The sequence below is a fragment of the Oryctolagus cuniculus genome, chromosome 3, assembly GCF_964237555.1.
Source record: "Oryctolagus cuniculus chromosome 3, mOryCun1.1, whole genome shotgun sequence".
NCBI classification, from domain to species: Eukaryota; Metazoa; Chordata; class Mammalia; order Lagomorpha; family Leporidae; genus Oryctolagus; species Oryctolagus cuniculus.
The window spans coordinates 169,078,050-170,221,496 of record NC_091434.1 but is presented as its reverse complement, the minus strand read 5'-3'; the positions used below and the strand labels follow the sequence as shown (position 1 = coordinate 170,221,496).

Genomic DNA, 1,143,447 nt, shown 5'->3' with positions numbered 1-1,143,447 from the left:
CGCTTTTATCCAGTGAGGCCAACTGCAGGGCCATCCGAGGTAGGAGGAAAAAGAAAATCCGGTCTGCACTTAGAGGAAATAAGGCCCCTATTTAAGGGGAACGTGGTAATGACTGCTTGGGCGCAGGGAATGATTTGTGTCTTTTGAGATGTAAAGAAGATTCCTAGGAGCCCCAGAGTAGCGGTGGTTACTCCTCGGGTGCAGTAAAAATGTCTGCAGATTACTTACAGTCACAAGTCACTACTGTGCTAGGAGATTTTGTGAATAAAATGTTTTGCCAGACGGATTGAGTCTTCACCATTGTTTCTGATACACGGCTGCCGCCTCCTTTTTTTTTTTTTTTTTTTTAAACCTTCAGAAGCAACTCCTTAGACATCTGGCTTTTATCTTGCATTTTGCAATCATTGTTTCCTAATAAAAGTGAGAAATTTCTTGCAGGTGTTTCCAGTTACTGTTACCTTTCAACTACTTGTGTGGCTTTCAGCTTTCCATTTTTTTTTTTTTTTTTTAACAGCAACAGAGAAGGAGAGAGAGAATCTTCTATCCCTAATTCACTGCCCAGGTGCCCATAACCGCTGGGGCTGGGCCAGCTCCCATAAGGACAGCAGGGACCCAAGTGTTGGGCCATCACCAGCTGTCTTCTTGGGGAAGGTGTCAGTAAAAAGCTGGCTTGGAAGCAAAGGAGCTGCGACTCAGCCGGCCACTCAGGCTCAGGCGTTGCCAGCAGTGGCTTAACCCACCCACCGGGCACTGGCCCCCACTTCCCAACTTTGACCTTGTCTAGTGGCGGTGGAGTATGTTTTTAGAAACAGTCATCGACAGCCTGTCTTTCTAATGTTCAGTCCTGTTTTTCTGCTTCAGAAATGAAAGGAGGATCGGCCTACTTTGGGAGGTTTTAGAGGTTCATGGCAGTATAGTTCTATAGCAGATCTCTCAAAACCTCTTTGCCATGATAAAATACCTCGACTTTTCTAAGCTGTGATGGCCAGCGCTCTGTATCTTTAGTATGTCACTTTAAACCAGAAAGCAAAAGCAACTCAAAGCAGTTCACCCCACCCAGTCCAATTTTAATCATGTTACACAGCAGTCCTCAGGTAACCAATGCTAGGGGGAAAATTATCTCTTTTTTGTTTTCTTTGTTTTTTTGTTTTTATTTGAGAGACAGAGAGGTCTCCCATCCACTGGTTCACTCCCCAGATGGCCTCAACGGCGGGGGCTGGGCCAATCTGAAGCCTGGATTCAGGAGCTTCTTCCGGATCTCCCATGTGGGTACTAGGTCCCCATGCACTTGGGCCATCTTCTATTGCTTTCCCAGGCCATTAGCAGAGAGCTGGGACACGAATCGGCGCCCACTTGGGATGCCATCACCGCAGGCGGAGGCTTAGCCCACTAAAGACATCTCTTCACAAGCTGCAGTCACCTTGTATCAGAGGGACTGGGCTGTGTGTTCTGGAACAGCTCTGAGGCTTCTGTGTGGAACGCAGATAACTCCTGAGGCCGGACGCCAGAGTTCGTACTTACCCAGCTCAGAACCTGATGTTGCTTAGCTGCTCCGCATACCCTACAGCGTTCTACCCCACTCCACCCGCTGTGTTGCCAAGTGGGATGGTCTCACTGCTTCCTGAGGCCCCTTGGATCTCAAGTCTTACAGGCATAGGACATGCAGAATGGTAAATAATGTTAGGAACCACAAATCTAAAAACCAAAGGATCCTTCGGGAGACTAAATCATGGTTTGGTTCAATCGTCAGCGAATGATAATCTCATCAGTGGAGCAGTCTTCCACGTGGTACCCAGTGATTCGGGTACCAGCAGCAAAACAACGCAGTGGTTCCTCCCGAGAGATCCCACATTCATAAGGGCCAGCGGCACACGGGGGATGTCAGCAAAGATCTGATTCCCCCGTCCCCCATATGACATTGAGCTTTCAAGCAACTGTCAGAAATGAGTGCAGATTAATGAATTGTGTCTGTGTGTGTGCGCGCGCACACGTGTATCAAAAATCCTCCTCTTTCAAAGGGAGAACAGCACATCTGGCTGTGCAAGTATTCATCGTCAAAGCTTGTCAGTCATGTTCTTTGCAAATTAATAAATCATGTCATCATTAAAATTAAATTATTTCAATGCCTGGTTTCTTAATCAGCATTTCCAAGGACTTAGCATTTGTCGCCTTTATTACATGTGGCTCTAAACTAAGTGATTATAATTACGGAAGTTTCATTTCCTGTGATGGCATTGAGTGCAGCTGACTGCGTGAACATACTCCCTTCACAAAGGCCAGACATCTCTGTCAATTTTCCCAGAATCTTAACGTCATTAACATAAGGAGTTGCATTCCAGCAACTACATAGAATGCAGTGACAATAGTAAACATATATTTACCATGTATAAGACACTTCGCTGATTGTAACTTATTTAATCATTTCAAATTATCCCCATGAGGGAAATATCCTTGTTTTACAGATAAGGAAACTGAGGCACAGAGGAGGAGCTGCCTAACTTGTCTGCTGGGGTTTGAAGCCATGGACTCCTGATACTGCCCTGTGCTACCTCTTGAACCTCATTAATGAGGCGACAGTCTCTTTGCCTTGTGTTTGCCTGCTTTGTGTAGATCCCTGTATGCTAAATGCCATCAGTAAGTCTTGAATGTGTCTTCTTACCTCTTCGTGTCTTTCTGAATTCACGTCCTGTTTCTTAAGAGCCTATGATCTGCTCTGTGGTAAAAGCGAGAAGATAAAACCCAGAAAGTCAGTAGCGAAACAGGATTCTGAAACAGTCCTGGCTCCTAAATGTTCACATCAGAATGTACCCAACTTTGAAGTCAATCAACAATAACCAACAGGCAGTACAGAAACTTAGGTAATTACATCACAAAACCTTTATCAACAGTTGGCTTAAGGAGCTGTAATTTACAGACTGTTGAACGTATGTGTTAACCATGTTTTAAGTCTCTCAGCTCTGCCCCAGAAAGCACTTAAATTATGTTATCTACCTGGATAAATGCCATCGCTGAATTACACGCGGCTAATAGACCCTCAGCCGTTATACAAGAATCATTACAGCTCTCATTTTCAGTGAATCGGTAGCTTTGGCACAAATCAGAGTGAAGTGCGTTATCGGATGATATCCGACGTTCAAACCGGAATCAGTGGTGCATTATTGCTCAAGTGCTGTTCCTGGAAGACGTTTGTCTGTGCAGATGTGTTTGCATATGTACTCATGTCATAAAGGGAAACTGTCGTGCTGTATATAAATGGGATCCGAATTATGTTTAACTGGATGCAGTGGAAACCCCGAGGGTTTCTTCCTCACAGGAGACACAGGTGGATTGGGGTTGCTGAGGCTCCCAAAGGAAGTCTTCAAGGAAAACAAGTGGAAGCTGCTAGGACATGCCTCGCACGTGCCGAAGCCCCCGGATGTGCCCGCCAGTGCCGGAGGTGCGGGCACATGGCTGTCGCTTTGTTTCTGCCTTCCAGATCTCACACGTCCTTGGCCTTCCAGGATCCTATCCCAGAATCCTGCAGGCCAAGATTGTGGAAGATGTACTTGGAGGAGAGATGAGAGACGGGGAAATGGGGCTGAATTACCAGCAAGCAACACAGCGAAGTCCGGCCCTGTGGCTGGACTGTTGCAGAAGGTTTAACTTCCAAACGAGCAGAGCAGCACAGGACGCTTCTGCCCAACACGATGTGACCATCTCCTACGCCTGACCTCAAGGGAGGAATTTGCTGCCACTAGCAAGATCAGCTTGCCGCCGGCGCTGCGGCTCACTAGGCTAATCCTCCGCCTTGAGGCGCTGGCACACCGGGTTCTAGTCCCGGTCGGGGCGCCGGATTCTGTCCCGGTTGCCCCTCTTCCAGGCCAGCTCTCTGCTGTGGCCCAGGAGTGCAGTGGAGGATGGCCCAAGTGCTTGGGCCCTGCACCCCATGGGAGACCAGGAGAAGCACCTGGCTCCTGGCTTCGGATCAGTACGGTGTGCCGGCTGCGGCGGCCATTGGAGGGTGAACCAACGGCAAAGGAAGACCTTTCTCTCTGTCTCTCTCTCTCACTGTCCACTCTGCCGGTCAAAAAAAAAAAAAAAAATCAACTTGCTAATATTAATCTACTCGCCTCTTCACAATGCAAGGAGGAAAATCCCCAGTTACTGCGGTCCTGTCAGCGGCTCTCGCAGGCATTTATAATGTTCTTTCTGCACTGTGCATCCTCCACCCGGCCTCGCCGGTCACGTGTCTCCGCCTTGTGGAATGATGCCCACGTGCGTTTCTCAACGGTCCGACCTGTCTGGTCTGCACTGGTGGTGTTGTCTTAGCGAACTTTTCCCTCTGGACAGGAAGTACTAGGAGAGGCCCCCAGGGAACGCCTTGAGCATCAGGTAGAAGGCCCCTGGTTCCCCTCGATGCCTGCAGTTGATTTCCCCGGGGCGCAGTAGTGGCCTCTGCTCTGCTTGAGTGGCCCGAGAAGGCAAATGTGACCCCATGGCCCCCACAACACCCGCTCTCAACTGAACGTTGGTTGCATTCCTTGGTGACAACGCTTCCCGCTTGAGAACGGAAACTTAAAGTTGTAGGAACAAGAAAGAAAACACTTTGCAAGTGGGTTGTTAGCAGTCAAAGAAGCCACTGCGCTGCTGCCTCCTGCTTGTACCCAAGGGAGAAAAGCCCCCACCCCCACCCCCACCCCCGTGTTGGCGGCAGTTCAAGCACGGATGTCCTGTATCTTGTAGGAAACCAGGTTTTCATGGACCATTTGATCAGCCCACACCGAGATTGGCTTGAACCAGTCACACCGGGAAATGTCAACTGACCAAGAGCCCCCCACCCCCACCCCGCTCTGGCTCCCACACAGCCATGAAGTCTGCAGTTTGCCACTGGCTTTAAACAGCTTGAGTGGCATGCAGACGTGGCCGCTCACCTCCTGCGTCTGGGAGGTCTTCCTCAAACACGGCTTTCACACATGCAAATGGAACCCGCGGACATCTGCAGCTTTTCTGCTGTGACTCCCAGAAAACTCCAGGTTTTTTTTTTTTCTTTCTCTTTTGAAGGCTCCCCAGCTCACCCCCTCTTTTCCTTTGGTGAGCTTATTTTAAATGTGTTAAATCTCGGAAAATATGTCATCAAAAATGAGAAAAACAGGTGGGGAAGAAAGAGATGAAAACACTCTTTGACAGTTCACTTCTGTTATGCAGCTGTGAGCGCTGCGGATTTGAATTGTGTTACCTCCCTCGCCAAAGCTAATTAATTCTCTTTAAAAAAAAAAAAAAAAAGCCACGTCTCCTTCCTTCAATCAGTGTCAACAGCCAATTACAATCTTTCATCACCCAAAGTGTAATAACGCAAATGTTATTCAGGAAGAAAACAGTTGGACTGACAAGATTAGCAATTCACGGCTTCTTTCATAATCTTGTAATCACACAGTAGGCAGCAGTTTACAATCGTACACACCCAAGTTTGCTAGGCAATTATCCAGGAAAGGCCAAGAGTCAATCCCCCATCCCGTTGTGTCGCCGCGTGGCACAGAAGCAAGTGCCCGTCTTCTTCCTGTAGGAGGCGTGGGATGAATTCAGATGGCCTCCTAATGGCGCGTTCCCTTCATCCATTAGCCACTGCCCAAGGTGGTTAATTATGTAAAGAGGAGCTCACTTGGCGGAATGCATAACTGAGAGTGGCATTCAAGGGCAACAGAGACAGCTGACAGTGACAGATGGGGTTTCACCAATGCGAAGATTAACACTTCGCTGTCATATATGCTCTGAGACAAAAGGCTTCTTGCCATCTGGGGGTCAAGTATTTGCTGATATCGTCTGGAAATTTGTCCCTAAAGTCATCGAGGAGCCCAACTCTGCTCTTAGTATTCAGGACTCACACTCCCACTACCCGGAGGGTCATGAGGATGGATTTTGGATCACAAACTGGACTGTGACAGGAATGGCACATGTAAGTGGTATTTAAAAAATTGAAAGGCCTGATGGATAGCCTCATTCTGCCAGCCCTGTGAGGCTCTCAAACTCCCAAGCTCCATCTTTGTCATCCACCTGGAGTTGCATAAACATCCAGGAGGCATCTGTGAGGTGCAGGAAGTAAATGATGAGTTGTGAATGTTGTGCCCAGTCTTGGTTCCTGGGGTCCCCAAAGCTGGGGGACCCTGCAGTTCCGGCGCCTTCTCCTTGGAATCATTGTCTGGGCTTCTCTGGCCGTGTGACTCCTAGTCTTCCTCTGGGTCTGAATGCGTGGCTTATCCCAGGGAAGGCAACACTAAAGGCCTGGAGCGGGAGAATTAAAACCAGGCAGAGGGTTTTTCATGCAGAAAAGGAATAGGAAGGCAGAGACAGATGCCTAGTCAGTGAAACACTGCAGTATAGGTCTTGTTTCCCTCACCTCGGGGGTGGGGGGGACGAAAGAATGAGGGTCTGGAACTTAGCATCCCCTGGCCTCCTCTGTGCTCCTGACAGCCAAGAGCACCCGCTACCACTGCCAACACCTCCAGCAACAAGAGCGCTCCGCTTGGGCCCTGAGTGGCCGCTTCGTCTCTGCTGCTTCGTCCATGCCCATTTGTTAAAATAAAATAATAAAATAATTTGAAAGGCAGAGTTACAAGGAGAGACAGAGAGGCCGGCGCCGCGGCTCACTAGGCTAATCCTCGGCCTCGCGGCGCCGGCACACCGGGTTCTAGTCCCGGTCGGGGTGCTGGATTCTGTCCCGGTTGCCCCTCTTCCAGGCCAGCTCTCTGCTGTGGCCAGGGAGTGCAGTGGAGGATGGCCCAAGTGCTTGGGCCCTGCACCCCATGGGAGACCAGGAGAAGCACCTGGCTCCTGGCTCCTGCCATCGGATCAGCGCAGTGCGCCGGCCGCAGCAGCCATTGTGGGGTGAACCAACGGAAGGAAGACCTTTCTCTCTGTGTCTCTCTCTCTCCACTCTGCCTGTCAAACACACACACACACACACACACACACACCACAAGGAGAGACAGAGAGAGGCAGAGATCTTCTGCTAGTTCACTCCCTAAATGCCACAACTCCCAGGGCTGGACCAGGCCAAAGCCAAGTGCCTGGAACTCCATCCAGCTCTTCCGAGTGGCTGCAGAGGCTCAAAGACTTAGGCCATCTTCTGCTTTCCCAGGTGCATTAGCAGGGAACTAGATCAGAAGTGGAGTAGGCGCAAACTGACACTCTTATGGGAAGCCAATGTTGCAGGTGGTGGCTTAACCAACTGCGCCACCACACTGGTCCCTGGAATTCAAAATCTTTTTTTTTTAAGGATTTATTTATTTACTTGAAAGGCAGAGTTACAGAGAGGCAGAGGCAGAGAGAGAGAGTTTTTTTTTTTTTTTTTTTTTTTTGACAGGCAGAGCAGAGCGGACAGTGAGAGAGAGAAACAGAGAGAAAGGTCTTCCTTTTTGCCGTTGGTTCACCCTCCAATGGCCGCCGCGGTTGGTGCGCTGCGGCCGGCGCACCGCGCTGATCCAATGGCAGGAGCCAGGTGCTTCTCCTGGTCTCCCATGGGGTGCAGGGCCCAAGCACTTGGGCCATCCTCCACTGCACTCCCTGGCCACAGCAGAGAGCTGGCCTGGAAGAGGGGCAACCGGGACAGAATCCGGCGCCCCGACCGGGACTAGAACCCGGTGTGCCGGCGCCGCAAGGCGGAGGATTAGCCTAGTGAGCCGCAGCGCCGGCCAGAGAGAGGTCTTTCATTCGCTGGTTCACTCCCCAGTTGGACGAAACAGCTGGAGCTGTGCTGATTCACACCCAGGAGCCAGGAGCTTCTTCTGGGTCTCCCACATGGGTGCAGGGACCCAAGCACTTGGGCCATCTTCTACTGCTTTCCCAGGCCACAGCAGAGAGCTGGATCAGAAGTGGAGCAGCTGGTCTCGAACCAGCGCCCACATGGGATGCTGGCACTGCAGACGGCAGCCTTACCTGCTACACCACAGCGCCAGCTCTCTATGTTCTTTTTGATTCATGTAATACTGTTTCTTGTTTGCTTTGCAAATGCAAGTTTTAATAACTCACAGTGGTCTATTGTTCCATAATTGTTGAAATAAATGTATTATTGTTGAACATTTAAAATATAATATTTACAAACTTACTTTATTATAAATAATACTGATCCTGTGAATATCTTTGTATAAAATCTATGTGGCTTGGTCATATTTCTTTCTCAGTATACTCCCTGGAAGTGGATACAGTGTGACTTTAAGTTTCTAAAATACATGTGACCAACACTGTACTCTTACTCCATTGGTCAGGGATGTATTGGGTTAGCAGCGTTGAGCCAGGAAGGCGCTGGGCACTAGGAGTCCATCGCTGAACAAAATCCACAGGGCCCGTGTTCTTAGGGAACTGACCACTGAGCGTCTAGACCCAACCTGAAGCTTCACAGGTTTAATGCTAAATTCCATGCTGGGGAAGGAAAATGTAAGGACAGAAAAGAATGCTGGACTCTCAGGATTCCATCTATGCAAATAATTTCAACAAACAAATGGTATTAAAATTTGCCAAGCATTAGAGCAGCTGTCAAATTACCCATAAATTATGCATTGTGTCCCATTAGTTAAGGTTATGGAGGAATATTAGAAATTGGATTAATTCCAAACGGTGCACAAAGGGAGAAATAAAAAAAAAATCATTTTACTTCTCAATTTAAAAATGAAAAAGAGTAATTCACATGCCACAGAGGGTAACTATTTAGTTTTTCACAAAACTATCTAGGAATAATTGCCAAAAATGCTAGGGATGGGGAAATTTAAGAGGAAGACCGAGTCTGTTGGGAATTCCATCATGTGATGGGCTGAGCTGACATGTGTGGGTCCTTTGTCTGTTCCAAATCACAGATATTCTAGGGAAAAGTATAACAAGGAAGGGAGGGGGAATAAAAAAGGAGAGGAGGAGAAAATTCAGCCACAATCTAGGAGAACACATTTTATACATCTAAGTGATAAAGAGGAATATCCAGCATTTATAAAGAACTTCTGAAATCAATAAAGAAAAGAACAAAAATAATTCACAGGGGCTGGTGCCGTGGCTCACTTGGTTAATCCTCCACCTGCGGCACCGGCATCCCATATAGGCACTGGGTTCTAGTCCCGGCTGCCCCTCTTCCAGGCCAGCTCTCTGCTGTGGCCCGGGAGTGCAGTGGAAGATGGCCCAGGTCCTTGGGCCCTGCACCCTCATGGGAGACCAGGAGGAAGCACCTGGCTCCTGGCTTCGGATCGGCGCAGCCCCGGCCGTGGCAGCCACTTGGGGAGTGAAACAACGGAAGGAAGACCTTTCTCTCTCTCTCTCTCTCTCACTGTCTGTAACTCTACCTGTCAAATAAAAAAATAATAATTCACAGGATAGAAAACACCAAGTGGGCACGAAACACGCAAGGGTGGTCAGGCTCATCAGTAATTAGAGAGGTGCATCCTAACCCCAGGGTGGTGCATCGTATTCATCACATCTGCTGAAATTGAAAAGTCAGAAGACAGCAAGCGTAGAGGAGGGCCGTATCGACGTGAACTTTTTACGTACTACTGCGAAGTGCAAATTAGTACAGCCAACTTGAGAAACAATTTGACGTCAGACATTCCACGCCTGGCTATAGCCACAGACCCACTCCTGCACGTGTGCACCAGCAGACATGAACACACTGTTCATAATAGAACTGATTTCTCTGCACAAAACTGGAAAGACTAAAATTATCACTGACAAGAGACTGGAAGAATGGAAAAGCAATGAATAAGCTATAGCTTTAACCATCAACAGAGATGAATCTCAAAAACGCCACTGATGTAAAAAGTCAGTCTCAGAAAACAAGAGATAGAATGATAGTATTTTTTGAAGATTTATTTATTTATTTGAAACTCAGAGTTACACAGAGAGAGAAGGAGAGGCAGAGAGAGAGAGAGAGAGAGAGAGAGAGAGAGAGAGGTTGTCTATCCGCAGTTCACTCCCCAGATGGCCGCAATAGCTGGAGCCGCACTGATCAGAAGCCAGGAGCCAGGAGCTTCTTCCAGGTCACCCACGCAGGTGCAGGGGCCCAAGGACTTGGGCCATCTTCTACTGCTTTCCCAGGCCATAGCAGAGAGCTGGATTGGAAGTGGAGCAGCTGGGTCTCGAACTGGTGCCCATATAAGATGCTGGCACTGCAGGTGGTAGCTTTATCTGCTACGCCACAGTGCTGGCCCTGATAGCATTTTCATAGCGCCCCACAACACCACCACCAGCAATATTTCCTATCTAAGAAGCCCAAGGCCATGGCAGTCTGGAAATCCAGAATTGCCTTTCCAGGTCTTGCATTTTTATACCCAGAACCACACAAGTTAACAAGCTACTACTTAAAATAAACATGAGATGGTGGAAAGTGCTCTGGACACAAATTAAGCAGGGAAAGGTGGTGAAATGAGGTGGGGATGGGAGTTTTAGACAGAATTTAAATAAGAGGATCAGGGCCGGCGCGCGGCTCACTAGGCTAATCCTTTGCCTGTGTGCCGGCACACCAGGTTCTAGTCCCAGTTGGGGCGCCAGTTCTGTCCCGGTTGCCCCTCTTCCAGGCCAGCTCTCTGCTGTGGCCCAGGAGGGCAGTGGAGGATGGCCCAAGTGCTTGGGCCCTGCACCCCATGGGAGACCAGGAGGAAGCACCTGGCTCCTGGCTTCCGATCAGCACAGCGCGCTGGCCGTAGCGGCCATTTGGGGGGGTGAAACAACGGAAGGAAAACCTTTCTCTCTTTCTCTCTCACTGTTTAACTCTGCCTGTCAAAAAAAAAAAAAAAAAAAAAATAGGAGGATCAGGGAAAACCTGAGACATTGATTGGCATGTGAGCAAAGGGCCCTGAGAAGCAGAGCGTGAGTCCCGGGTTATCTGTGGAAGAGCGTCCTGTGCAGAGACACAGGAAGTGTGGATACCTCATCAGTAACTCACTGCCAGTCACCTTATTGATGCTGATGCCATGGAAACAACCAGTATCCTCCTCTTATGTTCCCTCGCTGCTCCTGTGTTTCTTGTTCCCTTCATGTGTGTATCATTCATGTGAATGATGTACAGTACTGATTAGATCCTACAGGACCTGCCCTCAGAACAAGCACGTATAGTTGTTGTTTTGGTAAATTTCGTGGCCCTACAGGGCCGGTGCTGTGGTACTGTGGGTTAATGCCCTGGCCTGAAGCGCCCGCATCCCATATGGGCGCCGGTTCTAGTCCCAGCTGCTCCTCTTCCGATCCAGCTCTCTGCTATGGCCTCGGAAAGCAGTAGAAGATGGCCCAAGTCCTTGGGCCCCTGCACCCACGTGGGAGACCCAGAAGAAGCTTGTGGCTTCTGGCTTCGGATCGGTGCAGCTCTGGCCGTTGCGGCCATCTGGGGAGTGAACCAGCGGATGGAAAACCTCTCTCTCTGTCTCTACCTCTCCCTGTAACTCTTTTTTAAATAAATAAAATAAATCTTTTAAAAAAAATTCGTGGCCCTCGCAAAATCTTTATTTTGCAGAACTCCTAGTTAGATCTGGAACTTTGCTATACTTTACAGGTACTGTAATTTCAAGGAAAATAGATTTGATTTCTGTAGTTAAGCTCAATGACCCAGTACGTATAAAATTTGAATATTCTACAGTATCGGTTGAGAATATTTTTGGCTTTTCAATTGGTAGGAAGTACAGTTTCTTATAGAAGTTTGAGAATTAGAGGCATGTATTAGGATAATAGAATTTTCAGGAGAATCTTATAAACTAGAGTGAAAATTAGATTTGGGGCATTAGTGTCTGGGATTCTAATTTAACATGCAATAGAATTCACCTCATCAAATTGCTAAACTAATCTCTCATGCCAACAACTCCTGGGTTAATAAAAAAAACCCCGAAACCTTTTCTGCATGTTAATAAATAGGAGGAAATATAAAGCTGCACACCTTTCGCCTTCTTAAACACAAGCAAGTTGTGTGTGACCTCGCAGAGCTGCTGAGATTGGATGGCGGCCTTCTAATTAGCGGATCAGATCGCCCTCATTTTTCATGGTCCTTATTCAACAAAACTTGCTGCATGTGCTTTGCCAAGACAGTGATGCCGTACTGCGCACTATACTGTGTGGATTTTGTCAAATTCTTTTTTTTTTTTTTTTTTTTTTGACAGTCAGAGTTAGACAGTGAGAGAGAGAGACAGAGAGAAAGGTCTTCCTTTGCCGTTGGTTCACCCTCCAATGGCCGCCGCGGCCGGCGCACCGCGCTGATCCGATGGCAGGAGCCAGGTACTTATCCTGGTCTCCCATGGGGTGCAGGGCCCAAGCACCTGGGCCATCCTCCACTGCACTCCCTGGCCACAGCAGAGGGCTGGCCTGGAAGAGGGGCAACGGGGACAGAATCCGGCGCCCCGACCGGGACTAGAACCCGGTGTGCCGGCGCCGCAAGGCGGAGGATTAGCCTAGTGAGCCGCGGCGCCGGCTGATTTCGTCAAATTCTAAACAGCACCCTCTGCTATCAAGAGCTTGGGCTATCCGGGCTGTGTCCATTAGCCAAACATTTTAGGGAAGAGCTTTCACAGATGACAGGCTTTTTTAAAAAACATTTATTTATTTGAATGCAGAGTTATAGAGAGACAGGAAGAGACAGAGAGAGAGATTTTCCATCCACTGGTTGGCTCCCCAAATGGCTGCAATGGCCAGGGCTGGGCCAGGCCTAAGGCAGGAGCCAGGAGCTTCTTCCAGGTCTTCCACTTGAGTGCAGGGTCCCAAGCACTTGGGCCATCTTCTGTTGCTTTCCCAGGCATATTAGCTGGGAGCTGGACTGGCAATGAAGCAGCCTGGAACTAGCGCGCATCTGAGATGCTGGCACTGTCGATGACGGTTTTACCCCCTCGCCATAGTGCTGGCCCCAAGGTGGCCCCTTTTCCAAAAAGTATGAAAACACGAATGTACAGTGTGTGTGTAGGTAGACAAATACACAGATATGCTCGCAGTGTGTCCCCCACGCTGGGAGGAGAAGGCTTTGTTTAAGGGGCTTGGTGGAGCGTGGGAAGGTAACACTCGGAGCGCCCTCATGCCTTCTCTCCCCGCTCAGCATCTGCACTGTGTGAACACAATCTGACCACAGGACACAGAGTTGCTGCTAGTCCCCGACTTTCAGGTAAGGCCTTTTTGCTTCTCCTCATTTCTCTTTTACGTGTTGGTATGTTTGTGTGACTAAGTACATATTACACATGTAAGCATCTATGTTTTTAAGTCAGGTACAGATATGCGTATTGTTGAGGTTTTTCTCTATTGTATTAGTCTTGTTTTCTATTTGTAGTCATCCTATTTTGTCTCGTCTTTGACATTTCTTTTTGTTTTAGATTTATTATTACACATCTTCATGTAAAGCTTTAAATATACTAATGTTGAGCTTTTAGTTTAGAATACTTCTTTTAACCTCTCAAAGGCTTTCATTTAATAAGTCTACTTATTAGTTTCCTACACTGTGGTATTTCTTTTTAGGTTGAGTTTTTATTTTACTAATTCAATCTTTTATCCTTCTGTATTTACATCACTTTCTCAAATGTATCAATAGAAATGGGAAAACTGACTCCACTTGGCCCACACATCTACACTAGAATTCATGCAAGACTGAAGGAAGCCCTAAGAATAATTCTGCTGGTACAACAGCCACAGACTGGAACAGCCCCAGGCCAACCAGGTGCAGCATCCCCCAGGCCACAGGCCGGTAAGTAGGCCTCTCCTAGCCCAGCGCTCCCAGGGACCAGGAAACCTTGATGCCACTTTCTCTAACGGATCCTTTGTATCTTCCGAACCACTTTCGCCAAGCATAAAAACAGCTAACGTTTATTGAGCATTTATCATTTGCCAAGTGGTTTACCTGGCCAGGTGTGGGGGGATGGGGTGTAAACGCCCCCTGGAGGTAGACACAGCCACTTCCCAAACTGGGATGGAATAGCTGCTCAGTCTGCCGCCCCCACTACCAGGAGTCTCCTGCGTGCACCACGCCCGGTGCTGTCTGACATCTTTCCAGGGGCTTTGAGGCAGCCGTGCCAACAACGTGCCATCACAAAGTGGGGAAAGGCCATGGCAGTGAGCTCCGAGCAGTCCTGGATGACTCGCTGGGAACATAGGCGGCCGCAGGGAGGTGGCACGGGAGGGGACCCTGGCACGCTGTGGGCTTGCTTGCCACCTCCTCCTAATATGCAGATAGCCTATGTACTTAGGTTTGGCTCTTCTCTCTAGCAGGCAAAAGCCTTGCTGGGTATAAGTAGTCCCTTGCTTCCTTTCCCTCTATTGGGGGGACCTGGAAAAGGTGGCTAATGCAAAGCTAAACAGGGGTAGGGCATCTTAGCACAGGGGAGCACCCCTGGACAGGGAACAGCCATCTGACAGGCCTGTCACTGGGCCGGGGCGTCCATCTCACGTTGCAGCACTGGAGCAGGAGCCTTCTGCCTCCACAGCCAGACCCTGATTGTCCCCGAGGAGCAGCCGGCCTCTTACTATAATTATTGCTACCAAATTTATTGACCCTGAGACATTATAAGTTGTTCTATATGCCAGCATTCTGTATTCCACCAAGAAAGAAAAACAATGGTGCCAGTTTAGTCATGGCATGCCATTCATTTTCAAATGCCCCCTGATTTTAGAGATATTAAAATGTGCAAAATGTGCCTTTTAGAATCGCTAGGCTACGTTGTTTTCCTTGTGGTTCCCACCACCTGATTCTCTCCCGAGACCAGGCCCTCGGAGGCTGGGGAACTCTAGGCCAGAGGGTGGCTTGCTGTTGGTCAGCCTGATGCCTTTCCCCCATCCGTCCCGCTCACCTCCGTTTCTGCGACATGACAGTTCCATCAGTCCCTCCGTGACTGAGGCTGACAACTGAAGAAACAGAGAACTGAGTAAAAGATTCCAAGTCAGATCCCCGGCAAATGGCGAAACCAGGATTCCAGGTCAGGAATTCTTAGTGCAGTGTCACACGGTTAACCACGAGATTGCGCTGCCTCCCTGTGTATTTGGACAGAACTCTCAAACACCTAATATATTTTTAAAGATTATTTATTTATTTGAAGGCAGAATTCCAGAGAGAGAGAGTGAGAGAGCGAGACTGAGAGAGAGAGAGAGAGCGCTTCCAACAGCTGGTTCACTCCCCCAGTGACCACAATGATCAGGGCTGGCACAGGCTGAAGCCAGGAGCCTGAAATTCCATCTGGGTCTCCCACGTGGGTGCAGGGGCCCAAACACCAGGCCATCCTCCACTGCTTTCCCAGCTGCATTAGCAGGGAGCTGGATGGGAAGTGGAGCAGCCATGACCTGACCCAGACTGGCACTCATGTGGGATGCTGGCATTGCACGTGGGGGCTTACCCTACTGTGCCACAACACCAGCCCCAGAGACTCATAAATAATTCCTTTAGGCTGGATGGGAGGCAGCAGGAGGATTCTGTATTTTGTCGTCTGCATCGCGGATCAGCACAAGAGACAGCGTTGTCAAACCCAAGGCTGTGAATGCCTCCCAGGTGCGGAGACTGTGGCCCGCGTAGGTCATACAGCGCCCCCTCTGGGGAAACGGGGACGGAAGTGCTCTCAAGTCCTGCTCAAGAAAAGCTACGCTGGTCCTGGCCGGCTCCCCTGCCTTTATGTTCCTCAGGAGGAATCTTGACACTGTGGTGGGCTCTTGCTTCTTTTCTGTAGCTACCAGGAAGTGTAATTGTGTGACCGTCGCTAAAATTCAGGCTCGCATTCGATATATTTTTTTTAATTTTTATTTAATGAATATAAATTTCCAAAGTACAGCTTATGGATTACAATGGCTTCCCCCTCTGTAACTTCCCTCCCACCCGCAACCCTCCCCTTTCCCGCTCCCTCTCCCCTTCCATTCACATCAAGATTCATTTTCAATTCTCTTTATATACAGAAGATCAGTTTAGCATACATTAAGTAAAGATTTCAACAGTTTGCACCCACATAGAAACACAAAGTGAAAAATACTGTTTGAGTACTAGTTATAGCATTAAATCTCAATGTACAGCACACTAAGGACAGAGATCCTACAGGAGGAGTAAGTGCACAGTGACTCCTGTTGTTGACTTAACAAATTGACACTCTTGTTTATGGCATCAGTAATCACCCTAGGCTCTTGTCATGGGTTGCCAAGGCTATGGAAGCCTTTTGAGTTCACCGACTCTGATCATATTTAGGCAAGGTTGTAGTCAGAGTGGAAGTTCTCTCCTCCCTTCAGAGAAAGGTACCTCCTTCTCTGATGGCCTGTTCTTTCCACTGGGATCTCACTTGCAGAGATCTTTCATTTAGGTCATTTTTTTTTTTCTTGCCAGAGTGTCTTGGCTTTCCATGCCTGAAATACTCTCATGGGCTTTTCAGCCGGATTCGCATGCCTTAAGGGCTGATTCTGAGGCCAGAGTGCTGTTTATTGCATTCGATATATTAACATCATTTTTTTTTCTTTCCTTGCCCCGGTATCCATACTTCTCATGTTTTATCTGATTGAATTGAATCACCACTGCAAGTGTCCCTGTACCTTTTTGGAATGGGATGGTATACAAATACATGCATACACACATACATCTTTTATGTACTCTTGACAATTTCTAGAAATTGGAACCCGGGTGTAGAGGTTAAAACCCAACTGCCCATTCAGTGAGTTAGGAAAGACATTTCCCTTATAAAACCCAGGGAAATAATTCAACAATCACAAAAGTAACTGGCACCAGGAATAAAATCTGAAGCTAAGTCTGTTCCTTGTGCCACAGTCTTGGTGTTTCCAGAAGCACACATCCTGGGCATAGCAGGAATGGCTGTGCATTCAGGAACACCAGCATAAAGGTTTAAACAAAATCCCAGGGTTGGTGCAGTGGTGCAGCAGTTAAGCCGCCGTCTGCAGCGCCGGCATCCCATGTGAGCACCGGCTGCTCCACTTCCGATCCAGCTCCCTGCTGAAGTGCCTGGGAAAGCAGCAGAGGGTGGCCCAAATGCTTGGGCCCCTGCACCCAACGTGGGAGACTCAGGGGAGGCTCCTGGTGTCTGGTTTTGGACTGGCTCAGCTCTAGCCATTGAGGCCATTTGGGGAGTGAACCAGCAGATGGAAGATCTCTGACTCTCCCTCTCTCTGTAATTCTGACCTTCAAATAAATAAATAAATAAATAAAATCTTAAAACCAAAAGTCCAGCAGCCTCGCCCCTTGCCCCTCTGCTGCTGGAGTTCAGAAGCCCAGTGGATGTGCGCCCCCCACGGAACTCTTTCCCCAGTGCTCCCCTTCCCCACGCTCCCTTCCCGCTCTTAGATGAAGAGTCTGCAACTAAAATGTTAGATAAAATAACTGGCAGTAAACATCAAGGCCTCTGGAAATTTCGGAGGAGTGAATAACATAATAGTGACTATAAAGCAAAACTGTTCTTGAATATTTAATCACAAAAAAACCTCCAAAAACAGAAATGAGGGTGAGGTTCTATAGGCTGAATCTATAATTCCTGATAAAATTTATAATTGTGGGAATGAGAAAGACAGGGAGAAACTTTTAAGAATTTAAATTCTATGAAGTTCATCAGGACAGGGAAAATGTACTTTCCAAGTTATGGAAAATGAAAAGAGCAAAATATATAGCAAAAGACATAAACCAATCAGCAAAATGGCAAATAATAATAATAATAAAAGCCCAGAGTCTCAAACTCACCATGAAATATAAAACAAAATGAGTTTATGAGTTTTAAAAAGAAATAAAACTATTTTCCTCCACAACCAAAGTAAAAAGGCAGATTCAGATTGGGTTAGAGAAGAACAACTGTGAGACCAAAATTAAATTACATATAAAGAATAAGATGAAAAGGATAGGTGCATCAGGCTAATAAAAATAAGCGCAGGTGGCACTGATATAATCAAAGGAAAGTTCAAAGCAAATCAATTCAAGAAAACAAAGACAAAAGGATCTTTCTATATTGAAATCTATAATTATGATAATAGTCCTGAGCATTTATGAGCTGATTAACATAACATCAAAATTTATACAGTAAAAAAACTGGCATATAAGAGACAGAAGCAGAATTACAGTGAGATACTAAAATAGCAATGTCGTCTATTACAGAACAAGTCGATAAAAGTAAGAGGATGTATCTCGGTAGCTTTAAAAACATAATTAATAAAACTTAATTAGTAGAGAGAGCAAAATATTATACCATAGATTTTTTTTAATTCCACTGATGTTTCTTTTAAAGATTTATTTATTTGAAAGAGTTACAAAGAGAGAGAGACACACAGAGAGAGAGAAAGAGACCTTCGATCTGTTGACTCACTCCCCAGATGGCCACAATGACCGGGGCTGGGCCAGGCTGAAGCCAGGAGTTCATCTGGCTCTCCCACAGGCGTGGCAGGGGCCCAAGCCCTTGGGCCATCTTCTGTTGCTTTTCCCAGGCGCATGAGCAGGGAGCTGGATTGGAAATGGAGCAGCTGGGAAACAAACCAGAGCCATATGGGATACAGGCACTGCAGGCAGTGCCTGTACTTGCTACACCTCCACACTCACCTCTGATTTCTTAACCTGAACTTGGAAGACATAAGGAACTCTAACACAATTTAAACCAGATTTTCATTTCTTCATTGTAATTCACCAAAATTAGAGCTTATAAGAAAAAAAACTCAAAATGACTTTTGGGCCAACAAGAACAAAACTATAATAAAGCCTTTGGAACTACAATGCCCAACTGGTAGCCAATGTGATTATTTACATTTAAATATATTAAAAGTAAAAATAAAATGTCTGTTCCTTGGTCACACTAACTGCTTTCCAAGTATTCGATAGCCACAGGGAAGCCAGCAGCCACACACTGGGGAGGACGGAGGCTACTGTACGTGGCCACCATCCCAGAAAGCCTTATTAAACAGTGCTGCTCTAAAGAAAATAGAATTCAAGAATGCGCACTCAGCAAACACTACATAAGGGCTAAAAGCCCCTGTATTTAAAGTTTAAAAAAAGAGCAATAACAAATTGGGAGATTTATAAAAAGTGGGAACCAAATAGTTAATACTTAATAGACGCAGTTCTCACGAAAATGAAGAGAAAACACGTATTAGGATTAACAGGTGACAGAAAGATGATCCAGCATTCATAGTTTGACTAAGAAGGAAATATTAATTAAAAATAAGCATATGAAAATAGCAAACCTAACCAATACAATAACATTTTCAACTATTAAATTAGTAATGATCAAAAATTACAATACACTTTTTGCCAATGAGGGTGTGGTGATGTGGCCACTTATAAACTGCCCCCCCACCACCAAAAATGATGATTTTATCCTAGGAAGTCTCCACTCAGTCTTTTTGGGGGCAGTGTTCTTAAACCTGATTACACATTGCAATCACTGGAATCACTCAAGAGACGTTGAAAAAAATCCAGTGCCTGGGCATCCATGCCTAGAGACCCTTATTTAATTGGCTTGGAATGCAGCCTGGCCACTGGCATTTTGAGGAAAATGGACCCTGAGAAATCACTACTACAGATGCCTAACTCAGGGTTAGGGGGACTCTGGGAGTGGGGGCCGTGCAACCTGCTGCCTGGCTTCCCATGGGGAGCTCCACCAGGCCCTGGGGCACCACGTTCCCCGTGCGTCTCCGTGATGGGAGCTAGGCAAGGAGAGGCAGCTGCATGGATGTCAGGGCGGACCCAGGCTGAGTCTGACTCCTGGCACAGGGCGCAGCAGTTGGTGCAGTATGTGCGTTTGTCAAGAGAGCACCAAAAGGAGCGTTGGCACATGGAGAATGCTCAGCGTGGTGGGGATGCGGCCACAGCTGCTGGCATGACCTCTGGCAGCCAGGACACACCTGCGACCTTCTTATTGATGCAGGGACCAGAAGCCTCGAAACTCTGTGACCCCTGGAAGGTGGATGCAACCCCAGGTGTACAGCAAGAGGGGTAAACTGTGAGTTCATTGAGATTGTCCTGAGCTGACTAGAAGTAAGATTTTCTCTGTCTTGGGATTTGAACTTAAAATTAAGAGTTTGTGGCCTGAGGTGTTCATACTCACCACACGTGCACTATCTTAATCAGCCTAAGATTCCTAACAGGCACTCCTGTTACTATCACACACACATGTGCACACACATATGTATATATATGAGCCCATTTATTATAGGCTACTGACGTCTCAAACACGGTGCCTCTACCGGTCTTCTGATTCCTTCAGTCTTCAGATTGTAGACTTTACTGTGACGGCAGAAGTGGTGGTGTGTGTCCAGGCACCTCCAGCTACCATCTCCACGCAGGAACCACAGTGCGAGACCCCCACAGCTCGTCTCTTCATCTTGGTTTTGCCGCAGAAGGAGCAAGTGTCCTTGGGACGCTGGCTGATTTAAATTTTCTTCACCATTTTCCAGAGGGAAGCGCCATAGAGGCCATTACCAATGCTCCTGGTTTCCTTGGTGCATCCATTTAGCCATATTTAGATATATGTTACATATTTTGGTGTGGTACATTATCATTTTCATTCAGTTCAACATATGTTTTTATTCCCTTGAGTCTTCCTTGTAGATCCATGGATTATTTAGGAATGTGTTTAGTTTCCAGATGTTTGGAGATTTTCCTTTTACTAGTTTCATTGTATAGTAAGCAGAGAACACACTATATTTCAATTCTTTTCTATGTGTTGAGGTTCTTTCCTGACTCTAAATATGATCTGCCTTGGCAAATGATGAAAGAATATTAAAATAATGTTTATGGGCTATTTGACGCAGTATTCTATAAACATCAATTAAATTCCATTGGATGATGATGAACTTTTCGCTGTCTTTGTTGATTTTGTCTACTTGTTCCATCTGTTGTTGAGAAAGGACTGTTGGACCCAACAGTTTTAACTGTAAATCTATTTTACTCTCCATTCTACCAGTTTTAGCCTCTCATGTTTCTCAGCTCTGTTTTTTGGTGCATATATAGTTATTCTTGTTATGTTTTTTGGTTGACTGATCCTTTATCATTATGTAATGTACATGTCTCTGATAATTTTATCCTCTGTAGCCTACTTTATTTGGTTGTTTTTTTTTTTTTTTTTTTTTTTGACAGGCAGAGTGGACAGTGAGAGAGAGAGACAGAGAGAAAGGTCTTCCTTTTGCCGTTGGTTCACCCTCCAATGGCCGCCAGGTGCTTTTCCTGGTCTCCCATGGGGTGCAGGGCCCAAGCACCTGGGCCATCCTCCACTGCACTCCCTGGCCACAGCAGAGAGCTGGCCTGGAAGAGGGGCAACCGGGACAGAATCCGGGGCCCCGACCGGGACTAGAACCTGGTGTGCCGGCGCTGCTAGGCGGAGGATTAGCCTAGTGAGCCGTGGCGCCGGCCTTTTATTTGGTATTAATATAATCATTCTTGCTTTCTTTTGATTAAGGTATGCAAACAGGCTCACATCTTTTTATTTCCAATCTGCTTGTGTTGTTATATTTCAGGTGTGTTTCCTATAAACTGCATATATTGAGTCAGGGTTGTTTTTTTTTTTTTTTTTTGAGTTTTTTTTTAATACTTTATTTAGCTTTAACTTTAATTTAACTTTAAAAATAAGTTTACTGCCAAGTCTCAGTGGGCTAAATTTTTAAAAAATTATTTATTTTCATTTCATTTGAAGATAGAGAGAAGGTAGCTTACTCTCCAAATGCCTGCAACAGTTGCAGCTAGGCCAGGCTGAAACCAGGAACCCAGAACTCAATTCAGGTCTCCCATGTGGGTAGCAGGGACTCAAGTGCTGAGCCTCCTAGAATGTGCATTAACAGGGAGCTGGATTGGAAGCAGAGCTGAGACTCTAACCAGGCATTCCAATATAGGATGCAGGCATCCCAACTGGGGCCTTAACCACTGAGCCAAGTCCAGGATGCTTCACTTCTGATCCAGCTCCCTGCTAATGCGCTAATGCTCCTGCCACCCACAAGGGAGATCCGGATGAAGTTCCTGGCTCCTGGCTTTAGCCTTGCCCAGGCCCTGCCATTGTAGCCATAGGGGGAGTGAACACTTGGATTGAAGACCTCTCTCTCTCTCTCTCTGTAACTCTGCCTTTTAAATAAATAAATAATCCTTTTTTTTTTTTAAAGAAAATGAACTTAAATCGCATTTACTTATATTTTTCCTCTGTTTGTTGTTCTTTCTTCCTTCTTGCTGTCTCAAATTTTCTTATTTTATTATTTCTATTCTGTTTTATGAACTTCTTTTCGCCTTTAAGGATAGGTTAAATTCCTTTTTAACTCATCTAATAATTTTTTGACTTCTCTTTCACTCTTAAGGGTGTTTTCATTGAATATAGAATTACAAGTTGATCATTTTCTCTTTTTTCTTTTTTTTTTTTAGTACTTGAAAATGTTGTACCACTTCCATGGTTTCTGATATCATTGTTTCTAATGAGACAATCATCATTTGATTTTGTTTTTTCCTATAACAAAGGTATAATTTCCTCCCTATTTTAAGATTTTTTTCTTTTTTAGTTTTCAGAAGTTTATGATATGCCTTGTCATAAATTTTTGTGAGGATTATTCTGCTTTTAATTCACTCAGCCTTTTGAAATTGCAGGATTCCGCCTTTTGCAGAATTGCCAATTTAGGAAAATTCTTGGACGTTGTTTCTTCTGATATTTTCAGTCCCACATTCTTTTGCCTTCCTCTCACATGAATATTAGATCTTCCTATATATTATAGTGAGCCACAGTGCCGGCCCCTAGCCTATTTTCCGTCAATCAGGTTGGGTAATCTCAACTGCTTTGTCTTCAGGTTCACTGATTTTCTTCCCCTTCTGTCTTCTACAATTCACCATTGTGTCATGTGATGAATTTTAAATTTTCAGTTATTATATTGTTCAGTTCTAAAGTTTCCTTTGGTTCTTCTTTATGTCTTCTATTTCTTTTCTGTGACTTTCTGTCTCTTTGCTGATCATCTTTCCATTTGTTTCAATCATGCTCATAATTGCTTGTTCAAGCATTTTTATGAATGTTGCTTTAAAATCCTTGCCAGATAATTCCAACACCCATGTTGTTTTGTTGGCAGATGCTGTTTTTTCTTGTTCATGTTGGAGTTCTTGATGAGTGATCTTTTAAAAACAATTATATTTAGACATTTTGGATAGCTATGATACTATTATTTAAATCTTCTATCTTAGCAGGCCTTCTCTGCCACCATGTCAGTAGGGCAAAGAGGCATTTGTGGATTATTTCCACGTGGAGGTGGAAGTTCTCCACTTGGCCTCTGTTGACACTCAGGAAGAGAGGAGAGACATCTTATGAATGCTAGGCAGAGGTGGGCATTAGAGTCTCCACTAGATCTCTGCTTATACCACTCTGGCTACAAGAGGGAAGACCATCTCATTATTGCTCCTCACATGGCCTCCATCGACACTCTAAGGAGATGGGACGGTGGTGGAAGTCCTGGCTGTTAATGAGAATGTCCCTGGTAATCCCTGTTGGGAAGGGGTAGAGGTGCCTCATTACTACCAGGTTGGGGGTGGAAATGTAGACACGATGGAAGGGATTCTTATTAATATTGGCTAGTAAGAATCCTGGCTCTCCACAAGTCCTTCTTTGGCTAAATGAGTCAAGAACGTTTCAACATTCCATTACTTGTTTCTATTTGAGAGATTCTGCCAAATCATTTTGGTTCCAGGTTAAATGGAACACTATAATCCTGTCATTATGGGAAGAAAATAGTTATCCTCCAGAGCATGCACTTGTGTTAAAAATGGACACAATGTGATTCCAGACCACAATCCCAGTTGTATATATCCAAAAAAATCACTACAGGCAGAGGAAAGCCAAGATCGAGAAGATTCTGACTTCAGATATTTCAAAGCAGGAATCAGCTGGAAAAATCATCTATAGATACAGAAAAAATTGAAATTTTAAAAGCTAGGAACAACCCACATTTAATAAAAAAATAAAAAAAAATAAAAGACACTACGTAGAGAATCACAAAAGAAATTGAGAGAATTAAGGCAGGTGGAACATTGTTTCATAGGTAGTTGGTTGAATGAGAAACAGCTGGAATCCACGGCCAGGAAAAACAAGGGACTGAACATTATCAGAGCAAGTCCCCACATTAAGATCAGATATCAAGCACTAGTCCATTTGCGGCCATGAGGGATTGGAGGCAGGGTCGGTTTGGTGTTGGAACCTGGGCGACTGATGGGTGTGACTGAGTGTCTTCTATGTTGGACAGACTCTTCTTCATGTGAAAATGATTTTTGCCAACATAGTGCTGTAAAATAACAAGAAAAAAATACAGTACATATAGTTTACACCCCTGGTACACTAAACAAAAAAAATACACATTGCTAGTTATAAACACCAGAGTAAGTTTTAGAATTAACTCATGAGAAACTCTGAGAATCAAATGAAAGTAGGAGATGAAGTCTGACGATATCAGGTACACGACTGGACAACAGAAAGTTACTACAGCAAGCACTGACTCTAACACTCTTCCCCCAGGGCCCTGGATCCTCCTGACAGTGGTCCAGGCCACATTCTTTCCTAATCATACCCAGTCAGGTTGCGTGTACACACACACACACACAGAGACACACACACACTGAAGTGCTTCCAAGAGAAACTTCATCTATTGTCCTCTGAGATTGGTCTATTCACCAAGCAGGAAGGTGTCTGGAATAATTTTTTTTTTTCAGGGAAGAAGAAGGAGTTTAGAAGACGACATACTGAAGATAGAGGCATGGTGGCTATAGGTAAAACATAATTTTTATTGGTGAGAAAGTAGTGTAATAGGGACTAAGAGAAGCATAAGATTCTACAAAGAGTAAGAAAAGAAAATGACTTATAAGATCAAGAAACCTGCATCTACTGGTTGAGCTAAGGCAAAAGGGAAAATCGATCTTTTAAAGGTATATTCAGAGAGCACACTACTTGAAAAGATAATATCATGTTAAGAGAGGAACAAAAAGAAAAGAAATTTCGTCTTTGTTTTCTTTTTCTTTTTTTTTTTTTTTTTTTTTTTACCATGGAGATATTTTTTAAGCTGGAAAAACAAGGCAAACATTTGAAGAGAATAAAGGCCACACATAACAAAGAAGATAGTAGAAAAGTAGTCCTTCTTTCTCAATCAGTTCAAATTTCCACCATCAGATAATTATACCTCAGGGTAGTAAAATTATTTACAGAAATCATTTTTGAGTATCTGGCCACTGAGAACTCATTAAGAGTAAACAATATTGCCATTCAAAAATTGGGCACATCTGACTTTAAATCTTAGCAAATTTCAGTTTATTAAATAAATTGTTGTATATTTAGAAAAGATTCAATGATGAGTACTGGAGAGGATTTGCAAAGAACAATTATTTCAAATTAATTTCCCTTCTACTGAGGCAAAAGTCTATAAAAAATGATGCACAGGCCAAATCTAGCCTGCAGCCTGTTTGTATAAATAAAATTTTATTGGGACCAGCCCATTCACATTTGATTTACATATTATTTATGGATGCTTTCCCTTTGTATTGGAAGGGCTGAGCCATTGCAAAAGATCCAGTATTACCCACAAAGTCAAGAGCATCTATTATCTGGTCCTTTACAGAAAGCTTGCTGACCTCTGAGTTCAAAATATTACTGACATCATATACTCATATTTTTATTTTTGTAGGTCACTTACCAGAGTTTCCATGTGAACACAATGGGAAATGGGAAATTGACCCTGGAACTGAGTCTCTAAGGTTTATCACAAGATATTACCCACAGCCAAGTCCTCAGTCCTATGGTGGACAGTGACTGTGACAAAGGTACAGGTGGCATGGATTTTAGGTACTGAGATTTCAAAAATGCATAATATAGGGGGCTGAATCAAGACCCCAAATGGTCTGATCAAGTTATAATGCTAAAACCAGCATTATGAAACCAGAATGCTAAAAACACAGAAGTCAAAGCTGCATTTGTGTAAAAAGAAATCACCCTGGCATATAATGGATGCTACAGATGCAGTGTGGCACTTCTTATGAAAAAGACAGGAGCGTTTAACTGATCTAGAACCAGGATGTGATGTGCTTGCCACACCACAAGCACATCAGCAACATGGCGGAATAGGAAGGTGCAGGCCCTCTCATTCCTTGAAAATATTTAGTAAACAGCTGGACTAGCTAAAACAACTTTATCGGAGCCCTGGAATCAGTTAAAGATCTACAGCAATCAAGTGAATGCTCGTTCTAGAAAAGCCACTTCAAAATGGAAGAGCATTCCATTGTGTTGTTGCTCACCTTTGCTGTACCCCTCCCCAGCACACCGCAGTCGGGTTCCCAGGTCCCTTCTTCAGGACAGTCAGAGCAAGCTGACCTAATGCGCAATGTTCTGAACTCTAAGGACTGCCTTATTGGTCTCTGTGTCACCTAACTCAGACTTCAGATGGCCCAGAGACGTATAGCTGGAATCTCAAACTAGGGGAAGCCACCGGGAGCAGTGGGCCTGGCTCAGGAAGACCACAAGGGAACACAATAGGACAACTAAAGTCCTGGGAAGGTAAAACCCTGGGGAATGTTAACACATTTAAAAGCAGTTGTGAATTCTGTGACACTGGGGGAAAGCACACAAACAGGGAGAGTGCACACCCAGAAAGGGGCTAGAGAGCTGCTAAGCTGATTGCTAGCTCAGAACACAGCCCTCACGTTGGTGAAGGGCTCCCCCCCGCCCTGATCCGGTCTGCAGCCTGGAAGACGTAGCCACTTTTTCAAATGCCCAACTTTAAACAAAAGATCATAAAACACACCAAGAAACAGGAACACGTGGCCCATTCAAAGGAACAAAATAACTACAGAAACCATCCCTGATGAAAACTACCGCTATCTTCTGCTATGTGTATAAAAATTTAGCCACAATACCCAGCAGGTATCTATCACTTTACTTTCTTAGATATCTCATCTTATCTGGTCCTATATTACTTGTTATAGAAATAGATAGCAACGCTATGTTATTATAAGATATTGTTCCCAGGTTCACATGTTAATGGATTTTCCCAACATAATCAGTTAGTATAGAACTAGAACTAGAACTAGAACTAGAACTAGAACTAGAACTAGAACTAGAACTCATCTTCTGATTCTTAATATAATGCTCTTTCCACTGTACCACACCACAGACAACTTTACTCTGGTTAAGTTGAGTATGAGTATGAGTATTCCATTTAAGGAAAGGTATGGTGGAGGACATAGACAGAAATTGGAAAGACGTGGAACAGCATTCCTGGGGAAGCCAGAGCAGTGGTGCCACATTCCGGGTCCTCTCATCTCTGGAGTGGCAGGTCCGAGTCCTTAAGGGGCTCCTAAAATACTTCCCACTTCTTGTGAGATGACACAAAGGTCTATAGAGATTATGTCCTGGAGCTTTGGTGTTGGAACTCTAAACCTTATTGCTTGTGTCCTTTGTAAGCAAACTCCTTGAAAAGACCTCATTTTGTCCACTTACCCTGAATACAGCCACAAAGAGGGACTATGCCTTTGAACTGCTTAGAAATGCTCGCCTTAGTAACTTCTTTCTTGTGGAGATGCCACCCACTGTGCCTTCTTATCCTAGGCAGCCAAGAAGGCTGTATTTTCTTTCCAGTTTCTATGATCATTTGAGCAAGCCGGATCAGGTAGAACATTCTCCAAAGGCTACCAATGGTGACTGCCTCCTGGTCTCCAGGTTCTAGAGAATTCTCTCAACTCATTCCTTCTTCTACTTACTCGCAAACCCCACCATCCATCCTGACACCCATTTTCTCTTTCTCTTCTCCCATTTTCACCTTCAGCCCTTCTTCCCTCAGCAGTACTTATGGACACTGACATGGAGCCCAGAAAGAAAACTTCAGCGGCCACTCTGGCTCGGTCTGCACATGTGATTCACATATGTCCTGGGCAGTGGGGTGCAGGCAGCGGGTGAGGAGGAGGGGCAAACCTAAAAGCACCAGAATTCTTCCAAGCCTCCACAACGGAAGACTGACAAGCAACCTGTAGTCCTCCATGCTTCTTTCACCTTCACTGGACAGAGGCCAAGTCACCAAGACCTCCTCCAGACAGCAGGTGCCCCTCACCCCCGAGACCTGCAGGTCGTGTAGCCCGGTGGGCAGGGCAGCAGCTGCCACTCTAAGTAGCCAAGCAACCTTGGGCATATGTCCGATCTTTCTGAACTTCATTTCTCATCTACGACAATGGGGGACAAGATAACACAGCCTAGCTCTGATTTAAAACACTCATTTAATTAAGAGGAGCAGTCATAGGTATAACATATTTACAGAACCGTATGTGAAACCCCTCCTACCTTTTAAGGCCTGATCCGCCTCACTATCACTTACTCCTGATCCTGGACGCGAAGAAATGCTGCCCTCTGGGAGCTGAAAAGGCAATTCTTTGGACCATGGAAAAGACCGAAATAATGCAGAATACTTCATGGAGACGGAGGTATCCTTGTCACTGAAACAGGAAAAGAGAAAGCCTTTTTGAGATGTAAACTATTAATGGGGATATGATTTAGGCCTGTGATGTCACTTTGTTTCCTTTACAAAGTCATGCAGTAGTTTGTGAACATGTCTCTGTTACATGATTTCTTTTCTTTTTGGTGTGGGAGCAGAGGGAGCTTTCATGTGTTTTTTTTTGTTTGTTTGTTTGTTTGTTTGTTTTTTTTTTTTTTTTTAATTTATTTGAGAGGCAGAGTTACAGAGAGAAGGAGCCACAGAGAGAGAGGTGTTCCATCCGCTGGTTCATTCCCCAGATGGCTACAACTGAGCTGAGCCGACCCGGAGCCAGGAGCCAGGAGCCAGGAGCCAGGAGCCTCTTCTGGGTCTCCCAGCTGGATGCAGGGGCCCAAGCACTTGGGCCATCTCTCACTGCTTTCCAAGGTTCGTTAGCAGGGATCTGGATCAGAAGTGTAGCAGCCGGGACTAGAACCGGCGCCGATATGGGATGCCGGCACTGCAGGCGGAAGCTTAACCTACTATGCCACAATGCTAGCCCTAACACAATTTCTAAAAAATGTGTGTTTAAGAAGCAAAAATGACAAACACACACATAAACACAGGCTCCAGCAAATAAGAGGTGGTTTGGGGAGGACAGAGAAAAAGCAACCTCTGGTATAAGAAAATGAAAACCAGAGAAAAGAGATGTTTGAACAAATTGCTTTCCGTTCAGCACAGACCATCGGGTGCTTTTCGGTGTTTCTTTCCTAGGTGGCTAAGTCTTCAGGTGGATGCAAAGCCTCACTGGCAGCGCAGCCAGGTGGCCTGGCACAAGCAGCCTGGAGCCCCTCGACCTGGGCCCAGCCCTCACCTCTGAGATGCACCAGAAGTGATCCATGCCCGTGGGCAGTTCCTTTCACACCACCAGTCAACTTGCTCCAGGTGTCAAGTGTTAAAAGCAGGGACAACATCCCTGCCCCCACTGCGTTGTTATAAATGAACCTGTGTGCTGACATAACATCTATCACATTCCCAGGACAGACTACTGGCACATAATACGTGAAATCCGCTATCTTTATAATTCTGCTCCTCCTATCTCTCGCACATTCGCTCTTCGGTTCAATAGTTTGGGGTTATCTTTATCATTGTTTTTATCTCCTTAAATAAAGCGTATTAACTGTTTATCACTAAGATGAAATAAGGGAAATCACACATAGAAGACCATTATCAGGCCAGCTCTGCGGCTCACTTGGCTAATCCTCCGCCTGTGGCACCGGCACCCCGGGTTCTAGTCCTGGTTGGGGCTCCGGATTCTGTCCTGGTTGCTCCTCTTCCAGTCCAGCTCTCTGCTGTGGCCTGGGAGTGCAGTGGAGGATGGCCCAAGCGCTTGGGCCCTACACCTGCATGGGAGACCAGGAGAAGCACCTGGCTTCAGATCAGCGCAGGCGCCAGCTGTAGCAGCCATTTGGGGGGTGAACCAATGGAAGGAAGACCTTTCTTTTTTTTCTTTTTTTTAACTTTTATTTAATGAATATAAATTTCCAAAGTACAGAGTATGGATTACAGTGCCCCCCCCCCCCCACCATAACTTCCCTCCCTTGGAAGACCTTTCTCTCTGTCTCTCTATAACTCTCTGTCTCTCTCTCTCACTGTCTAACTTTGCCTGTCAAAAATATATTAAAAAAAAAAGAAAACCATTATCACATTTCAGCTCTTTTTTCTATACATAGATTCACTTTTTTGTTGCACGTAATTGTCCACATTCTCACTGAACAATTTTATGTCCTTAGCTGTTCTCTAGAGGCTGAAGTTTAATAGCCGCATGATGGGCTATTAACCAGATACTTCATGCTTATTTCGTCATTCCTTTATTTCTGGACATTAAGGTTCTTTCCAAGTTTTTCTACTACAATAAATATCTTTGTAACTTCCCACATTTTGAGTTATTTTATTAGTATGTGCCATGGGTCTGATGTGTCCAAGTTCATCCGTTAAAATCCTAACCCCCTGGAGATCCAAGACAGGAGGGTTAGGAACAGGGAGGGAGCTTACTGCTCTAGTCTAGGGTAAGAGAGTGTGGTCTCAGGGAAGACTTAGGGGGAAAACAGCAAAGGAAATTCCAGGCGTAATAGAGGGAGCTACGGGGAGGATGTGGACACGCACGGCTCAGGACCCCAGCAGCCAAGAGGCTATGCACCAGCTCAGGGGAGTGAGGTGAGACCAGAGTGCAGCAACAAAGCTGTGGGAAGAGCCTGCCAAACTAGAGGAGAAATAAAGGGAGCACGTTTCTCTCTTCCCGACCACCCTACACCTGCATCCTGTAACTAACGGAGAGAGGGCAGACATCATTGTGGACATATGTAATAGCTGTGCCATCTTGAGTCCACACGTCCACAACCAGCTGAGAGGAGACACCTGAGTCTGGCTGGGAGAGCTGACAGGGGGCTGGGTGCTTGTGACTGTGGGAGGCTTGTGTGTCCAGACTGTGAAAACACTGTGGCTGCATGGGAAGGCACAGGGTCTGGCTGGGACTTTTGGCAGCCACTGTGGGCAGCTCCACACGCTCAGGGATCCCTGATTCCCTGGTGAGGGTCACTGCTACGGGATCTGTGTTTACACCGAGGACTGCACAGATCTTTTATGTGGTTCTTGTGGCAGCAAGGATGAAAATTCTACCTGCTAGGACTAGCACCCAGGCATTGGTCTCTTCTGAGGAGAGGAGATGAGTATGAGACTATGCAACAGAGCAGAACAAATCACCCCTCTGACAAAAAAGAAAAAAAGAAGAGTTTTACTATGCCCAACCTGGGTATCACCTTGGACACTCCCTTCACCCTGGACACTGAACAGAGCTCCCTGGCCACACCCAGCACACACCTCTGGGTATTCACTGAAAGAGCAGATACTCCACTAAGCCACAGAGGTATAGTTGAAAGATAAGAGCCATCACAAGGAAAAAAAAAAAAAAAGAAACAAACAAGTTTCTCCACAAATGCTGAATAATAAACACACCAACTCAAGAAAAAAGAATAAGGAAGACAGCATGATGCCCTGAAAAAAAAAAAAAAACACAATACTTCTTTTTTTTTTTCTTTTTTGACAGGCAGAGTGGACAGTGAGAGAGAGAGACAGAGAGAAAGGTCTTTCTTTTGCCATTGGTTCACCCTCCAATGGCCGCCGCGGCTGGCACACTGTGGCCAGCGCACTGCGCTGATCCGATGGCAGGAGCCAGGTGCTTCTCCTGGTCTCCCATGGGGTGCAGGGCCCAAGCACTTGGGCCATCCTTCACTGCACTCCCTGGCCACAGCAGAGAGCTGGCCTGGAAGAGGGGCAACCGGGACAGAATCCGGCGCCCTGACTGGAACTAGAACCCGATGTGCTGGCGCTGCAAGGTGGAGGATTAGCCTAGTGAGGCGCAGCACTGGCCTAGTGAGCCATGGTGCCGGCCACAATACTTCAATTTTAGATTGTGAAAGATAAAGAGATTGAAGAAATGTCAGAAATGGAATTCAAAAAATTATCATAGGATTACTTAGAAGTAATCCAAAGCAAAAATCCACGAACTAATGAAATCAGTATATGACATGAACAAAAATTTCTCCCATGAAACTATAAATTAAAATGAAACCTTCAAAATGAAGAATTCAATAGAATAAAATTAAAAAATGCAGTGGAAAAATCTTGACAACAGACTCAGTGAAACAGAAGAAAGAATATCTGACTTAGAAAATTGATGGAAATTTTACAGTCAGACCCCCCCCTCCAAAAAAAAAAAGATGAAGAAATTAGAAAACTAAAAAGCAGTGTTGGAGATCTATAGGATACTACCAATGACCCAACAGTCTTAGTAGTTCCTGAAGGTGTGGAAAGAGAGAATGGATTAGAAGGTCTATTTAGTGAAATAATTACAGAAAACTTCCCCAATTTGGAGAAAGAAATGGATGTCCACGTACAAGAAGCACATAGAACACCTAACAGACATGAACAGAAAAGATCTTCACAAAAACACATTGTAGTCAGACTCTCCAAGTTGAACATAAAGAAAAGATTCTAAAATGTGCACAAGAGAAATGCCAGATTACTTTCAGAGTATCTCCAATTAGACCGACAGCTGACTTCTCATCTGAAACCCTACAGGTTCGGAGAGATGTATTCTAAGTCTTTTTTTTTTTTTTTTTTTTTTTTAATTTTTGACAGGCAGAGTGGACAGTGAGAGAGAGAGAGACAGAGAGAAAGGTCTTCCTTTTGCCGTTGGTTCACCCTCCAATGGCCGCCGCTGCAGCCGGCGCACCGCGCTGATCCGATGGCAGGAGCCAGGATCCAGGTGCTTTTCCTGGTCTCCCATGGGGTGCAGGGCCCAAGCACCTGGGCCATCCTCCACTGCACTCCCTGGCCATAGCAGAGAGCTGGCCTGGAAGAGGGGCAACCGGGACAGAATCCAGCGCCCCAACCGGGACTAGAACCCGGTGTGCCGGCGCCGCAAGGTGGAGGATTAGCCTATTGAGCCACGGCGCCGGCTCTGTATTCTAAGTCTTAAGAGAAAAAAAACTGTCAACTCAGAATACTGTACACTGCAAAGCTCTCATTTATTTATTTTTGACAGGCAGAGTTAGTGAGAGAGAGAGACAGAGACAGAGAGAAAGGTCTTCCTTCTGTTGGTTCACCCCCCAGATGGCTGCTACATCCGGCGCCTGCACTGATCTGAAGCCAGGAGCCAGGTGCTTCCTCCTGGTCTCCCATGTGGGTGCAGGGCCCAAGCACTCGAGCCATCCTCCACTGTCTTCCCAGGCCACAGCAGAGAGCTGGACTGGAAGAGGGACAACTGGGACAGAACTGGTGCCCCAACTGGGACTAGAACCCGGAGTGCCGGCGCCACAGGTGGAGGATTAGCCTAGTGAGCCACAGTGCCAGCCACAAAGCTCTCATTTTTGAACGAAGGTGAAATAAAGACCTTCCACAACAAACATAAATTCAAAGAATTTGTTACCACCCATCAGGCCTACAAAAGATGCTTAAGGATGTGCTGCACACAGAAACACAGAAACATGGTCATCATTCTGAAAGAAGGTGAAGGCAGAAAATACAAAGGAAATCTGAAGTAAATAATAGGAATATTTATGAAAAAATGGCAGTTACTTATCAATAGTCACCTTGAATGTAAATGGCCTCAACTCTCCAGTTAAAAGACACAGGCTTTTAAAAATTAAAAAGAATGGCAGAATGGATTAAAAAACAAAACCCATCTATCTGCTGCCTACAAGAAACACATCTCACCAACAAAGGTACACTAAGACTGAAAGTGAAAGGATGGGAAAAGTTATTCCATGCACAGAAACCTAAAAAGAGCTGGTATAGCCATCCTAACATCAGATAAAGTAGACTTTAACACAAAAACTGTTAAAAGAGACAAAGAAGGGCACTATATAATGATTAAGGGATCAATTCAACTGGAAGATTTGACTATTATAAATGTATATGCACCTAATTACTGGGCACCTGGCTATTTAAAAGAAATGTTAAGGGATTTGAAGGGAGACATAGACTCAAATACAATAGTAATGGGGGACTTCAATACCTTACTTTCAGCAATGGACAGATCAACCAGACAGAAAATCAGCAAGGAAACAACAGAGTTAATTGATGCTATAGAACAAAATGGCCCTAAAATATAACTACAGAACTTTCCATTCTACAGTTGCAGAATATTCTTCTTACCAGTGCATGGAACTTTCTTCTTACCAGTGCATGAAACTTTCTTTAGGACTGACCACATGCTAGTCCACAAAGGAAGTCTCAGCGAATTTCAAAAAATTCAAATCATGCCATGCATCTTCTCTGACCACAGCAGAACAAAGCTGGAAATCAACAACTCAGGAATCTCTAGAACATATGCAAAATCATCGAGACTGAACAACACGCCATCTGAATGAACAGTGGGTTCTTGAAGAAATCAAAAAAGAAATAAAAAAATTTCTAGAAACAAATGAATATGACAATACAACATATCAAAACTTATGGGATACAGCAAAAGCAGTGTTAAGAGGAACATTTATAGTAACTGATGGCTACAGCAAGAAATTGGAAAGGCATCAAATAAATGAGCTATCAGTGTATCTCAAAGACCTAGAGAAACAACAGCAAACTAAACCCAAAACTAGTAGGAGAAAAGAAATAATTAAAATTAGAGAAGAAATAAACAAAATTGAAACTTTAAACAACACAATACAAAAGATCAGCAAAATGAAGAGCTGGTTTTTAGAAAAATAAATAAAATTGATACATCATTGGCCCAACTAACCAAAAAAAAAGAGGTGAGAGAAGACCCAAATCAATAAAATTAGAGAGGAAAAGGGAAATGTAACGACAGATACCACAGAAATAAAAAGAATCACCAGAAACCTCTACAAAGAGCTGTATGCCAACAAACTGGGAAACCCAGAAGAAATGGATAGATTCGTGGACACATACAACCTACCTAAATTGAGTTGTGAAGACATAGAAAACCTAAACAGACCAATAACCAAGATGGAAATTGAATCAGTAATAAAAAAGACCCTCCCAACAAAGAAAAGTCCAGGTCTGGATGGCTTCACTGCTGAATTCTACCAGACATTTAAAGAAGAACTAACTCCAATTCTTCTCAAGCTATTCAAAACAATGGAAATGGAGGGAATGCTCCTAAACTCCTTCCATGAAGCCAGCATCACCTTAATTCCTAAACCTGAAAAAGATACAACAAAGAGAGAGAACCACCAATTTCCCAGAGACCAATTTCCCTGATGAACACAGATGCAAAAATCCTCAACAAAACACTACTAATAGAATATAACAACACATCAGAAACATCATTCACCCAAACCAAGTGGGATTTATCGCTGGTATGCAGGAATGGTTCAACATTCACAAATCAACAAATGTGATACATCACATTAACAAACTGAAGAACAAAAACCATATGATTATTTCAACAGATGCAGGGAAAGCATTTGATAAAATCCGACACCCTTTCATGATGAAAACTCTAAGCAAATTGGGTATAGAAAGAACATTCCTCAATACAATCAAGGCAATTTATGACAAACTCATGGCCAGCGTTCTATGGAATGGGGAAAAGTTGGAAGGATTTCCACCGAGATCTGGAACCAGACAAGGATGCCCACTCTTACCATTGCTATTCAATGCCTTGAGTGACAGGCTCAAGTTGAAACAGGAAGTTTCAACCTTGAGTGACAGGCTGGGCCCTTTTCCCCATAGAAACAGATGATGCATGAGCCTATGGGTGGGGCAACTAGACATTTTGTTTCCTCTTTCTCACTATGTTTCCATCAGCCAACCATACTGTCCTAAAAATGCAGAGTTTAAGCACATCCTCTGACCCACAATTTCCACAATGTTATTGAAAGCTAATTAATGGCCGGCGCCGTGGCTCACTAGGCTAATCCTCCGCCTTGCAGCACCGGCACACCGGGTTCTAGTCCTGGTCGGGGCGCCGGATTCTGTCCCGGTTGCCCCTCTTCCAGGCCAGCTCTCTGCTGTGGCCAGGGAGTGCAGTGGAGGATGGCCCAAGTGCATGGGCCCTGCACCCCATGGGAGACCAGGATAAGTACCTGGCTCCTGCCTTCGGATAGGCGTGGTGCACCTGCTGCAGCACACCAGCTGTGGAGGCCATTGGAGGGTGAACCAACAGCAAAAGGAAGACCTTTCTCTCTGTCTCTCTCTCTCACTGTCCACTCTGCCTGTCAAAAAAAAAAAAAAAGCCAAATATTAAAAAAAAAAAGGAAAGCTAATTAATTATAACGCTGGGGTTTTTAGTATCTAGTGAGATGAGCAGACTCAGAAGGGACAGTTATTCATCATATTTTAGGAAAAAACACAAAATATCACAACAGTAAAATTCAGAAATCAAGGAAAGCATTGCTCATTTTAAAAACTATCATATCTATCATATTTTTCAGTGCTTTTCTCATTGATTGAGTGTTTATTGACTATTTCTTTAAATTCTTGTGGTCTACTCCTTTCCAATTTCACGGTGAGAAGAGGAGGCCTGCTTCCCAGTTTCAGGACTTCTCGGAAGCCTATGAATGTGCATGCTGATTGCACCCAGCAGGGAATAACCAATTCCATCCACAAACACGCAACTCACCTCTTTTCAGGATATGATCCAAAGGGAGGTTTAAGATAATCTTCACAAAGATCAAAACTTCTCTTTAGATCTTCTAAATTTGTAATACCGCGCACAGGTACTGGTACCAGACCCCTGAAATTGGAAATTAAAAAAACAAACCCCATAGGACTTTGTCATGATACCAAGCATACATACATTTAACAACTGAATACTATTAACATCCATTATATCTCACATAAAAGCAATGCCAATAAAATGTATTTCGAGTAATGTAATGTAGCCACTCAGAGACGTTCACTTCAAAGTTTGTCTTAGTCACTGGCAGACAGAGGTTGTTAGCAACTTCCATGAAGTAGACAACCTCAGATTCTGTGGTTTTGCTGCTTAACTGGTGCTGGCTGAAACAAACCCAGCATGGCTGCCAGCTACATCCGGCCATGACTCAGCTAATTCTAAAATCATTAGTTACCACGGCCTGCACTCCCACTGCTACCACGCCAGGATACTTGCAAGATTTTCCAGAGAAGGGCAGAGAGATGAATGGCTCTTAAGCTCCAGCCCGAATTCCACCGTCTTTGAATATTCAATTAATTCCTGCCATGAACACCACCCCCTAATCCGCACTGGTTGAGTGCAACTTTTGAATATGCACATACTCCTTTTCAGTGTGTGCTTTTGCTTTGCATGTAAACAAATCTTCTCTGTTGACCTTGACCACATCTCACCCTGGAATTCCTTCTTGATTTGAGGACAACAGCCTAGATCCAGCCAACTACAATAATTAGAATCTAATTTGAAGATTAGGCAAATTTGTATCATTTTAATATTCTTTAATATATTAAAAGCCATAAATACAGGCAAATTATCTTCCTTGTGATTTGTATGTTGTTATGGAAGGTCCAACAATTTATCAACTGCTAAAAAATGTATTTATTTATTTGAAAGTCAGAGTTACACAGAGAGAAGGAGAGGCAGAGAGAGAGAGAGAGAGAGAGAGAGGTGTCTTCCATCTGCTGGTTCACTCCCTAACTGGCTGCAATGGCCGGAGCTGCACCAATCCAAAGCCAGGAGCCAGAAGCTTCCACCAGGTCTCCCACATGGGTGCAGGGGCCCAAGGACTTGGGCCATCTTCCACTGCTTTCCCAGGCTATAGCAGAGAGCTGGATCAGAAGTGGAGTAGCCTGGTCTTGAACCAGTGCCCATATGGGATGCTGACGATTCAGGCCAGGGTGTTAACCCTCTGAGCCATAGTCCCGGCCCCAACTGCTATAAAAATTGAAATAGACATTTTCCAATGTTGTTTATAATTAATGCTTTAAAATTTCACCTGAGTGAAATAGTTCTAAAAATTCTAATATAGTCTAAATTCTAATATTAAATATTTTTTTCATCTATTTGTAAGTAAGGCATGCATTCCTGTTCTCTCAGAGTGACTTTAAACGAAAAGAATCATTCACCATTTTTTAGGGAATAAATCCTGCTGCAATTCATCTCAGATTTGCTAAGCTGCTTTGTACAAAGCTGCCCAACTGCACCATATAAAGCAAGCAAATTCAAAGTGTCTGTCTGCCCTTGTAAGGATCTATTTGGAGCTCATATTTACAATCTCTCAGTTTCTACAGCTACAGTGTTGGAACAGGCATGAGTCTGCTGGTCAGTGGTCACACACAGGCCCCAGACTCGGCTCTGCTGAACTTGGTAGAGACCACACTGCCTGTCTTTTGAATCAGTCTATTCAACGGCTGCCTACCAACATAGGGAACAGTAATTACATGTTTCTGATACCCAGAATATATGTAGATATACACATATGTATATGTATGTATACATATATGGACATATACATACATGTATATATGTATGTATGTGTGTGTATATATATATATAAATGAAAAGGAAATACAACTCAAGAACTGGAGTTCTACTGAACTGCTGGGTCCATTTTAGTACAGAGGTTTCTGTTTCTGTTGAGGATTCACAAAAAAATCAACTTCAAGTCACTTAGGTATCAATAAATGTGATAAGCTGCTACCTTTGAAACAGGAATATGTGATGAGGGGGTGTCTTTCCCATGAGGGCTTGCCGGGCTGTCTCATGTTGTCTGTGGACAGAATCTTTTTCCTAGGCAAGAAATACAATCAGAAAATTATGCTGATGTTAAAAATATTAAATAAAATAAAAATAAAAAATAAAAAATATTGAATAAATAAAATATTAAATAAATAAATAATTAAATAATAAAAACATTAAAATAGCTACAATCATTCTTGTCTTACCAGAGATTCAAACAGCAGAAATAGAAAAAGGAAAAAAAGGCACAAAAAGATTGATATTTCTTCAATGGATTATAAATAAGACAAAATGCTTTTATAAAGACTGAAATTTTATTAGCTTTATTTAACATCTAAATACTAATGGAGCACTTTGTGTTAACATTTCATTACTTTAAAAAAAAATTTGTTTTAAGGTTGGTGTTGTGAGTCCCAGCTGCCCCAGGTGTTCATGAGCCTGGAAAAGCAAAAGAACACAGCCCAGTCTTGGGCCCCGGTATCCACCTGTGAAACCTGGATGAAGCTCCTGGATCATGGCTCCAGCCTGGCCCATCCCTGGCTTCTGCATCCACTGGATGGAAGATCTCTGTGTCTCTGCCTTTCTGTCTCCCTCTGTAACTCTGCTTTTCAAGTAAATAAAATAAATTTAATTTTTTGCTTTTAATATGTTTATTCAAATATGTATTGATTTATTTATTTGGGAGACAGAAAAGGACTCAGAGAGTTCCCTCCTGCTGAGTCACTCCCCAAATAGCAGTGGCTAGGGCTGGGCTAGACCCTCGCTGGGAGCCAGGAGCTCAAACAGGTCAGCCACATGCATGGCAGAAACCCAATTACAAGAGCAATCACTGTGGCCTCCCAGGGTCCACATTGTAAAGAAGCTGGAATCAGGACACGACGCAGAAACTGAACCCAGGATTCCAATGTGGGATGCCGGTGTCTGAAGTAGCACTTTTTTTTTTTTTTTTATTTGACAGATAGAGTTAGACAGTGAGAGAGAGACAGAGAGAAAGGTCTTCCTTCCGTTGGTTCACCCCCCAAATGGCTGCTACGGCCGGCACGCTGCGCCGATCCGAAGCCAGGAGCCAGGTGCTTCCTCCTGGTCTCCCATGTGGGTGCAGGGTCCAAGCACTTGGGCCATCCTCCACTGCCCTCCTGGGCCACAGCAGAGAGCTGGACTGGAAGAGGAGCAGCCGGGACCAGAACCCAGCGCCCACATGGGATGCCGGCACCACAGGCGGAGGATTAGCCAAGTGAGCCACGGTGCCAGCCCCTGAACTAGCACTTTAACCATTAGGCTCAATTTCCATTTCATGTTTGCATTTCTTATCTTTCTAATAAAATTACAAGCTTCTCAAGTACACAGATTATTGTTCTTTTCGGTCTTCCCAGACATGAGCACATACAGAGGGCTAACTGACTGGATGAACATAGCCAACTATGTTTAAGGATGATCCTGACATAGGAGAAATTGAGAGGTCTTTCTGTCATATTTTACCTATATCACTATCCATCCTTAGTAAGCACCTGGGGTGAAAACAGATTCAAAAAAACAGTTTCTGCAATCAAAGTGTTTATAATCTGATGTCAAAATGGAATTTAAAAAGATAGAAGGAAAAAAACCCAAAATCTTGATAGCATGATGTCCTGTTTTTATAAATAGTACACGTTTACAAACAGATCATCTGATGGAGTATGCCCTGGTTAGCAACTGCCCATGTAATGGATTTTCCCACTTTAAAAGCAAAGCTAAAATATAAAATTCTTAACTTACAGAGAATATAAATTAGCAAACGCCTATTTGTTTTACACAAAAGGCCAATATTTACAGATATTTATAACATCTATTTAAACAGCAAAAGCTTTTTTTAAAAAGATTTATTTATTTATTTGAAAGTCAGAATTACACACAGAGAGAGGAGAGGCAGAGAGAGAGAGAGAGAGGTCCTCCATCCGATGATTCACTCCCCAATTGGCCGCAACATCTGGAGCTGTGCCAATCTGAAGCCAGGAGCCAGGAGCTTCTTCCAGGTCTCCACGTGGGTGCAGTAGCCCAAGGACCTGGGCCATCTTCTACTGCTATCCTAGGCCATAGCAGAGAGCTGGATCGGAAGAGGAGCAGCTGGGTCTAGAACCAGCGCCCATATGGGATGCCGGCGCTTCAGGCCAGGGCGTTAACCTGCTGCGCCACAGCGTCAGCCCCAAAAGTTTTTAAAATACAGCAATCTTTGCTTGCTGTTTTGATTTTCATGTCATTACTAAACTACACTGTATGTTGACGTTTATTAAAAACCATGTAAGAAATAATAGCAGATAAACATGCTAGAGAAAGGTGAACCCCAGCATAAGCTAACCTCCTGGCTTCGCCTTGGAGCTGGCTTACTTTTACAAGTTTGCCTGTTTTTTTGGGGGGGGGGATTTTTTAAGAATACAGTTGACCCGATTCTGGTTCTAAAAGCATTTTTGCATCACAGAAACTTGTCTGGAGAGTGACTTTGCTTTATAATGATCCGAAGGGGGGCATGCTGAACACCTTTGGGGAATAAAGCCACATCCTAGGGACCAGAGTCTCACTGCTGCATCACTGCACCCAGGACACAAACATCAGCAAGAAGTTAACAACAGTTAAATGGAAGGGAGGAAACGGGTTAATGCAAAGAGTGCTTACCATTCCTTGAAATCTAGACTAGAATTTGTTATTAACTGTTCCTACCTTGCAAAAGTGTAGGCCAAGCTTTTCAGATTGCTTCTTAGAAACTACGAGACATGAGGGCTAATGTGGATTGATTAAACACAGACTCTCATGCGGGTATTTGGCTGTTAAGACCATTTTACTCTTTCCCGACCGTTAGCTCTGTGGTTGTGTGTAAGCAGGGTGGAGATAACACTTGTGCTGGTGGGTCAGCAGAGAGGTTGTGATGACCCAAGAGAAGAACAAGCCCCATTTGAACTGCACCATTTAAAACTTATATGTATTAATAACTCCACAGGGGCTGGTGCTGTGGTGTAGTAGGTGAAGCCGCTGCCTGTGGTGTTGGCATCCCATATGGGCACCCGTTCAGGACCTGGCCGCTCCTCTTCCAATCCAGCTTCCTGCTGTGGCATGGGAGAGCAGCGGAAGATGGCTCAAGTCCCTGGGCCCCTGAACCTGCGTGGGAGACCTGGAGTAGGTTCCTGGCTCCTGGCTTTGCATCGGCCCAACTCTGGCCGTTGCAGCCATTTGGGGAGTGAGCCAGCAGATGGAAGATCTCTTCTCTCTTTCTCTCTCTCTGCCTCACTGTAACTCTGCCTTTCAAATAAATAAATATTAAAAAAATAACTCCACAAATATATCTGAATAGCAGCACATTACTATAAAATTACTATAAAGTAACCAAATTGGCTTTGAAAGTATTTTTTTGCTCATTTATTTGTGCCTGCTAATATTCACTCTCCTGAGTGTACTGCTATTTTGCCCCAATCACTCTATCCTAGGACAATATTTACTGTTGCAATTTCACATTATATCTTCCTCATTTTGTCTCCTAGTGATGCTGGATTTAAATTATGTCACAGCTGGGAAGAAGACAGGGGCAGCAGCAGAGCTCTGCATCTTCCAGCATCTCCACATTAAAAAAAAAGATACAGCAAACAGCAAAATGAAAAACATACAAAAAATAGTTAACAACAAAAGTATGTGACAAGGTATCTACTAAAAAATCCCAAAACATAGGGGGCGTTCTAGTAGCCATAATGCCCGCATGGCATCAGTGTCTACATGGGAGGCAGACAAAGGAAGCAGCATGATGAGTAGCAGACCTGAGAACAGGACAGACAGCCAACACACGTTCACTGGGAAGGGAGCAGGACGTGTGGGACTCCCAGCAGAAACGCAGGACTGTCCCAACCCAGCGGTGGTGAGAAGAGGCCTACAGTAAGTTCCAAAGGGTGTTGGTCAGCCGGGAGTCAACAGACTGGCCCTCTGGGCTTCCCTGTGATACTGGTCCACTCTAAGAGAAGCTGATGGGAGGGGAATATAAATTTATTAGGATAGGGGCCGGCGCTGTGGCGCGGCAGGTTAAAGCCCTGGCAGGAAGCACCGGCATCCCATATGGGTGCTGGTTCTAGTCCCGGCTGCTCCTCTTCCAATCCAGCTCTCTGCTGTGCCCTGGGAAGGCAGTGGAAGATGCCCCAAGTCCTTGGGCCCCTGTACCCGCGTGGGAGACCGGAAGAAGCTCCTGGCTCCTGGCTTTGGATCGGCGCAGCTCCGGCTGTTGCGGCCATCTGGGGCGTGAACCAGCGGATTGAAGACCTCTCTGTCCCTACCTCTCTCTGTAACTCTGTCTTTCAAATAAATAAAATAAATCTTTAAAACAAAGTATTAGGACCGACTCAACAGAGACAACAGAAAGAGGTCTATGCCAGAGGTAGTGGCTGGGGACATAGCAGGGAAAGCTGCCGTGTATTTTAATGCCATTTGAAGGAACTGCAGTCCCTTCTGTAAGTTTGAGAAAGCTAATTTCCCATAAAATAAGCAACAGAATGTATCTGATCAAGTTCCACACAAAATTTTTATATTCATTCATTGGTCCAACATGTATTCACTGAAACCATGCAGGGGACTGGATCTGGGAAACCATCTGGGAAGAAATGAATTTCTTAACACAGGAAGTCCATGGAATGGCCACGTGATTGGGAGCCTGCAGGATCTATGTTGTGTCGAGTGCTGATATGGACATGGTGGAATGGTTAGAAAAGGGGGGCACTGGGGATTGGACACACATAGAGAGAGAGAACACCTCCGAGACACTGCTCTGTGCTTGTAGACCCAGCTAGAGCCTGCTTCATGAGAAGAGATGTGGGGAGCAACCCGGACTAGACTAAGTTACTGGAATTAAGGCTTATTCTATGCATCTGCTCTCCCACAATATGGCGCTGGGAGAGGAGGAAACAGCTTCTACACAGCTGCCTCTCACCAACTTGACAAGCTGCAGGACCTGCTCCTGATTGGAGGAGAGCAGCGTACTCGGCGTGTGGGCAGCCGAGTTGGGATTGGCGGAAGAGGACTATAAAGGAGGAGAGAGACAACATGCACCAGGAACATCTAAGGGGAACACCTGAGGAACACCTGTGCAGCCCCCGAGAGAGCCGGCCGGCGGTGTGCCGCTCCCCCGCGGAAGTGGGGAATGTGGCAGGGGGAACCGCCCTTCCACGGAGGTGGAAGGGTCGACAGCCAACCCGGGAAGAACCAGCAGCAAACCTGGGGAGGGCCGAGCAGAGGAAAGAACAGCGCAGGGTCCTGTGTCGTTCCTCCACGAAGATGGGGAGCGACAAGAGAGAAAGTGCAAGTGAAACAGTACAGTCCTGAGGGTCCTGAGTTCAAGTCGGACATAAAGAACAAAGGCCAGAGATACCGAATGTCACACTTACTCTCCCAGGATGGACACCGATATATCAACACTGGAAAATCTGTATAAGTAGAAGAAAACACTTTTCTTTTGAGATGAAAATAGACACGTCTAGACTGCGTGACCTTGGACAAGAGGCCTCTCCTGCCTGAGCTGACTCAGAGCAACGAAAGGAAAGGGTGCTTGGCAGATGCAGGTGCCCAACGTTGTCCCGCGGATCGACTCTCCCTGGCCTCATACCTGCTGCAGACAGACACCTGCTAAACTGGCTTTCAATGAACGGGTCATTCGGTAAATTCCAGAGAATCTGCTCTCGGTGACCTGGCCTGTTTCAGGGGTAAAGGTGCCTCTTGGAAGTTGGAGGAGCTGTTTGAATAAACAGACACAACTGAAGGGCAGACAGGCAAAGCCTCGTCGTCACAATTCTAGAGCACAAAATTCTAGAGCAATTCCAGAGCACAAAATCCTGGCTAAGGCAGCACAGCCTCTGTGTGTGCTAAAGAAGGTGGGGCTACTATCAGGGAGGCAAACTCCTCCTGAGGTATAGCGATTACCTTATAGGGAACACACAAGGACTGAGAGTTCTGAATGTTGCATAAACAAAAACTTCTCATTGGATATTGTTTGTTATACACTTTTTGCAATAGTAAGAAAAGAGATGTACATTTGTTTTTTAAGTTCATGCCTAAAAAGAAAAACTGTGTTTAAGAGGTAAGGCTGGTTAAAATATTTACAGTTCTCCACGAATCTTAAAGATGTTCAAATTAATGTCCTCTGGGAGTCATGCAGGAAAGTAAATACCATTGAAGACTAGAAAATCAACAACCAATTATATAAGAAGGAATGAGGAAATGAGTAAACTGAATATTTATTGAATTATTCAAATTCATTATGATAATTTTTATAGGAAGTATTTTATGTTGATAAACTATTGGGGTAACAATTAAGAAACATGATGTTAGCGGGTATTTTTCAGATTTGAAAAGTTAATAATAATATTCTTGGGCATTTCTTCCTAACAGAGACAAGTCATTTAGGTTCTAAACTACCAGCAACCTTAGGGAGGGGAGTGGACAACAGCTCACGCAACACTGGTTATTGGTGATACTGAGGCTCTCCAGAGGGGTGGAGACAACCGACCTGCACTCACCAAAGGCAGTGGCTCAGAGGGTCTCACTACTAAAATATTCATTCCATAAAGGCAGAGACAAGGTCTGGTGTGTTCTGTTACCTAAAGCAGGGTCTGATCAGCACGTATCTGTTCTACAAGGAACGGCAAACCCAGACCCTGCCTCCGTGATAGGGATTCAGCCATCCAGCATGGCCGGACAGCCGAAGGAGTGAGGGACTAGGAGGAAGGAGAAGGAAGGGAATGGGAGGGAGGAAAGGGGAAAAGGAGGAAGGGAAGGAATGAATGGGGAAGCGGGGAGGAAGGGTCTTCTGCATATGGGAATGGAGAGGATTGCTTTGAGGGCAACAGCCCTTCCTAGACGTCTAGACTAGCACCAACGTAATGAACTCCTCCATCACAGACCGCGGGTGTGACTCCTTTTCCACTTGTCCATAGTTGCCCTTAATTCACTATTCCAGTTCCTCAGATCTGTATCCAGTGGGGGTAGTGACCTGGGTCTCACTGCTGAACAGTTCTCACCCTAATCTGGTCTACTACCGTGACTTGAACTATCCCTCTTCAAGCCCTTCAGACTGGTTTTTAGTTCACTTTGCCTGCCTCTGGTTTCAGCCATCGCCCTCAGATTCCTTACTGATCGCCCTTAATTTTTCAAGTGAAATCCCTCAGGAAATCCTACTCAGTCCCAGAATGGACTAAGTGACTCACTGAGGCTTGTTCAGCTAGTGAGCAGAACAGGTGGCACGAGCCCCACCGATGTGTGCCAGCATCCCATGCTTCAAGAACTTCTCCAGGGGCCGGCACCGTGGCTCACTTGGTTAATCCTCTGCCTGCGGTGCTGGCATCCCACAGGAGCACCGGGTTCTAGTCCCAGCGTCTCCTCTTCCAGTCCAGCTCTCTGCTGTGGCCAAGGAGGGCAGTGGAGGATGGCCCAAGTGCTTGGGCCCATGCACCTGCCTGGGAGACCAGGAGAAGCACCTGGCTCCTGGCTTCGGATAGGCGCAGTGCCGGCCGTAGCAGCCATTTGGGGGGTGAACCAACAGAAGGAAGACCTTTCTCTCTGTCTCTGTCTCTGTCTCTGTCTCTCTCTCTCTCTCACTGTCTATAACTCTGTCAAAAATAAAAAAAATAAATAAAAATAAAAAAAAATTTTCAACCATTACCACCTTATATTCCCTCTCCAGAGATAAGCACTGTAACCACGTCTTCGTATATTTTTTAAAGATTTTATTTATTTGAACGTCAGAGTTACAGAGAGAGAAGGAGAGACAGAGAGATCATCCATCTGTTGATTCACTTCCCAGATGACCACAGTGGCCAGCGCTGAGCCAGGTCAAAGCCAGAAGCCAAAAACTTCATCCAGGTCTCCCACATGGGCAGCAAGGGTCCAAGGACGTGGGGCATTTTCCACTGCTTTTCCAGGGGTACATTAGCGTGGAGCTAGATTGGAGGCTGGGACATGAACCGGCACCTACGTGGGATGCTGGCTTTGCAGGCTTTACCTGCTGTGCCACAAAGTAGACCCCCTTCTTCACACTTTTATCACCTCGACTCGCAGCCCCAAATATCAAGACTTAGCATTGCCTGTTCTTTACTTCTATATTAATGGAATCATATGTATTCCTTTGAATCAGAATTTCTTGGTTCAAGAATACATTTGTAGAATACATCCATGTAGAGAGGTTTGTTCATTTACATTACTGTATACCTCTCATTGTCGCTCCCCCTCTTCGTGGAGGAACGACACTAAACCCTGCCTAGGCTTCATATCCGAGTCACGGCACCATTATGTCGCTCCCCCTCTTCGGGTTTGCTGCTGGTTCTTCCCGGGTTGGCTACTATCCCTTCCACCTCCGTGGAAGGGCAGTTCCCCCTGGCCGCATTCCCCACTTCCGCAGGGGAGCGGCACACCGCCGGCCGGTTCTCTCGGGGGCTGCACGGGTTCCCTTAGATGTTCCCCATAGATGTTCCCGGTGCATGCCGTCTCTCTCCTCCTTTATAGTCCTCCTCCGCCAATCCTAACTCGGCTGCCCACACGCCGAGTACGCTGCTCTCCAATCAGGAGCAAGTCCTACAGTTTATTAGCTGAACTGGAGGCAGCTGTGCGGAAGCTGTTTACTTCTCTCCCAGCGCCATATTGTGGGAGAGCAGATGCATAGAATAAGTCTTAATTTCAGTAACTTAGTCCAGTCCGGATTGCTCCCCACACTCATCATATGAACACTCACAACTTTTGCTTAGCCACGTTCTATTGATAGATATTTGAGGTTCTAGATTAGGACTACCATGAACGGTGCTTCTATAAATATTTTTCTTTGTATTTCTGGAGCACAGGCCTCTCATTTCTGTCAGGTGTACTCAGGAATATCACACTGGAAGTACCTGGTAAGTGTATGCTCAATTTCAGTTAAGTCCAGCCATTTTTCTATTATATACCCAGTTCACCTTACACCAGCGGTCTTTGTAAGAACTTCCATTGCCCACATATTAGCAGCCAGTCTTATCTTTTAGCACTTCCAGGTTACGTGCAGTGGCATCTCGTTGTGGTTAGAATTTGCACTGTGTTGGCCGGCGCCGCAGCTCACTAGGCTAATCCTCCACCTTGCGGCGCCGGCACACCAGGTTCTAGTCCCGGTCGGGGCTCTGGATTCTGTCCTGGTTGCCCCTCTTCCAGGCCAGCTCTCTGCTGTGGCCAGGGAGTGCAGTGGAGGATGGCCCAAGTGCTTGGGCCCTGCACCCCATGGGAGACCAGGAGAAGCACCTGGCTCCTGCCATCGGATCAGCATGGTGCGCCGGCCGCAGTGCGCCGGCCGCGGCGGCCATTGGAGGGTGAACCAACGGCAAAGGAAGACCTTTCTCTCTGTCTCTCTCTCTCTCACTGTCCACTCTGCCTGTCAAAAAAAAAAAAAAAGAATTTGCACTGTGTTAATAACGAGCCTGTATGTATCTGTGCATATCATTACTGGCCATCTGGCTAGCCTCCTTTGTGAAAGCATTTTCCTATGAATAACCTGTTCTTTCTTAATAATTTGTAGTTCTTTATATACTCTGGACAAAAATACTGTTGGATTTATTCCAAATAGCTTCTCCCTCTCTGATTTGCACTCTTCTTCTCTTTCATGTTGTTTTCTGATTAAGTTCTTAATTTTAGTGTACCTCCATATTTCAAAATTTTCCTTTGTAATTGTTTCGTGTTACTGTTGAATCTTTTCCCATCTCAAGGTCATAAATATATTCTTTTTAAAACAGTAATTGTTTATTTACTTGAAAGACAGAGTTACAGGGAGGGAAGGAGGGAGAGATCAATCTTCCATCTGCCAATTCACTCCCTAAATGGTCACAACAGCAGGCCGGGGCTTCACACCATACTTGGAAGTATTGTTAATTTGACTTCACATTTGTGTATACAATCCACACCTTAATTTTTGCATATGGTACAAGATTAGGGTTAAATTTAATTTTTCCCTATTTATATACAATTGGCTGTATACAGAAAATATCTTTTCCTATTAACTTAGCTGTGCCTCATTTTTTTATAGATCAGTTTTCCATGTGTGATAGGCCTGTTCCTGGGCTCTTTGTTTTTGTGATGATACAAACATTAAAATCATCTCACCAATTTGCACAGAAAATATTATGGAAGGTTTTGACTGGATTGCATAGAAACTATAAGATCTATTGGACAGAGCTGACATTTGTTCATAGTGAGTCTTGCAATCCACGAACATGGTCAATTCCTCTAATTATTTAGGGCTTCATTTTTTCTGTATAGAACTATTATATATATTACATTAGATTTATTTTAAAATATTTTAGATGCTATTGGCAATACATTTAAAATCTTTAGAAAAATTGTTGCTATTACATAATTTTTTTGCATATTGACATTTTATCTAATAATCCTGTCAAAAACACTTGGTGTTTCTAAACTTTACACTATCCCTGTTCCTAGTTTATCGAACTGACTAGTACCTCTGGATCAACATTGAATTATTAATTATTTCACTTCTTCCTCCAATTGGATTAAAAAAATATACATTTCCTAATCTTTGAGTGTCACCCTAGAGATTAAAATATATGTTCCTAGCTCATCAAAGTCTCAAGTGTTCCAACATTAATTATTGCATTTATCCTCTTCCTAGAATTCAAATGGAAAAATTCTGGAACATAGCATTTCCATTTACACCTTTCTCAATAATACTGGTGCTGTACATTTTAATTTTTATATTTTTATTTTATAAAATCTGATTTTCTCTCTATATTTTGAAATCACCATTCTTTTTTTAAAGTCAAGATCTCATTAGATTTACTCTCATTTTACCTTTCTCTTGCTCTTTTTTCTGGCATATCTGCCCTTCAGTTCCTTTGATCAGATTTCATTTTAGCTAAGGAAACTTCTCTAACATTTTTTCATTCATCTAGGATTTCTGTGTCAAATTCCCTTTCCTTTGTCTAGAAAGAACTTTAATTCACCTTCACTTTTGAAGGGTATTTTTACTGGGTACAAAATTCTAGGTTAGCAATAATTTTCTTCTATCACTTCACATATATTCTTCTGCCTTCTTGATTCCGGTTCTTTTGTTAATATTTTTTTTACTTTTATTTATTTATTTATTTTTATTTTTTGACAGGCAGAGTGGACAGTGAGAGAGAGAGACAGAGAGAAAGGTCTTCCTTTGCTGTTGGTTCACCCTCCAATGGCCGCCGCGGCCGGCGCACCGTGCTGATCCGATGGCAGGAGCCAGGTGCTTCTCCTGGTCTCCCATGGGGTGCAGGGCCCAAGCACTTGGGCCATCCTCCACTGCACTCCCTGGCCACAGCAGAGAGCTGGCCTGGAAGAGGGGCAACCGGGACAGAATCCGGCGCCCCGAGTGGGACTAGAACCTGGTGTGCCGGCGCCGCAAGGCGGAGGATTAGCCTAGTGAGCCGCGGCGCCGGCGATTCCGGTTCTTTTGGAAAATCAGCCGTCAACTGAATTGCTGCTCTTATGAACGTATCCTCCATTCCTTTACTCTTTAGGTTTTTGTGTTTATTTCTGGTACAATATAATTTCAAGATAAATGTGTCTAAATTAGGTTTTCAGAATTTCTCTAATCTGTAGCTTGATGATTTCTGGAAGGACTGTAAAATTTTCTCCATTTTTTTATGCAAATGTTGCTTCTCTTCCATTTCCCCTCATCTCTGTTTTTTGGATTCTATAACACATGTCAGATCTTCTCATCGTTTGCTTTATGTGTTTTCCTTTTTCCCTGTATTTTCCATCTTCTTGTCTAAGACATATTTTTCCTAACAATCTTTCAACCTATTCTCTCTTCAGCTGTGTCTTAACTTGGTATTAATTTCAGTTACTTCCGGCCTCTTCCTCACCTCAAAAAAAAAAAAAAAAAAAAAAACCCCACACAGTCATTCCAGGTTTTAAATTCTCAATTTGGTTTTTGGTTGAATTTCCCGTTTTTCCTTGTATTCTGGAAGATTGTAAATACAATCATGGTTAACATTTGGGTTTGATAACAGCAACACATGGACGTTCCAAACTGTGTACTCGATATTACCAATACCTGAAGACCCTGTGAGGCCTGCTTCCGTCATCGGTTGATTCTGTCATGCCTATGCATGTTTTCCATCTCCTTGTGTGCTTGGTTACTTTTCATTGTGTAGCAAATACTGTATTTTCAAAACTGCCTATGGGGTATTTCCTATGCCAGGTACACAAGGCCAGGCAGGACTCCTGACCGTACTGTCAGGGATGAGAATATCTAAGCTGTAGTTCCTGTGCAGTCTTGAGTGCTTCTTCTTCACCCTTCTCTGCGGTGGCTCTTCAGCTACAACCCAAATCAGGCATGGTTCGCTCGATTTCCCGTCTTCACGGACCTCAGAGGTTCATGCTATTGTCTTAATTCACAGAACTGTCGGGTGTGTCAGTTCAGCCCTCTGCCATACCCAGCTCAACTGGCAAAGGTTCAGAGGAATAGTGATCAGAATAACCTACTGGCAGGATTATACGGAAAAGCCTCACTGCTGTGGTGAATTTTGCGGCGGTTTTGAGCAGGAGAGGAAGAATGCAACCTCCAACACCAATGCAGGGGTGCTTCAGAGCAACAGACCCTAAACCACAAACAGAAGACCAGGAGCCACAGGAACCCCTGCCCTGTCCAACACGCTCAAAGGCTCTTTGATAGTTTCCAAAGGAAAATACGCACACATTAAATCAACAGCCTTGAACAGTTTGAGATTTAGGCTTTTGACTGAGCAAGAAGCACTTTTCCTAACCCACGAAAAAGGAGGAGGAGGAGAGGGGGAGGGGGAGAAGGAAGGGGATGAGGGAGGGGTGGGGGAAGTGAAGGGGGGGGAAGGGGAAGAAGAGAGGGGGAGGGGGAGGGGGGAAGGGGAGGAAGAGAGAGGGAGGGAGAGAGGGGGAGAGGGATAGAGGGAGAGAGAGGGGAAGGGGAAGAAGAGAGGGGGAGGGGGAGAGGGGGAGAGGGAGGGGAAGGGGAAGGGGAAGGGGAGAGAGCACAAAGAACACAGGTGCTGATCTACTCCCCAAATGCCTGCAGCAGTTCCTGGCAGGGGGCTGAAGCCTGGAACTGGGAACTGAGTTCAGGGTTTTCTTTAGTTTTAATTTATTTGTGAAGGGGAAAGAGAAAGAGAAGGAGGGAAGGGGGGAGGGGGAGAGAGAGAGAAAAAAAAAAAAGAGAGACAGAGAGGCGCCTGATTTACTACAGACCTTGGTTGAAGGGAAGAACCCCAGACTTAACTTATTTTGACTAAGTAAGATTTACGCGCTCAAGAATCATGGCACACACTCCTATCACTACAGATGTTTGCAGCGTCTCCACCCACTGCTGCTGCTAGCAAGCCAGGATCTGCACTAAACGTGGCCCCACATCCCACAGGGGATGGCACAGCAGTCTATACGACCTGCCTGGCGTGGCTTCGGAAGTCCAGCTGGGCTAATCAGAGTCTCCTGCCATCAGCGTTATAAACCAAAGGGACAGAGCTGTCAGGAACCGTGGGCGCAGCGTGAAGAAGGCAGAGAGAAGGTGCTGGGTCAGATGTGAGAGCTCCCTCAAGCTCCTGAGAAGGAAGCTGGCGGCGTGGGGACAAGGGAACACAGATGAACAGGGGCAGAGGCATCCGCCTCTTGCGCTAGAACACACAGAACCTATCGCGACTTCATCAGAGCAGAATACAGTGCAGCTACGGCCGTGTGCACCACAGCCTGGGCCTCCTGGCTGGAAGGGACGGGCCACCAGTCTCTCACACACCACTGCCAACTGTTCTTTTCTGTTGTTGTTTTTAAAGTGTGTTTATTTGAAAGGCAGAGTGTCAGTGGGAGGTGGAGGAGAGACAGAGAGAGAGGCCATCCATCTGCTGGTTCACTCCTCAAATGGCTGTAATGGCTGGAGGTGGGCCAGGCCTGAAGCCGGGAGCTTCTTCCAGGTCTCCCACGTGGGTGGCAGTGTCCCAGGCAGTTGGGCCCTTTTCCACTGCTTTCCCAGGCACACTATCAGGGAGCTGGATCAGAAGTGCAGTGGCCAGGACTCAGACTGGCGCCCCTGTGGGATGTCGGCACGTCAGACAGCAGTGTTACGGTCTACATCACGGTGGCCCCCAGTTGTTCTAACTTTGGAAGATGGTGCAACTATTTGCTTACAACAGGACTGTCTTGGGGAAACACAACCAGAGAGCTGACAACCCAAACTAAAGATCTGCCCCTTCTGTGGCGAACTGTAACTATGTAAGACTTTGTGTATTCCCAAATCATCACAGGAAAACAAATCTAATCGGAATGCAGTGCCGATTGTGCACTGAGTACTCCCCCACATCCTGATTATTCCACATTCTCAGGGAAATGAGTTGGGACTAAGTCCTAAAACATGAACTCTGGGGAACCCGCGTTGTGGCATGGTGAGTTAAGCCGCCACTTGTGTCTCTGGCATTCCACGTCCCAGCTGCTCCACTTCTGATCCAGCTCCTTGCAAATGCACCTAGGAAAGCAGTGGAAGATGGGCTCAAGTCCTCGGGCCCCTGCTACCCAAGTGGGAGCCCCAGCAGAAGCTCCTGACTCCTGGCTTCATCCTGACCTGCTGCAGTCATTGGGGGAGTATTGGGGGAGTGAACCAGTGGATGGAAGGTCTCTTGTTTCTCTCTCTCTCTCTCTCCCTCCCTCCCTCCCTCTCTCATTCCCTGTAACTCCCTCAAATAAAATTTTCCTTAAAAAAAAAAAAACTCTTTTTTTGAGTAGACTCACTTTTCAGGCCCAGACTCCAAACACTCAAACTCAGATGTGCTCTACTGCATTACTATGACCAAGGTGCTTTTCTGTTCTTGCTAAACGAGGAGTTGAGGGTCACAGTTTTCACTGGGAGCCTTGGGGGAAAGGTATTCACAAAATCTTCAATACTCTATAATCAATGTCTGTTCTTAGAGATGTATAAAGAACGGGAAAATTTTGTTCTCAATTGGTGTCAGCAAGGGAAAAATTTTGGGGGAAACGTATTGGTTTCAAAACATGAAGCCCATTTTTGTCTGAGTTCGTACAAGGTTCAGTTGCGGCTTTACCCCTTCTTCCCCTGCCTTACCACTGGGGTTTTTTTGGCTGAAAGTTTGGGCCATAATTTAACAAAGTAGTTTCTGTCTGTGGAGTCCTGGAAATCTTTCACATTTGAAACAGTCATCTTCCTGGGAGGCTCCTCTGACTTCAGGTAAGACTTCTGAACATCTGGGAGGAAAAAAAAGAAAGTTTAAAATAAAAGGCATAAAATAGAATAAGGGTATTTCTCAAGTGGTAGAACTGTTCTGTATTTTTATAGTTGTCCAAACATAATACATGATATGCTTAAGGTCAGTGTATCTAACTTTTAAAATAAAATAGAGTAAAATAATAATAATAATAAATCAGTGCACAAAACCCACTGGACAGATCCTCTGAGTAGTCCTAGCATTCAGTCGGGACAGGCTTGTGAGTGCAATTAAAGGAAGAAAAACTCCTGGCAAAAAACAGTGGGTTCTAGTTGCTGACTGAAAAAGTCACCCTTACAATGTCTTGCTATGGACAAAATACTTCCAAAAGGCTAAAAGGAAAATAAAATATGCAATTCTGAAAAGGAATGTTGAAATACAAAGCAGGTCACTGTTTAACAGAATTTATAAATAATGTCTAACGTTTCCTTTAAGACAATGATAAGGTCCAGAGATCTAGCCCTTATGACTATAAATGTCTTAGTGTTGCTCATCTCTAAGAGGGCCCTTGGATACAAAGGAGCAGCAACAGGTTTCAAGAGCATTGCTTTCCCACATGGACCGGGTCAATATGACTGGCTGAGCCCATGTGGGAGGCTACCCCCAGTCAAAGACAAAAATACAACTGTAAACAGAAGCTAGTTTTGTTTTTAATACACAGAAAGGCTGAAACCAAGCAAGAACAATCCCAAGGTGCTACGAATGAAGTCACCATCGTGGGAATTGATACCAAGAGGTCAGAAGGCTTCAGGGGCTGAGGCACCGACACTTCTGGGCTGAGAAGGGCTCTCACGGTCTTAGTGCTTGGCAGGCAAGGTCAGGGTGCCCTGATAGGGTGGGAAGCTAAACAGGCAGTGTTTGGAAGCTTCAGCCGCAGACCGAGGCACATGGACAGGCACAGAACCGCATCTGGACTGAAACGCCTCTCGGGAATCAGACTTCTCTACCCTGTGTGCTGGTCTGGAACCTGAGCTTGAACTCCCATCATACTGTGTGGCAATCCCAAACCAAGGACACAAAGTCAAATTCATTGCAGACAAGTCAAAGTATTGAAGCAGGATAGGGAAGCAGAGTCCAAAGCTCCACAACCCAGCACCTATCTTGAGAAAAAGGAAGAGATACTCAAGTGGTGTAACGTGGGGAAGGATTGTATCCAAATAATTCCAGTTAATAGTTAGCAATCTGCAATGGAATAGTGTAGTAACTACATTGATCACAACCAAAGGGATAAAAGGAGATAGTTGTATGTAGAACCACTTGCTGTTAAATCTTTATGATAAAAAGTCATTTGAGGGGCTGGTGCTGCAGTGTGGCAGGTAAAGCCACTGCCTGCAGGGCCGGCATCCCATATGGACACTGGTTCAAGTCCCAGCTGCTCCACTTCCAATTCAGCTCTCTGCTATGGCCTGGGAAAGCAGCAGCAGATGACCCAGGTCCTTGGGCCTTTGCACCTGCGTTGGAGGCCTGGAGGAAGCTCCTGGCTCTTGGCTCCAGATCAGCTCAGGTCCAGCCATTGCAGACATTTGGGGAGTGAACCAGCGGATGGAAGACTCTCTCTCTCTCTCTCTCTCTATCTGTGCCTCTGCTTCTGCCTCTGCCTCTCTGTAACTCTGCCTTTCAAATAAATAAATAAATCTTTTTTAAAAGTCATTTAAGTCATATTTACCAAGCATCTACAATGTGCCAGATGGTGCTTGGGATGCTGGGGACAGAACAGTAAATAAAAAGGCCTTGATCTGTGGAGATTACATTCTAATGCTGGAGAAGGGAAATAAGATGAAATAATGCCAGGTAATAAGCATGATGAAGAAACAGTTGTCAGATAAGGGGGCAGAGAGAGAGAGACAGCATGGTGGTCTAAGGAAGTCTCTCTGCAGTGCAGACATCTGAACTGATATCTAAAGACGTGAAGAAAAGCATTCGAGTGTCTGTGTTCTCCATCAGGCAGAGAGGGTGGTTTGAATTAGGACCCAGAGTCATGGTGTTTGTTTTTGTTTGTTTTAAAGATTTATTTTATTTGAAAGGCAGAGCTACAGACGGGGGGCGGGGGGGGGGGGAAGAGAGGGAGAGAGAGAGAAAAAGGTTTTCCATTCGCTGGTTCACTTCTTAGGTGGCCACAATGACCAGAACTGAGTTGATCCAAAGCCAGGAGCCAGGAGCTTCTTCTGGGTCTCCCACGAGGGTGCAGGGCCCAAGCACTTGGGCCATCTTCCACTGCTTTCCCAGGCCATAGCAGAGAGCTGGATCGGAAGTGGAGGAGCTGGGACTTGAACCAGCGCCTATATAGGATACCGGCAATGCAGGCAGTGGCTTTACCCACTACATCACAGAGCCGACCCCATGAGGCATGCTTAACATACTTGTATCGGTAAAGAACTCAGTGGGGCTGGATACACACACATACATCCTACTCAAAATACAGCACTTGTGCCCAGTTCCTTTTTCTAGGTTTCTAAGACATAAGCCATCTGTACCATGGTGTAAACAAATTCAATCTGATAATACAATGCAGCTGTGATTCCAACAATTTAATGTCTTAATGGTTTCTCAGCAACAAAAACATTTTGGGTACAGATAACGTGTTTATATTACTATTAAACGACAATGCAGTGCCACCAGTTTAATAGCTTGGACTCCTATAATAAAGAGCTTCATGCATACAGTCTTCAATATAATTTCTGATGTCTTAATACATCAATGGGCAAAAGACCTTACTTCCTAATTAAAAAAATACCAATGTTATAATATAACACAACAGAGTTTCTTAATGTGATCTTATTCAAAGTATGTAAATTTAATTCAACCTTGAGGGAACATTTAAAAAATAAACCACTTTATAGTAGACAGAAAGAACCAAGTTCTTCATTTATATAGGCTGGCGAAATTTGTTTAAACATCTACAATGAAGCATAAATGAACTTAATGATGCATGGAACATTTTAAAGTTATTTTATGGATTAGTATCATTACTAAATGCAGGAAAATATAAATGAAGTATCTGGAGCAACTGCAAGTACATCTCTAATTAATTCTAAACCGCTTAGACTTTTTATTTAAACGTATATTCCTTGGAAGTCAGATGAGTTAAAATGTTAGAACACTTTCATTAAAAGAATAAGTACCGAATCCAACCTAAATAACAAATGCAGGCCACATACTAAAAATAAATCATTTATATGTGTGTTTAACATCATATCATCACACAGACTGAATGGGGCTTTTTACTGTATGAAAAGGAGAGGAGAAAATAAAAGATGTTGATGATCTACTACAGGTAAAAGGCTAGGTCAGTGACTAGTTTCAAAATTACCTTTTGGGGGTCAAATTGTGAGTATTTTGAAAAACAAAAGTCCCTATTTTAAAGACCAATGCTTCAACATTATTAAGATTACTTGATATTTAGTCACCCTCCTGCACAAAAACATGAAACTGATGAATATGCATTATACATTTTTTAAAAACCCAAATAAAACCTTGTAAAAATGTATCGACACTAGAATTTGTCTCTGAAAGCATTTTGAAATGGTGATTTCAAAGCAGACTTTAATTTTCAAACACAAGTCGTCAGATACCTGGATAATTTCAGAATCAGTTTTTCCCACTCAAATTGGGCTTAAAACATAAGGAGGTTTTTAAAAATTAACAAGTAATTTATGGCTACCATGCCTACATGAGTATACATTTATCAAATGTAAATACCCATCATAGAGTATCAACACTGAAATATGTAACCAGGAAAAGTGCTTAAAACAAATTAAAACACTGATGATCTGCTGCAGGCTTTTAAATGTTTATTTTTAATGGTATAGTCAGATAACTTGTGGTGCAGTACTAGGAAAGAGCTTAGTCCTCTGGGAAGTACTATCACAGTGCCACAGGAAGTCGTGTTTTCAGGGCAGAATTACATCTTAAAAGTTTCTCTATTAGTGCTTCCAAGAGAGAAAGAACAGCAAATAGAAAAATAATAATTTTATATAATATTCATAATTTTTTCATAGCAAAATAAGCTTTAATAGTAGAAAGCAACCATGTTAAGTCCATGGAAATATATAATAATGTTCACGCAATATACATTTTAAAATGAATACATTCATTAAACTATTCTAACAGTAAAGTGCTATATTACCAAGTGTTTGGAGAAGTCATCAGTTATTTAAACAGAAGCAAATGTTACATCAAGAAAAAGTGAGGTACGAAGCCTTTTTTCCCATGAAACTGCCTACTTTGTAATGGTTTCAGCAGAGTTGAACTAATGGATCAAAATTTGCACGCTGTATCTAGTATGTTCCAATTAAAACACAGAACACCCAGACGACGAGGATTTATTTTTTTAATGGATGACTTTATCTTGAAATGATTAGGTGACACTCTGAAGGTGAGAAAATGTGTGGTGGGTAAATTTCAAGAGTGGAAACCTGGTGTGTAGGAACTGCATAGGACATGGGGAAGGGGTAGCCAAGATGGCAGCAGGCGGGAGAGCAGGCCTTCCGGAGCTCAGTACCCACCGCGGGCTGCCGGCACACGGGAGTAGCTGTGCTCCTGATGTGACTTCTACCCAACCCCGTGCTGCTGCCTCTGGTCAGTGAGGCCTTTGCTAGCTAAGGGCTCATCCTTCAAGGACAAGTTTTCAGCGGTCACTTTCTTCAGCAGACTTCTGCTCTTGGAAAGTGCGGTTCTGTAGATCCGGTAGCTTGTTAAGGGCCCATCTTTGTCTCATCCCATCACAAAGAGAAAACAAAATGTGCGTGATATGAACCAGTAACTTGACAGCATTTACTTCCTAACCAATCTGAAACTCAGGATACAAACGCTCTTCATTGTATCTATAATGAAATAATAAAATTCATAAGTAACATTTATTGAGCTTATATTATGAGCCGGGTGTTCTGACAAACGGCATTTTGCCAACCACAGTTTCTTTCCAACATTATTCTAATTTTGCTTGAGCCCACTGATTCAGCTGATGTCAAGGTTTGACATCCTATTTGCCAAATGCTTTCATCTGGTTTGAACAATGTCCTATTTCAATTACTGACAAACAGCAAAACAAAACAAAACAAAACAAAAGTTTTGCTACTTCCATGTTAATTCTGACAGGTACTCATATAAGCACTTAGTATGTGTCAGACATTATTCTGGATGCTTTTCAATATATTGGCTTATTCAACTCTCACAACAGTTCCCCAAAGTAGGCAGCATTATTATCGTCTCCACTTCATACTGAGAACTCTGGAACCTGCAGGGTCACACAGCTGCACTGCAGTACAGTTGGAACTTCCAATGATTACTCTGACTCTTAGTGTTATTTTTCATCACAGATTTTTTTAAAGATGTACTTATTTGTTTGACAGTCAGAGTTACAAAGAGAGGGGAAGAGACAGAAACAGGGGCCGGCGCTGTGGAGTAGCAAGTTAAGCTGCATGCATTTGAGTCCCCGCTGCTGCACTTGCAATCCAGCTCCCTACTAACGTGCCTGGGAAAGCAGTGGAGGTTGACCCAAGAACTTGGACGCCTGCACCCATGCGGGAGACCTGGAAGAAGCTCTTGGTTCCTGGCTTTGGACCAGCCCAGCTCCAGCCATTGCCGCCATTTGGGAAGTGAACCAGCAGATGGAAGATCTCTCTCTCTCTCTCTCTCTCTCTCTGTCACTCCCTCTCTCTTGCTGAACTCTGCCTTTCAAATAAATAAATATATTTTTTTTAAAAGCAAGAGAGAGAGAGAAAGAGAGAGGGAGGGAGAGGGAGAGGAAGAGGGAGAGGGAGGGAGGGAGGGAGAGGGAGAGAGACGGAGAGAGAGAGAGAGAGAGGTCGATTTTCCATCTGTTGGTTCACTTCTCAGATGGCTACAACAAAGCCAAGAGCCAGGAGCTTCATGTGGGTGGCAGGGGCCGAGATACTCCTTCTGCTGTTTTTCCTAAGTCATCAGCAGGGAGTTGGATGGGAAGTGGAGCGTGGAGACGTGAACCAGCATCCACAGGGTATGCTGGCATTGCAGGCAATGGTTTTACCATTAACGCCACAACACTAGCCCCTCATTGTGAATTCTTAAGTCTATAATCTTTAAGAAAAAGTCTTAGGCTTTTGCTATTCATGACTGCTCTCCCATAATCAGCTTAAGATTAACAGTTTTAGAGGTTTGGTCTTTTATTACTACTTATCTATCATCAATGCAAAAAAAAAAAAAAAAAGGTTAGCCTCTTATCCCCTTCTGTAAATACTTGCTCAATACAGAAAAAATTATTTCTGCAACTATGGTTTTCAAATTGAACTCAACAGCCAAATTTATTCACGGAATGCTATACTGGATATTATATATATAGTGCAATGATCTGAAGTAGAATTTGGAAGATCTTTTATGGTAACAAGATCATTTTCGGGGTTGTCATGCAACAAAAGGCAAGAAAGCCAGCTAAGTACTTGGAGATGAGAACACTATTGATCAAGGTTGTTTTGAAGTATTATTTCCCCTTAAGCTTTCCATAAGAACTTACTACTGTGTATATGAATTTTGGGTCTATCTTATCCTGAGCCTCAACCGGGACAAGGAACGGTACTGCCCAGACCCCATATCCTTGTCCCAGGGAGGAATTCAGCAAAAAATGGTGCTAATCTATCCAACTTCTCTCCAAGGCAGCCACCAGCAGGCAGTGGCCCGATAAACAGGTTCTCAAAGGACAGCAGCGCAACGCGGCTCCGGAGTGTGCAGGGCAGGACTTCTCAAACCGCAGCTGGCAAACTTCATTGTGAAGCCAGTTTAGCAGCACAGAAAGTATCAGACTATCCTCTCCCTTGTAAGAGTGTTTCCTCTGTATGTGTTTGCTGAGTCATGATATTATCAAGTGCACTTCTGGTTATGGAGCTTGGTCCAAAAAGCTTGAGAGCCACTGAGCAAATGAGTCCTAAGTGTATGAAGTTTGCTGGTAACTAAGCAGTATCGGAAGGATTTGCAAAAAGTTCACGGAAAATGGGTATCATGAAAGAAACCAAGCGTGGACTTCACATTTTCTTGTACCAAAATAAGTGTCTGTTAAATTTCATTTTCCATGAATGTTCTGAACTGCCCTCATGTTTAATAAAACACACAGCTGGGCTCTTCACAGCCAGCAAGTACAGTTAGTTGTAGTAAATGAATGGATCACAGATCATAAGAGGGACCTCACGTTTTATCCAACCTGGCCATCGTGGCCATCTGAGGAGTGAACCAGCAAATGGAAGCTCGCTCTCCGTTTCTCCCTCTCTCCCTGTCACTCTGCTTTCAAATAAATAAGTGAATCTTAAAAAACAGGATATATAAAATTTTAAGTCTTTGATAGATATTTGTAAAACTGTCCCCTAGAAAAGGTGTAACAATTACTTTCTCACAGATGGCATGGGAAACTTCAGCGAGGACAATCATTAATCTGTCTTCCATCTTTGCCTATTTGATACTCAAAAAAGGTATATTCTGTTTTAACCCTTTATGTCCCATCATCCTATAAATAGGACTCCTACAAATTACAGACTTAAATGGAGCAATGAATATACTGCCCACAGTCACTTTAAAATAAATATAGTATCTCTGAAATAGTCACAGAATATTGAAAACTTGGGGCTTAATGGATTAACTTATATAGAGGTTCAACACGTTCTGACATGTTTATTGGCCATTTCTGTCTTGCTCATCTTTTCCAAATTGCCCAATCATGTCCCATAACCACTTATGTTTTGAGCCTTGGAAAATAATTTAGCTCTTTAAATATTTGAAGGGCGCTTGCAAGCCCCCTGGAATCATTATCTTTGTTGATCTGAACACTGAGGTGCCATGCTTCTCTAAAGAACCTTGAAGACAATATTACTAATGTAGTGACTATGAGTCCACCATATTTTTTTCACGACAGATCACTTTGCTGAGGGGCATCTCAAATGGAATTGACATGGACTTTACTTTTGAATGTAAAATGATAATTCAAAAATATTTATATTCTACATTTAAAAATCAAAAATTTCCCTTATTCTAAGAAAATCAGTAATGGCAGTAAAATCCTCTCACTAAAGAGAAGCTGATGATCTTTCCCTCAGGCCACAAATAAGGGGCTGACACTGTGGCACAGCAGGTAAAGCCACCGCCTATAGTGCCAGCATCCCTTATGGGCACCAGTTCGAGTCTCAGCTGCTCCACTTCCAATCCAATCCCCGACCGATACACCTGGGTAAGCAGTAGATGATGGCCCGAGTCCTTGATCCCCTGCACCCATGTGGAAGACCTGGCACAAGCTCCTGGCTCCTGTTTCGGATTGGTGAGCTCCAGCCGAGGTGGCCATCTGGGGAGTGAACCAGCAGATAGAAGACCTCTCTATCTCTCTCTGTCTTTGCCTCTGCCTCTCTATAACTCTTTCAAATAAATAAATATTTAAAAAAAAAGAACAAAAATAAAATGTTGAGTTGCACTGAATCTGAAACATCAAAAACTTCTACTACCAACAGAAAATCACAAACAGAAATAAGAAAACTTACTACTGTTGGCTTAGATCCCAGGAAACAGGAGCTACACTTCCTCCGAGTCAGATGAAGGCAACTTTGGCTTATCACTTCATTCATACCCTAATGAAAATGCCACTCCAAAAGCCTTCCAGAGACTCAGAGTTGACCACGGAGGAAACTGAGCGAATTTCTGCAGTTCCACACCCAAGTGAAGCATTGGTGCCTGTGTAGTGCCCCACACACAGCTCACAGAAAGGAGCTGGTTCCCGCTGCTTCCTCTCCTTACCATCCTGTTCTGACTAGTGCAGGAGTGCCCCAGCCATTCTTCCTGCTCCCTGTACTGCCTTGCTTACACTGACCTTTTATGTCACCTCTACAAGCTGCCTCTCAGATACAAAGTCAACCACTCACTGGCTCCCCACTGTTACAAGATCAAGTTGACAAGCTCTTAGCATAGCACAAAAGGCCCATTGGATATGCACAGGTTCCTTGCCAGGCCACTTGTACCTCTATGCTTAGGCATACACTGTTCCTTCTAAGAAAACTTCACCTCCCCATCAGTCCAATGACCAATCCTGCAAACTTGAAGCCTTAGCAGAAGGATGACCTGCCTTTGGAGGTGTCTCCTGAGCCAATTCTTCTATCCCAGGTTGAATTCAGTGTCTTTTCTCGGTATTATTATGATGGCCTGGAAATGTGTTTTCTTATCTGCAGGAAGCCCAATGTAGCCTCACGTGCAATAGACCTCCAACTGCCCTAATCACGTGGTGTTGTAATGAATCATCTTGTCTGACTCCCTTGATAAAAGAGAGCGCTCCTTGAAGTGTCCTAATTATCCTTATACCTAACAACTATCATAGTGCCTGGCACACGGCAAGTTCTCAATAAACACTTGTTGAATCAATGACCCAACTTTATCAAAATGAATAGTGCTTTTAAAAATCATCTTACTACTTTTATCTTGTACGAGCCAGGTAAATCAGAGGATAATTTTTAGAGTTATATGGCCTCTTTGTTTTATAATCCTTCTGGATTTTATAAATACCAATTTCATGTACTGTGCTTGACATAATATTTGATATTCATATGGTTGTGTGTAAGATATGTTTATGCAAGAATTTATTTATCAGTTACATTTTTAAAATACAGATGCCAAACACAGCTTAGCAGTTGCTGTGTAAGAGCTCAATAAATATCTTGCAACTTTTTAAGGGTTTAACCTCCGCTCTGCTGCCTAGCTCACAATTACTCTTCCTTGTCTGGGAATGGAGGCTCTGTCCATGGCAGTGGGCCATTCCAATGGGAATGTCTAAAAGTGACTGTGTCTCTGGCCAAAGTGGATTGGTTTAAGAACGAGCACCTGACCCAAGCTAGGCCAATCAAGTCTTTCCCTGGAACTTGTTCTTTTAATCTTAGCTTCAAGGAACATGGCAATGGGAACTGCCAGAGGTAAAAGCAGATGTAAACTGGAGAGCTATTGACGGTCATGTATAGAAACTGATACACAGTCATTTGGAGTCCAAAGAATGAAGGCAACACGGAGAAGGAAACAGAGACGACCAATGTCCAGGAGATGGCAAGAGTCCTGAAGATGGCAGGAGTTGTGATACTTTCCATAACAGGTCCCAGTCTGATTCCCTGCGTGTGCACCCCTGTCCATCCCACAGTCTGGGCTGTGTGAGATACTCACTCTTCCAATAGGTCTGCATTTGCTGGCTCAGGTTGCATTCCTGTCATTTGTCAGCCAAAGAATCCTGATGGTATGAACAGATAAATGAAGAACTGATTCACCCGAGTTTTCTCCCCGGTAATTCTTCAACCGATTTAACCAGATGGTTCGGCATAATGAAGGCATGGGCTAATTTACATGAGATTCCTATCCAAAAGAAAGAAGGGATTCATTTCGAAAGACATTTCAAACAAGAGTAAGCTCCAGGCAACATAAGCCAACAGGAATCTGCAGCATTCCATCACAGCGTCATGAACGCAAAGACGTGTCCTCTTCCTTACAGGAGATTCCACAGATTAACTGCAGGCTCGGCATCTAGAGGAACAGCTAAGGCTTCCTTCCTTTTCCGTGTGTTTGAAGGATTTACTTATCCATTTGAAGGACATAGTGTTGGGTGGGGGGAGAGATCTCATTCGCTGGTTCACTCTCCAAATAGCCACACAACAGCCTGAGGTTAGGCCAGGCTGAAGCCAGGAACCTGGGGTCTAGCAGGGTCTCCCCTAAGAGTGGCAGACGCCCAAGTACTTGGGCCATATCGGTTGCCTTCCCAGGTGCATTAGCAAGGAGCTGGATTGGAAGCGGAGCAGCCAGGACTCCAGCCAGCACTGCCATATGGGGTGCTGGCATCTAAAGAAGCAGTTTGACCCACTGCACCAAAAAGCTGACCCCAACAAAGACTTCCTTTCTCAGGGTTCTTTTTGCTTCAGGGTCCCTTGATAATGTAGGCCTTGTGAGAATTTTCTAGTATCTTGGTGACTTTTCCTAATGCAGTTCGGCCCTACTTCAGCCAGTGTTGGAACTCCTGTTGGAATTTGTGTCTGGACACGACGGCTCCTTGCTGACATCAGCCTTCAGACTGGAGCTGGTGGATGGCAGCAGCCGACAGAGCTGTAACCCTCTGTTGCTGTCTCCCTCTGCCACACAAGAGGCACAGGGGCACAGATGGCTGCCTTCTAGAATCCAGTGTCTGGTCAGCACAGCGCAGCCCCTGGAGACCTGTGCTGACTCGTGGTTGCAGCAGCAGGCTACCGCGTAGACTCGGAGTGCTCCGGCCACAGCTTCTCACGCCGTGACAGCGCTGCTCAGGGGCACAGACTAACAATCTGGGGGCCGCAGGCAGGGCTTAAACCTTGATGTTCTGGCTGCCCCGGGCCCGCAGCCTTCCCTCCCAGTCACCCTGCTCCTCAGCAGACACCCGACTCTGGGCGGGGGCCGGGCTTGTGTCCTGGGGCACACCCCCACTTTTCTGGGTTTGTTCCTCTTTGGTTGGCTGCTTGGAACCAAGTGCATCGACGCTTTGGACAGAGCTCTCTCTGGCCTGGCTGGTGTCCCTCGGGGCTTGTGTCCCTTCATCGGGATGCTGGGCGGGAGCCGTGCTCTCGCGCTCTTGGGGCTCTGAAGCAATCGCTCCCTTCCGAGGTCTCCCCATTGTATGATCTTGTTCCTTTCTGCCTGGATGCGCCACAGGGGCAGAACTGTCTTGCAGTGACTCAGTGGAGGCCGGTCCAGCCTGGAGCGCGGTCTTGGGTGGGGCCTGGCCCTCTTGAGTCGGCGGGTGACCACTGAGGGGGGCTGTATTGTCTTGATGCAATCCTTGAGAAAGTTCTCTTTTCAAAGCTGGTTCGTTCTGGGACACGCCTGCGTTCCGAGCCCGGTCACTGTGAGGTCTGTCGGCATGGGCCTCCTTTCCGGAATGAGGAACTTTCTCCCCTTCCTCTTCCTGGAACTGAGGACTGTTAGGTGATGGTTTGGCGCGGGGTGGCTCGGGGATTTCCAATGTACGGACTTGTCTTCTCTGGTGCTCCCGAGGGCTTATAGCAGGGCGGGGGTGAGGACGGTCAGGCACCCTCGCTGCAGTCGCCTTACTATGGGACCCAGGGGCTGCCCTTCTCAGACGTGCTGGTCTGGTAGCTGTGTCTCTTTGGAGAGCGAGTTTTTTTTTCCTAGCTCCCATCTGCTGCACTGGCCCCGGGCTGTGGGGCGAGGCCTGCATGCCTGTCCCTTTCTTGCTGGAGGAGGAATGGCCTCGTGTGGGGTCTTTCCCTTCCTGTGTAAGCTTTGAATCGTGATGGGGCTCCGCGAAGGGAGTGGGGATGCGGGGGAGCCTGACTTTCTGAGCCTCAGCTTCCTGGGTAGCACCGGGGATGTGCGGGGGTGCTTGTTCCTGGGTGGGGGGACTGATGAGAGGGAGCTTCACCTCACTGGCTTTCTCTTCCTGGACGTGCTCAGGGTGGTGGGCGGCCTGGGAGCTCAGACTTGCAGGCAGTCTGGAATGGGGAGGGCTGATGGGAGGGAGTTTAGCCGAGTCTCCTTCCTGAGTTCCCAGAGGCCTGGGAGAAGGAGTCAAGGTTTGATCTGAGCTTGTCCCTAACGCCTCTTCCCTGCTGGGCGAGAGGAGCTTTGGTGTGGGCCTCCTACTCTGGAGGGGAGCCAGCGTCCGAGGCTGGGGCAGCCTGGTGGGGGCCAGCCGGCTTCTAGGCAGCAGAGCCGCGGGGGGTTCCCTGGCTGGGGCCTGCTCCATGTTTGCAGGCCAGTTTTGTGGGGGTGGCAGTTCTGGGTAAGGAGTGCCGACCCGCACGCCTTCTGCTTTGGGGACCTCTTCCTGCGGAGCCGGCTGGGACCCTTCAAGCGCCTGCACTGAGTCAGGAAGGGAGCTGCTGGGTGGAGGTCTGGCTGGCTCAGGCTCTGCATCCGGAATTAGCTGAGGGCTGAGGGCAGTGGGACCAGGTCCCTGCTGAGGTTCAGAGAGGGGAGGATTTGTGGGGGCTGCCTTGGCTTCCCCAGAGTCTTCGTCCTGGCCTGGGTGGGGGCTGAGGGATGTAGCTGGCGCCGGAGGGTGCTGGGGCAGCCCTTGAGAGGGTGAGGTGGGAGACTGCTCCACCTCCTCTGCGCTCACCTCCGGTGACCCGGCCTTGCTGTCTGCCCCAGGGGCTGTGGTTTTTGGGGAGAGAGCTGGCTGCCGCACATCCTCTTCGGCTGGGCGTGGGGACACGTCGTCTTGGGCCTGCTGAGGAACGCCAAGCGCCGGGGAGCTGAGCCGCTGAGGTGTTGTGGTACCCGCCTGGCTGTGGAGAGGAGGCTCTGCGTGGTGGGCGTCTTGCTCCTGAGGCACCTCTTGACTCTGGGAGGGGTCTGGGTCCTGACTGTCAAGGACTTGCGCGAGCATCTGCATTCCGGGAAGACGCTCTGCTACCTGGCCATCAGCCTGCAGTTTTGCCAAGCGCCTGGGGGAGGGAACCAGGTGTGCCGGAACCCCCGAGACGGTCTTCTTGTTAGAAGGAGCCCCTGCTTTGGTATAAAAGGACATTAGCTGAAAACATGCTGAACTGTTTAGAAATTAATAACAAAAACATCTTTCCCTGTTGCGATGCACAAGAGACCCTGGAATCCAATCACACACTTGACCTTTCCTTCTCCTTGGGGAGAATTCTTTTATTTAGTGGAATTTATAATTATTTTAGTCAACTGGAACATGCACTTGAATGAACAAACATTAAAGAGGCTTTCTCATAGAAGCAAAATTTATATCCAGTTCTGTGGGTGAGGAGATTTTTCCAAGTGAATGTGATTTGACATCACCACCTTAGAGATCAATGCTGCTTTTGCCTGGTAGAAACCAGGGAGAGAACAGCCAGGCCGGATGAAGTCCCGTTCGCTTGTTTCTGTTTAATGACAGTCTCCTTAGATAAGCTGTGAGTGGTACGATGAGTTACGCCTGCTTACTAACGCTTAGCCTGGGCATGGGCGTCAGCAGGAGCTCAGTAAGCAGGTGTCGCGTGGAAGAAGGGAGGAAAGAATGGGTGCAATCAAATCAGAAGGCACCAGGGCTCAGAGCAGCGGCTCTCGAGGGCCCCGCATCCCTGCAGCTACCCCGCCCTACTCCTATCCTATCCTACACCCTACACCCTACACCCACCTACCCCGGGACTCCTCTAGCCTTCCAAGTGTACCCTGGCTGCACAGCTAGCTCTCAGAGGCTACCAGCAAGGTGAGTGAGGCAGAGAGGGGTTGCTTCCTCTGATCACCACAGGAGCATGCTCTCACACGCTTTGGTCTCATGGACACAGTCGCTCCAGCAAGCACTTGTTTATGCCAGGAGCCCTCATACATCCCAGCGACACGAAAGTCACTCTAACCCAACCCTGAGGACCATGGGCAGAGATGTACAGGGGTCAGAGGTGACATACCAGTCTGGAATGGCCTCGAAGGGACTAGTCTCAGCTCACCGCTGGGGTCACCTGATACTCAGAGATTCTAAACCAAGTCACACCTCCCATGTGACCCCAGAGTGGACCGTCCCCGCGCCAGCCGTGGCGGCCATTGGAGGGTGAACCAACAGCAAAGGAAGACCTTTCTCTATGTCTCTCTCTCTCTCACTGTCCACTCTGCCTGTCAAAAAAAAAAAAAAAATGTGGTTTCATTTCACCATCCTTACAGCAAGAACTACGGGCGAGCGTGGGTTCAGCTTTCTAGCAGCTCTGATGGAAGCACTGACTATCCCAGCATAAGCTGTCTGGAGACGGATGGAGGGTAAAGACGTCCCTTATGTTGAGCTGTGAGTAAACTGAGTTTTCCCTTATTTGAACAAAAACTTTATTTCTTACTTGGAACTTTGAAGTCTTTAAGCTTTTAGAAACAAATATTATCTGCACTACTACAGGGAAAAACCAAGCAAAAACAACATCTAAATGGATATACATTTAAGTTAATAAATAGTGCATCTAAAGGGTGGGCATTGGGCACAGTGGAGGAGATGGCACTTGGGATACTGGCATTCCACATCGGAGGGCCTGGGTTCAAATCCTCACTCTGCTTCCCATTTCTGCCACCCTAGGAGGCAGCAGGTGACAAATCAAGTACTCAGGTCCCTGCCACCTACAAGGGAGAGCTGTTGTAGGTATCTGGGGAGTGAACCAACAGATGGAAAATCTTTCTTGGAGGCCAGCATTGTGGCATAGTGGGTAAAGCCACTGCCTGTAGCACCAGCAATCCATATGGATGCCTGTTCATACCCCAGTTGCAACACTTCCAATTCAGCTCCCCGCTAATGCGCCTGGGAAAGCAGTAGAAGATGGCCCAGGTCCCTGGGCCCCTGTACCCACGTGGGAGACCCAGGAGAAGCTCCTGGCTTTGGCCTCACTCAGCCCCAGTTGTTGTGGTCATCTGGGGAGTGACCCAGTGGATGGAAGATCTGTCTGTATCTCTTCTCTGTAACTCTGCCTTTCAAATAAATACATAAATCTCTTTTTTTTTTTTAAAACAAGGTCTCTGACTCTGCTTTTCAAATAATATGAAAATAAATTTAAAAATTTACAAATTAATGGCATTATCGAAAGGTCTACAAACACTCTCTACCCAGAGTTACTATTATGCATGTATTAAATGAAACTTCAATTGCTCTATCCGCCGGTGAGGTTGTACACTTCTGGGCCCGGGCCGCTGTGTGTTTTACACAGAAATGCCCGACCTGCTGCTTCTCTTTATCACTTTGTCCCACTCTCACTGTCAAGAGCAGAAACTGAAATTGCATTCTCAGTTACAAATTAGCCACATAAAAATCACTAACATAAAGCTATGGATTGTTATTTCAAGTATCTGGGAGAAATCTTCAGTTTGCATTGACACAGGATTACTACTTTTAGAAAAACAATGCAGTGGGCCGTAAGATCTCTGCACTGAAGCCTTCTACGACAGCTGGGGAAAACCTCAGCTCTGAAGGCCAGATTCCTCCAACAGCCTTATAATGTACACAGTTTTGGTTTTTTTTTTTTTTTTTTTTGAAGAAATGGGAGTTAAGAATCATTGCTTCAGTCAAATCAATGATCACTGCTTAGAATTAGACTGGTAAACTAAGCCTTCATATCTCCAGCCCATTTTTCCAATTATTCACACCAAACGGACTTTCATAGAATCTTAGGTATTTAACGTTTTTAATTCCTTCCCCTTGACAGCTAAATTATTTTTTAAAAATCCACCATATTATTATTTCTTTAACTTCTAGGGACCCATTTATATAAGTAATATATGTACTATTTGTAACAATACCTCAGATATAGAACTTGACCTCAGGGAGACCCACTGGGAGCACAGTCTGGAGCTGAGGCCCGGCTGGGCCCCTGCTCAGGGAGTCTTGGCACTGCCTCACTGCGGGGCAGCCGTGGCTGGGTCCCCCGTCCTCCTGTGAACCTGCCTGTGCTTCCCGACACAAGCCGCAGAGCTCTGAGACTCACAGAGCCCACTGGCTCTCCTCCCTGGACTGACGGGAACACCATACAAGTTTAGGAATAAGGACTGTGCTTATTAGAAGCTTGTAAGTACTCTCTTGAATAATGTCCAACCTCTAAAATCTCACTTTATGTGCAAGTTTATCTTTAAACTATCAATGGGGGAAAAAAAACCAAGTTCCTCAACAAAATAACTGTGCAAGAGAGCTACAGTGTTCAGCTTAGGAAAAGGCATTATTTTACACAATACTAAGCCTGCCTCAAAAGCAAATGTCTGCTGAAGCGAGTGAGTTGATGAATTAATTACAACTCTGTCCGTCTACACTTTAGAGCTGGAGTTCTGCTATTCAATAACTGGATGGCTTAGTTATTAAATGTACTGGGGAGTAAATATTTTTATAAAGTCTATAATTCATCCTTATCATTAAATCAGACAGGCCTAACCTAATTAGTCCAAGTAAATCAAGCTTTATTACGCCTTTTAAGATGGTAGTCCATTTTCCTATGCACACATTACCTGGTCTATTAATCTGCCAAATGCCAGCAGTCAGTGTTCCTGACAGTGCCGGAAGGCAGCATACAGAGGTGGAGCCTCATAGGCCAATAAGGCTCAAAAGCCACCAACCGGCGCCGCCCATTCAGAAACCGTATGTTTTCCAGTTACTCAGATCTGGTCAGGCTCAGGGGACTGACTCACATTTACCCAAACCCGTAAGAGGCTGATGTAAAAACCAGCACACCAATTTAATTTACAATGGGAGATGAGCCCGGCTCAGGGATCAGAGCAACGCGGGGCGCAGCCCTCACGGGGCATGTCCACCCCGGAGACCAAATTAAAGTTCAGAAAGGTGCTTGGTTAGCAAGGAACGAAAGCAAAGGGAGCTAGATTTCCTCAGGAGAAGCTTCCACTGAGCTACGGAAACCCCAGGAGGCTTACTGCACCCCTCCACTCCACGGTCACCGCTTTCTAAAGAATGAACACCTGACCAGGAGAATCAGAGCAAGGCTGGGTACGCACACCGACACCCTCCCTCCCATCTTACTGTCCTCCCCTATAGACGGGACACAGACTGCCACTCCTCCACTAAAGGCTGTTTCCAGACAAACTGCACTTTCTTAAAAAACTTTCCAGTCGGCAGGCCAGTCCTGGTCACTTCATCTCCTGTGAGACGCATGTAGAGGGAAATTCTATTTTTTTTTTTTTTTTTTTTTGACAGCCAGAGTTAGACAGTGAGAGAGAGAGAGAGACAGAGAGAAAGGTCTTCCTTTTTCCATTGGTTCATCCTCCAACTGCGCCGATCTGAAGCCAGGAGCCAAGTGCTTCCTCCTGGTCTCCCGTGCAGGTGCAGGGCCCAAGCACTTGGGCCATCCTCCACTGCACTCCTGGGCCACAGCAGAGAGCTGGCCTGGAAGAGGAGCAACCAGGACAGAATCCGGCGCCGACTGGACTAGAACCCGGTGTGCCGGCCAGAGGGAAATTCTTAGCCACCGTCTGCTGAGTTTTACTGGCTTCACCAAAATACCGGGTGTGCTTGGCCTGGGAAAAGTGTGTAAAATTGCAAATCAGCACACTTGGTTTGAAATCCGGTGAAATCATGACCTGTCCTGCCTCAGTCTGACCAGGTACCCAGGCAAGCAAAATCGTATTTGGGTGAAGATTCATAAAGGCTAAAGCACAAAATTGCATAACATCCACCCAGATACAAGAGAAATTTTCTGTTGACATTTTAGAATATGTTACATGTGAATGAAGCCCATTGAAGGGAACTTTTAAAACTTTTATTGTTGGGGACAGCGCTGTGGTGTAGTAGGCTAAGCCTCCACGTGCAGTGCCGGCATCCCATATGGGCGCAAGTTCATGTCCTGGCTGCTCCTCTTCCCATCCAACTCTCTGCTTAGGGAAAGCAGTAGAGGATGGGCCAAGTGCCTGGGTCCCTGCACCTGCATGGGAGACCTGGAAAAAGCTCCTGGCTCCCAGCTTCAGATGGGCTCAGCTACAGCATTGCGGCCATTTGGGGAGTGAAGCAGCAGACGGAAGACCTCTCTGTCTCTCCCTCTCTAACTCTACCTCTCAAGTAAATGCATAAAACTTATTAAAAAAATAAAGTGTCTTAAAATGGTAATAATACTACGATTAAAAAACTTATTAGAGTAAGATGACCTAAAATTGACTATCAAAACCATTTGCAAGCATACAGTTCAGTGGCATCAAGTAATTTCATACGGTTATGCTATTATTCCAGGTACTTCATACAAGGGGACTCATACGCTACTTGTCTTTTTGTGACTGGCTTATTTCACTTAGCAGAAGGTCTCCACGGTTCATTCGTACTGCAGCCTGTGTCAGATTTTCTTCTGTTTCTCAGGCTGAGGAATATTCCATTGTGTGTAGATATATCATATTTTCTTTATTCATTCATCCAGCAACGGACACTTGGGCTGCTTCTTCCTTTTGGCTCTACTGTGCTGCTATCGCACTACTAGGGACAGGCGATTTCCTCTATCTCTGAGATTCCTGCTGACAAGTCTCCTGGGTCCATACTCAGAAACGGAACTGATGGGTCATTTGGTGGTTCTACTTTTACAGTTTTTGAGGAACTACCATCCTGTTTTAAATAGGAGCTACACCATTTCACATTCCTACCGACAGTGCATAATGGATCCAGTCTCTCTACATCCTGACCAACACTTGTTATTTTCTTGTGACTTGTTTTTATCCTAATGGTTGTGAAGTGGACTCGGGAAACCTTTTATAACACATTTCAAAATACTCATGTACCAAAATCCCAAGTGAGGGCTTTAGAACTGCTGGGTTCCGAGGACTCACACTTTTCTACTCGTAATCCTGTTATCTGCTGCTCACGGTCCATGAGGCAGGAAGGGAATACAAACTCCACTTAGCAGGATGGGGACCTGGAGCTCAGAACAGCAGAGCAGCTTGCCCAAGGGGGCAGCAAGGCCAGGGCCAGGAGGATACCCTCCGACTGGTGCGCTTCTTGCCAAATTCTGCAGAGAACACCATTGAGGACTGGCACAATGGAAAGAAAAGAGGACGGAAAGCTCTTGGACCGGAACACTTGGACTAAATATAGACCAGACAAGTAGCAAATACCTCAGCCCCACCGAAGGAAACTCAACTTCTAGAAGGCTGAGTTCTGGACCATGGGGCTAGTTCTTTCCCTCTCACCCCCACAGTACGGCCCATCATGTGTCTGCAAGGGGGAGTCCTCTGAGTTCTATTATGGTTGGGCAGACAAGGAGAGTTGTAGGACCAAGAGGCTGACCCTTGCAGTTTGTGTATGGGAACAGTCACCCCAGAATAGAGTCACTGTCAGCTCTAGCCCTAGCTAATCAGTAGACAAGTAACAATGCACAGAAATGGTTTCCTTTCTATGGAAACAAACAAACAATGCTGGCACAGAGTGGACAGGACAGTACCTGCAGCTGGAGCCAGACTTTTGGCAGGTCCCTCTGTCAATCCCAGGTAGTCTCTGATGAGCTGACTCAGCTTCTCATAGGCAGCATCCAGGTCATCTACAGAAATTGAAAGAGTGCGCTAAGAGTCAGTGCTCAGCTGTTGCTGGTCCCGGTTTGTTCACTACACAGAGTTTTAGGAATATTGTGGTACACAGAATGCTAAGATGATCCCAATGTCATTGCACCTCATAGAATCTCTTGTCTTTCAGGGTGGGCAAAATCTGCAGCGGTAACAAGATATCACGTCCCTGATTAGGTTTACATTATATGCTAAGAGGGTTTCACAGATGGGATTATGGTTATTAAGAAGATTATCCAGGTGGGCCTACTCCGGCCACGTGAGCCCCACAAAACAAGTGTTCTTCTCCAGCTGGTGGCAGGAGGGGACATCAGACTCAAAGCACAAGGAAGACTAGGTGTGCTGCGGCTAGCCGGAAGACGGCAGGGGTCGCGTGGATAAGACACGGGAACCGCCTCTAGGAACTGCCGGCAGTCAACACAGAGACTGGGCCCCAGCCTGAGAGCGAGGAGGGACTGCACTAACCAGCAAGAATGAACCTTGGTGTGACACTCCCCGGGCCTTCTGAACTGACGGCCCAGCTGATAACTTAATTTCACCTCCGAATACCCTGCACAGAGAAAGCAGCTGTGCTGTGCCAGACTTCCAGTCTACAAAACTGAACTACAGACAGGTGCTGTTTTAAGCTGTTGACAGTAATCGTTTCTATGCAGCAAAACAAACACGGAGCACAGGAACAATAATTGAAATATCAGCAATTTTATATGGTTCAACCTAACGTCTCTGAAGCCAAAACAGGTATAAGCACTGTTAGGAGTTTTTTGAGGATTCTTCCAGAGATTCCTTTATGTGGTACAAGAAAATACATACGAGGTTGTTTTTTATTTGTTACATACACGGTGGTATGCTATACCTGTGGTTGTCTTTTCTTAAGTATGGCTTAAAGATATTTCCTATTTCAAAATCAGTGTTTTCTCAGGCCGGTGCTGTGGCTCACTAGGCTAATCCTCTGCCTGTGGCACTGGCACCCCAGGTTCTAGTCCCAGTCGGGGCGCCGGATTCTGTCCCGGTTGCCCCTCTTCCAGGCCAGCTCTCTGCTGTGGCCCGGGAGTGCAGTGGAGGATGGCCCAGGTGTTTGGGCCCCTGCACCTGCACGGGAGACCAGGAGGAAGCACCTGGCTCCTGGCTTCGGATCAGCTCAGTGTGCCAGCCGCAACGCACCGGCTGTAGCAGCCACTTGGGGGATGAGCCAATGGAAAACGGAAGACCTTTCTCTCTCTCTCTCTCTCTCTCACTAACTCTGCATGTCAAAAAAAAAAAAAAAAAAGTCAGTGTTTTCTCATTCCTTTTTGTGATTGTATAATACTGCTTTAAAATATACAGAAATTTCGATATTTCAATAAATTCTTCCACTGACTACTGGTTCAAATAAGTGACCATTTCTAAAAGAGTACTGAAAAATGTCTTGCCCAGATATTTTCATGGTTACATATGTTTTTAGAAAACCACACTGCTCTTTTATTCAATGGGACATCCCCACTTTAGCACAGTGTTGAATCCAACACCAAAACGAAGACCCAGAGAGATTCCTGCAGATAAACCAGCAAAGAGAACATTCATTATATATTATTGTCAAGATAAGCGCTGCATGGGGGGGAAGTGGGGGGCACGGGGCAGGGGAAGGAAGCAGAATGAACACAGGGTTCAAAGGCCCTAGGCACTGCAGCGTTCATTCTTCTGGGATTAAAACAAAAGGTGAAAAGTAGCTTTCAGGAAGAGAAGAGCACACGGACTAGCAGACTTGGAGGCAGCTTATGTGGTCAGAGAGCAGGGCAGACTCCAGGCTGGCCCGTGAGCCCAGGGGACCGGGGCCATGGTTATGATATTTTTAACAGTTTGGTTTTTACCCTATAAGTAGATTATGATAAAACTGTCTGCATTACATAGACCTTTCTGGAAATTTAAATGTGTATTTCAAATTATATATCATCTAACCTTGTACTCACAATATCCCCAAGTAAGGAATCTACTCCAGGCTCATTTTACACCAATGTTTATTGGTTAACATCTTAAAGAACAGGAAAAACAGTCTGATTACAATGATTGACAATGTTTTATCTCTTGGATTCTTACTCCTTTGTGTCACCCAAGAATTTTCTTCCCATGAAGCAAACTTTTAATTTAGCAACCATCTACTTCAAAAATAAAGCTTTTTAAAGTTACTGACCTGAATTGATTACTGCATCAAAGTATCCTGGAAATTTCTGATTAATTTTAACATAAAGGTCCACTCTGGAAACAGCAAATTCAACTTCTGCACGACTAAATAATCCTTTTCTCCGCAAATATCCTTCATATTTTTCCTTGTTCATGGGCACCACTAGGATATAGCGAGGCTCGAAATAGCAATATTTCAAACTTCTTACACCCTACACATGTAAAGAAATGATAAGAAATTGGAAAGAGGATACACGATTTAGAAATTACTTTGGAGACAACTGACAACATAGGTGTAAGAAGTAGTATTATATTCAAGAATTTATCTGCAAGTAAATAAATAATTATATTTTTCATAAGTATCTCCAGGTTGGATTACTTTTTTCTCTTCACCAAACATTACATTGTCATTGGAAATAATACAAATTATTCTACCTGGTTACCCTCCAGTCATTATAATGAATATTACTGTTATAAAGGAAAATCATTGGCTATAAGATAGCAGCACTGCGATGTTACTAGTCAAAGTCATCTCCATTCTACACTTCAAAAGGCATCTCACCAGGAAGAAAAGGCCCCTCTGCTAACCCTATGCCATCCCCTGGGCACCCTTCCCATGCTTTCAGGAGCGACCTGGTTGGGCCGATTCCAGTTCCTATCACAACTTCTGTCCCGGAGCAAGCAGGCCAAGCTCCTGGTATCCTGCCAACCAGGGAACCACGGGGGGGGGAAGCACGGTTGGACGGCAGCTCTCTGCCTCCTGCAGTCAGCAAAGCCCTCAAGCTCTAGGGGTATCAGTTTCCTCATGGGTGAAGTGAGAGAGACGGTAGAGCCCCTTCTATCTCAAGTCTATCATCAGTTAACTCAGTGTTCACAATCTTGGTTTAGAAACTCAGCGGGAAGAAATACGGGCTCTTTTCAAAAGCAGTTTCTGGGAGAGTCAGTGACGAGGGCAGGCTGGAGAAATCCTTCAGCTGTGGAGAACCAGGGGAATTAAGCGCGGTTTATAGACTCAACCCAGGGAGTGAGCAGCAGGAAGCTCTCGAGGAGGACAACCGCGACACAGGAGCCACCACGCGGTACCTGCTGGACTGGAAAAAGAAACGAAAAAGATGGAGTTTCTGCCCTCGAAACCTGCCTTCATTTTGGTTTTCCCTTTGTGAGGAAGAAACTTCTTTTAAAAAAGTCTCTCTCTCTCTCTGTTGTTAATTACCATATTAGTGCAGAAACAAAGACAATCCCCTTCATTAAAGATACAAAACCAGGGGCTGCAGCTGCGGCATAGTGGGTAAAGCCACCGTCTGCAGTGCCGGCATCCCCTATGAATGCTTGTTTGAGTCCTGGCTGCTCCACTTCCGATCCAGCTCTCTGCTGTGGCCTGGAAAAGCAGAAGATGGCCCACGTCCTTGGGCCCCTGCACTCGTGTGGGAGACACAGAAGAAGCTCCTGGCTCCTGGCTTTGGATCGGCCCAGCTCCAACCCAGCTCCAGCTGTTGCAGCCATTTGGAGAGTGAACCAGTGGATAGAAGATCTCTCTCTCTCTCGTTAATTAACATATTAAAGATACAAAACCTCCTTAAAGATACAAAACCAGTTACTTGCAGAAAGGTAAGAATGGAAGGATTGTGAAGCCAGGAAAGCTAAAGAGCTGGAAGGAATGCCATCAGATTCCCCAAGTTGACCTGTAAACCCTTAAGAGCCGAAAGGGAATTACAGCCTCCTTCTCTGCGAAGTTATAAAGTAGAAGGTAATGGATGGAGCAGGAAGAGTGAAGGAGTATCAGGCTTGTGTAAGCTTCGAATCCTCCAAGTTTGGTCTAACGAAACCATTTTCATGCACTTTTTGATTGCAAAAAGCATGACACTGGGGGTCAGTGTTGTGGCTCAGTGGGTTAATGCCCTGGCCTGCAGTACCGGCATCCCATATGGGCGCTGGTTTGAGTCCTGGCTGCTCCACTTCCGATCCAGCTCTCTGCTATGGCCTGGGAAAGCAGTGGAAGATGGCCCAAGTCCTTGGACCCCTGCACCTGCATGGGAGACCTGAAGGAAGCTCCTGGCTCCCGGCTTCGGATCAGCACAGCTCCGGCTGTTGAGGCCAATTGGGGAGTGAACCATCAGATGGAAGACCTCTCTCTCTCTCTGTCTCTCTCTCTCTCTCTCTCTCTCTCTCTCTGCCTCTTCTCTCTCTGTGTAACTCTGAGTTTCAAATAAATAAATAAATCTTTAAAAAAAAAAAAAAAGCGTGACACTGCTTGGTGAGGGCGACTTGACAAAGTGATCAAATATCTTTGAAGATTTCAGCTATTTGATAAAATGTATTTTAAAAACAAGTGCGGGATGGTTTTACTCTGGACCTTAACTTCAGAGAAGCTTCTGTGTACTCTCATTGCACCAGCTAGCTGAGGGAAGACAGCCGCGCTGGGGCCCAGAGGAGAGTCTCCTGAAATCTGCAAGTCCCAGTCGCCAGAAGTCCTGCAGGGCCTGAGTAACTGGAGTGAAAAGACAGCCCCGCCCGCACGCCTCTGTGCAGAGAGAGGGAACAAGCATGCCCAGGGCATAAAGAACTAGGCTGTAGCTTACATCACTTCATATAATTTAGTGAGGAAATAACTTAGAAAATACATCTTGGTGGTAGCTTCACTCACGGCATATGTGTGTATTCTTGCATTGTAGTCTAACTCTGTCACTTAATTTTTCATAGCCTGCGACCCCCATGTCCATGTTTCTCTTGTGCCTAGTACTATGCTGTTGCACACTGGAGCCCCAACCTCAAATAGATGTACATATTTATATACACACATTAAAAAATAAATTGATTGAATAAAAAATACTTACTTCTATTTCCAAATGAATACAGCTTGCTAAACCATCTCTTGCGATACCTTCTACAGTGTCTCTATTCAATCCATAATTATGATTACCATAATTAAATGTTAGAATGAATTTCCCCTGGAATTTGAGAAGTATAAAGATTTTCATATAACAGTGGCCATAATGAAATTTAATAAAAATAAAATCACTTGATATCTTATTTTTATATAATTCCATAAAACAAACACTAGCAACCATGTAAGAATGACAATGAGGTCATAAAACTTAATATCCAACTGTAATAGAGTAATTTATTCAGAATTCTCAGCTGACAAAAAAAATGAGGCTTTTGGAGATAATCTGTGGACAAAATGTCAGAGGGTGAAGGCGGTAAAGCTTTCTGTGGAACAAAGCAGTTTGCTTATTTACTCAATTCCTGCCAAACCTGTAGCACAAACCTGCATTCCTGAGAGAGAAAACTAATAGTTTGCTCTTTGCCGCCACAATTTCAGCTATGCCGGGCATACCAGAGCCCAGAAAAGGCTTTTATTCCTGCACGTCTTTCATTCCAAGATAAGCTATGAATTAAGGATAAATCCTGAAGACCAGGGATGACAGAGACCTTCTGAAACAGTCTCATCCTGTTTTACCCCGTAAAGACAGCTTACTGCAGCAACTGTCCGTATGCTGTTCAATACACTGTTGTCTGCCCACAGTCATCTGAAATATAAATACTGGCTTTCCTCTGCATTCTGGGAGCTCAGCTGAAAGCTGTACTCCTCGCAAAGGAAAAAAAAAATGCAAGTAAAAACACGGCTCTCAACCTTGTCTAAGACTTTTTCTTTGACATGTTCTATTTATGAAACCACTAGGTCTAACCTAGTCTGGGAGGCTGAAGACAACAGAAGGACTAAAAATGTGGATGACCTTGGCAAGTCTGAACCCTCAGATACCTGACTCTGAAATAAACAGAGGAAGGAAGACTCAGAGAGACGCACTGAATCCTGCCAAATGGCAGCAGCAGCACTAACAGCAGCCGTGACTGGGGATCCGTTTGCTACCCTGTGCCTTCTGGCTCCAGATGTGCCGGTGAAGTGTAGGCCTGGGGGATCAGCTATCCGTCAGGGAAGACGGGTTGGAAGACCAGGAGACACAAGGCTTCTCTCGGGCTGCATGGGTCTCTGGAAGACTCGTCCGCTGCGGCTGACAAGGAAAATCTGGATCTCCATACTCATAAGAAAGTTATGTCAGGGCCGGCGCCGTGGTGTAGTGGGCTGGGCATCCGCGAGCAGCTACAGCATCCCTTACGGGCACCGGTTCGTGTCCCGGTTGCTCTTCTTCCAAGCCAGCTCTCTGCTATGGCCTGGGAAAGTGGTGGAGAATGGCCTGAGTGCTTGGGCCCATGCACCCATGCTGGGGACAAGGAGGAGGCTCCTGGCTTCAGATCAGCTCAGCCCTGGCTGATGCGGCCATTTGGGGAGTGAACCAGCAGATGGAGGATCTTTCTCTCTGTCTCTCCCTCTCTCTGTGTGTAACTTTACCTCTCAAATAAATAAATAAATCTTAGGGGCCGGCGCCATGGCTCACATGGCTAATCCTCCACCTGAGGCGCTGGCATCCCAAATGGGTGCTGGGTTCTGGTCCCGGTTGTGCCTCTTTCAATCCAGCTCTCTGCTGTGGCCGGGAGGGCAGTGGAGGATGGCCCAGGTGTTTGGGCCCCTGCACCTGCATGGGAGACCAGGACAGGGCACCTGGCTCCTGGCTTAGGATCAGCGCAGCACGCCGGCTGTGGCAGCCATTTGGGGGATGAACCAACGGAAAGGAAGACCTTTCTCTCTGTCTCTCTCTCTCTCACACTCACTGTCTAACTCTGCCTGGCAAAAAAAAAAAAAAAATGTATACAATCTAAGCATACTTTTCAGATTGTCACATACTTTGTTTTTTGTTTTCTTGTTTACACAAGGACCTGCCCTGCGGATCAAGGTGGCATTTTCTGGAAAGATACAGGCTTTGGAAGAATCTTGCACTGTACATTTCTAAAAAATAGACCCCAGCAAACTGATTCATTAAAACATTGGGGGAAACGGTCCCTCCCACTTCCGACTGGTGACAGTCCTTTCATCTTGCGCAAGCAGACTTCTAATAAGCAGCAATGGTCGTACTGCAAAGACTTCCAGGTCTCTGGCTGTATCTTCCTAAGTCAGGAAGAAGGGTTCTTTGTGGGGGCTGATCTGTATCCTGCGGCGATGGCTGTTGGAGCAGGCATGTGTGTGGGAAGGGTGTGCAGGTCTGTGTGTCAGCACCTCAGAGAAGATGGGTGTGACTACCCTGGCAAATGCGCAGGGAAGCAATGCCAGACTGTCAGAGGATGGGGGAGGGGCCAGACTGTCAGGGTGGAGAAGGGTTCTATGTGCAGAAGGTTGACTGTGTGGGTATGACTGGTGAAGCTGACAATGGATCCTGAGTTTATAATACCAGGTTTGTCTTCATGAAACAGATTTTAAGTTCACATTAAAGATGAGAAAAAAAGATCAGAGGCAAAATTGAAATGGAAGAAAATGACATTATATTAAGGTAATATATTTTAGCAGACGCAGTAAAAATGAGCACCCAAACACATGAAGATTTCTGCAGAGTGAGTAAAACTCTAAGACTAACTACAGTATAAAAGCGCTGTGGTTTCAGACTAGGGATTGAAGTAGAATAATGTGATATCTGACAAGACATGGAACAACAGAAGGGGCATCTGGGGTGCTCAAAGTGGAAGAACTGAACTAATAAAAATGCTTCAGACTCTAAGAAAAGTTCACATGAAGTTTGGAAACCAGCTGCCTTTCTACCTACAGTCAAAAGGGAATGCTTTTTACTACTTCTCACCCTATAGAAAAAATAACTCAAAATGGATCAAAGACTTAAATGATAGACCTCAGCTAGTAGGAAAAAACCTAGAGGAAACACTTTAAGACACTGGTATAGGAAAGAATTTTTCAAATACAAACCCAAAAGCACAGACAACAGCAGCAAAACTAGACAGTTGTGATTATACCAAACTAAGAAGCTTCTGAAAAACCAAGGAGACAATAAACAGAGTGAAGAAACAAACCGCAGGCTGGCGCCGCGACTCACTAGGCTAATCCTCCGCCTATAGCGCCGGCACCCGGGGTTCTAGTCCTGGTCGGGGCGCTGGATTCTGTCCCGGTTGCCCCTCTTCGAGGCCAGCTCTCTGCTGTGGCCAGGGAAGGCAGTGGAGGATGGCCCAAGTGCTTGGGCCCTGCACCCCATGGGAGACCAGGAGGAAGCACCTGGCTCCTGGCTTCGGATCAGCGCAGTGCACTGGCCGTAGCAGCCATTGGAGGGTGAACCAACAGAAGGAAGACCTTTCTCTCTGTCTCTCTCTCTCACTGTCTAACTCTGCCTGTCAAAAAAAAAAAAAAAAAAAAAAAAAAAAAAAAAAAGAGAGAGAGAGAGAGAAACAAACCGCAAAACGGAAGAAAACTCTTGCAAACTCTTTACCTGACAAAGAACACACAGAATCGAAGAAGAAAAACCAAACAATCCAGTTAAGAAATGAGCACAGGATCTGAATAGACACGTCTCAAAAGAAGACATGTAAATGGCCAACAAGTATGAGTGAAACTCTGCCCACTATCATAGCCCCCAGGGAAATGCAAACTGACACCACAATGAGATATCATCTTGCTCTAAGTAGAATGGCCATTATCAAAGTAAGAAACAGAACAAGCAGTCCCAAGGATGGAGAGAAAAAGGAACGCACCCTCCTACACTGCCCCAGGGAATGTAATCAGTACAGTCACTATGGAGAACAGAGAGGAGGTTCCTCAAAAAACCGAAAACAGACCTACCGTCTGTGGACCCCACCCATCTGCTTCTGAGTATACCCGAAAGAAATGATATCAGCACATCAAAGAGATACCTGCACTCCCATGTTCCCTGCAGCACTTGTCACAATGGCCACCAGGGGATGAACAGATAAAGAAACTGTGGCATATATACATAATATTATTCGGCCAAAGAAAAAGAATTAAATCTTAATATTTGTAGCAAAATGGATGAAACTGGGGGTTATTACACTCCATGAAGTAAGTCAGGCATAGGAAGATAAATGGCATATATTCCTTCCCATTCGTGGAAGTTTAAAACAGCTACCTGAGGCCTGCGCCATGGCTCACTAGGCTAATCCTCCACCTTGCGGTGCCGGCACACCAGGTACTAGTCCCAGTCGGGGCGCCGGATTCTGTCCCGGTTGCCCCTCTTCCAGGCCAGCTCTCTGCTGAGGCCAGGGAGTGCAGTGGAGGATGGCCCAGGTGCTTGGGCCCTGCACCCCATGGGAGACCAGGAGAGGCACCTGGCTCCTGCCATCAGATCAGCGCGGTGCGCCAGCCGCGGCGGCCATTGGAGGGTGAACCAACGGCAAAGGAAGACCTTTCTCTCTGTCTCTCTCTCTCACTGTCCACTCTGCCTGTCAAAAAAAAAAAAAAAAAAAAAAAAAAAAAAAAAAAAAAAAACCAGCTACCTGAACTTAGAATAGCGATTACTGGAAGCTGGGAGGGGTGGGGATATTGGGAGGAAGAGGGAGGTTGGATAAGGAGTACCAAAATACAGAGCGAGGTAATAATTTCTGGCCCCCCACAGCAGAGCAGGGTGAATGTAGTTCACAAAAATGTATTATACATTAGACAAAGAACCAGAAGACAGGAGCTCTCAGCATAAAGAAAAGGAACTAGAAATGCGGACTATGCTAACTGCCTGACTGATCAGTTTGCACTATATACCTGTGTTGAAATACTGCACTATACATCATAAAAATGTACAAGTATTACATGTTAAAAATTGAGAAAAATAAAGACAAGGAGGTGACTGTGAATTACCACCAATGACTAGACTATCAAGGTTTCAGTAAAGAAAAAAAAAATTAAATTGAAGATTATCTTGAGTGTCTATAATATTGACTGATGCATGGTAGCTCTCATCACCTGGCAGACACACAGTCCTTAAAGAAATTAGGAGTCTTAACTGGTCTGATAGAAGGGCTTCCGTCTGCATGAGTGAACTACTTGACTTCTCAAACTGGAAGGTAACTGAGGATGGTAACATGTCCAGTTCAAGCCAACTAAATGGGACACAGTGCTTAGAGCTGTAAGAGTTAGAAAGTACCACTGCTAATAAACACGGGGAGTGCTCTCTGGACTGACCCCCTCATCCCAGGAATAATGAATTTGCAAGCTTTGTGTAGCAAGCCAAGTCTAATTGAGAACTGTAGACTAATGATAGCAAAAGCAACTGATATGCACAAATCACAAGAATCTTCTGGAGTGAACTTAGTTCTAGCTTTTTAAAATGTCCACATGCTCATTTTCATTAGAAATTTTTTGTGGTATTTGCAATATGCAATTGCAACATTTTCTCCAAGATCATGAAATACTTGTGAAGAATGGATGTATTAAGAAGTTTACCCAATAACTCATCTCTCACAACAAGCACAAAACTCAATTTTTCCTTTTTAATTTATCACTATTTTCTAAAATTTCTGCAAGAGAATGTGTACTTCTTGTGCAAAAAAAAAAAATAAGAAATGTTCTTACCATGTTTAGCATTTCATCAAAAACTTCTTGAGAGATAAAATGATAATCAACTCGGTCCCCTTCTCCAAAGTAAGGCGGTCTTGTGGTATGACAGGCTCTGGAATCATGAAAAAGACAACCTGGCCTATTTCTATTAACTTAACATTCAAAACAGAAAAGACTTCGTTGTGAAGTACTGTGTCGGTTTTTTTGTTGCTTTAGCTAAAATACCTGAGAGGGGCTACTTATAAAGGAACGAGGTTTATTTTGCCTCATGGTTTGGAGCTCACGGTCCACGGTCGTGCAGCCCCATTCGTCTGGCATCTGGGGGAGGCCGGCAGTTCTGGAGCAAGTGTGGAGGAACACTCCTATGGCAATCCAGGAAGCAGAGAACCTCCGGGAGTACAGTCTTCTTCCCATGCGTCTCCTCACATAGCCACAGTGGCTCCACCACAGAGGCTCTGCCCGACAACCTGAGAGAGTCTAATCACTTTCCAAGGCTCTGCATTCAAACACCTGGGTTCAATTAAGTTCCAGCTTTCAGCCATGAATATAAGACTCTGGGGATCAGAACTTCAGGACCTCTGGGGGACACTCAAGTCATGTTCCAGTCTCGCCCAGTATGGTTTGGAAAAATGAAGTTGATCTACAAATGATACATCGTACACGGATATAATTGTGAAAATAGTATGGCTTTGAAGTGCTAGACTAGGTTCAGTTGCTATAGTCTGGAAGGTTTATACAATTTTGCATTATCAACATCAAGCGTTTGCTTTTGAAGAATCTCTGAAATCATGTAACATGTTAGGAAGCGTAACAATATTAATCACTCATAGATTTTCCACATGAAGGATTTCATGTTCATGCTGATCTATAAGCATTTCCCACAGGTTCCCCTCACCTCCCTCCACCTGGCTGACCCCTTTATGTATTCAGTTTAACTGTCACCTTGACAAAAAGAGCCTTGCTTGGCCTCCTGTGTCTGGGTTATAAACTAGGATTCCTACAGTGAATGGGATCTTCAACAATCAATCAGGCCTTTTCTACCCACTGTCTGAGACAGAATCCCGCCTCCCACTAAATCCCCCAATTGCTCTCCATCACCAGAAATGCCTTCTTCTGTATATTTATTTGCTTCCCCCATCTTCTTCAGCAGAACAATCGGAATCAGGAGGGGAGGACTGTGTCTTGCTCATCCTGTTCATCACTGCATTTCCGATGTCTAGCACACGGTAAACATTCACTACACTTTTGTAAAATAAATTTTAAAAATGAAATGTGAAGTGAATGACACCTGATAGGAGTCCTATTATATAGATGATTAGAAAAGTGATTTGCCCAGGGTCCTGCATGGTGGTGCACCTGTGACACTGGCATCCCATATGAGTACCAATTCAAGTCTGGCGGCTCGAATTCCATTCTGGTTCCCTGCTAATGTGACTGGGAAAGCAGCAGCAGATAGCCAAAGTGCTTGGGCTCCTGCTACCCATGTGGAAGACAGGGAAAGAGTTCCTGGCTCCTGGCTTTGGCCTGGCCCAGCCCAGTTGCTGAGGTCATTTGGAGAGTGAATGAACAGATGGAAGATTTTCTCTCTCTCTCTCTCTCTCTCTCTCTCTCTCTCCCTCTTCCTCTCTCTCTGTCACTCTGCCTTCAAATAAATAAAAATAAAATTTTTTTTTTAAAGTGGTTCATCCAAGATCACACTGCAGGCTGATGCCAGTCCCAGAACTAAAATAGTTCCAACTACCCAAGACTCTTAAATCCATATTCTGCTTTTCCAATGCTAAATTCTGGGAATGCAAACAGATTTTTAGATTATCCTGAAGTTGTTGTTGTTGTTGTTGTTTTTTTTTTTTTTTGACAGGTAGAGTTAGAGACAGTGAGAGAGAGACAGAGAGAAAGGTCATCCTTCTGTTGGTTTACTCCCCTAATGGCCGCCACAGCCGGTGCACTGTGCTAATCTGAAGCCAGGAGCCAGGTGCTTCCTCTTGGTCTCCCATGCGGCTGCAGGGCCCAAGCACATGGGCCATCCTCCACTGCCCTCCCAGGCCACAGCAGAGAGCTGGACTGGAAGAGGAGCAACTGAGACAGAATCCAGCGCCCCGACTGGGACTAGAACCCGGGGTGCCGGCGCCGCAGGTGGATGATTAGCCTAGTGAGCCATGGCATTGGCCGATTATCCTGAAGTTTAAAACAGGAGGACAGGTAGACACTTGACATGTTATTTCATTTAGCCCTCACAAAATCATGAGGTAGATACCGTTTATTTTCATTTTACAGATGATGAAACAGGCTCAGTGACTAAGCCAGGTTATCAGGTAGCAGTGCCAAGGTGATTTCAAAATCAGTTCTTTTAAATTACACACTAATTAAGAGGGTGACACAGTGACCTCAACAGCCCGTCCATTACAAAGTCAAAGACAAATAAGTCTTTGTCATTCATACCATGTTCTCTTTCCACTGTAATCCAGAATTAACCACACGAGTAAATGTTAAGGTCTGGACATTACACTTAAATTGTATACTAAGAGAAGACTGTCGGAACACCACGACATGTGTTTTATTGTCTGAATATACTGGCGATTCGTCCCAGGCCTTGGCAGAGACCTGGACCCTCCGTGCACTGGTGTCCTTGACGGGGCAGGAGATGTAAACACGCAGCCTGGCACCGCGTGCTGTACAGCCTTAGCACAGCCTCTACATATCTACGAGACATGCTGAATTCACAATTTCCAACAAAGGAGCTGAACTGCAGAGATCATTTTCAGAATTTCTAAAAGGAAGACAAGTAAAAGACGCGATCTGAAGCCCCTGGGCAGGTAAACAAAGGGATGGCTGCAGTGATGTGCACGAGCTTTCTATTACGAAGGACCCAGAACGGCCTGCGGTGTTTGAACCTCCTGTCATGCGATTTTCCCACATGGAAATGGTTCCTGTGTCATATGCTGCTCAAATCTGAACGTCTTAAAAATGAAATGCTTCATAGTGAAAGCAGTGTCTCATGAAGCTTACTGAGAAAAAATGATGCCAAATTTTAGACAAAGAAATGTGCTCCAGCCGTCACTTTCAATATCCTTCTCCGTAATTTATTATTTACTAATTAAATCAAGGTGAAAAGTTAAATCATGGCTTATAAAGGGAGCCCTCTCCCTGTAAGTCTCACTCAGACAGGAGGGTGAACTGCAGATTAACACCAGATTCCAGCTCTGTTCCTAGAAGCCCAGGGGTGACATTCAGAAGGCCAATTCATTGGCCAACTGTCATCCGGGCTACTAATCAACCAAGTCCACGGAAATGAGATGATCAGGATGGAAAAGGATCTGAAAAGCCAGGCCAGACAGCCAAATACTGGAACATCCAGGGGAACGCAATGGCAAGAAAGGATGTCCATGAAGAACCAGCAGGAGGGTGAGGAAGCAGAATTTCTTTTCGGTGTTTGATTCAGAAGCACATGGATTTAAAAATCTCCATTCTGAGCCAGACTGCCTCATGACATAATGCACGTCTGGCTGCTGCAAATATTTAGGCAGAGGTATGGCTGTTCTGAACCCAAGCACAGTATAGCACACCACAGTGTTAGTAAATGAGCCTTTTAAAATGTGTATCCATAAAAACCCAGGTATTCCTAAGTTATTCAGCAGGTAAACTAAATTGGTCTAAATATCCAATATATATTGATCAATTATATGCCAATAAATTGTTGGACACAATTTAAGGGATTATGAAATAAAAAATCCCAGCATATACTGTATCTGATTCTGCCCAGTTTCTAGAAGCTACTTATCACTTTCTAATATATACCATCATCACCTGGCATTATTTTCTAACTGTTCCCTATCCCAGCCTCCCTTCTCCAAGTCTTTTCCCAAAATACAGAAAGAATATACTTTCTAAAATGGAACTGTGGCCATGAAAACCCTTATGGTCAGACCCCGTCTGTCTTCCCGTGTTATCCTCTGCCACTCCCCTGACAATGCAAGAGAAGCCATAGTACAATGTACATTTCCAGAAGACAGGATGCACCTGCTGCTTTCTCTGCCTGCAGTGCGCTACCCTCTCAGGGCCCTGGCCCACTTCTCACCACCGAGACTTCACTTTCCTCGTCATACCACTCAGCAAACTATCATGGATAGGATGGCGCCGTGGCTCACTAGGCTAATCCTCCACCTGCGGTGCCAGTACTCCGGGTTCTAGTCCCGGTTGGGGCGCCAGTTCTGACCCAGTTGCTCCTCTTCCAGGCCAGCTCTCTGCTGTGGCCCGGGAGTGCAGTGGAGGATGGCCCAAGTGCTTGGGCCCTGTACCCCATGGGAGACCAGGAGAAGCACCTGGCTCCTGGCTTCGGGTCAGTGCAGCTCTGGCCATTGGGGCCATTTGGGGAGTAAATCAGTGGATAGAAGACCTCTCTCTCGGCCTCTGCCTCTCTGTAAATCTGCCTTTCAAGTAAATAAATAAATAAATCTTTTAAAAAAAAAATAAAACTTATATTGGATAATGAATACAAGAAAATCTAAATGAGAGCAATGACTTGCCCTGAAGATGTGCTCTGGTTTTATCTTTAGTTCCCATTAGAAAGCTGTTATGTGCAATGGTTAAACTGCCTCACTCTCTCAAAGGATGGGATGATTAGCTATCTTACACCCCTTGCCGTCTAACATGGTCTCAGATTCGTACCTCGCTATAACTCTTGGAAAGATTTTCCATCGAGCAAGCACTGATCTCTGCTTCCATGAGGACAAGGAATGGCTGGATGACGCCTGGGAGCCTGTGAGGGCGGTGGGTGAACGCGTAGGCAGTGGTCAGGGTAGCGGTTAGGAGTGTCTTTCCACTGGCCACGAAGTCCAGCCAGAAGAGAAAGATAGTAGTGGCAGTACTAACAAAGTGAGACCATGAAACTAATTTTAGGATTTTGCTTTGCCGTCTTGTGCCCCCATACAAACTTCACACGGCACTGATTACCTGAAGTCTGAGGTCTCTGCTAGATTACAAATTTCCTTAAGGCAAGAACGCCACCAGTCTTGTTCCCACTGCATCTTCATGACTAGCACAAGGGAGGAACTCAATAAATATCTACTGAAAGAATGAACAGATTAATGTGCCCATTCATCTCTTCATAAGAGTATATCCATTAGTAGAAGCTGGGGAAAACCACCCAAGCTTCTTATCACAGTCAATTCCACTAAATGGTATGCACAACACCAGTAACACAGCCATCTGTTGACTTATTCAATCACTTGGTGGATCATTTAACAAGTATTTATCACATACTATTAAGTGCCTGGTCATATGTAGGCACTGAGAACTCTATGGTGAAAAAGGCTAGTACGGAGCTGGTGTTGTGGCACAGCAGGTTAAGCCACCACCTGCAATACCTGCATCCTATGGGGGCAATGGTTCAAGTCCCAGCAGCTCCACTTTTTTTTTTTTTTAAAGATTCATTTATTTATTTGAAAGTCAGAGTTACACTGAGAAAGGAGAGGCAGAGAGAGAGAGAGAGAGAGGAGAGAGAGAGAGAGAGAGAGAGAGAGAGAGAGAGAGAGATCTGCTGGTTCACTCCCCAATTGGCTGCAACCGCCGGAGCTGCGCCGATCTGAAGCCAGGAGCCAGGAGCTTCTTCTGGGTCTCCCATGTGGGTGCAAGGGCCCAAGGAATTGGGCCATCTTCCACTGCTTCCTGAGGCCATAGCAGAGAGCTGGATCAGAAGTGGAGCAGCTGGGAAATGAACCCGTGCCCATATGGGATGCCAGCACTTCAGACCAGGGTGTTAACCCACTGCGCCACAGCGCTGGCCCCTGTTCTACTTCTGACCCAGGTCCTTGATAATGCACCTGAGAAAGCAGTGCAAGATGGCCCAAGTGCTTGGTCCCCTGCAGTAACTTGGGAGAACTGGATGGAGTTTGAGGCTCCTGGCTTCAGTTTGGCCCAACTTTGGCCATTGCAACTGTTTGGGGAGTGAACCAGCTGATGGAAGATTGATGTATCTCTCTCTCTCTCTCCTCTGCCATTCAAATACATAAATATTCTTTTTAAAAAAGAAAAGAAAAGAAAAAGGTAGATATGACACTGACTCTCATTAGGCTTACAGGCAAGCAGGGGATACAGAAATTAAATAAATGAATCACAGGCATAATAGGTAAGCATTCTAATAGGGAATTAATGAATTCTAAATAGGGAATTAATGAAAATGAGTGATTGAGAGGGTCTAGCCAGGAGAGAATGTGGGAGAAGATTGGACAGAATTGATGATGAGTCAATAAACATTTCCAACAACAAATCCTTCCCAAGCATGCCTTGCTAACAGCATATCAGATAAACAGAAAGGACTGGGCAGCCAACCATTTGCAACATAATTGATATCAGAGATGTGAATAGAGAAAGCCTTGGCGCCATAGGTGGCCTTGGTTTGCTAAAAGGTTTAGTACAACAGTCAACACAGACTCCTGCTGCACTCTGGCCTTCCATACTCACCTGCCACACTCTCCTTCTCTCTCCCTCTCTCTCTCTTTTTTTTTTTTTTTGTATTTTTTTAATTTGTTTGTATGTATCTCATAAGTACAACATTAGGAACATAGTAATTCTTCCCACTGCCCCCACCCTGCCACCTACTCCCTCCCCGCTTCTTCCCTCCTCTCCTGTTTGGTCTGAAAAAGAAAAGGAAACAGAAAGAAAGAAAAAAACACAAAAGAAAGAATGGAGTGAAAAAACTAAAGAGAGCAGTTTCCCAGCAGTCTAAATGAGGGCTGTTCTTTGTTACTGCTCCTGCAAGGTGTTTCCCCCTTTCCCTTCTTCTTTCCCCTTCCTTCCTCCCCTTTTCTTTTTGAAACTTAATTGTCTTTCAAGAAGAACCCAAGGATGATACACCATTTGTGAACTCTTGGACATGACTAGGAGTTATGAGACAGATATAATACTATCCTCCTTTTAATACTCTACAAGGAAGTGATCCTTGAGAACAAGTTTTACTGTTAAATCTCATGACACAACTCTGTGGACAGAGGTCCTGCGTGGGAAGTTAGTGCACAGTGACTCTTGCTGTCATTTAACAAAGAACACTCCTAGGTATGGCGTCAGTGATCACCCAGGGCTCTTGACATGAGCTGCCTCGGCTGCGGAAGCCTTTCGGATGCACTGGCTCAACAAGGCCGCTCCTCCCTCCAGAGGAAAGCGCCTCCATCTTTTCAGCTTCTCCTTTACAGCAGGGTCAGTTCCCTCAATGAAGGGAACGCCACGCCACAGTCATCCTTCTAAGGTTAACTCGTAATTTATTTTTGTTACTTCAGGGTATTTAAAATATATGGATGAATACATTACTCTATAGTACTTGTGTCCTAGAGTTTTCCAGACATAGGCTGTAACTCTGAATACCTAAACAAAGGTCTGCTTACAACAGCATTCACATTGAGTATGGACAGCTGAAGGGAAGGGACTTTTTGTTCACAGGATTACAGAATAATCTGGCCCTCCTATACATCTTTGTAACCACATCCTCGGCTCACTGACAGACACCACTAAAGGAAAAGTAATTTCTTTGCCATACATAAGGAATCAACGAGGAATCCTATTTACGGGACCACAGTGACAATTCTAAATCTGATTCCCAAAACCTCTGACAAATTTGTAAATCCAGCTGGAGGTTGTTTGTGTTTTTTTTTTTTTTTTTTTTTAATTTTTGTTTTAGCTGGCTCTAGCTTTTCAGATACTTTGGTCTATTTTAACCAAACCATTAGAAAATCTCTCAGCAAAATATCTGTTCCAGAAAACTCTGAATGCACTAAGTGCTGACCTGAAGGAAAAGAATGGAAAACCTTTCCCTTCTCCTGAAACAAGCCTTGAAGAATTAGCACTGAGTGGCCACAGAGCAGCTCAAGTGCTGCTGGCGTGTGTTCCACGCAGAGATGGGAAGGCTCTCTCTGGAGCACGGCCCTGCCTGTCACCGTCACACCACTGTGACTCATGCTCTCAGACTGTATGGCAACAGAGGACCCCATGCTCAAACACCATTACTCTTCATTAAAAACCCTGGGCAGTGACTTGAACTTGTACTGATTTAAGCTAAACATCTGGAGGATTACAATGTAAAATATGTATATGCAGTGTATCTCACAGCATAGTAACTGGCAGAGAAGCCAACAAGCCTTTGATGGAAGAGGTGTACAATGGTATGGACACATCAGGCTTATTGCGATTGGGTGTGGGGGATCACAGCTAAATATTCACTGCTTCATAAAAGACAAAATAGGGGCCAGCGCCGTGGCGCACTAGGTTAATCCTCCACCTGCAGCGCCAGCATTCCATGTGGGCGCCGGTTCTGGTCCCAGTTGCTCCTCTTCCAATCCAGCTCTCTGCTGTGGCCTAGGAAGGCACTGGAGGGTGGCCCAAGTACTTGGGCCCCTGCACCCGCATGGCACCTGGCTCCTGGCTTTGGATTGGTGCAGTGCGCTGGCCATAGCAGCCATTTGGGGGGTGAAGGGAAGGAAGACCTCTCTTTCTCTCTCTCTCTCTCATTGTCTAACTCTGCCTGTCAAATAATAATAATAATAAAAGACAAAATATTTTGTTTTCCCTTGCTACTTGTTAAGTTCTTCTGTTACTGGGAACATACTTTAGAAACAGCTCTACCACATCAGTTAGAATGGCCTGAGAATCAAGAATCCAGGTCATTTATTCCAAGATGAGGTAATCACATTGATGTAATACTATGAGTAATTTATCCTCAATGACTAACTCTCCCACATTGCTCTCTTCTTATTTAGTACCTATTAAACATAATTTATGCACCATTTCTAACTCTGCTTAAAATGTAGCTTAGACATTATGTTGTCTTATGTATTTTTGAACTTGTTTAAAAGTAATAGCTGAAATTAGTGATATCTGAGATTTTAATAGAAATCAACTACTGACACATATCTATAACAACTTAGAATTCCAAGTCTCACAAACCCATGAGCAAACTTACCCGTATCTGAAGTAAGTATTGAACTGCCTGCAGAGGCGGTGGGCGAGTTCTCGTTTCCCACAAGCCTGAGGACCAGCTAACACCAACATGGGGTAAGGAGCATCCAGGCTGGGCAGAGTGCTGCAACACACAGGAGCCTGGTCAGTCCCTGATGCCAGTCAGAGACACAGCGCACTGACCACACTCACTGGAGTCTCTAGGTCGCAGGCACAGTTAACTTAGCACTTGCTACAGAAGGAGAAAACCACTTTTCAGAAACAAGTTGATTACATTATACTAAAACCCACATTCAAAACACATAAATAGAGGAAAATGAAAACTCACGTAAATTCACTTTAATAAGACATTTCCAATAAAAATATAATTCTTGATTGCTGGAGTAATACATTTCTTCCAGAGCTTATCCATGAAAGAAATAAGACTGTCCTCTGAGAGCTAAAAGTTTAACATCTGTACCTCCTGAATTAGAACACAGATATGCAAACCAGACTTAACAGTAACAACCAAAGCTTACCAGAGCGATTGCTGTGTGCCAAGCACTATTCGAGGAGTTCTATACGTATTACCTCTTTAATTACCACAGAAAGATAATGGAGAAGTTCCTGTCGTTATTTATCCTCAATTAACACACCAAGAAGCTGAAGTTCAGAGGTTAATTAACATGCTCCCAGTAATATCTAATAAAGGAGAGCTGGCGTATTAACTGAGGCAGACTAAATAATCTATTTATTAACAATCACTTATTAGTTCACAAATATGCAATGATGTACTATTTTAAATTATATATAATTTAACATTTCATAATTTAGTACTAATTCACTAATTAATGAAATCTATAATATGCTGAGTTGGACTCCATTCATGGTAAAAATTATAGAAATATGGAAGGAAATACAATTTTAAAAATATACATGCAAGAGGTATGGATTCCGTGAAGATGAAAATATCAATTCTATGAAGATTCTGCAAAAACTATGAAACAGCATAGTTGTTCAAATTTTCGGAATACCCGCATAAAAACAGAAAAATATGAGAGCAAAGGCCTACAGAAAATATCTATGACAAAAATCAAGTAAAAAGGTATCTCCACAAACCATAAAGCTGCAAAGTCTGCGTGGAGGCGGAGTCTGTGCAGGAGAAAGAAGGAAGCAATGGGGAGGCATCTGACAAGCTAACAACAAGGAAACCCCGAAACAGCCACCAGGAACTGTGTGGCAAAAACTATACATACATTAAAAACCCATCCATGAATGCCCGTAGCAACTTTACTTGTAATAGCCAAAAACTACTGCCAGTCCATAAGTCCTGCAACAGGGGAACTATTACACTAACTGTGACACATCCATACGTGGACTAAAACTCAGCAATTAAAACGAACAAACAAACAAACAAAAAAAACAAGGAGCTACTGTTACAAGCCACAACGTGGATGAATTTCCAGGAAATTATGCTGACTGGGAAAATCAGCCAGTCCCATAGGTGACCGAGTATGATTCTATTCACATAACATTCTTGAAAGGGCAACACTGTAGAGATGGGGCAGGGTCAGTAGTTGGGAAGGTCAGGGGAAATGAGAGGGAGAGGAACAGTGGCTCTAAGGTATCACAACGGATCCCCCTGATGAGGCTGCCCTCCGTCCTCACTGCAGTGGCACTCAGATCCCTCGATACATGAGGAAACTGCACAGATGTAAATAGAGTCACAGACATGCAAGAGTGCATGCAAAACCGGTGAGATCCGGTTAGGCGGGTGGGCTTCCAGTTCTGCTTTCCGGTTTTGATAGTCCACTGCAGTCATGCAAGTTGTCACCACTGCAGGGAACTTGGTGAAAAGTATTTCATTTTCCTCTATTATTTCTTAAACTGCATGTGAATCTGCAATGATCTCCAAATAATTCTTCAATAAAGAGAAAGAAGGATTATACGAAAGCAACAAATATAAAAAAAGGTAAGGGAGATCTTCCTGAAGAAGAAAACCAAAGCAAAGAAACAGAAAATATATTAAAGAATACCAAATGTTTCCTGAATTAAAAAGAGTAAAACAAAACAACACACTGAAAGGGCGCACCTTGTACCTGAACCATCAGCCTGGATCTACCAGGACTAAGACAAAGTCTAGTAAAATTACCAGACCTTAAGAAAAAAAAAGGAAATCTTTTGTTCACCCAGAAAAAGGCAATGTGATTTATAAGGGAAAGAATATTAAATCGTCATGAGATTTTTGACAGCAATGTTTTATGCCAAAATAAGATGGACTTACATCTTTAACATATTCAAGAAAAATGTGTGAGTTATGAATTTTACATTATAAGCAAAAATGGCTGTCAAATATAATGGGTATCAATTATTATCGATGTGTAAGAACTTCCTAAGGAATCTACTAGAAAACAAGCTTCATACAACCAAAATTATTCAAGAGACAGCAATACAGACATTTTAGTGAGCAATAAATATGTAGCTGGCTACTCACAGAACTAAGACTCAGAACAAGAAGGATGGCTACATGGTCTGGTAATACAAGACTGCTCGTCTCCTTATTTATTTATTTATTTTTTTAAGATTTATTTACTTGAAAGTCAGAGTTACACAGGAGAGGCAGAGAGAGAGAGGGAGAGAAGTCTTACATCCACTGGTTCACTCCCCAGATGGTTGCAACTGTTGGAGCGGGGCCGATCCGAAGCCAGGAGCTAGGAGCTTTCTCCAGGTCTCCCACACAGGTGCAGGGGCCCAAGGGGAGAGCTGGATTGGAAGTGGAGCAGCTGGGACCTGAACCAGTGCCCATATGGGATGCCAGCACTGCAGGCGGTAGCTTTACTCACTGCGCCACAGTGCCGGCCCCAGGGTCTACTACTTTTAAATGGGATGTGGGGCTGGCACTGTGGCGCAGCAGGTTAACGCCCTGGCCTGAAGCGCCGGCATCCCATATGAGCCTGGTTCGAGACCTGGCAGCTCCACTTCTGACCCAACTCTCTGCTATGCCCTGAGAAAGCAGTAGAAGATGGCCCATGTCATTGGGCCCCTACACCTGTGTAGGAGAGTAGGAGGAGACTCCTGGATCCTGGCTTCGGATTGACACAGCTCTGGCAGTTGTGGCCAACTGGGGAGTGAACCATCGGATGGGAAGACTTTCTCTTCTCTATCTCTCTCTCTCCAGGGAAAGAACCATCGGATGGAAGACACCCCCCCCCGCCCCCGCCCCCGCCTCTCTGTCTCTCAGTTGCAGCCAACTGGGGAGTGAACCATGGGATGGAAGACCTCTCTCTTTCTCTCTCTTTCTCTCTCTCTCTGTGTAACTCTTTCAAATAAATAAATAAATAAATCTTTAAAAAAATAAATGGGGTGATTAATACCCATATGAAATGTACAGACTAGGCCAATGTATAGAGGCAGAAAGCAGATTGGAGGCTATCAGGGACTGGGAGAAGAGGAGATCAGGACACTACTGCTTAATTAGTGGTTTCTGTTTGGGGTAGTGAATATGCATTAGAAAGAGAGGGTGGTTAGTACTTGTACAACGTTGTGGGTGTGGTTCATGTCACTGAACTGTAACTTAAAAATGGTTAAAGTGGCCAATTTTATGTAATATGTTTTCCTACCATAAAAAATGAGGAATTGAATGGACAGCGCAAAGGCACAAAAAATTCAATGTTTTCAGTAACGATGTTGATGGTAGTACTAGTATTGGTATTTTCATATCATTGTGATATAATATGGAATTTTTAAAATGAGTAATTAAGAGACCTTCTAATTTCATCTTTCTCTGTGTCCTTGAGAACCAGGATTCTTGGTGTGAAAAGCTAAGCAAAAGCCTAACTGGCCTTGAGTTACAGTAAGTATCAGTATGAATTCAGGAAGTATCTAACCCATCTACTTACAGAGAGTCAGAAATAGATCTATCTAGACATATGAGACTGGAGAGACAGAGACAGATTGGGCTGGTGTAGCTGATAGGTACTCCTAGACAAGACAGGATGGATGGAGGGAAGCAAGAAAATGTGTTTTCAGCCCTTTCCTCTAAAAAGCCTAGAAACAGTGAATAATGCAGTAGCGCTGCACATCCTGGCACCCAGCTTGGGATTGGAAATACCGTTTCTCGCTGAAATTGAGGCTTCCTGGAGACACGGCGAATTCCAGACTCGGAACAGGACATGAACAAGACGCGCCTGGGGAACTGCGTCATACCAGACGGCAAAGAAGCTATCGAGGACTTCCAAGCCAGAGCCAAAGTTTGGCCCCATCATCTTAATACTGCATCCTCTTCCCATCCATGCCAGGGGAGGAGGCAGTGATCCCCCCTCCTTGCAGCACACAAACCGCAGGGCAAGTAGTCCGGGCTCCGCTCCCGGCGTCTGACTTCTCATGTTTCCAGAGAGCTGTGTACTAGCCCAGAGTGGGAGGGCCAATGGCAGGCCTACATGCTAGCTTCTGAACTGAACTGAACATGGCTCCACCCTGGCACATCCAGGCCTGCTTGACCTTTGTTCTTGTTTGCCTGACAGCCAGAGATAATCAAGAAGTATATCTTTATCAAACACTCCTGCATGCTTCTTTGCCACATATTTTTATATAAATTTACCCTAAGGCAACTAGCAATATCATAAACTAGAAAAGAAATGCAGTGAGTATATAAATGTCCTTCTTTTAAATCAAATGTTCTTTTCCAGATGCAGGCAAATAAAGAATAAATCATTATAGCAAGAGGGCTCCCATAAACATATAAAACTGTCAATGTCTACATTATTAAATTATATGTAAAAATCATGTCCTGAGATGTAAAATAAAACATTTTTTTTTCTCTCTATGGGAAACCAACCATGTGAAATACAGAAGCAAATACCACATGAAGAAGAGAAGCCATTTATATCCAAGAGATTTTACAAGTATTTTTAAAGTGCCTTTGGGTATTGATAGAACGTCTGCATTATACTTATAGCATAAATGGCCATCTGCTCCAACAGATTGTTTAAAAAGAAATGGAGAAACCGTGATAAATCTGTCTTCGAATTTAGAGGTGAGAGACTCTATTCACGTCTTCATCCAGGCTGGGTGAATCTTCCCTGCTGGGCTGATTGCAACTCAGGGAAGAGACTATTTCAGGTTTCCCTTAGGCTAGCCAGGCTCCCTTCTAGGAACTCCCTAATAATCTGCATTCATGAAGGCTCTTCGCAGAAGTATTTAGCATTCACTCACAGCTACGGAAAAAATTTACAATGGATATAAATGATCACAATTTTCTGTTAATGAGGTTAAAAGCTGTTTCTTTCCTAAGAAAAGTTGCCCCCCCCCCCCCCCCCCCCCCCCGTGCTGTGGGTAGCAGGTGAAGCCACCACCTGCAGTGCCGGCATCCCATATGGGTGCTGGTTCGAGTCCCAGCTGCTCCACTTCCCATCCAGCTCTCTGCTATGGCCTGGGGAAGTAGTAGAAGATGGCCCAAGTCCTTGGGCCCCTGCACCCACGTGGGAGTTCAGGAAGAAGCTCCTGGCTCCTGGCTTCGGATCGGCCCAGCTCCAGCTGTTGTGGCCAATTGGGGAGTGAACCAGTGGATGTAAGACCTCTCTCTCTCTCTGCCTCTGCCTCTGCCTCTCTGTAGCTCTGCCTTTCAAGTAAATAAATAATTCTTTAGAAGTTGGCTAGCCAACTTATAAGGGCCCAGATGAAGGAATGAGGATGAATCAACCCATCATTCTTGGGAAAACACTAAGTGAGCAGTACATTCAGGTACACGCACGCCACAGCTGAGACAATGCAGTCATCAAAGAAAGACGTGCGAAGGTGAGAACGCAACATTTACAGGGAATGAGTGGGTCACAGAAGAGAGGGCTAGGGAAAACGGTGAGGCTGTCTTGCTTGCCCACTCTGAGTTCTCCCTGTGGGTTCCTAATCATACCTGTCAAAGATCCTCTGTGGGTGCATCGTGCTGTTGACAACATGCGTCAGGTGATCCCGGGCTGCGACCACTTCAGGGGGAGGGTCATATTTATTCACTGCGGCAACCTTTTCCAGGATTAGAATGTAAAAGGAAAAACGATGTGTCTCTAAAAAGACAAGGCTTAGGTTTTCTTTATTAAAAGATTCTCGATACGCAACCAGGTATACAAAATAGTTTAACACGTGCCGTGAACTTTTGTATTCAGTCTTCACACTCCTACTCTAACTTTCCATAAACCTGGATAACAAGAATTATCTTAAACTATTGAGCAGAGTTCTTTGACACCCTCCTCCTTTATACTCCCTGGTTTGGGAGGGGAAAGGGCAGAAAGAAAGCAAAGCCTCTGAAGTTCATAACGACTTTTAATGTAGTATCAGTCCAACTTCAGTGTGGAAATAGGAAAAGCAATTCACAGTTCTAGACTCCAGGCAGCTGGCGCCATGGAATTAATTCATCATGCCATCTCATCAAGAACTAGTCCCGAGATCTCAAATTTTATGAAAACTTCTTCCTCTTTCGGCATGGTTCTCTTTCCCTCTATGTTGCCATTCCTCTAAAGACATTATCCTCATCTCTCATATCTTTACTTAATGCACGGTTTTAAATTGTATTCTGTTCATAAAATGTTAAAGCAAAAGACAAATCTAGTAAGTCCCGTTGAGTATAATAACAGGCCAGCTTCTGGAACTGTTTTTAGCTAAGACTTCAGATAGGCGCTGATGAGATGGGATACGTGCTTCTCCACATATTTAATACCTTCTTTCATTCCCATCTGAAATTTGCACTCAGCGGATAAAATCCTCATTAGTAGAGATTTCAGCTGTCATCATCCACTAAAGGAAGACAAAACAGCTACCACAAACCATGGAAGGAAGGCAAGCGCTAGTTAGTGTTCAAGGGCCGGTTCCTCTGGTATCGTATGATCAGGCAGGTTATTTTTTAAAGATCAGAATTGAGATTTAATACCAGGGTAGTGATGTACTTGAGTATCTTTCAATTATCCATAGAATGACAATGTCACACCTTTTATTGTTATATGAGTTTTTAAAATAACACAGATAGAATCATTCATTCACCAAACAGAATAGCTACCCAAACTGGCACTCTGTCTTAACATTGCTGCCCATGCAAGGGGAAATCAAAGAGATGGTAGATGCACATTATGAAAAAACTACCCATGGATTTCCAAAAGTTTTTTGCAACACAATAATCTTTTTATTCTGTTTTTCCACAAACTTCTGGAGTACCCCCATGTAAATAGAGTGCTGCTGCTTCCCACTGCCAAACCTTTCACTGGAAAAGCACAGGCCTTTCACGGCTTCTGTGCCTATGCTCAGCTTTGCAGAATGAAACCGAACAAGAAAAACATTTCCTAAATGAACAGTGAAGTTCCATGTTATTACGTGACTTTCTGATTGATTCACTGGTCCTGCAGCAGGGTGAGCTGTTGAGTATATGAATTCACAAACACAGAAATAACATGATTCCATACCTTTTCTTCCACTTTAATCTTCTTTAGATCTAATTCTGTTAATCGTAGTAGTGTAAAAATTACGAAGAGCCAATATTCAGATTTTTCCTATTCAAAATAGCAAGAACACTATTCAACCACTTGCCTTTGTCCAAATCCACAAGCATTAACAGCTATTTTCATGGGCTTAGGTCTTTCACCTGTTATCACTGTCAGTCCCACATAACCTCAGGGTCTCTACATTTTCACGCTTATCAGTTCCCTTATAGTAACAACTCACATGCAGACTGTGCCCTGTAACTTATAAAGTTCTTCACGTGTGTGGATCTTGTTCATCTCTCTGCGAGATAAGCAAGAGAGGTAGGATTACCCTCATTTCTAAAGAGAAAAACAACTAAGCCTCAGACAGGTAAACTATTCCATTCAAGATTCCATGGCCAGTAACTCAAACTCTGCCCTCCAAAGAATTTCTTATTACAAATAATGAAGCTTTATTATTTTGTTATTACTTAGTTGTGTTATTCTGTATTAATCTGTACTATTAATTTGCCTTTCAACATTGATACTGATTTTTAAAACAAATTCCTTATTGTTCCCTACCATCTGCTACACTGGGATTATTTGTCTTTTAGAAACGATTAATTTTGTATTAAGAAGCTACATCTCTTTGAAGGAAAAAACATGGTGCACACTCTTCATGGATCTGAAACTGGGGTGACAGCACTTTAAGCCCCATTCATCACTTTCTCAGAGATAGGTTTAAATCACCTGGCAACAAAGCAAGTGTTTGGCCCAGCAGTTAAGTATTTGCATCCCGTAGTGTAGTGCCTGGGTTCAATGCGCAGCTCTGACTCCGGAGTTCAGCTCCCTGCCAATGCAGATTCTGGGAGGCAGAAGTGACGGTTCATGTAGTGTGGATAACCTGGATTGAGTTTGCGGCTCCTGACTTTGGCCCTGCTCCAGCCTTTGTGGGCCTTCAAAGAGTGAAACAGTGGATGGGAGCCTTCTTTTTGTCTATATATCTCTGTTTTTTATTTTTTAAATAAATAAAAATAAATTGCCTGCCACTTTCATACCAAAGGCTGTATTGATTTTTAAATCTTTACTTTTTTTTTTTTTATTATTTTGTTTTTTTGCCTGTCTGGACATGTCATCAAGACACAAAAATACAGGTACGCAGACATACATACCAAGCCCAGTCTGTAAAACATTAACTGAAGGACAGTTAATGGGAAAAATGGGATGAAGGACAGACAGACAAAGAAGGAAGCAGGAAGGGAGGGGAAGTAGGTGGCCAGGAAAAGGATCTATGAATGCAGGGAGTAGAGGAGTCTGAAAAACCAGTTCCAGATCCTTAATCAGAGGTCAGGAACCCCTAGGAAGTATATTATTTTCTCCTATAATTATTTTACAACCATGCCAATTTCACAGCTATATCAAATCCAAGTTACTTTAAGCACCTCATCTTAGATTTTCTTTCTCCTGGCATAAAATAGGAACCATATTCTTTCCACGCCTCTGGTGTCTTGCATCTCTAATGCAAAAAAACCACTCTTCTACAATCTCATCTCCACCCTATGATCTTTAGTACTAGCAGAGATGAGCTGGAAATGACCAAGCAGAGCAGGTCAACACTGGACTCTTCTGTTTCAAATGAAGACAAACGATTAATATTCCTAGTGTTCTTTGTCAAGAGAGTTTCTTAAAGAAGAAAAAAACAAGATAGTCCTTTTCTCCCCTTCCTGGACTTAAATGATCTCTCACCTGAATTGGATTTCTTAGGAGATTCAGAATTCGAAGGATAGGTAGATTTTCAATGTAATATATTTCACTCAGCTCAGCAATCTGTTTAATTAAAGACAAATTATTATAAACAGAGAAAGGCACAAATAGAACACATTAATATGAGCTCATTTGGACACTTTAAATTCAACGTATTTTTAAAACTACTATGTTTATTTCTGTGGTATCCGTTGTAACATCTCATTTTTCATCTCTGATTTTATTAATTTGGGTCTTCTTCCCCACCCCCAATTTTTAATTAGTTGGGCCAATGGTGTATCAATTTTGCTCATTTTTTCAAAAAACTAGCTCTTCTTTTCACTCATATTTCATAGTTTTTGTTTCAATTTTGTTTATTTCTTCTCTACTTTTAACTACTTCTTCCCTCTTCCTGATTTGGGGCTTGGTTTGTTCTTGTTTTTCCAGGTCCTTCAGATGCATTGTCAGATCATTTATTTGAAGCCTTTCTGATTTCTTGATGTAGCCACTTATTCCTATAATCTTTCCTCTTAACGCTGCTTTTGCTATCTTCTGGAAGTTTTGATAGGTTGTGCTGTCTTCATTCGTTTCTAGGAATTTTTTGTTTCCCATCTGATTTCTTCTATAATCCAGTGTTCATTCAGGATTATGTTATTTGGGGTCCATGTGTTTGCATATTTTCTAGAGCTTTTTAAGTTGTTAATTTCCAGCTGCATTTCACTGTGGTTAGAAAAGATACATGCTATGGTTCCAAGTTTTTTTAATTTGCTGAGACTTGCTTTATGGCCTGGCATATGGTCTATCCTAGAGAAAGTTCCACGCACTGATGAGAAGAATGTATATTCTGCAGCTGTAGGATGAAATGTTCCAAAGCTATCAATTAGGTCCATTTAGTCCATAGTATAGATTAGGTCTGTTGCTTCTTTGTTGATTTTTGTCTACTTGATTTGATAAAGCACAGTGTTGAAGTCCCCCATTATTATTTTATGGGAGCTTATGTCTCCCTTTAACTCTGTTAACATTTTGTTAACAGATAGGACAGAAATAAAAAATAATCATCAGGAATTACTACCAACAGCTATATGCTAACATATAGAAAAATCTAGAAGAAATGGATGGATTTCTGGACACATAAAATCTACCAAATTTGAGTCATGAAGACACAGAAAACCTAAGTAGACCCAATGACCAAGACAGAGATTGAATCAGTGATAAAGATCCCCTCAACAAAGAAAAGCCCAGGGCTGGATGGCTTCACTACTGAATTCTACCAAACTCTTAAAGAAGAACTAACTCCAATTCTTCTCAAACTATTCAAAACAATTGAAAGGGAAGGAATCCTTCCAAACTCCTTCTATGAGGCCAAGGTCACCTTAATTCCAAAACCAGAAAAAGATACAACAAATAAAGAGAACTACACACCAATACACCTGATGAACACAGACCCAAAAATATTCATCAAAATACTAGCTAACAGGATCCAACAACATATCAGAAAGATCATTCACCTAGACCAACTGGGATTTATCCCTGGTATGCAGAGATGGTTCAACGTATACAAATCAGTAAATGTGATACGTCACATTAAAAATTGAAGAATAGCAACCCATGATTATCTCAATAGATGCAGAGAAAACATTTGATAAAATATAATGTCCTTTCATGATAAAAACCTCAAGCAAATTAGGCATAGAAGGAACATTCCTCAACATGATCAAGGCTATGTGTGACAAATCCAGAGCTAGGATCATACTGAATGAGGAGAAGTTGGAAGCATTTCCACTAAGATCTGGAAACAGACAAGCCTGCCCACTCTCAGCATTGGTATTCAATATAGTTCTTGAAGTTTTAGCCAGAGCCATTAGGCAAAATAATAATAATAATAATAATAAAAATATCAAAGGGATATAAATTAGAATGGAGGAAGTCAAACTATCCCTCTTTGCAGATGACATGATCCTATATAGAGAGGAACCAAAAGATTCCACTAAGAGAGAACTGGAATTCCTAAGAGAGTTTGGTAAAGTTATAGGACATAAAATCAACACACAAAAATCAATGGCTTTTGTGTACATAAACAATGCTATGGCTGAGAAAGAACTTGTAAGATCAGTCCCATTCACAATAGCTACAAAAAATTTAAATACCTTAGAATGAATTTAACCAAGGATGTGAAAGATCTCTATAATGAAAATTACAAAACATTAGAGAAAGAAATGGAAAATGCACAAAAATGGAAGAATCTTCCATGATTTTTAACTGGAAGAATTAATATCATCAAAATGTCCATATTACCCAAGCAATTTATAGATTCAATGTAATCCCAATCAAAATACCAAGGACATTCTTCTCAGCTCTAGAAAAAACAATGCTAAAATTCATATGGAAACATAACAGACCCTGCATAGCTAAAGAAATCTTAAACCACAAAAACAAAGCTGGAGGCATCACAATACCAGATTTCAAGACATACAGGGCAGTTATAATCAAAACAGCCAGGTACTGGCACAAAAATAGACATGTAGACCGATGGAACAGAAGACAAACTCCAGAAATTAATGCATGCAGTCTATCAACTGATCTTTGACAAAATCAGTCCCCGGAGAAAGGACAGTCTTCAACAAATGATGCTGGGAAAATTGAATCTATGCATGTGGAAATATGAAACAAGACCCCTATGTTACAGCTTATACAACATTCAACTCACATTGGATCAAGGATCTAAATTTATGACCTGATACAAACAAATTACTCTAGGAAAATATCAGGGAAGTTCTTCAAGACATTGGCATACGCAAAGATTCTTGGAAAAGACCCCAGAAGTACAAGCAATAAAAGTAAAAATGGGCAAATGGGATTACATCAAGCTAACAAGTCTGCAATGCCAAGGAACACTCCACAAAGTGAAGAGACAACTGACAGAATGGAAGAAAATATTTCCAAACTATCCAACTTGATAAAGGATTAGTATCCAGTATATACAAAGAGCTCAAGAAACTCAATAACAACAAAATAATCATGAAATAGGCAAAGGATATGAACAGGCTTTTTTCAAAGAATGAAAAACAAATGGCCAGCAGACATATGAAAAAATGCTCAAGATCACTAGCCATCAGGGAAATGGAAATAAAAATAAAAATGAGCTTTAACCTCACCCAGGTTAGAATGGCTCTCATACAGAAATCAAAAAACAATAAATGCTGGCAAGGATGTCAGGGAAAAAGGTACCCTAATAGACCGTCGGTAGGAATGTAAACTAGTACAGCCATTATAGAAAACAGTATGGGGATTCCTCAGAAATCTGGAAGTAGATCTATCATGCGACTGAGCCATCCCGGTCTTGGGTATTTACCCCAGCAAAGTGAAATCAGCATATGAAAGTTACTTGTATCCCCATGTTTATTACAGCTCAACAGCTAAGATATGGAATCAATCCAGATGTCTATCAGCTGATGATGGGATAAAGCAAATAGGACACTCTCAGCCATAAAAAGAACGAAATCCTGTCTTTTGCAACAAAATGGATGAAATTGGAGGTCATTATGCTTAGTGAAGTAAGCCAGTCCCCAAAAGACAAATACCATGTTTTCTTTTATGTAGTAGTTAATATAGTAGCTAATATTTATCATATGTTTTCTCTGATGCAGGAGTTAATACAGAATACCAAAAAATACGTTAAGAGTGAAATGGACATGATGAGATTTGATTGTTGTTTTAAATCTGGTTTCTACTCCTGTGGAACTATAGTCTATTTTTTACTTACTTAATATTATGGTTAGTGGTATATTAAGCCTGTGATTATAGAATGGACTGAAATTATGTTTTTGCAAAAATTTAAAAAAAAAAGGAAGGAAGGAGAAGGGATTAAGGGAAGGGAAAAAGGGAGAGAGGGAAATATGGTTATCTTCTCAGAATTGTACTCATGAAATCTGTTCTCTTTATATTAATAAAAATTATTTTAAAAATTGCTCTGCTGAATATCTAGCTTTCTAATGAGAATTCCACAGAGCTATGCAGAACAAGGGACTGACTGCACGCTCCTTCAATAAACGGGAATGAGCACCTTTTCCTATCTGGCCAGAGAACAGTAAAGCCCCGCCTCTGATCCATATTTATTTTAAGGTGGAAATAAACTAGTAGATAAAATCAGAGAAACAGGGGCTGGCACTATGGCTCAGCAGGTTGCGCTTGATCTGCAGGGCTGGCATCCCACATGGGTGCTGGTTTGAGTCCCAGCTGCTCCACTTCCAATCCGGCTCCCTGTTAGTGCGTCCGGGGAAAGCAGCAGAAGACGGCCCAAGTGCTTGGGCCCCTGCACCCACGTGGGAGACCCAGAGGAAGCTCCTCGCTCCTGGCTCCTGGCTTCGGCCTGGCCCAGCTCTGGCTATTGCAGCCATACAGGGAGTGAACCAGCAGGTAGAAGATTCTTTCTCTCCTTCTCTGTAACTCTGTCTTTCAAATAAATAAATGAATCTTTTTTTAAGTGAAAAACAAATCAGAGAAACAATAAAAATACATATAAGGGCAACCTGAGTACGCACCTCAACACTCATCCCTGTTCCTAGGCCTCAGTCTCCCAACTCTCCCCCACTAACTTAGCATCTGCTACCCTGGTCTCATTAACTGATTCAGCCTTCTTATTCCATCTGTATGTGTGACTCTATCACTTTTTCCACAAAAGAATTATTTTAAGGTAAAAATTGAAAGCTATGCACAAACTTCTTGATGAGTATCCACTGTTCACCTTAACATGTTTGCTAAACTGCACACTGAAGTTCTACGTACTTCTCTGCATAGGTTATGTTCAGCAGCTTTTAAAAGAGGAGAAAAAAGACTATTCCGAGCTCTGGTTGAAGCAGGCCCTCAGTTCTCCACTAAAGACAAATAGTTCTGCTTAAATTTCCTGTAATTAGCAAACCTATAATTTTCTAAATATTTATTTATTTGAAAGCCAGAATTTACACACAGAGAGGGAGATACAGAGAGGGACAGACAGAGAGAGAAACAGATCCTCCATCTGTTGGTTCACTCTCTGAGTGGCTACAACAGCCATGCCTGGGCCAAGTGAAAGCCAGGAGCCAGGAATTGCATCTGGTCTCTCCCATGGGTGGCAGGGGCCCAGGAAACTGGGCCATCCTCCGCTGCCTTCCAAGGTACATCAGTAAGAAACAGAATCAGAAGTGGAGCAGCCAAGACTTGAACCTCTTGGACATGGAATACTGGCATCGCAAGTGGTGGCTCAACCCACTGCATCACAACGCCAGCTCCAGAAATACAATTATATTTAAAGTATAAATAGTGAACTTTTATAAAAGGTTAACAATCATCTTTTCATTTCTATTTCCCCCCCACCAAATCATGTCTGCATACATTATAAAAGCATTCCAATAGCATGGTCGCCAATACTCCTGAGTTACTCCATTACTAAGTCAGGTGACGAACATATGTCCTATGTTCCAAAGATGCTGATTTCAGACATAATATGACAGGTGAACGTGAGTCACAATATACAACCTGCACATATTAATTGGGGCAGAGCATTGTTATGCTAGTAGGCATCTTTTGTCATTGGATACTAGACTATCTACTAGGTTGCCATTATAAGACATCTATAAGAAAAAAAGGGATCACTGAAAAAATATTGTGGTATTCAGGAAAAGTAAACTTGGTTCACATTATTTGGTAAAAACTTCCCAGCAATGGATTTCCATCCATCACACAGCTCTTGTTATTGGACCTAACACAAACGTTAACCAAGAGCTCCTGCATTCACCATGTCTTACTAACAAGTCCCAGCCACTTGTACTTGTACACATTACAGGCGGCAGCAGAAACTGCTACGTTCTTTCTTAAGGGCATTCCGATACATTATAGGTGCTTAGGCTGGGAACCAGCTTCCCTACTTGAGAGGTTTATATCAGAGATCAGCAGACAAAAATCAGATACAAGATGTTGCTGGTAAAACTGAATGTATTCCTAAGAAACCATCCTCATGTGATTAAATGAGACAGAATAGTCCCAGTTTAGCAATACAATGCGTGCTCATTTTGAAGACTGCTATCTATGGTGATTGACAAGGAAAAATCTCCTTGATAGGTTACCAACACCGTGAATAGAATGATCATGGATTACATAACCTATGTTCTACAAACACGTCAGCTGGGATCAGGCCAACAGCCTGCGCTCACTCATCAGTGAGCCCGTGCAAAGCGAGGTAATGGACACCCAAGCCAGCTGAGCCCATCACCGTGGGGCGGCTCACCAAGAAGCAGGCAAGGAGTAAGGGGTCCTGAGGAAAGGATAGGGTCCTTGCCCCAGATACGCACCCACCAGTGTTCTCTGCAGAGGTCAAGGCTATCCAGAAAGAACAGCTGCTGGGATAGCTTTTGCAATCTTTGGAGCTACATAGCAGATCAGCTACTTGCCTGGGCCAGCCCCTCTGGATGCAAAGAAGCCAAAATCCCCCAAAGAGGCAGCCTCCTTCCTATCTGCACCCCACAGCAGGAACACCTGCACCAGGTAGAATGCACTCATTTCAGCACGAGATCCAACCACAGCAGTGTCCTTGTACCCCGCCCTGGCTGCCTCTGCACCAACTGTCGGCCTTTGGAGGCCCCAGGTACCCCAAGGAATGATCTAGTCTAACCCTTTTCTTTGGAAGTCCTCACAAACACATATCCAGAGAGAAATTAAGTTGACTTAAAATCAGATTGTATTCAGTTCCCCAAAATTCCTTTTCCTCACACAGATGAATAGAAGTGTGAGCCAGGATCCAGCAAAGATGGGGAGAAATTCTCACGCACTGCTTGCCTGAAATATTAGATGATATCTATCTCTGAAAAAAAAAAAAAAAAAAACAACAAAGAGCTACACAGAATTTCCTAGCTATATAAAGCATCACAAAAAATAAAGCTTAGGACAACAGTCTTCAGCTGCCATCACCTCTATCCGTATTCAGGAAGAAGGGTTGGAGCCCTGCAAAAACCGGAGACCAGGACCTCTGGGAGGAATGCTGCTGCTATTCAGGATTTGAGGTCGTCCCACGCTTCTGCTGCATAGTGGGCATTGTCTTGTTGGTCCTCACAAACCCACTGAAAAGTGTCTGGGAACAAACACTGTCCAATAATGACACCAAGACTCCAAGAAGTAACACGGCATTCTCGAAGTCACTCCCAGATTGCTATTCTGCAGCTAAATGAAATGACTGGGATGTTTTAAATGCCAGAAATGACTTAAAATCTAAAGCAGATGACAGAGTGGAGACAGAGCAAAGGCCCCAAATCGTCAGCTGCTGAAAGTCCAAATAGTCACGTGCAGGTGCTACAGTGCTTCAGTGGCTAAACCTAAATGAATAATATCTATGAAAGTGCTATCAATAAAACAATATTCCTAACAGCAAACTATCATATGAAAATCAGAAGCTATGTTTTGCTTCTTTTAAAAAAGTATTTATTTATTTATTTAGAGAGGGACCCAGCTGCTTCAGCCATCAGCACCTGCTGCCTCCCCAGATGCACAGTGTTAGGAAGGTGGTATCAGCAGCAGAGGCAGAACTCAAACCCACGCACTCCAGTCTGGGAGGTGGCTTCTTAGTCGCTATGCCAAATACTTGTTCCTGTCCCTACACTTGACCTTAGCCAAAAGGCCGAGAAGCGAAGTTCCTGTTCCTTTCAGTGGTAAGTTTTCCAGCCCTGTTCCACAGCATTCTCAGTTGTCCTGAGAGGTCTCTGAGGAGCTTGTCAAATGGCTCAAAGAATATTTCAAAGTACTGTGGTTTGCTCCCCAGCCCGCTCAGCTGGGGAGGCAGGGAACTGTGTTATTGTTACAAGCCCAGTTATTGACAAAAGATCTCCTCTGGGACACGTGGACCCTTTTTTTTTTTAATGGTGTCTTTTAACATTTGAAAATTATAAACTCTCTTGGCTTAATGCTACCCTCTTTCTCCTAAAACTTTTTTTTTTTTTTTTTTTGACAGGCAGAGTGGAGAGTGAGAGAGAGAGACAGAGAGAAAGGTGCTGCGGCCGGCGCACCACACTGATCTGAAGGCAGGAGCCAGGTGCTTCTCCTGGTTTCCCATGGGGTGCAGGGCCCAAGCACTTGGGCCATCCTCCACTGCACTCCCGGGCCACAGCAGAGAGCTGGCCTGGAAGAGGGGCAACCAGGACAGAATCCGGCGCCCCGACTGGGACTAGAACCCGGTGTGCCGGCACCACAAGGTGGAGGATTAGCCTAGTGAGCCGTGGCGCTGGCCTCTCCTAAAACTCTTTCAAATGTAATTTGAAAAATCACTTGAGATGTAAGAGGACAATATATTTTTGTGAGATATTTTTAGACCTGCTCTATCCAATATAATATTATTGGTCATATGTGGTTACCCTGCACTTGAAATCTGGCTAGTATGAACTGAGATGTACTCTAAATGTAAAAGACATACCAGCTGTCACAAACTTAGTATGAAACAATGGAAAGTAAAATATCATATCAGTAAATTTGCATGTTGACTGCATGTTTAAAGATAACTTTTGGTTATATTATTAACATTAATTTGACTTGTTTCTTTTTACCATTTATCCTGATGACTAGAGAACTTTAAATTCCCTATGTGTCTCCCGTCTCTGGCTCAGGTCCTATTCCCATGGAGAGCACCGTTCTGGGGCACTGCACCACACTGTCTGCTAGCAGGGCCATTCGCATTTCCTTGACTGTGATGTCCTGCAGAGGCTAAGAACACTAGTTCTGGAGGAAAGCTATTCTGTACACAAATCCTGGCTCTGCTGGTTGCTGGACACATAACCTAGGGCAAGTTACCCGACCGCTCTAGGCCTCCGCTTCTTCATCTGAAGCAGCAGTGAGGGTTACAGCGAGGGTTCAGTGCCTAGTGCACCCACACACTCAGTGAACAGCTCCAGATTATGAGGAGAAGCAGCACCACCAGTGTAACTCCTCCTCTTGCATCCTGAGACACCCTCACGGGGATTCCATGAGCATTATCCCGTCTTGCCAACACCCACTGGGGCACCTCAACAACTTGTGGGAGATTTGAAGTAAAAGATCAGCTTGCTTTGGAGTCTGTGCATGGTTCTTCACGTATGCACTTTCCACAGACTTTCTGAGGACCCCTCATAAGCGAGAAGCATTTTCAGGCAGGAAATTAAAAACCGATCAGTCTGCAAGGGTAACCACGTGAAAAGGGCACCGGAACCACCCTACACAGAGACGGTGCAGACTCCCCCAGACAGCACCGTGAACATAGGTCGTCTACTGGAACTAACTGCCTTGAGAGGTCGCCAAAACAATTTCACTCACAAATCATGCGAGAAGGAGGATGGACAGTTTGTCTGTGATTAAAAATTCACTTTCTCCCAGATGCAGTGACTGACTTCTCTTGATCTTTAGCAATCTAACAGATGATGGAAACTCGCTGGAGAAAGAGACGACAGACAAAAACCCTCGAGCAGGACACGGGACACAGCAAGTCCTCCCCAGCATCACAGCTCACTCCACTCTCTCTCAGGGTCGGCCACCTTCTCACTTCCAAAGAAACAAATGTCCAACTGCCTTATGAAATCTCTTACCCCTAACATGTGACAAAGAACCCAACATGAATAAAATCACTTTGCAGGTCTTACTGTATAACAAGTCAGCTAGGAACCAACTTCCTGTATCATGATTAGGAGCACAAATTCTTTTCAAAAGACAAAATGTAATTAAGAGTGAAAGCTAATTACAACAATTTTTGAAGTGTGCAGTTACTCAGGCATGGAAATTTGAGTAAATCCCTAACTCTTGGGCAGACTGGGACATATACCAATAGGATACAAGAATTCATTTTCTATACCTTTTCTATTTTTCCTAAATGGTTTTGCCTTTCTTAGGATATTTATATTCACAATTTTTAACTGATAGGTAAAATTATATGTTTATTATTCAACATATCTTGAAATATACATTGTGGAATGGCTAAATCTAGCTAATTAACAGATGCATCACCTCATAGAGTTTGTGCTAAAAACATTTAAAATCCCCTGGCATTTTCACTACAATACATGGTTTTTAACTACGGCTTTTAAGCTATGTTGTACAGCAGACATCTTGAACTTACTCCTCCTGGCTGAAATTCTGTACCCTCTGAGCAGCATTTGCCCAGCTGCACCTCCCACCATGACCCCAGTCCTCTCTTTGAACAGCGGGCCTGGGCAGCACGGTACTGAGGCTGTTCTCCTGCCTTCGATCTCCCTGCCCTGACATTTCAGACATCCCTCACGCCATCATGCTACACAAGATTTTACAGGAGCATTACCTACCGCAGAAAAATCGCGTGACTATGGATGCGGCTTTAACCTTTAAAACAATGTAATCAGAAATCATCCAATTTTCAAAATTTAAGAATTGCAATTTTTTTAAAAGTCCATCTGTAACTACTACTCTGGGAAATTTGCCAGAATGACATTTTTAAAATTTTATTTTATTTACTTGACAGAGAGAGAGAGAGAGCAAGTTCCAGCCTACTGGTTTGCTCCCCCACTGTGGAAGAGCCAGGAACTCAATCCCAGTCTCCCAGGCTGGTAGCAAAGACTCAGGTACTTGAACCACCACCTGCTGCCTCGCCAGGTCTGCTTTAGCAGGAAGCTGGAGTAGCGGGCAGAACCAGAACTCAAGGTTCTCTGATACAGAAGGTGCGTGTCCCAATCCATGTCTTAACCACCATCCCAAATGCTCACCCTCGGCATAACAATTCTAAACTGACATGTAACGCGAAAAGTCCTTGTGAAACCAGTAATGGGGTGTTTGTGCTATGCCTCTGCTACCCCCTTCTGTAGACAATGAAACCACGGTATGTAATACATTACCTTATTATCTTCCAGGTGGATCACTTCCAGAAAGTCATGATTCTCCAAGCCCTGGAGACTACTTATCTGGTTGTGGGACAGATCCAGATTCTGTAGGGCTTTCAGATCTTCTAAACCCGTGAGCTTCTCAATCTGGTTATTGCTCTACAATGGACAACATATACTTAATATTGAAAGGCCTCTTGCAGGAAAAGTTGTAATGTCAAGTTTTCATTCAGAATACTGCCCCAAATCTCTTACAATATCACTAAGGCATTCTCTCACCTTCCCTTCAACTCCATTTCCACCTCTCTCAATTCACACACACACTCACTCCAGTAAGAAATCCCAGTTTTTGAGGTGGAACACTAAAAATACAATATTTTCATCAAAGTTAAAGCAAGGTGAATACTCAAATCAGCAGGAAAGACAAAAGGCTAGTTTATATAAACTTTTACTATTTCATATCTGAAATCTAATGGCAGCATAGCTCCATGTCTATCTTTAGAAATACAGATTAAATGAAGTTCTTTCATCACCATCACAATAAAACATTTGAATGTTGAATTTCCCAGACACACTTTGCTCTCAGAAGCATCCTAAATATAATCCCTTCTTATCCCAAGAGCGATGGTAATCTGTTACCTTGGAAGCCTCCATGTTAACTTGTGCTGTTACATGGTTCTCTCATCTTAAATCTAGCCTGGACCTCCAACCTCTCTTACCCAAAAGAATATGGCAGGGGTGGGCATTGTGCCCACCAGTTGGTATGCCCACATCCCATACTGGAGTATCAGTTTGAGCCCTGGCTGCTACGTTTCCAGTCCAGCTTCCTGCTAATGCATTCTGGGAGCAAGTGGATGGTGGGCTGAGTGCTTGGGGTCCTTGCCACCCAACAGCAGAGACCCAGATGGAGTTCCTGGCTCCTGGTTTCAACCTGGCCCAGCCTACGTGCTGCAAGCATTTGCAGGGTGAACCAAAAGAAGGAAGACTGATCCATCTTTCTCTCTCTTTGCCCTGCCCTTCAATTAGACAAAAGTAAACATGTCTTTGTTTGTTTGCTTGTTTTTAAGTTCTGGTTCCTCTACATCCTCATCTACCAGTACCAAGTTCAAAATGTAGAAAAGCCTGGCAGCTTAAGTTTTTAGGAGTGCTGAGCTACCATTTAAGATACTGTATTCCAGCTACTCTGTAGAGAGAACGTGCAGAAAGTCTTCATGGAGATGAAGTCGCATGGACAGAGGCCTTGAGACTAAGTAGACAGAAAAATACAGCCACCCGGCACCTCAACTAAGCCAACCCCCAATGAATATCCTAGCTGAATGCAGCGCCCGGAAGAACCAACCAGCTGAACGCAGCTCAGACTATAGAAGTATTAGCTGGTACATGGTTATTTCTCCAAGTCATCGCAACTGAGGTGGCTTCTTATGCAACAATAAAAAATCAAACTAAGTTCTTAAACAATCCATACATAAGCATCTTCTCAGACAAGAACAAAACAAAGATTCAAGACTAAAACACTGTCCTTTTTCCCAACTTCCATGTACTAGTAACAACAAATGAGAGTGAAAACAATAATTTGTTCTTTCCTGGTATTTTCTAACATACTCATTATTTCTTGTGTTTTTTAGCTTTGAAGTATAAGAAAATGCCATAGTAAAACTAAATGTTTAGTTTGAGAATCAAAATAAAGAGTAATTTTGAGATTTTTGTTCAATGGTATAATGCTATGGCTCTTTAAAATACTCATTTAGAATACTCCAATGGCATGAGGGTTTATTACACTATTTTTTTGTTTGAAAAATAAATTTGAAAAATTCCATAACAGACAGAAAAAAATTCTCATAACATTATTGCTAAAGTTTCCTTCTATTTATACCTCAAAAAAGTTGAAAGTGTAATAAAAAGGAAAAGAAAAAACTATGCTAAACTTACATCATATTAATTTAATGTATTGAAATAAAAACTCAATATCTTATTCAAAATATGCCCACATGTTAAATGTATGTATGGTGCACTTCTTCCAAGAGAACTTTGGAGTGCTTTAGATGTGGTAGATAGACTGCAATTCTTTACAGTATCTCTGGTGGCTTTCGAAGTTGGAGATGACAGGAGTGGAGTGAGCCATAGAAAAGTTGAATTAGATAGCCTGCGGTCATGAAGAATCCAAAACTGAGAAAACTTCGCTCACAGAAACTCTGAATTGAAAGTGAGCCGGCTCAAGCCTTTATCCAATGTTGAAAACTGACCCATCACTCCTGAAAGTAGCTATCTAGTTTCTGTAGAAATAGTTCCTACTGCTTGTTTTATAATAATTAGCACAGAAGAAACTTTTGGAAAGAAGCTATTTTCTTAAATAAATGGAATTAGAAACATGGTCAAAGTACCAGTTTGAGAGGGAAAAAACACGCATCCTTAACTAAGTAGAAATGAATTTGTAACTGTCATTGCCTGCTAAGAAGCTAAGTGACAGAACAGCCTACCAGCAAACCACGTTTAGATTTATCACAAAAGTTGCCATTTGACAATTAAAAATCATTTAAGTTTGGTGAATTGTTCTTCTTTCTCTAAATTGTAAAGTTAACTACTGTCAATAGAAATTTAAAAAACCCAGTTTTATGATTCATGAGTTTAAAATATAAGCACTGAAAACTGTTGAAACAAGTGCATAGCATTTAATTTTATAGATTTAATTAAAATGTGGGAAAGAAAACCTTCCTATTCTCAAAAATTTTAAGGAAAATGAGTGACAGCATATTCTCTATTTTTCTAATTTATCTTGGATGCTAGGAATGGAGATTGGAAACAATGTCCCTATTTGTAGAAAAAAAAATATTGTGAGCTTTTCCCAAAAGCTACTTGAGACAGAATGAAACAAACTCTTAGGGTGAAGGTGCTCTTACTTATGAGTTCAATTCTCACCGCCTATCTCTTTCCACATCTCTTTCCATTCAACACGCTCCACTTAAAATGAATGGAGACATCAACACAGAACAGATACATGAAGAAAAGGATAAGGTCCTAACAAACAACAAACTAAATAGGACATACTTCCAATAATCCTTCAGAACACCATACTTCTAAAATGTGACTTTCCATTTTGAAATTTTCAACACAATTTATCAAATTCATTTTAATTTATGCTTTACTAACATACCTTAGCGGGTAGAAAATCTTAAACCTCAAGTGAATTATTAAACCTTTGCATTCTTTAAAAAAAAAAAAGATTTACTTATTTATTTATTTGAAAGGCATAGTCACAGAGGGAGAGAGAGAGAGAGAGAGAGAGAGAGAGAGAGATCTTCCACCTGCTGTTTCACTCCCCAAATGGCCGCAACAGCCGGGGCTGGGCCAGGCCAAAGGCAAGAGCCAAGAGCTTCCTCCTGGTCTTCCACATGCTATTCTAGTCTTTTTATATTTAAAAAAAATTTATATTTTTTAAAAAATTGTAGGGGCTGGTACTGTGGCAGAGTAGGCTAAGCTTCTATCTGCAGCACCACCATCCAACATGGGCACCAGCTCAAGTCTCAGGCTGCTCTTCTAATTCGGCTCTCTGTTGATGGCCTGGGAAAGCAGTAGCAGATGGCCTAAGTGCTTGGGCTCCTGTACCCACGTGGAAGACCTGGAAGAAGCATGTGGCTCCTGGCTTTGGATCAGCACAGCTCCAGCCATTGCAGCTATTTTAGAGTGATTCAGGGGATGAAAGATCTCTCTCTCTCTCTGCCTCTGCCTCTCTCTAATTCTGCCTTTTAAATCAATTAATTAAAAAAAAAACAGATTTAATCAAGAAAGATAATCAAATTAAGGTAATATGGAGAATTACAAAATTTTTTTTTAAAAATTTGGCATACAGAGATTATTTTTATCTATGGGGTAATATGCAATGTTTCATTACTTGTGTACATTATATAATATTCAATCAGGGTAAATATATTTATTCTTTCAAGCATTTAAAATTTCTATATAATGAAACCATCCAAAATTGTACCTTCTAGGTTTTCTTAAATAGAAAAATATACAATACTTTATCTATATCTCTGCACTATTCAATAGAACATCTCATTTTACTTTAGTATGAAATATTGGTATCATACACATTCATGCTAGAAAACTGAAGACGGTAACAACTTGTAAAAGAATTAGCTCCTTACATATTTTAAAAAGCCTCGTCACAAGTGATATTAAAACATGGCTACTCTACAAAGAGCAGCGCTTTGTTAGACTCACCAGACACAGTATTTTGATGGGTAATGTGGCTAAGCCATTAATTTCTGTGATCTTGTTGTTGGCCAAACTAAGGTGCGTTAGACTGTAGCACATCTCTAGTCCACCGATCTCTTCTATTGCATTGTCTGTATATCACGGCTATGTTTAAGGAAAATGTTAGTAAGAGCATTTTGAAGAAAAACAGGAACCAATGTCAAATCACCATAGAAAAATCAGACAATAGCTTAAAGAAGTAGTATATGCCCAATATAGGATGAACACACTAAATCTTGAATTATTTTTCATATTAAAATTATAGTCTATATGAAATTAATTGTTCTATAAAAAAAGGCATGGTTTTTGAGTGTGCTCGGTTGCATCTCTGACATGGTGGCTGGAGCTGCCTCCTTGCAGTGTGTTCTTTGCTTCAAGAACAGCTCAGAGCCGGCGCCGTGGCTCAATAGGCTAATCCTCCACCTTGCGGCGCCGGCACACTGGGTTCTAGTCCCGGTTGGGGCGCCGGATTCTGTCCCGGTTGCCCCTCTTCCAGGCCAGCTCTCTGCTATGGCCAGGGAGTGCAGTGGAGGATGGCCCAGGTGCTTGGGCCCTGCACCCCATGGGAGACCAGGAAAAGCACCTGGATCCTGGCTCCTGCCATCGGATCAGCGCGGTGCGCCGGCTGCAGCGGCGGCCATTGGAGGGTGATCCAACGGCAAAGGAAGACCTTTCTCTCTCTGTCTCTCTCTCACTGTCCACTCTGCCTGTCAAAAAATAAAAAAAAAAAAAAAAAAAAAAAAAAAAGAACAGCTCAGCCGCCTGCTCTCAGGCAGGCCTTCTGGTATCAGACCTGCCCTGCGGGGCAGCCTGCAGTATGCTGTCATCCTCACGGCGAGGGTATCAGCCACGGGACATGTCAATTGTAGCAAATGGGTCCACCAGAGACAAACACCCTGCTGTAGACAGCAACGACCCTTACTACCTATCTTCATTGGCTTCTTTTCTCCCAACATGAGGCTTATACTCTGCCACAATTTCCTTAAATGTCTGTTAAGTCCCCATTCCTTGGGGCTGGCGCTGTGGCGCAGCAGGTTAAAGCCCAGGCCAGCACCGCCAGCATCCCATATGGGCTCTGGTTCAAGTCCTGGCTGCTCAACTTCCAATCCAGCTCCCTGCCAATGTGCTTGGGAAAGCAGTGGAAGATGGCCCAAGTCCTTGGGCCCCTGCATCCTGTAGGAGTCTTGGAAGAAGCTCCTGGTTCTTGGCTTTGGATAAGATAACTCTAGCTGTTGTAGCCAGCTGGGGAGTGAACCAGCAGATAGACCTCTCTTTCTCTACCTCTCTGTAACTCTTTCAAATAAATAAATCTTTAAAAAAATGCAAAAAAGAAAGAAAAAAGGTTTCCATCTGTGTTCCACCCAGTCACCTAAAACTGCTATTTCAAAGACATTGAATCCATTCAACTCTGTCCTTAGTCTCTTGGGCTGGGTTCTAGGATCTAATGCCACTTCCCTAAAGAAGCTGTTTTCCTTCTCAAAAAAGCCTATAATATAACCATTCCTCAGCCACGCATAATGCAGAGTGCATCCGTATCACAAAGACATATGTTTGCCCCACTGTTATTTGTAATGATCGCACCTCTACTTCTTACTAGCTGGGTGTGATTTAACTTTTCTCTGCTCAGATTTTTCATTAGTGAAGTAGGGATAACACCAAGCTGATATTAAGGTAAAAAGCTGAATCTGGGGCTAGCGCTGCAGTGCAGCGGGTTAAGCCAAGGCCTGAGATGCCGGCATCCCATATTGGAGCAGCGGTTTGGATTCCCGCCGCCTCACCTCAGATCTGGCTCCCTGCTGATGCACCCCGGAAAGCAGCAGAAGATGGCCCAAGTACTTTGGCTGTTGCCACCAATGTAGGACACGTGGGTGACGCCTTAGCCACTGCAGTCATTTGGCGAGTGAACCAGTGGATAGAAGATATCTTTCTTTGTGTGTGTGTGTCTATTTCTGTCACTCTGCCTTTCAAATAATTTTTTTAAGTTCAATTATGAGGAAAAATAGAAAATGAGTGCCACTGAGTTATAGAAACCGTAGATTTCTGAACACTTGTAAGGCATCGACATCGTATTACTGAATTATAACCACATGAGGCATGGAACCATCTCCTCTACCACTTGGCCAACTGCAAAGAAATGGATGATTCAAAACAGGAACTGAATCTGGACAGACCTAAGCAGAGAAACAGGTAAATAAGGCTCTAGAGCAGAACACATTGCTGAATGTACCAGAAATTCCTGGGTTGTCCTCACTGGTTTCAGATTCGATCCTTGGGCTGAAGCATGGCTCTGCTTGTGGCCAGTAAGCGTTCTCAGATCTACTTCTATAAGCTCCTTCCGGTACAGCCCTAACAGACATTTCAGCTCACGGTCACTGTCCTTTCATTCTCCTTTTTTGGGGCTGTTTAAATAATTCTGGAACTAAAACAAAGGCTCTGTCTTTGGAGATCAGGGCGGCAGCAGATGAGAAATGTGAAATACAGGAAATAGGATACTAAACTACCTCCCCTAACTGTAGATGAAATAAGATACCTGTGGAACAGGCAATCACTGGCAACAACCAGGCTAGGAGAAGTGCAAGTGGCCGCCCATCTCATTTAGCAGAGAGAGCAACAGTGTCTAAGTCTCTTCTCAGGAGCCTGGTCCCGGCAGCTCTCCAACCACGGTGCAGTGCTCTGCGTCACTGCAGCGTGAACTGGAGGCTGTGGGTGGCTGGGCCAGAATGCTTTTCCCATGCTAAGCAGGCTAAGATGGAAAACTAGAAAGGAGGAATCCTAAACCTTTCCAGAGGTATCAGGAAGGGAAAGGGAAAGCTCACTTATTTTTTCCACGTTCATTTCCAAAAAACACAAAAGGCTAACTGAAGTACATTCAGCCTGTTCTCTGGGCTTGACTACCACACGTGTTTTGAAATCGACATTGCAACAACAGAAAGGAGAACACAGAGGCCTCACTGCGATGCTAGCCGTCATGGCACTGGCACACAGGTTACGGAACTGGCATAATCTCAGCTGAGGAATGTGCACTCTCAGAAAAATCACCTCCTATTTCTCAAAGCTTTGCCTCCTTTTACATCTCAAGCAACTTCAGACACTATACACTAATCAGGCTTCTGAGTGGAGAATACTTCTAAGAGAGGCACAGTAGCTGTGCCCTTTAACATCACGTGTGACTACCAGCAATGGCAACGGTCAACACGCGGGACTCTGGGCGGGAACTGTGGAGTAGCAGGTTAAGCCGCTGGCTGCAACGCTGACATCCCACACAGGTGCCAGTTCATGACCTGGCTGCTCCACTTCCAATCCATCTCCCTGCTAATGTCCCTGGGCCCCAGTATCCATGTGGGAGACCCAGATGAGGCTTTTGGCTCCTAGCTTTGGCACTAGCTGACGCGGCCATTTGGGGAGTGATGAAAGATCTCTCTCTGTTGCTTCTTCTCTCTCTGTAACTCTGACTTTCAAATAAAATAAATAAATCTTTAAAAAAATATATGCAGGACTGGGCCATACAGAGCTCTGAGTTTCCCGTTAGCTTTCAAGAACACCTTAATCTCCCCCATCTCCCATTTTCTTATTTTAAGAACTTTCATCAAATGGTACTTGCCCTTTCTCCTAAATTATTCTTTCATGTTCTTTCACAGGTCTTGGAACTTTCTGATAAGAAGAACTATAATCTGATAAGTCACCAAGCTATTATAATGAATTCATTTACTGGGTTAATCCTCTTAGGTATATTTTAATTTTAAAAGACCACTATCAAGAAAAAGAGACTCAAAGAATCAAAACCATCATATTGCATTTCAGCTCTGAAGTTTCACCATTATGGGACTAAGTCTTTTACAGTGGAATTGCAGGTCCTTGTGGAAACTGACTGAAGGAAAGCTGTGGCACTTAAGTGTAACTTTACAACTAGGGAAAAAGCCCAACAATGTGGTTTTGCATTTTGGCGCTGCTGTTAGTGGTTCACAATACTTGACATGAATTATTCACTAGTTCAGTATTCACTCATTCATTTTCTACAATCATAAAATACGGTTTGGGTGTATAGAAAACAGTAACTGAGAAAAAAGTAGGATATTCATCACAGTTCTTGTAGTGGAGAGAGCCACATGATGGCTTCAATCAAAACCAATCCTAAAAGATCTATATCACCTAACCACTGAAAAATGTTCTTCACTATAGGAGTGAATCTAAGAAATAAAATCAGGAGGTTAGCACTGTGGCACAGTAGACTAAGCCTCTGCCTGCAGCACTGGTATCCCGTATGGGCACCAGTTCGTGTCCCGGCTGCTCCTCTTCCGATCCAGCTCTCTGCTTATGGCCTGGGAAAGCAGTGGAAGATGGCCCAAGTGCTTGGGCCCCCGCACCCATGTGGGAGACCCAGAAGAAGCTCCTAGCTCCTGGCTTCTGGCTTTGGATTGGCCCAGCTAATAGTTAATAATTTATTCTGAAGTAGTAATATAAACTATTACAATCACATTGTCATTATTACTAGCTTGGTTAACTGATTTGTCCTTATCTTAAATAATTGTTTTGAAATAAATTGATTCAGAATTTTCAGGTTACTTAATTTTCACGTAAAACTGGGTTAAGCTTAATACATGATTCATCATCGGCCCATGCACAGCTTGCTTTTGTTTATTTTTAAAAATACAATAAATGAGAGTATCTGGGTTCAATTTCTGGCTACAGCCCAGCTGCGGCTTCCCACCAGTGCAGCCCTGAGGGGGAGCAGTGATGGCTCCAGGAGTCGGGTTCCGTCCACCCATGTGGCAGACCTGGACAGCAGTCCCAGCTCCTGGCTTTAGCTCAGCCTTGCAAGCATCTGGGGAGTGAGTCAGCAGAGAGGAGCCCCCCCACCCCAACCCGTGCCTCTCAGATAAATAAATAAGTAAACAATGGATTTCCTTGAGACTATCCCCCAACTTCAGCTCAAGAAAAAGACCATTGGCAACAATTTAAATCTATCTCTGCATACTTCTGCTGAGTTCTTAAAAAAAAGTTTTATTATTTTGAAAGGGAGAGAGAGAGAGAGAGAGAGAGAGAGAGAGAGAGAGAAACGCTTTTCTATCCAATGGGTTACTCTCCAAATGAGGCCAGGAGCCAGGACTCTGTGTGAGTCTCCTACGTGGGTAGCCAGGGCCCAGGTACTTGGCCCATCTTCCATGGCTTTCCAGGAAGCTGGAGCGGAAGTGGAACAGCTGGTACTGGAACCAGCACTCACATGGGATGTAGGCGGCAAAGGTGCTACAACTCCTACTGAATTCTTAACATCTGCCTCTCAGGAGATAATCCTTATACTGAATTGTCTGTTTTCTCTTCCCTTCCTGTTTTAGTTTATATCTAAATTACATTTATTTTTTACTAAGATTTGTCCTTATTGCTTCATGAAGGTGTATTTCATTCACTTTCACTAAGTATGATACGTTATTCTGTGAGTATTCCATAATTTGTTTATGCTTTCTGTTTAAATAAGCATTTGGGCTGTTTCAGTTTTTTGCTATTACAAGCAACACCACTGTGTACACTGCTATAGAAGCCTCCCAAATACATATATACCAGACTTTCCATGTGTAGGAGTTAAAGTACTGGGTCATAGTGAATTAGGGTGTTCAACTTTAAAAGACAATATGAAATTGTTTTCCAAAGTCACTGAACTAATTTTATGGCCATGAACCAAGTTAAAAAAAAAAAAAAAACTACTTGATGCACACATGTTCCCCAACACTTGGTGTTTTGAGGTTTCTTCAACTTAGTCAATTGAATACATGATACAGTATCTCACGTGGCCTCGAGTTGCATTTCTCTGCACAGAAATGAGGCTGACATCTCTTCACACATCTGTTTGTTGGCCTTTTCCGCTTTATTTCTGTAATTTTTAAAAACATCTTTGCCCATCTTCTTGCCCAGGGGTATGGGATATATTTCTCTTCAGTTAGAACTTCAATATCCCTCAGTAAAGTAAGATGTTTCCCATACAGATGTTATACATTTTTAGTAAGATTCATATCCGTTGCTTTTGTAAGTAGTGTCTCCTTTTAAAATTATGTTTCCTATTTGTTGAACTTTTAGATATAGCAATTTATTGCAAGTTCTTTTATATATTCTGCTGCTAAATTTGTCATTTGCAAGGAATGACTTTTATTTTCTCCTTACCAATATTCCACCTGTAATTCCTTTCTCTTGTCTTACGGTGCTCCCAGATCTCCAAAGCAATGATGGGTAGATATGGTTAATGGTGGACATCCTCGCCTCTTATCTAGTTTTAAAGGAGAATGCTTACACTATATCCTCAATGGGGATAAAATTTGTCTCAGATGTTTGTAGAGATTATTCCTCAAGCAGAGAAAATTCCCTGTTGCTGGTTTCCGGGGAACCTTGTTGTGAACGAGTGCTGGTCTTCATGGCATTTTCTGTCTCTGCTGAGTGTCCAGATCTAAGGATCATAGGGTGTCCTTCTCTTCATCTGATAATGCAGGTGGTGACATGTATAGATTCTCTAATATTTAACTGACCTCACATATTTGACATAAACCCAACTTGGTCCCAGAATATATTCTTTTAATGCACTGCCAGGTTCAGTTGCTCATATCTTGTTAAGGATTCTTACATCAATATCATGAGTGAAATGAGCCTGTCATTTTCCTTTCTCCTACTGTTCATTACTGTTCATTGTCTGGTTTACATATCAAAGTAAACTCATTAGAATGAACCATGAACATGCCTTCTATGTTTAACGCTTGAAAGGATTTGTTCATTATTGGAAGCTCCATTCTTGAACGTTTGGGTCTGTTGGGGTTTTTGTAGAAAGATTGTTAATTAATTAATTTAGTTCACTGCTCATTTGCAACAAGTTGCTTTCACAGTTACACGACTACTCAGGGCAGCAAAACCTTTTTCTAGTAATATCATCCGTTGTATCTAAGACTTCAAATATACTGGCATGAAAGTCGTTCAGAAATTCTCTTATCTTTTTAATCTCAAAGTTCTCTAGTCTTTTGAGAAGCCATCTAATCCAGTGATTTCCCCAGAGATTAATTTATAACTTTGCCAGATATGTTTTTGTTCTCAGCTGTCCAGACCCAGCCAAGTGCAGTAAGCACCATGCAATGCACGTGAACAGGAGAAGAGAGAAGGAGAGCATCCGGTACTGTTGAGAAACGAGCCTACCAGCTCTGGGAAACTGCGTTAGTAATGGTGCCATGTTGCACTCTAATTACGCGTCTGTCTTCTGAATTTCAATTTGTTCTGAGTAATAATTACCACTGCTTACACTTCAGTGATAAGACTCAATTGCTACATCTAATGTCAAGCTTAAAAAAAAAAATAATTCCTTTCTTCACAATGCATGACATTCATAAAGGTAAAATTAGTTTTTTTACATGGAAAGCTAAACTTACAGGGAAATTAAGTTTCTCATGATAAAAATGTTTTAAACTATATCCTCCAGTTAGAGTCCAAATGCTGTGGGGTCTAGCGGGCAGTTCCATGCTGCACATGCAATGTTTCTCTGGGACAGAGCTTCCTACGTCAACCGCACCACTGCTGTGCGACACCCGCAGTTCAGGGTACCCTGTGCCACTGCAAGGCCTCCTGGATGCCTAATCCCCTCTGGCTGCCAGGAGATTCGGGTCAGCTGACTTCAAGACCAGGTTTCTCAAGCTTTAGTGTGCCTCCAGTGGCCTGGGGGTCTTATTAAACGCAGATTCTGATTTCCAGGGTCTCGCTGGAGCCCAGGGCTGCATTTCTAAGAGGTTGCGGGCGCCCCTGCTGCTGCTCTTCCTCAAACAGCATGACCTCTTCCACGTGACCAGGAAGGAGCAGCTTTCTGAGCCAGACGGCTTCCGGGCTACCAGACTCTGTCTCTGCAAATTCAGTGCACGAGACGGCCAAGCGCGAAATCCACGCTCCATGCAGAGATGCTGTTCTCCTTCGGGTTGTCATCAAAACTTCCATCACTTTCCGATTTCTCCAATGAGCTGCAGCCAGGAGAAACTGTCCACTTCGAGGGCACCATCTAAATGTCCACTTAGCACTTGTTTTCACACACAAGTTCAAATGGCATGGTACTATGCTCTAAGCTTCCCATCACATATGAATAAAGGATTTTTCTATAAAATATGCCCTTAATAAACTCTGTAAAATGTCCCCCATTCTCCCCACATTCCCGCCGTATGACAAACACACTATGAACCAGCTATAGCCACATCCAGGGACAATCAATTCATGCCTCTTTATGCCCTGAAAAATCTTCAGGTGGGCGGAAGGGTATCTGCTGAGAAGGCTTGCTCCCTCATCACCCAGAGAACAGCCGTCTCTGGCTCATTCAAATCCACAGGACCTCAGTTAACCCCATGGTCACACAGACACTGAAGCTGACTTTGAAGGAGATGATGCATTGTTTGCCTGGGAGCCAAAACGCCCTGAAGCTGGGCGCAAGTGAGAAGTCCTTTTTTTTTTTTTTTTTTTTTTGAAAGCAATAGAATAATCACTGATTTTTCTTATGACCACATCTGGATTTTCAAATACTGATTTTATATAAAATAGAGCCAAGTCTAAATAAATTTAAAGACAGGAGTTAATTAAAACAGAACGACTTCTCTGTTCTAGAATTAAGAACAAGCTTTCAGGGGTGGATGTTTGGCCTAGCAGTTAAGAAGTCCGCTGGGACACCCACTGCCTATATCAGAGTACCTGGGTTAGAATCCAAGTTCCAGGGCCAGCGGCGCTGTGGCATAGTGGGTAAAGCTGCTGCCTGCAGTGCCGGCATCTTATATGGACACCAGTTCAAGTCCTGGCTGCTCCACTTCTGATCCAGCTCTCTGCTATGGCCTGGGAAAGCAGTATAAGATGGCCCAAGCCCTTGGGCCCCTGCACCCATGTGGGAGACCCAGAGGAAGCTCCTGGTTCCTGGCTTCGGTTGGGCACAGCTCTGGCTGTTGCAGCCAACTGGGGAGTGAACTAGTGGAGGGAAGACCCCTCTCTCTCTCTGCCTCTCCTTCTCTCTCTGTGTAACTCTTGACTTTCAAATAAATAAATAAATCAAAAAACACAAAAAGAATCCCAGCTGCACTTGTAATTCCAGCTTCCTGCCAATTCCAACCCTGGGGGCAGCAGGTGAAAGCTCAAACAGCTGGGTTCCTGTCACCTGTATGTGAGTCTCAGAGGGAGCTCCCGCTTCCTGCTTCAACCTGGGCATTGTAGCCATCCGGTGTGAACCACAGAATGGCAGGTCTCTTGTTGTCTGTCTCTGCTTCTCTAATAAAAATAAGTTAGAAGAAAAAAAAGAAGCCCTCATTTATTGCAAGAATTACCACCTCACTTTGCTCGTCAGCAGTAAGCTTCAATTTGCAGTTTTGCTCTTGGTAAATAAAACATCCTCTCATTTTGAGAACGTCCATTCTTAACCATGTAAATGAGCCACATTTTTCTAGTAAATGGCATATATCATACTATTTCATCTTATCTGGTACACTGTCTTCAATGGATCTATAAGTATTAACCAAATTTTCCCCGTTACTCATTCAAAGGATACTGTCCAAAATTAGTTTTGTGAGGGCATGGTATGCTGATAAGTCGCACATTTCAGAAATCTGGTTGGAGGAAAAATCCACCTTCTGGTGAGAGAAAGGGAACAGTATGTCACGCTTTACTTTTCATTCATATTCACCACAGTAAGCAATCGCACATGAGAGAAGCCTTCCTGGACACCGAGTTAGAGTTAGAAGTCATCACGGAAAGAACGCTAGGGTTAGCACAGTCACCTCTTCTATTCATTTTCTAACTGTGATCCTCATCTGTCCATGTTGAGGGCTACTGAGGAGAGCCCCTGCTATGGCCCACAGCCGAAGGGCTTTATATCCCCAAAGCTACTCGCTCCACTTTCAGCACTTAGTTAGTTGTGTTTAGTTTTCTGTCAAGATGTACCCCAATTTCACCCCAACTTACCACCATTCCCTTCATTTTCTCTAATGCCCAATAAGCTGTGTTCGCTTAGTTTATATGCATACCTGGTTTCCCACTTCTTCATCTCTTGTGTTTCTGTCTCAGTATATTCTCCCTTCACATGCCCTAAATGCAAGAATAGTCTTTCCTATTCAGCCTTCAGGCCATCCCTCTTCAACTTTATATTGTTTCCCAAAACTGACTATTTTAAGAAAACATTTTCAACAACATCTGTTGTTCCTCATCAACACCATGAGACTAAAAACAACATTAAATAACTTTCATTATTCACCTACCGGCAAAAGATAAACGTTATTAAAATAAAGGAAAAAAAAAAAAGGAAAGCAATGGGCAGATGTTGTGGTGTAGTGCAGAGGGTTAATTCTCCACCTTAAACACCCATATCCCACAGTGAAGTGCTAATCTGAGTTCCTGCTACTCTGCTTCCAACACAGGTCCCTGCTAATGTGCTTGTAAGCGTGGATGATGGCCCAAGTACTTGAGTCCGTGCCACCTGCATGGGAGACCTGGACAGAGTTCCTGGCCCTTGGCTCAGTCCAGCCCAGTCCCAGTTGTTGCGGCCGTTTGGGGAGTGAACCAATGGATGGAAAAGTGCTCACTCTTTCTTGCCCTTGCTCTTGCTCTGAGTGTGTCACTCTAGCTTTCAAAAAAATAAAGGGCTAAGCTTGTGATTATAAAGAAAATTAAAAGTATGTCATTGTAAAAATTAAAAGAAAAATAAGGGGCCGGCGCTGTGGCAGAGTGGGCTAAGCTTTCATCTGTAGTGCCAGCACCCCATATGGGTGCTGGTTCATATCCCGGCTGCTCCTCTTCTGATCCAGCTTTCTGCTACGGCCTGGGAAAGCAGTGGAAGACGGCCCAAGTGCTTGGGCCCCTGCACCCTTGTGAGAGACCCAGAAGGAGCTTCTGGCTCCTGGCTTCAGACTGGCCCATCTCTGGATACTGTGGCCATTTGGGGAGTGAACCAGCAGATGGAAGACCTTTCTCTCTGCCTCTTAGTCTGTAACTCTACCTCTCGAATAAATAAGTAAAATTTAAAAATCTTAAAAAAAAGAAAAATAAGAAAAGAAGGAGGGAGGGAGAGAAGTAGCATTATGCTTTTAAAACTGTATACATAAAATACATGAAATTTGCTGCCTTTTATGAGTAAAAAATTAAAAATTAAAAAAATATTTAAAAAGCATAAAAACTCAAGTTTTTGCAATGCTTTACTGATAATTTTCTGGGCACACTAATCACTTTCTGGAAGACTACCAGTTACAATAAACACGGTTCTTATCTTCACATGGCCTTTCAACCCGTGGTTCCACCCACACCCACCCCTCAGTTACCAAGGGTACTATAGCATGTGTTACTATCAAACACTTTAAATACTAAAAATTTTAAATGCTAAAAAAGAGAAAAATTTAAAAACAACAAGTAGCAAGAGTAGAAAACTGGTTAAGCTGGGCCAGCACTGTGGTGCAGCAGGTTAAGTGGCCACCTGTGATGCCTGCACCCCATATGGGCAACCGTTCAAGTCCCAGCTGCTCTTCTCCCAATCCAGCTTCTTGCTAATGTGCTTGGGAAAGCAGCAGAATATGCCCAAGTGCTTGGGCCCCTGCACCCACGTGGGAGACCTGGATGAAGCTCCCGGCTCCTGGCTTCAGCCCTGCCCAATTCTGGCAAGCCCTGGCCGTTAGTGGCCATTATTGGAGTGAAGGAGTGAGTGGATAGAAGATCTCTCTCTCTCTCTCTCTGGCTCTCCCTCCCTCTGGCTCTCTCTCTCTGAAACTCTCCCTTTCAAATACCTAAATAAATCTTTATTGAGAGAGAGAGAGAGAGAGAGAAGGAGAGACAGACCAGCGTTGTGGCATAGAGGGTTAAGCCATGGGATACTGGTTTGAGTCTCAGCTGCTCCGTTTCCAATCCAGCTCCCTGCTAATGTGCTTGAGCCCTACATCCACATGTGAGACTTGAAAGAGGCTCCTGGAGCCTGGCTTCAGCCTGACCCAACCCTGGCTGTTGCAGCCATCTGGGGAGTGAACCAACAAGTGGAAAATCTCTCTCTTTTGCTCTTCTCTCTCTGTCTCTCCCTCTCTGTGTAACTCTGACTTTCAAATAAATCAATAAATATTTAAAAAAGAGAGAGAGAGAAAACTGGGTAAGTCAATTACAACATAGCAACAGGACTACATTCATTGCAAATCATGTGAAGAAGCAGAAATGTGCAAATGAAAGTCTTAGGCAGGGGCTGGTGCTGTGGCACAGTAGGTTACTCCTCCACCTGTGGCACTGGCACCCATATGGGTGCCGGTTCTAGTCCTGTCTGCTCCACTTCCAGTCCAGCTCTCTGCTGTGGCCCAGGAAGGCAGTGGAAGATGGCCCAAGTCCTTGGGCCTCTGCACCCACATGGGAAACCAGGAAGAAGCTCTTGGCTCCTGGCTTCAGATTGGCGCAGCTCCAGCCATTGCAGCCATCTGGGGAGTGAACCAACAGAAGGAAGACCTTTCTGTCTCTCCCTCTCACTGTCTGTAACTCTACCTCTCAAATAAATAAATAAAATCTTAAAAAAAAAGAAAGTCTTAGTTAAAGATCAGAACATGAAATTTATACACGTAAGAGGATACCTGACAGCCATGTAAAATTCATACTACAAAATAAGTCAGTTTGGCATGATGTGTATTAGGTTTAACATTTACTCTTTTATTCCACATAATGATAGAGTAGAAGTGAACTTATTACTATATGGGCTTACTTATCAATACTTTTCCATCAACACCTTTCATGCTTGTGCCATAGCACAATATAGAGGTACTTAAAATGTCTGTGAAAAAATGGAAATAAGTTTATTTCAGTGCAAAAAATTTTGAAATCCTTACATACTTTTTGTCATCATATGCATTTTCCATGACATTTTTGAAGACCCCTTGTATGCAGAGATTTCAAAATATTTTATATTGAAATAAATCTATCTTTTAATTCCATTTCCCACAGACCCTTTGAAGTTCCCTTGCATTGATCCAATTACACCTCTCTCTGGGCGATATGTCAATACAGGCTGAGTATCCTTAACCCAAAAATGCAAAATCTGAAACTTTCTGAGCACCAACATGCTACCGTAAGCAGAAAATTCCACCTTGGAAAACTTCATGCACAAAATTAGTTACAAATACTCCATAAAGTTACCCTCAGCCTAAGTGTACAGGATATACATTAAACGTAAATGAATTTCTTGCTTAGACTTGGGTCCCATCTCCAAGATATCATTTATATGCAAATATTTCAAAATCCTAAAAAAATTCAAAATGCAAAATACTTCAGCCAAAGCAATTTGGATAAGGGATATTCAACCTGCTCCACACCTTCTATGTATCTATGCTACTAGGTTGGCTGAGAGTCCTCAAAGTAAATTATATTACTCTGACTCCCACCGGAATCCGGAGCTTATGGGAAACGTCCATCAAATAAAATTAACATTTTTTTCACCTCACTAAGAGCAAAAACATACTAAGAAATAAAAAAGTGCCCGTAAGCCCTTGCTCCTCAGGAAATGCAATGGGTGCCACGAGCCTCACAGATTCGGAAAGCACAGGAGGTCGAGCCTCTCAGGAGTGCGAGACGCAGCACACAAGTCTGACTTCCTGGGAAGACATGGCCTTGGGCTCGCAAAGGTTGGGTTCAGTCCTAGCTCTCTTACCTCCTAGCAGGTTAAGCAACTTGTCTGTACCTCAAGGTCCTCTTTGGTAAAACAGAACTGCCCCCACGGCTTCACTGGGAGGATTAGACAATGCACTGGCACCCCCTGGAAGTTGCCGGAAATCAGTCTCAGGCGCCACTCGCTACCTGCCAAGCCAGGAACCCATGGTCACAAGGACCACGGGCGGTTTGGGTGCACATGAACAGGGCAGATCCACACTCTACAGCACAGCGATCTGCTTCACAGAGCAACGTCCACAGACAGTTCTTTCCGCTTTGGAAAGGCAAAACTAGGTGCAGGGAAGCGAGAGTGGAGACTTGAAAACATTATGTTCAAAAAGAAGGAAAGAAAGGTCAAATAAGTGGAAGAAAGTGGGCAAAGTTTGAGCTCCTAAGAAATATTTAAAGATTTGTCGCATAGAATTTTTCATGGGGCCGGCATTGCGGTGTAGCGGGTTAAGCAGCCACTTGCAACGCCATTATGTGGTTTGAGTCCCAGATGCTCCACTTCCGATCCAGCTCCCTACTATGGTGCCTGGGAAAGCAGTGGAACATGGCCCAAGTGCTTGGGCCTCTGCACCCACACGGGAGACCCGGATGAAGCTCCTGGCTCCTGGCTTCGGCCTGACCCAGCCTTGCCCTTTGCAGCCATTTGGGAAGTGAACCAGCAAGATCCACTCTTGCTCGCTCGCTCTCTCTCCCTCTCTTTAACTCTGCCTTTCCAATAAATAAATCAATCTTTTTTAGAAATTAGACATAATATTGTTCTACTATAACAACCAGGACAAGAACAATAATTATTATTTAAGTGAGGGCAAGAGGAGAATGGAAGGAAGTTAGTTTTTTTAAAGAGGATTTATTTATTTATTTGAAACAGTAACAGAGAAAGGGAGAGAAAAGGAGGGAGGTAGGGAGAGGTGGTAGGAAAGAGAGGGAGAGAGGGAGAGAGGGAGAGAGAAAGAGAGAGAGTGAGCTCCTCTATCTACTGGTTCACTCCCCATATGGCTGCAATAACCAAGGTAGGCCAGGTCAAAGCCAGGAGTCAGGAGCTTCATCTGGGTCTCCCACATGGGCAGCAGAGGCCCAAACACTTGGGCCATCTTCTGCTGCTTTTCCCAGGCCATTAGTAGGGAGCTGGACAGAAAGAGGAGCAGCCAGGATTTGAACTGGTGCTCATGTAGGATACCAGTGTCCAGATGGCAGCTTTAACAGCTAAGCCACAATGCTGGCTTCTGTTCTTTTATTTTAACATTAGGTTTTAGCAGTGCCTCCCAAATAATGTTATTGTGCTGACAAAACATCTCTTTTCCAAAATGACTAACACACACATCCTTTTGTATTTCATTTCAGACACTTGTACTATTTACCCATACATCTTATGCTCTCTGAATTCTCTATTTTAGTGTTGTCTTGCTTATTTAATATACTTGGTAAATCACTTAGCACACGTGTTTATTTAATATACCTTGCAAACCACTTAACACATGTAATTAGTGCACTGATAAAATCTACCTTGAGATTTTTGGGTGGCTTGAAATTGAAGAACGTAGTCAGTTTATTTTGAGAAGCATTAAGTTCTAGAAGATAAGGCATACAACTCACACAAGACAAATCTGGAAGGAAAAATACATACAGCACAGGTGAGCCAGTAAAATATCTATACAAAGTCATGAAAAACAGCTTATGAACACTGATTACTTTTTAATTACGCCAGCTGCAAGTACATATTAATTGTTCCAGATGAGTGAAATGAATAAAATCAGGACGGTGTAAAATATACAAAAAAAGAAAAAAAGAATGGAGAATTAAAAAAAAAAAAAAGATTGATTTATTGGAAAAGCAGAGTTACAGAGAGGCCGAGGCAGAGAGACAGAGAGAGACAGAGAGGGAGAGAGAGAAAGAGAGAGAGAGGTCTTCTATCCGCTGGCTCACTCCTCAGATGGCTACAATAGATGGAGCTGCACCGATCCAAAGCCAGGAGTCAGGAGCTTCTTCCGGGTCTCCCATGCGGGTGCAGGGGCTCAAGGACTTGGGCCGTCTTCCACTGCTTTCCCAGGCCATAGCAGAGAGCTGGATCCAAGTGGAGCTGCCGGGACTCAAACCAGCGCCCATATGGGATGCCAGCACTGCGAATGGCGGCTTTACCCGCTATGTCACAGCACCGGCCTCAGGAGCGGAGAATTCTCTATGATCCAACAATTTAATCTTCCCTAAGCGCTGCCTGCCTCTTCCGTTCTCCTATTTCCAGAACAGCCACGTAACCAACGGCTGAGGCCTCGTGCCTGTCCCCGCTCACTCTCCCGCAATCTGCTAATGCTCACACACTTCAAAAATTGCCAGCCTTCGTGGAAAGGATGAGAAACTAAAGCCTTACATAATCCTCTCGATAATTAGCCCCTAAATAACTGAATTAGGTCTTTTCAGAAAGACTAGAAATGCCACAATTAAGGAACTCTTTTTGTTGTAAATTCAATTTTGTTTCAGTTGGACTTAATCCTAAATCTCACTAATTATTTGAAGTGATTTAAATCATTGCTATTATTTTACTTTAACTCTGGATTGCTTCAAACATACATCTGAATTTTGTTTTTTTTTTTTTCACTTTATCGCAAGCAAAAATTCCGAGCACTGAATACTAAGTAAAGGATTACTGTGCTAATAAAGGCTACTAATGCAATAAAATATAAAACATAAAAGTTGTGAGGTTTTTCCTGTTCTCTGACACTCGACAGCGGATTCTCTCCTCGTTCTTCAACATAGAACAAGGTATCACAAGCCCTCAGAGACGCAGTAGCCTCCACACCTGGGCCCTGCGCTGAAGGTGGGACAGGCCGTGGGAGGCGGACCCTGGCATCTTTGTCTCTCAAGGGTCACTGAAGCCAGAAAATCCCCCAGCCATTTCTACTCCATTTCTCTACATCGCTCTTGTCTTTAGTGAACACAAATGTAAATAATTCCAGGAGAGACAGTATCCTGGGACACGAACATTTCGATGTTTGCACTTAATGAGCAAATCAAGGAAGGTTACCTGGGAGAGCAAACCTAAGAGAAATCTGCCATTGCTTTACAATGCGTATCTACATGTCCATTCTGAGCTCAGACACGTAGCTGTCAGGAGTGCTGTTAACTCTGAACTTGGCAGTGGGCCCTCCTGGAGGCGATCTTTCTATGGGAAGGTAAATACTGATACCACAGGGGTCTGTTTCGTACTTAAATAAAGACAGAGAGGTGGCAAGTACGTTTCACACTTTGTAGATAGCTGATGTTTTCAAACAAATCTGACAAGAAGAATCCAGTTTGGTTTGCGGACTTGTAACTGAGCGGGCCTGTTAAGGCCCTGCTCAGTGCAGTGACCTCCTCGTCCACCAGATGGCAGAAGCACCTCGTGCCTGCATCGGTGGTTCCCAAAGTGTGGTCCAGGAACAGCGGCACCTGTCTCAACGCGGGAACTTACCGAAGATGCAAATTCTAGGGTCCCTCCTCAAATTTACTGAATCAGAAACTCAGCAGGTGGAGTTCTGCAATCTGTGTTGTCACATGTCGCCTCATGCGATCGTGACGCGAGTTAAAATCTGGCCCCCATCAGAAGTTAAGGCCATCATCACTACTACACATTGCACCTGACACAGAGTGCTGAATTAATGAAATGGGCCACCAAGATGAGGGAGGACTGATCTGGCTCAAGAGGAAAGCTTCTACGGCAACTGCCGACTCCTTGCTCAAGTGGCAAGGGCGTGAAGCCCATAGTTAAGAATCTCACCCATCTGCACTTTTCTTATCCAGTTAAATGAAACCAACCTTGGAGGTGTGGGGTAGGCAGAGTGCTCCTACCATTCACCCTAAAAAGTGTCTTTCTCCTGATTGGATATCTGAGATTTGCTTTAGGAGGGAAGAAGGGGAGATATAGGTGAAACAAGATTGGCCATGGGCTAATAACTGTCGAACGTCAATATTCATCATGATTTTCTATCTGTGCACAGGTCTGTAATTTCCCATAGTAAATGTTTATAAAACTAGAAAACAATCAAAGTCCTTCAAAACCAGTAGCACTTTAAGAATTCAAATAAGCTATAATATTTCTTAGCCACTGAGAAGAGTGGGCTTTAATTATTATAATCATATGAAGGAGGGGGGAATTAGAAAATGAACCAGACGGCCGGTGCCGCAGCTCACTAGGCTAATCTTCCGCCTGTGGCGCTGGCACTCCAGGTTCTAGTCCCGGTTGGGGCACCGGATTCTGTCCTGGTTGCTCCTCTTCCAGTCAGCTCTCTGCCGTGGCCCGGGAGTGCAGTGGAGGATGGCCCAGGTCCTTGGGCCCTGCACCCGCATGGGAGACCAGGAGAAGCACCTGGCTCCTGGCTTCAGATCAACACAGCACCGGCCGTGGCGGCCATTTGGGGAGTGAACCAACAGAAGGAAGACCTTTCTCTCTGTCTCTCTCTCTCTCACTTTCTAACTCTGCCTGTCAAAGAAAATAAAGAAAATGAACCAGACAAGACCATACCAGCAACATTTAATTTTCATTTAATAAGGCAGGAAAAAACAGTTCAATTCCTGGCTGCTCCACTTCTGATCCAGCTCCCTGCTGTTGCGCCTGGGAAGGCAACAGAAGATGGCTCAAGTCCTTGGGACCTACACCCACCTGGGAGACCTAGAAGAAGCTCTGGGCTCTTGGCTTCAGCCTGGCCCAGCACTGGCTGTTGCAAACATTTGGGGAGTGAACAGTGGATGGAAGACTTCTCTGTCTCTCCCTCTCTCTAACTCTGCCTTTCAAATAAAAATAAATAAATCTAAAAAAAAAAGGCAGCAAAAGCAGCAAGTAGAAAGATTATCAGTGGAGAGAACAGGTCAGAAATAATGATTTGTTTACTTTCCTAGAAGGCTAAAGGAAAAATTGTTAACTTCAAATAAGATCATAATATTAGAAACAAAGATTAAGCTTTGAAGAAAGTTTGACCACTGCAGGATTCATTCCACGAAAAGTGAATAAGGTGTCACACAGACATGTTACAGAGAACTACAAAGTGCAGAGCTACAGTTGCAAGAATCAGTTAAGCACACAAAGCCAGCAGAAAGAGGGGGACAAATAAATTTGAAAATCCCTGGTTCTCAAATGATAATAGAAAAAGAGCTCGGCAGGATTAAAATGTAAACGCAAATGCAAAATAAAAGAATACATCATTAAAGGGGAAAAAGAGACGAATTCATTGCACTGAATAGCTAATAAAAGGGAAGAAGAGGGAATTATCAAACCTTCAGGAAGCATTAAGGAATCTTTTCAAAGGAAGCATGCAGCAATCATTCCGTCTCCTACTCTAGAGATCAGGGAACGTATCTCAACCACATTGAATCACAGCCCTGCACCTTTTTCTTTACTCATTAGTGACAGGTGCCTTCCTTTGCATGGAAAGCAAAGGCTTCATTGGTAAACTGATCCAAAAGCCACTTGTATCATGTCTGGTAGTATCAGACTATTTTACATACCAAACACTGACATTCTGAAATAGTCCCATGCTCCTTCTACCTGAATGACAATTACATACCTTCAATTTTATTTATAGAAAGATCCAGTTTCTGTAGGTGAACGTATCCACAGAGAATGCTAACGTCAATTAAATCACAACCCTGAGAAAATAAAAGGTAAAAGGTTTTGTTATTTCCAGATTACTATTCAGCCCTCTTGCAACATCTGGAAACAGAATGTCTTTCCAAAATACAGACGTGAAAGAACAAAATCTAAAGCTACTACTAACAGGATCTCAAAACCGACTATGGACCCCTTCAAAAAAAGGTTCCTCTAAAGAAAATAACAGCATAGGAAATCAGTGCTGTTAGCAAGAATAAATACAACATGAAAAAGCACATTAAAGCAGTGTTCATGAAGACCTTTACAGCAGAGCTTTATATTAAAATAAAAAAATACAGCAATAAGGACAAAGGCTATATCAACTAGAAGAAAAGAAAGGGCAAATGCCTGGAATTTAAATAGAGGTTTAATCAAGAGACCATTAACAATACCACCTACACTTTCACAGGGTTCATTTTCAAGGCCGGTTCACACCTGATCAAATACCTCTGTGTGCTCTGGAGGGCAGGGGATTCCCAACTTAAAGATACTGACAGAGGTTTGTAAACAGCCTGAAGTCACAGGCAAGTTAGTGACAGAGAAGCAGCAGTGAAGTCTTCTAAACCTGGGTCCAAATTTTTTCCCATGAAACCTTGTTTCCCGTGAATTTCAAGTGAGGCTGGAGGGCATTTGATCCGATGGAACAAAAACTTATATTACTGGTTTATGTTGTGATGTCAGAGTCAGAAAAAAAAAAAAAAAAACAAACCTAACCCAAAGAAGAGTCATTACAACCAAGTTCCGATAGTGCATAATGACTGGTTAGCAGAGGCCACTAGAACAGAAATAAATAAATGCTTACTGAATACCTACTACGTGCAAGGTGTTGTGGCTGGCATGAGCTATACAAAGATGGAAGAGAGCTCTATTCTGCTCTTAAGAAATTTATGACTTTGGTAGGAGAAAAGATATACACACAAGCAATAACAGAGAATAAATAATAAAATAATGTGTGACATTAAGTAAGCTGCAAGGGGAAAAACAAAATCACCAAACCAGGCAATCCTGAGAAAGTGTACTCAGTAAGACAAGTTATCAAGGCAGAGTAATTCAACATGTAATATCTCAAATGTAAGGAGATCAGTGGTAAAATAAGTTAAGCTTCAGTCCATCTAGCTGAAATAAGATTTAAAGGATTGCTTTTTTTTGGTAGATCAATTTAAGGCACAGCACTACATACCTAAGTAGAATACCGACTGAAGGGGACTTGTGTGGGGATGTGTTGGCTGCTGGAATTATCTACCATTCCACCATCTGACACAGGGCAACACACCCAGTGTGCTCCCTCTAGGTTGCTGCCTGACTGGCTAAGTCATCCAGAAAACGCTACAAAGTGAAAACAGTGCAAGATGACAGCCTTAATATGCTTACCTCAAAGGGCATTCCATGAAACCAGCATAGGTGAAAACAGCCTAAGGTTTCTGGAACAGTTTACGAGGTCACACCCAGGGCAGACACTCTTGCCACGACATAAAAACTTACCCAAATTCATGGTGCTTGGGTAGAATTTCAATACACATTCTGTCACCTGTGTGTCTACACTGAATCAGTGGATCGCCGAGGAAATGCAATGCTTTATAAGGTAAGAATGCAAACAGCGCTAAATTATTTCTCTAAGGCTATAGCGAAACGAGGGAGGAAAGAGGCTGGTGTACTCGGAGTGGTCTGCTCTGACAGGCTCTCTCGTCAAACTGTAGCCAAGATTTTGTGTCACTCTATCACTAGACGGAAATCTTAAAAAATGGATGGAAATAGAAAAATAGGTTATTTTTCTTTGATGACAGGTCCCTTTAGGCAAGTGAGACACAGCTCAGTTACTCATCTGTAGACATGCTGGGTGGGGGGCTGTCAATATGGGGCCACTTTGCTCCCTTGGATTCAAATATAAATTTTCGTATTTCTTTCACTGATCAGAAGAGACAATTCTTAAAAGAGTTTTTGATTCGTTTTTACAGAATCAAATTCAATGTTGTGGAAATAAAGCATTGATTACTATAACACAGACTATTTAAGATGAAAGAAATAGTGTGAACAAAATGAAAACAAAGAATTAGGTGTCGATCCCTGGACTGACCAACACTCTTTATACTTCTCAAATTCCAGGGGAAATTCATTCTAACATTTAATTATGGTAATCATAATTATGGATTGAATAGAGACACTGTAGAAGGTATTGCAAGAGATGGTTTAGCAAGCTGTATTCATTTGGAAATAGAAGTAAGTATTTTTTATTCAATCAATTTATTTTTGAATGTGTGTATATAAATATGTACATCTATTTGAGGTTGGGGCTCCAGTGTGCAACAGCATAGTACTAGGCACAAGAGAAACATGGACATGGGGGTGGCAGGCTATGAAAAATTAAGTGACAGAGTTAGACTACAATGCAAGAATACACACATATGCCGTGAGTGAAGCTACCACTCAAGATGTATTTTCTAAGTTATTTCCTCACTAAATTATATGAAGTGATGTTTAATATTTACATAAAGGTCTCTTATCACCGATCCCAATCAAATGCAAGGCTCCGATATTTGCTGCTGTGAGCAGCAAGGAACATGGATACGGTCTAGGCAGTGCCAGGGGCCAGCTCGGCATACTCACTGATAAAGTTAGATTCAGGTAGACTTGCTCAGTCCCAGCCCCTGAGCGCCCCAGCTGGTGGAGGGCATCAGCCACAGCTTCCTCGCGCAGGACCCCATCAAACTCCGCCTGCACAGAAACCAGAGCAGACAGAGACAAGACTCCCATCAGGGAAGAGACAACCCACCTCATCGCACCCCAGAGCAGAGCCGATGGAGCCCACAATTCACCATCCCAAAGAAAATTCTGTTTTGAGGGCACATACATACCTAGGTACAATTAAATAGATATCAGTTAAACTGGTGCTTTTATTTCCACCAATTCTTAGAAGAATCACATCAGTGGTGACAGTTGCCACAGATAGAGTGCTCCATTCCACTCACCGGGCTGAGAGCTTTCAATGGATGAACTCATTAATCCTTCTGATAACCTCAAGGTAGGTATTTTTTTTTTTAAAGATTTATTTTATTTGAAAGACAGAGTTACAGAGAGAGGTAGAGACAGAGAGAGAGAGAGAGAGACAGGTTTTCCATCTCTGGTTCACTCCCCAGTTGGCTGCAGTGGCTGGAGCTGAGCCGACCCAAAGCTGGGAGCCAAGAGCTTCTTCCAGGTCTCCCACGTGGGTGCAGGGGTCTGAGGACTCGGGCCATCCTCTTGCTGCTCTCTCAGGTGCATTAATAGGGAGCTGGATTGGACATGGAGCAATGGGACTTGAACCAGTGCCCATGTGGGATGCCAGCGATGCAGGGCGGGGCTTTAACCCACTGCACCGGCCTCTGTATTCTTTCTTTTTAACATTTATTTATTTTCATCTACTTGAACAGAGAGAGAGCGAGACAGAGATTGAGAGACTGATCTTCCATCCACTGGTTTACTCTCCAAAAGCCTGCAACAGGCAGGCCTGGGCCAGACAGAAGCCAGGAGCCAGGGGTTCTAGGACAGAGGCCCAGGCACTTGAGTGCCTGCTGCATTCCAGAAGGCATTAGCAGAAGGCGGGGTGGGAAGTGAAGCAGCAAACCATCGCTGGGATATGAGAGGCAGGCATCCCAAGCGGCAGCTTAATCCACTGTGCCACAACACACATTCCTAAGACAGGTATTCTTGTCTCCATTTTACAGATGAAGAAAGAACGGTTTAAAAGCTACCTCGCACAAAACCACACAGATATTGTGTGATAGAACAAAAAGCCGAATTTATCTGACACCACGGCAATTCTCCTAACTACCACATGTAATATTGTGGGAGCTGGAGTCTTCTGTCCTCTGGCTGCTTGCTTGCCTGCTGTGCTCCCCTGGAGTTTATGACCTCCTGCCCCCCACCAGCTCCCCTGGGATTTATGGCCCGATGCTTCCCACCAGTGCCTCCCCGTGCCATCTCCTTTGTGTGGCCTTCCCGCCACGTAACGTATATAGTCTTTATGTTTAAATGAACCAATGAACATGTTAGGTCCCAATACCTTGCCATATAGAGAATAAGAAGGTAACCTACGTAGGAGATGACCTGCACCCTTGTAAGTGTGAGGCTATAAAAACCTCTCTTATGCAAACGAGGGCCTTTTGCCTGTGCACTGCTAAAGGGCTGTGTGCTGGTAGGGGGTCCCAGTCTGCTGGTAGCAAATAAACCTCTGCTTTTGCATCCACGACTATGCCTTGTGCATTGATTGGGAAATTCGGACACAACAATATCAAATATGAATGAAGGTATTACTTGCCTAAATGTTCATGTCATTCAGTTCAGCGCGTTTCCAGTTGGTTACATTTTTGAATTCATACAATTTGCAAGATGTAGTAAGAGGGTGATAGCCATTTCCATATGGAGGCTGGCCCTTAGTCTGTAGACAACCCATGGACCAATGGTGGCCCAAAGCATATGTTCCTCAATAATGACAGACAGACGAGGTGCATCGGTGCTACCTTCAACTCCGTACTGATCAACACATTGACACTGACATCAGGAGGTCATCGGATACAGTAATCACCTGAGACACACTGATAAAACTAACCAGGACTAGCATAGCACACAATTGCAATAGCAAAATACCCGCTTTCCGGGTCATGCACCTTCATTCGGGAACCAACCGTGCTGCTTGCTCAAGCTGCCGGGTCTGAGGACAAGGGACGTGGGCTTGTGCTACTGTAGAGTGCTCCTTTCCCCACGGATTTCTACTAACCCAGAGAAGCAAATATTCCCACTCAGAGACAGCACAGGGGCTTAGGAAATGGACAAACATTTTCGATTTGTGACTTTGGGCAAACAGTTTTCTGAGTCTAATGCTCTCAATCTACCATAAAGGAACACTGACACCTTTATAAGGAGTTTAGGACATGCCACACCAAAATATGCCATTTTGGTAAACTGGCTGTTTTGAGCTGAAGACACTGGGGAAACAGCACATGCAGGGACAGGCTCTCTGCACGCCCATCAGCTGCCTGAAGCCTGCGCCTCCAGGAGGCACTCGGGTGTCCCGCAAATCCCTCCCTGGGAGTTAACCAGAGAAGACTGACTCATCCCCGGAGAGGAGGCCGGACTCAGGCAACTCTGTAACAAACTGTCATATCGACTCCACTATTCACTCCTATCATAACCTTTTTTTAATGTTTATTTATCTTCATCTGCTTGAAGCACAGAGAGAGAGAGAGAGAGGGAGAGAGAATCTTCCACCTGCTGGCTTACTCCCCAGGTGCCTGCAGCAGCCAGGGCTGGGCCAGGCAGAAGCGTTCACCACCCTGCCCCACGTGACCTATATCACCTCCTCTTCTGTTAATATGCTGGACAACCTCTCAAATCTCACTTCTGGAGGAGGATACTCATTTTTATTTTTTTTCCTGTGATGCCCTCAATACTTAAATTTAATATGTAAAAGTAACAAATGTATATACTAGTTCCTATTCATCTGCCTGTCGTCAGTCTATTTCACAGCCCCAGGAGAGTGGAGGGTAAGTCTTTCCTCCCTCGGAGCTCTTTTAATGTTTGGGGGACAATGAAAAATAATACACATAAAACTCTTCACACAGAATATGGAACAACAGAAACATTCCCAATAAATGACAGTTACTATGAGTTGATAAAATTAGCAACTCCACGACTTAATGTTTCCCTCATGTATATCAACCAACCTGTTCACAAAATGGGCAAAAGATACTTTTCTAAATAAAGTTCCAATGTCGTAAGTAAAGCTCCAGGAGGAATAGAGGGGTCGGGCCGGCACTGTGGTGCTGGTACAGCCGCCTCCCGTAGTGCAGGCATCTCATATGGGAGTCCCGGCTGCTCCTCTTCTGACCCAGCTCTCTGCTCACGCGCCTGAGAAATCAGTGGAAGACGGCCCAAGTCCTCAGGCCCCTGAACCCGCCCAGTAGACCTGGAGGAAACTCCTGGCTCCTGGCATTGGACTGGCCTAGCTCTGGCCATCACGGCCATTTGGGTAGTGAACCAGCAGATGGAAGCGTGCACGCTCACTCTCTCTCTCTCTCTCTCTCTCTCTTTCTCTCCTTCTCTCTATCTCTGCTTTTCAAATAAATAAATAAATCTTAGAAAAAAAAAATAGAGAGGTCAAGTGTTGCCTTCCCTCCCAAACTTTCTACCCAGACCACTGAAGCTCAACTGACCACACCCCTCTCCATTTCCTGGGAATGAGAAAACACTCCGTCCTTACTTAGAGCAGGAAAAGTGCCTGGTTTTCAACACAGCTGAACACAGAGATAGGCCAAACTGTCCACATCTTCCCAGATCCCCAAGACAGGAATCTGCACAGCACCGCTACTTAGAAGTTCTGCTGTTTGGCAGGATTAGGCCTTCCCCTTTGGGGCTCTGGCCATTGTCAAGCCTTCACAAACCCTGTCCACATCCGGTGTGGCTTCAGAGTCCCTGTGGATGGCCAGCCAACAGCACTTTCCAGCACACACCACCCCTGCACCCCTAATACACACACATTTCTATGCTGCTTCAGATCCAGATACCTTAAACTTGATCTTCGCCCAACTGCAGTCACTATGCGACGTCTCAGTTCTTTTGGCCTCTTCTCAACAAATCCTTTCTTGGCTATTTCTGAGGCAAAGCAGAAACTCTCCTATATCCACCATCCTAACGCCTCTCACTCGGTCGCCAGGAAGACTGCTCCTCCCCTCTCCTCCGGCCCGGCTCCTTCTCCTCGCTCAGGGAGCTTGTTCAGAGACCATCGATTTGCCCCGAGTCTATGTTTTCCACCGGTCCCCGTCCACTGGCTGCTCCTCCAGCTATACAGCGGCGTGAGTCCCTTCTGTCCTAAGGAGACTCTTCAGCTTCGCCTGTTCGTTACTTAGAGCTGGCTTCCCTTAATAATCACGCTTCTCCAGGGCTGCTTACCTCTTGTAGTCCCCCACCTCACTCTTCAACTCACTCTAGTTAGGCTTCTCAAAAAGCATATGGGCCAAGGCCTCCAGGGGCCCTCAAACAGGCCATGAGCTAATGGGCAATTTCTAGGCCTCTTCCCACAGAACCCACTGGCAGCGTAACCCATCCCCCTGTTCTTGAGATTCCTCTGGACTTGTCTTCCCTGCCACACAGCTCTTATTTCTTCTCCAGCTTCTCTTACCAGTGCATCCTGATTCTTCTCCATCTGCCTGTCAAATACCTGTGCCCTTCTGGTTTCATTCTGGGCCCTTCCTTCCCCTCCTTGGTGATCTCACGGACTTCCATGCTAATGATACCCAGGTCCCCTATTCTGAGACCCCTCCCCTGATTTCCAAATAGTTCATATACCCAACTCCTTAATGCACAGCTCCATCTGTCCCTGATTCCTATCAGAGACAAGAGCCTCAATATTCCCCAGAACACACCATAGGTCTAACAGTCACCTTAGATTCCTAATACGAATGAGTAACTATCTCAAATGTTTTCATCTCTAGCTTGCCCTTCATTCCCGCTGTCACTACTGTAATCCAGACTCTTCTTGTCCCCTAGACAGTGCTAGAATCTTCTCGCTGATCTCCAATCTAATCACCATCCAATCTAATCACACCTGGTCAGCAGACCAGTTTCCCACTGCTTAGAGACTCAAGTCCAGGTTCACACAACCAGCTCAGAGCTCTCCATCATCTGGCCCCTACTGCAGCTGCTTCCTCCGCACTCACCCATCACTCCTCAGTAGGAAAAGCTGCCATATGCCTGCCCACACAGCACCTCTCCACCCAGATGAAAGTCAACTTCCTTTAAGTCTTCCATGACTCCTGCAACCGAGGGTCACCTGTACACTTCTCTGTAGAGACCACGACAGACGCTAAATTGCTATTACACTCTTATCTCATGCTGAGAGCAAGGACCATTATGTCCTCAATCAGGTTCTCATCTCCCATCATTACTGTTGCTATTATTCTACCTGTAACTTTTGAGGGCCTATACAGATACCAGACTGTATATTAAGAACTTTTAATAGAGTTTCTCATAAATTTGATGCTCTTAACTATCCCATGAGTGGGTGTTATTAGCCACATTGAGTTACTGCCTAAGAGTGGTTTTTATGCATCAGTTTTTGGGTGTAGACACTTCTGTATACAGAGTGTCTCCTAAACAGCAACCGTTCAATAGGTTACGCCATGAAAGCTATATTAATTAATTAAGTCACTGTACGGGCTGCAATGAACATGAAAACACGTAAGTTACTATTGGTATCAGTAACAGTAGCAAGCATTTTATGTAGAGGATCTCATTTAATTGACTATTCTCCAAGAGAGCTATAATTTCCACATTATGGATGATACATGGAGAGGTAAAGTAACTTGTTTAAGATCACACGGCCAAGAAAAGGCTAAACTGCACCTCAAACACCATCTTTGATTCCAAAGGCAGCGTTTTGAACATCACGTCTGTACAGCCTCCCTTAATTCCATGGAGGCCCTCGAAGTCTCCAGCTAACTGCACTCTAACCGCTGTACTCATCAGAATACTACTACCCTGAACCAGGCTAAGACAGAGAAAATACGTCCCTGAACATCAACGGCCAAATGTCTCCTTTCACAACTCTTTCACTTATTCAGCGTATTAAAATTTACGCAAGCCAGAACAGAATGAGGGAACGCAAAATGAATATTGAGGTTCTGAATGTAAATGCAGAAAGAAATGAACTTTTTACACAAGCCAAAGAGGAATAACGAGTTGAAGTCAAGCCCTTCTATGGTTTGCTAATGGCATCCTGAAGACAGACTACTACAGTACTAATGAACCCCAGAGCCCAAGAGCATATGCTAATTAGAATAATAAAGCATACAGGTCGTTCATTTGTGAATTCCTCTGAGGTGGTAGCTGGTAGAAACCATGCAAACATGTCAAAGTTGCAAAAACATTGCCACAGTTGTGCAATTACTCACTGATAGTGGTAGAAAAGATCAACAAACGGTGAGCAAAATAACAACTTTCTAGGGCCAACTTTCAGCAGAACTCACGTCCACATAGAAAGAAGTAGGAGAGGAAAGATACAAATGAGGGTTTAAGACGTGGGAAGAAACGGGCCAACTCTTGACAGTGAACGGAAGAACTGTAGGAAAACACAGAGGAGTATAAACCTTTAGGAGTTGAACCCAAGTTAACAAGAGAACATTTCAAGTTAGAGAGGGGGAATAGGAAGGAAAAAGACAAATAGGAAGTTTAAGGCGACAGGTATAACAAAAAGAAACCTGTTTGGCCTCAACGAGAGAAAGGGAACTAGGAAAGAATATCATCGGGTGAGAGTATTAGCACACTATCTGTTTCTCCATCTTCTGAAAACAGCTCAAAGGGACTTACGCTACACCCAGAGAACGTGGAGGGGAAGAAGACCTAATACAAAGAAAACTATTGAAGTTAAGAAAAAGATCGGTTCTGAGCTTCCCGGCAGCCAAGGCAATGAAGAAAATCTGACAACATGCTAAAAGGGAGCAAAGCGAGGTCTGGGTTTCCAGGAAAAACAAGTTGTCAGAAGCCAAAGGAGTAGTATGATGAGCCCGGAAAGCGACAGCAGAGAGTCGATGCGCTAAGAAAGGGACAGAGAGATCACAAGAGCTGGAGACTGGGTGGTGGGTAGAAGAGGGGCGGTACTGACCCTAGAGGCCACCATCCCTGGACACACAGGTGCAAACGGTGGACGCATTCTGCACAGGCTACAACAGTCCGCAGTGGGAAGAGGCCAAGGTTGGCGGGAACGGGGCGCTTCGGGGAGCGGGGTCTGCGCTAGCCTTGATCAGATTACTTGCAGGGAGCAAAGCTCCCTCCGAGAAGGAGGAAGGCGGACGACCGGCCTGGCGTCGGGGGAGAGCGCCCAGCGCCCCCGAGTCACGGGGACAGGGCCCTAGGGTGCCCAGCGCGAGTTCTGCTCTCAACCCTGCCACAGCACAACGCAGAAGAAGTTAAAGCCTGGGCTCCCGCGCCAGTGTTTCGCCACTGTGGGACTTCACGGACATCAGGGGTGTCGGTGACAAACACGGGCAGGGTGAGGGGACCCGGGTGAGGGGAGAGCGGTGCTTGGGGGCGGCGCCCCGGGGACGCCGGCGGGAGCGGGCTGGAGGGAGGTGGGAGCCCCGGGGGGCGCGGGGCGCGGGGGGCACACCTCCAGATGCTGCATTTCGGACTCTGAGGACTCCTCGGACTCGCCCTCGCCCTCGCCCTGCTCCTCGTCTCCGTCTGCGTCCGACTCCTGAGAGCGGCGAATGAGCTGCTGCAGCAGGTAGGAGGACGCTCTCGTGAAAGTCCCTTTCGGCTTCTGCCCCATGGGGAAAGACCAGCAAGAGCGACGCTTTTCTGGGCGCCACAGGGCAGATTGGGCTCTGGCTCGGGAACTGCCCAAGCCTCTCCAGAGAAGGGGCGCTCCGGGCCTCTGGGGGGCCGCCATCTTGTTAGGCGGTCGCTAGGAGACGGCGCCCCGGAGGCCGCCGCAAGGGATTGTGGGGGCTCGGTCTGCGCGCTCCCAGCCCCCACCGCAGGCAGGACTGGTGTGGTCCCTGCAAACGTGCGGGAGACCAGGGTGTGCTCGCGCGGGCTGGGAGGGCTGCTTCCGTGTTTGCCATTGAAGGCGGCTGATAGCGAGAAATTACACGAAGACCTGGGAGAGCTGATTTGCCACTTATTTGCATTTTTTTTCCTCCACCGAAATGATAAGGACTGTCCATAGGGACAAAAACTAGCAGTGGCCTTAACAGTCCAAGCCTGGAGAGGCAAAAATAACCGCGGTCAAGCCAGTGCTGTGTCTGAAAGCCTTTGAAACGCTATTAGCATCCCATGCATAATTGCGTTAGTCAAGTGACCTGCATTGGAAATTATTGTCATCTTGTTGCTTAGGTTCCTTTTCCAGTTTTCTGAAATACTTCTGCAAGATGACAAAGCATGATTTTTATGCTGCTGTGATTTTACGTGACCCAAATCCCGTAGCCTTAAGCCCCACAACGTAGACACTCTATAGAAAAAACCAGAATGAAAATCACAGTGACAATTATTGCCATAGTGATGACAACAGAGAGCCTGCCAGAGAAGCCGCCCTGGTCCCCCTGGCCTTGCAGGGCCTTTGCTCCACACTTCAGTGACAGCGGTGGCGAATACAAAATGATCCTATCAGTGCTGTCAGGGGAGAGGAGAAAAAACTCCTTATGGACACCATCCATCCACTATTATCTTTCTTAGTGCTTGAGGGACCGTTAACACTGACATAAAGCTTCTAGAATTTCCTTCATTATCTTGCTGGTCGTAAATGTAAAGGCCACAGTGAAAGTGTCTGTGTCGGCCAGGCTCCTCCTGCTCCCTGCTTATTTCTTTTCCTGCTAGTTCCTCCCAGGGATTTCCACCCATCCTCACCCCACAGGGCCTGGCTTCAGCTCACTGACATTGGGCAAGTCGGGGGCAGAAAGCCTACAAATGCCAGTTTCTCAATGACTGAATCCACATTTCTTTCCTCCTCCTCCTCCTCCTCCTTCTTCTTCTTCTCTTTTTAAAGATTCATTCCATTCATTTGAAAGAATTAAAGAGAGAGGTGTGTGTGTGGAGGGTAGGGTGGTCTTCTATACGCTGGTTCATCCCCCAAATGGCTGCAATGGCTGGAGCTGAGCTGATCTGAAGCCAGGAGCCAGGAGCTTCTTCCTGGTCTCCTACACAGGTGCGGGGACCCAAGGACTTGGGCCATCCTCCGTTGCTTTCCCAGACACATTTGTAGGGAGATGGATTGGAAGTGGAGCAGCTGGAACTTGAATTGGTGCCCACACGGGATCCACTGGGGCTTTAACCCTCTGTGCCACAGCACCAGCCACTGAATCAGCGTTTCAAGCAAAGAGAGATTCACCAGTGTCAATCTATTAAGAAATATGTCTGGGGTCCAGTGCTCTGATGTGATAGGCTAAGGCTCCACCTGCAGTGCCGACATCCCATATGGGCACTGGTTCATGTCCCGGCTGCCCCTCTTTCAATCCAGCTCTCTGCTTATGGCCTGGCAAAGTGATGGAAGATGGCTCAAGTCCTTGGGCCCCTGCACACGCATGAGAGACCCGCAAGAAGCTCCTGCCTCCTGGCTTCAGATTGATTCAGCTCTGGCCACTGCGGCCATTTGGGGAGTGAACCAGCGGATGGAACATCTCTCTCTCGCTCTCCCTCTCTCTTTCTCACTCCCTCTCTCTCTAACTCTACCTCTCAAGATTTTTTTTTAAAGAAATATGTCTTAAGGAAGAGTGAGTTAGAACCTATCAAATAACAATTTTCAAAAAATTAAAACCATCACACACACACATACACACGTGCACACGTGAAATAGAATGAAACATGAAAGGTTCTATTCAACTCATTCATTAGTGAGGAAGATGGTAGCTGGATATTGAGAATCCACAAGGGAAGGCATTCTGTAATAAGTTTGCTAGGTTAGAGTCAGAACTGGTTAATGGTGTTAGGGCCCAGAAAATGATACTCCAAAGTCTGACCCTTTGGAATGCTGATTAGGGGACAGCAGAGCCAAGCACAGGTCTCTGAGGTTGCCCTTTCTGCCTGAAGACAGATCTAGGGAAGATGTTTTCGCAGAAAAAGAGAATGAGGTTTTCTAGAGAGGCTCTGCTGTAGGCTACCGCCTATTGAGTGCCACACATGTAGATTTTTATCTGCATAGTAGCACAGCCTTTGTTCCCCAGGGATATCTGCCCCTCACCCTCCCCAGAAGCCCCAAGCCCCTGCTGCTCTCTGAACTCAGGATACTGCATGAGTTTCAGTCACCTGGCCCTTCCTTGTGTTGTACCTGAGTGAGTGCCAACAGAGGAGCACCGCACGTTGATAAAATTTGATGGTCCTTTATTGCTGGCAGTGGAGAGTGGATTCATGCCCTAAAGAACTCTTGACCCTGAAGCTCAAAGCAACAGGGTTTAAAAAGGCAAAAACCACAAAACCTTGAGGGGAATACATAGTTACTGGGGTCAAGCTAACCTAAAGCCTGTGCGAAACTAATATTAATTATAATCTTAACAATACCAGTTACAATTTAACAGTTGCAATTATAATCTTGACATGAATCCAGGTATGGGCCTATATCCTATGTGGGACATAGACAAATTACAAGCCTATCATTAACCCAGGTGCAGCCTATCCGCTTCCAAGCTTGAGCGATCACGCTAGGGGGTTTCTATGCTCTGCCAAGTGTGATGGAGTGGACTGCTATTGTCCGAGTGTTTTAGATCCTGGTTTCAGACCAGAGTCTCGCGTGGTGGGGGTGGGGACTGCCTTGTCAGGATGGAGTCTCAGGTGCTCCAGAATGGAGTCCCTACTGTCAGGGTGTTCCTTCACTTGGTTTCTGTGACTCCTGTGCGTTTGCACATAGTTAGCATGTTTTTTTTTCTCCTCGTAGTCTGTCTACTGTCGATTTATTCCAGAGACTTAATCTTCAGGAAGTAGAGGGAAAGGTGAAAACTTCCCTAATAATATCTACAGGACAATAAAATTGTAGCCCTGGGGGTTGTATGTTTCTAAATGTTTTGTCTCTTAGCTGCCCTTTGTCTACCCCCATTGGACAGATGGGATCACGGAGGCTGAGTCAAGTCAAGTGCAGATACTGAAATCCACATCTAGAATGATCTACTCCACAGTGTCTTCAGCTACTACTTGTTCAGTTGAAAAGTGAAGAGGCACAATGGAGCTGCACAACATGGTCTCAGAAGATGAACCATCCGTCAGTGTTCCCAAGTTTACACGAAAGACTCGGGGCACCAAGAGTCAGCCCCTCAGGGTCCCGGTCACTTCCTTCTACAGAAGGAGCTTCGAAGGCCCTCAGGGGCAGTGTCTTGCCCCAAGTCGTGGGACTCAGCAACAGAGCAGAAGTTAGAGTCTAGACTGTGGCTCAGTCTCTGTTCTCACGAGGTCACTGGAATGCGCCCTAGACTGGAGCTTTGTTTATTTATTTATTTATTTTTTGACAGGCAGAGTGGACAGTGAGAGAGAGAGACAGAGAGAAAGGTCTTCCTTTGCCGTTGGTTCACCCTCCAATGGCCGCCGTGGCCAGCACGCTGCGGCCAGCGCATCGCGCTGATCTGATGGCAGGAGCCAGGAGCCAGGTACTTCTCCTGGTCTCCCATGTAGGTGCAGGGCCCAAGCACTCGGGCCATCCTCCACTGCACTCCCGGGCCACAGCAGAGAGCTGGAGGGGCAGCCGGGACAGAATCCGGTGCCCCAACCGGGACTAGAACCCAGAGTGCAGCGCCGCAGGCGGAGGATTAGCCTAGTGAGCCGCGGCGCCGGCCATGGAGCTTTATTAATAGAATTTCCACTCTGGGATTCCGGGCCCCAAACAGAAGGCGTCGTGTCTACAAATAGGTTCTTTTACCAGGAAGAGAAGAAAAAGGTAGAGGGAGGAGAGACTGATACAGACAGGCAGATAGGATCACATCGATTAGATTTGTAAGCTGGAGGCCACGCTTTCGTCCTTCCCCCATGTGATCTTACGCCCCTACCTGACCCCACCTGTGTGCCCACCTGCCAATCAGACTGTGTAGCCACTCTTCTTTGGGAGTAAAGCAAAGGCCTGGAGCACGGTGGGCCTTCCCCTGGTTGCCCGGTGCCTTTGGGTGGGCGGCCTTTTGGCCTCCGTCCTGCCTCTGCTTTCCTGCCTGCGTGCTTGTTCCTCGCGGCTCCTGGCCTGCTCTCTGCCTGGTGTGGACCCAACTTAGCTTCTAGACTTCTTTCTCCCCTAAATAAAGCCCTCACTTTCCTGTGCATTTCTCTCACCGAATAAAACGCTTAAAAACCTACTATGTCGCCTGGTCTATTTTGAGCCGATATTCAGAATTCTTATCTAAATAGATGGCAAGAACTCACAGGATTATTAATACCTAAAATTATTAATAAGGCTGGGTGATATCAAGATTATTTTGTCTAAACTCTTCTCATTAGCACAAAACATCAAGAATTGTTTCCATTTACTCATTGCTTACTGCAAATCAGCACTGTGCTAACATACCTCATTTAATTATTCCAGCTGTTATGGGTTACCTTTATTGATTATTTTAATATTAATGTCTTGAGGGTCCTTGCCGTCTATTCATGTAGGAATTCTGAATATCGGCTTGAATAAAACAGTCAACATGGTGAGGTTTAGCATTTATTTAGAGTGTGAGAGGAAATACATAGGAAAGTGAGAGCTTTATTTAAAAAAAAAAAAAAAGATTTATTTGAAAGAGTTACACAAAGAGAGGAGAGGCAGAGAGAGAGAGAGAGAGAGGTCTCCCATCTGCTGGTCCACTCTCCAATTGACTGCAATGCCCGGAGCTATGCCGATCGAAGCCAGGAGCCAAGAGCTTCTTCTGGACTTCCCAGATGGGTGCAAGGGCCCAAGGACTTGGACCATCTTTTGCTTTTCCCCAGGCCATAGCAGGGAGCTGGATCGGAAGTGGAGCAGCGGGGACTTGAACCTGCTTCCTTATGGGATGCCGGCACTGCAGACTGCCCGCTGTGCCACAGTGCCAGCCCCAATGACTTAGTTTCTTAAGAACCTGTTGTGAGGCACAGAAAGCTGACTCTTGTCAGGCACTGAAAATGGTAATGTGGAGTGTGTGTGTGTGTGTGTGTGTGTGTGTTGGGACAGGAAGGAAGACCCCGGCTTTCTGGGGCTATAAAAGCAAAGGTGGGCCAAGGCAGTGGCATGTGATCATGGATACAGTGGGTCTTCTGGAAAAGTCCTGGATCCTGATCCCCTGGGCTGCGAGGAAGGAGAAAGCACAGGAGTAGCACGGTGACTGAGCACTTGACTCCCTTGAGAGGCCATCGGGGCAGGCAGCTGGGAGGGGAGACTCGCCGGATAAGGAGCTTACGCTGGGCGAGGGTGTGAACTGCCCGCCCCAGCGGCTTGGCAGCTTTCCCGTATTGCTGTATACAACTCTAACTTCTCTGTGTGCAGCTGGGGGTCTTCCCTCAATCTGGAGCCAGCACCTTGATGTCAGAACAGCTCACCTCACTGAGAATGGAGAGAAAAGGCAGGACGAACCTTCTGTTTCCTGTATTTGGAGAAAGCACCTTCCTGGGTACTCTTGGGCAAGGCAAAAACACATGTGCCCCTTCCTCTTCACTTACTGGGACCACTTCCCTCATTTGAGGAATAGCAGTGCTTCCCAGATGTGTTGAGATAGGAGCACTTTGAGCCACAGTGGATTTTTTATGAAATATTATAATTTTTTAAAACACCATAAAATGGTGGAGAGAAGGTATAGGATGAGGCACAGGTGACACAATAATAGAAATTACAGCACAAACACAATGTATGTGAGTAATTGCTCTGTGCCAGGCAGCTTTCTATGTTCTTCTCATATATTTAATATGTGTAATCGATGTTTTTAATCCCTACATGGTACAGATTAATATTATACCTACATTGTGGCTGAGGAAGCATAGGCAGAGAAAGGTCAAATAACCCGCTTTGTCAGACAATAGCAAAGCTAGGATTCAAATGGAGAGATTCCGGTCTCCCAGCCTACATCCTTAAAGAGAGCCCTCTAGTTTTACATAACAGCTTTAGTAAAACCTTGTGGGGAAGAATGTTAAGTATGAGATAATTCGCTGTATTAACTTCTTATCCTTTTATGTTTCCTTATCTCTTCCTACGAAGAGGGGATGATCCTTCATAAGGAAGGAAGCTTATTATCTATTATCTATAGACCTGGTGGGTCTATAGACATTAAGCAAACAATTATACAAATAATCATTTCATTTGAATTGTCAAGGACTAAAGAGAGGAAGAGATAGAAGCCATGAGAATATCATCTGGAGTCCTGACCCAATATAATAGAGAAGGAATCTTTCAAAATATCAAACACCTTGAGCCTCATGATGGTTGTATATAAAGAAAGCTAAGCAAAGGCAGAACAACAAATGAATACTTGATCTGTCACCTCTGAAGAAATCAACCGTATTCAGATTGTGATTGTCATAATTAATTGAGCTAATAGGACCTGATAAAAGTCCAGACAGGGCTTGACTGAGCCAAATAATAGCTGTTCTAAGAGGTGTCAAAGGCATTTTGGGGATGTCCCACTGATAGATAACTTGGATCAGTTACTGGTATTGAGATCAAAGATAAAAATTGCAATCTAGGAAGATAATCTTTGAAGCTCAAAGAATAAGTCAGAGAAGCCAAGGAAATGAGGCTTTGTGAAGGAATTGCAGGCATCAAGTTGTGAATAAAATCTGAACAGAACGCGACAGGGATTATGCAGAATGTCCAGCTCAGATTGCTTGGGCAGACGGAAAACTGGCTTTCATCGGGGAAGTTGCAAAGACTTAAGATGATTAAAATGATGACCAGAAGGGACTGTCTGAACTCCTTTGGATGAAGATGTAAGGACTTGAGCATGTTATGCTAGGACATTCATAGGATCAAAGGCGACCAGGAGGAATCCAGAAAGAAATAATCACGGGAGTGGTAAAAGGGAAAAAGAGCTTAAGAGACACAAGGTTTAATAACCAAAGCATCCCATTGGCATTGAATAATAACACAAGGAAGAGCAAATAGGAGACAGCTGCATGGAATGTGCAAGTTCATCACAGCCCATACACTTTGCTAACAGCAACGTATTTCAGCTACTTAAGAACACATGTGGGTTAGTGGTGCTTAGTGGGAAAGCAAATCACACAGTTACACAAGCTAGAAAGCCCTACTACGTGGGCATCTGTTCCAGGCACTGGGGATACAAGAAGAGTTCTAGTCTTGGTCTCATTGTTCAAGGAATTTGCATTACAGTTGAGTGGAAGACATAAAAAAATAATAAGGTAAAATCACACAGGAGGAGGTAAGTTCCACCTGATTGCTCTGGAGTTGTCCCCAGCCTTCAGGAAGAAACCAGACTGGACAAGCATACCACATCCTGTTGCTCCTGGACTCAGGTAAGGCGATGCCCAAGGCCAGACCGGGGGACTCTTCAGTTCAGGTCACATGTGTCCCAAGACCGATGTGCTCAGATGAGGTGAAAGTGGAGGGAGATCTTCAAGAAGGAGGAAGAGAGTGGGCATCCCAGCGATGGCGAACGGCTTAGGTAGAGGCAGGAAGTCTTGCTGGGAGGTGCTTCAGGAAGTCTCTGAGAAGTAATGGGTCTCCAAACAAAAGCTGCTCTCAGCAAGGTGGGAAGGAGTAGGAGGGTGCTGCCCTCCTGGAAGAAAAGGGACCCGAGTGACAAAAATGGTGGAGCTGTCTCAAGTGTCCAGGTGTCCAAGCGGAGTCTTGGGAAGGCGATTTTAAACAAAGGAAGAAAAGATGGGCCTCTCAGAGGTCCTGACTGCGGGAGGAGGAGGCTCTTGACTCCACCCAAAACCTACTACGTGTGATGATCTGCTCCCATGAGATTAACAGGAGGCTCTGATGCACTGTACCTGCCAGGCACCTCATGCAGTTTCTATTTGGACCTTATAGCCAACCTTCTCAGTTATTTTTCTCCACTTAGGGTGCCTCTTTTTCTTGCAGAAAATGTGCTTCGCATAGTAGGTGCTTTATAAGCATGTATGAGTGCTCAAAAACTCATCTGCAGGCCAGCGCCGCGGCTCACTAGGCTAATCCTCCGCCTTGCGGCACCGGCACACCAGGTTCTAGTCCCGGTCGGGGCGCCGGATTCTGTCCCAGTTGTCCCTCTTCCAGGCCAGCTCTCTGCTGTGGCCAGGGAAGGCAGTGAAGGATGGCCCAAGTGCTTGGGCCCTGCACCCCACAGGAGACCAGGAGAAGCATCTGGCTCCTGCCATCGGATCAGCGCGGTGCGCCGGCCGCAGCGCGCCAGGTGCGGCGGCCATTGGAGGGTGAACCAACGGCAAAGGAAGACCTTTCTCTCTGTCTCTCTCTCTCACTGTCCACTCTGCCTGTCAAAAAAAAAAAAAAAAAAAAAAAAAAACAAAACAAAACAAAAAAAACAAAAAACCTCATCTGCGTGGTGGATATGCTGAACACAGCTGCCACTTCATTCTGTCTGTACGAAATGACTTCTGTGTAGAGGAGTGTTCCGAATTAACAGGACACCTGTCTCGAACAGGGATTCCTGGAAGCAAGTGTTGTGGAGTAGTGGGTTAAGCTGCCCAAACCCCATGTTAGAGTGGCTGCATGGAGTCCCATCTTTGCTTCGGATCCATCTTCCTGTTAATGCACTTGGGAAGCAGTGAGTGATGGCCCTCATAGGTTTCTGCCACCCTTGTGGGATCTGAATGGAGCTTCTGGATCCTGGTTTTGGCTTGCTGTATCTTGGGCTGTTGGGGGCATTTGGGGAGTGATCCAGCAGACGGAATATCTCTCATTCTCTCTCTCCCTTTGTCTTCCCCTCTCTCGTGGGCTTAAAGAACTGCCTCCTGTTGACAGCCATGTGAATGAAGCCTGCCTAGATCTTCTAGTATCAGCTAATTTGCCAACTGACCCGAGCTTCGTGAGGCAGCACAAGAGAAATCAACTGAGATGACTCAGACCAAAAGAACTTCCCAGGCACCTCAAAGAGACACGAGCTGGATAAACGAATGTTTTAAGCCATTAAGATCTGGGAGGATCTGAAAGGCAGCAGAAGCTAACATCCACATATAGTATCTGGATTTCCTGCAGTCTTGCTACACTGGTTAGTAATGGATCAAGGCTAGAATCTTTATTTTCCGACCCTCACTTAAGTGACTAATTTCAGTGAGCTTTTGCTGTTGTCAGGACTGTCTACCATAACAGACAATTCTTTGCTGCCACGGATCTCCAACAATGCAGGTATGTTAATACTCAGGGCTCAGCCAGCGCCGCAGCTCACTAGGCTAATCCTCCGCCTTGCGGCGCCGGCACCCCGGGTTCTAGTCCTGGTCGGGGTGATGGATTCTGTCCTGGTTGTTCCTCTTCCGGTCCAGCTTTTTGCTGTGGCCCAGGAGTGCAGTGGAGGATGGCTCAGGTCCTTGGGCCCTGCACCCGCATGGGAGACCAGGAGAAGCACCTGGCTCCTGCCTTCGGATCAGCGCAGTACGCCTGCCGCAGCAGCCATTGGGGGGTGAACCAATGGAAAAGGAAGACCTTTCTATCTCTCTCACTGTCCCCTCTGCCTGTCAAAAACAAACAACAAACAAACAAAAAAACTCAGGGCTCTCCAAGGAAACAAGACCAATAGGATATATGTATATTGTACACATACATGCAAGAGGCCTTCAAAGTAGATGTGAGAAATGTGCGTTGCCTTTTAATTCTATTTCTCCATGAGTTTTTTGAAGCCCCCATGTATATCCATACACATAGCTCCTATAAAACATGCACACATAAACAGACTCATACGTAACTAGAAAGCTATACATGTAGATAGATATTAGGAATTGGCTCACGCAATTTATGAAGGCATGGATTTGGTGCAGCTGCAGTCCGAGTCTGAATGCCTGGGAACCAAGAGAGTGGGTGGTTGAAGTTCTCCTCCAAGGGTCGGGGAAGACCAGGGTTCCAGCTCCAGCAGTCAGGCAGGTGAAGGTGCCTAGTCCTCAGCCTTTTGATACAAACAGCTGTCACAACAGGTAACACAGAGGGACTCTCTAAGCAAAGAACTGGCAGAAAGTCCTCTGGAGTCTGTGAAAAGGAAAGAACCTCCCATCTTTGTTGCTGAGCCATCCTCCTCCACTTCATGGCCCTGGCCTGGGCAGTGCCCCTGGCCTTGATGATGCAGATCACTAAAAGCATTACAAAGTTTAGGATGCACCTAGCACTAGCGATGATAATAAGAAGAGCCACACCTGCGTGGAAAATGCAAGCAGACAAAAGGTACATTTGAAATTCTTTCCCCTTCAAACATCAAATGTTCAGAGTAGAGCAAACCCGGTAGAGAGAAATCACACACTGCGGCCACTTGGCTTTCTAGTGAGTCACAAGACGCTGGCAGCGTGCATTTCTGGAGAAGACAAATCCATAGCCATTACAAGAATGGGACAGGAACCTGACCTTTGGCCTTCACTGCCCTTAGATACCCAGGTGAGCAAATGCACGTTTGAATTATTTATCTGATTGGTAAAGAGTCTTGCAGATATAGAAAGCTCTGAGTATGCATGGGATTTTCATTATAAATAAATGGAGGCTTAGGGCATTTTTCAAAGTTCATGAATTATTGAGGTTTCTTCCAGCAGCTCTCACTTTGTCATAGTTTGATTTTTTTTGTTCCTGACCACATCAAGTTACTCAAGAGTCCTTCCTGACAGTGAACACATTCAGAAAGTGATTTATGGCTTTTAAAATGTTCCTTTGAATAAAAAATCATTTTGGAGAAATATGATTTTAACACTTTAGGCGCTGAGTTATTTTTAAAAAGATCCATTCATTCATTCATTTATTCGAAAAGCAGAGTGACAGGGAGAAAGAGACATTGGTCATCTACGGGTTCATTCCTCAAATGGCTGCATTGAATCTCCTACATGGGTGGCAGAAACCTAAGTACTTGAACCATAATACGCTGCTTTCCCAGGCATGTTAGCAATGAGCTGGAATGGGACTCCAGTAGGCGCTTTGACATGGGATGTTGGCATTGCAAGCAGTGGCTTAACTCACTGTGCTGCAACATTGGCCCCTGAGTTATTCTTAATACTAAAGCTTTTTAAAAACTCGAAAAATATGGGGCTGGCTATGTGATGTAGCAGGTAAAGCTGCCACCTGTGGAGCCAGCATCCCATAAGGGCACTGGTTCATGCCAAGCTTCTGATCCAGCTCCCTGCTAATGTGCCTGGGAAAGCAGCCAATGGCCTAAGTCCTTGGGCTCCTGCACCCACGTGGGAGACCCAGAAGAAACTCCTGGCTCCTGGCTTCAGTCTGGCCCAGCTCCAGCCATTGCAGCCACTTAGGGAGTGAACCAGTGGATGGAATATCTCTCTATCTGTTTCTCCCTCTGTCTCTCTCTAATACTGCCTTTCAAGTAAATAAATAAATCTTTAAAGAAGTAAAATTTATAACATAGAATTTACTATTTAACCACATTTAAATGTACAGTTCAGTGGTGTTACACACATTCACACTGAGGTACAACTACTGCCATCATCCATCTCCAGAACTCTTCATCTTGAAAAATAAAAACCCTATGCACATTAAACAACACTCCCCTATTCCACCCTCCGCTCATCCCCCTACTTTCTGTTTCTGTAATTCGATTGGTGAGAATTTCATATGAGTGAAATCATACTTGCATTTCCATGACTAGATTATTTCACTAGGTGCAATTTTTTTCTTTTTTTAAGATTTATTTATTTGAAAGAGTTACACACACACACACACACACACACACACAGAGAAGGAGAGAGAGACAGGTCTTCCATCCGCTGGTTCACTCCAATTGGCCACAATAGCTGGAGCTGTGCCAACCTGAAGCCAGGAGCCAGGAGCTTCCTCCTGATCCCCGACATGGGTTCAGGGGCCCAAGGAGTTGGTTTATCTTCCACTGCTTTCCCAGGCCATAGCAGAGAGCTGGATTGGAAGTGGAGCAGGCAGGTCTCAAACCAGCGCCCATTAAGGATGCCGACATTGCAGGCGGTGGCTTTACCCACTATGCCACAGCGCCGTGGCTTTACCCACTATGCCACAGCGCCGGCCCACTAAGTGTAATTTTCTGAAGGCTCATTCATGTTGCAGCATGTGGCAGAATTTCCTTCCTTTTTAAGGCTGAATAATATTCTCTTGTACTTATCAAGCAAATTTTGTTTGTCCGCCTGTCTGTTGGTGGACACTTGGGTTGCTTCCCTTTCTAGGCTGTCGAAAATAATGCCACTTTGAACTTGAGTGTGCAAATATTTCATTTCTTTAGGCCATATACCCAGAAGTGGAAAGCTACTTCATAAGGTAATTCTATAGTTAATTTGCCTGAGGAACTGTCATATACATTTCCATGATAGCTGCCTCATTTTCATTCTCACCAGCACTGTGTAAGGGTTCTAATTTCTCCATACCCTCACCAATGCTTATGTTCATGGTTTTGACAGCAGCCATCACAATGGGTGTGAGATTGTATCTCATTGTGGGCTTGATTGTATTTCTCTAATGATTAGTGATTCTGAGAATCTTTTCATGTACTCCCTGGCCATCTGTAATTTTCTTTACAGACATGTTTATTTGGGACTTTGGTTTATTTTTAAATTGGATCGTTTGTTTTTTTGTTGTTGTTGTTGTTGAGTTGTGGGATTTGGAACTGATCATAATGTTGAAGACATAATCCATAACACCATAATCCCAAGTGTTAAAATATCTAAATAATCTCTAAAGTCTAAAATCCTGAAAATCACAATCCCAACAGATTAAAAATCCAGAATGTTGAAGCCCTGAGAGGCCAATGATCTTTTTGTTTTGGGGTTTTCTTTGCTTGTTTGATTTTGGTTTTGGTTGATTCTTTTCCCAAGTCATCCTTGTTAAGAAAATAATTCCCTTTGCTATCTATTTCATCTACACATAGTTTCCAATATTTGAGGCATGAATTGTGTAAAGACTTTTAGAGAATTCTAATTCGTCGTGTGCATTCTTTGCAAACTTGCCTCAGTGAATAAGCTTTATCAAATGTTAACCTTGTGTGTAAGTATTGTGTACATACACAAAACATTGAAACCGACTCAGTAAACGAGGAAGTGTTCTTTTGCATTTATGAAAGATAAGATGTCTTGACATCTTGGCTCTGCATATGGGAAAATGCATACGCAGTGGTGACTGGTTGTGGTTTTGCTCCTGTCTCGTCCAGACTTAGGTTGTTCACCACAGTATTCCAGATGACCCCAGTTGTAAAGCTAGGCACACAGTTACCAATTATGGCAACACGTGCTTACACATTTCCCTTTTTGACCTATTTCTTTATGAATATATTTTGTCTGCTACTGATATCAGAATTTGGGGTGCCATACAATATCACCATATGCTTATTAATAAATCCCCAATATTAATAAGCCCGAGTGGGTTCTTGCCTAGTATTTAGAGGAAAATTCTAAATACCAGCATAAATAATCGAGGCAGCGTGGTACATCTTAAGCTTTTATTTAGTGAGGGAAATCATAGGAAAGTGAGGTTCCTATCTAAAGGAGAGAGGTAAATCTGGTTCATACCGAGTACCAGGAACCAGCCACGTGGAAGAGCATCTAGGCCAGGAAGCATGGGGTGGGCGCAGGGCTACAGCCAGCCCCCTCCTGGCTAGAGGCCAGGGCGAGGGAGGGAGGCTTTCAATCCACTCTCAAATGGGAGTGGCTAATTAACCTGATTGGCCAGTGGGCACTCAGGTGTGGCCAGGTAGGGGCATGAGGTCACATGGGGGTGCGGTGAAGGTATCAGGTAGGGCGTGAGGTCACACAGGGGTGTGGCGAAGGCGTGGTCTTCCAGCTCACAAACCTAATCAATTTTAACCTGTATGCCTGTCTACTTCACTGCTACTGTTTATACCTGTGCCACCATCGTTAGTACATCTGTTTATACTTGCAAAAATGTATGTTATTATGCTATTACTGCTGTTATTGTCAAAAGTGGCCTATGAGGTGTTTCATCATGATCTTAAGTTTCTCAAATAAATTCCATTCTAAAAATGTAAATAAATATCCTTTAAAGAATGTTTTAGGGCCAGTGCTGTGGCAGAGTGGGTTAGGCTGTCGCATGCAGCACTGGCATCCCTTAGGGAACTGGTTTCAAGTCCTAGCTGCTCCACTTCCAATCCTGTTCCCTGCTAAAGTGCCTGGGAAAGCATCAGGATGGCCCAAATGCTTGGGCCAGGCATCCACTTGGGACACCCACATGAAGCTCCTGGTTCCTGGCTTCAGCTTGGCCCAGCCCTGACTGTTGTGGACATTTGGAGAGTGAACCAGTGGATGGAACATTTTTCTCTCTGCCTCTCTCTCTCTTTCTCTAACTCTGCCTTTCATGTAAATAAATAAAATAAATCTGTAAAAAAACAAAGAATGCTTTAAATTATTTTTTCCAGAATTCTATTTTTGGGACTTTGATTTTTTTTTTTTTTTTTTTGACAGGCAGAGTGGACAGTGAGAGAGAGAGAGAAAAGTCCTCACCCTCCAATGGCCGCCGTGGCTGGTGCACCACGCTGATCCGAAGCCAGGAGCCAAGTGCCTCTCCCGGTCTCCCATGCGGGTGCAAGGCTCAAGGACTTGGGCCATCCTCCACTGCCTTCCTGGGCCACAGCAGAGATCTGGACTGGAAGAGGAGCGACCAGGACAGAATCCGGCACCCCGATTGGGACCAGAACCCGGGGTGCTGGAGCCACAGGCGGAGGATTAGCCTATTGAGCCGCGGCGCCAGCCGGGACTTTGATCTTTTAGGATTTCAACATTTAAAATTATGATGTTTGGGATTGTGAAGCAAAGCCTAGGATATTTTTGATTTTATCCCCTTCCTAGATCTATGGTTTGCAAGTATTTTCCCCCATTCCATGGAATTTTACTCTGTTTATTGTGATCTTTGATTGATGCATACAAGATTTTTTATTCTGATGTCATCTAATTTATCTATTTTTACATTTGTTGCCTGTGCCTTTGCTATCACAGTCAGGAAATCATTGCCAAATCTAGTGTCATGGAGCTTTTCCTTTTTTTTTTTTTTCAGCCTCAATGAAATATATTTGAAAAAGAAATTATATATAGTTGACTGTAACATGATGTTTTCATGCAAGTATACATTGTGAAATGGTCATCACAGTCAAGCCAATCTACTTACTTATCACCTCAAATAGTCCCCCCCCCTTCTTTCAGTGTATAGTGTGAGCAGTTAAGATCTATCCTCTTAGCAAATGTCAACATACAATATTGTTAGCTATAGCCATCATGCTATAAGTTAGGCCTCCAAAACTTACTCATGTAGCCTTTGACCGATGTCTCCCCATTTCCCCTCTTCCAAGTCCCTGGCAGCCACCATTCTGCTCTCTCCTGCTATGAGTTTGGCTTGTTTTTGGATTCTACATATAAATGAGATTACGTGCTATTTATCTTTTGATGCCTGGTTCATTTGACTTGACATAGTGTCTTCCAGTTTCATCTATCTTGTTGTAAATGGAAGTGCTTCCTTCTTTTTCAAGGCTGACAGAGAGATACAAATACAGAGATGTATGTATATATCACGTTTTCTTTATCCATTCAACTGTCAGTGGGCATTTTGGTTGCATCCAAATTTTGGCTATTATAAATGATGCTGCAGTGAACATGGGAATACAAGTATCTCTACGAAAATCTTGATTTCATTTCCTTTGGATATAAAGCCAGAGGTGGGATTACTGGGTCATATGGTAGTTTTCATCTTTTTTGAGGAAGCTGTATACTATTTCCATAATGGTTATACCAGTGTACATTTTAGTAAGCGTGTACAGGGTTCCCTTTCCTCCACATCCCCACTAACACTTTTTTTCTGCAGATGATCCATGATGTTGAATTCACCTGTTGCCATTTGTATGTCTTCTTTGGAAAATGTTTGGGTTTTGCTCAGTTTGAATTGGTTGTTTCTTTACTGTTGAGTTGTATGCACCCCTCAGATATTTTAGATATTACTCCCTTATCAGATATATTTGCAAATATGTTCTCTATTTGCAAATATAAACTCTATTGATAGTTTCCTTTGCTGGTTAGTTTGCTGCAATCCCATTCGTCTAGTTTTGCTTTTGTTACCTCTCTTTTTATGTCATAGCTAAAAACTCACGGCCAAGACCAGTGTCAAGAATCTTTTTCCCTATGTTTCTTTTTTTTCTAGTAGCTTTGCAGTTTTGGGTCTTATATTTATATCTTTAACTCATTTTGAGTTGATTTTTATATATTTTGCCAGATCAGAGCTCAGTATCCAGTGTTCCCAACATTATTTACTGAAATGACACTAACTGTGTTGTTTTTTTTTTTTTTTTTTTTTTTTGTAATATTGTTTGGTTCCTTTGATCCTTTGCCTTCCTACTATGGCTAGGCCTTGGGTAACAACATCATTTATTGGTTTCCTTAACCCTGTACACACCTCTGTAAATAGTCCCTTTATTAAATTCTCTTCAGAATTTGGAGTAGACCTAATGTTTCCTTTTGGGCGTCTGCGTGCTGAGAATAGTGAATACAAAGACAGCCGTGTGAGAGGCTCCGATGAAACTAATTAGTCCAGAGAGAAATTCACTGTGGTGTTTAACTCAGCATCCTGTTTGGAATTGCAAGGCTGGATAAGGGAGACCCAGGACCCAGGAGTCACGTCTCTTAGTGTGTGTGTGTGTGTGTGTGTGTATGCATTTATCTATTTATTTGCTCTTCTTTTCATGTTTGGTGCGGGGCAGTAGGTGCTATGTCGTAACTAGTAAGAGTTCAGGCCAGCTCTGACTCTTGGATCCCTGCAAGATAATGCTGTGTCTTTGACACGCCCACCTTCCCAGGGTGCACCTGTCCTGCCAGGCACCAGTGCGCATGCTCACGCCCCGCCTGGGTTGTGTCTCCCATTGTTGGACCACCTGCTTCCCTATAAAACCCGGGGGGCGTTCGGAGGTGGCTCTGTGTGCTCTGCAGACCGCCCTCCGACATGCAGGCCGTGTGTTTTTCGCGTCACCAACTGGATAGAACTTTCGCGCTCTCTTAGAGTTTTCAGTTTTTTTATTTTCTCTGGAGTGCAGGCACCACTTGGGCCCACTCGTGATGAGTATTTGTGTAGAATGTTTCTCCTCTCTCTGTTGAATAAATTCTGTGCCCGTGGACGCATATTGGTCTGCATTTAATGTTTTAACGTCTTGGGAGGCCAGAACCTGCATTGGAGATTAGTATAATCATTGCCCGCATCATAGGGACGTTGAAAGGAAAGGAAGGGAATTCTGAAATGAAATTAATTTATTTAAAAAGTAGCGCGAGAGAGGTCTTCCCTTCTGCTGGTTCACTCCCTAAATGGCGCTAACAGCTGGGGATGGGAGCCCAGAGCTCCATGCTGGTCTCTCCCAGGGTGGCAGGGGCCCAAGCCCGCAGGCCATCTGCTTTCCCAGGTGCACTAGCAGGGAGCTGGATGGGAAGCAGAGCAGATGGGGCTCCAGCCGGTGCTTAACTCACTGCGCAAGGGCGGCCCCTCAAGCGTTTCTCTTCTCAAGCTAAGATTCCAAAGGAAGAACTTGTGTGAAAGACCGGCCTCTCCTCTGACCGTGGTAAGCAGAGTAGTGTGGGATTTTTAAAGCACCCAGAGAGGTTTCTGCAGTCCCCCCACGCCCAGTCTAGAAGTGAAGCATTGTTTGTTGCTGTACCACTGAGCTACAGAAATACGTCGACGTTTTTGGCGTGAGGAGCAGACTCAGACCTGGGTCACAGGAAACTGATTTGTCCTATCGGAAGTTGATGAGAGGGGGAACAGACAGGACTGCCCAGATGTCCCAGTTCTGTTAGGCTTGCTCTTGCAGTCCTGTCTCAAAGGGACTCTTCCTTGCCTGGTGCATTTCTCTTCCATGCATTGGCACTTACTAATCAGGCAAACCCAGACCACACTGCCTTGGAGTTTCAACCACACCGAGTACGGAAGGACTCCCTGCCCTCCAGTTGAACTCTAATGAAATCATTCTGTAAGCCACGCCCAGAGTTTTGTACTTTAGCGGTGAATCCTAGGCACACATGTGGTCAGAATAGCAGCAGTTCTACACCTGGCAGCTACTGCCAGTGCTGGCTCAGTCATAAGATCCTGCTCCTGCCCTTCTCACCCCCAAGAGCAGCTGTCAGAATTGCAGGTGGGCTCGTGCCTCAGATGGAAATAATAATATGCACGACTTGGACATTTTGTAAACCCAGCCTATTTCAAGGATGATAATCATCCCGATTTTTAAGGTTCTCTGGTTAATTCTTTTTTTAAAGATTTATTTATTTATTTGAAGGCACAGTTACAGAGAGAGAGAGAGAGAGAGAGAGTTCTTCCATCCACTGGTTCACTCCCCAATTGGCCACAATGGCTGGAGCTGTGCCCGACTTGAAGCCAGGAGCCAGGAGCTTCTTCCAGGTCTCCCACATGAGTGCAGGGGCCCAAGGACTTGGGCCATCTTCCACTGCTTTCCCAGGCCACAGCAGAGAGCTGGATCGGAAGTGGAGCAGCTGGGACTCGAACCGGTGCCCATATGGGATGCCAGCACTGCAGGCGGTGGCTTTAGCTGCTATGCTACAGTGCCGGCCCCTGGCTAATTCTTAATCTTTTGACATCTCAAAGATTATTCTTTAGGTTAAATTTTTTCATAAAAGAGAATATGGATAGTAGTTTAAAATATACACAGATCTTTTCCCTACCCAATCAGCTCATACTTATTCAAATAATGACTTAAGGCTAAGGGAGAGGGCTTCCAAATTTGATTTATATCTCCCCATCCAACCATTTCTTACAGGCTGCCAGATCTTTTTAGATAAATCCTAAACAATATTTTATATTTTCATTATGCTTGTTTTTAAAAAATGAAAGTAAAAAGACTATGTATTTTTCATCCTGGCAATAAACTGTACAGGCAGAGAATTGGATGTCAGAATCTTTAGTAGCAGCCACATTATTTAGCTGATGAATTAATAGGAATTTTTGCAAGAGGAGGTAGGATTTAAAGTTAAAGCTGAATAACAATTAGGTTTTAATGTCATTAAAATTCTTCTTTCAGCTGCTGCTAATTTTCTTTTGACCACCAAAGACATCCTTTACTTACTTTTTTTTTTAGTTAAGAGGGGGAAGATCTATATTGTTTTACAACAGTACCCATCAACAAAGCTATCACTGTAGTAAGAGGTTGCCATTTGAATTGTCAGACAGGACTAGAGAACAGAAGGGCAGACGGGAATGAAAAGAGTATGCTGGGATAAATGTTAGAATCCTGGAGGCCTAGACTAACTCGGGTTGTAATCAGCGTTACTGTTCTCAGGGGTGTGGAGACATAGGAAAGGGGGCTGGTGCTGTGGCGCAGTGGGTTAATGCCCTGGCCTGAAGCGCCGGCATTCCATATGGGTGCTGGTTCGAGGCTCAGCTGCTCCACTTCCAATCCAGCTCTCTGCTGTGGCCTGGGAAAGCAGTGGAAGATGGCCCAAGTCCTTGGGCCCCTGTACCGGCGTGGGAGACCCGATGGAGGCTCCTGGCTCCTAGCTTTGGATCGGCGCAGCTCTGACCATTGCGGCCATTTGGGGAGTGAACCAGTGGATGAAAGACTGATCTCTCTCTCTCTCTCTCTCCCCCTCCCTTCCTCCCTCCCTCTCCGGGTGTAACTCTTTCAAATAAATAAATCTTTTAAAAAGAAGAAAATATAGGAAAGAGCAGAGGCCAACACTTGGACACTTGGCCTTGACTCAGGAGCAGAGACCTGGACCCCAAGGTGGGCACGGGCCAGACATCATCGGAAAAATTATCAGATGCTTTAGAAAGGAAGGCTGGAGACAGACATCATGTAAGGACAGAGACCAGACTGCTTACTGCTGCATGACGGTGTGTCTCACTGGCTTTAAGCTGTTGAAAAACTTCTATCATTAGTTGGTATTTGGAGTCTGCTTGAGAATGATGGGGTTCTGGAAATGTCACCTCAAAATACAGGCCCATGGCGTACAGTTTGAGAGAAGCACAGAAGCACCAGGTTGGGGCCGGTGCTGTGGCCTAGCCAGTAAAATCGCTGCCTGCACCACGTGCATCCCTTATGAGCACCAGTTCAAGTCTCAGTTGCTCCACTTTGTTATTTTTTTAAACGAATTATTTGAAAGGCAGGGAGAGAGAGAAAGACTTCTATCTTCCATCCACTGGTTGACTCCAAATGGCAGCAACAGTCCCATCCGAAACAAGGAAACTGGAACTCCATCAGGGTCTCCCATGTGGGTGCAGGGGCCCAAGCACCTGGGCCTTTTTCCACAGCCCTCCCTGGCTCACAAGCAGGGAGCTGCATCAGAAGTGGAGCAGCCAAGACTTGAACCACATGGGATGCAGGCACCACAGATGGCAGCTTAAGCCGTTATGCTACAGCACTGCCCCTTACTAATGGCTTGGGAAAAGCAGGGGGAGATGGCCCAAGTGTTTAGGCTTCTGCCACCCCCATGGGAGACCTGCAGGAAGCTCCTGGCTTCAACCTGGCCCAGCCGCTGCCATTGTGGCCATGGAGGGAGTAAACCAGCAGGTGGAAGATCTCTCCCTCTGTGTCTCCCTCTCTCTCTGGAACTCTAACTTGCAAATAAATAAATCTTTAAAAAGAAAAGGAAGCAGCAAGGTCACTCCAGCTACCCCCACCTCATTCCCCCGCCACACACAAGCAGGACACAAAACCAGTGAAGGATTTTCTGACTTCCCCTTGAAGCAGAACATAATACCCTTAAGTGAGCGTTGCCTTCCATATATACAGAGGAAAGGCCTGTTTTTATCTCCAATGACAGAGATGCCAAGAACAGCCTTGCTAAATTTTCCCCAGTTCATTGTCATTAGGTCATAACCTTTGTGCTCTATCCTATTTCTCATGACTTTTCACTCTTGCTGAAACCTATAAAAAATACTCAGGTTTAACCACAGTTTCAGGGCTTTGTTTCCTTAAGAAGTCTCCTGTGTCCTATAAAGCTAACATTAAGTAAATATGTATGCCATTCTCTTGTTGATCCGTCTTTTGGGGGCCCCAGCTATTGAAGCTGAGTAGAGAAAGGATATTTTCATTCTACAGGGCACAGGACTTAAGTCTAACTACTCTGAATTCTCCCCCCTCCCCATAACAAACTATTAGCATCACTAGGGATATCCACCCACCTAACTCCTAATTACAGATAATAAACACAGAAGCTGAATGCATTTCATTGTTAAACAGGCCCATTAATGTATTAATTGAATGCAAAAGAGCAGAAGCGTGTTAATTAAGTGAAAAACTGTACAAACTGAGCTGTCGACTGTCAAAGCTACAATTCTGAGTTCAACCAATCACATCGAAGGTGGGGAACTAGCTCAGCAGGAATGATGTATGGAGATCCAAAACAGGGATGAGGCCGCCATGGCTCATAGTGAAGACTGTCATTGGAAAATCAGACGTTGTCCTTAAAGCAAATGTGGTATACACATAGCTCCCGGAGAAAAGCAAATAAGAAGGGACCACTCCACTGCAATGAGAACAATGACTCCCCCTCAAAACATACAGTTAAAAAAAGCTGCGGAGAGGCTCAGATGAGAAAGGAATGACTCAGCAAGAATACGGCAGCCCCCTAACAATGCAATGTGGGGCAGAGCCTCTGCTCGCTCAGCCTTCCCAATGGCCCCTCCAAGGGTGGCTCTGTTAACTTTGCAGCCATTGTTTTGAGACATTAAGGAATGAACATCCTGTGACCTCATCACAGCACTAAAAGGGGTCACGATTCAGATGGAAGATGGCAGTCTCCCTTTGTAATTTGCATACTACATAGAAGCTTCTAGGTTCCCGGAATTGCCCTTAGGAAGACAAGATAAATAAGGGGAGCTGTCTGTGCTAGCCGATAGTCTAGGAGGAGAAGCCGCACCAGGCTGGGTGCTGCAGATGGATGGGCGTTGTCTTGCAGTGTGATAGTTGCTGACAGTGGAGCTATGGACCGGTGCTGAGGGAAAGCCCTTTTTGAACCCAACGATTCTTTAAATCAGGCTAGTGAACAAGTGGAATACTAAGTCCTAATGACAAGAGAAAGAGCCTGCCAATATTTTCCTTTTTTGAGCCTGCTAATTTGCTAGACCGGCTCTAGGTGCCATCCTTGGTATTCATGAAAAACACCTCATTCTCTCTTTGGACTCTGTGGACCTGTAAATTATTTATTGTGTTTTCTCTGTAAACCAATCTAAGATGTCAACCCTGTAGTGAAATAATAAGCAGCTGGCGCATCAGGTACTGCCACCGTTCCAAATATAGACGGAAAAAGGGGACTTCATAATTGAGGGCACCTACCCTGGTCTATGTACCGTTCTTCCCTTACTTTGATAATTTTCCCAGAGTGGAATTACTCCCATTTTGCAGACAAGTGGACAGTTTAGGACGTTAGGTGACCTACCTAGGACCGTATTAGGCTTCTTGGTGGTGCAGCAAAAAATGTGATGTAAAGCCTTCTGATCCCAAAGTCCGTGCTTTCTACCACATTCTGTGTTCCCCATTGATACCTGAAATATGTACACTGGAGCACCTCTGGAATTTCTTAGAGGAGAAAAGGCTGAGTTTCCATTAGCTTAACAAATGTAATACTGAGTCGTGAGAAACTCAGGCTGGAGCATACCCAGTGTCTGAGGACCTAACATCAGCACCCATCTCCCCTCCGCCTCCTAACAGATGCTCAGAAGGCTTTCCAGCTCTTTCCCCAAGGCTGGCCCCACCTCGCTGGTGTCCACCAATAGGAATGTTCCATTCCTTCAGCGTGATTGGTTTAAGCTATAGTTACATGGAGTTTGGCCAGTGCTAGCTGAGAGTGGACAGATGCTTCCCATCCAAACCTGTATCTTCAGTGTGCTGTCTCTGGACCAATCTCCTGTTCTGGTAAAGTTCTGCCTTCTATTTGCTGTGGCCTTGCTCTTTGTTCTATTTCTCTAGGGCAGGGGCTGATGAGCTTTGCCAACGGAACCTGGTAGAAAACCCTGTTCAAGGTCAGGATCCCCAAGGCTTCCCCATGTGTGGAGTAGGTTAGGGCAGAATCTGGATCAGGAACGTGGGTTCTAAGCTCCAAGAAGTGAACCAGCATTTTTGGCTACAGGGTTGTGTAGGAATGTGTGAGAAGCAGTCAGAAGCATCCAAAGTGGCTGCCTTCTGCCCAGGTCAAGGGCCAGTGCGGGCATTTCATGATTTTCCTTGATCATGGTAACTGTCCTTGCAAGTTTCCAGTGGTTAATCAGTTCCTTTGTTATGCCCCGTTCAGTCGTCCCCAAAGACCACCAAGGAGCCAATACCGCTGTAAAGCACACGAGAGTTTTATTGCAGGTCCGGGCATGGTCTCTCAGTCAACACCAATGCAGTGGGTCTGAATTGAGATCCCCGACCCTTCAGTTAACAGGATTTTTTAGGGTTTTCAGAGACATTCTATACATCATGGTACCATTTAGCAAATCACCTGTCCCACGGGAAATTCAAAGGACATCTCTTAGAATTGATTAGTGCATCCAGTGGCGGGAACGGACCTACTAAAGGTGGTTGGATGGCTTTGGGGCTGATGCCTTTTGAATTGATTGGCTGAAGTGTAGGGTCTGAGCTGCTGGGGTGTACATGCCGAACTGCAGGGTTTTGGGTAGCTATCAGTCACCTCATCTGCCCTGAGAAGACACCAGGAGCTCTAGGTATTTCTCTGTTATCTGTTAATCGGCTGTTGCTAGAGAGTTTATCACAAGGGGAGTTCATTTATTTACTTTTAGGAGCTTCTGGCTTAGGGTTCAGGGCCTGGTCAGGCCCAAGTTACAAGATGGAGGCCTAATGGGTGAGGTGAAACCTCACTGAGGTTTTTATTTGCAATTCCCTGATGGCTAGTGATCCTGAGCATTTTTCTTGTGTCTGTTGGTCATTTGTATTTCATTCTTTGAAAAAACCCTGTTCATATATCCTTAGCCCATTTCTTAGCTGGATTGCTTGTCTTGTTGTTGTTGAGTTTCTTGAGCTCCTCATAGCCTGGATGTTAATCCTTTCGGAGATGACTAATTTGCAAATATTTTCTCCCATTCTGTTGCCTCTTTGCTTTGTGATGTTTCCATTGCTGTGCACAAGCTTCTTATCTTGTAATCCCATTTGTCTATTTTTGCCTTTATTGCCTGTGATTCTGGGGTCTTATCCAAGAAGTCTTTGCCTAGGCCAATATCTTGAAATGTTTCTCCTATGTTTTCTTCTAGTAATTTGATAGTATTGGTCTTAGATTTACGTCCATGATCCATTGTGAGTTGATTTTTGTATGGAGTATAAGGTAGGGGTCTTGTTTCATACTTCTTATGCAGAAATCTGATTTTCCCAACACCAGGGAGTGATTTTAGCTCATTTGTCAAAGATTAGCTGATGTAGATGTATGAACTAATTTCTGGAGTCTCTTGTCTTTTCCATTGGTTGGCATGTCTATTTTTTTTAAAGACTTATTTTATTTATTTGAAAGACAGAGTTACAGAAAGAGGTAGAGACAGAGAGAGGTCTTCCATATTCTGGCTCACTCCCCAGATGGTCGTAACGGCTGGAGCTGCACCCATTCAAAGCCAGGAGCCTCTTCCCAGTCTCCCACATGGGTGCAGGGGCCCAAGGACCTTGCCTATCTTCTACTGCTTTCCCAGGCCACAGCAGAGAGCTGGACCGGAAGAGGAGCAGTTGGGTCTCGAACCGGTGCCCATATGGGATGGCAGCGCTTCAGGCCAGGGCATTAACCTGCTGCACCACAGCAACAGCCCCGACGTGTCTATTCTTGTGCCAGTATATATAACTTCTCTGTACTATGTCTTGAAGTCTCATGTGATGATGCCTTCAGCTTTATTGTTGTTTAGTATCGCTTTAGCTGTTCAGGACCTCTCGTGACTCCACATGAATTTTAGGTAATTTTTTCTGTATCTGAGAAGAATGTCTTTGGTATTTTGATTGGGATCACATTGAATCTGTAAATTGCTTTGGGTAATGTGGGCATTTTGATAATATTAATTATTCCAATCTGTGAGGATTTTTCCTTTTTTATGCTTTCTATTTATTTCCTTAATGTTTTATAATTTTCACTGTAGAGGTATTTCACATCCTTAGTTAAATTAATCCCAAGGTGTTTAAATTTTTTTATAGCTATTGTGATTGGAACTGATCTTACAAGTTCTTTCTTTCTTTCTTCTTTTTTTTTTTTGTTTGTTTTTTAACAGGCAGAGTGGACAGTGAGAGCTAGAGACAGAGAGCAAGGTCTTCCTTTTTCCATTGGTTCACCCCCCAATGGCCGCTGCGGCTGGCGCACCGTGCTGATCCAAAGCCAGGAGCCAGGTGCTTCTCCTGGTCTCCCATGCAGGTGTAGGGCCCAAGTACTTGGGCCATCCTCCACTGCACTCCCGGGCCACAGCAGAGAGCTGGACAGGAAAAGGAGCGACCGGGACAGAATCCGTCGCCCTGACCGAGACTAGAACCTGGTGTGCTGGTGCCGCAGGCGGAGGATTAGCCTATTGAGCTGCAGCACCGGCCACAACTTCTTTCTTAATCATACCATTGTTCGTGTATATGTTGATTTTATATCCTGCAACTTTGCCAAACTCTTCTGAGTTCCATACATCTCCTAGTGAAGTCTTTGGATTCCCCTATGTAAAGGGTCATATCATCTGCAAATGGGATAGTTTGACTTCCTCCTTTCTCATTTACATCCCTTTGGTTTCTTTCTCTTGTCTAATGGCTTTGGCTAAAACTTGCAGAACTCTGCTGAGTAGCAAAGGTGAAAGTAGGCATCCTTGTCTGGTTCTAGATCTTAGTGGAAAAGTTTCCAGTGTTTCCCTATTCAATAAGATGCTGGCTGTGGGTTTGTCATATATTGCCTTGTTCCTTCTATACCCCATTTGCTTAAAAGTCTTTTTTGTTATTGTTGTGTTTGTTAAATATTTATTTGAAAGGCAGAGTTGCAGAGAGAGGGGGACAGATAGTGTTGAGGAAAGGTTTATAACAATTAGTGCCTATGTCAAGAAATTGGAGTTCTTTGTTGGATCTACTGTGAGAATGAAGACCATTCTCACCATTCAGACTGCTGACATTCCAGAAAATGTCAACATCAGTCTGAAGGGGAGCACAATTCTTGTGAAGGGTCCCATAGGAACCACTGTCTTCCATCTGCTGGTTCACTCCCCCCAGTGGCCCCTTGGGCCAGGGCTGGGCCAGGCTTCAGCCAGGATGCAGGAGCTTCATCTGGGTCTCCCACATGGGTGAAGGGGCCGAAGGACTTGGGCCATCTTCCACTGCTTTCCCAAGCTCATTAGCAGGGAGCTGTATTGAAAGTGGAGCAGCCAAGACTCGAACTGGCACCCACAGGGGATGCTGGTGCAGCAGGCAGTTTAACCTGGTGTGCCACAGCTCTGGCTCTTGCCTAAGGCTTTTATCGTGAAAAATGTTATATTTTATCAAATGCCTTTTCTGCATCTCTTGAGATAATCATTTGGGTTTATTCTTCCATTTGTTACATCACATTTGTTGATTTGCATATATTGAACCATCCCTGCCTACCAGGGATAAGTCCTACTTGGTCTAGGTGAGTGAATTTTCTGATGTGGTGTTTTTGATTAGTATTTTGAGGAATTTTGTATCTGTGTTCATCAGGAATTGGTCTATAATTCTCTTTATTTGTTGTATCTTTTTCTGGTTTAGGAATTAAGATGATGCTGGCCTCATGAAAGGAATGTGGGAGAATTGTTTTTAATAGTTTTAATAGTTTGAGAAGAATTGGGATTAGTTCTTTTAAAAGTTTGATAAATTCAGCAGTGAAGCCATTTGGTCCTGGGCTTTTCTTTGTTGGGAGGGTCTTTGTTACTGATTTAATCTCTGTCTTGGTCTATTTAGGTTTTCTATGGCTTCATGACTCAATTTTGGTAGATTGTGTGTGTCCAGAAATCTATTTCTTCTAGATTTACCAATTTGTTGGAATATAGCTATTTGTAGTAATTCCTGATGGTTCTTTTTATTTCTGTGGTATCTGTTGCAACATCTCCTTTTCCATGTCTGATTTTATTTATTTGGTTCATCTTCCCGCCTTTCCCCTTTTTTTCAGTTAGTTGGGTTAATGGTGTATCAATTTTGATTATTTTTTTTTCAAAAAGTAGCTCTTTATTTCATTGACCTTTTGTATCTTTTTTTTTATTTCAATTTTCTTTATTCTCTAATTTTAATTATTTCTTTCCTCCTGCACTTTTAGGTTTGGTTTGTTCTTGTCTTTTTTGAGATCCTTAAGATGGATTGTTACATCATTTATTTGATGCCTTTCCAATGTCTTTCTTTTATTTTTTTTTTTGATGTGTCAAATCAATAGATCCTTTGTTGCATTATTAAAATACCACAGGACTTAATCAGGGTTCTTGTTTCTGTATCCTGACAACTTTTATATCTTATTCATCAACCTGCTGAACTCTTCCTTCTTCAGAGACATAGCTACCATCCAAAAATTTTCTGATGTCCTTGTATGTAACTGTTGTTGCCTGCTGAACCAAAGCAGCTTAATTTGAAACATGTTCAATTTCATTTCCTTCAAGAACTAATTTATCTTTCTGGGTTTGAGGTACTGAACAAGCAATACCTAGCGTCATCTGAACCCTTTGGAAGTGCTTTTCACCCAAGACGTTTTGGATTTCTTCTGAGTAGCCACGTTGATGGGGAAGTGAGCAAGCACAGACCCCGTAACAGAAGCACAGTGTAACCATTTTGGTTATGTTATGTACATGACTGTAGACAGCGTGATGAGTTGCCATTTCCTTTCTGTTTCCCCATTATTTGTCAACCCAGAGCCTCTTCTTTTTCTTCCCAAGGAGGCTGGTTCCACATCGATGCGATTGAAGTCCCTCCGTTGGGTTCCTCTGGGACTCTTCACAATATTGTGCTCCCTTCAGGTTGCTGATGACATTTTCTGGATTGTCATCTGTCCGATTGATGAGCATCATCTTCATTCTCACAGTAGATGTGACAAAGAACTCCAGTTGACATAGGCATTCGTTGTTAGAAACTGCTTTTGCTGTATCCCATACGTTTTGATATGTTGTGTTGTCATCTTCGTTCGTTTCTAGGAATCTTTGGATTTCCCTTCTGATTTCTTCTTTGACCCTCTGTTCATTCAGGAGCATGTTGTTCAGTCTCAATATGTTTGTATATTTTCTAGAGTTTCTTTTGTTGTTAATTTCCAACTTCATTATGGTTGTGGTAAGAAAAGATTCATGGTATGACTTTAATTTTTACCTTGTTGAGATTTGCTTTATGGCCTCGCATATGGCCTATACTAGAGAAAATTCTATGCACTGGTGAAAGAATGTGTATTCTGCAGCTGTGGGATGAATTGTTCTGTAGATATCAATCAGACCCATTTGGCCCATATTGGAGATTAGCTCTGTTGTTTCTTTATTGCTTTTCTGTTGGGTTGATCTGTCCATTGATGAAAGATGGGTGTTTAAATCTTCCATTATTGTATTGGAGTCTATATCTCCTTTTAGATCCATTAACATTTGTTTTAAATAGCCAGGCACCCTGGTACATATACATTTGCTATATTACATCTTCCAGTTGAACTGACCCCTTAATCATTATATAGTGCCCTTATTTGTCTCTTGTAACAGTTTTTGTGTTAAAGTCTATTTTGTCTGATAATATTACAGCTATACCTGCTCATTTTTGCTTTCTGTTAGCATGGAGTATCTTTTTTCACCCATTCACTTCCAGTCTGTGTGCATCTTTGTTGGTGAGGTCTGTTTCTTGTGTTTTTATCCATTCAGCCAGTCTGTATCTTTTAATTGGAGAATTTTGGCCATTTACCTTCAAGTTTATTATTGATAAGTAATGACTTGGTCCTACCATTTTTCCATAAATATTTCTATTATTTGTTTTGGATTTCCTTTGTGCTTTTACTAGGTTTTTCTACCTTCTCGTTCTTCCACGATGTTGCCTATCTGTCTCTGTTTCTGTGTGTAGCACACCCTTAAACATCTTTTGTAAGGCTGGATGAATGGTGACAAATTCTTTCAATTTCTGTTTGTTTTGGAAAGTCTTTATTTCACCCTCATTTATAAATGACAACTTTGCTGGGTACAGTATTCTGGGTTGAGTTTTTATTTTAGGACTTGGACTGTTCTCTCCTAGCCTGTAGGGTTTCTGATGAGAAATTAGCTGCAATCTTATTGGAGATCCTTTGAAGTGAATCAGGCATTTCTCTTGTGTACATTCTAGGATCTTTATGTTTTACTGTTAAAAGTTTGACTGTAATGTTTTGTGGTGAAGATCTTTTCCAGTCATGTCTATTAGGAGTTCTGTGTACTTCTTGATCTTGGATGTTCTTATGTTTATCCAAATTAGGGGAGTTTTCTGATGTTATTTCATTGAATAGGTCTAGTCAATTCTCTTTCCACACCTTCAGAAATTCCTAAGAAAAGTATGTTTGGTCATTTGATAGCATCCCATAAATCTCAAACACTATTTTAAGTTTTTCTAATTTTTCTTCTTTCTTCTGTCTGACCTTTCTAAAGATTGTCTTCTAGCTCAGATATTTTTTTAAAGATTTATTTTGTTTGAAAGAGTTACAGAGAGAGGTGGAAACAGAGAGAGGTCTTCCATCTGCTGTTCACTCCCCAGATGGTTGCAATGGCCGGAGCTGCGCCAATCTGAAGCCAGGAGCCAGGAGCCTCTTCCCAGTCTCCCACGTGGGTGCAGGGCCCCAAGGACTTTGGCCATTCTTCTACTGCTATTCCAGGCCATAGCAGAAAGCTGGATCGGAAGTGGAGCAGCCGGGACTAGAACGAGTGCCCATATGGGGATATTGGCACTTTAGGCCAGGGTGTTAACCTGCTGCACCACAGTGCTGGCCCCGTGATATTTTTATTCTGCTTTACCAAGTCTGTTGTTAAAGCCTTCCACTGTATTTGTTTGGCATAATTCTTCATTTGTAATATTTCAGTTTGATTTCTCTTGAATATCTCAATCTCCCAGCAGAATTTCTCATCCATGTCATGTGTGAATTTCTTTAACTCTGTTTGCTTCTCTATGTTTCTGAATTATTTTATGATCATTCTTCGGAATTCCTTTTCAAGCATTTCATTAGTATCTTCATTTCACATTCTAATATTGAAGAATTTTTCCTTTTGGAGAGTCCTTTTGTGTTCTTGTTCATATTTCTTGTATTTCTACTTTTATTTTTAGGCATTTGTGGAAACATTTGTTGGTTTTCTTCTCTGAGGGCTTTTATCCTAGACACTTGCCTCTGTGGCCTAGTGTAGTGTCTGTTCCTTCAGCAGATATCCAGAGGTGTGTGCTGAGTGGGGCAGGGAGCTCAGCCCAGTGTTGTAGGTTAAGGCCAGAGTCCAGGGTGACACCCATGTTTGGCGTGGTAGATCTCTTCATCGTCAGCAGGGGGAGGCTATGGCCGGGTTGGCCATCATGATCACAACCTCACTCCCTCTCTGCCAAGATGAACCAGCTGCTCAAGATGAGCCCACAGTGGCTACGCACCCCACACATGCAGGTACATAAACACACACAAAGGATCTGTGCACTCCTTGATGTGGGCATGGATAATTCACCCCAGGCACTCTGGGAACTTGGACCCTTTGCATCCAGACACTGTGGTTGCCCAAAGACCCAGCCACACCCCAAGCCCTCTTGCAGCCACAGAATTCCCAGTCATAGCATGCAGGGCTCCCACAGTCACAGGGAACAGAGATCTACTCTCAGCCCTGTGAGCTTCTCCCATCCATGGAGATAGCTGTGGGATTCCCAGAGCCAGCTGTCAGCCTGACAAGTTGGCTGGTGCTATGCCTTGGCAAGTTGAGTTTGGGTGCCTTGATAGAGTAAGGGGAGGGGAGCACTTCAACCATTTAATTTGGTGCCCTGCCCCCCCAACTCTCCAGGCCAGACTCAAAGTCAGTGGGGACCACAAATTTATCCCTCTGATAAAATCCCCCAGTTGCACATGGGCTGCACCAGCCTTGACGTGCCTTAAGATGATGCTACTTACTATATTCCTAAAGTTGTTCTTATGAAATTTGTACTCATCAAATAAAAGGTTTCTTTGGAGGAAAAAAAAAGATGATGCTTCCTTCCTGCTAGTTCCTGGGGCCTTTATGGGGTGAAGGGAAGAAAGCAATGTGCTCTCCCTTCATGGTGTTAAGTGGGCACCATATCCTGTACTAGTGCTTCAGGCCGGACTCAGTCAGTGGGAACTGCGTGGTTCTCCCTTAGGCAACATCACCAGTGACTCAGGCTCTCATAGATTCCTCTCATCTCACTCCAAGAAGATGGCATCCTCTCCAGCCACAAGCTGTAGGAGTCGCCAGTGGTGTCCCACTCGCTGCTGTGCGACTGTGCCGTCCCTGCTGCTCCACAGCGTCTGTCTGCTCTCTGTAGAATGTCCACTGCAAACTTCCCTCCAGCTGTCCCCTGGGACTGCAGTTCCTTCCCTTTTCTCCTGTTATCTTCCCATGATCAACATCAGCATGTCTTTCCCCCATTCAGCCATCTTGGGTATCCCAGGGACTCAGTTTTGATCAGCCGAGGCAGAAAGCACGGGTGAGACTAAGGAGTGAGCCCATAAGGTGGAAAAGTCTGACTGTAATGTTTTGTGGTGAAGATCTTTTCCAGTCATGTCTATTAGGAGTTCTATGTGCTTCTTGATCTTGGATGTTTTGTTTATCCAAATTAGGGGAGTTAGAGTCGGCAGCTCTGGACATCCCCATCCAGTTTGCAGCTCTGCCGCGGGACTGTGCGGGTGAGGGACACCCCCACCACCTCTTCACCTCGCCGTTTTCTTCACCTCTCTTCTTTCCCAGCCCATTGTCCCTCTTCACACACCGCTGCCTTCTCCCTCCGCTGAGGGGCTGTCTTCACTTGCTTTCTAAACTGCATCCCTACTGTTTTTGCCACTGCCTCCACTCTTTTTCCTCTTAGAAGCTGGGTGTTACCTAGGCTGGGCACAAGAAAGGGTTCATCCTGAGTGAAGTACAAGAACCTAATGGGAGAGAATAGAGAGGGTGGGCAGCTGACTCAGCTTCCAAATCTGGATAAGGTTCCCCACGTATCACAGCTGGTCAGGAGGTTTTGGCAACTTCAGTGCTGCATGGTGCAGGATAGGCATGGTGCTGCGTGGGCTGGGATTGGTTCAGTGACTCATGGATCTTCATCAGATTGTGCAGCAGGCTGAGTTGCCAGATGGCTTACATCCGTGTCACTTACTCAATGCCACAAATACATGTATCAGGCAGTATGGCCAATAAGGTTGGCCTGCGCTGCCATTGTGGTACAGCAGGTTAAGTGATGGCATCCCATATCGGAGTACTGGTTTGAGTCCTGGCTGCTCCACTTCTTTTTTCTTTTCTTTCTTTTCTTCCTTCCTTTTCTTCCTTCCTTTTCTTCCTTCCTTCCCTTCCTTCCTTCTCTTTCTCTCTTTCTCTCTTTCTCTCTTTCTCTCTTTCTCTCTTTCTCTCTTTCTTTCTTTCTTTTTTGACAGGCAGAGTTAGACAGTGAGAGAGAGACAGAAAGAAAGGTCTTCCGTTGGTTCACCCCCCAAATGGCCGCTATAGCTGGCACGTTGTGCCAATCTGAAGCCAGGAGCCAGGTGCCTCCTCCTGGTCTCCCCTGCGGGTGCAGGGCTCAAGCACTTGGGCCACAGCAGAGAGCTGGACTGGAAGAGGAGCAACCGGGACAGAACCAGCGCCCCAACCGGGACTAGAACCTGGAGTACCAGCGCTGTAGACAGAGGATTTGCCTAGTGAGCCGCGTCGCCAGCCGTGGTCCACTTCTTTTTTTCCTTTGTAACATTTATACCCGTAGTTGAAAGACTGATTTATAAAGAGAGAGGGAGACACAGAGATCTTAGATCTGCTGATTCACTCCCCAAATAGCCGCTATAGCTGGGGCTAGGCCAGGCTGAATCCAGCAGCCTGGAATGCCATCCAGGTCTTCCATGTCAGTGGGAGGGGACCAAGTACTTGGACCATCTTCTTCATTTCCAGGAGTATTTGCTCCAGTATTGCTCAAACTGGAGGAGCCTGAACTTGAACTAGTGATCATATGGGTTTCTGGGGTTGCAGGTGGCAACTTAACCTTCTGCTCCACTTTCAATCCAGCTTCCTGCTATTGAACCTGGGACAGCAGTGGATGACAGCCCAAGTACATGGGCCCTTGCAACTCATGTTGGAGACCAGGTTGCAGTTCCAGGCTCGTGGTTTCATCCTGGCCCAGGCCTAGCTATTATGACCATTTGCAGTGTGAACCAGGGTATGGAAGATCTCTCTGTTTCTGCCTATCACTCTGCCTTTAAATAAATAAGTAAATAAACCTATATAAAAGATAGGATTGGCCTCTATCCTTATGTTACACAGAGCTAAAAGGACCTTTGTCTGCTGAAATAATCAGTCTGGTTGATAAGTCAAAGTGGAAGGTTATTCAGCAAGTCAGACAGGGGATTTAAACCTGCAAACAACCAGTGAGTTGCCTGAGTTGGTTGTTCATAGGCCTCAGTCTGGTTGCTGATTTCATACTTTTCTATGGGGTGGGACTATGCATTGAGTTAGGTTTAAACAATACAGATTTTTATGTGTGGTTATCAATCACATTGAAAACCAAGGAACACATAGAACAGACTTGATTATTGGTTAAGGGGACACATTACATTCCCACACTCCATGTTAACCAAAGGCAGAAAGGAGCAAAAAAAATGCAGTTGGTAATCACTCTTCCTATAAGGCCATTGTAAGCTCACTCTTTCCTAAGGTACAGTAGAGGTTTCCTTGGTCATGTTTGGGGCTTGTCAAAAGGTCCTGTTGCCTGGGTACCAGCTCGGGGAGTCTTCCCAGCATGGGAGAGCATCTTTGCTGACTTGGGCCTGTGCGGCCACCATCCCACTCTTAAGTCCACACCATCAATACTGAGAACTAGGACTTTTAGCTGGTACCATTTAGTAGCCTTTACTGGTAACACATATTGGACAACTTTTTTTAGCCTTTTATTCTGTTTTCTCTTCTGAAAAGTGGGTTTAATGAATGTATTGCCTGGGCCGGCACTGTGGTGTAGTAGGCTAAGTTTCCGTTTGTGGTGCCGGCATCCTATATGGGTCCTAGGTGGAGTCCTGGCTGCCCTTCTTCCAGTCCAGCTCCTAGCTTATGGCCCGGGAAAGCAGTAGAAGATGGCCCAAGCGCTTGGGCCCCTGCACCCTCATGAGAGACCCGGAAGAACCTCATTCCTCGTTCCTGGCTACAGATCAACCTGGCTCTGGACACTGCAGCCATTTGAGGAGCAAGCCAGCAAGTGGAGGAACTCTCTCTCTCTCTCTCTCTCTCTCTCTCTCTGTCTTTCCCTCTGTATATAACTGTACCTCTCAAATAAATAAAATCCTTAAAAAATACATTACCCATGTTTAACCTGAACATGAAATGAAATCTTACAAATTTAGTTCTTAGTTCAGTGTGTGGCACCTAGGAAAAGCTTAGTAAATGTTCTCTTCCCCCTGGTCTCTCTCCATAAAAGTTTGTTTGAGATTCTGGCTTCTCTTCGCTTTCCTTTCCTTCATTGCCATCTTTTTCTAACCCATTGGTAGGTGAATATGTGTTATGTGGCACAGGTGCCTTCATTAGGACATGAAAACTCCAAGGAAGACTTAAACTTGTACGCTAAGTATCACGAATGGACAGTCATAAAGAAACATAATTGGACAGAGGTCAGTATTAACTGGGGGGAGGCAGGAATGGCCTGTGTATTTAGATTCTTCTCTGAGTCTCCATGTCTTCAAAGACAACCCTGTTCTTCATCTGTAGGGACAGGATCTGTGTGCAATGGGAGCTTTATGACTGCCCCGGGGGAACTTCAGGGAATCCATCCTAGGGGTTTGACCTGCTTCAGGGGAGAAAGGCTGGAGCTTAGAGAGTGACCTTCCTGCTGCTTTCTTTTTCTCAAACTGCTTTACCTAGTATTCAGTACACCAAGGTGCCGTGTTTGGGGCTAGCATGTCCTGAACCCCATCAGCACAAAGCAATATTTTTATTTTAAGATTTTGTTTAGTTATTTGAGAGGTAGAGTTACAGACAATGTGAGAGAGAGACAGAGAGAAAGGTCTTCCTTCCATTGGTTCACTCCCCCAGATGGCCCCCAAGGTTGGAGCTGTGCTGATCCTTAGCCAGGAGCCAGGTACTTCCTGGTCTCCCATGCGGGTGCAGAAGGCCAAGTGCTTGGGCCATCTTCTACTGCTTTCCCAGGCCACAGCAGAGAGCTGGATTAGAAGAGGAACAGCCAAGACTAGAATCGGCGCCCATAATGGATGCTGGTGCTGCAGGTAGAGGATTAACCTACTGCGCCACATTGTGGGCCGTGACAAAACAATATATTTAAACTGTAGCCTTTTTTATTTTTAATTATTTGAAATGTGCAGTGATAGAGAGGGAGACACACAGAGTGAGATCTTCCCTCTGCTGGCTCACTCCCCAAATCGTCACAATGCCAGGGCTGGGCCAGTCCGAAGTGAGAAATTCCATGTGGGTGGCATGGACCCAAGTGCTTGGCCATCATCTGCTGCCTCCCAGAGGCATTGGCAGGGAGCTGGATTGGAAATGGAGCAGCCAACATTCAACTGGCTGTCGGATATGGGATGCCAGTGTTGCAAGTGGCAGCTTAGCTCTCTGAGTTACAATGCTCATCCCATTGATAGCCTTTAAACAGGAGGAACTACCTTATGATTTTGGAAAAAATATCGAGCAAACATCTTGAAGTCTTAGAAAAGACTAGGGGTGAGGAGGCCATTAAGCAGGGGTATCTCTAGCACTTTCAGTTTCTATGCAGACAAACCAAAGCCAGTGTAAACAGTAAAATGAGATTTTACTAAGCAAAACCACCAACTGACCATACTAATCAATCAGTATGTTTTCTTAGTCTTCCTTCCTTGTCTGCCTGTAGAGGTTTGCTGCCCACACTGTTGCAACAGCAGAGCTCCCTGAACCTCTGCTGGTTCTGAGTGTTTCCCAGCTGATCAATCTCTTCTTTGTACAAATAAGTCTTGTTAAATCTGATTTATGTTGGCCGGCTCCATGGCTCACTTGGCTCATCCTCCACCTGCGGCGCCAGCATCCCGGGTTCTAGTCCCAGTCGGGGCACTGGATTCTGTCCCGGTTGCTCCCCTTCCAGTCCAGCTCTCTGCTGTGGCCCGGGAGTGCAGTGGAGGATGGCCCAAGTGCTTGGGCCCTGCACCCCATGGGAGACCAGGAGGAAGCGCCTGGCTCCTGGCTGTGGATTGGCACAGCACGCCGACTGTTGTGGCCATTTGGGGAGTGAACCAACAGAAGGAAAACCTTTCTCTCTGTCTCTCTCTCTCACTGTCTATAACTCTGTCAAAAAATTTTTCGATTTATGTCAAGTTTTACTACAGGGTGGGAACTGGCATAGTGGTTAAGATATGCTTTGTTGGCCGATGCCGCGGCTCACTAGGCTAATCCTTCGCCTAGCGGCGCCAGCACACCAGGTTCCAGTCCCGGTTGGGGCGCTGGATTCTGTCCTGGTTGCCCCTTTTCCAGGCCAGCTCTCTGCTGTGGCCAGGGAGTGCAGTGGAGGATGGCCCAAGTGCTTGGGCCCTGCACCCCATGGGAGACCAGGAGAAGCACCTGGCTCCTGGCTTCGGATCAGCGTGGTGCGCCGGCCGCAGTACACCGGCCGCGGTGGCCATTGGAGGGTGAACCAATGGCAAAAGGAAGACCTTTCTCTCTGTCTCTCTCACTGTCCACTCTTCCTGTCCAAAACAACAACAACAACAACAACAACAACAACAACGAAAACATGCTTTGGACATGTGCATCACATATCAGTGTGCCTGGGTTTGGTCCTTGCTCCTGCTTCCTGCTCGTGTGCACCTGGGAGGCAGCAGGTGACGATTCAGGAAGTTGGGTCCCTGCCACTCAGGTGGGAGACATGGGTTGACTTCTGGGGTTTTGCCTGTGGCCTGTCCCAGCCTTGGCTGTTTTGGACATTTGAGGAGTGAACAGGCAGGTGGGAGATGTCTCTGTCTCTTTGTCTTTCAACTAAAAATAAGTATTTCCTTTTATCAGACATGAAGAAGACTCATTTTGAAAATGAGGTAGGATCCCATGGCTAGAGAATGATAAAGTCTCCTGTTCAGAAGAGGGAGTACTTTGCTTTCCTGTTAAGTGGCCACCAGCCACATGGGGTACCTGAAATGTGGCAAGTGCAATTGAAATACACTCTGAGTAAATACACTGGATTTTCAAGACATCACACGAAAAATAAACAGTACCTTAAAAATTTAAAAGTAATGATTGTTGATAATATTTTAGGCCTGCCAGATTAAAATAGATTATTAAAATAAATGTTTCACAAGTTTCTTTTTGCCTTTTTAAAAACAATGACTTACTTATTTGTAAGGGAGAGAGAGAGAGTTCTTTCATTCACTGGTTCACTCCTCAAATGGCTGCAACAGCCGGGGCTGGGCCAGGCGAAGCCATGAGCCTAGAACTCCATCTGGGTCTCCTACATGGTAGCAGGGGCCACACGTGAGCCGTCTTCCGTGGATTTCCCAGGCATATTAGCAGGGAGCTGGATTAGAAGTGGAGCAGGCAGGATTTGAACTGGTGCTCTGACACGGAATGCCAGCGTTAGAAGCTGTGGCTTAACCCTCTGCACCACAGCACCGGTCCTCTCCTCCCCACCCCACTTAAACCTTTTTAAATGAGCTACTAGAAAAATTTTTTTTCTTACATATGGCTTGCATTCTATTTTTGAGAATTATTTGAGAGGCAGAGAGACAGTCATTTCCAGTTTGCTGGTTCACTCCCCAGATGGCCACAACAGCTCCTGACTGGGGCTGAAATGGGAGCAAGGAACTCAATCCAGGTCTCCCATGTGGTGGGCAAGAACCCAGTTCCCGGAGCCGTCATGATGCCTCCTAGGATCGGCACTAACAGGAAGCTGGAGTCAGGAGCCCGGGTACTCTGGTGTGGGATGTGGGCACTAGGCCAGATGTTTGCCCCTGCATTCTTTCAGACACCCCAAGAGTGGGTGGTTTTGGTAACAAGTCATCCTGTGTGATGTTATCACTGCTGTTTGCCTTAGTAAGTTTTGATGACAAGAGATCACCTGAGTAAGGTTTGCTTGTCCTGTCTTAATATTTAGGCATGGAAAGAGTTAAATACGATGGAGCATGAGTTAGGTATACTCTGTGACCCTTCGTTGTTTAGCTTAACCAGAGCTCTTCTTACCCAGCTTTAGATGACTAAAGGATGGACTTTGACATTCTGGTGCTAAAAGCATCCAAGAGCTACTTGGCCGCTGCTGCTTTTGTCTCTTTGTCCTGATGCATCAATTAAAAACTATCCTGATGGCCTGAGCGTGCTCTCTGTCAGGGCTCAGTGCTCGGCAGCTAATTAGCTCCTGAGAAAGCAGAGCTGCTGTCCCCTGAGCGGCTTCCGCTTCCGCCTCCCACCACAGCTGGGAGGGTGAGCAGACCTGGGGCCCGAGTGCTTCAGTTTCCTTGTCCAGGTAGGGAGGCCGTCCTCGACAGGCTGTCCCCGCCCTTCCAGAACAATGACCCCGCTAACAGCAAGATGCAGGCAGTTTTTGCCTCTGACCAGGGCTTTTCTTTGTGAATGGGACTTCAAATCAACAGTAAAAACTTCACATATTTGATAGGTCCCTTCCCTCATCCCGACTTTGTATCCATTTATGTTAGGTACAACTGCCATTTTCAGCTAACTCATTTCTTTGGTTGAGATGAATGAGATCCTGTTCTGTGGATGGGATGGACTCTCCCACCTCAAAGGCAGTTGTGTGACAGGAACTCTTTTTTGATTTTTTAAAGATTTATTTATTTATTTGAAAGAGTTACACAGAGAGAAGGGGGCGGATCTTCCGTCCACTGGTTCACTTCCCAGTTGGCTGCGCTGATCTGAAGCCAGGAGCCAGGAGCCTCCATCGGGTCTCCCACGAGTGCAGGGCCCCAAGGACCTGGGCCTTCTTCTGCCTTCCCAGGCCATAGCAGAGAGCTGGATCGGAAGTGGAGCAGCTGGGACTTGAACTGGTGCTCCTACGGGATGCCGGCCCTGCAGGCAGCGGCTTTACCGGCTCCGCCACAGCGCTGGCCCCAACAACAGGAACTCTTCAGCTGCACCCTGTCCTCTCCTTCACCAGGCTCAAACCAGGCACAGTGTTAACTTCCATTGTTCTCTCCACCCTGCTCCCCGTCTCAACCGTGGGCTGTGTCAACAGAAATCTCACCTGCTGCCCTCCTCCCCTCTTCTCCGATCCGCTCCCAGCGTCCTCAGTCTCTCTTTGCTGTCTTCCCAGGTAAGTGCCACTGCTTCCTTCGTGGCCTGCTTCTTGACTGGTTTCTCTAAGGAGAAAGTCTCCTGAAGCCTCCGCTCACGTCTCTTCCTGGCACACCGCGTGGTTCCCCGTGACCTCCACGGCAAGGTCAGCCGCCTCAATCATTTCAAGCCAAGGAGAATAGAAACGAATGTAAGCATACATCAAGCCACTCCCCCAGGTAAAAATTTGCGTGTCTTTCCCACAGCTCCTCTTCAGCATCTCAGTCTCAGTTCCAGTGGAGCTGGACTGTTGGACACGCTCCGTGTGCCAGTGCATCCATTCCTAACCCAGTAAGCTCATGTTCTCGCCTTTCACCTGAGGCTCTCCTTTCCTGCATCTAAAAATAGAGACTAATAAACCCATAGTAGTTTGCTCGGGCTGCCGTAACTAAGTACCGTAAACCGAGTGATTGAAAACACTAGACATTTATTGTCTCACAACTCTGGGGACCGTAATTCTAGTGTCGGGATGTAGGCAAAGGCGTGTTCCCTCCAAAGGCTGAGGAAGGATCCATCCTGGGCCTCTCTCCTTGCTGTGGTATTGCCTGGCTGGTGGCAGCCAAACTCTACATTTCCTAAGGCACATTAGTCTCCCTAGTGTCCCAATGTGAAATGTAATAACTTTCTCATACCCGTTGTGAGGTTGCAGCCAATACATGGCAAAGACAAATAACAAGAGCATCCACATGATTTAGCTTAAATATCAGTGACACAGGCACCCTCAGAAGCGAGCACTCAAAGAAATGAGGAATCTGGGTGAGCGGGTATACTGTAACAATAGTAAACTTGGGATGGAGGACTTAGCGAGGCCTTTTTGTTCAGATTCTTCTTGGCATCCCTGTGTGACATTCTTCTCTGTGTGCCGAGCAGGCCACATGAGGGTTTTCGGGGAAGAAGAGAAGGAGAAGGTCAGAGTGTGACCCTTCAAGGTCGTTTATGGCCTGCTCCAGAGATGCAGGTGAGGGGAAGGGGAGAGTGACCTTCCCGCTGTTTGCTCGAATGCCAGGGCCTGTATTTGGGTCCTGAGCCTCGTTGCGTTTCATATAAGGACAGCCCTTGGGTGGATCGGAGGCCTGCCTTACTGCAGTATGACTTTATCTCCACTAATTACATCCACAGTAGTCCTCTCTCTAAATAATGCCATGTTCTGAGGTGTCGGGGGGGGGGGGGGGACTAGGACTTGAATATACAAATTTTGGGAGGACACAGTTCAACCCTAACACCGCCCTTTAAGCCAAGCTCAAGTGGCATCTCCTTCTGGAAACACCCCTGTCCCTCCCCCCGTGTCCCCAGCATGCACTTGACAATCTCTACTCCTCCATTCCTCATGGGGCTGAGTATCCCTTAGAACTTTTCCACGCCTTCTCACACCAAACCCTGCTCTGCGTCTTGTGTAGGTATTTGAGTTGGTGCCAAGCTATTTTTTTTTTTTTTGACAGGCAGAGTGGATAGTGAGAGAGAGAGACAGAGAGAAAGGTCTTCCTTTGCCGTTGGTTCATCCTCCAATGGCTGCCATGGCTGGCACACTGCGGCCGGCGCACCGCGCTGATCCGAAGCCAGGAGCCAGGTGCTTCTCCTGGTCTCCCATGGGGTGCAGGGCCCAAGCACTTGGGCCATCCTCCACTGCACTCCCGGGCCACAGCAGAGAGCTGGCCTGGAAGAGGGGCAACCGGGACAGAATCCGGTGCCCCGACCGGGACTAGAACCTGGTGTGCCGGCGCCGCTAGGCGGAGGATTAGCCTATTAAGCCGCGGTGCCGGCCTATTTTTTTTTTTTTTTTGAAAGAGTTAGAGACATAGAAAGACTTTCCATCCACTAGGTGACTGCAATGGCCAGGACTAGACCAGGCCAGAGCCAGGAGCTTCTGGGTTTTCACATGGGTGCAGGGGCCAAAGGGCTTGGGCCATCCTCCACTGCTTTCCCAGGTGCATTAGCAAGGAGCTGGATCGGAAGAGGAGCAGTTGGGACCCCAGCCAGTGCTCATACGGCATGCCAGCATTGCCAGTGATGGCTTAACCTGCTAAGCCACAGCGCTGCCAAGCAAATTTCTAAAGGGAATGTTAACCCTGGCTGCAGGATCTGATTGTCACACACACACACATCTCATCGCCTTTGGAGGATGGAGGACAGCGGCCTGATTGAATAGGATCTGTTCAGGGGGCCCTGGGTCCCTGCTGGGTGTTAGGAGGATAGGACCCAAGGGTGACTCCTGGCCACCCTCTTGTCCTCGGAGCCAGTCCTCTGAAGACAGCTCTGTGTATTGCGTCTCCTGCTGCTGCCAGGGCTGAAGAACTGAGGTGGTTCTGAGTCATCCCCACCCCCCGGCAGCAGCTCTCCCATCTGGCGCAGTTAATCCGCTGTTTAAGATGCAGATCTTGATTTCTTTTCACAGCCTGCTCAGCCACATTTGGAAGTTTTGATGAGGAGATAGCGCCCTGTGTGCAAGAATTGGGTCGGGTCACACCATTTAATAAAGCTATCATGACGGATGTGAGCATGACACACAAAAGGGAACCGGAGTCGCACAGTTGTACTCTTTGTGGCTCGAAATCACGCAGCTTGCACTTGGGTAGGGACCTTTTGGATGTCACCGGGTGAGGGATTAAGTCATAATTATGTAGATCTAAATTACCTCCCGGCAAACCCACTGGCGGGCCTTCATTAACATCGCAGCAGGCTTTAATTCCAGCCTAGGACTGATCATCCTTCAGCCGCTCGACATCTAGCCTGCAGGATACATTTGGAATTAAGCAGGGACTTGGGTTGAAAAGAACATCAGGTGCTGCTTCTCCACTCCCGTCTCTGATTTCGTGTTGATTCCTACATGTGCGTCTTCGCTGATAGGGCCTGGGAGGGCTGTGTGCCAGGTCCCACATATCTTACCTCCCTGTACAGTGCTCACAGCAGTGGAATCAGAGTATTTAAGTAGGTCTTAGGACCTTTGGATATGTCACGGGTCATCTAAGTTTTGATCAAACGGCAGTGCAGCTCCAACTCAGATTTCTCCCAGCACCATTTATGACTGAAGTGGCCAGTTGATAACACCGTGATCATTTTCCAGGTCCCAAGTGAGTCATCATATCCTGAACTGGAGTATGACATCCTCGTGTTTCTTGCTAGGGAGGCTGAAAGAACCAGGAAGAAGGGCTTATGGGTCAACAGGATCATCTGGGAACTTGGGTGTTTCCATCCTCTGCCAGGCTCTGGAGGTGGATCCCTGATCACCATGTGGAAGACAGGATCCAGTAGTTGACTGTTGCTTGGGGTCACTCAGGTGCCCATCTCTGCAAGGGTAGTCTATGCAAACCACCTTCTCCGTCTCCCACTAGGCAACATGCAACAGCCTTGCCTCCCCAGCAGTAGGGAGTCGGATTGCTCTTCTCTGCCACCTGAGCTGGACTTCTCACACCCATCTTCTGGAGTCACCACCCATGGACCTTTGTTCTTCTGTCACTAGCAAAGAATATTCTCCAGTTTACCCGAAGCCAGGTCATTTTTCGCCTCTGACAAGCACAGAGGAAGTGACAGAGCTGAGGGTAGTCTGAGCAGTTGTTCTCTAACCAGAGTTAACAAGAGACAGTAAAAATCCCATTTCCAGGGTCCTCCAGATACGCTAAGTCTACATCTACAAGATTGGTAGTCGAGCTTTCTTCGTTAAGCTTCTGTGAGGTTTAATTTTAATTGCCACAACTCTCCTTGTTTGTCTATGTGGCTTCTGATCCATTTTTTAAGTTTTCTTTATGTATGTCATAATTTCAGATTGCCTTAAATCCTTTATGCAAAACAGATGGTGGTGATGGTGTCAAAATTATAAGTAAATTTAGAAACCGAGGTCATCTGAAACATCCTCCATCCTCTAGAAAAGAAAATCACATTCATCATTCGTGACAAGTGGTTGTCATCTTTGGCTGAAATCTACATGACAGGCTGCACACTGCCCTGAAATGTGACTGATTACCTGGTGGGCTGCTCTCATTGCGTAAAGTTCTTCTTTATATTAAAACAAAATTTGCTGCGTGATAACATTCTCTATTCATCTTTTCTGACATTTTATTTTCACTTTATTTGAAAGCGAGCTCCCATCCATTGGTTCACTTCCCAAGTGCCTACAAAAGCCAGGGCTGGGCCAGGTCAAAGCTGGGAGCCTGGAGCTCACACTGGGTCTCCAGTGTGGGTGGCAGGGACCCACGTACTTGAGCCATCATCTGCTGCCTCCCAGGGTGCACATTAGCGTCTGAGGATCAGAAATCAAGGACCGACTACCTCTGGGAGATCTAGCTCAGGGTCTCTCAGAGTTCCTATTCAGACAGCAATTGGTGGGTCTTGCCTGGAGTTGAAGATGTGCTTCCAAGACGATCTGCTTACGTGATTGCTGGGAGAAGCTGGGTTCCTTACTGGATTGGAAAGGGGATCGCCATTCCTTGCTGTGTGGCCTTGGCTGCACGAGTGTCTGATGTGGCAGCTGCCTTCCCCCAGAGGAATGATCTCAGAAAACGGGGATGCCCCAGTGCTTTTTATGACCTAATTTGGCCACCATCACTTCTGCCATATTCTACTTGGGAGAATTGGGTTGATAATTGTGGCCCAACTCAGGGAAAGAGAATTAAGGTCCACTTTTCATAAAACAATTCTCTTTATTGATGTTCTCTATTTGGTTCAAGTTTGAATATGTTTGTATTTATATCCTAAGTCGAACATCTGGGTTTTCTTAGGGACAATTAATTTTTGTCAATATATTAATTTTTAATTGACTCATAATTGTATATTTTATGGTGCACCTAAGATATTTTAATGCATATATACAATGTATGATGTTCAGGTCAGGGTAATTGTATCTGTTACTTGAAATTTGTTTCTTTGTGTTGGGAACATTCAAAGTCCTCTCTACTAGATATTTTGGAATAATAAATTGGTTGCTGTCAACCATAGTTATCCTGCTGTGCTACAGAACTTTTGTAGTTAATCATTCTTTTTACCTCTTCCTCATGTCCGTTAACCATTCTCACTCTACCCCCCCCCCCAAGGGACAATTTCTGTAGACTGCTTCTGTTTTGGTGTAAGGGACCTACTTTCCTGCTTTTTTGAGTGTCTCATGATTTTTGGTTGAGAACTAGACTTCTTTTAAAATGTTTGTATTGGGGCTGGCACTGTGGCGTAGTGGGTAAAGCTGCTGCCTGCAGTACTGGCATCCCATATGGGCACTGGCTCGAGTCCCGGCTGCTCCACTTCCAATCCAGCTCTCTGCTATGGTCTGGTAAAGCAGTAGAAGATGGCCCAATTCCCCGGGCCCCTGCACCCATGTGGGAGACCTGGAAGAAGCTCCTGGCTCCTGGCTTTGGATCGGCTCAGCTCTGGCCATTGTGACCAACTGGGGCGTGAACCAGAGGATGGAAGACCTTTCTCTGTCTCCCTGCCTCTCCTTTTCTCTCTGTGTAACTCTGATTTCAAATAAAAATAAATAAATCTTTTAAAAAATTGTATTATGTCATATACCATTGTATTCTTTTAATTTTTACATGAAATTTCATGATTTTTAGTATATTTACAAGGTGTCACCACTATCTAACTCCACAGCACATACTCAACCTCAAAAGGAAACCCTATATCCAGTAGTTCAGAACTGGACGTTTTCTGGAAATCAGATTTTTCCTCCATCCAGTGTTTGTTGTGGTATTTTATTTTTTTAAAAAGCAATTTTCCTTTACAAATTTCATAAAATAAGTATTCCCTGGTGTGACTGAAGTTTCTGCTCAGTTAACTTAGTGGTCAGCTCATGATTGAACAGATTTCTTTAAGTGCCATGAGCTGGAAACAGTCTCCGGCTTCTACAAGCACTGCTGTTGTGTGAGGGGACCAACGTCGAATGCTCTAGCAGTTCACAGTATCCCGCTCACAGGCAGTGGCCCTGGGGCCGCAGGGGCTGCCAGAGGCGAGAGCTCTGCTCCCACGTCGGCCTTTTTTTCCCCCCCATCTTCTAATGTAGTCTCAGCTCTGCTTTGTTTATACAGAATCAAAGTCATATTTTTAAGATTTACTTTTTATTTACTTGAAAGGTAGAGTGACAGTGGTCTGCTAGTTCACTCTCTAATAGCTGCAACAGCTATGGATGGACCAGGTCGAAGCCAGGAAAATGGAACTTCTTCTGGGTCTCCCACATGGGTGAGATGGCCCAAGCACTCGGGCCATCTTCAGCTACTTTCCCAGGCACATTATCTAATCCATGGAACTAGATTAGAAGTCGAGCAGCCAAGTCTCAAACTAGCACCCATATGAGATGCTGGCAGTGCAGGTGGGCACTTAACTTGCTGTGCCACAGTGCCAGCCCTAGAATCGAGGTTTTTTTTTTTTTAAATACTTTATTAAAATACAATATGTGTGTTAAGAAATACACTTAAATATACAGATCAATGAGGTTTTGGTCATCTGGTTATCCTCACAGCCAATAGCCAAATTAGGAGCAAAGCATTACTAGTACCCCAGGAGTCCTCATTATTCCCCTCTTCATTTCTTTTTTAACAGTGAACCATTATGCTGTCACTTACGTGGTATGACTCAGTGAAGCAATATTTATAGCTATGTACAGAATGATCTGACATCCACATAATTTTTATCCTCTTTATGTATTAACTACCGCAAATAAGAGAAAACATGTTATATTTGTATTTTAGGGTATGGCTTATTTCATTTAGCATGATGATCTCCAGTTGGATCTATTTTGTTGCAAATGTCAAGACTTCATTCTTTTTTTGTGACTAATATTCCAACAAGAGTGTGTGTGTGTGTGTGTGTGTGTATTTCACATTTTCTTTAATCATCAGTTGATGTACATATAGGGTGATTCTGTGTTTTAGCTATGGTGAATTGAGCTGCTGTAAAAATGGAAGTGCAGGTAACTTTTTTTTAAATATTTATTTGAGAGGTAGATTTACAGATGCAGAGGGAGAAATAGAGAGCAAGGTATTCCATCTGCTGGTTCAGTCCCAGAATGGCCAGAGCTAGGCTGGTCTGAAGCCAGGGGCCAGGAGTTTCTTCTGGGTCTCCCATGCGGGTACAAGGGTCTGAGCACTGGAGCCATCTTCCACTGCTTTCCAAGGCCATAAGCAGAGAGCTAGATTGGAAGAGGAACAGCCAAGACACAAACCAGCACCCATAAAGGATGCTGGGGCTGCAGCCAGAGGCTTAGACCACTACTCCACAGCATCGGCCCTGTAGGTAACTCTTTAATGCTGATTTCATTTCCTTTTGATATATTCCCAAGAGTGGAATAGCTGGGTCAATGTGGTAGATCCATTTTTTTCTTTTTTGAGGAGTCCTTATTCTGTCTTCCATAATGGTTATACCAGTTTACATTCCCACCAACAGGGTCTTAGGGTACCTTTTCCCTACATCCTCGCCAGCATTTCTTATTTTTTGATTTTTGGATAATAGCCATTCTAACTGGGGTAACCTGTAATCTCATTGTAGTTTTTATTTGCAATTCCCTGATGGCTAGTGATTCTGATCATCATTCGTGTGTCTGTTGGCCTTTTGTATTTTGTCCTTTGAAAAATTCCTGTTCATATCCTTAGCTCATTTGTTAAATGGATTGATTGTTTTGTTGTTGTTGAGTTTTTTGACCTCTTTACAGTCTGGTATTAATCCTTTATCAGATGCATAGTTTTGAAATATTTTCTCCTATTCTGTTGGTTGCCTCTATTTTGTTGAGTGTTTCCTTTGGTGTGCAGAAGCTTCTTAGCTTGATGCAATCCTATTTACCCATTTTTGCTCTTAATGCCTATGCACCTGGGATATTATCTAAGAAGTCTTTGTCTAGGCCAATGCCTTTCATTGTCTCCCCTATGTTTTCCTTTAGTAATTCAATGGATTCAGGTCTTAGGCTTAAATTCTTGATTCATTGAGTTGATTTTTGTATGGGGTATAAGGTAAGGAACTTGTTTCATACTTCTGCACGTGGAAATGCAATTTTCCAACGCCATTTGTTGAAGAAACTGCTTTCTCCAGGGAGAGATTTTGGCTTGTTTGTCAAAGATTAGTTATTTGTAGATACATGGATTATTTGTTGAGTTTCTGTTTTATTTTTGGTCTATATGTCTATTTTTGTGCCAATACCAGACTGTTTTGATTATAACAGCCCTTTAGTATGTTTTGAAATTCAATATTGCAAGACTTCTGGCTTTATTTTTTTTTAAGATTGCTTTGACTCTTTGGGTACTTTTGTATTTCTATATGAATTTAGGGTTGTTTTTTGCTATTTTTTCTTGCATTTTTTCCCTCATAGAAATATTTTATTTAATGAGTACAAATTTCAAAAGTAGAACTTTAGGAATATAGTGATTCTTCCCACCATACCTGCCCTCCCATCTCTACTCCCACCCTACCTTCACCTCCTCCTCCCATTCTCAGTCCCATTCTCCATTAAGGAAAAGAAAAGGCCGGCGCCGCGGCTCAACAGGCTAATCCTCCGCTTAGCGGCGCTGGCACACCGGGTTCTAGTCCTGGTCAGGGTGCCGGATTCTGTCCTGGTTGCCCCTCTTCCAGGCCAGCTCTCTGCTGTGGCCCAGGAATGCAGTGGAGAATGGCCCAAGTGCTTGGGCCCTGCACCCCATGGGAGACCAGGATAAGCACCTGGCTCCTGCCTTCAGATCAGCGTGGTGCGCCGGCTGCAGTGGCCATTAGGGGGTGAACCAACGGCAAGGGAAGACCTTTCTTTCTGTCTCTCTCTCTCACTGTCCACTCTGCCTGTCAAAAAAAAAAAAAAAAAAGGAAAAGAAAAAAAAAACATTCTTTGATAGTCAAGACAAGGGCTGTTCAAGTCATTGTTTCTCAAAGTGTCAATTTCACTTCTACAGATTTTAGGTAGACTTTACAACTTTTAGGTTCTCTATTAGTTATCACATGCAGGGAGAACATATGGTATTTGTCCCTTTGGGACTGGCTTATGATGTTTTCCAGATTCATTCAATTTGTTGCAAATGACTGTATTTCTTTTTTTTTACTGCTGTGTAGTATTCCATAGAGTAAATATCCCATCATTTCCTTATCCAGTCTTCAGCTGATGGGCATTAAGGTTGATTCCATGTCTTAGCTGTTGTGAATTGAGCTGCAATAAACATGGGGGTACAGATAACTCTTTTATGTGCTGATTTCATTTCCCTTGGGTAGATTCTAAGGAATAGGATGGCTGAGTTATATGGTAGGTAGGTCTATATTCAGATTTCTGAGGTATCTCCATATTGTCTTCCATAGTGGCTTAACCAGTTTACATTCCCACTAACAGTAGATTAGTGTACCTTTTCCCTCACATCCTCGCCAGCGTTTGTTGTGTGTTGATTTCTGTATGAAAGCCATTCTAACTGGGGTGAGATGAAACCTCATTATAGTTTTGATTTGCATTTCCCTGATGGCTAGTGATCCTGAGCATTTTTTCTTGTGTCTGTTGTCCATTTGGATTTCCTCATATGAAAAATGTATGTTTAAGTCCTTGGCCCATCTCTTAACTGGGGTTTGTTTTGTTGTAAAGTTTTCTAGATCTCTTTATATATTCTGGTTAGTAATCCTTTATCAGTTGCATTGTTTGCAAATAATTTCTCCTGTTCTGTAAGTTGCCTCTTCACATTCTGGAGTGTTTCTTTTGCAGTACAGAAGGAGCTCAATTTGATGTAATCCCAGTTGTTGATTTGAGCTTTGACTGTCTGTGCCTCTGGGATGTTTTTATAAGAACTTTTCCTATGCCAATGTCGTGCAGGGTTTCCCCAGTGTTCTCTAGAATTTGATGGTATCAGGTCATAGATTTATGTCTTTAATCTATTTTGAATGAATTTTCATGTAAGGTATAAGGCAGAGGGCTTGCTTCATACTCCTGCATGTGGAAATCCAGTTTCCCCAGCACCATTTGTTGAAATGACTGTCCTTGCACTAGGGATTGGTTTTAGCTCCTTGGTTAAATACAAGTGGGTTGTAGATGCTTAGATTGATTTCTGGTGTTTCCATTCTGTTCCATTGGTCTGTCCATCTGTTTTTGTACCTGCACCAGGCTGTTTTGTTTATAATTGCACTGTAGTATGTATTGAAACCTGGTATTGTGATGCCTCTGGCTTAGTTTTTGTAGTGTAAGATTGCTTTAGCTATTTGAGGTCTCCTCTGTCTCCGTGTGAATTCCAGCATCATTTTTTCTAGATATGAGAGTAATATTTTTGATATTTTGATTGTTATAACATAGAATCTGTAAATTGCTTTTGGAAGAATGAAAATTTTGATTATGTAGATTCTTCAAATCGATGAAGATGGAAAATTTTTCCATTTCTTTGTGTCTTCTATTTCTTTAATTCTTTATAATTCTCATGGTCGAGATCTTTTACATCCTTGGTTAAATTTATTCCAAGCTATTTTTTTTGTAGCTATTGTGAATAGGATAGATCTTTGAAGTTATTTTCCAGCTGTGTCATTGACTGTGTACACAAAGTCTGTTGATTTTTATGTAATGATTTTATATCTTTCTACTTTACCAAACACTTGTATGAGTTCCAAAAATCTCTTGGATCCCCTATATATAGAATCATGTCATCTGCAAATATGAATAGTTTGACTTCTTCATTCCCAATTAGAATCCTTTTGATTTATTTTTCTTGTCTAATGGCTCTGGCAAAAACTATATTGAATATAAATGGACTATGCTGAATATAAATGGCGATAGTGGACATTCTTGTCTGGTTCTGGATCTTACTGGGAATGCTTCCAACTTTTCCCCATTCAATAGGATGCTGGTTGCAGTTTGTCATAAATTGCCTTGATTGTGTTGAGGAATGTTCCTTCTATACCCAGTTTGCCTATAGCGTTTTCATGGTGAAAGTGTGTTGTGTTTTATCAAATACTTTCTTTGCATCAGTTGAGATAATTTTTTTTTCTTCAGTTTGTTAATGTGATGTATCACATTTGTTGATTTGCAGATGTTGAACCATCCTTGCATATCACGGATAAATCCCATTTGGTCCAAGTGAATGATCTTTCTGATGTGTTGTTGGATTCGATTGGCCAAAATTTTGTTGAGGATTTTTGCGTCTATGTTCATCAGGGAAGTTGGTCTGTAGTTCTCTTTCTGTGTTGTATCTTTTTCAGGTTTAGGAATTAAGGTGATGCTGGATTCATAGAACAAATTTGGGATGATTCCCTCCCTTTCAATTGTTTTGAATAACTTGAGAAATGGAGTTAGTTCTTCTTTAAATGTCTCATAGAATTCAGCAGTGAAGCCATCTGGTCCTGGGCTTTTCTTCGTTGAGAGAGTCTTTAGTATTGATTCAATTTTCGTCTTGGTAATGAGTGTGTTTAGGTTTTCTATGCTTCCATGGCTCACTTTAGGTAAGTTGTATGTGTCCAGGAATCTATCCATTTCTAGGTTTCCCAGTTTATTGGCATACAGCTCTCTTTGTAGTAATTTCTGATGATTCTTTTTATTTCTGTAGTATCTGTTGTTACATTCCCTTTTTCATCTCTAATTTTATTGATTTGGGTCTACTCTCTCCTTTTTTTGGTTAGTTGGGCCAATGGTGTGTCAATTTTGTTTATTTTTTTAAAAAACAGCTCTTCGTTTTGCTGATCTTTTGTATTTTTTTGGTTTCAATTTTGTTGACTACTTCTCTGATTTTAATTATTCCTTTTCTCCTACTAGTTTTGGGTTTGGTTTGCTGTTGTTTTTCTAGATCCTTGAGATGCATTGATAGCTCATTTATTTAATGCTATTTCAATTTCCTGGTGTAGGCACCGATTGCTATAAACTTTCCTCTTAACACTGCTGTTGCTGTATCCCATAAGTTTTGATATGTTGTATTGTTGTCTTTATTTGTTTCCAGAAATTTTTTGATTTCTCCTTTGATTTCTTCTGTGATTCGGTGTTCATTCAGGAGCATGTTGTTCAGTCGCCGTGTGTTTGTGTATATTCTAGAGATTCCTGAGTTGCTGATTTCCAGCTTCATTGCATTGTGGTGTGAGAAGATGCATGATATGAATCCAGTTTTTTTGAATTTGTTGAGACTTGTTTTATGGCCTAGCATATGGTCAGTACTAGAGAAGGTTACATGCACTGGTGAAAGGAATGTCTATTCTGCAACTGTAGGATGAAAATTTCTGTAGCTGTCTGTTATGTCCATTTGGTCTATAGTGTTGATTAACTCTGCTGTTTCCTTGCTGATTTTCTGTCTGGTTGATCTGTCTGTTGCTGAAAGAGGGGTATTGAAATCCCCCATTACTAATGTATTTGAGTCTGTGTCTCCCTTTAGATCCTTTAACATTTCTTTTAAATAGCCAGGTGCCCTGTAATTATATACATTTATAATAGTCATTCATATCTTCCTGTTGAATTGATCCATTAATCATGACATATTGTTCTTCTTTCTCTCTTTAAACAGATTTTGTGTTAAAGTCTATTTTGTCTGATATTAGGATGGCCACATCAGCTCATTTTTGGTTTCTGTTGGCATTGAATATCTCTTTCCATCCTTTCACTTTCAGTCTGCATGCATCTTTGTTGGTGAGACGTATTTTTTGTAGGCAGCAAGTCAATGGGTTTTGTTTTTTAATCCATTCAGCCAGTGTGTGACTTTTAACTGGAGAGTTTAGGCCATTTACACTTAAGGTGATTCTTGATAAATAATGACTCTGCCCTACCATTTTTCCATAAATATTCCTATTTTTCACTTTGGATTTCCTTTGTAGTTTAACTTAGTGCGCTCCTTCCTTTACCTTCTTCCATAGTGATGGCCATGTTTCTGTTTTTCTGTGTGCATCCTTAAGTATCTTCTGCAGGGCTTGATGGGTGGTGACAAATTCTTTCAGTTCATATTTGTCATGGAAAGTCTTCATTTCACTTTCGTTCATAATGAGAACTTTGCAGGGTATAGTATTCTGGGTTGACCGTTTTTTTCTCTCTCTCTCTTTTTAAATATTTATTTATTTGAAAGTCAGAGTTACACAGAGGAGAGGCAGAGAGAGAGAGAGAGAGCGAGAGAGAGAGAGAGAGGTCTTTCATCCGATGGTTCACTCCCCAACTGGCTGCAACGGCTGGAGCTGTGCTGATTTGAAGCTAGAAGCCAGGAGCTCCTTCCGGGTCTTCCACGTGGGTGCAGGGGCCCAAGAACTTGGGCCATTTTCTACTGCTTTTCCAGTCCATAGCAGAGAGCTGGATTGGAAGTGGAGCAGCTGGGTCTCGAACTGGCGCCCATATGGGATGCTCCAGCCCAGGGTGTTAACCTATTGCACCACAGCGCCGGCCCCACTTTTTTTCTCTTAAGACTTGGAATGTATCTTGCTATTCTCTCCTAGTCTGTAAAGTTTCTGATGAAAAGTCATTGTGCATATTTTAGAATCTTTTCTTTATGTTTTACTGTGGAGAGTGTGTTGTGGTCAAGATCTTTTCTGGTTATGTCTTTTAGGAGTTCTATTTGCTTCCTGTACTTGGATGCCCCTTTCTCCAAATTAGGGAAATTTTCTGTTATTATTTAACTAAAAAGGCCTTCTAATCATTTCCACGCCTTAAGGAACTCCTAGAACCCATATGGTGGGTCATTTGATACTATCCTGTAGATTCCCAACAGTGTTTTTTAGTTTTCTAATTTCTTCTTGTGTTTGGTCTGACTGTATAATTTCCTGTGCTTTGTCTTCACCAATTCTGTTGTTAAGGGTCTGCACTGTATTTTTGTATGTTCTGTTGAATTCTTCATTTCCAAGATTTCATTTTGATTTCTCTTTATGATCTCAATTTTGTTGGAGAAATTTTATTTCATGTTGTATATGGATTTCATTCACTTCTGATTACTTCTAAGTAATCCTATGATCAATTTTTTGAATTCCATTCCTGGCATTTCTTTAGTCTCATCAACCTCACAACCTAGTATTGAGGTGTTGTGTTCTTTTGGGGGTGTCATGTTATCTTCCTTGTTCTTGTCTCTTGGATTGGTACATTTGTTATTCAGCATTTGTGGGAATACTCGTTGGTTTCTTATTTTGTTTGCTTGTTTGCTTTATAAAAGCATGAGCTTCTTCTATTAGAGAATGACCAGCCATTGCCAGTGGCACAGGGCCCTGAAAGCTAGCTCACTGTCTTCTGTGTTGTTCTTTCAAGGCTTTTTTTTTTTTTTAAAGATTTATTTATTTGAAAGAGTTACACAGAGAGAAAAGGAAAGGCAGAGAGAGAGAGAGGTCTTCCATCTGGTGGTTCACTCCCGAAATGGCCACCATGGCTGGAGCTGTGCCAATCTAAAGCCAAGAGCCAGGAGCTTCTTCCAGGTCTCCTACACTGGTGCAGGGGTCCAAAGACTTGGGCCATCTTCCACTGCTTTCCCAGGCCATAGCAGAGAGCTGGATCGGAAGTGGATCAGCTGGGTATTGAATCCATGCCCATGTGGGATGCTGGCATTGCAAGTGGTGGCTTTACCCACTATAACACAGCACCAGCCCCTTGTTGGTTTCTTTGATTTTTTTACTGTGGCCACTTTTATCCTTGGGTTATATCTGATTGGTTTAGTGGAGTGTCTGCTTTCAGGGTATATCTAGAGGCATGTGGGAGTGGCCAGGGAGTGCTGTTCAGTGCTCCAGAGTGAAGAGTGTGTATGAGGTGACACGCCCAGGTTTGGCATGATAAATCTCCTACCCCACCCCTTTTATTTTTAAATCAGTGGGGAGGTTTCTTCTCAGCATAGACTTAGCTGAGCTCCTCTCCTTGAAGGAGACCAGTGACTGGGTACTAGCCCCAGTGAATATATTATTCGTCCGCTCTGCCACAAGAACCACACAAAGGATCTGTGCAGTCCTCAGTAGAAGCTCAGATTCCCCAGCAGTGTCTCTTGCCGAGTACCAGGGAGCCCTGATCTTGTGGAGCCTCCCACAGTGACTGTCCAGTGTCCCAGCCACACCCTGAGTCATCCCACATGGCCTCTGTTTTCACACTCCTGGCACACAATCCTCCCACAGTCACGGGCACGCACCCCCTATCTGTTCTCCCCACTAGACTCAGGAATCTCTGCTTGTCTGGTTGCTGGGTGCAGAGGTGAGCTGGTACAGCTGTTATGTATGTCCAAAATGGCGTCTGCTCTTTGTCAGTTTGTTACAGGATGCCTTTGCAGGATGATCAGGGAGAGAGAAAACGTGCCCTCTTTTTGTTTTTTCTCTTCTAAATTGGCAGGTACACTAACCACCACAGGGCTCCAAGCTGGATTCCCTCTAGGCTTTTCCTTGCAGCTTTTTTGCCAATGTCTTGGGCTGCTGCAGTCTGGTCCCACCTACTCGCCAGTGCTGGTGCGGAGGCTCTCGGCTAGCTGGTGTGCATCTTCACCCTCCAGTAGGTACACTGTGCTCCTCCAATTTATGTAGAGTTTCCTTTGATGTTTTTTCCCTAACTCTTCCCTGAGACTGCACTCTTTCCAATTTTAAAAACTATCTTCTCCTAGACTCAAGCAGCAAGCTTCCTCCTCACTCCACTATTTTGATCCGATCTGAGCCACTTTTAAGGAGGATATCAAGGAAGGTGGAATTTAAGCTGAGACCTAAGGAGGTGGCCACGCATTCACTTACTTCCATTGCACCGCCCTCACCTCTGTTCAAGCCACCAGCACCTTTCTCCAAGGCGACTAACCTTCCTGTCTTTCACCTTCTAATCTGTCTTCCCTCCAAGGTGGAATCTCTATAAAATCCCTTAGTGATCACCCCAAATTTTCACAGGAAGATAAAAACTCATTATTATCTGCTGCAAGGCCCCAAGTCCTTTTCTAACTTCATCTCTGCCAAGTCCCCACTTATTTTTAGGTCAAAAAGCAGGGAGCTGAACTTTCAAAAACCTTTTGAAGCTCCTTTGTTCTCATCCCATGAAGAAAATAGTGTTTTGGTTTTGTTATTGATTCTCTCTTAGTTGGGTTTAAGATGCGGTTTCAGGAACTGAAAAAGAAGTCATTCATTCAGAAAGGGGAGTTTCTGTGGCAGGATGAAGCTTCCTAATCAGGCAGGTAAGAGCTAATCATGCAGATGAAGGACGTTTGTAGATTAACCAAGTCAGAGGCTGCAGCAATACATTATTAATAAGCTCGGGGCTGGTGGCATGGCCCTGGCTATTAATAGCAGAAGCTAGATGGACTCCAAGTCTTGGCGTGATAGGACTGCAAATCTCTGCACCTGGGGCAAGGGAGCCTGCTTGCCCCAGCGCTAGGAGGAGGTCAGGTTCAGGAGATGGGGAGGTGTATTGAAGCCTCTGGTGCTAGTTGATGGAATATCTGCACCAGGCTTCCCAAGCGGGGTGACTGGAGAGCTCAGAGGTGCTCCAGCCAGTGGGGCAGAGCATAGCTATGTTTCCTGCAGACCTAGTTAGGGTCTTTATGCCTGGAGGGTAGGCTGGGGCTTCACCCTGCGTCCTGCCTTGCAAGTCTGAGCTGTAGTTCCTGAGGTGGGTGGCTCAGTGCAAAGACAAGTCCAGGAGAAGTGTGACAGTTAGCAGCTGCCCCATCGCGGGGGATTAGAGGATCTGATGCCACTTCTGAAGGGCAGGATATTAATGAGGGGCAGGGTAGCCCAAGCGGCAGCTCCCTGAGAAATGCCGTCAAGTCTAGCCAGCGCTTGTCAGCTGTGGAACCACATTCTGGATCTCCCCTACCCCCATCCTGAACAGAGAGCTCCTTCTCCGGATCTGACCGGAAGTGGGGTCTGCTCCTTCTCACACATTGTCTTGTGTTTGCCTCGGAGTAGACTCTCTGATCAAGTGCTGGTCACACCGTGGGGACTTCATGTGTATGGAGCATGTTGAAAAGTGACATGTTGTACTTGCTTGTTAATAAATGTGGATTGCTGGCCGGTGCCACGGCTCACTAGGCTAACCCTCCGCCTGTGGTGCCAGCACACCGGGTTCTAGTCCCAGTCGGGGCGCCGGATTCTGTCCCGGTTGCCCCTCTTCCAGGCCAGCTCTCTGCTGTGGCCCGGGAGTGCAGTGGAGGATGGCCCAAGCACTTGGGCCCTGGAATCTATGGGAGATCAGGAGGAAGCACCTGGCTCCTGGCTTTGGATCGACACAGTGTGCCGGCGGTAGCAGCCATTTTGGGGGTGAACCAATGGAAGGAAGACCTTTCTGTCTGTCTCTCTATCACTGTCTAACTCTTCCTGTCAAAAAAAAATGTAGATTGCTTACTTTTTTTTTCTTTACACTTAAAAATATTTAATTTTATTTGAAAGTCAAAGAGAGAGAAAAGAGAAATAAATGATAAGGAAAAGAAAGAAATGTCTTTCATTCACCATTTAACTCCCCAAATGCCCACAACAGAATGGGCTGGGCCAAGCTACAGCCAGGAACTCAGAACGCAAGCCACTTCACCCGATGGGGATAGCGGGGAAGTACTTGAGCCACCACTCGCTGCCTCCAGGGCGTGTGTGAGCAGGAAGCTGGCATTGGAAGTAGAGCCTGGGCTCAAACCAGGCACTAATAATGTGGGATGGAGGGCCTCCGGTGGGGACGTAAGTGCCGCACCACATGCTCGCCCCTGCTTCCTTTGTAGCACACCACCTGCTGGCAAAGTGTGGCAGGAGGCAGGCTGCGCCCGTCTCTTAGGGCAGAAGACTGTTGATGTTTACGAGAGAAGCATGACAAATCGCCTTAGATCAGTGCCCAGTGTGGGAGTGGGACTGGAGCAAATTACTTCTTAGGTCCCTTTGGACTTCTGAGTAGGCTCTGGGACAGTGTGTAACTGTCTTGAGGGGGTGCTATGCAGGACTGCCCTGTAACTAACTGCATCTAGGAAATAAAGACATGAAAATCCAAGAAAATGACTTCAGATCATAAAACTGCACAACATTAGAATTTCTGTAACTCCTGTGAAAATAATGTTGGCTATATCACAGACGAGTGAAGCAGCTCTTTAAGTACTGAAAGGCCTAGTGCCTCATGCTTTATTAGTCTCTGAAAGCCAGCTGAGTTAATAGCATTTCAGTGTTACGGCTCCTCATTTTGGAATTGCAACTTCAGATCTTGCTGAAAACCATTAACATTTACCCATATTTCCACTGGGACATGGAGAGATACAGTGAGCTTAGAGATGTCAGGGAGGAGGTTAGGAACACAGAAAAGAGATCTTTTTCTCCTAACCCTTCTTGTATTTAGGTGTATGGGCCTAGGTTATCAGAGGATTAAAAACTTGGTTCTGGGGCTGGCTTTGTGGCAAAGTACTTTAAGCCACCACCTGCAATGCTGACATTCCATATTAGCATCTGTTCAAGTACCTGCTGCTCCATTTCTCATTCACCTCCCTCCTACTGCACCTGGGATGAGCTCCAGGCTTTGGGTTCCTGGCTTTGGCCTGGCACAGCCTCAGCCATTATGGCCATTTAGGGATTGAACCAGCAGATGGAAGCTCTCCTGGGCTTCCAGCTCCCAGATGAGAGATTATAGGACTTCTCTGTTTCTGTACTCATGTGAACCAATTCCCATAGTTCTGTCTTTGTCTCTCTCTCTTTTTTTAATTTTTAAATTTTTTTTTTTTATTTTTGACAGGCAGAGTGGACAGTGAGAGAGAGAGACAGAGAGAAAGGTCTTCCTTTGCCGTTGGTTCACCCTCCAATGGCCGCCGTGGCCGGTGCATCGCACTGATCCGAAGCCAGGAGCCAGGTGCTTCTCCTGGTCTCCCATGGGGTGCAGGGCCCAAGGACCTGGGCCATCCTCCACTGCACTCCCTGGCCACAGCAGAGAGCTGGCCTGGAAGAGGGGCAACTGGGACAGAATCCGGCGCCCCGACCGGGACTAGAACCCAGTGTGCCGGTGCCACAAGGTAGAGGGTTAGCCTAGTGAGCCGCGGCGCTGGCCCTGTCTTTGTCTCTCTATACACACACACACACACACACACACACACACACACATACAAGGGGTCTCTTCAAAATGTTCATGAAAATACAAGTTATGAGAAAAATGCATGGATTTCAAGATTTTTCTTGTGCAAGATAGACTTTGAATTAATTTTTTCCATGAGCTTTTTTGAGTTCCCTCAGTCTTCAGTCTTCTTGGAAGGAAATGTTAAGAATCTCATGAAAGCCTCATACCCTGTTTCATAGAATGCCTTCGTCATCACCCCACATTATTCACGCTGCACACATGTAATGGCAGGTAGTGCAATGACACCAAGACCTCACTGGCTCCCAGCAAAGTGAGAACCAGGAAGTCAAGAACATTGCACGCGCTGGGCCTCGTACTAGGTGATTTGCCGTCTTGAGTAGTGCCATGGTTTAGATGTGGTTTGCCCCTCAGGGCTTCACGTGTTGGTGACTCGGTCCCCAGTATGGTGATGATGGGGGCAGAGCCCAGTGGGAGATCCTGAGGCCATCAGGGGTGTTGCCCTCGGAAGGGACTGATGCAGTTCCCTGGGGTCCTGAGCGGTTTCGCACAAGAGCAGCTGTTGTGAGAGTGAGCCTGATTGCTGAATGACTGTGGCTTCTGCTCTGGCCATGAGATGATCTGGAGCCTTCGCCAGAGCTGAGCCCGTGCTGGCACCATGCCCTTGGGAGAGGGGGAACGAGGAGAGGGAAGCTTCACTTGGGAAACACCTTCCAGCAGATTTTTGTATTGAAAGGCTTAGGCTAAGAGGAAGGAGCCTTGAAGTCTCAGGGGCAGGGAGGAAAAGAGACTTTGGTGCTTGGAGAAAAGAGGGGAGAACATCCAACCTGAAGCACGGGGTGACCCAGATGAAAAGAGGTAGGGGCTGTGGACTCCACGTAGCCCCCCCTGTGCCTGGCTCCAGTGCTCCTGATGGGACTCTGGGTGGTGGTGGCTGCAGGAGACACCTGTGGAGGCCAGGTGGCCTCGGAGTGGACCTCTGTGGCAGTGACGGACATCAGACATCCAGGGTCCTGCCTGCATGGCAGAGGGCACAGGAAAACAAAGTGATAAGGACGCACTGATGAGTCATTCCCACCCCACTTCCCTGACGGGCTTCAGTGTGGGATGATGACACCACCCAAAGGCGGGACAACCAGCCCCCCTCCCCAGGGGTGGGGTGTGTGCACAGCATGGCAAGGAACCTAGGAGGATGACTGAACTTGGCCAACTGAGAATGGTATGTGGGAGCTCAGATTTGATATAGGAAAATGAAAAAAACAAAGAATGTGACATTTTTCTCACCTCAATTTCATAGAGCAATTTGTGACCTTCTTAGAAACCCATGATCTGACATTCCTTGACATGGGTGGGGAGAGTCACAGCAAACTCCAACCAGGCAGAGGACCGTGAAGTCTGGTCTCTAAAGGGCACGGGGACCTTCAGAGTTAATGAGATGTGCATAAATACACCTGGTGGGCAATGAGATGCAAAACCTCACCGAAAGAGAGAAAGGACGCTGGCTTAAGGGCCCCATGCCCAGGGCCATGGTCCTCCAGGAGGGAGGGGCTAAAGCAGTCTCACACCTCAGATGTCCCTGTCCAGCAAGGAGCTGCCTTGGCCATGCCTGCCATTGCTATACCTTTCCAGGGGGTGGTCAGCTGGGCTGTGCTCTTAGGCTCCCTCTGCGTCACAGCAGGTGTTCTTGCTAATACGTCAAAAGCTCAAAGAAATGGACAACCTGATATTTTGAGTTTTATGTATATCTATTTATGTGCCAGGTACTGAACACCTTTTACTTTATATAGCAATACTGTTGGGTACGAGCTGTTATTATCCCATGTCACAGATGAGTGTTGAAAGAAAAATTCTGAAATGTATTAAATTTAATTACAAGGTCCAACGAGGATGTGGGGGGAGCCAAGATAAGGGAAGTTAGTTAACAGCCATGGGCTAAATCAATAAGAGACTGTTTTCACTTTCCTGATTGTGTGTTGAAATGTTGACTGAAATCCCATCAGGGCTGACTACTAGGCTCACTGGGCCCTGTTTCCATATAAATTTTCCACATTTCTTTTTTCTGACAGGCAGAGTGGACAGTGAGAGAGAGAGACAGAGAGAAAGGTCTTCCTTTGCTGTTGGTTCACTCTTCAATGGCCGCTGCGGCTGGCACGCTGCGGCCGGCACACTACGCTGATCCGATGGCAGGAGCCAGGTACTTATCCTGGTCTCCTATGGGGTGCAGGGCCCAAGCACTTGGGCCATCCTCCACTGCACTCCCTGGCCACAGCAGAGAGCTGGCCTGGAAGAGGGGCAACCGGGACAGAATCCGGCGCCCCGACCGGGACTAGAACCCGGTGTGCCGGCGCCGCAGGCAGAGGATTAGCCTAGTGAGCCGTGGCGCCAGCCAATTTTCCACATTTTAACTTCAACCCAGCCAGAAGTGCAACTCCTACCTACCCCAAAGCTCTCCCAGCTCCATGTCATCCTACCCCCACTTAGCTGTAGACAGTGTAGTTCAAGGTGAACAACTCATTCTTGCTTTCCTCGAATTTTCATTACATAAATGTACTTGGGGGTGGGCGCTCTGCTCAGTAGTTAAGATACATTTATGGCGGCCCACATCCCATATCGGAATACCTGGTTCAAGTCCTGGCTCCTCTGCTTGTATGCCAGCTTCCTGCTAATACGTACCCTGGGAGGCAGCTCAAGGACTTGGGAACCTGTCACCCAGCGACATGCGAGACCTGGATGGAGCTCCTGCCTCCTGGCTCAGCCCGAGGTGTTTCGAGCATTTGGGAAGTGAAGCAGCAGATGGAAGACCCGTTTCTCTGCCTTTCAAATACAGGACAAAGTGTTTTGTAAAATGCTTAGCTCCAGGTCTAGCCACATTGCTGCTTGTTGTTAGTTTCAGAAACTTGTCCCAAGACCTGGTCTTTTTTTTTTTTTTCTGGTCTACATCTGTACCAGTTCTGGGCCTGCACTGTAGCATAGCAGGTAAAGCCACTGTCTGCAACACCAGCATCCAATATGTGTCCTGGCTGCTCCACTTCCAATCCAGCTCCCTGCTAATGGCCTGGGAAAAGCAGGGGCCCTGCCACCCACATGGGAGACCTGGAAGAAGCTCCTGGCTTTGGCTTGGCCCAGCCCTTGCCATTGCGACCATCTGGGGAGTGAACCAGCAGATGGAGATTAATCTCTGTCTCTGTAAATTCGAACTCTCAAATAAAATCTTTAAAAAAAAATCTGTAACAGTTCAATACTGAAGGACCCCAAAAGCGGTGTCCTTTTGTGACGACCCCAGAAACACAGACTCCAGACCAGACAATGCAAAAGGCAGGATGCAGTTTTATTTCATTTGCGCAAATGGGCCCTCTACTGCCGCAAGCAGCGGGGGCAGAGAGGAGCCCCGAACAATCATTTTACACAGTTTTTAAAGGGCAAAACCACGAAATTAACATACTATAGGGTGGCGTAAGTCTATTGGATAATTCTCAGCAACTGGCCTTATGTGGCAGTTTGAAAGCGGTAATGTCAGTGGAAAAGTACTAGGTCAAAGGGGTACACCAGGGGAGGGGGTCGTTGGGGAAGGGAAGCGGGTTGCTACGTGCCTTACGTGCCTTGCGGTTTCTTTGTTAAGCTTGAGCAAGCACAGGGGAGGGGGCTTATCTACATAGCAGGATGTTCTGTTGCCCGTATCTCTGGTTAGTAGCTAACTGCTTTCTCTGTGAACCAGTTTACTCCCCCATTTCCCAAGGCCGTCTCTGGAACTTTTTGTCTCTGTTTTTCTGTTTTATTAAGGCCATTTTTATGGCAGCTCTCGGCCACTCCTTTCATTCCCCCATTTTTTCTTTGAACTAATTTTAATCCTAAAATTGTGTGCCCATTAATGAGGGGTTTCAATACGGTCACTGGTGGCCAGGGCTTGATACTGTTGCGTGAGGAGTAATGCCAATGATCAGCAAGCCAGGCCTTAGCATGTGGGCCCATGGCCAGCCATGGGTCCCCACAAATACGTCCTTTGGTCCCAAGAGTTTGGGGTTAATAGAAGAAGCTGAGGCTTAGGGAGTTTAATAATTTATGGAATATCAAACCATTTATAAACGGTGATGGGAGCCGGCGTTGTGGTACAGCGGGTTCAGCCATTAACTGTGATGCCAGCATCCCATGTGGGTGCTATTCTGTGTCTTGGCTGCTCCGCTTTGGATCAGATCCCTGCTAACGCACCTGGGGAAGCAGTGGAAGACGGCCCATGTGCCTGGGCTTCTGCCTGGATAGAGTTCTGGGCTCCTGGCTTCGGCCCGGCCTAGTCTTGACCGTTGTGGCCGCTTGCGGAGTGAACCAGTGGATGGAAGGTTTCTTTTGCTGTCTCTCTCTCTCTCTGTAACTCTGCCTTTTCAAAATAAATTTTACAATAATGATAGAAAGGTGATGGGATTCAGGCTACACCAGCACTCTGGCATCCTGCAACTTGAGAACCAGTGTGTTCAGGAAGGTCTCTCTGATCTTCCTCCTCTCCTCCCTTGCAACCAGTCATGACACTGAGGGCAGTGTTTCCGACCTCCCTTGGAAGCAGGTCCTAAGACCCCCACATGTGACATGCTCCCCTGTACTGAAGGAAGGGACATTGAGGACCAGTCGGGAGCCAGGAGCTTCTTCCGGGTCTCCCACGTGGGTGCAGGGGCCCAAGCACTTGGGCCATCTGCTGCCTTCCCAAGAACGTTAGCAGGGCAGCCGGGACTTAAACCCATGCCATATGGGATGCTGGCACCGCAGGCAGTGGCTTTACCTGCTGCACCAAAGCACCAGCCCCGGCATTGCTATTAGGAGCTTTGTTTCCCAGCAAAACGTCCAGTGTGCTGTGCAGCACCTATGACTTAGATCTGTGTGCTTTCCTCGTGTTTAATCTGTCTTTTGGCATAAGAGACCCTGGCCAGTGAACCCAAGATGGGTAGAAGGAAACCATCAGTTCCCACAAAAGCTAAAGATGACACCAAGATCGCCAAGGTCAGCCAAGAGACGCCAGATTTTAGAACCTCAGCATTTTACCCACATCCCCCGCCCCCATCCTGGCCGCAGCAGCCGTTGGCCCAAGTGTGAGTTGTTTTCAGCCCCCGGAGGTTTGTGTCTCCCATTCGTAGGTATCGTGGCCACAGGTGGGGCGTGGGCAGTTAGGGGCTAAGAGGCAGAGAAGGGAATGGGGAACAGCAGCCCCTATTCAGTCCGGGAGTGGCTCCTGCAGAGCCAGAGCACCCAGAGTGTCACTGGGAGCTCAGATGCTGTGTGCAAGCTCTCCCTCTCCCGGCTGCATCCACAGTTTGTCTCGGAGAACCGAGAGGGCTTCTGAACGGGAACTCTGCTGAGCAGAGCCCCTAACCTGAGCCTTCGTCTCCTCCGTGATGCGAGGATGACCGTGGCCTCTCGCCCACAGGATTAGAGTGAGCACTAAATGAAATGATGTGGTTTGGTAAAGCATCGAGCACAGATCCGATACACATCAAGTGTTCAAGAGATGGTGTCTAAAAGAATAGGGCAGCTGTCATGAAATAAAAACAGTAACCCAGACAGCTGCTAATGGTGTTGTGATCTCACAGTAACTGAAGCTTTGTGAAGGAAAACTCTACCTGCGGGGCGACTAAGGAAGCTTGGCATGAGGAGACCTCTGGCTTATTCTGTTCTGAGCTTGGTTCCTCCTGGAGTTTCCCGTGCACAGTCAGCAGGAATCCGAGACCACATTTCTAAATGGGATCCAGTATAATGGCAGCTACACTCAGCTGAAAGCACCTGACTTCATTTTTTAAAAATCAGTTATGGGGGCCGGCGCTGTGGCGTAGCGGGTAAAGCCGCCGCCTGCAGTGTCGGCATCCCGTATGGGTGCGGTTCCAGTCCCGGCTGCTCCACTTCCAATCCAGCTCTCTGCTGTGGCCTGGGAAAGCAGTAGAAGATGGCCCCTAAGTCTTTGGGCCCCTGCACCTGCATGGGAGACCAGGAAGAAGCTCCTGGCTCCTGGCTTCCGATCGGCTCAGCTCCAGCCGTTGTGGACAACTGAGGAGTGAACCAGCAGATGCAAGACCTCTCTCTCTCTCTGCCTCTCCTCTCTCTGTGTAACTCTGATCTTCAAGTAAATAAATTAAAAAAAATCAGTTATGTATACACACACGCTGTATATGCAGGTGAAAAATACCTGTGCGGCTTTTACCTGTCATTGTGTTCTTGGGTTTCCGGGGAATCTCGCTGCAGGTGTGTGAACGTCCTGGCGATATTTTTAATTGCAGACCTGTCTTTGGCCCAGGTACGTTAAAGTGACCCCCGGAATCGTGTGCATTTCATCACTCACACCTCATTCCATTACCAGAAAAGTCTTTCCTTGTCTTCGTCTCGGAGTTCACTTTTAAAGAAACTTCCGGCTCAGTTCGGGTGGCTTTTGCATCTCATTACACTCTTGCTAATTAGCTCTGTCTCATTACACCCCGGCCCAGTTGGAATACGATTAGTTGTTTTCAGGTGTAAACCTGTGGCGTGCATCTTACGGCACCTCTTCAAAATTCTAGGCAGGCCTCCCGTGTCAACCAAATTAGGACAACCGCTTCCAGCTGTGTACAGTTCATTACTTCCATTGCAGGGAAGAACGCCACTGTATTTCACATCTGGTCATGTGCTTATTAATTATGTACTTCTTGTAACAACTGTGACTAATTAGGACAGAGCTGAGACCTTTGTGGAGCCTAGCGATTCTTTATGTTTCCTCGTTCTTGGTACCTCATTACCCTCCCTCCAAATCACGCCCAATTTGTGTGACATTCCTGCCACATTAACGCAATTGCTCTCAGGTGTGCGTCTTTGCGCACAGACTTTGCTTTTCAAGTGAAATTTGGTTGACCAGGGTCCGCCTTGTTTCCACATCCTGCTAGAAGGACACAGCCCTTGATGGCCTTCTGGCCGCATTTGTCCTGAGAGGAGTGACCCTTGTTGGAGCCTTGCTGAGCCTGGATCTGGACGCTGGTGTCCTTGGCTCTCTACTGTGACCTGTTGGTGCCCTGGTCGTGGGGAGGCAGCCACAGCTGTGCCTCAATGAGGCGGCGTAACTAGGCAGTTGAAGTTCAGGTGAGCTGAACCCTCGGGTCTCAGCAATGTCACCCTATCTCTGTACCTGTCTGCTTGATACACCTAACTTCCCAGGATGCACCTGTCGCATCCAGGGCCCGAGCCATGCCAAGACCCCACCCTATTTGTATATCCAATTGGGATCCCACCCCCTTCCTTATAAAAAGAGGTGGAAGTGAGGAGGGTGCTCTCTTTTCCCCATGGATTGATCTCCGACGGACCTCAGCCGGGCCTTGGGTGTCTCCCGCTCTCGCTTACAGGTACTGGTCTTGGTTATTTATTTTTTTGTCTTATTTATGGGCAACCCTTTGGCCTGCTCATATGCGTGTTTCTCTGTGTGAGTGGCCCATACTCATTCGTGAGTATGTGTTTATTCCTTCATAGCTGCTCTTCCTGTTTGCACACAGTACTAGCCTCTGCTTAGTACTTTTATTTCTAGGGGGAGGCAACAACCTGGATTGGAAATTACTAAATGCTCATTGCCCACACAAGAGCCGTAATCCAGAGGGCAGTGGTCTCGGTCTCTTTGTAGAGCCTGTGACGCTGGAATCCATTGTTCCATCGAGAAATGGTTAAAGGTGAACTTCTAGGCTGTTCCGGCCCTCAGGAACACAGTGAATCAGTCTTGAGATTCCAGAAGGACAAAGCTCAGGGTGGCAGAGGGTCAGGCTGAAGATTTGATCCTGTAGATGGCTTCCTGAACGATAGTGTTGTCGGAGCATTGAGGATGTGGACTCTGGAGAGTGTGTGATCAGTGAGGGCTATAAGAAGCCAGAGGAGGTAAAAGCTCCATGGGACTAAGGGTCGTCTCTGTCACTTGCCATTGCATGACTGTGCCACCTGTGCCGCAGGTGAGTGAATGAGTGAAGGCGTTGGAGCCAAGCAGCCTGTGGGTGGGGCCTGGCAGAAGCCAATCACCAGGGCTTGGTTGCCCATTCAGCTTGTCCATGGTGGGGTTTTTCTTCCCGAGCTGTCCGAAACATGAAATAATGATTGTCAGGCATGGAAAGCATTCGGGAACGAATGAAGTCTTGGCGAGGGGCTGGGGCTTCTGGGACGGGGTTGCTCGGCAGAGGGCAGAATTCCAGGTGGAGGGGCCATCCCAGGTTCTGTGGGCCTGGCTGGCTCAAGAGTGTCGGTTCTAGGAGCTCACGCCTCTCGGGTCACTAACTGTGGGCTGATACCGGCCCACTCAAAAATGAACCTGTCCTTTGGAGCCTGGAAGCAGGGTTTGTCCTCTTCGGGCAGGGAGAGCTTGAGGCACTGATAACTGTTGAATCGCCAAGGATTATCAGCTGTGTGGGGGAGAAGTTGGTGATGGGTAATATCATTTAAAAACCCCACTGTAAGGTAGGAATAAAAACATTGTGCTAGGATGAAAGGCCCTGAAAGAAACTGTATGAGCAGAAGGAGACTGTAAATGAGTGCTCATGGAGTGATGGGCCCTGTTACCTGGAGTCGGTTTCTATTTATGAAAGGTGCACTCGCCGGCGCCGCGGCTCACTAGGCTAATCCTCCGCCTTGCGGTGCTGGCACACCAGGTTCTAGTCCCGGTCAGGGCGCTGGATTCTGTCCCAGTTGCCCCTCTTCCAGGCCAGCTCTCTGCTGTGGCCAGGGAGTGCAGTGGAGGATGGCCCAAGTGCTTGGGCCCTGCACCCCATGGGAGACCAGGATAAGTACCTGGCTCCTGCCATCAGATCAGCTCGGTGCGCCAGCCTCAGCGTGCCGGCCGCGGCGGCCATTGGAGGGTGAACCAACGGCAAAAGGAAGACCTTTCTGTCTGTCTCTCTCACTGTCCACTCTGCCTGTCAAAAAAAAAAAAAAAAGTGCACTCACAGGTGATAATGATAGCTGTGGGTAACCAAGAAAACCTGGAGGAGAACCTCTGATGATCAGCAGTTCTGAGAACATAGTTTGCCAACAAGTAGCAATTGTTGGGTCGCATCTGTTGAATTAGTGCTTCCTCTTTCTTCCTCTTTCCTTTCTTCCTTCATCTCCTTCCAGTGAGAGAAATGCATAGGAGAGTGAGGGCTCTAAGAGAGAAAGGGAAATCTGGATTCATGCCGAGCAGAGGAGCTAGCCACATGGAGGAGCATCTAGGCCAGGAAGCATGGGGCAGGTGGCCCGCCCTAGAGGCGCAGGACAGCACTCGCCCATAATGGCAAAAGGCCAAAAAGAAAAAAGGCTGGGCACACCATGTCCCAGGCCTTTAATCCACTTCCAAAGGGGTGTGGTTAATTAACCTGATTGGCTGGTGAGCACACAGGTCAGGGAGGGGCATGAGGTCACACAGGGGCGTGGTGAAGGTGTGGTCTTCCAGCTCACAAACCTAGTCAATTGTATTCTGTATTCCTGCTTGCAACATTCCGCTCTCAGACTCCATTCCCTTAATCCTAAGGGATCTTGAAGGGAATAGAAATCATCACATGTTCTATAGCTGCTTCCTGCTTATGAGGGGCTTAGTGCAGGCCCTGCCTGTCCTGGGTTTGGAAGTCTCTCTCTTAACTAACAAATTCTCTCTGTGAGCTTGAGCAGTCTGGGTCACCACCAATGTCTGTTTACGCTGCATGGTCAGTTATTGCCAGAAGTTCTGAAACATAAGTTTGTTAATTAGCATAAACAAAACTAACTGTAGGTGGAGTGCCCCTGAAGATGGAAAGAACATATCTTACAGATTTCCAGATAGTGGGTGGTGATAGGCTACTCTTCTGTAGATTATAAACCCATTTAGCTTGAGCATAGAGTTAGGAGTTTTATCATCACTAGCAGTTCCCAGAGAGAATCAAGAGGCAGATGCGCATGTCTGTCTTAAGGTGTAACAGTTTTGATGTGACAAAGGCAAAAGCTTTACTTATCCTTTTTGCTTTGAAGAGGTATTTAAGGTCTCTGATTGGCTTATAGGCCTTTCTTTCCTTTCTTTCCAATAGATTTATTTATTTGAAAGGCAGAGTTAGGCAGAGAGACAGACAGACAGGTCTTCTATCTGCTGGTTCACTCCCTAAATGGCTGCAACTGCTAGAGTTGCACTGATTTGAAGGGTCTCCCATGTGGGTGCAGGTGCCCAAGGACTTTGGCCATTTTCTACTGCTTTCCCAGGCCGCAGCAGAGAGCTGGATGGGAAATGGAGCAGCCAGGACTTGAACCAGCACCCATATGGGATGGTGGCACTACAGGAGACAGCTTTACCCACTACGTCTTGTTGCTGGCCCCTAGTGCTTCTTTTCCAAAGAATGAATTCAAAAGGTGACTAAGTTGCCTAGACTCTCTGAGTAGTTTTTTTTTTTAATTAATTTTTGGTGCTGGCGTCGGGGTGCAGCGGGTTAGGCCACAATGTGTGGCACCTGCGTGCCATTTTGGAGCATGGGTTTGAGTCTCAGCTGTTCTGCTTCTCATCAGCTCCTTGCTAATGTGCCTGGGCCCCTGATACCCGTGTGGGAGGCCAAGATGGAGTTCTGGCCTCATAGCTTGGCCTAGGGCAAGCCATTTGGGGTGAATCAGTGAATGAAAAAAAATCAATTTTTCTGTTTCTCTTACCTTCCAGATAAATCTTTTTCTAAAAATTACTTTCTACTTGAAAGGCAGAGAGAACCAGAGATGGAGAAATAAGTAATCTCTTTGAAAAAATTAATTTTTATTTGAAAGCCAGACAGATTCCCAGACACAGAGCTCTCCCATCTGCGGGTTCACTGCTTGATGATCCGCTGCTATTGTTAGGTAGGAAGTCAGATATGAGCTTATGTTTGTGTGACAAAGGCCTAAAGAGTTGACATCTAGGTCCAGCATCTGCATCTCAAGGTCATCCAGATAGTTTCAGGGGCAGCCCAGTATTTGCATTCTGCCCTTCCCCCTTCTACCTGATAACCTGCCAGGTGGGGGTCCCTGTCCCTTCTGCCTGATAATCTTCCAGGTGCAGCCCAGTATCTGCACTTCAAACACACCCTCACCCAGCCCCTTCACCTGATAACCATCCTTCCTCTAAGGCAGGCGAAGCCAGCCAGGCTTCCCCCTGTCTGATAACTTGAGGGGGAAAACTCAGATAGGAATTTTTCATATTTACATCCAAAAAGTCCTTTGTTCCAAGTGGAGCAGAGGTGGGGAGTCAAGACCCATCCCCTTAAACTGCCCCCCCCCAGACTGTGCGCTCAGCCCTCTGCCTCGCTGCTGAGCCGCCTGCCTGGCCTGCCCAAGTGTACTCTCTCCACTCAACCATGAAACCCCGCTCTCCCCCAGTAGGAGCGACTGGGCACTCTCTCTCAGGTTCTGTCTGGAGAGGTGCCCATCGGTTCTTACAGATGTCCCTTCCCTAATAAACCTTGCTATTTTACTTTCCACTACTCTCTGTCTCATGCCTGAACCCTGCCATTCACCGGTAACACTATGACATGATGAATCAGGATGGAGGATGTAGCCTCAAAGCCCGCTAGTCCTTGGCATGCCCCAGCCCTTTCCAGGCATGGCTGTGAACAGCACAAAAGCCGTCTCACAGGGTATCCCCAGGTAGGACCCTAGCGTGCAGAAGGCCTGTGTTCCATCCAGCTGAAGGTGGGCTTGGACGTGAGCTGGACCCTCCTGAGTGTCTCCGACCTGCTGAAGAATAAAGACAGATGTGCCAGTCTTCAAGAAAGTTTGCTTTCACTGTCTTGGACAAAGAACTCCAGACACCCTTTTCTGTGCGGAGTCGACATTTTCCCAATCCCATCCCTGCTGTAGGCAAAGCAGGATTCCACTTTCCCAAAGGCTCTTCCTGAAGCCGCTCACCTGCCCTTTCCTGCCAGTTTGCAGTGCTTTTTGACCTTCACCTCAATCTACACCTGGTCCCTTTCTGTTAGTGGAGATGGCTACCCAGGGGCTCTTGTCTTTGCGCAAGAATTCAGACGTGAGACAGACAGTAGTGGGAAGCAAGGCAGCGAGGTTTAATTTTGGTAGGACATTGGTCAGGACGGACGGGCACCTTCCAGACAGATGTGGGAGTGCCCAGCCTGGGGTCAGCAAGGTGATACAGTTTCATGGTGAGAATACACCTGGCAGGCCACGTGGGCGTCTCAGGAAAGCGTTGCACTCCAGTATACATTCAGAGTGGAGCTTAGAAGGGAATGGGGCCCAGCACTAAGTGTTGTTTCTCCTTCCCACCTCCCTCTACCTGGACAAAGGGTTTGCTGGGTATGGAATAGGTGAAATTCCTCCCAGAATTTTGTTATCCAGTGTCATCGGGCTGAGTAGCTCACTTGGCAGCAGACAGGGTTCTCCTGCGGTCCCGTCCTTGAGGGGAAGGCTGGGACCACCTACAGAGTTACTGGGGTGTCCGTGGGACTTTGTGGTGTAAAACACTGGGCTGCTTGCAAGGTGCTTGAGGCTGCAACATTCCTTTTGGCAGGTGCTTTGTTTTCCTCCCATTCACACACACACAGGCTGATTTCTTTCTTTTTTTAAAATTTTAAAATTTTTATTTTGTTATTTTTAACAGGCAGAGTGGACAGTGAGAGAGAGAGACAGAGAGAAAGGTCTTCCTTTTCTGTTGGTTCACCCCCTAATGGCCACTGCAGCTGGCGTACCGCGCTGATCCAAAGCCAGGAGCCAGGTGCTTCTCCTGGTCTCCCATGGGGTGCAGGGCCCAAGGACCTGGGCCATTCTCCACTGCACTCCCAGGCCACAGCAGAGAGCTGGCCTGGAAGAGGGGCAACCAGGACAGAATCCGGCACCCCGACTGGGACTAGAACTCAGGATGCCAGTGCCGCAGGCGGAGGATTAGCCTATTGAGCCATGGCGCCGGCCAATTTCTCTTTCTACCTAACATTCCCACATCCTGTAAAACTAGCCTAAGCACTCCTCACTCCCATGCTGGTTTTCCAGGCATCACTGTCGCCACCTGGGGTTCTCCACTTGGAGTGGACAAGGAGGAAAAGAAAGGCACAGAATCTAGGTTGGGGGCCACAGCCACTCCGAGGGAGCTTCCCAACAAATGTCCACCCTAATCTCCCTCCTCCCACCCCTAATTCTTGAGTGGGCTCCTTCCAGTAATCATACTGGGAGTATGCTTTCCAAGGTTGTTTCCTACAGAGTCAACGTCTTCCTCATCAGGTCTCTGCAGAGATTGGCTGGACTACCTGGAAGGCCATCTTCCAGCTCCACTGTTGCTCTACTCCCAAGTTGCTCTACTGTCTGAACGGACTTCTAACTCAGCCCAACTGTACAACGGTGGGTTTGGGTTCAAGTCCAGTTCCCATAGTCGTTGTTAATAAGGCTGTCCTCTTTGTATAAGTGTATATTGGACCTTATGCATAGCAGCAGTGGGCACTTCTTTGGGTCCCAGGGAATGTATGCTGGCTACAGAATATTAGAGAAAAAAAAATATAAGCCTCCCAAAACATTTTTAATTTTTGTTTTCCCCACCAAGATGGAAGTTGTACCAAGAGGTCTAAGATTCCCAGCCAGCGGGGAATGACACATGACCGTGTGCAGACAAAGGCCTTCTGTGAGTTTTCAAGCTCTACCTCCGTCCATGCGTTGCTGCCTCTGTGTCATGGGAACGGTGGTGAGGGCCAGTGTGCCAGGAACAGCCTCAGCTGCGGGCTGCACAGACAAGCACTGCGGCTGCCCCATCTCCCCTGCACTCAGCCGAGCAGACCTGGGCTGCTCCCCAAGGAGATGGCACCCAAGGGGCTTGCAAGGACAGTAAGTGAGCACCTAAGAACCATTTGCCCCCAAACCATGTTTCAAGGCAGGTGAAAAGTTGTGTAACTATTTTCTCCTAAAACTAGAAGGGGGAAAATTGTGCACAGGGTTGAATCACCTTTCATTCTTCCATTTTCGTCACTAATTTTATGGCGCTTGGTTTTGACACAGCGGGAATAAGACAGAAAGGCAATAAACCAACCTCTAACCCGTGCACTGGCTGTAGAATACTAACTTCTCCCAGGGACTGGGATAAGAGGACTGCTGCATCTTCTTTTAAGCCTCAAAGAGGTTCTGTTTGATTAGGGAAATTTGAGCCAGTAGAGAAACCATTTACTTGAAGTCATTTATTTGATTTTGGCAAGAGGTGGAAAGCAATACACATATTTATTTCATTGACTTGTAAACTGACAAGGTTAAGGGATTACATTTATGTAACAGAAAGCTAGTAAATGGTTTTAGGAAGAGACAAACTTAGTCTGATTTCCAAGGCTGGAATCTTAGCTATGCTGGGCAATAAACAAAACAGGAGTTTTGTAATTGATCCATGGCAGAGCCCACCAATTGGACACAGCCCTCCTACTTGGGCCACTCCAGGCCTCTTGGAATGGACCGCATTGAAGTAACTGTCAGGTCAACACATCCTACAGGGTTCCTACGGGAAGCCAGAACTAAAGGACAAATACCCTCACACCTTGTTCATAAAGCATCAGTGGGAGAAAACTAAGTCGGCTCAGAATATGCCAAGCAACATGCCAGAGAAACAAGTCAGGGCTGAGCAAACCAGAGAGAACCCCGGCCGCCCCCCACCCCCGCCACGCGCCCCATCAGACGGTGGTGATCTTCTTGTCCTTGGTGGCTTGCTTGATGGCGGCCTGCTCGCAGATGATCTCCTTGAGCCGCTGCAGCCTCATGTTCTGGGTGGTCTGGTCGCCCACGCCCGTCTGGCTGCGGTGCAGCAGGGTCAGAGCATGGATGTACTCGAGCTCCGTGTACTTGACGCCCTGGTCCACCACCAGGTTCAGCAGCTCGTCGGCCGTGTTGTACAGCATCTCATAGTACTGTCTGGGGGAGCAAGACAGGACACTGCTCAGCACCTCTGCGCGCTGACCTCAGGAGAAGAAAGAGAAATAGGGTGCAGAACCGAGGAGGGGAATAATCTGGCAGGCACTGCCAATAATTTTTCTCTCCCTTAATCCCCCACTCACTCATGCATTGGGGGCTCTGAGAAACCGATGGTTTCACCTCTGTAAAATGGGATAATTACCGTACCTGCGTCTTGAGGTTATTGGAAGGAATTAAACGAGTAAGTACATAAAGCACTTAGTACAGCACCTAGCACAATTCTAAGTACTCCCTAAACATTCGCTCTTACTAGGAACACGGCAGCGGTGTGTCAACAGTGCTGTGATGAGAGTAGCGATAGGATGTCATGATGAGAAAGACGTGGCTCCTTCCCTCAAGGAGCTCAGACAACCAGGAAAGGTGGCAAAAGGCAGAGAAACAAAGACTGGCACACCGGGCCAGTTCACCTTTGCTGTATATGGGGGAGGGAGGAGGCTGTCACTCCCTTTTCTGAGATAGGAAACTGAAACAGAGAATTAGAGGACTTAGCCAAAGTCACAAGGTCACTGAGTGTCAGGAAACAAACTAGGTTTCTGCCTTCAAGTCCAGCACTGAAGCACTTAGAAGGAGAAGATTCCTGGTGCCACAAGTGAGGTGTGGTTTTGTTTTAAGATTTTAATTCCTTGAGAGGCAGAGTCAGACAGGGAGAGACAGAGAAAGGTTCTTCCATCTGCTGGTTCATTCCCCTAATGGCCACAGTGGCTGGAGCTGGGCCAATCTGAAGCCAGGAGCTTCTTCTGGGTCTCCCACGTGGGTGCAGGGGCCCGAGGACTTGGGCCATCTTCTGCTTTCCCAGGCCATTAGAGAGCTGGATGAAAGGAGCACCTGGGATACGAACCAGCACCTATATGGGATGCTGGCACTGCGGCCAGTGGCTAAGCCTACTGGGCCACAGTGCCAGCCCCACCTGTGAGGTTTAAGTGCCGTGAATTTTTAGCAGAGGACAGAGGGGAGGGTTTGGGGCTAAGGAAGACTTCACATGGAATAAGATATTTTTGTTAGGATTTCAGGAAGGAAAGTCTAGGTGGAAGGAAGGGTAAAAGCAGACAAGAAAAAAGTGACCTGGTTAGCATGGGCAGTGGTGTAAGTGAAGCCACAGGTAGAGTGCTTGAAACCTAGACTTACAGATGCAGGCCTGGTTAAGCCAATAGAGGGTCCCCCAACACAAACACATACACACACACACACACACACACACACACCTCCAAGGCTCTGTGGAGAGAGAGCACCATTCAAAGTCACGCTGCTGGAAGACCAATGTGACAGCAGAATATAGAGTGGCCCGGGAGGGAACTGGCTATAATTCTAGCAAAAAGGCGGGGACTTGGAGAGCCATTCGACGGTGAAGAGTATGCCTGCGATGGGAAAGTGGAGCAGAGTGGCTCTGCAGTGCAGGGAGAAGGTGCAGCTGGGACTCGCTGAAGGGAGAAGGCCAGCACCGGCCATTCCTAAAGCCGACACTGACTACTGCCCCTCAGTGAGCCCTCTGGGATTGCAGGCCACGACCTCGTTGTAGACTGCCCAGGAGGTGTTGTTCAGTACACGCTGGGCCAGCTCTGCTACTACAGCCTGTTGGCTAAAGAACAGAAGAGCCTTCCCAGGGAACCCCTACCCTAAAAGGGGGCTTTGCCAGGATGGAGGGGATAGGACCAGGCAGATAAGTCAACCCAATTCTTGGAGGTAAGAGGATCCTACAGGGGCTGGCGCTGTGGCACAGTGGATTAAAGCCCCAGCCTGCAGTGTCAGCATCCCATATGGGTGCCAGTTTGAGTCTCAGCTGCTCCACTTCCAATCCAGCTTCCTGCTAATGCATCTTGGGAAAGCAGCAGGGAGGATGGCCCAAGTCTTTGGGCACCTGCAAACACATGGGAGACCCAGAAGCTCCTGGATTCAGCTTCGGATTGGCTCGGTTCTGGCCGTTGTGGCCATTTGGGGAATGAACCAGTGGATGGAAGACCTCTTCCTGTCTCTGCTTTCTTTCTCTCTCTTTCTCTGTCTCTCGCTGTTTCAAATAAATACAATAAATCTAAAAATAAAAACAAGGATCCTGCAGATCATCTGGATCAGGAAATCCTGTATTATCGGACTCAGAGCTCGGGGTTTATTTCTTTGTTGTCGGGAACGTCTTTGAAAAACAACAACAAAGGACATCCTATGGAAAAACCCATCTTTTTTTAAATTTATTTTTTATTTATTTGACAGGTAGAGTTAGACAATGAGAGAGACAGAGAAAGGTCTTTTTTCCGTTGGCTCACTCCCCAATGGCTGCTACGGCCAGCGCTGCACTGATCCGAAGCCAGGAGCCAGGTGCTTCTTCCTGGTCTCCTATGCAGGTGCAGGGGCCAAGCACTTGGGCCATCCTCCACTGCCTTCCCGGGCCACAGCAGAGAGCTGGACTGGGACTAGAACCCAGTGCCCATATGGGATGCTGGCCCCGCAGGCGGAGGATTAACCAAGTGAGCCATGGCGTCAGCCCCGGAAAAACCCATCTTTAGGGTAAGGGACACATTCTAGGAACTGCAGAGTACCAAGAACAGCTGGTAAAATGTTATCCGATGGGAATGGTCAAGAAGAGTTTTTGTCTGCTGACATAGTTCCTTTTTCTGTTCTGTTAAACTTCCTTTTCTAATAAACATACTTTTTAAAAAAATTATTTTATTTGAAGGGCAGAGTGACCGACACAAAGAGGAAGAGATCTTCCAACCACTGGTTCGCTTCCCAAATGGCTGCAACAGCCGTGACTGGGCCAGAGCATGTAACTCCGTCGGGGTCCCTCACATGGCTGGCAGAAGCCCATGTACTTGGGCCATCTGCTGCTGCTTTCTCGGGTGCATTAGGAGGGAGGTGGATCAGAAGCAGAGCAGTGGGGGCTGGAACTGGCACTCTGATAAGGCATATCAACATTGTAAGTGGTGGCTTAAGACCCGCTACACCGCTACACCACAACACAGACCCCAACATAGTATTTAAAAAAAAAAGGGAAAAATGAATATGAAAACTGATTTAGGAATCACTATAAAGGGTAACTTTGAATGTGAACAGATGTGCTTTTGTTTAAAAACAAAACAAAACACGGAGCTGGCATTGTGGTGCAGTGGGTTAGGCTGCTCCCTGCAACACTGGCCTCCCATCTGGGTACTGGTTCAAGTCTCGGCTGCTCCACTCTGATGCAGCTCTCTGGCTAATACACCTGGGAAGGCAGTGGAAGATGGCCCAAATGCTAGGTCTCTGACACCACATGGGAGACCTGGATGAGTAAATAAGTCTTAAAAAAAAAAAAAAAAAAAAAAAAAAAAAAAAAAAGACTTGCTGATTTCTCCAAGACAGATGTCTTCCATCTTCTGGTTACTCCCTGAAAGGCTGCAACAGGTGAGGCTTGGCCAGGCTGAAAAAAGGAGCCAGGGGTTCCATGCGGGTCTTCCCATGGGTGATAGGAACTCAAGTACTTGAGCCCATGACCTGCTGCCTCTGAAGGTATGCGGTAGCAGGAAGCTGGATTGGAAGTAGAACTGGGACTCTGATAGGGGAGGCTGGTGTCCCAAGAGGCAGCTTGACCTGCTGCGCTACTAGGCCCACTCCAGAAGTCCTTCCAGTAGAGGGAAATGAACTCTAACCTCCAGAGGTCTAGGTGCCCAGTAAAAGCTGTGGTCGGGAACATTTTTGAGGCTTCATGTTTACTGTGAAACCCAAATGAGCTTTGTGCCCTACTTATCACTGGATCTTCAGGTATTTAGAAGTGGTATTGTAAAGGAGAACTCGATGCTAAAGGGAGATGCATCATGTTTATTCTACGGTTTCACGTGTGCCCCGGCAGCCATGCCTTCCTCTCAGACACTGGTGCCGCCTTTGGAGAAATGAGGCCCTGTGGCATCTAATTCTGTTTCCCTTAGACACAGAGGTAAGGGAGAAAGCTACCTGTTTAGAGAATGCTCTAAGAATATATGTATTTTTGCATTCGGCACTGTGGCATAGCAGGTAAAGCTGCTGCCTGTAGTGCTGGCATCCCACATGGTGCCGGTTCAAGTCCTGGCTGCTCCACTTCCAATCCTGCTCTCTGCTATGGCCTGGGAAAGCAGTAGAAGATGGCCCCCAAGTCGTTGGGCCCCTGCACCCACGTGGGAGACTCAGAGGAAGCTCCTGGCTTGGATCTGCTCAGCTCCGGGTGTTCAGGCCGTCTGGGGAGTGCACCAGCAGATGGAAGACCTCCCTGCCTCTGCCCCTCTGTAACTCTGCCTTTCAAGTAAATACATATATATTTTAAAAAGAACATATGTATTTTTTTGAATTGCTGAAGAACCTGTGTGCAAATCTAGGGTTACCGAATGGAATGAGAGAATTTTAGGGGTCATGATTCTTCGAAAGCTAGGACCTGAAAGCTGTGGTTTCCGGAGTATTGGTTCCTACACTTCAGAGTGCTTCCTTCTGGGGCACCCCAGTCTGGTAGGGAAATCACACACGCATTCCGATCTCCTGCAGCCAGGGACCTACCTACCAGCACCAGAGAGCTACAGCAGCAATAAATGGTTTCTGACGCTTTTCAATGAGAGTAAACCCAAAGAATTGGGTTTCCTGGCCATTATGATGTTGATATTTTCATCATTTATCTTCAGAAATAACATTGGACCCATCAGCTCAGGTGAAATTGGATTTCTTTTGAAAAATCAGATGAACCGTTTCCAGGGATACTGGCTGGTGTTCAGCAGAGACTGCTGTTCCCGTGCTGGGAGCTGACAACACCACAAAGAGGCCTCGCTTTCTGGTCCTGGAGCTTCCAGTGTGAGAAGTGGAAAGGGCATGCCACTTACACCCTCCGTGTCCCAGTGTCCTCTGTGCAAGGAAGACCTTTGTAATCCCCGGACGACACAAGTGGCCTGAGAAACCACGAAGAGCCCTCAAGAGCCCTAGATGAACAATGCCTCAGAATTGCAAAGCAAGTTATTCAACAAAATTGACAGGTAACTGATGGCGTGTTTTCTATAGTTAGGGGGAAAAATTTCCCCATAACCACGATGATGTATTAGATCATAAAGAAATATAAATATTTAAAGACAGAATGAGATTCATTTATCTTTCAGAATGATACCCAGTAGCAAATCTAGTAAATCGGCATAGCAACAGTTAGAGGTAGGGGAAGGGTGCTATCAGATGCCCCAAAGAGAAAACAAGAAAATACAATTAGAATGAGCTTCCATGATAAACACTGACAGACGGAGATGAAATCCTGTAACCCGACAGGGATAAATAATTTATCAGCATTTATTGAGGCCCCAAGAAAAAGAAAGCCTGGTCTTTATTATCAAGCAGGAAAACGGTGGCTGTGGCTTTTGGGGCATCCTGCTTGATACTAGACTTGTCATGCTGCCGCCTGGTTGGGATCAGTGAACACATAGTTGATTGAGACATTTTCAAGTTCATGACTTGCAGAGCGAGTCTCTTCATGGCACATCCTATCCAGGGCCCAACTGCTGGATGTGGGCCACACATTGCATTCTGAAGACCAGAGAGCTTTGGGTGGGCCTGGGGCGTGGAACGCTCTGTGAGGGGCCTTCCTGTGAGTCTCGGGAACCCTTGGCTGTGCCCCTCTGGCCAGCAGTCCCCGGGCTGGGAGCAGAGGGCAGGTGCAGGGATAGAGAAGCAGTGGCCTGATGTGTCCCACAGAGATCTTGTGGCTACAGCCTGGAACATGACTTCCCCAGCACGCTGGTCTGGCGCAGGTGCATCAGTTTATCTTACGTTTGCTTTAAGGACAGACTGCTCTTTCCTGTGGATTTCTTCTTGAAGGTATCATGATAGGACGGTGTCCTGACTTTATCCCCATTGATTCTCTACATTTAGACCAGTAGAGATAGGAAGGGTGTTTTGGTAAGGTGGACGGACCTTTCCAAGGTTTTAAAATAAAGTTTATTTTATCTTTCTTTGGAAATTTAATGTATATGCCATAGAGAAAATATGGGATCCCACAGAATGATTATGGAGAAAGAAGGATGACTCACGTAATTCCATCATAAAGACCCTGCGTCTTGGCATATTTTCTTATGCCCCGTACCTGTCAGGTAGTTAACGGACTTCTTTCTTTTGTCTTGTATTTTTTTTTTTCCTAAGACTTACTCATTTGAAAGGCAGAATTAGAGACAGAGATTGATCGTCCATCTGCTGGTTCACTCCCCAGATGGCTGGGCCAGGCCAAAGCCAGGAGATGGAAACTCCATCCTGCTCTTCCAGGGGGCCCAGCTATGTGGGTGGTTATCCACTCCCTTCCCAGGCACATCAGCAGGGAGCTAGATCAGAAGTGGAGCAGCCAGGACTCACACTGGCACCCATGTGGGATGTCAGGGTAAGGCTGAAACACAATTGCATACTTCGGTAGCTTTCAATGATAAAACTTTGTTTCCTGAGGATAGATTTCTAACAGCAGTAGTGAGAAGCCGAGTGCACTGCATAGGACATTTGGACATGCTGCCAAACTTTTTTTTTTTTTTTTTTTGGCTTTTAATGTTAAGTATGCATGTATGTCTAAACAAATCGTTGATCTCTTTATTCTGAGAATGCTCTTCTGACTTTCAGAGCTCTTCATAAAGGTTCGTAGTCAAGAAACAAAGCATTTGGGTCTCTTCCTCCTTCTACCTCCCTCTTTGACATAATCCACACAAAAGCACGTCTCTGAAAGTGACTGGGAACAGTTTCAGTTCTCCGTAAATTGGGAGAGGAAGCAGCCACGAACCCCAGCTGTCCTCAGGCATGGCAGCTCTCCTTCCGGTGCCCACAGGCGTTCCATAAAGTCTGGGGGTGGGGGTGCCAGGCAAGCCGTGGCTGGGGAACTGTCCAAAGTGCCCAGAGAAAGCTTTGCCATCTGTCTACTTGCTCTCCGTGGAATCAGAGTCCTGGATCTCCAAATGGCAATGTGTTTTTACAGACACAGCAGCGACTGGGTTTTGGGCTCCGTCTTGACTCTGGTAGTGTTAGTGACGCCCAACTTGAAGTGCATCCACGTACTCAACCCTTTGAAATAGGTGCTTCAATTATCTACCTTTTACCGACGAGCGAACAGCTACAGAGTGGGAACAGTCTAAGGCCTCAAAATGAAGGTCTCTATTCCCGCTCCAAAGCTGTCACCACACAGAAATACGTGAACTTGTAAGCAGCAGAAGTACTAATTGCAAAGGATATTTGCATAGCTAATTCGTTTTTTTGGTCGTGATTTTGGAAATATAAGTGAAACGAAATTCCTGCACAACTCATGTCTTCTCTGCCTTCCATTGCAATGGAATGAGTTAGTATTGTGGCTGTTCACAGTTCATTTATAGAGACTTTGCAGCTCTATTTGAATAGCACTGGATTTGATCTGGGAATTAAGTGTTCCAAGTTTAAACTTGAGCACTTAATTCGGGAGTGATAGAATAGACTGTTAGCCTTTTCATTTTTTTTTAACCAAACTTCTGATAACTTTAGAAGAACAGAATAAAATGTTAAATCGTAAATTTTGATACTTTTTCTTATTTTAAATGGTTTAAAGGACTTATTAAAAATGGAAAAATCAGAAGAGCACTGGGCAAGCCTTTTCATTTTTAAAAAAGGTTTAATCACTTTAAAGTCAGAATTATAGATACATCTTCCATCTGTTGGTTCACTCCTCAGGGCTGGGCAAGGCTGAAGCCAGCAGCTTCATCTGGGTCTCCCGCGTGGGTACAGGGCCCCAAGCACTTGGAACATCTTCTGTTGGTTTCCCAGGCACATTAGCAGGGAGCTGGATTAGAAATAGAGCAGCTGGAACTTTAACCAGTGCCCAGTGGGATGGTGGTGCTGCAGGCGGCAGCTTAACCCACTGTGCCACAGCACAAGGCCCTAGCCTTTTGATTTTGTCACCTCTCTTTAGTTCTCTTTCTTGCCCCTCCAAGATAAGGGATGAGGCAACCTTTCCTTCCAGATGGGGGCTGCCCTTACGATTCATTACTTCCTGGTGGTGATGTTGGGGGGGGGGTGCGGTAAGTATTTTCATGGCAAAGACTTTGTCTTCTACTTCTTCCTGAAATAAACCCAGCATTACTGTCAACAAGAGAATTAGGTGCTGAGGCTGACTTCTGAAATTTAAGTTTGAAAGGAAGAAAAACTGGTCTGGATATAACTTAATATTGACTGTACCTACCCAGATTATTTTTAGTGATTAGTCGAGTATCTTTTATCCAAAATGATTGGAACCAGAAGGATTTCAGATTCTGGAGGATTTGCCTGTACATATGACATACCTTGGGGATGGGACCCATGTCTAAGCACAAAGTCTTTTATGTTTCTTATACACATAGCCTGAAGGTAATTTCGTTTTAAAATAATATTATTTTATCTGGAAGGCAGAGTTACAGAGAGGGAGAGTCACAGAGCAATCAATTGATTGATCTTCCTTCTGCTGGTTCACTCCCCAAACAACTTCAATAGCCAGGACAGGGCCAGGCTAAAGCCAGGAGCCCAGAATGCCATTTGGGCTCCCACATGGGTGATAGGGACCTAAGTACCTCTGCTACCATTCACCACCTCCCAGACACATAGGAGGGAGCTGGATCAGAAGTAGAACAGCAGAGACTTGAACTGGCACTCCGATATGGGATGCCAGCACCACAGGCAGTGGTTTAACCTGCTGTACCGCGACACAGGCAACTTTACAGAATATTATTGGTGAGCTTGTGTTTTGACTGTGATCTGTCACGTGGGGCAGGCATGGAATTTTCCACTTGGGCCATTTTAGTGCTCACAAAGTTTTGGATTTGGAAGCCCTTCAGAATTTGTATTTCAGCTTAGGGGTGTTCAGTGCAGTTGGTTTAATTTGAGCATTCAAAACCCAGTGACAGATGGGTCAGGAAATTCTAGGGGTGAAACCTCCAACCCCTGTTGACTCTGTCCATGCATGTACATACGATAATAAGCGTGGAAATGGAAAGAAAGGAAAAGACCTGAATAATCCATAAACTAGATAATCACTCCAAAAATTGAGAGTTGGGTAAAGCTAAAAGACTTAGAGAAGTACGTACTCAAGAGATGACTAAGCTCAGATTCCGGTCATGTGTTTCCTTCCCCCCTCATGCTGGTGGCTCTTTGACTGTTTCCACCATGAAAGTCCGGTTACAGCAGATACCATTTAAGCACTGGCAGTTTTGGACTTTAAAACCCTTACAGCACCTGCTGCCTGCTCATCCTTTGACATAATGGGGTGTCCATCAGAACCAGCTGATGCTGAGTTTTCCCAAGACTCCTGGCTTCAGATCGGCGCAGCGCGCCAGGCATAGCAGCCATTTGGGGGGGTGAACCAATGGAAGGAAGACCTTCCTCTCTGTCTCTCTCACTGTCTAACTCTGCCTGTCAAAACAACAACAACAACAAAAACAACAAAAACCACCTAGCTCAGACATCTGTTAGGTCACCCACCTTCCTCCTCTTTGAAGTGACACACCACCAGCACCCATGGCACTGAACTTGAAGGGCAGTCGCATGCTAGCCTGGCTCTGATCACCACCACGCTTCAGCTGTGTCTCCTGGGGAGGGGTTGACCGTCACAGTCACTTGTGTTCCCTCCTCTCAGGAGGCCAGCCTGACGTTCTCCACAGTCAGGAGCAGCCTGAGCACGCTTTGTTTCTCTTCGGAAGAAACAACCACTCACAGCTAAGGAATCCCTCCGAGACGTCCCCACTGCGATTCCGTGGAGACACAACCTCAAGCTTGGCTACAGTCACTTTTGAAACGGGGAGAAAATTTCATTTTGTTGCCTTGGCTAGCAACTTCGCTCCCCACCTTTGGGAGACATTCAACATTTATAAATATCCATGGTTGAAATTTCCTCTTCAACAACTTAAAGGATTTGTATGTCACTCTCTGCCACATCAGATAATTTTTTAAATTAAGTTTTCTATGATGGGGCTGGAGGGAGATCTGCATTTTAAATTCAGAACAATTAAAACTGTGTCTCTCTGGTCTGGCACTGCCTTTGGTCAAAGCCCATTTGTATGAATAATTATTCAGTCCATTAAGAAGTCTGCTCAACTCCTTCTCCCATTTTGAAGGTTTTAATAAATATTGATCAGGCACGTTTCTGTTTGCACTTGCCAAAGCAATTCTGATGGGTTCATCTTCTGATGTTATCAAATAATGAAATATGAAAGAGTGAATAGAATTACCCTCTTGTTCTGTGATTTTTTATTTAGGTCCTTCATTTTACTTTCATAATTGTGTTTGTCTCATACTTCTATAAATGCTCTTTTGATTATCTAAAGGTGAACCCGGGTTAAGGAGAGCTGTGCTGTACTGAATATCACTTGAGAGTCTTTCCAATTAAAAAAAAAAGTGTATTGAGTATCATTTCAGGGAGTCATTTCAATTTTTAAAAATGATTATCTAATACCATACGTTGACACAAAGCTACATACTGCTTACCACACTGTCTATTACCTGTATTTCCTGGGCTGGTAGTGTGGGAGACAACTGCTGAGAGCGCTGAGTAAGGTATACTCAGAGGCCCTCGGCTCTTTCGGTTCTAAGTAATGAAATGGACAGGATTTCTTCCAAGGGGAGCCTAATGTTCTCAGCGATGCTTAGGAAGTGCCAACAATAACAAATGTTAACATAACTCAGACAGGCACATTCCTTGGCTTCAAGAAGCTTCTTCATTTAGGTCCCCCTCTCAGCCCCCACGAGCCCAGTGCAAGCCCAGGTCAAAAGTGCCCCAGGCATGAGGCAAATGTTATAAAGCAGAACAAAATTGGGGCTTGCCAGGGTGCCTACCATCCTGCTCCCATTCCTGGGGTCTTGAGGAAGAAGAGCCGGAAGGGGCTGCTCCTCGTTCGGAACAGAGCTAGTGATGGGCTGGGGAAGCACAAGGGTACTGGTGTTAGGGTTCTGTGCTTCCAGAGAGTCTGCCCTGGGCAAGGCCTGCACTGCAGGGCTGTGATGGGAAAACACGCTCAGCGGAGCATCCTGCCGACGAGGCCAAGGGAGTGGGTTGATCCTGCCCAAGTCCTGTTCTCAGTTCTGTTCTTGGCTCACTTCTCGTCCCTAGCCGGGAGGGGCCAGGTGGGCTGAAGGAGAGTTCACTGCAATCCATGCATGCTGCTGGACTGCTATTCAGCTATCAACTGGCTGTGTCCTTCAAACTCCCACTCCTGACCTTTTGGTCCTAGTTAATGAGAGCAGTCCACCTCTTGAAATTTAGATGGGATTTTTCTACTTTGCTGAGACAAAAGACCACATCTTTTAGGCCTGAAGGGCCAGAAAAGAAGAAAGTTTGGCAGAGGAACAACAACAAAAAAATCTGAATTATTGGAAAAGTGTGAGCATATGCAAATCAGCAAGTCCCAAAAAGCAGATACTTGAGTGTGTATTAACTAAGCCCTTAGGTTATTTCTGAAAGAGAATAAGCCTAAATAAACCACAGCTACCAAATGGGCCACCTGAGATTGACATACACGTGACTCAGAAGGGATGTCAATTAGAAAAATAATGGACTAAATAGGAAGAAGCTAATGGAAGTATGCACAGTATCCAGCAGGGTTTAATTAAAGACCCAAACACTCTGACAAACGTGATGGATAGCTTGGGTAGCAGTGTGAATTTGGTGGATGAAAAAGACCACTGTGGCTGATATATATTTGGATGTCAGTGAACCATTTGATACATTGCCTCTAAACAAAATATAACCAACAAAATGAATTTATTCTGAATGGCTACCCATGAAAAGACAGAGGCTGAAAAACAACAAGTAATGATAGAGGCAAATCAACCAACTCGGAGGAGACAGCATCTGGTGAACGCTAAGGACGCGGGCTTTATGACTGATCTTCTTTAATACTTTCATTAACGTGCAGGAGGGTACAGAGAGGAGCGGGAAGGGCAAATGTTAGTGAACGTGGGAGGGCCGGGAACAGCAGCAAAAAGGAGAAATAATACCAAGGGCTCCAGAGAATGGAGAATTACGGGAAACAGATAATGAAAGCAGATTCGTCTTAGAAAAACCCACAAAAATTTGAGAGAAATCCTTACCTCCTCTATTCAATATTTGAGAGAAACAGGACTGGGTGAAATTGTACATGGGGTCTGGGAGTGAGGACCGTGGGACAGGAGCATTTTCTTATTTCTTATAAAAAAATAAAAAGTACCAGTTACAGAGCAAGGAAGTGATGATAATCCTGTCTTTGTTGTACTTCGTAGTGCTTTTTTGGTTTTATACCGAACGTCAAATGAAAGAAAATACCATGAAATGGGATTAAAGGGACAGGGGGCTTGGAGGAAAGTAGAAGATTAAAAGAGATCCAGTTCAGTTTCTGCTCTAACGTCAGCTTATCAGTAAGTGAGGTTTTCCCTGACCACCTTATTTAAAGTGATCCCTGCTCCATCCTCGCCAAGCTTTCTCCTTTTCCTTAGCTGTAGTTTTCTTCCTGGCGTTCATTTCCATCTCATATAATTCCAAGTATATCTTATTTTTTAAAAATATTTTAACAATTTATTCATTTGAGAGAGTGAGCTTCCATCTGTTGGTTTAGCCCCTAAATCCCTACAATGGCGAGGCCAGGCGGGGACAAACATGAGAGCTGAGGACGCTTGAGTGGCAGGAAGCCAGTGACTCGAGCCATCACCTACTGCATCAGGAGCTGGAGGCAGACCGAGAACCCAGGCCACTCTGATGTGGGACACAGGTGTCTTAACCCATGACTTAAATGCTAAGGGGCTGGCCTTCAGCCTCCACCTGCCACAATGGCTTCCCATATGAGTGCCAGTTTGTGTCCCAGCTGCTCCACTTCCAATCCAGCTCTCTGCTAATGGCCTGGGAAAGCAGTGGAAGTTGGGTTCTTGGGCCCCTGCACCTGTGTGAGAGACCCAGAAGAGGCTCCTGACTTGGGACCAGCCTAGCTCCGGCCATTTGGGGGAGTGAACCAGCAGATGGAAGACCTCTCTCTCTGTCTCTCCCTCTGTGACTCTGCCTCTCAAATAAATAAATCTTTTTTTAAAAAATTGCTAAGCCAGATGCCCACTCCCGAAATTCATTGTAACTTGTATTTTGTATGTGCATATATACACAGCACGACAGTTAAGATCATGGACTCAAGAGCCAGTGGTCTAGGTTCCAATTCCAGTTCCGCCTTTTACTGCATTGTAATTCTCTGGGCAATTTATTAATCTTTGTGAATCCTCATCTGAGAAGAAGAAATCCTCATATGAGGTTGTTAGAAGGCCTAGAGGCCGGCGCTGCGGCTCACTAGGCTAATCCTCCGCCTGCAGTGCCGGTACCCCGGGTTCTAGTCCCGGTCGGGGCACCGGATTCTGTCCCAGTTGCCCCTCTTCCAGGCCAGCTCTCTGCTGTGGCCCGGGAGTGCAGTGGAGGATGGCCCAAGTACTTGGGCCCTGCACCCCATGGGAGACCAGGAGAAGCACCTGGCTCCTGCCTTCGCATCAGCGCGGTGTGCCGGCTGCGGCGGCCATTGGAGGGTGAACCAACAGCAAAGGAAGACCTTTCTGTCTGTCTCTCTCTCTCTCACTGTCCACTCTGCCTGTCAAAAAAAAAAAAAAAAAAAAAAAAAGGCCTAGAGCATGCAGAGCAGTGGTTGCCTACAACAAGGTGGTGTAAGCATTGAGTCCACAGATAAGCATCTGCCTCCTGCTCTGTGAGCTCAGGGCTGGGGTCTGCTTTGTTCTCTGCTGTTCTGAAAAGAGGGCATCTTCATTTGTACAATGGGGTTAGTAAGTCAGCACTGACCATTAGATCTGAGGATTACAGGAAGCAACATGGCAGAATACCTGCTGTGTTAGAAGGCTAAAAAGAAGAAAAGAAGAGGTAGCTTTGATCAAACACTGCAGGTGGAATATGCCTTATCTGAAATGCTTGGGACCAGAAGTGTCTTGGGTTTCATATATTTCCAGGTCCTGGAATATTTGCACAGACATATGAGATATCTTGGGAATGGGACTCAAGTGTAAATGCAAAATTTTTCTTTCCTATGTGCCTTATGCATAGAACTTGAAGGTAATTTTATACAATATTTTTAACAGTTTGCACATGTAGCAAAGTTTATGTACATTGAGTCATCAGGCTTGTGTCATGTCAGTGCTCAAAAAGTTTTGGATTTTGAGGCATTTCAGATTTCCAGATGAGGGATGCTCACCTGTCCTACAAGTGTGTGCTGTACACTGGCCCTGGGGCACGCCTGTTTGATCTCTTTGAACCTTCATTTCCCCACATTTGCGTGCTCCGCACTGAAGAGTGTGTGTATGTGTGTTTGTGTTTAATCCTTCCTCTTGACTCAGAAAACAGTTTCTTTTCTTCTTTGTTTCCTGAGGTTAACCTGTGCTGTCGACCCCAATGCTTCTAATGCCTTCGGGGCTCTGTTGGACTTCTGCTTTTAATTCTTGCGTCTGTCTCGTATCTTCCTCTTCTTGCTGGTTCTCGGGCGTTCCACTTCAAAGATCCTTGTTTTGGAGAAGTAACTCAAACAAGATAGTCCAGTCCTTCCTCTGATCCCTCATCCAGTCTGTCTCGCCTGCGTCTTCTCTCCCTTTCATGACCGACTCTCTTGAACAAATCGTTGGTATTCACCGGCCTTCCAAAGCTGCTCGTCTCTGAGAAGGACTACAGTCTCCTAGTGGACAAACGCAGTGGCCTTTGTGTCGACCTCTTTCCTGGAGAGTTTTCCATCTGAAACTCAGCTCTGCTCGAGCCACGTTTTTGAGGTCCTTCTCCCAGCTCCCCCGCAGTGCCTTCACTGATGGTTTTATTGGCTCCTGTTCTGTCTGCCTGCTGCAGGTGTCTCTCCCAGTCAGCGGGCAGCACTCCCATCTCTCTCTGCTTCCAGAAGGCTTATCTGCACACGCGCTGCTCAGATCTGGTCTCTCAATAGTCAAGGCGCTGTTTTTGCAGATGGATCTCCAGACATTTCGACCAGATGCCCTTATCAGGTGGCCTCCCTACCTCTGGAATTCTAACAGACCTAATGCGCTAACATCCCAGAGTCGCCTTTGACTCGTCACTCTGCTTTGCCCAGTTGTCACCAGGTCTGTCGGTGTGACACCTCGCATGTTCACGTTCTGCTGTCTTATCACAGATCCTTGGCTCCTCTCACTGGCTTGTTACAGCCCTTTGTTGACTGCCTCTCCTCTTCACCTCCAGTCTTCATTGGGTCATGTGATTATTCTGTGTTCAACAGATGACCTGTGTGTGTCCTGGTGCTAACAGGATCAGGTCCAGACTCCCAGGGCTGGCTGACATCTGAGGCCCTGTGATGACTGGGCCCCATTCTGCCTTTTCTCCCACTTCTGCCCTCGTCTTCTCCCATCCCTGCTCAGCTGAGCTACTCTCTGTCCCTTCTGCTCTATGTGAAGCCCAAGTCTTTGTGAAGACTGCTCAAACCCTGTATCGTCTATGAAGCTGTCGTGAGCAGTGTATTCCCTGTCACTTCCTGCGTGGGTGACCCACTAGACAGGGGTCGGTCAGAGTAATGTCTGTTTCTTAAAATTAAGATCCACTCTGAACTGTGATACAATAAAAAAAAAAAGTTACTAGGTGTTTACTCGCCGTAGGAACTTGAGAAAGTTAACCTCTGCACCTTAGTTTTCTCATCTGTAAAGTGGAGCTGTTGATAATATCTAAATCATAGGGTAGTAAAGAGGATTAAGTGAGTTAATATTTATAAAGTACTTAGAATAGTGCTGAGTGCATAATAGTTACAATGTAAGTTTTTGTTAAGCAAAATAAAAGGCACAAAAAAGTGCAAAGTCTCTCCTTTTCCTTGCCCCTGGGTACCCCACCTTGTTCCTTTCCTAGTTACTAGTTTCTGGGGCACCCTTCCAAATGCATCCTAGCACGGTTCCCTCTTTGTTTTTGTGTGTGTCTGTGTGCACATACACGTACACCCATTACAGATAGATGGTGGGGCTGGCATGTGGCAGTGGGTGAAACCGCTGCCTACAAACTGCCAGCGTCCCCTCTCAGACTGCCAGTTTGAGTCCCAGCTGCTCTGCTTCTGATCCAGCTCCCTGGAAGGCTGCAGAAGATTCCTCAAGACCTCTGTCTCCCCCTTTCAAATCAACAAGTAAATCTTTTTTTAAAGAAAAATCTTACTTTTCCTACTGAACAACATATACTGGAGACGGTTCCTTTTCAGCCCTATGCACCTGCCACATTCTTCTCAATGGCTGCACGGCATTCAGCTATGGACGTGCCATGAGATGTATGTGCTATCCTCACCCAGCATGCAGGCTTCTTGCTGCCAAAGAGTGTGCCTTATGATCCAGTTTCATCCTTGGTGCCTTTCGAAACCCCTTTTTTGTTTACTCGCTAAGCAAACATTTGGGCCTCAGTTGCATACCAGGTGATACAGAGTAGACCCTGTGGATGCAGAAATGAGGGGAGCACAGGCCTTGCTCCTTTTGCCTAGTGCGGAGGCAGCCATGTGCTGGGAGCAGTGTGACGGTGGCCGTCATAGGAGCCCGGGGAGATGCTCCAGGGTTAGACAGAGGGCTGTAGGTGCATCAGAGGGGCCCCGGAAGGCGTCCTGGGAGCCACACAGGTAGAGAGGTGAAAGTCCTCCCAGAGCAGAGTGAAACGGGTGGGGAAGTAGGAAGAATACGGCAATTGGGGGCCCCACAGTTGGGTTATTCCTCAGAGCAGCATCAAAGGGGTGTAGAGGGCAAGCAGTGGAAGGAGGGTAGCCCGGTAAGCTGGGGCCAGATCATCACACACGTTGTGGGGCAGGCTGTGGACTTTGGGGTCTCCTGGGTGGAAAAGGGTGAGGCTGAGGCTGACTGGAGCTGTTAACCCTTTATCTTACCTCAGTTAGTAACATAAGGAACTAATCTCAGGACAAAAAGGCCACATATTTAATTCTGGGGGGAAAAACTCAAACTCACTGTTGTCTTTTTCTAATTTTCCTGTAATGCAGGTTGTCTGGCTTTGGTTTGACCATCGCCGGGCATCTGGGAACCCAGGCTGTAGGTGATGGGGAGAAATCTGAGGACGGATGATTTTAGGGTGAGACCCCACATGCAGACAGCTGTGCCTGCGGAAGGCCTCTCCAGGGGAGAGTCTGACTCCGTGGGACCCCAGGGGCCTTCAGTCTGTGGGACAACCCGGCTGTGCCCTGGGCTGCTTCCCCTCAGTCAGATCCTATGAATCTTCTGGAAGGTTTCCCTACAATCCCATGTCCCCAGGCTCAGAGATGAACAAAATCAACCTCAAAGAGCGGAGGTGCCGCCACCTCCAAAAAGGACACGACCACACCCTGTTCTGATGTCTTCTGTTGGGTCAGTGCCTACGTGGACCATAAATGCATATGGCTACACCGACATGAGGCAGGGGCCGGGGGGGGGGGGCAAGGGAAGGCCGTGGGGGGAACATGAGAAACACGAGGGACACCTCTGAATCAAAGCTACCCCCTCCCCTTCCCCCTCAGTGAATCTCGTTCACACATGAGGGCGGGGCCCTAAAATGCACAGGTGCATGATCAAGGTCTTTAATCTCTTGACAACCACAGAAGAAAAGTCTGATAGCCTTAATTTGGGAGATAAATGCAAGGTCGGAGAAGGTCACAAAGCCTTGGCGTGGCCGATGCTGGATCAGACCCTGGTCTGTGTGACTCCGGAGCTCAAGGTGCAGTGCTATGCTAAACCTGTGGGAGCTAACACAGGGGCACCTGTATCTCCAGGAGTCATCAGTATACCGCAAGAACTTACACCACCAGATTCCGAGTTAAAATTCTTTGTAAAAAGTTTTATTTGAAAGAGATGTTCCATCTACCAGTTCACTCCCCAAATGCCTTCAACAGCCAGGGCTGGGCCAGGCCAAAGCGTGGTGCCTAGAACTGCATCCGGGTCTCCCACATGGGTAGCAGGGACCCAGTTACTTGAATCATCCCCTACTGCCTCCCAGGGTGCACCCTAGCAGTGATGTGGGAAAAGTCAAGGAGATAGCACACCTCCCGGGCCCCATGTAATCCCACCTGTATCAACCCACCCATCAATCAGAATATGTAACCACTCCCCTTTTGGAAGCGATTAAGCCGCCTGGGAAAGGAGAGGGGGCTCTCTTTGCTCACTCGTTTTCTCCCCTGGTGGACCCAGGGAAAGATTGGTATGAGGTTCGCCTCTCTCCTTCCTGGTCCACTCTTCCTTGATAAAGGCCTCCTGTTCCTGGGTATTCCTCACACTTTCTCAATAAACCTTATCATGCTGCACGTCATGTTTGGGCCTGGACTTAGAATCCTTCTCTAAGAGAAAGGCAAGTGCCTGAAATAGGAGTTTCAGGCCAGCCTTGCCCACAACAGCAGGCAGCGAGAATCCCAAGTGGAGCTGGGACTCCAGGGGCATCTGATTTGCTGTACCAAATGCCCACCTCAGATGCTTAGTTCAGAATCAGAATTTGAGTCTGGGCAGATAGAACACAGTTAGCCATAGGAAAATACGTTCTGAGAGCAGAGAAAATTAGGCATCCAGGGAAAGAACAGAAAAATTTTTTAAATGGGTCCTTCCATGTAAAACTAAGCTAAGACCAAGACGGCTCAACAGTGCTGCTTTCCCCAGTCTGCATATAAACAGAAAGGCCTTTGATGGGAAAAACATATGGCATTTGCATTCTTCCTTTGAAAAGAACAAATATCTTGATTGAAGAAAATAACCTAGCAAAAAGGGCAAGGTTAGGAGAGGAAGGTCTTTCAGAAGTTTAATGCCTCTATTTAAATGCTAATGTTAACCTATAGCTCTGGACCACACAAAAACTACAGTTTTTCAATACCCATGAAGTGAATTTAAACTGGAACCTTAATTTCCTGAAGAAAAGATGATGTCTGAGGAGGGGGTTTCAGAGGGGAAGGCCCCTTTGAGCAGAGGAAGGGAGCCAGGGCAGGCCTCTGCTGCACGGCTCAGTTCTCCCTGGTACACTGGCCGTGCGGTGGACATCATGGAGGTTGATGCTCACACCCTCCTGCCCTCCCAACTGACCTGTGCCTGGAGAGCACCAGTATCTAGAAGGAAAGCCATGGACGACCCGTCGGGAATCAGAGACTGGCAGGGGCCTGGTGAGAAGGATGCAGGCAGCCTGGGGCTGTGCAGGGGCTGTGCTGCCCTGTCTCCCCTGGAATCAACCTTAACAGGGGTGTGTGTGTGTGTGTGAGAGAGAGATGAGTGGAGATTTGTTCAGAATGAGGCAGCCCCAGGTTGGGAGACCATGCATTGCCTGTAGATGTACAAGGAAACACTCAGAATAAATGCTGTGGTGGTGGTGGGGGCGGGGATGAATAGGAGCAGGGCACAGGGGTGTTGTCACTGTTGTGTTGCTGTTTGCATGTGAATGAAGTAAAAGGGCACATGCATTTTGTACTAGTAACCAAGCTGTGTACCAGGACTTGTGCCGTCTACTGTATTCAAGAAAACCACGTCACCTTCTTCTGCCCTTTCTTCCCCATCCCATCCCATCCCCCAGCACTCCCTCCCACCCCCAAAATAAGGAGAGAAAGAGCAGGCAATAGGCCGGGTATTGGGTATATTTTTAATTCAGTTCCATAGCCTAATATGGAGACAGATATCGGTATTATGAACCCCGGATGCATTATGCTAACTGAAAGAAGCTAGTCACAAAAGACCACATATTGTATGATTCCATTTATATGATAACAGCCAGAAGAGGCAAATCCACAGAGACAGCAAGGAGATTAGTGGTTGCCAGGGGTGGAGTTTGAGGGAGAATGGGTCGTGATTGCTAATGCACACAGGGTTTCTTTGGGGGGCAATGAAAATGTTCTAAAATTAGCTGGTGGTGATGGCTGCGTCCCTGTGACTATACTAAAAACCAATGAATTGCACACTTTAAAAGGGTTACTGTTTATGGTGTGTAATTATATCTCAATAAAGCTGTTATAAAAATGCAAATTTTATGAACTAGAACCCTGACTCCTTAACTGTACAAAAGGCATTTGTCTACAGCCAATACTCTTACGGAAGATGGATCTGCTCATCAGAACGTTTAGTGAAGTTCAGCGTCCTCCTGCAACAATTGCAGAAAGATTGCATAAGATCACAGATAGGGGAGCACTTCGCCAGCTGACATTTTCACTAAGTGCCCCTGAAATGTGCTAAACCCTTTCTAAGGCCTCCATATTTTAGTAGGCTAAGTGACCCCCAGCATTTTTGCATTAAATGCCTTTGAACTCACTATATTAGTATTCTCAAAAAAAAATTGTTAGAACTAGTGATGAATAACCATTACCAGAAACATAGGTTAGAATTGGGAAAAAATCTATATGTGTAATTATAGAGTAATAGAAATATAATTGAGTCAAAGAGAAGGACATTAATGAAAGGGAACTGTTACACTGGACATTTATCACATGCCAGGTGCTTCCCAAATATGCCTGATTCAGTCCACACAAGCTGAGGCTCACAAAGACGTAATAACTGCCTCAAGTCACCTGGCTGATGGACAGCACCAGGAATGCATTTTTCCCCCAGGATTGCATTCTGAAATGATACACTGTCTACCCTACTTCCCCCACTTCTTTCTCAGGACAGTGCTGAGCTGGGTCATGAAAAGGCAGTTAGGAGTCCGAATCGAACTCGGAGAAATTAAGATGTTCACTCATCAGGAGACCCCATAGGAGCATATTTGTGACAGCACTGTGGAAACTATGGAAAGCTCTGCGGGTAGGAACCTGCAGTAAGGAGTATTTTGGATTGGGATCTTAGAAGTTGAGGTGTGGATGATTGCTCAGTGTGTGACGGCTGTGCTGCCTTGTGAAAGTGAAACAGGACCAGACGCCTTGCCGTGGTCCACACTCGGACACAGCTGGCCTTCCGATCTTGATTCACGGTCGTGAATGCCTACATGGTTGAGGTGAGGCTGTGCTAAAGAGGAAGGGACTGGACAGGAGGACCTGTGATCTCAGCAGATCCAGGTTTTAAAGGAAATGTGTGCAGATTCCTGGTAGGAAAAGTAGAAGTTATTCAAAGGGCAGCCTGACCCTAGTTTCTTACAAATGCGGCCAACAGAGGGGTGCGTAGGACTGAGCAGAAGGACTTAACTCCATTCCCTCCACGCTTGCTATCTTCAGAATTAGTCTCCTAATTTCCGGGGCTCTCAGGAGGCCAGTGAACTTGCACAGGTGCTTGGCCCACACTCCAGGGGGCACGTCGGTGAGCAGGATGTGGCCTACTGACTGTTGGCCTATGGCTCAGAGGAAAGGCTGCTCCCTGTGCCACCTGTCAGGGGAGACGCAGAGAGGGAGGATGGTGGTGACCAACTTTGGTTGGGCCCCTACAAGTCCTCTACTCCACCAGGCCTCATCCAGGGGCAGGGTGGATACTTGAGGTTATCTGTGAGTCAGAAGCAGAATCGCCATCCACTCTCTGCCTGGCCTCCAAGTTGCAAACCTCCTCAGTGTACCCCGTCCCGCCTCCCCACACCAACTCTGTCACTCAGCCTTTCAAAGAAATAAAAACCATAAGGAAGCAGCAGCAAGAAGTCAGTCTGTCCTTTTCCTCAGTGAGACCCGCTCTGGCCAGTTTCCTGCTTCCTCTCCCTACCAACCCTTCTCAGCAGGTGCTCTGACTTCACAGCCAGCACTCTAAGGAGCCGAGGTCTAACTCACGGATGGGCCAGGATGGAGCAGCCATGCCCAGAGGCCACTGAATGTCCCAAATGTTTCTACGAATGTTGCCTTAGCCTAGCAGGTGTGAATGTTTACAGACCACTGGGGAAGAACTGCAGTGACAGGTTTCAATAACAGTCGCTTGAGGACAAAACACACCAACCAAGAGTAGCCAGGATGGCATTCGGAACACGCCTGCCTCTGCATTCCACCGTGGCAGGGCACTGATGAAGTGGTCACTGTTCTGGTCCTTGCCCCGTCCCTGGCTGACCGGTTGCCTATTTGATCTTGGGTTCCCTAGCTAGGAAAGTCCATGGGTTAGTTTAGGATATAGGTCACATCTAAAAACCGCTGTGACCGGTGCCATGAGTCCCGAGACGGGAGCAGAGGGAAGGGGCAACAGTAGTAGTAGTATTTCTATGTCCCAGAAAATGCAATTAAGGCTGGAGAGATTAGGCCCCAGGTCCCACAGCTCATCAGCGGCAGGGTGGGACAGAAATCCGCATCTCCTGCGTGCAAGCCCGCCACCTTTCTATTAGACCCAGGGACTCACGACAATTTATCTGGTTCGCTGGCTTCCTCAGCGACTCTGTACTAAAAGCCAGGTGATCTGCATTTGTCATTTGTCTTGTCTTTTTTTTTTTCCCCCAGTGTGCACTGTGTCGCTCGGCCTGCACCCTGCCCTGCCCCCAAAAGTGCTTTTGACAAGCGCATGGAGCACATGGGGAAATGCAATTGATGCAGCTTTATTTCAGCCTCGATTCAATTGAATGTAATAGCGGCTTCATTGTAATAAAAAGCTTTATTGTGCTTTGTAATGAAGACACAAAGCACTTAGTTGAAATCAGAGTCTTTTAAACTAATCTGCTTTATATGCTATAGCAAAGACACAGATACAAGGGGCTTCAAAGTGGTTTCTACAAAATGATTTACTCAAAATCACCAGGTCTCTGAGTAGGCTCTTTGGTACTGCCCAGGTACACTCTTGGGCAGGCATTGCTTATCTTTTTTCTTTTCCTACTGTGTTTATAGCAAGCTGATTGTTCTTAATGGTTATTCTACCTGCGAGGACTGATAGACTTCTCAAAAATACTGCTGCATATTCCATGATTTCAATCAGGGTCCACAAATCTGTTCTGTCCACGTGTGTGTGTGTGTGTGTGTGTGTGCGCGCACGTGCGTGTGCACACCCACCATTACATAGACAGCAAGCCCGGGGGAGAAGGGGAAAATGAGTATTTTAAAGGCTTTAAATAAAGATTGTAACCGTTGTTGGAGTACACAAAGATACTGAGTAATTAAAAAGCTCTTCAAAGAACAGAATAAGTCCATTAAATCCAGTTAAGTAATTTTTCAGAAATGCTGCAAGAAACACTTCTTGCTGTTTCGTTCTCTCACAATGAACTGAAGGAAGAATATCTCATTTTCCAAATAGAACTTTATGGAGTTTTCAATAAGCACCCTCAGCACTTATCTAAATCTTTAATTAGTTCTATAATATACTGATGATATCAAGCCTAATTAAATTTATATAGATAAGGCGCAATGAAATTCTAGCCAAGTGAGCTGGAAAGCATATATTAAATAGTAAATTTAATGGTTCAAGCTGATAACTACAATTTTATATCAAAACATTAAATTCAATTTACATGTTGTATTCAAATTGATTTTGAGTGTGCAAATTATTGGAAAAATCTCTTATATATATCAGTAAAATTGCTAGTCGTCTGTTTAAATATCAGTTATTAATGTCTGCATTTGCAAATAAGCCACACACATTTGCATTTTTACTGCACATAGTAAAAAATTATCTAAACCTTATGCCATTTGATTAAGAATCCTAAGTGATTTTTCTTTTGGCTTCATGCATAAATTAAGGAGGCGAGGAAATGACTGTTGGGTCTCAAGAAGAGACAGTCAGCAATTCAGTATGTAGCAAGGCAAAGATGACATTTTGCTGACTAAAGCAGTTTATGTTACCCTGTGGGAAGAGCAATTACAATGGTAAAATTCTCCCTTATTTAGGATCAACTGGAATGGAACCAGCCATAAACATCTGATGCCATAATCAGAGGGACAGGTGGCTTGAGGAGGGGAAGGCAAATGCGTAGCTTTGTTTTATCAGAGGATAAAGGTGCTCACCAGCTGATCACATTGCACAGGTTAGCCAAGGAGCAGGCTTATTACATATTCACCCCACCAGTCAAGGGAAGACCCAAGCACCTATACCATATAAGCTGATCAGTAATAGCATCATTTGTGGTCTCCACAAGTGACTGGCAACACCTGAGAGCCATCAGCCTTAAATGTGCTTGTGTCTTCCTCTTTGATGACATCCACAGATATGAGTAGTACACATATTGTTAATTGGGCTTCAGTGACCTCGTGATTAGCTGCACAGCAGTAAAATTTTGTGCAGTAATTACCATTATCATTATCTGCTTTGCTCAAGACATCTTTATTACTCTTGGGTTCCACTGGTTGGAAGACTATCTTAAAATTATCAAATTTGTACTAAATATCTATTATATATCATAGGCTTGCATTATGCAGTATATGAATAATATGCCAGTGACTTTAGAGAACAGAAAAATGAGGGTCAACCAGAATGATCAACATGTCAGAAAAAAGGTAGAAGAGCAATGCATTTGAAGGGTGAGAAGTTTAGGAGTTAGAAGAGGACAAGAGCCAGAACAGAGGCATGGAGGTAGGACTATCAGTCACTTGTCAGGGGAAACAAGATCTAGAATAAATAATGAGAGAAGAAGCTGGCCAGTTAAGAAAGGGAATTCATTTTTTTTCCCCTAGAAACCTTCTATTTAAGGTATACGAACTTCATGCATTTCATAAATACAATTTTAGAAACTTTTTTTTATTAAGATCTACTTTCAGTTAACTTTATACACATAAGATTAACTCTATACTAAGAGTACAACAAATAGTATGAAAAAAAAAAAACCCTGTTCCTCAACAGTCAAGACAAAGGCTGTTCAAAGTCATCACATCTCAAAGTGTCAGTTTCACTTTTATAGGTTACCTTTTAGGTGCTCTATTAGTTACCACAGATCAAGGAGAACATATGATATTTGTCCTTTTGGGACTGGCTTATTTCACTAAGTATGATGTTTCCCAGCTTCATCCATTTTGTTGCAAATGACAGGATTTCTGTTTTTTTTTTCACTGTGTAGTATTCCATGGTGTTCATATCCCATATTTTCTTTATACAGTCTTCAGTTGAAAGAAATATGGGTTGATTCTCTATCTTAGGTATTGTGAATTAAGCTGCAATAAACAAGGAGGTATGGATAACTCTTAAAGTGCTGATTTCATTTCCATTGGGTAAATTCCCAGGAGTGGGATGGCTGCGTCATATGGTAGGTCTATATTCAGATTTCTGAGGCGTCTCCATACTGTCTACCACAGTGGCACCAACAGTGGACTAGGGTACCTTTTCTCTCATCTTCACCAGCATTTGTTGTTTGTTGATTTGCTGTATGAAAGCCATTCTGACGGGGGTTGGGGGGGTAGTGATGTGAGATCTCATTGTGCTTTTGATTTGCATTTCCCTGATGGCTAGTGATCCTGAGCCTTTTCTCATGTGTCTGTTGGTCTGTTGGCTATTTGGATTTCCTCTTTTGAAAAATGCCTGTTTAAGTCCTTTGTCCATTTCTTAGCTGGCTTGTTTGTTTTGTTGTTGTTCAGTTTCTCGAGCTCTTTATATATTCTGGTTATTAATCCTTTATCAGTTGCATAGTTTGCAAATAATTTCTCTCATTCCTCTTCACTTTGCTGAGAATTTCTTTGGTAGTGCTTCTCAATTTGATAAAATCCCATTTGTCTTTTTTGGTTTTTATTGCCTGTGCCTCTGGGGTCTTTTTCAAGAACTCCTTGCCTGTGCCCATGTCTTGCAGGGTTTCCCCAATGTGCTCTAATAATTTGATGGTATCAGATTATAGATTTAGGCCTTTGATCCATTTTGAGTGGATTTTTGTGTTAGGTGTAAGGCAGAGGTCCTACTTCATATTGTCAGCATGTGGAGATCCAGTTTTCCCAGCACCATTTGTAGAAGAGACGGTCCTTGTTCCAGGGATTGGTTTTAGCTCCTTTTTCAAATATAAGTTGGTTATAGATGCTTGGATTGATTTCTGGCATTTCTGTTCTGTTCTGTTGGTTTATCCATCTGTTTCTGTACCAGTACCACGCTGTTTTGATTATAACTGTCCTGTAGTATGTCTTGAAATCTGGTATTGTGATGCCTCCGGCTTTCTTTTTGTTGTATCAGATTGCTTAAGTTATTCTGGATCTCCTGTGCCACCATATGAATTTTAGCTTCATTTTTTCTATATCTGAGAAGAGTGTCCTTGGTATTTTGATTGGTATTGCACTGAATCTGTAAACTGCTTTCAGTAGTATGGGCATTTTAATGATATTGATTCTTCCAAGCCATGAACATGGAAGATTTTTCCATTTTTTGTGTCTTCTTCTACTTATTTCTTTAACATTTTGTAATTCTAATTGTATAGATCTTTGGTTAAATTTATTCCAAGGCGTTTGATATTTTTTGTAGCTATTGTGAATGGGATTGATTGTAGAAGTTCTTTCTCGGCCATCACATTGTCTGTATATACAAAGGCTATTGATTTTTGTGTGTTGCTTTTATATCCTGCCACTTTATCAAACTTTTTTATGAGTTGCAATAGTCTTTTAGTGGAGTCTTTGGATCCCCTTTATATACACTCATGTCATCTGCAAATAGGGATAGTTTGACTTCCTCCTTCCCAATTGTGTCTCTTTGATTTTTTTTTTCTTGCCTAATGGCTCTGGCTAAAACTTCCTGGCTATATTGAATAGCCATGGTAAAGGTGGACATCCTTGTCTGGTTCAGGATCTCAGTGGATATGCTTCCAACTTTTCCCCATTCAATAAGACGCTGGCCATGGGTTTGCCATAAATTGCCTTGATTGTGTTGAGGAATGCTCCTTCTATACTCAATTTGCTTAAAGTTTTCATCATGAAAGGATGTTGTATTTTACCAAATGCTTTCTCTATACCTGTTGAGATAATTATATGGTTTTTGTTCTACAGTTTGTTAATATGATGTATCACATTGATTTTGTGAACATTGAACCATCCCTGCATACCAGGGATAAATCCCACTTGGTCCTGGTGACTGATCTTTCTGATGTGTTGTTGCATTCGATTGGCTAGCATTTTGACAAGGATTTCTGCATCTGTGTTCATCAGGGAAATTGGCCTGCAGGTCTCTTTCTCTATTGTATCTTTTTCAGGTTTAGGAATTAAGGTGATGCTGGCTTCATAGGAGGAGTATGGGTGGATTCTCTCTTTCAGTTGTTTTGAATAGCTTGAGAAGAATTGGAGTTAGTTCTTTAAATGTCTGGTAGAATTCAGCAGTGAAGCCATCTGGTCTTGGGCTTTTCTTTGTTGGGAGGGTCTTTATTACTGATTGAATTTCCATCTTGGTCATTGGTCTATTTAGGTTTTCTATGTCATCATGGCTCAATTTAGGTAGGTTGTATGTGTCCAGGAATCCATCCATTTCTGCTAGGTTTCATGGTTTGTCAGCATACAGCTCTTTGTAGTAATTTCTGATGATTCTTTTTATTTCTGTGGTGTCTGTTGTTACATTTCCTTTTCATCTCTCATTTTATTGATTTGGGTCTTCTCCCTCCTCTTTTTGGTTAGTTGGGCCAATGGTGTGTCAATTTTGTTTATTTTTATTTAAAAGGACATTTATTAGGCAAAATTTTATTGAAGTCTGAAGAGACTGGTCTGGATAGGGTATTTATAAGAAAGTCACTCTAAGGACTAGGCAAAACATGAAGTGGTATTCCAAGATGGTTAATGTGACCACATCACAAATGATGTGGCTGAAGGGAAAAACACTGGGAGCATGACCATCAGCTGAAGGATCACTGCTTTGCTACAGATATGACAGGTGGTTATGTTGGGAATGCTAAAACAGAAATCAAATGGGAACCATTCACAGGAAGAAAGAATCAACAAGTCTTTGTTTAAGTGGATCTAAAAGGTTGATAAAATAGATGGAAGAGCCAGACAGGTGTTAGGAATTTTTTACAAAAAGATTATTTGAAAATTAGTGCAACACAGAGGGACACACAAACACACACGTCTGCCATCCACTGCTTCCCTCCACAAATGGCTGCTATGCCTGGGGCTGGGCCAAGCCAAAGCCAGAAGCCAGGAACTCCATTCTGACACAGATTTCCTATGTCAGAAGCAGAGTAGCTAGGCCGGCGCCGCGGCTCACTAGGCTAATCCTCCACCTAGCGGCGCCGGCACACCGGGTTCTAGTCCCGGTCGGGGCGCCGGATTCTGTCCCGGTTGCCCCTCTTCCAGGCCAGCCCTCTGCTGTGGCCAGGGAGTGCAGTGGAGGATGGCCCAGGTGCTTGGGCCCTGCACCCCATGGGAGACCAGGAAAAGCACCTGGCTCCTGGCTCCTGCCATCGGATCAGCGCGGTGCGCCAGCCGCAGCGCGCGGGCCGCGGCGGCCATTGGAGGGTGAACCAACGGCAAAGGAAGACCTTTCTCTCTGTCTCTCTCTCTCACTGTCCACTCTGCCTGTCAAAAAAAAAAAAAATAAATAAATAAAAAAAAAAAAAAAAAAGAAGAAGCAGAGTAGCTGATACTTCAGCCAGCACTCTGAGATGAGCCACTCACATCAAAGGGCAGTGGCGTAACCCACTGCGCCACAATGCCAGCCCCAGTGTTACCGAGCTCTGTAATGTGAAGGCTAAGAATAAGGCATGGGGAATAGAGTTACGGTTCAGATGTGGCAGCTCTTGAGCCTGTTTTCACAGAGAACTAAAACCAAAAGGAACTGAACCTGCTGGTCTGGAAACTTAGAGAAAGAAGTGCTAGGGCCAGAGAAGGGTCATGAAAGATTACTTAGAAGGGAAGTCTTGGATCGTCTGATTCCTAAGTGGAAACCCCTGTCAGAGTTACAGATGGGACTTGCTTTTTGAAAGATGGTGAGCTCCTTTTGAATGTAAATTTGTCGATACAGCAAAAACACTGTTTTTTGAGCTATTTTCCCATGGTTGTTCATTCACATGGGAGCAGCTAGGCAAACCATACAAACAGCTCAGGAGCTGTAGTCAGTTCAGAATGGAGGACTACAATGGAGGTCAGTGGAGAGACTTGGCAAGATGATACCACTTTAGCATTAGTACAGCGGTCTGTTCAGATCCTCCAAATTTTTTTTCCAGAATTCCAAGAATGAGAACAAATATAGAGGTCTAAAGTTAAATGATTCAGAATTGCATAGCACTTTTTGAAAATTTGGTAAAATCATGGACTGTCTGGCCAGAAAAAATTCACATCTATAAACTCAGATTCTGTGTAAATATTGGGGTGTTGTGGACTCCAGAAATTTCATCATGCACTCTGGGTTACATGGTTGATCCTTGAAACATCACACACACACAGACACATCTCTACAGGGAGGAATTCATCTCTTCTACATGAATATGCACCATACCTATCTGAGGAAATCTAAGTTACCTATTGATCTGTCCATCCGCCACCTACCCACTCATCTACACAGCTACCTAGCTATTGAACTGGCTACGATTAAAGGCCTAATGTAGTGCTCTTTTATCCACTTGCATTTTTTAAAAATCAATCAGGCTTTGTTTTCAGACCAGAAGGAAGCAGGACAGTAGAGCAATGTTAAGATGGGTGGATCTTTGTGGCAACATGGAAGATGAAGGCAGAAACCTCGGTATTTCCAGGAGTGGGTTTTGATTTATTATGTAGACACAGATATGTGTATCTTCACATGGGTACTTTGGGTGCTCTGAAATGGCTGGGTAAGATGTGCATTTATCTTAATTGTTAGCACTTTTACCTCAACATGGTTGAGCCCTAGAAATCTTTTGTTTCAAAGGTACAGCCCAGGAATTGTCCAAGATTGTCTAGTTACTGCAGGTGGTAACAGATGCAGACTGGGAGGAGCTTGTGGTGCACCTGTCCGACTTGGTCTTGGCCTCACAACATGATCTGGGAAGATGCAGTGTAGGGGCAGCAAGGCTGACAAAGGGAAAAAGTACAATGGAGACACGAATGAGAAGACTGGGAAACAGAAGAGGGATCAGAAAGAAGCAACAGAGAATAAAATTAATGTATAATGAGTGATTTTTCACCAAAATATTAATTTACCCACAGAATTTAGCTCAGCCCCCCACAACAATTAAAAGGAAATGTGGGCCGGCGCCACGGCTCAGTAGGCTAATCCTCCGCCTTGCGGCGCCGGCACACCGGGTTCTAGTCCTGGTCGGGGCACCAGATTCTGTCCCGGTTGCCCCTCTTCCAGGCCAGCTCTCTGCTGTGGCCCGGGAGTGCAGTGGAGGATGGCCCAAGTGCTTGGGCCCTGCACCCCATGGGAGACCAGGAGAAGCACCTGGCTCCTGGCTTTGGATCAGCGCGGTGCACAGGCCGCAGTGCAGCGGCCGTTGGAGGGTGAACCAACGGCAAAAAGGAAGACCTTTCTCTCTGTCTCTCTCTCTCTCACTGTCTACTCTGCCTGTCAAAGAATTAAAGAAAAAAAAAGGAAATGTAGCCGGCGCCGCGGCTCACTAGGCTAATCCTCCGCCTAGCGGCGCCGGCACTCCGGGTTCTAGTCCCGGTTGGGGCGCTGGATTCTGTCCCGGTTGCCCCTCTTCCAGGCCAGCTCTCTGCTGTGGCCAGGGAGTGCAGTGGAGGATGGCCTAGGTGCTTGGGCCCTGCACCCCATGGGAGACCAGGAAAAGCACCTGGCTCCTGGCTCCTGCCATCGGATCAGCGCGGTGCGCCGGCTGCAGCGCGCCGGCTGCGGCAGCCATTGGAGGGTGAACCAACGGCAAAGGAAGACCTTTCTCTCTGTCTCTCTCTCTCACTGTCCACTCTGCCTGTCAAAAAAAAAAAAAAAAAAAAAAAGGAAATGTAAGGGAAACTGGTGTTGTGGAGTTGTAGGTTGGGCTTCCACCTGAGATGCCAGCATCTTATATGGGTGCAAATTCAAGATCCGGCTGCTCCACTTCTGACCTAGCTCCTTGCTAGTGCACCCGGGAGAAGAGCAGAGGAGCACGGGCCAAGTCCTTAGGCCCCTGCACCCATGTGGGAGACCCGGAGGGAGACCCGGAGGGAGCCCCGGGCTCCTGACTTCAGTCTGGCCCTGCCCTGGCCATTGTAGCCATTTGGGGGGGTGAACCAGCAAATGGAAGACCTCTGACTTTCCCTCCCTCTCTGTCTCTCTCTTTATTCAAAAAAGAAAAGAAAAAAAGACATGTAAGACAAACCAGAGGGTCCAGCACGCCCTGAATAACTGATTACGCATAGTGGTTCCTGAAGAATGTACATGCAAATAGGGATGCATAGATCACCGTGGTGCCTGGGGAAAATGTTTATTCTGTAATGCCTAGCATGTTCTGGAACTAATAAAGGCTTGTTCCATGTTCCCCGGATCTCCACGGGAGAAGGCTCAGGCTGCTGCATCTCGGGCTGCATGCTAAAATCCTAAATGTGCCCTGTGAAAGTTCAGCAATGCCAATCCGCCTGGTGCAGACGCCTCTCAGCGGCATGAGTTCAGGCAGTCCCACCTGCCAGATATGATAATCCCCATCCGGTCCACACTGCAGCTCCTTAGCCCGTGCATTTCCACCCTGCCTCAGAAGGCGTGCTGGCCGTTCTGCCGTGGGGGCCTGCGCAACACCAGACTTCATTCCTTCTTGGCCTTTTAAAAACAGGCAGGGGGAAGGCAAGGTGCCTGTTTCAGGTCCTTGTTATACATTTCTCTGGGCATTTTGTAAAGAACTTTCTTAGGTTCAGGATCAGAAACTGTATTGATACGTTGTAAGATGCTGAGGATTACCATTTTATAATTGGAATACCATATGGGAAGAATCATATCCACACGTGCTTTTTCAGAAACTTCCGGGCTATCCTTGGGGAATAAAAACTTAGCAAAAAAAAAAAAAAATCACAGGAAGTCTTCAGTCTGGTTTGTTGTGGCAGTTCTGTGCAAGAAGCTGTTAGGACTCCAGGCCATTCAGAGAAGGGATTGAGAAGATGCTGCTTCCACTCAGAACCCACACAGCACCCGAGAGGAATGGGATTAACCCACTTCTGAATTGTGCCCAAAGCATTTGTGGTGCAGTGTAGAAAGCCACAGATGCTCGAGCTGCAGGAACACGCTCCCGTCTTCCGGCTTGGTGGGCTGTGAAGAAGGGAGGGCCCGATACGCCATGTCTACTGATGTGTATCCTAACCAATTGCGATAATACATTTGAACTTCTTTGAGCTTCTCCGTGAGGGAGACATGCTAGAGAAATTCAATTATCATTGAATTATAATCCTATAAGATATTTTACCCATCAGCTCTTGCTTTTTGATCATTTGATTTCTTTTTATAATTCAAAGCGTTCCAGCAAAGAAATAGGGTTGCCCTGGTCTCCTTCTGGGAGGAGACCATTCTGCTGAAATCCCCTTCAATGCAGCTCTGTAGGAGGCAGCCCAGGGAAATGTGGGAGCAGCTGGCAGTCTTTGATTGAGAAAACTTGGTCTACACCACTGACATCGTCTCCCTTTGCTCCTGATCCTGGCGCTTTTCATCTCTCCTCTTGTTCCTGTATTCATGTTTCAATTGAGAATGCAATTCCGCTCCCTTGCCCCCTAATTTGACTCGCTTTTCAGCAGTGTTGAGCTACTACCGAAAGTATACTAAGTGGGAAGCCAACAGCCAGAGATGTTCCTGTGTGCTACAGCAGGAGGAAAGCAAATGAATGATCACTGATCTCTGCCCTGCCTTCGACGTGCAGGTTCATTCTAGTCCATACAAACACCCTCAAGTCTGAACACATCATCTCTGTTTGATGGGTAAGGCTGCGGACACCCCTAGGGCTACACAGCTACTAGTGAGTGGTCCAGCCGCGATGCAAGTGCTGGTGCGTGTGTTGTTAACACTTGGCCAGGCTGCAAAGCAAGGAAGTTTTGAGAAGAGGCACAGAATCCTTTTGGACTCTGCAGCATCTACATATTACGTGAAATCTATAGATGATGGAAAGAGAGGAGGTTTTTGTGTTAGGATCTGTGAATTATAGAAAGCTGTTTAATCAAAGGAAAAAAATTCACTTAGCAGCTTTTGAGGTTCCTGGTTTGATACTTAAGCTAGAAAAAAGGAAATCCTATTTTTAGATCTCAAGGGAGAATTACTGAATGAGGGAACCAGACAGTCATTGTGGTCTTGTTTCTATGAATGTGACTGAGCGGAGTTCAGGGCTAACAGACGGCTTTCTTTAATAGATATGTCGGTGTGCAAACTCCAGTGAAGGGGCGATGAGAGTGACAGTGTCCTGTGTCTCAGATTCCTACTGACACATAGTGCTGTTTGCAGAAGAGTGGCCCCAAGGAGGCTGCTTTGCCAGCAGCTGGCGTAGCGGAAGCTGTGCGACAAAATCCTGGTGCAGACAGCTGGACAGGAAGTCAGCTGAGGGACTGCAGGAAGTGTAGCCCGGGCAGGGGGACACACTTCCTCTGCAGGAAGCTGTTTCGATGTTTGGGAATTGGACAGCTAACCCTGGGGGCCTAGCACGGCAGCTTTCTGGGAGGCAGGGCAGAGCGGACAAGAAATGTGGTCCCTATGACACCAGCGGGCCACTGAATCAGCCAACATTCCACCCCCCCCCCCCCGTGGTATTTATTAACATTATATGAGAGAAAACATCTTTATAAAAATCAATGTTTAAGTCACTCAGGTCAGGGGTCTTGGTTACATGTGTCCAAAAGCAGCCTAATAGCTCAGTCTCCTAGTGTGATAAAGCTAGGGCTCACCTACACTACTGCTCTCCTTCGTCTAGTGTTTCACTGTTGATAATCTGTAACTTTAGCGTGAAAATGCTGGCCTTTGTATTGAAGTTGGCCTAAGCCAGTCATTGTCCTCGGTGTCAACACTTGGTTTAGGGCAGCCTCCTAATACGGTGACGTGCAGCCACCCAGCTGGACTTGGAACCGAGTTGTAACTTCAGGTAGGAACACGCCTCAGCCAATTCCAGGCAGAACGTCTCCGAATTATACCCAAAGAAGGCAGCCCAATTAGGTAATCTCTGTATGTCACTTCCTGTTTTTTCTGGGCATGTGGGCATTCAGAACCATCTCTGGTCTGAAGTGGTAACCTTTTGTAGCTCAAATAAACCAACTAGTGGTCTTTTTCAACACTGTAAGTTAAATTAATTACCTAGTCCACTATTTTTACTTCAACTAATCTCTTGTCTAATCTCTACATTCAGGGCGAGGCTATTAGTTAACCCTTCCTAAGCCTTTCTTGATCCCTCTACTGTTCCACCCTTAAGTCCTCTTTCTGTCCCCCCATCTTCTGTGTTCTCTCAGCCACGTTTTTACTTGCGCTGTGTGAAGATAAACATTTACTTACTGTCCTGCAAACACTATTGACTCGTTCATAAAGTCTGCTTTGTATGTGAACCATGAATTTTTTATAGTCTGTTCTTCCTTGAAAATTTCCCATTGACTTTCCATTTTCTTGTATTCCTTATATGGGTCATGCCTTAAGTTATTCCTTTTCCAACCTCTCAATCACACAACCTGTTTTCTTGAGGCTTCCCTCTTGCCAGAGGCCTCTCCCTGCAAGGAGCTGCCTCCTCCACCTATCACCCCAGTTTGGACGAGTTTTCTCCAGGCCCGCCCTTGGCTGCCCTGTCAGGTCCTCCTAACTAGGGCTGAAGTGTTTTCTAGGTGCCATGTTTTCTAATTCTTGAATTTATTCACTTGTTGGCTGGAATGCATCATCGATTACTTCCCTAGGCAGAAGATCACAAGAAGTAAACTTTGAGCCCTTGTAAGCTTGAAACGTCTCTATCTAGACCTTAGAACGGGCTGGCACTCAGTCTGAATGTCCACCTCTGGGTTGAAATGTCCTTCCCTAGAGCTGGGAAGACACAGCTTCATCATCTTCTCACACTGGGTGCAGCTGATCCCAGGACTGATGCCAGCTGCCGTTTGACGCCCGTCTCTCTGGGGCTTTCAGTCACTTTACTTTTGGCCTTGTGAAAACTCACAAGGCCACGTTTAGGCCTGACAACTTCCTCATTCCCTATTCTGGGATTCCCACAGGTTCTTTTACTATGAACACTTGTGCCCTCTCTCACATCCAGAAAAGGTTTTTCTACAAATTCTTGAGTCATTTTCTTTTTCTGGGATGCCAGTTAGTGGATGCTGGGCCTTAATTACACAGGGGCAGGCTCCTGTTCCTAAAATACCCCCTCTTTTGTGGGAGGGTGCGAAGAGGTGGGATTCTCCCTAAGGCAAGCAGGTAGGATGGGACCTGGCCATAGGGCGCTTCTTCCCCACTGCCGGGGGAGGAGGAGTTCATTGGAAAGGCTCCCACATCCACAAAGGAAGCCTTCACTGTCCCTAACTGGTGCCTAAGATGGCTCTTGCAACCATAAATTCTGGATGCCACCATTTGGGAGGAGTGAATAGTATTTTCACATCTACAAAATTTTCATTCATTCCTTTATTTTCAGTTTCTCTTGGCATACCTACGTTATTCTGAACTGTCGACAATGAGCCGAGAACTTCTCTGGGGGCTCTCACTGCACGTGCCAGCCTGAGGGTGTTTCCACTGGTTTACCTGGTAACAGTATCCCACATGCTTTCCCATCTTCCAGAAGAATGTTGGCATCTTTTGTTCACCGGTAAATTGACTGTCATTTTGTCTCGGCTGTAGATTTCTTCCCTTTTGTTGCTCTGTGTTAGTGGAGTCTGACTTCCCATACCTTATCTATTAATTATTAAAGATCACTGGGGCCAGTGTTGTGGCCACAGTGGGGTGGGCCGCTGTCCGCAGTCCCAGCGTCCAGTGTGGGCACCCATTCAGATCCCAGCTGCTCCACTTCCAATCCAGCTCACTGCTAACGTGCCTGGGAAGGCAGCGAGGATCGCCCGAATGCCTGGGCCCCTGCCATCCATTGGGGAGGCCCCTGGTGCGGCTCCTAGTTTCAGTCTGGCTGTTGTGGCCATTTGGGGAAGAACTAGCTGATGGAAGGTCTCTCTCTCTGTGTGTGTGTGTGTCAAATAAACCTTTTTAGAAAATAAGCAATGATAGAGACACGGTAGAACAACTTTCAGTGGATGGCATTAACCTCTACCCAGTGGTCAGGGAGGAGCAGGGTGCTTATGGAAGCAAGCACGTGGTGAGGAGGAAGCTGTTAGAGCTGTCCACTGTGCAAGAAGGAATGGTTTTCTAATTGCTTCCGTCTCCAGAAGAGATGTGTTGGGCTGTACTGTGCTGACCTCCACAAATGCGGGACTGTTTGAGTTACCAGGCCCAGTCCTACTGAGAGGCCCAACTGCTGCCACATGTGGCAAGGTGACCGCCAACAGTCCCTTCATCAGTGAGGCCACTCAGCCCACAGCTGGACTGTTGTGGTGGGGGTTACCATGAGCAGTGGCAGAGGAGGGTGCCAGGTGTCTCTGAGCAGGCAGGGCGAGTAGTGTCTGAACTTGGATGTGGTGTGGACAGATGCCAGTCAGTGCTATGAGCAGCAGGAAGAAAGTGGTGTAGACAGGTTCCAATCAGTGCCACAGGCAGCGGGGAGATGGTGGCAGGGTGATAGCTTTCGTGTGATGGTGATGACAGCAGCTACAGCTGCAGGAGTCCGTGTTGACAGACTGAAGGCAACACCCAGCTGGCTCTTTGATACAACATGACTAGATTGAAGATCACTTTCAATACACAAGATACTGCTTTCTAGCTAATGTTGTGATAAGAAAAGGCTTTCGTACACTTAGAGATGCCTATGACAAGAGACTGCTCTATGATACCAAGGTCAGGATCTCATAAAAAGCCTTTGTCATTATCTGTCTGTCATTGATTCTTAAGTTCAGCTTTCACGGAGTTAATATGTTTCCAGAAAGGTCAGGATTTCTAGAATGGCTGTACACTCTGTTGTCATCAGGTGGCAATAAAGAGTCATAATTTCTAATCCCCGATGGTTGGGGTTACAAGGGAGATCAAACATTTAGTACTTTAAATCAAGACTTTATAAACCCAGCCTTCTTGTCAAAATAAGTACAAAGGAGAGGTTCAGCAATAAATGAAACTTATCAAAAAAAAAAACCCACAATTTTGTTGCAAATACAAACCAAAAGGATTTTTTCACATTTATTAAGCAGTTCTTAATTTGAATGGATCTATAATGCAGTCTTTTTAAAATTTATTTATTTGAAACAATTACACAGAGAGAGGAGGAGACGGAGATATTCCATCCCCAATGGTGGGGGCTGGCCTAGGCCAAAGTCAGGAGCCACATGGTGGTCTCCCACGTGGGTACGGGGCCCTAAGCACTTGGGACATCTTCAGCTGCTTTCCTAGGCACATTAGCAGGGAGATAGCTGGATCCAAAGTAGAATAGCCGGGTCCTGAACCGGTGCCCTTATGAGAAGCAGGTGGTGACTTAACCCACTATGCTACAATGTCCTTTTCAAGTACAGGGAAGTTGTCTTCCAGGTGGATTGAGGTGTTCGTTGGATTTTGAACAGGTAATACCATCTCCCTCCTTGAACCTAATTAGCTCTACACCCAGCTCTTAATAATAACAGCAAAGTTACCAGGACTACTAAAAGCATTCCTTTACTTCTGGATGCTACAATGCTACAAATTTTGTGTCTGTCCTTCTGCAACCATGTAAGATTTTCCATTTTGGAAAGAGAGACAGACTCCCTGTCATCCTTATCGCTACTCTGAATTTGTTTCCTTTTATAAAAAAGCAGCGAGTCTTTATCACTCACTGTGCAATCTTCCCCTTTATTAAAGGGTACGATTCATTGACTTTTAACATATTTAGAGATAAATGCATCTATCACCACAGTGAATTTTGGAACATTTACTGAAACCTTGTATCTTTCCATACCATTCACCACTCAGCCCTAAGCAAATACTAATTTACCTCCTGTCTTTATAAATTTTCCTAGTGTGGACTTTGGTAGGAAAGGAATTGCAGAGCACTTGGTCTTGACTGGCTGCTTTGACTTAGAGTAATGTTTTCAAGATTTATCCACATTCAAGGTAGCAGGTATCGGTACCTCAGCTCTATTCTGACCAAACCATGTTGCAGTCTATGGGTATAGCACATTTTGTTAGCCATTCATCACTGTTGGACGTGAGCTGTTTCCACCTTTTGGTTGCAAATAACATTGCAATAAACATTAGTGTGCAAGTTTATTTGAGGATGTGGTCTCTTGCTTCTCTAGGATATCTATGTAGGAGTGACTCTTAGGAGGTTTGAACGTCCTTTCTTAATCCTCTCTCTGCTCTCATTCTCAGTGCACTGTACTGCTTCCTTCACTGAGCCTGCTGTGTAAACTGTGGACAAGCAGGAACCATATCTTTGTAGCTCTGAAAATGATTGGTTCTCAGTCTGCCACAGTGCCGGCCCCCTCAAGCATCTATCGAACAAATAGGTTAAGCCTCCACCTGCAGCGCCGGCATCCCACACGGGCACCAGTTCCAGTCCTGGCTGCTCCTCTTCCAATCCAGCTCTCTGCTGATAGCCTAGGAAAGTGGTGGAGGATGGCCCAAGTGCTTGGGCCCCTGCATCTGTGTGGGAGACCTGGAAGAGGCTCCTGTCTCCTGGCTTTGGATCGGCCCAGCCCTGGTCATTACAGCCATTTAGGGAGTGAACCAGCAGATAAAAGACCTTTCTCTCTGTCTTTCCTTCTCTCTGTAACTATCCTTCTCAAATAAAAAAAATCATTTAAAGAGATACTTGAGGTACAAATGGGATGACTGGCCACAAATGGTCTATCTGCCATACACTTCAAGCAGGTGATTTCTCTAGGAAAATGACATGTTTTATATGTGTATATATAGATATGTACATCAAGGAAATTAGTGGAAAGACATTTCCAGTGATAGAGGACTCCAAAGCTGGTCAAGAGTCCAAGAATAGGGAACTTCAAAAGGATCACCAAGGTCATACAGTCAGGAAGAGGCTTGTGGACAACAGACGAGGGAGACATCAAACACTTTGGATAAGGAGGGTAAACCATTCTATAGTGTAGGAGAGAGGACACCTGGGATGAATATCTCAGTGTAGACGACGTCTGCTTCCTTTGTCACACTAAACAAAACCACCTGGGTAGACCCCCAGTTGTCATGAGGTCCGCTACCCTTCGGTCCCTCCTAACTCTTCACACAGACCACTACAGGGGTCGGAGGGTCCCCTCACGCCTATTCACCGGCTGGATTGGCTGATGCAGCTGAAAACGTTCAAGTCAGCAGGTTTCTGGACCAGACTAGGTTCCTCTCGTGGAGAAGGAGAGTTGGAAGTACGTGTGGGTGATGCCAGCAGCACCCCTCTGCCCTGCTTCGAGATGGCTCGGGATATACAGATTCTCGCTCGTCACCTGGCACTTCAAGGGTGTTTCCTACATTAGGATCATGAACTCTGGGGCTCTGTAGACCCTGGGGAGAAACCTTCACTGGAGGCAGAAGATTAGTACTAGGTTAGCAGTTGACAAGATGAAGGACAGCTGTCGTCTTCCAAGCTTGGGCAGTGGCAGCAGGCCCACTGATAGCCACAGAGCAGTCCAGCCACCCTCAGGACTGACAATGACCTAAGAAGAGCAGGCTTTTCTGTTACATACCTGACTTTCTGTGAGTTAGTTGCAGGCAAAGTCTCCTACCATGTCTTATTCTCACATGATCACGGTTTCTTATATTTTTGTTTTGACTTAGGAGTTTAGTAGAATTTAGATCGCAATTAATTGTGTTCGACTTTCTACTTTAATTTCCTGAGGAGAAAAGATCCAAAGTGATGTGGGCAGAGCGGATATTTATAGCTAAGAGAATTCAGCAGTATCAGTATCAAAAGCTAATAAAACTAATCAGCTTTCTGCATTTACTTAGTAACAAGGACCTGAGTGTGTGTGGGTGGTGAGCTGAAGTCATGATTAGCATCACAGGGTCATTTCTGTTTGTAGAGACGTGTCCTCAGCAATATTGCTGTAGTATTAGAGAAGTCAGACATGATGTAAGTGGGGTTAATAAGGTACTATTTTTTAATTTTTTTTTGTTTCTATTTATTTGAAAGACAGAGTGAGCCAGCATACTGCGAGGTATCTTTCATTCTCTGGTTCATTCCCCAAATGCCCACAGCAGCCAGGGCTGGACCAGGACAAAGCCAGGATCCAGGAAGAGAATCCAGGTCTCCCACATGTGTGTTACTTGAGCCATCACCTGCTGCTCCGGAGAGCATGCGTTATCAGGAAGCTGGATCGGAAGTGGATCCCATCCTGGAACCCAGGCATTCTGGTATGAAGATGTGGGTGCTCCAAATGGCACCTTAACTGCTGCACCAAACACCCACCCCAACAAAATGCTATCAGGAGTGTAGCAGAGACAGGGAAAGAGGTTCACACCACAAGCCGGTGCCCCTTCTCCAGGGGATGCCTGTCACCTTCTTCTCTGCAGGTGCCTGTGGCTGCATGGGGAGCCCCAGGATTTCTGTGAAGAATGTGAAGGGGGTGAGAGCGGCTGCCATCGGTCTGTGTAGGCAGCAGGGTCACCTCCAGGAGGAAGCTTAGCACTAGGAGTCTGGAAACCTGGGTTCTCGTCCTGTCAGGATCATTCGCTGGCCAGCTCGCCACCTCTGAGAGCCAGCTTCCTCCTATTAAAGGGCGGGGCTCCAGGGGCCATCTCACGGGTCCTGTCCAGTGAAGACTTCCCAGGTCTCAGACAACAGGATCTACATAACCTCAGCCGACTGGGATTCTCCCCAAACGGTAGCTCTGTCTCTGCCCTCCCACTGCTTTCTCCCTCACCAATGCCGTGCAGAGCGTAAAGTCAGCTCAGCTGTTCAGCCCTTCCTGCTTTGCTTCTCAATCCCCTTTCACTGGGTTTCTCAGACCGGGGCAGGGGTGGGGAGGGAGAGGAAAAGGAGATGGGAGGGGAGAAGGGAGAAGGGAGAAGGGAGAGGGGAGCGGGGAGGAGAGGAGAGGAGAGGAGAGGAGAGGAGAGGAGAGGAGAGGAGAGGAGAGGAGAGGAGAGGAGAGAGGGAGACTGAAGGGGTGGAGATCAGTTCACTGTCTTTTCCTTCTTAGCTCATGAGTGGTGCTAAATTAATGCACACTGTGTAAACCTTCGGCTTCATAGCAGGAATGTAGATATAGACTACTACTATTATTTCTGGTAATTTCAGCATCTTGTTAATCAGCCAGACAGGGCAACAGATGAGTATCTTACACAGGCTTTTCTTTGATAGAAATCACTGCAAGCTTTATTTTTATACGAATCCCTTAAACACTAAAACACCTACTTGTTACATCCAGGATTTGAAAAGACATTCTTCTTGGAACCAACTAAATTTGAAACTGCACAGAATAATATACTGCAGTCATCAGGCGCTTGGTGGTCTCAAAAGTACGGTTTCCGGAGGGCAGAAGTATCTCAACTATACTTGTAACCTTCTCTTTAAAACAGCACTTAATTTTTGAGAAAGTAACAATTCCTCCTCCTTTAATATCCCTTCTCAATCTTAACTCTTCAAAGTACAGTTCAAACACTGCTTTAGGGATGGACGTTGTGGTGCAGTGGGCAGGGTCAGTGCTTGTGTCCCCATCAGAGCATTGGTTCAAGTCCCTTCTACTCTACTTCCAATCCAGCTTCCTGCTAATGCCCCCGGGAGGCAGCAGCTAATGGCCCAGGAGCTTGAGCCCCCTACCGCCCACATGGGAACCCCAGATGGAATTCTCTGCTCCTGGCTTTGGTCTGGCTTCGCTTTGGCTGTTAGGAAAATTTGGGGAATGAACCAGTAGATGGAAGATCTCTTTCTCTCTGTCACTCTACCTTTCAAGTAGATGAAAAATAAACATTAGTGGCCAGTATTGTGGCACAGCAGGTTAAGCTACTGCCTGCCAAGCCAGCACCAGTCTGAGGGTTGGCTGTACCACTTCCAATCCAGGTCCCTGGTAATGTACCTAGGAAAGCAGTAGAAGGCGTCCCAAGTACTGGGGCCCCTGCCACCCTCCTGGACGACTCAGATGGAATTCCAGGCTCCTGGCTCCGGGCTGGCCCAGCCTGGGCTGTTGTGGCTATTTGAGAGACAGAAGATGTCTGTCTGTCTCTCTCTCCTCTTGTCTCTGTAACTCTGCTTTCAAATAAATAAATCTGCCTGTCAAAAAAAAAAATAAAAAAAAATAAATCTTTTTCAAAATTTAAAAGAAGAACCTAAGAACTTCAAAATTGGTTTTCAAAACTCAAACTGTTTCTTCAACATTTTCTCAATTTCAGCCCATTCTGAATAATTTCCCAGCAGCAACTCCCACTCTTTCCATGAAAATGTCTTTCCATAAAATTGTTTTTAAATGTCTATCTTATTTGACACCTTATAAGCACATTGCTTTATTGTACTTGTGCTGTCATTTGTTACTTAAATTTTGTCCTTTCAGCAAGCTGCTGAGAATAGTGGGTCTCTCTCTCTTTAAAGCGTGATTTATATGTTTGAAAGGCAGAGTTAGAGAAGGAGAGGCACTTTGATCTACTAGTTCACTCCCCACATTGCTGCGACTGCTGGGCCCATGTCAAATCCAGGAGCCTAGAACTCCATCTGGTTCTCCCGCTTGAGTTGAGGCTCCAGTTCCTTGGGGCATCTTCTGCCGCTTTCCCAGGCACGTTAACAGGGAGCAGGAGCAGAAGAAGAGCAGCCAGGACTCACATCCATGCTCCTATGGGATGCCAGCATTGCAGGGAGCAGCTTAACCCACTGTGCCACAGTGCTGGCCCTGTGTGGCTGCTTATTTTCATCCAGCACGCACCCCTCTTCTTTTGATTGTTGACAACCAACACTGTGCCACAGATGTGGACAGGCGATGTGGGCTGTTGAATCATAACGGTCCAGGCCCATCAAGAGTCTGTCCTTGAAATCCTTCCCTCTCTCTTTCCCTCCTTTTTGCTCTGCCTTTCAAATCAATATTTTATATATATATTTTTTGACAGGTAGAGTTATAGACAGAGAGAGAGACAAAGAGAAAGGTCTTCCTTCTGCTGGTTCACTCCCCAAATGACTGCCACAGCTGGTGTTGCGCTGGCCCGAAGCCAGGTGCTTCTCCTGGTCTCCCATGTGGGTGCAGGGGCCCAAGCACTTGGGCCATCCTCCACTGCCCTCCTGGGCCACAGCAGAGAGCTGGATTGGAAGAGAAGCAACCGGGATGAGAACCCAGTGCCCTTGTGGGATGCCGGCGCCACAGGCGGAGGATTAACCAAGTGAGCCACAGTGCTGGGCCCCAATTAATATTTAAAAAACAGGAATATTTAGTGTCAGTCTTGGGGTCTAATCCTTAAAAAGACCTGGAAGCTTCTACTTTTGTGCTTTCGGGAACTCTAACTCATCATGTAAGAAGTGTGAAGGAAAAGCCACCTAGGGAAGGGAATTTCTGAGCCTACGTGGAGTTTGGGTGGGAGGTGCCTCGCCCTCCTTCCAGCTCTCCCCACCGAGTCACCAGATGTGGGTGGCAGCCATTTAGATAAGGACCCCAGGGCAGTCTAATACAATAATGGTGGTTGTTCTATGTACTAAGCCTGGGATGATTTATCAAACAGCACCAGATCATGGAAACAAACGTTTGCCCAGGTGTGGGTAGCCAGCTTTCAGGGATGCGATCTAGCCACATTTGCTTTCTCTTTAAAAAGGTGGAAACTCTTAATCGAAAATTGTGTTAGATAACTGACCAAAGACTGACTTTACTGTGTAAGTATCTAACAGCTGCAGAGAGGGAACTGTTGAACAGAAACTAGGTACCTCCTAAGTCAGTGAGCCAGCAAGAGCAGAGGACGAAGCTTGGAAAGTGAGCAGTAGCAAGGCAGCAGCTGGGATCATGGCCCACATCACTCCTGAACCTCTCTTCAAAGACAGCTTCAGGAGGACGGCACCACTGCCGCTGTGAACACGGAACACCAGGTGTCGCTCCACTGCCCACAGAACTGGATGGTGGCCACGCCACGTCCTCTGTTGCTGCATCCGCTTGAGGCAACCAGAAGTTGTCGCTGCTCCTGACACTGCCTCACGCGGTTGTGCATCAGCCCTGTACTAGGAGTGTCCTCCTCCCTGCTCCCACAGAACACAAGCCTGGATTCTGGTGTGTGGATCTGGACTCTGCTACCTTCCAAGGCCAGGTACGAGAGCATTCCCTAAACACAGATTCAGCAGCTGGGTAGCCAAACAAGGACAAATGTCAATCATGCATCGCTATTTTTTGATGACCAGATTTTCTGTTGATAGGATACTAATCATAGTTTCTTGGGCCTTTTTGCATATTTGGAGCTAATTTGGAGAAAAAGTGCATTGCATTAGCTTCTGAAGAGCTATTTAGAGGCAGCTTTGCCGGCCATTAGATGTCTGCCGTATGTGGGCGTTCTGTTGACACTGTGGCGATGGAGGCTTGCGTGTGGCAGCGGCCCTGCTCTCACTGTGCAGCCGGGCTCCCTGCCTCATGCCCTGCCCGGCCTGGGCTGTCTGAGGTTTCACAATCCTTCATGCTCCCACTGACCTGTCGGTGGTCGTGTTGACTCCTAGACACCTTAGGTGCCTGCTAAGATCCCTTCTCCTGGTCTTTCGGTCTTTAGTGTTTATCCCCACAGGCTACTATATAGTATTTCCTTTCAGTTTCTCGGGGGACAAAACCCAACACCCGCCCCTCGAAGTCGTTTCAACTAGGAATGCCCCGTCACACTGTTAGTCCATGAAAAAACAAAGCTGTTGTAGACTGTCTTGAAATGCTAACACTGCACACTGCACAAGCCGTCTAGCACCATGGCTAAACCACAGATGGACCTGGCTTTGAATCATGAATCCTATCATTTACCAGTAGTGTAGACTTTCGAGTTAATCTACCCGCTTGTCTAATGACTATGCTAATCCCTAAGCACATTAGGCTAGCATGAGATTAAGTGAGATGTGTATAAATTGTATACATAGAGTGACTCGCACAATACATAATACTTAGAACTAATATGAACAATTGTCAAATGAAATTATTTTAAGCGGCTGGTTATTACTGTCTAGTCTGATGGAAAAAATGAAATTCTATGACAGAATTAGGGAGATATAAAAACTTCATGATGCAGTATGAAGAGAATCAAGAGCTATAGTTAACTAAGCATTCTGACTTATACTGGAATAGCATACTGAATTTCCCATCCTTCAAAGATATAGTTAAATCTACATAATGCTGCTTCTTTATTTTATTTTATTTTTTTTGACAGGCAGAGTTAGACAGTGAGAGAGACAGAGAGAAAGGTCTTCCTTCCGTTGGTTCACCCCCCAATGGCCGCCACAGCCAGCGTGCTGTGCCAATTCGAAGCCAGGAGCCAGGTGCTTCCTCCTGGTCTCCCATGCAGGTGCAGGGCCCAAGCACTTGGGCCACAGCAGAGAGCTGGACTGGAAGAGGAGCAACCGGGACAGAACCGGCGCCCTAACTGGGACTGGAACCTGGAGTGCCAGCGCGGCAGGTGGAGGATTAGCCTAGTGAGCCGCGGCGCCGGCCAATGCTGCTGCTTTGACCATGGATAGGATCTTCTAGACTTGGGGGGCCAATGTTATAACCTCAGTTACGGCAATGGAAGAGCACAGAAGTCCAGTGAGCATGATTCGCCACATGGAAGGATAACTGATAATCAGTTCTGTTTGTACTCTTGGTTCTAAATATGAAGAACAGTTGAAAGGAAGAGTGTAACACTAGAAAGGGAAGAACAGACTTACTGTCCTAAGAGAAGTGCAGCTTGGTCCAGGAGATTAAGCAACCTTTGAAGTTAGACTTAACAATAGCTCCCTGATCAAGATTGGGCAAGGCTGATGAGGCAGAATAGGAAGATTAAACCTGAGTTATTAGAATTGAAATGTGTGCTTGTATAGTTTATATTTTTAAGCCGGAGCCAGCCTGTGTACAAACAGCAGGATATGATGTGGGAGAAGTCGTGTGTGTCACGCTGCCTGGTGTATGTGCCTCATTACTGTATCCACACAGGTAAGGATCCCTGTTGAGAGCGTAGCCACAGGGGAATTCCTCTGCCAGGGTCGAGCTGATGCAGGGGTTGGTACTACCCAAGACGATTTGTACACCATGTCCTATAGTCCTATAGGAAGGGGGGAGTCCAGGAAAGGAGAGAGTTGTTTTTGTTTTTTTTTTTTTGGTGGGTGGGAACTACTCATTATAAGTTTAAAAATAGGGCAAACAGCCATTACAGATCCTCTGGCTTGACGGCCTGTAATTTAAACAGATGCCATCGGTGGAAGGCAACTTCTTCCCCCCTGAACAACAGAGTAAATGTTTAGCGTTCATCAGAGAACTTGGTCAACAGCTGATAGCCAACATCTACAAACCTTAACTAGGACGTCAGCTCCCTGGCACACAGGCTTCCCCTGTTGAAATGTTAGTTATGGGGGCCAGCGCCATGGCTCACTTGGTTAATCCTCTGCCTGCGGCGCTGGCATCCCATATGGGTGCTGAGTTCTAGTCCCGGTTGCTCCTCTTCCAGTCCAGCTCTCTGCTGTGGCCCTGGAAAGCAGTGGAGGATGCCCCAAGTCCTTGGGTATCTGCGCCTGCATGGGAGACCAGGAAGAAGCACCTGGCTCCGGATTGGCGCAACACCGGTCATAGTGGCCATTTGGGGGGTGAATCAACAGAAGGAAAACCTTTCTCTGTCTCTGTCTCACTGTCTAACTCTATCTTCAAATAAAAAAAAAAAAAGGAAAAGAAATGTTATGTGCCATTGTCATTTCAATACTTGTATCCCTGGAGATCTCTGAAACCAAGAAATGAAAAAAAAGCAAAATTCCCCAGAACTGAAAGGCAAAAAATTCTCCTATGCTATATAATTAAAATTAACAAAAGAAACAGACAGACTGCTACCGACATGGCACAGAGAGACGTCGGAGCTTCAAATGACTGATTTGCCACAGCGAGTAATTACTTTATGTTTTTCACAAACATTTGAAACCTGTTATTACTCTCACAGCGGCGCACATGAACAGAAAACCGTCACCTAAGGGAGAAACGGGGAACTTGGCTGTAATTAATTTCTGGTCGAATATATCACGAAGCCTTTAATGTTGTCAATAAAAGGCTCTAGCCAGTAGAAATCCCCGCCTCTCCCTCCCTCCACAGTCCCCAATACCTGAAAATGTTTAATCAGCGTCTTTGTGAGGCAGATTGCCTGGAGGAGAGTGAGAGGTGGCATTAACAGGGACTGGAAAGGTGGGGCCATTGATCCACTCCCTCTCCTGACCTGTGCATCAGGAGAGGGAAGTCAATCAAGAGCCCGCCCCTTCCACCCCTATGTGTGTGTTTCTCATCTGACCGCATTTGCAAATGAGAGGAATAGAAGGTGTGCGCACTTCTGGGGAGGCAGTGGAAATCATTACTGAGCCACGAGGCCTGTGTCTTTAAAGGTTAGAGCACAAAGATTGCGAGTGCCTCCAGGAGAGAGGGAATGGCTGATCTGAATAAAACCTTTGCATCTATGGGAAAACCACAGCGCAGCAAAGGAGACGGAGAGCTGGAGCCCATGTGGCATTGCTGTTGGAGTAGCTGCAGGTTTATTTTCTGAATTCAAGCCTTGGAAGACCTTGGAGGTCGTGTGAAAGCAGTAGCCAGCTCCTGCCTCTGTCTGACTCTTCCTGGATGTGTGGTGAGCAAATGCTGCCGGCATGGGCTTAGCCATGAGAAGAACGGGCCTTGCATTTCTCCCTTCCACGTTCATCCATACAGCCGGACATTGGTCCATCTGATCAGAGAGCAAATACTAAAGTCCCTGTCATGTACTATTGAATCTCAGAAATCTTCCCAATATCTTTTTGCAACTGAAGATGCATTCCTTTAAAAAAAAAAAAAAACACACACAAAAAAAACAAATTTTGCTTGTGATAGTGTCTTTTTTTAGAGCTAGTGGTCCCATGGGTGGCTGACATCACACAAACCCCAGGCACTTCACAGCCACCAGAGAGTCCAGGGTTGACCTGGTCAAACCCCTTGTCTGCAGAGCCGAAGTGACTTGCTCAGGATTGAATTTGTTGATCAGCCACATAGTATTTCAACTAAGTGAAATACTATTTACTCCACTCCAACACTCCGAAGAACACAAGCTGACTGCCTCAACTTTTTACGTAAACTGAAAATAATGGCCACTACTTTCGGGGCGGGGAAGGGCAGGAGGTAGTTTTAATGACGATTGAAGTTCATCCAGAAAGGTGTTTTCAGGTTATTTTTACTTTGACTATCTGTAACAGGAGGAGGAAGAGAAGGCACAAGGAGTATAGGGCAGGTGTTCACCCTGGTGGTCAAGATACCTATGTCCCACACTGCGGTGCCTGGGTTGGTTTCCTGACTCCAGCTTCCTGCTAGTGGCAGCAGTGGTGTCCCGAGTAACTGGGTTCCTGCCATGTGTCTGGGAGACTTGGAATGCGTTCCTGGCCCCCAGCTTTGGTGTGCTCAGTGTTTGGGGAGCGAATGAGTAGATGGCAGCTGGCTCTGTGTCCATCTTTCAAACAATTAAACAAAAATGAAAAAAATCAGAAAGATAAAGGAGTGCTTTTTTAGAAGAAAAGTGGCCTGGATATTGTCTGACTCTCACCATGAGGGCAGGCCACTGCGTCTCTGAGTGAATGAACTACCTGCATTATGATCTGAGCTCATGTTCAAGTGCAGCTGCCAGGCCCCCAGCCTCACCCTTCTAAATGAGAATTTTCAGGGACTGAGTGAGAGAGCTGCCGCTTAGAACAAGTTCTCCAGGAAGTGCTCATCCCCTCCGGGCTTAGAGAACCACTTGGTTAAGCTGCTTATTGACTGAAAAGTACCGGGGAAGCTCTTGGGATTATGGGAGAGTGGGTCATGTGCTAGTTCTCAGGACAGGTGCCTGGAAGGTCAGCAGAAGACAGATGAGTGGCACAGACACGCAAGGGCGAGCAAATGGAACCCCTACAACAGACCACCGTGGGAGGAGTCTGCAGAGCCCCCAGCAGTTAAGCTTCTAACGAAATAAACTGAGACCACCAACCATCAGAACTCCCCCGAGATTAAGGGGAAAGACTGACAGCCAAGAGCCTACCTGAAAAATGAAATCATTTTAATTAAAGTAAAAGCAAAGACCCAATATTTACCAAAATGGTAGTATTGCTTCACATGGTTAGGAGTATACATAGACTTTGTGGGTGGACTGATTAAATTTGAATACTGTATGTATGTATATATGTAGGTATGTATTTAATTAAAGGAGTTATAGAGACAGGCAGATCTTCCATCTGCTGGTCCACTCCCCCAGATGGCTGCAACGCAAGCCAGGAGCTTCTTTCAGGTCTCCCACATGGGCAGGGGCCCAAGCACTTGAGCCATCTGCTGCTGCTTTCCCAGGCCATAGCAGGGAGCTGGATCAGAAGTGGAGCAGCCGGGTCTCGAACCAGCACTCATATGGGATGCAGACATCAGCTTTACTCGCTATGCCACAGTGCCAGCCCCTGCCTCTATTACTTTGTAAACCGGGCATGTACTTAACTCTTTAAGCTTTAATTTCTTCATCAATAAAATACAATAACAACTACGTATACAGTTTTCGGGAGGACTCAGTGACCCAGTGTAGAGAAAGCATTTACTATACTTCATGTCATACTGAGTTCAGCTCTACAACAGTAATAACAATTACTCTTATTTTGGAACAGTAATAGATCCTCATCATTATCACAGAGAGAAAGTAACCAATTTAAGTACTGGGATAATTTACCTTAAAGTCACTTGTCTTCTCTAGGAGCTATCCTTATTTTAGAAAAAGCAGCTCAGATTCAAAGTTCTATAAGGCTAGGCACAAAAACTGTTTCTTGGTAATTTATTTGAAAAGGCACATTTTATGAAAAATAGAATTGTATGAAAAATGAAATTAAAACATGCATTTACTTTTGTGCAAAAAGGTTTTGAAATCCATGCATATTTTTTCATGATCTGCATTTTCTGACTTTTTTTGAAGACCCCTTTTTATGCACCAAATACACTTCATTTAATTTCATTTTCCACAAACTTTTTGAAGCAGCCTAGTATTTAGCTAAAGATGCTGTCTGAAACATATGTGGAAAATCATATATACCAAGCATACTTTGAAACCCAAATCACATTCATAAGTACAGGGGACTACTCAGTATGAGCCTATTATAGAGAAATAAAGCAGGTGTGGGGGGGAAGAGAACACTCAGAAACCAAAACACTAAAAACTCAATCATGTACAACCGACTTGTATTTGATCAAGGAGCTAAGACCAATTCCTGGAGCAAGGACGGTCTATTCCTCAAATGGTGCTGGGAAAACTGGGTTTCCACATGCAGAAGTATGAAGCAAGACTCCTACCTTACACAAAAATCTATTCAACATGCCTTAAAGATCTAAATCTATGGCCTGACGCCATCAAATTATTAGAGAACACTAGGGGAAACCCTGCAAGATATTGGCACAGGCAAAGACTTCTTGGAAAACACTCCAGAGGCACAGGCAGTCAAAGCCAAAATTCACAACTGGGATTACATCAAATAATACTACTTGCAAAAGAAACAGAAAAGTGAGGAGGCAATTGACAGAATGGGAGAAAATATTTGCAAATTATTCAACTGATAAAGGTTTAATAACCAGAATCTACAGAGAGATCAAGAAACTCTGCAACAACAAAACAACAGCCCAATTAAAAGATGGATTAAGGACCTAAATAGACATTTTTCCGAAGAGGAAATCCAAATAGCCAACAGACACAAGGAAAAAATGTTCAGGATCACTAGCTGGCAGAGAAATGGAAATCAAAACCACAATGAGGTTTCACCTTACCCCTGTTAGAATGGCTCACATACAGAAATCAACAAATGCTGGTGAGGATGTGGGGAAAAAGCTCCACTAATCCACTGTTGGTGGGAATGCAAACCGGTAAAGCCACTATGGAAGTCAGTCTGGAGATTCCTCAGATATCTGAATATAGCCCTACCACATGATCCAGCCATTGCACTCCTTGGAATTTACCCAAGGGAAGTTAAATTGGCAAATAAAAGAGCTGTCTGCACCTCCATGTTTATTGCAGCTCAATTCACAATAGCTAAGACATGGAATCAACCTAAATGCCTGTCAACAGAAGACTGGATAAAGAAATTATGGGCTATGTACTCTATGGAATACTATATGGTGGTAAAAAATGAAATCCAGTCATTTTCAACAAAATGGAGGAACCTGGAAAACATCATGCTGAGTGAAATAAGCCAGTCCCTGATCTGTGACAACTAACTGAGCACCTAAAAGGAAACCTGTAGAAGTGAAATGGACACTATGAGAAGCAATGACTTGATCAGCCCTTGTCCTGACTGTCAAGGAGCAGCTTACTATTTTTAGTATTTTCTTTTTCTACTTAATACCATTGGTTGAACTCTTTATTTAACACAGAATTACTCTTAGGTGTTTAAATCCAATTGAAAATTGATCCCTGTGAAAAATAAGAGGGGGAATAAGAGAGGGAGGATATGTACAGTTTGACACACGTTCCCACGGACTTACCTCTAAGGGTAAAGCTAAAAACTTGCCATGGGACTCCAAATCCAATTAAGTTGGCAGGTATTAATGCCATCTTACTAGTTAAAGTGATCAGTTTAAGTTCATAACTGATCATAAAGATAGGAATAAGTGTCAAAGGGATCACATAAATAAAACCAAGTGTCTGCTAGTAATAATAGAATTAAAAATGAGAGAATGATCCAACATGGGAAGCAGGCCACACAGCAGACTCATAGAATGAGAAATGCCCTAAACAGCACTCTGATCTCAGAATCAGCCCTTAAGGCATTTGGATCTGGCTATAAAGCCCACGAGAGCATTTCAGGCATGGAAAGCTAAGACACTGTAGCAAAAAAAAAATGGCCTACATGTAGCCAAGAATGGCTTAAGATCTCTGTGAGGGAGATCCCAGTGGAAAGAAGGGACCATCAAAGAAGGAAGTACCTTCCTTTGAAGGGAGGAGAGAACTTCCACTTTGAGTATGGCCCTGTCTAAATAATGTTGGAGTTTGTGACTCAAAAGGCTTCCATAGCCTTGGCAGCTCACGACAAGAGCCTCGGGTGATCACTGATGTCATAAATAGAGTGTCAATTAACAACGGGAGTCACTGTGCACTTGTTCCCCATGTAGGACCTCTGTCCTTAATGAGTTGTACTATGAGAATTAACGGTAAAATTAGTCTTCAAACAGTATTTTATACTTTGTGTGTCTGTGTGGGTGCAAATGGTTGAAATCTTTTCTTAGTATAGAGTTTATCTTCTGTATATAAAGATAATTAAAAATTAATGAAGAATGAGGTGGGACAGGTGTGGTGTTGGGAGGGCAGGTATGGGGGGAAGAACTGCTATATTCCGAAAAGCTGTACCTATGAAATTCATATGTATTTGTGGGGAGCAACGGGGAGCAACTCAGACTAGACTAAGTTACTGGAATTAAGACTTATTCTATGCATCTGCTCTCCCACAATGTGGCGCTGGGAGAGGAGGAAACAGCTTCTACACAGCTGCCTCCAGTTCAACCAATAAACTGTAGGACCTGCTCCTGATTGGAGGAGAGCAGCGTACTCAGCGTGTGGGTAGCAGAGTTGGGATTGGTGGAAGAGGACTATAAAGGAGGAGAGAGACAACATGCACCAGGAACACCTGAGGAACATCTGAGCAGCCCCCGAGAGAGCCGGCCGGCGGTGTGCCGCTCCCCCGCGGAAGTGGGGAAAGTGGCAGGGGGAACCGGCCTTCCACGGAGGTGGAAGGGTTGGTAGCCAACCCGGGAAGAACCAGCAGCAAACCCGGGGAGGGCCGAGCAGACAAAAGAACAGCGCAGGGTCCTGTGTCGTTCCCCCACGAAGACGGGGAGCGACAGTATTAATTAAAAGCTTTCAAAAAACTCAATCACGAAAAATAGTCACTTTATAACTAAGTGGAGAGAGGGAAAATATTCATAACAATTACAGCGATAAAATATTGAATGATGGGAAATGGACAAGCAAGATGGTACACCCCCAGGTATTAACTTTGGAGTATAGAAAACCAAGGCAGAAAGAAAGGATTAGAGAGAGCAACTGACAGGGCCAGGCACATTTGGGAAGGATGTGCAGAGCAAAAGGGGTTTCAGCTGAGTGCTGACCAGGTTGTTCCCTGGGGCCATGCGGCCCCTGTGGCCAAGCAGGTGGGGGAGGCAAGAGAAGGCCTTCGGGTAGACGAGGGAGCAGCTGGACATAGGACGTCCAGCTCTGACACGGTTGGGAGCTCTGCTTTTACAGCTACAGCAAAGTATACCACTTCCTCCTTTTAGCACCCAAATTTAAGCACTACATCTTTATTCAGAAAGCAAGAAAGGTCAGCCTGCAGTCACCAGCGTCCAGTGAGAAGTCAGGAAGTAGCTGTTCACTCTTGGGCTGTAGTCATGCACGCTCCATGTATGTCCAATACGATGCCACACACACACTTTTCCCCACCCTTGGTCAACAGATAGCCTCACAGGGTAGGTTAATACGGTTACCTCCCAGTGATGACTATAGAGGTGTTACAGGATGTATTAACAGGAAGATTCTGGACAGGTCACTTCTGACTCCTGCTCCTTGGGCTCTTTATTGGACAACAATACCGCCTGCTATCTGTGCTGTGCTCTGCATCATTCCGGTTCCAGCGTATGGGCCACGAAGGGAGGACTGCCTCACTCTGCTAGGGCTCCCACCCCTAAATTATACACTGGCTTCCTATCTGTGCTAGGTACGGGGATGAGAATAATCAGAAGAAACCCTGTGGGGTGGGGATTTTGGCACAGTGGTTAGCAGCTGCTGCTTGGGATGCCTATTTCTGTAGCACAGTGCCTGGGTTCGAATCCCGGCTCAGCATCCGATTTCAGCTCCTGCTAATGCATTCCCTGGAAGAGTGCAGGTGATGGCCCAAGTCCACTTTGTCCCTGCCATTCATGATGGAGACCTGGACTGAGTTCCAGGCTCCGGGCTTTGGCCTGACCCCAGCTGAGGCGGCTGCAGGCATTTGGAGAGTGACCAGCAGATGAGAGATCTCTGCCTTTCAAATTTTTAAAAAAATAAACAGAAATCTTACCTAAAGGCTTTCTTTTTTTTTTTTTTCTTTGACAGGCAGAGTGGATAGTGAGAGAGAGACAGAGAGAAAGGTCTTCCTTTTTGCCGTTGGTTCACCCTCCAATGGCCGCCGCGGCCGGCGCACCGCGCTGATCTGAAGGCAGGAGCCAGGTGCTTCTCCTGGTCTCCCATGGGGTGCAGGGCCCAAGCACTTGGGCCATCCTCCACTGCACTCCCGGGCCACAGCAGAGAGCTGGCCTGGAAGAGGGGCAACCGGGACAGAATCCTGCGCCCCGACCGGGACTAGAACCCGGTGTGCCAGCGCCGCAAGGCAGAGGATTAGCCTAGTGAGCCGCGGCGCTGGCCTCTTAAAGCCTTTCATGGTAGATATGTAAGACATTGAGTACCAGTTACTGACGAGTACTCGTGGTTCGGAGGTGTTCTAATGTAGCTCAGTAAGGAATGGAGCCCCTAAGTAACAGATCTGTTAACTGTCAGAAGCTTTGGAATCTGTAAGTACAATAAATATAGAAAAGGGAATCAGCAGAAAGAAGCATGGTCAGAATGTGGCAGCAGAGTCAGATGGAGGCTGAGCTAGGAGCGACATTACTTAAATCCACTCACACAGATCTGCAAGAGGATTCTCCCAGGGGGCGGGCATACTCATTTTTGTTTTTTTCTGAAATTTTATTAACTAGTGTATTCCTTCTACCAGGCAGCAAGATCTGCGTAAGCCATCATATTTCCCAAGTCACTCTGGTCCTCAGGGAAGTCAGGGCTACCTTTTGATCACGATTAAATTAGGTTGAATAGAATTTTGAGGGAGCATCATTCAAAAAATTTTTGCCAGCAGACTAATCTCTCCTATAAAATTAATCACAAATCCGCATGGTTAATCATCTGGAGTCAGAAATGTGGGGTCTGACAGGTGAAGCTTGGACAAGAGGTAGGTTGCTGTAGAATTAGAAAGGCACATAGGCCCAGTGGCAGAAAAAAGCTGGGAAAAACAGAGAAAAGGATTCCTTCTCAGAAACTAAACTGCTCTTCCAGCGAGGAAGCCAAAGGACCTTGTGATGGACAGGCGGGCGCAGTTCACGTTCACAGCCAAGTCGCCTGTGAGGGCTGCTTCAGGGGCAGTACCCACTCTTGATTTGGAGGCGTGACAGGGATCAGGGGACCACAGATCCCTGGCTGTCTGAGGGTGCTTCCAGCAGGTGGCAGCATGTCATTGCTAATACCCCCTGACCAGACTAGGCCCTGGTCACTCCAAATATGAAAACAAAACTCATGTTCCCATGCAATAGGTATGTAGGAAATAAGCCTGTGTAACAGCTCTTGGGGAGGATCTAGACATTCTCAGCCATGCTAGATACTCCTGGCCTTAGGGTACAGGGTCAGGGACAAAGCTGAAGCCGAATTAGTGTGTGCACAGTACCCAGGAGGGCTCTGATGTTCACTGTCACTGTAAGGTAGGCATCTGGAGAGTGCCTCCAACAGGAGCTGGAGAAATGAAGATGAGAGAATGAGTTCATGCATTGGGAAGAAAGACGCTGTGCTTTATAGGGAAAGTACCATTTTTGTGCAGGCCGCCATGGGGGTCATGTCCTGTCTTTGGCTTTTATGCACTGCCTGGGCCTTCTGACCCTTGTCCTAAGCGTCCATTCCTTCCCTGTCCTTTTTAGGGGTTCAGATCTTCTTTCTCAGGCCTTTTACTGTTGGGTCTTCCTGAAGGATCATTCTCTGTCCACCGTATTATTTCCTATAATGGTTGTAAACAACTCCATGATGGTTGTTCACCTCAGTCCCAGCTTCTAGCTTATAGGGCCCGTTGCCTGTTAGACAACTTCACTGGGATGTTCCGCAGTCAACTTCCACTCATCATGGCTACTGCTGATCTTCCTGTCATCAGTCCAGCCTGGAGGAGTACAGTCAGCTATTTCCTAGGATGCCTCTCTAAGGACATTCTTCTGATGTCTTTCTCATGGTTGACATGCGCTATGGGTCTTGGAGCAGACAACTACATGGGGGCAATGGCATCTTGATCACATTCTATCAAGGGGTATCTACTGTCAACTTGATTTATGCTTGTTGATACCAACCTTCAGAAAGACAGGATGGCTGCCAATTTGGTTTCTCATAGATGACACTGGACGTACTCTAATTGCATTTTGGTTTGCCCTTATTGCATCAGACCCCACTACAGAAGTGAGGAGTGTTCCAAATGCATAGATCTGAAGCTTGTTCCTACTTCAGGTAAGATGTGTAGGGAAGGGACCAGCGATGTGGCGAGGCAGGCTAAGGCTCTGCCTGCACCTCCAGCATCCCATATGGCCATGGCTTCTAGACCTGGCTGCCCCACTTCTGATCCAGACCCTTGCTAATGCACCCAAGAAAAAGTACTAGAAGATGGCACAAGTGCTTGGGCCCCTGCACCCACATGGAAGACCCAGAAGAAGCTCTAGTCTCCTAGCTTCAACCCCAGCCATTGAGGCCATCCGGGGAGTAAAGCAACAGACAGAAGATCCTCCCTCCCTCCCTCTCCTTCCTTCCTTCCTTCTCCATAATTCTGCTTTTCAAATAAATTAAAAATAAAAAAGACGTGTAGGGAAGATAAAGGAATGTAAAACAAAGCATTTCAGGCCTCTTGTGAATCCCACCAAACAGCCAGTTCTCTGGCTGAAGCTGATGTAACTTAGCAGCAGCATTTGACAGGGGTGAAGACACCTTCCTCTGCAAAGTCTTCACTTGACTTCTGGGACATGACCCTCTCCTGGTACCTTCCTCCTTTTTTGGCTAAGCTTTCTCAACTTGTTCTGCTGCGTTTTCGCCGGTATCTAAGTGGTTGGAGCACCCAAGACCTGCTTCTTAAACAGCTTCTCTCTCCGCTGTACAGCGCTCCCACTGAGATCTCACCTCCCACCCTTTCTCATGGCTTTAAATCCCTTCCATATGCTAATGATTCCCAGACCTCTCTCCACAGCACAGATCTCTTCTCTCAACTGTGGATTTGTACATCCAGCAATTTCCTTTTTATCTCTAATTGGATGTATAATAGGCATCTCAAACTTAACATTTCAAACTCAAACTTTTGATGTTCCCTCCCTCTTGCCCTCCACATACTCAGCTGGGCTTTCTCATACCCTACTTCACATTCATTTTAGTAAATGAAAACTCTGGGCTTTTAATTGCTCAAGGAAAAAAACCCAGGAGTCACTGGTTCACTTCTAATCCCTCAGCAAATCCTGTCAGTTCTACTTTAAAATACAGTCCACTCTGACACTTCTCCTTTTCCACTGCCACCTTCTTGGGCTGGATCACCACTGCCTTTCACCTGGAAGATCATTGTCATGGTTTTCTAATAGGTTCTCTGCTTCTGCCTTTACCTACAGTCTCCCCTCTCCAATCGTCCATTTTCAGCACAGCAAGCAGAGTAATTCAGAGTAATTCAGAGTACGCTATCCTTTATCTTCAAACCCTTTAACACCTTTCTGCCTTCCTCAAAGTAAAAATCAACATCATTATAATGACCTTCAGGATCTCAACTCCTGGGACTGACACTGCAGTGTAGTGGGTAAAGCCACTGCCTGTGACACTGGCATCCCGTAGAGGCACCAGTTCATGTCCTGGCTGCTCCACTTCCAATGCAGCTTCCTGCTAATGGCCTGGGAAAGCAGCAGAAAGTGGCCCAAATGCTTGGATCCCTGTTATCCACATGGGAGACCCAGATGCAGCTCCTTCATCTGGCTTAGCTCTGGTCCAGCCCTGGAACCAGTGGATGATCTGTCTTTCCTCTCTTTCAAAATAAGTAAATTTTAAAACGAGTGATCTCAATGTCTTAAGTTAAACCTCTGGCCCCATCTCTCCATGCCGTCTTCCAGCTGGGCCTCAGGTGTCCAACGTCCTCCTCTCTCCGGGTCTTTACCCTTAGATTCACTTTCCCACCGCTCCTTCCCAAGATGCCCACATGGCTTGATCCCAAGACCATTCTTCAGTGTTATTTTCTCATCAAATATTTCCATGAACATCTAAAATTTCATATTACTTGGCACTGTCTATTCTTCCCATGACGGGGTTTCCATCATAGCAAACATCATCATCTGACATACTTTACATTTTACTAATTTACAGTTTTTTTTGTTTTGCTCACGATAATTCAAGTGCTATGAGGGCAGGACCTGACAGGAACACACATAAACAATAAATATCTCTTGAATGAATGACAGAATAAAGGGGGTGAGAAAGCTTGTGTGTGAGAACTTTCCTGAGAACATACTGAATCTTGGCTTTCGTCTCCATACGTGTCATTCACCACATCTAAAAGAGATACCTGTCCACAGACAAGAGGAGGGGGACACTGAGCAATGACGAAACCCTGGAGAAGAAAGGCAGAAGTAGAGTTAGAGGAGGGAGAGAGGAAAACAGAGGCTACCTATTGTGATGGGAGAGACGGACACGAAAGAGAAAATGGGAGAGAGGCAAGAACTGGAAAGAAAACTCTGGGACAGCCTTCTTGAACAATGGCTTCACTTTAGAAGGAATGCTCCTTGGGGGCTTTCCTCCCTGTTCAGACCTCTCTTTTCAATTACCCCCACCCAGCTGGCTACAGTGACTTCCGTTTGGAAAAACAGATGGCAGCTCAATTAAGATGATCTGGGATGGAAGGAAGTAAAAGGCAACTCAGAGCCCTTCTACTTTTTAGCTGATCTGCAGTGACTTTCCTGGAAGAGTCTGAAAATGAATGATGGGGTCATAATGGTCAAAAGCCATGGTAGAGCTTCAGTGATCGTAACCTTGGAGAACAGGGCTCCCTGTGACGCTGGCTGTGCTACACTCGTCTTCCTCCTGGCTCAGCCCAGGGTCATCCTCCTGTTGGAGATGAGTAAAGGTATGCATGAAAAGAGACAACAGAAACCTCAGGTAGAAGAACCTGCATAAATGCAATCACTCCAGCCCCTTTACTTCTTGCGTACAGGGAGGTGTTCTGTTTTCCACCGGCCAGGAAGATTTTGAAAGTAAAAAAAAAAACACAAGTGCTTTGCAACTTCTTGTTAAGTAAGTTTTCTGACACATGGCAGCGAGTGATTAATTGCTGTGCTAGATGATACCATTCCTGCAGAGAGTTGCTGGAAATACGCATGCTGTCCACGCTCGATCAGACGTTGCTTAAGGAGTGCCGAGGCACACTGCAGCAGTCTGTTATTCCTGCCTATTTTGGTGCCGCTGTTATATTTATTTTACATAGCTTCAGATTCAATAGAATTGATGGAGCCCATTTCACAAAACCTGTCCCTACCAAACACAAGGAGGGAAAAAATAAGGCTATAAAGTGTGTCTGTATGAGAGCAAGAGAAAATGAGACTGAAAGAGACTATGAATAGTAGAATAGTAGGGATGCACTGTTTTTTTTATGTATATATAATGCTTTTTGCTCCACAGAGAGAACTGCAAGGGAGATGCGTTGTTTCTCATGAGACTATAGGAAAACTGACCCGTGTCAGTTGGCTAAAACTTCCAGGACACAAAACATAACCTAATGTATCATTAGCTGAGCCCTTCATCAATGCCGAAATGAGCCTGGCTTTGATTTCCATTCATTCATTCAGCGCACACGGTGAGCACTTACTCTCATCCAGGCACCAGACAAACAGTCCTGGCCTCTGGAGCTTACAGTCCAGGGAGGAGGAGCCTTCTGGGGCAGGATATGGAAGGACAGGGTCCTCTAATGCTATTTGTTTATGCCACTCTACCTACTTCATTTCAGAATCCACTTACGAAAAAGGAGTACTAGTAACTTCCTCTCTCCAGTGGTAATATTCAGCTTACACCGACTCCCTTGTGTGTAATTCACAGACCCAACCATGAAAGGCATGACTGGGTTGCCAACCAATTATTTCCCAAAGAAATGTTTCATCAGCACGCAGCCCCCTGATGCCGCCCGGGCAGCATTTCATGATTCAGATGCCCGTTTTCTCCAGAACACAGTCAGGCCCCTGACTGTCAGATATAAACTATGTTAATTTACTTAAACTTCAAAAAAAAATCATTTAAGAAAGGATGATTGACTTTAGGAAAGACATTCCTCAGAGAATCAGTAATGGTTCTCTTTGTCTCCTGAGTGTCTTACGTTCTTAACTTCCCCTTGTCAATGTCATTATGAATGGGGTAATTCAATAATGAGCCCATTTCCCACAAGAGCGGCCAGACACACACAGCATTCAGTCACACCTGATTTTCCTAATCAGAACAAGGAAGGCTTTCTCCCAAATTTAGCCTAAATCAGGAAATGTAATGAACACACACACACACACACACACACACTTTCTTGCAAATAAGAAAGAGGGAAGAAGGACAGAAAAGCAGAGGAACTGGGTAGCAGTGGAACAAATGGAGTAACAGATTAGGAAATATTAAAAATGAACATATTAGTATGTGATTCAACTTTTAAAAGATTATTTCTTTGGGGGAGAGAGAGAGAGAATATCGTCCATCTGCTGATTCATTCCCCAAATGACCACAGCAGCCATGGCTAGGCCAGGCTACGTCCAGGAACCAGAAACTCCGTCTGGGTCTCCTACAGTAACTCAAGTACTGGGGCCATCATCTGCTGCCTACCAGGTAATAGGAGGAAGCCGGAGAGGAAGCAGAATATTCAGGCCTCAAAACCAGCACTCTGATAAAGGATGCTGGTGTTGCCAGGGGTAACTTAACCTGCTGTGCCACAACAGAAGCCCCTACGTGGTTCATTTTCAAAGCAAAGATCAGGGTGTGTGTGTGTGTGTGTGTGTGTACATGTATGTTTATAACTGGCAATGTGACAAAATAGTTCATCATCCTGAATGCCTGAAGGGTTGTTTCAGATTTTTCTGAACTTGTCAAGGTCTCAAAAAATCAAATGAAAAGACACAGGAGTAGCAGGCAAGAACATTCTGGAATACTGAAAACAAGTTGCTTTTTAGCCATAAAGACTTCTGGAAAATTAAGGAGTTTAAAGAATAATCCAATTAGGTAGAAATAGCTACAGAACATGTAGATACCATAATCATCATCTGTCCTCTTAAAAACTCATTAAACTTTCATTGAAACACTACTGGTTGGATGATTGAAGTCAAGTATAGACAATGTTAAGACCAAAGGAGGAGAGAACAAAATTAAGTCTCAAATCTGAAAAAGTGCCTCATAAAGAAACATTAGAAGTAGAGATCAGTCAACCTGGAAAAGAGAAGGAACACTAATAGACACTGTCGCTCCTGAAAATACGAGGGGAAGATGGGTTTCTGTTGGAGCAAGACAGAAGAGATGAGGAATTAGATGAATGTAAAAACACCACACTGGCTATGAACAATGAGAGGAAAATTCAGGTGCACAAACTTTGCAAATGATTAAACCAAATGATTCAGTTAGACCACAGAATATTTGTTCAGGCATGGAAAGTGATATTGGCAAGGAATATTAATGAATGTGGAAAAAAATGTTCTCAACATTGTACAGGAAAATGCAATCAAATTAATATAAAATTATATTATTAGCCCCAACTTTGTGAAAAGAGAATTCATATAGGTATAGATGTGTGAAAAGTCACACAGACATATAGCGTGTGCCCAACAGCCAGGGGAAAGCATACTAAACATTACAGTCTTTAGATCAAAGGTTTATGAGTGATGTTTATAGTCTTTATATTTCATATTGTATGCAAGGAGCACTTAGTAGTTTTATTCTCACGCAAAAATAGTTTTGTAGTGAAAAGAACTTAGAGTGGACAGTAGGAAAAACTCTCCGCCTAAGGAATTTAATCATTTAATACCCTTGTAGAATTACCTTCTTCTTTCTTGTTTCTAATGAAGCTTTTTAAAAGTACTAATAATCTATTTTAAAAGGCAACTTTGTGCAGTGAGTGAAGTCTTGGCTTTGGTACGAGAAGCCGGGCCCAGTATCCCCTCCTACCTGGCGAAGTCCAGGTCTGCCTCCCGGGACATGGTGATGTTGGTCAAATTCTGCTGAAGAACAAAGATGTTCCTGCACATTTTCTTGATGCCAGACTCACTGATGCGCCTGAAGTACTGGGCACCGTTGATAAGGATGCAGGAAATCAGGTGTCCCAGGCCTGCAGGGTCAGCACAGGGCAGTGGGGAGGAAAGAAACAGCAGATTAGTGGCGTGTCCCTCAGGAACCTGCACACAGGATGGCTCCCTCGGGATCCTCCACAGATTGAAATGACCACAGGAAACACATCTCTTGCTGGCTGCGTCAGCTGATCTTACAATAGTATCAGAGCATTTCTTCATTGTTTTAGTGGTTACTACAAATGGGAGGACTTCCTGCTGGCCACAAAACCTAGCCTATCCAGGGGTCTGGCATTGCCATGTGCACTGAGAACTACCATGCCAAGGGCTGAGACAATATGCCAAGTTGCTGCAAACTCTTAAAGTACCTAAGAGCTTCTGCTTTCCTGCACAGACACTTGGGGAAGCAGAGAACGTATGTACAATGACCTGTAAGGCCTCCTCCCTCAGAGAGAGCAGAGACAGACACTTTTGGTTCCCAAGCTGATGGGCAATCCATGTAAGTAAAAAAATAAATCAACAGGAAAATAGGTGTTGGCAACACTGCTAATACACCCCAATACTGACCAGTAAAAATAAATAAATAGGGTTGCTGATAATAATGTTAATATACCTCAACACTGGCAATGGGGTATATTTCTAATATGTTTTTAAAAGATTTGTTTATTTGAAAGTTAGCAAGAGAGAGAGAGAGAGAGAGAGAGAGAGAGAAAGCACACGCTTCATCTAATGGTTCACGTCCCAAAATGACCCAATGCTGGGGCTGTCCCATGCCAAAGGCATGAGCCCCAAACTCCATCTGGGTCTCCCACAAGGTGGCAGTGGCTCAAGAACTTGGGCCATCGTCTCTTGCTTCCCCCAGGCACATATATAGAAAGGAGCTGTACTGGAAGCAGAGGGGGCGGGGAATGGAATTGGCATTCCGATACGAGATGTTGCGTGGTGCGAGCAGCTGCTTAACCCACGGCATCATGACGCAGGCCCTGATTTCTTAGACTCCTCAAGTTGTAACAGGAGAGACTGTCATCCCAGACAAAGGTCCAGGGAAGAGCAGATCATGCATTAACTGTTGAGTTCTCATGAGCCCCCACGAACATTTCTGGGGTCCCGCAGTTGTTGGCTCTTTCACCTGAAGGATTGTCTTAGGGTCCCATGAAACTGGGCAGAGGACAGCTCAGGACACCAGCAATCTAACAGGGTCCCTGTCCCTTCAGACTATTCTCTGTAATGAACTTGAGGAGTGCTGGGTCCAAACAGTACCTGGGTTACTCATTTTAAAATATTTTAATTCTAAACACTGGGAATCAAATCAACATTTCTTTCTCCTTTGTATCATATTCTTGCAAAGTTGGATCCTAGCAGGGTAAAATGGGTCTGAATAGTCACAGGTAGTCTACTATGAGGAGACTTCAAAAAGTTCCTGGGAAAATAGATTTAAAAGATGAACTTATTTTGGTGAAAGACAACAAAAAGAACAACAACAACAAAAAAAGAACAATTGAAATCCATGCATAGCTTGTTGATAATATGCATTTTCCACAGACTTTTTGAAGACCCCGTGTTATTTTTGTTATTTTCTCTTCTAAAGTCACAGTGCAGGTCACATTTGCTGTTTCAGTGGCTCCTTCTGTCTTCAAAATTAAGGTGAAAGTAGAGGGGACAGGCATTTGGAGCAGTGGTTACAATACTGCTTGGTTTGCCCATATCAAGGCACCTGGTTCAAGTCCTGGCTCCACCTCCGACAGAGTTTCCTGCTAACGTGCACCCCAGAAGGAAGCAGATGAGGGGTGAAGTAGTTGGGACTCTGAGTTCTAGGTTCCTGACTTCGACCTGGCCTTGTCCTAGCTATTGTGGGTATTTGGGGGAGTGGATGGGAGATTTTTGTCTATGTCTCTTTCAAATAAAATGAAAATAAAATTTTTTAAAAATTGGTGACAGTAGAAATCTGACAGTTGGATTGAAAAGTCATCTGTCTGAATATTTTAAAAAAAATCAAAGCAGAAAAGGGAGAGGGAGTATGCACTCTCTTTTGCTTCAGCTTCACTCACCTAATGTTTCAAGAGCACCAACTTGACGGTGCAACTACTTGTATTTGAAAGTGAAGAAAAAGAAACAGGACCATGGAGGCTACATCTAAAGCTAGACAACTATATTAAAACAAAACAAAACAAAACAAAACAAACCTGTAGGTCGAGTTCTAATGCCATTCTCCCAAGCCTATAACTTTAGATATAATTTTGTTCTGCCATGCTTTTAGGGGGCTGGCCCAAAAGTGTAGTCTCCATCTCTGTGACTGGATCTTTATAATTTAATGGGAAAATACGGTTTGGGGGCTTGGGTGTTAAGATTGCTGGAATGTAACTGTTTCCTAACAAAGGCATCGGCCATGCACTGACACTTTCTTTGCCATCTCTAGTTGGCTACAGTCCTTTGGACAGTGCACCCTCTTAAATTTTTTAAGTAAAACTGGTTTAGTTTTGTGAGAGAACACATAAGCACATTGAAACATGTAAAATGAGGTGATAATTTGAAATCCTAACAGGGGTACGAGAGGTGGAATTCAGCGTGAGAACCTATTTGGCCAGCATGGCGTTTGTCCAAGCTGTGAAGGCAAGAATCTACAGATGACACTTGCTGCCTCTGCCAGCCTTCCTGGCTAGCCTGCACTCTGGTTTTTCGGAAGGCATTAATGGAGACAACCTTCCCTCCCCCCCACCCCCCAAAAAAAATCACTGCTGGCCAGAGATTTCTGTTCTTTCCAGATGAGAATGCCTTCGTGGAGCCTTTGAGCGAAAGCCTCCCCTGCTGTGACAAGTGTGGACGACGAGGGATCTTTCAGGGTTCCCCCTTCACAGTCCCTGTGCTTTCCTTCTCTTCTGAGCTCCCCTGGAGTTCACTGGTAGCCCACTCTGCACATTTACCAAGTCTTAGGAGTGGCGCGCCAGGGAAGCAGCCGGGCAGCCGCCTGCCTTAGCTTGGGTACCTCTCCTTATCCCCCAGGAGCAGGTGCAGCCACACTGTGGTCTACCCAGACCTCAACAGGGAGGCAGGTCGTGTAGCTTTATGCCTAACAAACAACCTCCCCCCCACCCCCCGCCCCAGACGTCGGGAACTCACAGAACACAGACAATCGGGAAACCTCCCCCCTCCCCCTTCCCAGGCTCCCAGAGGCAGAGGAGGGGCTGACCTTCGAAGATGTACTGGAACTTGTGCTGCTGCAGACTTGCGCTCATGGCCTCCTCGATGGCGCTGATGTCTTTGTTCAGTTTCACCACCAGGGGGTCATAATCCATACTTTCCACGTTGGCGACAATGGCATAGTTCCCCTCTTTTGCTAGAGGGATGAGATAGTGGAAGCAGTGAACCCTGAAAAACAGAGAGAGGGGAAGCGCGGATAATACTGAATCCTTCCAGGCACGAGGGTGATCCTGTTGTAGGGGATCTCCCAAGTACTTGCATCAACAGCAGCCTGCTGAATTTTTATGTTTGCCCAACTGCTGTACCTCTTTCTTTCTCTCTTTCTTCTCTCTTTCTTTCTGATTTACTTATTTATTTACTTGAAAGGCAGAGTTAGAGAGGCAGAGAGAGGTCGAGAGAGAGAGAGAAGTCTTCCATCCACTGGTTCATTCCCCAAATGGCTGCAATGGCCAGAGCTGGGCCAATCCAAAGCCAGGAGCCTGGAGCCTCCTACTCATCTCCCACGTGGGTACAGAGGCCCAAGCACCTGCGCCATCCTCCACTGCTTTCTCAGGCTATGGCAGAGAGCTGGATTGGAAGAGGAGTGGCGGGGACTCGAACCGGCACCATATGAGATGCTGGTGCTGCAGGCAGCAGCTTTACCAGCTATGCCACAGAGCTGCCCCCCCCACTTAAAAAAAAAAAACAAACCATAATCTACCTTTGTATTCTATAGCACAACTGAGTGATCTGGATTAAGTCAGGTTCTATCATCTTTGCTTGGTTAATCCCTACAGTGTTAGAAAGAAATAGATGAATCCAGAAATTCAGAAATTCTGTTTAATGACAGTATTGAGTGCACAGGGTGAAAAGCATCACAAATGTCTTTCAAGAGATAACGTTGCAATGAAAATGAGAGGCAGAGTCCAGGGATGCTCAAAGTGCGGGCTTTGGAAAGAAACAACTCTGGCTTTAATTCCTTGCTCCAATGTACACTAGCAAGTTGCTTTATCTCTGACTCAGTTTCCTTATCCATGCCATGGGGCTATCAGTAGCATCTACCTTCTAGGGTGCTGTGTGGAGCTACTTTGCATAAAGCATATAGCTCACGAAGCACTTCATGGACAGGCTTCTATGTAAATATACATTTTCATTTCTCTGGATCACGTGGCAAGAGCATGTGTGATTTTGTAAAACGCGGCCGGGTTTCTTTCTGAAGGAGCCACGCCCTTTTGCTCTCCTGCCTGTGGTGCACGGGAGCTCACATTCTCACCAGCCCCACTGTGGCCAGCTGTTTAAGACGTTTCTAGTCATTCTGCTAGATGCATAATGGTATCTCATTTTGATTTTAGTTTCCATTTTCCTAATGACTAATGATGTTGAATATATTTTTCCACCTATTTATCTTGGGTGTAGTATCTGTTCATATCATTTGCCCATTTTTTTCTTTTTTGTTTTCTTCTTTTTTATTTGCATGCATTTCATAAATACAACATTATGAACATAGTAATTTTCCCCACTTACCCCCCCTCCCACCCACACTCCTACCCCTCTTCCCTCTCCTGTTCCCTGTCTTGTTTTTTACTATGATCTATTTTCATTTAACTTTATATACAGAGAATTAACTCTATTCTAGGTAAAGAGTTGAGTGCTTTGTATGAAAGAAAAAGAAAAAGAATAAAAAAGAGAAAAAAAATTAAAAACAGAAAAAAGAGCCAAACCTGTTCCTCAACAGTACAGACAAGGGCTGTTCAAACTTACTGCATCTCGAAGGTAATTGTGCTTTTTTCTCCTTTTTTTCTTCCTTCCTTCCCCACTTTCCTTTTAAACTTAATTATGTTTAAAGAAGAACCCAAGAATGATACATCTTTTGCGAGCTCTTCGATATAACCATAACTTAGGAGACATAGGAATACCCTCCGTTCAATAAAAGGAAATCATTCTTTGGGAACATTTTTACTATTAAGTCTCATAATGTAGCTCTTTGAGGACAGAGGTCCTGCATGGGGAGTTAGTGCACAGTGACTCCTGTTGTTCATTTAACAAATAACACTGTCACTTGTGACATCAGTGTTAGAGTTAAAAAAAAGTCCGCTGCCCCCAAGGACGACTCCAAGACTCTCTCATGCAATCAGCAAAGGGTTAAGGGTTTATTGATCCAGCATGCTGGGGCTCTCTGAACATGCAAGAACAGAGGAGCCCCGAGGAACTAAAGTATAGGGTTTATAAAGGCAAAAACCGCAAAATCAGGAGGGGGGATACACGGTTGCTAAAATCAAAAGAGAGTACATAGTTACTGGGGTCAACATAACCCAAGTCCTAAGTGAAGTTAATATCCATTATAATCTTGACAATACCAGTTACAATATTACAATTATGATCTTGAAATTAATCCAAATTATAGGTAAGACATAGATGAATCACATCTTTATCATTAACCCAGGTGCAACCTTTCTACTTTCAAGCTTGAGCAATCATGCTAGGGGGTTTCTGTGCTCTGCCAAGGGTGATGTAGTGCACTGCTATTGTCTGGCTATTTGAGATCATAGTTTCAGACCAGAGTCTCACGGTGGGGCGGGGGGTGCTTTCCCAGAATGGAGTCTCAAGTGCTCCAAAATGGAGTCCCTACTGTCAAGGTACTACTTCATCAGTAATCACCCAAGGCTCTTGGCATGAGCTGCCTTGGCTGTGGAAGCTTTTTGGATCTATAACTCGGCAAAGCCGTAAGCAAAGTGGAAGTTCTCTCCTCCCTTCAGAGAAAAGTACGTCCTTCTTTGGTAGCCAAATGTTTTAAAAGTTGTTTATGTACTCTAGATACAGATCCTTTCTCATTCTTTCATTTCAACAATGTCACTCAAAGAATGGTTTTTAATTTTGATCAGGTCCAACTTACTATTATCTTACCTTTTGTGAGTAGTGCTTTGGGTGTCATTTTTAAGAAATCATTGCCTAAAAAGGTCACAGAAATGTTTTGCTTTAGAAGTTTTACAGTTTTAGGTTTTGTATCTAGATCTATGAGCTAGACTTTGATGTGTTATGGTCTCATAACCAGCTCATGATTGAAATCCAAACATGTTAACTATTCATTTTCCCCATTCAGTGCTCATCCTAACAGTTGCTAACTAATGACTAATTTCACCCATAAAAACTCCCTCTGAAATTCATGTGATAGCTGGGCTACTGGACAGCTGTGATCAAGACACCAGAAATGGCACTGGCTGGAACCCTCTGGAACATGACCTCCTGGGGCCATGGAAGGTGACCAGCCTCAGACTGGGATTTGTGATTAGGACTACCTGCTGCAACTGTGGCTGGAACTTAAATGCAGTGGGCACTTAGTCGAAAACAGAACCAAAGCTTTGTGTGACGTATTTCTTTTTTTCTTTATTCTTTTTCTTTCTTTTTTTTTTTTTTTTTTTTTGACAGGCAGAGTGGACAGTGAGAGAGAGAGACAGAGAGAAAGGTCTTCCTTTTGCCATTGGTTCACCCTCCAATGGCCGCCGCGGCCGGCGCGCTGCGGCCAGCATATCGCACTGATCCGATGGCAGGAGCCAGGTACCTATCCTGGTCTCCCATGGGGTGGAGGGCCCAAGCACCTGGGCCATCCTCCACTGCACTCCCTGGCCACAGCAGAGAGCTGGCCTGGAAGAGGGGCAACCGGGACAGAATCCGGTGCCCTGACCGGTACTAGAACCCAGTGTGCTGGCGCCGCAAGGCAGAGGACTAGCCTAGTGAGCCGTGGCGCCAGCCTGTGTGACGTATTTCTAAAGTAAACTATAGCCATCATTGCCACAGATGATGGGAGACCATGGGAAAGGCAGGAGGTGGTGCATGGAGGATGGTTCTGGGGATAGGCAGTGGCTCATTTCTACCTCACACAGGTCACATGACAGAGGCCTGGGGTGAGCTGGGGGAGATGGCAGGGGCCAGGCCATCAAAGGTTCTTAAGGTCAGTAAGGAATCCGGACTTCAGAGAGACTAGTTAGGAAATTCTTAGGAATTGGAGGAGTGAGCTTATGAGATCCTGAAGCTAGTGGCCGAGAGGAGAGAGAACCAAGGTTTATGGTACTAACTTCCTCTTCACAAATGACTGCAGAGACAAAACAAAATAGTCACCAAAGAATATAAAATTCAATAAAGTTTTCTTTTCCTTTTAATTTCTGGCATGTTGCTGTTGACCTCAACATGACTTTGGCACTGAAGTTTTCTGCAAACACTGCTGACTGCACAGTGGGATGGGTGCTTTTCTGACACAGCACACGGAGGAACCCAACGGTGACAGGGTGACAGGAAGTGGCTGCTGAACCCACTTAGAGCCCTCCTGATGGTGAGAGAAATCAGCTGATAAAGGTGACCCTCTTGGCACCTTGGATTCAAATGACGGTTTTATTTTTCTAAAGTTAAAATAGGAAAAAAAAAAATCTCAAAATCGTTGATGGTCTCACCACGTGATTCCTCTCTTGGGGGTGTCTTGTACCTTGTGGAGGGGGCTGCCTGGTGGCTGAATGTGACCCACAGAGACGCGGGTGATATATCACGTGCTCCGGATTAGTCCTTCATCCAGAACCTGCTGCACTCGAGAGTGTGTTTTGGTTTGAACTTTAACATCATGTTTAGTTGTCTCACTAAAAGTCAAGGAAAGATAGCGTGCAGGACTTAAAATTCAGTCTTCCTCTTTAAAAACTTTTCATTTGTTTACTTTCATTTTATTTGAAAGGCAGGAGACAGATCTTCCATCTGCTGGTTCACTCCACGACATGCCTGCTATAGCCGGGACTGGGCCAGCTTCCAAACACGCACAGCCGCAGGCAGCTGGAATTGGAAGTGGAGCTGAAACTCCCATCAGGCACTCTGATATGGAATGCAACTCTCTCACGTCGTGTCGTAAACACTGTCGCAAACACCGAGCCCTAAAACTCAGTCTTCTTTGTTACTCATTCTAAAATTACATCTTTCTATTTTTAAGCTGATATTGAAGGAGATTTATGATCAGCTGTATGGCTTATTGTAAAGTTAATAAATAACACCCAGGGGCCGGCGCTGTGGTATAGGGGGTTGGGCTGCCCCACTTCCGATTCAGCTCTCTGCTATGGCCTGGGAAAGCAGCAGATGATGGCCCAGGTCCTTGGGGCCCCTGCACCCACGTGGGAGACCTGAAAAAAGCTCCTGGTTTTGGCCTGGCCCAGTCCAGGCTGTTGCGGCCATTTAAGGGATGAACCAGTGGATACATCTCTCTCTCTCTCTCTCTCTCTCTCTCTGGCCCTCCTTCTCTCTAATTCTGACTTTCAAATAAATACATCTTTAAAAATAAGTAAATAACAACCAAAACATGTTTAGTGTCATTAAGAATGGTACTGCCAGTGGTACTGCCAGGCTGGCGCCGTGGCTCAATAGGCTAATCCTCCGCCTTACGGCGCCGGCACACCAGGTTCTAGTCCCGGTCAGGGTGCCGGATTCTGTTCCGGTTGCCCCTCTTCCAGGCCAGCTCTCTGCTGTGGCCTGGGAAGGCAGTGGAGGATGGCCCAAGTGCTTGGGCCCTGCACCCCATGGGAGACCAGGAGAAGCACCTGGCTCCTGCCTTCGGATCAGTGTGGTGTGCCGGCCGCGGCGGCCATTGGAGGGTGAACCAACGGCAAAGGAAGACCTTTCTCTCTGTCTCTCTGTCCACTCTGCCTGTCAAAAAAAAAAAAAAAAAAAAAAAAAAAAAAAAAAAAAAAGATGGTACTACCAAGACGTGCAGAAATATAAAGGGCAGACAGAGGTTAAGGATTTAAAAGGTCTTACTCAAACACGTTGAAAACATTCCACTTAGAGTTAGCCACACTATGGCTCTGCATGTACAACACATCCTGGCAACCACACAACCAGTGGCATAAAGAGTAGGGATATCAACGAACTTGGCCTTCCTTGTTTTTCTTTGCAACCCAGGTAACGAGGCTTCAGGTGTTTTCTTTTGCTTCTGTCTACTGCATTAATCTATTCCTAGAAAACACCTCGTTTATTTCACTGTCAGCTTGTAAATAAATAGAAAACAAATCTCAAAATTATCAGAAAACAGAGCAAGGGCTTTTAGTGCTGGGCAGCTTTATAGAAGAAATAAGATCAGAAATAATACCAAGAAAAATAAATCCTGACTCTGAAATGCTATTTTCTCTTGTTCTCCTCTCATGGTGCTTAGAAGCAATAAAAAAAAAAGAAAAAAAAAAAAGAAAAAGAAAAAAAGAAAAGCCAGCGAGCAAGATAATGGGAAAAAAGTGACACACACCTGAAGGACATCCAAATTCCGGCCTTATCTGAGACCCAAAGTCCTATTTACATTTTTTTAAACCTAAATCTAGTAAAGACTTCAAGAAACCAAAAATATTCTATCAAGTTTAATAACGTTCCCCGGTAATTCTCAAGAAAATGTCACACCGTGCCATGTGCTTTCTCATCTGAGGTTTCCGATGCTGAAGTTTCCAAAGTGTGCATCCAGCTGCCTATGTGACATCGCTACCCGGCCAGTGTCTCACCAGAGCAATATCTTGAAGATGGAATTTTTAAATTTCCACACCTCCCCCCAACCTTCTCACCTCAGTTGTTGGCCCCCAAACTGGTGACCCCTCTTGGGTTCCTTCTGTGTCTCACTGCTACCAGCCCCTGCACCCTCTCCCATCCATCACAAAGTGTCTTCCGCATTCGTCCTAAACCCAGCCCTTCTCACACTGCCACCTGTGCCATCTTGGCGCTCATAACTGGTCTCACTGGTCAACCTATTTCCATTCATATTTCTACCCGCAATCCCTTTTCCATGCAATAACTTGAGTGGTCTTTTAACCGTGTTCATTTCTTAGTTCAAGTCTCTCCTCTGCTTAAAATCCTCCTATGGCTTCTTAGTACGCTCAGAATAAAATCTGTAGTCTTCGCTTGGCCTGTCAGACCCTAGGGTAGGTCAGGCTGCCATCAGGCGGTAACCTCATTGTCTGCCTGATCCTCCCAGGCCTCCCCACCTGCCTTGCTCTGCAGGCTGCACTCAGAGGGCTCCCCTCTCTTCCTCAGAGCTGCCAAGCTTGATTTTAAGACCTATGCAAGCGGTGCTTCTCCTTCTGTCTGAAAATCTTCCTCTGTCTTTTCTCAGGTGGCTCTTTCACGTTACTTCTCACATTTCTTCCTACCACTCAGCATAAAACAAGAACAGCAGCAACCCAAATCTCCCTTTCCAGTCAATTCGCTCTGTCCAGTAAGGCAGCACTGGCCACCTGTGGCTACTGAGCACTTGAACTAGGCCGAAGTCCAAACTATGAGGGTAAAATACACAGATTTCAAAGGCTTAGTCCAAATAGTGCAAAACATATCATTAATTACTTTTACTTTAATTACACGTTGGAATAAGAATTCTTTGGGTATACTAAGTTAAAAAATACACTATTATAATTTATCTTGTTTCCCTCAAAATGTGCCTATGAGTTGAGTGTTCCTCGTCTGCAATGCAAGGAACCAGAAGTGATTCCGATGTTGAAGTTTTGGGATTTGGGAATATCTGCACATACTTCTCCATTTGCGCATCCCTGATCCAAATATCTGAAATCTGAACGTGGTCAGGTTTCCCAGTATTTCAGATTTCACGCTGGGGATGCTCAGCCAGCATTAGAAGAAGGTAAAGGACCCAAGTACCTCGCATTCACAGTTCCCATTATCTTTCTATCAGCACTGATTGTTCCAATTATGTTATTTCATTATGGTAGTTGCACTTACCTGAAATTGTCTTTTTTTTTTTTATTTACTTATTGGTTGTTTCCTCCTTTTAGAATGCAGTTCCACAAGAACAAAGACCTTAAATGCTTTGTTCATTGCTGTCTCCCAAGTGTTAAAACACTGGGGGCTGGCATTGTGACATAATGGTTAAGGTGCTTCCTGTTACGCTGGCATCCCACATGGGCACAGATTCAAATCCTGAATGCTTCACTTCTGATCCAACTTCCTGTTAATGTGCCTGGAAAAGCTGTGGAAGGCGGCCCACGTGCTTGGGCCCCTGCACCCGCAGGGGAGACCCTGATCGAGCGTCTGGCCCCAGCGAGCCCATCCCTGGCTGTTGTTGCCATTTCGGGAGTGAAGCTATGGATGGAAGATCTCTTTCTGTCTCTCCCTGTAACTCTGCTTTCAAATAAATAAATCTTAACAAAAACAAAACAAAACAAAAAACATTGTGTGGAACAAAGAAGGCCCTCAGTAAATACAAGGATACTTCAAAAAGTTGTGTACATAGAATTAAAAGGGAAGTTTACTTTTGGTGCACAAATTTTGAAATTCATGCATAGGATGGGCCTTCAAAAAAGTTCCTGAGAAATGCATGGTATGAAAAAGATGCATAGATTTCAAAATTTTTCTGCACCAAAATAAAGTTACCTTTTTAATTCATTTTTCCACTGGCATTTTGAAGTAGCCGGTATTAGCTGAGTGGCTGAGTGAATGAATGAATGAACAATTAAAGATTTCCTAGGGGCCAGCATTGTTGTGCGGGGGGTTAAGCCACTGTTTGGGACACCAGCATCCGATGTGAACAGTGGTTCAAATCCTAGATGCTCAGCTTCTGATTCAGTTCCCTGCTGATGCACCTGGGAAAGCAATGCAAGATGGCCCGAGTGCTTGGGCCCCAACATCCCTGTGGGCGACATGGGTGGAGTTACAGGCTCCTGACTTTGGCCTGACCCAGCCCTGGTCATTGCATCCATTTGGGGAGTTAACCAGTGGATAGAAGATTTCTATCCCCCTACCTCCATCCTGTAAACTCTGCCTTTCCACTAACTAAATAACAAAATAAATCTTTAAAAAAAATGTCTTTCTTAGTCCTTTTTACCTACCATTTCCATTTCCACAGGCTACCAAGGCTAATCAGAAATACTCTAAAAAAGGAGGGGAAGGATCAAGAGACCAAAAATATGGTATCTTTAAAACTATTTTCTTGAGGGGCCAGTGCTTTGGCATAGTAGGTTAAGCCTCCACCTGCAGTGCTGGCATCCCATATGGGTGCTGGTTCGAGTCCTGGCTGCTGCACTTCCAATCCAGCTCCCTGCTAATCTGCCTGGGAAAGCAGCAGTAGAAGGCCCAAAACCTTGGGCCCCTGCACCCATGTGGGAGATCCAGAAGGAGCTCCTAACTCCAGTCTAGGCTGCTGCAGCCATTTGGGGAGTGAACCAACAAATGGAATATTCTCTCTCTTTCACTCTCTTTCTCTCTTTCCCTCCCTCCTTCCCTCCCTGCTTCTCTCCATATATTTTTGCCTTTCAAATAAATAAATAAATAAATCTTTTTTTTAAAAAAAACTGTTTTCTTCAATTTTTATTTAACATAATGTCTCCATTTGGGTTGCATTGTCCTTTAAAGGGGGCATGGTTCTTGCATCTGTATATTCACTCCCTTTCTGACATTTACCTTAGCAAAAATATCAATGACAATAAAATCACAGTAATTGCAAAGCTACCAACTTTTCAACACTTACCATGTGGAGGCAGTAGGCTAATTATTTATGATTCCATTTATAAAGCCATGTAAGTTAGGAATTACCATTTCCCTTTTTAGGACAACTAAAGGGAAGGTGTGTAAAGTTAATTCATGGACCCAGGCTCTCTGACTCAGCTGAGATGGACACTGAGGTGCAGGTCATTACGACTTCCTGGGCCATGCCAGCTCTGAGTCACCACGTTCATGGTACAGCAGGTGCTCAAATACTTCAAAGAGTGACTGATTAATGCTACCAACCAAAGGACAGCAGTAACAGTAAGAATAAAACTGATGGCGATACTCCCTGGAAATAAGCAAGTGACTGATGAACCCCAGAGTGCTCCAGTCACGGTCCTGTGCCTGGCCGTGTCATACCTCACTTCCAGGTGCAAGACGAGCAGGCAGCGGTCGGCCATATCCTGGAACGATTTGGCGAGTTCGCTCAGGGTCTGCATGATCTGCTCTGACATTGGGGGGAGGTCCATGTTCACGTGGCTCTCCTGAGCAGGAGAAAGTACTGAAAGAAAGGGCGGGGACAAATCAGATGCATACAGAATTTTTGGAGATGATGTTGTTCTTATCACCAACCTGCCCAGTGCTAGTGTTGGAAGCATTAGAAATGCGAGTCATGATAGGCTAGTGCTGTTCTTGGTAGAAGCTCAGATGATTACTTAGAGTCGATTCACAGGATGATAGAACCTCAGCGTTGGAAGTGGCCTTAACAGTTGTGTGTGCCAACCACTTGGTGTGCTTGTGTCTTCTGTCCATCTTCAAGTGGGTGCACACTCACACCCATACTTGTGAAATACTTTTGTGGCAGATTGTTTTCATGCAACCACCTTACAGAAAGCCACTGCCTGTCTTCATGAACTTGGAAGCATTGGTTCTGATTCCATCTAACTCGGCAGTCCTTCTTTCGTGTGTAAGAACCTCAAGTACTAAGGATAACTCTTCAGGCTACCCTAAAGGCTTCACTTTTCTAGGCTAAATGTCTCCACTTCTTCAACCATTCTTCAAGTGATTGGACTGAATCATTTTTTAATTCTCAGAATTTACCAACCGAAACATCACAGCTCTTACGTATCTAGCTCCCTTGAAATCTGAGACTCAACCCCAGGAAAAAGAAACACCAGAGGGGTCGGGCCTGTCTGGATGCCAGCAGCTTGCCCTGGAGCTACAAACCTGAGGGTGCAAGTGGTGGGTGCTGCGCTCTACTTTAACTCAGGTATGCCTTGTGGCCAGCTGAAGCCCTACAAAGGCCTTCTGGGAAAATTTGATAAATCTGTCTTCTGTATCTTTCCAAAATCATTTGTAAGATATTTAACGATGCTTGGATACTTTCTTCTGGAAAATACCAAACAGCCAAGTACATAACCACATTTGTTTATCTCTAGACTTTGTTGTACTTCCAGTTCTCTACAACTTCTCAGAGATCGTTAGGCATACTTTGTCAGTCTCATTCAAAACTTAGTTCTCTGGAGCCTCAGGGCTGGCTTTGAGGCCTGTCTCCACCACTCGTTTTCAGTGAACAAGAGCTAATTATTCAAGTTCTCTCTGCCTCATTTTCTTCTTCTGTTACATGGGGTTCACAGTACCTATGTCCTGGGGTTGAGTAGATAATTTAGAGAACACCTAACAACAGCATATAAAACTCACCCAGTATTAACAAATCAAACCATAAATAAGTATTATTCTTTCGCTAGTGATTTGTTGTTAATTCTTAATTACAGCCACAAGATGCTTATGATATAATTCCATTCATCCTGATGTTTAATCTTTTAGTTATCAGTATTTTTAGCTTTCTGTCTGAAAGTGTTTCTCTGTGTATCACAGGCTATAGAGACCTTTGGAACAAGGCTGTGTGGACTTAGGGCACATGGGACTTGGCGAGGCATCACTGACTTACTCAGGATGTTGGTCAACCCTACATGGCAGGGAGTCAACATCAGGCTACAACAGTGTCGACAGCCATGGCTGTCTCTACTCTTGGACTTTGTCAAGCCCAGGTCCATATATAGACAACTACGCCCTATAATTTCAAAGGCTAAATTTCTCTGGTGTGGAATCCACACTTTAATAAATTAAAATAATATGGCAAACATAAAAAAAAGAGTTGTTCAAAGGAACTGATACTTAAGGAGGAAGGGGTGGTAGGTAGCAAGGTAGATTTTAAATTATTCCCAGCTTTGGCATCATCCTGGCTATTCACGATTGCTCTCTGCTTGAGGCTGGGTGCATGGACACTGCCAACACCACCCTTAGCCTCTCTGCTCCTGTTTTTATTCAGTGTCTGCCTGCAAGGCAAGAACATCAACTTCATATTTCGTGTGGCAGGCTAGAGAAAAGCAACGTAGCTGCACTATTCCAATATTTCTGAGGATTTTAGGGCCTTTCAGGCCCCGGATCCCTCTGATGATAAGAACTGTCTGTGTATCAGTGAGAAGAGGGAGGGAGAGGACCCTGCACTCTGAGGCTCTGTGGTTCAAAGCTATACTGACTGACCAGATTCTATCACAAGCACTTTGGGTGTGTGTGTTATGGTGTAGTGGGTTAGGCTGTTGCTAGAGATGCCTGCGTCCCATATTAGCCAACTTGAGTCTCGGCTCCTCTGCTTCCAGTCCAGCTCCCTGCTAATGCACCTGGGAAGGCAGCAGAAGATGGCCCAGGTACTTGGGTCCCTGTCATCCACATGGGAGCCCTAGATAAGAGTTCCTGGCTCCTGGCTTTGGACTGGCCTGGCCTGGCGCTGGCTGTTGTGGGCATTTGGTGAATGAAATAGCTGCTGGAAGATCTCTGCTTCCTCTTTCTCTCTCTTAAAAAAAAAATGAAAGGCAGTGAGATCTTCCATCTACTGGTTCATTCCCCAAATGGCCACAACAGCCAAAGCTGAACTGATCTAAAGCTAGGAGCAGTGCTTCTGAGTCTCCCAAGTGGGTGCAGGGGCCCAAGCACTTGGTCCATTCTTTGCTGCTTTCCCAGGCACATCAGCAGGGAGCTGGATCAGAAGTGGAGCAGCCAGAATGCCAACCAATTCCCATATGGGATGCTGGAGGCCCAGGTGGTGAATTTACCCACTACACCACAGCACCAGCCCAATATATAAATCTTTTAGAAAGGTATTCTGGAAAAGAATCCCACCAACAAACTAAACAGTCTGCCTTTCCTATTAAAATACATAACTTCGGAGTAAGTCAACAGCAAGATTAGCTGCCCAGATAAAAGCCAGAATAGCAAGGCAAGAGGCATTTGGATAGCAGCACACTGTACATTTAGTTTGATTATAGTTTATAGCAAAAACAAAGCTCTTCATTAAAGTAACAGGGAACATTAAGCCCAGAGCTCTACTGAAAGCTGTCTTGTGAATTCCTGAGGGTTCCATGAAATTTACAAACTTCTCTTAAATAAGGAGTCTACTATATTGAACAAGGAAATGCTGAGTATGGCAAACAAGGACAACACAAAACAATGAACTAGCTCCGAAATGTCAAATGGAAATCTACAAAAATGCAATTGACAGAATTGGCCTGGGATATTGTAGTCAAGATATGTCACGGAACACACACACACACACACACACACACACACACACTTAGAGGCAGCGTGGCTGTATTTTTATCTCTAGCATAGCTCTTTACACAAGCACAGTTAACATGTACCAGGGTTTAAAAATATTCGTACTTGATCACTTTATTAAGGAATGTCCCTTAAGCCATTTTTCTAAAACAGGATGAGTGATATCAGACACTTACTCTTGTCTCTTACTGCTCTCATGACCACTGCACAGAAACACACATCTTTTTTCAATATTTTAACATCTGACTGTACCACAGTGATGTTTTAAAAATTGTATTTATTCATTTACAGATGGTGAGGGAGAGTCAGAGAAACAGAGTCAGAGGGCTTCTATCTACTGGTTTCCTCCTTGAATTCCCACCAGGGCTAAGCCAGGTCAAAGCCAGGTCAAAGCCAGGAGCCCAGATCTCCTGGATGGGTAGTAAGAGCTCAAGTGCTTGAGCCGACACCTGCTGCCCTCCCAGCACATGCGCTGGTTGGAGCCGAGAATCAGAAGTGGAGCTGGGACTAGAACTCAGTCACTCCGTGTGGACCGGGTGTCTCAAGTGGCATTGTAACCACTGCACCACATGTCCACCCCAGAAGCACGCGCCTTTAGGACTCCTCAGTGTCTGTGGGGCTTCCTGTGCTCAGCTGATTAGTCTATATGGGGAAGCTGAACTCTGGTCTCTGGAGCAGTCAGTGCCTTTTTGATGAGCCAGGTCCCTTCTCCCCGACCCACTTTGCTCTAACCCCTGGAAGGCCAAATGTGTGCATTTCAAGCCCTCTTTGTGGTTGGAGGTGGCCACGTATTATATTCCGGCCGGTGGTCCCTGAGCAGAGCCTTCTGTGGCTTCAGGGAAGGCTTTGGTTTCTCCAGATAAAAGCTGAAAGAGCTGTGCCCCTTTCCCCACCGTCCCCTTCCTGGATTTGACTGTGAAGTCCGACGTTGCAGCAGCCATCTTGCCACTGAGAGGAAGGACCACGGCTCCGAGAGGAGCTGGTCGAGGGACTGTTGGGCCAATGGCCAAGGCCAGCAAGCGCTTGACTGCAGACTTCTTGTTAAATTGGGAAAACAAGCACCTCTTTCAGTCACTGAAAATTAAACAACAAAATGACAAACCAAAACACCAAGCACTTGCTGCCAAGTTCAGTTCCATTCAGCCTGTGAAATGTGAAGTTCCAATGTCATATTCTGAGATCAAAACGTTTCTTCTCCCAGCTATTTGGGCCCCCCTGGTTCCTGGTGTTCTGCTCTAACTCTGCAGTCTCTTTAGTGTCTGGTCCCCTCGGTTCCTCCCGGCCTTCACCAGGGACTGTACGAGCTACTCTTTCACCAGAAACCTCAACTGTCTTGGATCCTCTTCTTTCACCCTAACTTCCCGAAAATTCCATCTAACCATCGGCCGATAGCACCGTCCATCCTTTGCCAGAAAACAAAAGACGACGTTGATGCTAACAGGTCCTGGACTTTTCCTAAGGACCTTTCAGTGCCACTTTGTTGGTCCTCTCGCCAGAGCTTTTCCAAGTCCATGCTGCTCTCCTTGGGCCCTTTGTCCAACCTCCTTGCTATTCCTCTCCTGAGGCCCTAGGGTTCTTAGGAAGACGACTTCCGGAGAACTGTCCACACTTGCCTTCCATTCCCTCTTCTGTGTTCGCCAACCTTCTTTCTGCACTCACTTCTTTAACAGTTACTCTGATAATGGTCATCAGTGATATTCTTGCCACCAGATCTGCTGGGTGCCCGTCAGTGCCACTCTCATAAAAGCTCTCCTCTACCTGTGACGTCACTGGCCATGACTTGGGCAATCACGTCTTCGCTTGGTCTCCGTGACATCCTGTTCTTCTGAGTGTTCTCGGACTTCTCTGCCATTTCTTTCAGACTTCCTTCATGGAATCGTCTTACTTTGGTCCACCACAAATGCTAGTGTCTCCAGGGATGTTGGTCTTCCTCACTTGCCATGATGTTCCAAAGAGCGCATCCACCTTTAGCCTTTGTATTTTTATTTTTTAATTTTTTAAAGATTATTGAATTATTTATTTGACAGGTAGAGTTACAGTCAGTGAGAAAGAGAAAGACCGAGAGAAAGGTCTTCCTTCCATTGGTTCACCCCCAAAATGGCCGCCATGGCTGGCGCTGCGTCAATCCGAAGTCAGGAGCCAGGTGCTTCTTCCTGGTCTCCCATGTGGGTGCAGGGCCCAAGCACTTGGGCCATCCTCCACTGCCCTCCTGGACCACAGCAGAGAGTGGACTGGAAGAGGAGCAACCGGACTAGAACCCGGCACCTATATGGGATGCCGGCACTGCATCCAACCGAGTGAGCCACGGCGCCAGCCCCTAGCGTTTGTATTTTTATCTCTGAAATGATGACTCCTAAAGCTTATCGGGTTATTTACAAGATACCTCTACCAGTGCACCCTGCGGGCACCTCAACTACAGTGTTCTCCTTCTCTATCAGCTTAGGAATGGGAGTCACAGATATTGACCCTTTCCTCTCCAGCACACGCTAACTGCTGCCGACTTTGTTGGTTGAATCTTTTCTTACAGTTTATTTTTCCTTTTCTGTATCAACTGCCACGTTCTTGGTTTAGGTTGCATCTCCTCCAGGTGCTCCTGCAACATCCAGCTCCTACTGCAACAGTCGTCTAAGTGGCATCGTGTCTTCTTGTCTGGCTCCTTTTTCTCTAATTAAATATATCAGGAAAGCAGAGTTACTGATCTGAAACGCACACTGAACGGTGTGGACTTCTTGTCTCAATAGCACCCATGTGTCTCACTGCCTAGGGGTTAGACCAGCTCCTTAGCCAGGGTCTCCAGGATTTCCCATTCTGCCCTACTCTCCAGTTTTCCTCCATTTCCCACCTCTGGCTCCTTCCTCTCCAGCTCATGTCCTGCCAGGTCGTGGCCTCTGGCCATCATTTCAGAGAAATTTCGCTAAGTATGACGTGGACATTATGCTGTGTCACAACTCCACATTTCTGAGAGCTCTGATTCCGCTCTCAAAACTATTCCTGGCTAGCGCCCGCGGCTCACTAGGCTAATCCTCCGCCTTGCGGCGCCGGCACACCGGGTTCTAGTCCCAGTCGGGGCGCCGGATTCTGTCCCGGTTGCCCCTCTTCCAGGCCAGCTCTGCTGTGGCCCGGGAGTGTAGTGGAGGATGGCCCAAGTGCTTGGGCCCTGCACCCCATGGGAGACCAGGATAAGCACCTGGTTCCTGCCATTGGATCAGCGAGGTGCGCCGGCTGCAGCGGCCATTAGGGGGTGAACCAACGGAAAAGGAAGACCTTTCTCTCTGTCTCTCTCTCTGTCCACTCTGCCTGTCAAAAAAAAAAAAAAAAAAAAATTAAAAAAAACAAAAACTATTCCTGCTTTCTCTAGGTAGAAAGTCCTTCCTGACGCTCCAGGCAAGATCAGCGGCTCTTCTAGATTTTTTTTTTTTTACCCCTTGCACAACTCTAGCACAGTAATCACATTCCATTCATATTATCTGTGTATCAGAATGTCTCCCTTTCACATCATTACTTCTTTCAGGGAAGGGGTGATATATATGTTCTATATTTCTACCATCCTAAGGCCAGCACAATACCTGGAGGCATTACAGAACTTAATCAATGGTCTTTTCATTAAACTGAACAAATTATTTAATTGGCCAGCATAATTTGATGATGGAGTCACATAATAAAAGACTGATAAAGATCAGGGAAAAATGAAGGAAGAACTTTCCATTTATGATTATGACTTTCTCCTTGGTTCCTGGGTGCAGTCTAGGGAGGGGGAGGAACCAGATCCCTGGGCTATCCAGGATTACGGTTTAAAGCCATTCTGGTCAATGCTTGCAGCCCAAGTACTTTCCTGTAAACTGGGTTGCCTTTAGAAGGCACTGTAACTTCATGTGTAGTCAGTCTCCCTCGCTATGGCTGGGACTTGGGGAGGGGGGGGTTGTGGGGACGGGGCTCTTCTACTGACATAAAATCCCTGGCATGTCAGATACCCAGCATCTCTCCAGGAAAGCCAACACACTAGCTGTCAGGGAGAAGCAATCAGTCTAGGACATTAGGATGTCTCAAGTGGTTCCACATCCTAACATTAACCAGACTGAAATCTGTTTAGGTCTTAAAATTAGTCAAAATTGGACGCATTCAGACCCGGAAGAGCATCTGTTTTCAAGGATGCAGCTGCTACACTTTCAATGGCAACTTACTGTGACTTCTTTAATTGATTCGTATGAGGAGGTCCTTGTGCATCTGCAGTATTATCTAAAATTGTTACAATATTAGCTTAGACTGCTATCAGCTGTCATGGAAGTGATAAATTGAAAAGCGAAAGATGGTTATCATGGCAGCAAAAAAGGTTAACTCTGTGAATTCAAACTTTTTAGAAGATAGAAAGAGACAGCGAGGGATGATCCAAGGAGACTTTGGCCCTGGAAATATTTTACAAGATCACATTTTGGTATAATCATCATTGCTGAATTCTCTTCCTATTTGGACGGAGGCGGCAGATACCATATAATGATCCCTATCTAACCTGGGATAAAGTTATTTTATTTCTAATATTCAGGTTTTCTATTTAGAAAATTATGGCACTAATATCTTCTCCTCAAGTGTTATTAGATTTTGTAAATAATTCTGGGCTCCTTAAATGTTGTTACCTGGCTAAACACATCTTTAAAGAAAGATGTATTTATTTATTTGAAAGTCAGAGTTACACAGAGAGAGCCGGAGAGGGAGAGAATCTTCAATCTGCTGGTTTACTCCCAAGATGACTGCAACGGCCATGGCTGGGCCAGATTGAAGCTGGAAGCCTGGAGCTTCCTCTGGGTCTTCCATGTGGGTGGTAGGGACCCAAGGACTTGGGCCATCTTCCACTGCATTCCCCATGGCATTAGCAGGGAGCTGGATTGGAAGTGGAGCAGCAGAGTCTCGAACCAGCATCCATATGGGATGATGGCATCACAGGGCAGCTTTACCCACTATGCCACAATGCCAGGCCCACATGTTTTTTTTTTTTTAACTTTTATTTAATAAATATAAATTTCCAAAGTACAGCTTTTGGATTACAGTGGCTTTTCCCCCCCATAACCTCTCCCTCCCACCCGCAACCCTCCCATCTCCCATTCCCTCTCCCATCCTATTCACATCAAGATTCATTTTCAATTATCTTTATATACAGAAGATCAATTATATACTTAGTATATACTAAGTAAAGATATCAACAGTTTGCACCCACACAGACACACAAACTATAAAGTACTGTTTGAGTACTAGTTATACTGTTAATTCACATAGTACAACACATTAAGGACAGAGATCCTACATGGGGAGTAAGTGCACAGTGACTCCTGTTGTTAACAATTGACACTCTTGTTTATGGGGTCAGTAATCACCCAGGGCTCTTGTCATGAGCTGCCAAGGCTATGGAAGCCTTTTGAGTTCACCAACTCCAATTTTATTCAGACAAGGCCATAGTCAAAGTGGAAGTTCTCTCCTCCCTTCAGAGAAAGGTACCTCCTTCTTTGATAGCCTGTTCTTTCTGCTGGGATCTCACTCACAGAGATCTTTCATTTTGGTCATTTTTTTTTTTTTTTTGGCCACAGTGTCTTGGCTTTCCATGCCTGAAATACTCTCATGGGCCTTTTTGCTGGATCTGAATACCTTAAGCAGCCCTATACTTTTTAAAAAAATAAAAATAAGAGTGATGATGATGTCTGTAACACTGGGCAGGCCTTTGGCATGGGAGGTACACCTGCACGTCATGTCAGAGTGCTTGGGTTAGAGTCCTGGCGCTGCTCCTGGTTCTAGTTTCCTGCTAGGCACACCTTCGGATGGCTCAAAGGGGGTGATGGCTCAAATACTTGGGTCCCTTGTCACCCACACGGGAGACCTGGATTGAGTTCCAGCTCCCAGCTTCGGTCTGGTCCAGGCCTGACCATTGCAGGCATTTGGGAAGCAAACCAATGGATGGAAGCGCTCACTGTATGTCTCTGAGACCCTTAAATAAGGAAATAAGAAAGAATTCAGGGGGCTTACAGAGTCAGTGGGGCTGGTGATGCAGCTTCTCACTGGAACCTCTTTTCGCTCCTGCAGTACCTGTGCGATGTGCTGCCATTAAGCCTTAGCACTAGGGCTGGGTTTAAAAGTGTCAGACTCCTACCTTACACAAAAATCCACTCAACGTGGATTAAAGACCTAAATCTACGTCCTGACACCATTAAGTTATTAGAGAACATTGGAGAAACCCTTCAAGATATTGGCACAGGCAAAGAATTTCTGGAAAAGACCCGGGAGGCACAGACAGTCAAAGCCAAAATCAACTATTGGGATTGCATCAAATTGAGAAGTTTCTGTACTGCAAAAGAAACAGTCAGGAGAGTGAAGAGACAACCGACAGAATGGGAAAAAATATTTGCAAACTATGCAACAGATAAAGGGTTAATAACCAGAATCTACAAAGAGATCAAGAAACTCCACAAAAACAAAACCAACAACCCACTTAAGAGATGGGCCAAGGACTTCAATAGACATTTTTCAAAAGAGGAAATCCAAATGGCCAACAGGCACATGAAAAAATGTTCAAGGTCACTAGCAATCAGGGAAATGCAAATCAAAAGCACAATGAGGTTTCACCTCACCCCGGTTAGAATGGCTCACATACAGAAATCTACCAACAACAGATGCTGGCGAGGATGTGGGGAAAAAGGGACACTAACCCACTGTTGGTGGGAATGCAAACTGGTCAAGCCACTATGGAAATCAGTCTGGAGATTCCTCAGAAACCTGAATATAACCCTACCGTTCGACCCAGCCATCCCACTCCTTGGAATTTACCCAAAGGAGTTTAAATTGACAAACAAAAAAGCGGTCTGCACCCTAATGTTTATTGCAGCACAATTCACAATAGCCAAGACCTGGAACCAACCTAAATGCCCATCAACGGTAGACTGGATAAAGAAATTATGGGATATGTACTCTTTAGAATACTATACCGCAGTAAGAAACAATGAAATCCAGTCATTTGCAACAAAATGGAGGAATCTGGAACACATCATGCTGAGTGAAGTAAGCCAGTCCCAAAGGGACAAATACCATATGTTCTCACTGATCGGTGACAACTGACTGAACACCAAAAAGGAAACCTCCTGAAGTGAAATGGACACTATGAGAAATGGTGACTTGATCAGCATAGCCCTGACTGCTAATGGACAACTTAATACATTATCCCTCATAGTATTTTTTTTGTCTGTTCTACTTAATATGACTGGTTTAATTCTGTAATTATCACACAGTTATTCTTAAGTGTTGAAAATTAACTGAAATGTGATCCCTGTTAAACATAAGAGTGGGAATAAGAGAGGGAAGAGATGTATAATTTGGGGCATGCTCGGGCTGACTTGCCCCAATTGGTAGAGTTGGAAACATACCAGGGGATTCCAATTCAATCCCATCAAGGTGGCATGTGCCAATGCCATCTCACTATTCCAAGTGATCAATTTCAGTTCACAATTGATCATAATGAAAGGACTAAGAGTCAAAGGGAGCACATAAACAAGTCTAGTATCTGCTAACACTAACCGATAGAATAAATAAAGGGGAGAGTGATCCAACATGGGAAGCGAGATACTCAGCAGACTCATAGAATGGCGGATGTCCTAAATAGCACTCTGGCCTCAGAATCAGCCCTAAAGGCACTCGGATCTGGCTGAAAAGCCCATGAGAGTATTTCAGGCATGGAAAGCCAAGACACTCTGGCAAAAAGATCTCTGTGAGTGAGATCCCAGTGGAAAGAACAGGTCTTCAAAGAGGGAGGTGCCTTTCTCTGAAGGGAGGAGAGAACCTCCACTTTGACTATGACCGTGTCTAAACAAGATAAGAGTCGGAGAACTCAAGGGGCTTCCATAGCCTTGGAAACTCATGACTGGTGCATAGGGAGATTACTGATGCCATAAACAGGAGTGTCAATTTGTAAAGTCAACAACAGGAGTCACTGTGCACTTACTCCTCATGTAGGATCTCTGTCCTTAATGTGCTGTACACTGAGGCTTAATGCTATAACGAGTACTCAAACAGTATATTTCACTTTGTGTTTCTATGGGGGTGCAAACGATTGAAATCTTTACTTAATGTACACTAAACTGATCTTCTGTAAAAAAAAAAAAAAAAAGAAATTATCAATTCCCAACTTGACTCTCACTGGGATTAAACATGACAATAGGTCTGATCTGATTTCATCATCATTTTAAAAAAATCATCTATTATTTTTCACTTTATGTTTCTGTGTGGGAGCAAACTGTTGAAATCCATACTTAATGTATACTAAGCTGATCTTCTGTATATTAAGATAATCGAAAATGAATCTTGATGTGAATGGAAGGGGAGAGGGAGTGGGAAAGGGGAGGGTTGTGGGTGGGAGGGACGGTATGGGGGGGAAAGCCATTGTAACCCATGAGTCGTACTTTGGAAATTTATATTCATTAAATAAAAGATAAAAAAAAAAGTGTCAGACTCAAAATTACCACTGTTCCAAGTAGAACTTGAACTCCAAGGGCTTTATCCTCAGTCTTCATAATTTCTTTGCCTTGCTATCCCTACTCTTCCAAGAGTGGGGAATGTCTGGCCCACAGGTTGTATACAGACCATGGAAGGATTTGCTTTGGCCCTGCCAGAGCAACTATGGGTGCAACTCCAAATAATAAGTCTATAGCAGGCTAATTTTTACGTTGTTTTGTATAGCCTGCAAATGATGTTATAAATATCCAAAGGGCCCTTGACAGAAAAAGATTCCTCATCCTTGTTCCTCTGAATTATTCATAAATATATACAAACTAGTTTTCACCTTCCCCAGTGCTTTGTACACTGTAGGCACTTAATAAGTGTTTGCTAAATAAATTATTTATTGATTTATGAAGCTTACTGGCTTTTGGAATGGATAGGGGATCTTTATTCCCTAAAGTGTCTACCATCTTCTTAACACCTAATTTGAATTTTCTTAGAATAAAGATGTCAATTACTGCAAACTAAAATTCCACGGTAACTCTTTTGGATCCTTCTCTTTGTCCAGATCCATTTTCCAATACCCAGGTACTCTTTGTCAAAATCTTCAGCTTCTGTTATTATCATAGTTCATTTACTTAGTTGCTCTTGCCCATCTCCCAAACCATGAGGTTCAGTTGGAAGGTCTTTTGCTGAGTTTCTCCATACAGATGGACATTATCTAAGAAACACGGCGGGCAAGTTCTCTTCATTTTGCATATATCCTATTTCAGAAGCAATGATTTTTCTGGCCTTCAATAATAACTACCCCTTCATTAATAACTACCCCAGATTTATTTTGAGTTTGATTGAGAAGAGTCCATTGATTTTGAAAACCAACATGCCGACTGAGACAGCTCCTTGACCAATAGAATTCTCACTGCCAAGATTCAAACCATGACTCAGACTAGACCCCGCACGTGCCCACACAAGTGTGTAACTGGTTCTGCAAATATGACTTGCTCTCTGAGACACAGCAGCTAACCAGTGGATCCTTCATGGGATCCAGCTGGCTGTGCAGCAGGAGCTCCCTGCTTTGTCACGGCTGCCTCTGGAGGGAACATCCCACCTGTCCACTCGTACAGGGGAGGAAAGGAAACTGGGAAGAATTTTTTTAAAAATGGAGCTAAGCATGGGGTTGGGGAGGGTGGAGGAAATTCATTATCAGGAAGAAAAAAAGAGATAAAGATTCAGGAACTGGAGGAAGAGGGCAGGGTGTGGTCTAGTTACCTAATTGACATTAAGAAAAAAACCTAAAACTAACACTCCTTGAACATACACTTTGTATGTGGGTATCAGAGACAGAGATCTGCTTTCATTTCTGTGCTACAATTTGTTATGAAATGAACAAGGGTTACCGCTCTTCCTGCTGTTGGTCCTGAGACCATGGACAGTAGCATTGCTTAGTGTTCTTCCTTAGAACGCCTTCTCGGAGATGCCAGGTTCCCCTAATGACAGACAGCAGCGCTTTGGGGGAAGACAAGACGTGCTTGCTCCACTCACTGCCCCTCTTCCTCTGCAACGTGTTCAATGACATTCATTGAGAATGTGTTCTTAGGAGTTCTGTCCCCTTTACCCCTTCCTCCTGCCCCCAGTGTCAAAGCCCAAAGTGTGGCAAACAACTCCCCTTCTTTTTAAAGATGCTGCGGAAGACAGATTCCCATCTCTCTGAACCTGGGCTCTTTCCTGAGCCCTCCCAAACAAATACAATGGATTCTTCCACCTTTCCTTACCTCTGGAACCCATTACTTAATGACTCTTAGCCTCATTTTTCTCAGTTGTTGTGAGGACCAAATGTGGTGCTGTGGCACCTTATATGGTGCCTGCCATACGGTTAGGGGCCCTTCTCTGAACTCTCAACAACACTACACCTCTCTCCTACGGTCTTAGCATAATTCATTGTGTGTGTGTGTGTGTGTGCGCGTGTGTGTTTTTTTTTTCTGTTTTTTGGACTAGGGCATCCCTGGTGGATTGTGAGATCCATGATAACGAAAACAAGAACTGTGTTTCCCGCATCTCTCAGTATACAGCGCCTCCTCCCACCCAGCAGGCCTCCTCTTATGCTTCCTGAATTTAATCTTTGAGTTGAGGACAAGCCAGATGTTTCTATCCATTTTTTTCACTATATCTCCACAATCCTTTAACCTCACACCTTCCAAATAGTTCATTCACCTGGGATATTATTCCCCAGAAAGGGAACAAGCATCTGGAACTAGGGAATCACTCCAAATAACAACATCCAGAAAGAACAGAGGAGCAGCACGCAGGACCCACTCTGATGAGCGGAACTAAAGGAAGTGCCAAGGTCAAACGTGATGGCCGTTTCCTGAGGCTCCGGCAGAGGCAGGGGCCGAGTCGGAGCCAGCCGGGTGCACTGCACACGCACAGATCTGCATCCAGTGACTCACGGCAGCGCGTCTGAGCAGGCCCAGACCCACAAGGCATTTCGCTTCAGGGTCCATCCACGTACGGTGCAAATCCGCACGGACATGCGATTTCCAGACCTTGTGACTGATAGCAGTCTTCAGTGTCTTTCGGTGCTGGGCAAAAACATGAAGATTGATTTTTTTGCCCTTTTATTCCAAATAATCCTCCCTGAGGCTTGGTAAAAACCTCATCATTGGCTAAAAAGGCGTGTGGCGTGGCCAATTCAGCTCCCACCGGGTATGAAAGCAGAAGGGAGGGGAAGGCAGCTAATGAACAAACTGGAGGCCGTCTGTTGAGAAGCACAGCTGTGGAGCTGCATTAGACGCGCCGGGGCCTCAGGAGCCTTTTGTGTGGGAGCAACACCCCGCATCAGAGCGCATCGCAACAGTGCTAACGCACACTCAACCAGATATTTTGGGTGAAGAAGTGGCACAGAGCTATGTTTTCAGGGAGGTCTGTGCAGACTGGATGCTTCTAGCTTTAGCATTTGTGAATCTCCCAGAGCACCTCGGGGACAGCTTATTTACTGCGTAAATTAGGAACATGAGATTCATCTGCAAATGGCAAAGTCGAACCAAACAGAAATAAGGCGCGTTTCCCAACATGACACAGCAGGCAGGTGCCACGAAGAGAGACGGAAGCAAAGGTGTGGGATTCAGAGTCCTTTATGGAGTCCCTCTTCAGTTGAACTTTTTCCAGTTGCCTTTCTCTGCATGGGTTTCTTTTTTCGGCAGCCGTACCATTCATGAACTTGGGCCTGAGTCACCTTGGCTGAGCACAGGCCGATCTTATTTGTACCTGTGTGTCTGCAGCTGGAAGGTGAGTACCAAGCACAGTGAGCAGGAGGGTGCCCTGTGGAGTTGGACAGACCTGAGTTCAAATGGTGACGTTCTCCTGTGTACTATTTGGACGCATTTCTCGCTAACAGATTCTCCACTTCTAAAAGGAGGGTCTTCATACACACATCACGGGTTTTTGATTACATGACAAAACATACAAAGGCTTGCACTCATGTTCAACACACAAGTACTTAACACGTTACGATTATTACCCCTACTACTCCTACTTATCCAGTAAAGCTGTGCTGAGTGAATGCAAAATCCCAGTACCCTCCTCTACCTAGAGTTTTAAGTGAGCGTGGGAACAGTTACACTGGCTTTATATGCTTGATTGTGAAACTTGAGAGCTATTATGAAGAGCGCAGAAAGTGAGGCGGACTCCTGTAAGTCATGGCCACTCTAATCCTGTCACTGTGAGGATGACATACAGATGACTGATTTGTCTGGGGCAGGATGGAACTGACTCTGCCGCCGAGCACAAAGACCATCCCTGAGAACAGCTGTGGAGTTTGGTGAGATCCCCTAAGAGGTACGGTGGACGTAAGAAATCCAGAGGGAATTAACTTGCTGATGTACGGTAGGGAAGTTGCAGGTGCGAATCTTGCAAAGATGATTTCTACTCAGGGTGGCCACGTCTCCAGTATGGTAAAGGTATGAGTTAGGAACTTTTCCTTGCATCTATGATACTGGTGTCACACACATACTCGCCAATGCCCTGTGAAGTTTAGTAACATGTACCAGGTTTCTGTCTATCCATTAGAAATATATAAATAGGGACCGACACTGTGGCATAGTAGGTAAAGCCGCTGCCTGCAGTTCTGGCATCCCATATGGTGCTGGTTTGAGTCCCAGCTGCTCCACTTCCGATCCAGCTCTCTGTTATGGCCTGGAAAGCAGTAGAAAATGGCCCAAGACCTTGGGCCCCAGCACCCGCATGGGAGAACTGGAGAAAGCTCCTGGCTTCAGATCAGTGCAGCTTCGGCCATAGAGGCCAACTGGGGAGTGAACCAGCAGATGGAAGACCTCTCTCTCTCTTTCTCTCTCTCTCTCTCTGCCTCTCCTTCCCTCTCTGTGTAACTCTGACTTTCAAACAAACAAATAAATCTTTAAAAAAATAAATATATAAATACTGATTACCATTCTAGTTTTCCCATATAATCCCTAGAGTAACTAATAGTTCATATAGATGATTCAAGAATCAAGTTTCAAAAAAAACAAGAGTCTAATCTGTGTTTATGACCAATTAAGGAAAAGCTACAGAGAGAAGTAATCAGTTATCTATCAGTTGACTCTATAATTTCAGGATACTGCCTTAAAAAATCTAAGTAACTTTCTGCACTAGGATATGAGGTCTCTAACATTAATTATGAACCAAATTTTTCTGTCTACAACACTTCTTTTGAATCTGTGGCCAATCTTTGGGGCTGACCCAGAAAATAGTGGTTATATTCTGATTTAGCTACTTACTAACTGGATAACCCTGGGCAAATCACTAAACCTGTGAATCGAAGCGAACCACATTTGCAGCCTCAGAAGCTCACTGTAAGAATTCAGCGAGACAAAACGCATCAAGCATTTTGAACAACGATTGGCACATAGTAAGTGCTTAGCTAAGCTAAGTTACGGTGGCAGCCTTGGGAGGGTGAGCTTCTTGGATTCATCTTCTCACCAAAAAACCTTGCGAAACTTTTGAGAGCTGTGGGCTTAGCTGTTCACGTGGCTAATGGTCAGAAAGGAAGTGATATTTTATGACATGTACACTGTGTAAAACGACGGCATTTTGAACTTAAAATCAGGAATCACAAAGGTCTGAGAACAGTACAGATTACTAGCGGTGCTCAAATCAGTGAGGATGCGCAGGAGAGGGATTAGGGGGAGCAGGTTTAAGTTTATCTTTTCGTCCTTGAGAAAGAGAATGACTTTCCCCAGAGTTGCCCGTTCGGTCACAGAGAGGGTGGTTTAAGCAGGAGGGAAGTGGCAGTTTGCAGTGCAAGCAGAGGCTGGCTCTCAGGGACGGCTTCTCTCCGGTGACTTTGGAGGCCCACCGGCCCCGCAGACCGCTCCGAAGAAAGGGCGCCCGGGGCTCAGGTCCTTAGCACAGCGAACTTGGCAGTTATTTTCGGAATTCAAAAGAGCATTCGACAAAAGCTCTGAACGTGTTCCTGTGTTTGAGAGATGAGGTTTGCCTTCCTCGTGCAGGACCTGAAAGGCCATATTTATAGGCATGCTTTGCGTCAGCATTAATTTCACCACCACTGTTTATTTCCCTCCTGCCAAGGGCACCGTGGGGAGAGGGGACACAGAATGCACGTGGCTGTGGTTCCACGTGTCAGAGTTGCAGAGACCCAGGGTATTCTGCCCCAAAATGGCAGGATGTGTTTTTTTTTCACCCGAAAAGACAGAAATTAGGTTGTAAATAATTTTAGTACGAGCATAAAGACACTGACAAATCAGATCTTCTCTGAAGGCCTAAAAGAGTTGCACTGGGATTATTTTGGAAAGACACTTTTCATGTTTACTACCTAGGAATCTTGTTATTTTATTTGCTTTCTTGGAAATATGTTCCCTTCATGTTCCTCTGGACTAAATTTATTGTAGAAAGAGAAACTGGAAAGTACCCTTGTGTGATGTCTGCTCAGCGGCACACCCAGCTGCTTTCCTGGAAACACAGCAACATTTCCCAACTTCTGCTTTGTTAATGTTTATTTATTTTGCTTGAAATGCAGAGAGGGAGAGGGGGATGGGTAAGAAGGAGAGGAAGAGGGGGAGGGACATCTCCCCATCTGCTGGTTCACTTCCCAAATGCCTGCAACAGCCAGGGCACGGCCAGGCTGAAGCTGGGAGCCTGGAGCTCCATCTGGGTCTCCCGTATGGGTGGCGGGGCCCAGGCATTTTGGCCATCACCCACTGCCTCCCAGGATGCTTTCGCGGGAAGCTGGATTGGAAGTGGAACAGCTGAGAACTGGAACCTGTACTCAGATACAGAAGGGGGGCATCCCAGGTACAGTGCAACCCACTGTGCCACAATACCTGCCCCAGTTTCCAGCTTCTTGGTCATAGGGTTTGGAGTTTGGATTCTGCCATTAAGCGGTACCCCCAAAAGATGTGTAATGCAAAAAGAAAAGGAGGGCATCGCTCTGCGTTTGCAGTGGAAAAAAGGGACCCAAGCAGCTTGTAAGTAAGAGACCTGCAGCAGCTTCCAGGGACGCTTCCTGGCGGCGTGGCGCTGAAGCCCCATGCTGCCTCTCCCGGTTTTCCTGAAAGCCGGCAACGCGCTTCCTTGCTTTTGGCTTCCACCTGTTTTCTAAGCCTTTCAGCAGTTTTTAAGATATTTAATCCCTCATATTACCTTCCTCCTTGCTGGCAAAACCTTTCATGGTTTCTGCTTTCCTAACTGAGCCTGGATGAACGCGGACAACCTTCGTTTCCTGAGCTGTGTCTGAGTTGGGGCATCTCCACTCTGAGAGCATCCGGGCAGGAGGGAGTGGGCTGAAGGCTCGCCAAGGGCCCCGGGGTTTCCTGTAAGTGGCGTGGTGGGCCCTCCCGGGCCAGGATGCGCAGACGGTGTTCTGGAAGGTTCCTAACCGCTCCATCTCAGGTCTCTCCATCTTGCCCTTCTGCCTAATTCATCGTGAACTGTATTGCCTTTGGTAGGCTCTAACCATGGACTCCCACCTATATCTTCTTTCGATGTCTGGAAATTTAACTTTCTGGGAACTAGACATCTGGCTTTTCCTGCTGTTTACTTCTTCTTCTTCTTTCTTCTTCTTCTTTTTTTTTTTTTTAAGTGTAAACTCTAACATTATATGTTAATATTCTCCAAAGATGAGTGTAATTTTAACTTTCCCAGAGAATTCTTCCTTTTGGGCAGAACTGTGCACAGGACACTGGATCTTGCTGTTTTTACCTATTTATTTTATTTATTTATTTTACCTATTCCCATTTTATCCATTAATAAGGATGTTTGCTAAATTGTTATGTTTTCCTCCATGATACAGAACTCAAACAGGAGGAACGGGAATTTATACATAAAATTTACTTGGTTGTTGTTGCAAACGGTCCATTTTGTATTTGGCCATAATTTCAGGTGACAGTATTGTATACACAGAAAAGATGTTAATTCATTAGCAAATCAAGAGTCGAGCTAATTCTAAAGGAAACACGTAGAGAATATGTACAGAAGCCTCCTCCTCCATGAAGCCGTTCACAGGGACTGCCACCAAGGTGAGAGCTACTTAAGGGGGCATTCAGCTCCTGATGCCCAGTGTGGGGGCTCCTTTCTTTTGCCTTTGGACTGAACCTTTCCAGGTAGGTCACCTGCTTCTAATGGTGCCCGTCAACCTCACAAGAGAACTCCGATTTCATTCTGTCTCTTAACCCGGGACAAATCCAGGGCATGAGAAAAATGACATTCAATGAATCCATGCTGTTACTTCTGGGAAGCCAGGAGAGTAGCGTCTATGATGAAAGTTGTGCATTACGGATCAAGTAATATTACTACAAAATCTCTATAAAAATAAGATTTCTACGCATCACCCGAGTCTGTGCAAGAAAATTTTATATAATAAAGCTCTAGTTCAACTGGAGAATGTGGATAGTTTTTTTTTTTTTTACTTTGATGCTTATATTGAGGTTTAAGTTTTACTGCACATCTGTAATGTGCAGATGAAGTCTCATTTCAATGCACATCATTCATCACATGGCTTTCTTTGGTGGAGCTAAGTCCGCATCCCGGCACATTGCTTAGCAACCTCAGTAGTGTACCCAGCTACACAGACAAGGAAGCTGGAGATACCTGTGATGCCTCCGACTTCTGCACGCCCTATCACTCTTTCTTAACTATCTGACAACCACCTCTATTCCTCTGCTGTGGTAAGCTCTGACACGGTTTGGGCATGTCTCCCAAAACGCATGTCTGGGAAACCCCTAATGCAGATGTATTAAGAGGTGCGACCTATCTGAGGGGACTGGGGCACAAGGGCTCTGCCCTCGAGAGATAAAGGCCATTATCATGGTTCATCATACAGGGCTGACTTCTTGCCCTTCCCCTGCCCATCCTCCCCCCCCCCCCCCCAGCTTTCCCTCTGCCTTCTGGCATGGATAACGCAGTGTGAAGGCCCTTGCCGGACACAGGTCCCTGCGTCCCGGACACCCCAGCACCCACAACGATGGGAAGCCAATCTCCATTCTTCCTAAGTCCTCCACTCTCGGGTATTCTACTGGGGCAGCATAGAGCAGGAGACAACAACTCCTCACCGTCTCACCCACACTCACGCGTCGGGTTCTAACTAATCTCCTTGCCTGGAGAATTGCTTCTCTCCAATTCATTCCCCTATAGCCGTGGCGGAGAAACCATTCCAAAGAAGCACCTGAATGGCTCTCTTACATCTAAAATCTTTCCATGTAAAACCGCAGCTGGCCTTCCCCCATCTCTGATCACATCGCTGGTCGCTCCCCTGTAGTGAGCCCGAGTTCCAGGCCCTCCTGAGTGCCCGAATCCCCCTGAACTCAACACGCTTGCTTTTCACTGCAGAGCCTTTTCTTTCTTTCGCTTGCTTTGTCCTCCACCGTGGGACCACCTGATGCCTCTGTGCCTGGCCATGTACTATCTATCTTTGAGGACCCAGATCAGCAGTTACCTTCCCCTGCAAGGCTTCCCTGAAACTTACAGTCCCCTTAAGATGTATATTTCATGTATCTCCAACACATGTGTGCTTTCTCCCTGGCCAGCAAATCAATATGGTGTCATTACTTCCTGTCTGCCCCTGGCTTAGAAAGCCGCTGCCGACAGAGGCAGGCGCTGGCCCGCCTATGTCCCTGTAGCCGAGCACATAACTGGTGCTTTTTTTTTTTTTTTAACACTGCATCGATCCATAAATTTTTACAGAATGAATGGATACAACCCCTGATGGCCCCATAAGATAGCGTTTCAATGGTCCAGATTAATTTCTACTGGATGAGTTCCATAGAACGCGTGTTTTACGGCTCCCTGTCTGTCTCTGCGTGTCATTGGTTGTGGGTCTCTCTGCCTCCTCAGCAGGGGTTGCCACCTGGGGAAGAGGGAGAATGAAGCTTCTGGCAAAGCCAGGGGACAATTCGGAGGTCAAGGGCAAAGCCAGGAAAGTCCAAGTCCTCTCCCACACTGCACCTCTTCCAGGCCTGCCTTAGTCTCTGCAGCTCAAAGAACCCACAACACACACAACGTTCCAGAAAAAAATCCCTCATGTGGAGAGTAAAAATCCCTAAGCTTCCACATCCACAGTGCTCAGCTAAAGATGGCCTTATCCAAACACAAAGACAAACAGTGCGCCTGCGGCATATTTCCTTACACACTGTGTGTTCACTTTGAACTTAACGAAGCAACCCTGATACTTGGATATTTACTAGAATGTCCGAACACCTGGGTTTACTAGGTAAGGAAACAACTTAAATGCAGAAGAAGAGATGCAGAGGACTTTTAATCCAGAAAGCAGAGTGCAGGTCCAAGAATCATTAGATGTTTAGAAGAAAATACATCTTTGTATGACAGGTGAAGGAGTGGTAAGCATCTATCACATGAGAATGCATCCGTCATAAATTAGTGGACAGAATAATTGTCTACAGTGAGGAGAACTAAAAGGCTGGAAAATCCTCATAGATGGAGAAAGACGGGCAGAACTGCAGTGCTCTGGTTTAATGGACACCGATACGGCTGTGAGAGCCATAGCTTAGCTCTGTCACTGCTAAAGCACAGTCCGTGTCTCTCATGCTTCAGTTTTTCCATCCGTAAAATGGGAATCATTGGCTCCGAGAGCGGCTGTGGGATTTAACCCAGGGAAGACTGTGGTGTAAAGGACAAATGCGTGGGCCTACAGAGTTTTTGCAGGGGGCGCAGCACAAAGTCGAAGAGAAAGGGAGGGGAATTCCCAAAGGGACACCTTGTAGGTCCCCTGGATTGTGCATTTCCATAAAAGAGCAGGGGTGCCCGGCGAGGCTCAGAAAGTGATACGCTCGTTTGAGATGAGCTGTGACAAGCGGGCCTGACCGTGGTCCCCGTCAGCTCAGCAAACACTGATGATGGAGATGAGGCAGACTGTCACTGGTGATGAAGAGCCAGCTAAACACTCTATTAGTTTTTCATTTTGCGAATTAATGTCCTTCATGCCTTGTGTACACCATTCCGTAATGAATTGTCGCCTTCCAGCTGCCTGGGGGACTACTGAGAGAAGGCATCCATTTCACATGGAAATGAGCGCTTATAAGGAGGCAATCTTTCCTTTAGCGGAGGTTTGTTTTCCATTAGTTTCTGCAAACATCCTGCCAACAGAAAATCCGTCACCTTGCATAAACAAAAGTCTGCCTATCTCTCTTCCTATCTTCCACATAAGAGGTCCGATACCAGTGAGAATGATGTCCTTACAAACCCAACAGCCCTGACGCCCCAGTGGTCTTGTGCACAGCGGAGAGGGAGGAATATCTCCCTAGTCAAGTCTCAAGGCAGGAAGGCCCATGAGCAGCCTTCCACCACCGGCCAAGGCCCACACACCTCCACCCCGTAGAGCTGCAGACCCCAGCCCGGGTGTCTCACGCACCAATGGGGCACACCGAGCCTCTGGGTCTCTTGGGGTTCTCTCTGCAGCCTGCAACCAGCTACTCTGAGGTTTCTTCATCCAAAGGCACTGCTAAAGGACGCACAGGCGAGGTGGGGAGCCCTTCAGGTTCTGGGGGGAAATGACGAGGTGCAGCAGAGCCAAGAGCGCTGTTGGGACGCTGGAGTCTCCCCCTGCTGGCTCTTTGCTCTGAGGCTGACGATCCCGAACCAGCGGGGCCCACACTGACCGTGAACTTGGAAAGTTCGAGAGAAAGATAAGGTTGGTTCTTCAACCCAGCTGGCTTTCCTTTCTCATATAAAACATTATGATTCTGCCATAAAGAGCCAGACAAAGGGCTAGGAAGTCTGGTTCCTACGACTGTTTCTTCTGCTGGTTTTTCTAAGGGTTTTAGATTTATTTTCTTCCCTGAAGATTTATATACTGCTTATTTTCCCAAGAACATGAAGTTCTTTCCCATATATTACCTCTTATTAGCCTTGCAGATTTTAATTAAAAAGATTTCACAGGGGCATACATACATAATAAAAACATTCTCATAAAATATATAAGACAAGTTCCTATTGCTATACTTAACATTCTTAACGTTCATCCTTTCAAGATGAACTCCCATTTATTTTTTTCTCCCCAATCTTCAATATTTCCTAGGTAATTGTGTTAAAAATAAAACAAAACCCTGTGCATTAATTGAGCTCACGCCCGTGTGTGGATAACAGTCCTGGTATGCTGAAAGCCCCAGAGTGGCCAGGGCCACTTATCCGTGGTGCACTGTCATCACCCCCGCCCCCTCCCCCCAGCCTAACACAGCTCCAGGCACAGAGCAGGCTGAACGCCTAAGTCCCGGAATGAATATCCTTTCTTGTCTGGCGCCAGTTTTATCTTCCTCTCTCCCTTTGCAGGCTTTCTCGTCTTTCTCCTTTTTGACACTTTAATATCGTGGATTACTCTCTAATAATTTCCGTATAAAATCAGTCTTCCTCCCAAATCCTTGACAATGCAGCTATCCCAGGGGCTTGGGTGCCTACATCATCTATTTGTCACCTTCCCTTCACGCTTTGCCTTAGCTCTAGGAAGCACCCTGGGGCGCTGCTGTTTCTTGCTCTTGGGCTAAATCCAGTCTACAGAGAAGTCCCTGAGGGTTCAGATTATTCTATCACAGCGGCTCTTAGGCGGTGGTTTTGTTGCTGGATTAAACACTTAGCTAAGAGGCATTCAGTATTATTTATTTAATTCATGACAGGTCAAAGTTCAGAGCACTATAAATATATGTACCTCCACTGAAATAAACACGAGGCCCCTAGGAATACCTCTCTTGGAGAACTGATCTCAGGGAGTTCAGAGACACAGGTGGGGTGAGTGATTCAGCAGGGGCCCCGTGGTCAAATGCAGGCCACGGAAGGTAGCCATGGCCTGCCCAGTGCCCTCTCTTACGATCAACCTTGTTCCTGTAACGCTGGACACCGACGTGACTCAAAGCCCCCTCTGCACGCACATCCTGCAGAAACATATTGAAATCCTCCTCGGATCACAATACATCTGTTGCAAGAGGCGGAATAAGAGATGCCAGGGGAACATTAACTCAGAATTTCCTAACTGGAGTGCAATTAAAATCTCAGCCACAGTGCGGAATTAATGTAGCCCTTTGCATTTTAAATACATATTATAATTAAATGACACCCATCTGTAGAATATGAGACTGCATTTTTATTGAGGATTTTAAATGACATAATCTGTTCCTATGAAGCATAAATGGCTTAGTTCATGTTTCCAAAAACCTCAAACGAATTACACAGATCTGGCACAGGCACACGTGGTGACATTCCATTTTGCTTAAATTTGAATCTGTTTAACTTGCACGGTGAGTGTTGTTTGTGTGGGAAGATTTAGCTTGTGTATACAGAGCGACAGAAAATAAGAGCGCAGCCTTTTAAGTGTCTGGGGCTGCGGCCCCACAGAGGCTGCTGGAGGCAATCCCAGGGTCAGAGGCAGCGCGGCTCTGCCGGGGCGAGGGCTGTGCAGCCACTGATCCACCGCCAACGAATCCAAGGTCAGAGGCATGTCCGGGAGCCCAGCTAGCAACACACACAGGACAGCTCCTCGGGGGCCGGCTGCATGGGTTCTCCCAGCAAAGATTTCAGGTGCGTGCAGAACTTCTCAGTGGCTCTCACGGACGTAGAGAGCAAATGTGTCGTTTTCTCCCGAGAGCTGTTATTTGCTCTCTTTGCTTGATGTGCTGGTTTCAGCCCTAGCCCCACACGGGTTCCTTCTTCAAGGGGATGAAGCCCCAAGGGAGGCAGGTGGCATTGCCATGACACAGGACCCGCCTTTCTCATTCATAAACTTCAAGAAGATGGTGGTGTGGTGGGGAGAAAGTGTAGGGACCCTGAGGTCACGCCTCGCAGACTCAAACCCTGCCTCCACCACTCTCAACCTCAGTGTCTATTCTGAAAAATGAGGGCACCCAGCGCTCGCCTCCTAGTGGGCTGTACGGGCAAGACACACACTGAAGTGTGCAGACTTGAACCTGTCTCCCGTCTGGTGTCCAGCGCATGCTGGCTGTCTCGGCAGGTGGGAGAGTCGGGTCTGGCAATCACGATGTTCTAGCTTTGCCACTTACTATCTCGTGGCTTCAGAGAAGTTACTCCATCCTGGAAATTTGCTTTTTTGTTGTCTGAAAAATGGAGGCAATAATGCATACTGTGTTCATTCCACAGTGGCGCATACTTAGGGGCTTAAAACAACCTAGGAGATTACAAGTTCAACACGCATCTTCCTGGCCCATAACAGGTGCCAGGGACTGCAGGCGTGAATCTGCTTTCTTGCTTTTTCCTGGATTCAGAGGTAGTCATGTCCCCCGTCTGGTGGCCCCTTCCACCACCTTCAAAGCTAGCCACGATGGGTTGAGTCTTCCTTACACTGCATCACTCTAACCAACTCCTCGGCCTCCTTTCTCTAGTAAGAACCCACATGGGGCTCACCTGTACAATACAGGACAAATTTTCTATTCGAAGGTGAGCGGATTAGCAACCTTAATTCTCCTTTGCCTAACCTAGGTTTAGCTTTTGGGCATGGGGAAGCAGCCATGTTTGGTGATCCACTATTCTGCCTGCCACAGTAATCTGTACAGGGTTATGAACATCAGAGATGATATTCTAAAACACTCAGTATATTGGGGCCAGCACTGTGGCCTCGTGAGTTAAGCTGCCACCTGCCATGCCGGCATCCCACATGGGATATGAGGGGCGGGTGCTATGGGGTAGAAGGTTAAGCCTCCGCCTGCAGTGACTGTATCCCACATGGGTGCTGGTTCGAGTCCCAGCTGCCCCACTTCTGGTCCAGCTCCCTACGGATGCACCTAGGAAAGCAGCAAATGATGGCCTTTAAGTCCTTGGGCCTCTGCTCCTACTTGGGAGACCTGGATGGAGTTCCAGGCTCCTGGCTTAAGCCTGGCCCAGCCCTGGCCATTAGAGCCATTTGGGAGTGGATCAGCGATGAAAGACCTCTCCTCTCTCTTCCTATCTCTCCTTCTCTATATAACTCCATCTCTCAAATAAGTAAATAAATATTTGATACATAATAAAATAAAATAAACTGCTAGTATAACAACTGTGGATCAAATTCTCCAATGTTCATCACTGGAGCTGACTAGTGGCTACAGGCCCATCAGACTCGGAAGTTCTATGACCACAAAGGAAAATATTTTGCTAATAGTTTTATACTTTGATCGTAAGGAAGCAGAAATCAAGTCCTGATCATTTATATGTAAACCTGTATCTGTTAACAGCCAGAATATAATAACAATATAATATTTGCAACTCTGGTCGATCTGTTGATAGCAATTTGAGGCAAATTAAATCTCCTAGCAGGATTGTTATGCCCCCTGGGGGATTTGCCGCCAAGATTTCATCCAATAGCTTGTGGAAATACCCTCCCCATGCTGAACTGTTCATAATACCATGAACAATTGTTCATAACATCTTATTTCCAAATACGAAACTCACTTGCGTTGCTTTTGCCAGTTTTTCTCATATATGTGTATTTCTTCATTTAGGCCTGCATACACAACATACAGGCATACACATACAACATACATGCTTTCCCTGGATTGCACAGTTCTCCTTTTATAAATACAGGCACACCGGGAATTCTGTCGCCATCACCTTCCTGAGCAAAGCCCTCCTGAGGCCTCAGCTGCCCTTCTCTGGGCTCCTGGGTCCCTGGGCCTCTGGCAGGGCTGCTTTCCTTGGCATGTCCAGTCAGTGTACTCCTGGGGAGCCTGCTCTTTCTGTAAGTACCCCACAATCCCCGTTGCTTGCTGTGTCTTCTATTTTACATATAAACACCTCCATTCTGGTAGAGTTTGTGGAAGACAGCATGGAAAGGACGCGTTTGAGACCTTGTATGTATGAAAAGGTCCATTTTCTTCCCTCAAACTGAACTGGTCATATGGGTAGATAAATAACTATAGGTTGGAAATAATTTTTCTTAGAAATTTAAGGCATTTTCCTGTTGTCATTGAGCTTCCTGGTTCCTTATTTCTGGCCAGTCACTGCTTCTCTCCTTTTACTCCTTTAAAGATTTTTTTTAAAAGATTTATTTATTTATTTGAAAGTCAGAGTTACACAGAGAGAGGAGAGGCAGAGAGAGAGAGAGAGAGAGATCTTCAATCCAAAGGTTTACTCCCCAGTTGGCCACAATAGTTGGAGCTGCGCCGATCTGAAGCCAGGAGCCAGGAGCTTCTTCCAGGTCTCCCATGTGGGTGCAGGACCCCAGGACCTGGCCCATCCTCCACTGCTTTCCCAGGCCACAGCAGAGAGCTGGATTGGAAGAAGAGCAGCTGGGACTCGAACCAGCGCCCATATGGGATGCCAGCGCTTCAGGCCAGGGGGTTAACCCGCTTTGCCACAGTGCCGGTCCCTCCTTTAAAGATTTTTAACAGTTTTAGGAGTTTCTCTTTATTTCAAGTTCTACAGCTTGGTGATGGCTACCTTGGTGAGATCCCAAGTCTGGCTTCAGTCACACATTTTCCACTTTGGAAAATTTTCTTTGGCCAGCGCCGCAGCTCACTAGGCTAGTCCCCCTCCTGCGGCACTGGCACCCTGGGTTCTAGTCCCGGTTGGGGTGCCGGTTCTGTCCCGGTTACTCGTCTTCCAGTCCAGCTCTCTGTTGTGGCCCGGGAAGGCAGTGGAGGATGGCCCAAGTGCTCGGGCCCTGCACCTGCATGGGAGACCAGGAGGAGGCACCTGGCTCCCAGCTTTGGATTGGCGCGGCAAGCCTGCAGAAGCGGCCACTTGGCGGGGGTGAACCAACGGAAAGGAAAACCTGTCTCTCTGTCTCTGTCTCTCTCACTGTCTAACTCTGCCTGTCAAAAAAAAAAAAAAAAAAAAAAAAGGAAAGTTTTCTTAAAATTCTCCATGGCTCTCTTACCTGTATTTTCCCTCCGCCTCTGTCTCTGGCCCTGTTATTGAGTTGTGAACACCCTGGACTCTTCTACAGGGTAGTTTGTTCTTTTTTGTTTGTCCCTGTGTTTCATTTTCTTTCCTATTTCTTCAATTCTGTCTTCTAATCTTTCTGAGGTTTTTATTTTACCTTGTCATTGTTTATTTTCCAGATTTTTTCCCCTGAAAGTTCCCTTCACATGAGTACAGTACACTGTTCTTTGTTCAAGGATGCAACATCTTATTTATTCTAGGGATATACACTATGGTTTTTTTTTTTTTAATCTTTCTGGATAATTCCTGTTTCTTCTATGTTACTTCTTCTATTTGTTCTGTTCTCTGGACTTCATATTATGCAGTCTCTTCAAATGTTCACTGCCCTTGGCTGCTTGTTTTTAAATTTTTAAATTTTCATTTTATTTGAAAAGCAGAGAGACAGAGAAATCTTCTACTGGCACACCTCCCGAATGCCTGCTGCAGCTGGGGATGCAGCAGACTGATGCCAGGAGCCTGCAACTCAATCCAGGTCTCCCATCTGGGTGGCAGGGACCCCCGTACTTGACCCATCACCTGCCGCCTCTTAGGGTACACGCTGGGAAGAAGCCAGAATTTGAAGCAGAGCTAGGACTTGAACCCAGGCACCCTGATACAGGATGCAGGTGTCCCAGGTAGTATCTTCCCTTCTGTGCCAAACGCTTGCCCTCTGCTTGTATTTAAGGAGCTAACTCAAGTGTTGTGACTGTGGAAGTGGTGCCAATGGGTTGTGGTCATCCTGGTAGGTGATAGCAAGTCTGGCTGCTCTCTTCAAGTGTCCACCCCCTGGGGTTAATGGGATTTTTCAGAGAAAACTTTCCAGTCTCTTGTCTGATCAGCATATGCTAATCAATGGGAGAAAGAAGGCCATTCTCAATAATCATGAACACACACTTTGCCTAATCCCAGTAGGGTAGCTCCTACACTCTTCTACGACCTACATCCACCCTCGTGTTCAAGGAATCTGTTTTACTCCTGTCGGAGACTAAACCCCCAGTGCTTGGCTGTAATTTCTGACAGGAGCAATGGCAGAGCTGTGTAAACTGGGAAGACCAGCTGAAGGCAAATATCTCCTAAAGACGTTCAGTGAGTCCTGTTTTTAGCCTCACCTTCATTTCCTCTCTCATTGGTAATTAGCTATGCCAATTTTAGGGTGTTAAAAAAAAACTTCTGCAACACACACATAAATTACTGCCAAAGTCGGCGCCGAAGGAAAGACTGTTCGAGGAAAGTAGCAACACATGACAGCAGAAGGTCAGAGAGAACATTTTTCAGGAAGGAAAACCCACAGGTAGCAAAGGATAAAATAGACATATAATTAAATATATTGCTTTAAATAAGGAAGTTAATGAGCGAAAGACTGTGAAAATTCGAATGTAACCATACTATTTAATCCTAGGAGAGAAATTTTCAACACAGATATACGGAAGAGTCCAGAAGAACCTCCTGTGCAGTAGGACACTTGTGACTATCAGTGCTGAAAAATGCGCAGGAGAGAAAAGAACAGCAGTGCCTGCAGAAATGAGGAAAATGTGGGTCCTCTCTTGTAGCAGCCAGTTCAGCCAATGGAAACAGGTAACAGGTTTCTGGCTCTTACTGTAAACATTCTGTGAATTGAATTCTACTTGGTAAACGTTTGCGGAGCCCCTGCTGTGTCTTAGGACTTACGCCTTGACCTGGTTCTGCCACTGACACCGACAGTCACCCTGCCCCGCCAACCAGCTGGTTCCGACAGCTAGCCCAGTGGGAGGATCTGGAGCCCCGGGCAGCACTCGTAGGTTGGCTGCAGTTTCTACCTGGTGCCCTGGCCGCAGTCTGCGTCACTACGAAGCACTACTTCATTCTACTGGCCTGGTAGTGGTGGTGGCTTCCTAACTCATCTGCGTGACTAAGTCAGGGTGGAAAGCAGAAAGTGAGGTGGACTGCAACGTGGGTAACTGACCCCAAGTGAATATGGCTGTTATCGTTAATCCAGCCTTCCACCTTTCCACGTGGACTACGGGGATGCCTTTCTCAAAGGTTTGGATGTGCCAAATGGTTCTGCCGAAGCACACGGAAGCTCCTGACGATGAAGCCCTTTGCTGTTTCCCGTTGCATGGGAAGCCTTGAGAAACAATCCTCTGTACAGTGCTGGTACACAGAGGAAACCGTGAACTATTCCGTTACCCGCCGAGTGGGCCGTTGTAACACCTCATTCACATTTAGGGGTCTTCCTCATCTCAAGACCTGAGTGGCTTCAACTCATGAGACCCCATAAGGAAAATCCCAGCTTAGAATAGGTTAATCCACCAGGCATTCACTGATGACTAAGGACTATAGTTATTAGCAATTAAGTACTTCTAAGTTATAGTAAGTATTTTAAATGAATGCATGTTTATTTTAAAGCGTCCACAATACGTGGCATTACTGAGGAATCGGTATTCTGCATGCCTTCCTAGGGCTGTTCCAGGTCACTCAGACACTGAGCAGTCTGCAATTGCTCTGTTTTCCTAAAATTAAACTATTAATACGAGCTCCAACTGCAAAACGTCTCTATGAAGAGCCCATTCAATGGCACATGTTACAAGTTAATCTCTAACGCAGACAGGAAGAAGAACTCAGGCGTTAGGGACCCACTTTTGCAATGGAAACTTAATTCAGTCAATTGTAAGCCAAAATATAAACACCATTTTGAGCATGCCATTTAGAGAATACTAAGAAGATAAACTGTCTGCAGATCACTGTGAAAATTAAGAGGGGAAAAAGAGAGGAAGGAGGAGGAAGGGTGGGGACTGGGGCGGGACGGAGGGTTGGGTGAGGAGTAGCACTAGGTTCCTAAATCTGTATCTATGAAATATATGAAATTTGTATACCTTAAGTAAAAAATTTTTAAAAAGACAGAGAATACTAAAAAGAGGAATGACTGTGAATTACAGTTCTCTATGCAGCCCTCAGGTGGACAAGACAAAAAAAGGAAAAAAGAAAATATATTCTCCACTGGAATAGCTTTCAAAAAAAAGGAAATGCACGGGGCCAGTGTTGTGGTGCGGCGGGTAAAGCTGCTGCCTGCGATGCTGGCATTCCACAGGGGCGCTGGTTCACGTCCTGGCCACTTCACTTCTGATCCAGCTCCCTGCTAATGTGCCTGGGAGAGCAGTGGAAGACGGCCCAGCTGTGCAGGCCCCTGCCACCCCTGTGGGAGACCCGGATGAAGCTCCTGGCTCCTGGCTCCTGGCTCCTGGCTCCTGGCTCCTGGCTCCTGGCTCCTGGCTCCTGGCTTCAGGCTGGCCCAGCCCTGGCCATTGTGGCCATTTGAGGAGTGAACCAGAGAATGGAAGGTCGGTCTCTTTCTTTCTCTGACTCTCTGGAACTCTGATTTTAAATAAATAAATATTTTTGAAAAATAAAAAGTAATTCAGAGAAAACATGTTCGTTGTACAGGTTGAAGTGGTTAATTTGTTATGAATAAGTAATGAATCTTTTCTGGTGTTATTTCCTCACAATTCACCGGTGTGGTAGAATAAACGGGGTCACAATTCTTTACTGCTTTTCCCATTAAGGAGCAGGGTCTTCTCCCCACTTTTGAACCTCAGCTGGCCTACTGGCTTATGCTGGCCTCCTGAATATGGCTGGAAAACATGGTAGGATTCTAGAACCAGGGCCTCAGGTAGTCCAGCTTCCGCTTTTGCCTTCCAGGAATCACCCCGTACCCCTGTCCACTGGAGCAACCCTGCTCAAGAGGCTGTGTGGGGGCAGAGGCCCGGCTGATCTGGATGAGCAGTGCCCACTGAGCCGCCCGCATGTAGAGAGACATTCCTGTTATCTAGGAACAGATCGCCGGCAACCAGAAGACCGAGTTTCTCCGGTGCCTTTTCCCTTTGGCCCGCCATGCTTCAGAAGAATCGCCATCTCTGCTTTTCCGTCAGAAAGTCCTCTCCCGCTGGGAGTCGCTTCTATCCTTTCCCAGTTACTTCAAGTGGGAAGAAATCTGGAGGCTGCTGAAACCCTAATTATGTTACATCATCAGCTGCAACTCACAGTTCTCATCTAACTACGAAAGAGAGCAGAACAGCACAGAAAGCAATGGCAGGGCTACAACACTCCATGTGCAGACGACTCTCTCTGGATCCATGATCCTCGATATCTAACAGCAAGGTGTGTCTGAGCCCAGATCACTCACTATTTATACATGAAACACACCTATTGTGGCACTAATAAACTAGGTACATTTGAAAAGGTGACCAAAACAGAGACCATTAAAAGATGAGCTGAAGATGGAGCAAAGCTGTTCTTAAATGTTTTCCTAATCGTCCAGCTTCAAATTCATGTTACCTAGTATCTCAAGGCACATATATACCTAGGATGGAGTTTGTTATATTATCTGTAATATAATAGTTCATGTTATATAGTTTATTACAGTTTATGTTACATAGTTTATTATAGATAAAAATCTACATTCTGAAGAGTACTCCTGACAAGTCCAAGTTCGTCTGTCAGTCTCCAGTTAAGACGTAGATAAGGCACTGGGACTGATGACGAGCCCACCGGGAGCAAGATCAAGTCAGCTCTGTCGTGTTCTCACTGTCCATTCTTGCTTACATCCTCAGTCTATGGTTTCCTTTTAAAGTGATTAATCCATTTTATGAAGGTGAGTTTAGTAAAAACTAGAAAATGGAAGCCATAAACCTCACTTTACCAGGTACATATAACAAAGCGCTGAAGCTAAAAAAAGAAAAATGCCAGAGGATGCCACAGTCAACATCTCTGGGTTCTAAAGCTTGGGAGTTCTCTCAGGACACCTCCCAAATAGCATCTGGCAAATGGTCCAAATAAAGACTGCCATGTCATCCCTCCTATTAAATACTCATAAAACAGACATAATTACTGATTGTTTTGGTATAAAACAGCATCAATAAATGGTCCTTTTCTCCCTCTCTTTTTTTTATGAACCACTCATTTCCTTTGAAGCCCCCAGAAACATGCCAGAAAATCTCAAGACAAAGTTTAGGGAAGGGAGATGGGGAAGAGAAGAAAATAGAGAATAAAAAATCCAAATGAAAGGAATCAACATACGAAAAAATCCACTGCTATCTTTAGCCATCAGATAGAACAAGCTCCAGTTAAACAGATTTGTTTCTATGCTCCAGCATTATTGTTTTATACACTCTTGGGGAGGCACATACAGCTCATGTTGACAATGGCTGATCTAGGAAACAGAATAGTAAGCTTCAATTTCAATTGTAAATTTTAAGTTTTTGAGGAGCAAAAAGAGGGCAATATTTGGGGCTTAAAATTTTAAATTTTATATTTAATGAGGTGGTAAGGAATAATGATTAATTTGAAGACAACAGGGTATGATGATTAAAAGCATGAGCTCTCATGTCATGGAAATGTGGGTTTGCAGACTAACCCCCTTACTGACAGCCAGAAAAAATGAGCCTCATAGGTTACAGGTCACAAAAATTAGAGGAAATAATATAAATAGCTTGGCACATATTATGTTTAAATTTTATTATTTTGAAAGGCAGAGAGAAAGAGAGAGACAGAGACAGAGACAGACACAGACACAGTAAGATTTTCCATCTACTGGTTCACTACCAAATGCTTTGAACAGGTGAGGCTGGCTTATGCTGAAGCCAAGAGCCCAGAATTCATCGTGAGTCTCCTGTACGGACGGCTGGGACCCAGGTACTTGAGCACCTGTTGCATCCCCGGTGCATAGAACAGAAAGCTGAAATCGGGAGCAGAGACAGGACTGGGACTAGAACTCAGATATTCTGATATGGGATGTACACCATGCCAAGTGAGGTTTTGATTGCTGCTCCAAATGCCCATCCCTGCAAATTATTATTATTATTGTTGTTATTACCAATCTGAGAAAAATGCTGAATTTTTCTTCAGAAGACATCACCTATACCTAAAGATATCACCTGTGGGGAGCAATCCGGACTGGACTGAGTTACTGGAATTGGGACTTATTCTATGCATCTGCTCTCCCACAATATGGCGCTGGGAGAGAAGTAAACAGCTTCCGCACAGCTGCCTCCAGTTCAACTAATAAACTGTAGGACTTGCTCCTGATTGGAGGAGAGCAGCATGCTCGGCGTGTGGGCAGCCGAGTTAGGATTGGCGGAGGAGGACTATAAAGGAGGAGAGAGACGGCATGCACCAGGAACATCTATGGGGAACATCTAAGGGAACCCGTGCAGCCCCCGAGAAAGCCGGCCGGCGGTGTGCCGCTCCCCTGCGGAAGTGGGGAATGTGGCCAGGGGGAACTGCCCTTCCACGGAGGTGGAAGGGATAGTAGCCAACCCGGGAAGAACCAGCAGCAAACCCGGGGAGGGCCGAGCAGACGAAAGAACAGCGCAGGGTCTTGTGTTGCTCCTCCACGAAGATGGGGAGCGACAATCACCTATACAAGACATCAGGGGTTGGATGATTCCAAAGTATTGAAAGGGAGGCTCCACCTTGCGGCGCCGGCACACCGGGTTCTAGTCCCGGTTGGGGCGCCGGATTCTGTCCCGGTCGCCCCTCTTCCAGGCCAGCTCTCTGCTATGGCCAGGGAGTGCAGTGGAGGATGGCCCAGGTGCTTGGGCCCTGCACCCCATGGGAGACCAGGAAAAGCACCTGGCTCCTGGCTCCTGCCAGGATCAGCGCGGTGCGCCGGCTGCAGCGGCGGCCATTGGAGGGTGAACCAACGGCAAAAGGAAGACCTTTCTCTCTGTCTCTCTCTCTCACTATCCACTCTGCCTGTCAAAAAAAAAAAAAAAAAAAAAGAAAGGGAGGAACCCAAATTCATTTAACAAAGCAAGCTTAGCCTTGATAACAAAACCAGAAAAAGACAAAACAAAAATAGAAAACTACAGATCAATATTCCCAATGAACATTAATGTGAAAGTTTTCCTCCAAAATACTAGAAAATCAAATCCAATAGTACATCAAAAAGATACTATACCATTCAAATGGGAATTTTCCTAGCAATGCAAGGATGATCTAATACATATAAATAAAAGAATTACAATGTATCATATACACACAATGCTGAATAAAAGCTGTATGGTCTTTTCAATAGATGTAGGAAGAACATCCAAATGAATTCAACATTCTGTCATGATAAAGGCCCTCAAAAAATAGGCAGAGAAGTAATGTACCTCAACACAATAAGAGATATGAAAAACTCAGCCTGAATCATATCAGAAAGTTGAAATTATTTCCTTTAAGATTAGGAAGGAGACAAGGACATCCACTCTTGCCACTCTTACTCAATATAGTATTGGAAATCTAAATCACTGAATAATTAAAGGGAAAGAAAGAAAGGGAATCCAAGTAGGAAAGGAGAAGATCAAATCATCTCTGTTTAGAGACAACTTAAAAGATTTCCACCATAAAAACTGTTAGAATTGGCAAATTCAGTAAAGCTGCAGGATACAAAATAAACATACAAGTTAGTAGCTTTTTTATACATCAATAACGCAATTGTTGACAAATCAAGATAGCAAATCCATTCTCAATAGCTATAAAAATGTTTAAAAATAAATTTAACCAAGGAAGTGAATGATCTCTACAATAAAAATTCAAAACCACTGATGAATGAAATTGAAGAGGACACATACAGAAGATGGAGCAACATGCCGAGTTCATGGACTGGAGGAAATATTGATGTTAAGATGTCCACACAGCCCAAAGTCATCTGCAGATTCAATGTAATCCCTATCAAAATACCAGTAATACTCATTAATATAGAAAAAACACTCTTGAAATAAGTATGGAACCACAAAAGGCCCCAAACAACCAAAGCCATCCTGAGCAAAAGTACAAAGCATGACAATATCTGACTTCCAAACATAATATAATGTTATGGTAACCCCGATCAACACATAGACCAACGCGATGGAATAGAGAACCGACAGGTAAATCCATGTATTTATAGGCAGCTGATCTTCAACAAAGGCAAAGGAACTCATATTGGACGAGTGAGAATCTCTTATAGTTGGCTGTGCTGGGAAAAGTGGGTATATACATGCAGAGGAAAGAAACTAGACTCTTATCTGTTACCAAGCATAAAAATCATCTCAAAATGCATGAAAGACTTAAGTGTAAAACTTGAAAATTTGAAATTACTAGATGAGAAACACTTCTGGACAGTGTTCTAGGCAAATAATCTTGTGGACATGATCCCAAAACCATAGGCAAAAAAAGCAAAACTTGACAAACAGGAATACACCAAACTAAAACATTCCCGTACAACAAATAAAGCAATCAACAGGGTGAAGAGATAGCCAGCTGAATGGGAGACAATATCTGCCAACTATTCATCTGACAAGGGATTAATTTTCAGAATGAATAAGGAACTCAAACACCTCAACAGCAAACAACAAAACAAAACAACCAAAGAACCCCCGAATAGCCTGATTAAACATTTCTCAAAAGAGTACATACAAATGGTCAACAAGTACATGAAAAACACTCCACATCATTAATTACTGGAGAAATGCAAATCAACACCACAGTGAGCTATTACGTCATCTCAGTTGGAATGACCATTATCAAAATAACAAACGCTGCCAAAGCTTCAGAGATAGGGAATTCTTATACACTGTTGGTGGAATTGGCACGGTCTTTATGGAAAACAGTATGGAGGATTCTCAAAATCTAGAAATAGAATTGTCTTATGATTCAGCAGTCCACTATTGGGTACACATCCAAAGGAACTGAAACCAGTATGTCACAGAGACATCTACACTCACATGTTTCTTGTGGTACTATCAAAATACCCAAGATACAGAATCAACCTACGTATCCATTGACAGAAAAATAGGTAAGGAACATGTGATTTATAAACACAATGGAATATAATTCAGCCTTTAAAAAGGATGAAATTTTGTCATTTACAGCAACACGGATGAAAGTGGAGGACATTATGGTAATGGAAGGAAGTCTGGCACAGAAAGACAAATGCTCTCATTTCCATACAGACGCTAAAACATCAGTCTCAAAGTAGAGAATGCACAGTATTTACCGGAGCCTGGCAAGAATGCGGTGGTGGAGGGATAAAGAGAGGATGGTTAATGGTTTAATGGGTACAGGAGGAATAATTGTTAATGTTCTACAGCATAGACTGATAACTATGGTTGCCAACAAGTAACTGAACATTTTAAAACAGCTAAATCAGAAGATTATGAGTGTTCCCAGCACAAAGAAATGGCATATATTGGGGGATAGATATGCCAAGTACCCTGATCTGATCAGTACACATCATGTTGAAATGTCACACAGCATCCTGTAAGTAGCTCCAGAATCTGGCTTGGGAAGTACTAATCAGAAAAGAAAAAGTCAAGTATACCTGATCTTAAAATACTACTTTCTGTAATTGTACTTCTGGGTATATAACCCCCCAAAATAGAAGAAAAGATTAAAAAGATGTCCATAGCATTATTCACAGTAATCAAACGATGGAAGCTGGGGGCTGGCGCTGTGGCACAGTGGGTTAAGCTGCTGCCTGTGATGCCAGCATCCCTTATGAGCACTGGTTCAAGACCCTGCTGCTCCACTTCCAATCCAGCTCCCTGCTAACGGACCTGGGAAAGTACTGGAAGATGGCCCAAGTGCTTGGGCTCCTGCACCGACGTGGGAGACCTGGTTGAAATCCAGGCTCCTGGCTTCAACCTGACAGGTCTGGCTGTTGCAGCCATCTGGGAAGTGAACCAGCAGACAGAAGATCTCTGTCTGTCTCCCTCTTTCTTTGTAACTCTGCCTTTCAAATAAATACATACAACCTTAAAAAAAAAAAAAAAGAAGCAAATTAAGTGTCCATTGATAGACAGTGGAAAAAAATATGGCATATCCCTAAACAGACTATCATGCAGCCTTAAAAACAAAAAAGAAGGCAACTCTGACATGTACAACAGCAAGGATGAACCCTCAGTGGCTTCCAAGGACTGGAGGTAGGGAGAAACAAGGAACTACCGTTTAATGGGTACAGGTTCAGTTTGGAAAAATGAGACAAGTTCTGCCGAGGGACAATGCTGACGCTTATACAACCACATGAACATACTTAAAGGCGCTCAAGGGTACATTGAAAAATGGTTAACATGACAAATCTAAAACAAACCACTAGTTTTCATCGCTCCCTAGCGCTCCTAAAATCCCAGCAGAACTGGCACTCCCAGAACTCCCCTCAGCATTCGAATCTGTGCACAGGACAGGGGCAAGCTGCCGGCCAGATCACTGGTTACGCTGTGGGGCGGGCGCGGCTGAGGTCCAGGCAGATCTCAGAGTGCTGCTACGAGCCTACGTCAGCACAAGCAGGAGCCTTGATGTGGAAAGGCCCAAGGGCTCCAGAGCCACTGGGGGCTCCAGAATTAGAGGGTCTGCCATTTCTGTTACAGCTTTCATTGAAACCACTTCTTCATTTCCATGGCTCCCGACCCACTGAAGTACAAGTTTACAGAGAAAGTTGTTTAACAAGAGCCGGAGGGCCGGCGCCGCGGTTCACTAGGCTAATCCTCCGCCTTGCGGCGCCGGCACACCGGGTTCTAGTCCCGGTCGGGGCGCCGGATTCTGTCCCGGTTGCCCCTCTTCCAGGCCAGCTCTCTGCTGTGGCCTGGGAGTGCAGTGGAGGATGGCCCAGGTGCTTGGGCCCTGCACCCCATGGGAGACCAGGAGAAGCACCTGGCTCCTGCCTTTGGATCAGCGCGGTGTGGTGGCACGGCGGCCATTGGAGGGTGAACCAACGGCAAAGGAAGACCTTTCTCTCTTTCTCTCTGTCTCTCTCTCTCACTGTCCACTCTGCCTGTCAAAAAAAAAAAAAAAAAAAAAAAAAGAGCTGGACGCTTCACCCAAGTTTCACTCTTTGTGGCCTGGAATAAATGTCATCTTACCCTGTGCCTAAATTCCGAGGCCGCGTGGCTTTTGGAAGGCTGTTAAACTCAAGAGCTCAAAGTCTAATTTCAAATGCAATACACAAAAGATCCGTTGACAGCGAAATTAAATTATCAAGCAGAATGGCTCAGCCATCAACAGGGAGTATGGGAGAAGGGGAGATAAAAAAAGAGGTAGTCCTGAGCCGGCGCCGTGGCTCAATAGGCTAATCCTCCACCTTGTGGCGCCGGCACACCAGGTTCTAGTCCTGGTTGGGGCGCCGGATTCTGTCCCGGTTGCCCCTCTTCCAGGCCAGCTCTCTGCTATGGCCAGGGAGTGCAGTGGAGGATGGCCTAGGTGCTTGGGCCCTGCACCCCATGGGAGACCAGGGAAAGCACCTGGCTCCTGGCTCCTGCCATCGGATCAGCGCGGTGCGCCGGCTGCAGCGGCGGCCATTGGAGGGTGAACCAACGGCAAAGGAAGACCTTTCTCTCTCTGTCTCTCTCTCTCACTGTCCACTCTGCCTATCAAAAATAAAAAAAAAAAAGAGGTAGTCCTTGGGATTTCACATTGGGTACCACGACAGGCAAGCATTGGTAGCACAATGACAGTCAGACATAAAACAGGCTCGATGGCTAGGACTGAGGGGGGCGGGAAGAGAAGCTTAAAAACGAGAAGCAGCAGAAGCGTTGTGTGCTATTGGGTGTGAGGCAGTGCAATAGGCATTGTGAATGCGTTAGTCAACTTGATCCTCTGTACAGTGCTATGAGGGATGTGTAACACAGAGGATGCCACAGCAGGGCTAAGTACCTTGTCCAAGGACAAGCCCATCCTCCTCTGTCGAGCCACGCTGCTGTAGATCTAAGTGAGGAACAGAAATAAGGCTGGGGTGCAATGCTCAATGCTGAGTTGTCTCAAGATTCCCGTGAAGGAAGCTGGGTCAAGGCAGAGAAAAGTCTGGGCAATGTTGAAGAAGAGCACCTCTCCCGGTGTGCTCCGGGGCGGGGGGGCGGGGGGGGGGGAGGAGCTGGTGGGAGGAGTCCCAGCCACGGTGGCGCTTGGCAGCCATCTGTTGGCTCGTGACCTGTGCTGTCTTCCCAGGGAGAGGCAGCGACAGCAGCATATGCAGAACTGGCTCGTGGGGGTGTTTCTCTAGCACATTTCCAAGATTTCTGTGAAAAGCTAAAAGGCTGTTGGCTCGAACACATGCGTTAATTGGGCTTGTGGTACCTTGAAACAAATATTATGATGGTGGATTCTGAGTCACACTCCCTCTTTTAGAAACAGAAAAGACAGGAGTTGTGAGCATCTCCTCTGTCTGTGAAGTTGGAGCAAATATTTTTTGTCTCTTCATAAAGACAATCCTAAGAGATGACTCTTATTATTGGCATTTGAAGAAAAACTCCAGGGTTTTGTCGGCTTGATGCTGACGACAATATTCCATAAAATCCTAGCATTTTATATTTTGGGGAGATTTTCTCTTGACCACAATCTCGTTCAGCATCCTGGTATCATTGCTGAAAGACTGTACCTGAAAAGGTCAGAATCTTGTCACTGAGGTTCCTGAATGAATTCTGCATTTCCTTAGACATGGACAAAACGCCCAAGTCCCCAGGAGGCCCAAGAGGAGAATTCCCGGTAAGGGAGACGTATGGCCAACGTATCCTGTTCCTCTCACTTAGGTCTCCGTCAGCTTAGCGCACTGTCAGCAGAAGAGACTTGGTCTTAACTACAGCCTTATTCCATGGCAGTGCCCAAGATAAAATCTGGAACAAATGGTAAACACCTAAACATGTGTATTATAGACAAAGTGCAAAGCTTGGGTAAAATGTATGGATATTAAAAAAAAAAGTTCTTTTGGAACCAGCGGTAGATTTTTTTCAGACTTAAAATCATTAAAATTCTTAATAATGAGCTCTAGAAAGAAAGAGATGCTGTGTCAACTGGCATCTCTCGCCCAGGTGTCAGGCTAATGATTTCATCGTCTTCCTTTCTCACATGGAGACAGTCTGTATTTACAGAGAGAGCTGCTTACCTGGCTTATCACCACCTCACTGGGGCTCTACAATTTAATAATTGTGACAATACCTTCTTGATTTGCCTTCCAGCCACGGCAGGCTTCATACCACCTCATCTTTGCCATAACTGTGTGTTTTAGCAGAATGGAACAGGGAGGGCTATTGTCCAAAGGGATACCGAACATACTTATATTGGGAAGAAAGGATGAAAAAGAAGGGTGAGAACCCAATTGCAATTAAAATGCAATTGTTCTCCACTGCATAACCCATGCTAGCTAATACAGACATTTCCAATAACTTTAATCTTTAAGTGGTGATTGTTGGGGAAAAAAAAAAAAAGAACTCAAGTTTGCGTTTCTTAAAAGACAAGAGGGAAGAAAATGACTTGTCATATCTGACCGGTTTGGAAATATAAAATCCAATTCTGAAAAAGGAGAGATAAGAAAAGTGCAGTGGAAGTGCCATCAGCTTAGCAAACACTAAATAATGAACAATGCAGAGACTGTCCAGCATGATAAAATACTCTATTAGAGGGACTGTTTTTAAATGAGTGATAATTGTGGCACATCCACAGTGAAAGGTTATTGAATTTTTATCTGCACTAAGAAGCTTTTGACAGACTTGCTGAAAAGTCACCTACAAATAGTAGCTTCTTTAGATGAATATGACCAAAGGGGTTTTCCAGCCCAGACCAGCTTGCGGACATTTCTAGGAGTTTTGCTTCCAAGAAGAATCTGATCAGATGTTCTTGGTTTCTGCAAAGACACTTGGGTTTTTTCATCAGGCTTACAGAAAAGCCCTCGTTTTTCTTCCTTTCATAAAAATTGGATTAAGATGTTAGTTAGGAACGCCTGTCAAATCTGTCTAGTATTCAATGACCAAAGCTCAAAGATGTTAGTGCACAGAATGAACTGCTATTACTAGCGGTGCCGCGCCTGGGAGACCCTGCTCCTACCTATTGGAACCTCATATGAAGAAGGAGGTCTCTTAATTTTTATTGTGCAATTTGTGACATTTAATAAGAGCAAACATGCTAAATGCAGGAATTCCCACCACTGCCCCCCTCAAAGTGGATTCAGCGCCATTCACACCACAGACATGACACTGCATTCCTCTGGCTGAGGTTTTACCTGCAGGCAAAGAACACTGGCTACAGGAATGATGGCACGCAGGCTCAGTGTCTGAGCCACACCCATCAAAGATGATCCTGCTGTTTCCAGACACTCTGGTTGCACGGTGTGAACAGTCAGGTTTAGACTAGGTTTTGTCACTGACCCATGCTGACCTTCAGCAAATGGCCAAAACTTCAGTGTTTCAAGACCATGCTTTGCAAAACTGAGAGAAGAAAGGCTGGCTTGTCAAGCGAAGTTTGAGGCAGGGTTGAGAGATTAAGAATTAAAGTTGGCAAAGGTCCTTGGAAGAATGAAATGCAGTCCAAGTGTTGCACGCCTTTATCATCATCACGGTATCCCCTGCGACTGGTGGAGGCACACACGTTTGGATACGCTCCCCCTTGGCCACCCTTTTGTGGGACTGGCTGTGGGAAAAGAGGTCTTTGTTCACTGCTGATGCATAAGTAAGCTCTCTTGGGAAGCAGATCCAATTCACACTGACAACCGTTTTCTGAACTCAACCCCACCAAGTGACAGAGAGTTCTCCCGTGAAACCGTGGCTGGCCCCGCACCCTCCTGTTGAGTGCCCTGTCCGGATTCATCTCTCCCCTCACCCACTGCATTCTGGAGCCTACGTAAATTTAGTTTAAGGAGTTCATTAAGTCAGGCTTTCACATGGGTTTCTGGGCTTATCTCAAGTTTCAAAGCATCCAACTGTCCACGGGCTATGCTAGATAAGAGCTCAGATTTAATAGTACAATCTGTGCCTTCAGGTTCAATATTCCACCGCTCTGCAGTGCGAAACGCTTTTCGATTTCGTAACCCCATCAGCCCCCTCAGATTTCTTGTTCGGGTCACACTGCTACGGCGGCCACGTGGCCTCACTGCTCCTGACGGCATCGGCTCAGGAACAGTCCCCTGCGTCCCTGCCATCACTCGGTCTGGCTCTGCAGCTGCCGTTACTGAGCCTGCTCTTACTTCCCAGCTCACCCTGTCTCCTCTCTTTCCCAAAGATTCCCACGTGCACTTCTTCTTCCTGTATCCGTTTTACAGCGCTCTTTGCAGACACAATCATTCAGCAGAAAGCTTCCAGCTATCACACTTAAGCATCCATGCTATTATCATATTTTAATAAAATATTTCCCTGGTGGATACAGTGTTGGTATTTTCAAAAGCCCAGCCACATAAGTCTTTATAGTCAGATACTCAGAACTCCATCACTACACTGGAAGGCCCACAGCTCCAGCCTCCATAGCTCCCTGCAGAGGCAGATGGTACTGCTTTCTAATCAGTACTCAGCACAGGACAAGGAACTCCACGGATGACCAGCAGATTGACAGAAGGGAGCCGTGTGTGTGTCTGGCATGTTTTTCTTAATGGCTGAGCCCGCTCTTCAGGGTTTTGAAGAAGAAAAAGGCATCCTTTTCACATCTAACCCTGCTTCTCACACAACCCCTTGTAGGCTTGCAGGTCCATTCTCATGAACTTGGACACATCTGGGAACCCAGGGAGCAAGAGTCATGACTTACGAGCAATGATTCAGGGGCACAGATCTCCACAGAGGTTTTTTTTCTTTTTTAAAAAAATATTTATTTTATTTATTTGAAAGAGTTACAGAGAGAGGTGGAGACAGAAAGAGAGGTCTTCCATCTGCTGGTTCACTCCCTAGATGGCCGCAATGGCCGGAGCTGAGAAGCCAGGAGCCAGGTGCTTTTTCCTGGTCTCCCATGTGGGTGCAGGGGCCCAAACACTTGGGCCATCTTCCACTGCTTTCCCAGGCCATAGCAGAGAGCTGGATCAGAAGAGAAGCAGGAGGGATATGAACTGGTGCCCATATGGGATGCCGGCGCTTCAGGCCAGGGTGTTAACATGCTGCGCCACAGCGCCAGCCCCTGAATAGAGTTTTAAAAGCAACTAGATGCATGCAGCAGGCTAAAGCCCCAGCATGCAGTGCCAACATCCCACATAGGTGAAAGTTTGAATCCCGGCTGCTCCACTTCTGATCCAGCTCCCTGCTAATCTGCCTAGGAAAGCAGCCAAGGATGACCCAAGTCCTTGGGGCCCTGCACCCAGTGGGAGACCTGGAAAGAAGCTGCTGGCTCCTGGCTTCGGATTGGCTCAGCTTGGGCTGTTGTGGCCATGTGGTGAGTGAACCAGTGTATTAAAAACCCTTCTCTCCCTCCCTCTCTGTTTCTACCTCTCTCTGTAACTCTGTCAAATAAATAAAAATAAATCTTAAAAAAAATAATTAAAAAAGAAACCATCTGACTTGAGATCAGAGAGAAGCCTGGATGGGTAGGAGGAAGGGGAAGACCCAGTAGCATGAATGACAGCTCCTGTGATAAGATTCACAGCAGGAAATGCAGGAGCCCCATCCTGATTGCCCACTGTGAACCAGACACTGCTTAGAACTCCAAGTCCATCATCTCATTCAGTGGTTATAGCAACCCAATGAGTATGTGTTATTTCTACTTAATAAGTGACGAGAACTATTTAGCTGAGAAAGGCTAAATAATTTCCACGTAGTGACGGAGTAGTTTGCCTGATTTGTCCTCAAGAGTGTATAACTTCAAGATGAGTATTTTCTATATACTTCCTAGAGCAAGGGAGAATAGGAAATACGTTATGAATTAAGATAACAGAGATGTGTGGAGAAAGGCAAAAATGCCCAAGATTGGGAAGCCACGGGAGGGCATTCAATGAGAGGGAAGGGAAAACAGTAGTGTGGAAATGTTTGAAGGGGCGGGGAGAGAGTAATCCCTGTGTCTCAGCATTTAAGCATGTTTAGAGCGATGGAACCCAGGAACCCCCTGGGGGTCGAAAGTTTGAATGGAGTTGTGGTGTGGCCAACAGTCAACAGACCTGGTGTATAGGACAGCACGTGGGTCAGCCTGACCCCTGGAGGATGGGCAACACTCAAGGTGGAGAAGGAGACAGAGAGTTGAGGCAATCCCCTTGACACAAACACAAGAACGAGGAGGCTCCCCGCTCCCAGTCACAGTGTGGCTGTCAGAGAGTCCTGAGGGCAGGCAGGTGAGCGCTCTCACACACAGTCCTTTCTTCATTGGGGCAAAGTGCAGTGAGTTGCTAAATATCAGCAGAGCACAGTTAAGACTGAGAAGGAAGGGAATGGAATCATCATAAAATTATCAGTTGGAATTTCTGTTCCTCAAAAACTTGACTAACTGTGAAACTGGGTGGACATATATGTAGGCATCACTTAAAATCGAGAAAGCCGCATACAGGTGGCGTCAACTAAATGAGACCAAAACAAATTCAGAGTTGAACAGTGGGTGTGCAGCTCACGAACACCTTATAGTATCAATGGTTGTTTATTATATTTTTAGTAAACAGCATGATAAAATAAATGAATAACTGAATTCAGAAGGCATCATCAATAAAAGAAGAATGAAATGAATGAAGCTGTGAGATGAGTCAGCCTGAGAAAATTATACCAAGACAGAGAGATGAGCGAAGGCAAAGGAAGCCGAGCGCAGAGAGGTGGTTGAGGAGCTGAGCGTGCAGAGGCCGGCTGAGCGCTGCTGTGGCGGAGCTGTCTGCTTCCGATAACAGTCTACAAATATTTGAAACTTGTAAATACCAAAGCGAGAGAGGAATTACCATGCATAGAGTTCTAATTAGAAAGAATCAGATGAAATTATGACAAGGAGAACTCTGGCCTAGTGGTTTGACAAAGGCAGAGCTGAAACAGGACAGTTTCCCATGAGATCCTGGCGAAGGAAATTTTTATTCTCATTGTGCCAAGGCAGTCAAACAAACAATGAGGGAATTTGCATTTTACTTTTCCTTTACTATCAAGGCGCACAGAAGTGTGTGGTACTGAGCTGGAGCGCGAGAGGATTTGTTTTCCGTCTTTCAGAAAACGCTGCACCAGAATGGGCAGTGCCCACAATATATCCAGGCGTGCTGCACCGCCGTGTGCTCGGGGCATGGGAGAGGGCATACACCAGGAGCTTGTCTTCCTTTTCAATGACATCCCCGACACATCCACATTCACCCCCTCAGGGCTGGCAGCTTTCTGTGTTAAGAGAATCCACGCTTCCTTACGTCCTTCTCATTCAGTTGACTTGAAAAGGGTGAGAGGAACTTCTAATTGTTAATTGTCTTGGGTGACAGTTGGGGTAGCAGCTACTAAGCTGCAGCAGGTGTTGTCCTGACTCTTGCATAGACATAACATACGGTAATGTGATGCCTGGTGTTCTTGTCCATACAGTGGGAAGTCACGTTAGCCTTAAGCTTCTGAGAAAACAAGAACAAGCAAGATGACTGCAGAGTATCCCTCATATATAAAGAGCTACGGGAACTGAAGAAGAGATGTCTAGGGGCTCTAGATTGGTGGCTGTCAACCTTAGCTGTTTGTTGAAATTGCTTGAGGAGATGTCAAAGAGCTTCAGTGATGTTAATACGAGTCAAGGTGCGTGAGAATCAGTCCTTTAGAAGTGTGGTTCTCCATCTGATCAGACTGGTTAGGCTGCTGCCTGATGCCCAGCCCAGAACTTGGGACAATTAAATGAAAACCTCTGGGAGTGGGGCCCAGCGTCTGTGTTTTTCAAGCTCCCCACTGAGTATCACCGATGTGTAGCCATGTTGGAGAACTGCTCCTCTAAAGGACCTATCTCATGAACCAAGTTTCACTTGCACATGAGTTTTAAGTCAACATTGCATATCAGAATATAATGAAAATGAGTTAGAATACATATGACTTTTAGTGAAGAAATTAAGCTAATTTCTTTTAATTTTAGCCTGGCTTCATCTGAAAGCAATATGGTTATGTACACTTAATAAGAGTTGTTTAGCAGGGCTAGTGCTGTGGTGTAGAAAGTTAGGCCTCCACCAGCAGTGGAGTGGAGTGTACGGGCACTGGTTCATGTCTGGCTGCTCTACTTCCGATTCATCTCCTTGCTAACGCATGGTCCAAGCCCTTGGGCCCCTGCACCCATGTAGGAGACTTGGAAGAAGCTCCAGGCTCCTGGCTTTGGCTTGGCCAAGCCCTGGCCATTGCAGACATTTGGGGGGTGAACCAGCAAATGGAAGATCCATCCTTCCTTCCTTCCTTCCTTCCTTCCTTCCTTCCTTCCTTCCTTCCTTCCTTCCTTCCTTCCTTCCTTCCTTTCTCTCTCTCTCTCTCTCTCTCCCCCTCCCTCCCTTTCCGTATCTCTGCCTTTCAAATAAATAAAATCTTAAAAAACAAAGAGTTGTGTAGCACACATGGCAACAAAAAAGCTTTACACCCTGATACAGTGGCCCAGGGCAGTAGAAAAAGCCTCTCACACACGGAGCCTTTCAGACTCACAAGATTACCAGGAATACCAACTGCACAATTGTTAAAGGTAGAGAATTGGTTTTTTGGCAAGTATTCAACTTGTCTAAACAGGTCTTATGATAGCATGCATTCATTTGGTCAAAAACTAGTCACTAGAAGGACAGACAAAGAAAAGCAATTTGGGATGGGAAAATGGAGCTGACCTAGAATTTGGAAGGAGCTGCCTAGAGAGGACCTCAAGAATGGAGGCACAACAACCAGTCCCAGAGCATCGCAGTGGTAAATGACGCTTACCACGAGGACTCCTGAAATCACGTGACGAGGATGGCACTTAACCCCTGGTTCTTCTTTCCCAAACCCATGATTCAGTCCAGTCACGAAAAGAAATCAGACCCATACTGAAGACCATTCTACAAACGCCGAAGCACCAGCATTTCTGCAACATCTAGCTAAACTGTCCCGGTCCGGAGGAGCAGGGGTGGCCGCTCTGGGGTTTTAATTTTCTCATGTGCAGAAAAATGAGTTGGACCGGGTGATTTCTAAGATCCCTCACAATTCTGCCTTCAGAAAAATATAGACAAATAATTGTGTAACTAAAACTACAATTCCTGAATCAGCCCTAACAACTAAAATTATGAGATACCTGCCTTGGTAGTTAGAGGGAACTGTGGCTGCTCAAACCGAGAATGACTTCCTATCACCTGGACATGTGAGCTCAGCAAATACTTCAGAAATGGGAACTCCAGGAGCTGGCGGTGAGGGAGCTGTGTGTCAGGGGCACGTGTCCTAGGACCCACGTTTACAAAGGCCAACAGCCGCATCTCCAGCCAAGAGTGCATGCACTTGACTTGGGCTCCTCAGCCTACTATGCTTGGGTGCCCTTGGCCCAGGGACTGAGACCTACCTGCAAGTCAAAAGTCTTTACGATCCAGAAATGGGCAGGTATGGGACTGGGGAAGTGTTTTTTTTTGTTTGTTTTGTTTTTGTTTTTTTGTTTTTTGTTGTTGTTTTTTTTTTTTTTTGACAGGCAGGCAGTGAGAGAGAGAGAGACAGAGAGAAAGGTCTTCCTTTGCCATTGGCTCACCCTCCAATGGCCACCACAGCCGGCGCACCGCGCTGATCCGATGGCAGGAGCCAGGTGCTTCCTCCTGGTCTCCCATGGGGTGCAGGGCCCAAGCACTTGGGCCATCCTCCACTGCACTCCCAGGCCACAGCAGAGAGCTGGCCTGGAAGAGGGGCAACTGGGACAGAATCCGGCGCCCTGACTGGAACTAGAACCCAGTGTGCCAGCGCCACAAGGCGGAGGATTAGCCTATTGAGCCACAGCGCCGGCCGGAAGTGTTCTTAAGTACATTAAAGTAGTTTACAGACACTTAACCTCTGAAGAGAGAACAACACAGGAAAAATGTTTACACCCATGTAATGGGGGCTTCAATAATAATAATGATGATAAGATGTCCTCTTTAGATAGTAAAGTTGCTTAAGAGGCAGAACTACAGTATATAATCAAGGAAGCTGTAGAATCTCTACTAGAGGTTTCTACAGAACCCCGGACAGAAAGGAAGGCCTCCCCGAGGAAGCAATGCAGACAAAATTAGCTCTTGAGCCCCTCTCCACGTCCCTGTAGTCTATTTCTAAAAGTAATGCATCCTAAAACGAAAGATAAATTGAAAATAAAGTTGCTAGTGTTAAAATTGGGGTATAATCTCAGGATTTTTTATGTAGGTCACATTTTTGCTCTGAGATTTTTCTTAATCAAAATGATATCAGAGGGGCTGGCTTCTGACACAGTGGGTTAGGACGCCACCCCTTAAGCCCGTGTCACATATGGGTGCCAACTTACAGTGGGTTAGTATACCACCCTTGATGCCTGCATCACAAATGGGTGCCAATTTGAGTTCTGGTTGCTCTGCTTCCGATCCAGCTCCCTGCTAATGCACCTGGTAAGGCAGCCTTAGCCTTTGCCACCCACATGGGAGATCTGGAAGGAGTGCCATATGTCTAGCTTTGATTTGGGCCAGCTCTGGCTGTTGTGGCCATTTGGGGAGTGAACCAGTGGATGGAAGATTGATCGATTGATCTCTCTTTTTCAACTTTACATAAAAAATAAATCTTAAGGAAAGAATATTCATTTAGCTCTCTGGCAAGCAGCACCTATTATTTTGCACCTTTACTACAAGTTTACAATGGTGATCAATGGGAAAGATAACTATCTGGATCACAAATTCACAATGCTGTGTATGGTCCTGCTCAACGTCCCTGCCTGTTAGATCAGACCCTGAACAGGAACGTATTCTAGAGGTGGGGATGGCAGACAGACTGGGTTGGGGTTGGGGAGAATGAGGCAGACAACAAGACTTGGGCAGACAAAGAGAACCAGAGAGACCCTCCAGAGAAGGTCAGGCAAGGTCAACCCCAGCCCTCTCTGGGTCTCTGAGGCACTTGGCCAAGAATGCTCTTTTGGTCTGGGATCTGATGGTTCTTGGACTGCTGCTGGCCAATAGGGGAAGTGCTTCCCTACAGTGGGAAGCAAAAAGGAGAACGCACCAGGAGGGAAAAGGGGTAGGGGACGGGGTAGGGAGAGGACGTGGTGCACAGGTGGTCTGTGATGTGATGGGACTTCCTGAGCCTCCGGATCCCACCACACCTGAAGCCTCTCAATGACCAGTCTGATGATCCAATGCATTCCTTTTCTTTTGACTAGCTTGCAACTTTCATCTAAAAGGACTTTAAACAGAACAGGTGTAGGGAAGGTTAAGGGGGAGAATCCCAGAAGATATGGAACAGGAACCAAGCCCTGTAGTAGCACAAAAGTAAGGGTGGTGCCTTATACAGCAAGGAAACTCTCTTACGTGTAAAGGAGAAAGAGTAGCATTTAGATAAATACCAAGAGAGGGAGAAAAATTACCTACCTGTTAGCCACTGTATTCTCCAGGGCAGTGCAGGGCCAGCTGTGCCTTGCCCCAGAAACTCAACACTTTCTTCAGGATGACATAAAATGTTTCAGATGGATGAGAGTCCTGCTCTACTACCCGATGAGATCTTCTACTACGAAAATGATCTTCTGCAAACTTCCTCTTGCCCATTACATAAATACCTTCTTAAATGTACTAAGACGAACAGGATGTGGAACAAGAAAATAAACCTAAAATCTTATCATGATTTCTTCCCAAACCACTGAGTATCCACAAGTGCAAGATAAGAGGCCAGCATTTTCTTCATGCTAACCCGTCTCCAGGCTCGGAAACGCTTCTGGTGTGGTAACCATTTTTCATTTTTCAAAAGAATAATAACCAGCTGTCCCTTATTCCTTTGCTAGAGCCACACTGACAAGGAGCAATCAAAGTAGCCGATTATCAGAGGGTCTCCCGCTTTGTTCAGATTATAAACGTCAATGGGCATCTCTCCCGGGAGTTCCGTGAGAGGCCTGTGCGAGCCCGGCTTGTTGGTAGTGGGCTAAACCACAACGCTGGGTGCTGTGTGTCAGCAGAGACACCACAGGTGGTGACTACGGCTCACCTGGGTGTGCACTTAAATCACTCACTGGGTGGAATGATCACCCCGAAAGGAACCGAGACGGCACAAGTTATAAAACAGGGTGGAGCACATGCAATCGAGTGTGAACGGGTGTGGCAGAAGAGATCACTGCCAGATAGTGGACCTGATTAAAGCTATGGCTCAGGCGTCCCCTCAACCAGGGACTCTGAGTGACAGGGACACAACAGCTAGCCTGTGCGACCACAAAGCTCGGTGTGACTCAGAGGGCACCTTCTCCCTCGGAACGGTCGATGCCAGCTCAGGTGCGAATCCCCGGTGGGGTGGCTCGCTCTGCAGGTAAGGCACGGCCTTGCCTTGTGGAGCTCTTTTGAGGTGGACAGGATAGAAATCCAGAATACTGTGCCATTACAAAGAAGAGATGAGATTATTAAATATTAGACACTGACGGCTCTTCTAAGTGCCAGGGCCTCTTGCAAACGCCGCTCACAGACCTACCCAAGGAGCCCTGTATTTCTGAGAGTCAGAGGAAACCAGGAAAACAGACACGGGTCCCTTTTCAGAGCTGTGTAGTGTTTTGCAGTTAGTAAAGAGAAAATGAGTTGTGTGTGTTTGTATGTGTGTGTGTGTGTGTTTGTATGTGTGTGTAAGTGTGCACATGCGTGTTTAAGAAGGGAATGCAGTAGGTCTAGGGGATAAAATGGATAACTTAAACTGCTGCTTGTAATGGAATTGTCTGACATGATGGGACTGTAAAAGCCTAACTGGATACCTCCCGACGCAGAGCCTGCTCAAGGCCGTGCCCAAGACATACGTGATGGGTGGATACATCTTCTATAGATTTCTGAGACTAAATATGTATACGTTTATCATCAGGTAAAAATGTTTACAACAAGAGGTATTCTTTGATTAGATTGATAAGCAGATTATGTGGTCTTCCTCAGAGGCCCACTCTTGCCCTGCCTTCCCGCCTCCCTGGGGCTGGGTAGGTGGCCATCATGAGCCTGTAGGTGTGGTGAACATTCAAGGGACTCTGCAGGCTCTGGCTCTGGGTGAATTTAATTCACGCTTCGTCCATCTCTAGGTTGGAAACATGGCTGATCAAGGAGTAACTTCTCAAGGGACACTCCCTACAAATACACCCGGTCATCCTTTTCAACCACCTATGGATCAATACTACTCAGTATTCAGAACCAAGAAGCTGTGCCTGTACTGAACTTGTGGAGATTTCTTGTTTCTTGCCATTTCCCCCTAAGCCATACAGTGTAACAACTGCTCATATAGCATTTACCCAGCATTAGGTACGTAAGCAGTCCAGAGATGACTGAACGTCAACTGGAGCTTGTGTGTGGCTTACATAAGATCTACACCATTCCGTAGTGGGGGGACTTGGGCAGCTCTCAGTGTCTCAGGGGAGAGGCTCTGGAGACACTCCCACAGCGGATAAGCAGGGGTGACTGTAACTCACACTCAAGTGCACAGTGCAAATAGAAGTATATTCTTTCGGATGATCACCTTAATATTAGATGCAGGGCTGATTTTGCTTCTTTCTTCCAGCCATGATTTTGCTTTATTTTTTTCTATCTAGTTTTCATCTTTCCACTCAGCTATTCAAAACTGCCTTTCCTTTATTCCTGCTTTATTCTTTCATTTTTCCCTCTGACTATTTTAACTGCCTTAAACATACTTCTGAGGTAACGCTTTTAAAAAAGTATTTACCTTAGAGTTATAAAAGTTTATGTACCCTGAAGTTTTCAAATTACTTTTCTATGAGTCATCGGTCCTTGGTAGAAAAAAGTATTTCCCTTTTCATACCCTATTCCCTAATCTCCTTGAAATTTATTATTATTATCCAGAAACCATCTCTCTCCCAGAACTCTTGTCTCCACTGTCTGTGTTTTCTGGCACCTGATTCATTTCTATTCTTCTCTTTTAGACATTCTTTATTAGCTTTACATCAAGTTACAGTGAGAACATCAGCTATGCATTCAGCCCTAAGCACTCAGTTTCTCCCCTGGGAGAAGGAAGACAGAATATGCTGTTTTCTGCCCTGAGCTACAGTGCTTCAATCCAACGCAAAGGAGGTTTTCTAAGGTTTAAAATAAAGCTATGTTAGCATGGACCCTTCCTGGAGTTTCCAACCCCACACAAGGACACTGGGATTAGGTTCTTTCCCGGAAGCACAAGGTAGGAGGGGCAACACACACGCATGCTGCGACAATTTGCCACAGGTGCCCACAAGCCTGCATGCGGTGACAGGTGTATGCTTTCAGCCTGGGTCCCCGGTCGTCCGCGCTACAGCTGTCGCGTGGATACTCACTCTGGGATGCAGAAAGGTTGGAGAAAGCGGACTTGGTTCGGCCTGCCAACCATTCCAGGCTTTCGTGCATGTTGGCCAAGCCTTTGAGGTCGCTGACGTCACGGAGGATGTCCTGCGCAGGGATGAGTTTATCACCCAGGTTCCCAATGAGAACTTCAGACTCCTTGCCAAAGGCTGCCCTGAGAGAGAGTGAGATCAGAAACATGCTTTACATTCACAGGGAAAAGGCTGGGCGTGCAACACTGTGTAAGGCATGATTAGCCCTGCACTGTCACAGGCACTACTTAATAGTTAGCATGCTTTTCCCCAGGTTTAACTTCAAGGGAAATGCTCATAAGCCTGCTTAAAGTTATCCAAACATGGAACAGAATTCTTCGAAGAAGAAAGAAGTGACCGCAATGGTTGCATCTCTGACAGCAACTAGTAATGCCTCAGGTGGTGGCAGTCCCTGGGTCGGCTTCTGTGCTGTTTCCTGCTGGGTGTTTTCCTCGCCTCTCCTCCAGCAGTGGAGGTTGGTAAATGTCCGAGGGTGTTAAACATGTACTTGGCTTGAAGATGATTACAGAAAAAAATAAAACAACCCAGTTAATATGCCTGCTGAAACTATTTTAAATACCTAAAAGCAGGAGCCGGTGTTATGGCAGAGAGGATGATGATGCCCCCTGCGACACCAGCATCTCATATGGGCGCCGGTTCATGTCCTGGCTGCTCCACTTCTGATCTGTCTTCCTGCTAATGGCTTTGGAAAAGCAGCAGGTGACGGCCCGAGTTTTTGGGCCCCCGCTACCCATATAGGAGACCCAGATGAAGCTCCTGGCTCCTGGTTTCAGCATGGCCAGCCCTGGCCATTGCTGCCAAGTGGGGAGTGAATGAGCAGATAAAAGATACCTCTCTCTCTCTCTCTCCTCTCTCTGTAACTCTGACTTTCAAATAAACAAATAAATCTTAAACAGCAAAGAGGATCCAGCCTGCTTAAGGGAGAATTTAGTTGAGATGCGCGACTGACTTCACTCTTTTATTCATTTTCTTATTCTAGGAAGGATCTGAGGCAAACTAGAAATAAGAATTAAGACAGTCATTATTTGGAAAAAGAGACCAATAAAAATCAACGTTGCGATCTTTCTACTACCTTGAAGAACATAACCAGGCGAGATTCAGAGAGCGCCCAGTGTCTTCAAAATGTCCTTTGGGGTTGAAAGGTCAAGTTCCACAGGGTAACAAAGGATGGGGCTGGGAGGGACCCTGGAGGCGTACGGCACGGCCTCTAAGGAGATGGAGAAATAGAGCCTCAGAGAGCTAACTGTTCGGCCTACGTAGCACGTGGGTGGCGAAGTTGCGGCTCAAACTGCCTACTTTCCACAGCTCTCTGTTTCACAAAGAGAGAAAGCTAACATGAGAAAAAGACGCCTGCGGATGTGAGGGAGAAAAAAAAAATCATGTCTTTTCAGGGATGTTACCCGCAGAGGGCAAGCTAAGGGGTCTCCAGAGGAGGCTGGATGGTTCAGGCCCCTGGAGGGTTTTCCTCAAGTCCCAAGGCTTTTCGGACTGCAAACACCTGACGTGAGCGGAGCGGAGGGCTTTTATTTAAGCAGAATGAGCCAAACTAACTTCCAAGTAAGCAATGATTAATAACCGCCGAAACACAGTCAGAGATGCGTATTGGACGCACAGGTATGTAGCACCTGGCACGAGGGCTGCTGGTCATCGTGGGCAGAAGCAACTTTTGGGAATTAAATGCTTACTCAAGATGGTTATGCTCCTAAGGAGTGACTCAGCATTAACCGCATCTCAGCAGCCACAGTGATGGAGTGATCCGGCTAGGTGACAGCTACAGGGGCGGTGAAGAACACAGCACTTGAACCTGACCTGGGGGGCTTGGGCCCCCAGTCCTGCCTTTCCAACTGGTGTTCTGGTGGTGATGCTCAGGCTACTTCTCTGAGAGGATTTCCTCAAACAGCAAGGGCTGGGTGAGGCTGCGCAGCTGCAGCTTCCCTGGGCGCTGCGGCCTAGGGGTAGCAGCCCCACAGGAGGCAGTGTAAGGAGTCATTAGGTGGTTTAGAAAGCTTTTGCTTGAGAAAGTTTCAAAAATTGCCAAAATAGAGAAGTGTAACAGATGCCCACGTGTCCGTCTCCCAGCCTCAACTACCAACCACTCACGGTGAATTCTACTCCATCTGGCTCCCTCTTGGAGTATACTGAAGTAATGCATTCAGGAGATGCCTTTGTGTGCTTAACACACTGCATGGAACTTGGAAGAACCTAATGTTATTCTTAGGTATCTTGAGATGGCTGCTTTGTTTAGCATCAACCCCAGGTATGTGACAGTGAATACATTTAAATGGGTAAGAGTGAGCGGGAGGAAATTAGTTGGATCTCAAGGACTAGTTAATACATGGAATCTTGGAATACCACACATAAATCACTGGTCTCTCCATGCAGATTGGTCAGAATCTCAAGAAACTAATAACTGTGACAGAAAGCACTCGCTGCCTACCAAGTACCTATTGTCCCATTTTTTTTTTTTTTTTGGTTAAAAAAAGAAACTGATAGTTTGAGTCATCACTATGTCCAATTTAAAAATAAAAAAATAATAATTAAAAAAAAACCACAAAATTTCATTGTGTCATGCAGATGTGGTGGCCAATGGGATGCATAAACTAAGACCGAAAGATAGCATCATAAGAAAAGTCCCTCCAGCAATGTCAATTGGCAGGGACCTCCCCAGCCTTCCCACTCTTTGGGATGTGGCCACAGCAACTAATTCTATCAGAGCTCTCTACATGGAAGTCAGTGCTGGGAATCACGGAGCCGAAAGAGAGGAAGTAACCAGCACCCGGATGACTTCCTGGAGCTGCCATGCAGCCCCCAAAAACATGCCTCCGGGCTTCCCGTCACAGGAGAGAAAGTGAGATGCTTTTTATTTAAGCTACTGCTATTTTGAATTCTTGTTACTAGCTGCTAAATGCAATTTCTAACCCACACCATTATCTCATTCACATAAGTGATGTCATCCGCAGAAAACTTTGCTCTGAATTTAGAGATTCCTAAAATCCAGTTCCTGGGAAAAGCAGAGCGCTGTCTCCTCTATGATATGAGCCCAGAAGACAGTAAGAATATCATTCCCTGGGCTGTCACTCAGTCAAGTTGTAAATATTTAGTTTTCTTAATCTGCCCTTATATATCAATTCTTCCAGCCCCTTAATCACTTTTGAAAGATATAACAGCCACACACAAAAAAATGCCTCTGAGCTGGGTGGTTGAAAAGCAACAGGGGAGGCACACAGCTTTGAAAGCCAGGCTTGGAGCCATTTTTATGCATGTAGGTGTACCCGTGGGCGGAATGTGACAATCAAGACAAATGTGTCTGTGTAGAAGACTAATCCTCCGTCAGGGGATCTCTGGGCCTCGGGCTTGTCTGTGGTGCCCTTCAGGGCTAGCTAGATGTCTACCCAGTTTCCCGTCGGCTCACTGAGATTCCCTTAACTTCCTCAGATGGGAGAGAACAGATGCAGAAAAATACAAACTGCCTCCCATTGAATACATAGTAGACATCTCATTTGACAGAATCCATAATCACCCCCTAACAACCTGGAAGGAGTGCAGGAACCATGACATGGAGGAGAACTGATTGACAGCCAGAAGCATTGTGCGCGCGTGCACACACACACACACACAATCATCCCTTTGAGGATTTATGTGTGTCAAAGAGCTTGGCGAAGTTTTATATATTGTAATAGCATTAGAGGGATGGCCTTACTGCTCGACTATAAATCTTTTTTAAACCCTCTGATTTATTAAATAAATTATGGTATATCCACACTACACAAAAATATGGAGTCATCGGAAATTCTATAGTAGAAAATATTTGACACCATAGACAAATGCTTGGTATAGGTTATTTTCAGCCATGATATACAGCTGAGTAAAATAAAGTGTTATAAACTGTGCTATATGGTATTCATAAGAATTATGCATACAAGATGAAGAAAATATTGGCTATCTAATCCCAAGATGTCCAACTCTGTGATTCAATCATGCTTTGTGCTTTTTTCCATGCAGTCCACATTTTTTTTTCCTAAGAAACATGTAAAGTTTTTAACTAAAAGAAAAATTGGAAATCCCAGCACAAATGAGAAAAGTTTCAAACTGGCCCATCAGAATTCCAGCATGGAAAAGTGCAGGCCGTGGGTGTCACAGGGAGGTGGTGGCTGGTAGGCTTGTAGACTGCCCTGGACTTGCGGCTCCAGCGGCCAAGGACTGTACTGCTGGGGGACTCCCACCCGGCGTCCGGATCAGTATTATTTCCCGCTTCTAGGTCTCGAGTTTTACATATTCTTCCTCTTCTACTTATTAAGAAAACGTATTATTTAATGAAGACATGGCATGGGCAACAGGAAAATCATTATGTCGAGAATGTAAAGTAATAGAAACCCAGAAATCACAGGAGCTCAGTGTTTGCTCAAAGATGATTTGACACAGCCAGGAACAGACATCGAATGCAAAGCCTGCAGGCTTTAGGTGCTGAGCCCTGCAGGGGGAGTCACCGCAGAGCCGGCTGGCCAACATGCTCACATGGAAGCCTGTAAGACTGAAGAAGGAGTTACACCTGCAAAGCTTAATTTTTGCCACACAGTCAAAATCTTTAAAGAGCTCATTCTGACAAGACTTTAAGAGCATTTTGCCAAGATTGTTCAACCTGTTTAACTTAGTTTTACCACATAATTATAATCTTTAAAGAAGTCTATCTGACAAGAATTCATTTTTGAGAATCTTGCCAAAGATGTATGAAATTGTCTCCATTTAGCTTTTTAAATAATTCTGCTATCTGCTGAAAGAAGGGCAAAGAAATCTGCATTATTAGCATGTTTTCCAGGCAATTGTGAAATAAACATTATAAATGGTTTCAAAGATATTGATTTGCAGATCTGTGCTCTATCTTGCCCTTAACGCATAGACTCAGACCCATTCCTCTCTCCCTGACCCCTCCCCCAAGCTTTCTACCATTGCTTCCTACTGTTGAGTCCAAGAGCCTAGGACAGCTGCCTGAAGTGTCAGAATTCCACAGGGGAAGGGTGAGCACTGGCTAAGGCGGCACAGCACCTGCCCCTTTGGGGAGCGGTGTCATACCCACACTGTAACAGACACTCTGGGTATCAAACTGCCTCCCTCACCTCAAATAGTTCTGCCAGCTCCACTGTCGGCTGACTTACTCAAGGACTTAATCATAATCATGGTGTCCCGTTCAACCATGTTTCTAACCAAGAGCCTTATTTTACAGTAAAAGAAGTGAGGCATGGGCCACACTCCATGAATTACCCTCTTGCTGGACATGGACGGCCCTGGAGGAGCTGGATGACAGAAGTGTTAAATGACCTGGGCAGGACCGGGCTATGGTTCCCATTGGACGGCAGCACATACAAGCCTGGAGTGCTGGAATACCACGTCCCAGAAATCAACATTCTCCCCCTCCCCCTCTTCTCCCAATAATCAAGAAAATGTGAGCGTGAGAGCCAAAGACTTAATTAGTAAAACTACTCATGGAACTCTTGTTCCTGTCCTTGCAACTCTGGGCAAACAGGTCTAGAGGTACCCAGAAGAGAGTTCTACCCCTGGAGGACACAACGATGAGTGCGTTACATTGGAAGGAGAGGTCGTCATCGGGCTGCTTTGAAGCCCTGTCCTTTACCAGTGCCTGGACTGAGTGATGTGGTTTGCCAATGAGAAAGTAAGTTGCTGCTATGTGGTAAGAGCAGGCTGGACAATGCTGGAGTCACTGGGAGCCCTCTGAGCTCTTCCAAGTCCACAGTAAAATGATAGGAAAACCACAGCACATTCATAAAGCCAGGGCCACCGAGAACCTGGCTCTTGAAGGAGCAAAGTCTTGGTAAACACAGATAGGTGAAGACTTCTGACCAGTCGAGGTGCAGGAAGAGGACAAGAGCCCCAGGGATGGTGGTGGCAAAGAAAGTGCTAAGTAGCACCTGTGGCCTTGAGACCAGTTGCAGAAATGGGGAGAGCACCAGCCTCACCTTTTAATGCATGTGTTAACCAGTGGGATTCTGTTTTACACTTTCCACCTATTTCTCTTATTCTGGCAAAATATACATTGTAACAAAATATATCATATTGACCCCCAACTTTTCCATCATCCAAACTAATTCTGGGCCCATTAAACTAAGTTCCCTGTCCCTCCTCCTCTCAGCCCCTGACATCTACCATTCTCTTTTGTGTCCACGAGTTGACCTATTTTAGAGATTTTATTTGGGGAATCAGACAACATATGTCCTTTTGTGTCTGGTTTACTTCATCTAGCATAATAATGTTTTGGACATTCACTCTTGCCGTAGTATATATTAGAATTTCATTTATTTTTTTGACTGAGTATTATTCCGTTGTATGTACACACCACATTTTGCTTATCCATTCACTTGCTGATGGACATTGAGGTTATTTTTGCCTTTTGGTGTGGGCGAATAATACCACTACGAACATTAACATACAAGCTTCCATTAGAGGACCTGCTTCCGGTTCTTTTGGGTATACACCTAGGAGTGGAAATGGTGGGTCACATAAATCCATGTTTCACTTTTTGGGGAACAGCCAAATTGTCTTCTACAGTGGCTGCCCTATTTTACATTCCCAATTCCCACCAGCAACAAAGAAGGGTCCCGATTTCGCCATGTCCTTGCCAACATTTGCTATGTTCCATTTTTTTTTTTTTTTAAATGACAGCCATCCTACTGGCTATGACGTGGCATTTCCCTTACTGTGTTATATGGGGGCACCAGGACTGACTGACATTGAAGGCTAGCTTGGAGGTCACTGAGTGGAGGAACTGTGTCTGACCTGAAAGGGAGCACTGTGGAGATCCAGGATTTGGGGTGAAAACTGTGACTGATGAGACTGTGGCTCCCCCCTGCTGGGCAGAGAGGAGAATGTCTTTAGGTGTTGAACCCTATCTTGTAATAAACAGAAGCTTAGACAACATCCAAGCTAGGTGCAGGAGGGTGAGAATGGACACAGAGTAACACCAGGGATAACCTCTCCCACCCATGCCTCAGCTCTTCCTGGCTGTGCTCACATTGTGGGGGAGGCAACTGGCCCAGGCACCTGTTCTCCAGGCTCCCAGCTGGGTCTCCACAAGAGAAGGCCCTGGTGGGAAACAGCAGGGCAAAGAGTGGCCTGGCACTGGCCCTTCCCTGCCTGGCTGGGTGGTGTCTCTAGAAATGCAGCAAAGCGCTAAACTTCCCCTGGCTCCGGCTCCAGGCTCCTGCCACAACCCACCCTGCCTTCTGGGTGACACACTCTCCTCTCCTGCCCCTGCAGGATTCTGACACCTGTGGTTGTCAGCATGCGGGTTACCTTCAAGTCCTTGGCCCTCAGCTCCTCGTTAATCTACATAAGCAATGCCCCTCATCCCAGCTGCCCCCTGCACTGGACATGGCTCCCGGTTTCCATGTTAGATGTTCATTTATACAAAACCTCATAACGATGTTTGGTTATATTCAGTGCTGGTGGGAACTGATTGGATTCTTTTGCGCAGGGGCTAATTAGTTCTGTTGTACAGGTAGAGACACTGGGACATGGTAGGGTGACCTATGGAATGTCACTCAGCCATTACATGGCAGCCCTTCAGCTAAGGAAGGATTTTAAAAGGTCAGGTCACTTGTCTGGATTCCCAACAATACTGACTGATTCATATGCGATGTGACAGGGACACTTCCATTTAGCACCTCCGCTTTTTACAACCACTCAATCTCCAGCCCTTTCAAAATCTGTCTAATTTGTCTGTGTCAAAAATAATGGGGGCAGTATCATTCCGATGTTTTTTTTTTTTTTAAATCAGGCTTCTGAAAACCGCTCTCCTAAAGCAATCTTAGCCAAACCCTCATAAATAGGGAGTAATAAAATTGTCCAGTTATCTTGATTATAATACTATTTTTTTTTCCTCCTGGAACTTGGAAGAACTCTTCCCTAAGTCTGTCTTCAATGGTTTTCACATACATGTATTTCATGACCCACTATCATTGAGCGTATCTATATTTAATAAGTAACGGTGGGGCCGGTGCTATGGTGTAGCAGGCTAAGCCTCTGCCTGTGGTGCCAGCATCCCATATGGGTGCTGGTTCGAGTCCCGGCTGCTCCACTTCTGATCCAGCTCTCTGGTATGGCCTGGGAAAGCAGTAGAAGATGGCCCAAGTCCTTAGGCCCCTGTACTCACGTGGGAGACCCAGAAGAAGCTCCTCGCTCCTGGCTTCAGATCAGCCCAGCTCTGGCCATTGCGGTCATTTGGGGAGTGAACCAGCAGATGGAAGCCCTCTCTCTCTGCTTCTACCTCTCTCCGTCTATAACTCTCTCAAGTAAATAAGTAAGTAAGTAAGTAAATAAATTAATAAATAAAAGAAAGAAAGATATATAAAAATAAGTAATGGTTCCTCTTCAGAAGCCTATCTCCTTGTGCAATTATGGTCGTCATGGGTTTTCTACTTGCTTTCTCTGCCATTTCTTCTGATACAGGCCCATATCACTTCCGCCACTGAAACACCTGCAATGCTCTTCACTCACAGATGGGGCTGAGCAACCCCACACCATGCAAGGGCAGCCTGGGAAGGAAGGAGCAAGGTCCCTGGTGTGTTCTGACAATCAAGTTGCAGGTGGGAAAATACCAGCCACTCCTCTTCTCTCCGGTTTTGCTCAGGACTTGGAACAACATTCAGTTACTCTTTTATTTGTTCTTGGTTGAAGGGGAATTTGGGTTTCTTGGTGTCTGCTCACCCAGGGGAGACAGCCACAGAACTTAACCGTGAACATCATTTCCCTTGTGCCTTTAAATCAGCTTGTTCACTGGGACAGGCACAGAACACGAGACTCGGGGATTTATCGTGTTCTGGCTCTGAAAGATCTCTTTGCAATCAGTTTACAGTGATTTGCATCCTGGCTATACCAAATATATAACAAGCTTAACAAAGGAGGCTTAAACAAAATACCTGATGCCAAACTCCACCTGCAGAAATTCTGATTCAATTGGTCAGGAGTAAGGTTCAGGCAGCTTTATTGAGATATAATCCATATACCATGAACTTCACTCACTTACATGTACGGATTGGGGTGGGTATTTAGCCTAGTAGTTAAGATGCCGGCATCCCAGATCAGGTGCTTGGATTTGACTGGCGGCTCTGGCTCCTGACTCCAGCTTCCTGCTAATGCAGCTCTGGAAAGCAGGATGATGGCTCAAAGAGCTGATTTCCTGCTGCCAACACGGGAAACCTGGAATAAGTTTCTGGCTCCTGGCTTTGGGTATTGTAGGTTTTTGGGGAACGAATCAGTGGGTGGAAATGTTGTCTCTCTCAAATAAATAAATAAGGTCCTGTATTTATATTAGTCAGAGCTTCTTAGGATGACGGAGACATCCTAAGAAGAAACACAGTATCTATTAGACTCTGCTCTTACCCATGTCCCAGAACCCTAACTTACTTTCTGTTTCTACAGATGCCAAATATTCAAACGTGACTTCTGTTTACTTATACAATAAGTATTATGTGATCTATTGTGACTAATTTCTTTTCACTTGGCAGCTTTGCAAGTTCATTAGTGTTCAGGCACGTAGCAGCACTTTCTTTTAATACCAAATAACATTCCATTGTATGGATATACCTCATGTGTCTGTTCATCAATTGATGGACACTTGAGTTGTTTCTACTTTTTGATTATTATGACAGTGCTGCTGTTGAACATTTGTGCATAAGTTTTTGTGTAGATTTAAGTTCCATTGTGTTGGGTATAGTCATATATACTTCAGAGTGGAATGGCTGGTTCTATGATGACCTCATTATTAACATTTTGAGGAAATGCCAGACTCCTTTCCATAATAGCTTTACATAATACCACTTTACATTCCCACTGGTGTTGTATGAGGGTCCTGATTTCTCCATATCCTTGCCAACATTTGCTTTCTGTCTTTTTAAATTATGCTCATCCTGGTGGGTATTAAATAGAATCTCATTGCGGTTCTGATTTGCACTTCCCTGATGGCTAATGGTCTTTTCATGTTTTAAAACTATCTATATATCTTCTTTGGTGAAATGTTTAACCCAATCCTTTGTTCATTTTTAAAATTGGGTTGTCTTTTTATAGGGATGGGGAACCTTGTTTTCTGCCAAGGATATTTATAACATCTATATCATATTGGATATTTATAATATCATTCATAAGCCATACAACACTTCAGCTTAGAAATGAGACTGCTACTGATTTATTGAATTATTGCCTGCCATGGCTTTGGGTCTATGACTGTGCCTCCTGACTGGATCTCCAAAGAAGGTAAACATTTTTCAGGCATTTTATAGAGAAACGGAGGCACACAGAGGAAGAGGTGTGCATTCTGCACATTGTGGCGCAAATGGAAACAGAACTTCTCCTTTTCGTTCATTGATCAGGGCCACAAACTGGGCTGTCTCACAAGGTGCAGTCGGTTTAGCATTTCCCTTTGCTCAAGGATTCAAACAGGCCCTCTCAAAGTCATATAAAAATTGTTTCTTAGCTGGGCATTGGACGTTGTTGAACACTGAGCTGTCAGGCAGTGCTGGAGGGGAGGCAACGCGGATCCGAGAGATCTCAGAGGAGAGCTCCTTCATAACAGGAGGCGGCTTCCTTCTTTCTAGAACCAGCTTGCTTGATTCGTGGGCAAGTGCCCAGCACTACAGTGCATCTGCAGCTGCCTACGGGGAAACAGTGTTTGTTCCCGTCTTGGATAGGTTAACAACGTCCAGATGTTCAAGAGCTTATGTACAAGCAGAGACAGACACAAAACTCTTAAATTTCAACACAGGAGGACTCAAAGAAAACAATGAGTGGATGAACACACAAGAGAAGTGGCGAGGGAGGAGGGTGGACGTGTCACTTCTCCTGATGGGCAACCTGCTTCATGGGCTGGGCTAGGCTACGATGCGGAGCCTTTCCACAAGGGGCCTGATCCTTTGTGTACTGAGCTGCCCAGCTGGTCTTCGTTTTTATATTATTATTATTTTTTTAATGGAGGGCCAGGGAGGGATAGTTCCACCATTATGCTGCGCTCAGAAAAACATGCTGAGTTTTTATTAAGAGCAAGGAACTATGAGAGACGTGAGCGCACCGTTACTGAAATGGCAGAAAACCCTACGATACCTATCTCCTCCAGTTATTCCCTTTTCAAAGTCATGTTCCTAAGCCACGCTCCAGCAGGTAAGAGGCTGTTAACGATTCAAACAAACTGCTTAACACATAGAAGAGAGAAAACTGAGTGTGCCTAATGCATGTGCATCTTGGAAATTCTGGAATCCTTGTTGTTTCTAAGAATGGAGAACAGAGAATGGAGAATGATATCCACTATTGCCTGCCAACTCTCCTCTGCTGCCCCCAACCATATGCATAAACACTGTGTATTTGCATGTATACGTAATACATAGAGGGGTGTGTGTGTGTGTGTGTGTGTGTCCTAAAAAGGAACAGAAGTAATGACAACCAGGAGGAAGGTGCACAGAGGTTGCAAGATGGCTGCAGAGGGAAAAGGCTTGCTGACTGTGACCAGGGGAAGGTAGCAGCAGAAAAGCAGAGGAAGTGCATTCGGGGGGAGGAGCTGGAGAGAAGGTCTCAGTGGAAATTCTACAGAAAGAAGAGATGCCACGCAGCAGCATGCACAGCAAACATATGTGGCAGTGAGTGGGGACGACACCTGTGATTCCCGCAGCTGGGGGCTGGGGAGGCGAGGAGAGAGCAGACTGCGCAGCCACGTCACTGGTGATCCCGCCTGAGGGAGTGTCGCTCCCCGTCTTCGTGGAGGAACGACACAGGACCCTGCGCTGTTCTTTCGTCTGCTCGGCCCTCCCCGGGTTTGCTGCTGGTTCTTCCCGGGTTGGCTACCGTCCCTTCCACCTCCGTGGAAGGGCGGTTCCCCCTGCCATATTCCCCACTTCCGTGGGGGAGCGGCACACCGCCGGCCGGCGCTCTCGGGGGCTGCACAGGTGTTCCCCTTAGATGTTCCCCTTAGATGTTCCTGGTGCATGCTGTCTCTCTCCTCCTTTATAGTCCTCCTCCGCCAATCCCAACTCGGCTGCCCACACGCCGAGTACGCTGCTCTCCTCCAATCAGGAGCAGGATCAGCTCCTGCAGGTCATCACTCAAGTTGGCAAGAGGCAGCTGCGTAGAAGCTGTTTCCTCCTCTCCCAGTGCCATATTGTGGGAGAGCAGATGCATAGAATAAGTCTTAATTCCAGTAACTTAGTCTAGTCCGGGTTGCTCCCCACAAGGGAGAACCCCGCAGAGCACACAGACTCTGAGTCCAGCCTAGAGCGCTAGCGAGGGGCCAGGCTGCCCACCCAAACCCTTCAAAGAAAAACACATTTTTCCTCTCCATCCCCTGACAAGGGCGCCTGGCGACCAGCAGGGAGAAAGTATCAATCATGCACAACGAGGGGGTTTTATCAGGGATGTAAATCCTGCCTTCCCCACTGACTTGAGTCTGGCCTGGAGGGCTGGAGGGGGCTGAGCACCCACTTAGGACTACGAGGCGTTCCCATCCCCCCAACTCTATCACAGGCTTTAGGGCTCCAAGTGCCAAGGCAGAGGACCTGGTCCCAGGCGGCTGGCTCTGGAATCGCTTCTGCTTTCTCCACGACGGGGCAGGGTCACGGGGCTCAGAGTGGACCTGCACCTTGTGACTGTGCTGCAGGAAATGCATGTGTCCCAGGGCGCCTGGCTATTTAAAACAAATGTTAGTGGATCTAAAGGGAGACGCAGACTCCAATACAACAATAACGGAGGACTCTCATCAATGGAGAGATCAATTAGACAGAAAATCAACAAGGAAACAACAGAGGTTATCTACGCTATGGACGCAATGGAGCTAACTGATATCTACAGAACATGTCATCCCATGCTGGCAGAATACACATTCTTTTCATCAGTCCATGGAACTTTCTCTAGCATAGACCATATGCTAGCCCATAAAGCTATTCTCAGCAAATCCCCGCCCCCCCAAAAAAAATTGAAATCATGCCATGTATCTTTTCTGACTACAGAAAAATGAAGCTGGAAATTAACAACCTAAGAAATTCCAGAAAACACACACACACACAACATGCGCCTGAATGAACCGTGGGTCACAGAAGAAATCCAAAGGGAAGTGCAGAAATTCCTGGAAAAGATGACAACACAACAAACCACAACTTCTGAGATATAGCAAAAGCAGTGTTAAGAGAGAAGTTGATAGCAATCAGTGTCTACATCAAGAAATTGGAAATACATCAAATAAATGATGTATCAATGCATCTCAAGGACCTAGAAAAATAAGAACAAATCAAACCCCAAACTAGTAGGAGGAAAGAAATAATTAAAAATTATATAATAAACAAAACTGAAACGAAACATAATACAAAAATGTACAAAACATGAGACAAAAAAACATGATACAAAAAACATGATACAAAAAAAATGAAGAGCTGTTTTTTGAAAAAATAAACAAAACTGATACACCATTGGCCCAACTAACCAAAAGAAAAAATAAGAACATGATCCAAATCAATAAAATCAAAGATAAAAAAGGAGATGCAATAACAGATACCACAGAAATAAAAATAATCACCAGAAATTACTACAGTTTTATACCAACAGATTGGAAAATCTACAAGAAATAGATGGATTTCTGGAACACGCAATCTGCAAAAATTGAGTCATGATGACACAGAAACCTAAATAGACCAATAACCAAGATGGAGATTGAATCAGTAATAAAGACCCTCCCAACAAAGCAAAACCCAAGATGGCTTCACTGCTAAATTCTACCAGACTTTTAAAGAAGAACTAATTCCAATTCTTCTCAAACTATCAAAACAACTGAAAGGAAGGGAATCCTCCCAAATTCTTCCTGTGAGGTCAGCATCATCTTAATTCCAAAACCAGAAAAAGAGAGAACAAAGAAGAGAACTATAGAACAATATCCCTGATGAACATGGATACAAAATTCCTCAAAATAGTATTTGAAACCAACACATCAGAAAAATCACTCACCCAAGCCAACTTTGATTTATCCCTGGTGTGCAAGAATGATTCAACATAAGCAAATCAGTAAATATGATACATCACATTAACAGGTTGAAGAATAAAACCATATAATGATCACCTTAAGCAAAATGGGCACAGAAAGAAAAATCCTCAACACACAGAAGGCAATATGAGAGACGAACAGCCAGCATCATATTGCATGGGGAAAATTGGAAGCATTTCCACTGAGATCCAGAACCAGACAAGGATGCCCACTTTCACCATTGCTATTCAATGTAGTTCTGAAAGTTTTAGCCAGAGCCATTAGGGAAGAAAAACAAATTAGAGGGATAGAAATTAGAAATGAGGAAGTCAAATTATACTTCTCTGCAGATGACACATGGTTCTATATACAGGGGAACAAATAGACTTCACTAAGAGACTACTGGAACTCGTGAGAGAGTTTGGTAAAGTTGCAGGATATAAAATCAACACACAAAAATCAATAGTTCAATAGTCTTTGCATACACAAACACTGCCAGGGCTGAGAAAGAACTTATAAGATCAGTACATTCATAACAGGCCGGCGCCGCGGCTCACTAGGCTAATCCTCCGCCTAGCGGCGCTGGCACACCGGGTTCTAGTCCCGGTCGGGGCGCCGGATTCTGTCCCGGTTGCCCCTCTTCCAGGCCAGCCCTCTGCTGTGGCCAGGGAGTGCAGTGGAGGATGGCCCAGGTGCTTGGGCCCTGCACCCCATGGGAGACCAGGAAAAGCACCTGGCTCCTGGCTCCTGCCATCGGATCAGCGCGGTGCGCCGGCCGCAGCGCGCCGACCGTGGCGGCCATTGGAGGGTGAACCAACGGCAAAGGAAGACCTTTCTCTCTGTCTCTCTCTCTCACTGTCCACTCTGCCTGTCAAAAAATAAAAAATAAAAAAAAAAGATCAGTACATTCATAACAGCTACTAAAAATGGCTGTTACCTTCAAATACATTTAATGGAGGAGGTGAACAATCTCTATGATGAAAATTACAAAACATTAAAGAAAGAAATAGAAGACACACAAAAATGGAAGAATCTTCCATGTTTTTGGATTGGGAGAATTAATATCATCAAAATGTCCATATTACCAAAAGCAATTTACAGATTCAATGCCATCTCAATCAAAATACTAATGACTTTGTTTTCAGATCTATAAAAAATGATGCTAAAATACATTTGGAAACATGAGACCCCAAATAGCTAAAGCAATCTTAAAAACAAAGCCAGAGGTATCATAATACCAAACTTCAAGATACTGCAGGGCAGTTATAATCAAACAGCCTGCCACTGGCACAAAAATTGACATGTAGACCAATGGAGCAGAATAGAAACTCCAGAAGTTAATCCATGCACCTATAATCACTGATCTTTGACAAACAAGATAAAATCAATCCCTGGAGAAAACAGAGTCTGTTCAATAAATGGAGCTGGGAAAATTGGATCTCCACATGCAGAAGTATGAAACAAGGCCCCCAGCTTACACTTTAAATAAAAATCAACCCAAAATGGATCAAAGATCTAAATCTACAACCTGGTGCCATCAAATTACTAGAGGAAAACATCAGGGAAACTCTGCAAGACATTGGCATATGTAAACACTTCTTGGAAAAGACCCCAGAAGCACAGGTAATAAAGACCAAAATAGATAAATGAGATTACATCAAGCTAAGAAGCTTCTGCGTTGAAAAGGAAACACTTGACAAATTGCAGAGGCAACTGATAGCAGAAGAAAACATTTGCAAACTATGCAACTGATAAAGGATTAGTATCCAGGATCTATAAAGAGCTCATGAAACTCAACAGCAAAATAAAACAAACAATCCTCTTAAGAAATAGGAAAAGCATATGAACAGGCAGTTTTCAAAGGACGAAAAAGTGCTCACTAGCCATTGGAGAAATGCAAATCAAAACCACAATGAGGTTTCACCTTACCACTGTTAGAATGGCTATCATCTGAAAATCAAAACATGATATATGCTGGAGAGGATGTAGGGAAAAAGGTACCCTAATCCACTGTTGATGAGAATGTAAACTAGTACAACCGTTCTGGAAGACAGTATGGAGATTACTCAAAGATCTGAAAATAGATCTAGCATATGACCCAGCCATCCCACTCTTAGGAATTTACCCAAACAAAATGAAATCAGCATATGAAAAAGTTACTTGTGCCCTCATGTTTCTTGCAGCTCAATTCACAATAGCTGAGACATGGAATCAACCCAAATGCCTGTACTCAGTTCTAGTCTCCCATGTGAGCGGCAGGAGCCAAAACACTTGAGCCATCACTGTTTTCTCCCAGGTTCTGCACCAACAGGAATGTACAGTCAGGAGTCAAAGCTGGGTATCAGAGTTGGGCATTCCAGTGTGAGATGTAGGCATCTTAACCAATGTCTGAACTGCTCTAATTCAATGCTCACACCCCAGATCTTACTGTCTAAGTAACCAACTCCAGTAAAAGAAACCATGGTTCCTTAGAGAACCTAGGGTGATCCCAGGTTTGAGCAGAAAATATACAAGGTGTGCTTGCTGTACCAGAAATCATCAAAGATTACTGTTGACATATCAAAAGAGAAAAGAAGATTCACATGACTATATCCAGGACAATTTGAATATTGAGGAAAGCAAAGGTAATGATGACTTTTTAGCTATGATACGGTAATTGGTATGGCATTAGCTCTCCTGCCATGGACCACCCATAAAACTAGACAAAGAAAATTAAGTAGAGGTTGAACAACAGGCATCCTGATCCCTGGTACAAAGAACATAATAAATGCTACTATGCTTGTTGTCTGGTGGCATTGTCTGTACTATATTCACACACAAACACACACACACACGTATATGCATGTGTTCAGGTATATTCATATGTGACTCTATACAGTGAAGATATTCACCTGTGTGTATATTGGTATATAAAATGTGTATATGTATATATATGTGTACATATCTGTGTATCAGTACAGATATGTATGTATACCTCCCAACTGATAACCACAGAATACACAACTGGATAACAGTACAATATACATTCATTCCAGTTACATCTACAAGCGTCATCAAGACAGACCTTATTCTGGACCATACAACAAGTGCAATCAATTTTAGAGAACTGAATTCATTAGAGAGTGTGTACCTGACCACAAAATAATTAAAGTACAGGGGCCGGCACTGTGGTGTAGCAGGTTAAGCTGCCTGCAGTGATGCCAGTATCTCCTGCAGTGCTGGTTTGCATCCTGGCTACTCCACTTCAGATCTAGCTCCCTGCTAATGTGTCTAGGAAAGCAGAGGAGAACGGCTCAACTGTACCCATGTGGGAGACCCAGAAGAAACTCCTGGCTCCTGGTTTTGACCTGGCCCAACCCGGCTTTGTGGCCATTTGGGGAGTGAATCAGCAGATGCAAGACCTCTCTTTCTCTATAACTCTGCCTTTCAAATAAATAAAAAGAAATCTTTTTAAGTTAAATTGTCAATCAATAACAAAATAAAATCTGGACAATTTCTGAATATTTGGAATTTAAGCAACACATTTCTAAATAATCTGTGGTTTATAAAAGAAGTCACCAAGGGTAAGAGAAAGCATTTTAAATGGAATGATAAGCAAAACAACATATAACATTTGTGGTACACAGCTAAAGTATTGCTTAGATAGAAATGTACCAATATAAAAGTTTAAATTAGAAACATTAGAAAAGAAAAAGTGATTAAAATACGGGACACCAGCTTTCATCATAAGAAGCTAGGGACTAGCATTGTGGTGTAGCAGGTAAAGAAACTGCCTGCAACACTATGAGCACCAGTTTGCATCCTGGCCACTCCACTTCCTATCCAGCTCCATGCTAATGTGCCTGGAGAGCAGTGGAGGATGGCCCAAGTGCTTGGAACCCTGCTACCCACATAGGAGACCTGGAAGAATCTCCTGGCTGCTGGCTTTGGCCTCGTCTAGCTCTGGCCATTGCAGTAATTTGGACAGTGAACCAGTGGATGAAAGACTGTTCTGTCGCTGTCCCTCTCTCCCTCTGTAAACTCTGCATTATAAACAAACAAACCAACAATCCTTTTTTAAAAAAAAGAAAAAAAGCTAGGGGTAAAAGGTCAAACTAAACCCAAAGTATGCAAGAATTAAAATTAACAAGTACAGAGAAATAAAGAACAGTTAATAGTAGAGAAAAAGTGAAACCAAAAGTTAATTCTTTGAAAAGATTTTAGAAATTGATAAATTTGGGGTTTATAAAGGTGCTGGCAATCAGAGGTTGGTGAACACTGGTCCATGATGAAGGTTTATTGAAACACAGTCACTCTCATTCATTCTTGTATAGTCTACAGATGCATTCACTCCACAACAGAAGGGTTGGGCTATACAGTCCTATACGCATAAAATATTTACTATTTGTCTTTTTTAAACAAAGAGTTGGCCAACTATTGGATTAAATAAGCTGATCAAGAAAAAAGTGAGGAACATGTTACCAATTTTATCATTAAAATAGGAGACATTACTACAGGTTGTACAGACATTAAACTGACAATAAAGGGATACCTTAAGTTACTTTATGTTAGTAACTTTGGCAACCTTAGATTAAATGAACAAATTCCATAAAATATACAAAATACAAAATGAACACAATAATACAAATCTATGTAATCCTATTAAAGAAATTGAAGCCATAATAATAATGAAAACCACTGAATGTCCACAGAGCTTCACTGCAGAAAGCATTTAAGGCAGGAACTAATACAGTGTTACATAAACTCGTACAGAAAACAGAGACTAGAATAAAATGTTGGGTGCTGGTGCTGTGGCACAGCTGGTTAAACTGTTACCCACAGGTCCAGAATCCCATATGGGTGAAATTTTGAGTCCCTGCTGCTCCACTACTGATCCAGCTCCCTGCTAATGACCTGGGAAAGCAGCAGAAGATGGCCCAATTCCTCAGGCCCCTGCTACTCATGTGGGAGACCTGGAAGAAGCTCCTTGCTCTGGCCTGGCCCAGCTCTGCTGTTGCACCATTTGGGGAGTGAACCAGTGCAGAATCTCTCTTCTCTACTTCTCTCTCTGTAACTCTACCTTTCAGATAAATAAAGAAATCTTTAAAAAAAAAAAAAAAAGAATGGAAGCTCTTTAGAAAAAAATAATAAAATGTTGACAAGGATGAAGATTAAAGAGGATTTCGTTGGCCATTTCATAAGATTAGATAGATAGCTGACTTACAACTCAGCAATCCACTTTTATGTAACTTTAAAAGCATAAGACAAAAAGATCTATAAGAATATGAATTGGTTTACAAGGGATCAAAACCAGAAACAACTCAAATGTACATTAACAGGAAATAAAAAAAGAACAAATTATGGTATGTCTATATAATGGAGTGTAAGTCAACAATAAAGTACTGATGTTCACAAGAACATGAGCTGTTAATAAAAAATTCCAGAACAGGTAAAACTAATCTTAGATTTGAAAGGCATCATAAAGTGGTTGTGTCCAGTGGGGAAGCAATTGGAATCTTTCTGGGGATAATGGAAGTGTGCTATATTGGTGGAGGTATAGGTTCCATTGCATCTGAACTTGTCAAAACTCAACTAGCTAACACTTAAGATCTGTGTATTCTGTTGTACACAAATTACATTTCCGTAAAAAATTTAAAGGGGAAAAACATGATGATGAAAATGCACTGAATTTTAAAAAATGCATGAGTACAAGAAAATGAGTGTGCATGGGTGGGGTATGGATATGGAGGACAAGCTGTTTCACACAGGAGAATGACAGCTGATGTTTCAGACAAGGTTTATCATTGGATTCTGAAACTATCAATGAAGATTGTAGAGAACAGGAAAATCATATGGCCTCAGGGTATCACCCCACATTTTATTTATTAACAACAAAAGGAAACTAAAGCAACTATAAACGGGGAAATCCGACAGTTACTACTTGAACCAAATGGTCAAGTTTGGGTTTGCTGTAGTAGTACAGCAAGACTTGTGCAAAGCAATTCAGTAGTAGCAACAAAATATCATGCATGTGGTGGTCTTGCCAGAAACGTTCAACCTGGATACAACCATCTTGTAATGATACAGGTATCCAGGAGACTGTCCTTTGGGATGCATGCTTAAGTGTTTAAAAGCCAAGGGTCATTATGTCCGTAGCTTACTTTTAGAAGATTTGGCAAAAGGCAAGTGTGTGTATACTTTTAGAATGAATAGAATAGGCATGACAGGATATTAACAGTCAGAAAATGATATATATGAATTAATGTGCATATGAGTGAATGCAACCACTATTTTAACTTTTCTATGGTTTTAAAATTTTCCTGATTTTTTAGAGAACAAAAAAGTTTAAATTGAAGGAAAAAATAAGAAGAATGAGCAATTGTGGATTTTTCAAAATCAGTATTCCCCCGTTCCTGCCCAGAATAGTTCCTAGGATAGCAATCTCCAGGGAATCAGTTTCTAGATGGGTCCTTTGACAGTGCCCTTTAAGTTTCTTCACAGTGTAGTGAGGTTCTCGAAATGAAGGTCTTACACGAGGTGTAACACATATGAGGAGGAGCTAATGTACCGAATTAAAAACTTGAACATTATTACTAAAGCGATCAGAGCCTTTGCAAACTGTACTGCTATTCTCATTCCAAATCCAGAGAGATGAGATGTAGAATGACAGTTGGTTATGTTTTGACATGTGGAATTCATGAAGGCATAAATGAGTAGCTTCTCTGTCAGTCTATCTTTCTGTCCTCATGAAAGCATTAGGGGTGGTTTACGTGTTGTGTTCTGATTTGTGAGGAAAGGAAAAAAAATATTATGTGCAACTGAGCCTCTTCTAGAAGAAAAATGGCCAGAGTGACCAAGGCTATGGCAGGAGCAAAGGTCTTAGCCTAAAGCACAAGCACCATCCTGCTAAGGCGTGCAGGCTTCCTGACAGAGACAAGGCGCCATCCCAGTGGAGCCAGGGCAGCCAGCAACACCCCGCAGTTTAAACAGCTCATCTCCAGTTACAGGCCAAGAGTCCAATCACAGGTCAATCACGTGGCTGTGGTAGTCCAAATGCATTACGGCAGTCATTATCTAAAAACTCCCTATTCCTATTTGACTCAGACCTACACAACTTATGAGAAGAAATTCCTTAGAATTTCTCCATAATTATACTCTTAAGTTGCCATTTTTTCTTCCTAGCAGCATCATTTAAATTTAACCTATATTATTAACTATATGGTTTGCACACAGAACAGTTAACTTTTTAAATTAATTTTTAAAGATTTATTTATTTATTTGAAAGGCAGATTTACAGATACAGGAGAAGATAGAGGGGGGGGGAGAGAGAGAGAGAGAGAGAGAGAGAGAGAGCACGCGTGCGCGAGCGCACTTCCATCTGCTGGTTCACTCCACAGAGGCTGCAATAGCTGGGGCTGGACCAAATCCAGGAGCCAAGAACTCCTTCAAGTCTCCCACATGGGTAGCTGGAGCTCAAGCACTTAGGTCATCTTCCACTGTTTTTTCGTGGCGCATTAGCAGGGAGCTGGATTGGAAGTGGAGCAGCCAGGACTCGAACCGGCACTCATATGGAATGCTGGCTTCACAGGTGGTGGCTTAGCTGGCAATGTCACCACACCAGCCCCAAACAACTAATTAACTGATTAATTTCCAATAGTTAATGTGAATTGAAGCTCATTTCTTAGGTAAAAAGTTAATTATTTGTACTCTGTAAGATTTCTTTTATGCTTTCCTTTATCTGACTAAGTAGTATGTGAATCCAGATAAACATTCATTCAAAAAGCACTTATTGAGCAACTATTGTGGGACTCATTCTATAACTGCCTTTCAACACTAAAAATTCTAGAGCAATGATGGTGGTGAAGCATTCTGGTCATTAATCCTATACATTTAATATTAGACTTGAATCCTGATTTGATTTAGAAACTCGCTGGATTCAAAAGCTATAGACGGGCAGCACCTGCTTTTAATATTTTCCTGGACACAGCATCTCAAAACAGTAAATCAGTAAAGAACTGGCAAAATTTTATTACAGAACAGCTTTACAACTGAAGGCTGTGTTTCTGAGGTGTTCATAAATGATGAATGCTTGCAAAAACATCCCATAAATATAAACATAATGAAGTTGGCTAAAAATAATAACATTATATTCAAAACTTGATGTATGGGCAGAACACGCTAGGCAGTTTTTCCACCAGGCGCTCCAACCTAATCTCAAGCATAAATACCTGACCCAAGTCCCAGTTTTGCTGGTCCTTAATTAGGACCCAACATGATAGCTACAATACAAATGTACAGGCACCTACAGACTCACGCACACACATCCTTTACAAAACAGCCCCTAAGTTCTAGCCTTGATGGTTGATGCTCACAGATGAGGAGACACAGGTGCTGAGGGGCTGGGGGCTCACAGGACATCAGTCCCAGGGCAGGGCAGGAACCTGCGCTCTGACTCCGAGCTTCCTCCATGATCAGAGTCGCCCTGTTTTTGGTCCCATGCAAGTAAGCACTCTGACATCTCGCTGGGTGAAGACAGCAGGAAAAGCCACGACGCCTGATCCTGGCATGAGTCGGCAGAAACCATGGGCAAGCACGGGAGCACTTCGAGGTCCGAGGGACAGACTCAGCTTGGAATAAAGCCCTCTGCGGCTGTGGGACGAGCGCTCCTTTGCCTTTAGCTAAGCTCCCCTCCCCCATCCTCCCCAGCCCCCCCCCCCCCCCCCCCCCCGCCAAGAGACCGGCCTCGAAGCTTCTCCAGAGACGTCGTCCTACAACACTGGTCACAAACCATCAGGCACCAGACTTCTCGCTGAGTGCTGGGACTCCACAGCTATGCCGTGTTTCTGTGGGTTATGTATTCAAACAGGTGTGCAATAGTTTACCACCAGGAATATCTCTTACACTTCAAACCAGACCACCTGCTTATAGGATTAAAATGACCAATAACCACTTCTTACAGGTAGCACATAATATACTGTGGCTTTTCAATGACCAAGAATGCTTTCTGGTGTACAGGTTATAATGTACACAGCATCGAACGCCTTCTTTCCAGTGTTCCAGCTTACTCCCGCTGGCATACGAGTTCCTTTTGGAGAAGTTACATTTCTTCAGAGCAGAGACAACACACACTCGCTCTCCAGCCAGGACAACTGCTTCTTCAGGGTAGCGCTCCTGGAACAGCAAGGTGGGGAACGGAGGTCTTGGAGGAGGACCCAGAAACTACTGGGGCTTGGGTGGCAAACTGGGACACTCGAGACACCAGCAGGTGCTTTGAGTAAACCTGGCAGAAAAGTGAAGGTGGCTTGGGAGAAAAGATTTTTTCCTAAGGGGTAACAATGTCAGGATGAATGTATCTTTTTGAGGATTAGTGAGCCGGTAGTAACCAGTAATAGAGTTGGCAGATGTGGGGAACATTTTAAATCAAAATCTTAAACTAAAGTAAGAATGATCCACGGCTACATCACACACACTGGTGCACACTGACCCGTCCTGCCCCCTCCTGCCCCACACGCCCCAGCCCCAGTGTTGTGCCCCAGAAACAACCACAAACAACTTCTTAAACAAGTGCTAGTTCTGAATTTCCCAGTGATTACACGCATCTCCGTGCATGCTCTGTCGAAACAACTACTTGTCGATGTATTAACTGTGGACATTTTAATTCTGACACTGGCTGGCTGGCTGGGAGAGGACAACTTGCGCACGGCCCTCCTCTGCCTCCCTACATCCTTCTCCTTCTTCTAATGTAGCTACTTTTAAAGTTAGTTTTTTCTACTGCACTCTTCCTGATACAGAGGTACTTTTAACACTGTGGGAAACGGAGCTCAAAGAGGAGTTCATTTTGGTGGAAAATTTTTTGGAAATTCATGAACATTTTTTTTTAATATTATGCAGGTCCATGAAGAGCTCCCTAGGGAATTTCCACGCGTACCTATCTCTAGCAGTAACACACACCACCTTGTAAATTATCTGCTGAGCCGGCTGCTGCCCCTAGGCCGAGCTCCTAGCTTAGGTATGGAACCGCAGGTCCAGCAAATAGGAACTGTTTCCAGGAGGAGATGTTGGTGGAGTGGAGAGTGGGCGGGTCCAGGAGGTGGAGCCAACATGAGTAGTGGGTGGGCCAAGAAGACGGAATGGGCATGTGCCAAGGACAGAGAGGCACAAGAGAGCCTGCTGGCTTGGGAACCGTAGAAGGGAAAGAAACAGAGGTGTTAGGGACGCCGGTGGTCCTTAGATGTGGCGGAGACCCCCAGGCATGAGCCGAGGATGGGGGAGCAGGCACGGGCCTCCCCAGCAGAGGCTCTGCGGAGTCTTGCTGCTTGCCCTGGGCTGAGCAATGCTCCTCTGGCCCAGCCAGCCAGGCTCCGGCTGAGGCTCCCCATCCCCCACCACGATACTGATCTAAGCTTTGCATCCTCAAGGGCTGAGAGGAAGTCAATCCGAAAGATCACTTTTTTTTTCCCCTTTTATTATGACCCTAAATGAGAGAGTGAGGAATGGAATTCAACGTTTACCTGAGTGAAAAGTACTAAATATCTCCGTGATCCGAAATCAACCGAAAGATCAAATGTAGAAAACATTATGATTTTTAAAGACACTAACAGATAAACTGTCATTCTCAAATGAGCGTTTAGGCAACATGTAGGCAGGATTTTAAGGATTTTTTTCCCCATTTACTGCCAATCTTATGCTAACAAGAGTCATATCATTTTGATATAATAATAAAGTGCCTAATTCAATCATGCACAACATTAATTGATATGTTTGTAGCTGCGTCTCCAGCTAATGGCCTGTCTTTTCTGTCTAACTCTGAGATTTCAGTCTGCTTCTCCCCCACACTTGCCTGGCACCGTCCCACACTTCTCCGTGACCTTCATTTTGTTTAACTGAGGGGGGGGGGGGTGGATGTAGCTCGGCATCCCCTCCCCTCACACTTCTTTAATATATTCCTGTTTCCTGATTTGTCTCTGCTTTTAGAATTACATTTGTAAAGTCATATTACGTGTCCAGAGAAAGGGAAATAGAAGTCTCTGTCCTAATGAGCATTTTACAATAGCTGAAGTCTTTCTTTATCTCAGCATCGCCCCTCTCACTCGCTCCTTCAAATTTATCTAAAGAGTCTTCAACAGCCGCTGTTGGCTGGAACCTTTTTTTTTTAATTTTTTTTTTTTTTTTTGACAGGCAGAGTGGACAGTGAGAGAGAGAGACAGAAAGAAAGGTCTTCCTTTTCCGTTGGTTCACCCTCCAATGGCCACTGCGGCTGGCGCATCGCGCTGATCCGAAGGCAGGAGCCAGGTGCTTCTCCTGGTCTCCCGTGGGGTGCAGGGCCCAAGCACCTGGGCCATCCTCCACTGCACTCCCGGGCCACAGCAGAGAGCTGGCCTGGAAGAGGGGCAACCGGGACAGAATCCGGCACCCCGACCAGGACTAGAACCCGGTGTGCCAGCGCCGCAGGCGGAGGATTAGCCTAGTCTGGCTGGAACGTTTTAACAGCTGCTGCCTACGTTATGTTGAGAACCTTTTAACTTGCACACGGAACTTTTCTGAAGGTGCTTTCTGCTCTCTGCTGACTATTTCTACATCTAAGTATGTTTCTAGCACAGCTAGATTTCTGCTTTGCTTCTGTAACAAAACAGAGTAACAGCAGAGCTGAGGGTCGGAACTCAGGACGGGGAGCTCTGCCGGGCAGGAGGTTCCCAGTTCCTAGGTGTGTAGTGCTCAGGGGTGCAGGGGACGCACTGCCTTCGGCTCTGAGGCATCCTCACTTTTGACTGCTCTCGTTGAAAGAGCGGCCGATCTTTCCAGCTTTCAAGTTAATTTTGCTAGCTCACCGTTGATTAGGATCTATGGCGTGCTCCAAAGGTTCCACAGAAGGAAAACCTGCTCTCTGCTTTTCTCCCAACTCTTTTTGCCATCAGGCATTTAACAGAGAATTTAACGCTCAATTAAAACTTTGGCAGGGGCCGGCACCGTGGCGCAGTAGGTTAATCCTCCTCCTGCTGTGCCAGCATCCCATACGGGTACCGGTTCTAGTCTTGGCTGCCCCTCTTCAAATCCAGCTCTTTACTGTGGCCTGGGAAAGCAGTAGAAGATGGTCCAAGTGCTTGGGCCCCTGCACCCACATGGGAGACCCAGAAGAAGCTCCTGGCTTTGGATCAGCGCAGCTCCAGCTGTTGTTGCCATCTGGGGGGTGAACCAATGGACGGAAGACCTCTTTCTGTCTCTCCCTCTCACTGTCTGAAACTCTACCTTTCAAATATATAAAGAAAATGTTTAAAAACAAAAACTTTGGCAGTGGTATGGCCAATCACCTTGATTGCCTGGGAAAATGTTTTGCTATTATTTAATTGTGTCGACAGTATAGATTCATAAAATAAGAGAAAGCAGTCGTAATGAACGTACCACTCACTTGATTCTCCAGGAAATAACTATTCTAAATAGCTCAGTAACTACAAGTAGTGACAAATGGCCTGCACTTTCTCTCCCCTGTGCAGGACTTCCACGGCCTCATCTAGAACCTGTGTGGTCTGCCTGATACAATTTTTATATTTAACCACCCCCCCTTTGTCCTTTCCCTTGGACCTCAAGTGTTTCTTTTTCCTTTGCTGTGACTGGGACAGCAAATAACTCAGAGGAAAACAAACCAAGCAGTCTTTAAAGCACCTGGTCTCAGCACATTATCCCACCCCTCTCCTCATCCCCAAGCTATAGCTGTATTTTTCTTTTTAGCAACTTGTTATTGGAAGGGAGAGAACTCACAATAACAAAACACACTGAATACCAATGAAAACAAACAGGATCTAGAGTAAAGATGCCTCTAAGATGAATGTCTGAAACATCAGCAGAAAATGACTCAAATAATATTCAAGATTATCATGACCAACAAAAAGGAAGGAACAACTGAAACATCCAAAAATACGAATTCCTGCTCCTTTCTAGGCTGGCCAATCATAGCACGGTGACTCCGGGAGCTGTGCTCTGTATGTTCAAATCCTAGCTCTGTCTTCAGAGGCCCTGTGAATGTGGGGAGAGCTACTTATTCTCTCTCTACCTCAGTAGGAAATAAGGATAACACCCGAAACCCCCAATGTGGCAGTACGGGTAGGCGCTGTGAACTCTTACTGTTGGGACTACACAGTCCACCCACCCAAGACTTAATTCTTTTTCTTTAACATTTATTTATTAACTTATTTGAAAGTCAGAACTAGAGAGAGAGAGAGAATCTTCTGTCCACTAGTTCAGTCCCCAAATGGCTGCAATGGGTGGGGCTGGGCCAGACTGAAGCCCGGAGCAAGGAATTTCTTCCAGGTCTCCTGTGTAGGTACAGGGGCCTAAGCACTTGATCCTTCCTCTATTGCTTTCCCAGGTGCAATAGCAAGGAGCTGGATTGGAAGTGGAACAACTGGGACTCGAACCAGTGCCTGTATGGGATGATGGCACTACCGCCGGCAGCTTTACCCATTATGGCACAGCGCTGGGCCCAAGACTTAATCGTTATCATTCACCTTCCTGCCTGCTGCAATGCAAGACTAAGTTGTAGGTTTTCTATATTGTTTGGCTCTTATCACTTGAAAAATCTGGTCCTGACCTGCCAATCACACCTATCCATCTAAGGACTTGCAAATTTGGCCCCAAAGAAACGATTCTTTTAAAAATTTTAAGAGAATCACTGGGACAGGCTGGGGAGGGGTGGGCAGGGGAGAGACAGACTAGTTCAACCCCCAAACGCCCACAACAGCTAGGGCTGGGCCGGGCTAAAGGCAGGAGTCAGGAACTCAATTGCCACCTCCCATGTGGATCGTAGGGACCCAAATACTTGAGCCATTACCTGCTGCTTTCCAGGATATGCATTAGCAGGAAGCTGGAGTCAGGAGCCAGAGCCAGGACCAGAAGCCGGGAGCTCCAACATGGGATGCCAGCATTTTAAGCGGCATTTTAACCACTACACCGAAGTCCATATCCCCATCCAAGAAATGATTCTTATTCTTTGAAATCCAGGGCTTCTGGGTGAAATGGGAACTGTTTTTCTTTTCTTTTTTTTTTTTTTTAATTTATTTTTGGATGGGCAGAAGGGACAGTGAGAGAGAGAGAGACAGAGAGAAAGGTCTTCCTTTTCCGTTGGTTCACCCCCTAATGGCCGCTGAGGCTGGCGCATTGCGCTGATCCGAAGGCAGGAACCAGGTGCTTCTCCTGGTCTCCCGTGGGGTGCAGGGCCCAAGCACTTGGGCCATCCTCCACTGCCCTCCCGGGCCACAGCAGAGAGCTGCCCTGGAAGAGGGGCAACTGGGACAGAATCCGGCGCCCCGACCAGGACTAGAACTCGGTGTGCTGGCACCGTAGGCGGAGGATTAGCTTAGTGAGCCGCGGCGCAGGCCAGGAACTGTTTTTCTAATACACATGACCTCCACAGCTTCCAGAGCACCCTCCCGTCTTTTTCTTTTTACTCCTCCTAATAGCTTGCCCTCTGTTAATCATATCTCCATAAAGCAGGGCTGCCTTTTATCAGCAGCTTGTCACTGATCTCAAAAGGATAAACATATACATACATGTGACAGGTGCAAAGACAATAGGCCAGAAAGCCTGCTTTCAGCTTCTCTGGGAACAAAAGGATATTTGTTATTTTTCCTCTTAAAGCCCTGGATTGGCCTATTTTTCCCCTGTATTCAGAGTTAACCCTGGAAAAATACATTTTATTTTTTAGTTAAAAAACAAGAAGAGAAAAGGGCCTCGATTGGTAATGAAGGGAACATAACCTTTATTCAGAGCAAAGGGCACTGGATTCTATATTCATCTGCACACAAACAGCCCTCTGGGTTCTAAAAACTAATTACAGGGAGAGAGTGTGACTTCTCAGTGTTTTTGGCTCATGTCTTGTTCTGTGGTACCTTAATACACCTCATCAAGGCTCACTGCCAAGCGCCACAGTGGGATATCAATAAAGAGGGAGGCCTTACTTATCTGTTTTTTTTTTTCTTTTAATTTTTAATCATTATAGAGAATGGGACAGGTTAAGAGGAAAGAACCAACCACATATAAAACAAAACAGATCTAAAACATTTTTCTTCTGGTAAAACAATGTTGTTTTTCCAACCATATCTATGTGCAGAACTTTGGCTAAATCCCTCAGGCACAGGGTTCACACAAGAAACCAGTTACTATGATGAAATTTGTGCAAAAATGGAAGATAGGCAAAACTACACGATGATGATCAAAGGCTGAATAGTGATTACTGTAAGAGCAGAACTTTTTTGGGGGCGACACCCTGAAATCTAGTGTTTGATCTCGATAGTTATAATCATTCCTAGCATTTCACTGATTTATACAGATCACACTTCATGCAAATTATAACTCAATAAAAAAAACTAAGAAATAAGAAATATTTGCATAATTTTTTTCCTTTTAGTTTAAGGTGGTGAGTGACACCATTCAGCAAGCAAATCAAGAGGGAAGACAGCCAGGACCTTAATCCTAGCTATTCTAAAACAGAAGGGGGAGGTAGCATGTGAAAGTTCATCTCTCTGGGTCAGCATTTCGTGCTCTGGAATAGGGTGAGGCACTATCCCCTGTAACTCTAAGCTGCTGGAGATAAATAATAACACAGATCGAGGCGACGTCTGCAAGCGCAACATAGAAGTAAGGAGTTACATAATAGTAAACTGAGGAACAGCTCCTACGATGTAACCTGCAATGCTGGGGAGCAGAATTACCCTCCCGAAAGTTCTTCTAACATAATTCCCAAGGTGATTAGCTGTGGCTAAACGAGGACACTCAGGGAGAAAGAGTGGGAATCTGCTTACCGAGACGTCTTAAGACTTCGGCAGCAGCACATACGACGTTGACAACATGAGAGAAGACGGCCTTGTGGCCTGTCCTCTGTTTGCTTGGGGCTCTAATCAATGGATCTTTCAATCATTCTTTACCTCTCCTGACAGAAAAAACCATGCAGCAATGCTGCACTCTGACAGCCGTGACAATGTGATCTAAATTAAAGGAAGTGTGCAGAACAGGAATAGGAAATAAAAATGCAAGTTTATAATTTATCTCGGATGCTGGGGAAAATAAATTCAACACAATAAAGGCTACAGAGGAAAACATTTCTGTGACTTCAATATGAGCAGAGATTTCTTTAACAGGATACAAAATGTCTTATCTTCAAAACAATAGTCATTTGGGGCTTACTAAGTCTGTTTGGTAAAATGTATTATCAGGAGAGCAAAAGGCAATGTGTAGAGTGGGAGATCTGTCCTCTAACCATCTTTCTATCAAATGATCAACTTATTGTCTATGTATTTATGATCTGATCTACCATCTGTAGATCAGTTGATCAATCTGCTATCTAAAACCTACTGATGATCTATCTATCACAAAGGAGTTACATGTAGGTATATGAAGAATTCCTCTTAAGCAATAGACAACGTACAAACTAATGAAGGTTGGAAAACAGATTTAAACAACTAGGATACAAAAGAGGCCCAGTCCTAGCTATTGCAAATGGAAAATTTCCTTCTTTCCGTCACTCTGCCTTTCAAATGATAAGAATAAAATAATTTTTAAAATAAATCTTTTATTTCTTATTCTTAACAGATCTGACAGGAAATTGTTCATTAAATATTATAAAAGAAACACTAGGTTTAGGGGCTGGCATTGTGACACAGCAGGTTAAGCCACCGCCTGCAATGCCAGCGTTCCATGTGGGTGCCAGTTCCAAGTCCTGGCTGTTCCACGTCCAGTCCAGCTCCCTGCTAATGCACCGGGGAACGCAATGGAAGATGTCACAAGTACTTGTGCCCCTGCCACCCGCATGGGATACCCAGAAGAAGCTCCTGGCTGCTAGATTCAGCCTGGCCGAGCCTTAGCCGTTGCAACCATTTGGGAAATATCCAGCAGGTGGAAGATGAATTTCTCTCTCTCTCTGTAATTCTGCCTCTCAGATAAATAAATCTTTATAGAAAGCAATATTAGATTTAGTGATTAAGCTTATAGCTAAGTAAACTGAATATAGCAATGCTACAAGGGATGGAAGGGAGCAATTAGAGATACTTTGTTCTGAGGTACTTGCATCACCAATACTGTGCTGTAGTATTATTTGAAAGTGGGGTTGGATTTGTTGTAAATGCACACTGAAAAGGCAGGGAGTAAAACCAGAAGTATAATGTAAAGGCTAAGAGAGGAGAGAAAAATCGAATCATACAAAAGATTAATGAAAGAAAGCAGAAAAACACTCTCCATAGAAGGAAAAAAATTACAGTGGACTTCATTAAAATTAGAAATTTCAGTTATGCAAAAGAGACTGAAAAAAATGAAGACAGGCCACAAACTGGGACAAAAATATTTTAAAAATATGTCAGATAAAAGAGTGATATCTAAAATATACAAAGCACTCTGAATATTCCACAAAAGAAAACACAACAATTAAAAAGTGGGCAAGGGGCCGGTGCTGTGGCACAGTGGGTTAACGCCCCGGCCTGAAGTGCCGGCATCCCATACGGGTGCTGGTTTGAGACTCAGCTGCTCAACTTCCAATCCAGCTCTCTGCTGTGGCCTGGGAAAGCAGTGGAGGATGGCCCAAGTGCTTGGGCCCCTGAACCCATGTGGGAGACGCGGAAGAGGCTCCAGGTTCCTGGCTTCAGATCAGCACAGCTCCAGCCAACTGGGGAGTGAACCAGTGGATGGAAGACCTCTCTCTCCTCTCTCTCCCTCTCTGCATAACTCTGACTTTCAAATAAAATAAATAAATCTTTAACAACAACAAAAAAGAGGAGTTACAAAAAAAAAAGGGGGGGGGGGAAAGATCTGAATAGATACCCTAGCAAAGACAGATAGATTGCAAACAAGCATGTGAAAAGAGGCTCCACACCATGCCATTAAGAACTGCAAACTAAAATGATGACTTACTACAATACATCTATTAGAATAACCCAAATCTAAACAGTGACAGCACCAGAGGCTGGTGAAGATATGGAGCAATGGGCGCTCCTTTTCACTACTGATGGGAATGCAAAATGACGCAGCCAGTGTGGAAGACGGCACTTGGCAGTTTTTTGTGACATCAAACCTGCTCCTGCTGTAGGACCCAGTCATCACGTTCATTCCTTGGTGTTCACCCAAATGTGTTGAAAACTGACATTCACGAAAACCTGCACGTGAATACTCCGGCAGCTCTATTCATAATTGTCGACACTTGGAAGCACCAAGATATCCTTCAATAGGTGAAGGAATAAACAAGGTGCAGTGGGATTTGATTCGGAGATAAAAAGAAACGAGCCACAATGCCACGAAAAGAGGGAAAACGAGTCACACATTGACAAGTCAAAGAAGTCACTCTGAAAAGGCAACATTCAACATACTCCCAACCACGTGACATTCTAGAAAAGGCAAAACTATGGAAATAGAAAAAAATATCATCAGTTGTTACTAGTGCGAAAAGAAAAAGAAAAGGGGTGATCAGGACAAGCCGGGGGGCTGTCAGCACAGAGCAGCTGTTACTCTGCACAGCACCACAGTGGTGGATATATGCTGTGGACATTTCACACAGGATGCACAAAGAATGGACCCTCACGGGGGGATCCATACTATCTCATCCACTGCAATGAACGCACCACACTAATGAGCAAGCTATTCAACTAGGAAATGGCTGGGGGGAGGTGGCTAAGGGGACGCATGGGAACTCTCTCTACTTCCTGCTCTATTTTCCTATAAACTTAACACCGTTCCCACTAGAATGAAGTCTGTTAATTAAAAAAAGAAGCTATATATGTATGTGTGTGTATATATATACACATATGTATATACAAATTATATATATATATTTATATATATAGAGAGAGCGAGCATACACAGTATTCTCATGTTAATGAAACTGACTGGTTTCTCTGAGAGAATGAGAATAACAGGAAGAGTTTAGGTTTAATTATATGTGAACTTTTTTAAGTATCATGATTTTGAGAAAGTTTCAAATGACACAACAGATTTTTACAATAAAATGTTGATAAAAATACAGCACCATAAAGAATGAACACAGTTAATTTTAATAGTAAAGATTTATCTACCCTAACAGTCCATATTCTGTCAAATGTCCTCCATTGCTATGACAAATTACAAGTGAAATACTGGCTGGTTCTTCTTTCTTTCTCTTTCGGTCTTTGCTTCTTTACAGTTCTTCCATTTCATTTTTTAGCATTTATTCATTTATTTGGGTAGGTAAGAGATATTAAGAATAAATGTAGCTTTAAGATGACCAAACCTCACTACCACTGTGTTTCTACCTTTTGTAGTTGTAAAGTAACAGGGGAAAATGTTTCACTGTGGCAAGCCAGTCATCTAGAAACCAATAGCTTCATCAAATTAGGCCACATTTTCATGGCTAAATAACAAAGTTAAATTGCACCAGGTAAATGCTGGGTGCTAAAAGTTCAAAGAGAGGCCTTGTTTATGGCCAAAGAAATCAATACGTCTACAAGCATGGGCAGCAAATGATGTGCTCCAGAAAGCCCACCTAGCAGGTCTATGAACTGAACACATAAAAACAAAGGTAATGTCCTCTGGTAGACTGGAACCTTGCTGTCGCATTTGTAGGGTTCAGCCCCTAACTGGGCCAATACAACTTATCTGAATAGATGGACGAACCTCATTTTCCACCAAGAGGGGAGAATGACCGGTGCGTTAAACGATGTTTTGCTGTGATTTGGCAACACTCCCCATGGGCTCAAAGGCAACGTGCATGGGAAATGAGGCGAAGCAGGATGAAAACAGATTTTACCAAGTTCAAAGCACTTCTGCCAGATGTGGAGAACTGGCCAAAGTGTCCTCTCCAAGAGGATTTAGCTGAGTGGGGATTGCCGCTGAGAGAGCAGACCTCCTACCTTACGAAATCTTCCTCCTCTTCTCTCTTCGGCCGCAGCTGTTTGGGCTGGGCCATGTTAATCCAGTTGGGTAGCGATTTCAAGAGTCTGCTGATGTCATCATCCTTTGCCCAAGACGCACTGATGACAAGCTTCTCTTCGGACTGGACAATGCTCCTAAACACAGCCAACAGAAGAGACTCCTTAGCACAACATTAGCTTCTATTTTTTATGAAAAATGAGTATCACACGAATCTCTCTTATTAACACAATCCATTATCTGAATTGAAAACACTGATATCCATTCAGAGGTCACATTACTGGAAAACATCACCTCTAAATTTCATTCTTAGTTTCTTTATTAGTGAGTAATCGTGACAACTGATAATATCAATTATTGCCCCATATCATAGTTAATCCCTTAGCATAAACAAAAGTGAATGGTAAATTTTAGGGCATATCTCAAGAAAATGTTAAATAAATAAAAAGTGGGGTGACCATGTAAAAGAACACTGTTAGAGGAGGGAGTCAGGTACAACAGTTAGGATGCTGCTTGGCAAAAGATACAGGGAAGTGAAGAGGCAACTGCCAGAGTGGCAGAAAATATTTGCAAACTACACAACTGATAAAGGATTAATAACCAGAATCTATACAGAGGTCAAGAAACTCCACAGTAACAAAACAAACAACCCAGATAAGAGATGGGCCAAGGACCTTAACAGACATTTTTCAAAAGAGGAAATCCAAACGGCCAACAGGCACATGAAAAAATGCTCAGGATCTCTAGCCATCAGGGAAATGCAAATCAAAACCACAGTGTTTTACTTCACCCCAGGTAGAGTGGCCCTCATACAGAAATCCACCAACAACAAATGCTGGATAGGATGTGGGGAAAAGGGCACCCTAACCCACTGTTGGTGGGAATGCAAACTGGTAAAGCCACTGTGGAAAACAATATGGAGAGACTTCAAAAATCTGAATACAGACCGACCATATGACCCAGGCATCCCACTCCTGGGAATTTACCCAAGGGAAATGAACTCAGTAAACAAAAGAACTATCTGCACCTCCATGTTTACTGCAGTTCAATTCACAATAGTTAAGACATGGAAGCAATCTAAATGCCTATCAACCAAAGACTGGATAAAGAAATTGTGGGATATGTACACTATGGAATACTACACAGCAGTAAAAAAGGATGAAATCTGATCCTTTGCAACAAAATGAAGCAAGCTGGAAAACCTCATACTTAGTGAAATAACCCAGTCCCAAAGAGACAAATACCATATATTCTCCCTGATTTGGGAGAATAGCATTCCTAAAATGAAAGCTATAGAAGCAAAATTGTCACTTATAGAATCAGTGTCTTCAATAGTTCTTGACCTGACTGTTGAGGAACAGTTCATCATTGTTACTATTAACTGTGTATATCCTCTTTGTTTTGTTTTGTTTGTTTTTTTCTATTTCCTTTCTTTCTCTCTCTTTTCTCTTCTTCATACTATATGCTGAACTCTCTATGTAACATAGAGTTAATCATATGAATTTTAAGGCAATTGGAAAAAGATCCCAGTAAAAAATAAGAGGGGGAACAAGAGATAGAGGAGGCAGTCTATAACTGTAAAACAGTCTAGTTCTGCACACAGTCATACAGACTTATCCTCAGGGTACAGCCTAAGAACTTGTCATGGGGCTCCAAACCCATAAAAATCAGTGATATAAATGCCGTCTTCACTGTTAAAATGATCATATTAAACATTAAAGGCAACATATAGATTGGTCTAAGTTTAAAAGTGATCATATATTTAGTTAAAAAGCCCATGAGAGTTTCTCAGGCATGGAAAGCCAAGACACTGTGGCAAAAAATGGCCTAAATGAAAGATCTCTGTGAGTGAGATCCCAGCGGAAAGAACGGGCCATCAAAGAAGGAGGTATCTTTCTCTGAAGGGAGGAGAGAACTTCCACTTTGACTATGGCCTTGTCTAAATAATGTTGAAGTTTGTGGACTCAAGAGGCTCAAGAGCTCATGACAAGAGCCTCGGGTGATTACTGACATCATAAATAAGAGTGTCAATTGTTAAATCAACAACAGGAGTCACTGTGCACTTGCTCCCCATGTAGGATCTCTGTCCTTAATATGTTGTACTATGAGAATTAATGGTAAAACTAGTACTCAAACAGTACTTTATACTTTGTGTGTCTGTGTGGGTGCAAACTGTTGAAATCTTCGTATAGAGTTGATCTTCTGTATATAAAGATAATTAAAAATGAATCTTAATGAAGAATGGGATAGGAGAGAAAGTGGGAGATTGGATGGTTTGTGGGTGGGAGGGTGGTTATGGGGGAAAAACTGTTACAATCCAAAAGTTGTGCTTTTGAAATTTATGTTTATTAAATAAAAGTTTTCTAAAAAAGGTGATCATATAAATAACATCAAGTACCCAGTAAAAATCATAGAATTTAAAAGGAAGAAAAGTCCAACATGGGAAGCAGTCCACTCAGCAGACTCCTAGAATGACGTTCACTGTAAATAACACTCTGATCTCAGAATCAGCCCTTAAGGCTTCCTGGTTGGGCTGAAAGGCCTGTGAGAGCATTTCAGGCATGGAAAGACAAGACTGTGACAGGATCTCTGTGAGACCTCAGTGGAAAGAAAAGGTCATCAAAGAAGGATATACTCTTGGCTGAAGGGAGGCGAGAACATCCACTTTGCTTATGGCTGTGTCCAATACCGATGGAGTCTGTGGTCACAAAAGGCTTCCATAGCCTTGGCAGCCCATGGCAAGAGCCTTGGATGATCACTGATGTCATAAATAAGAGTGGTAATTATTAAAGGAACAACAGAAGTCACTGTGCACTTGCTCCCCATGTAGGGCTTCTGTCCCTAATGAATTGTAATATGAGAATCGACTGCAAATTTTCTCCCCAAATTGTACTCTGTATGTTGTGTTATGTGTGTGTGGTGGGGTGCAAATTGTTGAAGTCCATGCTTAGCATGAAGTTGGTCTCTGTATATAAATATAAAGTCATACTAAAAATGAACCATAATGAAGATGGAGATGGGAGAGGGAGGTGGGATGGGACCTGGTGGTGGGTATGGGGGAAAGAACCTCTCTCTTTCTTTCTGCCTCTCCTTCTCTCTCTGTGTAACTCTGACTTTCAAATAAGTAAATCTTTAAAACAAAAGGAAAGAAAGGGAGGAAACCCTCCCAAATTTTTTCTATGAAGCCAGCATCACCTTAATTCCTAGACTTGAAAAAGATGTAATGAAGAAAGAGAACTACAGACCAATTTTCCTGATAAACATAGGTACAAAAATCCTCAATAAATGTCTAGCCAATCAAATCCAACAACACATCAGAAAGATCTTCACACAGACTAAGTGGGATTTCTTCCTGGTATGCAGGGATACCTCAACATTCCCAAATCAAGCAAGGTGATTCACCACATTAACAAACTGAAGAACAAAAACCATATGATTATCTCAATAGATGCAGAGAAAGCATTTGATAAAATACAACATCCTTTCATGAGTAAAACTCTAAGCAAATTGGGTATAGAAGGAACCTTCTTCAACACAATCAAGGCAATTTATGACAAATGCACAGCCAGCATTTTATTGAATGGAGAAAAGTTGGAAGCATTCCCACTGAGATCTGGAACCAGACAAGGATGCCTTCTCTCACCACTGCTATTCAATATAGTATTGGAAGTTTTAGCCAGAGCCATTAGGCAAAAAAATAAATCAAAGGCTTACAAATTGGAAAGGAGAATATCAAATTATCCCTATTTGCAGAAGACATGATTCTATATATAGGGGATCCAAAAGACTCTACCAAGAGACTATTGGAACTCATAGTAGAATTTAGTAATGTAGCAAGATATCATATTAATGCACAAAAATCAACAGCTTTTGTATACACAGACAAAACCATGGCAGAGAATGAACTTCTGAGATCAATCCCATTCACAATAGCTACCAAAAAAAAATTCAAATACTTTGCAATAAATTTAACCAAGGGTGTCAAAGATCTCTACAATGAGAATACAAAACATTAAACAAAGAATCAACATCATCAAAATGTCCATTCTTCCAAAACTACTTTACAGATTCAATGTGATACCAATAAAAATACAAAAGGCATTCTTCTCAAATATAGAAAAAATGATGCTGAAATTCATATGGAAACAAAGAAGGCCTCAAACAGCTAAAGAAATATTATACAACAAAAACAAAGCTGAAGGCATCACAATACCAGATTTCAAGACATACTACAGGGCAGTTATAATCAAACCAGCCTGGTTCTGGTACAAAAACAGTTGGATAGACCACTGGAACAGAAAAGAAATGCCAGAAATCAATCCAAGCATCTACAACCAAATTATATTTGACAAAGGAGCTAAAACCAATCCCTGGAGCAAGAACAGTCTCTTCAACAAATGGTGCTGGGAAAACTGGATCTCCACATGCTGACGTATGAAGCAAGACACCTATCTTACACCTTACACAAAAATCCACTCAATATGGATAAAGACATAAATTTATGACCTGATACCATCAAATTATTAGCAAACGTGGGGAAATCCTGCAAGACATTGGCACATGCAAAGAGTTCTTGGAAAAGACCCCAGAGGCAGTCAAAGCCAAAATTAACAACTGGGATTACATCAAATTGAGAAGTTTCTACACTGCAAAAGAAACACTCAGGAAAGTGAAGAGGCAACTGGCAGAATGGGAAAATTATTTGCAAACTATGCAACTGGTGAAGGATTAATAACCAGAATATATAAAGAGGTCAAGAAACTCCACAACAAAACAAACAACCCACTTAAGAGATGGGCTAAGGACTTTAATAGACATTTTTCAAAAGAGGAAATCCAACTGGCCAATGGACACATGAAAAAATGCTCAGGATCACTAGCCATCAAGGAAATGCAAATCAAAACCACAATGAGGTTTCACTTCACCTCAGAATGGTTTTCATACAGAAATCAACAAACATCAAATGCTGGAGAGGATGTGGGGGAAAAGGTATTCTAATCCACTGTTGGTGGGAATTCAAATTGGTAAAGCCACTGTGGAAGACAGTAAGGAGACCCCTCAGAAATCTGAATATAGACCTGCCACACGACCCAGCCAACCCACTCCTGGGAATTTACCCAAGAGAAAAGAAATCAGTAAACAAAAGAGTTATGCACCCCATATTTATGTCAGCCCAATTTACAACAGTTAAGAGTGGAATCAACCTAAATGCCCATCAACCAAAGACTTGATAAAGAAATTTACTACACAGCAGTAAAAAAAATGAAATCCGGTCGTTTAAAACAAAATGGATGAATCTGGAAAACATCATACTTAGTGAAATAATCCAGTCCCAAAGGGACAAATACCATATGTTCTCTCTGATCTGTGATAACTAATAGAGCACCTAAAAGGAAATCTGTAGAAGTGAAATTGACACTTCGAGAACTAATGACTTGAACAACCCATGTCTCGACTGTTGAGGAACAGTTTTTTTTTTCATACTATTTGCTGAACTCTGGGATTAATCATATTGTATAAAGTCAGTTGAAAGTAGATCTCAGTAAAAAATAAGAGTTGTGGGGGCTGGTGCTGTGGTTTAGCAGATAAAGCCACTGCCTGCAGTGCCGGCATCCCATATGTGTGCCGGTTCGATATTTGGCTGCTCCACTTCCAAATCAGCTCTCTGCTATGGCCTGGGAAAATAGTAGAAGATGGCCCAAGTCCTTGGGCCCCTGCACCTGCCTGGGAGACCTGGAAGCAGCTTCTGGCTCCTGGCTTTGGATTGGCGCAGCTCCAGCCATTGTGGCCATTTGGGGAGTGAACCAGCAGATGGAAGACTTCTCTCTCTGCCTCTCCTTCTCTCTCTGTGTATCTCTAACGTTCAAATAATCTTTTAAAAAAATAAGAGTGGGAATGAGAGGGAGGAAGAAATTTGTAACTATAAAGCTGTATAGTTTGGCATACATTCCTACGGACTTACTTTTATTTATTTATTTATTTTTGATGCGCAGAGTTGACAGTGAGAAAGACAGACAGAGAGAAAGGTCTTCCTTTACCATTGGTTCACCCTCCAATGTCCGCTGAGGCCAGTGCACTGTGACCAGTGCACTGCACTGATCTGAAGCCAGGAGCCAGGTACTTCTCCTGGTCTCCCATGCGGGTGCAGGGCCCAAGCACTTGGGCCATCCTCCACTGCATTCCCGGGCCACAGCAGAGAGCTGGACTGGAAGATGGGCAACTGGGACAGAATCCGGTGCCCTGACCAAGACTAGAACCTGGTGTGCTGGCACCACAGGTGGAGGATTAGCCTATTGAACCGCAGCGCCGGCCCAGATGTACTTTTAAGGGTACAGTTTGAAAACGTGCTATAAGACCCCAAATCCCATTAATCTGGGTGATAAAAATGCCATTTTAAGTGTTAAAGTGATCATACAGATAGGATTAAGTGTCTGGTAATAATAATAGGTAGAATTAAAAAGGAGAGAATGTTCCAACATGGGAAGCAATCCACACAGCAGACTGATAGTATGACATTTGCTGTAAGTAGCACTCTGACCTCAGAATCAGCCCTTATGGCATTCTGGTCTGGCTGCAAACCACGAGAGCACTTCAGGCACGGAAAGCCTGAAAGTACTATAGGGACCAACATGCCCTGGTGCTCTTAAACTAAGCTGGAATCAACCACAGAACCACCAGTGATTCCTAGAAATCTAACTCATTGTAAGTAAAACTGTCCAACAGTAACTGCAGTTAGATACACAAAAAATCAGCCTACAGAACTTTCTACCCTCCAACCTGGAAGGACTCTCTGGTTACTTTTGGCTTTCATTACCGCCTTGTACCTTCTGTGCAGTATTAACAGGTTAACCCAACAGCCCAGCTTCTACGACCTTAACCTTGCATGGTTCGGTGCAATCCTGTAGAACGGTACCACCTCAGATTCATCACATCCCACTGCACGTGGACTTCAAGGCTCTATGCCGGTTTTTTTTTTTTTTTTTGGTAACATGTCTCTGATGAAGTCCCTCTCCCCATTTCCTTTAGTGGCTATTTTTAAAAACTATTTGCTGTGTGCCTGTTCATTGTTTATCCTCCCCAGCGTCCGTCTCTGACAGGGAAAGGAAGGGACCTGATCACATCCCTTCGACGTTCTGCCTCCCACCTTCAGCAGATGTCTGTCCAAGTGTATTTTATCCTCATTCGTTCCTAGTAGCTGTCCACGTAGGCTCCCCCATTCATCCTCATTTTCCCCTGTGTTTTTGTCTCTCTCTGGAATATATTCCCCTACTCCATTACTTTTTTTCTAAATGAACACATGTGATTCTCTGAAGTCTAGCAACCCTCTCTAACAAGCTCCTTTCTCTCCTTCAAAGACACTCAGCACATGCATGGCCTACATACATACATGACTTGGTTTTCTCACCTCTCATTCACTTGGACCATTCATGACACTTTCTCTCCAAGGTCTAAATCTATGAATTAACCTGTCTACTGATTTTTTTAAAAGTTTTCAATTATTCTATCTTCGATTTCTCAGCTTTCTATTTGCTTCTTTTACAAGCCTAATGGCCTTCTTATCTCCAGAATGTCCTGTTCTTAGATGATGGATTCTGTTCCTTCGTTTCTCTCTGAACATTTCATAAAATGATGATTTGCTAAAGATTTATATACATATTTAGAAGAGTCACAGAGAAAGGGTGGGAGAGGGAGAAAAAGAAAGAGAGGGAGAGGGAGAGGGAGGGAGAGGGAGGGAGGGAGGGAGGGAAAGGGAGGGGGAGGGGGAGGGGGAGGGGGAGGGGGAGAGAGAGAGAGAGAGAGAGAGAGAGAGAGAGAGAGAAAGGGAGACTGTCCATCTGCTGGGTCACTCCCCATATAACCATATGACTTGGCCAAGGATGGGCTCACTGAGGCCTGAAGCCAGGAGCCAAGAGCTTCATCCAGAACTCACACCTGGGTGAAGCCTGCTGCTGCTTTCCCAGGCCATTAGCAAGCAGCTGGATTGCAACTGGCGCCAATTTGGGATGCCAACATTGCAGATGGTGGTTTTACCTGCTATGCCACAACACTGGCCCCATCAATGATTTTAAAGTTCCTTTTATATGGTTTTACATCCTTGGGTAGTTTTTTGGATAAGGAGTGTAATGTTTGCTGTATTTCCCCTCTTTCCTAATGCCGGTAGGTTTCCTTGTATGGTCTGCTATTTTGTGAGACTTGTCCTCTGCCCTGAGTTTTGGATAGGTCACTGTTAAGTAGCTTCCATTTGTCTCTTCTGGATCCTATAGGTTCCACTGGTCCCAAATAAGCATTATTTCTTTTTAGCCTAAAAACTCTTCTTTCTACCCGGGTAATACAAACTGAGGTTCTCACTTACATGCATCAAATGTGTGCAATTCTGATTACTTCTTTTAAAGGGAGACTTTTCTACTACAGATTGGCAGCTCATTCTTAAGGTCAAAGTTTTCCACTCATGGATAGCATGGTTCCTCACCTATCTTCCATGCAGGTAAAACTCCCTTCTTGTCCTGTAGGTGTTAAAATGCCAGCCCCTACCTGTGGTCCCCATAGCCTTGTAGGCAGCTTAACTCCAACATTTGCTTGCTTCTATTACTTTTATATTTATTATTGTTATTTTATTTATTTGAAAGGCAGAGAGAGGGAGAGAGAGAAAGATGGAGAGGGAGGGGACGGTGCTGTGGCACAGAGGGTTAAGAGGCCACTGACTAACGCCAGCATCAGAATATGAGCACCAATTCAAGTCCAGGTGGAAGATCTCTCTCTCTTGAACTCTGCCTATAAATACATAAAGAAATCTTTTGAGAGAGAGAGGGAGCTCTCATCCACTATGTCACTCCCCAACTGCCAACAAAGGCCAGAATTAAGTGGGGCTGAAGCCAGGAACTGGGAACTCAATCAGGCCTCCCATGCAGGCGGCAGAGAGCCAACCACTTGAGCCATTCATTCCTGCTTCCTGGGGTCTATGTTAGTAGGGAGCTAAGTTAGGAGCTGGAGGTGGGACTGGACCCCAAGGGCCTGAAGTGGAAGGTGGGGAATAGTAACCGCTCGGCTAAATGCCTGCTCTTCCATTGCTTTTGATTCTTCTTTATGACATGGCATCTGGAGAATTCTCTTTAAATCTTTGGAGTTTGGTTGCATATTTTAAATACTTTTAAAGTTATAAAATGTTTCCAGATTTTTATATGTTAGGAGTAAGGGAAAGGACTTCCTAAATCTAGTCTTGCTATATTTTTGACAGGTGGTCAAAACTCAGCTTTAGGGGCTGGTACTGCAGCAGAGTAGGTTAAGCCTCCACCTGTAGCACCAGCATCCCATATGGGCACTGGTTCATGTCCCAGCTGCTCACTTCTGATCCAGCTCTCTGCTAATGGCCTGGGAAAGCAGTGGAAGATGGCCCAGGTCCTTGGGCTCCTATGCCTACATGGGGAACCTGGACAAAGCTCCTAGCTCCTGGCTTCAGACTGGTCCAGTTCTGGCCATCTTGGCCATTTAGGGAGTGAACCAGCAGATGGAAGACCTCTCTCTGTCTCTCCCTCTCTCGGTCTGTAACTCTACCTCTCAAATGAATAAATAAAATCTAAAAAAATGTAGTTATTTATCTGAGAGACAGAGAGGGTAAGACAGAGAGCTCCCATCACACTGGCTCACTCCCCACTTGCACAACAGCCGGGAGCCGGGGGTGGTACAGCTGGGAGCTGGGAACTCAACCCAGGTCTCCCAAGTTGAGCGACAGGAACCCAGTGACTTGGGCCATCACTGCTGCTCTGCAGGCTCAGCACCAACAGCAAGCTGGAACCGGAAGCCAGCGCTGGGGCTCAGATCCAGGAACCCAGAGATGTGCTCGTCTTAACCGACAGCTTATCATCGAGGCCAAATACCCACCCCTCTCCACATGCTAAACGTTGTGTTCCATGGGATTCTGCATTGCTCCCTTGGACAATTATTTGTTGTGGTTCTTGGTTTTTTAAATTTTATTTAAGTTACGCAAGTTTCTTTCTTCATACTATTTGTTGAACTCTTTTACTTAGTGTAGGGTTAACTTTACAATCATTAAGTAAACTGAAAAGAGATCTCTGGGAAGTCTTGTCTTCCCACCAGATTCTACTCACCTAAGTATCTCCAGGGCGGCTTTGTCTTCTAAGTCCGAGTCTGTAATTCAAAAGGCTTCGAAGAACTCAACTTGAACTCTACCAGCATTTCAAGCCAAAAATAATCGTTTATTATCCACCCGTCTCTCTCTCTCCCATCGAATCTCAGTATGCCCTACTGAAGTTACCCCATTCTTCAAGTCAGGAACATGGAGCCATCCCAGTCACCCGTGGTTACAGCCTGACTATTCTACCTCTTTAATAACCTTGCAAATCTGTCATTTCCTGTCCACGATCACTGCCATGAGTCTGTATATAGACTCTCATCAGTTCCCACCGGCACCTGCAACCAGCTTGTAACAGGGCTTCTCGCTTGGAGCTACAAGACCATCAGTGCCACTCACGGCCGGAGCCAGAAGAGCCACTTTTTTCAGCTACAGACACAGTCCGGTTGTTCCCCTTCTTAGAACTCCTCAGTGACCCCCGATTCCATCTAAGACCAAGACCAGCCTTAGCAAGGCTTGGCCATCTACCTCGGCAGCTCCGTCTCTTGCTGATGCTCTCCTTCTTTGTCTCTGCTCACTTCCCTAAGCCAAACCTCTGCTGTGCTGCCTAAACACCCTATTCATAATGAAGGTTCTAACATCAAGTGGGACATGTTGCTTCCTGTTCCTCTGGTATCACTGCCCAAGGAGCATTTTCCTCATCTTCTCTGTTTGCCTCAACTTACCAAATATTGCCTCTGTTCCACCCCCTGCTACAGCTGAGTCCTCCCTTTTGAGATTCGTCACCCTCCTAACAGAGGCTCTCAATTTTGTACATTGGAATCTGTATGGAAGAGCTCTTTAAAACTAGATGCTCAAGCCATACCCAGGACCAAATAAATCAGAATCTTTGGGGGCGGGAGGGAGGACTCAGGCCACAGAGCTTTGGTTTTGCAGGTGATTCAAATGTGCATGCACAGGTGACACCATTGTCTACACAGACCTCGACGTTCACTTGTGCTACTACGTTCCTTACAAGTCAGGATGTGTACTGCATGATGAGTTAGGCAGGGGAAGAACTGAATTCTTATTGGATGTTGTGTCTCCCATGCATACTACAATAGCTCACACTTGGCCCATATGTAAGAACTGACCTAGAGATAATTACAAGCCCTCTCTAGTTTTATGAGCACAAATAACTTAGTAAACTAAAATAATTTTTTTATGTTTTCCCTTTTCTTCTCTGCACTAAATGACTGAGATGTGCCAAAGTCATTTGGCATTTAACCAAACCACAGATCACTCTATCCCTCTCTGAATTCAACACAAATCAGAATTATCAACAATGAATACAGGTGTATCCCCCTTTGAAAAAAAATCTAACAGAAAAAAAGTTCTCACTCAAAATAAATGAACCAAGGAGTGATTACTGATGAGCTTACCCCTTCTACTGCACTTACTCCGAGGTGGCCCATTCTTGGAAAGCCTCCTTAAAACCACTTCGATAGGGAACGTGGGGGTCCCAAGCAGATTCTTAACCTCTTTGTCAAACACCCACCCCTGCATAATCCTCAACAGTGATAATAAATATGCTACTGGCTTCTACAGTTATTCTACTACAGCTGTCCTCATTTTAGAATGTATTCCTTCTTCTTACAAACAACGTTTACTGCAAACGAGTCTCCTGTGTTGCCCTAACAGCAGCTCTACACGTCCTTATTGATTTTCTTGGTTGCATCAAGAGGCAAAGTCAAGTGCCTGCTCTACCCCATCCAGGGTTGTGTGAGTGCACTGCGATGCTTTCACAACAACAGAGCCACCTGACGATGCAGCTCCCAGAATGCATCCCTGCTGGTACGCAACGCAAGATCATATATAAAATTTAAGTTTCAGTGTCCCTGTCTAGAAAGAACGTTGGCTGGCTGTTCAAGTCTTCCAGGTTAACACTACAGGTTAAATTCTGCTCCACAGAATTAACAGCTAACAGCCAACTTACTTTTCCAGCATCTAAATCTTTGGACTCATTCAAACTGGTCCACATCTACCCCAGGATTCAAGAAACATTTTCAATCTGTAGGTGTGAAATAGTATTGTACCTTGGGAAGGGAGGGAGTATAATTGCTCATTTTAGCATTAGGTGAAACGAAAAACATCTTAGCTCAGTGGGATACTACAGTAAAGGTATGGATAGTATTTACTTATATCTTTTCTGAAGATTGGCTTAGCTTAATAATTAAAAGGGGGGGGGGGCGGCACCGTGGTGCACAGGTTAATCCTTTGCTCGTGGTGCCGGCACGAGCTCGTGGTGCCTGGCTGATCTTCCAGTCCAGCTCTCTGCTGTGGCCCGGGAGGGCAGCAGAGGATGGCCCAAGTGCTTGGGCCCCTACACCTGCATGGGAGACTGGGAAGATGCTCCTGGCTCCTGGCTTCGGATCAGCGCAGCTCCAGCTGTTGCGGTCATTTGCGGAATGAACCAGTGGAGGGAGGACCTTTCTCTCTGTCTCTCTCTCTCTCACCGTCTGTAACTCTACCTACCTGTCAAGTAAATAAATAAAATCTTAAAAAAAAACAATGTTATGTTACTATCTAATATTCATGAATCCCATTTTATTGAAGAAGAGTAATCCAAACTAACTAATGTTACTTGCATACTATCATCAAAAATAAATATAATAAAATGCATTGGAATGGACATCAATCCCCAAAACAATTCCATATGTTGTATTAATTAATGGCATTAATTAGCAACATACAATTATGCTAAAGAAAAACTTTCGTCCAAGCAGCAAATTTTCCACCCTGAGCAATAGGATTTATTTATCTATTTATTTGAAAGGCATAGTGCCAGAGAGGGGAGGGAGGGGGACAGAAGTGGGGGCGAGAATCTCCCATCTGCTGGTTCATGCCCCAGATGGCTCCAACAGTCAGGGCTGGGCCTGGTGGAAGCAGGAGCCAAGAACATTATCCAGGTCTCCCACATGGGTGGCAGGGTCCACACACTTGGATCATCTTCCACTGCATCTCAGGCCTATCAGCAGGGAGCTAGATTGGAAGTGGAGTAGCCAGGACTCAAACCGGAATGCCATTATCACAAGTGCTGGCTCAACCTGCTGTGTCACAATGCTGGAGCCATCTTCATGATTTTGGATTTTGTGATAAACTGGATCTCGTGGGTTACAAAGTTCGAGTACATACCCAAATAACTTTGAAAAAGGAACACTAAATCTCCGACAACTGTTCCACAAGAGCAGCAGGGTTAATCATCTCTACCAGAACCATAATCTACTAATTAATTCACAGCTCAATGGGCCACAGACAGAGCCATCTGTGTAACTGTCTGTATCCACTCCCAGGAGGAAGAGGGAAATAGGCAGGCCTCTTGGAATAGGTGACAAGGCTACCACACGGAGGGCCCACCCTCTAGGTATGGCTGAGTGAGTTTCCTTCAGCAAACATCTGCTGTTGTCCAAAGCTCTGACTGCACTGCTTCCTCACTGAAACAGTTGGGAAACCCAAATATGTTGGGTCTCTGGACATAGCTGGGGTACTGAGCCTTTCATTAGGTAAATAGCCAGGGACAGGTGGGACTAATTGGATTCAACTTCTCTGTGATAGCCAGGACATGAGTTTGCTTTCCTAGACTGAATCTTTCAGGCACTTCAATAATCAGGAGCCAAGCTAGACAAACGAACCCTGGATGGGCTGGTCCAAATGCTGCTTCTAGAGTCCAGTTTAATTTTTTTTTTTTTTTTTTGACAGGCAGAGTGGACAGTGAGAGAGAGACAGAGAGAGAAAGGTCTTCCTTTGCCGTTGGTTCACCCTCCAATGGCCGCCGCTGCAGCCGGCGCACCGCGCTGATCCGATGGCAGGAGCCAGGATCCACGTGCTTTTCCTGGTCTCCCATGGGGTGCAGGGCCCAAGCACCTGGGCCATCCTCCACTGTACTCCCTGGCCATAGCAGAGAGCTGGCCTGGAAGAGGGGCAACCGGGACAGAATCTGGCGCCCCAACCGGGACTAGAACCCGGTGTGCCGGCGCCGCAAGGTGGAGGATTAGCCTATTGAGCCACGGCGCCGGCCTAGAGTCCAGTTTAGACTGGGAATAACTGGATCCATAGCACACAAAGCTGCAGTGCAATGCCCAGAAATACAAGATACAACGACAATCAGGGATGAAAAAAATCAAAGCCATTCTTATGCTGCTGAAGAAAACAAAAACACACAACCGAAATCAAGACATCCATTAAGATGGAGCAAGAGGGGTAGGGCAAAAGCACAGACACATCAGATCAGCTCTGAGCACACCCTCCATGCAGCTCAGGGAGCATTTCTACCTGGGTGGGAAGTGCAACTTAACGCACACCTGATAACTCCAGAAATGGGTCACAGGAAACAGAAACTTCTCAACAGGATCCCATGGAGAAGAGGATCTGGGGGTTTTCAGGAGGCAGTTCTTGGGGGTCATTTAATAACAGCTTTCAAACAGACAAGTTCTCGAAGAAAAGAGTCATAATTGTTTGACATTTAAAAGCCCAAGAAGAATTATAGCACAGACAATGGTCCAAGAATTAATATAAAAATCTATCTTGCTGTCCATGTTTAGATTTTTCTCAGAATAAGCAATTTAAATATATTCTGTGCTTGAGTATCTTCGAGATCTTGATAAGAAGACATTAGACCAATTAGTTTCCTGTTGAAACTCTGCATGTCTTCCTATTGCACTTAGAATAAAACTCAAATTCCCTGGTCTCGAGATCCTTTATCAGGGGTCTTACTTCTGGCTGCACATTAAGACACCTGGGAAGCATTTCAAAGCTATATCAATTTCAGTCTGAAGTGAGACTAGCCTGGATATATTTAAGTGCCATGCAATTCTGGGTTGCTGGAAATGACCCGAATGATCTGAACCCCTGGGTCTGTCTGACCTTACTCAGTATTTAATCTCTTTATTCATTCGGTTGCAGTTAAACTAACCAAACTTCTGGAAGTGGTAAACTAGTTCCCAGCTTCTGCTCTTGCCACCACCCATCTCCATGCTGCTCCTTCTCATCCTTCAGAGTTGAGCTCAGACACTGGGCTCTAAGTGAGAGCTTTCCCGCTGCGGCCTTTCACCTGGCATCTCTTTGTCCTTTTAAATCACACCATTCTTTAACGGGAAACATGTAGATTTGTCATCTGATTATTATCCATTTCCCTCCATAAGAATGCAAAAATCCAGCATCCCATAGGAGCCCTGGTTTGAATCCTGGCTGCTCCACTTCTGATCCAGCATCCTGCTAATGCGCATTGGAAAGCAGCAGAAGATGGCCCAAATACGTGGGCCCCTGTCACCCACTTGGCAGACCCTGATGGAGTTACAGGCTCCTGGCTTCAGCATGGCCCAGCCCTGACCTCAGCAGCCATTTAGGGAGTGAACCAATAAATGGAAAATCTCTCTATTTCTTCCTCTCTCTCTCTCTCTCTGTGACTCTGCCTTTCAAATAAATCTTTAAAACAAGAAACAACGCAAAATCTAACAAAGTAAGGATCTTCCTCCTTGGCTCGTTTTTCCATCCTTATCAATCAAATAATGCTTGCTCCTGGAAGTGCTCAATAAGGAATTGTTTATTTACTTATTTAGATTTTTATTTTTAAAAGTATAAACTGACAAACTACAGTTGCACATAATTATGGGTTACAGCATGATGGTAAGATCTATGACTAATATGTGGAATAATTAAACCAATATAATTAACACATTTATCCCTCAAATTTGGATTTTTGTGGTGAGAATATTCAAAATTTACTCAGTGATTTTGACATGAACATGATCATTCATTATATCCATCATGCTACACAATGTATCTCAATGAACAACAACCCTATTCCTTCTATTTGAGACTTGCTACCCTCTGACTACCATCTCCCCAAACCCCTCACCCACACCCCATCCTCTAATAAACACCATTCTACTCTGCTTTGGATCCCACCTATAAGTGACAATCAGCAGTTTTGTCTTTCCGTGCCTGGCTTATTCCATGTAGCATAATGTTCTCCAATTCTAAATGGGATGCAAAATTCCTTTCTTTTTAAAAGCTGAATAGTATTCCATTATGTATACCCACCACAGTTCCTTTATTCATTTACTTGTTGAGGAACACGTAGTTCAACTCCATAATTTGGAGTGAATATTGCTGCAGTGAACATGAGGGTGCAGACTTCACCCTGACACACTGGTTGCAAAGACTTTTGGAAATATTCAAAAGTGAGACAGATGTATCACAGCACAATTCTACTTGTAGTTTTTGCAGTTTTCTACAATGGCTGTACTAATTCACAAAGGATCCCTTTCTCCCCATCCTTGACAACGCTTGTCATCTTTCCTCTTTTTTCTGACAGGCAGAGTTAGACAGTGAGAGAGAAAGAGACAGACAGAAGGGTCTTCCTTCCGTTGGTTCACTCCCCAAATGGCCGCTATGGCCGGTGTGCTGCACTGATCCGAAGCCAGGAGCCAGGTGCTTCCTACTGGTCTCCCATGCGGGTGCAGGGCCTAAGCACTTGGGCCATCCTCCACTGCCTTTCCGGGCCACAGCAGAGAGCTGGACTGGAAGAGGAGCAACCGGGACAGAACCAGCACCCCAACCATGACTAGAACCCGGGGTACTGGCACCACAGGCGGAGGATTAGCCACGTGAGCTACAGTGCCAACCATCTTTCATTTTTAAAATAATAGCTTTCTAACAGGCGTGAGGAGGTATCTCACTGTGGTTTTAATTCACATTTCCCTGATGATTGGTGCTTTTGACCACTTTTCTTCATGTATTTTTGGTGATTTTTTTTTTAATGTCTCCATTTGAAGAATGTCTGTTCAGGCCTCTTACCCATTTTCCAGTTGGACTGCTTTCTTTCTATAGAACTGCTTGAGTTCTTTAATGCATTCTGGATACTAGTCCCTTATCACAGGTATAGCTTACAAATATTTCCTGACAACCTGAAATGCTTCTCTTCATTTTATTTTGCAGAAGGCTTTACTTTGATATAATTCAATTTGTCTATTTTTGATTTTGTTGCCTAAACTACTGGGATCAAATCTAGAACTTCAGACCAATGTTGTGTAGTATTTCCCTTCTACTAGTTTTACAGTTTTAGGTCATACATGTAAGTCTTTAACCCATTTTGAGATGATTTACACATGGTGTCAGTTAAGGATCCAATTTCATTCTTCTGCTTATGGATATCCAGTTTCCCCAACACCATTTATTGAAGAGACCATTTGCTTTCCCAACATGTATTCTTGGCACTTTACTGCGGCCTTTTATTATCTCTAACAGTTCGTGTGTGTGTGTGTGTGTGTGTGTGTGTAATCCTTAGGATTTCCTACATCTAAGTCTATATCAGAAAACATCAATAATTTCATGTCTCCCTTTGGTATTTGGAAGGCTTCTATTTATTTCTCTTGTGTAATTGCTCTGGCTAGCACTTTCCGTACAATGCTGACTAACAGTGGCAAGAGCAGGCAACCTCGTCTTGTTCTGGACCTTAGAGGGAAGGCTTCAATTTCTCACTACTGAGTTTGATGCCAGCCATGCGCTCTTCGGACGTGGACTTCATCGTGTCACAGGACGCTCCTTCTATGCCTAATCTGTTTACTGCTTTCTATCAGGAGAGGATGCTGAATTCTGTCAAATGCTTTTCTGCATTTAATGAAAGGGCTTTTGTTCTCCATTTTGTAATGTGATGAATCACATGTACAGATTTATGTAAGTTGTACAGTTTCTGCATTCCAGGAATGAATCCTACTTGATCACGGTAAATAATCCCGTTAATGTGCTGTTGAATTCGGTTTGCTCGACTTTTGTTGAATTTGGAATTTGGAATTTATACTCATCAGAGATATTAGTCTATATTTTTCTTGTGATAACCCTATCTGGCTTTGGTGTCAGGGTAATGTTGGCCTCACTAATTCTGGAATAAATACATAAGGTAACAGACTGAATGATACAATTGAAGTATAAAACATGAAGGAAGTAACAGTATATCTCTCCGTTTTAACAAGTATCAACATTATCAAATTAATTTAAAGTAAATAATAAAAAATATATAATGATCGACTTCCACCTATATAGCATTTTGCATGAATTGAACATTCTTCCCAACACTTTACTATATTAACCCTTTTATTTCTCACAACAATCCTGTATGGCAGGTACAACCAACATTTCCATGGGACAGATGAAATACCAAGGGACAGAGGCTGAGGAAGTTGCCCATGGTCAACTGGCTGGCGGACAGAGCCTGAACTGAGCCCAGACATGATATTCTCAAGTCTGTCTCTCTAAACCGCTGGCCACACCTGTCAGCCTTCCTACTCCCTCTTTTGTTTCACCGCCTTTCCTTTGGGATTTATTTTCTAATGCATGCACCACCACTGCTATGCCCTGGAACCTTTGCCGTGTTATTAACCTTTCTACACTCTGTTTTCTCACCTCTTAGGGAGAATCTAATTTTACAGACTTATTGTGACTGACTAGATGAGCTAAGAACTATCATGTCCCTTCTACGACAACTATGAACTTCACTGAGTGTTCATTTCCATTCCAGTCCAGGTCCACATGACTCTGCATCAAGGTTACTGCAATAGATTCCTCTCTGCTCACAGTAAACTGAGTGAGGTAGAAGAACTTAGGACTGGCTGCTTGTTACAGAGTTTGTAGGATACCCGGTTAGGTGGGCAACAGCTGTATTCAGAAGGCAGTTAATGTTCACTGGAAAAGTAGAGAGGAGGTATTCACTTGACCAATGAACACGGAAAGGCCTATGCAGAGACACACTTTTAGATACGGGAGATAATTATATGGGGGAAGGAGAGAGTAACTTCCTTCTAGAAGCTGAGAGGTCAGACCAGTGACTTCTAATGAGTAACACGCACATGAATCATTTGAGGACATTTTAGAACTATGCTTGCCTACGCACAATTCTCACTGGGTCCAGTGTGGGAAATCTACTATGTCTGTTTTGGAACCTCCCCAAGTAACACTGGTAAGAACCAACCATGGCCAGTGTGGCGGCTCAATAGGCTAATCCTCCACCTGCCGCGCCGGCACACCGGGTTCAGTCCTAGTTGGGGCGCCGGATTCTGTCCCAGTTGCCCCTCTTCTAGGCCAGCTCTCTGCTGTGGCCAGGGAGTGCAGTGGAGGATGGCCCAGGTGCTTGGGCCCTGCACCCCATGGGAGACCAGGAGAAGCACCTGGCTCCTGGCTTCGGATCAGCGTGGTGCGCCGGCTGCAGTGGCCACTGAGGGGTGAACCAACAGAAAAGGAAGACCTTTCTCTCTCTCTTTCCCTCACTATCCACTCTGCCTGTCAAAAAAATTAAAAAAAAAAAAAAGAACCAACCATGAAAAACAATGTTCTAGAGAGAGAAAGACATGTAAACCAATGGCTATCAAATCTACATTAAAAAATTAAAGTGTACTACAACGGGATAAATGCCAGAATAGAGTTATACATAATAAATAACAGGAGCTTATCTTATGATACAAACTCTCATTTGCTGAATGAGCTCTATGAAATAGGTATTGTACATATTTTATAATGTTCTTTTGTATCCAATCAATATTTAATAGAAATGATTATATATCAGTGCTAGGTGAGCCAAGAAGGAAGGGGAAAAACAGTTTTAAGAGGCAGACAAGAGTTCAAGCTCGTAAGGAGCTTGCAGAGGATTTCCCTGGCCTGTATCTTGGGTATTTCGAGATTCAAAGTTAGGCTGGCAAGGGCTACAAGGCAAAAATCAAGCAGGCTGTCACTCCTAGAGGGCCCTGGCTTCTGACTCCACAGAAAATCGGAAGGGCTTCAGGAGCTGCTGTAGTTCTTAGTCTTTGGTCTCTGCCAGGTAACACAAAGGGGCCAGTGGGATTTCAAAACACCATTTGATCACGTCTTCCTCCTTTTCACATTGGCCTATAACACAGGAAATTTTCAAAACTCCCCTTCTCCTGCCCATTCCTACCCAACCATACTGTCTACTCTTAGTCACTTGGATTTCTCAACATTTCCCCCATGCGTCGTGTCCATTCACTCTGCCTCCCTGCTTGGTCATTCTGTTCAGGATGGCAGAAATTTTCTCATTCATTCAATAAACACACCAAGGGCCAACACAGTGCTTGGCCATGTGCCAGGGCTGGCTTCTAGTATGAGTTCTTGCTCCTCCATGAAGAGGAGTGAAAGGTAGGCCCTTGGGAACCTCTCTCCAAAAGCAACATGTTTGTGTCTCCCATCAAGTGGGCCTCTCAGATTAAAGCAGGGGTTTTACTTGAACTCCCTACTTGAACTCCCTACTTGACCTTTTTTCCATGCAGCAAGCTCCCTCCCTTCTCCCAGATCCCTGCCCTCCTTTCCAAAAATTGATCAATGAAAGAATAGCAAATTGGAATAGGCAGAGATTTGCAAGACCGTGGTTTCCAAATCATTAGGTCACAGTTCAGGGACACACAAACTGCTGGTTCTATCTCAGGGCAGGGAGGACAGGAAAGGGGAGAGCAGCCCTCAGCTTGGAAGCAGAGACTAGTGGAGCACGTGCATGACTGATAACGCAGCACACACAGAATTCACAACCAAGCTTGCCTGTGAGCGCCAAAGGGTGTGACTGACTAAGGAACAGACTTCCGGTCCTTATTTCCCTGACAAGGAGCCTCTCTTTTCCCAGAGCATGAAGATGACGTCATTCTACAGGGCCGTCTTTCCCTGCTGAGTGTGGTGCTCACCGGGAGGTGGGATTTTTCTGGCTGTCCTCAGCTCTCCCAAACCCTCAGGGGCTGTGCAGGTTCTGACAGTAAACTCGGAAAGCCAACGGACTCTCAGCAGAGGGCATTGTGAGCTTAGAGATCTCATGGTTTCTGTGCAAGATGTCTGCATAGAATCACACGGGAGAAAATCAGATTGCAATGTTTCCCCGCTCCCTTCCTCCTTCCCCAGTGTTATATCATTTTGGATCATTTGAATTGTACATGGCTTTCTATTTAAATCAGTCATTTGCTCGCAGCAAAACTGGAACATTTCCTGTTTTTCCTCTCACTGTAATCAGGATTTGGCTGTCCAAATTAGGACTGCCCTAATTACTTCTCAGCAGGTGCCAATCCGGGGGAGGGCAGTAAGTGGGAAGAGAGGAAGTGAGGACACTTTGCATCCTCAGAGTCACATAATAAGAAAACACTTTCTCCCCGAGCCAGAGCAACACGATTAAGTAGCAGGCAACACGCACGTGGGGTTGTGTGCTGTGTGCATGTGCTGCTGTACAGCAACCATAAAGATGACTTACTTCCTGTTTACTTTCCTTCAGAGCTTCCCTTTTCCCAACCCCGAGAGAGATTCAACCTCGGTCTGTACTTCAGCAACCGTGGTGATCGCTCCCAGGCATCCACATGGGTGTGGAATGATCCGGGAGCAGGCACCAGGAAGTCGGCGGCATTCGGGGACTTTGGTTCGGGGTGCGTGAGTGTAGTCTCCTGTGGGAAGGAACCAAGGCACTCCTGGTGACCAAAATAGGCAGCAGCCACAAGCAATGGCTGTGTTCCAGAGGAGTGATCCAAGGGGGAAGCAGGTTCACGATTTGGACAAGATGCAGAAACACAAATGACGGAGAAATAACACAATTCCTGCAGGAGGTAGGGGCCGCGCTGGACACAGGTACACACGGTGCTAAAACACAGGTACACACGGCGCTAAAACACAGGTACACACGGCGCTAAAACACAGGTACACACGGTGCTAAAACAAATCACTCCACTTGTGTACTGGATTCTACCCCACTCACTGGCAAACACTTTCAGCTCCCGCTTTCTTTTTCCTAAATCATTGCCTTAAAATACAAATATGCACTTATTTTTCCTGTTTAAAATAACACATGACATAATAGAAGAGGTCATGGGACCTGACTACTCCAGCTGGAAACCTAATTCTCTGTTCCCCTTTGCAGCAAAATTCACTGCAAAAGTTCTTTCTCTATTTACAACTTCTCTTTTTAAAAAACTGACAGGTTACAGACAGAGAGAGCGAGAGACAGACAGAAAAGTCTTCCATCTGCTGGTTCACTCCCCAAATGGCCGCAACAGCTGGAGCTGAGCCGATCCAAAGCCCGAAGCCAGGAGCTTCTTCCGGGTCTTCCGCACAGGTGCAGGAGCCCAGGCATTTGGGCCATATTCTTCTGCTTTTCTCGGTGCATTAGCAGGGAACTGGATTGAAGTGGAGTTTCTGGGACTTGAACCAATGACCATACGGGATGCCTCTGCTGCAGGAAGTGGCCTAACCTGTTATGCCATCAACATCAGCCCTATTTATAATTTATCTACTCCTAGTTCCTCCTGCAAGTCCACACTAGCCTGATTTTCACTTCTGCTACTATACAGAAACAGCTCCTGTGGTGTTCACCAGTGATTTCCACCTTGCTAAACTGATTGCTCAGTCTAGGGTGGGGCCTAGTACTGACCTAATAGCAGTCTTTGACCCAATTGATCACCGCCTTCTCCCATTCCTTTGTTTTCATGACACCACATGCTACTGATTCCTCCTACTCCACTCGTTATGTCTAAGTGTCCTTATAGGTTTTGCCTCATCTTGCAAACTCACTCTCAAGGTGATTCCATCTAATGATTTAAATACATTTATTTACACTATTTTTATGGTATTTGGTGCCAAATCTCTATCTCTAGACCAGACCTTTCTCATTTTTTTTAAAGATTTATTTATTTATTTGAAAGGCAAAGTTATAGAGAGACAGACAGATTTTCCATTTTCTGGTTCATTCCCCAAATGGCCATAATGACTAGGGCCGGGCCAGGCAGGAGCCAGGGTCTTGTGCGTGGGTGGCAGGGGTCCAGGGCCCAAGCACTTGGGCCATCCTCTGCAGTGGTCACAGGTGCATCAGCATGGAGCTGGATTGGAAATGAGCAGCCAAGACACAAACCTGTGCCCCTATGGGATGCCAGATAGCAAGTGGTGGCTTAACATCCTATGCCACAACACCAGCCCCAAGACCTCTCTCTTTTTGATGCATATATTCAACGGCCAACTTAATTATCTCCATGTGTATATCTGATAGACCCTCCAAATTTAAATGCTGATCTACCTTCTCCCAACCCTACAGTAGCTTCTGTCTTTATAGCTGGCAACTCTCTTTTCACTGTGCAAATAAAAAATCCCCACTCAACCATGGCACCTTTCTTTATTTCACACCTTACATCCAATCTGGCAGAGAATTCTTTTTTTTTCTCCCTAAGATTTGCTTATTTATCTGAAAGACAGAGTGAGAGAGAGAGAGAGAGAGAGAGAGAGAGAGAGAGAGGGAAAGAGAGAGGGAAAGAGAGAGGGGGAGAGATCCTCCATCTACTGGTTCACTCTCTGCATGGCCACGTTGGCAGGGGCTGGGTGAGGTCAGAGCCAGGAGCCAGGAACTCAGTTCAGGTGACCCAAATGGCGGCAGGAACCTAAGCACTTGGGCCGTCATCCATGCTGGAGTAGAAGTGGAGAAGAGTGGACTGAATCGGGCACTCTAGTCTGGGATGTGGGCACCAGAAGCAGTAGCTTGATCGTCCGCACCACAGCGCTCATCCTCCAAGATGAGAATTCTCAAGGAATAGTTCAGCAGAGCTGGGAGAAGTATGTTCTGAAAGTAAAGGGGTGGGGTCGGCCCCGTGGCATGGCAGGAAAGGCCACTGCCTGTGATGTGGACAACCCATAAAGGCGCTGGTTCAAGTCCTGGCTGCTCCACTTCTGATCCAGTTCCCTGCTCATGGCCTGGGAAAGCAGCAGAGGATGGCCCAAGTGCTTAGGTCCCTGCACCCATGTGGGAGACACAGAAGAAACTCCTGCCTTTGGCCTGCCCTCCCCAACCATTGCAGACATTTGGGGAGTGAACCCATGGATGGACGATCTTTCCCTGTCTCTGTCTCTTCTCTCTTTCTTTCTCCAATATTCTGATTTTAAAATAATAAATAAATCTTTAAAAAAAAAAAAAAGTATGGCCGGCGCCGCAGCTCAACAGGCTAATCCTCCGCCTAGCGGCACCGGCACACCGGGTTCTAGTCCCGGTCGGGGCGCCGGATTCTGTCCCGGTTGCCCCTCTTCCAGGCCAGCCCTCTGCTGTGGCCAGGGAGTGCAGTGGAGGATGGCCCAGGTGCTTGGGCCCTGCACCCCATGGGAGACCAGGAAAAGCACCTGGCTCCTGGCTCCTGCCATCGGATCAGCGCGGTGAGCCGGCCGCGGCGACCATTGGAGGGTGAACCAACGGCAAAAGGAAGACCTTTCTCTCTGTCTCTCTCTCTCACTGTCCACTCTGCCTGTCAAAAAAAAAAAAAAAAAAAAAAAAAAGTAAAGGGCTGGGAAGATTCTTGAAGAAATGGTATTGGCCACAGCTGGTTTGCATATGCCCAGCTGGACAAGACTTGAGGGAGGGTTGGTTGCATGAAATGAATCAGGACTTGGAAACACCAAAGTCTCTTTAGGTCAGGTGACAAAAGAAAGAAGGGTACTGTCACAGGTGGTGGTGACGGCAGTCATCGTCATCACTGTCAACCTTGTCCTTATCAATCACTTCTTGTGGCAGCGTATTTTGCTAACAAGTTAAAAAAGATTCACATTTTGGAAACCTCTCTGAAGAAAAGACTATCACTATCCCTTTTTGCACCTGTGGAAATTAAGGCAGAGGGGCTCAGCGGCTGCTCAAGGTCATGTAGCCAGTACACAGAAAAGGTACCTTTCAGTTGCTCCTGCGCTGAACACTAGGTTCTTAGAAAAACATAAATTTCCACGTCCCGAGTGATGCAGTCCAGTCTTCAAAGAGTTCTCAACTCTGCTCTGGAACACTGTTCTTCAATGACATACACAAAGAAACTAAAAGATTGCTTATAGAATCAAGGATGACATGGAATTTGGAGGAATAGCTAAGATTCTTTTTTTGATGACAGAATGAGAATTTAAAAATACCTCAATTGACGGAAATGAGAAGTTAAAAATAACATTAAATTTGATGGGTGAATGTGAGATATTGGAATTTATGTTGGAAAAAAAAAATCACCATCAGGCCAGAGAAAAGTTTATGTTGGAAAAAAAAAAAATCGAAAAAAAAAAAAAAAAATCACCATCAGGCCAGAGAAAAGTTCCCGGAGAACGACATTCAAGGTTCCTGCCCGTGCCAGCATTCCTTTCGAGAACTCCAACATCTATCAGCTGTTCTTCCTTTTCCTACCCTTCCCCTCCTCCTTGACCTGGCTCTGCTTTCCTTCCTTTGCCTCCTTAAGCCCATCTGCCTGACCTCTCCTCTCCTCATTCGTCACAAAGCATTCCCCGTCATCTTTTGTAACTTCTCATCTGCTGTGGATGCTCCCATTCTGCTTGATCCCGTGTGTCCTTCCCTATCCTTCACCAATCAGCTCATTAAAGGTAGGAGCTGAGACTGATTAACTTCTTTATCCCCACATATTCCCAGTGTCTTGGCAGATAATCAATATCTGACAAATGCAAAGACAAGGTCATAAGAGGCATTGGGCTCAGCATTGGTTCCTGACAAGGAAAGTGATGGCTGAAACGCCCAGAAAATACCTGGCATGTGGGGCTCATTATGGTGTTCTTCATTTTAAAAAATATTTATTTATTTATTTCAAAGACAGAGTGTCAGAGAAAGAGGGAGACACAGAGGAAGGGAGGGGGGCAGAGAGAGAGAGAGAGACAGAGACAGAGACAGAGAGAGAGAGAGAGACTTGCATCCACTGGTTCACTCCCCCAAATAACCAGAATGGCAACAGCTGGGCCAGGCTGAAGCCAAGAGCCACAAGCTCCACCCAGGTTTCCCACATGGGTGGCAGGGGCCCAAGCTCTTGGACCATCTTCTGTTGCCTTCCCAGGCGCATCAGCAGGGAGCTGGATCAGAAGCAGAGCAGCCGGAGCTTGAACTGATGCACCAATATGGGATGTTGCTGTTGCAAACAGCAGCTCACTAATGCACCTAATGTAACTCTGCCTTTTAAATAAATAAATGAAGCAAGGAAAAAAGAAAGGAAGGGAGAAAGGAAGAAAGGAGAAGTCATCTCTCAGATGAGAACTGAAAAACCACGACTGGCCTGCTTCACAGCTGCAGGGCATCTGGCCACCTGATGCCCCGAGAGGTAGGAGCATGCTACAAGGACACAAACCACTGATGACAAATAAGGCGCAAAGCTAGAGGAACTTAAAAAATGTGTCCCAATGACAGAAACAGCTATGGCATACAAACAGCCATCCGTGGGGGGAAGGGTCCCGAGGCCATCACTGTATGTTTCATGGTCAGCTAAGCATCAACTCCTTTACAATGAACACTCATCAGCTCTATACTTGTGAGAAACTACTGGTTGCTTACAGTCAGATATAAGGAAAAGTGGGCATGTCTTGCCTTTTTTTTTTTTTTTTTTTTTTTTAATTTGACAGGTAGAGTTACAGACAGACAGACAGACAGAGACAGAGAGAAAGGTCTTCCTTCTTGTGGTTCGTTCCCCAAATGGCCACTATGGCCAGCGCTGTGCCGATCTGAAGCCAGGAGCCAGTTACTTCCTCCCGGTTTCCCATGCCGGTGCAGGCGCCCATGTACTTGGGCCATCCTCCACTGCCTTCCCAGGCCACAGCAGAGAGCTGGACTGGAAGAGGAGCAACCGGGACTAGAACCCGGCGCCCATATGGGATGCTGGCACCGCAGGTGGAGGATTAACCAAGTGAGTCACAGTGCTGGTTCACGTCTTGCTTTTTTTAAAAAAAGCTTTACATTGTATGATGGCTAAACATACAATAAAAGCTAACTAAAAATGCAAGTTATTAAAATGCAACTATTTAAAAATATATTTAGTTTTAATATTTGTAACATTTCACGTATGCTGCTCATTTCTCTTTTGGTAGATGAGAGACTGGAGCAACCATCGGGGAGTCTGGCTTTGTAAAGCTGACACGGCTCTTCAGGCCCAGAAATTCCAACCTCAGACACCTAATCTAGAATAGTGATTTTCATAGCTGTTATCTGTGCCTCTCCTAAAATAATTGTTGAGAAACTGGATTCCCCTTCCTTCATTTTAAAGCTGAAATTTATTTTTTTTTCAGCATGAGTTTAAATAGTTGCAAAAGATATGGCTTTTGGCATATCAGCAAACTGATACTTCAAAATCACTATTTTAAATATATACAATGGCTAGGCATAGAAAGACAAATATTTCATGATTCAAAAAAAAAAAAAAAAACAAAAACAAAAAACAAAAAAAGCAAACTCCTAGAAGACAGAGTAGAATAGTAGTTTCCAGAAGCTGGGGGTGGGAGGCAGTTGAAGGCTCCCAGATTTCAGCCTGAAAGGATGGGTGGTTTTTGAGATCTATTGCACAGCAGGGTGACTAAGTAAATCACTTGGCAGCATATGTTGTAGAAGTGCTAAGGGACTAGATTTTTCACTATTTGCCTCCCTCACACACAGGAAGATACATATGTGAAGTGATATGTCAATTAGCTTGACTTTATAATTTCATTATATATTCATGTACCAAAACATTACATTGTACCCTATAAATCATGTAATTATCATTTACCCATTAAAAATAAAAAAGTATCCTACTGAGTCTCAATGACATAGAGATTTAATACACTCCATTATACATTTAAAATATATATGAAAAAGCTCTTTAACAGTTGGATATTTTTCATTTGTCCTTTTCTCTTTGAATTATTTTTTCCATTTGATTATCTCCTAGAATTTTATCCTAATGAAATGCACTCTTATGCTGAACGTATTTTATTTATTACTCTCTTGCAATTTTCTGTAAAAAAATTACTTGCATAGATTAAAACTAAAAAATTTAAATTTTCTGTTACACAGGATGAAGTTTTGACTTTTTTGACTTACCATTAAAATTATTACTTAATACAGTTGAGTACAACACAATTATTAATTACATGCATGATTTTAACCTACATATAATACAATTTTTGATGAATAATTATTGAACACAAAAAGTAAAATATACCATTGGGAGTCCATCAGTGAGATGGCTGAGTTTCTCTAACTGGTCCCTGTGGCTGTGGGTAACTATCACTTATTGCTGGAATGAGGGAGGTTATACAGGAATCTGTTACATTCCTCTTCAAGAGTAATCCTCCCTAAATACTGCCTCCTGGCTCACTTAGAAGGACTGCTTATTATCTATTATATCACATGCCAATTTCCAAGTCTCATTTTTATGCTACTCCGTGGGTCTTACCTGTCTATACAGCATTACCTCCTACCACCTTCTAGCTAGCTAGCCTTGTCCAAGCAAAGTTCCTGCAGAGGTCCCCTCCAGGCATCAGGGGGTCACCCAGTGCTTTCTCTTCACCCACACAGTGCCTTTATTTATTCTCCCCGCTTTCACATCACCTGTCCGTGCACCTCACCGTGACAAAATTCCCGATGGCAACCACACTTTGTCTCTCTCTCGGATGTTATTCTTCCTGCCCAGTAGTCCGTGCTGAACAGGTAGCACCTCATTATGTACTGTGCCTCTCTGTCCTTAATTATATCACATATAATTAATAGTTTATTATATGTTCTACTTCTTCACTAACTGTTTCACCTTTTGTTGGCAAGGCCATAATTTCATTCTCTTATTAGGTTTCTATGAGAAGTGTTGTGATCTTTTCCAGAAGCCCAGAGAGATATTTGAACCCAGAGAAAAGAAATCCGAGGTAAAACTAAAGGTTTTCAAGATCTTAACCTCAGGTGTTCACTTTCACCGATGCTGAAAATAGGAGTGTGACAGCAGGAAGGCTTCAGATTCAATATTCATTGGAACACATTGGTTAAGAATGAACAAGAATCGGCCGGCACCGTGGCTCAATAGGCTAATCCTCCGCCTTGTGGCGCCGGCACACCGGGTTCTAGTCCCGGTCGGGGCGCTGGATTCTGTCCCAGTTGCCCCTCTTCCAGGCCAGCTCTCTGCTGTGGCCAGGGAAGGCAGTGGAGGATGGCCCAAGTGCTTGGGCCCTGCACCCCATGGGAGACCAGGAAAAGCACCTGGCTCCTGCCTTCGGATCAGCGTGGTGCACCGGCCGCAGCGCACCGGCCGCGGCGGCCATTGGAGGGTGAACCAACGGCAAAAAGGAAGACCTTTCTCTCTGTCTCTCTCTCTCTCACTGTCCACTCTGCCTGTCAAAAAAAAAATAAATAAATAAAATAAAAAAATAAAAAAGAATGAACAAGAAATACTATCATGGACTATGAAGACTTTCAAGTTGCCATACCTTTAGGATAGTTCAGCCGCAAGACGGGCCAAACAAGATACGGAATATCCTTGAGGAAGACAAATCATCTTCACACCATCTGAGCAAACCCAGTGGCAGTGTGGAGTGGCTCTGTCCCTTTGTCCCTTGCCTTCCCCCTTTCAGTATGAGTGTGCAAGGATCTCTGAGAACAAGGGTGGGATAAACTCGGGGATGGGCCTTCTCGACTATGGGGCAAGTTCGCCTCTGGAAGCAGTCTCACAACGACCACCAGTTCTACGGTGCTGTGGCTGAGGCCCCAGGGGAGGAGCTACCTGTAAGCTGCGGAGCAGGTGTCCTTGTATTCCTGGAGCTTCACACACACCATGTTGAGGAACTGGTCCGAATAGGCGCTCAGGTCATGCATCAGGTTCATGAGGTCTTGCACGGTCTTCTCCACGATGATTGTGCTCTGGAGATGAAAGAGAGAGAGGGTGCCACAGCCCATGAGCTTTCTGGAGTCAAGTAATGTCCAGGACAAGGAAGGAGGGCTGACAGGATGCCTTCTAGCTTGCTGGGAGGATGTGCCATACATGAATATGGACCACAAGGACAAAGTCAGCATGAGGCACAGGGCTGGCATCACAAAGCTCTGACCAAGTGTGGGTCTGGAAGGATAGAGGTTAGGAATTTTCAAGTGGATTTCAATGGACTCCTTAGCATCCACAAGACATCCCCGTAGTTTCTAAGAAAGCAAACGCACAGTCACGTGGAGTCTGACTTAGCACAGCCAGGGCTCTCTTTGGAGATTAGGAACCTATGACAGGCCACACAAAGAAAAAAACCTTCCATGATTTATTTTAAAAGTTTGAAAAAATCATCAATCTATTAGGAACAACAACCAACACTTGTACTGTGTCCTACAGCTTGTAGGATGCTCCCACGTACACAGCGTAAGTTATCTCCCTTGAGACTCGCACAGTCATGACAATCATGACGGTTCATGGAGTTCTTATATATGCAAGGCCATTTGTAGGCACTTTGCATGCTTTGCCTCATTCAATTTCAACACCCCCACCTATCAGAGGATCATCCCCAGCTTACAGATGAGCCAACGGCTTAGAAAGCTGATGTAAACCAAGCAGAGGGTTCTGCCTCAGAGTGAGACCTGATCCTCCTGCCGATGGCTGTATCACTTGCTCCCACCATCACAGTATTTCAAGTTATTGCTACCCCTATGAAAGCAGGTTCCCAAACAGCCTTGCATACGTATTTAAAGAACAAGTTAAAGGAATACCCAAAGGGGAAGGTAATATACTCATCTTAAAGCAGCAAATCAGCACTATCTCTGACAAGAGGCACATGAAATACTTTCCAAGTCTTTGAAAACATGGAGTTGTCTGAGCCTTCGAGTGCATGCCTCCTTCAAAAGGAGAAATACAACGGGGTACACCTTCATCACAAGCCTAGCAACTTGGAATCCTTTGGCCAGTGATGGAAGAATAGGTGTGTCTGTAAAGTTACCTAGGCTGTGGTAGACTTCAGCCATAAAAGTCAATGTTAAAAATGATTTTTCCAGTCTGACAGTGACCCTTGAGGAAATTAAAGCCTTTTTATTATGCTTGAATACACACTATAGGGTACAGAGTTTTGACTAATCTTTTTTTCCTAAAAATTAAAAGAATAGGTAAAAGTAGACAGCTTTTCTCAACACAATGGAGGATTAGCTGGAGCTGTGTATTATATTTGCACATTTATTCAAGATGATTTGGTGTTAGAGGTCTCTTGTCTTCTCTCCCCATTCCCTCCCCACCCCCTCCCGCCCTATCCCCAGGAAAATAATTAGACGGTAAAAAGGAAGGAGCAGTTGTATTCTGTAAGGCAAACCTCACAGGAAACCAAATTACAGTCTCTATAGAATCCCCACAAGTTCAACTTCCTTTTCTGTATTGATTTTAAGATTAAAGCGCTGCAGTTTCACCCTGATCCATAATCCCATTCCTCTGTATTCGTGTGTGAGTGACAGGAATTGATTCTGCTCGGCTCCATGTCCCCACACTGAGCATCTAAAATCCTCATCCGGATTCAGAACACGGGATATCCTACAAAATGTGGACAGCAATTAACAGGGAGAGCGGAGTCCAGCCATTCTAACAAAGCCCATTTAAAAGAAAAGCCCTTGCAGGGAAGACGAGCGAGGGGAGATTATTCTGGTGGTCGGGAGAAAAGCTCTGGTTCTACTCCCAATTATGCTGTTGATAGTCATCTCTGGGGTAAGTTCTGGGGGCCCCTTCCTTTCTTGTGATTCAATTTAGTCCTGTATTGATGAAAGGTAATCTGATGGCTCCTTTATTGCCCCCATGACTGCCTGATTTGGGTTGTGTGTTGGCACCTTTCCGCTGCATACTGGGTGACTGTTCTCACTCACAGCAGGTATGTTTGGCCTTCCTGAACAGCTGGTCACAAAGGGACCGGCTTTGTCAACAAGATCAGCATCTTCTCTTCTCTTTGTGGACATCTCTTACCCTTCCCTTCCTCTGCTGGTTTATAATTTCCCAGGATCTTCAGGACAACACTATTTATCAAAAAAAAAAAAAAAAAAAAAAAAAAAAGACTAATAGCATTAATATGTAAAATGTGTAAAAACAAACCTCTCTCTGAATGTCATATATGTCCAGAATGTAAAGAGATGTTAGACAGAGACATCTTTGTGTTTTGCTATCTCTTTGGGTGCATCAGGTTCGGTCTGTGTTTGCGGCCGAGGTTTTGGGTGAGCAGAATGGTGCTGACGGTATTTGGAGGGGACAGGAAAAGGTGACTGCAAACCCCTCTGCGTATCCCCTGCAGGTCAAGATTTTGGGGATGAAGAGGAAGCAGCAGCAAGGAATGATTAGAATGCCACGGTTTAATGCTAATGGCTGTGCTCAACAGAGTCTTTGTGATGCTACATGATTACATACAATTTTCCAGCTATTTGGTTGGTTTACCTTGTCATGGTGGCACTCTGGATAATCAATCACTACATTCTCTTCAAGGAAAATGACACTGTAGTTTGCCAAATGATGGTTATTTTTGTAAGAAGAAAAGTTCCTCTTTTTCAAGAATTTATAACAACTTCCAAATCAGTGACTCTGATAGGTAAATGTTAAAAAATGTCAAATTTTAACAAGGTCAATCTAGTTTTCATTTATTTGATCTCTCTAGCATCTAAAATTACATACTGACTTATTAATTTTAGGGATTTGCCAATGTTGAATATAAAAATTCAGAGTAAGTAAAACCTGATTTATTAGTCATTATAATTTTTTATTTTCAATTTTTTAAATTTATTTGGAAGGCAGAGTTACAGAGAGAGAGAGAGAGAGGGAGAGAGAATGAGAATCTTCCATCCACTGGTTCACTCTCCAAATGTCTGCAACACCTGGGGCTGCGTCAAGCTGAAGCCAGGACCCAGGAACTGTGAACTCATCTGGGTGTCCTATGTGGGTGCAGGGGCCCAAGCACGTGGGCCATATTCTGCTGCTTTCCCAGGCCATAGCAGGGGCTGGATTGGAAGTGGGGAAGTGGCAGCCGAGACACCAACTGGCGCTTGTAGGGGATGCTGGCACTGCAGGTGGCAGCTTTACTTGCTGTGCCACAAGGCCGGCCCCAATTCACTATACTTTCTACCACATCACAAATGATTGATATTTGTTCATAAACAATTAAATTCACTCTGATTGCAACTTATTAGCAGGTAATAAAGTCTGAACATGACATGAAAAATGACAAAAGGGAAAACAAAATCCCGGACAGCAGATGTAATAAAGAAAACACTGTTACGAAACAGGAACAGCTGAACTCATCACAGGCAAATAGCCCCTTTCTAAAGAAAGAAGCAGGTGCCAAGTTCCACACGCCTGGTGTTGGCCTGGCCCAGCCCTGGCTGAAAGATTCTCTCTCTGTGTGTCTTTCCATCCATCTCTGTCACTCTGCCTTTAAAATAAACAAGTTTATTTAAAAAAAAAAAAGCACAGCCAGAGAAATCCATGCATTACTTTAGATACAACATACCACACCACCACCACCACTACCACTACCACCACCACCACTACACACACACACACACACACACACACACACACACACACATGTCTCTGGAAAAGTAGGGCTTCAAGACTGTGGGGAGCAACTCGGACTAGACTGTTACTCGAATTAAGACTTATTTTATGCATCTGCTCTCCCACAATATGGCGCTGGGAGAGGAGGAAACAGCTTCTACACAGCTGCCTCCAGTTCAACCAATAAACAGCAGGACCTGCTCCTGATTGGAGGAGAGCAGCGTACTCGGCGTGTGGGTAGCAGAGTTGGGATTGGCGGAAGAGGACTATAAAGGAGGAGAGAGACAACATGCACCAGGAACATCTATCTGAAGGAACACCTGTGCAGCCCCCGAGAGAGCTGGCCGGCGGTGTGCCGCTCCCCCGCGGAAGTGGGGAAAGTGGCAGGGGGAACCGCCCTTCCACGGAGGTGGAAGGGTCGGTAGCCAACCCGGGAAGAACCAGCAGCAAACCTGGGAAGGGCCGAGCAGACAAAAGAACAGCGCAGGGTCCTGTGTCGTTCCTCCACGAAGACGGGGAGCGACACAAGACTACTTGATGAGACAATGACGGTTCTATTTATGGGGTCCATTCAACCACAAGTTAATAAAACTTGCCAAAGCATACTGTTCTTCCACTTACTATCCACTCTAACTTGTGGTTGGCTGTAAACAATGATAATTACAATGATATTTACAGAAGCCAAAAGGAAATCTGTTTTCTAAATTTTTCATCTACGCTTTGATTTTATGATATTTAAAACACTCTGAATGGGTCTGCTCCTTTGCTAACCCAGCCAACAAAAAGTTGTGTCCAGAAGTTGGGCTTGACGCACCTGCCACCTATCCTCTGTTCCAAATCACCTTTTAAAAACTTACATCTTAAAAAAAATGAAAATGAAATAAAAAAGTATATCTCCCACAGAAATGAGTGCTCATAGCCATCAAAAGACGTAAACATGAGCATTAATTAGATTTCTATTTATGATAGTAAAAAAAAAAATGGCCACTCTCATGTCCATTGGGAGGAGTGGGCAGATAAACTGTGCAATACTGATACAGTGGAATAGGCTTCGGCACAAAGAGGGATGGATTCTGCTACCTGCAGTATGAGTGAAACCTACAGTTTTCACACTGAAGGAAGTCCCATACAGAATACAACTGTATGGTTTTGCGGCGACTGTAGTTCAAAACCAGGAAAGAGTAGTAACGAGCAGTCAGATCAGCTGCTACCCATGGAGAGGGCGGGCCCTGATGAGAGAGCAGGGAGCCTTCTAGATGCTGGGAATGTTTATGTCACGATTTGGTAGCTGCTGCATGAGTGAAAATATTATGTAAAAGCTCTTTGCAGTTCAGATTTATACGCGCCGCCACTTGTAAGGTTAATGATCACATCAACATTTCAAAGATCGCATCTCTCATCCACGGGACACCTGTGCATTCTTCAGGCCCTGCGCAAGGCCTTCTGGGACACTGCTCCTGTCCGTCCCTCCAGCCCCATCTCTGCCCTCTCCCCCGTGGCATTCTAAGATTTGGCCACATTCAGCCACTCGCAGTGCTTCCCCTCTGTTTTAGGGCGTGGCTCCTGCCTGCAGTGCTCTCTCCCTGTCCTCTTTTTCTGGGGCACTTGTCCTGCTCTTGCAGGTCATAGCTAGAATGTCCTTCCTGCAGGAGGACTCCCCCAAAGCCCCAAACCAGGTGAGGTCTTCGGTCATGAACACCTAAACCAGCTTTTATTTCTGTGTTCTCACATTCAGCACATTTGCAAATCCTTGCTCAGCTTTTCCGTGGGTCGGTAAGATCCCTGAACAGAGGGAACAATTATACAGGACCCAGCACATACCAGGCACTTTATAAATATGTCTTAACCGAGTGAGTAAAGTGGAGGGCATCCTGGGTAAGGATCAATCCATCACTATGTGAGGAAGGAAGAAAAGAATGAAATGCAGGTCACTGAGGGCCGGCACTGTGGCGTCATGGATGCAGCCATTGCCTGCAGTGCGGGCATCCCATACGGGCGCTGGTTCGAGTCCTGGCTGTTCCACATCCAAGCCAGCTCTCTGCTGTGGCCTGGGGAAAGCAGTAGAAGATGGCCCAAGTCCTTGGGCCCCTGCACCTGCATGGGAGACCTGGAGGAAGTTTCTAGCTCCTGGCTTTGAATTGGTGCAGCTCCGGCCATTGCAGCCATCTGGGGAATGAACCAGCGGAAGAAAGACCTCTCTCTATCTGCCTCTGCCTCTCTGTAACTCTGTTATTCAGATAAATAAACAAATCTTTAAAAAGAAAAAGAAAAGCAGGTCACTGGAGAAGCGCTCTGGAGTTGGCTTCTCAAATAAAACCAAGTGTCCAAAACAAACATTGAAAATAACTCAAATGTCCATCAACACAGACTGCATAAATAAAATTGTACCTATTTATTTATTTACCTTAAATAAAAGGTTTCTGGGAAGAAATAAAGAAAAAAAGGCTGCCCCTATAGGGCAAAAAAGCAACCATAAAAAACTGTACATATTTAAACCAGGAGATACTACAGAGCAATGAAAAAAGAACAAACAGGTGGAGCGCAGAAGAACTCCATGGATGGCCACACAGCAGTGGTGCTGCCAACCAGTCTCATTCTACTTGTATGGCGCTGAAGATCAGGCAAGGCTCATCTTTGGAGACAAAAATCAGGATATGAATAGTTAGGCTAGAAGGGGGCCAGGGATATTGACATGGAAGGGCCCTGGATTGGTTTTGAACATGGGTACATGATGAAATTCCATTAAGCGATTTATGTCTAACCATTTATACAGAAAATAGCCCTTCAAAAACATTTGAGAATATCACCTGCAAGCATATAAATGTTGTGTTATAATGGCTTTTATTTATGGTATGTTTTAAAATTTTTAATTGTTTATTTAAGAGGTAGAGGGACAGAGAACAAGAGAGAAAGAGAGAGACAGAGAGGCAAATGGAGATGGAACACTCTCATCCTCTGGTTCATTCCTTAAATGCCCCTGACAGCCAGGGCTGGGATGGAAACTCAACCCAGGTCTCCTGTACAGGAGGCAGGAACCTGATGACTTAAACCATCAGTGCCAGTTCCCAGAGCCTGGATCAGCAGGAAGCCAGAATCCAGAGCTGGAGCTGAGAATCAAACCCAGGCACTCCGATGCAGGATGCAGGCGTGCTGCTCGGAGGGCTAAGTGCCCAACTCCCTACCTAGGGTGTAATTGTAGACTATGAAGAGGTAGAAGTATTTCTGGTGACAGAACTACTGGCCACCAAATGGGAACTGTTCTGTAGAGGATCAGAAGTTGGCTGGGGAACGATGTGTGAGTTTCACTAACTTACTAAATAGAAGAATACTGATTAAACAGGTGTCTTCTCGGTGACAAACACTAAGCTGAGGGGAGGAGACACAAAGCCAGACAGGACAACATTCCTGCCCTCCAACAGTCTCAGACACCCGCAGGAAGAGACAAATGAGCGCACAAGTGAGGACAATGAAAGGTCTTAGGCGCGGTGGCGGGCACCTGTCTGACGGATAATGGAGGCACTGAGGGAGAAAGGAACTGGACTTGGGTTGAAGTGGGGGGAAAGGGGAGCGAGAGGAACTGAAAACCCAGCTGAGCTTTTGTGGAATAAACATGGCATTCAGGGAGTTTCAGGTTCTTCCTGGCTATGGTAAAGGGGGTGTGTGTGTGTGTGTGTGTGTGAGAGAGAGAGAGAGAGAGAGCGCGCGAGAGAGAGGAAGAGAGAGAGATCAGAATGAGAGGACAGGTCTTTCAGTCCGGGACAAGTGTAGGCCAGGACTGGGAAGGATGAGCAGGTCTTGTGCAGCGAACAGTCATCAGATACTGTGGCTGGAAGAGGAACCCGGTGAGAAAAGGCGGCCTGCACAGGGGAAATCAGATCGTTGGCAGCCTCAGTGACAAAGCTGAGGCCTGCTGCAGCTGGAGAGAAGTGGGGCAGTGTTCCAGGTAGAAGAACTATGCAGCCAAAAGCAACCTTTGCTATGCAGCCCAATTCTCTGGTCAAATCCAAGGGGGCCGGCGTTGTGGCCCAGCAGGCCCGTGGCATTCCATATGAGTACCGGTTCCAGTCTCAGAGGCTCCACTTCTGATCCAGCTCCCTGTAATGCTCCTGGGAAAGCAATGGAAGATGGACCAAGTACCTGGGCCCCTGACAGCACGTGGGAGACTCAGATGCAGCTCCTGGCTCTTGGCTTCTACCTGGACCAGGCCTGGCCACTGCTGTTATTTGGGGAGTGAACCAGCCAAAGGAAGAGGTCTCTCTCTCTCTCACCTCTCCCTGTAACTCTGCCTTTCAATTTATAAAAAAATATTAAACACACACATACACAGCCCTAATAAACAGTAAAGGGCCTATCAAAGACAGATACTTTGTGATACTTCAAAATCTAGAACCCAGGTCTCTGAGCTCCCTCTGGCCAAAGCTGGTGATTAAAACATCAAAAAGGAATAATAAGGCATTAAGTGGATTATGTTACTGAAAACCATAGGAAAAATCAATGAACAGAGCAAATCAGAAAGAACTCATGTATCACATTTAAAGTGACTATCAAATCAAACTCTTACTTGAAAATTGGAAAGAAGAATTATACATTTACTCTGTCTTTCCATCAAGAACTATATTATATTGCAATGTTAACAACTAGAGAATGTTCTCCTTTAAGGGGGAATACCACATGAGAAATGTGGAAGAAATGCAAGAATAGAAAATCATTTTGCAACCCCTAATAAAACAATTGATTCAGGTATAGGTTAGGCATTAGCACTGAAACAAAAAATCACGCTTACAGGAAAAAGAACATTCATGTAATGCCAAAGTTACCACAGCGATTGCTTTCTGGACACACAGGAAAACCAAAACCATATTAGAGGAGGCATCAGGGGGCAACACCATGGGGACGAATCTGCATGGCTGATGTTAGGAGGCCTGTGTGATGCACTGTGAACGTAACACCATCTATGATGTATCCCCACTAAAAATACTGAACTTCAGTTTAGAGACGCTTTTAGATGTAGCTTCTAGGAGGAGGAAGCGGAGGATGGCATCAGATGAGCACAGAAGATGGGGTATTCCAGGGTACCACTAGCTGTGTGCCCGAGGCCACCAGCATCGTCAAAACACAGCTGCCCTGGGTTACACAGAAACCGCCCAACAATTCCGGCCTGACGTGGAACACCAGCCTGGACAAACTGCCTGTATAGAGCATTTCTGGAGCATGTGGGGAAATTCAAAATGGACTAGCTATAAAGAACTTATTTTAATGAGGATGACAATGCTACTTTGATAATATATTAATGTTAATGAAGAAAATGCTCTTACTTTGTAGAAAAAAAAATCAAGCTCCAAATATCCTTGTACAAAATAGCTTGAAGTCCTGCATTAAGCAACTAGGAAAGCAGATGAAATATATGAAACATTAGTTCTCAGACATCAGGGAAGAGAAACAATTGAGTTGAGCCCTGTACTTTGAGGCAGTAACACAGGAAGGAGGTGGGGATGGAACAGTGCTACATAAATACCGCCTGGCAGTCCTACTGACTTGACATAGAATTTGTAGTTTTGGAGTCTTTATTACTGATTGAATCTCATCATCGGTTATAAGTCTATTCAGGTTTTCCAAGTCTACATGATGGAACTTTGGTAAGTTATAATGTTTGCAGAAGCCTAACTACTTCTTCCAGGTTTTCCAATTTGTTGGCAAATAGTTGTTTGTAATGATTTCTAATGATTTTTTTTGTATTTCTGCACAATTATTTGTACTATTTCCTTTTTCATCTCTGATTTTATTGATTTGAGTCATCTCTCTTCTGTAGTCTGGCTAACAGTTTATCAGTTTTTGTCTTTTCAAAGAACTGGCTCTTTATTTTAATACTCTTTTGTATTGTTTTTTGAATTTCTATTGTGTTTATTTCTTCTTTAATTTTTATTATTTCTTTCCATCTATTCATTTTGGGCTTGCTTTGTTATTGTTTTTCTAGGTCCTTGATATACATTGAAAGGTGACTTATTTGATACCTTTCCACATGTTAATGTAGGCATCTACTGCTAAGGACTTTTCCCTTGGTTGTTTTTGAAGCCGTATCTAATAAGCTTCAATGTACTGTTTTCTATTAGTTTCAAGGAATTTTTAAATTTCCCTTTTGATTCCTCCAGTGATCCACTGTCTACTCAGGAGCGTGTTGTTCAGTCTCCAGGTATTTGTATAATTTCTAGAGTTTATTTTGTTGTTAATTTCCAACTTCATCACATTGTGATCACAAAAGGTAGATGTTATGATTTCATTTTTTTAATATTGCTGAAACATGCTTTCATGGTTTAGTACATGGTCATCCAAGAAAATGTTCCATGCACTGATGAAAAAGCCTGTGTGTTCTGCAGCTACAGGATGGAAGGTTCTTTAAACGTCTGTTAGGTGCCTTTGGGCAATAGTATATATTAATTCTGTGGTTTATTTTTTTGTCTGGTTGAATCTGTCCATCGATGAAAGTGGGGTGTTGAAGTCCCCAGTGTTAATGAAATTGGAGTTTATGTCTCCTTTTAGACTAACATTGGTTTTATAAAACTGTGTACTCTGGCATTAGGTGCATATTCACAATGGTCCTATCTTCTTGTTGAACTGATCCTTTGATTATTATTTAGTGACCTTCTTTGTCTCTTTTACCACTTTTTGGTCTTATAGTGTAATTTTGTCTAATCAAAGAATATCTGCTTCTATTAGCATTTGATTTCCATTTGGATGGAATGACTTTTTCCTCTCTTTTATTTCTTTTTATTTTAAAGATTTATTTTACTTATTTGAAAGACAGAGTTACAGAGAAAGGCAGAACCCAAGAGAGAGAGGTCCTCCATCCACTGGTTCACTCCCCAAATGCTATAACCGCATGCCCAGAGCTGAGCTGACACAAAGCCAGGAGCTTTTTCCAGGTCTCCCACACATGTGCAAAGACCCAAGCACTTGGGCCATCTTCTACTGCTTTCCCAGGTTCATTAGCAGGGAGCTGGATTGGAAGTGGAGCATACAGGACTTGAACTGGTGCTCATATGGGATGCCGGCACTGTAGGCTGGGGCTTTAACTTGCTGCGCCACAGTGCTGGCTCCCATCCTTTTACTTTCAATCAGTGTGTGTCTTTCCCTATGAAGTAATTTTCTTGTGGGCAGTGTATGTATTTTTAAAAATCCATTCAGTTAGCCTGTATCTTTTAATTGGAGTAATAAAGAATCTCCTAACAGAGAAAAAAGCCCAGGGCCAGATGACTGCACTGCTGAATTCTACCAACATTTCAAGAATTAACATAAATTCTTTTCAAACTATTCCAAAGAATTGAAAGGGAAGAACCCTTTCAAATTCATTCTATGAGGCCAGTATTATCTTAATTCCAAAGCCAGACAAGCCTAAAACAACAAAAGAAAACTATAGACCAACTTCCTTGATGAACATAGATGCTAAAATTCTCAATAAAATGCTAGCAAATAGAACCTAACAACACATCAAAAAGATCATTTACCCTGACCAAGTGGAATTTATCCCAGGGACGCAGGCAGGCCTCAACATTCGAAAAATCATTAAATGTCATCCACCCCATCAACAGAATGAAGAATAACAGTCTTACGATTATCTCAATAGAAAAAGCATTTGACAAAAAACAATATCCATTCATGATTGTAAAAAAAAAAAAAAGAGAGAGAGAACTAATTAGGTATACAGGGAATGTGCCTCAATACTATAAAGTCTCTACATGACAATCCCACAGGCAACAACATATCGAGTGGAGAAAAGCTGGAAGCATTTCTAATTAGATCTGGAGCCAGAAAAAGATACTCTCACCACTCTCATCCAGTTTTGTTCTGGAAGCTTTAGCCAGAAACACTAGGCAAGATAAAGAAATAAAAGGCATACAAACAGGACAGGAGGAAGTCAAATTATGCCTGTTTGCAGATGACGTGATTCTCTACAGAGGCGTACCAAGAATCTCTACCAAGGAGTATTAGATTTGATCAATGAATTCAGCAAAGTTACAGCATACAAAAATTAACACACAAAAATTGGTAGCATTTTATATGAGACTAGTGATCTTGCTCTTTTAAGAGCAATCATGTCCATGACCGCTATAAAAAATTAAATAACTTGGAATAAATTTAACCAAGGATGTGAAAGACTTCTATATTGAAAATTACAAACACTAAGGAAATTAATTGAGGAAGGCACTAAAAAGGCAAGATCTCCTTTGTTCATAAATTAGAAGAATATTACCCAATGTCCATCTACCGAAGTAATTTACAAATTCAATGCAATCCCCACCAAAATGCTAATAATATTCTTCATAGGATTAGGAAGAACAATCCTAAAATTCATTGGAAACACAAAAGACCCTAAATAGACAAACTAATTTTGAACAATGAAAACAAAGCTGGAGGCATCACAAATATCAGATTTCAAGATATACTACAGGACTGTTATAATTAAAACAACATGATATTGGCATAAAAATGGACACATGGACCAATGGAACAGAATAGAAAACCAAGAGATAAATGCATGCATCTACAACTGACGTATCTTTGAGAAAGGTAGTGGAGAAATGGCAATTTCTTCAATAAATGCTGTTGGGAAAACTGGATATCCACATGCATAAGCCTGAAACAAGACCCCTACCGTTAACTCAAAATGGGTCAAAGATCTAAATGCAAGACCTGAAACTATGAAACTACTAGGGAAAAACATAGGGGAAATACTCCAAGAATTGGCATAGGCAATAATTTTTTTGTATAAGATCCAGAAAACACAGGCAATAAGCACATTTCAGACAAATAGGATAATATCAAACTAAGGAGCTTCTGGGCATCAGAGGGAACATGAAGAGATAAAGGACAGAATGAAAGAAAATATTTGCTAACTTTGCATCTGATCAAGGATTGATACCCAGAATATATAAGGAGGTCAAGAAGTTCAACAGCAAAACAAACAATCTGTGACTGGCATTGTGGTACAATGAGCTAGCACAGGTTCAAGTCCTGGCTGGGAGCCAGTGCTGTGGCGCCTCAGTAGGTTAATCCTCTACCTGCAGTGCCAGCATCCCATATGGATGCAGGTTCTAGTCCCGGCTGCTCCTCTTCCAATCCAGCTCTCTGCTATGACCTGGGAAAGCAGAGGAAGATGGCCCACGTGCTTGGGCCCCTGTGGGAGACCTGAAGGAAGCCCCTGGCTCCTGGCTTCAGATCGGCATAGCTCTGGCCATTGCAGCCATTTGGGGAGTGAACCAGAGGATGGAAGACCTTTCTCTCTGTCTTTCCCTCTGTCTGTGACTCTGCCTCTCAAGTAAATAAAATCCATTAAAAAAATGTCCTGGCTGAACCGTTTATGTTCCAGCTCCCTGCTAATGTGCCTGTCAAGTCACAGGAGGATGGTTCAAGTGCTTGGGCTCCTGCCACCACTTGAGAGACTGGGATGGAGTTTTAGGCTTCTGGCTTCAGCCTGGACCAGCCTGAAGTGTTATAGCCATTTGAGGAGTGAATCAGCCAATGGAAGATCTCCGTCCCCTGATTTTCCAATAAATAAATACTTCTAAAAATCCAGTTAAGAAATGGGAAAATGATCTCAATAAACATTTTTCAAAAAAGAAATACAAATAGCCAAGAAACATGAAAAAATGCTCAGTATAACTAGCCATCAGGGAAAAGCAAATAAAAACTTCAATGAGATATCAGCTCACTCTGGTTAGAATGGATATTATCAAAAAGACAAAAAATACAAAATATTGGCAGGAAGTTAGTTGGAGTGCAAATCAGGGACAGTCATTATGGAAAATAATATGGAGATTCCTCATAAAACTAAAAACAGATCTACCATGTGACTCACCTATCTCACTTGTGAGAATATAACCAAAGGAAATGAAGTCAGCATATGAAAGAGGTACCTTCACATCCATGTTTACTGCAGACTGTTCACAATAACAAAGATAATGAATTAACCTAGATGGCCATCAATGGATGAATGAACAATGTAGTGTATTTACACAATCCTGCCATGTGCAACAAAGTGAATGGATTAGAGATTACGTTAAGTGCAATAAATCAGACTCAGAAAGACAAAAACTGCACGTTTTCTCTCATATGTGAATATATGCCATCACTCGCGACACTGCCATTCCATTTCTGAGCGCTAGTTCAAGTCCTGGGTGTTCCGCTTCTGACTGAGCCCCCTGCTAATGGGAAGGCAGGGGAAGATGGCTCAAAGACTTAGGCTCCTGCCACCCATGCGGGAGACCAGGATGGAGTTCCTGGCTCCTAGCTTTGGCCTGGCCCAGACTTTTCAATATAATCATTTGGGGAATGAACCAATGCATGAAGAGATCTCTTGTGTGTGCTTGTGTGTGTGTGTGTGCCACTTTGCCTTTGAAACAAATAAGTGAATAAGTACATCTTTAAAAAATGTTTGCATGTCATGTTATTTGGTATATAGACATTTATAAGGGTTGTTTTCACTGAATTACGCCCCTTATATAATAATACAGCCTTCTTTCCTCACTCGGAGATCTTTTTCATGAATCCCACATTGTGTGATATTGAGCCATCTCTGCTTTCAAGAAAAATAATATGTGTATGAATATATAATATTTACCTATGAAGTGAATATGACAGAACATTAAAAGCTATTAAGTCTATGTGTAGTCAATGAACCTCTCTTTATACTACTCATTATTATTTGAAATATTTTAAAACTAGAAGAAAAATAAATTAAAAGCAGGAACTTCTAGTTTGGGGAGAATGAGGTAGCTGGCACGGAGGGAACTGCACAAACATAGGAAGAGAAAAGGAGAGAGACAGAGAGGAGGGCGTGGGAGCAGCTGAGCTCCTCAGAGGGTCCCCTGAGGCCCCGGGCTGAGCACTGGTCCGAGTGGAGGAAGCTACTGAGGTCAGGACAAGATGTCCATGAGAAGTGCGGGTAGAACCCTCCCCAGAGACACACACGGCCGGCAAAGGTCTGTGTCCCCGCAGCTGCAGCAGGAGAATCTCCTAACAGAAAGGTAGTCGGGTTGAATCCTCAGAATGGTTATTTCCTCAGTGATGAGCCCAGAGTAGCCTAAGACGAAAGGCTGTCCTCCACCCATCTGATTGAGCGCGGAAGCGGACTCCGGCATGATCCACATAACCCTGAATGAGTAAATGTGTTTCCCAACAAAGTTCAACCATATCTCAAGGACTTTCACAAAATCTAGCATTTGCTATCATTAAAAAAATAAGTCCAGCCTCCAGTCAAAAATTACCTTGTAGAGAAAGAAGTAGGAAGGGGCCGGTGCCATGGCTCACTTGGTTAATCCTCCACTTGCAGCGCCGGCATCCCATATGGGCACCGGGTTCTAGTCCCGGTTGCTCCTCTTCCAGGCCAGCTCTCTGCTGTAGCCCAGGAGTGCAGTGGAGGATAGCCCAAGTGCTTGGGTGTCTGCACCTGCATGGGAGACCAGGAAGAAGTACCTGGCTCCTGGCTTCGGATTGGCACAGCGCCGGCCGTGGCGGCCACTTGGGGAGTGAACCAACAAAAGGAAGACCTTTCTCTCTGTCTCTCTGTTTCTCACTGTCTATAACTCTACCTGTTAAATAAATCAAAAGAAAGAACAAAAGAATGAAAGAAAGAAGTAGGAAAACACACAAGGAAGAAAATCAGTTAAGAACAGCAGACCTGGGGCGGGCACTGTGGCACAGCGGGTTGATGCCCTGGCCTGCAGTGCCAGCATCCCATATGGGCACTGGTTCGAGTCCTGGCTGTTCTACTTCCAATCCAGCTCTCTGCTATGGCCTGGGAAAGCAGTAGAAGATGGCCCAAGTCCTTGGGCCCCTGCACCCACATGGGAGAACCGGAGGAGGCTCCTGGCTCCTGGCTTTGGATTGGTACAGCTCCAGCTGTTGCGGCCAATTGGGGAGTGAACCATCAGATGGAAGACCTCTCCCTCTCTCTCTGCCTCTCCTCTGTCTGTGTAACTCTAGATAAATTCTGTGTAACTCCAGATAAATAAATAAATCTTCAAAAAAAAAAAAAAAAAAAAAAAAAGAACATCATCAGACCTAGAAATGCCAGAGAATAGAAGCAGTGAATGGGAGGTTGGAACATCTATGTTCAGAGATGTAAAGGAAAAGAACTCTAAGAAGAGAGAGCCGGAAGACACAGCAATAGAAAGTATCCCAAATACACACAACAGGGGAAAAGGAACAGCACAGAGCACGTGGTCAGTGGACCATGGGACCCTATCTAGCAGCCGAACATCCTCAGAACTAGAGTTCCCAGAGGAAGTGAGTGCAGAGAGAACTCAGAGGACCCAACGCCTCCAGGTTTTCCAAATCCAATGAAAGCTAGCTGGCCACAGGTCTCAGAAGCTCGGTGTCCTTCAAGCAGAAGACGAGCCCACTACAGAAGATGAGGCACACTACAACCAAATTGCCGAACATCAGTGTCAAATAGAAAAACAGCCAGGACAAAGGAAAGACCCCAAAACATAAGAGTTCAAAGGACGAAAGGATCCTGGCCTTTTGATGTTCTCCTTTCCTGTCTCCACCACAATCCCTCGTTGAGGAAATGCGATTGGGTGGAGACACTGGGGGAAACTAAAGAATGAGGGGTCATAGCACAGAGGAGACAGAGGCCTCTGCAGGACACTGGGCTGGCACCAGATAAAGAGAGAAGAGAGCAAGGACCAGACCACGAAGAGCAGGAGGGGAGGAGGAGAGAGGAGTTGGAGATGACGATGAAGATGAAAGCAGAGATGAAGCTGAACACCAAGGATGACACAGGCTAAGGAAGAACTATGAAGGGGGAGGGGCTGTGTGAAGGGCACCTGACCTTTAGGTGACAAACCAACTCCTTAAAAGTCTTCCGACAAAGAGGATCCTGGCGGGCCCTCACCCAGGCAACAACGCCCTCTGGAATTTTATTTCTCAGTTGGATGTTTCTAAACATTCTCTTCCTGCTCCAAGAGCCCAATAGTATCTCATGACCTGCAGTCCAGTTTTACACTCATTTTAAAAATTCTCTTCATTTTCTTCCTGAATCAACATAGGTTGTTTTTAAGGTGACACTAAAAAAACACAACAAGCAGCAGCATGAAAGTAAGACGGCATGAGAAGGAACAGACAGACATGAGCTATAGAGAACAGGCATACGAACTGTTAGAAGATAAATTCTGGCTCCTAGTTCACTTGATTAACCAAGGTAACCGTCAAGTACCCTTGTTTCCTTGCTCTTATTTTGGATATACCTGTAAGTATACATGGCAGTCCCACTGGAATACAAATAGGGATCAAAACGAGCTACTTACTCATCATTCACCTGCCAATCCATCTGGTATTTATTGAACACTTGCTGCGTGCCAGGCACTACCACCACGCTATGCTTGTATATATAACAGTACAACAGTTTGTTCATATGAACACACACACACACATACACACGTGCACACACCTGCCCTTCTGGGGCCTGTAAGGTAGAGGGACTAAATAGACAAACCCGGAGGTGACAATGCATAATGACGTGTGCCATCAGCAGGCTTTAGGTGCTTTGTATGTATGATCTTATTTCACTCAACAGAAGTCTTATTTAACCACTGAAAGTGAGTACTATTATTATTTCCATTTTACATTTGAGAAAAGTGTCATACAAACAGGTCACAAACTTGTCCAAGGTCACACAACTAGAAAGCTGTACTTCCAGACAGCTTGAATCCAGAGCCCATCCCTTAACCAACTTTTAGCAAAAACACAAAAATCGGTAAGTGACAGTGAAACCTCCACACGTACTCCATGGCACCAGGCGAAGCAAGGTTGAGGTGGACGAGGAATGAAGACTGCTTGTGGAAGAAGGTTACTGTGACCTTGCAATGACACTTACAGTGGTATGGTTGGTGAGACCAAATCCAACTTTACAGGAAGCTGTATAATAACTTAGCAGGTGAGCAGGTGGGAGGCAGGACCGGAAATGGGAACTGGAGCCCCTGTGACTGGCCAGGCGGAGTTTCATCTGAGCAGGTGCAGGAGGGACTGGCCACTCCACTGCCAGCTGCCAACAGGCTCTGCACGCACAGTTCTGAGCCAGCAAGGGCTCTTCTCTCTTCCCATTTTCCACACACCCTGGCCTCTAATTCACCCAGAGTGACACCTAAGACAAAAGGAGACACCAGCAGGACACCGGCTGCCACGGAGCCTCAGGCTGGTAATTCACTCTGTCTTCAAAATTCTGTTTCTGAAATTCCGCCGTAGCATCATTTTCCATACCCTGCTAACAACATCACCATAGCATTTTTCTAGCACCTTCTTCCTGCGAACTCAGAGGACTTCACAAATATCTCAGTCAACATCCCAGCAGATGGGGAGAAAGTGGAGCAGTCATTATCATCCCTGTTTTATAGCAAGTCTAACACTGAGGGTAGTTTCCAGGAACTAGCAAAACACTTAGAAGAGGTTTTCAAGGAACTGAAGACCATCAAGCTGCCACCAAAGGTGGTCTGAAATGCTTTTATTTCTTTCCACTTCTCACATTCGCACTCTGCTCTGACTAGTCTCTGACATCGGTGGTGACAGGGACCCCTCCCTTGACGGAGCAGCATTCTCCTAGCATCCTGTGCGATTACTTATCCTTTTAAAGACCCCAAGACCTCAGCCACTCCCTTTGGAGCCAACGAGCAAACCCGCCAATGCACAGAGCAGAACCCTTACCATTTTTTTTTTTTTTTTTTTTTTTTGGCTAGCAAAAGCAAGGACTATTCAGCAGGAGGCTCCACTGGCCCACAGTGGGGCACGATTCATTAGGGGAGAACTACAAATCTATAAATCAACATGTCCAGAGGCGGGACCCCGCGGGAGCCGCGCACCACATGCGCATTCGTTCCGCTCTGCGCAGGCTCACCTGTCCTCGGTGGCGCGCACCGTATCATAATCAATTACACTGACAAGTCTGCCTGCAGACTGTTTCAGCCTCAGCTACTCACGCAGCTCCGAGGTGAGGTGTGGAGGCCTCGGAGGAGGAGCGTGAGCCGGGGAGCTTGGCTTCCAGTAAAACAGAACATATGGAAGTGGCTGGGGGTGGTGGGGGGCGCGGCAAGTGTGCATGCGTGCACACACAGGGGAAAATCGGTTCAAGGGGAGAAACACAGCTCTGATATGCCTCCTACTGGGAGGGATGATGGGATTTGAGAACTAATGACTTTTAAGAAGTACTTCTGGTTTTTAACAAAATTGGCTGTTGTACACTCAGCATTCTAGCTCATTCCAGGAATAAATGTAATTGCTCTATATGACCTTTTCATGCCGAGCAAAACAGAATGTACCGCAGGGCAGAAAAAATCAAAGACCAGAGAACAGGAGAGCTGGGCTCCCCAAACGTTTTTAACACTGACTGACTTGGGGATACGGAACCAGTTACTCTTCCTGGCCTTTTTTCTGGGAGGCGTGATATTTTTCTTGAATCGGTCTGCCCACCACGAAGTAAACTGAAGCTTGACTCATCTCGAGTTCAGGAGACAAGTCACTCACACTTATCTTTTCCAGATTGGAGCTCAGTAACTGTGGGGAGATAGGCTGATACGAGGCTGGCAGTCACCACAGTGCATTCTGATGAACTCAACTCCACGGCCTCCCACCCGTGTTTCTGTGAAGGGAGCAGTAATAGAACCACCCACGTACTGCCCAGGCAAGTAGCACTTCCTCCCAAGTCCAAGAGCACTTAGTGGCTAGAAGTCGGAATTTTGAAGCTTTGCTATATTTCCTTCGAAGACAATCTCTTCACACAGGAAACACCCACTCCCTGGGAAAGGATATAGCCACCACTGAGAATGCACAATTATTTCTAGACTCTAGGATTTCACCAGCCACAGCAAGAAAAACAGGACCAAACAGATCCAACTTTTTACTTTACTAAGTAAGGGTGCTTAAGCAAAACATAAAACAGATCAGCTGCAATACCATTATTTTCATAAAAACATGAATGTTTTAACACCAAAAAATAGTAGGGAAATAATATCAGGAAAGAAGGCAAGTCCTTCAAAAAAAGTAAACTTGAAATCTTCACAGGCACCCTCCACACACACACACACACACACACACTCACTCATTCCACTGACCTTACGTAGCCTGTTTCGGATGATATGCCAGCCTGGCCGGCCCAGCTTCGGGGACTACAGCTCTTGGAAGAGGTGTTAGATACCACTAACAGTGTGCATGTTCCGCATATGCCTAAGCCTCATGGGACAATGTTCAACCGTTGTGATTGTTTCGAACTTTGAGTGCGGAAGGAGACCTCTTCCTTTTAAATGGAAAGTCATCCATTGAACCAATCAGGACTTCACATTTTCTACAGTAGGAAACAAGGTAGGTGGACATTCGGCCTAGTAGTTAAGACCCAGGTTAGCAGGCTTACATCCTACCTGAGAGTACCTGGGTTCTATTCCTGGCTCTAGCTCCTTACGCTAGCTTCCTGCTGAAGGAGATCCCGGGAGGCAGGGTGTCGGCCTAAGTAACTGGGTTCCTGCCACCCACGTGGGGCATCTGGACTGAGTTCCTGACTCTTGGTTTGGGCTCAGCCCAGCCCTGGTTGTTGTAGGACATCTGGGGAGTGAACCAGCCTAGGAGAGCTCTCTCTCTCTTTCTGTTTCTCATCCTCTAAGAAATAAAATTTAAAAAATTCTTTTTAATTTGGAGAAATAAAATACAGAAGACTCTGCTGTCATGATTTTTACCTTTGGTTGTTAAGTATAAATTTTGTAAAATACTAAATTAGCACAAAACTCCAAAGTCTGAAATGAAATTCCTCAACAGCCCCTTGCTATGGGGAACTTCGGAGGCATTTTAACGACAGGCAGACATAATTTGGAAAGAAAACGCTAATGATTCATAAAATTACCACAGTTTCCATGTAACTGAAAACAATGGAGCTCACCGCAAAATACAGACAGAGCATTCAAATCATTTTCATGGCTTCTCATTTTTTTAAGCTCCTGGCTCCTTTTATCACTAAGATTCTTTTAAAAATGAGAAGTAGAATGTCTTTGCTGCCCATTTTCTTCTTTTATGTTTCTCTTTTGTTCTAAAAATGAGGGTAAAATTAAGTGCCTAGATCACTCGAGATTTCCAGATGGTCAGACAAATGAGTACGTCGGCTCCCGGGCCTGCGTTTCTCGTAGATACGGACACACATCTCTCACTCTCTCTCCATGGCTCTTGTTCAGTACAACACGTGATTGAACCCGAGTACCCTAAGTGTGTAATAGCCAAATTTCTGCCTTCAACAAGGTTCAAAATTGATTAATTGGTGAAATCAAAATGGAAATGTTCTTTGCATTTAGAAAACAGCCTCTTTGTTTGCTGGTGAACGTACTGGAAATAAAATAGAAATGGCTCATGTCATATGTACGTTTTAATCTTTGCCGATTATTCTGAAATGTAACTGTCTGTCCCTGTCCTGCACCCTTCCTCTGGTCTCTTTCATTCACCCTTTCCTGCGTCTCCTGGAGCTACCATTCTTGTGTTACAGCCGCTCACCACTCTGCCTCTTCTCCCTTCCTGTGTTCTTTCTGGTCTTGAACTCCACATTACAGGCAAACACACACACATATGGCTTACTACATGCCAGGCATTAGTCTAGGTGCTTGGTAAATGATTAAGTTATTTCATTCTCATCATACTTTTGTCTACGTTCGATAGATGTCAGAGCAGAGGCACAAAGTGTTTCAGTAACTCCGAGATGACACAACCAGGATATGGCAGAGCCAGATTCAAAGCCAGTCTGTCTCCAGAACGCTGGCCTTCAACCACTGGTAGAGGAAGAATGTGAAGGGAGTGGGAGGCAGAAATACAGAAATTAAGGACTGAATCACTGGAGATAAGAATGATGGGAGAAGAGCAGCCTAGAAGAGACCATGGATCCAAAGTAAAAATCTGGGGTTGAGTTTAGCTAGGGCTGTGGGGCAAAGAAGCAGGTAGACGTGCCCATCTTGGAAGAAGAGTTTTGCCATCCTGAAGACTAATAGCAAGTGGCATGACTCAAGGTCACTGGAGACTGACAGGGCATGCCTTGTGTAGTGCTGGCAAACATTCAACAGCTGGCTCTCCAGAGAGAGGAAGCAGTCCCAATTTGCAGGGCTTCGTGGTTTCTGTGGCGCACTGGCCCCACCATGGCCAATTTCAAGCCACCAATGTGATGTCACTGAGCTTACAGTTGGTTAAAGATGGACAGTGACACACTTGGTGATGTAGTGTCACTGCTATAAGTTACAATAGATGCAAATAATCAGAAAAGCATGGATAACAGTAAAATGTAAAATCGGGAGTGATGGGTGTGCATATTTATTATTTTTCTTTAATATTATAGGATTAATATTGACTTATCAACTGGTTCACAAGATTTCTGAAAAATCTCAAAACTAGTTCTCAGGAGAGAACCATGACCCAAATACATCTATTTTCAAATATTTAGATGGATGGATAGAGATCTGGAGACTTGAGCTTTATGGCATCGCAAATTCACCACACACAGGAAATCAATTCAGGAAGAGTGGAAATAAAAATGACAGATCTGGGGACAGGTGTTTAGCCCAGGTCCTAGAATGGACTACCAATTCCAGCTTCTTGATAATTCACACCCTAAGGGGCAGAAGATGATGGCCCCAGTTGGGTCCCTGCTGCCCACAGAGGATACCTGGCTTGTGTTTCTACTTCCAGACTTTGGCCAGGCCCAGCCCTGGCTGTTGTAGGCATTTGGAAAGTGAACCAGCAGATGGCAGCTCCGCCTGCCTGTCTCTGTCTTTGTGCTTCTCAAATTCATTAAAAAAAATCTTTTTTAAAAATCATATAGCTTATCAAAAACAGGATACCCAGCCTAATCAAGTGAATGGAGAAAGAAGTCAAGTGTGGGAAGGACAGAGTGCGAGAAGCTACATCCAGAGAAGGACAGAGCCTGGCTTGTCCAACGTGCGGCAGGCCACCAGGGGCAAACGGAAAAACACTGCTACACCTCGCCGCCCACCTTCAGCTCCCTAAGTGAGGTCTTCTGTCGTCTTCCTCTGTTGCGTGGAGATGTTTTGCTCGTGGGGAACCAAACAGAAGTCAGGAAGGGGTCTATTGCATAAAGTGACATGCAATGGGAGCCCTATAATGACAAACTGCAGAAAGAATATGTGGAATTTAATGAAAACAGCGTCTGCATAAAGCCGGATAAGGCACTGAGGAAAATCAGCATGGAAGCCCCTGGTGTAGAAAGAACAAGCCGAGCATCACGGGCCACCGGGACTCTCAGGGGGAAGACAAAGACTGCCGTCTGCTTCCTTCACCAGGCTTTCCCCAGAGCCAAACAGGAGCTCAATGCAATCACACCCAGGGTGCGTCTTCCACTAAATGGATTTCCAGGGTATTAGTTCCACGAGGCCACAGTTAGACATTCTTGTCACTTGAGTACAAAGGGATGGAGGGACGTGAGAGAGAAAAGACCTTTTTATGGACCGTTCTCAGCCTTTTTCTATACTCCTTATGACTCCAGCAATGTTTGAAAATTCACGAGCTAACAAAGAAATGTACATTTCAAACTTTTGACTTTTAGCTTGCCCTACAACCTTTACTTGCTGTAGCACAATGGAGAATTTTACATATAAATAAAATTACCATGCACTTATCAAATGCTTGCAGAATTGAAAGATTCAGTGCAAAATCCATTCCATTACTCCAAACTGCCAAATAATAGGGTGTTTTGCTAATTGACACCTGAACATATAATTATATCTGGCAGCTCTACATAGCAGAGTGCCTTAGCTCAAAACCCCAGGCAGCTCCCAGCTCCCAGTGGCAGGCTGCGGGCTGAGCTGGAAGTTGGTTAACACAGAGCTCACTTCTGTAACTGCACACAGGGCAGCCCAAGTGCAGGCTCAGGCTGGCCTGGGTAGAGCTGCTACTGAGACGGAGGCCCTTCTGGTTTAACTGGACGCTCTGTGGCTGCTAGTCCAGTACTCAGGAGGTAAGCGCTATGTGCCATAAAATTCTAGGTTTGTTTTTTTTTTAAGATTTATTTATTTATTTGAAAGTTAGAGTTACAAAGAGAGACGAGAGGCAGACACAGAGAGAGGTCTTCCATCTACTGGTTCACTCCCCAGATGGCCGTAACAGCCAGATTTGCACTGATCTGAAGCCAGGAGCTTCTTCTGGATCTCCCGTGTGGGTACAGGGGCCCAAGCACTTATGTCATCTTCTACTGCTTTCCCAGGCCACAGCAGAGAGCTGGATCGGAAGTGGAGCAGCCGGGTCTCGAACCGGTGCCCATATGAGATACCGGCGCTACAGGTGGTGGTGTTTATCCCTTACAACACAGCGCCAGCCCCCAAATTCTACTTTAGAGAAGGGATTCTGTGTTCCTGCCTGAGTGGATGTGGTACAGCTTCGCTGCCATAACACACAATAACTATGCCTAACGAGGAATCTCCGCTAAGTTCTTTTCTAGAACAATGGATGAGTGCGTATTTCTTGGGCATCTCCTATGGAAGAAGGACTGTTTCAGGAGCTGTGAGAAGACAAGCAGCAGGAAATGTGACTCTTCCTCTGTGCTCACCAGGCCCACATGTCACTTCATTCAGTCCACACGCATGTGCCTCATTTACACAGGAAGATGAGGGGCTGCAGGGAGGTTCACGTCCGTGCCCAGGACAACACAGGTGTCAGTGGTGGAGCCCAGAGCCGTTCTCCAAGGCCAAGGAGGGTGAGTAGAAAAAGTGAATCTACAGAGCACGGGCAGACAAAGAAAGCAGGGGACGGCCAGGCCGCATTCCTCCAGGGACCCACGGGCAGAGGCACGGGTGACAGGAGGGACAGCTGCACCCAGCAGAGAACTTACGGCAAGGTAAAGACAGCAGGTTGCACACACAGGTCTAGTTTCCCTCCTTCCTGAAAATGTATTGGAATGACACTAAAGAGATTTTTTCCCCAAAAGATAAACAGCAAAGGTAAGGAAAACAGGAGGGACAAAGTAAAAATAACACAATTTTGGGAGCTGGAAAGCAGATTAGAGTGGTTAGGTGCTTGACCCACGGTCAAGACGACAGAATCGTGTGTCCCAGCAGGCAAGGCTGAGAAACAGCCTTCATCTGTACTTTGGAGGGCGTGGCCAACAATAGGATTACTCAAAGTTCCCTCTGAGTAGTCAGATCCCAGATCCCTTCCCCCACTGGGCAACTGTCTCTCCTGCACCCTGGCAAAAACTTGAAAGCTTATTTTCTGGAAACAGCACAACAGGGTCTCTGGTTTGAGAGACAGTGTGAGCAGCTGAGAGAGACAACATGAGAATTTAGTGAATCTACTCCTACTGGATGCCAATCGCACCCAGCTTCTCCCACCCTCTCCCGTTTGGTTCCTTGGATGCTGGCAGCCAGGCTTTCAGCCCTTGACAGCAGATCAGACGCTCTTTCCCCGTGGTGTCCAGTCCAAGAGGAACGACCTCAAGATACTGACACTGGAGGTTTCCCAGCTAAAGGATCCGGTCAATTCTCCATGATTATCTGAGCTCATCTGAAGCCGGGAAGACAGACCAGAGGAACAAATAAAAACTGAAGAGCTCTTGCCCTTAATATTTGAAAAACCGAAATGATCTCCTCAAACCAAACTCCATGTGGGACTACCAGCAAAGACAGTTGAAACTATTCTGATCTACCTGTCAAAGAAAAGTCTTGCTTTTCACCTTCTAGGTTCTTGGCAATGTCTTGATTACCAAACTGATGAACTAGCTTCAACTTCATGCTTGCTTGAAAGAAATGGCCATGAAGACACCTGCCTTCAAGATCCCTTAGAACTGCAGAGTCTGATAACACCCAGAGTGTGGCGCACAAGTGATAACCTCCCTTTAATCAAGTTCATCAATACACATTGGCTCAAGGTCCTACTGAAAGGACCCTGGTCTCTTAATGCACACACCAACCTCTGCAACTTCCCAAAATTAGCTTTTGGTGGGTTTAAGCAAATGAGGATTTTTCCACTGTTATCCTGCAGTCATGCCGTGTAGCACACTTAAATGAATGTGGCAGGATGGTCTTGGGAGAGATGAATTTCTACTCAGTTACAGGAAACTCAGAAACAAACCAACCAACCCCAAAGGCATTTTCTTCCTTCCCTGCACCACTTGTGGAAGCACAGCCAAGTCTCTGGTTCCCCGTGAAAGGATTAACAGCTTCCTTTGCTCCAAGGAACTCCCAGCAGAGAATCTACCAGCCAGGCCTCAGAGGGAGGAAGCTGAGCAGTGTCTGTTCTCAGTGAGAAGGGAATAGAAGGATCTGTGTTCTTTGAAAAAGACTGAGGTCAATGATGGCCGTAACACTGAATGTTTACTGAGTGTGACGACTGTATAGTAAACTGTTCTTCCTGGTACGGCCTCTCTGGAGGCGTCACCTCTTGCTAATGTCCGTCATGTTTCACAGCTGTGCTCAAGATCATGCTGTGCCTCCATTCCTTAGTGTCCTGGCCCCAAACTCTCATTGCACGCGGGCCTTGTGGACGCATGTCCTGAGCAGCTAGTCAGTGTCTGGCATCCAGTAAGCCAGATGCCTGAGGAGGGCAGTGGGGAGTGGAGAGTGAACGTTTGGGATTCACCCCGACTCTGTCACTGACTGGCTCTGTGAAATGGAGCAGCCACTCAAAGTTTCTCAACCTCAAAGGAAAAAATGTGAGCTGAAGATTTCTTTTATTTATTTGAAAGGCAGTGTGACAGAGGGTGGTGGGGGGTGGAGGCAGAGACAGAGAGAGACCTTTCATCTTTCATCTGCTGGTTCACTCCTCAAACAGCTGCAACAGCCAGGGCTGGGCCAGGCTGAAGCCAGGAGCCAGGAAACCCATCCTGGTCGCCCATATGGGTACAGGGGCCCAACTATTTGGGTCGTCTTCTGCTGCCTTCCCAGGAACATTAGCAGGGAGCTGGACTGGAGGTAGAGCAGCCCCAACCCCAACTAGTGCTCATATGGGATGCTGGCATCCAGGCAGCAGCTTAACCCACTGTACCACAAGGCTGGCCCCTCAAGTTTCATTTTTTTTAAATTATTTTTAATTTATTTGAGAGGGAGAAGGGGAGAGGGAAGGAAAGGGAAAAGGCAGGGGAGAGACATAGAGAAAGAGCTCCGGTTCTCTGCTTCACTCCCCAAATGCCCATTCTCCAACAGCAGGTGAGGTGTGCAGTGGGGCTGAAGCCAGGAACCATGAAGTCAATCCAGGTCTCCCACATGGGTGGCAGGGACCCAGTTACTGGAGTCGTCTCTGCTGCCTCCCAGGGTGTGCACTAGCAAGAAGTCAGGAACTGGAGCTGGGAACTGAACCCAGTTATGCCAGCAGGGGGTGTGGGCATCTTCAACTGTTTATTCAATCTTACATGCAAAATATTCATGTCCTAGTATTATTGCAAAGATTCAATGAGATCATACAGGAAAAACACGTTGTTTATAAAGTAGCAGTTGTTATTATTGCTCTCCCCTTCATAATTGTTAGTGAATGAAGGGAATTTAGTTGATAAAATTGAAATATGAATATAATTTCTATTAATAAAATATGCAGAACAACACAGACACTTCTATGTTTACAAGAACTGATCATCAGTAGAGATGTAACTGATTCAGAAATAAGTATTTCTAGATGAATGGATCAAAATCAACATGAAAATGCAAGAGATGAGAAGGCAGTGAAGTCCAATTGTATGCTTATATTATTATCAGAATTTAAATGAACTGTCGGCATATACTGAATGTATGCCATTTCTAAGTAAATTGCATGACAGAGTGAGGTTTTTTATCACAATGTTTGCTTTCAAGCATTTGTTTCAATGCATTTCTAGTGAATTTTATTTTTTTTTCAAACTTTATTCATTTGAAAGGCAGAGAGATGTGGAGTGGGAGGTAGGGAGAGAGCTTTCACCCACTAGTTTACTTCCCAAATGGCTAAAACAGCCAGGTCTGGACCAGGCCAAAGCCAGGAGCCAGGGAGTCCATCCTGGTTTCCCACTGCCTTCCCAGGCATAATAGCAGGGAGCTGGATTGGAAGCAGAGCAGCTGGGACTTGAAATGATACCCCTAATGGGAGTCGCAAGCAGTGGGTTAACCTGCTGCGTCAGAATGCTGCCCATTTAGTGAATTTTTTAATCTTTATTTCTACTGATACAAGGTGTCCATTTCTTTAAAAAAAAAAAAAAGAAGGAACAAAAACAAGAAACTAAGGAAACATGCAAATCTTCAAAATCACCAGAAATCTGATTGGACGAATGAAATCCTTTAAGATGACAACGCTGTCCCAGGAAGTTTACAAGAAAAAAATTTAAGGTATTATATAATGGTAAATATCCTTTATATTACATGCATATTAATTCTTCACTATTCACTCTCATGTATCAGACAAGATTCTTCCAAATAAATCCAATTTCCAAGAAATGTTTTATTATTTTTAAGCAACATTTAATAAAACATTCTGGTACAACCAAACACTTTATATGATTTTAAAATAGTTCTTACATTCCTGTCAATGATGACTTTCTAAAGGATGTTCTGCCTTTTAGAGGGGAATCCATAGATTTTAATATAACTGCACTATGATAACAAATTAATGATTTGATATTAAAATGAACCTTTCTGAGGAGAGAACTTCCACTTTGACTATGGCCTTGTCTAAATATGATCAGAGTCAGTGAACTCAAAAGGCTTCCATAGCCTTGGAAACTCATGACAAGAGCCTAGGGTGATTACTAATGCCATAAACAAGAGTGTCAAATTGTTAAGTCAACAACAGGAGTCACTGTGCACTTACTCCTCATGTAGGATCTCTGTCCTTAATGTGCTGTACATTGTGATTTAATGCTATAACTAGTACTCAAACAGTATTTTTCACTTTGTGTTTCTATGTGGGTGCAAACTGTTGAAATCTTTACTTAATATATGCTAAACTGATCTTCTGTATATAAAGAGAATTGAAAATGATTCTTGATGTGAATGGAATGGGAGAGGGAGCGAGAAAGGGGAGGGTTGTGGGTGGGAGGGAAGTTATGGGGGGAAGCCATTGTAATCCATAAGCTGTACTTTGGAAATTTATATTCATTAAATAAAAGTTAAAAAAAAATGAACCTTTCTGTTCATTAACAAAGCCATGGTTTCAAAGGTAATCATGGCAACAAGAAGTCAGGTGTGACAAAAATATCATGAATACTTTGATGAATAAGATAGGTTTCATGAAACAGATGTTATTTTTCATATCCCTGTGTTAAAATTGATGTTTCTTTTTTTTTTATTTTGACAGGCAGAGTGGACAGTGAGAGCGAGAGACAGAGAGAAAGGTCTTCCTTTACCGTTGGTTCACCTTCCAATGGCCGCCGTGGCCAGCGTGCTGCGGCCGGCGCACTGTGCTGATCCGAAGGCAGGAGCCAGGTGCTTCTCCTGGTCTCCCATGGGGTGCAGGGTCCAAGCACTTGGGCCATCCTCCACTGCCCTCCCGGGCCACAGCAGAGAGCTGGACTGGAAGAGGAGCGACCGGGACAGAATCCGGCGCCCCAATCGGGACTAGAACCCAGTGTGCAGGAGCCAATGGTGGAGGATTAGCCTAGTGAGCTGCAGCGCCAGCCAAAATTGATGTTTCTTGAAAGCTGCTCCTAGCATTGTGCTCTGTACATGGTTAGCAATTATTTGTTTATTTCTAGACAGAAGCATGGGAGTATATGATCAGATGACAACCAGCTCCAGTGAGGATGAGAGAACACCCATGGACACACACCTCAATAGAACACAGAACAGGGGAGCAAGTGCACAACAACAATGGGACAGGATGGGACAAGCAGAGAAGGAAGCCTGGGGCTTACCATCCGGGACTGGACAACAGGAGTGGCCTGCGAGGACCCCTCCTCCCGCTGTTCTCGGCCATCAGTGGTTCTGTTCTATCCCTTGGGTTTCCATTATCAGAATTCCTGTTCTCAGCAATTTCAGCCAGCCTCACCCCCATCATTTTCACTTCCAACTATGAAAGATGCAAGATGTAGATGTACCCGGGCATAACAAGTCTCTGTTGCCATTTAGGTGGACATAATTTACCTTCAAAATCCAGAGCTTTGGTGACAGGAGGATCACTCTATTGTTTCATAATTATCTATACTCATCAAATCCCAAATCCCACATCCCACTGCCTTTCCTAACTTGAGTACCAGTGTCTTAAAATCAAAGAAAGGGATCTGACAATGTACTGCTTACACACATGCTATGGATTGATATTCAGCAGGCTATTAAACACCAGTAGTAACAGGAAAAGTGTTGGGATTAGTGACATCACCAGGTGATTCCTAAAGCCTTCCTGATCCAGAAGAGGAGGAGAGTGGGACAGCAAGAAGAATACAGTGTTAGAGTGGAACAGCTGAACACTGGACTGGACCCACCATTTACTACCTGTGCTATACTAAGCCCAAGGTTGCCTTCTCTATAAAATGGAAGAAACAGCCTATCTCACATGGTTATTGTGGACACGATTCAAAGGCATTAAGTGAAATGCCATCCAGATATTCACTGATAACATCAATTTGAAAAGCTGTGAACAAATAATTGCAGTGGCCGGACAGTGCTGTGTAGTATTCCACCCACGGTAGTTATATGACTTGGCCATAAGAGGTGACAACAGAGGCAGCCGTCGGCCATCGCCACAAGGGTAACAGCTGAGGGCGATGAGAGTGAGCACTCAGAAAGGAAAGAACAGACCCCAGAGTCTACAGGAGCAGATGTATCTACTATTACCGCTAACATTACACTGATCAGATTCAGGGAGAAAACAGATAACTCCGTGGCTGCCTGCTGCCTTCTGTGCACAGTGCAGCTCCGTTGGGCTGGCAGATCCCTGTTGGACATGACAATGCTCAGTCACCTGCAGAGTCGCCAAGCTGAGAGTTCTTCCAAAGAACACTGTTCTACACAAGGTGGCATCCTGCATCACGGCCTTCATTTTCTTGGTGCAATGTTCATAATAAAAAGTACATACCAGATCTAAAATAGTCACCCACATTAAGTCTAGTGCTGTCATGTAGTGTGTAAATCCGCAACCTGCAGTGCTGGCATCCCATATGGGTGCCAGTTCGAGTCCCAGCTGCTCCACTTCCAATCCAGCTCTCTGCTGTGGCCTGGGAAAGCAGTGGAGGATGGCCTAAGTCCTTGGGCCCCTGAACCCAAATGGGAGACCAGAAGAAGCTCCTGGCTCCTGGCTTCAGATCAGCGCAGCTCCAGCTATTGTGGCCAGCTGGGGAATGAACCAGCGGATAGAAGACCTCTCTCTCTGCCTCTCTTTCTCTCTCTGTGTAACTGTGACTTTCAAATAAATAAATAAACCTTAAAAAAAAAGACTAGTACCTTTCTGTGTGAGTCCTAATTGTCAGATTCATGGGTTTTAAGCCTATGTGTCACACATACTTCTTTGCCTTGGTACAGTTTGTTACCACTAATGCAAATTTGTCACACGGCCAAAAGTAGATACAATGGAAAAAATTTGGAAAAATGACTTCTTTACATAATGGCCACCTCAATTCAAAAAAAAACTGGAAAAACATACATATATATGCAGGCTTTTGTTATCTACTATCTATCAGCTATCTAATCTATATAACTTAGCTTAAAGAGCAAACTTGACTTCTTGTAGAGACACCTGAAAGTCTTAGGAACAACTATGAATTTCACAGCTAGAAGCCATGATTTAGCTTAACTAAAGGACATCTTTCTGCTGTAACTAGTATTCCAGTCAGTCAATCAATCAACCAAACCAAGAAATAAAACTCCTCAATTGAACCTTTAGGGGATAAAGCTCTTTTTAACGAAGCAGGTAAAAAAAAAAAAATCAGCAAAACTGAAGATATGAGCTAGGGCTGGTGAACGCTTTCTGGCTTCGCTGGAGTATTTCTAAGACTCCTAGACACCTAACCAGCTGCTGACCAAGTGCCTTGGTTTGTGACTTTCATTGAAACCAACAGAGGAAAACGGGCTTGGCCTTGGAACTTGACAGTTGTCCCCACCCTGCCTTCTTTACCCTCTGTTCCTACGCATGCAAAGCAGCTGCCCTCCAACCAGGGCTTCTCAAAGTAGGCCTAGGAGATGCCTTCGCAGAATCTCCCTCTGTGCTTGTCAAAACTGTGGATTCCTGATCCCCCTGCAGATCCCGGGAACCAGAATCTGTGTGGTGAGCCAGAAATCCCCAGTTTTAAACAAGGCCCATGGGCAAATCTGAGAACTGCTGTTTCTGGTCCTACTGTAGCTTCTCACTTTCTGAAGACCTGTGGGGACCTCCTGGGGGATCTGTGAGTTCACATTCACCCTAAGCAGAGGCAGGAGTCTCCCCTTCCTGCCCCTCCCTTTCCTTTTGGACTGGAGGGCGGCTGAATTTCACTCTGCTAAGGAGAAGGGGGGGTTGCTTTGCAAAGAAAGTGACTGTTGAATAATATCTGGCTATTTGGGGAAAGGCTGAGGGAGTAGGAACACAGCAGCAAGAATGGTCCCATGGCTGAGGGGAACAGAGGCATCGGAGCCTAGCTGAGGTGACTGAATTATTTCTAGTCACACACACACACACACACACACCCCACTGAGATCAGGCATGTTAATGTATTTTGATAGATCATGGGAACACATATGTATGTATGTTAGAGATACTTTTGAAAACCTGGCATGTTTTGCATAGGGTATCCCCCACCACCACCATGGGCCTAAATGAAAGAATTTAAAGTTCATGTCTGAAAATTGCAAATAAAGAGGAAAAATCAGCAGCATCTATTAAGAATTTAGGTGCACTGCCTCTGTGCTAGATAATTCAGTATTTGATCTTCTTCAATTCCTCACCGTCTCTCTGAAATATTCTTTTTTTTCTTTTAAAGAATTATTTATTTGGGCCAGCATTGTGGCACAGCAGATTGGGCTGCTGCCTGCAATGCTAGTATCCCATATGAGTGCTGGTTTCAGTCCCCACTGCTCCACTTGCTTGGGCTCCTGCAACCCACATGGGAGTTCCAGGCTCCTGGCTTCAGCCTGGCCTAGCACTGGCCCCTGTGACCATTTGAGGAGCGAACCAGCAGATGGAAGATCAGCTCTCTCTCTCTCCCCCTCTGTCACTGTCCATTTCAAATAAAGAAAATACTACTAGCAATCGTTATTTTCTTTACGATGAAACCAAAACTACAGACAATGAAATACTTGCTCAGGGGCCAGAGTTGTGGTGCAACGTGTTGGGCTGCTGCCTGAGAGGTTGGCGTCCCATATCCGATGCTCTGCTTCTGATCCTGCTCCCTGCTAACGTTCCTGGGAAGGCAGCAGAAGATGCCCCAAGTGCTTTTGCCCCCACCACCCATGTGGATGGAGTTTCTGGCTCCTGGCTTCAGCCTGGCCCCAGACCTGGCTGTTGCAGCCACCTGGGAAATGAACCAATGGATGAATGCTCGCTTACTCTCCTCTCCTCTCCTCTCTCTCTCTCTCTCTCTCTCTCTCTCTCTCTGGGTGTGTGTGTGTGTGTGTCGAGCTGCCTTTCAAATAAATAAATAAATCATTAAAAAAGAAAACAAAATAACAGGCACCCAAATTGGAAAGAAAGACATGAAATGATCACTAATTAAACAAAAAAAAGGAGAGAGAGAGAGAGAGATTGAGTTGCCCAAAGTCACATAGCAGTTATAAAGAGGGAAAGAGGGAAGCTTTTCTTTTTTTTTTTTTTTTTTTTTTTTTTTTTTTTTTTTTTGAATGATTCCTTCTTCCCTCTCACAAACTCATCCCTGGAGTCACCAGAATGAAAATACTTTGTCCGTGGCACATTTTTCAGAGTGAGGAATGCACTGCTGGTTCTTTTCTTTCTCGGCACTTCTGGAGTGACGGCCTCTCACGTGTGGGTCTGACTCTCACGTGTGGTGCAGGTTGGAACGCCGTGGTCATGAGGCTTGCAGGGGGCAGGTCCCCCAGCAGCAGGGCCGCAGAACCGGCTGCTGCTCCAACACAGCAGTGCTCAGGGATATTCCTGACTCCCACAGGGAACAGCTTAGAGCTGGGCTCACAGACAAAAGGGCGTTGGTTTACAGGCAGCCGATTTTTCCAGAGGGCAAACAGATAAAGCCAGCTACCATACCTATATTCCACAGTGCCTTCACAAGTCTGTCTAAAAAGCCCAGTTTTGTCTACGCTGTGTAAGCACTGGGTGCGTGAAAGTGCCAGTAGCTGACCCTGACTGACCGATGAGAGCGGCAGTTTTGTAATCTAATAAGATCCTTCTAGACGTGCATCTGGCTCTGCTTCGTGAGGACAACACAGCGTTCTGTGCTAACAGCTTCACAGAGCTTCGGCCTACAGAACAAATGCTCAGAGCAGTCTTCGCCCAGTCTTATTTTATTCTCACAATCCTGTACACTGAAGAAGACGCACACACAAAAAAATGACAAGCTTTTCCACCTCCTAAAAGTCAGAGATGAACCTCGCATTCGGGGCCTTTGTTCTATCTCCAAAGGCTCCTGTGAATTCAACTCCCTAGAACAGCAAGCCCATCAACCACCCCACCAACCAAGCCACCAAGCCACCAGCCTGTCCTAACTGATCAAGGATGGCATGAACACAGCTCTCTAGTCTTTATCTTCATTGTTTAATTCCCTCCCAGTGCTAACGACTATGAACCACTATCCCGTGAATAAACCCATTTAGGTCTCCTAACGCCAGCTGCAAGGAGGAAATTAAAGCAAATGGAAAACCAGGCGCTGCCGCAGTTGCAGTGTGGTACCAGGAGCCCAGAGACGCTCATCCATTAACCAAACAGCAGCACTTTCAGAGCCAGCGGGAGCCAGGGGCTCCCTGCTGAGAAACAGAAATTAACTTTGCGAGGAGATAATTTGTCTTTAGATGGTTGTCATATTCAGAAAAGCTCTCTGGGTGAGGTGGGTGGGAAGAGAGGGAGCAGAGCTCCTGACAACACAGCCACACAGAAAACCAAAGCTTACCAGGGAGCCAGGTGGCACGGAGGACTGATGCTCTGTCCTGCTCCCTCTGGGGCACGGCCTTGCAGCACAGCAGGAGCTGCAACGCCACTTGCGTCCGTGGGCTGCTCAGGAAAACTGCCATCACACAGGAAGCAGTCGTAGACTGAACTCAGCCGAAAACACAACGATGGGGCAAGTGGAGTGAGGTGTGCGAAAACCACACTGGGCAGGGTTTTTGCAAGGTTTATTCAGGGAAGAGTCTAGTGCCCCGAGGGTGTTAATGGCACCAAAGGGACCTGCTGGAGTGGAAGGGTGTCCCAAAGGAAGTGGCCGGAGCAACAAGGCACAACACGGTGCCATTTACCGTTTAAAACCAATGAGGCTTTACAGGTGCAGACACCTGTGACCCTGCTTTACTATTCTGTTATTTTTTTAAAGATTTACTTATACATTTGGAAGGCAGAATTATAGAGAGAAAAGAGAGGTACACACACACACACACACACAGATCCTCCATCCACCAGCTCACTCCCCAAATGACCACAAACCAGGACACCAGGAGCCCCACCCGGGTCTCCCACGTTAGGTGGCGGAGGCTCAAGCACCTAGGCCATCTTCTGTATTAGCAGGCGGCTGGATCAGAAGTGGAGCAACCAAGACTTGAACTGGTATCAACCTACTACGCCAAATTATTCGGACTAATTTGAAAGCAATTTACTATCATAGGTGTGGGATTAATTGCCATTGGTTTCAAAGTAGAGGAAAACTCTCTAATGGTTGTGGCCTGAACAGAACACATTTTAATATTAGAATCGACAAGTTCTGAGCATCTGCACTAGGGTAGGATCCCGCACTCAACTTTGGTTGTCTTCTTTAGAGCCACATGGCAAATATAATTAGGTCAGTCTAGTCCCAGGGTCCTGAGGCAATCGGCCAGGTGGAGCAGACAGGTGTGTTCTTTTTAAAGCTGCTCAATTTCCCCACTGCTTTCCTGGCTGCAGCTAAGAACCTATCAAGCAAGGAAGTTGAAGCAAGAGGCACCAGGAAGCCCGCAGGTGCAGAATGGGTGCGGCTTTGTGGCTTTCATATGGGCTTCCTTAATTGGCCACACCCTAATCACAGTTATCCCTGTCCACATGAGATGCTATCTGCGAGGCACCACGAGAAAGAGGTGTGGCGGAGGATAGATTCACTCATCTATGTATGTCGCAGGCTTTGTCTGAGCACCAGGTGCACGTCAGCAACCCCACCGTGAGCAGCACGGAGAGTGTGAAGACAGACTGCCTACAGCCAAGGAGTTCACAGACCGCGGGTCCCAGAGAAGGAAGCAAGCGGCTAGGAAAGAGATGCCATCACACTGTTCAGCAATGGCAGTGCCAGGAATTGGGCCTCAGCCGTGCACCCCAGACACGTAACCTTCGTGATGCCGTCACAACCCACTGAAGACACACGTTAACACTTTCTCAATTACACCAATCAATTGATCGATTAAAAGTTAGTCTGTACGGAGCAGACAGTCCTTGGTATGCATCACTATGGAATCCCCAGAGTGGGGCCGTAAGTAAGGGCTGAGGTGGTTTCAGTTCCATTTTAGGGTCAGGAAACCCAGGAAAGATGGAGGGCATTTAGGGTTAGACAGCTAGTCTGGGATCCAACCCCATGTCTACTTCCAAAGCCACGCCTTTTCACTTCATGGGCCGGTTTTGTTTGTTTGGTTCAGATTTATTTGATCTGTTTGAAAGGCAGAGTTATAGAGAGAGAGGGAAAGAAATAGAGAGGGATTTTTTCCCATCTGCTGGCTCACTCCTCAAAGGGCAACAATGGCAGGGGCTGGGCCAGGCTGACGCCAGGAGCCTGGAACTCCACCCACTTCTCCCACACCCGCTTTCCCAGGCGCATCAGCAGTGAGCTGGCTTGCAAGTGGGACAGCTGGGACTTGAATCCTATAGGATGGGGGCTTAACCCAATGTGCCCCCAGTGCTGGCCCCAGCTGCTTAAAATTAATATTCATGTAGAATTCCACGTTACAAGGTGCTTGCGCATGTCCCAGATCGTCTAGTCTTTCTGACAGTGCTGTGAAGCGAAGAGCTCCAGTCACAGGTGAGGAAAGCAAGGGCAGATGGGTGAAGCCCGGGCCTGTTTGCACAGCTAGTGTGTGACAAAGCTGAAGGCCATGCTCAGGTGCCAAGTCTAAATCAACACTTTGTCCTATTAAAGTCTGCATACATGGATGTAACCATTGTAGAGGATTGCTCCAGTTACTTAACAGCTGTCCACCAACTTGCCTGAGGGCAAATGGGAATGGAGGGGTGTCTACTCTGGTGGACGGATGGAACATGGAGAGCTGGCTCACTGTCTATTCTATCAGGAGTGGCTTCTAGACTCTTCCCAAAGGAAAAGGTGCATGGTGGGATTTTCAAATCATTAATTGTATGACATTAGTACTGCTATATCCAAATGTGGACACCTAGGGGAGAGAACATGATTTGGACATTTGAATGATCCTAGGACCCTTGGATGGAAAGCCACAAACCCCCAAATGCAGTAACGCTGGTATCTTGAGAACTGAGATTAAAAACTGAATCCTGCCTGCTTGATGAGTGAGAAACATGGAAAGAGGTGGGGATATGTCTTCCTTTCATAGCATTTAAAAAAAAAAAAACTTTAATTATTTGAAAGGCAGAGTGACAGAGAGAGAAAGAGATAGAAAGATATTCCATTGGCTGGTTTACTCCCCAAATGGCTGCAATGGTGGGAGCTGTCCCAGGCTGAGGCCAGGAGCCTGAAAATCCATCCCGGTCTCCCACGTGAGTGGCAGGGGTCCAAGTACTTGGGCCATCATCCAAGGCACATCAGCAGGGAACTGGATTGGAAGCAGAGCAGCTGGGATTCCCGTATACACTCAACCTGCTGTGCAACAAGGCCAGCCCCATTTTCGTATCTTTTTATGAGAAATTTTTTAGGGTACCTGGCTGTTGTGGAGAGGAGCACTGGAAACTTGTGGGAGGAACTATGTTGCCTTTTTTGCTCCAGATTACTAGATCATTCCAGGAAGGCTGGTGGTGCAGGGCAGTTGAGAGAGGAACAGAAAGTAGCCGAGGTACACTCCACTGAAGGCCATACAGGATGGACAACCGTCCACTACTCTGCTAGGCGAAGTGGCAGATTTGGCAGCACCTTTGGACTAGGAGGGGACCCACCGTCAATCCCGTCAACACCCAGAGGGCAGCACTGCGTCCCCGATGCCTGGGGAGAATCTTATGAAGCAGGGCGAGGCCGGCGCTGCAGCTCACTAGGCTAATCCTCTGCCTTGTGGCGCCGGCACACCGGGTTCTAGTCCCGGTCGGGGCACCGGATTCTGTCCCGGTTGCCCCTCTTCCAGGCCAGCTCTCTGCTGTGTCCAGGGAGTGCAGTGGAGGATGGCCCAAGTGCTTGGGCCCTGCACCCCATGGGAGACCAGGAGAAGCACCTGGCTCCTGCCATCGGATCAGCGCGGTGCACCTGCCACGGCGGCCATTGGAGGGTGAACCAGCGGCAAAAAGGGAAGACCTTTCTCTCTGTCTCTCTCTCTCACTGTCCACTCTGCCTGTAAAAAAAAAAAAAAAAAAAAAAAAAAAAAAAAAAAAGAAGAAGCAGGGAGAACACACTGCCCAAGTCTCCAGCTGCCAGTCCGGACCATACAGCCTCTTCCTTCTTTAATTAATGCCAACAGACAAGTTCTTTTTTTTTTTTTTTTTTTTTAAATTGGTTTCTGTGGACTAAGGAAAAGGGATGGTGAAGGGGAAGACATGGGAGCCGAAGACATGGCTGAGAGGGACTGTTTGAAGGGAGGTGGTGTGGAAGCTAAGAGGGCTCCAAGGTTTAAAGTGCCGTGGGGTCCCACAGGCCTCTCGGTTCTGCTGATGGCTGCTCTCGCGTTTGAGAAATAAAATAGCTGCTGAGTGGATTAGAGGAGTGAACTGAATTCCCGAGGCCCCGACTGCCTTTCTCTGTGCCAGTTTTTATCAGCGATGATCAGTGAGACTGTCAGATCTGATGGGAACGTCTCTGCTAGTGCTCTCCGTGGAGCACCGTGGCTGTGAAGTGCAGGACGAGATGGCGTGGGTGCACGTGTGGTTAACAGCGAATCCCAGTGGGGAAGAATGTTGTAGAAAAATTGCTAAGAACCAGGAGACCACTAAGAAAGGGCAAGTGTGTGCAAGGGGGATGCCAGCCGCCGTCCCCCAGGGTCGCTGCTCTTTCTCAGCCTCGTCCTGAGATGGCCAGCTGGATGGCAAGTGTGGGATGACCGCTGCTGCGTCTCTCGCAGGTCTGTGCCCACAGCCGAATGGGATGGAGCACCTGATGCACTCCCTCTCCTATGGGCGCTGATCCTGGTTAGGGTTGTTTGCGTCTGCACCACAGCTCCCTGAAGGTTCAACGCTCTACCTCTGGAATGCCAAGCGAACACAGTCAATGTCTTTGCACCTACCCAGGACCGTGACCTGTCAGAACCTCTGTGGCCACAGACAGGTCCCCAGGAGTGCACGTGCTAAAAGGGTACAACACGGACCTGCCCACAAGTGCTAGCTGCTCCTCCTGAGGTTTGGCTGGCGAGAAGGGGTGAGAAATGCCTCTAGAAGGGGGTCTCTGTGTCCGCAGACAGGAATATGAGCCCAGGTGTATGGGAAGGGTTTGAGAGAACCTTGTTGACCTGTACCAAGCAGAATCAGGATGTCTGCAGACCAGCAACACTTGTGAATGGTTTTTGGGTGCTCAGCTGTGGGTGGCTAAGCTCGAAGCTGAGCAACCTGGATCTTAGTGGCACTGTACGGAATACCGCTTCCTTTTCCTCTTCATGTTCTGACCCGGAGCCTGACTGTACATCTACACCTGTAAACTGAGTACCTCTTCCTTTCCTTTCTACATACGAAGGCACAAAAGCTCTCTGCTAACCTTGTGACTGAGCCAAATGCTTGCTTCCCAGCCGCTGGCCAAGGAACTTCAGGAGCTAATCACAGACACGCAAGGCGTGTCTGACCACCTGCCCACAAGCCGCGAAGCTTCTTGATAAAACAGAAGCCACCACCTAAGTGCCATTAGAATGACCACTCAAAGGCCCCAGGAACCTTTCTGCCCGTCTTCCCTACGCTCCCCCAACTCCTCTGTCTCATCGGAAAGCCTTCCTCCTCCTAACTTTATTTTTTTTTGACAGGCAGAGTGGAGAGAGAGAGAGAGAAAGGTCTTCCTTTGCCGTTGGTTCACCCTCCAATGGCCGCCACGGCTGGCGTGATGTGGCCGGCGCACCGCGCTGATCCAAAGGCAGGAGCCAGGTGCTTCTCCTGGTCTCCCATGGGGTGCAGGGCCCAAGCACCTGGGCCATCCTCCACTGCACTCCCTGGCCACAGCAGAGAGCTGGCCTGGAAGAGGGGCAACTGGGACAGAATCCGGCGCCCCGACTGGGACTAGAACCCGGTGTGCCGGCGCCGCAAGGCGGAGGATTAGCCTAGTGAGCCGCGGCGCCGGCAACTCCTCCTAACTTGCAAACTGAGAGAGCAGCACTTCTGAGACTGAGGAAGTCCAGTTGGCTTCTGAGACGCTAGCCTCCTGGATAAACGTGCTCCCTGCAGCAACCCTCCTCCGGTGAACTGACTGTCGAGCAGCCTGGGCTTCATTGTCACCAGTATCATTCGGGCAAAGAAAGATTTCCGTTCCTCGTCCAATGGAGGTGGTGACGGTCAACACCACAGAGGAGATTCTGACACTAAGGATATTGAGAAGAGAGAAATGGCTGGGCACAGAAGCCAGTGAGCTCCAGGAAGCAGGCCTTCCAGCCCAGGGACAAGCACACAGCTCCCCTCTGTGTCACGGTAACAAATGACATTGTTCTTACAAAGCCCAGAGACCCAAATTGCCTAAACCACACTCAAATTGCCCTTTAACTGGCACTCTTCTACCTTAGGCTAGAACTATTTACTGGATTCTGAACATTAGGAGCAAAAAAGACAGGTAATTGACTCAATCTAGCTGCAAGTAACTTAACCCATCTCAGATTTATTGTCTCTGTGTGTGTTTCTCACCAGGGATATATATTTGGTCCCTAGGTTATTGTAAGATTACTCAACAAACTTGCTGTGTGTGAACTCTGAGAGGACATAGATTTTAAGGGACAGCAGATATTGCTGTGTTTTTTTTCTGTTCCTTTAGAAAGAGAGCTCTGACCACACAAGGCTCCCCGAGAGTTTTTCCATCCTTCCCAATCTCCATTCCAAAGACTGGAGTCAAGAAAATGCTGTGCTTATTTTTGCAAAGGGAAAAGAACACATTCCAGAAAGTACTGATTAAATTTCAATCATCTCTCGGGTTAAGAATATTTATTTGCTTTATTTAAAAAATGCATTTACTTCAGAGGCAGAGAGAAAGAGAAATGGAGACAGACAGCTGGAGAGAGAGAAAAAGCTTGCGTCTGCTGGTTCACTCCTCAAAGGCACACAATAGCTGAGTCTGGGCGAGCCCAAAGCCATGAGCCAAGGACTCAGTCCAGGGACCCAACTACAAGAACTATCACAGCTGCCTCCTAGGGTCTGCATTAACAGGAACCTGGAGTCAGGAGCTAGGGACAGGCGGTGAAGCCAGGTACTCAGATACAGGGTGCAGGTATCTTAATTGCTAGGCCAAGTGCCTGCTTGGATTCTGAATATTCACACTAGGAAATGCTAATGCACATAGGTATTACATTTATGTTATTTTCCTAAAGAATTAAGAGATTGAATTGTTTATGCATCTTGAACTATATTGATAGTCTTGTAGTAAAAATATATGGTAGATGATAATTCACAGAATCCAAGCATTTGTGAGTAGTTGAAATATATTACTTTTAACCTAAAAGAATACCCAAAATAGACAAAAGTCCTTGGAAGTGACTTGTACAGCAATCTAATCGATAACTCAGAAAACAAGACATATAAGATTTATTTACTGAAATGATGCAATCAGAAAGTTGAGAATGCCCTATTTCTACTAAAGGCAAAGTCCAGAATCAACATTATCCTGATAAGCATGAGACCAAAATCATGAAATCTAAGAGCAACAAATGTTTTTTCACTAAGATAGCAAATTACTGGCTTTGGCAAAATCATTTTAAAAAAGGTATGGGAATTCTAATTTGTGAAAAATCACTTTGAGTTAGGAATTTGATCAAGTTCTTAGAAAATTACTGGCAACAACCAAACATCTTGGGCTGGGTTAGCAGCACCACAGTGTATCCGGATGACTCACAGGAAGACCAAATCAAGCTGGAATTATCACTTAGAAGTCTGTCACTCTCCTGTTTAAATCTTCCAGTGGCCACCCCCAGTGCTAACAGTGTACACTTCCTGAGCCATGGAAACACGCCGTGATGCCTTCTTTAGGCTGGCCTTCCTGTGACGTCACTGCAAGTCACTCTCTGCTTCCCTCACTCTACTCCCATCCAGGCTGTCTATTGGCAAGGCCCACGTGACCATGGGCTTGCCATTTACCATCTCCTCTGCCAGAGTCCCTGCCCACAGAGCCTCCTCCACCCCTCAGTTCCCTCACCTCTGTTCCGGAACAGCTCAAATGGCACCCCCTGAGGGACCTTCCTCACCAGCCATCTCCAATCAGCCACGCCTCCCCACACACGTTCTATCGCATTATGCTGTCTTGGTTTCTTCCGGACATGTGTGGTTACCTGAGACCATCTCGCATGTTGCTGTTGCCTGGCTCCTCTGGTTTTTCTGCTACTAGGCTGTAAACGCCATATGAAATCTATCATCTTTCCTGTGAAGAAAAGCAGACCACGCCACCTTAGCAATTTCATTACTTCAGCAGAAGGCCTCTTGCAAAAAACAGTTGCATGGGGCTGGCACTGTGGCATAGCGGATTAAGGCCCTGGCCTGCAGTGCCGGCATCCCATACGGGCACCGCTTTGAGTCCCGGCTGCTCCACTTCTGATCCAGCTCTCTACTGTGGCCTGGGGAAGTAGTGGAAGACGACCTGGGTGCTTGGGCCCCTGCACCCATGTGGGAGACCCAGAGGAGGCTCCTGGCTCCTGGCTTCAGCTCAGCTCAGCTCTGGCTGTTGTGGCCATTTGGGGAGTGAACCAGAGGATGGAGGACCTTTCTCTCTCTGTGGCTCTACCTCTCTCTGTAACTCTTTCAAATGAAAATAAATCTTAAAAAAAAAAAAAAAAAAAAAAAGAAGTTGCAGGAAGGGCCACCTAACTGCCCTTTGACCTGTAGAACCATCCGAATGCCTTTGAGAATGATGCCTTCCCTGCACCAGGAGGAGAGGATCAACCACTCTTAGCAGCTAGAAACGGCACCAGGGAATCCACAAACGCACCTCGCCCCGTCAGCATCTTCCCATATATTTACACTCCCAGGTACCTGCCCCTAGAGGCCCAAACTGCTTTCCTTTGTCTTCTCACTTGTGTAAAATGTACCGTTCTTTGGTGACAACACTGTGTAAGGTGGTGTCCAAGGCTACTTCTTTGTGCAACCTTTCATTGAGATCTCTGCTACATGATGTGTACTGCACACGTCAATAAACCCACGTGTTTTTTCTCTTGTTAACCTGCCTTCTCATCTGTCATGTGTGTGTGAATTTGTAAGGGATAAAGATAAATTACATTTTTTTTCCTCCATACCTGTTTTATTACCTGCTATGTGCCTTGCATCTAGAACAATGCCTAGAAAAGAGTGGCTCCGGAAGTATTTGCTTAGTACCAAGTTAAACCTTTGTGCTTGACAAATGATGGCAGACTGTGTTTAATTCTAGGTATCTCATTTCAAGAGGGTCTCTGGACATTATCCAAAGGACAGCAACCAGGATGGTGAGGATTCTAGAAACTTCCTCTCCAGAGGAAGAGTTGGGTAAGCAAGGAACATTCCATCCAAAGAAGAGAAGGCTCACAGGGAAACTCAGAGTCATCTTGTCGGAAGAAAGCAAACTTGTTTTGCCAATATTCCAGATGGCAAAACTCGAAGGAATGGGAAATGTACAGAGAAACAGATTTTTGGTTCAATTGAAAGGAAGAACTTAGTTAAAAAGGGAAAGGAAGCTGGCCACGGAGTGGACTGTTTTTGGAGTGGTAAGTCTCCTGCTAAGGTTTGTGTTCAGCTGAGGCTGGGTGGCCATCTGTCGGGAGTGCTGAGAAATGGATTCCGACACGGCTGTGTGTGGGGTGGAAGATTACCAGGCACCCCTTAACCCCTCTAGTTCTACCCACTGTATGATCCTCCAAGTCTACTCACACACAAAGGCAATGTTTCCGGAAGAGAACTCCTTGGAACATTAGGGCTGTTGTGATCATTAGACACTCTCATGGGAAAAAAACTTCCTTTGGGAAGTAGTATTTACTGTAGTCCCTTCCGTGATGTGCTTCTGTAAAGAAAGCTGCTTAATGTTTAACTAATTTTTCCCCAATCCTACTGTGACCTTGGAACCAGTTCTCACACAATACCTAGTAACATAATACAGCGCTGTATCCCTTGGAACACATTTTTGGGAAATGTTAGTTTTCATTTTGGGAGGAATGTTCTTTTCTCCTTGGAATGCCCTACAGTACAAAAATGCTAGAATTTCTGGTTCTGCATTCTGGCCAATGCCAACTGTTTAGGCTGAGAACATGGAGGATATATAGTAAGTCCCTCTCTCCATTAAAAAATTTTGTGCAATTTTATAAAGATAAATAATCTATATATCATAGGAATTGGCAATGCTTTTGTTGGTTTAGAAGAATATAAACAGCTCAAAGAAATCAACATTCTACTGAAAGGTACACTCTGAACATATTTACATTAAGAGTGGTTTATTTGAATACTATGCCCATGAATAACTTACATACACTTAGTTGAAAGACACAGTAAACATTAACATTTCATACACTAAAGTGCTTAGAGATGAATGTTCATATATACTGTTAAAGCTGGCCAAAGAAAGAAAATGAAATGTGAATTTTATGAACATTAAAAAAACCCTTTTCCATTGTTCTAAGCTATATTAATTGGTAAAGATCTAAAAGACTGGACTGATTCAGTTAATGAACACTTGAGTACCTACTATGTAGTAGACACTAGAAATGAACTCTATCCATAAACACATTATTTAGAGAGCAAAGCAGTTAATTAAATAAACCATTAACATAAATTTATTAAGAACAGTGATGTACTGGGGACAGGCTCCTATCAGCACCTGAGTGGGATTTTAGATTTTTGGGACTTTTATAAGCCAATCATTACACACAGCCATCACTAAAAGCTATCTAAATGCACAGTTAAATAGATTTTATTAAAAATAACAGTAATGGATTCTTAAAACTTAATCATGTCCTCACTTCTCAGTTCTTTTACATTTTATCACTATCTTCGCTCTTGGGGGTAATGTATGTGTACTGTAGCTTTACCATGGGAATACACGTGGTGTGCTAATTCTCATTTCTTCCCAAGACCATACTCGACACCTTATAGTCACTGAAAATTGGCCACGGGAGAAGCATCTACACCATGTGGACTGGCAAGCAGCACAAAGCAGGGCTTGATTTTTGGGTCCTCCCTTGACCTCATTTTTTCCCAGACTTGGTCCCAAGGCTTCAGCTGAAAACAGACGACAGCAGGAACAGGGGTTTAGCCCAGTGGTTACGATGCCTGAATCCCACATTGGACTGTCTGCATTCAATTCCTGGCTCTGGCTCTTGACTCCAGCTTCTTGTCAACGCGGACCCCGGGAGGCAGCAGGTTAGAGCTCAAGTAATGGCGTCCCTGTGATCTACACGGGAGATCTGGGTTAAGTTCCTGGCTCCTGGCTTCAGCCCTGGCCTAGACCCAGTTATTGTGGGCACTTAGGGAATAATCCAGCAGATGGGGGCTGTCCTGCTCTGTCTCTCAAATAAAAATAAAATGAAACAAATTTAAAAACCTAAAGGATACCTTCATTAAAAGGTAAAAGCTACCAAACAAGGTTTATGTGTTCTGGTATTCTTAGTTTTAGAAAGACTCTTCTACACTAAAAACATATTTACTTTTGCTAAAACATATTTTTTCTTAATAAACTTATATTGAACAATCTACCATATGCAAGGCTCTAAGACAGATGCAGAATTGAATTAGAAATAGTCCCTGAGCTCAGAAAATATACAATCTCATTTGGAAGTTAAGATCTAAAAAGATAACAAATAATGAAATCGGTAAATTGTAACTTTTAAAATGATGGTGCAGACAGCCAACATTATTAGAATTCTGAGAATAAGAATAGTTTAGATCTTAGCAAAGAGGTGACATGTATTTATGGGTAATCTGATCGCTGAAGGAAAGGATGAAGTGTATTTTGGGAAGGAGGGAAGAGTTGTAGGAGAATAAGGGGGTCAAGAAAACTCCAAGAATACTTCTGGGGATGGAAGATCTGTGTGACATGGAACATACTGTTCTAGATGAGACTCATTCATGTCCCTAGCTTGTCCCTTATGCGACATGACCGCGCACTGCCTTCATGAGTGTCCAAGATACAGAAACTGGGACACTTTCAACATGATGCCCCTGGGTATACCAAATCTTTGGCAAAAGTTCACCATCTTGACCTGGACACGCCTAGATGGAGGAAGACCATCTGAGCCCTGTTGCCCCGTGGTCTGCCAGTGCTGATGTGAGAAACACCACAGGGTGTACGTTCACCCACCTCCTCCTTGAGCCGTGCACTCAGGCAAACAGGACCATTTCCTATGTCTTCTAGCGATAGGATACACTGCTAGGGTTTCCAATTAGAATGACACTCAAATGCATGCACAGTCGTTTGCAGTCTACTTCGCAGCGAGGGGGTCTGCTTCTGTCCTCAAAGCCCTCAGTTCTAAGACGCTTAGGTATGGTTGTGGGGAGGCAGAATTGGAGGCTAATCCCGTACCCCTCTACAAAATCACCCTTGTTGCTGCTAAAATGCTGATTAGGAGAAAAGGCTATGTTGCCACGGTGCTTCACTGTGAATAAAGCCTACTCCTCTAAATGACCCCCTTTAACTTTCTAAGGAAGGCAGGATGCCTGCTGTCACCACACACCTTGTAAATAAAAGTAATAGGGTCCACTAAGTCTCAACCTTAGCTCAAAATCCAGCAACCCTGCCCCTATACCAGGGGTACAGTCAGCAAACTATGGTCTGTGGGCAGTTTTCTGTGCAAACACTGGAACATGGCCTCATGCATTCATTCCCACGCTATCTATGGCCAGTTTCTCGCTACAGAGGCAAAACTGAGTAGCTGCCAAAGACAACATGTGGCTCAGAAAGCTGAAAACATTTGCCATCTGGCCCTTTATTGGAAGAGTCTGCTGCCTCTGCACTGCACTGTACCGCCCTAGCTGAGTGGTCTTACGTTCCTGGGAATGGAAGTGTGGACCCTTGGTCCAGCTGACGGCGAAGCAATCCTCATCTTCTGAGTACTGGAAGGGGGCTCTGAGCCAGAGCACCACGCTGGGGTGCCGGCCAGCAAGGCAACCGGGTTAGGCGAGGCAAAGGGTTGTGCTCACAAGGGACCTCACTCACTCCACATTCACCTAGGAGTTCCACCATTGGCATTTTTTGTGTTCACATGAAACTGAAGAAGCAGAATTGAGCAGAAACGTAGTCCTGAAGGCATCCAGGACCAAAAAACAGTCTAAGGCAACGTGGTGAGTGGCTGAAAGGGTTACAGATGGATCTTATACGTTTAGCCTTATCCTTCATTTCTCTGCGTGTTTGAAGACCAACTTCATCAATATAAGCTTTTTGGTTGTTGTACATTAAAAGTCTCCCCTTTGTGTGTGTGCATGGGAGACAGTGATGCAGAGGGTAGCTGTGACAGCATTCATTGCGCAGTCTGCTGGCTTACTACAGCCAACAAATGCCTGCTTTTGATATTCCTCCCAATCCTGTAAGAGTAGCCAGTCAACTGGAGACGCCGTGTTTCTGCCCAAACAGGGAGAATGTGTTCTCAGCACTCTGACCGCCACTGCAGCAAAGCACCACGTTACTGTGTCTGTGTCCATGACACAGCTTCCTTTAACTCCCTGCGTGCGACAGGAAGTGCGGAGTCCGAGGGAGAGCCCGTGGCTGGCACGTGTGGCAGGAATGCCATGCAGGAGAGCTGACAGGTGCAGAGCACTTCTGCCAGGGAGGACGCCCACCAAGCCACACATCAAGGTCTATGGATACCAGGCAGTCTGGGATGCCCCTCCCCTGGCCGCCAGGTGTAATCAGTCAGTACCGTAGGCTCAGGCTCCACTCCTAATAATCCCTAGTGGGTGGGGCACTGGGTGTCTGGCACACTCTAGATAGGATGTTTTGGTGTAAGATGGACTGGGCAGGAGCAGGGGTTGTAGTGCAGCAGGTTGAACCACTGCCTGTGATGCCGGCTTCCCATCCCAGAACATCAGCTCGAGTCCTGGCCGCTCTGCTGCCCATCCAGCTCTCTGCTAATGCACCTGAGAAAGCAGCAGATGATGGTCCAGGTGCGTGGGCCCTGGCCACTGACTTGGGGGAGACCCAAATGATAGTCCAGCCTCCTGGCTTTGGCATGGACCAGCCTTGGTCACTGCAGTCATTTGTGAACCACAAGAAGATTCATTCTCTCTCTCTCTCTCTCTCTCTCTGTGTCTGTCTCCTCTCACTCTGCCTTTCAAATAAACTAATTCTTTTTTTAAAGTGTGTTGAATGCAGTCTAAAATAATAACACATGAACCAGGAAGCAGGAGTGCAGGTATCACACAACCTTAACTTCCACACTAGTAAAACAACATAAAACTACATGCGCTCCTATTGGAGTAGGGCTCTGTATCGCCTCACTAAACAGGGAAGTTCACCCATTCAATTTAAAAACAAAAAAACAAAAGCAAAGTTCCTATGGCACGGAGGCTACTTGTACAGACAGGTTTCAGTAGGAAGATATAAGTTTAGATCTTCAGGCTTGGATTGATTAAATACACATCTAAATTAAATATATATATATAATAGAGTATACATTATATAGTAGAAAATCCAACACTATTTTTTAAGTGTAGACACAGATATTTGCAGTGGTATTTCCGGTAGGGCCTAAAATGGCCTCCTTTTCGATCAGAAATGGGCTCCTGCGGGGGAGTCTAAGTGTATTTAACAAGTGAGTTGGATCTAAGGAAGAGGAGGGAGTGACACAGCTCAGCGTGCAGATGTTTGGATGCAGTGGCCGGCACAGGGCTTGGAGGAGCAGCCAGGACTGTATGCACCATACTGGGAGCAGTGGATTTTTTTGGTGGCAAGGAAGAGTCAGGGATAGGCAAATGGCTGGGTAAACATGTACGGGAGAACAGAAACAGTCCAAGTGCCTGTTGGAGTACAGGAGTCCAAGTGCCTGTTGGAGTACAGGAGTCTAAGTGCCTGTTGGAGTACAGGAGTCCAAGTGCCTGTTGGATTACAGGAGTCCAAGTGCCTGTTGGATTACACCTGAGAGGCTTTCAGAACAGGTTTGTGGTGGTGGTGGTGGTGGTGATGTTGTGGACCTGTCTGAAGAAGCTCGTATGACAAGCGACCTGTGTGGGGGCTAAGACTGGGCCTCAAGGGACTGAAGAGCCACTGGTATCTAACAGCCACAGTTACACAACCCAGGCGGCATGGTAGATACCGCCTTTCCACCCCCAGCCAATCAGCGACCATGAGTCTACCATCCAGCAGCCTGTACACCTACCACGGACTGAATCTGTCCCCCCACTCAAATTCATGTTGCAAACCCAACCCTCAGGCTGACAGTGTTAGGAGCTAGGGGCTTTTGGGAGATGATTAGGTTAATGGGGTAGGCTCCTCATTGATGAGACTGGTACCTTTATATAAGAGATTGCAAAACGACTTCCTTGTCCCTTATGTTCTGTGAAGTTATAGGGAAAAGTCTGCACTCTGACCCAGGACAGGAGCCTGCAGAGCTGTGAGAAGTCAGCTTGGGCTGTGTGTGAGCCACCCAGCCTGTAGATTGTGCGACAGCAGCCACGCTTCTGGTCCTGCTACTGTACTTCAGGCCTGCACCTGCTTTAAAATAACATCCCTTTTATTGTGGGATGCAATGTAGCATGCATCAGGTATGAAATAGCCTATGTGTGCAGCTTGCTAAATCCCCATAAAGGAATCAGGAACAGTGGAATCACAAACCTTGTGCACAAACAATATCTTTCCAGTATCTCCAGTGCCACCTGCTCCCAACCTGATACCTTTCCACCTGGGGTAACCTCTGTAATAATCCTTTCTTTGCTAATTTTTTAAAAATGATTTTACCACTCAGAAATGTATCCCTAAGATGTACAGCTTAATTTTGTCTGGTATGAATCCTATCATGTTTTACATATTCTTTTGTGTCTAGCTTCTCTCGATATTATGTAAGATCATCCAGACTGTGCGTAACAGGCAGTTCACCTGTTTGTTCATTTCCCTGCTGTTTGGGATCCCATTAGAGATACCCAGAGGACAATACATCTTTTCTTTCCGTGTGCCATGGCTCTATACCTCTATTGATGCTTTTTCCTCTACTAGCAACATTCCCTACCTTTCTAGATTCAGTTTAATTATCACTTCCTTTATGAAATACTTTTGGATGATCTTTAAAAAAAAAAAAAAGTGGTAGAGTCCAAACAAAGTCTTTCAGAGTAGAATTTTGGGATGCTTCCTTCAGAAAGTGGTGGCATTAACCACTTGTCTTCTGAGGTGCTCATGTGTCATGTGAAAATGTAGATGATGGCAGAAGTAACACCAATGAATTATGATGTCTGCCCCCTTATGTGAACTCACAACCTTGAGGGAAGGCCTCAGGTTCCATCTCTGTTGCCCTGGGTCATTGTGATATGTGTTGAGTGGACACTTATATACATACTGGCTAATGAGCAGGAATAGACAACTTTCAAGTATGATACAACTTTAAAAAAAATAAAGAAAATGTGATATATGGTAACATTTAAAAACAAGAACCCAGTATATTGGCCTGAGGATCATAAATCTAGATTTTAACGTTCCCATCAAACACCTGTCCCTATAGGACAGTCCCTACAACTGAGCACTGTTACGTGAGCACCAACTCTTTATTAGTTTTCAATCATATGACTACTTCCCTGAGACCTGTGGACAAATAGGCAAATGCTACACAACCCTGTCAAGGAAAATGCAGAGAAAATGAGTTTATTAAGAGCATACTCTTTTTTTCCACCAGAGCACAATCTTCGAAGCAATATGCTGCACTGTCATTATCTCATTACAGTAATTTCAACACTTGCTCCTGTTAACTTATTAAAAAACATTTTAAATCATTTTCTTCGTTGCAGGCACAACAAACTATCTCATTACCCAAATATGGAACCGTGCCAAACGATACAGCAAGGGATGGGATAAAAGACATGCGCATACATGGGAGAAAGAGTTCAGAGAAAGGCATGCACTTAACCACAGAGAACCGGAAACCGCTGCTTGCCAAAGAAGTAGTTTTGAAAAATATTGGCACTGTTACACCACGACAAGGTAGGACGTTATCCCTATTGCTTATTCTAAGTCCTCCAGAGGGAAAAGATACTGTGTTAGTTGGTTGACATTTCTTGCTGCATACTATCTAGGTATAGCAAAAATCAACCTTGGGCCACTGCCGGGTTAAGCCATAGGCCACAGCACCGGCATCTCATGTTGGCACTGGTTCGATTCCTGGTTGCTCCACTTCCAATCCAGCTTCCTGCTAATGTCCTTGGGAAAGGAGCAGAAGATGGCTCAAGTGCTGGGGCCCCTGCACCCACGTGGGAGACCCAGAAGAAGCTCCTGGCAACTGGCTTGGGTCCAGCCCAACAGTGGATGTTGTAGCCATCTGGGGAGTGAACTAGTGGATGGAAGATCTCACGCTCGCTCTCTTTCCCCCTCTCTCTGTGTAACTCTGCCTTTTAAATAAAATTAATAAGTCTTTAAAAACATTAACCTCTACTCATTCTATAGCTGCCTAACCTTATAAAACGACCTCCTATAAACATGTGAATGGAAACTAAGTTAAAACAACAATGAATCATTTCAAACACATTATCACAGTCTGTAACTTTTTTTTTTGTTTCTTCTTGGTAAAGAAAGTTGTATTAGAATACATCCATGCTCATGCATTTACATATTGTCTATAGTTGTTTTTATCATAGGGAAGTTCACAGATTTTATGTAAACGTAGGATTAAAAGGTAAAGTTTATTTTAGTGCAAAAAATATTTGAAATCCATGCTTAGTTTTATCAGAATACGCATTTTTCACGAAGACCTTTTGATGCCACAGTTACTCATAGAAAGGAGATGTGGCTCACGTGGCTGAAAGCTCTTAACACTCAGCACTTCAAGAAATAATGTGCTGACCCTAGCTTATGGCCTTGGGACCCAACAGGCCAATGGCATCGGCATTATCTGAATGCTTGTTCAAGATGCAGAATGTCAGGGCTCCAGCAGGCCAACTGGATCAGACTGTGATTTTAAGAAGAGCTCTCCCCGGCCGGTGTCGCGGCTCACTAGGCTAATCCTCCGCCTGTGGCACTGGCACCCCGGGTTCTAGTGCTGGTTGGGGCGCCGGTTCTGTCCTGGTTGCTCCTCTTCCAGGCCAGCTCTCTGCTGTGGCCCTGGAAGACAGTGGAGGATGGTCCAAGTGCTTGGGCCCTGCACCCGCATGGGAGACTGGGAGGAAGCACCTGGCTCCTGGCAGTGCGGTGTGCCGGCCGTAGTGGCCATTTGGGGGGTGTACCAATGGAAGGAAGACCTTTCTCCCTGTCTCTCTCTCTCACTGCCTAACTCTGCCTGTCAAAAAAAAAAAAAAAAAAAAAAAAAAAAAAAAAAAAAAAAAAAGCCCTCCCCCTGGCATGATGAACATGACCATTAAAAATGCCAGAAGTGCTCGTCTAAAGAACACAGTTCTAAAGAAAAATCAAATTCCCAACAGAGCTGGGCTTAGTACTATTCTTACACTATTTTCTTACCAGAAAACAGAGGAGAGGATTGCTTGCAAAGACTTTTATGAAGACGGAGAAGAGGAAAAAGGGAGGTAGGCGCACACCACGGAAAACATTAATATTGTATATGAAGAGGAGAGATTTGTAGCATCAATTTACGCCCTCACAGAGAAAGGGACACGTGTAAACAGCTTTAGCCCAGATGGCTAGTTTTTTTCCATAAAAGAGTTATTACTGCCGAAAGCTGGTCTAAGCCCCCTATCACTCTCCCTAGCACAAAAACAAGTAAAAAGAAACAAATCTGCTGATTCCAGCCAAGTCCATTTGGTTGTCATATTCATTTCCTTTTTAAATACCCCATTTTCCCTGTGTAACAGGAAAATTGTTTTTGCAATAAGGCAAATGGGTTATGATTTGCTCCCTGAAAATAAACATGTTATAAAACCCACTCTAAATCTCTATTTGATCATGGGTTATTTGTGTTCCATTTGTAACAGGCTTTATGCTGTCATTTTCGCTTTACTTCATCCTGTGTTGTAAGGATCTGACAGAGACAAGTATCATTTCTTCTTAAAGTCACAAAAGCCTGCTCTGTAGTTGTTTTTTTACAGTGAACACCCTTCAGTTTTCCAGGTTTTGGGGTTGGCAAGTTTTACTATACCCAAACTAGACACCCCCAAAGGGACAAGGACACGACACAAAGAAGCAGCTTCAGAACCTGGCTGTTATCTTCCTTCCAGACTGGAGAAAACCATGCCGGGGTAAGAATGCTTCTTGGGAGAAGTTTCGAGAACTAACAAGATGACACCAGCAGTCATTCAAGGAGACAAGTCAGTTCTGTCCCTTGATAACAACTTTCGGTTGTTCAGAGACTGTTACCTTCAGCCGCCTAAACCCGCCCGACTCTGGATATGCTGGGCCAAGCAGGCAGAGAACGATGTAGAAGAGACTTGCCTAAGAAATCCCGTTAGGAGCAGCTCTGACGGCAGAGACAACAAGCTGACTTCTATCACGAAAAATAAGACCTCCTACCTACCCAACTCTTCTGATTCCATGTACCAAAGAAGGGATGCGGCTGCTAATTTAGGCTACTTTTATAGCCTCGGCAAATGTTACATTTAGGGGAATGTAACATTCAGAAGAAGTCCAAGAGTCCCAGTGCAGAGATGAGAAGTTGAGGCCCTGAGAAGTTTGTGCAGTCTTTGAGCTATGTCACAAGTTGGTAACATATAACCAGGAGGCACGCGCCTGAAAGACAACTTTTCCTCTCTCTCTCTCTCTTTCCCTCCCTCTCTCTGTTTCTTTCCAACTTCGCACTTCCTAATTCTCAGTACAGTACCTGGCACATAGTAGGCATTTAGAAACTCTTTCACTGAACCCAAACTTTTCCATTGTACCATGCTTATTCATGTTCAATAATGGATAATCTTTCTTTTATCTTCCCAAAGAATCAGAAGTCACATTTCAAATTATGCTTTTACACAGGTATAATTAAATCTTTGGAAGGTGGGATGGCAAGGAAATTAGAAGCTGGAGTGCAACAGACATTTTACAACCTGCAGATGCCAACAGTGGGCAGCTCCCACCCGACTCCACCCCCCTCTTCTTCCACAGTATAAGGGCAATTATATTCTAGGGTGAATAATATAATTACCTAAATGAAACCAGAAAGGGAAAAAAAAAAAAGCACACAACATAAAAGGATTAGCTGCTCAGGGACTTTTGGTTGGGGAAAGGCGGGAGGACGGATCCAGGCTGACAATTTCATAAAGTAGCCATCAATTATTTAAATCATTGTGACTTTTTAGACAGGATTCTGGACAGTGAGGCGAAAAAAAAAATTCCCAACATCCTGAAAACCATAAATTAGGAGGGAGATGCTTGTTATTCGGTTTTGGAGTGAAACACGCTCTGTCTAGATAAAGAAGTAAAAGGGAAGAGAAAGTCACCCTGAACAGGAGTCACTTTCCTGAAAAGTCGGCAGAACAAAATATTCTTATGGTGCAAGCTTTGGTACCTTAAAAACCCAATATTAATAAACCACTTAACACATGAAGGGTAGCAGGTTTTTAATAATTCTACAAGTAGAATGGAAAGAGCCCTGGGCCAGAAGAAGGGGCAGGAGTGAACCTACCATTAACCAGGGATGTCACCTCAGCACACTTCACATGTTGGGTCTGGACTAACATCTTCAGCACATTCCAGTCCTAACTCTACTGAAACTTGGTCTTTGTAAGACAGACAATACCAATTGTGGCTACTGAAAAGTCATAATGTAATGTAACTATATACAATCAGACTTTTATTGAAACGAGCTGTACTTAGAAAAGAATGCTTGGCCCATGCCTATGAGTTCAGTCGCAATAGTGCTGTTACATTTTCATTATATAAGTAACCCAACCTATGCCTATATATCCAGGACGTGCCAGAAATAAGGAATTAGAATTGAAAAAGTATAAAACTGTTGTTATTTTGTGAAGTATTAATATTTGCTACATTAATTCTAAAGAAATTGATCATTTCTACTCAGGTACAAAGTCCACAAATGGATCAATACTCGTGAGATGCACCTGGTCAACAGCTTCAAGAGCCAATTAGCTTGATTTTCCCGATTTAAGTAGTGGCAAAAAAGCAAACATTGCTTGCAATCCAGTTACTTTTGATGAGCTCCATAAAACTATTGTATTTATAATGTTTACATTTTCCCCTCACTGGAAAAAAAAGCAGACGTTATAAATATGTAACTAATCACATAAATAATTAAGTAATGCATTTTAAAAATATGAATTTTATATTCATATATGCAAGATTAAAAAAAAACATTACCCAGAGACTAATTAAAACCATTCACCAACTAAACCGTAACATTATAAATTACAACTTTGGGTTTTTAACTTAAAGAGCAATCTTTAATTTTGTCTTATTTATTTTCTGTTCCTCTAGAAGCATAACTCCCTGTTCCTTCAGATGTGGGCTGTGCAGAAAGAGTAAGTTCTGGTGGGAAAGCTGCCTCAGGCAAGTACCAAGGTCAGCACCAACAGAGACAGGTCTTCCTGCAGCCTGTGTTCTCGGTCTGATGGATGAAAATGACACTTCACGTCTGCGGTCTTCCCGCCAAACACACACTCCCAGGGAGACCACGAGCAAACATCAGACAAATCCACAGCGCAGCCCAAGTAACCAACACTCCTCCAAACTATCGAGGTCGTCCAAGAAAAAGAGGGAGGAAGAGCTGAGAAACTGTCACACCCACCAGAGCCTTAAGGAGACCTAACAACTAATCCCAACAGGAAGGTGGTATTCTGAATGGGATCCTGGAACAGAAAAACGGTGTTAGGTTAAAAAAGAAAACCCACACACAAAAAAACAAGGCAGTAGGAATAATGGACTTTAGCTAATAATCATGTATCCTTTTTGGTTCAGTAATTGTAATAAATGCACCACACTAATACAGGGTGCTGATGGGAAACTGGGTATGAGCTGTATGAGAAACTCCATGATTCATCTCTGCATCTTTTCTGTAAATCTGAAACTCTTCTGAAATCAAAAATATATTTTAAAAAAATGTTTACATTTGGCCGGCGCCATGGCTCACTTGGCTAATCCTCCGCCTGCGGTGCCGGCACCCCGGGTTCCTGTCCCGGTTAGGGCGCCAGATTCTGTCCCGGTTGCTCCACTTCCAGTCCAGCTCTCTGCTGTGGCCTGGGAAGGCAGTGGAGGATGGCCCAGGTCCTTGGGCCCTGCACCTGCATGGGAGACCAGGAGGAAGTACCTGGCTCCTGGCTTCGGATCAGCACAGCGTGCCAGCCATAGGGCCATTTGGGGGGTGACCCAACGGAAGGAAGACCTTTCTCTCTGTCTCTCTCTCTCTCATTGTCTAACTCTGCCTGTCAAAAAAAAATGTTTACATTTAATGCTACTTTCCTTTGCCAACAACGTAAGTTTGCTTTTCGTTGCTGCTGTTTTTTTTAAAGACTTATTTATTTGAAAGGCAAAGTTACAGAGAGGCAGAGGCAGAGGCAGAGAGAGAGGTTTCCCATCTGCTGGTTCACTCCCCAAATGGCTGCAACAGCATCAGCTGGGCCAATCTGGAGCCAGGAGCCAGGAGCTTCCTCTGGGTCTCCCATGGAGGGGTAGTCGCCCAAGCACTTGGGCCATCTTCTACTGCTTTCCCAGGCCATAACAGAGAGGCAGATTGGAAGTGGAGCAGTTGGGACTCGAACCTGCACCCATATGGGATGCTGGCACTGCAGACTGGGGCTTTAACATGCTGTGCCACAGCACCGGCCCCATAGCCTTGCTTTTATACACTGTCCCTAACCATGTAAGCCAGAGGCCACCCTTTAATACAGCTGTTGGTGATGTGTCTTTTATTCATTCAACAAATGAGCACCTACTATGTGCCAAAGTTTCCTTGTGGCTCCAAAGCGAAACCCTTCAGACAGATGAGGGAACTCTCTGTCAAGGGGCAAGTGGTGAGCAGACAGCCGAGCCCAGGCTCCGCTCTGCAGGCTGCTCACTATGGTAAAGCCTGGGCAAGCACAGAGAGCAAGGCCCACCGGAGTACTTCTGCAAGTGCCTGCTAGGCAGCCTTGACCTTGGAATAACCAAGGGGACAGCAGATTCAAAAATGCTTCATGGAATCAAAAGGAAGACACAATTAGGCTCCTGAGGTTGAATTGGGGCAAAGAGTAGCAGCGCGTGCCCAGCGAGGAGAGGCAGAGAAAGGCTCCCATTTATGGGCACTTATCTGAATTTGACTTTGTAGCTATTTGCAAGTGAATACGCAAGGCATTCTGGGCTCGGAAGATATGACCATCCATCATGGGAATAGCTCCACGTGCAGGGCGGGAAAAGCAGATAAAGAGGAGGAGGAAAGAGAAAGGGACACTAAGAGTCTTCACGGTTTTTTTCCTGCTAAAAAGAAATATACGCACAATCCGAAAAGGACATAATGACATAGATAACCTGTTAATGAGCTCGCTGCGTTTTGCCTGTTCCCTAAAGCAGGACTTAAACCGGCGGAGCTCCTGTGTGTCTGAAAAGGGAATAAGTGAGAAATGGACAGCTTCACCTTTAAACAAATGTGAATGTGCTGGAGCCAAATGGCCACTCCTAAGGCCACAAGTGATGAGTTCCACCCTGTGCCTCTGAGGGCACAGGAAGGAGACCGCACCGAGATGTCCCTGGGGAAGGCACCCTGCTGGATCCGTCTGGTCAGTTGTGACAGTCGATCAAAAAAATAAGCAGATGCTGAGCTGGGCAAAGCGCTGGAGGTCACCAAGCCTCGGGCGCCTGTGAAGCCCTTACCCAAGCTTCAGTCTGCAGAGAGACGCTGTCTGGTAACAGGCTGTGCCCCGGCCTCAGCGGGCTCTGTCCCCAGGCTCTCTGTCCCCTGACGCCGTCTGAGCTGTCAAAACCACTCTTGCTTCCATTTGCCCACATCCGTCCTCTAAAACTTTAAATTTTCACAGCGTTTTGACAGTGGACATTGGAATGCAATGGTGCCGAGTCACTCTTGTTGCAGGGAAGGTACCAGATTCTGCCCCTCTCACAGTGTCTGTACGGGCCAAGAGAAAGTACAGGGAAGTTTTGGCATGGGACAGGGTCCTGGAGAAGTATGAAGAAATATAGCTGCTCTATTTGAACTGTTCATTTTAAAGGGCCACTTCGGTTTTGAGCTGAGAAAGTCTTGTTTCTCTCTCTTTATTAGGACGTCTCTGAAGCTCGAGCCGCAACATCCAGACAGGGCAAAATTACTTAGGATAAGAACCTCGACAATTCCCCAAGTGCAGCAGTTCTTCGTCCACACTCCTCTGGCTCCTGCCAGCTCAGCAATCCTGCGGCTCCCAAGAATGATAACTCTCATTTGCTCAGGCTGTTGAGCCAGCCTTTTCTCTCTTCCCGGTATCTTTTGATGGGATGCCCTTCTTCTTTTCTAACATTTAAGGAAAAGAAGTAAATCTGAAGCTGCCTTTGTTAGCAAGTGAAGTCAAACGTATTTCAGGCAAAGGCAGCCTTCTAAAGATCTGAGTGACGGGACGTTAATGTGGTTCGGTTACTGTCAGCACATCTGTCATAAGCCATTACCTTGGCTCCTGCTTATCCACCGAGGAATGGGATCGGGACAAGATCAGAAAGGACAGCAGCCAATCAACATCTCACAACGCTTACCCCAAATGAGTCTGTGTCTTACGATGGTCCAGGTAACACCTGCGATGGCCATCCGCAGGCCTACTCGTGCTTACTACAGAAGCAAACCCAGAGTCCTGGTTTAAAACCCAGTGCTTATCCCTCTGTCAGTGTCATTTTGAAACAGGCTCGCACACAGACAAGTTTCATAACATGGAGCAAAGCTGGCAAGCATGTGTCACCAGCTGTAATTACTTTCTCCTTCAGCATTCCCCTGGGACCAAAGCTTAGTCATTCTAGACGGACCTCATAACCCAGATGCAGTGGATGCATTCTGGGAAAGTTGCATGTGGATTAAAATCTGTTCCAGATACATTCGAAGAGATGATGGGTTGTGGAAGAAAACAGTTAAAATAACGACTCACCCCCAAAACACAAATTTTGAAATCATTAAATATGATTTTCTGCAGACAGGAAGAAAAAAAATCCTGTTTGTTTCTACCCCTCTGGTACAATTCCAGAAACCACACTGGGATAGAAGGGAGTTGCACTGAATGTATGCCACTTTCTCTCTCTTTTCGCTTTGCAGAAAGACACTTCTGGACAGTTGGTTAACTAGGAACTTAACTAAGAAAACCAGCTAGACAGGTGAGACCCAGGTAGCATACTTCTGTATGCTGGGCTAAGACTCGAAGTTACAGTGGTCCTTACACATTTAAGTTGATAACACAATGTGCTTGTTCTGCCTGCATATAAACATCATCTCTTGCTGGCTCACCTCACAGCCTTTTTCACCAACACTTATGAGGACAACTTCCTGTGGAATAGTCCATCAATAAAGGCACTATGTACAGATCAATCACAAGCCCGAGCTGGTCAAGTTCCTGCCCCATGGCACAATTTACAGGAAACGTTCATGGGAGTACTTTCAGAAATGGAAAACTCTACTGCGGTTACTGGCACACCCAAAGTCTCTCTCTCTCTCTCTGTTTAGATTTTTGAGTAAGATATTAAAGTCCTGCCGGCGCCACGGCTCACTAGGCTAATCCTCCGCCTTGCGGCACCGGCACACCGGGTTCTAGTCCCGGTCGGGGCGCCGGATTCTGTCCCGGTTGCCCCTCTTCCAGGCCAGCTCTCTGCTGTGGCCAGGGAGTGCAGTGGAGGATGGCCCAAGTCCTTGGGCCCTGCACCCCATGGGAGACCAGGAGAAGCACCTGGCTCCTGCCTTCGGATCAGTGCGGTGCGCCAGCCGCGGCGGCCATTGGAGGGTGAACCAACGGCAAAGGAAGACTTTTCTCTCTGTCTTTCTCACTGTCCACTCTGCCTGTTGGAAAAAAAAAAAGATATTAAAGTCCTGTCAACAGCACCACGGTGAAATGCTTTGGGAGTGATTGGGAATTCATTTCTGGGATGGCTGAAGAGAAATTAAAAGGATCAGGTTTGGCTTCTGTGAAACAAATGTAGGAAAATGAAGACTGTAGAATCTGGATGGGGAGTAAATGGGTGTTCACTGGTCATCCTTTCCAGCTATTATGTGTGTTTAAAATATGAGGGAATGGGAGCAGGTGTCTAGCCTAGTGGTGAAAGATGCCATGTGTAATGCCAACTAGAGTGCCTGGGTTCAATTCCTGGCTGTAGCTCCTAATTTCTATTTTCTACCAATGCAGACCCTGGGGAGGCAGTGGTGATGGCTCAAACCACTGAGTTCCTGCCATCCCCATGGGGCACTTGGATTGCATTCCCAGAACTTGGCTCAGACCCCAGCTCTGCCTCAGCCACTGGGGGCATTTGGGGAGTGAATCAATGGATGGAAGACCTCTCTCTCTGTCTCCACCTCTCTAATTCTTTCAAATAAATAAAATAAATTTCAAAAAAAAAGTTCATGGAAAATGTAATTAAAAGATGTTTCTTTTGTTGCATATTTTTCAAAACATTTTTGCACCAATATACTTACCTTCAATGGAAGTATTCTCATATTTTTAAGATAAACTATTGGAAAACAGTATTGCCAGATTGTTGATACTGGCTATTATTCATGAGCAAAATAATCTGGTGTGAAACAAGAATGAAGATTTCATTTAATATAAAACATTTTTATTTTTTTAGGTGTTTTCTTGGCATCACTTCTGTTAACACTAATGGATTTTTCTGAATGGAACCACATGTGGGCATGTGGACCAAAATAATAATTTTTATGAAACAGCTGTAAAGCCCTGCTAAACGTATGATCCCCCTGCACTTCTCACTCCAGTCTTTCCAGGTAGCATAAGTAAGTATCGTTCTCATTCTACAGACAGCGGGGGGAGACCCAGGGAAAGGAAGTGGCTGAGCCGGTAAGGAGACTGCACACATGCTTCATATGCTGTCCCTCCCACATTGGAATGACACTCCACGGGAACCACTTTCTTTTTTCTTTTTTGACAGGCAGAGTGGACAGTGAGAGAGAGACACAGAGAGAAAGGTCTTCCTTTGCCGTTGGTTCACCCTCCAATGGCTGCTGCGGCCAGCACACCGCGCTAATCCAAAGGCAGGAGCCAGGTGCTTCTCCTGGTCTCCCATGGGGTGCAGGGCCCAAGCACTTGGGCCATCCTCCACTGCACTCCCGGGCCACAGCAGAGAGCTGGCCTGGAAGAGGGGCAACCGGGACAGAATCCGGCGCCCCGACCAGGACTAGAACCCGGTGTGCCAGCGCCGCAAGGCAGAGGATTAGCCTACTGAGCCGCGGCACCGGCTGGGAACCACTTTCAAAAATAGCCACGGGGACTGGCGATGTGGCACAGTAGGTTAATCTCTGCCTGTGGGGCCAGCATCTCATAAGGCTGCTTGTTCTAGTCCTGGCTGCTCCTCTTCCGATCCAGCTCTCTGCTGTGGCCTGGGAAAGCAGTAGAACATGGCCCAAGTGCTTAGGCCCCTGCACCCATGTGGGAGACCCAGAAGAAGCTCCTGGCTCCTGGCTTTGGATTGGCCCAGCTCTGGCTGTTGTGGCCTTTTGGGAGGTGAACTGGTGGATGGAAGACCTTTCTCTCTGTCTCTCCCTCTCACTGTCTGTAACTCTACCTGTCAAATAAATAAATAAAATCTTTAAAAAAAAAAGCTATGAAGAATCACTATAAAAATTCTACAAAAAAAACTAAATTCATGAAACAGAATATAAAAGTAACAAAACTTTATAAAATGATCTGAAAACCCAGATGCAATTCTCCAGTAGTAATGAAGGGTTTGATTTGCTCGGTTGTCTTGGAAGTGAACAGATGAGCATTAAATCCACGCTAAAAATTTCAGCAATCAACGCCTAGAACAAAGCCATCTTCTTCATTTCTTGGACCAAGTCTGAAGCAGCCATAAATGGTTGGATACCTGAGGTCTCTACCTGTCATGCATAGGCCAAACAATACTCTGGTGAATCCATAAAATAGTAAAATTCAAAAGAAAATCAAAACTACAAATCATAAGTTCATGTTTCTTTAGATGTAAATAGATAACCAGTGAAGAATGAGATTAGACCCCAACGCATCTTGATGCTAAGACTTACGCTGGCGCAGTAAGACCATTAGGACTGTCTCCCAGAGCTTACAGAGGGGTGGAAAATCAATTGATCAGCTCTCTTTTCAACTTAATGATTTCCAGGATGACTTCCAGCAGACCTTAAATGGCACTGATCTACTTACACTAATAAAAGCTGAATCTATTCTGTACCAGAGAGACGGCTGGAAACAACTTCCCACAATGCAAATGCCACTCAAATGCAACATTCTTCATATTAACACAATCTGATATGATGAAAACAATATGCTGTTGCTGCTGGCCACACTTTCTTGGGAGACAAGAAGAGGTTCCTGGCAGTGCCTTGTCTTGGCTGGGGAGATAATAGGTTTGGGCATCAATGTAATTATCTCTAGCAAATTATTCCACTGTAAGCAGCTGTGTCCATCAACCTTCAGTAAGGCTTAACTAAAGCTCCAACAATCACTCAGCCAACCAAATACTTTCATTCTGAATCTTGTTGATATCTAGAAAATTTAGACCATCATGGGTCTGTTGCCTTAATGGCAACACTTCCGCACTACTTCCTGCCAGAGGTCGTCAAGGGAAATGCGGCAAACTGGATACACTGCCTTGTGGACCACTTGCTAGCTGCACTGGCTGCAGTGGACCGAGGGGGCACGGTGAGCGGAGGTCAGAAAGCTGGGATGGAGAGAGGCAGGCAGCGGGCAGGTGAGGCATCAGAGCACTCGATGCCTGGACACGTGGCATGGGAGAGGCAGGAGAGGTGCGCTTCACAATCATTATTCAATTTAACCATAAGAGGGTCCCTGCCACACAGACTGAATTGCTGCCATTTTATAGAGGTAGAGATAGGCAGAGACAGAGAGGTAAAGGGATTTGATCACAGCCACAAAGCTAGCACAGGAAATGACTGGAATTTAAATCCATCTGTGTCGGATTCCAAGGCTTGTGGACAGACTTGGTTCAAAGTGTCTAAGGCAGCACTTGGTGGTAAACCTGCCTGAGTTAAAGAATGCCTCAACTGTCATTTTTATGTCCTCCCTTTTCAGGGCGATAACTTCCTATGGTGTAGAAAGGCTCCAGACAAATAGAGCTAATTCTGGCTCCGTGGAGCGGGGTCGGCAGGGGGTGGGGGGGAGGCCGTTACTTGGGCATGTTAAGAATCCTGACGCCAAGGCAGGGCTCACCGCCAGCCGAGTCATAGGACTTGGGCAGGTCACTGGCAGGAAGAGCCTGGGTGGCTCCGATGGGGACCTCTGCTGGGGCCCACTGCCGCAACCCCGCAGGTGCAGGTGGGGAGTGTGGCTGGCTGAGGAGGTGAGAGTGTGGTGTCTGCTGGCAGATTCTAGCCACTGCACTTCTCAGAAGCTATCTCCGACAAATACTGGGGCAGTCAGAGAAAGGAAAACGTGCTTTAGATGTTTCAAGATTGCTTCAAGTTTTGCCTCGCACCGCCTATGTTTGTTCCCCCACGGACGTGGGCATTTGAGACTGAGCATTGGGGAAGCTGCCTCTGTCTCGCAGGGCTCACGGATGAGCCAGAAAGCGTGGGCTCCTCCTGCCTTTGGAAAGAACTTCGCAAGATTCAGCAATGTGCTAGACTAGGAAGCAGCTCCTACTGCTGCTCCAAATATTGTCTTTACGATTTCTGGGGCTGCCTGAAACAAAGATGCACAACTTTGAAAGGGACCACTGTTGTTCACCACAGAGCTAAGCGGCCACGGCGGGGGATCCCACGTGCTAACCTCCAGCTGGGCATGAGGATATTGTGTGAAAGGAAGGCTTTTGTTTTTTTAAACACTGATTGACTGATTTGAAAGTCAGAGTTAGAGAGAGACAGAGAGAGAGAGAGAGAGAGATCTTCCATTGGCTGCTGCACTCCTCAAATGGCTGTAGGGGCCCAAGCACTTGGGCCAGCTTTCACTGCTTTCCCAGGCTCATTAGCAGGGAGCTGGATAGGAAGTGGAGCAGCTGGGACTCTATCCAGCACCCATATGGGATGCTGGTGCTGCAGGTCATGGCTTTAACCATCCTGCCAAAGCGCCGGCCCAGGGAATGCTTCATAACCGGGGAATGTGCAGTATAACACTGGGAGGGCTAGTCAGAACTAAGACACTCAGACTGCTGTGAGATTCTGGAATCTGCATAGTTCATAAATTCGCAGGGACGCCGACACTGCCAGTCCATGGGCAACACTGGCATGAGGCAAAGCTTCCCACACTCTACTGCATTTACACACCACCTGGTGAGTCTGTGCAGACGGTTCAGGGCTCAGAGGCTCTTGTCAGATGCCACCCTCTAAGCAGCACAGGTAGAGGATGTCCCTTTACGTGGTGGGATGGTGGGAAAGAGACTTCCCGTGAAGCCCCATTCACAGAAACAGTGGCCCATTCAGCAGCTTGACATGAAAGGGATAAAATAACTGAGCAAAAGTCCCTGTACTTTTTTTTTTTTTTTTAAGATGGAGACACCAGGGGCTGGCATTGTGGTGTAGTGGGTAAGGCCACTGCCTGCAGTGCCAGCATCCCATATGGGTGCCAGTTCGAGTCTCAGCTTCTCCACTCCCAACCTGGCTCTCTGTTCTGGCCTGGGAAAGCAGTACAAGATGGCCCAAGACCTTGGGCCCCTGCACATGGAAGAGGCTCCTGGCTTCGAATTGGTGCAGCTCTGGTCATTGTGGCCATTTGGGGAGTGAACAAGCAGATGCAAGACTTCTCTCTTTCTCTCTATCTGCCTCTCTGTAACTCTGCATTTCAAATAAATAAATAAATAAAATCCTTAAAAAAAAAAGATGGAGACACCAAAGAAGAAATAAATTCCCAAATCCACGATAAACTTGAGAACCGAAGTGAATCTTTTCAACCTGCTTCCCCGTGTCTAAGGTAAGAACAAGTTTAGACTCTGAGAGACATACCAGCTATGAGAAGGTATTCGCTTCAACTGGTTACTTCCAAAACTTTAAAACTCACAAAAATATATAAAACAGAAATCCTACTTTTCAGATTCAACAGACAATATCAAATGGCTAAAAGTAAAAAAAAGTGTCTAACCACTCTCAAATGCTCTGTGTCTTATAGCAGACTGGCCACACACAGCCTGAGGTCCAGCACAACCCTCCGACCACACTCTGAGCAGAACTGGCTCAGAGCACAGGGTTAGACAGCCTGGGTACAGATGCCAGCTCTGCCAGTGGCCAGCTATGTGACTCTGGGCAAGAAATCTCATTCCATTGTTTCTCAGTTTGCTCATCATTATAACCACAGCACCCTGGCAGAGCTGCGTCCCTACAAACAGAGCGTGTAGGAGTCCATGCACCTAAAGCACTCGGAATGTTATCTGGCGCATAGGAAATGCTGTTGAAGCGTGCACCGCTCTCATTGCTACTACCCACGAGTAGGACTGCTGTCATTACTCGTACCACTTCTGTCATCACTACCAGCACCACTCAGTTGTAACATTTTGGGCCCCAGCTCACACTGGTGTTCCACTTAAGAAATGATGCCGGTACTCTCTCTCTTCCTTTCTTCCTCCCCTCCTGTGGGATCTAGAACTAGCACTGATGCCAGTGCACGTCAACACTCATGGAAATGTTGTTGGAGAGGCAAGGACAAAGTGTCTGGGGGTTCTCTGTCTAGGGCGCCCGGGTTCTGCCTCGCCCATCATCCATCAAATGAAAGTAGCACCATGACAGCTGCCTTCCCGGCTCCCTGGTGAACACAGCTGGCCTGATGCTGTGTGACACTGGGTGCAGCCTCCGGGGAGAGGCACGTCCTCTCTCCTACTCTGTCATGATTGGTCTAGCGGAGGCGATGACTTTAAAGGGCAGTGTTACACCTCCTGTAATTATAAATGTTTAACCCATCTACATCTTTCACACGTACATGCATTTCTCCAAGACTTCTTCTTAATCACTGTTTCGGATTCTCAGCTAAGAGCTTTGAAAATTACTTTTTTTTTCTTTAGATTAGCCCCCTACAATTAGATGGGATTAAACACATCAAGGAGACACAGAAATACATTTTAGAACCATTGACATCTGAGCGTGGGAAATCATGTTAGAAGATAATTTACAATCATTATAAAGCAAGGTAATTTCTCAAGATAGGAAAGAAAAATAACCATTATCTAATATTATTTTTAAACCTCATAATTCTGAGAACATGAAACAAATTCACAGATTTGGTCTAATTAATTTGCATTTTAATTAGAAAAAAACTGGGGGGTTAGGGTGTTGGCATATTGAGTAAAAGCCAATGCCTGTGACACTGGCATCCCATGTGGGCGCTGGTTTGAGTTGTGGTTGCTCCGCTTCCAACCCAACTCTCTGCTAATGTGCCTGGGAAAGCAGCAGAGGATGGCTCAGGTCCGTGGGCCCCTGCACTCATGTGGAAGATATGGCTCCTGGCTTTGGCCTGGTCCTGCCCTGGCTGTTTTGGCCATTTGGGAAGTGAACCAGTGGATGAAAGGTATCGCTCTCTCTTGTTATTTGGTCTTCTAACTCTGCCTTCCAAAGAAATAGATCTTTAAAAAATAAAGTAAAAATTTTGGTGGAGAGAGAGAGAGAGTGCCACAAAATAGCCAAATAACAAAGCAAGTATGTTGCGGTTTGAGTAACAGTTTGGGTGTCCCCCAAAGGCCCATGAATTGAGGGCTTAGTCCCCAGTATCTTGCATTAATGGGCAATGGATTATGAGTGGAGACTGGATACAGTAATAGTGTCTAGGAGGTGGACTCAGGGGGACACCTCAGGTCACTTGGGGTGTGCCCTTGGGAGACAGCCCCCACCTGAGGGCTGACCACTTAAGCCAAGCTGAGCCATGCTCTCCTGTCTGCTGTGATGTTCTTCTGCACACTTCCACCAGATGCCGGAATACCGGAGCTACATGGTTTGGGATGTTAATCTCCAAACTACAAGGCAAGCTAAAATTTCTTTCCTCCTAAGTGAGTCTTCACTTAGCCGGGGCTAGAGTGATGAAGAGCTGCCTAATGTGAGGAGTTTTAACTCTGGGAACAAATTCATGAGTGACATTTGTCTCAGGGTTTCCTCACTTACATATAATTATATCCTGACAAGGTCAAAGAGGGAAGAGACAAAGCTGGAGCTCTCACCTAGCCTCAGAATGGAGCAATCAACTTAAAGGACAAGAGGCACAGTTGCAGGTACAAAGTGGCTGGTGATAAGGTTGGGAGTGAGCTGACAGGCTCAACAGCAGACTGCCCAGAGATGTCATTTAGCTGGCAGCGGATGGCCCTGACACGGCCCAGCCTGTAGGCAACCAGTCACGAGTCTTAATATGTCTTCGTTACTCAAGCTCAAAATTACCACGCTGAACACAGCCAGATTCCTTAGTTCAGAAATTCAATCCATCGTGCAGTACCCTCTGCCTTTTCTTTTCTTTTAAATTTGGTAATGTTAGGTCTGTTAGGCTGTATGTATCATACTGCGTGGTACCTTAGAGAAATAAATACTGAAAGGTTTTCTGATGGAATTGAGACTTAAAGTATGGTCAGATGCAATAGTAAACAAGCATTTGTCCTTTTCTATATCATTTTCCCATTTTGGCTCTGTAGGTATTTTGACTTAAAATTTCCTTACTGTGTTCATCCAACTGTCTGTCCATCCATCCATCCATCCATCCATCCAAGCATGCATGCATTCTTTCAATAAATTATTTATTGAGCACCTTCCTGCTGCCTGGCACTACTACACTTTTAGGACTTCAGTTCATGGCTGGTGTTGTTTGGGTTAAGTCATAGCTTGTGACACTGGCATCCTTTATGAGTGCCGGTTCGAGCCCTGGGTGCTCCACTTCCCATCCAGCTCCCTGCTAATGAACCTGGGAAAGCAACAGAAGATGGCCTGAGTGCTTGGGGCCATGCACCTCTGTGGGAGACCTGGATATAGTTCTAGGCTCTTGGCTTTGGCCTGGCCTAGCCCTGGCCACTATGGCCATTTGTGGAATCAATCAGTGAAGGAAAGATCTCTCTCTTTTTCCAACTCTCCCTCTCTCTCTAACTCTGCCTTTCATATAAATAGGTAAATCTTAAGGAAAAAAAGCTTTCTAATGGGAAAAGACATAAAATAACAAGTAAGCCAAATTGACTAATAATTAGTTGTATTTATAAGTGGTGGAAAATTTGATATCCACATCCAGGAAAATGAAACTAGATGCCTATCTCTCACCATACACAAACATCAACACAAAAGAGATTAAAGACCTAAATGCAAGAACTGAAACTACTAAAAGAAAACACAGCAGATACGATTCTGGACATGAGAATGGGTAAGAATTTTTTGGATGAGAAACAAAAGGAAAAAATTAAAAAATGGGATTTCATCAAACTATTGAGCTACTGTACAATGAAGCAAATAGTCAGGAGTTAAGAGATGACCTACAGATAGGAGAAAATATTGCAGGTTTTACATCTGACAAGGGGTTGATAATCAGAATATATAATGAACACAAATAACTCAATGGCAAAGAAAGAGCCACTAATCAGTTTAAAATGAGCAGTATATCTAAAGAGACATTTTGCAAAGGAAGTCATACAAATGGCCAACGGGTATGAGAGACAATATTCAACATCACTAATCATTAGGAAATGGCAAGTCAAAACCCTAATGAGATACCACCTTAGTCCATTTAGGATGTCTATTATGAAAAACATGGCAGATGGCGAGTGCTGGTGAGGACGGAAAGAGAATCCTTGCACACTGTGGGTGGCACTGTGAATTAGTGTTATCACGGTGGAAAACTATGCCAGCTTCTCATAAAACTAAAAATAGTATTCCCATAGGATCCAGCAATGACACTATTGGCTATAGAGCCAAGAGAAATGAAACAAATCTGTGAAGAAACACTTGCATTTCCATGTTTACTGTATCATTATTCATACCAGCCAAGAAATGAAAACCACCTAAGTGTGCATCCACTGATAAATGGCCAAAGAAATTGTGATGCGTACCTGCCAAGAATACTACGCAGCCACAAAAAGGGTGAAGTCTTGTCACGTGCAGCAACACAGCTGGAACTGGAGGTGGGTATGGTAAGTGGAATTAGCTGAGCAGAGAGAGAGAAGTATCACACGCTCTCGCTTCTACGGGGAGCATCAGACAAGTGCCGTCATGGAAGCTGAGGGTGGACTGGTTGTTACCAGAGTTCAGGGAGGTGGGAGGGAGGAGGGTTTGAGGAAAAGCTGATTAACCGGTACGAAGTTCCAGTTGGATGGGAGTAAGACTTTCTGGTGCCCTGGCCAGCAGCAGCAGAACAAGAGCACACCCTTGCCATGTCCCCTTCTCTATGCCCCCCACACAGCGCAGATCCTCCACCGGGGGCATCGGAACACAGAGCCAGAGGATCCAGCTGAACATGGGCCTCACTGTGATACTGCTTTCCACTGTCTCCGCAGCACAGACGAGTCTGCTAAGGAATGCTCATCGCGAGAACACTTCCCCAGGAGAGGTAGAGCGCCTAGGTCTATTCTAAGCAGAGAGAAGCAAAAACTAAGGCAGGCAAAGGAGGCAAGCGTAACTCCTTCCACTGCCACAGCTCCTCGAAGAGCTCAAAGCTTCCACACGTTGAGTGTCCTCCCATAGCACATCGGTAACAATGTGCTACTGGGCCCGCCATTCTTTTTTTTTTTTTTAATCTTTTATTTAATGAATATAAATTTCCAAAGTACGACTTATGGATTACAATGGCTTCCCCCCCATACCATCCCTCCCACCCACAACCCTCCCCTTTCCCACTCCCTCTCCCCTTCCATTCACATCAAGATTCATTTTCGATTATCTTAATATACAGAAGATCAGCTTAGTATACATTAAGTAAGGATTTCAACAGTTTGCTCCCACACAGAAACATAATCTTTTAAATCAAGAAACACCATAGAAATTAAATTCTGATGCAGTTAATAGTTAAGGTAGGCCCATAACTTAAACACAGACTAATTTTTCTTTCAGTTTTATAGTCACCTTCAAGTCACTGGCTAAACCTTATATGAAATATATTCCTCGAGCCTATAAATCAAAAATATGTACTGATAGATTATTGTATTTCCATTGCCCAGAAACCATTTCTTTTTTATAGTCAGAGTGAGAGATTTCAATATTAACAAAATTGTCACCTGAATTACATGATCTGACTTTTACAAGCCCGTTTTCTGCTTCAGGTTCACTGTGAGCTCGTCCAGCTGTAGACAGCGAGGGTCACTGCCACCTCACTGGCTACCAAGCATTTCCTGTGGGCAACTGAGGCTGGGCAGAGGAAGCTCCTTCCTCCTCTGGGATGCCTTCACCCATGGCGAGGCCACTCCATTCAAGGGCAAATTCCACGCACATAACGAGACGCTGCCTGCATGCTAACGAGAATTACCACCTCCCATAGCCAAAGCTAACCTTTTTTTTTTTTTACCTCCTTAAAGATCATAAGGAACTTCCATTATCCAATTACACTAGAACTAAATTTCCCTGGTGCCTGTTTAATTTATCTCTTCTTGTTTGATCCCTGATGAATATGGAAACAGACGGTAATTCTTCTTCTTTTTTTTTTTTTTTTAAATTTCTAACTCTCCCCAGGTCTATGAAAACTGCAGATAAAGAGTCGGCCGCCAGGGCCTGAATACCTGCAGGAGAGGCCGCTGCACGCCCAGCGCCTTCATGGTATCCGCATTCGCCAGGATCTTCAGGGGGTCCGATGTCTTGGTGACCCCTTCAATCTCCTTGTTGATCTCAGCCAAGACCTGACTGAGGAAGATGTTTTTGATGTACACGGTGAGAAACTCTCGAAGAGAACACTGCTTGGCTGGGCCAAGTCCCAGGGCATGCTCAATCTCCTGAATGAACCTGCAAGACAGACAGGAAAAAGGCTGCTAGACACAGGGAAACACACAGGACAGTTAGCAGGGCTAGGACGCGCCGTGCACACGCATCTCTGGGACTCTACGGAGACGCTGGGTCATCCTTCTGTTATTCATTTATATAGAACGTGTGGCTTTTAAAACACAAGGGTTTTTTACAAATTGAATAGAAATAGTTTAAAATCGAAAACATGTCTTCTGGGGCCAGCATTGTGGTGCATGGGTTAAGCCACTGCCTGCCATGTGGCCCCTCATGAGTGCCGATTGAAGTCCTGGCTACTCCATTTCCTACCCAGGTCCCTGACAATGTGCCTGAGAAAGCAGCAGAGGGTGGCTCAAGTACTCTGGCCCCTGCCGCCCACTTGGGAGACCCGGCTGGAGTCCCAGGCTCTTGGCTTCAGCCTTGCTCAGCTGCAGCCGTTGCAGCTATTTGAGGAGTGAACCAGAGGATGGGTGATCCCTTTCTCTGCTTTGCCCTCTCTGTCACTCTGTCTTTCAAAAACAAAACAAAAACCCATGTCTCCTAATCTATGGAGCAAACAAAGAAGGACAGAAAATGTTTGTATTGATTCAAGAAGACTATAAGAAGCAAAGGAAATGCAGGATAAATAGAAAACACCAATCATGATGCAAATTTAAAAACACATTCTAGAATAGTACATATTCTTCACTGAAACCTTTATATATATAGATACGAATTTTATTTTTTTTAAGATTTATTTATTTTGGGGCTGGCACCATGGTGTAGCAGGTAAAGCTGCAGCCTGTGGTGCCAGCATCCCATATGGGTACTGGCTCGAGTCCTGGCTGCTCCACTTATGATCCATGATCCAGCTCCCTGCTAGTGCACCTGGGGAAGCAGTGGATGGTGGCTGCTTTTCGCAGGTGCATTAGCAGGAAGCTGGATCAGAAGCAGAGCAGCCAGGACTCAAACAAGTACCCATATGGGATGCCAGTGTTCAGGTGGCAGTTTAACCTGTTATGCCACAACCATGGCCCCTAGATACAAATACTTTAACAGAGACAGAGACAGATTCAGAGACACACAGAGAGCATTGTAGCATAGCAGGTTAAGCCTGTGATGCCGGCATCCCATATCAGAGTGCCAGTTCAAGTCCTGGATACTCTGTTTGTAATCCAGCTCCCTGCTTATGAACCCAGGAAGACAACCGAAGATGCTCCAAGTACTTGGGGCCTTGCCACCTATGTGGGAGACCTGGATGAAGCTCCTGGCATTGGCCTGGCCCAGCCCTGACTGTTGTTGCCAGTTGGGGAAGGAATCAGTGGATGGAAGCTCGCTCTCTCGCTCTCTCTCTTCACTCACTCAATATCTCACTCTGTCTTTCAAAAATGCAAATAAATAAATCTTTAATAAAAATAGAGAGAAAATGAAGGGTACTCTCCCTGATGCTCTATCAGGATGATAAAGTAGGTTTAGAAGTTAAGAAAGGTAATGGGGATGAGACTGTGGGGACAAATCAGCACTTCAACCTTATTCATTTCCTTGATTATACTTCAAGTATATATAACATAATATTAATAATGATCAAATATCAGAGATGAGTATGCAGATGCTTGTACAGTATTCTTTATACTTTCACACACAGGCAAGGCCCTGCTCTGTGTGGGTGGGTATGCACAAACGTAAGTTACTGCAGTTTACTTAAATATCAGACCCCCTACAACATTGTTGAAGAACCACTGTGAGCAATTGCAGAAAGTACAAAGCTTGCTGCTGGCTCTTCCGAAATCGCTAGGGAAATAAATGCTGTCTATCAGGATCAGTGACCAATCACATCGCCTCTTTCAAAGTCTACTGGGGACACAGGTGGTTCAGTTCATGCATAGGCAGCAAAGCAGTAGTTGTGTTGTGGCCTTGTGTCGCAGGCATAAACCCAAGTGACATTTTACAAAAACAGATCGATCATAACGAAAGGCAATTGGCCAGCAAAGATGAAAATGCGGCAATAACATTAGAAGCAAAGGCACCGGTGATTGGCGCTATAGAAGAAAGCTGAGCATGGGACGTTGACTCTACCACTGTGTGCGAGACACAGCGAGCCAGAGCAAAGGCAGACTGCTCAATGAGAATGAGCAAAGGGGATGAAGAAGATGAACAGGGACAGGAAGCTAGAGGAAGTGATGTTGGAAAATCACATTTAACAAATTCCTGCATATATTTCACAACAATGAAAGCAAAAACAGTATCACATGGTTGATATAACATTGATATAATATTATGGTATAATGTGTTACGCCATTGGCATCCCTTATAAGCACCAGGTCAAGTTCTGGCTGCTCTACTTCTGATCCAGCTCCCTGCTAATGCACCTGGGAAAGCGGCAAAAGACGGCCCAAGTGCTTGGGCTCCTGCCACCCATATGGGAGATCTGGATGAAGCTCCTGGATTCTGGCTTCAACCTGGCCCATCCCCAGCCATCATGGCCATTTGGAAAGTGTACCCGTGGATGGAAGACCTCTTTCTCTTTTACTCTGTATTTCAAATAAATAAAAAAAAAAAAAACAAGGATATAAGGCTGACAGTTAATCCCCATACTTAGAGGAGTAGAACTATTTGCCAAGGTGTAGAAAGTATGTTTGCTGTGTACAGTAAACTATACCCTAAAGCAGTGTCAACATTGCTTATTTTTAAGAAATAAAATACTTCAATTCTCATGTTTCTAGTGTTACAGTATGCTATTTACATCTTAGTTTTTTTATTTTTAATTTTCATCTAAATGAAAAAATGTCATTTATAAATGACATTAAGAGTTTCAATGTTTCGGTAAAGATTTTTAAAACTTTTGAAACAACCAGGATTTTCCCTACTGACTAAGGTTGTTTTGCTTAATGCCAACTTGCACGTCCCACAAAGATATGCAAAGAGGGGCTGCCTTGTACTTTAAACTTTTCTCTAAAAAGGAGAGGAGGAAAATGAATGAAATCAGATCAAATCAGACCAAAAGGTGAATAAGTCACTGAGAAAATATATTTGCAATTTATATCACAGATACTAGCTGAAAGTCAATATGAAAAAAACCAAAGAACTTACCAAAAAACTCACCAAAACAAATGAAAAGACTCTTCATAGCAAATAAAATATAAGAACCAATAAACAGAAGAAAAATTGCTTAGTATCATTCATAATAAGAAAAATGCACAGTAAGCTAGACTGAGATAAAATTTCATCTTACTTTTTAAAAGTCTTATCTATTTGAAAGGCAGAGTTAGAGAGAGAGAGGGAAAGAGGCAGAGAGAGAGAGATGGATCTTCCATCTTCTGGTTCACTCTTCAAATGGCCACAATGGACAGAGCTGCGTCAGACAGAAACCAGGAGCTTCTTCTGGGTCTCTCATGTGGATGCAGTGGCCCCAGCACTTGGGTCATCCTCCGCTGCTTTCCTGGGCACGTTAGCAGGGAGCTGGATTAGAAGTAGAGCACCTGGGAGTCGAATGGGCACCTGCATGGGATGCGGGCACAGCACTGGCCTTGAGGTAACATTTTTTACACCCACGCAATTGACCAAATTCTACAAATTTGAGCAGACACGGTGTTGGTATCAGTGTGAAGATTGAGTCATTCTCATATATTATGGATGCCAGTCCCCAGGAAGGTCAAGTTGGCACTACCATCCAGAACCACAAATGCATTTTCTTTTGACCCAGAAAGGCCACCTGTGAGAAACTCTTCTCACACATATACCTGAATGTGCATGAGATGATCAAAAGACTGGAAATAACCCCAGAGTCCATCAATTAGGGCATAATTAAATTGGGGTGTAGTATGCACTGTAGTACACCATACAGTGATGGAAACTCTTGAAGCTCAGATGTGAGAAGACCTCCAGGATATAGTAAGTGAAGAAAAGCAATTGCAGGTTAGTATACATTCTGTAGTATTTACTACAGTAACCTAAGCATAAGAATTGCATATCCTCATTTGTTTATTTTAGCATAAAGATGCCTTGGGAAGTCTCACCAAAAACTAATGAGTACCCGTGGGAAGGCGGGGTGAGGGTGAAGTCTGGAAGAGAAGTACAAATGGGACTTTCAAATGATAACTTTTATAATCATCTGATTGTTCAAAATTGGGACTATATTAACTACTTAAATGAAGCTAAATTAGAAAATTTAAAAATCACCTACACATATCAAAGGCAGAATTTCATAAATTGCTTTCTAATTAGACCACATTTAAAGTTTGGTGCATAAACAGCTCCTTAGGTTGAGATGTTTAATCTAATAGAGTTTCCCTTACTTAATAAATCAACATGCTGCAGTTGTATCTTGCCGCGCGCCAGGGAAATACCCCGTATCCCTCGGTGTGCGTGTGTGTGACAAGTGGGGATGTCCATTTAAGAGGAGCACAATGAAAAAAGTCACCAACGAATGTAGAGAAGTAAAATTCGAGAAGGCCTAAGAAATAGCAACGAAGCTTCTCAATGACAGTAATCACATGGAAATGAAAATCAAAACACGACCCAAAACAAAATACAATTAATACGAAGGAAAGGATGAGCGGAGGAAAGCAGAGGAAATGGAGAAATAGGAGTACAGAGTTAACCACGGCTACAATTATTCTTTCCTTCAAGAACTATTTGTCGGGGCTGGCATTGCAGTACGGCAGATTAAACTGCTGCCGGAGACACTGGCATCACATAGGAGTGCTGGTTCAAATCTTTGTGCTCCGCTTCCCATCCAGCTCCCTGCTAATGCACCTGAGAAAGCAGTGGAAGAAGGCCCAAGTGCTTGGGCCCCTGTACCCACCTGGGACACCTGGATGCTATGCCAAGCCCCTAGCTTTAGCCTGGCCCAGTCCATGCTGTCGTGGCCATTTGTGGACAGATCTCTTTCTTTCTCTTTCTCGTGCACACACATGCACATGCATGCTAACTGTGCCTTTCAAATAAAATAATTTTTTAAAAAGAGAAATAATTATTGTTTTTAGCTGGCACATAAAACTGCATACTTTTATGGAGTACCATGTGATGTATTGATGCACTGTGTTCTGTTCATACCTAGGTAAACCTATCTCTTGTCAAACATCATTTCTTTATGGTAGAACATTCAAACTCCTTTCTTTCAGATTTTTTTTTTTATTTCAAGAAAAGTAAGCAGAACCTTATCATTATCTGTCACCATCCTACTGTGCAACACAACAGTGAAACTTCTTACTCCTATCTAACTAGACCTTAGGCCCCTTAAAGGATCTTTCTCCATGCCTCCAGCCCACTCTCAGCAACCCCTACTAACCGCCTTTCTGCTTTCTCTTCAAAGTCACACACAGGTGGCTGTATTTTTAAGAACTCCAAGTCCCTCAGCTTGCAACACTGACCTGAGCTGTGTAATCTAACCCTGCCCTCAGAGACAGCCCCCCAGGAACACCCCCCAGGCACCCCAGCTGCAACCTGGTTTGATCCACCTCTGAAGGTAACTGTTGTTACCAGTTGGCTCCCAAGGAAATACACTAGAATTCTTTTTAGCACTTTTTAATGTTGTGAGAATTAAGCATCAGAATCCATCTTTCTTCTCTTCTCTGGGACTGAGAAAAAAGTGTTCCGCGAGTGGAAGGACTTCTGACATTTGCAAAATCGCTAACATTGAGAGCACAGATTTTTTGCTAGTCAACTTCCCACACAGTGGCACAAGACTTTAAATTATGCACATTTTCTTTCTTTTTTTCCTTTTTTTGTGTCCTGTATTCGCCTTTGGTATCCCCAGAATCTGAAACTGCCCCAAGCAGCACTGATGGAGGGACCCCCCCGCCCCCATCACCCATCACGTTTGGCTGAGTGATCTCTTTCCAATATGAGTCATTTGTTCCCGAAAGCACGTATCAGTCTCAGGTGACACATCCGGGTTGCTGGTGTCATCTCTAACTCCAGGGGACCCATTCAACATGGTTCCAAATCTGCTGTCAGAGTTGTTGGGGTGGGGGGACCTCACTGTGCAGGAGCCATGAAACGTGGCAGGGGAATGAGAAAGACAAATCAGCGTATCTTACTAGTCCCTTCTTTAGCCAAAATCGGGTCAAGTGCTGCTTACCAGAGGTTAGGGTGTAGGGGTTGGTAGGAGACGCTGATCAAAAGATATACATTTTCATGTAGACGAGTGTGATAAATTCAAGAAATCTATTGTATACCATGGTGATGACAGTTAATAACAACATAATGTCGACTTGGGAACAATGGTAAGTCAGCAAAGCAATGCATCTGTTCATTAGCTCAATGCAGTGGTTCCACAATGCATAACTATTTCAAAACATCATGTTGTAGATCACAAGTATCTCATTTTATTTGTCAATTAAAAAAGGAAATATCTGAATTTGAATTCTAAAAGTGGGAAGTAACTGCACTAAAGGGCAACGTGCCTTTTCCTGGGTGGGGAGGACCCAGAGGAGAACTTCCTAGTCCCCCGGGAGGTGCAGCTCACTCACCCCACTCTGCAGAGGGAGATACAGAGGGCCTGGGGGTCAATGGCAGAGCACCAAAGGCTGGACCTGGAATGGGCAGTCTTGGGTAGGTCATGTGGCCTCTCTTTAGTGTTAGTTTTGTACTCTATAAAATGGATATGCTAACATTCACGGAACTTCTTAGGTGACTGAATGAAGAAATAAAAATTAAGCACACAGAGCAGAGACTGACACACAGTGATGGCGAACTAAACGGTGGCCACTGCTATTCCTATCATGGTATCGCCGGCATTATATAAAACCCAACCAAGCTGGAGGTTAGAAGGAAATGTCACATCATTCATATTTTTTTTAAACATGCTCCTTTACTTTCCTATATTATCGTCTATAATCAGCAATTCGGACCACTAGACGAACACTTCTGAGTATTTCAGAAACAGATGCTGGAATAAGCAAGGCCCACATGGATGGGGGCCAGGTGTAAATGGTTCATGGCTGTATCCTGGATGTCTAGGACTTGGTGGCAGGCACACAACAGACTCTCGGAATATCTGCTGAATGAAGGACTGAATGGAATGACTAACAGGTCCTTTGGCCTTCACCCAGGGTTCTTGAAGCTACAACATGACCTATCTGAAAAATAATGCCCCTGTGCCATGAACTTGGACCAGTGGTCCAAATAAGAGAAGAAAGAAAGAAAAATCATTCCATACATCCACCACCTGCATGTTTCCTGGGACCTCTTATTGAAAGGGTGTGTTCTAGTTCTTGTCCACATTCCAACCCACTCCCCTTTTTTTTTTTTAAATTTTGGACAACAAGGTTCTTCACCCTACTTCGCATTCTGCTCTTTCATGAAGGATCACAGATTCATTCCATCATGCCAATGAATGCCATCAGCAACCACACAACCATCAGGGGACACTACTGCTGCCACCAGGTTTTATTACAGATAACCCTACAGCGAATATCTTCATTTTGCTCCTGTGACTTCCACAAGTTAAAATTCTGTGATAGGGGGCAGGATTGTGGTATAGGGGATTAAGCTGCCACCTGGGATGCCAGCATCTTATATGGCTTCCAGTTCAAGTTCCAGCTGCTCCACTTCCAAACTAGCTCCTGGCTAATGTGCCTGGGAAAGCAGTGGAGGATGGAGCAAGTGCTTGGGCCCCTGTACCCATAAGAGAGAGAACCATAAGAAACCCCTGGGTCCTGGCTTCAGATTGGCCCAGCCTTGGCCATTGCAGCCATTTGGGGAGTGACCTAGCGAATGGGAGATATCTTTCTCTTTAATTCGGCCAAATAAATAAATAAATCTTTAAAAAATTCTGTGAGTAGTTCCTCAACATTTTTTTCATGGGTGGGCCTACATTTTATTATCTTTAAATCCCCAAAGTATGTTGTATGGTTTCTTTCACCTAGTATTTTTAAAACAATCTGACCCACGGGAGATAGGAGGGCGAGTCAAGAGAGCAGAGGAGAATCATCCCAAAGCTCAGTTTTTCCATACAGTTCTGAATCGGCTCCACGGGAGAAAGCATTCACTTTTTTTTTTTTTTTTTTGACAGGCAGAGTGGACAGTGAGAGAGAGACAGAAAGGTCTTCCTTTTGCCGTTGGTTCACCCTCCAATGGCCGCCGCGGCCGGCGCACCGCGCTGATCTGATGGCAGGAGCCAGGTGCTTCTCCTGGTCTCCCATGGGGTGTAGGGCCCAAGCACTTGGGCCATCCTCCACTGCACTCCCTGGCCACAGCAGAGAGCTGGCCTGGAAGAGGGGCAACTGGGACAGAATCTGGCACACTGACCGGGACTAGAACCCGGTGTGCCGGCGCTGCTAGGCAGAGGATTAGCCTAGTGAGCCGCGGCGCTGGCCAGCATTCACTTCTTTCACAGTGAGGGGAATCTCATGAGCAAAGAAAATGGTTCAGTTCAAAGCCAGCAGGAACACAGATGACATACGAACCCACCACAAGGGGCTTACCTAGCTACAAGAAGCACTTTCACCCTGGGGTTTCCTGTCCCTGTAAATGAAGAGCAGGAAATACAAAGCCCAGGTCACAGCGATCTACATGGACAAGGAGACGATGGGCACCAAAGGAAAGGATCTGCACAATGCTGTGTGCACAGCACCTGAGGGGCCTCATTCTGATCAGCCTAACAGCTGCATCAATCAAAACGCAAATAATGAGAGTATACACCGAGTCTCACAGCACTTGAGTTTAGGAATCCTGTTTCCTGAATTCCAATATTGCTACTTGTAAATATTTAACTGGAGGTTTTCTTTCCAGATTATTGACCAGGGAGCCTTCAAAAGTATGAACGCATACATTACTTATAATCATAGTTTTAAAGTCAACCTTTCCTACAGCAAGTTATGCATCCCAAGGAATGCACACTTGAGCACACACTACTTATATCTCATCCATTATTTTCAAAAGTTTTTTTTTTTTTAATTTTGATTTCATTTCTATCTAGGGAAGTTGTAATCTAATGAAAATTTCACTCAGTCTTCCCAAGGCCCTTGCTCAACCTAGACTCTTTATCACAAATTCCATTTTATGGTAAAGCTCTCTTTTCTCCCAGCCAAGAATTGTGGCCGCTACCAGCTGAAATGTCCTTAAACGCAAAGGGCCTCTTCTGTATTGCAGAAGTGGCAATGAGATCAATGACATTTATTCATCTGAATAAAAATGGCTGCAAGAGTGGACTTTTATGAGAACACAATATATTCAAAATCAATACCATATTTGACTTGCATGAAAAAAAAGTCAACCTAGAACCCATAATACAATCTACTCCCAGGCAGAACTCCATCCTTGTACAAAGAACTGTGACCAGTTAATTGCACTCAAGTAAACGGGCCTTTGGAATGAAATGCAAGAGAGGTCCCTGTTATCCAACCTCCTGTTAAGAGATACCAAAAATCAGTGAGATGGACGGAATCACGTTTGGGGTTCAACAGCACTGTGGGGTGACTGGGGTTCACAACAACCTATCGCAGGTTTGATGGACAGCTGGAGGAGAGGAGAGTGAAGGCTCAGCACGTGGGGTCCTGATTAAGAGATGGAGGCATTGGTTACCCTGGTTGCTTGGTCTACACTGAGTGTACATGTTGAGATATCACATTGTACCCCAGAAATATGTACAATTATGTATGTCAGAGATAAAAAAAATGGAAAGAAATGAAAATGCTAACTGCCGGATTTGATCACTACACATCAAACACATGTACTGAGTTATCACCAACATATTCCACAAAAAAGTACCAAAAAAAATTTTTTTTTAAGAACTCCCAGGAGAGACCACACAAAAGGTCAAAGCGACTCAGTCTGCAGAAAGAAGTCATCCTGGTGAATGTGGCTCCTTTAAGACCCATTTCCTACTTGATTTGCTCTCAGACACAACACAGAAGGCGCAGAGAAAACCAGAAAATAGTGTGGGCAAAGGAAGAAAGCAGCCTCAGAGGAATTGATTTGAGATACATTCGACTTACTTGTATTATCTGAGTCGAAAAGGGTAATTTAGAAATGATTTACAGGGGACTCATCGAGAAACAGCAGCAACAGGCATATTTAAGGCTATAAATCAGTGGGACATGAAAACCGAAGAAAAATCCATAAAGGTTAATGCACTTGGGAGCACATTTGCCTCTTAATTCATGGGAGTAAGCCACTGGCACATCAGGAGGACGCTCTCCCTCAACGGTCTGTAATTGTTCCTGCCGAGTCTAACTACCATCTCTGTCTTTTGTATTTAAAGATTTTTTTTTTTTTTTGGAAAAAAGTGCAAAATAAGCTTATCATTGCAGAGCCCAATCATGCCCTAAGCCCATACCCCTAGGAGACAATTTACTGAACTAATGAAATAAAAAGATATTTGCCTGTTCTTATTTGCAATGAGTGGAATTCTGGTCTAGGACAACAGAAGAGGTAAAAATCATCAAATAAAGGGAGGAAAAAAAATACTACCCATAAAATCTGGGCTCTGAAAGCTTATAAACAAATTTCACTTTTAAGAATCCTACTGTGAGTACACCACAAGATGTGTGTGAGTATATTGAAGTGTTCCCTCCAGAATGAAAAGCACTTTAGGTAAAATGAAGTTAGCTGTTTTGAAAAATACAGCTGTTGGGGCCAGTGCTATGGCGTAGCAGGTTAAGCTACTGCCTGCAGTGGGGGCATCCCACATGGGTGCTGGTACGGGTCCTGGCTGCTCCACTTCTGATCCAGCTACCTGCTAATGTGCCTGGGAAAGCAGCGGAGGATGGCCCAAGGGGTTGAGCCTATACCACACACATGGGAGGTGGAGGTCCAAGCTCCTGGCTTCAGCCATTGCAGCCATTTGGGGAGTGAACCAGCAGATGGACCATCTCTCTCTCTGTCTCTGTCTCTCCCCCTCTCTTTCTAACTATGCCTTTCAAATAAAGTAAATAATTAAAAAATCTAAAATGACAGCTGTTAAATTTTTAGGCACACAATTTAGAAGCTGAAGTGACTTAAACTCTAGTCCTTAATATCAAACCATCTTTTTTTTTAAACAGAAAATTGCAAATAATAAATAAGGGCTAGTGATACACAATCAGAAACAAAAAAATCATCCTGATTTTCCAATAGGCCTATAATTCTGCTTTTAACTTTTCAATTTATCTTACTTCTGTATAAATAATGCCTTCTTTATGTCATTTTATAAAATCTATAGCTGTCAGAAAATCTTCCAAGAAAAATTATAACATTATAAAATATCTATCACATTATCCGAAAACTTAGGCATAACAGGTTCAATCTATTTTTAGGTGCTCCATCAGTTGGGCCTTCGGATGTTTGAAATCGAGACACACGGGAATCTGGCAAATCCTCTACCCGTCGATGTGCTTGTTGGTAGGAGCTGTATGACTGATTGCCGACATGGATGGAGTTCTCATGCTGCCCTGACCAAGCAGCTTCATATGGGTTGTTTCATGTAATTTTCCTGGTCCGTCTATGAGGACTGCACTGTCACTTTCTCCATTGTACACATGTCAAAAATCCAAGCAACTGAGAACACAGGAGCAACGCGGACAGCCAAGAGTTCGGCTGTTGCTGTTGCAGGCCAGCACTGCTTTGCCTTACAGATGCCCTGGACTGCAAAGTGAAGTACTTTTAGAACTGCACTCCGAAAGCGGAAAGAATGGGGACGTCAGCTTCCTAAGGCCATACAGCGAGTAAGAGGAGGGGTCTAAATCTGACCCGAGACAGTCTGGCTTCACCACCACTCTGTCCAACGTGTTTCTCCAACATCACTGTCTCACGCGTGTAGCCCTGGGTTAGGCCTCCTGGGTGGGCAGGTAGGCGGAGGACAACCAACGGACAAGCCCGTGCTGAAAACACTGAAATGTGTATTGATGTAGTGGGACCTTGTGCGGATGGCAAGGACCACAATACTGCTAAATACAAAAATCTGAATATATCAAATACCAAGTCATTTTCCTGGAAATGTCACGTATCTCACCTCCAGATTTGCATTTTTTCAGTCCGCTTCTAGATTCTTTGAGCTGCATGTCCTTCTAACAACTCAAACTATGTGCCACACGGAACTCTTTGCTGCTACCACTCATCGAGATTTCAACTCCCTCCTTCTGTGTTCTCTACTTTTCTGCCATCATCAGTCCAGTGAGCCAGACTCACATTTAAACATCACCTTTCAGTTTTTGCTCAGCCTCAGTACTCATGCAAAAAGTTCCCAGACTTAGAAACATTCTTTTCATTATATTGCTTTTATTCGTGTGCGGATTCACCTGTTCATTCTCACGTACTTAGGCAATAATTACGGAATAGCCACGTTACGCTATGCACTGCTTTAGGTCCTAAGGCACCTATGGTGAAAGAGTTGTGCCCCAGAACCCTCATCTACATAGCATAGCAAAGCAATGGTGCCAACTCCATTAGTCCAAGGCTGCAGTCAAGACAGACATTCCTGTGCCTCCATGGGTAACAACCACTCGCTAATCCAGGTTCTTGTTGCCTGGGACGATGTACATGAAAGGGCAGAATATTTCCTCCCCTCCCCACCTTCTTTTTTTTTCTTAAATTTTTTATTTTTTATTTTTTGACAGGCAGAGTGGACAGTGAGAGAGAGAGAGACAGAGAGAAAGGTCTTCCTTTGCTGTTGGTTCACTCTCCAATGGCCGCCGCGGCTGGTGCACCCCGCTGATCCGATGGCAGGAGCCAGGTGCTTATCCTGGTCTCCCATGGGGTGCAGGGCCCAAGCACTTGGGTCATCCTCCACTGCACTCCCTGGCCACAGCAGAGAGCTGGCCTGGAAGAGGGGCAACCGGGACAGAATCCGGCGCCCCAACCGGGACTAGAACCCAGAGTGCGGCGCCACAGGCGGAGGATTAGCCTAGTGAGTGCCGGCCCCCACCTTCTTAAAACAGTTTTCTCTTTTGACTTTTGCACCAAAATAAAACTATTTGTATGTTGAACTGCATTTTGGACTTTTTTTGAAGTACCCTCTTTGCTCGGCTAAATAAGATTTAAAACAAAACAGCGCTACTGAGAAAAGAAGAAAAAGAAGCTGTGAAGCTACATGATGCATGCATTGCATTAAGCAGCATCCACAGGGGACTTTTTAAAATTGTTTTATTCCTGTACAGAGAAAATAGGAGTTTTTTTTTAAGGTCAACTATCAGCAAATTAATCCTAGTCCTTTTCTCTAATGTGAAAGTGAGTGAATCTGGCTTAAGCTGAACACTACTTGGGTATCAGTGACAGAAATCAAAGACTAGAAGTGGTTATGTGTCAAAAACATGACTTGTACACCTGCTAGACAAAATTACAGTCCGTATTTGCTGGAAGGGCCAGGCGCTTCGGTTTCTTCCTCTACTGTTCCGTAACAGTTTAATAAATAAATGCTCTGGAAAACTCAGTCTAAATGATCTCTAATGAGCCTACTTTGCAGCTAACCTTGTTCCTGAACTTGGCTTATAATTGTTCCTTATCCCACTCTGATGTTTACCATCACTTAACTGCCAACCCGAACGCAAAGTGCTCTGGGAAAAAAGCACCCACAAGTACTAAGTGATGCTGTGGTTAACAATTAATGATGAGTCACAAACAGATAGCAAGAATTCTGAGTTTTGTCCCTTAAACGTTTCTGCTTTTGTCTTCCTTGATATTCACATGTGATTGTTTCGGTGAATTCAATGATAATCTACTCATATCACTGTTGGTTCCTTCCTCTCTTCCCACCTTGACACATCCCCAGAAAAATATTTATAATTAAGTATCGTGCAACAATGTTCAGTTAATATTTCTACAGTGGCTCAAAGTTCTTCTCACATTTCCCTCCCACTGAGCCCCCAACTTGGAAGAGATTATCGCTTTCTGGAGTCTCAGCAAGACAAAATGGGCTGCAATGACATCAACTTAGCATCGAGCATGAGCTGAGCTAAGCATTTGAAGCCATCCCACCCAGAATCCCGTTCTTATCGACCTTATATTCTTTATAGCAACAGCAGAGTCACTTCTTTATTTACAGCTTGTTTCATAACAGGTTCATTAAATAGATAGGAATTAGTTACCTTATTATTCCTACCATTCCATCTTTTCTAAAAAAATTTTCATTTTATTTGAAAGGGGCGGGGAGAGGGAGAGAGGGAGGGAGGGAGGGAGGGAGAGAGAAAAGAAGAAGAAAAGAAAGAAGAGGGGAAGAGAAGGGAAGGGAGGGGAGGGGAGGGGAAAGGAAGGGAGGGGAGGGAAAGAGAAGGGAGGAGAGTAGAAGCAGAGGGGAGGAAAGGGGAGGGGAAGGGGAGGGGAAAGGGAGGGAGGGGAAGGGGAGAGGAGGGGAAGGGAGAGGGGAAAGGAGGGGAGGGAGGGGAAGGGAGGGGAGGGGTAGGGAGGGGAAGGGAGGGGAGGGGAAGGGAAGTAGAAGGGAGGAGAGAGGTGGGAAGGGGAGGAAAGGGAAGGGGAGGGAGGGGAAGGGGGAGGGAAGGGAGACAGAGAAGAGAAGAGATGGAGACAGAGACACAAAGAGAAGTCTTCCATCTGCTAGTTCACCGGCCAAATATGTGCTAACAACTGGAGTTGAGCCAGGCTGAAGCCAGGAGCCTGGCACTTAACTCAGGTCTCCCCCGTGAGTGACAAAGACACACGTACTTGAGCCATCACCTGCTTCCTCCTAGGTGTGTATCGGCAGGAAGCTGGCATGGGAAGTGAGCTAGTGCTCAAATCCAGGCACTCTGATATGAGGTACAGGAGCCCCAAGCAGTACCTAACTTCCATGCCTAATGCCTGCCATTACCACGCCATGTTACTCAAGGTTACTCAAGGTTTTGTACCCTCTGGAAGGCTAAATCAGAGTATAAAATTCTGCTCACAAACTTGAGATGTAGAAAAGGATCGATTATTACATTTCTGTATTGAATAAAACAGAAAAAGAGTGGTCTCCCCACCCCGCTTCTGTCTAGCTGATTACTTGCAGGTGAGTATCTATCAACTGTGAAGGCATTAAAACGATGGAACACACAGCATTTCTAGACAAAAACTAGGCCCTAGAGAAGAATTTTGATAACAATATTATCGGTTCCTGCAGAACTGATGCTCTGTTGGATTACGCTGATGACAAATCCTCACACACACAGAAGATAAAACAGCTATCCGGGAGCCAGTGTGGCGTCCACTCGGGGGACTCTGCATAGCCTGTCACTCTCTCAGGCTGAGGGCTGCTACCAACCGCCGCGGAACAGGGAAGCAGAGACAAAGCCCAGAGAGGTACTGTGTCCATTATGAAAAACAGGGCAACGCAAGCCCTGGTTTCAGCTGAGACATTTTTCTGTTTTCAAAGCCATGGAATGAATTTAAGCAACATATTCTTTACCACCACACAAATATGAGGTACATCTTAATGGAAAAATTATTTCAGAAAACTACTTTGTCTCACATGAAAATTGGGGAAAACAATTCCCAGCCATCATACTGACAGCTGGTCTCCTCCGACACAGTTTATTTAGGCTGTGAGTGCACGCACAACATTGTTCACTTCTGTGAGGCTGATACTGAAAAATTATGGCCACAGACACAGCAGCCCCAAGCGCGAGAGCTAGTTTTGCATTGATCATTTATGTGTTCTGGTTGTTACTACGTGGCATTCACACTTGCTAAATGCTTATAAGCATTTCTTTTTTTTTTTTTTTCATATCATTGTTCAGAGACACTCCTTGTTTCAGAAGCAACGTAACACAGCTCCTAGGAAAGGATATTTGTTATAATTTCTCTTAAAAAAAAAAGTGCAGGAGCATCCACTTTACTCTTCTGTTTTTGACACATTTTTGGCAATAGTTGCCCACATAAGTTCCCTGGAACGATCCAGAATGTGGACGGTATTAACTCAGCCAACAGCTACTGACCACATGCCTGCTGTGCCCTAGGAGCCGCGCACACCAGGCCATGGGAGGCAAGCGGATGCACGGTCATCTTCCACACCAACAGTGCGTGTTGTGTTTGCAAAGGACTCTCACAGACCTGAGCCCCATTCTGCTCTGGGGGCTGTTTTGACAGCGCTAAGTACTTCTGTTTTACTGGGAGGGGAGTGCAGCTCAGACAGTTAATTCGCTGAAGGTCGCTGTTGCTACGCTTTCCGACCGCATCTTGAACCCAGATCTGGCTCCTGATCAGCCCACCATTCTTCCCTGGTTACCACATCCTGAAAACGGCAAATCCCTCATGTACATAAACTCGGAAGAATGCACAGTCATACATTCAACGATTCTGGAAATACGAAATGTCACATTTTTCGCAGCTAAGTTTTAAATTCATCAGTAGTCTTATCATTTTCCATTGCATTACAATACTCGAGCAGTTTCATTTATTCCCTTGTTTTAAAAATATTTACCTACTTATTTATTTACTTGAAAGCCAGAGCCACAGAGGGGAGAAGAAGGAGAGACCTTTCATCCAATGGTTCACTTCCCGAATGGCCACAACAGCCAGGGCTGGGCCAGGCCAAATCCAGGAGCCAGGAGCTCCACCTGGGTCTCTTACAGGGGCAGCAGGGGCCCAAGCACTTGGGCCATCATCTGCTGGTCTGGAAGCAGAGCAGCTGGGACTCGAACTGGCACTCCAACATGCGGCGTCAGCGTGGAAGCAGCGGCCTAACCTGTTGAGCCACAGCACCGGCCTCGCTGGCGAAGTCGGATGCATGCAGTTTTGTGGCAAAGTGAGGGGGCAAAATGCATATATAAAAAGGAGCACGCGACAGGTTCCTTTACTACGGGTGTGCCTATTTCTGTAGGCGAGGACTGCAGAATGCGTAAGACACGACACCAACGCCACAGACAGGCCCTAGGAACACAGAGATGCGGAATTTTCTGATTCCATCACAATGTTAGGCCAAGCAGGAAATCCGCATCTTTTGCCTTTTAGTTCAATGTTCTATTCTCCAGTGATGAAAGTTAAAGAGTAATTAGACCATGTGAGTTTCCTCTAACCTGGTTGGCCATTTCCCCTAACAGCACAATTACCCTGCTAATGAGATTAAATTTGGTTTAACTAGAGGATTATTTCACTGTCGAGCACGGCCCCCCCTCCCCGCCGACACTGGCTCCCACAGGATCCATCACCGTGTGGATGCACCCATCTAACATTCATTTGCCTTCATGAAAGCCAGACACAAGAATCGGGCCTGCGCAGCAGCGGAAAACACAAGGGCTTTTGTTTGGATTGGAAAAGGGCCTCATTTAGCCGATCTGAATCTTCCTAATACCCAGTGAAATATTTATTAATGAGTAGCAGCACAGCAAGTGAGAAAATCTTATTTGCATTAATTTAAACCATAAATAATTGAAGTTAGATTTCATTCCTTAAGTCATGGATTCAGAAAAACCCTCCACAGCATGCTGAGTGGAAAAAGACTGTTAGCAAGATAAAATGCATTAAAAGTTGAGGGTAGTTGATGTTTTGCTTACCCTTGGACTACATGGATTGCTTCCAATAATATATAATTCATTATTCTGTTATAATCACTCCAGCAGAGGGAACAGAAGGAGATAACGACCAATTTTTCTTATTTCTTTAGGTCAGGATTATAGGGAACACATCTCTGCTATTCATCAGGTTGGACCAAAAACTGGGTTCTCAGCAGATTTGTGAACTCCTTCATTCATTCACTCACTGAAAACTTAATTTACTGCTTGTCAAGTATTACTAGACGATAAGAATGAGAAATGGACAAAACACAGGATCTGCTCTTTGGAAGCACAGGCTAAAGCCAGGCTGAACGCAAACCACAATTCACCTCCTTATTAATGGTCACAATAACATTTAAAGGGTTGCAATCAGCATGGGGGTGAGGCGAAAGGGGGGAGATGGAAGGAGAGAGGGCTGAATAGGACAGGAAATATCAGAGTATGTAACATGTATTTTCTGCAACTTATACAGGTACAGTAACACATTTCATATACACATATGTAAAAGCAGACCAGAGCCTGACAAAACCTAACTCTCCCTGTGGGTTACGGTAGAGAAGGATCTGATCCAGATAGAAAGCATTAAGAATTAATGCTCCCAACAGACCAGCAGAACTGGTGGCACGACTGCTCCAATTTATTTATGTGCCTTACCCTCTCCGTCTAGACTCGAGATTCTCCGAGGGCAGGGGGTTGGATTTATCATTGTATTCCCATCAGGGCCTAGTGCAGCACACTGGCATTCACTCCGTGCAAACCTCCTGCACAAAGTTAAGGTTGTTCTGAAAGATGGCCGTGATGCAGACCGGCTAACTTAGGGCTAGGCTTAACCGAGCCTACGTGGAGAAACACACACTCATTTGCTGTTGGCCAGTGTTTATGACCACTTTACGATTGCATCTTCTCTACCCATGACAATCAGAGGTCACTTCGCTTGTGCATATTTCTGAGTCTCAGCTTTCAGGGAGTATTCAGAAATCACACACAATATTGAGGGTGAGAAATTACTAGCTTATCAACTGTGTACACAGTGGTGGAGGAGGAGAGAAGTAGGCCTACTGATTATTCATCGGGAGAAATATAACATATTTGACCAATAACAGAACAGAAACACTAGAGGATGGTAGGAAACAGTGTCTACCTCAAAGCCAACAGGAAGAAAATCATCTCCCAGTAGGGCATCCTCCTCACGGATCCTCCTCTAGGCTTGGGACAAGACTGTGGTTGGAAATCAGCACAGGAACAGACAGTACCATTGAGAAAGCAATGCGGAGTGGAAGGAGCCCTCCTCCATGCCCACATGCCGTGCCTTCCACCAAGTTCATGTATCTGGAAGGTGTCTACCATGCAGGTCACAGCTCCTGGGCAGCTGCCATGTGATAATCCTTTAGTGCATTTGTAGAAGATGGGCCTTGATCAACCTTGACCATATGTCATTCTGTGCATACGCCCAACACAGTACACGTAAGTTAAAATGATGGAAGCATGAGATGATTCTAACAATTCCCTCTCATGCTCTCAGAATCGAGATGTAACACATGTATGACACTCTGTATTGTTACTGGAGAGCAGAAGAGGCCTGCTTGGGAAGTATCCGCACCACGACAAAGCGTTATCATTAGATGTGGACACGGTCAGTCACTGAAAGCAATGACCAGGGCGTCTCCATGACGTGTTTCCATGAATGGGCTTCTTTTTCATTGTCAGTCCTAACATTGTTTGGACTTTTGAGACAAGAGAGAGAAAATCTTCTTATCACAGGACTGAAAATCAAGGGCAGGAATATTACTTTATGATATGACAATCACATCACACTGTGTTATGAGGATAATAGAAGGAATATTATTCAAACAAAATAGGAAAACTTTTAGACCAGAATTATTCTGAGCATCATAAAGAAAATCAAAGTGATGACTTTAGGTCTTCATAAAGAGGAAGAAGAGTTTCCCTTTTAGAATATTAATTCTCCAGGAGATGCTGTCATTAAAAGGTAGAATAAATCAGGAAAGCTAGAAAGTGGATCACTAAAGGATATCGTATTTTCAAGGCGCAACTAGTACATAAATCTACCTAACGAAAATATGCTTTTAAGAGAATCCAAAGAGATGACAGCTGCATACCAATTATAATCACAACGTTTCAACTTCTTTTTCAGAATTATTGAGCCATTTTTATATTCATTACTCCATTTAATGTTACTAACATCTTACAGTGCTTTGGTGCTGCCCATACCTGATGCAGTAATGTGTTTAAGTACCTATTTAGAGAAGGAGGAAAAGAAGACAGGATGGGTGGATGTAAAAGGACATTCTGAGCTGGCGTTGTGGCTCACTAGGCTAATCCTCCGCCTTGCGGCGCCGGCACACCGGGTTCTAGTGCCGGTCGGGCGCCGGATTCTGTCCCGGTTGCCTCTCTTCCAGGCCAGCTCTCTGCTGTGGCCAGGGAGTGCAGTGGAGGATGGCCCAGGTGCTTGGGCCCTGCACCCCATGGGAGACCAGGAGAAGCACCTGGCTCCTGCCATCGGATCAGCGGGGTGCGCCAGCCGTGGTGGCCATTGGAGGGTGAACCAAGGGCAAAAGGAAGACCTTTCTCTCTGTCTCTCTCTCACTGTCCACTCTGCCTGTCCAAAAAAAAAAAAAAAAAAAAAAAAGGACATTCTGAAATGCTCTTCTTAGCTGATCCCTAAGTTTTTGATGAGTACCCTGCGCCTCTGAGTGTGAATGACTTCCTTCCAGTTGCTCTCATGGGATCAGGTGGAAAGGTAATGAAATCACCTCCCAACAAGCTCTACGGTTACGACTCAGCTGTCATTCTGTCTCTATCCCCTTGTAGTAATGACTCCGTCTTTTGGCTGGTCTTTTGCAATCCTATTTCACTGTCTAACCTACATTCCACCACGTATACATCTGCATTAAACATCTCTTTCACAGTGACATTCTGTTTCTTAAGAAACTTCCATCAGAGAATCTCAAATTCTCTCTCTAGTTTTCTCAGCCCTATGACGTCCCCGTATCTCTACAGGATGCTTGCTAGCTTATTATTTCTTGAGAATCCAGAATTACTTCTGCCCTAGACTTCTGGCTAATGCTTTTCTATTATTTAGGACTCATCCCATCTCGGTGAGGTTTCAGGACACCCATATTTAGTCCATATGAAATCAACGGTGCAGGGGCTGAGAGAGAAGAGGAAATGTAAACATAAGGCCTTCAGTCTGCCACTCCACTCGATGAGAATACGCCCTGGGGTTAGCAGGACGAGGAGACACAAACCCGGGTCCCTCACTCGGTCAGACGGCTCCCGCTGCCTTTCATGGAGTGCGCATCCGGCCACTCTGGATATGACTGTGTGATCGAGTATTTTAAAATGTCTTTTTTTTTTTTTTTAAGGAAACACATGTCGATTATTCACAAAGCAAATATTTCCCTTGGATTGTAACCAAATTAGGAGAACAACCTGGAGGGAAACGTGGCGGCAATATATCTCAAGTGTTGGGAGCAGCCATGCTCTAATTTGCCCGGCATTTCTCATGGATAATCATGATGATAACCAATTCTTACCTTGAGTCCAACCGCAGATTCTGACGACACATGATCGGAACTCCATGACACAGCCTACCTCAATCCTACCTGTGTTATTATTTTTTTTCAAAGTGCAGCTCCAGGCTTATTGTCCCCAATCTTTATGAATCTCCCTCTCCTTCTAGCTTTCACAGTCCAAGGAATGCAATTACATGCTACCACCTCATCTTTCACTGTCTGCCGTCATTTCTCACGTAATTATTTCTCCCCAACTGCAGCTTCATTTCTCTGGGTACAGGAGCTATGCATGTATTTCTTCTCTATTTGTTACGGTTCCTAACACAGGGTGCCCGCTCTCATGAAGAATTCAATGCTATGATCGTGGGGTTGTGAGGTACACAGCATAGAGCATGGGGTGTGGGGCTGGACACAAACCTCAGTTCTCCCAGATATTTAACCACGGGACTTCCCTGATTACCCATAAGGCACAAAATGAGAAATAATACATGCCTCGTAGGACCAGTGCAAGGTCGGCAGAGATGCCTGAATGGCAACAGAACCTGATGTTCACCTACTGTGCGTAAGCACAGAGCCTGAAGTATGGGAGCACTCCTTATATAGTAATCATTCTACTCTGTTCGTCCAACTAGAATCTTTATATTACAAAACTTACATCCCACAGTTTGTCAGTGGAGGAAGAATTCCCTCAACACTTACTGACTCAGCTTGTGGTGATGGAACTCACTGGAGCTTACTAACCACCCCATATGTTTATATATAGTTAATAGTTGTACCACAGCCTTTCATGCAATATCAGTATTCCCTAACTCGCAAATAAAAAATACTGGGGACTATCATCAGGCCAAGGAAGCTGGCAGCGTGCAGAATCATGGTGGCGACATTGACAAAACCACTTAGAACGTCCTGGGTCCCCTCTCTGGGCTGCTCTTCCTCTGCAGAGTCCCACCTCCCACCTCTCTTCCTCTGCAGTTTGCACACCAGGTATCTTCTGAAGATGTTCACGGAAGGCTTGACATCTCAAATAGCTCCCCAGTCATGCTGGATCTCCGTTCACGATGGCACATCTCTCACTCGCTTGTCTGCTTACTTTCCAGCCACCTAGCTGGGAGTTAAGTCCCTTGAGGCCAGGGACTTAGGCTGCTCAAAGTCGAATACCTGGAACTGAGAAAAGTGCCTAGCACTATGCAGGTGCTATTTTTATGTTTTTATTTGAGAGGTAGAGTTATAGACAGTGAGAGAGAGACAGAGAGAAAGGTCTTCCTTTGCCGTTGGTTCAGTCCCCTAATGGCTGCTATGGCCAGCACTGTGACGATCTGAAGCCAGGAGCCAGGTGCTTTCTCCTGGTCTCCCATGCGGGTGCAGGGCCCAGGCACTTAGACCATCTTCCACTGCACTCCCGGGCCATAGCAGAGAGCTGGACTGTAAGAGGAGCAACCAGGACTAGTACCTGGCACCCCAACGGGGACTAGAACTCGGGGTGCTGGCACCGCAGGTGGAGGATTAGCCAAGTGAGCCACAGCACCGGCCGGCAGGTACTCTCTAGATACTGCCGAGCAGACACATCGCCGGGCTCTTGCCTAGTTCTCCTGAGGAAAGCCGAGGACTAGAAACTCCAGGCGTTATATTATATTGAGCAGCATAGGACTCTGAGCGAACCAACTAGTGAGAGAATGGAGAAAAGGTCATTCCTACTTCTTCCCCATCAGATCCAGCCAGTCACAGCTGTTGGGACGATAAAGCTCAGAACCCACTTCTGCTTCCAAACCCTCACGTTGCCCTTGCCACGTGCCTTCTGACCTTCAGTACGCCTGGAAGTAAATCTAGAATCTGTGAAACAAAGAGAAAGTGATTCTGTAACACTGCTCTAGACCTCGTCACCTTTGCTGAATGCCTCATTAAGATTGGTGTTGGATGATCAAACCTGTTAAGTAAGAAAAGAGTGCGCGTCTAATGACAGTACTTGGACAGAATTGCTTCAATTTTTTTTTTTTTTTTTGTGAATTATCACCAGTAGCACATTCTTGCATGTTCAAATCCTGCAGCTCTCAATCTGGCTCCATGTAAAAAGTAACATATGCTCACCATAAATCTTTAAAATGGCTCTATTAATAGAGTGGCTGTGGTGACAGTTTTATAAATGGACCCCATCTTTATGCAAACTGTGTTTTATTAGATTGCATTATAATGATTTGTAATCAGAACGCGGAGATGAATTCTGAGAGAAGGGACTCCGAACGTTGCTAAGCCAGTCAGGGGGTTCAAAGCCCACGAATTCTGGGTGGTGGATTGTGCATTCCGAGAACAACAGACATCATCAGATTACTTTTGCTACAGTTGTATGCTTCTCCGCCTGCTTCTTTTCCAATCAGATAATAACAGTCTAATAACTGGCTTTGTGTCTGTCAATCCAATTACATCCTATTTGGGATGTGCTGACACTCTATTAAAATGGCACACAGATGGCAAGGTCTCTCATTACCCTCCGACTGAATAATGAGCTTCCCAGGCACATAACTGGGGGAGGAGCCCTACGCTGAAGTCAGGTGTCTTCTCAATAAAACCGAAGACACAGATCACTGGAAATAATCTTGTTAACTCAATTGGATGCTGCTGCCATGCCTGTTACAGGCAAAGAGACCCAGTTCATCCTTCCGCCAAGTGAGGCGAGTTCCTGGTGCAGCCTTGATGAGGAAGGGCCTCGGACCAGTATTTCCACCAGAGCCGCTCTCCCATTATGTCTGGTCGGCACCCTCCCTAGGAAAAACCTCGGTCTGGGATCCAAATGACGTCGCCTTGGAGAAACAAAAAACAGTTCTTTCATCTGACCTCATCTCATGAAGAAACTGAAAGGTGTAAAACACTGACTAAAATAAGCTGCCCATGGAGAAATTTAATAGTGAAATTAGTAGAATTTAGTAGTGAAATGTAATAGTGAATTTAACAGTGAAATTAGTAGAATTTAATAGTGAAATATTAAGGCTCAATGACAGTAAGCTAATATATAATCATAATATTTTAATTAATTTAACTTATAATTGTAAATCTTCATAGGAAGCTTACAATTCAACTAGAAAAAATAATTACGAAGGAAGCAAAAGTCATATTCCCTGTTCTACCTACCATAGTGATCAGCACGTAAGAGATACTGCATAAACGTCATTCATGAATCTAAGGAGGCATTAAAGCAGTTATTAGGGGCCAGCATGGCGTAGCCAGTAAAACACTTCCGGAGATGCTCGCATCCCATATGGATCCCAGTTCAAGTCCTGGCTGCTCCACTTCTGATGCAACTCCCTCCTACTAATGTGCCTGGGAAGGCAGCAGAAGATGGCCCACGTATTTGGGTCTCTGTATCCATGTGGGAGACCTGGAAGAGGTTCCAGGCTCCTGGCTTTGGCCTGGCCCAGCATTAACCTTTGTGACCATTTTGGGAGTGAGCCAGGAGATGGAAGATCTCTCTCTCTCTCTCTGTCTCTCTCTCCTCCTCTCTCTGTAACTCTGGCTTTCAAATAAATAAATCTTTCAAAAAAAATAAAGAAGTTGGTAATAATAATTCTTTAAATTAAAACCACACAACATAGTTATGAAATTAATGTCCCAAAGTAACTACACTGTATTTCTTTTTTTTTTTTTTTTTTTTTTTGACAGGCAGAGTGGACAGTGAGAGAGAGACAGAGAGAGAAAGGTCTTCCTTTGCCGTTGGATCACCCTCCAATGGCCGCCGCTGCAGCCGGCACACTGCGCTGATCCGATGGCAGGAGGCAGGATCCAGGTGCTTTTCCTGGTCTCCCATGGGGTGCAGGGCCCAAGCACCTGGGCCATCCTCCACTGCACTCCCTGGCCACAGCAGAGAGCTGGCCTGGAAGAGGGGCAACCGGGACAGAATCCGGCGCCCCAACCGGGACTAGAACCCGGTGTGCCGGCGCCGCAAGGTGGAGGATTAGCCTAGTGAGCCACGGCACCGGCTATACACTGTATTTCTAAGAACCTACATCACTGATGGGTGCTTTTCCACGCCCCTATCCTTGAGTAGCCTTGCCACAGATGTCTCACCATCATAGTCAAATTATAATTAGGTATTTGGAGCGTCGTGCCTTCCATGAGTTAGAATGAAATAGATCTGCATTCCAACCTGGCCACACTATTTATAACTGTATAACCCTGGGCCTCAATTTACTTACTAAGATCCTTCAAGTACAGCTTTATGTTCCATGATTCAACGTGGGACGCCGACACGACTTGACCTTTTTCTCAGCTTTCCTCATTGCCAAGAGTAATTCCCATGAGGCACTAAAAGGGATCTGAACCATCTCTGCTATCTCATTATGAATATTCATTTCCAAAGGCCACAGAGACTAATAAATTCCCAGCTGCAGGGAACAGAGGGCCAGCACATTAAACAGCTCGGAAGGCGAGGAGACAAGAGTGTGCTGGACCACTAAAACAGCCAAGTTTATCGGCCTTCAATAAAGATTACATTTTCATGGTTGTGGTTAGAGGGAAAAGTGGACCCATTAGCCGCTGTTCTCTCTTCTCCAAGTATCTTCACTCCTGATTTATCGAGGGAGAATAGTTACATTCAACAGTGATGATGCATGAACTTGCTTGTGTGAAACTTGGTTTCTTTCTTAAAGATGTTCTTTGAATACACAGTGTCTGTAATTGAACATCTAAGCCAGCGTGCACAGTGACCAGCTGCTTCGAAAAATAGTGACCAGACTGGGAAGACGCTCACTCAATAGCACCGCTACTGTAGGACTGTGGTCAGTGGCAGTCAGCCACAAACATTCAGGCTACCAACAACAGCTGGGAACCAGAAATCTGGAGGAACATCTGGATGGAACTGGAGGCGATACCGCCAAGGTGCAGAGAAGGGATGGAACAGTCTAGTAACAAGAGTTCAAAATTAGGAAAAAGGTGAGTTAAATGTGAGATGTCCCCAACGCTGGAAACGAAGGACTCCAGAGTAGAAGAAGCAGGCTCTGCTCCTGGGCTCATAAGTAAGCCATACTGTTTCAATGTCACTCGTGTAGACCACAAGGAGACTGCCAGGGGCCTTCTGAAATAATTCGCCATTTAAACTGGGAGAGACACACTTCCCTCTGACTCACCTGGATCTGAAAAGATCATCATAACCACTGACGTCTCCTGAATACGTACATCATAGGGTCTCCAGAGCAGGTGTGGGGAACCCTTTTGCTACCAAGGACATTTGGATATTTATAGCATCATTTGCGGGCCGTACAAAAATTGCCAACTTAAAAATAAGCCAGCTAAAGATTTATGGAATTTTGAGTCCTGCTTCAGCTTGCCTTGGCAGGGCCAGACCAAATGATCTCATGGGCTTTATACAGCCCGCAGGCCGGACATTCCTCACCCCTTCTCCAGGGAGTTATAATTTTCCAACTGGGAAAATTATAAGGATTATGAAGGATTCACAGTTGACTTCAGAAAATGGAAAGTGTAGGGAGTGGGTGGAGACAGCAACTCACTCAACAGCAAAATAACGGCCCAGGTTCCTGGGGAGAGAACGGCTTCCCCACACCAAGGCCATGAAACGCAACTCTTCAATCCTTGTCTCACTGTGTCGGGGCAGTACATGGAGAAACTCCAAAGGGGAGCTCTGCAGCACCGTTGAACGGGCAATGTGAGGCTGGAAGTCCCCTCGGAGTTGTTCATTTGGGACCCACAGTGCAAGTTCTGTGAGGCTCCTGATAAACACAGCCCAGACTTGGAAGTCTGACTGCCTGTGGGAGGGTCTCTTCCATCCCTAGAATTAACAGCACCAATGAAGATGGGTACAGGAGGTGCAAGACTGCACGCTTAAGCTGCCCTGTGGAGACCTGGAGGCCTCGGTTCTACCAAACTCAACACCTTGGGTTTGCTTTCACAGTGATCACCTCATTTTCACAGCCAAGAAAAAAAGGTGGAGGGAAAGAGGGAGGAGGAGGATTGCACAGAAAAGCCCTTGAGGAATCAGTCCACAGCCAACTTCCTTCCTGGACAAGCCCTGGGAAGATGACTCAGCCTTTGGTTCTTTCTTACGCTAATGAGCCTCCAAGCCTAACCTTGACCTGACCACTCTTCCCTGTTATTCAATTCCTTCTCTTGAAGGCACTGCAAATGCATACTATTTTTATACACTTTTTTCAGAACATTAAAATTGCCTCCATTTTTACAGTTCCATTTCCATTTTGGGATAAAAATGTATATTTTACAATAGCTCCACTTATGGCTTCATTATAGCATGGTAATTTAGATTTCTGCTCCTTGTGAACAATTTTCTCCTACAACAGATATTTTTTTTTTAAATTTCCATACTTCTAAAAAATGAAAATGCCTTAGATGTAAACTAATAAATCACCTTCTACGGTCAATGTGAAAAGTACCTTTTGGAGCATTTTACGTGATGAAACAGCAGAGCCATTTAGCTCTGATTTTGTAGAAGCCCATGTAAGAGCTCATCAATTCTGAAAGGAACATCCAAAACCAGGTTGGGGGACACAAGGGCTGGGGACGAGTTCCCTAAACCAGGATCCCTAACCTGGGGTAGATGCTGCTGTAAGACTACATTACACATATTTCTCCTGGATCGACAGCTGGCATCAACCTCTCCAGACTGTGCCAGCCCCCCACGCTGCCCCAGACCACAAAATCCCTGTAGGCAGAGTCCCACTTACTCGTGAAGAACAGTGGTCAATCAAGTTTCCATTCCTATGTAAGACATAACAATCAAAGGAAGAGAAATTACAGGGGTAATTTTTATTTAGGTCCATGGGCATTTGGTTTCTAAATCTAAAGATAACATTTTCATTTCATAAAGATAAATCACCTAAAGAAAACCAATCTGTTTTAGATACTACATTTTGTGATGGGACGGCCTTGACCCAGTAGCTCTGGATTCAACTCTGGTTCTTTTGACATTATTTTTTACTACCCAAACTGCATTTACTAAACAATAATTTCTCCCTTATGAGAAAATTAATTCAAGTTTATACAATTGCCTATGAAGCTTCTGGTTAGTTCCTGTTCCATCCATTCATCCAACCATTCAACTGACAAAAACAGCCATATATTACCCAAGGATGTTTTGGTCAGTAGAAGTTGGCAAATATGAGGGGGGTCTTCAAAGATTTCATGGGAAATGCATGTTATGAAAAAGTGATCCATGGATTTCAGGTTTGTTTTTTTTTTCCTTTTTTTTACACCCAAACCCCTTGTCTCTTAAGTCCCTTTTTCCACAAACTTTTTTAAGCATCCTCATACGCTGGTGCTCCCGGAAGGTTATATCGCTCAGTGAAGTAATGGCCGTACCAGTTTATTTAAGTGCACTCTGAGATGCTTGTACAGCAATGAAGTCATCGTAACAATGCATTTCTCAGAACTCACCCCAGTCGTTAATGCATCCCTGTACTCAGGTGCCTACCCTGTGTGTGGCCCTATTCATGGGAGCTACAGACGGAGAACAGAACTAGGGAGCTCCACCTTCTGTGGACCACACAGTATGTGCTAACCCTGACTTCCAGAACTCCAGGCAGAATACTCACGTATGGTGATCTTGCAGCCACATCATGAGTGCATTCATACTCATGACTCCACTGAAAGTAATTTGGGAACCTTTATCACCAACTTCCCAGACTTCTAGAAGTTGGGCACTGGGGACAGGCTGCGACTGAATGAGATGGGCTTTCAGGATCCTTCTTGCTCTAAAATGTTAAGACTCTACCAGTCTTGATGGAGAAGAGGATCCATAGGTCAACTGCAGGCTCTAAAATCCAGCCCTAACAAAAATGATACTGCAATGATTACAATGTTCCACACCCGCACATCTACATAAATGTCTTCTTTCACTAATTACATCTAGAACTAAAGCAGATATTCATACTGATAATTCAATCCATGGAATGTGCATCTCCCTCCGTGCTTCAGAGAGTTGGGTTTAAATGCCTTTTTTGATTACTAATTATTTTCTAAGTGAGTTTAATGCTTGCAAAAGCTATGGGGACCACATGCCTGACAACGAATGCTCTGTTTATTTGACAAGTAGGTTCCACAGGGCCCGTGGCAGCCTGTAACGTGAAATTCTACCTGCAAATCTCAATCTGGAAGGTTTGTTTTGTAGAACTGAAGAATATTTCAGTAATAGTACCTTCCTTTCAGTTACGTGTTGATGGCAAACCTTAAATAGAAGAACAATCTAGCTCTAGGAGTAGGTGAGGAATTATATGAACAATTTGCCTAATCATTTATTTCAAATGGAATGTATGTGAACATCTACAAAATACAAAAGGTCTGCAACAGGGCTAGCCTGTGAACTCGCGCCAGAGGCAAATAGCTTCTGTGTACTTTCTGCCAACTGTCCTGGTTCTATCATTCTGATGCAATTTTGAGAGGCTGTGGTTACATCACTCCCACAGTTCTGGGAAACTGAATCACGTTTTTGCATCACTTGTCAGCCTAGTCAATGCTCGGCAAGATGTGAGTCCTCCCAATGGGATGGGCTGAGACTCGTTAGCAGCTTACAGCTTTGGGACCATCAAGCAATTGCAGGTGAAGACATCTCAGACTTTTCCAGTGGAAATCAATTCATCAAATTCCTTTCCTGTCTGCATTCTACTGCCTGCCCTGCTGCTTCTGAAAAATCTCATTTCTCCTCCAGCTGGGGGGTCCGTCATTCACTCAGCCACCACCCATTCACCCATCTTGCTCACACTGCGAAGTCCTCTGGCCCCTAATTCTGCGGGGGAGATGAGGTTGCATTAGTTACGTGCCCATTATTTATGAGGCTGGAGGCAGCTTCCGAGTCCCTGAGGAGCTGCTGGACAGATGGCGTCAGGTTTGTTACATGAGAATATACAGTTCAGCTAATTATGTGGTCAACAGGCTGAAGAGCTCACTGCCCAGAAAAACAGCAAGTCCTTGGACACTTAAAACCAGATGATCAATATGTTGACTTCATCTAAGATGGAGAGTTAGAAACTGAGTATAGCCGGCGCCGCGGCTCACTAGGCTAATCCTCTGCCTTGCGGCGCCAGCACACTGGGTTCTAGTCCCGGTCGGGGTGCCGGATTCTGTCCCGGTTGCCCCTCTTCCAGGCCAGCTCTCTGCTGTGGCCAGGGAGTGCAGTGGAGGATGGCCCAAGTGCTTGGGCCCTACACCCCATGGGAGACCAGGATAAGTACCTGGCTCCTGCCATCGGATCAGCGCGGTGTGCCGGCCATAGTGTGCCGGCCGCGGCAGCCATTGGAGGGTGAACCAATGGCAAAGGAAGACCTTTCTCTCTGTCTCTCTCTCTCACTGTCCACTCTGTCAAAAAAAAAAAAAAAAAAAGAAACTGAGTATAAAAAGGCTGCAATGTTTACACTGTTTATACATAAAGTCTATCACTATGTTTGTAAAATTTTGTTTATTTATTTATTCACTCATTCATTCAATAGCCAGAGAGACAGGAAGCTCTCGCACCTCCTGGCTCCTTCCCCAAATGCCCACACAGCCTGGACTGGGTGAGAGCTGAAGCTGGGAGCCAGGAACTCAACCCAGGTTCCCTTCCTGCGTGGCAGGAACCTCATCACTGAGCCATCTCCGATGCCTTGAAGGGTCTGCATTAGCAGGAAGCTGGAGTCAGGAGCCACAGCCAGGTACTGAAGCCAGATACTCCCGGCCCGGGCACTGGCATCTTCCCGGGCACCGGCATATTAACCAGCATCTTAACTGCTAGGCTACATGTCCACCCCATCACTACTTTTAGCAACAGTGTTAACAGAAACTGAAATGGAAAGGACAAAGTCTTTCCTGGCCATGACCCACAACTACCAGCACAGTAACAATTTCCGCTTGAAATGAAGACTTAGAGTGATTAGCGAGCCTGCAAGCCTACAATGGTGACACAATCTTATATCATACTTACAACCAAACACAGTGGCTGGGGCACAGGGCTTAATAATATGGCCAGGAGGTTTCATAGGGTCAGCACTGGGCCCAGAACCCAAGGTTTTCAAACCCTCTCCCAATCTTCCTTCCAATAAACACCACTGCTTTCATTTTACCATCAAATGGTGATTCTCTAACCCTAGTGTGAAATTTCATTAGGGAGTTTGTTGAAATAAACAACGGGGCATATCTGCAAAAGCAAACTACGTGCCCTTTTGTGCTGGGGGAGAGGTGGGAGACGTGGCCTAAAACCGAACAGAAGTCAGCAGAATGCAAAGTGGCGTGAAAGCAGCAAGTTTTTCTCAAGCTAGCGTCCGACAAGTTCTCAGCTAAAGAAGAAACTCCTAAACCTCTCATCACACTTACAGAAGAGATGCTGGTTCAGAAAAGTCTCCGACCTCCCCGTTCCTCTGCCTCCTTCCTCCCTCGCTTTACAGGCTGTTCAGGACAAGGTCTGTGGTCTGCCTTGTTTGAACGGGATCACTCTGGCTGCCATGGACGAGAAAAGCAGTAACAGGCACCAGACAGGAGCTATGGCAGATGAGATTCTAGTGGGTTGGACCAGAAGGGTAGCAGTGCAGATAGTGTAAAGTCGTTAAGACAGGCATCAAGCGTAACTCGAGGGTTCCCAGTCCAAACGAGTGGAAGATGGTACATTTACTGCAATGAGCAAGACAATAGGAGAAACGGTTTTAGGAGGGGAAGGTATGCAGAGTGCGGTTTTGCACAAAGTGAGGCTGAGGTGTTGAGCAGCTGGCTAGATGAGTCTCAAATGGAGAGGAGCGCCTGGCACTGCTGTAAGCATTCGGAAGCTTAGCGTGCAAGAGGCATTGGCAACCCGGGCACTAGGGAGTGGCCCTGACAGGCAAAGAGGACACGGGAGGACCAAGCTGAGGCCTGAGATTCTGTAGTTTGGAGGAAGGAGAAGATGAGGAGGAGTCAGGAGGGAGAAGATGAGGAGGAGCCACAGCAAGTGAGGAAGGAAGAGAACGCGGAACCCGGTGACAGTGTTGTGAACAGACGTGAACTGTATCGTATCCCTGCCCCTCTGGACAATTCCCTAGAACATGCATTTCATAATGGCTCAGAACACAAGCACTGGGTACAAATGCACAGGTCACGCCACTGTCATGTGTGTGACCTTGAGCAGGCTATTTAACCTCTCCGTGGGCTATGGATTCACAGGTAGAAGGCCTAACCCTCAAGGTGATGGTATAAAGAAGTGAGGGCACTCGGAAGGTAAGTAGGTTTACATGTGGCCATGAGGACGGGGCCTCACAATGGAATAAGTGCCCCTGTAAGAAGAGACACCAGGGGCCTTGCTGCTGTGGGAGAGCGGTAGTTGCTACGCCCGTAACAGCCAGCAGGACGGCCAAACTGACACCCGAGTCTCAGACTTCCAGCCTACAGCACTGTGAGGAAGGAACACCTGCGAGTGCAAGTCACCCCGTTCGTTACGTTTTTGGCAGCTTAAGATGACAAGACCATGAGCTCGTCTCTTTAGCCCTAAGACACACCACCTATACGCTGGGGGAGTACACTAGTGAACCCATAAAACGTGCTCACTATAGGACCTGACAGAAAACGCCCAAGAAATGTCAATTCTCATTATTGCTGTTATTCACGAATCCTTAATATTTTATGGATAAAACATTTCCTGTCTATACATGAGTCCCTTGAAAACCAATTATTTACAGTCTTGAAGTGTAATTACAACTACTCCTGTGTTTCTGTCTTATTATTAACTAAAGGTGTGAACTCTTTGAATTCAGAAGCCGTTCTACCTTATATTTTCCACAATTCTAGCACAATACTCTAGGCATAGTAGATACTGAATATATATTAGTAGACTAATACATTTTGACAGGGCACAAAGAATATGATCTTTCATTTCTTCGACTTCCTTCTTTATTGCCAAGATGACTGGGAGGGAAAATTTAATATGAGATACATAAACCATAAGTTTTCTAATAGCAGGGATGATGAAGCTGTCACTGCTGGATCTTATATGGCCTTTTGCTAGAAGGGGAAAGAAGTAGTAAACAATTGAATAAAGGTCAACAAAATGTAAGTTGACACAGAGAACAGACTTCCCTGTGGCCGTAACACAGAGGAAAAGAGTCTTCGCTAGACTGAGTGTGCCAAGCATCTCAGGGACTGAACATGCTCTGAGAGACTGCCTGGCATTTCTGGGAGAGGATGCTGGTCTAGAAAGTTCTTCCACTGCTGCTTTTCCAGGTACTGAATTGCCCTCTGGCCCCTTCATTCCCTCTGGATTCAGCAACATGGACACTCCCTGGGAGGCACCCCTGGTCCCAGAAGGGCAGAGGTTTGGAAGCCATGTGTTTTGGTGCTGCATGGCCCCGTCTCTGCTCTAGGTGGTCTGCAGAACGTCAGGAGATCCCTGGCCACAGTGAGTGATGTGAGACTTAGGAGTGGATGCACGGTTTTGTGATGGGAGCGCCTCAGAGAGAAGACCCTCAGACGCCTTTGCTAAGATCCCTAGAGGTACCCTGTTTCTTTCCTTCCAAAAGGCTGAGTTCTATGAGACGGCCCAGGGTCCTTCCAAAAAATTATTCTTTTTGCTGAAGTGTTCCTTTTTGTTTTATACTGATTTCTTTCATTTACAGTACAAAAAAAAATCCCTGTGTTGATACATTTGGCATATTGGAAAGAGCTTGAGAAGTGAGAGGACTAAAGTTAACACCAAGAATATAAAGCATGTACCCATATCCGTCTTCCATCAATTCCCCTGACTTCAGCTGGCCACTGGAAATAATGGCAGTCTCACACATGCAGGAAGGGGGGGGGGGAAGCAATCAAGTACCAGGGAAGGACAGAGTCCAGGTGGTTTTTGTCCAAGTCATCCCAGTTCTTCCCCGTCTTATCATTCTGCTGTGTGACACACTAATCAAAAGACAAACCATGACACAGTGTAATAAATCTATCACATGGGAAGGGAAAAAAATCAATTGGAAAAAACTCTTGATTCTATGAAAGTGTCAAAGAAAATGGTTACTGGAAAAGCTAAGCCTTGATCAAATGCTTTATTTTTTTTTTAAATTTAAAAGGGAGCATCATAACTAATAGGGTGAAAAAAAAAACCAATATACTAGCAATAATGCTTTAACTCCAGAAATGACCCACTTAGCCAAGTAGGCCTAGGGGACATGTATTTTAAGCTATTATTCCAGCAGTGATGGCACCTGGGGGGCTGGTGAAGAGAGGTTATTTTTTCCCGAGATCCCCTTTTGCTATGAGGCAGTAATCTGGGAGATGAAGAACTAGGACTGGGGATGCAATCACTGGTGCCTTCATTTAGAAAAGTCAGTTGGCCCTACAGGAACTGAACTCAGGGTCTTGGTCTCACTCAGACTGTGCTCTGATGAACGACGATGTACTGTTCCGCGGTCGCATAGCTGCGGAGATCTTCCGGAGGGCCTGGAATAGCACAGCTGTTAGGAGTGAAAACCAGGAGCGAAGCAGTTAACTGCACTGGGGAAAGGAAGAGAATTTTGAAAAGGCCTTCTTCTTTTTTTTTTTAAAGTTAGCCTGAGTGCAGCTGTGATTCTTGAACAGCCTGTTCTGAACCACATGGCCTCCCAGCCTCCCAATCTTCCCCCTCTTCCATGCTCAACTGGCTTTCAACAGCTTTCCCCAAGCAACTCTTCAGCATACTAAGCTTGGGATTCTTTAACACCAACTAACACTTTTCTCTCTTTAATGGGATAATTTAGCCTTCTGACTTTCACAGCAGATGCATTTAAGACTCAGTGATGTCATTTAATTACAGACTCTGAAGAAGTCTGAAAGCATCATTATAACTAGTCTGTGCTGTCAGCTCCCTAGTGGAGCCCCCCAGCAACGCCATGCATGAGAAGAATGGACTCCAGGGAGGAAGAAAGAAGGGAAAAAGACACAGGTCAAGGCCTGTGCTCCATCCCCTGAATATTGATGTCCAGGGTTCTCCATATATCACCTCATTCAGTTGAGGTAAAATTCAGAAAGGCAAAGACCAAAGACCCAAATTAGAAGGCATTCAAATGAGTGATCAGGTCAATATACCTACTGAATAATTATTAAGATGTATTTTCTCAATTAGAGTGATCAAATTAAGATATTGAAGGTGCATTTTCCTGTCCTCTTAATGGTCTCTTGAATCCTTAACCACTAGGGTTCAATAAGCACTCTGAACCATTACAACCACTTCCACTTGACCTTTGTCTAGCAAGAGAGAGATGATAATGACTACCAAAAAAAAAAAAAAAACAAAACACAGCAAAGCGTAACCTATGTGTTAATCAAACGAGAAGGTACTTTAAGAAAAATTAAGTGGTATTGTTATAATTTTTATTTCTTCATATTAATAATATTATCACTGCAAATAGAAGGATAACATGGTTCTTTCTAAACTAGTGGTTCCTATACTCTAAGGGCATACGAATTTATTACATCCATAAGTTGTCTAAAGAAAGAAAGACAAACCTCACAAAAATAAACAGGTACTTCCTCAGCTGTTCAAAAATCTATCTTCATTCCTTCACCTACTGGACTGAGAAATGAAATGGCATAAGAGTTTAACAGAATTTGAAAGCATCATGGCCCCTAATCTGTACTACCTCGTATAGTTGGGAACATGTATCTCTAGTAAACCATAAGGAAGGGAAGAAAGACCCAGGCTATCCTTGCTATCCTTGTAATTTTGTCAGAGCCCAGCAGGAAACAGGCCAAGTACATGGGCTTCTGCCATGCACAGAGGAGACCTGGATGAAGCTCCTGGTTTCTAGCTTTGGCTTGGCCCAGCTCCAGCCATTGTGGCCATTTGGGGAGTGAACCAGTGGGTCGAAGATTTCTGTCTCTCACTTTCCCTCTCTGTAACTAGTTTTCAAATAAATAAATAAGTCATTTTAAAAAATAAACTTCTTATAGTTTGTTTTTTTTTTTTTTTTTGACAGGCAGAGTGGACAGTGAGAGAGAGAGACAGAGAGAAAGGTCTTCCTTTTGCCATTGGTTCACCCTCCAATGCCCACCGCGCTGATCTGATGGCAGGAGCCAGGTGCTTCTCCTGGTCTCCCATGGGGTGCAGGGCCCAAGCACTTGGGCCATCCTCCACTGCACTCCCAGGCCATAGCAGAGAGCTGGCCTGGAAGAGGGGCAACCGGGACAGAATCCGGCGCCCCGACCGGGACTAGAATCCGGTGTGCCGGTGTCGCTAGGCGGAGGGTTAGCCTGTTGAGCCGTGGCGCCGGCCGTCTTCTTATAGTTTTTAAAACTACCTGCCAGCAATGATCCCTATACTAATTCTCCAAGCAGTTCACTGAATGAATGCTTCATTGTACTACTGAAATGCAGCAGAGTTCAAAAGCATAAAGACGGATGAGTAATTTAGCTAGAAACAAGATGAACATTCTGGCCCTCCGCCACTAGGAACCATATAAAATTCATTGTTCATAAAAGCAGTTGTGTCCTAAGGGAACTACAAACAGGATGCCAGCCAAGGCTGTGGGTTGGCATCATGAAGTCACACACTGTACTGATTCATGTGTAAGCATTACAGTCTATGTGGGCCTATGACTATGATCCACTCTTCCAACAACCAATCACAGCCAAGGTCTGGTCCCTGGATTTCACCAATTACAGCTCTCCTTGGCAGCCTAAGCAGTGATGACACTTAAGATGCTATAAAGATTTGAAAGGCAGAGAGTTAGAGAGGCAGAGGGAGGAAGAGGAAGGGGGAGAGAGAGGAATGGGAGGGGGAGGGGGGAGGGGGAGGGGGAGGGAGAGGGAGAGGGAGAGGGAGAGGGAGAGGGAGAGGGAGAGGGTCTTTCATTCGCTGGTTCACTCCCCGGATGGCCAAAATGGCTGGAGCTGCGCTGATCCAAAGCCAGGAGCCAGGAGCTTCTTTCGGGTCTCCCACATGGGTGCAGGGACCCCAGGACTCGGGCCATCCTCCATTGCTTTCCCAGGTACATTAGAAGGGAGCTGGATTAGAAGTGGAACAGCCAGGACTTGAACCAGCGCCCACATGGGATGCCAGTACTGCAGGCGGTGGCTTCACCTGCTATGCTACAGCAACAGCCCCAGATGTGGATATTCTCAAGTCCCCAACAAACTGGGGAGGGATTAACAAGGTCAGTTTCCAAAAGATGGAAAGATTCATCCATGGTAAAGGATCTAAGTTACCAAAGGTTTCATTTTATTATTATTTTTTAAATCACTAAGTGCTACTATATACCAGGTAACTTACGAATTACTATACATAATTTATTACTGATCTTCATAATACCCCTACGAAATAAACATTACTCCCATTTTAAAGATGAAGCAAGCGAAGTTAAGTAACTTGTCCAAAGTCAATAGAACTTTAGATATCACAGCTGGGATTCAAACCCTAGGTGGTCTTGACATTTAGGTCTTTCTGTTGTCATCTAGATTTCCAATGGCTTGAGCTAGTGGCCAGGGCAGATTCTAGCCTTGAAGCCAGAGGGAAGACTTATGTTGCCTTTCTGTGCACTCAACACACAATACCACCATCCTTTGCTGTCACACTCCTGTCTCCACGTCCACAATATAATTGTAGTTATGTACACAGGTCCTTGCAACACTTAATCTAAGGTGACAGTCATTCCTGCCATTCATTGAACCAGGTTTTATCTACAAAAGAAAGTGTTTCAGGGGACCTATTACAGTGTGATTTGCTCCAGGCTCCATTTCTACTATGGTTGCTGCTGCAAAGACGGTTCTCATGTCAGGATCATTTTTCTGCCCTTATTTGAAACTTATCCTTTGACAGTCTTCAGCCTGCCTCATCTGACTCTCATCTTTTCAAACAGATTATTGCCAAAGACACTCTCTGCCTAGTAAAATCAACATACAGGGAGCATCAGATAATTCACAATTGGATTTTGTATCACTTTGATTAATGTTAACGCCCTCAAGGTCTCAAGGATGGGTGCCTTTCTGTGCTTTGAAACAACGCAATCATTTTATAAAACCAAGGCAGGATATCTTCTTATTTGTAAGCCTGCAGGCCAAATATCTCACGAGCCTGGATCCCCTAATGACTGCATGCCCTCGGAGGTTACATTTATTTTAGCAAACCTAGATATGTATAAATACAACATTTCCTAACATAGCATTGTGACAAATAACTGGTAGTGTCTGGATTGATGACTTCCTTTGAGCTAAGGAAGCTGGCAGGGTCTCACTGAAAGTCTAAAAGAAACGACTTGCAGACAATATTATAACACAGCCGTCACGACACTTGCCAGTCTTTTCATAATGACCCAACTTGGGTTGTTTTCATTTTTATTTTTTATTTTATTTTATTTTTTTTTTGACAGGCAGAGTGGACAGTGAGAGAGACAGGTGAGAAAGGTCTTCCTTTGCCGTTGGTTCACCCTCCAATGGCCGCCGCGGCCGGCGCGCTGCGGTCGGCGCACCGCGCTGATCCGATGGCAGGAGCCAGGAGCCAGGTGCTTCTCCTGGTCTCCCATGGGGTGCAGGGCCCAAGCACCTGGGCCATCCTCCACTGCACTCCCTGGCCACAGCAGAGAGCTGGCCTGGAAGAGGGGCAACCGGGACAGAATCCGGCGCCCCGACCGGGACTAGAACCCGGTGTGCCGGCGCCGCTAGGCGGAAGATTAGCCTAGTGAGCTGCGGCGCCGGCCTCATAATGACCCAACTTGGGTTGTTTTCATCCCCCAAAATAAACTATGAAGAAGAACTCGTATAAGCTAGGACTATAACAGATTTTTTTTTTTCAAAATTAGAAGCCACAAAGTAATGATTAAAATTAGAAGAGGTTGATTCTGACACAACAAAAGCTTGTTTGTGTCATCACTCGGTAAGTGGCATGTCTGGAAGGGAACATTATTTGTGTTCTGCAGCTGGTGAGACTCAGAATGAGTTAGACAACTTTCCCAAATGAGTCTGTGCTGAGCCTGTGGGAGCAGCACAGAGATGAAGATGTCCCAGTTAGGTGCGAGCCTTGCACAGACAAAGCAAGCTCTCTCATAAGCTTCAGGTATGTGGGTGGCTGGGTGTCAAGGCTACAGTCAGTTGGAATTACTATCTCTAGACACCGACAAGCATCAGTGGAATTTAGATATTCAGAAAGGATCTCTGCATTCACTGCTATTCAAATTCTACTCTGCAGACAAAGAAACAAATCCAGAAAACCCATGAATCCTCAAGGAAACACAACCAGTAAGTGGCAAAGCCACATCTTGATTTGGGGTCCAGCAGTTTCTGGTCCACTATTTTCTTTATAGAGTCACCACAGTGTGAAGAAACCACCTGTGGACTTTAGAAGTTACAGAAAGCCACTTTGTTTACAGTGAGTGTAATGACACCCTACGACATCAATGAAGCAACCACGACCCAGACAACCTACAGCAGGCTTTAAAAGTTTTCAGCTTCCCGGATGAGTTTTTCCTAGTAGTTGAGACGGCGGTTAGGATACAGGCATTCCGTGTTAGTGTACCTGCGTTTGAGTCCTGACTCTGGCTTCTGAATCCAGGGCTTCCTCCTTATGCAGACCTTGGTGGCAGGGAAGACGAGTCACGTAGCTGGATCCCTACTACCAACATGGGAGACCTGGACTAAGTTCCTGGCTCCTGGCTTCAATTTTAGCTCAGTCAACAGCCATGGTGTGCTTTTGGGGGAGCCTTTTCCCTTTTCTCTCTCTTGCTACCTTTTTTTATATATAGATTTATTTATTTATTTGAAAGGCAGAGAGAGAGAGAGATTTCCTTTTGACAGGCTATGGAAGCCAGGAGCCAGGTGCTTTCTCCTGGTCTCCCATGCGGGTGCAGGGCCCAAGCACTTGGGCCATCCTCCACTGCCTTCCCGGGCCACAGCAGAGAGCTGGACTGGAAGAGGAGCAACCAGGACAGAACCGGCGCCCCAACTGGGACTAGAACCCGGTGTGCCGGCGCCGCAGGTGGAGGATTAGCCTAGTGAGCCGCGGCGCCGGCCGAGAGAGAGATTTCTTAGCTAGGCATAACAGCTAGGAGGTCATTGATTTTAATCAAGAGCCCCGAATTCTATCCAGCTCCTCCACATGGTTGACAGGCAGGCAAGTATTGAAGCCATCATCTTCTGTCTCCTATTTGCGCATAAGCAGGAGGCCACTGGGAAGCTGAGGAGCTGGAACCTGAACCAGGTACTTCAATCTACAACATGGGTGCCCCAAGCAGCAACTTGAGAACTGTGACAAATAAGGTTTCTTAATTTTAAAAATAAAAAGGTTCTGCTTCCAACAGCCTTCTCAATAGACTGTTTTGAATTCTACATTTCGAGTTTTATTTGTTTCTTGACAATATATATATTTTTTCCCTTACATTGAGGGACAAGGTATGCAAGGGTTGGCACTTTCTCTTAGAACCAAAGTATTTGAGAGAACACAGGCAATGTATCCGACTGCTATGGGGGTTGCGGGCTCCCTGGCCAGCGCCTCAGGCTTCCAAAGACTACGACAAGGTCATCAGCCCAGCCTCATGGAGTCTCCGTGAAGCACAGTATAAGAGAGCTATCTTTAGAGGACCAACTACTCAATTTGCATTTTGGGAGGTGAAGATTCACAATTCTGCATCTGAAAAATAACGACGTGCTCATGGGGGCTGGAGCAGCCGTGCAGGTGCCACTCTGAGATCTCCCTCTGAGAGGCTCTGCTGGGGGGAGCCGCGCTGTTGGCCTGCAGGTGCCACTTCTGCCCACAGTGCCAAGCGAGGCCTCTCTCCTCTTAGGCTGCTCCGGGCCAGGACTGCACGTGGCAGGCACCATGAACTGGGCCACTGCTGCCCGACACAACACGTAATTCTTCAAGACACTACAATACTCCAACACAAAACAAGATAGAACTCCCAGGAATTTATACAAACAACAACTCTAGCAGGCTCCTGGGGAACCTGGAGGAGCTGTTCCGCCCAAACAAGAGGCTGTGTCTATTAATATAAAAAGGCTCCTTTTAAAAAATCTGTGCAAGAAGAAGCCAATTTTAGGACAAGCTCTTAAAACCAGTTTTTTGGGCTCCCAAATCCAACTCATCTCTGAGGCTGTCAATACTATTGATTTCCCTTTCCAGCTTTACTAATTAATTAATTAAAAACTACCTTACAAAAACCTCTTCCTGACTTCATAACGTTGTCAAATAAAATGCTAACATGTGACTTTTACAAATTCTTAGAAAGCAATTATGCCAAGAAGAAATAATTTCAAGTATGAAAAAAAATGAAGTTTCTTGCAAAGTATATTACCTATGAATACTAGGCACGTAACTTCTGGTCATCAAACAGTACATAAGAATACAGAGTTGCACAAAACTCTCAGGGACTTGACAATCAAAATCCATCCCTCTAGCATCTAGCTTCTGCTCTTCCAACCTCTGAGAACGCACTGCCCTGCTCTCCAGCAAATCATCAGGGTAAGTCCTCTGATCTAAACCTCAAGAAATCAATAGCCGAAATTCTCCAAAAGATCCAAAGTCTTGAGTTCTGAAAAGTTTCAAGGACCAGTTTCTAAGATTTGAATTGTTCCTTCTCTCTTTTTTTCCCCTACTCTTTGCTTTTTATAGCATCATAAATCTACACTTTCCACCTAGCACTGCAGCAAAAGTAAGAGTTAGTGGTATTGAGAAAGCCATTAAAAAAAGACACCTCATTTTTATAGACGGGAGCATTAAATGCACAGTATTTAAACTTCTCACTTATAAAATGAAGATGGCAAGTAGATATAAATTGTACAGTATCTAAAAGCAAAACCCTGTGGTCTACCAAAACAAAATTACCTTTCCAATACAACTTTGCAATGGAAATTTAAACTCCAAAGGTAATCTTGCGTCCAAGGAACTCACTCGTGGATGAATTATACTCACAGAGACGAATCAATAGAATTTGTTTGATTGCTTTATCATCCCTCCATTATATCAAATCTTCTAAGGCGGCAGGAGAGATCATAAGGATGTTTGAGGATTGCTTATTTGAAGATACAGAGGAGGCCAAATCCTATCAGATCTATTAAGGAATGGCACCTGACCATGAAATCTTAATTAACACTGAAACAATTTACTTACCATTCTCCAATGCAGCCCATGTGAGACTAAGTCAGAAGGGAAGTGCTGTTAGCATTTTAGTAGAATCAAATTAAAAGAAAAAAAATGACATGACAGAGGCCACATTATAGACTAATAAGAGATTAGATAAAGCAATGATTGCTTGGGTATTGTTTGTGCTATGTGATAGAATGGAGGGAAAACAGGTCTGAAACGCTGGTCAGACCCTGATAACTTGCTGAGTAACAGTGGGAGGACAGTAGGTAGCTACAACCCTTTGTCCACTCTTGCACCTTAGCAAGAGTAGAGAAATCTTAAACGGGCCAACATCTCAGATCAAGCCTTGCTGAATGTCAGCAAAGGATTCCCAGGGGACTTGCTTTATAGTCTTCCTGACTCCACAATGACTCACGAAAATACACACATCTGGGATCTAGATGTGGATGGATACGTGATATTTAGGAATATGAGGGGGCTTTGTAAAATTCATGAAAATGCACATTGTCTTTTAATTAGACTCTTCTTCCCTCATATACCATACATGTGCCATCTGTATGTCAAAGACTGGTCAAGAACTTCGTATGTATTAACAAGCTTATTCCTTACAAAACCTTCTTATTTTTAATTTTTTTTTTTTACAGGCAGAGTAGACAGTGAGAAAGAGAGACAGAGAGAAAGGTTTTCCTTTTTCCGTTGGTTCACCCCCCAGTGGCCACTGCAGCCAGCGCACCGCACTGATGCGAAGCCAGGAGCCAGGTGTCTCTCCTGGTCTCTCATGCAGGTGCAGAGCCAAGCACTTGGGCCATCCTCCACTGCCTTCCTGGGCCACAGCAGAGAGCTGGACTGGAAGAGGAGCAACTCGGACTAGAACCCGGGGTACTGGCACCACAGGTGGAGGATTAGCCTAGTGAGCCGCGGCACCAGCCCACAATGTCTTTTAATTAGACTCTTCTTCCCTCATATACCATACATGTACCATCTGTATGTCAAAGACTGGTAAAGAACTTTGTATGCATTAACAAACTTAATCCTTGCGAAACCTTCTAAAATATATTAGCCTTATTTTAACCTGATATACTGGATGAGGGAAGTAAAGTGCCAAGGAGTTCACACACTTGCTCAAGGTCACGTAGGTAATAAGGGACTGGGCCAGGCGCAGCCTGGTTTTCAAGCCTGCGTCCTAACTACAGTGTATGCTATTATTTCTCGTCTGAAGCTTTCACATATATCCATCTGTAATTGCAAGCCGGGAACCTCTGACTTCACCAGCAGTCCCCGTATTCCCTCTGTTCTTTGGAGTAAACACACTGAGCACAGTAAGGCATGCTCCCATTCTAGAGCAGAGACGTCTCACACGGCCCTGTGTTTTCATTGTATTTGTGGTCTGACAGGGGGCCCTCAGAGGATCAGAATCAGACCCAGAGACAGAACTCATCAATAGGGTTTTCTGAGCATTTCTTCTGAAAATGTATCCAATGAAATAAATATATTGATACATATGTCTCACGCGTGCATATACACATAAATATAGCAGAGAATATACACACTCAGAAGTGTAGAAGAAAGAATAAAGTATACGTGGTTTTTCAACTCAATACAAATTCTGATAAATACAATGTTCAAAGACATCTCCTTGGTAGAGAACAAGGATCATTAAAGATCACAATAAACCAGTATTTTACATCTATAATTTTAGCAGACTGCATATAAAAAACCAACAACAGAAGATATTGATGAAATAATGTCTGAAAATGAAAGTTAAGTGATTCTCTCGACCCGCGAATGCTCCTACATTTAGAATGGAACAACAGCTCTTGCCCTGTTTTCACTTTAGTTACCTTCCAGAAGGCCAAGTGGGCCTTCTTATTATAGGACAAGTTTTGTTTCACATTTTTAATATGGTCATGACCCACAGGTAAGCATCTGTAGATACAAAGACTATTAGGAGGGCGTCAGGAAAGCAGGGCGCAAAGCCATGCCCCATAATCTGCAATAAAGAAACACAGAAAATCATACTTTGTTAGGAATGCCCGTGGGAAGACTCAAGCAATACGTTTCTGAACTCAATCCAAATTATTTGGCATATGAATAGGCTTATTCTGAGCCACATGTTAGCTCTTGAACATTTGATAACTCTTAAAAGATAATCTGTTGATGAGTTAAGAGGATACAAATCAAATAAGAATTGAATTTTTCATAATTACACATGATCTTAAAAATTAAGAGTAAATACACGAATCAAGTCCGTACTGACAAGGGACCCCAATTTCTCATTCCCATTCTGTAGTCCTCCACTCACAAAAGGTCAATCAGCATTTCCAGTGCTCCCTTTCTCCCCACAAAGGAGCTGGGCTTGGGAAAACATGTGCCAAGCTCCTGAAACAAGAGGCTAGATGTTCAATTACCTTTGGAAAGATGGCTGAATAGTAAATTAATGTCAAACTCATGTGCAAATCCTGTCAGCACGGGCAGCTGCATCAGAAAGGGAGACAAGGGTGGGCAACAAGGAGGGGTCTGCCCCGCTGCTGAGCTGAGCAACAGCATATAGGCAGCACCACTCCCGTTTCTACGCCGAAAGGGTGGAATCAGAACACAGACTTGGGACAATCAGGTTAGAGACAGTGGCAAAAAGAAACAGAAAAACTCCACTTTCTCAAGTGGTTAACCTGGTCTTGAAAGTCATACACTTGCAACCTCAGGCCCCACTTCTCTCAGCTCTCTGGCCCAGCTATAAACAGATAGACCTACTTTATTTTGCCTTATTTCTTCAAAAGCTTTTTACTGCTAGAATACCCAGGAATGTCCACTGAATTTTACATCCACTGAGAGTACCAGCAAAAAGATGCATGTAATTCCTTGTAGAGAACTGAAGATATGATATTCTTCTAGCACCAAGCAGAATTCTGTACTTCATGAAATTCCTTTTCTGAAACCTCAAGGACATTGAATTTCAATTCTCCCTTTTGTAGACACTGGAACATCTCAAATGATCTATAGCCAAGACTTACTTGCTTTGAGAGTGCTGTATCAGTCTTACCAGTTCCTCATATTTATGGACTTAGGGCATGTAACAGAAGACTGTGGGATGATGGGCATGGAAAAAGATGTCACACTTCCTTAGATATGTTGATGCCTTAACTGCACCACAGTCCTCTTTATTATACTATTTCCATGGGAAAACTACAAGGAAAGTACACACACACACACACACACACACCGCAGATAAGTACAGGATGTACTGGATGCACCTGCTACATGTTAGCAGACAAAATTATTTTTATCTTCCTGGGGGCCAGCACCGTGGCGTAGTAGATTAAGCATCTGTCTGCAGCACTGGCATCCTATATGGGTGTCAGTTCATGTCCTGGCTGCTATACTTCCAATCTAGCTCCCTGCTGATGGCCTGGGAAAGCAGAAGATGGCCCAAGTCCTTGGGCCCCTGCACCCACATGGGAAGCCCAGAGGAAGCTCCTGGTTCCTGGCTTTGGATCAGCTCAACTCCAATTGTTGTGGTCATTTGGGGAGTGAACCAGCAGATGGAGACCTCTCTGTCTCTAACTTTGCCTTTCAAGTAAATAAAAATAAATCTTTAAAAGATTGATTTATCTTCCTAACTTTATTAAGGAGAGTAAACTAAAAGACAAGTGTACAAGGACAGTGTTGTATTGTATACCCAGATTTGGAGATAGTCACCCTATGCAACTGTCAAATTGACTACTTTGCTGAATGGCTTAACAGGTGGCTTGATGTCATTTCTCCATGATACAAGCTTCGGATGATCAATGACGCCCTTCTAATTGATATAAAAGCAAGACACATGGAGGCTGTGCATCTTGCCCATGTTGATTTCTAGTTCTTTCCCCCAAAGGATAGGCATACTGCAGATTAAAGACATTAAGAAAACTTGGCATGTGGCACCACGTAGCAAAGAGTTGAAGACGGAAATGTAATTCCTCATTTCTGACAAGGGAAACTAAGAAAAAAAATCGGGTAAAATATTATCTATCTTTTTAAAAAATTGCCATAATTATGGCTCCATAGAGAGTTAAATCCATTTAAAATCCCCGGCCTTGGAGCCCCAGGAGTAAAGTCAGTATTCCATTCTCCTGCCATAGATCTGGGTCACTGTTAGAGGTAACAGACTTGATTCAGGTTAACCCTGCTCTTATCCGTATTTATTCAGCTAATCAGGTGTTGGGGGCAAGCTGAGTGGAGGATTAGAGTCATTAGGGGAAAATAATCATAAACTTTGAATTGACATTGTGAATTATCTACAAGCCTCGGTGATTTCTGAAATTGGTCCAGGGATGAGCTTCATCCAGTCCATTTAATTCACCTAAAAACATCTAATTCACTAACCCCAATAGAAATATAAACTCAGAGCTAGGTGTCCGTAAGTTAAGGACCATATACTACAATATGCACAAATAGACTTGAACAAAGTAGACTTCCAAAATTGCTTTTTTTCTAATATAATAAGTTAAATGCCTTCAAGTTTCTAATGCTTAACATTCATGGTCAATATGCCACTGATTATCAGTAATAACTTGGGTTTAAACAGCAACGGCCTAAGAATAACAATAATAACCCCAACTGGAGCTAACATGTATTGAAGAGTTATTATGTGGTGGATTGTGTCTAAACTAACTTTAATATATATTATGTCATTATCTTTGATTGCTTTCTTTTTTCAACATCTTTATTCAATGTCATGCTACTTATTATTGGAGCATCTTTAACTCTTTATAAACATTAAGAGCCCACAGCTGGTAGGAGGCTGCATTCAATTAGAAAGCAAGTGAACCATCACAGTAACACATATGGAATTGGATATGCAGGCTATGAATGCGCTCTGTGCTCATGCCTCAGACTAATTCAAGATCTCAGCCCGGATCTTCAGGGATGTTCATGTCCTACAATCCCACAGCCTTCTCAGCTCTCCCTGGCTGGTTAGCTCCGAGAACAGAGAATCATACAACAAGGTCAAGGCTACAGCTTAATCTGCTTTCTGATACCAGTTTGTTTCGCACAGAGAATAATCACCCAATACCACATACCGTATCCTTAATTCCCGCTGTGTGCTTTGAAAATATGTGTCTTTGATCATGAGGGGACCAGATGTGTGTGTGTGTGTGTGTGTGTGTGTGTGTGTGAGAGAGAGAGAGAGAGAGACTTAATACACATCTAACTCTATTATAAGGATACTGGGTGTAAGGAGCTTAAAGGTACCAGCACCATAAAAGGAGACAAAATACATCTCAAGTGTGTTTTCTGGTGGTAATAAATAGCAGGTTAACTTCATAGATATTAGCTATGTACTATGCAATCCATTTAGGTGAGGAGGGCTGTGGACAGAGCAGTGATGGTGAGGGTAGGGGGTCAGCTATATATATACATACATATAGATAGATAAATAGATAGATTTATAAATCTATCTATCTATCTATCTATCTATCTATCACACACACACACACACACACACACACATAAGTGATCACATTAGGGCCAGGAGTGGAATGCCCCTACTTCACAGTTTTTATAATATCAGTTTACTACTAATAATGCCACTTCTAAAATGTAAACATTAACTAAAATCCAAAAACGAGTGTCCAGAGACTTTAGCAGCTGCCAAAGGTGGTGGATTTTTCAGCCATGATCTGCTCTGCTGGGCAGTAGCTCCCAGGGAGGGACCTAAGACCTGGATGCTCTCCACAATTAGCCTGGGAGTTCAAGGAACTACGACAAGTAAAACAAAACCTAGCAAATATGTAGAGTAACAGCTCTGGGTTGGCTGATTTGCTTTTCTTTCTCAAGGGGGACAGACAGGAGGGCAAAAGTGGGACAGGGAGTGGGAATCTGTACTTTAAAAAAAAAAAAAACAGATCTCCCAGCGATCCTTAAATCCTGTCATCTTGGGAAACCATTGCGCTAGAGACATCACTTGATATTTAAGTTGAAAAAGCTTGAGTTTTACACAGGATTTGGGGTGTGTGTGTGTGTGTGTGTGTGTGTGTCTAAAATGGAAACAGAAACTTAGCAGGTGTCCTTTCAAAGAGCATAGTTCTAACCAGAAAGGTTCTGCAAGCCTTCTAATGCCCAAGGGAAGCACAAACAGATGTGAGGCATCGGGGCAGGGGGAATGAGGACATGGCGACCAAAGCCATCAGGGTAGCACAAGGTTGCTTGGATCCTGTGTCTGTTTTACGATCAAAAGACTGCACTTCTTCCCCCCCCCCCCCCAGGTATGAGTGTTTGGTGCAGCCACTGGAACTCCACTTGGTACACCTGTATCGCACATCAGAGTGCCTGGCCTTGAGTCCCGGCCTCTGCTCCTAATCCAGCTTCCCGCTGGTGCACACTCTGGGAGGAGGCAGATGACGGTTCAAGTACCTGGGCCCCTGCCATCCATGGGGGAGACACGGATGGAGTTCCAGGCTCCTGGCTTCAGCCTGGCCCAGCCCCAGTTGCTGTGGGCATTTGGCAGAATGAACCAGTGAGTGGACAATCTCCGTCTCTGTCTCTTTGCCTTTCAAATAAATGAAAATAAATAAGTAAAAAGAAAGAAACTCATGACTGGGAGGATCTGGTGCTTTGCCCCAAGTCACCTGGGTATTCAATCAGCTGGCCGTGCTCAGACAGATAAAGAGTAACATCTAGGGCTCAGGAGAATGGAGTCCAACTCAGGGCTGTGAAGGCATTAACGGCATGATCATGGTACATCAGTACCCTGGGCCTCAAATGTCCTTGTTCATACAGTAAAGGGATCTGAGCAGGTAATTCCCAAGAACTGTTAAAATGTTAACAGTCTATGGTTCTCAGCTGTTAGAAGCAGGGGTCCTGCCTGATGGTGCCCTGTTTTAAACAGACTTAACTGTCGCCTACTAATGACGTCTGGCGAAAGGAGCCATGAACAATCTAGGTGAAGCACTGTGATGGGAATCAGCCAAGTTTCAGATTTTTATACCCATGTGAATAAATAATGTTAATTAGCATGCTGCAAGTCAACTTTTAGTAAAGAGGGATACCTAGCGGCCTGAAGGCAAGGGTGTGATGGCTCCTTTGTGCTCTGTCACAGAAGTTGCAATGCCAAGTGGCACCCCCCCACAAGAGGCCAGGTGTCAGTGCTGGGCGAGAGGTTCCTAAGTGTCACCAGGGCTGCAGCAAAGTCTCCGTCTGCAAAATGCATGCCTGGCACAGCCTGGGATGCAGCGCACACACTAAACAGGAAACACAAATGTGCAGAACAGCTATCTAATTGTTGAACTCGTGCCTCATATATTCATAGTTAATTTTGGCAACCGATTTCAGTTATGGGAAGGGGGAAGATGGGGAGGGGGGGAAGGAGGGTGACTTCTTCTGTCCTTCAACTTCCCAGAAATGGATTAGAAATGACAGCCTATGATTGCTGCAGACAGTATCTAATTAACTGTCATTATAAAACACATGTCAGAGCCTGGGGCCTATGAGGGATCGGATGCCTAATTTCTTCCCAGAATAATAAGAGTCTCCTTTGAAACAAGCCAGTGAATGAATTTTGTTGTCTTATTAATCAAATGATTTCAATCTGACCCCCTGTTTCCCTCCCATATCTCATCCTTTCTTGCTGTATCTCCCTGCCCTAACTACCTTGAAGCTCATATTTTAGACCAGCGATGGGCTTAAAACAACTTCTTGTCAGCTTCTGTCGAGGCAATCTCAATAAAGAGCGACTGCAGAAATATGATATGGAGATGGAGGCTGTTTGTAAAAACTATTAACTCAATAATGAAACAATTATTCCTAAACAACCATGAAAATTACTTACAAGCCTTATTTTCTCTCATTTTGCCATACCATGGATTGCAATTCTATTTTCACTCCTATTAATTAGAACAAAGAATTTAATCCTTTTCTCCTTCTATTATGCAAAAACAAGCATGGTTATTAGGGAGCTATCTAGCTTCCAATTAATTTTATTTAGGAATGTGTTGCAGAGACCGAATCATTACTGATGTCCTCTAAGTAGGGGGTTAAGATGAAATGGGGCTTGAATCAACACAGAAAGTAAGTAATTTCTTTCTGTTCATTTTTTTTCCATTCACAAGATGACTCATCAGCTTCTCCAAATGGAGCTAAGACATTCCGCAACAGAGCAAGGAACATTAGCAAACGATGCTCGCTGAACTAGGACAAAAGACTCGGGTGAAAGAAGCTGTGTAAGATCTTGCTCACAAAGCATACGTGGTAACTCCTACCTACCCACTTGAAGACAATGCAAATTAACAGCCATTTCTGAGTTTCTGGGAGTGGAAGTTCAATTCTGTGTTTGTTTAGTTTTGTGTTATTGGTAATAACCAAAGAAGTATTTTTCAAACTATGGGTTATAACCAACATGGAATGAAATGGTCTACAATGGAATGAGATGACAAAGGATAGAAAATATCAAGAATGCTTTGTAGATAACACAGGCACACACATCTATGTGTATGTATACATACTGTTTGTTATGGCAAAAAATTGTAAAAACCCTTGTACGGAAGCAAAGTAAGTGGTCAACAAATATTCTTTAATAATCAGATGACCCCAAAGCAAATTGATTTGGTTTAATTGTTTGTCAGCTGCTTATTTTAACTTTGGGCTCTGCTCATTAGACATACCTGCTCCCATCTTTCCTCCACAAGGAGTAGTCAGCCATTATGGAAGGCTTCCAGCACCAAATGTCTAGACATAAACTTACCATTTCTGATGGAGAGTTTCAAATTCTGTTGAAGTCAGCTTAGATCTAGGATACTTGCAAACAATGAAAGTCCCCAGTCTGTGATCATTGAAATGTAAAGCAAGCTACAGTATTTTATCTAGGGTTGCAGAAGACAACTGTGTCTGCTTTACAAAAGTTCTGATCTTGACCACAGAGTCAAGATCACTTTCGATGAGTGCATAGTCAAGAACGTTTAACTGTGACATATTCCATAGCTTATGCAATCAGGTAACCTATTTATACCTCAGCTATTTACATCTCCCCATGAGAATACTAAGTAATTACTGTATTAAAATTCAAAACCTGGGTTTTCATCCATGAGATCTGCTGAATTATCTTATCTGGAACTTTGGTTGAGTGAAACAGACTCAACAGACTCAGGTCTATCAGAGTTCATCAGCTGTATGCGCAGAATTGTTTAATAAACAACAAAATGAACACACTGATCATGTGTCCACACATCTATCCCAACAGTATTTACTTAGGGATAACTGGGCAAACACAGATGACGACAGCTGACCACCTAGTAAGTGAATACCAACCTGTAAACAAATGAGTGCATTAAACATTACAGGGTCTGTGAATGAGGAAACGGAAAGTCGGCTTTGAGATCTAGTCTTCCTCTCCCTCTCTCTCAGATGTTATTTGAGAGGCAGAACTGCAAGGAGAGGGAAGGGGAGGGGGAAAAGTCCTCCACCTGCTGGTTCATTCCCCAAATGGCCGAAATGGTCAGAACTGGGCTGATCTGAAACCCAGAGTTTCTTCCTGGTTGGGTGCAGGGGCCCAAGCACTTAGGCCAGTCTACTGCTTTCCCAGGCCATTAGCAAAGAGCTGGAATGGAAGAGGAGCAGCCGGGACTCGAACCGGTGCCCATATGGGATGCTGGCACTGCAGGTGGAAGCTTAGCCTACTGTGCCACAGCACTGGCCCCCTTTTCTTCATCTCCAAAATCCAGCTTCTCCTTTGGCTTTACTTACTACTGCCTCCACCTTGTTTCCAGTTCTCATCCCTTGCTACTGCAGCCTCTATGGCACAAAGAGAGGGAATTTTTCTAAAGCAGAAACTGGATGAGGTGACTCCTCTGATTACCACCTTCCACGCCCTCCCCAGGGCCTGGCCACACAGCAAAAATGGTGAGCACTCTGTGGGGCCCACCAGGCTCTCCATTGCCTGGGGCCACATGGCCCTTCCAACCCATCCCCCTTGCCAGATTCTGTAATGACTCCATGTCTTTGCCTGTGACCTCAGCTCCACTTGGCCTGGCATCTACCTTTGGTGAATTTCTTTGTCCCTGCCTGCAGCCTCTCTCTCTGAATTGTTAACTCAGTCATAAGCAGCATTTCCCACCCTCTGTCCATTATACGGACCCAGAATCCCTTTTAGCTGAACCCTCCGGGCTGGATGCATTTCAGAGTTGAGAGGTTTCAGACTTCAGAAAGGTGAGGCGGGGAACTTACTCTGTGTTATTTAACAACTCCGGCAGAATTGGAGGTTGCAGCTTATAATCAAACACATCAATGGACAATTAGGCCAGGAGGTACAAAGGCCACAGAAAGCCTCAAATCAGTTGAAATCAGGTATTGGTGCTCTAACCAAGCCTTACGTACAGAAATTCACTTCTCAGAACTTCTGGGAATTAGAAATCATGGATGAGGGATTCCATCTAACTATTTTCTTGTATGTTCTCCCAACTAGACGTGAACCCCTCAAGGTTAAGACCTAACTTTTCTGGATGTTTCTACAACCTCAGTGCCTGGAAGAGCCTGGCTTGTTAAGAAAACTCTTGCTGAAAAAATATCTTCTTAAGTCTGCATTGCTAGAGCTTGCTAAAATGTTTACAAACAAAACTACCACCAAGCCAATAAGCACTAACACAAGGGATCAAATTATGGTTTACAGTAAGAACTGCATGCAGGAAGTATCCTGTAGAAGACCACAGAAGGATTAAAGCGAGGCAGTGTGGTCCAGGCACATGGGCCCTAGAATCAGACAAGCCTTGGGGGTGGGTCCACAGCCTTGTTAACTACAATTGAATGGGCAACTCACTTGATTTCCTTCTGCCTTTTTTAAAAAATATATTTATTTATAAGATGGCGGACAGAAAAATGAGTGTGTGTGTGTGAGAGAGAGGGAGCTTCCATCTCCTTGTTCATTCTCCAAATGGCTGCAAAAGCTGGGGCTCGGGCCATGCTTCATGCTGGTGTCTCACATGGGTAACAGGAACGCAATCACTTGAGTCGTAATCTGCTCTTCCCAGGTGCATCAGCAGGGAGCTGAATCGAAAGCAGAGTAGCTGGGATGGGAAAGGAGCACTCTGATTTGGGATGCAGGTGTTCCAGGCAATGGCTTAACCCATTGTGCCACAGCACAGGCCCCAGCTGCTTGATTGCTTAAGACTTAGTGTCCTTACAGCATGGGCGGGCAGACATCCGAGTATTTAAAACACAGCAGATGAGGCTGATGGAAGAAAGACCCTTGCGGTAACCACACAGAAAATGATCCTTTGGGAATGAAAGGGTGGCAAATACGATCAAAGTGAGAGGCTCCCTGTGGTGATTGCTAATACTCCTTCAAACCTGGAAGCGAATTCTGAGCAAAAATTACCTCCTTTGGATGGTAAACATACACAGTAAAGGGAATAAGGGAACAGTTCAAAATGGTCTCAGATTTGCTTTGTTATCTAGGAAATAAGATGGATGGATTGCACTTAGAAATCTTTCTTTTTTCTCATTAGAAAATAACCAAACACTTCTCTCAGGTCTTTTTTCTTCTTAAACTTTAACTATTCTGCTTAGTTGTTAATAAAAAGAATACAAAAAAGAAATCATTTGTCCTTCTATGGGCTGCATAGCTCAAGGCACAATGTGTGCAGCCAGACCTTAAAATTGGAATAAAAACCAGACATAACCCCAGGACAGAAAGATTTCATAGATCAAAAACACATCTACTCAAAGTCTCTGAGAAAAACGGTGCCTTAACTGGGCATAAAACTTTCCATTTGAGTAGCCTCGACACTGCGTGGGGGGATGGCACATTCAGCTGCCATCACCACCAAAATTTGGCTTCTCAGGCAGTGAAAACCCAACTCCCGATGTTCCAAGAGAAACTGGCATATTCTTAACCACTCACACACCAGACCTCAATCTGCCTCTTTACATGCTTTGTCACACTTAATTCTCACACCGTTTTGTGGTAGACAGTACATGGGGACATGGAAAGTGACGTCCGCCGCCAAGGTCTGATCCCTGGCCCCTGTCCTTCCACACAGTCAGGCCCTGCATACCAGCCGTCCTCTACCCTAAAGCACCCGGGATCTCCTCCCCCCATCTGGTGACTCAGTTTCACCACCACGGCCTCCGATCGGACACTTTCCTTCCTATGCGCCCATCATTTCCTCTTAGGATTTCTTCCATACCTCTGACCTCAACATGTGGGGAGCAACTCGGACTAGACTGAGTTACTGGAATTAAGACTTATTCTATGCATCTGCTCTCCCACAATATGGCGCTGGGAGAGAAGTAAACAGCTTCTACGCAGATGCCTCTTGCCAACTTGAGTGATGACCTCCAGGAGCTGATCCTGCTCCTGATTGGAGGAGAGCAGCGTACTCGGCGTGTGGGCAGCCGAGTTGGGATTGGTGGAAGAGGACTATAAAGGAGGAGAGAGACAATATGCACCAGGAACATCTAGGGGGAACATCTATCTGAAGGAACACCTGTGCAGCCCCCGAGAGAGCCGGCCGGCGGTGTGCCGCTCCCCTGCGGAAGTGGGGTAGGTGGCAGGGGAACCGCCCTTCCACGGAGGTGGAAGGGATGGTAGCCAACCCGGGAAGAACCAACAGCAAACCCGGGGAGGGCCGAGCAGACGAAAGAACAGCGCAGGGTCCTGTGTCGTTCCTCCACGAAGACGGGGAGCGACATCAACAGTTTGCTATTATCTCCCTACTCAGCTGCTGCCTTCACTAGACCACAGGCTGTCTGAGACCACGGCCATGCCTTTCCCCCTCGTACACCTAATGCAGTGCCAGGCAGATGTAGTCCAAGAGTGTTTATTGAGTTGAACTGAACACTTGTCCAAAAGTCAGCATCAGATGTTAGGACATTCATTAAAGCGAATGCCTCACGTAGCTAATAGACACCACTTTCCTTCAGGCCACCACACATTTCAGATGAAACTGGGAATCTCCCTCAAAATCAAACAAACACTATAGCCCATTAGGGCTCACGACCTAATCTTGGTGAGAGTTTGAACTTGTCAAACTAGAGACTCTCCCCTGTACGGCTCATGGGAGTGGGAAAGGAACAAAAAGCACCTCAAAGATGGACAATAATGTTCTATTGGAATAGCACTTTTTAATTTAAAAAAATCTATAGTGCCTCATACTGACCATAAATCAAGTTTTGAAATCATCTGACAACTGGCTCTTTCATTTTCCTTCCACCTCTTTCCCATTTCTTAGCTCTGTCTTCCCTGTTTAAGAGAAGCCACGTGCTATGCAATGTGTTCTTTCTTTCCTACCCAGGGTTCCTAAGCCTTCTCCCTCCGTCCCTGAAAGTCCCACGGAGGTTTTCATTTACAAGGGGGTTCCTTTCTACTGCTGGAATCAAGCCTCAGACTGTTCAAATTATCACCACGGTAAACCCTCCCAGATGAGCCTGGGGACAAACACGACTCTCGACTCTCCATGCCCCAGGACTCCCATGTTCCACCGAAGCCATGCATGTTCCTTTACAACTACCAACATCTTATCTGAATGCCAAGTGACTAAGCTACCGATGATCAGAGCTGGAGGAGATTGTCCAGCAGACTGTGAATGTTCTGAGATGAAGGACTCTGTCTCAACGTATGCCTTTATGCCACCATTCAGCGGGCACTCACTCATGGGAGTCAATTCAAAACAAGAGCTCCAGAGTGTGTGACTTTGCAGAGGGTGACTTGGAAGCTCATAAACAGATCTTGTATTTCATGGAGGGCAGTCCCACCTTTCTGTTCCGTATAAGTCTCACGTGGTTTCAAGAACATTTCAGTTAGCAAGATTTTCTGCTGGAAAAGCAATGCTTTCAGAAGATCCTGTCACGTTTCTTAGTATGTTTTGTCTCAAGTAGACTTGGAGAACGTAACAGGAGCTCAGCTGTTTAAAATATCATGTGTGCACTCAACACACACACACGTGTCCCTGTCCACTGGAGCCTGCTATGACCTCCAAGTCTGATGCAGGTGGGGTCACCCAACTTTCTCTCTAGCCCTTGACAGCAGTTAGCCCTGAGAGCCCCATTTTAGGAAAAAGTGCCCTCTGGACCTCAGAAGACTAACAGCTGATCTGAAGACCATTGTTTCTGTCTGGACTCAAGACCAGGCTCCTGATGGGCCAAAAGAAGGTTTGTGATGTGAACTAGGGAGAGTGAAGAGGAATAATAAATTGTGAATTTTTCAGATGGGCATTATAGAGAGACAAAATCATTTTAAGCTAAATGAAGGAAAAGGACAGGTAAGAGTCAAGTCCTCTAAATGGATGCAAATACACATGCAAGAAATGGAACAGATATATAAATACAAGTTTCCAGCTCATCACTACAATAACTGGGGCACATTTTTAAAAATATCGTGTGTCTGACAAAGGATGAGAAAATAGAAATACTTAAGGAGGAGGAAGAATTTGGAGTCTGAGAGAGGATGAAGAGAATGAAATGAACAGAAAAGCCCCAGCTCCAGTGGAAATCTAATTGTCACTCTCATGCCAGATTTGCAAGCTTGAGACAGCCGAGACGTACATCGGGGCGATCTGATCTTAAACAAGTGCCTCAGAGAATGCATTAGAAGGTGAACAGCACTTGATGGGCCCCTGAGAATCATTGTCAAAAACTAATTCCCCTCTTCTCTCTTCCAGAGTAGGTGACAGGCAGATCTGGATGCTCAGAGGTTTTCCTTAAAGGGTGAAAATGTTCCCCACAGAAGATGGACCCTGGGGAGCACCAGCTGGTCTGGTGATGTGACTCATTTTATTCTAAAACTTTAAGGTTCCCAAATATAGTCTGATACTAAAACAACTCCGTTACATTTTAGCCAGTCCAAATGCAGCCAAAGTAGATAAATGTTTTTCAACTTTCATTCTAATGAAATGTCACTACCAGTATTTTAGGAAGCATATTAAATTGGAATTTAATTTAAATAGAAGGCGAGTTGCTTTCCTTTAAAGAATTACACTGTTGCTTGTGTTAAGCAAATAATAATTAACACAAGTACATACAGTTATAATTAGCAGGGAATTTAATTAAACAAATATGCCAACATAACCAGATGCATGACAAAGTAATTGTAATATGCCTTGCCAATGAATGTATTCTTTCCCACTTCATAGTTCTTACATAGTAATTATAAAGCTAGCTATCTCTCTCTTTTTTATATGCTCAGAAGTTCAAAATACAAGCTTTCTAAAAGCCATATTCAAGTAAAAGCAAGCAAATAAAAGAAATCTTAGTGAAGGGGAGCACAGGAGAATGCAATCAATTATGTCACTCAGAACTCCTGGCAAATGTTCCCTTGATATTGATTCTTCAGCTCTGCCTGAGCTGGGAGAGACAATGCTTTCTGTTTAAAATGGCTGATTTTACATAACATCCTAGTAGGAAGTACTCTGTACTTTGAAGAGAGAGCAAGTCACCTGCAAGCCACAGGCCACTTTGAGTCCTGAAAAAATTAGGAGAGGAGGGAAAGAAATTACTGAAGGGAGAAGAATGTGATATACAAGTGAGGTTTAAAATATGTATTCTCATTTCACTCTAAGAAAAATGATGGGTTCATCTGACAGGTTCTCGGTAAGAAAGATTATAATACAAAGGAAAGTGATTAATGCAGGAAAGAGGAAAACGTAATTAGGTTATGTCTAAAATAATTCCAAGTTTTAACACCATAATGCTATGTGATACTAGTGGAAAGACCTTCAAATATTATAATCCTTCCTTATTCTTATTATATAGGTACAAAAACTAGGTTTCTAGAGATCAAGAAACAATGAGCCATGGAGCCGGTGCTGTGGCTCAGCAGGTTAACACCCTGGCCTGAAGTGCTGGCATCCCATATGGGTGCCGGTTCTAGTCCCGGCTGCTCCTCTTCTGATCCAGCTCTCTACTATGGCCTGGGAAAGCAGTGGAAGATGGCCCAAGTCCTTGGGCCCCTGCACCCATGTGGGAGGCCCGGAAGAAGCTCCTGGCTCCTGGCTTTGGATCAGCACAGCTCTGGCCATAGCGGCCAATTGGGGAGCGAACCATCAGATGGAAGACCTCTCTCTGTGTAACTCTGACTTTCAATAAATAAATAATCTTTAAAAGAAAAAAAGAAACAATGAGCCATGGTAATAGCATATGTGGAGACATACATACAAGAGTTAATACCTGAGTCTACCATCCTTAGAAGAATTCCATAAACCTTGAGTTTTCCAAGTACAAACCAGCCATTTGTAAACTTGATCTACTTTGTATTAAAGGAGAATCAAGTATCGAGCTTTTAAAATTCTACATAGCATGGGTGACATCTGAACCATCGGCTAAGTTCACTCCAAGAGCAGGTGGGCTAGGATGGTAAGTGTCAGAGACAATCTCACTTACATGTCAAGTCCGGAAACCAAGGGTGAAAAGGAGCAATCCTGACTGCACACAATACTCAGTTAAAGGAAAGCGAAAACTCTCCCTAAGCAACAGGGTGTGCTCATTTAACAGAAAACTTGTTTTCACAGACGACATATCATCAAGATATCAGTATTAGCCAAATCTACATACAACTAGAACTCTGCCTGCCTCTCTGTGGGACTACAGGCCCCACCTGCCTCTCTGCCTAACCAGGGCTCCACCTGCCTTTCTGTGGAAATAGAAACCCTACCCGCCTCCATGCAGGACTTAATGGTTTATTTAAAAAACAAAAAAAACACCTTATTCTTTATCTTGACTGATGGTCCCTGTAATTTTATTGAAATAATTAGTTATAACCGTATGTAATACCACAGTAACATAAAGAAGAAAGGTCGGTATACAGGCATGGCACCCATCATCATTCTTAGCAAAGGCTTCATCTGTATTAAGTAGCTTCCATCTCGGTTGACTGGTGGCAAAGCGATCTACCTAGGAAAGTTATCCAACACAGTTGAAACTACAACCTTTCTCAGTACTTCATATGTTACCTGAAAAGAGAATTAAACAATAACTGCATACCTGAGATTCCAAGTCTGCTTCCTAACTTGTATCTCTTAGGACCGCAGCTGCTCTGGGACTGGGAGAGTTTTTGACTGGCAGCCTCAAACCACACAATTTCTGATGGTGCATCTGTGTCTCAAATACCACACCCCTGAGCCAGGTCTTCTAGGCACACAGCCTGCTGGAGCTCCCCGAGCCATCCCGAACTTACAGGGGCCCCAAGGGAACCCCAGGAAGGCTGTCGGTACTGGGAGAGGCAGGAGGGCTTCTTACATCTTCTTTTTTTTAACGGCAGGAGTATCAAGAAGATCACCAGCTGGCGCCTCGGCTCATTAGGCTAATCCTCTGCCTGCGGTGCCGGCACTCCGGGTTCTAGTCCTGGTAGGGGCACCGGTTCTGTCCCGGTTGTTCCTCTTCTAGTCCAGCTCTCTGCTGTGGCCCAGGAGGGTAGTGGAGGATGGCCCAAGTGCTTGGGCCCCTGCACCCACATGGGAGACCAGGAGGAAGCACCTGGCTCCTGGCTTCAGATAAGCACAGCATGCGGCCATAGCGGCTATTGGGGGAGGGGGGGCGGTGAACCAACGGAAGGAAGACCTTTGTCTCTGTCTCTGTCTCTCTCTCACTAACTCTGCCTGTCCAAAAAAAAAAAAAAAAAAAAAAATCACCATTGTAGACTGTCAACTTTTAGGGCAATTTTCGAAAAAGTTTTCACTTGTGATAAAAACAATTCCTTGGCTTCTAGTCAACATTTGAAAACTACATAGAACCGTGGGATGCAGGAAAACGAGCAAAATGGAGAGAGGGCAGGGGAAGTAAAATGAACAAACATTTATCATGTTATGTTATCAAGCCAACTGTGTGCCTGACATCCTGCCAAAAAAAAAAAAAAAAAGAAAAAAAAAACCAAAAAGTCCATTTACCCATAAGCCCTCATTTTGACTTCACAAATGAGCTGCCATGGAGTCTGGGTTGTCAACATGAACATCAGAGACGAGGGAGAAAGACACAAGGTGAAGAAATTCTAGTAACGCAAAGAAAAAATTATGTTTATGGTTTTTTTTTTTTTAAAAAATTATGGCTATAAAAATTAAAATAAGACTAAGGGATTTTCAAGGATTCCTGGAACTGAAAGGGACATGTCCTGTCAAACAGCTTCTAAACAGCTCTATTTTCCCTGTAGACTTTTCCCCACTTTCCCTAGCCAATCAAAACATTATAATTTTCTGTCTTGAAAGTGCTTGCTGGTGCAATTTTTTTTGCTAGGTACTCAAATGATGTTTCTTTTTTGGAAAAAAAAAAAAAAAGAAATGCAGGCAACTCTCTGAAAGTAATGATGGCTGCTAACACTGAGCCCTCTTGTGAAATCTGTGTATTAACTCATTCTCCCAAGAACTCCATGAAGTCATTTTACAGATGAGCAAAGCGGGGCACCCAGAGGTTACATAGCCTGCCCGACACCACCCCATCATAAGTTAACGGGGCCAGGCTTTCAATTTGCTTTTATGATTCTGAAACTGCGCTCTTCACCACTGAAGTTATGCAATACGGTAGCCGACATAACCGACCCCCTCCCCGTACTCCGTGGACTGTGTGAAGGGGAGACAGAACGGAAAGGCATGGTCCCGCGTCTTCCAGGCAGACACGCACCAGGACGGTGAGAATCTGGACGCCACACCTTTGTTCCTCGGAGCCTGCTCAGTCACAGAGGCAGCCTGAGTATGTAGTGCTCAGTCCTGTGTTAACCAAGCGGACCCACCATTTACACGCATTTCTGCCCCCTGAAAACACAGGCTTCACACGAGGCACGCAGTGCCTCCCAGGGGGCATCCCCAAAGGGGGAACTCTCTCCATCAGCGAGTCTCCAACTGTGGTCCCCAGACTAGCAGCACCGAGGCTGCCTGGGGACTTAGAAAGCGGAATGGTTGTATAGTATGTGAACGTGCTAACCTCTGCCTAGGGAGACGTACTGACTTAATATACACCGCTGTCCAATACACATTGACTGTAAATACCCCCCTACATCAGAAAGACTATGTTCAGAGTCATCAATATGTTAAATACTATAAAACCACATATATTACTAATTCTATAACAAAATGAAAAGAGCAAATTAGAGAACATTTCGTTTTGGTCTAAAGTCAAAATACCATCAGTGTTTTGGGGCATTGTCTTTTTTGTGTGTTTACAAACAGCCTTTTATGCCATGACGATAATATTGTTTATAATATGCTGAAACTGCTTTATTCCCTTCCTATTTTCTAGACATGTTCCAGCATCATTGAAAACACTTGGTAAATACCATTTTAATTACCACATAATGCTATGTATTACGGCTGTAACATGACTAACTTACCATTCCCCTGTGGCTAGATGTTTAGTTTGTTTCTAATTTTCTGTTGTTATGAACAAGCTGTGATGAACATATTTGTGACAAAATATTTATTTACATATCGGCATACTACCTTGGTATAAATATCTATAAGTGAAAAAACACTGTGTTTAAATATTTCCATATTTGCTGGTTGCATGAATCAATGCTCCCCCAGCACAGCGTGAAACGATCTGCGGTCTTGCTCTTTGACAAAGGCGGGGGAACGGTTTCTTGTTTGAATTTTCAGTGTTTTGGCTCTGAATATTGTTGAACTTCTTAGTCACCAGCCTTTTACGGCATGTTACACATATCTGGTATCATTAGATTCTTATTTTTTAGGGGAAGCATATGAACTTGCCCTTTGGCAGGTAAAACATAGTTGAAAATCAGGAATGTTATATCGTTTAAGCCTAGTGGCTTAACTTTGGGGATTCTGAGGTTGGATCAGAATTTCTGTTCATCTGGGGCACAGGGCACATACACATGAAAAGAAGGAAAAGCGCACATCTCGTGTCTCTGTGTCACCTTGGGTCCCCTCAGAGCTCTGTCTCTTCCTGACGTCAGCTACCCAGTGGGAGTCTGACATTGAAAATGGATGTAAAAGGATGCAGAGAGAGAGGCTGGGGATGACTGGGCTTTTGTTTTTTGCCCGTCTTGTCAAGTCACATCACATGTGAGGGAGGAAAAGGAACCCTTGCCTAGCCAAAGGCAGTCTGAGCTGTGTACTTGGTTGCGTGGTTTCAGTGTGTCCCCCAAGGTTCACGGGCTGGAAACGGAATCCCTGATGTAACAGGGTGGGGGTTGGGGCAGCTGTGCTAAGGAGAGCTGAGACAGCCTGGGGGGCAGAGTGCGCGGGCTGCTGCAGTTAGGGAGGGAGGGAGTTCCCTAAAAGGATGAGCTTGGCCCCCTCTGGGTCTCCCTCTCACACGAGGGCATGCACACGTGTTCTTGCTCTTATTCATGCTCTCCTCCCCCACCCCCTCTGCCTTTCCTCATGGGCTGATCCAGCGAGAAGGCCCCCAGCAGATGCCCGGGCCTCCATCCTGGCCTTCACATCCTCCAGAACTGGAAGAAACATATCCCTGTTCTTTATCACTTACCAGATCTCGGGTATCAGGCATAGCAGTAGCAAACGGACGGAGCCAGCCCAGGCAAAAACCGCTGGGCCCACGTCTAAGTGTTGCTTACTAATTATTACTGCTGGTAAGTTGTTTGGGGACATGGTGAGGGCTGAACGAAACGGTCTAGAGAATTCAGCTGACATCAGCTCCGTCCGCAAAGGCGGCCACACGTTGAGAACCAGCAGGCGGGAAGGGCAGCGGCCTTCTAACCTTACCTTTCAGGCGGCCTGGGCTCCAGCCCCGGCTCTCTTGTCCACACCAGCTGTGGGAGCTTCGCAGAGGCTATGGCCCAGCAATACCCTGCTACACTCATTGACAGGAGGTGGGCGAGCTCTGGAGTCACGTTCCAGGGCTACGTTCTGGGAAGACGTTGCCTGCTGGATCATGCCGTACACAGCCCCTCTGCCTCACAGCTCTGCAAAGGGTACCGGTTTATCAAGGGAGACTCCGCAAATCCTTCAAAGCAGGCTCGTAAGAACCCTTAAACTCTCACATATGCTGGAAAAATACAAGGCTTTTTATGAGTTTCATGAGTCTGCTTTAGATACGCTGGAAGAAATAGTGTTATCCGGGCTAATTAAATCATTTCATCTGTGTGGCTCTACACAATGGCTGGGATTTTTCCAAAAATGCTCCTTAGGGTATCTTCTGCTTACACTGTTTTGTTCCAAATTTCAGAGGTAAACATCAACAGAGAATGCTAATCTCCCTTTAAGACTTCTTAATCGGGGAAGACTGAAGAAACAGCAGACTTATTGTTAATATAAATTAATTTATTGTGCTGTTTGCTCACTTACAGATAGGCTGATGGTAGGCTAATCTGTGTACAGGGACACAGTTGTACCAGGGGCTCTCTGAAGACAGCAGGCTCAGCACACAGAGCCCAGCCTCACAACAGCGCCTTGAAGAGTGCCTTTAGACCGCAGGGCTCCTCCCTGTAAGGGACTCTGAGTTGTCCTGACAGTCATCGCTGGGGCAGACTGGGACAGACTGGTGCTGACTTGCAGATCTGAAGGGAAAGCACCCATGTCCGTTCCTTCTTAGTTTTTCGATCTCCCTCTTGCCTTCTTCTTTTGTGCCACAAGACCAGTTGTAAACCCAACCAGAAAGTCTATCACCGCATCTCTCATTTTGTGTTTCTTCTGCGGATCAGAACATCACAGGCAAAACCCCTGTACCCTTCCTCCTTTCCTTCAACGGACACCAAAACTTGCACTCACCAGGCCCTGCTCTCGGTTTGCTCTAGGGAAGAAAAGGATCAGTAAGGACGTTGACTCTAGGCAGTATGCATCTGAAGACAACATGGGGGTGGGGTTAGGGGGACAGCCATGTAGTCACAATGGTAAGGAATGACCCTGGCACTGCCATTTCTTGGTTTGGTCGTCCTGTTAAGCCCTAACCACTTCATCTGTAAAACAAAGATGTGAACAGGATTGCCATTTTTAAATGAGATAATACATGGAAAGGCACTCTACATCTACCCCAGAGACAGAGTAAATGCCCAGTAAAGTTAGATTTTATTAACCTCTTCCACATTGACTTGAGTTTTAAAAGACTGTTCAGAGAAACAGTATCATAATCTAATATCTCATGAATAAAAGGATGCTATGGCCATATGCATTTGGGAAGGGCTGGGCTAAATAAAGCTAAATGGATTTTTCCTCTTATGGTGGAACTTCTTAGAACCTTTATTATCTTAAGAAGTAATGAATTGTCAAAAATGAAATTCACTGTACTATTTTCTCATTCTTTTACTCGCTTATGGAACTTTCCCCCTGCATAGAATGTGCCTTAAATCTTGCAAAATAATAGAATTCTACAGAACACAATTTGGAGAAAAGTGTGTTAATGTGTAAGATTTTAATGGCAGAATTTCAGGGACTGTGACAAACCAAAGGAGGGGAAACGGACAACAGCCATAAACTCTCATATTTAAACTGCCTACTTAACCAAGAATACACTGGTCCCTTTCTTTACTCCTCCTCACCCTCCAGAAATGCATCAAAGCTTCAATATTTGTTCTTCAAGAGCTCGACACTGCCAAAACACTTTAATTCCCGACTTTACCTTATGGAAAACACGATCCTTATCCTTTTTGTAGTCTACAGACTGAACTTGCAGAATCTATCCTGATGGTAAAAATGATGGAACATTTTAGTAAGGTTATTAAACTTCAAGGATCAAAATGAATAATGTGGGCACTGGGTGGGGAAGATGAAGCTATCACACACACACACACACACACACACACTTTGCACTGTTCACCTGTGTAACACTGTATACCATTAGGTATGTATACATGCCTAATTTAAAATACACCCAAACATGAAATATGAGTGAATAAGAATACATATTCTTCCCAATGCCCCCAGAGCATTTGCACATATTACAGAAAGCATACCCTGCTGGTTTGTCAGCTTCTCCCAGGCAGAGAGCTTCCCAGGGTCACAGAACTGGCATTGAAGTCACCTCTGTATTCCTGGTGCCTGGATGACCAATACCTGCTCAACTGAGTAGTGAACCAAGCATGCATAAAGTTATAATACACTAGCTTCAGGACTTTCTGCCTGGGTCACGGTCATCCACGAAACCACGAAAGATGCTTCCTAAATAGTTCAGCAACTCAGAATCCCCCAAGGGACCAACAACTAAAGACAGCCTGGAATGAGATCCTTCTTCAACCTCTCTGGAGAAGACAACAGGCTCTGGAGCTACAGGGCCTGAGTTAAAATTCCTGTTTCATCCTTTACTTTTTGTGTGAACTCAGGTAAGCCACATCCATTTTTAAAGATTGGTCTCCTTGTGTGTTTCACGGTGGGGGGGGGGGGTAATCATGGTGCCGCCTTTACAAGGCCGTGGGGGAGATCAATGAGTCCGCACATAGGAAAGCAGGCGGGACAGTGCTGGTCACCTGGATGGTACTCAGGGCTCAGGAGCAAGGCATTCAAAAGCAAACTGGGGGTGGGGAAGGGGGCGGGAGGGTGTGTGTCCCTGAGTAAATCAATGTTTAGCCAGGATGGAGATTCATGAATACCTTTTCCTTATGCACATCTGAGTACTCCAAGAATGTCAGCATAAAAGCGGTTCTCACAGGTAAGGAAAGATCCCACCACAATAGCATCCTCTTTACTAATATTATTTCACCCAAGGTGGGACTCCATGGCACAAAGGCCTCTCTGAACAGACTCTGTCAGGTGGTTCGGACTTTGAAGTCCCACAGGCAAACAGGAGACCGACAGTCGCTGCCCCAGCTCTGCCTGGGCGTTCCCAAAGCTGCGGCACTCTCCCAACTCTCCTTTAAACACTGAACCACACAGCAAACACAGTACAGTCTGCATGCTAAACAATGAGGCACTTCCTTTCCTCCTAAAACGACCTTTCCCTCGTTCTTATTTAACTCACGGAAAAATCCCCGAGTCATTTGACTAGAGCCATAACATGCATCGTGACATTCCATGATTCACACTCAACATGAAATCGCGTCCCCGCTACCATCGCCTTTAACGTGGGATGCACGGTCTTTACATGGAAGAGGATGACCTTGGAAACGAGGCGGGCAGGATGTTGTATCTGCATATCTGCTTACACACAGAAAACCAAATCTTGAATGATCCATTTCACAGATAGATTTTCCAATAATACACAGTGGAGCTAGGGGACCCATTTAGTCCTTTAATACCTGCTTTTTAAAAGGAGCTAGACAATTGTGATCATGCCAGCTTTTTCCTCCTCATTCTAGAAGCCTGAGTTAAGCACTTCCATGTACAGCCCCACGAGTCATCAACTTTGATGACAGTGATTTTCCTAAGCTAACCAGAATAAATATTTTAAACTAATTTCTGTCAATATTTTCTGTAACTTTGCAATGTGTTTTATAGTTGCTTCTCAAGACTTCTCCCCATTTCTTACTATCTTCATGGTGCAAAACCATAATAAAACAAACCACATTGTTTCCTCCACATATGAAATACTTTCTGAAATGTAAGTTGTTTCCAGAAGATTTTCCCTATACTAAATCAAAGATTCTTGGTTCTCAGAAGATACTGCATGGACATTTTACATCTGTGCATAGGAATTTTTTTTTTTTTTGGACAGGCAGAGTTAGACAGAGAGAGATACAGAGAAAGGTCTTTTCTTCTGTTGGTTCACCCCCCTAGTGGTTGCTACAGCTGGCGCGCTGCGCGGATCCAAAGCCAGGAGCCAGGTGCTTCCTCCTGGTCTCCCATGCGGGTGCAGGGCCCAAGGACCTGGGCCATCCTCCACTGCCTTCCTGGGCCACAGCAGAGAGCTGGACTGAAAGAGGAGCAACTGGGACAGAATCCAGCACCCCAACCGGAACTAGAACCTGGGGTGCCGGCGCCGCAGGCAGAGGATTAGCCTAGTGAGCCACGGCGCTGGCTGCAAAGGAGAATTTTTTTTTTTTTTTTGACAGGCAGAGTGGACAGTGAGAGAGAGAGACAGAGAGAAAGGTCTTCCTTTGCCGTTGGTTCACCCTCCAATGGCCGCCGCAGCCAGCGCACTGCGGCCGGTGCACAGTGCTGATCCGATGGCAGGAGCCAGGAGCCAGGTGCTTTTCCTGGTCTCCCATGGGGTGCAGGGCCCAAGCACCTGGGCCATCCTCCACTGCACTCCCTGGCCACAGCAGAGAGCTGGCCTGGAAGAGTAGCAACCGGCACAGAATCCGGCGCCCCAACCGGGACTAGAACCCAGTGTGCCGGCGCCGCTAGGCGGAGGATTAGCCTAGTGAGCCGCGGCGCTGGCTGCAAAGGAGAATTTTTAAATGGAGAGGGTCAAAAGCTTTCAGCGCATCTTTTTTTTTTTTTTTTTTTTTTTTTTTAAGATTTACTTATTTACTTGAGAGGAAGAGTTAGAGAGAGAGAGAGAGAGAGAGAGAGAGACAGACAGATCTTCCATCCACTGGTTCATTCCCCAAATGGATGCAATGGCTGGAGCTGGGCCGATCCGAAGCCAGGAGCTTCTTCTGGGTCTCCCACGCGGGTACAGGGGCCCATGCTGTTGACCCATCTTCCAGAGCTTTCCCAGGCCATCAGCAGGGAGCCGGATGGGACGTGGAGCAGTCAGGACTCAAACTGGTGCCATATGGGATGCCAGCACTGCAGGCAGATGCTTAGCCTACTGCAACAGCGCTGGCCCCTGCCTCATTCTTTCTGGTGTGTATTTCACAAAGAAAGGTGATGAACTAGTAACACCATGAAGGTTTACTGTATTCATAGGCAGAATCATATACTGATTAGAGCTGAAAAGCTGCAGAGATAATCCTAGAAATAATCAAGCCCAATGCCCTCTAGGTGATGTGCAGGAGGTTCAGTGAGATTAATAGAATTCGAAGGAACTTTTGTGGAAGTATGACTTCATCAAAATAAAAAGTAGCAATGTAGGCTTCCTTAGCTATTTAGACATTCCTACCTTCTGCCTTCAGTTATAACACAGGTACTTAACAGGAAAACAAACGAGAAGTGTCATCAAGCTAGGAATTAGGGAGGATTTATCTTCTGTAGTGAGATAATGCTATTTTTGTGATGAAAATGATAATTATGAAAATCATATGGAAATACGAAAAAATATGTTGAGTAAGAGAAAAAGCAGAATGCAAAATATTGCAAGTAGTATTATAAGAATACATATGCATGAGGCAAAGAACTGGAAGATATTAAACCAAAAGAACTTGCTATGTTGGGATAGAACAATTTTTTTCTTCATCCAAGTGTTTCATTGCCATCACACTGTTTTCCCAATAATTTAATTGGGAAAGCAACTGCTATGCAGACTGGAAATACAAGCTAAGCTGTGAAAGATAAAGGAGTATCACAGAGAAGGGAAGGGGAAGAAATTTGGGGCAAATATCCTGCTCTGAGTGAAGAAATTAGGAACAGAAACCACCGGGGAAATGCCGGAGCAGCTCAGAGTGGTGGAACGCACAGCTGAGAAGACCCGTACTGTGCCTGCTCTCACAAAGCCTAGCGCATAGCAGGCATTCAACAAATGGAATGAAGCGTTGCTATTACTCTTCTATAGCTCCTCTTAAAAATTCTGAACAAATGGCTTTTCGGTTGCTTCAAGTGACCTTCCAGGGTTGTGTGAAGAATCTATATAGCATCAAGTACGTCTTGTGGAGGTAAAACTAGTGAAGGGAGGATTTCACACTTGTTTTTCTGGTGGTCTCTAGTTATCTGAATCTCAGCATCTGCATGGTATTTTAAATAGACTCCATCACTAGTGGGAAGCACACAGGACAAAGCTGCATGCCAAGACTTCCTTTAGTATAGAAAAAATCTTCAATTTACGTTTAATGATCAGCCACTACAACATTGTTTACAGAGCCATAAGATAATGTGGACTATCTTTCCTTATCAAGAGCAAGGGCATGTATGTAAAGAGAAAAAAGGAATAGAGGCTAATGTGTGGTGTAGCAGGTTAAGTTTGCTGCTTGCAACACCAGTATCCCATATTGGAGTGTTGGTTGGAGTCTCAGCTACTCTGTTTCTGATCCAGCTTCCTGCTAACGCACCTGGGAAAGCAGCAGCAGATGGACCAAGGATTTCAATGAATCCCTGCCACCCAGATGGAGTACCTGGCTCCTGCCTTCAGCCTGGCTCAGCCCTGGCTGTTGTGGCCACTTGGTGGGTAAATGAGAGGATGGAGGATCTCTTTCTCTGTTTCTCTCTGTCGCTTTTCCTTTCAAATAAACAAAATAAAATTAAAAAAAAAAAAACACAAAAGCAAAACCATCAACTCAGTTTCCCTGAGTAGCTTTCCACTAGGGTCTCAGAAACAACATCTACAAGCCCTTATAAATCCTAAGAAGGTATAACATTCATCAAGTATATGATGCTTATCCTACTTGAGAGCATTAAACAGGGCTAATTAAGTTAGAGCTAAAACAGTGGAGTACATAGGTTATAGTACATCAGAGCACTGTATATTCATGGTGGGGGATCAGTGCATCACTGTAAAGAATTTTAACAGTTTATAATAATAATATATTCATTTCAGTCTCCATTCCTCTGACCACTCCTTAACTGGTTATGTTCCCTAGGGTGTCACACAATTTTTTTCTTACCTAGATTCCCTAGTTCATTTCAACTACTGTCCTGGTTACAACTAACACACAAATACTGACAATGCCATTATGTGTACCTTCTACCCTTCGGAGCTCCTGAGAGATATTCTCAGTGAATTCTTTAGGATATTTCTTCAGGATCTAAAATGCTAATCTCAACACCTTTCCCCAGAACTCCGCTCTCGCTTTCACAGTCTCCACATACCCAGCCGCTCAGGGCAGAGTTGGAGATGACCTTGTCTTCCTCCCTCTCCTTGACCTCCAGTAGCCTGCCTAAGACCTGTCAATCCTGCTGACAAGACCCCTTACTCCAACAACCTTATTTCAAGATCTTATCATTTCCTAACAGTCTATTCTAAGACACTGTTCCCATTGCTTTTGTGTTGGCCAACTCAGAATATCCTCCACAGTACTGGTATTACTGTTGGCATTGTAGATGTGAGGATTAAGGGAATAAACATATGGGCTTAAAGATAATGAACAGAGATTTTTGCCTGGCACATTGTAAGAATTATAGAATCTCTTCCTACTTGTCTTCCATCTCCTTCAGGTACAAATTTGATGAACTCATCCTGACTTGAACCCTTTTAAGCCTTGTCCCCCTAACTCATTAAGTCCAAGGTTAGGAGCCTCACCTTCCAGACTCTAAAAACACTCAGCACCCCAGATTCAGCAGGTCACCTTGGGTTCCACAACTGTGTGTGGTTCACACTATGTTTCCACACAACGGACAGGTGAGTGAGAAGGGGCTTCCTTGTTGTTCATCTGGGAAGTCCCTGCTGTCCTGAAAGCTTTGGCATCAATGGTGTGAGGGTCTTTGAGCCACTCTGGACCTCCTGAGGCACGGGGCATCCGCCCTCCCTTGTGTGTCTCTGCAGCCCTCATCACACCTTCCTGTGCCTCTCACACATTCATACGTCTCATTTCTAGAGTTTTTGCCAGTTGCTTTGATATAATCTGGGCTCAACTCTGAACAGTTGATGATACTTATAAGAGTGAATAAATTAAGTGGGACCACAGTAAGGTAGCAGATTCAAAAAATACCCTGTTATGGTGAGGACTGCCGAGTTGGTCTTCGGAGAGAACTGTTGTTTCAGTTCCTTGCTGTTCATAGTCCTAACAGACAGAAGTCTCTGCAGTTATGCATTTAAGCTAAAAGACACAGAATGCTCTTTGAATAAAGCACAACCCAAAGAGAATGAGTTCTTCAAGCTTTGAAAGACAAGGTCAACGTGATGGGGAAAAACAGGAGGATGGGGTTTAAAGCATGGCATCAAGAAGCAGGAGTGAGCAGCTCACACAGAAAGACGGGCAAAGCACCTGGCTCCACAGACACAGGGTGGAATCAGCAGAACGTGAGCTCGACCCGGGCATTTACGTGGGATGTCTGATAGACACTATTAGGTGATCGTTCCAAGGGTGAGAAGAATTGGGAAACCTAGTGACTGGTGAAACATTTGCAAGATAATTTACTGAAGGCAACACAGCATGGCTATTTTTTCTCATCCTCCATGAAGACATCCAAGAATCTCACATTGACATGATGAGCAAAGTTGCCCATGGCTCCCGTCCAGTGCTCCCTCCCCAGCAAAGACCACATTCTTCCATGGTGTCTCTTTATGCACCCCCATCACATTCCAATGACATACGGAAATCACTCTGTTTTAAAACAGTGATCGTACTTGTTACTGTGTGGTTAACGTTCACTTTTGGGGTAGATGGCAGTTTCCTGCAGCATGAACCTCATCCTTCTTGGCAGTCTGATGTCCGCCTAGGGTATGGCTCAACACATATTCCCAAAGAATGAGCAAATGGAGCAACAAACACCACCCAAGAAGGATGGGTAATGTGAGTCTCATTTTCTAATAAAAACATGGCGACACTGAAAAGTCAGCCAAACTGGCCACAGGCCTAGAGGGAGTAAGCAGTAGAGGGAACATCGTGCCTGGAATGTGAAGACCCTTCCACCCATACTCCCATGCTCCATCTCGCAGTTTCTCTCCTAAAGCAACTGAAACATTACATTCACAGGTGCTGAATCAACAGAAGGAGTTCCCCTGGAAAAGGCAGACTTACTGGAGGAAGAGATTATAGATGCTTGTCTTGAAGAAAGTAAATTAGAAAACTCAGAGGATGTAATGGAATGGTCACTCCGAGTGAAAGGAGGACTGTGTCGGAAGACAGCTTAATGAGCTCTTGAAACAAGTGAAAATGGAAAATGAGAGCTTCTTTGCAGCTATAAAGACATGTAAAAGCCCACAGGACGAAAAGCTAGACATTCGTATATACAATTTCCCAATCCCTTTCACACCAAAATAAACCTATCTTTCAATTCTATTTTCCATGAACGTTCTGAAGCACCCTTGTCATGAGGCTGTGCTCCTGATGGAAACAGAACAATGGCCAACCCCCGAAAGAAGTTGCTCTTGTACAGGGAGATATTTGCTCCCTTACATCATCTATCTAACTTTTCCTTTGCTGATTTAATTCAGCCCATGAAAGCCAATTAAATTTGGATGAAAAGAACACCAAGCCGTTTCTCAGAAGATGGACCACCCGCTCACATGCTGACAAATCAACTTGGGGCGGAGGCGAGGCAGCAAGGAAATTTCAGACTATTTTGGGCCTCGTGTTTTCTCAGGTCTTTCCCTTGCTAACCCTTCCCACCCTGGCCAGTTTACTAATTGGAAGTCTGGATTTCAAGCAGAAGTCTTGAGCTATAATTTGGTGCATTTGCTGAGAAGCGTGACTAGAATCTCAAATGATTTAATTGTAACAGTTGGGAATGGTGCGCACTGGTACAATTACAAATAACTACCAGAGAAATGCTAATACATGTCACTTTCTTGGCAAAGGAGAAAGACAGGCTCTAACTCCACGCAAGCAATTAAAGGTGCCTTTGTGGCCATGAAATAGGCTGACCCTCCAAATATTTTGATGGTCTTCAATGAAACAAGAAACTGGAAGGATTCAGCCGACCTGTTCAGGAGGAGAAGCACTTTCTGCACAAACAGGCCTGCTCCATGTTCAGAAATACAACCAATATCTGTCCAAGGGGTGTGACTCTTGTCTTTCAACAAACTGCATTTTCAAAAAAAAAAAAAAAAAAAAAAAAAAAAGAAAGAAAGAAAAAAGGTCTTCTGAGGCTTTCTCATTCAAAAGGTTCAAAACAAGTCCCTAACACTGTCATATATCAGGCACTCATCTCTCGTACCATACTATGCTGGCCACAGTGTCTAGGTGGGATTCCCCATAGCGTGAAGCACCACAGATCTTTCTGCTACACACATAAAGGTTCTGCAATTCTAATCATAAAATTGAAATCCAAAACGCTCTGAAATTCTCAACTTTTTGGGCACTGATGTGATGCAAGAAATAGAAATTTCCGTACCTTTGCACAGAATTTTCATGAATAAAATTATCTTCAGGCTATGTGTGGGAGGTGCATGTGAAACATAAATGAATTTTGTGTTTTGACTTGGCTCTTGCCCTGAAGAGATCTCATATGAAAATCACGAAATATTGAAATGTTAGAAATCTAGAATCGTTCTGGTCCCAAAAATTTCACATAAGGGCTACTCAACTTGTATGTGTGTTACAGAAACAAGCAGTCAGCTTCCAGTGGTGCTCTGGGTCTCTGGCCAAGAAATACGGAATAAAATCTAGAAAGTCTAAGACCTCTTAAGAAACTGGAGTTCAATGGGCACTTTGGAGATAGTGATTTAACCTAACAATCCTTAAACACACTGGGATCTACATGTGCTTGAGATATTCAATGCATGTCCTTTATTTGTTAATATCAGAGGCTCACTATTAAGGAGCAAATAGTCTCGAATCTTGGGGGATGGAGGACAATAGGAGGCAGATGCATTGGAGGAACAGAGGCCAATCTAATGTGAATCCTCAGATAATTACAACGTACACCACTTTTTCTTTGCCGATGATGAGAAAATCCCAACATTAGGTTTCTTTGCTTCCTTCACTTTGGAGACGTTTCTAGAATCTCCTTTTGGTCATAGAGATTTATCTGTTTAGTATTCGTGGCATCAAATCTATGAGTAAGAACAAGTCAACTGCTTTTAGGAAGGTCAGCAAGGAGGGCACCCCCATGTGAAACAAGGGGCTGGGGTTCAGTCCTCTACTGAATATCCAGGTACTGTAAAAGCAGAAGCAATTTAGCCTGGAAAAAGAACAGACCGTTGGTTTGAGGTTAAAATACAACTTTATATTTGATTTAGCTCAGTGCTTAAAGTCGAGAAGACACATAATATTACTCCTTTGTAGTCTGACAAGATAAGGTATACTTACGACTACACTGAACAACACTCATAGCACTTTTAAGTTCAGTTGGATTATGCATAAAGTTTCTAAACACAGGCCACCACGCATCAGGACCCAGAGACATGGACGACTGGGAAGTAGGCCATCTGGGGGAGCTCTCCCCCAGCTTTGTCCTTTTGTGTTCCACTGAAGGGTCTATCAGTGAGGACAGTGATTCCCAAAGGAAACAGGGCAGGAAAACAGAACCCTCTTAATTTAGCTTCCAAGTAATGAAGCTCCTCTAACTTACGACCATAGAGACCCACCTTAGTGGTACAAGCATACAAGTGTTTATCTCCTATCTATGAGGACAGAGAGCTGACATAAAGCCAAGGGTCTTGGCTCCTGAGCCTCCTCGGCCATGGTGACTTTCAGCTGTCCAGCAAAATCCCTGAAGACAATGACCCTTGTGCAGTAAACAGTCCCCGTAGGCAGAGTGAGGCGGCTGGCTCCGGAAGGGCCTGCCTGGCAGGCTTCTGTGCCTCTGCAAATGCAGGGTTTGGAAGCCATCTCTCGTACTTCCCTGGCTGATAAGGGCGGTACACTGTGCTCAGACGGTGCAATGTGATTCCTGTGGAACACCTGCTGTCCTGCTGGGAGTCTGGAGTTCTGATCTGTGCTAGGCAGATGGTATCTACAAGACCAAGTGACCAGCCCCTGACCCTGGGCACTGAATCGCTCACACACGTCCCTGGGTTTCTGTCAATGGAGGGAGAGTGTGCTTAGTGTGATTCTCTTGGGGAGGAAGGGAGAAGATAGAGAAGCACAAAGAAGCTGCTAGGGGGTGGCGCTCTGGTATAGCGGGTAAGGTCACTGCCTACAGTGCCAGCATCCCATATGGGTGCTGGTTCAAATCCCAGCTGCTTCACTTCTGATCCAGCTCCTTGCTGTGGCCTGGGAAAGCAGAAGAAGATGGCCCAAGTCCTTGGGTGCCTGCACCAACGTGGGAGATCTCGAAGAAGCTTCTGGCTCCTGGCTTCAGATCAGCCTGGCTCGGGCTGTTGCAGACATCTTGGGAGTGAACCAGAGGATAGAAGACTTCTCTCTCTGTCTCTGCCTCTCTGTAACTCTGCCTTTCAAATGAGTAAATAAATCTTTTTAAAAAGAAAGAAAGAAAGAAGCTTCTAGACCTTGCCTATGCCATTTGTCACCCAGCTGTGTGACCTTACCACACCACTACTATCAATTTTAGCCACAGATGATAAGCCGAGGTCTGTAAGTCCTTCTGGTTAACATGAGATAATTTTGGGTTTCCCCATTGCAACTCTTGATCTTTCCAATCTGGGCCTCCGTGTGGCGTGGTTCCTTGCATCTCTGGGGCACAGTCATTGAAGCTTATCTGGGCTCTTCATGCCTTTCTGGGTTACTGATAAGGTAAATTACTGAAACAAAGCCGCTATAGAGTTCTAGGATCTCCAAAGCATTAACTCTGGTGGTGGAAACCTAAGGGCAGTAGAAAGAGGTTAATCCAATAACTGCTCACTGAAGGGACCATTGTGGGGCAACACAAAGGTAAGGCTTACAGCTCGTGCCCACAGGAAGTGGACATCTACTGCTGTCCCAATCTCTTTGTGTAGGCTCTTCATTTGCAGTGTGAGAACAGGGAGCAAAAATTTCATGACACATTCTAAATCTAAAAGGCCAAATCTTCAATCAGAAAGTAGAAGTTGCAATTATGTGGCGATAGCTGATAGGCAATAAGGTAATTAATATTCTTCCTGCCTGTTGGTTTTTCTTGCTGAATCATCCAGATTTTAAGCAGTGCCTCTGAACGGGCAGGGGTGAGGAGGCAGGGAGTGACAGGGATGCGAGGAAGTCAGGATGCACGCTCACTCTGACCATACGGCAGGCTACACAGGGGAAATCTTTTGCTTTTGACCAAGGTAATTCAGAAATAAGTGCCAGAGAAGTGCACCATCGTCATCATCATGGGTCTAGCAACACACATGCCAATGCATGCAGACTTCAAAGTCTACTTGAAAATTCTTTCATCTGGCCCTCACAGCATGCCAATCTTTGCATTTCTGCTGTGATTATTCAATAAAGGATGCTACTACTAACCTTCTTGGAAGTCTTACTACAAGTTAAATGGGCCCAAGTGTATTTTCTTTAGGAAAAACAAAATAATAATCATGATAACAACCACTACTGTCACAGGACCAGCCCAGCATGCCCCACTTATTCATCGTAGTAAGTGCATGATTGTATTTATTCTGGACTACATTATTTTGAATGCTAACTGTTTTCAGGTGTGTTCCCTGCAATGCATTCCAATACCATAGAAAAATAAGTAAGAGGACTTAATATAGAGCAATAATATTTTAGAATACTTGAAATTAACTTGACTTAACTTAGAATCAACTTAAAGGCTCAGAGATGGCTTAGACCTTTGGGATAAGGAGACTCTCCTGGAGGGTTCATCACACAACCTAATCGTGTCCCTCCTCTTAGAGTTTTTACAGGGGTAGATGCTCTTCTAAGTGCCACTTGACACGACGTCTTCTGCCTCAGCTCCCTGGATCTGACCATACCCTTGCGCTGAGTAACGTCCTGCTTCAGAACCTGACTCTCTCTCCTCAACTGACTTTCTTCTCTTTCTCTCCTCTGGTCTGTGCTTCCGCTTTCTCCAAAGTGCTTCAGTGAGACCCCCCCCCCCCCCTTGGAACAAGGGAAAACAGCCCTGACTCCTAAGAACCATGGTAGCATTTCTTGCTGCCAATCTGCCGGCTGAATGAGGAATCATGGGGAAGAGGGGCTGCACCTCTGTGACTCTGCAACTTTTTAGCAACAGATGAAAAGATTTGTGCATTCTGTGGGAATTCTCCCTGTGTACTCTGATGGGCTTCGTCACACTCCTCTTTCGCTATAGTTTCCTCTTAAAAAACTGAGCGCTGGAATACAACGCTTCCAGAAAACCTTATGGACCTCAGCCCTGAATGTCAAGGCCGAATTTTACTGGAAAGCAGAAGATGGGGCAGAGAAGCAAGCGTGGTGCCTCACTGCACACCTGCACGGAACTTGATCTTAAGGCAGACACGCAATGTGGATCGGTAAGCCAGAAACTTCCTAGGTGGAGACTCTGGCATTGGGAAATTAATGCTTAATAAACCAATAAAAGAATATGTGAGTTCATTAGCCAGGCTATAATATTCAGAATGAAGAAACAGATAATATTTCTTTATCTACAAGAATGCTTTAAGGTAACATTTAACGAGCAAAATAACTAAAGCTTTCCATGCTACTTGGGATTGGCAATTATCCTAACCAAAGAAGGAGAGCCACAGAAAGTTTAAAACAAAAATAGTGGAAAATTAATCTTCCGAGGATTTTCCTAGATTGACTAAAAACTAAAGACAATACAGTATATGAGCTGGAATGCCCCATTCTTTAAAAAAAAAAAAAAAAAAAAAAAAAAAAAAAAAAAAAAAAAAAAAACAAGTAAACATGCCACATGGGAAACCTTTGCTTCTTCTTTGGTCATGGATCGTACAGCAGGAAAATGCCTGTAGGAAGGCTGAAATTACGTTTTTACCAAAGGAGTGTTTTGCATGTTAGACACCAATTCTTTCTCTCAAACTTTACAGGCTAGAAGGAAAGAAAACCCAAAACAAGTCACAAGATACTTGCTGTATGTTACCTCATCCACGGAAGTCCACACGATAGGTGCTTCTATTATCACCATTTTATAGATTACCACTTAGTGAAGATTTACAAAATCAACAGCACAGGTGAGTTCCAAACAAGGCACCTGGACTCCCCTATGCTCTTATACATAGCACCCATGATGGCTGCATGACAGGTTATCGTTCTTGTTTGCTACTCAACCTTTTCACAGGGTGAAAACAAACAAAACAACAAGTACAAAGTGACAACAGAAAATAAGGCAGAGCAGTACAAAGAAGCTTCTCTCAGAATAGGTCAAGACAGAAGACCAGAGAAAGAAGGAGCTTTTATTTTTTTTCAAAGTGATTGTACCAATTTTTTTGAAGATTTATTAGAAAGTCAAATTACACAGAAGGAGAGGCAGAGAGAGAGAGAGAGAGAGAGAGAGAGAGAGAGAGAGTTAGTTCTTCCATCTGCTGGTTTACTCCCCAGTTGGCCGCAACAGCCAGGGCTAAGCCGATCTGAAGCTAGAAGCCAGGAGCTTCTTCCAGGTCTCCCACACAGATGTAGGGGCCCAAGGACTTGGACCATCTTCCACTGCTTTCCCAGGCCATAGCAGGGAGCTGGATCAGAAGTGGAGCAGCCAGGACTCGAACCTGCACCCATGTGGGATACCGGCACTGCAGGTGGCAGCTTTACCTGCTATGCCACAGCACCAGTCCCAGTACCATTTTTTTTTTAATTTTATTTAAGGTATATAAATTTCATGTATTTCATGTACACAGATCTAGAACATACTGATACTTCCTACCCTACCCTCACTCCTGCCCACTCTCTCACCCTTCCTCCTCCATTCTCTCCTATTCCCTCTCCTAATTGTTATAATGATCTACTTTCAGTTTACATTATACTCATAAGATTAACCCTACACTAAGAAGAGTTCAACAATTAGTAAGAAGGGAAAACAAAAAAAAAAAAACCTTGTTCAGGGTTGTAAACAATCATTAAGCTCAATGTTCATTTCACTCCTATACATTACATTTTTTGTATTCTATTAGTTATCACAGATCTGGGAAAACATGTTTGTCTTTTGGGTTTGGCTTATTTCACTAAGTATAATGGTTTCCAGTTGCGTCCATTTTGTTACAAAAGACAGGATTTCATTCTTTTTGTGTGGCTATTCCACTATTCCATAGTGTCTGTATCCCATAATGTCTTTATCCAGTCATGAGTTGATGGACATCTGGGTTGATTCCATCTCTTAGCTATTGTAAATTGAGCTGCAAGAAACATGGGGGTACAGATAACTCTTTCATATACTGATTTCATTTCTCTTGGGTAAATTCCCAGGAGTGGGATGGCTGGGTCCTATGGTAGGTCTGTATTCAGATTTCTGAGGTCTCTCCATACTGTCTTCCACAATGGCTGTACCAGGTTACATTCCCACCAACAGTGGATTAGGGTACCTTTTCCCCCATATCCTCACCAGCATTTATTGTCTGTTGATTTCTGTATGAGAACCAAAACAATAAGCTTTTAAAAATCACCCCACAGGAAAATTTCTATAAATTGTAACCCAGAGTGATTATGTGTCTAGAACAATCATTTTTTTAAAGTAAAGGAATAAATGCTTATTATATACATTTTTGCCCCATGAAAGTATCACCTAGAACGTAAACATCTGGGATGGTGGGTAATAAGCAACAAATAATTCAGCCATCAGGCATGTCCAGGTTTAGTTGCATTCGCAATTCCTTGGCCTCAGCTAAAAGGTGTGCTGAATCAGGACTCTGCTGAGAGTCTTGGCACAGTCTTACGAAAGTGAGAGTCCCTAGTCACCCATCAAGGCTGCTTTCACTTCCTAAAAAGTTCTACGACAGCAGGGATTGATTTAGTTATGCAAGCTCAACCAGTGGTGGAATAATATAAAGTAATTCTCAGTCTGAAGAATAATTAACAATAACTCTAAGTTCTAGTTCTTTCTACCTGTGCCTCCTCATTTTTTGATGTCTCTGGGTGTGGATTAATTCAACACTCCCTCATCTGAATCTCAAACCCACACCCTAGCATCTCTATTATTCATTAGATCTGGAGTTTACTGAGTAAAGGAACATACTTCACAAAGAATATCTTCCCCTTAGAGAATCTTCTTTTTTTTTTTTTTTTAAATTGCAAACAAAATATTACAATGCAGTAAAAGGCTTGAGACCTTGTGCTTTCATAGAAAGCAACACAGTCCTGGCTTCAAGTCCTGAGTCTGTCACTCCCTTCTCATTAACGAACTTCAGAGGCAGGCAGGGGCCACTTCGAGGTGCTGAGAGTTTAGCATAGCATTGTCTTTACCTAGGGAGTCTTCTATCTTGCTTTGAGCCTTCTATAATGCTCAATAAATATCTTCATAGTATAGGCTCCATATCTAAACTTTCCTTATACATTTAACAAGATCCAATTTTTTTTTGACTCCAGGAAATATGTTCCTGGCAGGTGTTTAACAGCCATTTATTGAGTGGTGAATGAAATGACGTTGGTACATAATTCGGCTGTAAGGCGTATAAAGTGCTTTAAGATGACAGAAATAGTGCAGATGAAGACTGTAAATGGGCATAAGATATGAAATCTCTCTCTCTCACCAGTGTATCCTTTCTCCCTACATTTATTTCTCCCAAACTAGGGATTCCTCTGGTTTTTTTGTTTTTGCTTTTGTTTGTTTGTTTTCCCCTTCACCTACTATGCAGCAAAAAGAAACAGCGTGGCCCTAATTTATTTAGAAGACTTCACAGCACAGAAACACTCAGGTAGCTCAGGACCAAAGCTCAGGCTCACTCACCTACCACGGATGACTTCTTCATCAAGGTCTCATAAATGGACAGTGGTCCCTGCAATTCTGTGCACAAGGAACAATGGCCAAACTGCCAAGCATGGCCCACAATGGCAGCCATGGTGGTTCTAAGTTATTCCACAGTTGTATAAAGGATGGCACTTAATTTGCTAAAAGATGCTGACGGTTCTGGGAGAAATTCACCCACGATCTCCTCTGGAGCTTTCCTGCATGGCCTGTCACAGTGACTCTGAGTGGGCTCCTGCCAGTGTGCAGAAAAGGATGACAAGGAACAGGTACCAACAATGGCGCAGCTGCTAATGGGTGCATTTAAATCAACGCCTATTCTTCCCGTGCCACCGTGCAAAGGCCCTTTGACTGCTCTAAAACAAATACAGCTTAATTTTATTTCCTGCCTGCCTTTGTCTAATTTTGACATGTCCTCAGTCAAACACGACCCGGTCCTTCAATCAGGCCCTATTTTTCAGAGAGGGGAAAACAAGAGGAAGCTAAAGCAATTATTGAAAACTCATAAGCAGCAGCTTTAGCCTAATTACCTTGACTTTCCTTTTTAATTTTTCTATCGATTGTCTCTCGTGAATATACAAGTATCGACTGTACTGGTGGAGCCTGGTGCCACTATGATAAGAACAGGTGCCTTGGGGAAGCAAACAGTAATTAGGGGGCCCACATATCCTGCTCCTCCTTTTCGGGAGCTCACGCACAGGGTGAAGTCTGTTTTGGTGCCAGGGCCTCCCAAGCAGCTTGCGCAGTATCTGCAAGGCAAGGATTTTCCTGCACCCAAGCTCTGTTGTGCCTTTGCCACCAGAGGGCAGCTGGGAAAAGGGAAAAAAAAAATCTTTTTCTTTGTTCCTCTTTGGATGTTGAAATTATATATGTTCCCTATTTTCAGCACATAATCTACTAGGACTCCTGGGTCAACAACGCCAGGGGGTTCAGCAACCCGGGAATGAAGGGCACACTTTTGAGTTGCACGCGTTCCTTTTGAATGCTATTGGATTTAAGGTCTGGACTTAAAACCAAGCAACACTGGGGGAGCTGCTCTGAATATTAATGTATCATTGACAAACACTTTTAACGGGCTCTGTTTCCTTTGTCTGGGAGAAATGTAAAGTTTTCTTCTCAGAGGTTATAATTCTTGCTGTAAAAACTATCTATTTCTATAATATTTTGAACATTCTGATCTCTGATAAATCTACTTCTGGAATATTAATAATCTCTTGCAACTTTTTAAACATTTCCAACGTTTTCAACTGCTCTCAAGGTGTAGCTCGTTAGAAACAAGCACTTTTTTAAAAAATTTTTTTTTGCCAGGCAGAGTGGACAGTGAGAGAGAGAGAGAGAAAGGTCTTCCTTTTGCCGTTGGTTCACCCTCCAATGGCCGCTGCGGCCGGCGCACTGCGCTGATCCGATGGCAGGAGCCAGGTGCTTCTCCTGGTCTCCCATGGGGTGCAGGGCCCAAGCACTTGGGCCATCCTCCACTGCACTCCCGGGCCACAGCAGAGAGCTGGCCTGGAAGAGGGGCAACCGGGACAGAATCCGGCGCCCCGACCGGGACTAGAACCCGCTGTGCCGGTGCCACAAGGTGGAGGATTAGCCTAGTGAGCTGCAGCGCTGGCCAGAAACAAGCACATTTTAATAAAGCTGTGCGCTGATCAGTTTTCTAGAAGCCAGGGAAGCCCTGGAAACTAGGGTATCGCATTGCCTCTGCTTTCCCCCATCCCTTTGAGCAAAGCTAAGAAGTAAATGCAGCACAAGCAGTTAGCAACGCCAGAAGTCATCAGAGCCAGCTGAAAGACAAGTGGGGAGGGCTGGGTATCAAGAGCTAGCAATAGCCATACACACTGTGCTGTGAAATCCAAGATGCATGAGGAAGGTGTTGAGAGAAGAAATCTGAAACACACACAGGAAAAGAATGAATGAAGGAATAATTAGACTAAAAGGAAGGTCAAAGGCTGGGATACAACAGAGATGGTACCTGAGCAGCAGAAGCAACAGCAGAAGTCACAGAAGTAGTTTAGTCCTTAAAGTATATAGTAAAGACAAAGGCCCAGCCACTAGCAAGGGACAGTTCTACAGACTTCAGGGGCAGTTAGTCAAAGGGCAAGTGGATGTCCATTAAAATAACTTCATCAGTCCCCAAGGGCTTCATCGCAATCAGCTGGTCACAAGCGTAGGTGTATCTCCAATTCAGAGCCGCAAAGGACAAGCAACTTGTTGGAAAGTAGGTGAAACAGTCACGCTACTCGTCTGTGCAAGAGTCTAGAAAAGCCAGAAAGGCATCAGATAACGCCACTGATGCTCATCCACCAGCCAGCTAGTGAACACGCTTTGGTGACAGGCTGGTCCATGTCCCTTATGTGATACTCCAGGCTCAGAAGTGGAATTGGGCAGTCACCTTCAGGATTTGGAACACCCCACCTTCTGAGAGGAGCGCCGCGCTGTGCCCGCAGCTGGGTCAGAGCTCGGCTTCAGCAGTTCAGCAAACATTTTCTGAGAGTCGCCCACTCTAGCCCAGAGCGGGGAATACGAAGACAGCCCCGACCTGGGCTCCCAGCAGGAAGGGTCCTTGTCTCCCAGAGAGAAACACTCCAGTGACTATGATATGACGCAACAGGAACAATAATCACGACAAGGGCCGGCGCCGCGGCTCACTAGGCTAATCCTCTGCCTTGCGGCGCTGGCACACCGGGTTCTAGTCCTGGTCAGGGCGCCGGATTCTGTCCCGGTTGCCCCTCTTCCAGGCCAACTCTCTGCTATGGCCCAGGAGTGCAGTGGAGGATGGCCCAAGTGCTTGGGCCCTGCACCCCATGGGAGACCAGGAGAAGCACCTGGCTCCAGGCTTTGGATTGGCATAGTGCCAGCCATAGTGGCCATTAGGAGGTGAACCAACGGCAAAGGAAGACCTTTCTCTCTGTCTCTCTCTCTCACTGTCCACTCTGCCTGTCAAAAAAAAATAAAAAAAAAATCACGACAAGCACCCCCAGAATTAACTAAAGAAAGGGGAGCGTTTCTTTCTTCTTTTTTTTGACAGGCAGAATTAGACAGTGAGAGAGAGAGAGACAGAGAGAAAGGTCTTCGTTTTCCGTTGGTTCACCTCCTAATGGCCACTATGGCTGGCACTATGCCGATCCAAAGCCAAGAGCCAGGTGCTTCTCCTCGTCTGCCTTGCGGGTACAAGGCCCAAGCTCTTGGGCCATCCTCCACTGCACTCCCGGGCCACAGCAGAGAGCTGGACTGGAAGAGGAGCAACCGGGACAGAACCGGCACCCCAACCGGGACTAGAACCTGCGGTGCTGGTGCTGCAGGCGGAGGATTAGCCAAGTGAGCTATGGGAGCATTTCATTTTAAACAAAGTTCCATTTGAACTGTATCTTTAAAACAGAGTTGACCACTGGGAGACTAGCAGAGCTGTGAGAGTGAGCAGTAAGCGACCTGGCAGGCGCAGGTCAACCCAGATCTCAACTGGGGACAGACAGACCAGCACTAATAAGACTCGTGTTTAGAAAGACAAGGGTAGATGAGGAGGACATTTAGTGGAGTGGTTAAGATGACAGTATCCCACATCAGAATGCCTGGGGTCAACACCCGGCTCCAGCCCCTGACTCTCGGAGCTTACTGCCAATGCAGTCCCTAGGAGGCAGCAGGTGATGGCTAAGGGCCCTGGGTTCCTGTCATTCACACAGGATGCCTGGACTGTGTACCAGCTCCTGGCTTCTGCCTGGCCCAGGCCTGGTCGTTACAGACATCTGGGGAGTGATCCAATGGATGGAAGGTCTAGCTCTCGAATGAATGAATGAATGGGTTAAAAAAAGACAAGGGTGGGAAGAAAGACACTCTTGCTGGGAGGCTACTTTAGGTGATAAGGGGAAGGGAAACAAAGGTGGAAGAAAAAAAGCAGACAGTCATCTTCCAGAAACTGATCTATACTTCTGTTGACTTTCTAGGCGTGCTAGGCACGACGTAACAGAGAGAGCTCAGAACTGGTTGTCAGAAGACATGGACTTAAGTCCCGTCTTTACTGTAGATAGGACTCTTTCAACCAGGATTAGGTTAGCTGCATGGAGGCAAAAACTGGCTAAAAGTAGTTAAGTGGAGTTTCATTGTAAGAGACAGAAACCACTCTCATCACACAATAATGCTCAAGAATGGACTCACCATTATTACCTGCTTTACTTAGTTAACATAACTGTTACCCCTGTCAGTACCAGGAAAGTGAAAGATGAGGAGGCCGCCACAGCTCCAATGGCCTTGAGAGGCATGAAGCTACCTAAGTGACTGGTAATACCATTGCCAAAAGATCAGCATCTCCACACTTGCTCTGAGAAAGCAACCTAGTCACACACATACAAACACACAAAAAAGTAGTCTTCACTCAATTTCCCCTGCAAATGTCTCATGAGTGCCTGTGGCTGGAGGAACCTAACTGGTCCCCTAAACTCTGCCGGGAACACAGTCAGGAAGGCACAAGAGCAGGCCTAGAAAGTCTTCTGAACATCAAACCACCACGTGTAGATTAAAGAATAAAGCAACGAACTATTGGCATTTGCAGCAAGGACTCTGAAGGCAGTGCGGTAGTGGCTATATGTTATCACCCAGGACTGGGGTACGCCCACCTTTATCAGCACAGGCGTCACCCTTGATGGACTAATGACTGCCAGGGTCTGTGCAACACATGTAGAAACAATACTGCTGTCAGAAACAAATGGAACCACTTCTTTGTGTTTTCTTCCAATCAGACAAGACCGTCTCCACTGGCCTCAGTTTACTTTCTCTCAAATTTGCTGACCAAAACTGTACCACTGATCCACATCCCAGAGCAAAAAGACCCAGAGTCAACACAGCTGGCTAGGGTGACCACGATGCATGCTGAGGGGCTGGGAGATCCTTCTCTGAGCGCATCACTCCACAGGGACTGCACCCCAACAGAATCAGCTTTGACGCCGAGGAAGAAGACGGATACGTGCGCGTGGTTTAACCAACAGGCTCAGCAAGGTGCCTACCCCCAGCTCCCACAGCCTCCCTACCTTCAGTTCTAACGATGTGAGGATATTCACACCTAACAGTGTAAGGGTGTCTGTCACCATTCCTGGAGGATCACAGGCATGAAACCCACGCGTGTCAAAGCTTTGCCGGCCATGTGCAATTCCACATTATTATAAGGTAGCGTGAGAAAGGAGACTGCTCTTCTCAGCCACTACCACCCTCTCTGAATGGTATAAAGTTGGAAGGGCAAGTTATTGGCTCCGGGAAAAGTAATTTCTGGAAGGCAGGCTCCATGATGGTGGAATAGGGAGGGAGCTCATTGATAATCTGGGAAAAGATAGTTTAACAAAAGTGGAGATACTATAGTCTCAGGGAAGAGTTAGGGGAAAAACTGCAGAGGGAACTCTTCTGGAATTACTGGGGCACAGTGGACCTACGTGGAGGGCACTGGCGCCCACTGCTCGAGACCCCAACTGCCGAGTCTACACACCAGCACTGGAGAGGAAGGTGAGGCGAAACCGCAGTAGCCCAAGACACTGGTGGAAAAGCAGCAGGAAGAGCCTAGAGGGAACGAGGCTTGAAGCCCCGTGGGGCAAAGTACATCAGCCTAACTAGAGGAGAGGAAAAAAAATAATAAAAGGGACTGGTATGGACACGATTCTCCACTCACCTTACAAAGGTGGGGAAGACAATATAGCAGGCGCCATTTTGGACATACGTTAACAGCTGTGCCAGCTCAGGGCTGCGCCAGCCCTCATCCAAGCAGAAAAACCTGACTCTGGTGGGGAGAAATAACAGGAGATTAAGACCTAGTAAATGTGTAGAGCTTATGAACCAGGACTGTGAAAAAAAAACAAAAAACAAAAAACAAAAACTGAGGGTGTGTGGGAGAACTCACAGTGTGGGTGAGACATGAGTAGTCTCAGGGGGAGATGCCACAAATTCGGGCAGCTTTGACTACGCAGTGAGAGACATTGCAGGGGAATCTGAACTTACACTGAGGACTGCACAGATCCTTTGTGTGGTCCTTGGGACAGAGCAGACGAATATTGTACCCACTGGGGCTAGCACTCAGGCACTGATTGCCATCAAGGAGAAGAGCTCAGCTGAGCAGAATTACTTCCCTTCTGAATATAAAATAAGAGAGAGAGAGAAGATTTACCACGCCAAACCTGGGTGTGTCACCTCTGGCACACCCTTAACCCTGAAGAACTGAACACAGCTCTCTGGCCACACCCACCACAAGCCTCTAGAGATTCACCAAAAGCAGACAGACTACTTAATCTAGAGTCATAGTATAATGAGAAAAGCCACCACAGAGAGGAAAAAAAAAAAAAGAAACCAAAGAATATCTCCACAATGCCAAACAACAAGCACAGAAACCGAGGAAACAAGAACAAGGAAGACACCATGATGCTCCCAAATGAACACGGCACTATAATACAAGATTATGAAGATGATGAGATAGAAGAAATGCAAGATAGGGATTTCAAAAAATTTATGATAAGAACATTTAGAAGTTAGCAAAAACAAATGCACGAACTACACAAATCCATACAGGACAGGATAGAAAAGTAACTGCTGAAGAGTGTGTTTCTGAAGCATTTTATATTGCCATCTATCTGGTGATAAAGGACACCGCCAACCACGAAACTGCCCACTGGCACTGGGGTGGTACCGGAGAAGATTTTAAAACAGAGACTGCCAGCGTGACCAGGATCCCCGCCTCGCTGAAGCCAGACTCTATTCATGAAGTATGTTAAACATTATCCCAGCAGGTGATAATGGATCAAGAACTTGAAGTTTAAGGGACAGGGCTCAGTATTAATGTAGATATTAATGTCCATGCAGGCCCTTACATATAAAATGTGTGGATAATTGGAAATTTCATGGTCCTAGAGTTTTCAAAGGGGCCTATGCATATGTGTTGCCTACAGTGTACAAGGTAATGCATATCAATTCCTCCTGCTGAATTCTAACATTTTTTTTTTTACGTTCAGTAGAATTTCATTTCATATGGTGACAAGGATTGCTGCTGCCTATTAATATGCTTATATCTTTCTGCTTGCCAAAGTTAATTCACTGAAGCAAACTAGATTATGTGAAATAGTATAATTGATATCATAAACTGATGATAAACTTTTAAAAGGAACTTCCCCTAATATGCTCATTTACTCACTCTTAATTTTGCTATGTTAGAATCATTCACCCTTAAAATGCAATGAGCTATGCTATCTTATGATTATATACAATGGCTACTGGTGGGCTTTTGTCATCCAGACATCATGAAAAGGTTGCAAAAAGCTGTGACCTATAGCATAGCACTGTTTGGAAATGACGCAGAACTCCTGTAGAAAGCTAGCTTGTTGCTACAGCAGCTTTGCAACTCAGCCAGACTGAAGAGCATATCCCAGAAACTCCTTCCATGCATGTTAGGGTTAAGGCAGCTACAGGACACACCGTGTCTGAGACGTGTAGGATGGAAGTGCACCAGGAGCCCACGTGCTTGGTATGTTTAAGATTGCTGGACTCAGAGTTGTTGCACCAGGGCTGAGTCCACTCCTTGGCAGTGGCAATGCCTGGGTCCTCTGTCAACTCCTCCAGCTCCTGAGCCACGTGCAACTCTAGCCCCAGGTGGGGGGTGCCGGCTTCTGCGGGACACCCATGACATTGGGGGCTGATGGCAGTGAGAACCGACAGTGACCCCAGCCCCCTCTCAAGGTGCCAGTTTGGCCTTGCCCTCCCGACTCTGTATCTCCCTCCCCCGCTCCTGATTGCCTGAACTGCAGACTTCACACTTTTTCTTCTAGAAGCTTTGACACCGAGGAAGACGACGGATACTCCATGGTTCCATAAATGCATTCTGTGAATAAGACTGAGAATGCTGGTCTAAAGCACTTTCGAGTCAGCTACTGGAAAACAGCAGTAGCACCACTCAGAGTTGGAAGGGGCCGTCCAGGCACACTGGTTCCTCTGGTGCCACAGCTCCTCTCGGCAGCATCTCTGGAGATGCCCATAACACCCATCATCTTCAATTTAGAAACAGCTGATCGTTTTGACAATTCCTAATAATTACTATTCTCGAACAGATTGTTTCTTAAAGATTTATTTATATATTTGAAAGGCAGAGTTGCAGAGAGAGAGGGAGAGACACAGAGGAAGATCTTCCATCCTCTGGTTCATTCCCCAGAGGGCTGCAATAGCTAGAGCTGGGCCAGGCAGAAGGTAGGAGGTTCTCTGGGGTCTCCCATGTGGGTGCAGGAGCCCCAGCACTTGGGCCATCTTCTGCTGCTTTCCCAGGCACATGAGCAGGGAGCTGGATAGGAAGTGGAGCAGCCTGGACTTGAACCGGTGTCCCTACAGGATGCTGGCTTTGCAGGCAGCAGCTTAACCCGCTAAGCTACAGTGCCGGCCCCCTTCAAAAACGTTTTTAATCATGTTATCTGTAAATGACATTTTCAAAACTCCAAGCATGTATGTAGATGTAAAGAATTACCGATGTAGGTTGCAACAACTGAGTTTCTCTACAGATGCACAGTCTGACGGTTCATCCTAAGGAATGCCTGTGAAAGGCAGCACATAGAGCTGGAAGCTACCAGTTTGTCATCCCATTATCCATACTCTCAACTCCGGAGCCTGTCCTCCTAGAGGAATTCTCTTCTAAACTGTTGCACTAAGCACTATGCCATTTCCCACAAAGGTAATGATGCTGTACATTTAATTTTTGCAGCCCTCGCATGTCTGCTGGCATTATAAATGAGTCATTAATAGTATCAAATAGTTTGAGTTTGTTTACTACCACTGAGAAAATTTCATTTCCTCCAAGATAGCAAGAGGCCAATTTGAATTTAATAATCAAGGGACATAGCAAGGCTCAAAGTTAAAAAGAATCTAAAAGTAAATGGGCCCAACTTTCTAGGATATTTATTTTGTCACTTAACTCAAAGGCTAAAAGCATATTTCATAAATGGCTAGAGAGATTTGGCCTTCAAGATATGTGGGGACTGTCATAAAAAAAAAAAAGGAAAAGGAAAATCTTATCTTTCTGTTGTATGGTTTGAAAAAAGAGTTATTTCCTACACAAAGTTCCAATTTGTCACAGACATCACCACCAGCAATCTTCTAAAGTACCAAGATATCCTGATTAAATGAGATTCAGGCAACCAGAGATCTTAAGCTACTAGTTCTACATTCAATTTGCAAGTCCAGTAACATAACAAGGATCCACACAGTCTAGAACATTTATGGCAAAAATCTCCCAGTTTAAAGTATTTGGAAAAATATTAATAACCTTCATAAAGTGGAACACTTGTAACAGAAAAAGGATGCCAGAAAAAAGTTCAGGGGCTGAAAATAGCAAGCACACAGCTTTACCTGAAGCATAGAGTGTTTTGGGAAGAGTACTGCAGATGGATTGAAAATGCTAGCTGAGGCCTATTATGAAATGCCTAGAACTGCTTCCTAATGGTTTGTATGCAATCATCAATAAGAATCCACAGAAGGCTTTAAAAAACAGGGAAAAGATAGGAGCTGAGCTGAAAATTAATAGGATAGCACTGTGCAGGATATAGAAAAGACCAACTAGTAGGTTTTCGTAATTGTCCATATGCAGTCAGAATAAAATTAATGGCTATGGAAATATTAAAATAATAGCAAATTATGGAGCAATTCCAAGGATGAAATCTATGATATTTAGATTACTGGTAATGACAAAAAGGAAGATAAAATTGAAGATAAATGAGGGGTCTTCAAAAGTTCATGAAAAAAAGTGTGTATTATGAAAGAACTATAAATGGACTTAAAAATGTTTTGTGCCAAAAGTACCTTATCTTTTATTTTCATCTTTCTACAAACATTGTGAAACCCCCTCTGTTGACATTTCTGGGATGGGTGGCTGAAAAAACTAGAAGTGGAAAAGAAAAACCAACTCTGGCAAAATAATGAACTTCTCCAACATGAATGTCAATGGCGTACGCAAGCAAAGGGGTCAGGAACACAGTCTGTAACAGGACCGCTAGGTGTGGGAGAGAGAGTAGAGCCATGCTACAGAAATGTAGCTGTAAAGCAAGAAGTTGCGATCATTACTCTAGATGACTCAGATCACAAGGCCGTCTAGGTTAGTAATTCGGGCTGAAGCAGTGTGTTAGGAACAGGGAGGGGGGAAGAAGAGTCAAAAGTGGACAAAGAGGGGCCAGTGCTGTGATGCTGTGGGTAAGGCTGCCACCTGTGACGCTAGCACGCAATGTGAGCGCTGGTCTGAGTCCTGGCTGCTCTACACCCAATACAGCTCCCTGCTAACGTGCTTGGGAGAGCAGAGGACAACGGCCCAAATGCTGGGGCCGCTGCCACTCACTGGGAGCCCGAGAGGAAGCCCCAGGCTCCTGGCTTCAGCCTGTCCGAGGTCTGGTCATTTGCAGTCATCTGGGGGAGTGAACCAGCAAATGAAAGATTTTGCTCTCTGTCTCTCCTCTCTCTGTTACTCTGCCTTTCGAATACATAAAATAAACAATTTTCTTTTTAAAAAAAGCTACTCAGAGGATTCTGCAGCAGCCATGGATGAAGACCACCACTGACACAAGGATATTCAGAAGAGAAAGATGAGCCACGGGGTGTAAGGAAGACAAACGGAGCAGAGTCTACTCTGCATCAGCTTGCTACAGACAAGCAGGCTGTGTCTGGAGAACAGCCCAGGCGCGGGCAAGGCTTCTTGAGGATAAGGAGAGGATGCACATGCTTTTCCCGAGAAAGAAAGAGACTTGTGGACACAGGGCAAGCAGATATCTTCTGTGCAGGGAAGGGGGTTGGACTGGGGTATGCGGAGCAATCACGGAGCAAGACTCTGCAAACTCTGGGAGAGGAGAGAATCCGAAGAACAACGTGGAACTTGGCTTCAAAGGGCAAAAGACAAATAAAGGGATAACGGGAGAAGACGGTGGTTTCTAGGAGTAGAGGCACGCCAGGAGAAGGCTCTTCAAAGGTCTTAAATTACGTTTATAAACTGGTGACGGGTGAGAAGGGACTGCAATATCTCAGACGATGAAGAATGGAAGACTCCATCTATCGGAGGGCAGGTAAAGCAGCTGAGGCGATTTGCTCTTGAGGACAGAGAGAGGAAGGCTTGGAGTGCATGGAAAGGCTGTGCATGAACTTGAGGGTCACTGGGTAAAGGTTCATGAACAATGTGCCCGGGAAGGCGGACACCGACCGCCTCAGGATAAAGCAAACAGACCCAGAGAAGAGAATTTTCAAGTCAAAGATCTTGTCTAAGCTTCGACTTAGGAACAGTTTTCACCAGCTGGCGCACACCAAACTCGACTTTAACCCCTAAGAAACACTCACAGGGAAGTATGAATTCAAGAGCTAAAATTTCAAAAACATGCACAAACCCGATAGAGGAAAACCAGAATGACAAGGAATCCTTGAGTTTCTGGAATGCACACAGAAAAGAAAAGAAAGTGGGAGGAAAACTCTATGCAGAATGCTTCCTATAAATGAAATCTAAGAGAAGCTATCAGAGATCATCTAAAGTTCCAACCTCATACTCATGTTTTTTAAAAAAGTAAAGAATTATCATGAGATAAGTGAACTCCAATGATTCCATTTACATTCTGCCAGGTCCTGTTTAAATAAAATGAAAAACCAATTTATGACCCATCACCATCTCCCTGCTTAATGTGATAATGACTGCACAGGCTTAAAAGGTTTAATTTTAAATTCTTGCTAGGACTTGGGATGCTCCCATCAATAATCTGAGTTTTTAAGTGTCACCAACTCTCACCCTGGGCTGCTAACGGAAGCTGTCCCAGTGATACAATGAGGCTCTCCTGCGGATAACGAACTACTTACCTGTACAAATTTTGTCTGCCACAGGCGCTATTGTCTAGTGCTTGGTAAATGGTTTGTATAAAAATCCATATATTGAGTTGAGCAGAAATGAAATAAAGTCTGAGCGGTGACAGAATGTCAATTATGGAGCTGGTAAAATAGCCCTTTTAAAAAGTTGTTAGCTTCTGCACTTTTTTGATTCCAGGAATTTATTTAAATATCACAATAAACGGAAGGCCGTAGGAGGAAAACACCCAGGGACCTGGCATAAATAACATTAACATTTGGAATGTGGGCTGTGATTTTCAGAACACTTTGGCACAATTAACTCCTTGGTTCCTCACAAACACCCATGTGAGGCAGGTAATTCAAGCTTTTATTGGGCCTATTTTAGAGCTGGAGGAACTGAGGCTCAGGAAGGTTAGGTACCTGCCCACAAGCAGCTCCCTCTGGTAAGTGTCGGGGTCAGGCTCCAAACTGAGGCCACATGTCCGACGTTCTGCTAGCCCACTGAGCCATGGAGCCATTTACTTGCCTAACCACAGCACTATTTTATGTAACGTCTTTACCTTGTCTCTCTGCAGTTTTGAAAGTTATCTAGTTCTAGAAGTATAATTTTTTTTTCATTGTATCCTTATAATATAAATAGAAACCCTTCGTTTAACACAACATTATAAAGAGCCGAGGATACTGGACATTCTGTTTATGTCCCACATAAAAAAATTAAAGGAATAAGAAGGGTAATGGGGATATATTGTCTAATGGGAAGAGTTCCAGTTTGAGAAGATGAAGAAGTTCCGTGATACAGGGAAGTGATGGCTCTATTTCACTGTGGATGTGCTTAATGTTGTTTAAATTGTTAAAATACTGAACTTGATTTTGCATGCATTCTACCACAATAAAAAGCAAAAAGTCTTAAACTCACAATAAACTTTGGTTGAAATGTTGATGTGTAAAATATAAATTCCTACCAAAGGAAATCTAGCTATTTTTTTGATTATGTTGAATACACTGCTCTTCTATTTAGATGGGGTTTATATTTTAAGTAAAATCAAAGAAAAAAATAAACTCAATTTTGCATTTGGACAACTAGATTCACCTTGTAATGGTTTATCAAATAAGTCTGGTGGAGTCAAGTGAAATTTAATAAAGGAAAGGAGAATATTTAATCTCAACTGTAAGATTACGCCATCTTCGGGCCAGTGTTGTGGCACAGAGGAGAAAGAGGCCGCCTGTGACTCCTGCAACCCATATGGGCACTGGTTCAGGCCCTGGCTGTTGTACTTCTGATCCAGATCCCTGCTAATGAGCCTGAGACAGCAATGGCAGATGGCTCACCCAAGAGCTTGGGCCCCTGCCACCCATGTGTGAGACCCGGAAGAAGCTCCTGGATTTGGCCTGGCTCATCCCCAACAATGGCAGCCATTTGGGGAGTGAACCAGTAGATGGAAGATCTCACTCACTCACTCACTCTGTCTCTCCCCCAGCCCCCTTCCTCCTTCTCTCTGTAACCCTGCTTTTCAAATAAATCAATATATCTTTAAAAACAATAAGATCATGCCTTCCATAGCACTCACTGTGAAATGACTCAAGTTCACCATACTAGTGTATGTCTATTAATATGAATTAATCCAAATGAAACTCATTAATATGAGTTGATCCAAAAAAAAAAAAAAAACAATAAAATGCGTAATTCCAAACAGTGTCAAACTCATACTGGTATTTTTAGACACTTCTTCAAAAGTACTTCGGATCGGAAGCTCTGCAAGGACACAGACTTCTCTTACTCTTTATGATATGCCCAGAATTTAGCAAGTAACAGACAGATGAGAGGAGAGAGATGGAAGATTAATGTCTTTACAAACAGATACCCCAAAAAGAATTTGGGAGCTGTCACAGCTGAAACAGCTGGTAGCCCAAACTGACTTCGGTTCTATTAAAAAGCTATGTTCTCTAGAACCATGCCTAGCAGACACGGCAGGACCCTTAACATCATCTATCATCTGCTGAAAAGGAACAACCGGGCTGGCGCCGTGGCTCACTAGGCTAATCCTCCACCTTGCGGTGCCGGCACACCAGGTTCTAGTCCCGGTTGCCCCTCTTCCAGGCCAGCTCTCTGCTGTGGCCTGGGAGTGCAGTGGAGGATGGCCCTAGTCCTTGGGCCCTGCACCCGCATGGGAGACCAGGAGAAGCACCTGGCTCCTGCCATCAGATCAGTGCAGTGCGCCAGCCGCAGCACGCCGGTGGCGGCCACTGGAGGGTGAACCAACAGCAAAGGAAGACCTTTCTCTCTGTCTCTCTCCCTCACTGTCCACTCTGCCTGTCAAAAAAAAAAAAAAGGAACAACGGGAAGTCAGAACATTTCAGCAATGAGTCCTAGATAGACAACTGATCGATTGATCGATCTATCTATCTATCTATCTATCTATCTATCATCTATAGAGAGTGCGCTAGATTTATTTAAACCAGAACCCTCTCCCTGCAGCAGTCAGGAGGGGGGCTCCAAGAGAGGTGGACCATGACAATTAATCTTTTTTTTTAATTTAATTTAATTTTATTTATTTATTTTTTTTTGACAGGCAGAGTGGACAGTGAGAGAGAGAGACAGAGAGAAAGGTCTTCCTTTGCCGTTGGTTCACCCTCCAATGGCCACCGCGGCTGGCGCGCTGCGGCCAGCGCACCGCGCTGATCCGATGGCAGGAGCCAGGAGCCAGGTGCTTTTCCTGGTCTCCCACGGGGTGCAGGGCCCAAGCACTTGGGCCATCCTCCACTGCACTCCCTGACCACAGCAGAGGGCTGGCCTGGAAGAGGGGCAACCGGGACAGAATCCGGCACCCCAACTGGGACTAGAACCCGGTGTGCTGGCGCCGCTAGGCAGAGGATTAGCCTAGTGAGCCGCGGCGCCAGCGACAATTAATCTTAAAACTCCATGCAGAGGGATCTTGAGGGCTTGTTTCTAAGATTCCCACAGAAGGTTCCTGAATAGGTAGAGAACACTGTTTCAAAGCCATTTAGTAGGATCCCCACACTGTCACTATCAATCATGAACCTGTTTCCAACATCTCACATTTACTACCAAGGTCACCAAGAGGCTGCTTTAGCTGGCCTTTGGGATCTTAGAGGGTGGTGTTGTGTCTCTGTTTTTTCAACCATCTTTGTTTTGCCACTATTAGAAAACTTAGCAATATTACAAAAACAGAACCTTAAAACCATTCTGTTATTTAGTCCAAAGCCAACATCTTTTATTTCCCTTCACTCAAATCTAAGAAAAGGAAGCAAGTAGGGGCTGGCACTGCAGCATAGAACATTAATCCTCTGCCTGCAGTGCCAGCATTCCATATGGGCTTTGATTTAACTCCTGGCAGCTCCACTTCTGATTCAGCTCCCTGCTAATGGCCTGGGAAGGCAGTGAAAGATGGCCCAAGTGCTTGGGGTCCTGCACCCAAGGGGCCTGGAAGAAGCTCCTGATTCCTGACTTCAGATTGGCCCAGCTCCAGTCTTTGCATTCACTTAGGGAGTGAACCAGCAGATGGAAGACCTCTCTCTCTCTCCTTCTATCTGTAACTCTGCCTCTCAAATAAAGAAATCTTTATTTTTTTTTTTTTTACAAAAGGAAGCAAATAGTCAATCTGAAGATTATAACGTTTAATTTTTGAAAGCCAATTACTTTATATGTTGCTCTGAGCAATCTCCAGATAAGATTTAATTAATCTTATACCTCTGACCAAGATACTAGGCTAACTTAGAACTGGAAGAGCAAGTTTTCTTGGTCCTCTCTAGGGAACACGTGGAAGTGTTTGGAAAAGGAGAATCCTAAGAGTTAACTGTGACTACTTTTGATTCTTTTTAAAAATTACCATAAAAGATGGCTATAAATTTAAGACGAAGAAGACTCATTAAATAAGATGTTGAATAAAATTTATAACTAATTGAAACTAAAAATCATCAGGAGGCTTGAGAAAATCTTACTGTTTCCCAAGATATCAAGGAGCTACTCTGTAAGCAAGGATTCTCCGCCAGTCATGGCAAGTAACACCACTTCAACTACAGGTAGCACAAGGAGGCCTTTTCTCTGCTCCCCCCAAAACAGGGAACTGGCAGTACTGCCTCTGCCTTGGTGACTAAGTATTTGCCTATAGTTCTTCTTTCCCTCATTCCCTCAAATAACAGTTTCCAAAATTTATATATTAGGCCAACGTGAGTCCAAACTCTTGATTAATAGGTAAGCAAATGGCATTGCTTCAACAATCACACACTATACTAGTGTAATTACTGTTTTTTCAAAAAGAAAATTTTTTTTTGGTAAAACAGAATAATTATGTATTTACTTAATAGAGAGTAACCAAGCCAGCTGTCAATCATTCCTATATTTCTTATTATGGCCTGTTGCAAGTTTTAGCTTGTAATTAAGTTGTTTGCATTTTTAAGCTTTGCTAGAAATAATTCCAAGAAAATTCATTAATAACCATCATCATTGAAGAACCAACCGAGTTTACAGAAAAGACCATTCTTCTGCCATTCAAATATTTAGAGAACTTTTTTGCAGGGGAGGGACTAGACTACTTCCTTTAGAACACGGAGGCCAGAAGTAGGACGGGAGGCAAGAACAATTTCATTCAAAGGTGACGGGAGCTTCCTCAAAAGAAGAGCTTTGTTTTCCTAAAGATCTAAATATTGGAATGGAAAAAACTCAGGATATAGGAATTGTAAAGAAAAGATCATGTTTTAGAGGGTTGTTGAAGCCGAAGATTTTAAAGGTCTTAGTAGAATGGCTTGTATACAGAAAGCATTCTTATTATTGTTATTAGCTAATGAAGAAACAGGGTAAGAGACAAAAGTTTATAGAAGAATTTTATATAGTGTTGTAGCTGAACACGGTATGAGCTACAACAGCTAGAAGGCAACAAAGTAAAGAAAGTGTGTACTAAGTATCAAGATAAATTACCATCAAATACAACCATTTTCCAAAGAAAGGACAGAAAATCCAACTTAAATCTAGCAGGGGAAAGTACTTTTTGATTGATTCAATATGGCCAAAAAAATGTTTGAGATAGTCTATAACTCTCAATGGGTCTTCAGTTCTGAAATAAAAAAGCTGTCTTCAGTAAAGACCATGTGACAACATCAATAGCAAGTCTCAATAAAAAAATTTCCCCAGCATACACCATCGCAGAAGTAATCCTTTCAAGACAACTCCCTAGCAAACAGCTTCTTGCAGGAAAGAACAACTATGTTTCTTGCTGTTCAGGGTTCACAAAGCCATTAACCAGAGGTTTAGCTCCGCATGAAACTTTCCCTCTCTCCACCTGATGCACTACTATAAATTTTGCACTGTGTCTTCAGGTCTAATGAAAATGTTACAAATAGTGTCTTTCACTGCAGCTGCTTCTTACTCAGTGATGCTCTGTCGATCATCAAGAAAAGTGGCATTTTCCGGCAAAGGAACAATCAGATATTCATGTGCTGTTATCAAGTTAATAAATTGCCCAGTGGCAATGATTTAAGAGAATGTCAACATGAAGTACAAAATTAAAGAAAGAGAAATTCAACTGTAATCACCATAAGACATAAAAGTTAATGCTTAATCCTTTCAACGTAAATAATTTAAGAACGCTGTGCATCAAAGAAGGTGGTAAACACAATAAGGGATACAAAAACACGGAGGAAAAAAAACCTTTTTTATGAGTTTTCCTTGTGCATACCTGCTTGCTATTTCCATGGAAAAAAAATTTAGTAGTAGCATGACATTTAGAAAATGTATCACATGAATAAACTTAATATGACCAACTCACCCAACCCCACAAAACCTATTTGTCTTAATTGACTAGCAGAAGAAGAAATGGAGTCTCCAGGAATTTAAGTGACCAGTAAATGGGAAACTCGGGATTTAGATATGTTTTCTCTCACTGCCCATGGGCATAATCATCCCACTACAGTATCGCATAATCATCCCACTACAGTATCATACATCTGCTTGTAAGAGGCTAAAATACCATGTGTGAGTTAAAATGAAGAACTGGAGTGAGTAGAGCAGGATGCATGTGACAAGGGCCACAAGGATTTCAGGATGGGTTTGTAAAAAGCGGCGCGGAAGGGGAAGGACTCCTCCAGGGGAGGACATCTCAAGGAGCTATAGAGGCGACTGCAGTTTCCATAGGTTAAGGAGGACAGAATGGAGTTTCAAAAACAAAGGAATTCGCACAGATGGAGTGTAAACAGAGAACTGCAAAACTGCAGCCACTCCGGGACACCTAGGAAGGCTTCTGATGTTAATGGGAGGACTTCATAGTTCACCTCACAGCCATACTGAAATCTAAAATCAAAATCGAAGAGTTGGCAATGGGGAGCCATCGCAGGCTTCTTACCGAGGGAGGAGAGGAGTAGAGGGGGTGATTGTGGATCGCAATCAGAAGTCAGTAGAGACTCAGTAGCGAGTCAGGCAGAAGTCAGTAGAGAGTGGTGTGTGCCCCAAGAATCATTAAGTCCACCATACCAGTGCCTTCTCCAAACCAGACAGTGTTTGATAAATACTGACGAGTCCCTGTCACTCTGGCTTCCTTTATTCTCAGTCGCCATCGCTTGGTTCTCCTGACCTGTTTGCCTACATACAGGAGTACGCCAAGGATTAGTCCTCAGGTTGTTTCTCTGCCAAACTCTCACTTTAGGAACTCTTGCTCAGTCTCATGGTTCTAAGAACACTGTCTTTGATAACTATGAAATATATACCTGCAGTCAGATCTCTGTCCTCAATTCCAGACTCACCATGGATCTCCAATGAACACTGTGAAAGGGTCAAATTCCACTCAGTGTCCCCTCTCATGTCTGCTTCTATCTACATATTTTCCGCCTTAGCACATGGCAACTGCATTTCACCACCTCAAGTTATGAAGTCCTCTTTTTAACACCACACATGCAGTCGAATGGACACATGCTGTCAACTCTTTGAAGTACAACCTGGTCATCCCCACCTCTCATCCATACTGGGGACCATCAAACTACAGTCTATGGACCACCTCTAACCCATGAATAAAGTTCTATTGAAAACACTTGTGCTAGTTCATTTGTATGTCAATCGCACACTTGAGTAGCTGTAACAGAGACCACAAGATATGCAAAACCTAGAACATTTAGTAGCTCACCCTTTACTAAAAACTGTTTGTAATCCTTGGTCTGCGTTCTTATCTTGCTTCCTAAGTCTTCTCCCTGCTTTAGTCTCTCTGCTGCCCTGCATCATTCTCCACAAAGCAGCCACTGCAAGTGGAAAACTGTGCTCTGTCCAACATGCTGGCCACCAGCCCTGTGTTACTACTTGGATTAAAATGACAGTAACTTTAAAAATTCTGTCCTTGGGTGCACTCACGTTTCATGTGCTGAACAGTCGTGTGTGGTTAGCAGCTGTCTTGGGACACTGCAGATTTTAGGGCTGCTGCGTCACCCCAGGAAGTTCTGTTGTTCAGCATTGCTTTAAAAACGAATTCAGTTCATTTCCTGCAACTTCTCTAAACCTTCCCACCATGCCCATTTCATCTGTACGGCTCGCCAAGGGCAGTTACAGGGTTGCCCTCCACGCTTGTCCCCTCACCCCTCTGAGCTTGCTTCTTTCACGTCTCTCCATTCACGGTGTTCCAGTCATGCCAGACCCTCACTGTCCCCCCAAGAAGCCAGGCAAGAGCTTCGTTCAGGCCCTGTGGCCTTGCTGCTCCTTCTTTCCAGGATCAGATGTCCCTGAATGTCTGCCCAGATCCTTCCCACACTTTGACCTCTGTTCAAATGTCACTGTCAAAGACTTCTACCCCTTCAGGGCACTATGTCTTCATGGCATTGTTCCCAGCGGATCTACTGCCTATAATTCATTCATAAAAGCAATATAATGCTTACACTGTGTTTTTCTACTAAAGTTCCAAAAAAAGCCAGAATTCTGCTTTATTCATTGATACACCCCCAGAGACCAGAGGGACTGCACATTCATTGTGAGTACTCAATCAGTATTTGTTGACTGAGAGGTGAGCAAACGAATGGGAATACCCTGCAAAGAGAGCTTTGGGAACATTGAGGCTGAGGACGGGCTGCCTCGGAGTGCGATTCGCTGACCTAGCTACCTGAACGCGGGTTTAAAATTTTCTCCTTGACTTGCACGAAAGGTTGGTTTGACTGTGGTCTCCCCTTCAGGCGACTCCGGCACACCTTGAAGATATAAGTGAAGACTTCTCAACAGCTCCAGCTCAATCTTCTCTGCCCTCAAGCTACACAGCAAGAAAGCCTGTAAGCCTCTGAAAAATCAAGTCTGCGAAAAGCGGAGTCACCCAAGACTTCCCAGCCCATGGACAGAATTTACTTGTTAAATCTGCTGCCACCTAGGGCTTAATTTATTAATTTATAATTCATTGACCCTAATAATTAATTAAAAGATTAATAATTGTATGGAATTTTTGACTCACATAATTTAGATTGGCATGACTAGCAATTACATACAGAGTTGTGTCATTTACATACGCAGGGTAGCACTTTGGGTTTTGCATTTAAATCACTATGGAAAGAGACTTCTTCAGAAGCTCAGGGTAATACTCCCGCCTCAAGTTCAAGAGGCACTGTCATACCTTTGTGCTCTGCTAAGAGAGGGAGACCCTATTTTTTTTTTTTTTTTTTTTTGGTCTATTACTCCACCCTAACCAATTCCAGCTGAGACTGGATGATGGACACACATGGGAGGCTACTGTACCTGCCACAGAGCCAGCTGTGGTGTGGGAGCCTTTGACATGGGCCAGCTGAGCTCTCCCCACTTCTCTCCCGCCTCATGCAACACTCTACATTTTGGCCAAGAACTTTAAACCTGCTACTTTCACCAGCAACAGACAAGTGGCACAAATAATATTCAGTCATCTGACAGCTTTCATCTGGCAAATTTGTAACATATGAATTCCTAAGCAGATAAATAATGTAAGATTACTAATGTAAATGAAGAAGTAACATTTAACTCATAAATAATACTCGTAAAGACAGGAATTTTTATTCTCTGTGACATATGAATAAAAGCAAACCTGCAGGGTGCTCACTGACCTAGGGAAAGGTTAAGAGCAACTTAAATAATAAATGCAAAAGTAGAATTCAGGTTGACACAAATTTATTTTTCCTGCTATGCAACCATATGGCAATAATCCAATCTGAGAAGCTGAATTTATGCAGTAAGGGCATAACTCTAAGCTGGCTTGTTTTAAAATGCAACAGTTTGGGCAGTTTGGAATGATGATATTACACACCACTTTGCATTTTGAATGGTAGTGAAATTTTACATTGATTTTCACAGAAGACACTTAAATGAACACTCTAGTAAAAATTAATGGATTATTTTCTCTCTCCCAATGACCTTTAAAAAGCCCAGAATCCCAGCTGAAGTACCTCAGTTATCAGCTCTGCTTACTGCACCAGTTGTATTACGCCAAAGACCTAAGGTTTCAATAATGTTTCCAAATTGACTACTGAGAGAGACAAGTAATTGTCCAAAGCAGAGTTTAAGAAAAACCAGTTTCCCTTTCTCTCTGCTTCTGTTAACATTCCACAGTCTGCAGCTTCTTGACTTCTCAAGGAGAAAGAAGTGAGCTACAACTATTTTCTCCATTTAGAGAGCCTCCCATTCTCCCACCGAACTCTAGATAAATGCAAAGAAAATGAGAATTTAGTAAATCCAGATAAAGCAGATAAATGCGCATGGCCAGAGTAACTGGTTTTCTCAAGTTTGACCTCTTCAACTCTCAAAGACAAAGTGCTCTATCAAGATTCCCAACGTTTCATTGTAGTGAAAGAGAGGTTTGAAGGCACCCAAGTCTCCAAAAGGGACAAGGGTAAGGTCCACGAACAAGAGCTCATGAAGCCACATTTTCTATCTTTGGTTCTAACCTGCCAGAACTTCGTGTAAGTCCCTTATTTTCAAATCAGTACATTCAGACTCCATTCTGTGCAGAACTATGAAGAGTCTCAGATTTTACCCTACTTGTAGGCTATCAAGTTAGCCTGCCGCAGTTAGATGGATGCTGGAAGTAGAAACAAACATTCCTGGGTCCCGGATAAAAGACATTTGGTGACTCAGGAAAAGCAGCTGCCAGAGTGTCATCATTCCCTTGCACTGGTTTGCTAAGTCCCAGTTCCCACACAGCCATGGGATGAGGGTCAAGTGCATGGAGTCCTGGGGTCTATTATTTACAATGAGCTTTCAGCAAACGCCCAACCTTTGCCCTGGAGGGAGACGCTGTTTTTATAACAGATGATACATAATGTTGTCTTTCGCTCCAAGAAGTGGCACTGCCTTTCGTCCGTGGCTGTTCACTGTAAAGCCGTCTCTGAGATGTCCACAACAGAAGGCGTGTCTCTGTTCACAGGCATGAAGGAACACAAGGAATCCATGGAGAACCATCTCCCAACACACTCCTTATCTGTAAATCGACCCAGTGGTTCTACCTAAAGGAGACACTTGACTTACTGGGAGGTCATGAAAAAGGCCTGGTGCTTTTGGTTAACCACAAAGGTTCACAACTGCATTCCATCTTAGACCAAGTATTCTATCTGCAGTTTTCCTCCCTCAATGTCACAGTGGCTAACGCCCTTGCGATAAAACCTGGCCTCTGATACAGTAACAATATCAATGGGAATGCCACCCCTTTGACTTCCAAACATATACACTACACTGTCTCCATATTTAAAAAGCTTCTCTATTTTATTAATAGTTCCGATTATCAGTTTTGATTCTTAGCCCTTTCCCTGAGGCTACTGTAAGAACTCTGATTAAGTAACACTCAAAAACGTGTATCTGATGATCGTTCAAGGTATTTTTCTTTATAATGAGCTCCTATGAGTACAGAGAACGGCAGATTGCAAGGTGACGCCATTGCTGATAAATGTGCCAAACACAGATGTTTTTCTTAATCTGAATGGAAAAACGGAAACAAAGCTACAGGCCTTCCTGTCTTCACCCAAAATGAAGAGCAGCTCATTAATTGAGCGACAGAAGAACGAATTCCCTGAATTCCAAGTTCTCCATTTTTCTTAATTGGATACAGATAGTAAACGCGAGAACAAGTCACCAGAAGCAAAAGGAAGAGCAAGACACCAAACACCATCACTTTTTAAGAAAACTGGAGGTTTCTATTTAATGCCTGGAAGTTCTCTCCTAGCCCAAAAGATTTTCTTCTTAAAATTACCAGATTAAATTTAAGCCCTGGATAATACCATTGTTTTGGGGCAGCACGCTTAGAAAGAGAGTTCAGTCTCAAGTTCTCCATGCCCAGGCCAGATGCTCACGTTCTAGAGCTCCGGGAGGTCTACCTTCTCTTGATCTACCATGGAAACATTATTGGTGGTGAAAAACAGCAGCCTGCTGCCATAAGTATCATTTTTCTCTCTGATGTTTTCACAGAAAACAACTGGTGCAGGAATGCAGAATCCACATTGTCAGAAATATCCAGTTTTATACCTTGAGATAGCCCTAAAGCGACTATTCTCTTTAACATGAATGCAAAAATAAAATGCCTCCGAGATAAGATCCTAAGGCTGCCCGCTATGTGCATCACGGTTTCCTTGTGTAAAGCAGTGGTTTCCTTACTGGCCGCCGCACCTTACGGTTTCATGATTGGGATGTCTTACAGGCAACACTCACGGAACAAGTACCCCCACTGGTTGCATATATGGAAGATTTAATGATTTTAACTCTGAAGGACTTTGTATTGTATTTTAACCCATTATTTATTGGCAAAATAGGTGCTATACACATTTCTACAGATGAAGAAACTAAGGCTTAGAGATGTTAAGTGACTGTTTCAAAGCCAAAGGCCAGAATGTGATGCTTTACTGTGCTGTTCTCCCTCCAGACCCCACAGTTCACCTTGGCTTAAGAGTAGACTTGCGTACTTGCTTGATCAAAGACCAGTCCAGGCACTGAACCAGGAAATGGGATACAGTGAGAAAAAGAGAGGCACCGATCTTCCCTCAGAGGCCCACGGTCTGGTGTGCTGATAAGACAACCCTACACAGTTGATCACAATGCAGTGGGAGAAGGCCCCACTGCAGGCCATCCACCCCCCTACCCAGACACCCATCTGTCCATGCACCTACCCAGACACCCATCTGTCCACCTACCTACCCAGACACCCATCTGTCCACCCACCTACACAGACACCCATCTGTCCATGTACCCATGCACCATCATGTTTTGAGAAGGAATTCATTTCCAGCAAGCACCATGCTAGGCAGGGTGGGAAAATAGAATAGTAGAGAATACACTGCGAATTTTTATAGAATGATGGCTTCCTATAAGGCAAACAATTATTTCTTGAAAAGGGGAAGGAAGCATCATCACTGAGTTTCTGCCAAACAGATTTAAAAAACAAAAAACAAATAACCCAAAATGCACTTAAGAGAAGGCTATCTGTTCCTGTCACTATGCCTTATTGAAAACAATTTCTATTACTTTTACAATGCTAAGTCCCACATCGAGCCCCCAATGAAGAAACACTGAAGAACTCAGGCTGCACTAAGGAGAGCAAGGCTAAAGGCTGGTGGAATGGAAGCCAAAGTTCAAACAACTCAGACCCACAACTTCCTGGAAAAGAAATGATTCTAGTCTAAAAGGTCACCCTACTCTCAGTTTTCTTAACTTCAATCGACCTGGAAAGCCCGCCCCCACATTACCACTGCTGAAAATTCCTGTTTGTCGTGGAGTTGACCTGAAAACCTTCAACAGCCCCAGATGGACTGGAGAGTGACTCAGTAGTCTCACAATGTGGGCCGTCTACAAGTCCAGTCCTATTCACCCCAGAATGAGCTCACTCCTGGTCTGCCCAGTGGCTCCAGAACACAACTTGCCCACATAAATTCTCACTGCTCCCTTTCCAGCTAGTGTTCGCTGAACACTGACTATGTGGTAAGTGCCTCTTTTTTTTTCTTTTTTTTTTTTGACAGGCAGAGTGGACAGTGAGAGAGACAGAGAGGAAGGTCTTCCTTTTGCCGTTGGTTCACCCTCCAATGGCCGCCGCAGCCGGCACCCTGCGGCCGGCGCATCACAATGATCCAAAGCCAGGAGCCAGGTGCTTATCCTGGTCTCCCATGCGGGTGCAGGGCCAAGGACTTGGGCCATCCTCCACTGCACTCCCTGGCCACAGCAGAGAGCTGGCCTGGAAGAGGGGCAACTGGGACAGAATCTGGCGCCCCAACCAGGACTAGAACCCGGTGTGCCGGCGCCGCAAGGCAGAGGATTAGCCTATTGAGCCACAGCACCGCTGTAAGTGCCTCTTTTAATCTAACCCTCACTACAATCACACGAACAATGGATTACGGGTATCCCAGTTTCATCTTTCAGGAAACTGAGGCTTAGAGAAGTGAGGGACTGAGGGAGGCTAGGACTTGAACTGAAGTCTCTATTTCTGGGGTCCAGACACTAAGCACCGTAGAGCGAGAAGCAGCTGGTGACTCCAGAGCCCAGTCGGCATTGCCCGGACAAGCAGCAGGCTGGGGCAGGGGAACACTGTCCTCCCACCTGGCTTCCAAGCGCTGGGCCCCCGACACCCTTGGACAACTGTAGCAGCTGGGACCCCCACACTGAACTGTCCAGTCCTACGCAGGCTCTGCATTCTGCCCCAGACAAGGGGTTTCCTTATTCTAGCTCTACGAACTCCTACTCGCAGCGCAGGTCCAGCAGGGCCCTAACCCAGAGCACCTCTCTGCAGGATAGTGAGAGAACTGGGCAAAATACACTGCCTTCTTTCTTGCTGACTTGGCCTTGGAAATTCTTGCTTTCACTGGTACAATCCGTTCCTCAACTCTGCTGGTGAGGGTGTGTAATCAGTGTGGCACTCGGGTACAGGGCATCTCTGGAACACAACACCCACCACCCTCTACTGTAGGGCCCTTGGCCATGGATCTCTCCAGTCCTTTAAGGTAGAACTGAAGTCCTGTTCCATGTATGAAAAAGCGAACAAGGTTCTTAACAAGAGGAACCCTGTGGCCTCTGGACACAGCGAACCTTGGAGAAATATTAACTACATTAGCTTTAGTTAAGGCATCTGTCTGAAACATCTTTCTGCTTCCCAAGGGTAGAGTAAGGGCCCTATATATTGGATAACTTTGACAGGCCCAGATGCAACCAGGTACAAAGCGGAATTTAATGTATATTGGTGCGTGTGTGTGTAAGTGTACTTTGTTTTTCACAAGGAACCCTTCGCCTACCTATTAGATGCACTCCTTTATGAACACAGAATGGACCACTCTCTGTGTTGGCACTGGGTTCACGTAACTCAAGAAGCTCCCAGCCTGGCAGTGAGATGGCCCTATGAGGAATGCATTCTCATAGATGATGCGGAATCATGAGTCCTGGGGTGGGGGGGTCACAAAGGAAGACCTCACAAACAGGGTGGGGCTCGGCGGCTCGCACGTGCAGGGTCAGTCCTACTTTAAGAGGCCTTCCTAAACCAGACTGTAACAGAGCAAGCTGCTATAAATGAACAAGAGAAAGACTCTTTGTTACTTGATGAATACTCTCAGATGCGTCTTACCGTTTGTAGAATTCTATGGTTTACATAATGCTCAAATTTTCTTCTACAGGTTGTCAACCTTGAATTGCACACACAGGGCAATGTTACTGATTTCATTCTTTGGCATAAGGATAAGAAATAATAGTGAAACAGAAGTTTTCAGAAGTCCAAACAATTCATATTTTTCTGGAATTCTGTTTTTTCCAGACCCAGATTTCAATCTTTAGAACATGCCAAAGAGAATTACTTCTAAACAAGAAATTCCATTTTTAAAAAATTAACAATAGGGGCTGTTGCTGTGACATAGCAGGTAAAACCATCACCTGCAGTACCTGTATCCATATGGCCACTGGTTCGAGTCCTAGCTGCTCCTCTTCCAATCCAGCTCTCTGCTATGGCCTGGAAAAGCAATGGAAGATGTCCCAAGCACTTGGGCCCCTGCACCTGTGTGGGAAACCTGGAAGAAGCTCCTGGCTTTGGAATGGCCCAGCCCTGGCTGTTGCGGTCACTTTGGGGGTGAACCAGCAGATGGAAGACCTTTCTATTCTTCTCTCTGTAATTTTATCTCTCAAATAAATAAAGATATTTTTAAAATTTTAAAATAGAAGAAAAATGGTTTCTTTTTAAAAATCTGAGTCCAAGAACATAGAGCTGGTGTGAATTATGGCTAATGGAAGAAATATGCTTTTAAAGAACATTTTCTAAAGCTGGAATAATGCAAACAAATCCAATAATTATAAAAATACTAGAAAGCTCTTTGACTATTTTCATCTCTATTTCATGACAAGAGATCAGACTATATTAAAAATCATTTTAAGTCTTCAACTCCAACAGGAGAGACCAGAAGTGAAAAAGTACATACTTCTCTATAAGCAGAATTTCTCTCATGGAATCTTCTAAAGCAGTGTTTACTCTCAGTTTTTTTTTTTTTTTAAATCATGCATAGGTTGTACTTGCCTAGCCTGTTTCCATATACAGACAGGCATGTCAGCTCTAGGAGAACCCCTTGCATTTACTCATTCAATTTCTTTTCTCCTTTATATTGAAAGCTCCTTGAAGGTACCTATGCATGGCAATTTTGTCACTGTTATGTCCCCAACACTCTGCCGTGCTCTATACGTAGCAGTCAATAAATATTTGCTGAATGAACCACTAAATAGATAGACTACAGCTTAAGAATATTCAACAAGTATCAGGTTGGACTAAACCTCTCTGAAGGCATTCTTGTAACATAACACCTTTGAGAATTAGATTTCAGTACTTTTGTTAAAAAGATTTTATTATTTGAGATAAATACAGAGAGAGGAAGAGACACAGATAAAGGTCTTCTATTCACTGGTTCACCCCCGAGATGGCCACAATGGTCAGAGCTGAGCCAATCCAAAGCCAGGAGCCAGCGGCTTCTTCCGGGTCTCCCACGCAGGTGCAGGGGCCCAAGGAATTGAACCATTTTCTACTGCTTTCCAGGCCACAGCAGAGAGCTGGTTTGGAAGAGGAGCAGCAGAGACTAGAACTGGCACCCATATGGGATGTCAGTGCTGCAGGCAGAAGATTAATCTACTGCACCACAGCGCTGGCTCTAGGTTTTAGTGCCTTTAAGAGGCAGGAAAACAATTTATTGATTGTGATACAGTGTGCCTGCTACACACTCCAGGTACCTTTCATATAAATGGCTTTCACCACTTACAAAAGAATAATATGGCTATTATAACAATATGATTCTCATGAAGAAATATGCTTTCTAGAGTAAGAATGAGAGTTACCATCAGGAGAAAACTGCCTGTTTTTCTCATAAGTCTATAATACATATACCCTATTCCCCCAAAATTACATGATTAAAGGCACATTCCCCCTAGAACTCTCCCTTCTTCTCCCCTCCTTTCTCTCTCCAGGTTCCTCTAACAGTGTAAAGAAAGTATATTAAACAAGCAATGTTTGGTGAACCAGACACAAAATGCAGAAAAGGTGGTAGGTAGCTTTGACTTTACCAGTTAATTCAGACAGGAAGTCCCTAAGCGAGCCTTAGGCCTCAACACGAGAATATCAGAACTGAGCTAAGTAAAAAACAAACTTCCCCGTATTCATTCAAAATGTAAGACTTTAATACTCTACAGCTGAACCACTGCAACGTTTGATTCGGATCTTCCCAGGCTGTTATCTCTGAAATAATTTTCCCCTTCCAAAAAATAAGAATCTTCAGAAAACATAGCAGATTGTAATAGCGACCTCAGAGACAGCAAGGAAAGAGGCAAGAGCTCAGGTCCAGCTTCTCAGCCTACTCTCAGGTAAGAAACACCTTGTTCCAGCTGCGGGAATCCCGTGGTGGCAGTCAGGAATGGGGGACAAGACCTCGGGTCCTTTATGTGCCTGCTTTGGGCTTCTACAGCCTGGAACACGTAACACCGCTACCATGCTCTGCTTCCTAGCCTCCTCGACTTACACAGCCCAGGAAGGAACTGCTGCTCTTTGGGGATAATCCAGATGATTTTAAGGAAAAAGAAGAAAACAAATTTATATAGTTGTTGTGGAAAACAGTACAGAATGTTCCTTAAAAATCTGAAAACAGAATTACCATAAGACTCAGCAATCCCTTGGGCATACATCTAAGGGAGATGAAATCCATCTGTCAAAGAGACACCTGCACTCCCATGCTTATCACAGCACTATTCACAACAGCCAAGAAACAGGAACACCCTAAATGCCCATCCACTGACGAAGGGATAAAGAAAACATGGTGCATAAACACAATGGGATACGAGTCAGCCGTAAGTATTATGAAATCTTGTCATTTGCAAAAACATGGATGGAAGTGGATACCACAAGTTAAATGAACTAAGCCAGGGTGAGCAGGGTGGTACAGCAGGCCAAGCCACTGCACACAAATGCCAGCATCCCCTATGAGTGCCGGTTGAAGTCCTGGCTGTACCACTTTTGATTCAGGCACTGGCTAATGCACCTGGGAAAGCTGCGGAAGACGGCTCCAGTACGTGGGGCCCCCGCCACTCACGTGGGAGACCCGAAAGATGCTCTTGGCTCCTGGATCCTGGCTCCAGCCTGGCCCAATCCTTGCCATTGTGGCTATTTGAGTAGTGAAGCATTGGATGGAAGATCTGTCTCTCTGTAATTCTCCCTTTCAGAAAAACAAGTAAGTCAGAGAGAGAGAGAGAGAGAGAGAGACAGAGACAGAGAGAGAATGAGGCCAAGCACAGAAAGACATGTGATCATGTGCTTTCATTCACATGTGAAGTCTAAAAAAAATTAATGTCAAAGAAGTTAAAAAGTTAACAGTGGTTACTAGAATCTGTGGAGGGAAGGGAAGAGAGATGGATGGGAAGAGGTTGAATGACAGGTACTAGGTTATAGCAAGTTAGGAGTAGGAAGTTCTGAGATGTGGGGTGACTATAGATAATGATAATGTACTACATGTTTCTCTATTAAAAAAAAACAGAATCTAGGTGCTGGATGTTTTCATCATAAGCAAACGTTAAAAATTTAAAGAGATAAATATATTTACCCAGACTGAATACTGTATAATGTATACATGTACCAAAACATCCCATAGTACCTTATAAATATGTACAATTCCATGTGTGTTAAGTTTTTTACTTAACTTTTTAAAAATTAAAATTTAAGGATTAACTTGGAAGGAAAAAGAAGAAATACAAACAAGGAGAAGAAAAATGAATGAATCAGGAGGTTCTAGCAGCCTAGGAAAAGTTGGAGCTCAACAGCTATAATCGACTTCATTACACTGAAAAGAAAAATGAGACCCCAAACTGTAACTTCTCAAGATCATGGTGACCTTGAGATAGAACAGATGCTGAAGTCTGAGTTTATGTACTACGTTGTGGTTCAGTATCATTTTTTACTACACTACGACGTGGATGATAAGAGTGGAAAAGAGAGCCAGGGCTGAGCTGTAAAGACCAGGACTTGCATCCGGGCTGAGTCTTAGACAAGTCCCTCCCACAGAAAAGCCTTCACTTCCATTCTGGTCAAACTGGGATGACCTGCTGACCCAACAGAACTGCGTCCTAAAACAACACCTTCAGTCTGAATGCACGAGGCAGACAATGGGACGAGCATGCAAGGCCGTGTACCTATCAGGAAGCACCAGCAGTCAGGGAGCCAGGTGGTGACACCATCTATTTTCTTCTGTCCCAGTTAGCTGGAAGGTGGGAAGGCCTCTAGGATGGTAAAACCAGGGCCTGTCCCTTCAATTATCTGTGGCTTAGCTGGTCCTCAGGCTATCTTCCTTTTAGAATGCAAAAGAGAAAATCTCTCTATACCAAGGATGGAATACAAAGCTCCCCCTCTGGTCTGGTTAAGATTCGAGTTCACACTGCATGGATAACCTTCCACAGGGGAAGGTCACTTTCACTTGTTCAACCCTGGGTTTCGAAACTCACTTTTCCTGCAAAGGGAATGAAACTCCTATGACTGAACTGGATGATCCCAGCCTCTTATTCCTTGATGAGCTTGGGAAGCCAGCCACCCCCCCCCCACCCCCCCCCCACCCCCGTCACTTGGGCCGCTTGGGGGAGGGGCGCATGCTATTAGGAAGCAGGAGGGAAACCAGTTCCTGGTAGACCAAGAGCAATGTCTGTTACAGGTTGCAGTGCGCTGGTGATGAAAATAATGGTGACCGCACAGTCACATCTCAGTGGAATATGCAAGAAACTTAAAGGCCAAGGGCCGAATTTTGGACCAATTATAAAAATATACTTATTTCCAGTGACCTGACTTGTGATTTAAACCTTTCCTTAAGTTCCAGGCTCAAGTAGACCCTATTTCCAAAAGTCCTGCATTTTTCTGGAATCCCAAGGAATGTTTTTATGAAATTCGGTCATCTCTGACACTTGCTTAATTGCTTTCACCCTGGTTCAATGTGGTGAGTACACAAACCTACAGTGTCAGCCACAGTCCAGCCACAAAAGCCACACATATACAGATGATACACTTATTCCTTGCCACTGACCAAGCTCTTGGGGAACACGAACAGCTGCCTGTCTTCTGCTTTGCAACTGTTTCTAATTCCGACCTTACAGGTGCTCAGCATGAGGGACAGGCTAAGATACTGCATTCTGAAGCAGAGTGCCTGGGTTCCAGTCCAGGCTCGGCTTCTGATTCCACACCTGATACACACCACAGGAGGCAGCAGGTGAGGGCTCAACCTATGTGGGGACCAGGAATGAGCTCCTGGCAGCTGGCTTCAGCCTGGTCCAGAGCTGGCTCATGTAGGCACCTGGACAATTAACCAGCGGATGGGATACCTCTCTGTTTCTCACCTCCCTCTCCCCATTCCTCCTTTCAAATAACCAGAAATTTAAAAAAGAACCAACTGGCTAATATCACCAGAGACCATGAACAGATTTCTCTCTGCATTGATAAATCTGCCTAAATCTTTAAAAATGCTAATTGTATCATTTTTTTCCTCTTCATTATTATACCGGCAGAAACTTGCAAAGAACCAAAAAAATGAACAAATGAATCTTAGACTAACTGGTATCAACTGAGGTGTTAGTACATTTGGAAGCCCAAATGCAGAGAGCAGTCAGGGGTCACACAAATGAACGATTGTGATGAAAAAAAGAAGTGAATGCTATGTAGATGGCTGTTAGTGTTTTGTTTCTCACTGATAACTCGGATTCACGCTCAAGCACCACAAACTTCTTCACGATGGGAAACTCACCTTTCCCGAATTTCATGCATTAGAAAAATTTGTGAGCCGAGAAGACAACCAAGCACATGGCGAATGTGCAGAACATCTTAAAAATCCAGACTTAAGCAGAATGAGAAGGTAGGAGGACAAGGTGTTTCCAGCCAGAAGAGTCAGGTAACTAATTGATGCCACCAGTTCTGTGCAAAAATAACCATCACCCTGTCATTCTGGTGAATTATCAGTTACTCAAGAAAGAGAGTTCACTTGCCTATTACTAAGGCCAGGAGCAACTGTTCACTGCTAAGATTCATCACATGCCCTGTAAGTGAATTATGGTCACCACAGGGCTAAAAAGGAAGGACAGCATTCGGGGAGCACACAGGGATCAAGGGCTGAAGCCAGGCTGAGGTGGGAGAGAGAAAGTGGAAGGCAGGTGCAGGTGTGAACAAGATCCAGGGGACTGTGTGGACTTGGTATCAGCATAGAACTAGAATCTAAGGTGGGGAACCGGAAGTCAAACGCCGGGAAAAGCTCAAACCCAGCAGGGCACCATCCAGATACTGCGCTGCGAGGATGGGGTGAAGCCACTCACCTCAGTGATCAGAAAGAGGAGTCTGGTGAGAGACAGTGCAAGTAGTGAACCATCTTGAAATATGTAACATGCAATCCTGGAAGGCCAGAGATTTCACGGCAAGGGAACTTCAAACATTACTTCGACCAAGACGACCTGCATCTAGAAGGCTCCTAGGACCTGACACCTGTCCTAGGTCTGAAGGTGGATCAGAAGGTGGATCAGAGGTGGCCCCCTGTGACTGAGTCTCTGTGTATCCTATCAAGTGGTATAGACAAGCACCCTCCCATGGGTCTGTCTCAACTTCCGACTGACTACCTGAAAGTACAGATCAAGGCTGGTTTTGTGGCACAGTGGGTTAAGCCACTGCCTGCAATGCCAGCATCCCTTCTGGGTTCCAATTCGAGCCCCAGAAGCTCCACTTCCAATCCAGCTCCCTGCTAATGCTCCTGGGAAAACAGCAGAAGATGGTTCAAGTGCTTGGACCCGTGCACCCATGTGGGAGACCCAAATGAAGATCCTCGCTTTGGCCTGGCCCACCCCTGGCCATTGCAACCTTTTGAGGAGTCAACCAGCAGATGGAAGACCTCTCCCTCTCTCTGTAACTCTGCCTTTTGAATAAATAAAATAAATCTTTTTTCCTTTTTTTTTTTTTTAAAAAAAAGCCCATATCTACATTCCTAACTGCGTTTACTTAATTTTTGGTCTTCTAAACTGAAATCTCAATTCTGTGAGAGGCAAATTCTGTCTGTCTTGCTCAAAGTGATATCCCCAAAGACACACACAATGCCAATAATGCAGTAAGCTCTTATTAAACATTTCACAGAGATGAAATTAGTGATCACTGTTATATATTTCTATTATCCAAAATCAGTAAATCCCATTCTGAGGGTCACAGCCCACCTGGCAGAATGACCACAACCTATATTCTTTGGGCTACAAATATAATTAACTTCTCTTATTCGGAAACTCTGTAGAAGTAGAAACCAGTTAGGTTACTGGTTTTCAAAAACCCCACGTCTGAATGAGGACTTGTCTTTATCAATGTTTTGCTTTCCCTTCCCCTGGAAAAAATTACCTCAACTACTTTAATTAAATTTAATTTCAATTAATTTTCAAATTAATAACTTTTTGAATTTTTTCCATGAATCATTTGGGTTAAGATTCATATAACATAAAAGTAATCATATTGAAATGAATAACTCAGCCGCATTTGGGACATTCACAGTGCTGTTCCACTGCTGCCTCTGTTTCCTTCCAAAAACACTTCCATCACTCCCAAGGAAAAGCCCCTACCCAGTAAGCAGTATCTCCCTTCTGCCAGTCCTTGGCAACACCGAACTGCAATCTGTCTCATCTGTTCTCAACATCAGATCTACATCGAATCACAGGATATGTAGCCTTTAGGGTCTGGCTTCTTTCACTTAGTGCAGTATGTTTCGGAGGCGTCTCCATGTTGTAGCATATATCAGTAGCTCACCCATTTTATGGTTGAATAAATAGACCATTGTATGGAGACACCATTAACTTGCTTACCCATGCATCTGTTGACAGACATGTGTGCTGTTTCTACCTCTGGCTAGTGTCAAAAGGTCCTTTTATGAACATGTACATGCACGCACTTGTTTAAGTCCCTGTTTTCAATTATTTTTGGTCTATATAACCAAGGAGTGGAATTGTGGAGTCATATGGTAATTGTATGTTTAACATTTCGAGGAACTGCCAAACATTACATCATAACGGAACAATTTTACATTCACGCTATTATGGATTAAACAGGAGTTGGCGGCCCAAACTATGCAGATGTTTAAACTCCAAAGTATTAAGTTAAATTAATGGATTAATGCTAATGGATGACGGATTAGGGTGCAGACTGGAGCTAATGATGGTGGCTGGGCTGTGGGCCCAGTGGGAAGTCTTCAGTTCACGGGGGCTTGCCCTCAGAGGGCAATCTCTCAAGAGGGCGGGTTACTTACGCTCAGTTCAGCCCACCTTCCCTCTCTGCTTCCTCGCCTAACATGGGACCCTCCCTCTGTACTGGCTCCACCACCACCAGGCTTCACTAAAAGCACACTGATGTGGCCGCCGATTCTGAACCGTGACCCTCCAAATTGGAAGCACAAATCAACCTTTTCCTTCCCCCAAACATTCTTGCAGGTATTTTAAAGTTACAAAAAGCTGACCAATCCATCTGCCAATAAAGTGGGGTGGTCCCAATTTCTCAGCATTCTTGCCCACACCTGTTACTTCCCATCATTTTGTTCAAATCACATAAAAAGTGGGTGAGAAAAGGCACTTCGCTGCGGGTGCTTCCGTCTTTGTTAACGTTCTGCCTGCGTTCTCTGCTGGGTACTGCCCAATGTTCTTGCAGTTCGTCACACCTAGATTAGGAAACTCAGACTGAGTCTAGGCAGAGAGTCACAAAGAGTATCTTGATACTGAGCACAGAAAGAGACGAACGTGAAAGGAGCATAAACGAATTTAAAAAACAAAACAAAATAGGGGGGCTGAGTAAGAGAGAGAGAGCGAGCGAGCTGAGGTCAGCTGAGAACCGGGCACAGCAGCCTGTGAGAGAAACCCCTGCTTCTGTTAGTAAACCTACAGGCTTCCTGCTAGGCAAAGCCTAAACGCTGGGCTCTGGCTAGGAAGTCATGCCGACTTCGTCCTGTGCGTTGCTGGCTCAGCTCTCTGGAGGGCACCTGAACAAGCCCAGTTTTACAGCCATCCAGAGCCATTATCACGGCGCTCACTACAGGTAGGAGCACCCCGGGCTGACAGAGTCTGAGTTCGCTAAATGCAGGAGGTCTTATCAGTATCCAGCCGAGTCTATTTTCCTTATAAACATCCACAAATTGCTTAATACCATGTACTTTTGTGAGACACTCAAAAGGCATCGTGTGTATCTTATCAGCGAGTTTCAGTTTGTGCATCCTTCTACAAAAATCCATGAAACTCTCTATTTTGAGTTTCACTAAATCCATTTCTCTCTCATTTCAGTTTGAACATTGCAATCCAGCTCTACAGGTAGCAAATTGAAATGTTTAGTGGCCCATTGCAGACAGATTGAATCTGAAAAGAATACGGCAATAAGAGAGGAGCAGGCATCAATATCATACAGCAAAGCTCTCACCAATGACAGCGATGATGCAGGGTGAACGACTGAGCATTTGTTAAACTTCTACCATCGTGCAAGTAACCTATTATTTTCTTGGTTGTGTGCTGAAATGCCTCAATCACGGGGAGAACAAGTCAGTAAAAGAAAAAAAAATGATACAGCTCATTTTTTTATCACTGTTGTTCCATAGGGACAGTATGGCCTATCGTAGCCTTTTCCCCTTGAACTTTACCTGACCAATACTGTGCCTAATTTGTTCCTCTCTTCATTCATGTTTTAAAGGGGTTGATATAGTGCTAGGTATAAATTTTCCTTCTTCTTTTTTTTTTGTTGTTGTTGTTAAAATTAAGCCTGGGGGTCGGCGCTTTGGTGTAGCGGGTAAACTGCTGCCTGTAGTGCTGGCATCCTATATGGGCACTGGTTCGAGTCCCGTCTGCTCCACTTCCGATCCATCTCTCTGCTATAGCCTGGGAAAGCCATAGAAGATGGCCCAACCCCTGCACCTGCATGGGAGACCAGAAGGAAGCACCTGGCTCTGGATTGGCGCAGTGCTGGCCATAGCGGCCATTGGTGGGGGGTGTGAATCAACGGAAGGAAGACCTTTCTCTCCGTCTCTCTCACTGTCTATAATTCTACCTGTCAAATAAATTAAAAAAAAAAAAAAAAAAGAAGATGGCCCAAGTGCTTGGACCCCTGCAGCCTCATGGGAGACCCAGAAGAAGCTCCTGGCTCCTGGCTCCTGGCTCCTGGCTGTGGATCAGCACAGCTCCTGCCATTGAGGCCATCAGCAGATGGAAGACCTCTCTCTCTCTCTCTGTTTCTCCTTCTCTCTGTGTATAATTCTGACTTTCAAATAAATAAATAAATCTTAAAAAAATAAATCCTGATAACATGACAAGGCTTTCTGATCTATGATTTCTCCATAAAAAGGAAAATAAAAAGAGGTAACCATGTTAAAAAAAAAAAAAAAAAAACAGGGAAAGAAACTGTTAGAATCCGTCCTGGAATACGTTTGTTTCTTTGCACAATAAAAATAGTTGAGACTAGCAAATGGGTCTCATTCCATTGCGCCTGCAACTCTCCATTTATATTCCAGCTGGCTTCCATTTTCAAATCTCAGCAGTGAATGAAACCTCTCAGCCCGAGCCATTGGCACTGCACTGACCCACGGCTGTGCACAAAGGGAAGGCATGGGAAGGCGCAGGGAAGGCATGGGAAGGCGCGGGCAAGACCAGCTGCAGAGGAGCTGGCAGGTCCCCGAGAGCTGCCGACCCTGCAGGGGAAGCCCCGCCCACTGCCTGCCATGCCTGCAGCTCCTCTCCCCAAGCTTTCTGCTCTAACCGGCTGGCTATTACCGCATGCAGCGTCTTAGTAAACTCACAAGGTGTTTCTAGGACAAAAAATTGATAACATGCATTCATGGGCAAAGTACTAAGAACCTAAAAGTACTTGCTCTTGATGATCTGCCATTCGATGCTAGGTGGATGACGGGAACCGATTTAAATGCAGCATGCTAACGCTTCTGTAATAACAATGGCGATGACAACAGCAATCAGAATAATAGCAGCCAGCTAATAATATCCAGCATTTATCACGCACTCTTCGACAAGTGCTTTACTCGCAAAAATCCCATCAAGTGTGTTCTGTTGCTATCCTCATTTTTCAGGGAAGGAAACTGAGCCAGCGACAGAGTAAGTCATTGTCCCAGGGTTTCAAAGGGACGTAGAGCCTGGCGCCAAGGCGACCTCCTACACAGCCGCGAGATCTTCACCACTGCGTTGAAACCTCAAACCGTTCTCCGAAACGAGCAGAAAGCAAAATTAAGAGAGTGATGAGTCTAGTGGAGGAAATCCAAAAAACAAGGCTAAGCTTGCTATGGGACGAGAGCAGACGTAACCCTCAGCTACCTGCTCTGTTTGTCCAGACCTATATTAAATATGACTCCACCCCCTTCTGTTGGATCAGATGGAATCAAAACCTTAATCTGACAAGACAAGAAACAAGGTGCGGAAACAACTTGGCGGGTAGCAACTCTAACCTGTGCGAGGACAGCCTGCTGACAGGCCACAGCCAATCCGTTAGCAGCCAATCCGTTTGCAGACGGTTTTACCATCGCTGGTTGGCAGTGCATGGAACAGACTTGCCTCTGCTGCACCGCTTGGATTTCTCGATGTCATTTTCTACAGTCTGTTCCTTCTATGGCACCACTGCCAAGGCCAACCTCGGCAGACGACCTCGGCTGTCCCTTACTATTAATCAGGTAACCCTTCTAAACAAGGAGTGGTTCATCAGAACCCTGCTTCTGAAGGCAGTCCCCACCCACCCAGAACCTTCCCTCTGCTACTGAGGGGAAGCAGCTGGCCGTGCTACCGGATCGGACCAAACAGGTCAAATGCAGTCTGTTTTGCAGACACAACCAAGCCCAACACGACACAATGAGTGCACTGAAAATAAACCAAACCAAACCACTGAATGGTGAGCAAATTCACTTTTTCTAACATGGAATGCTGACACTGGCTAAGGTGTTCTCATAAAGAGTGTGCCCACAGAAGACAGTATAGTCGCAAAGCTACAGGACCACGGGGCCAGATCGATTGAGATTTCTGTTGATTTTGCTTGATTTTGTTTTGAAACTACTTTCCCGAGGTCTAATGACATATTTAATGCGTGTGACTTGATCAGTTTGGAGATAAGAACCTGCTGATTACCTTTCCTGCTAATTAATGGCTGTGTAATCTTGAGCAACTTACTGAAGCTCAGTGTTTTCATTTTTAAATTGAAAGTAATGATAATGCCACTGAGTGCGCTGGGACTGAAATGAGAGAAAATATATACGTAAAGCAACCAGAACGGGTGCTTGAATTCCCCCTTGGCGTTTAACTTCCAAGATGGCAGGGAATCTCATCACTTTGCCAGCACATAGCAAACGCCCGATATCTATTTATTGAATAAGTAAATGAACAAGCATGCTGATTGCTTTTCCCCAAGCCATTAATTGTCAGTTAATATCAATTCCTTTCCAGTGATGTGGAAAGAAGTTCTTTTATTAGGACTAGGTAACTTACAGAATCCTCCCAAACCCATAGATCCCTATCTGGCTTACTAAAATGTTTCCTCTTCCCTAAAATCAGCTTCGCAAACTCCACAAGAGCTTACGATAATAAATGCCTGAATTCTTTCATTTATTAAAGTCTATCGAGTTACTAATGAAGAGTTCCTTTTTTAAAATCCACTTTATGCACCATGTAGTCTTCTATTTTTGTCTTTCCCTTCTAAGGTGGAGTCTTACACTTCTCCTTCACCTTACGATGAGGCTGGTAAACCTACCTCCAGTGAGAAGTAGGATTTGAGTCTTGACTTAGAGCCAGATGGCCCCTCTCTCAAGTTTCTTTGAGTTGAAATCTTTGTTTTGGATTTCACAAAATCACTTTACAAATAATTTGAACCATGAAGCACCATAAACATATCAGGTATTTTTATTTTTCCCTTTTCTAACTAACTGCTAACTGCTCGTCGTCACTTAGGATAACCAAGAATTCAGATTTCCGAAGTTCCAGGGTTGGCAATGTAGTATAGGAGGTAAAGCTGCTGTCTGCAGTGCTGCCATCCCATATGGGCACTGGTTCAAGTTCCGGCTGCTCCATTTCTGATCCAGGTCTCTGCTATGGACTGGAAAATCCGTGGAGGATGACCCAAGAGCGTGTGCCCCTGCATCCACATGAGATATCCAGAAGAAGCTGCTGACTCCTAGCTCGGGATCCTCCTAGCGGACATTTGGGGAGTGAACCAACAGGTGGAATGTCTCTGTATCTCTACTTCTGTCTCTTTGCAAATAAATACATCTTTGTCAAAGGAAAAAAAAAAAAAGAATTCCAAAGTTCCAGAGCCTTAAATTCATCAGGAACAAAAATGATGGCAAATATTTTTCAGAAATAAGTGTCTGAGAGGTGAGGTGAGAGAAAAGTAGGAAAGTAGGAAAGTAGAAAAGTAGGCAGACTCCTGAAACCTACTCTGTTAGGAAACAGTTTCTCTAACTAGTATGTCATTGTCAGCTTATCCTTTGTTTTTATTTAGCAATGGTTTTCCTGTCAACTTCTTAATTAATCATGAGCATATGCACTAATTATGCACTTTCTTAAAAATTTATTTATTTGAAAGGAAGTTACAGAGATGTAGAGGCAGGGAGAGAGAGAGACAGAGAGAGAGAGAGACAGAGACAGAGAGACAGAAGCAAGAGAGAGAGAGAGGTCTTCCATCAGCTGGTTCACTAGCCAGATGGCTGCAATGGCTGGAACTGCGCCAATCCAAAGCCAGCAGCCAGGAGCTTCTTCCGGATCTCCCACATGGGTTCAGGGGCTCAGGCACTTAGGCCATGTTCTACTGCTTTCCCAGGCCATAGCAGAGAGCTGGATCAGAAATGGAGCAGCCAGGACTCGAACCGCTGCCCTCAAGGGATGCCGGCAATATGGGCAGCAGCTTTACCCCCTACGCCACAATGCTGGCCCCTAATTATACATTGTTATCAGTAAATTTTCAATGCAGATTCTTCAAAGCACATAATAATTAATTATGTGTTAATGAGTTTCTTGGCATCAATTTTTAAGATTTATTTATTTATTTGAAGGGCAGAGTAATAAAGAGAGGAAGAAACAGGGAGAGATCATCCACCTGCTGGCTCACTCCCCAAATGGCTGCGATAGCCAGGTCTGGACCAGGTCGATGCCAGGAGCCAGGAACTCCATCCTGGTCTCCCACATGGGCAGCCGGGACCCAAGCACTTAGACCATCTTCCACTGCTTTCCCATTGTCTTAGCAGGAAGCTGGACCAGAAGTGGAGTAGCTGGACTTGAACCTAAGCACTCTAATATGGGATGCCTGTGTCACAAGTGGCAGCTTAACCCACTGTGCCACAATGCAGCCCCTGGATTCAATTTTACATTGGTTTCCAACAAAACAGTGGGGTGGACACTTGGCCTAGAGATTAAGACAATGCATTGCACATTGGAGTGCCTGGGTTTGGTCCTGGGCTCCAGCTACTGTCTCCAGCTTCCTGATAACGCAGACTCTGAGAGGCAGCAGGGTTGGCTCAAATAACTGGGCCCCTGGCACTCAAGGAGGCTCTGGGCTCTGGTCTGGCTCAGTCTCAGGTATTTTGGAACTAAACCTCCAGATAGGAGCTCTCTGTCTCTATTTCTCAAATCAAAATAATGATTAATGTTTACAAAGATCATAAAGGTAGGAAAAAGCTACTTACTCTGTATACACAACATATTCTAAGAAATCTGGTTTCTGGGAATAGAGACAATGAAAGCTCAGGGCAGGAGAGCAGGCTCCCTGTTGTTACCTGAATGTTCGTTTCCCCCCAAATTCACAAATGTTGAAGTACTAATCCCCAGCTTGGTCCCATGAGACCTTTGGGAGGTAATTAGGTGCGGTCTTGAGGATGCCTTCCTAAGGGGGAAGGCAGACGAGGTAGCTAGTGAGCTTCTCTCTTTTACACTGGCCCTTTCTCCCTCTCCCTGTTTTTCTCACTCCCCTGCCCTGTCAGCACACAGAGAGAAGGCAGGAGTCTAAGCCAGAGTGTGAACTCTCACTGGAACCCGACCATGACCATGCCAGTACCCTGACCTTAGATTTCCAGCCTACAGATCTGTGAGAAAGAAATACCTGTGGTTTAAGCCTCCAGTCCACTGTATTTTGCAATGGCAGCGCATGCTGCCTGAGCCTCCCTGATTCTGTCTTCACACACATTTTAATTTGGGCAGTTACTCAGCCAATCCTGAGTGTTCCCTTCCGGTCACAGTTCCTGCCTTCTACCCCAGGAGTGTCCACGGCTGAGCTTGCCCTTTGCACCGGCAGCAGGCAGCCCTTTCTGCTGTGCCCCGAGGCGGAACCACTAAGGACTAGAAGTTCCGTGGTCTCTTGCTGCTACTCTGAATTTGCAAACTGAATAAAATGATTGAAGCCGTTCCCTGGCGGGTATTTTTTTGTGTCCACATAGACTTTACAGAGCTGTCTTGCTTTTCCAGTTTGTGTTTCCTGTGTTACTCTCTACAGCAAAGGGGCAGTGATGACTGGAAGGACTGGATAGGGTGTCCAACAGTGTAGCATTTAATTCTGACTTCACTGTTCTCACGGGCACCACCCACCCCTCAGCTACAGATGTGCGGTCATCACCTCGTGACATCCAGTTAAGGTAGCCATGGGCGACACGTGACTGGTAAGCACTTCAAGCGTGGCGAGTCCAGAGTGGCCCAAGTCCAGAACACAAATGGGTTCAGGAGACTTCGCATGAAGAAAGGACGTGAAATGTCTTCTTCCCAGTTGTTGTTATTGTTTTTTTTTTTTTTTAACTTCTGATGGGTTCTTTTTAATGATTTTGATATCTTTGTTGAATTTCTCATTCATATCATGCATTGGTTTTCCTATTGGTCACAGACTGTCCTGATAATATTTTAGATTACTGGGTGAAATTGAACATGTATTCCATTTGCTTCTTTGTACTTTTTCAATGTGGCTCATGTTCCATTTCTACTTGGAATAAATATACCTTGGTGGGTCACATATTTGTATCAGAGAGTGCTGATCTGTACCAAAGGCCATGTTGAATATTGAGTTCGGAGTTGATGTGTACATAAATGTAAACACATGTACAAATATAAATCTCTGTGTGTGCATATCTCCTCTGTATATCTCCTTTTGTGATTGATAAACCTAGTTGGTAAATCCTATAAACTAGAGAGAAGGTGGTATGCCAGAAACTGCTTAACTAGATGTGTTCATTATTATAATTTAACTATATTGAAGCTAATGGAACCAATTAACTAAAAAGACATATGCACATGCATAACTTGTCATACACACAAAGACCTGCTTATACAGACACACAGTGGTCATAAACATGACACTAAATCAAGCTCTTTGGGAGAAAAGTTCATTCGTAAAATAGCACAGGACAGGTAAGCATCTTTTTTTTTTTTTTCCAATGGAGTTATTGCTAAAGTTAGAAATGCAGTAGAACTACTAGCTAAATGCTTTCTGTTACAACCATAATTTAGTAAACAAATTAAAATCACACAATTGCCAAGGCAAAGCCCCAGTGAAAGCAAGCTCTTCAGAAATGCCTAGAAACAGGGTGATTAAACAAGCAGACATGTTCCTTTTGATCTTGTCTAATTGTGTTAATGTGTAGCTTCATTAAAATCTTTAAGGTAATATACTTCAATTCAGCTCTAATTCAGATTATTATATCACAGACACTGAATTACGAAATCTATTGCACTCTGCTCAAATCTTTTTGGGGAATTTAAAAGCGATTTGGATAACAAAATTTCTGAAGCCTAGGACTAGAGTTTAGTTTTAATTACTCAGAGAGAAACTTGACTTAGAAAATTTGTAGAATGCTACTTCTAAATTCAAGGTAATATTCATTTTCACTGATGTACCTCTTTGCATTATGATTCTCAAATCTATTGCTTTTCTGTTTTTTCTTTATATTTTACCATGTAGGAATATATTACATGATAATTGCTATTTTTAATAAACACACGAGTAGTAAACTATTATTTAATCATCAAAATAGGACTTTGTTTTTCCAAAATACCCGTAGAGCTCTTGGCACTTAAAAGATATTCTAGAATCTGAGGCAGGCCTTCACCTGGCACTTCAGACATTCATTAAGTTGCCTGCCTCCCACATCAGAGTACCTGGGTTTGATACCTGGTGTGGCTCCTGGCTCCAGTCCCCTTGCCTTCAGGGACCTTAGGAAGCAATGGTTATGGTCCAAATAACTGGGTTCCTGCCACTCATGTAGGGAACCTGGATTGAGTTCCCTACTCCCTGCTTCAGCCAGCCCCAGCTCCAGCTGCTGTGAGCATGTGGGGAATGAACCAGCTGATGAGAAGTGCCCTTTCTCTCAATCTGTGTGTCTCTGTCTCTCAAATTATATATACATACAATATTTCTACTTTAGTAGCTGCCTTACAAATTCAGCAATGAATCTGTCTGCTAAATAATATTTGGACCATTTCAAATCATCCAAATCTCAGTAAGATGAATTGAACAAATTTGCTATGATTTGATGTTACATGTACTCCATATATAATACACATAAATATCTAATATATACAATAAAAAACTGTACTTTATTTGTGTAGGTTCTTAAATTTGCTGTAACAAAATGCCAGAGGATAATTTTTTCAAAGTTTGGAACATGAGTGGCATATCAGAATATCTTTATGGATAACACTTAGCTGATGAAATCTGTTTACTAAAAACTCAGTACATCTCTGACCACGTTTCTAACATGGCAACTCGGTAATCAGTTCCAAAGACTGTCAACTTTCTCTTCTGTCCCAGCTCACAATCAGAGAATCACACACTCGGTCTCGCCTTCCATTTTCTAAGTGAATGCAGAGGAGTGGAGTTGTTCAAGGCCACATAACTTGTGGCCCTGGTTGCTGCTGCCTGGCGCTCCTTGCACACTGACTCGTAACAGAGCACCCCTCCAAATTCAGATGGGACCAGTGCTGCGCATTTTCACATTCTCAGTATTCGCTCTGTACGGATGGTTTTTCCCAGACGACATCGAACCAGATTAAGCCATTTCTTCCCTTGGGAAACTATAAAAAGTCAAGTGTGCCTTCTACCATTTGTGATTCCCACATGGACCCCTTGGTGGGTCTGTTCTCTTACTACTAATGATGTTGATTTCTCTCCCCAAATCCAAAAAGCTAAATCTTGGTTTTCCAAAGTTTCCATCTCAAGCTACAATATAACTACCTTTAAATGCCCTCTTGTGATTAAATTTTAATTCATAGCAAACCTAAGAATTGGATTTGTAAAGTTAGATTTTCTTAGAACAGATACTATTGATATCTAATATTAGAAAAGGACTCTTCCTCTTTATTAACTAAAAAGTAAATGGCAACAGACAGGAGTCTGTGCATTTTATTTGAACTACATTTGATACCTCAGTCTACCTAAAAAAACAACTACCACGCGAAAAAACAAAAACAACCAAGAATGTAGTAAAATAAATACTGTGGATGTCTATTGTTATTTGTTATAGCATGTTCTGACATATACTTCTTGACCATGCACTATTTGCAGAAAATAAAAAGACTACAGGCTCAAAATCGCAAATCCAAAGGTTGAATATTTGACCGTGTGTCTCCCCATATACCCCATCACTAATGCATAAATGGAAACAGTTTCCTTCAATTCTGTAATTTGTCAAAACTCATAGCACAAATCGGAGACAAATCTGGATAAAGAGCCCACAACCAATACCTTTTTCAATTTATTTTGTTAGCAAAGTGCAGATGACTTTGATATAAAGAACTTGAATCAGATTCATAAATAATAGATTACTGTAGCTTCCCCAAACTGTATTTAAAAAAAAATAGCTCAGGAGAAGCTAAGAGAAATTATAAAGAGGGATTCTGTTAATATGTAGCTCTGGAAAATTCTGCATGCTGCATCAATCTCTTTAGCACTATGCACTTCAATGCATTATATATGACGCAAGTCCTTTGAGTAAAAAAATATTAACAATATTTATTTAACCAAGGAGTTTTCCAAAATCTGCCTTTTGTCCCTTACTGGCCATGAGGCCAATTACATAATTCGACAAGTGCTTGTTCACTGAGAAGTACACGGGACTGAAATACAAATGACCTCAGACTAAATCTAAGGAAAACCTGTATGACCTTAGCGAGCTATGTAGCTACCCCATCTCACTTTTCCTAAAAGTAAGAGTCACAGTGTATCTCTTGACCACATAATGTGACATTAATTGTGCTGGTACATTTTTTAATCCAATGGCAAGGAAACCATTAAGTCAAAATTAAACATTTGATGAATGTGTAATGTTTCAGACTCTATGGAAGTAATACTTATGTTACTTCATAATGTGCAAGAACAATGATGCTGACAGTTCAGATATGACTAAGAGAAGCTGTAATCTGATTCTTTTAAGTGAAAAGGTTAAAGTTTACGAAGGGTTTGTTTGTATCCCTCACAATCCTACGCATTCATGGGTTTCAAATCTCTGGATTCAACCAACCTCACATCAAGATTATTTACCAAAAAATGTGATTATACCTCACATGTATAAACTTTTATCATTTCACCTTAAATAGTAGAGCATAACAACTATTCATTTACACTGTACCAGGTATTGTAAGTGAGAGAGAGAGACAGAGAGAAAGGTCTTCCTAAGCCGGCGCCGCGGCTCAACAGGCTCAACAGTCCCGGTCGGGGCGCCGGATTCTGTCCCTGTTGCCCCTCTTCCAGGCCAGCTCTCTGCTGTGGCCAGGGAGTGCAGTGGAGGATGGCCCAAGTGCTTGGGCCCTGCACCCCATGGGAGACCAGGAGAAGCACCTGGTTCCTGGCTCCTGCCATCGGATCAACGCAGTGTGCCGGCCGCAGCACGCTGGCAGCGGCAGCCATTGGAGGGTGAACCAACAGCAAAGGAAGACCTTTCTCTCTATCTCTCTCTCTCACTGTCCACTCTGCCTGTAAAAAAAAAAAAAAAAAAGAGAGAGAGAGAGAGAGAGAGAGAGAGAGAGAGAAAGGTCTTCCTTTTGCCGTTGGTTCACCCTCCAATGGCCGGCATGGCTAGCATGCTGTGGCTGGCGCATCGTACTGATCCGAAGCCAGGAACCAGGTGCTTCTCCTGGTCTCCCATGTGCTGGCCCCTATGCAATGATTTTTAAAAACAATAGCCTAAGACTTTTATTCATAGGTAGAAATATAAAACTTACTTTATCTTATCTCATAGAGCACTTAAGGTTTTTATAAACCAATCAAATCATTTAACTTTTTTTTTTTTTAACAGAACACATATGCATTTGATCCAACACATTTTTACAAGAGCTGACTTTGGTTTTACAGCAATAGCTGGTGAGAGGCTTCCTCCTCTAACCAGCCATGCTGAGTCCTCTGCTTGACCACGCCTGACTCTGGACAGCCTTCTTTCCTTGTAGAGTCCAGCTGGTTCGAGAATCCTAAGTCAGTTTTGTGAAAATCCTGCATTGTTGGTACTGACCACTGTGGCCTGCCTTCAGCAAAAATCCCATCAGGTGCCTGTAGCCAGCAACCCTTATCCCTGATACTTGCTCTTCTAATTTTCCATCCATGGACCCCTACCCTGCTCCTTGGTTAGAAATCCCCATTTCCTCTTGTCCTTCCCGTACCCAGGCCTGAGTCTAATCACTCAGCTCTATGGCAAGATCTATTGCTGTGTTCCCCATAGCCAAGAAAATAGTCGCCCTGGATAAAATCTGCCTTCCTATCTTTAACAGGTATCTTGGATACTTGTTTTAAGATTTATTTATTGGGGCCGGCACTGTGGTGTAGTGGGTAAAGCCACTGCCTGCAGTGCCAGCATCCCACACGGGTGCCACTTTGAGTCTCAGCTGCTCCACTTCTGATCCAGCTCTCTGCTCTGGCCTGGGAAAGCAGTAGAAGATGACCCAAGTCCTTGACCCTGTACCCTGGCTCCTAGCTTCGGATCAGCATAGCTCCAGCCTTTGAGGCCATTTGGGGAGTGAACCAGTGGATGGAAGACTTCTCTCTCTCTGTCTCTGCCTCTCCTTCTCTTTCTGTGTAACTCTTTCAAATAAATAAATAAATAAATAAAATTTTTAAAAGATTTATTTATTTGTTTGAAGTCAGAGTTACAGAGAGGGAGAGGTGGAGCAAGACAGCCTATGTATCTGCTATCTGTTGGTTCACTCCCTAAAGGTCCAAACAGCCAGCACTGGGCCAGGCTGAAGCCAGGAGCCAGGAGCTTCCTCCAGGTCTCCCACATGGATGGCAGGTGTCCAAGCATTGGGCCATCCTCCACTGCTTTTCCAGGCTCATTAGCAGGGAGCTGGATCAGAAGTGGAGCAGCCAGGACTTGAACTGGTGCCTATATGGGATGTTAACACTGCAGGTAGTGGCTTTACCCGCTGTGCCACAACACCTGCTCCATTTCACATAATTATTCTAAGAGTTGAATTACTATTATTGAATTATTAATTAATAATAATTATTAAGAGAGAATTATTCTAAGAGTTACAGTGCCTTTCTTTTCCTTTCCTTAAGTTGAAAATAAGCCACTTAACTTGATATTTCCCTTTTGAGTTTTTCCTATGACTGAAAAAAAGTAGATTAAAAAACTCAATAGAAACAGATGTTGATAAAAGCTAAGTAAGAAGATACACTCAGACTAGAGAGAACACCATCTCTTTTTCTCTGAACTGTGAGAGAACATCGGCATTAGCACCAAATATAAAGAGCGCCTTTCCAGGTGTCAACTCTAACCCACATGTTGGAGTCCCAGAGTTCCCTCTGCAGCTCTGAGGTGGCCAATTCCAGATCTGGGGAAGAACAAATCTCCTAAAATGGACCACAGTCCTAAGCCCCAGTAGGTGCTCCGTCAGTGCTGATGAGATGAATATAATGCATTTGATGGACTGAGTCATTTGTAAGGTTGTTCAAGAACAATGAAACTGACACTGATCTGTAACCAGCATCAGGCTTTCCACCCTCAGTGTTCACTAAGGGAGTGTGAACACAGGAATTAAAATAAAATTGTGACAAATGCAACAGGCACAGAGGAAAGGAAAGGGATTAGCGTGCAGCAAAGGCACCTATAAGAAATCATGGATCATGCTATTCCAGTGTCAGCAACAAAAAAATTAGGAAAAACAGATCAAAATGTATATAGGAATATCAATTTTATTTTTGCACTTCTAATATGTTTTAAATGCCATTGGATCAGTAGTATATTTTATTTTTTAATGAGCTGAGACGCAGTACAAATAACCTCTGAAATACAGGGCATACTGGATCCATATTTATACATTAATCTTCATATAATAAAGCATTATTATTCAACCAATCCCTCATAAAACCACATTTCAGTATAATGAATGAATCTGGACAGTCCCTTGGCTTTTACTGTAATAGGATTTGATTCACGCGACATAATTGTTAGGAAAAGGATAATTCAGATGTTTCTAGAATTCTATCTCAGACTGTTGCAATGTTAACACAACTTAATGGACATCACTGATAATGGTGACCAGAGAAGTTGCTGTTGCTCCATGGTAACAATTATCAACACAGACTTATTTAAGTGACAATGGCATGGTTTTGACTCAGCTCTTAAATCATAAGAACACATTTAATTATGATAAGTTATTGCTAAAAATATTAAAGATCTCAAGACTGAGCGCTGGTTAGGACTCAGAATTGAGCAAAGAGCTGAAGAGTGATGGGGAGATAGTAAATCTTGCTGTCCAAAAACTAAATAAAGAGAAGATGTATGTTCAACTGCTTTTTCCTTACAAACACTGTTAGATGAGAGGTAGACCATCTACGTGTGATAAACAACCCTGCTTCTTCTGGGTCATAAGGGAGAAAGATGGAAATAATACTCTTCTTAAAAAATTTATTGCAGACACAGGGAGAGAGAGACAGATAGACAGATGTGAATCATTTCCCCAAATGCCCGGCGCATAGCTGAGGCCAGGAGCTAGGAATGTAAGTCAGGTCACCCATCTGTGTGGCAGGGACACAACTTCTTGAGTCACCGTCTGCTACTTTCCAGGCTGTGCACTAGCAGGGAGCTCAAGTTGAGACGCAAATCCAGGCACTTCCACGAAGGACCCAGACGTCTTCACCACCAGGCCGAATGCCAACCTCCTATTCTGACTCTTGAAATAAGTCATAACCCCTATCTCATGAACAATTGCAGTGGCTCTCAAATTTAAGCACAGGGAAGGATCCCCTGTAAAAGCTTACACAATGCCAGTTCTGGGGAGCTCCGCCTCCAGGGTTTCTGATCCCAAAGATCTAGGTGGGTTGGAGAATTTGCATTTTTTTAAGATCTATTTATTTATTTGAGAGGTAGAGTTCCAGACAGAGAGAGAGATCTTTTCCATCCACTGATTCACTCCCTATATGGCCACAGCTGGGCTGATCCGAAGCCAGGAGCCAGGAGCTTCTTTCGGGTCTCCCACATGGGTGCAGGGGCACAAGCACATGTGCCATCTTCCACTGCTCTCTCAGGCCATCAGCAGGGAGCTGGGTTGGAAGTGGAGCAGCCAGGGCTTTAATTGGTGCCCCGATATGGGATCAGAGCATTGCAAAGGCAGCTCACGCTGCTGCCCCATGACACTGGTCTCAATCTGCCCATTTTTCTTCTCTCACCACTCGGTAGTAACTCCCTTCATGCCACTTGCTGCATCTTAAATAATTATAGGATATTTTTGCTTGCTTATATGTTTACTCTGTCCCTCCTCACTGTATTATATTTGTAGGCTCTCTATGACAGAGTCCATGTATTTTTTTTTTTTCTTTTAGTTCTTGATTACCTATCCAGGCAACCTGTCTCTGGCATACAGAAGATACTCCAGAAATATTTATTAGCAGCATTCCATTTATTCTATTGCATTGCATTGACTGTTGAAGACATCACTCATTACATTACAGAGTATGAACCCTATAAGAATCTTGAGAGCTACACTGCTTGCAACACTCTTTCCACAACTGTCTTCTTTCATACTATGGATATAAGGAATCAGGTGGGAGGGGCACAAGACATGTAGCCCTGTGCTGCCTGCTAGGAAGCTCAAAGACACATCCATGACCACTTCTGGCAACCAAAATAACATCATGGCTGGTTCTAGCTTTAGTTTCATGTTTCTTGCATACTGTTAAGATTAGCCTATTGAGTTAAAAAATTTTTAGAGAGCTTTTATTTGATAAATATAAATTTCATAGGTACAACTTCTGGATTATAGCGGTTCATCCCCCTATACCCGCCCTCCCACTCCCTTCCCATCATGCCTCCTACTCCCTCTCCCATCCCATTCTTCATTAAGATTCATTTTTAATTATCTTTATATACAGAAGATCAACGCTGTACTAAGTAAAGATTTCAAGAGTTTGCACCCACACAGACACACAAAGTACTGTTTGAAGACAACTTTTACCATTAATTCTCATAGTACAACTCATAAAGGACAGAGGTCCTACATGGGGAACAAGCGCCCAGTGCCTTCTGTTGTTGATTGATACCCTTATTTATGACATCAGTAATCACCTGAGGCTCTTGTCATGAGCTGCCAAGGCTATGGAAGCCTTCTGAGTCCACAAAGTCCGACCTTATTTAGACAAGGCCATAAGCAAAGTCCAAGTTCTCTCCTCCTTTCAGAGAAAGGTACCTCCTTCTTTGATGGCCCACTCTTTCTGCTGGGATCTCACAGAGATCTTTTATTTAGGTCATTTTTTGTCACAGTGTCTTGGCTTTCCATGCCAATGAAATGCCCTCATGGGCTTTTTAGCCAGATCTGAATGCCTTAAGGGCTGATTCTGAGGTCAGAGTGCTGTTTAGGGTATGCATTTGTCATTCTATGAGTCTGCTATGTGGCCTGCTTCCCATGTTGGCTCATTCTCCCCTTTTAATTCTATCTGCTGTTATTAGCAGACACTTGATCTTATTTATGTGATCCCTTTGACACTTATTCCTATCTATATGATCAGTTACACACTTAAAATGATTACTTTAACATGTAAGATGACATTAGTACCACACAGCTTAATGGAATTTGGAGTCCCATGGCAAGTTTTTAGGTTTACCCTTAGGGATAAGTCCGTGGGAACATGTGCTGAACTGTACATCTCCTCCCTCTCTTATTCTCCCTCTTATTTTTTACAGGGATCAATTTTCAATTTGATTTAAACACCTAAGAATAATTCTGTGTTAAGTAAAGAGTTCAACCAATGGTATTAAGTAGAAAGAGAATATAGTAAAAAGAAAAATTTTACTAGCTACTTTAAGTCATATGGATTTGAAGAGGATGAGGCTATGCTACCCCAGAATTTGCCACCTCCACATAAGGATTATTGTGAGCTGAAGGCAACTGAGAATCACCAGGTGTAGGAGGGGCTCTCTGTCCTCCCCTTATCTTATAGTTTCCTCTTGTAGAGGTGACCCTACCCCTCCCCATATAAAGGAGGAGAACAGATTTTATCATCAGAGATCCAGAGCTGGCACTGAACTGAGTCTGTATAAATAAACCAGATTGAATAATCCTTATTTTCCAATAGGTTTCCTCATATTCTTAGTCTTGCTCACAATTTATCATCATTTGAGGCCCAAATCTCCTTGGTTGAGATAGTATAAAAGACTCCAAGTCTGGGGTGTACATTCAGCGTAGTGGTTAGGATGTCTGCATCCCACATTGGAGTAGGCTCCTGATATCAGTTTCCTACTAATGCATACCACAGGAACCAGCAGTGGTGACTCCAGTAACTGTGTTCCTGTCTGGGCCTCTGAACACAGTTCTGTTCTTAGCCCCTTTAGAACAGGTTTTTTTTAGTTTTCTTCAGATTTTATTTATTTTAAAGGCAGAGTTATAGAGAGAGAGAAAGAGAGAGAGAGGGAGAATGGGAGAGATCTTCTATCTACCGGTTCCTCTCCCAAATGGCTGCAATGGCCAGGGCTGGACTAGGACAAAGCCAGAAGCCAGGAGCTTCTTCCAGGTCATATGCACGGATGGCAGGGACCCAAGCACTTGGGCCATCTTCCACTGCCTCTTTCAGGTCATCAGCAGGGAGCCGGATCAGAAATGGAGCATTCGGGACATGAACTGGTGCTCATACGGGGCGCTGGCACTGCAGGCAGCAGCTTTACCTGCTGCACCACAATGCTGGCGCCCCCTTTAGTCCAGTTTTAACAAGAATCCTGGTGGATCAGTTAAGCAAAACTGTCTCACCCTTGACAGTTGATTAAATTCCTCACCCCTTACCCTTAATATCTGATCCAAATCTTTATCCTCTACTCTCAATATCTTATCACCTTTGCCTGCCTTCAACAATAATCCACTAAGTTGGTTTAGCCAGAATCCTCTTACCCCTGATGTTTCCTCTCAGTAATTTCCTGCCCACTGACTCCTACCAAGATCTTTAGCTGTAAATCTCCTCTTGTCCTTGTGTTCAGAGTTGAGCCTGATCTTTCCCCCCTACTCAAAACTCCATCAAGACGGATCCCCTTTGAATAAAGCCTCCCTTAACAAGTGTCATGAATAATTTTTTATCTTTACAATTCTGTTTTTAGATAGGTCCCCCAGCTCAAGGGCATGTTATTACTGTTACGTGAACACCAAATTCACCTTGTAAGGAAGAGAACGTCTATTACTCACTACAGGCCTATAGAGAGAGGGGTAGGTCATATTGAAGCCCAAATCAATCTCCTTGTATGGACAGAGGTTTTGGGAGTTTATAGAGTTAGGGTAATTGGGGTAGGACTGGGCAAAACAAAATGGCAGGATACACAGGTGCAGAGGAAAGGGGTGGGGAATGTCCTTTATGAGTGCACCTTGACAAATTAAGTCTTTCCACCCAAATACGTGCAAAGTGACGCTGAAGCGTCACTGGAGGTGCATCATCCAACATTATCATCAACCATAAGGTTACTCTTTGGTCAGTGTGAGTTGATTCGTGCAGGCTCCAGGTATAAGGTTGGCTGCAGCCGGTTCTGTTGTTTCTCCTGGAAAGATAGCTCAGTGGCTGTTTTCACAAAAGTCACCATTATGGAATTGCGTGTGACTATGCAACAGGGTAGGGAAAGAACTGTAATGGGCTGTTGGTATGTCAGGTGGCAATAAGATGCTTGCTGATAAGCCAGGGTTTCAATTCCTTCGAAGTCCTCATTGTTGGGCTGCTGCATTAGGTTGGGCCATGCACTGTGTGTCTTCTGTGCAAGAGCAGAGAGACGTACAAGGAACCATGTGACACTAAAAGAAGCTGAAATGGCAGGAGAGAATTTCAGTGTAGTCAGAAACAATCACCCTGGGAAGAGAGCCATGGACCAGGAAACTGTCGGCTGTGTTGCTTACCTTACTTGGGGACAAAATGTAGCTTTAGGACCTGGTTTGTTATCCAAACTATTGGCCTACGGCAATGAACTTGGGGAGGGAAAGTGGCTAAGTCGCATACAGAAGAAGTCATATAGATAAATAGTAACAACAAAATATATGTAAGGAAAGAGGACATGAGCACAATTTCAATGTGCACACAGATGCTACAGGTTAATTCCAAAGGAACGAACATTCTTCGGATTCTCAACATAAACATCAGCCTTTCTCCCAGGGGCTGAAGCGTCTCCTGTCCAAACTGGCCTACCATGGGGCTGTGCCTTCCAGAATGTTTAAAATCACAGAGAAGCTAAATTACATATGATGGTTTTACTTTTCCAAGGCAGACAGACTACATTTTTACCAATACTGGAAGATAATTTACTTGCTTAAAAATATATTCAGGCCATGTTCATCTAGTTCCAAGGCTCCCCCTACTACTGGTAACAGAGAATATTAATGACTGATATAATTGGGCACCATTTCCTTCTTATCAGTCCCAAAGGAGCAATCACCATGACTATACTGTCATTTCCAATGTAAAGTGAAATCACTAGTCTGTTGGGACACAAAGTAAAAAGCTTCAAGGTATTGTTTCACTGCTGCCACTGTTTTCAGTGCATATTTCCATTTTGTAGAAGATTTTCGTTCTAGTTAATTAAACATACACTTTGATCAAAGGGAAAATGCAGGTAGATATGCACATAATGAAATGCCTCTTTTACACATTGTGTAACCACACACAGAGTTCCATTTTCAACCCACTTCACACAAAGGCCAGCTGTCCCATGGCTAATCGTGCTATAAAACTTACTGCTTTCTTCCTGGCTTTGGCGTAGCTCCCTATAAAATTACACAATGACCTCAGGACACTTCTAGTTACATTATAGGGTGTCTCAATCACGATTCTCACTCCAAGTTCAATGACATGTAAAGTGGTACTAAATAGTTCCACTCTACATCAACTATTTTGAGAGCTCTGAGGCAAATATAAAAGTCCCATAAGCCTACTTCTAAAAATAAATTTCACATATGCCCACATATACACAGTTTGTTAGATTCACACACTAGTATTTTAAGATTCAATGTAAATATTTTTGTTAAATAAATACCTTTGACCGTCAGGTTTTCTTCTTCTTTTTAAAGATTTATTTATTTGAAAGACAGAGAGAGAGAGAGAGAGAGAGAGGGAGGGAGGCAGGGAGGGAGGGAGGGAGAGACGGAGAGAGGTCTTCCATCTGCTGGTTCACTCCCCGACTGGCCACAGGAGCTGGGGCTGGGCCAGGCCGAAGCCCAAGCCAGCAGCAGTGGCCCAAGCTTTCTGGACGTCCTCTGCTGCTTTCCCAGGCACATCAGCAGGGAGCTGGATTGGAAGTGGAGCAGCTGGGACTCCAAGTAGTACCATGGGGGATGCCAGCATGGCAGGTGTTAGCTTCACCCACCTCGCCACAGCGCTAGCCCAGGTTTTTTTTTTTTTTTTTTTTGTTACATTTCAGGGCAACTGATCAGTAGCTAGTTACGCTCAGATGATGACCAATTGTTAGGATTCTTTTTAAGACCAGAATGAAGAAGTTAACTAGTTTGGAGAAAGACTAGTACTGGGGAGAGATGGAGGCAGAGGGACCAGTTGGGCCACCTGGATAAGTTCCTATCATCTCAAGACCTGGAGGACATGGGTCTGGTTCCCCTTTCTCTGAAGATAAACAGATGCTCTGCCTGGACCAGGCTCAGACCACTTGAGGAGGCCACAGCTGACATACACACACCTACAGCTCCCTGTAGACTCGATGTAATAATGATACACCCACTACTGCCATAATAGGAGACACTGACCACGTCAGGAGAGAAAAGCTGGATTCTAGAATGTCTGCCTACTTCCCAAGAACCCACGTGCTCCTCCCCCTTATTGTCATGTACCTCCCATCTCATTAAGGATCCATCAATATTAAACATAGTTCAGAGATGGGGTCACTCTTCTGTGTCAACCTATTTTTCACATAAATGTTAATGCTAAACAAAAAAAAAAAAAAAAAAGGAAAGAAAAATAACACCCTCACCAAAATGCAGCTGGCTACTTGCTACTGTAGGTGCTCAGGTCAGAAGATTGTAAGGATATAAAGATTTTTCAATAGTATCGCTGATGACATAGAAGTTCACGGTGCCGTCATTTACTAGCAAACAGCACTCTGCATTTACAACAGTTCCCAGACTTCAGCTGGGAGGCTCCACGTCTTCTACGTCACTTCCTCTCTCCCCCGATTCCACTTCCTCCCTACTGTCAAGGCTCAAATCTCCCACATAGAACTGACTGTACAGGCAGCTTGATCTTCTGCCTGTGCATTCAACCACTCACCTAAACCTACAGGAAAGGAGACTTCACTTCACCTCTAACCTCCACGTCCTTTCAGACTCAGTACTCCTGTACTGAGTACTCTTAATCTCTAACCTCCATGTCCTTTCAGACTCAGTACTCCTGTACTGAGTACTCTTCACCTCTAACCTCCACGTCCTTTCAGACTCAGTACTCCTGTACCCAGTACTCAATCTCTAACCTCCACGTCCTTTCAGACTCAGTACTCCTGTACTGAGTACTCTTCACCTCTAACCTCCACGTCCTTTCAGACTCAGAACAACAGTACTGAGTACTCTTCACCTCTAACCTCCACGTCCTTTCAGACTCAGTACTCCTGTACTCAGTACTCTTCATTGCTAACCTCCACGTCCTTTCAGACTCAGTACTCCTGTACTCAGTACTCTTCATTGCTAACCTCCACGTCCTTTCAGACTCAGAACAACAGTACTGAGTACTCTTCACCTCTAACCTCCAGGTCCTTTCAGACTCAGTACTCCTGTACCCAGTACTCAATCTCTAACCTCCACATCTTTTCAGACTCAGTACTCCTGTACTGAGTACTCTTCACCTCTAACCTCCACGTCCTTTCAGACTCAGTACTCCTGTACTCAGTACTCAATCTCTAACCTCCACGTCCTTTCAGACTCAGGACAACAGTACTGAATACTCTTCACCTCTAACCTCCATGTCCTTTCAGACTCAGTACTCCTGTACTGAGTACTCTTCACCTCTAACCTCCACATCATTTCAGACTCAGCACCCCAGTACTGAGTACTCTTCACCTCTAACCTCCAAATCCTTTCAGACTCAGTACTCCAGTACTGAGCACTCTTCACCTCTAACCTCCAAGTCCTTTCAGATTCAGTACTCCAGTACTGAGTACTCTTCACCTCTAACCTCCACGTCCTTTCAGACTCAGTACTCCTGTACTCAGTACTCTTCACCTCTAACCTCCACATCCTTTCAGACTCAGGACAACAGTACTGAATACTCTTCACCTCTAACCTCCACGTCCTTTCAGACTCAGTACTCCAGTACTCAGTACTCTTCACCTCTAACCTCCACGTCCTTTCAGACTCAGAACAATAGTACTGAGTACTCTTCACCTCTCACCTCCAAGTCCTTTCAGACTCAGTACTCCAGTACTCAGTACTCTTCACCTCTCACCTCCACGTCCTTTCAGACTCAGTATTCCAGTACTCAGTACTCAATCTCTAACCTTCACGTCCTTTCAGACTCAGGACAACAGTACTGAGTACTCTTCACCTCTAACCTCCACGTCCTTTCAGACTCAGTACTCCTGTACCCAGTACTCAATCTTTAACCTCCACGTCCTTTCAGACTCAGTACTCCAGTACTGAGTACTCTTCACCTCTAACCTCCACGTCCTTTCAGACTCAGTACTCCAGTACTCAGTACTCTTCACCTCTAACCTCCAAGTCCTTTCAGACTCAGGACCACAGTACTGAATACTCTTCACCTCTAACCTCCACATCCTTTCAGACTCAGTATGTATTCCCTCCAAGCAGTACACTCCTTCCTGATTCTATTCCTGCTTCTTCCCCCATTATATTGATTTTAACATTTATCATGAAAAAATGCCTTTGCACTTTACACACACATGGATTGCTAAAGTATATACACAGAGACACCTGTATAGTTTCTTAAATTTTTAAATATTATGTAGAGGCCAGTGCTGAGGCACAGTGGATGAGGCTGCTGCCTGCAGTGCCAGTTCAAGGCCTGGCTGCTCCATTTCTGGTCTGGCTCTCTGCTATGGCCTGAGAAAGCAGTGGAGGATGGTCCAAGTCTTTGGGTCCCTGCACCTATGTGGGAGACCCAGAAGAAGCTCCTGGCTCCTGACTTTGGATCGGCCCAGCTCTGGCTGTTGTGGCCATTTGGGGAGTGAACCATTGGAATGGAAGAGCACCCCCCCACCTCTCTATAACTCTTTCAAATAAATAAATCTAAAAAGATAAACACTATGTAAATGCCAAACATTTTTTTCAGAGACTGATTCACATCAATATACATAGCTCCTGTATAATTTTGCTGCTAAATAGTATGGGTAGCTTTTCATTAATGTAATAAAGTAATGTTAATGTAATGAATTTATAAATCTCTCTGTAGACGACCAGGTAGGATGTTTCCAGCTTTTAACTATACCAACCAGTTCAATCATACCAACTAACTTACGTGGTAAGTACAACAGTCACTTTTTCTCCATGAGAAATAGGTTGTAAGACAACCTGGTTTCAAATGCCTGAGAACCTGGAGAGCCAACTCTTAAAAATACTATTTTTTTCCTATACACACATACTGATGATAAAGTTTAATTTATAGATTGGATACGGTACAAGATTAATAACAACATATGACAATATACCCTAATAAAATTTATGCTTGGGGCCTTTAGTAAGTAAAATAAGGGTTACTTGCACACACATGATGCAATATTGTGGCATTAACTCTGATGACCAAGGCTGATACTGAGTGACGGAAGGCAGGGTATTATGTACTGATTCACTCCCCAAATGGCTGCAGTGATCAGGGCTTGGTCAGGCCGAAGTCAGCAGCCAGGAACTCTGTTGGGATCTACATGTGGCTGGCAGGGGTCCAAGCACGTAGCCATCTTCTGCTGATTTCCCAGGTGCATTAGCAGGGAGCTGGGTAGAAGGCAGAGCAGCCAGGACAGGATCAGTGTTAGGACATGTGATGCTGGCACTTCAGACAGCAGCTTCCACCGTGGCCCAACAATGCTGGCCCAGATGAATTCTTTATATCTGGAACTTTCCATTTAACCATAGATAATGAAACCATGAACAAAGGAGAGATGATGTAACAATATCTATCTCTGCTTTTAATGTCTGTTTTATCAGTGAATTGTGTTCTGTTAATCTGACGCATTACAATATACATTTCTTCTATTTTTCCTGCCTGGGATTCATTACACTTCTGAGACCCAGGGATTCATGTCATGGAACAACTGTGGAAATATCTCAACTTTTATTTCTTTAAATGAAGAGTCTTCCTCATTCCTTCTAGTGTCTTCTTTCGGAACTTCGTTTGGATGAATGTTAGAACTTCTCATCCTCTTGGTCCCACTCACTTGCTGTTCTGTCGATGCCCCTTCACCATGGCTCCCCCTCCAAGTTAGTGACTTCGAACAGTATTATTCTATTCGGTGGGTTAGCAATTCCGACAGGACACAGCAGGGAGGGGCTGTGTCTGCTCCACGAATGCCTGGTACCTCAGCTGGAAAAACTCACACAGCTGAGAGCCGGACACCCAAGAGCTGGGGCTGGATTCTCCAGGGAGTCTGGGACTCCCCAAAACATGGCCTTGGGGTATTAAGAGTTCTTCTGAGCCAAGTCAGGGCTCCAAGAGTCAGTCTTCTGGCAAGCAAAATGGAAGCAAAATACACAACCTTTAGTAACCTAGCCTTGGATGTCACAGAACACGATTTATGCCATACTCGGTTCCACGTTCTACCAGTCACAAGCCTGCCTCTGTCTCCAGATGCTAGCAGTGCCAAAGGCTTCCATGCGTTTCCACTTTCTTTCCTATTTTCCAAATCATGTGTCCTTATATAGTGCATTTAAGGTACTTTCTTCAGATTTATCGAGCAGTTTGCTAATTATCACTTGAGTGAGTCTAATTTGCTATTTAACACATAAACTAAATTTTAAATGTGAACATTACAATTCCTAGAGGATTATTTGCCTCTTTTCTCAAGTCTGCATCTATTCTTTTATCATGTTTGCATCCAAATATGTTTCCAAGCTTTAAAAACACTGCCATTTTGCATTCTGCAGTCAGCAATTTCATTTCCGAAGCTAGCGGGGATTAAATGAATTTCTTGTTGTTTCTGCTGACTGCAGCAATGGCTACAAGTTCCTTGTGTATTTCTGTAATTTAGGGTTGTGAGCTTATGTTTTAGAAGATTGAATCCACGGGAAGGACCGTGACCTAAAGGGAAGCTAGAGTAGAAATGTTTGATTTGGCAAGATACATTTCTTTGTCATCTCCCGTTGCTGGCGAGTGGAGTGTTTGTTTTATCCCATCCTTTCGCTGGAGGGCTCTCCCTTCTAAATTCTACGCTTTGAATGGAAGTTTCCTTCTCAATTCCCTCTTGGGCAGGCCCAGGCCCTGGCTCCCTGAGTGATGCAGCTGTCCAATCTCAGACCTGCAGGTTTCGGAGCCTGACTACTGTCCCCAAGGCAGCGGCAGCATCAGCGTCCACTTACTGCTCTGCTTTTTCTCCCCCCCCCCCCCCCCCGCACCGCTCCCGCCCCAGGAGACCTCTTACCCTCTAACAAGGTCAGCAATACATTTAAAAGGAAGTTTATTACATTTCATCCTGCATTTCGGGACACTTTGTACCAGGATATTTTCCAGACTTTTTTAGCTCTCAACCTTGCCAGAAATCAAAGTCCCTTCATTTCCTTTTTATGTGGTCCTCCGTAATATTTTTTTTTCTTCCCCATTTCCTTTGACCTAGAGCTCACAAATTTGTTACATATCATGGAAAAGCTTTTTACTTCATCAAATCAAATTACTAAAAAGTCAAGGTAATTTGGAAATCAAATAAAATATGGCAATTTTATACTATTATACTCTTAGACTTTAGAAGCATACTAAGCTTACAAACAGTATATAGGTAAATCATCATTTTACATCTTCTACAAGCTATCAGGGTACATTAAAACTCAAAGAACAAAGGTTTCTGACATTGTAAATGCCTTTTTTGAATCATGAAGGAAGGATGCCTTTTTTTTTTTTTAATTGGACAGAGTTAACAGTGAGAGAGAGAGAGAGAGACAGAAAGGTCTTCCTTCCGTTGGTTCACCCCCCAAATGGCTGCTATGGCAGGAGTTATGCCGATCCGAAGCCAGGAGCCAGGTGCTTCTTCCTGGTCTCCCATATGGGTGCAGGGCCCCAAGCCCTTGGGCCATGGAAGGATGCCTTATTTTGCTATCAATTATTGAACAGTGGTAGGATGACATTCAGAGGTGCGACACAACCTTTCAGAGGTGTGACCAGTCCTCATTCAAGCTCCCCACACACGTGCTCAGGAGCACCTGGTCATTAAAGTTTATTAAAGCAAAGGTGTCTGATTTAACTGGACAAAAAATACACATTGCACTGGTAGAACAATAGGTTCTTAAAATAATAAATGTGATTGTGTGGTTTTCTAAATTATATAGGTCAGACTGCAAAATATGTATAAACTGGGTGCACATGAATCATTTGTACAATATGTTATGTTTAATTTTTTAAGTAATAGATTTAGAGGCCGGCTCTGGGGCATAGCAGGTAAAGCCACCACCTGCAGTGTTGGCATCCCGTATGGGCACCGGCTTGAGTCCCAGCTGCTCATCATCTGATCCAGCTCTCTGCTACGGCCTGGGAAAGCAGTGGAAGATGGCCCAAGTGCTTGGTTTCCTGCACCCATGTGGGAGACCTGGAAGAAGCTCCTGGTTTCAGATCTGCCCAACTGTAGCCACTGCAGCCATTTGGGGAGTGAACCAGCAGACAGAAGATCTCTCTCTCTATCTGTAACTCTGCCCCTCAAATAAATAATGTTTAAAAAATAGAAATGCAAATTATCAGCCCCACTTAGACCTCTGGAATCAGAAATCATGGAGGTAGGGATCCTCAGAACCAGGACTGTATACACCTCTCTCCCTGTCTCTCCCTCTGTCTGTAACTCTACCTCTCAAATAAATAAATGGGAGAGTGACAAGAAGTGGGGAGGAGAGGGAGAGATTTTCCATCTGCTGATTCATTCCCCCAGATGGCTACAACAGCAGGGCTAGGCCAGGCCAAAGCCACGGGTTTCAAACCCCATCCAGGTCTCCCACACGGATAGCAGGGGCTCAAGCACTGGGCCATCTTCTGCTATTTTTTCCCAGGTCATTAGTAGGGAGGCTAATGGGAAGTGGAGCAGCTGGGACTTGAACTGGTGCTCATGTGGGATGCCAGTGTCCCAGGTGGCATTTTTACCTGCTCACCACAATGCTGGCCCCAGGGTTTTATTTTTCAATTAATGTGCCTTTATTTATTTGAGAGACAGACAGAGAGGGACAGAGCTCCCATCTATTGATTTACTCCCCAGATGTCTGCAACAACTTGGGCAGGGATGGAACTGAAGCTTGGAGCCAGGAACTCCAACCAAGTCTCTCACAAGGGTGGCACGAACCCAATCACCTGGGCCTGCGTTAGCAGGAAGCTGGAGTCAGAGGCTGGAGCTGGGTATCAGGTACTGAGGTGTGGGACCCAGGCACATGAACTGGGGTCTTAAACACCAGGCCAAATGCCTGCACAGGAAAGGCTTTTAAATGAGGGTTTTACCAGAAATTGTTTTCATAAATTCCAACCTTAAACAATACTTAACTACCAGTGAAAGAATATCATCACAGTATATGTTCATATGATTCAAAAGGGACAGATATCAGCTATAAAAGCTCAGATAAGCAAGTGCACACCACTCATTCTTCTACTGCTAGCCTCTTGACAGTTTAATGTATACGCTGGATACTGAGCCCCAAGATATGAACTAACACTGCATATGAAATTAGCACACTGAGTTAAATTAACAAGTCAGATGTGGGATAAACTGCAAACCTGATACTGATCAATTATGCCCCGAGCAGAGCAATCAAGGCGCAGCTATCTTTGAAAGGAAGCCTGTTGACCTGGAAGAATGAGAAACAACACTGCACAGTGATTGTAGTCCTTCTAATCTGTCTGATAACACTAACCCAACGTGTCAGCTGGAATGAGCCGTGTCACAGAAACACACAGGGAAGGTGAAACCAAGGCCTACACAGAGAGGCAGGAGCAGAAGCGGAGAGATGGCATTCAACAGAGGGGGCTCGGAAAATCAAGGTGGAGAGGGTCGTCTTTTAAACGGATCCTCATTCTTTTTCCTCTTTTCACAGACTGACAAGTCTCTGCAGGACCAGAACATTAGCTTTCTTAAAGAAAAGCATTTCATGGTGTTCACCACGAGAGGCGAATCCACACCTCCCTTTGTCATGTCTGGACCCACTCCTTCCCTTCAAACTCATGTATGTACCGCCTTTTGAGATAATAACAATGTGTTGTTCTCAGAGCCAGCAGGTGCGGACTGTGTGTCATTGTGACGGAGAGCCTCAAACCCTAGGTGGTGGTAAAAGGATCTGATCTTAAGCCCTAACTGATATCTGGCACCTAAGTAGGAGGCAGTGGAATTACAATGTGTGCATAAGAAAGGGGGCTTATGACTCTGCTGAGGGTATACTCCTCCTACAACACCACACACAGTCATCAGAGTGTCACTTGAGCAAATGCGATTGGTCTGAACCCGATATGGGGATTCTCAGGTACAAGGTGACGTGGCTGGCCTGCAAGGTGTACAGATTTGCACTGAACTCTACGTCTCAATGACCTCATCTATACAATGATGGCAACAATGCCTACCTCAAAGGTTGCAGATAACTAAGGATTAAATAAATGGATACTAGTGAAATCCTTAAAACAGTGCTAGCTGTAATGGTAAGCCAGCCTAAGTAACTGTCTTCATCATCCTTTTATTTTCTGACTTCTATATGATCACATTCAAATTCATAGATTTTAACTCTCATAAAGTTTTATCTCAGCCATTTTGATATAACATTCTTCACTCATAGTAAATGGAAAAATGTGTCCTATGTGTGAGATTTAAAAGGACCATCAAAAAAAAAATGCAAAGACTGGTGGTGTGGTACAGTGGGTAAAGCCACTGCCTGCAGAGCTGACATCCCATATGGGTGGTGGTTCGAGACCCGGCTGCTCCACTTCTGATCCAGCTTCCTGTTAATGTGCCTGGGAAAGCAGGAGAAGATGGCCCAAGTGCTTGGGCCCTTGTACCCATGTGGGAGACCTGGAAGAAGCTCTGGGCTCCTGTTTTTTTGATTATACAGATTATATAGATTTTCTCTATTATCACATTTTAATATATTGTGTTATTGAATAATAGCACACCTCATCTTTTTTTCTGTGCCTACATACTTACCATGTATGTTAACATGCATGTTTTCAACACTTGCAGAAGAGTTGCATGGGATGTTCAGAGTGATGCTGTATACCCATTATCTACTTTCTGGCATTTAACTGTGGAACAGCTATCAAAACTAAAAAGTTAACTTTAACTCATTATTTAATAATGAGTACAGGCCGGTGCCATGGCTCAATAGGCTAATCCTCTGCCTGCGGCGCCGGCACACCAGGTTCTAGTCCTGGTTGGGGCGCTGGATTCTGTCCCGGTTGCCCCTCTTCCAGGCCAGCTCTCTGCTGTGGCCAGGGAGTGCAGTGGAGGATGGCCCAAGTGTTTGGGCCCTTCACCCGCATGGGAGACCAGGAGAAGCACCTGGCTCCTGCCATCGGATCAGTGCGGTGTGCCGGCTGCGGTGGCCATTGGAGGGTGAACCAATGGCAAAAGGAAGACCTTTCTTTCTATCTCTCTCTCTCACTGTCCACTCTGTCAACAAAATAAAAAAAAATAACAATGAGTACATCATTATTAAATAAACTACAATTCTGATTTCCCGAATTGTTTCCACTAACATCTGTCTGTTCCTGGGGCCAGTCCTTGATGTCACACTGGATCCAGTCGTCAGGTTTCCTTGGTTTCTTCCAATCCAGGGTAGTCCCACAGTCCCTTGCCTTGTCTGATTTGAAAACTTTTGAAGCGTGCTTGCCAATTCTCTTCTCTTCTGTCTTGTCGGGATTAGACTGTGGTTACGGATTTTGGGGCAGAACACCACGAAGGTGATATGCCACGGCACCTTCACTACAGGGTTTCCTGGTCTGAGGATCAGTGTGTGTCGTCTTACGTCGGCCATGTTTCTCCTGCATAGTATTGATTTTTTTCCTTCTCTACACACTGTGGTTGTGAGTCAAGATGGTTTATGGGAGAAAAGAGGTCTTTGCTGTGACCCCTTTAATAAGAGACAGATGAACCAGAGAAACACATAAAAATGTACATGAGGTCTATAAGACAGCGATCGTCAGAAATGAAGACACACAGAGAAGAGAGAAACTTGAGTATTTTTATAGTAAGTCTGATTAAGCGGGTGGTGGTGAAGAAGCAGGATTGGACAAAGGGGTGTGATCTGACGGTTACAAGCCAAGGGGGACTTAGGAGGGCCATGTGCTCAGATTCAGCTCTGTGTCCTCAGTTCTCAAAGTTCCTTTCAGGGACATACAGGGTAGGCAGGTGGGGCTCCTAGGGCTCCCTCCTCGTACGGCCTGCTTCCAGGGAGACGGGATGCAGAAGGCCACAGGGCGCTGTTCCGTAGGCTCTCTTGGATGCCAGGGTGACATAGGCTTGGGTGGTATGTCCCCAGGCCCATCCTTCTCCAGCCCACACCGCAGGGGGGAGGAATCAGTTTTCGTCATCTGCAGGGAGAACATCCGGGAACTTCTAAGGGGCAGGTGTTTGGAGCAGTGGTTAAGAGGCTGCTTGGGACACCCAGAGCCCGCATCAGAGCACCTACAGTTGAGTCCATCTCCCCTTCCAATTCCAGCTTCCTCCTAATGCACCTGCTGAGAGCTGGCAAGTGATGACCCAAGTACCCAGACCCCCAAAACCTTCATGTGAAACATGGATTGAGTTCCAGACTCCTGGCTTCGGCCTGGTACAACCATGGCTGTTGTGGGCATTTGAGAAGTGAACCAATGGCTAGGCAATCTCTGTCTCTGTCCCTCTGAGGTGTGCTATTAGTATATAAGTGAATAAGTTAAAAGATAAATAATTATTAAAAAGCAAGTTGCAAAACAGCATGCAGTGAGCTTGCATTAAAAATAAAGGATTTATGGACTTAGATTAAAATCACCGAAGTTCACAACATTTTAAATTCTAACAGAGGCCGGCGCCGCGGCTCACTAGGCTAATCCTCCGCCTAGCGGCGCCGGCACACCGGGTTCTAGTCCCGGTCGGGGCGCCGGATTCTGTCCCGGTTGCCCCTCTTCCAGGCCAGCCCTCTGCTGTGGCCAGGGAGTGCAGTGGAGGATGGCCCAGGTGCTTGGGCCCTGCACCCCATGGGAGACCAGGAAAAGCACCTGGCTCCTGGCTCCTGCCATCGGATCAGCGCAGTGCGCAGGCCGCAGCGCGCTGGCCGCGGCGGCCATTGGAGGGTGAACCAACGGCAAAGGAAGACCTTTCTCTCTGTCTCTCTCTCTCACTGTCCACTCTGCCTGTCAAAAATAAAAAAATAAAATAAATAAATAAATAAAAAAATTCTAACAGAAAAAACTAGGGCATCTTATAGATTTTACAAGATATTTATAAAGCACTTTAACAAATATTTTCTCATTCAATTTGTCCAGCCACACTTTGAGATAAACAGAACAAGTGGCCTTTTTCCCATGTTACAAATGAGGCTGTCAGGAGTTTAAGTCATACACCTAAGAACTACCTAGTAGCTGGCAGTCACAGGACCTGAAATGAGGCAGAACTAGGTTATGCTACAAATCTGCATTCGCCTGAGCTGAGGGGGGTTCAACTTTTTATTTAAATCTGAATCCGCCTGAGCACGACCCGATGGATTGCATCACCGCCTTCAGAACACATGCATTTTCAAATACTTACGGGGAACTTTCCATACTTTTTCAATCACATTGTTTCCAATCAGAAAACACATGCTCACTGCACAGAAACATTAAAAATATAGAAAAGTAGCAAAGGGAAAATAATACTGACAGACACTTGGCTGTTATTTGTAGTATTACTTGCTAGTACAATGTAACGTAGTTGCAATCACATTGTGTCTGTAGGTTTCCCTCTTTGCTAATGAAGGTTCATTGTGAGCATAGCTTTAAGTACCACTAATAAGAATGAGAGCAAACAGGTATCTGATACTTACGTGGAGTCACTGTTATACGTGTTCATGGATATGAGCTTCCTTCGCCCCCACCTCAGGCCCCTAGGAGGTGGACGCTATTATTCCCATTCTACAAAAAAGGGAACTAATGATTCCATAAGGGTATGCTGTCTAGAAAAAAGGTTAGATTTCTAGCCTTTCCATTATTTCTTGATATTTAGCTTGCCTGCGGTTTACAAAACTGTACTGAGCATGACTGATGGTAAATTTTCACTCTGTGGGTATCATTAACAGACATCTGCTGATCTGGCTACAATGGCATTTAGGTGAACATGGAAATGAAAGATATCTAAATTAGATTTTGCTGAGCAAGTGGTACCAAAATAAAAAGTAATGAAAAGCAAGGCTGCCTTTATGTGTGCAATGATCCTGGCAGCCTGTAACACTAAGTCTCACGGTCACGGTCAGGAACCCACTTTAGCCCAATTTGGACTGAAGAAGAGTCACACTGGGTGATGTCACTCCACCACCATGACCACAAGGGGACAGGCAGCTGTGATCCGGGAGAGCAGGACCACTCAGGGGGCTCAGTCAGCAGACAGCCAGGTGGAACTCGGGAGAACCACGGATTCACTGCGCTGGCCTGCGTATCACCCTGCCTCTCAGTTTTACAACCATGGAAAGTATCTTAGAGTCTTTGAGAGGGGTTTTGCCACACCGCGCGAAGACTTAAACCCAACCCCATCCCAACAATGAGGAGTGAGAACCAAGGCCCGAGGAATGGGGGAATGTGCCTTGCTGCCGTCAGTTTGGAATTATGATGAGAATAAGCACCCATTTTGTCACACACACAGCCCTTTCTCACTGCAGCTACAGAGACTACATTTATTTTTAAATTAAAAAAAAATTTTTTTCCCCCTGAAGCAAGTTTCCATCATTCAAAAAGCTATCCGCTGCTGGAATGCCCTTTACCTGATCTATTTACATGAAAAACACGGCAGACACACACTTCAGGCCCTCCGCCATCTAATTTCTCTAAGCTACAGCCATTGATTCTTCCTAAGTTTATTTATTCAAAACAACAGCACAAACAATTCTTTTTTCTTGGGTCAGCAGCTTACTGAATTAACATCAATCATCAAAGGAGATGCGGCTGAAAGGAAGATAGAAGCCCATTTTCCCAGAGATTGATTTTTTTTTAAAGCCAAAAACACACAGGCAGAGCAGCGGCTGTTTACCATCAGAAAGGTTCAGCGTGAAATAGTCCCAGCCAAAGCTGGGCAGGCACAGCGCTGACCAGCTTCCTTGAAATCTGAAATAAAGAAAATGGTGGTTTTTTTTTTTTTTAATCATTATATTTTGTTTGTAATGGCCTGGGAGAGTTTGATTACTTTACCAGACAAAGCCCACCTAAATAGCTTAAAACAAGGAACGGGGAGGTGCCAACAGAGAGAAGCAGATCAATGATCATGTTTATTATAATGATTTTCTAATGGCTTTCTCGACTCTCTTCACTTCCTTTGATGTATTTAAAGCGGGAAAAGTTCATCAAAGACCTCTGTGATTAGGGGCTTAAATGTATTTAAATAACTACCTCTGGCACCACTGAAAGGTGATTTGCTCCATAGGTCCTAGCAAAATTATTCTTTGAAAAGCCTGCCTAGCTTCTTCCTAGGCATTCAGCTCAATTATTTTTCCTTGCAAGGTGGGGAGTGGAGAGTTCTTGCTGGAAAATGCAGTCAGGAGGGTCAGTATCCCTGAGACCGCATCAGAAACTGTGAAGAATAATTGGTTTACATCCATTTTACATCCTGTCCTGCCAGGGGAATGCGCTTCCTTCCTATAGCTTTTCTGGACATTTATGTAAGGTGAGGAGTGAATTGGACCACGCATGTTGAAACTACCGGCCTCCTCTTCCCACGATGTGTGACATTCTGTATTTTAGATACTTTTAAATGCTAACCATATTGTTAAATCAACGGTAGGAGAAAATGTGTGATTTTTCAATCTCCTGACACCAGCGGCTGAAGAAAGGCAAAAATAAATAAAATAAATAAAAGGCCCACAGGCCTCAGTTGGTTGCCAGGAAGGACCCGTGTTATCACGATTCTCTCTCAAATTGAGAACAAATCTATTTCAGTTCAGAATCGGATATCAAAGCCATCCATCACTCGCTTATTGAGAATGAAGCAGGAACATCCATTTGTTCTCCAGATGTAAAACAAAGATTTTCAGCCTCTGATTCACAGGGATTATGCTGGGGAATAAAGGTCACTCCCTGCAGGGAGAAAATATACAAATCTATCAAGTAAAATCAATAAAAGGCATGAGCAACTTTCACCTAATTTTAAAAGCCAAAAAAAAAAAATTCCCCACTATTTAACATTGAGATAGTATGATGGGTAATCATTCTCAAACTTCATTTCTACTTACTCTCGTACTTCGAGACAAATCAGCAAGAACATTTTATACTGCATATACCTGTATTATCATCTACGGCCATTTTTGGAGCAGTCTTGAGTTTCAAAATCGAAAAGAATGTTGTGCAATGAGAAAAAATTGCAAAATTGTAAAGCAAAAAGCCCTGCTCCAAATAATGTCAACGTCGATTGACCTGACATGCTGGGAGTTAATAGAAAGTGCAGGCCTTTCTATGAGGCGGAAGTAGGACTCAAGAGGAGCAGGTTGGCTCCCCAGGGTCAGCTCGGAGGCCCCCAGGACAGCTTCCGCAGACGCTGTGCACAGGAGCCAGGCGTGTGCTCTCGGAGCTCTGTGCTGGACATCTACAGGGAGCAGGGATGGCAGCGGCCTCCCGAGCGCCCAGGGTGTCACTGAGGAAGGAGCTGACCAGGGCTGTCCCCACAGGGAGAACCTGCAAACAACACGGCTAGTAACCGTGGGAAAAAGCAGGATCAAAAGCATGATTTGGGGCAAAGGTGGCAAAAGAAACAAAAAAAGGTTACGATTCTGAAAATCCAATTCCCAGGAATTTTTTGAAACGGCTCCCTCCCCATCAGCATGAGGGTTCCTGGGCAAAGGAACAGCCTACAGGAGACACGCATCAGGCTCAGAGGCATAGCGGGTCAAAACATACCCTGGAAAACCAAGGTCAGAAGCACAGGGAAACCACCCGCGGTGGATGTCTTCGTTATCAGGCCATGGTCCTCGAGCATTTTAACACAACTGAAGACTGGATGTTGGTTAGCACATACAAAGAATGACCAGAAAAATGTTAAAGTGAATTACCTAGGTGAAATAATATGAAGTCAACCAGGCAGGATGAGAGAGGCAGGCGTTTCCCATAGCTGCTTTGCCAACACAAAGTGGAAATTCCAAGGGGGAAAAATGCAAAGGGAGAATGAGACCAGGTGTGTAACTGAGCATATGACCTCCAAGAAAATCAAGTATTTTCAAAATAAACATAACCTTGAGAAATTAGTCACTTTAATAACCGGGTCAGCATGAGAGAAACAGCTGGGAGTAAATTGCATTAAATTATTTCCCTGAGAGTGAACACACAGTGCAATACACTGTGAAGGGGGTAATTCCGAATGTACATTGTGTTTTGCAAGCAAAGTGGGAAATTGAGAATTACTGAACCTTGCTCAAGTTCTTATCCAAATGAGTGTTTCAATTAGTTAACTAAGATTCCCCCATGTTACGGAGCTGGAGTTCGTATGCCGAATAAAGCAATCAATGAACAGTGGTACAAAACAGTCCGGCACATTTGTTAGACATGGGATTAAATCTAACCAAAGATGGCTATTTGTGTTTTTCTTTTAACTGTAGAAAAGATACAGTTTCTCAATTAACAACAAAGTAAAGTGTGATTTGATTTAAACCTGCCTGGCCAGCCTCAGCTGCTAATGAAGGAGCTCAAAACAAATGCACCGCACAGGGCAGGGGTAGGAGTGGGACCCTTCAGTCCCATCTCCGCCGATGTGGGAAAAGGAAAAAAAAAAAAAAGGAGGAGAGAAAGACAAAAAGACACAACCAGCTTCACCCCTGTGCTCAAGCTTAGGTGGGAACCCAGGGCCTGGTCCCCATGACGCTGGGGGACCGGCTCCCTAGGGAACCCAGGGCCTGGTCCCCATGGACGCTGGGGACCGGCTCTCTAGGTACCAGCATGGTGGGGATGGGGCTCCCTTCCCCAGTGGCCAAAGGCCAGCCCCAACCCTCTTCTTTCACCCATAGAAGACTGGGGTGGCTGCTTGTGTTTCCAACCCACAGAAATTGAGTTATCCTTTTAGGCTATTCTTTTTTAAATATAGCTGATTTACTGAAATATAATTTATACACCATAAAGTTCACTTACTGTTTAAGACGATTATTAACTTCAACACATACAGGAGGAAATGGAGACATTAAAACTACTCAAAGAAAGGTGAAGAGTACAATTATATGGTCCAACACCTGGGACAGTTAATAAACATCAACTCACTAAGTGATATAAGCTCTCTCAAATTTATGTATTTACCAATGAAAGAATCTTAAAATATGCAAAATTCTTCAGTTTAAACAAGAAAAAAAAAACAAAGCATTCTCTTTTGCTGTGATTTAGCACAAGGGAAGGTTTTTTTAAGAGTGATGGCTAGTTTGGGTGGCCTTGGAGTGGAGTAGAAATAACCTTCTGCTTACATGTGTAACTATCAAGTTGTTTACCACACTTCTTTGCACTTACTAAATGTTTAAGAAACATCTATAAAGCAAACTATAGAAAGAAGGAAGCTAAAATCTATAAAAAAGCAAAAACCAAAGTGGAATACCAGAGCAAAGCAAATTTCAAAACACAGTAAATTAAAGCTTTGGAATTTAGTTTCTATGATTGAGAACTTGGATAACAGTCTTTCAAAAAAAAAAAAAAATGCGTGCAATACATTTGACAGACGAGAAATCTGACTACACGTCTCATGTAGTGAGGTCAGTTCGGCCTTGACAGAGATGAAAGCATCTGAGGATGAAATCATGGAATATCGAGCCCAGTAAATCAAGTGGACATAGCACTTTGACCCAGGGGGTTGGTAGGTGGTTTGTGGCAGGGCAAAGACATGGACTGATCATCTGTTCTTAGAAAATGCAATGTATCTTACCCATCACAAAGATGTTAACAAGAATCTTCCCATGCTTGTTTTTCTAAAACTTAAGAAGACAAGACAAGGGAGATCCTAATATCAAAACAGCTTTATTTCATGCACAGGAGTTCAAATAAACCAGAATCCTGTCTTGCAAGCATAGACAGAGATCATTATCAGTACACATAGCAATGACTCTCATAATAAGGGAGGCAGGAACCCTGAGGCCTTAGAGATTTACCGTTTTGCTCTCATGACTCATGGCTGTGTATATACACAGCCCTAGCCACACACAGCTTCCTGAATTTTAAACCCCCAAAGGGTGACTTGATATGAATTTTTGAAAAGCTTTCTATAATATATGTTAAGAACATTCTATTGCAAATAAGAAGACTTAGTCATAGTTGTTTTACTAAGTGAAATGACTAGGAAAAATAGGAAAATAAATAGAAAGAAAACTAAGACACCAACGTTGCCTGGCACAGAACAGGCACTCAGTAACATGTTTGAGTGAACGAGTGACTACAGTGCTCACCCCACTAATCCTGCAACTGCCCGCCTGGTCGAGCTGATCTGGCTGGCCCATTTCCCTGCTGAGCTGCAGGTTCATGGAGTCGGCAGACTTGCCAAACAGAAATGAGACATCCATTACTCCTGGTACAAGTGTAAATAATACACAATACAGCACCCAGTGACTGCCAGAGAAAGAAAACAAAACGTTCTGTGGGACTTTAGAAGTTGAATAAATTAGGGGGAAAAATACAAGGAGGTAGATTTCACCTTAACCTAATAAGTACAGCTAGGCAGCCAAGACACAAGTCTTGAATTCCCAGCTACACATCTCAAATTGTGCTTTTGCAGACTAGCCGGGACTCCAGAATGGTATGTGGGTGTCCCAAGTGGCAGCTTCATTGCATCACAATGCCCATCTTATGGAAATTTATTTTTAATTTTTACATGGTCATATTTCTAAATCTTTACTTTTATTGAACCTGGATTTTAAGTCATGATTTTTTTTTTTTTCACAGGCAGAGTTAGCGAGACAGAGAGAAAGGTCTTCCTTCCATTGGTTCACCCCCAAATGGCCGCTACAGCTGGCGCGCTGTGCTGATCCGAAGCCAGGAGCCAGGTGCTTCCTCCTGGTCTCCCATGCGGGTGCAGGGCCCAAGGAATTGGGCCATCCTCCACTGCCTTCCTGGGCCACAGCGGAGAGCTGAACTGGAAGAGGAGCTGCCGAGACTAGAACCTGCGTCCATATGGGATGCCAGCACTTCAGGCCAGGGCGTTAACCCGCTGTGCCACAGCACTGCCCCTTAAGTCATGATTAAAGATCCTTTCCCTGTCTAAGATTAAAGAGGAATTTACTCATGCTTTCTTCACTGTGGGGAGCAACTCGGACTAGACTAAGTTACTGGAATTAAGATTTATTCTATGCATCTGCTCTCCCACAATATGGCGCTGGGAGAGGAGTAAACAGCTTTTACACAGCTGCCTCCAGTTCGACCAGTAACCTTCAGGAGCTGATCCTGCTCCTGATTGGAGGAGAGCAGCGTGCTCGGCGTGTGGGTAGCAGAGTTGGGATTGGTGGAAGAGGACTACAAAGGAGGAGAGAGACAACATGCACCAGGAACATCTGAAGGAACACCTGAGGAACATCTGAGCAGCCCCCGAGAGAGCCGGCCTGCGGTGTGCCGCTCCCCCATGGAAGTGGGGAAAGTGGCAGGGGGGCCCGCCCCTCCACGGAGGTGGAAGGGATAGTAGCCAACCCTGGAAGAACCAGCAACAAACCCGGGAAGGGAAGAGCAGACAAAAGAACAGCGCAGGGTCCTGTGTCGTTCCTCCGCGAAGAGGGGGAGCGACACTTCACCTACTTACATGCTTCCACCTTTCACACTGAAATCCCTATCCCTGAAGAGTAAGAAGGGTTGGAGGGGTGGCAGGAGGGAGGAGGGGTGGGTAGTATCACTCTGTTCTTAAACCTGTATATATGAAATACATGAAAGTTGTATAACTTAAATAAAATTGTAAAAATAAATACATAAATTACTAAAAAAAAAAGAAAAAAAAATTGTGCTTTTGGAAGCCTCTCTTCAGAGATACTTGATACTGTTCCCCATTCCTACCCTGCTATCTGGAGCTGCAGTCAGGGGTTAATTCACCTTGGTAGGCCATCAGGAAGGAGCTCTGTTCTAAATCCAATAGTCTACAGAGTGCAATGATTGGTCCATCCTAGAGGTAAACAGCCAGCAAATCAGAACTCAACATTTTCCAGAATAAAGTAAATTGCTCCTAACTACAGGCAAAATGGTTTCCATACCACACTGCCTGATTGCTAGAGTTTACTAAGGAAATCCTTAAACATAGCTATAAAGACAAAACGTTCACAACAAAAGATATATGGAATGATCAAATGAATTCTCTTGAATGCCAAATGATAAAAACCAAAATTACATTTTTAGCAAATGTCTTTGAATAAACGGAGAAACTCTTTTGATAAGCATGTTTGGTGGTGTCTACTTATCACTTGCTAGTAGCAACACATAGTATGATTCAGGCAAAACTCCAGATAGTCTTCTACCTTGTACAGCTTTCCACGTAAGTATGCATTAAAATGAAACTTAGGCATATTGATTTTTAAAGACTCAAAAAATCTACATGAAAGAAATCCGAACATCTTGTGAATATGTATATATATGACACATATACATATGTATTTGTACATATATGAATGCATGTGTATATATGTGCGTATGTGTGCACACATGTATTTATCTACATTTATGTATACACTTGGTATGGATGGCTCTATTTGCAATACCTAACTTATTCAGCACTCTTAAAGATGTTAACATCATTGTGTTGGTAGTAATGGCATTAACTTGATTGTCTAAACATTTTTGTGCCATTTATAATTTAAAAGCATTTAATACAATATGATTTGAAACATATATAATTTAAAACACAATGATCAAAGTGGCAACCTACAAGTGTGCTGACATATCTGATGTGGGACCATATAATTCATTTTTAAAAAATTAGTTGATAACTGGATATGTTTTTCATGTGATAATTAAAAATACATGACTTGTTTTTAAATTTAGATTTGGCACTACTGGGTGTATATTCTGAATGGTAACAATTAGCTGGACCTGAGCAGGGGCTGGGTCCTTGAGGTGGACAGAGCATGGTTCATTTTGTCAAGTCCTCATTCACCCATAAGTCACTCGTTTAGGTTATGAGTCAGGCTCCAATGGGCATTTGCATGTATGACCATTTATTTCAAGAACCAAATATCTCATGAAGAAAACACTATCAAATAGGAACAAAGATTAAAGAAAAATCAAACATGGGGCTGGCGCTGCAAGCAGCGAGTTGAGTTACTGCTTCGGACTCCTGCATCCCACATTAGAGTGCCTGGGATTGAGTACCACTTCTGATTCCAATCCAGCTTCCTGATAATACACCTGAGAAGCCACAGACTATGACCCAAGTGCCTGGGTTCCTGCCCCTCATATGAGAGACCCATGGAGTTCCCGCGCCCTGGTACTAGCCTGACTCAAGCCAGCTGTTACAGACATTTGGGGAGTGAACCACCAGATGAAGAGCTCTCTCCCCCCGCCCCTTCTCTCTCTTCCTCTATCACTCTGCCTTTCAAATAGATACATCTACCAAGAAAAAAAAAATAGCCCCTACACAGCCTGATTAACCTCAGAATATAATCAGGCATACATTCATGTCCAGAGGATTTTGAACACTCACAAACTGGCTCTGCACGTCTACCACCAGGGTGGCCCTGGTGACCAAGGTCTGAGGCTCTGGTTGGCAGGTGTTTCCTTTATGGGAAGCTGACAGCGTCATCCTGAAAATGCCAAGTGGAACTAATGATTAAGGGAGTTGGAAGCAACGTCCCATGGTGTGTATTCCACCCATGAAATAAGGGTTACGTGCTTCTAAGAACACCATCCCGTCTTACAGGAACTGCCAACCCTGAGCTGCTATAATCTTCTCAGAGCACTGCTAGGACCCAGTCTTTCGTCTCCCCGAGTCTCGGCATGTTCGGATGCCAGTGCTAAGCACAGCATTGAGCACCTGTAATTCTGCCTCTATTAGACTCAGGTATACAAATGGCATCCCAGCGAGTGTGGTGAATCTTAATCATTATGTCTACACTCGAGTTGTGCTCATCATCCTGCTGAGAGGATGATCACTAAGTTTTACCACAAGCCCAAGGGACCCGCTATTTATTATACTGCATTTTATGGTGTGGAGTAAATAAATAGCATTAAAATGCTAAATTCATTCACAGAGAGGAATTGTATGCATAAACTGGAGAAGTTCTTTAAATCAAGCCTAGGCTGCTAATAGCCTCTTCATAAAAATGCACAAAACATCCATTGTAATAGGGCAGCAATAAGGGAGGTAGCGGGGGTGACACAGAGAAACATGAGAAGGCAAACATTCCAGGCAAGGCACATCAGTGGCACAGAAGTGAACCATGAGGTTGGACACACAAAACTTGTTTTCATGTACCTGGACTGCAAAAAATCATACCTTGAAAATAATACAATTATCCTGGTAGGAAAATTAAAATAAACAAAGTGTGGGAACACAAGAATAATCCAGCAACCCTTACCCCTCCTTGCAATGTGCCTTAATGACTATGCATTCTGTCTTAAATGGTTTGTCTTATATTACAAGCTCAGTGGGCAGGAAATGTGTGCACCTTTGCCTGTTGTATTATATGCAATCCATTCTCATTTCCATCTCTTGTTTCTAGGATTTCAAGTAACTGCTTTTGGTACAGCTTTTGGCTGTAATATAATTTTACAGCCATCAGTCCTTTGGGTTTTCTTCCCTTACTCTTCATGTGACTTTTCGTCATGCAAGGCAAGCTATAGCTCCCCATATTTTTTCTTGGCAGATTTACACTCTGGAGAGCTTGAAGTGACACCAATTTCTTGCTTCCCTTGGACTTCACTACAGAAAGTCACTGTGTCATAAGGGTCAGGCTCCACAACACCCTCCCATCTACTCTTCACACTGTGCTGCACCAACACTACCTCCGCCCCTCTCAGTACTTCTAACAACGGGAACAGTAATAAATGTTCTCTCTCAACCCAAACACTCGTTCAGGATCAAGACAGTACAGCACTGAAACAGAGAACCAGGAAAATTAGGACGAACAAAGTGGCATAATATTATTTCAAATCATTCTTAAGAGAATTACCATAGAAACTATAAAAATCAATCTAGAAAAAGGAGCCATGAAAAAAATCATGCCTGTTGTCTCCGTTTTTTGAGAAGTCTCTTGAAGATCACAGGAAACTCTTTATCAGCTACAGAACAGAAGTTAAGGCAGAGCCACGAGCATACAATGAACTCAGAGATCTGGACAAGTCCTGTGTTCAACTACCTTCTCAACATATACACTTCTAACATATACAACTATAAATATACAACATAAAACATATACAACATATACATGCATACAACATATAACATATACAACATATAACATATACATGCATACAACATACACACTATCTAACAGATATCTCCAAGCATATTAGAGGATCGCAAGGCACAGCAAGGATGTGTGTAGTCAGACCATTTAAAAATCTGAGTTTCAGCATACACAGATCCAGTACACGGATCCAATGCCTGGATCTATTCAAATAAGAGGAATAAAGGAGAAAAGGAAGAAGTAAAGGACATACACAAGAGAAAGGTGGCAGACACAAAGTTGACTGTTAACACTTGATATGACGAAGAAGAATCAAAAGGGAGGCTGAATGTAACACAGGGGAAAAATTAGACCTAGGTATCAGGAATTTGGGGTAGCAGCTACCTCTCAGCCATACATGTTCACTTAATTTGACCATAAAAGTTGACACAGGTTGAGTGTATACATGGTTTCCAGCTTGCCTATCGAGGCATTCTCTTGAAGAGGACTCCTTTAAAAAAAATCAAAACCAGAAAAGCAAAGAGAAAGGGATGTCTAGGGCTAGGCCAAAATTTGCTTCTTTTAACCTTGGCTATTGAGATGAGGGGTGCTGACACTGATCCTGTGAAGTCAGCCCAGGCAGGATGGAGGGGGGTGAGGTGATGAGGACTGATGGGGAAGAGGTAAAGAGATGACGGTTTCCAGCAGGTGGCAGTTCCAAGATGCCAGTATCTATCAACCCGAGGTAAGGCAGCGTATTTCCTGGAAATCAGTTTGAAAGGCTAATTGAGTAAGGCACTCACTTGTTCCACATTCTTCATTTTGGAAACTATTATACCGCAACAGTCATTTGCTAGGACCTGTGATAAGCGCAGGTTATAAAGAGATAAATCCTAAAGTGACTCACAATGAAATGAAGGCTATAAACACATCAGAAGTACTTACACAGCTGATGATCCTTCATAAAGCACTCTCTCTCCATGGGTGTTGTGGCAGTGAGTTAAAGCCAACACTTGGGATGCATGCATCATATACCGGAGTTCCTGGATCAAGTCCTGCTGCTTCTTCCTATTTAGGTTCCCGCTAATATCCCTGGGAGGTGGTGGCTGATGACACAAGAGCTTGGGTGCCTGCTACCCACATGCTATGGAGTTCCTGGCTCCTGGCTTCACTGTGCCCAGTCCTTGTTGTTGTGGGCATTTGGGAAGTGAACCAGCAGAGGGAAGATCTCTCTTGCTCTGTCTGTCCCTCTCTGCTGCTCTGCCTTCTAAATAAATAATAAAAATAAAACAAGGCAAAACAGATACTTTATTCACTTGGTTTCCTTGGCCTTCTTCACTATCTGCTCTTGTTGGTAAATTCTTTGCTGGTAACTCTGTATCGTCCTAACTGCTCCATCGAAGATCTCAGCTCTCAGAGGTCTTCACCTATGTTTCTTCCCAAGCGGATTTATCTGGTCTCATGACCTTCCATAGTACCGGATTGTTGGTAACTTTCAATTTCATTCTACTATCTTTCCTGCTAAGCAATTCAGAATCCACTAACCATAGACGGCTCTTTAAATTCATTAAAATTAATGAAGAAAATAGTTTTTCAGCTTCAATGGCCACATGCTAAGTGTTCAATAACACTGCACGGTGGGCGTGGCTGCCATTTTGGACAAGGAAGACAGAAATATTTCAATCATGGCAGACAGTTCTGTTGGACAGTGCTAGTTATAGTCCTGTATTCAACTAACTACTCAGCAAATACACACACACATTTTTATACACACACACACACACACACACTTAGCTATCTAATATATATCTCAAATTTAGATATCCCCAAAATGAACTCGTGCTCTTACTACTCAAGTAGTACTTCCTGTAGTCTTCATCAACTCTTGAAACTACACCTCTGTTCTTCTGTTGCTTAGGCAAAAAATCTTTGCTGTCTGCTTGGCTCATCATTTCCCCACATTCATCCTCCAATCATTGGCAAACGTTCACAATGTATCCAGAATACGGCCACTTCTCACCTAGTTCATGTCATCACCTCTGACCATTAACCAACAACTTTGTACTCTGCTTCTTCTGCCCTCTGACAGCATAGTCTTCACTTGGCATCCCAAGCAATCAGTTGAACAGTGAAATTTGGTTGTGATTTCTCTAATCAAAACTCTTCAGTAGCTTTCTGCCTCATTTGGGATAAAATCCAAAGTCCTCACCACTATGTGAAAGCCTTTAAGTGATCTTGCCGCTAGCACCTCTCTGATGTCCTCTTTGACATACTTGCTTCCTTGCTTGCTAGATTTCAGGCATCCTGGTCTTAGGCATCTTGGACTTGCCATTTCCTTCTTCTGTCACTTCGCTCTCATGTATATCATGGTTTGTTTCCTAATTTCATTCAGACCTTGGCTTGCACACTTTCCTGGAACACTCTACCTAAAACAGCATCCTGCCCTACCTCCAGCCCCACCCCAACACTGTTCCTTACCCTGCTTTATTTTTCCTTGCAGTCCTAACAAACCGGAGGCACGTAAGTTGAGCTGAATGGATACTTCATGAAAGCAGGGGTTCTGTTTCTTCCATTGCTGGGCAACAGGAGCTAAATACTTATTAAATGTAAGAAAAATCTGTCATTGTAGAAAATGTCCTGAGAGGAGAACATATTAGGAGATGACCTTCATCAGGCAAATGTTGTCAACAATGTAGAGATATAGGTACAAACCAACATTCAGGAGAATGCTGGTACACAGTGAGGAAGAAGAAACTGAACTGGGTACACAGTCACAAGATGAAAGCAAAGGAAAACAAACCAAACATTGGCTGGATGGCCAATAACTGCCCAGATTTGCAAATCATGTGACACCTGGATCCACACTGCCAGTCAGGTAGTATCTGTCCCACTGTACAGCCTGGGAAACTCCAGATGATTAAAGGACTTGCTGAGTGTCACAAAGCTGCCAAAGCTAGAATTTAACAAAAAACACTGCAGACTGTATCCTGGGATAAATCAATCCAGCTACTAAGGTAATATTCTCCTTAGCAATGTAGACATCAAACTCCAAACTAGACACTTTAAATTCACACACACACACACACCACTTATTTGCAATTTTAGGGGATTTTACTGCCAAAAAGTTGACCTAAGGGTGGATGTTCAGCACAGCTGTGAAACTCCTGCTTGGGATGCCCATATCCCACATCAGGTGCCTGGCTTTGAGTCCTGGCTCCGTATCTTTTTGTTGTTTTTGTTAAGACTTATGTCTTAATTCATTTCAAAGGCAGAGTGACAGATAGAGACAGGAAAAGACAGATCATTCTTCCAATTGCTGGTTCACTTCCCACACTGCCACCATAACCATCCAGGTCCCCCACATGGGTAACAGGGGTGCAAGGTACTTGGGATGTCATTTGTTGCCTCCCATGTATATTAGCAGGGAGCTGGATTAGAAGTAGAGCAGACAGGACTTGAACTGGCATTCTAATACGCGATGCAGGTGTAGAAAGCAACAGCTTAGTCTACTGAACTGCAACAGCTATCCCATGAAACAGTCTCTCCCCAGACTTCCATCACTACCTCCCCTTCCCATGCCTCACCCCAGAATTACCATCTAAGGCCACACCTGCTTCTCTCACCAGCGACTGTTGGAAACCCTGGCCCTTACCACTTGACCCTGTCCCTGGTGCTGGTACCGTAACTGAGGCCTGCTGAGGGTGATGTCCTTATATTCAGAAGCAGGAAGGCTGAACTGGCTGACCGTTGAGATCCCCTCTTTACCACATCCTGGCCCTGCATGAACTTCTGATTCTACTCCCAGATGACAGCAGAAAGAATCATGCTCACCACATCTCTACTCAACTTCCAAAATCGCTCCCAGGACACATGCTTAATTCCAGCTAAACTGCAGAAAGTTATGGTGAGAAACACAAGAGATATTATGGGTAAAACTGCTCAGCGGAGGTTTCCACCAAAGAAGGTTCTATAAGAACACTGCTATGAGAAAACACATTCTGACTTCCAAATGATCCAGATGCATGGGCCATTATCTGCTCTTGGGTCTGAATCCATAGCGTTATTATAGTACCAGGTCCTCTGCGACAGCCAAACTGCAGAGAACAAGCCGTTGGGGCGATGACCATGGACATGACCTCAGGAATAACCTACAATATATTGGATACGTTTTGATCCAACTTACTTTTCCGGAACACATTTACGAGAAAAACAAAGCTCCCTTAGAGCTCATTTTCCCTTCCATCATCTGTTGGTTTTTATTCCCTTGCCTGTGTGACTGTACTTGCCTTGGCATAAAACTAATCACGATGCAACCTGCCTAGGGCTTCTGCAGTGCCTTCAATTTTGCCACTGAGTCACCTCCCACGTAGGCCTACCACCGCCTAAAACACAGGAGGGATAATGAGGCAAAACTCCCTAACTCACAATGGACAGGGAACAGACAAGAAAACCACAAAGAAAGAAAAAAGCAACTGATCTATTTAGATATCTTTGTGGAATAACAGCAAAAAGATTCCGCTAGTCCAGGCTACGTTCAGTCAGTTTGATTGTGAGACCTGTTTATGGAAGTATGTGTATGAAATGTATTCATTGTTGGAGATCTAAGTGTCTGAAGTTGACAACTTCGGATCGGGCAGCATCTGAGACATCCCATGATACAATAAGGGATCAGAAGATGACTCTCTCCTCCTACCTATCCTCTTACTGTAGCTAAGCCCCAGCGCCTCTCTCTCTACTTCCTCTCCAGTTGGACACAGGGAATAAACCAGATGACCTCCGATTGCCAGAGAGTTGGTCTCACACGTAGAAATGCCTTACACAGATTAACCATCACCATGAGCAGTGGGGAGGCGGTCTATTTGGAGGGAAAAACACGTCTCATCAGAGTGCCTGGGTTCAAGTGCTGGTTCTACCTCCAATTCCAGCTTCCTGTTAATGTGTACCCAAGGTGGAAGCAACTGACAGCTCAAGTGGTTGGGTCCCTGACGCCCACGTGGATTAAGTTCCAGGCTCCCGCCTTGGGCCTGGCCTAGCCCTGGCTGTTGTGGCATTCTGGGAGTGAACCAGCATTTCAGAGATTGATTTCTGTCCGTCTGTCCCTGTCTCTGCCCTTTACATAAAATGAGGGAAAAAAGTTTTTAATGTTTTTGTCATCAATTCTTTAGAGTATGTTCTAAAGCACACCAACCCCAAGATTACTTATAAACAATGCATTCATTGTTCACCTAAGAGCAGAAAATGTGGCATACATTCTTTTTCTTAGACATTCACAGCACATTGTGCATATTCAAGGCTCTGAAAAGTTCTGCAATAAAGCAAGTTGCTTACTTTTTTGGTTGTTTTTAAAGATCTATTTATTTGAAAAGCAGAGTCACAGAGAGAAAAGGAGAGAGAAGGAGAAAGAGAGAATCTTCTATCCGCTGGTTCACTCCCCAAATGGCTGTCAACGTCAAGGGCTGAGCCAGGCCGAAGCCAGGAGCCCAGGACTCCATCCAGGTGTCCCCTGTGGGTGCATGGGCACCTCCTGCACTGCTTTCCAAGGAGCATTAGCAGGGAGCTGGATTGGAAGTGGAGCAGCCGGGACTCGAATCTGCAGGTAGAGGCTTAACCTTCTACGCCATAGCACCAGCCCCACAAGAACCATTTCTTCATTTAAATTTCTGGCCATGGCCTCAAGCATGGTATTTGATGTACGGCAGCGTTCTTATTTTTTGAAAAACTGAGTGACGGAACCTAGAAATATGGCTAATGTTTTTATTACTAGGTCTTGTTAGGCAAAGGTAAAATGTGAAATGTATCAAGAAAATGCAAATTTTAAGTGAGGGAACCTGGAAAAATGGCTAATGTCCTTATTGGGACTAGTATAGCAAAGTCAAAAAGCAGAGTGTAAGAAGATACAAATGTACACATGGAATGTGCCAGAAAACATTAACTCTGGATAAGGACCAAGGAGTAATGCAGAGCCAGTAAAGTTGTGTCATGCTTTTCATACAAGCGAAAGGCAGAAACTGGGAACAAAATGCAACACCCGGTTGAAGTCTTGTGCTACTACACAGAGGCTCAGACATCAGCTAAGGTTTCCCAGCAGTGTCCGTAACTTATTTATCTATCCACTTATGTCCTCAATGCCTCCATTTCCCTGTCTATAAGATCAACAAATATTTACTGGAAAATCAAACAGCGATCTAGACACACGCAGGGGCCGAGAGGCTCCATTTAAGCTTCAGAAGCATTTGGAGGAAGGCAGACGACAGATGGCGGTGTCCGTCCCCGTGGTCCATGACTGCCTGTGTGGGAAGCAGGTTAGACAAGCAGCACACTAGCTCTTCTGGCTCCTGGTTCCTGTCACTGGAGAGGTGTGCTACGTCTAAAGCCACACACTTCTCAATTTCTTGGGGTATTGAGAGAAATATGAGAATTGCTAAGGCAATCAAAGTGGATGAAGCTATGCACCAAAGATTCACAGTAGCAAAGACTTCTTGTATTCATCTCAGACAGATATTTTTACCTACAAAATCTAAATATTTCTTAAGAAGTGCCAATTCAGGGTAAGAAAGATGGAGAGAGGGAGGGAGGGAGGGAGGGAGGGAGGGAGGGGGAAAGCCAAAGAAAATTACAGAAAAGAGAAAGAAACAGAGAAGGAGAGGCAGGCAGGCAGACCTTTGTGCTTTGAAAAGAGTGAGGGGAAGAAAAGAAAAACAACAACAACAACAACAACTTCTATTAGGCTCCTGACTGTGTACTGCAAGTCCCTAATCCATCAGCTTCTAAGTTACTCGAGAGCAGGGATGTGGCCATCAGTCTTCCATCCCTTGTGACTGGCACAGGGCCTGGAATACATTAAGCACTGAGAAGTTGCATGAATGAATGAATACCTACGTCTCAGTGTTTTATCAAGTCATAATCAAAACCTAACCCAACCAACAGCTAACGGTAATGGTTCCAGTCCTCTGTAAAATGCTTTTGGGTAAACCTAAAATCTTTCCATCCCCATTAGCATAGGCCCTGAAGGCAGGAGAGGCGAGGTGAGAGGAAATAAAAAGCATATGTGCTCTCCACCAAATGTCCACCAGCCCACTGCACGCCATGGCCATCCATCTGCACGCCAGTCACCCCAATCCATTCTGGGGAAAAATCATTGCTTCCAACATAATACACTAAAACAAATTTATAAATGTTAATAAAATTTTTAAAAGGTCAGGTCACTACTTCCTGTAACATATGTCAGGGGAACCTAATACATCTCAGTATCAGGTCATTGGCGGGACAGCTATGACATTAAAGGATGGAGAAAATGGAATTTTTTCTCTTTTAAAATTAGTTAACCAGCACATCCGTCTGTTTCTCCTTTGGCTGCCTGGTATGGAGCAAGCACTGTAACGGGGGAAATTTATTGAAACATAGCATTAAATCAATATGGCAGAGCAGTCCACTTTATATCATGCAATAAAAACCATGCATGTAGCAAGGCTGGAGGAAACACAGTGGCACTGAAAGTAAGAACAAAAATGTCTGTAAAAAGTAAATGGATAGATAGAATTTATAAATTCCAGACCAGGCAGCAACATCAGGGCCTTGAAGTTGGCCTTGTAACCATTTGTTTGTAGGCCAGAATTAGAGCTAGCCCTTTAACTCAAGAATCCGGCTTGAGTCATGTTAGGGCTTTATTTAGTTACAAATGGATATGCTATATTTCTGTAGCTCATCCAGGGATATTCCGATGGCAGGAAAGAAATGTGTTGACAAATAATTCTGCTGTAGAGCAAAATGTGCTCTGAATATCTGAGATGCAGACAGTATATTACACGTAGGTCATACAGAAATTCTGAACAGAGCAAAAAGAAAAAATCCCAAACCTCCTCAGATTATTCAATAGTTCATGGTCAACTCTTACAAAGTCCAGGTTTACATACACACACACACACACACACAGTTATATACATATATATATATATATATATGTAAAATATTTATAGAAGCTACTAGAAAGATTAATTTGGATCATCTTACAGTAGTTCGGTTCCAGGGTCAGCACTGTGGCTCAGTGCATTAAGCTGTTTCATGTGACACTGGCATCCCATATGAGCGCTGATTCATGTCCCAGCTGCTCCACTTCTCATCCAACTCACTGCTAAAGCGCCTGAGAGAGCAGCAGAAGACAGCTCAAGTGTTTGGGTCCCTACTTCCCACATGCAAGACCCAGATGAAGGTCCAGGCTCCTGGCTTTGGCCTGGCCCAGCCCCAGCCCTTGTGGCCACCTGGGACATAAACCAGTGGATGGAAGATTCCTCTCTCTCTCTCTCCCTCTCTCCCTGTAACTCTGCCTGTCAAATAAATCAATAAATCTTAAAAAAAAAATCAGTCCTATAATTGTAAGAACTCTTAGGGACCACCTGGTCTAACATTCACATGAATATCGCTATCTTAAATATATATGGCAGTTTATGGAGCACATTTATACACACGTCTTTGGTCCCTGTAACAATCGTGTCTGAAAGGAAAAGTTAATGGGTTAACCTAACACCACCCAGCCAACCACCTGCAAGTCAAAAGGAGGAGAAGGATACATTGGAAAACAAGTTCCTCACTTAAAAGTAAGGGAAATGCACAGAAAATGAAATAAATCTCTATCAGCCACTATGATGGCGATGTGTCTATCCCCCCCCCAAAAAAGTCAAAACTAAAAAACTCAACAATTTCCATGATCATGCATATGTGACAGTTAAAGAAACAACTGAACTACACCAGGCTGCTACTGGGAATAAAGGACATTGCATTTTTATTTGCTACAACAGAGATTCCCCCACCACTGCACAACACTCTGTGTACCTTTCTGGCCTAAACCATGTGAACTTTCAAAAACAGAACAATGAGAAACAGAGAGATACTATGGAAATGACCTTGAACTTGGCCTGCAGCGTTTTTTTTTTTTCTTTTCTCCTTTAAAATGGCTTGGTTTTAACAAAAAAGAGGGAAAAGTCCCAACCTTCCACGGCAACTCAGCCTACAGAGACCCATTTTGTCACAGGCCATTAGCGTTCATCATTACACAGCTTAACGCAGTTGTCCATTCCCTTTAGTGACCCTGCGTGGATTTATCTTCAGCTAATGCAGCGGAGACAAAGGGAAGCTACAAAGGTTTCTCCATTTGTTTCCCTTTAAGGGATATATTTTGAAGCATTTTGAAGAACTTAAGATGGTGATATGTGCTGCTCTTGTCCAGCTCCAATGGGTGATGCTTGTTTGTGGAGATAAAAATCTGGGTACTCGGAGACCTCCTTGTTCAGAAGTGGAAAATTGTTATCTTGGGGGTGGGGGTCACAGCTCAGAGATCAAATGAAAAATTGTATTCACACACACACACACACACACAATGTGCATGCCCTGACTCAACAGTTCTATTTTAGGATCTAAAACTTCATTCATTCAACAAACATTACGTGAGAGCCTACTATACATCAGGCATCACTCTAAGCGGTAGGGCAGTATCAGTTAACGAATAGACAATCTGTCCTTATCAGATTGATAGTCTACTGGTAGGAGACAAATGGAAACACTAAACAACAACAACAGCTGGGCACGTAGGAGGGTGGTGCTGCAATTGGCAAAGCTTCACAAGGAAGACAACGTTTCAGATCTAGAAGGTTCCAGAAAACACACCCAGGATCAAGCAGGAAGGCAGACTACGGGGGGTCCATGACCGCTGTCAAGAATTTGGGTTGTCTGCCTGAATTATAGGAAGGGTTGCAAAAATTATTATGAAGAGTTTTGAGATTTAAATTACTATGAAGAGCTTTGAGATCTCAAGTTCATATGATGTGACATATTTTACAACAGTGTTAAAGTGGTGGGAAGGCAAGAGACAAACCATGAACCAGTTAGGAACTTAATTCAATTAAAAAGTACCAATTCAGGCAAAAGATGACGCTGGCTCGGACCAGGGCAATAGTCCTGAAGGCGGTGAGTCTAGGTTTTGTTTTTTTAAGCCAAGAGGACAAGCTGAAGGGTCTGAGTGACTTGAAGAATGTCCCTGCCACTTGGGGAGATGGGGAATGCCCAGGGAACAGGTGGCATGGGTCTCCGTTTAGGACATTTTACATGTGAGATGCTAATATGACAAAGGGTGAGGAAGTCCAGTAGGCTGGAGCTCAGTGGTCCAGAGCAGAGATGGAAAATTGGGAGTTAGCAACTTGAGATGGTTTCCTGGAAGGGATCACCAGGGGCATCACAGTTAGATTGAAAAGGAGAAAGGTGACCAACGAGATGGACTTACAAACACGCCGGGTCACAATGGCTGTAACACTTTGTTTCAACCATAAGAAAAGTATTCGTTGGGAGAGAGTTGAGTGCACAGAAAAGAGAAACTGGGGTGTGTATTTATGCTACACCACTCCTTTTTCTGTTTAAGTTTCTCCTTCGCAAAGAGGGAAAAAAGAAAGGAAGTTAACAGTCTCACCCCGTGTAGAGATCATGTTTTATTTATGAAGACTAAGCAGGTCTGGGAGATCTTTCCAGTACTTCAGTACAAAGCATAGGCAGCCCCACTCTAAACTGAGCCCACAAAGAGATGTACCCATCACCCATTACCATCTATTATCTACTTTGGCTTCACAACACCTTTTGCCAGCAAAATGAAGAAAAGTCTCTGGGATTATTCTGCTGGGCTCGGGGCAGCCATTGTTGCGCCTTCTTTTCCTTTGTGCTTCATTTATTTTGGAGCAGAGGAAGGAGGGGACAAAGAGGCAAAGGGAGTGCCACAGTGGTTCTAATTTGCCAAAAACAAAAATGCTATTATCCTAGACAAAATAATGCTCTTGAATTAGTCTTCAAGTGACTTTGGAGCACACTGATTGAGAAAACTAATCCACAGTTTCAAAATGAATGATACTGAAATATGACCGAATGTCCTATTCAAAGCTGTCCCTGTCAATATCTCCTCTCCTCTCCCGCTCTCCCTCCCTCCTCTCTCTCTCCCTCTCTCTCTCACTCCCTCTCTCCCTCTCTCTCTAACTTCTCTGCAGTTGTTACTAACGCTCTTCTTTGTGAAACTCTAAGTCATGGTTTTCTTCCTTTAGTTGTCCTCTGCTGTCTCGCCACTGGCTGTCTCAACTCTTTTCCCATCCCATTAACGTGGCCATGTTCTAAGATTCAGTTCAGCCCAGCTTTCAACTCCATATATTCCAAGTTTAGACATCATCTCTAGGCAGAATACCACAGGGATTAAAAGCTTAGCTTTAAACATCACAAAGATTTGTGTTTGAGTCTCACTCTAAGAATTACTAGTTTTATGACCCAGGGAAAATTACAAGTCTTTTCTGTGCCAGTGTCCTCACGTGTAAAAGGTGGACTAGCTCCTCCATGGAGGTTTTGTGAACATTAAATGAGCCAAGGCATGTAAAATGCTCAATACAGAGACTGGTACATGCAAATGGCGTATGTCAAGTGTGCAAAAAATGTTGGCCATTATTATGACTCTCGGATATAAGTTCCTAGCTCCAGCCTGCCTTCATAGCAGGATTTCAGCTTTCAAATTTCTATATGATCACTAAAGAGAAAATACTTTCTCTTTTTTTAAAAGATGTATTTATTTATTTGAAGGGCAGAGTTAGAGAAAGAGAGACAGAGAGAAAGAGATCTTCAATCTGCTCATTCACTACCCAAATGGCCACAATGGCCAGGGCTGGGCAGAGCTGAAGCCAGGAGCCTGGAACTCTATCCTGGTCTCCCATGTGCGTGGCTGATATCCAATCATCCACTGCCTTCCCAGAATGCATCAGTCGGAAGCTGGATGAGAAGTGGAGTAAGTGGGATTGGAACTGGCGCTGAAATGGGACATGGATGTTCCAAGGGCTGATGTAAACCACCCCTCACCACTTACTCTTAACTGGATACTTGGTATTTGTTGTCAAAACCTAAACTGGCCAATAATTATATTTTGAAATACAGATTTTCACTTAACAGTCTTTCATTTCACAAATATATACTCTGTTACCACAGGTAGCTGATAAAACACCTCCTAGGGTAAACCGAATGAGTATTTTCCCATTTCTCTGAGTTTTCCATAATCATGACAGTCGCAAAATTTTTACTTTTACCCAGTGGAAGGGGCCATAATATCACTATAGTTCAGGTTTTGGAGGCTGAAATGCTTCCTTTTTTGCAATGTTGGACAGACATAGGGTTAATTCCATGCCTCTTGGTATGGATAGAGCTCATTTCCACACATGCACCTTTTACATCAAATTCTACACTCAATTTCAATAAAGCATTTATTATACCTTTCACAATATAAAACTGCACGAGTGTTTTCCCATAAAGTATTCAGAGGGAGAAAAGTTAAGAAAATTACAGTAATAAAAGGGAAAACCCCTGGGACGGGCATCAGAATGCAGCAGGTTGAGCTGCTGCCTGCAACACCAGCGTCCCCTGTGGGTGGCAGGTTGGAGTTCCAACTGCTCCGCTTCCACTTGACTCCCTGCTAATGTGACTGGGAAAGCAGCAAAAGATGGCCCAAGTGCATGGGCCCCTGCCATGTACATGGGAGACCTGGATGGAGTTCCAGGTTCTTATCTTTGGACTGGCCCAGAGCTGGCTGTTGCAAGCATTTGAGGGGAGTGAACCTGCAGATGAAATCATTCAATCAATCAATCTGTGTGTGTGTGTGTGTGTTTCCCTCTCTAACACTGACTTTCAAATAACTAAAATCTAAAAGAATAAATAAATAAATAAATAAAAGAGAGAGAGAGAGAAGAATATGGAAAACCCTAAACTACACACAGAAAATCAGGATTCTTCCGATGGGGTGCTTGGATAACCTGCACACTTCCTCTGGCCCCTTGGCTCCAGGCAGTGAAACACCAGTAAGCAGCGAGCTGGCAAATAAATGCAACCTAGAGATAGACACATGTGAATTCAAATCTCGGATCCCTCAGCTAAGGCCGTACGGCCTCCAGGAAAGCTTCATCCCTTTCTCAAACACCCGTTTCTGTAACTCAACGACTGTTAGGAGAGTCCAGATGACGTGACAGAGTGGGTGTTCAGCCCAGCAGCTAGGACGCTGGTTAAGTTCCTGAATTTGAATCTCACCTCTGGCTCCTGATTTCAGATTCCTGCCCCTGGATACTTGGGTAGACAGTGGGAGTGGCTGGCCTTGGGTTCCTTCACGGGTTTCCAGCCCCTGGCTTTGGGATAGCCTAGCTCTGGCCATTGCAGGAATTTATGGAGTGAACCAGCAAATGGGAGCTGTCTGTCTGTTTGTCTCTCTCTCTCTCTCTCTCTCTCTCTCTCTCTCTCCTTCTCTGCCTCTGAAATAAAATTCTTTAAAAAGAGAATACAAAAAATAGTTGTTACACAGCAAGTGCTTCATAAATGAATAAATAGGAACCGTGTCCCTCCAGGCCATGTGTGGACTTCTGCAGGTGGCAGCACGTGCCTCTTCATCACATTTGGCACTCAGTTTTGATGACACATTTATTATGTATTCGCATAAAATAAAACTGCCATCAGGTCTCCCCTTGAAGCACCAGAGGGAAAAAATTCAGGGAAGAATAAAAAGGCAAAGAAAACCATAAATTGCACTCAAACATTTAATATTCTTCTGAGAGGATGCCTTTAAAATTGGAAGAGTTCCTCTAGGCCCATGCAGTGGGTAATACATTCTTTCCCAGGGTTTGCAGAGAGGACCCCAAAATAAAAACAAGAGGCGATACAGGGTTCCACTCCTGTTACCAACAAGTCTTTCCCATCATGTGGCAGAAATGATCTCTTGGAGGGTAGGCAGCTAGCCTGCTGCCCCTTCTCCGGCAAAAGCAGGCACACAGCTGTCTAGGAAAACCTCAACAGTCCCCTTCCCCTTGGCACACAGGTGCTCGGACCTTCCCCAGTCCCCTTCGCTTGGACAGCACTCTCAGTAAAGCACTGAGTGGAAACAAAGTTGTCATTCTGCTGGCTTTCAATTCAGCCAGACTAACTCAGGGTCACAGCAGCTGTAATTTGGGGGAAGGGAAGCAATCGATTCAAGGTGGCTAATAACAATAAAACAATAACAACAACAACAAGAACACACAGAAGTTTCAGTTCCCCTCTTTCTCTGTTATGAACATTCAAGCTATGAATCCCATAGGCTGTAACAGACTCTGTGATGAACGGGAGAGTGCATTATGAACCACATCACCCAGAATGGCAGAGGCAGGCAGGTGTGAGCTGCTGCTTCCTGCATTATAGAGAGACAGTAAGAGATTTACTTCTTTCCATCTCACCCATGGAAATGGAAATGAAAGCTGCTAAAGAAGTCAACCACTATTTCCACATCTAAAGCAAAGCAAGGAGCCAGTGCTGTGGCACAGTGGGTAAAGCCACAGCCTGCAGTGTCTGCATCCCATATGGGCAGTGCTTCAAGTTTTGGCTGCTCCACTTCTGATCCAGCTCTCTGCTATGGCCTGGGAAAGCAGTGGAAGATGGCCCAAGTGCTTGGGCCCATGCACCCATGTGGGAGACCTAGAAGAAGCTCCTGGCTTTGGATTGGCCCAGCTCTGGCCATTGTGGTCATTTGGGGAGTGAACCATTAGATGGAAGACCTCCCTCCCTCCCTTCACCCCCTCCTCTTTGCCTCTGCTTCTCTGTAACTCTGCCTTTCAAATAAATAATCTTTTTTTTTTTTTTTTAACAAGTAAAGTGAAAGGTTTTTGTGTTGTTCATTCATTCGTTTTCAGGATTCAGACTTGGAGAAAACACAAACGAAACAAAGAGGAAAGTGCCCGTTAGCCTTTCCTTACTGTAGCCCTGAATGGGAGTCCAGTGGGACAAGGGGATCCCAACAGGCTGCGAGCTCCAGTGTGTGTAGAAATCTCCTGGAGAGCAGCTAACAGTGCCGCTTCCCAGTGCTCTGCCCACGGTGACTCAGGAGGCCAACACACGACTCCGGAATCGCACTTGTGATGGGTGCCATGCTGGTTTTGATGCAGGTGGCTCTGACAAGTCTAATAAGGAACCGAAACATGTGATCATTTGCTTTGGGAAAAAATGTGAAAGGGAGAAGATAGCAATGACAACAATAACACAAACAAACAAACCCAGCCACCTTCCCTCAGGAATGAGGCTAGATGGTAGGTCTTTAGGGTATTCTCAGCTATATCAAAAAGTTTGCTGGAATTACAAGATACATTTAAATTTTTAAATCCATGTGTAGTTTTTCTGTAATATACACCTTACATGAACCCGGTGTATCTGCTTAGTCAATGAATGACTAGATGGATGAATGTTCTCAGAGTTAGCAAACACTGGCCGAGACCCGTTACCATAGTTACCGTGGGTTAAGCCACTCTATGAAACAGGTGCCACTGCCGCCCCTATGAAAGAAAGATGGAGAACATGGGATGAAATAAGCTGTCAGTGTCACGCGGCCGGGACACCATGTAGTGGAGTCAGCCTCACATCACAGGCCCTGTCCCTGTTCACGGTGGGTGGGGAACGCCTCCTGATTTGAGGGTACTGCTCCAATGAGGGGACAGTGTAGCTGCTGTCTCTCAGAGAAACTAGTCCTATGCTGCCCTTTCTCCTTCTTAATCAAGAAAAATCTCTAAATTCTCACCAAATCAGTGATGGCCAGGTTGAGGAGGTGCCGTTCTGCTTGCTTTTGTTTTTTAACTGAAAGAGATGGTCCATGTGAAAATGTTGGTTACAACATGATCTGGACAGACAGCATCCCCAGGACTAGGGTCAATCATGTGTTTCTGGCGTCTGAGCGAGAGAAGCCAGGCGAGCAGGGTGAACAGAGGGGTCCAGCAGGGACGGCACACCAGCAGGGGAGCGGGGCCTTGCGTGGCATGGCACCAAGCTAAGTCATATTTCACCTGCCGGATTTTGGAAAATCCCTAAGCCCTAAAATTCACTGGTAGAAAGATCGCATGGACTACCATTATACAGGGAAGAAACTGAAGGCTAACGGTCAAACAAGTTCAGACGGGCACAACCCAGAGAATCTTAAGAGTCCGCACAGATGCACGGGGATCGCCACTCGCGCGCTCTCTCTCTTCCCTCCCTCTCGTTCTACCGCTCTATCTCAGGCTCTCTTTCCTCATTGTCTATGTACCTGGTGTACTCCCTGTTCTCCTCCTGCCCCTGACTACGTGTTAGCCAGCCTCTAGGTGTCAGCTTTGACACTTCCTAGCTCAAGAGGACACCCGTGGTCAGCAAAGGTTGAGTTGCATCACTATGCTACATTCTCCCATTATGTGTGGTACTTAACTCTTCCATCGTGACTGCATATCAACCCAGCTAGTCTGTGAGCATTAAGAGGGTGGGAAGGGTTCCTCAAGTCTGTTTCATTCTTACTGGTTGGTGTAGGGCCTAGTATATGATAGATGCCCCGCATAAACCAATGAGTAAGTCTGGCCGGCGCTGTGGTGCAGAGGGTTACAAAGCCCCAGCCTGCGGCACCAGTATCCCACATGGGCCCCAGTTCGAGTCCTGGCTGCTCCACTTCCAATCCAGCTCTCTGCTAATGCTCCTGGGAAGGCAGAAGATGGCCCAAGTCCTTGGGCCCCTGCACCCACATGGGAGACCCAGAAGAAGGACCTGGCCCTGGCTTCAGATCAGCTCAGTTCTGGCCATTGTGGCCATTTGGGGAGTGAACCAGTGGATGGAAGACCTCTTTCTCTCTCTCTCTCTGTCTCTACTTTTTCCTGTAACTCGGTCTTTCAAATAAATAAATTAAAAAAAAAAAAAAAAACACCAGTGAATAAGAAAATAAACAAGCAAACAAAGGCCTGACAAGGTTTCACATGAGGTCAGGACAGAGCCAATTCTTTAAGATTTAGTCCCTGTGTTGATCTCCTGGTAGCAGTATAAAACATTTAAAAGCCAAAATCATGACGATTTTTTTTCTGAAAGCCCAGACCAATGCAGACCATCAAAAGAGAAGCTGATCTTCTGTATATAAAGATAATTGAAAACGAATCTTGATGAAGAATTGGATGGGAGAGGGAGTGGGGGATGGGATGGTTGTGGGTGGGAAGGAGGGTATGGGGGGAAAAGCCACTATAATCCAAAAGTTGTACTTTGGAAATTTATATTTATTAAATAAAAAAAAATAAATAAAACCATGACTACAACATTAAAGAGAGGGAGGGAGGGAGGGAGGGAGGGAGGGAGGGAGGGAGGGAGGCAGGCAGGCCACATCTCTTGGTTCTGAGGTTTCTCCATGCAGCCTCCGTAACCAACCTGAGTATCCATCATTGCTGATTCCATACTTGCCCAGAGTAGACTTTACACTGATTTCTGGAACGTCAGTGCAACTTCAGTGAGATGAGAAGAAACTGAGAACCCTGAAAACACTATCCTTGAGACACTGCGGTGGGTTTTTGCTATACCTACAATTTATCCTAAATGAATAATGGCACCAACATCCCTGAAAGCCAACTGCACCTATCAAGGGAGCTGGTATAAATTAACTACTAGAGAACTTCCAGGGCTGTTTAATATCTACGCTTAAAAACAATTCCCCGGAGTAAAAGCTTGATATTCTACATTTAATTTTTCTATGCTTAGTGACCAAACTCTAAGGCCGTCCTACTAGTAGCTGTGAGTGCGTTTCTCCACGGGCTTGCTATTAATTATGAGTGGAAGGAAACGGATGGCCATGTCTCTTGTTTGCTGGATTTCATTCATTATCATTAAGTTCGTGAGAAACCAGAAGGGAGCAGCAACCACTCCCATGCCTTTATAACAGCTTGCTTTTTCTTAATCACACCTCAGTTCCTAGAACAAATGTCATTTTACCTTGCTAGGCAAGGAAGAACAAGGCAAGAGATATGATCTGTTATTTTTGATGTTCTCTCTGGTTATCTGCTAATCATCCTGGTGTTCAGTTAGATGAATGAGCTCTCTCCCCACCCCGCCAAAGACCTTTTTGTTATTTGAAATGCTCTTCTGAATTCTTATTTCAAGTCCCCAGATCATGACTTAAGCCTAAACCTGGCCCTCAAATGTGAAATTCAGCTCGCTATATGAAGCTGTAAAGAGATCCCCACAAAGGTACACTATTTCACAATATTCCAGCTTGTGCTAGCTCACGCATACAAATCATATAGAGAGAGTCAGTTCTCACTCAATTAGTTCAAATAACCTTGACACTATAGTTTTTCAAAACCATTTCTGCTTAAGATAGGAACATTTTAAAGCAGGAAGCCACGTGGATATTTTTTTTTAGTTTGTACAGGTTCACTATAGTGCTCACTTAAAAGTAATTTGTTTAACATCAATGTGCCCGCAATGGGTAACTGCATCAGTATTCGGTTCCCATTTCATCTGCATTACTATTTTAATTAATGGAGGCCACGCATCATTTCACTGCGTCTTGTTCTGTATTTGAGGGGTGAACTATTACCTGCTTAGTATCTCGCCACCCCAGTTACACACTGTGGACACTTTACAAGGTGAAATTCATTTTGTATGTCTTCTAACATGCAAGTTGGCCCATTTCTTTCCATGGGCATAAAAGGAAGCAGCACATTCTACGTGTTATTATGACATCGCCCAAAGCGACATTTTCTCTAACAGCCTCTACAAGTGCCATTTACCAGGGCCTTATTGTCTTTCAACCACAGTTCTAATTAACTGGGGTACACTGGCTCTATTCTAACAATTCCATGAGGCCAATGGTATTAGTCCCATTTTACAGATGAAGAAACTGCGGGTTACTGAAGCTCAGTGGCTGAAGCGAGAATGGAACTTGGACCGGCTGACTCTCCAGTAGGAACTACTGTAGCACTACTCTTGACTTCGGTCCCAGCATATAATGCATTCATGGCCTGCCTTTAATTTCCTACCAAGGTACATTCTTCCATGCTGGATTGAGGTTTCTAAAGCCCTGTTCACACAGGCACAGAGCCACTGTTTGATGACAGAGCTCACCCAATGCACTAGTCTACTTCTTTTTTTAAGGAAAAACTCCACGTCCTAGAAACCCTATTTGATGAGCTCCAAAGGGGAATTAAAAGACATGATGTCTAGGAGGACACTGATCTTCCCTGACTAGGTGTCTTCCTTGTAACGGGCCTTTCTCACCTCCGTTCACCATGGCCTACCAGAATGTGAATTCCAACACGTTCCTGGTCTCACACCACGTGACAATAAAGACAAATCGCCACGGACAGAGAGCACACCTTTCTCAAACATCTCTATTTTGTTCCCTTCAGATTTTGCTGCGCAGTTCAGAAACTAGGATGCTGTTTGGTGAGTGACGATACCGAAACAAAGTTCACAACATCTGGCTTACTTTTTCCTACACATCAAAAGGGAAGAAAATGGAGTTGTACAGGGAGGAAAACTCAGCTAAACAGGAAGAGGTATTTTTCTGGGCTAGGAGAGTTTACAAGGAAAGAGGAGCTGTGTACAGAGCTGAAGATTTAGAGAATGAGAAATTAAAGAAGGCATTACCCTGGTAACTTGCCAGAGGGGACTTGGGAGTTCTAAAAGATACATGTACTTGTGCGTGCAAGTGCAAAAATCAGTACAAGAGGTCTTGGACACCCTGCTCAAAATTAATTTTGAGATACAATTTTGCAGACAAAGAGGTGTCTGGGTGCAGTGGGTATTTTCAACCATGAGAGACAAATTTGTGAGAACTCTTTTATTGTGCTAATTGGCCTTGAGGGAGAAAAGGCGGCTGTGAAAGCCAAGCTAGAACTTTGGATTCCAAATCCATTCCAAGTCAGAGAGAATCAGAAAATACAAATCTCCTTATAAATATATCATTGCTGTTAATAATCAGCTCCTTCCTTCCTGATATTAGGAAATATCCCCAGACCTACCAGAAAATACACAGGCAAACACTGCATACCACAGCTGCCTTCCAGATGCAAACCCAAATATTTCACCTCGGGTTTCCAAATCCTGTAAAGACACTATCTCACTTTTTTAGCGATGTTGCACCTTTCCTAAGATTTACCCTAATTTAACAGAGAGTAAGCATCACCAAAATACGTCTTTGATAGTTTTAAATTCCTAAAGCGTCTGTGTCCTAGAGATGCTTACTCTCCTCACTCAGGAACACGCAGCAATAAAATTTAAGTTCAAAAGGGTCTATTTTAGTATAGTGCCCGATTTGCGAATTTTTGGGATATTGCCACCGAAGCGTTAAAAGCTGTTTTCATTTTTACATCTCTAAGTAAAAAAAATGATTACTATGATGAGAGTTTGGAGAAGGGCGAACAGTCCCAAGTCCGAAAGACAGCACAGACAGCTGATTGGCCTGAGGCAAGCAGAGCAAGGCAGGGGCCCAGGCCCCTCACCCCGGGCCGCTCTCAGGCCCCACTGCTCACGGCCAAGGTCTCCTCCTCCAGCTGGATCTTCACATGGCTCCTATCTTTCCCTCTGCCACTTCCTGGGACTCTGATCTCTTTCCATTTCCATCCCCTGCTTCATTCCCTCTGCTGGCTGTCTTGCATGGAATCTGGATTTGACTCTTTTTTTCAAGTTATTACCTTTAGTAAATAAAGTACCAAAATTTCTATATTACTTTAAAGATAAACTAATGGCTCGCTAAGAACAATAACTTTTTAAAAAATTAAAACTGCATTTTACCACTTTTCTTAGCCTCCCATTTATTTTTGGGGAATCCAAATTTAAAAAAAAAAAAAAAAAAAAAAAAAAAAAAAACTCCCTCTTTCTCCGCATAAACAGATGCTGTACTTCTAGGCTGTGTGTGAAACTAATCACACAATTCATATCTTTGCATATACATTTTAAAAAGACTTCCTTATAATACAAGTATTTATGATTTCATCCACACAAGGAACATTCACTGTGGATGTTACAGGGAGAGTGGTCGGTATAAAGCATCACATTGTGGCCAAATTACCTGAAAAAGGAAATCAACCAGCTTTTCTGTTTATCGCTAAGATAACACTGAGAATCAATCTACTCAGTGGTTTCTGCCTTCAAGAGTTTCTAAGTTACAAGGTGAGAGCCTTGCGGATGGTTCCAATACCACACACAAGTCCTCAGGATAATTTTTAAAGTCATCTTTTGCAATGAACCAGAATCTATATCTTCAAATCACGGTTTAATGCTATGCAGCTAATTTGTCCTAGAAGTGATCCAAAGCCTTTTTCCATAAGAGCCAACAATCCTTTTCTTCCTATAATACAGTAATTTTTCAGACTAATGAATCATGGTGTTTTTCTGGAAAATGTTCAAAACAAACCTAGAATCGGTTGTAAGACTGGAACTGCTGATTCTCCTTCCTCATTTTGCTTTGATTCTCACTTTTTGAAGATGCATCATCCTTTCCCTCTAGATGGATTCAAGTTTGAATGCAAAGTTCCCACTTCAGTTCTGAGTTTTGATCTACTCAGCTGTGTCTGTCTTGGCCTATACCCTAATGAGGCTGTCACTGCACAAGCTGTCAGTCACCTACATCAAATGCTAGGAGTGTGGAGCAAGCGACTTTTCATTATGGAACACTGAGGTCCTCTTGGGGGTGGGGGGGGAGGACCGGGGTGGGGGCGGGGAGGGTGCTATCATGACTTCTTTGGCTTTTCCTTCTTCCCACAGGAAGAGCATTTTGGACGAATTTAAAGATTTCTGAATGGCATGTCAAATCGGGAAGGAAATAGCCTCTTTGTTTCTTTGAGATGCCCATTCCAGAAATAAAACTGACCAATCTCAACACTAAGAAAGCTTTACGTTTAACCATAAATGAATCCCTTCTCTCTGGCGTTGGACAAAATAACCTAGAAATAAGAGTAAGCCTCCAGGCTTCTGTTCCTCTTTGAATTTCTCCCACTGCAGTTATTTGACAAATCTGAGTGAAGCCCCCAAATCGTGGCTGTCCAGCAGGGTAGATCACTGTTTTATCTTATGATAAGAATTTGCCTCCCACTTTGGGCATCACCCTGTGGGAGAAGTCAGCCAGGATCATTAGCATAAAGTCTTAATGAAAGAGTCACTTCCCCAGTCCAAGAGGTAGCCATCATAGCCAAGGACCTTGAAATAGCCACTCCATTAGTTTTAAGTGGAACTAATTAGGATTTACAATTCAGATCCTATGTAAGACACAGACACAAACAGCTACATGTAAACTTCTGGCTTTTTTTTTTTAATAAGAAAATGCCAATTTAGAAATTTAAAATAAGACTAACTGATCTTAAAAGGGCACAGTTTTCATTCTAGACAGGAAATAAGCCACTTCAAGTTGCTACGAGAGGGAGGAACAACTGAGTTGAGAAGCTCCATTTCACAAATTAAAATCTGGCCGCGTTTTATCACCAAGACTTCGCTTTTTTTCTGCACTGAGCCAGAAATACATTCCAGAGCCAATGTTCTCGAGTGAAAACATACAGTATTTAGACAAGCTGTAATTTGCTAGTAATGTTTCCACATAATCATTTCACACACGATTGCTAATCAGGCTATGTGAAGGCAATCTCTAAATTAGGGAACGTATATATGGCCACACAATGATCAGACTGATAAATGCAGGGAAACTGGTCAAATCAAAGAACGCACTTGGAGTGGGTTCAGAGTATTAGTAAACTCTGGGACACTGTAAATACCTATGAAAGGTTAGACACCTGGAAAATAACCAAATATGAGGAATATAGACTCTCGTACTTCTGAAATGCTAAAATCACTGTTTTCCAATGGTAGTGACACAGTCTCGGGGATGTCCCCAGCCAGCCCCGAAGCATCAGAACATCTGCAGGTTGAGTCATTTATTGGGGAGCACTCCTTGTACCCCACACCCCGTCTCTCCAGCACAAGAGGGCGGCAGCCCAGGGAGGACAATGGACCCCCAGAGCGCTTTCCAGCGCATCCTCTGGCTGAAGAGCGGGGCACTGCCTGCCCGGCTCCATGCTTCCTCCTCTAGCTCTGAGGGAAGGACCCAGGGGTGGCGGCTGAAAGGGGCGCTCCAAGAGAAATGCTCTGAGCACCCATCCTCAGAAACACACAGGAGCGCAGAAGTCAAGGACACAAACAACCCTCAGGGTCTGGTAGCGTGTGTGACGGAGCCAGCTCACCAAACGCCTAACGGACAGATTCATTCCAGTCGGCTGGGTATGAGCCCTGTCACATACACAGAAAGCCAGACGAAACACAACTAAATGTAATGATAAAGGGCAATGCAAGTGGTGCCGGGAAAGCCATCACGAAGCTTCGGGCTTGTTTAATGACTTTGTCAATATCTAGAGAGCAGAGATTCATAGACCCAGAAGAAACCTGGGCGGCTGGGGGAGCGGGGGATTCTGCAAACACGAGCAAGGGATCACACGAAGCTTCTGCATCACCAGTCCTTTCAAAAGCGGGGAGGGCGCTATTATTTTACAATAATAAGCTCAAGAAAAAGCACACTTAGGTTTAAGGGTTGACAGTAACTTTTCCTTTTTGAGTTGTATCCTAAGACTGACGACACCACAAAAAGCTACCCAAACTTCACTGTAGACCACCATAGATAGAGAAAAATCCTTGCTTTCATTTCTCTCTGCCTCGTATTAAAAGGAACTAACGGGCAAGCACGGGTGCATTAAGAGGGAAGAATAAGACAAAATTGAATACATCCAATAAATCGTTTCCAATGTTATTTCCCCAGAACTTCAGTTTTTAACTGCTCCACAAACAAAGCATTTCATCACCTGATTCTTTTTAAAAAAGCTTAACCACGACCTGAACAAGTACATGAGGTTTAAAAATTGATGAAGTTTCTCAATGAAAATGCTAATCCTTTACTCAAACTTTGCCAAATACAGACCTGAGCTGTGTCCATTTCTGCCTCATGTTGCACTAAGGCTTAGCAAGTTGGCACTAACAAGTGGCCCCAGTAGGTCAAACCTATCTCCTCCCACTTGTACAGCTCCCAGGATACATCCTACCCTAAAACAAGAAATAAGGGGCAGGTCACAGGTGGGGAGATGTGTTTAGAGTCCATTAGAAAGAGCATCAGGAAGACTAAAATATTTGAGAACAATATTGAACTTGTCATATTTCATAGAAAAAAAGAAGGCCCTCCAAGACAGATGTCACGTGAGAAATAGGTGTGGCACAAAATACAGGGACAAGCAAACTCTCCGGAAGACAATGCCAATGGAGAATGTTTATAAAGGAATGTTTATAAATGCTATCTGAAATGTGCCTAGCATGCAAACATACATTTCATCCGGTTCCCAAGTAAGTGCACATGTGGGTAATTCCCAAGAGTGTGTGTGATAAAGAGAGTCTTGAGGACTGAGAAGAAACTAGAGGGAAGTGTTCCTAAAGGAGACATTCCTACAGACAGCACAGGGATGCTTCCACGTTTTCACTGCACTGCACAAGCCCCACAGGGCAATCACAATGCTGCACCCCAAATATCTTCAAGTGCCCCTCTCCTGCAAGAGACCCCAAAACTGTGCCCATGACTCTGTTAAATAAACAAAATAGTATTTGAAATAAGCTTCAAAATTTACATTGCACAAACTTATAAAAGCCTTAAAGTTATGCAAATAATTATGCTCACAGTAACCCAATAAATGCAGAATGCTTTCTTCTAAATTGGATCAACCTTTCTAAGATTCTTTTCAGGTTCTTGGAGGTAGTATTAAGGGAAGGGAGCGGTGTCTGGATCAGGCCAGTCCAAGAAAGTGCTCTGAGGACCCGAGCTCCAGCTGGCTCGTGATGGCTGCGGGACGCAAAGCTGATCATGGAACGCCTTTTTAATTCTTTAGCAAGAGAAAGGTTCATCCTAACCTAAGAGCAAAAGGAAGTTGATGAACTATTTCCAGAGTGTCCTGTGGAGGTGAGACAAAGGGGCCCAGAGGAGCCACCCTGGACGAGTCCTGGAACCTGAGAGACCTCCTGTTTTGAGGGTGCCCATGGGGGCCCAGGCTGGCAACCCAGAGCAGAAGGCAAGGACAAGACTTCAGGTTCCATGGCCTGCTATGACCCCGGTCCCTCCATTTCCAGGAGTGCAAGCTCCGTCAAGCTATTTCAGCTCTTCACACCTAAGGTTCCTTAGCAATAAAATGGGCATAATATATATAATATATACTATATATATATATATATAAATAATATATACTATGGAGACTCACTGAAAAAAACTAAATTAGATAACACATGAATAGAAAATGCAATACAGCTGGGCATGCCACTAGGGCTCAATAATTTTACCTACTTTATTCGAGCCGATTGAGACCTTAATGATACGTAAGCAGACTTGCAAGGTTACCTTAACAGGCCTACAGCTCTGAATGTTTGCAAACTACTATTTACTTCCTTGTATGTAACCCCAAATGCAAGGATTCAAGATGTATGCTCGTAACTACTTCTAGGATCAACCAAGAAGCAGTATTATTGTTCAAGAACCTCAATGTTTGCATGGCATCAAACATTTGGTGGCAAATTGGATGTGAGCAGTGCAAGCAAAATCACTAGGACTGCATCAATAATCTGACCTCTGATGGCTTCAGTGGTGGTTTTCCTGGAGTTTGCTGGGATAATGAGTATAGACAGCATTGATCCATTAAGGACCATGCCTGCTGTCTTAATGCACTCCGCCAAGTAACTCAATCATGTTTGTTTGGGAGAGACTTCAAGCTATCTTTAAGGACATTCAAATACCAGTTTCTTAGAATATGTTAATATATTTAAATTATAGAGGAGTTTCCTGATTGCATTAGAAATGCATTCATCTGCCCCCGCCCTTCCCTCTTTGCAGAGGGCACGGTACTGGCTTTGTCACACCAAATGCAAAATTCTTCAGGGCTCCATCGGTATTTTGAAGAGCAACTGGTTGCTCTCTTAGTAGTTGTTCATTATGCACCAAATAAAATGATAACTGAAATATGCATAGCATACAAATATACATTTCATCCAATTCTCAAGTAAGTGCACATGTGGGTAATTCCCAAGAATGAGTGTGATAAACAGAGTCTTGCAGACTGAGAAGAAAATAAAAGGAAAAAGAGAAATTTTAGAAGTATCAAGGCCAGCTGGAAAAACTTACACTTTTCAGAGAAAGCAGAAGAAAAGAGCAGGACTTGGAACTAGTATTTAGAAGAAAAACTATCCAGATCCAAATAGTGCAGCAAGCTACAAAGTTCACATGCAGAGCTGGGAAGATTTCAAAATCAGCAGCAGACCTCCTTCTCTGCAAGCCAAACTCCAGCTAAGGCTTCCCGCAGAAGTTCCAGTGCCTATTAACAATGTCCCTGTACCACCCACACAGGAAAGGTCTTTCCTCCTACAGAGAATGAGAGAATGCGGGGAACTGGACATTTTCGACAGCCTTCGTGCTGTTCAATAGGGTAGATGCATAAATGCTCGCCAACTCAAAACCTCAAAACCTCACTGATTCGGTGTAGTGCCTTTCCTGACAGGCAACGATAAACAATCTCTCACCCAGGACGTTTCCCTGATGTGGGCTTGGCTTTGGGGAGGACAAGAGAGAAGAAGCTTTGTGGGCTGTTGCGGGGAAATAAGCGCTTTACTTCGAGGAGTTCACAGACTAGCATTTTACATCCAGCACCGGCAGCCTGCCAGAGAACACAGGCATTAGCGACAGTGAAATTCGTGGCTTCTCTGCTCAACTGCACCTGTCCAGTGACCTAGATCAGAATCCATCCTCTTTAAGGCACTTCACCCCAGGAAATATTTGGAAACGCGTACTAGTAATCTACCTTTTGGGGAAGGAGGAGTGAGAGAAGTGTCCGGGGTTCCTCTGAAACACGTGGCTGAGGGGAGTGCAGAAATCCACCAGTGAGGGAGGGAGAAAGGGTGGCGAGTAGAGAGAGAGCACCTGCCTCCAGGCAGAGCGCTGTGGTTTGCACAGCTTCAGGCGGTCTCCAGGAGTCCCAGGGCAAATGGCCAAGGGGAAGCTGCGGAGGTGGTTCTCCCGCAGTCCTGTCTCAGTCACTTCCCAGACAGCAAGACACCAGGCCCAAAGACGAGAGAGGGGCCGCAGAGTGGACGTGGCTGCACCTCCGAATCCCACTGTGACACATTCCAGAAAGTACGCTCGACGCCCTCTCTTCATCAGTGCACGAAACCTGGCATTTAGGAACATTTAGGTTCCAAGACTCACTTTGAACAAGGATCTGAAAGCTCAAGCCTCAGCCATTGAAATAAGAATAATATGACCCATTCAAACAACATCTCAGGGCTGTTATGAGAGCCCAATTAGATCACATACCTGCTAGCAGTTTGCAAACTACTCTTTAAATGTTAGCCGTTTCATGTTACTATACATTTTATGTGTTCCAGTAAATATCATAATCATAGCAACTCAGCTATTATTATTATTTAGTATACTAGTAGATCATAGTCATTGGGGTTGGCTTTGTTCTCTTGACTCTTTTCTATTACAAAATAAGCACACACTCCCTGTAACGCAATTTAGAAAGCATAACAAATAAAAAGAAATATCATAATCTCATATTTACTAAGTATATAAGTAGTACTCAGGAAGTGCTAAATGTTTTTATATATTTTCAACAAAATTTGGCCAACCTACACCTTCTACTTTATATACTTTCATTTTTACTTTTAATTTTCACTAATATACTGAATGTATTCTTCCAGTTTGATAAAAATATATCAAGTAGGGCCAACGCTGTGGCATAGTGGGCTAAGCCTCCATCTGCGGCATCAGGATCCCATATGGGCGCTGGTTCGAGTCCTGGCTGCTCTTCTTATGATCCAGCTCTCTGCTATGACCTGGGAAAGCAGTGGAAGATGGCCCAAGTGCTTGGGCCCTTGCACCTGTGTGGGAGACCAGGAAGAAGCTACTGGCTCTGGCTTCAGATCAGCTCAGCTCTGGCTGTTTCGGTCAATTGGGGAGTGTACCACAGAATGGAAGACTTTTCTCTTTGTCTCTCCCACTCTCTGTCTGTGACTCTACCTCTCAAACAAATAAATAAAATCTTTTTAAAAATAATAAAAAATAAATCCCTTTTCTTTAAAAAAAGGTATCAAGTATACCACCGTAAATGATTGGAGAACGCTGTATACGCATACCATAAAGAAACTCGGCTCAATAGGTAGTCCTATATATTTCAGCTAAACAGATCTTTTTTTTTTTTTTTTTTTTTTTTTTGACAGGCAGAGTTAGTGAGAGAGAGAGACAAAGAGAAAGGTCTTCCTTCCATTGGTTCACCCCCCAAATGGCCACTACGGCCCACGTGCTGTGCCGATCTGAAGCCAGGAGCCAGGTACTTCTCCTGGTCTCCCATGGGGTGCAGGACCCAAGCACTTGGGCCATCCCCCACTGCATTCCTGGGCCACAGCAGAGAGCTGGACTGGAAGAGGAGAAACTGGGATAGAATCCAGCGCCCTGACTGGGACTAGAACGCGGGGTGCCGGTGCCGCAGGTGGAGGATTAGCCTAGTGAGCCGCGGTGCAGGCCAGCTAAACAGATCTTGAGAATGGTCGGAGAGTACTGAGAGTGTTTTCATCTATCTGCTTACCCATCTTCCCATGCATGCACTGTAGCAGTCTTCTGCAATGTTTCTTTGCAAAATCTGTGTATTTAATCAAGAGGAGGATTTCTGCAGGCCTCCATTATGTTATCATCCACTCCAGTGTATACTAAGCTTTACTTGACTGCGCAAATGTGCAATGACTTCACCTATAAAGTCTCGCTGGGGCTACGAGTATCATTAGCTCGCGTGGCTCACACTGTTTACCCAGGAACCCAGATCCCTTTCACAACCACTCCCTCCTCACCGCCACCCCAGTTTCCCTACAAACATGTTGAGTCTGAGTAACTCCAGTTCCTTTTCTCATCCCTATTCTTCTACCTCCACCCAAACACAAACTAGTGCGGGTTTCCATTTGCTCCTGATCATGATGTCACTCTCCTATTCCAGGATTTTTGCTGGTGATGAAATTATTACTTTGGAAATAAAAACTGTGTTCTGTCTTGAATCATCTCAGGACAATGTGTTAAGTGCTATAAAAAGTATGCCTGAAGCGTCACAAGTTTTTAAAAGGAGACAGTGATCAACTCATGTCTTATAAGAATAGGTTGATGTAGGGGAAAAATCGCTGGAGAAGATGACGTATCAGTTGTCAGTCATATTATGAAGGAGGGATAAGGTAGGTGTTGGAGGGTAGATTTTTGGTAGATAGAAATAAAGAAATCTGAATAATACCATGACGTATCTAGGAGAAAGGTTCCTTGTATTTGCGTACACAAGATAAGCAGGAGAGAACTGTGCAGATGGACAGAGAGTTAAACCTTTTATTCTACAGAAAGGAATTCCAGCTCCACGGACAGAGATCACAAAATCACAAAGAAGGAGAGGGCGCAGTAGTACTTAAGATCTAGCAAATGCGTACAGTGGATTCGGGAAGTTCAAACAGTGTGATGGAAACAAAGGAGGAAGGTGGAGATGCCCACCAGAGTGGCGACATGTACAGAGGGGAGGACATGGATGTGAGAGATATTTAAGTACAACTGGCAGACATCAGTGACACTGTACTGGGAGTAGGGATGAGAGCTTGCGAGCTGGATTGCAAGACTTTTTTGATCTGAATCCCAATGGGACAGAAAGAAATGTGAGTAGGATGAGGACTAGAGGCCAAACTCCCTCTGAAAAAGAAAAACAAAAAGACATGTGCCTTTACAATGAACAGTTTTCTGAAGGGGAAGAAGGAAAACGAAGGAAATTCACCACTGTGGGAATGATGGACATCTCCGTCCTGGATTGCCTTTTATTCTGAATTAACCTCAATATCCCCAAAAGGAACACAAGTTGCACACACACAATGTCACTCTCTGGCCCATGGGAAGTTCTCAATGAATATTTGCAAGAAGAACAGCACAACACAAGAAGTAAATGAATGAAAAATGAAATAACCTCAACTGAAACTTTCTCTCCACCCCTAGAAAATCCAGTTAACTCCAAAGGAATGTCAGAGCTGCAACTTGAAAACCAACATGTCAATCAAAAACATGTAAAAAAAAAAAAAAAGGCATAGATGACAGAGGAACTTCCAGTCTTCAGAGAATGTTGGCTCCTTTTTATCCTTTAGTGAAATCCTCATTTCAATTTTCCAGCAAGCTTCAAAATAAGAAAGAAGTGTAGATTCACTTAGGTGCATTTCCAAGCATTGAAGCGCCTCTATGAAACCTGCTAAGCATTTCTAATTTCATGCTAAAGAATGGATTTAGTGACTGCTTTTCACACAATCTTTTTTGCTTTTCCTACTTCTACTTTCACATTTTAACATTTTTCTACCGTGTTTCATTCAGAGGCAAAAAGCAAAAATACAGTATTCAGACAAGACGCCGATGGCCTCACTGATGGCAGGCAGCACCCTGAACACACTGGCAGAGAGAGAGCTTCAGGGGGCCAGGCTGGGGCCCACAGGACAGGCTACAGCTCAGAAGGCAAACAGCTGTGACAGGCTACGTACAGTATATTCCAACAGTCAAGCAGCAAAAGGGAAGGCAGTGAGCAAATCAGCTCAGAATAACTGGGGGAAAAACATATCCTCTAATCTACAAGCATTAAAATGTAACATTGCCACAACATGCAGAAATAATCTTCAGTATCCGCCGAGTTTATGGTGCACTTTTACAAGTGCCCTACTACTTACTGATGATATATTTGCTCATTTAATCAAAACCGTTTTAATGATTGCCTATTATGGATGCGCCACATGAGTTGAGTCCATAAAATTCAATTTCCTATGCACTACAATTATGTCAGATCCTGTCAGTTGGGCCCACGCTGTCCACTGCTTCCTGGGACTCCTCTATCCAACTGGCTCCTGGCTAACTCCCCATATCCACATCCCTCCCACCCTCCTGGACTGAATATCTTGCTTCCAAAAACCAGCCTATATTGACATTTGCATAGGAATGCTGCTGTCGGGTTGCCAACTGTCTTTATTTTCAAGGAAAGATTCTTAAATCTTAGATAATATCATTTTTATTTTTCTTGGTACTACAATTCCTTTTTAAAAAATAAAATCAGCAACGTCTGTTAATTACCAATTAATTTTTCAGTAAGTGGTTCATGAATCCCAAAGTCTAGAAAATAGAGTCTATTAACTTCAGCTTCTCTGGCTTTTACTCTCAAGGTGGTCCAACAGGCTTCGTTCATCTTACAGAGAACCTACTTTCGCGATCCCTCAGCCTATAGTCAGGCTGTACGCTCTCCCAAGCCCCAGATCTCTTAGTAGGCTGAGAGTTTCCTGGGTTATACAGGAGGAAACCGAAGGAGTTTTTCAAAGGTTGAAGACGGGCTGGCACCATGGTGGAGCAGGTAAAGCCACCGCATGCAGTGCTGGCGTCCCACACAGGATGCTCTGCTTTTGATCCAGCTCCCTGCTATGGCCTGGGAAAGCAGCAGAAGATGATGGCCCAAGTGCTTGCCTCCCCCCCCCCCCGCCCCCGCACCCATGTGGGGACCTGGAGGAAGCTCCTGGCTCCTGATTTCGGATTGGCCCAGTTCCAGCTGTTGTAACCATTTTGGAGGGTGAAGCAGCAGATGGAAGACCTTTCTATCTGCCTCTCTCTCTCTCTGTAGCTCTACCTCTCAAGCAATAATAATTAAAAAAAAAAGTTGAAAATGACCAAGGAAGAGCCCTTGTTATTATATAGAGGCCTGAACAATAAAGCATGCAAAACACAAACAAACAGAATGAACAGGGATGGGAGTGGGAGTGGGAGAGTGTGTGTGTGTGTGTGTGTGTTCCAAGGAACAAAAGGAACGGCAAAATAATTTCCCAAATTGTGCAATGTACCGCCAATATCCAAAGAAATATGTTACTTTTAAAGTGAGAGAGAGTGTATTTTTCCTCTAGGTATTCCTATGTTATTTTTGACACCAAATTACATTATCAATTTAGATTTCCGAATCAGATGTAAATGGGCCTGTGGCTGGACGTAAACATATTTCACCAAATGCTGAATAAGCATATTTTGACTATGGCAGTTCAAAAGACAAATTCATGCTCAGAATACATAAAAAGCAGTGTGCAAACTATTAGATATTTTATACTGAAAAGAATCTTTGCTGCTTTCATATATAAACTTCCAATATTAATAACTGGCAATGATATAGTTTAATTGATAAGGTTAGAAAAAACAGACCCTACATCCAAAATATATTCTTAAATTTAAATCATGATGTTTTCAAGTTTATTTGGAAACAGTTTTATGTTCATTTGAGCTTTCATAGCATAAATAATCCAGGGGTTTTTTTGTAAGTGGAACTGAAAGAGTTAAATTATATTCATTTAGATGAGTTACTGGCACAGGAGAAAAACAAACAAACAAATACAAAAACAGAGGCAGAGTTTCCCTAATAACTGCTCCAGCTACATTCATGACATGAATTTCCACCTGACCCCTATAGTCGGGAGGAAGAGAATCAACGCTGAAATGATACAAAACCAACTGTAACTCCTTGGTCCTGCCAAAGATAATAACCAATGTGAACAAGAGGTATAAAGAAGGAACCCAGGTGAACAAGACTAGAAGAGATGTGCATCTCGTGCTCAGGAGGTGCACAATGTAAGTTAGCCGGAAGTACAGTCCTACACTGAAAGAATGAGGATCTGACAGTTCAGCATCTAGCTAACCACATCCTGAATTTCACTTGCAGTTAAGCACATCCAGAGAAGCTAACTGCCCACCAAAGAAAGCTTTCCTATGTCTGTGACCCCAAGAGATGCAAAGAATGTGGTCAAATCTCTTCAACATGCAACTGGTTATCGTCCAGACGTAGGGAGCAACATTAAGTGACAGACCTTAATATACCTGAAAATAGGTGTGACATTTTCTGATTCCCACTGGCACTTAGAGATTTCCTTGCCATTTCTCATGCAGAATGGCTCATCCTATGCTGCCAACTCTACTGGCATGTCTGCTCTTCTTCTGACCTTGTAGCAATGTGAATATACAAGTGAGCTGCACTCTTGATTGGTTCTCCATTTCCCCTCAGTAATACAAAATTTCCAGTTAGTTGCAATCAGTGCTTGGTCATGTATCACGCAAAGCGTTTTGAAAACACAAAAGCACCAAAGAAAAAGCTTATAATGAAATATTTAATCTCTGAAAGTTAGTTTGTTTGATGGTTGCAGTCATGTAACATTTATAATGTACACTCAAAAGCATTTACTCAAATGTGGAGCCTGAAATCTAAATATACCATTGCTCAGTGCTTCCCAGGCTTCGTAGGTCAAACAGTCTGAAAACGTAGCCATATTTATCATAATTCCGAGGACAGGGAAAAAATGTTGTGTTTCATAAAAATTCAACAAGGTAGCCACATTTTCTCCCATGCATGAATAATGTATGATCCACAATGTTATTTGCTAGACTGTCTAATCACCAACATCTTTCAAAATGTCTATATAAGCTTTAGCTCATTAAGAACAAACATGAATCTGTACAGAAATATCACATACCTGTGAACACTCAGAATAATATTCTTCCAAATATCAATGCACACATCAACCTGACACGAGTGGGAACACTTTTCTGCATTCTTAGAAATAAAAATATTGGGAAAAGGCATACCGAAGAATCATTCCAACTTTTTACATCCAGGCTTAATCTCAATATTCAAACTGAAATCCCACTTTCAAAGCAGACAACACACATGACAGATAGACAGATAATCTCCAGTGTAAAGGGAGGATCCAGGGCTATTGTATACATCCAAAATAAAAGTGGAAAAAAAGTCTTAACGGAACAGAGCAAACAGCTAAATAAGAAAAAAATTACTAAGTTTCTAATAAGTCTGAGTTAGAAAGAAGAGTAACTAGTTCAGGATCATGTTGTAAACAACAGTAAATTCTAAAACCATCTTTGTATTTCTATGTTTTATTCTAAAACAAGCACCTATATTGGTAACACGACAAAAGAAAAAGATATTTTGAAAAAAACTAGCATATATCCTTTTAGGTATAAAAATAAATCTGTTTTTATGCCTAAATGTTGATCTATTTCAGTACCTAATAAAAAAGTGTTCATGGGGAGAGTGTGGCACAGCCAGACACTGCTTAGGAAGCTCATCTCCCAGAACCGAGAGCCTGGGCTCAAGTCCCCATCTGCTTCCAATTCCAGCTGCCTGAAAGTGTGCACTCTGGAATGCAGAAGGTGATGGCTTAAGTATGTGGGTCCCTGTCACTCACCTGGGAGACTCATGCCAAATCCTGGGCTCCTGCCTTCAACCTGGGCTAGCCCTGGCTGTTACAGGCATCTGGAGAGTGAACCTGTAAATGGAAGATCTCTCTGTGCGCGTACATCGGTGTCTGTCATTCAAAGAAAAAAGTCCACTTCCACTCAACAAATATTTCCTAAGCACTCCTATAACTTAGTTATTCTTTAAGGCAATAAGTACTGTCTACCCCACTCATATATCTCAGACCTTTGGAGCCACTATTCTACTTTTTCACTGTGGAAACAGTAGTAGCAAAGGATCTGAGAAAAGAACATCACCAAGGGCAGAAGTCCAGGCTACTACAGGAATAAAGATTTGCATTCCAAAAACCTAAAATGCCTTACAAAATTCATTCATTCACGAGCAAGTGTCAGCACCGGGAAGAGCTGAAAAGACCTCTTGTGCGGATCAGGGTTAGACTCCTGTGTGTAATTCCTAAGTAGGGACCTGCTTATCCCCAAATTATTCTCTATAAGAAACTTTGATTGATTTGTTGGCAAAGCTTAATACAAAAAAACAAAGAAACAAAAAACAGGTCTTCCGTAAAGTATTCTCCCAGACCACACTATTTCTTTAGGAGAAAACAGTAATCTATAGTTCAGCTACAATTGTTCTTTAAAAATCCTCATATATTTGAAATGTCACACGGGATAACTCTCTAATAACATCTTGATAGACTAATCTCATAATAAATAATACTTGCCCTGTATCATTGGATAATACTGTCAGAGAGGGCTACGTCAAAGATTTATTTTCCATTTCTGGATTTATAATCGTCAGACAGGATGGAGAATTTTCATTAAACTAAACAGAGTAGGAATAACGGCTTCAGCACTAAAACACGAGTACCTCCAGTAAGATCAAGCTTCAGAAACATTTTCTCCTGACAGCCAGAGTCTGCTCTCTTTAAGCCTTGAGAAGGAAGCTCACATCTAGCGCCAAAAGTTACTTGTAATTCTAAGTACAACGCCCCCTTTTCGCGTATACATTTTCCTTTCGACTACCAATTGTGAGTATGTGTTCCCTACTCATACCTTCCAGCGTGCACCCCTGCATGCACACACCACCCCCCCACAACGAGAGTCCTTTTACTGGTCTCTGGTCATATTCTTCTTCCTCCTCATTCCCGCTTTCTCTACAATGTCACGTCCCCTAGATATTCCACGGCTTCTGTTTGCCTCACTTCATTTTCAAGGCTATTCCCAGGCCACGTTCTCAGAAAGGCCATCTGAGTTCACGCCACCTGAAACAGTGCCCCAGTTCTCACTGTCACTTAATCCCTCCTAAATCAATCGCTACCTGCTACTGTTTCGCATGATGCATTACTGTCCATGTTTATTGTGTGACTTTTCCGCCCGTCTAAATTCTATAAGGGCACAGATTTGTTTATCGCTGAAAGACGCAAGCTAGGCACACAGTGCTCCAGCAATTCTGTTACATGGATGAGTGAATGAATTTCCTGTCGCTGCATCACAGCACTGACTTTTACATGCCCATGGCCTGGCACTTCTGGCAGCACGTGATGTTATTAGCACTATAATTAATGAAACACAAAGTCTAAAATAAAAACAGCAGTCTCGGTCGTTTACTTTGGAGTATCACTTTTGGAAGCATAAATTGCTATGTGAATGGCATAGCCGCTTTTGGAAACATTTCATTGCTCCCGGAGTGGTTTCAGCCACTTCCTCTCCTCCTAATCCAGGCATCTCTTAATCCCACCCATTTCAAAGCCACTTTCCAGAAGACAACAGGTATCTTCGAAAGGGTCCCCTGTACGGCTGCTGACTGGCTACTTCTACATCTGACGAGAAGACTTTTTCGAAAGTCTTCTTTTTTCTGTATTATACGAAACGATCACTACGACCCGTCCTCAGGAAAGATATCTGGCCAACCACGGACACAGTGTCAGTTTCTAGAAGCTTGGGTTGCCAAGAAGGTTTCAACGTCACCAACGTGGATGCCAGCACACTCCTAACTGACCGATAAATATTTCATTTTGCTCTACCCGGGAAGACTTCAAGTGCTATCTGATCATAATGAAATAATGAAATATGGCTGACAATAGTGAAACATGTTCACCGCCCAGACAGTCCATGCTTGAGTTCTGTTCTGAAGTGTGAATATCAGTCATGTCTCGGCAGTGCAAATGCCCTCATCATCACCACGGCCCCACTTCGCTTCCAGGGGCTGCCGGTCACCCTGGGGTAACAAACAGCTGTTCCTCAATGGTCTCCTGAGAAACATGCTTTACATATGCAAAGTGCTCATTGCAATAAAGAACCAACTGCCTTTTAACAGACAGCTGAAGAAAACACACAAAAGATGTAAGCCACTGTAAAACATGCTTGCATTTTTAAATTTTCGAACGTCAGGCCTTTGGACTCCCTAACTATTATAAAAGTCTGCGGCTCACTAGGCTAATCCTCCGCCTTGCGGCGCTGGCACACCGGGTTCTAGTCCCGGTCGGGGTGCCGGATTCTGTCCCGGTTGCCCCTCTTCCAGGCCAGCTCTCTGCTGTGGCCAGGGAGTGCAGTGGAGGATGGCCCAAGTGCTTGGGCCCTGCACCCCATGGGAGACCAGGAGAAGCACCTGGCTCCTGCCTTCCGAACAGCGCAGTGCGCCGGCCGCAGCACGCTGGCCGCGGCAGCCATTGGAGGGTGAACCAACGGCAAAGGAAGACCTTTCTCTCTCTCTCTCTCACTGTCCACTCTGCCTGTAAAAAAAAAAAAAAAAAAAAAAAAAAAAGTCTTTCCCAGTCACAGAGTCACAAAAGCTGAAAGGGAGACATCAGCATTAGACCAATCAACGCCCTGACTTTACCCAGAAGACAAACTTGAGGCTCACGGGGTTTGGATGCCATCAAAGACCCGCTGCAGTGCTGACAGAATGATCCAATGTGTGCGCTTAGGACATTGACTGACCAAGTGTTCCAACTGGGAAGTGGAAGGCCTATTTTCAGGGAGGGGCCCTGAGCCAAGAGATGAGACCCTGAGAGAATACAGCAAGAAGGCGTCCTCAGCCCCTTGACTCGCCCCCTAGTGCATCGGGACTGGGCTTTCCTTTCTAAGGCTGTGGAGGGCTGCGTTAAGTCCCTCTTGGTTCTCTGATGATTTATGCGACCACGCGTCGGCAGTTGTGAGGTGTGGCTACAGCAAGGGCATCCCACCAGGGTGCCTTACTGGCCCACTGAGAGCAGGAAAAAGCATCCAAGCATTTTCTGAAGATTTTAGTTAGATGCTATAAGCATTCGGATTTTTAAAGAAATAACTGTTGTTCTCACTCATGCTTTACTATGCAAACGAAGAGTATTATCAAATCTAAAGACAATGTATTCTTTCTCTTTAGGTTTTCAGAAAATAAAGAATCACGAGAAACAAATGGAAAAATAAATTCTCACTTCCTCCCCCACAAACTCCACAAACTGAAACCATAGAGGAATTTCAGATTTCTTGAAATGGCTACATTATTTACTAATTGTAATAAAAAGTGCCACTCTGTGTTAAACTATAGTTGACACCTCAGTAAAATATACTCCGTTGCCAAAGGTTTGTTTATGTTTGATTGTGCTTAATTAACACCCTAAGTATTCAAAAAATATTAACTTTTTGGGAGGAAACCTAATTGTATGTCAGACCTGCAGGAAAGAAGAGAAATATGCCACTCTAATTTCAACATTAACGTATCTTCCTCGTGTCCCCCAGACTGAAGGCCCAGAAAATAAATTCCGTTTATCAAAGCGAATTCATTCATTTTTCTGGAAGGGTTCCGGAGAAGACTGAAAAATAGCAGGCACATTCGTTGGGGGGAAAAAGACATTAGTTATACCTTTTTAGGGTCCATTACACTCTACGCAGGCCTGGCTAGAAACCTATTTGTTTCAATAAACCTTTTCGTTCACGTAGACCTACCGGCAGAAAGATTGATTAAATGACCTTGTATCATCCAGAGAGTTAGTAGGGGTTGAACCGCACACAATGGCTAAGAGGAAAGCATGTGAGATAATTCTACATGGCGTCCTGCTGGAAATTGCTAAAAGACAAGTTGGACCAGAAGGAAAACACTGAGAAAAAGCAGGAAACAGACAAGTAAAGGGGCCAACAGGAGTGAGGCGTGAGCAGCCTGTAGACTCCTAGCGAGGAGCTACAGGAGCTGGGAGGGCAACACCCAATACAGGGGCACGATGACCAGCGTCGAGGACCTCGTAGGAAACTGCTGAGTGCAGCCAGCAGAGACAGTGCAGGGACACACACAGGCAGTGGAACAGCGATCTGCACCGCCCGATGTCTCAGGACTCTGGGTACAGAGAAACCCTGTAGGCTGCGAAGAATTTACTGCCGGCCGATGGCAATCACAGACAGAGCTCGGAAGACCAGGATGGGATGTTTGTTCAGCCTTGTGTTTTGCCCCCATGCCCCAGCTGGAAGAGCAGCTTGTAGCCGTTGAGACAGGGTATGGACTTGTTTCTTTTCCCCCCATAGGAAATGACATAGAATCAAAGTTTGATATGCAATCTGTGAAAAAAATTAGGATACGGAGCCTGGAGTTGAACCAGGCTATCTTGCTGTGGTTTTCATTTCAAATTTCAAATCCTGTACTTTCTCCTGTGCTTGCATTCTTCCACACTGCTTCTCCCGGTATGCTGTGTTTTCTTTCTTTTGTTCACGTACAATAATGCTATACTGTCTTCACCATAATGGAATGCTAAATTGCATTCACTTTGAGCTAGCAAGGAATAAAAGCAATGGGTATTCCAAAGGATGGAAAGGCTATCTACATAATTTTATTTCAATAATCCCACACAACATATCAGAAATGTTTCTAAATAGGAGTCCATATCTAAGCTGGAAAAAACGCATCACAAGTATTTGATCAATTGTTGAGTATACATAAATGAATGACCGAAGGAAAAAGGAGAAACTTTTTAAATGCTAATAGTAATCGTGGAATATACCAGGATAATGCACAATGATTCTTCTAATTATGCAAATAAAACTTTTAAATTTCTGAAAAATGAAAAATCACTCACCAAGTGCTGAAGGGTAAAAACTAAGGGAAGAGTGAAAAATACTAAGAGACCTCAGCCATTTGAGGCTCTTCAATCCCATTATGATGTTTCAAAAACAACTCGAAAATGAATAAAGAAGTAAGGCTGCAGACTGAGGCTGATATAAAGGCTTTAATAATCACTTGCTTTTCGAAGAAGTCTTACCCAGCAGCCCACACAATATTCTGGGACTTCCATTAAGAGATACACATTGTCTTCCATTAAGACAAAGAATGAATGATAAACTATTGATATCATATAACGAGTTTTTCCAGTTCTAGTCAATAATAAATTGAAATTATAAATGAAAGTAGAGACTAAACAAAGGAGTAGAACCAGTGGGAGTGCTAACATGTCTTAAAACAATTCTTTAGCAAAGTAGCATAACTACAACACTAAAAACTGTCAAGAACCGCAACACACGCAACTCTTTTTAAGTGTGAAGTAAGTACTAAGTTACAATATATACATGACTTCACTAAGAAGTCTATTGACCCAGCTAGAGCATAACTTAGCAGTAAGATTATGGCATTAAATTTAGGTTATAAGATGCCTCTGATGATTAAGGCATTTCCCCATTCTCCTAACAATTACTAACAGTTACAGAGAAATCCATTCAAATTGGAGAAGAGTGAATACTAATTACCAAAGTCAGTTGATATATGTGAGCAATATTATTTAATCTAGAAATCCCATTTTACAGTTTACCTCTTAAGTGTGTGACATACACAGTACATTTCAATTAAACCTGTAGAGAAAGTCCCAATTCTCTTATCTCCTAACCGTCTCAATTCTCTTAAGCACATGATTTTTAAATGAATTTAATTGCTGCAAATATTTGCTCAGAGATTTCATAAAGGTTAATAATATTTCTTTAAAATTTTTTAGTGTATGAACATTCTATTTTTTAAAATTTAACTGAGGAAAAGTAAACTGGGAAAATTCAAAACAGCAGTTACTTAAATAAGAAATTTTAATGTAACTGCTTCTTATGGTACTGGTTTAGTAAGTCTTGGTCAATGAGAGGGCAGGAAAATTCCAGTAATAAAGCAGCTTATGTTTTGGAAAAGTATACACAGTATTAATTCTGGCCAAATCAGTAGCATTTGCTTATCTGTCAACCTGTTTACCAGTTAACTGTTTACCTGTTAACGCCTTACATAGCCTAGGAGTTAATCTTAGAACTTTCATGTGATATTCTGAGGTACCTGCCTTTTAGCTTCTGGTCCATTTTATGAAAATACAGAAAAATACATAATCCTTCAAAAACATGTGTGATTAAACTTGCCATCTTAATTTCTGTTAAGTGTACAGTATTATTACCAAATTGAGCATTGGCATCCGCTGAACACTAAATGCTCCTTTTTCTCTCTCAAAAACTACCTTGTGAGAGCCACTTAAGGCTGAGAATGTTTAAACTTAGAGCGTTGCAACGAACTGACCATTTTAATAGATTTCACTCTCATCACCACCAAGTTTTCCTTCAAGACATAAAACCATATATTGGTTCGTAAAATATCTTTTGGTGTTTTGAACTTCACATGGATGCCAAGGCCCAACAATTCTCAAATGATATCTGAATAACGGGTGGGTGAGACGTATCATGAGTCGGGAACTTTCCCCTGTAAAGGGACAGAGAATGAAATCAGTGGGCTTCTGGGCCCTGGGGGTCCTGCTGTTGACTCTAAGGCTGTGCAGCTCTATCCCCCAAGCAGCTCCACACAGCACGTGGACAGATGAGCAGCACCGTGCCCTAAGACTGTTTTTTGAAAACAAGTAGCAAGGTAGATTTCTCCAAACGACCATGGTTGGCCGACTATGGAACTGGGGGAAGATTAAGAGAGAGAAGAAGGGGAGAGAGGGACAGGGATCAGAGTGGGAAAGGAAAAAAAAAAGTATTTAGGAACTGTTACTTTTGAGGACAGGCAGTTACTTAGAAAGGATGACACCGTCTGTTCCATTGACCGCCTTTGGTAGCGAGGCCCCAGAAAATGGAATGAGGGTTTTGTTTTGTTTTGTTTTGTTTTAAATGACTTGTTTCAAAGCTGACTGAACTATTGCATTCAGTACATCAGCATAAATAATGTAAATATTGACCTTCCGTAAGTGCATCACGGACTTGACTTACCTCAGTAATGGATGGAATATGACGGTAATGTTTCTGGCTCCAGGTTTGCAGACAAATTTTGTTCCTCCACCTTCAATTAGGTTGTCATCAGGACCCCCTTTCAGAAGAACAAAAAAAGAGAGAGCTTTGGAGCTTTTATAAATAAATAGACCCCGCCTATCTGGAGGAGAGCTATATTGTCACCAGTGGGGCCATCTTTGCAAAGCTGGGCATTTACAGAGTTATTTTTGAATGATTTGATCCAGTCTTCTTCACTTGAACAAACCATGAATTGGAATTTAGAATTTTCACTTGGGAAAACGTGGAAGGATAGTAAGAATAGATGGCGTGGTTAAAGAAACAGCACAAGGTTATAACCCAGTTCAGACTGTCACTTCCAGTCACCAGTGTCCATCTTGCAGTTAGGCACATGGAACCTGCAGTGGAAGAAAGGGCGCCTTGGGTCTGCAAGGCTGGCGCAGACACTCACACAAATCTAACAAACCATATTTCATCTGATCTAAGACTCCACTGCTTGATAGACATCCTATTATTTTATACATGAGTAAGAAAAAAAATCCTGCTAATTTTTTATTTATTTATTTATTTTTGACAGGCAGAGTGGACAGTGAGAGAGAGAGAGACAGAGACAAAGGTCTTCCTTTGCCGTTGGTTCACCCTCCAATGGCCGCCGCGGCCGGCGCGCTGCGGCTGGTGCACCGCGCTGATCCGAAGCCAGGAGCCAGGTGATTCCTCCTGGTCTTCCATGCGGGTGCAGGGCCCAAGGACTTGGGCCATCCTCCACTGCACTCCCTGGCCACAGCAGAGAGCTGGCCTGGAAGAGGGGTAACCGGGACAGAATCCGGCGCCCCGACCGGGACTAGAACCCGGTGTGCCCGCACCGCAGGTAGAGGATTAGCCTAGTGAGCCGTGGCACTGACCAGAAAATACTGCTAATAAAACTACACAATCCTTTCTCTGTTTTCTCTTCTTTGAAAAGTTCTTTTGACTTTTTAAATACTTACCATAAATCTCACATGCAAATTCAATGAGGAAATATAAGAAAAATAAATTCATTATGGTATTCCTAAAACTATATAAAATTTGAAGTCTAACTCTTCTGAATGAGTTGGAGTTGTCAGTATTCTTTTTTTTTTTTTTTTTTTTTTTAAGTTTTATTTATTTGAAAGGCAGAATTAGAGACAGACAGAGATGGAGAGACAGAGAAAAGTCTTCTATCTACTGGTTCATTCTCCAAATGGAAGCAAAGGCCCAGGTTGGGCCAAGCCAGGCCAGGATGAAGCCAGAAGCCAGCAACTTCATCCAGGTCTCTCACAAGGTTGCAAGGGCCCAAGCACTTTGTCAGGTACATTAGCAGGGAGCTGGACCAGAAATAGAGCAGTCAGGACTCAACTGGCACTCTCATGAAATGCCAGCGCTGCAGGCAATAGCTTAGTCCTCTACACCATGGCGCCGGATCCAGTAGCCTTGCTTTTTGAACATTGTCATGGGGCCAGCGCTGTGGTGTAGTGGGTAAAGCTGCCGCCTGCAGTGCTGACATCCATTATGGGCGCTGGTTTGAGTCTCAGCTCCTACGCTTCCAATCCAGCTCTCTGCTAAAGCCTGGGAAAGCAGTGAAAGATGGCCCAAGTCCTTGGGCCCCTGCACCCACGTGGGAGACCTGAAAGAAGCTCCGGGCTCTTGGCTTCGGATCAACACAGCTCTGGCCATTCCAGCCATTTGGGGTGTGAACCAGCGGATGGAATTCCTCTCTCTGCCTCTCTGTAACTCTGCCTTCCAAATAAATAAATAAATCTTTTAAAAAAATCTTAAAAAGGAATGTCCAATGTTCTGTGCAGTGTTTCATTCTGAGCTGCTGATACCAATCCTGCAAAATTTAAAGCTAATGCTTTGTTGGTTCTACTAGAAACTTTTCTTACACCAACCAGAACTCACTCCTTCCTCACACAGTCCATCATTAGCTCGTTAACTGCAACACTGAAGGGTCCAGGTGCGAGAGTAGGCACCGAGGTCTCAGAGGCTGAAGCAGTAACAAGTTGTCCTGTCTGTTTTCTAGCGGACAGGCACTGTGACGCCATGGTTTAGAATACTTGCTCATTTCAGAGCCTTGGGTCAGAGAGCATGCGTACCTACGGATGTGGCGCCTTTCCTCCTTCCCTAAGAACCAACTTCCGTAGATGTAATCCCTGCCCTCCCCACTGCTGGGAAAGTGAGGTAACTCTGGTTGGTAGGAACCAAAAAGAAAAAGGTGGGCACGCCTGGATTAGCAGCCCCTTATTCTACGTTAGAAGCCGGCAGCTGGCACTGTCTTCTCTAAGTCTAATTTCGAAGGTCATGCCTCATGAGAAAAGAACCAAATTATTTTATCATCTTCTATATGTGCCTGAAGAAATTTAACCCTGAAGTTCAACTAGCAAGCCCACTTGACTCTTAATCTGGGTTAGATCCTTCAGTCTAGCTTCCATCGGTAGGCAAGTGGTATTTCACTGTCCATCTCCTCGCTGAGGTTCTTCTCAAAAGCTCCAGAACTCCAACAGGAAAGACAGCTGTCATTTTAGCAGGCTTCTAAAACCCTAGCAATCCACACTTGATAATATTTCATTGTTCCTCCGACTCAAACAATTTTTTCTGATCATAGATCGTTGTGTGATACCAAACACAACTAAATCCCAGTTGATTTATTTTCCATCCTAATGGTCTCTGAGGCATCTTGGAAATCAACTGATAAAACCACATGGAGCTTCAGAGATCCACACCCTGGACGACCCTGACCCCTGAAACATCAGGGTCTAGGCAAGTGTCATCTGGATAGCTGTTGCCACCAGCTTGTCAGAGCACAGTCTTTCTTCAGCAGGACAGAAAGTAAAATGGTGTTTGCAACACTTAATTCAAAACATGAGCTGTTTTTTCCTTACATCAAAAAAATCCATCTTGGAATAGCATATTTACATCAGCTATACAAATGTCCTGTTATGCTTTGCAGAGTTAAAAGTGTCAAGACTACCACGAGAGATATTCATTTAATAAAAATCCTCCTCAAAAGGGCACACGATCTGGTTATAAACACAAACAAAACAAAAAGCCAGAATAAATCTATCTTTACCAACACTTCTTCTAAGATAAAGTATAATCAGAATTGAATCACCAAGGGGGCACGTGTGGAATCAACCCGGTTATAATCTGTGTTCAATTAACAACATCAATTACTTCCTATGAGATGCATCTACATACAAAAATAATACATTGATGTATTCCATAAGATTATTTTAATAACAAATATGAGTTCAATTAGATGATTTACAAGAGTTTCTAAATATTCTAGCGCATCATGATTTTAGGTCCTTAACAATTCAATTCAGAGCTGATTAACCCAGCTCCATTGAGGCAATGCTTGCACACTCACTCCTTGGCCACAGTGGGCTCCCATCTGGAGGGCTCGCTTTGTCCCTACCATTTCTTTAGGCGCCATGTGTAGCCTCAAAATGTCAAATGCTGTTCTTGCAAAGTTCTCAGTTCCATTAACAGATTTTATATAAAATAACCCATGTGAACTGTAACACAGGCCACTTCTATTTTTAAAATTTTTTTAGATTTATTTATTTGAGAGGTAGAGTTACAGAGATGAAAGAGAGAGAGGGAGGGAGGTAGGGAGGGAGAGAGTAAGGGAAGGAGGGGGAGGGAGGGAGGGAAGGAGGGGAGAGGGGGAGGGAGGGAGGGAGGGAGGGAGGGAGGGAGGGAGGGAGGGAGAGATCTATTTGCTGGTTTACTCCCCAAATGGTCACAACGGCTGGAGCTGGGCTGATCCAAAGCCTGGAGCTTCTTCCGGGTCTCCCACACAGGTACAGGGTCCCAAACTACTACTGCTTTCCCAAGCCATAGCAGAAATCAGAAGTAGATCAGCCAGGACATGAACCAGCGCCCACATGGGATGCCAACACCACAGGTAGAAGCTTAGCCTACTACACCACAACACTGGCCCCAGCCACTTCTATTTTATTATTATGTGCTTTCTTTAAAAAAAAAAAAAATGCTTGCTTATTTGTTGATTGATTTTCATCTACTTGAAAAGTAAAGCAACAGAGAGGCAGAGAGAAAGCAAGAGAGAGAGAGAGAGACAGACAGACAGACAGACAGAGAGATACCTTCCATCCTCTGGTTCAACCCCAAAATGCCCACAATAGCCAGGGCTGGGCCAGACCAAATGTAGGAGTTGGTACTCCATTCTGGTTTCCCACATGGGTGGTAAACAGGTGTGCTTATCAAACACTGGTTGTGAAAAGTAATAAAAGGATCAAAGATAATGAAATAAAAGATACCCTATCAAAAATAAAGCACAGGGGTCAGTAGAAATACCCAGTGAGAAATAGCATTTGGCAGTGAAAATAAAGGCACGGTGACAATGCATGAGACTAGAACCTAAATAACAGTTTCCTTTGTCCTAAACCCATGCCAACTATAGAAAGAAAATTACTGATTCACATATGAGGGGTTTCTAAGAGGTCATGGAGAAGTAATTAAAAGCTAAGTATATTTTGGCAGAAAACATTTTGAAATCCATACACCCAGGTGGTTGTCAAAAAGGTGGTGGGAAATGTGCCCAGTAGCCTCAGAGTGGGATTAAGCTAACTAAAAATTAAAGACAGAAATATGCAAATAGAGAGTCATTTCCCTATCTCAACTCCCATCCAAGGTTGCACCTGCAGGAACCTCACATTACTGTCCTAGTTACATGACCAAGTGCCTTCCACAGGGCACTTGATAGTCAAGAAGCTCAAGTGTAGCTTACTAAACCTTACAGTTCGAATGTATCTCCTCAAATGCAGGTACCAGAAACTTAATCTCTAAAGCAACAAGTGTTGGGAGATGGGGCCTCAGAGAGGTGATAGGCCACATGCCCTCAGGGATGGAGGAGTTTGGCCTTGTGGAACCCAAGTGGGTTTGTTAGGAGAGGCCCAGTCGGTCCTCCTCTCCCTCCACCTCTCCCCCACTGTCCTCCCACCCACCCTCACCTCTCTCTCCCTGTGCCTTTCTGCCATAGGGTGAGGCAGCAAGAAGTACCCAGCCAGATGGCAGTCCATCAGTGTTTGGTTTTCCAGCCTCCAGAAAAGGGACCCAGGTCTCTTCTCAATGATCAGCCAGTCTTTGGAGTTTACGTGACAGCAGCACAAAACACACTGACACTAAATTAGCAATAAACAGCACCAACCCAGGGAAAACTATTCTCAGAAATAAGGCTGTCAGAATCAAAGCAGACGCCATAGGCAAAGGAACGTAGCGTTTGAGGCCTACTCTAGCAGGTCAGGATTCTGGGCGAGAGACAAACTTCACCTCACTTCACACGCCTTCCCACAATCAGGAAACCTGGGCGCTGCTATCACAATCATTCATAAGGAGCGCGTTGTCCAGTCCTGGGAAGAGCACTGCACGGGCTGGAGTGTCCCTCTCCTTCATTCGCTACGTGCACAGTCTCTGCTGTCAGGGGCCAGATGCTGGACGATGCCTGATACTTGAAACGAAAGGGAAGCCGACCCCAGCACTGCAAGTCGACTACACAGCACCACAGCAGGGAAGGAAGGCCCCACTGCATTGCCTGGTCTAACACGGAGGACAAAGGTGCGACACGCAGCAAGGCCACCTGATGGCGGTGAGTTGACAGCATCATTAAAATGCCCGTGGTTCCCGGGGATGAATCCAAGACCTTGCACGAGACCCCTCGTCTGAATTGCATTACTAGCGTAAGTGTGAAGAAAACTATTCAGATTCCATTCGGCTGAGCTTTCCCATTTATAAAGTAAGGATTGCAGTAAACTATAAACTGTACGCAGCTGTTTAAAGTGAGATAATGTGCAAGCTCATGGTCCACCTCAAGCATGCAGTGGTAGTCTACATTTTCCTTCTGAATTAGCCAAGAGTTAGGAATCTCGCTTCACTTACATGCGTACGCTGGCTTGTCCACACACACCTAATCACAGGGACAGAAACCAAGAAAATAAAGAAAAGGTCCAGATTTCAAAAAAATGATTTTGCTCTTTCCGTTACACTGGGCAACACAGGACCAGTCAATATCACTACAGAGACCAACTTCGCAACAAAGGAATAAAAGACGTCTGCTGTATTTGGGGGAGTTAATGCAACCGCAGCAGAAGACAGACAAAATGGCTGGGAACACTTACACTGGGCCAGAATGAAATACACCATTCTTAATTTTTTCAATTAAAAAGAATCAATATTAAATATATAGATGCTAAAATTATTCATACCTTTTTCTGAGTACTTTAATGAAAATAACAGGGAATTCAATGCTGGCTTGGCTGAGCCAAAGCAGCAGGCACTAACATTCTTAGTGTGCCCTGGATTTAAAATTAGGCTTTCCACACAGAAAAGAACCGCAGTGAAGGTGAATTCTTTTAAAGCAAATAGCATGCTTCATAAATACCTGACAACAAATACAGCTTAATAAATATGGAATTTCTGATTGCATCAATAAATAAGAACTTTAATTGGCTTTAAGAGCCAGCTGAATGGTCTTAAAGTTCCCTGAGTTCACAGCTGTCACCTTGCCAGAGGGTTTTCTTAGATTAAGTTCTTTAGTGAGCGTCTATTCTTAAAGCATAAATTATCACCGTGGCCTGCTGCAGCCGCCATCACCACTAGCTCTACCCCTACACTTACAATAGGCGTCTTCAGATAACCTTGGCATCTGGGCTAGGTCAAGAAGAAAGCAAATATAAAAATTTACCCTTACCTATAGTTTAGCATTAAAGTCAGTCAAATCAGGGCTGCTTGTACTACAAGTTGGAAGGACTGCTGCTGGACCTGGGAGAAAATCCAGGGTACAAGCCCCTTCCAGGAAAGGATCAACTTTCTGGACTCATCTGTGACCTAGGATATAATTATTCTGTGCCCTTTACATAAAATATCTCAACCTCAGTAATACCCCTGTTACGTTATCTAACAAAGTTGAAGAAATGGAGCTCATGGCATGGTGAACAGGGGCAAAGGTGCCTTGTTCAAGGTCACACACATGGTGGGTTCAGTATTTAAACTTCAGTCTGTCTCCTCCAAGAAAAAAAATCCTTTTTAATTACATATCCTCCAATGTAAATTAATACCTTTTTATGTTCTTAAGGAACTCACAAGTTGAATAAATTACATAAATGAAGATGATAGAGGAAAATTCTAAAATAGGGAGTTAAGCACTAAACCCTGACTTCACCACCATTTGGCACTTGACATGCATGTTCCGTCGGCCCCACACCGATACAGCAGTTGGCTAATCTAACCAATGGACAAAAGATCACTTGATTTAAAACATTTGTAAAGGGGCCGGCGACCTAGACAGCAGCCCCGGTTTGAGTCTTGGCTGCCCTACTTCTGACCCAGCTCACTGCTAATGTGCCTGGGAAAGCAGCTGAAGATGGCTCAAGTACTTGGGCCCCTGTCACCCATGTGGAAGACATGGATGGACTTCCTGGTTCCTGGGTTCAGCCTGACCCAGCCTTGATGCAGCCATTTAGGGAGTGAACTAGTGAATGGAAGATCTCTTTGCTCCTCTTTCTCTCCATCTCTGTCATGTTGCCTTTCAAATAAATCAATCTTTAAACACTAAACAAAATATTTCAGTAACCACACAAGTGTGCCTGCCAGTTCCCTTGGTTTTAACTCTGCTCCAGCAGGGTCTGTTCTTTTCCTTTGCATTGAAAGGAGTTTTTATCCTTCTAAATATATTCAGAAAATCTGCACATGATACTTTAAAAATTTTTTTAAATAAATAAAAGTGTAAGTAAACTTTAGGACAAACAATATTCTCTATATGTAGGAACTTTGCAGAAAATGAAATTAAATGAAAAGTCTATTTTGATGGAAAAAAATTGAAAACCATGAACTTGTCATGAACTTTTTGAAGATCCCACATACATATATATTTCAAAAAATTTCGCACCAAAAATCAGTTTATCTTGAATTCCATTTCCCCTAAGCTTCTTGGAGTGCCCTGTATAACCAACATGTAGGCGATGTTTCTGAGGGAACTGTAGTTAGTGGGCCAAATCAGGTCAGAAGCAACATTTGCCCTGAACAATCTCAGTAGCAAGCACTAGAGTTCGACTGTCCCCAAAGCACTAGAACTCGACTGTCCCCAACCCTGCTGACCAGCTAGAAGTGAGCAGGATGACGGCCCCCACCTGAGCCCAGTAACTGCTGGGAAGGTTCCATGGAAGCCCAGCAACAGGAAGGCAGGCAGGCAAGAAGGGGTTGAGACATTCAAGGAGAACTTGGGAGGGTGCTCCTGTCTTAATCCCAGGAACACTCTTAGAAACCCATGTTCTTTGGTTTTCCTTCTTAGAAAAAAAATAAAATAAAAAAAAAATAAAAACAACAACAAAACAGAACATTCACTAGCTCCCCCTTGCCTCTTTCACTGCTACCGCAGGTCACTTGCACATTCCCAATCACCCGAGGCCCACACAACTCATACAAGGTCTTAGGGCTTCCTGCCAACCCTGGGAAAGCATGGAGTCCCACAGAGATCATCTCACGGTTTTCATTTTAACAGCAATGGAAAATGGCACAGTAGGGAAAAATAGGAAGTTTGAGCAGTCTCAAATGTCTCATAATAAAATGAGCAGCCCTAGCATGTAAATAAAATAGAAGGTGGATTTTTCCCCCCCTACTTAAAACTTGATTTCTGCTCAGGACGAATCTTGGGCCATCACTCCTGAAAGACAGCCTCTCCCTTCCCCACCAGCATGCCCTCCAACCACAGCTTCAGACAGATGTCCAAGCCCTGTGATGAAAACAAGTGTTACTCGTGGGTGCCTTTGGTGCTCAAAAGTTATAACAAATATCACTTGAAATGCCATTCTCCTTGTCATCACTGCTGGCAGTCACTGCTAACTGAATCAGAGTCCTTTCTGTGCTATATGCAGCCACAACAGTTGTGAGCGGTGGGAACTCATATCCTTGTCATAAACTGTTTCTTGCACAATATTCTTTATCAGAACTCAAAACCAGAACAAAACAACTGGATAAACAACAACGGAAAAGCTTTCATGGGCATTTTGTTAACAGTCGTTTCATCACACAAAATGGGTCTCAAGGGTGCTATGAAGGAGCAAAAAGATGAGGAGTTCATGAAAACTGAGCAAGTTCATGTTGAATTTCCTTAGTGGGATGGAGGCTCCAGGTGATGAGCTCAATTAACCTTTGAAAGGAATGGGAGGAAACAATATTGATTTAACATTCCCTAATAGCCCCCTTTATAGTGCCAAGGGCCCAGTTGACATGAAATATCTGGAATTTCCAGCAGCACCGTACAATTACACACTAGTCTGGAGGTGGACTAGGAGTGGAGAAGAGAGGTCCTGACTGCTCAGTCAGGGATTCACTAGAGGGGCATGGGAGAAGAACAAGGGGGAAAAACAGATGGAGTTTCCAGTAAAACAGAAATTCAAGTGCTTAAACATAAGTGGGGGCAGGGCTTCATCAGAAAGGGTTTGCCCCCTGCCCCCCCCCCCCAAAAAAATGAAGGAAGCTGCTACTTGGAGATCTCTCTCAGGTCAAAGAGTGCTTATGATTGGAGTCAGAATCAGAGACTTGAAAGGACTGGTGTTTACAGGGAGAATACTTAGATTCTACCTGTACTCACAATCCCAGGAACCCCTTCCCGAGACACAAATGGGCAAGGAGGGAAGCAAGTTTCATGCTTGTGTAGCTGCAAAATTTGGGGCTGAGAATAAGGCAGAGAAATGAGGGAAATAAGGGACATTCCGAGGATCTCAGTCCAGAGGAATAAGAGAAGTTCCTTTGGGTCCTCTGCGAAGTCACACACAGGTCAACGACATGATGTAGAGAAAGAGAATCTATTTAGGCACTGCCTAATGGTGGGGTTTTGTGAGCAGGACACACATGTGTTGCATGTGTTGAAGGAAAAAGAACAGCATGGCAGGTGCACGGCTGCCTCCTCCAGTCCGCGGGGAAGCGCCCCGTGAGCAGACTGTTCTGGTGCACGACACTCAACTGAGTTTGCTTCAAGGCCACCTCTGTAGATTTCTGATGGAAGACCATGACGTCATTCTTACAAAAGCATGGAAACTATACATTTTTTCGTAGTTCAAGAACTGGATGCATTATGGCTCCTAAACAACATATTCTAGTTTGATTTTGGGGTGTTGGTTTGGAAAATAAGAGGAAAAGGAAAACAGACCCTTAACTATCTCCTTAACAATAAATTAATAGAGGCACAGAAGAATGGGATGACAAAACAAAACAAAACAAAACAAAACAAAACAACAAAGCAAAATGAAGCCCAAAGTTTCAAGATCAATAACAGCATATCCTGAGCCATCCATACAATGAGCACCAGAAAGACCCATTAGTAGCACTACCAGATTCTCCTGTAATGGAGTCTCAAATGCCACGTTCCACAGAGAGAGAAAATGGAAGATGTAAGCCAATTACCAAAGGATCCACAGTCCCCTTGCATATTTTTAAATGATGGATCAATAAGGCACCAGGGAACGCTCACTGAGCATCTTTGAGGGGCGTTCCTATCCTAGCGACATAATCCCCAACTCACTTTGTTTTAGGGCTTCACGTGGAGAGGGCATTGATTCCACATTCCCCTTCTACTCTTTAACTGACTCTCTAGTTTTCATTATCTCGAATCTATTGAATTTACCTTAGTGGCTACTTGGTATAGAGTTCTCATGTGCGTAAGGAGGGGTACCCTACATTCTTTATCATGCATTTGGTTTCTCTCACTTAGCATAATAATTTTAAGGTTTTCCATGTTGTAGCATTGATCATTAACACACCATGTGTTTTTTTATGGTTGAATAATATTCCAGTGCATGTATATATCACATTTAACTTATCCAAATGTTCAGAAGCTAATAACTGGAGATACCTACTTTTCAGCCATTAAAATAATACTAAGAACAGCCATATTTAAGTTTCCATGTGGAAGCAAGTTTTCAATGATCTTCAGTGTACTGAACACCTTTAACAAACTGACCAGACTATCTTCCAAAGAGGCTGTATCCTACTTCTTTTTCGTTTGCTTGTTTGTTTTTTGTTTTTAAATAAAACATGGTCTAACAGAAAGTTGTGGATAGTGGGAAATGGGGTGGGACACCCGGCAGCTGACAGGGAATGCACACACATTCATTCTGCAAACAGACCCCTTTCCCACCAGCACCAACTCCAAGTCTGTCCCCTGCAGGTGCTCCTTGTTTTAAGGGATCATTAAGCAGTCATCACCAAATAGACAATGGCTGGACCAAAAGCACATAGGATCCGCAGAACCGAGACACGAACTGCTCTACCTGGGATGTCTCACCATCCATGGTTAAAAGAGACAACAAGGTCTCTCTCTTTATTCAAGTTTCAGAGTCCAGAGGGTTTTCCTGTTTTCTCAGGAGTTCCTGTTAACGTGAGAGACAACAGAATGCAGTGAAGTTGCCCAATAAGACGGACCCATCTCAGTGCTGAAGTGACATGGGTGTGTGGCCAGTTGGGGCCTTCACATAGCAGCTTGCCTGTTGAGTGCAGATTCATGATGGGGAGAAGCACCAAACTGAGGCCAGATTGAGGCCATCGATCTTATTCTCCCTGTGAAATGGTCTACAATGGAGCTCGGGCTGCTGGAATGAGTAGGGCACAAATAGAGCTCTTCCTATAGGAGAAATGGGGTTGCTAAATGCCCTCATTGTCCTCACACAGACAGATGTGCTGAAATGAAAGTACTCCCAAAGTTAGAATAGAATTATTTTGCAGGGATCAACATAACAGGCACAGAGTATAATAACCCAAAATGACAGAGAGAAATAGGAGAGGTACAGGTTCCCTAAGTACAAATTTAGAGTCAAAATACTGGTTGCAAAACACAGTGGCATTTAGCTTGCTGACTAAGATTACCAGAGCTGCCACCCAAACAAAACCAGCATTATCTCATGGCTCACTGGAAACATCTGGATTTCTGAGACACAGGTGGCTTTAAATAACTTTACCAGCAAATCTATAGTCACCATTTAGATTTAAAAAGCAGCAACTTTCTAGCAACTCTTGCAATGCTCTCACAGAATTAAAATCAGTCTTCCAGTACAATTAAACATGAACCATGATATTTTATTACCAGCGCTCCAAGTTATGGAGGGTAGAAGACCTTTCCTCTTTCTATAGAAATAGAGGATAACAGGATTGTATATACCCAATGCTCAGCAAATAACTGATCAAAGCAATCTGTATTTTATAATCGCTCCGGAATGCCCGACCTGCAGCTCTCTGGTGTCCAGAACTATTTGTTTTAACTACCAACTGAGTTGTCTATTGATCACAAAAGGTAATGTACCCTCCTCTGCTTACTTATGAGTGAAAAACTGACAACTATAGAAAACAGGTAAGTTTTTATGTTTGGCCTCTGTCTTTCATTGAATGTAATAAGCTGAATGTCAGCCCCAGCAAAGCAAACATTCTTGAGTTTTCCCAATCCTATTTATTCCATATTTGCCTGGTACCCTTATTCTTCTCTTTAAGTTTTTTATTTTCCAATTGATCAGCCATGACTATTTCAAGGCACATCTCCAAAGCACTAACACTTGACCTTCCATTTAACCCCCAAACTCCAGTTTTAGGAATTTACCCTCAACCTAAATTTAAAAAGAAAGAAAAAGACACAAGGGAACCTAAGACTTGACAACAGGGACATCACCAGGGAATGGTACATTAAGGTTAAGAAAAGACTTAAAATGCGTAACAGAACTGATGAGATAAATATAAATATATAGACAAACAAGTGGAACAATTTGTAGCCATTAAAAATACACAGTGCAACAGGGCAAAAAGGCAAGTGAAAATCACAGTGTGAAACACACGTTTACCATTTTAGAATCTTCGATGATCTGGTTCTTCTTTTTTAAAATTATTTATTATTATTTATTTGAAAGAGAGAGTTACAGACACAGAGAGGGAGAGAGAAAGGTCTTCCATCTGCTGGGTCACTCCCCAGATGCAACAATGGTGGGGGCTGGGCCAGGCTGAAGCCAGGAGCCAGGAGCTTCTGCCTGGTCTCCCATATGGGTGAATGGGCCCAAGGACCTGGGCCATCTTCTACTACTTTCCCAGGCCACAGCAGAGCGCTGGACTGGAAGTGGAGCAGCCGGGACTAGAACCAGCACCCATGTGGGATGCTGGCGCTGCAGGCAGAGGCTCAGCCTACTGCGCCACAGCGTTGGCCCCAATCTGACTCGTCGGCCGACTCCTGTCTGCTGGATCCTGGCTCCCTTTCTCCTGTTTGTGTGTCCTCTGTGACTGCATGTGCACACCTTGTCTCCTGTGTGTGTGTGTGCAATATATTATAAACTCATATGCCACAGAAATTCTTTGTTTGAAAAGATATTTATTTGAGGGGAGAGGGGAGGGAGAGAGAGAAAGGAGAGAAAGATAGAGAGATTTTCCATCCGCTGATTCACTCCCCAGAAGGCCACAAAAGCCAGGTCTGGGCCAGGCCAAAGCCAGGAGCCTGGAACTCCATGCAGGTCTTCCACATGAGTGACAGCCCCAGGCACTTCGGCCATCTTCCTCTACTTTTTCCAGGCACATTAGCAGGGAGCTGGATTGAAAGTGGATGAGCCACGGCTTGAACCAGCACTCACGTGGGATGACAGTGTCTCAAGCAGTAGGTCAACCCACTGTACCACTACACCAGCCCCTACAGAAATTCTTGGAGGTAGGTTCCATCAGAAAACATTTGCAACAGCTTCTCCAGGGCACTTTAGACAAACACAAAACCTGGAACTGACTTTGAACTACATTCTTACTTTTAAAATTTCTCTGGGCTTGGTGTTGTGTTGTAGCAGGTAAAGACGCCACCCAAGACTCCGTCATCCCATATGGATACCAGTTTGAGTCCTGACTGCTCCACTTTCGATCCAGCTCCCTGCTAAAGCACCTGGGAAAACAGTGGATGATGGTCCAAGTGCTTGGGCCCCTGCACCCACGTGGGAGACCTGGACGTAGCTCCTGGCGCCTGGCTCCAGCCTGGCTCAGCACTGGTCATTGCAGCCATTTGGGGACTGAACCAGCAGATGACGGATCCATCTCCTTCTTCCTGTCTTTCCCTCTCTCTCTGTAACTCTGCCTCTCAAATAATAAATCAATAAGGCTCTTCCCACAATGATGGTGAATTAGCTTTAAAAAAATTTTCACACACAACCCAGACAATATACACTTTGATCCAAAAAAAAAAAAAAAAAAAATCCAGTTCTGAATCCGTGGGGGATTTTTCCTCCCTTCAGCCCATGCCAGTGTGATCAGTTTTCCTACAGTGTCTTCCAGGAGGTGTGGAGACTGTGGGGGAAGGGGAGATGCTTTTAGATGAACCCTGTATCTGACGTGAGGGTGGGGGCACTTTCTGCTAGACTGCTGGGTTGGATGGCTGGTGGGCTGTGGGCATGTTCTCCTGGGCCTTGCTAGTTCACTTGGGTTTGACCAATACTCTCAGAGGCAGTGCCTCTCTCCATTCTCTCTGTACTTCTTCCTTCGTCCTGTTTTGGTCACCAGTAATCTTCAATATTTTTTTAAGATTTATTTATTTATTTGAGAGGTAGAGTTACAGACACAGAGAGAGGTTCTCCATCTGCTGGTTCACTGCACAAATGACCACAACGGCCAGACCTGGGCCAATCTGAAGCCAGGAGCTTCTTCCGGGTCTCCCACATGGTACAGGGGCCCAAGCACTTGAGCCATCTTCCACTGCTTTCCCAGGCCATAGCAGAGAGCCAAATGGGAAGAGGAACTGCAGAAACAGAAACTAGCACCCATATGGGATGCCAGTGCTGCAGGCGTAGACGTGGCCTACTGTGCCACAGTGCGGCCCTAATCTTCAATTTCTAGATACCAATTTAACATATTTTAAAATGTTTTCTCCATCTTTTTTTTTCATGGAAGGATCAACGAAGGTAGAAGTTATCCAACTGGAAAGAGAGTGTCCACACAATTTCCTCTTTATGAAAGAGTCTATAAATAACTTTACCTCGGAATAATTAATACAGTGCAAGTATTTGGTCTCTATCAGATATTCTTATTACTGCTTGTTGATTTTTCATCAATTCCCACAGTAAACCTAAAATAACCATTATACACAATCTAAGAAAATAATAGATTCATGGAACAGACTCTAGTTCTTGCCTTAAATATTATCAGTTAATGTGGTGGTGACATAATGATTTATGAGCACAATAAAACATAACTTAATATATATTACAAAATCAGGTATTAGGAGGAAAAGTTCTCTTTCTAACTTCGAGATAAAATAATTAAATGGCATTAAGTAAGCTGTTTAATCTCCCTGAGAGTTCTGTTTGTTACCAATAAAATACAGGAGGTGGGGTGGGCATACATTTGGCCTACCACTTAAGATGCCAGTTCAAACACCTATGTCCCACACTGGAGAGCCAGGGTCTCATGTCCGGCTCCAGCTCCTGATTCCAGCTTCCTGCTTCCTGCAGGTGCAGATCTGGGCAGAGGGCAGTGATGGCTCAAGAATCTGGGTCCTTGCACTCAAGTGGGGGACCTGCACGGAGCTCCTGGCTCTGGCCTTCAGCTTGACACAGTTGCTGCTGTTGTGGCATGTGACCAGAGGCTGGAAGACTGATAGTCTCTCCCTGAGCCCTCACTTCTCTGCCTCTTAAATACATTCCTAAAAAGTTTTACCTTAAAAAGATAAACAAATCAAGGGGTGGGGAGTGTGGAGGTGCCAAGAGTGAAGCAAGGAAGATGTTCTTGGGAAGACCTCTCATCGATGAAATTTTATTTCCTGTCTCATAAAATTGCCTTTAAAATAAATTCTACCGACTGGTTTTGTTTAAAATTTTCTAATACTGCACAAAATAGAGTAACACTGTTATCAAGTATCAAATTTATTCCAATTATTAGAATCATTGCGATGTCATGCAATGATTCTTTGGGGATTTTAAGTGAGAATGAACTGTATTCTTTTGCTTTGGGATATTAGTTATGCTTCAGGAAAAAATAATTGGTATCACTTTAGGCTGACATTTTTACATGATCTAATTATGATTATTTTATGCTCTCTCTTTTATGGGAAGCATCTTGGATCCTCCCATCATTATCACAAGAATTCCCAATGCAAAAAATAAAATAAAATGGGCAAAAATTATGGCAGGATTGTGCAATATTAATTTAAAATGTTTCTCAATAATTTATCCCAAAACAGGCATTTGAATATTAAATAAATCATTAAAATCAATGGTTTTCAAAAAAGTAATTCTGCTGGAAATATATTTAATAGAAAACAATTTTTAATTGAATCCAATAATCTCTAATCCGCAGTTCTGTAGCTTTGTGCCTAGGAGTGGACCCAAGGTGAAACAAACATAAGCAGCAGACACAGTTAATGGCCTCAAGAAGTTTATGCTATGATTAGGGTATAAAAACACACAGCAGAAATTACAAAGCTACTTGAAATATACCACTTTTTTTTATAAAAAAGCCTACAATTAGATAAAACTATTGCTCTGGAACTTGGAAACCAGCTTATATGAGCATAATAAAATCCAGGGGAGAAATATGAAGTTACAGACGTTTGGCAGAGAAAATACAACATTGATTCTCTACTATGGAGCTTGGTATTAATAAGACGAGAAACAGACAAAGACAACACATAATACAGAAGTCCTATTATTGGTATTCAATAAACACTCCCTTTTGACTGATCAAAAATAGTGACTCAATCATGGGACAAAAGAGCTACTTGTCAACATTTTTTAAATATAATCTATGAAATCACTGGTATAACCTCTTCCTGGAGGAGTACTTTTCCTTTGTATTTCTTTAAAGATTGGTGATTCTGCTTTCTAAATGTTGTTTTTCAAAAGTCTAAAATACAGATAAGGTTTTTATTAAAATAAAAGGACAAAAGAATTACTTGTCAATTTAGCTCAGGAGGGAGCAGAGACATGTAGACGTTATCAACAAAAAGGCTTGGAGATACCACACAAAGCAATGCAAGCCTACAAACTAACGGCCTGAAGAACACAGCCTCACAGTCTAACCACCTTTTTTTTTTGTTTAATTAACCCAGCAATGGAGAGCTAAGGAAAAACCAGAACAAAACGAGGGAGGCAGACTGCCCCAACCCTGAACAAGTACTGTCCAAGGTGCTGGTGGTAAGAACAATACTGACCTTTAGTGTCAGACCTCACAGTCGTCATGCTTCTCCTTTGCTGAAACCTCTCATTCAGTCCATCAATAAATCCCATCAGTTCGTTCTTTGTGTTCACAGGCTCCTGTCCCACCCATCCTGACCAAGTGTGCAGTCTGGGATACAAGCAAGCAAGGCTAGATCCTATATCAGTTCTGAATTCATCTTGGAGCTCATCAACACCCAGCTCTCGAGGGTGCAATCTATGGCAAACACCATGGTGTTAACAAGGTAACATTTGCATGATGCTTCCAGTCTACAGCCAGGGTGAGAGCAGACACTACTCTGGTGCACTTCTGAGTCCTGAATTCTTACTGGGTCAATGAAGATTCCAAGTTTAACTTCTTGGAGGTTATCTTCATTGAACCTTTGCATAAAACTATCAGAAGAAATCGTGACACCCAGGGGATCACTGACCTAGTCCATGAGCACAGGGAGGAGACCTGTGGGCTGATACCAGCAGGCCACAAGAGCCAAGGCCTTGGAGAAGGCCACAGGTTCCATTACACTGTTGGTCTTTGTTGCCGTGCTGGATGGAGAAGACACAACTCCCACTTATTCCACCATCATCACTAATATAAGTGAAGTCTGTAAAATTCATACTTAGTAAGCAATTCAAGACACTGAAGTCTGCTAGCAATTTAAGACAGTTACGTTCTAATAAGATAAACTCCACCCCTTTTCTACTTTGTTTTATCTAAAACAAAAATTAGCAGAGTTCCAGAATCAGAAACAAATGTAATTTCCAACTACTACCTCACCATGTACCAAGGCATTTAAACTTCTCTATTTACTTAATTATAAACAGCCATAATACTACCTTCCTTGCCCTCAAAGGTGTACTACTGAAAAACAAACATACGCATGTCAAGTTTTTATAAAATTTTGTAATCTATAGTTGTAATTTTGTAATGTATAGCTGTAATCAACTTAAATTATAAATTTCAGTCATTATAACACAGGAACACTATTGTGTGTTTTGCTAATCTCTGCTTTGAACAAGCTATCAGAGTCAAATACACAGAGGAAAGCAAACCTAATTCTTATAGTTCTACTCTAGGGTTAAAAAAAAGGTGGTAGAAGAAATAGGGGATGTTTTGGAGAGAGGAATGAAGGTGTGGGAATGAAGTGGACCAGGCCTTTACAGATGTGAAGTGCTGCTTTATGAAAGGGGAGTTGAAATTGTTTCCTGTGGTCCTAGAAGACCATACTGAGACACACGGGTTTGAACCAGTAGGTAGACAGCAGTAATGAGCCCTGGGGTTCTACAGCACAGTAAGGTAACTACTGTCGACAACAGCTCACAGCATATTTCAGAACAACTGGAAGAGTCCACAAGGTTCCTGAGAGAGACACACGAATGACAAATGTTTGAGGAGATACAAATGCTAACTACAGTGATTCAGTCACTACACATTGTACACATGCACTGAATTATTGTACCGTGTCCCATAAATATGCCCAAGGATTATGTGTCAATTAAAAATTACAAAAAGTTCAAGCCAGATGTAGCTTTATAAAAGACACAATCTACTTAGAATTAGAAGCACATGAAAAAGTAATGACTCACTTAGGACAGATTGTCCCTTGGAACAAAAGTATTTTGTTTTTCCTAGGAGAAGCTGAATGTCCATTTGTCATGGTATCATAAAGGAGATTTAAAGCACTGATTGGAAAGTAAGAATCAATTCCAGCCATGAGATTCTGAGATTTCATAAAAATATCCTGGGATTAAACCCATAAATATTATGAAGTCGAAACTTCCACCAAGGGTTTTGCAACAGTCGTCAGCTTCTCTAAAGAATTCGCCATTATATTCTGTCACAGTCGTGGAAGCCCACAAAATGGGAATTAAACATGTCTGGTTATATCTAGTTATCACTAGCTATATCAAGAACAAAAAGGAATATGGCACATGTTAAAAAGCAGATGATTATAAAACAACATGAAGAGTGTTTAAAAAAGACTAACAGTACAAAGCAATAAAGCAGCCTTGAGTCTCTTATTATGAAAAAAAAGTTTTCATTTATTTTATTTATTTAAGAGGCAGAGAGATAAGCAGATGGCAGAAAACAGTTCCCATCTGCTGCTTCACCCCCCAAATACTCACAACCATGGGGCTTGGCCAGGGTGAATTTGGGACTTAGGAACTGCATCGAGGTCTCCCACACAGGCGACAGGAGCTTACCTACTTGGGTCATCACCTGCCACCTCCTAGGATGCGTTGGTAGCAAGCTGGAATCAGGAATGAAGCTGGGATTCGAACCAAGGCATTTCAAGATGGGATGTAGCATCCTGATCCCTGGGCTAAGTGCCTGCCCCAAGTCTCTCATCTTATGGGTAAAAAGTGTGCCAGGCACGATAACCACTGTGTGTTGGTACACGTTTAATAACAACAACAAGCTCACTGACACAGGCAGCAACACTGGCCTGTAGCATCTGCCGATTGATTCCTGATTCCTGATTTCCCATCAGGGCTCATTTCAAGCTACCCACATGGTATCACAGACCAGAGAGAGATGTGCCCGCCAGCTTCAGGGAGCCAGTTCAAGACAACTCGGGCACAGCAATGAGCTCAAAATTACTCTCCAGATGATGATGATATAACTTTATCACCACTCCCAAAAGAAAGGAAAATCTCATGTGGAGTAACGATGTCATTTCTTTAAATACACATTATTCCCACTTGGATTACACCAAAGCTTTGCACTTACACATTTTCATTTCTGTGTCAATATGACAGTTGCAATTTATGGGGAAGGTTTCTCCTCAGGTGACTTCTACAGATGCCCTGTGCTGGTCATCCAACAGAGGAAGAGCCGGGTGACTGCTGTCAAGACTTGGGAAAGCAGAACATGACTAATATTCCCAACTCACTGCACACACAAATACATGTAATTGGAATACACCACATTCAATAAAGTAAAAAAAAAAAAATCATTTAAAAATCTGAATCAAGGGGTTGGTGTGGCATGCTGGGTAAAGCTGCAGCCTGTGGCTCTGGCATCATATATGGGTGATGGTTTGAGTCCCAGCTGCTCTACTTCCCATCCAGCTCCCTGCTGATGGCCGGGGCTAGCACTCCCTCTCCCTTCCTTCCCTCCCTTTCTCCTTTTCCTCTCAAAACATAAAAAAGAAAACAAACAAGATTTAAAGACCCCCTAGTATGCATACATTTCTTTTTCTTTCTTTTTTTTTCTTTTTTTTTTTTTTTTGACAGGCAGAGTGGACAGTGAGAGAGAGAGAGAGAGACAGAGAGAAAGGTCTTCCTTTGCCATTGGTTCAACCCCCAGTGGCTGCTGCGGTCGGCACACCTCGCTGATCCAATGGCAGGAGCCAGGTACTTATCCTGGTCTCCCATGGGGTGCAGGGCCCAAGCACTTGGGCCATCCTCCACTGCACTCCCTGGCCACAGCAGAGAGCTGGCCTGGAAGAGGGGCAACTGGGACAGAATCCGGCGCCCCGACCGGGACTAGAACCCGGTGTCCTGGCGCTGCAAGGCAGAGGATTAGCCTAGTGAGCCGCGGCCGGCGCGCCGGCCGTATGCATGCATTTCAAAAATTTTCTACAGCAAAACCGGAGATGCTGTAAATAATCACAGTGCACAGGAAGGCCTTGGACCACAAAGAATTATCTAGCCCAAATGTCAATTTCGTCACTTTTAAGAAAATCTGTCTAGACGCAACCCCATTATTTTCTGTACAGTGATATGATACAATAAAACATACTTGAAAAAAAATTCTACAGCAAAATAAACTCATTTTATAATTCCACTGCCCATAAACTCTTGAATTATCCTTGCATTTCCATTCCTGTTTTCTGTGTACCCAAGGAAAAAAAGTCCCAAACTCAGAAAGTATTTTATCGAAAACTAAAAATCCAGAATCTAGCTTAAAACAAACTCCAAGAAAAGTTCTACTGTGAAATCTGAACATCTTCAAACATCTAACATCTAACAATCTTTACTAAGAAAACTTTTAATGACTTATTTCATGAAATCTTTTTTCAAAAGAACTTTCCTAACTACTTACGATTTCAAAAACCCAATAAAAGATGACTTAAAATTACTTAATGATATCAATTTTGGCTTCCTATTTTGCCCTACATTTTTACTTGGCAAATATTAAATTCAGACTTCAAAGTCATGCTTATTTGCCTCTATAAATCTATGTTTATATCTAAGTAGTGTAGAGCTTCATGCAATGGTCCATTTTATATGAGTGGGAACAAAGGGGAAAACTGGGTGGTATGTACTAAGCACTGATGCAGATTTGCCCGGCAGAATCATCTGAACGTCTGCTGAGAATGCTTCTTATGAGAAGTCTACCAAAGACTGCAGGCTTCTGATCTTCCCGAAGCACAACAGAGAAAATATTACAAAGATCACAGGATGCTTGCGCTACTAGGATGTCACTCTGATTTCTTTTATGTACAACTCCATGGAGATCCTGGAGGATCTTCTTTTGTGTGTTGCAATTATTTATTTACTAAACTTCTGAACTGGATGAGAAGGAATGAGTTCAAATACTGGTATGCAGATGACGCTTGGGCAGAACGTCCTTCTGACGCTGCCTCATGTAGGTTTGCTCCCAGTACTATCTTGTCTGAGCTCCAGCACCACATACATTGAAAGAAGTTGTTCTTCAGTGTTTTGCAACCTGATTTATTCGTTTTTCACGTTCCATCTGCCTCAGAAAACTGCAATGTGCTTTACTTTCACCAGCTGCCCACAAGGTTGAGGCCCAACTTGCCTTCACTTCATCATCTGATCAGCTTGTCAGACACGTGTGTTGAGCTCTCCTTTCAACTATACAAACCACTTAAAATGCATACTTTTTTTTTTTCAGATCAAGCCTGTACAGCAGGAGTTTGATTAATGCATTTGTCATCTTCCATATTCACTAGTGTCTCAAAAATCTGTCCTTGCTGTTGCAAACTACACTGAAACCAGACTGTAGCAATGACGCTTGCCCAAACTCGGACAACAAATTATTTTTAGCACATCTAACATTGCCATGATCTATATAGAAAAAGGTGAACTGATCTTCGTGTCTGTACAATGAGGACTAACAGCAGCTGGGATCATCTGAGGACACAGATGGGAGAGGAGAGGAAGAAAATGACTTGAAAGACACACGACCAAAAGACACCTCTCACATCTCCATATGGGTTGGAACATTTCTGCATACTTTATAAAACAGCAAGGAAGCGGACTCTCAAGGGTGAGATATGTTCTAGATCTAAGTGCTCTAAGAAGATGGCCCAAAGGCCAATGGGTGAAGATGTTCAGACTATAAGGAATTAGCCACGATGAGACGGGGAAGGGCAAGCACTGGACAGGAGGGAAACGCAGGTGCACAGAGCAGTAGTAGGGATGTGGTGCTTGAGGACCCGGGACAGCTGGGGCTCCCGGAGCTCCGCGTGCTAACTGAGCTGAGTGAGAGTGGGCATGCTGACACGGCATGGACCAGAGGTGAGGCTGTCAGAACTGTGATGGATTGAGGAGCATAGCAGATACTAGGGGTACGCACAGCACACAGCTCTGGGTCTCTCCCCTTCACTTCTGCTCAGGGTGGTGTGGAAACTGCTCTCTTCAAACTGTGTTAGTCAGGACTGGCAAGGTGGTGCAGTGGGTTAGGCGGTGGCCCGCAACACTGGCATCTCATACGGATGCTGGTTCCTGTCCTGGCTGCCTCCCTAGCCAATCCAAGCTCTCTGCTAACGGTCTGGGAGAGCAGCAGAAGATGGCCCAAGTGTTTGAGACTGTCACTCACGTGGGAGACCTGGACCAAGCTCCTGGCTGCAGGCTGGCCCAGCACCAGCCCTTGTGGCCACCTGTGGAGAAGGCCAGTGGATGGAAGATCTCTGTCTCTCACTCTATCTCTGCCTTTTAAATATATATATATATATATATATATATATATATATATATATACACACACACACACACATACACAAATATTTTAAAAAATGGTCATAGTCAATGAACAGTTCTCAGTCTTCTACTTTCTTACCGGGTTCAGCAGCAGCAAATGACACAATTAACCTTTCCCTTCTCGAAACACTTTCTTCCTTGAGCTTCTAGGACTCTATACTCTTGATTTGCTTTCTAACATATTAGCCAGTACCTGGGGTTTCTTGCTAGCTCTGCCTCATTTTTTTTCAACTTTTATCATCCAGGTGTCCCAGGGTGCAATCCTTGAATACTTTCTCTGCTCTATGCTCAGTAGGGGATTTCACTTAACCTGGCAGTTTGTAAGTATCACTCATATGCTAAGGACACCTCAATTTATATCTCCAGCCCAGGCTTCCCTGTTGAACTCCAGACCTGTATGTCCCGCTGCCTGTTCAACACCTCTACTGGACTTTTAATAGGCCTGAATCCGATATGTCCAAAAGCAAACTCTGATACACATCCTGGCCCCTACTTGCTCCTTCAATAGTTGTCTTCACTTCTGTAAGAAGGAGTAAAGTACTCATTCATCCCACAACACGGATGAACCTTGCAAACGTAATGCTAGGTGACACAACCCGGGCACAAGGGTCGCATATTGATGGTTGTATTTATACCTCAGGTCCAGAATAAGCAAGGCCACAGCAGCAGGAAGTAGATGGGACGCCAGCAGCGGAGGGAAGGGGGGCTAGAGAATGACGATTAGCAGGGGTTTCTTTTGAGAGTGACAAAAATGTTCTAGAATTAGACAGTGGTGATGACTGTACCACCCTGTAAAGTGGTGACTACTACGGCTTGTGAATACGACCTCAATAAAAAAAACACTCGAACTAAGCTAAAAGAATAACATCTTACAGGAATTTTGACTTGTTTGCTCTTGTATGGCAAGGACCTAAAACAGAGCATGACATCAGTGGGTACTCAAAATTCATGCATGTACACGTACCTGCTGGTGTTCTGCTGTTCTCTCCCTCATGTATCCATAGCTACTGATGAGGGAGAGAGAGCAGACCTAAGACCTGAAGCCCACTGTTCTATCTTAAAATCAGCTCTATTTTTTAAAATTTTACTTAAGGTATACAAATGTCATGTATTCCATATATACAAGTTTAGGAACTTAGTGATTCTTCCCACCCTACCCTACTTCCTGCCTGCATTCCTACTCTTCTTCCCTCTCTCTCTCTCCTATCCCCACTTTTTTTTTTTTTTTTTTTTTATTTATTTTTTTTATCTTTTATTTAATGAATATAAATTTCCAAAGTACGACTCATGGGTTACAATGGCTTCCCCCCCCATACCGTCCCTCCCACCAACAACCCTCCCCTTTCCCACTCCCTCTCCCCTTCCATCCACATCAAGATTCATTTTCGATTATCTTAATATACAGAAGATCAGCTTAGTATACCTTAAGTAAGTATTTCAACAGTTTGCTCCCACACAGAAACATAAAGTGAAAAATAATAGATGATTTTTTTAAAATGATGATGAAATCAGATCAGACCTATTGTCATGTTTAATCCCAGTGAGAGTCAAGTTGGGAATTGAAAATTTCTTGCAAGGGTGGGATTCATGGCATTGTGGCTTAAACCAGCACTTAGGAAGCCAGCATTTCAGATCACAGTGTCTAGCTTAAGCCCAGCTGCTCTGCGTCCGCTACAGCTTCCTACGAGCCTGTACCCTGGGAGGCAGCAGGTAAGGGCTCAGGCAGTTGAGTCACTAACACCCGCCTGGGAGACCCAGATTGCGCTCTGGTCTCCTGACTTCAGCCTGGCCCAGGCCTGTCTGTTGTGGGCTTTTGGGGAGAGAACAGCGGATGGAAGATCTCTCTCTCCCTCTCTCTCTGTTACTCTAGCTTTCAAATAAAAATAAACTTTAAAAAATAAAAAAAATTAATGTAAATATGAAACCAGAGTTCATGGAGAACTAGTGAGTCAATTCTTTAAGTTCAGAATGCTCTTAAGATAATTTTATTTAGGTATGTGTGAGCAATTACAATTGAGTACAAAAATTTGTTTTTGTAGAGCTCAAAGAGTAAATTCTAAAGCAATCGTACACTGGAAGGCCCACTGAGAGCAAACCAAGTGTTCAAGATGTATTGCCTTATTTTTCAAGACTATATATTCTACACAGGCAGAGAAAAAATACTAAGTCCTAAAATTCCCAAAAGGTAAAAGACCAGCATGGAAAAATTTAAAAATTATGTAGAACTTTTTTTTAATCAGATACATATGATTTTTAAAATTTTCATTTATTCATTTCATTCCATTTGAAAGACAGAGACAGAGAAACAGAGATGGAGAAGGCAGAGAGAAATCCCCCATGTACTGGTTTACTTCTACTCCCAAAATGCCTTGCAACAGCCAGAGTTGGGACAGACTGAAGAACAGAGTCCTGAATTCAATCTGCATCTCCCACATGGGTGGCAGGGACCCAAATACTTTAGCCATCACCTGCTGCCCCCAGGATGTCCTCGAGCAGGATCCGGGAATTGGAAGTGAGGGCAGAACTGGAATCACTGCTCAAACATGGGATGCAGGGATCTTCACCACTGTGACAAACATCTATCCCTAGAATTTAAACTTCATAGTAGCTGAAGAAAAAAATCTCACATTCAGTATTCTAAATTTCTAAAATCTGGCATTTTTTCCAATGTGCAAAACAATGTATCATTAACTCCAGAATATAAGAGGTATTCAATAACTAGATTTTTCAAATAACCATAAGTCCACAATACTTTTTGAAACAGAAAATGAGCACTCACGTATTTTTTTTCACATATACACATAAGAAAATAGCTCATTTTCCATCTTCCATCTGTAGACAAAGAGTTCATTCCTAACAACACAGGTTTCCCCAGCGTTTGGCTGCCTGAGCTGTTCATGCCAAGGCCCAGAACACACCTGTCAAGAAGAAAGGCCCAGCTGAAGCCGAAACGTCTGATTCCCTAGACTTTGCCCTGCCGTATCGAATTCCTCAACCTGTTCATCCATAATCTCTTTTGGATGGGTTTCTCTCCCTTCTCATCACGGCAGCTTTGTTTAGTCTGAAATTCAATCACATATGAATTAGGCTTGAGGAAACATTCCCACTCTGGCTCTGCAGTCACATCAGAAACCCTAGACCCCGTGTTAATTTTGTTACAGCTTTTAGTTCTCGCATTTCAATGCAAAATCGCTCCCCCCCTGGAGAATGCCACTGGTATTGGCAAGAACGCGCATGGGGCTGCCACGCAACTCAATCGCCAACAACAACCCGGGAAACTCAGACCTCAGCAGACATTAGTAATCACGGGAAAACAGCCAGAACTTTAATCACAATTCTTTCAAAAACAGCCAGGGATTTTGAAATGCTGTTATTCTAGGATGTGACCCTAATACAGTGCTTAATCAAAGCCATTGCCAGTACAAGAACAACCTGCAGACTTTGATAAAAACCAATTTCATCAGAGTCAGTGTGTCAGCATCATGCTGGACCCAATTTCACAACAATCCAAAAACTTTACATCTACCCACATTCTATAGACACCAATTTGTTTATGATACCATATGTCACCTCTGTATTTGGAACTGTGTCTTTGCACAAACATGCACACACACACACACACACACACACACACACATTCCCGCTGAGGCAGGTAGTCCCACAATTGAGGTTCTATCATCAACAAAAGTACTGGAAAACATGAACCTGTAAAATTGGTGACCAGCTGGGTAGGCAGATGCAAGATCTGGATTGGATTTGCCCCCGTGCCCTAGAGATGGTCTGGGGGCTTTCTTCAAAACAGGAATTTGGGGCAGAGCAGTGTTGGTGCCAACCTTCTACTGGCAGTAGGCACACAAGCCCCAGATGTTCAGGAAGCCCTGCAGCTTAACTCCGCCACCGGCTCTATTTTTAGGAAATGTCCTGGTGAAATGGCAAAGGGCATCATCACGCCTTAAGATACAGCAGCTGGCACACGTGGAACGGAAGATGGAGAGAGCAAGTTGAGCTGTTCTCCCTCCCGGAAAAAGAGAGAGGAGGAGAGCAGAAAACTGCTAGCCTGTCCTGTCGGCTATAATCTCACTTCCAGGGCTTTTCTCCTAATCAGGAGAGGACTGGGGGAGACTGGGGGAGACACACAGAGAAGGTGAAGTGACACTGAAAGACGATTTGCATCCGGGAATGTGCACATGATGGTAGGACAGACACACAACAATCCAGGGGGATTTAGAGCCATCCGAATGGAAAGGAATGAGTTGTCTTAATCTTTTTAAAAATACATGTGTCTGGATATGTACTTCTCCAGGCCACAAATGATTCCACATGCTATTTTGTATCACTAGAGATTTCCACCACAACTTTCCACTAATAAAAGGAGAGAAATTCCTCTGAATAGAAATAAGGTGACCATCAGTATGTATCCCAAGCCAGTGGCACCTGTAAACATCCAAATTCAGCATTTCAATGAAATGGAAAATGAATCTGAAATTTCTGCTCATGAAAAACCACCTTCATTACAAGGAGGTCTACGACAAAATATGCCAAATAAACTATTCCTCAACTTTTAAAACAGCTGCATACAAAGGAGAGGCTGTTGCATTTCCATACACTCTACCCAGGAAGGTCTTTAGGGATTATTCCCAGATTGGATGATTCGCAGTAGTCCTGCTTTCCAGTCTGTACTGACAATATTTAATTATGTACTTTTCTGGGTATAATCTGTACTTAGTAGATGCTTGCACAAGCAGACAGGATTTTGCTTTGGTCTTTTTATTTTCCCAAAAAATATCTGTGCCTATTTGACTAAAGGTTGAAATGTTAAGAAAATTATGCCACCAATGCTGGAAGCCAGAACTTGACACTGGTTAGAGACATACACACATTTCTATCCCACAATAGGCTGTGGCAACAAAGGCAAAGTTGTAATACTGCTCATTTCCTTCTGAATCAGATTTTTTGTGTGTGTGAATTATGAATTTTGGGAACACAAGAGAGATTCATATGAAAGTGTTGAAATATTTTCTAAATAGCTTCCTGAGGATCTGCCTCTTGGGAAAATTTTCAACACTGATTCTCTCAATTAGTACGAATAATAGATGGTACTCTGCATGTAGGAGATTGGACAGTGGGAAATGAGGGTGCCCTCACTTCACAGAGGGAGGAAACAGGTCTAGAGAAATAGTAATGCTTACACCAACCATTAAGTGTCCAAATCACCTGTGCACATACTCTCATCTAAGTGGCACAATACTGCGAGGTAAAGCAAGTGGTGTTGAAACAACTGATGAGAAGAACAAGGGCAATGAAGGGCCAAGCACCTTGTCTAAAGTCCCTACAAATGGTTAGTTGTTTCAAATAAAACAAAAGCTAGATAATGCAAGAAATATTTGAAGACTTCAGATACCAGGGATCTACCTAGTTCCTAATACCTGCTCTATAATTAACTTGTAGTGTCCTATTGGGGAAGAATGATGCTAAGCTGGACATGAATTTGGACTCTGCAGAGTAAGAATCACTGCCATTTTCCCCTGTATCACCACAAATACCAAAATAAACAACAAATGGAAGGTTTGCTATAGACACTAGAACGCACCACACAACATCAAAGGAAAGGCCTGCTCTCTGCCCCTCCAACTCAGAAAGAGCCAAAGTCCAAAACAGCCCATGGCAGATGTGCAGTCTCATGTTCTCCATGACAGAGGGACACACCATAACCCATGACGGCCATCGCACAGAAACCACATGGTCTGATCACCGTCTGTTACATAGCAATCAGACAGACACAGCCTGATTTGAGAAAGGGTCAGGATTAAGGGAAGCAGAAGGGGGGATCCCCACAATGTGAAAGAAGCAGAAGAAGACAGGCAGATAGAGACACAGTAGCCCCTAGCAAGGATAATGTGACCAAAAATAAAATAAAATAGAATAAAATAAGGTAAAATAAAATAAAGCCCAGGTTGTCTTCATCTTTCAGATTTCTGTTTCCTCTGATATCAGGGATGAGAAGAAACTTCTTCATCTATACAAAGAGACACCGAGAGCTCCTCTACTGAGAGCTGATGACCAACGGAACTACAATGAGCTCCATGTAATTTTGAATTTTCCAGTAGGCACATTAAAAAAAAAAAAAACAGGTGAAACTAACTTAATATTTGTATTAAACTGATATACCCCAAATATAATCAAATATGCAGTCACATTTTAAAAAAATTGAGATATGCTACTTTTTTTTCAGACTAATTTTTTGAAAGTCAGTTTGTTTTTATAGCTAGAACACAACTCAGTGGTTGAACTCCCATCAAAAATGATTGAGCTGTATTTATAGTTCATAAAATTTATAGTTGAAAAAGTAGTCATATTCTCATGTTATTCCAGACATAACTAAAAAATTCCAGTAAGTGAATTAAGTTTAATTCAGATGTAATAAAATTAAAAAATTCTGTTCCTCTGGTGCACTAGCTACATTTTGAGAACTCAGCAGCCCCCTGAGGCTTGGGACAACTGTGCCAGGCAGAACAGCCACACACACTGGGCTCTGTGGGCACTAGGATCCAGGCAGGGCTTTCAAAAGGACAAATGGAGGTGAACAAAGCCCAGATACTTAGTAACTTAATTGCCTGATGGGTGACATAATTAACTCAAGTGATTTACACTGGGAAGGTGTGGCAAAGAACATTAGTCGTAGCCAATAATCAGTCTCCCTGATTCTTTGTTAAGCATCATGGAATGAGGACTACATTTCTGAGCCTCCTTTGAAGTTAGGTGTGGTTCTACGTTTGGGCCATTGGAACAAAATCAAAAGTGCTGTGTGGTAGCTTTGTGGTACCTTCTTGAAAAGACAGCTGGTGTTAAATCCCCTCTCACTTTTGTCCCTTTCTCCATTCAGCGGCTGCAGTCGATACCATGGGACCATGGTTCAGCCACAGAATAAGCTGCAACGTACACTCTAACCATGAGTTGGAAGGAGTCTGAGCTTCCAAGAACTCTGTGGAACAAGGCCATCACACCAGTCCTGCACTCCATGCTGACGTGGAAGAGAGAGGAAGCATCTACCGTGTAGGTGCTCTTCACTCCAGGTCTTTGCTACATGCAGCAAATTCTCAGCCACACAGATAAAGTGGGCACTCCAGTAACGTCAGTTATCTCTACACCATTCTCCAGGCCTGACCCGGGGAATCTGGCTGGCAGAGGAGCACTCGTGTGCACTGATAGAAATATAACTGAAAATCTGGCTGCCTACCCAAATTCATCCTTCCCCACCAATTCCTTCCTCTTAAAACAACCCTGATCATCATCTGCACATCAGCCTATCTCATAGAAGGAAAGCTGAGCCAATGTCTTTGCTTAGGATGCATCTGGGCAAATTCAGCTTAAGGAGACAGAGGGTACGCTCCTGAAGGCTCACTCGCTTCTCTAAATAGGAGATTCAAAGGTGGGGCGGGGGGCGGAGGGAGGGCTTGATGCTTGTAGAGGTTCCTGAGAGAAATGATGCCTATGAAAGCTGTGTGCCTGATACACGCGTGTCCATCTGGGGTTGAAGATGAAGCCCACATTTGGAAAAGCTGGAAAGGAAGCATGAGACTATGGAGAAGCAAAGGTAAAGCCCTGTAATGCACCTGGAGCTCACCTACTTGACAGATTTCGTGTTGTGCTTATCATGGAAGTAAAATTCACGGGGAGGAGAAGCAAATTTCCCACGGAATCACTGCATTCTCTTACCAAGCTCCAAAATACGACAAACAACTATCAACAAAGTAACAGCTACACAGCTGAGCTCCAGAAACAGAGGGTTCTATTACATAGATGAAGCACGGAATTTAGAAACAGGAAAATCTAATTTTAAGTCGTTCTACTATTAATTCGTGTTACAAATATGAATAATTCAATGCACATTCTCCTTATTTTTAAAACACAGTTAGCTTGTTTTTGTCTTCTCTCCAAAATGAGGCAGAACATTAGGCAACATAAGAAAGCAGCCAGCACTCCCAACAAAACTTCTCATAAATCCTTGATGCATCTTCTTTTTGCAATGCAAAATAAAATTACCCAACAGTGTTCCTTTAACTGCAGTTAAGTGACAAGAGATGGCACAGGCAGCCGACTCACAAGAAAACTGAAGAAGTGGAGGAGGGGAAAGTTAGGCTCAAGGTGACAGAAAGCAAGGGCAAGGCCAAGGGTAGTGTGGGGGAATGGGCAACGCTGCCAGGAGCGACACTGATCAGCTAGGACGAAAGACTGGCAGACAAAAAATGCTACAGCCTGGGCATCCGCTCTTATATAAATCCTGAGAGGACACAGGACAGCGAGCAGGCACGATGTGACATCCAGAATCAGGGCCTTCCTATCGATCTCTCAGGAAAAAAAAAATTAAAGGTGGAAAGGTTTAGTGGGAAGACATTAGTTGTTCGGAGTGTAAGCTTTAGAATTAGAAAGACCAGCGTTCAAGAAACAGCTGTGCCCTTGCACAAATACCCCAATCTCTCTGACCATCAATTTTCCTATCAGTAAAATGAGGATGACAGTAGCTGTATAGCATAAAGGTAAGAATTCGATACAGCCAGGTATGTGGACTGTTGTGTCCAGGTATGACACATAGAAAGAGATAAAAATACACCGGCTGCTTTTGATACCCACACACAAAACAAAACACCCACAACATGAATAGTGCACCTTGAAAAACGAGAGGTAAATCCATCAAAGAACGCAAAACAGACATCTGGGAGAAGGTCCTAAGAAAAGTACAAAGAACTTAATCATGGAAGCTAAGGACCTCAGAGCAAGGAGCTAAGGACAGGGGAAAGGTAAGAAGAGACTGTGTAAGAAAGGCATAATTGTGGGAACCAAGCCCTGTCCATACTTTTAGTGGAATCCGCACCATAACACAGGCCAGCAATCACCTCCTCCTTCTCATGGCCTCCGGACTGCCAACCTCCCTTGACTGTCCTGGACACTCCCGTTCAGCATACTTGGCTCAGTGTTCCCCGAGCTCATGCACCCACTCTCCCCGCTCCATCCACACCGGCTTCTTGGCTATTCCTCACTCACTGTCCCCTCCTCTCCGCTGACACCAGCATGGTTCTTGGACTTCCTGCTCAAACCTCACCATGTGGCCTGAAATGGCAACTTGTGTCTAACCCCATCGTCACTCCATCCCCTTAACTGCTTCAGCTTTCTTGTTGGCACTTCCTGTCATCAGACCTGCTCACCCACTTCCTGTCTCCTCCACTCTCCAGGACAATCAACAGTTCTGCGTTGGCAGGGACCTTGTCTGTTTTGTTCACTGCTTTAACCTTGGTGCTAAAGGAGAGTACATGGCAGGGGCTCGATAATATTTGCTCACAGAAAGAGAGAAAGGTCTTCAAATGGAAACCTTTCTCATTCTCTTTCTACTCTACATCCTAACAAGCTTCCATCTTCTCCCACTTACGATTTTACCTATTGTCTGTGTGATCTACAAAGACCTACACATTTTCCTTTTTTGGATAAAAAGAAGTACCACAGACCCTACATCCAACTGGTTCCTCTTTAAAGGTGCAGGCAACTCTTGGATTCTAAGATTCTCTTGGTTCAGGTTGGGGTAGTTTTGCCTTAAGGGCACCCAGAATGGTCAATACCTACCTTTGCTTTGAGGATAACTTTCAATTAGGTACTCTAATTCTAATATTCCTCTTGGGAAAATATTGTTTATTTTTATCTTGCATCTAGACATCACAGCACTGATCATGTTTTAATAGTTACATTTTACTACATCCTAATGCAATCACATAAAATGTTGGTCTGTGATGGAATTAGAACATATTTATTCTTGTATGAATATTTAATCAGAATAAAATACAAAGCTGTTTTCTGCTATTCATTTTATGTATAATTTTTAATAATATACTTTATTATATTTGCTCAAAATATTTCTGCTCATCTACTATAGAAACATTCGCAAAAGAATTTTGGGGACGCTAAAGTTCGGGAGTTAACAACCGAAGGAAAGCATTGTTCTTTAAAGCCTTCTGATGTGTGGGAAGCAAAACTGAAGAATCTAGGTTAGGAGAGATTTCTGTAATTTGAACTTTTTCTGAAAAAGACCCCCTACGATTATTTACCATAAATTCTGATAAAATTGAACTTCACTAGCTATTTTTTTCAATCCAGACTCCAGAAGACACACTGATTCACATTTTATAATTGCACACACATTACTGATTCGGGAAGCAAGATGGCCTATGGCTTATAGGGTTCTAGCTGGATTTGTCCCAGGCTCTGTGGGTTTTGCCTGCTGGGTAAGGATTACCAGAGTTAATTTCAGATAGTAAACTGGAGATACGATGAACTAATGAAGAAATGTCAGAGTCCACACCAGAACAATGAAGCACCAGCTCCAGTCTTGCCTTGACAAATCTCTCCTTGTCTATGTGTGATTCATTCAACTCTTTCGCGTGTAAAGACAAAACAAAACAGCACACAGCGCAGTCTGGAAGTGATGACTGCTCACAGCACGTTCCCCCTCCATGCCTCACAAGTTAAGACTGAGAAGAATAACTGAGAAGAAAAGAGAAGATTTTGCCAATTTTTTGAAGGATTGACTTTTGATTAATATCTACCAATTTACTTGCTGGATGGATCTCTCAAGGCCTCTACAGATAATCCCAGGGGTAAACATTCCTGCACACACTTCTACTGACCAAAGCGAAACGCTTTCCAATTAGCCTGCAAAGACCTCAAATCCAGATCTTGTAATCCAAATAATCATCTCAGGGGGTGACTCCAAAAGCTCCAGTCGGAAAAAATAGAAAAGCTGGTTAGCCCCAATACACCCTAAGTAAACTCTCCGTGTTTACAACACACAGCTCTGCTCCGACTCTCTCTCTCTGTCCACCTGTATCTGCCTTGTTACCTCAGTACAGGGCAAATAAAAGTCCCCGAGTTAATTCCCAAACCTACATGACTGCACTACCCAAATCAAACTGTCACCTTTCCTTTTTTTAAATTTAAGGTGTACAAACTTAATGCATTTCATATATACAAATTTACTTTTTTACAAAGATCTTATTATTTTTTACAAAGATCTATTTTCAGTTAACTTTATACTCATAAAGATTAACCCTACACTAGGTAGAGAGTTCAACAAATAATATGTGGGGAAAAAGAAAAAAAAGGAAAACAAAACAAAAGTTCTTCAACCGTCAAGACAAGGGCTGTTCAAAATCATCACGTAACTGTCACCCTCCACGACCCAGTGAGATGCCTGTTCTATCTGGGAACCTGTGAGCCCGAGGGAAGTCACTTCTACAAAGACACTGTCAGGTAGTCTGAAAGTCCTAGCAGCAATGTGGTGGCATGCATTTTACACAAATACAGGGACTACAATCGAAAGAGACAGTGTTGCTAGAAAGTGTGTTGAACACACACACACACACACACACACAGGTGCTAGGGTACTTCAAAAAGTTCTTGGTAAATGGAATTAAAAGATAAGTTTATTTTGGTTCCACAGCTACTCTGAAATCCATGCATAGTTTTTTCATAATATTCATTTCCCATGCATATTATGCATTCTTCAAGAGTCCCTGTATGTAATTGTCAGTTAATATGGGATTGCATCAAACAGCCAGTGCTTTGTATCCATTTCCCTTTTATTTGGACATCTCATTTAATACAGAGAATAATGGCAACAAAGAAATCTGTTAATAAGGTACTTAATGACAAATAAATTATTATTTCCAAGATAGAAAAGCATAAATACGGAAATGAACAGTATGTTGTTTGTTTTCAGAATGCTACTTAATATTTTTAAAGGGTAGAGAAGGCTGGAGAGGAAGGGGGGAGAAAAAGAAACGATTCATTTTGTGTACATGGTATTTAATTTCTTCTTTGGAATGAACTGAGAATGTGAGTCTCATGAATCTAAGGGCTGCCACATGGCCCAGTTCCTAATGACTGGTCTATTACACTATAGTTGGATTTATTTGAACAATTAAATGGCTTGTCCAAAACAGAAGGCGTTCCTGCCTTCCAGGAGATAAAATACATGGTTTCCCTTAGGGGATGAATATAGGGCAAGAATACAAAGAAGTATGTCTACCAATGAGAAAAATGTCAAGAAACAGAAAATGTCAAATCCCCAAGGGAAAAACAAACTCAAACTTCGGTAAAAGCTCAGGCATCACTTGTGTGTGTGTGTGTGTGTGTGTGTGTGTGTGTGTTATGAAATTAGTGTACCGTCTCCCCACTGAGAAAAAGGACTGCTAGAACTAATCAAAGTGTAGTATTTGGTGGACTTTTTTCCCCCAAAGTTCCGAACAAAAGCAATAGCAACATAGCTTTCAAGTCATTGCTGACAAGAAATTTAATTTTTTCTCAGGTTAACTTTCCTTTGGAAGAAAACCTGGAACCACAAATCAGAGTTTCACATCCTGAGTTCCTCTTTCCAATTGCGTTATCCTGCCTGGCATGCTGGGGGCTAAGGAAATCCAAGGACAAATGTTAACTGGTCATTAATTCAAGCCATCCCATTTTGTCGATGGCTTCAGACAATGCGACTAAAACTTGGGGCATTTTACTTAGGATTTTTGTTCAGTCTGCCGTGCAGACACCTTACAAGAAGATAAATGAGGTCTTTCCAAGGCCAGACAAGGTCAGGTGCATTTGAGCTCTGGGGCTTCAGTTAGTCCTGGATGGCAGCAGTGTTCCCCATAGATCCCATTTTCATCATGAAACTCCGTGGCACTACCAACTGCATTCAAAATCTCCCAAGAGTAATGAATAACAGCTGATATCAGCAAGTAGTCTTTATTCTTTGGGTTCTCATTTTGCAACCATAACTGTGTGGACTAATAAAAACCGGATGACAAAAGTACTGAATATTTAACTATCACAGGTTTACCAGCCCCATCTGAGATGTGGGCCTTGCCTTCCCCATCATCCTCAGGGATACTGTGCTAGTGTACCAATTCCTTCTCAGAATCATATGCCCCCACCACAAATCAAACTGGGGTGCAGAACACAGAGAGCTCACAGACAGTGCCCTTCAGCACAAGGAGCCCACAATCAAGCCAAGGGCAAAGCTAATGGAACATGGAATCCAGACAGCAGCTGCAGCTCAGAGATTGGCACCAGGAATACGTCCAGGGGCTGGTGTAGTGGCAGAGCTTGCAATGCTGGCATCCCGGATGGGAGCCCTGGTTCAAGACCCAGCTGTTCTGCTTTCATTCCAACTTCTGCTAACATAGCTGACAAGGCAGTGGGTCATGGCCCAAGTACTTGGGACTTGTCGCCTATGTTAGAGACCAGGGGTTCCTGGTTCTTGGCTTCAGCCTGGCTCAGACCTAGCCATTACAGGCATCTGGGGAGTGAACCAGTGGATGGAAGATCTCTCTGTCTTTCAAATAAATAAATAAATAAATAAATAAATGTTTTTCTTAAAAGAATAGAACCAGTATTTCCAAGATTTTTCAAGAAAAAACTTTTGTTCAAAGTCTTGTCATTCATCCTAGGGTCCAGCTTTCCCTTTTGATATCTCATGCTTTCCTCTCTTCCTTCAATTCTCCTCCTTACTATTTATCTTCCTTAAAACTGTGTGTGTGTGTGTGTTCCTCTTCTTGTTTATCATCATCTTCTTTTCTGGAACACAAACCAAGATGTTTGTCCACTCTGTCCACTGCTGTGCCCCTACTTCCTGGAGCCATGCTGGGCAAATATTTCTTGAATGAACAAATGAACAAAGGAGAAGACCCCAAGGGACAAATGCCAACGGAATTAACTACTGTGCTACATGACACACGTGTGCATGAATCCACCCAACGCAGTGGCCCATTTCACAAATAAGGAACCCATGGTGCAGTAGAGTAAGCTGCTGGCAATGGGACAGCAATGAGTGGCAGGCCAAGGGTCCGCACAATGCTCTTTACTCAACAACACACTGCCTCCTTCAAAGGAGGTGAGACTTGAATTGTTGCGTTTGTTTCTTTTTTTCCGCAGAAACCTTTTATTTTGGGTATACAAACTTCATGTATTTAAGAAATACAACTTTAGGAGCACAGGGATGGTGATTCTTCCCACCATACCCACTGTCCCACCCTCACTCCCAACTCATGTCCTCCCTCTCCTATTCCCATTCTTATTTTTACTAAGATATTTTCAATTAACTTTATATACAGAAGATTACACTAAGTAAAGAGTAGAAAAATAGTATTAAAAACTGTTCAACAGTTTTTTGACTTCTCTTATAATTTCTTCTATGACCCACTGTTCATTCAGGAGAATGTTGTTCAGTCTCCAGGTGTTTGGATATATTCTAGATTCTTGAGTTGCTGATTTCCAGCTTCATTCCACTGTGGTCAGAGAAGACACATGGTATGATTTCAACTTTTTTAATTTGCTGAGACTTGATTTATGGCCTGACTGTGGTTTATCCTAGAAAAAGTTCCGTGCACAGTTGGGAAGAAAGGGTATTCTGCAACTCTAGGATGAAAAGTTCTGTACATATCTGTTTAACTGCTGTTTCCTTGCTGATTTTCTGTCTGGCTGATCTGTCCATGGCTGAAAGTGGGATACTGAAGCCCCCTATAACTATTGTATGGCAATCTATGTCTCCCTTTAGATCCATGAAAATTTCTTTTTAAATAGCCAGGTGCCCTGTAATTAGGTGTGTTTATCATTTATTATAGTCACATCTTCCTGTTGAACTGATTCTTTAAACATTACATAGTGTCCTTCTTTGTCTCTTTTAACAGTTTTTGTGTTAAAGTCTATTTTGTCTGATATTAGGATGGCTACATCAGCTCTTTTTTGGTTTCTGTTAGCATGGAATAACTTTTTCTATCCTTTCATTTTCAGTCTGCATGTATCTTTGTTGGTGAGATGTGTTTCCTGTAGGCAGCAAGTCGATGGGTCTGTATCTTTTAACTGTAGAGGTGAGGCCATTTACATTCAAGGTGACTAATGGTAACTAACTACTTAGCCTTACTGTTTTTCCATAAATTTTCCTATTGTTTACTTTGGATTTCCTTTGTATTTTTACTGGGAGATTTTCTGCCTTCATTCTTTCATAGTGATGACCATATTTTTGTGTTTCTGTGTATATAGCACATTCTTAAGCATCTTTTGTAAGGCTGGATCAGTGGTGACAAACTCTTTCAATTTCTGTATGTTAGAAAGATCTTTATTTCACCATCATTCATAAATGAGAGATTTGCAGGTAACAGTATTCTGGGTTGTCAGTTTTTTTCTCTTAAGACTTGGGATATATCTCACATTTCTCTCTTAGCCTGTAGGGTTTCTGATAAAGTCAGCTGTGGGTCTAACTGGAGATCCTCTCAAAGTAATATGGCATTTATCTTGTGCATATTTTAGAATATTTTATGTTTTACAGTGGTGAGTTTGACTACAATGTGTCATGGTGAAGATCTCTTCTGGTCATGTCTATTAAGAGTTTTATGTGCTTCCTGTACTTGACCATCCCTTTCTTTCTCCTAATTAGGGAAGTTTTCTGTAATCATTTCACTAAAAATTAGGCCTTCTCATCCATGCTCTCTTTTCACACCTTCAGGAACTCCTAAGTATCGGATATTGGGTTGTTTATTAGTGTCCCATAGATCTCCAACAGTGTTTTTTAGTTTTCTAATTTCTTTTTTTTTTTTTTTGTCTAAAACTAAAATTTCCAGAGATTTGTCTCCTAACTCAGATATTCTTTCTTCCACCTCATGAGTCTGTTGTTAAGGCTTTCCACCACGTTTTATATTTGTTCTACTGAATTTTTCATTTCCAATATTTTGTTTTAATTTCTCTTTAAACTCTAAATTTCATAAGAAAAATTTGCTTTCAGGTCATGGTTGGATTTCTTTAGTTCATGGATTTGTTTCTGATTACTTCCAAGGAATCCTATGGTCAATTTTTTGAATTCTGTTTCTGACATTTATTGAGCCTCTTCCCGTTCATATTCTAGTACCGAAGCATTGTGTTCCTTTGGGGGACATCACGTTTTCTTCATTATTCTTGTTTCTTGAATTGCTGTGTTTAGTTTCAGGCATTTGTGGAGATATTTGTTGGTTTATTTATTTTTTTCCCTGTGATGGCTTTCCTCTCTGGACTACGCCTCTGTGGATTAATGGAGGGTCTGCCCTTTCAGTGAATACCCTGAGGCATGTGCTGGGTGTGGTCAAAGAGCTCCATTCAGTGCTCCAGGGTGAGGGGAACATCCAAGGTGACAACCAAATTGTGCATTGTAAATTTCTCTTCTTTTTTTTTCTTTAATCAGAAGGGAGGTTTGATCAGCTCTGTTGGCATAGTCTCACATTCACCTCTTCTCCTTCAAGGAGACCAATGACTGGGTGCTGGCCCCAGTGGGTAAAATTTTCATCCGTACTGCCACAAGAACCACACAAAGGATCCGTGCAGTCCTCGGTGTGAGCACAGATCTTGCAGCAGTGACCCTCACCAGGTAATCAGGGAGTCCCGAGTGTGAGGATGGAGCCACTCACAGTGACTGCCCAATGACCCAGTCACACTCTGCATGCTCACACACAGCCACAGTGTTTGCATAGTCACAGCACACAAGGTTCCCACAGTCACAAGCACCCCACCCCTGCAAATTCTTCCTGCCAGACTCAGGCACCTGCATTTGTCTAGTTGCTGGGTGCACAGACATGAGCTGTCACAGCCATTATGTATGTTCAAAATGGCACCTGCCTGTTGTTGGCTAGTCACAGGACGGCAGTGCCACGTGGTTGGGGCAGGTACACTGTTCTTCACAGGGCTCCAAGCCTGACTCACACCAGGCTCTTCCTGCAGCTTTATCACCAGTGGCTTGGGCTGCTACAGTCTGGTCTCACCTCACTCTCCAAAGCTGGTGCTGAGGCTCTCGGCTGCTGGGGTCCTGAGTTGTGCGTGTCCACATCCTGCACGTGGGTCCACTGTGTCCCTCTAATTTGCAGGCACTTTCCTCTGTCGTTTTCTCCTTAACTCTTTCTTGAGATGGTACTGTCTCCATGTTTTTAATTTTTTTTTTTAAGCTCTCTTCCCCTAGACTAGAATAGTATGCTCCCTCCCTATCCCTGACCCTTTCGTGCTAGAGTTTGTCTTTTTCTCTTGGGGTTGATTTAATCTTGTGTTTTCTTTTCGAATTGTTGAGTTTGACTTTTGCATGATGGAGAATGGACTAGAAACAGCACACAAAAAGGCAGACATAAAACTCAGGAGAATCTAATATTACAAAATGGCAGAAACCTAAAGTTTGTGGTGAGATTTATGGTTGAAAAGGCAAGTTAGAAACTTCAAAGATCCTCAAATGCTAGGATCTATAGTGCTATAAATGAACACGTTCCAATTTCTCTCAAACTGGAGAATACTTTTATCTGAAACCTTTCATAGAATTTTGATATCTTAAAATAAAGAAAAGACTGAAAGATCTAGAGATGAGAACACAGGTTAGGAAAAAAACTACAAAAGATTAAACACAGGCTTGAAAAATAGTGTATGAGAAGAGGAAAAAAAAATGGGTACAGATGGGCACTGTGGAGCAACAGGCTAAGCCACTGCTGGGGGGCAGTCCTTCCTAGGAGGCAGCAAATGACAACCCAAGTACTTAGGCCCCTGTGACCCATGTGGAAGATATGGATGGAATTCTAGGCTCCTGGCTTCAGCTTGGCCCAGCCCGGGCCATTGCAGCTATTTGGGGAGTGAACCAACAGATGGATTTCTCTCTCACTCTATCTCTTGTATCTGTACTTTTCAAGTAAAAAATAAAAATTATAAAAGATAAAAAGATAAGTTTAATTAAAAATAAGGACAGACTTGAAAGGTACTGCAAGGAAGAAAGGAATTTGGTGACAGATCAGGCAAAGATAAATCTCAGAGAGGACTCCCAAATTTGGATTGCAACTATGTTGAGCTACCTTGAAATAACACGGACATTTATGAAAAAGGGGGGGTTTGAAGAAAGGATGGTGATGGTGGCTCTCATATCACCTGAATAGCTCACACCTCTCACACTCAGCAAGTCTAGATCTGATCTCCTCCCCTCCACATCCTGCCCTTCTTCCCCGAGTTACACTCTCTGCCTGCCAGCCGCCCAGAGCGGCACTCACCTCCCACTCCCCCACCTCTAACCTTCCACCCTTCTCCACCTAATCATTGCCATCCTCCCGGACACAGCCACATCACGTCATTTCTAATGGAACAACTACAGTCACTTCATAACCAGGCACCTAGGTTCCTTGCCTTAGCATTCCAAATTTCTCCTCAAAACCACTGCTAAAACTCTGACTACCCAATCTTCTGCTTAAGAATCACTCATTGGCTTTAACATTTCTTGCCTCACTTAAAATCCAAAAATGGTTACCATTCCCTCCAGTATAATGATGCTAATCCTTATGAAGACCTACAAGGTCTGTGAAAACTCAGCCTTTTCCTATCTGTCTCTCCAGCACAACCTCTCACTTTTCTCTCATGCCACTCAGTGAGCTGTCTCCCTTCACCTAGAGCAACTGGTTCTTTCAAGTCTTTCAAACTCCTCATAGGGGTATCCCATTGCTTGGCCTTCTCTACACCATCCGGCTAGCTAACTCCTCCCTGCACCATTCCAGTCCCCTTCTCTAGCTTGCCAGGAAGTCCTGAACTTACACACACAGAAGCATCCAAGTCCTGGTGTTGCCACCACTGCTGGTGTGCATGCCTCTTCCCAACAAGGCCAACATTCCTCCACACACAGCAGGCCCTCAACAAATGGTGCACAGATGCAGAAATGAACAGGCTGCAGCTCCGTGAGAAAAACCAGCTGGAAGTGCAGAGAATTCTGTCCCCCAGAGGGCCGACAATGTGGACAAAGTCAGTTCTAGCTGGGGTGGGTATGTGGCACCACAGCATTTAAGACATCACTAAGGAGACCTGCAGCCAATAGTGGAGTGCTGATTTGAGCTCTGGCTCTGTCCTTTGTCCTGCTTTCCTGCTAATGAGCACCTTGGGAGGCAGCCGTGATGGTGCAAGTACCCGGGTGCCTGCCACTCCCAAGGGAGACTTGGATTGAGTCCCAGGCTCATAGTTCTGGTCTGGCCCTGCCCTGGCTGTTACAGGCATTAGGGGGAATGGATGGAAGATTTAATAAATAATATAAAATAATATATAAATTATTATATCATTATTATTTTTTTTTTTTACAAATCAGCATTAATAGCTGGGGTCAAAAAAGGTAAACAATCTCAAATAAATCAAACGTAAATGAAGTAAAGGGTCTTGGTCAGAATAGGGGAAACAGATGATAAAACAAACCACTATAAAAATAGAAGTCTACTCTCAAATTAGGCTTAGGGTGATGGCTGCGCATTCTGTGAATAGTCCGAAACCACTGAATGGTAGCCTCGGAATGTGTGACTGACATGGGATGTAAACTACGTTCCAATAAAGCTGTTAAGAAACACCAAGGAATAAGTAATACTGATATTTCTTAATATCTACATGTACATAAAAGATGCCACTCAGTGCAGGAAACCAAGCTTTTAAAAATCCATGAACTCTCTCATACTTCTCTAGACTCTATTACCTTTTTTTCAACATGTAATTATTGTTTGGAAATTTTTCTGATTACTTTGCAAAATAGGGCAATTTAATCCTTGTGATTTGTTTTCATTGCTATTTAAAATGCATTTTTTGTGAATTTTTAATCATTAGCCCTATGATCATTATTCATATTTACACCAAAATGACAAGGTATCTAATCATTTTTGCACCTGTAAATAATATTAGGGAAAGCTTCCATTTATACATCCTTTGTTTAAAATTAAAAAGTAGAGGAATTGTGACAGCATAAGGACACCTGAGATATAATTAGGTTAATTCTATTTGATTCAATATGTTCAAAGAATTGGATTAAGGCAGCTTGCAAAGCAGTCTCGTGCACTTTCTTGAAGCACCTGTGGATCTATAACAAAGGGTCCTTTAACAATTAGCTATGAAAAATAAAGAGCACTGTTTTAAAACCTTGTTCTTAACAAACAACTATCAGCATTTTGAGTAAGTCTTCTCATTTGTAAAACAAAATTCTTACTGGATCATCTCATAGCTTCCTCCCAACTTCAACTTTCCAGAGTAGGAAGCTAGTACTAACAATGCAGAGAACAGTAGGCAGGTGCACACATCCTGTGATCTCCTCTCAGAAGCAGGGATACATCTCCTAGCAGTCTCCTAGGCCTGGGGACTGCCCAGCAGCGGATGTGATAGGGGAAGGCACGTCCACAGCCTTGGGAGACTACTCACAAGAACTGAAAAGTAAAGAGGCCTTAGCTACCTCCTTACAATGTCCTCAGCCACTGTTCATGTGTGTTAATTTATTCTATCTTCTTAAAGATCTCTTACTAATATAAAAAGAACAATTTCTCATATTCATAGGTACAATTCTTTTTTTTTTTTTTTAAAGTAAAGAGTTTATCAGGGGAAACCCGACAGACTGGAGGGAAGGGGCGAAGAAGGAAAAGAGGAAGAAGGACAGCATAAGAGAGAGAGACAGAGGTCAGGAGATGGAGAGAGAGAGAGAGAGAGTGCCACGTGTTCAGGAGCAGGTCCTTTTAAAACTTTGCCTGGGTGGATGGAGGGGGCAGGGAAGTAAGAGCAGCGAATTCCATTAGGATGGGGGTGGGGCTGACATTGGTGGTTGGGCCATGTGGCCCCCTGGCTTCCGGCAATGGCAGAGGGGGCTAGAGCCTAGGATGGTGTCAGGGTGTAGATCACGCCATAGATAAAACTGTGCCATTTTCCTAACATTCCCCATTAGTCCCAACAGTCCAGGAGGGGTAGAGGGACGATGATCTGTCTTTAGAGCTACTTCCTGCTGACGTGGGGCGACGAGGTACTCTTCGCTGATACGGGGCGATGTCTCTTGGGTGGGGAGCCGATAGGTATAATTCTAACAGGACAACTGCACTTCCTCCCCTGACCCTGACTCCTTCCGCAAGCCCCCTCCTTCTTTCCTGTTTTTGTTCTTTTAATTTTTGCAGAAGTATCATTTCCATTAGGCACTGTCGGTGCCACGAAGAGGAAAACTAGATGGTTAGTGCAGTGCCTGACACAAATCAACACTCGGAAGCATCCTCCAAAGGGAAGTTACTACTACACCAGGAGGCAGCACCGGAAAAGGAGCAGCTCAAAGGGCAGCAGTGACGTGCAAGGTGTGTGAGCGAAGGTTTTCTTAAAGAGGTTTCCAGGAGGTTCACAGAGGAAAGTGAAAACCCAGCTGGGGCCCGAGTCAATCAAAACCTGTCAGTCAAGGTTTTGGGAGTTAAAGGGGGAGTGAAGAAATTTTCAGGTTTGCTTTGCATCTTTCTGCACTGTTTGCATCTCTACTGTAAGCAAGTCCAACTTCCGTCACTTAACTCCATGTGTTAGGGGCAGTGCTGTGGCTCAGCAGGAGAAGCGGTCACCTGCCCTCCCAACGTCAGAGTGCCGGTTCCAGCCGGCGCTGCTCTGCCTCTGACCCAGCTCCCTGCCAATGCACCTGGGAAGGCAGATGCTGGCCCAAACACTTGGGCCCTGCCACCCGGATGCAGTTCCTGGCTCCTGGCTTCAGGACTGGCACAGCCCCAGCTGTGGGGAGTGGATAACCAGATGGAAGATATCTCACTCTACCTCCTCTCTCTCTGTCACTCTGCCTTCTAAATAAGTGAAATCAAATCTTTGTTTAAGAAATTTAGATGCGGCCGCCAGAGCCCAGCGCCGCCGCCATGTCTTCTGGGGCCAGCGTGAGCGCCCTGCAGCGCGTGGTGGAGCAGCTCAAGCTCGCTCGAGGCCAGCGTGGAGAGGATCAAGGGAAGAAGTTCACCGAGCAATGCCTTGGAGCACAAAGTGAAGAATGACTGCCTCCAAGTCTCTAGAAGACATTTCCTGCAGCCAAATGACTTGTAGACGTTTCAGACCTTCCCTGTGGCCTGGGCCCATCTCCAAAGTCCCTCAGAAAGGAATGAGTTTCTACTCAGATAAGGGAACCCAGTGACAATGGCCTGATTGGCAGGGTGAAGTGCTTTATAGCAAGACAGACAAAACTCTTACCACCAAATACACCAAGTCGCACACCTTCCGCGAGTGAATGAGTGGTGTTTCTAAACCTGGAATGTGTTGTATGTACTAGATATTTACATTTTAGGGAGAAAAACATTTTTGTTTATTAAAAAATGAGTATTTGTAAGATTTTGATACCATAATAAAATTCTTTTCTCATGAAAAAAAAAAGAAATTTAGATGCTAAACAGAAACTAAGTGCTGGCGATGATGTGAAGAAATTGGAACCGCTGTAAGTACAATGGTGCAGCCGAATGGAAAACAGTTTGAAAGTTTCTGAAACAACTGAACATATGTATCTGTTCACAGCAGTACTTTTCACAACGGCCAAAAGCTTAAAGAAGCCAACAAAATGAGTCAACAAAATGTGGTACCTACATGGGAAGGATTACTGGGCAAGCCTCAAATGAAGACAATTCTATCACATGCTGTAACATGGATGAACCTTCAGGACATTAAGCACTCATTAAAAAACCACACACACACACACACACACACACACACACCAGAAAACAACACCGGGGCAGGTATTTAGCCTGACAGTTGAAATGCCAGTTGAGATGCAGCAGCCCACAATGGAGCTCCTAGGTCGGACACCACACTCCACTGCCAGTTCCACCTACTGCTCATGCAGACCCCGGGGGCAGCAGTAATGGCTCGAGGAATTGGGTTCTTGCCACCCACATGTGAGAACTGGATGGAGTTCCTGGCTCCCTGGTGGAGTTGTTAAATATTATATATTCTGTATTTTACCAGTTAAAAATAACAGAAAAATAAGAGTACTTTACTATCCAAACACATTCATAGGAGATCTATGCCTTACTCTACACTCAGAGAATAGTCTTTCCTTACCAAAATAAAGGATGCACTGCAAATCATAAACAGATTATTTACACATGTCAGGTACTACATTTCATTTCAGAGACAAAAAGTCAGCATATTAAACTCTATGCTAAAAAGTATCCCCTCTCTGTTAATCAAGTTGAAAATGAAACTCTTTATGGATGGCTAGAGACCTAAAACTGAAGTATCAGTACACCATTAATATTTTAATTGAATCTATGAATATTCATAGCCATTTATTTCTTTAAAGAAGATCACTAAATCATTCTAATATGCAAATATAAGTCTTGCCATGACATCCTACCTTCATCTACATTACAAAAAAAACCCCATGCATTTTGGATCCATTCATTATTTATGTAATCCTAGAGCTGTTTGGTAACAAGAGTATTGAACACAAGCAGCATCTCAGATGGCAGCAAAGTAACCGCAGTGTTGCAAAGTCATTTTGCCCCAGCTGTCTCAAAGAGTTGTATTTTATTTCTTCATGATTCCAAACTAATTTCAACCACTCCAACACCTGTTCCTCACCAGGAGCCCAGGAGGACAGACAGAATCTAATACTATTAAAGATTTGTTCCCGGAGAGGGCGCTGTGGTGTAGTGAGCTAAGCCTCTGCCTGTGGCGCAGGCATCCCATTAGGGCGCTGGCTCCTGTCCCGGCTGCTCTTCTTCCAATCCAGCTCTCTGCTTATGGCCTGGAAAAGCTGCAGAGATGGCCCAATTGCTCAAGCCCCTGCACCCACTTGGGAGACCCGAAAGAAGCTCCTGGCTCCTGGCTCCTGGCTTCGGATCAACCCAGTTCTGGCTGTTGCAGCCATTTAGGGAGTGAACCAGCAAATGGAAGACCTTTCTCCTTCTCTGTTTGTATCTTCCTCTCTCTGTCTGTAACTGTACCTCTCAAATAAATAAATAAATAATCTTTAAAAAAAAAAGATTTCAGGGCCGGCGCTGTGGTGTAGTGGGCTAAGCCCAGGGCCACGGTGCTGGCATCCCATATGGGTGCCAGTTCAAGTTCTGGATGCTCCTTTTCTGATCCAGCTGTCTGCTAAGGCCTGGGAAAGCAGTGGAAGATGGCTCAAGTGACTGGGCCCCTGCACACTTGTGGGAGGCCCGGAAGAAGCTCCTGACTCCTGGCTTCAGATCAGCCCAGCTCTAGCCATTGCAGCCATTTGGGGAGTGAACCAGCAGATGATAGATCTCTCTCTGTGTTTTTCCCTTTCTCTGTAACTCTGTCAGATAAATAAATAAAATTAAAAAAAAAAAAAAGATTTGTTTCTTTGCTGCCTCTTCCAAGGTCCTGGGAAATTCTAACACTGACACTGAAAAGCAGATTAAGAATTTTCACAGGTACACCAACTGGTTTATGAAACTACTAAACTAACGAACCACAAACACTTTGGCAAGTTAATGGACAGACCCCAAAAGTGAAGCAACTTTTTTGATATGCTGGCGTACATAACCTATTAATTCAAAGAGCTACCAAATGCACCTGAGTACATCAAGGTTATACATCTTTTACATCATGGTATGATTTCAAGTTAGCAGTGGTCATACGAAATACAATGGCCCAAAGTTCTGGATATGTACTCTTTAGAATACTATACCGCAGTAAGAAACAACGAAATCCAGTCATTTGCAACAAAATGGAGGAATCTGGAACACATCATGCTGAGTGAAATAAGCCAGTCCCAAAGGGACAAATACCATATGTTCTCCCTGATCGGTGACAACTGACTGAACACCAAAAAGGAAACCTGTTGAAGTGAAATGGACACTATGAGAAACAGTGACTTGATCAGCATAGCCCTGACTGTTAATGAACAACTTAATACGTTATCCCTCTTAGTTTTTTTTTTTTGTCTATTCTACTTAATATGACTGGTTTAATTCTGTAATTAATACACAGTTATTCTTAAGTGTTGAAAATTAACTGAAATGTGATCCCTGTTAAACATAAGAGTGGGAATAAGAGAGGGAAGAGATGTACAATTTGGGACATGCTCAAGCTGACTTGCCCCAAATGGTAGAGTTAGAAACATACCAGGGGACTCCAATTCAATCCCATCAAGGTAGCATGTACCAATGCCATCTCACTAGTCCAAGTGATCAATTTCAGTTCACAATTGATCATAATGAAAGGACTAAGAGTCAAAGGGAGCACATAAACAAGTCTAGTACCTGCTAATACTAACCGATAGAATAAATAAAGGGGAGAGTGATCCAACATGGGAAGCGAGATATTCAGTAGACTCATAGAATGGCAGATGTCCTAAACAGCACTCTGGTCTCAGAATCAGGCCTAAAGGCATTCCGATCTGGCTGAAAAGCCCATGAGAGTATTTCAGGCATGGAAAGCCAAGACACTCTGGCAAAAAACAACAACAACAACAAAACCTAAATGAAAGATCTCTGTGAGTGAGATCCCAGTGGAAAGAATAGGTCTTCAAAGAAGGAGGTACCTTTCTCTGAAGGGAGGGGAGAACCTCCACTTTGACTATGACCTTGTCTAAACAAGATAAGAGTCGGAGAACTCAAGGGGCTTCCATAGCCTTGGAATCTCATGACTGGAGCATAGGGAGATTACTGATGCCATAAACAGGAGTGTCAATTGGTAAAGTCAACAACAGGAGTCACTGTGCACTTACTCCTCATGTAGGATCTCTGTCCTTAATGTGCTGTACATTGAGATTTAATGCTATAACGAGTACTCAAACAGTATATTTCACTTTGTGTTTCTATGGGGGTGCAAACTGCTGAAATCTTTACTTAATGTATACTAAACTGATCTTCTGTAAAAAAAAAAAAAAAAAAAAAAAAAAGAAATTATCAATTCCCAACTTGACTCTCACTGGGATTAAACATGACAATAGGTCTGATCTGATTTCATCATCATTTAAAAAATCATCTATTATTTTCCACTTTATGTTTCTGTGTGGGAGCAAACTGTTGAAATCTTTACTTAATGTATACTAAGCTGATCTGTATATTAAGTGAATCGAAAATGAATCTTGATGTGAATGGAAAGGGAGAGGGAGTGGGAAAGGGGAGGGTTGCGGGTGGGAGGGACGGTATGGGGGGGAAGCCATTGTAATTCATAAGCTGTACTTTGGAAACTTATATTCATTAAATAAAAGTTGAAAAAATGGCCCAAAGTTCTGTTAGCAATTCTAATTCTCACTGATCTTGAGATACAAAATATATGAAACCATGTTCAGTAACCCAAGAACAAGAGACTGGAAGATTTCTCTTTCTACTGACTGAGGATACTGAAAATCCCACTGAATGTTTGATAAGATGGGAAACTTACACACTGGGGAGAAATAGGGCCAAACGGGGAATACAGACTCATGAGCTTCCTTTTCTCTGAATTCCACGAGAAAATTGCATTAGAGAAGTACTATAATTTCAAGTGTAAACTCAGATAGAATGATACTTGCATCTACGTATGAACCAGTGATGAACGGAACACTTATATTGTCCTGAAAATCTCTCATCTCTATCATGTTGATTTGTGTCTGATTCATGAATATCTACTTTGCATAATGTGATTGTTCTACTATTTCATTATGCCATAATGTCCTTCCAAATAAGCCAGAAAGAGCCATCTTGGTGTCTTTTCTGATTTTAACTATTTTTGTAAAGCCAGAAAAACTGCATATGCAAGAGAAAACTACTAGTTTCATTTATTCAACCAATAAATATGTATTAAGAGTTTTTTTTACATGTATGGACTATGGAAAACTAAAACATCTGAACTATAATGTCATATTAAAGCATGGTTGAAAACACTGACAGCAGCTGCTACATTAGACTAAACACTGTACACTCTTGACCTTCTACAGGCAACTCATTCAGAACAAAAGTGGAACCAGAGGTAGCACAACCGGGAGAAAGAGGCTCGAGCAGGACGAGAGTGTCTGGGTTCTTCTCCAGATTGACTTCATGGCTGCACTACCTTGAACAAGTCCCTAACCTTGGGGACCTCACTACCTCTTCTATAAAGCCAGCTAAACGTTAGCCAACAGGCTTTCTGACTCTAGAATCAACACTGGAATAACTTACAGAAACAGCTTCCAGGAGGAAGTGCCTGACAAGGCTCCTAATGGTGGCTCTTTCATAAAGGAAAACATTATTCATTACCACAAAGAGAGAAAAAAGAAAACAGTCCAAGTTTGTGACTTCATAAAATATTTGCGAATTTCCTAAAGCCTTAAGCGTGTACTAAATAGTGTGAATATTTCGCAGCGAGAGAAGGTAACACTGTGTATACAGGTCTGACCCCAACGCCATCACCGGTACAACTTAAGAACACACTGACCATAAACTACATCGGGAATGCGACTGCCAAATAGCAGTTTGCGTGCCTATAAGAAAATATCTTTTTCATTTCTAAAGAAATGAAAGCATACTGCACCCAACCCTGGGCATACTGTCTTTCTCACTCACATTCATATACAGACACGGCAAATAACAGATCCAAAAAGCAAAAAGCACGCAAGCTAATTTAATCTTAATGTGTTTTTTGTAAACATACGTGTCATCATCCTAAGAATCACATGTTACGTAAGTCATGTTTTACAATGCCGATGCTTACACACAAGTAATTACCACCGTGATGGACACTGTGAAGGTCACCCTCTCATGTGCTGTCGCTGAAGCTGAACAAGTGAATTTGCCCTTCACAGCAAGGAGAGTGGCACAGACTTGCCTGTCCAGGAGGGCTGGGTGGGTGTGAAGGCCTCACGGCTACTTCTGCCGCAGGACACTGTGGGCCAGCAAGTGGACAAGTGCTCTCGCAGGCCCACCTCCCATTTCTGACTCTTCCGGTTTCTACTGAATGAGACTACTTTTAGCATTCTCAAGATGGTCATTTATTCCCCATATTAAAAGTCAATTTTATAGGATCTGGGATTGTGGGGATCCCCTCCTTTGCTCATTTTGATTTTGCTGGCTGTTACTAAATTGGCCGATGTAAGAGAATTCCTTTGATTTTTCAAATTCAACTAACAGATGCCCCCATTATAAATGGGGGAAATTATTTAAAAAAAACCATAAAAGTATAGTAATATTCTACAGAATGGCAACTTGACTGTGACGGAGCTAACAGATTAAAATGCGAGAGACAAGCCAACCAATCCCTTCGCTCAAGGTGTGATCTGCCAATTATCTCAACCAACACAGATCCTAATATTATCATTCTAGGCCATATGTGTAATTCTCAAGCAAGAAATAAATCTTTTAACAAGTCTGTAAGAACTGTTGGCATCCACTCCTGCCAGCCTGCACTAACATCTTGAGAATTTTCTCGATTCCAAAGAACATACAATGGAGGGGGCGTACAAGAGGTGTGAGAGACCCTAGCCATAAATGTGATTTCGTTACAGGTCCAAACAAATGCGATGATCCAAGCGATTCTTTTCAAATTTGCTAATAGAGAATGAAGAAAATGCTGGCAAGCCTCACCACTCACGAGCCGAAGGAGTGTGCCGAGGTCCAGAAACTTTCAATATTCACTGTGCCCATCTGTCAGCAACACAGCCACCGAACAGAACGAGCAATTACCAAAGCCCTTCTCAGATATCATCTGTCAACCACATCTAGTCCTCCTGCCAAGAGAAATCAGAACTGAGGAATGCAAGAACAGACTGGCCGCCTGGGACCAGGGAGAGGTTCATTTAAGACAAACCTGGAGCTAAGGGACGCAAGAGGGGAATCGGAGGCTGTTGGAACCACGTGCCAGAGGATTTTCCTATTGTAACACTTTTGGGCAATCCAGGGAGCTGCAGGGCCAGAGGCCCCACTCTGATTTCCAAGCCTTTTGCTTATTACCATGTCAATTTCAAGGAGAAAAAAAAATGGCTTGCTCATTCCCAGAACTGGATCTTTGTTGACAATGGGCACACTCCCTTCACCATCATCTCCTTGCCACACTCTGCCAGCTGAAGCAGAATTCTTCAGTCAAGGAAATGGCTTCAACTCAGCGATGTACTCGACATCTAAGGCAGTATTCTGTACCGCATGCTCCAGGGTCCAGATTTTGAAGGTGGTGGAGGGGAGGTTTTTTGGTCTTTTCCAGTAGTGCACTCATGTATGTATTTGACAGGACGAGAGCAGTTACCATCTGCTACCAAGGTTTCCACTAGAATTGCAGTAAGAATTTAAAACAAAAAATCTCCTTACACTTTTTGTCTGACAATGGCCAACAAGAATACAGGAATACAGGAGGGAAAACATGGGGAGTTTTTTTGCATGGAGATAATTTTCCAGTTATGACCGTGTAAAACAGTAAAGAGCCTGTTTTATAGCAAAGAAGAACCTAAAATTTCAGTTTACATGCGGAGTGTTGGCAAACATCCCTTAGCACCTTTAAATGGTTGACTGCACCTTTAAAAGCTGAAAAGGTTAAAAAGTAAGGAAAAGCAAGCAAGCGCATCTTCAAAAACTAACTGTTCTTGTTCTCAATGTTACAGAGCAATACCAGACCCGTACACTGTGACGGACAAGTCCTCACCGTCAACAGCTATCATCACCACTTCCAGCCCTATGTGAAATCAATGTCCCTCTTCCAGGCCAGCCCTCTGCTGTGGCCAGGGAGTGCAGTGGAGGATGGCCCAGGTGCTTGGGCCCTGCACTCCATGGGAGACCAGGAAAAGCACCTGGCTCCTGGCTCCTGCCATCGGATCAGCGCGGTGCGCCGGCCGCAGCGCGCTGGCCGTGGCGGCCATTGGAGGGTGAACCAACGGCAAAGGAAGACCTTTCTCTCTGTCTCTCTCTCTCTCACTGTCCACTCTGCCTGTCAAAAAAATAAAAATAAAAATAAATAAATTTAAAAAAAGAAAAAAAAAGAAATCAATGCGCACAGAGAGCTTCGCTGTAAAGAATGGAGTAGAACTGGGAGAGACACTAAGAGGGGCACAGTGACTAGGAGCTGAGGGGTGCAAGACCTGACCAACCTGCTGCCTGGGCAGTGAGAAAACCCCAGGAAGTGAATGTAAATGACACAGGAAACGAGCAACATACGTTGACTTCCTTGGGGGACAAGAACTCACTCTGAAACTCTAAGTGGGGACTGACATCTGTGTCTCCAGCAAGCGTGCATAACCCTAACCATGCTTACCAGATCCTGTGGAACTCTACACCCATACCACAGGTAACACAGCGACGCAAGAAGCAATCAGGCCACTCATGGCACAAACACACCAACTTTATCATAACATCCCGTCCAAAAGCTAGTGTCAACAGAGCCGTCATCACCGCTGAAGATGAGGACGATTTTTAACTCTTCAGAGGGTTCAAACCCTCACCAAATGGCAGCTCTGCAGGTGACAACGTTTCAGATGCACTGGGATGCAGAGGCCAGAGAGGAAGCTATAACGAGCAAAAGCTGAAGGGAAAACAAGGAGAGCAGCCAGCCTGAGACCTCAGCACGATGTTAGCAAGGGTGAGGAAACTGACACGCTCACACTGACCATGAACTTCATCTCTCCTGCAGGTGCACAGCCCTGGAGGCCAACTGATAGACTTAGACACACATAAGGCACCCTGACCTGAACGATCCTTCAGAGAAAACACTATCTTACCCAGTACCGAAATCAGCTCAGCCACCAGATAATATTTAGTGGTTGGAAGGTGAGAAGAATGACAAGGTTATTAAAAATGCCTACTTTGGGGCTGCTGCTGTGGTGTTGTATGTGGCACCTGCGATGCCAGAATCCCATCTGGGTGCTGGTTGGAGTTCAGAGTCCTGGATGCTCCACTTCCCATCCAGCTCCCTGCTTATGTGCCTGGGAAAGCAGAGAAGGATGGCCCAGAGCCTTGGGTCCCTGCACTCACATGGGAGACCTGGATGAAGCTCCTGGTTCCGAGATTCAGCCTAGCCCAGCTCTGGCCACTGTGGCCATTTGGGGAGTGAATAAGCAGATGGAAGATCTTGATCCATTTCTCTGTCTCTCCCTCTCTTTTTCAAATAAATAAAATAAAAATAAAAATGCCAATTTTTGAGATTGGCATCTGGAAAAGCAGTTAAGAAGCCGCATGGGAGAGGCACTGTGACACATCCAATATGGATGCCAGGTGGTCCTGGCTGCTCCACTTCTGACTCAGCTCCCTGCTAATGGCCTGGGGAAAGCAGCAAAGACGACCCATGTGTTTGGGCTTGCCACCCACATGGGAGCCCTGGATGCAGCTCCTGGCTTCGGTTTGGCCCAGCGCTGGCTGTTGTGGCCATCACTCTAACTGAGACTTTCAAGTAAATAACTAAGTCTTTTCCTAAAAGGTTTATTTTATTTATTTGAAATGCAGAGTTACAGAGAAAGATTTTCATCCACTCCCCAAATGGCTGCAACAACAGGCTGGGCCAGACTGAAGCTGGGAGCCAGGAGCTTCATCTGAGTCTCCCACATGTGGGTAGGGGCCCAAGCATTTTGGCTATCTTCTGCTGCTTTCCCAGGTGCATTAGCAGGAAGCTGGATTGGAAGTGGAGCAGCTGGAACTTGAACCAATGCCCATATGGGGCTCTGTCTCCGCAGGCAGATTAGCCCACTACACTGCAACACCAGTCCCGATAACTAAATCTTCAAAAAGAAACAAGAAGATGTCATCTGGGATGCTCACATCCATACTGGAACAACTGGGTTCAAGGCCAAACTCAGCTCTCAATTCTAGCTTCCCAGTAACGCGCACCCTGGGAGGCAGCAGATGATGGCCCAAGGACTTTGGATGCCTGCCACCTACATGGGGGAGACCAGAGTTGCTGGCTCGTGGTTTTGACCTGGCGCTGCCCCTGCTATTTCAAGCATTTGGGGAGTGAACCAGAAGATGAGTGATCTGTCTCTTTGTCTTTCAAGTAAATTAAAAAAAAAATTTAAAGCCAGGAAAAAAAAGCCTACTCTTAAGAATACACTCTAGTGAGGGGCTGGCACTGTGGCGCAGTGGGTTAATGCCCTGGCCTGAAGCGTTGGCATCCCATATGGGCGCCGGTTCAAGACCTGGCTGCTCCTCTTTCAAGCCAGCTCTCTGCTGTGGCCTGGGAAGGCAGCAGAAGATGGCCCAAGTCCTTGGGCCCCTGCACCCACATGGGAGACCCAGAAGAAGTTCCAGGTTCCTGGCTTCAGAGCGGCACAGATCTGGCCGGCCACTGCGGCCAACTGGGGAATGAACCATCAGATGGAAGACCCCTCTCTCTCTCTCTAACTCTGACTTTCAAATAAATAAATAAACCTTAAAAAAAAAAAGGACACTCTAGTGAAGATACTTATATTCAAGACTTTGTGGAATATTCTCCCTAAATGTCTAAAAAAGTATGTAAATGGATGTACATTGGTAAAAATGTGAACATATGTTTAAATGCTCATATTTTAAATATGTAAGTATATATGACTATATGATTGTGTGGACACACACACGCATACACACACACACACACACTCTGGCTGTCCTCAAGAACCAGAGCTACTCCTTATATGTACTATATACTTTCCACTATTCACATCAGGTATCAGAGAGAACAATGTACAATTACATAAACTGTTAATAAAATGGCCTCACCTAATAATGATGTTAAGCAGTGCTTTGAAAATATCAAACATTTTATATGCACAGATATAATAATTGGAAAAATAACACGTAACCAAAGGTGTTATAGGATTTAACAAGGCCGAAGAATATCTCTTCACAATACAAACACATGAGGTCTCTAACACATCACTAGTTTGCACCTAATGCACGAGCGTACAACTCTAAGAACTGTCTATCACATCCCAGGCTGGCCCCACGCCCATGAACTTCTGCAGGACTGTGCACCTTGCAGAGGCACTGCCACAGCTTTGTAGGTCCCTGAGGCCACCTTACTAGAGCTGCATCTGCTAATTCCTCAGATGCACGGGCCCAGGTGGAGGACCAAAGGTGAGAACTTGTCAGAGAAGGTGATGGGGACCATAACACAGCCCTGTGTGTACTGTCCAGCCCTGGAAACCGGTCTCCACTCTCCTAAGCAACATGATGATTTAACTGAACCAGTGCCCCAAAGACCGGTTCCCATTTGCTCCTGCCACTTAATTACTAGTCAGTTAACCTCTCCAGATATAAATTTTATCACTACACAAAAAAGGGGTTCCTTCCATCTCTGAGATACTATGTATAGTTTTAGGTGTCTTAGAGGCCTAGCATTAGGCTTCAAAGTCAACATATTAACTTTGTTCAACATCTAGCCACTCATGTATCACCACAGTTCCTATAACCACATACTTTTGTTTGGGAATTTATACTTTCCAATTGTGTGTATGTAGTAAGTGCTTTATCATATGGCCATCGCATTAAATACATCTATTATCTTAGAATTCAGTTATATTTCCTGGTGAGGGGAATCTATCTAATTAAAAAATAATAATAGACTGCTTCCCTCAAAGAGTTTGCGTTTTCATGGTAACACATCAAGTTTATTAAACTGGAATAGTCTAGTAGCTAGGAGTGACAGGCTGAGTGCTGAGCCCTCTTCACTCACCATAGAGCACATGCAGACATCCCTGCTCTGGGATTATCACTCAGTGATCACAGCCATGCTGTCCCCGCACAATGTCCCAAAAGGCCCCCCAGAATCCCAGCAGTTCTTCAAGCCAGGAATATGTGTACCTTAAAGTTCATTGTTTTATTTTACTAAAGTGATTTTTGTCATGCCAGGAGGAATTCCTTTCATGTAAGTTTTGTTTGTACTTCCTTTATTCTGCTGTAAGCTTTCAAATGCCAGAAATCTTTCATATGCACCCAGAGAAAACTATCAATACTTTTTTCTTTTAACATCTGCTGTTCAATGTGCAACGATTATCCAAGCACCTTGGATGTTTATGATCCTTGATTCACTGTTATGTTTATATCGAGTAAGCTTTTACAAGTTTTTCCCTAAGCTTATTGATTTTTCAGTTCCAGTCTTCTTTTCCAGGCAAGTCCATGTTTTAGTCTACTCAATTATTCACTGCTACATTTCTGACTTACTGTCTGCATTGCTGTAAACCTGCAGAAATTTAGACAGCATTACAGATCACACTATGAGCCGGCACTAATGCAGAAACAAAAGAAGAGGCACTGTTTGTTGTTCTCAAGCACCTCTAAGCACAGGTAGGGCCATTCAAATAATTGTCTGCCTCCTTTGATACCTACTGGCACTTGAAATTCTTCATTTGTAAACACTACTGCCTTTTCCATTAGACTCTCTCCATCAATGACTCATTAACAAAGAAAATTTCCATGTCCACCTTCTCAGCCAATCCTAACCTGCTGCCATGGTTTCAGTGAGTCCCTTCCAAAAATCAGGTGTTCCCACATGAAGGGGTGAAGGGGCAGGGCCTCGCGTAAGTCATTAGGCGGGGAGGGCTGATTTAAGAAGAGGACCCTTGTCAAACAGGCTCCTGGCAGGTGCTGGCCCCCGTGCCCGTCCACCTTCCGCCTGTAAGGAAGCGCACTGCATTCCTCCCCTCAGATGACACAACTCTCCCCAGACACCCAAGCCTGCTGGCGTCACGATCTAGAAACTGTCAGCTTCAAGAACTTTGAAAATAAACCACTGCTCTTTATAAAACACCCTCAATGGGGCTGGAGCTGTGGCGTGTAGGCTAAGCCTCCGCCTATGGCACACACATCCCATATGGGCATCAGTTTGGGTCCTGGCTGCCCCACTTCCTGTCCAGCTCCCAGCTGATGTGCCTGGGAAAGCAGTGGAAGATGGCCCAAGTGCTTGGGTCCTTGAACCCTCATGGGAGACCTGGAACAAGCTCTTGGTTCCTGGCTTCAGATCAGCCCAGCTCTGGCCATTGCAGCCATCTGGGGAGTAAACCAGCAGATGGAACACCTTTTTTGCTTGGTCTCTCACTCTCTCTGTAACTCTGCCTTTCAATTAAACGAATCTAAAAAAAAAAAAAATCACCTACAGTGTGGTATTTCATTCTAGCCCAAAGACAAAGATGTCTTCCTTCTAGAAGTATCCATTTTTATTAGTAATTTCCACCACACTCAGCTCTCTTCTGTCTGGTGGTATTTTCTGGAAATGGTCGCTACTCTGTGAGAACCTGTCTCTCCCCAGCACCATTACGTGACTGGGAGATACGCAGTGGTCATTTAATAACCACTTGTTAAAAACTTTAGTTTTCAATTTTAAATATCGTTAAGTTGTATCTTCCGCAGTCTTCCAAACCGTTCTAAATTCTGCTGTCTAGGGAGGAAAGGCCACCCAGGCTGCTCAAAGAGGGGAGACGGGAAAGTGTGGCCACACCAACATTCAAATTACCAGCTATAATCAGCTCCAAGTCCAACAACAGTATTTAAAACCTCAGATGTCATAATCGTGTTTCTTTTAGATGTCCAGTTAAAGGGGCCCATGGTGCAATTTTTCTGTGGTCACAAATCAGCATCTACCACCCTGAGAAACATAACCTGTTCATTTTAGATGCTTCTTAAATCTTTCTCCAAACTTTAGGTAGTGTTTGTCACTTCACTTCCTGGAACGTAAAACCATCTTTCAAAAAGAAGCTGAGGACTGGATAACAATCCTGGTCCCCCGAGCTCCTGCATATAGAGCCCATCCACACGTCAGTTTCGGGCATGACACAGTCCGTTCTCATAAAAGGTGGCAAGGGACCAGTGGCATCTCAGTGAAAACTTACTTAAACCTGCAGATTCCTGGGTCCAGCTCCCAGATCTGTTCAATCTAAAATCCCAAGACTGGAGATGAGGAAACCACATTTTTGCCAAGAATCACATGGGGCATAACGAAAACACAGAACCGCTATGGCAGAGGAACACATGGTCAAAGAATGCAATAAAACCAGTCAGAAACATCTCACTATTCATCTCGGCCATCAAATTTGTCTCGTACACACAGAAAACTAACTTCCTTGGGCTTCACTCTCCTAAGGTATAAAACACTGTGACTGAACTGGATGATCATTAACTGCTGAGAAGGTAAGACCTCAGCTCCTCAGTCCACAGTGTAGAGAGACCTGGTCACCCCAACTCCCCACAATATTACAAGTCTCCAGTGCTTCTACACGCATGAGATTATCAACGCGCACTCGGTGTCTTCCACTACACACTATGTACTGACACTACTAACCTGCCTTTTAGTTGCCAAATTTGAAACCTCAAATATTTTCAGTCAGTCCACAGAGGCCTTTCCTGCCAGCCTGCAATTCAATTTCAGCAGCACAGCCATCTTGTACCGCATAGCAAAACAACCATCTGATATTGCAGTGCATTCTGTCATTATCTTATAACGTAGTAGTGAACAGAAAAACAAAAGTGTGCACACCGCTGACAGGCACAGGTGTCATGAACATTCTGGCTGAGACAGAGATGTAGAATACTAGGTGTGCTAAAGAACAAATTGGCCACTAGTAACCATATATTCCCTGGAATGTCTGTCTACCAGTCCTAATAGTCTTTCAGTGACTTCTTTAGGTTTTTCTAAATACAGAATCATATCACCTGCATAAAACACAATTTTAAAAAGATTTATTTATTGATTGAATTAAAAGAGCATGAGAGAGAGAGAGCAAGCGAGAGAGAGGTGGAGAAAAAGAGACAGACAGATAGATATCTTTTAACTGCTGGTTCACTCCCCAAATAGCTGCAAGGGCCAGGGCTGGATCAGACCAACGCCAGAACCAGGAACGCCATCTGTGTTTCATGGGTGCAGAGGCCCAAACACTTGGGCCAGCATCCACTGCCCTCCCAGGAGCGTTAGCAGGAAGTTGAACTGGAAGCAGAGCAGCCCAGATTTGGGATTGCAGCATCAGAAGCAGTGGCTTCACTGTGTCACAACGCTGGCAATTTTTAAAATACACTTATCACTTCAAAACTGAGTATGGTCTAAATACTTCCTTCTTATAAATCTTGTTCTTTCCTATACCTGGAGAGGAGGAGGGTGGGAATTACTCTTTTCTTTGTACTCCCAAGCATCTCCACCATTGCACTCTAAGAAGTGCTTCATTATGTGTGGTTTTGAAATTCTCACATTCTACACTGGCACTGCCCTACAAGAAGGCATCCTCGAAAGTTTCCAGCACATAAACAATCTCTAATAAAATTGGTTAAATCACTCAGGTCAGAAAAAAAGACTTACAGCAGAAGTCAGAAAACTCATACTTTATAACCAATTTCCAAATGGATCAAAAAAATTCAATGTAAAAAATGAAACTAAAAGTAATGGATGGAATCATGACAAAAATTCTTTATAATCTCAGCTGGCAGAAGTCTTTTATAACTGTGTAACGAATATAGAAGCCATAGAAGAAAAACTTTTATAAAATAGAACAAAAATTAAATATTTCTACATGGCAAAAACTATGAAAAAGGCACTGTACAAATGGGTAAAGGAACTAGAAACTCGTATCTCAACACGCAACATTCTTTAATGCCAATTCCTACAAATTAATACAGGTAAAAGAAACAATTAAAAATTATTCAAAATAATAGAACCAATAGAACATAAGAAATTCTTAAGTATGTCAACATAGTCTCACAATTAACAGAAATATAAATTCCAACACTTTTTAGTATATCTGAATTGGAATGAGTCAAGAGTTTGAGAACAATGTATTACTAAGAATGTGCAGAATGAAGAACACTCCTTGGCCAAAGTGTAAGTACAACCATCATTATGGGAAATAGAGCAGTGTCTATCAAAATTACTAATGCACATACTACTTGACACAGAAATTCTACTTCCAGTAGTTCGTCTTATAGATATAGTCACACATGCACAAAAACACATCTATACTACAGCACTGCTTGTGACAACAGAGGAAGAGAAAAACTTCAGAGCCCATCAGTAGGAGCTAGTTATCTAAATTATGGTGCACCAACGCAATGAAACACTATCTGAGTATAAAAAGCATTATATAAAAATTCTATAATATACTAACTGAAAGATAATACAGTTAGATTTAAGGCAATGTAGTATATTAAAAGGTTAAAAAGAAAGGGAAAAAAGGTCAAGGGACTTTATTCTCATACCAGTACATTTAATAAATACAAAAACATATAAAAAACCTTTCCATTTCTCGACATCCTGTATGATTCTGTGTGTACACCAAGGTCTGTCTGAGATATTCTAATGTTAAGGAACAGAATCTCTCAGTAAGAGAAGTTTACCTTCTCGTAACTATAAAATAGTTTTAACATAATTTCCTGAAAGCATTTATCAATGGCCATCATCCTTTATTTTCTCAGTACCTATTATGGGAAAGAAATTGTGGTATGCATTAAGGATAAAGCCAACAACAAGAATGGGCACCGTGATCATGGAGCTCATATTCTGGTAGGAGGCAGAGTAAGCAACCAAGTCTATAAATCTTCCTGCACATTTAAATCAGTGGTATTTCTTGGTGGGAAAAAAAAATCCAACTTGACTCAGAATTTGTTAACAGTGGTTTAAAAACTTATCCACTAAACTGAAGCTCTGAGCTTTATTAATCACAAGTTTATTTTAACCTGCATTTAAATGCTTCCTACATTTGACACCATGCTTCATGGGCCCTCTTGTGTATGATGCTCACTGCAAACCTACCAGCTAAGATGCTACTGTCCCCATTACACAGATAAAAAACTGAGGGGTGACTCTAAAGCCTGTCAAATAACCTTTCCCACACTGCCTGGTGTATGACCTTCTATTTACTTATTTATTTAGGTCTATGACTTAAAGAAAGATAATGGATATACAGATGAGTTTAAGGCTCGGCCCTGGGACCCTCTTGTTCCAAAGCCAAAATATAATTCTTGGCATTGAAAGGGCATGCATCTGAAACTCACGAAGATGTGGCTAAATTAAAATCATGCTACAAAGATAGATTTCCATTTTCACTTCACTTAGTAACGTGCATTTTATATGCCTGTATAAACACTATTAAACTCATGTGCCTTTATAGTATGGCACATATCTCAATCCTAAATTGTCACTGTTGAAACACTGCAGTATTGCATTTTATCCTGGGTATGTTCTGCATTCTCAGGGAATTTTATACTTTACGCTATGGTTGTTTGTAAATGACTGTTAACATGTTCCTTACTCCACCTGGCTGTGGGCACTGAGAGGTTTCCAAAGTGTGGTTCTGAACCAAGCATCACTTGGGAAGGAATTCACTAGACAAACAAACCTAAACATGCCCCACAGTGATTAGGTTGTCCAGATTTAGCAAAAGCAACACAAGAGACCCAGTCAAATTTGAAATTCAGATAAACAATTTTAGGGGTATAATTATGTTCCGAATGTTGCATGAGATACAAAGAATTAGTTACTCTGCATCAAAAATTCAAACCTATTGGCTCTCATGTACTTTGCCAAGGCTAAGCTGGAGCTACTGAGTCAACTACTCTGAAGGAGAAACCAAGTGACCTTAAGTGATCACTGCCTTAACAGGTCCTCCAGGCGATCCCCGTGCCGCTTCAGATGCAGAACATCTACCTTCGACTTCGCCATCTCTAATCAGGCCTGCAGTCTAAACTAAAACTCTCATTCCCTCTGCAACTGCAAAGATATTCGTGACTCACTCACTGTTTCTCAGGCACTGTTTTAAATATTCCCTACAGAGTTTTCCCTTTTAATGATCACTTAAGAAACTCATGGACTAAGCTATGATCATTGTTCACTGTCATTTCACAGATAAGAAAACTAAGAGTAAAGATGAACCCTACATCCAGCAAGCTTGGCAGGGCCCATGACACTCACCATCTTCATTAATTCCACCAGGCACAACCGATCCTCGGGGATGGGCTTCTAGCTAGGGAATGGGTCTCGTGACCTGATTTATTTGGCTCTGGTTCTGAAGGTAGGAGATGGCTCTTCCAGGGCCACTCATTGGGATTCTAACTCAAACTACTCCCCAAACTGGAGATTTCTGTTGCATCCCCCACTCCCTGTGGCAGATCCATGGTGACTGACACTGGCCAGGTGAGCCTTGAATTCGAGGAACTGCTGGAACACTGCAGCCAGCCACAGCAGCCTGGGCTCACAGGACTCAGGATGCAGTCCCAGAACAGCGCATAGCAATGCCCAAGTCAGAACAGGCCTCCTCCCACTCAGAGTAGAATTAATCTGTCTCTTTGATTCCTACATCATGTTAAAAAGCTTTTCCCACTACAGAGCTTTGAAAATTATTAAATGAGTAGATGTTTACACCTGTCTGCTACTGGTCAACCAAATTCAACGTTTTGACCAAGGCTTATGTTCAAAATTGATCACTAGAAGTTGCTAAGCTACAAGCATGTCCTATGATTTAGTATAGCTATGGTGTACTGGGCTTGGTTAAAAGGATGCCAGAAAATGACTAAAACATCTTTATTGTACCTAATTTAATTTCTGATTTGAAATATGTAAGAGAAAGAGGGACAAAAAGCTAAATGAGAAGGCAAAATAAAACAATTTCTGTGAAGCAAGGGATCTTTCCATAAAGCTCAATTTATATCAGACTCATATGTCAACAAGAATAAAACATTCTCAGCACTTTCATTTTTCTCTAGAGTAACTCAATTCTACAGAATCATGTCTCAAAGAATAACCCAGCAGGAAAATTCAGCTGGACAAAGGGGCTGATGTCACAGGCACTGGTCTCAATATGTAATTTAATTCCTTGCAATTTGATAGAAACAAATTTCTATCTTCACCCAATATGTAACTTATAAATCATGTCAAAAATGTAAGGAAGCAAACTTGACTTAAGGCCCGACTTTGCAAACTCTTCATCTAGTCTAGCACTCATCCACGTTTTTTCCAACTAACAAGTCACTTAGTTTTACCAAATACAATGTAATGGGAAAGACAATGTATCAGGCGACCCTCCCTGGAGCTGCACATAAGGAGGCTACATCTGGTACACACTAAATCCAATTGTTCATAGGTGGTTGGAGGAAAAATCTGTACCAGATAGCCACACTTACCTTTACGTTTCTAGAAACCACTAATATAGCCTTTTGATTTTTCTCTAAGTAAACACATCTGACCCAGGCAACAATAGGAAAGGGGAAATAAAGTGACGTGTAAAGGTGGAGAGAAAGTAGAGAAACACAGCTGGATACCCCACAGCCAACCCCAGAGCTGTAGGGCAATTAAATTCAATGCTTTACAGATGTTTCCGAGAGAGCATATTTGCTCAATCTTGATCCACTTTTTGAAAACATATACTTCTTGAGATTTTTTTATAAGCCCATTTCATTTAGGATGCTTTAAAAATTCAAAAATCATTTTGCTTTTTTCCAAAACATCACGCCTTTCAATGCCATTTAAAAAATAGCCATTAAAAATGAGCAGCTGGGGCCAGCTTGAGGTCAGCATGTGGCACAGCTGATTAAGGCACAACTTGCAACACTGGAGCCTGGGCTGGAGCTCGAGTACAAGTTCCAGCTGCTCCACTTCCAATCCAGCTTCCTGCTGGGACGGCAGAGGAAGATGGCCCCGAGGACTTGGACAGCTGTCACCCATGAAGGGGACCCTGAGGAGTTCCTCATCCTGGCTCCACCCTGGCCCAGCCTGGGCTGTTACAGCCATTTGAGGAATGAACCAGTGAGTGGGAGGTTTCACTTTCTATTGCCTTCAAGAAAAAAATAAGTCTTAAAAAAATAAAAATCACCAGAGTGTGTTGCTGCATCAGTACAAATTAAACAAATGAAATACATCACTATTTAATGTAACATTCAGCTCACCAAATGCTGGCCACAAATAGCGCTCTTTGGCCTGAAATACCCATTTTAAATATAAAAGTGGCACTGAAAAGTCCAAAATCATTTCATTATCCCTCCATGACTTCATGTGTCACCAGTCTACTCCAGCAGACCAGTGCATTCTTAGTGAGTCTTTCTATTATTAAAATTCATTAGGAAAGTATTTGGCTTGGTCAGAGGGGGGTTAGCAACACATAAATGTGATGACTCAGGGATGAAAAATTAAAAGTTCTTATTAGGAAGCATGAGGATGACTAAGGACAAGCTAAGATCCTTTTATTTCGGATTTTGCAACAAGGTCCCAGTATCCCACCTACACCCCACAATGCTTTAGGTGTATCTTTAGAGACTATAGTGACTCGGTACCCTCTATTTTTCTTTCAACTTGTGGCCACAGCACAAAACAAGAATATTTCAGCTGTGCTTATCTGAAACTAATTGCAATTTTCCAGCTCTTCACGCTCTTATGAAAACAGCCACAGTTAAAATAAAGCGAGTATTTTCCCTAGGTATGAAAGTACTCTATTTGTCAGGGGTATGCCATCCCTGCCGAAGCAATGAGACCTAATAAAAATAACAAGTCTAGAAGTGCCAGATACATGGGGTTTAGAGACCCACAACAGCCAGACACACAGGCAGCGGATGTCCAGAAGCAAAGGAGCCTAGCAGTGCAGAACCCAGGAATCAGACAGCACCACGGGAACCTACTCCAGAGGTCAGGCTGGGGCTCAGTGAGACCGGGAGACCCCAGAGCAGAGACCACCACCACCACCACCACCACCACCACCACCACCCCAGCAGGAGCAGAATTGACCAAGACAGCAAATGCACCCTTCACACAAGTTCAAGGATTTCTTCAGAGAAGAAAGCCAATAAACAAAAAATAAAGGCAGCTTTGCAACTGAATGAGACATGCTCAAGGCAATCCACTTCTGACTGTCAAGGAATGGCATTTAAATAGAATGGAAACAAACTATAAAGGATCTTTTCTGAGCACAGGGAAGGCTCCTAATGCTGCTCTTTTCCCACAAGAAAGAACACCCTAGTCCTGGGTAGGGTCCCTGGTGTGGGACTCTCCCGGCCAGGGAAACATCTCCAGCAATCTGGTGGGAAAGGCCACTGGAAGCAGACTCCGGCTGTGGCCTGTGTTTGTGAGCTGATGCTGTTGTCTTGTTAGAACACTGGGAAAATGCTAGGCTGCTTTTACCACGCATCCAGGCAATCAACCTTGCTTGCTGTTTAATGCTATGCACTTGGCTCCCATAGGTAAAAGAATCCATGTTGCTCCCAATTGGACTCCCGGCTAATTTCTTGGGAATAAATGAACATTATGCATGAGCCCTGTTAGACCTCAGGTTCCTACACCTGCTTCGAATTTTTGAGAGAAAAAGAATGAATTACAGGGCAGAGAGAAACAGCCGTTAAAGACGACACAGAAGAAAATTCTCTAAGGTGCAAAACTCTCTACAACTTGACAGATTTCCTTGGGTGATTTTCACCTTCTTTACAAAGGCAGCTGGTTTTAACTGGCAACCACAGGCCATCCCACACCACTTGGCACAACCAAGTCCAAAAATGCCAGAGACTTGCTTATCAGCCTCACCCACCTGGAGAAGTGGTCCTGTGACCTGATGTCAATGGAGGTGACCTGACCCAACTCCCCCTTACGTTCCTGGCACAAACATGAACATAAGGACCACCCTAGTGGCATTGTGCGACCAGCAGAGAAAGGCCAAAAGCTTTGCCCAGAATTACCTCTGTCTTAATTCAGCCTTCGACCAAGAGCTTCAGATTTCTTTAATGATGAACAATTACTAAACACTCTTCTGTTGTCGGGTTTCCAGTTACTTTCTAGCGATGGCATTCCTAATACAAACACCAACTTGCTGTATACCAAACACCTAACTCCCATAGCTGTCCAAATGTGAAGAGCAGGATCCCAGGAAATCTTTACTTTTTCTTTCATTCACTAGTTTTCTAAATTATTCTTCCATGAAGCTTTATTTGACTAAACTGAAATTCATAATGAGTATTCATTTGACATTAAAATACCCAAGACATGTCTACTTTAAGATAAAGAAGATTTTTTTTAGATGTAGAAGCATACCCAGATTCTGGAAAAATAAATCTTGAAATAAGAAGCCAATTTCCTACTTAAAAATGTGTAAACTCAATATAGTCCCATCAAAAAACATGGGATGTGTAATGGAACTTGACATGCTGACTCTAAATTTCATCTGAAAGAATAAACCCAAGCCAATAAACATTTTCAAGGGAAAAATATGAGAAAGTATGCATACTTGTCCTCCAGTTTTGTAAGCACAACAAAAAGCTACAGGAATTGACACAGCACTAAATCAGATCAGGCATGGAGAAGTGGGTAAATTATAATTTCTAGCAAGCCTGGAATCAGACCCCTGTACCCAAGGCAGAGTAGGCACGAAAGGAAGGGTTAGCCTTTCGTCCACACGGCTCTAGCTGCAGCTGGCTGTGCTTACCTGACGTTGCTTCCAGGACACCGTGGGCTGGTGACACAAACAGTGAAAGGTGAAAGTCAGGCAGAAAAAGTCTACAGTGAGAAAGGAGAATGGAGCCAACATATGGGAAAGAGAGGAGAGGAGACAGGGGAGGGGGGAGGGAGAAGAGGAGGGAGAGAAGAGAGAGGGGGAAGGAGGGAGGGAGGGAGGGGAAAGAGAGAGAGAGAGAGAGAGAGAGAATGAAACCTGATGGTATTTCAGGCCCCAGTCGTGCTTCTTCCCAAGGGCCAGTCACACCCTGTTCTGTGGTTTTAAGGAGAAGTCCATTCTCCTGGATAGCAATAATTACCCTATTTGCATTAAGCTCACTAGGCTAGGACTTTTAACCTGAAATCAAGAAACCCTCATTCTACACTTAGAAATCAGTATGTATTTCAAAACATTGGAAAATGACATAACTGGACAATATAAGGTACTGGGGCACTGATCTTAAAGCAGGAAAAAAAATTTGAAGTTCTCACTTATTATACAAAAAAATTAATTCCCTATGGATTAAAGGCTTAAATCTAATACAGATACACTGAATTTGAGTGTGAGAGCAAAACATCTTACCCTGAGTCTATTTCGTTGGCACATTTCAAGTTGGTTATTCAGAGAAACTGCAGCCCTGGGCCAACACAGCTCTATAAAGCTATCCTTTTGTGTAAGGAATTTACACTGGGAGACAACACTGCAGCCACACACAGGCCTTTCTATCTGAAAGTGACGTGGCATACCTGCGTAGTTAGTTCAGGTCTCAGTGAACAGGATGTCCCTGCAAGCCTCACATCGTAATGTTATCCCTTTGCTTGTCAATCACAATGCCCCTTTCCCAGTCTGCACCTGTTTCACCTGGGACCTAGAACAGGAAGACTTCCAAAAATATGAAAATTAAGCGCCCAGTGGAACTTACAGAGGTATCATCAACTTCCCAAGTGGCTTCATGCATGTCAGGGCTCCACACCCTACCTTGTAAAAGAGGCCAGGCACTGGGGAGGGACCTCTTTTTGCCATACTAGGTATTTCTCCACACTCATACGTGGATGTGTGTTCTCGTTCTCATCTGTTAAAATCTTTGAAATCTTATCACTCTGTGCACCTTATACATGTCTCAACTTAGAAATCTTATCTTTGTGTGAGACATGGACCTGGAATAGAGATTAGAATATAAGCCCTATGTCCTCAACAATACCCTTACCACTACCACCTCTGTCCCCTACCCTCCGGATCTTTTCACAGGAATAAGACATTGGGGGGCAGGGGTCTGACACGTGCTCTGATAAGATTCTCAGAAGGGGGTTTTAATGGGAGGCTTGGGGGCCTTACACGACAGCCCTTGCAAGGTGGGCCCCACCCCCCCTTTCATTTAATGACATACATCACATTTGTGCATATGTGTAGAGATTATACATGAAGTTTTACAGGTAAGCCCCAAGTTGCGGAACAATAATTGTGCCACACTTAATACATGTCATGTGTACACATCACTGAGTTCAAAACAATAGTAAAGGAGACTGAATAGGCAATTTGCAAAGGAAAAGATACTGAAAAATATATCAAAGAAAGCTCAATGTTTGGAGTAAGGGGTTTGGCTGCTTAAAATCACAGATCTGAAAAGCCTTCAATGTAATGACCGTGTAGCCTCATGCACTACTCCTGCTCCCTTTGGTCTGAACACGCTGCACGTCCCTGTGTTTGGCCCGGGGACTCCGGAGGGCAGTGGGGCATGGACTTTTTGGCCCCTCAGGCCCCGCAGGCCTCTGCTGGAAGCAGTCCCAGGCAGCACTCCCCCTCTGAGCAAATTAAAGGTCATTAGATGATTTGAAGCGTTAACTCTGATACTATATATGATCAGTTTTCCATTCAATACAATTTACATCTCATCTCTCTTCAGTGAGTGTAACCATAGTCTATGGAAAGAAACTATCTGAAAAAAAAATCCATATTAATTCTTCAAAATTGAAGAAAACAAGGAGTAAGAGAATTGAAGAACACGAAGAACACTTATTTGTTATTTCTAAACTTATTACTCTACATTAAAGGGGGGAGCGGTCTGAACGGATTTTTCCCGTTCAGTTTGTCAGTGTGGCACAGCCCTCTCGCCAGTGCCTCAGGTAGTTCACCATCCCAAAGCATTACTTTGTGCATTTAATTGATGAAATTGATGATTATGAAATGATGCCTAGAAACTGAATACAAAACAAGATACTTAGTAACTTGTAAATTCCCATTATCCACTCCAGAAAAACCACAACTCTGTTACTAGATTTTCCCCTTATAAATATCTCAAGATTTACATTTTTAACAGATTATATGACAAAAATGCTTTTACTAAGAAAACAAAGAATCAAAATGTCAGTGAACACTTCTTTCAACAGGCATTTCACTGGGGGTGCTCGAACAGGCATTTTTCTGCTTTGATCAAGGAATGAAAGGCAGATGAATTAACAAACACATGACCTAGGTCAGAAACCACACGTGAAGGGAAAGCATTTATCACACTAATAACTCCCCGTATTTGCGTTGTTTTAAATACACTGGAGAGCAGACCACTGAATTTGGCCAGTTGCTATATCAGCAAGATTTTATTTATCAGTCAGAGCTGCACAGAAATCATGTATGTATTATTCCCCCTGTATCTGTAACTCACCATCCTGACGGGTCCTCAGAGGATGAATCTAATAACTCTATTTATTTCAAACACAATACTAATTTTGTTTAAAGTTCATGAAAAATAGAAAGCTTTGATTTCAAAAATCAAATCACTAACTCAGAGTCCATAAAACCCCAAGGACATTAACAGAATGCACATAGCTTGTACCATGTAACCAGCAGATAGTCAACATACTACCTACAATTTTTGCACGTTTGTTTTATTTGGGGTGGGGGTGGGGAGAGCAGATGAGGCAGATTACATAGTGTGATGATGACAATATTCTGGAAAAAAAAAAAAAAACACGTGGGATAAAAGCTGCTTCACCTGTGCTAAAGGAATAAGCCTCCATGTTTGCAGTGAAACATTCCAGTTAAATAGGTACGGTCAGTCAGTCAGTTGCTCTTCTTCACAGAGAGGAGAGGCTCTCAATTCAAGGCTTGCAAAGCAGGCCCACTGGCTCTGCATCTAAGGACTGACTCACTCTCACTCTCTCTCTCTCTGACTTAGTCCATTCACACCCTCTCCTTGCTCGCCCACTCCCTAACAAAGAAGGAAGCAGAAGGCATGTAAGAAAGCCTTGGGAGGGGCAGGTGTCAGCGTGTGGCACAGAGGGTTCAGCACATCGCATCCGAGTGCCAGCTCAAGTCGCAGCTGCTCTTTCAATTCGGCTTCCTGCTAATGCACCTGAGAGGCAGCAGATGATGGTCCAAGCACTTGGACTCCTGTCAACCATGTAGAAGACCAGGATGGAGTTCCTGGCTCCAATTTGGCCCAGCCCTGGCAGTTGTAGCCACTTGGGAGTGAATTCGCAGATGGAAGATCTCTCTCCCTCTCCCTTCTCTCCCACCTCTCCCACTTCTTCCTCTCCTTTGGCCTATCTGCCTTTCAAATAGATATATCTTTAAAAAAAAAAAAAAAAAGGCAAGCAAGCCCTGGGCAGGGAACCTCAGGTATCAGAAAGGTCTCCTGGCTGGCCTGGGTGCAGCTCTTCATTATCTTACATCAAACTGTGGGCTGCCCTAAGATCACATCCTTAGTCTTGTGCTCTTGAACTCATGCACTCCTTCAACATTTTACCCACCATTCCCAACAGCAACCAACACAGAAAAATACTCCATTAGTGCCTTACCTCCCTCAAGGCTCAAGGCCGGCCCCACAATTCTGCCCAGAGTCCTTAGGTCCCATGATAGTACTGCCTTTGCAGGTCTTCAGCATCTAAGTAGAAATGCACACCCCTTACACCCAGAAACTAGACGCCCTCCTTGCTGTACTTCATGCTCATTGCTTTCATGAAATCTGACATGGTATATTCTATTAAATGTAGCATGGCTACTTGGTGTTTTCTTTCTGGACAGCGAAGGAGCCATGAGTTGGGCAGTGATGCAGGGACTGAAGACGGAGGTGGGCAATAAGGAAGTGGACACTAAAACCAAACAAAATGAGGAGGAAAAAGTAGGGCAAGAAATCTGCCTCAAAAATAGGAAGAATTAGCTCAAGATATGTATGGAAATTCCTTTTAGGATAAAAAGCAGCAACAGGAAAAAGCCAGAAGGGACTATTTGTACTGAAATACAAGCCATTAACTTGAGCCAAGCTAACAGCAAATGACTGCAGTGGCAACTGCTGGCTGTAGATAATTAGTTTAGAATCTATTTTAACATGAATATTTTATCATGCAGCACAAAACTCGTTATGGAGAAGAATTAGAGAGCCAGGATGTCTGAAGACTCAAGAGAGGTGATCTGTCAGGTCCCAATAAAGAGCCTTCCAGGAGAAAGCAGGTCGAGTGATTCAGAAAGACTGAATTTTATTACAGTTACAACAATCCATTAAGAACATATCTGGCGACATAGTAAAGAGCACAGGTACCAAGCTGCATTGCAACAACTTAACTACCGGCAACAATGCACAGGGAAACATGAGGTTAGTGAAAAATCACCCCAAGCGATTGCCAGTTTTAAGTGATGCAAGTATCCCATTTCTATCAGAAATGACCTAACATGTCTGGCCAACTCAGCGTAACTTCAGCAGAACTGAAGATAAGGAATTCAAAATTTGGCAAAATGGAGGAGTATGCCAAACGGGAATTTGTACTACAAAACTACTTACATAAGGGCTGGCCCTGTGGCACAGTGGGTTAAAGCCCCAGTCTGCAATGTCAGCATCCCATATGGGCACCAGTTGGAGTCCTGGTTGCTCCACTTGCAATCCAGCTCCCTGTTATGTGCCTGGGAAAGCAGAGAAGGACAACCCAGGTCCTTGGGTCTCTGTACCCACATGGAGGTTACAGAAGAGGATCCTGGCTCCTGGCTTCACATCAGCTCAGCTCCAGCCACTGCGGCCACTTGGGGAATGAACCAGCGGAGGGAAGCCCTCTCTCTTTCTACCTCTCTGTCTCTCTTTCAAATAAATGAATTAAATCTTAAAAAAAAAAAAACCTACTCACATATTATGCATATAGAAGAGGGTCATTAAAATGTACATTACAAAAAATTAAGTATAAATTTCACCTTTTCTGCACCAAAATAAATATATTTTTAATTTCACTTTTCCACAAGCTTTTTGAAGTACCCTGATATTTTAAAAGCTAACAGTCATGATGAAGAATTTCATGTGTGTTAGCTCATCTAATCTCCCCAAAGACCCTATGAGGTAGGTGCCATGATTGTCCTTATTTTTCAGATGACAAAATAGCAATGATACACTAAAGTAAAGATGCCTAAGACCAGACAGCTGGAATAGAAAACCAAAATTCAAAACCATGGAGTCTGAATCCAACATCTATGCTCTTTCTATGCAGATTTCAAATGACACCAGGGCTTCTGAATATAAACCTGGGTTTATATTCAGATTTTTTTTTATTTATTTTTGAGAGGTAGAGTTACAGATAGTGAGAGAAAGAGACAGAGAGAAAGGTCTTCTATCCGTTGGTTCACTCCTCAAATGGCCACAACAGCCAGAGCTGTGCCGATCCAAAGCCAGGAGCTTCCTCTGGGTCTCCCACATGGAACTTGAGCCATCTTCCACTGCTTTCCCAGGCCAGAGCAGAGAGCTGGATTGGAAGAAGAGCAGCCGGGACTAGAACTGGCGCCCATATCAGATGCTGGTGACGCAGGCGGAGGATTAACCTACTGGGCCACTGCACTGGCCCCTAAAGCTGGGTTCTTAAAGGAACAACATCAGTGTCTTTTATTTTCACTAAACAAATAAAAATAAAGCGCATGTATGAGGGGCCGGTATTTGGCCTAGTGATTAAGATGTGAGATAGGATGCCTGCACCTCACATGGGAGGACCTGCGAATCCTGGCTCTGGTTCCTGACACCAGCTTCTTGCTAATACAGACCTTGGGAGGGCACAGTGATGGCTCAAGCAAGTGGGTTCCTGCCATCCACATGGATTCCTCCCAGACAGCCTCAGGGGAAAGCTGTATTGAGTGTGCTCAGATCCCGGCCACTGTGGACATTTAGAGAAGGAACCAGCAGACAGGATATCAATATCTCTCTTTCTTCTCTCTCTCTCTCTCTCTGACATTCTGGTTCAGCAAAAACCAAAAGAATTATTTTTCACAAACCGCAATGTGGACATTACTCAAAAAATTACTATTGTAAGATAAAATGTGGCAAAACAGAGAATAAGGGTCTAAGTTATCTTTGAAGATGAGACATGGAAACAGTTACCACGAAGCTCACATACTACCATCATTTTAACCACCACACACTCAGTGACCAGCCAAGAAAAATGCCATTTTAATTATCGCTAGTTTTTCAAGCTGTTTACATTCCTGGGACTGTACAAAAAAAATAGTCAGGTCTAGCAAAGTCCCTTAGGCTATTGGGGACTCAATAGATATTTGTTCAGTGTTATTTAGATAAATAACTTGTTCAGGCCATTCTGTGTTATAGAAATTAATCCATACCCCAGGGGGAATTACAGGCTAGACTCAATTTTTCCAATAATTTCTAACCCACTGCTTTCCCAAATATCTTCTATTCATAGCAGTTTTCTGTATCCTTCGGGACACACTGCCATACCTAAGGGAAGCTACAAGAGGAGGAAGGCTACGACTGTTAATCTATCTTTTGGATCCACAGACACTTACTACGTGGACGTGCAAGACATAGAATTACACAAAAGTAGTAAGACATCATTCCTGGGGCTGGCACTGTGGCGCACAGGGCTCAGTGGAGCAAGCACTTGCGTCTCTGCCACCCACATAGGAAGCTTCTGGCTTCTACCTGGATCAGCCATGGCTGTTATGGCCATATGAGGAGAGAACCAGCAAATGGAAGATTCATATTCATTCTCTCTCTCTCTCTCTCTCTGTTAAATTAAATACATCTTAAAAGAAAAAAAAAAAAACAGACATGATTTCCTTGTCCGTAGGATCTCACAGTCCAGTTGGGGCGACAGATGTGTAAATTAGAAAGTTGACAATACAATGTGGTAACTGTTAATGTGAGGGGCTACTGGAATGGAATATAGCATTGTACTCTGTCCGAGAGGCTAGCATGAGGAGCGGGGGTGGCATGGGTGACAAGGGAAATGCAGTATGCTACAGGGTTCCTGCAGTAGCATGGCTCAGAAAACAACCCATCCAAGTACAATGAGGAGGAGGAAGTGACAGTGGCCATGAAATCAGCAACCTTCAGCGAGCCCTGTGACTGGCACTCTGAGTCACGGTGATTTTGTTAAAGAAAGAAAGTCAGTTTAGCTGCGATTTCAAGGACAGATCGGCTGGGTTGGCACAGACACCGCTCCAGCACCATACGAGGGTCAGAAGGCAGAGCAGTAAGACTTCACTGCCAGAGAGCGACTGAATTTGAAATTGACACAGAGTTATAAAGCAAATTCTACTTTTGATGTCGACAGCTTAATAACTTAGAATTTGAACATACATGACTGCTTTGTTGACAATTAGAAGATTCTTGTCACTCAACTCATTTTAACAAGAAAGACTTTTAGAGAAGACTATTACATTATTGAGATGAAACTCCAAAGTTCATTAATCTATCATTGCACAGTCTCAAAAGATTGTTTGTTTTCAGGAAAAAGCCAGAGCAGTAATATCACCATTTTTCTACTGAAAATACCACCTAACATGGGATAAAGTATGACTTAAGATAAGAGAAGCTAACAGAAGTCTAAATTTATATAACACATAATCAGGGAAGCTGTTCAACATAAAAATTGCATTCTCCACTTTCAAGATAATTCGCTTGTCCATTCCTCTAAATGGCATATTTCCTAAGGAATTTACATTATAAGATTTGAATTTTTATTACGTGTATCATAAAACACAAGAGCCTAGAGATACATATTATAAATCTATTCCACTTATCAGGTAAGGGAGACATTCAAGTCCCATGCAACAGACCTGCATAGGGGAACGAAGCCATCACTGAGATCAAAAACATGCAAACCCCAATTCTCCAACAGCAAAATCAAGTCTAACCTCATCTCCCACTGTGAAGGCAACAACAGATAATCAAACTGAGCACACACTCTCTCTCCTGGCCACCCTCCCTCACCCCTGGCTCCACTGCCTGTTCCATTTCTGGAAAAGAAAAATCAGGTCTGATAAAGGTGGGGGTGGGGCGCAGAGAGGAACTAAGAGACCACGGCATTTTTGAGATGGGCCTGGAAGACTGATCAGACTTTATGAAGTCTATCGCATCCTGAATTTCAAAATAAATAAATAAAATCTTAAAACAAAAAGGGGGGGGGGGTCTCTCAGTAGCAACACCACCAGCACATGCAAAGGCACATGGGTGGCAGCCTGAGGAATACCAAGTGGTTCAGGGGGTGAAACGCCACAAAATAGCATCAAGAGAAGGCAGTGCTGGAGGAGACAGGTGTCAGAAAAAGCCTGAAAAGAAAGATCACCTTTTTAAAAAAAGATTTATTCATTTATTTGAAAGTCAGAATTACAGACAAGGAGAGAGAGAGAGAGAGAGAGAGAGAGAGAGAGAAAGAGAGAGAGATCTTACATCTGCTTATTCACTCCCCAAATGGCCACAACGACCAGGTCTGGGCCAGGCCAGAGCCAAAAGCCAGGAGTTTCATCTGAGTCTCCCACGTTTCATCTGAGTCAACCACTTGGGCCATCTTCTGCTGCTTTTCCAGGTGCATTAGAAGGGAGTTGGATCAGAAACGGAGCAGCCAGGACTTGAACTGGAACCCACATGGGTCGCCAGTACTGCAGAAAGCAGCTTAACCCGTTGCGCCACAGTGCTGTCCTCAAGTAACATATTTTGAACATTATCTCAGAACTAGTCAACACATTCTAGAAAATCCAGAGATGGGAATTTATTTAGCAAAAGAGGTATAATCCAACTGTGATGTATCAGAAGGCCTGCATTGGTGGCGGCAGTGGGAACAAAAGAAGATAAAAGCTATACAATACTTGTACTGTGATATAACAATCCCTTCTACGTATATATCTCATTTTACAAAACACTCTGTATCCTTTATACTATTCAAGTCTCATAATTATTCCATAAAGTAATGAGGCTATGTAATGCTGTCCCTATTCTATCAATGCGGAATCAGTATCTGCGATATTGCTTTTGCTCAATGTCACTGACCCAGCATTATAAGCAAAGGGTAGTCCTAGGGCTCGGTACAATTCTTCAACAACACAAAATGTGAACAGATCAGACACGAGGAACGGTAACTTCTGTTCAGTCCTTGATTTAGTAACTCATTAAACCACATTTTATTCAGAAACTTAATACAAGTTTTTGAAGACGATCATAAGCCCAACAGTGTATACAAGGCATCTTCAGAAAGTCTGCACAAAATGCGTATTATGAAAAAGCTATGTGTGAATTTCTAATTAATTTCTGCACCCAAATGCATCATTGAAATCCATTGTCCATGAATTTTTTGAAGTACCTTTGTACATTAATAAGATGCACTTTGATTGCAGAAACATTTAAATGCAAAAAAAAAAAAAAAAGTATTTTTCCTGATCAAGAAAATGTGGTATTCAGTGCTTTGCAATGAATGCGGGGGCAGATACAGCCACACCGGCTGAGTGAGCTGACTGTCCACACGCGATCCCTTCACTCACCGGCTGGGAGAATCAGCCCTCCTCACCGCTCTCTTCCTAAGTCACCACTGAGTCTCAGCCCCAGGGCCCTGTCCAAACTGCCATAGGTTCCTGGGGGTGCCTACGGCTCAAAGGAGGTAATGCCTAATGTATCTAGCCATAAATAATTTCAAATATCAGTAAGTATGCCTCAACTTGCCCAACACGCTGGCTATCAATAAAACCACAGTTAAAAGTCTCAAGTGCTTGCTCTACGACTAACAGGTGGTACCTCCTTGGTTCTACATGACAGCAGTAACGCAAAGACACCTTCAATGATTTCTGCCCTGTCTACAAAAACAACTGCTCTGAAGAGAGGCTAAAAGCATTTAAGACACAGTGTGAACCAATGCTACCTGACACATAAACCAGTAACTCTGCCTCCAGCTTAGAGAGGCATTTTTATGAGGTCTGAAAACCATGGTTCAATAGAGCCATGTTTTCTTTTTTTTCCTGTTTCTGAAATCAAAGGTTCTTAATGATATAAAACAACTGCAATATCACGCAGTCAGAATACAACCAGTTTTATTGCTTTTTCTATTCAATCAAAATGCCAAATGCCATTCACAATACCATTATTTCTGAACCATGAAAACATATTTAAATTCATTATTATTATTACTTTTAAAAATGTCTAAAATGATCTAACTTCATCTTCTCATGAGGACTCAATAAAATAAAAAAATTAATTTCCCTCTGCACTCCGCAAGGCTGAAATGGATACACCGCTCCCCGCTGTTAATGAGGTGCCAGAAACACTACTGCCATGTTACTAATGCACTCGCATTTAATGAATTATTTTTTCTGGGTAATTACTGTAATAACAGTAACTCATACCAAACTTCAGCACTTTAACACAGGCATATTATTTTCGCTTCCCTGTTTGTGTACCTTCTGGACAAATGTAAATGAATGAGAATCAGTTCGATTACAGGTGGAATAAACCCCAGGAGAAACACCGTCTGGACCCCCATATGCTGTCGCTCCATCAGCACGTGACAGGATCCTGGACTGTGGGTTCCGAGCAGCCGGCATCCCGTCTGTAGCAACTCCCTGGCCTGGGGCACAGGCCCCTTCAGGCTGGAAACCCTGCACTGTTGCCAGCCATACAGAGTGGCCCAAAACGCCTGGCGGCTACGTTTCTCCTCTCAAAGAGATAACCAATGACAAAAATGACCAACCCATTATGTCCCTATTCTGTGGACCAGAAAAATGACAAAGAAACCTTCCCTAGGAGGTAACACTTGACAATTAAAAAAAAAAATCAAAATAAAAAAATAGTACACACTACTATCGTTTAAGGCAGCTGTGAAACTGGAGAAAAAAAAAAAAAAAGCACAGGCATTTCTCAGACAGCAAGAGGCTTTCCAAACATGCCACCGAGGAAGAGCCTGGTTAACTAGGAACCACCCTGTGCGTTACACTATCCCCCATGAGATGAAGGTCAAGTTGTAGGCAGGGTTCCTCCAAGGAAGCCGCTGGAGGGAGAAATGCAGGCCGGAGGTGGCAACCGTCCAGCAAGTCTGAAAGGCCCGGGCCGGCTGGGGAGGGAAGACTCCAGCTCTCTGGGCGGCTGCTGACCAGCACTCCCAGGCTCCAGGAGAGCAGCAGGTCCACCTTACAGAGGGTTCTCTGGATCAGGCCCACTCAGACTATCCAGGCTCAACTGCTACCATTGAAGTCAGTCAGTTATGCACTCAAACCATATCTACAAAATAGGCTCACACCAACACCTGAATCAGCACTGGACCGGCCCCCTAGGGAAGCTGACGCCTCTCAGAGCCCACAGGGGCACTGACGCTGCAGCCGTGTGTCACTTACAGGATCAGGGAACTGTGGCCAGCACCAAAAGCACTCGCATCTCAGTCAAGTTCCAGTGTGTACCACTTTTTTTTTGGTAATTTGTGAAAATGGATGATAAAAGAAAGTATAAAAGACCCATAACTGCTAATACTGTGGGTGGTAATAAAAAGCCAGCAAAGCTGTTCTTTACTCTAGGGGAAAAGCGAGAAGTCATTAAATGCTAGGTTTGCTCAGAGATACGGATTTTACAGTCTTAAACGTACAGCCGTATTTTGAGAAAAAAAAAAAACTTTTATTATTTATATTCCTGCAGGAAAAACAACTTTGTTATTGTGAGTAATGGCCACACATGTACAATAAAACAAGCCCCAGCGGGACCAGGAGCTCCTGAAATCCAAAGAGTTGGGACACAAACAGAGTTTCTTATTTAGGGGCTACCTACTATCTGCCAGGTATTTTTTATAAAAGATTTGTTTTATTTATTTGAAAGGCAGAGAGAGAAAGAGAGAGAATGTGAGGATAGAGATCTTCCATCTGCTTGTTCACTTCCCAAATGGTTCCAATTTGCCAGGGCTGGGCCAGGCTGAAGCCCGGAACCCAGAGATTCTTCCAGGTCTCCCACGTGGGTGCAGGGGTCTCAGCACTCGGGCCATCTTCCGCTGCTTTCCCAGGTGCTTTAGCAGGGAGCTGGATCAGAAGAGGAGTGGCCAGGACTCGGAGCATCACCCTGATGGGATGCCAGCATGGCAGGCAGCAGCTTAACCCACTACACCACAATGCAGGTCCCATGCCAGGCATTTTGCTTGATCCTGATGCTACTGTAGTACACAAAGGAGACGTGCTGCCTGCCCCCAGAAAGCCCATCGAGTTCATGGAAATTATTTCCTACAAAACATTTCTGCCTGGCCAGTGCAGCTGAGCAAAGTGTGCCTGCAACTCAAACACAACCGTCTTACAACCATTTTTAATGCAAGTTTTGATTAATAACAAACAGCCAATCAAGAAACAGAATCCACTGGTTTGGTACCACTTATGGTTAATGGAAAGAGTTATGCACACTTTAAAATGTTAACTGTCAGGGAACATAAATGACAATGTGAATTCCAACAAACCATATACCGGACAGCTTAAAACTCATGGAAGTAGGCGGTCATGGTTACCAGACTACCACGTAAAGGACAGGCAGGCTGACAACTGGATTCCTGACTTCAACAAGGTATCTGCCAAGATTCCTCATGCTGTCTGTGGCTAAAATATGGTTACTAATACAAACAGAACAGTAACAGAGTTAGGTGGGGTAATTAAAGTACAACACCAACCGGGAAGGATCAGCAGACAAACGTCAGCTTCGGGAATGTCCCCTGGGGCCAGACACGGGTGTTTTCTGCCCCGTGTTCTTGTCTTTGGTCAGTCTTTCCTGTCTCAGTAACATGCAAGAGGAACACGGCCAAAATACTTGCTGCATTCCCGCGTGTCGTGAGACTTGGAAGACCATACAAACAATTAGCATCCAAAACTATCATGACAGTGTAGGACAAGGCAACCAGGCACTGATCAAAGTTTAACACAAAAATGATCCAATTCTATACCAGAGCAGCAAACATGCAAGAATAGAACGCTATCTACAGAACACAGACTTGGAAGGGGGCGAGAGGATAGGGCAAGAAGGATGACTGCCAAGGCGCACGGGGAACCTTCCTAATGACGGAAGTGACCCACGCATGTCCATCTCAGTGTTCGTGACAGTTACAAGCCCACACTCATCCAGCTATCCACGTACCAAGTGTGAATGTGGACAAGGTTACTGCAGCACAGGGGTTACCCACGTGCCAGTGAGAGTCAGCTCTGCTCAGCTTCTGATCCAGCATCCTGCTCAGGCACCTGCAGATGGCAGTCCATGCAGGCTCGAGTACTCGGGCCTCTGCCACTCAGGTGCGAGGCCAGCTTGGAGTTCCTGGAACCTAACTTCAGCCTGGCCCAGCCCAGGTTGTTATGGGCACTTAGGCAGCGAACCAGTGCATAGAAGATTTCTCTGTGTGTGTGTTGCTCTACCTTTCAAATAAATTAATAAATCTTTTTTTAAAAGGGTTAATTTTACATATGTAAATCATCTCTTAATAAGCCTGATTTAAAAAAAAAAAAAAAACAAAGTAAAATGAACAGGTAAAGTTTAAAATCAGTACCAAACAACTTCTAAAAACTATTATGGATCAAGGAGTTACTGTATAGTAATCACTGTTACTTTAATATTACACATTACATAGACATATATAGATAAAGAGAAGTTGTCACCCAGCTTTCCTTTAGATTAAGAATCCATTTTAAGAGTGACCTGAATGACTTAAATCAGTGGGAATGTTAGGTAGGAAGTAAGATATGAACTTGTGTGTGTGTAACAAAGGCCTAAAGAAAAGACATCTATGTCCAGAATATGCAACTGCATCTCAAAGTCATCCCGATAATGTTTCAGGGGCAGCCCAGTGTTCACATCCTGCCCCGCTCCCTCCTACCGGATAACCTGCCAAGTGGGGGTCCCCGCCCCTTTTGTCTGACAATCTTCCAGAGGCAGCCCAGTATCTGCATTTCAAACACCCTGCTCTGGATCCTGGGTTAGGATGGATCCAGGGTTAGGACGGCGGCGCTAGCTAGGCTTCCTGCTGTCTGATACCTTCAGGGGAAAACTCAGATAGGAGCTTCTTAATATTTACAGCCATAAAATCCTTTGTTTCAGGAGGAGATGTGTGAAGACAAAGACCCCCCCCACCCCCAGCCTCAACCAGACTGCGCGCTCAGCCCTCTGCCTCTCTGCTGAGCCGCCCGCCTGGCCTGGCCAGGTGTAATCTCTCCACTCAACCATGTAACCCCGCTCCCTCCCAGTCTGAGCGACTGGGCACTCGCTCTCAGGTCCTGTCTGGAGAGGTGCCCATCCATTCTTATGGACGTCCCTTCCCTAATAAACTCTGCTACTTTACTTTCCACTGCTCTGTCTCACGCCTGAATTCTTTCTTGAGCAAAGACAAGAATCCTGCCACTCACCGGTAATAGGAACAGCCAAGAATATCAACGAGAACACCAAGGGCACTGGAAGTCCAGAAACATACACTGGGAGTGGGGGTCCCAGTCCAGAAAGAGAAGCTCGGAGCCAGGTGCAGCCCACCCCACGTGTCAGAGGGGCAACCACATGAGACTGAAATTAAACATTCTCCAAGCACACACAGGGTAGCACTAGTACATTTCAGTAATACATACATACCAGAAAACAACTTCAAGAAACACTGCTAGTGGGGCTGGTGCTGTGGCACATGGGTAAAGCCACCACCTGCAGTGCCAGCATCCCATATGGGTGCCGGTTTGAGTCCCGGCTGCTCCTCTTCCAATCCAGCTCTCTGCTATGGCCTGGGAAAGCAGCAGAAGATGGTCCAAGTGCTTAGGCCCCTGTACTTGTGTGGGAGACCCAGAGGAAGCTCCTGGCTTCGGACTGGTCCAGCTCCACCCATTGTGGCCATTTGGGGAGTAAACCAGCAGATGGAAGACCTACCTCTCTCTCTCTTTCTCTCTGTAACTCTGCATTTCAAATGAATGAATAAATCTTTAAAAAAAAAGAAAAAAGCAATGCTGCAAGTAGAATTAAATTTCGGGAGAGTAAGCAAGGTGGGTCACATTTAAGACTCCTTCATAAAGAAAACAGTTTGAGTGAGTGATACAGAGAACCTGGACCGGAGAACCTGTAGTGACCATGGAAGGGAAGATGGATGAAACACTTGACAGGTCTAAATGGTTCTGGGACACTGAGAATGTGAGTACCAGAGAAATGAAATTAAAGCATGGTATTTGACAGGACGAAATGAAGAGCACAGGATGCGTAAATTGGCTATCAAGTGCAGTCCTGGGCATTTCTCTCTCTCTCTCTCTCTCTCTCTCTCTCTCTCTCTCACACACACACACACACACACACCCTCAGAACAACCCTCTGCAATAGCTAATCCAAGAAAAACAGGAAGGCGAGGCTCCGTGAAGCCCAACAATTCTCTCGGCACACAGAGCCATGTGACCCCAGAGGCAGGATCAGTTACCTAGAACCTGGAAGACACACTTCTGGGGGATATTTTGCTCCCTAATGATACCAACAAATGAGTCAAACTATATCTTTTCCCCACTTTATAATGCAATAATGTCTTTTTAAAGAGAGAATTCTTTTTTTTTTTTTTTTAAGATTAATTTGAAAGGCAGAGTTACAGAGATGGGAGAGAGATGGGAAAGAGGGAGAGAGGGGGAGAGAGATAGAGAGAGAAACTTCCATCCACTGGTTCACTCCAAATGACCTCAACAGCCAGGGCAGGGCCAGGCCAAAGCCGGGAGCCTGGAACTCCATCCAGGTCTCCCACACGGGTGAAGGGGCCCAAGGACTTGAGCCATCTTTCCCAGGAGCGTTAGCAGGAAGCTGGATTGTTCGTGGAACAGCCAGGACTCAAACCAGCGCCCACATGAGATGCTAGCATTTTCAGATGGTGGCTTTACTGACTGTGTTACAACACCAGTCCTAATGTAAGAGTCTTCCATCCAAAGCAGGGGAAGAGAAAAATCTCCTACTTATGAATTTTTAGCTATCACACAGGCAGTATGATTGCTGAAGGAATCTTTCTACCCAGTGCCAGTTTTCAAACACTGAGCTATATGTACAAACAGCTCCAGATCAAGATCTCCATCACTGGAATTTTATTTTCTTAAAGATTTATTTTTTTATTGAAAGAGTTACAGAAAAAGCAGGAGAGAGATCATCCATCCGCTGGTTCGCTCCCCAAATAGCTGGAACAGCCAGGGTTAGGCCAGGCTGAAGCCAGTGGCCAAAGCTTCTTTTGGATCTCTCTTGTGGGTGGCAGGGGCCCAAGGACTTGGGTCTTCCACAGCTTCTCCCAGGCCATCAGCACGGAGCCAAATTGGAAGTGGAGCATCAGGAGCTCGAACCGGCGCACATACGGGTGGGATGCCCATGTCACAGGTGGTGGCTTTACCCGCTAGGCCCCAAGCCCTAACCCTTCATCCCTTGAATTTTAAAGGCTCAAAGTGAGATTCAAACAAACAAACAAAAAAACACCCACAATCATCAAGACAGAAGATGAACAGCTACCCTCCTACACATTCCAACCTTCTCTCCATGCCATTTCACGTACAGCACACAGTGTTCTGAAGATGATGAGCAGGAGAAGGAGAGAAGGAAATTTACAACTGGAGGGGACGCCCTGGCTTCCCCTGCCGTGACCCCCGCGGCCCCCACGACCCCCCACACATGGCCGTGTCCTGATGGGCTTCACTCTCATTGCCTTGATTTTGCTAAACCTCACAGCTGACAAAATGTCAACTAAACAAACTTACTAGCAAGGCTGCAAAGCCCAGGAATCGAGGCAAGGGGCAGACAGATGACAGTGCTGGGGTTGCGGAGGTTGGGGCAAACGCAGAGGAAACAGGTATTCAACACAGGGAGGCGACCTAATTTAATTTGTTATAGGGGTTGACAAAAATGCCTCCTAAAGTCTTTGATCCTGACTGACAAAGGAAAGACAATTTCAAAACAAAGAGCAGAATCATGTGAGGAAGGCAGGCAAATCAGTTTCCCACTGGGAAAACAAATGAATGGCAGGAGTCACTACAAAAGTCACTTTATCAGCAGGAATTGTTCTAAATTTCAATTTAACTTCATCTTCAAATGATTAGGTGACTAGAAGAAAGGCAGACAAAGCAATGAAGACATTAGTCTCAAACATGCTGTGATGATCACAGTTTTATATTTTATTTTAGATCTGAAAAAAAATTATCAAAGCCCAATTATCAGGTAAAATTTACTCTGTGTGTGTATTTTTCCATCTACCTGGGTGTAGTTTTTAACTTGGGTTGCAAGCACAGATAACAAGGAATCTTTTGTTCTCTTCAGGAAATATATGCTGAGTTCTTTCTACTTTGATTTTCCCACAGCACCACTGTTTGGTTTGATAAAAGCCAGGCCAAAATTTATATATATATGAATATCATAATAATCAAAACGTAGCCCCTAGCCTTGGCTATTTAACTTCATTCAGAAAGGTATAATTCAAAATTTTCTAAGTAATGCTATTTCTTGGGGAAATAAGATAAACCTAATTTCATTTACAGGCTAACTAAAGACTGAGGGTCCATTTATCATTTTAAAATGCTAGCCAGCAGATAAGATTAGCTTCTGTCACTCACAGCAATGTCAGGACGACTCAATATGATTGCAAAGTCGATTTTTATGGCCATATTTGAACGAATAATAAATGTTCCCATGGAGGCTTCGGTCTGAAGATCTCAAGAATGTGCCTGATTCAGAGGATAAAGGACAAGCACACTTCCAGCAGTGGGTTCGTCTCATAATGGCAGGCTGCCTCCTTCTAAAGGGGCCCTGGAAGGAGCCACAGCAGGGACTGAAATCTGGATAAAGGTAGTATAGAGATACAGCTTCAAGGAGCTGGGACTACGGTGGCTGGAGGAGAGTCAGAAGCAAGGATAACGGAATAACAGTTATTAGAGACACAGACGAAAGCCGACTGCAGGTGAGCTGCTCCAGGCTGCAAGTCAAGTGGGAAGCAACCAGGACAATCAAGGAAGGCCTCGCTCACAGTAGCAATCTGACGCCCAAAGTCTAGGAATGCACCCCTGAAACTCAACATCCAGGAGCACCAACTGATAGCAGACCAGGCAGAGCCAACAGAATTAATTCAACTGTATCTGGACGCTCAAGACAACCTGAGACTCAAATATATTTATATATTAAAGGTCAAATGAGAACATAAACATTTGCCTGAGGGGGGAACCTCAGGCTACAGAGATTATGACAGAATATTCAATTTACATACAAAGTGAATTTTGGAAGAGATGGTTTAAAAAGAAAGAAAAAAATAACTTCTCCCATCACCTTTTAAAATCAGTACCCAAGAGTTTTTAAATCCTTTATCAGACCATTCAGAATCAAAGTCCAAGGCCAACCAACAGCTCCAGGACAGATCGACAGATCGAAGCAGCTCAGGTTTCCCAGTGTCCTCCACCTGCCATGTCTGTGGTACGAAAGTGAGCAAAGGTGCCGACGGCTTTCTTGATCATCCTACGGCTCTCACGCACATAAATCCAGGTCAAGACCACTCAGATTAATATTGAGAACCCTCCAACTTTTCATTTGCATCTGTCAACAATTTTGAAAAGAACAATTTTTTAAAATGTTATTGCACAAATTTAGTTTTCTCTCCAACAGCGAGATAAGGTGGGCCCAGGAATTCTCGCACGCCGTAATCCGATGAAGAGACAGGATTTCCAGAGAATTATCGTTAGGTGAAGAAGTTAAAACTGTCAGAGGAAGAAACATACTGCACATAAGCGGACACGTTAAGTATAAAAATCAAACTCTGACAAGGCAACATGAAATGGAAACAAAATTTGAGAACAGGCAAAAGCCAATTGCTTTCGGAAATCCCTGGAAATAATTTTAGGAGCTCGTATTTCTTTGTCTACATTTTTGATTAACAAGTAATATTGGCATATTTTATAGAGTACCATAAAATTCCAATAGGCATAAACTTGTAAATAGATCAAACTAGGCAATTAGCATTTCCATTTCCTTTTCTCTATTCTTATTTTTTATTTTATTTTATTTATTTATTTATTTATTTATTTTTTGCCAACAGAGGAGTGGACTTTTCTGCACTGAAGTGTTAGGACTAACACTCAAGCTTTTATTAAACAACAATGTTTCACGCAAAGTGCATATTTCTTCGCATATAAATTTTTTTGCTGTGTTTCCTTTGAAAAATAACACATTTTTCTGAATGCATACAAAATAAAAGTGGTACTAAAAATCACATAGAGAATTTAATGCCTCCATATATCAATTTCAGACTACTTCCAATCATTTCACAGACACCTTTAAATGAACATTCACCAGGTGATACAGTATTTCAAAATAATGTTTAAAGTAAGTTTTTCAAATGCACTTTTTGTGTACTATGAAAACAATGAGAATGAGAGTTTTGGGCCCTTGAATCTATTAAGGTGCAAAAATGTACAATTGTCATAAAGGGACCCAAGTGTCTGCCTCCCTCACTGCTAACCTATCAGCCACTGGGTACAAATAAAGTGTCTGGGGAAACTTCTTTTCCAAAAGATTGCTCCCAGCAATGCCCAGAAATTTAATTTCTCAAATTGCTTAATCACTCACCAAACATAAGGCCTAGAACTTTTCTTTGAACAGAAATCTACCTTGGTGGATTATTCAAGGAACTATTTATGGGGCAATCATTTTATGAGGCATCATACATCATTGTTCTCAAATGTTTATGGTCAACAGCTTTCAAAGGTTATCAAGGGAGACTGTAACCACAGGACTACAGAATGAATAGATAACCAAGATGGATGGATGCTCAAACAGGAAAAATTAAGCCAATAGCAATGTGGGCCTAATTCTTTGAGAAGATATATGCCTAACTTATGCTTCCTATATTATAGCCTGCAAATTCCCAAACTGAAAAATTGGTAGAATAATTTCCAATAATAACCATATCTTGTTTAATTAAACCAAAGTACACCAGATTACAAATATAAATGACTCAAAATACATTCTTCCTCAAAAAATCATTTCACGTAGCTACAAAGATCCAAAAGATGGGCTGTGATTTTTCTTACCGTTGCCCATTTTAGTGAGAAAATGTTCATGTTTCACCATTTAAAAATAAAATGGCCAATAACGTGAGACAAGGGGAACTGGGGCTGGGCATTTGGTCTCATGGTCAAGACGCCAACTGGAACGCGCATATTCCGTAGCAGAGTGCTTGAGCTTGAGTCTTGGTTCCTCTACAGATTCCAGCTGCCCTCAAATATTCACCCTGAGAGGCAGCAGGTGATGGTTCAAGTCTCTGTATGGGAGACCTGGACTGAGCTTCAGCCTGACCTGATCATGGTTGTTACAAGCATCTGGGGAATGACCCAGTGCATAGGAGCTGGCTTGCTCATGCTCACTAGCACGTGTGCTCTTTCTCCCTCTGTGTGTGTGTGTGTGTGTGTGTGTGTGTTTATGTGTGCCCAAACGAAACAAATAAACACTTTTAAAAATGAAAGGGGATATGGCTAGCAAGAAGAGTTTTCAGTCCTTGTGCGAGACTGCCTCATAAACAAACGATTTCAAATTTCAATCAAAATACTTTCTGAGTTTTCTGATTAGAAGCAAATAGAGTTAATAAACATGCCTGTGTAACAGTCTTTCTCCACTTTACAATGGAAGCTATTATCTTTGCAAGTGAAACTGGCAAAGTCTATCAGGTCCACATACTCACATTGTTCTAGAACAGGCAAATTGATAACTGCTGGCAGGAAGCTTTCAGAGTAAGAGACCCAAAGCTTTTGAACGAAAAAGGAGTAACAGTTTACCAGAAAACACACACATACATTTATTCCAAAAGCTATGTATTAGCAAGTGAAAGCAAGATTTGAAAACTGCATTTGTAAATTCAAAAGTGAATATAAAGGCAACTTAGCAATCTAGCAATTAGTTATAAAAATGAAGCCATGCATGGAAAACTTATTAATGTTATTTTAATAGTTTTCTGAAGTAATGAGAACTTTGACGGGGTAATCAGCTGGAGCTACACTGGTTTTTAATATGTTTTCTTTTCCTAGACACCTAGTACCATATGTTTCTCAGAAATTTCCATGAGTGGTTCAGTGACAAATGGACAAAAACCAGTGTTCCAATGCTGAAGTTTGAAGCAAAAAGAAATCCAACAGCAACATTTAGATAGTATGTGGTTTACTACAAATTATATAATGATAAAAAACAGCCATCAGGAGTAAAATTGCATCTCCTGTAAGCAATGGCACTAGTGAGACAGGTGCTACACTAATGATAACAAGCAATGGCAATAGTAATAGCAAAAAATGCCTTATGTTTATCTAATGCCTTCCTTCTAGAGTGCTAAACACTACCAACAGCAAATAGCGGGCTGCTGCTCCTAGGGCTGATTCGGTTTTTGTTTTGTTTTTTGTTTTTATATACCTAAATTATAGAATTGTCAACAAAAAACAAAGCAGGAAGGGATTCTGTGAGATTACCTATAGTGAACCCATTACCTCCACAGATGTGCCCCTAAGGCATGCCTCCTCAGGGTGTTTTGAGAGAGAGAGTACAAATTCTCTAAGATAATGTTAGAAAATCTCAGGCCCAGGGATTCATACACCTGATACAGAAGAATTCAGGTTTCATCCATGATGGAATACAGTGATAGTTTTCATGCTGATAGAATTACATTATAATTTCCTTTCCTAAATTTAAAACTACCATATTACACACACACACACACACACACAAAGTAAAGTTTTTAAAAACTACAAATTACTTAATCATACAACCCACATTAATACTATGGTTAGCTTTACGAAGAGCCTACATTTGGGGCAAATGGCATTTCCTGATAGGTCCTTAGACAGTCTACGTTCACTTAAATCTGCCAAGCCAAGAACACAACTGAGATCTTGACCCCTCTTATGCTAGTCTTGCAGAAGGAAGCTGGTCCCCAAGTCCCTACTCAGAGTTCACTTTGAAGTTGAGATAGTGGTCGTTTTGCAAAATGAAAAATCGGAGCCCAAGAGGTAAGGTTAAGGACACAGTGTGACACAGGAGACACAGCTCTTGTTGTCAAATGCCAGCTGAAGACAACAAAAAGAAAAATAATCTGTGACCCATCCAAAGCATTCCAGTGCTTCAGTAGGACAGGTTAAAGAATTATGACCCGCCCCATTTCCATGCGAGGCAACATGTTCTGCCACTGCCGTCTGCCCTACTCTTTGTAATATGAAAATGGTATAGTATGTGTGTGTGTGCGTGTGTATGTGTGCAGGTGTGCGAGCGTGCACGCACGCTTTCACACACGGTGCTTGTTATGTCCACGCATGCTTGTAAAAAACATCAAATTGCTCTTCTAGAAGTAACAGAGCACAGCAGAGTCCTAAACAGACATGGGGGAAAGAAAAACAAGTAAACATTTCCAGACTAAAGAATGACAGGTCAGGATCAGTGCACATTGAAAGTATACTGGATAAAGAGGAGTACCTGAAAAACAAAACCAAATTCACACATACAGCAATTTCACTGAGACAAGTATGACTTTTCCTTCATGTATCACTAAAGACATTCTGAGTTCCCTGACAGCACGGATGCAACATTTTCTGTACTAGAAATTCAATCATTCATATTTATATTATATAATGTATATTATATATATTTATGTTTTATATAAAAATACATTTATATATTTAATATAATGCATTTGTTATATATTATTTAATATATTAAATATATTTATATATAAGTATGATTTATATATATATATATATATATATATATATATATATATATATATATATATATAAAGGGCCAGTGTTGTAACATAGCAGGTAAAACCACAGCCTGTGATGCTGGCATCCTAAAGGGCACCAGTTTCTGTCCCAGCTGCTCCATTTGGGATCCAGCTCCCTACTAATGCACCTGGGAAAAGCAGTGGAAGACCGTCCAAGTATTTGGGCCCCTACCACCCATGGGGATGAAGTTCCTGGCTCCTGACTTTGGCCTGGCTCAGCCCAGGCCATTGTAGCCACCTGTGGAATGAACCAGCAAATGGCAGATCTTTCTCTATGTCTGTCTCTCCCTCTCTCTGTAACTCTGGCTTTCAAATAAATTAATAAATTTAAAAACAAAATAAAAATGTTCTAAAGGTGAAGGATCTTAAGGATGAGGAAGAAGTTCATTATGCCATGCTGCGGAAAAACCCGATTAACAGCGAATAAAGGACAGCAACTCTCTAGCAGCCGACCAAGCCGGTAGAAACAGGGTTCTCCTGTGAGGGAGGACCCACCCATCCTGAAAAGGCAGCAACAGACAATTTCAAAACTCATAGTGAGAGAGAAAAAGCTCTTGTTTCCCAGCTCTTGTACCACGGTGGAAAGGGAACTGACGGTGACCTAAGAGGACTTGAGACTGAGTCAAGGGTCTACTACTTCCTGGCCACGTGGCCTTGGACACATTCCTCAACCTCTGAACCCTGTCACTTCCTCTCCTAAAATGGAAACACTCTTCCAGCTTTACGGATCTTTCAATCATAACAAAGTATGTGAAAAAACCCGGGAAGCTATTCTAACAGCTGCTGCCCAAGAGAGGAAACATGGGTTTGTAGAAGAAACATGACGACCCACGAGAGTGGGCTGCTGCGACTGCTCCAGGAGACTTTCCACAAGCACACCCGCAGTGCAGGTACGGTAGAGGCCCTTCATGGCCACCCTGAGCACTGAAATATTTGAAATACGGAATACATTTCCAGAGACGCTTCGATTAGACATAAACTGAAGAGCGCCGTGCCTCCATTATTCTGGTTGGAGACAAAATGAAACTCCACATGCTGGAGTATTTTCAGAGGACTGTGGAGACAATCACCCAGCCAGGCCCACCATCAGTGATCCCTGCAACTGACTCAGGAAAGCACAGAGAACCTGGCTAGAAGAGACACTTCCCTCTCGGCAAGAAAATAAACAAAATAGACCACAAAGGCTATTCTAGTTCCTTAGACAGCGTGGATTTAACAAGATAGACTGCGGGCCGCGAGGTGAACAGGCAGCCGCGTACATGGTGTAAAAGGAGAGGACTTGATTTCCTGAAGCTGCAGCTAGGACACTGTGTCTCTCACAGAAGCCAACAGGGCAGACGCTGCTCGCTGTCCTCAAACATCCGTTCTCTCCTTCCTCCAGGAGCGTGACTATATTTCTGGGGCTTTCCTGCATCACAATACGGTCATGTGATGAAGTTCTGGCCACTAAAACGTAGGAGGAAGTCAACTGGGCGGTTTCCAGAGACAAGTTCATGTCCTACTTTGTCCTGTCTACTTCCTGCTGGCCAACATGAAGACACCACGCAAACGCTCAGGGACCCACCCTGGACCAGGAGGAGCCGTCAGCATACGGAATGCTAAGACAGAACGAGGCTGGGTCTGCCAGGATTACATGGCTCAAAGGCACCAGCCCAGCGCACGACTGTGAATGTCTTAGGTAAGAACTAAGATCCGATGTGGTTTGTACACTCTTAGGCTGAGTCTGTTATTCACAACCAAACCTACTCCTAAAGCTAGGATAAAGATGTGTGACAGGAAGCAAGAAACAAGTTCAGCTAAAATAAGTGACATGGGAGCCACAGGCAGGACTGGGCAAAGTAGAACGATGGAAACTGTTCCCCATCACATTTTGCCGAGGAAGGCTGGTTCAAAACCAATACTGACAATCCTGTGTGTTTAACACCAATGACCAGAGCTTGGTCAAAGCAAACTTTTTTTTTTTTTGACAGGCAGAGTTAGTGAGAGAGAGAGAGACAGATAGAGAGAAAGGCCTTCCTTTTCCGTTGGTTCACTCCCCATGTGGCCGCTACGGCCAGCACACTGCACCTATCCCAAGCCAGGAGCCATGTGCTTCCTCCTGGTCTCCCATGCGGGTGCAGGGCCCAAGGACCTGGGCCATCCTCCACTGCACTCCCGGGCTGCAGCAGAGAGCTAGACTGGAAGAGGAGCAACCAGGACAGAATCCGGCACCCCAACTGGGAATAGAACCCGGGGTGCAGGCACCGCAGGTGGAGGGTTAGCCAAGTGAGCCATGTTGCCGGCCCAAAGCAAACTTCTTAAAAAAAAAAAAAAAAAAAAGAGAGAGAGAGAGACATGTTTTCATTTGAATGTCAGAGTTACAGAGACAAGGCGGGGGGAGATTTTCCATCTGCTGGTTCACTCTCCAGATGGCCACAATGGTCAGCACTGGACCGGGACCACACACGGGTACAGGGGCCCAAACACTGGGGCCATCTTCTGCTGCTTTTGCCGGGCAATTAGCAGGGAGCTGGGTCACAAGTGGAGCAGTGAGGACTAGAACAGAACGGAACCCAAGAGGGAAGCAGGAGTAGCGGGTAGTGACTTCACCCACTACGCCACAATGTCAGCCCCCAAACCAACTTCTAAGTGGGTAAGCGTCATCTAAGAATCACTAGGATGGGTGTGTGTGTATGAGTGAGTGAAAGGGTAAGAAGATGAGACACACCAAGAAAGAAAGGGGGAGGGATGGATGAAGGAAACCATCTAACGAAAAGGTGGGAGAAACAGTATTACATAAGGAGCCTTATAATTTATTGACCCCTTTCTCTGAGGACTGAAGGGACAGAGCCACATATTATCCTGAGGATGTGCTCACTAGCCTCACAACAACCTAATCAAGCCCTGTTATCACAGACAGGATGGTGAGGCTGGAGGCAGTTACAGTAGCACGAACAGCCAGTGAGTGGAGAAAGAATCCAAATTCAGGTCTTTGTCACCAAAGCCCACACTCTATCCATTACCTCATGCCGCTGCCTCCGAGTTCTCTTTCTGAACAGAATTTGTAAGACTCAGAATAGAAGCAAAGCACAAAGCCCAGCGAGGCCCAGAAGATAAAAGAAACAAATGTGGTAGCACTGTATTAATCTGAGTCATCAGAAAGGAGAGCGGTGATGTGATCGGAACAGAGATCTTGGGAGAAAATGGATAGGTTTGTCCAGAGTTTACAACAGCAACAAAGCGTATGCCAGAAATTACTCAGGCAGGGACCGCTACCCTGGGAACAAGGAGCACACAGCATGTTTGGAAGCCAGAGCTACACCTGCACGGCACCAGGGGCTGCAGCCAAAAAGGAACATAAAAGTCTCTAAGTTAGGAAAAAAATTTTCATTCTATGCAAGCTACTTTTACTGTAAAAAAATGCATAGGACTGGTTTCCCCCAACAGAGATGGCGTCCTGATTCCTCACGCTGTCCTCGGTCTGAAAGCAAACCCTGCGGTCCTCTCAGAAGGCTGGGGCAGCTGCTGCTGTCAGCCTGGCCTTCCTCCATGCTTCCAGAATTCGTGTTTATCATGAATGGAGCTAAGAGTCACAGAGCTGCGGTCAATTAGGTGTGGTTGCAAATGTCCAGGTATAAGGCCTTTAAAAAAAATGAAGTTCTTAGAATGATCCAGCATCACCTCAGCCTCGTAAGTGAGGCACCTGCTATGTGGCTGAAAGGCAAAACCAGGGGCCAGTGCTACGGCGTAGTGGGTAAAGCCACTGCCTGCAGCGCCCCCATCCCATATGGGCACCGGTTTGAGACCTGGCTGTTCCACTTCCGATCCAGCTCTCTGCTGTGGCCTGGGAAAGCAGTGGAAAATGGCCCAAGTGCTTGGGCCCCTGCACCTGCGTGGGAGACCAGAGGAGGCTCCTGGCTCCTGGCTTGCAGCCAACTGGGGAGTGAACCAGCGGATGGAAGACCTCTCTCCCTCTCTACCTCTCCTCTTTCAGTGTAACTCTTCCAAATAAATAAATCTTTAAAAAAAAAAAAAGACAAAATCATTACACGTGGAATCAGAAAGGGTCACATCCAAGGTCTACTTTCACATGAGGACCTTACGACTGGCTAAGGCACCAGCCAGACCTTCATCCGTGAAGTCAGGACAATGACACTTCCCTCCCATGGCGAGGTCAGATGTCCCGTCTACAAGGACGTCAGGTTTCACAGTGGGAACTCAACATGGAGTATCTGACTCTAACAGACATGCCAGAAGAGCCCACACAGCAAGTGTGACTGGCTCGGGAACCCAAAGCTGCTGGCGCAGCTGCAGGAGCCCTGCGGGGAACTAGCAACCAGCATCCTCCGCAAGAAGTCGGGTCTAAACACAACTCGGGCCCTGTGGCCCGCACGCCTTCTCTGCCCACGTCCCCACAGACGGCAGGTTAGTGGCACGCAGTTCTTCCGCTGGCCGTGTGCAGCTCCACGAGACCGGGGAGCAATGTGCTGTTCATGTTTGCTGACGGGAAATCGCAAGAGAAGCCATCTTCGCCGTCCATTTATTTCCTTCCTTTGTTTGAGGCAGCCTGATTGACTTGGATCACTGATGTGAGACTACTGCTCTGTGGGCATGTGTGTGAGGGCCTGGACATGTTAATGTCATTCAATACTACTAGGTTAAACTGCAGAGAAAACATTCCTCAGCCCTTGATTAAGGCCTGCATTAAGCCATCAGACCCCATCACAAGCCCTGGTGATGAGAAGCTATTTGGACACACACAGAGCTGTGATTTCCACCCACTTTACTAATCAGCACGTTCAGATTTGCCGCTAATGTGACATTGATGAGCAGGAGTGATGCTAATGTGACAGTGATGAACAGGAATGACAGCTCAGGGTTGATTAAAATTAGCTAAGGTTCTTCAACCCAGGACAAAGCGGAAGGGCTTTGGAAACAGAGTCACACAGGCATCTTGGAAACACCAAAAACATGATGAGACATAAATGTGATCCAATACACATTTCCATGTGACATCGTTTAACACGTTTTAAATGCAGTCATTAATCAAATCCGGTCCTAAGTAAGAAACGTTAGCAAAAACATGAATACACAGAACTAATGTGCTGAGGAAGGCAAAATGTCGATAGGTAAGAGCTAGCTTGGATTATGAAAATACATGGCACACTAGAAACAAACCAAGTGTTTCTCAAAGCTGAAATCAAATTATCTCATCTGAGTAATTTAGGAAAAGCATTCTCAGGTCATGTGGACTTCTCCCATCCCACCTTATGCGAAGACCCACTGCCTTCAGGGCATTATCACACCTTCCTTCCCCTCCCCTTTCTCACCATGTGCTCCTGTGCCACTGAGGTTACATCCACAGATTAACACCGGAAGAAACAAAAGACTCACTGACCTGGGTCTATTAGAGTCAAAGTGTACTCCTGCTAAGCTGGTAACATTTCTGTTTTCCAACAGTCTACCTAATCCCTCCACCAATGTTTCTGGCAGCACTGCACACTTACAATACAACAAAAACAAACAGTAAATCCACACAAAGATGGCACAGTCAGCAGGGGCACCACCACCTCTTTAAGGATAACAAAGAAAACCTCCAGTGAGAAGTCGGCCATTAATAACCTACGCTGTAGCGGCTACTGCCAGAACTAGAGTGGAGTAGGCTGTCCACCCCCTTTTGTAAATAATCACAGAAGAAGTCCATTAATATATTTGACCTCTGATAAGTTCTAAATAAAGTGACTAGACTCTCCCTGTCGGGAGTACTGAAGTTAATTTCTAAAGATAGATTTGCTTAAAATGTTAACCTGCATCAAGGACTCATTCTAAAGCCACACCTAGTACCATTCACAAATTGCATATGATGTTCCAGCCTGCATAGTCATCGGAGTACCAGAGATCAACAAGGCATGAGCATGGACGAGGGCCCACAAATAAATAAGAAACGAATATTATATGCTACAAATTTCTGTGTCAGAATTTTAGCAAAATGTATTCCACATTTTGTATGCTGACAATGACACTGATTGAAAACTTTTGCTGGAAAACACCAAACAGATGTGGTCAAGTGGCCTTCTAATGATCCAAAAATCAAGATGTATTTTATAAGCATGGCTGAAAGGAGGTAACAAAGGAGATAAAAGAACAAGACACACTGCACAGAGCTTCTGTAATCAGATCCTGCAAGCCAATCAACACAGGCAAATCTTCAATTACTGTATTCCCAGTGGCAATCACTGCCAGTGCTGTTTCTGGGTCATGCTCCATCCTTGTCATTTTCACCCTCAAATCTTGGAGGACAGTCTGCATCGAGAGAGGATCTATCGTTGTGAACCCTAACCAACTTCAGCTGCTTTACTGCTTTTGTAGCAAAGCAATTTCTCATGCATAATATAATTGTCTAAATTGTCCTTTATTAGAATTCCTTCTCCAAAGTAAATTTTCTGAAATTATCTGAATTACCTTGCTGCTACTAAATAAGTCAATTACTGACGCCTCCGAACAAATTTAAATTGGAGTAAATAATTCTTTTTTTCCTTTATGCTAAGGTTCAAACATGGCTTCCAGCCTTAAGACTGGATGGGGCCAGTGTTTCACCTGACCACACCAAAGTCCCATTCACTTCTGGAAGAGTATCAGAAACAGGGTTTTGCCCAGCCTAGTGCGATATTTTTATCTTATGTTTTTATTTGAAAGACAAAGAGAGAGAGAGACTGACGGATTTCCATCTGCTGGTGTTCTCCTCAAGTGGCCAAACCAGCCAGGGTTGGGCCAGACACCTAATCCACGTCCCCCATGTGGACAGAGGGGACTATGTGAGCATTCACCTGCTCTTTCGAGTCTGCATTTGCAAGACGCTATGATCTGAAACAGAACTGTAATTTGAACCCATGTACTCCAACGTGAGATTCGGGTGTCCCAACTGGCATCTGAACTGCTGTGCCAAACGTCCACCCCACAATGTTGTTTTTTTTTTTTTTTTTCAGTTTTGCACTTCATTTCCTGGCATTAAGTCGCCACCACAGCACCACAAACAGAAAGCACCCAGTACTCTACAAAACCAGGAGTCACCTGTTGCTCCGTGTGCTTACCCTGCTCCTCTCTTTCTACGGCAGGGGAATGCAGCCCAGAAGGCTTCCACTGAAGAACTTCATCCTAAACCTAGCCTTTCTGAGCCCATCTCCCCTTTCCATTATCTAAAACACTGAATTATGGTGTGCCGGATGCTAATGAAGGACATTGAAGTCAAGTTTAAGCTAAAGGGGATTGAAAATGTTGAGAATATTTTGGGAAGGAAGAAACACACAGTGAGTTGGCCCTCCATAACCATGGGTTCCTTATCTGCAGATTCACCCAAACATGGATCAAAAAAAAAAAAATCATCTGTACTGCACATATGCAGATGTGTTTTTCTCGTCATTATTCCCTAAACTCTATCGTTTAACAATTATTTACATAGCATTTATATTGTATTAGATAAAGTAACCTAGAAACACAGGGCAGGGAATCTTTCTTCTGCCAAGGGCTATTTGGGTATTTACAACATCAACCGTGGGCCACACAGAGTAGTCAACTTGAAAATCAGCCTGCTATTTTTGCATTGAGTCCCATCTGCAGTTGCCTTGGCAGGGTCAGACCAAATGATTCTGTGGGTTTTTTTTTTTTTATTAGACAGGCAGAGTTAGACAGTGAGAAAGAGAGAGAGACAGAGACAGAGAGAAAGGTCTTCCTTCTGTTAGTTCATCCCCCAGTGGCCGCTACAGCCGGCGTGCTGTGCCGATCGGAAGCCAGCAGCCAGGTGCTTTTCCTGGTTTCCCACACAGGTGCAGGTGCCTAAGCACTTGGGCCATCCTCCACTGCACTCCCAGGCCACAGCAGAGAGTTGGACCGGAAGAGGAGCAGCCAGGACTAGAACCCAGAGCCCATACAGGATGCCGGCGCTGTAGGCGGAGGATTAACCAAGTGAGCCACAGTGCCACCCCCAATCTGTGGGTCTTATATGGCCTGTGGGCTGGACATTCCTCTCCCCTACTTATATGGGAGGATGTGCACAGGTTACATGAAAATACCATATACCATGAAGGACCAGAGCGTCTGGGGACTGTGTTATCCGCAGGGATTTGTGGAATCAATCACCACAGGCACCAAGGGATAACTGCAGTTGGTATTGGCCCCTGGCCAATACCAGGCCTCTGTTCTCCAAAACTATTTTCCAAAGGCAACAGGAAACTGAAATTTTTAAATAAAAAAACTACCACATTATTAAAAGTCAGATTCATTACAAAGAAGCAGTCTAAATGAATTCTCAACCAACAACTCCAAGAAAGATTAAGGTCCCAAAGGACTACAATATTTTTCATGTAATAACTTTATCCTTATCTTTTTTTCTTACTAACTTTAAATCCTGAATTTGAAAGATCTGCACCTAAGCCTTGCCTGGGTCTCAAAGAAAAGTTGGGAAGTGGAGTGCCATGTGCTCTGACCAGGGACAAGTCAAGTCATTCTAGGCTTCAGTGCCATATTAAGGACTCCACTAGTGTTCTGACTTACATATCAAAAAACCCTTTTTTAAAAGACTTATTTACTTGGAAGGCAGACTTGAAGACAGATAGCAAGGACAGAGAGAGAAAGAGATCTTCCATCTACTGGCTCACTCCCTCAAATGGCTGCAACAGCCAAGGCTGGGCCAAGTAGAATCCAGGAACTTGGAACTCTACCCTGGTCTCCCACATGGGTGCAGGGGTCCAGGAACTTGGGCCATCTTCCATTGCTTTCCCAGGCACAGGAGCAAGGAGCTGGATCTGAAGTGGAGCAGCTGGGACTCCAAGTGGTGCTCCTTTGGGCTGCCAAGTTTGCAGGCAGTGGCTGGATCCACCGTGCCACAATGCCAGCCCCCTATCAAAATGTTAAAATAGAACACAAATCCAGTTAATGGATCTGTTATTAGAAGCCAAGCAGCCTAAACCAAAAATCTAAAATGCTAGACATGATATGGTTTATTATACCAAAACTACCTAAAGAAGTTTAGATATTCTCCAACACAGTTAATGATTCCATAAGATAATATGGTAGAATTTGTGGTCCAAGAGTTAATACAGACAAAGACCTCAGGAATAATAATGGATGTCATCCCAGTACCATCATTAACGGAGAGGCAAAGAGACAGAAGGACAGAGAAACAGAGGGAGAGAACTCCCTTCTACTCCCTTCTGCAGGTTCACTACTCAAATGTTTGCGATGGCCTAGGCTGGGTCAGGCTGAAGCTGGCAGACAGGAACACGATCCAAGCTGCCCACTGAAATGCAGGAACTCCACCACCAAAGCCAACACCTGCTGCCTCCCAGCGTCTGCATTAGGAGGAAGCTGAAATCTGGAGCCAGAGCTGGAAACTGAACCTAGGAACTTGGATATAAGACACAGATGGGTTAATAGGTGTCTTAGCCACTAAGCCAACCACCTGCCTCCATACTATTATTTTTAATTACAACATTTTCCATACTAATAATTTCATTTTGTTCTCTTTGTTCCCTACAGTTTTGTTTTGCTGCAGCAAATGTATATCCCAAGAAGCATCTGAAGAAAATGTGTACTAAGAAGTGTTTCTCACCCATCCAGTGACTCTGGTTTGTACTGACTCCTGCTTCCATGAGTCTCCCAATGATGGCAGAAATGCCAAACACCTCAGGGACACGTTAGGAATACTGATGAAGGCAAGCTCCTCCGCTACACTCGAGGTTCCACAGGTGGCACTGTTCTCTCCTTCCTCAGAGATGCCAAGGCATGCAACTGCCAGCGGAACCCTCACCTCGCTTGGCCTGGTGGGGCTGTGAGTAGGCGACCGCCACCCTTCCACTGCCTCTGCTTTACCTCCCCTGCATTCTCCAAACCTCGTTCCTCCTATTTATTCTCCTGCATTCCCCAAACCTCTTTTCTCCTATTTACACCCAAAAATAATGACTTGGAAATCAGACAGCTGATTTTTTGATTAATAAAAAGCACACAAAATAAATTTACAACTACTCTAATTCCTATTTAGGAGATCAGCATTTGAGGACAGGTCAGTGTATATCCATTCTGTTACACTTTTCTGATGGAAATTACTCAATCAATACACCCATTATGTCACATCACTCCCACCTCTTAAACTCTGTCTGCTGGCAGTGCAGGGCTGTGCCTGAGAGCATGCACTCTGGAAGGAGAAGGCAGCCCTGGTCATGGTTGTACCCTGGCAGGCTAGCTGACCTTGGGCATCTTATTTAACTGCTCTGGCCTCATTTTCCTCATCTGCTCCTATACCTCCTAGAGGATCATATTAAATAATGCATGCATGTGGCTGACAAACTGTAAACTCCTAACATACATCAGCAGAGATGTCAATATTTTCCTTTCCCAAATACAAAGAAAGCTCCCTGTTGTTATTCCCGATCCTCTCTATTTATTTGCAAACACTAAGTAAGGTTCCAAATAGGAAAATGATGACCTAGATAGGATTCTGCATCTCCAGATCAAAGTCACATTTTTAACATGATTCCTCAGGTTGCTTGAGTAGATACTTGTGTCCACTAAGCAGACAAGGATGCCACAAGAGAAACGAATGTAGACATCTGAATTGATATATAACTCAACAAAAAGTATAAATAAATAGTAGAGAGGAGTGACAGAGCCAGGAAGACACAGGTTTGAATCCCTGCTCTGCAATTTGCCAGGGGGGTACTGGGGCTTTCTGATGCCTTCCGCCTCATCTACAAAATGGGATACTACTTAGGCTTACACATTTACTGCTACAGTCAAATTAAGGAGCCTGAACACACCTGCCGACGTTAAAGAAGAACCCAGCTCCAGCCCTGAAAAGCGGGAGGACCTGCAATCCTCCCCCAGACAAAGCTGCTTCCCAAGGGAGCAAGGGTGTGGGAGGAGCAGGGGTGGGCTGTGAAACCTGGTCTTAACGCTCTCCTCGCTCCACGAACAAGGAATAGGTACTAATTCCACTGGGCTTTTAGTTTTTTAAATAAAAGGCACAGCATATACAATAAGCATAATGAAAAGCCGAAGACAATGACGAGGTTAAAAGGGAACAGCTGGTGTACACCGTGCACATCACTCAAAGAGGCAATGGGGCCAGCAGAGTTTCTCAGTAAGCGCAAGAGAGCACTAGGTGGTAACGAAATGAATCCTTCAGATCTGGGGAAGCAAAACATATTCACTACTCTTCGGGATGCCAGGGGAGGCTTGGATAACATCTCCTGTCTTAATGAGCTATCCTCCATTCCCAGCTGTTCAGAACAATGACAGAGTTCACTGCGGCAGAGAATCCATACACAAAAACTCCACCCACCGCCCCCAGAGCCAGAGCTGCAGGGCAAATGCTAAATCATACATCTGCTGATGTCTGGGTGTATAAATGAACAGGGGTTTGAGACAGGCAAAAGAAAACCTTCCCCACTCAGGGCGTTTGTTCTCCAATAACTGCCCAACTTACGCGCATTGTCTCATCTCTTCTCCTTTTGTACAGACACATGTGTTGGCTCTTAAGCTTTCTTTTTTAAACTAATTGGCATTATTTTCAGTGCAGTTTTAAATTTACAGAAAATTAAGCAGATAACATAGAGAGTACCCATATGCCCTCTTAATCCAAGCAGCTTTTAAGTGTCCTGGTTGACATAAAAATAGTAAAACATCTCCTACCAGTTGATGAATTAATACGCAAATGAGCAAAGAAAGGGATCTGAGGTTCTATTCCTGATTTGGATTCCTAGTAACCAACAGACAGTGATGACCGTCTAACTAGAATGTGATGATAAGCCACCAGAATAATATAGACAGGTATCAATTCATACAGTATCTGCTAAGGGCATCACCAATGTCAAACTCAAAGGCACCATCACTGATGTGACATTGACTTTATTTGTAAAATCAGAATTCTCATAGCCAATTAAAAACATTAGCATCTCAGTAATCCTCATGATTGCTAAGACCATAAGGAGACACCACCTTTCGATGGCGGGTCCATCTCCAAGCTAAAGGACTACCAATGTTCGCGACGTCGAGACCCAGAGCTCAGCTTCAGACAGCTTCTTTCAGCTGTGGCACTGCTCCCTCGTGTTCTTAATAAGGCACTTCACCAGGCCGTGCAGGCACCATCTGTCACCAAGCCAGAGAGGACCTGGTGAGTCATCGCTACCGCTAGGAAACAATTAAATGATAACATATTGCAGTGAGTCCCCATGTGTGGCTCATAACTTACTACACATGCATATGTTTGGGTCCCACCGCTACCCAGATCTGGGGATGGTGCCCACCAGGTGACTCAGAGGCAAATGAAGTGAGCATGACTGTAATACTCAATGAAGCCCCACCAAGAGCGCAACAGAAGTGAACAACAGCAGCAAACTCCTCCGCCCTCCATCACTCCCGCATGTTTTTGCTAGCAAACAGGAAAGAATCTTGATGACTTTTAGAACAGTGCCACATGTGAATTGGGAATATTGATGACTGCTTGGCAGGGTTTCCTATTGTTGACTATTATACACAGCACTTTCAAGTACAGCCATTTCTTTTTCGTAAAAATTATTTATCTATTTATCTACTTGTTATTTTTATTTTTGAGAGAGAGAGAAAGGGAGGGAGGGAGGGAGGGAGGATGAAATGGAGAATTCCTATTTTCTTGTTTGCTCCCCAAATGCCGCCAACAGCTGGAGTTTGGCCATTTTTCTTAATGGGAAGTCAGTCACATTTTCCATGCCTCACAAAATAAACCGAAAACTGTGACTTTACTGACATATAACTTTCCTCTTATCCACAATTTGAAACTTATTCTAACCAGGGTTTTTAATCAAAGTTTTCTTCTGTGGCTTTACAGTAGCTTTCCAGCCTTACCAAAATTATGTTCCAACACAAATAGATCTTACTCCTCTATCTACAGCTCAGGGCTCAATAAGAACAGACTTACCATAGGAAGAACCTGTGTTAACGTGAATCAAATAAAAGTCTGCCTCTGCCAGTTCTAGCCCCTGCTAATGCACATAGAAGACTCGCCTGCTGAATGACTCAAGTAGATATTGTTTATTTTAAATCAAATACAGCCTGATGCAAGAAAAATCCAGTGAATGAGGGTTTTATTATGGTTAGAATCTCTGCAACTTTGCTCCCTTTGCTAGGACTATCTAAATCTTTTTGGGTTTCGACAGTAAAATTAAACTAGCAGTGTTCTCATTGGTGATTCTCTCCAGTGCCCAGCCAAGTGAAATGCTTCCGTGAATCCAAGTGCTGAGTCAGGATGCATTTGCTGGCTTCTGGAAGCTGCATGCTGGCAAGCTTCTCTCCTGACAAACTGATGCAGGAGCAATGGGAAGAACTGCATAGGATCTTAGGTCCGCCATTTTTTTTTTAATTCTCTAAAAATCAATTTGGTCTTACTGCAGTGAATAACTGGTTTATTTCAAATTGCTAATCCTATATCACAAATTCCTAACCTGATAGCAACGAGGGTAAAGAAAGAGTGGTTAACATTTATAAATGAGATGGACTTATTTGGGCAAATTGGAAAGAAAAAGACTAGGGATTTCTGACAAACTGATTTATGCTTTGGTCTATACTATTCCAAAGGATAACAATTTCTCAACAGCCCGAGTAACAATATTGCATTGGTCTCTCAAGTGAAGAAAGCCAATTATGGAAGAAAGGAAAATAATGTACTATGTGTCTCTTCTGGCCAAAGAAGCTGAAGATGCAGAAGCCTTGGCGGCATCACAGGCCTCATCCGCTGCTGTGTGCAGAAGCCAGCCTTTCAGGAACAAAAGGCAAGTAACAGTCCTGACTCAAGAAAAACACTCACCAGACAAGCAGGAATCCCTGTAGGAAAGGCTTCTTACTCCAGGGTCAATGTGTAGAACTCAAGGATTACAAGGCCTTGGATGGGGGACAAAACACATCTTCGTTTGACTTACCTCTATTGAACCTGAACACTGCAATTGTGATTATAGATAACTTCAATAGCATTAGAATACCTACAGCCTTGTCACCACTGGAAATCACAAATATTTTCCTATCTTACGACAGGCGTAAGACATCCTAAAATCACACCCGTGCCTATAACTTGGTTGAGACTGTAGTGGCATTAGACTTGCCACTAGGTCTCGGTAGTTATTTTAACTGTATTTTCATACAGTGGGCCACTATTACAGTCCTGTAATATGAATTCTTAAGGGGTCCATGATTTTGAAAAGATAAAGATATCGGCTTTAGAGAAAAAAATAGAACACTCTCAAGCAGTCCACCAAAAGCACAGCCCAAACCCTATCATGAACAAATATTTTTCAGTATACACACATGCATATTGCTGTGTTCTGAAATCCACATACATGTTATAAAAAAGCAGCACACTGTCTTATTCTCCCTTGGAAACTATCATAAACCCTGCAGAAGGTTGAGATAGCTTATTTGGTCTCAACCGGAAGAATTTCCAACAATCTTTGGAAATATTAACCTACCAGCAGTGGCCGTTGTGGGGCAAAAAAGGACAGACAGCTCACTGGTAATCTACCAAGCGCAGGATCCAGAAGCCCCTTTGCCTCAGTCCAAAATCCTAGCTAGGGCACCACTGAAGGGCACTACAAGGCACTCCAGGAACAGCCCTTGCAGCATGAACACCCTAACTAGCAAATAACCTTCCAGAGGCACAGTTCCAAGGAGACACCCACACTTCCCTCACTCTAAATCCTTCTCTACAAAGAGTTGCCGACCTACTCCATGTTCTAAGTGTGACATTTAGCTTTCTTGAATCAAGTAAGATTTGAAAGGGGCATATATAATCTAATTTTCAGATTAGATCACTTCTCTGTACAGGACGTCTGCAATTATGCTGTAGAATAGCATGGTGGGCCGGCGCCGTGGCTCAATGGGCTAATCCTCCGCCTGCGGCACCGGCACCCCAGGTTCTAGTCTCGGTCGGGCCGTGGATTCTGTCCCAGTTGCCCCTCTTCCAGTCCAGCTATCTGCTGTGGCCTGGGAGTGCAGTGGAGGATGGCCCAAGTCCTTGGGCCCTGCACCCCATGGGAGACCAGAAGCACCTGGTTCCTGGCTTCAGATCAGCGCGGTGCGCCAGCCGCAGCGTGCCGCAGTGGTCATTGGAGGCTGAACCAATGGTAAAGGAAGACCTTTCTTTCTGTCTCTCTCACTGTCCACTCTGCCTGTCGAAAAAAAAAAAAAATTAAAAAAAAAAAAAGAATAGCATGGCAGTAAACTACTATTTGAATGTTGCATGGCTATCTCCAAACTAACGTATGGGGAGTTGCTAACTATTAAAACATTTACATTCTTCCTGATTTTAAAACAAAGTCTACTTTAATAGAGCTACAAAACTACCTGTCTGCAATTTTTTCATTTGTTTGATGATACATTCAGCTTTGAACTTTTCTTTCTGGCCTCATCTATTCTTTTAAAACATCCTAGAACAAGTGGCCAGTACATGTGAAGTACACTATACCCGCTACCTGGGATTTTAACAGAGGATGAGTGACAATTATCATATTGTGGCTTCATACACACTTTTCGCTGGCACTGGGCAACAGCAAGCACTGTTGAATAGTGAGTTAAACACCAGTGGTCGACCTGACTTGGTTCCCAAATGAAACGTTGCCAGTGTTCTTAAATGGGCTAATGGTTAAAAAGAGTTAAAAGCAAACCAGTTGGCCAGGCCTTTTATAAGGCCACATCATAGATCCTTGCACAGGTAGAATCCCGTTTCATTCAAGCCACCCATAAAATGAAACCATCTAACACCATGCATATGCAAAGATCTTAGAATAGGGTAATTCCAAGACAGATTTTGTGCATTCACAATGCTCTGGAGCTTACAAAAAGGAAAGCTTTTCCCTCTTCAAACCAAGAATTTTCTATTTTTCTACACTACTCTGTGCTATATGTCATCCCATTTAAAAAAAATCTGCACAATTATGATTCAGTTGAAAACAAAGATAGTACCACTATAATTGTGCCCAATGAGCCCAAAATATTAAACTTTTATTTTCAAGTATGGCTTTCATCCCTCTCTCCTCCAATGCAGTATGTATGATAATATATTATTTGTTATTCAGAAGAGGAAAGGTTCCATGCAAAATGAATGACTTCAATTGCCTTATAAATAAAACATGGATAAATGTCTTGGTAAAATAAATTAAAGGAGCATTTGTATTTGATCACTCCATCATATTACTGTCTTTATCTACAAGCAGAAGAAGCTGTTGTTGTGTATTTCCTGAAATTCATTATGTGTAAAGTCCATAATGGAGAAAAATCACTACTAACTTATGGCTGAAACTCAAACAAATCACACACTATGCACCTCCGAGAGTTTCCAAACACATCGAAGGCACAACATGCAGGAAAGGTAATGATGGCTCGCACCTGCAGCTGGGGGTTTGTTTGTATGTTTGTTTTGGAAGATCTTTTCCTCAGATGATTTTAAAAATTAAGCTGTAAGTCATTATTGCAGGTTGGTATTAAACTCTACTTTCACTTCTTAAGATTTATGTAAATGGCTGAGGAAGACAAGTATGAGTTTTGATGAAATGCTTCTGCTGATTTTGATCGGGAAACTTGGGAGACGAAGACAAGCTACTTAAATCCAGTCGTAAGGAAAACTGGATGCGCACCACTGATACCAGAGGGGTGGATGTGCAGATACACGTGAGAAAGAACCAGAATAAATCACAAGTAATAAACAGTGCATTTTGCTCTGGGGGTGTAATTCCAGACTCTTTCATTTTTCCATTTCTGTTGGAATGCATGGGTGGCAGTCCAAATTTCAGAAAATACAGAAGTAAATAGTTTCAGATTTTACAGACGAAGAGCCTTACATTGGGCCACTTTTTATTATTTTTAAAAAACATTTTTAAATGAATACCAAAAAAATATTTGCAGTAGAAAATCATGAATAAAAATTTTATTCTCCTTTACTGTGGAGAAAATGATTTACAAACATAAAATCTTAATCACCACTAACAGGAAAGAACAGGTTAAACAAAACTCACCTAATTTCTAAAGCTTTCAGATTTTCTACTAGCTCTTCCAATAGCATAAAAACAGCTCTTAAGGAATATTACTAGAATATGCATATACAACACAATGAAAGTTAAAGCCCAATTCTGAAACTTTATAAACACTGTCATTCCCAGTAGCCAACATCAAACCAGCTCAGTTTACCATCTAGACTGGATAAAAATGTACACTTAAAAACCCTGAAGGGTCAACATTTCACACAACACGCTTTGCTTCATTTTATACTTCATCACCAACAGCAATCGCCCAGCATTGGAAGCTTATTTTCCATCATCCTTGCGCAACCTAAAAAGGGATAAATGAAACTCAAAACTGCACTCTCACTGTGCTTACTGGGGAGGGGGAGCGGGAGGCGGTGGAGGGGGAAAGAATTTCAGAGATAGGAAAAGAGAGGGAAGGGTAATTGAGAGAAAGAGAGGGGGCAAGGGAGAAGTTAAGTAGGGGGCTTGACAAGCAGCACTCAGCAACAGAGGGGGAGAATTAAAGATGGAAGCAGAAAGATCTCCCCAGAACTATCTATAAGAACTAATAATTTTTGTTATTTGCATTTTATAAGGTGACTTCCATAGCCATTCCATTTTTTTAAAAGATTTTATTTATTTATTTATTTATTTAAGAGAGGTAGAGTTAGAGAGAGTTAGAGAGTTAGAGAGAGAATCTTCCATCCACTTCACTCCCCCAAATGGCCACAACAGCGGGCACTGCACTGATCCAGAGCCAGGAGCTTCTTCTAGGTCTCCCACACAGGTTCGGGGGCCCAAGCACTTGGGCCACCTTCCACTGCTTTCCCAAGTCATTAGCAGAGAGCTGGATCAAAAGTGGAGCAGCTGGGACATGAACTGGTGCTCACACGGGATGCCGGTGCTGCAGGTGAAGGCTTAGCCTACTATGCCACTGGCACCAGCTCCTGGCCACTCAATTTTAATTGGAATATGTATTTCATGTTTTAAACTATTTTGTAGCAAAAAACTTACTGTATATTACAACTGTATATCACTTAAATAAAACTTTTTATACTTGACCCAAATTTACTTCATCAATTTGTCAAGGCATTTGAAAGCCTTTTAGACCTTAAAAATAAGGGTCCTTGACTTCAATTCATTCATACTCAGATATTTTTGAAGTACTGTGGGCTAGATTGTATTTCTACTTGAGAACACCAACATGAATAAAGTACTCGTGCACACACACACACACACACACACACCCCAGTTAAGAAAGATACACAAATAGCATTATAAAATAACAAGGCATGCACAGGGATAAGATGCTTGCACAGGTCTTATGGTGCAACCCCCAAAACACTTGGATCTGTGAAGAACATTTGGCCTTTTTGCCATATTGGTTGTAATTTATTCCGTTTATTTGCTCTTTAAAAAAAAAAGATTTATTTATTCATTTGAAAGTCAGAGTTCAGAGAGATTGATTGATTTAATATTTGGTATTTCAAGGCCGGCGCCGCGGCTCAGTAGGCTAATCCTCCGCCTAGCGGCGCCGGCACACCGGGTTCTAGTCCCAGTCGGGGCGCCGGATTCTGTCCCGGTTGCCCCTCTTCCAGGCCAGCCCTCTGCTGTGGCCAGGGAGTGCAGTGGAGGATGGCCCAGGTGCTTGGGCCCTGCACCCCATGGGAGACCAGGAAAAGCACCTGGCTCCTGGCTCCTGCCATCGGATCAGCGCGGTGCGCCGGCCGCAGCGCGCTGGCCGCGGCGGCCATTGGAGGGTGAACCAACGGCAAAGGAAGACCTTTCTCTCTCTCTCTCTCTCTCACTGTCCACTCTGCCTGTCAAAAAAAATAAAAAAATAAATAAATAAAAAAATAAAAAATAAAAAAAAAAAAATATTTGGTATTTCACTACCAAATGCTTTCAACAGCCAGGGCTGAGCCAGGAGTTTTGTCCAGGTCTCCCACATGGGTGGTAGAGGCCAAGGACATGGGCCATCTTTGGGTGCTTTCCCAGGAGCATTAGCAGGGAGCTGAATCAGAAGTGGAGTATCCAAGGTTCAAACCTGAGTCAACATAGGATGTCAGTATTGCAGGCGGCAGCTTCTTGAGCCATAAGGCCAGCCTCAATTGCTTCTGCTTTTGCATGTTGGATTATAAAAAGTTGCACTTCTTTGAGAAAACAGAAAAGGCAGGGTGATAGAGTCAAGGAGAGAGACAGAGGAGGTGGGGGAGAAATGGGGGGCGGGGGAGAAAGAAAGAGAGACAGACAGACCTTCCACTTCCATTGACTGTTTCACTCTCCACATGGCTTCAATAGCCAGGGCCGGGCCAGACCAAAGCCAGCAGCCCGGAACTCCATCAAGGTCTGCAGTGGCCCAAGTCCTCGGCCCATCCTCCGCTACTTCCGCAGGCTCGTTAGCAGGCAGAGGAAATGGAAACAAAGCAGCCAGGGCTTGAACCAGGGTGCCAATGTGTGACGTCAGCACCGTCCGTCCGTGAGCTGTGGCCTAACATACTGCTCCACTGCGCAACTGTCACAGTTGTGCATTTTTATATAGCAATATCCTTACCCTTTCCTTTCAGAGTTCTTTCACTACTTTTAAGCAAAAAGTGTCTGTGTATCCAAACATCTATATAAGTATTACTTTTAACATGTATCATTATACATTCCGACTTGCTATAATTTACTGTTTTGACTTGCTGTTTTAACCATGTCAGATAGCATGTGGTGAACTGAACAGATTCTTCCCAAAATTGCTGCAGCAACATTTACTGGCTGCAGCCACCCCACACTGAATGACCATGCACACAGGAGCTGGAGAAACGCAAGTGGGTGTTTATTTGCTCACGCCGCACTGGGAACTCACGTGAAACTGCTTGCTGATGGCTCCTGCTGGCAGACTTGGCCCCTACCACCTCCAGCTTCCATAAAGTGATCATAATCCTCGCTTGCAAGCTAATTAGACTGTGTTCGACTTTCACCAAACTCTTTTGTCTGCCATCAAGAAGTCTATGTGGTTTCCTCATGGGTACTCTCTTTTTCTCCTAATTATTTTAACGACAATTTTTCTCACAATTGAAAAGTAATAAATGTCTCTTTAAATTTTACTGACATACTTGAGGTTGCATTATTTAAATTTATGTATTTAAGTATTTTTCTTATTAAACATTCATTAAAATTTAAATTAGTAACTAGTACTTTCTAAAACTTAGATGAAAAATTTAATTACTTGCAACTTCTCTATTATGGTAGTTGCCAACTTTTCATTGCTGCAGTGAATATGTTTTTTTTACTGTGCTAAAATAGGAAAGTCACCATTTTTACCAATTTTAAGGGTGTAGTTCAGAGGCATAAAATATGTTCACACTGTTGTATGGCTACCGTCATCATGCAGTTCCAGAACATTCTTCATCTTCATCAACTAAAGCTCTAACCATTCAGCAGTAGCTTCTCGTTGCTCCTACCCGTAGGCGGGCCATCATTCTGTTTTCTCTTTCCTGGAATCTGACTCCTCTGGTACCTTCCTGTTTGTTGCTTTTTGTTTTTTTGTTTTTCAAGGAAGGAGCAAAGTTTATTTTGCCTCACAGCATTCTGGAGGTTCACAGTCCAAGATCAGGTCCCCTGCTGGCGTGCTGCCTCCTCTGGTATCTTCTGGAAGCAGAACCACGTATTTTTTCTTCAGTGACTGGTTTATTTCATTTTCTGTAAGGTCTCCCAAGTTGATCCATATTTCAGCATGTATTCAAATTTCCTTCCTTTCTAAGACTGAATAACTTTCCATTACTTACGGATGTATTTTATATATCAGGGTATCCACTGGGGGACACTCGGGGTTGCTTCCAGCTGTCAATTATTATGAATCATGCTGCTAAGCATGGTGAAAAACACCTATTTCTGGGGGACAGCACGGTGGCACAGTGGGTTAAGCCACCACTTGACACATCAGAACCCCCTATGAGTCCCCGTTCAAGTCCTAGGTGCTCCACTTCCAATACAGCTCCTTGCTAATGCACCTAGGAAAGCAGCAAAAGATGGCCCTGCTAACCACACGGAAAACCTGAATGGACTCCCAGGCTCCTGGATTCAGCCTGGACCAATCCAGCCTGTTGCGGCCATTTGGGGAGTGAACCAGCGGATAGAAGCAGCCCTTGGAATGACTGTCAAGGAACAGGTTTGTTTGTTTGTTTGTTTTTTCTTCTTAATGGAGAACAGGACTGGGAATGGGAGAGGGAGGAGGAGGTGGGAGGGGTGGAAGGGAGGGTATGATGGCAAGAATCACTATATTCCTGAAGTTGTACATATAAAATCTGTACTCATTAATTAAACAGTTTCTTTGGCAAAAAAGACAAGAAACATTACAACATTTAAAAAAAAAAAGATCTCTCTCTGTCTCTCCATCTCCTTCCATAACTCTGCCTTTCAAATAAATAAATCCTTTGGCATAGTGGTTAAAGCTGCCACCTGTGGTGCCAGCATCCCATACGGGCGCTGGTTCGAGTCCTGGCTGCTCCACTTCATATCCAGCTCTCTGCTATGGCCTGAGAAATCAGCAGCAGATAGCCCAAGTCCTTGGGGCCCTGCACCTGAGTGGGAGACCTGGAGGAAGCTCGAAGCTCCTGGCTCCTGGCTTCGGATTGGCGCGGTTGCAGCCATTGCAGCCAATTGGGGAGTGAACCAGCGGATGGAAGACCTTTCTCTCTTTCTCTCTCCTTCTCTCTCTGTGTAACTCTTTCAAGTAAGTAAATAAATCTTTAAAAAAATATATTTCTGTCCCTATTTTCAACTGTTTTGGGCTCTAATGAGCATAATTTCTAGTGAAGATTTTTTTCAACATTTCATGTAATTGCCTCAGGATAGAAATCTAAAACTGTCCTAGAAGGATGAAAGCAAACAGGAGACACAGTATGAATAATTTTAATTAGAATATAGTATAGAACATTATAACAAGCAAATTCCTTACCTACCATCTTTGTCCTGGCATACACACCAATTTTCGTTCTGACCTTGCAACACATGCTATCCAGACATGGAGCCCCTTTCTCTGCCCTTCCGCTCCAGGTAATTTGAAGCATACAAAAGTGCAGGGGCTGCTACCAGGCAAATAAGCCCCAGGCTGCCTCTTGAACAATGAGGAGCAATGTGAAAAAAGGCCCCAGCCCCCGGACTTGACACATTCTAGATCACCTGCCTCTAGCCAATCCAGGTCTTGAGAACCCAGTAGCTATTGTTTGGTGTTTTAAGCTATTGAGTTTGGGGTAGTTTGTTACACAGCAAAAGCTAACAGATACATGCATTTGCACAATTAAAGACTAATTTTTAGGTTGAATTCACCATAATTCAGAGAAGACTCAAAATTCTTAGAATACAAGAGAGAAAAGAGGGGGAAAATCCTAAGTAATATATTATCCTTGTTAATATGCTCTAATTAGTCATGTATTTGTAGGTTTCCTACATCAGCAAGAAACTGATAATAGAAGGCGCTAACGTGCTTGACTTTTTTCAATTATTCCCTACAAATTGCTTTGAAAGCCTCTCTTCTAGACACCTGGAATTGCTGTAACTCGTACGGCTTCTCAACCCCATGCTTTCTAAACCCCACTCTTTCCCTTTGCAGTTACAAACACGTCTTCTAATGTTCGTGATACCATTTTTACAAATAAGGTATTTGTAATTTGAGTGGGCAGAACTCCCACTACTCTGTGAAGATCTCGTTTACGCTCATGTTATCCAAACCTGAATCAGTATCTTTATGGCTACGATAGATCTCATATAACTTGACTCATGAGGAGAATATTTAGCAGATGTATGCATTTTGGGGTATAAGAATGGGAATGAATGGATTTAGGGAGATTTATGTGTAAATCGTATATTGACATTAGCCATCTGTGATGTTATGACTGATCTAATTCACAGTGGAATGGTTCATACATTAGGACAAAGAATAAACAACTTACCCAGAAGACAATGACGTGAAATACTAACAGTTTCAATGAATGTTTTCTACTGTACATGATTAAAATCCTATTTTTTAAAAGACAGCTGGTTTGACAGTTTCCAAAAATCTTAAACACACAGTTACTGTATCACTCAACCTTTCTACTTCTCCATGTATGGCCCAGCAAAATGAAAACACGTGTCCATGCAAGATTTAGCACAGAAAAGTTCATAACAGCATTATCCACACCAGCAGAAGAGTGGAAACCACCCGAATATTCATCAATTGATGAATGGATAAAGACAATGTTCATAAAGTAGACTAGTATTCACCAAAGAGAAGCAAAGAAGCATGGACACATGCTAGAATACGGATGGATCTAGAAAACATTATGTTTGGTGAAAAAAGTCAGTTACAAGAGACCACTTACTGATTGATTATGTGAATCATGCAGCAAAGGTAAATCTATAGGGAGACAAATCGAATAGTGAATCTCTAAGACAAGGAGATGTGGGCAAACAGGGAATAATGGTTAACGAGTACAGGAATTCTTTTTGGGATGATGAAAGTCTTCTGAAATTGTGGTGATGGTTACAAAACTCTGAAAGTCCTTAAAATCCCTAACATTGTGTGTTATGTGAATCATATTCCAATACAGCTGCTTTTTAAATAGCTAACCTTATGTCTTATATGCCCTGAGCCTTAAGCTCAGGCCCTTGGAGAGCATTTCCAAGCACTTTTACATGAATTTGGCTTTGGCTACAGCTCTGGAGGTGCTGCTGGTGGGATCACTGGCTATGCAAGGCAGGTGGTGTGCCGTCCCTGGTGCAGGGTTCCTCTTAAGGGATTTTGCAGGCCTGGGTGCTTACCACCTGCCTCAAGACCTGAGGAGCATCTGGATTCTCCTAGCTACATGTGAGACTTTGGCTGGCAGTTCAGGAATAAGATTCCACCTGTCTGGAAACACATGCCTAAAGGTTTAATCGCTAGCTGCCCGTTCACTGATGGTCAACAAACTTGGAATTAGTATGTTGAATAGACCCCATCAGTAGAAGTCACGTCTCAGGACAGACTCATGAAGAACTGAAAATCTCCATACTTCCACTATCTTCAATGTATTCTGGGAAGTAAGAACAGAATTTTCATGTATTCTACTTTATTTATTTATTTATTTAGACAGGCAGAGTGGACAGTGAGAGAGAGAGAGACAGAGAGAAAGGTCTTCCTTTTGCCGTTGGTTCACCCTCCAATGGCCTCCGCAGCCAGCGTGCTGATCCGAAGCCAGGAGCCAGGTACTTATCCTGGTCTCCCATGGGGTGCAGGGCCCAAGCACTTGGGCCATCCTCCACTGCACTCCCTGGCCACAGCAGAGAGCTGGCCTGGAAGAGGAGCAACCGGGACAGAATCCCGCGCCCCGACGGGGACTAGAACCTGGTGTGCCGGCGCCACAAGGCAAAGGATTAGCCTATTGAGCCGCAGCGCCAGCCATATTCTACATTTTTACCTTCAAAAAATGACACTGAGAATGCCAGGGGGAATTATTAGTCACTACCATTACAACCTACAAAGGTAGCAAGTATGTAAAAACTTAATGGGGCCAACACTGTGGCATAGCAAGTAAAGCTGCCATCTGCAGTGCAGGCATCCTACATGGGTTCCAGTTCGAGACTCGACTGTCCCACTTCCGATCCAGGTGCTATGGCCAGGGAAAGCAGTGGAAGATGGCCCAAGTGCTTGGGCCCCTGCACCCATGTGGGAGACCTGGAAGAAGCTCCTGACTTCATATAGGCCCAGCTCCAGCTGTTGTGGTCATCTGGGGAATGAACCAGTGGGTAGAAGACCTATCTCTCTGTCTGTCTGTGTCTCTCTCTCTCTCTCTCTCTCTCTCTCTCTGTATCTCTGCCTTTTCAATAAACAAATAAATCAAAAAAAAAAAAAAAAGAACTTAATGATATCTTCACATAGTTAGACTCCTGTATACTGATGTTATCTCAAGCTGTAAAATGTTAAGTGTCAACACTGGAGGCCCTGAAACCCCATGCCTTGCTCAGAGGAATAATATAAAAAAAACTCTCTTGAGAAGATTTAGGATACATGTTTTTTGTGCTCATCTTAGAGCATGGACCCACAACAAAATTATTTTAAATGAAGTAATAATGAAAATAAAGTTTACCATAAATAATTTAAAAATTTAAACAACAAAGGCAAAATAACACAACAAAACATCCCCTAAATCCTTGCCATGTTCACACAGTGCTGAGGTTGTCACATTACCCATATCAGAGGCAGCATTTTCAACAGTAATGCATCAGAATCCATCCAGCACTGTAAAACACTGCCACTGGACACTTAAATTCAAAGATGTATAGATGGTACACCAACTGCTTTGAGGAGCAGCCAACAAACAGACTTTCTATTCAAACTGATGAAACCACAGTTACTGACAAGATACCGACAGCATTTTGATAAAAATTACTAATTTTAACAAGATTTGTCAGTGAATTCTTTAGAAAGTGCCTGTAGTGCAGAATCTGTCTTTACTATGCAAAAAATCTTGGTTTGATGACAAACAAGAGCCACTGGAATCTTGTGCTAATGATGCAACAACTCCATGGCTGGCTGATACACAGGTTTTGCAGCTCACCATCCTCAAGCTCTTACGATATATTGCATTGTGTGCTGACATGAAAGTAATCCCCAAAAGTATCCAGTTAGTCCATTTCTCAGGATAATAATTAAAAGCAACAATAAAATCACATGCCAAAAATAAACAGCTCGTATTCAAAGTAAGTTATCTTGTAGTGCTGTGTCTAAAAGACAACAGGCTCTAAAGAACTCATCCTTTCAACACAAATGCATTAAGAGCTATAGTTGGTTTGCCAATACGACTAACGTGGTAGCAGGGGCAAAAAATAGTTTCAAATATCCTTAGTACAACACATCAGGGGATAAAAGTCCTTATATGCAGAGGACAAAATCTACTATAATACAGTAAATCTACCATTTCCTGTTAGGCTCCAAGTCTTGCTCACAATTGTACTGCTATGATTTGCATGTGCTTTGATAAATCCTAAAGCTTCATGTGCCGGAATTTAATCCCCACTGGGAGGTACTGACATGGTGGAAACTTAATCCAACTATGGTGTTTACAGGCGGGGCCTGTAGGAAATGATTTAGGTTGTTACATAGAATCGAATTTCCTGATTGAATTCTCACGGTTTCATATGAAAAGGGAGAGAGGAGACAGACACAAGTGCTGGCCCTGTCACTTGCTATATGATGACGCTTTGTGCTGCCATGGAGTTCTGCTAGTGAGAAGGCCATCACCAGACAAGGCCCCCAAACCTTGGACCTCCAGGTCAGCGAGCCCAAATGAACCTCTTCCTCGTAAGCCAAGCTGTCTCAAGTATTCTGTTATAATAACTGAAAGCTAGCCACTACAAGTGCCTAGTCCCTAGCATATTTGAGTCTAGGACTTCAGGGTTTCACTGATCCATTTAAAAAAATTAACCTAATCTTCTTTACATTTTTTTTTCATATTTTTACTGGTCATCTTTTAAGAACTTTGGGACTTTTTGCTGCCTCTATGTTCACTCTCTAAATCCAGACTAAGGAGCCTCTGCCCAATAATTTGGATCTCAAAGGGGTTATCAGATTCTACTAAGAAGCACCTCTTTTTTCAGATTCGTTACACTGGGGCCAGCACTGTGGCACAGTGGGTTAAAGCCATGGTCTGAAGCGCAGGTATCCTATATGGGTGCCGGTTTGAGTCCTGGCTCTTCCACTTCCGATCCAACTCTCTGCTATGGCCTGGGAAAGCAGTAGAAGATGGCCCAAGTCTTTGGGCCCCTGCACCCATGTGAAAGACCCAGAAGAAGCTACTGGCTCCTGACTTCAGATCAACTCAGCTCCAGCCATTATGGCTATTTGGGGAGTAAACCAGCAGATGGAAGATCGATCGATCAATCGATCTCTCTCTCTCTCTCTTTGCTTCTCTCTGTGACTCTTTCAAATAAATAAAAATAAAATATTACAAAAAGGATTTATTCCAGATTTTTTAGCAATCACAAGGAAGAGACATACTACTTGTGTTAAATAAAGTGATATTTCTGTGGGTTGACAATGAGAACTTAATCAATGAAGCTGGTTACACAGTAGTAATGAAATATTATAGATATCATTAATGCATGTAAAGCACCTAGAACAATGTCTATGTATAACAAATGCTCAATAAACAAACACAGAAGTCAATAAGCATGATATGGGCCCTTGAGCCAGTTACATATGTGGTAGGAAAATACCACCCAATGGAACAACCAATTTTCTCCTCTGCCCAATTACTACAAATTGGAGAGCAGATACAGCTCACACATCCAGCAATTTTATGAAACCAGATAATAATTTAGAACTGAAAGAAAACAAAAATGGTCTCTCAGGGGACAAGACAGATGTTATGAATCTCAGAAGCCTTATTGCACACTGCAAGTCCATTTACTCCTACGTTACACAGAGCGACGCTTTCCTATATCCAATTTCTAAGTAGAAATCAAGGAAAGGGGACAAAGATTACTAGAAGAAAATAACCTGAGAGCAGAAAAAAAAAAGTATCTGGCAATGAGGAAAAGAAATGAAAATTAAATTAAATAAAAATCAGATCCTAGAACACAGAAAGACAGGGTGCTCAATCATTTGAGAACAAAATGTCTTAAAATCTCATACAGTGTACTGTTTGACATTCAGAATTATGACCTGGAGTTATCAATAAAAAGTATGTTTAAGATATTTTGTTCAGGAAGTACATAAAATATCTTTGAAAGCTTTTTCTAGAAAATAGCTAAAAGCTTTGATGATAAAAAATAACATCAGGAATGCGGCTCAAAGTTCCATATACTTTATCTTCCATCTCAAAGGCCTCCTTAAGAGAGAGAACCATGAACCTCAATGCAGCCCACAGGGACTGCACTGAACACTGCTCAATGCCATCACATGTGCTCTAGGCACGCCCACGCGTCACAGCACCACTCGGCCAATCTGATCCTGGGGCGTCCTGTACGTACGGACCCTTTCTCGACTCAGAGAGTTCCCAACTGTCTTCCCTGCCTCCCAGGATTCTCTCTTGCCTCTGTCCCCGCTGTACTCGGATCCTTCAGAAATCCCCCCACCCCTGCGACTCCAGCTCTACAAGAGGTCCTGTACTACGCATTTCTAAGAGTTCTAGACCTTTTCGTGGCACTGCTCACAACTCCAGACCAACATCTGAGGGATTGTCTGAGGCTCAGAACTTTCTAGATAAACGGGCAAGAAGCACCATGTAAATGGGCTGACAAAGACGTTCAAAAGCGGGCTTAGATAATGTTTACATAACTCAGTAACTTCACCAAAAAAAATTGGACACTAAAAATGGGTGAAGTTTATGATGTGTTAATTATGTCTCAGTAAACTTATTTATCTGATTGCCAAAATTATGCTGTTCCACTGAGTATCAAAGAAATAAAAAGGAAAGGTGTAAGATGACAGGAATCCAGCCATAATGTTGAATGATTTATAATCTTAAGGTCAGCAATGAAAACAGCTCAGGTTTTAAAGATATGCCTGTCCTCAAAAAAGAAAAAAAAAAAAAAAGTCATGTTCAATGTAAACAGCAAGTGTGCTTATAAAAAATGGAAAATCCAAGTAAGTTGGTTAGACAAGACATGGGTTTCTATCTCTCTTCGATTTGAAGGCACAGAGTCCACAGTGCAATGTTGGATCTGCCATCACCAAGAAAGCCTTTTGGCCACGTGAGTGCTTGGCTTCCAATTCCAAGGTGGCGTCATAGTGCAGAATGGCCATTCTATCTTCAGCCATCACTTCCAGATCCCAGGGAGACAAGAGGAGGGGGAGTTACAGCTCCAAGTTGGCGTCATAGTGCAGAATGGCCATTCTAACCTCAGCCATCACCTCCAGATCCCAGGGAGACAAGAGGAGGGGGGGTTACAGCTCCAAGGTGGCGTCATAGTGCAGAATGGCCATTCTAACCTCAGCCATCACATCCAGATCCCAAGGAGACAAGAGGGGGGGGGGGGTTACAGCACTTCCCAGGTGAGAGCATGCTCAGAAGCCCTATCCAACTACACCTGCCTGACCTCCAGTTGCTGACATCCAAGGGCAAAGACACTGAGCAAGGCGCTGCTGGAGACACTGCTGCCTAGAATACGATCGGAAGGTGGAGAGGACGAAAAGGCACTGACTGTATGAATGCAGACCAAACAACCAGCAGTCTCTGCCAGATGCCCTTTAAAATTTGCTGTCGCCCAAATACAATCTAAAGAAAGACTAGAATAGAAATTCAACACTTATATTGAACTAAACATCTAGCACAAAGATAATCTCTCTCTTTTTAAGGATCTGTTTATTTACCTGAAAGGGAGAGTTACATAGACAGGGGAATAGAGACAGAGATTTTCCATCTCTGGTTCACCCTTCAAAGCCAAGGCTGGGCCAAGCAGAAGCCAGGAATCAGGAGCCAGGAGCCTCTTCCAGGTCTCTCAAGTGGGCAGCAGGGGCCAAAAGACTTAGGCCAACTTCTGCTGCTTTTTCCAGGTCATTGGCAAGGAGATGGGTTGGAAGTGGATCAGCGAAAATTCCAACCTGAGCCCACATGGGATGCTGGCATTGCAGGCAGTGACTTTATCCACTACACCACAACGCCATCCCAGATAATATCTTTTCTCAAGTATGTATTTTTTATTATTTTAAAGGATTCATTTTACTTATTTGAAAAGTAGAGTTACAGAGAGATGAAGGGAGAGATGAAGAGAGAGATGAAGAGAGAGATGAAGAGAGAGATGAAGAGAGAGATGGAGAGAGAGATGGAGAGAGAGAGAGAGAGAGAGGTCTTTCATTTGCCGGTTCACTTCCCAAATGGTTGCAATGGCTGGGTTTGGGCCAAGTCAAAGTCAGGATTCCAGAGCTTCTTCTAGGTCTCCCACATGGGCACAGGGGCCCAAGCACTTGGGTCATCTTGGCTGCTTTCCCAGACACATTAGCATGAAGCTGGATTGCAGAATGTATGCCTTCACATCTTCCTAAACATTCTCCAGCGTCCAATTATGTAATTCATGCATAAAACCCAAAGTAGACTTATACAAATACCCAATTACAAAGTCTGCCAATTGTTAATTCATTACTACACCTACAAGTTTTATGTCATTTGATGCAAATGTCTCTTTTCAAATTGTTCTAGGCCCAGAGGAAAAGGCATAAGGTTGATGAACTCTTAATGCACACATATAATTCTGTTAGGTTTGATATTGTCCAAGGAAAAAGTGTTAAGGAGGAAACAAAAGGGGGCCAGAGCTATGGCACACTGGGCTAAGCCTCTGCCTGTGGCGCTAGCTCCCATATGGGTGCTGGTTCTAGTCCCAGCTGCTCCTCTTCCAATCCAGCTCTCTGCTATGTCCTAGGAAAGCAGTGGAAGATGCCCCAAGCACTTGGGTTCCTGCACCCACATGGGAGACCTGGAAGAAGCTCCTGGCTTTGGATGAGCCCAGCTCTGGCCGTTGTGGACATTTGGGGAGTGAAGCAAAGGATATAAGACCTTTCTCTCTGTCTCTCCATCTGTAACTCCAGCTTTCAAATAAATAAACAAATAAAATCTTTTAAAAAAAGAGGAAACCAAAGCAGTCTGTCGGAGGCAACAGCGTTCTTGTGACTGGCAGACTTTTCTTCATTTCTCAGGGCAGTGGTTCTTAGTGTTGCCTGAACCAGCAACATCAGCAGCACATCGGAATGTGAGAGCGGCAATCTCCTGGGTACTAAGTCAGAAAGCCAGGTAATGAGGCCCAGGGTCTGTGCCTTAATAACCCCGCCTCCTACCTAATGAATCCTAAGGATGAAGAACAATGTCTAATGTCTCAGGACACATGTCCTGCTTTATCCTTCACTGAAGACACAGAAATTAAAGGGCCCCTCAGATTCAAAAAGTGCCATTACGTGATGGGTCAAGTCCACTGGTCGTTCTGGAGTTCTTCCAGCCACGTGCAGCTCTGGTCATCAGCCAGGTGGGAAGGCTGCGTGAATGCCTCGAGGAATATAATACAGGGATGAGTCCCATGCCCTGTGCTGGGCCACGTATTATTAGACAAGACAGTTACACCCTTCGTGGCCCAAAATTCTAATTACTGGCTCTGCTGTGGTTCAGCTCTCAGCAGCTGGCGAACATCTGTTTGTCCCTTGTGAAAAGTACATGTGATGCTGATTCACAGCGCTCTGATAAAGAGACTGTGTTGACCATAGTGCACAAAAACAGTCTAGGTTGAAGAACAGAAGTAAAGCCAAGCTGGCTTGCTGGTAATGAGATTCAGTAGAAGATGACATCCATCTTGCAATTGTATCTTATCGGGAAATTTTAATCTGCCAAATAAACTGATCGGCATTCATAACAATGCAAGATGCTAACTGTCACATTTAAAAATTATTTTCAGTCAAGACACAAAGTTTGTAAAGATTATGAGAAACCAGAACACATTATCCAGGGAAAACTGCAATATCTACTTACTGTACAATCTTTTTTTAAAAAAATCTATTATCCATCTAACAGAAATCATGTTAAAAACACTACTGGAGTGGTTGTAAAGTTATTTTTAGAAAAATTATCGTTTCTCAAAAATGAAACCATATCAAAGTGTCAGGCTTGGGGAGAACAGTATTTATAACACATTTACCTCCAGAATACATAAATAGAACCTAAAAAGCCATGTAAGAGAAACAATGAAGGACATAGAGCCCAATAAAATAAATAGGAAAGAGAGAAAAGGTTAAATAGTTTTGGGGCCGCTGTGGCAAAGTGAATTCATCTGTTGCCTGCAATGCCAGCATCAAGTATGGGTGCTGGTTCCACTCCCAGCTGCTCCACTTCTGATCCAGCTCCCTGTTAATGCATCTGGGAAATCAGCAGGAAATGTCCTAAGTACTTAGAACCCTGTTCTCAAATGGGAACCCAGATGAAGCTCCTGGCTCCTGGCTCTGGCCTGGCCCAGACCCAGCAGTCACAGCCATTCCATGAGTGGAACAGCAGATACAGCAGATGGAAGATTCATTCTCCCTCCCCACCCCCATAACCTTACCTTTCAAATAAATAAATCTTTTTTATAAAGAGGTAAATAGGGGCTGACACTGTGGCATAGTAAGTTAAGCCTCTACCTGCAGCACCAGCATCCCATATGGGTGCTGCTTCGACTCCCAGCTGCTCCACTTCTGATCCAGCTGTCTGTTTATGGACTGGGAAAGCAGTGGAAGATGGCCCAAGGGCTTGGGCCCCTTGCACCCGTGTAGGAGACCTGGAAGAAGCTCCTGGCTCTGGCTTTGGATTGGCCCAGCTCCAGCTGTTGCAGCCATTTGAGAAGTGAACCGGAAGAGGGAAGACCTCTCTCTCTCCCCCTCTCTAATTCTGCCTCTCAAGTAAATAAATAAATCTTTAAAAAATAAATAAAAATTTTAAAAAGAGCTAAATAGTTTTATACTAAATATAGATAAAAATGACAAACAAAAGATCAAATAATGTAGAAAAATATGCTACATATGGCTAGTATTCAGGGCTATGTTCCAAGTCAGTCAGTAAAACTCTAAATTTTTTAAAATTGAAATTTTTTAAGTTCAAAAATTTTTAAATGATAATATAAGGGATATCAAGTATGTAAAGAAATGGATATTTTCACATACTTTTGAAAGGAGTGTAAACTGGTAAGATTTTGGCAAGTAATTTGTTAATTACCAAAATTTCAGTAGGATTATCTATAAATCCAAGGATTCCTACTTTAAAGTTGTGTTCACTGCAACATTTTGACATGGCAAAATTTAGAAAATATGCGTGTGTGTGTGAAATCTCAACATACAAAAAACAAAAACAAAAACAAACTTGAGCTTCCTTCAAGCCTCTTGAAGCTTTCAAGAGAGGTCTGGGAATTCTGATTGATCAATTGTGATACCTGTGACTGCTGAGGCAATACTTATGGCTCTCCTTGCACAATACTAAACACTTCTGGAAAAAAAAAAAAAAAAAACAACACACACACACAGTTTTAGAGCCACCATCCTGGATGAACTCAGAAGTACTTATTAGTCCCAAAGGAGTCCCACAGGAGGGCAGAATGTTCTTAATGGATTACTATCACTGACATCCATCCAAACTCCAAGTCGCATACATGAGTACGTTCAATTCTACCATGGGATTTTATCTACACCTTAACTCCGTCACATGCCACCATCAAGCAATCTATCTTCCTAATCGACTTAGGTGTTCTATGACAACCTACCACCCATCGGCCAAGTAAGGTATAATACAACAACTAAGTAAGCCAACCAGTATGCGAAAAAAGTACTTTTGAAAATACTTCTGCAGCGTGTCTCTCATTTTTATGAAATAGTTGAAAAAGCGGTAGAAGTTGAAGGAGGCCATTGGAAAGCGTTTCCATATTTAACTGAACAAAGGAAGCATTGTTCATTCATCTCATATCGAACACTTCTGATGGACACTGACTGCATGGGAGACTTCAGCAGTAGTTAACGGCAATTAAGTTGAACACAACCACAAAATCTTAGCAATTAAAACTCCCACAGAGGAATGTGGGAAGTCATCCAAGCTACTAATCATTTAGAACATTTTTTGCATTATTTAAGCGAGTTCAGCTTTTGTTATCACACTAGCAAGCAATTAGAGAGGAATCTGAAAACAGGGACATTATCTGTGATAGCACTAAATTCTTACAAGAATCAGAACAAACATGGAATCCCTTAGTAGTTTTGAAGGTGTGGCAATTAGTTAGGCCACAGAGAGGTTCATGTAAGATTTAAAGAGACATTCTTAATGTTGTAAGATTTTCCACTGCTCTGGTTCATGTCATGTCACTAGTAGAAAATATTTGCATTCAAGGCATGATGCCAGAGTTAGCCAAGGATTCTGTTTTCACTGACCATTTTCATGGTGGCTGAAAAGTCATACAATTCTAACTGAGAACCTTGCAATTAAGAGAAAACTATTAAACCACTAAAATAAACCCGTAACTTTGGATATGTTAGGCTCAGAGACAAAAATGTAGCTATCAACACCGACAGAAGGGCAACGGGCGTAAAAGTATGGTTACTGGAGATCATTAAGATCCTATTTATGTGAGTCATCTAAAAAGCCTAGAGCGGCTCATTCTCACACAGGAAACCGCCCTTGTCCACTTGTCAGCCCCTCCCTGACTTATGTAAGACTCTCCAAGTCTGAGAAGCTAGTCTTCTGCAGCCAGTCTCCCTCCGCCCTCCACTCACACCCATTTTCTCCATACTTTAATAGCTCATCAACTCCAGGGTTTCCACCCAACAGACAGGTGATTCATGTATTTCACTTTCTAACCTGAATCTCCCAATCCACTGCTCTGAACTCTGACATTGCAACTTTTCATTTCCCTGGCCTTCATGGTCACGAAATTTAATTTCATAAATTCAATGGATTATGATCCTACGAAAATGGGCTTCCTTGTTGCTAGCGTAGGAAATCCTTATAAAAAGTCAGTCAGTGGGAAGAGGGAATAGATAAAAGAAAGTTTCTGACACTCAATAACAATGTAATTTTACTGGAAGAAATGTCAATAATAGGCATCTATGTATTTTATGGTTAAATGTCTATACACAGACATATATAATCATATAAACCTATCAATCACTATTTAAGATTATATCATACTAAAAAGTACGAGCATTCTTTTCCAATTTTTGACAGCAAAAATGTGTAAGTAGCACTCTTCCCTGTCATCCACCACTCTATAAACTGAACACATAACAAATCAAGTAAAGCTGAAATATTGCCAGTAGGACAGCTGACACCATCACCTCACCACTAGGAATTCCACGTGATAATACAGCTATTATCCTCTCTGAGCCTCTTACAGTCAATCAAGTCCTTTAATTAATTGATTGATTGAGGGATAGCAAGCTGCAGTTTTAAAAATAAACTTCATATTAGAGAAATAAAATGAGCCTAGAATGGCCTTGCTTTCCACTCCAGCAAATAATGTTCGTCTGCATTGAAATGATCCATAATTATTTATGCTTCCACAAATTAATTTTCTCAGTTCTTAGAAATTCAATTATGTCTGCCTATATTTTGTGTTAATATTAAGTGCCAATGAACACTTAAATAGGGCTACAGGTATAGTTCAGATTTGCTACAAAAGGACCTCATTCTATGTGCTGTCATTGAAGTTGTTTTGTTTTCTTCTATAGGTAGTAAGGTTCTCAAAGTTGGGAACTGTATTTGCAGATGTATCTGTGAATACGTGTATGTGTTTATAAATATGAGGTACTTCAAAAAGTACATACAAAATTTAATTAAAAGATAAATTTACTCTGGTGTGAAAAAATTTTTGAATACATACATATGAATGTGCAATTTCATGTAACACTAGCATTTTGTGAAACCAATGAAAACTAGAAAACTAGATACCTTCTTCCAAGTCCTCCCAGAAATGTGCACATACTACTAGGTGTCACATATTCTCAGAAGGCTATTCCCATAACACTCCCACCAGCTCACACGCACATTTGTTAACAACTTCTAATTCATTTCTGGGCTCTCTATATCACAGAGAAGGAAATGAAAACACATCTCCTAACAAAGGAGGCATCTATAAATATCACACTCTAAATTCTTTCAGCAAAAATGTATTGGGCACCAAAAAGCAAATAATTATCAACATCCCAAAACATGAAGATCAGCATTGGTACTGAGGGCTACAAACCTGGCAAGATCAACTCTTAGCTTCTGATTGGCAGTTTTTCCTCCGCCTTTCCCTGAGATTAAACTGTAGCCAATTTTCATCCAGCCAGTGACAGATATTTTCCATCAACAAAGGAAAGAGGATTAACCGAGATTGACATATAAAGCTGAGAATCCACACTGGGATGGCAAGAATGATACACTGGGTCAATGAGTCACATTCCTAAATGAGAGACGTTCCAAGGAGAAAAGAGCATGGACAGAAATCTCTCACTATGTACACGCCAAGTGCTCTCTTCCACTCATGGATGGTGTAGTCTATAATCTGCTTACAAAGTCATTTTCAAAATATTCTAGCAAATGTTCCCACCTTTTATCTAAATAAAGAAACTTAGGTTGGGAGAACGTAAGAGATGCCATATTCACAAAAGTTACTAACCTTCTTTTATCACCGTCCCCACCCCAAACCAAGGAAGAACTCTTTAACTGAGATCCAACTCAGAACTGGAGGCCAATGGTGCTCCTAGTATCAACAAGCACGCGATCCATAAAGATCTTATATTCCTATTGGAGCACTCAGAGTGTACTATGCACAACTGTTTATGGACAGGCAGAGCGTCATGAGAGTAAGTATGAAAACAAAGCTGTGATGGGGCTCAAAATCTCATTAAGTCAGCAGGTACCAACGCCATCTTTCTAGTTAAAGTGATCAGTTTAAGTTCATAACTGATCGTAAAGATAGAAGTGTCAAAGGGATCACATAAATAAGATCAGGTGTCCACTAATAACTGACATAATTAAAAAGGATCCAACATGGGAAGCAAGGATACACATTCATGAAATGACAAATGCCTAAACAGCACTCTGGCCTCAGAATCAGCCCTTAAGGCATTCAGATCTGGCTAAAAAGCCCATGAGAACATTTCAGGCCTGGAAAGCCAAGACATTGTGACAAAAAATGACCTATATGATGGATCTCTGTGAGTGAGATCCTGGTGGAAAAAAAGGGCCATCAAAAAAGGAGGTAACTTTCTCTTAAGAGAGGGAGAGAACTTCCACTTTGATTATGACCCTGTCTAAATAATGTCAGTTTGTGGACTCAAGAGGCTCAGGTGATCACTGATGCCATAAACAAGAGTGTCAACTGCTAAATCAACAACAGGAGTCACTGTGCACTTACTCCCCATGTAGGATCTCTGTCCTTAATGTGTTGTACTATGAAAATTAACAGTAAAACTAGTCTTTAAACAGTACTTTATTCTTTATGTGTCTGTGTGTGTGCAAACTGTTGAAATCTTTACTTAGTATAGAGTTAATCTTCTGTATATAAAGATAATTAAAATGAATCTTAATGAAGAGTGGGATGGAAGAGGGAACAGGAGGAGGGATGGTTTGGGGGTAGGAGGAAGAACCACTATAATCCAAAATTGTACCTATGAAATTCATATTTATTAAATAAAAGCTTTGTATTATGAAAAGAAAATAGGGCAGTGGAGAGGAGCTTGGCTAATTCGGAAACACTGACAACGTCCGTTTGTTTAAGCATCTTAGAACCTAATGAATAAAGAAGAGTTGAGGTATAACTCAGCAGAGTGAGCTAAGACAAAAGATATATTGTTCTTCTATTCTCAATTGAAATTAAATGTCTAAATTAAGAGGAGAGAGAGTGAAAAATATTTTCAAGAATAAAAGAAGTTCCATTATGTTGTGGCTCCTTAGGGAACACCAATTACACTGATGACAGAATAGGCTTTGTTTTAGAGCAGGTGTGGGGTGGCCTTACTTCTTATCTAAGGCACTTAAACTTGACAAAGGTCACTTATCACCAAGTGGTAATCCATGGCTTGACAGAACTCAATACCCTCAACTATGTTAAAAGTGATTTAAAATAATTTAAAAACACCAATGAAAATAAGTAGACTCCCAAAATACCAAACTTCCATTGAAATAGAAACGTCACTTTCTAAAAGACGACATTTTGGCTTCTCTCCAGTGCATATAAACATTTAATTATTTATTCAGCTACTGGATATCAAAAAAAAAAAAAAAACCCATTTGCAAAAAAGAGTGAATAGTAAGTGATAATAAAGGAACAACAGATACTTTGCATATCCCACAGACCCCCTAAAGAATCAGGCTTCAGCTCTTGTTTTTGTTCTTCTCTTCTGAATTTTTCACGGCCTTAGTAGCAATCTCGAAATCAAAATCAATAGACGACTTCTTCTTCTTCTTCTTCTTCTTCTTCTTTTTTTTTTTTTTTTTACATATAATTTCACACTCCCCTCACTCCTGCTTTGCTGTCAAGTGTCTGACCCTGGTTTGATAATCTCATTTCCTGAGAATCAAAAAGCTGGAAATTTAAGCTTCCTAGAGTGTTAATTGCGGCCCTGCTCTATTGCTAATCAAAAAATTGGATGTTTTGCATGAAAATGCTTCTCTAATTAATTCTCAGTCATAAATCGCCCTGGTTTTAATAACCCCTCCTTGATTGGATAGCCTTTGAAGAGACAGTGCAGCTAATCTGCTAAACTAGAAAAAACACACGCAGAGGAAATAATAAGTAGGCTTATGAGGTAGGAACCAGATGATTACCTTAACACTGTCAAACAAAAAAAGTGAGTCTCCTTTCTAGATCTTTCCTGCCTTGCCTTGTACCCCAAACAAACCATGAATCTAGGAATCAAGGATCCACACAACTGTCTGAGAGGTCGGGCATCAAAAGCCCACTCTTCTCACCTTCCTTCCATGAAACAGCTATTCCTATCAGTTTTTTAAAAAGAGATTTCCCTTGATATTTTTTTCCTAGAAACCAGCAATGTCCACTTGTCACAGTGTCTGCTTTAATAAGACAAGGGTTGCGCCTTGCCCTTCCCTCTGCTCTGACGATATATTATCATACATCTCTCTAAAGAGGTGCTGAATGGAATTTTCATTATCCCAAATGTCAAGATTCGTTTTTGTCATCAGAGTACACAGCCGGCCTACACCAGCAGCTCTTTGATTAATTCAAATGGAGCGAGCCACCTATACGTAACTTCATTTTCCCTGGAGTAGGTCTCGCATCCTGTAAGTTCTAATTTACAGGTTGTCAGTTTAAGATACCACTTTCTGCCATGCTGGAACCTAAAGAAAAACAGGAAGTCTTAACTGGCGGCACTTTGCCCTACTGCTGTGATTGCCAACAAAGCCAGGACAGGCCAACCCTGAGCTTCAGGGCAGAACTGCCTCAGATACTCACAAACTTTTGGGAGGTGCCAGAACTATAAAGACACACAGTAATTAGTATTTTTAGTAAACACTATTTTTAACATTTATATAAACATATTCGTGGCTTTCCCATTGGCTTGTAAAATAGTTACACATATTTTCTCTACATTTAAAAAGTTCATGAAGGTAGATACAAGTTACTGCAAATGGGTGCCTCCGCTGTGGCGCACTAGGTTAATCCTCCGCCTGCGGCGCCGGCATCCCATATGGGCGCCGATTCTAGTCTCGGTTGCTTCTCTTCCAATCCAGCTCTCTGCTGTGGCCTGGGAAAGCAGTAGAGGATGGCCCAAGTGCTTGGGCGCCTGCACCCGCATGGGAGACCAGGAAGAAGCTCCTGGCTTCAGATCGGCACAGCTCCGGCCGTTGCAGCCATTTGGGGAGTGAACCAAGGGAAGGAAGACCTCTCTCTCTGTCTCTATCTCACTGTCTGTAACTCTACCTCTCAGATAAATAAATTTTAAAAATCTTAAAAAAAAAAAAAACAAATTATTCCAAATGAAATGACATAGAATAAGAGGTGTTGACTAATTACCACAGGACAGAGAGTTGTGGGTGAATTCTAATTTGAAGTACCAAATCCACAATTGCATGGCATTTTGCATCAATAAAATGCTAGATTAAAAATGGACAAGCGGGCCGGTGCCGCGGCTCAGTAGGCTAATCTTCCGCCTTGCAGCGCTGGTACACCAGGTTCTAGTCCCGGTCGGGGCGCTGGATTCTGTCCCGGTTGCCCCTCTTCCAGGCCAGCCCTCTGCTGTGGCCAGGGAGTGCAGTGGAGGATGGCCCAAGTGCTTAGGCCCTGCACCCCATGGGAGACCAGGAGAAGCACCTGGCTCCTGCCTTCGGATCAGCGCGGTGCGCCGGCCGCAGCACGCTGGCCGCGGCAGCCATTGGAGGGTGAACCAATGGCAAAGGAAGACCTTTCTCTCTGTCTCTCTCTCTCACTGTCCACTCTGCCTGTCAAAAAAAAAAAAAAAAAAAAAAAAAAAAAAGCTACCACAATGAGATACTATTATACATGGAGAAAATATCTAAAATTAAAAAGCTGACAATATCAACTGTTGGAGTACACTGCTTGTGGGAATATTAAATGATATACTCACTTTAGAGAGCTGGTAGTTTCTGAAAAAAGTTAAACACATGCTAACCATAGGGCCCTACGATCTCACTTCTATGTATCACTAAAGGAATTGAGAACACATGCCCCACACAGACATATAGCAGCATTATTCGTGATAACTAAAAACTGCAAACAACCCAAATGTACTGCAGAAACCAGAGAGATATCCAGTAAGTGGTATATCCAGACCATAAAGTCTTACTCAGCAATAAGGAACAAACCACAGATACATACCACAGTATGGATGTATGTCTAAGTCATTATGAGGAAGACAAGAAACCACAAACCAAATTGTGCACTGCATAATTCCATTAACACAAAACTCCAGAAACTGCAAACTCATCTATTGTGACATAAAGCATTTCAGCAGCTGAATGAGAAAACAGATTACAAATGGGCTGAAACTGAAGTGTCCGAAAGATTTCACTCTGGTTGCTGGCAGGGTTCTGTTCCTTGTGGCTGTCAGACGGAGGTTTCTCCTGCTGGTTGCTGCGCAGGGGTCATCCCCAGGTGGTTAGCACATGGCCCACTCTTCTCTCAAGAATTACTTCTTCAAGGCGAACACAGGAGCATGGGCTACCACTTCTCATCTCTTCTGATGGCTTGTCCCATTTGGTCAGGACCAACCTGGATAATCTCCCCTCTGACTAACTCAAAGTCAAATCATTAGGGACACAAATCAAATTCATGAAGTCCTTTCACTGCTATCATATAATGAAGACTAGCCATGGGAGTAATAATGCCTCATATGCACAGATACCACACACACACAGGGAGGAGTAACAGGCATGCAGCGAGTCACTGGGGATATTGGAGAACTATGCCTACAACCAGCGGGAGCATCAGAAGGATATGCGGAATGAAGACATAATTCAACACAGAAAGCCACTGACCACAAAAATGGTGAAGAGAGACGAGAAAAGATAGGTGTGTCTTCAAATTCAAGGAGGCTAGGAAATCAGCGGGTGACTGGTAGCAGGAAAGGCCTCCCAGTAGCTCCGGGTGGTACCTACATACACACGATGAAGACTTCAACTAAAAGAACACGAGATCACTCAACTCTAAGAAACTTTACTGTCCACCAGTGAATCGGTATGTAGCCCATGAAGAAAACAACCATATTCAGAAACTGTTGAGAATGAGAAAAGGGAAAAGCAGAAGAAGTAGGGAGAACCTACACGTTATTTCTAATTAAAAATGAGGGAAACGATATGCTCACCAGAATGCTGGACATGGAGACTGATAAAATCATGCTATTAAGAAAGTGGAGCAATTGAAATCCTAATTAATGTCCATATTTATAGAGTGCCTGTCAGTTTCTTCTAAAACTGAACATATGTCTATCTCATGACCCAGACACTTCATCCTGAGATATATACACTCAAGAGAAATGAAAGCATATGTGTGAAACTTAATAGCAAAATCCTCTATAATAGTCTCAATATCAAAACGAAAATTTACTAAAAGAAGTAATTGCCCTATAATTATAGAATGAAGTACTACATAATAATAAAAAAACAGACACCAGTAAAATCATGTTGATCACAAGCAGCCACACCTACACGGTATTTACCTATTAATATAGAGAAAGAACAGGCAAAACTAAGTGATGGCACTAGAAATCAGGACAGGGACCGGCACTGTGCTACAGCAGGTCAAGCCACTGTCTGGGATGCTCTCATCCCCCAATAGAGTACCGGTTTGAATTCTAGCTCCTCTGATTGCAATCCAGCTTCCAGGTAACGTGTCTGGGAAGTCAGTGGATGATGGCTCAAGCAGGTGGGTCCCTGGCACCCACGTGGGAGATACAGATGGAGTTCCTGGCTCCTGGCTTCAGCCTGCCCAGCCATGGCTGTTACAGACATTTGGGGAGTGACCCAGTAGACAGAACACCTAAATTTCAGTCTCTCCCTCTCTTTCAGATAAATAAGTCTTTAAAAATTAGAAATCAGAATAATGGGGACCTTAAGAATATAGTTTTGATTAGGAACAGAATGGGAAAATCTGGGAGGTGATTATGGATAGATATGTATCTGTGGATACATAGAGAAACAGATATGCAAACGGTTAGCTACATTTAGGAAGGTGCATGTCACACATTTCACTGTAGATACAGTCACCTTTACAAAAAAAATGAAACATGAGTAACAATATTAAGAAAGAAAGTGCTTCTGGAGAAAAAGAAAAGAAAGAATAGGAGGGGCTGGCACCGTGGCTCACTTGGTTAATCCTCCGCCTGCAGTGGGATGCCGGGTTCTAGTCCCAGTTGCTCCTCTTCCAGTCCAGCTCTCTGCTGTGGCCCAGGAAGGCAGTGGAGGATGGCCCAAGTGCTTAGGCCCTGCACCCGCATGGGAGACCAGGAGGAAGCACCTGGCTCCTGGCTTCCGATCAGTGCAGCTCACCGGCCATAGCGGCCATTTGGGGGGTGAACCAATGGAAGGAAGACCTTTCTCTCTGTCTCTCTCCCTCACTGTCTAACTATCTGTCAGAAAGAGAGAGAGAAAGAAAGAAAGAAAGAGAGAGAGAGAGAGAGAGAGAGAGAGAGAAAGAGAGAGAAAGAAAGAAAGAGAGAGAGAGAAAGAAAGAGAAAGAAAGAAAGACAAGAAAGACAAGAAAGACAAGAAAGACAAGAAAGACAAGACAGACAGAAAGACAGACAGAAAGACAGACAGAAAGACAGACAGAAAGAAAGAAAGAAAGAAAGAAAGAAAGAAAGAAAGAAAGAAAGAAAGAAAGAAAAGGAAGGATTCCATTTATTGGAACCTAAAGCTCCTGTATCAGAGACAATTTTATTTATCTAATTATCTATTAATACTTCTAAGAGTACTTGCAGCAATCACAAATTTTAAAGTATAAAACGTCACACTTATGGCTAACAATTAAAAAGAAATCATGTAGGAAAGACAAAGGAAGTAAAAGTCACTGAACATGAGCCAGTTATTTCCCTTGGGCATTATATTTACCTAAAAATACCCTAAAGGTGAAGGTAACAAAATCACACTGACTATGATCTGTGGATGGCAAAGGCTTTCAACTTCTTAGGATCAGTTAGACGAGAGTCTATCTATTCTACTGAGTTAACTGGCATAAACAGTTTAGAAATGATCAGTCAACCAGCCAACTGAGAGACTAAAGAATTCTTGTGCCAAAAGACCTTAAGAAGTTTTTAAAAAATGATTCATGAGATATTTAGGTAGAATTTGAATCACTGATTCTCAATAAGAGTCCTAAAATCTAGAAAAGGAGATAGATGTAAGTGAGTGAATGGTTTGTCCCAGCAAGAGCCCTGCTACTACTGGTCCTTTCTCCGCAACCACGCTGTGTGGAATGGTGTCCACACACAGTCCACTGCTAGCCTTACAGGCCAACTCAAAAATCTGCCTTTCAGATTAGCGGAGAGAAGTTTTTAAATTTTGCTTCAACCCACCATGGTTAATTTTATGTTTTAATTTGATTGAACTAAGGAATGCCCAGAGAGCTGGTAAACTGATAAAAATTCCTTGTAGGGTTAGCTGTGAGAATGTTTCTGGATGACATTCACATCATAAACTTTTTATTTTATTTTTTTTCATTTTATTTGAAAAGCAGACAGACAGATGGCGAGAAATAGACGTGGAAACAGAGACTGCCCATCCTGTGGCTCATTTCCCAAATGCCCACAGCAGCAAGGTTGGGCCAGGCCAAAGCCAGCACATGAAACTGACTAGGTCTCCCATGTGGATGGCAGGTATCCATGTAGTTTGGCCATCACCTGCTGTCTCCCTGGGTGCACGTTAATAGGAAGCAGGAATCGGGCTCAGAGCCAGGCCTTGAACCAAGGTTCTGAAATAGGATGAAGGTCTCCCAAGCAGCAGCTTAGCTGCTATGCCAGAAACTTGAATCAAGAGAAGGAGTAAAGAAGATTTTCCCTCACTGATGTAGTACTAACCTGACTTAGGGGGAAAATCAGGAGGAATCCACCAACGAAATCAGAAGGACAAACTCAGTGTCACGACACGAAGCTGGGACGTCCCCTCCTCCTGCAACTGGGCACCATGGCTCTTGGGTTCTTGGGCCTTCAGCACCAACCAAAGCTTACACCATCCATGTCTTGCTTTGTGGGCCTTCAGCTTTAGACTGATGCCTGCGTTATCACACCCCATTTCCAGGAATTTGGATGTGGATGGTAACCACAGCACTGGCTTTTCTGGGTCACTAGCTTGCAGACTGTTGGATTGTGGGACTCCTCAAAGTCCGTAACTGAACCAGTCAATTCATATTTAGGAAATCTCTATTATTCACATATATTGATTTGGGGAACTATAATGTGCAGTCATACATGTTCTTTGTCTGCTTTTGGAGAATTTTGTGTTTTCAAAAGATAATTTCAATTTACTTCCTTTTATGTTAATTTTTTTAAACTCATTTTTTTTAAGATTTATTTATTTGAGAGACAGAATTACAGAGAGAGAGAGACAGATAGACAGAGAGGTCTTCCACACTCTGGATCACTCGCCAAATGGCTGCAATGGCTGGAGCTAGGCCGATCTGAGACCAGGAGCCAGGAGCTTCATCCAGGTCTCCCACTTGGTTGGCAGAACTTGGGCCATCTTCCACTGATTTTCCAGGGAATGAGCTGAGAGCTGGATTAGAAGTGGAGCAGCCAAGACTCAAACTCCTACAGGATGTCAGAGCCACAGGCAGAGGCTTAACCTACTACACCACAGGGCCGGCCCCTATGTTATTAATTTGAAACAACTGTTAGCTCTAACATTTTTAGGTTAAGAACTGTTAGTAAGCCATGAGATGGAGTACAACTTTTCTTTTTACTTCTGTTTTCGCAAGCAGCAAAGAAGTGATTTCAAACTAGAAGCAAGAGGAAGGCAGAACATCAAATATATAAAACAGCACAGAAGCACTCCGATGTAATTCATAAGCCGAGAGATGTCCTTTTCCCATTTTATCCCTTTATGTTCCATATTCTAACCATTCTCAAGTATTTGGTGAGTCACATTCAGAATCAGTGACCCTGACCCTGAAGACCAAATGCTTTTGAGGAGAAAACAGCCACGTTCATTATGCCATGAGATTCACCTCTAGGGCAGCTACAGGCCAGGGAGAGAAAACCTGCACAAAGCCACCAGGTGTGGCTCTGCTTCACCAGACGTCGACACACATCCACCCAGACTCTCACTTGATGCCTCTCGCCAATACAACGCGGAGATGAACACATGTTCTCCCTACTCTGAACGACTTTCGTTAAAAGGAGAAAAGAGAAGAAGAGTTTAAAACAGAGTTTCCAGGGAGTATTCTAGGAGGCATATTGAATCCACTTTTCTCTTAATGTGCTTCTTCATGCATTAATTTTAAAAAGACATTTAGTGAGTACCTCCTCTCTTCGCAGAATGTTGCCGGGTGCTGGGAGTAACAGAAAAAAAAATCAATTACATTTATTCAGTGTTTAACACGTGTAGGGCACAATTCTAAAGGTATTTCCTGTGTTAACTCACATCTTCCTCCTGATGGCCCTGTGCAATTAAGGTATATTACCCCCACAGTTCACAGAAAAGGAAAGCGACACAGAGAAATTAATCAATCCCAATCACTCGTTAGCTGAGTCTGACTCCAGGGACCGCACTCTGCCCTTCCGACTAGTCCTCAAACTAGTCCACTGACTGTGCTCTGAGGAACAGATGGGGAGCACGTGGCTGAGAATCCAAGAACCTGGAGTTTCCGAGACTGAAGACATTCACAGAAATTATTCAACTGTGTCCCTTCACATCTCAGAAAACTGGACACGGTGGGGCTGCCATTATGGTGCAGTGGGTGAAGCCGCAGCCGGCAACTCCAGCATCCAACAGGAGCACCAGGTTGGGTCCCAGCTCCTCTACATGCAATCTAGCTCCCTGCTAGTGCAACTGGTAAAGGAGTGGAAGATGGCCCCAGGGCCTGGTTCACTGCCACCCACGTACGAGATCCAGATGGAGTCCTGGGCTCCTGACTTCAACCTGGCCCAGTCTCAGCCTTTGCTGTCATTTGGGGAGTGAACCAGTGGATAGAGGATCTATCTCTATTTCTCTAACTATTTCAAGTAAATAGACACATCTTTTAAGAAAACTGGACATACTTGCACAAAATCACAGATAGCTTGATTTTAATAATAAAAATACAATATACACCTATGAATAATAGTTTTAAAATTCATGTTCTTCAGAGACTAAAATGGATACTAAAATGAATACATTACCCAAAGCCTAGGAATAAGAAAAGTGATATTCTGAATTTAAAAATACAAGAAGAGGGAAAAACTCCAATATTCTGGACCAAGGAAGGAAAATAATTATGGATAATCACAACCTTAAAGTTAAGGGAAAAAAATGATACAGTAGACTGTCAAAATTATATTAGATTAGCTAGATATGAAACTAGCAGAAAAATTTAGAAAATATATGCTAAAAAAGCTACCTACACCCCTATATTACACTCCATAAAAACAACTCCTGTTTTGGTATCGCCTATCTTAACAAATATCATTATATCCCACCCAAGTCACCAGATTGGAAAACTGGGAATCAGCCAAAACGCGTATCTCTTGCTCAAACCCTTCACAGAATATCACGCCCAATTGATTCTACCTCCAAATTAGCTTTTGGATCTCTTCCACCCTCTCTGAAAAAGCTGGCATCATCTTCTGTAGGCTCCTACCTGAAATAACAACACAACTTGCCTCCTTGCTTCCAATCTCATTATACTCAATTCATCCTCCAAGCAGACATCAGAAGATTTTTTTCTATAATTCACATTTGATTATGTCATTCTCCTGCTTTAAACCCCTTGGAGGAATCCTATCACCCCAAGAACAAATTCCGTTTCATCTACACCAGGTCCTCTAAAATCTGCCTCTGTGTCCCCCTTACGTAGATTAATCTGTCCCACATACTCCATGTTTCAACCGTAGCAAAAAGCCTACAGTTGCATGAAACACCTGTACATGGATGTACACCCTCATTTCCCTGCTTGCAGAGTTCCCTCCCCTGGTTCAGTCTGATTAAGTCGTCTTTCCAAGTCATGATAAAGATTCTGCCTTTGTAGTACCTTCTATGACTTCCCCCAGGAAACGTTCAGTGTTTTCACCTCCACGCACCCCAAAGCACTTAAAATATTTACTAGAACTGTAACTGTTGGTTTGTTTTGTCTCTGATAGCACCTAGAGTGCCTCCTCATGCGGGAGATGTTCTACAAGCAGGGCCCAGAATACAGCCGGCCTAGAAATGTTGACCATACACAATCGTCTCCAGTGTCACCTGACACAGCAACCCTAAGAAGTAGGCAGGCCAAGTGCTGTTAACCTCATTAAATAGATGAGGTATCTGGAGCTCAGAAAGTTCAAGTTAGATTTGTACAGTGCAGGTAGGTTGAGTAACAGGTGCTCCTTCCATTAAATCATGATATTCCCCCAAGCCACTCAAAGCGCAAACAGAGCTGTACCAACATTCCATAGATGAACATCACTAACCAACTGAACAGGGATATGTAAATTAGTTAACTGGTGCTGAAATCAGACATTAATGTGCAAACAAACAGGGATGTATTTGAGTTAAGTGGTCATGAATATGCAAATCTACTGGCTGGAATTCAGTAGATGTCATCACAATTCTAGGAATGAACATCCTATATTATGACTATTACAATATTCATGGAGCATCCATAATGCCATCGCATATTACTATAATATAGGTTTTGCAAGTTTCAAGTTGTGGGGAAGCCAAAAGTAACTTGACGCTTGTTTTCACCCACACCAGAATTAGAAGTTAGAAATCAGATGTGCACACATGGAACTCTAGAATCTCCACAGAGAACCAAGTTGCCATCACCTGCGGTGGCTCAATCTGCACACTCGCAGATTAACCCAAGGAACTCTAAAATAGGTTGGTCCTTAGGGGTACATAGTTCATGATTCGGTCCCTGCCAATATTCCCAATCTCATCTCTCATGCAGACTCTAACACAGCTCGATGCTGTGATAGCTACGCTGAAAGCTTCGCTGCTTTTCCTACAGGAATTTTAATAAAGTTGCATGGCTATACCACTCGGATACCACTCCAAAACAATCCACCATGTGAGGGCATTTAGCTTTTGCTCAGTTGTAGTGATTTACCGTCCCTTTTATCACAATTACATCACTAGTTCTTTGCAGTTCTTGATCTCTTAGTTGTTAAGATGAACAAACGGCAAAACCATTCAAGCAAGATAAATTGGGTCTCTTTTCTATTTCTTTTTTTTTTTTTTTTTTTTTTTGACAGGCAGAGTGGACAGTGAGAGAGAGAGAGAGAGAAAGGTCTTCCTTTTGCCGTTGGTTCACCCTCCAATGGCCGCCGCTGCAGCCGGCGCACCGCGCTGATCCTGGCAGGAGCCAGGAGCCAGGTGCTTTTCCTGGTCTCCCATGGGGTGCAGGGCCCAAGCACCTGGGCCATCCTCCACTGCACTCCCTGGCCATAGCAGAGAGCTGGCCTGGAAGAGGGGCAACCGGGACAGAATCCGGCGCCCCAACCGGGACTAGAACCCGGTGTGCTGGCGCCGCAAGGTGGAGGATTAGCCTATTGAGCCACGGCGCCGGCTTTCTTTTCTATTTCTGGTTGCTGGAAATAACAGATTATAACCAGTATAGGTATGTATGTAGATATGTGTATCTGTGTATATATACACTTAATATATAAACATGCTTTATAGAAAATTTACATCTGATAAACATTCTGAAACTCTATGAGAGAATAGCCTATATTCATATTTCACATGTTTATCTATTCTGTGTCCAATGCCTGACCTCTCTCTCTTCATGTTTTATAACTGAACTTATGCCCTTTAAACATCTGTGGAAGCCTCTCTCTGCCTTCTCCAACATGCATTCATACATCCTAGTTGCCCATGCACAACTCTGTCACCATGTGAGTCGTGGTGCCATTATCAGCTGTTGACATAATGAAATCATTATGCTATGAGCAGCATTGGATATAACAGAATTGAAACACTGGTGACTTAACAAGGCAGAGTTTACTCCTCTTTTATTAAGGAGTCTGAGCTGAGATAGTATCTTGGACCAAGAGGCATCAAAAGCACAGCACTACAGAGAAATTCAGACTTGGTTGATCTTGTTGCTCTAACTCACCCACATGGCCTACAACAGCTCGCTGCTGCGTTCCTTTGACATTTGTGGCTTCACTTGCGCTAGGCTGGGAGAGAAGGAAAGCCTCCCTCTTCCTCTAAGAGCATGACCTGATGTTACATACGCTAATTTACTCAGCTGCTAGTGGCCACAGTTAAGCTGCATGCCCATGGCCAGCTACAGGGAAAGCTTTAAAACGTTAGTAATTCAAGTGGCCATGTTCCTATTCAAAAGCCAAAGGAGCTATTAATTTAGAGATAGGGAGAGCCATTGTTGGGTGGCAAGTGCCAATCTCTGGGATGTTAGTCTTTCAAAGGCAAACCTTGGTTCAATTCATGACTGCACCAGGAGAGCCTAGTGAGGATCAATCAGTAAAGATAAAGTCTGGAAAAGACAGGAAACAAAAAGAAGAGTGGCTACTGCCTCCAATCCTGCTAGGTCTGTAAAACCCCAGACCGAGAAGAAGGGAGAGGTAGGAGCAAGTACAGGAGCGGGAAGTCTCCTCCTGACTACACGCTGACTTCGCCTGAACCACAGCACACAGTCAGCACTACTGCAGGGACAGCTCCCAGCTTTAGTGTGGAGCCATGCAAGTCAAAGAACCAGCCCAACTGTCACAGAAGAGTACACTTGGTCAAGATTTCTAAACAGGAACATTAAACTACACACACTGTCTTTGTTTCTGGAGCCCTGAGAGGTTTTTTTTTTTTCTTTAAATGAATGTCTGCACTTTTCGGGACATGTGTCATATATGTATATATGATGCTTGCACAGTTGAAGAAAAAGCAACAAAACAATACTGTTTCCAAGACTGAGCTTATAAAAGAGGACAGAACTGCAGTATTTGAGGCCTGGGGGCCTCAGCTGTGGCAGAGCTCGTGAACGCCCTGGCCTGCAGTGCCGGCATCCCATATGGGCACTGGTTCGAGTCCAGCTCCCTCCTAATGTACCTGGGAAAGCATTAGAGGATGCCCCTACACCCACATGGGAGACCTGGAAGAAGCTCCTGGCTCCTGCCTTCGAACAGCTCAGTTCTGGCCACTGCCGCCACTTGGGGGGTAAACCAGCGGATCAAAGACCTCTCTCTCTGTAACTCTTCTTTCAAATAAGTGAGCCTTAAAAACAATACTCGGGGCTCATGTGCTACTCTATTTGTCCCCTCCTGCATTCTTTCCAGGGGTGACCTTGTTGCTGAGTTTTATATTTATATCCCCCATGTCACCTTCTGCAGATGTCCATTAAACATGAATGTATGCTTAAGTTATACACTATTCAATTCTGCTTAATTCTGACTTTTCATTCATGCAAATGGAATACACACACTTTTATGGAAGGCCTACATTTGAAATCTAACGAAGTCCATGTCTAGTACATTTCATTTGCTTTCATCACTACATGTATTCCACTACATGGCTTGGCCACAATTTATATATCCATCCTCCTCTTCTGGGGCATTTTAACTGTCTCTAGGATTTTGTTATTGAAGCACTGTGGTTATAAACACTCTTCTCAACAGGTTTTGCGTTACACATGTGACTTCTCAATTTGCTAAACTTTATTTTTCCTAAATGTTAAGAAACAAAAATCCTGTCCCCTCACCGCCAACCATATGTGTAGTCAGTTGTCTTAATGACCTCTACTGATTTGGTTTTCCTTTCCTACAAATCTGTAACATCATCTCCCTCCCACACCAAATTTCCCTGTGTAGGGACCTGCTTCTGAGAGTCTTCAGGGTCTGGTAATGGTGCCTTGCATGCCTACCCAAAGGAATAGGAAGAGGGAGATGGAGCGGCGGCCCAAGACAGTGGGAATATGAACCCTCAACACTACTTGGTCAAGCGATCTGTACTCAATCTGTTTTCTAGATTCAACTGTAAAATAAGACTAACACAAGAAGAGTACTACAGCTAAAACACAATTTTCTTTTTTAAAAAATATTTATTTATTTGAGAGGTAGTCACAGACAGTGAGAGGCAGAGACAGAGAGAGGTCTTCCATCCACTGGTTCACTCCCCAAATGGCCAAAACAGCCAGAACTGAGCTGATCGGAAGCAAGGAGCCAGGAGCTTCTTCTGGGTCTCCCACACGGATGCAGGGGCCCAACGACTTGGACCATCTTCTACTTTTCTTTCAGGCCATCAGCAGAGAGCTGAATCAGAAGAGGAGCAGCCAGGACTAGAACCCGCACCGATATGGGATGCCAGCACTGCAGGAGGAGGATTAACCTACTGCACCACAGCACCGGCCCCTAAAACACAAGTTGAAAAGCACTAGATGATGAGCTCCAAAGTACTTCCTAGTACTAAAATCCACTGCTTTATTTTCTAGCTACAGGAATATTTATGTCAATGTCTTGTGAATTTGGATAACAAACCACGTTAGATAAGGCAACTTCTACTAACACTGTCAGTATTCCTGAAATAATCCAAATTTCATTTGGAAAATGTAAAATTATCTTACAAATTGTGCCTCACTGGGACAATAATAAACCTGTTATTTTACATTTTCAACAGTTTCTAATTATTACTTTCTTCAATATATGACATAAATGATTGTGGTTAGATTTCATTTAAAAAAAGCTCAACATAGAATAACTGACATTTTATGTGCGTATAAAGTAGGAAGTTCCCAAGATTCTGATTTCTTGTGGCCCTAAAGCCTAAGGAAATAAGCAAAACTGTTATCTTACTGATGCAAAAAAACCTGATGTGAATAAAATGATGAAAAATATGAGGTATAGTGTAAATTCAAATTTTCTGCTGTATGTTGTTAGAAGTTTTTTGTTATCTCTATGTGTTTGCTCTTTTAAAAATAGATACAGAAGTAGTCATTTATAACACTTTTAAAACTCAAATATATTATATTTCATTTAACAGTATTCTTTCTTTTCTTAGAACTGTATGATTGATTGAATGAATAGAATGGATCTTTTAAATAAGGTTATCAGTCACCAGTGGGTTCTGTGTGATAATCAAAGGTTGCATTTCAAGAGAAGTATCTAGGCTTTCCAAAGTAATGGGTTTTGTGATGGTTTTGCACCTTAAAATTCATTTTCTCTTAAATTCTAGGCTCTTCCACATGGTTCAGCTACCAGTGGTTTGTATACCAGGTTGGCAGGATTCTGAGTGAATCAGGATTATTCAGAAAATAAATCCATTTCAAGTAAATTAAATCCATGACTAAAGGACATTTTTAGATACAGCAAATTTCTACGCCACACAGATTAAGACTACAAGGCAATACACTTAAAAGCAAGCTGGGCATAAAATACTTTTATTTCCTAAGTGATTTGAAGTGATGCAATGATCTGTTCATGACCTGAGAAAAGTGTGTGTGTGTGTGTGTGTGTGTGTGTGTATATATATATATATATACACCTTAGTATTTCTTGGGAACAAATTCAGAAATTAACATTTACAAAAAATCTCTAATAATTCATTATAAAACAAATCTTACTGATAAGTAAGCTAAGACCATCCTTTTTAAAAGTGAGGTTATAAATACACAAAGAGAAGGAGAACCAGTTTTTGCACAGTATGTTAGAGGCTAAAACAGAAGAGATAACTTAGAAAGATTAAAGTTATTTTGAAATAATTATATGCAATTTTTAAAGAAAACTAATTCTTTTTGTGTTCCCTATATATTTTTACATAGTTATTAATAAAGTCATTAAGTGAAGTTTAAAAGGCTACAACGAATTTTCTAATCAAAATTCAAAACATCAAGCCCTACAAGATTGTAAGGCTGGGGAAGAAATATGCGGCAGGAGTCTAAAATTGCTGCCCTTAACAACGCACCTCAATGCAGCCAAAATGCTCCTGAAAATGTGTGCGGGAGTGAATCTGCCTTTAAATGCTCCTTCACAGAACAACTTGCTCTTTAAGAGATCCTTTTATAAATCCTTCTGGAAAAGGGACCGTCAGCTCCTGGTTAATCTATCTCAAAAGCTGTCTTACCTAAAAGCAAGGCACCTCCAAATAGACTAATTACATAAAATATCATTAAGTGTTCACCAATTACCAACAAAACATTAGAAGGGAAAAGTCAGAAAATTTAGGACAGGTCAGCATAGGCGCCCCATTTTCTCTTAGGCCAGTACTTCCATATTCACCGCATCAGGTAGACCCTCTTAGAGAAGCTAGTTCTTGGGTAGCCAGGGCTGTAGAGTATTTTAATGTCAGGGTTACAGAAACGCTACTCCCTAAACTAACAGGAAATAAACATGATACTCTCAAAAGAGTATCACTGTTGGGTACAAACAGAAATACTAAGCAGTCCCAAAGCAACTGTAACCGAAACTGAGTATACATTCCTACATGAATGCATGACAATGATTCTCCCATTCATAAATTCAATGATTCAATCATTCATGAGTTTTATTAAGGTTAAAAAAGAGTCAAAAAATCACAGGACTCCTACTATGTGAACTAAAGTTTCCACTAGGGTTTGCAAATAAGTACACTGGTCTCTACAAAAAGTGGATATTAAGGGTACAGTCGTCCATTATCAGATGTTTTTTAAGTGTCTAATTCTACCCAAGCATTATTCTTAGGCATGGATATGCAGCAAGGAATAAAGGTTGGGCTCCAAGTGAGAAGTGTAGAAAATCAAGTCAGCAAGCAAACAAGACACAGATGTATTAAGAAAAGCATTATGAAGATTAAATTGTTTTAAGCATTACGACAAAGAATTTTAGGATGGGGATAGGATGCCAGAGGACATCAGGAGACAAGGTCAGATGAGGCCGGAGCCATAGTGTGGAGGTCATCTGGACCTAGTGCTAAGTAGCCTCTGCAGACCATCTCAGCTAAAATCAAGCTGTACTCAGGGGGATGCAGAACCTAAGAGCTTACTTGGGCAGGATTCTAATATAGGTGTGTGTGTGTGTGTGTGTGTGGTTTTTATTGTAGCCCTCATAAGATAGTATGTTCACCCATCATCTTATTCTTATGAAGAATTACACAGTAAACCTGAGAAGCTCTGTTCAAGTGTAATGTTCATTCAAAGTCGCATCTTTCTTCTCCTACAAGACAGCGAAGCAGCAGAGGCTCAGCCTGACAGCAAGCCCATGCCCGACACAGACATGCACACACACACACACTGACTTCCATCTGTGGTCTCACTGTCCGAAACGGCAGCCCCACCTTCTTAGCCTGCTTGCCACCAGTGACCCATCTGTATCAGCACAGGTAGAGCCAACTGAGATGGGCTGATAAGCCCAAAGCAATCTCATTTGTCCAATCTTTTTCCCTCTTGCATGTTGCTAGACTCGGTAGCAATTTTTAATGGCATGATAAATGGAAAAAGTTGTCAGGAACTTAAGTTTTCTGAAATCGGGGCTTTCGAATGTTACTTTGATGATCTTTCTGGAGCATTTCTTTGCCAGCCACTGCAACAGAAGGACAAGTTGACCCAATGAACCAAAACCTGTAGCCATGTGCTTTACCAGGAGAGACAACAGCTTTCACAAGTCTCTTAGGATAGCCTGAACCATGCAGTTACAGCCTCTTGAGAACACGGTAAAATGCAGCTATCGCTGCGGTCTTTGCACCAGTCAGATTCCTGGAAGAACTGAAAAAGGATGCAGTTTTGAATGGAAAATAGGGTGCTTTGCTCTGTTTTCCTGCTGAAAGGTGAAAACGTTCATCAGAGAAGCTTCTGCATCCGAAAGAAGCGCATCCAACCTCCACGGAAGCTGGCGGTGACCCCAGCACCTGCCGGAGCCCTTGCTCAGAGTCTTTCTTAACGATTGCTATGAACAAGGGGAGCCCGCCAACCGCTTTTTTGTCCTGTAACCAGCGGTTTGCCTTCCATCTTGCTCAACAGTGCTAAGTGCAAGGGACGCGCTCTGGAAACTCTCATTATTTCAATGAACTTTCTGAAAGATGGCAGTTACCAGTTTGGGAAGAGTGATTCTTCCACTCGCCATCTTCACAAACTAATAGTTGTCTGCACAGTACTTGGATTTTTTTAAAAAATGTTTTTCAATTATATACAGCAGGTTCTACTTAATAAAGTTTATGGATGACGTAACTGCGGAATACAAAAGCACGCGGTATACCCCGTATTTCTCATTACACTTCAAAAGGAATGGAAGCCTATGAAAGTGGCAAGGACCGTGAGCGCCCCACCTCTTTTCAAAGGCCTTACTGCCTCTCAGTCATAGTTGTCCTCTTGTAGACCTGAACTGTCCTCCTGCAAACTGTTGCTGTGCCAACCGATAGTCACCAAACATCTACTGCAGCAGGCACTGTGGAAAACACAGGAAATAAAACGGTACTTCACTCACAGAGACGCTGCTTTGTGCAAACTCACAGAAAAGGAGCATGGACCCACAACACAGGATAGCAAGTTCTCAGAAAGAGAACAGCAGAGACGTGGTAGGAGCGCAAGGAGGCCCCACCCCCGGAGTGTGTATGTAGAGTTACAGAGAGAAGGGGCCAGCAGGAAAGCTCATCAGGAGAAGCAACAGTCAAGTTCAGCTTGGAAAACTACATGGAATTTGACCGCCCAAGGACAGCAAGAAGCCAATACGACGTGGGTGAAAACATTTGAGACACAGTGCTAAACACCTAACAGCTGAAAACACGGTAGGCACAATGCTGCCCGTGTCACAGACGCTCATGAACCCCACTCAGAGCTAACCCCCCAGGCTGCACAGCAACCTTGGGGGCGGGGTATTATTTTTATCCCTCTTGGAAGACAAAGGAAAGAGGCACAGAGGTTATCCAACTCATCCAAGGTTACACTGCTAGTGCTGGGGAGCCAGGTGCTCAAATGCAGGCGCCCTGGGCCCAGAAGCCCTCACTCGGCATCGCTGTGCTACACTTCTCTCAAGGGACCTTGCAGCACTGCAGGAAATGAAGCCTGTTGCTCATGGCTACAGCAGAGCTAGCTCACCTTTCTTCCCAACAAAAAAGATCCCGGTATCCGTCATGTACCCTCATTGACTGCTTGTGCTTGAATTTGAGTGACTGCTTGTACCGCTGTCCCATCGATTACATGCCCTAACTTCTCCCCTCGAGGTGTCGCAGGATGTGGACAGTGAACAACGTTGTATTTGTGTAAGGACAGAGGTACACAGGCACCCTTTATGGTTTCCACCCAATTTTACTTTGAATCTAAAAAATAATGTTAATTAAAAAAAATATAAAATCCTCATGTTTCAATCTAAAAAAGGACAAAAAGAAACGTTTTGTCATCTAATGGAATTTATACCATCCTACTTAGAAGCATCCCTTTTCCCTTCAATAATGACAGAGGTTGCATTTGTCCTGTGCAAAATATCAGGTACTTCTGCTGTATTCCAGAATATGTGGAAATAATCATTAAAAGCAACTGTCGCTGTAACCAGAAAGAATCCTGGGAATGCAGGTCATAAAATCACATGGCATACATGCTTCAGGTCTTCCCTCAGAAACCTAATTTCTCTAGAGAGGTCCAATCACCCACACCCACCTTGAAGTTCTCCACTCCGGCTATAGAGCTCCCTTCTCTGTTCTCGCAAATAGGCGCTCATGCTGATGGCGTGGGAGGAGGATTCAAACCTACGAGGAAACACGGGCAACAAATGGTTAGGCAGTGTCCAGCTACAGACCCAAAAGCATCCTCCTTCCGTCCAGGGGGCACTCCCTGACACTCCATAATCGAGAGAGGGAAGCTGCCTCAGCCTGTAGCTCGCAGAGCACAGTCCACCCGACTTTCCTCCCTCACAGTCCTGGGATATGCTGCCTGTTCCGTTTCAGCTGGCACAACCCTTATCCACCCCAAATTTCCTTTAGACCACCTGCCTCCTTCTCCCGGATGCCTGCACACACAGCAGCAGAAGCGTCCCATCAAAGCCTGCCATTGCCATGGTGGACATGCCGGCTCGCTGGAGCACAACTTCTGAATTTGTAATCCTCTCAGTTAAAAGATCGGTACCAAGGGAACACGAGAAATGCCACTGAATAATGACACCAAAAAAGTAAAAAAAAAAAAAAAAAAATCCACAGTTTCTCCCAAAAGGTCCTAAAATAATAATAATATCTCTTCTAAATGGCCACTGGTTTGGTAACTTGCCACCTGCCACCACATAAAACACTCTCCAATCTAATAAGCCACCAAATGCTCGCTCACACCCACCCAGGAACTGCTGCAGAGGTCACAAACATGGGGGCAGGCTCAGGCTGAAAACAGCCTCCGAAAGCTGCAGTAATGGATATACAAATGAAAAAAAAAGAAGCAATCAGTCTTAAGAGAGTCTTGTAGGTAGTAAAAAATTACAAGTAAAACTATGACTATGTCCAACAGTCCAGCCTTTGAAGTGCTATGAGATTCCATGTCAAACCTGAGATTTTCAAAGGCAGGTTAAAAAAAAATAAAATAAAAAATTTTAAAAAATCAAAGGCAGGGTAATAGGCTGATGGAAGGAGGAAGCCGAGTAGGAATTACTGCCCGCAAGGGGTAAACAGCCACAGAAAGGAAGAGCAACAGGGATAATGGGATAGGTTTCTGGCAGCAGAGAATGGGCTCTAGCATTTTCTTAATTGTGCATTTTTTTTCATTTGACAGGTAGAGTTATAGACAGTGAGAGACAGAGAGACAGAAAGGTCTTCCTTCTGTTGGTTCACTCCCCAAATGGCTGCCATGGCCGGAGCTACACTGATCTGAAGCCAGGAGCCAGGTGCCTCCTCCTGGTCTCCCATGCAGCTGCAGGGCCCAAGCACTTGGGCCATCCTCCACTGCCCTCCTGGGCCACAGCAGAGAGCTGGATAGAAGAAGAGCAACAGGACTAGAACCCAGCACCCATATGGGATGCTGGCACCGCAGGCAGAGGATTAACCAAGTGAGCCACGGTGCCGGCCCCCTAATTGTGCCCTTTTTATCCATTCCTTGACAGGGAAGATGAACACCAAGATGAGTGAGAGAGTCTGCGAGGGAAACAGTAGGCTTACTTGATCCCGTCTCTGCACCCCGCTAAGAACCAAGAGGGCACCAACAGCCGGAAGGAAGGCAAACTGTTCAGGACTTCAAAGGGGCCACCTGCTAGCCAAGGGCAGAGAGGCAGCCAGGGACCTCCCGACAAGCATGCTGACAGCTACTGATCAGAGACTGCAAGGGGGAAAAATAAACTCCTAAGCAAGGAATGGAGAGGCGCATACTGTACAATGATACAGAACCTAAATACACTTCATTAATCTTGGCCAGGGCAACTGAAGAAGCTAATAAAGTCCTTCACAGGAGTGATACGCAGACATGACAGCTCCCCAAATCTTCATCCTCTGGGACTTGATAAATTTCTGCTGTTGAGGAATTCTGTCCATGTTAGCAACAAGCCACAGATTGATAGAATTCTACAACAGAAGAAGCCCCAGGAGTCGGTGCTGTGAAGTCTAGGCCTGCAGTACCGGAATCCCATATGGCCGCCAGTTCAAGTCCAGGCTGCTCCACTTCTGATCCAGCTCCCTGTTAATGAGCCTGGGAAAGCAGCAGAAGAGGTCCAAGTCTTTGGCCCCTGCACCCACGTGCAAGACCTGGATGAAGGTCCTGGTGCCCACTTACTCGCTCTCTCTTTCTCTTTCTCTATCTCTGTAACCCTGCCTCTCAAATAAATAAATAAATCTTTTAAAAATCCATAGACAGTATTAATTCTCACCTCCTTATTTTATAGCCAAAGGCAACAGGGACTACAAAGACAGAAGACCCACTCGGGCACAGAGCTCACTAATAGAACTGTGACTAGAAACAGACTAATTGATAATAAGACCAATTCTGGGTAGTGGTGAGTTTTTATTACTTCCCCCCAAAAATATGTAATGATTATTTAAGTAAACTCGTTCATTTCCAACAATTTGTTTTTTTCTTTTAATACCAAAACTTGAGAACATTGGCCAAATGTTTGAAAATGTATATGAGAATTTCAAAAACTTATTAGTAGTCCTTGCTTATGTTCTGGTTGATCTATGGTCCTTTTTTTTTTTTAAAGATTTTTTATTTATTTATTTGAAAGTCAGAGTTACACAGAGAGAGAAGGAGAGTCAGAGAGAAAGGCAGATAGAGTGAGAAAGGTCTTCCATCCACTGGTTCAGTCCCCAACTAGCCACAATGACCAGTGCTGTGCCAATCCGAAGCCAGGAGCTTCTTCCGGGTCTCCCACGCAGGTGCAGAGGTCATCTTCTACCACCCTCCCGGGCCATAGCAGAGAGCTGGATCAGAAGTGGAGCAGCCAGGACATGAACTGGTGCCTGTATGGAATGCTGGCACTGGAGGCAGAGGCTTTTATCCACTACACCACAGCACCAGCCCCGAACCATGGTCTTTTTCCTTCATACTTCTAGACTCTTTATTCAGGGGAGCATTAAGTCTTGGACTATAATGTGAATTTGAAATATGTTATCTCTTGGGGCCTGCATCGTGGCACAGTAAGTTCATCCTCTGCCTGCGGTGCCGGCATCCCATATGGGCACCAGTTTGAGTTCTGGCTGCTCCTCTTCCAGGCCAGCTCTCTGCTGTGGCCCGGGAGTGCAGTGGAGGATAGCCCAAGTGCCTGGGCCCTGCACCCGCATGGGAGACCAGGAGGAGGCACCTGGCTCCTGGCTTCAGATCGGCACAGCGCACCACGTGTAGCGGCCATTTGAGGGGTGAACCAATGGAAGGAAGACCTTTCTCTCATCTCTCTATCTCACTGTCTAACTCTGCCTGTCAAAAAAAAAAAAAAAATTCTTGTTGAACCAGAATAAAGATCTCTTCATTCCACCTATAACAAACTTTTTGAAGTAGCCTTCACGTGGTCTGAGGTTAAAAGTTAAGGGTGATGGTTGAGAACATGAAATCTAAAGATCCTGAGGCCTGCTTTCTCCAAGAAGCCTTGACATTGACCGCTAAGGTGAGAGAGAAGCAAAGAAAATAAGGAGGGTCGGGGAGAGGAGAGCAGACAGTGCGCGACAGGAGTGCCTGTCTCGGCAGCTCCCCAGGCTGTCTCCCTCGCCTGTGAACGCCCTTTTCCTCCTCTCGCCTTGCTTGTTGGCACGGTCCTGACTGCATCTGGGCATGCCGCCTCCTCCCTCCCTCTCTTCCTCTGCTGTGTGCTGTGGAAAAGTGGTTCCCTGTTCAGCTGGAGACCAGGCACCAGAGATGAGCCTGCCGGGTGTAGGCCAGCCACCGCGGTCGGCTTCCCCTTCCAGTGGTGGACTTGGGAACGGGCACATAAAGGCAATCCTAGCACCTGGGGGGCATGCGCAGAGGGCTTTTTCACTGGCAGAGAGGATTAATAAACGGATCATGAATAATTGATGTCTTCTGGAAAGATCAGAAATGGTACAGCCACTTTGGAAGACAACTCGACAGCATCTTACAAAGTTAAACGTGACCTCAGCACATGATCTAGCAATTATGCTTCCAGGTATTCACTCAAATGAGCTTATGTCCACACAAGAACCCAAACGTGAGTGTTTACAGCGGGCTTTATTTACAACTGCCAAAAGCTGGAAGCAACCACGATTTCCTGCAAAGGTGAGCAGATACACGAGCTCTGGCATATCTACGCCAAGGAATATTATTTGGCAAAACAGAGAGATATGGGTCAAGACACAAAAGACATGGAAGAACCTGGAATGAATATTGCTAAGTGAAAGAAGCTAACCTGAAATACGTGGAATGGTCCTAGGTGTATGATATTCTCTCTCTCTCTCTCTCTCTCTCTCTCTCTCTCTATTACAGGCAGAGTGGACAGTGAGAGAGAGAGAAAGGTCTTCCTTTTGCCGTTGGTTCACCCTCCAATGGCCGCTGCGGCTGGTGCATCGCGCTGATCCGAAGCCAGGAGCCAGGTGCTTCTCCTGGTCTCCCATGCGGGTGCAGGGCCCAAGCACTTGGGCCATCATCCACTGCCTTCCCGGGCCACAGCAGAGAGCTGCCTGGAAGAGGGACAACCGGGACAGAATCCGGCACCCCGACCGGGACTAGAACCCGGTATGCAGGCGCCGCAAGGCAGAGGATTAGCCTATTGAGCCACGGCGCTGGCTATAATATTCTCAAATAGGTCAAACCATGGAGAAAGTAGAAACAGTGGTTTCTGGGGATCAGGGAGAAGGTGGGGATGGACAGGTGGGGCACAAATAATTTGGGGGCACTGAAGCTATTTTGTGTCACTATAATGGTAGATAATGTGACATGATGTATTTGTCAAAGCATTAGAATGGAACAATGCAGAGAATAAATCCTAATGTAAATTATGGGCTTTAGTTAATAATGGTATATAAATATTGGTTCAGAAGTAGCAAATACAAGTATACCACACGAATGGCAGATATTAATAGGAAAATGGGGTGGCGGTGAGAAATACAAAGGAATTCTGTATACTCTTTGCTCCACTTTTCTGTAAACCTAAAACTGCTCTAAAGAGATTCAGTGTATATATGCTAAAACAAATTATAAAAGTATCCTACAGGGGCTGGCACTATGGCATACATAGTAGGCTAAGCCTCTGCCTGCAGCACTGGCATCCCATATGGGTGCCAGTTCTAGTCCTGGCTGCTCCTCTTCTGATCCAGCTCTCTGCTATGGCCTGGGAAAGCAGTGGAAGATGGCCCAAGTCCTTGGGCCCCTGCACCTGCACCTGCATGAGAGATCCAGAAGCAGCTCCTGGCTCCTGGCTTCAGATGGGCCCAGCTCCAGCTGTTGTGGCCATTTAGGGAGTGAACTAGTGAATAGAAGACCTTTCTCTGTCTACAATTCTACCTCTCCAATAAATAAATTTAAAAGAAAGAGTCCTAAGAAAGAAAGAATCACATCCTACTTCCTTGGCATCATCCTCTCCATCGGACTGCAAATGATGCAAACACATTGTGCTTCTACAGAAACCATCACTGAATTGTTGAGAACAACAAGGCAGAGAGAGGGAAAGAGCCAGGTCCTCCATGACTTGGAAATGTCTGCCCTTACTGGCTGAGATAAGTTTCCTGGGGCTGAATCCGCTCTGCGTGAGGTTTTACATTACTTGCAGCCTAAAGCTTTTTAACATGTAAGTGCATCTACCCTCGAATAAAACTGGTTTAAAAGGAAGGCACTCAATACACACGATGTATTTCATTCCAGGCTGGGTCGCATCAAATCTCCTCTCTACTAGACCACAAGGTAAAGGAAGTGTGGAAATTTCCCTCAATTACTAAGAACACTATGAACCTAAATGGAAAACAAATCTCAAAAGAAAATCAAGTAAATGTACTATAGCCTCCAAGTACTGAAATAAAAATCAACAACACTGCAATGATACTTCTTATACACATTTATATTTACAGATACAGCTTCTTAAATATCTATTAACCTCTCAGGAGGACACATAGGTCTGAAGTTAGACCACCAGGATTTAAATCCTGTTTCTACCACTTCTTAGCCCTGTGATCTTATATTTAACCTCTTTGTGACTCAATAATATATAAGTACAAGCAAATTATAAAATGGAATCCTTGCATATAAAGTTGTTGTAATGAATAAAGGAGACAGCCCATGGAAAATGCTTAGCACTGTGGCTAGCGAAGACTGCAAATGCTGGGTACTTTGGTGCTCAAATCTGGTATAAAACAAATTAACTAGTGTTTGTGACTCTTTTGAGACACTCACCTAGTCCAGTACCTGGTACCCGGAAAGCACTCAATCAACAGCAGCTGGTGGTTACCAACACACATACACACACACATACAAACATACACGTACACTCTGAGCACATGGCCTAATCAAATTAACTAGAACAGTACTTAGAAAAAAAATTCGATTGTTCCTTTGTTACTCAAGCAGTTTAATACTGCTTAGGTGGAAGATTTGTATGACTTTGTTAAGAAAGGTTATTTCATATCACTTGGCGCTATTTCAAGGCTAACCTATTTCATTTCCCTTCGTTTCATACAACATTCCCTAAAATCAAGCAGGGAACTTCACCTCTGTTAGTTTTCTATAAGGTTCTTCAGAAAGGTGGCTTTAGAAATTCAGACATTTTTATTGAGTTCTGGACCAGCCAGTAGCCGTATTTCAAAACAGGCACTTCACCTTACAGATCATGAAAGTAAACAAAACTGAGTATCTATTCACTCCCTAGAACTTCTCCAACTCAACTTTAGCTAGGGCAAGTACTGGCTGTGAGGAAAGCGGAAAGTCGTCCCACTTGGAGCTAACACTTCCTGACACCTGCTACCTCACTGGCGAAATGAACGATACTTACTTGAAAAGGGAATTTTTTGGCCTTTGAGGTTTCTTCTTGGCAAAAAAGGCTGCGAACTCTCGTCCAGTACTGGCATAGCTTAGCTGAGCTGACGGTTCAGAGGCCGTACGAGTGTTTTTCATATCCAAGTACTCCGTCAACAGCATCTGTACAACCAAATAAAGAGTTTCATATACACATTTGTAATGTTATTGAGAAAAACCATCCAAAAAGCATGCCAATCTAAATCTAAAATTTAACCTTGAAGTTCAGAAGTATATGAGGAAACCTCAAAAAGGTCATGGAAATGGAAATAATAGGTAATTTTTTTCTGTGCAAGATTTTAAAAATCCTTGCAACTTTTTCATCATATGCATTTCCAAAAACTTTTTGAAAATCTCTCATATGAATGGATTTCAATTTTTTTGGACCAAATAAATCTTTTAATTCCCTTTTCCTTGAATTTTTTAAAGTACCCTTGTATTAACCCGGCTACTCATTTTTCTAGTTGCAGATGTGAAGAAATGTTCATTTAGTCAGAAAGTCATCTACGTGTTCCTGACACACAGGGAACAGGGCATGGTGGGCATGTGAACTTGGGAAATAAAAGAAACATTTTTATGGGCATCTACTATATACTGGATAACTGAGTTAATCAACTTTTTTTTTTCATCATAATTTGTGGGGAGCAATCCGGACTGGACTGAGTTACTGGAATTAGGACTTATTCTATGCATCTGCTCTCCCACAATATGGCGCTGGGAGAGAAGTAAACAGCTTCCGCACAGCTGCCTCCAGTTCAACCAATAAACTGTAGGACTTGCTCCTGATTGGAGGAGAGCAGCGTACTCGGCGTGTGGGCAGCCGAGTTGGGATTGGCGGAGGAGGACTATAAAGGAGGAGAGAGACGGCATGCACCGGGAACATCTAAGGGGAACATGTAGCTGAAGGAACACCCGTGCAGCCCCCGAGAAGAGCCGGCCGGCGGTGTGCCGCTCCCCTGCGGAAGTGGGGAATGTGGCCAGGGGGAACTGCCCTTCCACGGAGGTGGAAGGGATAGTAGCCAACCCGGGAAGAACCAGCAGCAAACCCGGGGAGGGCCGAGCAGACAAAAGAACAGCGCAGGGTCCTGTGTTGCTCCTCCACGAAGACGGGGAGCGACAATAATTCAATTCTCATTATTCTACACTGCAGCAGCACTGGGAGCAATGCCTAATATTAACAGAGCTTACTATGCAGCAGGCAAATGCAGTTAGATGCATTATCTCATTTAAAGCACAACATTTTGGGGCCAGCACTGTGGCACAGCAGGTTAAAGCCCTGGCCTGAAACGCCAGCATCCCATATGGATGCCGGTTCTAGTCCCAGCTGCTCCTCTTCCAATCCAGCTCTCTGCTATGGCCTGAGAATGCAGTAGAAGATGCGTTCTTGGGCCCCTGCACCCACATGGGAGACCTGGAAGAAGCTCCTGGTTCCCGACTTCGGAATGGCTCACCTCCGGCCATTACGGCCACCTGGGGAGTGAACCAGCAGATGGAAGACCTCTCTCTCTGTAACTCTTTCAAATAAATAAAATAAATCTTTAAAAAAGAAAAAAGGAAAAAAAATAAAGCACAGCATTTTATAAGCCAAGATCTCAGACTATGGGGAAGATGATGTTCAAGTGCAGAAAAGCGACCTGTTGTAAACAGGAGATGAGCCGTCAAACAAACCGCCAAGGACAGAACAAATATAGGAGGAGAAGCCAAAGGCAGCTAATAGGTCCTGATCTGCCAAGAATTTCCAGGGCCACCACTCATCTCAAGAGCTTCAACGCAAGGCAAGAAACTGCCTTTTTTTTTTATTTTAATCACTGCTGCCAATAGGTTCTGCTTATAAAATCAACCCACTTTAGAGTCAATTGGTTTAGGCTGGGGCTAGAATCAACTATTCTACCATTTCCAAGATCAAAATCCTAAGATGTTCCCACCAATGTACAAGAAAATGGCACATTTGGAACAGAATTCACTGCGACTCTAAGAATCTCTAGCCTGGGACTACAGCACATTAACTCAATTCTATAAATATTCACTTAATTTCAAATATACGAAAATTCACAAATGATAGAGTACAGGCGGACAAACAAAGCAATTCATGACTCAAATAAAACCTTTCACAGATTCCAGGTTGTACTTAACCATTCACTCATTCAGTACAGATAGAGGAACCACTTTAAACACTAGCATCATGAAGCATCTTGTGAACACGATTCAGCACTGGGTGCATTTTACAACAATTCTATCTCTATAATACACACTCAGTACTCTCCTGATTCCAGCTTCCTGATAACACAGGCCCTGGCAGGCACCAGCGATGGCTCCATAGTTGGGTTCCTGCCACAGAGGGGACTTGAACCTAGTTTCCAGCTCCAGGCTTCAGCTTTGTTCTCAGACAGGCCTCAGCTCATGTGGGCACTGGGGGGTGGGGTGACCCAGCAGAGAGATACTCTGTGTATTGGTCTTTCTCTCTGTGTGTGTCACTCTGCCTCTCAAATAAATAAAACACAATAATTTTTAAAAAGACTGTACCTATCAGTGGCAGTAAATATTTTATTTTGTTGGTTATTTCTATACAATGAAGATTCTACTGGGAAAGACTAAACATGTTAACAGATCAGTTTTTAAAAAATTGTCTATGGAGACACTGTAGTATTATTTGCATACTGGCAAAACTCATATACTACCCAAATACTACCCAACGGTCAGGGAGACCATGGAATTTTCTGACAACTCAACTGAGGGACTCATTGTATTATAGATTTGGCACTGCTGCTTAGAATTCCAACAATCTCCAATCGAAAGATGGTTATTAATGAGAACGGAACCTCAAATTGATATAACACAGAAAGATATCTACAACGCATTGGTACAGGCAAAGCTTTCTTGGATAAGAACTCAAAACATAGGCAATAAAGGAAAAAAAAAATAGACAAATGGCATTACCTCAAATGAAGAAGCTTCTGCATTGCACAAGAAATACCTTTTCTCCCAATATACACGGGGCTTCTCATTCTGAAACGCCTGGGTTACCCTCTCCTAAATAAACCCCAACGAGCCCTTCCAAGAGCAGCTCCGATGTTCTCATCAATGTTTCAAGGCCACTCTAGGCCAGTTGTCACCCTTTTCCTGAGTCCCTAAAGAACCCATCTTCCACAGCATTCAATGAGAGTATTCAGTAAAAACTGCCTTCATACTATTAGCTCTTATTTAATGGAAATATACCTGACACCACGACTTATATCGCCCTTAAAGCATTCTACTTCTTTACTTCACTTACAGAGCTGTCGCTCCCCCGCTCGCGGAGGAACGACACCGGACGCTGTTTTCTTTCCCCGGCCCTTCCCGGGTTTGCTGCCGCTTCCCCGCTTTCGCGGAGGAGTGGCACCAGCGAGCTCTCCGACTGGCTCTCTCAGGGGGTCCGGGGGCCGTCCCGCATGTTGTCTCTTTCCCCCTTTTAAGGGGTTGGGTCAAGAATCAGCTAATTAACAAAGCAGCTGTGTAAGATTTATTTACTCTCTCTCAGCGCCATATGGTGGGAGATCAGATGCATAGAGTTAGTCTTAATAGTCTCAGTGGTCTAGTCTAGTCTCAGTAGTCTCAGTACTTATTTCGCCATGTTGCGGGAGACAGGCCCTGCTCCCCACACAGAGCCAAACAACATATCAAATATTTGATATGAGCAAATCAAAAAATGTAAATTATGAAAATTTAAAAAATGTGTAAGTCTTAATGTCTATATTGTTTTACGCAAATAAAAGATAGTCTCCAAAATACAATGGATTCTGTAAGTTAGTCTCCAGTGCAAAAATCAGTAACACAAGCAACATAAAGAAAGCACGATTTTAACCACAGGCTAAATGATTGTGATGTTCGTTGGCTTCACTGTATTTTCCTCTTATTCCTAATTCCATTTACCAGGAGCCTGAAAATACCATTTTAAAATCAGGTAGATTTTTACTTCACCCCCGAAACAGATGAAACTGACTTGTGAGATATCTCAAAAACAAGGGTCCCCTTTCTAAGGCTCTTGAAATGTGTTTGAATCAGGTCATATTTTCTACTGCACAGTCTTAACACAACCAGCAGATGTTACACCCAAATTAAAATAGAACCATATCATTTCTTTATGATTACACATAATGGTGAAGAATGTATGGCATTTTCGAAATTGAAGATAAATATTCTAAGTACACATCTATGAGTTCAAATTTCCATGTTCATAAAAGGAAGCAAGCTTTATGGGTTGCATTTTTCCTGAGGAAAACCAGCCAAGATCAAAATTCTGGGGCAAAAGGCATTATATGACAACAAATACACCCTGCCCACAGAAAATCTGTAGGATAATCCCATATTCTTACTGCCTCGAAATTCCTTAGAATCTCAGGCACTAATTACTTCCCTATTTTAAAATACAGACCAGGTTTCCCTTCTCCTGAAGTTACCCTGAGGCCAGAAGTTTCAGATTTCAGAGTAGTGGGATCTGAGAATCTTGACATGGACTGGCTGAGCATCCCTAACCCAAAAGCCCAAATCAAAAACATCATGAACAAACTGTGCATCTGGATTTCAGGCTTTCAGACTAGGCCAGCTCATTGTATGCCAGCAATTGTGACTTACTGTTGATTGAGAGTTTAAAGACAGGTGACACTTTATGGGTGGTTATAGTTTCACTTGAAACATCTGTAAAATTAAAGACAGGAAACATAAAAATACGAAGTGCTTGAAAATGTATGTATCTCAGCGATATCCAGGATTCACTGTCTGTTTTTGAGAATGTAGTATGTTGGATACCTCTGTGATCAAAGCAGAAATACATACCACTTTAAATTGATGAATAGTTATAAAACTTGATGAGTAGTTACTAAGATGTTAATCAACAATCTCAGATGTAAAATGCAGGGCCACAATTTTGAGATTTCTAACTTTCTGTTTCATTGTTGACGTCATTCTGAGTGAATCCCTAACTCATCAATAAATCTTTGATATTTAATGGATTGTGAATCTTCTCTATGTAATTTATTGCCTGTGACTGCTTATAGTAATACATGTACAGTTCTCTAAAATAAGGCATTTGGCCTAACAGTTAATATGAAGTTTGGGTACTTGCATCTCATACTGGAGTGCCTGGTGGATTCAATTCCTGGCTCCACCCTCTGGCTAATGCACCTGGGAGGCCGCAGGAACGGCTCAAGTAGTTGGGTCCCTGCCACCGACACAGGCAGCCTGGACTGAACTTCCAGCTTCTGGTTTCAGCCTCAGCCCGGCACCAGCCATCATGGGCATTCAGAGTGAACCAGTGGATGGGGACACTCTCATGCACACACTCTCCGGTTCACACTCCATTTCTGACTCTCAAATAAGCAAAAAAATTTTAAAAAACTAAATATAGGATTTATGAGGTAAGAATTGAAATATTCCTATCTTCAGCTCCCCCATTTATCCAAGCAGCTCTGTGTTTAAATACCTGGACTCTCCTAGGTACATAATGTGTTAGATCCATTTCAGATAACTTCCCAGCCCACAAAACCCTCTCTTCCCCTAAGAACTGTTCCAGAAATATGGTAAAATCTGGTGGCCATGCTTTTATATTCCTGTGATACCACCCTGTCAGCACGGCTGAAATGCCCGCCAGAATAGGCCATCCACCAGCCTTCAAGTTGGACACTCTTCTCCAAGAATATGTCAGTCCGGTCTCTGCTGGTCAGTGTAAGTGAGGGGACGGAAATCCTTTGTCTATCCACATGACACCAAGTGGCTGCCCCAATCAAAGACAGTAAGTTGGCAGAGAGAAAATAAAGAATGAACTAGACGACTGGAGAAACAGAGAAATATGCACCCAGAAGACAGATCTCAGTGTTGGAATCTTCAAGTGTTTTCCATCGTTTTATAAGTCTCATCAATAAAGCTCTTAGATTTTTGGTTCCATAATATATCTGTTTCCTCTAATATATTTTCCTTATGATAGCTTGAATGGGTTGATACCTATGGGTAGATAGATATTAAATGCACCTAGTGACATCTATAACACAACTACAGTTTTTACAGAATACTTGCATCTCATGAAAACAGGAGGAAGAATTTGCACAGATTTCAATCTGTACAATATGAATCTAATTCTCCTGACTACGGATTCTGCATATTTAATATTTACGGCAAAGCCATACTGTATTAGCCCTCCTTGATGAATGAGAGAATTAGACCATTTCTTATGACATGAGCAATAGTAAAGCGAAAAAAAAAATGACCTTCAGTTCCCAACATGAGCTCAGACTCACCCCTCTTGGGCAGTCTTTTGAATGTCTCTATATTAAATAATATGATTTGTAATAGTCTGCTCTGTTAGAATGCAGATGCCCAAGAGTACATGTTTCAGGCACAGCAAAGCAATTTTCATTAGACTCTTTCTCAGGCTTTTAATAATAAAAGCTAAAAAAAATATTAAAAACCAAGGACTTGAAGGCCCTGGAGAGGAACTAAATTAGGCAGCAACTGAAGCCAGGATGCCTGGAAGAAGAGAAGCAGAGGAGGGGGGAGTCTCTGTCTTTCTCCAGAGAGCACACTGGGTTCTCACGGAGCAGGACAGCCAGGCAGAAAGCACCACCCGCTGCAAGGAAGACGCGCACAGGGGAATCCCAGAGGGCCAAGGGCACAATCCGCGGTAAAGACCCTCAAATTATCTCCCTGACTCCTGAAAATGTGACACCAGAGACAGTGAGGCAGTATTTTTAAGTTAAGTCTCCATTTAACATTACTAAACACTAGCAGCAGCCCCCTCCCCAGAGACCTGCTAGTGAAAGAAATGTTAATAACAAAGGAAAAAGGCTGGTTTTTTTTTTTTTCAATATAGCAGTCTAATTTCCCCATTGTATAGAGGACTAAAATATTCTGCAGCAAGGAAATCAAAGGAAAAATAAACAGTCATTTTGAAAATGGAATGGCTGCCTGCTTAATTATACTCATTATCAATAGCAACTGTATAATTAAAACCACTATTAGTATGGTCTTGTGAATAGTTCATTACTTTAGTGTTCAGAGTAATACAAACTAAGAAGTTCCAAGAGTACACTTTTTTCTGATCCTGTATTGAACCGGTGATCAGCAACTCCTAGATCGAAAAGCTTAGATTTGACTTTTTATCTTTTCCCCAACAGAAGAGGTCTTAACAAAAACACTTAGTGTTAACACCTCCCAAAAGAATATTTCCATTCATTTCACATTGAATTGTATTTATTTAATACATAATATATGCAACGTATTGTGCTGGATGTAAAAACAGGACTCAATCATAAATCTTTCCCTCTAGGTGCTTATCTAGTAACAGAGACACACACAAATGACAACAATACAAAGGAGAAAGCAGTAAACCATCAGGACAAAGAAATGGCTGAGAGCATTTACAGGAGGTTAAGACTGCTCCCAATTAGTACAATGAAAAAAGGCTTCAAGATCTTAGCATTCTAGAAGGACATAAATAGAATCTAAGAATGTGTGCAAAAGGTTTTTAAAAAATGGCAGTTACAACAAGAAAAACAAAGAGTTCTGGGAAAATGCGGGGCATCTTCAGTAACAGCAAATCTTTCAGGTAGCATAAAAATGAAGATGGAGAGGTAAGCTGGAAATGTGGTCCACTAACAAGGACCTTTAGCATTAAGTTCAAGTACTGAAGCCAAATACAAAATGAAGAGGCAAAAAAAAAAAAAAAAAAAAAAAAGTATCAACCAGGGGAATGAAACAGCAATAAATATGCTTTATGTAAACTCATCTGGCAACAAACAAATCATAAAGGAGATTCTATAAGGGCAAGAGAACAAGAAGAGACAATTGACCAAGATAGTGCAAGAAAAATAAAATGAGGAGGCTTTACATTTGAAACTAACATCATTACTAATGAAATTGTACAATGGGTTAAGATTCGATGCAAAGGAAAAAATTAAAAAGAAACCAGTTATTCTGCAAAGCAGCAAACAAATGGAAAAAAAGCAATGGCTAAAAAATTGCATATTTGAGGGGTTAAAAAAATTGTGGCTTCACAAATGATAACCAGGATGGCTCAGTAAGGACAATAAGTTCAATTAGGGATACACTTCTGAAGCATATGAATATTCCCATTTACCCTGAAACACCTAATGTGACAAGGAAATAGTGCTGATGGGATTTTCATGATTTAGTTAACTCACGTGCAATGGAACTGCTAAGTATATGTCTATAAAGTAATAAAGTGTTACCAGTGCTCTGAAGGACATCTATCCTGGAATATCGGTAATCTAATTATATTCCATAATAGCTTTGAAACAGTTTTGTTGAGGTATAACTAATGTACCATAAAATTCACCCTATTTGGTGTACTGTTCAATGATTTTAAAGCAAATGTATACACTGTGTAAGCATTTCTACCATCACTTTAGAATACTCCTCTCATCTAAGAAAGTCCTCATGATGCTAGCTGCAGGTTTTCTGCAGATGAATTTATTGTGCTGAGAAAGTATCCCCACCCTTTTGTAAAACATCAATTGAAGTCCAGCGCTTTTCTGTATCTACTGGTATAATTATGTAGGTTTGGTCCTTTATTCTTTTAATATGGTACATTAATTGATTTTTAAATAAATCTCAAATGATCATGGTTTATAATGTAGTGTATATGTTAGATTTGATTTGCTAATATTTTGCTGGCAGAGTAGTTAACTTAGCTTCCTTCCCAGAGGGAGACTGCTCAAGTTTGTTATGATAATTTTGGTAATACTGACCTAACAGAATATGATAAAAAGTATTCCCCAATCAGAATTTTTTAAAGATTTATTTATTTATTTAAAAGGCAGAATTGCTGGAGAGGTGGGGTTGGAGGGATAGAGAGAGATATCTTCTATCTGCTGGTACACTTCCAAAATGGTTGCAATGACTAGGGCTGGGCCAGGCCAACCAGGAGATTCATCTGAGTCTCTAACATGGGAGAGGGGTGCAAGTATTTGGGCCATCTTCTGTTGCTTTTCCAGGCACATTAGCAGGCAGCAAGATCAAAAGTGGAGCATTTGGGAAAGGAACCAGAGCCCATATGAGATCTGAGCATGATAGACAGTTGGCTTAACAAGCTATGCCAAAATGTCACTCCTAGGAAACTCTTTAAATTACTAATTTATTATAGGAAAATTCAAATGTTCCATGTCTTGTTAAATCAGCTTTGGTGCTTATCTTTCTGGGGATTTGTCCACTCTATCTAAATCATCTAACTGATAGACATGAAGTGGCTCATAATACTGCCTTATAATTGTTTTACAATTTCTGTAGGGTCTGTAGTGATATCTCCTCTTTCATTTCTGACTTCAGTATTTTTTTTATTTTTTAATTGGACAGCATACCTAAGATTTATAAGATTTTGATCTTTTAAAGAATCATTATTAATCACTACATTTTTCTTCAGATTTTTATTTTCTAATTTTTTGACAGGCAGAGTGGACAGTGAGAGAGAGAGACAGAGAGAAAGGTCTTCCTTTGCCGTTGGTTCACCCTCCAATGGCTGCTGCGGCCAGCACACCATGCTGATCTGAAGCCAGGAGCCAGGTGATTCTCCTGGTCTCCCATGCAGGTGCAGGGCCCAAGCACTTGGGCCATCCTCCACTGCACTCCAGGGCCACAGCAGAGAGCTGGACAGGAAGAGGACCAACCGGGACAGAACCGGCACCCTGACTGGGACTAGAACCCCGTGTGCCGGCGCCACAGCAGAGGATTAGCCTATTAAGCCGCGGTGCCGGCCCTATTGATTTTCAATTTTGTCTTATTATTTTCTAACTTCTCCTTGCTTTATGTTTGAGTTTTTCTGGCTCATGTGGTAGAAACATAAGATGGCTGATTTCAGGTCTTTCCTCTTTCATACATGGTGTTTTTAGTAGTTTTTAGTAGCATATTTTCAAAAACTTAGGAAATTCCAAAATTTCTTTTCATTTTTTATTTGTTTGTTTAATTCTGTTGTGGCCAGGGAATAGACTTTGTATAATTTCAGTAATTTAGAAGTATTAAAACTTGTCTAAAATACAGAATCTCATGAAAATATGCCATGTGATCTTCAAATAATCGGGGTTATAATGGTGTTGGACATCAAGGTGATTCAGATTGTTATTCAGTTCTTTCGTACTTTTGTCTAGTTGTCCTAATAATTATTTTTAAAGCTTTTATTTAATGAATGCAAATTCCATAGGTACAACTTTAGGAATATATAGTGGTTCTCCCCACCCCCCATACCCACCCTCACATTCCCATCCCACCTCCTACTCCCTCTCCCATCCCTTTAAGATTCATTTTTAATTAGCTTTATATACAGGAAACCAACTCTATACCAAGTAAACATTGTAACATTTTGCACCCACCCACATACACACACAACATAAAAAGTACTGTTTGAGAGTAAGTTTTTCAGTTAATTATCATAGTACAACTCATTAAGGACAGAGGTCCTATATGGGGAGTAAGTGCACAGTGACTTCCATTGTTAATTTAACAGCACTCGTATTTATGACGTCAGTGATCACCCAAGGCTCTTGCCATGAGCTGCCAAGGCTATGGAAGCCTTTTGTGACCACAAACTCCATCAGTGTTTAGGCAAGGCCATAAGCAAAGTAGAAGTTCTCTGAGCCTGCCTTTAGAGAAAAGTACATCCTTCTTTGATGGCCCCTTCTTTCCACTGGGGTCTCACTCACAGAGATCTTTCATGTAGGATATTTTTTGCCACAGTGTCTTGGCTTTCCATGCCTGAAATGCTCTCATGGGTTTTTCTTCTGCTGCTTTCCCTGGTGCACTAGCAGGGAGCTAGATCAGAAGTGGAGAAGCTGGGTCTCAAACCAGGGCTTATATGTGATGTCAGCATTGCAGGCAGAGGCGCACCTCACTGCACCACACCACCCACTAATGACTCCCTCTATCATCACAATCTTCCTCACTTTCCTCAGTTTCAATGCTGTCTACTCTATTTCATTTTAGGAAGGACTCCATTTCCAAGGTTTCCAACTCAATTCTCTGACCACATCATTTCATCTCCTCCCAACAAATACATAGTTATTGTTTTTTTTTTTTTTTTTAAAAAGCTTTATTCATTTGAGAGGTAGAGTTACAGACAGAGAGAGGGACAGACAGAGAGAAAGGTCTTGCATCTGCTAGTTCATTCCCAAATGGCCCCAATGGCCAGAGCTGAGCCAACTCGAAACCAGGAGCTTCTTCCGGGTCTCCCACACAGGTGCAGGGGCCCAAGCACTTGGGCCATCTTCGACTGCCTGCCCAGGCCCAGAAGAGGAACAGCCGGGATTCCAACCAGCGCCTGTAAGGGATGCCGGCGCCCCAGGCAGAAGCCTAACGTACTACACCTGAGCGCTGGCCCCACTTGATTGCTTCTTTATTCTAAATTCTGAGAAGACTCCTCTGTATATGAGTCACTTGGAGAACTCCTTTCAAAGAGAATCCTGCACCCCATGAACAACAAAGTGAGAGGCCATAAAGCAACAGACAAAGTCTGTGCTTCACATCACCTCTACTATGTGTTAGCTCTGTGAACTTCGCCAAGTTCCCTAGTATTTCTAAACCTGTTTCCCTCGTCTGTGAGATATGGGTAATAATGAACCTACTTCACAGAATAAGAGAATGAAAGAAATAACACACAGAAAATGCTTAGCAAACAACAGACTGGCATCATATTTCAGTATGAAAGTGAGGAATCAATTTTTCTTTTCTAACGCATTACAGGAACAATGTGTCTATGATATTAACTGTGTCTCAGAGCCTCAGTTTCTTTGTCTGCAAAATAGGGATAGTATTGCCTACGCGACAGAACTACCATCAAAATTAAGTGAGTAATTACTTTAAATCATGGAGAACAATGCCTGAAGAGTTCAACCACTTTACAGGTGTTATTAAACATCCAAATAAGTGAATCTGATTTTCTGTAAGTCCTCATCATCTTTCTGACAGCTATCATTCTTGCTTCTTCCTCTCCTCTGCTCTACCGAAAAGGCCCCAATCACTGATCTAGGTCTCTACAACTATTCATTCTCGAAACTTTCACAAAGTTTCCTTTCATTTCAGTTGAGTCCGACCACCAAACTGCACTCTAACTACTAGAATACACGAAATCCTGACTTTTGCTCTTGCTCTCTTCCATTGGTAGATAATGGGGTTTGGAGGTAATGAGGACACATGGCACCAAGACATAAACACAAATAAAGTGGCTACTTCCTTTTTAGGAGTCCACAATAATCTTAACTGATGCATCAAAGGCTCTTGAGGACCTGGCTAACTCAGTAAGGTACGCCCTACTCTAAACACACGTGCGCATCATCCTACGTTGTCTCATCGTCCCACAGTTCACATGATAACCAGAACTCTCATGCTCCAGAGATGCGCTGCCACTGCCTTGTCAGAATCTGGGTTCTCCACGGCCTTGCCACAGTAAGCAGGTGAAAACAGCGTCGCGGAGTTTCAGCAAGTGCTGAAGCACGAGTCCAACAACTCAGCCTGCCAAAGCCAAGTCTGTTGCTATCTGTGACTCTTCTCAATCTTTTCCTCCAAATCTTCTAGACTTTGTACTACACAGCTTGTGTCTATCCTCTCATCTACATGTAAGATCCTCAGTATCTTACCTACATTATTCACAACCAGCCATCCTGCATTACATTTCTCCTGACATTTTATCCCAAAAGCTATTGCCACACCATGCTCAGTGACATCGTTCCTCTGAAGCAGTCCTTTGATGGCTTCTTTCTTGTTGCCAAAATAAAGCCCTGTCTCTGTGCTGTTCTTTAGCACCTCCCTCAACACAGCCACATTCAACATCTGTACGCTCTGCGGTTGGTTCCTGTTAGTTCTTTTTACATCACTGCCAACTGATGAACCTAGACTGTTTCCTCTTCCCTAAATGATTCCCAAGATGTCTGTCGTGTCTCAATGTATGCTTTTGTTTTTGTTTTTAATCTGTATCTACCTCTTCCATCTATCAGACATGGGAGTGAGATCAAGATCGTGAATCCAAGCAGAACTGAAATGATTTTAACAAACTCCTTTGCTCCAGTCAGCGTTACTAATCACAGCCCACATGCCCGGAGAAGTTGCCAATCTCATGCTTGAGAAAACAGAAGTGGGTGCTACAGCTTTGAAGCTCTGTTTGTGGAAATGTCACCTCTACCTCCTTCTTCTCCAAGTTCCTTTTGCAGTGTTCTTTTTATACCACTTCCCTTTGGTCTTAGGATGACAACTATCAGCCTTAATCTTTCCACTGGATATGAATGCATAACACGCCGGGGTCCTCTCTTCTAACTGGAGGCCGGTATCTCACCAGTAAACTGACACCTACATTGAGGTTACCAGGCAACCAGTGGGCCTATCTCCCTAAGATGCTGGCTGGCCTTCCCTTCCACACACACCTGGTTTTCAAATCCTTACTGTAGTCACTTTAGATCAAACCAGGCAGCAATAACTCATATGCTGGCAGGAGAAAAAACAGTACAGATATGAAAATCATTTTTAAAAACTGCTTCTGATCGATTTGGCTCACATTTCCCCTATATGTATATATTTATTCATATTTATACATCTGCATGCATATTTACTGAGAGCACAGACATGAATGAGCAGACTGTGTGAACAAACCATGTTTCCTGTGTTCTGGAAGATGATCATCTATCTTCAGTCGCAACCATGAGCTCCCTAATTTAAACCCACATGGCAGTATGTATGTCACCTGGTAGTCATTTGCCTTCTCTGCTAACTCTTACTTCCAGGCTTTTCTTTGTATCTCTGTCAACAGCTAACACAGCGTCTTATCAAGAAGTAGGTTATGTGAACGGAACGTAAGATGCTGTGAAGGGCAGCTGTGCACTGATGCTTCCCGGTCACAGAGGAGCCCCTCAGACCACAACTGCAACACCCATGGTGGAACTTGAGGCTTTGTGCGGTCCATTAAATTACTCACATCGCAGGAATACCACTTATTAAATTTCTGGTCCAATGAGATAAGTGCTACCCTAATGACCTGAAAGAGTTAATGCCTCTTGGAAAAGATCCAAATTACCCTCTAGAGACAGTTTATTCAGTTAAGTGGCCAACACCCAGCATTTTCAATTAGCAGTTCAGTTACTAAAGACACTTTCATATTGCTTTTCAGGAATATGTGAATATTGACACATATACAAAAACCTTGCTTATAGTTCAACAAAAATGGAATCTTTTGGAATAACAACTGTAGGTCCAGGTTCAATTAACACTTATTTTCTATCTACTGCATGCAAGGAACTGTATTAAGTATCTTCCCATTGGGTTTTCAGAAAATAGGTATGAAGATTGGTAGAGAATGGGGTTTGGAGGTAATGAGGATATACAGCACCAAGACACAAATACAAATAAAGTGCCTACTTCCTTTTTTTTTTTTTTTTTTTTTTAAAGGAGTCCACAAAGATCTCAACTGATTCACCAGAGGCTCTTGAGGACCTGGCTAAATCAGTAAGGTACTGCCTGTTCTAAACACACATGCACATCATCCTAGGCTGTCTCATCTTCCCACCATAACTACATCTTCACCTTCCTTCAAGGACTGGTTCAGCTCTGATTCCATGCACAAATCCTTCTCTGACCAATCTATCTAAAGTCATTCCTTAAATCTGTACCAGATTCACAAAAATTATTTGGCCTTGACAATTCATCGCACAAAGTGCTTGAAAAGGTATGTGGAAAATTGGAATTAAAAGGTAAGTGCATTTTGCTGCAAAAAAATACTTTGTAGTCCATGTTTAGTTTTTTCATAATGCACATTTCCATGAACTTTTCCAAGACCCCCAATATGCTGCCTGATATTTAACTTCCCTGTATTTCTCTCTTGACTTACCAGAATGACTTGATGAAAGGCACTGTAATACTTCCACATTATCACAAATTTATATCAAGCTTAAATACCTTACAATAATCCTTTGAAAATGGAAAAAACTACCCATATCAACTACTTCAGAGTTTGTCAATTCCTGAATCTACAAGAAAGACTATCTATATCAAAAGGAAAATTCTTTATATCTGAAGGTAATAATACATAAATATCCCTTCAGTGAGACAGCAAATTGATGGGAAATAACTATATACAATTTGGTTAAACAAAAAGAAATATTTTTATAGATTTTATTGTCAGAAAAAAATTTCAGTATCTACAATAGGTCTGTGATTGATGTACAGTATTTCTGAGATCTTACATGTTAATTCACAACATGGGATTAAACTATTTCATTTATCATCTACACTTGCAGTTAGCTTCTAATTTAAAAGGTTAAGCAAATGAACTGCATTGCTGGTTTAAGTAAGGTTATAGTAAACACAGTTTCTAGAGTCCCAAAGTGTAGAACTACTTCACTGATAATTCTAGCATCAAACTTAATTGTTTCAGATCAGTTTTCCTATTTTATTTTACTTTTTTCCAAATATTTAGTTTTATTTGGATCTTTTTTTTATCTAAAACAACATATGTTTATAAACATTTCAAGCAGCTGGGCCTGGCATTGTGGTGTAATGGGTTAAGCCACTGCCTGAAATGCCTGCATCCCAAGTGGGCACCAGTTTGAGACCCAGCTTCTCCACTTCCAATTCAGTGCCCTGCTAATGTGCCTGGGAGAGCAGAATTTGGCTCAGGTCCTTGGGCCCCTACAACCATGTGAGAGATGCAGAGGAAGCTCTTGACTCCTGGTTTTGGCCTGGCCCAGCTCCAGCCCTTGCAGCCATTTGGGGAGTGAACCAGAAGACAGCAGATGCCTCTATCTCTCCTTCCCTCCCTAACTCTGCCTTATAAATAAATGAAATAAATCCTTTTAAAAAATTCAAGCAACACAGAAATACACAAAGATTCAAGTATTCTTTAATAGTACGGTGATGTGTAATATATTTTATCAACATGTCTTGCTGATTCTAATACTGTTTCACCATTTTTCTTAGGTCAACCTTTCAAATGCAAATAGCCACAGTATTTTGCACACATAAAGCACCTAAGAAATGCATTGTATGCATCCAGAGAGTTCAAGTCTATTCATAAGTGGTGGGGGGAGAAGCTTGGGTGATTTGTACCATATGACCCAGTCAGGCCCTTTCTACTTCCAACCATTTACTCCCGTTTTCCAGATATCACAGTGCATCTCCATTTGTGATTTACATATATGCGACTGCTCCAAAATATTTAACCTGCCCATCTCACCCCTATGGCCCAAAGAGCAATGGTTCAACAGCTTGCCCAAGAGTTTAGAAAACAGCTGTATACCTGAATCATTTCTCTCCTCTCTAATAACTACAGCTTCTAAATTTAACTCTCAAAAAGACTATCAAGCCCAATAGATAGATGCAATCAATTCAGTGCAGTGGGATGATTAACCTGTCTCTGCATGACATGAGAGTGAATGTTTGTAAACATGACTTGAGAACATGGGGATCTGGGAATGTGCTTAACTCCAGTACCTATGAAAACGTATCTAGCTCCATCTAATCATCCTTGGGCCTCTTCTCCCATTCAGTAACAAGCCCACATCATAACGTAAGTCACAGGAAAGAGAACGAGAACATGCTATGTAAATACCAACCATGTTAACTCAGAAGCGATACAGTACAATTCATGTACCTCATGCTTTCTGCTAACTGCTTAAGATATCTGCTTTGGAGAAGACAGCAACAGTAGCCAGGCCCTAGTCTTCTTTAAATGCCAGCTCTTAATAACAAACTCCAAAAAGGTCTTAATTGCATTTACCAGGAGCTCATGAACTTTAAAAGTTGTTAATCAGATTTCTATGTAAATGGAATGACGATTAAAGGTTAAGTGCAGGTTTGTGAAATTTCAGAAGTTGAGAATATATTGCCCTTCATGGGCATGGGGGGTGGGGTGGATGTGGGTATCAGCTTTGACAGGAACTAAACATCTTAATTAAACATGCAGAAGCGCCATGCTTAGTTTTACGTGAAGTTCCATTTCCAAATGTCAAAGTTAATCATGCACTTGACAAAAAATGTGCAATGTTCTCTCTGCCAAAGAAGAAATGCCCCAGTATTCTTTTCTGAGAAGGCATCTGCAGGTCTCCAGAAATCTCTCTGGTTTCCCCTCAAACCTGAACGCTGCCTATGCTACCACTGGAATGCCTTCTACACAGCGATCTTAATTGCTCTCCCCGTGAGGAGTCATCTGAAGCCACACGCTTTCAATCAATGCTGCTTCATATTTACGTGGCTCGGGAGAAACACGAGGTGCTCCTCCATAAATTTGCTGCACCTGTGTCCCTGGAGTGACATGTTGACAAATGAATGTGACATCTCTTCAAACTCCAATAAGAATTTATGATTCTTCAAAAGAATATATTTGATCAATTATGGTGTCATCAGAGTTGAAAGGAAACCCTTGTCTCACAAAATCTGTGAGGTCTTGGAATCTGCAAAACGATGAATGGCAATCCTAACCACCCTCCCACCCCCACCCCCACCCCCACCCCCCACCCCGCCAGGGCCTCATTCCAACTCCTCATACTCAATCTCAGCTTCACTAGCTAAAGAGGAGCTAGGTACAACACTCACGGAGCGCCATAATAAATGAGGTGAATAGCACACAGTGCTCTAGGAAGAAAATAAGAACTACAGAACACAGAATCCAAACAGCTGTGGTGTAGCATCTAGCCAGTGAGAGTAAGTAAATATTCTTTATGCAAAAAGAAGTCCCTTCTGTAACCCTGTTGTTTCTCTCTGATTATACTTTTATTTCTTCTCAAACTCTGAGAAAAATTCAGCATTTGCTCAATACAAAATGTCTCCAAGTATCACTGTAAAAGGAAAACCATGGGGGCCGGCACTGTGGCGTAGCGGGTGAAAGCCCAGGCCTGCAGTGCTGGCATGCCATATGGGCGCCAATTCGACTAACAGCTGACTCCACCTCTAATCCAGCCCTCTGCTATGGCCTGGGAAAGCAGTAGAAGATGGCCCAAGTCCCTGGGCCCCTGCTCCCATGTAGGAGACCTGGAAGAAGCTCCTGGCTCCTGGCTCCTGGCTCCAGAGCAGCTCTGCTCCGGCTGTTGCAGCCATTTGGGGGAGTGAACCAGTGGATGGAAGACCTCTCTCTCTGCCTCTCTGTCTCTACCTCTCTCTGTAACTCTTTCAAACAGATAAAAATAAATCTTAAAAAAACAAAACATGGATCTTCAGAATTACTACTTTAGCTACAGCCACTAGTGCTATTAGAATTAGTTCTAATCATTGTTAAGTATTATTACTTAGGCTAATCCTCTGCCTTGCGGCGCCGGCACACCGGGTTCTAGTCCCGGTCGGGGCGCCGGATTCTGTCCCGGTTGCCCCTATTCCAGGCCAGCTCTCTGCTGTGGCCAGGGAGTGCAGTGGAGGATGGCCCAAGTGCTTGGGCCCTGCACCCAATGGGAGACCAGGAGAAGCACCTGGCTCCTGCCATCGGATCGGCGCGGTGCGCCGGCCACAGTGCGCTGGCCGCGGAGGCCATTGGAGGGTGAACCAACGGCAAAGGAAGACCTTTCTCTCTGTCTCTCTCTCTCTCACTGTCCACTCTGCCTGTCAAAAAATAAATAAAAAATTTTTAAAAAAAGTATTATTACTAAATTTGGATATAAAACCAAAGTCACTGGTAATTAAAGAAATTCTTAAGTAAAAAGTAATACAACAAAATGGTTACCCAATCTAAGCTGATCAAGAGAGGAAACAAGGAAGAATTTTAAATGATTATTCTAATAAAATACCTCTGCTAAATTATGAGATCCTCTTAGCAGAGTCTGTGATAGCCTTTCAAGGACAATGGGATGTGTCACGGTTAAAGGAAAAGGGGTCCTTCTTGCAGAGAATAGCGTTTGGGAGTGTTACACTGGATTCAGTCCAACACGTATCAATAAGACATTTGATAAGCAATCAAGCTGAGCGAATGCTCACGTACAACACGGCGAGCTGTAAATTGCAGAAGACGAGTGTGCTGGGTTTCCACACTTGCTTCCTGCAGCCTCTTGAGATCCATGGCACATGGTGAGGCTGTGGACCAGGACCAGGACCAGAAACTGCTCTGTGAAGGAATTTTCTCCATAGAACAGTGTCTCATTCTCCTTTGTGTTTCGCCCAAAGAAGCCTGCAGTGAGTCTTATTGTGTGTATTCAATCAATACCAACTGAATAAATGGTTTTTATGCAGATGAAACCCTTACGTCTGATCTCATTTAGTACCCTATTCTACAGAAGTAGATTTACCTAACAAGACAGACAGCCAGGACAGAGATTCAATGAAGACAGAACACAAAATTCCTTAAAGTCGGCCCTTTAAAAACAACCTCTTATAAACCACCACCACCACAGTATCTGCACAGGCCTCTAATCAGATGATCTCTTTCATGTCCCAGGCAATCAAATAAGCTCATTCCAACATCTGCGTCTGTTCAGAGAGCCCTACTAATTTGAAAAGCCATCTCATTTCCCTCCGCCAAATCACAATTCAACCACCTCTCCAACAACAACATAAATAACAACTTTTCACTAATCCAGCTATTCACTCAACAAGTTTTCATTGAATGCAAGGCACTGGGTTAGGTTCTGCGCACTGAGGTAGTTTATGCCCTAAAGGAGCTCTCAGGATTCTCCAGTGATCTTCCATTCATTTGAACCACAAAATTAGTTTCTCAAATAACCCTGAAAGTAAAACCAACCTGAAAAATATTATAAACATCACATCAGGCCGGCGCTGCGGCTCACTAGGCTAATCCTCTGCCTTGCGGTGCCGGCACACCGGGTTCTAGTCTCGGTCGGGGTGCTAGATTCTGTCCCGGTTGCCCCTCTTCCAAGCCAGCTCTCTGCTGTGGCCAGGGAGTGCAGTGGAGGATGGCCCGAGTACTTGGGCCCTGCACCCCATGGGAGACCAGGAGGAAGCACCTGGCTCCTGCCATCGGATCAGCGCGGTGCGCCGGCAGCAGCGGCCATTGGAGGGTGAACCAACGGCAAAAGGAAGACCTTTCTCTCTGTCTCTCTCACTGTCCACTCTGCCTGTCAAAAAAAAAAAAAAAAATCACACCAAATTGTACTTTCCAAAGCACCATGGAAGCAGCAGATTCCAACACCGACTTGACTGTTATCTCTGTTTTCGATATTCTGTGACCTGGTACTATCATTTCTTTTACTAAACAGTATTTATGACTGATTTATCCATGATAGGCATGAACCTAAGAACCCTCACTTGTCACCCAAGTTGTGTGTGGAGTGACTAGGATCGCCACACCACCGCCTCTCATGGCCTTCACGCTGGGATCGTTAATACCTGGCTCCACACCAGCAGCCACTGTAGCCCACAATAAGCTCTGAGACTCAGAAAGGTACGTGTACCACCAACTTCAAATAATTTTCTGTACCATTTAGATGCACAGATTTCAATTCATGGTGTCGCCCAAGTTTCCATCATATACCTAGTACATTGAATCTTCTTTATTACCCAATCTACCACACTAGCTCCATCTGCAGTCTCTCACCACCCTGAATGTAACCAATCGTCTGATCACACGAATGTGAATTACGATGGTGTGCTGCAGGAAGGCAATGGAGTCTACATCCACAACAGCGATACACTTTCCAACAATGACATAATAATCATTGCCTGTATTGTTGCCCTTGATGCGGCTGTTTTTTCTTCTGAACCCATAAAAGCATAGCCCAAACGTTTCTAGCCATGTTGATCCTCCCATGAATACAACGAGTCTGCTACAATAAATTAGAGTCACTGGAATTTCCTTTGCATTTATTTTTTTTTACTTTTATTTAATGAATATAAATTTCCAAAGTACGACTTATGGATTACAATGGCTTCCCCCCATACCGTCCCTCCCACCCACAACCCTCCCCTTTCCCACTCCCTCTCCCCTTCCATTCACATCAAGATTCATTTTTGATTATCTTAATATACAGAAGATCAGCCTAGCACACATTAAGTAAGGATTTCAACAGTTTGCTCCCACACAGAAACATAAAGTGAAAAATAATAGATGAATTTTTTTGATGATGATGAAATCAGATCAGACCTATTGTCATGTTTAATCCCAGTGAGAGTCAAGTTGGGAATTGATAATTTCTTTTTTTTTTTTTAACAGAAGATCAGTTTAGTATACATTAAGTAAAGATTTCAACAGTTTGCACCCCCATAGAAACACAAAGTGAAATATACTGTTTGAGTACTCGTTATAGCATTAAGCCTCAATGTACAGCACATTAAGGACAGAGATCCTACATGAGGAGTAAGTGCACAGTGACTCCTGTTGTTGACTTTACAAATTGACACTCCTGTTTATGGCATCAGTAATCTCCCTATGCACCAGTCATGAGTTTCCAAGGCTATGGAAGCCTTTTGAGTTCTCCGACTCTTATCTTGTTTAGACAAGGTCATAGACAAAGTGGAGGTTCTCTCCTCCCTTCAGAGAAAGGTACCTCCTTCTTTGAAGACCTGTTCTTTCCACTGGGATCTCACTCACAGAGATCTTTTTGCCAGAGTGTCTTGGCTTTCCACTTTGCATTTATTTTCAACTAATAAAAATATACTATTTTTTCAATAAGAGTGTCATGGACAAAAGCAGAATGTATCAAGACTGGTGAAAGAAAATAACGCATCAACCAAGACATTCTGGTTTAGCTCAAAGTGCAAAGAAACAGACTGCTCATATGATGTGTTTCTTAGAATTTCTAGGATCAGTGGGTCACCTTATTATAAATAGTAACTATCAGATTATTAAATAAATTTGTATGATTTTGGAATATGATGGACAGGGGAAGAGCTGTGCTACTCGTGTTGCATAAAATTCTGTTGCTTTTCATGCTTGAAATGTCATTAGGGGGCCGGCGCTGTGGCACAGCGGGTTAACGGGCTGGCCTGCAGTGCCAGCATCCCATATGGGCGCCGGTTCGAGACCCAGCTGCTCCTCTTCCAATCCAGCTCTCTGCTATGGCCTGGGAAAGCAGTGGAAGATGGCCCAAGACCTTGGGCCCTTGCACCAGTGTTGGAGACCTGGAAGAAGCTCCTGGCTCCTGGCTTTGGATCAGCACAGCTCTGGCTGTTGAAGCCAACTGGGTAGTGGACCAGAGGATAGAAGATCTCTCTCTCTGCCTCTTTTCTCTCTGTGTAACTCTGACTTTCAAATAAATAAATAAATAAATCCTTAAAAAATGTCACTAGGACTGACAGATCATTTGCTTTTTAAGTCAAAACAGGAATGGCAGAGTAGGGAAGGAGCTTGCTGCCAGAGTCTAGGAAAAGATAGTTTAAAAAAAGCCAAAGAGTACAGTCTTAGGGAAGAGTCAGGGAGAAAACAACAGAGCAAACTCCACACAAACTGGAGGAACACAGTGGACATACATGGAGGGCGAGGACGTCCTCAACTTGGGACCCCAGCAGCTGAGAGCCTCCACACCAGCGTTGGAGAGTGAGGGGAGACCAAATGCAGCAGCCCAAGCCACTGGTGCAAAAGCTGCAGGAAGAGCCTAGAGCGAGTCGGGCTTGGAGCCCTGGGGGACATAGTGTACCCACCTAACTAGAGGAGGAAAAACAAAGAGGGGCACGTTTTCTCTCTCCGCAGTCATCCTGCAAAGGCTTCCTCCAACAAGCTGACAGAGAGCAGGTGCCATTTTGGACATACGTAACAGCTGCGCCAGCTCGTTTCCGTGCCCAGCAATCAGCCGAGTGGAGACTCCCCAGACAGGGGGCTGAGTGCTGCGGACTTGAAAACACTGAGGCTGCGTGGCAGGACGCGGTGTGGCTGAGACTTTGGTGGTCACTGTGGGAGGCTCCACACCATCAGGGCTTCCTGGCTACCTGGCGAGGGGCACTGCTGGGGAATCTGAGCTTACACAGAGAACTGCACAGAACCTTCCTGTGGTCCTGGTGGCTGAGCAAATGAACAATATACTCAGAGGGGCTAGTGCCCAGGCACTGGTCTCCTTTGAGGAGAGGAGCTCAGCTGAGTCTACGCCAACAGACAAGAAGAAATCTTTTCTCTAATAAAAAAATTTAAAAAGGTGAATTTACCAGGCAAATCTGGATGTCACCGCAAACATGCCCTCCTCCCAAAAGCACTGAACAGAGCTCCCTGGACACACCCACCGCAGGCCTCTAGTTATTCCCTGAAAGCAGACAACCCACTAAGCCACTCTGACATAGTCCAAAGATAAAAACTGCCACAGAAAACAGAAAAAAAAAAAAAAGAAGAAGAAACCAATGCCGAATAACACACCAATTCAAGAAACAATAAGGCAGACAGCATGATGCCGCCAAAAGAACACAACGCATCAATACTAGATTGTAAAGATGGTGAGACTGAAGAAATGCCAGATATGGAATTCAAAACACTGATCACAGGATTACTTAGAAGTCATCAGAAGCAAATGCATGAACTAATGAAACCCCTACATGACAGGAAAAAAAAATTTTCCCACAAAATTGAGATCAAAGAGAAATCAAAATGAAATCTTGGAAATGAAGAATTTAATAGAATAAAAATACAATGGAAAGATTAACAACAGAATCAGTGAGCAGATTAAATAATATCTGACTTAGAAGGGCTGTCGCTGTGGCGTAGCAGGTAAAGCCGCTGCCTGCAGTGCCAGGATCCCATATGGGCACCAGTTCAAGTCCCAGCTGCTCCACTTCTGATCCAGCTCTCTGCTATGGCCTGGGAAAGCAGTAGAAGATGGCCCAAGTCCTTGGGCCCCTGCACCCATGTGGGAGACCTCGAAGAAGCTCCTCCCTCCTGGCTTCAGATCGGCACAGCTCCAACTGTTGTGGCCAATTGGGGAGTGAACCAGCAGATGGAAGACTTCTGTTTCTCTCTCTCTCTCTGCCTCTGACTGTTACTCTGTCTTTCAAATAAATAAATCTTTTTTAAAAAAATAAAGAATATCCGACTAAGAAGACAGAGTATAGACCAAGAACAAGAAGATGAAATTAGAAAACTAAAAAAAAACACTGCTGGGAATCTAGGGGATACTATCAAATGACTCAACATACAGGTTCTAGGATTTCCTGCAGGCATGGAAAGAGAGAAAAGATTAGAAGGCTGGGTGTTTTGTTTTGTTTTGTTTTGTTTTGTTTTTTTTTTTGGATAAATAGTAACAGAAAATTTCCCCAACTTGAAGAAAGGGACATCCAAGTACAGGAAGCACATAGAACTCCTAATAGACAACACCAAAAAAGATCTTCCACACAACACATTGTAGTCAAACTCTCCACAGCAAAACATAAAGAAAAGATTCTAAAATGTGCACGAGCAAAAAGTCAATTACCTTCAGATGATCTCCAATTAGACTCACAATGGACTTCTCATTGGAAACCATCCAGGCTATGAGAGAATGGCGAGATACATTTCAATTTTTAAAACAAAAATGTCAACACAGAATACTCTGCCCTGCAAAACTCTCATTTATAAATGAAGGTGAAATAAAGTCCTTCCATGAGAAACAGAAACTGAATTTGTCACCACTTGTCCAGCCCTACAGAAGATGCTTAAAGAGGTGCTGCACACAGAAAAACACAAATATGGTCATCACTACAGAAGAAGATAAAGGAAGAAAATCTCCCAGTAAAAGTACAAAGAAAATCCAAAGTGAAAAACAGGAATATGTATGGAAAAATGGCAAGGCAAAGTTACTACTTCTTAATAGTCACCTTGAATCTAAATGGCCTTAAATCTCCAGTTACAAGACACAGGATGAATGGGGTGGGGGGAATACATCTATTTGCTGCCTACATGAAACACATTTCATGAACAAAGTTGCATGCAGACTGAAAGTGAAAGGATGGAAAATGATACAGAAACCAGAGTTGGTGTAGCCATCCTAATATCAGACAAAATAGACTTTAATACAAAAACTGTTGAAAGAGACTAAGAAGCCACAGCAGAGAGCTGGACTGGAACAGGAACAACCAGGACTAGAACCCGGCACCCATATGGGATGCCAGTGCCACAGGTGGAGAATTAACCAAGTGATCCACGGCGTCCCAGACAGTGTGTAATGATTAAGGAAGTATGTAATGGTAACAGGAAGATGTGACTGTGATAAATGTGTACAAACCTAGTTACAGGGCACCTGGCTATTTAAAATAAATATTAAGGGATCTAAAGGGAAACATAGACTCTAATACAATAATAAAGAGGGATTAAAATACCCCACTTTCAGCAATGGGCAGATCAACCAGACATAAAATCAGCAAGGAAACAGCAGAGTTAATTGACACTATAGACCAAATGAACCTAACAGATATCTACAGAACTTTCCTTCCTACAGTTGAGAATATACATTCTTCTCACCAGTTCATAGAACTGTCTCTAGGATTGACTGCATGCTAGCCAAGAAAGCAAGTCTAATCAAATTCAAAGAAATCAAAATCGCACCATGCATCTTCTTAGACCACAATGCAATGAAGCTGGAAATCAGCAACTCAGGAATCTCTAGAACATATGCAAATACATGAAGACTGGACAAGATGCTCCTGAATGAACAGTAGGTCACTGAAGAAATCAAAAGAGAAATCAAAAACTTTCTAGAAACAAATGAAGATGACAATACAACATATCAAAACATATGGGATACAGCAACAGTAGTGTTAAGAGAAAAGCTAATAACAATTAGTGCTACATCAAGAAATTGGAAAGGCACCAAATAAATGAGCTATCAATGCATCTCAAGGATCTAGAAAAACAACAGTGAACCAAACCCAAAGGAGAAAAGAAATAAAATTAGAGAAGAAATAAAATTGAAACCCAAAAAAAAAAATAACTATTCAAAAGATCAGCAAAATGAAGAGCTGTTTTTTTTTGAGAAAATAAACAAAATTGACACACCATTTGCCCAATTAACCACAAAAGATAGAAGACCCAACATATCAAATAATCAACAAAAATTAGAGATGATACCAATAAAATTTGAGATGAAAAAGGAAATATAACAGACACCATAGAAATAAAAAGAATCATCAGAAATTACTATAAAGAGCTGCATGCCAAGAAACAGGGAAATCTAGAAGATAGATTCCTAGACACATACAACCTATCTAAATTTAGCCATGAAGAAATAGAAAACCTAAACAGGCCCACAAGCAAGATGGAAATTGAATCAGTAATAAAGACCCTACCAACAAAGTGATGACCAAGACTGGAAGGATTCACTGCTGAATTCTACCATAAATGACATTCAAAGGAGGACATGACATTGAAAAGGAGGGAATCCCCAAATTCCTTCTATGAAGCCAGCATCACCTTAATTCCTAAACTCGGAAAAGATGTAACAGAAAAGGAGAACTACAGACCAGTTTCCTTGATGAATATTTATGCAAAAAAAAAAAAAAAATTCTGGCCAATCGAATCCAACAACATATCATAAAGATCATTCACGCATACCAAGCGGAATTTATCTCTGGTATGCAAGAATGTTTCAATATTTGCAAATCAATCAATGTGATACATCACATTAACAAACTTGAACAAAAACCACATGATTATCTCAATAGATGCAGAGAAAGCATTTAAAAATAGAACACATTTTCACGATGCAAACTCTAAGCAAATTGGGTACAGAAGGAACATTTCTCAAAACAATCAAGGCACTTTATGACAAACCCACGGCCAGTGTCTTATTGAGTGGGGAAAAGTTGGAAGCATTCCCACTGGGATCCGGAACCAGATAAGGATACTCACTCTCACCATTGTGATTCAATACCATCCTGGAAGTTTTACCCACAGCCATCAACCAAGAGAAAGAAATCAAAGGGATTCAAATTGGGAAAAAGGAAGTCAAACTATTGCTACCTACAGATGACATGATTGTATATATAGGGGATCCAAATGACTATTGGAACTCATAGTAGAGTTTGGTAAAGTAGCAGGATATAAAAGCAATACACAAAATCAACAGCCTTTGTATACGCAGACAACGCCACAGCCAAGGAAGAACTTCTAAGATCAAATCACATTCACAATAGCTACAAAAATGATCAAATATCTTGGAATAAATTTAAGGAAGGATGTCAAAGATCTCTACATTGAGAATTACAAAACATTAAAAAAAATAGAAGAATATACAAAAAATGGACAAATCTTCAATGTTCATGGATTGCAAGAATCAATATCATAAAAATGTCCATTCTTCCAAAAGCAATTTAGAGATTCAATGTGATACCAATCATAATACCAAAGACATTCTTCTCAGATACAGAAAAAATTATGATGAAATTCATCTGGAAACACAAGAGACCTCTAAGAGCTAAAACAATCTTATATAGCAAAAACAAAGCCAGAGTCATCAACAATACCAGATTTCATGACATACTAAAAGGCAGTTATAACCAAAACATTCTGGTACTGATACAAAAACAGATGGATAGACCAGTGGAACACAATAGAAACACCAGAAATCAAGCCAAGCATCTACAACCAGCTTATATTTGACCAAGGAGCTAAAACCAATCCCCAGAGCAAGGACAGTCTCTTCAACAAATGGTACTGGGAAAACTGGATTTCCACATGCATAAGTATGAAGCAGGACCCTACTTTACACCTTACACAAAAATTCATTAAAAAAGGATGAAAGACCTAAATCTATGACCTGAAACCATCAAATTATTAGAGAACATTATGGAAACCCTGCAAGACATTAGCACAGGCAAAGAGTTTTTAGAAAAGACCCCAGAGGCACAGGCAGTCAAACCTAAAGTCAACAAATGGGATATATCAAATTAAGAAGCTTCTGTACTGCAAAAGAAACACTCAGAAAAGTCAAGAGGCAACTGACAGAATGGGAGAAATTATTTGCGAACAATGCAAATAAGGGATTGGTAACCAGAATATATAAAGAGATCAAGAAACTCAACAACAAAACAAACAAGCCAGTTAAGAGATGGGCCAAGGACTTAAACTGACATTTTTCAAAAGAGGAAATACAAATGGCAAACAGACACATGAAAAAATGCTCAGGATCACTAGCCATCAGAGAAATGCAAATCAAAACCACAATGAAGTTCCACCTCACCCCAGTTAGAATGGTTTTCATACAGATAACAACAAACAACAAATACTGGCGATGATGTGGGAAAAAAGGTACACTAATCCAATGTTGTTGGGAATGTGAACTGGTAAAAGCACTATGAAAGTCAATTTGGAGATACTTCAGAAATCTGAATATAGACCTACTATATGACCCAGACATCCCACTCCTGGGAATTTACCCAAGGGAAATGAAATCAGCAAATAAAAGAGTTATCTGCACCCCCATGTTTACCACAGCTCAATTCACAACATCTAAGACAAATAATCAACCTAAATGCCCGTCCACTGAAGACTAGATAAAGAAATTATGGGATATGCACTCTACGAAATACTACACAGCGGTTAAAAAAAAATGAAATCCAGTCATTTGCAACAAAATGGATGAATCTAGAAAACATCATACTTAGTGAAATAATCCAGTCCCAAAGGGACAAATACTATATGTTCTCCCTGATCTGTGACACCTAAAAGGAAATCTCTGGAAGTGAAATTGACACTTTGAGAAGCAATGACTTGAACAACACTTGTCTTGACTGTCAAGGAACGGTTTTTTGTTTTTTTTTTCTTAATTGAGAAGGGGCCAGGGAATGGGAGAGGGAGGAGGAAGTGGGGTGGGATTACGAGTGGGAGGGTGGGTATAGTGGGAAGAATCACTATATTCCTAAAGGTGTACTTATGAAATTTGTACTCTGTAAATAAAAGGTTTCTTTAGGAAAAAAAAAATAAGAGTAACTCAAATTCCGTGATCCTTGGACTGCCAATTAGGTACATTATACACGTAGTTTGATAATTTCAGTCAACACCTGCTCACTTGATCAACTACTAGCACAGCCTTAGCATTGATGTTTGTCTGTCTGTCTCTCTCTCTATATATAGATAGATAGATAGATAGACAGATATAGATAGATATACACATATATCTATATCTATGTTTCAATAGACTGATTCATCAGTTCTGGGACAGCTTTCAAAGAAGCCCAGACTTCTCTATAATAAAAAAGATTTTATCTGCAACAAATTTTAAAAATAAATTATTTTCTCATATGGCATCCATAATACTTTTAATTGAAAATCACTCATAGGATCCTAGATTATGGCTTGCATGAGTTTTGTCCTAGATGAGTTGAAAGATGGTAAGAAAACAACACTATTCAATAATAATCACTTATTTCCACCTTAGAAATATGTTCCAGTTGTAGCAGGAAAGGATTTTTGTTTCGTAACCTTCAATCCAACAATGAACCTAAGCAATTTCTCCAGAAAAATGAAACGAGTGTTGAGGAAATAATTAAAAACATAATACAAAAGGATTATTTTAGCATGGAAGAAATGTCCACTTAGAAACAATTTAAGAAAAACATTTCCTGATCTGTAGGAAACTGAATATCAAGAATCTTTACAATGCAGTTACTGTGAATGTGGGTAAAACCATAATAGCAAAGCATCTTGGGTTTTAAGATTGACATTTAAAAGCAACCTGAATTACCAAATTTAGAACCGGGTCATATATTGTCTTGAAATACCAGTGCTGTTAAAAATGGTATTAGTGTGACCTCAACTAGGAAGCAATCTAAGAACAAGCAGTGTCCTACACTTTTCCTCATCTGCTGCGTATTATCTGCAGAAGTTGCTCAATTCCAATGATATGAATAAAGCACTTTTCATAGAGAAAGAAAATGATCCTGCGTTCAAAATAAAGTTGTGCACTGAATAAATGACATGAATCCATTTAACTATATGTGTCATGCTACAAAGAAAGCTGTCTTCAGCGAAAAATTCTGTTTACTGAAGCAAAGCTAATTAATGACATAAATACCATTAGTATGAAAATATTCTCTTTAACACATGCTTAAAAGATTACTAACCTATGTTTATAATTTTCCTTAGAAATATTACTAGATAGAAAAAAATAACTAATCCAGGAAATTCTCCAGGCGCTTTCTAAATAAAGAGCCCGAAAGTTAATCACTAATTTCAGAGAAATGACTTTTTAATGAAGCAAAGGTGCTCTTACAGTGTTTGAAATGCTCGATACAGATTTCATTTTTAAAAGGATTAAAAATCTATACGCTTATTATCCACGGGCAAATATAAAGAGAAAATGTACAGATGTCTTTTGATATCTTGATAGCAAAACAAAGCACCTGCAGTCTCCAATAGCTACTAAGCATCAGTGTTCCACACCACCTACGATCTCCCAGGATTTGCACTGCAGAACTTTCCACTGTACAGAATTGCACATTGAATCTGGTCAACCCATGATGTTCAAATCACTGAGCCTTCTTGTAGGAAGTCAAAATATATCTCTGCTTTCATATAAAATGATTTCTATAACCTTGCTCCATTGTTTATTATTCAGTGATTTTTATATTCCCAGAGATGACAACAGATTTTTCTTAGTGATTTATGTTCGCCTCTTGTAAAGCCTCGTTCATATTTATGGTTTGTTCTGCTCCCAGAATGGGTAGTAAGCCTTCCCAGATATATATCATGATAAACTTACAGACTGACCGAGGGTGGACAACAGACTTCCCATAATGGAAAGGAGATTGATGAACAACGGTGATGCCATCAGAAGGCACTTTCCAATGGGAAAAAAATACAAAACGGACTGTAGAACTGTACAGCTAACCTCACAGGACAGAACCTTAAACAGACATATATTTCTCATGTCCATATATTGCGCATTTGCTCAGAGCAGACACAAAGGTTAGCAGTTCACACATGTAGCTTGCTGTTGGCTATTCTGTCATTGTGACTAAGAATGCGTTTGCGCAGGGTACATTTGTCACGCTGTCAGTTGCTGTCAACCATCTGTAATGGTGGAGAGTCAAAACAGCCTACCTAAAGATAATTTCTAGGAAGAAAATACTATTCTCTAGAATCGAGGCACACTCGTGACTCTGCAATGGGCAGGGGAGGGAAGGCTGGGTGGGCCAGGAAGACGGCCGAGGCTGGGGGGATGGCTACCCTCCCTCAACACCCTATGCTCTGGTGCTGATCTCCTCTGCTCGCCAGATTGCTTCTCCAACGCAGCAGTTACTTCTCGTCAGTAGCTATCTTACGACAGATAAAACACAGGCACGCTGAAGCCAGCTCTCTGATTCCTAATCTTACACTTAGTGCCTTAAAATCAAAGAAATGAAATATTTGCAAGTACTGCTGCTGCTGGAGGACCCGTTTCTAATCTAAAATTGTATTACTTCTCTCCCACTTCTGCTTTTATTCTTTCTTGTTTTGCCTTCACTTGCTTCTCTTACAGTTTTTTCAGGGGAAAGGCTGGATTGTTCAACAGGTCACAGTGTATCAGGCTAATTCTCAACTCTCCACTGTGAATAGGACCAGAAGCTTTAAAAGGTCAAAGCAGTAACGAAAAAAAAAAAGTGACAATGATGTAAATATAGTTAATACTACTGAAAGGTACACTTGACAGCTGTTCAGATGGTAAATTTTCTGTTATATGTTTTTTAGCACAATTTTGTTTCAATTGTAGGAAAGTAATAAAATCTCCCCACCATTATCCCTACATAGAGCTGTTTTTTCAACACAGAATCACTGATCTTCTACAACATATTAGTTAGCTAGGGGCTGAGAAGGTCTATCCCACCAACACATGAAAACCAGCCTCATGCTGAATACCTTATGGAAGAAACTTCAGGAGTAGGGGCCTGTCTCACAGACCAGGGGAACAGGTTAACTGATGGAGAAACACTGGCTCAAACACTAAATGAGTCCCTGAAATTCTTCCTCTGACTCAGGGTGTTTAAAGAAATATACCTGGGGATGACAGAGAGGAAAATATGCTAACAAAAGAGAGAAAGTAAGAATTTTGAAATATGATGAGTCTTACCAAAAGAATGAAAAAAATCCATTCAATAATATAAGAAAATTTAATCTCATATTAATTAGCAAATAACCTGCATTAGTAAATAGTTGTGCCAATAAATATTTATCCCAATCTCTGTTAGCCAAATACATTTAAATTTAAAATTTCATTTAGAGCTTAAAAAATGTGATTAAAAGAGGTTATTGCTCTAAATTACAAGTCAATAAGAAATCTAAAAGCAAAATGAGGAACAATGTCAGGCTTCCAAGTTAAAATCTTAATATGGGGGACCAGCGCTGTGGCAGATAAAGCTCCCTCCTGCAGTGCCAGCATCCCATATGGGTGCTGGTTCAAGTCCCACCTGCTTCTCTTCCAATCCAGCTTTCTGCTATGGCCTGGGAAAGCAGCGGATGATGGTCCAAGTCCTTGGACCCATGCACCCACATGGGAGAGCTGGAAGAAGCTCCTGGCTCCTAGCTTCAGACTGGCTCAGCTCCAGCTGTTGTAGCCATCTGAGGAGTGAACCAGCAGATGGAAGACCTCTCTCTCTGTTTCTCTGCCTCTGCCTCTCTGTAACTTTGCCTTTCAAATAAATAAATTTTTTTAAAACAGTTAACATAGTATTTGACTAGCCATGTCCCACACTTGCTCTCCCACTTTCTCAGCAAAATACCTATGAATGCAAAATACACCAAAAATACCTCAAGATATCAAAAACCTAGGCCCACATATAACTGCTGTTAGAATCTTTAAAGAATCTCCACTTCCTACAAGATTGACGGAACAGAGTTAATACCTTCACTTAAGAGTTGAACCGTGCTGCACTGGGAGGAAGTGACGAGCTAATCTGGAAGGAGGCACAACAAGGCCTTGCACTGCCTGTACCCTGCAGACCAAGCAGAATGTGCAACCACTCACTATCACACTGATGCTGACTGATAGGCAGGTGGCCCTCTTGCTCATCACCCCACCCCAACACTGCTTACCCCACAACCATTAGAAATAGCACTGCAAATTCAACAATTCAACAGAAAGTGGCGGGACACTGACAATGGAGCTCTGCCAAAGAGAATCATCTTTACTGTAGATAAAGACAAAAACTGTGGAAAATGATTTATTCTTGTTTAAATATTCCATTTAATATTCTCTGTGCATGCAGAAGCCAGGTAGTGATACAAATTGAAGATTCCATCTCAAGGAAATAGATTTGGATTATATGAAAACTAAGAATTGAACTGGCAGATGTACACATGAAATTGGTTTCCAGTATTAAAACTCAGGAAATTATTTCATTAACACCCAAATGTTTGGCTAACAGGCTAAGGGGCAATCCTTATATTCCAACAGTCAGCAAACATTGGTCTACGTGGATTTCTTCTCATTTGAGAATGAGTAAACAAGAAAAAAAGAAAAAGGGAAGAAAGGATAAATTTCAAGAAGCTAGGAACAAGAAATTTTCAGCAAATGCTGGCATCCTCAGTAGCATACATGAACACTTGGCTTCTTGCAACAGTAAAAGAAATCGTGAAAGAGAAAGCAGACTGAAACAGACAACAAACAGGATAAGATAAAAGGGGATGAAGAGAAGAATGTTTGCAAGGAAAATAAAAATGCTGCATAGAAGATAAAGTCACAACAGAGGTACCAGGTTAATAATAATTGAAATTCCATAAAACAAGGTACAAAAAAGCACATTGGAGAAGTACTGTTGAATGTAGGTGGTGGTGGTGGGGACAAGGTTTGAAAAGGTTGAAGACAGAAATGAAGATCCGAGAACAGGGATTCAATCCAAGAATTACAGGAACAACTTTTGAAAAAATGCAGATTTGTATGCACCTGCACACAGAACGTATTTTCTTGCTCTCAGGGAAAAATTACCACTGGTAAAACAAAAGACTTTACCACTTTTGGGGGGTAAAAACAAATGCAATGACCCTTACTTACAAATAAAAGGGTAGAATAAGAACTTATAAAAAGAACAAAAATTATGTTAGCTGTATACTTTCTGCAACACAAAATGAAATCTGTAGAACAATATCTATAGATTTTTAAAAATTTTGATTAACAGAAAGTATTTGCATATTTTATGGATTACAATAGTATTTCAGCACATACACAACACAAACCCATCAAACCAGGCAAATAGTCTTCCAATTTCTTTATCTTTACTTTGTGTGTGGTGCCTACCAGCTCCTCACTTCCAGGTCTGCACAGAATACATTATTATGAACCACAGTTGTCCCACTGTGCTACGGAACACTAGATCTCAATACTCTGATGGTGTTTCGGTACCTGTTATCCAAAACTCATTCCATCCCCTCTCCACTTGTGCTTCCCAACCTATTCTAAGTCCAGATGGGTGACTGTTTTCACTTCCACATATACAAGCTAACATATGTCATTTGTCTGTGTCTGGTTTATTGTACTTAACGTAATCTCCAATTTCATCCATTTTGCTGCCAGTGTCAGGATTTCATTCTTAAGGCTGAAGAATATTCCATTTACATATATACCACATTTTCTTTATCCATTCATCTGCTGACAGACATCCAGGCTAAATCCTTAGCTTGGATATTGCTAATACTGCCATAATGAACATGCGTGGGCAGGTATCTCTTTCATATGCTGATTTCATTTCCTTCAGATATGTATGCAGAAGGTATATAGCTGGATCTTATGCTGGATCTATTTTTTGTTGCTTTAAGTAAATTTTTATTTACTTGAGAAGCAAAGACACACACGGAGAGAGATAGAGAGAGAGAGAGGGAGAGAGAGAGAGACATCTCCTATCTGCTGGTTCGCTCCACAAATGCCCACAATGGCTAGAGCTGGGCCAGGTCAAAAGCAGGATCCACGAACTCAACCCAGGTTGCCGATGTCAATGGCAGGGACCCAATTACTTGAGCCATCACCATGGCCCCCTTGGGTCTACATCAGGGGAAAGCAGGAATGCGAAGCCAGAGCCCAGTAGCAAAACCCATATTCCCTGACATGGGACGCAGGCATCACAGCCAGGCTAGACACAGCCCCTTCGGCTTTTAGAGGAAACTCCATATTGTATCCTACCATGACCGCCCTAATCAGCATTCCTAGCCACAGTGTATAAGGCTTTCCTTCCTCCACATCCTCACCAGCACTTGTCATTTTTTCTTTCAACAATAGCCATTTTAACTGAAACCACACGATAGCTCCTTGTGGTTTTCACTTGCATTTCCCTGATGGCTAGTGATATTGACTTTTTTTTTTTTTTCACGTACTGTTAGGTCAATATTTAAAGGAAAGGAGTGTGATCCAAATGTACCCATCTATAGAGAACATTGATATATACACACACATATACATGTACACATGCTCACATTTTACAAAGCTCAGAAAGCCTAACCCGAAAGGGTTCAGAAAACAGGCAGTGTTCTGGGATGGCTACCAAGGTCTTGCTGCTAGGGTAACAAAGGACCACGTTGGGAGGATGCAAACCACAGAAGCTCCCGGCCCCACAGTTCCCGAAGCTGGAGATCTGATGCTGTTGACAGCCGCACGCTCTGCAGTCCCCGGGGAAGGGACCGCCCTTGCCTCTTCCTGGCCGCTGTGGCTGCCAGCAATCTGGTGCTCCTTGGTTTGAGGAAGTATCACTCCAGTCCCGGCCTCCACCACCACGTGGCATTCTCCCTGTGTGTCCCTCTGTCTGTGTAATCCGATGTCCATGTTCCTATAAGCCCACTAAATCATCACATTAGGGCCCACCTAAATCCAGTGTGACCGCATCTTCACCCGATTATATCCGCAAAGATGCCGTTCCCAAGACACATGGACAGGTACTGGAGATTTGGACCTGAGCATAGCTTTCAGGGTGACATAATCACACCCATTATGCGGGAAAGCGGTTTTAACACACACTCTACACTACCAAAGATGGGTAGAAACTGGGAGGGAAAGGCAATCGCAGGGGACTGGGAGCTGTCGCAGTCCCAAAGCTGGTGTGGTGAGGTACGCTGTGCAGCCCCCAGTGCAAAGAGAGCCCAGGGAATACTTTTCCTGAACTCTGCCTTTTCCTGGTCTATCCCTTACCTAGAAGCCACCATGAATTATTTTTGACTGGACACTTAAGACAATAGCAGTGCTATTCTTTCTAGCACTTACTAAGATTGCCTCCATTATTTTAAACACATTTGGGATAATATTCCAGGGGAACTACTAAACAAAAATGCAGTTTTTCTCTCTAAAAGGGAGGAGTTACAGAGAACAACAGAAGATGCTGTTTGGGCCTAGAAACCTGAGAAATAATTTTTTTACATCTTTGTTTCCCACATTAAATGAGCTGAAACCTATGTTTTTTGTTAGGACTTCTTCATCTAGGTCCTGTCACCATGCCTGGATTAGGTCTATTTAAGAACAATTAAAATACAAATTCAATTGTCAAAAAGTAAATAAATGTAAGCAAAAAGTTAAAACTATCCTAAGGACTGGGGGAGGCATTTGAAGCAGCAGTTAAGATCCCACCTGTATCCCATACTGGAGTCCCTGGTTTCCAACTCTGGGAAACAGTAAGCAGTGTCTGAAGTAGTTGGATCCCAGCCACCCACATGGACAACCAAGACTGAATTCTGGGCTCCTGGATTCAATCTGGTTCAACCTTGGCAGTTGCTAGCATTTGGGGAATGAACCAGCAGAAGGGAGATCATTTTCTCTCTGTATCTCTGTCTCTGTCCTTCAAATACATTTTTAAAAGTTTTTTGTTTTTTTGTTTTTTTTTTTTTTTTTTTGACAGGCAGAGTGGACAGTGAGAGAGAGAGACAGAGAGAAAGGTCTTCCTTTGCCGTTGGTTCACCCTCCAATGGCCGCCGCGACTGGTGCACTGCACTGATCTGAAGGCAGGAGCCAGGTGCTTCTCCTGGTCTCCCATGGGGTGCAGGGCCCAAGCACCTGGGCCACCCTCCACTGCACTCCCTGGCCACAGCAGAGGGCTGGCCTGGAAGAGGGGCAACCGGGACAGAATCCGGCGCCCCGACCGGGACTAGAACCCGGTGTGCCGGCGCCCCTAGGCAGAGGATTAGCCTAGTGAGCCGCGGCGCCAGCCCATTTTTAAAAGTTTTAAAATTATCCCTGGGATAAAGGATCCTAGATTATTCTACTTCATAAGTTTTCTCTATTTCCCCAAACATTTCTATAGCAAGCATGCAACCACATTCATAAACAGAAAAATAAACTGCATACATCAACATGCACATAGAATTTTGCATTCTCAATGTGATAATTTCAAAATTCTTAAACAAAAATTTAGAGAAGGAAACATGGCAAAAGTGACAAACAGATTATATCTGCATGTGCTGGGAATACTGAAAAGTTACATTTCCATCTTATACTTTTCTGTATCTTCCAAATTTCCTGCAATGAGCATGTCTTATTCTTACATAGCAATAATGAAAGAAGAAAAGGGAGGGGATTTGCCTGGTAGCTTCTGCAGGAAGAACACAGAGTGAAGCAACATCTCTTTCTCGTCTGTAAGAACACCCACATATCCCAGCTGGGGAAAAGCAAGAAGTCTCTGATTGCCTAAAGAACTGTGTAACAGAGAAGGGTCTACACTGATGTATTTGTGCCTCAACAAACTTTAGAAAAAGACCAGGTGAATACATACAATGCTGAACTGCTTGGCTGACTGGGCCAGAATCCTGGAAAAACTGAGACACAAGCTGCTAAAGTCTCAACTGTTTTCCTCTTTTGTACTCTACTAGTGGTTAAAAATCAACTGCTAAAACGTCCCTTTGTCTTCAAGGGCTTAAGTGACCATTTGCAAATGTACTCTACGGAGGACAAGAAGCAAATAACGTGTCAGAAGTATGTCCAGAAATTGGTATTACAAGCCCAGGCACTTGGCCCAGCCCTTAGGAAGCAGCTTGAAATGCCTGCACAAACCCTATCAGAGGGCCTGAGTGAGTCCCGGCTCCGGTCCCGGCTCCAGGTTCGTGCTAATGTGCACCCTGAGAGATGGCATGTGATGCCTCAGCTATCTGGGTCCCTGTCACCCACGTGGGAGATTTGAACTGACTTTCAGGCTCCTGGCTTCAGCCTGGTTCAGAGTTGCCTGTTGCAGGCATTAGAGAAATGAACCAGCAAATGGGAACCCTCTCCCTCTCCTTCTCTCTCCACCTTTCAAATAAATTAAAAGAAAAAACAACCTGATGTTGTAGATGGCAGCTGAGTCCACTGGCAGAACCTGAAATTTACCACCCGACAGTAGGCTTCTCTGTACCCTCAAAACAGAGGATGGAGAATATTCACACACAAGGAGGAGAGATGACCAGTCATCCTCCCAGGCAAGGAAGGCTCAATTTTAATACTTTGGTAAAAGATTTAAGGGGCAAATTTTTGAGAAAGACAAGGATGAACAAAATCCAACTCCAGTATTATATGTACTATTCAGTTCAACAGACAGCCAAGAGTACTGTCCAATCACTAAGGGTTTCTAAAGGCTTCCTCTTCATCTCTACTTGTTTCATCAAGGACTGCTAACCCGGAACAGACTGGTGCTTGTATGGGGACCACAGCTAGAAGCACCCCCAGTAATCCAGACATCAAGGAGGAAGCAGGCACACTTCACCAGCTGAGAGTAAGCAAACCAGAGAGGAAGCCACCTCCGGTTCACAAAATACCAAACACCAGATAGTTTCATTTTATGGGCTAGAGCAAAAAATGAAAGAGCGCATCTCTCTGGATCCTGAAAATGTGACAAAGCCCCCTCCTTAAGTAAGAAAACCATCTCATCACCCATTTTTGGTTCTAACTACACTGGGCTGAGGGAGGAGAGGCACTGGCCGGTTTCACTGGTGTCAACAGCAGGCAGAGAGAGCGCCTGCAGAACAGTGAAGTCCCGTCAAACAGACAGGGAGACAGTCCCGGGTGGGAGGAAGGCCCTGTTTGAGACTGTGCCACAAAGGAAGATCCTTCTTTACCAAGAGCATTTGGAAGTGTCCGGGTTGGCTTGGAAAGCTCTTAAAGAAATCCTCCGACATCTGGTCACAACTCTACTCGAGAAAAGGCAACATGGCACACAGAGCAGAGACTGATAAATCACCACTGCGCATCAGAATCACCTGGAGCGAGTTTTTCATTTGTCTTTTTCTTTTTTTTTTTTTTTTAAGATTTTATTTTTTTGGAAGGCAGAGTTATAGAGGAAGAGAGGGAGAGACAGAGAGAAAGGTCTTCCATCCGCTGGTTCACTCCTTAGATGGCCACAACAGCCTGAGCTGAGCCAATCCAAAGCTGGGAGCCAGAAGCCTTCTCCAGGTCTCCCATTCAGGTACAGGGGCCCAAGCACCTGGGCCATCCTCCACTGCTTTCCCAGGCCATAGCAGACAACTGGATTGGAAAAGGAGCAGCCAGGACTCAAACCAATGCTCACAGGGATTCTGGCGCCACAGGCGGAGGCTTAGACCACTATACCACAGCACTACCACTTCATTTGTCTTTTTCTTAAATGTCACCATCCAAGCCTCTGTGGAAGGGACTGTACATAATTATTATTGTTTTATTTAGTTTTATTTATTGGAAAAGCAGAGCAAGAGAGGGCAAAGGTGAGAGTGAGGGCAAGAGAGGAAACTGTCTTCCATCTGCTGAGTCACTCCCTAAATGCCTCCATCAACCAGGTCTGGACCAGGCCGGAGCCAGGAGTTCCATCTGGCCCTGCCAAGTGGGTGCCAGGGACTCAGGGACTCATGTACTTTGGCCATCACCTACTGCCTCGCAGGTACATTAGGAAACTGGATAGGAAAGAGTTAGGACTCAACGCCAGGCACTCTGATACAGGTGTCCCCAGCAGTGGCTTAAGCCACTGTACCATAACACTCGCCCTGTTACTGTTTTTCCTAACTCCACAGGAAGACTATAATATGTAGGCAGGGCTGAAAAACACAGAGGTGTTTGAAAAAGCCTTGACATATACATCAAACCCTGGGTTCTGAGATTGGCCTTAACAGCTTTTAGATGTGTTGCTCTGTGAGAGTCTGCATATTCCAAAGCCTTACCCTTTGCAACTGTAATGGAAAGAGTACACAGTATCTTCCCACTGCACAGGGGTATTGCAGCCTCAGGTGTGTATTAACCACAAAGCAAGCTGCATATGTCCAGCAGTCCCTTTCAAATACAATGTTTACTAAGAGGAATTTCCAGGACTCTTAATAAACCTGTAGATCAGAAACCTATGACAGTATATGTACACTTGAGTAGACTCTATGATGAATTGAGAAAAATTTCAATTTGTCAGGATATACATTGAAACCTTTGAGAAATGCTGTCTTTTAGCCATCAAGTACATGGTAGCAGGAACTTATCAATCAATATACACACAGACCAAGAACATGAAAAAATATACGAGCATAAAAAAGAAAAATCAGACTCATATCCTCAAAGTTCTGCCCAATTAAAAAAAAACTATCCTATTTAAAATAAGAATTCTATATGCAGTTAATCTCTTGGCAAATAAACATGATTACAAAGAGCCCAGAAAAGGATTAGTGTGAGATCTCCTGCAGTCCTGTGACTTTAAAATACACTGTGTCTGGTAAGACCCCTCAATCTATCAGCCCAGGTCTCAACTCTGGGAACACAGCTCATTATCTCACACCCCACAAGCAACCCAAATTTGATATGTCAAAGTACAAGTCCTAATTCTCTTCTGCCTTCGCCCAACCTCACCGCGGCTCTCTTCTTCTCATTAAGGACTCAACTCAATGTCATCCCTTCAAGGAGAGCCTGCTGGCCACCCTGGCTTTAAGAAGAGACTTCAGAACGAATCACACCCCAAACAGTTCTTCCCCAGACTTAATCTATTCCAAAGGCACTCGTCAGGAAGGGAAGAACCTTATGCGTATGTGAGTTGACTGCATCCTCTCTCCATCATGATATGAAACCCACAGTGGGGTATAAGATTTGTCAGCTTCACTGCTGTGGCCCCAACAACAAAAAAACATTATTTGGTACAATGTTAGTCCTCAATAAATGTTCCTCTCCAACCAGCTCAACAGGTGTCCAAATAGCAGCATACACAGATACTTTTTTCTGGTCTGCTTGGTTCATTTTGCTGGCTCTCATCCAGAATTGTCCTTGTCCCTACAGACTGAAAAGTCCTTTGGGCAGATTTGAGTTGGGAATTTAGCTTCTCCTGAATAAACAGACAGGATGAACTCTTGGCCATCCACAGTCAGTGAAAAAGCTACCGCCCCATGTCCCTGAGCCACACAGCTCCCACGTGTATCAGTTGTTCCTGGTCCTGATAAAAAGGACAAAATCAGGGCCATGCTCCACCCTCAGCTTTATGTGGCACCATCCTCTTGCTGCAGGTGCATTTCAGACAGTTTGAGCTTTCCGCACATGGAAGACAACATCTCACCAACCATCACATTCCCTCCTGCGGGGGCATTATCCAACTTCGAGAGAACAGCATGAAGCCCTGGAGTCCTTCCATATTACGATTGGTTCTGGCCCTGCATCACAGCCACAAGACGAGGTATCCTTTCCTAGAGGCCACTCATCCCACCCTGACACCCCCGGCAAAGTCAAGCCAACAGACAGTGAACTGGAGCTGCACAGCAGCAGAGACAAAGGTTCATGCAGAGCATCTGCCAGACCTGCACCCTGGGGCCTTAACATGGGAAGGTCACAGAGGAGCTTTTGGTATTGGAGTTCAGCCAACAGGATGCACTGACAGCAGACTCAGGGACCATGAGAATGCACTTAACAGTCCACGCATAAGCCTGCAGGCCTAATTTCTACCTCCATCCAAGGCTACCCAGCTGCTCTCCAGTATAGAAAGCAGAGTTAAGTCCACAGGGTGCACTGCCTATGTCCAACTTTACCCCTTACCCTGTGCCTCTCCTACTAGGCCACCTGGGAACCCACCCTTGGCTGAAAAATACAGTTCTGTTTCTACCATTGCTTATAGCCCCCCGTGACTGGTCCAGCGGTCACAATCAAGCCCATGCAGCACTTACGGAAGATGTGAGCAGTCACTCCTACGGGGAAATGGTCTTCTCAGCTCCCAGCCCACGCCGCCTGTCCCAGCAGCAGTGAGGGCCCCTCCCTCCTATTGCACAAGTCCCTCTATGTTACAGACGACATCATCTGCTCCTCTGGGTCCTGCAGTGTTCACTGTCATCGTTCCCAGGTCAGCCTATCAGTACAAGCCTCCCACTGGACTCCAATTGCCTCCACTGTGCCAAAAACAAATCGATCTTCTCTTCATTACAAATGGTACCACTGCACTTTTAGGTGTCTAAAACTGATTACTGTGCCTTGGTTGATTTATTCCTTTCCTAACTATCCACCCGATCTTCCAATTCTTCATGTGCCTTATTGTGATCAAATTATATCTACTCAGGGCCGGCGCTGTGATGTAGTGGGTAAAGACACCTGCAGCGCTGGCATCCCATGTGGGTGCCGGTTCAAGTCCCGCCTGCTCCACTTCTAATCCAGCCCCCCGCTATGACCTGGGAAAGCAGTGGAAGATGTCCCAAGTTGTTGGTCCCCTGCACCTGTGTGGGAGACCTGGAAGAAGCTCCTGGCTCCAGATCAGCTGTCTCCTGCTGTTGCGGGCATTTGGGGAATGAACCAGCAGGTGGAAGACCCTCCCCGGCCCCCCGCCGCCGCCTCTCCTTCTCTGTAACTCTGTCAAATACATAAATAAATATTTAATATGTATACACACACACACACTCCCTGCTGCCGTGTATTTCACCTTATTAATTATCTCCCCCCAACCCCGACCCCCAGATCATCAATAAACCCCTCCTTCTCTACTAGGCTCCTTTAGTTTGGAAATGGCTCCAAATAGCACCCTCTCTCCAGTTCCTGAGCATCTTCCCCAACACCACTAGCCCAAGGAGTCACTTCCTCTACTCCCAGGGTCCTGGCCCAGCACAGCACAGCGTCACTGTCAACGTGTCAGACTGCACACCAGTCGGGACTCTGAAGGACAGCACGGCCTTTTCAACTTTCAATCTCCGGAGTATGCATTTCAGGAAGTGCTCACTAAGTGTATCAATCCTGCCTGTATACACTCTCTATTCACCACCCCTCACTTTTTTTCTCGCTGTCACAATGCTGTCCCTCCTCAGGGAAGGCCAGACTTTCCAAAGTCTTGTTCGTTGGCCTTCAGGTTTGGTGCCTCCAATTTGTTATAGAGACTACATCTAGTATATCCTTTTAAGACAAAGCCTCCAAAGCTTCCTGGCTGCTTATGGCAAGCCTTGTCAAGGAGTCAGATATTAGTAGAGACAGACAGTATGAAAGGTCACATGGTCAGAGCTGCACCTGAGGAGCTAGCACTTTGGTATAGTAGGCTAAGCCTCTGCCTGCAGCACCGGCATCCCATATGGGTACTGGTTTGAGTCCCAGCTGCTCCACTTCCATTCTAGCTCCACGCTGACATGACTGGCACCAGAGGATGGCTCAAGTGCTTGGGCCCCTGTACCCACGTGGGAGACCCAGAAGAAGCTCCTGGCTTCAGATTGGCCCAGCTCCAGCCACTGTGGCCATTTAGGGGGTGAACCAGTAGATAGAAGATCTCTCTGTCTCTCCCTCTGTAACTCTGTTTCTCAAATAAATAAATCTTAAAAAAAAAAAAAAAAAAAAAAAGAACTGCACTTCACCCTTCCTTATTCACTAGAGCAGAAATCAGCATTCTACTCCCCTCCACTCTCCCAAGGCCTCCTGTCTCAGGAATGTCCATCCATGCCTACACACACACACAGAGATGCCTGTCCCAGGAACACCCATCGGGAGGTAGGCTATGTTTGTATCCACTCACATACAAAGGCTTTGGGATGGTAGACAGAATCAGCTCCACCGTGCCGTGCCCAGGTCATTTCCCTTTCAGAAGATGATTAGAACTTTCAAGGAAGTGATGTCTGTCTGTCTTTGTAAGATAACATTAGATACTCTGGCTCCATAAAATATAAAACTGAAAATCCTTAGGTTAGATCTCCAGGCCTCCAGGACCCAGCCCCAACCTACCTGGACAGGATTTCCTGTCCCCCATGTTTCCTGGGCATACCTTCTGTGCCTGTCCATTCAGTACACCGTCCCTACACAGACTCCTTATCCCTCCCCGCTCCTCCTCCCTCCCAAGTTTGCCCCTGCACACACTACTCTGTCAATACCACTTGATCGTGAAGCATCTTCCAAGAACTCAAAGCTGTCTCCTGCTCTTAAACTCCCCTGGTTCCGACAGGCCAGATCAGTGATCTGTCATTCACCACTAGCTGTTGAAGTTCCGACTTTTGAAATGGAAGATATCATCCAAAACCTCCCCGCAGTACAAAAATATCTCTAGTCACATCACAAACACTGATGACCAGCTGTGGCAGAAGTTGATTCTAAGGCGAGGCGTGTCTGAAAGGAAGAGGGAGCTGAGTGAGAACAGGTGGCAAAGCAGGAGTACGAGTTCTCCTGAAAGGGAAGGATTGACACCGGTACTTTCTTCTAACTCCCTTAACAGGTCATCCTCTGCCTCCCAGGAACAGGCAGACTCTGTAAAAACTGGGAGAGAACTAAGAAAGCCCTTGTAGTTTCAGGCACTACAACAACTTCCTTTAAAGTCTGAGAAGTAGCTGATGTGATCGACAAGAGCCCTGGCTGGGGAATGGTTCCTGTGTGTGGTGGCGTGGGGGCAGCCGAGGAGAGGGTCTCCACGAGATCACGATCCTTATTTTTCACAATGGTTTGAAATGACCCCACTTAAATTAAAAGGGAAACATAAATAAAGAGGCTGTAACTCCTGAGAAGCACTGTGCTCCCGGAGTCCGGTCTCCTGGAGCTGTGGGAAGGAGTGACGGGTGAGAGAGCTAGCCACTGAGCTACAGCGGCATGAGCAATCTCGACACACACCGCAGTTCAGTGGCGAGGCGGGACTGGGGAGCACCAGCAGGCTCCTCTGGGCTGACACTGACACTCTCCCTGCATCTCTGCTTCTTAACCAAGACCGGCTCTCTCAGGAGTGCCAGACGAGTGAGACAGCTTTGGGTGGCACCGTTCTCATGCGTACAAACTCACGCTATACTTTGTCCTATGATGCATTTTACTTCAGGTTTTAACCACTCTGAAACTGACAATGATCTGATGAGTGGTAACACATTAGAACTGGAGACATGAGAAGGTACTTCAAAAAGTTTATGGAAAACAGAAGTGAAGGGCAAGTTGATTTTGGTGGAAAACAATTATGAAACCCAGTTTTCCCATACTACTCCGTTTTGTGGTGTGTATCCTTCATACCTGACTGGTAAGAAGACAGCAATCACAATTTAGGTTCAAGCACTGAGTGACAGGCCCAACAGTGATCTCACACAATCCTCCCTGTTTCCTAAATGAAACGTAAACATATGCATAACACATAGAGGGGGAGCAGTAAAACCAAACCTGGAAATCAAATCTAATTCCCTTTTTTCTTACGTTCTATTAGCACCTCAGGAAATACAGTGAACTGACTGTAATCTGTAAGCAACAGGAAATCAAAGAAGTTTTTGAGATGAGTAACACATGAAGAAAACAGTTCAATGCACTATGAGCATTGCAAGATCAACAATATGTCTACTTTGGTCACTGTGATGTTCTGAACACCCAACACAGTCTCCCAGACAGTATGTTTTTCATACATGAATTTATGAGTGAGATTCTGGGACGTCAAGTCTGACTGTTGCATTTAAAGTCATGGCTAGCTGCAAGGGACCACGTGAGCCATCCACAGCAATATACAGTAACGTGGTCAAATGATCACCTCTTCAAAATCTCCTGGGATGCCTGTTAAAAGGAAGATGCGACTCAGGTTCTCTGGTCTAGCAGTTAAGACATCCACATACAATAGCAAAGTGCTGAGAGCGCTTCCAAGATGGCAGAGTAGGTAGGGAGCTTACTGCTCTAGTCTAGGAGAAGATAGTTTAAATAAAGTGGAGAGCACTGTGTCAGGGAAGAGTTACAGAGAAAATGGCAGAGGAAACTCTACACCAATTAGAGGGACACAGTGGACCTACTTGAAGGGCACAGATGTCCACAAATCAGGACTCCAGCAGCCAAGAGCCTACACACTGGCATTGCAAAGTGAGGTGAGACCAGGCCACAGCAGGCCAAGCCTTTGACAGTAAAGCTGCAGGAAGAGCCTAGAGGGGACCCGGCTTGGAGCCCCAGGGGAGAAAGTCTATCTGCCAAACTAGAGGAGAAATTTAAAAAAAAAAAAAGAAAAAAAAAGGCAGGGACACGTTTCTCTCTCCCCATCACCTTACAATGGCGTCCTGTAACAAGCCGATAAAACAAGTACCATTGTGGACACAGGTAACTGTTGCACCAGCTGGTATCTCCACCCAGCAACCAGCCAATGGAGACTCCTGACTCTGCTGGGGAGGACAGACAGGGGGCTGGGTGCTCCTGACTGTGGGAGGCTCGTGTGCTGGGACTGTGAAAACAACTGAGGCTGTGTGGGAGGACTCACCATGTGGCTGGGACTTTGGGGAGTTGCTGTGGAAGACTCCATACGCTCAGGGCGTCCTGGTTACCTGCTGAGGGACACTGCTGGGGAACCTGAGCTTATACTGAGGACTGCACAGATCCTTTGTGTGGTCCTTGGGGCAGAGCGGATGAATATTATACCCATCAGGGATAGCACTCACGCACTGGTTTCCTTTGAGGAAAGGAGCTGATTTGAGAGAATAAACTTCTCTTCTGATTAAGAGAGAGAGAGAGAGAGAGAGAGAGAGAAGATATTTACCATGCCAAACCTGACTGTATCACCTTAGACATGCTCTTCACTCTGGAGAACTGAACAGAGCTCCTTGGCCACACCCATGACACATCTCTAGATATTCACTGAGAGCAAACACTTCACTTAATTACAAAGGCATAGTACAAAGATAAAAGTCACTACAGAGGAAAAAACAAAGAAGAAACCAACAAGTATCTCCACAAATGCCGAATAACAAACATACCAATTCACGAAAAAAAGAATAAGGAAGACAACATGATAACCCCAAAAGAACAAAACACTTCAATACCAGATTGTGGGGATGACAAGACTGAATAAATACTATAAATGGAATTCAAAAAATTGAAAATATTACATAGAAATAATCAGAAGCAAATACGAAAACTACTGAAATCCATACAGGATATGAAAGAAAACTTCTCCCACAAAAGTGAGGTCCTAAAGGGAAATGAAAATGAAATTACGAATTTGATAGAATAAAAAACGCAGTGGAAAGCTTAACAACAGATTCAGTGAAGCAGAAGAAAGAATATCTGACATAGAACACAAAGCACAGGAAAGTATACAGTCAAACCAAAAAGAAGAAGATGAAATTAGAAAACTAAAAATCACTGTTGGGAATCTACAGGATAACATCAATCGACCCAACATAAAGGCTCTAGGAGTTCCTGAAGGCATGGAAAGAGAGAAAGGATTGGAAGACCTTTTTAGTGAAATAATTAAAGAAAATTTCTATAATTTAGACCAAGAGAAGGACACCCAAGTACAGGAAGCACATAGAACTCATAATAGACAACACCAAAAAAGATGTTCACCACAACACATTGTAATCAAACTCACCGAAGTAAAACAAAGAAAATATTCTAAATTGTGCATGAGAGAAATGCCAGATTACTTTCAGAGGATCTCCAATTAGACTCATAGTGGACTTTTCATCAGAAATCCTATAGGGTAGGAGAGAATGGCGAGATATATTCCAAGTCTTAAGAGAAAAAAGCTGTCAGCCCAGAATACTGTAGCCTGCAACGCTCTCGTTTATGAATGAAGGTGAAATAAAGACTTTCCATAACAAACACAAATTGAAAAAATTTGTTACCACCCATCAGGCCTACAATATGCTTAAGGATGTGCTGTACACAGAAACATGGTCTTTACTATGAAAGAAGGTAAGGAAGAAAATCTTCTAGTAAAAGTTCAAAGGAAACCCAAAGTTAAAAAATAAAAAAGGAATATTTTTGGGAAAGGCAGGGCAAAGTCGTTATTTATCAACAGTCATTTTAATGTAAAAGGTCTCAACTCTCCATTTAAAAGACACATACTGGCAGAATGGCTAAAAAAAATCTATTCGCTGCCTACAAGAAATACATCTCACCAACAAAGATGCACACAGACTGAAAGTGAAAGGATAGAAAATGATATCCCATGCCAACAGAAACCAAAAAAGAGATGGCACAGCCATCCTAATATCAGACAAAATAGACTGCAACACAAAAACTGTTAAAAAAGACAAAGAAGGGCACTATGTAATGATTAAAAGATTAATTCAACAGGAAGATATGACTATTATAAGCATATCTGCAACTAATTACAGAGCACCTGGCTATTTAAAAAAATGTTAATATATCTACAGGGAGACATAGACTCCAATACAACAGTAATGTGGGTCTTCAATACCTCACTTCCAGCAATGGACAGATGAACCAGACAGAAAATCAGCAAGGCAACAGCAGAGTTAATCAACACTATGAACCAAATGGACCTAACAGATATCTACAGAACTTTCCATCCTACAGTTGAGAATACACATTCTTCTCACCAGTACATGGAACTTTCTCCAGGATTGACCATATACTAGGCCATAAACCAAGTCCCTTGGGCCCTGCACCTGCGTGGGAGACCTGGAAGAAGCTCCTGGCTTTGGATCAGGACAGCTCTGACCTTTGTGGTCATCTGGGGAGTGAAACAGTGGTTTGAAGAACTCTGTCTCTGTCTCTCAGTCTCTGTCTCTCCCTTTGCCTCTCTGTAACTCTGCCTTTCAAATAAATAATTCAATCTTTTTTAAAAAAAGAGTATTTGAACTCATAGAAGAGTTTGGTGAGGTAGCAGAATATAAAGTCAATAAACAAAAATCAACAGCCTTTGTATACACAGACAATACTAAGGCTGAGATTGAGCATCTAAGATCAATCCCATTTAGAATAGCTACAAAAAAAAAAAAATCAAGTAACTTGGAATAAATTTAACCAAGGATGTCAAAGATCTCTACAATGAGAATTACAAAACATTATAGAAAGAAATAGAAGAACATATAAAAAATGGAAAATTCTTCCATGTTCACGGATTGGAGGAATAAATTGAAAAGAATAAATATCACCAAAATGTTCATTCTTCTTAAAGCCATTTACAGATTCAATGTGATACCAATCATAATACCAAAGACATTCTTCTCAGATACAGAAAAAAATGATGCTGAAATTCACATGGAGGCACAGGAGACCTCAAATAGTTAAAGCAATCTTATACAACAAAAACAAAGCCAGAGGCATGACAATACTAGATTTCAAGACCTACTACAAGGCAGTTATAACCATAACAGCCTGGTACTGGTACAAAAACAGATAGACAGACCAATGGAACAGAATAGAAATACCAAAAATCAATTCAGCATGTACAACTAACTTATATTTGACAAAAGAGCTAAAATCAATCCCTGGAGCAAGGATGGTCTCTTCAACAAATGATATTCAGAAAACTGAATTTCCACATGCTGCAGTATGAAGCAAGGCCCCTATTTTACACCTTACACAAAAATCCACTCCACATGGATTAAAGATCTAAATCTATGACACGACACCATCATATTATTAGAGAACATTGGGGAAACCCTGCAAGACAATGACATAGGCAAAGAGTTCTTGGAAAAGACCCCAGAGGCACAGGCAATCAAAGCCAAAATTAACAATTGGGATTACACCAAATTGAGAAGTTTCTGCACTGCAACAACAACAACAAAAACACGCAGGAAAGTGAAGAGGCAACTGACAGAATGGGAGAAAATATTTGCAAACTATGCAACTGATAAAGGATTAAAACCAGAATATATAAAGAGATCAAGAAATTCCACAATAACAAAACAAACAACCAGTTTAAGAGATGGGCCAAGGACTTAAGTTGACATTTTTCAAAAGAAGAATTCAAATTTCCAACAGACACGTGAAAAAATACTCAGGATCACTAGCCATCAAGGAACTCACCCCAGTTAAAATGGCTTTCATACAGAAATCAACAAACAACAAATACTGGCAAGGATGTGGGGAAAAGGTACCCTAATCCACTGTTGGTGGGAATGTAAACTGGTAAAGCCATTATGGAAGACACTATGGAAATACCTCAGAAATCTGAATATAGACCTACCACATGACCCAGCCAACCCATTCCTGGAAATTTATCCAAGGGTAATTAAATCAGTAAATAAAAGAGTTATTTGTACCTCCACGTTAACTGCACAATAGGTAAGACATGGAATCAATCTAAATGCCTGAAAATCAAAGACTGAAGAAAGAAAGTATGGGATATGTACTCTATGGAATACTACACAGTAATAAAAAATGAAATCTAGTCATTAGCTACAAAAAGGATTAATCTGGAAAACATCATGCTTAGTAAAAATAAGCCAGTCCCAAAGAGACAAATACCATACATTCTCCCTTACGTGTGAGAACTAATAGAGCACCTAAAATGAAATCTCTAGAACTAAAAGTGACACTTCAAGAAGGGATGACTTAGCTGCCCTTGTCTTGACTGTTGAACAGTTTTGTTTTTTCTAATTTCTTCATTTGTACTATTTCTTGAACTCTTTTCTTAGCATAGAGTTAATCATATGTGTATAAAGTCAATTGAGGATAGATCTCAGTAAAAAATAAGAGTGGGAATAAGAGAAGGAAGAGGATGTTTTAACAGTAAAGCTGTATAGTTCTACATATATTCCTATGAACTTATTCCTAAGGGTTACTTAAAAACTTGTCATGGGACTCCAAATCCCATTAAGCTTGATGGTAAAAATGTTGTCTTCAATGTTAAAGTGATCATAGTAAGTGCTAAAGTGAACATATAGATAGGATTATATGTTAACGTGATCTTATAGGGGCCAGAGCCATGGCTCACTTGGTTAATCCTCCGCCTGCGGTGCTGGCATCCCATATGGGTGCGGGGTTCTCATCTCGGTTTCTCCTCTTCCAGTTGAGCTCTCTGCTGTGGCCCAAGAGGGCAGTGGAGGATGGCCCAAGTACTTGGGTCCCTGCACCCACATGGGAGACCAGGAGGATACACCTGGCTCCCGGCTTCGAATCAGCACTGTGACGGCCGTGGTGGCCATTTGGGGGGTGAACCAGAGGAAGGAAAACCTTTCTCTCTGTCTCTCTCTCTATATATATAACTCTGTCAAATTAAAAAAAAAAAAAAAAAGGTGATCATATAAATGGATCAAGGGTCTGGTAATGATAATAGATTTAAAAAGGAGAGAATGTTCCAACACAGGAAGCAGTTCACATAGCTGACTTATAGCATGGCAATCGCTTTAAGTAACACTCTGAGCTCAGAATCAGCCCTTAAGGCTTCCTGGTCTGGCTGAAAAGCCTGTGACAGCAGTTGAGGCATAGAAAGCCAAGACACTGTGGAAAAAAATGTTCTATATGAAGGATCTCTGTGAGTGAGACCCAGTGGAAAGAAGTGGCCATCAAAAAAGGGTGTACTTTTCTCTAAAGGGAGGAGAGAACTTCCACTTTGCTTATGGCCTTATCCAAATACTGATGGAGACTGTGGACTCAAAAGGCTTCCATAGCCTAGGCAGCTCATGTCAAGAGCCTCGGATGGTCACCGACATCATACATAAGAGTTGCTATATTAACAAGTGTCACTGTACTCTAACTCCCATGCAGGACCTCTGTCCTCAATGAGTTGTATTGTGAGAGTTAACTGTAAAACTAGTTCTCAGGTTTGTATGTGTTTGTATGCATGTGTGCAAATTATTGAAATCTTTAATTAGTATAGAGTTGTCTTCTGTGTGCAAAGTTAACTGAAAATGAATCGTAATGGATAGTGGGATTGGGAAGAGGAGAGGGAGGAGGAGGAGGGGTGGGAGTGTGGGTATGGTGGGAAGAATCACTATATTCCTAAAATTGTACTTAGGAAATCTGTATTCATTAAAAAATAAAAAAGGACAGGAAAAAAAAACCATATCACTTATTAAAAGTGCAAAAACATAAAAAAAAAAAAAAGCAAAGTGCCTAGATTCAATATTTGCCTCTCTTGTAGCCAGAGCTCTGGTATTGCAGGTAAAGTCACTGCCTGCAGTGTCAGCATCCCATATAGGCCCCAGTTCGAGTCCCGGCTGCTCCACTTTCAATCCAGGTCTCTGCTATGACCTGGGAAAGCAGTGGAAGATGACCCAAGTGTTTGGGCCCCTGCACCCACATGGGAGACACATAAGAACCTCCTGACTCTTGGCTTCAGATGGGCCCTGCTTGGGCCATTATGGCCATTTGCAGAGTGAACCAGTGGGTTGAAGACCTCTCTCTCTGATGTTTTCATAAACATCTGCCTCTGCCTCTCTGTAACTTTGCCTTTCAAGTAAATAAACAAATCTAAAACAACAACAACAACACCCTGGCCTCCGGCTTCTGAGGGGTAATGGTTCAAGTAACAGGGTTTTTGACAGCCATATGGGAAACTTGGATTGAGTTTCCAGCTTTAACCCCAGCCTGGACTGGCCGTTGTGTATACTTGGGGAGTGAAACAGCAGATGGCAACGCTTCCTATCTAATAAATACAAATTTTAAATAAAAAAAGGAGGGAGCTGGCATTGTAGTATAGTGTCTGCAGTGCCAGCGTCCCATAAAGCATGGGTTTGAGACCCAGCTGCTCCACTTCTGATCCAGCTCTCCGCTAATACACCTGAGAAAGCAGATGAAGACAGCCCAAATGCTACCCACGTGAGAGATCTGGAAGAACCTCCTGGTTCCTGGCTTCAGCCTGGCCCAGCACTAGCAGTTTAGGACATGTGGGAAGTGCATGGAAGATCCCTCTCTGTCTCTGTCTCTACCTCTCTCTTTACCTCTTTCACATAAATAAATAGATCTTTTAAAAAATTAAAAAATGAAGCTATCTAGACTTTTCATAAACCAACTGAATTAGAGTTTCTCGGGGCTGGAATCCAGAAATACTGATTTTTAACAAGTATTCTAGGTGGCTCTTGTGGTCATTAAAGCTCTGGGGTGCATTAGAAAGCAATATGCACTGGAGACAAAGCAAAGAAACAAACAATGTCACCAATAAAAATGATAGAATGCCTGCATTCTGTAGCAGAGTGCCTGCATTCCGTGCCCAGGGTACTGACCTTGACCTCAGCTTGACCTCAGCTTCTTGCTGGCAGAGACTCTATGAGACAGCAGTGATAACAAAAGAAACTGGGTCCCTGATACCCACATAGAGGACCTGGACTGCGTTTCAGGCTTCCAGCATAGGCCCAGCAGCCATGGCCATCAGAGAAGCGAATCAGCAGTCTCTCAGTCTCTCACTCCCTCCCCTGCTTTGTCTTATCTCTCTCTCATAATCAAATAAATCATTTTAAAAAGACAAATCTAAATAACACAGGGCATTAGAGAAAGAGACAAAATACATATGACAAGGAGAAAACCAGAGGAAAGTTACTTACAAACTCAATGTGAGAACTCTTTAAATGTAAATGTATAAACATTAAAGAATCAGGGCCTTGGAGAGCCCTGGGATGAAGGATTAATTCCATCAGTGTGCAAGCGGCCAGGAGTACCATATGAGACATCATTAGGATAATTAAATAATTAACACACACAGGATTAAAATTTCTCTTGGGGAAAATGATAATGAATAAGAAACACCTAATGTAGTTTCACAAATGACTCTTCAAATATCTACAAAGACAGATCTGAACTAAATATGGAGAAAAGTGAAAAAGTGTCTTGTTACAGGGAGCTAGAACTTAACAGAAAAGAGTTAGGGGTAGCAAATTAATTCATGCTACTCAAATAAGGCAGACATGGGAAGACGAGCTTTTAAAAGTGTCATCGAGGAGGGAGAAACCAGGAAAGGAAAAATGCTGCTAAAAACGGAGCGGGGAGTGGAATTAATGAAGACTAAACTAGCTCAGAAACTGAACTAATTCTTTTACATTTTCTCACACAAGAAAAATGAAGAAGACATATTTGTATAATGAGAGAGAATGAAGACTTTTGCAAAAATAGCGACTGACAGGAAGCAGATGGGGAGCACTTGACAGACTGAACGTGTACCCACCAGCAGGCCTGCATGTGGGGACGCCGAGCCTCTCGAGGGAATGCATGCACACTCTGGGGCAGTCACTTATGCTCATTATGGAAATAACACCAAAAAATGAGAAAACAGAAGATCTGAAGTGGAGAAAAAACACATAATGAAATATCGCATCAATCTTAAAATGGTCGCAACACGAGATACGCCAGTATCTTCTTTCCCATTCAGAGGGTGAGTGCTTCAAGGCCCAAAGATGCTCCTCTCTCTCCAACACGAGTATGTGACTCAAAGCCAAGGGTAAGTGGTCACCAGATAGCTGCCCGTGGGAGAAGACGGTGGGCCAGAGTGAAGCCTGCCAAACTTTGCCACTTCCTCTGAGCAGAAGACTACCCCAAAGGAGTTCACGGAATAACAACTGGCAAGATAGCTGAATATCCATCTGGTGGCTAATTAAATCATAAACCACAATCAGAATAAAAACTCCAGAAACACAATTTATATAGTGTAAAAAAAAAAATTGGGCAAACATGTTGGGTACTTTCTTTAAAAAGAAATCCTCTAATATATTTGGAGAACACAAAAAAGATTAGAGAGAAATCATGAAGAAACAGAAATCCTAAAAAGCACTTTCACTAAGATCTGCACGTAGCTGATTGAAACATGGGAGGTCCTCACACTGGCACACACTCCAATACAACCCCATCCACAGTCAAACACTCGAATGTATTTTTATTAATTCATCCACAATTTATGGACAGGGCAGATAGGCAAATTTATACAGAAGCAAATGCTTCCAGGGCGTTGACACAAAGCAAATAGGATCTTGAGTGTTTACAAACCTAAGCAATGCAGCTGAATGCTATACACATTTCCTGCAAGCTGACATAAAGGGGAGGAGAAGACTTCATTTTTTTGAAATATCTTTTTGTATAGAACATAGTGAATTCCATTTAGTGCATATGAACTATGCATGATGATTAAACTGATTACTCCACACCGAGAGCTACTGAGTCACACACTGGAACAGTGCATGACACTTGCAGAGGCTGTGTGTTTCTCAGGAGAGTCCTGTTTCTTCAAACAGGTCCCTACATCTGACCTCGATGGCTGTAAACCATCTCACAGGGTGTGACCAAGGTTGCCTATCTGCCACACTGCTTCTTTCAGGAGGAGGGAGACAAAGAAGAAAAAAAGGGAAAGGATAGTCCTGATTACTGGGAGAGCTTCATCATCTCGTTAGTCTTGAATTAAGAAGAAAACAAACTTAGAGGGAGTGATGTAATTTATGAGTAATACCAGCTGTGGCCTAGAGAGGACAGTCAGAATCAAACTTAAGATATCGTTCAGACAGCAGAGCTCCTGGCGCAAGCTCAAGCAATACAGACACACTAACTAGAGCAGGATGAAGTGGGTGCGAGCAAGACCCTACCCACTCAGAGTCTCAGTTAGTATCCAGTCCGTTTGTACAGATGCCAAGAAAAGAAAATCGTCTAAAACCAAAGGAGCTGGGGTAAAAGCACCAATCTCTCCAAATAACTGTTAACCTACAAACAAACAACCCAACAATCTGAGATAAGCCTAACATCCTTACACTACTCTTGACTTATATACTACATTAAGGAATAAAAGATCAAAAAGGAAAAAAAGAAAGAGGAAAAAAGAAAGAAAAGAAAGGAAAAAAATAAGCTGCTTCAGTGCCGAAGCAAGCTCATTTGTTCACCCACTTATCCATTCAACACAATCCAGGTAGAATAAGAGACAACAGGGCCGGTGCTGTGGCATGGAAGGCTGAGCCTCTGCCTGTAGCACCAGCATCCCAACTGGGCATCAGTTCATGTCCCAGATGCTCCTCTTCCGGTCCAGGTCTCTGCTATGGCCTCTCAAACGGTGGAGAACAGCCCAAGTACTTGGCCCCTGCACCCACATTGGGACCTGGAAGGAGCTCCTTGCTCCTGATCAGCCCAGCTCTGGCCATTAAGGCATTTGGGGAGTGAACCAGCAGATGAAAGACCTTTCTCTCTGTCTCTCCCTCTGTCTTTCAAATAAATAAATCAATATTTAAAAAAAAAAAAAAAACAGATGATGGCATAAATTTTATACCTAACCAAAATGCTTCTGGAAATTACTAGATAATGGAACATTCTTCCCAAAAACATATGCCATGAAACATCCAAGACTTACAGTGATATTCACACAGACAGATAAGACGAGGAGAGAGAATTCTAGAATAAGACAGTGTAGCTATCATTTGATTGCCATTGTTAGCAGAATAATATGTAATTTATCTGGCAGCCTGGACCACTAGGAATGGCAAGAACCAAAGAAAGCAAACAGGGTGTAGCTCCATGGACAAAATTTACTATGTTACAAAAATCCAGAGTTACCCTGTCAGGCAGTGCATCCCTGGTTACTTATTCTATACACAATTCTAAACACCTTGTTTCTTTGCCTTTGTAGTTGACACCACAGTGGTTGAGCAACTCAGAAAGCAAAGGGAGCTTGTCTGAGACAGACACACTAAACAGCTAGATATAATAACCTACAGCCAAATAGCAAGGGAAAAAAGAGGCAGATGGCAGGAAAAGCAGACAAGTGAGATGGAGAGAAATGAAGGCTGGGGGAGCACTGTGCATGCCTCCACGAGCGATAAGGCGCACTGACACATCACAGAGCACTCAATATAGGGGGGTGTTGAGAAGTTCAAGCGAACCATCAGTCAACCCGCTTCAGAATGATGGCTCTTCAATCACCAAGAAAACTGGAGTGTGCTCACAATGTGTTGCGACAAAAGCACCAAATCTGAGAAATGCATTTTATAAAAATTTACATTAAAAATGTTAAAATACAACATTTGGAGCTTAACGGGGTGAGATTTTTGTTTTTGAAAAAACTAAGCTGCATGGAAAATCAGATTCCTAGACAGTGCTAGATACATTGGGCATTAGGACCTCCTCTTTTTAAGAAACGTCCGATGCGGCAATTGGGGGTTTACTTAGGAAAAAGCACTCAGTCTCTGTATCAGAACAAACATAGGCACTTAAGAAAGAAAAGAGTAAGGATAAAGCTTTAATTACAAAAACAAAGAGCCATATGGATTTATCTGTTATGACAGCACAATCGTGTGGTCTTGAAAAGGCACCTCTTTTCAGTCCCAGCACACAAACCTCAAACAAGAGTTAAACAAGCTCAAAGTATCTTTGAAGCGACATCAATGGTGCGCCAGCAGGTTTCTGATTTTTTTTCTGCACTGAATTAAAAGTTAGGAAATGCTGCAGACAATTCCTCTATCCACCCCCACCCCAAACTCTGGGAATGAAAGCAGCCCCAACCATCACCTTACAGTGTAAAGGGTTTGCAAAGTGGCCTGGTGGGGGAGTTTTGAAGTTTATAATAATAGAAAGAGAAATATACCATGAATGCCAGAGGGGGGAGCTCAGAGCAAAGGGAAAGATCATGTATATAATGGGCAAGGAAGGGAAATTCTGAAAACCTTCGAAGCCTTCACACACTTAGCCTCTTTTCTCTCTTCTGAAGGATGGGTTCCAAAACCCTTTGAAATAAACAACTTTGTTTCTTTCTAGGTAGTAGGAAAATAAATAAAAGTACTACCTAGGGTAACCAGTTTAAATGATGGGCAGGCTTCAGAGCCCTCTGCTGTAGAGAAGTCTCCAGCACACAGGCTCCACTCTCTCATCAGTTTTGTTTGCAAATGAACCGACACAGTGGGACTGGCATCTAATGATGAATTAGCCCGAGACAATCATTATTTTAAAGAGCTGTTTGGTCTCCTCCAGATTGCTTTGTATGTCTACTTGTAAAGACAAAATAGAACTTTAATAAGCTCTTTCCAGAAGGAGCTTACCAGGCCTGCCTTGTGGCATAGCAGGTAAACCTGCCGCCCGACAATGCCAGTGTCCCATATGGACACAAGTTTCTATCCTGGCTGCTCCACTTCAGATCCAGCTCCCTGCCAATGCGCCTGCGGGAAGCAGCGGAAGATGGTCCAAGTGCTTGGGCCCTGCGCCTACGTGAAAGAACTGCAAGAAGCTCCTGGCTTCAGCCTGGCCTAGTCCAGGCCATCTGGGGAGTGAACTACTAGATCAAAGATCTCTCTCTCTGACAAATAAATAAATATATCTTTCAGAAAGGAAAAAAAGGAGACTATGTTTGAGAAGCCACTGCCCTTTTTTTTTTTAAGATTTTATTTATTTCACAGGTAGAGTTACAGACAGTGAGAGAGACAGGAGATACAGAAAGAAAGGTCTTCCTTCCGCTGGTTCACCCCCAAAATGGCCACAACTGCTGAAGCTGTGCTGATTCGAAGCCAGGAGCCAGGTGTTTCTTCCAGGTCTCCCACATGGGTGCAGAGACCCAAGCACCTGGGCCATCCTCCACTGCTAACCCAGGCCATAGCAGAGAGCTGGATCGGAAGAGGAGCAGCCAGGACTAGAACCGGCGCCCATATGGGATACCGGCGCCACAGGCAGAGGATTAACCCAGTGTACCATGGCACTGGCCCCGCCACTGCCCCCTTTTTTTTTTTTACCACTATGGAAATTCAACTCATTTATTCAGACCTTTGCTAGGTGGCACGTCTGCTAACAGACCATTGGTAAGGACAAGCTACCTGTCCAAGCCCAGAATCAACAGGGTGAGGAAGCATACTGCTCCCATGAAAGAAAGGAGGAGGTGGTGGGGGAACCAGGCAACGACTACTTGCTGAGCAATTCTCTACTCAACCATATCCTTCAAGAAGACTGTTGGAGGTTTCTTGTTTAACTATACCTGGTTTCCTGCTGCTAAGGGAATACCAAGTTCTCTTTACCATCTAGGCAACAGGGACCTCGTTCCACAAAAGCTTGCCATTTACAGGGCCATCAGAAAATAAGAACCACACAACACACACACACACACATCCCACACACACAAAGCTGGGATTGCCTTGCACTTCTGAGAAATGGGCGTGACTGGGAGCTTTATTATTGTGTCGGGATTCTACCAACAAAAGATAATACATCACAGCTACAGAGTGATGCTCAGTATAATATCATATTTTGAGTCCAGGTGCCTCCTAGCTTGTCTACGTTACACCAGTGTCAGTGATATTGTATGCAGTTGCTTCACACAGAAATAGCCTGCTAGGGAGCTGAATGACAAAGGTCGTAAAGATCATCTGAGGTTTCTAACTTGGATAATATATTACGCAATAGTAGTGGCATTAGCAGACACTGGAAGTGAGTGAAAGCTCTTATACAGGATTTACAGCAGCTATCATCAAATCATTACAGTAAGCAACAGTATTTTAAAATAATATTAAAAGGCTATTACTATCCACATACATTTAAGAGTTAACAGGCCATGGGGTTGGTGCTGTGGCGCAGTTGGTTAAGCCTCTGCCCACAGTGTCGGTATCCCACTGGGCCCCAGTTCAAATACCAGCTGCTCCATTTCCAATCCAGCTCCCTGACGATGGCCTAAGGAGGCAGTGGAATATGGCCCATATGCTTGGGCCCCTGCACCAGCGTGGGAGATCCGAAAGAAGCCCCTGGCTTCAGATCGATACACCTCCAGCTGTTGCAGCCATTTGGAGAGTAAAGCAGATGATGGAATATCTCTATCTCTTTCTCTCTACCCACCCTCCGTAACTCTGCCTCTTAAATAAATAAATCTTAAAAAACAAAAAACAGGCTGGCGCCGTGGCTCACTAGGCTAATCCTCCACCTGCAGCGCTGGCACACAGGGTTCTAGTCCCAGTTGGGGCGCCGGTTCTGTCCTGGTTGCTCCTCTTCCAGTCCAGCTCTCTGCTGGGGCCCGGGAGTGCAGCAGAGGATGGCCCAGGTCCTTGGGCCCTGCATCCACACGGGAGACCAGGAGGAAGCACCTGGCTCCTGGCTTGAGATCGGCGCAGTGCCGGCCGTGGCGGCCATTTGGAGGATGAACCAACACAAAAAAGGAAGACCTTTCTCTCTGTCTCTCTCACTGTCTAACTCTGCCTGTCAAACACACACACACACACACACACACACACACACACAAAGAGCTAATCAGTCAACCATACAACCAGTTAAAAACTCTTGGAAATGAAGATAGACTGGAAGAAGATTGAACATGTACATGTGCAAATAAAATGAACCTTTGCCAAGGAGGTCCAACGAGCCCTAGGTTCAGACCTCATTAACAACATCCGAAGGTAGCCCCTTAAAAATGTTTGTCATTATTTCTTATCTTAATGAAAAGGAGTATTCTTTTATATTTTCCCACTCTCAAATTCCAACTGTACAGGAACAGAATAGACCAGAAATACCATTATGATCTTAACAGACTCATGATTGTTCCTAAAGGTATATCCTACAGATTTGGACAAATATAACCAGATTTCGGGCATCTCTTTAAACTGTTACTTTAAAAACCAGTTATCCATCAGCTGGTTAAAAAAACAAAACAAAACAAAAAGTACAGAAAGGAGGAAATCTCAGAACCTTCAAGTAATGTCTTCATGTGCTATTTCCTGGAATGAATTTTAACTAAAGTAATTGAATTGACTGCTTCCCATTAAAGCCTTATAAAACAAAGGCTTTGTCCAAAGGAAGTGAAATGTCTGCTCTTTGTATGCAAAGGCACTAGATTTCTACCTATGTCTACAGCTCTGCAGCCTCAACTTCATCACCTGTGCAGTCTATAAAGCTATCTTTCATGGCACACAATTCCACTTAACATGCAAATATGGCCCTAAGAATACGGCCTCAGATACCGGTAATCTAAGCCTACTTACGCTGTGCTACATTTAATGTCTACATATATTATTTTGGAAGGGCCAGGCAAAGAGGACAGACTGATAAAATAGATTCTTTCCTTCACATGGGTGAGTGAGAAAGAATACCAGTAGATAGCAAATCTGCATTAGCTTGTCTCATTCTCAATTACTTTGAATTTTTAAGCCAAGTGACTCACGTGGGAGGGTAAAAATTTATTGTTTTCTACAATCTAATAATCTCAGCAGCTATGAAATTTATCTGTTTATTGATGGGCAAGTGTAACTTGTCTTCCCTAGGTAAAATGTGGTTATTTAAATGTTTTCTTTCTTTTTTATGAATGCTGGCCTCAGCAGTAAACATGTAAATGACTTCACAAGAACAAAAACACTCATTAAATGTCAATAAACCCTCAGGGCACAGCTATAAAACTGTCAGAAAATCCTGTATCAGGTCAACAGTGGACCAAACTCAGGAAGAGTAGTGAGCCCAAGATGACTGTGAGAGCGGGAACCTGACAAGAAAACCAGACCAAGATTCTGCTCCGTGTTCTGTCACTGAGGCTCTGTGTGAGCTGCAGGAAGTCACGTGCCCACCCTGGACACTGTTTCTCTCAATGTGACTAGACATCGCCTGTGTCCCATTTCCAGGGTTCATCTAGGAGGTGTGGACACAGCAAAGGACAAATGACCTCGGGACAGACCATCGCAGGAGGAAGATGGATCCATCCCAACTTCCCCAGCTCTAAAACTGTGTGACCTTTCAAAGCATCGGACAGTAGCCGTGCCCAGTAAGTAAGATGTTTAAAAAGGAAACAAACAAACAAACAAAAAGAATGAACTTATTTTTCAACAGTGTGTCAGTTACACAACAAATAATATGCCCAATATGCCCATTTGGAAGACAGCCTGGCAGTTCGACAGAAGGTTAACACAGGAGTACCATATAGATCCAACAATTCCACTCCTAGGGATATGGAATTGCAAACATATTCACAGGAAAACTGGCACATGATTGTTAAATAGCAACATTATCCACAGTGATCAAAAGGTGTCAACAACCCAGATAGCCACCTACTGATGAACAAAGCAGCAATGCAATGGAATATTACTAAGCAAAGAAAGGAAACTGAGTGCTGACGAACATGATAATATTGATGAACCCTGAAAACATTATGCTTGGTGAAAGAAATCAATCACAAAGGCCACATACTGTATGAGTCCATTTATGAATGACATGGTCAGAATAGGCAAATCCACAGAGACACAGTCGACTGGTGGCTGCCAAAGGTTGGAAGGGGGAGGGGTTAGGAGTGACTGCTAACGACCAGTTTCCTCTCGGGGATAATGATATGGTATGATATGAATATGCTCTGGGGCAAGATACTGGTACTGCTTAACCTTGTAAGTGTAGTAAGAGCTACTGAACTGTATCCTTGAACATGGTGAATTTTGTTGTATATGAATTAAAACAATTGGCCTAACTGTAATAAAGTCAATCGACTTAGCAAAACTTAGAAAATGGTTACTGAAATGAAAGGTAGAAGACTTTCTATGGAAATATTTAAAATAATATTTAGACTATGATTTCAAAGTTGGACACTTAGCTCGTTATTTTAATTCCAAGCAGATAGCACCAAAATTGATTAAAATCAAAGACGAAAACCCATGTTTCTATCACTGCTTTCTCTAGACAACTCTTCGGCTCTAAGACCTCACTGCTTTAACATCTTGGCACTTATTAAATCAACGTCTTCCCTGCTTTGCCCTCATCATTGTTCTTCCAGCCCCAACTCTTCATCACCTCCACCCCTGTCTGATCCCAAATCAGGTCTCTCTTGGTGCCTACTTCCTACATCCCTTCAGTCTTCCCAAGGCATCACTGTTTCCACAAGGCCTCTGGACTCAACTTTTGACTCATTACACACTAGGATTTTTGGACATACACAGCTACATAACATTCCATAAATAAAAAAGGGGGTAAATATAACAAAAATGAAGGAGACTGATGATAGGCACTGCAAGCAACTTTATCAAAATTAACTTCAAGTTCTGAAACAACCTGTTTGGAACTAAAAAATACCTACAGTAGTGCCAATAAATGTTTGAGGAAGAAACAAGTGGTACAATAAGAAACCAAACTGACAGGAAGCCTAATTGAGGAAACCTCACAATTATGTCAAAGGATTCTGCAGGCGACAACTACTGAATCAGTTTCCTCATTTTATAAATCCTGTACCAGCAGATTTCTGAACACTAAGCTTGTAGATAACCAGCCAGAGCTATAGGAGCACTAGGGAATTTTAGAACTGTGCAAGGGCCCTCATAATACATGTAATAAAATACTAGCACAGGGATTAACATTTGTTCTGAGGCTGCTTCTTTCTGATCACTCTGAGGGACACGGCCCAGTGGTGGCAGGTGCCTGTTCCTGCTGCAATAGCAAAACGGTACTTAGACGTCAATAGAGGACAAAGTCAAAGGTGAAGGAAATGTTAGGAATTCTCTGGTTGACAAGTCCAAGGGGGAAAGGACCCTTGGCCTTGACCAGAAACTTAACTGGGGTTAAGAATTAATATTCGACTATGTAAGACAATAGAAAGGATGGCTGCACTGCACATCAGACCAAGGGGATAAAACTGGAAATTTTTAAATCAGGACATTCACTGTGCTCAGATTTAATAATCCGTAGACATACAGATCACTGTCAAGTGTGATCCAGCAATTCTGAGAGCTGCATTTTAAGCTTCCATTAGGCTGGAGCACTTTTACCATGATCCTATCAGTCAGAAGTTGAGAAGTTAAATAACCTATTTCTCAAAACTCTTGAAAACATCACAGATTGAAAGCAAACACAAGGTAGTTATGTCTCTCATCCTTTTCTATAATGAGAAAATTGATTCCATCCTCAAAATCTACCAATTGATTTCTCCCCTTTCTTAAATCAGGATTATTAAAATATAGTGTAATTTCTCCAGCTGGGAACTTCAGTCTAAAAGGGGGAACAATGGGAAGGTGGATCCCTGAGGGGTGTTTGCGCATCTTGCATCCCCCACTCCATCACCAAACACAGTAAGAAAATACCTGGCCATTATCCTCTCAAACTCTAATCTCTACCATGGCAATTGATGGAGAGGATTAGCAAAGAATCTCGCCAAAGAAAGATCGTAGTCTACGGTGTTCAGTGCTTCAGCTTTCCTATGCTATCCCCCCATTTTTTCCTGTACCCCGATGCACAGGCAACAAGTAGTTGGCAAAATGACATCAGGAAGCATCTGATGCCAACTAGTCCAAGTTACAAAGTGTTCTCTGTTTCTCTTTTGGGCTGGATGTTCAAATGATGCTTCTATCAAGTATCAAAGCAAAAGTCCATTTCCGCTGTACTTCCTGTTTCATGAAAGAGAGATGATTTATCATTCTATAAGCTGATGGTTTCTAAATTATCACATCAAAATATCAGGCCTGTAAATAAAATTGCACCAATGCAGAAACTTAGCATATGTAAGCTAAATGCCTGAGATTTAGCATGTGTAGAGCAAACAAATAAAATAGTAACCTAGTGGAGAAGTGACCACCCCACCAGGGTAAGCTGGGAGTGGAAAAGCCCAGCCTAAAAAGTTGGGTGGAAAGACAGTTACTCAGGGCTACACTATAATATGACAGGTAAAGCCATCGCATGCAGAGCCAGCATCCCATTTGGGTACTGGTTCAAGGCCTGGCTACTCCATTTCTGATCCAGCTCCCTGCTAATGTGCCAGGGAAAGCAGCAGAAGATGAACCAAGTGCTTGGGCCCCTGCACTCAAGGAGACCTGGATGAAGCTCTTAGCTCCTGACTTCGGCCTGGCCCAGTCCTCTGGGGAGTGAACCAGGGGATAGAAGATCTCTCTCTCTCTCTCTCTCTCTCTCTCTCTCTCTCTCTCTCTCTTACTCCCTCTCTGTAACTTTGATTTTCAAATAAATAAATCTTAAAAAAAATTTACTCCTCATCCCATCTAAAATGTCCCTCAGCCTATGAGGCATCCGACACACAATTCAAGTCAATGACCCACTAGACTATCTTGAAAAAAAAATTAAAACTCATCGAATTATCTGGGAGACACACTTCAAATGCCCATACGTAGGCGAGGAGCACCTAAAGTCTCAGCAGGATGCTCAGGTGCCTGTACAGGGTGTGGGGCATCAAGCAGAGTTTAGAACTGTCTTTCAAAATGAACCCAATGACTTACGAGTGGAAAAGGAAAAGACCTCCACCACGGATCAAAGTGCCAAAATAAACTGCTCAATTTGTTTTGCCTTCAGAGAGGAGGCATGGAAAACGCTCACCAAGAAGCTGACTTCAAAAGACGTTCATGAAAAAGATCAACATAAAGCCACTCTGGACTGAACTACTGAGCGCTAATACCGAATCATATAAACCTCTGTCCTGGATGGTGGTGTTGGGGATGGGACCATTTGTGTAAGGCGGAACAAACCTCGCATGAAATTAGCAGCTCTTTCTCTACTATGTATACACAAATACTGTCTTTAAAATTGCCCTTGGCAAGGCAAACATAGAGTAACAGTTTTCATAATTGTAATAAAGTATTTCCGAAAGACAAGCAAAAGGAACCAATATTTATCATCTTCCACAGGAAAATTAGCAGAAAATTGAGCCATGTAAATAAACTTGCCATAAACATCTAAACAGATACTATTATTATCCCACACTTTGTGAGCAGCAGTTATTTGCATGCAATTAATTTGCTTATTTCTGGTGCCTCAGACAATGTAATATGCTTATCAGCTTGGTTTCTAAACAATACGTGTTTAACTCTTCCTTTTATATTTATAAGAAAATATTTATCTCGCTCTTCACTTGACAGATTCAGAGCCATCTGCAGGCAGAACGCACAGAGCTGCTTCTGTGACAATTACAAACAAACTCCACCCCCCAATACACACAAAGACACACACACGCACACACACACTGGGGCTTGATGTCACAACTTCACAATGAACACAGAACTAGCCATGGTTAAATTCAGTAACGCCTCTACTACCCCAGCAGGCATGGTCACAGGGATACACTCTGTGTCTGTAGTGAAGCACCGTCACTAGAGTCAGCCAAAACATCTAGGGAAAGGTTATGCACATGGTCTGTTGCCCCTGAATCCTAATTTGTAAATCTTACCCTTCCTTAAAAAGCAACCCCACCATGGGGCCAGTGCTGTGACCTAATAGGTTAAGTATCCGCCTGTGGCACCAGCATCCCATGTGGGCATGGTTCAAGTCCCAGCTGCTCCACTTCCAATGCAGCTCCCTACTGGTAGCCTGGGAAAGCAGTGGAGGATGGCCCACGCACTAGATCTCCTGCACCCACTTGGAGACCTGGAAGAAGCTCCTGGCTTCCGATGGGACCAGCTCCAGCCGTTGCAGCCATCTGGGGAGTGAACCACCGGATGGAAGACCTCTCTCTTGTTGTCTTTCTGTAACTCTGTCTCTTAAATAAATAAATAAATAAGCAACCAACCAACCAACCAACCCCCTACCAACTCCATTCATCTCCTGCAGCTTTCATGGCTGTTTAGTCATTGTCTTCAAAATCTCTCTCCCTTCAGACCCTCACCTGTCTTGGATCATAGGTCTCCTCACAAGGGTACCACACCATTGTCGCCCCATCTCCTGGGCATTGGGAAACATCACTGCTTCCTCCACTGGACTTGGCTGCCACCATTGCTTTGGTGTAAGGCTGTGGCGACTCAGCTACCATCATCTGTATGCTGGCCAACCTAGTTACTAGAAGCTTCTTCCCCCAGAGAATTTTGGTAATCATTTGCCAAGGAGAGTTAACAACTAGAAATGTGCCACCTAATGATCTCTGTTCTCTCTCCTTTTTTTAAGGTTAGCTTCTCTCTGAGAGAATGTAAGAAATAAGAATCCAGCTGATCACATTTCATCACGGATATTCACTGGCCATTTTCATAATGCTAGAGCTCATAAAAATATATCATTTTCTAAAAGTCAAAAAATAATGTTATTTCTAAATATTTCTGGCACACGCTTTTAACAAGTAAAGCTTGTAGGTGCCGGGTTATTCGCTCATTTGTTTATTCAACACTTACTGAGTGTCTACTATGTTCAAGGATGGCACTAGATGTAGGGCACATAGTGCTAAAGTAATCCCACAGTTCTCATTTTCACTGAGCTTAAAATCTAGCAGGAAAAAAAAAAACTGGCAAATGTCTACACGTGTGCACATGAATGTATTCACACCTACACAGCCACCAAATGAGCAAAGTCGTGAAAAGGCAAGAAAACAAGTGATACAAGACAGCTGTGTACGGCTTAGATGAGGTGAGAAAAAAAAAGGTAGCCTGGAATATCTAAGCCAGTGTTAGTTTTACTGTGTAATGAGGTCTCCAGAACTAATCTCTAGAATAATTCTCACAAAGAAAATTACTCAGTTCGGCCTTTGTTTACTCCATTAATTCTATTACTCTAACAATATTTTCCAAATGAGAATTGCTTCCTTTTCTTTTTAAAAATATAAGCATTTTGCACAATTTCTTTAGTAAGACAAAACCTTCACATACTTCTCTAAAATTCTTTGGAAGTGCAGATTTTTTTTCATTATTGAAAAGATTAAGATCTCCCTTTTTTTTTTCTTTAATTGCTCTGGAAATCCCCCAGGGATTTTCTACCAGTGCCTGTTTCAATCAGCTCTAAGTTGAATGTCATTCTGAACTGGGTCACTTTGAAGAGCTGCACAAGCCAGTGAAACATGTACCCTACACAAGCTCCACGTTAAGCCTGGGCCCAAAATCAGCCCATGCAGGTTGATTGCAATTTCACTGGCTTCCGTCTAATGTCAAGTACTCAATTTATTATGAATCACCAATCTCTTAGATTAGGTAGCCTTTTTATCATGCAATGCAATCTGTATTAGCACCCTTTTTTATTACATGATGCAAGGAATATAAATATCTTTGTGATGCTTGGTCCAAGCTATAGGGAACACAGAATCAGAACCTTAAAGACAAAATTCAACACGCAAACATCCAAAGAACTCATTGGTAAGATCAGTCATCCCAAGCAATCAACTAACTTTACTGAACGAGTTAAAAAACAACCAACTCTGCTCCAAGCTTCTGTCCTGTTACCCATTTTGCCTGCATTACTGTGAATCTCTTTTCTCTTATTTTAAGGAAAAGAAGGGCTTTGTGGCCAGACTGTCTGGCTATCTTGCAATGTCAGAAGCATGAACAGAAATGATGGGTCCAACGGCACGTCAGGACCTCAGCATCAAAGACAAAGGTCTTCGGTTCTTGGCAAAAAAATGAAAAAATGACTCTAAGTAAAGATATTGAGCATAAGATAAACAACACCTCATGTGAGTTACACACTGGACTTACTTCTAATAACAGACAATATATTAAATATCCATTTCTCTGAGTAAATTAGCAATTTCTTGGATGCAAGGATCATATTTCTCTATCTCCGCATCTCTGAAGTAGCCCGAAAATAAAAAGACTCAATGACTGTTCAATAAATGAGGGAATGTAACGGACCCGTAAAAACAAAAATATGTAAGCACTGGGGGAAAATGAATAATTAGGGGTTTAAAAAATATGTAAGCACCATACTTACTGGACTTCACTTCAGATCTTTGGTTGAAATAACTGAAAACAACTTGAAATGGCTTAAACGAAAAAGAGAGGAATTTAAAACACAGAGTAAGAGTTGAATATCATGCAACTCAAAAGGCAAAAATGCAGCCAGAGCTTGGGGAAGGAAGCGAACAGCAAAGAGAGCAGAGAGGGCCCAGGAGTGGGTCCTTTCTCATCATGATTTTCTTCCTCTCTGCAAACCTGAGTCAGTCGTGTCCTCTGTTACTCATCGCACAGAGTAGGCGACAGCTGCACGACAACTTCCTTGGTTTCTAATTTCCTAACATTGGATCATCAAGAAATGATCCAAATTCCCAAAACAGGGATTCAGTGTAGCTCACTGGGTCAAATGTCCATCTCTTCTCTGATGGTCCATGGTCAGTTAGCCTGGGACAAACTACAGTCATCCCAGGGTGAATAACACTGTGGACTAGGAGTCCACTCTAACATTGTCTAATGCTTTATACTTAACCAGAAAATTTCACTCATTCATTTCACACTACGCCCTGTGAGTGAGGAATGATAGTATTTATATACAAGAGAACAGATGCTAAGGACAGTCCAATGTCTTTCCCAAAGCTGCTCCCTGGTTGGGGCAGGGAAAGAAAACCCAAGTCTACTACTTCTCCCCAGCTCCAGCACCAAAATAAAATTTACTGTTTCAAAAAGTCAGAGTTAGGAACTCACAGACTCTCCGAGAGGTGTCCAACAGCACCACAAAAGTGAAAAAACTTAATTACGGGGGTGTGGGAGTGTGGTGGGGGACAGGAGAATACCATTAACCTCTTGGTGGGAACAAACCTTTACACAACAAATTATTTTATTGATCATAAAACAATCCACCTGGGCAAGCCAAGTCTAGTGAATCTTCCCCCTGCCAATCATTCTCCCTTGGCACATACCACCTAAAACACTGCTTCTTACAACGGAATCACATGAAGAACACAGTTAAAAATGTAGATTGTGATTTAGTTCTGATCTAAATAAATTTATCCTTTAAATCTGCTTCCCATCAAAATATCAGTCACATGATAAACTCCTTTTCTGGTCAGCTAACACCCTTCAAATTGAAACCACCTTGCTACTTTCTTGAAACCATTTGTCCACTTCTGCCTCTTCAGTTCTGCCTACACACTCAGCTTCTTGAAATGACAGTGTTACGCAGAGAATGGTCCCTGTTTCCTCAGCTGTACAACACTCCTCAACTGCATGTGTACCAGGAAGGTCATATTAAACCAATTTATGACTTCTAAACACAGTCAAAGGTAACTTCTACTCAATATTGAAATCATCTATCATCTGTACTATAATTCCCATAAATCTCCATTTATTTGTTCATTCTTCTAATGGATTCTCCCATGTATGAAGGCTTTATCTAATTCTATATCTTACGTAAGAGTTTGTCATAAAATAGTCCAATGACAATGGTTTCCTATTCCCCAGAGTAAATTCACTAGCACTTTGGTTCTTAATGCTATTGTTAGATATATCTAACAATATTCACATTAATCCTCCAGGTACTCCCAGGTAGAGGTGCAAATCAAGACAAAGGAAAACAGAGACAGCTGTAGGGCAGAGCCTCCAGAAGAGGGTCTTGCGTATTTACAAATGTTTTAACCAGAGATTCTGTTACAGACCCTGGAAGAGTGTGGTTCCCACCTGTATTCCTAAGATTCAATTTGCTGACCCATTTTTTTTTCCTTCAGCACTTCACCAACCGATGCACATTCTAGACAGCCTTCTTAGTCATTTCTGACACATTCTTTTCCACCAAGGCCATGCCTTTAATTCAACGGTGTCTTAGCAGTACAACATGAAAGTAATTCTGAGACTGATTATTCAGTGTTCTCTAAAGCAAGGCTCAACCTTAGTAAGCAAAAAGAGCTAACTGGCTGACATTATGAACCAAGCTACTTTCCCATTCTGTTCACATTCAGATGAGGTGAGAGAAACTGCGGTAATCAATACTAAATTTCTGGGCACCAATGTTCCATACCAAAAAAGTGCTAAGCTTGGGATCCTACAAGACTGCACCCTACAGAGTAAATATTTTAAACACTGAGCCAAGAAAGAAAGCAAGATATATAGTTGTCCCTTGTGCTGAACTCCATGACATGTTTGATGACAATCTCTTCCTGAGATGAGCCAAGCTGATGTGTGCGTCTATATACAAGTAAGGGGAAATGGAAGGGAGTACAAAGCAAGAATTATATAGGAATTATTTTGGAGTAAAAACGTGGGGGGGGGGCCTTGGTTATTAATAGTAAAGCCTTTCCTCAAAATCAAAAATTCATTTATTGATTGACAGGAGGGGGGAGTAAAACTCACGTACAAACTGGATGTGTGTACAGAATTCTAATGGTTCACACCCACCATCTACATTTAGAACTTTGCTTCTATTTCAAAGAAGTCAATTATAGTGATTCACTCTAAAAAGAAATTTTCAATGAGGGTAAAAACACCTGGAGCCCAAAGATACTGATGAGGCAGAGTGGCTGAGATCACAGCAAGTAATGAGATGTGGCTGATGTCCTGGATGTCCTGAGTCCAGAGGCAGACAAGACTGGTCAGCTCTGGTGGGGATACTCCCCAACTGTCCTAGATCCTTGGTTCCCTTCTGTCTGCACCTGACATTCAACCTCACCTGCACTCCGTTAGTTACTGTGTTTCTTCTTAAGCACAAGCCAGATTTTCTTACCCTGTAAATGCGCTGTGGCGCAGTGGGGTAAAGCCCTGGCCTGAAGCGCCAGCATCCCATATAGGTGCCGGTTCTGGTCCCGGCTGCTCCTCTTCCAATCCAGCACTCTGCTGTGGCCTGGGAAAGCAGTAGAAGATGGCCCAAGTGCTTGGGGACCTGTTCCTCACTCCTGGCTTTGGATCAGCTCAGCTCCGGCTGTTGCAGCCATCTGGAGAGTGAACCAGTGGATGGAAGATCTCTCTGTCTCTACCTCTCTCTGTAACTCTTTCAAATAAATAAAATAAATCTTTAAGAAAAAAAAAATTGTAGTTCAAATGGAATCAAACCATCTGCCTTCACATCCCAGTGTCTCTGAGACCTCCCCTGCTATGAAACTGATATTCCAATATTAGATAGCTCTAATTCCTGGTAAATTCCTTTTATTGTACACGTGTGTATCTTCGACTTTTTAAGTATGCTAAGTTCTGTCCCCTGATAAAAAAAAATAGAATTAAAATAATGTTTTATCCATTGTTCGAATCATTCAAAGAAAATTGCTATGCCTCTACCAAATATTTCCTTTATAATCCTATGAATCCCTTCCCTTATATCACATACCCTTTATGCTCTTCTTCTATCCAAGCTCTAACCATAACCACCACATAATCACATAAACCTCAGCATTCACCCTATCAAAATTCAAGTGAACCTTCAATGTTGCAAGACAATGTACTTAGTCATCTCCTTTCTATTTCTTCAAAGAATCTCCAAATGCTCTTCATTCCCTTTAAAATCCCACATTGCTACTGCAGCACCCCCCGACTTCCTGCCCTTGCTCCTTCCCATTTCATAAGGGCATTGATTATGCTTTCCTTGAATTCCTCCTCACTCCAACGCTGGTTTATCTTCCCTCCACCCAAGTGATGAGTCATCCCTCCACCTTTAAAAAATTCAATAGTCACACTTTCTCTCCATTCCTCTCTAGGTCCTCCTGAATTGATTTCCCCAATTATTTCTTCTCGACTTTTTGATAGGGGAGGAGATATGAGTGAACACTCACATTCATTGATCTTGAGTTAAGTATTATTGGTACAACATTATACACATTTTCACATTTCATTTTTAAAACTTGTACGCATGCCAAGTTTAAGTTTTTCCCATATGCCAAGTACCTGCATGCTAAATAAAGCTGCTTTTTATATTAAATATATTACTTGTGAATATCTATATGCAAAGTCCTTTGGCTGACAGGGATACACAGATGAATAAATAACCCATTATTCCATCACTCAAGGGACTTTAGGATTTCAAAAGAAAAATAGCCATAAATGCAAGTTACATAATGTTTTCAACAAGACAGAAAATATGAATAAAAAAGTAGTCACAAAACTGTGTTGCTGTGGTACCACTTTGGAATTCCAAACTATTCACACAGATGATGCTCAAGTTTCTGTACCAAGTCTGATGCACAAGGCAAAGTTTGTATATTTACTTTCCCATTCAATTTAGTACTGCACTTCTTACCTTCAATTCACTGACAACCTTTTTCATGCATTCTACATCTGTCTCTGTGTAGACCATAAATTGCCTACCTCTTACAATTTAGTTTTGAACTTTGCTTTTAAAATCAAAATTGTATCCTAGGAGGATATCAATGAGCTAATTACCAAGTATGAAGTTTTGATGCTTTTTACTTTAGAAAACCACATTCTCTCTCTCTCTCTGCACATCTGACATCGTTGACAACACTTACTTTTGATACCTGCACTAACAAATGATCCTTCAACCTGTACCTTTTTGACTGAACGTTAGTTCCTGTGTGTCCTGAATCACCAGAATTGAAGCACACACCGAAGCATCTCTGGGATTTCTGCTGCTCTTATTCATATTCAGAAAAAATGTTCTACTCTCACCACATCAACCATCATTCTTGGGTAACTTGAATGCATTTCCACAAAAACAGAAAATAATAGCTATGTATCTAACACCATGTTTTTAACAAATGCTAATATCATTTATTTCATGCTTTTTTAGGAAAAAAATGACACAAATATAGCTAAAATCCCACTCTCCCATCTCTTCCCATTTTTATACTTTGATTTACATGTATGTATCCAGAAACAAAAGACATCAATGTTTTCTATTTTTAAAAAAGTATTTGCAGTCAATATGCACACAGAAAAGATGATCATCATTAGCCATCAGGGAATTGTCAATCAAAATCACGATGGGATAACACCTCATACCCCATAGAATGTTTATTATAAAAAAGATGGACAGTAACAAGTACCAGCACGGATATCAGGAAATTGGAACCCTCATGCATTGCTGGGAATGTAAAAGCATCCAGCCACTTTAGAAAAACAGTTTGGCAATTCTAACATAGAAATACCAATAATCCAATAATTTCTCTCTTGGACATTTACCCAAGAGAAATAAAACATATATCCACACAGAAGCCTGAACATAAATGTCCATAGCATTATTATTTATAAAAACCAAAAAGTAAAAAGAATCAAATGTCCATCAACTGTTGAATGAATAAATAAAATGTGGTAGTTCTAAACAGTGGGAGTATTATCCAACAATCAGGAAAAAAACTGAATACTGATATGTGCTACAGTAAGGATGAACCTTGAAAACATTATCTAACCGAAAGAGGTCAGCACGATTTCACTTACAGGAGATGTTCAGAATAGGAAAATACATAGACACAGAAGGTGGACTAGTTGCTGCCTAAGGCTAGAGAAGACAGGTGACTTGGGACAGGCGGTGATGGCTAGTGGGGCAGTTTCCTTCTGGTGTAAAGAAACTCCCAAAAGTGATGTGGTGATAGAAGCACAACACTGTGCATGCACCATAAAGCCACTGGAACTACACACCATGAATTGGTAAACTGAGAATTTTATTCAATAAAATTGTGTATGTGTGTATATATATGAGATATATTATAAGCACATACTCATAATATTACATCTATTTCTATACTCTTACAGCTTACTTTATTCTTTAAGTATGTTCCTGAGATACATACATGTACATCTAGTTTACTTATTTTAGCTGCTCCACGGTGGGGAATCACATTATACTTCTCAATTCCTCTGCCTTCCTTCTGTTTGAAGGACTGCAGTGCACATCTTAGTACTTGTCTCCGTGTTTCACATGTGTGACCATTTCCCAGGCTAACATGTAAAAGTGGAATGGCAGAGTTACAGAACATGCACGCCTCCAACTCCACCAGACATTCCCAGATCGCCTGCTACAAGATTGTGGTAACTCACGCCCCTCAGTCATACCCACGAGTTCCTGCCCCTTCTCGTCCTTGCCAATTCTTGGTGTTACCAAGCTGATTAGGTTTTACCAGTCAATAGGTGTGAAATGGAATCTCACTGGGGTTTTACTTTTCATTTCCTTGACTATTAGTGAGGTTGAGATCTTTCATAATTGGCCATGTAATATTCTTCCTATGTGAACTGCATACTCATGTTTGTTACCATTTTCTATTGCATAGTTTGTCTTTTTCTTATTAATTTATATGATTTTTCTCAAATTCATGATACTTATCTTTGGCTACTTAAATAGTTGCAAAAATATATTTCCAGTGTACAGTCAATTTGCTTTGTTTTTAATGTCTTCCATTTTATCAAATATTTTTATGTTAACGTACATGAAAATATTAGCCTTCTCTTTTAGAGCTTGTGATTTTTATATCTTAAGTAATTCTTCCCTTTCATAAAGCTAAGAAGAGGTCGATGTTGTGGCACAGGGAGGCAAGCTGCTGCCTGCAACACCAGCATCTCATTCGGCACCAGTTCAAATCCCAGCTGCTTTACATCGATGCTGCTCCCTGCTGATGTGCCTGGGAAAAGCAGGGGAAGATGGCCCAACTACTAGGACCCCTGCAGACACGTGAGAGACAACGATGGAGTTCCAGGTTCCTTCCTTCAGCCTGGCGTAGCCCCAGCCATTGCAGTTATTTGGGGAGTGAACCAACAGATAGAAGATCTCTCTCTCTCTTTCTCCTTGTCTCTGTAACTCTGCCTTTAAAATAAACAAATCTTAGGAGAAAACAAGTCATGGAAACCTGCCTTTCAATGCTGTCCAGAGCCTGTCTGAGACAGCCTGGCCTGGCCTGGCCTGTGCGGCTCCATGTTGATCAGCCACCCAAGAAGGGGCGTGGTCTGGGGCCACGCTTCTCGGCAGCTTGGGCAGTCTCTGAAAGAGCTGACAGACGGCTGAAGTCCTAGGCAAGCACATCTCTTGTCTAACCTCCAATGCAAATATCGATGAATCAAGGATCATCTATTTAAAAGCCTTCTACGACTCCATAACCCTTCCAACAAAGTCCAAACTCATTAAGCACAGCACACAAATTTACACAGGGGACTTGAAGTTTTGTAAAAAAAAAAAAAAAAAAAAAAAAATTAGGTCACTTGCACCAGCCAAAGTGGCAACACCTAAATCTGACATCCAGCGTCACTGAAATTCCCATGACATCAGCAATAAAATGCCAAGGGGCTGAGAAGGCACGATGCTCAAGCTGGAAGCGACTGAAGAAAGATCATCTACGGTACCATTCTCCTAAGGGCAGTCCGTCTTACCATCTACGCAGATTCCAACAAAATGTGACTATTTAAACCGAGCGAATCAAGAGTGCTCCCGGGTTACTGCTTTGGATTCAAGCGCTAAGGAAAATGACAAGGAATTCGGTTTTGAAACAAATTACCAGTTTCAGCATAATCGTCATTGAAGCTTATAAATGAGAAAAAAATTCAATGAGCTGTGCGAAAGATAAATCAGAGAACTCAACCACAGGTATCCTTCGGAAACACGTCTTCAGTAGATGGAGCTCTTCCCTCTGAGTCGTGCTGACCACAGAGCAGGGAATTAAGAGTGGGAAACAGTCATTCGAGACAAAGGTTCTCAACACTGACACTGACGACAATACCCATCACCCTTCTTCTAAGAGCACAGCTCCGACCTCCTGTCAGGGACACATTTCAATCCTGAACAATGTTACTATTAAACATGAACTGAGCACTAATAATGCCTTCAGCATCTCTAAGAAAGAGATAACATGCTTACCTAGTAGTCTGCCATCACCCACTGTTTTGAGAAGGATGGCAGAAACCCTGGAAACCACTTTTGGATTTCATTTTCATCTCTAAGTTTTACTAGGATTTGGGGATTTATTTTTGGAAACTGTGCGTATGTGTTTTTTTTTTTAAATAATTGTTACTGTTTTCTGATGCTTGCTGTTGCCATATAAATCAGCCTATGACTAGACTGTTTAATTATCTCAGAGATCTGATTTGCCATGTCAGGTGGGGCAGAACAAACAATTGTGAGGTGGCACAACTAGGCGACCGTTCGGCAAATGGTAAAACCGTTCTGTGCTCGGATGTGGAAAAATAGACACCACCCTAAATACAAATGTAAACACGAAAATATCCAAATATGTTCAAGTGAAAATATGATCAGAAAATGCCAGCTTACCAAACACTGGCAAAAAGAAAAGCTCAATTCTGAAAGTACTGAGCAGATACCAATCAGGAGGAATTCTGCGTGTCTGGAGCTTGCTCTCCAAGGTTGAAGGTTAGGTCGAAGAACCAGAGCAAAGTGCCAGCACCAGGTAAACACGCAAGCCCCAAGACAGACAGGTGACTGTGATTTAAGGAACCACATAAAAGTTTAGGGTCCTATCTCTTCCTTTCAAAGGCCAATTCAGAAGCAAATTACATTATCAGAAAGGAACAAAAGGCTGCAACTCAAAAGTGTTCTAACTGCCTGTTTTTTTAAGCTAGAAGACAGACAGCAGGTAAGCATATGCATTTAAGTACAAACAACACCATTTGAGTTCCAAAGACGTGAGCATGTTCCACTTGATACTGCAACACCTTTTCCTAAAGACATAGTACTTTTGTGTCCTTGCAGTCTCTCACACTCTGATCCCAAGTTTCACTTGGAGATGCCTAAATTAGGGTATTTAATGTCGGGATTTTTGTTCCAATGACTTTCTGGAGAATGTCAATATGTATTTAGATGGCAAACGGTTCTACTCGTGCTAATGCTGAATCCTGACAACATTAAATCTACAGATATACAATCTGTGATAAGGTCTGCAAGTGCCGGGCTGGGCTAAATGCACTGGCAGATGGCAGGAAACGACAAACTCTCCCTGTGCATCAGTGACTCACAGCCTTCCTATCTGATGATAAGATAGCTAGAGTTTGTTTCTAACGATATTACAAACTACAAAAAAATAATGCTAGCGTCGATAAAATGATTTCAGTGTGGATCTATGAGCTACAGGTGGAATAAGAGGTATTTCAATCTCCTTATATTTGGTTAATATGTTTAATAAATTGTGTTTTTCTCTTTAGATCCAAAAATCACTCTATCAATGTAAGACATGAAGTTTAACTGTTTTGTACAAAAGTAGATATGAGTTTACATCAATCTACGCAATTTTTTGTTTTGCTAGGTTCTTTTTGATACAAAAGCTGAATGTCTCCAACATGGCTGGCTGTAATTTTAGATACAGTTTATGGTCACAAGATAGATCAAAGCTAACAAACTAAAAGATGACTGGCCCCAGCAGCTTTATCCTCTTAAGACCATCATATCAGCCAATGTAATTCTTGCTCTAAACTTCAGTAAAATAAGATCAAAGGGTCTAACCTAGCATAATTTAGATGCTCTTTATTTACTGAGGTTGATGTGAAAATTTACAAGCAGTTGATTTTCCTACTGTCTCCCGGTGACCTTGTACATGCTATCCAAATGGAATACAGAATAAGACTGTAGACACAAACCTATATGGATACAATGTGAATCAATGTATAGCCACATAAGAAAAATCACATATGCAGTCATACACTGCTCTACCCTAAACCTTATTTAATAGCCCTATGCAATAACACTAATTGCCTTCTTTTAATGCTAGTTTTCTCTAATATAATGCTTGCTTCCCTCCCTACTCTGAAATCCTGTGAAATGGAGCTACCTCAAAACACATGTCCAACACGCTATTATGATTCCTGCAGGCTAACCATGTGGTGCTCATAGACATAAAATCATTCTGTAAGTACCCCCATTGTGTATTGGCTCAGCAGGATGGGCTGCCGGGAAATAGGTAAAAAATAAAAGGCGATAAACAGGAAAGTAAAATATAATTTAATTGATTAGCCCAAAAAAGAGACCCCCCTGTAATCTATATGATCAGCCTGGTTTTTTATGTGTAAAACAAAGCTAATAAATCTGAGGGTTTTTTTTTTTTTTTTTTTTTTTTTTTTTTTGGACAGGCAGAATGGACAGTGAGAGAGAGAAAGGTCTTCCTTTGCCGTTGGTTCACCCTCCAATGGCCGCCGTGGCCGGTGCACTGCGGCCGGCGCACCGCGCTGATCCAAAGCCAGGAGCCAAGTACTTATCCTGGTCTCCCATGGGGTGCAGGGCCCAAGCACTTGGGCCATCCTCCACTGCCTTCCTGGGCCACAGCAGAGAGCTGGCCTGGACAGAATCCAGCGCCCCGACCGGAACTAGAACCCGGTGTGCCGGCGCTGCAAGGCGGAGGATTAGCCTATTGAGCTGCGGTGCCGGCCCAATTCTGAGTTCTATCTTAAGGACATCAGAACATCATACAGGTAAGGCAATTAACAATAAAGATGCAGGGAAATGAAAAATTCTTTAAAAATATTAACTGACAACAAGTTACCCTGTAAGTAAGGTCTACTGATTTCCATACCTTTAATCAACTCCCCTTCCCAGCCCTGAAAAGCTAAGAAATATAGAGCCAGTGCCATAAGAGGCAAATATTTCCAGCACTTAGCAAGTTGGCCAATAGTAACATTCTTGAGAATACCAGATCCCAGGGGTAATTAAAATATACAGAAAAGAAAGAAGGACTTAATTGAACGACCACAGTCTGCCAAACGTCTGAATAAGGCCAGTTGTTAATAGGTTCCACAGTAAGAAAAATTGGGCAGGGGTCAGGATGAAGACAGCATTAAGTTACACTTGCTGCTCTGAGTCAGTGATCTCCAGAAGTAATAATGAAAATACCCGGGGAAACAAAAGCAAATCAGGTCCTCTGGCTGTATCTGGCAACACTCTGAAGATAAACAAATTCAGCCGCTAGCATATTCCGCCTCTGGTGGCTGGTGATACTCCACAGGACGGCTATGAGGAGCTGGGCGGAGGGGGCAGGGGATCGCTGTGCTCGCCTGCAGGAAAACGCAGAGACACTTAACACGTGGACCTCCTCTCTCACTGGCTCGGTAGGAACAGCCAGTAAAGGGAAGGAATTAAAGTGAAAACAGTAAACCTAACACAGATAAAGTCCTAGTGTTTTTAGAGCATCATTACAATGGTAGCTTTCTGGAAAACAAAGACACAATGAAGCAGCAATAAAACTTGATCATTCTGGTACTGTAAACGCTTATAAATTTACCAGGTGACTGTACAATTCTTCATGAGTAATGCAGGGGTACAGGCTATGAGGACAGACAAGGATTTATCTATACACTGAACTACTGGGGGGTTTATCTGGTTTTGATATATTGCAACATATTTCTTTAATTTTTCCCTCTAACTCAACATACTTCACACTTTCTATTTTATCAAGATAGCCCCCCCCAAAAAATGTAATAGGTGAAGATAGTCAAAAGAATTTCCCAAAAATACATGTCTTCCTGCTGTAGCTAAATTAAAAACATAATCCCAGGAAGCATTAAGGGTAAAACCATGTTTTTAATGATTTAACACAAGGGGCGGGCGTTTGGCATGCTGGTTGAGATGTCACACATTCTATATGGAAATGCCTGGGTTCAAGTTCTGGAACCACCCTCAGTTCTAGCTTCTTTCTAATGCGCACTCAAGAAGCCAGGAGGTGATGGCTCAAGTACTTGGAACCCTGTAACACCTGTGGGAGATCCAGATTGAGCTCCCAGCTCCAAGATTCAGGCTGCCCCAGTCCCTGCTGCTACAGGCATTTGGAGAGTCAATCATCAGATGGAAGATTCTCTCTCTCTCTCTAGCTCTTCCCTCATTCACGCTCACCACACTCTCCCACATCTTTGCCTTTCAAATAAATAAATAGGTCCAATAGGTAACATGATGGACATAAATTAAGTTGAGCAAGACCCTAGTGCTAAAAAATTACCAAGCAGTTGAACAAGTGCTGTATTTTAGAAGTATTTTTCATATCACATTTAGGGAAACTTGATAGGTTCCCTGAGATACTCCACGTAGCCTATGGAGGAAGAACAGCACTATATAAGAAAATAGCAGGGATCTGGAATCAGAGACTGCCCTGGGTGCAAGTTTATTTTCTTTACTAAGTAGCCGAGTGATTTGAAACAAAAGATTAGGTACATAAAAAGGCTCTATAAGCAGTAAATCACTACACAAGTCTGAGTTACTTATAGAACGCCCCAGTAGATCAAACTTAAAATGTTCTTATAAATTGTGGGCACAGTTTATCTTTAAGTTAATACACATCTTGCTGGTAATCCCAGCACCCAACATGGTATATGGCCCTCAGCAGGCCAATTGTACTTTCCAAGAGAGGCAAGTGGATGGTAGATACATGGAAGTAGGCAATTCTGTCTCTTTTGATAGTGCTAAATTATAATCTAATCACAACCCTAGGATGCTTCATATGCTCCAAAAGGCAAACAAATACCACATTCAAAAAACCAAGATAGTATACTATCAATATAACTATTTTGTTACTAATACCTATAACCTTCACCATGATCTGAATAGAGAAATCCCTCCCCAAGAAATTCCATTGTTTACTATTTCTATAAGCTCTCTCCATCTACCAAAACATCTATTATTGAACTCACGATTACTATTCTAGATCTTTCCCCTCCTCCTTCATATTTAATATGGATCATTGCCTACAGACTAACAGGAAATTACAAATTTTGTTTCATTGACATTTGCTCTACATACATCATTAAAATTTGACTACTAAATCAATGTTGTATGATTTTAATATAAAGTTTCCTTAGCCTCAAAAACTCCGAAAATTCTATCTTAAACAAAAGCAATATATAGTCCCCAAGTGTTAACTTTTTTTCCTGTTCTGTCTCCTATTCAGTCAATCTTCCTATGTGCTAGGCACTAGGAACTTACCTGTGCACTAGACTCTGTGATGGCCCTGGGAAGGTTCCCAGCTGTGCCAAGAACGTGCAATGACAATGTAAGATGCAAACCGCCAGGTCAGGAATTTCCACGGGGTTTTAGGGAAGTCCTGGCAGAGGCATCAAGTCCTTTCTTCCTCCCAGAAAGTTGGCATCGAAGATGAGGAGATAAATGAGAGCTGCCTGGGCTTGTTGGGGGGTGGGACGGAGTGGTAAAATATATGCGAATTCTTGGAAGCAAGAAAGATTAGGACCCCACTAAGGAGCTAAAGTGATCCGTAAAGCTGCCAGACTCGGGAAGGTCTTATATGCTACGCTAAAAAGAATTTGGACTTAACCTTCAGAGTTTTTACATTAAGAAAGGATTTGTCATTTAGAAAGATGATCCCAGCTGCAACATGGACGTTAAACCAGAACAGGGGGCCGGCGCCACGGCTCACTAGGCTAATCCTCCGCCTTGCGGCGCCGGCACACCGGGTTCTAGTCCCGGTCGGGGCACCAGATTCTGTCCCGGTTGCCCCTCTTCCAGGCCAGCTCTCTGCTGTGGCCCAGGAAGGCAGTGGAGGATGGCCCAAGTGCTTGGGCCCTGCACCCCATGGGAGACCAGGATAAGTACCTGGCTCCTGCCTTCAGATCAGCACAGTGCGCCGGCCACGGCGGCCATTGGAGGGTGAACCAACGGCAAAAGGAAGACCTTTCTCTCTGTCTCTCTCTCTCACTGTCCACTCTGCCTGTCCAAAAAAAAAAAAAAAAAAAAAAAAAAATCAGAACAGGACCCAGAAGATGAGTTAATAGGATGGTACGGTGACCTGAGAAGAGAGAATGGCACACTGACCCAAAGCTGTGGCCTGGAGAGACAGAGAGAGAGAGAGAAATAGGTAATTTTAGAGGTATGAAGGGGTGCAACTTGCTAGCCTCTTGAGATTGGAAAGGGATGTTTTTGATATGGAACATCTGGAATGGTGACATTCAGCAGTTATTAAGCTTGAGGACACAGCCCTGAATTAAGCAGACAGGAGAACTCGATCAACAATGTTGGCATCACTCTACTGGCCAAGCACCACAATAGGCTCCATTGATTTCCACCAACATTTCCACCAACACCGCAGAGAAGTCCGGAACCTGAGTTCTGGGTCAGAGAAGTCCGGAACCCGAGTTCTGGTCAGAGAAGTCCGGAACCTGAGTTCTGGGTCAGAGAAGTCCGGAACCTGAGTTCTGGGTCAGAGAAGTCCGGAACCTGAGTTCTGGGTCAGAGAAGTCCGGAACCCGAGTTCTGGGTCAGACAGTGCAGAGGAGCAGCAATCTCTCCTCAACTGCTTGGACTCCCAGTCAAAGAAGCAGAGTCGTGAGCTCCCAAGACCTGCGGCTGACAGCTGGTAGAGGGTGGCAGTGGTTGTGCACATGCCTGTGTGTGCTTCTGCGTTCCTGTGAGTAAAAACACTCCCCTCCTTGTCCAAGGAACGTTAGCTAGCATCTTGCTACCCCAAGTATGCTTCCAGAATCACCAGCATCACCGCAGAGCTCGTCAGAAATGAAAACTCTCTAGTCCCACCCGGAAATGCTGAGTAGAAGTGAGCACTGTTGGAGGTTCCCAGGTGACAGATATGCCCGGGAAGGGTTGAGAAACTCTGAATTCCAGGACCTGCGGCCAGCTTGTTCCCTAAGCATCAGGGCTGCTAACCCCATACCTGACCCAAGGAGTAGCTCAAGAATGCTTTCAATCTAGGAAACGCACAGAGCTCTCGAAGGCAATAAGCATGGATAGAAAAAGTAACTCCGGGATTTCCTATATTCAGTAGGTCAGATCACCTAGCCAATGTTCACAGAATTGTGGCTTGTTCTCGTTTTAAATACTTTCCAGAGAAAAATTCATTTCTGCTATATATTTATTTAGTAGAGCAAGAGACAGCTTACATACTGTTAACTCACTCTCAGTCTTCAGTCTTCCAGTTTCCCCAGGGCTTTAGGAAGCCCTTAATTATGTACTAGTCTGGAACAGCTATTTCATTAGCTAATTTTCTGCCCACCCCTTTTGTCAGGGGGAAATGTGTTACCACCGTTCTTAGGGAAGGCACAGTTAATCTGTTTTGGATAGTGATTTGCCTTAAAAGGGGTAATTAATATTCCAGTTGCACCATAAATACCACATCTATTAAAAATAATGCATTCAGAAATAGATTCACATTGAAGGAGCCAAACATCTGTACAATCTGGGGGTGGGGGTGGGGGTAAGTCAGGCAGAAATCATTCTACATACCACTTAATTTCTTTATTTACTTAAAAAATCCCCAATGAAAACTACTCAGACTAATTATTTGTCCTCTCAATGACTGAAGAACACAAAATACACTCTCAACATTAAGACAGACAAAAATTTTGGACAACTAAAATCACAGAGAAGCTAAACAATTGGTTGGAAAGGTGAAAGTCGAAAACAGACAGTGGCCTAAATTGGGATATTTGGACAAAGGTCACAACAATGAGAATCTCTTCACACTGTCAGCTAAAAAATGCAGGCTCTGACAGCCAGAAACAATGTGCTACACAGATGGTGACGGTACCCAGGATTCGCAGGAAACCTCAGAGTGGTATGAAAACTCAAGACAGCTCTTCTGACTGGTTTAAAAATTATTAAAAAAAAAAAAACTTGAAGGACATTTTCATCACTTTCATTGCTCCCTGCACAACTTGGCAGAGAGTCTGGTAACCGGACTGCAAGCATAAACCTCAGCCTACAAACAGCTCCTCGTGCACCACTGCAAGGCCTCACGCCGGCTCGTTTTCTCGACCCTGTTCTTCTGTTTCCATCGTGCACAGCTTTTATTGCTGCCTCTTGTCTTATTTCTCCACCTTCTCCTATACAACTCATTTCCCAGAACACCCACTCGTCCACCAACCTTAGTCTTTGCAGCTAGCTTATGAAGCCACCAGGTAACACCAAATGCAGTAACAGGACCTCCCAGAGGGTCACAGAAGGGAAGGAGGGCCCCAGACAAACCTTAGAGAGTTGATACAGACAACAAGTGCTAAAACTGGGAGGAGGAGATCGAAAGCAATCCCTCAAGGAGGTCTGACTTCTGTTCCCAAAAGGATGGGACATAGAGGAGAGGAGGAGAAACTACAAACTGGACTCAATGACCTGACACGAACACGCTGTCGTGAAAGAGAAAGGCAAAAATTCAGGCGACCCCAAACAACTGTCATACAGTTCTTAGAAATTAGCAAGTAGGCAAAAGGGCAGAGTGAGCAGCCCGCTAAGTCTCATAACAAGACGCATGTACTTACAGCAGGTGACTGATGGTATTACAGACTAAATACCCATGCTGTTCACAGTATTTTAAACTGTTAGTACACTAGATTATACAAAAGAGAACCAAGACAACTTGCAGGCCCACTCCAGGGCCATGTCTTCAAGGAGTTAAACGTACATATTTTAGGACCAATCCTAATCCAAGGGGTCATCCTCTCATGTCTGCCGGTCCTAACAGTCTTCTAACAGCTTGTCTTGTCTCTGATCTCTGCTTCTGGCCGGCAGGTCTAGTCCTATGTCATCAAGACAACTAACCTCGGCTCCTCCAGCACCAAAGGTCTTGAGTGTAAACTCAAAGTACACAAAATAAAAACACTGAGCACATGGCCTTACATAGGGAGGACATTCAGTGTTAGTTCACCATCAATTCCTAGGGGGCATTCAAGATCCCTGAAAGCAGCTCATGTCCTAATCTCATCTCCATACAAAGCATTTTGAAAAGGACATAACTTGGCTTCTGTGGTATACAACACGATGTTTTGTCCGTGTCACTGGTGAGGCAGATCCTGGGTGCATCTCTTTCTGCAAATAACCTCTGCTACTTTTAAAGTAGTGAGACAATGTTTCTGCAACATACAGAAATGAGTTTCATAACTGAAGCAACATCTGAGCGTGAAAACACATCCTGCTCTTCATTACAGCCATGCTCATCTTTGTATCGCCAGTGTGTAGCGCAGAATTTCACACCCACAATGACGTTCAATGACCAGTGACGACAGTGCTTTAGAGATATTGGTAGTGTATTGTTTCCTGAGCAAAAAAGTGTTGACTTTTAGAGACAGTTCGTGAAAATATACCCTTCCAATGTACGGTGCGGTCCTGAATGAATAAAAAAATATGAGACAAAGGTTAAGCTGCCACCTGCAGCACTGGCATCTCATATGGGCACTGGTTCAAGTCCTGGCTACCCCACTTCTGATCCAGCTCCCTGCAAATGGCCTGGGAAAGTAGCAGAACACAGCCCAAGTGCTTGGGCGCCTGCACCCATGTGGGAGAACTGGATAAAGCTCCAGGCTCCTGGCTTCTGCCTGACCCAGGCCCGGCTGCATCTCCCTCTCTAACTCTTCCTTTCAAATAAACAAACATTTCAAATATTTTTAAAACACACAAACAGATAAAAGGAATGGAAGAGGAAGAGAAGAGGAAAATTCCATTTGTACAAAGGAAGCAAATTAATTCTCTGATATTGTCCCAGCAGCCATCTCAGTAGCTCTAGGAAACCAGTTATCCAAGGGAATCTAAGGAGGTTTACATTTTGTGGTTTTAAAGCTGTTAATCACTTTCCCCCTTTTCAAAAAGGTATAGTATGGCTGAAATAATTATAAGCAGAAAATGGTAACATTTCAGAGGATAGTACTCACATAACTTACAGGAATACCGGAAGGACCAGCTAATTTGCATGAATAAAGCACTTTGGAAACATAAATGGTAAATAAATGCTAAATGATGATGATAATGATGGTTGAGTTATCTGTATTTTAACCTTTATAATTGTAATTTAAAACTAATAAGCACTTAAACACCACTTTATGTTCTCTAATCAATTTAGAGATGCTAATTCAGCCACAAGGCATCCCCTTAAATACGTGTAAATATTTCCATTTGGAGAACACGGAAGTCAAGTCACCAAGTTGAAGCTGCATTGAACAGATCTAAACTGCATTGAACGTTCTCTCTGGTCCTTAGAAATGCAAATGAGAACGTGGAACTCACTGAAATAAGGAAAGGTGGACAATATCAACTCAACCTTCTTGTTCTGCTTTGAGCACCTCTGTCAATCTGCCTGAAAGGAAAGGATTCCTAGGGTGGGCTTGGGGCCGATCCCACATCAGAGCGTCTAGAATGCAGTCTTGTCCCATGTGTAATGGGGTTTCCCAATGTGCTCTAGTCCAAAAAACTAAACGTTGAATGCGATTCAATAAAGCAAATGCAAAGGGTGAACATGAAATAAAGAAAAAGGCTGACGTGCAAACGTTCAAAGTCACTAAGATCCTCAATTAAAAGGGACTGTTGGAAAGATTAGAAGGACACAATTAAAGTAGGAAAATGCTATCTCAGCCTTATTGCATAATAGGGCATTTATTCACCTACGTAGCCTACCTACCAGTAGACTGGAATCTACTAAATACGGCACACAAGATTCAGCATGCACAGATATGCTAGCATTGTCACTGCTACAGTGAGGAGACAGCCTCAACCAGGTGACATAAATCTTAATCTAGAAGGTTACAACTGCTCGTGGCTCCTGAAGGCATTTGGCTCTAAGAAAACACCTCATGAATCCAGGTATGGGACTTCTGGCCTAGATGGCTTACCTAGTAGTCTCCATATACACATTTATTATTATTATTATTTTTTATAAACCAAAGCAAACAGGGTGGGACTAATACATAAGGAAGGTACCATAACAAAGCAGAGCAGACGGAGTCAAAAGGGCTATCTGAATTTTGCAAACAGTGGAGACAATACACCACAGCGGTTAAGGTCTCACTGAGGTAACACAAAGCTCAGCATGAATCTCTTCTTAACAGCTGAAGCAAGCCCTTTAACCTCTTTAAATCTTATTTTTATCAACTATAAACTAAGGAAAATAGTGACATTACTAATGTAGGGATTAAATGAGATAATACGTGTAAAGTACTAAGCATAATAGTATAAGGCAAATGCTAACGTTAGCTGAAAATGTATGGGTTTTTTTTTTTTTTAGATTGTTAATGGAGGCAGCAAACTTGCACAGAGGAAGAGAATGGTGTATCTATACTTAGGGAATGGTGACTACAATCATTAATATTAAAAGATATATGGAATAAAACACAATGACAGGCTTGAAAATGATATGGAAAACAGCAAGATAAAGAAGAGCCCCCCCAAATAAATAAATTTATTAACAAACAGAATCTTTATGAAACTATAAGCACCTGGTACAAAATGCCTCAATCTTAGTTCACAGGCAAAAAGCACGCCCAAGAGCTCACAGGTCAACCAAGGAGACTACAATTTTAGGTGACAGGTAAGAAAACAAAATAAAACAAATACAAACAAAAAACAAGAGGGTCATCTGCAGGCCGAGATGGAATGGCTAGACTGGCTGCGTCTGTACTTGATCCAGGCTGGCCCCAAAGGCTGTTCTGAGTCGAAGCTTGAGAAGGAAAGAGAACCAGGGTTGTAGTTGTAACAAACAGCAGAGGCACAACGCAAGGAAACACCTCCGATTTACAAGGGGCTGCTCTATGAACTTCAGTGTTTGGTTGGTTTTCATTTCTCTGCACTGAAGCAAGAGGGCGGCCATGGTGCAGCCTTAGGATACCAACATAAATAGATGCAAGCAACAACTCTTCTACTGAGAAAAGATAACAGTCTGGGAAAAGTCATTCCACCGTGCTGAAGCGGAAAGCCTTATCATAAAATAGGGGGCACATTTCTCAGGAAAATGAGAGTCAACTAAGGAATCGGGACTCCCAGCAGGAAGCCTGTGTGGTAAGGTATTAAGCTGACTGAATGGAAAGAGAGAATACAGGCAGAGCAGGGTGTGGAACCGAGTTCAGATTTTATATGGATTTGTTCTTACCACTCAACTGGCACCTCAACCTATGGATTGCCTTCCTTCCTAAGTAATGCCATATTTAGTGCAAAAAGATGCAAGAACTGTCACTTAAAAGCATTCCTTTGTAAATTATCCTGTTAGGCAGCAGTGAAAAGAATGACCAAGATCCAAAGCCCGCCTCTGCTGCTTCCCAATCCTATGAGCTTGGAAGCAGTGTCATCGTTTAATCACGGGAAAAACACCAAGCTCTGGGAAGTGTTGTGATAGCTGAAGGAAATAATATATGTAAGGCTTGGCCCAGGTCACATGCATTAGCATAAGCGAGGCTGAGTGTTGAAGTTTCTTGAAATCACATTAGCATTTCCTTATCACAGTACAGTGTCTCATTCTGCTCTTCTCCTGCATACTGGAATAACCAGGGGGACTTGTGAAACACAGATCCAACCCCCAAGAGTTTCTAAATCAACAGGCCTGGGAAAGAGCACTGGATTTGCTTTTCCAACTAGTTCCAAGTGATGCTGATGTTGCCGGTCTGGGGACCACACTTTGAGAACACTCTGCCTGTCTAGTCAGTCCTGACACCATGGTCTTACCTGAAAAGTTCTCACGAGACAAAGGAACCAAAAAGAGTCAGAATAGGGGAAAAAAATCAGAAAAGGGGTATAGGGGTAGGGGTGTCTTCCTAATGTTAGGTACACACGTAAATGTGGGGAGGGGCAGGCGAAGCAGTGGGCCTAGCAAGGAAGACAGCTGCCTTTACTACCAGAGTGCCTGGATTGCACACCAAGCTCCACTCCACACACCAGCTTCCTGCTCATGCAGATCCTGGGAGGCCACGGTGATGGTTCACGTGGTTGGAGCCCTTCTGCTCCCATGGGAGACTTGATCTGAGTTCCCGGCTCCTGGCCATGGCCCCAGCTAGGAGCTGCTGCAAGCATTTGGGGAATGAACCAGCAGACAGAAGCTAGTTCTCGGTCTCTCTCTCTCTTTCTCCTCTTCTCTGCCTGTGTGTCTCAGATGCTTAATTTTTTTAATTAAAAAAAAAAAAAAAAAAGAAAAAAGAAAAAAGAAAAAGCATCTGCCGGGTTGGGAGATAAGCAATCCCCAAAGAGGACATTTTGGTTCTTGCTCCACCCTTTTCCATATTATGTTCATGGCAAATTTATTCTGTACAAATCTCAAATGATTCACTGTCAGATGAAATCCCCGCAGAAATGAAGACAGAATGAACAGATGGCCTGTTCCTTTCTAAACACCGAGTATGTGTAAAATGTACTCGTGTGTGTGTGTGTGTGTGTAATTTTTTTTAACTTGGGCAATGAAACTACCTCCAGAGCCACATAAGGTCTCAATGTGGATAATTTCAGGACATTCCTAACAACTACAGGCCTGGTCCCATTTACTTGCTCCTTTGATAGCGTGAACTGCTAGCGCCTTAGCTGCATCCCAGCTGGCCCTGGATGAAGGGAGAGAAGACGACATAAAATCAAGAGCAGAACAGATAGGAAAGATGAGGCTAGTCCCAGGCTCTCCTGGCAGCCTCCAACTGGGATTTTACAGGAAAGAGTACTGCTCTCCACTGCATATAGTCATCCTTCCTTAGCTCATGATCCTGATTAATGACCCCAGAAGATGAACAGTAGTCTTCACACGTATTGAGATGGTGTTGAGATGTGGGCGAAGGAAAATGATAGAACAACTTCATATGAAGAATAAAATGCAAACTTTCCTTAAGGTAAAAGCTCTAAATGCTCCCTTTTCATAATCGGATGTTCACAGCTGTCCTTCAAGTAAATGGATGTTTTGTCCTCTTCCATTGCTGCCGACGCCAGGCAATAAAAGAGCCAACAGTACTGCTGTCTGGCCAGCCACCATGTAAAAACTCTGTGACCACGGCAAAATTACCCTACTTCCTACAGACTGGCTGCCATCTTTAAATGGAAACTCCCAGTGGTAATTTACCACCATACACTGGCCCGATGATCACGATGCACGTTTCATATTCTTGCAGCTTCTCTTCGCCAGTTTTCAGCAGTGCTGGACATTGTCAGGCAATTTTGGCAGGCTCTTCTTTCATGCTAGATTGCTTGTACCACTCACTTGAAGCTTGAAATTAAAGTTTCTTCCTCCTCCCAATTTAGGCCCTTCCCATTTGGCAAACATCTTTTTTTTTTTTTTTTTTTAATTCTTGCATCTCTAATGGAGCTGAAAATTAATCTGACTTTTTTGTTTAATTCTTTCATTATGCAGAAGAATCGTCAATGACGTTAGCATGGTTCTGTACAGGAGGCTGGGAGTCACAATAAAAGCCTTACCTTATGTTTCTACAGCACCTCATGTCCTGGAGGACCACCAAATATCACACACACTAGACTCAGAAGATACACCTCCACACCGCTCATGAGAAGCCGCCCCTCTGAAACGTGTGTTCTGATGAACTAACATTTACTCCAAAGCGTTACCCAACAGAAGCCCTGATGACTCTGATGATTCTAAAGAAAGGGGCATTGTTTAAAGAAGGGAGTTACACACAACAAAGATACCACTGAAGAAGTGGCTTTAACTTACAGCAAGTGCGTTCCACTTACATCAAGATATGAAGCAAATTTTTTTATAGGATGAGAAATTCAAAAGGAAAAATCAAACTTTTCCACCTTTCTAGAATGAAGAACAATTTTTGGATTGTGTTATTTTAATCTTAGCCTACTATCAAGCTTTGCACTCTTCTTGTAAAAGCTATTATGAGACCCATGATGAAAATGATGCCTGCCAATAAGGGAGCATTGGTTATATGATAACCGAACCATAATGGTTGCATTATTAATGGTTTCTGTGGCCAGCATCATTTCCTTCCCCTTATCTAGAAATCTGAGTTAATCTGCTGGTCCAACAGCAACCTCTCATATCAGGATGATTTAACTACAAGACAGTCTAACTGGTCTCCTGAGCACACAGCTAATCTTTCCTAGTTTTAGGATTCCTCTGCTACACAACTTTAAACTCTGTATCATCACATTTAAAAAGCATTTAAAATTCCATCTTGTTAAGCAGTTTGGGCAGTTATAACAAAATACCACAGGCTGGGTAGCTTATACACAGAAATGTATCCATCATCAGGCTGCGAAGTTCAAGAACAAGGCACCAGCAAATCTGGGATCTGGTAAGGGCTCATTTCCAGGTTCACCAATGGCCACTTTCTCACTAGCCCCTCACACGGCAGAAGCGCCAAGGGAGCTCGCTGGTGCTTCTGTTATCACTCATGACTGCTCTGCTCTTGACCCAGCCAACTCCCAAAGGCCTCACATCCCAACACCAGCACATCGTGGATGAGATTTCAAATTATGAATTGGGAGGTGGGGGGGGCATAAATACTCAGCCAACCATCAGCAGCTTTGTATTGAGTATCTGCTACTCATCTGCTCCAGCAACGTAAGCTATGACAAACCCTGTGAGCACAGGGGAGGGACTCCCATAATGAATAAACCATGGTCTCTGCTCCCGAAAGGCTTCACAGCTAGTTGCAAGATGAATTGAAAAATGAAAGTGCAAAAGCACCATGAGAAATTTAAAGATGTGTAAGAAATGGTCCTCAAGAGCCCCTTTAATCTGATTAACAAGGAATGATGTGGACTCACTGAAGGGAGAAAAATAGAACCTTCACGTATGTTAGATGAGTACAGTCATAAAAACAGAAGGTACAAGGAACTCTTGAAAGGAGATGATCAGTGGCTGCTTCACTGCTAAGACAGGCCTGTGGTGCCTCAGCAAAAGAATTCAGAGATAAAGGCAAAGTCTGTAGGAAGGATGCATAGAATAAACAAAGGTATGGTATAAGAAAGGCAGAGTCACATTTAGGGGACAGATGGAAAAAATGATTTAATTGGAATACATCATTTCTATAGGCAAAAAGTAAAAGTCAGCCTTGAAAAGGAGGCTTTGTCCAAAATTCAGAAACGTTTGAATGCCAAGGCAAGTAAAGAATCTTATCCAAAAGACTGGTTTATTGCAAGAATACACAAACCATTGGTAATGAACTTAAAATTTCATTTCTATTTTCCATGTACTTCTTAGATTATATAATGATTTATCTTCAGACTGGTGTGCACATCATCACCATACCTTATGGAGTGCAGCTTGCATCCGGGAACCTGAAATTTCACAGTTCTACAGGACACAGAGTCTACACTCACTCAGTGTGCTACATATGCTTCTTTCTGAAAGTAGTATCCTCAGAGAAGGGAGGTAAAAAGATTGTCATTCACTTTCACAGTAATTCTATTTCCAAAACACCCTAGGGAAGCAAGCTTGGAACCCTGTTGCCTTCGTAGATATCTTTGAAGAAGGCACTGAGCCCATACAAACCAGCCCACCCTATGTTATGTAACCAAGGTCAGTAAGGGACCCTCTCATCAGAGGGGAGTGCTTCTACAAAATCAGGACAGAGGGTCACAGGGCAACCCCAGGGCAATGGAGCTTCTTTTTTTTTTTTTTTAATTTTGAAGAGACTTTAATTAGTCATTAGTCTTTGCAAAGATGTAAAAAACAGAAAGAATGAAAAGAGTATTATCTGACTCATCAAATACTCTGATTTAATAAAGTAATTCCAAATCTTAATTAAAGGGAGTTAGTGATACTATACATTTGCTAAAATGCCTCCATCAGAAAAATTCAGTAATTTAAGAAGAGAGCCGAGGTTCTCCGAAATGGGATTTGCAGAACCTCAATTTTACTATTAGTTCTATCACACTTGTCTCTGACATCGTCATATATGTCAACAACAAAACTCTCTGTAACTGCCCCTCCCTTAGCTGCACTATTATGTAACAGCTGCTTCCATAACTGTAGAACTTCATGTGATGACTCTTGACCAAATCTTGACCGCAAATCCAAATAGAACCCATGGCAAACGCAGGGAGGGGAAGAGGACAGAACGCATTGGAAGGTGTCGCACTGCCTGGTGTCAACTTCACCCTCAGCCTGGAGCTACTCACAGTTCTCGCTTCTCCATGCAATTTCTAGCAAGAAAACCTGAGGACGTTGGACTGTCCCTGTTCCTCCCTGTGGATCTCTGGGTTGGTGGCCAGAGGGCATCGTTAACATGGACGCATTCCCATCACCTTGCATCTGCTACCCTGTACACACATCTCAGAGAGATGAGCAGACTGAACAAACAACAGACAGAAGATACTCAGACAAGTAAAATTCTCCAGTGAAGGCAATTCTTAAGTCACCAATAAATCAGAGCATTTTCTTCAAAGTAAGCTCTGCCAATTAGGCATTTAATAAAAAAGACATTGATGCCAACGTCTTAACAACAACCAGGAAAGAAAAAGGACAAGAGAAGAGCAGATCTGTAAACACACACACACACACACACACTCACACCAGAATGGTATGCCTCACATAGAAGTTTTTGAAAGAAATATGTCAGAAGGAAAATAAGCATATTTTTCTATTCCTTAAAAATCAATAACAAATTAGTTTTTTAACATATAAAGAATGTTAAGATTTTGGCTGAACAAGGAAAAATTAAGGCAGTGACTTCAAGTCCAGTAAAGGAAAGCACTGACTAATGCATTTATCTGAGAGGGACATACGGAGCTCAGAGATAGGACATTGAAAAATTATGGCTTTAAACAAATATTCCAAAATTCTACATTTGCTTAGTTCTTTCTTTTTACCTATATGGACTTAAAATAGCCCACTTAATTTTAAAGAATTAAAGAAATACCTTTCACATTAATTTCAGAACATAATGTGAATAGTGCTTGATCCATTGTTTAGAAGGTAAACAATTGTTTCTATGTACAGCTGCCCCCTTTTCCAAGGTTTCACTTTCCATGGTTTCATTACTTTCAGTCAACCACAGTCCAAAAATATAATGTGGAAAATTCCAGAAAAAAACAATTCTTTAGTTTTAAATTGTGTGCCATCCTGAGTAGCATGATGAAATCTCACGCTGTTGTGCCAGTCACCTTGCTGTCCTGTGTATCCACACTGTATATGCTACCTGCTTGTTAGTCACTTATTAGATGTCTTAGTTATCACATCACTGTCACTTTTTATTGGGGAGCTTCATTTTTAGCCCATGTCAATCAGCAAAACAACTACAAACTGCCTAGTAAAGAAACCCAAGAGATAACATTTCTCTGTGCTCACAGCAGGTGAAGACATCAGAAGGTCCAGGGTCAGAAGAGAGAAATGCAAACTGCCTACGGGGATATTCAGCTATTTCCCCACTAACAGGCACTCAATTCTCTCAGGATCAAATGTCCAAAGGAATTCAACCCCTTTTTCCTGCAGGAATATCAAGTGGGCCAATAGCTCTCACTGCAAAAGTACTCACTGACATTCATTTACGGTCTACATTTCTTTCTACTGCACTCCACTATAATATTGTGAAAAGTAAATAAATTCATTTATTTCATGCTTGAACTTCCAAAGATTACTATGAATTCTACCCACACTGTTCCCAAGTTTAACATCTGAAGTTCAGTTTCCAATCAAAAACTCCTGATGGCATGATCTATTTCTCTTCCCATGATGTATTTCTCTTCCCAGTGTAGCAAGTACTGCCGACGTTGATCCCTTGATAAAAACAGAGGTCAGCAGAAACAGTACTTGCCTCATTTTTCTTTGGAGCCCCTTTTGGACGATCTGCTGTCTATGACATTTCATAACTCCTAAAAAGCACACTGGGTTAAGCCAATGCCAACTATGGCAGACCCATAACTCTTCAAAGTGAGTAACGGTGTTTCTTCACTATCATCCTATCTCTGAAAAGGTTAACATTTCTTCTCTGATCATTCCTAAACATGTCACTTCTAAAAAGCTCCAAGATTTGCCCCATCTGAAGTCCTTAACCACTACAGATGCTCTGCTTGGCGCTCCCACGCGGTGGTCTCTCTCTCTCCTGTGCGCACGTTTTCCAACACCCAAGGCCGCATCCCAGATGCCACCTCACCGGTACTGATCACTGGCAGCTCAGTAATGAGATGCTGCTTTGTACTGCACAGCCCGAAATAGTGCTGGCCTTTTGCATCACCTCTCACGTCACTGACGCGTATCTAGCTTGCTGTCATTTATCAGCCTCAAGAGGCTGGCTGTTTGGTGCTGAGATTCCGTCACATGCTGGAAGTTTGCGGGGCAGCAGCCCTCGTCCTCCCATGGAGTCCTTCCTAGTCAGAGCAATGGACTGGTTATTGTTTGCTTTGCTTGTGTTTTCAAAACCCTTCAAAACTTTTAGCTACTCAAAGAAAAAAAAAATCATGCAGCACTATTTGGCAATACCACGGAATACTTTTGGGAACTATTTTAAAAAATTTTTAACTGGAGCTATTTTTTAAAAAATAATCTGCACTTTTGAGTGCTTTAGGCTTTACTGCACAAGCTCACTGAAGAGAAAACAATACTAACATGATTCTGAACACAATTCACTTGTAAGGTAGGGCCCACCACCTTTCTTCACACCTCACTGAATTACGGGTGGGATCTGACAGCAAGACTTTATTTTGCCATTCTTCTGCAACCAACACAGATGAGTAGATACGATGCTGTAAAACAATTTAACAGATACTTCTGAATAACATTTCCTTAAACTTCTCTAAGTTAGAAAGAACTTATTTCAAGATTATGCACAACTTCCACAGTCTCCTGTTAACCACATTCTCCGTGGCTCCGATGGATGGAAAAGAGAAGAAAGAACTGTGTCCACCCTCACTGAACAGTCCTGGTGGACATCAGGCTGCCTTACAGAGATGAAGAAAACAGGACCCCAGTGGCTGATGCAGCAAGTCCGCTAAGTTCAAGGTCCTCCTCGGCCCGCTTGCTCACTCTGCTTCTTGACTTCCATCCTGGCTCTCTTACAAACCTGGCTTTCACTTCCTCCCCAGGCTCCCGGTCCTGATCCACAAAGGAACAGCCAGCTTCTGACCTCCACACTATTTGGTTCCCACCCAAAGACGATGGAAACGTGCATAAGCAAAGAAAGGCAAGAAGTGGCATCATCCCAAGAAAAATCGCAATCATTAGGGACTACGTAATAGTCTGCTGGTGGCAACTATGGAGAGCTGATTGAGGTCCCACCTCACTCAGAAGTCTCAGCTGCTCCATGTGTAGAGCTTCTGCTGTTATCCCCCAGAGGAGAGCCCCTTCAGTTTCTGTCTCCTGCCTAACCTCTCCCCTTGCCTACTGTGCTCAATCTAACTGCATGTAACACAAGTCTACAGCTGAATTCTCTTAATATCACAAACGTAAAATGCACAAAGCACTATCCTCCTGATCCCGATTCCAACCACCTAGATTTGAAACTGCACCCAGACTTATGATGTTTCTCAGAGGCAGTGTTCAGAGGCTTTGGAAAACTCATTCTCTCTCTCTCTCTCCTTTTTTTTTTTTTTTTTTTTTTTTTTTTTGACAGAGTGGACAGTGAGAGAGAGAGAGAGACAGAGAGAAAGGTCTTCCTTTTGCCATTGGTTCACCCTCCAATGGCCGCCTTGGCCAGCGTGCTGCGGCCGGCGCACCGCGCTGATCCGATGGCAGGAGCCAGGTGCTTCCCCTGGTCTCCCATGGGGTGCAGGGCCCAAGCACTTGGGCCATCCTCCACTGCACTCCCTGGCCACAGCAGAGAGCTGGTCTGGAAGAGGGGCAACCGGGACAGAATCCGGCGCCCCGACCGGGACTAGAACTCGGTGTGCCGGCGCCGCTAGGCAGAGGATTAGCCTATTGAGCCATGGCGCCAGCCACCCATTCTCTTTAAAATCTCTGTCATTCTATACTTCTTTGAACTGTCTTTTCCTTTCCCGCACACAATGGTTGAATCTGCCTTCCAATTGGTGTCTCTCCACCCATTTTTTTCTCCAAGGATTCATTTTGCACACTGCTGTCAAATAAAACATCCTGAAAACATTATTTCACCATTCTACTCTCTCCATCTAAAAAGGCATAATATCTACCAACACCCTCATAACGTCAAAACCAACTTAAATCTGATCGAGCCTCTAGGCCCAAGTTACTAGACAGAAATAAATAGCAACTGGCCCGAACCAACCAACAAAAGCCAGAATTTATGAAACTTTGCAAAACAACAATCTGGGTTCTTCAATAAATAAATTTCAAGGGGTGAAAATAAAACGAGATGAGGAAACTTACAGATTAAAAGTCTTAAGACACTTAAGCAACTATAATATTCACACCTTATTTGGTTCCTAAGTAAAAACAAACTACAAAAAAACATAATTATTACGTTTGAGACACCTGGAAATACTAACTGCATATTTGATAGGGGAACTGTGTTTAATGGCTATAGTTATGTTTTCAAAAAGGGTTGGTATGTTACAGAGACGCATACTGCAATGCAGATCATACAATGTACCACCTAGGACTGTTGCCAACTGAAGGGGAGCGAAGTAGGGAAGGACAGAGGTGAAACAGTGTTAGTCATCGACTGGTAGGTGTTGACACTGATGAAAGTGGATGACAGGTGCACGAGAATCCATTATAGCAGTCTGTCTACTTCTGAACATGCTTCCAGTATTCTACACTGACAAACAGGAAAACAACAACTACAGTGGCAGTCTACCACCCAAAGCATCAAATCCAAACTGCCTAAGCTCTTCCTCCAAGACCTCCCATCACCCAACACTGTCAACCCTAGGATTCTCTTGGTAACACTGTCCAACAAAACAAGCCCCAAACCCCTTCATTCTTACCAGGTATCTTTAATGCTGTTCACATTATATGTTTCGCTTTACTCGTGTTCAAATGTGTCAGGTCCTGCCTTCTCCTGGGACCCAGCTACTTTAACCCATCTGACTTTGTCTTCTAGGGTCTCCGCTAGCATATTGACACTGAGTGTTCCTTCAGGAGACCAGAAACTACTTTGTATTGTTCTTGTTTATGTTTCTGACTTAACTTCCTGAAAGATGAAAACAATTTCTTAAATTTCTTTTATAGGGAAATACTTAAAAGGAAGAAATTTGTTTTTCTCTCAATTACTACAAAAAGAAAAAAAAAAGATCCCCACTAATTTAAATACAGGAAACTCAAAGCTGGTATTGTGGCATAGCAGGTAAACCCTCTGCCTACAACACTAGCATCCTATATGGTCACTGATTCATGTCCCAACTGCTCTACTTCCAATTCAGCTCCCTGCTATGGCCTGGAAAAGCAGCAGAAGATGGCCCAAGTACGTGGGCCCCTGCCAGCCACATGGGAGACCTGGAAGAAGTTCTTGGCTCCTGGCTTCAGCCTGGTCCAGCCCTGACTACTACAGCCATCTGGGGAGTGAAACAGCAGGTGGGATATCATCTCTGTCTCTCTCTGCAACTCTGATTTTCAAATAAATAAATAAATATTTAAAATAAACCTAAGAAACACATATAGGTAACAAATGGGAGTGAGGGAAGACTAACATAGAAAGCCAAATGCCCTTTCTTAATAACAGATGATAATTATTAACAATCTAATATCACTATTTCCAGTCTACAAAAATCTCTTACATAACATGCCTGTCAATGTTCTCAATTACTCAGGTCAGGGAAAGGATTTATCTAGATATTTGTTGTCTTCTGTCTGCTATGCTAAACAAAGTCGACTAAAATCAACAAATAGATATCATTTACAGCATAATCAGTTAACTTTCCCTAATTCTTTAAAAGATGCGTATGTATGAGTACTTTGTATCTTGTGCCAAGTATCAGGGAACTCAGGTACCCTCCCAAATGCCCAACAGTGACAGATCTTTCCCAGGTGAACTAAGTCCATTTTTTTATATCCTTCTCCTCCCTATCTTAATGTGACCAAACCTGTAACACTTGCTAATCCTGGTTCTTAACCAGGAGTCTGCATTAGCCTCTGGCAAAATCCTACAAATCAGTCTCTTCAGATGTGGGGTCCACAGGTACTTCTGACTGTGTACCCTAACAGAATCACTGGTTTAGGATAGTAAAGACGAAAAAATTTAAATGGACCATAACTAGTCATGCAGGACGCAGAAGACTTAACTGACCAGGTTACAAATATGTGTGTCAGGGGCCGGCACTGTGGCATAACGGGTAAAGCCGCCACCTGTAGTGCCGGCATCCCATATGGGGGCTGGCTGGAGATCCAGCTGCTCCACTTCCAATCCAGCTCTCTGCTGTGGCCTAGGAAAGCAGTGGAGAATGGCCCAAGTCCTTGGGCCCCTGCACCCGCATGGGAGACCTGGAAGAAGCTCCTGGCTCTTGGCTTGGGATGGGTGCAGCTCCGGTCGGTCGTTGCAGTCAATTGGGGAGTGATGGAAGACTTCTCTTTCTCTGTCTCTCCTTCTCTCTCTATGTAACTCTTTCTAATAAATAAATCTTAAAAAAAAAAAAAAAAATGTGTGTGTCAAACAGATCAAAGAATGGGATTCCACAGCTCAAAACCTGGTGTGCTCACTCTAAACGCAATTTGAATGTGAAGCTACCTGCTCCCCCTTCCACAGCAGCTGGGTCCTGCCCACTGCAAGAGACATTCATAGAAAAACTCTTCTTCCAGTACCCTTTTGATTAGCAGAACTCTGTTAGCTACTGAAGATTTTAAGGGTTAAGACTAAGAATATACAATGACAGCAGGCCCTATTTCACCTTTAACCTCAGAAAGTTTAAGGGCAAGGACATAAAGTATCAATAACAACATCCATTCAATTTTCAAATTAAGTTCTATACATTCATATTATGAAACACCCATCAGTAACATCCTTCCTTTCTGTGTTGCAACCTTCTCCGCAGAGTAAGAACGTTAAGTAGTATAAACAGGCACGCCCAGGAGGAAGAGTGATTTCCTACACCTCTGTCTTCTCCAGAGAGAACCATTTCATAAGAGCCAGAGGAGGAGAGCGGGGGAGGGGAGGAGGGAGGGAAGACTCCTTGGGCTGGAGAGGCAGATACGGATGGAGCAAGGGCCCAGCGGTCACTTGAATGGCTGCAGCTACCGAAATATTCAGAGTACTCTGATGATCTAATCTGAGCCAGTGCCAAAAACATAAGTGAAATGACCTTAATTTCCTTGGCTCTATAGCGTAATGCAAAAATGAAATTAATCTTAGTATATTTATCAAAATCATTGGCATTTTCTAAAAGGAAGAGCCAAATGCTATGCAATGACTGCCGTTCTTTTGAACTTCAAATCCCAAACCTTTACAACATGAAATCAAGCACGCATACACAAGTGGAAACACAATTCCATACATACACACACTTAGCACAGTGCCCAGAGAGACACGGGTCTCAACAAAAAGCTTCCATGTAAAAAGTGTGTGGACTATTTTCAACTCAACGAATCAACTAAAAGAGTATCACACATTTTCCTAAGTTAAATGTCAAGATAACAAGGCATAAGCCAAAGTAGGCTTTTAAATCAATGACTTAAAATTGGTTTAAAGAATGCTAGGATAAGCTGAGTGGGTAAGTTGAGTTCCACATTGACTCTTCGGTGCTAAAATCATGAATTAAATATACTATCTCAGTTTCTCCAAGTCTAAAATGGGGGATACCATGACAATAACACAAAGATCCAAGGGATACCATATAAGCAATCATTTCAATTTTGGATTCCAAAGTGATAAAATGTAATTATTCTAAGAATTTTCATAAGCTCACTCGAACAAAGCAATTTTATGAAAGACTGTTTTTTTCCTAAATGTATCTTGTATAATTAGTTGAGTTTATTAATCATTTAACTATGTATGCTCTCACCAATTAAGAGCAGTAAGCAAGAATAAAATTTGATCTTTATCTTGTGACAAAGACCCAAGGACAATGGCCTCCTGCCAATGTGTGAGTCCAGCAGATCTATAAAAACAAACTGACAAACGCCACAATGTCATGACAGAATAGAGATGGCTGCAAACTCGCTGCCAGGTTTCCTACTGAATAGACTCGATTTTCCCTCCACTTGAATCAGGGCTGCCCCTTTTGACCAAAAGAATGCTACAGATGTAATTACCAAGTAACGAAGCCTGGGCCTTAAAAAAGCCCCTCCATTCACCTTCAGAATGCTCCCTACTGGAAGCCAGCTATCATGGTGACGTCCAAATACCGCGAGACCACAATGTGGTAAGACCATACGGAGAGAAGGAAGCCACACGGGGACACATGGAGTTGCCAGATACCTAATACAGCCTCCTCAGACCTTCGACTCCTGTCCATGCTGTAAGTAGAGCGGCCAACTGGAGGGCCCCACTGACGCCATGTACAGAAGCACAGCACAGCTGACCCTTCACCGATTCCTGACTCACTCAGCAGGGAGCAACAGAGTGGGTGTGGTCAAAGCCACAAGGGTTTGCTGCTGCAGAGAAGCCAGAACTACCACATAGCCGAGAATCCATATCAACCCAGGGCTTCCAGAATCCAAATAAGATTTAAAAAATATATCAAACACACACACGCAAAGATGACCGATTTGTGAAATTGCAATTAAGATTACTCTAAAATCTTCTCTGGTAGGCGAGGGCAATGTCAATTGCTCCAGTTTTACTTTTATCATATACTGATACTTTCAACAGCACACTACTTCCCTAGAACTATAACCCCATCACCACTTACCATGGCCTCTTGGCTCCGCACAACCTTGCTTAGATGCCAGGTGCAGCAAATCTTGACAAGCACACCTAAAGAGCAGGTTGTAGTATGGGTTTGACAGGCACTTGGTTTTAATGGTTCACACTTTAAAAAAAAAATCTCAGACAAAACCAGACAAAGAAAGAAGCTTGAGATATGGTAAGCTAGAAGGAACACCTGCCATTTCTACCCCAGAGTTGTCTAGACCAAAACGTAAGCAGGCCCAAGAAGTCCCATCTAGGAACTCAAGTCGAGTACACTGGCCACCAGATCCACCTATTCTGGAGCATCTCCTGCCAAGCTTTTCTTTCCTAAAGTTCTTCTCCATGTATGAAGCTGCCCACAACACTTCCATCTGGCTTCCCGGGGCACAACACACCATGGCACTTAGACCTGGGCCTCTGCCACACACCTGCACACTAGTACTAGAGGGATCTCCTTGGCTGCCCCTCAGTTCCTGCTTGAAGAATTGGAGCAAACATGAAACAACACAGGGAGAGTCCTGGTGCTATAGAAACTGATTCCAGTTTAGAAGAAGGTTTTTCATTTAAATTGCAAATGTTAATTAAATTCTGTTCCTTGCACAGCACACTACCCATTGGTGAGACAGAACAACACTTCAAGGAATAAGCAACGTCCTCGAAGCTCCATGGCCTGGCTGGCAGCGTGCCTTTCCCATGCCATCCAAACCAGAGGTTATCAAAAAGTTTAAAGGCTAGAAGATCAAGAAAAACTATTTCTGCAAGAACATTCCCACAGGTTATCTAGCCTAGAATATCGGAGGAAGGAGGGAAGGGGGAGTGGGATTTGCCAGTTTTACTTTAAGGTATGAAATCCTCAGCTAACCAATATTCAAAGTAACAAAATTTAACAATAATCCAGTTTCAGACCCGGATTCCCAAGAGAAACTGTATCTGTGTCCTTGACAAGACCAGCCAGGTCATGGATCGGTAACAGTAATTGTGCAGATTTTGTTACATGACAGCAGACTTCAAGTTTTCTCTGCAGAAGTCTCATTTCATGATTATTTTTAAAAATGGTTGCTTATTTATCTTTCATCTACTTGAAACTCAGTGAGGGAGGGAGAGAGGGAGGGAAGGAGGGTGAGATAGAGAGGGAGAGAGGGAAAGAGGGAGAGAGAATGAATCTTCCACCTGCAGGTTCATTCCCCAAATGCCTGCAATGGCCGAGGTTCATTCCGTCTAAAGCCAGGAGCCAGGAATTCCCCACTGGTATCCCATGTGGATGGCAGCGAACCAAGGAAGCCATCATCTGCTGCCTTCCAGGATGCATTAGTGGGAAACCGGATCAGCAATAGAAGTGCCAACCCTCAAACCAGCACTCTACAGGGGAAGCGGAAGTCCCAAGAGGTGGCTTCATTCACTGAACCACAATACCTGACCCTCATCACTAAATATTTTGGGGGTAGTGAACAAAAGTAGGATGATTTTACATTCTGTCTCTAATCATCTCTAGGAAAATAAATCGAGGCATTCAAGAAGAGAAACGACTTGCTCTGGGAATCCCTGGTAGTGCAAAGTCACATTATAGAACCCACTGCCTCCCTCCCTCCATCTGTGGATACTACTTAGTTCACGTTACTAAAGCCAACATGGCAAGTGGACAGTTCAGGTTTGAAAGGAAGTATGAAAAAATTACTTTTTTCAGAAAATGCCTGGAAGTCCAGTTTGTTCAAAGGGCTCCTCTCATTTCCTCTGCTATGCAGAACTCAACAAGACAGGAGTGCATCATGCTCCTCACATACCTCAGACCTACACTGGAAACCGCGCAGCCAGCTCGTATACCTCAGCCTTGCACTTGAAGACGCGCACCCAGCAGTATGACAGGCATGTCACCAAGTAGGTGACATTGCAGAAGGTGCTGCTACTGCTCAGAGGGCAAAAACAAGTATTTCTATTATCACAGTTTCCCAAAGACTGTAAAACTGAAAAGAGAGTGTGAGGGTGTGTGGTCCCAGGGCAGACGCCACGGGAGAACTCTGACATCTTGTCACTGTGACAGCTACAGCCTGGGCCCCTCACTTCTGTCTCCAGACACAGAGACAGACAAATGAGCTTCAGCATGGATTCCACCTGCCAGAGAACGCCCGGTTTCCAGTGGAGAAAAACTGTTAAAGTCTTAGAAAAAAAAATAATCTTGAAAAGATCTTTTTCCCCAGGATCTAATAAACAAAACAATGATTCAGAAATCTTGCACACTCCAATGACGACTGAAACTTGGGCTCTAAACACTTGCGATTCCATCCATCACATTATCCCATTACCTTCATTCACACCACGACATGCCTAACTTCGGGTGTCCATGGTGCTCCATTTTGTTTTTCCTCTGAGAACAAGTTTTAGCCTCAAAAACATTCCATGTATAAAAACTGAACTGGCACTTTGCATAAAACTCTACATGCAAAATTAAACCAGAAATCTTCTGTCTTAAACCTTCCACGAAAGAAAACACTTAATATTTCTTAGCCAGGTTTCTTCAGTGTTACCATCTGTACAAGGTCATTAACACTAAATTTGATTGAAAAGTTACATTTCTTCATGCTCTTCCTCATTTTGCTGGATTGAGCTCCCCAGTTACCTTTTGATCATCTCACTGCCTAGTACTAAAGTTGGTTGTCAAAATTTAATACTAAATCATTACTAAAATATCTGTCATATTGGAAATGAGGCTGACAGGTCAACTATCATTTTATTTTATTTATTTATTTTTGACAGGCAGAGTTAGACAGTGAGAGAGAGAGAGAGAGAAAAGTCTTCCTTTTTCCGTTAGTTTACCCCCCAAATGGCCGGCGTGCTGCACCGATCCAAAGCCAGGAGCCAGGTGCTTCCTCCTGGTCTCCCATGCGGGTGCAGGGCCCAAGGACCTGGGCCATCCTCCACTGCACTCCCAGGTCACAGCAGAGAGCTGGACTGGAAGAGGAGCAACCAGGACAGAACCAGCGCCCCAACTGCGACTAGAACTCAGTGTGCCGGCGCAGCAGGCGGAGGATTAGCCAAGTGAGCCGCGGCACCGGCCTCAACTGTATCATTTTAAAGATTTTCTGAAGGTTCTGAAGAGGTCTACAAATTCTTCCTTCCCTTTGTTGTATTCTTTCACCATCCAAAGTGTGTCTTGTTTATTTCACTATTAGACAATACCTGGAATAACATAATCCAGATTCTCCTCCGTTAGCCAACAAAACAGTTCGCCTGCCTTGCCTTCCACTGTCACCACAAAGTCCTTCCCACTGCCGCTGTGTTAATCTGTGCTCACGCCCTCACACCCCTGCCGAAATCCTGGTGGTTCAATGTTACTTAAAGCAAAGGTATTCAAACTTCAGCACACCTAAGAATTATAAACCCAAACTGTTAGGCCCCACCCCCAGAATGTCTGGCTCTGTAAGTCTAGGCTAAGGATGCAAATCTGCATATTAATAGGTTCCCAGGTAAGGCTAATGCTGATGGGCCTGGAAACAGAATTAGAAAACCACTGGCCCAAAGCAATGATTCCTAACTACAGGTACTAAATACATCAGAGCCCTCTTAGGCCCTGGAAAGCACAGACGCTGGACCTCACCCACAGGAATTCTCACATAGAAGCTATCAATCCCTAGGTAAATCTAGCAGGCAGGCAGCCAGCAACAGAAACTAACAGTTTAACCCATTAAGTCTCAAATTTTCAATTCTATGACTATTTAAATGGCATATTTCTCTAAGTTACAATAAGTGGTGCATTTTTTGCTCAACTTTAGAATTTTTAGATATCCTATACATACATAGGAGGAAAGGATATAGCAGGTTAACGATAAATCACCAACCACCTAGAAGAAAGTAAAGGCATTGTATAATCTGCACCCTAACCTACCTATCCCAGCTTATCTCCTAGTCCACAGAACGAATCTTCAGCCACAGTTCCACCCTCCTTACTTAGTCCTGGGTACTCCTGTCATTTGTTCTTTTTGTGCTGTTTATCACTATTACCTCTTAGGCATTCCCATCCACCTCGCGAGTGCCAGTCCTCACCTCTCCACTTCCATGGACCCTCCAGGAGCTCATCATTCAGCTCCAGAACCTTCTTGGTCTTTCCTGCACGTCTCAGAATGATCATCGTACGATTTACATAAGAGACTGTCCTCACATTTGACATTAGCTCATATGTGTATTCCTTTCCAGATGACTGGCAGTTTATTACTAATATTCTATAACCTCAACCATCTGAGGGAACTAGGAAAGATGGGAAGTTGAAAATGACTCAAAAGCTATCTAGCAAGTTTTACTATATAGCAGTAACAATTCCAAATATTTACATGAACCTCAAAATGCTTTATTTTTAACTATGGATTAATATTACACAACTGGAATTGGCAGTTTAGAAATAACCAACAATACATTCACTCAAGTCATAACTATCATCATTGCCCAAAACATGTTTAAGACAAAAAAAGGAATGAGAGCAAGAAAGTAATTAAGACAGAGAGAAAAATGGAGGAAGAAAAAGAAAGGAAAGAGGCAAGTAACATTGTAATGTCTTCACCACAAACCAATTAAACAACTTATATGACATGGGATTTCATATTTTATTTCTATTCTACACATAATACCTATTATTATTACATCAGTTTTGGTTTTATGTTCTTTATCTATTAGATAGCTTACACCCCTGGTACATGCACACATTGTCGCTCCCCCTCTTCATGGAGGAACGACACAGGACCTGCGCTGTTCTTTCGTCTGCTCGGCCCTCCCCGGGTTTGCTGCTGGTTCTTCCCGGGTTGGCTACCGTCCCTTCCACCTCCGTGGAAGGGCGGTTCCCCCTGGCCACTTTCCCCACTTCCGCGGGGGAGCAGCACACCGCCAGCCGGCTCTCTCGGGGGCTGCACAGGTGTTCCTTCAGATAGATGTTCCCCTTAGATGTTCCTGGTGCATGTTCTCTCTCTCCTCCTTTATAGTCCTCCTCCGCCAATCCTAACTCGGCTGCCCACACGCCGAGTACGCTGCTCTCCTCCAATCAGGAGCAGGATCAGCTCCTGGAGGTCATCACTCAAGTTGGCAAGAGGCAGCTGCGTAGAAGCTGTTTTCTCCTCTCCCAGCGCCATATTGTGGGAGAGCAGATGCGTAGAATAAGTCTTAATTCCAGTAACTCAGTCCAGTCCGGGTTGCTCCCCACACACATTAACATGACATAGCAACAGTACTGCCCATGTATACAAGGGTACTTGAAAAAAATGTTTGGAAAATGGAATTAAAAGTTTTTCTGATGCAAAAAAATTTTTTGAAGTACACATAAATACTGTGCATAACTTTTCCATAATACACATTTTCCATGAACTTGTTGAAGACCCTCACATGCACGGATTTCAAGGATTTTTTGCACTAAGATAAATTTATCTTATAACTGTTCATCTAAGAAGGTACACTCACTGTCGCTCCCCCTCTTCGTGGAGGAACGACACAGGACCCTGCGCTGTTCTTTCGTCTGCTCGGCCCTCCCCGGGTTTGCTGCTGGTTCTTCCCGGGTTGGCTACTATCCCTTCCACCTCCGTGGAAGGGCAGTTCCCCCTGGCCACATTCCCCACTTCTGCAGGGGAGCGGCACACCGCCGGCCGGCTCTCTTGGGGGCTGCACAGGTGTTCCTTCAGCTAGATGTTCCCCTTAGATGTTCCCCATAGATGTTCCCGGTGCATGCCGTCTCTCTCCTCCTTTATAGTCCTCCTCCGCCAATCCCAACTCGGCTGCCCACACGCCGAGTACGCTGCTCTCCTCCAATCAGGAGCAAGTCCTACAGTTTATTAGTTGAACTGGAGGCAGCTGTGCGGAAGCTGTTTACTTCTCTCCCAGCGCCATATTGTGGGAGAGCAGATGCATAGAATAAGTCTTAATTCCAGTAACTCAGTCCAGTCTGGATTGCTCCCCACAACTCACATAATTTGGGGACTAGAAGATACTAATAGTTATGATATGCAATTGATGCTACTTTAGTCTTAAATATATATTGTCTACTTTCTCTTAAACTATAGTATTCTCTTTCATAGGAATTACAGCCATGGGTTCATGATAAAAATAAGGCATTTCAGAAAAGTAGATCAGTACCTATCAGCCCAGGAATGGAGACTGGAGATTGTGCGCTAAATGGCTGAAGCGTTTGTACTGGGAGTGATGAAAATGTCCTAAAATTAAGTTATGGAATAGTTGCGCAACTCCATAAAATACTAAAATTTATTGAAATCTATACTTTAAACAGATGAATTTATGGCATGCAAACTGTATCTCAATAAACTTGCTTAAATAAACAAATAACTCACTTCATAACATGAACTTTCCCAAATCACTCATTTTAAACCATAAACATGAAAGGTATAACTCATTTCCTAAGTCAGAAAAACAAATTTTAAATCAAGTCTACATTTCCTTTGTTAATGTTTGATGGAACTTAAAGTTGCTTAGTTTATTATAATCAATTTTAATATCACAAAGTTTTCATTTTCAAAAGTACAGGGATTACATACAAATCAAAAAGTAAAGGAAGCATAACTTAGGCTGTTTGTAAACTTAATCCTTCATGATAGAATTATAAAGATGATCCTAATAGATTTAAAATTTGTTCTGATTTTAGAAGATTAGCCCAAGTTAGCCAAAGGTAAGAGACCATTAAGCTGGCCGGCGCCGCGGCTCACTAGGCTAATCCTCCGCCTTGCGGCGCCGGCACACCGGGTTCTAGTTCCGGTCGGGGCGCCGGATTCTGTCCCGGTTGCCCCTCTTCCAGGCCAGCTCTCTGCTGTGGCCAGGGAGTGCAGTGGAGGATGGCCCAAGTGCTTGGGCCCTGCACCCCATGGGAGACCAGGAGAAGCACCTGGCTCCTGGCTTCGGATCAGCGCGGTGCGCCGGCCGCAGCGCACTGGCCACAGCAGCCATTGGAGGGTGAACCAATGGCAAAGGAAGACCTTTCTCTCTTTCTCTCTCTCTCACTGTCCACTCTGCCTGTCAAAAAAAATAAATTAAATTAAAAAAGATTTGTTAAAAAAAAAAAAAAAAGACCATTAAGCTTACTCAGAAGCTATTTCCTAACCTTGCAACAGCAGGGTCACATGCTTTGCAGGGTGTGATGTACCCATATTTAAACATTGTAAGTACTATGATACAAATAACTGTATTGGATAATAATATACATCCTAATAATAACTGATATGGCTTTGTATTGCCAGTTGTTTTTATTAGTATTTCATGGAATACCTCTTATACTTTTTACCCATCAATACCTTCATATTTAAAGTGTATCTTTTAAACCCAAAAATGATAAAACCATATTAAAAGGCATGGGGATGAACACATTTTTCAAAAATATCACTGCTCTAATTTACACTGGAAAATTTTAAGTTTAAAAGAAACTAAAAAGACTAATGCCACTGTCATGAAAGAAACAGAAAGACTGCAAGTGTCCAAGTTAAAGAAAACGAAACAATATGTAATCCCCAAGTGGTTTCTCCATTTAGCATGGAAAAACTGTGACATAGAACATTACTGGGTCAACAGAAAACTATAGAAATTGAGGTTACTTCACAAAAATTTTGTGGAGAAAGAGAATTCACAGTAAATTTATTCGTGTACAAACAATTTTGGAACTCCAGGTATAGTTTGTTCATAATACACATTTTCTATAAATTTCTGAAGACCCCTCATATAAGCATAGATCCTTCGTTGCCAAATTTTCAGGAGAAAATGTTTTCAAGTGTGTATGTATGTATGTACACAGAAAGAAACACTGATACAACATTAAAATGTTAACAGTAGCTAAATCTGAATTAAGCATTACATGGGTAGTCTTTATAACTGTCCTTATTCTTACAACTTTTAAAAAGTTTGTTAAGTGTTTAAAAATTTAAAAGTAATAAACATAAAATGTATCTGATAGAAAAAGCATGGGAACTCTTCTGCTTTTGTTTTCAATCCTGGGTGTTCTCTGCACTTTAACTAGAGTAGATACTCTTTTTATATTTAATATGATTATTATATGATTGGTTTGAGTCTAACATCTTATGTTCTATTCACCCTATCGTTGCTTTGTTTATTTTCTTTCTTCTTTGTTATTTTTTCTTTCATATTTTCTTTTGGATTAGTAAAATATTTTTTCACATTAAAATTTCTTATCTCTACCAGATTTTTAGATACATATCTAATTCACAGTTACAGTAGCTCTCTGGGTTTTAAAATATTTAAGCTTAACTTATCATAGTCTGTTCTAAACATTATACCTCTTAATGTATGAGAAATCTTCCAAAAGTTCACAGAAAACACATATTATGAAAAACTATGCATGTAGGCAAAGACTTCTTGGGAAAGACCCCAGAAGCACAGGCAATGAAAACAAAGAGAGACAAGTGGGAATACATCAAGCTAAGAGGCTTCCACACAGCAAAGGAGACTCTAAATACAGTGAAGAGACAACCAACAGAACAGGAGAAAATATTTGCAAACTACACAACTGATAAAAGATTAATATCCAGAATCTATAAAGAGTTCAAGAAACTCAACAACATCATCAAAACAAACAATCCAGTTAAGAAATGGAGAAAGGGAGGCCAGCACTGTGGCGTAGCAGGTAAAGCCGCCACCTGCAGTGCCAGCATCCCATATGGGTGCCATTTGAGTCCCAGCTGCTCCACTTCCGATCCAGCTCTTTGCTATGGCCTGGGAAAGCTCTGGAAGATAACCCAAGTGCTTGGGTCCCTGGACCCATTTGGGAGATCCAGAAGAAGCTCCAGGCTCCTAGCTTTAGGTCAGCCCAACTCCAGCCATTGCAGCAATCTAGGGAGTGAACCAGTGGATGGATGGAAGATATTTCTCTTTCTTTCTGGATCTCTCTCTCTCTCTCTCTCTCTCTCTCTCTCTGGAACTCTGCCTCTCTGGAACTGCCTTTCAAATAAATAAATAAACAAATCTTAAAAAAAAAAATGGGCAAAGGACATAAACAGGCAATTTTCAAAGGATGAAATACAAATTGCCAACAGACACATGAAAAAATGCTCAGGCTCACTAGCCATCAGGGAGATGCAAATAAAAGCCATGATGAGGCTTCAACTCATGCCAATTAGAACGACTCTCATCCAAAAATCAAAAACAATGCTGGCAAGGATGTGAGAGAAAAGGTACCCTAATCCACTGCTGATGGGAGTGTAAACTAGTCCAACAATTATGGAAGATAGTATGGCGATTCCTCAGAAATCTGAAAATAGATCTACCATATGACCCAGCAATCCTGCTTCTGGGAATTTACCCAAATGAAATGAAATCAGCATATGAAAGAGTTAATTGTACCCTCATGTTTATAGCAGCTCAGTTCACAATAGGTAAGATAAAGAATCAACCCAGATGTCCATCAAATGATGACTGGATAAAGAAAACGCATTATATACACACACGATGGAATCCTACTCAGCCATAAAAAGGAATGAAATCCTGTCTTTTCCAAGAAATTGGATGCAACTGAAAACCATTATCTAATGAAATAACCCAAAATGTCTCCAAAAGATAAATATCATGTTTTCTCTGATACACAGTAGTTAATTCAGAATTTGAAAAAAAATGTATAAGAACAAAACATCATTTGATTGTTATTTTTTGCCCTTGCTGACAGTCCTGTGGAATTATGGTCTTTCTATTTTTTACTTGTTGAATATTATGGTTAGTGGTGCATTGAATTTCAAAATGTTTTCACACCAAAATAAACCCATCTTTTAATTCAAGTTTTTGAAAGTGTTTGCAATACCCTCATATAATGTAAGAAATTTATAGAACAGTTTCATTTATGCCATTCCCACCCTTTGTATAATTACCACCATGTATTTTTCTCCCTCAAAATATTACAAAACCCACATATTATCTTTACCGTAGGCAGAAATTGCTAAATTTCTTTAAAGGCAAAGAAATTTTAGAAATGACAAAAACTGTATTTTTGCCTACATATTTACCATTTCTGGCCTGCTTTGTTTATTTTTCTCCCTGTAAGATCTGAGTAGCCATCTGGTATCCTTTTCCTTCAACTTGAGAAATTCTCTACAGCATTTCTTGAAGGGCACGTCTAGTGGTAACAAATTCTTTCCACTTTAGTTCATTTGAATATGTCTCTACTTTAGTATCAACGGAAATTCTTTTGAAATGAAGCTAAATTCTAGATTTTTAATTTTTTTCCCCAGCACTTTCAAGCTGACATTCTCTGCTTTCTGGCTTGCATTATTTCTGATGAGCAGACAGACATAAGTTGTACAACTGTTTCCCCATAGGCAATATGTTTTTCCTCTACTATGTTTTAAAGTTTTTTCCTTTGGGCCTCAGCAACTTCAGTAATTGATTATTTACACGCTTGGAATTTATTGAGCTTCTTGGATCTGCAGGCTTACATTTTTCTCAACAAATTTGGAGAATTTTTTGTCATTATTCTGATAGTTTTCTATCCCAGTCTCTCTGCTCTCCTTTTATACTTGCAACCATACAATTGTTAGGATGCAAGTCCTAGAGGATGTTAAAGCTTTGTTTGTTTGCTTTTTTGGTCTGTTTTCTCTTCATGCTTTGGTTGGAGACCACGCTTTGAGCTCAATCATCTTTCTGTAGAACACAATCTGTTATAAAATCCATTTGGTGAATTTATCTCAGGCAATTTTTGTCAAATTTTAAAACCCTGGTTATGAGTCCTATCTTCCTGCTTATCCACAAGTATGACAACTGCACGAAAGACACTGGTATTGTTCTGTTACTGAAAATCTGGATTATACCACCTTACATTAGAGTTTTTGTTCTATCACACAGTAATTTTTCAGGTGCATCAGGCTGTTACTAGAGGCTTTCGGACTTTCTTATTAAGAATCTACGCTAACCCTGCCTCTATTGCTAGAACAGCCTCATTCCTAAGCTCTGATTTTCCTCGAGTCCCACCTGAAGGCACGGACTATGATGCTCCCGCACGGGCTGGTCTGATCGTCAACACTGCCAAGCATTTTGCAGCTTCTATTCCAGCTTCCAGTCTCACAGCAGCCACTTCCTGCTAAGCCTGTGGTATGCACGGCTTCCAATTTGACCAAAGGGCTACAGGGCACTCTTTCTAACTCTCTGGGGCTCCCTCTCCAACCAATTCCCTGCTCTTCAGAATCCCAATCCATAAATTCCAACTGCTTCCATACCCCTTCACTGAGCACTGCCCCTTTTCCTTGGAGAGTCCACCGCCATCTGCGTAGATGTCACCGTCCCTATGCCATGGTTTATAAAGGACCCCCAGACAGGAGGCAGAGGTGTCCATGGAGCAATCATCTCATTCCGAGTCCCCCCAGATTTACAGCTGCTTACGGTAACAGGCAACTTCGTCACGGCTGGAGCCGGAACCCTCTAATTCTATTGCTGAAATCCTTAAAATAAATATGTGACTTGAAAGGTAAATATTATTTCCATATGACAGATTAACAAACCAAGACACAAAATGTTAAATAACCTGCCTCCACCTCATAAAGTTATTTTAATCAATACACAAATATTCATCAAATACCTACTATGGGTACATGGTAATTGACATAGCAGTAAATAGAACTCAGAGAATGTAGTTTCAACCCATATTATTTCCACCGCCCATCAATAAAACACACGGTACCAAAAAATTCTAATGAATGAATAACCAAGAATCCAATCACTCAGTGTACAAGGAGCGTGCCTATATTCTCAAAAATGACTACAATTTACATTCATGATTTATTTTTTCCTGCAAAAACTATTTGCCATGCAAGTAATTTCATTCCTACAGTTACATTTTTCAATTCCCTACATACATTTAATTTTTTCCCTATTAATAGGTACTATCTAACCAAGTCACTTCTATTTAGCTATGTCAAACTTGCTTCGGCTAACTGTTAATTGTATTTCTATTATACAAGTGGCCAAAGCAAATGTATTTTACTCACACATGGGGAGAAAATATAATGTGATTTCTAAATGTCATCTCAGCACCATCATACCAACAGTAATATCATTCCTCTGATCTGCAACAAATCAATCAAAGTGATACACTTATACCTCAAAGATTTATTCTCATCTCTCAAAAAGAAGCTCTTGACCTGTCATTTAACCCAATATATGGGTTGCCTGCAAAGAAACAGTCAATAAAATTAAACTACATCTACGTTTATAAAATAATGCTGAAGGAGGCCGGCACTGTGGCATAGTGGGTAAAGATAGTGGGTAAAGCTGCTGCCTGCAGTGCCAGCGGTGTGGCGTTGCAAGTAAAGCTGCCACCTGCAGTGCTGGCATCCCTTATAGGCGCTGGTTTCAGACCTAGCTGTTCCACTTCTGATCCAGCTCTCTGCTGTGGCCTGGGAAAGCAGTGGAGGATGGCCCAAGTGCTTGGGCCCCTGCACCTGCATGGGAGACCTGGAGGAAGGTCCTGGCTCCTGGCTTCAGACTGGCTCAGCTCCAGGCATTGCGGCCGTTTGGGGAGTCAACCAGCAGATGGAAAACTTCTCTCTCTCCCTCTTTCTCTCTCTGCCTCTGCCTCTCTGTAACTCTTTCAAGTAAATAAATAAAATCTTTTAAAAAAAATAGCGAAGAACATTTCAATATTTGCTATTTTGACACTTGAGTAATTCCAGTAATTCCAGCTTTTTACAACAGAAAGGCAGATCCTATACATCCTTGACTCTTAACACTGGAAGCTACTCTTATTTCTTAAAGTCTGGCAAAAAAAATTTTTTTTAGAAAAATTGAAGATGGGAGAAGTCAGTGACATCAGCAGGACCACCTTTCAACAGAAGCATGCTTTCTTTCCCTACTTATGATTCTTCAGGTACTATTTTATGTGGCTGAGTTTTCTGTTGTTGTTCTCAGCAGTTTCAACACACCTTTTGTAAAAGGCCTTACCTGAAGAACATCTTGGATCTTCACCCACACATAGGCCATATCATACAACTTAATGTCTTCCTGCTGAGTCAGCACGGTCGTGACAGAATCCTGCAGGTATCCCAGGACCACAGCATGTGCAGCGGCTACGGCATTGAACTTGTCAAACAGCAGCTCCAACAATTCAAGAAGTAACCTAGGGACAAAAACAAACAGATAACATGCACACACACACACACACACACAATGATTTGCACTGGGCTGCAAAACAAAATCAGCATAGTGCAAAGTCCCACACTGAGATGTAAACTGTAGACAGATAAGGATTTAATAGATTTAAACAGTTCTAGGACCTAAGCAACTTTTTAAAACTTAATTAAGCCTAAATTTCTTCTGCTATAAAATGGAAATGATACAAGAATTTAAAAATCAATTGTCAAGTCCCTTTACCAGAAGCAGCAGATCAATTAGTATTCATTTCCTTTTTTACACAGTTCAACAATTACACTGCTATTTTCAAATAGGCAGCTTCTTCAAGGAACTCAGGCAATTTTTTCCAGACAATAGTTTGGAAGTTACACAGAATATGCTATTCCCTACCAATAAATTGGGTACTTTGGTAAGGATACTAATCCTTTTAGTTGTGGAAAGCTGTGCTTATTCCCATTGAAATGTATGGCCTGAGGTGCCTGTTTCAAAAAAAAAGAAAAACACTATACACCTGCCAAGCAATCTAACTTTCTTGACAGAGAGCGGCTTAGGCATCTACATTATCTCATTTATCATAGAGAGATATGCTGGATACATATGATTACATTGATTTTATACACTCAAGGACACAAAATAAGGTTGCAGCAAGACAGCCCAGCCCAGAACAAAAGTTGATTTCTACGTCAGTGCATTTAGCCACCTACCTCTCACTGCACTTCTGGGTAGGAATGTAGAAGTGTATTTAGCAAGAGCTCAGAGCTTTGTTGTGGATGCAAAGTAACTGCCTGCCACGGAGAGGCTGGTCCCCTGGCCTCTCCTCCTCTGAACTCACCCAGTATTTGATTCTGCTTTGGAGGAACTTACCACGTGTGACTCACACATGCGGCTCAACAAATGTGGATCGCATTTCTTTATATCTCGATGTTTGCCCCCATAGCTTCCATTATTAGTCTTTCAGAGTAAACACAGCCCAACGCAGCACTGTGTACTTAGGAGCACGTAGAACAATGATCAGCAAATATTTGTTGAATGAACTCAAAGTGTATACCATGAATGAGTACAGAAAATCCTAGAGAAAGGGCTTTATTGTGTATTTGTGTGGCTCTTGCTTCCTAGCTCCCGAACAGACTGAGAAACCAACCTGGAAAGCAGAAAAGCAAAGCTGAAGAGCTTCACAGCAGTGACCATTAGCCAGATTTTCTTGCCATAAGTGGGAGGTTACAGTGACAGTCTCATCAAAACGTATAGCCTCTTCTCTATTCCTAAGGCTTCTTTATTGCCCAATCACTGTAACGCATGTGCCAGTGTGACGCTGTGTAACCATCTTATGATACAATCCTAGTCTATTTGACATCGTCATTCAGATGAGACAGAATCAATACAAGTTATGTAGTGCTCCCAGTCTAGAATATACAAAATCTGGGAACTGCACGGTGTGTTTCTGAATAGAATTCATTCTACCTTTTGGATGGTATTTTTAAAAATCCTTTAGAAGTCAATGCATATTTATATTCAGAGAAGCCAAAAAAGAACTTCATTCTCATCTGTGTTTCTGGAGACCTACTCAAATATCAGCAGAGAGAGGTATAAAATACAGAAAGAAGAGCCTACACTTAACAGCTAAAATAGTTAATTCAATGTTGGGAAGCAATTGGTATAAAGCTGGCATCTGGCATCGCACACAGTAAATACCTGATAAAGGAAGGATCTGGTTTTCAAATAAGGTTTATGGTAAGTGTATAACACTGCGGCTCCTACATATAAATTTGCTGACTGTGATTTATTTTCCACTGGTGGACAGCAAAAGAAGAAGGAAGAAATGGCATACTGACTCCTCACAAAGATTTATTTTATATTTCTTATACTCTCTTATAGGGAAATCTGTTATTTCCTGCCCCAATGGCAGTTACGTAGCCAAACATCTTTACTTGACAAAATGAGAACTAAATGGCCGTATACTATTGCCTACCATTTTCTGGAAATCTAACTAATCCATGACATTCAGAAGCCTGAGGCATGCTGGCATCCAAAGCTGCCGTGGCACCAAGTTCTCCGTACACGGTGGTCAACCAGCAGCTTACAGGAAACACTGGGCGTGCGGCTCCTCTGAAAGGCGGGTGCTGCTGTCTGGCTATCTGCAGAGCCACCTCGCTCCAGGACCGCACACGCCGGGCTGGCAGTCACGGACAAGAGCGCTCAGCACCCAGAAGCAGGGCTCCATTTTGAGAAACAGACCCCGTGGGGAAATGAGGTGTGAGATGAGATTCATAGTCTCTATTAACACTGAAGAAATAGCAATCCTTGCTAAAACACTGAGACAGGACCAGCTCCTGCCACCCCTGGACGAGCAGGCCTGTTTCCACCACATGGGCATCATAGCCCCATGACAGGTTATATATGGAAGAAACGAGGGAGCTGTCATTGCAGCAACACACGGGCCCCAAGTGGGGAGATTCCACGCACAGCCCCACCTTTGGGGATATTCACCCACTTCCAAAACAGGGCAACTGTCCTCTGCCGGATTGTGCACTGTCAATAAAACCCAAAGCTGTGACATCCAACTTTTCTAAAAGTGTGCTTCAAATGCTATCAGCAAGAAAGTGAAAACACAATCCACAAAATGGGAGATGTCTGTCAATCACACATCTGATAAAGCACTTCTATCTAGACTATCCAGAGAACGCGTCCAACCTGTAATTAAGAAATGATCAAATTTAAAGATGGACAGAGGGCTTGAATCTATACTGTAGCAAAGAAACGTATTAATTGCCAATGAGCAAACAAAACGAGGCTCAGCATCATTAACCATCAGAAAAATGCAAATCAAAATCAAAATCAAAATGAGTTGGCATTTTAATTCACCAGAATAGCTATTATCAGAAAGACAACAATAAAAAGTGCTGGCAGGGATACAGAGAAATGAGAACATTCCCAAGCGCAGGTAGGACTGCAGAATGGTACGTAGGTGATTTGGAGAACAGTTCTGACAGTTCCTCCAAATGTTAAGCATAAGGTTACCATATGTGTGATCATCATACTAGTCATTCCCTTCCTAGGTACGTACTTACAAGAAATGAAAAACACTATGTCCAAAAAGTTGTACAATAAATATTCATAGTAGCATTATTCAAAATGGCCCAAAGTGGATACCATCTAAATATCTTCCAACTGATGAAGCAGTAAAATGTGGAATACAATACAGTATCTTCTTCAGCCATAAAAAGGAACAAAGTATTTATAAGCAGTACAATGTGATCTATAAAGAGTACATGTGCTAAGTGAAAAAAAGTCACCACAAAAGGGTGCATATTATATGTCTATTCCGATCTGAAATATCCAGAACAGGCAAATTTACACAAACAGAAAGCACAGTGGTGTTTACTTGGGCTGGGTGTGTGTGGGAACCAGCAAGTATATGGGATTTATTTTAGAAGGGCAAAAATATTATAGAGCTAGATAGAGGTGATGGTTGCAAAACCCTGTGAATGCGCCCAAAATCACTCAGACTGTGTATGTCCATTAGGTGAACTGTATGACACACTCATCATATCTCAGTATGGCTGTTTCAACAACAAAAACAGCAGCAGCCATGGCTCTGAGTTAAGGACAACGAAGGGGCCAGCACTGTGGCATACTGGGTTAAGCTGCTGCCTGCAGTGTCGGCATCCCATATGGGCGCCGATTCGATTCTCGGCTGCTCCACTTCCATCCATCTCTCTGCTAAGGCCTGGGAAAGCAGTGGAAGATGGCCCAAGACCTTGGGCCCCTGCACCCACACAGGAGACCCAGAAGAAGCTCGTGGCTCCAGATCGACACAGCTCCAGCCATTGCGGCTAACTGGGGAGTGAACCAGCAAATAGAAGACCTCTCTCTCTTTCTCTGCCTCTCCTCCTGTGTAACTCTGACATCCAAGTAAATAAATAAATCTTTAAAAAAATAAAAATAAAAGACAATGAGGGTCCAATACTTCTACAGCATTGAAGAAGAAATAGACAAAACAGCAGAAAAAGGAGCCGTGTAGCAGGGGTCTGGCCTAGCAGTCGAGATGCTGGTTAAGTAGCCTGTGTCCCATATCGGAATATCTGGTTTCATTACTCGGTTTTGGCTTCTTACTCCAGTTTCCTGCTAGTGCTTAGCTTACGATGCAGCAGGTGGTGAGCAGGTAACTGGGTATCCTGCCACCCATGTGGGAGACCTGGATTGACCTTGCTTTTGACCCAAACCAGCCCCAGGCCTTACAGGCAATTGGGGAGTAAACCAGCCAGAAAACTGGAGCTCTCTCTGTTAATCTCTCTCTACCCCTCGTCTCTAATAAATAAAAATGTAAGCCTTTCTTTTCCAAAAAACAGGAAACTAGCATCTCAAAATAATGAAGTATCATGAAAGCTGATTCCCTTGAATTCTTTCTACCAAGTAGATACTAACTTTTGTTTTGGTTCACTTGGTTGTTTGTTAGTTTCTCCTTTTGTGAGTTTAAGAAACCAAAGATTTCCATTTTCTTCCCAACAGTGGCTCTTTCTAAACTTTTAATTATGGGAAAAGAGAGAAAAACTTTCAACTTCTCCAAATTCCCCATCTGTAAAATCAAAGCCTTAATTAATACTTGTTCTTCAGATAGTTGCTGGCAGGATCAAATTGAGAGTGGACAGAACAAGCAGAGGGAATAGTAAAATTTATTACAAACAGCAGAGGGCTCGAGGCACCTGGGTCTGAGTTTCTGGCCTGAGCAGCTCTCAAGATGATGGTTATTAAATAGGCCTTAACAGAAACCAAGTCAAGGTAGAAATCTGGAAGCAGAGATGCTAGGTGCAGGCCTGGGTACCTTCAATGTCCTGTCCTTGAGTAGTAGGATGTGCACATCTAGAGTTCAGCAGAGAAACCAACACTGGTAAATTAAGAAGTGATAAGTATTTGAGAAGAACAGAACGCTCGGAGCAAATGTACCCAGTAAGAGCAGCAAGCAGGGGCCAGGGCAACACCCCAGGAAACAGCAGCACAGGCAGGACGGTCAGCAAGGAGCGAGGAAGGAAGGAAGAAGCCAGGCAACATTTGAGAAGACAGCATCAGCAGCGAAATGCTACACCGAAGCCTGATGAGCTGGAGAGAGAAATTTACAACTCACAGGTCCCCAGTGACCTTGGCAAGAGGGTTTCGGTGGAGCAGCCGAAGCTGCATTCAGCAGTGGGATGAGCAGTGAATGGCTAATAAGGAAACCAGTGTCCATCCTGCACTTATCAAAGGCACACGGCTCCTCACCAGCACTGGCGCTCCTTAAAAAGGAGGAAAAGCGAGATCTCCCCTGGTGCACCCAAGAACAAAAGAGATTGGGAAACCCCTCACGGGACAGAAAACTGCCCTAGTCTGCTCCAAATTAAAGCTACTGGAGAAAAACTGGAGCATGGTAATATTCCTATACACTTCTCTATCCAGCCATACAACACAGGATCGCAAAAACAAGGGTTTGCCTTGGGCGGCAGACACACTCGGACTGACGGGAACACACAAAGCCCCACGGAAAGTATTCCGTGACCCAGTCTCACCACAGAATGCTAAATAAAAGCATAAATAAAACATTACATCGCAGTTAGCTCAGCTGCATAAATCCTGTTTGGATCAAGGTTTTCACCACTGATCTAAAAGCCAAAGTAGCAGGCAGGGCCATTAAATTACCTGATGATTCCTTAAGCTGAACTGAATTAGGAAAGGCCGCTTACAGGAATAGGCCTGAGAACCCGAGGGATGTGAATTTCAATTAATTGCGGTATCAACCCTTCAGGAAAACACACACACACACACACACACACACACACACACACACCTCTCACCACCTCACAGGTTGTTTCACAAATCACACATCAGTAAGCAATATCAGATACCACAGCTTCGCGGTTGGGGAAGGAAAATACACATCCTGGGGCGGCAACTTGACAGCAAGGCCAGCGTCGAGTAGCAGCACGGGACACACAGACTGGAAACCCAGCTGGGTGGCCGCGGAGCTGCTGGCGCGCCCTAGGGCTTCTCCCGGTCCCACGCTCCTCCTCACAGCTTCCCAGTCACAACCCAGTGGTCGGCATTAAATTGTGTGTGTGTGTGGGGGGGGGGGGTCACTGTAGGCAGACGTAGCTAACAAAAAGCAAACTGAAAGTAACAGTGAGCTGGTTTTTCTGTTCCTTTAGCTGGTACCATCCAGAGGGCTGCAAGAGGAGGTGAGAGATACGCAGGAGGTGCCCAAGGGCCAGCTGCATCTCATCCTTCCCCCTGGGGTACTAAAGTCCTGCCTGTATTCAAAGAGATGCCCATGGCATTCTAATAAAAACCTCTCTTTGATCAAATTAGCTGGATTTAAGTTTCTAAACTGACCATCAAAAACAGCCTAATTCACAGAATAAATCTCAACTCCCCCTTTCTTCAATGTTCCTACAGCCAGCCCAAAATAAGATTGTGACAAGGAATTGTGGGGAGCAACCCGGACTGGACTGAGTTACTGGAATTAAGACTTATTCTATGCATCTGCTCTCCCACAATATGGCGCTGGGAGAGGAGGCAACAGTTTCTACCCAGCTGCCTCTCACCAACTTGACAAGCTGCAAGACCTGCTCCTGATTGGAGGAGAGCAGCGTACTTGGCGTGTGGGCAGCCGAGTTAGGATTGGTGGAGGAGGACTATAAAGGATGAGAGAGACGGCATGCACCAGGAACATCTAAGGGGAACATCTAAGGGGAACACCTGTGCAGCCCCCGAGAGAGCCGGCCGGCGGTGTGCCACTCCCCCGCGGAAGTGGGGAATGTGGCCAGGGGGAACTGCCCTTCCACGGAGGTGGAAGGGATAGTAGCCAACCCGGGAAGAACCAGCAGCAAACCCGGGGAGGGCCGAGCAGACGAAAGAACAGCGCAGGGTCCTGTGTCGTTCCTCCACGAAGAGGGGGAGCGACAAGGAATGAAGTGACAAACTAACCAACCTACAGCAGCCTCCTGGGCCAGAGCCACACAACCACACCTCTCCCCACACACAGGGCCCAGTGAGCAGAATGGAAAAAAAACACTCAAATTGTGCAGACAACTGAGTTCAGGAGTAAAAATAAGCAATGGAGGATGACACTATAATGAGAAGGCCAGGATTAAAGACAACAGACCTGGGCCCTGCCTCAGCATGGGACAGGGAGCTCTAACTGTAGTAACAGAGAAGAGCCCCAAGAAAGCCAGCTGAGGGGCTGGCACCGTGGCTCACTTGGTTAATCCTCCACCTTGTGGCGCCAGCATCCCATACAGGCACCGGGTTCTAGTCCCAGTTGCTCCTCTTCCAGTCTAGCTCTCTGCTGTGGCCCAGGAGTGCAGTGGAGGATGGCCCAAGTGCTTGGGCCCTGCACCCCATGGGAGACCAGAAGGAAGCACCTGGCTCCTGGCTTCAGATTGGTGCAGCGCCAGCCATAGCGGCCATTTGGGGAGTGAACCAAGGGAAGGAAGACCTTTCTCTCTGTCTCTATCTATAACTCTACCTGTCAAAAAAAAAAAAAAAGAAAAAGAAAAAAGCCAGCTGAAATGAGATAATGATGACGACGAACATCACAAAAACAAGAACAACAAAGACAGGCATGCTAACAATCACACTCTTTACTAAATGTACACGATGTGCCAAGCATAGTGTGAAGTTTGTTTTTTTTAATTATTTATTTTTTTGGATTGCCTCTTTCAATACTCAACACAGGCACCGGCATTATGGATAGTGGCCAAAGTGGCAGCCTATGATGCCAGCATCCCATACAGGCACCAGTCTGTGTCCCATTTGCTCAACTTTCAATCCAGCTCCCTGCTAATGGCCTGGGAAAAGCAACAGAGGATGGACCAAGTGCTTGGACCCCTGCCACCCATGTGGGAGACCAGGAAGAAGCTCCTGGCTTTGGTTTAGCACAGCCCTGGCTGTTGGGGCCATCTGGGGAGTGAAGCAGTAGATGGAAGACCTCTATCTCTGTGTCTCTCCCTCTAACTCTTTCAAATACATTAATTGTTAAAAAAGGAAATAATATTAAAAGAGATAGAAGAAGTTATCAGTACTCTACAATGCTATGGATACCAAGACTGGAATGAGGCCAATAGATCACACTACCTCTTCTCTCTCCCTGCAAACAGGTCTTTGCCTTGATAATCCAGTAACGCCCCTCTAAGGTACCAGACGAACATTCTGCACAACCCAAGAACGCATCTTCAGGCTTCCATCCAACAGCTGCAGCACCCAGTTCTGCTCCCCCCTCCCCAGGTCATGAAACATCATCTCCCCACTGGCTCTAGAAGCCCTGACTTCTGGTTTCTTTCCACCTCTCCTTCTCAGCTTTTTCTTTAAATGCTATCAACTCTTCTCAATGTTCATACTTGCTATAAGTGAGCTCGTTCAACACCATGTCCTCTGTTAACCACCCGCTAACAACTCTCAAACCGCTTTGCCTGCACAGAACTCCCATTTGGCATGACATCGATTGAACCCAGCTCCTTCCCCCGCCCCCAGCCTGCTTCTCCATGTTCCCCGGGGCAGTGAATGGTGCTGCTTGCCCGGTAAGCATTCACCAGTTCCCCTTTCCCTCCTAAGCCAAGCAACCGCTAGGGGTTTCGACTTCTTGACCAGCTCTCAAATGTGCCTGTTTCACCGCATTGCCACTGCCACCCTGCTAATGGTGGCTATCCGGCTACTCCTGGGATTACTGAAACAGCTCTCCCACCAGTCTCCTTTCCTACAGTCCTCATTCTTCCCCTCTGTAGGCTCACCAAGGGGAACACCTGCTCCTGATTTAAGAAGTATTTCTGATTCACCACTATGCAACAGTGCTCGGCATATTATCCAGCAGAAAATAGGCAGTGATAATTTGCTGAATGAAGGAATGAAAAACCAGCTCCGGCAGAATGGGAGAGAGGCCTGATTAGAGATTAAGTGCCCAGGCAATAGGTATCGTAGATTAAAATCTCCTGGTTTTGGAAGCTCATGGCTTCCAAATATTTCACCCCAACTATGCCCTCAGAACAGTCCCTCATCAAGTACAACAGGAAAATATAACGAAGTATGGTTACAAGCTGAAAGACACATGTATGCTGAGCTAACTTTAATAATACTGCAACAAAACCTATTTTAAGCAAAAACAGAAAAGTGTCGAGATGAAGAAAGGCTTTGCTCCGTGTGCACAAATCCAATTGCCTGACAGGTCTGAAAACCCTTTAAAGCCTTCTTACGAATCCAAGTACAACGCTCCTTCTGCTCCCAGGTCTTCTAACACCCCACCCCCAGCTCTGTCTCTCCACATGGCTCAGCCTTCGAGAACCACCACGGAAACATGCAGAGGGCTAAGAAGATGTTAGGGATGTGCACGGTGGCACAAGGCAGGAAGGGCCTAGGGTGGAAAAGGTCCACCGACAAGCTGTGAAAAACATTCAGTACTGAAGGTGAGATAAGGCTACCTGAATCTAAATTTAACATCCAGGGAAACCTGAATCAGTCATTTGCTGGAAAAATCACGGTGTCCGCCAAGGAGCTGCCTCACTTGGTCATGAAGCAAAGACCCACACACAAGATAGAGAATCGGTTCTGTCCTACTACTTCTCTGCTGAGACCTTCACCTCAGGGTTCTGCATTTTTTCAGTGATGGAAAAGGCAGTAACCATGGAGTATGCATCTCCCTTCGCGACGCTCCACACGCTAAGAGCGTACTGAACGCCAAGCTTAGATTTTACACGACCTGCTACATGAAACTAATCAGGTACACCGTCTCATGATGCTCTTGGTCTTCCCTGCCTCGAGCTCACACTTGAATTTTCTTAAAAAGTGTGGCTCAGCGAGCTGTTCTCTTTTCAAACAGGATGCAAGCCAATTGAATCGTCAACGTTATCTAATACCAACATGTAAGGGATAGAGCTCAGTTTTACCCCTTATTAATAACAGGCTTCATGTGAAAAGAACTTCCTATTTGAAGAGTGCTGACTAATTCGCCATCTGCACTATGAAAAGGAAAAACGTACTAGCAATATAGAATGAAATGGTAAAAATAACAAGATCACGGCGCCGGGTGCTGGCTCTACTTCCTCCTGTGTCACTTACCTCCTTGTCCAGCCAGGTGTCTGAGCTCTGCAGGGGGTGACCTCAAAGGAACTTCTGATGGCCACGTGCTGCAAATCAGTGACAGAAATCACAAAATAAACCCAGGGCTGCTGCTTTGAATTGAGTACCACTGTTCTGCTTTCAAAAGCCTTGCCCCTAATCCAAAAATGTATTTTATAAAAGTGGAACACTAGCGAAAGTAGCCATAAATCCACTTCCCAAAGACAACACAATTAAGATTTTAGGTACATATTCCTAGTATTTTCTTGGATGTTATTCTTCAGTATGAAAATATACAAGGTCTCTTGAGGACTCATTTGGGTAACTTAGTCTGGCTCTCCAGTGTGCTAACTAGTCTCCATTTACTCTGTGGCCTCTGATCACCCCAGCCAGCCATCCCTAAGACACTTGCCACGGATCACCAGGGGGTACAGGCGGGAGCAGACTACAGTACAAAGACTGCCCTTTTTGGGGCCAAAGAAGGAAGCACCTTTCTCTGAAGGGAGGAGAGAACTTCCACTTTGATAATCAATTATGGCCTTGTCTAAATACTGACAGAGTTTATAGACTCAAAAGGCTTCCATAGCAGCTCATGTCAAGAGCCTTGGGCAATCACTGACATCATAATTAAGAGTGTCAATTGCTAAATCAACAACAGAAATCACTGTGCACTTGCTCCCCATGTAGGGCCTCTGTCCTTAATGTGCTGTACTATGAGAATTAATGGTAAAATTAGTCTTCAAACAGTACTTTATGCTTTGTGTTATCTGTGTGGGTGCAAACTGTTGAAATCTTTACTTAGTATAGAGTTGATCTTCTGTATATAATTAAAAATGAATCTTAATGAAGACTGGGATGAGAGAGGGAGTAGGATGTGGGACAGTTTAGGGGTGGGAGGGCAGGTATAGGGGGAAAAACCGCTATTACCCCAAAGCTGCACCTATGAAATTTATATTTATCAAATAAAAGCTTTCCATAAAAAAAATTTTAAAAAAATTTAAAAAAAAAAACACAAAGACTGTCTTTCAACTGAGGGGGGCAGGGGGAAGCAAGACCAAACCCAGCAAATGTGACAGAAACAGCATCTTTACAGAATCGAGACCCCAAACTTACATGGTGGAGAAACTATTTCTAACAACTCCACCACTGGCAGGCTCAGGACACTTCATGGTATTTCTGCTTTTACATTGCCCCAGGCAAATCGAGAACCAGTCATAGTGGCCGTGCCTGTTATGAGGCTACTGGTGAGGCTTACAGAAGTAAGGCAAGGAGCAGTAGGCTACCTTGCAAAGCACAAATATCTCAAAACTGCAACCCTCTGTGATGTGTGTGAAGTTGCAGTGTTCTCAACTTCAGCATGCACAGGACTCTCCAGAGTCCAGTGTAGGCACTTCCCACAGGGATCATGTGCATTTTATCTCTCAAGGGACATGCGTGCTGCGGGTACTTAGACCCTCCGAGAGCAGCACTGAGATTTCAAAATAACTGCTTCTCATTTTAAAAAAAAATTGTATTTGCATATTTTTCCTTACTTTTTCACTTTAAGAACAGATTTCATTATTTCAAAGATACAACTCTAAGAATATACAGAGAACTCTCTCCCTCCATCCTCCTTCCTTTTCTTCTTTCAATTTTTACAATAACATATTTTCCATCTACTTTATAATCACAGGCTTAATACTCCATTAAATATATTGTTCAACAAGTAAAAAGCAGAAACACCACTGTTCTACAAGAATATAGCCAAGAGCTATTATAATCAAATCATTAAGATGACGATTTCACCCTTTTACAGTTGTTTTTTTTTTTTCCCCGACTCTATATATTAGCTACCACAAATCAAAGAAAACATACAATATTTGTCTTTTTGGGTTTGGCTTATTTCACTAAGAATAACGGTCTCGAGTTGCATCCATTTTGTTGCAAAAGACCAAAAAAAATTTTGTTTTCTATGGCTTAGTATTCCATCATGTATATATGCCACAATTTTTTTTGACAGAGTTAGACAGTGAGAGAGAGACAGAGAAAAAGGTCTTCCTTCCATTGGTTCACTCCCCAAATGGTTGCTATGGCCAGCGCGCTGCGCTGATCCAAAGCCAGGAGCCAGGTGTTTTCTCCTGGTCTCCCATGCGGGTGCAGGGCCCAAGGACCTGGGCCATCCTCCACTGCACTCCTGGGCCACAGCAGAGAGCTGGACTGGAAGAGGAGCAACCAGGACAGAATTCGGCGCCCTGACCGAGACTAATGTGCTTGTTGGCCATTTGTATTTCATTCCTTGAAAAATTCCTGTTCATGACCTTTGCCCATTTCTTAACTGGATAACTGGACTGCTTTGTGGTGTTGAGTTTCTTGAGCTCCTAATATATTCTGGATATTTATCATTTATCAGATGCATCGTTTGCAAATATTTTCTCCCTTTTTGTCAGTTCCCTCTTCACTTTGTTGTATTTTCTTTGCTGTGCAGAAACTTCTTAGCCTGATATAATCCCATTTGTCTATATTTGCTATCACTGCCTTTGCTTCTGGGGTCTTAGCCAAGAAGTCTTGGCCTATGCCAATGTCTTGCAGTGTTCCCCCTGTATTTTCCTCTGGCAACTTGATGGTGTCATGTCATAAATTTAGATCGTTGATCCACCGTCAATCGATTTTTGTATACACTGTAAGGTAAGAGGAGTCTTATTTCAGACTTCTGCATGCAGAGATCCAATTCTCCCAACATTTGTTGAAGAAACTCTCCTTTCTCCAGGGAGTTATGTTAATTAGTTGGTTACAGATGAATTTTCAGGTTTTCAACTCTGTTCCACTGGTCTACATGTCTATTTTTGCACCAGTACCTGGCTGTTTTGAATACAACTGCCCTGTAGATTGTCTTGAAATCTGCTACTGTGATGGCACCAGCTTTGTTTTTATTGCTTAAGATTGCTATAGCTATTCGGGGTTATTGTGTTTCCATAGAATTTTAGGACCCTTGCTTCTAGATCTGAGAAAAACGTCCTCAAATTTGTAGATAGTTATTATGTGTTGCTACAGTTTGGGCTTCCTCCAAAGGTCTGTAATTAAAAGCTTGGTCCCTACAGTACTGCTGCAGGAGGAAATGCAACTCTCACCTTGCGCTCCCATACACTCGTTCTGACACGTGCTCCTGCCACTGTCATCTGCCGTATGGTCCTCACAGTCGATGCTGTTGTCATGCCCTTGATCATCCAAATCCTGTGAGCTACATAAACCTTTTCTTTTCATAAGTTATAACCATCAGATATACTACTGCAATAACAACACTAATACATGTGCCCAGCCCTAAAACAAGCTACAAACACAAAGCTAACACCTTTCTTACAAACTCGTAGGCCAAACCGATTAGAGATAGTAACAAGAGGATGGGCCTGGAGATAGAGGAGCACACAGAATAGGAAGTGCAGACTAAGATACACATGAAGATGCTTTAATCACACCTGTCACCATTCCTACACATCACCAAGGGATGAATTTCATTTGACACAAGTTATTCTGTTTGCTGTTGCAATGGAAAGATTCAGTATTACTTGAACTTGGGAGTAGCTTTCACATTATAATACCAACAAGTCCACAAAAAAATGACAGGACTCTGACAGCCCCCACTATCTGTCAAATACAGAAGTAGCCTTAATGCAGAATGAAGACTGACATCTAAATAAAGTTATACTAACTCATGAAACACATTTTATCTATTATTCCCTTAACTGATCTGATCTCTAATTTGAACCTGCTGTAGTGTGTAAAACAAGAGAAATCACAACAGATTTCTTTTTTTAGCTTTGCCAAATACAAAAAGATTTAAGAAATGTAACATTCAGTAAGATATTTAGCCCATTCAGTCAAGAACCCGTTTTTCAGAAACTATAACCAATAAACAACACAATTAGAAAGACAGCTGTCCGATGTCACGTTTATGAAAAGAACTATGAACATCACTGATACAAATAACTCACCTTAAGTGATGTGGAGCTATTATCCATTAATTTATTTAAGTCTTACTAGAAAGTATATAGACAGGAGACCCTGCATGACAATGAACTCCACATTTTAGCTAACAATTGGAGTAATGAGTCCCATAGGTAGAAGAATTAATTCATTTGTTTTAAAAACATTTTCAGTAAAGCTGCAGGGGATACACACTAGTTGAAGAACAGCAGAATTCCTTCTATGTGTCCCTGGTTCATCGTATTCACATCATTCAATATTTAACAGTTCTGTGTATTTTAAGCATGTTCTCACCGATACGTGTAATCAAAAGTCGAGATTTAATCAAATGGAATCATCATCACTGAAGTTAAATTTACTTGCTTCCCGCTTGCTTTGATTTGAATTAACTGCTCATCTAAATTACATCGAGGCCCTTCCTGATTCCAAGCATGTCCAGGTGCTACATGCAGTGCCTGGGAATGGCTACAAGAAGCCACAAGGACAAACGCTTGACCTTGCTTCAAAGCTGCTCGAAAATGACTTTTCTGTAAAGTAAGATGACCAGTTCCTCCACGCTCTGCATTTCAGGTACTTAGAAGAAAAGTAACTAATAGAAGAGCAGATGTAAATGAAGTGCTTCTTATGTGAGAAGCAGACACATGCCCCACTACAGCCCCAGGTGTATGAGAGATCACATAAAATATTTCACTTATTTCTCTTTCCATAAACATGGCACTTGTATTATTAAAGTAACCTTGGGGCCGGAGCTTTTAGACTATCACAGATAAAACCACTTTATAGAAATGTTCTATTAATCAGTATGCCCTCATACTGAGTTCTGAACTCTGAATTTTAAAAATGCCTTAAAAGTATACTTTTTCAAAAATTTAGAGCAATAATTCAATGTATTTCTAAAAAAAACCATAGTCTTCACAGACTAAGAAACCAGGGGGAAAAAAACCAGTAATTGGAAATGAAAAGAATCGTGTGTGGGAAGCAAATGATTAGTGTTGGAATCACTCAGGGAGCAGGAGCTAGCACTGACAGTCAAGCTTGTGGCATACACACAAGGAGCTGGAATGAAAGGGGCTCGCGGTCCATTACCATCCAGTGTCATCAGCCTCAGGTCTGTTGAAGGCATCATGGCCACTCCTTCACGTCCCAGTACATCACAGACAGTAGTGCTCCCTTACCCATGGCTTCGCTTTCTATGGCTTCAGTTACCCATGGTCAACCTCAGATGACAAACACCAAATGGAAAATTCCAGACACAAACAATTCCTATGTTGTCAACTGCCAATCATTCTGAAAAGCATGATGCAATCTCGAGCCATTCCTTTCCATCCTGCCCAGGACATCCCTTTGTTGAGCATGTCCATGCTATCAATGCTGCCCACCCACGGGTCACCCTCTGGGCTATCAGATCAACTACTGCTCTATCCCAGTGCTTGCCTAACAAGTAACCATGACATAGTAGCCTAATGCTCTGTCACAACACCTCTGCCTACGTCATTCACTGTACCCCAACTCCTCATGTGAGCACTGAATCATCTCACAACATCACCAGAGTGAGTTCCATTCAGTAAGATATCCAGAGAGAAAGAAACCACAACCACCAAACTCCATTACAATATATTTTCATTTTATTGTTATCATTAACTTCTTACTCTGTGAATCTACAAATTAAACATTGCCACAGGCATGTGCATATAGGAGAAAACACAGTACACAAAGGGTCATACTATCTGCGGTTTCGGGTATCCACTGAAGTCTTGGAACAAATACCCATAGACAAGGGTGGACTACTATGGTCCTCAACCTAGAATGGTTTGACTTCTGATTTATTGACTTTACAACGCTGCCAAGAAACTGTAATGCGAATTCTGAACTGTGTCTTTTCCTAGATTAGCAATATGTGGACAGTTACAGCAAATACTGGACAGCAGCAGCAAAACACAGCTCCCAGTTGGCCACAGGACCACAGGGTAAACATCTGACACTCATCAGTGACATGTATTACTAAGCTATGCTATACGCCAATTTAAGTGCATTAAACACACTTTAATTTAGAAGATTTTCATCTTACAATGAGTTTATCTAGATATTACCCCATTATAAATTCACATACTTCTATATTCAGAATGAGACTTGAAAAATGCTGAAAGAATAATCAGGAAATTTTATTTTGCAATCTACAAATGAAAAAGACCTAGCTTGACATGAAACCCAGAAGCTATAGAAGAAAACATTGATAAACATGAAAATTTAAAAAAAAAAAGTCTACATGGTAGGGGCCAGCATTGCAGTACAGCAGGTTAAACTGTGTGGGATGCCAGCATCCCACATGGACAGTGGGTCAGGTCCTGGCTTCTCACTTCCAATCCAGCTCCCTGATAATGCACCTGGAAAAGCCGCAGATGGCTCAAGTGCTTGGGCTCTTGCCACCCATGTGGACACCTGGATGAAGCGCCAGGCTCATGGCTTTGGCCTGGCTCAGCCCTGGCCACTGTGGCCATTTGGGGAATGAACCAGTAGATGGGAGATCTTTCTTTCTCTCTGCTTTTCAAATATGTAAATAAATCTTGAAAAAAAAAAAAAAGTTTGCATGGCCAGAACCCTCACTAAGTCTAAAGAGAAAGAGTATAGGACACTGCAAATAAATTCCCAAGAATTATACTCAGATACTTTCTAAATACAGAAAGAGTTCCTGCAAATCAATAAAAAGATAAACACACCCCAAAGGCAGGTTCTTTCAACAGTATGCTACTGAAGTTTTCAAATAGTAAAAAGGTGATTATAACAGGTTAATGAACCACTCTGTACCCACCATCCTGCTTTACTAAGGATACAATTTGTTTTAATGTCTCTCTTCTCACTGTCAACTCATGACAACAAGCTATTTTCACACAAATAAAAAGCAGCTTAATCTCATTAAGTAGTAAGAAGAACGCAAATCCAAATGACCTTGAAGATAGCATCTCTCACTTCTGAGAAAAGCAAAGATAAAAACATTTGCTAGTACAATGTGCTGGCAAAAGAACACAAAACTCTTCAATATTACCCATAACATAAACATTGATATCAACCGTGACACCTGGCAATAGGCATCAACATCTGATCAAACAGAGGGCAAAAACTGTGACAATGGTGACAACAGCCTATCAAGAATCTGGCTGCATTCCTTCTCACACCTCAGATGTCAATAGTATGCTAACCGCACAACAGGCAGGTGCTATCAAAATAAGGGAACTGGACAACCACAAGAAGTACCAAACAACAGTAAAAGCTGGCTCACATCACAACACCCACCTAACACCCTCCTAAACCCCACCCAGCCAGGGTAGACCAGGTACCTGTCTGGCTTGGAGACACATTTTGCTTTTCTTCTGTAATACTTCCTAGTTTATATTAATCCATTATCTGAGGGGGTCTCTCATCATTAATGTTTTTTTTTTTTTTTTTGACAGGCAGAGTGGACAGTGAGAGAGAGAGACGGAGAGAAAGGTCTTCCTTTGCCGTTGGTTCACCCTCCAATGGCTGCCGCGGCTGGCGCGCTGCGGCCGGCGCACCGCGCTGATCCGATGGCAGGAGCCAGGAGCCAGGTGCTTTTCCTGGTCTCCCATGGGGTGCAGGGCCCAAGCACCTGGGCCATCCTCCACTGCACTCCCTGGCCACAGCAGAGGGCTGGCCTGGAAGAGGGGCAACCGGGACAGAATCCGGCGCCCCGACCGGGACTAGAATTTTTTTTTTCTCTTTAAACTCCATGAGAGTTTAAATGCCCTATCTGATTTGTTGGACACTTGGTCCATGGCAGATATTCACAATGTAAATGGCATTTACTTTTTCATTCAGAAAGTACTTATTATGGGTCAGACAGGTACTGAGCTAGAATCTGAAGGTATGATACTGAACACAGTCAGCTAGATTTCTCTTGCTTCCTTGTGGGCAGTCAGAAAACATGGATGCACACCCACATCAGAGGAAAAATTTAGGGATTATGTCCAGTCTAGAAACAAGCATTAAATTTTCCCAAATTAAAATTTACTTTGGGGCCGGTACTGTGGCATAGCGGATAAAGCTGCCGCCTGCACTTCCAGCATCCCATATGGGCGCCGGTTTGAGTTCCAGCTGCTCCACCTCTGATCCAGCTCTCTGCTGTGGCCTGGGAAAGCAGTAAAAGATAGCTCAAGTGCTTGGGCCCCTGCACTCACGTGGGAGCCCCGGAAGAAGCTCTTGGCTCCTGGCTTCAGATCAGTGCAGTACCGGCCATTGCAGCCAATTGAGAAGTGAACCACCAGATGGAAGACCTCCCTCTCCCTCTCTCTCTCCCTCTCTTTCAAATAAATAGATCTTAAAAAAAAAATTACTTCATGCATGTCCATAGTTCCAATAGGCATTTTCATTGATTTCTGATTGAAATAACCTTAGTCATAATTTTCAAACAATGAATTTATCTTTCACTATAACTTGATAAATTTAAGCTAGATGGGGAAAGACAAAGCAACCACCTATCTAGCCAAACACAACTACCGCTAGCACTCAAGTGTATTTCTTTCCCATGTTCTCCATGAACCTTTCTTCCGTATCACAATGAGCACAAAACACTTAATTCATCTTCTTTCGTCAAAATAGAGGTCAACAAACACTGCCAAACGATTTCCTTCTAAAAAGCAGAAGTCTCCCCAGCAGCTCTGGCCCCAAGTCACTCGATCCTCTTTCTGCTCTGAGACCACCAGTTTGCCCCAGTGGAAGAGGCCTCGGTCACCTCCCTGTGCAATGAAATGCTGCCTTCACGTGGAACAGGCCGACGTTGTAGCAGCGGGGCAGCGGCCTTCCATGTGCCAGTCGCGCTCGTCTCCCTCGTTCTCCCTGCCTCCAGTCTTCAGAAGACGCTGCACCTTGAGAAATCGCTTCCATCTCTCCCTCGTGCCTTCTCATTTGCTAAATAGCACAGACCTTCTCCCAGCTTCTTTGAAATAAAGACGATATGAAAATACTCAAGAGTTCGATCTTGACAGCGAATCGGCACTTGGGTGGCAGGTTCTGAAGCACAGAGGCCGCAGGCCACTTCTGCCATTGAAGTGAAGACACGGCCTTCAGTGCTGCTCTGGGGAAATAATGGGCCACACAAGATTCTGGCAGAAGAGCAAGGTGCGTGTTACCTTAATGCTTATCAAGTTAGCAATGAAGCTACTCGGACAGTTCCCTTTAATAAGGCTCACAGACATCACTATATTATGAATGAACAGAAAAAATATTATTCTACAGACAGACAATATTTTGGAAGGAAAAAATATACTAACAATGGGTCATCAAAAGCAGTTTTTTTAAACTGGCTGGGAAAGTATTCTGGCTCTGTAGAAATTAAAAGCAAGAAAGAATTCACTGCCCTTCCTGCTTCTACATTTCTAACAAAATAACACACAACATTAATTCTCTTTACATACAGGCAAAGGAAACAGGCCTGCAGTGCATCACGACCAGAATATATTTAAGATGATGTTGAACAATGAAACTTTTAGGGAAATTTACAGCCCTGGCATCTTGCCTCAGAGTCGCATTCAGACACTAACGTTCTGCAGTAGGCTACAGCACAGGACACGGAGGGGGGCATGCCTACTGAAGGGGGAGCAGTCATGGTTCTTCCTGCCTAAGGTCCAGCTTTCTTTAACAATAACACATCCTTCCACCTGCAATCACAAGGTTCCCTGAATAGTGAAGAAGGGGGAGAGGGGGGAAGGAGGGAAAGGGAGGAGATGGAGGAAGGGAGGGAGGGAGAGGGAGAGGGGAGGGAAGAGAAGGGAGGGAGGGAGGAGGGAAGAGAAGGGAGGAGGGATCCAGGGAGGGAAGAAGAGGAGGAGGGAGGGAGGAGGAAGGGGGGAGGGAAGAGAAGGGAGAAGGGAGGAGGGAGAAGGAGGGAAGGAAGGAAGGGATAGAGGAAGGGAGGGAGGGAGGGAGGAAGAGGAGGAGGAGGAAGTAGTAGCAGTAGCAGCTTAGTGATTTTACAACTCTACAATGAATACCACTAACACCCTCCAAAGAAAAGTTCCAAGCACACAAAGCTTCTTGCAAGCTACAAGCAGTAACTTGACAATATCCTTTCTTTTTTTTTTACAGTTTTTTTAACTTTTATTTAATGAATATAAATTTCCAAAGTACAGAATATTGATTACAATGACTTCCCCCCCATAACGTCCCTCCAACCCGCAACCCTCCCCTTATCCACTCCCTCTCCCCTTCCATTCATGTCAAGATTCATTTTCGATTCTCTTTATATACAGAAGATCAGTTTAGCATACATTAAGTAAAGATTTCAACAGTTTGCTCCCACACAGAAACATAAAGTGAAAAATACTGTTTGAGTACTAGTTATACCATTAAATTTCAATGTATAGCACACTAAGGACAAAGATCCTACATGAGGAGTAAGTGCACAGTGACTCCTGTTGTTGACTTAACAAATTGACACTCTTGTTTATGGCATCAGTAATCACCCTAGGCTCTTGTCATGAGCTGCCAATGCTATGGAAGCCCCCTGGGTTCACTGACTCTGATCATTTTTAGACAAGGCCATGGTCAAAGTGGAAGTTCTCTCCTCCCTTCAGAGAAAGGTACCTCCTTCTTTGATGACCCATTCTTTCCACTGGGATCTCACTCACAGAGATCTTTCATTTAGTCTTTTTTTTTCCCCCAGAGTGTCTTGGCTTTCCATGCCTGAAATACTCTCATGGGCATTTCAGCCAGATCCGCATGCCTTAAGGGCTGATTATGAGGCCAGAGTGCTATTAGGACATTTGCCATTCTATGGGTCTGCTGTGTATCTCACTTCCCACGTTGGACCATTCTCTCCCTTTTTTGTTCTATCAGCTAGTATTTGCAGACACTATTCTTGTTTATGTGATCCCTTTGGTTCTTAGTCCTATCATTACGATCAATTGTGAACAGAAATTGATCACTGGGACTAGTGAGATGGCATTGGTACATGCCACCTCGATGGGATTGAATTCGAATCCCCTGGTATGTTTCTAACTCAACTGTTTGAGGTAAGTCAGCTTGAGCATGTCCTGAATTGCACATCTCTTCCCTCTCTTGTTCCCACTCTTATATTTAACAGCAATCACTTTTCAGTTGTTTCAGCACTTAAGAAGAGTTGTGTATTGATTACAGTATTCAACCAAAAGTATTAAGTAGAACAAACCAAAAAAAATACTAAGAGGGATAACATATTAAGCTGCTCATCAACAGTCAGGGTGAGGGCTGATCAAGGCACCATTTCTCATAGTGTTCATTTCACTTTAACAGGTTTCCTTTTTGGTGCTCAGTTAGTTGTCACCTATCAAGGGGAACAAGTGGTATTTGTCCCTTTGGGATTGGCTTATTTCACTCAACATAATGTTTTCCAAATTCCTAACAGGGATCACTTTTCAGTTAAAATTTAAATACCTAAAAATAATTGTGTATTAATTACAGAGTTCAACCAATGGTACTAGAACAAAAAAAAAATACTAAAATGGATAAAGTATTACATTGTACATCAACCATCAGGACAAGAGCTGATCAAGTCACTGTTTCTCACAGTGTCATTTCACTTCAACAAGTTTCCCCTTTGGTGCTCAGTTAGTTGTTGCCAATCAGGGAGAACATATGATATTTGTCCCTTTGGGACTGGTTTAATTCACTCAACATGATGTTTTCCAAATTCCTCCATCTTGTTGCAAATGACTGGGTTTCGTTGTTTTTGACTGCTGTATAGTATTCTATAGAGTACATGTCCCATAATTTCTTTATCCAGTCTACTGTTGATGGGCATTTGGGTTGGTTCCAGATCTTAGCTATTGTGAATTGAGCTGCAATAAACATTAAGGTGCAGACAGATTTTTTGTTTGCCAATTTCATTTCCTTTGGGTAAATTCCAAGGAGTGGGATGGCTGGGTTGAATGGTAGGGTTATCTTCAGGTTTCTGAGGAATCTCCAGACTGACTTCCATAGTGGCTTGACCAGTTTGCATTCCCACCAACAGTGGGTTAGTGTCCCTTTTTCCTCACATCCTCGCCAACATCTGTTGTTGGTGGATTTCTGAATGTGAGCCATTATAACTGGGGTAAGGTGGAACCTCATTGTGGTTTTGATTTGCATTTCCCTGATGGCTAGTGATCTTGAACATTTTTTCATGTGTCTGTTGGCCATTTGGATTTCCTCTTTTGAAAAATGTCTATTGAGGTCCTTGGCCCATCTCTTAAGTGGGTTGTTTGTTTTGATCTTGTGGAGTTTCTTGATTTCTTTGTAGATTCTGGTTATCAACCCTTTATCTGTTGCATAGTTTGCAAATATATTTTCCCATTCTGTCCGTTGTCTCTTCACTTTCCTGACTGTTTCTTTTGCAGTACAGAAACTTCTCAATTTGATGCAATCCCAAATGTTAATTTTGGCTTTGACTGCCTGTGCTTCTGGGGTGTTTTCCAAGAAGTCATTGCCGGTACCTATATCTTGCAGGGTTTTTCCAATGCTCTCTAATAATTTGATGGTGTCAGGTCATAGATTTAAGTCTTTAATCCATGTTGAGTGGATTTTTGTGTAGGGTGAAAGGTAGGGGTCTTGCTTCATGATTCTGCATGTGAAAATCCAATTTTCCCAGCACCATTTATTGAATAGACTGTCCTTACTCCAGGGATTGGCTTTGGACCCTTGATCAAATATGAGTTGGCTGTAGATGTTTGGATTGATTTCTGGAGTGTCAATTCTGTTCCATTGGTCTACCCATCTGTTTCTGTACCAGTACCATGCTGTTTTGATTACAACTGCCCTGTAGTATGTCCTGAAATCTGGTATTGTGATGCCTCCAGCTTCATTTTTGTTGTACAAAATTGCTTTAGCTATTCGAGGTCTCCTGTGTCTCCATATAAATTTCAGCATCATTTTTTCTAGATCTGAGAAGAAGGTCTTCAGTATCTTGATTGGTATTGCATTGAATCTATAAATTGCTTTTGGGAGAATGGACATTTTGATGATATTGATTCTTCCAATCCATGAGCATGGAAGATTTTTCCATTTCTTGGTATCCTCTTCTATTTCTTTCGTTAAGGTTTTGTAATTTTCATCATAGAGATCTTTAACGTCCTTGGTTAAGTTTATTCCAGGGTATTTGATTGTTTTTGTAGCTATTGTGAATGGGATTGATCTTAGAAGTTCTTCCTCAGCCATGGCATTGTCTGTGTATACAAAGGCTGTTGATTTTTGTGCATTGATTTTATACCCTGCTACTTTGCCAAACTCTTCTATGAGTTCCAATAGTCTCTTAGTAGAGTTCTTTGGGTCCCCTAAATAAAGAATCATATTATCTGCAAAGAGGGATAGTTTGAGTTCTTCCTTCCTAATTTGTATCCCTTTAATTTCTTTTTCTTGCCTAATAGCTCTGGCTAGAACCTCCAGAACTATATTGAATAGCAGTGGTGAGAGTGGGCATCCCTGTCTGGTGCCAGATCTCAGTGGAAATGCTTCCAACTTTTCCCCATTCAATAGGATGTTGGCTGTGGGTTTTTCATAGATTGCTTTGATTGTATTGAGGAATGTTCCTTCCAAACCCAGTTTGCTTAGAGTTTTCATCATGAACGTGTGTTGTATTTTATCAAATGCTTTCTCGGCATCTATTGAGATAATCATATGGTTTTTCTTCTGCAGTCTGTTAATGTGGTGTATCACATTGATTGTCTTGCGCACATTAAACCATCCCTGCATACCAGGGATAAATCCCACTTGGTCTGGGTGGATGATCTTTCTGATGTGTTGCTGCATTCTGTTGGCGAGAATTTTATTGAGGATTTTTGCATCTATGTTCATCAGGGATGTTGGTCTGTAATTCTCTTTCAGTGCTGCATCTTTTTCCGGCTTAGGAATTAAGGTGATGCTGGCTTCATAGAAAGAATTTGGGAGGATTCCTTCTTCTTTGATTGTTCTGAATAGTTTGAGAAGAATTGGAGTTAGTTCTTCTTTAAATGTCTGGTAGAATTTAGCAGTGAATCCATCTGGTCCTGGGCTTTTCTTTGTTGGGAGGGCCTTTATTACTGTTTCAATTTCTGTCTCAGTTATGGGTCTGTTTAGGTTTTCGATGTCTTCCTGGTTCAATTGAGGTAGGTTGCATGTGTCCAGGAATCTATCCATTTCTGATAGGTTTCCCTGTTTGCTGGCATACAAGTCCTTGTAGTAATTTCTGATGATTCTTTTTATTTCTGTGGTGTCTGTTGTTACGTTTCCTTTTTCATCTCTGATTTTAGTGATTTGGGTCTTTTCTCTTCTTTTTTTAGTTAGTTGGGCCAATGGGGTGTCAATTTTGTTTATTTTCTCAAAAAACCAGCTCCTCGTTTGGCTGATTTTTTGTAATTTTTTTTTGATTCAATCCTGTTGATTTCTTCTCTGATTTTAATTATTTCTCTTCTCCTACTAGATTTGGGTCTGGTTTGCTACAGTTTTTCTAGATCCTTGAGATGCGTTGAAAGCTCATCTATTTGGTGCCTTTCCAATTTCTTGATGTAGGCACCTATTGACATAAACTTTCCTCTTAACACTGCTTTTGCTGCGTCCCATAAGTTTTGGTAAGTTGTGCTGTTATTCTCATTTACTTCCAGAAAATTTTTGATTTCTCGTTTAATTTCTTCTATGACCCATTGTTCATTCAGGAGCATGTTGTTCAATCTCCATGTGTTTGCGTATGCTCTAGGGATTCCTGAGTTGCTAATTTCCAACTTCATTCCTTTATGGTCTGAGAAGCTGCATGGTATGATTCTAATTCTTTTGAATTTGCTGAGACTTGCTTTATGGCCTAGTATGTGGTCAATCCTAGAGAAGGTTCCATGTACTGCTGAGAAGAATGTAAAATCTTTAGCTGTAGGATTGAAAGTTCTGTATATATCTGTTAGATCCATTTGGGCTATAGTGTCGTTTAAATCTACTGTATCCTTGTTGATCTTCTGTCCTGTTGATCTATTTCTGAGAGTGGAGTATTGAAGTCCCCCAGTACTATTGTATTGGGGTCTAAGTCTCCCTTTAAGTCCATTAACAAATCTTTCAGATAAACCGGTGCCCTGTAGTTAGGTGCATATACATTGATAATTGTTATATCTTCTTCTTGTATTGATCCCTTATTCATTATATAGTGTCCCTCTTTGTCTCTCTTAACAGTTTTTGTGGTAAAGTTTATGTTGTCCGATATTAAGATGGCTACGCCCGCTATTTTTTCATTTCTGTTGGCATGGTATATCTTTTTCCAGCCTTTCACTTTCAGTCTGTATGGATCTTTGTTGGAAAGATGCGTTTCTTGTAAGCAGCAAATAGATGGGTTTTGTTCCTTAACCCAATCAGCCAATCTGTGTCTTTTAACTGGACAGTTCAGGCCATTAACGTTCAATGTGACTAATGATAAGTAGTAGCTTTGCCCTGCCATTTGCCAAAGATAAGTTCTAATATATGCTCTGAATTCCCTGTGAACTTTTGCTGTGAGGTTTCCTTCCTTTACTTTCTTTCATATTGATGACCGTGTTTCTGTGTTTCTGTGTGTAACACATCTTTAAGCATCTTTTGCAGGGCTGGACGAGTGGCGACAAATTCTTTCAATTTCTGTTTGCTATGAAAAGTCTTTATTTCACCTTCATTCACAAATGAGAGCTTTGCAGGATATAATATTCTGGGCTGGCAGTTTTTCTCTCTTAGTACCTGGGCTATATCTCGCCATTCCCTCCTAGCTTGTAGGGTTTCTGATGAGAAGTCAGCTGTGAGTCTGATTGGAGATCTTCTGAGAGTAATCTGACGTTTCTCTCTTGCACATTTTAGGATCTTTTCTTTATGTTTCACTGTGGAGAGTTTAATTACAACGTGTCGTGGTGAGGATCTCTTTTGGTCATGTTTATTAGGGGTTCTGTGAGCTTCCCGTACTAGGATTTCTCTGTCCTTCTCCAAACCTGGGAAATTTTCTGCTAATATCTCACTAAAAAGGCCTTCTAATCCTTTCTCCCTCTCCATGCCTTCAGGAACTCCTAGAACCCGAATGTTGGTTTTTTTAATAGTATCCTGCAGATTCCCGACAATATGTTTTAGATTTCTAATTTCCTCTTCTTTTCTTTGGTCTGACTGTATCCTTTCCTGTTCTCTGTCTTCTAAGTCCAAAATTCTCTCTTCTGCTTCACCCATTCTGTTCGTAAGGCTCTCTGTTGTGTTTTTCATTTGATCTATTGAATTCTTCACTTCATTATGATTTCTCGTCATTATCACAGTTTCCTGTTGTACTAGTTGTTTCGTTTCATTTTGATTCCTCCTTAATATTTCATTTTCACGAGAGAGATTTTCTATCTTGTCCATTAAGGATTTCTGTAGTTCAAGAATTTGTTTTTGAGAACTTCTTAATGTTCTTATCAATTTTTTGAGATCTGCTTCTTGCATTTCTTCTATGTCATCATCTTCATAATCTTGAATTGGGGTGTCTTTTTCATTTGGGGGCGTCATGGTGACTTCCTTGTTTTTATTACCTCGGTTTTTGCGTTTGTTATTTGGCATATTGGAGATATTTGGTTTCTTCACTGTGGTGCTTCTTCTTGTTATACTATGACTCTAGATTAAGTGGACTGTTTTTGATGGAGCCTTAGAGGCTTGAGATGGGTGTGGCCTGAGAGCTCTGTTTGGTGTGCCAAAGGTGACACTCCCAGGTTAGGCATGGTAGATCTCTCTCTCTCTCTCTTTTTTTGATTCAAAAGGGAAGTAATTCCGCACAGCTGAACGAAGTTGGAGGTAGTTAGCAGGCAAATGAGATACCCACAGGAGCCAGAGATCGGAAGCTCTTTCTCAAGGACCACACAGGGAATCTGTTCTGCCCTCAGGGTGGGCTCAGATTCCTCTTCAGTCTCCCACTGGGTTGCCAAAGTTACGGAATTGTAGCATCTCTGGAGAGTACTCACGTGAATTCTGTGAGTTCTCTCCCCCACCATCTCTTTTTTCACAGTCTCAGTTCAGTAGCACCACAAATTTACTAGGTCCTAATCTCCTGTTAATTCGCCCTGCCCAGAGTCAGGTTTTTCTGCTAGGCTCAGGGCCGGTGCAGACCTGAGGTCGCTCTGCTTATGATGTATGTCCAAGATGGCATCTGCTCTTTGTCTTGCTCACCCTTGAGAGATGAGCAGAGAGAGAGAAACCCGTGTCCGTACCAGTCACCTTTTTTTTTCTCTCTCTCTCTCTCTCTTCCAGTTAGCCTGGTGAACTACCCCCCCCCCCCGGGGGGTCGTTCCCTCTAGTCTCCTCTCTCCGCTTGCCTGCCGGTGTCTCGGGCTATTGAGGTTCGGCTCACCTCGCGTTCCAGCGCTGGTGTGTTGAGTCTGCCGCTGGTGTCCCGAACTGTGGGCTCCCACGCTCTCCACGCAGGTCCACTGTGAATCACGCGTTCTGGAAGAGTTTCTTCTGCTGTTTCCTCCCCTACTCTTCCTTGAATCTGCAGTATCTCCACTTTTATTAAACTGTCTCTCCCCGGACTATCAGTGTGCTCCCTTCCTATTCCGCCATCTTGCCTCCTCTCCCGACGATATCCTTTCTAAAATTCCAGTCATCTAAAAGCAACAATGCCAATGACTTTTGAATAACTTCTTCAAGAGCATTAACAGCTGAGAGTTTTAAAGCATGTGCTAGCACAAATTACCACTGCGGTGGGCTTGGAATTATCAGTCTTTCGGAATCCCAGCCCAAAGGTCAATCTTCGATCTTCTAACAAAGTGGATTGCCCCAGATATTCGCTCTGTCCTATTTTTCCTCAAAATAAAGGATTTGGGGACCCAAATTCAGGATTGCACGCTTTATAAAATGAGATCATGTTACAGACATAAAACCAAGATAGCTTGTCCATTTCATACGTCCAATGCTTCCTGACTGAAAAGCCTTTTAAAATACTGACAAAAAAAAAAATACAATTTGTAGAGAAAAAACCTGCTGCTGCTGACTGATTCCTCCTTGAGAGACATTGAGTATTTCCTGGGGCAGTGGGCTGAAGGTCTACTCCTAGTGCTGTAAGTTCCACTCATGTATTCCAGAAAGAACCTGGGCAGCAGCAGAGGAAGCGGTCAAAATCCTATGAGAGACACTGTGCTTTTAAGGGTACTACAGTGAGATCTACAAAGAAGGTATTGACCCAGGCCCTTTCCTTTCATTTTCAGTACATACTACAGTCATTTTATTTCCCTATGAAAGTCCAGTGTGTCCACTGGGGGACTGAGAGCAACAGGGCAAATATCAAAGCAGAGGTTGAGAGTATTCGTTAGTAACAAGTCAAAAGGTCTTCACAAAAATCCAAGCACGAGGCAAAGAAGGAAGAAAGGCCAAGTTCAGTTTAGAAACCATCCTCCAGCTTCTCTGGACCGTGACCTGAGTGACCAGAGAACATAGTGTGGAGGCAGGGACCAGCAATAATACGTGGACGTGGTTACACTGCCCCTTGGGCTGAGCGCATCCTGTCCTGGAGAGCACGGATCCAGTCCCAGCTCCCCGGCTTCTGATTCAGTTTATAGCACTGCATGCTCTGGGAGGCAGCAGGTGACGGCTGCAGTGCTTGGGTCCCCGCCGCCCAGAGGGAGACCTGGATGCAGTTCCACACTGTGGCTTCGACCTGGCCCAACCCTGGCTCTTGCAGATTTTTGAGGAGTAAACCAGCAGACTGAAGATCTGTGTCTCTCTGCCTTTCAAATAAAATGGAAATAAATAAATGCAAATGTTTCGAAATAAATCATCAAAGCAAGCAAGCAATCCTGAAGACAGATATTATTTTCTTCAGATCATAAAACTGGGACTCGAAGTTTCCCAAAGCTGGGTCTGCTCTCCAAAACCCACTGGCATCAAACATTTGCTCTGAAACATTGTGTCAGAAGCCTAGAAGACCCCTGTGTTCGCCAAGTGCATTAACTTAGAATGGAATCTACAACTGAATTGATTACTGAAGACTTTCAAAAATCAACCTTATTTAGATATACAAAAGAACACAGGCAAATGTCAACGAAATATTTGAACTTTGGCAAAGAGTCTAAAGTCAACCTGGAGAAGACTGTACCAAGTGAGCTATTACAATTTCCTCCCTAGATTTTTTTTTCCAAAATATTTAAAAATTTTAAGTACCAAGAGTAGAATTTCTTTAACAGCATAGCAACCAGACCTGGATCCCTCCGACACTCCGCCTGTCTGCTCCCAGGAGACAGCAGCTCAGCAGCTCAGCAGCTGGAGGACGCGCAGGCACTGCTTTGTCCTCTGCCCCGTAGGAAGCGATCCTTCCACTGGCCTTCTTCCCTCATGCCAAATTCCTGCCTTGGTTCATGTCCGGTGTATGTGGCAGTTTGGCAGGCAAAGCAGGGGGAGCGGGGAGCACAGACCCCTTCACAGAGCACCTCTGATTTTCTAGAAAAGCCCCAATTCTAAACACTGCCAGACAACATCAGTCTCCTGGGCCCTAAAATCTCATCTGGCAAACTGTGTACAGACTACGGAGACAATTTCTGTATTTCCCTTGGGAAACAAGAATTACAACACCTAAATCCTGTTTGTTCTTTTAAAACAAGAGTTCCTGAGACAGATTTACCTGTTGGCAAATCTCACCACAAATTAAAGAAGAAAGCACAAGATAGAGGAAAGACAATGGACTTAATTAATAAATTAATTTTTTTTGAAAGACAGACAGGCAGACAGACTTCCCATTGTTGGTTCATTCCCCCAAATGCCTGTACTAGCCAGGGTTGCATTGGGCCTCAACCTAGGAGGCAGGAACTCAGTCTAGATCTCCCATGTGAGTGGCAGACACCCAATTACTTGAGCCATCACCAACACCTCCCGGGGTCTACAGTAACAAGAAGCAGAGTCAGTGGGTAGAGCTGGGACACAAACCCAGGTAATCTAAAATGAGAGGCGGGCAAAAGGCCCACCCCCAAACATGGAGTTTGGAATCCAGTTAACTTGTATGCAGCCCCAAGACCAGCTACTTTTTCTGTGAGCCTGAGCTAAGTATGTACTTCATCTCTGAGCCCCTGTTTTCCTAACTATAAAATCTGGACACAAAAAACTAGCTCACAGAGTTGTAGTAAGAACTAAATGAGATAATAGTACACAAATTGCCTTTCACATTGCTTAGTGCCCAGTACATAGTCAGTACTGCCATGTTCTTTCTTTGTTTCATTCAATTATGTACTTGAATACAAACAATTTTCTTTCTAGATAGGCCTGAATATTTCTTTCAATGTATTTGAATACAGACAACACGCACTACAATTTCTCAGTGTCAAAAACCAAACAAGGGCAGTCTGCCTATCCAAGTTGTTTTTAATCAACCTTAGTTTGCATGGGGCTCATGCTAGAAAACTCACAAAATGAGAGATCAGGAACACAGGCCCACCCCCACCTACCGCGGCTGGTTGTCCACAGCGAGGTTCTCTGCCCTCTGATAGCCGCTGTCTGCCACCTGCGTGGTAGATCGCTTCACAATCTGCTTGAGCTCCTGCTCCAAGCGCTCCTGGATGGCCGTGACCGTCTCTGGGATCTTCTTCAGCTTGGCCAGCCCCTTGATAAGGATGCCCATGAAGAGGGTGCTGTTCTCCTCGGGATCCAGGTCCGAATCCTCCTTAATGTCCTGCAGGCTTATCTCCCTCGCTGCAAATCAGAAGATTAGTAAGACAGGTCCCACCATAGAAAATTCAAAGACAGAGCAGTCTAGTTAGTGGGATCATCAGTTTGATTACTCCGTTAAAAGAAATCAGAGAAGATTTTTCAATCGAAATAGCTTGCATGGTTACCACCCAAAAGTCACAAAATTCTATGTATATTCCTCAAATGATGCCCACCATAGTAATAGGAGGTCCAAGTCTACTTGGACTACTTCTGCCATGAGTCCGTGGGTTTCTGATTTGCAAGGACTGATTGATTATAAAGTACCATAAATGGTGTTGCAGGAGAATTCTAAAGTGCCAGATCCCAGCCCCAAGTTCCTATGTATCAGCTATAAGTCAGAGGCTGCTGGAGGAAAGCATATTGTAAATACCCATTTAAGGGGGAAAGAGGAAAATTATAACAGATGGAAAAAGAGATTAAGAAAAATAAAGGAAAAACAAAGTGCACAAGGGAGACAAAAAAGGAGAAATGAAGGAAAAGAGCAATGAAGAGACAGTTCATAAACACAAAAGAACAAACTCTTATTTCTTTCCAAAACAGGTCTGGTACAGCACCATTATTTTTGGAGGCAGATCTTAGCTAAGAATCCACGGAAGTCTTTTATGTGATGTCACAGGTCAAACCCTCTGTAGCTCTTTAGATTACAGCTTTCACCCCAACCATTTGGTTTGGAGGTAGAAGCAGCAGCCTAACCTGGTGGTTCTGACCCTTGCTGCAGCTGGGGAGAGGGAGGAGCAGGTGCTCTGAGACCTGTGTCTACTGCAAGCCAGGGGCTTTTCCCTTTAACTAACACATCCAGACACAGACTCTGAATGGGAACTCAGGAACGTCATGACTGACACGCACGCCACAGCTTACAAACCTCCTGCCACACAAATGCACGATGTGCAGCCATCTGTGTGCTTGTGTCACGTGCACCACATGGTGCTCGCACGGGGTGGATATCACCACGGCATTTCCCACAAAGCATCCCTGTCACTGAGCGGCACTTCGCTGTGTGCTGGACTCTGGAGGTGCCCGGAGGCCTTCACCTTCCGGGGGAAGGCTTGGACAGTAACGGGCAGGAGCTGCCTGCTGGCAGGCAGCTGTGCACCAGCTCCCGAAGTGGCCTGCACCCCGCTGGCCAGAGTCGGGGTGGGCAAAACGACCCAGGCCCTCCAAATATTTGTGCTCTGACTGCGGGACCACAGAGGTGCAGACCAAAAGGGGGACAGCCACTGCCAGGTCTCTAAATCCATCCAAAGCTACCCCCTCCCCCTCTGCAGAGGCTCTCAGGGGGTCCATCCCATCCAGTTTTCTCTCTCTCTTCCCTTTTGAGAGCCAGACGCTAAAGACCAGGATGATCAAAACCACTATGTGTGTGGGAAAAATTAGAAAGCAACCGTACATGCCCAGGGAAAGGTGCCGCCCACCCAGAAATGACTGAGAAGACCTTAAGCTCACAACCAGGCTGATCCTTAGGAGTGAAGCAGCCCACAACAATGACAACAAAAAACCAATGGCAACAATCCAAAGAAAGAAAGAGCAAATTTGGGAACTGAAGAGAATCTAATTTCCAGGGCCGTTACCTCATTAGATCCAAGAGCCCAGATTTCAACAAAAACTCGTAAGATAAACCAAGAAACAGGAAAATGTGGCCTATTCAAAAAAAAAAAAAATTAAACCAACAGAAACTGTTCCTGAGAAAGACTTCTTGGCAGGTCCACTCAACAAAGACTTTAAAATAATGGTCTTTGGGGGCTGGTGCTGCGGCATAGTGGGTACAGCCACCACTTGCAGTACAGGCATCCCATATGGGTACCAGTTTCAGTCCCAGCTGCCCCCATCCAGCTCTCTGCTATGGCTTGGGAAAGCAGCAAAAGATGGCCCAAGTGCCCTGGCCTCTGTCCCCATGTGGGAGACCCAGAAGAAGCTCCTGGCTTCAGATCAGCCCAGCTCCGGCCATTGCAGCCATTCAGAGATTGAAGCAGCAGATGGAAGATCTCTCTCTCTCTCTCTCTGCCTCTCTAGAACTCTGCCTTTCAAATAAATCTTTAAAAAAATAATAATAATGGTCTTAAAGATGTTCCAAGAACCAAAAGAGAATGTGGAGAAAGTCAAGAGAATGATGTCTGAACAAAAGTGCATCAAACACCAATCAGTAAAGACAGAACCAAAAAGAAATTCTGGAACTAAAAAACACCTCCAGGACTATGAGCCATGAACCAACATATGCACAGCAGGAGTTCAAGAAGAGCAGAGAGAGAGAAGGGGCAGAGAGAATATCTATAATTAAACTTTCAGAAGACAAAGAATCTTGAGAGCTGCAAGAGAAAAGCAACCCATCACATCCAAAGACTCTGAACAGGATTACCCACAGGAATCTCACCAGAAGGCACAGCAATAATCCAAAGGGCTAAAAGAAAAACTGTCAACCAAGAATCCTATCCTGAGGAGTGGGCGTTTAGCCTCGCCCAGTGGGTGTTCGGCTCCAGTGGGCTCCAGCTCTTGACTGCAGCCCCCAGCTAATGCACACTTTCGGAGGCAGGCCTGGGTTGAGTTTCCTGCTTCTGGATCCCACCCCAGACTCCTCCTGGATTTGGAGAGCTGAACTAGCAGATGTGAGCTTTCTGTCTGTTTTTCTCTTTCTCTCTTTGTCCCTTTGTTTCTCTGTCTCTTTAAAAGGAAAAAAAAAAAGTAGGCTGGAATCCTATATCCAGCAAAATTTTTCTTCAAAAGTGAGGGAGAAATTAAGCCAGTCCCAGACAAACAAAAGCTGAAGAAGTTGTCTCCACTAGACTTGCCCTTCAAGAAATTAATAGAAAGTGGTCTGATGAAGTAAAGATCTCAACAAGGGTAAATACCTGGGCATTTGAAAGGTTGGTTTTGGATGTGGGGAAAAAGGTACCCTAATCCAGTGCTGGTGGAAATGCAAACTAGTACAGCTATGTGGAAGACAGTATGGAGATTCCTCAGAGATCTCAAAATAGATCTATCATATGACCCAGCCATCCCACTCCTGGGAATTTACCCAACTGGAAAGAAATCAGCATGTGAAAAGAATTATCCATGCCCCTATGCTTACTGCAGCTCAATTCACAATAGCTAAGATAAGGAATCAACCCAAATGTCCATCGATCTATGTCTGGATAAAGAAAATATGGTATATATACCCTATGGAATATCACTCAGCTGGAAAAAAAAATTAAATCCTGTCTTTTGCAACAAAATGGAAGCAACAAGAAACCATCATACTTAGTAAAATAAGACAGTCCCAAAAAGGCACATACCATATGTTTACCCTGATCTGTGGTAACTAATAGTATACAAAAAATGTAATGTACAAGAGTGAAACTGACATTCTGAGATTCGGTGATTATTTATGGCCCTCATCTCTACTGTTGAGCAACAGTGTGTTTTGTTTTTTCTTCTTACTATTTGTTGAATTCTTTATTTAATTAATCTTATGACTATAAAATAAACTGAGAGTAAGTCATTATAAAAATTAAAAAAGAAAGAAGGGAGGGTGGGGTGAGAAGTGTCACAGCGCTCTTAAATCTGTATATATGAAATACATGAAGTGTGTTTACCTTATATAAATAACTGTCCTTTTTGTTTTCCACAATCTAAGCGAATAAAACATCTTAAAAACACAATTATTAATCTGAAAGCTAGTACTGTTGAAACTTTGGTTGCAGGGGCCAATACCGTGGTGCAGCGGGTTAAACCACTGCCTGCAGCACCGGCACCCCACTTCTGATCCAGCTCCCTGCTAATGTGCCTGGGAAAGCGGAAGAAGATGGCCCAAGTGCACCCACATGGGAGATCCCAATTAAGCTCCTGGCTCCTGGCTGTGGCCTTGTCCAGCTCTGGCTGTTTCAGCCACCTGGGGAGAGAACAAGCAGATGGAAGGTGTCTCTGTCTCTGCCTCTCGGCAACTTCACCTTTCAAATAAATAAATAAATCTTTTTTAAAAAGAAAAAAGGAACTTTGGTTGTAGATCTACATTTTGCTCTATATAACTGAATGTACCTAAAGTAATTACTATTTATGATTTGGGGGCACATAAATACATAAAAATTTGATTCTATTACATCAAGAACTGGACGTGAAAACAACAGAGCTACTAAAGGAGTACAGTTCTTGTATGACACTGAAGTTAAGATGGCATAAACTCAAGGTAAAAACTGTGAAACTTTGAAAACTTTAGGACCTTAACTATAATCCTCATGGTGCCAAAAAGAAAATAAATAGTTCTAAAATGTATACAAGATGTAAAAGAATTTAAATGTCTCATCGCAAAAAAATAAAAATAAGATGGTAATATAAAATATAAGGGACAAAAAGCTATACAGCATACAGAGAACAAATTACAAAATCACAAAAGTCCTTCCTCATCAATAATCACTTTAAATATAAATGGATTTAACTCTAATCAAAAGACAGATCACAGTTAAACAAACAAAAAACCTGTGGGGCTGCCAATGCCGTGTAGCAGGTTAAGCTACCACCTGCAGCACTAGCATCCCATGTGGGTGCTGGTTCGAGTCCAGCTGCTCCACTTGTGATCCAGCTACCTGCTGGTGCACCTGGGAAGGCAGTGAAGGCTCCTGCACCCACGCGGGAGACGTGGAGGAAGCTCCTGGCTTCAGACTGGTCCAGCTCCACAGTTGTGACCATTGGAGAAGTAAACTGGGGAATGAAAATTCTTACTCCCCACCCCCATAGCTCTACCTTTCAAAAAAATAAATCTTTTAAAAAATGGTGATCCAACTACACAGATCCAAAGGCTTGCTTGTGCATGCACTAGTATGCTCTCTTTCTCTCTCTATATATATACACATACCTTTCAAATAAATAAGTCTTTAAAAACAAGAAAAAATATTCTCAACAAAATAACAAGTGAAATTCAACAGTACACTTAAAAGATTATACACTAACACCTGGGATGCAAGGATGATTCAACACATGAAAGCCACTCAGCAGAATACACCAAAATTCAATGCCCTTTTAGGATTTAAAAAAAAAAACACACACACACACACACACTCAACAAATCAACTAAGAAAAGAAACAAAACTAACATAGCAAAAGCCATGTATCAACGCCCACAGTGAATGTCACAGGCAGTGTTGAAAGATGGAAAACACTGCCTCTGAATTCGAGAACAAGGCAAGGATGCCTACTTTCGGCACTTGGTGTCTGACGTGGTACTGCAAGTACCAGCCAGAGCAATTCGGCAAGAAAAAGAAAAGTCATCAAACTGGAGAAGAAGCGAAATTATCTCTAGGTGCTAAATAGATGCTTAACACCAGAAATCATTAGTGAGATGCCAATCAAAACTACAATGAGGAGCTGGTGTTTGACAGAGCAGGTGAGACATCTTTGGGATGGCTGCATCCCCTCTCAGAGTGCCTGCTTCCAGCCCCAGCTGCTCCTGCTTCTGTGGGTGCACACTCAGGGAGGCAACAGGCGATGGCACTGGTTCTGAGTCCCTGCCACCACATGGGTCACCAGGATGGAGTTCAGGCTCTTGGCTCCAGTTGCTGTGGGCATTTGGGGGTAAGCCAGTATAGGAAAAATTCCTCCTTTCCCTCCTTCCTGGACACCCCCAGTGCCTTTCAAACACAATGAAAATAAACTAAAAATAGAAATTGAAAAACTACAATGAAATAACAACTCACAACCCTTTTTTAATATTAGTAAAACTGGAAGTGGAACCAAGAAGCCTTAAGCTTCTCAAGATGAAATCACAATTCTGAAGGCAAATCAAAAAGAAGCCTTTAAATATTTCCAAAAGTGACATTTCAAGAATAGACATTGCATGGGGGAAGCTAGACCCTTGTGGCCACAGAAGTGCTCCATCCCCCAGAACCAGCCCCTCACCAAGGTGGGGGAAGCTCTCGGGAACCAAAGAGTATTCCAAATCCTGCACGATAGAGAGGGAAATGGAGCAAGAACAAAAGCAAAGCTTCAGGCAGCAAAAAAATAATCGAAATTCAGATGAGACAAAGGCTCTTCACAAGAGCGCACATGGGAGTCCCAAGCAGGAAATACAGAGAGGGACACCTGAAGTTTGCAGCCACCTGTCACAGGGTGACTGGCAATGGGCAAATGCAGTTTAAATCATTGGTAAATCCCCAAATGCCAGGGCATGCATCTGCGCATATGCTCACTAACCTGATGGAAAACCCAATAAAAAAAAAAAGATTTGAATAAAAATGTCACATCCCCAAATGGCATTTGTTTAGAATTTTATCTTTCTGTTTGTATCCTGAAATCTCCTAGAGCATAAACATTGAACAAATCCAATATTAATTCATTTATTTTATTTATTTCACTTACATCAGCCGAAAATTAAAAGATAATTTAGAAGGATAATAGAATTAACCATGACTAGTCTAATAATCCCAAAACCCCTGTGAGATGAGAAAGATTTATTGGTGCTGTGTGGGAAAAACCTGCACAAAAATAATTTAACCGAAGATTGGTAAAGCCTCACACCACAATTAGAACCCAAGGTACAAATTCCTTACTACTGAGCCCCAGATCATTCTCTAGAACCTGCACTGTTGCAATACGCACTCAGTGTGTGGACTTTACCACTTTTAACATCAGAAATACTTCCTTCCTTCCCTAATTCTCTTAGGATTTTTTTTTCCCTCTTTAGATCTTCCCACATGAAGATTTCTCAAAGCTGGTTTTCAAGATGCTCACTGACAGACAAGATAGTGCTAAATATTAAAGACTCTGATGCCCTTCAACCAATTATTTTCACTAAACTCCTATGGGCCTGAAATGCCTCTTACACAGCAGCTCTCACGCACACATGTGTGCACACACCTGCACACTACCTTTCAGTACATACAGATATGGATGCTCCTACATAGGCATGCACACACAAGTAGACAGAAGCAGCAACTGTGGGTCTGTGCTGGAGACTACGCTTGTAATCCTGAGAGTTTAACTAAGGCTCTCTGGGCCTCAGGAAAGGATTTAACTCCATGATAACTAAGGTCCCTTCAAACTCTACGATTCATGGTTCTATCAAATACAGTCATCATCTACATCTCTGGTTACAAGGCTCATAGCAACTTTTAGGTGTACATCTAGACTATAGAGAGTCCACTTAGAAAATAACTGATAAACAAGGTAAAATATCCATTTAACCAGCTAAGTATTTTATTTTCAAAACTTTGACTTCCAATGAGTGCAGACAGCAATTTGGATACCCATGTATGACTGCTTTCTTTACGTGATGTGTTTGGTTAAGCAGAGATCAGTAACATATGCCAAGGCTGTAACACTTGTCACCAAACTGTAGAAGATAAGGGCCTTGGTAACACACCTAAACTTTCTATCGAAGAAGCCACATCATTTTATTTATCACATACTTTTTAAGGTGTGAGACAATAGTAGCATTTACTGTACAAACTCTGAAGTATATATCATTCCATTCTGCATGTCACATGAATTATACAAAGTTAATTATACAAAGTTAATATATTTGACTTCAACTATATAACTCAAATTACATGTTATATTCAAGAACATTTCCCTTATGTGACACGTAGGCTATCTTCCAATATTGAACAAAACTCAATATAAAAAGGAACCTTCAAAAAAATTACCAAGCCTGATTAGACCACTAAAGTATCAAATTGCTTACTTACAATGCTGTCCCACAGCTGGGAACCTGGCCTGCGAATACTGACGATATTCTCAAGTTGAACAAACCAAGAAAGTTACCGCTTATAAGTAACATAGGTACTTCTGATCAAAATGGCACTATAAATTCACACTCTTGAGATAGCCAATCTGCTTGACACTTAATTATGCAGAAAACATAAATGGAGAAATTAGGAAGAGACAGTCTGGTTCAAAATTAGGACTGACAACTCCATGGACAAGAAATGAAAACAGGGGCCAGGGCAGGGGTTCAATGACCCTGGGTGGGGAGTAGGCAGGGCCTACTGGGCTGTGACCCTGTGGCATGATAGAGATGTCAAGTACCCCAAAGATCAGGTCAGCCCACAAAACCCTACACATGGGACAAAATCAGGGTCAGAAATGGGCTGGAAGGCTTCCTCATTTGACCTCACCCAATCTTCATCCTTGGCTCATGCCTCTGTGAAAGCACCGGGCCAACTCCTTATCTTAAATATCATTCCTTCCACCAGTGAAAAATTACTTTTTCTATCTTTTATATTCTAATTAATGCACCCACTGGTGCAGACTGAGCACAGTATCAGAGGCACTGGCTTGCCTCTGGAGTACAGAATCTTGATTAGGGTCTTTCAAATGTTAACTAACTACCCCTGGAGTGTAGATTCCTGATTAAGGTACTTCAAAAATGTTAACTAAGCACCCCTAAGGTGCAGATTAAATTACTTTAAAGAAAACCACAGACAATCCAACACCCCACTCCAGAAAGAGGCAGCCAAAAGCTGCTGCCAGCTGCTCTGAGAGGTTACCACGTTCACAAAGCAGGGAGCAGGCCGGGCGGCAGCATCAGCCTGTGCCCCAGGCGGCAGCAAGGGGACAGTTTCACTTCCCCACCCTGCATGGGTTCAGAAAGCGCAATGATGGTCTTTTCCTAAGTGAAAGTGGGCCAAGAGGAAGATGAAGATGACGGCAGGTTTGCTTTCACAGGCAGGTACCGTGGACGACTAACACAAGCATCTGTGGAGGCATTTCCCAAGGCACAGCACTTAATGTGCACAACTCATCTACGTACCTTGACGGTCAAGGAGCAGCAGCCCGTGAGCAGAGGCTACTAAAACTACAACAGGGATACAGGGTAACCGGGGGAGCAAGGACTCCATGGGCAAACTGGTAGCTATGCTGATAATCACCTATTAGGGTACAGTCCTTGCTCGATGCACTTTTTTGGTTAAGTTCAAATATTCAAGGAAACAGCAGGATGTGATAGAAGACGGGAGTCTGGCAGCACTCGGAATCAGGCAGTTGTACGCATGATTAGCATCCCTGCCACTTTCTGGGTGCGGGATCTCCCGGAAGGCATTTAATCTTGCTGAGCCACAATCTCTTCATGGACTTACTTATTTCGGAGAGTTGTGCAGATTAGCTCAGATAATAAGACATCAAAAGTCAAAACAAAAAAATAGTCCAAAAATGTGTGTGTGTGTGTGTTTTTAAGATTTATTTATTTGAGAGGCACATTTACAGGCAGAGAGAGGGAGATGCAGAAAGATCTTCCATTCACTGGTTCACTCCCCAAATGGCCACAAAGGCTGAAGCCAGGCCAATCTGAAGCCAGCAGCCAGGACCTTCTACCATCTCTCATCAGTGCAGGGGTCCAAGTACTCACGTGGGCCATCCTCTACTGCTTCCTGAGGCCATTAGCAGGGAGCTAGATTGGAAGTGGAGCAATGGGGACTCCAACTGGTGCCCTTATGGGGTGCTGATGCCACAGGCTGAGGCTGAACCTACTACACCATGGCACCATCCCCCAAAAATGTGCTTTTTTAAACTTCCAGCCTTGGGAACATGCAGGTTAACAACAGTGGCTACTTGGGTTCCAGCTCTCAGTATTTCCCCAAAACAATATAAGACAAAAATAAAATAAAATAAAAATAAAATAAACAGAACTACATAAAAACTGTGTCCCTGAGGTAACATGAAAACAAAAAAATGCCCAAAATCCAAAACAACATGCATAATAATAATGGGGGTAAACCACCCAAGCTCTCTTTTTCCTACCCCACAACTGCTAAGTCACAAAGCTTTGTTGTGAGATAAAGTATGAAAATCTATGATAGAGTATGAAAATCTATGATGAACAGAATGAGAGAGAACTTCAGGTTGATCTAAAACCTTTATAAAAAAGAAAATGCCCATCCTAAGCTTCAAGATAGCAAAGAAAAAAAAGGTATCTGAGCAGATCAGAGCACGTTGACTATAGGGACAGGACTTAAAAGTAGAGATAAGCTGAAGGAAGAGGTTTTCAAGCACAGAACTTCTAAGGGACAAGAAAGACAGAAAGAAAAGAAGGAAGAGAAACCCTTTGGCTATCAGAAAAAACAGCAGGAAAAAAAAAAAAAAGGAAAAAATTGGGAGCTCCAGTACAAGAGAGCCAAAGAGAATGCATAACCTTCCTCCACAAAAAAAAAAAAAAAAAAAAAAAAAAAAAAAAAAAAAAAAAAAAAATCCACAAAAGTATCTGGACTTTGCTATACTGTCAGAAGAGGGAGCCAATGAGCTAAAAATCCTAAAAAGCACCCAAGCCATAAAAAGAACAGAAAAATATGAACAGCAGATTCACGTTGAGGTATTACGAAAAAGTCAGAAAATCTGACAGGTGTCAATGGAGGTAAGCCCTCTCCAACCAAATAATGCTGAAACACCAGAAAACAAGGAGGCAATATTCCAAATGGAACTGCCACACTCAATGAAGAATCGGGATGAGAAAAACTGCCATGAGCCAGAACTGGAAAAATTAAGATCAGACATGGACAAAGACAGGAATATGTGAAAAAAGACTAAAACCAGAAAAGAAATTTTAAAAACCAGTATTATCTCACATATAAAAAATAAACTGTAAAATGTCCAAGAGAGAACAGAATCAACTGAATTTTTTTCTAAGAAGTATCGAGGAGGGGTTGGGGTTCTGGCACAGTGGATGAAGCCACCACCTCCAATGCCAGCATCCAGTATAGGTGCTGGTTGGTGTCCGCTGCTCCACTTCTGATCCAGCTCCCTGCCAATGGCCTGGGAACAGCAGCAGCAGCAGATGGCCCAAGTGCTTGGGCTCCTGCAGCCATGTGGGAGACCCAGATGAAAGCTCATGGCTTCATCCTGATCCAGAGTTGGTCACTGAGAGCAACTGGGGAATGAATCAGCGGATGGTAGCACTCACTCACTCGCTCTCTCAAATAAATCTTAAAAAAAAGTACTGAGGAAATCAATGAAACCAAAACAGAAAATACAGAGATAACAAAGATACGGAAAGAAGCAAGATCAAAGATAAAGCAGTGGAAATGGAAGACAAGCAAAGAAACAACAATGTATTGGAGTTAGAAACAAAAATAAATAAATAAATAAATTACAATAGTAAAAAAGGGGCGAGCCTTGTGGCGCAGTGGGTTTGCTGCCAGTTGTAACATCCACGTTCCGTGTCGGAGCACCTGGGAGTCCCAGCTCCTCCACTTCTGATGCAGCTTCCTGCTGACGCGGCTGGCGGGCAGCTGACGATGGCTCAGGCACTTGAGTCTCTGTCCCCCACAGTTGAGACTGTGACGGATTTCAGGCTCCAGACTTCAGCCTGGCCTAGACCTGGCTCTTGGGGGCGAGTGGGGAGCAGAGACAAAGAATGAAGGTACTTCCCCCACTGTCCGCCGCTCTGCCTTTCAAATAAACAAAGAAAATTTTGAAAATATATAAACCAAAAAAAAAAGCCAGGAAATTTTTTTAATTTAATGTACAAAATGAAAAGAACTCATTGGATGCCTGAGAAAATTAACCCAAAATAATGAACCCCAAAAGATCTCCCACATAAAACTGAAATTTCTAAGACTGAAACGATCTTCAAGGCCTATAAGCAAAACGATGACATTAAGGACAAAGAAATCAGACTGGTTATACTTTTCATGTGTAAAACATCTAATGAAGGAGACAAAAAAGGGCTTTTCTTTTAAACTCAGTGAGTAAAAGTATAAACCAAGCAATCTACACCCATTCCAATGACTCTATGTACCAAGACTTCCCAAAGTTAGTTTTGAATATCTGAGCCTTTCTAAGCAAGGTATAGGTGGTGATCTCCATCCCGTGCCTCGAGTTCTTCATTTCTAGAAGCACCTACGTCACGCAAAACTTCAATCTGTTACACTTTTTTCTTATTTATCTTTTGTTACAGGGGATCCCAGCCAGAAACCTAGAGAGAGGTGAGTTAAAGATACTATTTTTTATTTCATACGAAACTAAAATTTTTGTCGAACTTAAAGAGCAAAGAAGGGGCCAGCGCTATGGCATAGTGGGTGACAGATGGTTTGAGACCTGGCTACTCCTCTTCCAATCCAGCTCTCTGGCTATGGACTGGGAAGCAGAAGATGGCCCAAGTCCTTGGGCCCCTGCACCTGTGTGGGAGACCCCGAAGAAGCTCCTGGCTCCTGGCTTCGGATCACCGCAGCTCCAGCCTTTGCAGCCAACTGGGGAGTGAACCAGCGGATGGACGACCTCTCTCTCTCTCTGCCTCTCCTTCTCTCTCTGTGTAACTCTATCAAATAAGTAAATAAATCTTATTTAAAAAAAAAAAAAAAGAGCAAAAAACAAAACCTATGTGAGAGAAACAGAAAGCTAGCAAATGTAATATCTTAAATATTAGGTCAGAATTGAGATAAAATCTATCAGTCATATCAACAATGGATTCAACTCACTATTGACAGAAAAGGATTTTGGATCTGGGTCATAAAGCAAAGTCCAACTAAGTATATGCTATCTACATTGAAAAAAAAAAAAGACTTTAGAAAGGCTAGAATATAGAATGAACAAAGTCAAGCCAGTCAGAAAAGCACTGTCATAACACAGAAGGGCATATTTTAAGAACCGTAAGAATTACTTCACAAACTTGTAACGCTTCTACATATAAACCAAGTAGGACACTAACTACCTGTAGAAAAACTACAAGAGATGTAAAGAGATACAGAGAAAAACACAGTGCTAATAGAAAGCCTGAAGTCAAAAATGAAGGAGACAGAGACCTCAACAACCTGAGTAGTCAGTCTTACAGGTGCATGTCAAACGCTACACTTAGCGGAGAATTCACCTTCTTCTTCTTCTTAGGTACCCATAGGCTTGTCACAAAATCAATCCTATATGAAGTAGCAGAAAATACAGCACATTCCATAATGCAGAAATATTACAACCAGTCCAATTAAAATGAGGAACAGCCAGAAGACATTAAGAAAAAAACAAATACAAAAAGCTGATCATTTTTAAATTTAAAATTATTCTATTAAGAATATAGGAGAGAGGGGGTGGTGAGGGCAAAGCATTTGGCCTAGCAGTGCAGGCATCATTAAGGTACTGTCTTACCCTGTGGGAGTGCCCCTTGAATTAAAAAAAAATAATAATTGAGATGAAAAGGAAATACAACAAGTAAGTGATAATGAAAACTATGTATTAGTGTATATGGGATACAATGAAAGCAGTGATAAGAGAAAAACTCTTATCCCTACCAGTAAAAAAGGATGAAATACATGATTTAAATTATCTCAAAAAAAAAAAAAAAACAACTCCCAAAGATTAACAAATAAGTCCAAAGAAATTACAAAGAAAAAAATAATAAAGATAAAGCAGAAATTAATGAGCTAGAGGATAAGAAAATAGAACTATAAATCAAACCCTGGATATTTCTTGACTAAAAACAAAATGGGGGTTGGCGCTGTGATGAAGTTAACACTCTGGCCTGAAGCGCTGGCATCCCATATGGGCACCAGTTCAAGACCCAGCTGCTCCACTTCCCATCCAGCTCTCTGCTAGGGCCTGGGAAAGCAGTAGATGATGACCCAAGTCCTTGGGCCCCTGCACCCATGTGGTAGACCCGGAGGAGGCTGCTGGCTCCTGGCTTCAGATCAGCACAGCTCTGGCAATTGTGGTCAATTGGAGAGTGAACCATCGGATGAAAGACCTCTCTCTCTCTTTCTGCCTTTCCTCTCTCTGCATAACTCTTTCAAATAAATAAAATCTTTAAAAAAAATGGACATGCTGCAAATTGCTTTAATGAAGAGAAGGAGAGATAACATGAACATTAGAAAGAAATGACAAAAAAAGACAAAAATTTTAAAATCATACAAAAATACTTTGTCGGCATATGTAAAATAAAACTGAAAATCTACATGAAGTGATAATTTTTTAGGGAAATATGGATTTTGAAGTAGATTGCACTAGAGATGCAATGTTTTGAAAGAACAATTTTTATAGAAGAAATAGAGAATTTTATGGGAGGAGGAAAAAGCAGAAATGTATTACCAGACTCAAATGATTTCCCAGGAAATTCCCAAACTTCTAAAACCAGGTAGCCCTATGCTACGTATAGTTCCAGAACACTCAAAGTGAAGAAAAGTACCAGTTTTGTTCATGAATCAAACTATCACACTGAAACCAAAGGCAGGTAAGGTTTAGACTACGCAATATAACTCCTATGAAATCAGTCATTAACATCAACTCAGAAGTCCTAAATAAAATATTAGCAAATGGAATTTACTACCACACGAAGACTGTAACATAACCATGATCAAGAGGGATTTATTCCAGGTACACAAAATTGGTTCAATATCAGGAAATCGATTAACACAGCATGTTAACAACTTTAAAGATGAAACAGTAAAGTAGAAAAAGATGATTTTCACAAAAAAAAGGAACAGATATGAGAAATTATTCAAACTCACTCAAAATCAAGTAATTTGAATTAAATAATAAGGTGTTACTATTTTTAAGCTACCAGACTGACAAAAATTAAGAAGGATGACGGCACATTCTGTTGGCAAGGTTCTGGGGAACAAGTGCTCTCCCAAGTCAGCAGCGTGGGTGCCAACTGGTCCTGCTGTCCTAGAGGAACCTGGCAAGACCTAATACAACTATAGGCAAGTGTACACGAGGACCTTTACTTACACTACATTTCAAAAGGTGACTCAAAGCCAATCAGAGAACTAAATGTAATAAAATCCTTAGAAGTAAACATAGGAAGAAATCTCTACAGTGAATTTGGTGAGGGTTTCCCAAATATGACACCAGAGGCACACGCACCAACAGTAAAAAAATAGACAACTTGGACTACATAGAAATTTTTTATATATATTTTTTGGACAGGCAGAGTGGACAGTGAGAGAGAGAGACAGAGAGAAAGGTCTTCCTTTTCCTCCATTGGTTCACCCAGCAACGGCCGCTGCGCTGTGGCCAGCACACCGCGCTGATCTGAAGCCAGGAGCCAGGTGCTTATCCTGGTCTCCCATGTGGGTGCAGGGCCCAAGCACTTGGGCCATCCTCCACTGCACTCCCAGGCCACAGCAGAGAACTGGCCTGGAAGAGGGGCAACCAGGACAGCATCCGGCGCCCCGACCGGGACGAGAACACGGGGTGCTGGCGCCACAAGCGGAGGATTAGCCTAGTGAGCCACGGCGCCAGCCCTACATCAAAATTTAAAACTTCTGTGTGATAATTACAGAATTAAACCAGTCATATTAAGTAGAACAGACAAAAAAAAATACTATGAGGGATAATGTATTAAGTTGTCCATTAACAGTCACTGGGATTAAACATGACAATAGGTCTGATCTGATTTCATCATCATTTAAAAAAAATCATCTATTATTTTTCACTTTATGTTTCTGTGTGGGAGCAAACTGTTGAAATACTTACTTAAGGTATACTAAGCTGATCTTCTGTATATTAAGATAATCGAAAATGAATCTTGATGTGAATGGAAGGGGAGAGGGAGTGGGAAAGGGAAGGGTTGTGGGTGGGAGGGACGGTATGGGGGGGGAAGCCATTGTAACACATGAGTCGTACTTTGGAAATTTATATTCATTAAATAAAAGATAAAAAAAAATAAAACTTCTGTGCATCAATGGGTACAGAGTAAAAAAGTTATCAATGAAATGGGAGTAAATATTTGAAAATCATGTATCTAAAACATAGTATCCAGAATATATAAAGGACCTCTAACCACAATTTAAAAAAAAAAAAAAAACACTTTAAAATAGGCAAAAGACTTGAATAGACATTTCTCCAAAGGTAGTATACAAATAGCAAACAAGAACATGAAGAAATGCTCAACACATGACCACTCATTAGGGAAACATAAATCAAAACCACAATCCAGGGACCGACACTCTGGCGCAGTGGCTTAAAGCCCTGGCCTGCGGTGCCAGTATCCTATATGGGCGCCAGTTGGAGTCCCTATTGCTCCATTTCCAATCTGGCTCCCTGCTAATGACCTAGGAAAGCAGGAGAGGATGGCCCAGGTGCTTGGGTGCCTGTACCCACGTGGGAGACCCAGAAGAAGCTCTTGGCTCCTGGCCTCAGATCAGCTCAGCTATTGCACTGTGGCCATCTGGGAAGTGAACCAGCATATGGAAGACCTTTGTGTATGTGTGTCTCTACCTCTCTCTGTAACTCTATTTTTCAAATAAAATCTTAAAAAAAATTAGCTATCACACTTAATATACTCATCTTATTTTAAATAAAAATATAATTAAATGTAACCTCACATACAATCAAATGGTTAGTATCAGAGAAACAAACAGAAAATGACAAATATTGTCAAGAATGTGAGGGGAAATGGAAAAAAACAACATGGCATTCCCCCCCCAAAAAAAATTAAAATAGAATTATCAAATGACCCAGCAATTCTACTTTTGGGTATACAATTGAAAGAATCAAAAACAAAACCTCAGAAGAATTCTTTGCACATCCAGGTCCATGACAGAATTATTCAGAATACCTGAGAAGTGAGTGACAACAACTATGTGGCCACTGACAGATGAATGCATAAACAAGATGTGGTACCCAGACAACAGAGTCACAGTCAGCACTGAAAGAAGGAAATGTTTAAACATTCTACAACTTGGATGGACCTCCAAAACATTACAGCAAGGGAAATGGCTTGGTCAGAAAAGAAACTCAATACTGTCGAATTCCACCCACATCAAGTATCTAAAGCAGTCAAATTCGTAGTAACAGGGACGAGCAGAGGAGGAAAATCAGGGTTGTTGTTGAATGCGTGCAGCTTCAATGTGCAAGACAAAAAGTTCTAGAGACCGGCTGCACAAAAGTGGGAATGCATTTGACACCACTGAGCTTGATGCTTAGAAAAGGTTAAGGCGGTAAATTTTATGAGCTTCTTACATAAAAAAAAAAAAGTGTAAGCCATTAAGAAAATCTACATATGGGCTTTGCTTACCTTTTGATTGAGCTATCCCTCTTGGAGAAGTTTACTCTAATGACACAGCATCAGCAATATGAAAATACATATGCCTGTTACGCTCTGCATCATTGCTTACACTGGCGAAAAATACTGAAAACATAAATACTCAGTGTTCAGCTTGTGGCCAACAGACTCAAGAGAACATCACACAGATGATAAAACAAAAAACGAACAAAATGTCCATGAACTAATATGGAGCGATTTCTCCAGGATATATTGTAAAGAGAAAAGAGCAAGATATAAGAAAGAATCTACAGAATTCTACCCTTCTTGGAAGACAGAAACAATGTATGAAATTATAGTTATATATATCTGGCTTGCTTGCCCAAAAGAAAATACAGGCAGGATAGAACAAAAACTCCTAAGCCTGCTTACTTATAGGGGATGAGCAGAAACTGAACAGAAAGATGACTGGGATTAGGATCAAAGAGGGGGGCTGAAGAAGTAACACTTGTCCCAAGTACTTCCTGTATACTTCTGATATTTAGAACGTCATGTTTCATATGTCCTCCACAGTGAATAAATAAAGTCAACATGGAGGTAGGGGAACACACATGAAATGAAAGCAGTAACAAGTGAATCAAACATATTTCAAATAAACAATCAGATTGAATGGACTGGGAGAGAAAAAAAAAGAGAACTGAGTCCTTTGGGATTTCTACCACCTACAATGAGCCTTGTAGGACACAAACGGAACTGTGCATACATACAGTACCAAGTTAATAAACATGTTTTTCTCTGTGTCATAAACTATTTTTCATGGGTTAACAATTCTAACTAAACATTTTTTAAAAGATGAGCAATGTACTTATGGATCTAAACAAAGTGAGAGGTTATCTCAAGTTCACAAATGAGAAGACTCAAAGTATAGAAATTTTTTTAATTGTATAAATTAAATGAGTTTTCAAACTCAAAGATTTTTAAGATTTTATTTACTTGAAAGGCAGACAGACTGACTGAGAGATATCTTCCATCTGCTGATTCACTTCCCAATTGGCCGTAACTGCCTGGGGCTGGGCCAGGGTGAAGCTAGGAGGCTGAAATTCCATCTGGGTGTCCCATATGGGTGGCAGGGGCCAAAGCACTTGGGCCATCTTGTGCTGCTTTCCCAGTCACATTACCAGAGAACTGGATTGGAAGCAGAGCAGCTGGGACTGGAACTACGCTCTGATATGGGATGCTGGCATCGCAGGCGGCAGCTTAACACACTACACCACATTAATAACGAGGTTATTAATGGAACTTGACATCCTGATTCTAAAATGTATATGGAAGAGCAAATGGACAATAACAGCCTAGAAAATTTTGAAGCTGAGCAAGATGGGAACACATTCCTCGCCAGGTATCACAACAAACAATAATGCTACAGATATTAAAAGAGTACAGCATCAGAGCGGGGAGAGATAATAGTTCATTGGAACCAAAGACTACAAAAATCCACATATTATGGACGCATGAGAGAAGGGGCACTAAAAGTCAGTGGGGCTGTTTGTATTTTCTTTGCAACTTTTCCATCACTTGAAAACTATTCTAAGGGGTCAGTGCTGTGGCACAGCAGGTTAAGCCACCATCAGTAGTGCTAGTATCCCATATAGGTACCCATTCAAGTCCTGGCTGTTCTCCTCCAATCCAGCTCCCTGCTAATGGTGCCTGGGAAAGCAGCAGAAGATGGTTCAAATGCTTGGGCCCCTGCAACCAAGTGGGAGACCCAGAGGAAGTTCCTGGCTCCTGGCTTCAGCCTGGCTATTGCAGCCACTTAGGGGATGAACAAAGGATGAAAGATCTCTCTCTCTCCCCTTCTCAAACTATGACTTTCAAATAAATAAATCTTTAAAAAAAAAAAAACTATTCTAAAATAAAAAGTCTACTTAAATTTTTCAGAAGTCAGTGAGGAAAAGATGGATTATTAGTAACTACTAGAATAACTGCTTATGCGTAAGAAAACAAAACTCAGTTCCTGATTAAGCAAAAATTTAAATTCCAAACAGCCTAAGAGCCATGTTTTGAAATAAGCCTGTAAAGTATTAAGACAACGCAAACTTTTTTTGAAAGTGAAGTAGAAAAAGATTTCTTAAAGCAGGTAAATACAAATTACAAAGGAAAATACTGAAAATAAAATCTAAAGCAGGTGTTTGACATAGTGGTTAGGAAACCTCCTAAAGCTGTATAAAAGCCAAGAAAGCAAAGAAAGCAAGACGATACAGAGCAGTTTCAATACAGTAATTACCTTTAGGGTAAAAGACAAGACAGGAATTGAGGCCAGATTCATATATTCAAAAGGAGTTTTAACTATGTTGAATTAAAAAAAAAAGGCATCTGAAGTAACTATGGAAAAATATCAAGAGGTATTAATCTAATGAGAAGTACATTAGTACTTAGGGTGCTAGAAATATTCACCTTCAAAATAAGAACAATGTAATAGTCATATTCTATAATAAGTGCTTTAAATAATTAAACTCTGGCTCTGCTTCATCTTTATATTTAGAAATACTTGGCCTATTAATTCTATTCTTCTATTTTGCCTCCTTTGTGTAGATTTGTCAACAGTGCTTCTGATCAATCATAGAAGTCAACACAGATATGTAGAAAGCACAAAGGCAAGGTGACCGTTTTAGGAACAGCCGACTTAAAATGCCGGGGCAGTCCTTGACCTAAGGACAGCAGTAATTCAAAAGGTGTCATATTGTTTCCAATTATCAGAGCTTTATTACACTACACAGGTTAAGTTCATCACCCCTGATGATAGCATATATAAGTCCTATCACATGTGGAGACAATGCTTTAAATATTCCACCCAAACTTTTTTTTTTAGATCTGTTTATCATCTTCCAATTTATTTGTCTGTTTGAAAGGGAGAGTGACAGAGAGGGAGCTCTTCCATCCCCTGATTAACCTCTCAAATAGCCACAATAGCCAGGGCTGGGCAAGGAGTCCAGAACACCATCTGGGTCTCCCACGTGGGTGGCAGGGGCCCAGGAATTTGGGCCATCTTCCTCTACGTTGGCAGGTGCGTTAGCAGGGAACTGGACTGGAAGCAGAGCAGCCAGCACTTGCACTGGCCCTCCAATATGGGACGCTGGCATCTCAGATGGCAGCTTCACCTACTGTAGCATTCACCATCCATCTGCCACATCATGGGCCCCTCAAACTTCTTTAACTTCATTTTATTTGAGAGGTGCAGAGAAAGAGACCGAGAGATCTCCTGTGACTGACTGACTGAAACAAACACGGCTTCCCAAACTCATGGAGATGCTTCAGCTCTGAAGGCTTATGCCAGTGGTTGATGGATTAAGGGTGGAGGCTTGATCTAATGATGGTGGCTGGAGGGGCCCTCAGAAGAGTTCTTGCACAGAGGTTGGTTATTTGAGGGGTGCTGCCTAACTTCTCTGCTTCCTAGCTCACCACGTGGTTAGTCCTATGTTCGTGCTCAGCCATCGCTAACCTCCACCAGAGCAGAGTAGCAGGGTCGCCTGAGCCTGACCTGCAAAGCAGCAAACAGAAATCCAAACAAACCTCTCCTTATCAAGAAGTTCTTCTCAGGTATTTTAGTAAAAGTAACAAAAAGCTGACTGACACATCTGCCACCCACTGACTCACTCCCCAAATGCAGCAACAGCCAGGGTTGAAGCAGGTTGAAGACAGGGGCCGGGAACATATCCCAGGTCTCCACTATGGGGGGCAGGGACCCAAGTGTTTGTGCCACAACGTGCAGCCTCCCGGGGTGCACATGGACAGGAAGCTGGGTCAGAAGTGGAGCAGCTGAACTCGAGCACAGGCACTCCCATATGGGATGTGGGTGCCCCAAGCAGTGTCTTAACCACTATGCCAACACCTTCCCCAGACCCAAATTCCTTGACATCAACAGTTATCTCAGAGCAAGACTTTGTAAAATAAATGCACATCAAGCAAACAGGAGCAAAAGAAAAAAATCACTTAATCTGTGTTTTTGTTAGGTTTTATTGCTTAACCTATGCTGGTACCAAAGAGAAAAGGAGTCCAGTTTCTTTGTAGTCATATTCCCAGCATTCCCAGCAGGAACGTGAATAAAATCAATAAAGAAGCCACAAATGAAATGCCTTTGTGCCCTGGGAGGAACTGCTTAGTCAAAGCGTTCCAAAGGCAGTGTGCCAAATGAAAGGACACACTGGGCATCCAAAGGCTTAAATCAACATTCCACTACAATTACTGGCTTTTCTCCACACTGTGTCCATCCTTCTACCTAACTTACAGTTGAATTACTCCATCTAAAGTAGACATTAGTTTCCCTGTACATGACAAAATACTAGGACTGGTGAGGATAATAAAAGAGAGGTTTGCAAAATACATCCCCTACAAATTCAAACTGATACTAGCATGAAGCCAGGCTCCAACAATTACCACTTTAGTTGAACCTGCCCACTCACTCAGCCTCTCTGGATTCAGTTCTCACATCTACAAAGTGATTTTCAAAGTGAAATCTGATTTTCTAGAGAATAAGCAGTTTCTTAGATATTGACTAGCATAGGTTTCCCCTATACAAACTTACTGTTCATATTTTTGCCTATTATTCCATTAGTTTTTTATTGATTTATGGAGGTTCTTTATATATTAAAAACACTTAACTTCTATCAAACGACAATCTCTCTATTACATGGATTTTTCTGCGAATTGCCTGCCCACGATTTGTCCAGTTTTTATTATGCCATTTATTTGCTTCATTAATATGCAAAGAAGTGGATGCGAATCATTTTTCTATTAATGGGTTAACTGCTTCTGTCAATCTGTGCTTTGGCTTTGCCTATTACACATGAGTGTTTTATTTTTTAATCAGATGATGCACATATATACATAATTCTATACAACATTTATGAAACCTTAAACAGTTGCTCATCCACATGTATAATGGTCATAAATACAATCAACTCAACAGTAATGACAACAGTGCCTGTCCCACCTACCCCACAAGACTACTGCATCAGTTAAAAGATACCAGGCATTTTGCAACCTGTAACTTAGGAGCTATGAGAGGAAAATCTCACAAAGTAGCCACTCAAGTCTGCCTCTAAATAAGACATCTGAAAAATGGCTCATTCACAGGCAATCAAAATTCTCATTTAATTAATAACAACCCGAAAGTTCTCAGGAATCACCTCCAACCTTAATTTATGGCACCCCAATGGGATATCCATTCCACCCAGGGATTCCCGACTGGAACTTACTCTATAAAAGTGTCAAATCTAATGGATTACACCCTCTGTCCTACTGTTCCACAAGATGAGAGGAGCGCTTTAAGAGCATATGTTAAATTCCCTGCTGCATGAGAGCCTATGGTAAATTCCCTGCTGAAACAACTATTAGTTTCCAGTCGGACTTGCAGAGCACTTCACAAATAGGCTCTTAGGACTCACTGTTCATTATTAAGATTAAGACAAAATTTCTGCTCTTTATTACACTTCGCCAACCCCATACTTGTATATGTACTTAGGAACATTTTATGCCATGCTCTACATAATTTACATCTTCCTCACTTACACAATCCCCTTTAATAATGTGATCCAGATTAATTTAGTCCTAAAGGCGAGAACTGCAAGGACGTAAAAAGACTTTACTGCATAATTGCAAGAAAGTCAAATTTTTTACACGTCATCTCCTAAAGATAACAAGTCAGAAAATAGGCATTGGAGAGCGCAGTAAGCAGAATAATGGCTCCCCAAAGATACACATGTCCTAATCCCCAGAATGTATGAGCATAATACCCTATATGGCAAGGACCCCAAGCTGGAGGGCCTATCCTGAATTATCTACGTGAATTATCTCATCTTAAGAGTCCTTAAAGGGTAATTGAAAATGAAACTCGATGAAGGGCGGGATGGGAGAGGGAGGGGGAGGGGGAGGGCCACAACAATACAAAAGTTGCACTTTATAAATTCACATTTATTAAATAAAAAAAAAAAAGAGTCCTTAAAGAAGCAGAACAGTGGGAGTGGGCTGGATATGCAATGTGAGAAGGATGTGACCCCATTTGCTGGATTCGAAGCTGGAGGAAGACGGCCATGAGCCCAACAGGGTGGTAACCTCAAGTACCTGGAAAAGGCAAGAAAACAGATTTTTCCTCTAGCAGAGGAGGGGAACATCCAGCCTGTGGGCCATCCAAGGCTGGGGAAACCATGTGGCCTGGACCTGCCACGGCCACTGCAGGTGGCACTCAAAATTCAGTAAATCCACAGCGGGCTAATTACTAAGCTGCTAATTTTGTATGGCCCATGAATGATGTTATAAATATCCAAAAGGAAAAATACATTAACTGAGCTAATTCCAAGATGGCGGAATATGGAGCAGGCTTACTGCTCTAGTCTAGGGAAAGATGGTTGCAAAACAGTGGAGGGACTGCAACCTCAGGAGAGTTAGGGAGAAAACTGCAGTGGAAAGATCACGCAAGTTAGAGGGATGCTGTGGACCTACATGGAGGGTGTGGACGCACGGCATGAACACAGACACAGTGCAGGACCCCAGCGGCCAGAAACTCAGCACCAGTTACGGAGAGTAAGCAGAGACCAGATGCATCAGCCCAAGCAACAGGCAATAAAGCCGTGGGGAGGGCATGGGATGGGTCGGGCTAGGAGCCCTGCGGGGGACAGTGTACCTACCAACCTAGAGGGGAAACAGGGGCATGGTTCTCTCTCTCCGACCACCTGCCAATGGTGTTCTGTAACTAGCTGAGAGAGGCTGGGCACCATCTGGAATTATGTAACAGCTACTGTTGTCATGTGCCAGCTTGTGTCATGTGCCCGAGTCTGGCTGGGAGAAGGGACAGGGCCTAGATTCCTGTGACTGTGGGAGCCTTGTGTGCTGGGACTGTGGAAACACTGTGGCTGCATGGGAGGATGCAGGGTGTGGCTGGGTCTCTGGGCAGTCACTGTGCATGGCTCTGCAAGCATAGGGCTCCCTGATTCCCTGGTGAGGGTCATTGCTGTGGGATCCGTGTTCACACCAAGGACTGCACGGATCCTTTGTGTGGTTCTTGTGGCATCTCGGGTGATATTCTGTGATCTGGACTCACTGGGGCTAATACCCAAGCATGAGTTGCCTTGGAGTGAGACTATGCCAACAGAGCTGATCAAACCCTCCCCTCTGATTTAAAAAAAAAAAAAAAAAAAAAAAAAAAAAAGAGGAGATTTGCCATGCCCATGGTGGATGTTACTCTGGACACGCCCCTCACCCTACAGCACTGAACAGAGCTCCCTAAACACACCTCTGGGTATTCACTTAAAGAGCAGACACTCCATTAAGCTACAGAGGAACAGTCCAAAGATAAAAACCGAGGAGGGACAAAAACAACCAACAAGCATCTCTACAAATGCCTAAAAATAAATGCAGAAATTCAAAAACCAAGAAGGAAGACAACATGGCACCTTTAAAGGAATATAACATTTCAATACTAGAATGTGAAGATGAAGACTGAAGAAATGCCAGAAATGGAATTCAAAAAATCAACTGTAGGATTACTTATAAGTAATCAGAAGCAAATCCATGAATTAAAGATATCCATATATGACACGAATGATCATTTTTCCTATGAAAAAAGACAAATCAAAATGAAATATTAGAAAGGAAGAATTCAATAGAACAAATAAAAACTGTGGTGGAAGGCCTTAATGACAGACTCAGTGAGGCAGAATAAAGTATTTCCAAGTTTTCCAGCTGAAAAGCCCATGAGAATATTTCAGGCATGGAAAGCCAAGACACTCTGGCAAAAAAAAAAAAAACACCAAAAACCAGACCTAAATGCTAAATGAAAGATCTCTGCAAATGAGATCCCAGTGGAAAGAACAGGCCATCAAAGAAGGAGGTACCTTTCTCTGAAGGGAGGAGAGAACTTCCACTTTGACTATGACCTTAGCTAAATATGATAAGAGTCGGTGAACTCAAAAGGCTTCCATAGCCTTGGCAACTCATGACTGGAGCCTAGGGAGATTACTGATGCCATAAACAAGAGTGTCAAATTGTTAAGTCAACACCAGGAGTCACTGTGCACTTACTCCTCATGTATGATCTCTGTCCTTAATGTGCTGTACATTGTGATTTAATGCTATGACTAGAACTCAAACAGTATTTTTCACTTTGTGTTTCTATGTGGGTGCAAACTGTTGAAATCTTTACTTAATATACACTAAACTGGGTCGGCGCCGCGGCTCACTAGGCCAATCCTCCGCCTTCGGCACTGGCACAGCAGGTTCTAGTCCTGGTAGGGGCGCCAGATTCTGTCCCGGTTGCCCTTCTTCCAGGCCAGCTCTCTGCTGTGGCCCGGGAGTGCAGTGGGGGATGGCCCAAGTGCTTGGGCCCTGCACCCCATGGGAGACCAGGAGAAGTACCTGGCTCCTGCCATCGGATCAGCGCGGTGCGCCGGCTGCAGTACACTGGCCGTGGCGGCCATTGGAGGGTGAACCAACGGCAAAGGAAGACCTTTCTCTCTGTCTCTCTCTCTCACTGTCCACTCTGCCTGTCAAAAAATTATATATATATATACACACTAAACTGATTTTCTGTATATAAGAGAAATGAAAATGAATCTTGATGTGAATGGAAGGGGAGAGGGAGCGGGAAAGGGGAGGGTTGCGGGTGGGAGGGAAGTTGTGGGGGGGAAGCCATTGTAATCCATAAGCTATATTTTGGAAATTTATATTAAATAAAAGTTTAAAAAAAAAGAATATCCAAGTTAGAAGACAATTCTCTGGAAATTTTACAGTCAAACCAAAAAAAAAAAAGAAGAAGAAAAAGAAGAAGAAGAACAAAGTAACTCGTAACTCAAAGCTAATCTCTAGAAGTGAAACTGGCACTTTGAGATGTGATGACTTTGAACAGCCCTTGTCTCAACTGTTGAGGAACAGTTGTTTTTCATACAATTTTTTGAACTCTGTACTTAGTATAGGGTTAATCTTACATGTATAGTTAACTGAAAATAGATCTTAGTAAAAGTAAGAATGGGAATAAATAGCAGAGGGAGGAGGAAGAAGGGTGGGAGTGCAGGTGAGAGGGAGGGTAGGGCGGGAAGAATCACTGCATTCCTAAATTTGTATATAGGAAATGCATTCAGTTTGTGTACCTGAAATAAAATGTTTCCAGGGGAAACAAACTCATGCTGAAGAAAGCTCGAACCTAAAAGATCTGGAAGTCAACTACTGCTTTGGAAATTAAAGTAAAATATGTGAACTGATTTTTCTATAGTCCTACTGCATGGCAGCATAAACAAATACATACATACATACCCAGATGACCCTCAGCACAGCAAAGGTTCCCTACCCCCCCGCAAACCTCCAGAACGCAACCTAGCCTTGCTAACACCTTGATTTTAGCCCAGTGAGATTCGTGTTCAACTTCTAACCTACAAAACTGTACAATAATGAATTTATGTTGTATAAGCCACTCAGTTTATGTAAATAGAAAATTATGCACTGTAACAGAGCTATCTTATTTTCAGCAAAAACAAACTATTGAGACTACTCTGGAATCTGACTCCTGAGCCAACAACACAATTTTGCTCCTTGTCAGCTGTTGAAATATAAACCAATTATTAATCTCCTTGTGCCTCAGTTTTCTCGTCCTCAAAATAGGGCTACTACTAGCGGCAGTGCAGTAGCACTGCAAGTGAAACACTCAGCAAAGGGAAGAGGCAACCGACAGAATGGGAGAAAATATTTGCAAACTGTGCAACTGATAAAGACTTAATTTCCAGAATCTATAAAGAGCTCAAGAAACTCAACAACAACAAAACAAACAACCCAGTGAAGAAATGGGCAAAGGACCTGAAAAGAGATTTTTGGGAGGAAATTCAAATGGGCAACAGACAAATGAAAAAATGCTCAGGATCACTAGCCTTCAGGGAAATGCAAATCAAAACCACAATGAGGTTTCACTTCACTCCCATTAGAATGGCTCTCCTACAGAAATCAACAAACAACAAATGTGGGCAAGGATGTAGGGACAAGTGTTCTCTAATCCACTGTGGAACACAGTATGGAGAGAGTTCAGAAATCCGAAAACAGACCTACCATATGATCCAGTCATCCCACTCCTGGGAATTTACCCAAAGGAAATGAAACCAGTATATGAAAGTGCTATCTGAACCTCCATGTTCATTGCAGCTCAATTTATAACAGCTAACAAATAGAATCATCCAAATGTCCATCAACTGAAGACTGGACAAAATTATGGTGTATATATACACTATGCAATAATATATAGCAGTTAAAAATGAAATCGTGTTGTTTGCAACTAGATGGATCCAACTAGAAACCATCACTCTTAGTGAAATAAGCCAGTCCCAAAAAGACAAATACTGTATGTTCTCTCTGATCTGTGGTAACTAACAGAGCACCTATAGGTAACCTTAGGAGGAAAATGACATTTTGTTTTATTTTATTTTATTTTATTTTTGACAGGCAGAGTGGACAGTGAGAGAGAGAGACAGAGAGAAAGGTCTTCCTTTTGCCGTTGGTTCACCCTCCAATGGCCGCCGCGGCCGGCACGCTGCAGCCGGCGCACCGCGCTGATCCGAAGCCAGAAGCCAGGTGCTTCTCCTGGTCTCCCATGGGGTGCAGGGCCAAAGCACTTGGGCCATCCTCCACTGCACTCCCGGGCCACAGCAGAGAGCTGGCCTGGAAGAGGGGCAACAGGGACAGAATCCGGCGCCTGGACTGGGACTAGAACCCGGGGTGCCAGCGCCGAAGGCGGAGGATTAGCCTAGTGAGCCGTGGCGCGGGCGAAAATGACATTTTGTGATGCAATGATTTTGAACAGCCTTTGTCTTGACTGTCGAAGTACAACGCTTTGTTTTTTTCCTTTCTTCTTCATACTTCTTATTGAACTCTCTACTTAGTGTAGAGTTAATCTTATGAGTAAAAAGTTAACTGAAAGTAGATCTGTGTAAAAACTAAGAATGAGAATGGGAGAGGGAGAAGGAAGAAGGATAGGAGTATGGATGAGAAGGAGGAGGGAAGAATCACTGTGTCCTCAAATTTGTATATAGGAAACGCATGAAGTTTGTATTTCTTAAATAAAATTAAAATAAAAACCTTTCAGTTAATTATACAAAATGTACTGACTGAATTCAAAGTATTTTCTACCTTCTTAACCTCTTTATTATTTCAAAAGCCATAGAACTAAAAGAACTGCAAGACCAAAACATTGCTGAAAAGACAACCGTTGTAGACATTACTGCTTTTTCCTAAGACACAGAGGACCTTGGCTCTCACACCAAGGCCCCTGCAAGGTATCTCCAAGGCGCCCCGTCCACTTCTCCCCAGTGCAGAGCTGTAAAGGCAAACTCCCTGCAGAGCGTAGAAGTCCTGGGAGCCAGCTGGGCTGAACCCTCTGAAGGGGCCAATCCGTGCCTCCTCAGAGGGTTCCTCTAATCCCTGCACATGGCCTGAAAGCAGATCCTCTGCCTCCAACCTTAAACACGGTGCTAAGTGGCTCCTTTGTCCTGGTCAACAGGATACCAGGCAGCCTTGAAGAAGAAAAAACGACTGTGGATATTCCCTCCCAGCACGTTATTCATGTGTGCAGCTTTTACACACATGTGTCCACATGCGTGTGCCCACACACACGCAGGCATATTTGGGAGTGGAGAGACAGAGGGACTCAGGGCTCAGCACCAGAGTCACACCCTCAACAGCTCTCAAGCAGCCCAAGGATTGGGCACAGCAATTAAACCACTGCTTGGAACGCCAGCAACCCAAGTTCAAGTCTCCACCCTGCTTCCTCTCCAGCATCCTGATGCTGCACATCCCAGGAGGCATCAGGTGATGGCTCAAGTAGCTGGGTCCCTGCCACCCTCACAGAACACCTGGAGGGTGTTCTGTGTTTATATATATATATATATATATATATATATATATATATATATAAAAACTTTAAAAAAAAAAAAGCTTGCAGGGACTAGACATGGAATGCAATGCATGAAAAAAAAAACTGTCTAAGAGCTAACAGGAGCACTGGAGGTTACAGCAAAAAAGCACGTGTTCCAAAAAAAGTAAACACACACACAGCTGGATTCAGCAGCAGGCCAGGTTCAACCCTTATAATGCAGCAGGCGATGGCCCAAGTCCTTGGGGCCCTGCACCTGTGTGGGAGGATAGAGACGCAGCTCCTGACTCCTGGCTTCAGATCGGCCCAGCTCCAGCCACTGCTGCCATCTGGAGAGTGAACCAACAGATGGAAAACCTCTCTCTCTCCCCCCACCGACTGTAACTCTACCTCTCAAAATCTTTACCAAAAAATAGTAATAATTATAATAATAATGCAATAGGCCAAAATTGTCATTTGAATTTTTTTTTTTTTTTACTTGAGAAACAAGCAAACAGAGAAAAAGAAAAATCTCTTCTCGGCAGGTTCCCTCCTCAAATGCCCTCAGCACCAAGGAGCCAAAGTCTCCACCCAAGTCTCCACGTGGGAGGTAGGAAACCAACCACTTGAGCCATCACCTGCAGGCCTCCTAGGGCAAGCACCAGCAGGAAACCGGAGCCAGGAGCCACAACTGGGAAGCGACCCAGACGCTCCAGTGTGGGACGCCGGCCCCTTAACTAAAACCTGCTCTCCAGCCTATCATTGTACACCTTATTTTTCTCTCAGGGCCACAAAGGGCTCAACACGGGCTCCCAGGCACCTCAGGCCGTCCTCTCCCAACCCCTCCTCCCGAGTCCCAGGGCTCTCTGCCTCGGATGGGCAGCATATCCGCCAGTTCAGTGGCCACAGAGTTAAGAACCTACCGCTTGAGCCTCCGGCGGTGGAATACTGCGCGGCGTCCAGGAACTTGCGCGGCGTCGGGAGGCTGGTCACGTCGATGAGAGGGACAGGAGATGCATCTTTCACAAGGCTGCTGAAGAAGAAAAGCAGCGGCAGTGATCACTGACTCCAAAACCGAGGCCCCGGCAGCCTGAGCACCTCCCCCACCCCCCGCCCCACGGGCTTCTCTGTCCTGAGCCCTCTTCCTACCGTGCCTTCCAGCTCTCCCGAGTCAACTTCCAAAAAAGTGGTGGCAGCCACAAGCCCTCCTATTCTAACAGTTCCAAGAACTGCAACTCCGTGCTATGCTCTGTAAAGTGACTGTGAGTGTATTTGGGATCCCTGGGGGGCCACCATGTCATTATACGATGCCAAGCACGACACAACCTCCTTTGTAACTCACTAGAGCCACTCATCAGCAACAGAAGTTCAGGTGAAGCCACGTCAGGATACCTAAACGAACCCTTCAGAGCAGTGAAGCCTGGCTCAAACCCGTGCTTTTCCAGTCATAGTCTTTGTTACATTCTAGGAGGTCCCCACATTTAGTTTTCTGTAACAGAGCTTCCAATTTCTTTTTTTTTTTTCTTTTTTTGGACAGGCAGAATTAGTGAGAGAGATAGAGACAGAGAGAAAGGTCTTCCTTTGCCGTTGGTTCACTCCCCAATGGCCGCTACGGCCGGTGCGAAGCGGCCTGCTTGCTGCGCTGATCTGAAGCCAGGAGCCAGGTGCCTCTCCTGGTCTCCCATGCGGGTGCAGGGCCCAAGCACTTGGGCCATCCTCCACTGCACTCCCGGGCCACAGCAGAGAGCTGGCCTGGAAGAGGGGCAACCGGGACAGAATCCGGCACCCCAGCCAGGACTAGAACCTGGTGTGCCGGCACCGCAGGTGGAGGATTAGCCTAGTGAGCCGCGGCGCCGGCCCAGAGCTTCCAATTTCAACAAGTTGAGAATCACCCCAAGAAAAGCTGATTCAAGGAATCAAAACAGACTAACAGAGTATTTCATCAGCCATTTCACCTTTTGCAAAAAAGGACTATCCCTCATTTAAATGTTCAACTTTAAAGTCTCCAAAATGAGTATATTTTCAGTGACACAAAGACTATAAAGAAAAAACACATTTTCAAGGAAGTTCTTAACTGATAAGCACCTTCTAAGCCCAAGAACTCTAAGTCATACTGAGGGCAATCAAGCCTGTGCCCCACCCTCACGAAACCCAATCATGTAGCCACACGCCTCTGCAACGTAAGAGCTTTCCACCCCGAGAGGGCCAAAGCCAGAGGCACAGTTCTCACTTCTTCCCAGGCCATGAGTGGCAGTGGCTACTCATGAAAGTCACTGGCACAGTCAGATGTCAAGGGAGAGCCAGCACAGGGGAGCACAGGCAAGAATCCCCCTGCAGGAAGGACGCCACAGTTGTGAATGAACCTGCCATCCCACAGTGATACAGCCCCAGTGCCTTTCCACATCAGTGGGTTTTTCAAATTTATTTATTTGATCAGCGCAGAAAGAGAGAGACAGATGGACAGAGATCTGGTTCCTGCCTCAAATGTTTGCAACAACCAGCGCTGGCCCAGGCCAAAGCCAGGAGCATGGAACTCAACCCAAGTCTCCCACATGCGTGGCAGGGACCCAAGTACTCGAACTGGCCGCCGAGATGCATTAGCAGGAAGCCGGATTAGAAGCAGTGGAACCAGGACTCGATCCAGCACTCCAGTGTGGGATGCAGATGTCTCAAGTAGAGGCTTAACCCACTGCTATGCCTGCCCTATCACCGTGTACTTTAAGACTAATAAAAAATAAGCATGTTCAGAAAATGTTGAATAACCAATTTTGTTAAGGAGCAAAATTGAAAGGTATTACCCCCTATTGAGTGGTAACAATGCGTGTGTCACTATCCCAGGCCCTAAGGATAACTAGGAGCTTGGACTCCTCCATCCATCGTCACCTGTTGCAGGAAAGGGGGAATGGCTATGCAAACACTCTGGAGCATCTGTTACAAGCTTGCCAGGGAGCTCAGCCCCGCGGAAGCAAGCATGACTAAGACGTGAGCTCAGCCAACGTGAGCTCACTTGCACTACTCACGACCACTTGCAGACTAATGTGAAACTCTGGCAGAACAGGAACAGAAACAGCAATGAGCAGGAATTACACCAGCATAGTTCATTTCAACAACCCTTTTCTACCAATATAAAGCTATAGCTTCCTAAACGCTTCAACTATCCTAAGAAAATCTAAGTCTTCAGATCCGGTGATCTGCTACCGTAGTCGACGTATTTATAAAAATCAGTTACATATTTATCCATTCTGCTGTCTTCTCTGACCACTTTTATCTTCTCATTTCTTTCCCTTCCAGCTACCTCATCCCATTTTACCTGCACTGTATTCACAAGGGGAACCAGCTCTGCACTCCTCCCCCACCCAGGAAACACGTGCCCTAGGAGACCGGAGACCCACGTTCAGGGTGCTACTACTGAGTAACTAAGAAAAAGCCAATTATATACTCAAAGGGCAATTATATACTATGTTTTATACATGTTTAAATAGCAAAGTGGAGGCATGATGTTTAAAGCATGGATAAAGGTATCAGTTAGCAGGAACATGCAGGTGTGTGCGGGGCTGGAATACTGCCTGCCAAGCCTAAGAATGCACACCCAATACACGCTGATATGCACACCGATGCGTATATACAGCTCTATAATGGTAGACTATAAGCTTCTGTACATACAGATTTACACATGATTCACTTTTAGATTAAAACCTACAACCATTTTCCCAGTTTTAACCTTAAAATATATTTCAGTTAAATGCAGGGCAATAAATGGCTTGCCATTTCAGCTTTGAAAAACAGAACCTGCTGACTTTATAATAAGAGCCAGAGGGCCCTCCACTCCATCAATAAACTTTTAGAAAGTCAATTTACTGCAAATCTATTTTCATAGACTCATCTCTCTCTCTAAAATTTTCCCTGAGGCTTCAATTTTTTCCTTTGTGAGCACTAACCCAAAGGCAAGTGACTCTGGAAATGACTTTTGGTTTTTTTCTTGTTCTTTTATGGAGGGACTTGCTCTCAAAGGCTCGAGAGAAAGGAGGCACACCCTCTCATTTAGTGACTACAGACAGCTGGGACGCTTAGCAAAAAAGGCAGGTACCATCACAGAACACTGCATTTAAACAGTAGAGCCTTCAGTTTCCATTTCTCAACGTACAGAGATAGAGTTGGGACGATATTAATCCTTCAAAGAGTTTCCAATCTCTCAAGGAATGTATTCCTCACAATAAAAAATAAAACCAAAGTTAGACTGTTCTTTTGAAGTTTGTAAGTAATATGAATGCTCTGAATGGCTTTATTTCTAAATAAATATGGGTATTTTTCTTTTTACAGACCTATGACGGCAAATTCTTTATCTTAAATACATTTACACTAATTCACAGTTAAAGAAATAGCTGATATACATTATAGCCCTCCTAGAATAAGACAGGCCCCCTAAAATGACCAACTGTATTTTGAATGTATTTTTGCTGTTTAGTAACAACATGATCGAGGGCAGGGAGACCATAAAGCAAATAAAGCTACAGCAAAAAGAATCATCCACCAGTGGCACCAAAGCCACAAGAATTTTCTGGCCATTAACCAACCATCCAACTAGTAAGGATCTGCTTCTAAATGTGTTTGATTTCAAGTCAGGAACACAGGTTCTGTTTGTCTTTTTAAGAAGGGTTAGAAGTGCTGACAGTTATTAAACATTTGATTTTTAATTAGAAAATATTTCTGTTTCTTTGCTTAGTAGTAATTGGGCCCAGTTATGACCAAAATTTACAGCTGTGGGCCATTTGGCTGATTTAACTGTCAACCTGAAAACTGAGAAGAGTGAGCTGAACTTCAGGTTGTAAATCAAGCGGCTGATCCATTGCCCTCTACAACTAGAACAACTGGCACTGGACCTGTCAAAGAGCAAATGCACATAAAAGTTTGTTAAATCAAACTGAGCCGAGAAATATCTGTCAGAGATAATATGCCCTTAGTAAGAAAATTTAACTGAATAATGGAGCAGGAAGGGCTGGCATAGTAATTCTCTACACTTCTAAGATCTGGCTGAACATACAGAAAGAATAATAAATGACTTAGAGGACATAAAAGTCAGAAAGAGCCATGGTTTCAAATGGCAGTCCAAGGGTGAAGACAGAGTAACAGAAAAAAAGGTGATGCTAAAAATGAAAAATCCAAGCAAGGAAGGGGAACAGTGAGTAACAGAGGACAGACAATGGAAGCAGAAAAATTACTTAAGGATGAATTAGTCATACAACAAGTCCAGCACACTCTCCACACACTGAGACAACAGACACCCCAAATTCATGGGCTTCACATTTTCTCCTCCACAAGGAAGCAAGGGCAAATCGAGTATTAACCCAGGATGCATGCAGTAAGGATGAACTATATTTTTAATATCTTTTATGATTATCTGATTATAAAGATTCATGTTCTTTTTTGGAAATACCAAGAAAATAAAAATCTATTTTCATCATTTCGGTGTAATGCCTTCTAAAATGTTTTACAGAAAGGAGTCTGTAGATCTGCCCATACACACCCCCAAAAAGGTACTCTTTTTCATCATTTTTTGGATTATCCTGTATACAATTTTGTGTATACAGAATCCTGCTTTTCCCCTTCAACATACTTCCCGTTTCATTAGACAAATCTTCAAAGCAGCATCAATAAATGCATGTGCACCAAGAGTAAGAGCAGTCCTGTTGTCCTCTCCCTACCCCATTTCCCATGGGGAGCTCCCTCCCTCTGTGTTCTGGCATTGTCCTTCCATGAAGGAAGTTTTTACACACATACAAATATGCATATCTTTACATCAAGAATATATATTCAAACAGCAACCCTTTAATTCTTACGCTAATACATTTAAACTAAATATATTGTTTTTAAATTTGCTTTCTGGACCCAACAATACATCTTAGAGATCTTTCCACATTAGCACAGAAAGGACTTTCTCGCTGCTTTTAAGGTCTAGAATTAGATGGTATGAATATACCATACTTTGTTTAACCATACTCTTGCTGTTGAGTATTTGAGTATTTTTGTTATTTAACACCAACGTTGCAATGACTATCCTATAACAAATATAGTTATAAACTAGTACTAGTTTTGTAGGATGTGGACCTAGAAATGGAATCCCTGGGTCAAAGAATAGGCTAGTTTTTATCATCCAAAAGTACACACCGGTTATTCCATCACCAAGAGAAAGTTCATTTCCCCCATCCTTATAAGTGTAACATGCTGTCAATGCCCTTAATTTGGATAATCGTGGGATCAAAAATTTTTATTTCAATTTTGCATTTCTCCAACCACTCATGATACTGGATGATCTTACATGTGTTTATCAGCCATTTGCACTTTTTAAAACTACAATTTTCCTACCCATGGCCTTTTACTATTAATCTGAAGAAGATTTTCATACTTCAGACAGCGAAGCTTTGTATTTTCTCAGCCTATGTTTTCTTTGTCCCCATTTTACTGAAGATAAGCTTCCAATTTTTAAACAGCTAACTCCTTTGGTATTTTCATCTTCTGATACACTTGGGAAAGCCCCTTGGTTATGGGTTGAGAAACTACATCTAAGGTTGGACTTGTGCACAACAACGGGCAGGAATCTCGACTTCCTTCCAACCTACAGCCAACTGTCTGGACTCTGTTTACTAAACAGCCTTCACCCCTAACACCTGGGCTAGTGCTCAAAACGGAGACCCCAGTACACACTGGAGTGTGTTTCTGAACTCTGTTCTCTCACTGGCTCTTGCAGTCATTTAGCAAGTGAACTCGCAGACCAGCAGATGCACCATCTTTCTCTCCCCCCCACCTCGGACACATACTTCACTTTTCAAATAAATAAATCCTTTAAGGAAAAAACAGCTTTAAAATATACTTTTAAAAATGTTTGTCTATTTTTATTTGAAAGGCAGAGAGACAGAGAGAGAGCTTCCATTGTTGGTTTATCTCCCAAATGCCTGCAAGAGTTCTGGCTGGGCCAGGAGAGGCCAGGAGCCTACAACTCCATCCAGGCAGGGGCCAGAGTACTTCAGGCACCACCTGCTACTTCCCACGGTACACATTAGCAGGAAACTGGAATCTGAGACAGCGCTGGGACCCAAACCCAGGCACGCTGGTGTGGGACAGGGTGCATCCCAAGCAGCATCTTAACCACTATGCCAAATGCCCACCCCTTATCATCTGAGAAAGTCTCCCTCAGAAAGCCCCTTCTCAATTCTTAAAAATGATTTTTACATTTATTCTTCCAGGTGAACTTTCGATTTGACAGTTACGAAAACCTCAACTAGGATTTAACTGGAACTAATATCCTTGCAAACTAAAAACAATCTCACCATGTGTTCGCCTCATTTCCTCCGAAAACAATTTTCATTATTTTTTTTTTCCATATAGGCATATTTTTGTATTTGTCAGTTCTACTGATTGTCTATTTTCTACTGCAGAGTTATCTGTTCTCTGTATGTATATGCCTTCATGTGATCTCCTGTGTTTTCTCCTGCGGTAGAAATGTATTGCTGGGTGTTTGGTTTTGGGTACCAACCATGGGAAAAATCTCTATTTGGGAAGAATCCCATTGTCTCAAGGCAAGAGTAAGGCTCCGCTTCCTAGCGTGGAAGCTGAAGGAGGACAGGTATGACCCAGGCTCAACAAACTGGAAGCTCCCCCTTGGACTCGGCATCCCAAGGATAAGGGCAAGAAGCAGGGACACTTAGAAAGTGTTTGCCGGAGAGTTTAAAATCCAGCCACTACAGGCATGGTGCCAGGAGGAGGGAGGAACCCAACCAGACCCTTCCTGGGGCTGGTCTGAGCCCTGTGTGCTCGGCTGCTTTCTCTCCCTTGCTTCCTACTGGGTTTCACACCCTGATTATACAGGCTTCCCACAGATTCTGGAAACTACTGGATAACAAACCCTTTACCATAAATTCTTTTCCTGTTTAAGTTACTAGATCTGATTTGTACAATTTGCAATCAAGAAAAATTGGCTAATGCGGCATCCTTTATAATAGAGAGTACGTTTTACTTGATTTGGGTTCTTGAATACAGAAATCCTTAGACATACATACCTAGGTTTATAAAAACAAAATTAAATGTATTTTCTCTAATCATTAAAGTCCAAAGCAAAACAACCTCTGACACACCTACAGCACAAATTCAGTATTCCTCTCTACCTGCTACACATCCAAATTCAGTCTTTACAAACAATGTCAGGACATAAATCCCATTTCCTAATACAGAGTACTCTTTGACCATATATAGACCTTCTTCAATGACAGTTTTTAGCTAATATTTTAGACTTTGCAAAATACATGTGTTGTGTGTATATATATACATATATATGAAATCATATGTGTAGTCTTCTCAGTTGTTTCAAACTACCTACAACTTTGTTGTTCTCAAATCGTGACTTTGATTTATACCTTAGAGTTCATTTTTGAGTATTCTTTCTACAAAATAAATCAAAGACACTAGTGATTTATTTTGTGTTGTAAATTCAGGTCTGCGAAGTGTCTCTGCTGCCCATGCACATTAGCATCTACCTGACCAGCCAGGAAGCTCTGTGTGGTCCACTGGCTTCCAGCATGCAGTGTTCAACAAAGCTCGGAGAGGCTGACTTTTGCTCTTTTCTGTGTATCAGAACAAGGCTTAACTGTATAAAGTGGAAGACTCAGCATTGGTCTGAGTAAAACAAAGTCTTTCTTAACTCTCATACAAATTAGACAGCCCAGCCAGGGCGAGAAAAGAGGCTCAACTGTGGGGAGCAATCCGGACTAGACTAAGTTGCTCGAATTAGGACTTATTCTATGCATCTGCTCTCCCACAATATGGCGCTGGGAGAGAGGTAAACAGCTTCCGCACAGCTGCCTCCAGTTCAACCAATTAACTGTAGGACTTGCTCCTGATTGGAGAGCAGCGTACTCAGCCGAGTTGGGATTGGCGGAGGAGGACTATGAGGGAGGAGAGAGACGGCATGCACCAGGAACATCTATGGGGAACATCTAAGGGAACACCTGTGCAGCCCCCGAGAGAGCCGGCCGGCGGTGTGCCGCTCCCCTGCGGAAGTGGGGAATGTGGCCAGGGGGAACTGCCCTTCCACGGAGGTGGAAGGGACAGTAGCCAACCCGGGAAGAACCAGCAGCAAACCCGGGGAGGGCCGAGCAGACGAAAGAACAGCGCAGGGTCCTGTGTCGTTCCTCCACGAAGAGGGGGAGCGACATAATGGTGCCGTGACTCGGATAGGAAACCTGACTCGGATAGGAAACCTAGCTCGGATAGGAAACCTGACTCGGATACGAAACCTAGCTTGGATAGGAAACCTAGGACGGATAGCAAACTTAGGAGGGAAGAAACGGGAAGAACTAGGGAAAATATCGGAGAGAGAGACTAGCAAACAGCCTAGGGAAAAGCCGGACGAAAAAGGTGCCGGAAGAAGCTATTGAAAGCCTAGGCATAGACTCAGATACGGACTACGGGGGGAAGCTGGGAGAAATTTCTAAGGTCGAAAGCGAAAGTGAAAGCTAGAACAAACAGACTCGGACGCGGACTGTGGGGAGAGGCCAGGAGAAATGAGGGAGGAGTATTGTTGGAGGAAAGCTTGGGGAAACATACCGGGTAGAGAAAAATGTTAGGGAAATTGAAGCCGCGGGGGGCAGGCCAAGGCGGAAACGAAAGCCACTTTGGGGTTCTCAAGTTAGCCCGGGAATAGGGGGCGAAAAGTTGAAACCAGAAGCTGAGACGCAAGCCAGATTGGGATCCGTCTGATTAGCCCGGGGAGCAAAGGACGGGAAGCCAAATCGTGGGGCGGAGACGTACGCTGGGTTGAATTCGCCAGGCTAGCCCGGGGAACTTAGATTGAATCCTAGTGGCGGAGACGCAAGCTACGCTGTGTTACTCGCGGAAGCCGCCGCGTGCAGAGAGAGCACGGGGCGTGAATAGATAGGGAACGCTGGCATAGGCCGTGGTTCAGACGCGAAAGGGTTAAGCGTGGAGACCGCGGAGCGCGCAAAGCCGAGCCGCGCAAAGCCGGGAAGCTGCGCAGATGAGAGAGGCGCGCGGGCTGAAGCGGCGCAGAGCCGGGAACCCGCCGGCGGGGCGAGGTGCCGGAAAGCCGCAGGGATAAGAGAAACAGAAGTTTGGAAGTGAAGTAAAAGAGAAATGGGAATGCTGGAAGATAGAAGTGAAATGGGAGAGGTAGGAATACCCGGAGATAGAGAAATAGAGAAAAATAAGGCCTCCCCTCAACATGCCAATTAGAAGGCTTGGATTCGGTCTGCCCGATTAGTGAGGCGATGAGCACCTGGGCGGCTAGCCGCAGGTCACCGAAGACAGGCACGAATTAACATCAGTAAAGCTTCCCCACAATGCAACAATTAGGAGGCTTGGATTCGGTCTGCCTGATTTAAGGCGGTAAGCGCCAGCAAAGCTCGACCAGAGTATGAGCTGCAGGTCACCGAAGATAGGCACGAACCAACACTAATAAGTCTCCCCCACAATAAGGCAATGAGAAGGCTTGGATTCGGTTTGCCTGATAGGTTTTGTAAGCCCCTGCGGGCAGAGCAGAGCATGCGCTGCAGGGCACCGAACACAGGCATGCATCAGCGCCTAAAAACCTCCTCACAATGGCGAAGAGAGGACCCGGATTCGGTTTTCCTGATTGATAGGACTTGTAAGAGCCTGTGGCAACGCTAGCAAGTAGAGCAGAGTGTGTGCTGCGGGACACCGAAGACAGGCGCGTATCAACGCCAAAAAATAAAAAGAAAGGGGGATCTGTGGGGAGCAATCCGGACTAGACTAAGTTGCTCGAATTAGGACTTATTCTATGCATCTGCTCTCCCACAATATGGCGCTGGGAGAGAGGTAAACAGCTTCTGCACAGCTGCCTCCAGTTCAACCAATTAACTGTAGGACTTGCTCCTGATTGGAGAGCAGCGTACTCAGCCGAGTTGGGATTGGCGGAGGAGGACTATGAGGGAGGAGAGAGACGGCATGCACCAGGAACATCTATGGGGAACATCTAAGGGAACACCTGTGCAGCCCCCGAGAGAGCCGGCCGGCGGTGTGCCGCTCCCCTGCGGAAGTGGGGAATGTGGCCAGGGGGAACTGCCCTTCCACGGAGGTGGAAGGGACAGTAGCCAACCCGGGAAGAACCAGCAGCAAACCCGGGGAGGGCCGAGCAGACGAAAGAACAGCGCAGGGTCCTGTGTCGTTCCTCCACGAAGAGGGGGAGCGACACTCAACCCCATCAAAGAGCTAAAACTGTGACTTCTATACTCAGAGTGACCCAGTGTGTACGATGGCTTAATGGCATGCATCCAGGTCCCACACAGAAAGTAAAAGGGAGACAAGCGAAGGGTGATTGGCAACTCTGAAAATTTTACTGTGAGTCTCCACTGAACAGCTTGCAAGCTGAAGACCTACTAATCACCTCTAGCTTTATTGGACGAGAGAAAATGCAGCTTATTAGGTAGTCCTATGGACACCAGGAACAAAATAAGGGTTGTCAGCAAAAACGAAGAGGAAAACAGATATGAGGTAGGCAAGTAACTATCTCCATCACAGAAGATAACATATTTTCTTCCTAGTTCATATGGAATCTGTTTTTGAAATTCCTAACAATTCCAGATCAAATCTAAATGCAAACCTTTTTATATTTATTTTACCTTGAATCCTTTTGATTTGCAAACCAAGGTCATTACTTTAATCCTACATAAGTAGGTTTCTTTATTTGCATTCTCATTATTGCTTCTTCCTCTGTATTAGTTTGCTCAGGCTGCAACAATAAAGTGCTACAGACTGGATGGCTCACACATTAGGAATTTATTTTTCCACAGTTCTGAAGGCAAGCAGTCTGCTATCAGACTATGGGCAGGGTTGGTGTCTTCCGAGGTCTGCATCCCTCATTTGCCAATATTTCCCTCCTCCCTGTGTCTTGTCATGGTCTGCCCTGTGCACTGTGTCCTGAGCTCTTCTTATAAGGACACCAATCCTCTTGGATTAGGGCTCACCTTAATGACCTCATTTTAACTCTTGCAAGACTATCTCCAAATACAACCATATCTGAGGTACTGGGGATTAAGATTTCAATATATGAATTTAAGAGGGGGGACAAAATTTAATCCATAGCGCCCTCTTTTTGGTGTCATCCTCTGAAATACCTTAATCACTGGACTGATCACTGTTCTCATTTGATATTTACTATCTTTCTTTCACCATATTACCTTTTTCCTCTTAATGATTAGAAAAGATTTCCCTTCATATCACTGACTCAATTCTCTCATCTTTCCAGAGCTTTTATTTATTTTAATTTTTATTTGGGAGAGGGGGGAGAGGGGGGAGAGGGGGGAGAGAAATCAAGATCTTCCATCCATTAGTTTACTCCCCCAAATGCCCTCATCTATTAGTTTACTCCCCCAAATGCCCTCAGTAGCCATGGACAGGCCAGAGCCAGGAGCCAAATACTCAGTCCAGGAGTCCCACATGAGTGGCATGAACCCTGTACCTGGCCATCACCTGCTGCCTCCCAAGGTGTACATTAACAGGAAGCTGGACTGAAGCAGATGAGCTGGAACCTGAACCAGGCACTCCAATATGGGATGCAAGCATCCCAAGCGGTGTCTTAACCCCTGTGCCAAATGCCTAGCCAGGAAATGATTTAAATGAAGTCTTAAATGTACCTCCTGCATTTGGGTTTTCCTCACATTTGGTTCGTGCTTTAGTTAGCTCTCTTATGTCCCTCCCTAGTCCATTCATGTAGCTCCCCATTACTGTTGCATAGGAGAAGCTATATGCTTGCTGCACACAACCATCAATCTTCGTGATATTCAAAAATAAGCATGTAATTGGCTGGCTGGCTAGTCCAAGCTGGGCAGGTCTGCTGGTTTGGGGCAAGTCCCAGGTGTCTCTCCATCTCCTCCAGGGCCAATGCCACTGTATCAGCGGTAGAGGCACTGTGCATTTCACACCTCTCTCTCTGTATTGTGTGCTCTCATGACTGCCAAAAGCAAAAGGCCAAAACCCAAAGGTAGGAAATACACTTCTCCTATCAAAGTAGGGGGGTGGAGGGTAGGTTCAGGAGGGATCATTCTGAATAATGAGCTCATCAGTGACAGCCTGTTCCTTGCATTCTTGAGACACCCTCACTTTAAGACTCAAGTTTTCATGTTGACTTTATATATCCGAGACCTCAAGATAATGCTCATTCTCCTTTATGCTAGAGAATACTTTCACGGAACTCAGTGAGTTTATTATTTGTCTTCGTACGGGAAGAAATCTACCTAGACCCGCTATTTGCCTGCTGGCACCATGCAAGAGAATACACCATGCTAGAGAATACTTTCACGGAACTCAGTGAGTTTATTATTTGTCTTTGTACGGGAAGAAATCTACCCAGACCCGCTATTTGCCTGCTGGCACCATGCAAGGCATTTCCTTAGCACTTTCGCCACCCGCCACTTTTTCCTCTGTCAAGGTATGGCAGGTGCACTGCTCACATCTAGTCTTGAAGTCAGTCTGAAGTACAGCATCCCTAGTTGTGCCCGTCTTCTAAAAAGAGGTAGAAACTTCTCGTTCCCTGTCAGGGTCTCTGACAAAACTGATGAATCACACAAAGTGGGCATTTTTTGTTCAAGCAGGACAGGTCTTGGCAGACGTCCTTCCCAGCATGCACTGCTTCCAGTGCTCTTCCTGTCTGCAGTTAGGTGGAAAAGTAGGAACTGGTGTTTTCAGCAGAGTGTGCTGAGAAGCCATCCAACCTTCTCAGAGGGCAATTTCTTTTTTATTTGAAAGGTGAAGAGACACAGAGACACAGACATAGACACAAAGAGGTCTTCCACCTACAAGTTCACTCCCCAAATGCCTGCAACTGCTGGGGCTGGGCCAGGCAGAAGCCGGGAGACACGATCTCAGTGCAGGTCTCCCATGTGGGTGGCAAGGATCCAAGGACTTTAGACATCACCTGCTGCCTCCCAGAGTGCACATTATCAGGCAGATGGGACTGAAAGCAGAGTCGGGACTCAGACCCAGGCACTCCAGTATGCAATGTGGGTACCCGAACAAGCAGCTCACCCACTACACCAAACACTCACACCTCACGGCCACCTTAGAGGAAAGCTGGAAGGTCATGACCATGCACAGTTATCTGACATACAAAGGTTCTTCAGAAAGCTAGTGGAAAATGGAATTAAAAAAAAAAAGTTTATCTTGGCGCAAAAACAACTGAAATGAATGCAAAATTTTCTCCTAATATGCATTTTCCATGAATTTTTGAAGACCCCCCTCATGTGCTAGTAAGTGCAATGTTCTCCTATCTCACAATCTAAATCTCATCTTATTCTCTCCCAGAGCTACACTAACCTTCTCAATTTCTTGAACCCACCCAGGTCCTTAAACACAGAGCTACACGGCAACCAGCTGAGGGATCAAAGATGGACTCTCTCTGCACCTTCCCTGAACTGCTCCAGAGAGAGGGCTGCCTAGAGCTGAACACAATCCTAAATAACAAAGAATCTCCCAGCTTCCATTCACACGTCTGCAATTCCTAATTAGGCTTGACTTCACTGTCCAATTCAAGGATTTTTCACTTCCTCCTGAAAGAGTTTCTGGTCTAGTTTCTCTAGTATCTAAGAGGCCCATTGTAAATGTTTCTTACATATGCTGCACAAGAGGACCATGATAAATGAGTGAGCAAACTAAACATCAGCCTGTCAGAACACAAAGCTGGTTTTGTAATGGCAAATTCCCCAAGTTTCAGAGACGGTACATGAAAGGGCCGAGAGTCTGCCCCAATATTCTGGAACACAAAGGACGTTCATGAGAAGACTACACAGCCACAAGACACGAGGCGCAGAGCCTCTTTAACCAACCTCATTTTCCCCTTTTCCTTGTTGCGCTGCACCACGCGGCTGGTGGATTTGATGTAGAGGTGCCGGTGCAGCTCATCGATGAGAACCAAGTGCAGGTTCATCTTCTTGCTGTGAAGCTCCAGCCTGAGGTCACTCAGTCCTTCCACCTGGAGCAGGGGGCCCTCCAGAGACTCCACCGCCGACACCTGGAAGGGGGGTGGGGGGGGGCGGGAAGAAAGCCTATTTCAGTACAACTAAATAACCCTGCACATTTATAAACAACAAAGACACTTCTGTTAAATGTACTAGCAAAAGAGAGTCTGTAAGAACCTTATCAGCATACAGGAGACTTTGAGTACAATGGGGACAGGCTTAGTCTTGCCCTGGAAGAGTTTATCATGGGAGGTAGATAAGGGGAAGGCCACCAATCTAAGCCAGACAGAACTGAAGACATGCAAAACCTGACAACAGATCTGCACACCCGATCTAATCCCACGTGCACTGCTTGTGCAGGCACACATGTGAAGACAGCTTCCCCATTACATGACCACATTGTTCATAGTCTCACAAGAACCCCACGTGCTAATGGCCTAAATCCACTTCTAACCAGCATTCGCCTTTGCAGATTAAGACGCATGGAAGCACGCTGTGTGCTGGCTCCTGTGATGATCATGGTGCCAGGGCTGGGTGAGGCCAGGTCATGTGTGTGTCTGTCCCAAGTCCAGGCTCCCTGGTTATTTCTCGAAGCCCCTGAGGTGAGTGGGCGCAGGCTTTACCAAACGCCCCAGGTGGACAGCAGCAGGCAGCACCTCTGTCTGGCCCGGTGCTGGCCGACAGGAGAAATGGGGCTTGAATGAAGAACAGAAGAGAAACTGCTGAGGGGGAGACTCCTACTGGAAAGTGGACAAAAAGGACCGAATGTATGGAAGTGAGGCAGCAATGCCACAATAAGTACAAAGATCAAGGATTCTGGGAACCTCGAACGACTCCCTTTGAACCTCAGTGCAGGAGCTGAGGAGGACGAGACAAGACGACATGAATGGTAGCAGCCCGCTTCTTCGTGTGTATAAAATCATTGATGTGCGCTTATATGGACAAATCCTGGACGTTTTATTTTAAAGGAAACAACTTCAAGTAAAGAGCATACTCTACACATTCTTCGGCGGGGACAAACAAAATAGGAAGAGGGAAGCAGGAAGGACGCACAAAAATTACTTGGAGAACAGAGCCAGTTCCAACCTGAGCGCAGAGGGGAGGAGCGCAGCTGAGCTCCCTGACGGATGAGCGCGAGGACCAGTCCCCGCTGCAGGTCACACAGCTAAGAGGCCCTAAGAGAGAACAGCAGAAGCTAGGGCCACTTCAGCTTAAGACCATTAAATTTAATTATGCAGCCAAGCATGAGGCACCTAAAAAGTAGAGTATTTGCACAAAAGCAATTGATAATTACAGCCATGAAACACACTGGGGAACAAAGCTGTTGGCCACAGATCTTCAGCAGTCTAAGGAGTCATCTAGGAACAGGACACACAGACAGCCTTCTAACCAACAAATGCAAACCGGCCCGAAATGGTGAGGGCAATGCAATGGCTTACCCGCCAACACATCACTTGTTTTGTGATGTGCTATCATGAAATGTCAGTAGCAAATACGTTTCCTTAAGTTAAGCAAGAAAGAATCAAGGGACGGGCTCGTGACAAGCCCTGGGCAGCTCTGCCCTCTGAAGCCTGCCAGTTCCTTTTCACGCTGACTTGCAACCGCCCCTGCTACGAGAGAGTGCCACAGGGCCCCGTGTGCGCTGCCAGCAATTCCAAACGGAAAGGCGGCCTCACAAAATGACCAGAGTGTCCCCAAGGAGGAAAAGCAACAACAAATTCATTTACACTTGTGCCCCAAAATGGATTTTAACTCGGGTCTCTAGCAGAGAAGAGAGGATGCATTAACCTTCAGTGACATCAAGATCCAGAAAATGAAAAATAATTTGGTAAACCACTGGCCCATCATATAGCCTTATCCCTTAAGGTAATTAAATCCAGCTGAGATATTTAGGTTTCAAACTACCCACTGCACATCCACACTTGGTTTGTTTGTAGGAATGTGCATGGAGATTTTTAACCCAAACAGCTCATGTTCCAAATACAAAATGATATGACATTGTCAACTTTCAAAGTCACCTAATGAATGTTTTTAATTCATACGAAACACTTAGCCTAGTGTCTGATACATACTAAGTGCTCGCTAAGATTATTTTTTTGACAGTATCTACGCTGTGGGCGAAGAAACTTCCGAGAGTATTTCCAACATGGTTTCAATGCAGAATCTACAGTAGCTGTCCTTTGCTTCAGCAAACCATTGTAACCATTTACACGATCAACTTCCCGAATATGTCTGCTTGACCCAGAATACAAGTATAATTAAAATATACACGATCAGGGGAAATCTAAGAACTTGGAGGATCTTTAAGTCCTATCACACATAGAAGGATCTCTCGTTTCTGTAGGAAAATACAAGTTGTTTGTTTTGTTTGTTATTGCTTTCCTGGCCCTTCCTTAAGCCTTGAAAAAGCAACAACCACAGAAATGAGGCAAGGTCATATTGTCTACTCCGTTTATAACCTTACTAAGTAGTACTCACACCCAAGTGTTTGGGCCCCTACGCCCACGTGTGAGACCAGGAAGAGGTTCCTGGCTCTGGCTTTGGTCTAGCCCAGCCCTGGCCATTATGGCCATTTGAGGAGTGAACCAGCGGATGAAGATATCTCCCTCCATCTCTCCCTCTGTAACTTTTTTTTTTAAAGATTTTATTTATTTGAGAGGTAAAGTTACAGACAGTGAGAGGAAGAGACAGAGAGAAAGGTCTTCCTTCTGTTGGTTCACTCTCCCAAAAAGCCACAACAGCCGGAGCTGTGCCAATCAGGAGTCAGGAGCTTCTTCCGGGTCTCCCACGCACTTGGGCCATCCACCACTGCTTTCCCAAGTCATAGCAGAGAGCTGGATTGGAAGAGGAGCAGCTGGGTCTAGAACCAGTGCCCATATGGGATGCCGATGCCACAGGCAGAGGATTAACCTATTGTGCCATGGCGCTGGCCTCAACTCTTTCAAATAAAATAAATCTTTTTAAAAATGTTCTTAAAAAATGTTCTTGAAGTATTTTATCTCTATCCTTTTAAGTAAAAAAAAATCAGATTCTTAAATATGACAGGCAACACTGAGTGACATCACAAATATATTTTTAAATTACAAGACATAGCAGATGGAAAAGCAAATAGACAACATACACAGTCTAGTGAATTGGTAAATGCTGTGTGCGTTTACTCACAGATCAAACAACATGCATTCATTCCCCAAAAGATCTTGAAACGGCCTTATAGCTTCTTACAGATTCGCCAGTGTGTACCACTTTTTTTTTTTTTTTTTAATTTCAAAGGCACACAGATATAGACACAGAGGTAGATTTCTTCCATCCATTGGTTCACTCCCTACATATCTGTAACAACAAGGGCTGGGCCAGGCCAAAGCCAGGAGCCTGAAACTCAATCCAGGTTTCCTGTAGAGATGGTAGGCACCCAAGTACCTGGGCTGGTACCTTCCTCCTGTGTACTCCTTAGCAGGAAGCTGTACTGGCAGTGAAGCCTCTACACAAAGCAGGCACTCTGAGGTGGGATGTGGGCATCCCAAGTGGCATCTTAACCATGGCACCAAATTCCCATCACTCCCCCCCACCAAAGAGAGATTCATTTATTTATCCAGCAGGGAAACAGATGGGAAGCAGAGCAGCTAGGACTCAAACAAGCACTCTGATAGGGGATGCCTTTGTTTTCAGTTGCTACTTAATCTGCTATGCCACGATGCTGAGCAACCCACACCATTTCTTAGATTACTACACAATGACAAGAGTCAAGTAGATGGCATTTTTCTTACATGTATTTTCTTAAATAAATGGGGAAAAAAAAAAGATACAGCTAGCAGGGATTTTTTTCACTGGACACCTATTATCTAACAGAATATTGGTATTCTAGTTAACACAGTTGGAAACTGCTCATAGAAATACAGATAACAGAAATCTGTTTTAGAGTTAAAAACAAGCATTTCCTTGAGAATTACAAAGATAAGCAAACATTTTCAAAACGTTTTAACACATGTTAAACAGCACATTTTGCTATTAGAAATGTACCCATGTTATAAAAGAAACCAGAAATTCTAAAAAATGTTTCTATAGCTCAAAAATAGGTCAAATATGCGGTTACAAAATAAAGTACTTAAGAAATCTTGCCTTGAGAAATAATTTTATAACAAAGAAAAATCTCTGTAATGAGCAACTACTATACTTTTGAATTTTCCTCCCCAAATGTCTTTTTCTCAATCTCATTGTAGTCCAAAATATAAGAACTTACTATTTCATAGTTAAGTGCCTGTCTTGCTCACGTTCCTGGGTAAAACGGTCTAATTCTGTCCTCTGGATGGACCAGCGGCCACGGTTTACCTTTTGGAGGAACACCGAAGCTGTTCGCCACAGCTGCTGCTTTAAAGAGCGGTGATGAAGGAAATCACTAGCGATCACAGTGAGCTAGACCTTACCAAGGTGACTCATCGGAGTTAACGGTCTCGAAAAAGATCTAAAGTTCAAACCAACAAGCAAAGAAGCACTTCTAAGTCAGTAAAAACCGTCCTAATAACTAAAGGATCGGCTCCCAGATGAAAATGCTTATTTTGGCAACGCTCTAAAGAAAGCAAATGTACCACCATTGCTGAGTCCAAAACAAATTATTTGCTTCAAGATGTTGACATATAGGGCTCCAAAACGCTGTGTCACTTTTCAGTAAGTCAGTAAGTGGACGTCAGGAAGTGTTTTCCCGGTAAGACAACATAACCAACACAACCAGGTAAACCTTGGCCTGGCCCAACCCATAGATTCAACAGAAGAGATAAGAAAGGGGACTATGCCAGAGAACCTTCTTTCTTCCTACAGATACATATAAGTCCATAGAAGTCAAACAAGCATATTTTTTGAAGTCTCAGCTAGATGAAAGAACAAAACACTTTGGCTGCTGGCAAAAGAAAACCGCCTCAGAACCCCAGGTTCCGCCTGCTGCTCCCTCGCTGAAGTGTTGGAAGGCAAACTCTGGTGGCTTCCAGCCTGCCCCTCCTTTTACCCTGACAGCTCTCTACCCTCAAGGGTCCACCTTCAGGTTCCGGGAGCCCCAGATGGGCACAAGAAGCCTCCAAGCCCCTCTGTGAATGCAGAATGACTGAGACCCACCTCTAAGCAAGCTGGTGAAACCGAGCCCCTACCCAGCACCGCGAATGCAGATCCCCACAGAATTATGGGAGCGGTGCAGCTGGCCCTATAAGGGCCTTCTCCACCTGCTCCACAGGCCCCATGAGCTCGCTTGTTTCTGCAATAGAAAACACCTTGGTCTGGTCTTGACATGTTTCTTTTCCAGGAACCCCAGGCCCCAGGCGAAATGACGACCACCTGCACAGGGTCCTCAGATGCCCCTAGACTGACTGGAGCCCACTTGACCCTCATTAAAATTCCCTAAAGGACATGATATTGCTGACCAATTAAAGGAGGACCCATGAGCACTGCAGACCAACCAGGAACTTGGACAAGTCCCAGCTTCAATCCATAAGGACATTCACTCCTAAGTACTCACTGCACAGGAAGCCCAGGAATTAGGAACAGTTGCCCGGTGTCTTTCTTGTGCCCTACAATAAACTCCTTTCTTCTACCACCCCAGTGACAGGGATCTGCTTTCTGCCCACCAGGCCGGTAGACCCAGTTGGGGATGGGGGAGAGAGGAGGTTGGGAGGGAGTAGTTGTATAGTAAGTCCTCCAACCACTTTTAGGGGTTGTTCGATATCACAGAGAACACATGTAACACACATGAGGCAGGGAATCCCAGGTCATTCATTTACCAACCACTTCTAGATTGCTACAGCTTATTTCCCAAAGCAGAAATTTTGATCTGTATCAAACAGCAACTAGTAAAGCAAACTCAATACAGCTTAAAGAAAACAAAATAAAAAACAAGCAAGAAACCTGCCAGGTATTCACTGGAACCACATGAAAATGTTGTCTTTACAACTTCACAATGAGCAGATATTGGCTGCTTCCTACGGTTGAACCTATGGGTTGTCAGCATCGAAACAGAGTCACTTGTGCCAAGCTCTAATAAAATGGGGTTGGGAAGGGGCCGTAAAGGAGGGCCCTGAACCACATGTCTATGACAGAGAGGGTCACAAGGACCCCCTGTAAACCACAGCCGTGTGCAAAGGCTACCGCAACCCTGCACAGAAACTGATTCTGCCTAGCAACTGCCCATTCAACCTGGCACTGACGCCACCCCTGCTATGGGTCCTTGCAGCCAAGGATAACAGTGTCAAAAGAATGTAAGTAATCCTTCCTCATTTTCCCTTTAAAACCCCTGCTTTCCTTTGCCTCATGCGAGGTACCTATTATTCACCATAGCATGTGTATCCAGGTCATAATCTCATTGATTCCTGAATAAATTTGTTTCTTACAGAGCCACTCTTTCTTGTTGTTTAAAACTGAAAAGTTTTAGGAGCAAGTCTGCAAACCTTGATCTCTCTGGGACATCGCAGCACTGCGGCCTTATATAACCCTATATATTTAACTGTATTACATAAACAGGGAAGAGTTTTACTAGCAAACCACAAAACCGTATGTACGGACATAAAATTGGAAGCAAGTAAACCCATGTCCACAATTCCAATTGTTAAATTTAAATTTGATAACCTCATCCACTAAACTTGCTTTACAGAGCGTGACATTAACTACGACCGGAGCTAGCTGGTCTTCACGCAGAAATGCTGATCAGAGGGCAGGTGCTGCGGTGCCTCAGGTTACGTCTCCACTTGAGACGCCAGCATCCCACATCCAGTCCCAGCTACTCTGCTTCCGACCCAGCTCCCTGCTAATGCATCTGAGAAGGTGCATTACTTGGGGCCCTGTTACCCATGTGAGAGACCTGGATGGAGTTCTGGGCTCCTGGCTTCAGCCTGGCACACAGTAGCCATTTAGGGAGTAAAATAGCAGAAAGTATTTCTTTCTCTCTTTGTCTTTGTCTTTCTCTCTCTCTCTCCCCCTCTCCCCTTCTCGCCCCCCCCTTCCTCTCTCATGCTGCCTTTCAAATAAATAAATAAATCATTTTTAAAATTTGGGAGGGAAGGCTGGCGCTGCAGCTCACTAGGCTAATCCTCCACCTAGCGGCGCCGGCACACCGGGTTCTAGTCCCGGTGGGGTGCCGGATTCTGTCCCGGTTGCTCCTCTTCCAGGCCAGCTCTCTGCTGTGGCCAGGGAGTGCAGTGGAGGATGGCCCAAGTGCTTGAGCCCTGCACCCCATGGGAGATCAGGAGAAGCACCTGGCTCCTGCCATCGGATCAGCGAGGTGTGCTGGCCGCAGCGCGCCGGCCGCGGCGGCCATTGGAGGGTGAACCAACGGCAAAGGAAGACCTTTCTCTCTGTCTCTCTCTCTCACTGTCCACTCTGCCTGTCAAAAAAAAAAAAAAAAAAAAAAAATTGGGAGGGGGAGTCAAGCATGGTACACACCAGGGAGAATAAAGGGAACCTACTCATGGCATGGCTCAGGGCTACAGTGTGAGTCTTGGAGGAATCTACAGCAATACAACCCCTGATCCTAGCTTCACTGGAGAAAAGAAAGCTGTTTCTGGCTTCCTGTAGGAGTCTCGTCATCACCTGAAGGTCTTGGAGCTATTGACAATCTGGTACCTAAGACAGACTTCCTGAGATGGCTGTATCACAGGGCAAGGCCAAGTGCCTCGAGTAAGTACACCTTCTCCCCCAAACTCCTCACCCTGGATGTTAATCAACAGTGATCAAATCCAGCCATCAAAAATGTTCCATTCTTGTATCAGTTTGACAACATAATATTGATCAGACCTATTGAGGAGCCCCATCTCCCTCAGGAAACCCACACCTATAATGCAGACTCAGCACCTCTCACCATTACAAACAGGATGCTGCCTACCGCCCCTCTCCCTTCATTACTGCCAGGGTTATTGTATGGCTTTATTTAATAAACCTTCATCAGCTCAGATGAAGGGCTGTTATTAGTTGAGCTAACAGCCAAATGATAATGCTCCAGAGAGATATCAGTGCTTGTTGGTGCATTAACAAAAAGAAGAGAACGGCTGAGGTCAAGCATGTGTCAATGTAAATGAGGCGATATTAGGGACTAACGGCTTAATGCAATAGACTGCCCGGGAGATAATGGAATCTACAGGATAAAGCAAATGAGATGAAGTTATTGATAAGTGAATGAAGGGAGGGGGCCTGGAAGATCAAAAGTGCTGCCAAAGAAAAGGCCTTTCGCTTGTACATTTCTTCTTCACTGTATCGTCAAATCTATCTTAGACAACAAAACTCAAGAGAGAGCAAACGTAATTTTTAGGCCATGCAAGGTGTCACCCATTACGGCCCAAAGCAAAGATTTGTTCTAAAAGCATGCTGTTTATTAAGTTAGCCTCATGCTTTTTTTTTTTTTTTTTTTTTTGGGGGGGGGGGTCTCCTCTTTTATTGTTTTATCTTCTTCCTTGAACATCAGGGCATTACGCCACAAATTAATTCCCATGTTTTATTAAAGCCTGGGGCAGCCCGGTCTTCTGAGATAATCCAACAACCCAAGTCTCACCAAATGACAGCATGAGAGAGATGAAACGGGAAACTTTCTATTGTTGGAGTTTTTTGAATGTTAAGTCTGGGTACCACCCCAGTTCTAGAGACCTAAGTGAGGCCCAGAAGTTTCTTCAACTTCATGTTTCTAACAAATTATAAAATACAGTTTCAATAAAAAAAAAAAAAAAACTTGAAAGACATAAAAGACAGAGACCATTACAAAGCAAGTAAGTCAGTCTTCTCACCCATCATATGTAATAAAATATATATATATTTCACCTGATTCTTCCATTTTTCCATGCAAAGTTTTTGCAACAATGGGATTCTTTTTCTTTTAAGATTTTATTTATTTTATTTGAGAGGTAGAATTACAGACAGTGAGAGGGAGAGACAGAGAGAAAGGGCTTCCTTCCATTGGTTCACTCTCCAAATGGCCACAATGGCCAGAACTGTGCCAATCCGAAGCCAGGAGTCAGGTGCTTCTTCCGGGTCTCCCACACGGAGACCATCAGCACTTGGGCCATCCTCTACTGCCCTCCTGGGCCACAGCAGAGAGCTGGATTGGAAGTGGAGCAGCCGGGACTAGAACCAGCGCCATATGGGATGCCGAAGCTGCAGGTGGAGGATTAACCTACTGCACCACCGCGCCAGCCCCTACAATGGGATTCTTAAACATATTTTTTCATTTGGCAATACGTTAGTAAGGTACACCCATCCCTAAATACCATATCATAAACCACAAGTGACTCAGACCAATCCCCTACACTTCACTCACTGCTCATTTTTCTATTTCATAAATCATAGTGGAATAAATATCCTTGTGCACATATCGCTCAACATAGGACAATTAAAATTCTTCACTCTTTCCTTTACATAAAAGTCTACAAGTAGAATTCCAACTCCAAAGTCACACACCTACTCAGGAGTTCTGATGCAGAATGCCAAATTAAGAGCCTTGTTATAAATGGCCCAGAACTGTTTACAATTACTTTCCTGATGCAATTAGCCATACCTAACACCTTACAGGAAAGAATAGAATTGTAAATTGCCTATGGAAAAGTTCAGAAAAAAAAATCCTTTCTTGTCCTTAACCTCATGGTCCCCTCCACTCCCAGTTCCCACCAGTGCTCCGCAGAGAGAGCATTAAATCTAGTCTTCTGCTCCAATGTGCGAGAGAGGCGACCCACAGCAAGGACATTCTTTTAATGAGGGTCCCCAAGTCACTGACCGCTTACGTGCAACTCTTGCACAAGGAGAAGTTGAGGAACTTTCCTCGCAAGAGTTGGCAAAGGGGGTGTCTGTGGGAATCCTTCCCGGCTCACGCTTAAGACAATTTCGCCCACACTCTGCGAGAGCCACAAATCCATTAGAAAAGCACAGCACTTAGCTCGCTCCTAACACAAACTCTTAAATCCTCACACAGGAATTGGGAGAGAGATGGCTTGTTTTCATTTTAAGAGCTAGGCAACCACAAGTAATTAGTATCGGGATGAGTCTCAGAGAAAATTGACTTCTTTAACAAGCTCCTTCTATCTTGGGAAACCAAGCAAACGCTCCTGATCGGTACTCTCAGGCCATCATCAAGTGGAGATTGACAGCTTACTTATCAACAGCACGGGCTGTCCTGGGCTGTAACTTACACAAGTATCTGGTTCCCGTCTGGCTATGGACTGACCAATCAAAAACCCGTTCAGGAAGGCCATACATGAGGCTGAAATCATCAATACGACGAAGGGTGTTGGCAAAGCCTTGGGTGTTACTCATAACAAAGCTCATTCCTCCTACACACACACACACACACACACACACCGTTTACCTGCCTGAACAACATGTGTGCATCAGTGATGGCAGCGCCAGAAAAGAGCGAGCTCAGGACAACCCCGGACGGCGCCTTCTTTTTACTTGGCACTGGGTACTGCTTTCCATCATCCACAGCGCTTTTCCCATACGATAGTTGCCCTCTATTCTCACAGCCATGCTGTGATGTACTCGAGGTAAGTAGGTGCCTGTCCACTGTGCAGATAAGGACACTAAACAACAGAGAGAGGTGATTCGTCTATGCTCACGGAATTGGCGCGTTACTGAGGATCAGAATGAAGAATGTCTTGCTTTCACATCCATGTTGCCTCCGCCATGCCACATCATAGATAAGTAGGTAGGTAGGTAGGTTGATATAGGTAGACAGAGATATCAGTACTCATCAGTTAATAAATCAGTGCCCTACTTGAAATTCATTAAATCCCTTCAATAAACCAAAAAAGGACACACAGCAAAGATGACAGATCAGAGCATCGGATGACAGCTCTGAAGAGCACCAAGTCGGCCAGTCCCAAGCTGAGAAGCATCTAATTTAACTATTAAACTAAACTTGGGATTTTTTTTTAAAATTAATTATTTGTTTTTATTTATTAGAAAGGCAGAGCAACAGAGAGAGGGAGAGGGAGAGAGAGAGAGAGAGTGGGAGAGGAAGAAGAGGAGAGGAGGGAAGGAGAGGGGGAAGAAAGAGAGGAGAGAAAGAAGAGAAAGGGGGGAGGAGAGAGAGAGATAGAGAAAAGAGAGGAGGAGAGAGGAAGAGAGGGAAAGAGAGAGAGAGATCTTCCACCTGCCAGTTAACTCATCAAATGCTTGCAATAGCTGGGCTGGGCCAGGCCAAAGCCAGGAGCCAGAAACCATCCAGGTCTCTCTCACACAGAGAAAAGGATCAAAGTTCTTGAGCCACCACCCCTGACTCCCAGGAACATCTGCAGGAAGCTAGATCAGAAGCAGAGGCAGGGCTCCATGTTAGGCACCCTAATACAGCACGTGGGCCTCCCCAGTGCCAGCCTAAGCCTCGGTGCCACAACACCTGCCCCACTAAACCTGCCTCAACTAAATCATCAGGCTGCAAAAGCAGAAGAGCCACGTATTGATCGGCTGCATCTCCAAACTCTAGCCGAGGCCAGCACCATAGAAGCTCCCCTCTATATGGGAACACCACCCTGTGATGCATGTCCCCATGTACATTTGGTGCCTAACTACTTAGACCTGGAGTTAAATGAAGACAGGGACAGTTTTCTCTATTCACAGCGTGAGCTACGCCCTTCACTGACAGCTCCGAAGTTGTCTGCATCTGCACATGGGCATCAACTGGACAGTGTCGACACTCACTGAGACCAGTGGCCCATCCCCAGGGCCTCTGATTTGTTCAGCCTAGGATGTGGCCTGGGCTGTGCAAATCCTAAGGGATGCCCTGAGGTTCAGTGTGGAAATGACTGTCCTATAGACAAGCAAGCCAAATAAAAACTGCTGAACTTTATAAGATTTAGTGCAATGAAAAAACAAAATTTTTATGAGCTTTAAGATACAAGAGGCTTAAGAGGTTAAAAAAAAATGAAAACAAAAGGCTGGCACTGTGGTGTAGTGGGCTATGCCTCCGCCTGCAGCACCAGCATCCCATATGGACGCCCATTCGTGTCCCAACTGCTCCACTTCCGATCAAGCTCTCTGCTATGGCCTGGGAAAACAGTAGAAGATGGCCCACGTGCATGGGTCCCTGCACCGGTGTGGGAGACCTGGAAGAAGCTCCTGGCTCCTGGCTTCACATGGGCTCAGCTCCGGCTGTTGTTGACCATCTGGGGAGTAAACCAGTAGATAGGGGATCTCTCTCTCTCTTTCAAATAAATAAATCTTAAAAAAAAAAAAAAAAACCTAAATAAAAGGGAAGAAAACCTAATACAATAAACAGGTACCCATCAAACTGGTTTTCAGAGACCTCAGTCTTCAAAAACAAATTTAAATAAAAAAAGACTTTGAGCAGCATGAGAAAGAGTTTCTACAAAACATGTTTTTCTTCTGTTTCAGAGAAGAATAAAGGCTGTCAACAAATACACCTACTCGTTTTGGACACGAAACCTAAAGTTACTACTCAATAACCTGATTTTCAGCTTTTCCCAAATTTTTTGGAGGGAAGCTCAGATGTAGGTGTTGGAGAGAATGCAGGGGTTCCCGCGTGAAGCTGGAAGTGTCTACAGCTGACACCTTACTCAACAGCAAACCACACCTCTACGCTTCTGCTGCTATTCCTACTCCCCCTTCTATTCCTCTCCACAACGTGCATCATGCTATGCGACACCAGTTGTTCACTGTCTCACCCCTCTCCCTCGAGGCTAAGGCCGCCTTCCCAAATCCACATTCCAGCAACAGATGAGATGGTGGCAACCATCTCACGCTACAGACTCAACCCTGTGAATATCAAAATAGGTGACGGATTCATTCCTGATCAATTATTAGCATAATACCTTGGTCTTTCATACTGATATTCTGCACCAGGAACTGAGGGGCTTTTGCGATGGTTATTTCATTATTGACATGTGTGTGTTTTTATCACTTTGTGAAGAAATCTATGCAAAATAGTGGAACATTTCAGGCCAACTCCAAGAAGTTCATGAAATGTTGCACCTCAGCGCAATACTATTCCTCAAATAATGAAGGGGGTGGGGGGCAACAGTTCTGTGAAAGGCAGGCATTTGGTGTAGGGGTTAAGAGGCTCCGGTCTCAGCTGGCGCCGTGGCTCACTAGGCTAATCCTCCGCCTGCGGCACCGGCACACCGGGTTCTAGTCCCGGTTGGGGCGCCAGATTCTGTCCTGGTTGCTCCCCTTCCAGGCCAGCTCTCTGCTGTGGCCCAGGAAGGCAGTGGAGGATGGCCCAAATGCTTGGGCCCTGCACCCGCATGGGAGACCAGGAGAAGCACCTGGCTCCTGGCTTCGGATCAGCGCGGTGCGCTGGCCGCAGTGGCCATTGTGGGGTCAACCAATGGAAAAGGAAGACCTTTCTCTCTTTCTCTCTCACTGTCCACTCTGCCTGTCAAAAAAAAAAAGATGCCCAGGTCCCTCATCAGAACACACCTAGGTTTCAGTGTCAGCTCCAGCTTCCTGCTAATGCAGGCCCTGGGAGCCAGCAGGTGATGGCTCAATTGTTGGTCCCTGGCTCCAGCCTCAGCCACTGTGGCCATTAGGGGATGAACTAGCAGACGGAAATCTCTGTCAGCTTCTCTCTCTTCCACCCCCACCCCCCACCCCCCACCGAAACAAATTCTGTGAGATCTCAGAAACGCTCAAACCACACAAAAAGGCTGTATGTTTTGGTTCCTTTTTTTCTTATATGTACACTGATCGTTTGATAGTAGGTACATCATCACATCTTCCCTGTCCCATAATGAAAAAATAAGATCAGTTTACTTGTTAATGACACCGTTCTACTGACACAAATAGGAGTGACCTCACTCACTGGTCTACTGGTTCTACTGTCAAAGTACTCACAGAAAGATCAACTACTCTAACACTAAAATCAACATTTTTGATAAGCAGCTTCCCATATTGAACTGGTTTATCTCTAATTACAACGCCCAGATTAACACATTTTGCAACAAGCTGATCTTGGAGAGTTTACCAACAAATTACATTGCTTACAATTATACAACCAACGCATTTCCTATGAACATAAATTTGACATTAAGATAAATAAGTAATTATGACACAGAATCTGAAACATGTCCATGCCAAATCCCCAAAATATGGCATAGAACTTTGGGTCTTGGACACCATCTGTGCTTTTCGAGAAAAATCTTTCTCCACCTGCAGCAGTTCCTCTGACTTCAGATATGCCAGTCTTTCATGCAGGTACATGTCCAGGTTGGGCCAAAAGGAAAACGAGTCCAAAAAATGCTTAGCCCTACTTCAACTCCTTTACTTGCTCAAAGCAGTTTGGCCTCCAGAACAGTTTTTGAGATTTTAACACGGGAGCAATCATCATATCCTTTTCTATACTAGCAATAAAAATAACCAATTAGTTATAAACAACATTTCAAAGAGCTTACTCCGTATTGTGAATATTTTATATACTCAATATCTAATTTAATCGTCAGCAACCTTTGGAGGTATAGAGGGGTCTTCAAAATCTCATGGACAATGAGTACTACGAAAAAACTAGGCATCAATTTCAAATTTTGTGCACCAAAATTAATGATTTTTAATTCCATTTTTTCTATGAATTTTTCTAAGTAACATTATTCTTAATTCCAGCTTTCAGCAAAGATAAATTAATTAGCCACCAGGCACCCAGCTGGTAACAGTCAAAGCTGGGATTCAGGCATAGGCTCACTTGGCCCCCAGCTAAGGCAGGTGCTGCCATTCACAATCCTCAATGTTACCCCAAAATTTCCAAGGATTTGCAAACTGAAAATGCTACTAATAGGAGGGTCCTTCAAATATTTCATAAATTAAAAAAGTATTTTATTTTGATGAAAAAAAAACCTGAAATCTAGGCATAGAGAAGCCTTCAAAAAGAACATGGAAAATGCAAATTATGGAAAAATATGTATGGATTTCTAAAAAAAAAATCTGCACTAAAATAAACTTACCTTTTAATTCCATTTTCCATGACCTGTTGTAAGTATTCTCGTATATTTATTTTCATTTACTTAGAGGATCTGAGAAATCTATGAAAATTAAATAGCTAGCTTAGTCTCTTTATCACAGATACGGCCGCACTCTTATAGTTTAAGTGAAATAATTCCGCTACAGCATTTTCTCAACAAAGCTCTCTGAAATCCTCTGGGAAGAATGCAGCGACATAAATATGTTATTATAATCATCATCATAATCCTTATCTGACTATACAGCTATGGATGGATTCTTTTTTAAAAGGCATATAAATAAAGAGAGAAAAATGATTAAGAGACATTCAAAATCTCACCAATCTTAGGGAAGCTTAGAAATGGAAAAAAAAATTACTTTAGTCACAAGGCTTGTGATTGTCAGCTGAAGAGCTTCAACAGGACTTACACCAGCGTGGTTTCACTGATTGAAGGCAATTATGGGTTGACTTCTACGGGCTGATAAATCAGAACTCGTCAAAGTGGTGCAAAGCCTTCTGTACAATTTCAGTTAGATGCAGACTTCTATGCAAATTTTCCTTTCAAAAAAACTTTATAAACATATTAACCATCATGAAATACCTTCCTGGTTAGCTCATGCCACTGGGAGGAAGCCGCTATTCTTATATTAATAATTCTGCCCAGAATTAATCAGTCATTGTACATTAGAACTAGCAACTGGAGTGTTTTGAGTGATAATGAAACCTGTAACAAGGCATCTTCAGCCGTCTTTTCAAGACAATAAGGGAATTAAAATTTCAATTTAAATGCAGAGGTTTGAAACACGCTTCACTGGCAAAATTACTTCAATTAATGTGAGTGGAATACAAAGGACACACTGCAGAAATGTGATGCAGCAACCAGAAATTATGTCATTAATGTGCTTGCATCAACTCAGCACAATGACTGCAAAGGTCTAATTTAAACCGCACATATCACAAAGCCACAGGCTACAATATGAATCAGGCCTCTGATTTCTACATGACGGATACAGCCTTCTTACTGGATCACGTTTAGCTTTTCAGAAGCAAACAGCAGCTGTTTACCTTGAAGAAGGAACAAAGGGCCAGCACCATTTGCCGACATCCCGTCATGACAATTTAATTATTTTATGCAATACTCGAGTTATCCTATCAGAAGGAGAAATAAATACCCCACCTAGCAGCCAGGCCCATGGCTACCAGACCTGAGTGATAGCAACGCAGAACAACAGGAGCTGGCAGGAGCCATGGGTCACCGCTGATTTATTTACTATGGTCTTATTAACCTGTCCTGATTAAATTACCGTGGCCTGCATCTGTGCCTGCCTTAAAATGCAAATACAATCTGTCTTGACAAACAAATCCAACGAACTCAGGGAGCTATGAAGGGCCAGCCTGTCCCATCTTCACTTTCCTCTGACACCTTTTACCAAAGATTTCCACTTGGACCCTGAGATGAGTTAAGCCAATTTTACTTCTAATAGCATATAACCATGTGGAAAGGAAATGTGATTATTTTTCAGATAATGTCCAGTGAAAGAGCAATTACAGACCTTATTATTCACTCTCACATACAAAAGAACAAGTTGAAGGGTATTTCCAAACTTTCAGGCACACTTTAAATCCTACCTCCATGAAATCTTAGTACACTGAAGATAGAAAAATCATTGCTTGCCGGAAATGCTAACTCCCCAGGTCACACAGAGCAACCACCTCATCTGTCAAATGGCAATGATATCACAAAACTGTCTCTCGTGGGGTGGTGGTGAGGATTAAATGAGTTAACAAATGTGACATGCTGTGTACCAGCATACAGTAAGTGCTTGGTACATACTAGCTATTGTTATCATTGCTCTTCATTAAAATGTTACTAAAAGGAAAAGTTAGAACTAAAGAAGCTTACATGAAACAAAAATCAAACTAAGAAACAAATAAACAAAAATAAATAATCAGAGGGTGGAAAAAAACAGATCAGAGCTCCAAGAAAAGAAACATTTTTTTTTGCTCTGTGTACTGATATTACAGTTTTTCACATGGTTACCGATTTAGGTAATGGTGTGTGAATTCTGAGTATATGAGAGCTGCACCACACTATGTACAAGAAGTAGGTAAGACACAACAACCCCTACCCTCCACGATCTACAGCACAAACCAAAGCCAGTAAATACATTATGATGTTGAAGGAAACAATACAGAAAAGCATCTGGCTCTCTGGGACATTCAGTGGATGGAATCTGAGCCAAGTCTTAGAGAATAAGTCATCATTTTCCAGGCAGACAGGATTGGGAATCAGTTCAGGGAAATACATGGTCAATTAAAAAAAGAGAAAGCTAACACACTCTGTACACCAGCAACAAATAACTAGAAACTGTAATTAATAAGGCACTGCAGTTTTAAAAAGTAACAAAAAAATAATGATTCCCAGAAATAAACCTAACAAAATAAATGTAACACCTCTAAGGAATAGATCACTGAGAATAATTAAAGGATCCGAATGAAGAGTTGAACAAATGAGAGGCACGTCCTGTTCATGCATAGGAAGACTTAATATTGCAAAAATGGAAATTTCTCACATTCAACCACACTTTTTGTGGAACTTGACAAGCTACATTAAAAATTTGGGGGGAAAATAAAAGGGCCAAGAACAGCAGCATGTGGAAGAGTGCAATTTTAAATAGTAAGACAAGGGATTGCCACCACCTTCTATCAAGATATATTATAAACTTACAGTAATTAAAACAGCATGTGTTTGATGCGGGTTCAGACAACAATTAAACAAACTAAAGAGCTAACACACAGATCCATGCATAGGTGAAAAATTGTCATGTGACCAGAATGGCACTGCCAATCAGCAGAAAAAGGATTCAATAAAAGTCTGAGCCAACTGACTCTATAGAAGAAAGGTAAGATTAGATCCTTAACTCCCAACATACATAAAATTGGACTTTCAATGGATTGAAGAGGAAAATGCAATTGTCTTTATGACAGTGAGATGGCAAAAAGCACTTCTTGAAATAAAAATCATACTGTCAATGAAAAAGACTGGGAAATTTGTGTTACAATTTTAAATTTCCTTATAACAAAAGATACCATAAACAACATGGGAGAAGACATTTGCAATCTACTGAAATGATCCGGGTGTGGAGGTAGTCAGTGAGTGACAAGGAGCAGAGACGTGCCAGAGCCCAGCATCACCTAAAACGCCCCCTGCCCTGCTGACCCAACATGGACCGGAGCCTCACTGCCCCCCCTGCACTAGGCACCATGATGACCACGTGCGTGCTGCACCCCACGTAGAGATGCCATGACACCTTCCTGAAGACCACCGTGTGTGGTGACACCCTGTCCAAGCTCCACCCCATTTGTATATTCGATTAGAGACCTGTTCCCTACCCTATAAAGGAATGACTCAAACTTTGCTGGGGCAACCGTCATTCCTGCCTCGTGGAGAGGGGCTACCTGCATTCATGTCTGAATGTCTGCCATCTTTTTAAATAAGTCCTACCTTCCAGCACTGCTAGCTAAATCTCTGCTTTGAATTCTTCCCTCCAGCCAAGACAAGAACTTGGAATAAATCCAGCCAAGGATCCCATTCCCCACAACAGAAAAAAAGGATCAGGAATGGTCGGAGGAGGTGCCCTGGCTAAGTGGTGTAGGGGCTGCAGGCACTGCCTGGGACACCAGCATCCCACGTGGGCCTGGGTTCCTGTCCCAGCTGCTCCACTTCGGCTCCAGCACCCTGCTAATGCACCTGGGACAGCAGTGACGGACGGTCCAAGTGCTTGGGCCCCTGCACTCAGGTAGGAATCCAGGATGAAGCTTCCTGCTCCTGGCTTTGGCCTGACCCAGCACTGGCCATTGCAGCCATACAGGGAGTGAAGTCAGTGGATAGAAGATTCTTCTCTCTGCCTTTCCATCTAACTTTGCCTTAAAGATAAATAAATCTTTAAAACAAAACAAACAAACAAAAGACTAGCATCCAGAATATGTACTAGTAAACGACTACAATCAGAAAAAAGGAACAAAACTGGGAAATGCATCTCACCATTTCTAGAGGTAACTTTTTCCTGCCTGTCCCCATCACCTCAGCCACACGGTTTAGCTAAACCAATGATCACAGTACTCAGATAGGCACAGTCTGGTGTGTTACTAAATTAGGGGAAAAAAGGTTCTTCTGCAAAGCTGGAAAGATGTAGAACATCACCTGTCTGCTCCCCCAACACCAAGCCCCGTCCCCTATATGTGAAAGAGACCAGTGTACAATAAAGCCACAAGGAAGACCTGCAGAGAAAACAAAGAGGAAGTTTTCCATATACACCCAACAGGCTGGTTATATGACTCAACAGTTATTTTTGCCTAAATCAGCTAGAAGGCCGGCGCCACGCTCACTAGGCTAATCGTCCACCTGCAGCACCGGCACCCCACGTTCTAGTCCCGGTTAGGGCACAGGATTCTGTCCTGGTTGCTCCTCTTCCAGGCCAGCTCTCTGCTGTGGCCCAGGAAGGCAGTGGAGGATGGCCCAGGTGCTTGGGCCCTGCACCCCATGGGAGACCAGGAGAAGCACCTGGCTCCTGGCTTCGGATCGGCACAGTGCGCTGGCCGTAGCGGCCATTTGGGGGGGTGAACCAATGGAAGGAAGACCTTTCTCTCTGTCTCTCTCTCTCACTGTCCACTCTGCCTGTCAAAAAAAAAAAAAAAAATCAGCTAGAATTGAATTTCTATAACTTGTAACAAACAATGTAGAGAAGTTATCTAATGAGGTCCTATAGAAAAATAGATCCAAAAGCAAGAGATGTTACAATATTGATTTTTAATTAATAAGACCATAAAACAAAAACCTGAAATCCTAAAATGAACATAATTTTTTAAAGATTTTATTTATTTGAGAGGAAGTGTCGCTCCCCCATTCGCGGAGGAACGACACTGGACCCTGCGCTGTTCTTTTGTCTGCTCGGCCCTTCCCGGGTTTGCTGCTGGTTCTTCCCGGGTTGGCTACCGACCCTTCCACCTCTGTGGAAGGGCGGTTCCCCCTAGCCACTTTCCCCACTTCCGCGGGGGAGCGGCACACAGCCGGCCGGCTCTCTCAGGGGCTGCTCAGATGTTCCTCAGGTGTTCCTCTTAGATGTTCCTGGTGCATGTTGTCTCTCTCCTCCTTTATAGTCCTCTTCCACCAATCCCAACTCTGCTACCCACACGCCGAGCACGCTGCTCTCCTCCAATCAGGAGCAGGATCAGCTCCTGCAGGTTATTGGTCAAACTGGAGGCAGCTGTGTAGAAGTTGTTTGGTCTCTCTCAGCGCCATATTGTGGGAGAGCAGATGCATAGAATAAGTCTTAATTCCAGTAACTTAGTCTAGTCCAAGTTGCTCCCCACAAGGTAGAACTACAGACAGTGAGAGGGAGAGACAGAGAAAGGTCTTCCTTCTGTTGGTTCACTCCCCAAATGGCCACAACGGTCGGAGCTGCACCGATCCGAAGCCAAGAGCCAGGAGCTTCTTCCCGGTCTCCCATGCAGATGCAGAGGCCCAAGGACTTGGTCCATCTTCTACTGCTTTCCTAGGCCATAGCAGAGAGCTGGATCAAAGTAGAGCATCGGGGAACTGAACCAGTGCCCATATAGGATGCCAGCACCACAGGCCGTGGATTAACCTACTGTGCCACAGCGCTGGCCCCTAAAATGAACATGATTAACCAATCCTATGCCACAGCCAAGAGTAGACCATGGCTACCCCCTTCCACTGGGGAAACTGACCCTTCACTCAGCCCTATCCTACAACCAGGTTTTTATAAAGGACAGACTATCACAACACTTCTCATCCCTCGGCTACGAATTTCCTCAAAAGCTTCTCATGAAGGCCTCGCAGCAAAATTCTTCTTGGGAGTCTGAATGCATTAGAACCACCTAAAGCCTTTCACCTGTGGCCCCCCATCCCCCCCCCCATATTTTTTTCAGTGTTACCACCCCACCGGTCTAGCTCTGCAGAATAAAGATAGAGGGCTTTCACCTACATGGAAAAGAAAACAATGCAAACACAGCCCATCCCCTGCTGGGAGCTCCTGGGAGGCTCCATGCATATGGAGAAGCTTGGGACCGGACCCCAGTGAGGACAGGGGAAGGGAAGGAGGTGCCTTTTCCAAGAGCTCCAAACCCTTGGACTGGATGTTTAGGGGGCAAGATTTGCATGTGAATTTTGATTCATCTTCTTGACACCCAGGCACCACCAACTGCAACCCTCTGGTTACCCTCACTAACTGAAAAAGTAGCCAAACACCATGGACTACAGCACAGGTTCAAAGGCAGGCTATGGGGGGCTGGGGGAGGGGGCTCCTGCTTTAAAGTTACTTCTATTCTTAGTCCCCCTCACTCAAGTTTATTTTCTTTCTTACCGGTTTGAAGAAAAACAAATCCCTAGCGCAAAAACACCTTCAAAGAAATTGTGGAACAAGTTTATACATCTTCAACAAAAGTTCTATCCTTTGTTCTTTATTAGGAGATTCATTAACTACTTCCTCTTAAATTAAAAATAAAAATTAAAAAAAAAAAAACGCCTCTCATCTCCAATCCATGATTATTTAAGTACTGGATGGCTTTCTTGGTCTTTTAATTTGAGAAGCAGACTCCTATGCACTACTGGATCACTCCCCAAGTGCTGGCAACCACCCAGGCTTGGTCGAGATGGTCCAAGCCAAAGCCAGAAGCCAAAAACTCAACACAGCTCTCCCACGTGGGTAGCAAGGATCCAGCTACACACATGACCCATCCGTCACCTGCTGCCTCCCAGGGTCTGCATTAGCAGGGAGCTGGGGTCAGGAACCAGGACTAGGAATCAAACCCAGGCACTCCAACAGGGGACTCGGGCAGGCCAAGCAGCATCTTATCTGCTAGGCAAAAACACCTGCCCCTAGAACTGGTTTCCGACCATTTCATTTCTTGCCAGTGTTCCAAAGACAGACAATGCCTAAGTCATCACCCTCTTCAATTTCAAGCACTGAAATGCAAAAGAGAACCAGCCACGGTTCATACACAAGGACTGGGGAACCCCAAGGGGACTGTTTGTAAAGCACTACATGCACCCCAGGATTCAAGGAGAACAGAGCGTGTCTGCACCTTAGAAGAAGGGACCTCAGCGCGGCTGCTCTCTTACCAGCATGTCGGTGGCATTGAGGTAGTGCTTGCTGGCCATGCACTGCTCCAGCTTTTGAGGCACCTGCTTGATGTTCTCGATTTCATCCAGCAGGTTCAGGACGTGCTTGTGCTCGATGCCTTCAATCCAGAGTTTCCGAAGCTCGTCCCGTTTGCAGTGTAGCAGCATCTTGCAGGAAAGGAGATTCTCTTTCACCTGTGAGCAAACAGATTGAGTGCAGAGTCAGTGCCAAGTGCTGCCAGCCTAGACCCGTCATCTGGCTCGTACTCCTCATCGGTACCACTACACGTCCCGCTCCCACTCCCTCCCCTGGGTTGGTCTGCTTGCACAACCTTAATCCTGGTTCTGACACTGCCTCGCTTGGACACACCTCCACCTCGATGTCTGTACTTTCTGTCCTGTGAAATGAGAAAACTACTCTTAATGTACCTTTAAGTGAGTTACGAAATAATTACTAAGAATATAAAGCACTCTGGAAATATGAAACATCACATAAATGTTAATTGACCTACGAGGGGGATGATCAATATGGCACTCCCTGCTATTATTCCTTCCCCAACCCTCCTTGCACATTTCCTACGTCGTTGATAAGTCACTGTGCCCACGCTTGCAGCTCTAGGAGTCCAGCTCAAGTCCACAACCAGGGAACTGAGCAGCCATCTCCACTCAAATCAAATCACCCCGGTTTCCAAAATGGAAGAGGCACACGCAGAGATAATCTCGAGGGGGCATATCAAGGATATCTGGCCTTGTATTCTGAATGCTAGGTGTGTAATAAGACAATCTCCAGCATTCCCATGGATCTGCAGTGCAGTGACTGGTCCAGGCACAACATAACAAAACAGAAGGGGAAGGAGGCAGTGGGGGATGGGGATTCCCAACGCACTTGCTAAGAGCTAGCTCGTATTTTCTACCCTAATTAAAAATTTCCAATTTTTACTACAGAGAAAAATTAAACAACTGTGATCTTTCACCAGAGATCTGCTTTCAAGGACTTTTGACGGTCCTAACATGCATTTCTATTTAAAGTCCAATATTTGTTGAAACTTTTGCTACTGTTTTTTGAGATAAAATTTCTGCATGACCCCATCTCAAAGTGTACTATGTGACGGGTTTTGGCAGAAGCATTCGGCTGCACAGTGCAAACCTCCACCAATGTGCAGGATCTTTTGTCACCCCAGAAACTCACAGGACTCAATGACTGAAAATCTGTATTCTTCCATTATGAGATCTGGTGTCATGGTGCACATACTCACTGACACCATACTTCTGAGGATTACCAAACTAAATTTCAACAATTTGGAGCTGGCACTGTGGCCTATTAGATTAAGCCTCTGTCTGCAATGCCTGCTTCCCCTATGGGTGCCAGTTGAGTCCCGGCTGCTCCACTTCCGATCCAGCTCCCTGCTAATGGCCTGCTAAGCAGCAGAAGCTGGCCCAAGTCCTTGGGCTCCTGCACCTATGTGGGAGACCCAGAAGAAGCTCCTGGCCCCTGGCTTCATATAGGCCCAGCTCTAGTCATTGCAGCCATTTAGGAGGTGAACCAGCAGATGGAAGACTTCTCTCTCACTCTCTGTAACTCTGCCTCTCAAATAACTAAACAAATCATTTAAAAAATTTCAACAATTTTTCCAACAAGTATGTAAATTATAAAGATGGACGCAAAAACTGCACACTCTTATTTTAAAAGATTTATTTATTTACTTTTAATGTATTTTAATTTTTCACTATTTTTTAACAGATCAGTGTGATTTGTAGATAGAATGCTAAGGACATAATGATATTGCCTTCTTCCCTCCCTCGCACACTCCTTCTCCCTTTCTTTTTTTTTCAGTTTCTGAGGTTACATATTTTAAATTTATATAACAGTAAAAAGACTTAATATTTCAGCAAATAAGAAGTCTAACAATTAAAAAAAAAACCTAGTTTAGTAGGAATATAGACAATGGCTATAAACAATAGTTGAATGGAAAAATAATCATTTCATCCATATACAATAAATTTTTTTTTTCGTTTCAGTTTTTAATGAAAGTTGCATATATAAGATGACTTTATTCTTGCATCTTCTCAATAGTTTCTTCCTTGTATTTGCCCTTCTCCTTTCCTACTTGACGAGACTTGGCTTTCCGTTCCAGGATCTTTTTGCGGTCTTTGTCCAGCTTTAGCCTGGTGATAACCACCTTGCCAGGGTGAATGCCCACATGGACAGTTGTGCCACTGGCCTTTTCTCGCTGCACCCGCTCAATGTAGATGACGTATTTCTTCCTGTAAACCTGGACTACTTTGCCAATTTGCTGACCCTTGTAGTGTCCTCGCACAACTTGCACTTTATCATCCTTTCGAATAGGCATGGATCGCACGTTTACTCCTGTCTCAGCTCTTTGGAAAGGGGAGAAGACATAATCTTCCGGCGAATGTGGGAAGGGGCATTGAAATGCCTTTTCCGGTTCTTGCTCCGATCAGAAGTCACAAAGGGATTGAACTTCATTTTGGCAGCTGCCGCTCCGGCGATGGCCACCAAAGGGAAAAGCCATATACAATAAATTTTAAAGTAATCACAGATCATTAAAACTACAGTAGTATAATATTCTTAACCATGGGTTTGAAAAAGATGTAAAACAAAGTTTCACAAAACTATATTTGCAGCAACACTGATACACACAGGCATTTCTTTTTTTTTTTTCTTCCTTTTTTTTTTTTTTTTCAGATTTTAGCTCCCACATATAAAGGAGAACATGTGCTATTTGTCTTTCTGGTGCAGCTCATTTTATTCCAACATGATGTCATCTAGTTGTGACCATTCTGCTGCAAATGCTAGAATTTCATTCTTTTTTATAGATGAATAATATTGCACTGTGTGTATATACCACAGTTTCTTTATCCATTCATCTGATGACGGTCACCTTGGTTGATTCCAAATTTTGGGTATTGTGAACAGTGCTGCTATAAACATGGTGGTGCAGGTATCTGTTTTATATATTGTATTCAAGTCTTTTGGGTATATAACCAGCAGTGGGATTGCTGGATCACACAGCAAGTCTATTTCTAGTTTTTAAAGAAATCTCTATAATGTTTTCCACAGTGGCTGTACTAATTTACAATACCATCACCAGCATTTATTATACTCTGGGTACTGGATTTTAGCCATTCGGACAGGGTGAAGTGTTATCTCATTGTGGTTTTGATTTGCATTTCCCTGATTACTTTCATATTATGTTTCGTCATTTGTATTTCTCCTTTTGAGAACTTTCTATTGAAGTTTTTTGCCCATTTCTCAACTGGATTGATTTTTTTTTTTTTTTTTTTTAGTTTTTTGAAATGGTTCAACATTCACAAATTAAACATCATAAATCACATCAATAGAATGAAGAACAAAAACCATAAGGTCATTTCAATAGATACAGAGGAGGCATGATAAAAATCCTTCACAAATTAGGCATGAAAGGAATATTCCTCAAAATTATAAAGGCTAAATATCACAAACTAACAGCCAATGTCATACTGAATGGAGAAAAGCTGAAAGCATTTCCTTTCAAATCTCGAAAAGACAAGGATGTCCACTTTTGCTACCCTTATTCAATATAGTACTGTCAGTGTTAGAGAGAGCAATTAGGGAGAAGAAAGAAAGAAAGGACATCAAAATTGGAAAAGAAGTCAAATTATCCATGCTTGCAGATGACATGATATTGTTCATGGAAAAACCTAAACACTCCACCAAAAAGCTGTTAGAATTGATAAGCTAATTCAGTAAAGTTGTAAGTTACAAAATAAACATACAAAAACAGTAGGTTTTTTGTATGCTAAAGATGAACTCATAGAGAAATCAAGAAAGAAATCCCATTCACAATAGACACAAAAAAACTCACAAATATTTAGGAATAAATTTAACCAAAGATGTGAAAGATCTCTACAATAAAATTATCAAAAACTGATGAAAGAAATCATCAAGGAAACAAAATAATGGTAAGATCTCCCTTGCTCATAGCTCAGAAGAATCAATATTATCAAAATGTCTATACTACCTAAAGCAATTTACAGATTCAGAGCAAATCCCTATCAAAATATCAATGCATTCTTTACAGAATTAGAAAAAACAATCCTAAAATTTATATGGAATCACAAAAGACGCCAAATAACCAAAGTGAGCCTGAGCAAATAAAACCAAGCTGGAGGCATCACGATACGACTTTAAAGAATACTACAAAGCTATAATAATTAAAACAGCTTGGTATTGGCATAAAAACTGATATATAGATCCATGGAACATAATGGAGAGCTCAGAAGTTAATCCATGTACCTACGCCAACTGATTTTTGACAAAAGTGCTCAGACCACACAGTGGGGTAAGGATAATCTCTTCAACAAATGGTGAGGGCAAAACTGGACGTATAAAATATAAGAATAAAATTAGATCCATAAAAATAGAAGAATAATATTAGATCCATACCTCTGACCATATATGAAAATCAACTAAAGATAGATCAAATTTAAGATGTGAGACTATGAAATTGCTGGAAAAAAACATAGGGGAAACACTCCATGACTCTGGTGTAGGGGATGAACTCTTGGACAAGACCCCAAAACACAGGCAGCAAAAGCCAAACTAAACAAATGGGACTACATGAAACTCACAAACTTTTGCACAGCAAAGGAAATGATTAATAGAGTGAAGAAATATCCAATAGAATGGGAAAAAATATTTGCCAACCATGTTTCTGACAAAGGATTAATATCCTAAATATATCAGCATGATTAATTTCTTTTGTTTGAAAGTCATAGTTACAGAGAGATAATGAGTGACAGAGACAGAGAGAGGGAGGGAGGGAGAGATAATTATCCATCCACTGGTTCACTCCCCAAATGGTTACAACAGCCAGAGCTGGGCCAGGCCAAACCCAGGAGCCAGGAGCTTCATCTGGGTCTCCCACATGGGTGCAGGGGTTCAAGGACTTGGGACCATCTTATGCTGCTTTTCCCAGGCGCATTAGCAGGGAGCTGATGGGAAGTGGAGCAGCCAGGCCCCAAACCAGCATCCATTTGGGATGCAGGCATTGCAGGCAGCAGCTTAATCTGCTATGCTGCAGTCATAGGGTTTCTTAAGGAAGCCCACTATCTATTCTGACAACTTCAGGACAAAATTTAAATCATGCATTTATAAGACTCTCTTGTGAGGAAAACAAAAAGTTCTGAATAAGAGGACTTTGCAGTCTCCCTTGATAAGCAAATAGGGTGACTATTAATTTGGGTTGCAGTTGTCTCTACTCCCTCCTTCCTGCCATCCAACCAAAGCAATGGCAGAGAAATTCTTTTAAGCATAAAGCATTAAGGAAAGAGAAGAGGAGAGGGAAGAGCAGGTAAAAGACTGCAATAAAACTCTGGAGGCTGGCAAGGAGAGGCATGGAAAGGTGGGTCATAAAATTAGCAGACCAGAGAAACCTGAAACCTTAGCTAGGAGCAGGGCTTGCTAACACAGAAAAGGAGGCACCAAGCATACTAAAGGCGGGGCACAGGGTTAAAGCTTTCTATAATGGTATTGTGAGCTCTAGATGACCATCAAGCCACAGAGAGAGAGACAATTCTCCCGCCCCCTTGGCATCAGCTAGCCTGGACAGGCTGAATCTGAGGAATCCAGACCAGGTGAGGTTCAGACAGAGCCCAGGAGGATGAAGTCCAAGTGGGGCCTTTTGAACAGCATGACCCCTGGCCCATCCTGGCTCAGCCTCCTGTAGGGTGGGGCAGCCGGACTCTGAGCCCCAACACGGGAGACTTGCTGCCTCTCACCTTGGGAAAGGTGACCTGTGACCTGCCCCGAGTGAAAAGAGCTGCTTCCATTTGGGGTTTCACGGAAGACACTGCTGAGTGCCTGCCCGGTCCGCACAAACAAGCCCCGGTCTCACTGCAGCGCTTCCCTCGCCCTCGCCCTCCAGACGCTCAGGAAAGCCTGTAGAACAGAAAGACACGCACCAACACGAGAAGGCAGCTAAAGGCAGGGTGGAAAATTGCTTTAATAATCATTAGCGTCCTTAGAGAAAATAAGATAACCTATCTCAACAATGAAGCAATAAAAAAATCAGAAAATGACAACTCTTAAAAAAAAAAGTTTTTAATGCAATAGAAATGCTACCAGATACCCTAAAGAACTCTTCAAAACAAAAGGGACCAGCGCTGTGGCATAGCAGGTTAAAACCCCTGCCTGCAGTGCTAGCATCCCATAAGGATGCCAGTTTGAGTCTCAGCTGCTTCACTTCCAATCCTACTCCCTGCAAATGCACCTGGGAAAGCAGCGGAAGATGGCCCTAGTGCTTGGGCCCCTGCACCATGTGGGAGACCCAGAGGAATCTTCTGGCTTCTGGCTATGGCCTGGCCCAGCCCCGGTTGTTGCGGCCACTTTTGGAGTGAAGCAGCGGATGGAAGACCTTTTTCTCTGTCTCTCCCTGTCTCTCTGCACCTCTGCCTTTCACATAAATAAAATAAATCTTTAAAAACAATCTATGAAGAAAAAAAAAAAAAACAGGTCCTACACAAAGGACTTACAGGTGAATCCAAATGGCATCAGACTTCTCTCAGCAGTGACACTAGAAAGCTACAAGACAAAGGAACAATATACCTTCAAAATTCTAAGAATTATTCCCCCCCCCCAAAAAAACTATCCATCAAGTATGAATAAAGAATACAGGCAATTTCAGACATGCAAGCTTCAAATAACAAACTGTATATACACCACATGTCAGCAAACTACTGACGAATGTGCTCAATCTTCAGAGCAATCCAAGAGAAAAACAGAAGAAACACACGATCCAGGAAAGGCAGAATCCAATGCAGTAAACAGGCAACAGGACGATTCAGTCACTAGCTCCAGGGAAAACAGAAATGGCTACAAAGCTGCAGAAGGCAAAACACGATCAAGCTGTAAGTTGTGGGTCCAAGGACTTAGGCAGTTATAACAAGAGAAGCACTGACCAAGCAAAATAGGACCCTGCTCCTGCGACATGTCACTGCACATGGAGGGATGAGGAGAAAGATGGAGTGGGGGGAGATCAAAGCCTTAGCTTCCACAGCTGGCAGTCAGTACGCAATGTCTAAGTAAAAAACTCAAGAAGGAAATTATTTAAGAACATTGTAAGAAACAGAAATATTGGTGCTGGAGGCGTGGCATAGCTGGTGGGCTGCTGCCTGCAGTGCCAGCATCCCAAGTGGGCACCGGTTTGAGTCCCGGCAGCTCCACTTCCAATCCAGCTCTCTGCTGTGGCCTGGGAAAGCAGTGAAGGATAGCCCAAGTCCTTGGACCTCTGCACCTGTGTGGGAGACCTGGAAAAAGCTCCAGGCTCCTGGCTTCGGATTACCTCAGCTCCAGCCATTGCAGACATCTGCGGAGTGAACCAGCAGATGGAAGACCTGTCGCGTAGCAAGTAAAGCCACTGCCTGCAATGCTGGCATCCCATATGGGAGCCGGTTCAAGTTCCAGCTGCTCTACTTCCCATCCAGCTCTCTGCTACGGCCTGGGAAAGCAGCAGTGGAAGATGGCCCAAGTGTTTGGGCCCCTGCACCCACTTGGGAGACCCAGAAGAAGCTTCTGGCTTCAGATCAGCTCAGCTCACTGATCAGCAGCCACTTGGGGAGTGAACCAGTGGATGGAAGAACTCTCTCTCTCTCTCTCTCTCTCTCTCTCTCTGTGCCTCTGCCTCTCTGAAACTCTGCCTTTAGAATAATTAAATCTTAAAAAAAAAAAAAACTGACTGATGCAGGATAAGATGGGGCCCCGGTTTTTGATCATCATTTGTGATTTTCATTTGACTTTTAAACATTTATCAAGGTCATTCCTAGACCCCTTGGAGGTCATGGTCTCTGGAATAAGAACTCCAGGTATTAAATTCTTTGTATCTTAAGTTTTAGTTAAGTTCAGTTAAAATTCTGATATTCTGGTCTTACCACCTTGGTTCCACCATTCTCAGCTTTTTCTCTATGTGAAATGGTTCCCATGGAAATAATTAAAAATAAATTTCATGTCACACAACACCCAACTAGGCTCCTGATCAAGATTCAGGGATAAACCCACAGAGTGTCCGTGGAGCATTTCACACTAGGATATTTAATCCACAGGCAGCTCATCTCTCACCATGACTAACTACATGGAAGGAAAAGAGAAAAGGAAGACAGGATGTGGCATGGGAGAACCCTGGCATCAGGCTGCATAGATAATGAACACTACCAGAATGATTCCCTAAACTGAGCTAACAGAGCTGCAGGAAAAAGCTACAAGAACATTTAATACTAAACTGCTCTGAGACTTCAGCTTTCTGATGAGAAACTTAGAGTTATGAAGAAACGCCATTTTTAAGTTTCTTTTACTTATTTATTAATATTGATTTGTGCATTTGAGAGGCGGAGTTATAGACAGAGAGAGGGAGAGACAGAGAGAGAGGCCTTCCATCCACAAGGTCACTCCCCAAATGGCCAAAATGGCCAGAGCTGGGCCAATCTGAAGCCAGCAGCCAAGAGTTTCTTCCAGATCTACATGGGAGCAGGGCCCCAAGCACTCAGACCATCTTCCGCTGCTTTCCCAGGCCATGAGTAGAGAGGTGGATTGCAAGAGGAGCAGCTGGAACAAGAACCAGCAGCCATATAGAATTCCAGTGCTGCAGGAGGAGGCTTTAACCTACTATGCCACAGCACCAGCTCCTAACTTTTATTTATGTATTTATTTGAAAGGCAGAGTAACAGAGAAGGAGAGACAGAGATCTTCCCTGTGCTGGTTCACTCTCCAAATGCCCACAACAGCCATAGCTGAGCCAGGAGCCAGTGTCCATCTGGGTCTCCCAGATGGGTGGCAGATGTCCAAGCACTTGGGCCATTACATTAGCAGGAAGCTGGGTACAAAGTGGAGGAGCTGGGACCGGAACCACACTCCAATATGGGACATGGGTGCTCCAAGCTGCGGCTTAACCTGCTGTATTATAATGCATGCCCCTGAGAAATGCCATGTTAAAACCTGGGGGACAGGGTGAGTCAACAACAAAAGAGAGAATACATAACTGCAAAAACATGACGTTGAGCAAAAGCAGCCAGATCCGACGGAGGACACAAGGTATGACGTTCTGGAACAGGCAAAAGGGTAAGGACAGAACTCAGATCAGCCGCTGCTCAGGGCAGGATGTGGGAGAGACCTGACTGCAAAGAGGCAGGAGGAAACACATTCAAGCCCATGTATGTTTGCCAAAACTCATGGAACTCTACTTGCAAAATATGTACATTCTACTATGTGCAAATCTTAGCATTTGTGAAAGGAAGACCAGGGGCTGATGGACACAGGCCTGGCGAAGGTGATGGGAGGCTCTAAGTTTTAAGTCACAAAATCAGGACAGTACTGTATTTGGGTAATGGAGAAGATAGGCCTACTATCTGTACTAGAGCACAACAAATGTGCAAACAGGTCCAAAAAACTGAAGACCAGAAATCCACTAGGAGTTCCTAAGAGCAAGGGATGGTAACTGAACATTAACAGAGCAGTCAACATCATTTTTGACTTTAAAAGTACAAAACACCGTGCTTTTTCACTTGTAGTAAAAATAAATCTACACATGGGTGCTTCCATCAGACTTCTCTCACTGCAAGTGTCCAAGCCGGGTTTTTTTCCATGGAGTCTTGGGAAAAAACCAGACGGTGCCCAGGAAGAAGTTGAGAAACACTGCTCCCTGCTCTGTTTAAAGCACTCTTGAGCTATGCATGATTTTTAAGTTAACCTCATACTTTATTTACTATGGTGCTTTTTGGTTTGTTTTGTTTTGCCCTGTTGTTTTTTTAGCGACCATTCTAAAGTCTTAAATTCTCTGAGTGGCTCCACTCTTTGAACCTCTCAGGCTGCTGTGTGTGGACACATAAATACAGAGGCAGCTGCGCTGTGTGGAAAGATGACCTCATGGTTCTCCTAACTACAGTAACGCACTCCAGACGACTTCCCAGCCTTTAAATTATGCTATCTCATTATTGCCCACTACTTGGCACGGCCACTTCTAGAAACCTGAGGCTTTTTCCCTTTCTCATACAAGCAGCTGGGGATTTTCCAACTCCTATTTCAGCTGTAAATAACCATGTTGGTCTATTATGAATTTTTTTGATTAATTAAGGCTATTCTTCATTCTAATTCTACCTTTCAAAATATGCGTTCATCTAAAAGCCAAAAAATTATTTTAGTTAAATGTTAAGTAATGAATGTTGTATTACTCAACGATTAAGCCCTAACAACTTCACTTGAATAATCACATATAGCGACTTCTAATTACAGGCGAGAAAAATGAGTCTCCGAGATTCATCTAGCACCAACAGGGCAGCCAATATCGGGGTAAAATGTTAAGTGTTTGTGCACACAGCACAGAGCCAAACATCTGTGGCCTCCCTTCTGCCTACCCTGCTTCTGCGATAAGCCTTGGACAGACCCCTTCTCTTCAAAGACATCTGAAGTCAACGCCTCCAATGATTGCCCCCCGTGGAGAAATGCTCAAATGCAAACATAAGGGCATTTTTGAAAAGTTTGTGGAAAACAGAATTAAAAGGTAAGTTTTATTTTGGCGCAAAAACATTTTCAAATCCATGCATGGTTTTTTCACAGTACACATTTTTCATAAACTTTTTGAGCACTCCTTATGCATGGATTTCAAACTTTTTTATAAAAAAGGTTTATTAATTTATTTGAAACAGAGAGCTACAGAGAGAGAAGGAGATGTAGACACAGAGAGACAGAGATTTTCCATCTGCTGGTTCACTCGCCAAATGCCTGCAAAAGCTGGGGCTAGGCCAGGCTGAAGTCAGGAGTATGGAACTCCAACCAGATCTCCCACCTGGGTGCAGGGGCCCAAGCACTAGGGCTACCTTCCACTGATTTAGCATAGAGCTGGATTGGAAGTGGAGCAGCCAGAACGTGAACCTGATCCCATATGGCTGCAGCTTAACCCACTGTGCCACAACACCAGCCCTTATCAAGATTGATTGATTGATGTAAAAGGCAGAGTTAGAGAGAGAAAGAAGGTGGAGGGAGGGGGTGAGAGAGACAGACAGACAGACATCTTCCAGAGACAAAGAGAGATTTCTTATTTCATTTGCTGGTTCACTCCTCAAATGTCCACAACAGCGGGGCTGGGCCAGGCCAAAATCAGGAGCCAAAAACTCCATCTCGTTCTCCCATGTGGATGGCAGGGGTCTAAGTATTTGGGCCATCCTACACTGTACTCTCCCAGGTGCCTTAGCAGGAAGCTGGATGTAAAATAGAGCAGCCAGGACTTGAACCAGCACTCATATGGGATGAAAATGGAAAATGTCTCAGGCAGCACTTTAACCCACTGTGCCACAATGCCAGTCCCACAAACATTTTTGTACCAAAATAAACTTATTCTTTTTTGTTATTTGGCAGGCAGGCAGAGCTCCCAAGTGCTAGTCTGCTCTTCAAATGCCCACACACAGGGGCTAGGTTGGGGCCAAAGGCAGGACCTGGGAACTCGATCCAGGTCTCCCATGTGGGTGGCAGAAACCCAACGACCTAGGGGCATTGTGGCACAACGGATTAAGCTGCCACTTTTGACACTGGCATCTCATATCAGAAGGGAGACCCAGATGGTCTCCCTTAGCTCCTGGCTCACATCTAACTCAGCTCTGACTATTGTGGCCATTTGAAGAGTAAAGTAGCAAATGGAAAATGTCTCTATCCAGCTCTCTCTCTAGCTCTCTCTGTTTCTTTTTCTCACCACCCCCGACCCCACCCCACCATACCTTCCAAATGAATAAATAAATCTTTAGCAGAAGAAAGGAAGGAAGGAAGGAAGGAAGGAAGGAAGGAAGGAAGGAAGGAAGGAAGGAAGGAAGGAAGGAAGGAAAAAAGAAAGAAACCCAACTACTTGAGCCATCATGCTGTTTCCCAGGGTCAGCTCTGGTAATAAGCAGGAATCAGGAGCCGGAGCTGGGAACTGAACCCAGGTAACCCAGGTCCTCCAAAGTGGAACAAAGACATCTCAACAGCTAAACTCCTAAGCTTCTTTTCTAATTCCATTTCCTGGGAATGCTGTGAAGTACCTTCCTATCAGCAGGCATCACCATAATCGTATGGCTATGTCCTCATACTGTACCAACTCATAGTCATCTGTGTCGGTGTTGCTGCTGTAACACCATCATTATTATAAAAGACACTGGCAGAACCCAGGGATTCTGAGGTTTTCTAATGTAATAACATCATTTTGGCCAATTTTACAACATATTCAAAAGAAATGAGATTGCCCACATGTTTTGTTTATTATCTATATTATTTGACCTGCTTAAATGTGCAAAGTATTCTATTTGCACATTGGGTTTTTTATAGATTTTCCTTTTTATTTCATGTTTACTTTAATTTTTAATTAATTTTTATAGATTCAATATGATTTGTATCTAAGAACATAATGATATTCCCTTCCTCCTTCTCATCCTTCTTCCCAGCACTTTTCTATGTTTTTTAGTTTTTGAGAATAACATTTTAAATTTACATTAAGTAAAAAGGCTTAATTTTTCACCAAATAAGAAGTTTAATAAGTAAAAACCAAGAAGGCCTTCATTTAATGGGAATATACAAAATGGCTATAAATAATAATTTAATGGAAAAATGACCATTTCATCCATTTACAGGGTTTGTCAATCAGTCATTCATAATTTTTCAATGAAATAAAACTAATGACAGTGTGACATCGAAATATTTCCTGTGTAGTTACAAGATAATAATTAATTTAGACTCTAATCCATTTCCTCTCAACAGTATATAAACTGCTGCTATAAGCTCTTGCTCAGTAATAATTTTATGCAAATTGCAATGCAAATAATTACACATTACATTTCTTTGTCATCTATTAATTATCACAAATCAGGGAAAACATATGGTATTTTTCTCTTTGGGACTGGTTTATTTCACTAAGGATAATGGTTTCCAGTTGCATCCATTTTGTTGTGAAAGACAGGATTTCATTATTTTTTACAGGTGAATAATATTCCATTATATATTGCATTTGCCTTATCCCTCATCAGTTGATGGGCATTTGGGTTGATTCCTTATCTTAGCTATTGTGAACTGAGCTGCAATAAACATAGGGGCACAGATAACTCTTCCATACTCTGATTTCATTTCCTTTGGGTAAATTCCCAGGAGTGGAATGGCTGGGTCATATGGTAGGTCTGTTTTGAGATCTCTGAGGTATCTCCATATTGTCTACCACAATGGCTACACCAGTTTACATCCCCACCAACAGTGGATTAGGGTACCTTTTTCTCCCGCATCTTTGTCAGTATTTGTTGTTTGTTGATTTCTGTATGAAAGCCAGTCTAACTGGGTTGAGGTGAAACCTCATTGTGGTTTTTATTTGCATTTTCCTGATGGCTAGTGATCCTGAGCATTTTCTTCATGTGTCTGCTGGCCATTTGAATTCTCTCTATTGAAAAATATCTGTTCAAGCCCTTTGCCCGTTTCTTAACTGGATTGTCTATTTTGTTGTTGAATTTCTTGGGCTCTTTATATATTCTATAGGATACGAATCCTTTGTCAGTTGTATAGTTTGCCAATATTTTCTTCCATTCTTCCAGTTGTCTCTTCACTTTAAGTGTTTCCTTTGCAGTGCAGAAACTTCTAAGCTTGATGTCATCTCATGAGTCTATTTTCTGCTTTGAATGCCTGTGTTTCTGAGCTCTTATCCAAGAAGCCTTTGCCTATGCCAATGTCTTGAAGAGCTTCTCCAATGTTCTCATCTATTCTCTTCACTTTTCTTCAAAGTTTCATCTCACATTTATTCTCGAAGTCAGATTCTTCAAATAAACAGAAACACATTAAAAACTGTAAAAATGGGAAGTGGAAACAGTCATGTGGTCTGCATCTTGAATATCTGCACCCGCCTTGATCCCTACTACAGTGGATGTGGTTTGTGAACAACGGGTTCATGTGCTGGCAGCCTGGTCCCTGGTACCATGATGTCATAGATGCGATAGGTGGAGGCACCTTTAAGATGTGGGGCCAAGGGGGAGCTGGTTGGGTCACTGGGAGTGCTAGTCTCAGAAAGGAAAAAGGTAATGTTGGAGGCTCTGAGTTAGTTCTAGGGGAGAAAGTATCATAAAAATGAGTCCTCACCTCACTCTGGCATCTTGTCTTGTGATAGGATCTCTTCTTTTCCCACATATTCCAGCCACTGTGATGACTGACCATGATGTCCTCACCAGAGCTAGCTATTTGGACATTCAGACTCTCAAATATTATGGGACAAAAAAAAAACTTCCTCTTTTCTTTATAAGTACCTTGCTTCAGGTATTTCATTATAACAATGAAAAATGATCAAATGCACCTGCTAAAGTCTATTCCTAGTATAACAACTAGAGTGGGCCTCTCAAAATGTCAGTTACAAAATGTCATTCTTATGCTCAAAACCTTTCAAAAGTCATCTAGAATATTCAGGGCTAAAACCAAAATCCTCCTAGTGACCTGCAAGATCCTACCTGTCCTGGTCCCCCACCACCATACCTTGTACTGCCAGTTCTCTCATCTCTCTGCTACTGATCCCCCCAACCTCACAATGCTGCAGCCTCACTGGCCACCATGCTGCTTCTCCAAACGTTCAGTGGTGCACCTGCCTTGGAAACTTTGCGCTCATCCCTTCACCCTTACCTCCTTCAGGTGCTGGCTCAGATATAACCTCAGTGAAAGCCCCCCCTGGCCAACCTGCTTGAAACAGCAACTTCCTAGCCCCTGTTCCTTGTTTTTATTATTTGGAGGGTTTTTGTCATGTTTTGTTGTTGGCATAGGTCTTCTTAATACCTGTTATATCCCTTGCTTACTTATTTATTGATTTCTAATCAGTCTCCTATTATTAGAATGTAAGCTCCACAGGACAGCAGTTTTCATTTGTTTTCTTCACTTTTGCACCCCAGAGTCTAGCACAATGCTCAGCACAAGGCAGACACTTACTATACAGAGGTCAAGTAAATGTTAGTAAATATCATGTTTGGTTTCCCGACTCCTCCCATTCACACCTGAGTTCCATGAGGGAAGAGGCTGGTGCTTTCCACCTGTATGGCCCCAGCACCTAAAATGAAATCAGGAGCATGGCTGGTACTCAACAAAAACTTGCTGAATGACTCTTCATCATATTCTTTGGACAGAGCACAGAAAGAATTTTCAACTCAGATCTACACATTTTCAACATCTTGCTTTGCTCTGAAATAATGCAGTCCAATGGTTATTTAATCATCCACATTTTTACCTTCAAAAAACGCATCCCTGAGGCTGGCACTTAGTCTAGTGGTTACGATGCTGATGAAGACACCGGCGTCCCACATCAGGGTACCAGGTTAGTACCAGCTTCAGTTCCTGATTCCAGCTTCCCGATGACACAGACCCCGGGAGGCGGCAGTGATGGCTCAAGTGGCCAGGTCCCTGCCACTGAATGGAAGACCTGGACTCATTCTCCAGCTCCCAGATTTGGTCCAGCCAGTCTCAGCTATTGTCAGCCTCTGGGGAATGAACTAGCAGGCGAGAGCTCTGTCTCTCTGCCTCTCAAATAAACAAAATAAAATGTCTATCTCCATTCTGCATATAACCTGAATACAATTAGAAAACAAAAATGACAGGGAAAGATTGGTGAAGAAATATCTGTGTCTCCTTGATGATAAAAAATGCACATCTCTGGTATAAAATTGCCAAATTATGCAATAAAAACAGATGCACTTTCATTTTCCCCAGTTTTCTTCTCCCATTAATGAGTTATCAAGGACTTGTTTAAAGAGATTTCGCCCTTTCTCTTCCCATTATTGAAGCTAATGTGTAACACTGAATTATCAGACATTTACTTTCCTGACAACTGTCTGACATAATACAGTTTTTGTTCTGCTTTGCTCAAAACGTCAGCCTACTGAAATCAACACTGGTAAAAAGCCATTGGCCACTAAAAGAAAAAAAAAAAAAAAGAAGCAATCAGGGCGGCGCCCTTCTCTAGAAGCAGACCAGTGCTTTTTGTTGGCAGCAAAGATGCTATCAATGCAGAGCTGAGGGAGCAAAGCAGAAATCACTGACAGTGTTTCCCCTGGGATTGGGACAAAGTCCTTCCAGTCCACGAAACCAATCAGAAAACACAAAAGACGAAAGGTCCTTTACCTCTGCTGCCATTACCAGAGGCAAAGCTGGAGGTCAGCAGCTCCAGGCGTTCATTGTCTGACCCCTCTTAAGCTTAGCATATTGGGTCACAATGGACTACAGTTTACTTTACAGTCACAGCCACTGATCTATAGCTTTGCTAGCTTCACAGATAAACCCATAGGAAGAACTTTCCACTTGTAAAGGCTAGAAATTATAGTATGCTTTTCATTTGAAATGCCCAGTGATTTTTTAAAATGTAAAGAGATCAGCACACAGTTTCAAAAAAGGTTAAGAGCTTACCAGTTCTGGAACTGGACTCTTAGGGCAGAAACTCAACAGTATGCATTGAAGCACAATTTATAGACCTATGTATAAAACCCTAACACAAGGTCTAGAGGACAGGCAACAACACCCGGGTGAATGCTGTCAGTGCAGTCATTACTGGGCAGGCACAAGCCAGGGAGTCCATGCAGCATGCGTCACACGGAGGTGCTGGAGGGGCTGGCACCAAGCTCTGGACTGCTCATGCTAACACCAAACAGCAGGAGAGAACTGCCTCTCTGAAAGTCTCACATGCTGGGGCTACTACAAAACATCACATCTTTTAAAGGGAGGAGTAGGGAGAGGGTGTATCTTTTAAACATGCCTGAAAACCAGCTACAAAGACTACCCAGGTGGGAAACGCCCAGCTTGCAGGCTGGATGAGGCCCAGGGAATCATTTGGTCTGGCTTTGCCAAGGCAACAGCAGGTGGGACTCAAAGATTCAATAAACCTAAAACAGGGTAATTTTTAAGCTGATAATTATGTATGGCCTGCAAATAGTGTGAAAAATACTTGAATGGCTCTTGGCAGAAAACAAGTGCACCGCCCCTGAGAGTCAAGAAGAGCAGAGTTCGAATTCAAGATGTATTGAGAAAGGAGCAGACAGATGACACCTGGCAAAGCATCAGCATTCAACACGGGTAGCAACAATTGTTGTTTATCAAAGAATATTACTAAACAACATCAAAGGCGCGATCCTCTAATGACACAGCCAAGAACCACATCACGATGACAGGACAGTGCATAAGAGATATTTAATAAGCCACCCCTGGCCAAACATAGCAGTACCCCTTACAAGCCCGCTTTATCCTTTATATGCTGAACATCTGTGTGCTGCCTACTTTTTGTGACCATAATGCAATACATGAGGTAGGCAACTGTGACAGAGGTCTGTGGAGCTCACAGCTTTGTCCCGCACATCATAAGCTGGGACAAGGACCTCCCTGGCTGTAGCAAATCATGGCTCAAGAGCATGCATATGTATACCTCTGTCTGGCCTTGTTCCCTCTCCTTATTAAACCACCAGGACTCAATCATGCTGGCCCCACCCCAGTGACCTTGGCTCACACCATAGTTCTACCTTCTTAATACCATTAACGTAAGATTTGGGAGATTAAATTCCCACATGGGTTCAGGGGTGTACACCATAGCAGCATGGAACCCAGGACCCAGCAGCTTCTCAAGGGCCTACAACAAAAGGAAGGCAGGGAGGAAGAAGTGGGGTACAGTGGGGTGGAGGAAGCAGCAGCAATGAGGCAGCAAGTGAGTAGAGGAAGAGAGAAGAGAAAAAGAGTGAAAGAAAGAGACCGAAGAAACAGCTCCCAAATATGAAAAGGAAATTATAAATCAGAAGTTCATGAAAGCTCAGCACTACAACACAATATTCAAGAATTTTAGTTTTCATAAACATTTCATTATTTGTTTAAATAATTTGTAGGTTAGATTTTCTTCACTTCACCAAAAAAAAAAAAACCAAGAATACACAATGACTGCAGGGAAATCAAACCAACTGCAAATTACCTGACATACTCAAAGCCAAAATTTCAACAAACAAGGAAATCTTTCAGCTGCTACAGCAATGCACACGCACGCAAAGTGCAACAGGACACGGAAAACATGTTTGCTGGATTGGGATGGAAGCCTGTAGCCAGAAGGTCTTCAAAGATCTTTCCTCTCTGGATTGGAACATGTCCAGTCTCTCTCAAGTTAAGGCCGCCTGCCTTGTAACGCTTCACACCGCAGTGAGAAGTAACAGCAGAAGTCAAGGGTATAGACACAGCGGAAGGAAGACGCCAGCCCTGGGCACCGTTGGTCATCTTCCTTGCCAAGGCTTTGCAGACACCCACCTGCCAGACTCCCAAAGTGTGTCATTCGGAATCCCTGGTTAAGGACCAATCGCCACAACCATGTCGCCTCTCCAGGCCAACACCTACAAACAAAAGGTGCGGCGCTCACTGGGCCACGGGAGGCTTACCTGCTTGATTTTATTCCGCGAGTTAGTGATGCGCTCTGTGATGCTCTGGTAGGTGCGAATGGCCGTCGTCAGCTCCGTGTAGTGCTGCACGATCAATTCATCCAGGTCCCGGTCACATTTCTCGTAGGCTTCTTCAAGACGACCCTTCTCATTTTCTCTGTCCTCAACATCATCACTGGTGGAGAGGGTCCTGGTGAAGACAGAGGAGCTGAGTCACACTTAGCAGAGAAAGAAGGGTGACAGGTCCACCTGCCAATACACTGGTCTTCCCAAGTAGGAAGTGAAATGTTAATCCCAGAAAAGACAAAGTCAACTCCACCATAAATTCCAATAGCCCATCTCAGGGGGCGTGGTGGCTGCTGGTCCAAGCAGCCCTTCGCCCACGTGTTTCCCAGCATCAGAACTGGTTTGAATCACGGAGGGGCTGGGCATGCACTTCACCACAGGGTGGACAGCTCTTTATTTATTTGAGTGACCTGCAGTAATTCCTAACACCCCCGTTCTGCTTTCCAATGACAAGTCTGGTCAGTGAAACCCAAGGAACTTCTAGGAGTACACTTCTTGCAGGAAGAGTCATACGAAACAGTCCCTCTTCCCAACCCTGGGTACCAGATATTGTAATCCAACACTGAGATACTCAAATAGCTCAGCCACCTCACATCAAAGGAAGGGCATGTGCCCAGAGAAATGCCACTAATAATGTCACTGGGCCACCAAAGCCGTCAGCTGATAAAATTACTCTCACACTGAGGAACCACCCTGCAGAGATCTCATCTGAATGGCCTGAATCTGGTACAGAGCCCCAGCAGCTTGGAAATAAGATCGTATGAACTCTAAAATCTGTGCCAACAGCAAAAACCCAAGCAACAGCACCAGAGAGCTCCTGCACTTGCTATTCTGCCAACAGCACTAACAAGGTAGATGTGAATCAACAGTACTCAGAGAACGAAACACTTATTAAAAATCTTTCAATGACAAGGCTTGATGCATGGGCCACAGGTCTTTGTTCCCCCTTTTATCTTTCTTGGATAATTTTTTTTAATTTAGTATTATCATCAGCAACAAAGAAACCTTTCCCTCTTATCTGTTCGCAGTGGTAATTTAGAGTTTCATTAAATTCCCTCAGATTTTTCAGCACATACTTTCGCCTTAGTTTATTTCATTTATCTTTTTTAATTTAGGGAGGGGAATATTCTAGGCTCCCAATGATGGATGCAATCAATTATAAATCCACCATTAGAGCTGCTTTCAGAGCTGGTCTGTCAGCAAATCAATCACATATCCACTTCCAGACACTTGCCGGCAAAACACTGTACAAGTCTTCTCCAAGCCAGCATTTAGAGAGAAAGGACCTGAATTCCTGAGCCATGCAATATATAAAGCTTCTTTTTCAATTGAGAGAGAAATGCAGGAGGCCAGTCTTTGACTTCAGTGGAACCTCCAAAAAGAATTTTGTAAACTGTTAGGGAAGCCACGAGACCAAAGGTGGGGACAGAAACATAATGAGGAAAAAGGCAGAAGTCACAAGGCCAGCACTGGACACAGAAGAACCACATTACCGGGAACCACAAGACTGGAATGAAGGCTTTTACCGTAGCAGATCCTGTATGCTCATCCGTAAACCAGCAATCCTAAACCAGTCTACATCAAAGGCAACTTTAAGGTAGAGAATACTGCACAAGTGGATCACTGTTAAAGTAAATCAGAATGGAGGAATTAGGCTGGGGGGACTTGGTTTCAAAGATAGAGCTACCAGGATTATTTGCAGTATTTCGGTACTGAGTAGCTTAGCCTGTCTTCCCTGTTGTGTCTATGATACATAACTTTGCTCTTTAAATCTGAAACCTTCCAGGCTATTCATCTAAAATAAAGTGCAATCAGAAAATGCCTTCAATTCATCAACTATCCCAGAGGTAAGAGTTCTTAGATATTTAACTCTATCAATTCCCCTGGATAACAGAAAACACCGAATTTTCTAAGCTATACAGCCGTCTTTTGCCATCAACACGACGCTTTCTAACTTTCCTCTGCACTAGCATTTGTGGGAGGAAACACGTCAAATACTGCACATTGTTTACCTTAACCAGGGAGAATTACCATTAAGGAAAATGTCAGGCCCATGGAGGACACTGTCATTGGCACCAGCTGTCACTGCAGCACATTACTGGATCCTCAGGAGTTATGTAGGAAGTAGGAAGAGTTACTTAACATGAAGATGAGGGAATAAATTAAGCCTACAAGAGAGTTTCCCTCCTATTTTCATCTTTAGAGAGAATGCTTTTATAAGACATATCCTGTGCCAAGTTGGCCCCACATCTGAAATTCAGCCTCTTGATGTAAAACTGGGATGCATGACATTTCGCCTTTGGTCAAAAATACTTATATTATTGAACTCTCAAGAGGATGCACCATTTTTTTTTTCTTAATTAGAGAAAAGGGAGGCATCAAGAAGAATAAAAATAACAATAGCTCCTAATATTTAGAAAGGTTTATAAGCTCCCAGCAACCAGCTGTGTTGTACATTTTCACAGAATGTCTGTCTAATCCTCCTAACAGTCCTTGGGAGTGGGTCCTATATTCATCCCACCCCCTCCATCTTTTCTTCACAGATGAAACAACTGAGATTGAAGGAGAGTACAACTTACACAATGAAGGTCAGGAACAGGACTGGGATTGATGTATTTTTTTTTAAGACAGAGCTGGCAAAGATGCCATTACTTTTTTTCTTCTTTAACTTTTTTTATTTTCACCTACTTGTAAGAGGGAGGCAGGAAGGGAGAGGGATAGAGGGGAAGGGAGAGATCTCCCATCTGTTGGTTCACCCCTCAAATGCCCACAACAGTCACGGCTGGGCCAGGCCAAAGCCAGGAGTAGAAACTCCATCCGGGTCTCCCACGTGGGTAGCAGAGGCCAAAGCACTACAGCCATTCCTAGGGTCTCCCAAGGTGCACAGCAGGAAAGTGGATCTGAGACGGAATGGCTGGTACTCCAACATGGATGTGGGTAGTGAAGTGGCTGCTTAACCCGCTGTGCCACAATGCCCATCCCAGGACAGGGATTTAAAATCCAGATTGCTCTGTTTTCAGACGATGCTCCTAACTGTTACCGAGTTGTGACCTCTGGACTCAAACTGCAGTGCAGCAAGTTAAGCCACGGCTTATGACATGGGCATCCTGTATCGTGTCAAAGAGCCAATTCAAGTCCTGATTACTCTACTTCTAGTCCAGCTCCCTGCTAACGCCTCTGGGAAGTCGACAGAATATGATCCAAGTACACATGATGGAAACAAGGATATTGGCACACACATGATGGAAACAAGGATATTGGCACAGCCCAGATCTGGCTGTTACAGCCATTGCTGGAGTGATCTGGCAGATGAAAATCTCTCTCTGTGTATCTCCCTCTCTCTGTTACCTTGCCTTTCAAATAAATAAATCTTTTAAAACAACAACAACGAAGAATCCTGTCTCCACCATATTTACCAGCTATATGACCTTGATCCAGCATCTAATTTTGCTCCTGTATCGAGGGAATTAAATGAGCTCAAACAAGGCCTGGTATCTCATCAGCACTCACATGTTGGCTGTTGCTGTTGGCTATTGTTGTCATAGTAATCAAAGCAGTAGTGCCAGGCAGTAGCATTTCTCCATAAGATAATGGGAGGCACAACCTCTGGAGAGAAAGGTTCAAGTCCCACCGCCCACAAATCCTAGATCATGTGGCTCTGGGCATGAGCCTTGCCTCTCTGATTGCTATTTCACTCTTTCTTCGGGTCAGGAATTATAAAGAGCCTCAGATTTTATCCTACTCGTAAGCGAACAAAAGTTAGTCTGCCAATTTCATGGGTGCTGAGAGCAAACACGACTCCTGCTCAGAAACTCGGTACTCTGTGACTCAGAGCTCTCCAAGCACCAAGAGCACCCGCACATCTGCATCAGCTCCCTTCCCCCCAGTCCCACAGGGGATAGGCCAACGGGGCCAAATGGATGCCTGCACACAAGAGGACTTACTGGAGAGGAAGCCCGAGTTTGCAGAGTGGAAGCTTTTATGGTTGGAAACCTGCCTGCTCTTTGGCTCTGAGGGGAAACACTATCTCTACTTCCAAGGCTGTTTGCCAAACATCCTTACCAGGTAGCATAAAACAAAAAGTGTTCACAGGCATCTCAGGAATGCAGAAGACCCAAGGAGATGGTCTCCCAACAACCTAAGCCAGTGGGATTTTTCAAGGACTGTGTGATAGCAAAGTGCCAAGAAATAGTAGGCAGGGGCTGGCACTGTGGTGCAGTGGGTTAAAGCCCCAGTCTGCAAAGACAGCATCCCATATGGGCACCAGTTCGAGTCCCGGCTGTTCCACTTTGGATCCAGCTCTCTGCTATGGCTTGGAAAAGCAGTAGAGGAGGCCCCAAGTCCTTGGGCCCCTGCACCCATGTGGGAGACCAGGAGGAGGCTCCTGGCTCCTGGCTTCAGATTGGCGCAGCTCCGGCCATTGCAGCCATCTGGGGAGTGAACCAGCGGATGGAAGACCTCTCTGTTTCTGCCTCTGCCTCTCTATAACTCTGCCTTTCAAATAAGTAAATAAATCTAAAGAAATCAAAAAATATAGTGTAGGCACACAATATTTCCAAGCTCTATTTTCTTTGCTGCAAGATGAGGCCAGAAAACAATGTCCCAGACAATAAATACTTGAGAAAATCAATGAATGATAGAAATAGCATGAAACAGCAGTAATTTCTAGGGGAAAGTTCCCAGGCATACTATCAAAATCCAACAAGTTTCAGTGTTGAGATTATCTTACATTTCTTTTATTGTTGCTTGAAAGGCAGAGACAGAGAGAACGCCACCGAGAATGTGCTATCTTCCATCTACTCATGTCCTCTCCAAATGCCTGCACTAGCCAGGGCCAGACCAGGCCAAAGTCAGGAGCAGGAAGCTCAATCTGGGGCCCTGTAGGGGGGGCAAGAATTCAACCACTTAAACCATCGCTGCTGCCTCCCACAGTGTGCATTAGCTGGGACTCAAACCCAAGCATCTGGCATGAGATGTGAGAGTCCCAAGTGGCATCTCAACCCCTACACCAAATGCCTACCCTAGATTACCTTGTGTTAACCCAGTCTACTGGCCTGAACCCACAGCAAGAACACTTGCCATCCAGCTTCTCCTACCACCCGGGCCAGGAACCTCTGTTCAGCTTTTAAGCCTCTGTGAGATACGAAGTTCACTATCTCACAAAGCCACACAACACAATTTTGAACAACCCAACCTGTAACAAAGCCTTTTATTAAAATAAAATAAAGGACTGGCATTTGGCCTTGTACGTAAGCTGCTTCTTAGGACTCCTGCATCCCGCATCAGAGTGCCTGGATTAGAGTCCTGGCTCTGCTCCAGTCCCAGCTTCCTGCTCACATGCATCCTGAGAGGCAGCCAGTGATGGCTCAAGTGGCCGACTTTCCATCACCCACGTGGGAGAACAGGACTGAGTTCCCAGCTCTAGGCTTGGGGCAGGCTCAGTCCCAACCATTATGGACAGTCATAATGGAGTGTGAACCAGCAGACGGGTACTTTCTCTCTGTGTGTCTGTCAAGTAAAAATAAAAAATTAATTTTAATAAAATAAAATCAGCCTCTGTACAATTTCTACCCATTAATCCTAACTGCAGCTTTATAGTAACACAAAATAAGTCCATTCTCTCTTCTATAATATTTCCCTTTACATGGTAAAAACTTCTCAATAGTTCTGCTTTTCACAGCTTAAATACTTTCAACTTCAACTATTTCTGCTACATCATGACTTCCAAGAAGCCTACCATCCTTGCTACTTTCTTGTGAATTCACCTGCCCACCCCCGCCCCAAACAGCTATCATCCACACACGGGGGACAGGCATTCATCTAAGAGGCTTAGACATAATAATTCACTGGGGCTGGTGTGGGTGCAGGTTAAGCGGACACTGGTATTCCATTCGGGCAATAGTTCCAGTCCCAGCGGCCCCACTTCTGACCCAGTTCCTACTAATGCACCTGGGAAGGCAGCAGAGGATGGTCCAAGTGCCCATGTGGGAGATCTGGTTGGAGTTCCTGGCTCTCGGCTTCAGCCTGGCCTACCCCAAGCCATTGCAGCCATTTTGGGAGTGAACCAGCAGATGGAAGATCTCTTTCTCTTTCTCTGTAACTCTGCCTTTCAAACAAATATATAAATCTTGAAAGAAATAAATAGACATAAATAACTGATTTACTCCCGGCAGTAATCATATGAAGCAGGCACAACTATTTTTTTTAAAGATTTATTTATTTATTTACTCATTTATTTATTTATTTGAAAGGCAGAGTTACAGGGAGGCGGAGGCAGAGGCAGAGGCAGAGAGAGACAGAGACAGAGACAGAGAGGCAAAGAAAGAGGTCTTCCATCTGCTGGCTTACTCCCAAAATGACCGCAAAGTCTGGAAGTGAGCCGATCTGAAGCCAGGAGCCAGGAGCTTCCTCCAGGTCTCTCACAGGGGTACAGCGGCCCAAGGACTTGGGCCATCTTCTACTGCTTTCCCAGGCCATAGCAGAGAGCTGGATCAGAAGTAGAGCAGACAGGATTCAAATCAGCACCCACATGGGATCCCAGTACTGCAGCTGGTGGCTTTATGCACTATGCCACAGCACCAGCCCCAGGCACAACTATTATATCTGATTTAGAGACGAGGAGATGAAGTTCTTTGTTCAGCGCACAGAGCTTGTAAGTAGCAGAGGCAGACCTTGAACTTGGTTTGCCTGGCCTCTTGAGGCCATTATCCAGGCTCTCAAGATGTGCTCAGAAAGAAGATACCACACTTCTAAACAGAAAGAAGTTTTGTTTTTCACAACACGGACACTGTATCCTTAACAATTTGGCTGAAAAATATGCTGCATTTTTAAAAATCCAGAGTCCAAAAATTACCCAAGATCCCTTTGACAGTAAGTGCTGAGAAACCAGCTCTCACTCACCCTCTGCTTTTCTGAGATTTTAAAACTCAGTGCAGGCATTTACACACATCCTTGTATCCACGTATTCCATGTTGGGAAAGGGAGGTACTGTTGAACCTCTTTAACACAGCAGACAATACAGACAATACATTCTGCATACATAATCTAAAACAGTCCTCAAAACAGTGTGTGAGATAGATGGGATCAACACCCTTTTCACACAGAAACAACAGAGAGGCTCAGAGAGGTAACTTGCACATATGCACACAGCTCATAGTCAGAGCTGGAATTCAAGTGACGTGTGCTCGACTCCAAAGCCCAGGCTCTTCCTACAGTGCATGCCAGGAAAGCCCACTTTCCCCACCTCCAATTCCTGAGCTGCACGACCGGACCCTAATCACGATGCTCGAATATAAAGAATAGGGGACAGCTAGGGATGCAAACAGAGCACTAAGAAGCTATTTTTTTTTTTTTTTTGTAGTAACAGTCTTGAATCAATCTAAGAATGTCTAAAAGTATGAGCTAAAGTCACCAGCATGGGGCCGACACTGTGGTACAGTAGGCTAAGCCTCCACCTGCAGCACCAGCATCTGATATGGGCACCAATTCAAGTTCCGGCTGCTCCACTTCCAATCCAGCTCCCTGCTAATTGCTGGTGAAGCAGCGAAAGATGGCCCAAGTCCCTGGGCCCCTGCACCCATGTGGGAGATCCAGATGAAGCTCCTGGCTCCTGGCTTTGGATCGGCCTAGCTTCAGCTGTTGCTGCCATTCGGGAAGTGAACTAGTAGATGGAAGATCACTCTCTCTCTCTCTCTCTCTCTCTCTCAAACTCTGCCTCTCAAATAAATTATATTTAAAAAAAAAAAAGATGTGCAAAGGACAAATGACAAATGATTTAAAGTTGCCACTTTAAGGTACACTCAAGTTACCAAATAACTGTATTTTTTCCGTTGTGTCTCATGTATCTCATGATATGCAAACTATTGTTGAATTCACGAAGGAACATAAAAGGGTAAACTTGATTCCAGTGAAGCTGGACACAAAGACATTTCTGGATCACCAGGAATTTTGCACGAAGACAGCGCTGGTATTTTCCATGATGAATTACATCTCTATCCATGACTAATTAATACCCAGGAAAGAATTTATTTACCTAATGGGCTAAAAGGACTATGATCCATGTTAAGCTAACTACCAACAGCACCTGGAAGGAACAAGCATGTGGATCGGATCTGGTGGATTCACCACCTTGAGCTCCTCGTGAATCCTGTAAACAGGCATCAAACCTCCAGGTAAGCAACTGGAGGCTGAACACAGCATCTGTGTGTGTCCTCCCTTTGCGCTGGCTTCTGGATTTTAGTGTGGCAGGTCAAATGTGTTGAAAAGAAAATCACTAGTCACCATCAGGGGCTCCTTGCATGGAGCAATTTTGCTTTCACTTTGGACTTAATAGAGTAATAGAGTCCAGACAGGAGAAAGCACATAAAAGTCGATATTATTCTTTAAAAAAAAAAGTCGAAAGGAAGATCAAATACAAGAAAAAGCACACCCATGAAAATAAGGTTAGTCTCCAAAAGGTGACCCCACACTAAAGAGGAACAATACCGTTCAAAGACAGACTAACAGGATGCAAAAAAGAAAGAAACACAAATCTACACTGCTACCGTGAGGAGCAGCAGAGAAAAGTGCCTTACTATCCTTATCAAATCAGTCAAATTAGACAGCAACATGGCATCCATGTAGACAGCAAAGGAACACGCTCCAGAATGAAAAACAAACAAGATTAGAATAAGACCATGCCTTTCAAGTTACTTGACCTTGATCAACTGAGTTCATCTTCTGGGGTCTGTTTTTGGCCTTGTAAAGCAGGCTAGATAATAAGAACAGCGCTTCACCCAGCTGTTTTAAGGCCTCATTCAAGGTATGAATGCCCTTTATAAAATATAGAATGTGACTGAATCAGGTAAGCTGATACTTTCTAAGGGGTAAGACAGATAAGCTACAAATCACGACATCTTAGCCCAAATCCCCCAAGGCAGGGGTGGCGAATCTTTTTTCTGCCAAAGGTCATTAAGGTATTTATAACATCATTTGTGAGCCATATAAAATTAATAACTTAAAAATTAACTTGCTGTAGCTTTACTGAATTTTGAGTCCTGCCTGTGGTTGCCTCATCTAGTCTTCAGGCTGGACACCTCTGCCCTAAAGCTCCCTCCATTGTAAAGTTCCTGAGTACATCTATGTAGGAACTGTGTAGGGTGCCTGTACACTGAGTGCTTAGGAGCAGCAGTGAGATGCAGGACATGAGGCGGTCATGAGGAATGAGTCCTGCCTTAAAAGGACAAGAAATGCCTCTTCAGGAAAGGACGGCCAAGAGTGACCCGATTGGGGCCAGCATTGTGGCGTAGTGGGTAAAGCCGCGTCCTGCAATGCCAGCATCCCATATAGGTGCCACTTCGAGTCCCGGCTGCTCCACTTCGGATCGAGCTCTCTGCAATGGCCTGGGAAGGCAGTACAAGATGGCCCAAGTCCTTAGGGCCCTGCACCCAAATGGGAGACCCAGATGAAGCTACTGGCTCCTGGCTTCAGACTGGCACAGCTCCAGCCATTGTGGCCAACTGGGGAGTGAACCATGGATGGAAGACCTCTTTCTCTCTGCCTCTGCAACTCTGCCATTCAAATAAAAAAAAAAAAAACTCCCTCTCAGAAAGACAGATCCAGTTCCTCTAAAGAAGCAAAAAGAAATATTTCACTTAGAATAACAGGAAGACATTATATACCATGGGGAATGATCTCCTCCACAACCTTCTGCAAACAAACTAATAAATTTTGCAAAGCCATTTCTTGTAAGTTCCTTCAAGAACATAACATTAAAACTCAATTCAGAGGGCTGGCACTGTGGCATAACAGGTAACACCATTGCCTGCAAAGCTGGCATCCTATATGGGCTCTCTAAGTCTCAGCTGGGAAGGCAGTGGAAGATGGCCCAAGTGCTCAGGCCCCAGTATCCACATGGAAGACCCAAAAGAAGCTCCTGGCTCCTGGCTTCAGCCTGGCCATTGTGGTCATTTGGGGAGTGAACCAGCCAATGGAAGATCTGTCTCTGTCTCTCCGTCTCTCTTTCTGTAACTCTGCCTTTTGAATAAAATAAATCTTTTCAAGTGAACCTCCTTCTGTGAATTACTAGGCTTTTGTAACTAACCTTCGTGCCCCACTGGCCTACAGACTTCCCACAAGGCCCACTCCCTAGATACCAGAATTGGATCAATTTCCACCCTCTTAGTGCCATCAACCTGTGATTTGGGGATTCAGCTATCTGCCTGAGCTTGGAAGTCATTTCCTATTCAAACTGCAGCAATGTTTTATTCATTTCCCCCTCCCAGCAAAACGTGTGCTCGATCAGCCTGACCAGCAGTTCTTTGAAGAGAGTGTACAGTACAAATGCTTGGTATTTGGGAGCTATTAGAAGACTATCAAATATGTCAGAAAAGCATGCAGTAATGTTGACAATCACTTGTGGAAAATGAAGAGACTGGCCCTCAAGATTACCCATAGGGAGACAGACTATCATCCCAGAAGCAGTGTAAGGGATTGTAACAAACTAAGAAGAGTCCCCAGGGTACTGTCTGTTATGATCTGAAATGTGCCCACCCCATACCCTTGCCAAACTCACATGCTGAAGTCCTAACCCTGAAGGCTACCACATTTGTAGACAGGTGGTGATAAAGGATAATAAAGGTCAGAAGGGCAGGGCCTTACTCCAATGGGGCTGGCGTCCTTAGAGGAGACAGGAAAGAGCCCTCTCCACGCAGGGGAAAGGCCAGGTGCGGACACAGCGTAGGTGGCCATCTACAAGCCAGGCGGAGAGGCGTTCCCACAAAACAACCCTGATGGCACCCTGATCTTGGCCTTGCAGCCTCCAGAACTGTGAGAAAACTATTCTACTAGTTAAGCCACCCTGTCTTTGAGATTGTGTTACGGCAGCCCAAGAGGAATAGTATCAGATGATGTTACCTGAGTGGGTTAAATTCTCAAGGCAAATGTTATCAGTCCACCTCCTTAGCCATAAACAACACAGATTCTTGGCAAACCCACAAGAACAATCAGCTGCCTAATACAGCCTCAGATAACTAAAACAATTAACCTGCTATAAGAAATATTTAACATAATACACAAAATTTTGGTGACACCTGCAGAATAATTAGCATTAAGTTGTGCTTTCTGAAAACAGTTAATAGGCATAATTGTCTACTAAGGGCATTTCGCACTGGCATCCAGTGACCTCTCCTCCAGGAATAATAAAGATTAACAAAACAATTAATGGAATCCCTTCAAGCAAGCAAGAAAAACTAATTACAAGTAAGGTTTCACCTACCCAAAAATCACTTATCAGGAAGTGACAGCTCTACAGAGCACAATCTACAGTAAGAATCAGATTTTCTCCATGATTCTCACTCTTTTTTTATGATGAAGATTTTCCCATCAGGATTTTTTAAAGATTATTTATTTATTTATTTGAAAGGCAGAGATGCAGAGACAGGGAGGGAAATAGGGAAGACAAGAGAGAGAGAGAGAGAAAGACAGAGACACAGCATGCGCTTCCATCCACTGCTTCACCCCCTAAACGGCCACAAGGGTAGGGGCTGGGCCAGGTCCAAAGCAGGAACCTCGGGCTACTTCCAGGTCTCCCCCATGGGTGCAGGGGCCAACCACTTGGGCCGTCTTCTGCTGCCTTCCCAAGTGCATCAGCAAGGAGCTGGGTCGGAAGTGGAGCAGCCAGACTCAAACCAGCACTCACATCAGGCATCACAGACAGCTGATTAACCCGCTGCACCAAACACAGGCACCTTTTGACTCTGAAAAGTACTTAAAATGGGTTTCTGAACAGGCAAACTAGATGTTACAGTCTTTGTACCTAAACCCTACCCTAACCCCCATCAGCACTACCTTCTTTCTCATAAGGACAATCCTAATGAATTTTTTTTTAATCTTCATTAAATTATTGAGAGACAGAAAAACTCCCATCCACTAGCTCATTCTCCAAATGCCCACAATGGCCAGGGCTGGGGCAGGGCCAAGGTCAAGGCTGGAAACTGGAAATTCAATCCAGGTCTCCCACGTGGATGGCAGGGACCAGAAAACTTGAGGCATCACCTTTGCTTCCCAGGCTCCGCATTACCACCAGGAAGCTACAGTCAGCAGCCAGAGACAGGACTCAAACTCAGACACTTCAATGTGGGACGTGCGTGTTAGCTAGGCTAAATGCCAGCCTCTCTAACAATTTTTTAAAATTTCACAATAGAAAGACAAAGAGTCATCTTTGTTCACTAAATATCCTACTGTATTATCTTAAGGCAAAAACTGAGCATGGTTACAATCTCAACAAATGCTCAAGGGTTAACTAGTTTTGGAATCTCATTCCAAGGAGGAAAAAAAATTATTAGCTTATTGATCTTTCCAGAACATAAAACTCCTTTTGTTATGATCCCAACACAGGGGAAAAAAGTCTTTAGCTGATGTGCTTCTTCAAAATGCGGATGCTATTTTCTCTCCCAAACTGCTTTTAACCAGAACACATTTGGTTACATTATTACATCTATTTAGCCCTTATTTCAAAGTGTCAGAGTCAGATTTTCTTTTCCTTTAAAATGCAAAACAGCCCATCTCTGAAATGCCTGCTGCAACGTACACCTATTATGCCAGCAGGAGAACTAGAGGCAGTTCTCAGTTCGAGGAGAGAAAGCAGGAACTGAAGAGGCCAAGAGGCTGCTAGGAACGGGAACACTCAACAAGTGGAGGAGGACGTCTACCAAGTCTCCTACACTTCGTATATGACCAACAGTCTACAAATGCCTCTGACGAATTATAAAGAGACCCTCCGCACCATTCTCAGCGCGCACAAAAAAAAAAAACAAAAAAAAAAAAAAACAAAAAAAAAAAAACGCGGTGAAGAAACATTCGAGATGTGTATCATATATAATCACATAAGATATGGCTTCACTCAGATAACCAAATCTACGTTACACTTTTAAATCCGATATTATTATATTCAACTATATCTTGTAGTTGGTTGTTTCTTAATTATGTCTTATTAGAGTTCACAAACCATAAGATAATCCCACCCTAACCAATAGCGACTCACAGTGACAAGCCACTCTGAAAAAGTTTTCAGATGCATAGAAACAGCATCCCTTAACAGTGCTGAGATTCATCTAATGGCAAGTGACAGTAAACAATTTCTGCTTTTAAGTCAATTGGAAACCCATGGGTGTCTTGCTTCAGACAGCACTTAGGGCCAATTACTACACCCAACACATACAGCTTTTCAATATTTCAATTAACTCGGCTATACAGAACACTTCTGGGGACCAAAAACTATAAATCTTTCAGCCAACAAAGAAGCCTATTATCTAAAATTAAGTCCAACTAACCCCACCTAGGCAGAAAACGGAGTCCCACTCTGACACATCAACTTAAAACCTCCTCACACCTCTACTTAAGCAAGCTTCACCTCTTTTTCTCTTTTCTATTTTAAGCCTCACAGCCTTCTTGTAAAGCCCTGTCCACACTGATATTATTTCCTAGTGAGTCTCTCAGAGATAATACTTTACAATTTATCAATGGGTGCTAAGTGGTCAAATACATTTTGGAAACTGGATGTTACACAAATTGAAGCAGGTTTCTTAACTGCAGACATACAGGAGATTTAAATATGCTAATATACAATGCACCAGGGGGTGGGGAGAGGTGACAGGACATAAATAATATATGGCATTTCTGTCATTTATTAGCCTACAGAACCTTGTGTCGCCAGCCCTCTTTCCAATCCCCAGTGAACCAGGACAGAAACAAGCTCACTAAACTAAACCCCTCCTGACCGGACATGTACCCATCTCCAGCTCCAAACCAATCAGGAGCAAGAAGCATCCAGATCCTAACCCCAAAAGAATCCCTAGTACCCTATTAGGGAATTTTCCCGCCTGCACTCACACCCAAGATAGACCAATGAGACCAACACGTGACCTTCCTGGACTGGCGGGAGTAAGCAACACTGCTATTTTGAGTGTCTGGTGTGCAAACAACGGACCTGTGCCTGCACCGAGCACCAAGCCAGGAGCACACCCACGCGTCCTGTGCTGAGCAGGAAGATCCAGAACTCCAGAGCAGGTGCAGATCAAAGCACGGGGTCTCGACCGACCAGGCTGCTCCAAACCCCTACAACTACACCTTGAGCTCCCGCTAGAGAACCAATCAGCAGAACCTCTTCCCACCATGCTGTCTCCCTGTGTTCCAGCATAAGCCACCATAAACCCTGTCCGGGGTTGCATGCTGGCCTCCTGTCAATTACTACTTGCAAGTAAGTCAGAGAACCTGGGGTTGGTACTTCAGCACATATATATCTACAAACACACATATATTTTTATGTAAGCTTTCAGTCACTACAAAAATTAAGAGACTTATCAAATAAATCTAGCTTCAACAACTGTCAATACATTCTAAGACAATTTCATCTAACCCCTTTTGACTTTAATCCTCCTCCCCAATTACTTAAGGAAATCCCACACATTATGTCATTTATTGATATATATGCACGCATGCGCACACCCAAGGAGTTTTCAAAGAAGTTCACGAAGAAAGAAGGAAAAGAGTGGGTGGGAGGGAGTGGTTGGGGAGAAGCATCATTATGCTCTTACAACTGCATATATGAAAAACATGAAATTTGTTTGCTTTATAGAAATTTAAAAAAGAAAAAAGAAAGTTCATGCAAAATGTGTACTATCCAAAAACCTATGCACGGACTGCGAAACTTTTTGCATGAAAATAAACTTATCTTCGTATATGTGCTGCCGAAGTGAGCCCAGAAAATTAACTTATCTTTTAATTCGATTTTCCATGAACTTTTTAAAGTCCACTCATCTTGTGAGTGCCCATGTTTTTAGCCCCCAGGACATATGTTTATATGTCTGGCTCCAGTAATACTGGCTCCAGTAACAACAAAGGCTATACAACTCATTTCATGGTTTAAAAGCAGCTAACAAAAATTGGAGAAGCAGAGTATAAGACAACAGAGAGCAGAGTTCATCATTGGAAGCATCCAGATATAAACAAAAACAAGAAACCAACTAATAGACTATAAATACCATGCTACCCTAAGAAAACCCAGGGGCAGCCTGTTAGACCTCAGGCCAAAAATTTACAACACTGCCACAGGGATTAAACAAAACAGCACAGTGTTAAAAATGAGAAACCACACAAACACGCACAAGTGTTTTAGCACATTTCTAAGAGTTCTGAAGGTAAAGTTCCTTAAAAGTAATAAATGAAGATAAAGTATTTAACTGTTTAATAACCTATAAAATAAGAAAGGATCATCAGTATCGAGCTATCTAGTTCACGGCATCACTTTATTTTTTTTTTAATTTTCATTTTATTTAAAAGGCAGAGAGGCAGTGAAGGAAAGAGACACACAGAGATCTTTCACCTGCTGGTTTACTTCCCAAATGTCTGCACCCGCTAGGACTGGACCAGAGCAAAGCCAGGAGCATGAAACTCGATCTGGGTCTCCCATGTGAACGGCAGGGACTGGTGTACTTGAACCATCCCCTGCTGTCTGGCAGGTGCACATGAGCATGAAGTCAGATGAGAAGCACAGTAGGCATGAGTCAAACCAGGCCCTCTAATATGAACTGCAGCGATCCCAACTAGCATCCTAAACGCGATGCCAAACATCCATTCCCATGCCATAACTCTAAAAATACAGCCTATTTCATCTCCTCTCTGAGCACAGGCAACCCCCAAAAAGTAGCAATGAAAACTAATCTTCAAGCCGGCGCCGCAACTCACTAGGCTAATCCTCCGCCTTACGGCGCCGGCACACCGGGTTCTAGTCCCGGTCGGGGCACCGGATTCTGTCCCGGTTGCCCAAGTGCTTGGGCCCTGCACCCCATGGGAGACCAGAAGAAGCACCTGGCTCCTGCCATCGGATCAGCGCGCTGGCCGCGGCGGCCATTGGAGGGTGAACCAACGGCAAAGGAACATCTTTGTCTCTGTCTCTCTCTCTCACTGTCCACTCTGTCTGTCAAAAAAAAAAAAAAAAAAAAAAACCTAATCTTCAAAGATATTTTTTAAAAACATAACACTTACTGACAGGCTTCTACTTGGGCCCCAGACTGAATGACAAGGACTAACAAACAAAACAAGTTTCACTAGACATGAAGGTGGCTATGATATGGGCTAGGCAAGGAGTTAGTGAACAAAGGAGCTGAGACATTTCCAAGTCCCTGTGCCACAGCCCTGCATTGCTTAAAAAAAAATCTCCACCACTTCCCAGGCCAACACAGCATAGCCACTTTCCCATGATGCACCTGAGCCTTGTCCATCATGAAGACACCATGAACATATGTACACCGAGCTCTAGCCGAGATGTCATCAAACTTTCCCAGAGACCATCAGTCACTGAGCCCCACCCAAACTCCACCCCATCGGTTTATTCAATTACAGCACCTCCCCCTACCCACTAAAGGGGGCAGCCAAATTGGAGTGTGCACAGTTCTCCAGGGCTGCCCTCATTCGCTTCTGAGTGTGTGCTGTCTCTTTAACCTCTTTAAATAAATCTTGCAGTTTAGCTGGGTCTTTGCTTTGAATTCATCTCGTATGCTGAGACAAGAAATTTAAATAAGTTCGCCACAATAGTGAGTTTGCAGGGCTCTAACGTACAGGGAACTCTGGCCGGCCATGTGGGGCTTCTGTGAGTCTTCAGCCCACATTGATCAACACTTGTGGGACAGGTAGCTACTGAAGGCCAGGAAAGTAACAACCTGAAAGGATCACTCTGAACTCAGAGCCAGAGATAGCAACTGTTTGCCCAGCCAGAGTGAAGAATCTCATCATCCGCGAGGCACTGGAATACTCACAAGATATCTCGCCAGAGCAGAGAGATAAAATTAGTTCTAGACTACATGTCACTTTGTTCCTAACTAGCAAACTTAAAGCAAGATCTGAAAGCACCAAACCATTGCCAAGTCCCTTCCCTACATCCCAGAACAACGCTCAAAAATATAATAGAAAAAAATCCAAAAGCAGCATCCAGCAAGGTTAAAGATACACTATCATCTAATAAAAGTACAAGGCAAATTAAATAAGAGGAAAAAGATGTAATCCATGGAAACTAACCCAGAAATGACACAGATGACAAAATCAATAGACAAGGACATTCATTTACTCTTAACACTTGTATTCTATATGTGCAGGAAGCCATGGGAAAGATGCAACACGTGAGTAGTAGAGACTGGAAAGACATTTTAAAAAGACTGAAACCAAACTTTCAGAGATGAAAATTATAACCTGAAATAAAAATTTCATCAGGTGAGATTAAAAACAGATCAAAAATAGCTAAAGAGACTGGCAAACTTAAAGACCCAGCAGCAGAAACTTATAAACCCCCAGAGAAGAGAGACTGCAAACAGGAGCACCAGCACTTGGTGAACTGTGGCATGACCGCAAGTCCTTCAAGACCAACTGGACCAAAGGCGTGTGGAAGCTACTACACACTGCAATCTCCAACAAACTTCGCAGAAATTAAAGGAGAACTGAACAGAAAGACTTGGCCTATTCATAGATCAGACAATTCAATACCAAGCGAGTGTCAATTCCTCCACTCCGTACACTCAACGCAACCCCAATCAAAACCAAGCAGATCTCATGGTAGAAATTGGCTAGCTCATTTCAAAAATCACATGGAAACACAAGAGGCCTGCAATACCCAAAGCAACTTTGAAAGAGGAGAATAAAATGGGAGGGTCTGTCTGCCTTCAAGACTTGGGAAAACAGTAATCGGGAGTGTGACACTGTCATCCAGATAAACATGAAAGAAACAGACGGGAGTGTCAGGAAACCGAACCCCATAGACAGGGGAAATTGATTTTTGACAAACGTGCAAAAGAAATTCAGTGATGAAAGGGCAGCCTTTTCAACGAATGGTGCTATAACAATGGGGCACAGTTATAGTGGTACAGAGGAAAGAAGTGACAAGAAAAGAACATTCTTGGAGGCTGGAGGCATTGCCTAGCTTCACCTGGACAGTGGTTACACAGGTAAAAACTCATGGAGCCATTTACACAAGATGTGTGCTCTTTCCTACATACGACTGTCTCAAAGACACAAATAAATACACGGAGATTCTATGCTTAATAAAAAATTATTTCTACCCACCCAATATTTTAAACACACACACACACTCAAGTACCTATGTGGCGAGCTAAGGCTGGAATGAGGTTCACCTAACATCACTGATGGTGGATAAAATGCAGAATAATTTGTTTTTACCTTCATCTCCACATCTTTCTGCATTTTCATTGTTCCAATTCCTTATTATGAGTGTACTATTTTTATATCAACTGAGTGACTTCTTTTAACTGGAAGTATTAACAGTAGTTAATTCTGGGTGAAGACAAATGGGTGATTTGTCTTTTTCTTCTCTGTAATTTTGTGTATTTTAATTGATCCACATTAAAAAAAACTTACATACCTACAAGGACAATATAGCAATATAAAGGTTTCTGTTATGCTAAGAAAACTAACTTTATTATAATTATAACTATCAAATCTTTATATATATACATGGACAGACAGGATCCGTATGAAATCCTTAAAGAAGAAAAATAGGTCACAGTCTGGGAAGTGACATTGTCGGACACTGTTCTTTCATATCCATTCATCTCACAAAACCGCACAAAATAATTTTTATAAAGGAAAATGAGAGTTATCTAGGTCCTTTGATTTGCTCATTTGTAGTCTTTTACTCAATGTTTTATATTTCATGTGTGTTTATATTTTGTATGTTTTACAAGCACATGTGTAAAGTACACATATGCCTAGTTTCTTTAGCTCAATCTCAAGTTACCAAATAATTATTTTAATTCAGTGGCACGAGCTTTCCCGGTTATGATGGCAACAGAAGCCAGTTACCCTGGCAAGGACAATTCCGGTGAAAAATTCACACAATATCCTGGCTGCTATCTGGCAGGTTCTCATCAAAGTAGCTACAGACCCCTGGAAAGAAGAAAATGAACCTCTGAGTGGCTTCTCTGTGCCAAACTGTGCCGGGTGTTTCTCTGCGCTCTCAACTCATGGAATGTTCCCCAAAACCACTGAGATCGGATTATTCTCTCATTTGACAACTGAGACGCGGCAACAGGATGCTTTAAAGTAACTGCTGCCCAGGGTTGCATGGGTAATATAGCAGGTTTCTATTTAACTGCACCACCACACATGGGCGATGCCATCCCCCAAAGCTCTGCACACATCTGTAAGCAGTGTCTTGGAGAAACAACCTGACCGTATCCCCGGATGTTCACACTGTGCCTCAAAGCCTTCAAGGACTTCCAAGGCTAACTACAAATGTAGATGGAAACAGAACTACGCATTCCCAAGATAGGGATGGTGCCCATCTAACCAGAAAATGGGGGTTGTCTTGTCTCTTCCTCCCACGTATGCTGTCTGTCATGTGATCTTGGGACTCCTTGAAAGTCGATGAAGTGTTTCCTCTCCAAGTATTCTAGCGTGATTTCAAAGCAACACTGCATGGCTCATGCAAGACTCCCTGGGGTACAAAGACAGCTTGAAACATAAAAACCATGAAGAGATGGGCGTCAAAGGAAGAGAGGTGACGGTACCAAGACAACACTGGCACCAAACACAGCTTCCAGGCTCCGGCTCGGAACCAAGCACCCACAGACTGTGTGGGATGAGCCTCAAAGCGGCTGTTCAAAGCCTTGATCAAAGCCTGGTCCCCTTCAACGAAGTTTACTTTGAATTACATATGGGCACGGACCCAGATAGTCTCCGAGGAGGCCGGAAATGGAGCAGGTGTCTGCAATAAAGGACTTGCTGGGGTTTTGAAATTCCGACTTTTGTGAGGACTTAAAAGTTGATGAAAAAAGGTGAGCCTTCATCAGTCTTCAAACCTCCTTGACTTCGCACACCAGGCTCTGTCTGCCCCCAAGTTCTGCTCGGAGGTTCCTGCGAGGTCTCTGCAAGCAGAGACCGTCTTCCCAATTAAACGGGCTCGTGGGCTCCAACTCCGACAGGAAGGAGACACAACGTTTAATTGGTAAGCAAATCACCTAACAGTAAGTGGTAGACACATTTCCCAATCAAACATCTGACAGGAACTCACAAAAATATGGTAACAACAGCTCCAAGATGCCACCTTGCACATTTCCCATGTAGATAGGTTGCCTTCTCCGAGTGCCCACCAAACAAAAGATTGGGGTGGGGGGCAGAGGGGTGGGACCAATAGAAAAGCAGGAAAAGGCCCTGTGTGTGTGCATGTTACTGTACAACTGCCCAAACTGTGTATCAGCAGGTAACCAGTGTTCTATCCAATTAGCTTGATCTTAAAGGGCCAGTGGCAAAACGTAAAGCCTAAATTAGCAGCAGTGAACACCAGCCTCCAAGAGATAAATCTCAAGCATGCTGTCTCCTCATAGAGCCCTCCTTGCAGGCCGGAGGACCCTTCCTACTAAGCTCAGGGAATCTGCCCTCCGAAATACCTGCTGTCCTGAAATATTTTTATTCAGCTTTTTCTAAACGATTGAGGATTGCTAGTCCTGACTCACAAGGAACTTAACAAATATCCATCTACCAACTGCAACACCTATTTTACAATTACACTGTAGGAACCTTTAAATTATTTGGCTTTTAAATGCTGTCAGTGATGGACTGTCGTACTAGCAAACTATAGAACCATTACTTAAGGATTTAGTAACACAGCTGGAAACAGCAGCAATGAGATCTGAATATTTCCCATGTCTGCACACCTACTCTTGTCCTCATCTACCTGGAATTTTTTTTTTTAAAGATTCATTAATTTTTTTGAAAGTCAGAGTTACACAGAGAGAGAGAGAGAGAGATCTTCCATCTGCTCATTCACTCTGCAAGTGGCCACATCGGCCAGGGCTGAGCCAGACTGAAGCCAGGAGCCTTGAGCCTCCTCTAGGTCTCCCACATGGGTCCAAGAACTTGAGTCATCTCACACTGCTTTTCCCAGGTGCGTTAGCAGGGAGCTGGATCAGAAGTGGAGCACCAGGACACAAACCGTTCCCCATATAGAATGCTGGTGTTGCAGGCAGCAGCTTTACCGGCTGTACCACAATGCAGGCCCCTCCCTGGAATTTTATTAATCCAGTATTAAATATGACTCTAACAATAAATGTTGTTCCAACTATTAGGAACAGTATTTTAAAACAACATAGGGCAGCACTGTAGCATAGTGGATAAAGCCACTGACTGCAGTCCCAGCATCTCATATGGCCACCAGTTTGGGTCCCTGTGGCTCCACTTAAGCTCCAGCTCTCTGCTATGGCCTGGGAAAGCAGTTAGAAGATGACCCAAGTCCTTGAGCCCCTGCACCCATGTGGGAGACCGAGAAAGAAGCTCCTGGCTCCTGGCTTTAGATCGGCACAGCTCTGACCATTGCAGCCATTTGGGGAATGAACCAGCAGATGGAAGATCTCTGTCTCTCTCTCTGTCTCTCCCCCGCCCCTTTCTGCCTCTGACTGTCTATAACTCTGCCTTTCAAATAAATAAATCCTAAAAAAAAAAAAAAAAAAAAAAACAAAAAAACAAAACAAAACAAAAAAAAAAACAGGCACAACATTGGGGCTGGAGCTGTGGCGCAGTGTGCCTCTGCCCACGGCACCAGCATCCTGGCCACTCCTCTTCCAATCCAGCTCTCTGCTATGGCCTGGGAAAGCAGCAGAAATGGTCCAAGTGCATAGGCCCCTGCACCCATGTGGGAGACCCAAAAGAAGCTTCAGGTTCCTGGCTTGAGATCAGCATAGCTTCCAGCCCTTGCAACCATTTCGGGAGTGAACCAGGGGAGGGAAGACCTCTCTCTCTCTCTGCCTCTCAAATAAAGAAATCTTTAATTAAAAAAGCCACACACAATATAAAGCATTATGCTAATATAAGGGTACATAAAAAATAGTGATGGGAAATGGCATTAAAATATAAGTTTATTTTGGTGTAAAAATCTGGAAACAGGAATATAAGAGATCTTCAAAAAGGTCATGGGGAATGTATATCATGAAAAAACTACACATGGATTTCAAAAGGTTGCTGTGGGATTTTTATTGCACCAAAATGTTATCTTTTATTTCCATTTTTTCATAGATTTTTAATTTTTTTCTACTTTTTTTTTAAAGATTCTACTTATTCATTTGAGAGGCTGAGTTACAGAGAGAGGGAGAGACAGAAAGGGCTTCCATCCTCTGGTTCACTCCCCAAATGGCCACAAGGGCCAGAGCTGGGTGGATCCAAAGCCAGGAGCCTCTTCCAGGTCTCCCCCATGGGTGCAGGGGCCCAAGCACTTGGGCCATCCATCCTCTACTGCTTTCCCAGGCCAACTGAGGAGTGAACCAGAAGATGGAAGACCTTTCTCTCTCTCTCTCTCTCTCTCTCTGTAACTCTTTCAAATAAATAAATAAATCTTAAAAAAATAAAAAGGAGTGCCTGTTCAAGTTGCTGCTGCTGCTGCAGTTTCCTGACAATGTGCCTGGGAGGGCAGTGGAAGATGGCCCAAGTGCCTGCGTCCTGCCACCCACGTGGGAGACCCGAACAGACTTCCAGGATCCTGACTTGCAGCCATTTAGGGAGTAAGCCAGCAAATGCAAGATATTCTATCTCTCTGTCTCTCTGCATTGAAAATAAACAAATAAGTCTTAACAAAGACAGGGGCTGGCATTGTGGTAAAGCGAGTAAAGCCATCATCTGTAATGCTGGCATCCAATATGAGCACCGGTTCAAATCCCAGCTGCTCCACTTCTCATCCAGCTCTCGGTTAACGACCTGAGAAAAGCAGAAGATGATCCAAGTGCTTGGGCCTCTGCCACCCCTGTGGGAGACCAGAATGAAGCTCCTGGCTCCTGGCTTTAGCCTGGCCCAGCACCAGCCGTTGCAGGTATATGGGGAGTGAACCAGCGGATGGAAGATTGTGTGTGTGTGTGTGTGTGTGTGTGCGCGCGCGTCCCTCTCCCTCTCTCTTTGTAACTCTGCTTTCAAAATAAATAAATAAATCTCTTTTAAAAAACAGTTAAATAGGGGCCGGCACTGTGGCATAGTAGATGAGGCCGCCGCCTCTAGTACCAGCATCCCATATGGGTGCCGGTTCAAGTCCCGACTGCTCCACTTCAGATCCAGCTCTCTGCTGTGGCCTGGGAAAACAATAGAGATGGCCCAAGCGCTTGGGCCCCTGCACCCATGTGGGAGACCCAGAGGAAGCTCCTGGCTCCTGGCTTCAGATCAGTGCAGCTCCAGACTGCAGTCAATTGGGGAGTGAACCAGCAGATTCCTCTCTCTCTCTCTTTCTGCCTCTCCTTCTCTCTCTCTCTCTCTCTCTTTCTGCCTCTCCTTCTCTCTCTCTCTCTCTCTCTCTCTCTCTCTCTCTCTCTCCTCTCTCTCTCTCTCTGCTTCTCCTCCCTGCAACTCTTTCAAGTAAATAAATCAATCTCTATTTAAAAAGATAAATAAAGCTAAACTAATCAAACTTTCCAAAAGACAGTGGACTCACCAACAAGTAATTGATTTGGTGACAAAATGATAGGCCCATGGAAACATGAAATAGAACTGGTTTGTACTACATATATCTTCGATTCATAAACATGAGCCTACAAGGGCTTTCCTGTGGGAGGCTTGTTGCCAAAGCAATGCAGAAAGCTACAGTCTTTGAGAGGGAATTTGAAGCAAGGGTAAGACTTGGAGGAGGCAAGCAAAGTTTTCTGAGGAACTAAGAAAAAGGAATACAATGTTCCAAAAACAGTATCACAAAGGCTACAAATTGAACAGCTATACAAAGAAGCAAATTCAGAGTAAAGCCAGAGTTCATTAACAAGAAATATACATTTGCAAATCTCTTCTTCCCTGTGGGACACACCCCTACCCCAACCCACCATGAAACAGCTCAGTAACAAGTACTTCCCCTCTCTCATTCACAGCCACCCTTCATGGAATTTAAACTGCTAGGTGTGTTCAAAAGCATACCACAAAGGGACCAACAGGGCTGGGGAGCTGGCAACATCCTCACTCCACCCCCAAATATTCCTGTGACTCAAAAGAAAATGTTGAAGTACAAAAACCAGTGCCCCGGCATCTACAACATCTGGCGTTCAGGTCATGGGTAACCATGAACCTAATCCTTACTGAACTTGGCCAGGAAGCTACGTCTGGAACCATTCTCATATTACGCTCAAAACAAATGTAATAAATAAGTGTTATTCTCAAGTGGGGCGAATCAGTCAAGGAGAAGGAAGAAAATGAAAAGCAGTAAGAAACAATGGAAGTTAAAGTCAAGACCACCTAGTGCTAGATGGAGGTGACCAAGTGAAGATGACAGTAGACATCCATGGCCATGCCACACACCGCCTAGTGCTACATGGAGGTGACCAGTAAAGGTAGTAACCAGCAGACATCCGTGGCTATGCCACACACCACCTAGCAAGGGGAGCCTCTCTCTGCACAGCACAAACCAACGGCCACTCAAAGGCAACCTACGTCTCTGAATCTGCCAGCAGAAAAGCCCACGCTTGGTTTTCAAATGTAGGACATTTGGAGTAAATTTACTTCCATTGAAGAAAATTGACAGCAGAAAAGAAATGACACATATGAAAGACATGATACATAGCAAACAGTCTACAGAAGCTCCGGCTCTCCGAGGTGGCTACATTTGCGTTTAGCTGCCAACTTCCCTGATCTCTGCTCTATTTCCGTTGGAAGCAACCACTCCTCAAAGGCCATCACACTTCCTCCTCCGTCTCTCTCCCCCTGTACCTCTGCTGTTACGCACAGGTAGACTATATTTTTTCTCAAGGGAACATCGTGTGCAGAACTCAGGGTGCTCACTTATTCATTCAACAAGCATTTACTACGTATGCCGTAGGTGCCAGGCACCATACAAAGAAACGGCACAAAACACCTGTTGTTTAAGTGAATGTTGCCTAAAGCAAGTCCAAAAAGAAAGAAAATAAAGCCATGTATTATAATCCCGCAGGGGATTAGGCCTGGAATCTACAAATATTCTACCTACTGGTTTGTGCCTCTGAGACACATCTACACTCCCTGCGTTTTGTCACAGCATGAATGGCGCCTGCGGACCAAGAGAAGACTATTTCCCTTGTATGACACGACAAATACACAAAGTATTTCCAGACCGAGAAGCATTCCCGTAACCCTGGCAGAATACGGATAATAATGATTTAATAGGCTATGATCTGAATCTACAGTCCCCTTGGTAAGATCCAAGAGACCGGTTATCGGCCCACCAGTGGTGCGCTGCTTTAAGGTTCGTTCATCCCGAGAGCTTAGTACCTACCAGATACTGCTGGACCCTGAGTTTAAAAAAAAAATCAATATATTTGGGCAGCCCTCAAGAAGGCATAAACTTGGCACAGGTGGGGCATAGAGACGGGAGGGGTGTTTGTTTTAATGAAAAATATCTGCACTGAAATCCAAACGCCGACAGCGTAAAAAGAGTGTCATATACGTTTTATTCAGATTGGTCCTATCAGTTTCCACAAGGTTCCGCCACCTTCCATTTCCTTCTATTTTTAAAGGGGAAAAACCCGCGCAAGGTGCACCACCCCAACTCCACCCTAACACTCGCGGGTGAGGTGGGCAGGGGGGATGACTCGAAATTTATTTCGTTTCGGTTCTTTTAAGGAATTCACAGGGACCGGGCGGCGGGAAGGGGCAAAGCGAACATCACAAACAGGTGTGTGCCCGGCTTCCCGGGACGGACGCCCAGGACCCGGGCGCTTCCTGGGCGAGCGCTCCACACGCGTCCCCTCACCTGCTCCGCCCCGGCAAACCCCAACGGCGCGTGGGGCAGGCCCCGGGGGCCCTGGCCAGAGGCATCTGCCCTTACAGATGAGGCTGTGAGGTGGGGCTCCTCCCTCAGAGCCCAACCCGGGAGAGAAAGGTGGGACCACCGGGGCCTGGGGAGGCGAGGCGGAGAGGAAGGGTCGGCAGGGCGGGACCCAGCTGACCCTTCTCCCCTCCAAAGCGGAGATCGAGCCGCTGCTCCCGTCCCCTGACCCTGCCTCCGGCCTCCCTCACCTGATCACAGAGATGAGCAGCCCCGAGGGGTCTTTGCTTTTGCTGACAGTGCTTCTGTACTTCCCAGCAGCTGCGTCCGCCGCCATCTTGGTACGGGGCAAGCCGGTGGGCTCCAAGAGCCGGCGAACGTCAAGGCGGCATGTGACCCCCGCTGGAGTCCCCACCAATGGGAGAAGAGCAGTCCAGACACGGAAGTGGCGGTCTCACCAATGGAAGAACAGAATTCCGGAGCACGGAAGTAGGGGGTCCAATCGCTGGAAGGAGGAGGCGGGACCGAGGCCACAAGTTTGGAGGCCGCCCCGCGCGTGTTCCCGCTACGCTCTCGGGAACAGTAGTTTTCCTCCCGGTTCCTGGGCGTGTTTTCGGGTCGCTCGCTTTAAGAATGGTTTGGGGCTTATAATTGATCTGATGACGCCAACGTGTAGGTATGCGGTGTGTGTTTAAACGGAGCGCATTTATGCTTGATGCGTGATGTGCATGCTTTTACGGTAAATCCAATTAAGAATATGGACATGCTTTTCTTTAATAGTCAGACTGTTTCTACGTTCGTTTTATGTGTCAGTTTTTCCCAATGTTTCTGTATATCCTGAAAATCCTAAAAAAACACATGCAGGGACATGCAAGCGAATATTCAGAATATTCCGGCCGGCTCAGATCCTGGCGTTGGGGAGACGCAATCGCAGACCGTGAACCCCGGGCAGCTGGGAGCGGTTCTCCCTGATCCTGGCTTCTGCCAGGCTCAGCCGCAGGTGCAGCCACGTGGGGAGTGAACCAGCTCACTCTCTCTTCCATCACTAAAAGAAAAATTAGCTGGAGCCCGTGTGTGTATTCATACACTTCAGCTCAGTAACTCTGATACTAAAGACTTCTAAAGAGGCAGAGAGGTGGAAGTGTTTGAAACAGCACAGATATTAAATAAATTATGGAACATTCATGTAGCCACTAGAATCACAATTTTAATGGCTCTTAATGTAAGTTTTTTGGTAAAACTTAATGAAAGGCTTTTATGGTTTAAGTGCAAACAGCAGACTAGAGAAATAGAACTCACTTAAGCCTATTAATTTCCTAAGCAGATTGTATGAAAAAAAAAACAAAAAAGTACATGATCATGTCAGTTGATGCGCAAAAAAATAACTTTTGTCAAAATCCAACACCATTTCAAAGTGAAAACATTCATAAAACTAGGAATAGAATGCAACTTCTTAAAAAAAACTACAAAGGGAAGTTATTAAAAACCCACAGTGAACATTGTACTCAGTAATGAAAACGGAAGCTTTTACATTAGAATCAGGAACAAGACAAAAAAGTCCACTTTTGTCACGTTGATTCAATGAGTACTAGAAGTTAGAGCCCAAGCAATTAGGTAAGAAAAATTGTAAAGTGCACTCAAATTGGAAAGGAAGTAGTAAAATTATCTCTATTCTTAGATAACAAGATCTTATACACAGACTGTCTTAAAGAATACACACAAAAAACACTACAACTAAAAAGATTTCAGCAAGGTTGCAGAAACAAAATAATAATCAAAATTCATTGATGTTTCTATATATTACCAATAAAAGATCTAAAAAGCAAATTAATGCTTAGAAAAATATTTAAAGGGAGATGAAAAACTTGTACAATGAAAACTACAAAATATGACAAAGAAATTAAAGAATGGAAGAACTTCCCACGCCAAAACAATATTAATATGGCAAAACTCTCACTCCCTATAATAATTCAATGACCTTTTAAAAAAATTTTTAAGATTTGATTTATTTTATTTGAGAAGTAGAGTTAGAGAGAGAGAGAGGAAAAGACAGAAAAGTCTTCCATCTGCTGGTTCAGTCTCCAAATGTCCACAACAGCCAAAGCTGGGCCAATCCAAAGCCAGGAGCCAGTAGTTTCCTCGAGGTCTCCCATGCCGGGGCCGGGGCCCAAGCACTTGGGCCAACTTCCGCTGCTTTCCCAAGCCATATCAGAGAGCTGGATTGGAAGAGGAGCAGCCAGCACACGAACCATGCCCATGTGGGATGAGAGCACTATATGCAGAGGCTCAGCCCACTATGCCACAGCACCAGCCCCTAAATGACATTTTTTTAATGGAAAGGATAACCTTAAAATTCATATGGAAATGAAAAGGACACCAAATAGACATGGAACCTTTAAAAAGAACATATGTGGGAAACTTATACTTCCTGATTTTTGGAAAATTACCAAAAAACTTCACTAATCAAAGTAGGAAGCTACTAGAATAAGGGTAAACACATAAAAGGAATAAAATTGAGAAACTAGACATAAACCCATGCCTCTATAATCAATTTATTTCTAATGAGGGTACCAGGAAAAGAATAATGTTTTCAACAAATGGTTCTAGGAAAACTGGATGTCCATTTCAAAAAATGAATTTGAACCCCTACCTCACGCCATATACAAAAATGAGCTCAAAATGAATCAGAGACCTAAATTTAAGAGTTGAAACTCTCAGAAGAACATATAAGGGTAAATTCTCATGACTTAGATTTAGCAATGAATTCTGAGATATGATAACAAAAGCATAAGCAACAAAAGAAAAAATTAGATAAATTGGACTTTATAAAAACTTCTAAAATTTTATTTAAGGTATACAAATGTCATGTATTTCCTATATATAGACTCAGGAACATAGTGATACTTCCCACCCTACCCTCCCGCCTGCCCACATTCCCACCCTTCTTCCTTTTTCCTATCCTATTCCCACTCCTAATTTTTTTTTTTTTTTTTTTTTTTTTTTTTTTACAGACAGAGTTAGAGAGAGACAGAGAGAAAGGTCTTCCTTCCATTGGTTCATTCCACAAATGGCCGCTACAGCTGGCACGCTGCACCGATCTGAAGCCAGGAGCCAGGTGCTTTCTCCTGGTCTCCCATGTGGGTGCAGGGCCCAAGCACTTGGGCCATCCTCCACTGCACTCCCAGACCACAGCAGAGAGCTGGACTGGAAGAGGAGCAACCAGGACAGAACCGGCGCCCCAACCGGGACTAGAACCCGGAGTACCGGCACCACAGGCAGAGGATCCCACTCCTAATTTTTACATGGATCTATTTCCAGTTTACTTTATACTCATAAGATTAACCCTACACAAATAAAGCATTCAAAAAACAGTGTGAAGAAATAAATCAGTATTCCTCAACAATAGAGACAAGGGCTGTAAACAACCATCAAATCTAAAAATGTCAATTTCACTCATATACATTACATTTTAGGTACTCTATTAGTTACCACAGATCAAGGAAAACATAATTTTTGTCTTTTTGGGACTGCCTTATTTCACTTAGTATAATCATTTCCAGTTAAATCCATTTTGTTGCAAATGACAGGATTTCATTTTTATTTTACAGCTGAGTAGTACTCCATGGTGTGTATGTACCGTAGTTTCTTTATCCAGTCAACAGTCGATGGACATCTGGGTTGATTCCATATCTTAGCTATTGTAAATTGAGCTGCAGTGAATTTTCATATGCTGATTTCACTTTGGGTAAATTCCCAGGAATGGTATTGCTAGATCATAAGGTAGATCTATTTTCAGCTTCCTCCATACTGTCTTCCGCAGTGGCTGCACCAGTTTACATTCCCACCAACAGTGGCTTAGGGTACCCTTTCCCCCATATCCTTGCCAGCATTTATTGTTTATTGATTTCTGTATGTGAGCCATTCTAATGGGGGTGAGGTGCAACCTCATTGTGGTTTTGATTCACATTTCCCTGGTGGTTAGTGATCCTGAGCAGTTTTTCTTGCGTCTGTTGACTATAAAAACTCTTTATTAAAATGTTTGTGCATCAGAATTCACTGTTAAGAAAGTGAGAAGACAAACAACAGAATCATAGAAAATATAAGCAAATTTTATGCATAATATGTGAAGTCTTTTATGCAGAATAGGTAAATAATTCTTATAATTGAAAATAAAAGACCAAAATAATTAAAAACTGGACAATAGATGTGAGTAAACCTTTCTTCAGAAGAGATACACAAATGGCCAACATACAATGAAAAGGTGCTAAATATCATTGGTGATCAGCAAAATGTAAATCTAAACCATAATAAGATACCAATTCTGGGGCCGGCACCGTGGCTCACTTGGTTAATCCTCTGCCTGCAGCGCCCGGCATCCCATATGGGCACCGGATTCTAGTCCCTGTTGCTCCTCTTCCAGTTCAGCTCTCTGCTGTGGCCCAGGAATGCAGTGGAGGATGGCCCAAGTGCTTGGGCCCCTGCACCCGTGTGGGAGACCAGGAAGAAGCACTTGGCTTCTGGCTTCTGGCTTCAGATCAGCGCAGCGCCGGCTGTGGCGGCCATTGGTGGGGGGAGGTGTGAACCAACGGAAGGAAGACCTCTCTCTCTGTCTCTCTCTCTCACTGTCTGTAACTCTACCTGTCAAATAAATAATTAAAATCTTCAAAAAAAAGATACCACTTCTATCCATTAGGTTAGTTATAATTTTAAAAATGGAAAATAAATGTTGTAAGTATGTAGAGAAATTGGAACCCTTGTACATTGCTGTAGGGAAGGTGAAATGGTTCAGCCATTGTGGAAAACAGTTTAGTGGTTGCTCAAAAATTAAAATTAACCTATGACCCAGCAATGCCATTCATAGTGCATACCCAAGAAAATTGAAAACAAGTATTAAAAAATAATTTGTACATGAACACGCATAGCAGCACTGTTCATAATAGTCAAAAGTGGAAAGGATTCAAATGCCCATCAATTGATAAATGTGGTACAATATGTGGTAAATGATTGTGGTATAAACAAATATGTTATATCCCTGTAACAGAATATTACTTAGTCATAAAAAGGAATGAAGAAATGGTACATACAACACTGATGAATCTTTTTTTTTAATTTTTATTTAAGTTGGGGCCGGCGCCATGGCTCACTTGGTTAATCCTCTGCCTGCGGCACTGGCATCCCCTATGGGCCCTGGGTTCTAGTCCTGGCTGCTCCTCTTCCAGTCCAGCTCTCTGCTGTGGCCTGGGAGGGCAGTGGAGGATGCTCTAGGTGCTTGGGCCCCTGTACCCACGTCGGAGACCAGGAAGAAATACCTGGCTCCTGGCTTCAGATCTGCACAGTGCTGGCCGTGCCGGCCATTTGGGGAGTGAACCAACAGATGGAAGACCTTTCTCTCTGTCTCTCTCTCTCTAACTCTACCTGTCAAATAAAAAATTTTTATTTAAGTTACACAAGATTCATGTATTTCATATATACAGATCTAGGAACATGGTGACACCTTATCCCACCTTCCCTCTCACCCATGCTCCAACCCTTCCTCCTCTTCCCTCTCACATTCCCTACTCTTAATTTTTACAAAGATCTATTTTCAGTTTACTTAGTGATTATATAATTAACCTTACACTAAGTAAAAGAGTTCAACAAATAGTATGAAGAAAAAAAAATTGTTCATCAATGGAAGAGACAAGGGCTGTAACTAATCATCAAATCTCAGAATGCCTATTTCACTCCAATACATTACATTTCAGGTACTCTATTAGTTACCTTGGATCAGGGACAATATATCTTTTCGGAACTGGCTTATTTCACTAGGTATAATTGTATCCACTTGCATCCATTCTGTTTCAAAAGACAGGACTTCATTTTTTTTTTTACAGCTGAGTAGTATTCCATAGTGTGTATGTATCATAATTTCTTTATCCAGTCAACAACTGATGGACATCTTGGTTGATTCTGTTCCTTAGCTATTGTGAATTGTGCTGCAGTGAACACAGGGGTACAGATACCTCGTTCATATGCTGATTTATTTTGGTTTGGGTAAATTCCCAGGAGCGGGATGGCTGGATCATTTCGTAGGTCTGATTCAGCCTTCTGAAGTATCTCCGTACTGATTTCCACAACACTGATGACTCTTGAAAACATCATGCTAAGTGGAAGGAGCCAAGCACAAAGGGCCGCATAGTGCATCATGCTGTTGATATGAAATATCAGATAGAATAGAATAGGCAAATGCATAAGGCAGCAGATTAGTAATCTGGGGTTGGGAGACTGTAGAGGAGCTGAGAATGAGAAATGACACTTAATGCACACTGGTTTCTTCTAGAGTTATGGAATGTGTATGGGTGAATTATGCACCGTAAATGGTTAAAACTGGTTTTATGTTATGTGCATTTTTCAACAACAAAATAATAATGATAAAGAATGGAGATTGTGCAGTAGGACTGCCTGGATTCACTCTCAGGCGTCACTCCCAAGCTGGGGTACCTTTGGCAAAGTATTTAAGCTTCCTGAGCCTGGTTCCTTTATCTGTGAAGCTGGGGATAACAGAACTTCACCTAGAGTTCCTGTGTGACTATGTGAGATACTCATCTTCAGCATTTGGCAAATATCAGCTATAATTAACAAAGTACAGTGCGACTTTTGTTTAAAATATATCATGATATTATAAAGTAGTTGTGAGAAACAATCATAGAGGTAGATTTTTTTTCTTTACCGTGCACTGTGTTTCTAAAGTTCTTAAAAAGAACTTTTGCTTTATTTTTTCTTTATTATTTATTTATTTGAAAGGCAGAGTCACAGAGACAGAGGGAGAGAGAGAGAGAGAGAGAGCGCGCGCACGCGCTTCTACCTGTTGGTTCACTCTCCAAGTGGCCCCAACAGCCACAGCTGGGCCAGGCCAAGGCCAGGAGGAGTTTCATCCAGGTCTCCCACTTGAGTGAGGGGCCAAACACTTGGGCCATCGTCCACTGCTTTTCCTGGCCCTGAGCAGGGACCCCATATGGGATGCTGGCATCACAGGTGGCAGCTTTCTGGCTATACCATAGTCCCAGCCCCAGCTGTTGCTTTCATAAACAGAAATAAGCAAAAGTGTCGCTCCCCGTCTTCGTGGAGAAACAACACAGGACCCTGCGCTGTTCTTTCATCTGCTCGGCCCTCCCCGGGTTTGCTGCTGGTTCTTCCCAGGTTGGCTACCGTCCCTTCCACCTCCGTGGAAGGGCGGTTCCCCCTGCCACTTTCCCCACTTCCGCGGGGGAGCGACACACCGCCGGCCGGCTCTCTCGGGGGCTGCTCAGATGTTCCTCTTAAATGTTCCCCTTAGATGTTCCTGGTGCATGTTGTCTCTCTCCTCCTTTATAGTCCTCTTCCACCAATCCCAACTCTTCTACCCACACGCCGAGTACGCTGCTCTCCTCCAATCAGGAGCAGGTCCTACAGTTTATTGGTTGAACTGGAGGCAGCTGTGTAGAAGCTGTTTCCTCCTCTCCCAGCGCCATATTGTGGGAGAGCAGATGCATAGAATAAGTCTTAATTCGAGTAACAGTCTATTCTGAGTTGCTGCCCACACAAAAGGATTTTTTAAACCCAAAATTGGATGTGCCAAAAACAATGGCCAGGGGCCCAGTGCTGTGGCATGGTGGGCTAAGCCTCCACCTGCCATGCCAGCATCCCATATGGGCACTGGTTCGTGTCCCAGCTGTTCCACTTTCCATCCAGCTGTCTATTGTAGGCTGGGAAAGCAGAAGATGGCCCAAATCAGTGGGAGCCTGCACCCATGTGGGAGACCTGGAAGAAGCTCCTGGCTCCTGGTTTCAGATCAGCGCAGCTCCAGCTGTTGCGGCCATCTGGGGAGTGAATCAGTAGATGGAAGACCTCTCCCTCTCTTTTTCTCTCCCTCTCCCTCTAAATCTCCCTTTTTCTCCCTCTCTCTCTCTCTGTAACTCTACCTATTAAATAAATATTTTTTTAAATGGCCTATTTTTTTCACAAACTAGAAACACAGGTAAGCGATAATTCGATCGGCACAAGTGAAATCCTTCAGTCAGCTGTCCTGGAGTCTCTGTTGCACGTGCACACATTCCGCCTCAGGGAAACTCTCCCACGGGTCACCTCTCATCTTCAGGTGCCAAGCAAACCCTTTAACATGGCTTCTACTGTAGGTGAGCTGACACTAAGCTGTCGGCATAAAAACCAATTCTGGGGCCAGCTCTGTGGCGTAGTAGGTTAAGCCTCCACCTGTTGCACCAGCATCCGATCCAGCTCTCTGTTGTGGCCTGGGAAAGCAGTAGAAGATGGCTAAAGTCCTTGGGCCCCTGCACCTGTGTGGGAGACCTGGAAGGAGCTCCTGGCTCCTGGCTTCTGATTGACCCAGCTCCAGCCTTTATGGCCACCTGGGGAGTGAACTAGTGGATAGGAGACATCTCTCTCTCTGTCTCTCCCTCTCTCTTTCTGTAACTCTGCCTGTCAAATAAATAAATAAATCTTAAAAAAAAGACAAAACAATTCCACACACAGGGGTGGCCATGGGGCAGACAGCCAATGGTGTGGTGTGTCTCATCCTGTCTGGTCCTCAGATGACAGGATGGGGAGACAGCCCCAGGCGGTGGCCACAAACAATTGCTTGGCCAAGTGGTGCTCCATCCATGGCCCTCTGGGAGGGAAGGGGAGGCCTGGAGAGTTGAGCATTTCTCATTCTGGATACTCGCAAACAGCCAAATACTGCCGCAGGGGCAGTGACCGGTGACAGCTTGGGCCAGTACAAAGGTGGGAACGGAGAGCATAGTGAACACGGCTTCCTCTCAATCCCCTCCAAGAACTAAGTCTTTTCTTGTCCACTCAGAGGGCAGCACAGCACCTTCAGGGGCAGCCTTGCTGCTCAGAGCTAGCAGCTGAACCAGGGCCAAGCATGGACCACACGTGGTAAAGGATGGGAGCCCAGCCCGGGGACCACAGGCACAGGACAGAATCAGCACCAGCTACATGGGCAGTCCCCTGGACATCACCTCCTCACTAATCCAAGCTCACTTTCCTCTCCTCGGGGGTCTGTGCCAGATGGAGGCTGTTGGCCCTGGCCATGGCCCCATGCTGGAAGCCATCCCAGTGTCTCTCTGGACTGCCCTGGATTCTCAGCTAGCAGCAGGAGGGCAGGACACTGGGAAGGCCGATAGTCATCTGCTGGCCACTTTCCTCACCCGGATCCAGCAGCCAGATCCATGCCCACCTGCCCCCCACCCCCACCCCCACCCCGAACCCTGGAGGACTCGCTCCCAAAAAGATTTGGAAGGTTCCCAGAGAAAAGATGCTGACGATTCATAGTCCTCCCTCCAAGGACAGGGCCAGTTTATCCCTTAGTCACCCTAACACAGGATCCTCCATCCCTCAGTAACATGTGAATAGAATTCAGGATGTTCTTAAACTCAGGTGGGCACCAGGCCCCTACAGCTGCCTATCAGCAGTGATTTTGTCATCAAGAGACAATACAGAGAAATCACTATTTGATCGGGCAGCTGAGATCCCACTTAGTGTACCTACATCCCATATCAGAGAGCCTGTGTTTGATTCACAGCTCCATTCCTGAGTTTGCTTTCCTGCTAATGCACACTCTGGGGAACAGCAGGTGATAACTGAAGAAGTTAGTTAAGTCCCTGGCACCACTCATATGGGAGACCTAGGATTGAGTTTTGAGCCAGTGGCTTCAGCCAGGTCTAGCCCCAGCTGCTGTGGACATTTAAGGAGTGAATTAATGGATAGAAAATCTCTCGGGCTGGCGCTGTGGCACAGTGGGTTAATGCCCTGGCCTGAAGCGCCGGCACCCCATGCGGGTGCCAGTTCTAGTCCCAGCTACCCCTCTTCCAATCCAGCTCTCTGCTGTGGCCTGGGAAAACAGTAGGAAGATTGCCCAGGTCCCTGGGCCCCTGCACCCATGTGGGAGACTCGGAAGAGGCTCCTGGCTGCTGGCTCCTGGCTTTGGATCAGCGCAGCTCCGACCATTGCGGCCAGCTGGGGAGTGAACCATCGGATGGAAGACCTCTCTCTCTCTCTCTCTCTCTCTGCCTCTCCTCTCTCTGTGTAACTCTGACTTTCAAATAGATAAAATAAAAATTAAAAAAAAGAAAATCTCTCTCTGTCTCTGACAGTCTCTCTTTCTCACTTTCAAATAAAACAATTTTAAGAAAAAATTGCCAATAATTTCATACCTCATTAGAGTTGTCACAGTTATCTTGAAATATTGTTGAGCAGAAATTTGCATAGCAATGTTCATAGCGGTGTTATTCACAGTAGCTGAAAGGTGGAAACAACCCAAGAGCCTGTCAGTAGATGAATGGACAAAGAACATGCAGTATACATGTACAATGAACCATGTCGACCATAAGGAATGAAGCTCTGATATGTGCTACAACACGCATGAACTTCCCTCTTTTTATAAAAGATTTATGTATTTGAAAGGCAGAGTTACAGAGAGTCAAGGAGAGACACAGAAGGAGATCCACTGGTCACCCTTCAAATGGCTGCAAGGGCCGGGGCTGGGCCAGGCCAAAACCAGAGGCCAGGAGCCTCCTCCAGGATTCCCACATGGATGCAGGGGCCCAAGGACCTGGGCTATCTTCCACTGCCCTCCCAGGCACACCAGCAGGTAGCTGGATTGGAAGTAAAGCAGCTGAGACTTGAACCAGTGCCCACGTGGGATGCTGACACCAGAGATGACAACCCAGCCGGCTATACCACAGCACTGGCCCCATGGATGAACTTCTAAAACATTGTGCAAATGTAAAAGGAAATTATTATAACATCTCATGTATACGGAATATCTAGAAACAGAAAGAAGATAAAAGTTTGCCAGGGACTTGGAAGAGCTGATGATGGAGAGTTACTGCTTGATGGATGTAGAGTTTCTGGTTGGAATGATGAAAATGTTTTGGAAATAGTTGTGATGATTGTACAACACTTGAATGTAATTAATGTCACTGAATGATACACTTAGAAGTGGTTTAAAAAGGTAAATTTTATTTAAAGATTTATTTAGGTATGCAAAAGGCAGAGTGACAGAGACAGAGAGGGAAAGACTAAAAAGAGAGAGAAATTTCCCATCTGCTGATTCACTCCCCAGATGGCCAAGGCTGGGTCATGCCAAAGCCAGGAGCCAGGAACTCCATCCCTGTGGTCTCTCAAGTGGGTGGCAAAGACCCAAGTACCTGAGCTATTGCCTGCTGCTTCCTTGGCATGTTAGCAGGGAGCTACATCAGAAGCAGAGCAACCAGAACACAAACCAGTTCTCTAATAAGGGATATCAACATCCCAAGCAGCAGCTAAATGCCCTGCATAGCAAGGCTGGCCCCAAGGTAGTTTAAATTACATTTATGAGAGTACTTGAACAAGTTCATAGGAAAATGAAATTAAAAGAGAAGTTTATTTTGGTGCAAAAATTTGCAATTCATGCATTTTTCATAATACTACTTTCCCACAAACTTTTGAAAGTCCCCTCATATTCTACCACAATAAAGCAATAAATAAAGAACTTTAAACTTTAAACTTAGAAATATGACACAATAATTTCACTCATAAGCATAAACAAAATAAATGAAAACACATTTAAATAAAATCTCATATGCAAATGTTCATGCAGCATTATTCATAATAGCTTTTATCTTGCTCTTAGAGAATTTCTATCCTGAAAAAAAAAAAAGAATCCAGGGAAAGATTAGTGGGTCCTCCCCATTTGTTACCTTCTGCCACCAATGCAGACTACCAAGTTCAACAGTTGATTTGGAATCAACTAAAAGTTATGAGCAACTAAGGGATTAATTAGAGACTCTTTTGTGCAAGAGCTGCTGATGTGCTATACAGGCAAAGAGAACAAAGGGAAGAGGAATAGAAATGAATACAGTATCCACTGAATGTGCAAAGAACCGGGGTATAAAGGCTACAGATGTTTCCATGGGAAGTAATCAATGAAGACTAGTGCGACTATCGACATCTTCATGGAATAAGGGAGTTATAATTAAGCTAAACATAAAAAGAGATACTTAAATACGTAAGGAGGGAGAACAAGGCTTTCTACGCAAATTAAGGTCCAATGTGGGAACACGCAAGTGGTGTTGAAGGAATTCATTTGTCTAGAATAAGGAGTTCATGGAAAAGAGTGATCTGAAGTCAGAGACACATGGAGATCAGCTCAGAAAAGACCTTGAACTCCACAGACAGACATCGGATAGACTTGTGCACCGAGGACAAGGAACTGTATGTGTGCAGGTCATGTTTTATGTTGTCCATTATTTTGTAAACCAGAGCAGAGTGTTTTTTATTATTACATTTGTAAATATACCCAGAGGCTCTTAAAGCCCTGGGAACATCCAATTAAATGAAAATGCTTTGACCTCTTTGGACGAGCAGCTCTACATAAATCCAAGATATTGATATTCTTATTATTGTGGATAAATGAAATTTGTGAGTGAGGCTAACTCAGCAGTAGAATGGCCTCCCTGAGATTCATAAAAAAATAAAATAAAATGCCCAAGCCAGGATATCTGTAGGACACCCAGCACAGACACTGGAGATCTGAAAAAGTGTCACCGGTATTATCAGCCACACAGGCTGAACTCTGGAAAGGGATCTGTTTTATGCTCCCATCAACATTGCCTGCTTACCACGATCAGCTAAGATATTTTTAAAAGTGCACTTTAAGCATGAGTGAGTAAATTAAGGCACAAGATATAGATTATAATCTGGAAGAAGAAGTGAAAGATATTTTCATCAGGGAAAAAGCCACCATTTTATTTTATTCAGGATCTAAATTTCATATCAGCTTTTCAATTACCATGTTTTAAATACATGCTCTCTAAATATAAGCTGATTCTAAGATGTATACATAATGAAGTCTATCCAGAGGGAAATTTTACAAACAGATCACAACAGGCTGCACTTTTCCTGGGTGAATTTGGTCATCTGTATTCTCTGCACCAGGGTCAGTCTCTGTTGTCTGACTGCGGAATTGTGGTTTAATCTTCAAGCTGCATTTGAGTGTCTGAGTGTTTTAGGAAACAGGTCAAAATAGTATTTTCAATAATAAAGGATGATGTTGTTGAAGGGGCATCCTTAGCTATTGAAGCAGATTATACTGTCCAACAGACACTAAAGGCATTGCTAAATACCTCCGAAAGTCCCTCTTAGATTGCCCGCTAACATGGCAACCTGGATCCACTTTTCCCATACCCGCCTGTCCCCATCAGCCTCTTCCCATGTCTCCTACTTCATTAACTGGCCCAGACATCTACAGAATGAAAAGACAACCTACAGAGTGGGAGAAAACATTTGTAAGTCATTTATTTGATGATATTGTACTATGCAGAAAATAGAAAGGACTCTTACAACTCAGCAACAGAAAGACAATCCAAGTTCTAAAATGAGCAAAAGATCTGAACAAACATTTCTCCAAGGAAGATAGACAAATGCTCAACAATCAAGTGAAGACACTCAACATCATTAGTCACCAGGGAAATGCAAACCAAAAGCACACTGAGAAACCACCTTGCACCCACCAGGATGATTATAATGCTTTTTAAAAAGGAAAATAAATACTGGCAAGTACGTGGAGAAATGGAACCTTGGGACATCACTGGTAGGAATACAAAATACTGTAATTGCTGTGGAAATCAGTTTGAAAGTCCCTCAAAAAGTAAAACAGGGGGTGGACATCTGGCATAGTAGTTAAGATGCCCCCAGCCCATGTCAGAGTGCCTGGGTTCAAATCCTAGCTCTGCTTCTGATTCCAACTTCCTATTAATGCACACGTTGAGAGGCAGCAGGTGATGGGTCAAGTAGTTGGGTCCCTCCCACCTGTATGAAAGACTTGGATTGCATACCTAACTCCTGGTTTCAGCCGGGACCAGTCCTAGCCATTACAGGCATTTGGAAAGAGTCAACCAGTGGGAGGGAGCTCTATCTCTCTCTCTCACTATCTGTATCTCTCTCTGTTTCTCTTTGTCTCCCAAATAAAGATAAATTTTTTTAAAGAAAAATCTAAAATTTCCAGATAATCCAAAAATTCTACTTGGTGTATAGCCAGAAGAATTGAAAATAAATGGTCAAACAAAAACTTGTAAAATATGTTTATAATAGCACTGTTCCCAGTAGCCAAAATTAGAAAAATCCAACTGTACACTCATAGAGGGATAAACAAAATGTAGTAAATTCATATTGTGGAATATTATTCAGCTATAAAGAGGAATGAGGTACTGATAGAGGGACAGCATGGATGAATCTCAAAAACACTGTGATGCCAGCACACTTGGTAAAGTGATAAGTATAAATACACAACCGATCAAAAAGATAGGGTATGTGTCGATGAGATTTCACAAATAAGACCAGTGTAAGCAAATAATGAAGGATAGAATTAAAAGGGAGAGAATGATTCTGCGGGGGAAACAGGACACACAGCAGACTCATAGAATGGCAGCACTCCTGCCTCAGAATCAGCCCTTGGGACATTCGGATCTGGCTAAAAGGTCCATGAGAGTCTCACAGGCATGGAAAGCCATGACACGGTGGCAAAAAACAATCTAAATGAAAGATCCTGGTGGACAAGACCCCAGCAGAAGGAACAGGCCATCAAGGAGAGAGGCGCCTTTCTCTGAAGGGAAGAAGGAACCTCCACTGTGATACGGCCTTGACTAAACAAGTTCAGAGTCGGTGAACTCCAGGGGCTTCCATAGCCTAGACAGCTCATAGCAAGAGTCTCGGGTGATTGCTGACGTCATAAATAAGAGTGCCAGTTGTTAACAACGGGAGTCACTGGGTACATGCTCCCCACGTAGGATCTCTGTCCTTAATGTGTTCTATGAAACTTGAAAACAACACTACTAGTTGAACAATACCCTATACCTTGTACGGTTGTGTGAGTGCAGCCTGTTGAAATCCTTGCTTAGTATATACTAAGTTGATCTTCAGTATATGAAGGTAATTGAAAATGAAACTCGATGAAGGGCGGGATGGAGAGGGAGTGGGAGAGTGTCGCTCCCCCTCTTCGTGGAGGAACGACACCAAGCCCTGCCTAGGCTTCATATCCGAGTCACGGCACCATTATGTCGCTCCCCCTCTTCGTGGAGGAACGACACTAAACCCTGCGCTGTTCTTTCGTCTGCTCGGCCCTCCCCGGGTTTGCTGCTGGTTCTTCCCGGGTTGGCTACTATCCCTTCCACCTCCGTGGAAGGGCAGTTCCCCCTGGCCACATTCCCCACTTCCGCAGGGGAGCGGCACACCGCCGGCCGGCTTTTCTCGGGGGCTGCACAGGTGTTATTCGGATAGATGTTCCCCTTAGATGTTCCCCATAGATGTTCCTGGTGCATGCCGTCTCTCTCCTCCTTTATAGTCCTCCTCCGCCAATCCTAACTCGGCTGCCCACACGCCGAGTACGCTGCTCTCCTCCAATCAATAGCAAGTCCTACAGTTTATTAGTTGAACTGGAGGCAGCTGTGCGGAAGCTGTTTACTTCTCTCCCAGCGCCATATTGTGGGAGAGCAGATGCATAGAATAAGTCTTAATTCCAGTAACTCAGTCCAGTCCGGATTGCTCCCCACAGATCCCCCTTTCTTTTTATTTTTGGCGTTGATACGCGCCTGTCTTCGGTGTCCCGCGGCACACACTCTGCTCTACTTGCTAGAGTTGCCACAGGCTCTTACAAGTCCTATCAATCAGGCAAACCGAATCCGGGTCCTCTCTTCGCCATGTTGTGAGGAGGTTTTTAGGCGCTGATGCGTGCCTGTGTTCGGTGCCCTGCAGCGCATGCTCTGGTCGAGCCTGCAGGGGCTTACAAGCCCTATCAGGCAAACCAAATCCAAGCCTTCTCATTGCCTTTTTGTGGGGAGGCCTTACTGATGTTAATTCGTGCCTGTCTTCGGTGACCTGCGGCGCATAAGCTGCTAGCCGCCCAGGTGCTCATCGCCTCACTAATCGGGCAGACCGAATCCAAGCCTTCTAATTGTTGTATTGTAGGGAGGCCTTTCTATTTCTCTATTTCTCTATCTCCGGGCATTCCTATTTCTCCCATTTTACTTCTGTCTGCCAACATTCCCATTTCTCTCACTCCACTTCCAAACTTCTGTTTCTCCCTGCAGCTTCCCGGCGCCTCGCCCTGCCGGCAGCTCCGCCCCGAGGCTGCTTCTCGGCGCCTCGCCAGCTCTGAGCCGCTTCAGCCTGCGCCTCTCTCATCTGCGCGGCTCGGCTTTGCGCGGCTTGGCTTCGCGCGCTCTGCGGTCTCCACGCCCTTCGCATCTGCACCACGGCCTCGCGCCAGCCCCGTTCCCTATCTATTCACGCCCCGTGCTCTCTCTGCACGCAGCGGCCTCCACGGGAGTCACACAGCGTAGCTTACGTGTCTGCCACTAGCATTCAATCTAAGTTCCCCGGGCTAGCCTGGCGAATTCAACCCAGCATACGTCTCCGCCCCACGATCTGGCTTCCCGTCCTTTGCTCCCCGGGCTAATCAGACGGATCCCAATCTGGCTTACGTTTCAGCTTCTGGTTTCAACTTTTCGCCCCCTATTCCCAGGCTAACTTGAGAACCCCAAAGTGGCTTTCGTGTCCGCCTTGGCCTGCCCCCCACGGCTTCAATTTCCCTAACATTTTTCTCTACCCGGTATGTTTCCCCAAACTTTCCTCCAACGATATTCCTCCCTCATTTCTCCTGGCCTCTCCCCACAGTCCGCGTCCGAGTCTGTTTGTTCTAGCTTTCACTTTCGCTTTCGACCTTAGAGATTTCTCCCAGCTTCCCCCTGTAGTCCGTATCTGAGTCTATGCCTAGGCTTTCAATAGCTTCTTCCGGCACCCTTTTCGTCCGGCTTTTCCCTAGGCTGTTTGCTAATCTCTCTCTCTCCGGTATTTTCCCAGTTCTTCCCGCTTCTTCCCTCCTAAGTTTCATATCCGTCCTAAGTTTCCTATCCGAGCTAGGTTTCCTATCCGTCCTAGGTTTTCTATCCGAGTCACGGCACCATTATGTCGCTCCCCCTCTTCGTGGAGGAACGACACTAAACCCTGCGCTGTTCTTTCGTCTGCTCGGCCCTCCCCGGGTTTGCTGCTGGTTCTTCCTGGGTTGGCTACTATCCCTTCCACCTCCGTGGAAGGGCAGTTCCCCCTGGCCGCTTTCCCCACTTCCGCAGGGGAGCGGCACACCGCCGGCCGGCTCTTCTCGGGGGCTGCACAGGTGTTCCCCATAGATGTTCCCCATAGATGTTCCTGGTGCATGCCGTCTCTCTCCTCCTTTATAGTCCTCCTCCGCCAATCCTAACTCGGCTGCCCACACGCCGAGTACGCTGCTCTCCTCCAATCAATAGCAAGTCCTACAGTTTATTAGTTGAACTGGAGGCAACTGTGCGGAAGCTGTTTACTTCTCTCCCAGCGCCATATTGTGGGAGAGCAGATGCATAGAATAAGTCTTAATTCCAGTAACTCAGTCCAGTCCGAATTGCTCCCCACAGGAGAGGGGAGGGCCATGGGAGGGAGGGAGGTTGGGGGGGAGCCACAACAATACAAAAGCTGCACTTTGTAAATTCACATTTATTAAATAAAAAAAAACTATATAACAAACCATAAAAAAAAGAAACAGAAAAAAAAGAACTTAATACTTTACCCTTTTAGTATTTTTTATGTTCTACTTAAAACTATTGCTTGAACTCTGTAATCAATACACAATTACTCTTAGGTGTTTAATTAATGCTATAACTAGTACTCAAATAGTATTTTTCACTTTGTGTTTCTGCGTGGGTGCAAACTGTTGAAATCTTTACTTAATATATGCTAAATTGATCTTCTATATATAAAGATAATTGAAAATTAATCTTGATGTGAATGGAAGGGGAGAGGGAGTGGGAGAGGGGAGTGTTGTGGGTGGGAGGGAAGTTATGTGGGGGGAAGCTATTGTAATCCATAAGCTGTACTTTGGAAATTTATGTTCATTAAATAAAATAAAATATAAATATAAAAAAATAAAAAAAGCATAAAGTAAGTTTACAAAATAAAAAAAAAACACTGTGGACAATAAAGAAGCCAAATACAAAAGTTCACCTATTGCACGATGTGTTTCATAGGAGATAGTCAGCAGGGATAAATCATAGAGACAGAAGCAGATTATGGTGTCAGAGGCAGCAGGCAAAAGGGCAGGGGAGTGAGTGCGTTATAGGCGCAGGGGTTTCCTTTGTTCTGGAACCAGACCATACTGATGGGTGTATATCATTGTGTGTCTATTAAATGGCAGCAAAATTTGCTATTTCAAATGGTTATTTTATGTTATGAACTGTACCTCCAAAGAAATTTGGCATCCTCAAGTAAGGCACCAATAAGCTACCTTCAATGGTTCACAAAGTTCCAACAGTGTAACTTGCATGGTGTTTTTTAAATCCATCCGCTTCTCTGGGTTTCCACTGCCATTACCTTTACCAGGTTCTCACCCTCTTTTCTCAACTCCCTTTTTTCTTTTAGGATGTACTAATTTATTTGAAAGGCAGAGAGACAGAGATAAGGATAGAGGGAGAGGCAGAGACCTTCCATTTGCTCATTCTCTTCCCAAATGCCTGAAACATTCAAGGTTGGGTCAGGCCAAAGCCAGGAGCTAGGAACTTCATCTAGGTCTCCCACATGGGTGACAGGACTCTGAGGACTTGGGCCATCACCCACGGCCTCCCAGGTGCATTGGCAGGAAGCTGGATCAGAAGCGTGGAGTAGACTGGATTTGCAAAGGTACTCCAATACAGGACATGGGCATCCCGAGCAGGGGCTTAACCAGCTGCACCAACATCTGCTGTGACTTTTTTTTAAGGAAGGTTCTTTCAGTTCATCTGGCTAAAATTCTACTTATCTTTCAAGGCCAAAGTACAGAACACGTGTACTACACACACATACACACACACACACACACACACACACACACTATGGCTCTCTTAATTCTTAGCCAGTAGCAGTCATGAAAAGATAATAGAACTGTTCATTTGTAAATTTAAGTGCAAAAACGCTGTTGTATTCATTTCCAAACCCTCAGCGCCTTTTTTTTTTTTTTTTTTTTTTTTTTTGGACAGGCAGAGTGGACAGTGAGAGGGAGAGAGACAGAGAGAAAGGTCTTCCTTTGCCGTTGGTTCACCCTATAATGGCCGCCGCGGCCGGCGCACCGCGCTGATCTGAAGCCAGGAGCCAGGTGCTTCTCCTGGTCTCCCATGGGGTGCAGGGCCCAAGGACTTGGGCCATCCTCCACTACACTCCCGGGCCACAGCAGAGAGCTGGCCTAGAAGGGGGGCAACCGGGACAGAATCCGGCGCCCCGACCAGGACTAGAACCCGGGGTGCCGGCACCGCAGGCGGAGGATTAGCCGCGGCACCGGCCCCTCAGCGCCCTTCACAGAGCAGGGCTGTCAGAAGTACAGTTTTCATTGAATTGAAGCATCCTTTATACTACTTTAATATATAATGGGGCTGTGGGGGACCCTTTCAAAAACACTTATTTTAAGGAAAATTACAGCAGAGAGGCTGGTAAAAGTCACCACAGTCGTCAACTAATGATAAGTGATTTAAACACAATATTTCCTTGAGCAATTTTTCAAAGACTTCACAGTTTCGATGAATTAATTCAAACTTAAGCTGCCTTTTGGGAACAATAACAAAAATAGAAATCATTTTTGATTGATTTATAAATTATAAACTCATTTTAGTATACAAATTTAGGAGGAACATTAACACAGAATCAGCAACATAATTTCAGATCTGAAATTTCTCGTACTGTCTGGAGTAAAGTCCTCTGCTTTGTTTAAATTTTCCACATGCTTGTATGAAACTGTAGCTAATACAAAAATTCGTGTGTTCATTCCATAAAAATACTTATACACATTTATTACAGAATGAGGAAAATACTGAAAATACAAAAAGGTTTTGAATTTTTGTTTACTTGTTGAAGACTTACTTTTGTCCCTCATTGTCTCATTAGAAATAAGACAAAAACTTGTACCTACCATGAGCCTGGAGCTGGTCTTTTTTTTTTTTTTTTTTTTTTTTTTACAGATTGATTTATTTGAGAGACAGAGTTACAGACAGAGAGAGTGGTTTTCCATCTGCTGGTTCACTGCCCCAAATGGCTACAACAGCCTGAGCTGGGATGATCCAAAACCAGGAGCCAGGAGCTTCACTGGGGTCTCCCACATGGGTGCATGGACTCAAGCACTTGGGCCATCTTCCACTGCTTTCCCAGGCCATTAGCAGGGAGCTGGATCAAAAGTGGGGCAGCCAGGACTCGAACAAGTGCCATATGGCATGCTGGCATAGCAGGTGGAGGCTTAACCTACTACACCACAGCACTGGCTCCTGGAGTTGATCATTCTAAGACTTACAGTGTTGACATCTCAAGAAGTTCCATCACTCTAAAATCACACTTCCCATTACGATGGGAATGAGTTAAAATAGCATTGCCCATCATCCGTCTTCAACTTTGTGAGACAATCTTCAGTCATCTCCAGAAATCATTTTATTTGTTATGACCAGGCTCCAGGATTTTGGGAGGTCAGGAAAGCAGCACAGGGAAGCCCAGTTCACAGATGGGAACAACTGCTCTGCGTAGATTGACAAATGCAGTCCAGACTCAAGACACTCAAGATCTGTCCTCCAGCACTAGGTGCTCAGAGAAGTCTTCTGGTTCCTGTGGTCCCCAGGAAAGATGCTGAACAAAGGGAGAGAATGATGTGAAACAAAAATCAAGTGAGATACTAGAAAAGAAACAGAGTCACACAGCAAAGGAAGAGTAAATGCTGTCATGGCAGGAAGAAGTAAAATCCAAGTCAATAGGTCAGAGAGTCTCTGCTGCTACTTTTCAAAAAATAACTTTTGTATTATGAAAGTAATGTTTCTTTAAAAACTTAATATGGAGCAACAAAATGAATAAAATAATCTCCTGAAATGCTATTCAGAGATGATCAGTTATATTTTGTTTTGTATTCTTTTCAAGATTTCATTTATGCATATACAACCTGTATTGTTTGTTACTTGCTTTATTTTTTTTAAGAATTATTTATTTATTTGAAAGCAGAGTTACAGATAGGGAGGGAGGGAGGATAGGAGATAGGGATGGAGGGAGGGGGGAAGGAGGGAGGGAGGGAGGGAGAGAGAGAGAGAGAATCTTTCATCCACTTGTTCACTCCCCAGATGACTGCAACAGCCAGCGCTGGGCCAGGCCAAAGCCAGGGGTCAGAAGATTCCTTCAGGTCTCCCAAGTGGATGCAGGGACACAAGCCCTTGTGTCATCTTCCACGGCTCTTCCCAGACCATTAGTAGGGAGTTGTATCCAAAGTGGAGCAGCCAAGACTCTAACCGGCACCCATATGGGATATAGGCATCATAGGCAGCGGCTCTACTTGTATGCCAGGCCAACTGGCTTTATTTTTAACACTAACAATAAACATCTTTCTGTAACATTGTATGAACTACTACTAATTTTGGAAAAATAACTGAATAGCATAACTTTAAAGAGATATATGATTACTTACCCAGCTTCCTATTGTTGGACATTTGAGTATTTCACTCATTTTTAAATGCTATTTTTCGAAGTGTATGTCTTTTTATTTTATTTGAAAGAGAGGCAGAGAGAGAGAGAGAGAGAGAGAGAGAGAGAGAGATCTTAAGCTTCTGGTTCATTCCTTAAATGCCTGCAACAACCAGGGTTGGACCAGAATGAAGCCACGAACCTGGAATTCAATCCAGCTGTTCCACGTGGGTATGAGGGACCCAAGTACTTGAACCATCATTTATTGCTTTTTAGGGTATGCATTAGAGGGAAACTAGATTAGAAGCAAAGTGTCCAGAACCAACCCAGTCACTCTCACAGGGGATGTTGGCATCCCATTGGTGACTTAATTATTATGCCACAAGCCTGACCCTATCTTTCTGTATTGTTGATTGTTTAAACAGCACTACTATGAACATCTAATGAATTAAGTTTATCAATCTGAATTGATTCAGCTATGGTAAGATAAAAACAGCCACCTATGTATGGCTTCTGGCAGTGACAAGGCTGCTGGCTTCCTCCTAAGACAGGTGGTGGTAAGCAGTGGCTCCATGGCAGCTCAGGTGTGGCACTTTGGCGTTAATTTGGCTTTGATTCTAGGTGTGCCCAGAAACGTAGCCTGTCTCAAGTTATATTCACTACCAGAACCCCCCAGAGACGGCAAGGGCACTTTCCAGGGCAGAGAGGGGGCTGCGGTGAACCCTGCAGCCACAGCAGTTCTGGGCACACAGCCTGCAGCTGGACTTCCATGCCCCGTCCATGCAGGGAGGTTTTCCTTTGGCTACTTGGGAGCAGTCATCAGCAGCAGCTGATACACAACACCAGCCCCAAGGAAGCTCCTTCTGTATCTCTGAAGACAGAGTGCCTGGAGAGGGCTGGAGCTGAAGCCCCAGAATGAGCCTTGCATGTCCTGCTGGAACTGGGAGTGGTCCCCTCTGTGCCTTGCAACTCAGGGACTGTCGCTGCTGGTGCTATAAACCCTGGAGTGACTCTCGCTCACCTGTGGGATCTGGAGGGCCCTCCCTGCTTTCCTCTGTGTCGGGCTGGTGACTGCCAGTCCACCGTCTTCAGAACAACCGTCCTGACCCTGCGAGACCTGGGTAGGAGAGCTCAGGAGGCGTGGAGCAAAGCAGCCACTCAGACTGCAGTCACCCTCTAGACTTCAAAGCTGGGGAGGTCTCAGGATTCTCCCATAGTTAGGGCTCCTGTCTGCTGCCATGGTCCGGGTCAAGGGACTTTCTGCCTACCTCTTCCCAGCAAGATGGCGTGCCCTAGAAGGGCAGCTGAGAAAAGAGTGGTGGGCAGTGACAGCAGGCATTGCATCTCCGTCTCCCTCTCCCATCTCCCATCTCCCATCTCCCATCTCCCATCTCCCATCTCCCCGTCCCTCCATGCCTCTCTTCCTCTATCCCCTGACCTTCGGAGTGCTGCCTTCAGAACTTGCAGATCTCATCACTTCCTTCCTGAAGTTGTTCCCCCAGTCTCTTCACTTCTAATATTTTATGCATGGAACCCACTTCCTGGCCAGCTGGCGCCCCCAGTCGGGAAGCCGGGAAGGCAGTGGTGAGCAGGCAGCAGTGCCATGCGTTGTTTCTCTCTTCCTGGTGGTTTTCTGAGTCTGTGCCATTTGCAGTTTTTGTCACATCTTTTCTAGAGTGTTCCTTCCGTCGTTCTCCTCAGCTCTCGTGTTTTATACGTAGAACCTTTTTCTCAGCAAGATGGCATCCCCCAGCGAGGGTGCCCGGGAAGGCGTGGCGGCCCCAGCAGTAGCCGTGGCATGTTTTGTTTCTCTCCCCTGGTTTTAGGAGTCTCTTCGTGGTTGGTAGTTCCCACCACTTCCTTACGAAGCTTTTCCTCCATCTTCTCGATGTGGGATTTTCCCTCCTTGAAACTTCCCTCTGGCGGCAGTGCATGAATTACCTCTGCATTCCTCCATGTTGATCCTGACCCCCGACATGGTAAAATTTAATGAGCTCCCCTAAACCAATTTCTTGAATTAGTCTTTTTTCATAATTATAAAGACCCTTATGATGGACTCATTGTGTGTGGTAGGAGAGATAACACATTAAGACTTATTTACATATATGAGTAGGCATAGACTTAAAAATATTTTTTCACCAAAGTAAATGGATCTTTTAATTCTGTTTCCCATTTAATTCTGAAGCACCCTTATATAGGTTTATTTTCCAAAGAGATACATGGATACATACACTCCAAAAGACACATAAAAGATATCAAGAGCAGCATCGTTGTAATGTCTCCAAATTAATATAACAAGAGAAATGTCCAACTGTAGAATGCAGACAGTACCACAGTTATAGAACAGAATACCCTACAGCAATGAAGAAAGAAACCACCTTCCCAGGTGTGTATAGGTTCATGCTGAAGTCTACCAGACATTTGAAGAAGAACTAACTCCAACTCTCCTCAAGCTGTTCAAATCAATGGAAAGCAAAGGAATCCTCCCAAACTCCTTCTGTGAAGCCAGAATCTCCTTAATTCCTTAATTGAAAAAGATACAACAGAGAAAGAGAACTACAAACCAATTTCTCTGATGAACATAGACACAAAAATCCTCAAGAAAATACTAGCCAATCGAATCCAACAATGCATCAGAAAGACCATTTACCCAAACCAAATGGGATTTATCCCTGGTATGCAGGGATAGTGCAACATTCACAAATCAATCAAGGTGATTAATCACATTAACAAACTGAAGAACAAAAATCATGTGATTATCTCAATAGATGCAGAGAAAGCATTTGATAAAATACAACATCCTTGGGGCTGGCGCTGTGGCATAGTGGGTCAAGCTGCTGACTGCAGTGCTGGCATCCCATATGGGCGCCAGTTCAAGACCAGCTGCTCCATTTCTGATCCAACTGTCTGCTGTGGCCTGGGAAGGCTGTAGAAGATGGCCCAAGTCCTTGGGCCCCTGCACCCACGTGGGAGACCTGGATGAAGCTCCTAGCTCCTGGCTTCAGATCGACGCAGCTCTGGCCATTGTGGCCAATTGGGGAGTGAACCAGCGGATGGAAGACCTCTCTCTCTCTCTCTGCCTCTCCTTTTCTCTGTGTAACTCTTTCAAATAAATAAATAAATGTTTTAAAATATACAACATCTTTTCATGATGAAAACCTTACACAAATTGGATATGGAAGGAACATTCCTCAATACAATCAAAGCAATTTATGACAAACCCATGGCCAGCATCATATTGAGTGGGGAAAAGTTAGAGGCATTTCCAGTAAGATCCTAAACCAGACAAGAATGCCCACTCTCACGATTGTTGTTCAATATAGTCCTGGAAGTTTCAGCTAGAGCCATTAGATAAGAAACAAATCAAAGTAATACATACTGAAAAAAAGGAAGTCAAACTATCCCTATTTGTAGATGACATGATTCTAAATAGAGGGGATCCAAAAGACTCCACCAAAAGACTATCGGAACTCAAAAAAAGAGTTTAATAAAGTGGCAGAATATAAAATCAACACACAAAAATCAATAGTCTTTGTATACACAGACTATGCCATGACTGAGAAAAAACTTCTAAGATCAATCCCATTCATAATAGATACAAAAAAATTAAATACCTTGGAATAAACTTAACCAAAGATGTCAAAGATGTCTACAATGCAAATTACAAAACATTAATAAAGAAATAGAAGACAAAAAAATGGAAAAATCTTCCATGTACATGGCTTGGAAGAACCAGTATTATAAAAATGTCCATACTAGGCTGGCACTGCAGATCACTAAGATAATCCTCTGCTTGCGGCACCGGCACCCTGGGTTCTAGTCCCGGTTGGGGCGCCGGATTCTGTCCCGGTTGCTCCTCTTCCAGTCCAGCTCTCTGCTGTGGCCCAGGATGGCAGTGGAGGATGGCCCAGGTGCTTGGGCCCTGCACCCCATGGGAGACCAGGAGAAGCACCTGGCTCCTGCCTTCGGATCAGCACAGCGTGCTGGCCGTAGCGGCCATTGTAGGGTGAACCAACGATAAAGGAAGACCTTTCTCTCTGTCTCTCTGTCACTGTCTAACTCTGCCTGTCAAAAAATAAAATAAAATAAATTTTAAAAAATGTCCATACTACCAAAAGCAATTTACAGATTTAATGTCATATCAATTAAAATATCAACAACAATTTTCTCTGATACAGAAAATATGGAGGCCATCGCTGTGGCTTAGTAGGTTAGGCATCCGCCTGTAGCACTGGTGTCCTGTATGTGCACCAGTTCAAGTCCTGAATGCTCTACTTCTGATCCAGCTCTCTGCTATGGCCTGGGAAGGCAGTGAAAGATGGCCCAAGTGCTTGGGCCCCTGCACTCACGTGGGAGTCCCAGAAGGAGCTCCTGGCTCTTGGCTCCTGGCTCGGATTGGCTCAGCTCTAGCCATTGTTGCCTTTTAGAAAGTGAACCAGTGGATAAAAGATCCCTCTCTCTGCCTCTGCCTCTGCCTCTGCCTCTACCTCTCTGTAACTCTGCCTTTCAAATAAATAAATAAATATTTTTAAAAAAGAAAGAAAGAAAATATGATGCTGAAATTCATATGGAAATACAGGAGACCCTGAATAGCTAAAGTAATCTTATCCAACAAAAACAAAGCCAGAGGCATCACAATATTAGGGCTCAAGACATACTACAGTGCTATAATCAAAACAGCCTGGTATGGGCACAAAAACAGAAGGTAGACCAATGGAACAGAATAGAAACTCCAGACATCAATCCACACATTTACAGCCAACTTATCTTTGACAATGGAACAAAATCAATCCTTGGAGTAAAGACAGTCTCTTCAACATATGTTGCTGGTAAAACTGGATCTCCATATGCAGAAGTATGAAACAAGACCCCTACTTTACACTTTACACAAACATCCATGCAAAATGTATCAAAGTCCTCAATGTAAGAACAGATACCATCAAATTACTAGAGAACCTTGGGGGAAACCAGGAAAGACATTGGCAAAGGCAAAGACTTCTTGGAAAAGATACCAGACCATAGGCAATCAAAACCAAAATTGACAAATGGGATTGCATCAAATTGAAAAGCTTCTGCACTGCAAAAGAAACACTCAGCAAAGTAAAGAGGCAGCCAACAGAATGGGAGAAATTATTTGCAAATCATGCAACTGATAAAGGATTAGTATCCAGAATATATAAAGACCTCAAGAAATTCAACAGTAAAAAACAAACAATCCAGTTAAGAAATGGGCAAAGGACTTGAACAGACATTTTTTGAAAGAGGAAATCCAAATGGCCAATAAAAAAAAGCTCAGGATTGGTAATTGTCAGGGAAATGCAAATCAACAGCACAGTGAGGTGTCACCTCCCATCAGTTAGAATGGCTTTCATACAAAAAATCAACAAATGACAAATGCTGGTGAGGATGTAGGGGAAAAGGTCCCCTAATCTGTTGTTGGTGGGAATGTAAACTAGTACAGCCACTGTGGAAGACAGTATGGAGATTCCTCAGAAAGCTGAATATAGACCCACCATATAAACCAGCCATCCTACTCCCGAGATTTTACCCAAACACAATGAAATCAGCAAATGAAAGAATTATCTTCATCTCCATGTTTATTGCAGCTCAATTCACAATCGCTAAGATATGGAAACCTAGATGTTTGTCAACTGAAGATTGGATGAAGAAATTATAAGATATGTACACCATGGAATACTACAGAGTGATGTTTAAAAAATGAAATCCTGCCATTTGCAACAAAATGGATAAATGGATGCAACTGGAAACCACTATACCTTTTTTTTTTTTTTTTTTTGACAGGCAGAGTTAGACAGTGAGAGAGAGAGGGACAGAGAGAAAGGTCTTCCCTCTGTTGGTTCACCCCCCAGATGGCTGCTACGACCAGCGTGCTGCACCGATCCAAAGCCAGGAGCCAGGTGCTTTCTCCTGTTCTCCCATGTAGGTTCAGGGGCCCAAGCACTTGGGCCATCCTCCACTGCCTTCCCGGGCCACAGCAGAGAGCTGGCCTGGAAGAGGAGCAACCGGGACTAGAACCCGGTGTCCATATGGGATGCCAGCACCAAAGGCAGAGGATTAACCAAGTGAGCCACAGAAACCATTATACTTAGTGAAATAGCCAGTCCCACAAAGATAAATACCATATGTTTTCCCTGATCTGTGATAACTAATAGAGTATCTAAAAGGTAATCTATAAAAGTGAAATTGACACTTTGAGATGCCATGACTCTGATCAGCCCCATCTCAACTGTTGAGGAACAGCGTTTTTTAGTTTGTTTTTCATACTATTTGTTGACTCTGTACTTAGTGTAGAGTTAATCTTATGTGTATACAGCTAACTGAAAACATATTTAAGAAAAAATAAGAATGAGAATAGGAGAGGGAGGAGGAAGAACGGTGGTAGTGAAGGTGGGAGGGGGGTAAGGTAGAAAGAATAACAATGTTCCTAAATTTGTATTTATGAAATGCATGAAGTTTGTACATATTAAATAAAAGGTTTCTTGAGGTAAAAAAACAAGCAAGATAAATTTTATTGTTCTATATCAAGATCAAGGTTACTGTCCAGGTAAGAGGTGCAGTGTGGTGCTTGGGGAGTGCTGGTAATGTTTGTCATGACTAGGTAGTGGGATGCAGATATTAATTTTGTTTAATATTTTATTTACTTTCATTTTCATACCTTACTAATTTCCTTGATGATGATAACAATATAATATATTGTTGTTAAACACATTGTTTACTTTTCTGAATGTGTGTCCTGAGATATATATATATATATATATGTATGACACATGTATTCATTCTGAATATAAAGATATATCCTTGGAAAAGTGCAAGAAGCTGATAATACAATAATCTGGTTTTTTGGGGAAGACTTATTTATTTGAAAGGCAGTGTGACAGGGAGAGAGAGATCTTCCATCCACCGGCTGTGACTGCCAGACCTGGTCCAGGCTGAAGCCAGGAGCCCCCAAGTTCATCTGGGCATCCCACACAGGTTGCAGGGACCCAAGCACTTGGGCCATGCTGTGCCGCCTTCTCAGGCTCATTGTTAGCAAGCTGGATTAGCAGCAGAGCAGCCGGAACTCAGTCAGCTGCTCCAATATCAGATGCCGGAGTCGCAGGCAGCAGCTTAACCCACTGCACCACTGCACCAACCCCTGAGAATACCATAATCTTGGTTTTCTCTTGGGAAGGAACTGGGAGCTGAGGGTCAGGGATGTATTTCTTAAATCCTGAGACACATGAATTTACTACTGCTCAAAAAAATATACTATTTGCTCAAAAAATAATAATCTCAGTAGCTTACTATAATGGCTTTTCACTAGCACAACGTGCATTTTTCTGGCAGAGCTGAATAGTTTCAATACTCTGGCTTTTAGTCACTGTGTTTGCCTTCTGTCACCTGTGTCTTGAATTGCATGTGTTCACACTTTTGTTCTACTCAGGTGATGGCCTGTTCACTGTTAGGGTCTATTAGAGAAATTCTATGGCATGTCACTCTTCATTTCTAATCATTCCTTCCTCGGCATTCTCTGTACATGTTCCATTTCAGTCTCCAAAAACCTCTTCCGACATTTCATTGGCATTTCTGATGGTTTCTCAGAATTCCTACACTCAGTTCAGTTTCCTACATTCTAAAACTTTTTAAAAATTGAATGATTGTTCAAGAGCTCATCAAATTCTTTGATTATGTAAATAATTGCTCTGAACCACCACTTTTATCAACACTTAGGTGCACGGAGTAAATTCAAAATAGGTGACGTTTGTTTAACTTCACAGATTTGTGAAAATTTCTACACTTCCTCTCAAAAATATTGATTAACTAAGTGCTCAGATATGCACACAAATCCTACAAAACAGTCACAACCACCTGTTGTCTGTTAAGTGCCAGAATTTATAAATTAATAAATATGGTTTTCACCTGAGCGCTGGCTGCTGGTTTCTCTGGCTGGAATGATCCCATGAAAAAATGTACTCTCCAATGGGGAAACATTTGTGTGTGTGCATGCGTGTGCACATATATGTGTACGTGTATGTTTTTACATATGATATGTTATATGAGGATAATGAAAACATGCAGAGATTTATGGTGATAATGGGGAGATAGGATCCCTTAAATAGTAAGAGTGCTTTCATCCTGAATCTATTGGGTGACTTGATAAAGTACCAGAAATTCTGAAAGCTGTCTCTATAAAACAGTATAGGAAACCTGAAACAGTCAGAGAGTAATATGGTGTGTGTCCTCAGAGTGTTCATTCCTTGATCTCGGGGGTTTTGTGTTAAAAGCTATGAACGCTATCACACAGATACTGGCCAATGAGGATGAACGTCTCAACCCTGGTCCAGAGCCATCTGTGGTGTTAGCCATGAAGGCTTTAGGGGCTTCAGTGTAACTGGGGGAGGCGTGAGGCAGGGAGCACGTGGGGCTGGGGTGGGGGGAGGCTTCAGGCAATTGGGATTTACTAACTGTAAGTAGCATTTTGGTATTAGCAAACCACTATGATCAAAGTAGCACATATCACTAGAATATCAGCCCTGTTCCAACCCTCAACCTTCCCAGTAACACGTGTCTGATGGACGTAGCAGGCTATGTTCCCAACTTGTTATCTCTAGCTCCTCTATACTCTAAGTTTAAGTAGAAATAATTATTCCAGATGTTACCAAGAACAACTGTGGGAGAGAAACAGTTAATGAAGATCTGGGAATTCCACCGAAAGTTCAAAAAGATGTAAGAAAAAAATGAAATTCATGAACTTTAATGAGATCCTAGTTTTTCTTTTTTTTTTAAAAGATGCTTTATTTATTTATTTGAGAGGTAGAGTTACAGACAGTGAGAAGGAGAGACAGAGAGAAAGGTCTTCCTTCCATTGGTTCACTCTCCAAATGGCCACAACAGCTGGAGCTGCGCCGATCCGAAGCCAGGAGCCAGGTGCTTCTTCCCAGTCTCCCATGTGGGTGCAGGGGCCCAAGCACTAGGGCCATCTTCTACTGCTTTCCCAGGCCATAGCAGAGTTGGATTGGAAGAGGAGCCCATATGGGATGCCAGTGCCGCAGGTGGAGGATTAACCTACTGTGCCACAGCGCCGATCCCGGGATCCTTGTTTTTAAAAATCTAATAACAACAACTATTGAAAGTTTTTTTGAGAAAATTATATAATTTTAAATATAGCCTGTATATTATTATTTTCCCTATATTTTAAGATATTATTGTGGTTGTACAGACAAATGTTCTTACTTTTAGGAAATGTGTATTGAAATATTTAGAGGTAAAATATAATGATTTCTACATCTTATTTTCAACTGATTTAGGAAAAAAGTTTAGGTGTTTATATAAACAGATAAAGAAAATGTGGCCAGTTACAATGGAACTTTTAAAAATTCATGGAAAATATGCATTATCTTTTAGGTTCATTTTAACATAAACTTTCTGCCGTACCCTCACGTTAACAATTGATCACACTAGGTGAGAGTATACAGGTTTTTGTTGTTCTAGTCTTTCAAATTCTCTGTAGGTTTGAACATTTTCAAAATAAGAGTTTGAGAGAGAAAAGAAAATATGTAAGTAATACATATGGAAAGAATGTATTTATTGAGTATTTCGTATATTTGTAGTGAGGAGCCAAATGATAATCAATCAATCAATCAAGAAATAGATAAAGGAAATGTAAAAACTGTGTCCACACTGTGAAACACTTCAGCAGGTTGGAAACTAATATAGGCAGGTGCATGGCTATAATGTGACACTACTTCCTTGTTTTAGAAATTGTCTGTTTGAACAATAACGCCTAGAGTCACTGGGGCAGAAGGGAATGGGAAGTTTAATGGTGTTATCCCAAAAGTGCCATGGTGTATAGCTCATAGGAGGATCTTTGTTCGTGCAACTGTTAAGCCGGAAATGAGACTTACCACCTAAGGGAATGAAAACCTCTGCAGTTGCCACCACGCAGGAATGCGGCTTGTACCAAAGCTGAAATAGAGGCCAACGAGACCAAGGTTGCAGTGTGCACTGAGAGACTAAGAGGGGAGTTCACACCCTCATCATGCACCCACTATTGTTGACAAGTAGAGCAGGCAACTATGAGTGATTTGTAGGAGACATGGTAGCTAGGCAAATCTGCCATAGAAAATCCGTAATCGTCAGTCGTTAGAAGTGATGCTTTGACAGGCAAATGGACGTGCATTTGCAGCAAGAACATGCAACACATAAAAGAGGACCCAAACTAGACTAGAACTATTCTCTTCAACATACAGACGAAGAGTTTCTACCAGGTAATCACAAGGCACGCTTTTGAGTTTATCCAGTAGAAGTGCCTGGAATACAATGGCGATTTTCCCTAGAGCGTGCGTGCAATTTTTCTCAACAAATCTTTGTTGCCATTTTCATAACATCCTGAAATAAGGAATTTTTCTCAAGGTTATTACATGGAAGTGCCTGGGTCCAATGAGGCCCAAGTCACTTGGTCTACATTCTTCTGTCCTAAGTAGGCAAATCAAGGGTCTGCAGCTCCTTCCCAGAGTCTGCTATGAGTCGCATATTTGCGTCTCGTCTGCACGTCACGTTAACAGGAGAGATGCCAGCAGCAATTGTTACAGGAGTCCAGAGGTTTCAGAGCCAGGAGACTGAGAGTGGGTCTGGAAGAAGCAACACAGAACATCAGCAGGAAACTCAACAAGATGATTCGGGGTTCTGTAGAAAGGAAGTGTTCCCTGGTGACAAGGCTTATGAGTCACAAAGGAATGAGAGATTGTGGGAAGCTAATACACACACACACACACACACACAGAGTGTTCACAAAAACCTTTAGGTTGGGTGGGCATAGCCCGATGGTTAGGATGCCCCTTAAGTACCCATATCCCACATCAGGGCTTCTGGGTTTGAGTCTCAGGTCCGCACATCTACATTCCTGCCAACGCAGACTCCTGGAGGCGGTGCTAAATGGCTCTAGTAGTTGGGTCCCTGCCACCTCTGTGGGAGACCTGGACTGAGTTCCCAGCTCTTGGCTTTGACCTGGCCCAGCCCCAGCTGTTACTGGCATTTGGGGGAGTGAATCAGCAGATGGGAGAGTTCTCTCTCTCTCCTTCTCAAATAAATAACATTTTAAAAAAATCTGTTGGCCATGAAAATTTCACTTTTCTCCATAAAACCAAAATGGTTTTTCCTACACTAGGAGTGCTCCCTGGCTCACCTCTGTTTCACAGTCAGCAGCTCAACCTTCTGCATCCTCCCACATCCCTAAAATAAGAAAACAAAGCATCAGCCAGCAGCACATTCGAAAAGGCCTTTGGCATATTACATTGCTTTTGCATCAAATTTATTGCTGAATTTCACTGGCTTCTCCTGATCTGCTTTATTGCTGATTTTAATCTTATTTGTTTTAGGCTTTTGAGCCCCATTGCAAAAAATACTTAATATACTCTTTGTACCTAGGGATTGTATAAATAACATGTATCATATTCCCATTATAAGCACACTATATCATCCACATTATGCAGCACCCATAGGTGGCCTATATTTTTAATTATTTCCCCCCAAACTCTAAATTAATGCAATGAATTTAGAAACCCTTCCACCTCTCATCAGAGCTGGTAATTGAATACTCCATTATGATAATAAACCATTTTTCGTTGTAAGTACTCATTCCCAGAGGGCTTTGCTCTGTGCAGTTACTCTACAGGCAATAGTTCTAAAAGGGCAATGTGTGCTGTGTACCCAGATAATAACACTTTGCTATTTTGCCTTAGGCCCTAAACCACTTCTGCACTAAAAACCTGTCCAGTATCCTCTGGCAAAAAAAAAAAAAAAAAAAAAAAAAAAAAAAAAAAAAAAAAAAAAAAAAAATCAAGAGGGCTCCATCATCTTGATAGAACATACAGTTCAAGAAGGCAATGGCTTTCCCACAGGATCCCGGTGATTCCGGGGTGGAGTCAGGGATAAAGCTTGTTGCCAACACGGCTAGAGATGAGTGTTCCATTTCTACTGCTCTCTTGTTCTGCTCCATCCTCTTCTTCCCAAGGTGCCCCTGACCCCAGGACCATGTCTTGCGCATCTCCAATCTCTCTGATATGGGGAAGCCAGGCAGGGAGTTCCATAGGTGAGCTGGAATTTTTTGCCAGCCCTGTGTGGTAACTATTCCTTCACCTGTCCATCTAATACATCCACATTCCCAGGATGCACCTGTGTCTCACCATATCAGGAAGAGGAGACACCATGGTGACCACGTGGAAATTCAATTCCATGTGGAAATGCCATAGAAATCCCTGAGAGCGTCACACGTGCTCGGACCCCACCCCATTTATTCAATGAAAGCACCCCAACCCCTGCCTTATAAGAATGATAATGGGGGAGAGGCCGCCTTTTGCCCCAACCATGCTTGGGGACCCTCGTGCCTGTCTGACTGTCTCTCTCTCTCTCTCTCGCTTGGTCTTTCTCAACTCATAGGCAATTCTCAGACCCACTCATGATGGGTATCTGCATGGGGGAGCCCACGCTCACACATGAATGGATGTTCACTCCCTCCCTTTTACATAAACCCTGCTTCCCTCTGATGCTCTGTGTAAGCCTCTGTTTGAGTTCTCTGTCGGGGGGCAAGAACCTGGAGTAGGGATCAAAATACCTAGGCCCACGCGGCTTCCAGGGCCTTGCCTGCAATGGGTGCTCTCTGACTGTTGAATACCTGGGTAAGAAACGGCGTGCGCTCCCTGCCTGGTTCTCCTGTAGTGCAGGTGAGGAGCAGCAGGCGACGTCCCCACGTCTGTGCAGTGAGTTGCTCAAGGTATGGAAGATATGGAGCAGGAAAAGTCCTTCATCCCAGGTCTGCAATGGCAGCCTACAACTCTAGAGGTGCTAAAAAGACTGAGCACCAAGTGCAGCTTTGTTGTAGGTAAAATAGCTTAAGGTTGAGATTTAGTATTGAGTAGACCAAGTTAAGAACATGAGCTCTAGGCAGACCACTTAGATGCAAAACCTGTTTCTGATGCTTATTGCCTGGTGATGACTTCGCATCACCTGCTTGGAGCTATCTTTGCCTCAATTTCTTTGTTTGTAAAATGGGGATATTGATAATACTTGCTTTGAGGGTTGCTGTGACAATTAAATGGATTAAAAACCACTTAGAACAGTGTCATTAGCATTACAAAGGCATTGGCTGCTGTTGTGGTCACTGGGGTCACATACAAGTAGGGACTGAGAAGTATAAGGCTGGATCAGGGAGCCAACCCCATGGTGAGGTCACGGGGCTGCTGCAGGGCCCTCTGAACAGATTCAGTGCCCCCAGGAAGTTACAAGAAGAAAGAGCACTCATAGGTCCTATGCTGCATGACACAAGCCCCCCTCTGAAAAATAAAATAATGACAGAGGAGGAAGAGGATTAGCCTCTCTGGTCAGTTCCCCGAACAGACTTCCAGAGACTCCTGCTTCCCAACACATGTCTCTCCCAGCTCCATGCCGCTCTCCCAGCTGAACTCTGAACTCCCTCCCACATTCATCTTAGCCCTCGGCCGCCTGTTCATCTTGCTGCTGCTCTTAAAGTCTATTCCAGCAAGCAATAATTCTTCTCCAGGTATCTGCTCTAAGCTAGGGGCTTTTTAACCTGGTCTGGCTCTAGAAACCCTTCTCATCAAATGCCATTCAAGCCCACTGAGTTTTCCATGTCTATCCCTGCCAGAGACTAAAGAATTTTCATAACAAAAGGATTACTTGCCCATACAACTATAAGGAACTCATATACAGTAACTACAGCTGATCTCCCACACAAACCCAGCTACAGTAGCTAGACTGTGGCAGTTCTGTCACACTGCCGGGCAGTGAGTGGTGTCCCAGGGGTAGGGGAACCTCTGAGTCGTGTCGGGATACTGAAAGCACCAGACCAACAGAGGGCTTTTTTTCGGAATCTTTTCCTGTGCATTGTGCAGCCATTTTTGTTAAGATAGACGAGCAAGAAGCACATGATTTGTGGAAAGTTTGGTAGCTAAGTGTATGTTCCACAGAAAATCACACGGGTTCAGAACTCCCTCCCCCTCCCCCTCCCCCTCCCCCTCCCCTCTCCCTCTCCCTCTCTGGGTGAGTGGGTATATGGGTGTGTTATACTTCGGTTTAAAAGCTTGTGAGTGTTTGGCTCGGCAATGAAGCTACCAAGCAGGATACCTGCATCCTACGTCACAGTACCCGGGTTTAATTCCTCACTGCGACTCCCAAGTCCAGTTTCTTACTCATATGTGTGCACCCTCGGTGGTAGCAACGATAGTTTCGGAGGAGTCTGGGTTCCTGCCATGTAGGAGATCTGAATTGAGTTTCCAGCTTCCGACTTCAGACCCCCTGGCATTTGGGCAGTGAACTAGCAGCTAAAACCAATCGGTGTCTCAAATAGATAAATAAAATTTCAATCTCATTAAAGTTTAAAGAAAATTCAGTATGCTAAATCTATATGTAGTATTTGAACTCTTAAAGGAGTTGTAATGAACCGTGGACTAAATATTAACCAGTCAGCTTAAAAGTTATTATTCAATATTTGCTAATTCTATGTAAAAGAAGAGGACAATTTGTAAGCTGAATTGTAAAACTTGAGAAAAAGACTGTTCAGCCAGAAAAAGCTATGGCGCAAGCTATGACATGGGTGAACCTCCAAAACGTTATGCTGTGTGAAGGAAGTCAGACACAAATGGTCACTCAGGGTGTGATTCTGTTTCCATGCAACATCTGGAACAAGAGGGCACATAGATTCAAAAAACAGATTAGGGATCCTGGGAGAAGGTAGGAACGGGAAATGAGTGCCTAATGGGCACTGGAGCCTTGGAAATGATTTGGGACTAGACAGAGGAGTTGGCTGCAAAAGGCTGTGAATGTATTAAATACCACCAAGTTGTCAACTATAAAACGGCTAATGTTGCATGAATTTCACCTTGATTAAAAACTTAAGATTAGGCTTAGATTTTAGTAATTGAAATCTACTACCTTCACGTGCAAATATTTAACCCCCAAATGGTCTTTCCTGTGGACCAAAACCACTTTCAAAGTGACACAAAGTAACCATGCCTCCTTTTGGCTTTTAATGAGGTAGGTGTTGATAGGATCAGGATCAGGTTCAGGTTCAGGTGTGGAGACAGGAGTATCCCCTCCATGTTGTTTGTGGGCGATGGTGCACCATCTCTGCAAGCCCAGTTCCATATGTTATCCTGAGAAATGTGAACTGGAGAGAGCAAATAAAAATGTCACCCACACAGCCTAAGGGCTTGTCTGTTCCATTCCCCTGGCCATCTGGTAAACCTGAATTTCACCCATTTGAGACTGTCAAAGTAATTAGCTCCCAGAAAGGAGAATCTGTAAACTTTCTAGATAGCCAAAGAGCAGGATTTCCAGGGAAAATTCTGACACTGATGATTACTGTAGGTGTGTACTCTCTGAAACAGGGAGGGGGCAGAGTTCACTTTGTGTTTGCACCTATGGTTGCTAGTTTGGGAAAGGAAGTTATCTTTCTAATAGTGGAAGAGGTTGAGCATCTCTGGAACTTGACATCTACTGAAGAAACTTTCCCCAGCATCTACAAAGTGGGAACTACATTTCAATGTACGACCCTTGAGGGGTGGACATTGGGCCTAGCAGTTAAGGCACTCACATCCCATGTTGCATGCTTGGGTTTGATTTCTGGCTCTAATTTCCTGCTAATGGGACCCTGGCAAGCAGATAATGGCTCAAGTAATCGGGTTCCTGCCATTCACCTGGAAGAAGTGGATTGAAGTCCCAGTTCCTAGCTTCAGCCTGACCTCAACCCCAGCTAGTGTGGGCATTTGGGGAGTGGATCAGTGGGTGGGAGCTCTCTTTCTGCCTCTCAGATAATAAATAAAAATTTAAAAATGAAAGTGTGAACTCTGAGTAGCTAGAGGCAAAAACTAAGAAGTGGGGCTTCCAAGATGGTGGAATAGCAACAGATCGGTCCAAAGCACACAGGGCAAAATTAATAATTAAAAAGAGGATAGAAACTCACACCTGAGATAAAGCCATGGGGAATTCGCAGCAGGAAACCCAGTGAGAACAATAGTTTGATTTTTTTCCCTCTATTTTTGGACGTGGGCAAGTGGCATAGGGCAAGGGGAAGCCCTGGCTATTGAAAGCTCGGGCCCACCTACCACCATTGAGAAGTGAGCCAGGCTCTAGTAGGCAGGGGCTCTGGCACACATGCCTGAGACCCACAGACCTATAGCAGCTCATAACAGAGGGAACCATGCTCACAGGAAAGATGGCAGATCAAACATGTGGTTTATCAAGCAGCACAAACTAGTGCTAAAAACACTAGGGAGTAACACCAGATGTCCTACAGCTGTGAGACGGGCAGGTCACACAGCTGATGAGAGCACCTTCCTCCACCCAGATGACCAGAGGAGAACTACAAAGCCCCATGGGGGCTCTACCTTGGATACTAGCTCCATCCTGGAATTCTGAACACAGCCACCAGGCCAACCCAGCACACACCTCTTGGTACTCACTGGATGTATAGATGTCCCACTAGGCCACAAAGACACAAAACAAAGATAAAAACAAACAGACAACAAAACAAAACTTCACAAATGCTGAAAAACAAAGGAAGAAACATAAATAAGAATAAGGAAGACACTTGGCACCCCCCAAAGGAACTCTACAACAGTTCAATAGTAGAAGACAAAGATGAAGAGATTGAGTATATGCCAGAAATGGAATTCAGAAAACTAATCATCAGATAGCTTAAAAGCAACCAGAAGCAAATTCACGAACTAAATGAAAATTTTCCTATGAAATTGATATTAGAGAGAAATCAGAATGAAATACTAGAAATGAAGAATTCGATTGATCAAATAAAAATTGCAGTGGAAAGTCTTACCAACAGAGTAGGGGAGGCAGAAGAAAGAATATTAGAACTAGAAGACAGGGGAGAGGAGAGACGCCCAGGGCTCCGAGTCCACACATCGGCGCTGGAAGCGGAGGTGAGCTCAGTAACCGGAGACATTGGCGGGGAAATGGTGGACAGAATTTTAGAGGGACGCGGGTTTTGAAGCGGGAAAGTCCAACAGACTACAGGAGAGAAGGAAAAATAAATAAATAAATAAAAAGGTGGGGGCATACTGGTACAGACAAGTTCCACTCTCCACCAACCTTGCAAAGGCCAGCAAGAGACAAAGAGCTGGGATATACATAATAAAAGGGGAGAGTTAAGGCTACAATTCAGTAGCCTAGGCAACCCAGTGGGAGTCCCCAGGAGAACTGAGCCTGCACAGACTCTTTGGGTAGAAGCCAGTGGAAGCTAAATACCATCCATTCTGCTCAGCCTTGCAGTATTACTTACCTCCTGAACAAAAAATAAAATAAAATAAAATAAAATAAATAAAGAGAGATTTACCACACATAACCTGAGGGTGTCACCTTTGCACACCTGTAACCCTGAAGAACCAAGCAGAGCTCTCAGGCCACACCCGTCTCAAGCCTCCAAGGCTCCTCCAACAGCAGGCAGTCCACTTAACACGGACATAGTATAAAAAAAAAAAAAAAAAAAAAAAAAAAAAACTCACAGTGAGGAAAACAGAATTAACCATGCCAAGCAATAAACACAGAAATCGAGGGAACAAGATCAACGATGACATTATGATGCCTCCAAATAAACAAAACACCCCAAGCCAAGATTATGAAGATGATGAGATAGAAGAAATGCAAGATACGGATTTCAAAAAATTTATGATAAGAACATTTAGAAGTTTTCAAAAACAAATCCTTAAACTACAGAAATCCTTATTGGACAGGATTGAAAATCTCTCTCGTGAAAATGAAATTTTAAGGAAGAATCAAAATGAAACGCAGAAACTAGTAGAGCAGGAAAGTGTGATAGTGAAGAGAAATCAAAATGAAATGAAGAGCTCAATAGATCAAATGACAAACACATTAGAGAGCCTTAAAAACAGAATGGGTGAAGCAGAAGAGAGAATATCAGACTTAGAAGACAGAGAATAGGAAAGGATACAGTCAAACCAAAGAAAAGAAGAGGAAATTAGAAATCTAAAAAATATTGTTGGGAATCTACAGGATACTATTAAAAAAACCAACATTCGGGTTCTAGGAGTTCCTGAAGGCATGGAGAGAGAGAAAGGATTAGAAGGCCTTTTTTAGTGAGATACTAGCAGAGAACTTTCTGGGTCTGGAGAAGGACAGAGCCATCCTAGTACAGGAAGCTCATAGAACCCCCAGTAAACATGACCAAAAGAGATCCTCACCATGACACGTGGTAATTAAACTTACCACAGTGAAACATAAAGAAAAGATCCTAAAATGTGTAAGAGAGAAACGTCAGATTACTCTCAGAGGATCTCCAATCACACTCACAGCAGACTTCTCATCAGAAACACTACAGGCTAGGAGGGAATGGCGAGACATAGCACAGGTGCTAAGAGAGAAAAATTGCCAGCCCAGAATATTATATCCTGCTAAGCTCTCATTTGTGAATGAAGGTGAAATAAAGACCTTTCATAGCAAACAGAAATTGAAAGACTTTGTGGCCACGTGTCCAGCCCTGCAAAAGACACTTAAAGATGTGCTACACTCAGAAACACAGAAACACGGCCATCAATATGAAAGAAGGGAAAGGAAGAACACCTACCAGTAAAAGAGCATGGGAAGCTCAAAGCATATACTGGAAAATATTTCCGGGAAAATGGCAGGGCAAAGTCACTATGTATCAATAGTCACATTAAACGTGAATGGCCTGAACTGTCCAGTTAAAAGACACAGACTGGCAGACTGGCTTAAGGAACAACACCCAACTATTTGTTGCCTACAAGAAACACATCTCTCTAACAAAGATGCGTGCAGACTGAAAGTGAAAGGTTGGAAAAAGATATTCCATGCCAACAAAAACCAAAAAAAAAGCAGGTGTAGCCATCTTAATATCAGACAAAATAAACTTTAATACAAAAACTGTTAAGAAAGACAAAGAGGGGCACTATATAATGATTAAGGGTTCAATTCAACAGGAAGATGTAACTATTATAAATGTATATGCACCTAATTACAGGGCACCGGTCTATTTAAAAGATATGTTAAGGGACTTAAAGGGAGACTTAGATTCCAATACAATAGTACTGGGGGACTTCAATACTCCACTCTCAGAAATAGATAGATCATCCAGACAGAAGATCAACAAGGAAACAGCAGATTTAATCGACACTATTGCCCAAATGGATCTAACAGATATCTACAGAACTCTCAATCCTACATCTAAAGACTTTACATTCTTCTCAGCAGTGCATGGAACCTTCTCTAGGATTGATCACATACTAGGTCATAAAGCAAGTCTCAGCAAATTTAAAAGAATTAGAATCATACCATGCAGCTTCTCAGACCACAGTGGAATGAAGCTGGAAATTAGCAACTCAGGAAACCCCAGAAAGTATGCAAACACATGGAGACTGAACAACACGCTCCTGAATGAACACTGGGTCATTCAAGAAATCAAAAGAGAAATCACAAACTTTCTGGAAGTAAATGAGGATAACAACACAACATATCAAAACTTATGGGATACGGCAAAAGCAGTATTGAGAGGCAAGTTTATAGCAATAGGGGCCTATATCAAGAAATTGGAAAGGCACCAAATAAATGAGCTTTCAGCACATCTCAAGGACCTAGAAAATTTGCAGCAAACCAGACCCAAAGCTAGTAGGAGAAGAGAAATAATTAAAATCAGAGAAGAAATTAACAGGATTGAATAAAAAAAAAATTACAAAAAATCAGCCAAGCGAAGAGATGGTTTTTTGAAAAAATAAACAAAATTGACACCCCATTGGCCCAACTAACTAAAAAAAGAAAAGACCCAAATCCATAAAATCAGAGGTGAAAAAGGAAACATAACAACAGACACCACAGAAATAAAAAGAATCATCAGAAATTACTACAAGGACTTGTATGATAGGGAAACCTATCAGAAATGGATAGATTCCTGGACACATGCAATCTACCTAAATTGAACCATGAAACAGTAACAAAGGCCCTCCCAACAAAGAAAAGCCCAGGACCAGATGGATTCACTGCTGAATTCTACCAGACATTTAAAGAACTGATTCCATTTTTTCTCAAACTATTCAGAACAATCGAAAAAGATGGAATCCTCCCAAATTCTTTCTATGAAGCCAGCATCACCTTAATCCCTAAGCCAGAGAAAGATGCAGCACTGAAAGAAAATTATAGACCAATATCCCTGATGAACATAGACGCAAAAATCCTCAATAAAATTCTCGCCAATAGAATACAACAACACATCAGGAAAATCATCCACCCAGACCAAGTGGGATTTATCCCTGGTATGCAGGGATGGTTCAACATTCGCAAATCAATCAATGTGATTCACCACATTAACAGACTGCAGAAGAAAAACCATATGATTATCTCAATAGATGCCGAGAAAGCATTCGATAAGATTCAACACCCTTTCATGATGAAAACTCTAAGCAAATTGGGTATAGAAGGAACATTCCTCAATATAATCAAAGCAATTTATGAAAAGCCCACAGCCAGCATCCTATTGAATGGGGAAAAGTTGGAAGCATTTCCACTGAGATCTGGCAACAGACAGGGATGCCCACTCTCACCACTTCTATTGAACATAGTTCTGGAAGTTTTAGCCAGAGCCATCAGACAAGAAAAAGAAATTAAAGGAATACAAATTGAGAAGGAAGAAGTCAAACTATCTCTCTTTGCAGATGATATGATTCTTTACTTAGGGGATCCAAAGAACTCTACTAAGAGACTATTGGAACTCATAGAGGAGTTTGGCAAAGTGGCAGGATATAAAATCAATGCACAAAAATCAATAGCCTTTGTATACACAAGCAATGCCATGGCTGAGAAAGAACTGCTAAGATCAATCCCATTCACAATAGCTACAAAAACAATCAAATACCTTGGAATAAACTTAACCAAGGACATTAAAGATCTCCACGATGAGAATTACAAAATCTTAAAGAAAGAAATAGAAGAGGATACCAAAAAATGGAAAAATCTTCCATGCTCATGGATTGGAAGAATCAACATCATCAAAATGTCCATTCTCCCAAAAGCAATTTATAGATTCAATGCAATCCCAATCAAGATACCGAAGACATTCTTCTCAGATGTAGAAAAAATGATGCTGAAATTCATATGGAGACACAAGAGACCTCGAATAGCTAAAGCAATCTTGTACAACAAAAACAAAGCCGGAGGCATCACAATACCAGATTTCAGGACATACTACAGGGCAGTTGTAATCGAAACAGCATGGCACTGATACAGAAACAGATGGATAGACCAATGGAACAGAATTGAAACACCAGAAATCAATCCAAACATCTACAGCCAACTTGTATTTGATCAAGGATCTAAAACCAATTCCTGGAGTAAGGACAGTCTATTCAATAAATGGTGCTGGGAAAATTGGATTTCCACGTGCAGAAGCATGAAGCAAGATCCCTACCTTACACCTTACACAAAAATCCACTCAACGTGGATTAAAGACCTAAATCTACGACCTGACACCATCAAGTTATTAGAGAACATTGGAGAAACCCTTCAAGATATTGGCACAGGCAAAGAATTTCTGGAAAAGACCCGGGAGGCACAGACAGTCAAAGCCAAAATCAACTATTGGGATTGCATCAAATTGAGAAGTTTCTGTACTGCAAAAGAAACAGTCAGGAGAGTGAAGAGACAACCGACAGAATGGGAAAAAATATTTGCAAACTATGCAACAGATAAAGGATTAATAACCAGAATCTACAAAGAGATCAAGAAACTCCACAAAAACAAAACCAACAACCCACTTAAGAGATGGGCCAAGGACCTCAATAGACATTTTTCAAAAGAGGAAATCCAAATGGCCAACAGGCACATGAAAAAATGTTCAAGGTCACTAGCAATCAGGGAAATGCAAATCAAAACCACAATGAGGTTTCACCTCACCCCAGTTAGAATGGCTCACATACAGAAATCTACCAACAACAGATGCTGGGGAGGATGTGGGGAAAAAGGGACACTAACCCACTGTTGGTGGGAATGCAAACTGGTCAAGCCACTATGGAAGTCAGTCTGGAGATTCCTCAGAAACCTGAAGATAACCCTACCGTTCGACCCAGCCATCCCACTCCTTGGGATTTACCCAAAGGAATTTAAATTGGCAAACAAAAATGCGGTCTGCACCCTAATGTTTATTGCAGCACAATTCACAATAGCCAAGACCTGGAACCAACTTAAATGCCCATCAACGGTAGACTGGATAAAGAAATTATGGGATATGTACTCTTTAGAATACTATACCGCAGTAAGAAACAACGAAATCCAGTCATTTGCAACAAAATGGAGGAATCTGGAACACATCATGCTGAGTGAAATAAGCCAGTCCCAAAGGGACAAATACCATATGTTCTCCCTGATCTGTGACAACTGACTGAACACCAAGAAGGAAACCTGTTGAAGTGAAATGGACACTATGGGAAACGGTGACTTGATCAGCATAGCCCTGACTGTTAATGAACAACTTAATACATTATCCCTCTTAGTAGTTTTTTTGTCTGTTCTACTTAATATGACTGGTTTAATTCTGTAATTAATACACAGTTATTCTTAAGTGTTGAAATTTAACTGAATTGTGATCCCTGTTAAACATAAGAGTGGGAATAAGAGAGGGAAGAGATGTACAATTTGGGACATGCTCAGGCTGACTTGCCCCAAATGGTAGAGTTAGAAACATACCAGGGGACTCCAATTCAATCCCATCAAGGTGGCATGTACCAATGCCATCTCACTAGTCCAAGTGATCAATTTCAGTTCACAATTGATCATAATGAAAGGACTAAGAGTCAAAGGGAGCACATAAACAAGTCTAGTACCTGCTAATACTAACCGATAGAATAAATAAAGGGGAGAGTGATCCAACATGGGAAGCGAGATACTCAGCAGACTCATAGAATGGCGGATATCCTAAACAGCACTCTGGCCTCAGAATCAGCCCTAAAGGCATTCGGATCTGGCTGAAAAGCCCATGAGAGTATTTCAGGCATGGAAAGCCAAGACACTCAGGCAAAAAAAAAAAAAAAAAAAAAAAAAAAAAAAAAAAAAACCTAAATGAAAGATCTCTGTGAGTGAGATCCCAGTGGAAAGAACAGGTCTTCAAAGAAGGAGGTACCTTTCTCTGAAGGGAGGAGAGAACCTCCACTTTGACTATGACCTTGTCTAAATAAGATAAGAGTCAGAGAACTCAAGGGGCTTCCATAGCCTTGGAAACTCATGACTGGAGCATGGGGAGATTACTGAGGCCATAGACAAGAGTGTCAATTTGTAAAGTCAACAACAGGAGTCACTGTGCACTTACTCCTCATGTAGGATCTCTATCCTTAGTGTGCTGTACATTGAGACTTGATGCTATAACGAGTACTCAAACAGTATATTTCACATTGTGTTTCTATGGGGGTGCAAACTGTTGAAAGCTTTACTTAATGTATACTAAACTGATCTTCTGTAAAAAAAAAAAAAAAGAAGAAGAAGAAGAAGAAAAAATTATCAATTCCCACCTTGACTCTCACTGGGATTAAACATGACAATAGGTCTGGTCTGATTTCATCATCATTTAAAAAATCATCTATTATTTTTCACTTTATGTTTCTGTGTGGGAGCAAACTGTTGAAATATTTACTTAATGTATGCTAAACTGATCTTCTGTAGATAAAGAGAATCGAAAATGAATCTTGATGTGAATGGAAGGGGAGAGGGAGTGGGAGAGGGGAGGGTTGCAGGTGGGAGGGACGTTATGGGGGGGGAAGCCATTGTAATCCATAAGCTGTACTTTGGAAATTTATATTCATTAAATAAAAGTTAAAAAAGAAAGAAAAATCTCAAAAAAAAGAACTAGAAGACAAATGTTCTTCTAGAACAGTCAGACCAAAAAAAAAAAAAAAAGAAGCAGAAGCAAGAAGAAGAAGAAGAAATTAGAAAACTAAAAAACACTGTTGGAAATCTACAAAATATTATCAAACGACACAACATATGGGTCCTAGGAGTTCCTGAAGGCGTGGAGAGAGAGAGAAAGGATTGGAAGACCTTTTTAGTGAAATAATAACAAAAAACTTCCCAAATTTAGAGAAAGAAAGGGACATCCAAGTACAGGAAGTATGCAACACTCCCAATAGACATGACCAGAAAATATCTTCACCATGACATGTAGTAGAACTCTCCACAGTAAAACATAAAGAAAAGATTCTAAAATGTGCATGAGAGAAATGGAACACTGATTAGATTTACAGCAGACTTCTCATCAGAAACCCTATAGGCCAGGAGAGAATGCCAGGAGAGAATGCCAAGACATATTCCAAGTCGTTAGATTAAAAAAAAAAAAGTCAGCCCAGAATACTATACCCTGCAAAACTCTCATTTATGAGATAAAGTGAAATAAAGATCTTCCATAACAAACAGAAATTGAAAGAATTTGTAACTACCCACCCAGCCCTACGAAAGATGCTCAAGGATGTGCTACACACAGAAACACGGAAACATGGTCATCACTACGAAAGAAGGTGAAGACAGAAAATTGCCAAGTAAAAGTACGAAGGAATCCCAAAGTAAAAAATAGGACTCTTAACAGAGAGATGGCAGGGCAAAGTCATTAAACGCCAATTAAGACCACAGTGAAATTTTATTTCACCCTAGTTAGAATGGCTTTCACACAGAAATCAAGAAAAAACAAATGCTGGCAAGGATATGGGGAAAAATGTACCCTAATCCACCATTGGTGGGAATGTAAACTGGTAAAGCCACTATGGAAGACACTATGGAGATCCCTCAGAAATCTGAATATAGACCTACCATACGACCCAGCCATCCCACTCCTGGGAATTTACCCAAGGGAAATGAAATTGGTATATGAAAGAGCTATCTGTACCTCTATATTTATTGTAGCTCAATTCACAATAGCAGAGACATGGAATCAACCCAAATGCCCAACAACTGAAGGCTGGATTAAAAAAAAAGTATGGGATATATACACCATGGGATACTACACGGCAGTTAAAGAAAAATGAAGTCCGGTAATTTGCAACAAAATGAATGAGACTGGAAAGCACCATACTGAGTGAAACAAGTGAGTCCCAAAGGGATAAATTCTATATGCTCTCCCTGACATGTGATAACTAATCGAGCACCTGAAAGACAACATGTAGAAACGAAAGGGACACTTTGAGAAGCAATGATTTGGAACAGCCCTTCTCTCGAATGTTGAAGAATAGTTTCTTATTCTATATTTTTGTTTATGTTTTCCTTTCTAATATTTTGCTTATCTTTTTCTCTTTCATACGATTCATTGAACACTATACTTAACATAGTTAATCATATATGTATAAAATTATATGTAAATAGTTCTTAGTAAAGAATATGCATGAGAATAAGAAAGGGAAGAGAAGAGGGGTGGGGGTACGGGGGAAGGGCAGGCACAGAGGGAAGAATCACCAAGATCCTAAAGTTGTAATAGTGAAATGTATGAAGTTTGCAACTGCAATGCAGTATAGTCCTATGGACTTCTAAGGGTACAACTTAACAACTAGCCATAGGTGTGGGGAGCAACTGGGACTAGACTGTTACTGGAATTAAGACTTATTCTATGCATCTGCTTTCCCACAATATGGCGCTGGGAGAGGAGGAAACAGCTTCTACACAGCTGCCTCCAGTTCAACCAATAAACTGTAGGACCTGCTCCTGATTGGAGGAGAGCAGGGTACTCGGTGTGTGGGTAGCAGAGTTGGGATTGGTGGAAGAGGACTATAAAGGAGGAGAGAGACAACATGCACCAGGAACATCTAAGGGGAACACCTGAGCAGCCCCCGAGAGAGCCGGCCGGCGGTGTGCCGCTCCCCCGCGGAAGTGGGGAAAGTGGCAGGGGGAACTGCCCTTCCACGGAGGTGGAAGGGACGGTAGCCAACCCGGGAAGAACCAGCAGCAAACCCGGGGAGGGCCGAGCAGACGAAAGAACAACGCAGGGTCCTGTGTCGTTCCTCCGCGAAGAGGGGGAGCGACATAATGGTGCCTTGACTCGGATATGAAGCCTAGGCAGGGTTTAGTGTCGTTCCTCCACGAAGAGAGGGAGCGACAATAGGACCCCAAAATCCCTTAAGCTGGCTGATAAAAATAGCAGCTTAAGTGTTATAAAGATCAAATGGACAGTATTAAGTGCTAAAGTGACCATATAGACAGGATCAAGTGTTAAAGCAATCATATAAATAGGACTAAATGTCTGGAAACAATAATAATAGAATTAAAAAGAGTGAAGGCTCCAACATGGGAAGGAGTCCATACAGCAAACTCATAGAATGACAATGGCTTTAAGTAGTATTCTGACCTCAGAATCAGCCCTAATGGCAAAAAAGTCTGGCTGGAAAGCCCAAGGGGAGCATTTCAGGTATGGAAAGCCAAGACACTCTGGAAAAAAAATGTCCTACATATAGGACTCCTGTGGGTGGGACCCTAGTGGAAAGAAGTGGCCACCAAAGAAGGATGTACTTTTCTCTGAAGGGATGAGAGAACTTCCACTTTGCTCATGGCCTTGTCGAGCCAGTGCATCCAGAAGGTGTCCATAGCTGAGGCAGCTCATGTCAAGAGCCTTGGGTGATCACTGACATCACACGTAAGAGTGTGATTTGTTAAATAAACAACAAGTGTCACTGTGCACTAACTTCCCACGCAGAACCTCTTTCCCTTAAGAGCTGTATTGTGAGACTTAACAGTAAAACTTGTTCTCAAGAATCATTTCCTTTTAGTGTATTAAATGGAGGATAACACTGTGTCTCATAAGTTAAAGTTATGTCCAAGAGCTCACAAGAGATGTACCATCCTTGGGTTCTTCTTTAAAGATAATTAAGTTTCTAAAAGGAAAGGAGGAGGAGGAAGGAAAGGAAAGGGGGGGGGGTTAAAATCATCCTCAAGAAGCAAAAACATAGAACAGCCTTGGTTTAGACTGTTCAGGCACAGTTCTATTAGTTTTTATATTCCATTTCCTTCCTTCCTTCCTCTCTCTCTCTTTCTCTGTCTCTCTTTCTCGGACTAAACAGGAGAAGGAGGACGGGGGTAGAGAATAGGAGGGAGGGTGGATACAGTGGGAAGAATTACTATGTTCCTAATGGTGTAGTTATGAGATGTCTACAAATAAAATAATTTTTAAAAACTAAGAATCATTTGTATCTGGTATACATGTCTCTGCATAAGAACATGACTGTTCTAAAACAGGCCAAAAGAAGATAACAATTTCTTCAGTGTTAGTGACATTACATTCAGTGGGAGCAAGTTGATCTGAAGTTTAATTGGATTTGGGTTGCCAGATTCAACAAATAAAAATGCAGAGTACCCAATTAAATTTGAATTTCATATAAAGAAGAACTTTTTAAGTATATATGCCATATTGCTATACACAGCGGTATACTTAGCCTAAAATGTTCACTTGGTTTTTAATCTTAAATCCAAATTTTACTGGGTATCCTATATTTTATCTAAAAAATCTAATTTAGGAGTGTGTGTGTGTGTGCGCACACATGTGCATGTTTAAGAGAGAGAACTAAGGTTCAGAGAACACATATGATCAGGCAGCGCACCCCGTCTAATATTTCTGAACCTTCTACCCTAAGATGCTATGGAAAATTGAGATAGTAGTCTCAAAAATTGAGGGTTTATTTCTGCTCCTAGGCTGGGTATATCTTTTCTGTTTTATTGCCGAACTGTTAACCTCATCTGTCCCTGTATGAGCAATCATCCGCATGGTTTATGTCTGCCCATGAACCTGTCCCCTACCTGTTTTCTTATCCTCAAAACAGATACAAAGTAAATGAAGATGGTCAGTTTACCTAGGCCAGGTGGAGGTAGGGAGGGAGGGAAAATAAGGCGCCAAGGGAAAGTGTAACAAATCTGTTTCACTTCTCTTCTTGTCCTAAGTTACGGAATATTAGGCTTGCTGTGTCCGTGATATTTACTGTAGACACAGCTTTGTGTATATTGCTTAAGCCATTTGACCTTAGTTTTTTTTTTCAACAGTAAATAACAATAATCTCATCCTAGCACTGCAGGTAGGCTCCAATGAGGAAAGGATGTGAAAGTAATTTGGTTATGGGAGTTATGTTTTCCTCTTGGGAAACTGCAATATAGGCTTTGATCTCTTTAAAAGAAACATTGTCAATATATTCTCTTCACTGTCACCATTAGCCTGGCCACTAGTCCAAGGTGTTAAAACAGTGATAAAGAAACTCAATAAGGTGAGCCAAATGCCACCTCTAGCATGGATCACTGGTACCTTCCAATTTCCTTGGGCTAAACTGTGCTTTGGAGAGCAGATGATGGTCAGGAACAAACAGAGTGAAATTCTACTTTTAATTTTGAAAATGGCAGAGAGAGAGAAGAGGAGAGAAGAGAGAAGAGATTGATCTACTGTCAGGTGCTTCAGTACCCAGATGTCCACAATTGGAGTTAGGCCAGATGGAAGACAGGAGCTGGGAGCTCAATCCGGGTCTTCCAGGTGGGGTGGTGAGGACTCAACTACATTAACCAACACCTGAGCCTCCCAGAGTGCATATCGGCAGGACGCTGGACAGGGAAGTGGAGCCGGCACTTCACACGGGATGCCGGCAACCTAGCAGCTGAACTGCTAGGCCAAATGCCCTCATCCATGTTCTCAGTGTAGAGTCACATCGAAATCTCTAGGAAATGACAAATGTTTCAGGTGCCTGAAAGGAAACATTCTGGAGCTGAACACCAAGAAACATCTATCAGTATGCAAAAGAAGTGACAAACTGCATAATCTTTTGCAGGAAATGTGCATTTGACTGATCATCTTTAAGGATTTTTGTTGGGGGGAGTGGTAACATATTTGTAAATGTGATGTGGGAGGATGGGTGACTGCCTTATTCTTCTCTTATTCTTCTATGAAATTTTCCCAGAAAAGGAAAAGATGCTTTTGAAGAAATTCTTTATCTTACCTGATATAGCAAGCAACAAAACACTACTCTGTCATATTCATCACTCACGTTGGATCGCTGCTGCTGTATTCTCTCTCTCCCTCCCTTCCTCCCTCCCTCTCTCTCTCCCTTTCCCTCTATTTCTATTTCTCTATTTCTCTTTGTTTGTTTTGTGTGTGTGCTAAGCATTTTCTAGCTGTTGGTGTTCTACCACCCCTTGTATTTGAACCTGTCTTATAAATCCAAGGTACATTGACCCCCTTCCTCTTACAAAAGGGGAGACGCCTCTCGGGAGGCCCTGCATAGCTGACAGCAAAGCATTGGCCCATAGGTCTCTAACGGGGAAGGAGGGAGTAAGAAGGGTGATGGGTTGGGTAAAATGATCTATTGGTGAGTGAGGAAAAAATAATAAACTGTTTATTTACTGCTCTTAAAAAGTGAAAATAAACCTTACTGTTCACTGTGTGGACTGACATCAGCACCCTCACCTGATTCACTGTCATTTGTCACCAGGTGTATACCCAGTGTTCTGGGAAGTGTAGGGATTCCACACGGAGTTAGGGTTGACAATGACCCCTATTGTCATTCATTCTGTTTCACAGAATTGTGTAATATTGAAAGGTGCATGTGCACAGCTACATGATTTTAAGTCTTTAATTTTAATCCACAAAATGAACAAGTAGCTTTAAAATATTCTTGAAGACAGATCATTAATTGATTTTAATAATGCAAGTATAAGGAAACAAGAAATTGGCAGATTTGATAGGTTTTCTTCTCCTGACATGAGTTGTATTTCAGCTATATTTCAAGTGAAAACAGTGGTAACCTAATAGAATTGACACATTGACTTTGCCTACCAAAAAAAATCTCCTTCCATTGAAAATAAAAGTATTGGGGTAGCTGTGTGGCGTAATGGTTAGGTTGCCTCTTGGGACACTCATATCCCATATTGGAGTGCCTGGGTTTCAGTTCTGACTCCCAGTTCCAGTTTTCTGCTTACACACACAGTGGGAGGCAACCAGTGATGGCTCAAGGGACTGGGGCCCTGTCACCCATGTAGGAGACCCAAATTATGTTCCCGGCCTCCAGCTTTGCCCTGACCCAGCCTGAGCTGTTACAAGCATTTGGGGAGAAAACTGAAAGAGGAAATTCTCTGCCTCTCTCTCTCTTTATATCTCTCTTTCAATTAAAAAAAGTTCAAAAAAGGCTGTTTTATATTACAAATTGATGAAATAAATTTATTTAGAAATACTGTTTACTTTCCCCTTAAAATTTTTACCACCATGATAGTAAATTGTGCACATATATAATGTAAGACTAAGTATAACCTTTATGAATTGTATGCCCCCAAAAGTGCACACAAACAAAAATTTGACAAACATTTGAGGAGGGTTAGTGTTGTGGTAGAATTGGCTTGTGTGGCGCCAATCACATGTTCAGGATTGTCCAGGCTACCTGTTCAACAGAACCATTATTAAAATTTTAATTACATGAATTTATAGTAGCATAAATTATGTGAAAAACAAAGGTAATATTCAAAACCCAGCACTTCCTAATTATTTTACTATTAAAGTTTTGCTATTATCTATGCCTTTGAGGAATTTTTATCTATTCTGTCTGTATGGTGGAGTATTGGTTATCTATCGCTGTATAAGAAATTAATTGTATATCTATCGCTGTATAAGAAATTAATCTAAAATTTAGGGGCTTAAAATAATGTTAATTAAAATGAAACAAAACAAAAAGCCATGTTAATGAGCTCGCATCGTTTTTAAGCCAGGGATCTAAGAACAGCTTTTAGGGCTTTTGGCTTTGGCAAAGGGTTTCTCACGAGGCCCCCTTAAAGATGGCATTGGGGCATGCGGCCATCTCAACACTCAGATGGCTGTTGGCTGGAGGCCCAATTCCTCGCTGCTTGAGCTTCTCCAACAGGCTACTCACAGCATGGCAGCCAACTGCCCCTGGAGTTGGGGCGGCGGGGGGTGCACACTTCTTCTGTGGCTAACTTGGGGAGTAACACACCCTCATCTACCATTTTCTACTGGTTGTAGAAACCAAATTGGAACTATATAAGACAGAAATAAACATCAGGTGTGAGTCCTAGGGGTAGCATCCTAAGGCTAGCCCAGGTATAAATGCTATATAAGGTGATTCGACTGTGCATCTCTTCCTAACTCCACATTCAGTAACGTCAAATTGATTGCCTGAACTTGACCCATGATAGAAATATTTGCAACACAGAAAATGCTAAAAATCAAGATATTTTTGTTATTATTTTTTTTTTACTTTTACCTGGAGAGCCAGTTGTTAAATACTT

At 43.9% G+C, this 1,143,447-nt stretch overlaps 2 protein-coding genes, 1 long non-coding RNA gene, 1 other non-coding gene and 1 pseudogene across 11 annotated transcripts; 1 reads left to right on the top strand and 4 right to left on the bottom strand.

The window, feature by feature from the left end:
- Positions 1 to 21,408: 21,408 nt before the first annotated feature.
- Positions 21,409 to 147,202, bottom strand: LRGUK (leucine rich repeats and guanylate kinase domain containing). Of its 5 annotated transcripts, XM_002711985.5 has the most exons (20): positions 146,876 to 147,197; positions 139,342 to 139,449; positions 136,655 to 136,736; positions 132,624 to 132,724; positions 127,003 to 127,084; positions 117,438 to 117,562; positions 113,232 to 113,375; positions 102,385 to 102,465; positions 100,642 to 100,728; positions 99,108 to 99,214; positions 93,222 to 93,341; positions 84,290 to 84,386; positions 78,711 to 78,824; positions 75,887 to 76,088; positions 73,602 to 73,697; positions 53,592 to 53,731; positions 38,475 to 38,563; positions 36,461 to 36,574; positions 28,185 to 28,336; positions 21,409 to 24,153 (listed from the first exon to the last, which is right to left on the bottom strand). In XM_002711985.5, the coding sequence occupies exons 1-20, from the start codon at positions 147,155 to 147,157 to the stop codon at positions 24,008 to 24,010; spliced, it is 2,469 nt and encodes an 822-aa protein (XP_002712031.2). In that variant the 5' UTR covers positions 147,158 to 147,197; the 3' UTR covers positions 21,409 to 24,007. The 5 variants fall into 5 exon arrangements, with proteins under 5 accessions (XP_002712031.2, XP_069927427.1, XP_017198173.1 ...); XM_070071326.1 differs by lacking the exon at positions 139,342 to 139,449; XM_017342684.3 differs by lacking the exons at positions 117,438 to 117,562; positions 127,003 to 127,084.
- Positions 147,203 to 219,556: 72,354 nt separating this feature from the next.
- On the bottom strand, positions 219,557 to 1,091,074 carry EXOC4 (exocyst complex component 4). Of its 4 annotated transcripts, none has more exons than XM_002711996.5 (18): positions 1,090,917 to 1,091,074; positions 1,064,862 to 1,065,051; positions 1,046,439 to 1,046,633; positions 1,024,267 to 1,024,451; positions 1,010,341 to 1,010,450; positions 980,409 to 980,652; positions 949,792 to 949,966; positions 835,306 to 835,451; positions 828,570 to 828,658; positions 681,713 to 681,809; positions 482,719 to 482,938; positions 411,822 to 411,958; positions 382,184 to 382,339; positions 348,287 to 348,465; positions 295,187 to 295,328; positions 285,342 to 285,520; positions 282,036 to 282,195; positions 219,557 to 220,289 (listed from the first exon to the last, which is right to left on the bottom strand). In XM_002711996.5, the coding sequence occupies exons 1-18, from the start codon at positions 1,091,000 to 1,091,002 to the stop codon at positions 220,052 to 220,054; spliced, it is 2,928 nt and encodes a 975-aa protein (XP_002712042.3). In that variant the 5' UTR covers positions 1,091,003 to 1,091,074; the 3' UTR covers positions 219,557 to 220,051. The 4 variants fall into 4 exon arrangements, 3 of the variants coding, with proteins under 3 accessions (XP_002712042.3, XP_069927425.1, XP_069927426.1); XM_070071324.1 differs by having other exon boundaries at positions 1,010,341 to 1,010,447; XR_011387458.1 differs by lacking the exons at positions 219,557 to 220,289; positions 282,036 to 282,195; positions 285,342 to 285,520; ... (2 more) ...; positions 382,184 to 382,339; positions 411,822 to 411,958 and adding an exon at positions 827,243 to 827,361 and having other exon boundaries at positions 482,852 to 482,938.
- On the bottom strand, positions 531,946 to 609,207 carry LOC138849071 (uncharacterized). Its single transcript, XR_011387460.1, has 2 exons — positions 589,104 to 609,207; positions 531,946 to 546,478 (listed from the first exon to the last, which is right to left on the bottom strand). It is a non-coding gene; the product is annotated as an uncharacterized lncRNA (long non-coding RNA).
- LOC127491915 (small nucleolar RNA SNORA22) lies at positions 689,331 to 689,459 on the top strand. Its single transcript, XR_007920842.2, has one exon. It is a non-coding gene; the product is annotated as a small nucleolar RNA SNORA22 (small nucleolar RNA).
- LOC100346013 (large ribosomal subunit protein uL24-like) lies at positions 1,048,440 to 1,048,989 on the bottom strand (annotated as a pseudogene).
- Positions 1,091,075 to 1,143,447: the final 52,373 nt, after the last annotated feature.

Excerpts from the sequence above, each read along its gene's own strand:
- EXOC4 (XM_002711996.5), bottom strand. The coding sequence starts at position 1,091,002 with ATGGCGGCGGACGCAGCTGCTGGGAAGTACAGAAGCACTGTCAGCAAA. Across the intron at positions 1,024,452-1,046,438 it reads TCAATGCCACCGACATGCTG|GTGTCGGCGGTGGAGTCTCT; the intron begins GTAAGAGAGCAG and ends CCCCCCTTCCAG. Across the intron at positions 282,196-285,341 it reads GTTCCAGTACATCTTCGAAG|GCCTGGGACACCTGATTTCC; the intron begins GTCAGCCCCTCC and ends CTGACCCTGCAG.
- LRGUK (XM_051849785.2), bottom strand. The coding sequence starts at position 147,157 with ATGGCGGCCCCCCAGAGGCCCGGAGCGCCCCTTCTCTGGAGAGGCTTG. Across the intron at positions 132,725-136,654 it reads TTCTATAAATAAAATTGAAG|ATTTGTCTTGTGTGAGTTGT; the intron begins GTATGTAATTGT and ends TTTTCCTTCCAG. Across the intron at positions 73,698-75,886 it reads TGATGCAGTAATCAATTCAG|ATGACCTGGATGCTGCCTAT; the intron begins GTCAGTAACTTT and ends CAATTTCTGTAG.